At 33.4% G+C, this 1,136,035-nt stretch overlaps 26 protein-coding genes and 10 long non-coding RNA genes across 63 annotated transcripts; 22 read left to right on the top strand and 14 right to left on the bottom strand.

The window, feature by feature from the left end:
• Positions 1 to 67,485: 67,485 nt before the first annotated feature.
• LOC142232308 (uncharacterized) lies at positions 67,486 to 68,388 on the bottom strand. The gene is made up of 4 exons (XR_012721090.1): positions 68,259 to 68,388; positions 68,072 to 68,192; positions 67,761 to 67,998; positions 67,486 to 67,698 (listed from the first exon to the last, which is right to left on the bottom strand). It is a non-coding gene; the product is annotated as an uncharacterized LOC142232308 (long non-coding RNA).
• A 13,600-nt stretch (positions 68,389 to 81,988) lies between these two features.
• On the top strand, positions 81,989 to 87,163 carry LOC142231492 (uncharacterized). Its single transcript, XM_075302101.1, has one exon. The coding sequence runs from the start codon at positions 81,989 to 81,991 to the stop codon at positions 87,161 to 87,163; it is 5,175 nt and encodes a 1,724-aa protein (XP_075158216.1).
• Positions 87,164 to 125,672: 38,509 nt separating this feature from the next.
• Positions 125,673 to 132,906, bottom strand: LOC142231491 (uncharacterized). Its single transcript, XM_075302099.1, has 3 exons — positions 132,720 to 132,906; positions 127,424 to 128,705; positions 125,673 to 125,703 (listed from the first exon to the last, which is right to left on the bottom strand). The coding sequence occupies exons 1-3, from the start codon at positions 132,904 to 132,906 to the stop codon at positions 125,673 to 125,675; spliced, it is 1,500 nt and encodes a 499-aa protein (XP_075158214.1).
• A 50,270-nt stretch (positions 132,907 to 183,176) lies between these two features.
• LOC142232426 (uncharacterized) lies at positions 183,177 to 184,198 on the top strand. The gene is made up of 4 exons (XR_012721123.1): positions 183,177 to 183,242; positions 183,646 to 183,711; positions 183,841 to 183,916; positions 184,011 to 184,198. It is a non-coding gene; the product is annotated as an uncharacterized LOC142232426 (long non-coding RNA).
• Positions 184,199 to 200,207: 16,009 nt separating this feature from the next.
• Neto (Neuropilin and tolloid-like) lies at positions 200,208 to 412,632 on the top strand. 2 transcript variants are annotated; one of them, XM_075298439.1, is made up of 13 exons: positions 200,208 to 201,302; positions 306,334 to 307,568; positions 324,116 to 325,285; positions 346,980 to 347,065; positions 348,720 to 348,894; positions 351,976 to 352,130; positions 352,411 to 352,508; positions 354,641 to 354,783; positions 355,503 to 355,612; positions 358,182 to 358,313; positions 404,766 to 404,860; positions 404,957 to 405,187; positions 408,804 to 412,632. In XM_075298439.1, exons 2-13 carry the CDS (start codon positions 307,472 to 307,474, stop codon positions 409,468 to 409,470), a joined length of 3,159 nt encoding a protein of 1,052 aa, XP_075154554.1. In that variant the 5' UTR covers positions 200,208 to 201,302; positions 306,334 to 307,471; the 3' UTR covers positions 409,471 to 412,632. The 2 variants fall into 2 exon arrangements, with proteins under 2 accessions (XP_075154554.1, XP_075154555.1); XM_075298440.1 differs by lacking the exons at positions 404,766 to 404,860; positions 404,957 to 405,187; positions 408,804 to 412,632 and adding an exon at positions 399,627 to 403,765 and having other exon boundaries at positions 200,210 to 201,302.
• LOC142228103 (uncharacterized) lies at positions 232,664 to 233,556 on the bottom strand. The gene is made up of 2 exons (XR_012720069.1): positions 233,381 to 233,556; positions 232,664 to 233,290 (listed from the first exon to the last, which is right to left on the bottom strand). It is a non-coding gene; the product is annotated as an uncharacterized LOC142228103 (long non-coding RNA).
• LOC142230357 (uncharacterized) lies at positions 245,457 to 246,834 on the top strand. Its single transcript, XR_012720665.1, has 2 exons — positions 245,457 to 246,483; positions 246,544 to 246,834. It is a non-coding gene; the product is annotated as an uncharacterized LOC142230357 (long non-coding RNA).
• Positions 259,442 to 259,792, top strand: LOC142229941 (uncharacterized). Its single transcript, XR_012720535.1, has 2 exons — positions 259,442 to 259,559; positions 259,618 to 259,792. It is a non-coding gene; the product is annotated as an uncharacterized LOC142229941 (long non-coding RNA).
• Positions 412,633 to 453,912: 41,280 nt separating the features above from the next.
• LOC142230351 (endocuticle structural glycoprotein SgAbd-2-like) lies at positions 453,913 to 458,081 on the top strand. 2 transcript variants are annotated; one of them, XM_075300993.1, is made up of 4 exons: positions 453,913 to 454,043; positions 454,413 to 454,749; positions 455,043 to 455,209; positions 457,574 to 458,081. In XM_075300993.1, the coding sequence occupies exons 2-4, from the start codon at positions 454,520 to 454,522 to the stop codon at positions 457,735 to 457,737; spliced, it is 561 nt and encodes a 186-aa protein (XP_075157108.1). In that variant the 5' UTR covers positions 453,913 to 454,043; positions 454,413 to 454,519; the 3' UTR covers positions 457,738 to 458,081. The 2 variants fall into 2 exon arrangements, with proteins under 2 accessions (XP_075157108.1, XP_075157107.1); XM_075300992.1 differs by lacking the exon at positions 453,913 to 454,043 and having other exon boundaries at positions 454,298 to 454,749.
• A 37,226-nt stretch (positions 458,082 to 495,307) lies between these two features.
• Positions 495,308 to 947,694, bottom strand: up (Troponin T, skeletal muscle). 10 transcript variants are annotated; one of them, XM_075298409.1, is made up of 9 exons: positions 947,544 to 947,694; positions 944,490 to 944,537; positions 943,751 to 943,789; positions 942,557 to 942,580; positions 939,616 to 939,988; positions 938,953 to 939,171; positions 938,708 to 938,881; positions 937,884 to 937,962; positions 495,308 to 495,366 (listed from the first exon to the last, which is right to left on the bottom strand). In XM_075298409.1, the coding sequence occupies exons 2-9, from the start codon at positions 944,510 to 944,512 to the stop codon at positions 495,323 to 495,325; spliced, it is 975 nt and encodes a 324-aa protein (XP_075154524.1). In that variant the 5' UTR covers positions 944,513 to 944,537; positions 947,544 to 947,694; the 3' UTR covers positions 495,308 to 495,322. The 10 variants fall into 10 exon arrangements, with proteins under 10 accessions (XP_075154524.1, XP_075154523.1, XP_075154514.1 ...); XM_075298408.1 differs by lacking the exon at positions 937,884 to 937,962 and adding an exon at positions 938,489 to 938,567 and having other exon boundaries at positions 947,544 to 947,693; XM_075298399.1 differs by lacking the exons at positions 495,308 to 495,366; positions 937,884 to 937,962 and adding exons at positions 936,611 to 937,652; positions 938,489 to 938,567 and having other exon boundaries at positions 947,544 to 947,693.
• Positions 495,426 to 496,821, top strand: LOC142228095 (uncharacterized). The gene is made up of 2 exons (XM_075298410.1): positions 495,426 to 496,506; positions 496,569 to 496,821. Exons 1-2 carry the CDS (start codon positions 496,050 to 496,052, stop codon positions 496,700 to 496,702), a joined length of 591 nt encoding a protein of 196 aa, XP_075154525.1. The 5' UTR covers positions 495,426 to 496,049; the 3' UTR covers positions 496,703 to 496,821.
• Positions 501,578 to 501,975, top strand: LOC142232377 (uncharacterized). The gene is made up of 2 exons (XR_012721110.1): positions 501,578 to 501,702; positions 501,773 to 501,975. It is a non-coding gene; the product is annotated as an uncharacterized LOC142232377 (long non-coding RNA).
• LOC142228983 (uncharacterized) lies at positions 503,893 to 514,298 on the top strand. The gene is made up of 4 exons (XM_075299513.1): positions 503,893 to 503,926; positions 510,711 to 510,920; positions 511,059 to 511,192; positions 514,164 to 514,298. The coding sequence occupies exons 1-4, from the start codon at positions 503,893 to 503,895 to the stop codon at positions 514,296 to 514,298; spliced, it is 513 nt and encodes a 170-aa protein (XP_075155628.1).
• On the bottom strand, positions 604,119 to 605,150 carry LOC142230335 (uncharacterized). Its single transcript, XM_075300971.1, has 4 exons — positions 604,979 to 605,150; positions 604,543 to 604,811; positions 604,298 to 604,470; positions 604,119 to 604,221 (listed from the first exon to the last, which is right to left on the bottom strand). The coding sequence occupies exons 1-4, from the start codon at positions 605,060 to 605,062 to the stop codon at positions 604,157 to 604,159; spliced, it is 591 nt and encodes a 196-aa protein (XP_075157086.1). The 5' UTR covers positions 605,063 to 605,150; the 3' UTR covers positions 604,119 to 604,156.
• LOC142230465 (uncharacterized) lies at positions 611,751 to 613,314 on the top strand. The gene is made up of 3 exons (XM_075301102.1): positions 611,751 to 612,256; positions 612,322 to 612,491; positions 612,985 to 613,314. The coding sequence occupies exons 1-3, from the start codon at positions 611,793 to 611,795 to the stop codon at positions 613,047 to 613,049; spliced, it is 699 nt and encodes a 232-aa protein (XP_075157217.1). The 5' UTR covers positions 611,751 to 611,792; the 3' UTR covers positions 613,050 to 613,314.
• On the top strand, positions 644,676 to 646,210 carry LOC142228090 (uncharacterized). The gene is made up of 2 exons (XM_075298396.1): positions 644,676 to 644,814; positions 645,045 to 646,210. The coding sequence occupies exons 1-2, from the start codon at positions 644,811 to 644,813 to the stop codon at positions 645,893 to 645,895; spliced, it is 855 nt and encodes a 284-aa protein (XP_075154511.1). The 5' UTR covers positions 644,676 to 644,810; the 3' UTR covers positions 645,896 to 646,210.
• LOC142228084 (uncharacterized) lies at positions 691,350 to 749,360 on the top strand. 2 transcript variants are annotated; one of them, XR_012720065.1, is made up of 3 exons: positions 691,351 to 691,610; positions 725,965 to 726,245; positions 748,843 to 749,360. XR_012720065.1 is itself a non-coding variant. In XM_075298387.1 (2 exons), exons 1-2 carry the CDS (start codon positions 691,523 to 691,525, stop codon positions 726,087 to 726,089), a joined length of 213 nt encoding a protein of 70 aa, XP_075154502.1. In that variant the 5' UTR covers positions 691,350 to 691,522; the 3' UTR covers positions 726,090 to 726,247. The 2 variants fall into 2 exon arrangements, 1 of the variants encoding a protein (XP_075154502.1); XM_075298387.1 differs by lacking the exon at positions 748,843 to 749,360 and having other exon boundaries at positions 691,350 to 691,610; positions 725,965 to 726,247.
• Positions 749,365 to 837,862, top strand: Tpst (tyrosylprotein sulfotransferase). 3 transcript variants are annotated; one of them, XM_075298384.1, is made up of 7 exons: positions 749,365 to 749,542; positions 764,767 to 764,897; positions 807,265 to 807,505; positions 807,709 to 807,888; positions 817,911 to 818,047; positions 823,541 to 823,739; positions 833,387 to 837,862. In XM_075298384.1, exons 1-7 carry the CDS (start codon positions 749,369 to 749,371, stop codon positions 833,885 to 833,887), a joined length of 1,563 nt encoding a protein of 520 aa, XP_075154499.1. In that variant the 5' UTR covers positions 749,365 to 749,368; the 3' UTR covers positions 833,888 to 837,862. The 3 variants fall into 3 exon arrangements, with proteins under 3 accessions (XP_075154499.1, XP_075154501.1, XP_075154500.1); XM_075298386.1 differs by having other exon boundaries at positions 823,541 to 823,701; positions 833,387 to 833,557; XM_075298385.1 differs by lacking the exon at positions 833,387 to 837,862 and adding an exon at positions 824,642 to 824,996.
• On the bottom strand, positions 865,470 to 877,594 carry LOC142228082 (uncharacterized). The gene is made up of 3 exons (XM_075298383.1): positions 877,363 to 877,594; positions 877,034 to 877,234; positions 865,470 to 866,618 (listed from the first exon to the last, which is right to left on the bottom strand). The coding sequence occupies exons 2-3, from the start codon at positions 877,042 to 877,044 to the stop codon at positions 866,111 to 866,113; spliced, it is 519 nt and encodes a 172-aa protein (XP_075154498.1). The 5' UTR covers positions 877,045 to 877,234; positions 877,363 to 877,594; the 3' UTR covers positions 865,470 to 866,110.
• On the top strand, positions 894,655 to 896,251 carry LOC142230318 (uncharacterized). 4 transcript variants are annotated; one of them, XR_012720650.1, is made up of 4 exons: positions 894,655 to 894,858; positions 895,644 to 895,717; positions 895,785 to 895,877; positions 895,948 to 896,251. It is a non-coding gene; the product is annotated as an uncharacterized LOC142230318 (long non-coding RNA). The 4 variants fall into 4 exon arrangements; XR_012720649.1 differs by lacking the exon at positions 894,655 to 894,858 and adding an exon at positions 894,899 to 895,004 and having other exon boundaries at positions 895,641 to 895,717; XR_012720648.1 differs by lacking the exon at positions 894,655 to 894,858 and adding an exon at positions 894,910 to 895,004.
• Positions 947,695 to 970,719: 23,025 nt separating the features above from the next.
• Positions 970,720 to 971,218, bottom strand: LOC142228685 (uncharacterized). Its single transcript, XR_012720244.1, has 2 exons — positions 970,961 to 971,218; positions 970,720 to 970,893 (listed from the first exon to the last, which is right to left on the bottom strand). It is a non-coding gene; the product is annotated as an uncharacterized LOC142228685 (long non-coding RNA).
• Positions 971,219 to 975,083: 3,865 nt separating this feature from the next.
• Positions 975,084 to 975,543, bottom strand: LOC142232147 (uncharacterized). Its single transcript, XR_012721047.1, has 2 exons — positions 975,348 to 975,543; positions 975,084 to 975,290 (listed from the first exon to the last, which is right to left on the bottom strand). It is a non-coding gene; the product is annotated as an uncharacterized LOC142232147 (long non-coding RNA).
• Positions 975,544 to 977,096: 1,553 nt separating this feature from the next.
• On the top strand, positions 977,097 to 979,104 carry Sap30 (SIN3-associated polypeptide 30). The gene is made up of 2 exons (XM_075298375.1): positions 977,097 to 977,751; positions 978,612 to 979,104. The coding sequence occupies exons 1-2, from the start codon at positions 977,359 to 977,361 to the stop codon at positions 978,738 to 978,740; spliced, it is 522 nt and encodes a 173-aa protein (XP_075154490.1). The 5' UTR covers positions 977,097 to 977,358; the 3' UTR covers positions 978,741 to 979,104.
• On the bottom strand, positions 979,094 to 980,601 carry Rrp45 (exosome complex component Rrp45). The gene is made up of 4 exons (XM_075298374.1): positions 980,459 to 980,601; positions 979,472 to 980,399; positions 979,234 to 979,407; positions 979,094 to 979,168 (listed from the first exon to the last, which is right to left on the bottom strand). The coding sequence occupies exons 1-4, from the start codon at positions 980,519 to 980,521 to the stop codon at positions 979,122 to 979,124; spliced, it is 1,212 nt and encodes a 403-aa protein (XP_075154489.1). The 5' UTR covers positions 980,522 to 980,601; the 3' UTR covers positions 979,094 to 979,121.
• A 6,228-nt stretch (positions 980,602 to 986,829) lies between these two features.
• Fim (plastin-2 fimbrin) lies at positions 986,830 to 997,680 on the top strand. Of its 2 annotated transcripts, none has more exons than XM_075298372.1 (5): positions 986,830 to 987,295; positions 994,742 to 995,852; positions 995,921 to 996,199; positions 997,113 to 997,366; positions 997,430 to 997,680. In XM_075298372.1, the coding sequence occupies exons 1-5, from the start codon at positions 987,224 to 987,226 to the stop codon at positions 997,622 to 997,624; spliced, it is 1,911 nt and encodes a 636-aa protein (XP_075154487.1). In that variant the 5' UTR covers positions 986,830 to 987,223; the 3' UTR covers positions 997,625 to 997,680. The 2 variants fall into 2 exon arrangements, with proteins under 2 accessions (XP_075154487.1, XP_075154486.1); XM_075298371.1 differs by lacking the exon at positions 986,830 to 987,295 and adding an exon at positions 993,749 to 993,948.
• Positions 997,681 to 998,031: 351 nt separating this feature from the next.
• Positions 998,032 to 1,000,023, bottom strand: LOC142228068 (uncharacterized). Its single transcript, XM_075298373.1, has one exon. It carries the CDS (start codon positions 999,963 to 999,965, stop codon positions 999,024 to 999,026), a length of 942 nt encoding a protein of 313 aa, XP_075154488.1. The 5' UTR covers positions 999,966 to 1,000,023; the 3' UTR covers positions 998,032 to 999,023.
• Positions 1,000,024 to 1,002,087: 2,064 nt separating this feature from the next.
• On the bottom strand, positions 1,002,088 to 1,003,185 carry LOC142228066 (uncharacterized). The gene is made up of 4 exons (XM_075298370.1): positions 1,002,892 to 1,003,185; positions 1,002,704 to 1,002,838; positions 1,002,517 to 1,002,633; positions 1,002,088 to 1,002,462 (listed from the first exon to the last, which is right to left on the bottom strand). Exons 1-4 carry the CDS (start codon positions 1,003,051 to 1,003,053, stop codon positions 1,002,280 to 1,002,282), a joined length of 597 nt encoding a protein of 198 aa, XP_075154485.1. The 5' UTR covers positions 1,003,054 to 1,003,185; the 3' UTR covers positions 1,002,088 to 1,002,279.
• A 2,697-nt stretch (positions 1,003,186 to 1,005,882) lies between these two features.
• LOC142228065 (monocarboxylate transporter 9) lies at positions 1,005,883 to 1,010,143 on the bottom strand. The gene is made up of 5 exons (XM_075298369.1): positions 1,009,987 to 1,010,143; positions 1,008,927 to 1,009,931; positions 1,008,722 to 1,008,866; positions 1,006,406 to 1,006,526; positions 1,005,883 to 1,006,326 (listed from the first exon to the last, which is right to left on the bottom strand). Exons 1-5 carry the CDS (start codon positions 1,010,062 to 1,010,064, stop codon positions 1,006,104 to 1,006,106), a joined length of 1,572 nt encoding a protein of 523 aa, XP_075154484.1. The 5' UTR covers positions 1,010,065 to 1,010,143; the 3' UTR covers positions 1,005,883 to 1,006,103.
• Positions 1,010,144 to 1,019,110: 8,967 nt separating this feature from the next.
• Positions 1,019,111 to 1,053,547, bottom strand: LOC142228064 (monocarboxylate transporter 14). The gene is made up of 4 exons (XM_075298368.1): positions 1,051,917 to 1,053,547; positions 1,020,856 to 1,022,212; positions 1,019,909 to 1,020,100; positions 1,019,111 to 1,019,838 (listed from the first exon to the last, which is right to left on the bottom strand). The coding sequence occupies exons 1-4, from the start codon at positions 1,051,998 to 1,052,000 to the stop codon at positions 1,019,663 to 1,019,665; spliced, it is 1,809 nt and encodes a 602-aa protein (XP_075154483.1). The 5' UTR covers positions 1,052,001 to 1,053,547; the 3' UTR covers positions 1,019,111 to 1,019,662.
• A 16,502-nt stretch (positions 1,053,548 to 1,070,049) lies between these two features.
• On the top strand, positions 1,070,050 to 1,085,787 carry LOC142228063 (monocarboxylate transporter 6-like). 4 transcript variants are annotated; one of them, XM_075298367.1, is made up of 6 exons: positions 1,070,050 to 1,070,153; positions 1,081,399 to 1,081,697; positions 1,081,768 to 1,081,894; positions 1,083,662 to 1,083,805; positions 1,083,869 to 1,085,038; positions 1,085,102 to 1,085,787. In XM_075298367.1, exons 2-6 carry the CDS (start codon positions 1,081,446 to 1,081,448, stop codon positions 1,085,245 to 1,085,247), a joined length of 1,839 nt encoding a protein of 612 aa, XP_075154482.1. In that variant the 5' UTR covers positions 1,070,050 to 1,070,153; positions 1,081,399 to 1,081,445; the 3' UTR covers positions 1,085,248 to 1,085,787. The 4 variants fall into 4 exon arrangements, with proteins under 4 accessions (XP_075154482.1, XP_075154481.1, XP_075154480.1 ...); XM_075298366.1 differs by having other exon boundaries at positions 1,070,115 to 1,070,383; XM_075298365.1 differs by having other exon boundaries at positions 1,070,115 to 1,070,406.
• Positions 1,085,788 to 1,091,447: 5,660 nt separating this feature from the next.
• On the top strand, positions 1,091,448 to 1,096,823 carry LOC142228062 (uncharacterized). 2 transcript variants are annotated; one of them, XM_075298362.1, is made up of 6 exons: positions 1,091,448 to 1,091,510; positions 1,094,148 to 1,094,490; positions 1,094,544 to 1,094,670; positions 1,094,731 to 1,094,874; positions 1,094,928 to 1,095,947; positions 1,096,012 to 1,096,823. In XM_075298362.1, exons 2-6 carry the CDS (start codon positions 1,094,278 to 1,094,280, stop codon positions 1,096,155 to 1,096,157), a joined length of 1,650 nt encoding a protein of 549 aa, XP_075154477.1. In that variant the 5' UTR covers positions 1,091,448 to 1,091,510; positions 1,094,148 to 1,094,277; the 3' UTR covers positions 1,096,158 to 1,096,823. The 2 variants fall into 2 exon arrangements, with proteins under 2 accessions (XP_075154477.1, XP_075154478.1); XM_075298363.1 differs by lacking the exon at positions 1,091,448 to 1,091,510 and adding an exon at positions 1,091,557 to 1,091,695.
• Positions 1,096,824 to 1,099,883: 3,060 nt separating this feature from the next.
• On the bottom strand, positions 1,099,884 to 1,100,381 carry LOC142231768 (uncharacterized). Its single transcript, XR_012720910.1, has 2 exons — positions 1,100,265 to 1,100,381; positions 1,099,884 to 1,100,190 (listed from the first exon to the last, which is right to left on the bottom strand). It is a non-coding gene; the product is annotated as an uncharacterized LOC142231768 (long non-coding RNA).
• A 3,567-nt stretch (positions 1,100,382 to 1,103,948) lies between these two features.
• Positions 1,103,949 to 1,106,867, top strand: LOC142228061 (monocarboxylate transporter 6-like). Its single transcript, XM_075298361.1, has 6 exons — positions 1,103,949 to 1,104,288; positions 1,104,352 to 1,104,713; positions 1,104,777 to 1,104,903; positions 1,105,359 to 1,105,502; positions 1,105,568 to 1,106,590; positions 1,106,658 to 1,106,867. The coding sequence occupies exons 2-6, from the start codon at positions 1,104,489 to 1,104,491 to the stop codon at positions 1,106,804 to 1,106,806; spliced, it is 1,668 nt and encodes a 555-aa protein (XP_075154476.1). The 5' UTR covers positions 1,103,949 to 1,104,288; positions 1,104,352 to 1,104,488; the 3' UTR covers positions 1,106,807 to 1,106,867.
• Positions 1,106,868 to 1,110,853: 3,986 nt separating this feature from the next.
• LOC142228059 (monocarboxylate transporter 6-like) lies at positions 1,110,854 to 1,115,661 on the top strand. Of its 2 annotated transcripts, none has more exons than XM_075298359.1 (6): positions 1,110,854 to 1,111,039; positions 1,111,132 to 1,111,471; positions 1,111,540 to 1,111,666; positions 1,114,218 to 1,114,361; positions 1,114,423 to 1,115,367; positions 1,115,432 to 1,115,661. In XM_075298359.1, the coding sequence occupies exons 2-6, from the start codon at positions 1,111,238 to 1,111,240 to the stop codon at positions 1,115,602 to 1,115,604; spliced, it is 1,623 nt and encodes a 540-aa protein (XP_075154474.1). In that variant the 5' UTR covers positions 1,110,854 to 1,111,039; positions 1,111,132 to 1,111,237; the 3' UTR covers positions 1,115,605 to 1,115,661. The 2 variants fall into 2 exon arrangements, with proteins under 2 accessions (XP_075154474.1, XP_075154475.1); XM_075298360.1 differs by having other exon boundaries at positions 1,110,854 to 1,111,066.
• Positions 1,115,662 to 1,120,561: 4,900 nt separating this feature from the next.
• On the top strand, positions 1,120,562 to 1,124,373 carry LOC142228058 (uncharacterized). Of its 2 annotated transcripts, none has more exons than XM_075298357.1 (5): positions 1,120,562 to 1,120,703; positions 1,121,903 to 1,122,108; positions 1,122,172 to 1,122,442; positions 1,122,500 to 1,123,747; positions 1,123,811 to 1,124,373. In XM_075298357.1, exons 2-5 carry the CDS (start codon positions 1,121,935 to 1,121,937, stop codon positions 1,123,948 to 1,123,950), a joined length of 1,833 nt encoding a protein of 610 aa, XP_075154472.1. In that variant the 5' UTR covers positions 1,120,562 to 1,120,703; positions 1,121,903 to 1,121,934; the 3' UTR covers positions 1,123,951 to 1,124,373. The 2 variants fall into 2 exon arrangements, with proteins under 2 accessions (XP_075154472.1, XP_075154473.1); XM_075298358.1 differs by having other exon boundaries at positions 1,120,587 to 1,120,610.
• A 3,013-nt stretch (positions 1,124,374 to 1,127,386) lies between these two features.
• Positions 1,127,387 to 1,133,628, top strand: LOC142228057 (uncharacterized). Of its 4 annotated transcripts, none has more exons than XM_075298355.1 (5): positions 1,127,387 to 1,127,556; positions 1,131,445 to 1,131,643; positions 1,131,720 to 1,131,990; positions 1,132,045 to 1,133,328; positions 1,133,384 to 1,133,628. In XM_075298355.1, the coding sequence occupies exons 2-5, from the start codon at positions 1,131,464 to 1,131,466 to the stop codon at positions 1,133,509 to 1,133,511; spliced, it is 1,863 nt and encodes a 620-aa protein (XP_075154470.1). In that variant the 5' UTR covers positions 1,127,387 to 1,127,556; positions 1,131,445 to 1,131,463; the 3' UTR covers positions 1,133,512 to 1,133,628. The 4 variants fall into 4 exon arrangements, with proteins under 4 accessions (XP_075154470.1, XP_075154468.1, XP_075154469.1 ...); XM_075298353.1 differs by having other exon boundaries at positions 1,127,387 to 1,127,601; XM_075298354.1 differs by having other exon boundaries at positions 1,127,387 to 1,127,620.
• The last annotated feature ends 2,407 nt before the right edge of the window (positions 1,133,629 to 1,136,035 follow it).

The raw sequence follows: 1,136,035 nt of genomic DNA, 5'->3' as shown, positions 1-1,136,035 counted from the left end.
CAGAATGTAAAACCAATTTCATAAAGACTAACTCAAAAAACAATCTTTTCTGGCTAATTGCATTTTCCCTCACATCTTTCTCATTTCCACGAGGTTTTTTAGTTCTTAGCGCCTTTTTCTGTAATACAAACAATGTAGAAGAAATTATACGATTTTAGAAATTTTTAAAATTTTACTTTTCGCCTGGACAGGTAATCGAACCGCGGACCATGCAATTTGTAAGCCAGCACACTATCCACTGAGCTATGTAGCTGTTATTGGCATCAATAGCTAACTATCCATATAAGTTATATTAATATAGCATAGCTTGCGGCTCCCACGAGCCGATTAAACAAACTTTATTTAACAGAAACAAACATTTAGTTGGGCACCGTGGAGCAGTGGTTGCTACGTCCGCCTTGCATGCCAAGGGTCGTGGGTTCGAGCCCTGCTTCGACCGAACTCCAAAAAGTTTTTTTTGTTTTTTTTTTTTACATATATTCCAGATTCCGAAAAGATGTTCAACATTACATACTACTATATTAAATTTTTACTATGAACTGTAAAATGTGTCTTATTAAAGACTTAAAGCCAGAAAAGAACAGTGCTTGATATAAACGAAATGGACTGTGTTGTTGGTTCAAAAATATTTTTTTATTGAAAAAATAAAAATTTTGTAAAAAACTAATTTTTTGGTGATAAAAGTTTAAAATTTTCGAAGAAATTCAAAAAAAATCTAACAAAAGAAAAACGTTTTCGATACACGTTTTCCAAACCTTTTTAAAGATAGAATTATGTCTTAAAAGTATCCTTACTTGAATTCTCCACTTTTTTGGCTCGAAATCAATACCAAAATCATTAGAATAAAGACAAAATCTTTAGAACCAGGCATGCGTTTTCAGAGTATTCTGAAAAATGGATTTTTTTTAATTTTCACTTGTTGTTGAATTTTACATTCATTATTACATATATTTGCATAATCTTGGCGGTTTAAAGCAAAAATTTAAAATTTGGACCGTTAAATGTCACAAAAAAGATTAAAAAATCCACAGATAGGTATAGAAATAATAAAAGTAAAATGAAAAATTTCACCCCCGCGGGGATTTGAAAATTCACCTGTTGACTTTTTCACTTCCATGGTTAAATTTTGGACAGTTAAATGTCACAAAAAAGAATAAAAAAATCAACAAATAGGTAAAGAAATAATAAAAATAAAATTAAACCTTTACATTCCTGGGTGGAGGTTGTCTATCCACAAGATGGTGATTCGGATGACAACTTCGATGGCAACCCAAGAGGTACTGCTTTGACAACATGTAGTTGTGTCGACGCACTGGGATGATCTTGGTCTCCGCATAAAGGTGATCCAGGGGTGTACTGCGGAGACATCCTGTTGCGGTTCTAAGGGCAGTGTTCTGACAGGTCTGTATGTTATTCCACTGCGTATCGCTCGTTTGAGGTGTCCACACTGGCGCTGCATAGTTTACCACTGACCGGCCAATTGCCTTATATGTAGTTAACAAGGTTTCTTTGTCCGCACCCCAAGTGCTGCCGGCAAGCGACTTGAGGACCTTGTTTCTACCGCGGAGCTTATCACAAATTGCAGTGGCATGGGCGGACGACTTATAAAGGCTGTCGAATGTAACCCCGAGAATCTTGGGGTAATTTGTTGTCGGAATTGTTTCGCCATCGACTCTGACATTCAACTGCCTGCGTACTTCCGCCGTCCATGTAGTGAATAGTGTGGCTGAGGATTTGGTGGGAGATATCCTCAAATTTCTTGCAGTGAAATAACTGGTAAGATCAGCGAGGTAGACATTTAATCGATCGCAAATGTCATCAACAATGGGCCCGGATGCCATGATAATGCAATCGTCCGCATAAGACACAATCTCGACGCCGTCAGGAGGGGGTGGAATCGAGGACAGGTAGAGGTTAAACAGTGTCGGAGATATCACCCCGCCCTGGGGAACTCCCTGTTTAACTCTACGGGGTTTTGACTTCTTGTCCCTGAATTCCACGTACGACTGGCGTCCACACATATAATTCAGAACCCAACGCTTCGCCCCTGCCGGTAGGGACGTGTTCTCGATGTCCTCGAATAATGTGGCATGTTTGACCGTATCGAACGCTTTCGATAGGTCAAGCGCCACGAGGACCATCCTATGATACGGCTTGGGCTGGTTAAGTCCCCTATTGATATGTGTCGAAATGACATGTAAGGCCGTCGTCGTACTGTGTACCTTACGGAATCCATGTTGATGGTGGGCAGCTGGAAAATTCTCCACAAGGCTGGGGAGGAGTAGTGCCTCAAGTGTCTTGGCTACTGGCGAGAGAAGGGATATCGGTCTGTACGATTCACCTTTACTCGAATCTTTGCCTGGCTTCAGTAGTGGAATCACTCTTCCCATCTTCCAGACATCGGGTATAATGAGTGATTCCAAGGACAAATTGAGGAGTCTGGTCAGGTACTCAACTCCCAGTATTCCCAGATGCTTCAGCATTAGCATTGAAATTTCGTCGGGGCCCAGCGCCTTAGATGGTTTCGCGCTGTTGATGACATTGGTAACTTCAGCTGCGGTAAATTGTGGTGTGTCGTCGGCTCGGAGACCACGTATGCGACGAGTGGCTCTCCTTTTCGCTCTATCACTCTCGGGAAGCTCGACAAACAGTCGGCGGAAGTATTTGGCGCATCTCTTCGGATCAGTCACAGTCACGTCGCCAAAGGTGACTGAAATCCCATCATCCCTTGTAGCGGGGTTCGAGAGGGCTCTCACTGTTGACCACAATTTACCAGTCCCTGTGCCTAAGTTACATTGCTTCAGGTGCTCTATCCAAGTGTTCCTCTTGTGCTAGTCGACTATCTTACTAATCTCTAGATTTAGTTCTCTGATTATAGGGTCAGCAGGGTTAGCACGACGGCGTTCATCACACTCGTCTGCGTGTCCCGCCGCTTCGGCTGGGAAGTTGGGCCTCACTTGGGCAATTCGGCCAGCGGGAATGAAGCGAGCGGCTGCTGCGTTGATGATGTCCCGGAACGCCCTCTGGGCAACATGAACATGAGAGGAGGACGGGAACTCACTGAAGCGGCGATCGGTGTATTCTCTGAAGCCTTCCCAGTTGGCTTTCTTTTGATTGATAAACGTTCGGCGTTCAGAGGTTATGAAATCGGAGGGTCGGTTAATGGTGAGAATTATGGGGAGGTAGTCCGATCCCAATGAAATGACGGGTTGCCAGGAAACGTCATTTATCAGACCAGGCGACGCTAAAGATAAATCTGGCGAACTGCTGCAGTCACCCATAATTCTCGTGGGGGCCTCTTCGTTCACCGTGCAAAATGTGGAGTCATCTATCTGCTCTGCCAAAGCTATGCCTCTCTGGTCATTACCTAGGAGTGAATGCCAAAGTTCATGGTGGTCATTAAAGTCTCCTAGAACCAATCGGTTATGCCCGCACAATAGCCACTCAATGTTTGGGCAATAACCTGGAGCACAGCTACCAACCGGCGGTATATACACATTGTATAGCTCTATCTCGGCAGCCCCAGACTTGACTGCTACCCCCATACATTCCATATACGGGTCACTAGTGTCTGGCACAAGCGGGATAGGCCTATACTGCACGGACAGGACACCACCTCCACTTCTTGTGCGATCCTTTCGAAGCACATTGTATCCATCACAATGGCGTAGGCTGCAGGTGGAATTCAGCTTAGTCTCCTGGATCGCTGCGACCCATATCCTTTTCCGATTCATAAAGTCCACGATTTCGCTAATCTTACTTCGGAGCCCGTTGCAATTAAATTGTAAAAACGATGCACTATCCGGAACTGGAACAACAATATTGGGTGTAAGATGCTGCGGCGGATAATATTGTTGAACGGGAGATGTGGGGGGGGTCCCATAGTCAGACGACCCACTGCTGCTATCGTTGGCACAGCATCCTGCCACGTAGTCAGTGTGACTATACTCCCGCAGCGATGTTAAGCCGGAACAGTTCCGGTAATGCACCATACCAATAATACCATACAAGCCCATGTAAAATTCATTGGAAATGATCCAAGTTTGTCCTACTTCCATATCAAAAGTTGGGGATCCAAACTACTTTTTTTGGTGCGCACCTACTCACTGACCTCCAACAGTTTTATGGGGATAAAAACGGCCCTGAAATCCGTACACAGGCATGGTATCCTAATTCCTATTTGCCATACTTGGAATCCCTTATAACGTTTTTCAAGCAAGAGATAAGAATAAACATTTCAAGCCGTAAACTATTAAAATTCTTCAATTTTATTTTAACATTTTTTTAATGGATTTTCATTTATTTAACGTTTGTTGTTTTGTTTGCTTTTGTTAAAATGATCTCTGATATCCCACTGCAGACATAAAGTTTCAACTTTACGTTCATCGTCTTTGTTTCTGATGCCCATCAACTTCAAAAGGGGACACATTAGTATTTGTTAATGTCTGCAAATGATTGCATTCCATTGGATTGGCTCGTGCTCGTTTCTGGATGGACCGGACACTTATTCCTCCAACAGATAGTTGGCAGTTTTTGTTTTGTTTACCCAAAAAGTTGCTTGAATGGCGGGTAAACCCAATGTGTATTTTTCTTGAGTTGTCCGTATTTCAAACAAAGAAACATTTGCATAAAATACCGCGAAACTGAGCCATCACATTCACTCAAATCTGGGCACATAGTTTGCATGTAAAAATTGTTTTTATTTTTGTAATTATACAGTGAGTGTCAAAATTTGGTAAACAATCCTACGAAAATGTTTTCTATGCGAAATTTTGATATTATTCTATATAAATCACCCAAACAAGAGGAGGGAGGTAACGTGTAGAAAAACAAAGGGTCCTGGGTTCAATCTCAGATTCAACCGAACAGTGAGTCTAAACTATACCTATCGTAACCTTTGTATAATCAATGTGTGGCACTGGATGTAGCTTTATTGCCACTCCATATATATGCATGGCCATAACTTCACTATGAATGAGTGTATTTGAGTTGCAAAAAAATAAATTGGAAATAAAACAAAAAAACTTAATTCCAATACAAAACAAAATGCCAGTAAATACTCATACACGCATATGGGGATGGCGTACATGATTATGTGTGCGTGTCGATTTGATAACAGGAGTGGCCATAAAACGGAATGTCTTTATTCATTTGCCGCATTAAGAGTTACATGAACTCTTGGATTATGACAAAGAAAGGTGTAAACTCATGATGTGCAAAGCATTTGCATATTTACTACATTCGAATGGGACTTAAATGTAATGGGAGATATTTTTATAAATCACAGTTTTGAATGGATTAAGTTCAAGCACTTTAACGTGAAGCCTGGGGGAAAAAACGGAAAAATTCTATTCTATCTATTCACACACTGAAAACACAACGCGCGGTATCAAAGATTTTGGCTTTACACTAATGATTTTGGTATTGATTCAAAGCCAAAGAAGCGAAGAATTTGAGTTTTGCGTACTTGATTATAGGAAACAATTTTTAATTTATTCGCTTTTTCAGCATTTTTCTTCATGGGCCTATTTCCTTAGGGGGTATTGAAATTCCCTTTGGTGAATGTGCAAAATACCTTGGCGTTATTTTGGACAGGAAGCTGAACTTTAAGCTTAATATTGAAGAAAGGGCGAGAAAGGCAACTGTAGCTTTGTACTCGTGCAAAAAGGCAATAGGAAAAAAGTGGGGACTGAAACCAAAAATTGTGCATTGGCTATACACGGCAGTGGTTAGACCTATAATGCTATATGGTGTTGTAGTCTGGTGGCCGGCACTTCAGAAACCGACTTGTTTAGATAAAGTTCAGCTTATGGCGTGTTTGTGTATTTCAGGCGCATTCAGCAAGACAGGAACAAATTCCCTTAATGTCGTGCTGCATCTATTGCCTTTAGACATTTTGGCCAAACAGTCAGCTGCAACAACGGCTGTGCGGTTGCGCGAACTATCGCTGTGGTCGGAAAAAGGTTACGGTCACAGTTCTGTCCTCAAAATAATGCCAGATGTGCCTAACGTAGTGGATTACACTTTGGCGAGTCCACTTTTCGACAAAAAGTTTGAGACTCTAATCCCCAACAGTGAGGCGTGGTGCATACAGACCCCGGGGAATAAAGAATATATAGATTTCTACACTGATGGCTCCAAATTGGATGGACAAGTGGGGTTCGGAGTATATTCTAATGATCTGGAACTTCGAATAGCGAAAAGATTACCTAATCACTGTAGTGTTTTTCAGGCTGAAATATTAGCAATAAGAGAGGTGGCGAATTGGCTGAGAAGTAATGTTCCAAAAAATGTGGGCATTAATATATACTCAGACAGTCAACCTGCAATAAAATCCTTGGACTCTGTGTTCCTCAACTCGAAAACGGCCATCGACTGCCGCAAATCTCTCAATGAGATGGCTGAGCAGTACAATATTCACCTAATATGGGTGCCTGGCCATAGGAACATACCGGGGAACTGCGAAGCGGATGAGTTGGCAAGGCTAGGGACTACCTTACCAGAGAATGAAGCCGCCGAGTCGCGCCGCCGATTGCAGTCGCCGCCGACCATTTTTTGCCAGTCGACGCCGCCGCCGAATATGTCGACTCATCTCGACTCAAATTTAGCCGCCAAGTAATCAAAAATATCGATTTAAATCAGAAAATTTTTTATTAAATTGTGGTATTTTTTCCAAAATTTTGAACACAACCAAACATATTTGATCTGCTATAATAATTTAGCCAAAATTTGGCTCAGAAAATTTGAACGAAAAGTAAATTTGTTTGTAAGATAGGTTGTACAACTAATCTCATTACCATTCGATTAACTTAAAATTGATTTTATAATGGATAATTGTCCGCCGCCGAGTGAACAAATTTATATCGGCTCAGCCGTCAAGCCGCCGCCGCCGGAGGCAAAAATTTAGTGTCCGCCGCCGCCGACAAAAATGGGTCGGCTTCATTCTCTGTACCTTACATATTCCAGGGGAACTAAAATTTGTTGGTATGCCCCTAGCTACCTGCAAGCTCATGCTACGTGAGAAGGCTGTTATGATGGCAAATGTTCGATGGGAGAATTGCAAGGGTTGTAATGACACCAAGCAAATATGGCCCCATTTCAACTTAAACCGCACACTAGATATGCTAATGTTCTCGAGACGTCAGATATCACTCCTGATATCTGCTATAACGGGTCGCTGCCTGATAGGCGATTTTGCAAAAACTATTGGCGCGAAGTATAATGACTATTGTATGAGCTGTCATGATGCGGAGGAAAAAGAATCAATTAAACACCTCTTGTGTGAGTGTCCTGCATTTTGTGTAAAGCGCAAGCAACTTTTAGGAGCATATAGCTTCAGATTGCTGGCGGATCTGGAGAGCGTTAACTTAAGCAGTCTGCTACTGTTTTTGGAACAATCTGGTTGGTTCAACAAAGAAAAATAATCAAGAAGGTTCAGCGGTTAAAACTAGAAGTGCCCATATGTAATAGGTACTTTTAGTTAATGTGGTATCACAATGGACTGAATAGTCTAAGTGAGCCTGAATCTTAATCGGGCTGCCACTTTAACCTAACCTAACCTAACCTTCATGGGCAATTAAAGACCTTTATGTAGCAATGTTTTAAGGACCATTAGACTTGAAAATAAGGCTGGTTTGGTTTGTAGTCGAGATACAAAAAAATCAACAAATTTAAAGACAATTTCATTAATTTTGAAGAATTTCTCATGAAATTTTCTTTCATATAAATATATTCATTTTTTACTTAACTATAAGGAATACGACTTCATTGAAAAGTTTATCGACTCTTGGACAAGGGGAAAACTTTATATAAGAGAAATGCGTATTCTATGCTAAGAAAAACTCGTATTCACATTTTAAGGACAATAAATCGTTGGCTCTTCGACAAATATTTTTTTCAGTGCATGATTAAGCAAGGGCATCTCTTGTCTGGATTTGGTTCATTCGTCATTCTGTCCATCTCTTTATTATTCAGAAGATAGAAGTCACAGTAATTGAATCTTCCTGAAGTTTCGTATATATCAGTGGTTTGTTGAATTTGGGAAAAAATAATATATTTTTAAATGTATTTCCCATATAAGGAGTGGGATTGACAAAAACTTGTGCACAGTTTAACATTCATACTTCACTAAATATTTCGGATTTTGAATTAATAATGCATATTTTTGTTTTATTTGGATATTTTTTTACACTGAAAAAAGCATGCCCGATTCCAAAAATTTTGTCTTTACTTTAACAATTTTGGTATTGATTCCAAGCCAAAGATGCGGATAATACAAGTAAGGATACTTTTAAGACACAATTCTCCTTTAAATTTGGGTTTTGTGTACTTGTTTCTAGGAAGCAAATTTGATTTTTTCGCTTTTCAGATTTTTATCTTCATATGCTATCAAAGTTCTTTAAAAACGAGTTAACGGCAACTTTATTTTCCAAATTAAGACTCCACTTCCAGTAGAAATTATGCTATGTTTCAAGTAAAAAACGCCTTTAAAATAAAGTTTTGAAAATCATGTCCTATATTTGAAAGATTGTTTGCTTTGTAGTGAAGATGCAAAAAGACAACAAATTTAAAGACAATTTCATTAAATTTAAAGAATTTTTCTGAATTATTAAAGTCATGTTGACCTTAGTCCAAACATTTTTTCTTTCATGTTATGATACCCATTTTTAAGTGAAATCACTTAATTATAAGGACAATACGACTTCGTTGAAAAGTGTATCGACCTTTGAACAAAGAAAAAAATATATATATATTAGAGAAATGTGTCTTCAATGCTAAGCGAAATTTGCATTCGTATTTAAAAGACATGAAATCTTTGACCTCACGACAATATTTTTTTCAGTGTAGAAACAAATTGAACAAAGACATTCCAACATTTCCAAACAAATAGACACCAATAGATTTCAATCACGAAAATCGCGGATTCAATCATTTTTTTAATTGAAATGTCTTCAATCACGAAAATGATAGTATCAATCACCTATTTTGATTGAAAACCAACACAATTTTCAATTAAATATTTAATTGACTTTTGTCACGGAATCAATTAATGGAGTGATTGAATCAATTAAAAGCGTGATTGATTTTTAACACAAAATTCAATCACAGTTTTAATTGAATCAATTAAAATTTTAATTAATTTCGCGACGGAAATCAATCAACTATTTCAATTAAATAATTAATTGAAATCGGCTATAAATTTCAATGAAAAAATTTATATATTGCGCCCTCAAAATCGTATTTAGTTTTATTTGATATAAAAGAAAATATGTGTTTCTTATAAAACATATTTAATATTTTATTATTTTTTGAATTATGCAATAGACAAATAAATTTGGTTCTTGTCATTTGTGTTTTGTTCTAACATAGGTTAGGTTAGGTTATGTGGCAGGCCGATGTATCAGGCTCACTTAGACTATTCAGTCCATTGTGATACCACATTGGTGAACATCTCTCTTATCACTGAGTGCTGCCCGATTCCATGTTAAGCTCAATGACAAGGGACCTCCTTTTTATAGCCGAGTCCGAACGGCGTTCCACATTGCAGTGAAACCACTTAGAGAAGCACCAGCATTACTGAGGTGGGATAATCCACCGTTGAAAAACTTTTTGGTGTTCGGTCGAAGCAGGAATCGAACCCACGACCTTGTGTATGCAAGGCGGGCCTGCTAACCATTGCACCAAGGCGGCTCCTAACATAACTTACACATACAATTACTATCAATAACAACTATAGGGTGAAAAAATAAAATATATAAATCATTATCTCCCTTATCATAATAACCATGTCAGCATGTTCCTTCTAATATATAGATGCGCCTAGATTTCCAATAAATCAGCAGCCTGTAAGCTAAATTAGTTTTTCTGAAAGTAAACAGAATAATTCGAATTTAATTTTGTTCAATTAAAAGTTAATATTGTTAAACATTACCTAAAAAGTGTATTAAGGAGCTCGGTAATTTAATTTTAGTAACAATTCCTTTCCAAAATTTCCACACATTGAAATCGTCTATTAAAATTTGAACCAATCAAAGACAAAAATAATGGGAAAGCAATGTAATATTTGGTATTATATTGATGATACTTTGCAAATTCTGGAAATAGAAAAAAATATAAATGGATATTTTTCATATTTTTAAATCCAAATGAAATAACTTTTTACCATTACATAATCCAGCTCATTAGTTTATATATCAGATATACTGCTCTCTACTTGGGTTCAAACTGAAAAAGACAGGTAAAACAAAAATGCAATTTAATGCCAACGCTACTTCGCAACTTCAAGGCGAATCTTCCAACAAACCCATACCGCTCTTGGTTTTAAGGAAACTAGGAGTGAAAAAAATGTATAGTATTAAAAGATCAATACGGTACCCACCTTTTGATTGCAAACATATTCTTATATATTTGATAAAATGATGGAGTTGATGGGATTGATTGGTCAATTTTACGAAATAAAATTGGTCACACTTTATTTATTTCAATCTTTTGCTATGATTTGTTGTTGCGTTCAAAATACACACATTTGGAATGCAGCAGACAGAATGTCGCCAATCATGTTTTTCAATTTACGCGAAAAACAAAAATCCAACCTTTCGTTACGAGTTACTTCTACAGACTGATCTCTCCATCATACACTGTTGAATAAATACCTCTTTTCAATCACGTTTGTAATTGAAAATTATTTCCGAATTGTTTAACAAATTGATTGAACCAATTAATGCTTTAATTGGAAACGTAACAAATATCAATCATTTTTTTAATTGGGTTTTATTCGGATTTGATTAAATAATTAATTGAATCAATTAACATATTAATTGAATCCGTTTCCAAATTCAATTAAGTGTTTAATTGAAAAAATGTTGGTGATAATTTATTGTGTGTTTAAAGAAAATTATTTAGCGTTATAAGAAAACTTTGCTTGTCTTAAAACTTCGTACCTCAGAAAAAAACTCTTCTTTGAGTGCGTATGTTTAAATATTGCGAGTTTTTTGTGCACGGTGTCAAAGCGAAAGTAAAATATTTGGAAGACATTTTATAAAAAAGCATATCACAGTTAGTTCAAAGATTATTTCTTTAAATCGAAATGTGTCTTACTTCAAAGACATGCGACTTTAACTGAGTGAGCCACATTTCAAAAATCAATATCCTACTTAATTTAATTGCAAACATTTTAAAGATAATGATAATCAATATCAAAGCGATGGAGTAAAATTGCGGGATTTATTTCTTCTGAGTCATCACTTTACCTGTAGGAATGATGACATGTCTTGATAGTTTCTTAGGCCTTAGTTGTCAATTTTGGTATTTTCATTGGTATCACGCGAATTAAATGGATGTTCTAAGAATCCCAGTACACAGAAAAAAATATCACCAGAATATTTCCAATTAAAAAGTTAATTGAAGTTGAATGTTTTTTCAATTAATAAATTAATTGATACAATTAACTTTTTAATCAAGGTAGAACCATTAGGTTAATTAAGTCAATGATTGAAAATTTTAAAATTTTTAATTAACAAATTAATTGATAGAATTGACTTTTTAATCAAATTCAGAAGACGAAGTCAGTTAAAAAAAGTGATGAACATTTCTTAATCAAAATAAAAATTCTAAGCCAATTCAGAAAGTCGTTGAAAATAGTTACCTTTTTAAATAAAAAATTAATTGGGGTTTGCATTCAAAATCAATTAAATTTTTAATTGAATCAATTAAAAAATTAATTGAAAATTGCTAATGACATCAATTAATTTTTTAATCAAGGATTTTTTCTATGCCCAATTAAAACTGTGATTGATACTATCATTTTCGTGATTGAAGACATTTCAATTAAAAAATTAATTGGATCAATTAATTTCGTGATTGAATCAGAAAAATATTTTTTTGTGTGTAGGGAGTTTAATCCAGAGAAATTGGTATATTTCGGGGGAAGATTTTTCAGCTGTTGCATAAATAAAGATCCTCCATGGGATGGCGTGTGTAGTCATTGTCATTCCGTTTGTAACAGCTTATTTTTCAACTCTGCACTGAAAAAAAATATTTTCGTGATATTATAGATTACGCAACCTAAATTTTAGGATGCGAAATTTACGAAATAATAAGGACAAATTTCTTTAAAATAATGAAATTTTAATTAAAATAAAGTTTATGATCTTTGTTTCAATATTTTTTCATTAAATTTAGGACACAAATTTGCGTCCATCCGTTAAAGTCGCATGTCTTTGAACTAAGGCTAATTTTCCTTAAAGTAAAGAAACACATTTTTGATTCAAAGAAATTGTCCTTAAATTAACTGAAATATTGAAACATTAGATTTAAGATAAAAACGCTTCAAATATAGGCTAAGACTTCATTTAAGGATTTAGCGTCTTTGATTTTTTTTTTTTTGAAATTAAGAAAACATTTTTTACTTTGAAGTATCCGTTACAATTTGGATTTTTAAACTGTCATTTGTTTGTACGTGAGTACATTTATTAATAAACCGGAAAAGTTAATGAACATTTGATATATGAGATCTGTATCCTAATTTTAATTTTATTTGTCCTAGATTTAATGTCAGATAGGTCGCGTAAAAAATTTCTTTATTTTAAAGAAGTCGCATCTTTGGCTCAGAATCAATACCAAAATCCTTAAGGGAAGGTCAAAATCTTTGGATCCAAGTAAACTTTTTTTGAGTGTATAGTATACATTTCTAATTCGTAAATAACCCATTTAACTATTAATGGATCAGCAGCGAATACCCACTCTATGGTATTTCTTTGATTGATAGTTTAAGACTGTAATCGCATACAGTGAACACTTACGTTTTGTGCATTACAGGCTTTACTAAGATCATAAACAAATCGAAGTGAACTGTTTTTGTATTTTGGTTTTGATTGGTGGGGGCGGCTGGTTTTTTTTTCTGGCTTCTATCGTCATTACACGTTCGTAATCGTCATCGATGGCGATACTGTTTTGTGTTTTATTTTTTGAAATTCCACGGAAATAAAAACACTGATGTATAACGTCAATAGATTCGACGGACGACAAAATGTTTAAAAAACAAAACAAGAAAAAAAATAAAATAAAATAAAAATGTTATTGTTTCATTATAATAAAATTTATCACTGTCAATTATTATGCAAGAGTTGAACTCCAAAACACTCGACTTCGATAATAAAAAAAAACAAAAGCAGCAGCAGCGGCCAAAGCCAGCAATTACTACTCTATGCTCGAAAGTAACAACAACGGGAACAGCAATAGCAAAATTACCAATGGAGCAGTTGGGCCAGTGTATCCCAATGTTCGCCAACTGAACGTTCCATTAATTTGTTGTTTGTTTTTTTACATTTTTACGTAAAACACACACGTACAGATTAACAGGCAGATATGAAAACAACATCCATGCGTACATAAGCCAAGTACTTCTTCAGTATATTTTTATGTCCGTGCGTTATACATGCGTTATGTAGTCAGATATTCATCATATGCTCTCCCATACGAGTATACGCACTCACACACGCATATCGAATTCATCGACTTTTCTAGGAGCTGTGATAGAAAAAAGCAACACAGAAGAGGAGCTGATGTTGTTGCGTAAATTGGTTTTCGCACAACATACCAATGAGTGGCGAATGATGGGCAGCTCATCATTTTATTTCAGTTTCACCATAACATCAGTCCATTAAAAGAAGCAATTACCCTGATTTTAAGTAATTTTATTTATTTATATCATTAGTTATTAAATGATATAATAATTTGTTTATTCAATTAAATGTACGTATTTATTTTTAAGGAATGTAGTTTTAATTTTTTTTTATTCTGAAGCCTAAGCTTACACTGAAAAAAGCATGCCCGGTTCCAAAGATTTTGTCTTTACTTTAACAATTTTGGTATTGATTCCGAGCCAAAGAAGCGGAAAATACAAGTAAGGATACTTTTAAGACACAATTCTCTTTTAAATTTGAGTTTTGAGTACTTGCTTCTAGGAAGAAAATTTTAATTTTTCGTTTTTTCAGTTTTTATACCCTCCACCATAGGATGGGGGGTATATTAACTTTGCCATTCCGTTTGTAACACATCGAAATATTACTCTAAGACCCCATAAAGTATATATATTCTGGGTCGTGGTGAAATTCTAAGTCGATCTGAGCATGTCCGTCCGTCCGTCCGTCTGTTGAAATCACGCTAACTTCCGAACGAAACAACCTATCGACTTGGTTCACTTTTACGTATAGCCCCCAATATAAACGGACCCCCAAATTTGGCTTGTGAGGCCTCTAAGAGAAGCAAATTTCATCCGATCCGGCTGAAATTTGATACATGGTGTTAGTATATGGTCTATAACAACCATGCAAAATTTGGTCCACATCGGTCCATAATTATATCTAGCCCCCATATAAACCGATCCCCCGATTTGGCTTGCGAGGCCTCTAAGAGAAGCAAATTTAATCCGATCCGGCTGAAATTTGGTACATGGTGTTAACATATGGTCTCTAACAACCATGCAAAAATTGGTCCACATCGGTCCATAATTATATATAGCCCCCATATAAACCGATCCCCCGATTTGACCACCGGAGCATCTTGGAAGACCAAAATTCATTTGATTCAGTTCTAATTTGGTACGTGGTGTTAATATATGGCCTCAAACACCCATGCAAAAACTGGTCGAAACCGGTCCATAATTATATATAGGCCCCATATAAACCGATCCCCAGATTTGATCTCCGGAGCCCCTTGGAAGAACAAAATTCATCCGATTCGGTTGAAATTTGGTACGTGATGTTAGTATATTGTATCCAACAACCATGCAGGAATTGGTTCATAACAGCCCATAATTATATATAGCTCCCATACAAAACCGATCTCCAGATTTGACCTCCGGTGCCTTATGGCAAAATTCATCCGATCTGGTTGAAATTTGGTACGTGGTGGTAGTATATAATATTTAATAACCTTGCCAAAAGTGGTCCATATCAGTCCATAATCATATATAGCCCCCATATAAACCGATCCCGAGATTTGGTTTTGGAGCCGCTTGGTGGAGCAAATTTCATCCGAGTCAGTTGAAATTTGGTACATTGTGCCAGTATATGGCCGTTAACAAACCATGCCTAACTAGGTTCATATCGGTCTATAGTTATATATAGCCCTAAGATAAATCGATCCCCAATCACACAAAAATTGGTCCATATCAAGTTCATAATTATATATAGCCCCCATATAAGCGACCCCCATATTTCAATTCTGGCTCTCTACGTATTGTCTAATATATACCACGTATGGACTAACTCACAATTTAGAAAACGATTTAAGATACCACAACCCAAGTAATTCGATTGTGGATGACAGTCTTTCGTAGAAGTTTCTACGCAATCCATGGTGGAGGGTACATAAGATTCGGCCTGGCCGAACTTACGGCCGTATATACTCGTTTTTCTTCATATGCTATCAAAGTCCTTTAAGAACGAGTTAACGACAACTTTATTTTCCAAATTCAGACTCAACTTCCAGTAGAAATTATACTATGTTTCAAGTAAAAAACGCCTTTAAAATAAAGTGTTAGGAACTTAACTGACGAAAATTTTTCAGTTAAAGTTAACCGGAGAGAAAATATTTGCAATTTACTTTCTGTTAACTGGCAGTTAAAGCCTAACGGAGCTACATGAAACCTGCCGTAAAGGAATATAAAAACTCGCATAGTCATATAGTTTTATTGTTTTTATTTAATTTAAGACAGATTTAAGACATTCAACTTTAGAGTAAGGACACAAAGTGTAAACACGTGCATTTTGTATGCAAAGATATGCAGAAAAATTGCTTTAAAACAAATATTTTAAGATTTATATACCAACGAAATTATATTTGTTTCTCTGTAAATAGTGGCTGAATTTTTTGACAACAAAGAATTTTAAAATAAAAGAAAGTTCATAATATTCATAAAAGTCGTATATATTTATTTAAAAATTCATTTTATTTGTTCGTGAATAGTTTTGTTAATATATCACAACATGAAAATCTTAAAATTAAAGCTGCGATCTATGTTTAAAGCAAAACTGTGAGTGATCCTTGATTGTTCTACCCACCACCACACAGTGGTTCCAAATCCCTTTTTTGGAAATAATTCTGCAACTTTTGAACGGATAAAGATATCAACATAATTTTTTTCTGTGTGTGAAAGCTGAGGTGTTTTCCTCTAAGTTTGCAAATTTGGTCCACGGGCTGATCTGTAGGGGTTGAAAGTTGGTCTCGTCGGGGGTATGTACCATTCCCAAAAAAGTGTATCAAAAATCGCCAAAATCCTCAAAGTGGGGACATATGTTGAAAAAACGTTTTTTTTTGGTAATTTGCATATTTCTCAGCTATTTACTAGTAGGATGTTTAAACCTTTTACAATTAGTTAGTGGACACATAGGGCTATTTGGAAAACAGATCGGCTTAGCAATCGGTGCTTTGCCAAATGAGAATTATTGAAAATATTTTTTTTTGAAAGATTGCCTATTTTGGGAGGAGAAGAACTCATATACTACTTAACCAAAATGACCGAAAAAAGCTTAAAACGTATCCTTATTTGATGTTCTTTAAGAAACAAGTAAAAAAATATTGGGAGAAATCTATAACAAAAATGTTACGCCACCGTGGTGCAATGGTCCGCCTTGCATACACAAGGTCGTGGGTTCGATTCCTGCTTCGACCGAACACCAAAAAGTTTTTCAGCGGTGGATTATTCCACGTCAGTAATGCTGGTGACATTTCTAAGGGTTTCAAAGCTTCTCTAAGTGATTTCACTGCAATGTGGAACGCCGTTCGGACTCGGCTATAAAAAGGAGGTACCTTTACATTGAGCTTAACATGGAATCGGGCAGCACTCAGTGATAAGAGAGAAGTTCACCAATGGACTGAATAGTCTAAGTGAGGCTGATACATCGGGCTGCCACCTAACCTAACCTACGACAGAAATAATGTATGTGCCTTTTTCCAAAAAATGGTCAAAATTCGACCATTCTAATTCTAATTTGTGGACTTTACAACTTTTAATCTAAAGTAAATGCACCCTCAGAAAAAATCGCTTCTGTAACATATGCCCCAAACACATTTTGCTTCAAGCATATATATTTTCAGGATTGGTCCAAACAAAATATTGTTTGAATTGTTCAAACATATTATGTTTCACCTTAGGGCATACACTGGTAGTAAAAAATGTTAATGAAATTTTCTTTGTGTGGATATATTTTTAAGGCGCCTATTGGTTATTTACATTATTTTACTTGCAGCATACTCTCTAGGTCTTTCTTTTTAAGTACATATATGTTTATAGGCTATTTCCCAAGTAATATATGTTTGCATCTAAACATATTATATTTACAAACATTTTATGTCCCAAACAAAATATCCCAGCAAAAAAATTTGGAAGTTCTTCCGAAGGCACAACTTTAAAAGCACTTCCAGAAGATGTACTCCCAATGATGCCCTTTATTTTAACTACACTGGAAGTTATTTTCATTAAATTTTTTTATAACATGTTTTTTTCATATTTTTGATGGGTAATTTTAACTTTTTTTGTATCAAATTGGTTTAAGAATTCATAAATTTGTACAAATTATTTAAATTTTGTCGAAAAAAATGCTAAATCCAATCTGGAAAAATTGTACATTTTTGAAAATATTTGAGGTCAAACGTTTAAGACAAGAGTTAGAATCCATTATAAATTATAAAAATTATTTATTTGTTAAAATATCACAGCATTTTTTAATTTACATCCAAAACATTTAATCGGATCACACCTAAAGAAATGATGCAAATTCAGTGCACCGGCTGTTGAAATGGAGGACTTCCGTCCCATGACAAGCCCATTTTATATTCATCGCTTTTGCGACAATTTTGCACCACCCGGATCCAAAAAGAACATTTCCATTACTTTTTTGGCGACGCTTTTTTTGCTGGGATGTTCTAACATATTAATATATATGTCCCAAACATGTCATGCTAGTTTATGAACATTATAGGATTGCACTTAAAAATGTTGTGTTAAAAAATTTGAGTTCCAAACATATAATTTTTACATCCAAACATATGAAAAACAGTCTTTTTCGTCCGTGTGGGTACACATTTGTTTCTTCTAGAATTTGTAGAATTTTGTAGGGAATGCAGTTAAGAAGAAATATTACGAATTCATGCAAATTACTGACCCCACATTGTAAACATTTAGCAAAAAAATAAATTATGGGGCCCATATCTTGCGAACGGTAAAAGATAATGTGCGCTAACTTTTTTGTAGAACATTACAAGTTCTACCCAGCAAAGAATAAATCATAGAAATCGGTTGCGGAGTTTAGAGCTAAAACAAAGTATCGTATGACCACATTTCAACGCCTACAGGTCAGCATGTGGACCAACTAGGGACCCACAAATTTGCAAACTTAGAGAAAAACACCTCAGCTTTCACACACAGAAAAAATTATGTTTATATCTTTATCCATTCAATAGTTGCAGAATTATTTCAAAAAAAGCAATTTGGAACCTCTGTGCACCATAGGGTGGTAATGGGGGTATAATAAGTTTGCAATTCCATTTGTAACATAATAGAGAAATTGTGTGATGATCAAACGATATCCGTCTGTCTGATCACGCTACAGCCTTCAATAATGGAACTGCCGTTTTGACATTTGGCACAGATTAGTTCTATGTCTTTAAAGAGGTCAAGTTCGAAGATAGGCTAGGTCTAGGTTTTGATATAGCCCTCATATAATCCGTTCCCCGATTTGGTTTCTTGAGTAGGCACAACAATTTTTTTAACTAAAATTTTGGAGGTATTTTAAGTCCACAAATTTATATCGGTAATATACTCGTCCCCCGATTTAACTTCTTATGGGGGTAGAAGGCTCCCTTATTAAATTGCCAGAAAATGGAAGTAAAATATCCCGATTTTACTTCTATTGCTACAGAACTTAGATTTCTAATCAAATGAATGATACTATTTCATCGGATTTGCATGCACGTTTAGATGAATCCAGAATATAATGTAGTTTCCAAATTTGGAGAAACTTCAAATTTAACTTCGCAAATTTAACTTTAACAGATCTTCTTGATATCTCTTTCATCAAATCCAGCTGAGTTTTCCAAGGAATCTATTATATTTGATCCATGGTGATGGGTAATTAGGATTCGGCCTGGTCGAACTTATCAAGTACACGGATGAAAAAGACTGTTTTTCATATGTTTGGCTATAAACATTATATGTTTGGAACACAAATTTTTAAACACAATATTTTTGAGTGCAAGCATGTAATATTCATAAACTAGCATAACATGTTTGGGACATATATGTTAATATGTTAGAACATATTATGTTTGGGACATAAAATGTTTGTAAATATAATATGCTTGGATGCAAACATATATTAATTTAGAAATAGCCTATAAACATATATGTGTTTAGTAGCTTGGAGCGCTATTTAACAGGGAGCGATATTGAATTAAGTTGGTGGTTGTTGCTTGTTATTACAAAATTAACATTTTATTTTTCCTTGGGCAATTGATCAGCTACTTCTTTGATCCCCGTCCGGCAAAAGGTAAAATTAAAATAAAAAAAAATCATAGAATTGAATAATTTCTTTTACAATGTTCGTATTACAGAAAAAGGTGCTAAGGACTAAAAAATCTCGTGGAAGTGAGAAAGATGTGGGGGAATATACAATTAGGCAGAAACAAAATTTTGAGCATTCAGGTCGAAAACCTATGTTGTTAGCACCTATATTACCTGTTTATTTTCATAATTCATTATGATTGTAAATATATAAAAAAATAAATAAAATTTTGAGCACAATATTGTTTGGGAGAATTTTTTTTAAGCATATAATATTTTTGGGTGCAAAATGCTTCCAAACATATTATATGTTCACATAATACCATATTGTTTTTTGGAAGACAACATTATTGAATTTGGATGCAAAAATACAAAACGTTTGGAACTTAGACTACCCAAACATATATTGTTTAGACCAATATGCTTTCAAACATATTATATATTGGAAGAGATCAAACATATAAATGTTTGGGCAATACCCAAAAATGTATATGCTTGAAGCAAAATATGTTTGGGAGTATATGTTACAGAAGCGATTTTTTGTGAGGGTGTATACACATGTCACTCATTATATTTTATTATTACAAACCAGGGATCCGGAGCGGTCCATTTTTTTCGCTCCGCTCCGCTCCCGCTCCGGAGAAAAGAAAAACGCTCCGCTCCACGCTCCGCTCCGAGAAAAAAAAAATCGCTCCGCTCCGCTCCACGCTCCGCTCCGCTCCTCTTCGAGAAAATTATACTATATTATATAATTATATAATCTGAACCAATTTGCATAATATTTTGCGGGTTTAATTAATACCACAAAAGGTTACCTTGTGCAAAATTTGAGAAAGATCAGTTAAGAAATGAGGCCTCTACGGTCAAAAATAAGGTTATTAGGGGCGAATTTTTCAAAATCGGGCGATACATACATGGGAGCAATATCTACATCTGAACCGATTTCGATGAAATTTTGCACGTTAGTACTATAGTGGACTGGATCTAGCCAACTTTGAGTAAGATCGGTTGATAAATAAGGGTTTTATGGCCAAATTTAGAAAAATCGGGCGGTACATATATGTGGGAGCTATAGCTAAATCTGGGAAAATCGGGCGATACATATATATGAGAGCTATATCTAAATCTGAACCGATTTGGATGAAATTTTGCAGACTTGAAGGGCGATGAAAAAGATTACCTTTTGCCAAATTTGGCGACGATCCGTTTGAAAAAAGCACAGTGACCCCATTTGCCGAAATCGGGCGATACATATATATGGGAGCTATATCTAAATTTGATCCGATTTCTTCCAAATTCAATAGCGTTCGTCCTTGTGCCCAAAAAACTCCCTGTACCAAATTTCATCATAATCGGTTAATAATTGCGACCGGAATCCTGTGAACAACAAATACATGGACAGACGGACGGACGGACGGACACCAAGCGCTAGATCGACTCAGGAGGTGATTCTGAGTCGATCGGTATATATTTTATGGGGTCTAAAATCAATATTTCTGGTAGGCACATTTTTTGGCAGATCAAACTTATTATACCCTAACCACTATGTGGTTTAGGGTATAATGACTTTAAAACAATGTGTTGAAACATTTTATTAATTTTGAAGATTTTTTCAGAAATATTAAATCCATGTTGACTTCATTAAAACGAAATTTTCATTCATGTTAGGATACACATTTTAGCTATAAGGACAAAAAGACTTCATTGAAAAGTTTAGAGACTTTTAGACAAGGAAAAAACTTTATTTCAGAGAAATACGTCTTCTATTCTAAGCAAAATTAGTACTTGTATTTTAAGCATGTGAAATATTTGGCCTCCCGACAACATTCTTTGCGGTGCACCATCTACTATTTAATATGTGATAGAAACCAAATTTATGAAAATGGACCAAAATCACCAAATTCTGTTTGGTCCGACCATCGGACCAAATTTAAAAATTAGAAATCTTTTGGACCAATTTTGGTCCGATCGGACGAAAACGGCAACGCTGATTGGAATTGAAAGTCTATACACAGAGTAGAAGTAACTACTCTCCGAAAGTTTTTTTTTGTTTTGCAACAGACGTAGAGAAGAGGTTTTGTTATATTTGTAATGTGTGTGGGTATGTTTATGTTTGCAACAACCTCCATCGACATCAGTCCGTGGTATACCTACCAATATTCTTACTCAGATCTACTGTTACCTAATTTCGCTTTTTTCCCTTTATTGTAAAAATACATTTTCGAACAGCGTTTTTAAGAAATGTTCGTTCTCAAAACAAGTAGATAACATGCAATAATACTAATCAAGTCATTAGTTTTCAATGTGAGAAAAAATTAAAATAAATATATATGCGCACATTTTTCAACCAAAATTGAAACTATCCATAATTTTAATTAAATTTTCGAGAACTAATATCAGAAATAAGAGAATGTTAGGATATAGTACAATAGTAAAGCAAATATGAATGTCCTTACACTGAAAAAAAGCATGCCCGGTTCCAAAGATTTTGTCAGAATACAAGTAAGGATACTTTAAAGACGCAATTCTCTTTTAAATTTTGGGGTTATGTACTTGCTTCTAGGAAGCAAATGTTAATTTTTCATTTTTTTAGATTTTTTTCGTCAGTTGTTATCAAAATCCTTTAAAAACGAGTTAACGACAATTTTATTTTCCATATTAAGACTCGACTTCCAGTAGAAATTATGCTATGTTTCAAGTAAAAAGCGTCTTTAAAATAAAGTGTTGAAAAACATGTCTTATTTTTTAACGATTTTTTGCTTTGTAGGCAAGATGCAAAAAGGGAACAAATTTAAAGACAATTCTTTTAATTTTAAAGAATTTTTCTTAATTATTAAAGTCACGTTGACCTTACCTCAAAAATTTTATCTTTCATGTTATGATACACATTTTTAAGTAAAATCACTTAATTATAAGGACATTACAACTTCATTCAAAAGTTTATTGACATTTGGACAAGGAAAAAACTTTATTTTAGAGAAATGCGTCTTAAACAAAATTTGCATTCTTATTCTAAGGACATGAAATCTTTGACTTCACGACAATATTTTTTTCAGAAAACTAAAAAATTAAATATAAATAAGATCGTTTAATTGCATTTATTTGACGTTCATTACAAACATCTTTGTAGTAATACGGGATTAAATTGATCGAAAGTACTGTTGTTACTTTTACAACACATACTAGAAATATATTTTGACATTTGCCGTTTTTGAAAACAATTACTAAAAAAACACGTTGTGTACAAAAATACATATCGTACATTTTAAACGTTTACTCACACTACGCTAAGTACTAGCTATATTTGAAATTACCTACACAGTGTAATTTCAAAGTTACACATTTCATTCAAGTAATATTTTATTCGGAGCGGAGCGGTTTTTCATTTGGAAACCGCTCCGCTCCGGATTTTAGAAATGCCGCTCCCGCTCCGCTCCCGCTCCGGCAAAAAAAGGGCTTGCTCCGCTCCGCTCCGGATCCCTGTTACAAACATGTTAACAACTGTTCCACTGCAGCTGTTCAATTCATAAAAAAATCTCTTTCAGAGTTTAATGTATATATGACATAATTTTGTAGTAATTTTATTTGAACCAATCGATCGTGGTTAAGTAACAACAATTACTCCCCGTATAAGAATGGATAATTAGAGAGCAGGAAAGAATTTTCAAATACAACTTCCTGATTGTCTTGTTTTGTTAAGTGAATGGAAGCACGATAGCGTTTCCAATAGAACCGAATATCGATTGTAACGGATTTAGATTTCCCTGAACTCAAACATTCACTCTAATAAGCCAGTTCTATCTCTCTGTCTACACGTATGAGTTATAGTGTTTGACAGTACGTGTATGTGTTTGTGCGAGTCGGATAAAGATATTCGAGGGTATGTGACTGTGGTTTAATCGCAGAACTTCCGTAATTTCTTCTAAAGGAAACAATTCATTTTGACAAAATGATTGGTGTGCTCTTTTTGAGTTGGCTGGAGGTGGGGGCGATAGCAACAATTGTGGATAAGCTGGTGACTAACAACGTTGCAAGAGTTCTTGTGAATGGGTTTGTGTGTCGCATTAGTGTTGGCGTTGCCGTTAGCTTACAAATCCGAAGTGCTTTGTCTCCGCTGAGTTCAATCGCATTTGTGTCGTTAATGGTTGTTGGTATATTGCTGTTGATTCGTCACTTGCATTTGTATTGACAGAAGCTTGGAACAACAGCAACAGCTTAAGCAGCAGAATTTCTCGCACCGTTTGGCATTTGCATTATTTTAATGCGACAACTATTTCATATAACAAGCAAGACAAGGCATGGCATGGTCTGGCTTGACTTGGAATGGAATGGATTGACGCTGATGGCTACGGAGGTAAGACGAAGTTGTTGGTGAAGGCGTCTGATGCGGAGGAGGTGTAGGAGGGTTGCATCTGAGATGGTTGGTAATATTCAACGTTGTTTAAACTTAAATCTTTGGCTGACGACGGCGGTTGGTATTGCGTTTTTACTGCTGTCAGTAGATCATTGCTGGTGCAGTTATTTGTTCTTCTTCTTGCTTTTTTCTTGTTGGCACCCAAGGGAATGACGACGCTGGCGTTATTTGTATTCTTTTACATGAGTGTGTGAGTGTAAGTGCGCTTGCGTATCTTTATCGTCTGCACGTATTCATGTGTGTATATGTAAGTTGGCGTTGAAAGGTGCACAGCATTTTTTCCATTGAATTACCTGCGATTATGTGCTGCTTACTTGAATGACGAAAATTCATCAACACTGAGATCATTGCAATTTATTTAAGAGTATTTCGGGAAATCTTCATCGTACATAAATTTACAGCCATCCAAGAATGAACATGTTCAACACACACGCACACACCTACACTTTGTATGTGTACATTTGTAACCACACAATATATATATAGTTTTGCATTTAATGACATTACAATGTACTAAAGTGAATGCATGCAAGTGTGTTGGTGCACAATATTTCTGTATGCAGTACCGGCACAATTAACAAAAAACCATGTAATGAAAATTCTCTTGTGTAGAACAATGAAATCCTTACATATGAAGGATAATATTGGAATGATTTGTACGAAATTGTATCGTAGGGAACGAGAGTCATTGCATACGGTGACCATGTTAAAATGTCATATACATATAAGCGTAGAAAGTCATCGGTACATCTAGGCTTAAATCGGTGGAAATGTATGCCCTCAAAAAGGGAAATCGCGAGATCGGTTTATATGAAGTATATATGACAACATGGAATAAAATTCTATTAGGGCTCAAATTTTACGTGATTCGTATGAAAGACGTATATTAAGGTGTTGATAATAATAGCAGATTTAAAATTTCCGGCAAATCAGAAAACAAATTTGCCTTCATGAACCATGTTAAGCTCAATGACAAGGGGCCTCCTTTTTATAGCCGAGTCCGAACGGCGTTGCACATGGCAGTGAAACCACTTAGAGAAGCTTTGAAACACTCAGAAATGTCACCAGCATTACTAAGGTGGGATAATCCACCGCTGAACAACTTTTTGGTCGAAGCAGGAATCGAACCCACGACCCTGTGTATGCAAGGCAGGCATGCTAACCATTGCACCACGGTGGCTCCCAGGCTTACATGAACTATGGAACCTTATTTTAGGCTTGAGCTAGGTCCTCAAGAAATTATATCGCGAGATAGAATTATATGAGGTTATGTCTAAAATTCCGATATAGCTTTTCTCAGAAAGGAAAAAAATTCAGACTTTTATTTATGGGCAATTTACTTTTATTTCGAATTAGAAATCGCTGTTCCAACAAAATTTGTTGGTCACTTACTACAACATAGTTTGCTTCCCAATTGATTTTCTCTCAAATTGTTCTTCTTGTGCATTTAGGAATCGGCATTTTACTGTACAGAACAGGGCTCCGAAGTCGGAATTTGAAGATTTTATTGAAGTCGGATACGGGGTCGTAAGAATTTTGCTCGATTCCTACTCCGGACAAACCAAAATTTTAAAAACACTTCATAGTTTTGTGACCGAGCAAATATTTACGCAAATTAGATTTCATTAAGTTCTTCAAAAAAACAACGAAGTCGAGGAAATAGAAATAACGATCATTCTACACAGAAAGTTAACAGCTGAAAAATTTTTCATTAAAAAAAAATAATTGATACAACATCAATTGATACAATTAAGCGATTAGTCAAAATAGAACCATTAAGGCAATGGTTGAATATTTGAATCAGACTGAGTCAGTTAAACAAATTATGGATATTTGTTATATTTTTAATTAAAAATCAATCAATTTTTTCATCAAACTGAGAACACTAACTCAATTAAGAAAGTGCTTGCAAATATTTACGTTTTTAATTAACAAATTTATTGAGTTTTGCAATCAATATGAATAAAATTTTAATTGAATCAGGGCGATCTCCTGACATTAGAAGGTCGGATAATTACAGCCTGTTTCTGTATGTCGAACGAGTTCAATCGATCGACTGAAATGAAATTCAGCTGTTTGTTTCCATGTTAGTCGATCGACAGAGCTCATTCGACATACAGAAACAGGCTGTTAATATCCGTTCATTTTTTGGTACTCTCCACAATGGAGTTACTCTTACAAATGGAGTTTTATTAAAATGGGATTAAATTATCCGGAGTTGGGGCTCCGAAATTGGCTCGACTCTATCGCCCTGGTACAGAAGTGGTATAGTGGTAGTGACTGTAGGGGAATCCAATTTCCTAAATTCGATGGATTAATAGGGAAACAACTTAGCACTTGCGATTCCTATCTCCCATTGTGGAAAAGGTTATAAGTTTTGATGACTACCTTAGATGAGCTGAAGTTTGAAGGTAGCCACAATATCTGGGCAAAAGAAACAATTCCGATAATTATATGTAAAATATATGTAAGCGTTTGCATAAAATCACCCGAATGCAATTATGCACGCACACATTCACACGTATGGAAATTATAATTAACCATGGGGTAAGTAAATCTGTACAAAAAAAAAAAAAAAAAAAAAAACATAAATATTTATACAAAGTTTATAGCGAGATCTAAATTATAAACTATGCTAAGTCGAATTGAATGAATGGTAAAATTAACACACATCTAATTCTGCTTGGAGAAGTTAGTATTGTACATTTTCATACCGTGTTCTTTTTTATTTTGCATTTAAAGGTGAGTACTATGTTCGGGGTTTCCACCAAAACACAAAATTAAAAGTGCAAAAATACATATGAAAGCGATAGTATTTTTATTAAGTTTGGCATTGAAAAAGTCATCGCGAAAGGTTTTAAGTTCGAAAACGGAACATACTACTTACCTTAAGATGTAAATTTGTTTGAAAGAGTACGAAATACTCAAAAATACTATAGCAGATTTATATACTAAAATGTCAAAGCTTCGGTATAACATTGGAAAATTGGAAAAGTTTTTTTGGGATACACAAGTCAAAAATTTGAAGTCGGTCTTTTGTAATCTTCAAATTCGTTTCAGATATTTTTGAAAACCGAATATAATCATCTAATCGTGTTTTGATGTTCGCTATCGTAAATCTGTAGACCATATAATTTATTTTAAAAAAATATTTTGAAAGGCAAACATATATATGATTATGAATTTGTAAAATTACTCAAAACTTTGAAAAAGTTCAACATTTTGAAAAGGTTGAAAACTTAAAAACATGTTTTGAAAAAGTCGATTACTTGAAAAGTAAATTTTTCCAAATTTGGAGAAAGTCGAATTAATAGACATATCATAATAACGAGATAACGAGAAGAGGGAAGTACACGAAAGAAAAATGTTGGTTGATTAAAAAAAACCGTAGTTAAACTAATGCTAAATTTTAATTATTTTTATTGAAAGAAAAACAATTTTCTTTATAGTTAATTTTTATTATTTTTTCGAAATTTTCCACAGCCCAATGAAATTTTCCTTTTGTTAAGTATGTCTTAAATACTAAACGTGGGTATAGCGTTCAATGACCGCACACATAAGTTCAATATTATTTCCCAAGTCGACTTAGCATATTATGAGCTGAAGATATAAATATGTAATAGTTGCAATATTTTATTGTATAAGCCGGTGTATTGTTTCGCTAAAGGTCACTACTCGCTTGGTTCATACTCTGGCTCTTGCAAATACTCATCATAATTGCATCTTTGTGAACCAACAGCCCAGTATGCACACAGATGTATGGATGTGTTTGGCTTTGTTCTTACTGAAGCGTTTTTTTGTTGCCTCGATTTGTTTGCATTAATGAGGGCTTAGGACCCACTGATGGCACGATTGGGTGGATGGATAGGCGAATATATGAAGGCATGATTTGTTGATAGTGACGGCTATATGTGGTAGCGAATAAAACAAAGAAGAAGTAAAAATTCCGAAGCGTCGAAACAATTTTTTCTCTCATCAATGCTTAAGACAGACGTCAGATGCGCACATTCGTATTTGGTCTTAATTATCGTCGTTATTACCATAGTAAACATTATTCACAATGCTGTGGACCTTTTTTGAGGCCCATCTGTTCGAATTGAGGTGTTATTTCTGTTTTTTGTATAGTGCCTCCTCCTCTTTTTTAGGTTACGAATATTTTTTATCGCATAGTGTTGCCATACTTATGAAAATAATATAATACTTATTGTATAGCAAATGTCAAACCCCAATGAATTGTAGGTAGGTAAAACACTACTTTATTTCGGAGAACAGAAATAATATTTTGACCTTGAAAACTACTGTTCAAATTCACCTATGAAGTAGTACGAACTAGAGGTCTGCACAATTCCATTTGTAAATGAAGAGTACACGTGTACTTGCTAAATGAGTACATCTATTTGAAAGAGTCGCAAAACAATTGGTACACATTTTGATGAACACCAAAAGCCACGAGTAACTTTTTGTTACTACTCTGATGTATTCACTACCAACAAACACATATTCCTCTTTCTCTCTTATTGAAGTGTACTCAGAGTGATCACGTCGAGTATGTTGCGAGAACAAAACTTCATAGAGTACTCCATGTACCACATGCATTTTCAGAAATACAAAAACATAGTTACTCTCCATAATATATGTTTTGGTTTGTTATAAAGAACGGAAAACGTAAGGTAAGTGTGTGACATACATAAATATATGAAATATGTGATATACATACATATCTATGATTATTAATAATGGAAAGTTTTGCTTCGCACATAACTAAGAAATACTTGTGGTACCACGTGAAGTGAAGAGAATCCATGTTGTACTTTTTCTCAAGTACTTGCATTTTTATTGTTCCTTTTTTTCGGAACACATATTTTTTCGGATAAGTACTTGGTGGTATTTGACAAGCAAGTTTTCTCTTCACTTCAGACCTAGAGAGTATGCTGCATGTAAAATAATGGAAGTAACCAATTGGCGCCTTAAACATACATATACACAAAGAAAATTTCATTAACAGTTTTTTCTACCACTGTATGCCTGAGGTGAAACATGATATGTTTTAACAATACAAACAATATTTTGTTTGGACCAATCCTGAAAATATATATGCTTGAAGCAAAATGTGTTTGGGGCATATGTTACAGAAGCGATTTTTTGAGGGTTTATGGATATACATTTTCTCTGAGGTCATAAGGTTGTATGCTATGACCATATTACTTCTATCGAGTATAATATTCAAATATGATCAACCGAAGGATTCTGATCTTCGAGTACAATGGCGAGTTATTATACATTTTGGAGTTAATGCCAGTAATATATTCGGTTTTAACTAGTACACATAAACGCAACATCTGATACACAGAAGTGAATAAATAATGGTCATGTATAATTGTTTTCACTGCGAATACCGAACATAGTGCGCACCTTTATGCGAATAAATATTGTGGCATTGAAAGTTTCCTATAGATGCCATAGTCCAGACCAGCGAAAGAAGCCGACGTCGCTGCAGAATATATCGACTCAAATTTAGCCGCCAATTAATCCAAAAAAAAAAACATTAATTGTTGCATTTTTGGCAAAATTTTTGAACTTTCCACTCACAAACGATCAGTATTAAATTGTTACAATAATTTAGCTCATAAAATTTGAATGAAATGTAAATTTGATTGTAAGATTAATTGTACAATTAATCTCATTGCCCTTCAGATAACATCAAATTGATTTTATAATGGATAATTGTGCGCCGCCGAATAGACAAATTTATATCGGCTTAGCCGTCAAGCTACCGCCGGAGGGAAAAATTTAGTGTCAGCCGCCGCCGACAAAAATGGGTCGGCTTCATTCGCTGGTCCTGACATGCCTTATCGAAATATCGAACATATTGAATTCATATTAGCGTATAGATTGGCAACACTGACTAATACACATGCACACGTGTGATGTAGATATGTCTACATAAGAAATAATGAAAACAAAACCGAAACGACAACAACAACTGTGCAATTATGTATCAATGATTGCTGCCGAATGTGAATGACCGTGATATTGACCCACTTTAGTTGCGACCAAGCGCTCTTACACACACACACCCGGAGTATCTTTTTGTTACAAATCAACACGTATCAACCTGTGAATTAGTGTGAGTGGTGATTGTGGGGGATTTCTGTCATTCATCCGAAATCGTTAAAATCATTCATCTCTTGGTTGATGATGCTTTTGGCCGCTGTTTTGGTTTTTGCGGTTATTGTTTCTTTTTGTCTTTTTTGGTTTTGATTGCTACTCGACAATTTGTAACGATGCTACTCGACTTTGCTCTTCCCCCCCCCCCCCCCCCCCCCCCAAAAAAGATTTTCTTGTTCGCATCAACACCTACCATTTGACGAGGGGTATGTTACATGAAGATCATTCCTAGCATATATCGTAGAGATGCCTAACATATGTATCTCTGTACATACATAGGTGTGTCGTCTGCAAGTCTTTTTTTACAGATACACGAATATAGTTGCCCCTCGTATATTAAGGCGAAAAAAATGTGTGTGTGTGTGTTGATCTTTTTTTCTGTTAAATTGTCCAAACTGGTTCGTTATTAAGAAAGATCTTGCATAATACTCACGTAATTAAATGTCAAAACAACAAAACCTGCCATCACCGGACTTCTTGTGGCCATTGCAACAATATTGGTTATAGCAAAAAAGTAGAATCATCTGAAATTATTTTTCGGAAAATAATTGTAGTCAGATCAAAGTTCAATGACCGATGAAATTCTATGATCAGAAATGTTTCATTTTCTCACAACTAATGGCATTTGTAAGCATTGGAAAAAATGTATGGAAGTTTAAGATGAAAACTTTATTTCAGTTTGTATTAACCCCTTCACTTTGTATTAACCCCTTCACCCCATATAAACGGACCCCCAAATTTGGCTTGCGATTGCTCTAAGATAAGCAAATTTCATCCGATCCGGCTGAAATTTGGTACATGGTGTTAGTATATGGTATCTAACAACCATGCAAAAATTGGTCCACATCGGTCCATAATTATATATAGCCCCCATATAAACCGATCCCCCGATTTGGCTTGCGGAGCCTCTAAGAGAAGCAAATTTCATCCGATTCGGCTGAAATTTGGTACATGGTGTTAGTATATGGTCTCTAACAACCATGCAAAAAGTGGTCCACATCGGTCCATAATTATATATAGCCCTCATATAAACCGATCCCCCGATTTGGCTTGCGGAGCCTCTAAGAGAAGCAAATTTCATCCGATCCGGCTGGAATTTGGTACATGGTGTTGGAATTTGGTACATGGTATCTAATGACCATGCAAAAATTGGTTCACATCGGTCAATAATTATATATAGCCCCTATATAAACCGATCCCCCGATTTGACCTCAGTAGCCTCTTGGAAGACCAAAATTCATCTGATACAGTTGAAATTTGGTACGTGGTGTTAATATATGGCCTCAAACACCCATGCAAAAATTGGTCGAAATCGGTCAATAATTATATATAGTCCCCATATAAACCGATCCCCAGATTTGACCTCCGGAGCCCCTTGGAAGAGCAAAATTCATCCGATTCGGTTGAAATTTTATTATTTTTTTCGAAAAATTTCCACAGCTTAATGAAAGCTTACTTGTTTTAAGTATGTCTCAAACATTTTATGAACTAAACGTGGACCTAAAGTTCAATGACCGTTCACATAAGTTCAATATGAACTAACGTAAATGAAAATGTTCGTACGATTCCCAAAAATAGTAAGAATGAACTACTTACTGTATGGTTAAAATATTTATTTGGCGCCAATGATTTTCTTCTTTAACTTTAGTTAATTTTTTCCACTATGAGAGGATGTAATTTTGTGAACTACAGTTAAAAAGTACAACAGGGCATTAAATTTTTTTACGCAGCGTTGTAAAAACCAGAAAAAATTAACCTTAAAATGTGGAGTAAAATTTAGTTCAATTTTCGTGCGAGGTAGTTCATTCTTCCTATAAAACATTTCCTTTTTTTGATTTAACTGCACGTACAAAAATATTTGTAATTTTAAGGACCTACATCAATTAGTTCAAGAGCCAGGGCTGTGGAGTTGAGCCAATTTTGCTCGACTCCGACTCCAGCATTTTTCATCAGCTCGACTCCGACTCCGACTCCGGAGTCGACTCATTTTAATCTCATTTTAATACCACTAATTTGTAGTTCTATTGTGGGGATACCGTAAGTGGATCGATATAAAGTATCGTATTTATTTATGTGTGCAAAAAAGGTCTTATTTTCACATTAGATGCCAATTGAACTCTATATTTCAAATTTAGGGCAATGTTTAATAAATATAGTAATGATATAAAATATGAGAAGATAACAACAGTATATGTATTTGTGGACCAAAATTATTGATACTATCTCAAATCCTTTAAATTTGTTGCGAGCTATATAAAGGTTTATATTCCCATATGCATGAATTTGAATCTGAATCGATTTAGACAAAATTGTATATACTTCTACAAAATTCATGTACTTAAAATTTAAATCTAACGTTATGGGACGTAACACAATTTTAACAAAAAATAAAAATGTAAGGAAAGTCTAAAGTCGGGCGGGCCGATTATGATATACTCTGCACAACTTTGTATTTAGATCTACATTTTGATAAAATCTCAAATCAGACTTCTACAAAATCTCGGGCAATATTTGGGAAATCTTTATAATTGTTTAGACAGTTTCGCAAAAATGCATGTATGATTCGACTTAGTAGTGAGTATCAGTGAGCATACAATTTTGGAAAAAATTCTATAAAAAAAAAATTCTATAGAAATAAAAAATTTTTTGCAAAATTTTCGATAGAAATAAAATTTTGCAAAATATTCTATAGAAACAAAATTTTGACTAAATTTTCTATAGAAATTAAATTTTGACTAAATTTTATATAGAAAAAAATATATCTATAGTAATAAAATTTTGAATACATTTTTTATTGCAGTGAGTAAGAAAAAAAAATTTTAAGAAAATTAGCTATAGAAATAAAATTTTACAATTTTTTCTTATAGAGATAAAATTTTGAAAAAATGTTGACCAAATTTTCTAATAAAAAAATCTATTACTATAAAATTTTGGCAAAATTGTCTATAGAAATAAAATGTTGACTTAAGTTTTTATAGAAATAAAATTATCAATACAAATAAAATTTTGAAAAAAATTTTGTGTAACAAACAAAATTTTGCAAAATTTTCTATAGAAATAAAATTTTGCAAAATATTCTATAGAAACAAAATTTTGACTCAATTTTATATAGAAATAAAATTTTGACTAAATTTTCTATAGAAAAAAATATTTCTGTAGTAATAAAATTTCGAATAAATTTTTTATAGAAATAAAATGTTGACAAAATTTTTGATAGAAATAACATTTTGACAAAATTTTCTATAAAAAACAACTTTGAAACCATTTTCTGTCAATACTCCACATATGTATATGGCCTTAAAATAAAATTTAAAAAAAAAATATTTTCGATTTTTCGAAATATTTCATATAAATTGATATGGGCATTAAAATGGATCGATCCAGCCCATCTGCTAGTCTAACATTCTAGGAAACATAAAAAGATAGCCGTAATTGAAAGTTGATTTTGATTTACATTCATGCTGTACATTGATCGAATAAATAACGCGATGGAAACTAATTTGCGTAAAAACTTGCTTAGTTACAAAAATGTGAAGTGTTTTAAAAAATTTGGTTTAGCCGGAGTCGGAGTCGAGCAAAATTTTTACGATTCCGACTCCAGCAAAATCTTTAGACTCCGACTCCAAGACTCCGGCTCCACAGCCCTGTCAAGAGCTATATAAGTTTGTTCTGAGAACTTGATTCTTGAATTGCGACCAAATAGCCTTACGAAAATAAGCTCTATTTGGCCTATTATATCTATCGAAGTGGGAAAAAAATATGAAGAAAATAGAAGTTTACAAAACTATATTTTAGTGTTCCCCTATTTGAGACATATTTATAACTTATTTAGATTAAAGCCCCTGCTTTAAAATAACGTCAAAATATAAATTGAAACTAAGTGGGGAAATAGACTTTGTTGTTGTTTTCGAATGTACTCCTAAGTGGACATCGGTAGTCATAAGGTTAAAACTCAGTCATTGAAACAACTTCGTTAATGTAATACAACTTCGTATATTTTAGGGGATTGGTACTCCCTCTAACACCCTTATTTTGTATATTTGTCTTGACATGTAATACTTTAATGTCAAGAAGAGAATCATTTATGTAAATAAAGCCCTTTCAAAGTCGAGTCACCTAACTCATAATGTTTTCAACCTAAAATGTATAAACCATTTGCCAAGTATAAAATATGTATGTGATCAAATTAATATTTTTATTTTTTTCTATTAATTACGAGTTTAGTTATTTATTTCTTCATAATAATTTGCATAACATTCAAGATACACCAGCGTAGGAATCATATTGAATGTTTTTTAGATGCGATTTTTTTTAAATGCATATACATTTTTCTCGCTGATCCACTTAATTTTGTGATGATTTATTTTATTGATAATTTAACTTACATACTTGTTTTTTGATTATGCGAACCGTATTTTTAATGGCGAATGTCAATGTCATTGCTTTGACATTGCTTCTAATTATAAAAATAACAATTTTTTTATTGCTGATCCGAGCAAGAGATATTGAAGAAGTTGTTTGACGTGTGTTCCCACTAGTACCTGATTTGATCGTAAATATATTCCTATTTTAATATCTGATCTTTAAAAATTGCACTGATTTATATCGTTAACTAGAAGATCAGTGCTATTTGATATTATTCAGTAAAGAAAGATAACTTGTTGTGGACTTGTTATTGGACCGCTGTAGTTAAAGCTTATTAGTTAATAAAAATTAATAAGCGAATCGGTTACCAAGAACTTTCACTTTTATTGCTAATTGAGATCATTTTGCATGACAAATATTTATAAAAAAAATTGTAAATGGGTCGAAAGCGTTTACAATTTAACATAGAATTATCATATAAATGTGGCAATATTGAAGATGAAGTGTGCACTCAAAAACAAAGTGAACCCTATATGACACCAGCCAATTTAGTTCTATTTTAGTTCATGGATTTAATATGTTATGAGAAAGTTTCCTTGACTTTAATAACTTTTTGCGTATGTCAGTGAAATTAACTAAAAAAAAATTATACATAAACTAACCATTAAGATTTACCAATTTCGTGTCTCTCTCAAAATAGTTCAGATTTTCTTATAATTAAAATTTAAATTTTTAAGTAAATTTTACCAATAATGCGCCCACTTTTGAACTCCAATGTTTTATGAGATTTTCTTTAGCAATTGAAAAAGAAATTAATTACATCTAATAAATTTTCTCGAATTTGTAGAAAAATATTTGTGAAATCGATGTGACATATGCTTTTGTAATACAGATTAGTTAACATTTTCTTAAATTAATCTATTTTTTTTTAATGATCAAAAAGTGCCATCTACTCACGAAAACGCTAGCAAAACTCGGCGGCCTGCATAACTAGTTTTCCTCCCCCAGAGCCATTAAAATGAAAAAAATTAATAAATAAATCATGTGGAAGTGAGAAAGATATAAAAGAAGATGCAATTCGGTAGAAAAATATTATTGTTGTTTTTTTTTGTTTTTTGGTTAAGTTCAATGTTTATCACAAAAACACTAAAATTTTCTTCTAAACATTCCGTTTTACAATAAATAGAAAATTGCAAACGATATTGAATTTAGATTGGGGAGCAAAGAATTTTATTTTTGCGTGTATACGGTCCGACGTATGAATCCATCCAATAGACTTTTAGGTTAGGTTAGGTGGCAGCCCGAAGTATCAGGCTCACTTAGACTATTCAGTCGATTGTGACACCACAGTAGTGAACTTCTCTCTTATCACTGAGTACTGCCCGATTCCATGTTAAGCTCAATGATAACGGACCTCCTGTTTATAGCTGAGTCCGAACGGCGGTCCACATTGCAGTGAAATGTCACCAGCATTACTGAGGTGGGATAATCCACCGCTGAAAAACCTTTTGGTATTCGGTCGAAGCAGGAATCGAACCCACGACCTTATGTATGCAAGACGGGCATGCTAACCATTGCACCACGATGGCTCCCAAATAAACTTTTTGTAATCTTCAATAATGAAATCCACTTTTTATGTAAACCACAACCAAGTCAGTCATGTCGAGCAGAGACGATAATTTGATCACGGGTTTTTGTACGGACTAGAATCTGTGTCTTATTTTGAATATTTCTGTTATTCGACCAATCTTTAAATCCTATAGTGATTCCGATTGGTAAAAAATGTGTTGCAAAATTTACAACTTACGCCCATAAATAGAAAATTCTTATTCGATTGAAAAATCCAGTGCAGTCCATAAATATTATCGAGCAGAACGTTATATGAAATTGAATTAAACTAAACATTATCTTAAATTTTATTATACTTAATTGCTCTATAAAAAATAGTCATTAACGAAACAAAGAAATTTATTTGTTGTCAAATATTTGTAGCCCATAGCAACCAGTTCCCTTTATATGGTTATAATAGGTTGGCGCAACCAATTATTAGTTTGATTGACTTTCAATCGGGTTTGTTGACATTATTAGAAAAATAAATCAGATAGCCGAGCAGAGTGGAATAAAATCAAAAGGTTGCTTGCTTCAATATATTTATAATAACACAAGGGAACAATGTTTGTGTTGATAAAGAACTGAATATTGTTTTTTAAGGTTATTTGGGCCACTGAATCCAAATATGCACTTGTTTTTTTCTATCAGCTCGACTTTTTGAGATAAACCGTTATGTTCAAAATTTAGGCACTTTCTCTACATAAATTGGAATAACTTGAAAATGGTTCACCCTATTAAATTAAAAAAAAAAAAACAAAACACCCAAGCAATATTTTCTTTAAAGCGTGCTTACATTGTTTTTAAATTTTCCAAGTCGTTTTAGAGATATCGTTCTAGTTAAAAACAAGTAAGGAAAGTCTAAAGTCGGGCGGGGCCGACTATATTATACCCTGCACCACTTTGTAGATCTAAATTTTCGATACCATATCACATCCGTCAAATGTGTTGGGTGCTATATATAAAGGTTTGTCCCAAATACATACATTTAAATATCACTCGATTTGGACAGAATTTGATAGACTTCTACAAAATCTATAGACTCAAAATTTAAGTTGGCTAATGCACTAGGGTGGAACACAATTTTAGTAAAAAACAAGTAAGTAAAGTCTAAAGTCGGGCGGAGCCGACTATATTATACCCTTCACCACTATGTAGACAAACATTTGTGTTACCATCTACTTAAAATTTGCTGGGAGCTATACAAAAGTTTGCATTTCCAGATACAAATACATTTAATGGAAACAATCTTTTGTACTTCTACAAAAACTCTAGAATTAAAATTTAAATCGGCTAACGCCCTGGGATGAAACACAATGATAGTAAAAAATATGGGAAATATGAAGCGAGAGATATTTTAATCCAATTGTACAAAAGAGATTTATGATTTTTCAGGCGATACATATGTATTCGAGATATAGGACAATTAGAGTAATATTTACAATTTTTGCTACTCAGCAGTGGCGATTTTACAAGGATATTGGTTAGATCTCGCCAAGATATGTGGTCAAGTGTGGGTTGTGATATATTATTTGGTCTAGTTGGGCGACTTGGAGCCTTATTTAAAACTTATCCGTTCTGTGGAAATTTTGGCATTGCAGTGTGTAGGATATGGCTAAGATATGGGGAAATCATCACAGAATTTTGTGTAAAGTGTTAGAATTTTGGCCATATTTGTATTCTCTGAGGAAACTATTCAGTCAATTGGAGGAAAATTCCATTGAAAATGGGTCTAAAATATGAAACAGTCTACCATATTTCCCCAACTCTGGTCTACGTATATATGGGAGCTATATACAATCTGAACCAATTTTGACAAAATTTGACATGCATAGTTAGAATAATAATTCTACTATCTATGCGAAATTTCATGTAAATGGGAGTATAACTTTGGGTCCCCTGGTCATATGAGTGCAAATCGGACGGGAGATATATTTGGGAGCCATATCTAAATCTGAACCGATTTCAACCAAATTTGCCACAATTACCTATACTACTAAACGTACTCCTTGTGCGAAATTTGAAACACATCACGGCAAAACCCTGGATTTTGAGGCCATATAAGTTCAAATCGGACGAAATATATATATGGGAGCTATATCTAAATCTGAATCGATTTTGACCATATTTGGCACATACAATAGTATCCTTAAAAGTACCCCTTGTGCAAAATTTGAAGCAAATCACGGCAAAACTCTGGCTTTTGTGGCCATATAAGTTCAAATCTATATCTGATATTTTGGAAGATTTTCTAGATCCATAAAATATTTGGATGTACGGTATTTCAAGAAAATCGGTTGATAAACACGCTAACTATGACCACATCGGGGATAAATATATATGGCAGCTATATCTAAATCTGAACCGATTTTTTCCAAAACTAATAGCGATTGTCTCTGTCCCAAGAAACGGCCCTATGCCAAATTTGAGGACGATCGGACTTAAATGGCGAGCTGTACTTTGTGCACAAAATTACATATACAGACAGACGGACGGACAGACAGACAGACGGACATCGCTAAATCGACTCAGAATTTAATTCTAAGCCGATCGGTATACTAAAAGATGGGTCTATGACCATTATTTCTTGGCCTTACATACAAATGCACCACAGTAGTGGTGAAGAGAATATGGGAAACATTTAAATCTGAAGCAATTTTAACTGCGCAAAAGTTTATTTATGATTTATCGCTCGATATATATGTATTAGTTTAGGAAAATTAGAGTCATTTTTACAACTTTTCGACTAAGCAGTGGCGATTTAACAAGGAAAATGTTGGTATTTTGACCATTTTTGTCGAAATCAGAAAAACATATATATGCGAGCTATACTAAATCTGGACCGATTTTGCACACTTGACTATACGACTAAGTGTTATGTTTGTACAAAATTTCAAGCAAATAGGTATAAAACTCTGGCTGCTGGGTCCATATTAGTGCATATCGGGCGAAATATATATATGGGAGCTATATCTAAATCTGAACCGATTTCTTCCAAAATCAATAGGGTTCTATTCTGACCCAAATTAGGAACATGTGCAAAATTTGAAGGTGACTGTACTTAATTTGCGACCTAGACTTTGATCACAAAAATGTGTTCATAGACAAACGGACGGACGGACAGACGGACATGGTTATATCGACTCAGGGACCCACCCTGAGCATTATTGCCAAATGCACCATGTGTCTATCTCGTCTCCTTCTGGGTGTTACAAACATATCCACTAACTTATAATACCTTGTTCCACAGTGTGGCGCAGGGTATAAAAAAAAATAAATTAAAAAAGAATTGTTTCTTAAAAATTCTTAAAAAATAAAAAAAGGACAAAAATCACAGTTTTGGTTCTGAAACAGTTGGTTAAACATATTTCAAATAAAATTAGCTTTATTTCATTACATTCGGTGCACAACTTTGGATTTTGTTCAGGATTTACTGAATTTTTTAATTTAATCTGGTGCACCGTTTTCAAGTTATTCCAATATATGTAGCGGAAGTGCCTTAATTATGAACATAACGGTATATCTCGAGAAGTCGAGCTGATACACGCACAGAAAAACCATGTTTGGACATGGTTGCCGCATCCATTTAATGCTTATCTAGAGTGTGTAATTGTTTTCTTAATTCCAAAAAAAAAAAAAAACTTTAAACCAAACACTCTAAATCCTCAAAATAAATCTTAGCCTATATTTGAAGCGTATTTATCTTAAATCTAATGTTTCAACATTTCAGTTAATTTAAGGACAAATTCTTTAAATCAAAAATGTGTTTATTTACTTTAAGAAAAATTAGCTTTAGTTCAAAGACATGCGACTTTAACGAAGGGCCGCAAATTTACAAAATTTGTGTCCTAAATTTAATGAAAAATAATTTTGAAGCAAAGATTATAAACTTTATTTTAAATAAAATTTCATTATTTTAAAAAAATTTGTCCTTAATATTTTGTGAATTTCGCATCCTAAAATTTAGGTTGCGTAATCTTTAATATCACGTAAATATTTTTTTCAGTGCACCAACTTTCAAACAAGAGAAATAACTAACAAGAAGTCCATGCCACTATAAATTTGTTGTAGCACTCAAATTGCAACCAATCATTTCTCTGGGTGTAACTGCTGACATTTTTTAGTTAACCGGAGAGAAGATATTTACAATTTACTTTCTATTAACTTTAGTTCACATGAAATTGGCCGTTGGTAGACTTTTCACATTTGTTTGAATTGAAATGCCACCAATGACTGCTGAAGATCATTACTGAATGTGAACAGTTTTTCATTTGGAATTATTCCAATATTTTGCAGTAAATTTGAATTTCGTTGTGAACCATTATTGTTCGCTAATTCATGTTTAGTGTTTGGACAAATATATTTGCATTTGCAGTACCAAAGCCAGTACTGGGAATAACTCCAAGATAGGCAATAACAATAGACTGATGAGTGAGTTATTTTGATAGACAACCTGTGAGTGGGGATTGATGTACACTCCATATTATGAGGCGTCTTATTTACTTGCAGTAGATGAACAATTTCGAAATCTTACCTCACCCCCGTATAGCTGTAACAGTTTCATCCGTGTCATACGATTTTACTTTGCATTCAAGAGTTGCAATTGCCATTTGGAAGGTGTTGCTGAAAGATGTGGCCACTGGCTGTGTGGCATTAGCATAATTATGCAAGCCTCTTCCATGTTGTCGTGTGAAATTTCGTATAAGCTTAAGCACAGCTAATAATAATCGTCTTGACCTCAGTTGTCACTCAGAAGAAGAAGATTTCCACTTTGCCTATAGATGGAATTAATGCGCACTGTTGAGCTCCCACATAAGATGCATCCAAATGTGAAGTCATAATTAATCTACCAGCGATGGACTTGCGAATTGGCGTTAACAGTAGCTCTGCGTTTACGATATAGCTTCTCGGTGGAACCAGAGGTGAATTGGTCCAAAGTTAAAAGTAATACTCAATGAACAATTAGATATTCGAACACATACACACAAATAAAAAATACTTTCGTCATATTTTGGACAAACGAATTATGGCGATCATATACTTTGGATAGAATTATTTTTTTAGTACGGACACTCTTTAGTTCATTTTCCATATAAAAATGAAGCTGTACGAGTCTTAATGGAAAAATTGCTAAATATAGTTACTTATAAATAAATTTCATATTTGTTTACGAGGGTTGGTAACAATGTATTAGGAACAAAAATAATTATTAGCAATCGAAAAAAATTTTATTGTATATCTATACATTTTTGATGTGTTTGAACCAATTGTCAAATCACTTTTGCCACTCTGATTGAGGTATCTACAAAACACGCATTTTGAACGCATTTTGAACGCATCAGCCGTTTCTCCATGTGTCGAAAAACGTTGACGTCTCATTTTATTGTTTACGTTATTCGGTGCTAAATCAGCACTATACGGAAGATCACCCATCAAATCGATGTTTGGAGTGCTCAAATATGCACTTGTTTGAGCCGATGTGTGAGAGATCCCATTGTCGTTGTGAAGAATGATCCATCTTCGGCCGCTGGTTTTCCTGAGTTCTGGCAAAACAAATGGTTGGGTACCACTCAAAATTGACAGTTCTGTGTTGTTCTAGTGATACGATTGCGACATGCCCAGTTTTAACGAAAAGCAAGAGATCATTTGTTTGGAAGTGTTTCGTACGCAAGTTTCTCGCGTGGTTCGATTTGGCTCATCTTGAAACATCCACATTGTCGTCTGCTGTTTACTTTCGGGCTCATACAGGTAAATGCACAAGCCATCAACTGTCACGATATCATTGACGTGATCGTATTTTTGGAGCATTTCTTTTGGCCAATGGACACGTACATTTTTTAAGCAATTGTTAGGTCCAACGCAAACAATTTTATTGACGCTTAAATGGTCATGCAATATTGGATATATGCTGGTTCCACTAATGCCTAAGGTTCTCTCAAGCTCACGATTGGTCACATGACGATTTTCTCATATCAGGTAATGGTTTCCGGAACCACAACTGATTTTGGACGACATTCAGGAAATTTGTCTTGGAGTGAAATACGACCTCGGTCGGTGTATGGTACACGGTTACCACAGTTGGTAGAATTCTACCAAAAATTGAAGATTTTTTTACTTGTTTGGTAGATTGGTAGAATTCGTGTTGTTTTGGTAGATTTTGCAAAATCTTCCTCTCCAAGAGCTACTTCAATTTTCTATATATAGAAATGCAATTTTGACAAAATTTTCTATAGAAATGAAATCTTTTTTGCAGAAATAAAATTTTGACAAAATTTCCTATAGAAATAAAATTTTTAACTAAATTTCCTATAGAAATAAAATTTTTAACAAAATTTCCTATAGAAATAAAATTTTTATTAAAATTTTCTACAGAAATAAAATTTTGACAAAATTTTCTATAGAAACAACATTTTGACAAAATTTTCTACAGAAATGAAATTTTGACAAAATTTTCTATAGAAATAAAATTTTTAACCAAATTTTCTTTGGAAATGAAATTTTGACAAAATTTTCTGTAGAAATGAAATTTTGACAAAATTTTCTATAGAAATGAGATTTTGATAAAATTTTCGATAAAAATGAATTTTGGACAAAATTTTCTATAGAAATAAAATTTTTAACAATATTTCCTACAGAAATAAAATTTTTAACAAAATTTTCTACAGAAATAAATTTTTTCTACAGAAAGAAAATTTTGACAAAATTTTCTATAGAAACAAAATTTTGACAAAATTTTTTATAGAAATAAAATTTTTAACAAAATTTTCTATAGAAATAAAATTTTTAACAAAATTTTCTATAGAAATGAAATTTTGACAAAAGTATCTATAGAAATGAGATTTTGACAAAATTTTCGACAAAAATGAAATTTTGACAAAATTTCCTATAAAATTTTGACAAAATTTTCTATAGAAATGAAATCTTTTTTATAGAAATAAAAGTTTAACAAAATTTCCTATAGAAATAAAATTTTGACAAAATTTCCTATAGAAATAAAATTTTTAACAAAATTTTGTACAGAAATAAAATTTTTTCTATAGAAAGAAAATTTTGACAAAATTTTCTATAGACACAAAATTTTGACAAAATTTTCTATAGAAATAAAATTTTTAACAAAATTTTCTATAGAAATAAAATTGTTAACAAAATTTTCTATAGAAATGAAATTTTGACAAAATATTCTATAGAAATGAGATTTTGACAAAATTTTCGATAAAAATGAATTTTGACAAAATTTTCTATAGAAATGAAATTTTGACAAAATTTTCTATTGAAATGAAATCTTTTTTATAGAAATAAATTTTAACAAAATTTCCTATAGAAATAAAATTTTTAACAAAATTACCTATAGAAATAAAATTTTTAACAAAATTTTCTACAGAAATAAAATTTTTTCTACAGGAGGAAAATTTTAACAAAAATTTCCTATAGAAATAAAATTTTTAACAAAATTACCTATAGAAATAAAATTTTTAAGAAAATTTTCTACAGAAATAAAATTTTTTCTACAGAAAGAAAATTCTGACAAAATTTTCTATAGAAACAAAATTTTGACAAAATTTTTTATACAAATAAAATTTTTAACAAAATTTTCTATAGAAATGAAATTTTGACAAAAGTTTCTATAGAAATGAGATTTTGACAAAATTTTCGATAAAAATGAAATTTTGACAAAATTTTTAACAAAATTTCCTATAGAAATAAAATTTTTAACAACATTTCTTATAGAAATAAAATTTTTAACAAAATTTTCTACAGAAACAAAATTTTGACAAAATTTTCTATAGAAACAAAATGTTGACAAAATTTTCTATAGAAACAAAATTTTTAAAAAATTTTCTATAGAAATGAAATCTTTTTTATAGAAATAAAATTTTGATAAAATTTCCTATAGAAATAAAATTTTTAACAAAATTTCCTATAGAAATAAAATTTTTAACAAAATTTCCTACAGAAACAAAATTTTAACAAAATTTCCTATAGAAATAAAATTTTTAACAAAATTTTCTACAGAAACAAAATTTTGACAAAATTTTCTATAGAAATAAAATGTTGACAAAATTTTCTATAGAAACAAAATTTCCTATAGAAATAAATTTTTTTTAAATTAAATTTCCTATAGAAATACAATTTTTAACAAAATTTCCTATTAAAATAAAAATTTTAACAAAATTTTCTACAGAAATAAAATTTTGACAAAATTTTCTATAGAAATAAAATTTTGACAAAATTTTCTATAGAAATGAAATTTTGCCAAAATTTCCTATAGAAATAACATTTAGACAAAATTTTCTATAGAAATAAAATTTTGACAAATTTCAAAATAGTTCTTTTTAATTTGGTAGATTGTTGGTAAAAATGTTCTTAACATTTTGGTGGATTATTATTGGCACGAGTGACAACCGTGTCACCATACCAAAAATTTAATTAAGAAAGTTGTAAAAAATAATCGCACGAAAATGCTCACGATTTAATTTAATTTTTTTGGGTGAGATAAATCTTTAAAGTTCCTGCCAATAACAGAAATATCGCTTGTATGTCATAACGTTCTGAGTACGTATAACCTCAAGAATTTTGAGCTTTACGATAGAGCTGTTGGTTGGCAGATTGCAACACTAAGGTTGCCCAATCCCTCTAAATAAAAGGCAACCCTCGTATATGCTAAACATTTAAACATTTGTATTTTTAAATCCACTAACATGAGCTTCCATATGTTTACTCTTTCTATGCCCATTTCTGGCACATTCATTGGTATTCACTGTCACAATCACACATTTTTTGTAATAAGTGAATTTGCTTGAAGCGCCTGGGAGATGGGATGCTGACCAAATACCAAATAAGCAGTCATTAAAATTAAATACTTTTTGTTTGAAAACTTACACTAATTTTTGTATGACCTTAAAAATTTGAGGAAATTTGTAATGACAATATCTCGAGGCATTATGTAAATAAAAAAAAAGCAAAAACAAAATTTTCTGGCCATCATTATTGTCTTTCTAATAAACATCCAACGTCAAAGACAAAACAAAGCCAGCATTAAGTCATCGCTTTGATGAAGGTTTACATGGTGTTAATTGGTGATGATTGCTTCAAATTGCCTTTTGTCTAAAAGTTTTGTTTGTTTTTTTGTGATAGCCCATATTTCGGTCAAATGTTGAGATTAAAAAAGAAGATCAATTAAGTAGAAATTTTTAAATCCAGGGTATTACAACTTATCTTCAAAAATGCATGGTAATCATTTTGTTTATAATTGCAATTTCTCTGAAATTTCGTGATCTCGAAACATGTGTTATATCTACTATGTATGCGAATTATTGGAAAATCTTTTCCACACTATGGATATACATGTGTACCAATATAACCTCAAACACAAATACATACACACTTGAATGTGTGTGTGTGTGTGAATAAAATCACTTCGAGAGATTGTGTCGCCTTTCGTTTGAAACAACTTTCATTAAAAACGACAACCTCTATTGTCTATTTGCCATTGTTTGTCCATAGTTTGGAACAAGCTTCAAATTCACTCACAGAAGGTGGGTTGGGGTGGCTTGGATTTGTTTCGCATCGAATCGAATCGATTCAATTCAGTTTTTGTATTGCAGCCCAATAAGCAAACCATAAGAAACATTGACTAGATTTCCTCGGTGCTCGGCACTGACAATGGACAATAGCTCAAACGGGTTTTCGATGTTGTCTGCCATTATTGGTCGCCTGCCACTGACATTGCCAATAATTAGTTGGCTATATGTTCGCAAGTGCCACTACCACCACTATCACCAGCATCATGAATAACTTTAGGTGTGAGAATACATGTCGGTGTGTTTCAATAGTACAATGCATTGAGAAAAAAAAATCATTTTAACAAATTCTTTCCTGATCTCGGATACAAATGCGTTTAAAAATATTGTGAAATGTGTTGGGTAATATCAAGGAAACTTTGGCATGTATCTGGTTAATCTATCTCCTACACGATATGTTTTTGGTAGTGTTGAAATGAAAATATAAATTTTTCAACGTGTATCCTCCTCTGGGACGAAACATTGAAATTAAGTTTTATTTGTGGTATTTTTAGAAAACTCCAACATCTATACAAACATCAATGTTCATTTAGAAATCGATATGGTTTCCTATGGCAAATTGATATGAATATATATCGTAACATGTATATTAGAGTGGGGCCAATGAATTCTAACTATCATTGTCGTGTTAGTTTCTGAATTCAAAACACACCATATTGATGGGATAAAGCACCTTAAGCAACTTTAAATTACTCCGAAATGTCTGATGAATAACTAATAGTGAATTCGCATGGTAAAAAATGTGTTGCACTTTTAAAACCTTACCCCCATAAATCGAAAACTTTTGTTCGATTGGGAAATCCAGTTCAGCCTACCCAAAATGTGCATGTTCGATTGACGGGGTATTATCCATCACAAGGCGAAGAGTGTAACCCAGTTGCACTGTAGCTACTCTACGGTGCAGATGGTTTTTTCCCAAACGAAATTACCATAAGTTATATTCTCTCGAAATTGGGCATTGAACCACCTATTAAATTGAAGATCATGAATTTTGTTCACTACACTTGCAGTTTAGTTCACCACTCATGAAAAAAACGATAAATTAAGGATTCTACGAGTCGAATTTGGCTGACATCAAGATATTGTTTTATTTTGGTTGGTATCAAAAGTTGGACCATCACCGGACCAAGTATATTGAAAAGGGAGAGAGAGTTGTTAAAATCGCTAACTTTCCAACCATTTTGTTTGTGGGCTAATTATTGTTCAGGCCACCTTTTAATTTTGAAACTGAAACTGATGCATAAATAACCGTTAATACAAAAAAAGTAAAAAAATACTTTCTCACAAGTTTCCATTTTTGAGGCCTAATGAGCATTGTGTCATTTTAAATCGATCACTTAAGCATTTTAAAATACCCAAGTTTATAATCTTTTGTGCGGGTGTTTTATTGAAATTGCCAATTATATACAAATTTGAAATATCGACCTTGAAATTTGTATAACATTTAATTTGAAATGTCTCACAACAAGATGCAATTAAAAAGCAAATGTATTAAAACGAAAAATTTTGAAACCCTAATACGACTGAGAAAAATTGCATAAAAAAGATCACAACAAGTATATACGGCCGTAAGTTCGGCCAGGCCGAATCTTATGTACCCTCCACCATGGATTGCGTAGAAACTTCTACGAAAGACTGTCATTCGCAATCGAATTACTTGGTTCGTGGTATCTTAAAACTTCTTAACATCGTTTTCTAAATTGTGAGTTAGTCCATACGTGGTATATATTAGACAAAAAAATTATGTATAGTTGTCTACAAATAATTACGAATCGATATGGATTTTTTGCACGGTACGTAGAAAGCCAGAATTGAAATACGGGGGTCCCTTATATGGGGGCTATATAGAATTATGCACTTGATATGGACCATTTTTTGTGTGATTGGGGATCGATTTATTTGAGGGCTATATATAACTATAGACCGATATGGACCTAGTTAGGCATGGTTGTTAACGGCCATATAATACTAGCACAATGTACCAAATTTCAATTGACTCGGATGAAATTTGCTCCTCCAAGAGGCTCCAAAACCAAATCTCGGGACCGGTTTATTGGGGGCTATATATGATTATGGACTGATATGGAGCACTTTTGGCATGGTTGTTAAATATCTTATACTACCACCACGTACCAAATTTCAGCCAGATCGGATGAATTTTGCTTCTCCAAAAGGCACCGTAGGTCAAATCTGGGGATCGGTTTATATGGGGGCTATATATAATTATGGACTGATATGAACCAATTGCTGCATGGTTGTTGGATACCATATGCTAACATCACGTACCAAATTTCAACCGAATCGGATGAATTTTGCTCTTCCAAGGGGCTCCGGAGGTCAAATCTGGGGATCGGTTTATATGAGGGCTATATATAATTATTGACCGATTTCGACCAATTTTGGCATGGGTATTTGAGACCATATATTAACACCACGTACCAAATTTCAATTGAATCAGATGAATTTTGGTCATCCAAGAGGCTCCGGAGGTCAAATCTGGTGATCGGTTTATATGGGGGCTATATATAATTATGGACCGATGTGGACCAATTTTTGCATGGTTCTTAGAGACCATATACTAACACCATGAAATTTGCTTCTCTTAGAGTCTCCACAAGCCAAATCGGGGGATGGGTTTATAAGGGGGCTATATATAATTATGGACCGATGTGGACCAATTTTTGCATGGTTGTTAGAGACCATATACTCACACCATGTACCAAATTTCATCCGGATCGGATGAAATTTGCTTCTCTTAGAGGCTCCGCAAGCCAAATCGGGAGATCAGTTTATATGGAGGCTATATATAATTATGAACCGATGTGGACCAATTTTTGCATGGTTGTTAGAGATCATATGCTGACACCATGTACCAAATTTCAGCCGGATCGGATGAAATTTGCTTCTCTTAGAGGCCTCGAAAGACAAATTTGGGGGTCCGTTTATATGGGGGCTATACGTAAAAGTGGACCGATATGGCCCATTTACAATATCATCCGACCTACATCAATAACAACTACTTGTGCCAAGTTTCAAGTCGACGGACGGACATGCACAGATCGACTCAGAATTTCACCACGACCCAGAATATATATACTTTATGGGGTCTTAGAGCAATATTTCGATGTGTTACAAACGGAATGACAAAGTTAATATACCCCTATCCTATGGTGGAGGGTATAAAAAATCATGAATCTTTTGTTGGCCTATAACTAGGTGTGAGCGTGTAAATTCCTCCTATAAAGGGTTTTAAATAGGCAAGAAATCGGCCAAGACTTAGTATCGGCCATATATATATATTGGGGAAGCAAACTAACTTCGAATGTATGTTTTATAATTGAAAGTAAGAATCGAACAGGTCCAAGTCCACATGCTCTCTCAAGTTCCCACACCAAGTTGCACAATAAAATTTTTAAATGCACACTTCGTTAACGGAAGGACGCTAATTTCTATTAACAATTTTGTTCTATGTAGTGAAGGTATTTGGGCTTGTGAAATTTGAGAGTGAATTTACTCGTGAGTGTGAATGTGATCCTTTATCAAGCATGTGTATTTTCTCGTGATCGTAAATGTGAAGAAATTTTATTGACGAACATAGATTTTCTTCACTCACGCGCAGACATTTCAAAAACATATCACTTTCTCCTGATCAATCTATATTGCTTAATTTCACAATTCAAAATATATAGAAATGTGAGCTATATTTAATTCACGCTCACTAGCACTCACGATGGATAATTTTTACTAACACACGCTTGCGCACAAAATTATTTCTAGGCGCTCATGCTCTTGAACACTAACGACTGCTCAAGCACTAAATGCGTTGCCGGCACGATCAAGAATAGAATTATTGAAAAATTATTTAAATTAGTAAACTTCATTAAATCGTGATATCGTAACTGTGATTAAAATTGTGCGTGTTAGTGATTTCGAGATTGTGAGTAATACTTTAATTGTGAATATTTTCGTGACTGACGCACACACGAAGTTTTTCAGTTTTGTCACGCTCAAACACGAGGTTGACTTGATCGCGACTCACTATAATTTCGTACCACGTGCACGGATCTCTGGGTATTTGTGTTATTTAGAACGTACAGCGTACTATTTTTATTCCTGAATGTGAGGAAAAATATAAGTACCAAAATGCCCTAATTTAGAATATTATCATGTTGGTACAGATGAATTTGTTATTGGGTTCTCTCGGGAGGTTATTGGAAAATATTTTGTAATTCGTCATTGTCACATTATAGGACCTCTCCGGACTTCAGTAAAATATTTGTTAATTGTGGTTAAAGCTCGCAGTAATGATGGTTTTTTTTTTGTGGTAGTCAATCTATGTGTGTATATGTTTGTGTAAGAGGTTGTATTGTATTACGTTTAGAACAACGGTAAATTGAACATATTTTTGAGTCTCATCGGATTTATATGCGTTTGAAATGCAATGTGCAATGAATTTAATATTGTTTTCCCCCAATTGAACCACTCTTAAAAACCCGCATAAACTCTAAAGCGAAGTGAAAGAACTGGGAGGAGAGTGAAGAGTGATCAAACGGTTTTCTGGTAAAACAGCTATTGTGAATACAAATTACGACATATTTGATGTAATGTACATGGGACATATGTACTGGGTTCGTAGCTGCTCAGGTGCTTAGTTGCTTGGAAACAGTTAAGCGGACAGGGTTTTTGTTTGTAATTTCAATTAAATTATGCATATCTTTAATGTCTGAGGTAACAATCGATAGAATCGGCTGAAAGAATGTTATAAGCACCTCTAGTTAACACCTCGCCATTTGAATTGGTTGATGAATTACTGGGAATGTGAAAGAACCAATAAATGCCTCAATTGCAATGGCTCGAATAAATCCCATGCTACTATGGGATTGAAAGGGAGGGAGAATCACATAACGTAAATGTGAGCTTAACGACTTGATGGTCCATTTAAAACAAAAATTTCTTGCAGTTTAATATCGAATGATTTATTTTTACGATCGATTAATGTGGCAAGGTGGCCCGCACGGGCCTGTTATGGACCGGCTTGTATGGAAATACGTTTTTGTCATTTTGGGTGTTTCATGAGAAGGTCAAACGTGAAAACTGCTGGTTTTATTACCATATTTTATGATAAAAAAATATACACACATTAACTCACAGCGATCGTCAAAAAACAATTTTGCAATAATTAGATCAGTGGGTAAAGTGTTTCTAGTCTAACAGCCCAGTCCGCCTGGGAATTTTAAGTGACTTTTGGTAATAAAATCCAAACAAGACTTGACGACTTCGCATTTGTCATTCCCATTAAAGTTCAAATGGCATACAAAGGAGACGAGAGGGTTGAACTAAACCGCAGCAAAATTTACATTTGCTGTGTTTTTATTTGGAAATTTTTATAGCAGTTTTTATTGGCAAAAAAGTTGTGGAAAATGAAACATAATTCCCATCCATTTAAAGCCGTAATAATTTCATTGAAATATATAAATATTTATATTGGAATAATTGTTGTTTTTTTTTTTCTCAATAAAATAAACACATCTTCCTTGGTAGCCGGAGAGAAACTTAGTTAAATAAGAGATGTAGATTGTTCAAATGTATGAAATGGTGGCTATCTTAATGCATTTTATTTATTTAACTATGTTGAATTGGATATTGACTTTATATTTGATATTCATGATATTATCATGGTAAAATTCATGGCAGTAATAATTTCCCAGCTGTTCACGATATGAGGAAAATGGGATGTAAATAGCGAAAGAATATCAAGGTAAACAACGGACTAACTATACGCAGAGAGATATGGTCTCCCTAACCATTTAATGCTGATGAACACATTTAATGCTACACTAAAAAAAGATTTTTTGTTTTGGATTTTGATTCCTAGCCAAATATGCAAATTCTTTACAAAAAAGACAATTTTTAAATTTAAGATTATGAACCTTCTTTTATTAAAATTTCTTTATTTTAAAGAAATGTGTCTTTAATATTGTAAAATGTCAAGTGTGTATAAGAAAACAAGATTATGAACCTTCTTTTCATTAAAATTTCTCTATTTTAAAGAAATGTGTCTTTAATATTGTAAAATGTAAAGTGTGTATCCACTTTAATATGTAAAGTGCGTATCGACACATTTTGCTTGAATAATATTTCATTTAGGTTAATATGTTTTTCAGTGTAGCTAAGATCATATTTTTATACCCTCCACCATAGGATGGGGGTATATTAACTTTGTCATTCCGTTTGTAACACATCGAAATATTGCTCTAAGCCCCATAAAGTATATATATTCTGGGTCGTGGTGAAATTCTGAGTCGATCTCAGCATGTCCGTCCGTCTGTTGAAATCACGCTATCTTCCGAACGAAACAAGCTATCGACTTGAAACTTGGTACAAGTAGTTGTTATTGATGTAGGTCGGCTGGTATTGCAAATGAGCCATATCGGTCCACTTTTACGTATAGCCCCCATATAAACGGACCCCCAAATTTGGCTTGCCGATCCTCTAAGAGAAGCAAATTTCATCCGATCCGGCCGAAATTTGGTACATGGTGTTGGTATATGGTCTCTAACAACCATGGTTTTGGAGCCACTTGGAGGAGCAAATTTCATCCGAGTCAGTTGAAATTTGGTATATTGTGCTAGTATATGGCCGTTAACAACCATGCCTAACTAGGTCCATATCGGTCTATAAGTATATATAGCCCTCAGATAAATCGATCCCCAATCACACAAAAATTGGTCCATATCAAGTTCATAATTGTATATAGCCCGCATATAAGCAACCTCCATATTTCAATTCTGACTCTCTACGTACCGTGCAAAAGTCCATATCGATTCGTAATTATTTGTAGACTTACCTATACATACCTTTTTTGTCCAATATATACCACGTATGGACTAACTCACAATTAAGAAAACGATGTAAGAAATTTTAAGATACCACAACCCAATTAATTCGATTGTGGATGACAGTCTTTCGTACAAGTTTCTACGCAATCCATGGTGGCGGGTACATAAGATTCGGCCTGGCCGAACTTACGGCCGTATATACTTGTTATCTTTAATCCAAAGCTTAAAAGGTTTTTTTAATCAAAAATATTTTTCTTTACTTTAAGGAAAATTTTCCTTAGTTCGAATCCATAGGACTTTACAGGAGATTCGTGTTCTAAATTTAATGAACAAAATTGAATCAAAGGTTATAAACTTTCTTTTAATTAAATTTTCGTTATTTCAAAGAAACTTTTCATTAATATTGTGTAAATTATGTATCCTAAAATTTAGGTTTGATAATCTTTCATATTAGGTCAATATTTTTGATAGTGTGCATTTCTTATGACGCGACAGAATACCGTGACGACGTGTCGCCATATTAAAATCTATTCTAATTTCTTGGCGGAAGATGGGATAGTGTCGAAGCTACGCAGAAAAACTGTGAACTAAATTTCGTATGATTGCCAAAATAGTATGGTTAAAATGATCATCATTTGACGCCAATGATTTTTTCTTTATTTTTAGTCCATTGTCGTAAAGTGGGCCGTGTTTCTTCAACACAATGTCCAATCGGTCCAATATTTTTTTATAATAATGAATATTACAATATATTTTTATACACGGATGAAAAAGACTGTTTTTCCTATGTTTGGCTATAAACATTATATGTTTGGAACACACATTTTTAAACACAATATTTTTGAGTGCAAGCATATAATGTTCATAAACTAGCATAACATGTTTGGAACATATATGTTAATATGTTAGAACATATTATGTTTGGGACATAAAATGTTTGTAAATATAATATGCTTGGATGCAAACATATATTAATTTAGAAATAGCCTATAAACATATATGTGTTTAGTAGCTTGGAGCGCTATTTAACAGGGAGCGATATTGAATTAAGTTGGTGGTTGTTGCTTGTTATTACAAAATTAACATTTTATTTTTCCTTGGGCAATTGATCAGCTACTTCTTTGATCCTTACAAACTGTGTGGTCCGCTGTTCGAATCCCCGTCCGGCAAAAGGTAAAATTAAAATAAAAAAAATCATAAAATTGAATAATTTCTTCTACAATGTTTGTATTACAGAAAAAGGTGCTAAGAACTAAAAAATCTCGTGGAAGTGAGAAAGATGTGGGGGAATATACAATTGGGCAGAAACAAAATTTTGAGCATTCAGGTCGAAAACCTATGTTGTTAGCACCTATATTACCTGTTTATTTTCATAATTCATTATGATTGTAAATATATAAATAAATAAATAAAATTTTGAGCACAATATTGTTTGGGAGAATTTTTTTTAAGCATATAATATTTTTGGGTGCAAAATGCTTCCAAACATATTATATGGTCACATAATAACGTAGTGTTTTTTGGAAGACAACATTATTGAATTTGGATGCAAAAATACAAAATGTTTGGAACTTAGACTACCCAAACATATATTGTTTAGACCAATATGCTTTCAAACATATTATATATTGGTAGAGATCAAACATATAAATGTTTGGGCAATACCCAAAAATGTATATGCTTGAAGCAAAATATGTTTGGGAGTATATGTTACAGAAGCGATTTTTTGTGAGGGTGTAATAATGAGTATTACTTGAGCCCATGGACATTACAATTTTATTCCGGTTGCAAATGCAATATTATTATGCACTCTGAAATTTGACTCTGCTTGAATTAAATTCTGGAAATGGGGTGTTAAGGTCAATTGAACTTTATTTTTGTTCATGAAGGTTATTTGATTTTATTTAAATGTTGCCCATTGGGAGCAAATGTTATTTCAATAATTTTTTGCTAACTTTAATGACGTGAACTAAAAATCAACTTATGAAATTTTCTTAAACAACAGACAAAAAAATAATTATTTTTAATACATTTTCTTCAATTTGACAAAAAGTATGAACTTATTTGTAGTATCTTGCAATTAGAAAACTATTTCAGTTAAAATTCCCTTAAATAAACCTACATTTTCTTTTATTGTGAGTTCACGTGTTTTGGGTGTATAGTAAATAGGTATTACGATAAAATTCTCAATTAACCGCACCTTATTTCATATGGACTAAGACCCATGCACCCGTTCCAATATGACATTTTCAATAGTGCTATCTATGCTTCATACTAGGAAGTCTTTTTCCCTGAAATTGAATGAAATTGAGCATTAATCGATTTAGGAATCAATTAAACTGTATCAAATGGCAAAGTGTGTGTGTTATAATTAGCTATGTTCGGGTATTAAATCAGATACTAATGATACGAGATTCGAATCCAAATGAAGCTATTCGTAGCCACTTCCTCATGCGTGTACCATGAATTTATAATAGAGAAACATGGGGGCGATAGCTTGAATAGCTATATAGCTTGGCAGCGGCGAGTGTATAAATAAGATTTAATGTCATTTGCATGGAAATTCAAAAATAAAATTGATTTCTTAAGAATATTTAGAGTTTGATGGCAATAAAATAAAACCTAGCTTTGTCATACGCTGCCCCGGTCTGGCATCTGGTTTTGCCACAGATTTGAAAAAAAAAAAACAAAACCAAAAGTGTTTTTGTTTATTGAGAAATTACCGGAGGGGATAAAAGAAATGAGAAAAATCTTAGAAATATTCTGTTATGATGGTGTGGTTGTTGATTACATTTATGGATGAATCACGCATGCGCATTGGCAACAATAACCACACACTCTAATCACTATACTCAAAGCATTCCTGCCATCCAACGTAAATTGTGTCAATGGTAAATATTTTGTGCATGAGTCTAAAGATTTGGTTTTATTTACACACGTAATTATGAATATGGGTGAGGACATGATTATCTGGATATTACCAGATATCTGCAAGCCAAACAAATAGCAATGCCCTGTGTATAGTCATATACAATGGGGCCATATACGGTGGTCTTACATTAAAAAAAAAAAACATAACTCCGCACCTACCAAATTCGTTAGATCTGCAGTCATTGTTTTGTTGTTACCAGATGGTTTTAATTTGATGGGGAGATTTTGATACAAAATTATACTAGATTCCTAATTTTAAAAACATGGGAATATTGTATGTGTATATCTTCATTATTGCGGCCACACATTCACAAATGTGATATTTTTGGCTTCATTTGAACAAAAAAAAAAAAAAAATAATAATAATAATTTGGTGAAATTTAGAAAAAATTTAAAAATAGTGAAGAATGTCACCCAGGCCATTGAATTTTTGTAAGGTTTTCGGAGACCATTCTCTAGGAATGGTTCGCCCTCTTTTGTGCTGGAAATTTCAATGCGAAAGATGCATTTCGCCCTGCTCGACCTATCGTTGAAACGATCGATGAACTTATGAAAAATATTATCGTAGTATGGCACAAAAGCAGTCATGACATATGAACATTAATCATCAAACGATTTTCAAGAAAAAAAAATTAAATTTTATAGACCGAAATCGAACCATTTTAGAAGCGAATGGTACACCGAAAAAAAAGTTAACTATTTTACAGGAACAATAAACTAACTCGTACGAAAAATGAACTAAATTTTACTCCACACTTTGAGATTTCTACAAAGCGTTGTCAAAACCAGGAAAATTTAATGCCATGTTGTACTGTTTAAATGCACGAAATTACACCCACACATAGAAGAAGAAATAAACCAAAATTAAAGAAGAAGATCAAATCATGACCATTTTAATCATACAGTAAGTAGTTCATTCCTACTATTTTTGGGAATCGTACGAAAACCTTCTTTTGTTTAATTCATATTGAACTTATGTGTACGGTCATTGAACTTTATACTCACGTTTAGTTCATTAAATGTTTAAGATATACTTACGAAAATGAAAATTTCATTGGGCTGTGGAAAATTTCGCAAAAAAAATAATACAATTTAACTACAATCAAATAATTTTTTTGCAATAAAAAATAAGTTAAATTTAGCGTTAGCTTAACTACGGAAATTTTTTTCTGTGTAACAGAAGACCAAAAGTGGAACAAATACGATAATTCTGTTCGAAAAGATGCAAATGCGACAATGTTTTCTATAGGAATAAATTTTTAACAAAAGCTTCTGTAGAAATAAAATTTTGACAAAATTTTCTATAGAAATAAAATTTTGACAAAATGTTCTATTGAAATAAAATTTTGACAACATTTTCTACAGAAATAAAATTTTGACAGAATTTTCTATAGAAATAAAATTTTGACAACATTTTCTATAGAAATAAAATTTGACAAACTTTCCTAAAGAAATATAATTGTTTACAAATTCTCTATAGAATTAATATTTTGACAATATTTCCTATAAAAATAAAATTTTGGTAAAATTTCCTATAGAAATAAAATTTCGACAAAATTTTCTATAGAAATAAAATTTTGAAAAAAAAAAAAATTGTATAGAAATAAAATGTTGCAAAATAAAATTCTTTTGTTTGGATTTTTTTTTAAATGCCTTCGAGAGAAAATTAATACATCAATATAGTTCATTTTATGTATTAAACAAGTATGCGCAGAGTTAACTTCATCCCGACCCTCACCATGGAAATTCAGAGAAATTCTATTCACATTGAGTTTTTTTTATTATTGAAAAATTGCCTTCATAGAAAAACGTTCCCTGTTGGAGGGAACCATTTTTAAAATCTGGTACATTGACAATAAACCAGTCAAGTAACAAATGGGCTAAAATGAAACAAACCAAAACAAAATTCAGCTACTATTTGTAAACTCAAACGCAGTGGATCCCTGTTTTGCTAGAGCCACAAATAATCTGAAGACCTAAAAACACAAATACACTGGGCGAAGTCTTAACACTCACACAAAGATGATATTCTGTAGCTGCCGTCGACCATCAAGTATCGCAAAAGCCCATGTGACATAACATTCAAAAGCCACCAGCCTCAAGCCACAATAGAGGCTGTAGTCAGCGCAAGCAGCAGTAGCTGTGGCAACAGCAAGCCGAAGAGGCAAGCTTAAAGCCAACGTGGAGCAACATGAAGCCTCCATGCCATACCCCATATGGAGACCGTAAGCCCCATCCATGCCAAACAGTAATCCACCTTGCTTGGCTCGTAAAGTTGGCATTTGTAATTTGTGTTGTTGCTGCTACTTTGGTCTGTTTTTTTTCTCAGTTTCGCATTTTGGTTTCTGTTTCGATTCTTGTGTTTTTTTCTTCTCTTCTTACTATGAATTCAAATGGATGGATGATGTGAGCTTCAGAGCACCGTATTGTTTTTTTTTTCTTTGTCTATCTTAACTTTTGCTTTCGTTATTAACCAGTTTCTCTGTTTGTTTTGATTGGGAATTTTGCTTAGGTGTGATACCCACAACAAAAGAAAGACCATAAAAGAGTCATTATTAATGGATTTATTGCAATTCATTACAAATGAATGCTGTCTCTGCCGGTGACGACGACGATGCTGCCGGATAGCTGTGTCACATGAATAGAAAACCGAATAAACGGGTTGATAAAAGATGTTCCGTTTCATTTCATACGGAAACTACGCCCCTATTCCCAAACATTTTTAGTATATGATAAATTCTATTACTTATGGCAAATTCTATGGAAATATAATGTTGTACCTCTGCCAGAATCCGCATTTGCATCAGTTTCAATTTTTATATGTGAGTTAGTTGAGAGTATACAAGAAGAATATTAAAAAAATATATATACACCCATGATCGTAATAGTAGTTACACCAATTCGTACCTTGTATCATTTTAAAAATAGGAAATCAACATTAAGTATCGACAAGAACACGTTAATGTTCATATATAACAGGTTGGCTGATAAATCCCCGGTCTGACACATAGATGGCGTCCCTAGTATTAAATGCATATTGGTTTTATATAGTACCAACCTTCAAATGATTCGTGTCAAAATTTGACGTCTGTAAGTCATTTAGTTTGTGAGATAGAGCGTCTTTTGTGAAGCAACTTTTGTTATTGGGGAAAAAATGGAAAAAAAGGAATTTCGTGTTTTTATAAAATACTGTTTTCTGAAGGGAAAAAATACGGTGGAAGCAAAAACTTGGCTTGATAATGAGTTTCCGTACTCAGCCCCAGGGAAATCAACAATAATTGATTGGTATGCAAAATTCAAGCGTGGTGAAATGAGCACGGAGGACGGTGAACGCAGTGGACGCCCGAAAGAGGTGGTTACCGAAGAAAACGTCAACAAAATCCACAAAATGATTTTGAATGATCGTAAAATGAAGTTGATCGAGATAGCAGAGGCCTTAAAGATATCAAAGGAACGTGTTGGTTATATCATTCATCAATATTTGGATATGCGGAAGCTCTGTTCAAAATGGGTGCCGCGCGAGCTCACATTTGACCAAAAACAACAACGTGTTGATGATTCTGAGCGGTGTTTGCAGCTGTTAACTCGTAATACACCCAAGTTTTTCCGTCGATATGTGACAATGGATGAAGCTAGAGGTGTGCACGTGAGTAATAGTTTACTCACGCTCACGCACACTCACGACTGAAAAATCATACTCACGCACACTCACGCACGATCTTTTCTGGTATGACTCACGCACACTCACGCACACTCACGAAAAGAAAATTTGTACTCACGCACACTCACGCAGGAAAACAGCGTGTCTCACGATGAATACCGTGATTCACGAAAAATATCGTGACTCACGAATAATTTTATGATTAATTTACCTTACCGAAGTGTCTGAAGACATGAGTATTATTATCGAGAGTGTTATTAAACTCTTAACATCCCAGGTGTAATTGAATTTAACTCTTAAGCGTTTTATATTGGTGAGCAGGAATATTTTCGTGAGTGTAATTCGTTACTCACTCACACTCACGAAGATATTATTTTCGTTACTCACGCTCACGCACGACATTTTGGTTTGTTTATCACGCTCACGCACACTCACGCTGTTGTCAAGAGCGTGACTCACGACTCACGCACGAATCACGAACATTTTCGTGAGTCACGACAATTTCGTGTCACGTGCACACATCTAGATGAAGCATGGCTCCATCATTACACTCCTGAGTCCAATCGACAGTCGGCTGAGTGGACAGCGACCGGTGAACCGTCTCCGAAGCGTGGAAAGACTCAAAAGTCCGCTGGCAAAGTAATGGCCTCTGTTTTTTGGGATGCGCATGGAATAATTTTTATCGATTATCTTGAGAAGGGAAAACCATCAACAGTGTATAATAGTCACTGTTGATGGTTTTTATTGGAGCGTTTGAAGGTCGAAATCGCGGCAAAACGGCCCCATATGAAGAAGAAAACAGTGTTGTTCCACCAAGAAAACGCACCGTGCCCCAAGTCATAGAGAACGATGGTAAAAATTCATGAATTGGGCTTCGAGTTGCTTCCCCACCCACCGTATTCTCCAGATCTGGCCCCCAGCGACTTTTTCTTGTTCTCAGACCTCAAAAGGATGATCGCCGAAACTGAGGCCTATTTTGAGGCAAAACCGAAGGAGTACTACCAAAATGGTATCAAAATATTGCAAGGTCGTTATAATCGTTGTATCTTGAAGGGAACTATGTTGAATTATTAAAAACGAATTTTGACAAAAAATGTGTTTTTCTTATAACGTTTTCGATTTTTTGCTTTGTAGTCAAGACGATTTTTTGCTTTGTAGTCAAGATGCAAAAATACAACAAATTTAAAGACAATTTCATTAAATTTAAAGAATTTTTCTGAATTATTAAAGTCAAGTTGACCTTAGCCTATAAATTTTTTCTTTCATGTTAAGATACCCATTTTTAAATCAAATCACTTAATTATAAGAACAATACGACTTCATTGAAAAGTTTATCGACTTTTGGACAAGGAAAATAAATTTATTTTACACTCAGAGAAGAGTGAACCCATTAGCGAGTTATTTTTAACTAACCAGTGTTAATATTGAACTTCGTATGTCGCTAAAGAAGCATGTACCCATAGTAAGTTCAACATTTTCCTATAGGTTAGTAATTTGATTTAACTTTTGTCAAGTTCAAACTTAACTGTTCAGAAGTAAAAAATTAACTAAATAATACATTTTTTAAAAACTAAAAAAATTAATGTTCTGGATTTCCTAGACCATTTGGTGACTTGGAGCAAGGAGACCTCAAGGGGGAGGATCCCCATTTTTACATGTCATATTATATTTAGTACAAACCACTTACTCTTTTGTAGTACAAATCCTTTAGAATCATTTATTAGATTTTATTTTTCTCATTTTATAAAATTTTACCTTTTGTCCGGACGGAGGATCGAACAACGTACCATCAGTTTTCTAACTAAACACACTATCCACTGGGCCACTTAGCTCTTATACTCATCAACAACCAAATGTGACTTTGTTTATTCTTTTCTTGCTTTGCTGCATGTATTCATTAACACATACACTCAAGGGTGTCTATTTTTAGAAACACCACACGAGCACATGTTTCGGAGACGAACTATTGTCTAGAAATAGATTCACTTAATGGTAGTTAGTATTGACATGCGTCGTTAGTTTATTTATACTAAAAATGGAAATTTCGTGTCCAACTAGACTTCGTTATATTGCACAGTAAAAGTTCAATAACGCTGAGAAACATCTTCGTACGTTCGAGAAAATACGTATTCCCTATTATTATATTTGCTTCAGTCCATTTACGAACTCATTGGGAGTTCTTAACCATTTTGCTGGTAATGGCCGTAAGTTCAATTTACTTCCATTGAGTTATTTTTGTTCATCAATAGTTAAATTTAACTAACTGTGAGTAAAATTTTGAACTACTCAATATTATGGAATTTACTTGTAGTTACGACGTTCAATTTTCTGAGTGTAGAGAAATGCGTCTTCTATGCTAAGCAAAATTTGTATTCGTATTTTAAAGACATGAACTATTTGACCTCACGACAATATTTTTTCAGTGCAGGATCCAAAGTCTATGGCAGTGTCCTTCATATTTGCCATTCAATTTCGAGAATGTTGCACCTTTTTTCCCAATCGAAATCGCCATTAGTTAGACCGGGGACTTATCAGCCAACCTGTTACACTCAAGAAATATTTACTTGTATTCAAAAGTGTTGACGCTTCTTTATAGTAAAGACATAATTCTTTGTAGTAAAGACATAATATAGGCTCTATAAATTGAAACTTTGCATACAGATCTCGTTTCGTACTCTTTTTGCGATATATCAACAAATGTTTTCATGTACAAATAAATGTCTGTTTGAAAATCCAAATTATAATAGATATTTCAAAACAAAAAAACGCTTTAAACCAAAAATGCAAAATCCTCAAAATAGGTATTGGCCTAGTTTTGAGCTTTTTTATCTTTAATCCAAATATTCAAAGATACAAATATTAAAAATTATTCTTTGTTCATAACTATAATGACTTACTTACTTCAAATACATAAGACTTTAAGGAAGTGGCGCAAGTTTTACAGGTTCGTGTCCTAAATGAAAAGAAAACATTTCTTTAGTTATATTTTTTCAGTGTATATTTTTTTTTGGTTATATTTTATGCTGTTCCTGTGTGGGCAAAGTGTGTCAATTGCCATCTTCACACACAGAAAAAACATGTTTGAACATGGTTGCCGCATCCATTCAGGTAATTGTAGCGAAAACCATGTATTTTGTCTTTGTAAAAATAATTTTCGAGCGGAGAAAAATATATTTTGGCAATAAGCATTTAAATTGTTCTCAAATGCCGCAAACATGTTCTATTATTTAAATGATATAATTTGAGATCATTACATGGTCGGGAAAATCATGTACCTGACCATTCAATTTTTTGACTTTTTCGCAAGGAAAAACGTATTTTTATAAGTTACGTAAAGACATGTCTAGAACCATTACACGGCCATAAAGACCATGTACATTGTTTTCGTGACCATTTAATTTTTTAACTTTTTTGCAGCAGGTTCACACGATTTTCATTTTGCGCGTCAGTCGTGTGTTGATTGTTTCTTGGAATGGACGGAGAATATGGAATTACTGTGTTTATTTATTTATTCAGAAATGACACGTGGAATATGTAATTGAAAAAAAATGTACATGGTTTTTATTCTGCATATACTTTATTTTTATTTGCTGTTACATGATGTCTGCTTTTATACATTTGGTGGTCACGAAGTAAATATGGAATGATTACTTATTGTTGAAATTGAACCAAAATAGATTGTGTAAAAATATATGATATTTGCTTGCACGACATTATAAATTCAAATAAACAATGATTTAATTTATAAATAAATAAAAAAAGCAATAAATAATATAAAGTTACTTTTGTGTTTTCTTTTCTCAAGTGGCGTCCTTTTCTTCGAAGACGAAAAAAGTTTTTTCATAAAGATCAAAACATTTTATGTTGTGACCATGTTCTTTTAACTGGAAGAAAACATTTTTGATGAATACCATAATATTTTAGATCGTGACCATTGCATTTTGACAAACAAAATTCAAACAAAATTCTTTTTATCAATATAATAACATTTTAGATGAGGACAATTTTATTTTTCTTAGAACCACGTTCACTGAGCCAATATGGTTGCAGGTGAAAATGTTACATGGTCGCCGCAAACATAGCTCATATCATATTATTTTGCTCTTCGAATATGATTGTGACAATCATGTTTCTTCTCTGCGTGTAAAAAGACTTCAAGTTCTACAAAACAAATTGCTAAAGTTGATATAAAACCTACATACTCAACTTATTGATTACATGAAAATGCAGATATTGTTTTAATTTTGTTTCTTCAAAATACGAAAATTTTCTCAACAATAATAAAATATCAATTTTGTCTAATACATTTTCTTTTATTTTTGTCATATGAGCCTTATGGTGTTTTCTCAAAGGAGGAAACAGGGCAATCGCAGCACTCTCGTTTGTCGGCAGTGCTGAAAATGCCCGCATCCACTGCGTTCACCGTCCTCCGTGCTCATTTCACCACGCTTGAATTTTGCATACCAATCAATTATTGTTGATTTCCCTGGGGCAGAGTCCGGAAACTCATTATCAAGCCAAGTTTTTGCTTCCACCGTATTTTCCCTTCAGAAAACAGTATTTTATCAAAACACGAAATCCCTTTTTTCTCCATTTTTTTCACAATAACAAAAGTTGCTTCACAAAAGACGCTCTATCTCACAAACTAATTGACTTACAGACGTCAAATTTTGACACGCATCATTTGAAGGTGGGTAATATATAAAAATAATATGCATTTAATACTAGGGACGCAATCTATGTGTCAGACCGGGGACTTATCAGTCAACCTGTTAGTTAAAAATTTTTTAAATACTTTGATCCGAAGATTTTGAGTTTCCCTTAAGGACATTGGTATTGATTCCGTGTCAAAGATGCGGCTTTAAAATAAAGACATTTTTGACGGACGTATTGTGCTTTGAATCTAGGAATAATAAAATTAAATTTAGGACACAGATTTCATTTACCGAATTTTAATTTTCTTTTTACGATATATTAATAAATCGCGTAAATTCGCGTACAAATAAATGCCAGTTTAAGAATTAAAATTTTAACAGATTATTTTGATTTGATTTCTATAGTCGTTCACCAATGTGGTATCACAATGGACTGAATAGTCTAAGTGAGCCTTATACATCGCGCTGCCACCTAACCTAACCTATAGTCGTTGTATATAATTATGAACAATTGTTATAACCTAAGTATTTTTGAGTACTCGTATTACGCATTATAAATAAGTACGACCTTATAACAGGGATAACAAATAAATATGTGTCATAAGTTATTATTTTCATTTTAGCCACAAGAAACTAATGATGTTAATTTGCTGAGTTTTGCACTTTTTTTCTTTGCAAAATTTCTTTGTACATGGCAGCAGCATGGTGTGCACTTCATTCGTATTGAATGTTTAACGTTGCGTTGCGTTTTCATTTAGTCATTTCATTTGACTTTTAAGGTTACAGCCTAAAAGTATGCTTTACATTTAATGCACATCAATGGATAGCTAAGCAAGCAGTTAAACACATAAGCGTTCACACAACGTCATACTATACACTAACATAACATCCATTCACATGCTTAAACCACGAAACCCATTTGTATGGAGATTTCGCTGAAAGGCCTCTTTCAATCTCTATAGAAAATGCTCTATACCTTAAGCGATAAAACGGGCATTTTATTTATCAGACCTTCAACAAACAAAGCCTCTCATTTGTTTGGCCACTGCAGTCCCTAATGAGAACTTTTAATGGGTAATGAGTCTAATGCCCACGGAAGTGACCTTCAAAGCCAACCAACATTGCGAACCTTTGCCAAGTAATATCAACATTGGATTTTGGCGTGGAAGAGTGTGTAAATCAATAACCATTGCCACTTAGTTGAGTAACAATATCATCTCAATGATAGTGGAATAAAATGACTTGCCACTTGCATGTTTCAACGGATACTGCACACTCACTATGCAATATGGATAAGTCCTTTGGCTTTGACTCCATCACCATATTAGCATGTATTTAGCCAGCGTTTAATATGATTTCCGGTTTGCTAAATACATTTATGCAAAATGTAGTGCCTTCATGGAACACTATGTAAATTACTCGAGAAAGATTTTATAATGTTTTTATGCATGTAAATGGGAGGAACGAAACGAAGCATTGCTACAAGCAAACTTGGGTATGTGTGTGTGTGTGTGTGGAACTGCAGGTGTTTTTATATGCATTTCATCGGGAGTATCCCTGCAAAAAGACACTCAGCACACGACACATTCATCAACAAAGATTCTCACACATAAAAAACACGCACACACATACAGGAACATTTCATCCCGAATGCAAACATGGCTTGATCATAAACGCACCCAACGACACACTTCTTTGCGAACATAAAAATTCTCCACTGCACAGTGTATCAATGCGGGTGTATTTTTATGAAATATTCAAACGGGGTTAGGGTTGAGAAGATGAATTGTCAAACTTACCTTTTTGGAATTTTAGATGTATGTACACTGACAAAACAATCAGGTTGTAATTTATAGGGAGTTTTTAGCTTCAGTATAGTTCATCACACTTATAAACTGTAGTTAGTTTAATTTTCTAGAAATTTATGAAAATCTTGTAATAATAATTATTTTCAACTTTTTTACTTCATGAGTTAAAACTTTTATTTAATATAGGGTACTATGAAAAAGTTTAAAATGGTCAAAATTTCTAATCGATAAGTATCGATAAGTGTTTGATGTACATTGATTTCCGGACTTAAATTCTTGAAGGGATAGAAAACGAACTCAGCATCCAAATTGACCGAAACTACAAGTACTTTCCCAATTTTACTTTTCGTGCTCATTCGAGAAAGATTCACCCACTTATAAAATGTCTAGATCTCAATTCATCTAGAAGGCGTTATTTCATCCAATTTTCTTGAGGGCTGTCAAGAGAAGTTTAACATTCCTCTAGAACTTATAACGAACCCTTAGGTTTATTCGGTGGTTGAGCCACCTAACACCATAAAGATTTTCAGCGGTGGATTATCCCCTCTCAGTAATGCTGGTGACATTTCTGAGTGTTCAACGCTTCTCAAAGTGGATTCACAGCAATGTGAAACGCCGTTCGGACTTGGCTATAAAAGGAGGTCCCTTGTCATTGAGCTTAACATAGAATCGGGCAGCACTCAGTGACAAGATACCACAAAATAATCTAAGTGAGCCCGAAATGTCGGGCTGCCACTATACCTAAACACAATAAAATGGGAACTGAACTCGACCACAAAACTACCACTGGGAAATCAACTCCACAACAAAATCACCACTGGGTGTTCTACTCCACTACGAACCACCAGTAGTAGCTCAACTGCTCTAAACACAATCTAATGGAAGCTCAACCACATCACAAAATCACCACTGGGGGCTCAACTCCACAACAAAATCACGATTAGGGTGGTGGTTTATAGTGGAGTGTACACTGAAAAAAAAAAAAATATATGGTATCTGGGGCCATATAAAATACGCACAAAATCCGGTGTTGCTGCAGAAGCCAGAGTTTTGCCTAGATTTGCTCAAAATTGCACGAGGAGTCTAATTAGTAGTACAGTCAAGTGTGCAAAATTTGGTGGAAATCGGTTCAGATTTAGATACTCCCATATATATCTATTGTCCGATATACAACTACATGGCCACAATCGGATTTTTGCAGGGAAAATTACTTTAAGAAATATTGCGGAATATACCATTCCCAAAATTGGTATCAAAAATCCCCAAAATTCCCAAAGTGGGGACATATGTTGAAAAAGGATGTTGAAATCATTTACAGTTAGTTAGTGGACACATAGGGTTTTTTGGAAAAGCAATCGGTGCTTTGCCAAATGAACATTTTTGAAAACAAATTTTCCTTTTGAAAAATTACCGATTTAGGGAGGAAAAGAGCTCATATTCTACTTCGCCAAAATGTCCGATAAAAGCTTAAAACGTATCCTTATATGGTGTTCTATAAGAAAGGGAACTTCTAGGTTCAAAATACTGACCCCACTTTGCAAAAATTTTACAAAAAAAAAAAAATTAATTGTGGTGCCCACACAGAGAATACATATTGGTTGTGATAACCGAATTTATTGCCAACCTCATTTTGGCAGTTGTAGCAACTATATGTTGGCAGTTGTGTCACCTGACTAATTCGGTCGACTCAATCGAATTATGGGAGATGCAACTAATACTCAATATGGAATTGGTTGTACAACATATGGAATTGGTCGTTACTCCCTTCTTAATTCGGTTGTATCACCCAACCTAAATAGCACCCACAACCGAATTGCTAATTAATGTTGTTTCCGCACATTTTTGTATTTTATTTAAATATATTTAATGTTAGCCTGATAGAGTGTAAATAAAAATATTATATTTTTACGAACAATACGTTAGTATCAATCAAAATAAACGATGCCTTTAAATATTTAAGTATCCACGATGGTTTACGTTGAAGCTCATGTAGCATACAGCATTGATTGTAGAATGAACGGGCAACGCGGATTGAATCACGGGTAACTTTGAATCCTTCATTATATGTATATTGGACTACCATGAAGATGTAGCAATAATAGTCCTTTCTCATGTAGAAAGCGTAAAAAATTAGTGTGAAGTTTGTCAATGTAAATAAGAACCTACCATCCATGTCCTTTTTCACTTGGGTTTCACATAGATAAGGCATCGTGTTGAATCATTTTACATCAGAGCACAATAAATCTGTATTAAAATCTTTAACAGTCCAGGATGCGTATTTTCGAACTGACTCGTGGAATTGGTATTGGCTATGAAACCATTTGCGGACATTCTAGGTTTAATACATAATTATATTCTGGTCATTAACGCATACGATCGTTAAATAGTACTCACATCCTAGGACCTACATAAACCAATTCAAATATCGCTTTAAAACATATTTGGGATATATATATAAAAAGAGGACCTATACCGACCATGTTCCGCAGATTCCAAATTTCAACCTTATAGAAAAATGCTTTTGAAAAAATATTGATTAAGGAAGCATTCACAATTCTTCGTGCGTTTTAAATTGATGTCCCTAATTTTGCTGTGCAACTAAGAGGAGGAGAGGAAAGTAATATTATTAGTGTAAATTGCAGTAGTTTGATCATACAAATTTACCTTTGATATGTTACCAAAATTATGTCCCTTATATAACGAAATCTTGACCATTGCCTCGTTCTAATACTTTTTTGATTTTTTAGGATGAGATTTTAGTTTTTTTGTTCGACAAAAAATATACATAAATAATTTTTCATTGTCAAATAACAAAATTGACAATCAAAAATATTTCCCATAATATTTGGTTAGTGCAACCATATGCTTATGATGAGTACCATAGACCAAGGAAGGTATAGACAACGAAAGTGAATTCACAGCGCTGTAGTTTGTCTGCACACCTTAGATGGCTCTTTTTCGTCTGCAATTGAGTGATTTTTAAATTTGGCTTTAATTTGTTTTCTTTCGTTTGTTCTTTTGATGAAACACCAAATATTGGGAAAACATGTAAAATTCTATACATCCACATCTTTTTATACCCTTCACCCCTACTGTGGTACAGGGTATAATAAGTTTGTGCATTTGTATGTAAAGGAGTAATCATAGACCAACCTTTTAGTATACGGATCGGCTTAGAATTAAATTCTGAGTCGATTTAGCGATGTCCGTCTGTGTGTCTGTCTGTTGATGTATTTTTGTGTGCAAAGTACAGCTCGCAGTTTTAGTACGATTGTCCTAAAATTTGGTATAGGGTCCTGTTTCGGCTCAAAGACGATCCCTATTGATTTTGGAAAAAATCGGTTCAGATTTAGATATAGCTGCCATATATATTTTTCACCGATTTGGTCATAATTGGCGTGTACATCAACCGATCTTCCTCAAATTCCGTACATCCGAATATTTTATGAGTCTCGAAAATCTTGCAAAATATCAGCAAAATCGGTTCAGATTTAGATATAGCTCCCATATATAGCTTTCGCCCGATTTACACTCATTTGCCCACAGAGGCCAATTTTTTGCTCCGATTTAGTTGAAATTTTGCATAGGGGGTAGAATTAGCGTTGTAACTATGCGTGCCAAATTTGCTTGGAATCGGTTCAGATTTGGATATATCTCCCATATAAAGCTTTCGCCCGATTTATACACAGAGGCCAATTTTTAACTCCGATTTAATTGAAATTTTGCACAGGGAGTAGAATTAGCATTGTAGCTATGCGTGCCAAATTTGGTTGAAATCGGTTCAGATTTAGATATAGCTCCCATATATATGTTTTTCTGATTTCGACACAAATGGTCAAAATGCAAACATTTTCCTTGTAAAATCGCCACTGCTTAGTCGAAAAGTTGTAAAAATGACTCTAATTTTCCTAAACTTCTAATACATATATATCGAGCGATAAATCATCATAAATAAACTTTTTCGAAGTTTCCTTAAAATTGCTTCAGATTTAAACGTTTCCCATATTTTTATACCCTTCACCACTACTGTGGTACAGGGTATAATAAGTTTGTGCATTTGTATGTAACGCCAAGAAGGAGTAATCATAGACCAACCTTTTAGTATACGGATCGGCTTAGAATTAAATTCTGAGTCGATTTAGCGATGTCCGTCTGTCTGTCTGTCTGTCTGTCCGTCTGTCTGTCCGTCTGTCTGTCCGTCTGTCTGTCCGTCTGTCTGTCTGTCTGTCTGTTGATGTATTTTTGTGTGCAAAGTACAGCTCGCAGTTTTAGTCCGATTGTCCTAAAATTTGGTATAGGGTCCTGTTTCGGCGCAAAGACGATCCCTATTGATTTTGGAAAAAATCGGTTCAGATTTAGATATAGCTGCCATATATATTTTTCGCCGATCTGGTCATAATTGGCGTGTATATCAACCGATCTTCCTCAAATTCCGTACATCCGAATATTTTATGGGTCTCGAAAAACTTGCAAAATACCAGCCAAATCGGTTCATATTTAGATATAGCTCTCATATATAGCTTTCGCCCGATTTACACTCATTTGCCCAAAGAGGCCAATTTTTAACTCCGATTTGGTTGAAATTTTGCACAGGGAGTAGAATTAGCATTGTAACTATGCGTGCCAAATTTGGTTGACATCGGTTCAGATTTGGATATATCTCCCATATATAGCTTTCGCCCGATTTACACTCATATGACCACAGAGGCCAATTTTTTGCTCCGATTTAGTTGAAATTTTGCCCAGGGAGTAGAATTAGCATTGTAGCTATGCGTGCCAAATTTGGTTGAAATCGGTTCAGATTTAGATATATCTCCCATATATCTCCTTTCGCCCGATTTACACTCATATGACCACAGAGGCCAATTTTTAACTCCGATTTAGTTGAAATTTTGCACAGAGAGTATAATTAGCATTGTTGCTATGCGTGCTAAATTTGGTTGAAATCGGTCCAGATTTAGATATAGCTCCCATATATATGTTTTTCTGATTTCGACAAAAATGGTCAAAATACCAACAATTTCCTTGTAAAATCGCCACTGCTTAGTCGCAAAGTTGTAAAAATGACTCTAATTTTCCTAAACTTCTAATACATATATATCGAGCGATAAATCATAAATAAACTTTTGCAAAGTTTCCTTAAAATTGCTTCAGATTTAAATGTTTCCCATATTTATACCCTTCACCACTACTGTGGTACAGGGTATAATAAGTTTGTGCATTTGTATGTAACGCCAAGAAGGAGTAATCATAGACCAACCTTTTAGTATACGGATCGGCTTAGAATTAAATTCTGAGTCGATTTAGCGATGTCCGTCTGTCTGTCTGTCCGTCTGTCTGTCCGTCTGTCTGTCCGTCTGTCTGTCTGTCTGTTGATGTATTTTTGTGTGCAAAGTACAGCTCGCAGTTTTAGTCCGATTGTCCTAAAATTTGGTATAGGGTCCTGTTTCGGCGCAAAGACGATCCCTATTGATTTTGGAAAAAATCGGTTCAGATTTAGATATAGCTGCCATATATATTTTTCGCCGATCTGGTCATAATTGGCGTGTATATCAACCGATCTTCCTCAAATTCCGTACATCCGAATATTTTATGGGTCTCGAAAAACTTGCAAAATACCAGCCAAATCGGTTCAGATTTAGATATAGCTTTCGCCCGATTTACACTCATTTGGCCAAAGAGGCCAATTTTTAACTCCGATTTGGTTGAAATTTTGCACAGGGAGTAGAATTAGCATTGTAACTATGCGTGCCAAATTTGGTTGACATCGGTTCAGATTTGGATATATCTCCCATATATAGCTTTCGCCCGATTTAAACTCATATGACCACAGAGGCCAATTTTTAACTCCGATTTAGTTGAAATTTTGCACAGGGAGTATAATTAGCATTGAAACTATGCGTGCCAAATTTGGTTAAAATCGGTTCAGATTTGGATATATCTCCCATATATAGCTTTCGCCCGATTTACACTCATATGACCACAGAGGCCAATTTTTTGCTCCGATTTAGTTGAAATTTTGCACAGGGAGTAGAATTAGCATTGTAGCTATGCGTGCCAAATTTGTTTGAAATCGGTTCAGATTTAGATATAGCTCCCATATATATGTTTTTCTGATTTCGACAAAATGGTCAAAATACCAACAATTTCCTTGTAAAATCGCCACTGCTTAGTCGCAAAGTTGTAAAAATGACTCTAATTTTCCTAAACTTCTAATACATATATATCGAGCGATAAATCATAAATAAACTTTTGCAAAGTTTCTTTAAAATTGCTTCAGATTTAAATGTTTCCCATATTTTTTTACTAACATTGTGTTCCACCCTAGTGCATTAGCCGACTTAAATTTTGAGTCTATAGATTTTGTAGAAGTCTATCAAATTCTGCCTGATCGAGTGATATTTAAATGTATGTATTTGGGACAAACCTTTATATATAGCCCCCAACACATTTGACGGATGTGATATGGTATCGAAAATTTAGATCTACAAAGTGGTGCAGGGTATAATATAGTCGGCCCCGCCCGACTTTAGACTTTCCTTACTGGTTTTTACTAACATTGTGTTCCACCCTAGTGCATTAGCCGACTTAAATTTTGAGTCTATAGATTTTGTAGAAGTCTATCAAATTCTTCCAGATCAAGTGATATTTAAATGTATGTATTTGGGACAAACCTTTATATATAGCCCCCAACACATTTGACGGATGTGATATGGTATCGAAAATTTAGATCTACAAAGTGGTGCAGGGTATAATATAGTCGGCCCCGCCCGACTTTAGACTTTCCTTACTGGTTTTTTACTAACATTGTGTTCCACCCTAGTGCATTAGCCGACTTAAATTTTGAGTCTATAGATTTTGTAGAAGTCTATCAAATTCTGCCTGATCGAGTGATATTTAAATGTATGTATTTGGGACAAACCTTTATATATAGCCCCCAACACATTTGACGGATGTGATATGGTATCGAAAATTTAGATCTACAAAGTGGTGCAGGGTATAATATAGTCGGCCCCGCCCGACTTTAGACTTTCCTTACTGGTTTTTACTAACATTGTGTTCCACCCTAGTGCATTAGCCGACTTAAATTTTGAGTCTATAGATTTTGTAGAAGTCTATCAAATTCTTCCAGATCAAGTGATATTTAAATGTATGTATTTGGGACAAACCTTTATATATAGCCCCCAACACATTTGACGGATGTGATATGGTATCGAAAATTTAGATCTACAAAGTGGTGCAGGGTATAATATAGTCGGCCCCGCCCGACTTTAGACTTTCCTTACTGGTTTTTTACTAACATTGTGTTCCACCCTAGTGCATTAGCCGACTTAAATTTTGAGTCTATAGATTTTGTAGAAGTCTATCAAATTCTGCCTGATCGAGTGATATTTAAATGTATGTATTTGGGACAAACCTTTATATATAGCCCCCAACACATTTGACGGATGTGATATGGTATCGAAAATTTAGATCTACAAAGTGGTGCAGGGTATAATATAGTCGGCCCCGCCCGACTTTAGACTTTCCTTACTGGTTTTTACTAACATTGTGTTCCACCCTAGTGCATTAGCCGACTTAAATTTTGAGTCTATATATTTTGTAGAAGTCTATCAAATTCTTCCAGATCAAGTGATATTTAAATGTATGTATTTGGGACAAACCTTTATATATAGCCCCCAACACATTTGACGGATGTGATATGGTATCGAAAATTTAGATCTACAAAGTGGTGCAGGGTATAATATAGTCGGCCCCGCCCGACTTTAGACTTTCCTTACTGGTTTGTAATGCAAATTGACTGATTTGTACGGTAATTCTCGTTTTCCAAAAAGAAATTGAGTCACTTGACTACGCAATTGAGTGGAATGACTGCGCCCTGCAAATAAACAAAACCATGGTGAATTGTCAAGGTATGTCTCTATATTTTCTTGGTCTATGTGAGTACTGAAAACAAAATGTTTTCTTGGTAGGTTTTATCAACCAATTTCCAATAAAATCATTCACAGTAGAAGCATTTGGTTAGCCCAATCATTTGTCTATTATCACAAATAACATTTTCTTGATACTGCTGCCAAATGGTCTTAGGAATAGAACCAATATTGTAAACACAGAATATTTGTTGATACTCTTGATATTTCGTTACATTATTAGAATTTTCATTATTATAACCGTTTGCCATCCAATCTCTTTTCTGTGTGCATATCTTGCGAGCAGTAAAAAATTGTAGAGTTTTACAAGCTATATCCACCAAAGAAAAAATCATCAAAATCGGATCAAAATTGCGGAGTTTACAGCTAAAACAAAATTTCATACCCCCGAGGTGACCAACTTTCATTCTCTTCTTCACACATACATCGTTGATCATATGTTAAACCGATTGCACAACAAATCGACCCTGAGTCATACCCTTTTCACACGATAGATGGCGCCTCAAATGTCCCTTGAATTCAAATTCCATCCTCAATTAATTATTAAAGTGTACGAACAATTTCGACATAGACATGTTAATAATAAATCCAAAGTTAGTAAAAATGATGGAAAACTAACAAAATCAAATATAATTTCATTATAATGGTCGGCCTTGTATACTTTTGTATAGTCCCAACGGCATGCCGAAACTGGGAATGACCCTTAGTATTCAAGTTAATAACTTAATAACAAAAATAAATAAACTGTTTTCCTGCTTGCTTGCTACATCAGTGTGCAGTTTACAGCTGTGGAGTTGAATTTAAATATTTTCTGAAATTTCTTTATTTAGGTTAGGTTAGGTGGCAGCCCGATGTATCAGGCTCACTTAGACTATTCATTCCATTGTGATACCACATTGGTGAACTTCTCTCTTATCACTGAGTGCTGCCCGATTCCATGTTAAGCTCAATGACAAGGGACCTCCTTTTTATATAAGTTTCTTTATTTGCTTTTTAATCTTCATATCCACTTTGATTCTATAAAATTCAAATTCAAACAAGTATATAGGCCGAAAGTTCGGCCAGGCCGAATCTTATGTACCCTCCACCATGGATTGCATAGAAACTTGTACTAAAGACTGTCATCCACAATCGAATTACTTGGGTTGCGCTAACACTTGCTGATGACAAGGTATCTTAAAACTTCTGAACACCGTCTTCTGAATACGGGGTATATATTAAACAAAACAAGTAAGAAAAGTCTAAAGTCGGGCGGGGCCGACTATATTATACCCTGCACCACTTTGTAGATCTAAATTTTCGATACCATATCACATCCGTGTTGGGGGCTATATATAAAGGTTTTTCCCAAATACGTACATTTAAATATCACCCACTATGGACAGAACAAAATCTATAGACTCAAAATTTAAGTCGGCTAATGCACTAGGGTGGAACACAATGTTAGCAAAAAATAAAAAAAATATGGGAAACATTTAAATCTGAAGTAATTTTAAGGAAACTTCGCAAAAGTTTATTTATGATTTATCGCTCGATATATATGTATTAGAAGTTTTGGAAAATTAGAGTCATTTTTACAACTTATCGGCTAAGCAGTGGCGATTTTACAAGGAAAATTTTGGTATTTTGACCATTTTTGTCGAAATCAGAAAAACATATATATATATAGAGCTATATCTTAATCTGAACCGATTTCAACCAAATTTGGCACGTATAGTAACAATGCTAATTCTACTCCCTGTGCAAAATTTCAACTAAATCGGAGTTAAAAATTGGCCTCTGTGGTCATATGAGTGTAAATCGGAAGAAAGCTATATATGGGAGATATATCTAAATCTGAACCGATTTCAACCAAATTTGGCACTCATAGCTACAATGCTAATTCTACTCCCTGTGCAAAATTTCAACCAAATTTGGTTAAAACTCTGCGAAAGATATATATGGGAGCTATATCTAAATCTGAACCGATTTCAATGAAATTTGGCACACTTGACTATAGTACTAATTGTTCTTCTCGTGCAAAATTTTAAGCAAATTATGGTAAAACTCTGGCTTCTGGGGCCATATAAGTCCATATCGGGCGAAATATATATATGGGAGTTATATCTAAATCTGAACCGATTTCTTCCAAAATCAATAGGGATCTATTCTGAGCCAAAACACATACTTGTGCCAAATTTGAAGTCGATTGGACTAAAACTGCGACCTAGACTTTGATTACAAAAATCTGTTCACGGACAGACGAACATCGCTATATCGACTCAAGAGCCCACCCTGACCATTTTTGCCAAAGACACCATGTGTCTATCTCGTCTCCTTCTGCACGCTCACAAAAAATCGCTTCTGTAACATATACTCCCAAACATATTTTGCTTCAAGCATATATATTTTTGGGTATTGCCCAAACATTTATATGTTTGATCTCTTCCAATATATAATATGTCTGAAAGCATATTGGTCTAAACAATATATGTTTGGGTAGTCTAAGTTCCAAACATTTTGTATTTTTGCATCCAAATTCAATAATGTTGTCTTCCAAAAAACAATATGTTATTATGTGAACATATAATATGTTTGGAAGCATTTTGCACCCAAAAACATTATATGCTTAAAAAAAATTCTCCCAAACAATATTGTGCTCAAAATTTTATTTATTTATTTATATATTTACAATCATAATGAATTATGAAAATAAACAGGTAATATAGGTGCTAACAACATAGGTTTTCGACCTGAATGCTCAAAATTTTGTTTCTGCCCAATTGTATATTCCCCGACATCTTTCTCACTTCCACGAGATTTTTTAGTTCTTAGCACCTTTTTCTGTAATACAAACATTGTAGAAGAAATTATTCAATTGTATGATTTTTTTTTTTATTTTAATTTTACCTTTTGCCGGACGGGGATTCGAACAGCGGACCACACAGTTTGTAAGGATCAAAGAAGTAGCTGATCAATTGCCCAAGGAAAAATAAAATGTTAATTTTGTAATAACAAGCAACAACCACCAACTTAATTCAATATCGCTCCCTGTTAAATAGCGCTCCAAGCTACTAAACACATATATGTTTATAGGCTATTTCTAAATTAATATATGTTTGCATCCAAGCATATTATATTTACAAACATTTTATGTCCCAAACATAATATGTTCTAACATATTAACATATATGTCCCAAACATGTTATGCTAGTTTATGAACATTATATGCTTGTACCCAAAAATATTGTGTTTAAAAATGTGTGTTCCAAACATATAATGTTTATAGCCAAACATATGAAAAACAGTCTTTTTCATCCGTGTGGGTGTTGCAAATATATGCACTAACTTATAATACCCTGTTCCACAATGTGGCGCAGGGTATAAAAAGGCCGATTAAATACGTAAATAATTCAGTTTGACAAAATTTTCTATAGAAATAAAATTTTTGTAGATTATTTTTGGGGATCGGCTATATATAACTATAGACCTATATGGACCAATTTTGGCATGTTAGCGGCCATATACTAGCGCAATGTACCAAATTTCACCACGTACCAATTTCCGGGTCGGAATAATTTTGCTCCACCAATAGCTCCGGAGGTCAAATCTGGGGATCGGTTTAAATGGGAGTTATATAATTAAGACCTGTATGGACATTAGAGACCATATACTAACACCACGTACCAAATTTCAACCGGATCGGGTGAATTTTGCTCTTCCAAGGGGCTCCGGAGGTCAAATCTGGAGATCGGTTTATATGGGGGCTATATATAATTATGGACCGATGTGAACCAATTTTTGCATTTGTTAGAGACCATGTACTAACACCATGTACCAAATTTTAGCCGGATCGGATGAAATTTGCTTCTCTTAGAGGCTCCGCAATCCAAATCGGGGGATCGGTTTATATGGGGGCTATACATAAGTATGGACCGATGTGGACCAATTTTTGCATAATTGGTAGAGACCATATACTTACACCATGCACCAAATTTCGGCCGAATCGGATGAAATTTGCTTCTTTTAGAGGCTCCGCAAGCTAAATCTGGGGATCGGTTTATATGGGGGCTATATATATAGTTATGGACCGATGTGGACCAATTTTTGCATGTTTGTTAAATACCATATACTAGCACCATGTACCAAATTTCAACCGGATCGGATGAATTTTGCTCCTCCAAGAGGCTCCGCAAGCCAAATCTGAGCGTCGGTTTATATGGGGGCTATACGTAAAAGTGGTCCGATATAGCCCATTTTCAATACCATCCGACCTACATCAACTACTTGTGCCAAGTTTCAAGTCGATAGCTTGTTTCGTTCGGAAGTTTGCGTGATTTCAACAGATGGACTGACATGCTTAGGTCGACTCAGAATTTTACCACGACCCAGAATATAGATATACTTTATGGGGTCTTAGATCAATATTTCGATGTGTTACAAACGGAATGACACAGTTAATATACCCCCCATCCTATGGTGGAGGGTATAAAAATTATTAGTTTTTTTAAGAGGTCACTTCACTGTGCCACGTTTAAGCTTGGGTGGATCATGTGTGTGTGTGCACGTGTGAGTTTCATACGTGAAGTCGGTGTCGGTAGTCAATAGATGCTGCATGTGGCGCCTCCGGCATTGAGTGAGAGCAAATGGCAGTGAGCAGAGGAAAGAAATGAAATTTATGCACACAATTAAAATAACCTTGTAAAATTCCTGCATTTCCTGGCAAGTTAGAGACAATTTCGTTGTTTCATTCTTGCGAATGAATTTTTATTGGTGCATACATTTATTTTTAATTCACTTAATTTCAAACACCTGCGGATGACAACTACCAAGGTGGGATTTCCTACAAAGTGATGCTCAGAGATTTATATTTCCTACGCCATTGTGCATCTTGCAAGGAAAAAAATGCTGCATTTGAATAACGCTCAGCCAGCTATGGATGTGAATAAAATCCATGCGAATATTACTTGGTCAAATGTTATCTTTGGTATATATCGTTATTCTTTAGATAGTGAAAATGTTTTAAGGTCATAATTTTATGGTGTTTTTAAGGATCTCCCCCTTTTTCTTAACCAATATTTCATGCTTACAATGAAAGGGAAAGCTGCTATGCTGTCCATGTCGAGACCATTTGTTTTTTAACATTTTTCTAGTAAACAATAGCCATGCTCCCTCAGTCCTGTTGTTGTTTTGGGAAAATGCGGGGGTTTTGGAAAAACAAATGCAAGAAGACTACGTTTCTCCTCCTCCACCTCTCCCATATAATACCATTTACTACTGCTATCAAGTCAACATAGTCGGACACGTGCAACCAAGTAAAATTTCCTTTAAATAATGGGAAATTCTTAACGCATGGACTTTGGTGTTTAAGAGAGCATACCATGAAATTTAAGAGAATCCGTTGAAGAGAATTTGTCAACGATAAGTAGAACATTATTCATGGGAAACTCTTGATTTCCTCTTTCAATGAAGCGGAAAAATAAAAGTATCATTAATAAAGACTGTTTGTCGTTTATCGATTCATTGTGTTGGATGATGATGCTGGAGCAGTTCACCTAGCAGTTCGGATGCATGGATTATCAAAGCAGACTTGTGTGTGCAACAATTTTGAAATATTCGTTACTCGGAGTATGGTAGTTATTTACCTAGGTCTGAAGGGGACTAAAAAAAATAAAAAGAATCAAAAGAAATGGCTTGAACTTTACACATTTGAATAGTTTAGGTAATTACCAAAACTCCTTTTTATTCCAAAGCTAAAGTAATGTCCTTCTTCGAAAATAATGCTGACTTTTGAACGAAACAAGATATCGGTTTGAAATTTTTTCTCAAGTAATTGTTACTGCTGGCATTGGACAGGGGCCATATCGGAACTTTTCTTGGTATAGGTTGGTATAAACCCGTCCCCAGACTACACTGAAAAAAGAATTATTTATTTGATATTAAAGATTACGCAACATAAAGTTTAGCATGCGCAATTTACAAAATATTTATTTACAATAATGGAAATTTAATTTAAAAAGTTTATGATCTTTGTTTAAAAAATGTTTTTTATTAAATTTACGACACAAATTTTGAAATTTTGCGTCCCTCCGTTAAAGTCGTATGTCTTTGAATTAATGCAAATTTTCTTTAAAGTAGAAAAACGCGTTTTTGATGTAAAGAAATCGTCTTTAAATGAACTGAAATATTGATTGTTTAGATTTATGACAAAAACGCTTCAAATATAGGTAAGGACTTATTTTGAAGATTCGGCATATCTGGTTTAACTTTTTAGGTATAAATAAAATATTGTTTACTTTGAAGTAAATTTGGATTTTTAAACTGGCATTTGTTTGTACGTGTATATTTTTATTAATATACCATGAAAAAAGAATGCTAATTCGATAAATGAGATCTATATTCTACACTGAAATAAAAGCATGCCCGGTTCCAAAGATTTTGTCTTTACTTTAAAAAATTTGGTATTGATTACGAGCCAAAGAAGCGGAGAATACAAATAGGGATACCTTTAAGACACAATTCACTTTTAAATTTGGGTTTTGTGTACTTGCTTCTAGGAAGCAAATTTTAATTTTTCACTTTTTCAGCTTTGTTTCTTCATATGCTATCAAAGTCCTTTAAAAACGAGTTAACGACAACTTTATTTTCCAAATTCAGACTCGACTAATAACGTCTTTAAAATAAAGTGTTGAAAAACTTGTATATATGAACGATTTTTTGCTTTGTAGTCATGATGCAAAAAGACAACCAATCTAAAGACAATTTCATTAAATTTAAAGAATTTTTCTGAATTATTAAAGTCAAGTTGACCTCAGCCCAAACATTTTTCCTTTCATTTTATGATACCCATTTTTATGTGAAATCACTTAATTATAAGGACAATATAACTTTATTGAAAAGGTGAACCCACAGTGGAAGAAAATGTAGGTTTATTTTAGAAAATTTTAACTAAAATAGTTTTCTAATTGCAACATGTTACAAATAGTTAATACTTTTTGTCAAATTGAAGAACATTGTTTAAAAATAATTAATTTTTTTCTTAATTTTTTTTTTCAACATATGAAATTTTATTTAAGAAAATTTCATATGTTGAAAAAAAAAATGGATTTAAAATATTATATATTAATATTTAAAATGTCACTAACGCTGTACGAAGTTCGAGACAGGTACAATTTTAGTAAAAATTACTCATTTGAGAGACTTATGAACTCAATTTAAGCAAACTTCTGCCATTTTAGGAAAATATTTTATTATTTTATTTTTTAGTAAAATTTTGCACTGTTGGGGCAGATCGTATTTTATGTCATTTATATTACTTTAATTTATATATTTATTAATTTATTGTTTTTATTTTATTTATTCTTCACTATTTATTTTATTAGTCGTTTAATTGTTCTTTATTTAAATTTTATTTACATCCCTTTAATGTTTCCCCACCCTAATATTTACTTTCAAATTCATTTCGTTTATTTACTTTACTCTCTTTTAGTTCTATGACCTATATTCGTTTTTCGTTTGTTTTCGATCATTTAATGTTACATTAGTTATTATAGTTTGTTTTGGTTTGATCGATCTCTTCCCACTGCTTATGTTGGTCGTGGGTATAGTTGAAGAAAACAACAACAACAACAAAGCATAAATATCGTTTATGCTTTTGCTTGTTATTTGTTTTTCATAATGCTTGCAAATTTGATACATTGGTTGAATGCATGTATGTATGTACATACATACATATCAATAACTGTCATCTTTTGGTTCTTTTCGTGGTTCAGTGGGAAGAGATGATCAAAGTTAAAGTTAGTTGTCGATTATTGTTTGTCACCAACGCGTTGCTCGAATAAAGGAAAACAATGTTTGAACTTGTTATATTAAAACAAATAGAATATTAACTCTTGTTGTTCGGCATAGTTACATTGAAAATAATTATTGTAATAAAACAAATTATTTAAACTGAATTTTTACTCGGTCGTTGGGTTTTTAAAAAGGCAATGTTTGAACGGGTAAAAATATAAAGAAAATCTAAGTTGTTCTACGGGCGACATATCAACTTTGTGGTTCTGTGCAAACATTTTGGCGACCGTGACAGGACGGTCAGTGTTTAAAGTTGAAAATAATTTGTTGTGGAAAAAGGTTTTCGTACATTTGAAGTGGTGTGGGGTATTTCATCATTGTTGTGTTATTCGTGCTTTCGTTGCCCCTACTGCTGATGTTAAATCCTGTTAGTTTTGTACCTTTGGACACCAACTTTAATTGCTGCCGTCGTAATTATTTTGAAAGAAATTCAACTCGGAGTTTCTTAGCAGAATCAAAGTGAATTGTTGTTAGGTAACAATTATAAAGCTTGGCTTGGTGATACATAAAATTCCAATTTAGTGGAAATTAGCGCCATATTTATTGGAAAGCGCTAATTGCAAAATTGTTGTTCCTGAAATATAAGAAACGCAATTTTCTCTTTCGTCGTTGACGTTCTCTTAAGTTTGCAAAATGACGAGAGACGATAATGATGCTTCTGAAGAAGCAAGTGGTGCTGATTTGTCTTCTCTTAAACAGCAACGTAGCTCTATGAAGAGGAATATCAGCAACATGCATAAAAAGGTAGAAAAAGATGGTGCAAAAGTAGATTCCACTATTTTAGAGTGTCGTTTGCAAATTTTGGAATCATACTTCAAACAGTTGTGCCACATCCAAACTCAAATAGAAACACTTAGTCCGGCTGACACATCGAGGAGTGATTTGGAAGAACTTTTCATAACAGCAAAGGCAAAAATATTGGGCCTTCTGAACAAAAGTCGTAGTTCTATACCTGGTGATACTACTTTGATGAATGCTTCAATTGCCGGAATTTCAACACAATCTCGTTTGCCTTCGTTGAAATTGCCTCGTTTTGATGGAAAATATGGCGAGTATAAAAGATTTATTTCGACATTTAACAACATGGTCCATGAAAATCAAACTATTACCCCAGTTGATAAATTCAATTATTTATTGAACTGTCTCAGTGGTCCCGCTTTGGCAGTTGTTGAAGCTTTTCAAGTGTCAGAGGAAAACTACCCGAAAGCACTAACACGGCTCCAGGAACGTTATGACAATAAGGTATTGATTTTTTTGGAACATATCAACACTCTTTTCGATATTCCGAAAATGGCAAAAGGTGATAGCTCATCATTGCGGAATATTATTGACACTGTTTCGGCTGTTCGTGGTTCTTTGTTGTCGCTTGGGTCTGAAGCAGATGTTATGAACGCAATTTTAGTACATTTGGTTTTGAATAAAGTGGATGCAGATACGAAACAGAATTATGATGAAAAACAAGAATATAAATCGTTGCCCTCTTGGGATTGTTGCTATGATGTTTTGAGTCTTCGTTGTCAATTTCTCGAAAGTCATGGAAAAAGGACAGAATTTGGTGAAAAAGCAAAACTTGTCAAGCCCAAGCAAAATTTTAATCGCACTGCCCATACTTTCGTCAATTCAAATCCAAATTGTGTATATTGTAATTCAACTGATCATTATCTGCAAACTTGTTCTTCGTTTTCGGCAATAGCAGTTCCCGATCGTTTTAATTTTGTAAAACGCGGTGGCCTGTGCATTAATTGTCTGCGAAAGGGGCATATGGTTTCAAAATGTCCATCAAAATCACGTTGCAGATTTTGTAATTCAACTCACCACTCAGTGTTGCACATTTTTAGTCCAGACAACTCGGGACAGTCAACCATTTCGAATACTACTACAGTGCAACCTTCAACTAGTAATCAAAATCCAGTTTCGCTTGTGGCTCGCTCATGTAAAAGGGCAATCATTCCGACTGCTGTGGTTCTCATCAAAGATTATTGTGGAACTTTTCAACCGGTAAGAGCTTTACTTGATTCCGGCTCCGAACTCAATTTCATTTCAGAAGAAACTGCAAAAAGGCTTCGGCTTAAATTTCGACCATATTCACAAGAAGTTTCGGGAATTGGAGAAGTTAGAACCAGAATTAAATTTACCGTGTCCGCTACAATAAAATCAAGAATTAGTTCGTTCCAGTGGTCCTCAACTTTTGCTGTTACCCCAACAATTGCATCTGTACAGCCCGGTGAGTACATATATACTTCAAATTGGAAAATTCCCACCGATATACCGTTAGCTGACCCATTGTTTTTCAAACCGCAACATATTGACATTCTTTTGAGTGCTGAAGTATTTTTTGATTTATTACTTGATGGTCGAATTTCTCTTGGATATGGTATGCCAAACCTTACCAATACTGTTTTTGGATACATTGTTGGTGGTATCGCAAGTACTGGTCAAGCGAGATCTAATTTTACATGCAATTTGATGGTCAATTCTTTAGAAGTGGATCTTGATAAAACTCTAAAAAAATTTTGGGAAGTAGAAGAATACGAAAAGAATCCCAATATGTTGTCCGAAGAAGAAGCAGCATGTGAAAATCACTTTGTTGAAAATGTTAAATTAGATTTTGATGGAAGAGTTGTGGTCCGCTTGCCATTTAAAGAAAATCCCAAATGTCTCGGCGATTCGTTCGAAGCTGCTCGAAAACGTTTTTTGTCCCTGGAAAGACGTTTAGATCGTGATCTACAATTGAAGTCAATGTATAAAGAATTCATGGATGAGTATTTGTCCCTGGGTCACATGTCGCTCTATAATCAACCGTTATGTGGTACCTATTACATAATACCACATCATTGTGTTTTGAGACCACAAAGTACTACAACAAAAATTAGAGTTGTATTTGATGCATCTTCTCGTAGTTCGTCAAATAAATCATTGAACGATATTTTGATGGTTGGACCAACAATACAACAAGACCTGATCACCACACTATTTTCGTTTCGTTTACACAAGTATGCTTTTACTGCTGATATTTCTAAAATGTATCGACAATTTCGAATAGATGAAAATGATAGAAAATATCAACTCATATTGTGGAGAAATCAAAAAGATGAACATTTAAAGGTATATCAACTGAATACTGTTACCTACGGTTTATCTGCCGCCCCATTTTTGGCGATTCGTAGTTTGTTTTTCATTGCAGATAAATATTCGCACTCGCATCCTTGTGGTTCTGAAGTTTTGCGCAACGATTTATACGTGGATGATGTACTCACCGGCGCTGACGACCTTGCAACGCTGGCTCAAAAGAAAAACGAGCTAGTAAAAATATTAAGTTTCCATGGCCTTGAGTTAGCAAAATGGAACAGCAATAACATCATGTTCGGTTCAAATCAAGATGCAGAAATCACCATTAAAACAAGTGAAGATGAAGTTGCAAAAGCCTTGGGTATGTCTTGGAAACCCAAGGAGGACGTTTTTACTTACCGATTCGAGTTACCAGATGTGATGAATCCTACAAAAAGATCTGTTTTGTCAATTGTATCAAAAATCTATGACTTGCTTGGACTATTGAGCCCCATTGTCATTCGATGCAAAATACTTCTTCAAGAAATGTGGGTGCAAAACATTGGATGGGATGACCCATTAACTGAACATCTTAAATCATTATGGCTCCAAATTAAATCGGATTTAAATTACATACATAAAGTTGAAGTCCCCAGGTATGTTTTAACCTCAAATGATACTCTTGGAGAAATTCACGGATTTGCTGACGCCTCGCAACGAGCATATGGTTGTTGTATTTACTATCGAGTTTGTCTTAAGGGAGAATACAAAACGACCCTTTTAATTGCAAAATCCAAAGTGGCCCCAATTAAGGCACAATCACTACCACGGCTCGAATTGTGCGCAGCAGTATTGCTGAATAACACATGGCTCAAAATACAACCAAAAATTTCAAGTTTTGTCTCATCGATATATTTTTGGACTGATTCCAAAATCGTACTACAATGGCTTAAATTACATTCGTCGACGTTGAATTGTTTTGTGGCAAATCGTATTTCTGAACTACAGGAGAAAACAAGAAATGTTAGCTGGAGACACGTCCCTTCGAAGAGTAACCCTGCTGATGTGGTTTCGCGTGGATGTAGCGCGGAGGAAATTTCTAATACCATTTGGTTTAGTGGCCCTTCGTTTTTGGAAGAAGATATTACAAAATGGCCCGGAACTGAAGAACAATTGAACATCGAAATTCTCGAACGTAGAAAGGCAGCTGTTTTTGTGGCAAATTCATCAGAAGTCAACATCATAGATGACCTTCTCGATAAGCATTCTTCCTATATTAAATTTATTAGAATAATTGCTTATATTTTTCGTATATTCAACAGATGTCCTGCTAAGAAAGATGTGAATATTTCTGATGTAATTCATTTGTCCCCAGATGAATTAGAAGAAGGTTTTTGGAGAATTGTGGCTCACATCCAGATGTGGTGTTTTGGTGCCGATATCAAATCACTGAGTAATGGTGGTCTGGTAAACCCATCGCTTCAAAAACTTTCACCATTTGTACATGAGATGACACTTGGAGCAACCACAGTCAAAATTCTTCGTGTTGGTGGTCGTTTGTCCCAAGCGCCCATTCCATATGATGCAAGATTTCCAGCACTATTACCAAAAGACCATCGCTTCGTTAAATTGTATATTGAGCATGTTCATCGCTCACATTTACACGCTGGAGCAAAAGTGTTGTTGGGACTATTGCGCCAGAAAATATGGATTGTAAACGCCAGAGATGTTGTACGCAAAGTTGTTCGCAATTGCGTTCATTGTTTTCATTACAAACCGAAATTGATGGAACAGTTGATGGGAAATTTGCCATCAGATCGACTTCGAGCTCAACGCCCATTTTTGATTGCTGGTGTTGATTTTTGTGGTCCATTCATGACGTCGTACCGTATCCGAGGAAAAGTGCCTTATAAAACATACATAGCTGTATTTGTGTGTTTCACTTCCAAGGCAGTTCATTTAGAACTAGTTTCGGACCTATCGACAAACAATTTCATCTTGTGTCTCAAAAGATTTGTTGGAAGACGTGGCATACCCCAAAAGTTGTATTGCGACAACGCCACTAATTTCGTTGGAGCACGTAACCAAATCAAAGAATTAAAAGAAAGTCTTTTTCGAGATGATGTGGTCCACGACATGAAATCACTTTGTTGTCAACTTGGTTTCGAATTTTGTTTTATACCTCCCCGTGCCCCACATTTTGGCGGACTGTGGGAAGCAGCCGTCAAATCTACAAAAACGCTACTTATAAAGAACGTTGGCAAAGCATATCTTACTTTCGAAGAGCTACAAACAGTCATAATTGACGTTGAGGCAATTTTAAATTCGCGCCCCATCGCTCCAATATCAAACGATCCCAATGATGGTGAAGCCCTAACGCCTGGTCATCTGCTTATTGGTTCTTCATTGGTTGCAGTTCCCGATAAACATATCGATTCATCCCAATCATCATTATTGTCTCGGTGGCAAAGGGTCTCATTTTTGAAACAACAATTTTGGCAAATGTGGTCCCGAGATTATATGCTATCTTTACAACAAAGGTCAAAGTGGTTCAAAGACAATAACAACATAAAAGAAGGGCAACTAGTTCTAATACATGAAGACAACACTCCGCCACAACAATGGTTACTAGCTCGTGTTACAAAACCTATTCTAGGCCGTGATGGAAAGGTTCGTGTGGTTGAACTGAAAACTAAATCTGGAATTTGTACTCGGCCAATTCACAAAGTGGCTCCCCTACCAAATAATGAAGAGGTTTGAAACATGGAGGTTTCAACGGCGGGAGAATGTTGGGGCAGATCGTATTTTATGTCATTTATATTACTTTAATTTATATATTTATTAATTTATTGTTTTTATTTTATTTATTCTTCACTATTTATTTTATTAGTCGTTTAATTGTTCTTTATTTAAATTTTATTTACATCCCTTTAATGTTTCCCCACCCTAATATTTACTTTCAAATTCATTTCGTTTATTTACTTTACTCTCTTTTAGTTCTATGACCTATATTCGTTTTTCGTTTGTTTTCGATCATTTAATGTTACATTAGTTATTATAGTTTGTTTTGGTTTGATCGATCTCTTCCCACTGCTTATGTTGGTCGTGGGTATAGTTGAAGAAAACAACAACAACAACAAAGCATAAATATCGTTTATGCTTTTGCTTGTTATTTGTTTTTCATAATGCTTGCAAATTTGATACATTGGTTGAATGCATGTATGTATGTACATACATACATATCAATAACTGTCATCTTTTGGTTCTTTTCGTGGTTCAGTGGGAAGAGATGATCAAAGTTAAAGTTAGTTGTCGATTATTGTTTGTCACCAACGCGTTGCTCGAATAAAGGAAAACAATGTTTGAACTTGTTATATTAAAACAAATAGAATATTAACTCTTGTTGTTCGGCATAGTTACATTGAAAATAATTATTGTAATAAAACAAATTATTTAAACTGAATTTTTACTCGGTCGTTGGGTTTTTAAAAAGGCAATGTTTGAACGGGTAAAAATATAAAGAAAATCTAAGTTGTTCTACGGGCGACATATCAACTTTGTGGTTCTGTGCAAACATGCACTATATTTGTATACAACTTTTTTTCTTTTTTTTTTAGTTCACATCATTAAAGATAGCCAAAAATTATTCAAATAAGGAACATTTACTCATATTGTTCACAATTTAACTAAAATCAACTAATCTTCATGAACTAAAATAAAGTTCAGTTGGCATTAGAGTAGGACCACAAATACGTGTGCAAAAACTTGTGAGTAGCGGTCCATATTTTGGTATAGCCCCCATATAGAAGTGCCCTCAAGTCCTCAAGCCCTCCTGAAATTTCAAAGGAAACCCTAATATTTGGTTCATGGTGGTGGGTATTTAAGATTCGGCCCGGCCGAACTTAGTGCTGTATATGCTTGTTCTTATTAAATTTGTCTGACAAACAAAATTTTATTTATAATACCCGTTGACACTTTTGTCCCCAACGAACTTTGCTTGGCCTTGTCGCAAGCGACATGACATATTTCATGTCGATTTTTCGTAAAATAAAATACAGATTTATCAAAGGTCTTTAATGTCATTGATGTTTTTGTTTACTTTAGTGTTAAGTGCTTCGACTTTAAATTGTGAAACTTTACGTTAAATAAAATTCGGGGAGCCACCGTGGTGCAATGGTTAGCATGCCCGCCTTGCATACACAAGGTCGTGGGTTCGATTCCTGCTTCGACCGAACACCAAAAAGTTTTTCAGCGGTGGATTATCCCACCTCAGTAATGCTGGTGACATTTCTGAGGGTTTCAAAACTTCTCTAAGTGGTTTCACTGCAATGTGGAACGCCGTTCGGGCTCGGCTATAAAAAGGAGGTCCCTTGTCATTGAGCTTAACATGGAATCGGGCAGCACTCAGTGATAAGTGAGAAGTTCACCAATGTGGTATGACAATGAACTGAATAGTCTAAGTGAGCCTGTATCAGGCCGTATCGGGCTGCCACCTAACCTAACCTAACCTAACCTAACCTAACCTAAATAAGATTCCATTGAATTGTATTTAATAAACCTGAACCAATTTGGCAATAATGTCGAAATCGTCCTTAGTTTTTATTATATATTAAATCTTAACGAAAAATGAAAACTTAAGTTTGAGGATTAACATTCTATTTGTTAATTCTCAAACTTAATTTTTAATTTTTCGTCAAAATTTAATATATAATAACAATTAAGGACGATAATTTTACTTGAAGAATAAGCTATGTTATGTGGCTTATTCTTCAAATCCACTTAGAATTGACGATTTAAAATGCTTTTATAAATAGCCATTATATCATTAGTTCATGTAATGATATAAATACCCTATTAGCCTATCACTACTGATTTTTGTTGTTGACAAATGCAATATCTGAATGTAGCTGAGAATTTCTTCAAATTAATTTAAATTAGTTTGTTACACAAAACTCATTTCTCGTAAATGTTTTTTTTTTATATTATATATAATTCAAATTTGAATAAAAATGTCAGTTAAAAAATGTAGGTTAGTTTTAAGTGAAAATTTCATATGGTTTTTGTTTCCAAATATCTTTATTTTTTTCTGTCTCTAATTCTTTTTAATTTCAACAAATATGTATATCACTTAATCCCAAGTACATTTTCTAATTGATTTCATGAAATTATTACTTTTATATTTGAGGGAGCATTTATTTCGATTTTAGATTACGGAATTCTAGATGACAAATTTGTCTTATAAGCTACACCAGTTGTTCGAGGATACCTATTTCGTAATTTAAATTGACCAAAAAACTGCTCATTCATTCATCTAATATGGATTTCGCCGTACGAAGGATTCATAGACTTTTTCTTCTCAAATGGTATAATGGTCTATTTTTTCCATTTTACTCAGTCACCCGTTTCACTATGGCCAACCAACCTGTATGGTCATAACACAAATCACCCATTATTGTCTCTTGGGTATACAAAAAGAGGAAAGATCAAATTTGAACACTTTCGGAGTAAAAGAAATGAATTTGGGTTAATAAAAAGATGTGTTTGTGTGTCTATGTTGCATGATATTGCCGTCATAAACTAAAGCTTGAAGGATGAACATACACCTTAGTCATATCAACATCTGCACGCATAGAAAATAACGTGTGTGGACATAGATGCAGCAGCCATTTAATTCTTGTTTAGAGTATTAAATTGTCTCAAAAACCATGTGTTTTGTCTTTGTGAAAAGAGTTTACTGGCCGAGAAAAATTATAGTGGAAAATACGACAAATATGTTATACAATTTAAGTGATAGAGTTTGAGACCATTACATGTTCCGGAATATGAAGTATCTGGTTTTCATGACCATACAATTTTTTTTAAAACATTTTTGCAGAGAATATATTAATTTTTATTATTTACGCATAGTTATGGAATGGAACCATAACGTTGTCACAAATCCCATTCACAGTTTCTTCGACATTGCGGAGAAAAGAATTTTTAATATTTCGAACATATACTCACAACTATTAGTTTCTGCGTCACTATGAAAATCTTACATGGTCACCCCAAAATTGTTCCAATCATTTTATTTTGATCTTCGAATATGATCGTCAAGTCTATATTTCTTCTCTGCATGTAGGTCGATATGACCAATAATTGCATATCGACCTACATGCAGAGAAGAAAAACAACACCAAAAATTGGCCATAATATTTCATATTCACATAGTGGACGAATCGTTGGACTTCTAGGAAAGAGTGCAAAATGAAAAAAACTTTGTTTTTGTTAAAAATTTAGGATTTTCCTAAAATACTAAAAAACTTTTTATTCCTTAATTTAGATAAAACTAATTTAGTAAAATATAAGCTTTAAATTTATTTAGCCTTTGAACATATATTACCCTCTAAAAAACTATTTTATGTTATTAAAACACAAACAACTTTATTTTATAAATGACCAACCATGCACTAAAGCAAATTTGAAGTTAAGGCGAATTATTTGTTTGGCGCCATTAGAATATTTGTATGACACAATTCGCATTTAAATTTAAGAAACATATCTCAATTTGCAAATTTTTAACAAATATTGGGTGCGCAAGTTAGACAACAAATGAATTAGTTCCGAATCTATGCACCCTTCCATTACTTTCATTTTTAGTATGTGTCTACGGCCCGGATTACAACCAACATAGTTTTGTTTTTTGGCCTCAATATGCGAACAATCACTGATGATTAAAAGTGGATCCAAGCGAAAAAGGACACATGGTTCCCCCGCGATACTTCAACATCGATTATGAGGTGACATTGCAGCACGATTACGCTTGACCACATGTTGCAAAAACTATAAAAACTTATTTGGAAACACTCAAATGCGACATCCGACCTAACTCGGCGAATGGACTTTGCATTGCTCCTATAATTACCATTTGTTCCGATCGATGACGCATGACCTGGATGATCAGTTTTTGCCTTTATTAATATATCGCAAAAAGAGGATAAAAATTCGATGAATGAGATCTGTATCCAATTTTAATTTTATTGATCCTAGATTTAAAGCCAGGGAGGTCCGTCAAAAATGTTTTTATTTTAAAGAAGCCGCATCTTTGGCTCGGAATCAATACCAAAATCCTTAAGGGAAGGTCAAAATCTTGGGATCCAAGTAAACTTGTTTTTGAGTATACGAAAAAGTTGTTACTTACTTGTACTGGTAATTATACCTGGTAATTATTATTGTTTTTTTTATAATAATATTTTTATTTTATTTTATGCCGTATAACATATGCTGGTTATTTGTTTCAATACAAACCCATCATCCATTGTTTTTTCCGAGAAAAGTCCGGTTCTTTTGAAAGCGAGAAAAGCGGGCTTTCATCAAAAACCCCGGTTATCACTCTTGATGCCAGAAACATCAGAAGAAGTAGTGGGCGGAAATGTGCAGTACTTCGATTGATCTGTGTGTAACATTTGTTTTCGGAATAAATTCTCAAACATTTGAAAAATTCTAGCATTTTCAATTTTCGCTCCCACACAGAAAAAAATTTCACGAAAATTTTTCCAATTAAAATCTTAATTGAGTTTTGAAAAATATTCAATTAAAAATTTAATTGAATCAACAAATTTTTTAATTGAAATAAAAATCAATCACTGAAATTGATAGTATCAATTAATTTTTTAATTGGATGAATTAATTTTTTAATTGACTGTCAATTAATTTTTTAATTGATACTATCATTTCGGTGATTGAAGACATTTCAATTAAAAAATTAATTGGATCAATTAATTTCGTGATTGAATCAGAAAAATATTTTTTTGTGTGCAATAGTAAATCACACAAAAATTTTGTTCCACTTACCGAATATTTGCGTCCGATCTTAATATATTATATATTTGATATAACCACCCTAATAAATAGACATGCAAATATCAGTGACCACTAAGAATGTCTATATGTGTATACACTGAAAAAAAAGCATACTCGGTTCCAAAGATTTTGTCTTTACTTTAAAAAATTTGGTATTGATTCCGAACCAAAGAAGCGGAGAATACAAGTAAGGATACTTTTAAGACACAATTTTGTTTTAAATGTAGGTTTTGTGTACTTGCTTCTAGGAAGCAAATTTTAATTTTTCGCTTTCTCAGCTTTTTTTCTTCATATGCTACCAAAGTCCTTTAAAAACGAGTTAACGGCAACTTTATTTTCCAAATTAGGACTCGACTTCCAGTCGAAATTATGCTATGTTTGAAGTAAAAAACTTCTTTAAAATAAAGTTTTGAAAAACATGTCCTATATTTGAACGATTTTTTGCTTTGTAGTCAAGATGCAAAAAGACAACAAATTTAAAGACAATTTCATTAAATTTAAAGATTTTTTCTAAATTATTAAAGTCCACTTGACCTTAGCCCAAACATTTTTTCTTTCATGTTATGATATCCATTTTTAAATCAAATCATTTAATTATAAGGACAATACGACTTCATTGAAAAGTTTATCGACCTTTGGTCAAGGAAAAAAACTTTATACTAGAGAAATGCGTCTTCTATGCTAAGCAAAAATTGTATTCGTATTTTAAAGACATGAAATCTTTGACCTCACGACAATATTTTTTTTCAGTGTATACATACGAGGGCGGTTCGGAAACTTCTGAGCCTATCAATGAAAGAGAATAGTTAGTTTTTCAAAAATATTTTTATTTTATTCTATCCCTTGATTAAAATAGTTTTCCTCAAGGTCTTCAAAATAGTGGTTTACAACTGTAATTGCATCTTCATTTGAGGTAAAACGCTTGCCAGCAAGGAATTTTTTTAGATTTGGGAACAAGTAAAAGTCACTGGGAGCTAAATCAGGAGAATATGGTGGGTGGTCAAGCAACTCGTACTTTAATTCTGGTGCGTTGTCTTGATGAAAAATTATTTTGTTGTAAGCTAGGACGTTTTTCTCGAATTTGTACATTTAATTGTTTTACCCTTTTGCAGATAGTCAATCAATAAAATACCTTTGAAGTCCCAAAAAAACGTTACCATAATCTTACCAGCCGATTGAATTGTTTTTGTCTTCTTTGGGGCACTTCCTCCAGCTTCAGTCCATTGTTTGGATTGTTCTTTTGTCTCTGGAGTATAGTGGTGGATCCATGTCTCATCAACAGTTATGAAACGATGCTTAAAATCCATTTTATTTCGCTTAAAACGATCCAAACAAGCTTGAGAAATGTTCATTCTTATGCGTTTTTTATCCACTGTTAACAAATGCGGCACCCATCTTGCAGAAAGCTTTTTCATCTGTAGTTCTTCATGCAAAATTAAATGGCCTCGATCATTTGAGATGCCCATGATATTAGCAATTTCACACACTTTTATTCGTCGATCATTTAATACCGTATCATGCACTTTGGCTACAATTTCTGTTGTTGTTGCTGTTTTTGGACGACCACTACGTGGTTCATCTTCAATGTTTGTACGACCATGTTTAAATTCAGCAACCGAATTTTTTACTGTTGCATATGAAGGAGCACTTTCACCTAACACATTCACCATACCATGAATTTCTTGTCTCGATAAACCTTTTTTATGTAAATATTTAATAACAGCACGCATTTCTAATTTTTCCATTGTAAAAAACTTGCGGATGCGTCGTTTTGAACACCTGTTTCTATATGAAGGAGTTGCCAGATCGATACAAAATTTAACATGTGTTCAAGAGTTGGAAGTTTCCAAAACACTTAACTTTTTTCTGTTTATACCGCGCTTTTTGTGCTAGGCTAAGAAGTTTCCGAACTGCCCTCGTAAGGTATAGTTGGTAAGGAATTTACATTAGTATGAGGAATACACACACACACTGTAGAATCGCTTGGTACAAATAAACGCGTGTGTCCGTGTGCTTGTCTCAGTTTTTGTTTGGTACATTTGTTTTGGACTTTTGTTTTTAATTTCTCTACATGTTCCATCGGAATAGTTTGCCCAACACGTGGATGGATGTGTGTTGTGCTTTTTGTTTTTCTTTCTGCTTTGTTTTGGGATTTTTTGCTGTATCAGACTTTTTAAAGGCCATTCGGTTGCTGTTGCTGTTGTTGTCATTATAATTTACTCGAGGATGCTTTTGTTGCTTTCTAATCATTCATCGTCTTTCATTATATACCGATGGTAGCAGTAGTTTTTTTTATGGTGTTTTCCTATCGTTGGTTTTGTTTAAGTTTTCGTCTTAAATTGGTTTAGGTTATTGCTGGTTTTCTTCTGAATATCTGAATGAATATCGTCTGGCCTTGCAATGCTTTGGAGCAACTAACCCATTTTCAGGTTATTGCCGGACGAAATTTTAAAAATTTAATACTTTTCCTAACACAAGTAAGTGGTTCTTCATATCTCAAATTTGGTAGGCATGTGTGGGCCTAGACAGCTGCTATGCAGTGAGGCAAAACATTTAAGTGAAATATATGACGTCATCTTGTTATAGGCGAATGTTTTAAAATAAAAATTAAAATTTTCTCGCCACCTCTATCGGGGACAAGCGAGTGTAAAATATCGAACGCACATACATTTACACCATTAATGGGCCAATTATTTGCTTGAATATCAACACAAATCCCTGAGTACACCGGACATGTGACGGATGTGTAATTATTTCCTCTAGGTCGCCCATACGTTACGGTGACCAATTATAAACACAAATACAATACCTCTTGTACTAAGGTAAAATGCAAAACTATCGTAAATAAATAAAAATTATATTTAAATCAAAAATATTTATTAATTTTTTAAATAAGAAATTATTTTCTAAACGAATGGATTAACAACAAACATAAACAAATACAGACACTTGGTTTTTATATAATTAAAATATTGGAAACATAATATAATTGAATAATAATGTAAGTAGTATATTATTATATCGCAGTTAAAAAATACGACGCCAATAAAGCAATAAAGGGTGATACGGTAAAAATTTGTCAATATAAACTTGACGTATTTCTTTCAATTTTGCATTTAAAAAACGTGAACACCCCTCACTCTTCAGTTGTCAAAATGCCGTCCAAGCAAGAAGAGCAGCGTATCAAAATCGAAAACCGGAAGCCGTTGAGACGACGAAGAGAGTTGCCGGTAGTTTCAAGCGAAACCCTAACCTCTCTCTCCGAGATGCCGCAAATAAGCTGGGTGTATCGTCTACAACCGTGCATCGAGCCAAAAAACGAGCCGGACTATCGACTTACAAGAAGGTAGTGACTCCAAATCGCGATGATAAACAATATACGACGGCCAAAGCGCGATCCCGGAGGCTGTACACGACGATGCTGACGAAGTTTGATTGCGTGGTAATGGACGACGAAACCTACGTCAAATCCGACTACAAGCAGCTTCCGGGACAGGAGTTTTATACGGCAAAAGGAAGGAGAAAGGTAGCAGATATTTTCAAGCACATAAAACTGTCAAAGTTCGCAAAGAAATATCTGGTTTGGCAAGCCATCTGTACCTGTGGCTTGAAAAGCAGCATTTTCATAGCTTCCGGGACTGTCAACCAAGAAATTTACGTGAAAGAGTGTTTGAATAAACGTCTGCTGCCTTTCTTGAAGAAACACGGTTGTTCCGTACTGTTTTGGCCGGATTTGGCATCTTGCCATTACGGTAAAAAGGCCATGGAGTGGTACGCCGCAGGTGGTTCCCTAGGACAAGAACCCTCCCAACACGCCAGAGCTCCACCCAATTGAGGAATACTGTCAAGCGGAACCTAAAGAAGACCAAAAAAACTGCTAAGGACGAGCAGCAGTTCAAGACAAACTGGCTTTCTGCGGCGAAGAAGGTGGACAAGGTGGCTGTACAAAATCTGATGGCAGGTGTCAAGCGTGAGGCCCGGCAATTCGAATTTGGAAAAGCGAAAGCCTAACTGAATATTTTTCCTGAATTTTATACTAATTGAACTTGAAAAAGAAATTTAATTTGATTTTTTAAATAAACGATTTCACCGATTTACACGCGTTTTCCCTTGACCAAATTGTGACCGTATCACCCTTTACACTATCGGCGAAAATCTCAAAACAGCGCACTATGGGCGAAATCATAATTTTAGGGGCAAAAATCACTTCCCACCAAATTAGCTTCACAAAATTTGGTGAGTAGATTTGTAGTTATAACAAAATGGATTTTAGAAAAAATGGGTGGGCCACCTCCACCCCTTTTTTTAGAGTAATGGCTATAAATACCTCGAAAAATGGTGTTATTTCTTTTTGCATCCTTCAGCTAAGTTGTAGCTCTTGACTACGCAAACAAAAATGCTGAATATATTAAATTGGAACAATTTCGTCTTCATGCTCATAACACCAAAAATGTCGAAAAAATTAAATTTTTTTCAACGATTTCTTCAGTTTTCCTACTACAGCTCATGAACTATTGAAAAGTTTACCAAACAATCAAGGTAAGAAATGTAGCCTATATATTTATGAACAACATTCTAGATCACACAAAGTTCATACAATTAGTCCTTAACATTTTTTTTGCAATTTTATTAGTTTTTTTGTAATCCAAGCATTTTAAAACGTTAGTGACTTTCCAAGAAAATTGCTGTTTTTTATACCCACCACCATGGAATGGTGATGGTGGTATAATAAGTTTTCCATTCCGTTTGTAACACATCGAAATATCGATTTCTGTATAAAGTATATCTATTCTTGATCAGGGAGAAATTCTAAGACGTTTGTCTCTCTGTTGTAATCACGCTACAGCCTTCAATAATGGCGCTATCGTCCTGAAATTTGGCACAGATAAGTTTTTTTTGTTTGCAGGGAGGTCAAGTTCGAAGATGGGCTGTATCGGACCAGATTTTGATATAGTTCCCATATAAGCCGACCTCCCCATTTGGGGTCTTGGGCTTATAAAAACTGTAGTTTTTGCCCAATTTGCCTGAAATTGGAAATCTAGATGTATTTTAGGACCATCAAAAAGTGTACCGAAAATGGTGCCTATCGGTGCATGTTTTGGTATAGCGCCCACATAGACCGATTTCCCGATTTTGCTTCTTGGGCGTCTAGAAAGTGTATTTTCTATCCGATTTTGCCTGAAATTAGAAATGTAGATGTATTCTAGGACCATAAAGAGGTGTGCCGAAAATGGGGTATAGCGGTCCATGTTTTCATATAGCCCCCATATAGACCGATCTCCTGATTTTACTTCTTGGGTTTCTATAATCCGTAGTTTTAATCCAATTTACCTGAAATTTGACCCTAAAGACGTGTATCGAAAATGGTGAGTATCGGTCCATGTTTTGATATAGCCCTCATATAGACCGATCTCCCGATTTTACTTTTTGGGCTTCTAGAATCCGTAATTTTTACCCAATTTGCCTCTAATCGGAAATCTAAAGGTATTCTAGGACCTTAAAGAGGTGTGTCGAAAATGGTGAGTATCGGTCCGTGTTTTGATATAGCCACCATATAGACCGATCTCCCGATTTTACTTCTTGGTCTTCTAGAATCCGTAATTTTTACCCAATTTGCCTAAAATTGGAAATCTAGAGGTATTCTAGGACCTTAAAGAGGTGTGCCGAAAATGGTGAGTATCGGTCCATGTTTTGATATAGCACCCATATAGACCGATCTCGCGATTTTACTTCTTGGGCTTCTAGAATACGTAGTTTTTATCGAATTTGTCTGAAATTTGAAATTTAGAGGTATTCTAGGACCATAAAGGGGTGTGCGAAATATATTGAGTATCGGTACAATTTTTGATATAGCCCCCTTATAAACCGGGGTCTAGATTCTAGAACTACAATTAAATATGCTGAATACTGTGAGTATCCTTCCATGTTTTGGTATAGTCCCCATTACACCGAACTCTCGATTTAACATAACTCCTAGGGTTTCTAGAAATTGTAGTTTTTATCCGATTTGCCACAAATTGAAAATATACTGGCATTTTAGACCCATAACAAAGTGAATATGATTTAATTTTGTTGGTAGATACCATATGCTAACATCACGTACCATATTTCAACCGTATCGGATGAATTTTGCTCTTCCAAGGGGCTCCGGAGGTCAAATCTGGGGATCGGTTTATATGGGGCCTATATATAATTATTGACCGATTTCGACCAATGTTTGCATGGGTGTTTGAGGCCATATATTAACACCACGTACCAAATATCAACTGAATCAGATGAATTTTGGTCTTCCAAGAGGCTCCGCAAGCCAAATCGTGGGATCGGTTTATATGGGGGCTATATATAATTATGGACCGATGTGGACCAATTTTTGCATGGTTGTTAGAGACCATATACTAACACCATGTACCAAATTTCAGCCGGATCGGATGAAATTTGCTTCTCTTAGAGGCTCCGCAAGCCAAATCGGGGGATCGGTTTATATGGGGGCTATATATAATTATAGACCGATGTGGACCGATCAGCCGGATCGGATGAAATTTGCTTCTCTCAGATCAGAATTTTACCACGACCCAGAATATATATACTTTATGGGGTCTTAGAGCAATATTTCGATGTGTTACAAACGGAATGACAAAGTTAATATACCCCCATCCTATGGTGGAGGGTATAAAAATTAGCATTTGTTTAATGATGGGCGTTTTTCTTACTTATGTTTTTAGCGCTTATATCTTTAATGAGTATATCTTCGGTGTAAGGAATGAACTTTTTAGTCTGATTTTTCTACCGGATTAAAATGCATCAACTCGAGGTACTCCCTAAACATGTGCTCTGTATGTGTGTGTGAAGATCTATGATATGTGTGTATGTGCATTAAACTGTCTTCATGTCATTTAAATGACTCTATAACTCTCTATTGAGGTTGGGAAATCTTCAAAGAGAAAGGATTTGTGCTTTCAGATAACTTTCCCGTGAATGTATTGCCAATAGATGTAGCGAATCAAACACTCAGAAAAAAGTTTCTTCCCTAAACCGATACTAAATTTTACAAATTGGGTGCCCAAATTAGTAATGCGGGATGGGCAACAGATGTTAGGTTAGGTTGGGTGGCAGCCCGATGTATCAGGCTCACTTAGACTATTCAGTGATAAACAGATGGCGTAGTTCGATATATGCGCATCAGGCTAAACTGAAATTCTAAGGAAAGATGTTTTCTGCATCGCATCGTCTCGCACAACCTGGCTGATCTACATTTTCGTTCTTAGACGGAAGCCAAAAATTTGGTCGATTCGCGGATTGAGTCAATAGACATGTCGGTTTTTCATCCCGGTAGACGGATACCGGATGTTGCCGGAAATATGGAGAAAGGTTTTTGCAATACTTCGATTGATCAGCTCAAACATTTGAAGAAATTGAAGAAAGTAGCCAAAAATGTGGTCGATTCGCAGATTAACTCAAAAGACAAGACGTCGTCGCGGTATCCGCATGTTGCCAAAAAGTTATTGCTAGCGATTTGCAATAACATACATCGATTGTCCAGTTTGTATAAAAGTTTTTTTTTCGGAATAACTTTTGAATAAATTCCGCATTTTTAATTTGTACTCATAATGAATATGAGACCCATGAAAATTAACCTCAACAAAATGTAGCTGAAACATAAAAATGCATCACAAAATAAAATTAGGGTTAATTTTCATTTTCGATTTATAAGACCGTGTGAAAATGAATCTTCTATAGTACTAAATAAATCTGCAAAATATCATCAAAATCGGTTCAGATTTAGATATATATCCCACATATGTTACATGTGTCGCCCCATTAACGTAATTTTGGCCATTAATGTCCTTATTTATTAACCGATCTTACTCAAAGTTGGCAGTATCTCCTATCAAAACATATACCCCTTAATTTTCTTAAGAATCATCAGCCACATCGTATGAGATTTGGGTTTATGTCCCAATATTTCCTTGATAATACCGTAAATGCTTAGGTTTATAGCTCAGTAGGAGTGGTTTTTACATCTTCGGTTAAAATCATTACCGAAAATTAAGAAAACTAAAGAAAACTCTGTTTGTGCTGTGTCCGATTTTTTTTTTTGAGTGTACAGAATATCCAACTTCAAATTTTCAAAGTCGAGCTATTTGCAAACAGTATAGCTTTCCAGTTTTCTGTGAATTGTTCGATCTTTAGCAAACGTCAAACCAGAAATGACTATTTAAGCCACTTTTGTATGCGTTCGACATTCAATGCCATGGCAGCGGATGCAATCGCCAAAGGCACTTGTTTTGGTACGTCATGTATGTGTGATCCTTTTTATGTGTGTGGGTGAAGAACACCGCTGGTGCTCTTATTGGAATCATGTGAAGCCATATTTTGCCATCGTTGGTAGTTCGTGCCAGGGCAACTTATCACGTTTGCATTGAAAGCGACGACCTAGTAGTGAAGTAAGCGTTTACACGAAATTCTTTTGTAGCGAGTACGTATTAGACTGCTAGAGTAGAGAGTTTTCCACCATTTCCATGGCTTTTGACCAACTTTATATTGTGTTCGACCCCTCAGTTGGCTTAAATAATTATCTTGTGGAATGTTATGGCCATCCATTTTAACTGGAATGTAATTTACGAATAGTTAATGCACCAGACCAAGACAAAGTGGGAACTCCTTGTTGCTAAAGGTGTTTGCTAGTGCTGCTCCCGTTGCAGATGCACTTTATGTGGTCCATTTAAAAACGCCATTCACTTCGCTATCGGAAGTTCATTGGCGGATGTTGGCTAATGTTGTGTTTCAGGTGGTAATTTATCTTGTTAACATAAAAATCCCCCCTCGGCAGTGTCTGCTTGAGTTCAGGAGAAGCGTGCGAAGCAACTCAATGTCGGAATTGTGTAAATGTTAACATGGTTATCTTAATCTTATATGAGATAATTTCATTCTTCCATCCTTTTAGCTGACATAAATGAAGTTTATCGCATATCGAAGAATCGGACAGGTCATTCATTGAGTTAACCGAGCAGATTGTGTGGATACGTTTATATAAGAGAATTAATCAAAATAAGTAATCATTTTGTTACAACGTTATTTCTCTGCATATATAGTTGGTGAAGAGGAGTAGCGTATTTTTCAGTATCGATGTTTTTGGCAAAAAATGGAATTTCTTATTAAACGAAATATTTATTTATGTGAGTGGGAAGTAATCACATGAAGTGTGGCTAAGATGGCAAGCAGTTTAGGGTGAAAATTAATGATTACCACCACTCACTTGGGCACTTCTTTGGCCATAGACCTCTGCAACGCCCAACTCAGGAATAAATATATTCACGTTATGAAATAATTTGATACATCAATTTCCTCATCCTATAGGATTCAAAAATATTAGAAACCTAAAACGAGATCTCGAAGAAATTGGATATTAGCACATGGCAATTATGATGATGATATGATAAAAGAGACATATGACCCTTTCGTTTGCGCTCCCGTGGATTGTGCGACCTTTAACAACCTACTTTTAGTTAGTAACAATGAAACAGTAGTTGCAAAAAATGTTTGGAGCAGAAATATGATTTTGAAGTCATTGATGGGTATACAGGATATACAAAAGACGTGTGAGTTGATTGGTCACCCCTCATATCGATTACAGTTTGGAGAAATATCCAAACGGGGTAAAGTACTGCACTACAGGTTACCTCCAACTCCAAAGGAAAACCTACAGAATGATCCTTCACAGCATACAAACCATGTCACCTTTAAGAAGACATCTTGTGTAAGAACCCCAATATGTTCGATGTCAGAAGGATCCCAAATCAATTAATCACCTGCTCGGAGGCATCAGAAGGATATATCTATCTACCAGTGCTGGGTAGAAGACCATAGTGACCACATTGTTGCTGTATCGGGTACGAAGTGCCAAATCTAGATCGGCTATTTCTCACTTCAGAACTCAGTGATACAAGATAGATGCCCGGAGGAGCTACACCAAGATGAAAAGTCTTAAAATATTCGTTAGATATTTTATGGCAACTCCGTCGATGGTAATGCGTATGGAGCAGACAATCCAGGTTTGAGTCACGGTGGCGGAACATTTTAGTTCTAAATTCGTAACCATTACGTTTTCAGCTCATGAACGCTATTTGTTGTTTTGAGAATGCATGGTGTCATTCTATCGTTGAGAGATTGTCACCGTCTGTTCGCTGTTTGACACCACATGTTGATTCACTTTCATGCCGCCGTTCATGGTTAAAGTGACAGCCCGATTTATTGTCAGACTCACTGAGACTATTCAGTCCATTGTGAAATCCGTTCATGATTTTTTCTATGGTTGTATGGACTTTCAGGAGCTTCGACCCACAGAGTTAAGTTCTATTATTACACTTTGTATATAGTCCTAGTCAGGAGCCACCATGCAATGATTAGCATGCCCGCTTGCATAAAAAGGTACTGGGTCCAATTCCAATTTCGCCCAAACGCCTAGTTTTTCAGCGGTGGTTTGTTTATCCCCACTCAGTGACATTTCTGAATGTTACAAAGCCTCTCAAAGTGGCTTTACCTTAATGGGAGACGCCGTTTGCATTCGGCTACAAAAAATTAAGGTCACTTGTCGTTGTTGCTAAGAGTAGAGTTCACAATTGTGGTATCACAAATCACTGGATAGTCTAATGGTGTTTTTTTGGTCTGAAGTACAGGGATACCACCACACCTAAACCAATCTTGTCTTATATTTAACAAAAGAGAAACAGGAAGTTCCTGGTCATTGTTTTGAAAAATACAAAAGTGGGTGTTCTGATAAGTACTTGGCTTGGCCGCCTAATGAAAATACAATTTCAACAGAAAGGCGAAACAACGATGAATTTAAAAGAAGATACGAACAATATAAGCTGGAGCTACCGTGTTGCAGTAAAATAAGCTGTGATATTTAAAATTAAGTTGTGTCGTTAAATAAATTTATGTTACGTGTTTGAATGTTTATACAAATGTAATCAAAAACACTTGAATTTCTGTAAGTTGTTTTGTTAATATTTGTATTGTGAAATATTGTTATTTAACTTAAAAAATCTTTGTTTAAATAGACGAATCCCTTGAAAAAAACACCAAATAGTGGAGAAATATGAAATAAAATTGTTTTATTTCAAAACTAAGTTAGACCTAAATAGCTAAAATTAAATAAAAATAAAATCATACAGAGTTGGCCAAAGAAACGACAAAAAGGAAAAAAAACAATTTGTTATAGTTTAATACATTTTAAGTTTTCGTATTTGTCGTATATTTCGAATTGGAAGTATCCGAACAGTATTCTCTTCCCGATAGCATTATTTTATTTAAATCCAACTTCATGCCAGGCCACCCACGTAGTTGAAGTGCTACTTCAACATGAGTACCCTTATCCTTTGAAACTGTAACATCGAAGACGAAATGCAATGATTCCGTGTATAACAGAAGAACTTTTTGTGCAACATAATTGGATGTGTCATGACGGTGTAGTAAATATCTCAAAAATACAATGCAACTATGTGGCCAGCTAAGGAGCTGTTCGGAGGGTAAAGGTAACAAAGACTCATTCTTTTATTCTTAGTGAACTTTTAAACAACATTCTTTGACATCTAATTTTTGCTCCATTTTGTTTTTTTCTCTACACTCTGTTGGCTATAGTGTTAATGCTGTCACATCCATCATCGTCATCATCCATAGTCCATCAGTAGCAGTAGGAACGAATTGCCAAGGAAACTTTTGACATTTGGTTACAGCATGAACTCATAGTTTTAAGGTTAGCTTCGAGACAAAAAGTCATTATAAACGATGGCATTATGAAATATACGAGACTTTAAGAAAACAAATATTCTACTTTAGGTTCTTAATGGACATGGTTGGTAGATGGTTGGTAGCGAAAGCACAAATACAATATTTTTCATGTAAATAATAATGCCAATACGGTATCAGATATCAAAGTTTACACAATAACGATGAGCATATCATCGCCATACTTGAGACAGAAAATGCTCCAAGAGTCTGTGGAGTTAGAGTTGGGGGATTTGTTTTATTTCCATATGTGCAAACTTCGGGAGTTACGTAAGGGAGCTTTTTAGGTCTCCTGCTCTTTCATTTAATTCCCAGCAAAAAAGCGTAGCCAAAAACTATTGAAGTTTAAAAGGTTTGGTTAAAGTGGCAGCCCAATTAAATTTCTGGCTCTCTTAGACTATTCAGTCCATTGTGAAAATGTGCTTTTTGGATTCGGAGGTGGTGCAAAATTGGCGCAAAAGCGATGAATTTTACATGGGCTTGTCATAGGACTCATGTCCACCATTTCCACAGTCGTTGCACTGAATTTGCATCACTATTTAGGGTGTGATCCGAATTAAGTGTATTGGATGTGAATTAGAAAAATTTGTGATATTTTGCCAAATAAATATTTTTTTATGATTTTTAATGCATTCTAACGCTTGCCTGAAACATTTGACATCAAATATTTTCACAAATTCGCAATTTTTCTAGAATGGATTTAGCATTTTTTTGGAACAAAATTTAAATATTTTGTACCATTTTATTGATTCTTACTCTGTTTTTAACATATTTGAAACAAAACAAGTTAAACTTACCTTTCAAAAATATGAAAAAAAACGAGTTATAAACAATTGAATTAAAAGAACTTCCTGTGTAGTTAAAATAAAAAAAAACATCTTTGGAGGACATTTTTTGGAAGTGCTTTTAAAGATATGCTCTTAGAAGTACTTCCAAATTTTTTTGCTGGGTTGTTAATGCTGTTGATTACATTTTCATTCAGGAATTCAGAATTGCTTCTATATGCCGATAATCTAAAAATATTTGTAAATTATTCGATTTAAATTGATGTCTAGAGATTTTCTATGAAGTCTTATATAATTAATAATAATTTTGTCAAAATCGATTAAGATTCAAAAAAATGTATATGGGCTCATATACCTTTATATATAGGACCCAATAAATTTGAAGGATTTGAGATGGTATTAAAAATGTAGATCTACATAGTGGCATAAAGGGGTATAATATAGTCGGCCTCGCCAGACTTTAGACTTTCTTTACTTGTTATAAATGAATAAGTTGCAACTGATTTTTTTTTTCATAATTATTGTACGAGTAGTTTTAAATTTGGTGATATGTTTTGACTAAGGCTGGCTCCATTCGGAATCTTTCCATTTCATTTATTTATGTCTATGGATTAAAAAACCCTCATACACTGAAAAAACAGTGAACCCACCAGGAAAGATAACTTTCGATTATTTTTAGAAAATTTGGAACTTTTTTAGAAAATTTTAACTAAACGGTATTACAAGCGCTGGCATCACTCCGATATGGCAAAAATAAGTAAATATTTTTCGACAAATTCAAGAAAATTTATTAGACATAACTAAATTTTTTCAGTAGTTAAAGACAATTTCGTAGTTTTAAGAGAAATCTTGGAGTTCAAAATTGCAAGAATGTCTTTAGTGGCATACGAAGTTCATTATGGTAAAATTTACAAATTTAAAGAAATAATGAACTATTTTGTAAGAAATACGAAATTAGGAAATCTTTATGCTTTATTTGTATATAACTTTTTCTCATTTTTTAGTTCATTTAACTAACATACGCAAAACATTATTTGACTAAAATAAACTTTTTCCAAACATAATGATTCTATGAACTAATATAAAGTTAATATGGCTTTAGTGAAATAGAGAGTTCACTTTTTTGGAGTATAGACTACGCATAACATTTCATTAAAATAAAAATTTATATTAAATAATATAAAAATATAAATAAAAATAACAATTAATGTATGAGGGAGTGCAGCAAATTTTTCAACTTATACTTAGTAAAAGCACAAATCCAAGAACACATACTAACCTAACCTAGTAAATGGCTCATTTGCGACATAAGAAGTAAAATGGGTATTTATATGGAAAGGGTAATAATACCGAAGATAACGATAGTACCGAAGATGCGCCACGCATTGAAAGTGATAAAAGTTCTGGACAATCAATACACTGTTAGAAAAATATGTTTTTCATATGTTCCGATATAAACAAAATGTGTTTCGGGCACGATTTTAAACCACAATATACTTAAGTGCGAACATGTAATGTTCCTAAACTAACACTAAATGTTTGGGACATCTATGTTAATATGTTAGAATATATTATGTTTGGGGCATCAATGTTTCATAAAAATCATATGTGTGAATACAAACATATATAAATTTACAAATTTCGACTAAACATACATATGTTGTGATATTTTATTCAAAGCGACAGAGAGAGAGAGAGAAATAGAGATGGAAACCGGGAGAGTTGACGAAAGATATCAATATAACACAGCAAAAGAGTCAAAAGAGAACAATTTCTGTGAAACCGCTTGTATGTTGTTTCGGAAAACTGTTTTATGATAAGGCCAAAAATTTGATATGTTTAAGTCTAAATATTATTTAATTTGAATAAAGAGAATATACATTCTGAACCAAGAGAATAGACATTTGAAAAACAAACAGCTTATGTTTTCGCCTTGAGAGCAGCATTTTATGTATGTGTGGACATGTGTTTTGTTTATCATTTTGGCATTATGGGCACAATTTTTTTCTTGGCTCGTTAAAAGAAATCAGGGGTCTTCATAAAAATAACGAAAGGGCACTATACTCTTTTTAGAGTTGGGACAGTAAAATGAAATAAGGAGGAAATAGTGAAAAATTACACAGTAAAATGTAAAAAAACAAACTTTAGTTCCTCTTTATTAAAAAGTAGTCCACGAGGAGTTGACGGACACCATCAAATATAAAAGCGGGCATTAAGTTCGAGTTTTACAGCTAAAACAATTTAAAAAGTTTATTTTCTTTAAAATGAATTATTAATGAAAAATAAAAGGAATTTTAGAGCGATGGTGTTAAAAGCTAGTAAAAAACTGTTCACTCCTAAATAAATTTATGTTTATATTATAAAATTATGTATGTATGTTTATACTCGACTCCACGTTCTTCTTTTGTTAGTTTTTGAATTCCTTCCAAATTTTAAAGTTTTGTACAAAAACAGTTTTTTATTGCAAGATTGTTATTTTTGCAATAAAAAATAATATTTTATCCAAAAATCAGTCAATTTCGTTTATATCAAGCACTGTTACTGACTATAAATCTTTAATAACACACATTTCGAAGTTTCATTTAAAAAAAATTAATATAGTATAAATATAAATGTGTAAATTAAAAAAAAAAAAAACAAAAAAAATGTTCGGTCGGAGCAGGGATTGAACCCACGACCCTTTGCATGCAAGGCAGACATGCTAACCACTGCTCCACGTGGCAAACAAATGTATGTTTCTGTTAAATAATGTTATGTTTGCATGGGCTCGTGGGCGCTGCAAACTATGCTATATAAATGTAACTTAAAACGATAATTATCTACTGGTGACTATAACAGCTACGTAGCCCAGTGGATAGTGTGTTGGCTTACAAACTGTATGGTCCTCGGTTCGATTCTCCGTGCAGGCGAAAGGTAAAATTTAAAAAATTTATAAAAGTGAATAATTTCTTCAACATTATTTGTATTACAGAGAAAGGTTCCAATAACTAAAAAATTTCGTGGAAGTGAAAATTACGAGTATGTTAGGGAATGAGCACAATCGTGTTTGGGAAAAATTCTTCCAAGCATATAATATTTTTGGCTCAAAATGCTTCCAAACATATAATATGTTCACATAAAACAAACATATTAATGTTTCGGCAGTATGCAATAATATATGTGCTTCCTGCAAAATATGTTTGGAACATATGTTAAAGAAGCGATTTTTTTTGAGGGTGTAGAAGAACTTACAATTCCTTGCAAGAATACCAACGAATCGAGCTCTCTACGAGAGCGCAACGACTGCAATGACATCAAAGCACATCTACTCCCATACGATGGCATTGGTTGCACCCTTACAAAAAATCGCTTCTGTAACATATACTCCCAAATATATTTTGCTTCAAGCATATACATTTTTGGGTATTGCCCAAACATTTATATGTTTGATCTCTACCAATATATAATATGTTTGAAAGCATATTGGTCTAAACAATATATGTTTGGGTAGTCTAACTTCCAAACATTTTGTATTTTTGCATCCAAATTCAATAATGTTGTCTTCCAAAAAACAATATGTTATTATGTGACCATATAATATATTTGGAAGCATTTTGCACCCAAAAATATTATATGCTTAAAAAAAATTCTCCCAAACAATATTGTGCTCAAAATTTTATTTATTTATTTATATATTTACAATCATAATGAATTATGAAAATAAACAGGTAATATAGGTGCTAACAACATAGGTTTTCGACCTGAATGCTCAAAATTTTGTTTCTGCCCAATTGTATATTCCCCGACATCTTTATCACTTCCACGAGATTTTTTAGTTCTTAGCACATTTTTCTGTAATACAAACATTGTAGAAGAAATTATTCAATTTTATGATTTTTATTTTATTTTAATTGTACCTTTTGCCGGACGGGGATTCGAACAGCGGACCACACAGTTTGTAAGGATCAAAGAAGTAGCTGATCAATTGCCCAAGGAAAAATAAAATGTTAATTTTGTAATAACAAGCAACAACCACCAACTTAATTCAATATCGCTCCCTGTTAAATAGCGCTCCAAGCTACTAAACACATATATGTTTATAGGCTATTTTTAAATTAATATATGTTTGCATCCAAGCATATTATATTTACAAACATTTTATGTCCCAAACATAATATGTTCTAACATATTAACATATATGTCCCAAACATGTTATGCTAGTTTATGAACATTATATGCTTGCACTCAAAAATATTGTGTTTAAAAATTTGTGTTCCAAACATATAATGTTTATAGCCAAACATATGAAAAACAGTCTTTTTCATCCGTGTGGGAAAAATTAAATTGACGAATTTTTTCTGTACATTTTCAATGCGAATTATATGCTTCATAGCATTAGGACTCCAAACAAATGAAAATTATTCTAACTTAGAACGAACATAAGCAAAATACAAAATCTTTCTGGTGTACGGATCAGCAAAGTCAGCAGCATATCTTCTAATAAAATATAGGCTAGAATAAGCTTTAGGAATTATATAATTCAAATGATGAAAAATTTAACTTAGAATCAAAAATCACTCCTAAATCCAATTTTGCATTCACAGATTCTAACAATTGGTTACATATAGTATAATCAGATATAATAACATCCCTACATCTATGAAAAACTAATTTCTGGCATTTTTAAAGGTAAAGTGGAAGCCCATTAACCTTTGTCCAGAATGATAATCTTTGGATTTTTGTTTTTATACACACCACCATAGAATGGTGACGGGGTATAATAAGTTTGTCAATCCGTTTGTAACACATCGAAATATCGATTTCCGACTATATAAAGAATATATATTCTTCATCAATGAGAAATTCTAAGACGATACAATTAAGGAAAGTCTAAAGACGGGCGGGGCCGACTATATTATACCCTTCATCACTTTGTAGATCTAAATTTTCTAAATTACCATATCACATCCGTCAAATGTGTTGGGGGCTATATATAAATGTTTGTCCCAAATACATACATTTAAATATCACTCGATTTGGACAGAATTTGATAGACTTCTACAAAATCTATAGACTCAAAATTTAAGTTGGCTAATGCACTAGGGTGGAACACAATTTTAGTAAAAAATATGGGAAACATTTAAATCTGAAGCAATTTTAAGGAAACTTCTCAAAACTTTATTTATGATTTATATGTATTAGAAGTTTAGGAAAAAGTTGTAAAAATTACTCTTTACAACTTTTCGACTAAGCAGTGGCGATTTTACAAGGAAAATGTTGGTCGAAATCAGAAAAACATATATATGGGAGCTAAATCTAAATCGGAGTTAAAAATTGGCCTCTGTGGTCATATGAGTGTAAATCGGGCGAAAGCTATATATGGGAGATATATCTAAATCTTAACCGATTTCAACCAAATTTGGCACGTATAGCTACAATGCTAATTCTACTCCCTGTTCAAAATTTCAACTAAATCGGAGTTAAAATTGGCCTCTGTGGTCATATGAGTGTAAATCGGGCGAAAGCTATATGTGGCAGCTATATCTAAATCTGAACCGATTTGGCTGATATTTTGCAAGTTTTTTGAGACTCATAAAATATTCGGATGTACGGAATTTTAGGAAGATCGGTTGATCTACACGCCAATTATGAACAGATCTCTGAAAAATATATATGGCAGCTATATCTAAATCCGAACCGATTTTTTCCAAAATCAATAGGGATCGTCTTTGAGCCGAAACAGGACCCTATACCAAATTTTAGAACAATCGGACTAAAACTGCGAGCTGTACTTTGCACACACTAAATCGACTCAGAATTTAATTCTAAGACGATCGGTATACTAAACGATGGGTCTCAGACTTTTCCTTCTTGGCGTTACATACAAATGCACAAACTTATTATACCCTGTACCACAGTAGTGGTGAAGGGTATAATAACCATGTTCGTCTGTCTGGCTTTCTGTCTGTCTGTTGTAATCACGCTACAGTCTTCAATAATGCTGAAATTTTGCACAAACTCGTCTTTTGTCTGCAGGCAGGTCAAGTTCGAAGATGGGCTACATCGGTCCAAGTTTTGATATAGTCCCCATATAGACCGACCTCCCGATATTGAAAATCTGTAGGTCTTTTATGACCATAAAGAATTTTGACAAAAATGGTGAGTATCGGTCCATGTTTTGGTATAGCCCCCATATAGACCGATCTCTCGATTTTATTTCTTGGACTTATAGAAACCGTAGTTTTTAACCAATTTGCCTGAAATTGGAAATCTAAACGTATTTTCGGACCGTAAAAAGGTGTGTCAAAAATTGTGAGTATCAGCCCATGTTTTGGTATAGCCCCCATATAGACCGATCTCCCGATTTTACTTCTTGGGTTTCTAGAAACCGTAGTTTTTATCCGATTTGACTGAAATTGTAGATATTGTGGTATTTTAGGCTCACAAAAACTTGTATCGGATTAAGTTTTTATTGGTCCATTTGGGAAGGCCTCCATATAGACTATTTCACTTCTTGAGGGTATAGAAGGCGCATTTATCCTGAAAATTGCTTGAAACTCAAAGTAAAATTTCCAGGTTTTACTCTTCGGATGAAAATCTACAGATTTAAGATTTCAAATCAAGACGTTATTTTATAATTTTCTTGCACACTTACAAGAGATGTTAATGATTCCTCTAAAACTCAAATAAAAATGGTTATAAGAACCAGAAATCCTGAATCTGATATAGTCTTCATAGGTAAAATCTTTAAATGTATCTTCGGGAAGTGTACTGGTTGAACTGCTCTGCTTGATCTGTCCTCAAACCCCCTGAAATTTCAAAGGAAACTGGATTAACTCAACAACAGTGCATTGATTAACTTTATTTAATTTTTGGCTATGAAGCCTCTTCAAGGGTGGTATCGTAAATTCAACCGAGATCGAGGGTAGTCCAATATCCGGAGACCATTGATACTGTGAGCCAGCTGATCTCGCAAGACCGTCATGTGACCTATCGTGAAATTGAGCCAACCTCATACATTAATGGGATCAGCATTCATTCAATATTGCATGGATTCCACACAATTTGTTGATGCGTTCAGAATGTATGTTTTGGAGATACCTGTATCAGAGTGGCTAAAGTGTTTGGACAATTGGTTCAAACGCACCTTCTTTAATCCTGAAATATAGTATAGGTTGACAGCATCGGTATCTAGTTCAACATATTGAATAATTATTACTGCCACTTACTATCAACCAATATGTTCTCTATGTGTGGAATTTTTTAGTTTTTTACTCCTAATACAGAGGACTTTAACTAACGTTGTGGTGCAATTCTTCATTTGTTATTCGGCCACACATAGATTTCACACGAGCGGCTATGAGTAGCGTGGTGGATATCGGTTTGTGGAATTTTGAAATGAATTGAAATTGTTGAGTTTCTCTTTCGTACACAATTGCAATAAAGATTTCTAAATCACAATCACATATCTAAGTAATTTACCATCCATTGGCCTGTATTCAGCATATTTGAATGTCCGAAGAGTTCAAAAATGTTTTCGCCATACTCCGTTATCCATTGTAGATGTTTGGAATTAAATAGCGAATGCTTGCCTTTGTTTTCGCTTAGTTTCAAATTTCAACCAATATGGCTTCTTTGATTTGGTTTAAACATTAATTGCAATTGGGGTGATGGAAATTTCATTTTCTCGCATGGGTGTCATTTTCGATTGCCGGCTAATTTATAATTAAAAGGCCTGTTAGCAGCTGTATGCAATGAAGCAATAAAAGCGGATATTTTTCACAACATCAATGCCGATGAAAATTTCCGCAGGAGAGCCATAACAACGACAATATGATGAGGATAAAATGACTTTCCCCAAAAATTATGTGGGTAAGGACATTATTTGTGCATTCTATGCAGATTACTCGTGATGGTAGTGAGGTCATGACAATTGCATTTTTAAATGAATGTTTGTTTTTGTAGCTGATTTGAAAATAAATCAATTGTTTTCAACTCAATTAATGATTGCCAGGATATTGACAAGAGAAAGATATCTCATGACTAAACTGAAATTCCCAAAACATTTGAATCTGTTTTGAAATCAATAGATTTTTTCATTACCAAAACTGTGTAATTTACCAATAGTCAATTATTATATGTATATACTTTGCGGCTACGGAGTTATATTTGTTTGTGAGGTGTGGCCAGAAGTAGACGTATGGGCAGCGTTGCCATAATTGTTTCACCAAAAATCCAAGAAATAGCTAAAAAGGACTACAAAAGCCAGAACAGAGGCTAAATACACGGACGAAAAAGACTGTTTTTCATATGTTTGGGTGTAAAAATTATATGTTTGGAACTCAAATTTTTTAACACAATATTTTTGAGTGCAAGCATATAATGTTCATAAACTAGCATAACATGTTTGTGACATATATGTTAATATGTTACAACATATTATGTTTGGGACATAAAATGCTTGTAAATATAAAATGCTTGGATGCAAACATATTTTAATTTAGAAAAAGCCTATAAACATATATGTGTTTAGAAAGAGAGACTTATAGAGTATGCTGCAAGTAAAAGAATGAAATTAACCAATTGGCATCTTAAAAATACACGCACAGAAAACCCATGTTTGGACATGGTTGCCGCATCCATTTAATGTTTATCTAGAGCATGTAATTGTCGCGAAAACCATGTATTTTGTCCTTGTAAAAATAGTTTTCGAGCGGAGAAAAATGTATGGTGGCAATAAGCATTTGAATGGTTATCAAATACCGCAAACATTTAAATGATAGAATTTGAGACCATTAAATGGTCGGAAAAATCATCTACCTGACCATTCAATTTTTTTTCTTTTTTTACAGGGAAAAAAGTATATTTATAGGTTAAGTATATACATGTCTAGAACCATTATATGGCCATAAACACCATTTAAATTTTTTTCGTGACCATTTAATTTTTTAACTTTTTTGCAGCGAAAAGAATTTTATAAAAACATTGAGCAGGTACACACGATTTTCATTTTGCGCGTCAGTCGTGTGTTGATTGTTTCTTGGAATGGACGGAGAATACGGAATTACTGTGTTTTGTGTTAATTTATTTTTTCAGAAGTGGCACGTGGTTTTATGTGAACACAAAAAAGGAAAATGTAATTGAAAAAATGTACCTGTTTTTTGTTCTGCATTTTGCTATATGGATCATTTATTTTTATTTGCAGTTACATGATGTCTGCGTTTGTACATTTGATGGGCACGATGTAAATATGGAATAATTACTTATTGTTGAAATTGAAAAAAAGAGTGTGTAAAAGTATATGATGTTTGCTTGAACGGCGTTATAAATACACATAAACAATGAATTAGTTTATAAATAACTACAAACAAACAAATAAATTTAATTTTGTGTTTTCTTTCCCCAAGTGGCGTCTTTTTTCGACGATGAAAAAAAGTTTTTTCATAAAGATTAAAACATTTTAGGTTGTGACCATGTTCTTTTAACATTTTAAATCGTGACCATTGTCTTTTCATTCAAACAAAATTCTTTTTATCAATATAATAACATATTAGATGAGGACAATTATATTTTTCTTAGAACCATGTTCACTATGCCAACATGGTTGCAGGTTAAAATGTTACATGGTCACCGCAAAAAAAGCTCCTATCATATTATTTTGCTCTTCGAATATGAGTGTGACAATCATGTTTCTTCTCTGCGTGTATATATACACAAAGAAAATTTCATTAAAAATTTTTTCTACCTAAGGTGACCTAAAGTGGAACATAATATGTTTGAACAATACAATCAATATTGTGTTTGGACCAATCCTGAAAATATATATGCTTGAAGCAAAATGTGTTTGGTGTATATGTTACAGAAGCGATTTTTTGAGGGTGTATATTTTTTACGAAAAGTCATATTTTTAATTAACTATAAACAGAACTATCCGAATATTCGAAAGAAATCCTTTTTTTGTCCGTATGATTACAATCTGCAAATAGCTCCCGACTAGCAAGAAAATCGATCCATTTCTGAAGCAGTTGAACAAAACAACCAATCATAAAATTAAGTTTCTAACCACTTAGCGAAGCTTTTAAACTTTCAGAAATATTACCAGCAATATTAAGAGGGGAATTACGAAAGTGTGTTAGCCAAATTTTGGCGTTCTAACGAAACTCATTCGAGAGACGAAAATTAATGCATTTTTTGCCAGATATAATTTTTACGAATTACCCTGAAATTTTGAATTGTCCTTATCCCGTTTTACAGTCCCATAATTGGTCATTTAATCTTCGGAAAAAATGTTTCAAATTTGCGGCCATACTCAACTCAAACAATTACGAAATAATTTATTCATATGTTTGATTAAGGTGAGCTAACATACATGAATACAAAAACCATTCTGGTGAACTTCATTTATTAAAAAAAAACATCTGTTTTGTGGTCAGCGAACATCTTTTTTTAGTGATGCCATTAAGTATTTCCCGACATGGTTAATGCCATCAATATCTGTGTGTGTATGTGTGTTAGTCCCAAAAAAAAAGGTGTTTGAGTTTAACATTTCCGGTAAGCTGATTTATTGGTATTTGCATATTAATGAACTTATGGACCCAATTTCATGATTGACTTCATTTTAGCCGGGTATTTGAGACCCGAAAAGCAGCATCATGTATTTTGCTTTGGCACGTCCTTTTTGTTCATAATGAAAGACACGATGATGGCAAGTGTGAAAATTCCCATAATCACTGGCCAAATAATAAATAAACGGAAACGAAACAAAGCGAGGAATTTTAAATGTTGGCACATTAAAATTTCAGAGTGCCACTCTGTGCGTTATCCAGGCATACCACCCGCAAGTTCATTTAAGTCGCACACGCACACATATACACTCACACCTACAAAGAGGAACATTAAAGCTAAGTTTGGGATAATGAGACAATGGTCATTCGCATTCCATAATTTTAATGACATTTCGTAGTGGGGGTGACACAGAGTGTCTATATTCATTTTCCATTCTACGGCTACGGTGATCATTTGTGTGCCATTATACGCCAACTTAATGAAGGTAGGTAGCAGGGTGTTAACTTATTTAAATTAAATACGGTAAATCATTACTAATACATACATATGCCGTGAGAGCCCACTCATTCATTCATTTGTGTGGTCAGTAGTGTACTGTGCTTTACCACATAGTCCTGATGTTCCAGTATCCTTATCCACGCTAGCAAGAGTAGATTTCGTTTTAATATCCTTACTTTACGTGATAGAGACGGTAAATGTCGGTACACAAGGCAGGTATACTATGAGAAACAGAAAAAAATATTTGCGCGGAAAAAGTTTCCTTCAGTTAGAAAACACATTTCTATATTGTGAACATTTTGTACTCTGCTAAAAGTTTTTAAACTTTTCAACGATTAAATCTTTGACTTGCTGTCCAAATCAAATAAAGAAGCCAAGAGTTTTATTTTAACAAAATGGGCTATTACAATCATCCTTTCATATGAAATGCATGGGAAGGTATATATACCGACCATTCTTCTATATTTCTTTTTATAATAGACTACATTTCCCCTCTAATATTGGTTATGTTCCCTCCAATATTGCCATTGATAGTTCAGAACTTTAACCTCATTAGAGTGTTTTCGTGTTGCAATAAAAAAAGGCTCATGTAACTTCCCAAGATGGGGATAGAGATCAAACTCGATTGCTTTGGCATCGAATAGTGTAACGGGTTTTTTTTTTATGCTATATGACACTTCCCACCATGAGCTAAGTATAGACTTAGCCTTCAAAGAGCATAGTGATTCACATTTAATGTCTTCAATAAGGATTATAAAAAGAATTAAAAACTTTTCTATAGATATTGTAATCAGTCGATTTTTCGCTTTTGCAAAAATTGTCTTTTTTCAATTTTTTTAACAAGGCGGAATTTCTCGGGATCCCGGTCAAAGGGAACAAACTTTGATGTGGAATACATTTAAACAGTTGAATAAATTAGAAATCACCTAAAGCTACGGATATAAGGCGCTATGTGGACAACTGACAATACGATATATATAATGATGATCTGTTACATGAGCCATAATTCATACTAAAATACAAAATATTTTGTAATATAAAACAAGTAAGCAAAGTCGGCCCCGCCCGACTATATTATACCCTGCACCACTTTGTAGATCTAAATATTCGATACCATATCACATCCGTCAAATGTGTTGGGGGCTATATGTATTTGTCCCAAATACATACATTTAAATATCACTCGATATGGACAGAATTTGATAGACTTCTACAAAATCTATAGACTCAAAATTTAAGTCGGCTAATGCACTAGGGTGGAACACAATGTTAGTAAAAAAAAATATGGGAAACATTTAAATCTGAAGCAATTTTAAGGAAACTTCGCAAAAGTTTATTTATGATTTATCGCTCAATATATATGTATTAGAAGTTTAGGAAAATTAGAGTCATTTTTACAACTTTTCGACTAAGCAGTGGCGATTTTACAAGGAAAATGTTGGTATTTTGACCATTTTTGTCGAAATCAGAAAAACATATATATGGGAGCTATATCTAAATCTGAACCGATTTCAACCAAATTTGGTACGCATAGCTACAATGCTAATTCTACTCCCTGTGCAAAATTTCAACTAAATCGGAGCAAAAAATTGGCCTCTGTGGTCATATTAGTGTAAATCGGGCGAAAGCTATATATGGGAACTACATCTAAATCTGAACCGATTCCAACCAAATTTGGCACGCATAGCTACAATACCAATTCTACTCCCTGTGCAAAATTTCAACCAAATTGGGGTAAAACTCTGGCTTCTGGGACTGTATTAGTCCATATCGGGCGAAAGATATATATGGGAGCTATATCTAAATCTGAACCGATTTCAATAAAATTTGGCACACTTGACTATAGTATTAATTGTTCCTCTTGTGCAAAATTTTAAGCAAATTAGGGTAAAACTCTGGCTTCTGGGGCCATATAAGTCCATATCGGGCGAAAAAAATATATGGGAGCTATATCTAAATCTGAACCAATTTCTTCCAAAATCAATAGGGATCTATTCTGAGCCAAAACACATACTTGTGCCAAATTTGAAGTCGATTGGACTAAAACTGCGACCTATAATTTGATTACAAAAATGTGTTCACGGACAGACGGACATGGCTATATCGACTCAGGAGCCCACCCTGAGCATTTTTGCAAAAGACACCATGTGTCTATCTCGTTTCCTTCTGGGTGTTGCAAACATATGCACTAACTTATAATACCCTGTTCCACAGTGTGGAGCAGGGTATAACAAATTTTACAATGGTTTCTTTCGGTATATGTTAGTTTTCGGAAGAACACTATTAATATAGTGGGATTTTTTGTAACATTAAAAAAATTGTTTGGAAATGAAAGAAACTTATTTCGATTTCACTATCATGTCAAAATCCAATTTAACTAGATATCAACTGTCATTTGCCTTATAAACCAAGTAAGGGAAGTCTAAGGTCGGGCGGGGCCGACTATATTATACCCTGCACCACTTTGTATATCTAAATTTTCGATACCATATCACATCCGTCAAATGTGTTGGGGGCTATATACAAAGGTTTGTCCCAAATACATACATTTAAATATCACTCGATCTGAACAGAATTAAATATCACTCGATCTGAACAAAATCTATAGACTCAAAATTTAAGGCGGCTAATGCACTAGGGTGGAATATAAGTCCATATCGGGCGAAAGATATATATGGGAGCTATATCTAAATCTGAACCGATTTCAATAAAATTTGGCACACTTGACTACACTACTAATTTTACTCCTAGTGCAAAATTTCAACCAAATTGGGGTAAAACTCTGGCTTCTGGGACCGTATTAGTCCATATCGGGCGAAAGATATATATGGGAGCTATATCTAAATCTGAACCGATTTCTTCAAAAATCAATAGGGTTCTATTCTGAGCCAAAACACATACTTGTGCCAAATTTGAAGTCGACTGGACTAATACACGGACAGACGGACATGGCTATATCGACTCAGGGGCCCACCCTGAGCATTTTTGCCAAAGACACCATTTGTCTATCTCGTCTCCTTCTGGGTGTTGCAAACATATGCATTAACTTATAATACCCTGTTCCACAATGTGGCGCGGGGTACAAAAAGGGATTTAAAATCCACTTTAAATAGATTTTGCGCCTAATGTGAATGAGGTATAAATTTGAAGTTAAAGAAAATATCTTAATAAAGGTTAGAATTTTCATATTTCATAAAAACATCCTTGTAATAATAATGAAATTATGCAATTAGAAGCGTGTGTCACATACGTTAAAATGTCCTTTTTTTATAAAGGTTTACTCAATCTATCAGAATGTCGGTTTACAGAAATATGATAATCATAAAAGCGCAATCTTTTTTTTAACAATTGGGAGCCCGTTAGAATCTGGCCTAGAACCCATGACTATGTGTATGTCTCACAAGGCAACTACTACTGCTTGGTACCGTAGTCATTCACATTACACTTCTAAAATCCACTTTAACTAGATTTCAACTGTCATATGCCATATAAAACCCTCTATTATATATAAAATATTGTAAAGAAAATTTCCCGGGAATTCCCGCACTTCATTCCCGGGAAAGCGGGAGCGAAGAAATAGCAAATTCCCGGGAAAAAACCCTAGTCACAAACAACAGGATTAGAAGGAGATTAGAAGACTTTTTATTGTTTTGGGGGCAAAAAATTAGATTTATAAAATACACCGAAAAAAAATTCTCGCTCTTATATAAACAAAAAAGACAGCAAAAAACTACCCTGCGCAAAACTTTGGAAGTTGTTCTAAAGGCACAAGTATAAAAACACTTCCAAAATATCTTTGCAAAGATGCTCTTTATTTTAACTACAGAGGACATTCTTTGCATTCAATTTTTGTAACTCCCTTTTTTCTTTTCAACTAGGTTAAAAACATAGTAAGAATTAAAAAAATGGTACACATTTTTTTTTAATTTTATTAAAAAAAAGCTAAATCCATTGTAGAAAAAGTGCGAATTTTTGTAAATAGTAGAGGTCAAACGTTTCAGACAAGCGTAAAAATTAATAAAAATTACTTATTTGTCAAAATATCAAAAAACCTTTTTTAATTTACATCCAAAACACTGAATTCGGATCGTACCTTAAGAAGTGATGTAAATTCAGCGCATTGTTGAAATAGTGGACACCTGTGGATATAAGCCCATGTTCAATTCATCGCTTCTGCGCCAATTTTGCACCACTTCAGGACCATTTGCACTACTTTTTTGGTCTCGATTTTTTGCTGGGTAGTTACCCAGCTTCATAAAAACTTCATGCTTTCCTTCGATTTCAAGATTTTTGTCAAGAAGTTTTACGAAGAATTCTGAATTAAAATTTCTTCATAATTTCGTAAAAGTTTGAAAAATTCCATTTGCACTACTTCCCAGCAAAATCTAAATATCACATCTCATTACAATCACAAGAAGTATATACAGCTGTAAGTTCGGCCGGGCCGAATCTTAAATACCCACCACCATGAATCAAATATTATATTTCCATTTGTTTTGTTTTGTTATTGTTGGTTTTGTTCTTTAAGCATTGTTGTTATTTTTTTATTTCAGCTTAAAACCATATATTGACTAAACTACAAGAGTAGCTTAACCAACAGAGGAAAAGAATGTTTGTCAAATTTATTTGGGCAAAGCCCTATAGACTGCAAGATGGTTGGATGGACGCACGTTTCGGAATTACCACATTCCTCATCAGCATCCTCTACTTGCAGCAAAACTATCAACCAATTATCAGAATAAATTCAGGCAGTTTATTAAACCCAACAAAAACCACACTTGAACCCTCCGAAAAAAGGTTTTACATTGATAGCTGGCTTATGCCGAAATAAATTCGAAACAAACATATCTCTTTTCCTAGTTATATTTCCTTTAAAATTTCGGGGGGGTTGATGACAGATATTCTCCCAAGCAGAGCAGTTCAACCAGTACATTTCCCGAAGATACATTTAAAGATTTTACTTATGAAGAATATACCAGGTTCTGGATTTATAAGAACCATTTTGTTAGAGTTTTAGAGGAATCATTAAAATCTCTTGTAAGTTTGCAAGAAAATTATGAAATATCGCCTTGATTTGAAATCTAAAATTTGTAGATTTTACCCCCATTATTTAAATGATTAAGAAGTAAAATTTGGACATTTTACATTGAGTTTCAAGCAATTTTCATCAATCAGTGCGCCTTCAATACCCTCAAGAAGTGAAATCGGTATATATTGAGGCCTTACCAAATGGATCGATACAATTTAAATCCTATACACGGTTTTGTGAATCTAAAATACCAGTATATTTACAATTTCAGGCAAATTGGACAACAACTACGGTTTCTTCAAGCCCAAAAAGTAAAATCGGAAGATCGGTATATATGGGGGCTATACAAAACATTGACCGATACTCACCATTTTTGGCGCATCTCTTTATTGTCCTAAAATAATTCTAGATTTCAAATTTCATGAATATTGGATAAAAACTACAGTTTCTATAAGCCCAAGAAGTAAAATCGGAAGGTCGGCCTATATGAGGGATATACCAAAACGTGGACCAATGCACGCCAATTTCGCCACTCGCCACTATTTGTGGTCCTACAATACCTCTAGATTTCCAATTTCGGACAAATTGGATAAAAACTACGGTTTCTATAAGCCCAAGAAGTAAAATCTATATCTATATAAAATTTCTATACCAAAATAAGGACCGTTACTCACTATTTTAGACACACCTCTTTATGGCCCTAAAATATGTTACCTCCAGATTTCTAATTTCAGGCAAATTGGATAAAAACTATAAGCCCAAGTCCCCAAATCGGAAGGTCGATTTATATGAGGACTATATCAAAACTTGAACCGATATAGCCCATCTACGAACTTGATCTGTCTGAAAGCAAAAGACGAGTTTGTGCAAAATTTCTCCAACATACAGGCAGACGGACGTGGTTATATCATCTTAGAATTTCTCCCTGATCAAGAATATATATACTTTATATAGTCCGAAATCGATATTTCGATATGTTACAACCGGAATGACAAACTTATTATACCCCCATCACCATTTTATGGTGGTGGGCATAATAAATACTTCTTGGTAATTTGTGAGATTATTCTTACAATATAACGATAATAACTTTATAAAATGGACTAAATTATAGAATAATAATTAAGTATAAATATTAAATAATTTACCATTTACTTAAAAAAGATTTTTCCTTAAGATTTTTTTACGAATCGCTAGAATTAACCCTTTCACTACCGATGTCCACTTAGAAGGACATTCGAAAAAGACACCAAATTCTATTTTCCCACTTAGTTTCGATTTATTTCTCGATGTTATTTTAAAGTAGAGGCTTTAATCTAAATAAGCTATAAATATGTTCCATATTGGTGAGCACTAACATACATTTTTATAAACTTCTTTAAAAATACGGAAATTTGAGACAATTTTTCTACTGTTTATTTCTAGTAAGTGAACATTTATACAAAAACTTTAGCAGCTATATTTCCGGGTATTTTTGTATTTTTTCTCACACTCTGAAATATATTATAGGCCAAATAGCGCTTCTTTTCGTAAGACCCTTTGGTGACAATTCAAGAATCAAATTTTCAGAACAAGCTTATATAGTTCTTGAAGTAATTGAGGTAGGTTCTCAAAATGACAATTTATGTTCTGCATGCTGCAGTATTTGTTCTGCAGTACAAGTAGAAACAGAAGAAAAATTAAAGTTTTTAATATTAGGTTTATTCCGGTAGTGAAAGGGTTAATATATACTTGAGCTAAGGTTAACATATTTAAATTCAAAATAAACCTTTTGTGAGTGTGCAGTAGTCTATATATCTGCTGACCACTGAACCACTGTGTGTCTCATTTATTCAGAAATTGCATCAAATGAATATTACATACCAAAAATAATAAAGCCAAGGGGCCAGAGTTTCACAAGCAATTTTACGAATTCGATTAATCTTGCTTATCACATAACACAATGGCTTTGGAGTTTTGCTTTGGGCCAATGCAAAACTTTTACTAACTATATTAATTTAAATTAATTTAACATCTTTAGTGTTCATTAAAATGTTAATTTCATCATTGCCAATGACGCTGGGTATTGTTGGTGCTGTAGTAACTGCTTCATTGGCGCAATGTTGGTTTTGCTACTGCCACGTCTGACGCTTAATGGCGCTTATATTTCCACTATTCCTCCTCCTGTCTGGGCTAACGATATGTCCAGAGAAAAAGTGTGCCCAGGCTCAATTGTAATAATTGATGGTAGCATAAATTGTTCGTCATTTTAAGTTGGCCTCGGCATGTAAATGTCACGCAGGCCATCTTCAACTTTAAGTGGGTGATTTACGTACTGATGGCCAGTGTATGATGGTTCTTTGCACGAGGACCCATACATTGATGGCAAATTTTAATGGCAAATAATTTATCCAATTGAATCTGTAGGAATTACCATAAATTGGAATATTGATGGCAGAGGTAATCAATTAAATGTTGATTAAATTAATATGAATTAATTACACTTTGTAATACCACAAAATCATTCAAACATTAAATATTTATTATTTGTTCTTGTATATACAGTTGCGCTCAAAATAATAATTGTAGTGCTGTGCTGACATTATTTCTTCTTCTTCTATTCCTTCCACTGACGGTTTATTCCATCTTTGTTTTTTTGTAAATACATCAATGCTTAGAGTATGCATAATAACAAAATACCGTTGGTTTTATTTCTGATGCTGTTGTTGTTGTAAAAATTTTACAATTTGACAACAGTGTCGATTGTCGTATGACCAAAATAATAGTAGTGCTGGCTAAGCATTGATTAAAACGTACAGGACACGAACGTATGAAGTTGTTTTAAGGAGATATTTGAAAAAGGTGTTTTATTATTAATTATCTATTATTGTATATAGAGTACTAAAAAATTTATTTTAGTAATTTTACTTAGAATGGGTCGAGGCAAGCACTGCACTTCAGAACAGCGTTCTTTAATCAGAAAATTGATTTCAAAAGGAAAAACGTACAAAGAGGTTCAAGATATAATAGGTTGTTCACCAACTATGGTACGAAATGCAATAAAATATACCGAAAAACCAGAAACTCGTGGCCGTCCAAGCGTTATGTCGAAAAAATTAACTGCTCGTGTGGTAAGATACTGTAAGCAGAATCCATTTGCAAGCTCCAAACAAATAAAAGACGAAGTAGGTGTAAAAGCTAGCTTACAAACAATTCGAAGACGCTTGTGCGAAAATAATTTAGATGCACATAGTCCAAGAAAAGTCCCTCTTCTTTCAAATAAACATGTGTCCAAAAGAATAAAGTTTGCCCAAGAGCATCTCCATTGGTCAGTAGAGAAATGGAGGAATATTTTATGGACGGACGAGTCGAAAATAGTGCTTTATGGTGGAAAGGGATCCCGCCAATATGTTCGACGACCTCCAAATACTGAATACAATCCAAAATTTACGAAGAAAACTATAAAACACGGTGGTGCTTCTATAATGATTTGGGCTTGCTTTTCGTATTACGGAGTGGGACCTATATATTGGATCAAGGAAATAATGGATAGACACCTTTATGTCCATATTATGCATGCAGTAATGCTACCATATGCTAGTGAAAACATGCCATTGATTTGGGTCTTCCAACAGGACAACGACCCAAAACATACTAGCAAAGTTGCGAAAGAATGGTTTCATGCAAACAACATAAACATTCTTGAGTGGCCAGCACAGTCGCCAGACCTCAATCCAATTGAGAATTTATGGTGCGATGTGAAAAAATCGGTTGCCCAGTATCAGCCAACAAGCACATCTCAACTTTGGCAAGTAGTCAGAGATGCATGGAGGTCAATTCCTGCCCAAAGATGCCAACATCTTGTTGACTCAATGCCGAAGCGCTGTGCAGCCGTAATTGCAAACAAAGGTCACGCAACTAAGTACTAGTGTAATTTAGAATGCTACTGACGATTGAACTGAGTATGAAAAATGTAATACATAGGTGTTTATTCACTTATATTATAAATACTACGAACACTACTATTATTTTGAGCTATTAATTTCGATAAAACTTTAAAAAACTTGTCCGTATGCTACGAAAATGTGAACTATTTTTTGTTATTGTTTTTTTCAAATTACTTGTAAGTCTTTAGTGTTTAAGAAAAAACTGTTTTTTCAATCATTTATGGAGTCCCTAATAAATATTTTGCGTTATTCATAATAATTTATTTGCTACTACTATTATTTTGAGCGCAGCTGTATATGGTTTAATTTTTATCACAAGAAAATGGTGAAGAAATATCAAACAGTGGTGTCCTTTTCTTTGGTAAAAGATGCAATATTACTAATATAGGAGATTTTTTTCTTTACATTTATTACACCATATCCTACCCCTTTATTTTATATTAATTTGGGGATTTTTGGGGGGGCAAAAAGCGTTCCAATTTGGGAACAAATGTCAGGAAAATACTGGTGAACATATCTTAGATAATATTAGAATATCTCCGAAATAACACCAGCAATGATTAAATGAGATAAACCATATCAACACAATGACTGTCTCTTCCAAATCTATTTGAGTTTTTTTGGAACAAGTCTGTCCGTCTATTAAAATATAATACTCGTATCAACCGATCCCTCGATGTAGTCATATGTGAGCAAACAACAGATAATCTCAATTAGAAGTTAGAACATCCGATCCAAATTGGATAATTTCTTTCTGCCAGATCTATAATGAAGGCTATGAAAATGCACATTCGCCAGTGTGTAGATGGGAATGTATGGTTTTGTATCTGCTAGTTTCTTTTGAATGCCTCAACTAATCAAATGATATCATTTTCAGTATTCAAAAAGCTTGAATATAACCCAGAAAAATATTACTTTGAACAATTCAGAAATTGGTCGCAAAATTACTCATCCTTTTTAAAAATTCAGAATGGACAATTCCATGATATAAAAGGAAGTATTTGTGGAATAAAGCTCAACAGGTCGCTTCTTAGATTAGCTTAAGTATAGTGGCAGTCCGATATTGTAGGCTCATCCAGTCCATTGCGATGCCACAGTGGTGAACTTGTCTCTTAGCTCTGAGTGCTCCCCGATTATATTATTTTCGTTGGGAAGCTTTTTTCCAAACGGAGTAACTACACCGCAGTGATAAACCAAAAAAATGGAGGAGTTCGCCAAAAAAAATGAACTTCAAACGGTTTGCTTGTCGATGTAACACTAAATTTATTTCAATTTTTATTTTTCACGCTTATGTCTATTCCGTTTTAAATCATTTGCTACTGTTCTGTTTGTCTCCTATATATTCAGCCAGATTTATGTACAAAATACAAAAACAACAATGGAATGCAGTAGTTTAAAGAACCAGTGGTATAACAGATTAACATTGAGAGATCAAGTCTCTCTGCTTACAAGAAGTACATCATAGGCAATAAAAATAGCAGAGTTTTATATATTTCAATTCAATTTAAAATTATCGATAATTAATTATTTCATAATGATGAACCTAAACTAAAGGGCCGCAACATAGTCCCCACCTTGGAAGATTCTTCCAAAACAAACGAATTCATTGCGGCTATTCTAATGGTAAAGGGCAAATGCGATTAATGCCTCTCTTAAGTATTCCTCTTTTGGTTCGCAGTGTCACCACACGTACACGCAAAAAAATAATTCTTTCCTCCCAAACGAAATTTTAGACAAACAAAGTTCGTTTCTCATTTGCTTTTCGCTGTAAGGAAGTGTATTTGGAAGAAAAGTATATACTTTTTGTGATAAACGTTTATTCTTTTCCAGGATGTAAAAACAATTTCATAAAGACTAACTCAAAAAAAAAAAATTTTTCTGGCTAATTGCATTTTCCCTCACATCTTTCTCACTTCCACGAAGATTTTTAGTTCTTAGCACCGTTTTCTGTAATACAAACAATGTAGAAGAAATTATACGATTTTATAAATTTTTAAAATTTTTTTACCTTTCGCCTGGACGGAGAATCGAACCGCGGACCATGCACTTTGTAAGCCAACACACTAACCACTGAGCTATGTACCTGTTATGGTCATCAATAGATAAATATCCATATAAGTTATATTTATATAGCATAGCTTGCGGCGCCCACGAACCGAATAAACAAAGTTTATTTAACAGAAACAAACATTTAGTTTGGCACCGTGGACCAGTGGTTGCTACGTCTGACTCTCATGCCAAGGGTCGTGGGTTCGATCCCTGCTTCGACCAAAGTTTTTTTTTTTTTTTTACATACATTCTACATATGTTCGGAAGATTCCGAAAAAAATGTTCAACATTACATTGTACTATATTATATTTTGAACTGTAAAATGTGTTTTATTAAAGACCAAAAGTCAGAAAAGAACAGTGTTTGATATAAACGAAATGGACTCTGTTGTTGTTTCAAAAATAACTTTTTTTATTGAAAAAATAAAAAAATTGTAACAAACGAATTTTTTTGTTGATAAAAGTTTAAAATTTTCGAAGCAATTCAAAAAACTCTAACAAAAGAAAAACGTTTTCGGTACACGTTTTCCAAACGTTTTTTTTCTTTGCGTGTATAAACCCATCAGCACCACTATGAGTTTCAACCACTCGTCCCAACATCCAGTAGGTGGGTGGCAAATTATCTTCGGATATAAGTACAAGTGTTCCCACACTGACGCTCTTCTCCTTCGTATGCCACTTCATTCTGACTTGTATCAAAGTCAAGTATTCTTTTGACCACCTTCTCCAGAAGACAGTATGTACAGCTGAAATTCGTTTCCATCGGTTAAAGTGGGAGATATTTAGATCATTTTCTTCAGAGTGGTCTGGTAAAGAATTGAGTGCTCTCCCAATTAAAAAATGCCCTGGGGTGAGTGCCTCCAAGTCATTGGGATCAGGCGACAGAGGGCAGAGAGGACGTGAATTCATCACAGCTTCAACTTGGGTGACAACAGTATTCAGTTCTTCGTAGGTTAATGAGGCTGCATTGGTGTGTCGCACAATTAGTTGCTTGGCAATTTTTACGGCACTCTCCCACAATCCTCCAAAATGTGGTGTTCGTGGGGGTATGAAATGAAACTGCACGCCTCTCTGTGAGCACTCCTGATCAATATTTCGTTTTCCATCTTCGTCGAATACTACTCTCATAGTATTGTTCAATCTTCTAGCAGCTCCCACAAGATTAGTTGCGTTGTCGCAATACAAGTGCGAGCATAAACCTCTTCGGGCGAAGAAACGCTTTAATGCTAATATAAAGGAGTCGGTACTCAGATCGGTTACCACTTCTATGTGGCAGGCTTTCGTTTGAAAGCAAACAAAAATAGCAAGGTATACTTTATACGGACGTTTGCCTCTTATTTTGTAATGGACGGATATGGGTCCAGCAAAGTCCATACCTGAATGAAAAAATGGATTTTCATTTTTATTTACACGGTGTGAAGGCAAATCACCCATAAATTGAACAAGAGGCTTAGGATTATGTCTGAAGCAACGTAAACATTTTCGAACAACCCTTCGCGCTATTTTTCTAATATTTAATATCCAAAAACGCTGGCGAACAAAGGCCATTAAGGCGGTATCTCCTGGATGTAAATTTAATCTATGAATATAATCGACTAACGAAGTAATGATAACATGATTTCCCGGCAATAGGATAGGATGTTTTACTTCGAAAGGAAGCTCTGCCTTTGTCAAGCGACCGCCAACTCTAAGTAAACGCAATCTCGAGTTGTCCAAAAATGGATTTAGCTTTTGAATAGATACTAAATTTGCACTTCTATTTAATATTAGATTCTGTTTCTCTTCAAAAAAATTAATATTTTGTATATTGAAAATTATGTAGTCTAAACCACCGTTCAATTCTGGAATTGTTAAAAAAGATTTGTGGCTAGAGGTGAGCTTTGAATTAATACTCATGCGCCATCGGTATATGTAAGCAAATACTCTCTGTAATTTAGGAAAATTATTACTGAATTTACGAGTGGACACAAAGTCAATACGTTCATCACTACACACAAAAAAATTTTTTTTGATTTCAATCACGAAAATCGCGGCCACAGTTGGTACAATTCTACCAAAAATGCTAGATTTGTTACTGTTTAGTAGATTGGTAGAATTCGCAATTTTTTTGTATATTTTCCAAAATATCCCTCTTCGCCTAAGTGCATCTTCATAAAGTTATTATGGAAATAAAATTTTGACAAAACTTTCTCTACGTATAAAATTTTGACAACATTTTTTTTTACGAATAAAATTTTCACAAAATTTTCTCTGGGAATAAAATGTCGAAAAAAAAACCTTTAACCCTTTCACTACTGATGTTCACTTAGAAGGACATTGGAAAAAGACAATAAATTCTATTTTCCCACATAGTTTCGATTTATTTCTCGTTGTTATTTTAAAGTAAAGGCTTTCATCTTAATAAGCTATATATATTGTCCATATTGGTGAGGTCTAAAATACATTTTTATAAACTTCATTAACAATAAACGAAGAATACGAAAATTTGAGACAATTTTCGTACTGTATGTTTCTAGTAAATTGACATTTATACAAAAACTATAGCTGATATTTTACGGGTTCTTTTTTGTATTTTTTCTCACATTTTGAAAGATATTATAGGCCAAATAGCGCTTATTTTCGAAAGGTCATTTGGTCACAATTCAAGAATCAAGTTTTCAGAAGAAGCTCATATAGCTCTTGAAGTAATTGAGGTAGGTTTTCAAAATGACAATTTTTGTTCTACATGCTGTTAGTACAAGTAAAAAAAAAATAAGAAAAATAAAAGTTTTTATCATTAGGTTTATTTCGGTAGTGAAAGGGTTAAGAATAGAATGTTGACACATCTTTCTCTAAGAATAAGATTTTGACAAATGTTTCTATAAAAATAAAATTTTGACTAAATGTTCTATAAAGTCAATATTAAGTCAACATCTTAAAAAAATAAATTTAGGTCTTTTTCTAGAAGTAATAATTTTCCCTTGTTGGTGTAAGCTAAAAATATTTTTAAACTCCACAAATTTATACCTAACTAAATTGTTGCAATTTGAAGTAATCATAAAATAATAAATAAACTTATAAAATAAAACAATAAATCAATTCTTTTGAAGAAACATTATTTTTGCATAAAACCACAGAACTGCAAAAAAAAAAAATTATTTGGTGGTTTCTTCAAATTTTGGCATATTATTTTTGACTCTGGTAGTACCGTGGCCATGACCCTTAATATGCAATGTTAACTATTGTACCACTCTACTCCCATCCCCTTACATGGTTGCAATTTAAGATCTACATACTCCCGATATGATCCAACCGAAGATGGAGTTTAGGGCGATTAACAGTGTCGAGGAAGTTTTATTTAGCCTCAGAAGGATAATCTTAGACAGCTGATCGTTCATTACGCTGACTTCAACGTTGTTCAGCTTCAAAAAATTAGGATAGACAAAATTCGTTAGGTGCTCGTATATTTGTTTGCATTTTCATAACACCAGGGTCTTGCATTTTGGCGGCCTGATCCTGAAAATGAAGTCGCCGAGCCTCACTGCCTATTTCAGGCAGCTGCCAATTAATTAATCAGTGGTTCGCTGCCAATTAATCTTCAGTGGTTCGAAAATTTTGCAGATTTTAACAAAAGTCTTGCCTTTATCGATTGGTCAGCTTTAAAGGAGATAGATTAAACTGATCCAAGCCTATTTGTTGGACCGAGTTTAACACTCCAGGTTATTACGATTTTGTTTTTAACCTTTAAATGCGCACTGTATCTTTTAAGATACAATCAGAAAACAATTCTTATGTCTTCAAATGTTGACATCATAATGCTATCTATAAAATAAAAAAATAAAAAACAAGTAAGGAAAGTCTAAAGTCGGGCGGGGCCGACTATATTATACCCTGCATCACTTTGTAGATCTAAATTTTCGATACCATATCACATCCGTCAAATGTGTTGAGGGCTATATATAAAGGTTTGTCCTAAATACAAACATTTAAATATCACTCGATCTGGACAGAATTTGATAGACTTCTACAAAATCTATAGACTCAAAATTTAAGTCGGCTAATGCACTAGGGTGGAACACAATGTTAGTAAAAAAATATGGGAAACATTTAAATCTGAAGCAATTTTAAGGAAACTTCGCAAAAGTTTATTTATGATTTATCGCTCGATATATATGTATTAGAAGTTTAGGAAAATTAAAGTCATTTTTACAACTTTTCGACTAAGCAGTGGTGATTTTACAAGGAAAATGTTGGTATTTTGACCATTTTTGTCGAAAACAGAAAAACATATATGTGGGAGCTATATCTAAATCTGAACCGATTGCAACCAAATTTGGCACGCATAGCTACAATGCTAATTCTACTCCCTGTGCAAAATTTCAACTAAATCGGAGCAAAAAATTGGACTCTGTGGTCATATGAGTGTAAATCGGTCGAAAGCTATATATGGGAGCTATATCTAAATCAGAACCGATTTCAAAAAAATTTGACACACTTGACTTCTCTACTAATTGTACTCCTAGTGCAAAATTTCAACCAAATTGGGGTAAAACTCTGGCTTCTGGGACCGTATTAGTCCATATCGAGCGAAAGATATATATAAATCTGAACCGATTTCAATAAAATTTGGCACACTTGACTATAGTACTAATTATTCTTCTAATTTTAAGCAAATTAGAGTAAAACTCTGGCTTCTGGGGCCATATAAGTACATATCGGACGAAATATATATATGGGAGCTATATCTAAATCTGAACCGATTTCTACCAAAATCAATAGGGTTCTATTCTGAGCCAAAACACATACTTGATTACAAAAATGTGTTCACGGACAGACGGAAAGACGGACATGGCTATATCGACTCAGGATCCCACCCTGAGCATTTTTGCCAAAGACACCATGTGTCTATCTCGTCTGCTTCTGGGTGTTGCAAACATATGCACTAAGTTATAATACTTCCATACTACCACAGTGTGGCGCAGGGTATAAAAACTAGAAATTTGAAATATTTACCAGAGATGAAAAGAATGTTGGTAAAAAAACTGTGTAGTGTAAAAATATATCTATTCTCTATACTCTAGTAAAATCAAATTGTTTATTTGTAAATAAAAACTTAGTTTATAGCGCGCTGTATTTTTTAAGATACAATCACTAGTTTTTTTTTTAAATGTGGTATGCAGATGTTCCTTTTTTACCGTTTTATTTTCGGAGGAATCGGTGATCTTGAGTTAATTTAATTTGTTAATTTGTTGTATATTGTCATTAATGGTCATTGCGGGGTATGGTTTTTTATATTTACTTTAAAACAAGAACTAAAAACTACAAACTTCAACCCCTTGGTTACTCAATGAACCACATGGACTATGTCTGAAAACATATTTGAAATAGTTGTATTTTTTCAAGCCAAAATTACTAGATATCCCTCTAAAATGTTAGTTTTTTTTATATCTGTACTAAATATACAATTATATTCACACGAGCATGGGGGAGTTCTGTGTGAAATATATTTTGCCAGGTTTATTTTCTCCAACAGGTTGAGTATATTCCGGTTATTCACGAAATAATTCGGAATGTGTAAATGTGTACAGGTGAAAATAAAACTATGTGTGAGGGTGTTGATACGCACACACACACACACATTTATTATCCTAAGGCATTTAAAGCTATCAAGTATTTGCGTATAAGTTTGTATGTACGTCTGCGTAATTGCATAACACATCCACGGTGTGTTTGTGTTTGCTAGAATTTAATTACAGCATAACTTCATTTAGAATGTAATGAATTCGAATGTTGTCGAGTGTTTTTTTTCTCTCTCTCTCTCTCTCTCTCTCTGTTCCGCTCTATGGTTTTTATTTTGTTGGATTCCGTTGCGGAACCTTGTGTCGCACAATGATTTGGAAAACTAACGCCCACGCTAATTTGCTCCTTTTGCCTTTTGGAATGCTTCATATAATTTCCAAGTGCTTTTTCTACGAGTAGTTCATTTCGTGCCACAATGGAGCATTGGGCCTCAATGAGCACTGGCGATAGAACTGCGAGTAATTGCATTTCCTTTGGTCGCATGGCAATGGCAATTCGTAATTAAAACTATGTAATCTTATGTAATGACCGTGGAAAAGTTTTCTCTCAGTTATCAAACTTATAATAATGGCAATAATCATTAGCACAAACAATCAAAAAATGGGAGGTTAACCATTTCAAGCGAAAGGATAATGTCAAAGATGGCTAATGGTGCCATTGATAGGGATAATTTGTGAGAATGATACAATTGTCTTGTGTTGCAGGATGAATAGAAGACAAAAGTTTTTGTTATATTTTTTTAATAATAAACTATGATTAGAATTCCTAAGATTGTGTAAAATACTATGGGCATATATGGCGTATGTTTAATATTGGCTACATGAAGTGACAGCACGTATACGTACCTGGTCCCATTACATATCGAACTGTGACCACACGTAAATAAAAAGGAAAATATGGATTTGCACATAAATTTGTACATTTTTATTAATATTTACATAATTGTATGTTTTCGCAAGTGTTTTTTTTTAATTATGTTTTTTTTATTTTTTTAAATAAAATGTGCTCTTTGATAAAACACGTGAAACTTTACACTAAATCAGCAGTTTCGAATTCTGTTTCGAAAAAGATTGGTTATATTAATTTTTTTGTGCCATATTTTAGACCAAAGAAATCTATTGCATAGGAATAAGGAACACACGTTCGCCATGTGTTATCGTTTGAATATTTTGGCAGAAAAGAAAACACAATGTCGTAAGACTATTTATTATACGTGAGTTATTTGTGGTTGTTCAAAATCTGGAAATATTATATTATTATATTGAAAATTAAAAAAAAAATATATATAACACAGCAAAAAATGAGCTTCCAAAAAAGTTCTTTGGATTCCTAATTTCTGATCCGGAAGTAGTGCAAACTTGGATCATCTCCAATGAATTTTACATGGGATTGGGGTATTTATTAAAAAATGTATGATGGAGAGATTAGTTTTGAGGAAGTAACTCGTAACTCGTTTTTCTGGTTTTGTTGGGTTTTGTTTTTATGTCAAAAATCAATCACGTTTTTAATTTATTCAATCACACAATTAATTGATTCCGTGACATAATTCAATTAAATTTTTAATTGAAAATCGTGTTGGCTTTCAATCAAAATGGGTGATTGATACTATCATTTTCGTGATTGAAGACATTTCAATTAAAAAAAGATTGAATTCGCGATTTTCGTGATTGAAATAAAAAAAAAAAAAAAAAATTGTGTGTATCTGCGATATGTGTATTTAGGATAGATACGATTTATGGCATAATTAAATGAAAACGCCCCTACGGAAAATGGATCAACCACAGGACCGGTACAGGACTAGTCCCTGGAGTGTATAAACCAGTCCTAGTTCTGGTCAAGGCGTATGGATGGGGCCGGTCACTTTAACATGGGTTTGTCATTGACAGGGTAAATTTACACTTTAGGAAACGTCTTGGATTCCTTCCTAAGGGCAATAGAATCCTATCTAAAAATATCTTTTAAGAATATTTAGATTGTAGCTACACACAAAAAATTATCACCAAAATTATTTCAATTAAACACTTAATTGAATTTGGAAACGGATTCAATTAATATGTTAATTGATTCAATTAATTATTTAATCAAATCCGAATAAAAACCAATTAAAAAAATGATTGATATTTGTTACGTTTCCAATTAAAATATTAATTGATTCAATCAATTTGTTAATCAATTCGGAAATAATTTTCAATTACAAACGTGATTGAAATTTTTTCCGTTTCCAATTACACATGTGATTGATCCAATCATCTTTGTGATTGAAACTGAATAATTTTGAGCAATGGAAAGAGCGAAAGGAGAACAAGAGAATGGGTATTTATTCAACAATGTATGATGGAGAGATCAGTCTGTGGAAGTAACTCGTAACGAACGGTTGGGTTTTTGTTTTTCGCGTAAATTGAAAAACATGATTGGCGACATTCTGTCTGCTGCCTTAAAAATGTGTGCATAAATATTTTGAACGCAACAACAAATCATAGCAAAGGGTTGAAATAAATAAAGTGTGCAACAACAAACGGCCACGTGGTAAAGGTTTGAAAAAAATATGTGACAGAACGCATTTGAAATTACCTGTGTTTGTGTTTTGTGGTATTGTAAAAATGGGAAACAATCTACGTTTTTGGGGTCGCAATATATAATTTTTTTGATCGAAATTTATAGCCAATTTCAATTAATTATTTAATTGAATGAATCAAATAGTTGATTGATTTTTGTCGCGAAATTAATTAAAATTTTAATTGATTCAATTAAAACTGTGATTGAATTTTATGTTAAAAATCAATCACGTTTTTAATTGATTCAATCACACAATTAATTGATTCCGTGACAAAAGTCAATTAAATTTTTAATTGAAAATCGTGTTGGTTTTCAATCAAAATGGGTGATTGATACTATCATTTTCGTGATTGAAGACATTTCAATTAAAAAAAATGATTGAATCCGCGATTTTCGTGATTGAAATCAAAAAAAAATTTTTTTTTTGTGTAGTTTAAGATTTAGTATACAAGGTTAAATATTTTTTAGAATAAATTAGTGTCTCACAAGCATTCAAAACGTAAAGATAGTGTTCGTTGTCTTTACATTTAGTCTTTCGAACCGGATCGAGTTTTCCATCACCCGTGGTAAGAGACTCGAACGGTAAAAATAAGCCTTTCGAACGGATCGGAGGCAATATCTGCACAGGGTTGCAGAAAGGGAATTCACTCCCTAGATTGGAAATCCCGCACACTTGCGTTCATTAGGGAACCCCGTTCTGTGTGCAGGTAAATCTAAAAGTTCAACTGTTCTTTACTATGGAGTAAAGAACAATAACTTATAGGAGGATTAGATTGCTAGGAAGCATCTAATGGAAAGAGTAATGGAACCGAAATCTGAAATGGGATTGGAGAGAAGGTTCCAGTGGCAAGTCGGGAGATTTGAAGATAGATTGTGTGAAAGCCAACGTGTATTAGACAATTTTTCCGGAGAACTGTTGAAGAGCAAGCATTGCTTGGATTTGGAATTCAATAAATTGCAAAATATAATGGATGCAATGATGGTTGCCGATTTGGATTCTGAGGAAGTGCTTGGACTCTTTGAGCTTATGGACGATCTGTACGACGATCTGAGTGCACACATCCTTAGGAGATGTAGATCAATGGAGACTATAAAGAGGGCTAGAGAAAGACGGAAGCAAATTGAGGCAACCTCTAATGGACAGAATGCGGATGTGAAGTCGATCTCAATAATAGTCCACAGGCGTTAAATCGCACGATCAAGGCGGCCAAGTGGCCTGACCCGAACGTAAAATGTTCGTCCAGTTCGCCCCTCAATAACTCCGACTTGTTCAAATATTAAAAAAAAAAAAAAAACAGTTGGATATCGTCTCATAGTTAAGTTACAATTCGCATCATCTTTGAAGAAGAACGATCCACAAAACAGTGTTATGTACTATACCCTGCCATTTATCGTCCTCTATAAAACATCGTTGCTTTACTAGGCAGCCATACCATTCCTGGTGTCTATCATTGTAACTTTCAATGAATTGATTTAATTATAGAATGGATAAAAGACACTTGGAAGAATTTAAATCTGTTCAGCATTCTGAAACTGTTGCATGAAATATGAAATTTTATTAAATTCCTCACAACCACAGGAAGAGGCCATTTTCACAAGGCAACCACTTTATAGATTCCTTTGCAGAACGTGCAGCTACATGTTTACATGAACAACCAATGACCAATCGAGGATACATTCCTCGATGGGATGCCTAACAAATGCACATTTTTATGACGCCATATATGGTGGTTCTATCGGAGGCCATAGTGTGGGTAACCATGCATTGGCACAGCATTCATGGGTTGGCACATGTGTGAGCCTGATTGTGTATCCTTTACAGCTGAATGGATGGATGAGTTGCTGGGATGGCTGAATGAATGGGTAATGGGAGAATGCAGTAAAATGGCTCGTAACTTTGTGAAATAAAATATCGCGGATGTGCCGAAATCCCGAAATGAACCCCCAAAGCCAAGTTGAGGATTCTGTAAACATTTGCCAACCACATCGAAAGTATTCTGAAAAGACCGGATCGTATGGATTACGGTCGGATAATCCGATCTCTTTACCCATTGGCGGCGGTAATGTCCCAAAGCATGTTGCCTTCTGGCCCTGAATATGTGGGGACATGATGCCTTTTCATTGCTTTGCCATTGTCTTCCATCGTTGTTGGAATGCTGGTGAAATGTAGTTTATGATGGCAATGGTGCAATTGTGTGAACATAAAAATGTGAAATGGAGTGCCGAGTAAACGGGAATGGGTGATATTATCCGGAATAACATTGCAAAACGTGAATAATGACAGCCTTGTTTGTCTGTCATAAAAGGGAATAAAATGCCAAAATCGTACGGCCAGGATGTAAGCAAGCTCATATGCAATTCCTTATCACAGCTCATATTTAGAAGCTCACATGTGAGTAAATAACCCAAATGATATAGCTACTCTGACTTTGGCATCGTCACTCACCTTGGGCCACTCACATTCACACTCACTCTGCTCCCTTCTCAATATGTAGACCTTGGCCAAGCATAAGCGACTCCTTTGCTGCATAAAAATTTATCATTGTAGGCTATGTGACTCATAATCATTAATCTTCTTTTATTTCCATCATTGAGGAGGAAATATTGCAAAGGTCAGGTCTGCCATGGGCCAAGAAATAACTTTGTGGTCTCCCTGTTTTCTGCCGCCGCAAATATCAACGAACTTTTTCCAAAAATATTGAACACAGAAATACCAAGAAAATGCTGAGGGTGCATTTAAAAGGTGGTGGCGGAAATGCACACATCTTCCGCCACAAAGTAAAGGAAACCGAACGGAAAAAGGGAGTCCGGAGAATTGAAAATTCACAAGGAAATGGAAATAAAATCCATTAAATGTTCGACACTTGAGAGTGTCGTAAATAACCACGATGATGGTCAGGGAATGTGGTAACAGCACTACCATTACCCAAAGAATCTACCATACGAATTTGTTCTCACCCATTCGGATATCTTTTTTACTCCGGTTTCCGTTTCGTTTGCATGTCCAAGCGTATGATTACCATTCACCGCACATATTTTGATCAGTCAATCACCAACGTTTGACAACATGGAAGTGTGCAATAAATTGAATGGAATCACCTGTGTAAGATATCTTTTAAACTCCGAAAGGAGATTCAAATTTTGAAGGAAGGAAATAAGAATTTGTAATGGGCAATGGTAAATATATTTCGTTCTATTTTTATACCCTTCACCACTACTGTGGTACAGGGTATAATAAGTTTGTGCATTTGTATGTAATGCCAAGAAGGAGTAATCATAGACCAATCTTTTAGTATACGGATCGGCTTAGAATTAAATTCTGAGTCGATTTAGCGATGTCCGTCTGTCCGTCTGTCTGTCTGTCGGTCCGTCTGTCTGTCTGTCTGTTGATGTATTTTTGTGTGCAAAGTACAGCTCGCAGTTTTAGTCCGATTGTCCTAAAATTTGGTATAGGGTCCTGTTTCGGCTCAAAGACGATCCCTATTGATTTAGATATAGCTGCCGGTTCAGATTTAGATATAGCTGCCATATATATTTTTCACCGATCTTGTCATAATTGGCGTGTATATCAACCGATCTTCCTCAAATTCCGTACATCCGAATATTTTATGAGTCTCGAAAAACTTGCAAAATATCAGCAAAATCGGTTCAGATTTAGATATAGCTCCCATATATAGCTTTCGCCCCATTTGCCCACAGAGGCCAATTTTTTGCTCCGATTTAGTTGAAATTTTGCATAGGGAGTAGAATTAGCGTTGTAACTATGCGTGCCAAATTTGCTTGAAATCGGTTCAGATTTGGATATATCTCCCATATAAAGCTTTCGCCCGATTTACACTCATATGACCACAGAGGCCAATTTTTAACTCCGATTTAGTTGAAATTTTGCACAGGGAGTAGAATTAGCATTGTAGCTATGCGTGCCAAATTTGGTTGAAATCGGTTCAGATTTAGATATAGCTCCCATATATATGTTTTTCTGATTTCGACAAAATGGTCAAAATACCAACATTTTCCTTGTAAAATCGCCACTGCTTAGTCGAAAAGTTGTAAAAATGACTCTAATTTTCCTAAACTTCTAATACATATATATCGAGCGATAAATCATAAATAAACTTTTTCGAAGTTTCCTTAAAATTGCTTCAGATTTAAACGTTTCCCACATTTTTTTACTAACATTGTGTTCCACCCTAGTGCATTAGCCGACTTAAATTTTGAGTCTATAGATTTTGTAGAAGTCTATCAAATTCTTCCAGATCGAGTGATATTTAAATGTATGTATTTGGGACAAACCTTTATATATAGCCCCCAACACATTTGACGGATGTGATATGGTATCGAAAATTTAGATCTACAAAGTGGTGCAGGGTATAATATAGTCGGCCTCGCCCGACTTTAGACTTTCCTTACTGTTTTTTTTCTATTTTTTCTTTGTTGGAAATGCAAGGATTATGTAAACCAAGATGTTATGATGGTTTCAGCTGCAATCGTTAATGTTTTGATTTCAGCTTAAACCATGCGTTGACTAAACTGCAAGAGTAGCTTAACCATCAAAGGAAAATTATGTTTGTCAAATTGATTTGGATAAAGTTTTTTTTTAAATTGAAAAATAAAAAATGAAAACAATTTTACATTCCAATTAAAACATTAATGACCCAATTAACATTTAAATTGAGTAAAAAAATATATTATCAAATAAAAAATAATTGAAAAAAATAATTGAAATACTATTCTTCGGTTCTTTGAATTTTGAATCAAATCTAAAGAAAACTCAAACTGTAATTATAATCGGAAAACTCATAAGAAAGTTTAAAATCTTGTAAAATTACCAGAATCGCAGATTCGATCGAATTCCAAAAAGTTTTTCAGCGGTGGATTATCACCCCTCAATAATGCTGCACAGAAAAAATATCACCAAAATATTTCCAATGAAAAAGTTGATTGAAGATGAAACAGTAGTTAATAAAAAATAATTTATACAATTAATTTTTAATTAAAATAGAAAATAAAATCATCTAAGTGAAAAAAATAATAAATAATTATAAATAAACATAAAATATAAATAATTGATATCGTCAATTAAAAACATAATTCGAATTTTCAAAAAAAAATATATATATAAATAATTGATATCGTCAATTAAGAACATAATTCGAATTTTCAACAAAAATCAAAAAAATCGAATTTTCAAAAAAATTACGAAGAAAAAATGGAAAAACTATTAGACGACAAGACAACTTATAAGACAATAAGGGAGGATCCTACACAAAAACTTCAAAGGAAAAACAGCAAAATAATAACGGATCTTTTCAAGAACGGCTACATCTCTGTGCAAGAAAAGTTTAAGCTGACTTCCAATGCAGCGAACGCACCTAGACTATATGGGCTTCCAAAAATACATAAACTGAATATGCCTCTGCGACCAATATCGTCGTCAGTTGAAGTGACATGTTACAACATGTCCAAGCATGTGGGTTCCATAATTAAAAATTTCATTTCGGAAAAATATAATATAAAAAATTCATATGAACTAAAAGACAGATTAAAAATGTATCTTTGGACGAAAACGACATACTAGTATCATTTGACGTGGTATCGTTGTTCACCAACATACCTATACACCTAGCAATAAAAAACATAATGACACAATGGAAAAGTTTAGAAACACACACTAAAATACCTAAGACACAATTCTTAAAACTACTTCAATTTTGTTTAAATGACAACAATTATTTTAAGTATGGAGAAATTCTGTACTATCAAACGTATGGCATGCCAATGGGAAACCCATTGTCTCCAACGATCGCCGACATAGTTTTGGATAATATGTTAGCAGAAACTATCAAAGAACTTAGTGAAAGGAACATTACAATAAAGTTTATAACTAAATATGTGGACGACTTATTTGCGGTAATTAAAAAAGAAGATGAAGATATAATACTTGCAACATTCAACAAATACCACAACAAACTTCAATTTACAATAGAAAAAGAAACCAACAACTGCTTGCCTTATTTGGACGAAAAGCTACATAGAAATAACGACAAAATTTCCACAGAATGGTACACAAAATCAATAGCTTCCGGAAGAATAATAAATTTTCATTCTACCCAACCTTTTAAACAAAAGATAAATACTGCAATAAACCTAATCCAAAAATCAATAAAATTAAGTGATCAACAATTTCAGAGAGCCAATTTAAAAAAGGTAGAAAATATTCTTCTTAAAAACTCATTCCCACAATATATTATAAATAACTTAATTAAGAAGTCTACAACACAAACACAAAAATGCCGAAATAATACGGATGATAACAAAACACTTGGCAACACCATGAAATATTATAGCATTTCATATATCCCAAAGCTAACAGAAACAACAATGCTAAATGAAATAGTAGAAGACCAACAAACAACATTCGCTCACAAACCCAACCAGGGATCCGGAGCGGTCCAGTTTTTTCGCTCCGCTCCCGCTCCGGAGAAAAAAAAAACCGCTCCGCTCCACGCTCCGCTCCGAGAAAAAAAAATCGCTCCGCTCCGCTCCTCTTCGAGAAAATTATAGTACAAACATTGTATTATTTGTTCAATTGAGTTTTATTTTATTTAGAAAAATCGGGCGGTACATATATGGGAGCTATAGCTAAATCTGAACCGATTTCGATGATTTTTTGCACATATAGTTAGTGCTATAGAAGATTACATTTCGCCAACTTTGAGTAAGATCGGTTGATAAATAAGGGTTTTATGGCCTAATTTGGCAAAATCGGGCGATACATATATATGGGACCCTAACCACTATGTGGTTTAGGGTATAATGACTTTAAAACAATGTGTTGAAACATTTTATTAATTTTGAAGATTTTTTCAGAAATATTAAATCCATTTTGACTTCATTAAAACGAAATTTGCATTCATGTTAGGATACACATTTTTATGTCGAATCACTTCGCTATAAGGATAAACAGACTTCATGGAAAAGTTTAGAGACTTTTAGACAACGAAAAACTTTTTTTCAGAGAAATACGTCTTCTATTCTAAGCAAAATTCGTATTTTAAGCAGGTGAAATATTTGGCCTCCCGACAATATTCTTTGCGGTGCACCATCTACTATTTAATATGTGATAGAAACCAAATTTATGAAAATGGACCAAATTCTGTTTGGTCTGACCATCGGACCAAATTTAAAAATTAGAAATCTTTTGGACCAATTTTGGTCCGATCGGACCAAAACGGCAACGCTGATTGGAATTGAAAGTCTATACACAGAGTAGAAGTAACTACTCTCCGAAAGTTTTTTTTGTTTTGCAACAGACGTAGAGAAGAGGTTTTGCTATATTTGTAATGTGTGTGTGTATGTTTATGTTTGCAACAACCTCCATCGACATCAGTCCGTGGTATACCTACGAATATTCTTACTCAGATCTAGTGTTACCTAATTTCGCTTTTTTCCCCTTTATTGTATAATAATTGTATATGCGCACATTTTTCAACCAAAATTTAAACTATCCATAATTTTAATTAAATCTTCGAGAACTAATATCAGAAATAAGAGAATGCTAGGATATAGTACAATAGTAAAGCAATATGAATGTCCTTACACTGAAAAAAAGCATGCCCGGTTCCAAAGATTTTGTCTTTACTTTAACCGTAAGGATACTTTAAAGACGCAATTCTCTTTTAAATTTGGGGGTTATGTACTTGCTTCTAGGAAGCAAATGTTAATTTTTCATTTTTTTAGATATTTTTCGTCAGTTGTTATCAAAATCCTTTAAAAACGAGTTAACGAGTTATTTTTTTCCATATTAAGACTCGACTTCCAGTAGAAATTATGCTATGTTTCAAGTAAAAAGCGTCTTTAAAATAAAGTGTTGAAAAACATGTCTTATTTTTAACGATTTTTTGCTTTGTAGGCAAGATGCAAAAAGGAAACAAATTTAAAGACAATTTTATTAATTTTAAAGAATTTTTCTTAATTATTAAAGTCACGTTGACCTTACCTCAAAAATTTTATCTTTCATGTTATGATACACATTTTTAAGTAAAATCACTTAATTATAAGGACATTACAACTTCATTCAAAAGTTTATTGCCTTTTGGACAAGAAAAAAAACTTTATTTTAGAGAAATGCGTCTTCCATGTTAAACAAAATTTGCATTCTTATTTTAAGGACATGGAATCTTTGACTTCACGACAATATTTTTTTCAGTGTAGAAAACTAAAAAATTAAATATAAATAAGATCGTTTAATTGCATTTATTTGACGTTCATTACAAACATCTTTGTAGTAATACGGGATGAAATTGATCGAAAGTACTGATATATTTTGACATTTGCCGTTTTTGAAAACAATTACTAAAAAACACGTTGTGTTTTCCCCAATGTACGTACGTACAAAAATACATATCGTACATTTTAAACTACGCTAAGTACTAGCTAAATTTGAAATTACCTACACAGTGTAATTTCAAAGTTACACATTTCATTCAAGTAATATTTTATTCGGAGCGGAGCGGTTTTTCATTTGGAAACCGCTCCGCTCCGGATTTTAGAAATGCCGCTCCCGCTCCGCTCCCGCACCGGCTAAAAAAGGGCTTGCTCCGCTCCGCTCCGGATCCCTGAACCCAACAAAACATTAAGTACGATATTCACCCAAACCAAAACAAAAATAGAGAAAACGCAACAAAGCAATGTTGTATATGAAATCAAGTGCATAGGCAATGATGAACAACCATGCAACAAATACTATGTTGGGACAACTAAACGTAGCTTAGCGGCAAGAGTAACAGAACATGAAGCAGACATAAGAAAAGGCAGACATACAACAGCTTTAGCACAACACTGCATTGAGTTGAGACATAAAGCAGACTTTGAGAGTGTCAAAATCTTAGACAAAGAGAGAAAGGAGAATAAACGTTATACTCTAGAGAGTCTAAGAATACAACAAAGAGTTCAATGTGCAATAAACAGAAAAGAAGACAAAGATAACACTAATGCTGCCTATACATTAGCTATTATTTAGTTTAGGTCCAATCTTCTATGATCGTAGTCATAAGGAAAAACATCTGTGATATTTTAATTTAGTTTTGTAATTATTTTTGAAATTATTTTAAATATTTGTTTAATGTCGTGGTGTTCCTGTGCCGTTACTTTTTACAATTTAAAATTAATTTTAAAAAATATAACAAAAGACTAAATGTAAGTTTAGAGTTTAGCTTATGATACGCTACATAGAAGTAATTGTATGTTATTTTTTTTCTGTTTACAATATGGTTGCCAGATTTCAATAAAAAATTCATCCCAGAAGAAGTTGGAAATCACCAACGAAACGTCGGATGTAAATATGAAATAAAGTCTTTTTATTTGCATATTGAGAGACCTTGAAAGCCCATTTTAGAACAGATCTAAAAATAACAAAAAAAAAGTCAATCAAATTTTTAATTGAACAAATTAAAAATTTAATTGAAAATCTCGGACAAATTCATGTAATATGTTATTTCTAATTAATTTTGTAATTGATAACTACATTTACGTGATTAAACATAGAGATTTAGTCACACATGCTCGTTGAAAGAAGAATTGATTTATGTGTTTTTGTTTTTCATATTCAATAAAGAAAAATATTGTAAAATTTTTAATATATTTATAGATAATACTGAAGGTGCATCAGAATATCTCATTAAAATAATTTAAAAACCAACAAACAAAAAAACCATAACCAAATTATTTACTCAAAAAGGTCAAATAAGAAAATCTTAATAAAAGAAAACTCTTCAGATCTTAATAGTTTTTTTTCCAACTGTTATCATCTTACTTTATATATTTTTCAAAATGGGCCGCTTAGGTGAAATCACTAAGCCATTAGGACAAACACTAAAAAAATCGTGCTTATTATCCAGTAACACAAATTTAGAATTAAAGGACTCTCTTCACAGGATATTTAAATGTTTTGTGTGTTTTAGGCTAATTAAATATTAAGAACATTTAATTAGGTGTAAAAAGTTTAAAGTCCTTATTACAAAAGTTAAATGTCTTTGGTAAACACTGGCATTTTGTGTGTACTGCTTTTTTTGTTGAAAAAATTTGAGGAAAAATGGAGACAAGAATTTTGTATTCATATTTAACCATAAAGACGATTTTAGGGACCTAAAACAAATATTTATAAAAAGAAAATCTTCCTCTTATACATAAAGACAAACTCTCACTTAACTGAGGCTTTTGAAAACATTTAACAGTCCTTTAATTTAATTACAGTGAACAATGACAATGATGGAGATGGAGATGGGGAGGGCTTTTAAAATGAATTGCGTGTTCACATTTCATTGAGAAAAAGGACGCTATTTAATTGTTGATGTCTGAAGACGAGGAAACAAATTGAACAAATAATTCGTGGATGGTCCTGGAAGCCAACTGTCTATGCTTAATATCCTTAATGTAATGTTGTTCTCATTCCCCTCCAAAAATATCACCCTAACCTTTTTTTTGTATGCCCTTGTCATATTTAGGCATGGTGATGAGAAGAGATGTCTATAAAAAAGGCATATATTTAAAATGAAACACAATTCAAATATTTCCGGACAAGATTTATTTTGTGCACAAAAAAGGTCGTTCAGACATTCTTGGGAAAAATACAAGAAAAAATCGAAACTTAAAGTACACGATGGTTATGTAGACATAATGTTCATTTGACATTTTAATTCATTTGTTGTATATTAATTTATTTTGTTTATGTATTTCTTTAAACATCCATTACTCAAAAAAGAAGTCACTAAATACAATTTAACTTTATAGTTTAAATTAACTTAAAATGAGAAAGTTCCCTTCACTTTAGTTACTTTTTGTGTACGTTAAAAATGAGAAGGAAAAAAATCATCATAACGATTTAATAAATTTTATTTATATTATTGCATATTATCATAAATAGGAAGAGCTTTAAGCACTAGCAACTAAAGATATAGACTAAAATTAATTTGTATTTCTTACAAAATAGCTCAGAATTTTGTAAACTTTGTAAATTTTGCAAAAAGATCCCATTTTGAACATTTTTAAAATTTTTAACAATTTTAGAATTTTCTCTAAATTTATCTCTGACCAAAAATGAAAATAAATCGTTGATAGTTTGTTTCAATTAATTGAGAATATTGCCCACGGAACAAATTATTTATTTTGCTTTAATTGACCTCTTAGTAATCGTTAAACTAATGAGTAATTTGAATTAATGAATTTTATTGCAAACAAATTATGTGGTTTTTGTTAAACTTTTTGAAGATAAATTTGTACCTTTTTCGTTGTGAGTTGTATTAAATCTAAACAGATTTGGATCAAATTTGGCCAACCCTTCTACCTTTTGAAGAAAATTTTAACGCGTGGTATATTAAGTGGACTTCAAACTTTGAAGGACCCAATTCGATTGTTTCTGGCTGCTGCGAATATAGGCACTAATTTTCAATACCCTTTTAATCCTCAAAAGGACGTTGGATCATTTGGACTAGAAATGGATACAGAATATTGCGTTAATTTACATTGGTTTAGTTTGCTCAAAGCATTTTTCTACTATTGCGAAATCTTTCATGGGAACTATATACCCATAAATATCAATTAAATAAGCGTAGCCAAAAAAGCTATTAAAATATTCTTTATGAATATGGGCTTGTTATAGAACTCCATTTACGTATTTCGGTTTCCATTTGAAAAAAGAAGAATACAAGAATAAAAGCCCAGCAAACAATTATTATAAAATTGTTTGCACCTAAATTATACTGTCCATACTGCAGGCACTAATATTCTGCGCAAAGTTGTAAGTGCATCTTGGTATCTTGGCCATATTAGATCAAGTGTGTCATCTTGATCTAATATGGCCAAGATACCCACATTTTACACAAAATTCTGTGATGATCGTAGTCATATTCTACACACTGTAATGCCAAACTTTCTACAGAATGGTCGAATTTTAAATAAAGCTCCGACTTTTGGAAATATCGCCCGAATTGGCCAAATAATATATCACAACCCACAATTGACCACATATCTTGGCGAGATTTAACCACTATCCTTGTAAAATCGCCACTGCTGAGTAGCAAAAATTGTAAATATTACTCAAATTGTTCTATATATCGAATACATATGTATCGCCCGATAAATCATAAATTTTTCAGCGGTAGTTTATCCTTGTTTATCCTTGACGGACTTGGCTATAACAATGAGATCCCTTGTCATTGAGCTAAACATGGAATAGGGAAGCACTAAGAGATACGAGAGAAGTTCAACACTGTGGACTAAGTAGTCTAAGTGAGTCTGAAATAACGGGCTACCACTGTAGCTAACCTAACCTAACTTTGTAAAGATTTTTAATAGAAATTAAGGGTTGTGGCGTTTATAAGCCTGACAAGACTCTAATTGGCATACGAAATTGTTATGCATCAATATTCCATTGCGGAACAAATCGTTTATGTTGTTTTAGGAGTTTTTTTTTTTTTGGAGAAAAAAAGTTTGAAATGATTGTTATGTCCAACACATCATTGCGGTTATTTGAAGCGCAAAAATTGCTTTTATGAAATGTTTGTTCTTGTGTGTGTATTTCTATCGCACCAACACGTATGCAGTGTGACAACTAAATTTCACATTCACACACCACAAATCGGATGTGGCGAGTTTTCAATTACAAAGGCCATTTGTCACATGGTTCACAGGAAGAAATAAAAGCTTTAATTATTGCCGTCAGCAAAACCTTAACAAAGGATCGTGTAGCCGTGTGCGGGTGTCATAAAAAATGAAAATGATTTCGGCTTCACAGCCAATTATTTGTACATTTGGTGAACAATTAAGGAAGGCTGTTGTTTCATTGTAGCGACTCCACTCACCTCTCACCACAACCATCGACCATTGAGGTTTCACCGCACCGCACCGCACCGCAAGTGTGAATGTGAACATTAACAGGGATTACATGGGGTAGTACAATGTGTACGATACAATAGTGAATGCAAGCGGAAAAGGAAAATCAAACCGTTGTGATATTAGACTCAATGCGTGAGTGTTGCTCGTATGTCTGCTCTTTGTTTAGGTGAAGAAAATTTTTGGCACCAAATAAAAATGAATAAATAATTGCACCTTGTCGTTTGTTGGCAATTTAACACCCACCCACTAATTGTTAACCACTCTAAGGAGATTATGTAATGTATGAAAATAAAAATGGTAAGTACGAAAAAAAACGTGTAAGCGGCTAAACTTAAGGGTTAAATTCCACGTAAACTTCCCTCTACAACGGCAAGAGTTAGGAGAATTACTGGGTGTTTGTTAGTCTGCCTTTTTTGCTTCGTTTATGAACATTAAACATTCATGAAACATTAATAAGGCAGATCACGGCTGTGTATGCGTGATGGGTGTTCGTCTATCACGTATTTGGTGTCAGCCAACAGAAGCAACACGACAAGCACAACAATGTTGGCACGTCTTATAGCCCGATATGCAGAGTGGGTGGTTGTATTTGTGTAACGCTGTGACAACATTTCGCAAATTTGTTCGACAGCCATATCATTGATGTCGTAGCCATCGTCACCATCGTTATCCCCCATCATTGGCAAGGAAGCCAGGAGCAGATTGAACGTACGCATTTGAAGAATAAATGAGAGCGCGTCTTCATTGAAATTGCTGACAATGCCACAGTCGAATGCCTTCAATGGCCCAGATCCAAAAACTTGGCTCCCTTCTCCTTCGCGCGCACCATTGGTTGTGATCTAGGCCCTTGTCGTCTAGGACCAATACATTGATATCCTACTGTGTGTCAATTTGCCTAAATGTTAAATGTTCTTCTCTGTTCGAACTTCAATTCAATGTTGACTCATTTTCTGTTCTCACTTGGAATCAGCTACCACCATTTGTCTATGTCTTGTTTGTATGTCTGTCCGTCCGTCCTTCGTTTCGTCTGATGCCTGCTTGTTGGATGTGTCCTTGCGAAAACGACTTGTGTCTATGTACGATTGACTTGGTGAATTTGTTTAACTTATTTTAATGAAGTTGTCAACATGTGCATATTGTGGGGGTATTAGTATCCCTTATTCATTTTATCTTATGTACATCTGTATGTATGTACTTATGTGTATGTGTGTGTTTTCTGTATGTTTAAGTAAGTTAAGCATATCACTTTACTAGCGCTAAACTGAATACCCTAGGCAACATAAAATTTTGCAGTTCAGTCAGTAGAAAATTGGATTTGTCTTCTAGGGATAAATTGTCTATGGAAAATTTTCAATTTTTAGAGAACATGTTTTAGAACACAAAGCAATCAAATATGTTATAGTTGAACATCGCTATCATTAATTTTGGTTTGAAAACTTGTAGTCTTATTAAATAATTAGCCATCATCCAATTGGCATATCAACAAATTCGTAACAATCGTGGTGACATCAATAACACTTAATAATACTTAATAATATTTATTGAAGAAAAATCCTAGTATTAGTACCACAAAATGAATTTGAAAAAAACTACATGGATCTAAAGACCTTGGGTTTTACTTAAGACTTGGAATATTAATTCCATGGATTCTTAAAAATAATATAATTTGAAAAATCAGTTGGGTTGCATACATTTCTAATATTGAAATTATACCAATTTTATTTATAGAATTTTCCATTTGTTGGGGATATAACATACTAATAAAGCTAATTGAATCGCTTCATTCAAGCTATTGAATCCAACAAGTATTGTTAGATCATTCCAATATTTATTTTATAACTATTACATATTATATCATTAAATTATTTATGAATTTAAGCCACAGCCCACAGAACTTCAAAAGCGGCAAAAATGCATGTGATGCGAGTTTTATTACAATTTTTGTTTTTAATAATCTATGATACTTAATTTCGTATACGAAAATACAATTTTTCTGTATTGGACTCGAACTATATAACAAGTACGGAAATACTAAAGCCCGGTGGGACCGACTATACAATCTCAAATCCTTCAAATATGCTATATAAAAGTTTATATTCTCATACACATATAATACAACCATTTTGGACAAAATGTTTTCTACTTCTACAAAATCTCTAGATTTAAAATTAAATTAAAATATTAATAATAATTATAGCAAATATTTAAAGCTAAAGCCATTTCGTGCAATTTCGCAATAGTGCATTTATATTTTATTGGGCTATATATATATGTGTTAGATGCACAGAAAAAAAATCCGTAGTAAATTTAACTTATTTTTATTGGAAAAAATTTATTTGCTAGTAGTTAAATTTTATTATATTTTTCGAAATTTTCTACAGCTTAATGAAATCTTACTTTTTTTAAAATATGTCTCAAAAGTTTTATGAACTAAACGTGGGTATAAAGTTCAATGACCGTACACATAAATTCAATATGAACTAAAGTAAACGAAGATTTTCGTACGATTCCCAAAAATAGTAAGAATGAACTACTGTATGTAAATTGGTGATGATTTGGCGCCAATGATTTTCTTCTTTATTATACCCACCACCATAGAATGGTGACGGGGGTATAATAAGTTTGTCATTCCGTTTGTAACACATCGAAATATCGATTTCCGACTATATAAAGTATATATATTCTTGATCAGGGAGAAATTCTAAGACGATATAACGATGTCCGTCTGTCCGTCTGTCTGTTGTAATCACTCTACAGTCTTCAATAATGAAGCAATCGTGCTGAAATTTTGCACAAACTCGTCTTTTGTCTGCAGGCAGGTCAAGTTCGAAGCTGGGCTATATCGGTCCAGGTTTTGATATAGTCCCCATATAAACCGACCTCCCGATTTGGGGTCTTGGGCTAATAGAAATCGAAGTTTTTATCCAATTTGCCTGAAATTTTAAATCTAGAGGTATTTTATGACCATAAAGAGGTGTGCCAAAAATGGTGAGTATAGGTCCATGTTTTGGTATAGCCCCCATATAGACCGATCTCCCGATTTTACTTCTTGGGCTTATAGAAACCGCAGTTTTTATTCAATTTACCTGAAATTGGAAATCTAAAGGTATTTTCGGGTCATAAAGACGTGTGTCGAAAATGGTGAGTATCGGTCCATGTTTTGATATAGCCCCCATATAGACCGATCTCTCGATTTTACTTCTTGGGCTTCTAGAATCCGTAGTTTTTATCCAATTTGCCTCAAAGCGGAAATCTAGAGGTATTCTAGGACCATAAAAAGGTGTGCCGAAAATGGTGTGTATCGGTCCATGTTTTGATATAGCACCCATATAGACCGATCTCCCGATTTTGGTCTTCTAGAATCCGTAGTTTTAATGCAATTTGTCTCAAATCGGAAATCTAGGGGTATTCTAAGACCACAAAGACGTGCGTCGAAAATGGCGAGTATCGGTTCGTGTTTTGAGTATCGGTTCATGTTTTGATATATCCACGATATAGACCCATCTCCCGATTTTACTTCTTGGGCTTCTAGAATCCGTAGTTTTTACCCAATTTGCCTGAAATTGGAAATCTAGAGGTTTTCTAGGAAAATAAAGAGTTGCACCAAAAATTGGACCATGTTTTGATATAGCCCCCATATAAACCGATCTCCCGATTCTTGGGCTTCTAGACTCCGCAGTTTTCATCCAATATACCTGAAATTGGAAATATAGAGGTATTCTAGGACCATAAAGGGGTGTGCCAAATATATTGAGTATCGGTACGGTTTTTGATATAGCCCTCTTATTAACCGGCCCTCCGATTTGGGGGTCTAGGTTCTAGAAATACAATTAAATGTGCTGAATACTGTGTGTATCTTTCCATGTTTTGGTATAGCCTACATTACACCGAACTCCTGATTTAACTCCTAGGGTTTCTAGAAATTGTAGTTTTTATCTGATTTGCCACAAATTGAAAATATACTGGCATTTTCGACCCATAACTAAGTGTATATGATTTAGTTTTATCGGTCCATTTGGTAAGGCCTCCATATAGACCGATTTCACTTATTGAGGGTATAGAAGGCACACTGATCATGAAAATTGCTTGAAACTAAATGCAAAATTTCCAGATTTTACTTCTCGTAATTATTTTACATAATTGGGATGAAAATCTACAGATTTTTGATTTTAAATCAAGGCGTTATTTCATCATTTTCTGGCGTTTACAAGAGATGTTTATGATTCCTCTAAAACTCAAACAAAAAATGGTTCTTATAAATTCAGAATCTGATCTAGTCTTCATAGGTAAAATCTGTACATTTATCTGTGGGAAGCGTACTGGTTGGACTGATCTGCTTGGGAAAATATCTGTCATCAAACCCCCCTGAAATTTTCAAAGGAAACTATTATATTTGATTCATGGTGGTGGGTATTTAAGATTCGGCCCGGCCGAACTTACTACTGTATATACTTGTTTTTAGTTCATTTTTTCTTCTGTGAGAGGATATAATTTCGTGAACTGCAGTTAAAAAGTACAACAGGACATTAAATTTTCCTGGTTTTAACAACGCTTTGTGGAAATCTCAAAATGTGGAGTAAAATTTAGTTCAATTTTCGTGCGAGGTAGTTCATTCTTCCTATAAAACAGTTCACTTTTTTTCGGTGTGTATAGGTAAATTTGAGACATTTTTAAAATTTTTCCAACATAGAGATTTTACAAGAAAATGAGCTAGATCTCTAATCTGCCGACATTTACTCATGTCGGAGCATTCTCAAAATCTTAACCGAATCTGTAGAAAGGTTGTCATTACACTGTGTAGGATATGACTATCATAGGGGAAAACTGAACGGCGTTCCACATTGCAGTGGAACCATTTAGAGAAGCTTCGAAACACTTAGAAATGTCACCAGCATTACTGAGGTGGGATTATCCACCGCTGAAAAAGTTTTTGGTGTTTAGTCGAAACTGGGTTTGAACCCACGACCCTGTATATGCTAGGTGGGCATGCTAACCATTAGGTTAGGTTAGGTGGCAGCCCGATGTAACAGGCCCACTTAGACTATTCAGTCCATTGTGATACCATATTGGTGAACATCTCTCTTATCACTGAGTGCTGCCCGATTCCATGTTAAGCTCAATGACAAGGGACCTCCTTTTTATAGCCGAGTCCGAACGGCGTTCCACATTGCAGTGAAACCACTTAGAGAAGCTTTGAAACACCCAGAAATGCCACCAACATTACTGAGGTGGGATAATCCACCGCTGAAAAACTTTTTGGTGTTAGGTCGAAGCAGGAATCGAACCCACGACCTTGTGTATGCAAGGCGGGCATGCTAACCATTACACCGCGGTGGCTCATTGCATAGATATAGGGGCCAGCGTCCCTATATATAAATCTGCATAGTATTTTGTAAATAGTTTATCATTCATAAATACTCTGTTGCAATATCTTTTTGGCATTGTTCTCTCTGCGCAAAAGTTGATGCAAATCAAGGATACGGTATTTTATTGTCCCCAGAGACCAGAGTTTTAGTCTCTTGGGACAATCAAATCCGTATAGGGTGAAAGATATATATGGGAGCTATAAATAAATCTAAACCGATTTTAACCAAATTTGACACATTTGAAGGCACTATCAAATTAACTCCTTGGTCCTCTTAAGTGCATATCGGACGAAAGATATATTCATTCAAAAAATACAAATTAGTTATATATGGCTCTAAAGCCAATTTAATTCTATTTTAGTTCATGGATTTATTATGTTTTAAGAAAGTTTCATTGACTAACCAGATCGGCGATAAAAATATATGGCAGCTATATCTAAATCGGAACCAATTTGTTTCAAAATCAATTGCGATTGTCTTTGAACCGAAGTAAGACCCAAATTTGAGGACGATGGAGTTCAACTGCGAGTTGTACTTGGCATACAAAAATACGAGAACACATACAGACAGACAGACAGATATTAATTATAAATACGACGATCGGTATACCAAACGTTGGATCTCAGACTGCTCCTTATTGGCGATTCATACAAATGCACAAACTTATTATACTCTTTTCCACAGTAACGGCCGTACACTGAAAAAAATATTGTCGTGAGGTCAAAGATTTCATGTCTTTAAAATACGAATACAAATTTTACTTAGCATAGAAGACGCATTTCTCTAAAATAAAGCTATTTTCCTTGTTCAAAAGTCGATAAACTTTTCAATGAAGTCGTATTGTCCTTATAATTAAGTGATTTGACTTAAAAATAGGTATCTTAACATGAAAGAAAAAATTTATAATTTATAATTCAGAAAAAATCTTTAAATTTAATGAAATTGTCTTTAAATTTGTTGTCTTTTTGCATCTTGACTACAAAGCAAAAAATCGTTCAAATATAGGACATGTTTTTCAAAACTTTATTTTAAAGAAGTTTTTTACTTCAAACATAGCATAATTTCTACTGGAAGTCGAGTCCTAATTTGGAAAATAAAGTTGCCTTTAACTCATTTTTAAAGGACTTTGATAGCATATGAAGAAAAAAATCTGAGAAAGCGAAAAATTAAAATTTGCTTCCTAGAAGCAAGTACACAAAACCTAAATTTAAAAGAAAATTGTGTCTTAAAAGTATCCTTACTTGTATTCTCCGCTTCTTTGGCTCGGAATCAATACCTCAAATTTTTCTTGCGTTATTTGTTGGGCTGCTTTGTTTTATGTTAGTTAGTTGAATGCTAACAATAAATATAAAACGAATCCGAAGACTGAATGGAAATTCAGAAATATGTATGGATGGTCAAATTGGCAAAGATATGAAAAATTTTAATTTTTAATTTTTTTAAGAATGTTTCGTCTCATTCTGGTTGGTATCCATTTATCATAAGGACCTTTCGAATTTCAATTATTTAAATGTTTTACTCAGACAATTCCTTTCATCCGATCGGTTGTTTCATTTTCTTTTTTTTTAGAAAGCCCAATAAAGTTGTACTGCCGGAATTTTGTTAAAGTATCTTCTGAGTTTAGCAACAAAAAACAAAAAGTTCAGTACATGTCGGTGGACACATTTTTCTTTGTCTAGTGATTCGACATATGTACATTAAATGCCTTATGGGGATTGTTCAATGTGTGTGTGTGTGTGTAGCGACTGTTTCACATTTCAATGAAACTTTGGGCCTACAGTTTTCTTTTTTTTTCCAAACCAATGAAAATTAATAGTTACTGGTCAGTTGAGCATCATTTTGGTTTGTGGTATAAAACAAATCATCAATTACGTCTGGAAACTCGATAGCAAAACTGAAGATGGAGATGACCAAAAACTAACAACATCTCAAATTTGATGGCACTATTGTGGTTGTCTTATCAGTTCCATTTCAGTTCAACTCAACAAAAACAGGATATTCCACACAAATACAGGGTTATTGCCTATCTATAAACACAAAAACTACTGAGTGGATTTTAATCAAAGCTAAAATTCCATTACTTTATACCTGGCCAGGAAGTTATCTTCCGAATCGATTCAGTTGATCAATGTTACACAGGCAGATAAAAGGAATACATTGGCATTTCTACTATGAGTTTTTGTTCCATGTAAAATGCCCCAACGTACATTGAACAAACAGACACCTACAGTCATGCACTTCCACACAGTTTATACATGGACAATCAAAACAACTTTTTTTGTATTTGTATAAGTGTTGTTGCCAGGAGAAGAAGAAGAGGAGGAAGATTAAAAAGAAAAAGACAAAAAGAGTTTTAAAATGGTAGTGTAATCAATCAAGAGCTACATTTTCATGATTTCTTATTTAGATGAATATCATGGCTTTGGAAGAGGGAATTCCGTAGCAATTGCTTTAAAGGACCTTCTTTTAAAGACATCAAACGTACAATTTATTTCATCCAACAACAAACGAATAATTCACAAAAATTCTTTGAAATTGTTATCCTCCACTTGACCCTCAGAACGAATTGTTGGTTATCCTTGTTGACAATGTTTTCCTTATGGAGTGGGCGGGGATGTGATGAAAGAATGACAAAAGGATCCCATAGATTCCTACTTGCATTTCAATTACGCTGTAATATTTGTTCCTTCAGTTCAGAGTTATTTGACTGAGATAAACTCAACGAGGTACCGAGAAGTGTATCGAGATATCCGAAAAGATATCTACACTTTTCAAAGGAGATGAGCTATAAATATTAAAGCATCTTTGCCGGCATGAACTGTACACACACGCACACACACACTCATATATATCCGCCATAAGGCAACAACAGGTTGTTGCCACAGATACGACAGTGTCAATTGTTCAAGTTATTTATGACCTTGTTCGACGATTCATTTCTTGGGGGAATCGACCGTAAATATGAAATTACCTTTGTATTTGTGCCGATAAGGAAATCCATCTATTCATCCATCCATCTGGCGACAGTAAGATATGGCCCCCCATTGGGGATTCGCACGTACTCTTCTTATACAAACACACATACACCCACACACCCACACTTCACAAGTAGGCTTCTGGAGCGGTGGGTGGTGAATAGACAAACGTAAATATTTTCGATAAGCATCAATTCTAAGTCTGTTTGTTTTGGCTTTAGTATATGTGGCGCTAAGTATTTAGTTGGAATCCCGCCCATCTGTTGGGATGATGGAAATTTAATTTCCACATAAATATCATTTCAGAAATTTGTATAGGCGTATAATGTGAAATTCCAAAAAAGTGTCATATACACAAAGGCCATCAGTGAGGACATTTGATAGTTTCTGATGTTGTGTAAACCGAAAGACCGATATACAAATACTGACAAGCAAATCTGCAGGAATTACGCAGTGCATTTAAACGAAGTTTTGTGATTGAGTCTAAACAAGTTTTGACAAAGGTTTTTATAGCAAAACTATGGTCAAGCATATTGCCGTAAATGTAACGAGAGGGGTTGGGTAGTAATAACCTGATTGAAATACAACTTTAAAACAGTTTGCATATTTTTGTGATATTATACAGTATTGATATTTTGCCATATATGTTATATTTGTGAAAATATGAATATCTTTCCAAAAAGTCATGTTAGGAATGGATATTTGGCAAGGCATGGAATCTTTTACCACAGCATACGATCTTTTATGACACTGTGTTTCCTGGAATTATATGATGTTGGAACTACATTATTAATTAGATAGTTCAAAATTCGCCTTAAAGCAGTGACAAAAATAAAAAAACCATATGCGCACATCAATCAGAAATTGAGAATTTGAAAGAAAATCCACGATAATCACAATGAAACTTTTGTGGCGGTAAGCGTTACATTAGAAATAAATCACACAAAGCCAGTTCGTAAATCATTTCGATCTATATGATCATGCATACCAAAAATATTTATCAATAAATAAAATTGGAATAACAAGTATATACGGCCGTAAGTTCGGCCAGGCCGAATCTTATGTACCCTCCACCATGGATTGCGTAGAAACTTCTACGAAAGACTGTCATCCACAAATTTCAACTCACTCGGACGAAATTTGCTCCTCCAAGAGGCTCCAAAACCAAATCTCGGGATCGGTTTATATGGGGGCTATAAATGATTATGGACTGATATGGACCACTTTTGGCATGGTTGTTAAATATCATATACTACCACCACGTACCAAATTTCAACCAGATCGGATGAATTTTGCTTCTCCAAAAGGCACCGGAGGTCAAATTTGGCGATCGGTTTATATGGGAGCTATATATAATTATGGACTGATAGGAACCAATTCCTGCATGGTTGTTGGATACCATATACTAACATCACGTACCAAATTTCAACCGAATGGGAAGAATTTTGCTCTTCTAAGATGCTCCGGAGGTCAAACCTGGGGATCGGTTTATATGGGGCCTATATATAATTATGGACTGATATCGACCAATTTTTGCATGGGTGTTTGAGGCCATATATTAACATCACGTACCAAATTTCAACTGAATCGGATAAATTTGGTCTTCCAAGAGGCTCCGGAGGTCAAATCTGGTGATCGGTTTATATGGGGGCTATATATAATTATGGACCGATATGGACCAATTTTTGCATGGTCATTAAAGACCATATACTAATATCATGTACCAAATTTCAGCCGGATCGGATGAAATTTGTTTCTCTTAGAGGCTCTGCAAGCCAAATCGGGGGGATCGGTTTATATGGGGACTATATATAATTATGGACCGATGTGGACCAATTTTTGCATGGTTGTTAGAGATCATATACTAACACCATGTACCAAATTTCAGCCGGATCGGATGAAATTTGCTTCTCTTAGAGGCTCCGCAAGCCAAATCGGGGGATCGGTATATATGGAGGCTGTATATAATTGTGGACCGATGTGGACCAATTTTTGCATGGATGTTAGAGACCATATACTAAAACCATGTACCAAATTTCAGCCGGATCGGATGAAATTTGCTTCTCTTAGAGGCCTCGCAAGCCAAATTTGGGGATCCGTTTATATGGGGGCTATACGTAAAAGTGGACCGATATGGCCCATTTGCAATACCATCCGACCTACATCAATAACAACTACTTGTGCCAAGTTTCAAGTCGATAGCTAGTTTCGTTCGGAAGTTAGCGTAATTTCAACAGACGGACGGACATGCTCAGATCGACTCAGAATTTCCCCACGACCCAGAATATATATATATATTTTATGGGATCTTAGATCAATATTTCCATGTGTTACAAACGGAATGACAAAGTTAATATACCCCCCATCCTATGGTGGAGGGTATAAAAATTGAAATTATCAAAAACTAACAACACAACGTTAGGTTAGGTTAGGTGGCAGACCGATGTATCAGGTTCACTTAGACTATTCAGACCATTGTGATACCACATTGGTGAACTTCTCTCTTATCACTGAGTGCAGCCCGATTCCATGTTAAGCTCAATGACAAGGGACCTCCTTTTTATAGCCGAGTCCAAACGGCGTTCCACATCGCAGTGAAACCACTTAGAGAAGCTTTGAAACCCTCAGAAATGTCACAAGCATTACTGAGTTGGGATAATCCACCGCTGAAAAACTTTGGTGTTCGGTCGAAGCAGGAATCGAACCCACGACCTTGTGTATGCAAGGCGGGCATGCTAACCATTGCGCAACGGTGGCTCCTAACAACACAAACAAACAAATGAATAAATAAATAAACAACTAAAAACACATTAAACCAAAGATTCCAAATCATCAATGAATCAATTTGTTTCCCCACACTGAAAAAAAGTTTGACCGGTTCCAAAGATTTTGTCGTGATTTGGGTATTAATTCCGAATTTAGGATAACTTTCAGACACAATTCTCTTTTAAATGTGTGTTTCGCAAGCGAAACAAGTTTCAATTTAATCGTTTTTTCTTCATGTGCCATTAACAAGGTGGTAACGAAAACTTAAATTTCCAAATTCTAACTCGACTTCAAATAGAAATTATGCTATGCTTCAAGTAAAACTCAGGTTTAAAATAAAGTGTTGCTATTGGAGAAATGCGTCTTAAGAACAAGAAATCCTTGGTCTCGTGACAATATGACAATTTGGTTCTTTTTCTCTAAGGAAAAATACTGAAAGTGAAATTGTAGATTTTTTTACATTTTCACTTTTTTCGTCTATATAGTTTTATGCGCCTTCTTTAAACTAAAGGTATTTTTAGGGAGCTATCTATCTTGAAATCTATAAATGTATATTAGTATACAGATCTTTTATATCGAATTTTTATTCCTTTTTTGTGGTATATTAAAGAAGTTAATCACGTATATCACGAATATACGCAAGTTTAAAAAATTGATTATAACAGATACTTCAGGGTAAGGATATAAAGATGACAAATCCTTAGCCTATATTGGAAGCTTTTTTATTTGTGATTTCGCAAATTTCAAAGAATCGTGACCTAAATTTATGAAAAACAAGTAAGGAAAGTCTAAAGTCGGGCGGGGCCGACTATATTATACCCTGCACCACTTTGTAGATCTAAATTTTCGATACCATAACACATCCGTCAAATGTGTTGGGGGCTATATATAAAGGTTTGCCCCAAATACATACATTTAAATATCACTCGATTTGGACAGAATTTGATAGACTTTTACAAACTCTATAGACTCAAAATTTAAGTTGGCTAATGCACTAGGGTGGAACACAATTTTACTAAAAACAATTAAGGAAAGTCTAAAGTCGTGCGGGGCCGACTATATTATACCCTGCACCACTTTGTAGATCTAAATTTTCGATACCATATCACATCCGTCAAATGTGTTGGGTGCTATATATACTTTGTTTGCATTTTGAAATGCAAATACAGTACCCAGCAAAAAAAGCGTCGCCAAAAAAGTAATGAAAATGTTCTTTTTGGATCCGGAAGTGGTGCATAATTGACGCAGAAGCGATGAATTTAACATGGGATTGTCATAGGACGGAAATCCTCCATTTCAACAGCCGTTGCACTGAATTTACATCTCTTCGCTAGGTCTAATCCGAATTCAGTGTTTTGGATGTAAATTAAAAAATGCTGTTATATTTTGTCAAATAAATAATTTTTATAATTTTTTATAATTTTTAATGGATTCTAACGCTTGTTGGAAACGTTTGACCTCAAATATTTTCACAAAATTCACAATTTTTTCAGATTGAATTTAGCATTTTTTTTCGACAAAATTTAAATGATTTGTACCATTTTATGAATTCCTACTCTGTTTTAACCTATTTGAAACAAAAAAAGTTAAAATTACCCATTAAAAGTATGAACAAATCAAGTTATAAAAAAAATGAATTAAAAGAACTTCCTAAGTAGTTAAAATAAAGAACATCAATGGGAGTGCATCTTCTGGAAGTGCTTTTAAAGTTGTGCCTTTGGAAGAACTTCCAACTTTTTTTGGTGGGTAGCTACAAGTGCAGTGACACAATAAAGGTCCACTAACTTGTAATTCGAACCCTTTTTTCATTTCTTTCCGAATTCAATTCCACATTGTCAGTAAAATTTGAATTAATAATAAAATCAAGTCGATAACCCAAATTCATAGGAAAATGCAAACCAAGCCATTTGCAATATTTCATTTTTTTTGTATTAATTCTGCAGAGTTCGATTTAACAAGAAATAAAGTAAAAAATGTAAAATTAATTAATACGCATTTTGATTAATATTTGTAAGCCATAGTTTTAAGTAATGAACTTTAGCTAAGTGCACTTCAATTTTTATTTTCGTCCAATAATAAAAAATATGGGAAACATTTAAATCTGAAGCAATTTTAAGGAAACTTCGCAAAAGTTTATTTATGATTTATCGCTCGATATATATGTATTAGAAGTTTAGGAAAATTAGAGTCATTTTTACAACTTTTCGACTAAGCAGTGGCGATTTAACAAGGAAAATGTTGGAATTTTGACCATTTTTGTCGAAATCAGAAAAACATATATATGGGAGCTGTATTTAAATTTGAACCGATTTCAATAAAATTTGGCACACATGACTATATTACTAATTGTACTCCTAGTGCAAAATTTCAACCAAATTGGGCCAAAACTCTGGCTTCTGGGGCTATATAAGTTCATATCGGGCGAAAAATATATATGGAAGCTATATCTAAATCTGAACCGATTTCAATTAAATTTGGCACACATGACTATACTACCAATTGTTCTCCTTGTGCTAAATTTCAAGCTAATCGGGATAAAACTTTGGCTTCTGGGTCCATATAAGTGCATATCGGGCGAAAGATATTTATGGGAGCTATATCTAAATCTGAATCGATTTCAACCAAATTCGGCACGCACAGCTACAATGCTAAATCTACTCCCTGTGCAAAATTTCAACGAATTGGGCCAAAGCTCTGGCTTTTAGGACCATAGTAGTCCATATCTGGCGAAAGATATATATGGGAGCTATATCTAAATCTGAACCGATTTCAATCAAATTTGACTTGACTGTACTACTAATTGTACTCCTAGTGCAAAATTTCAACCAAATTGGGCCAAAAATCTGGCTTCTGGGGCCATATAAGTCCATATCGGGCGAAAGATATATATGGCAGCTATATCTACATCTGAACCGATTTCAATCAATTTTTGCGCACTTGACTATACGACTAAGTGTTATGTTTGTACAAAATTTCAAGCAAATCGGTATAAAACTCTGGCTGCTGGGTCCATATTAGTGCATATCGGGCGAAAGATATATATGGGAGCTATATCTAAATCTGAACCGATTTCTTCCAAAATCAATAGGGTTCTATTCTGACCCAAATTAGGAACATGTGCCAAATTTGAAGGCGATTGGACTTAAATTGCGACCTAGACTTTGATCACAAAAATGTGTTCACAGACAGACGGACGTACGGACTGACAGACCAGACGGACATGGTTATATCGACTCAGGGACCCACCCTGAGCATTATTGCCAAAGACACCATGTGTCTATCTCGTCTCCTTCTGGGTGTTACAAACATATGCACTAACTTATAATACCCTTTTCCACAGTGTGGCGCAGGGTATAAAAATTAGAGCGAAGATTATGAACTTTCATTTAGTTATAAACAAAACAAACGGAGAGGAGGCACGATCAAAATAAACCCAGCCAACTGCACTCTAATCGATGAATTGACTTTCACAAAGGAAAAATTGATATGTTTGTGCAAATTTCTGAAGGCAAAGTTGACTATCAAAAACTTTTTTTCGGGAGGTTCGGATGTAATTCACATTGGGTTTAGTAAATTATTCGAATTTATGCTAATAATTGGCTGATTGGTTTCCCAGCAAGTAGAGAATGCTGATGAGGAATGTGGTAGTACCAAAACGATCGTCCATCCAACCATCTTGCAGTCTAAAGGCATCCAACCAAATAAATATGACCTACTTTTTCTCTGCTGGTTAAGTTACTCTTGTAGTTTAGTTTTAAGTTGAAATAAAAAACAATAATAATGTTTGAAAAAGAACCCAAAAATAACAAACCAAAGCAAAACAAATATATATAGCAGTAAGTTCGGCCAGGCCGAATCTTAAATACCCACCACCATGAATCAAATATAATAGTTTCCTTTGAAAAGGAGGAGGTTACTTGATAATATAAAGAATTTCAGCACACCTAATTGTGGCTCTGAAAAACCTACAGAATCTAGACCCCACATCGGAGGGAGGGTTTATAAGGGGGATATATCAAAATTTGTACCAATACATAATACATTCGGAACACCCATTAATGGTCCTAAAAAACATCTAGATTAAAAATTGGATAAAAACCACGGTTCCTAGAATCCCAAGAAGTAAACTCGGGAGATTGGTTTATATGGGAGCTATACAAAAACCTATAGATTTCAAATTTCATGCAAATTGGATAAAAACTAAGGTTTCTAGAAGCTCGAGAAGTAAAATGGAGAGATCGGTCTATAGGGGTCTATAACAAATCATAGACCGATACAAACCCTATTCGGCACACCTCTCTACGGTCCTAAAATGCCTCTCTTTTTCCAATTTCAAGGAAATCGAATAGAAACTATGGTTTCTAGAAGCCCAAGACCCCAAATCGGGGGGTCGGTTTATATGGGGGTTATATCAAAACTTGGACCGATAGGCACCATTTCGACACACCTATTTGTGGGCCTTAAATACATCTCGATTTCTAATTTCAGGCAAATTGGATAGAAAATACGGTTTCTAGAAACCCATAAAGTAAAAACGTGAGATCGGTCTATATGGGAGCTATACCAAAACATGGAGCGATACACACCATTTTCGGCACACCTATTTGTGGTCTAAAATACCTCTAGATTTCTAATTTCAGGCAAATCGCATAGAAAATACGGTTTCTAGAAGCCCAAGACCCTGAATAGGGGAGTCGGTTTATATGGAGGCTATATCAAAACCTGGACCGATACAGCCCACTTGACCTGCCTACAAACAAAACACGAATCTGTGCCAAATTGCAGGATGATAGCGTCATTGCTGAAAGTTGTTGCGTGATTACAACAGACACACAGACAGACGGACATGTTTATATCGTCTTAGAATTTCTCCCTGATCAAGAATATATGTATATACTTTATACTATAGTCGGAAATCAATATTTCGATGTATTAGGTTAGGTTAGGTGGCAGCCCGATATATCAGGCTCACTTAGACTATTCAGTCCATTGTGATACCACATTGGTGAACTTCTCTCTTATCACTGAGAGCTGCCCGATTCCATGTTATGCTCAATGACAAGGGGCCTCCTTTTTATAGCCGAGTCCGAACGGCGTTCCACATTGCAGTGAAACCACTTAGAGAAGCTTTGAAACCCTCAGAAATGTCACCAGCATTGCTGAGGTGGGATAATCCACCGCTGAAAAACTTTTTGGTGTTCGGTCGAAGCAGGAATCGAACCCACAACCTTGTGTATGCAAGGCGGGCATGCTAATCATTGCACCACGGTGGCTCGATGTATTACAAACGGAATGACAAACTTATTATACCCCCATCACCTATCTATGGTGGTGGGTATACAAATAATAATATTGTGTAAAATTTAGGTTGTTAATTTACAATTAATTATTAATCAAATTGTGTTTCGGTCCCAGCGAGATCTACATATACTAAAGACTGTGAATGAGTTCATTCGCCCGAACGGAAAATTTCTACAGATCCGGTTGAAATTTTGTGTACAATATCAGTATTTGCCCTCTAACCATATAAAATTTGGTCCATATCGGTTCAATTCTTTTCAGATAGACTCCTCTTTAAAAATCTTACCCTCTCTTATTGGTTTTGTAATTTCTTGTCTGCTATTGATCCCTCCTTTGTTTAACAACAAGTCTGATATTTTTAATTTCTTACTTTAGCTCTTTAAAAAAATGTTATTAAAGGTATATAAATTAAGAAGAAAATTCAAAATTAAATTAATTAACTTAAAATTTACTACAACCACAGTATATATTTCACCTATTTAAAGGTTAAAGCCAATCTTCTTATTCCTCAATTCGCCCTCTGGAAAAATGCAAATCTACTATATACATATGATAGTGTCTGTGAGTGAAACGAAGTTGAAAGCAAGTATTCAATGACTGTCATGTGAATGCACACACACGCACATACAAACCCATTCATGCCCATCATTACACCATTCAGTACTCTTAACAAAGCGCGTGAATATGTGGTGTTAATTAAATACATATTTGGCTACGAGGAAATTAAAGCATTGATGTGTACTCCGGGTGTTGGTGGTGGTGTTACATTCGCGGTGAAACAATTAAGATATCACCACCCTCGCCATCATTTGCAGTATTTGCCAAGGGCGCCATTGCTCGACACTCGGCTATGTGAAAAGGCGATATTAAATCGCTATGCGATGGCAGAAAATTATTCTAGGGTCCGTCCGCCCGTCTCTGAATGCCATTGTTTTGTGTGAGTTAGAAATTGTCTTCATTAGCATTTATTACGGTTTATTATTTGAGTTGCTTCAGCTGCCGGATGATGCTCCAGTAGCCAGTTATGGCCATTATTATTATCATTGCCTTTATTGTTGAAGCTGTTGCCTATGTTTCGTTCTTTATAGCTGAGCTGTCAGAGCTTCTGTTCAAATGGATTTTGCTGCGTTGGTTTTAGTTCTATCGGTGTTGCAATGGTATTGGTGTAACTGTTGTTGTTGTTGCTATTTTTATTGTGTTTCATTATTATTGGAGTAAATTAATTATAACTGAGATTTCCTATTTAATACTTTGAAGGCAATTTTATGGTGATATTTTACATGGAAGAAACAGAAGCATAAGATAGACAGACAGACGAAGAGAAAATGATGGTAGGGCGAATGAACATTATTCCAACTAAGGGCTCCACTCTAAACTTGAATACTGTTTTGTTGAGCCTTCTCCGCCCCCTCCGCCCCTCCGCCTATTATGTCGATTTATGTTTGAGGCACATCAGTAACGGATGTGCTAAAAGCACAAATTCTTATCAATGAGCTTAGTGCATGAGGTTATAGGCTTATGATCCCATTCCAAAAATTAATGCTGGCCATGTTGCCTACGCTCATGGTAATGGCGTATCATTAACCCAGTGTTTGTTAACAGTAATTACCTGATTACAGATGACTGAACATCTGTCATGTTTAGATGGACTTTAACAGTGAGAACTTTCTCCCCAGCATTCTCTTCCTGATAGACTTGGCCATGTTCGTCATAGAGGAAGAACAAAGTTTGTGTAGTAACCTTGAGTGAGTTCATTATGAACGTTTAACTGATGGCTTAGACTAATTAATGGAATGAGTTAAAAAGGATAAATGTTATGGCATTTTATATTCATTACATAGCCTGAATCCACCTCTTGAATTACTTACCTTTTACAAGTGTCTTTATCTAGACGGCCTTCTGCCTGCTCGAGAAGGACTCATCATTTATCGATTTATTTATGGACACAACACCTGACCTTTGTCGTGTTCTTATGCGTCTACTGGGGCTTTTTGTGAGTGTGGTTGTGGACGAAGGAGACGCTAGCGCAATTGCCATGAATGTGGTTTACTTAAGGCATTACAAATTGTTTAACGACTCTTTTGGAGCTTGTCTGGTTGGACCTAGCTGTCGACCACTTTAATGATTAATTTAGCAAATCTCGGTAAGACACTGGCTTTCCCAATTCGCTTTGGATCAGAACACACGCAATGCTAATTAGCATACTGAAAAGAGTTTATAGAATACACAAAAGACTTAATCGCCACCTAGTATGGAGATTAGATTGTAATGAAAATGCGTTTTATTACATGGTCACTTTGTGTTCTCGTCCTCGAAGAGGCTTTATAAAGGGTAAAGCAACCAGTAAGAAGGGTGTCGTAAGATTGAGTTGCTAAACAATGTAAGTACCACTCACTTTCTGGGTAGAGTTTGCAAAAAAATGGGAAAAGTTGATCTTTCTACTCTTTTGAAAATTTTGATATTTTGGTTTTAATAAAATTTGGGAAAATCAATGTTTACACGAGTTTTCTTTTTTTCTTTTAAATATGAATAGGCAAAAATCGTTATCATGGACTTTTCAGATTGTTACATCCCTAATTAGGTGTTTGATGATTTGTCATTTTAAAAAGATCTAAGTGTTATTTCCTTTTAAATTCAAATTCCGGGTGAAAATGGATTTTTCTATGGGCCCAAGTAATCATATTGGGAGATTGGTCTACAAGAGATCCCCAGCAAAAAAAAAATTGGAAGTTGTTCCACAAACATTTCTTTTAAAGTCCATCCCGGAATCCCCCATTTTCAATTTCCAATGCAGTCGTTTTGGACAAGTCCACAAACATTTCTGATAAAGCGCATCGTGGGATCCTCCAATAATTTTTTTCCACTTCTGATGCAGTCCTTTTGGACAAGTGCACAAACATTTCTTCTAAAGCGCATCTTGGGATCCCCCAATGATTTTTTTCTACTTCCTATGCAGTCCTTGTGGACAAGTATTAGAAAAACGCAATCAGGGTATTTTAAGTGCAAATTTTGGACAATTAAAGTTTACAAAAAAATAGAAAACTAATAAAAAAATAAAAAAAAGAATAGAAAATTAATAAAAAAGTAAAAAAATAATAATAAAAGAAAATAAATTTCATCCCCGCTGGGATTTGAACCTGTGCCGTTTGACTTTTTCGCTTCCACGGAAGTTCTTTTGAGAAGGTTTTTGCAAATTACGAGAAGTTTTATTTTTTTGTTGATTTTTAATTGAAAAAATATATTTATATGAAAATATATGGCGAAAATAAAAAATAGAAACGATGCATAACATAGAAAAATAATTTTTTAGAAAAATATTTGATAAAAAAATTGCCGCTGGTGAGATTTGAACCTGCGTTTCTTATTTGTTCGTTCATACTAATAAAGAACATCTCGAGAAGCAATTATAATTTTATTTCAGGGTGTCGTTTTACGTTCATATCACAAACATTTGAATTGACCTATCGACGCTTTATGTTCAATGGCGTTTGTGGCTGAGTGTGCTAAGGCTTTCTGTTATGGTACCTGCAAACCCAGGTTCAACCCCTGCGCGGAGAGAGAAAGTTTTTCAAATTGTAAAAATTAGATAATAGGAAAATAATTGTGTAATAAAACATATGGATGGAAAAAAAGTGAAATTGGTTGAAATTTTTTTTTTTGCTTTTTAAATTTCTTCATTCAAAGGATCCAAAAAGGGAGTACTTCCGTCCTATGACAAGCCCATGTAAAATTCATTGGAGATGATCCAAATTTGCACTACTTCCGGATCACACATTGGTGATACAAACTACTTTTTTGGAAGCTCTTTTTTTTTGGTGGGGAGTTATATCGAGATATTGAACGATATAAACTAAATTTGGCATAGCTCCTATTGCACCTTAAATATCTCTAGATTTGAAATTTCCTCAAGAAGTCAAATCGGGAGATCGGTCTATATTGGGTCTATATCAAAACATTGACCGATATGTAAATAATTTAGCACATTTCTTCCTAGACCTTAAATCCTTCCAGATTTCCAATTTGATGTAAATACAAACAAAATTGCTGTTTGCCTATCTAAAGAAATCAAATCTTGAGATCGGTCTACATGAGGACAACGTCAATATATTAAATTGTATATACTAAATTTGGCACCTTGAAAAACTCTAGATTCAAATTTCAAGAAAATTCGATCAAAATTGGGGCTTCCATGACATAAAGAAATCATATCGTGAGATCTGTCTATATGGGGATATGTCAAAATACCGATGTATTCAAATTTATGAATGCAAATCCGGCTTCCATAAATTGGGGATCCAAATTATATTCCAAAAGGAAGCTCCTGGGAAATATATGCTTTATATATTCGGACATCGATATTTCAAATGTGTTACAAATGGAATGGAAATCTTATTATACCCCCATCACCATCCTATGGTGGTGGTCAACATGTTTACATACGTCACTATAAATTGCTTTGCTTTCATGCTACTAATGATGATGATGGACATTGATGTCATGTGGCAGATAATGCAATGGATTGGTCACATTCTCATGCACACCTACATCATGATCGTCTTTGACACTAGCAAAAGTTAAAGGACTAAATACTTCTATGAAATCTATCTTCATTGGTAAGGTCATTGAATGTCATTTGCACTTGGTAGGTATGAAACTGATATACGAGAATGGATATCTATATGACTGTGGGTGTGTGTGTGTGTGTGTCAGCATTATGTATAGTCATCAAGGTCAATAGGAAATGCTCTTTGATAGGAAATTATGACTATTTGAAAAATGACATTTTATCACAATATAGAGGTTAGAGTACTTTCAGTGTGTGATATACAAATTAAGTGAATACCACAATGATAATAATATAAAAATTAATTAAAAATGTACTGAATGACATTGTGTGACTCCGACTTCTGCTCAATTGCATATCAAAGGAATGTGCAAACAATAAAAATTTAATTCTCATGTGGAATTATGAAAATATATTGGTCAGATTAGTCTTACGTAATTATTAAGTATTTTAAATGCTTTTACTGACAAATGAATTTATATGTTTTGATTTAATGTACATGTATCTTTTGATTGGAAAATATGAAAACAGTTGTGGCTTAATAATTACAATGCATTCAGAAGGTCATGATTTCAATCTTGGAGTCGTCAGTTATGCTGGTGAATGTTCAAAGTTTTGTATTTCAGCTATTTGAAAATCCCTCGTTGAATTTGGATGCAAGATCTTCTTTGTCTGAGTTTCAGCGCTTTCAGAAGCAGTACATTTGGATAGGAGAACGAAACTTATACTGTTACAATGCAGTGAAATCTCGAACTTGGATACTCTGAAAAGCGAAGATCTCTCAAAAATGAAAATTGCTATTGATCACATTAAAAATAGCCTAGTTGCAAAATGAAATATTATTTAGTTTCAATACCATTTATCTATTTAATTTTAAATTATTGATCATTTAATTTTGTGAAACATATATTTTTTAAGTGTATTTATTCTGGCAATTATTTGTTATTGTAACAACATTCAGATTCTTGGTAGGTATACATTGCACTCAATTTCAGTCTTATAACATTACTCAATTCTAACTCTTAACTTGCTCTTATGGCGAATATGTTCCGATTCTCTCATTTATTACATATTAGTTTGTGTTGTATTCCATTTCTTATAATCTCAATTACTCAGTTGTGATGAACAGTTATTTTACGTTGAATTATTTCTGTATTTTATGATGCTTTTAAAAATTAACTTCTTTATTTTAAATTTTTTGATCATTCCTGATTTTGCCCTCAGTTGTACAGCGGAATACCAACCTGTATTTTGCATTTCAAAAAAATAGCAGTGTGGACATTATCGCTCAACGATCGCTATAAGTTTCAAGTAAATCGACCAAGTTAATTTCATTATTCCTCTTTGCCAACCAAATATCAAAAAATCATGCACCCTGTATTAATTTAATTACCTGATAGGTTGTTCTCTATTTTTTAAAGGTACGTTAATTTCCAGATAAAATATCTACAAATTCAGAAGTGGATAGCCAATACCCAAAAGCCAGGTACGCCATATTGATTACATAGCCCTGCACTACGGCCTTTGTAAATATCAAGCAACCTTGAGAATTTTATTTTTTTTTACAGTTTTAGAGGAATTCCCCCTCCCCGATTAAATATCGAAGAATGATGTAGCGTATGTTGTGTAGGTATCCCAGAAAATGTCATGAAAATTATAAGCTCAATTTTCAAAAAGGGGAGACTTCTCTTCCCGTCCAAATATTAAAAATTTCAAGCAAATCGAGAGTTTTTGCCTTTTTCACTGTACTTTTAAAAAAGAAAGTCTGTCAAAGGAGAGGTCCCCTCCGCGACCAAATATCAAAAAATAAAGTAGAGGGTCTTTATCTAGACATCACTCCTATGATGTCTAGACATCACTCCTAAACTTCCTTAGAAATTTCCCCAAAAATTGGAGAACTTTGACCCAATTTGGAAAAAAAAATCGGGCAATGGGGAGGCCCCCCCTCCACCACCAGATATAAAAATTAGGTGCCCCATTTCCACCACATGATCACCCTCTACGATCTCCGAAAATTTCAAATAAATCGAAAACATACTTTGAATTTATATACATAGATTGTTATGTAGTAGTAGTAATAATAGTAGTAGTAATATTCTTTATTCAGAAATAATATAAAATATATAAATTCATTTTACTTTATGCATCTATTATATGTAATGTTATATTATTTGTACTGAAAGAAAGATTTTACGGCTGTGACAATGATGTCGTGAGCCGGTGCGACAAATTATCAATTTATGTGCATGTTAAATAGTACAATGTTTGGTATTCATTAATTATGAATTTACGATACAGGGTTGCAGATTTGAGGTATGCAATAAGATTCGGCTAATCATAATGGAATTTTCCGTCTAGAATTTCAATGATTTCTTTGTGCGTTAAGATAGCTCTTCCAAAAACCCTTTGTCTTATATCTTTGAGGACAGGACAAATTCCCAGAAAGTGCGGCAAATTTTCTAATTCCTGCAAATTGCAGAGTGTGCATAGTGTGTTTTCCCCTGTTGCTCGGAATGAAGAACCGTTCAAGTTAATCAAATCACCTCTCGCCTTCAATATCCATGTTATATCCGTCTGTCCAAAACGATCATTCATATATGCCAAACATCTTGTATAAGAACTTATATATTCTAGCAACACTCCCCCTTGTCCTTTCGATGTTTCTAAGCTTATATACTTTTTTCAACTTAAGTGTGAGAGAGTTGAATGTTGATATTAAAATTTGTTCTGATGTACACTTTGTGATGGGTGTTTCTCCGTGTTCTGCCAATAGCTCATTAATAGGTTTTGCCCAGAATGTATGTTTCGTCAAAAGTATATTGGTAAGAAACTGTGGTAAACGGTTTCTATCGTATTTGAATATTGCCTTGTGGATGTATTTTAGATGCAAATGCAAGGTATATATATGACCGTTCTCTGTATTAGTTTCAATGTTTATTGCATAGTCTGGAGTGCAATCTGGTAGTTTTAGTATCCGTTTTAGAAAATATCTTTGTAGCTTGTCTACATCTTCAAAACATCCGAACCCCCAAACTTGAGCTGCATACCCTTGGATTGGTCTAAAAACTGTCTGGAAAAGTTTCCATTTGAGGCCTATGTCTTTTATATCAAGAAAATTTTTCTATGTAGAATTTATTGCTGCCTTTGCTTGAGTTATCCGGCTTTTAACATGTTTAGGGAAGCTCATTTTCGGTGTCAGCACTACTCCGATATATGTATATTCAGAGACAATCTCAAGCTTTTGCCCCTTGTAGAACCAGCTTTCTCTGTCAGATAGTCTTCCACCCTTTCTAAACACCATAATTTTTGACTTGTTCATATTTAGCTCCATATTCCACATTTCGCAGTATTCTTCCAAATTTAGAATCATTTTTTGAAGTGACATTACATCATCAGACAAGATGACTATATTATCAGCATACATCAATAGTCGAATATTTTTTCCCTCAACATCAAGTCCTCCTCCTAAATATTCGTGCAGCTCATTGAGGTATAGTGCAAAGAGCAGTGGCGATAGTAGACATCCTTGTTTTACTCCGGAGATGGATTCAAAATCTTCCGAGAGCTCTTCTCCACTCCAGATTAGATAGATTGTTAAGTACATCGCTCGCCATAAACGAAGGACATTCTTGACTTACATGTTTCGGATTCAGTACTTACAACTTTACGCAGAGGGCACTACAGTAGGACACTATATAATTATTTCTTGTTGGGATGTATGAAAAACTTCTAAAAGAAGAAGACTTTACAGATTCAAAATTGACACCTTTGTATATATAGTCCTGTCATATCGAAAAGCCAAAAGTTCACTCAAAAACAAACAAACAAAAAAAAATAGAATTTTATACAAAATTATGACACTTGCATATAAGTAATTCAAATTACATGAAATTTTTAATGTTTTTATATGATTTCGTATTGTTTGTTATTGTTGGCTTCTCTTCAATCGTTATTGTTGTTTTTGATCTCAGCTTAAAGCCATGCATTGACTAAACTACAAGTGTGGCTTAACCAACAGAGGAAAAGTATGCTTGTCAAATTTATTTTTTTTAGTTTTTATATGATTTCTATCATACTCGTACTATAAACCACTCAGTTTTACTTTACCACTCGTGTTTCCCATAAATGAATATTATTATAGTTTTTGTTCATATTTCAAGATTTCAATTCAATTTTCATCCAATTTGAGGTCTCTTGTGGTTCTGCTGGTTCTTCTTCAATTAAATTGGGCTTCTATTGCCATCGTCGAAAGATTAAAGGAAAATAAAGTTTTTGTTTCGTCGATTAGAAGAAACTATGTAGCCTTACAAATAATTAGGTTCCATCAATAGATTATGAGCCATCAAATACGTTTTCGAAATTACCATATTAATGGTTTTCTTATTATTGAATTTCCTAGTATAATTTGGAATTAACCTAAATAGATACTTTCCGTCTTTTTGCCGATCTTCCAAATAATATTTCGGTCAAACATTCTCAATTGTGGTCATTTTTGATAATGGCTAAGGGGCATACAAAGAATATTTGAAAATTGAACTCTTGCTTTTTTCATTTGATTTTTGTGAGCTTAAAATGACAGCCATAGTGAAGGAAGCTATTCGATAGGAAACAATGGTGTTACGGTTTTATGTGGCTTTTGCTTCACATGGCCTTAAGCTATGTGGAAGAAGAGGTTTTAATTTAGATTCTTGGCATGCAAGGCAACGAGCATAGCAATGTTCTTCGGAGTCAATTTCCGTTTCCTTTGGCAGTGAGCCTCGAACCAAATGCTACCAACAACAATGACCGTCTATGGAATTTAGCTTTCGTCTTGGAACTTAGGATATTTGTTGTTTTTGTGAGTAGAAATTTTAGTTGTTTTTGTGTCGGGTTGTCAACCTTTTTTTTTTTTGGTTTCCTCGAGACGAATTGCTATGTCCTTGATTTAATTTTATGATTTAATGGTTTTTGTGTGGATGTGTTCCATTTCGTTTCGTATCCTTTACACTTCCTTCCTCTTTACGCTGTTTGCGAATCGTGTTTTCTTCGGCTCGCCCTATCTCTCGCTCCCTTTGGCTCAGACCAATAGTACTGCTTCCATTTGCAACTTATAATTAGTTTGATGAGAGCATGAAAGTAGACTTTATACCAAGTTTCTTAATAAAGTTTTGTTATTTCAACAAAGTCACAGTGGCAAAAAGTTCCAAAGCATACACTCACTCACTCACACACAGCACCTCATGCGGGTCCGAAATGGGGAGCAGTTTTCATGTGATACAAATGGATAAGGTTTTAGATCCCACTGGACTTCATTGGAAAAATGTAAGCATAACATACAAGTATATTGCCTTTGTGTACATTGACACTTGTTTTGGGAGTTCACCTCTTTTTTAAATTGGTGTTTTCCTTTCTCCTGTAAAAAGAACCGTCCGAAGGTATAGGTCGGTTTTTATATATTTATCATACATCTACATCAACAGACATTAAAGTAGGATACATTCGTATGTCATTTTAAGTATAATTTAACCCTTTCGACCCCGAATTTTTATAGGTATCGCTAAAATTTTTTTTTTTACTTTAAATCATGTTGAAGTCATTTAAGAAGCGTCTAGCCAAAATTTCGGGTCGCCACGCCCATTCGTTTAGGCGGTAGAGAATGTTGCCTGTGGGCAACTTTGGGCAATTGTGACTACAAAATAGTTTGTTTTGTAATGATAGACGTATTACGTTTTATTGGATTTTTGTTAAGTTTTATGTTATTTTACAGTAAATATATACTTAGATGCGCGCGTGAGTGGAATTTCAATCACGCTCAAACACATTCACGAAGAAAAATTTGTACTCACGCACGCCATGTGGGTAGGAATTCACGGTCACGAAATGAAAAGTCATACTCGCGCACGATCACACATGAACAACGTTTATGTCTCACGCTTTCGCACGATTCACGACAATTTTCGTAATTCACGACAAATCTCGTGAGTCACGAATATTTTCGGAACACGCCAATTTTCGTGGCTCAATAAAGTTCTGGTAATTAACGAAATTTCTTGTGACTCACGCTATTGAAATCTTAAGCGTGATTAAATAAGTAAGGGTGATTAAAATCGGTGAGCTTGAATTTAATTGTGAACGTGAATTTGTTCGTGATTGTGACTTTTTGTGTCTGTTTTACCGTGAGTGTGAATTTTATCGTGAACATGAATTTTATCGTTAACGTGAATTTTATCTTGAGCGTGAGTTGGATCGTGAGGGTGGGTTTGATCGTGAAAGTAAATTTTTATCGGGAGCGTGATTTCGGAGAAAATTTACTCACTCACAATCACGAACACAATTTGATTTTTACTCTTTAATCCCGTTCACGCATATTCACGAGATTTCGTTTAAATTTCATTCACGGCTTCGCGTGAATCACGCGTGACTCACGGAAATGTTTTGTTTTGTTTTTTTTTTGTTTTTAACCCATGTCAATTTAACTGGCGGTGTAAAAAACCAAAGTATTATAAAGCGTCAATATTCGTGCTAATCCACTAGTTTGTTGCCAAGAAGTGGCTTCCTCCCTTTTTACGATTCCTTCCAAATTCCCCACTGCACTGCAGATATGTTTTCCTCATCATCGCCGCATTTCTCGTCACTGGGACATCCCAATTGAAGTTCAAAATTTTTTCAAAATTATTGTTTTTCAAACCTTTTTTCTCCAGGCCTTATGTTCAAAAATATGTAATTTTACTACCACAATTGCCCAAAGTTGCCCACAGGCAACTTTTCAATTTTAAAAATTTCTCATCTGTTGTTTTTTTGCAATTCTAAGATTTGACTTCCAGAAACATTTTATTTGATGTACTACAATAGATTTAATAAAAACTTTCAACATTTTAGTTGTAATTTTTGAAAAAAGTCACATGTATAAAAACCTCTTTTTAAATTCGCAAATATTTTTTTCTTGAGGTACGTGCGTATTAATGAAAATTTTTTTTGCTAATTGACAACCAAATGAGCTGATTTTTCATTCAACTTGAAGAAAACACTTGTAGCTTTCGATACCGTTACAGTTTTATGAACAAAAACAACGCTGACAGTGAGTCTCAAAACACAAAAAGTTGCCCACAGGCAACTTTAGGGTCGAAAGGGTTAAGAAAATTTCGTCCAAGGAACCAAGAAGTTTGCGAAACTTGATACAGGCAATATCGTTTGTTTGCAGAAAAATGATATAAATTTAACTCCACTTTTTGAGATTTCCACAATGCGTAATTAAAAAAAAGGAAAATTTTTCCATAGACCGCTATTCAACGTCAGCCATATGTGACAATCTAATGAATGTAAAATATTTTCTAGATTGGTTGTAATTCTTTCTCAGTTTATAAACAAAAAACACGAACAACATCAGCTGCAGGAACATATAATGGAGTACTAGGTTAGGTTATGTTATGTGGCAGCCCGATGTATCAGGCTCACTTAGACTATTCAGTCCATTGTGATACCACAGTGGTGAACTTCTCTCTTATCACTGAGTGCTGCCCGATTCCATGTTAAGCTCAATGACAAGGGACTTCCTTTTTATAGCCGAGTCCGAACGGCGTTCCACATTCCAGTGAAACCACTTAGAGAAGCTTTGAAACCCTCAGAAATGTCACCAGCATTACTGAGATGGGATAATCCACCGATGAAAAACTTTTTGGTGTTCGGTCGTAGCAGGCATCGAACCCACGACCTTGTGTATGCAAGGCGGGCATGCTAACCAATGCAACACGGTGGCTCCCTAATGGTGTACTAGGACGTTTAGCAGATAAGAATGGACATTTTGAAGTTTGTTGACATAATTCGTAATGAGAAATTTCTCAAAAGCCGTCAATTTTCAATGCTCTCTGAAAGCGGTGACTCGTTATGCAAACGGTAGCAGAGACAGGATGCCGATAAGTCTTCCAAAATTGAGAAAGCAATCCGGCTTTTGGAAAATGGGGATATAACTGTTAACGATTTTCTTTCCCGAATGGTGTATGAACCTAAAAAATATGCGTAAAATTGATACCAGAGGCAAACATATTCGATGGAGAAGTTTAAAGTTTAGCACTTTAAACGACAGCGATTGCGTGATCTTCGTCAACAAACCTTCAAACATTGTTATGCTACCTTGTAGACATATGAACATTTGTTCGGAGTGCAATTTAAAGTTAATGGCGGATGCATTATCAAAAGCTTTAAACAATTACAAGTGTCCTTGCTGCCGCCAACCCATTGAAGATGGAAGTTTTTACTTGAAACTTATTACTATCATACAATTATTAAATTAGATTTTCTATAGAGATTTTTTTTGTTTATACAAAATATAATATTATATTGAATTATTTATTAAATTCATGAACTTTTTAAAATGAAATAAATCCCTATGGGGCCCAATTTCATAAAATTTGGGGCTTTATTTCATTGTTGTGGGGTTTTATTGCATATTCGAAATGAGGCTTTATTTCCTTATGAAACAAATCCCCAAAATTTGGGGCGTTATTTCATTTCCAGTTTGGGGCCTTATTTCTTGGGGGGCTTATTTCATGGAGCCTTTTTTAACTTGTGAAAGAGAATTTCGTAGTGTGAATGCAAAAAATGGAGTTGGAGTTAAAATTACAAAAATGTCTTTAGCGTCATGTACTTAGAAAAATATTGACCTAATTAGAAGGGTTATGTACATTAAATTTTAGGGCATGTTATTTACATTTTTTTTTAAATTAGTGAAAGTTCAATTAAAATATAGTTTAAATTTTTTTTTAAATTTTCATTAAATTTAGCATACGAATCTTGGAATACTTCAAACTCGCAGGTTTTTGATGCAAGACAAAATTTCCTTCTCGTCTTAACAGACATATTGACATATTAACAGACATATTGAATCTTTTGTTATAATTTTAATCTTTAATCTAGTATTTCATTTTACGTGAACGACTTTGTTATTGATGCTAGATTTAAAACCAGATAGGTGTCTAAAAAAGCTTTTATATCAAAGAAGCTGCCTCTTTGGCTCGGAATCATTACCAAAATCCTTAAGGGCAGACCAAAATCTTTGGATCCAAGTAAACTTTTTGAGTGTGGCGGACGCATTTGTGGTAAAATTTACAAACTTTTTGACATCCTAAAATATTTTGTGGGGAAATTCGTGAAACGTTATACTTCATTTGTGTAAATGCTTTTCCACTTGTTTAGTTCATTTATCTAACGTACAAAATAAGGTCGGGGAAACTTTCTAATATTGGTTAATTTTAACTAAAACAAAAAGAGGCATAAATTGGTTTTAGTTCCCTGGAGTGTTCAGTTTTTTTGAGTGTATAGTCAAGTTGCAAACAATGATCAAATTTAGGCATTTCAGTTATATTGAAGATTTGTTTCATAAAAATAATATGTGTTAATGTAAACATATATACATTTACAAATTTCGAGTAAACATATATATGTTGTGATATTTTATTCAGAGAGTGACAGAGAGAGAGAGAGAGATAGTGTAGAGAAAGAAATAGAGATGGAAACCGGGAGGGTTGACGAAAGATATCAACATAACACAGCGAGAGAATCAAAAGAGAGCAACTTGTGTGAAATTGCTTGTAAAGGGTGATTTGTTAAGAGCTTGATAACTTTTTTTTAAAAAAAACGCATAAAATTTGCAAAATCTCATCGGTTCTTTATTTGAAACGTTAGATTGGTCCATGACATTTACTTTTTGAAGATAATTTCATTTAAATGTTGACCGCGGCTGCGTCTTAGGTGGTCCATTCGGAAAGTCCAATTTTGGGCAACTTTTTCGAGCATTTCGGCCGGAATAGCCCGAATTTCTTCGGAAATGTTGTCTTCCAAAGCTGGAATAGTTGCTGGCTTATTTCTGTAGACTTTAGACTTGACGTAGCCCCACAAAAAATAGTCTAAAGGCGTCAAATCGCATGATCTTGGTGGCCAACTTACCGGTCCATTTCTTGAGATGAATTGTTCTCCGAAGTTTTCCCTCAAAATGGCCATAGAATCGCGAGCTGTGTGGCATGTAGCGCCATCTTGTTGAAACCACATGTCAACCAAGTTCAGTTCTTCCATTTTTGGCAACAAAAAGTTTGTTAGCATCGAACGATAGTGATCGCCATTCACCGTAACGTTGCGTCCAACAGCATCTTTGAAAAAATACGGTCCAATGATTCCACCAGCGTACAAACCACACCAAACAGTGCATTTTTCGGGATGCATGGGCAGTTCTTGAACGGCTTCTGGTTGCTCTTCACTCCAAATGCGGCAAGTTTGCTTATTTACGTAGCCATTCAACCAGAAATGAGCCTCATCGCTGAACAAAATTTGTCGATAAAAAAGCGGATTTTCTGCCAACTTTTCTAGGGCCCATTCACTGAAAATTCGACGTTGTGGCTCGTTAGTAAGTCTATTCATGATGAAATGTCAAAGCATACTGAGCATCTTTCTCTTTGACACCATGTCTGAAATCCCACGTGATCTGTCAAATACTAATGCATGAAAATCCTAACCTCAAAAGAATCACCCTTTATGTTGTTTCGGAAAACTGTTTTATGACAAGGCCAAAAATTTGATATGCTTAAGTCTAAATATTATTCAATTTGAATATTAGAATGAGTATTCGGAGTAAAGAGAATAGACATTTGAAAAAAAAAAAAAACAGCATGTAAAAAACTGTACACCCCTAAATAAATTTATGTGTATATTATAAAATTATTTATGTATGTTTATACTCGACTCCACGTTCTTCTTTTGTTAGAGTTTTTGAATTCCTTCCAAAATTTCAAACTTTTGTACCAAAAACAGTTTTTTTATAACAAAATTGTTATTTTTCCAATAAAAAAAAAAATAATATTTTATCCAAAAGCTCAGTCCATTTCGTTTATATCAAGCACTGTTTCTTACTGTTAATAACCCACATTTCGAAGTTTCATTATAAAAATTTAATATAGTATAAATATAAATGTGTAAATTAAAAAAAAAATTGGTGTACGGTCGGAGCAGGGATTGAACCCACGACCCTTTGCATGGAAGGCGGACATGCTAACTATTGCTCCACGTGGCAAACAAATGTATGTTTCTGGAGAATGGTAAAAATTAAAAAATTTATAAAATTGAATAATTTCTTCAACATTATTTGTATTACAGAAAAAGGTGCCAAGAACTAAAAAATTTCGTGGAAATGAAAATTATGTGAGGGAATGAGCACAATCTTCTTTGGGGAGAATTCTTCCAAGCATATAATATTTTTGGGCTCAAAATGCTTCCAAACATACAATATGTTCACATAAGACAAACACATTAATGTTTCGGCAGTATCCAATAATATATATGCTTCCTGCAAAATATGTTTGGAACATATGTTAGAGAAGCGATTTTTTTTGAGGGTGTATTTAAGCTCATGGAATTATTACGTTTTATGAAAGTTTTCATGACTTTAATAATTCTTTTCATACGTTAGTTGAATTAACTAAAACAGAGGAAACAATTATACTACAAATGAAGCAAAAAGATTAACTAAATTCGTCTCCCACAAAATAGTTCAGAATTTCTTGAGTCGTGAACAAAATCCAAAGCAACTCTCGTGAATGTGCGTGAATTGGACTAAAGGAAATAAAATCGTTTCGTGAATGTGCGTGAATAAAATTTCTGCAAAATCAAATTCATACCCGTATGTTAATTGAAATTAATTTAGCTCTCGAACTACATTCTATTTTTGGATTTTGTAACCTTTGCTGATTTCCGTTTGAAAGTCTTTGAAAGTAGTTCGTGCATAAGTACTGGTTTTGATGTCGTGAGTGGGATTAGCTACCACAAGTATCGTGCGTGAGCGTGCGCGAATAAACATTTTGCTTCGTGAATGTTCGTGAGTGTGAGTGAAATTTCAATCACGTGCACACCTCTAGTGCCCATCTCTAAAGACAGTTTTGCAATTTTGAACAAAATTTTCTTTAATAAGTGAAAAATAATAATTTTGTTATTGTTGTTGTTTTTTTTTTATCTCAGCTTAAAGCCATGCATTGACTAAACTACAAGTGTAGCTTAACCAACAGAGGAAAAGTATGCTTGTCAAATTTATTTGGGCAAAGCCCTATAGACTGCAAGATGGTTGGATGTACAGCTGTTTCGGAATTACCACATTCCTCATCAGCATCCTCTACTTGCAGCAAAACTATCAACCAATTATCAGAATAAATTCGGGTAATTCACTCAACCCAACGTGAACTACACTTGAACCTCCCGAAAAAGGGTTTGATAGTCGGCTACTGCCTAAACAAATTTGCCAGCATATCTCTTTTCCTTTGCCAAACTCAAATCATCGATTTGTATGTATTTGGCTGGGTTTGTTTTTGAGCGTGCTTCCTCTATCTTCATTCGTTTTGTTTGTTATTGTTGGCTTCTCTTCAATCGTTATTGTTTTTTTTTTTTTTTTGATTTGAGTTTGGCAAAGGAAAAGAGATATGCTGGCAAATTTGTTTAGGCAGTAGCCGACTATCAAACCCTTTTTCGGGAGGTTCAAGTGTAGTTCACGTTGGGTTGAGTGAATTACCCGAATTTATTCTGATAATTGGTTGATAGTTTTGCTGCAAGTAGAGGATGCTGATGAGGAATGTGGTAATTCCGAAACAGCTGTACATCCAACCATCTTGCAGTCTATAGGGCTTTGTCCAAATAAATTTGACAAGCATACTTTTCCTCTGTTGGTTAAGCTACACTTGTAGTTTAGTCAATGCATGGCTTTAAGATGAGATAAAAATAAAACAACAATAACGATTGAAGAGAAGCCAACAATAACAAACAAAACGAATGAATAATAATTTTGTCTAATAAATTTTCTTGAATTTGTGGAAAATTCGAGTCTATTCGTGAGTGTGCGTTAATAAAGTTTCCTACACAGAAAAAAAAGTGTCTCGTAAATTTAAGAAAATTTTTACAATAATTTATTACAAGAATTTTCCAGAATTTTAGTTAATTTTTCGCATCTTCAACGAAAATTAACTACTCGGAAGGAAATTTTACAAATTCTAAGTAGCAATCGTTTAGTTCATGGCCTACAAAATACGATGGAAATTTCCTTAAAAAATTTCTTACTGGTAGTTAAAAATTCGTTTGTCATGCTATAAAACTACCTGTGAAATGTAAAGTATTTTCTAAATAATAAGTGCAATTTACTATAAAATTTTTTTGTATGAGAAAATATTTTTTTACGAAAAATGAACTTGAAAGTGGATAGCAATTTCTTTCTGACAATTCCTATAGTTAATAATTGTTGGTAAAAAATTACCCAATGAAATATTTTTAGTTCACATGTAATTAAATTTATAGACATTTTCGTCAAAAATGGTAGATAACATTTCTTGAAAATTTTGCAAATTTTAAGTTAAACGTTTCATTGTTCGTAAACTGGTGTGCCTTTACGAATATTATTCTTAGAGTAAATTGTCAGCAGATGCGATGAACTAATGCATAGTACAGAGATATTTATCGGCATAGTGGAATGTGATTAATGTAAAGATGATGTTACTTGAGTTTTGTTGTGTATACATGACCGTGGGGTTGTTTTTATTTTTGTTCATTTAGTGGTTTGTGTGTGTGTTTCTTATTCGCGGATGGTTTATTTGGCTGGATGAGGTGTTGTTTTCAATAAAGGCACATGTGTTTTTGTTGTTGTAGGAATGTTTTGGCTTTGCTTGGTTTTGTTTGGCATGCTTCAGTTGTATAGTTGGCGTTGGCGTGGGCTGTTGCATATTTTAAGTAGGTATGCAACAAGGGAGTATAAAGGCATGGAATATTTTGGATTTTTGAGACATATATTGGTGTTTGTTTATTAAACCTGTTAAATGAAAGTTATTAATATTTTATCGGTAGTTTAGAAAAAAGTTATTACGAGTATTTAGGAAAATATGTTGAAAGTGTATTGAAATTTTTATTATTCTATGTAAAAAATTAATATTCAATTCCAGATGAATTTAGAAAATTTTTGTTATATCTCAGCGTATAGTTTATTCATAAATTGGTAAGTATTTTTTTAATATGACTTTCTTTTAAAAAGAATATTTTTTATGTATATTATTTTTTGTTAATTAATTTTTTTGGAAACCAGTTTAATGTTTTTCTTTGTTGTAAAAACAATATTTAATTTCAGAGCAACTCCAGATGGATTCGAACAAATAAAAAATAGAGAATTGGTAAGTTTTCTTTTAAAAATTGGCTTTATTTTAACTAGAATATTTACGTTTTGTGACCTTTTTATCATCAAAATTACAGGTTTTTAATGCCTTATTTTAGTATTTCTTTAATCAAATTTTTTGGAAACCAATGTAATATTTTTAATGTAAAAACAAATATTTAATTTCAGAATAACCCCTTAAACATTTGGACAAATTTTTAGTACTCCTTTGCCTGTAATTTAATAGTGAATTGGTAAGGATTCTTTAACTTTCTTTTAGCCCTGGACAGTCATCCTTATTTTTTGTACATTAACGTCAGCCTTCGTCATTTTGACTACGGCTCATTTCAAGACGCTAAAATTTTCATCGTGAGCGAAAAAGTGAACCAAACTTGAGTTTATTTTCTTATTCAATTTGGTTTTAAGTAGTATAAAACAAAAATTCATAAAACGGTCGAATTAGTATAACTTAAATTCACCATTTACCAATAGACTAAAATGCATTTTAAATCGAAAATGAAATTACGTGTCGCCATTTTGACGAATGATGACTGTCTAGGGTTATCAAGAATATTTGGTTTTTAATGCATATTATTATTTTTTTCATTAGATTTTTTGAAAACTTATTTAATAATTTTATTTAATATTTAATTTCAGAGTAACCCAAATAAATTTGGACAACTTTTTATATTTCCCCTCAGCGTACAATTTAATAGAGAATTGGTAAGTTTTGTATTAAAACTTTGGCTTTCTTTCAACTAGAATATTTATTTTATTATATCCTTCACATCGATAACAACACATTTTTATGAGTTTATTTAGAATACTTCATTATTTCTCTAATTGTTTCAGGTACAAATTTTATGAGATACGTTTTCCAAAGAAAAGTTGAATTCTTTACACCATTTGATAAAATGCCCCAAATATGGTAAGTTACAAGCTAAAATGAAGAATTAAAAATTATATTTCATTACATAGTGTTAATTTTTAACAATGTTCATTTTTGTTTCCATTTTTTCCAGCAAGATATGTGAAAAAACTACCTACGATGAATCAAAAAAAAAGGATAACTCAAAATGTCCAAACAGCGGGTTCAAATGAACTACTCTCTGTTCCACGTGGTCATAATTTTTATTCACAAAAAACATTGTATTAAGAACTTTCATCATAAGTTTTTATAATAAAGTACTTTTGCTTAAAGAAAGTTTAATTTAATGTATGAAAATTTTCATAATAGTAAAACGGTTTGTTGTTCCTTTAATTATTTAATTTCTCTGTACTGTGGAATGATTGATTTAAAAATAGTTTAGTCGTCGACATTTTAAAGAGACTGTTAACCAATTTTTATTATCGGGTTTCCCATAAAAAATAGGCAAGTAAACCAAAATAATACTGACTTTTTAACTTGGTAGGGGTATATAAATCTTATGGTGTTGTAAAAATGAACTAAACTACAATGTTATAGATGAACTAAAATTTAAGAAAATTATAAACTAGACAAGTTGAAAAAAATCTTAAGGGCTAAATCGTGGTCAATATTACTACAGTTTAGTTCATTTTGCAATGGAAAAGGGTTCATTGTTTTTTCAGTGTAAACAATTTTAGGCATGTGATTTATTTCTTGAGCACAACTCTTTAATATTTAGCATATTTGACATTGAGTTACATTTATTCACAGGTTGTTTTTTAAACAAAGTTCAAAAAGGCCAACCCCATTATCGTCCAATGACATTGCAAATTCTATTGCAAACATTCCACCCAAAGTGTTCCATTGAGGTAATGGAAGTATAGCTTTGATTTTTTCCCATCTATAACGAAACGAGTTGCTTCTGTAGTTGCAGCCGGCTGTGACTGTGGTACTGTAACTACTCCAGCAATGGATTATTGAATGCGTTCGTCTGTTTCGCATTTATTGCGAAATTTTTAATTAAATCTCATTACTTTGTTTTTCTTGGATCGTATGTCGTTGCCTTCAAGTTCCAGTTGCATTTGCTAGTGGCAAAGCTTTCATTTTCTTTTCCCTGTTTTCGTATGCTCGCCGGATATGGGTACAGATTGGGTCGGCAAAATTCATACGGATGTTGGAGAGTTTCTAGTGTTTTTTGTGAATTGAATATTGGTTCACCGAACTGAAAACTTTGTTTCTGTTTTTTTGTTTGTTCTAAAGATCGCTTGCAATGAAATTTATAATTTTTTGTCATAATTTTTGTTGTTGTTTTTTTTTTTGTTTCCATAAAATTTGGCATTACAATTGTGGTTGAATCCCTAGCCTGGGTGAGGCTAAAGAACTCATCCATCCATTCATTCTTTTCATTTCAATGGGAAACGAAATTCGTGAGTTACATCCAAAGTGCCTTTGGGGGGTACCATCGATGGAGAGCTCATGCCACAATAGCAACAACAACATCAACAAAAACAAGAACAACAATCACATCCATATATTTTTAATTGAATTGTCAACTCTGGTTGCATGAAAGGGGCTGTGGGTGGGAACGGATGTGGCAAGTACCATCTCTGGAACTGTTGCTCCATTTGGAAAATTATGTCTGTTTAAAAAGCAATCAGAAAAAGTTTATGCAGTGCTGTGCCTCACGTGCGATTCCGTTCAATTCGATTCGATATTGCAACTGCCACTGGCACAACTTCTGTGGCAAGCGGCAAACTCATTTTTATTTAAATGTAATTATTCCAATTACAACTTTTGAACAAACATTTCCTGTATGACTGATAGTCTACAGGAGGAGTGGCATGGATGACTCGATGAAGGTGTTATTTGGTGGTAAGTAAATATGTGATTACTCAACTTTTCATGCCATGGATGGGGAGACAACTAGGAACATATTCTGAAAATTGTAACACCTTGTTACACCACATAATATTTTGTGAAACTTTTCAAAATTATCATTGGAAGCGTAATAAATATTATGAAATTTAAACATTCAGTTTGTTCTATTCGGAACAAAAATTAGTACATATTTCGACAATGCATAATAATGAAAATAAATAAAAAATTTACAATTGAATTTGAGGATATTCATGTCAATTATATGTAATTGAGATGTTTTATACATTTAGCATAGATTTTCTATAATCAAAAGATATACAATGCAAATAAAAATAATTGAATTTTTTGTGTGGCTGATATGTATTGCAACCAATTTATATACTGCTCATTTGACAGCTGACAGATTTATTCCCATGACAGTCCACTTTATTGTTTAAAATATTGGTTGGGAAAACACAAGTGCCGCTAGATCTCTCCAGCATTTAAATGCGAATCTTTTGTTTCTCGCTACCATGAACTGACAGTGTTGCATTGCTGGGGTGGAAGATTTGCTCGTGAGCTGAACATATCTCGAGAGCGGATGCAACACACATATTGAAAAAAATTAGTTGCAAAAAGTTAAAGACTTAACCGTTGTTCCAAAAATGTAGATTGGAAAGAACCAGTTCCCGAATTTGAATTTCTCCGATGAGAAGCCATTCCAAATTGAAGACATTGTGAACAAACAAAATGGTCGCGTTTACGCCAAAGAAGTCGGATGAAAATGTACCCTTTTGATTGGCCACCGATACGAGCGGATTTATCGACCGTGGGGTCAAAATAAATGCGGAATATTATTGGAATGTTTTAAAGACGGAGGAAGATTTCGTTCATAGACCAAGGACATTCCAACAGAACTCATTACCATTGCAAGAATGGCATAAAAAGGAGGTTGCTCGCTTCATTTCTACGGCACAATGGGAATGACTTAGACCAAAAAAGTGGAGAGTCACATCCGTGCTGCTTTGTTAGCCGTTTCGAACAAATCTAAAGAGTTAAACATTTTTATTATTAAACTAAAATTTCTTTCCTGATGGGTTCACGTTGTTTGTATATAAGTTTTAACTAATATAATAATACTTATATTTTTTTTTTTTTATACCCTGCGCCACAATAGGAACCCTATTGATTTTGGAAGAAATCGGTTCAGATTAAATATAGCTCTCATATATATCTTTCTCCCGATATGCACTAATATGGATCCAGCAGCCAGAGTTTTATACCGATTTGCTTGAAATTTTGTACAAACATAACACTTAGTCGTATAGACAAGTGTGCAAAATTTGATTCAAATCGGTTCAGATTTAGATATAGCTCCCATATATATCTTTCGCCCGATATGGACTTATATGGCCCCAGAAGCATGATTTTTGGCCGAATTTGGTTACAATTTTGCACTGGGAGTACAATTAGTAGTATAGTCAAGTGCAAAATTTTATTGAAATCGGTTCAGATTAGCTCCCATATATATCTTTCGCCCGATATGGACTAATATGGTCTTAAAAGCCAGAGTTTTGGCCCAATTTGGTTGAAATTTTGCACATGGAGTAGATTTAGCATTGTAGCTATGCGTTCCAAATTTGGTTGAAATCGATTCAGATTTAGATATAGCTCCCATATATATCTTTCGCCCGATATGCACTTATATGGACCCAGAAGCCAGAGTTTTATCCCGATTTGCACAAGGAGTACAATGCCAAATGTGTGCCAAATTTGATTGAAATCGGTTCAGATTTAGACACAGCTTCCATATATATTTTTCGCCCGATATGGACTTATATGGCCCCAGAAGCCAGAGTTTAGGCCCAATTTGGTTGAAATTATGCACTATGAGTACAATTAGTAATATAGTCATGTGTGCCAAATTTGATTGAAATCGGTTCAGATTTAGATATAGCTCCCATAAATATGTTTTTCTGATTTCGACAAAAATGGTCAAAATACCAAAATTTTCCTTGTTAAATCGCCACAGCTTAGTCGAAAAGTTGTACAAATGACTCTAATTTTCCTAAACTTCTAATACATATATCGAGCGATAAATCGTAAATAAACTTTTGCGAAGTTTCCTTAAAATTGCTTCAGATTTAATAGTACATTAGCCAACTTAAATTTTGAGTCTATAGATTTTGTAAAAGTCTATCAAATTCTGTCCAAATCGAGTGATATTTAAATGTATGTATTTGGGACAAAACTTTATATATAGCCCCCCAACACATTTGACGGATGTGATATGGTATCGAAAATGTATATCTACAAAGTGGTGCAGGGTATAATATAGTCGGCCCCGCCCGACTTTAGACTTTCCTTACTTGTTTTTGGTTTAATGTTAAATGTTGGTCGCAATCGTCAAATAAAATTAATTATTTATCTCAATAAAACTCTACGAGGGCGGTTCGGAAACTTCTTAGCCTATCAATGAAAGAGAATAGTTAGTTTTTCAAAAATATTTTTATTTTTCAATATAATCTCCTGAAACTTCAATACACTTAGTCCAACGCTTTTCTAGCAATTCTATCCCTTGATTAAAATAGTTTTCCTCAAGGTCTTCAAAATAGTGGTTTACAATTGTAATTGCATTTGAGGTAAAACGCTTGCCATGTCATTTTCCATAAGATCAGCAAGGAATTTTTTTAGATTTGGAAACAAGTAAATAAAAGTCACTGGGAGCTAAATCAGGAGAATAAAGTGGGTGGTCAAGCAACTCGTACTTTAATTCGTTGATTTTAGCAATTGTTAAAGCACTCTTGTGCGCTGGTGCGTTGTCTTGAAAAATTAATTTTTTGTGTTGTAAGCCAGGACGTTTTTCTCGAATTTGTACATTTAATTGATCCAAAAGGTTGCAATAGTACTCTGAATTTATTGTTTTATCTTTTTGCAGATAGTCAATCAATAAAATACCTTTGAAGTCCCAAGAAACTGTTGCCATAACCTTACCAGCCGATTGAATTGTTTTTGCCTTCTTTGGGGCACTTCCTCCAGCTTCAGTCCATTGTTTGGATTGTTCTTTTGTCTCTGGAGTATAGTGGTGGATCCATGTCTCATCAACAGTCTGTAGTTCTTCATGCAAAATTAAATGGACTCGATCGTTTGAGATGTCCATGCTATTAGCAATTTCACGCACTTTTATTCGTCGATCATTTCTGTTGTTGTTGTTGCTGCTTTTGGACGTCCACTACGTGATTCATCTTCAATGCTTGTACGCCACGTTTAAATTCGGCAACTCAATTTTTAGTGGTGCATATGAAGGAACACTTTCACCTAAAACATTCACCATATCATTATGAATTTCTTGTCCCGATAAACTTTTTTTATGTAAATATTTAATGACAGAACGCATTTCTAATTTTTGCCATTGTTAAAAAGTTGCGGATGCGTCTTTTTTGAACTCCTGTTTCTATATGAAGGAGTTGCCAGATCGAAACAAAATTTAACATGTGTTTATAACAGAGATTCCAACACATAACTTTTTTCTGTTTATACCGCGCTTTTTGTGCTAGGCTAAGAAGTTTCCGAACTGCCCTCGTAGCTTCTTTTTTTTTTTTTCTTTTCATACTTCTCTCTCCCAGCATTATTTCATCATAACTTTCTTATGAGCAATTACATGGGATAATTGCAATAAATATTTTTATTTCTTCTCTCGGTTCATCACCATCTTTTGGAACTCTACTCATACTGAGTCATCATTGGTCACCATACATTTCACTCGCCCTTATTCAAAGAAAACTCCCTGTTTCTTCAAATGAGTTGATTGTCCAATAAAGAGAACTGATGAAGATGTGGAAATATGAAACAGATGTCTCGCCCTCCATTTTCCATAAGATCGTAAAAATCTGTGGTGATAGGCTAATAAATTAGCCATTATGTCATTAAATGTACTAAGGTTCGTAAATGTACTTTGTACAACAATGTCATTTTTGCGCATCATTGATGATAATTGCATCTGTAAAGAGAGAATCTTTAGAACTGAGTACGGCGTTTTGGATTTTATTGTTTTGTAATTATATAAATCCTTCATTCTGTAACTCACATCACATTGCGATTTCCATATAGTTGCTCTAGCTCCTCTAGTCTCTTAAGTAATTGAGTAGCGGCACGCATATTGTATTACTATTTCCAATTATTTTGTGAAATGCTTTAATCGTTGTCCCAAGTTACCTTCCTGGTGGTATCTTCAATCAACATGGATTGTCAACTCAGTAAGGTTTTCCCAAACCGCAAAACTTTAAGTGGCAAATCGAGTTGAAAGTGGCTACACACACACACACACAAAATTCATTTAACTTTTTATTTAAGGTTTCGTATTTCGTAGTTTTCATCATCAGTGAGTGAATACCAACGATGCGGTACTGGTCCACCCTGTGATTGTTGTTTACTTTTTGTTGGTTGTGGGAAATTAACACCGAATTTGTTGCTGCTGTGCACGCAAACCGCATTTGAGTGATTTCCAGTGTCCGTATTCGTATATGTGTTTGACTATGTGTGTGTGTGTACGAGAGATTGAGTGTTGGAGTGTGAGTTTTTGTATGATTGAAGGTGGAACTTAAATGCAGTTGGTTTAATTGGCGGTTGACGAGTTACACATGCACATTGAGGAAATTTGAAATTATGTTAAACGTAAATATGGATGGCAATGGAATTATGGCCATTCGGTGGAATTCATTTTCAGATGATGTCACATGGATAGAATGTCTTTGAAAATCATTGAATTTTTCATTCCCTTAGTATTTGAGCATTACCATGTCGACAAAGGACTTATTTTGAATGATATTGTGCCTACGATGGATTAAAGCGAACCCGCTGATATGCGAAGAGTCAGTGAGTAACCATAGTCCATGAAATTGGGGGATGTAATCATGCTCCGATAAAAATTGAGCATGTTGTCAGTGAAATATCAAAGGGGTCGGAGAACAAAGAAAACACCTTAGTTGCATAATATACACCACGCCTAACGAGGGCATTACTACTGAATAGACTTTTTTCGCAAGAATTACTCATGTGCAAACATTGGGGATACAGTAAGGTTACCATTCGGTTCACTGAAACAAAACTTGTCGTGATCGCAAATAGATTTTATCCTTATAATACAAATGAGCATTTGGCTTAGAACTTCTCTGATATAAAGTTGATTTCCTTGTCCAGAATCGATAGAATTTTCAGTGAAGTTTCTTTCTCCCTATGCTTAAGTGATTAGACTTTTAAATGCGTATCTTTACACAAGACTAAATTTTCAATAACGTCGACATTAAATGTATTAACAACTCCGAATGTTGATCAAGAGATACTGAGGCTTCTAAGGAAGAAACGTATTTCAGCCATACTAGTTCAAACAAACATTCAAAGGTGTGTGAACACACGCTCACAAAAAATCGCTTCTGTAACATATACTCCCAAACATATTTTGCTTCAAGCATATACATTTTTGGCTATTGCCCAAACATTTATATGTTTGATCTCTTCCAATATATAATATGTTTGAAAGCATAATGGTCTAAACAATATATGTTTGGATAGTCAATTTCCAAACATTTTGTATTTTTGCATCCAAATTCAATAATGTTGTCTTCCAAAAAACAATATGTTATTATGTGAACATATAATATGTTTGGAAGCATTTTGCACCCAAAAATATTATATGCTTAAAAAAAAATTCTCCCAAACAATATTGTGCTCAAAATTTTATTTATTTATTTATATATTTACAATCATAATGAATTATGAAAATAAACAGGTAATATAGGTGCTAACAACATAGGTTTTCGACCTGAATGCTCAAAATTTTGTTTCTGCCCGATTGTATATTCCCCCACATCTTTCTCACTTCCACGAGATTTTTTAGTTCTTAGCACCTTTTTCTGTAATACAAACATTGTAGAAGAAATTATTCAATTGTATGATTTTTTTATTTTAATTTTACCTTTTGCCGGACGGGGATTCGAACAGCGGACCACACAGTTTGTAAGGATCAAAGAAGTAGCTGATCAATTGCCCAAGGAAAAATAAAATGTTAATTTTGTAATAACAAGCAACAACCACCAACTTAATTCAATATCGCTCCCTGTTAAATAGCGCTCCAAGCTACTAAACACATATATGTTTATAGGCTATTTCTAAATTAATATATGTTTGCATCCAAGCATATTATATTTACAAACATTTTATGTCCCAAACATAATATGTTCTAACATATTAACATATATGTCCCAAACATGTTATATGTCCCAAACATGTTATGCATATAATGTTATGAACATTATATGCTTGCACTCAAAAATATTGTGTTTAAAAATTTGTGTTCCAAACATATAATGTTTATAGCCAAACATATGAAAAACAGTCTTTTTCATCCGTGCAGAGACACTCCCCAAGGAGGAGTTCTATCACATTTTCTTTGGAGTTTTGCTATAAACAACCTTCTGGTCTCCCAAAAAAAAAGAACCGATAGTAATGGTGTCATACGCAGATGATGTGACTTTACCCGTTAGGAGAAAATTTTTACCCATAATTAGGGATATTATATAGAGACCTCTCGGGATGACTGAGAAATGGGCGAAGGAGAACGGTCTAAGGGTAATCCGGCAAAGACAGAACTAGTGATTTACTGTAAAGAACGCAAAATCCCCCCGGTTATATCCACCTCCTTAGGTGGCATTGAAATTACTTTTGGTGAGAGTGCGAGGGTTGTAATGACAGCGAAAAAATATGGCCCCGTCTAAACTTAAACTGCACACTAGACATGCTAGTGTCTTCAAGACATCATACGTCACTCCTGATACCTGATGATGATCGAGTTAGCATAAATTATTGGCGTAAAGTATAATGACTACTACATGAGCTGTCAGTCATGATGTGGAGGACAATTAAACACCTCTTGTGTGAGTGCCCTGCATTTTGTGTAGGGCGTAAGCCAATTATAAGGGAATATAGCTTTATATTACTGGTGGACCTGAAAAATGACAAATTAAGCTGTTTGCTAATGTTTTTGCAACAATCAAATTGGTTCAACAAAAGAAAAATAATAGGGTGAGTTCCTTGAAGCTAGAAGTGTATATACAGTGGGGAGCCAAACCGAGTGCATGTTTACCACTTAGGAGTATACTTTATTTGCTTAATAAACAAGTATAATCGGCCGGGATGAATCTTAAATACCCACCACCATGAATCAAATATTATAGTTTCCTGTGAAAATTTCATTGGTGAAATTTGGTGACAAGCAGATCAGTTCAAACAGTACATTTCCCGAAGATAAATTCAAAGATTTTACCTATGGAGACTAGATCAGATTCTGGATTTATAAGAACCATATTTGTTTGAGTTTTAGAGGAATCATAAACATCGTGTACAAGTGTGCAAGAAAATGAAATGAAAATGAAATAACGCCTTGATTTAAAATCTAACATCTGTAGATTTTTACCCCCATTATTTAATTGACTACCAGAAGTAAAATCTGGAAACAATATTTCAGTTTCAAGCAATTTTCACTATCAGTGCACATGGACCGATATTCACCATTTTCGGCACACCTTTTATGTTCCTAAAATACTTCTAGATTTAAAATTTCATGCAAATTTGATAAAAACTATGGTTTCTAAAAGCCTAAGAAGTAAAATCGGGAGATCGGTATATTTGGGAGATAAACCAAAACATGGACCAATACACGCCATTTTCGGCTCTCATATTTAAGGTTCTAAAATACCTATAGATTTCTCATTTCAGGCAAATTGGATAAAAACTACGGATTTTCTAAAAACCTCCAGATTTTCGATTTCAGGCAAAGTGGACAGCAATTACGGTTTCTAGAAGCCCAAAAAGTAATATCGGGAGATCGGTCTATCTGATGGCTATATCAAAACATGGACCTATACTCACCATTTTCGGCATACGTTTTTATGGTCCTAAACTACCTCCAGATTTCCAATTTGAGGCAAGTTGGATAAAAACTACGGTTTCTATAAGCCCAAGAGTAAAATCTGGAGATCGGTCTATATGGGGGCTATATAAAATCATGGTCCGATACTCATCATTTTCAGCACACCTCTTTAGGGTTTTAAAATACCCCTAGATTTCTAATTTCAGGCAAATTGGATAAAAACTACAGATTTTAGACGCAAAAGAAGTAAAAACTGGAGATTGGTCTATATGGGGGCTATACCAAAACATGGACCGATACTCACCATTTTCGGCACACCTCTTTAATGTTCTAAAATACCTCTAGATTGGCAATTTCAGGCAAATTGGATATAAACTACGGATTCTATAAGCCCAAGACCCCAAATCGGGAGATCGGTCTATATGGGGGATATACCAAAACCTGGACCGATACTCACCATTTTTAGTACAACTCTTTATGGTCCCAAAATACCTCTGGATTTCAAATTTCAACCAAATGGGATAATAACTACGGATTCTAGAAGCCCTAGAAATATAATCGGGAGATCGGTCTATATGGGGGCTATACCAAAACCTGGACCGATACTCACCATTTTTAGCACACCTCTTTATGGTCCTAAAATACCTCTAGATTGGCAATTTCAGGCAAATTGAATAGAAACTAGGGTTTTTATAAGACCAAGACCCCAAATCGGGAGGTCGGTTTATATGGGGACTATATCAAAACTTGGACCGACATAGCCCATCTTCGAACTTGGCCTGCCTGCAGACAAAAGACGAGTTTGTGCGAAATTTCAGCATGATTGCTTTATTATTGAAGCGTGATTAAAACAGACAGACAGACGGACAGGCGGACATGGCTATATCGTCTTAGAATTTCTCCCTGATCAAGAATATATAGTCGGAAATTGATGTTTCTATGTGTATATTATAATCACGTCACTATTCTATGGTGGTGGATATAAAAACGTCTATTGAGTCCAATTGCTACAAAATATATTTCATTTATACTTTATTGCCTAACAAACAAAACTGTACACTCAGATAAATAATACACCTATACTACTGCATTTATTAAAATAAAATATAACTAAGCTTGCTTCCAGTTTTGCACTTTTCTCGTAATACATTAAAATCAAATTATTTATTATTTAGCCCATAGTCCGGTTTTAACTCGCCTTGACATACTTTCTACTAAGTTTTTTATTATTTCTTTTGGAATATTTATTTATTTATTAAGTCTATGGATTACAATCCTTACAGACTAGCAATCTTAAAAATAAATTAAATCTAAAGTATTAATAAATTTATTTCGAGAAATTGAAAAATCTAAATTAAAGATATTATTCAACTTGTTAAATTCTTTTAAAGCTCTCAAAATGGGCTCGCAAGAAGCATAATTACTCCTATGAAAAGGAATATTAAAATAGTCATGACGTCTAAGATTCCGTACTGGTATATTAAAACAAATAATCTCTAGAAGAGGGGGACAATCTATAAATCCATTAATTACCTTAAAAATAAACAAGATAGAAAATTTTAATCTACGGTTCTCAAGGGATTCCAAATGAATTAATCTGCATCTAGCTTGATATGAGGGCAAAGGCTCCGTAAAAGGTACAGATACTAAAGCAAATTTAATAAATCTTCTCTGTAATTTTTCAATCCGTTCACAATGCAATTTATATATATAGGATTCCACACAATGGAAGCATATTCCAGCCTAGACCTAACATAGGCCTCATATAGAGACTTCCTGGTATAGCGATCCAAAAACTCGTTACAATTCCTCTTCACAAATGCTAACATAGAATATGCCTTAGGCATTATATAGTCAATATGTAATTTATATGTAAGTTTGGAATCAAATACAATTCCCAAATCACGAATACTTAGCACTTTTTGAAGTTCACTATCATTAATATAGTACGACGACTCAATCAAGTGTGTCCTACGAGTATATGGTAAATGAAAGCATTTTGAGACATTAAGTGGCAATAAAGTCCTTATACACCAAGATGATAAACAATTAATATCAGCCTGAAGCTAGCGTGTATCAGCAACACAATTGATTCTTGCAAAAAGCTTGATATTATCGGCAAATATTAAAACCTTAGAAAAAGAACATGCGCTAGTTATATCATTAAGAAACAAAATAAATAATAAGGGCCCAAGTATACTTCCCTGAGGCACACCGGAGCCATCAACGCAAACAAAGCATCGGCGTGAAATCAAATAAGACATTAACCAACGCCACATATGAGAATGAAATCCGATTGTACTAAGTTTCAACAGAAGTATACTATGAGAAACCTTATCAAACGCCTTACAAAAATCTAATATTCGACTAATTGTGCTGGTATTGGCTCTAGAGCTCTTTGGTGTAAGCTCAAGCGCCTTTTAACCGGACACCATAAATTCTCAATGGAATTATAATCGTGGCTTTATTGCATTTATTACAAAAAGTGAAAACATACACTTGGTTTTGCTCCCCACTGTATGTAATACGTATTTCTAGTTAATGTGGTATCACAATGGACTGAATAGTCTAAGTGAGCCTGAAAGGCTACCATTTAAACCTAACCTTACCCAACCTACATGAAACATAGCACTTGAAGTCGCACCTGGATTTGGAAATTTATGTTGTAGTTAACACGTAAAGTTTGTCTCCTAGTATCAAGTTATCAAATCTCAATTGTGAATTATGATTTTAATGTATATTTATTTCAAAATCACAAAGTCGTTAGAACAGGGCTAGTTTTGTTTTCAGTGAAGGACAAACAAATTGTTAATATGCAAGGTATGAGAATTCGTCATATTATTTTCGTGCAGCTGATAACTCGTCTTTTTACCGTCTCAGAATAATAATTTATTGCAAAATTCATGTAGCAAATTAGTAGGTTGTGACAATTTTTAATGAGTTACGCATAAATTAAAAGTACATCAAAAGACCACATGAATGCGTTTGCCACACAATACACCTTGCTGGAATTTACGTTAATGGAAGTCACCATAAATTATTACCAAGTTCTATATGCGAAGTGAATTTGTATTAAAATTAAGGAAAAAGTCGTCAAGGGTGCTAAAATATGGTGTACGGTAGTGGCTATACGGAAAATTTAAATGACATCGCAATAAATTACTAAAACTTAAAAAAGTCTAAACATAGACCTTGTGCTACCCTATAGCATGGATGAAAGATGAAGAAACCTTATTCTTGTCAATCGGAGAGTAAAATATTTCCATTGAACGTGTATTCACTGTGAAGAAAGTTGCGGGAAGCTTTCTGAAAATAGGGAAACCTAACTTGGCATAAAGTTACAGGGCACTTTCTATTATTAAATAGAGGAGTGAAGTCATAGCTAATGACTTCTGGGAAGGCACGTAAATTTCAGCGAATAGAATTTTACTACAATTGCTTAGAATTGGCGAAGCAAATGATTGCCTTTTCGGGTTAAAATAAAAAAGTAAGGAAACCAAGTTAGATTTGTAGTAATACCTTTATTGAACCTTTGATGCGATGTTGCTGCTTCGGCTGATGTTGACAAAAGAGGTAGATGGATATTTTATTCTTCTACCTAACTACAACAATTGTGAGGAATATTTGGAAATGAACTTAATGCCATATTATAAATTATGCCAAATTCTTAATATAATAGCCAGAGATGGATACACAGTTTTGTTATTTAATCTAGAATGTTGTTAAACTAGTTTTAACACACTGCATGAATTGGATCTTCTGCCACTGTGTCGCCAGAGTTCGTATTTCATAAACTTGTCGCATTAATAAATGTTTGTTTCCCACTTTGAATACTTTACAACGGATGCAATTGTATTTTAAAGTGATATTTTAAAGTGATGCGGGAAATGGGTCAACCCCAGAACCCGCTCAGGACTAATCCTTGGAGTATATGGACCAGTCCCAGTTCTGTTCAAAAAGTATGGAAGAGACTGGTCACTTTAACATTTGGTTGTAATTAACGGAGTGAATTTACAAAAGGGAATTATTCTGTAAGATTCTTCCTGGACAATTTAGTAGGACTTCCCTATAGAGAGATCCTAATTAACCAGTATGGGACAAGCTCCTGTTTCATTTTGAGCATCCGAAATAATGCACCAGAAAGGAACAACATTTTGGAATATGATGAATTATAGATTATTCTGGTAATTGTGTTTCAGTAAATGTGTACATCCAATAAGATTTTATAACAAGAGTACACTCAAAAAAACAGTGAACCCACTAGGAAGGAAAATTTTGGTTAATTTTAGAAAATTTTAACTAAACTCTATTACAAATGCAGATGTCACGCGGATTTCACAAAAATAAGTGAATATTTTTTGACAAATGCAAGAAATTTTATTTGATGTAATTAATTTGTTTCACTTGTTAAAGAAAATTTCCAAGCTTGAAGGGAAAAATTGGAGTTTATAATTGAAAAAATACGAAGTTCATGATGGGCGCATTGTTAGTCAATATTTACAAATTTTAAGAAATTCTGGATTATTTTGTGGGAGACACGAACTTAGTAAATCGTTATGCTTCATTTGTGTACAATTTGTTTCTATTTTTTTAGTTCATTTAACTAAAGTACACCAAAATTAAAGTCATGAACATTTTCTTAAAAGGTTATGATTCCATGAATTAAAATAGGATTAAATTGGCTTTAGTGCCACATAGGGTTCAATTTTTTTGAATGGAGATCAAGAATTTAGAAAACGAAAGGTTCTGAGATCAAGGTTCGATCTAGGCAACCATCGTTTGTTGTTTTTTAGAAAATAGTTATTACATTTTTGACTTCTCCTAGCCATTGCTTGGACTCCCGAACACCGACTGACTCATGATATCGCTTGAAAATTTGTTATCTTCCGGAACGAAAATACTTACACACACTGTCGATAGACAATGTTTGCAGGGATGTTGTGTACTCTAATAGTGATACCGATGCTGATCTTGAAAATGTTAGTGTCGGTGCGTTGTTGGTCGTTAACGCAACCAAATGGAAATAAATTATCTGTTGTCCCAACATGTAGATGAATTTAGTAATTTGTTGCCATTTTGCTGTTGCTGGTGCCTTCATTTATGTCACAGTGAAATATAGAACAAATAATGGCATTTTGTAGAATAACAACAAACTAACCCACCCGCACACACATTCACACACGCATTCATTCAGACAAAAGTCAAACATGTGCTAGAAAGCCAAAGAGAAATTTTCACCTTATGTTGTTAAAAGAGAATGCGAGAGAGAGAATTTGTTGTATGGGACACTCTCTTGTTTTGTGTGGGGGGAAATAACAAAAATACTGGGAAATATGAAAAGCCTTAAAACGGCAACAGCATCCTCGTGTGTATTTTCCCCCATCACAATCAGTTCGTGTTGGATGCTTTAAGCGAAACGTTGTTGTCGCGCGCGTTACGTTCAACCGATACGTGGCGTGTCTGTCTCGCGCAAAGCTTCACTGGAATCGCATAAAGTTTCAAAGTAACAGCGACCCCACGAATATTAACGTCAACTATTTAATATCGTTGCGAAATTGATTAAAAAGATTCAGTAAGTGCGAGTGCATGTGAAAGAGTTCTTAGACCGCAAAGCAATGCAAGGGGAGCAAATAATCACAGGTCGGTGAAGCATGAATGGATAGATGAAAATTGTGAATAAGGCATTAAGTGAATTAGGAATGCATTAAAAAAATCTTAGAACGTACACACACGCACACATGCTCAAAAATCGTCCATGAGAAACTGGCACCTCCAAGGTTGATTTTTCATTTGCTTTCAAAGAAACATACAAAAAAGAAAAGATTTTTCGCGGAATAAGTAGTCTTAGCCCAAACAAACAAATAAACGAGCAAAAATGTCGCATATTGTGTTATAGTTTACATCCAGTCTTTCCCCTTCTTGTTGAATCTTTTGTAAGATGATTTTGTTTTCTTTTTATCGCAGTGTGGATATTCTAATGTTTGGCGAACGCATTTGAAGGCAACAAACTACAAAAAAAACACATTTTGGCCGGCAGCTCCAACAAATTCTTTCGAAATTACGTCGCGTGGTAATAGTTTTGCTAAGCAAGAGAGAAAAATGTTTAGATTTCTCAGATTTTGGGCATGTTCTTGTTGAGTATGGCCAAGTGTGTCGATGATTGTATGGTGTAGTGCCTTCATAATCGATGGCGTATTTTTAGTAAATTGTGATTCTCAACGCGCCGCGACATTTTGACGACATCGCATTTTGGGTTCAGACGAAGAAAAAGAAATAAACGCAATCATAAATTGAATTTTCCCAGTATACTCAAAAGAAAAAAATACTAAATAAAAATAACACACAAATCGAGTCCATAGTAAATTTATTTGCAAAAAAGCATATTTTTTTGTTTTGGTTTGTTATTGATTTATTTATATATGCAAGTATTTGCTTATATTCGTTTTTAAAATATTCTACATATATGTATATGGATTTTTGAATATTTATAAACAAATATACAATGTTGTTGTCAACTAGGTGTATGTGCTTGCCAATGGATAAATTATAGCCAAATTCATTAAATAAATGAATAATTGTGAATTAATTCAAAAGTGACCACAAGGAATTATTATAATGTAAATAAATTCATTTGTTTGTATTTGCTTAAAGTCAACAACAATGACACCCACTATGAAATGATGAAGAAAGAAACACAAAATAAATTCCAATTTAAAGTCATCTTCCAAATGAAGCCAAATCAACGTCTATTTGTGTAGTTCATATTCATAAGTGTATCAAAAAGGACAACCACAATATCCTACTCCATCATCTTCACCAGTTTTGAGAGTAATTCTACATAATAAATAAATAGATAAATAAATAACATAACATAAATATTTATATCACACACTCAGCTCGTCTGTGACATCTCTGAGGCTATGTGCTTTTGGATGTGTGTGCGTGTGTATATATGAGTCTGCCAAAAATATGCCAGTGCGTTATATCCATATGGGTTTAAGTGTATGTGTACTACCGCCACCAGTCTTATTGGCATCATTTCTCAGAATCTAGTTCAAGTGCCAAAGAAATAATAAAGTGAAGAAAAAGTCTATGTCAGAGAGCCGCCACATAAAAAAAGCATCGAAAAAATGAAAATTGTCTACAACGAAAAAAAGTGTGAAGAAATAAATAAATACAAATAACGTCGTATCGTTTTATTGTACAATTTTGCCTCGGTGGCATCGTATACTCATTATAGGTCTATGCCTTTAAACTACCTAATAATCTATAGCCTCTCTATGTGTATATTTGTACGTAGCTGGCTCTCACTTTTGTGAATGAATGACCTCCACATAATTCAACGATAAGGGGGAAGAAATCATTGCACCTGCTGCCAATAAACGAACGCCATCTATGCTACTACATTTCCTTTGGCAACAATCACAACAACAACAACGACAAATACAACATTTCTCACAAGACCTTGTCAGACATACCGGTGAAATCATTAACCCAACGCCCAACATCCCAGACTAAACGAGAGAGAGAGAGAGAGAATAAACGAACGAGGAAGAGAGTAAAGAAGACATTTCTTACTATACCAAATGGAATCTCGCCTATGACAACTATTCAATGGTCTAAGTAAGTACTTTTACTTGTTCCCATTTAGCAAGGTTTCCACTTTATCCACTTGTGGCCCTCATTCAATGACTTTCATACAGTTCTACGACGTTTCCTGTCCCTTTGCAGTTTCTTTCCTATCCTCTGTTGAGTATTGAGTTCAGGATACGGAAATGCTTAAATTAACTTTTAAATACTCAACACAACTTTTTAGCAATGCCCCCTAAGGATTGGTAATTTCTAAGTGAATAGAAATGGTTATTGAATTTTTTAAAATTTATTGGAAAATTCAATGAAGTGAATTGTAGGAGTATTTTTTGAGGAGTTAAAAAAAAAAGGGGAAAACACTTTTTACGAATATTATGCAAGTGCACTTTATAAGTTTTTAGCAACTTTGATATAAAACATTACAATATTTTTTTGCTGTCATTAGAGAGTATAAATGAAATATTTGTTTCCAAACTTTAGAGTATGTACTTGAAATGAATAGCAATTTAATTTAAAGCAATTAAAGTAACACATTTTAATTAAAAATATTTGTTCTTTAACTGTAGAAAATACTATAAAAAATCGACAATGAATAGTCTCCTGTTGTAGTTCTAGAATTAGCTTCTTAATTAAGATTTTAATTGGATCATAAGATGTTAAGGATGGTTTTAAGGTTTTTTGCATTGATTGAGATGCTTTTGTGTAAGGTATTTGAAAGAATGCTTAAGCTTTTATATACCTTCAATATAAATTATTTCATTTTTTTATACCCTGCGCCACACTGTGGAACAGGGTATTATAAGTTAGTGCATATGTTTGCAACACCCAGAAGGAGACGAGATAGACACATGGTGTCTTTGACAAAAATGCTTAGGGTGGGCTCCTGAGTCGATATAGCCATGTCCGTCTGTCCGTGAACACATTTTTGTAACCAAGGGATTTGGTAGTAATTTAAGCCCAATCGACTTCGAATTTGGCACAAGTATGTGTTTTGGGTCAAAATAGAACCCTATTGATTTTGGAAGAAATCGGTTCAGATTTAGATATAGCTCCCATATATATCTTTCGCCCGATATGCACTTATACGGCCCTAGAAGCCTGACTATTACCCCAATTTGGTTGAAATTTTGCACTAGGAGTTCAATTAGTAGTGTAGTCTAGTGTGCCAAATTTTATTGAAATCGGTTCAGATTTAGATATAGCTCCCATATATATCGTTCGCCCGATTTACACTCATATGACCACAGAGGCTAATTTTTTGCTCCGATTTAGTTGAAATTTTGCACAGGGAGTAGAATTAGCATTGTAGCTATGCGTGCCAAATTTGGTTGAAATCGGTTCAGATTTTGATATAGCTCCCATATATAGCTTTCGCCCGATTTACACTCATATGACCACAGAGGCCAATTTTTTGCTCCGATTTAGTCGAAATTTTGCACAGGGAGTAGAATTAGCATTGTAGCTATGCGTGCCAAATTTGGTTGAAATCGGTTCAGATTTAGATATAGCTCACATATATATGTTTTCCTGATTTCGACAAAAATAGTCAAAATACCAACATTTCTCTTGTAAAATCGCCACTGCTTAGTCGAAAAGCTGTAAAAATTACTCTAATTTTCCTAAACTTCTATTACATATATATCGAGCGATAAATCATAAATAAATTTTTGCGAAGTTTCCTTAAAATTGCTTCCGATTTAAATGTTTCACATGTTTTTTTACTAGCATTGTGTTCCACCCTAGTGCATTAGCCGACTTAAATTTTGAGTCTATAGATTTTGTAGAAGTCTATCAAATTCTGTCCATATCGCGTGATATTTAAATGTATGTATTTGGGACAAACCTTTATATATAGCCCCCCAACACATTTGACAGATGTGATATGGTATCGAAAATTTAGACCTACAGAGTGGTGCAGGGTATAATATAGTCGGCCCCGCCCGACTTTAGACTTTCCTTACTTGTTATACCCTCCACCATAGGATGGGGGTATATTAACTTTGTCATTCCGTTTGTAACACATCGAAATATTGCTCTAAGACCCCATAAAGTATATATATATTCTGGGTCGTGGTGAAATTCTGAGTCGATCTAAGCATGTCCGTCCGTCCGTCCGTCCGTCTGTCCGGCTGTCCGTCCGTCTGTGGAAATCACGCTAACTTCCGAACGAAACTAGCTATCGACTTGAAACTTGGCACAAGTAGTTGTTATTGATGTAGGTCGGATGGTATTGAAAATGGGCCATATCGGCCCACGTTTACGTATAGCCCCCATATAAACCGATCCCCAAATTTGGCTTGCGGAGCCTTCCGGAGCAGCAAAATTCATCCGATCCGGTTGAAATTTGGTACGTGGTCTAAGTATACGGTCTCTAACAACCATGCAAAAATTGGTCCATATCGGTCCATAATTATATATAGCCCCCATATAAACCGATCCCCAGATTTGACCTCCGGAGCCTCTTGGAGGGGCAAAATTCATCCGATCCGGTTGAAATTTGGTACCTGATGTTAGTATACGGTCTCTAACAACCATGCAAAAATTGGTCCATATCGGTCCATAAATATATATAGCTCCCATATAAACCGATCCCCAGATTTGACCTCCGGAGCCTCTTGGAGGGGCAAAATTCATACGATCCGATTGAAATTTGGTACCTGATGTTAGTATACGGTCTCTAACAACCATGCAAAAATTGGTCCATATCGGTCCATAAATATATATAGCTCCCATATAAACCGATCAGATTTGACCTCCGGAGCCTCTTGGAGGAGCAAACTTCATCCTACCCGATTGAAATTTGGTACGTGGTGTTAGTATATGGTCTCTAACAAGCATGCAAAAATTGGTGCATATCGGTCCATAATTATATATAGCTCCCATATAAACCGATCCCCAGATTTGAACTCTGGAGCCTCTTGGATGAGCAAAATTCATCCGATCCAATTGAAATTTAGTACGTGGTGTTAGTGTATGGTCTCTAACAACCATGCAAAAATTGGTCCATATCGGTCCATAATTATATATAGCTCCCATATAAACCGATCAGATTTGACCTCCGGAGCCTCTTGGAGGAGCAAACTTCATCCTACCCGATTGAAATTTGGTACGTGGTGTTAGTATATGGTCTCTAACAAGCATGCAAAAATTGGTGCATATCGGTCCATAATTATATATAGCTCCCATATAAACCGATCCCCAGATTTGAACTCTGGAGCCTCTTGGATGAGCAAAATTCATCCGATCCAATTGAAATTTAGTACGTGGTGTTAGTGTATGGTCTCTAACAACCATGCAAAAATTGGTCCATATCGGTCCATAATTATATATAGCTCCCATATAAACCGATCCCCAGATTTGACCTCCGGAGCCTCTTGGAGGAGCAAAAGTCATCCGATGCGGTTGAAATTTGGTACATTTCGTTAGTATATGACCTCTAACAGCCATGTAAAAATTGTCAAATTTTATTACTATAGAAAGTTTTGTAAAAATTTCATTTCTATAGAAAGTTTTGTAAAAAGTTTATTTCTATAGCAATGTTTGTCAACATTTTATTTCCATAGAAAATTTTGTCAAAATTTTATTTCTATAGAAAATTTTGTAAAAAATTTATTTCTGTAGAAAATTTTGTCAACATTTTATTTCTATAGACAATTTTGTCAACATTTTATTTCTATAGAACATTTTGTCAACATTTTATTTCTATAGAAAATTTTGTCAACATTTTATTTCTATAGAAAATTTTGTCAACATTTTACTTCCATAGAAAATTTTGTCAACATTTTATTTCTATAGAAAATTTTGTCAAATTTTTATTTCTATAGAAAATTTTGTCAAAATTTTATTTCTATAGAAAATTTTGTCAAACTGAATTATATACTTATTTAATCGGCCTTTTTTTTTGTTTAATATATACCCCTTATGGACTAACTTACAATTTAGAAGACAGTGTTAAAAAGTTTTACGCCATCGGCAAGTGTTATCGCAACCCAAGTAATTCGATTGTGGATGACAGCCTTTAGTAGAAGTTCCTACGCAATCCATGGTGGAGGGTACATAAGATTCGGTCTGGCCGAACTTACGGCCGTATATACTTGTTTTTTAATTAAATATCTCTGTTGAAATACATTCCATTTCCAAGTATTTCAATGTAATCATGGTTGCAGCTGCTGATAGAATTCTACCCATTGGTAAATTATTTACTTTTTGATAAATTGCTAGAAATCTTGGCGATATGGTAGATTTTTAAAACTTTCTATATAAAAGAAGAGGTTTTCCAATTTTGAAATCTATGTTTTGAGACAGAGAAATTAGAGAACGCGAGAACATTTTGTATGGATATAAAGAAATTTACTGTATACATCACTGACAATAAAACTTCGTTCACCGAAAACAAAGATGTTAGCTGTAGACGTCCCCCTCATTTAAACGATGCGTTCTATGAATCTTTGGGTGAAACAAAAATAGTGTAATTTTAAATAAACTACAAAATTCAGGATACATGGATTTTTATAGGATTGTGTTAATTTATAGATAAAATAAAACATTGAGCTTTTCAAAGAACTTAAAAAAATATAACAAAAGGAACGACGTTTCCGAAACCCGTTTACAATAGTCTCGTTTTGTTTTAGCCAAACTTAATGTAGTATTCATACTGTAAAAGACTTCAATGTTACACACAAAAATAATATAAATTTATTGCAAACGATGTTCCTTGATCGAAAATTTCGTTTGGGAGAAAAATATTTTTTTCACGTGTACAGAGATGTGACACTACTGTGATCTTTCTTATTGTAGAAGTAGTAACCATTTCAAGTGAAAATTGTCATCTTTCCAGTTCTTGACAAATCGAGGGTGTGAACGATTTCTGTTAATGCAGAACAATTTTAAAATTATAAGTGTCAAAATACTTCTTTTGAAGAAAATTAATTTTTCCATGCCAACTATCAAAATCTCGATCAAAATCTAAAAATGAGAATTTTTTAAAATTTTCGCAAATTAAATTTTTCTAATATGGCAACCATACAACTCTATTTGGTTTATGATTTAAACAAATATTCTGTGCATGTAAATGAAATATGTGCATCTAATAAGAACATAAAGTCGGAGTCTGAGGCTGTGGTCACACTAGGCAAATATTTGGCCAAAATGAGTGTCAAACTTTGTATTTTCGAAATATCTGGAACACTTTCGAAATATCTGGATACCGTATTTGGAAAATACACCTATTGTGATGTAATATATCAAAAAATGACCATGCCGAAAGACGTTCAGTCGAAATTATTTTCTTGTTATCCTAAAATTTCGTCCATTCGTTTATTTCATTAGTTGGATTCAAAGTTCAAACTCTCGAAGGAATTAACCAAGCGGACTTAATTTTTTTATATTCTCTAACGATATTGCAATATCTTGAATAATAACACCCGACATGTAAACCACATCTAAACGTTGATATATATCAATTTCAGGCAAAATCAGTTTGTATCAATGAAAGATACGCAATCGAGCAAGGAGTTCAAGTTATTCAGGCTTATTATGAAAATTGTAAGATTGGTCATTCAAAAAGCCGGATATTTTAAAAATCAAAATTTTCGAAGATTTAATAGCATTGCGGAGATTTTAAAAGGTCTAAATGTCTACAAATGCATTGGACTTTAACAATTATCCAGAGAGATTTTAACAGTTTTTGTTTTGTTTCCATTGTTTGCTAATCTACCTATGAGATAATAAAAATCATTTGAATAAATTGTCATAGCTAAACATACCCAACAACTTTAAATCATATTAAAATATCCACTATGATGTTACGTCTGATGGATAACTAACTTTATCACAATGACCTAGAATACTTGAATTTTTTAAAAGTTTCACATTAAACTCATGAATAGCACAGAGAACAAGCTGCTCACATCATTCACGTACTCGAGAATTCATCACAGACAAATTGAGTTCTTTTTATGGACCTGTTTTACCAATTCGACCAACACAAAACCCATACAAACAGCATTCATTCATGCATTCATTCATTTCCAGCAACGAATGTGACTGTGTTGGTATATGGTGTATGTGAGTGGGTAGAGTACAGTGGCCATCCGCAATAGATGTTCAGCTACTAGCAATCGGTCACACTAGTACACAAAGGTGTAGCCATGTCCTTGCACATGTTAAGCATGTAAAAGTTTCACCATTGACCAAGTGGGAGGCGGGGTCCTTTTATTTGTATGTGGTTGTGTAGTAGTCTCGGTGCTCGTGTTCGTGTGGTCGCAACTAAAACTAAAATTTCTTTTTGATACAATTACTCATGGAATTAACCGCAAATAAAACCACTTGTTATTGTTGCTTTTGTACACATCTTTGTGTGTTTGTTTTGAGTTCGTGTTGTTGTGGTGAATGTTCTTTTTATGGTTGTAATGTACTCTCCCTCCCTTTAACAACATGAGCTGGAGCCATGAATGAAAAGTAAACTATATATATGTGTGTGTGTATGAGTAGGCGAGTGTATATAGTAATGAGAACTACAAAAACATCTTTAAAGCATCATTCTCTTTTGAGAAGACATGAATGTCAGAGAACATAAAATATCCTACATGTTCATTATATTCGTAGGGGGAGTACATCCATCTCTAACTGGGGAGTGAGATGTGTGGGTTATGCTTGTAAAGAGGGAATGAAGTCATATCCCAAGTATACCTAAGTGATGCCAAAACAACTCTCATGTAAATTGTCTGTTGTGTGTGTAAAACTAACTCGATTCGCCACCAGTCCATATTACAGTCGTAATCAGATTTACGAAGTACTCTGGGGTAGAAAAATGGATGGATGGTGGATGGAGAAGTGACTTCAATCCATCGCAATAGTTGCCAATGTTATTCTCTCAATCTCTTGTCGGCAAACTCCAATTTGAAGAGCTACAATTTGAATAAAAACTTTGCCCCTACGCAAACATTTAAGTGAATTTGACGAAAACGTGTTTAAGGTCTAAACATCAAAGTTGCTCCATTCTGTGGTACTTGCAGCGCGATAGGCCAAGTCTGTAATGTCATAAAAACTTGCCAAAGAAATAATAAAACGCTACGTCCTCAAGACCTCTTCACACCGACAATGTTCGAGACTTTGGTATGTTAACGTTATCCGGGATTGGCAAGGACAACAGCGGCGATAGGGGTTGCCGTTGGCAATGGGTTTGGCCTATGTGCGAGATCCTACAATGCCATTGACGATGTAGAATGGAATGACAAGAGCATTGGCCTTCGTTCATGTCAAGCTTCTTGAATGGAATAACTTTTGTTTTAAACACTTAATACCTCGCGGCATCCACTCGCTAGCTTACTTGTCGTCATCTCTGAGTGGTGCTGAGTGGGATAATGAAAAACTACGGCGTGAATCGCGTAATCACTGAGGAGGCAAGCGACACTGAAATAAAAAGAAGAAAAAAAAAACAAAAACCCAACGGAAAGTGAGCCTGAAAGATAAACGCCATAATGTCGTGTGTTTTATTCGCATATCGTCATTTTCTATCTTTCGGCCTTACGAAGGCTGCGTGTAAAAACGAAAGTTGTTGTTTATCCGGTCTTCCATTTGCCCGTCTGTCCATGGATTCATCTTGGTGCAGACATTCTAAACGCTGCAATTCATTATGGTGAATAACAAGGCCCATAAACATAAACTGCCAGATGTGACACAGTAGGACAATGACAATAGAAACAACTACAAGAGTTGCAGTGACAACAATAACAAAAACACGACCACGATAAACAAAAGAAAAACAAGTATATACAGCAGTAAGTTCGGCCGGGCCGAATCTTAAATACCCACCACCATGAACCAAATATTAGGGTTTCCTTTGAAATTTCAGGAGGGCTTGAGGACTTGAGGACACAACCCGAAGATAAATTTAAAGATTTCACCTATGAGGACTATATCAGATTCTGGATTTATAAGAACCATTTTTGTTTGAGGTTTAGAGGAATCATTAACATCTCTTGTAAGTGTGCAAGAAAATTATAAAATAACGTCTTGATTTGAAATCTTAAATCTGTAGAAGTAAAATCTGGAAATTTTACATTGAGTTTCAAGCAATTGTCATGATCAGTGCGCCTTCTACACCCTCAAGAAGTGAAGTCGGTCTATATGGAGGCATTACCAAATGGACCGATAAAAACTTAATCCGATACACGTGTTTGTGAGCCTAAAATACCAGAATATTTACAATTTCAGGCATATCAGATAAAAACTACGGTTTCTAGAAACCCAAGGAGTTAAATCGGGAGATCGTTCTTATGGGGGCTATATTAAAATATGGACCGATACCCACCATTTTCGGCACACCTCTTTGTGACCCGAAAATACCTCTAGATTTCCAATTTCAGGCAAATAGGATAAAAACTTCGGATTCTAGAAGCCCAAGAAGTAAAATTGGGAAATCGGTCTATATGGGGGCTATACCAAAATATGGATCGATACTCACCATTTTCGGCACACCTCTTTATGGTCCTAAAATACCTCTAGATTTCCAATTTCAGACAAATTGGATAAAAAATACGGTTTCTATAAGCCCAAGACCCCAAATCGGGAGATCGGTCTATATGGGGGCTATCCAAAAATATGGACCGATACTCACAATTTTTGGCACACGTATTTGTGGTCCTACAATACCTCTAGATTTCCAATTTCAGATAAATTGAATAAAAACTGCGGTTTTTATAAGCCCAAGAAGTAAAATCGGGAGATCGGTCTATATGGGGGCTATACCAAAATATGGACCGATACTCACAATTTTTGGCACACGTATTTGTGGTCCTACAATACCTCTAGATTTCCAATTTCAGGTAAATTGAATAAAAACTGCGGTTTCTATAAGCTCAAGAAGTAAAATCGGGAGATCGGTCTATATTGGGGCTATACCAAAATATGGACCGATACTCACAATTTTTGGCACACATATTTGTGGTCCTACAATACCTCTAGACTTCCAATTTCAGATAAATTGAATAAAAACTGCGGTTTCTATAAGCCCAAGAAGTAAAATCGGGAGATCGGTCTATATGGGGGCTATACCAAAATATGGACCGATACTCACAATTTTTGGCACACGTATTTGTGGTCCTACAATACCTCTAGATTTCAAATTTCAGGTAAATTGAATAAAAACTGCGGTTTCTATAAGCCCAAGAAGTAAGATCGGGAGATCGGTCTATATGGGGGCTATACCAAAACGTGGACCGATACTCACCATTTTTGGCACATCTCTTTATGGTCATAAAATACCTCCAGATTTCAAATTTCAGGCAAATTGGATAAAAACTACGATTTCTATAAGCCCAAGACCCCAAATCGGGAGGTCGGTTTATATGGGGACTATATCAAAACCTGGACCGATATAGCCCATCTTCGAACTTGACCTGCCTGCAGACAAAAGACGAGCTTGTGCAAAATTTTAGCACGATTGCTTCATTATTGAAGACTGTAGCGTGATTACAACAGACAGACAGACAGACAGACAGACAGACGGACAGACGGACATCGTTATATCGTCTTAGAATTTCTCCCTGATCAAGAATATATATACTTTATATAGTCGGAAATCGATATTTCGATGCGTTACAAACGGAATGACAAACTTATTATACCCCCGTCACCATTCTATGGTGGTGGGTATAAAAACATAAACATAATGATGAATATAACCACATCAACATCCCAGTGATGTAGTTCAGTAATAATGACGACATTTATAGTGCCTTTATGTGGAGGCAATACTCCATCTTGAGCATTTTTGGTGTTTCTTTTGAATTTGTTTTGAAATGCAAAGTATTCCACAACTCTAATATATTTCTATAAAATTTAATCATTATTTAGGTAATATTAGAAAGGGCGTAACAAGTTACATGCGGTGAGATCAAGGAAACATTTGAATCAGTCATAAAAAATTTTGTTGCACAGTGTTGCAAAACAGAAAAAGCAAAGAAAAAAAAACGTTTGGGAAACGTGTACCGAAAACGTTTTTTTTTGTTAGAGTTTTTTGAATTGCTTCGAAAATTTTAAACTTTTATCACCAAAAAAATTCGTTTGTTACAAAATTTTTAGTTTTTCAATAAAAAAAGTTATTTGTGAAACAACAAAACAGTCCATTTCGTTTATATCAAACACTCACTTTAGGTCTTTAATAAGACACATTTTACAGTTCAAAATTTAACCCTTTCACTACCGAAATAAACCTAATGTTAAAAACTTTTATTTTTCTTCTGTTTTTACTTGTACTAAGAGCATGTCGAACAAAAATTGTCATTTTGAAAACCTACCTCAATTACTTCAAGAGCTATATGAGCTTGTTCTGAAAACTTGATTCTTGAATTGTGACCAAATGGCCTTACGGAAATAAGCGCTATTTGGCCTATAATATCTTTCAAAGTGTGAGAACAAATACAAAAAAGAATCTGAAAAAGTATCAGCTATAATTTTTTGTACAAATGTCCATTTACTAGAAACATACAGTAGAAAAATTGTCTCAAATTTTCGTATTTTTCGTTTATTGTTAAAGAAGTTTATAAAAATATATTTTAGACCTCACCAATATGGACAATATATATAGCTTATTTAGAATAAAGCCTTTACTTTAAAATAAAATTGAGAAATAAATCAAAACTAAGTGGGAAAATAGAATTTGGTGTCTTTTTCGAATGTCCTCACTGTTAGAAAAATATGTTTTTCATATGTTCCGATATAAACAAAATGTGTTTCGGGCACGATTTTAAACCACAATATATTTAAGTGCGAACATGTAATGTTCCTAAACTAACACTAAATGTTTGGGACATCTATGTTAATATGTTAGAAAATATTATGTTTGGGGCATGAATGTTTCATAAAAATCATATGTATGAATACAAAAATATATAAATTTACAAATTTCGACTAAACATACATATGTTGTGATATTTTATTCAAAGCGACAGAGAGAGTATAGAGAGAAATAGAGATGGAAACCGGGAGAGTTGACGAAAGATATCAATATAACACAGCAAAAGAGTCAAAAGAGAACAATTTCTGTGAAACCGCTTGTATGTTGTTTCGGAAAACTGTTTTATGATAAGGCCAAAAATTTGATATGTTTAAGTCTAAATATTATTTAATTTGAATAAAGAGAATATACATTCTGAACCAAGAGAATAGACATTTGAAAAACAAACAGCTTATGTTTTCGCCTTGAGAGCAGCATTTTATGTATGTGTGGACATGTGTTTTGTTTATCATTTTGGCATTATGGGCACAATTTTTTTCTTGGTTCGTTAAAAGAAATCAGGGGTCTTCATAAAAATAACGAAAGGGCACTATACTCTTTTTAGAGTTGGGACAGTAAAATGAAATAAGGAGGAAATAGTGAAAAATTACACAGTAAAATGTAAAAAAACAAACTTTAGTTCCTCTTTATTAAAAAGTAGTCCACGAGGAGTTGACGGACACCATCAAATATAAAAGCGGGCATTAAGTTCGAGTTTTACAGCTAAAACAATTTAAAAAGTTTATTTTCTTTAAAATGAATTATTAAAGAAAAATAAAAGGAATTTTAGAGCGATGGTGTTAAATGCTAGTAAAAAACTGTTCACTCCTAAATAAATGTATGTTTATATTATAAAATTATGTATGTATGTTTATACTCGACTCCACGTTCTTCTTTTGTTAGTTTTTGAATTCCTTTCAAATTTTAAAGTTTTGTACAAAAACAGTTTTTTATTACAAGATTGTTATTTTTGCAATAAAAAATAATATTTTATCCAAAAATCAGTCAATTTCTTTTATATCAAGCACTGTTACTGACTATAAATCTTAAATAACGCACATTTCGAAGTTTCATTAAAAAAAAAAATAATATAGTATAAATATAAATGTTAAATTAAACAAAAAAGAAAACAAAAAAAATGTTCGGTCGGAGCAGGGATTGAACCCACGACCCTTTGCATGCAAGGCAGACATGCTAACCACTGCTCCACGTGGCAAACAAATGTATGTTTCTGTTAAATAATGTTATGTTTGCATAGGCTCGTGGGCGCTGCAAACTATGCTATATAAATGTAACTTAAAACGATAATTATCTACTGGTGACTATAACAGCTACGTAGCCCAGTGGATAGTGTGTTGGCTTACAAACTGTATGGTCCTCGGTTCGATTCTCCGTGCAGGCGAAAGGTAAAATTTAAAAAATTTATAAAAGTGAATAATTTCTTCAACATTATTTGTATTACAGAGAAAGGTGCCAATAACTAAAAAATTTCGTGGAAGTGAAAATTACGAGTATGTTAGGGAATGAGCACAATCGTGTTTGGGAAAAAGTCTTCCAAGCATATAATATTTTTGGCTCAAAATGCTTCCAAACATATAATATGTTCACATAAAACAAACATATTAATGTTTCGGCAGTATGCAATAATATATGTGCTTCCTGCAAAATATGTTTGGAACATATGTTAAAGAAGCGATTTTTTTTGAGGGTGCTTCTAAGTGGACATCGGTAGTGATATGTTGAACATTTTTTCGGAATCTTCCGAACATATCTGGAATATATGTAAAAAAAATAAAACAAAACTTTGGTCGAAGCAGGGATTGAACCCACATGCAAGTCGGACGTAGCAACCACTGCTCCACGGTGCCAAACTAAATGTTTGTTTCTGTTAAATAAACTTTGTTTATTCGGTTCGTGGGCGCCGCAAGCTATGCTATATAAATATAACTTAAATGGATATTTATCTGTTGATGACCATAACAGGTACATAGCTCAGTGGTTAGTGTGTTGGCTTACAAAGTGCATGGTCCGTGGTTCGATTCTCCGTCCAGGCGAAAGGTAAAAAATTTTAAAAATTTATAAAATCGTATAATTTCTTCTACATTGTTGGTATTACAGAAAAAGGTGTTAAGAACTAAAAACCCTCGTGGATGTGAGAAATATGTGAGGGAAAATGCAAATAGCAGGAAAACAATGTTTTTTGTTTTCTTGCTATGAAATTATGAAATTGTTTTCACATCCTGGAAAAGAATAAACGTTTATCACAAAAAGCAAAGCAAATGAGAAACGAACTTTGTTTGTCTAAAATTTCGTTTGGGAGGAAAGATTTTTTTTTTGCGTGTACCTACACCACATTTATTGAGTTTAACATAAATATTTACCATTCATTAGCGTTTGTGAACCTTTAAAAGAAGGTCTTGGATGACGATGAGGGACCTGTATTTTTGACGAACCTGTAAGGAATAAACATTGTGAAGAAACATCCTGTGGCCAAAAAAGAGTTGTTAGATTTTGGGACATGGGTGAAGAACCTTTATTGAAATTCTTTGAATTGTTTATTTGTCAGACTAAATTAGTTATACTGTGAATTTCTCGAAAAGTCCAACAAAAAAGAAATGTGATCCACTAAATGAATGTCTTACGTAAATAATATTTCAATAAAAAACAAAATTCAAAATAAACGTGGCCATTTACATGTGAATTTAGATACATATATGGCATACCATGGGTAATGGGTTCACTCCCTGCTTCGACCGAACACCAAATTTTTGTTTTGTTTTTACTTGCATATATTCTAAATATGTTCAGAAGATTCTGAAAAGATGTCCGACATTACATACTGCTAGTTATATTACATTTTTATTATATACTTAAACTCAATTGGATCAAAATTATTTTTTATTGCAAAAATAAAAATTTTGTAACAAAACAATTTTTTTGTGGTAATAAAATTTTGAAATTTTCGTAGAAACTCAAAAATGTCTAAGAAAAGAAAAACGTTTTCGGTACACGGTGTTCAAATGTTTTTTTTTTGCATACGAGGATTAAAACAAAAAAAAAAAACAAACAAAACCCAAAAATAAGTCTGGTCAAAGTTTCCATTTGGTGTGAAAAATGTTCCATTTGAAGTGAAAATACTATATTTGTTAGGCCCTTTTCCGTTCAATGTACTCTGTTTTTCAAGAGGCCCTGCTAGAGCTTTGTATTTAACATGATCTCTCGCTCTCTCTCTCGCTCTGTCGATTACACACATACAAATGTCGTTGCGCCAAGTTCTATAATTCGTCTAACCATGAATTCATTTAAGACAATGACATAGGGATGCAAAGACTTTTTCCATCACTTGCTACGTGCTCAGCTGCTATGGTTTCAACAACTCCACTACTGCTTATGTATGCTAATAAATGACCAACTGGACACATGAACACTAAAGCAATTAAACTAAATGAGTGAGAATTTTGTGGATATCTCAGCAAAACTTTGTCATCCAAATCTCTGACAGGTGGTGATGGATATGGCCGAAAGTAATTAAATCCCCTCATAATTGTAATAATGTGAATTGTGGATTTTTTTCGGCAGAAACTTGAAGGTCCAAATAAGCATAATTCATGAAAAGCAAAAAGTAAAAGTTTTGAAGAATTTTATGCCTCAGATGCTATTAGAGCTTAAGGGATCAGATCATAATGGTAAAAATAGTGTTTATATGTATATGGTATATTTAGATTAACATTTTTAGGCTAACTTAGAATATTCAGTCCATTGTGATACCACAGATGGTGAACTTATCTCTTATCTCCGAACGGAGTTTCAAATTACGGTAAAGAACACTTATAACAGCATTAAAAACGGCGTAAAACTAAAAAATAGATACATTTATGTTAAAGAAAAAATACTAAAATAACTACAAATAGATGCAGAGGATATATCTACATTGAACAAAATATTGGCATGAGGCCAAAGATTTCTTGTCTTCAAAATGTGAATTTTGCTAGTTTTTGCTTAGAGGACAAATGTCTCTAATATAAAGTTTATTTCCTTGTCGATAAACTTGGCAATGGAATCATTTTGTCTTTATTGTTAAGTGATTCGACTTTAAACTGGGCATCTTTACGAGTATTAGTTCATTGGTTCTATGAAAATATGGCTTTAATAATTCCGATATTCTTCAAAATTAATGAAATTTTTTATTTTAAATTGATCCCATTTTTTCCGCTTGTAGCAAAAAATGATTATTATCATTTTATGAAAGCTATTATTTAGAACTTTCCAAAAGTTCCAAAAGTGAGTTTATCAAGATTGAACATTATATTCAACAGAGTTCCAAGAATGTTATTTGAAACGATATTGAATTCAAACTCTTCTCAAGTGTATGTAGTAGGCAATTAATTAAATTTGATGGAACTACTTACCAATCTGCTTCTTCAATCGATTCTATTTATAAAGAGATGAGAATTCCAGGACGAATTCTTTTTACACTAAAGAAGCCAATAGTTCCATTGATTACAATATGCAATTGAAAACGATTCAATGGATCACGATTCAGTCGATTATTTATTTTTGTATCATTCAATGGATCACGATTCAATCGATTATTTTTTTTTTATATCATAGAAGCGTAATTATTGAAAATAAAATTCTACGGTGGGTTCTGGTGTAGAGCGTACTCCGAAGAAAAACTATTGCCGACAATTTGCAAGCTGTTTGGGATAAGAACGAGTAATTTTTTGCTGGGATGAGTTTAATCAATTGACAAAATCAAAATTTTTAATATTTATTTATTTATCCAACATATATAATACAAAAATACGTATGGACAAAAAACTGTATATTATATTAGTATTTTTAATTTTCTTTGTTGAAAAATACTTCAAAAGTTATTAAATACCTATAAAGAGCCTTGAGACACAAAAAAATTATATAAAAATCATATCTAAGCAGAGAGCATATAACATATTTTTCAAAGCTTCTCTAAATGGTTTCACTGCAATGTGGAACGCCGTTCGGACTCGGCTATAAAAAGGAGGTCCCTTGTCATTGAGCTTAACATGGAATCGGGCAGCACTCAGTGATAAGAGAGAAGTTGACGAATGTGGTATCACAATGGACTGAATAGTCTAAGTGAGCCTGATACATCGGGCTGCCACCTAACCTAACCTAACCTATAACATATTTATGCATATTTTGTTTTAACGTTTAATACTTTGTATGTTTTTTAGTTTGATGTAATTGAATCGCAAAATATTAGAGCATCATTAAAAAATTAACACAAATTGTATGCCGTAATAGTTCAGCGTTGATAGAGAAACAACCACAAAGAGGAAACCGAAGTTGCCCCCTTGGGGTGCTGTATGCTTTACGTACAAAATTAAATTTCAATTTAAATTTGTAAAGTTATTTAAATTTTAATTCATTTTTTCCTTCCGAATTTCTTTTAATTACTTATGCTTTCAGTAAACAAAAACTTTCCTTTCCAATGGGGAAAATGTTTTTCTCAGAATGTTTTCATAAGTGCCCCATTATGACAATTCGATTCTAGTTCGAAAATTTCGTTGATTGAGAAACATGCCCTGTGGTTCTCTCGGGAATGTGTTTTCATTATCACTTTATGAATATTAATAACAAAGTACTTCTCATTCATCGAATTGTTATTTTTCTGACTATCTATAAAATATGAATGGCCAGGAATGGGAAATAATTTTTTGTCTCTCCTCTAGTGTTCATTTGCAAGAATTCGTTCCTTGCTTGTAATGTAGATTTATTAGAAATGGCAGAGAAGTACAGGAAGACACCTTAATGATTTTTCTTTTGGTTGTCGACCTTGGGTAAATAAATAAAATGTCTTATTCTACCATGTTGTTGGAACGAAAGCATCAGGAAATTACAAATTGTAGCTCGTCTCTTTAACTTTCGTCATTTTACAATTGGCCCCACTGCGGAAGCGAGTGTTTGCCTCGTACAGGAAATGAACAATATTTTCATTTAATATTTAACGAGTTTCCTATTAGGAATTGAAAGAAGATTCTTTTCTACAGTAAATGATGGCAAAAGTAATTAAGAGCGTTTAAGGAAAAATATTTCTCGCCCCATCTATGTTAAAGACATTCAAGTATATTCTTTACATCTAGTTAGGAGCTCATAGTTTTTTTGTTAATTTTAATATTTTCCATATACATAAATCCCACTCATAAGTATATGAGGGTTGTAGAGAAGCAATTTCGTTTATCTCTGAAAAATGTGTATTCTTGCCATAAATACAAATTTTTTTTATTCCAAATGACAAATTTCGTGAGCAAAAATAAGACTATGCAAAAATAAGACTGTGCAATGCCTCATCATATAAATTGGCTTTTTTCGAAATTACACGCAGAGAAGAAACATGATTGCCACAATCATATTCGAAGAGCAAAATAATATGAAAGCAGCTATTTTTGCGGCGACCATGTAACATTTTAACCTGCAACCATGTTGGTTCAGGGAACATGGTTCTAAGAAAAATACAATTGTCCTCATCTAAAATGTTATTATATTGATAAAAAGAATTTTGTTTCCATTAAAAGACAATGGTCACGATCTAAAATGTTATGTTATTCGTCAAAAATGTTTTTCTTCTAGTTAAAAGAACATGGTCACAACCTAAAATGTTTTGATTTTTATGAAAAAACTTTTTTCGTCGTCGAAAAAAGGACGCCACTTGAGAAAAGAAAACACAAAATCAACTTTATTTATTTGTTTTTATTTATTTATAAACTAATTCATTGTTTATTTGTATTTAAAGGGTGATTCTTTTGAGGTTAGGATTTTCATGCATTAGTATTTGACAGATCACGTGGGATTTCAGACATGGTGTCAAAGAGAAAGATGCTCAGTATGCTTTGACATTTCATCATGAATAGACTTACTAACGAGCCACAACGTCGAATTTTCAGTGAATGGGCCCTAGAAAAGTTGGCAGAAAATCCGCTTTTTTATCGACAAATTTTGTTCAGCGATGAGGCTCATTTCTGGTTGAATGGCTACGTAAATAAGCAAAATTGCCGCATTTGGAGTGAAGAGCAACCAGAAGCCGTTCAAGAACTGCCCATGCATCCCGAAAAATGCACTGTTTGGTGTGGTTTGTACGCTGGTGGAATCATTGGACCGTATTTTTTCAAAGATGCTGTTGGACGCAACGTTACGGTGAATGGCAATCGCTATCGTTCGATGCTAACAAACTTTTTGTTGCCAAAAATGGAAGAACTGAACTTGGTTGACATGTGGTTTCAACAAGATGGCGCTACATGCCACACAGCTCGCGATTCTATGGCCATTTTGAGGGAAAACTTCGGAGAACAATTCATCTCAAGAAATGGACCGGTAAGTTGGCCACCAAGATCATGCGATTTGACGCCTTTAGACTATTTTTTGTGGGGCTACGTCAAGTCTAAAGTCTACAGAAATAAGCCAGCAACTATTCCAGCTTTGGAAGACAACATTTCCGAAGAAATTCGGGCTATTCCGGCCGAAATGCTCGAAAAAGTTGCCCAAAATTGGACTTTCCGAATGGACCACCTAAGACGCAGCCGCGGTCAACATTTAAATGAAATTATCTTCAAAAAGTAAATGTCATGGACCAATCTAACGTTTCAAATAAAGAACCGATGAGATTTTGCAAATTTTATGCGTTTTTTTTTAAAAAAAAGTTATCAAGCTCTTAACAAATCATCCTTTATAATGTCGTGCAAGCAAACTTCACATATTTTTACACACTCTAGTTTGGTTCAATTTCAACAATAAGTAATAATTCCATATTTACTTCGTGACCATCAAATGTACAAACGCAGACATCATGTAACTGCAAATAAAAATAAATTATATCATATATCAAAATGCAGAACAAAAACCAGGTATATTTTTTTCAATTACACTTTCCTTTTTTGTATTCACATAAAACCACGTGCCATTTCTGAATAAATAAATTAACACAATAATTCCGTATTCTCCGTCCATTCCAAGAAACAATCAACACACGACTGACGCGCAAAATGAAAATCGTGTGTACCTGCTCAATGTTTTTATAAAATTCTTGTTGCTGCAAAAAAATTAAATGGTCACGAAAACAATGTACATGGTCTTTATGGTCATGTAATGGTTGTAGACATGTCTATACGTAAACTATAAAAATATTTTTTTCTCTGCAAAAAAAGTAAAAAAATTGAATGGTCAGATACATGATTTTCCTGACCATATAATGGTCTCAAATTCTATCATTTAAATAATAGAACATGTTTGCGGCATTTGAGAACCATTTAAATGCTTATTGCCAACATATATTTTTCTCCGCTCGAAAATTATTTTTACAAAGACAAAATACATGGTTTTCGCGACAATTACATACTCTAAATAAGCATTAAATGGATGCGGCAACCATGTCCAAACATGTTTTTTCTGTGCGTGTATACGAAATATAGGATTTTATGCAAAAGTTTGATTAAGCTTCATTAAGATCAACTTAGGGTGTCCAAAACCGACATCGGTTAACTGAATTCAATTACAGAAAACAAAACCGAAAAAATTGGAATTTCCCGTAACGGTAAAATTAGGTTTTGACCATCGGTTAACCGCTTTTCTGCATTTCTATGGAAGTTCCATCTACTTTGTAATGTGTTTCTTTCGAAGTCGAACTTTTTGTGGCGCAAAATAATCGTAGTAAAATTTCTATGGGACGATGAAATTAAAGAGATATATTATATCATTATTATTTTTTCTTTCATACTAATAAAGAACATCTCGAGAAGTAGTTTCGTGGTCTTTGGCGTTCGTGGCTTACATTGGAGTTCATGGCAGGTGATCTAAGTTTGCACTACTTTCGGATCATAAGTTGGGGATCCGTGGGGATCTAATTTTTTTTAAGCTCGTTTTTGCTGGGTTATTTAGCTATCACCACTTTCTACTAACAATGTAGAAGCAAACATATGATTTTGAGCTAAAAATGAAATCGGGCAGCACTATTCAGTCCATCGTGATAGCATAGTGGAGAACTTCTCTCTTATCACTGAGTGCTGTCCGATTCCATGTTTATATTATTTAGAAACACTCAGAAATGTCACCAGCATTACTGAGATGGGATGATCTAAGGCTGAATATCGTTTTGGATTGAATCCATAAATCTTTGTATGTCGCCTTGCCATGGCAGCCATTGCACCTTATGTAACGTTCTTTAACATAGTATTTTTATACTTCCGATAGGTTTTTTGAATTCTAATCTAAATTTCGCCAAAATCCTCAAAACATTAAAGAAAATGCACCACCTCCGTGCACATGCTTTGTAGTGGAGACAATATTATCTCCTGTCCAAAAGCTACCAGTTTACATTTATACTACAAATCCTCAATTAACAGGACAAAAACAACGGAATTTGTTGCTTCTCCTGATGCGAACTCTTGGCCATCCTTAAAGCCAATTTCTTGGATATATCAGCTTGCCATATTAAATGGTTCCCTATAGAATTATAATTGACCATTAATATCCTGTTGAGAGTTGTGACAGGGATAGATGATCATGATTGTTTCAAATCGATACCAAACTTTCCTAACTGCATCAGTACAGTTTTGCTATTGATGACTCCTTGGAAAATTCCATTTGTAGCACTTTCGAAACTTTGTTTATCGACCATTAAAAGCAGCTTAAATATTATCTAGAAAAGAGAATTATCCTTTGGATAACTCTACGTGGTTAGCAATAACTGACTACAGGTATCGTGTAAAATGCCAAATATCCAAATTACCTATATTTATTAAAGGCAGGAAGAAGGAAGAGATCCCAACCACATTCCATTTATTGGCTAAGGCTCTTTGTGCATGCAAAGCTTTGCCAGCCTCAAAGAAAACAGTGAACAAATTGTTGTTTGAGTGCTTCCTTCGAAAGTGGCTTTTTTATTAGGAATTTTGGTCATTTAGCCTGAAGTGGAACTCTCTAATTTCCCATTTCCTGTTGTACCCGAGAAGAGCCTTTAGAAAAACATTATTTTTGAATTATTACCGGGCCAAAAAGAACACAAAATGCAATCCTTTTTGGGATAGGCAATTTTAGGAAAATTTCAGTGTGTCACCGGCTCCCGGCTAACTTCCGTCCATTATAAATGATCTCTTTTTTATGCTGTGGAAATTTTTTTTAATGTAATTTTTTACTCCTTTGCTTAGATTCTTTCACTCTATGTCAGTCAGTAGAATCGGCAACAACAACACCCAATTGTTGTTGTTTTCATTTTAATTATGATTTACATAGCATTAAAAGGGCTATGCTGATACAAACTCCTATTTTGTGTGTGTGTGTGTGCGAAGCAAAGACCCAACGATGATGTTATATCCGACAACCTGATGGGATTTCATCAGATCTTCTACAGCAAAGAACATCATTGGGACTGTTGCGAGTGACAAAGCAAAATGTTTCACTTTTTTGTTTTATTATCGAATGCTCCGCCTGACACAAATGACAAAAAAGGGAACTTTTTCTGTTAGTATAAGGAGCAATGATGTGCTTTTTTTCCAACAAGATAACTTCCCAAAAGGACCGGAAAGATGGTGGCGATGATTTGGTTCGAAGTGTCAAATGTTTGTCCAACAACATTCGGAGTAGCACATTTTGTACCATACTACTGCAGATATACACATGCTCGTCGAGACTTTCAACATTGGCAATGTCATTGCTGTCTATCCCCAATGGTTAATTATTTGCCAGTGAATCACAAAGAAAACCTCAAAAGCATATCCAATTATGGTAATCATTTAAATTTCATATCTAAGGAAATTTGGGTTTTGTGTTGTTATTGCTTCATTGGTTCAGTTTGATGGTCTACATGACCCTCATTTCCTTGCCTATGGGGTAGAGTATGTGACACTGCCTATACAAATTTACCCTCTCAGCAAGGAAAAAGTTCTTAAAGTTGTGACTTCACATTCATATGTGTTTGCCATTTCAAATGGGTGTGTGTGTGTGTGCGTGATGTTGTGCTTGTTTGTGTTTATTATTAAATCATATCCTGTTCCGCCAAATAATTCACAAAGTTGTAATGCGCTGCGGAAACAAATTTTCAAGTTACAATTAACAGGAACTTGATTAAAATGTTGTCAACAATGTTAGCGTATGTGTGAAGTTTGTGAAATTGTAACGGTAATTAGAAAGCAAACATTGGAGTGTGTGTAAGTATGTGCGTGTGCGAGTGTTTGAGTGTGTGCTGGGAGGAGTTTAAGGATCTGAGTAATGAATAAATTATGCCACACAAAACTTATTTTCACATCCTGACATCTATGCGGGAGTGGGAAAATATTTCCACTTGTAATTATCTCTCGTTCACATCCGACCTTGTTCCAATTTCATTTGTCGCATTTTCATTTTTCCTCGATATGCCCCCCCTTGGGCCCCGTACCTTACATTTCACTATGGCCCCCCTATTGCATTTTTGCATGCCACTTGCCGGATTTACTGTCTACGCTTAATTGTTTCTTTGGCAAGTGGTGTACTATATTTTGCAAATATGAATGGAGGAGCATATAAATGGAACTTTTTCGAAAATAAATGCGCCCTGTGTTGTTTTGTATGCTGCTCATCTAAAGCTGAAATTTCCACATCAAGGAAGTTTGGCAAAATAACAGGAAGTAGTGTTGACGTTTACTCGAAGAGTTGTTTGTGAGAACGATAAAAAGCTTGAATCTATGAATAGCAGACTGTAAAAAAAAAAAAAAACAAACTACAATTGAGTTACCAAACAGCATGACAGAAAATCAACTCTTAAAAAAAATCTATAAAACTAACTTACATAAAGGATCTACCTAGAAACATAGAAAACTCATATCCTTTGAAGACCGATACAGTCTGGATTGACAAAATAGCACAATATGGTAATATCAAAGTTTACTTTAACTTTAGATTAAATTCATCATATCTACAGTTTATAGTGTAACCAATCTTTCATATGAAACATTTCAGTTGGGAAGAATTGTTCATAACAAATGAATAGCACATGTAACAAAGGTGAAAATTATGAAATATTTTGTGGAGATGAAAAAAGGGTTTTAAACTTGGCTAAATTTGAAACATTCAAGAATGTGTATCAAACTATGTTTGGCTATACTTATCAAAACAAGAAATAGTCTGTCGTAAACTGTATGGTATTTGACATACATTTACGACGTATTTTACCATATGTCAAAAATGTCGTAAACCTTCGTAAAATACTTAGTTTTTGACAACATTGAAATTGGTATAGCATACGGGTTTTAGAACCGTTTCCTTTCTTATATTATATTCTTTTTTGGTATGCCTACCACGCCTGTTGTCACAGTTGGCAGAATTCTATAAAAAATAGTAGATTTTTTACTGTTTGGTAGATTCTTAATATTTTGGTAGATTTTGCCAAATATTCCTCTTCGGCTAAGAGGTAAATTTTCTATAAAAAATAAAATTTTGAAAAAAAAATTCTACAAAAAATAAAATTTTGACAAAATTTTCTATAAAAAATAAAGTTTTGGCAAAATGCAATTTTCAAATTTTCACAAAAATTTCTATAGAAATAAAATTTTGATAAAACTTTCTATAGAAATAAAATTTTGACAAAATTTTCTATCGAAATAAAATTTTGACAAAATTTTCTATCGAAATAAAATTTTGACAAAATATTCCATCGAAATAAAATTTTAAGAAAATTTCTCTGTAGAAATAATATTTTGACAAAATTCTCCATCAAAATAAAATTTTGATAAAATTTTCTATAGAAACAAAATTTTGAGAAAATTTTCTATAGAAATAAAATGCTGCCAATTTTTTTATAGAAATAAAACTGTTTTTGTTTTTGATTTCAGATTAAGTAGAGGATGCTGATGAGGAATGTGGTAATTCCTAAACGTTCGTCCATCCAACCATCTTGCAGGGCTTTGCCCAAATAAATTTGACAAACATTATTTTCCGCTGTTGGTTAAGCTACACGTGTAGTTTAGTCAAAGCAGGGGTTTTAAGCTGAAATCAAAAACAACAACAATGATTAAAGGAAAAAAACCAACAATAACAAAACAAAACGTATGCAAAAAAATAGAAATAAGATTTTGACAAAATTTTCTATCAAAATAAAATTTTGACAAAATTTTCTATAGAAATAATATTTAGACAAAATTTTCTATAGGAATAAAATTTTTACAATATTTTCTATAAAAAATAAAGTTTTGGCAAAACTTCCTACAAAAAATGAAATTTTCAAAAAAAATAAAATTTTGACAAAAATTTCTTGTTGACGACATTCGTTGTAAAAATTTTAGAAATAATATTTTGACAAAATTTTTTGTAGGAATAAGATTTTGACAAAATTTTTTATCGAAATAAAATGTTGACAAAATTTTCTGTAGGAGTAACATTTTGACACCGTGGTGCAATGGTTAGCATACACAAGGTCGTGGGTTCGATTCGAACACCAAAAAGTTTTTCAGCGGTGGGTTATCCCACCTCAGTAATGCTGGTGACATTTCTGAGGGTTTCAAAGCTTCTCTTAGTGGTTCCACTGCAATGTGGAACGCCGTTCGGACTCGGCTATAAAAAGGAGGTCCCTTGTCATTGAGCTTAACATGGAATCGCGCACTCAGTGATAAGAGAGAAGTTCACCAATGTGGTATCACAATGGAAGTAATAGTCTAAGTGAGCCTGATACATCGGGCTGCCACCTAACCTAACCTAACCTAACATTTTGACAAAATTTTCTATATAAATACAATTTTGACAAAATGTTCTATATAAATACAATTTTGACAAAATTTTCTATATATATAGAAATAAAATTTTGACAAAATTTTCTATATAAATAAAGTTTTAACAGATTTTTCTATTGAAATAAAATTTTGACAAAATTTTCTATAGAAATGAAGTTTTCACAAAAAAATCTATCGAAATAAAATTTTAACAAAAAATTCTATAGAAATAAAATTTTGACGAATATGTTGTAAAAATTTTAGAAATAATATTTTGACAAAATTTTCTGTAGGAATAAGATTTTGACAAAATTTTCTATCGAAATAAAATTTTGACAAAATTTTCTGTAGGAATAACATTTTGACAAAATTGTCTATATAAATAAAATTTCGACAAAATTTTCTATAAAAATAACATTTTGACAAAATTCTCCATCAAAATAAAATTTTGGCAAAATTTTCTATAGAAATAAAATGTTGACAATTTTTTTACATAAATAAAATTGTGACTAAATTTTCTATTAAAATAAAATTTTGACAAAATTTTCTATTGAAATAAAACTTTGACAAAATTTTCTATAGAAATAAAATTTTGACAAAATTTTATTTTTATAGAAAATTTTCTATCGAAATAAAATTTTGACAAAATTTTCTATAAAAATAAAATTTTGACAAAATTCTCTATCAAAATAAAATTTTGGCAAAATTTTCTACAGAAATAAAATGTTGAAAATTTTTTTATAGAAATAAAATTTTGACAATTTTTTTATAGAAATAAAATTTTGAAAAAATTGCTATCAAAACAAAATTTTGACAAACTTTTCTATACAAATAAAATCTTGACAAAATTTTCTACAGAAGTAATATTTTGACAAAATGTTCTATAGAAATAAAATTTTGACAAAAGTTTCTATAGAAATACAATTTTTACAAAATTACATTACATTATACAGGTATATGATTTTTTCAACGTTTACAACTTTTTGACAATATAAATCCCTAAATATTGTTTCTCGGACCATCTCTGATCAAAGCTCTTAGCAATTCAGCAAAACCCGTTTTTGGAACAAATTTCGAGTATCCTTTTTTGACACTTCTTTCACCAAAGCTTCAAGCAAACGTTGTCTTCAAAAAAATCCATGTTAAACCTTTTTTAATAAAAATATCCTAAATAAAGCCATAATAAACAAGGTTAAGTTAAGAACCTTTAGACTCACGTGTTACATTGATGTCTTACGTTATCTGTCACCGTCGCCATATTTATCTTTTTTTCTCTATTGTCTCTTGCACTATCTGACATTTCAAACATATATATGTTTATACGAAAATACAAAATTAATATATGTTTGCACCAGATATAATATATTTAGGAAAATATGATGTGCCAAACATAATGTTTTCAAGATATTGACACACATATCGGAAACATGTTATTTTAATTTATGAATATTATATGCTTGCACTTAAAAATAATGTGCTAAAAATTTGAGTGCCAAACATATAATTTTTACACCGCAACATATGAAAAACCATGTTTTTCGTCCGAGCAATACCAAAAAAAATATGGTTTAAAAAGTTTTCAATATAGAATGGCTTAGAACGTTTTTTAGAAGCCTTTTATCACAGTCCAATTTTACATTTATGCCCTATATTGCGTACTACGAGTATATTTGATTAATATTTTATCTGCGAAATGCATAAGAAAATCCAATTTGCGCTCAACAACCAGACAATTTTCCATGTGTATGTAGACCATGGCAAGGAACAAGGGAGGCAGATGACTACAAAAAGATTGTTTAGTGTACTTTTACCGATTCATGAGAATGTTGTTACATAAATTTATGATGATGCATTTTTTGCTTAGTTTCCAGAAGAGAGTTTCTTAGTTTTTCATTCCGGAGCGGGAACAGCGGGAGCTGTGAATATTGTGCGAAACAGCAAAAAGCAGACATTACATTTGAAAAACATTCCGATTTCAGCTTTGCCTTGCGAAAGCTTAAATGTAAAAGGCAAAACTGGGCTAAGTGTACTGATGCTGTAGCATTGCCAACGGAGATACGCCAAACGGAGGAGGATAGCAAAACACTTTACCTTGAGTATTATTGCTGAAGATGGAACAACGATTTATGAAGAACGTGAGCGTGTGTGTATGTCTATACATATATGGAATGTGTGTGTGTGTGTGTCTTGGCTCTTAGACACATATTACCAAAATCGTAATCGGTTTACGGATGAGAACACACACTTCACTCTTACCAAGATTTGTCTTAAAGTTGCTTTGGGATTTTTCATCGCAATCTCATTCGAAGCTATTCTCCTTGAAAAACAAAAAAAAAAAACTGATTACTATAAATGGATGGTTTTTTTGCGGAAAAGTATATGAATGAGATGTAAGAATATGAGATTTCATTAAAAAAGAAGAAAGTGTCCATTTAGTTGTGGGTTACATAAAGTCGTCTTAATAATACATATATGTGGCATATATTGAAAGATTACATGTCAAGCATTGACACAGCGTAAACCATAAACTCCCTCTCGCACTGTCATGTCAATTAAGATTTACGTACATTTCATATTTTTTCAATCACTTGTCATTTATATTCATAGTTCATATCTAACGTTTTATTCTTCAATCTACTTTGTCTATACCAATCTCCAGGATTATTAAAAGAATGTCATTGATTATCATTTCAATATAGAAAATATTGTTTTATTATTACCCAGCAAAAAAAATTGGAATTTCTTCCAAAGGTACAACTTTAAAAGCACTTCTAGAAGATGTACTCCAAATGATGTTCTTTATTTTAACTACACAGGAAGTTCTTTTCATTAAATTTTTATAACATGCTTTTTTCATATTTTTAATGGGTAATTTTACCTTTTTTGTTTCAAATTGGTTAAAAACAGTTTAGGAATTCATAAAATGGTACAAATTATTTAAATTTTGTCAAAAAACGCTAAATCCAATCTGAAAAAATTATGAATTTTTGAAAATATTTGTGGCAAAACCTTTCAGACAAGCGTTAAAATCAAAAAAAAAAAAAAAAAAAAAATATATATATATATATATATATATATATATATATATATATATATATATATATATATATATATATATATATATATATATATATATATATATATATATATATATATATATATATATATATATATATATATATATATATATATATATATATATATATATATATATATATATATATATATATATATATATATATATATATATATATATATATATATATATATAAAATTATAAATATTATTTATTTGACAAAATATCACATAATTTTTTTAATTTACATCCAAAACATTGAATCGGATCACACCTAAAGAAGTGATGCAAATTCAGTGCACCGGCTGTTGAAATGAAGGACTTCCGTCCTATGACAAGCCCATGTTAAATTCATCGCTTCTGTGCAAATTTTTGCACCACTTCCGGATTCAAAAAGAACATTTTCATTACTTTTTTGGCGAGGCTTTTTTTGCTGGGTATGTTAGCCGGACAGCAAGGCGAACTGGTTAGTTATTATACACTAATTTGGACGAAAAATTATTATATATATTTTTTTTTATTAGACATAAAGACTAAGAAATTGGTATCATTACGTTATTGAAAAGAAAATGCCAGATATCAATCTACAAAAGCCTTTCTAATCACATGTTTAATCGCTGGTTAATTCGAATTGTTTTTCATTGGTGGTATTTTATGTTAAATGGTGCTGGGTTGTAGATGAGACAATTGTTGATTGCATGAACTAGACATTTAAATTGAAACCTTAATTAGTTCTCAATTTAATCCAAAGATGAGTCAATAATGTTAATTCGATTTCAAAGACATGTTCCCTAGTCAATTGCAAATAGATGGACTCATAGGCAAACTCTCAACGAAGAGACGAATTTTAGTCAATCCAGGGCAAGCAAACATTCCAAGGCATATGAACGAAGGCACTCTGGAAGGATGAGTTCTATTATCTTTAAATTGTAATTGTGTAATACATAGTGTTTAGCTCTCATTACAAAAACAAAGCGCAAAAATAGTGACACATGTAAGTAATGCGACATCATTAGTTAGCGAAAAATTCACAGATACACTTTTTGTATGAGACTACGGACGACTAGGAGTACTCTTAGGAGAACTATTTATGGGTAATTGTTGCAAGACATAGGTTAGGTTATGTGGTAGCCCGATGTATCAGGCTCACTTAGACTATTCAGTCCATTGTGATACCACAGTGGTGAACTTCTCTCTTATCACTGAGTGCTGCCCGATTCCATGTTAAGCTCAATGACAAGGGACCTCCTTTTTATAGCCGAGTCCGAACGGCGTTCCACATTCCAGTGAAACCACTTAGAGAAGCTTTGAAACCCTCAGAAATGTCACCTGCATTACTGAGGTGGGATAATCCACCGCTGAAAAACTTTTTGGTGTTCGGTCGTAGCAGGAATCGAACCCACGACCTTGTGTATGCAATGCGGGCATGCTAACCATTGCACCACGGTGGCAAGACATAACTATTGATTTACTTCAATTCCTCTCACACTTAAACCCACTTCTTTCATTGAGTGCTTGAAATACCACGAACTCTGAGCTCTATACATCTTTAAGAAAATAGCTGTGATTCTGTACTGTGCACAACAATAGTTAGACTTATAATACTACAGGGTATTGTAGTCTGAATGCCACCCCTTCAGAAATCGATTTTTTTGTGAAATGTCGGCCAAGACAAGTGCAGATTCCCTCAAATTATATATTTGCATTGGACATATTGATTCCACAGTCAGTTAGGGGATAATAGCGGTAAATTTTGGGTCTATTGCCGTGGTCCGAAGAAAAACAGGGGCACTAATATGTAAGAAGAATTTGAAGGTGGAAAACTTTGGATAAATTTCCTTTGAAGTAACGAAAATAAAGTTGTTTTGTTGTTTTTGCTTTTCACTCTTTTTATACCCTCCACCATAGGATGGTGGGTATATTAACATTGTCATTCCGTTTGTAACACATCGAAATATTGCTCTAAGACCCCATAAAGTATATATATATATATATATATATATATATATATGTATGCCTTGCGCATGTTTTCGGTACATTTTTTCAATATATCGCATACATTGGGTACATTTCGATGTTTTGGGGACTGTCCCTGAAATTTTCTGTTACCTTCCGCATATTTCAGGGACGGTGATATTTTCGGTACATTTACAAAAAAAATTCGTTTTTGGGTTTTTTTGAAACCTCCACTTTTCCACAACATTTTTAGCTATTTAATATCAAACAATTCATTCACCTTGTATTATATTTTTTAAATTTAAATTTATTATTATTTTGCCAGGGTTGCCATAAATGTAGATGAAAATTTGTTCCGTTACGGCGTCAAGGTTTTAATTTCTGATCGCCTTCGAACTCCAGTATGGTATGAAACCCAGATGAGTAGTTTAATATTGAAGAAGAAGAAAATAAATATACTATTGAATAGAACTACAGGCAAATTTTAGTAATGTTTACAAATTTTACGACAAAAATCTGGGTATTCTGGTTTTATTTGCCCAAATCGGAAGACCATATATATTGGGACTTTGTCCACGTCTGAGCTGCTTTGGATCGAATTCGGCTCACTTAAATAGAATGTTAAATTTAGTCTCCATGTAAAATATCTATTCAATTGGTTTAAAATCTCGGGGGTAAAATGTGGGTATCCTAGCCATATTTACCCCGTCGAGAAAATATATATATGGGGTCTATATTTATATCTGAACAGATTTTTACCAAATATGGCACACATTACTAAAATTTTAATTGCACTCCCTGTGCACTCCCATTCCCTGCGATTAAAAGTTTTCGGAGTGGTCACAAGAATCTAAATCGGGCGAAAGATATATATGAGAGCTATATCTGAACCGATTTCAAACAACATCTACGTTCATTTCATCTACTCCCTGTCCAAAATTTTAAATAAGTCGGAGTAACTCTTTGGCCTTTATGTAAAATCTACATCTGAACCGATTACAACCAACATTGGTATGTATAGTTGGATTGTCAGTTCTACTCCCTGTGCAAAATTTCAAGTAAATCGGAGTAAAACTTGGGCCTCTGTTGTCATATGAGTGTAAATCGGTCTGATATACATATATGGATGCTATACCTACATCTGAACCGATTTCAATCAACTTTGGAATGTATAGCTAGATTGCCACTTCTACTCCCTGTGCAAAATATCATGTAAATCGAAGTAAAACTATGGCTTCTATGGCCATATGAGTCTAAATCAGGCGAAAGACATATATGGGAGCTATATCTGAATCTGAACCAAATTCAAACAACATCTACTTTCATTTCATCTACTCCCTGTCCAAAATTTAAAATAAGTCGGAGTAACACTTTGGCCTGTATGTAAAATCTACATCTGAACCGATTTCAACCAACATTGGTATGTATAGCTAGACTGTCAGTTCTACTCCCTGTGCAAAATTTCAAGTAAATCGGAGTAAAACTTAGGCCTCTGTGGTCATATGAGTCTATGGGAGCTATATCTAAATCTGAACCGACTTCAAGCAGCTTTGGCACGTATAGCTTGAACGACACTTTTGATCCCTTTGCAAAATTTCAAGTAAATCGGTGTAAAACTGTGGCCTCTGTGCTCATATGAGTGTAAATCGGTCTAATGATATATATGGGAGCTATGTCTTCAATCACAGAAATGATAGTATCAATCACCACAGTCAATTAAAAAATTAATTGATCCAATTAAAAAATTGATTGTTTTATTTATTGATTATTTATTCTTGTGATTGATTTTTGTTTTAATTAAGAAATTTGTTGAATCAATTAAATTTTTAATTGAATATTTTTGAAAATTCAATTAGAATTATAATTGGAAATATTTTGGTGAAAATTTTTTCTATGTAAATGTTATTATTAGTTGATGGGGAATTATGTAGAGCAACAATTCAAGAAGTTTATATTTATTTAAAAGTAATTGCACGAAAAAAATAGGCAGTCATATTATTTCGCACAAATATGTTTAGGACTCTCTTCTCGATGATACTTGCTGATATTCGCTTTTCGGAGAAACGAGCTAAGATTCCTTTTTAAATATATCACTTCCAGTTCAAATTTTCCAAACTCTTCGACGCAATGTACTTCTATGTACAATGATTTGGGGGTCTTAAAACACCAGTCAAATCAATACCCCGACCATCCCCAAATGACCGCATATACGAAGCGAACGATTAATATTTCTTGAAAAATGAGACCTCTGGTCCAAGTTCCCAACGCATTGCATCAATTCGCTGTAAACGTTGATATAAATAAGTGAGAAGACCACGCCTGTTTCGTTGCACAGCAGAATTGCGAAAATTCAAAAGTGGACATTAAGTTCGATCACCCGAAGTTGAATAATTGGCCCTATAAAGATAACTCATTCATATTTGGAACAACGAATTTCCGCCTAAGCACAATTTCCGTCGAATATAGCCTTGATTTCCTCCACAACTTGTCATTCGTCATCCTACGAATTAAATTAAAAAATTTTTATTGAAGACTTTATAGTACAATCACTAATCAAAGAAAATTAAATGAATTAGAAGATAGATGTTACCCAAATCAAAGGCAGATATTGATTACAATCTCCTTTCCAATTCTTTAAATAATTCAAATGCCTTGTTTGATTTGCTTTTTTCATGCTGTATTGCTTGAAATATTTGCATTCGTTTGTTTGGCGTTAGAATTTATTTTTCCGAGCCAAAATAAGATCTTTGTACAGCTGATGATTGCACTCCCTTGCATAGCACCTAAACAAAATCGTTTACAATAAAGCGTAACATCGTAACATTCAATGACGATAATAGGTCTGTTTTCCATAACATTACCTGGCCTTTTTTAAACAATTTTGAGATAGGGTCTGAATATTCCACCGAAACTAACAAATTTTAATATAATTTTGTGTAACGAATCGTGGTCATCTCCAGAAAAAGGACGGTACTATGTTTGGTTTACGAGTTGAAAATCACAATTTTCGTCGTTATGCTGTTACTATGTTCGTTTCTGTGAAAAACGAATATCAGCATTTATCACAGTGAATGGGGTCCCAAACACAGAGTTATTAATATATTTCAGCGAAATAATATGCCACCCTATATTTCGGTGCGAAAATATCAGCGTTAAATAATAATCTGTTCGAAAAAACCTGGAGTGTAACGGGTTTCTGTACGAAAACGTGATCGTAGTACTAGGCTTTACTTTAAAATAATACTCTGTTATACTCCATACCGCAAGCTAAGGCTTTCTTATCCATTAAGGCCGGTATGCACCTCTAGCGAAAAATTTCATTCCCATAAGAAATGCATTGCTATTTATGCTAACGAAATTTTCGGTAGCGTTCAATTTCATAAGCTGGTACGCACCTCTAATGGAAATAACAGGGTTTTCAAAAGCATATTTTGGCAGCAAACATTTAATTTATTACAATTACTGTGTGCGTAAAAGTTTTAAATGGTCTGTAAATAATAAGCAATTTATTTGAGGAATATTTGGAACATATATTAACAATTTTTAAAAGCGATTAGCTTGTTTAAAATTTGTGTACACATCCCTGTTCTTTTGTTGTAGACTTAAATAAGTTTTTGCTACCGAAAATTTCGCTAGAGGTGCATACCGGCCTTTAGTAAAAGAAAACAAACCTATTATTTTGGCATTTTAACGAACTTCTGCAAAAGACAATGTAGTATTAAAAATTAGTTTTGTCAAATGTTTCAATCGTCTTGCAGTTTGCGTCGAAAAATAACAATAACAAAGTTATACCAAAATTATGATTGAACGTCAAAATAGAATTTAGATCGTTAAATATTTTAACATGTTTTGAAAAAATGCATTTTTAAAATTTAAAAACATATTGGGTAAAAATAGTGTATTTTAAACAGAAAATGTTCAGTGACAATTTTGTCAAAAAACTTAGTTTTCGAAATATCGATCGTTGAAAAGTTTAATATTTTAAAATGTTTTGGACAAATGGCTGCATTTATACTAAATTAAAAAACAGAGCATATTAGTATAAATAGTGTATTTTAAATAGAAGATGTAAAACAATTTTTTTGCCAAAAAAGTTTAGTTTTCGAAAAATCGATAGCTGAACATTTACATATTGTAAAATTGTTTACTCAAATGGCTGCATTTTTTACAAATTTTAACAAAACAATGTATATTGGATCTAAAAAGTGTCTTTTAAAAACAATATGTTAAGTACCAATTTATTCAAAAAAGCTATTTTTCCAAAAAATGTCCAAATATTTAAATTTTCAACGATCGATCTCCCCAAAAATTAAGCATTTTTGTCGAAATTGTTACTCACGTTTTCTCCTTAAAATACACTATGTTAGTTATACCCAATATGCATTTTTTTGTTAAATTTTTTAAAAACTCCAGCCATTTTTCCAAAAAATTTTAAAATATTTAAATTTTCAACGAACGATATATCGAAAACTAAACTTTTTAACCAAATTGTTACTAACCGTTTTCTCTTTAAAATACCCTATTTATACCCACTATGAATTTTTGTTAAATTAGAAACAAACAAAAATGCAGCCATTTCTCAAAAAATATCTCGAAAACTAAGCTTTTCTGACAACATTTTTACTTGAAATTTTCTCTTTACAATACGCTATTTATAGCAATATGCAATTTTTGATTAAATATTGTAAAATATTTAAATTTTCAACGATGCATATCTCGAAAACTAAGCATTTTTGAGCAAAATGTTACTTAACATTTTCTCTTTAAAATACACTATTTATATCCAATATGCAACTTTTTTGTTAAATTTTGTAAAAAATGCAGCCATTCTTCCAAAAATTCTAAAATATTTAAATTTTCAACAATCGGTATCGCGAAAACTAAGCTTTTTGACCAAATTTTTACTTAACATTTTCTCTTTAAAATACGCTACTTATACACAATATGCTCTTTTTGGTTACGTTTTGTTAAAAAATGCAGCCATTTTTTCAAAAAATTGAAATTTTCAACGATAGATATCTCAAAAACTAAACTATTTTGAGAAAAATCTTACTTATTTTAATTTTCTCTTTAATATACACTATTTATATCCAACATGCAACTTTTTTGATAAATTTACTAATAAATGCAGCCATTTTTCCAAAAATTCTAAAATATGTAAACTTTCAACGATCGATATTTCGAAAATTAAGCTTTTTTGAGAAAAATGTTACACAACATGTTCTCTTAAAAATACGCCAATATGCACTTTTTGGTTAAATTTTGTAAAAAAAATGCAGCCATTTTTTTCAAAAAATTTTGACATTTTTAAATTTTCAACGATCGATATCTCGAAAACTAAGCTTTTTTAGAAAAATGTTATTTAAAAATGTTACATAACATTTTCTCTTAATAATACACCAAAATGCACTTTTTGGTTAAATTTTGTAAAAAAATGCAGTCAATTTTTTTAAAATATTTAAATTTTCAATGATCGATATCTCGAAAACTAAGCTTTTTTGACAACAATTTTACTTCACATTTTCTCTTTAAAATACACTATTTTTATCCAATACGTTCCTTTTTTGTTAAATTTTCTAAACAATGCAGCCAATTTTCCAAAGTTCTAAATTATTTAAATTTTTAATGATCAATATCTCAAAAACTCAGCTTTTTTGACAAAATTTTTACTTAACATTTTCTCTTTAAAATACGCTATTTATACCCAATATGCACTTTTTGGTTAAATTTGGTAAAAAAAAATGCCGCCATTTTTCAAAAAATTTCTAAATTTTAAACGATCAATATCTCAAAAACTAAGCTTTTTTGACAAAAGTTTTACTTAACATTTTCTCCTTAAAGGCCGGTATGCACCTCTAGCGAAAAATTTCATTCCCATAAGAAATGCATTGCTATTTATGCTAACGAAATTTTCGGTAGCGTTCAATTTCGTAAGCTGGTACGCACCTCTAATGAAAATAACAGGGTTGTCAAAAGCATATTTTGGCAGCAAACATTTAATTTATTACAATCATTGTGTGCGTAAAAGTTTTAAAAGGTCTGTAAATAATAAACAATTTATTTGAGGAATATTTGGAACATATATTAACAATTTTTAAAAGCGATTAGCTGGTTTAAAGTTTGTGTACACAGCCCTGTTTTTTTGTTGTAGACTTAAATAAATTTTTGCTACCGAAAATTTCGCTAGAGGTGCATACCGGCCTTAAAACACGCTACTTATACCCAATATGCACTTTTTGGTTACATTTTAGTAAAAAAGTGCAGAAAATTTTTCAAAAAATTTTAAAATATTTAAATTTTCAACGATCGATATCTCGAAAACTAATAATTTTTGACAAAATTTTTCTTAACATTTTCTCTACGCTATATATACCCAATATGTGGAGCCATTTTTTCAAAAAATTTAAAATATTTAAATTTTCAACGTTATCTCGTTGAAAAAAAATTTTTTTAACAAAATTTTTACTTAACATTTTCTCTTTAAAATACGTTATTTATACTCAATATGCACTTTTTGGTGAAATTAAAAAAAAATGCACCCATTTTTCCAAAATATTCTTAAATATTTAAATTTTCAATGACCGATATCTCGAAAACTAAGCTTTTTTGACAAAATTTTTACTTAACATTTTCTCTTTCAAATACGCCATTTATACCCAATATGAACTTTTTGGTTAAATTAAAAAAAAAAAAAAAAACAATGCGGCAATTTTTTCAAAAAAATTTAAAATATTTAAATTTACAACGATCGATATCTCGAAAACTAAGCTTTTTGGACAACAATTTTACATAACATTTTCTCTTTCAAATGCACTATTTATTCTCAATATGCACTTTTTGGTTAATTTTTTTTTTAAAAAATGCAGCAATTATAAAATATTTAAATTTTCAACGATTGATATCTTGAAAACTAAGCTTTTTTGACAACAATTTTACTTCACATTTTCTCTTTAAATTACACCATTTACATCCAATATGCGAATTTTGTGTTAAATTTTGTAAAAAATACAGCCGTTTTTCCAAAAAATTCTAAATATTAAAATTTTCAACGACCAATATCTCGAAAACTAAGCTTTTTTGAAAAAAATTTTACTAACCAATTTCTCTTTCAAATACGCTATTTATACCCAATATGCACTTTTAGGTCAAATTTAAAAAAAAAGTGCGGCCATTTTTTAAAATAAATTTAAAATATTTAGATTTTCAACGACTGATATCTCGCAAACTAAGATTTTTTGACAAAATTTTTACATAACATTTTCTTTTTAAAATACGCTAGTTATACCCATGATGCAACTTTTTTGTTAAATTTTGTAAAAAATGCTGCCATTTTTCAACAAAAAGTTAAAATATTTAAATTTGCAGAGATCGATATCTCGAAAACTATGTTCTGTTAAGAAAAATGCTACTTAACATTTTCTCTTTAAAATGCGCTATTTATACACAAAATGCACTCTGTTGTTAAATTTAAAAAAAATGCTGCAAATTTTCAAAGACAGTTTAAAATATTTAAATTTTTAAAGATCGATATCGCGAAAACTAAACTTTTTTAAGCAAAGTGTACTTAACATTTTCTCTTTAAAATACGCTATTCATACCCAAAATGCACTTTTTGTTAAATTTTATATAAAAAAAATGCAGTCGTTTTTCCAAAAAATTTTGAAATGTGTAAATTTTCCACGATCGATATCTCGAAAACTTTTTTGACAAAATTTTTACGTAACATTTTCTCTTTAAAATACGCTATTTATAACCAATATGCAGCTTTTTTGTTCAATTTTGTAAAAAATGCTGCCAATCAAAAAAAAATTAAAATATTTCAATGATCAATATCTCGAAAACTAAGCTCTTTTGACAAAATTTTTACGAAACATTTTCTCTTTCAAATACGCTATTTATACCCAAAATGCACTCTTTTGTTAAATTTTCTAAAAAAATGCTGCCAATTTTCCAAGACAATTTAAAATATTTAAATTTTTAACGAACGATATCTCGAAAACTAAGCTTTCTTGGAAAGTTTTTGCTTTACATTTTCTTTTCAAAATACGCTATTTATACCCATCATGCAACTTTTTTGTTAAATTTTGTGAATAACAACAAAAATTTAATAAAATTAAAATTTGAACCGATCGATATCTCGAAAACTGAGAGTTTTTGGGGAAATGTTTGCTAAACATGTTCTCTTTAAAGTACACTATTTATACCTACTATGTTCTTTTTTTTTAATTTTGTAAAAAATGCAGCAATTTTCAAAAAAAAAAGTTTAAAATATTTATGCCCCGTTCCTGTATATCGAAGGAAAACCCAGTCGAAAGAAAGGCAGTTACTCGAATTCGAATGAATTTGGGTTTCTCTATTCTTGAAAGTTCCATTCGTTTGTATGAGAATACATTGAGTATCAAAAATTAGTATTTTCAAATTTTTGGCCTGAGAATTCATTCAAATGTTAACAATGTTTTTACTTTTTTCTTGACACATATTGTATATGTTCGCTTGTACTCGATAACAAAATAACATATGAAGTGACTTGCCTTTCGACATAGAGGAATCAAAATGAATTTTCTTTCGTTTGGATTACCAAAGGAAGCTTTCGTTCGATATACAGGAACAGGGCATTAAATTTTCAACGATATTGATCTCACAATAGGAAACATTTTCGGTTTCGAACAGGCCCATTATCAGATTTCAAAGATAGGAATATATGGCAACACTATTATATTGTTTACATTGTTTCTTTGCGTTTCTACTCAATTGATTTTGTCTTATATTTTTTTGTCGTCGTTTTGTTTTTTCTAATTGAACTGCAACATCATCAATATGAAAGATGTTGAATTGGCGTATAAAATGGAATTTGCTATATCGGGTCGTTCAAGTTTTAAAGGTTGTAATCATAATATTGCCCAAGGATCCTTGCGTATTACGGCTGTGGTTCAATGCGGTTTCCATGACAAAATTGTGTTTCCTTAAGAAACAGTGTCTATACTCGGTACGTGACATACAGAACTTGGAAAACATTCGTTATGGAGACCAAGGTCGAATGCACATCCGTTGTGAAAGCAGAAATATTGGAAGTTTGCAAGTTTAGCATTAAATATGCCAAATCTGAAAGAGCCTGTCGTGGCTGTGACTTGAAAATTTTTAATGGCCAAATTCGAGTTCGTAAACACGACTTATGATAAAGAAATTGGTATGGAGTATGGTGTTTAAGCTTTATGACATCCTATGGAATGCTTTGCTCAATTACGTACCGAATTAGGATGGCTTGATACAGGAAACAATATGACCGGTTTCAAACAGAAGGCGACATGAAACTCATAGATATGCTTTTGTCTTCTATGTAGGCTGAATGTACCAGTCGCAAAAAACTAATGCCCTGTTTCTGTATGTCGAACGAAAACCCAGTCGACTGAAAAGAAGTCACTCGCATTCGAATCAATTTGGGTTTCTGTATTTTTGAAAGTTCGATTCGTTTGTATGAGAATACATTCATTATCAAAAATGAGTATTTTCAATTTTTTGGCCTGAGAACTCATTCAAATTTTAAAATGTTTTTACTTTTTTCTTGACACTTATTGCATATGTTTGTTTGCTACTCGACAACAAAATATGAAGTGACTTGCCTTTCGACATAGAGAAACCCAAATCAATTTTCTTTCGTTTGAAATACTCTCGTTCGACATACAGAAACAGGGTATAAGCTAAAGCTTGAAGTAACCCACGGCGATAATTTAAAATGTACTACAGTCAAGTATGTTACAAAACTTCCAGCAGAAAAATAACTGTTTTGGACGTGGTCGAACAATGTCGTTCCTTCTACACAATGAATTTATAGTTTATGATCTTACAAAAATAAAGATTTTGATATAGTACAAGTGTAGATTTATATTTACTTGTATTACGCATGTATCACACGATAAATCATACACTGAAACAAATATCGGTTGTTATTTGCAATAAACTTTTAACGGCAGTTTTGTTAATATCATTTACAACAATTCACTTCAATTTCAAAAAACTAATCCCCATAATTGATGCCCTGTTCCTGTATATCGAACGAAACCCCATTCGAAAGAAAGGCAGTCACTCGAAGTCGAATGAATTTGGGTTTCTCTATTTTTGAAAGTTCGATTCGTTTGTATGAGAATACATTCATTATCAAAAATGAGTATTTTCAAATTTTTGGCCTGCGAATTAGTTCATATGTTAACAATGTTTTTACTTTTTTCTTGACACATATTGTATATGTTCGTTTATTACTCGACAACAAAATATGAAGTGACTTGTCTTTCGAAATAGAGGAACCAAAATCAATTTTTTGTTTGTTTGGAATACGAAAGAAAGCTTTCGTTCGATATACAGGAACAGGGCATGAGTATTTTTAATAGAGACGCAGTTCATGGTATTACTTAAAATTTAAAAACTTTACTAAAAAAATTGTAGTCAACAAAAATTACAACGATGAAGTTGATTTTTCGTTCAAATTATGAAAGTTTTACTAATAGTTATTACAAAACTAAGTCCTCCTACACTGTTCAAATTTATAACACTATTATTTTGTCTATAGTTTGCGCTCATATGACCATAGATACTTACTCCGATTTACGTGAAATTTTGAAAAGGGAGTATACTTCTAGCTATACATGACAAAATTGGTTAAAATCGGGTCAGATTTAGATATAGTTCCAAAATATCACTCTACCTATATACATTTATGTGACCACAGAGGCAAACGTTTTACTCCAATTTACTTGAAAATTTGCAAAGTGAGTAAAATTTACATTCTAGCTATACATGAGAAAGTTGGTTGAAATCGGTTCAGATTTAGGTATAGCTCCCATATATATATATATATATATATATATGATTCGATCGACTTGCACTCATATGACCACAGAGTCCAAAGTTTTACTCCGATTTACATGAAACTTTGCGAGTAGAATTGGGATTGTTGCTACACTCAAAAAAAAGTTTACTTGGATCCAAAGATTTTGACCTTCCCTTAAGGATTTTTGATTCCGAGTCAAAGATTCGGCTTCTTTAATATAAAAACAATTTTAGCGACCTATCTGGCGTTAAATTTAGGATCAATAGAATTAAAGTTAGGATACAGATCTCATTTATGGAATTTTCATCCTTTTTTCGCGGTGTATTAATAGAACAATTCACGTACAAACAAATTCAAAACATAAAATGTTTCCTTAATTTCAAATAAAACTTTAAACCAAGGATGCAAAATCCTCAAAAAATAAGTATTAGCCTATATTTGAAGCGTTTTTATCTTAAATCTTAAGATTCAATATTTCAGTTAATTTAAGGACGATTTCTTTAAATCAAAAATGTGTTTCTTTACTTTAAGGAAATTTTGCCTTGGTTCAAAGACATACGACTTTATCGGAGGGACGCAAATTTCCAAAATTTGTGTCCTAAATTTGCGCATCCTAAAACTTAGGTTGCGTAATCTTTAATATTACGTAAATATTTTTTTTTCAGTGTATGCAGGTCCAATTTTGAGGAAATCGGTTTAGATTCAAATATAGCTCATTCGACCGATTTAAAACCATATGACAATGGAGGTCAAATTTTTACTCCGATTTATGTGAAATTTTGCACAGAGTGTAGAAGTGACATTCCAGCTATGCATGCCAAGTTTGATTGAAATCGGTTCAGTTTCATATGTAGCTCCCATATATATTTTTCGCTCGATTTACACTCATGACCACAGAGGCCAAAGTTTTACTCCAATTTTCGTGCACGGGGAGTAGAAGTAACATTCTAGATATATATGACAAAGTTGGTTGAAAGCGGTTCAGATTTAGATGTAGCTCCCATATATATCATTCGCCCGATTTAGACTCAGGCCAAAGTTTTACTCCGATTTACGTGAAATTTGACACAGGGAATAGAAGTGACATTCCAGCTATGCCTGCTAAAGTTTGTTGATATAGGTTCAGATTCAGATATAGTTCCCATATATATCATTCGCCCGATTGACACTCATATGACCACAGAGTCCAAAGATTTACTCCGATTTACATGATATTTTGCATAGGTAGTGGAAGCGACATTCTAGTTACATGTTTCAAAGATGATTGAATCAGTTCAGATTCAAATATAGGTCTAAAATTTTGCACAGGGATGTGACATTCTAGCTATATATGTCAAAGTTGGATGAAATCGCTTCAGATTTAGATATAGCTCCCATATACTTCCTTCGCCTGATACACAATCATATGACCACAGAGTCCAAAGTTTTACTCCGATTTTCGTGAAATTTTGCACGGGGAGTAGAACTAACATTCTAGATATATATGACAAAGTTGGTTGAAATCGGTTCAGATTTAGATATAGCTCCCATATATATCTTTCGTCCGATTTACACGCATATGACCACAGAGGCCAAAGTTTTACTCCGATGTACATGGAATTTTGCACAGGGAGTAGAGTTAGGGCCACTTTCTCAATGTCTTGTTATTATTTATCGTGTCGATAAGACAGCTGATCCCATACAAAAATTTTACTAACCGGAGGTCTATCCTCCGGTTAAAACTTATCGGAGGATGAGAAACTGGCCATTAGAATTGTAATTGTGCATGCCGAATTTGGTGAAAATCAAAAATCGCCCGATTTAGACTCGTATGGCAATGGAGATCTAAGTTGCCGTCTGATTTAAGTGAAATTTGACACAGAGGCCAAAACATTGCTCCGATTTACGTGAAATTTTGCACAGGGACTAGAAGTAACATTCTAGATATGAATGCCAAAGCAAGTTGAAATAGGAATAGAAATATATTTTTACTCCGATTTACTTGAAATTTTGCACAGGAGTAGAAATGACGTTGTAGTTATAGATTCACTCGGATTTACTTCAAATTTTGCTAAACTATTCTATACCAATTGATTGGTAGGCTAGTTCTTTTGGTAGTTTTGACTATTTTTTACATCTTATTTACATTTCAGCTCGTTCATTTTTTCTTATTCTTATTGAAATCAGTGTTGCCAGGGAAATTTTTCGGTTTACCCTACAAGGCCTAAAAAAGTTCCCTACTTCTCCTACATTCCCAAAAAATGTTCCCTACAATTTCCCCTACAGTAATTTTCGTTAAATTTAAACAAAAATTAGTAAAAAGTGTTGTTCTATGTGCTTTATTATCTTAAAACATATGAAAATGCAATGTATATTACGTAAAAATAAATTTGCATTCAGTCTTATAAAAATTTATTAATCTCAAAAATAGTATAGGTCCTTAGAGGAATTAACTTTTAGATACGTAGTCTGTCATTTGAAACTCACAAAGTCTCTATTGTTGGACTATACTTCATGTTCGGTAAAGAACATACTGAGATGTACTTCAAAATTGCTCACCAAATTTGGTAGATCACTTTTTTCGCAAAATAACATATACATATTTATTGGCGAAAGATTTTTTATGTGAAGCTTTGATTTATCATGTTTCTCAAGTTCTCATTTACCACAGCACATCTTTCACAGAATTTTCCACAGAAATTTTCCTAGAAAATAAATAAACTAATAACAAAAGTATAGTTCCAAAATTTTAGACCATTTTTCGCTGGAGAGTATTTTTATTTTTTCTTCATCGGAGGTGTGCCGAGGTGTGTATTTTGTAACGAAACATAAATGTTGCCACACATTATTAAATATCAAGCCTTGCCAGCTTCTAACGAAAACGCTAGCAAAATGCGGCGGCGTACATAACTTTTTTCCTCCCTTAGAGCCACCAAAACTGCAAAAATGATTAAAAATTGTGTCGAGTTAAAAAGTCCCTGCATTTTGCTGTATTTGCAAAAGTTTGCCCCTACGTCCCTACAAAACGCAAAATATTAGAAAAGAAACTACATGTAGGGAATTTCCCCTACTTCTGACAACACTGCTTGAAATCCAATATCCCAATAAACACAAGATGAGCGTTTTTCAAATGCAACACCTTTTCAGTTTGAGGGTAAATATCATTTTCAACATAAATCCAACTTGATTTGAAACGTCTTCATACATTTTCAAATTGTTTGCGAATTACTTCTAAAGGCCTGGTTATACATCTAACAATGTAACGTAGCCGTGACATAACGGCAACGTATGATTTTTTGGCGATTATCCTAATTGAAAAAACGTACTAACAAACTATCAAGAGGAGGCAGAAAAAGCGAATAATATCAATTTGTCGTTTTTTATGCGCTTTACAGACTATCAGTTATTCCGGACGACAGTGCTCGTGTCGAACATATCCCATATATTGTGCACATTATCAGTTAAGTCCGAAGGCATAATCGATACTGATGCATGTTTATGGGATCGATAACACATTTACCGATTATTTAGTCATCGCCGACAAGTCGTATCGATCCGACACACTGTAAGATTCTTTACAAACACCGACATTCCGTCCGGAATAACTTATAGTCTGTAAAGCGCATTAGGTAGCTTGGAGCGCTATTTAACAGGGAGCGATATTGGATTAAGTTGGTGTTTGTTGCTTGTTTTTACAAAATTAACATATTATTTTTCCTTGAGCAATTGATCAGCCATTCCTTTGATCCTTTGTATAGTTTCGGAACAAAAATATGATCCGTGTTTGGTTTATAAACCCACAAAAACAGTTTTTAATAAATAAATTATTTCTTATTAAATGGCGCCGTACTATAAACGTCAGTTTTTCAACTCGAAAAAAACAAAGTATCAAAAATGGAAAAAATATCGCAAGTTTTTCGCATTTTTGGTTTTGTATGAAGTTTCAACGCGAAAACCGAACAGAATACCGGCCTTTATGTTAATTTATAAATAATAATACGTTGCCGTTACGATACGTCAACTTTTCATATGTAGATACATAACCAAACCTTAAAGGCCGGGTTTGTAAGTCTACAACAACAAAAAACAGAGTTGTGTACATGAATTGTAAACCAGCTAATCGCTTTTAACAATTTTTAATATATGTTCCAAATATTCCTCAAATAAATTGTTGATTATTTACAGACCTATTAAAACTTTTACGCACACAATGATTGTAATAAATTAAATGTTTGCTGCCAAAATATGCTTTTGACAACCCTGTTATTTTCATTAGAGGTGCGTACCAGCTTACGAAATTGAACGCTACCAAAAATTTCGTTAGCATATATATCACTGCATTTCTTATGGAAACAAAATTTTTCGCTGGAGGAAATTTTTCGCTAGCGAAATTTTCGGTAGCAAAAATTTATTTAAGTCTACAACAAAAAAACAGGGTTGTATACACAAATTTTAAACCAGCTAATCGCTTTTAAGAATGTTCCAAATATTCCTCAAATAAATTGTTGATTATTTACAATGTACCCGACGAAGTATTTGAAGTAGTCATTATTGACTACTTTGAGTACTCGTTACTTTCCCAACACTAAAACAGACGCCAAAACCAATAAACTAAAATAGAGGAATGATGGAGGAGAAAAACGACTATAATAATGCAAGAATGCCAAATGTTAATAAAATTATTGGCACATTATACAGTTGGTGCTGACGCTACCAATTTAGTATTGAAATGGTTTAGTATTAAATAATATTGAAACACAGTGAAGAAATGTGTCTTGTTCCCGATATTGACTTTCAATGATGATGGATCATGGCGGCGGAACTTATAATAGCATATAGTGGACTCTATTGGGGTGTGTTGTGGAAGGGGGAGGTGTCCATTTTTAGTTGTAAGTTATAATAATGCTTTATCATGAGCTCGTTTAAAAATGAATTTCGTTCTTTTTCAGGATAATGTGTCATTTTTAGTCATTCCTTTGACACTAACGCCTGTATTTTGTTGGATTATAGCCTTCACTTGCCATTTTCATTGCTCAGTGCTACCAGTCAGTATTGTTGGTTGTTTAGAATGGACTGGTTATACGGAGTAACTATGTGTTAATTGATGTGGTTTTATTTGAATATAAAACGATAAAAGTGTCATTGTAAATATGGAAATAAAATTTAACGTTTACATAGACATAGAGAGTATAAAAATGGTTCACGTTTGAGACCTAATAAATTAGTTAAAAGAAAACAAATTTTTAAATTGCCTTTTAATAAAAATTGATATTTTTATATCGTGCGCCACACAGGGAATTATAAGATAGTACATATGTTTGCAACACCCAGAAGGAGACGAGTTGGACACATGGTGTTTTAGGCAAAAATGCTTAGGGTGGGTTCCTGAGTCGATATAGCCATGTGTTCACATTTTTATAATCAAGGTCTAGGTCGCAGTTTTAGTTCAATTTGGCAGAAGTATGTGTTTTGGGCCAGAATTGATTGATTTTGGTTCAGATAAGGGTAACACAAATATAATATGAGTGTCAAAATTCGTTTTCAGAGCTACGCCTGGCTACGGTTCTTAGAAAAAAACTATTATAGTGATGTTTTATATCCAATATGAGCTTAATATGTTTCCCAGTTTGACTTTTGATATGAATTATATTTGATTTCTATAAAATATTTGCCCAGTGTGACCAAACGTAAGTGATTTGTATGATAATTACCCTGATTCTAAATATTCCCTGGGGAATGCGTTCCTACAATACTAGATCCAAAAGAAGGCGTATTGTCTGTACCCCTTGTGGTCGCTTGGTTTATGAATATTTTAAGAAAAACAACCGTCCCAAAGTGCGGTCAAAGGGAAGTTGAAGGGTACTCAACAATCTCGTCCCTGCGAACGTAGCCGCATGTCCAAACGTCTAAAGACTTTTACGCGTACTTACAGGAGTGTTCCTGCCATGGATGCTTGTGCGAACGTATCGCCCGTTCCATCCTTATTGAAGAACAAAAGATCGTCAAGGCTTTGAATGGCCAACGCGAAAGCCAGCCAAATTGGTCAAGGTTTTTGAAAAGAAACAAAGAAAGAGCAATGCCGCCAAGTCAACTGCCTGTTCAAAAAGCTACTGACAAATCCAAAAAGTAAATTTGGATCCTCCAACCCCTTTTTTGGTGTAGTATAGTTTATGAGTTGGATAACGATGATTTCTTATTTTTAAAGAAAGCTTTGGTTTAAGTGACTAGTGTGTTCTATGTGAAATAAGAAAACAAACTAGAGTGGCTGAGTCTTCTTGTACATGAAGCGGTGGTTACTTTGTTAATGTGTTGACGGGACGCATGTCCGCACTATTGCTCCTTCAAGGTGCTTGATCTATATTAATTGTAAAGTATTTATTTTCAAATTATAAAAGTTTGAAATTTTAAAATATCTACAGATCTATGACCATGACAAGTTGGCAGTTGAATGTATCCTATCCTGATACATGCCACTACTCATTGATTCATTTATTAATTTTTTTTAATTTGTAGGTTTTGATCAGAAATTGCACAAAATGATGCATTTTGGTTACAACTCCCTCAATTTCTTTTGGGGGAATTATTCCCCAAAAATGTCATCGTTTTTAATGTCATTTGTAATATCAATTTTTCTTCAAGGGAAAATATCCCATTTTCGAAGTTGGTTTAGAATAAGGGAATAGAGAAAAATTTCCCGGTGAGAATTTGTTTAGAATAGGGGAATAGGGAATAGGGAAAAAATTCCCAGGGAGATGTTATTGAGAATTGGGCTAAATATAATAATTTCCTTATAACAATGACATTTTATTTTATTTAACTCATTTTACAACCAAGCCGAAATGGCCATATACGGTTTACAGAGATACTCATCATAATTTTAATGATTATTTTGACATAATTTTGTATGCGAGTATGTGTTGACATGCTTTATTATTAATTAGAATTTATATAGTTTTAATTTGCTTACTTTACTAACAACAATCACACGAGCTCTAGGAAATACATCCAGACGAAATATTGAAGTGATACCTTATGACATTGAAGCTAGTGTCTCTTAATGCGTATGTAGTGTTAGTTCGTAATGCATTAACATTGCTCTATTGTTCCACTTCTTCAGGGTTTAAATCATAAAGTAATGATCATCCAAATCACCATATGCAAACACAACCCAGAAATGTAAATGGAAATGATAGTGTTTCTATAGCTGAAGTGGTGAGAAACTGCATGGTTAATCCTCTTCTCCAAGTTTTTCGCCCAGTCATAGCATAGGAGGAAAGAGGCTTTCCACGGCAGTCTAGAGTAATTTTGGCCCAATAAGGATCAGAGATTGATAGCAGCGCAACTGAGGTGTGTCCCGACTGCAACTAAGGGTCACATGATAAGCATAACCTTTTCAGCCAAGTGCACCCGACTTATCACTAGATCACCTTGGACGCATCTCATCTTAGTCGCAGTGTTCCTTGATGTGAATACAAGTTTATGTACCGAAGCATGGAGGATAACACCAGGCACTTTTACAACTATAACGACACAGAAATAAAAAAGGAAATTCGCTGTGCCATGCACGGATACAGCTCTAAATGAATCCATTCTATTCTTAAGAATCTGATTAATTGATTTGTTACTTGTTTTGGTTAATTCTTTCAAGTAATATTCACTTCTTCTTCTTATTCTTCAATTTCAAGTTATGTAGTATGTTGTCAATGTTTTGCGAAGTCGGTATATTTAACGGCGTTGGAATAAAAAAAAATGCTCAAAATTGGTAGTAAAGTGGCAATCATTTTTTGTTTTATGTGTATCGCATAGAATGAGGACTCGTTCTCAAAATATGCGGTACGTAGGGGGAAGTTCCGAATATATGCGGAATGCAGTAAATCGCCTATATATCGGGAATATATGTTCGAAAAATATTTTTTTTTGTTCAATAAGTGTCAAAAACAATATTTAAAAGAATTAACCTTTAAAATCATCAAAATTTTTGTGTCCCCAAAACATGCGATATGCATACATATATATATATATATATATATATATATATATATATATATATATATATATATATATATATATATATATATATATATATATATATATATATATATATATATATATATATATATATATATATATATATATATATATATATATATATATATATATATATATGTATATATATAAATATATATATATATATATATATATATATATATATATATATATATATATATATATATATATATATATATATATATATATATATATATATATATATATATATATATATATATATATATATATCTATATATATATATATATATATATATATATATATATATATATATATATATATATATATATATATATATATATATATATATTCTGGGTAGTGGTGAAATTCTGAGTCGAACTGAGCATGTCCGTCCGTCCGTCAGTTGAAATCACGCTAACTTCCGAACGAAACAAGCTAGGCTTTCGAGGCCTCTAAGAGAAGCAAATTTCATCCGATTCGGTACATGGTGCATGACTGAAATTCGGTACATGGTGTTAGTATATGGTCTCTAACAACCATGCAAAAATTGGTCCACATCGGTCCATAATTATATATAGCTCCCATATAAACCGATCCCCCGATTTGGCTTTCGAGGCCTCTAAGGGCCAGTTTCTCAATGTCTTGTTATTATTTATGGTGTCGATAAAACAGCTGATCCCATACAAAAATTTTACTAACCGGAGGTCTATCCACCGGTTAAAATTAATCGGAGGATGAGAAACTGGCCATAAGAGAAGCAAATTTCATCCGATCTGGCTGAAATTTGGAACATGGTGTTAGTATATGGTCTCTAACAACCGTGCAAAAATTGGTCCACATCGGTCCATAATTATATATAGCCCCCATATAAACCGATCCCCCAATTTGGCTTGCGAGGCCTCTAAGAGAAGCAAATTTCATCCGATCCGGCTGAAATTTGATACATGGTGTTAGAATATGGTCTCTAACAACCATGCAAAAATTGGTCCACATCGGTCCATAATTATATATAGCTCCTAAACCGACCTCCGGTGCCTTTTGGAGAAGCAAAATTCATTCGATCTGCTTGAAATTTGGTACGTTGTGATCGTATATGATATTTAACAACCATGCCAAAAGTGGCCCATATCAGTCCACAATCATATATAGCCCCATATAAACCGATCCTGAGATTTGGTTTTGGAGCCTCTTGGAGGAGCAAATTTCATCCGAGTGAGTTGAAATTTGGTACATTGTGCTAGTTTATGGTCGTTAACAACCATGCCTAACTAGGTCCATATCGGTCTATAGTTATACAAATATCCCTCAGATAAATCGATTTCCAATCACACAAAAATTGGTCCATATCAAGTTCATAATTGTATATAGCCCCCATATAAGTGACCCCCTTATTTCAATTCTGGCCCTCTACGTACCGTACAAAAAGTTCATATCGATTCGTAATTATTTGTAGACTTAACTGTACATAACTTTTTGTCTAATATATACCACGTATGGACTAACTCACAATTTAGAAAACGATGGTAGGAAGTTTTAAGATACCACAACCCAAGTATTTCGATTGTGGATGACAGTCTTTCGTAGAAGTTTCTACGCAATCCATGGTGGAGGGTACATAAGATTCGGCCTGGCCGAACTTACGGTCGAATATACTTGTTTATTTTGAAATGCATTTACCACCTACGATTATTGTACGAAGTATTAATAACTTATTTATTAGCCTATAATAACTGGTTTTTATGGTGGTGTACTTGAAAAGTGAAAAAGCCTCTTCTTTCTTTGTTTTTGTTCGGCATGTTGAATTTTTTCTAAGCTCGTTCTCAGCCAATAAAAGAAAGTTTAATAATTGAAATAGGTACATTGTCGAGGATTTAGAAATCAGAAATAATGCCTTCTTAAAGTTTTTTACCATAGAAAATCAGTAATAATAGGCTAATAAATTTGTCAATCTAGCATTACATGCACTAAAGTTAAACGTACACACAAAAAAATAAAATATGAATTTGTACATAAATTTGTAAATTTTTATAAATTTATGGAATTTTTCATAAAAAATATGTACACTTACATTATTGTGAAATTATGATTTTTTTAATAATATATATGGACGGTTTCATAAAATCAATGAAACTTTACTTAATATATAAAAAATACTGGTTTTCTCTTAGCGTGAGAGAACCACAACATAGAGTTACTCTCATATGTAATAGTACAAGCATATAATACGAGACAAAAAAAAAAACGATACATAACGTTTTGAAGGCAACACGTGTGTTTGAGTTTTTCAGTACAGTTTGAGTCGCCGTCGTGATTCGAAGAATTTTTTATTGCTGCAAAAAATTGACATAAAACAATATTAAATGGAAGCGTTGGTGCTCATAAGTAATATAAAATATTATAAAATTATGTTCTTTACTGATTGGACTATAATGCGGTTTTTAGTAAATGGGTTCATACATTTTGACCAATTTTGCAGGCATTAAGAATCAGGGGAAAAATCTAAAGGAAAAGTTACATGTATTGCATGGCGTTTTCAATAAATATTATGCAAAAGTACATATTTTTCAATGACGAAAAATATGTATACTTCATTTATAATATTAAAAACTCCATTAATATTATGTATACATTCGTAGTCAATGAAACCCTGTATTTTTTATTTTATGAATTGTTTTCATATAATTTATGAATCCCGTGTTTGGACAATTTTTGTGAACACTATTCATAAAATAAATGTATTATTTGTCTGTGTGTACTTCGTACAGCAGCAGCTTTGAATGCGCATCATAGATGATAAATGCAAATAAATTTGTTTCGAAACTATTACAAGAAAAATATTTGACGTCCCAAGGGAAAATATTTCCACATCCGTTTCACTAAAACATAAAAACACTGCACCCAAAGAAATCTGTTTGTAGAAACTACAAAAAAGTCGGCTAAAATTTCACTAAAACATAAAAAAAACTTCATCCAATCTGTTAGTAGACACAGCAGAAAAAATTGCTAAAATAGCAAATACTATGTCGAAGTGGTACAATATTTTTTAGATTGACTGAATCAAACAAAACAGTTAAGCTAGGGGATATCCTATTAAGAATATGTCCAAAAGAAAATCTTTATTTTGAAAAAAAAAAAAAAAAAAAATATATATATATATATATATATATATATATATATATATATATATATATATATATATATATATATATATATATATATATATATATATATATATGTATATATATATATATATATATATATATATATATATATATATATATATATATATATATATATATATATATCAAAAGAATGTTTCAGAAATAAAGATGAATTGTGAGAAAAAAACCAAAAAAGTATATAGGGAAATAACTCCAAACATATATCAAAAGTTAATCTACAGTGAGCAAAGTGAATTAAAATTGGACTATTAAAATTTACTATATAGATCAACATTTAAATTGCCTTTCGTTTTTAATGATCCTTAATATTTTTGTTACTTACGTTTTTTTACATTGAAATCACAAATTTACATCTTCAGTGTACCTATTATTTTTACCATAAGTGTATATGCAAGTGATTAACAAATACACTGAATGTAATATTTGTATTTCAATGTGGTATGTGAGAATTCGAAATAAATGTGTCCCAATCTTTTCACTCATATCCATTATCATATATATCATTGTGTTGTTCTTCCTGTTTCTTTTTTTCGTTTCTCTCTCATTACTAAAGTGTCCTCTCCAAGTTTATATAGCTTTGCCAGACAATCATAATGTTTGTGCGTTTAACAACGAAGACTATTTAAACATTTAAATGAAATGTTTAATTTTTAAACAACATTTTTTAGTCATACATTCATGCGCGCACACACATATACCACTATGTCCATGTTCACCAAGCCATACATATATGAGCAATGATGAATCTACAATCCCGTTTTATTATGGTTTATGAAATCACGTTCACGTGTGTGTAAGCAAGATGATCTAGAGAACGGCAGAATGCAAGTAGCGGCTGAAAGAAAATAGCATGAAAGCAAACCGGAAGGCCCTGTATTGCAGAACTTTACCAAATAGAAGTGAACCTTATTAGTCGTCGACTTTCATTTTAAAAATTGAAAATTGAAATTTAATTGTCAAATCAATATTAAAAATTTTCTATCGAATCTATCTGTTGTTGGATTGTAGGTCCTACACAAGCAAAAACTACACCAAGGAGAGAAACTACCATTTGCTCTCATTTGATTCTACCACTGTGTGATTTGGATATCTTTCGTAAACACTCTTCTATCCATCTGTATTCCTTTCTCTTTTTTTTTCTGATCAATTTCCCTTAATTTATATATTTACAAGAAATTTTTAAATGAATGAATGGTATCATAATATTTAGAAGTTTTCTTTGGCTTTGAGTAAAAATTTAATGAACCTATTCATTGGTTCATGCCCATATAAATCATTTGCGTAACATATATAAAGGGGTCCTGGGGAGGACTAAGTTACACCCGATGTCAAATCATGCAAATATGAGCAACTCACCCACTCAAAAATGATTTGACATCGGATTTGTTCATTCAATTGCTTATAACTTTCCCATTTTTCGGTCGATTTTCTTCTAGTTGGTCTTATTACTTACGTTAGAGTATTATCTATATGACCATGTAGAGAAACATTTTTTTCAATGGCTTGTACACCGTAAGAATTTTCTTCGTAAAAAGTTTTTCTTTAGTTGTAAAAACTGTTTTACAACTAAAGAAACTTTTCATTAAAAGTACGAAATATTTGGTACTTTTTATGAAGAAAAGTTCTTCCAAATTTTTCGTAGTTTGTAAGAAAACAATCGTACTTTTTATGAAGAATCTTCGTATTTTTTATGAAAAATCTTCGTACTTTTTATGAAACATTTTCGTTCTTTTTATGAAAATGTTTCGTATTTTTATAAAAAACTTTCGTACTTTTTTTCAAAAATGATCGAACTTTTCGAAAAAAAATATAGTCGAAAGTGCATTTGGTTGTAGTTACATGAGTGAATAAAGTCATCACTATTTTACATCTTAAGTTTTTGAATAATTTTTAGTTTTATTGCTTCACTTTTATTCATAGCGCGTTAGCACTCAAATGGCAAGTAGCATAGACATCCATAAAAAAATTGAATAAAGAAATACACTTAAGCACATTATCAGAGGCCATTTTAAGTCGCGAACGGAAATTTTACAACTTCAATGAAACTTCTTCGTTATTTACAAAAAAAAAAAAATGTTTCGTACTTTCTATGAAGAAATTTTAACGCAGAATGTTTCGTAATATATTCATAAATTCGTAAAAACTTCTTCACATAAATCATGAACTTTTAATAAAATTTCGTTAAAAGTACGAAATTTTTACGAAGATTACGACGTTTCGTATATTCGTAAAATTTTGTTCGTAAAATTTACGAAAATGAATGAAAGTTTCGTTGTTATAATGAAGAAAATTAACGAAGAGAATTCTTTCGGTGTACTTTTCCGGTGGAAAAGCGTCAATGTAAAGCATGTTTTTTTTGAACATTTGCCCTTTTTGCACTTAACTTATCACAGATCCAATTACATACGGTTATTCGTCATCTCAATACCTTTCGTTTAACTACCAACAACGATATAATCGGACATTTGTAATTCGAGATATAATTTGTTTAGTGAACAAGTATATACAGAACTAAGTTCGGCCGGGCCGAATCTTAAATACCCACCACCATGAACCAAATATTAGGGTTTCCTTTGAAATTTAAGGAGGGCTTGAGGACTTGAGGACACTTCCCGAAGATAAATTTAAAGATTTCACCTATGAGGACTATATCAGATTCTGGATTTATAAGAACCATTTTTGTTTGAGTTTTAGAGGAATCATTAACATCTCTTGTAAGTGTGCAAGAAAATAATAAAATAACGCCTTGATTTGAAATCTTAAATCTGTAGAAGTAAAATCTGGAAATTTTACATTGAGTTTCAAGCAATTTTCATGATCAGTGCGCCTTCTATACCCTCAAGAAGTGAAGTCGGTCTATATGGAGGCATTACCAAATGGACCGATAAAAACTTAATCCGATACACATTTTTGTGAGCCTAAAATACCAAAATATTTACAATTTCAGGCAAATCAGATAAAAATTACGGTTTCTAGAAAGGAGTTAAATCGGGAGATAGTTTTTATGGGGGCTATACTAAACTATGGACCGATACTCACCGTTTTCGGCAACCTCTTTGTGGTCATAAAATACCTCTAGATTTCCAATTTCAGGCAAATTGGATAAAAATTACAGATTTTAGACGGCCAAGAAGCAAAAACTGGAGATCGCTCTATATGGGGGCTATACCAAAACATGGACCGATACTCGCCATTTTCGGCACACCTCTTTATGGTCCTAAAATACCTCTAGATTTCCAATTTCAGACAAATTGGATAAGAACTACGATTTCTATAAGCCCAAGACCCCAAATCGGGAGGTCGTTTTATATGGGGACCATACCAAAACATGGACCGATACTCACAATTTTTGGCACACGTATTTGTTGTCCTACAATACCTTTAGATTTCCAATTTCAGGTAAATTGAATAAAAACTGCGGTTTCTATAAGCCCAAGAAGTAAAATCGGGAGATCGGTCTATATAAATTGAATAAAAACTGCGGTTTCTATAAGCCCAAGAAGTAAATCGGGAGATCGGTCTATATGGGGGCTATACCAAAATCGGTCGACTCAATCGAATTATGGGAAATCCAACTAATATTATATGTGGAGTTGGTTGTATTAGACAATGAAATTGGTCGTTGCTCCCTTCTTCATTTGGTTGTATCGCCCAACTTTACTAACACCTTAACCGAATTGTAAATAATTTTTTCCTCAAAATTTTGCATTTTATTTATATTTTAAATAATAGAAGCGTACATAAAATCACTTTATACCTGTATACAATACATTGATAACAATTTTAAAAAATGTTCACCTTTAAAAGTATAGCCGCTAGCATGGATTGCAGAATTGACAGGCAATGGGAGTTAAATATTTGGGACTCTTAGTACCTTAGGAAATGGGGTCCGACCTGAGCACATAGTGGTATACCATAAAATGGACCAACATAACCAGTCTAAAAACACTACAAAAGTCAAAAAATTAGTGTGGAGTTTTAAAAACAGACGGTGTTAATCTGACAACTATAAAATGACACTATGCGCTGTCAAAGCAACGTTCATGATATGAAAACGTGATGGTTACTAATGTATAAATAAGGAAATCAAACATCCGCTACCGGGACTCGAACCTGGATTGTCTGCCCCATACACGCTATAAGACGCGTTAGCGCATTGCCCCACCGACGGATTTAACATAAGAACGTCAAACGAATAATTTTAAGACTTTGGAAGCCGTTCATGAAATCGTGAACGCCCGTGGACGAAACCGTGAAAATTCCCTTTTTATTTTTCGTGAAGATTTCCTTTTCATTTTCATTTTGTTACCGTCCGTTCACGATTTTGGAACGTATTTGTTTTATTAGTGAAGAGTTCACCGATTCATCAAGAAGACTGGAAAGAGGCAAGGAGTTGCATCGCCTACACGAAGTGGCCAGTTTTCGAACTTGAATTTCTCCGATGAGAAGCTATTCTAAATTATATACTTTGTAAACAAACGAAATGATGGGGTTCACTTCCCAAAGTGGTCAAAAGAAAATGTTCATAATCGATTGGCCACCCGAAAATATAAAATATAATTAATTCCAGAAAATATCGGGGAAAATATCTTTCTGGCATTATTGAAGCTCTGGGTACAAAAACATTTCAGCCGCAAATCATGAACATTTCAACAAAACTCAGTGCCATCGCATTCAACACACATCAACGAAGAATGGCTTAAAAAGGGAGTTCCTCGCTTCATTTCCACCACCAAACTCTTTGGATCCGAATTGGTTGGACTTTTGCGCCTGGGGCATTTTGGAAAGAAAGGTTTGCACAAAAACTACACTCATAGAAAAAAGTCTGCTAAAAACAGCAGTCGATGTCTGCTGTTATATTTTTGTACTTCAGGGCCAAATGAACAACAATTTATAAAATTTTTAGGTTATAAATTTTTCCCCAAAGCATATTTAAGAACCAAAAGCAGTTTTTGGTATATTTTTGCACCGTAATATACTTACAAGCTCCTAAATACGATCAGCAAACATTTTGTTTGCTGTTATGCCTCAATTCGATAAATATTCAGATTTTTGGTCACATACTATAGATATTCATAAAATATTGTTTTAATTATGTAGGATAGCTCCTAAGTTGACATTTTTATTTGTTTTAGCCAAAATAAAACATGTTTTAGAGCTTCAAAAATAGCAAGAAATGTTTGCTATTTCAGCAAACAGTGACTGCTGTCCCTTTTTCAGCAGACTTTCTGCTGTTTTAGCAGACTTTTCTGCTGTCCCTACTAACAAATTTCTTTGGGTGTATCATAATCTCAAGACTTTGCCTTGGCATTTAAGCAAGAAAAGTAAAAAAATATAGCACTCTACATTCATTTCAAATTTTGACCAGCGTTTCGTTCATAGTTTTCCCAGTAATATTTACTTCCATTAAAGTATCCCAAAAATGTAGTAAAACAAACTCTTAATGTCTTGGAATACATCTTCTGATGAATTGTTTGTCCTTAATCATTGTAGCCATCATAGCTCCTTTCATTTAAATGGATGAGATCAAGTTAGCTCTCAAGGGTTTTAAAGGAACAAAAGCATTCTTTTTACATAATTCTGGATGAGCATTTCATTAAAAAAGTTTTTGTCTGGATATCCAAACACCAGCACCTTTCAACATATTCATGGAAACATCTTGAGTAGAACAATGGACCGAACACAGAGCACAGGGATTGCGTGCATCTTTCTTGTTTTTGTTTTTGAAAAAGTTTGAACTGGTAAAAGACAGAGTATCATGGAAAATCCTCACACATGTGCTCTACGTCTTTCCTTAAATTTTCAATAAAAATGGATAGGGCAAAAATACAAATACAGGCAAATATGAAAAGTTGCGATTGCTATAGGAGCAGTAAATGGTCGGAAGTTGTTTTTCACATGAGAAATACAAAATTGAACCATAACCAAGGAAAAACAAAGGAAAAGTTTGAAACACTCGCATATTTCTAGTTATGAAGCAAATATTTGTTAAAATTCATATGATATATATGCATGTGTATGTATGTATATATGTCTATGTGGAGTAACATCCCAGCGGCGGAATCGAGAAGGACCTTGCAAATTCAGGCATGTTAGATGCCTTAAATTGGAAGGAGTTGTGTTTATAAGGCATGCATGTGTACTGATTTTACATTCATCGGAAGCCTTCTAAAATCAGACCTGTATTTAAGCATTGCGTTTCATTTACTTTTTTCATTTTATGCACACGGACATTCTCTCTGCCTTCTTTATAGCAAGTTGTATAGCATGGGTGTTAAAATTATGTAGCAAGAGAGATGTCTTGTGCTCTCGTTTAAAAGAGAGCTGTAAAATTGTTTCATTCCTATTAATTTATAATTAGAATGCATTTGTAATGCCTTTGGAAGTCAAACGGTTATTTCATATTATGACAATCCCCGACTTACAAATAGAAATGAATAGGCATGTAATTACATTGCTTTCCACTTCCAAAAATAAGCTATTAGGAATGCGTAGGATTTCGTGTATGTTAGAGGAATTGTATTTTAACATTTTCTACCCCAAACAAAAACAAAAATGAAACAAAGCAACATTTGAAATTTATAACTATTTATGTCAGAAAATATTTTCATTAATGCCATGTGGATAATAATTTAGCGTACGCCAGTACATGCTATTCGTTAGTTGAATTATTGATCTGGTAAAGTACGTACGTCTTCCAAATTATAAAGTGTTTCGCATTTGCGATTGTAACCTTAAGTATAAAACTCAAACGGTAAGTCTTTAATTTTATTTTATTATTTTCATTTTTTAATGCATTTTATTTCTTTCAGATCTTGACAATAAATTTACCGAAACGCAGAAAGAATATAGAGCCCAGACGAATCAAATATAGTGATATCTTGGGGAGTGAATTGACATTTTATTTATGTTTTTATATATCTCTGAACGCTAATCTTTTTTAATGTTAAAAATAAATAAATTTGAAACAAAAGCATAAAAATGTAATACGGATTATTTATTTATCATAAAGGCATTATTTTGGGAATGTGTATGGAAGGCCTTCCTAAACGAGAACCCGTTTAGCGCTACAACATGCCTACAATAGGAAGGACGTGAGAAGTAGTTATATTATCAGTAATTATGTAGGTGTTTTATATACACTCCTGTAAGCCTCCTTCTTTTTGGAGGGCTGGTGAAGGGTCTTTTATGGAAGCTACAAATAAGGACTTGCCCTCCAATCTCACCCTATGTTAAATGGAAAGGAAGGTGTAATGTCCTAAGCAGGCCTCTGTAATGCCTAGACAGGCCTGGAAGGAGGCCTTCCAACCACATGAACTACGCCGCTGGGATGAAAACACACAAATATGTTACCACACGCCTAATGGCTTTTTATAGAAGAGAAACAATTACTTTTTCTTGTGGATAACCACAATGCAACTAGAACATCATATGGAATGAAATAATTTTGATATCATAAATAAATGATTGATTTATTTTTTCCAGAAAAAATACTGAGTGATTTTATCATCTGCCATCACGAGATGAAAATTCTTCTCTGCTGGTAGTGTAAAACTCTTGAAATTCATGATTTTCTCTTCTTATTTTCTTATAAGGTCACCATATCTAGAAACCGAACCGTGTGTTAATCGTGTTTTGACAAAATTATTACAAAATCCATAGCAATGTGGGGTAGACCTAGTCCCAGAAAATTTCAGATTGAACTTTATTTTAATACATGAAAATTAGTTGAATTTAGTTCAATTTTGCGAGATATGAGAAGATTTTTCTTATTTCAATTATTTTTTTGCTTTCTTTAATGACGTGAACTAAAAAGGAGAAATAAAGTTGCATAAAAATTAAACACATAATATTACTAAATATGAAAATAGTTCATATTTTCCTAAAATAGGTGAAATTGGCTTAAATTGTATTCATAAGTTTCTCAAATGAATACATTTTTCTTAAATTGTGTCTGCCTTAAACTAAATATAGCTATATCATTTGTCAATTTGCAATTACTAAAATATTTTAATTCAGATTTTTTTTATACCCACCACCATAAAATGGTGACGGGGGTATAATAAGTTTGTCATTCCGTTTGTAACACATCGAAATATCGATTTCCGACTATATAAAGTATATATATTCTTGATCAGGGAGAAATTCTAAGACGATATAAGCATGTCCGTCCGTCTGTCTGTCTGTCTGTCTGTTGTCCGTCTGTCTGTCTGTCTGTCTGTTCAATAATTGCGCTATCGTCCCGAAATTTGGCACAGATTAGTTTTTTGTTTGCAGGCAGGTCAAGTTCGAAGATGGGCTATATCGGTCCAGGTTTGGATATAGTCCCCATATAAACCGACCTCCCGATTTGGGGTCTTGGGCCTATAAAAACCGTAGTTTTTATCCAATTTGCCTGAAATTGAAAATATAGAGGTATTTGAGGACCATAAAAAGGTGTGCCGAAAATAGTTTTCATCGGTCCATGTTTTTGTATAGCCCCCATATAGACCGATATCCCGATTTTACTTTTGGGGTTTCTAGAAACTATATTTACCATCCGATTTGCCTGAAATTGGAAATCTAGAGGTATTTGAGTACCATAAAAAGGTGTGGCGAAACTGGTGCTCATCGGTCCATGTTTTGATATAGCCCCCATAGAGACTGATTTCCCGATTTTGCTTCTTGGGCTTCTAGAAACTATATTTTCTGTCCGATTTTCCTGAAATTGAAAATGTAGAGTCCTTTTGGGATCATAAAAAGATTTTTACTTCTTGGGCGTCTAGATACTATATTTTCTGGCCGATTTGTTTGAAAATCTGGAGGTATTTTAAGATCACAAATATGTGAGTAGCAAATGGTGCCTATCGGTCCATGTTTTGGTATAGCCCCCATATACACCGATCTCCCGGCTTTATTTCTTGGGCTTCTAGAATCCGTAGTTTTTATCCGATTTGCTGGAAATTAGTAATCTATTATAAAATTTTACACAAACGAAATTTCTTTTTCAGGGAGGGCTCCTGAGTCGATATAGTCATGTCCGACTGTCTGTCTGTCCGTGAACACATTTTTGTAATCAAAGTCTAGGTCGCAGTTTTAGTCCAATCGACTTCAAATTTGGCACAAGTATGTGTTTTGGCTCAGAATAGAACCTTATTGATTTTGGAAGAAATCGGTTCAGATTTAGATATAGCTCCCATATATATCTTTCGGCCGATATGGACTTATATGGCCCCAGAAGCCAGAGCTTTACCCTAATTTGGTTTAAATTTTGCAGAAGAAGAACAATTAGTACTATATTCAAGTGTGCCAAATTTTATTGAAATCGGTTCAGATTTAGATGCAGCTCCCATATATATCTTTCGCCCGATATGGACTAATACGGTCCCAGAAGTCAGAGTGTTACCCCAATTTGGTTGAAATTTTGCACTAGGAGTACAGTTAGTAGTGTAGTCAAGTGTGCCAAATTTTATTGAAATCGATTCAGATTTAGATATAACTTGCACAGGCAGTAGAATTAGCATTGTAGCTATGCGTGCTAAATTTGGTTGAAATCTGTTCAGATTTAGATATAGCTCCCATATATAGCTTTCGCCCGATTTACACTCATATGACCACAGAGGTCAATTTTTAACTCCGATTTAGTTGAAATTTTGCACAGGGAGTAGAATTAGCATTGTAGCTATGCGTGCCAAATTTGGTTGAAATCTGTTTAGATTTAGATATATCTCCCATATATAGCTTTCGCCCGATTTACACTCATAAATATGACTACAGAAGCCAATTTTTAACTCCGATTTAGTTGAAATTTTGCACAGGGAGTAGAATTAGCATTGTAGCTATGCGTGCCAAATTTGGTTGAAATCGGTTTAGATTTAGATATAGCTCCCATATAAATGTTTTTCTGATTTCGACAAAAATGGTAAAAAATACCAAAATTTTCCTTGTAAAATCGCCACTGCTTAGTCGAAAAGTTGTAAACATAGATATATATCGATCGATAAATAATAAATAAACTTTTGCGAAGTTTCCTTAAAATTGCTTCAGATTTAAATGTTTCCCATATTTTTTTTACTAACATTGTGTTCCACCCGCCTTAAATTTTGGGTCTATAGATTTTGTAGAAGTCTATCAAATTCTGTCCAGATCGAGTGATATTTAAATGTATGTATTTGGGACAAACCTTTATATATAGCCCCCAACACATTTGACGGATGTGATATGGTATCGAAAATTTAGATCTACAAAGTGGCGCAGGGTATAATATAGTCTGCCCCGCCCGACTTGAGACTTTCCTTACTTGTTTCATCATGTACTATCAGAGGCCTTTAAAATTACCTTAACGGCAACTTAGATTTCCAAATTAAAATTCCATTACAAGTAGAAATTATACTTTGTGACAGACAGATTTGTGGTTAAGTAAATTGTTGGAAAATATTTTGTTCAATTGAAAATTGATTTTGCGACTTCAATCTTCCGTGTTATTGCCCGATTATTTATTTATTTATTCAGTCTTTGGATAATTCACAATATAATCCTTACAGACTCGCTAATTTCTAAATTGTATACTAAAAAATTTACTAATTTCTAAAATAAAATACATTCAAAATTTGATCAAAATCTCTTAAAGGAACGGATAGATCAAGATTACAATTTAAATTTATTGATTTAAATTCCCTCAAATTAAACACACATTCACATGGTCAAAATCTAAAATCTCCACGAAATAATAATTTTCATGCAGAGTTGCTGAAATAATACCAAATGTGTAATGTAACTAATACCAATTTGTTTTTGTTAATTGTAAAATAATTTTTTGTAGTCTTCAAATCTCGACCCTTTTGATGTAAGCAGCAAATTTCTCGGCAAATAGTAATTTTTATCTTTTTCAACATCTTCATTGCTGACTGTTTCCGGTATTTGTTGAGCTTATCCACAAATCAACTTTCCTTATTAGTCGACGAATGTCTTTGCGAACGAATTTTTCGCTCCAAATCTTTTGTCTTCCATAGAGAAGGATATATAAGTACCTGGTTGTTCAAAGGGCTAATGCTCCTTGCTTGGTCTATCCTTTTTTCTTCAACTATCTTTTGTAAGAAATTGACAGGATAAGATGTAGAAAATGTTAAAAGGACAAAAAAAAACAAATTTGTGGTATTTTAGGGAGACGACCGTAGCATAAGCCGATTTGCTAAGAACATTTTGATGTTTTTTGGCCAACCAGAGTTCATTTGAATTGACAGTTTTTTGGTCAAAGCTTTCGATATTGCATTTGATTTATCTGACATTTGAAAGATCTAATGAAGTTTATCTATTATTGAATATGCTCAATGGAACATGTAAAAGCATGCAGTTGATGTTGTTGTTTGTGCCATATATCTTGTCTTCATTTCATCGATAGATAATTTAATGAAATAAAATTTTGAGAAAATTGTATGTCAATAGGTTAGTTCATAAGTTTTTGAGAAAATTTTATGTCAATAGGTTAGTTTATATGCATCGTTACTTACATTGCAATTTCATTTTAAATTTCAATCAACCCATTCTTACTTTACAGCAATTTCATCAAAAGTGATTGAACCTTTATCCTTTGTGATTTTCTTTTAGTTGCATTCAAAACTAATAAACAACATCAAATAACATAATCTCCAATGTTAAATGCTATCAAAGACTGGCAAAACAATATAATTAATTGATGGAAACTTTTCGATATAACATCAAAGACTTATTCAAAGTTTTCCTTATCTACGTGAGGAGCTGATTTCGTCTAGAGTAGCGTCATAGCCATGACGATGAAAACTTTTGCGAGTAGACGTTGTCGTGATAAGAAACATCCAGAACAGCTAGTCTTCCCTCCTTTACTTCTTATGCACTCGTTAATTATTCAGCTTAAATTTTGATAGTTTTGTTTTTTTCTAAATCTGGCAGTCAGCAGTAGCATACTGGCTTAAAAACAACTTGCAGCTTGTTCGAATTTGAAATTTTGATGCAAAAAAAGAAAAGACTACATTAAAAATGGAATCATTTTTGTTTTTTCCCTGTCTTGTCTCTTTAATATTGGATTGCTGACACTCATGCAGATTGTATTCTTGCTTTGCCATCATCATAAGATAATGCTGAATCCTGTGAACAGTGAAGACAAGTATGCAAGAAAGTGAAATCGAAAACAAGCTAGGACATTTGAAAGTCAGGCGAGGTCGACTTTGTTATTAAATTTTGTTTTTGTGCAATATATATATAAACATATTGGGTAAAACGAAGTATGTGGACTGAAGTGATTGAAATTTAAATTTGAATGCTTATTTGGAACAGACTTTTGTTTCAATTACTTGTCGGATGTCCACCATTTCAACAGCGGTAGCACTACTTCTTGTACCACTTCTTAAGGTGTGAACCGCATTCAGTGTTTTGGATGTGAATTAAAAAAGTTTGTCATATTTTGCTAAATAAATAATTTTTATAATTTATTATGATTTTTAATGCATTATAAATCTTGTTTGAATAATTTGATCTCTAATATTTTAAAACATTTGAAATTTTCCAAACAAAATTTAGATAATTTTTACCATTTTATTAATTCTTATTCGGTTTTAACCGATTTGAAACAAAAAATTAAAATTACCCATTAAAAAAATTGTGTTATTAAATTTTGATCCAAGATAGGGACACCAATGGGACATTAGAAATTAATAACATTAACGTTCCATATCTAGTTCTCCCGTCCAATGCCAATTACTAAGCCACATTATCTAATTTCGAACTAGGTAATTCCTAGGGAAAGTAGCTGGAAATGTCAACCATAGGACTACACAGAAAAAAATATTGTCCTGAGGCCAAAGGTTTCATGTCCTTAAAATACGACATGAAATTAGCCTAGAAGACACATTTCTCTAATATAAAGTTTTTTTTTCTTGTCCAAAAGTCGATAAACTTCATTGGAAAGTCAATTTGTCCTTATAGTTAACAATGGAATGTCCAATCCCGTCTTTAGGCGGCCTTCGTTAAATTAGGAAGCTTTTAGTAAAACACACCTTAAACTAATAAAAATGGTTAAAATAAAAAGTAAACATTGTTAAAACTGTTCAAGAGACTTTGGATATAGTATATTTATACCCACCACCATAGAATGGTGACGGGGGTATAATAAGTTTGTCATTCCATTTGTAACACATCGAAATATCGATTTCCGACTATATAAAGTATATATATTCTTGATCAGTGAGAAATTCTACGACGATATAAGCATGTCCGTCTGTCTGTCGGTTGTAATCACGCTACAACCTTCAATAAAGGCGCTATAGTCCTGAAATTTGGCACAGATTCGTCTTTTGTTTGCAGGCAGGCCAAGTTCGAAGATGGGCTATATCTGTCCAAGTTTTGATATAGTCCCCATATAAACCGACCTCCCGATTTGGGTTCTTGGGCTTATAAAAACTGTAGTTTTTATCCAATTTGCCTGAAATTGGAAATCTAGAGGTATTTTAAGACCATCAAAAAGGGTACCCAAAATGGGGTATATCGGTCCATGTTTTGATATAGCCCCCATATGGACCGATTTCCCTATTTTACTTCATGGGCTTCTAGAATCCGTAGTTTTAATCCAATTTACCTGAAATTTGAAATCTGGAGGAACTCTAGGACCCTAAAGTCGTGTGTCGAAAATGCTGAGTACCGGTCCATGTTTTGATATAGCCCCCATATGGACCGATCTCCCTATTTTACTTCTTGGGCTTCTAGAATCCGTAGTTTTAATCCAATTTACCTGAAATTTGAAATCTGGAGGAACTCTAGGACCCTAAAGTCGTGTGTCGAAAATGCTGAGTACCGGTTCATGTTTTGATATAGCCCCCATATAGACCGATCTCCCGATTTTACTTCTTGAGCTTCTAGAATCCGTAGTTTTTACCCAATTTGCCTGAAATGGGAAATCTAGAGGTATTCTAGGAAAATAAAGACGTGTGTCGAAAATGGAGAGTAGCGGTCCATGTTTTGATATAGCCCCCATATAGACCGATCTCCCGATTTTATTTCTTGGTCTTCTAGAATCCGTAATTTTTACCCAATTTGCCTGAAACTTGAAATCTAGAGGTATTCTAGGACCTTAAAAAGGTGTGCCGAAAATGGTGAGTATCGGTCCATGTTTTGATATAGCCCCCATATGGACCGATCTCCGCCTCATACTGGCATTTTAGACCCATAACAAAGTATATATGATTTAGTTTTATGGGTCCATTTTGTAAGGCCTCGATATGTTAGACCGACTTCACATATTGAGGGTATAAAAGGCGCACTGATCATGAAAATTGATTGAAACTGAATGCAAAATTTCCAGATTTTACTTCTCGTAGTCATTTAAATAATTGGGATAAAAATTCACAGATTTTAGATTTCAAATCAAGGCGTTATTTCATCATTTGCTTGCACACTTACAAGAGATGTTTATGATTCCTCTAAAACTCAAACAAAAAATGGTTCTTATAAATTCAGAATGTGATCTAGTCTTCATAGGTGATCTGCTAGGGAAAATATCTGTCATCAAACCCCCCCGAAATTTTCGAAGGAAACTATTATATTTGATTCATGGTGGTGGGTATTTAAGATTCGGCCCGGCCGAACTTACTACTGTATATACTTGTTTTTTTTTTTTTTTTGATTTTGTAACATAAACAATGAATTTAATTGGCTTAAAAAAATTGGGGCATTCGAGGGTTAAGTGTATCGGTTTAACAATAGGTATCTGTACATGAAAGAAAATATAATTTCTATAAAATAATGCTTAATTAAAATTAATGGAATCGTCTTTAAATTTTTCGACTTTTTGTATCTTGTTTATAAAAAAAAACAAACCGTTAAAAATAGGAAATTTTTTACTTTAGATGTTTTTAACTTGAAACTTAGTATAACTTCTACTTGAAGTCGAGTCTGAATTTGGAAACTCAAATTGAATAGAGAATTGTGTCTTAAATGTATCCTTACTTCAATTCTCCGCTTCTTTGGCTCGTAATCAATACCTAAATCATTAGTATAAAGACAAAACCTTTGGAACCGTGAATGCTTTTTTAGTGTATAGATTCAGATATAACCTCATTATTATTTAAATTCTTCATATTAGGTGTGGTGAAATTAAAAAAAAAAAAAATATATATATATATATATATATATACATATATATATATATACATATATATATATATATATATATATATATATATATATATATATATATATATATATATATATATATATATATATATATATATATATATATATATATATATATATATATATATATATATATATATATATATATATATATATATATATATATATATATAAATTTCTTAGTTACACATAAACTGAAAATTTGCGACATTCAGTATCTCTGTCATCTCTATCGATTTTTAAAGCAGATACTTAAGGGTAAGACGGAAAGACTGTTCATTATTTATTTGAATTTCGTGTTTATTTTAGTTTTCTTAGACAGAAATATCACTGTGTAGCATTTTCTTATACTCTTCTCATACTCATCCTAATGGAATTGAAATAAAACAAATTCTTCAGAAAAAGGGCGTATGAAAAAAGATTCGAAAAAATACAAACGAAAATAAACAAATAGCAACTACGAGTACAAGTACTGTTGTATTCGTGGATAATTTAATATGACAAGGTTGATGTCTCTGCCCTCTAGACAGAACCATTCGACGATGGTAAGCCAAATTGAGAGACGAAACTGAAGGAATGCGAAGAAGCACCAAGCATAACATCACAACATCATTTGTGATTACACCCAATCTCATTATTTTCAAAGTCACAAAATCACACTACTCATACCCATACACACAAAGGCTCTCATCCGAACCGATACACACACACACACACAAATACACTGTTGTAGTCTTTTTGGATTGCTGCCACTGCCAGCGTGGTCAGAGTAAGAAAGAGAGGCTGATGTTAATGGTATGAGTGTAACGGTAAAATGCCTCATGTGCTTTCTTTAATCAAATTAAGGTTTTGTCTTTACACAGCATTCCTTTCGTTTGACTTGCCATCAGACTCAGCCTCAGCCTTAGGCTTTGTCCATTTGCCATCCTGTTGATGTTTAGATTGAAATTGATTAAATCGCCCGACAAAGACATCTACAACGTTCGATGTGTCCTAACAATCATCGACCAATTTTGTTTGTTTTTCTTTGTCCTCGATAAAACCGCAGACAGTCACCATTGAATTGAGTGTGGCTCTGGCTTCCAAAGCCTTATTTCGCTTGGTCAAGAATGTTCTATGGAAGAGTACCGGAATGAGGGAATTAGTGCTGGCATGTTGGTTTTTCTACATATTTGTTTATTTAAACGGAGAGACAGCTCGCATAGAGGGAGGCTACTAAACCATATCTCTTTATAAAACGACCCAAATATTGATTTTTTCAAAGATTTTTTTCATTGCGCTTTCGTGATTATATATGAAAAAATGAAATTAGTTTTAATTCTTATTGCTGGACTATTCATGGTTAAGTTTTTTAAAGACGCAAATAAAAAAACCATCTCATCGTGTCATCAGCGTTTTGTTGAGTTTTATTGGAAAATCATTTTTGTTTTTACATCACAATTATTTTATTTATTTTGTATGAAAAAATGGACATCACGACAATTAAAATTAAAATAGACATGTAAATAGCATACGTATTCTTGTATTCTTATGTGAAAAGTGTATCATAAAACGTATTGCAATCGAATATTGTCAGTTTTAACTGAGCACTTTTTCAGTACTCGGTGGCGTATGGGTATCATAAGGAACTGGAATGTTAGTCATACGTACCCAAGTATTAACCTTATGAATACTTTTGTTTATAATTTTTTTTCTCGTTTTTAAGCATAATTTAGTCAAACATTTTTAATTTCAAATTTAGATATTATGATGATAATGAAGATGACTATGATTTGTTTATAGAAAATCTCAATACGTGAATATATGGCCTCAGGACTTAATTATAAGAATTTCTTTCCAACGTACTTCATTCTGAAGATTACGAATCTATATAGAGATTAAGAAATACACATAGAAAAAGCAAACAAAAAGTCCCAATAAATATTAAGATTCGAAAAAGTAAAGAAAAAAAATAAAAATTACATTTCTTCACGAGTTGCAAAGTTAGAACAGTTTGGTACTATACTACATTCGATGTGCTTACTCTTCACAGAAGAAAATTTCCGTAGTTAAACTAACGCTAAATTTAACTTATTTTTATTGTAAAAAAATATTTGTTAGTAGTTAAATTTTATGTCTCAAATATTTTATGAACTAAACGTGAGTATAGAGTTCGATGACCGTACACATAAGTTCAGTATGAACTAGAGCAAATGAAAATTTTCGTACGATTCTCAAAAATAGTAAGATTGAACTACTGTGTGGTTAAAATGGTCATGATTTGGGGCCAATGATTTTCTTCTTAACTTTTAGTTAATATTTTCTTCTATTAGATGGCGTAAATTCGTGAACTGTAGTTAAAAAGTACAAGAGGGCATTGACAGTGTGTGTGTTTTTTGTTAGGTAGAGAAATAAACACACACCTACAGAACGTATGAATTCTATCATCACATTGAACACTGTTTCGTCACATTGACTATTGATTCGACTTTTAGGTGTTTCAGATTAGTACTAATGGAAAAATGTAAATTACAAACATCTATATACTATATACACCGTATATCGTTTTATGTTTTAGTTAGCATTGAGATTTTTTGATACACATTTCAGAGAAAAGTGTGTTTCATCAATTTGAAGATTCTTTCATCGCATTGACGAAAACCAGCATCCTTGATACATCATGACAATAAAACACTTAAAACTTTAGTCCAACTTCTATTAATATGTGTAATTCATATATTGGGACTTCATATAAACGAAATTAATTTAAATCAAATGTTAATTTTGGTTAACTTTCGCTGAATCGGAAAGAAAATAATTTCGTCTCATAGACGAAACTAGATCATCAATGTGACGAACTATGGAAAGAACAAAAATTGACTTTGATGATTGATTTCGTCACGTGGACTACCAAAATACTCCCATGGACGAAACTTTTCATCGCATAGACGAAAACGCATTGATGAAACTCAATCGTCAAGATGACGAACGCTTTTTCTTTCGGTGTAGCAAAATTTAGTTCACTTTTCGTACGAGTTTTTTCTTCCTATAAAACAGTTTACTTTCTTCGGTGTATGCGATTCTTCGATTATATGGAGAGATAATAAATTTCCTGCATGTTAACATCAAATTTTTACTACTCCTATTAAAGCTTAAGATGTTAATTATATTTGAAACTTGCAATTTGATATAAGATGACGCCGAAAAAAAAATAACCAAACGACATTGGCCCCTGAATAGTTGTGCTATGTTTGAAGTTAATTAAATTTTGGGCGTTTTAGGATGCCATTGATTGAGTGCTTCCATTAATTATTTCAGTTCTTCTTTTGAAAAGCAAGTAGATTGATTACAAGTGTTCATCATTCCTCTGACCAGCAATATAAAGGAGAAGGTTTTGTCCTTTGAAATCGTAGATCAAATATTTCGAATCATTAGAAAAGTCAACTATGCTGGTGAATGACGCTTTTGTTTCTTAATGTAAATTATTTAATGAAGCCAGTCGAAACGTAGTCGTGTGCCAAGCATTTCAATGAGAATGTATCTTCTTTCACATCCCCTCGAAAAAATAATTATTTTTGATATTTGTTTTTGAAAAACAAAATGGGTAGTTTTTGTTTACAAGAAAATGTCGAGAAAACATATTCATCCTTACAAAAATATTCTATTGTGTGTTTGTATTTGAATTCATTGAATACCAAAAAACTTATTTATATTCAAAATTTGTTTGCAACATCGAACTGTTAACCTGTTTATCTGTCATTTATACGAACATAAATTGGGAATTTAGTAGAATTTCTTCAAAAACAAATAATAAATTTAATGTTGTAGTTCTTAGTATAATATTTGAAAATACGAAAATAAAATAATGGAATGACAAATATGGGTCATTCTTTGGAGAATAAGGGACATGAAAGCTTATTTAGTAAAGTGACTAGAGAGTTGTTTGGAAAAAAGGTGTAACGCTTTTCGGGTTCTATGCCACCGCTTGGAAAAAATTTGTATTATATTGAAGATAAAAATAAGAATTTTGAAAGAAGTCTTTGTTGGAGTTTGTGCTTTTTATTGGTCGATAAGCATGTGAGAACCAATTGTACCCAATAAAAATTGGGTAAGTATGTTAATAAATGTGAAAAACTGCTTACCAATAACCTTTATGCCGTATCTCCACCATTACTTTTTGCTTGAGAATAATGATTTACAATCACAGGATGGTTTCTCTTACCATACATCAAGTTTTTTATGGATGTGGGAACTCCAATACATGCTTGTACATTTCCTCGTGCCAAAAATATTGCTGCTGGTCAAGATAGCGTCGCAGAAGGGCCATCCATACAAACTTGTCGACATATATATTTTCACCTTAGTAGATTCGTCAATAAACCGCATTTGGGCGAATGAAATCCGGAAGTGATTGCCGGTGTGGAGTGAGTGGTAGGTGTACTTAATGGCGTCATGGGACGTATTTTTTTTTTTAACGAGATAGTTCAAATAGCAAATGGGGAAGGTATAGCGACAGACCAATATTTTTAGGCTCACTTAGACCAATCAGTCAAAATGGGATTAGCAAATGGTGCAAACCTCCGTTTGATGAAATCGAACTTTTTATGGGTAGAGTTCAAAGATAATGATGTGGTTTAACAAGATTTTGACACTTGCAACATAGCAACGAAGCAATGAATCACTTATGCGACAAATTCAATAGCATGGTGATGTCAATTGAATATATTGAGTACGACGATATTCCAGCAACAATTACAAATTTCAAAAAAATTGGACAATTAGATTGGCTTATAATCGTTCGAATTTATTTTTGTTATAGGAATGAGAAAAGTGCAAATGACGACCATAGTCTGGAGAGTGATTTGGCTGCATTGGATATATCTCTTCACTTAACTCAATTTTTATTTCAAATTGTTTTTTTCTTTTAATATGGTTCGTAGAAACATTCCTTTAACATTTACTTTGCGATATATTAAATGTTTATAAATATGTAGGTACGTCAATACACAAAACACCCAAATAGGAGAGACATTTTGGACATGGGACATTTTTATGTCTGATGACAAAATAATGCTACAACTACGATGTCTAAACGGCATCAATTTATTATTTGGGGATTTCTGTTTGCCGTTAGCATTTCGTGTTGTTTTCCTTCTTCCACTTATTTGTACGCATAAAATGAATTTTGCTGTAATTGCCCAAGGTCTTTGACGATGAAAAAGCAAATGTTTACATTGACATATCTTCCCTTCCTATTAATTTTCATTTGTACGTACACTTCTAATTGCACAGATACATGCACAAATGTCGTACACATTCATTCACTCTCTGTCTCCTACATTGTGGTCCATAGGAGTGTCTGAGACATTTCTTCATTTCATTTTTAAAGAGCACACATCAAATTCTTTCGTGAAACAAACATGCATACGCATCCATAAATATGTTGACACACACACACGCACACATCCACACAATACTTGCCCACCCGACCAAAGTGCCGAGAAATGGCGAAGGTTCGCTAAAGCGAACATTTTTCGAAATAAATTTACGCGCACATTATTCGAGAAAAGTTCGATAATAGAAAAATTTCGAACGTTCGTTGTTTCGAAGTAATAACGAATATTTTTCGGCTTATTTGTTGGTGTTTCGCCATGTTTGTTTTTGACAAAAACAGAGATTAAAAAGTCATTTCAGTTTAAGAAATTGTTAAGTGCGGGTGAAGTGTCTTAGCGAATCTAAAAGAGGTAAGTAATTTATTTATATATATTTTAAAAAACTACAAATTTTCTTTCATGTTTAATTTTCAGATGTATCCAGCAAAATGTTACTCATTGATTATAGTCCTTTTCCATGGCATAGCCCCGACCGGCTTAATAAGAAATTCCTCGCAAAGAAGTCAATGCAGTGCCTTAAATCACTTTAAATGTAAATATTTTAAGTATTTTGTTCGCAACACTAATATCTATATTATTTTGTATTATAATTATCTATATTGTGTTGTAATAAAATAAAAACAAACTTGAAAATTTTCTTTTGCTACACAACTTATAATGGGAACAAAATGGGAATAAAACAGTATACAAAACCTTCGAAAGCGGAATGATATCGAATACGAAAACGAATTCGAAATAGATTCGTTAACGATCAATTATAGATATCGCGAAACCTTCTTTAACGAATCACTAGCAAGCCTTCGAAAACGAAGAGTTTGCTGGCAGTAATAGCACGACAGATGAACGTTTTTCGAAATTTTTTCGAACCATTCTCGATATCGTTTTCGATAGTTTTCTTCGAGAAAAACCCGAGAATATTTCTATATCGAATACGATAACGAACGTTGTGGTCAGGTGGGTGGTCACATAAATATCTGTTTGTAGATACGTAAATATAAAATTGTGTTATTTATGTCCGTGAGAGAATGGGCGAATCAACGAATGTTGATGTTTCAGTTTGTCTGTCCCAAATGTAATGCCATGAGTGAGAATGGGCGCGCGCTTGTATGTGTGTATCGTATGGTAAATATAATAAATTATTGCAAGTTTATAATCATACGCATCAATAAAAATATCAAATCATTTAACATAGGCATGCACACTCTCTACTTGGAGTGAGTGCTGTTTGTTTTTTATTTGTGATATTTAATGGCCTGTATATGAAATTGGAATGGAAATTGGCTATTTCTTTGATCTGTTACCACACCAGCAAAGTGATATAGTTGAGTGAGACACATCTTTGGATAACTTATGCGAAATATTTATATATAAGAATTTCCTACATCTTGCAAAATTGAGAAGTAATTAAAGAAATATGGAATGTCATGACTGTAATTGTGGTTTAACATGATTGTTTGCAATTGTAATGGATATATTCGACATCACACATCAGTTTGTCAATATATAAATGTAGTATTGTGAGTGTGATATTGAGAAATTGCTACTGAAATTTTTATTAACTTTATCAATGATAATGTGAGTAAAGTTTTAAGGATTTTTATGATTTTTTTTTACTGAAAAATTTTAAAAGTGCTTATGTAATTAAAGAAAGGAATATATTTATTTTCGAAATTTCATATTGCAAAAAATAAATTAGAAGTACGTTATCTGTAAAAATACACGAAATTGTTCTGACACGCGAATATCACGTGAGTCGTGAACAATTTTCCATGAGTGGGAAACATTTTTTTCGTGGAATTAATCGCCTAGCGTACCATGTAGTAGTTTTGTTATTTGCTAGAAAATGTTTCCAGTTACGTGGATCGTACATGGGCCTTTAAAAGTTGTTCGTTCACTGAAGCGTGTGTGGCTACGGCTTTTCATTTAGTGAATATTGATTGTGGGTTCCTACCATAGATATGGTGCATGAGTGCGCATGAATAAATATGCGTGAGCAATGATACACCTCTAATCCAAATTAAAAAAATTTGCAGTTTGTGCCTTCTCGTTTGCAAATATATTGTCTTTGAAAAATTACAACTTAATTTGATTCATTAATTAAAATTCATTTGATTCGGTAAAAAATGAGCATTCCCAATTTGTGATATGGAAGTAGTGCAAATTTGGATAATCTTGAATGAATTTTACGTATGATTGTCATACATTTTTATAGTTTTAGAAGTTATGCCTTAAAAGTTCATTTGAATGAAGAAATTAAAAACTACACCGTAACTATAGTGAACAACAGCAACGGGCGTTGTATTTCAAATATTCGCCTTGGTCGGACTACACAGTTTTCTCTTAGCTTTTCCCATCAAAGGTTATTTATTTAATTGTGTCATATTATATGACCCAGATTATATGATATGACTTTAATGAGCACAGAGTTTTTTTTAAATGTCTTGATTTCCAACAATAATTATGAAAAACTCATCTTTGTCAATCAATTACATTTAGTTTAAATCATGAAATATGATTTTTGCATTCCTAATGAATATGAATAAAAAATTAGTTTGTAAGAAATTGAAAATATAATTGATTAAAACTAAACAAAAATTATGGAATTTTAATTCCATTTGATGTTATGATATATGATTTATAGATTAGCACATTGAACTAGTTTTCTTATTCGCTATAACATATTTAATATATGTCTGTCTCTTAATAGCGCAAGTTATTATTTTTCTGTGATTTCATTGTGAAATTTCCGGGAAGACCCATGTAAACAGCGTTGCCAATTTAGCTATTTTCTTGCTAGATTTGGCTTTTTTGAAGTCGTTTAGCGGGGGCAAATGCATTTAGCTTTTTTCTGACTTTTAGATATTTTTGGCGTTTTTTTATTTTCGACATGTTTCTATTGAAATATGGTTAAAACGGCGTTTTTATCTAAGCCTTGCTGCCAGAATAAGGGTTTCCACATATTTCAAAGCTCCATTGAAACATTAGTAATGATTCCAGCAGCAAATACACCTTGTAAAGTTTTTTTCCCTCATATTCATAAAAGTTATCGTAAATAGCATTTGTGAATTTTTCTTATTTAAACTTTTTTTCTTGTCCAAAAGCACATAAAATCGTTTTGTCCTTACACACAAAGAAAATTTCATTAAAAGTCAGCCAACGAAAAATTTTCGTTGATATAACGAAACATTTTCATTAATACAAAGAAAATATTCGTTAACAATACGAAACGCTACATTGATTAACAGAAAATTCGTTATAATAACGAAACATTTCGTTGTATTAACGAATTTGTTTCATTGGCTGACTTTTAACGACACATTTCGTTTACATAACGAAACTTTTTATATTAGTGTATTGTTAAGTGGTTCAACTTAAAAATGGACATCTTTACATGAAATTACGGTCAATTCTAAAAAAAATCTTAAAATTAATGAAATAGTGGAGTTTTTGTATCTTGACACAAACCAAAAAAGCGTTCAAAAATAGAAGATGTTTTTCAACGCTTTGTTTTAAAAACGTATATATGGAAAAAATTCTACTTGAAGTCGGGTCTGAATGTGGAAATTTAAGTTGTCGTTAGCACGTTTTAAAGCACTTTGATAGCTCATGAAGAAAAAGCTGAAAAAACGAATAAATTCCAATTCAGAATCAATACCAACATCATTAGTGTACAAATCTTTGGAATTAATTAAGGAAATTGAATATTGTATTATTTTTTTAACACCAAATAATACAATTAAATATATTGTATTGACAGGATCAAAACATAATTAAACGCGCGATAAAAACAAATCTGTCATTTATTAACCCTATAATGCCAAATCCCGCCTTTAGACGGGCTTCTTTAGATGAAGAAGCTTTTAGTAAACCACAACTTAAGCCAACAACAAGTATATAAAGCAGTAAGTTCGGCCGGGCCGAATTTTAAATACCCACCACCATGAATCAAATATTATAGTTTCCTGTGAAAATTTCAGGGGGATTTGATGACAAGCAGATCAGTTCAACCAGTACACTTCCCGAAGATAAATTCAAAGATTTTACCTATGAAGACTAGATCAGATTCTGGATTTATAAGAACCATATTTGTTTGAGTTTAAGAGGAATCATAAACATCGTGTGCAAGAAAACGATGAAATAACGCCTTGATTTAAAATCTAACATCTGTAGATTTTTACCCCCATTATTTAAATGATTACCAGAAGTAAAATCTGGAAACTATAATTCAGTTTCAAGCAATTTTCATTATCAGTGCATGGACATGGACCGATATTCACTATTTTCGGCACACCTCTTTATGTTCCTAAAATACTTCTAGATTTAAAATTTCATGCAAATTTGAAAAAAAAACTATGGTTTCTAAAAGCCCAAGAAGTAAAATCGTGAGATCGGTCTATTTGGGAGATAAACCAAAACATGGACCACTACACGCCATTTTCGGCTCTCATATTTAAGGTCCTAAAATACCTCTAGATTTCTCATTTCAGGCAAGTTAGATAAAAACTACGGATTCTAGAAGCCTAAAAATAAAGTCATTTCTTGCACAGCTATTTATATTCCTAAAAACCTCCAGATTTTCGATTTCAGGCAAAGTGGACAACAATTACGGTTTCTAGAAGCCCAAAAAGTAATATCGGGAGATCGGTCTATCTGATGGCTATATCAAAACATGGACCTATACTCACCATTTTCGGCATACCTTTTTATGGTCCTAAACTACCTCCAGATTTCCAATTTGAGGCAAGTTGGATAAAAACTACGGTTTCTATAAGCCCAAGAATAAAATCTTGAGATCGGTCTATATGGGGGCTATATAAAAACATGTTCCGATACTCATCATTTTCAGCACACTTCTTTAGGGTTTTAAAATACCTCTTGATTTCTAATTTCAGGCAAATTGGATAAAAACTACAGATTTTAGACGCCCAAGAAGTAAAAATTGGAGATCGGTCTATATGGGGGTTATACCAAAACATGGACCGATACTCACCATTTTCGGCACATCTCTTTATTGCTCTAAAATACCTCTAGATTTCCAATTTCAGGCAAATTGGATAAAAACTACGGATTCTATAAGCCCAAGACCCCATATCGGGAGATCGGTCTATATGGGGGATATACCAAAACCTGGACCGATACTTACCATTTTTAGCACACCTCTTCATGGTCCTAAAATACCTCTAGATTTCAAATTTCAACCAAATTGGATAATAACTACGGATTCTAGAAGCCCAAGAAGTAAAATCGGGAATCGGTCTATATGGGGGCTATACCTAAACATCAACCGATAGTCACCATTTTTGACACACTTCTTTATGGTGCTAAAATACCTCTAGATTTCAAATTTCAGGCGAATTGGATTGAAACTATCGATTCTAGAAGCCCTAGAAACATAATCGGGAGATCGGTCTATATGGGGGCTATACCAAAACATGGACCGATACTCACCATTTTTGACACACCTCTTTGTTGTCATAAAATACCTCTAGATTTCCAATTTCAGGCAAATTGGATAAAAGCTAAGGTTTTTATAAGCCCAAGACCCCAAATCGGGAGGTCGGTTTATATGGGGGCTATATCAAAACTTGTACCGATATAGCCCATCTTCGAACTTGACCTGCCTGCAGACAAAAGACGAGTTTGTGCGAAATTTCAGCACGATTGCTTTATTATTGAAGACTGTAGCGTGATTACAACAGACAGACAGACAGACAGACAGACAGACAGACAGACAGACGGACAGACGGACATGGCTATATCGTCTTAGAATTTCTCCCTGATCAAGAATATATATACTTTATATAGTCGGAAATCGATATTTCGATGTGTTACAAACGGAATGACAAACTTATTATACCCCCGTCACCATTCTATGGTGGTGGGTATAAAAATGGGTAAAATAAAAAGAACACTTAGTTAAAAGTGCTCAAGAGGCTTTGCAGCATATACTGAATTTTACCGTATATATTTTTTCTTGTGTCATTTTTTGTATCGTTAACATTGAGGTTTTAACTCTCTAATGCCCCAAAAAAATTTAGGACCTCACCAATATGGACTATATTTATAGCTTATTTAGAGTAAAGCCTCTACTTTAAAATAAAATCGGGAAAGAAATCGAAACTAAGCGGAAAAATAGAATTTGGTGTCTTTTTCGAATGTCCTTCTAAGTGGACATCGGTAGTGAAAGGGTTAAACTTAATTCTTTAGAACAAAAATGTCTTTCTCTTCTTTAAGGGAAATTTGCTTTACTTCAAAGACATATGACTTTAACGAAGGGACGCAAACTTCAAAGATTCGTGTCCTAAATATAAATAAGTAAATTTTTAGAGCAAAGAATTAGCCTCAAAAATGCTTGTTGAGAGAGCGTATGTGCCAGTAAAAGTTCTTCGAAGAGAATATTGTGGTAGTCGTTTTTATATGTAAGGTAATTCTTACACTGACATACATATTTACGTGATATTAAAGATTACGCTACCTCAATTTTAGGATGAGCAATTTACACACTATTAAGGACAAATTTCTATAAAATAATGATATTTTAATTAAAAGAAAGTTTATGATCTTTGCTTCAAAATTTTTCATTAAATTTAGGATACATATTTGCGTCCCTTCGTTAAAGCTTTACACGATTTCTAGAACTTAATTAGTGTTTGTATTTCTTAGGAGAATGCATTAAATCACTGGTGATATTAGATATTCGCAATTGTTTATAAAGTTAATTGGGCGAGTTTATTCTGCTACAACTGTGACTCTGTGCTACAATGCTTTATATTTTTTGCGTTAGATTTGATCCAGATTTTACGACATTTTTTTTTAATCAACAACTAACGTCTTTTAAGAGTTTAACATAAATTTGAACAAAGCAATGATATTTGCTTTAAATCATGACATTTCTTTGCAAACAAAAGAAAAATTATTAGGACAATAAAATAATGGGATATTAGGATTTTAATTTAATTCACATATTTTTAGGGTAAAGGACATTTAAATTTTCAATAGAAGTTTCGTTGAAAATTTTGAGCGCCCATAATTGAAAAGGATTCCCTTATAGAGAGCCTGGGGTTTTTTGATATTTGCCATTATTGCCTTGTCGTGCGAGAAACTTGCCCTTTAAGTAAGTCTAGACAACTACACTAGTCGCTTCGACCTATCCATTCCTTTGAAATGTATAGGAATAGAGAAGCGTGGCTACGCATAGAAACATTCTTATCACTCATGTCCTCTGGATAAGCCATCGACCTTTGATGAGAATACCAAGAATCTCTGCACATTTTTAACATATTTTCACATATCATTTGTTATTAGAAATAAACTTTAATGGAAATACTTTCCCATTCCATAGTGGTAAATGCTTGTGACACATAAGGTGCCTCACACATGTTAGAGCTTTCACACTGAAGAAAAAGCATGCCCGGTTCCAAAGATTTTGTTTTTACTTTAAACATTTTGGTATTGATTCCGAGCCAAAGAAGCGAAGAATACAAGTAAGGATACTTTTAAGACACAATTTTCTTTTAAATTTTGGTTTTGTGTACTTGTTTCTAGCCGTTTTTCCAGCTTTTTTCAAGTCATTTAAAAACGAGTTAACGACAACTTTATTTTCCAAATTCAGACTCGACGTCCAGTAGAAATTATGCTATGTTTCAACTAAAAAACATCTTTAAAATAAAGTGTTGAAAAACATGTCTTATATTTGAACGATTTTTGCTTTGTCGTCAAGATGCAAAAAGACAACAAATTTAAACACAATTTCATTCACTTTAAAGAAATTTTCTGAATTAAAAAAGTCCAGTTGACCTTAGACCAATAAAAAAAAACAATTATATTACACACAAAAAATAATATATGTATTTGTACATAAATTGGTACATTTTTAATAATTTATGGACTTTTTCATTAAATAGATGTACATTTACGTAATATATTTTTGAGTAAATATTTATTATTGTAAATTATTCTCTTTTTAATAATGTGCATGGACTCTTTCATACAATTCATGAAACTTTACATAATATATCCAAAATACTGGGTTTCTCTTAGCGTGAGAGAGCCACAATATAGTGTTACTCTCATAGGAATGCAATACAAGCATACCATACAAGCAATACAATCATACAATACAAGACAAAAAATACAAACATAGCGTTTTTAAGTTAACATGTGTCTTTACTGTGTTTGGTTTTTTCAGTCCTGTTTGATTCGTCGTCGTGAACGGAAGATTATTTAGTACTGGAAAGGTTGATGAAATAAAGCAACTTTAACCACGCTTCAATTGCTCATGTTTATAATTAAATTAAAATAATAAATGCCAATAGTTTTTTTTTAAGAAAAAGATCGAATAAAACACCAAGAAACAAAAAATTAAAATAATATTTATTTAAATATGCTAGGCTTTAACGGATTTTTTTTTTAATAAATGGGGCTATTACGAGTATGTATACAATTAGGGCAAATGAAATGCAAAAGAAAAAGGAAAAGTTACATTTGATGTATGACGTTTTAATATATATTATGTAAAAGTACATATTTTTCAGTATCGAAAAATATGTATATTTCATTTATAATATAAAAAAATTCATTAAAATTATGTATTCATCCGTACTCATTCAAAACCAGTATTTTTTTAAATTATGAACCGTTTTCATACAATTTATGAATTCAGTGTTTGGAAATTTTTAAGAACACTATTCATAAAATAAATGTATTATTTTTTTTGTGTGTAGAGAAATGTGCCTTCTATGCTATGCAAAATTTGCATTCGACAATATTTTTTTTCAGTGCAAGTAAAAAAAGCGTCTCCAAAAAAGTAGAAAATGTTTTTTTTTTTTTTTTTGATCCGGATGTAGTGCGAAATTGGCGCAGAAGCGATGAATTCAACATGAGCTTATGATAGGACGGATGTTCATCATTTTAACAGCTGTTGCACTGAACTTAAACTTACTTCTTAATGTGTGGTCCGAATTCAGTGTTTTTGTTATGAATTACAAAATTTTGTGATATTTTTTCAAATAAACATTTTTTTTATAAAATTTCATGATTTTTAATCGCATACTTTGTATTATTTTATTAATTCTTATTCTGCTTTTATCCTATTTAAAACAAAAAAGTTAAAATTACCCATTAAAACAGCGGGTTATTAAAAATTTGATTCAAAACGCTTCCTGTGTAGTTGAAATAAAGAACATTTTTGGTAGGACATTTTTGGAAGTACTTTAGAGTTGTGCCCCTAAACAACCTGCAGCACTCTGTAGCCCAGCACATCTATCATTGTACGTTAAAGAAATAATTGTGTAGTAAAAATCGGATGGTCAATGTTTAGTGGATGCTTTAATCAATATCATTTGTTGACTACAATACAGAAGAAGACTATCAACTTCAATATTTTATGTGGCATATGTTTGGTTTTCGGGTTGAAATTTTTCCGGTTAATTTATTAAAATAATTAATTTTGTTAATTAACGTTTTTTAGTAAGTTCAATCGTATGATCATTTTATCTAAATTTAATAGAAATATTTTTTGTTTGTAATTGTAACCGCGAAAATAAAGTGATTTTCAACTCAAAAATCGAACATACTTAAAAAGGGTTCGATACACTTTTACAGAAACGATATATTGACTACAATAATAGAAATGAAGAAAAAACTAAATTACAATTAGAAGAGAAAAATTTTATTTTAATGGCAACTGTAGCAGCAACCGTGTAGCGGAAACCATATTCATAAAAATCTCCGTACAATGATAATACCTTTCATTGGTAAAGGAACTTATTGTCTTCATGTTAATCCATGTTTTCATCAAAAAAAAAAAAAAAAAACGGCGAAAGAAACAATTAAAAAATTGCAAATAGTCATGAATACCAAAATAAAGCAAACTTCGATAGACACAAAAAAATCGATGGGAAAACTTTATCTGAAATATCAGGCATCGCTTCTCGGTACAACATATAAATTTTATACTAAAAACAAAACTAAACTTATTGCAAGTAACCTAAAATTTGAAAGACCACTGAAAATTGGCCGCCGTTTGGAGAAGATAATGAATAAAATCTTCCAAAATTATACCATTTGTCAATGCTGGAGATCTTAAATCTACCGATGGAATAACTGTGGAGCCACTATCCATTATGATACAACATTGGTGAAATTCTCTCTTATCACTGAGTGCTGCCCGATTACATGTTAAGCTCAATGACAAGGGACCTCCTTTTTATAGCCGAGTGCGAACGGCGTTCCATATTGCAGTTAAACCACTTAGAGAAGCTTTAAACCCTCAGAAATTTCACCAGCATTACTGAGGTGGGATAATCTACCGTTGACAAACTGTTTGATGTTCGGTCGAAGCAGGAATCGAACCCACGACCTTGTGTATGCAAGGCGGGCATGCTAGCACCACGGCTAAGATTTTTTCTCACCCCTAGTTTTTTACATTCCATACGAATGCGTTTATGGCAGCCTATCACGAATATAAAAGCCACCCTAATATTTTTTGCCACATCCGCAGGAACACATTTACTCATGTGGAATGACCGGAATGTGGATGGCTTCAATTGAAGCAACAGAGCAAATATCCCTTTATGCTCTCACATTCATTCAAACTCACACACACACAGAGTCCCAAAAAGAGCATATCCTTGTAATTGTATCCACATCCACATTGACATGCCAAGACGTTTGATTTTCTAAGAAGCTTATAAGGGTCAGTAAGTGAGTATTTCGATAGGGCTTGTTTCGAAAGCTAACCGAAATCTGGTTGGGATAATGGAGGTTCTTTTATCCCATATTTATGCAATGTATGATGAAATGGCATCTTGTGTGGTAATCACATTTTCCTTGATCAATGTGGGATTTCATCGATTTGTAATCAATGCCATAATTTGAAAAATCCTTTTTTAGATAAAATTATATTTTACATAAAACATGTCAATATGCTACGATAAGTATTACGAAGACCGAAAAATATATATAGCCCATTGATATCTATAATTATCCATGAACGTGTCTTCAAAACTGGGTTCTGAATTTCAAAGGCAATATCATGTAAATTTAAGTTCACCCACATGGAATTAATCAATTGAATTGAATGTGAATTCATACGAGATTATGACACCATTATCTGTGTATTTCATTCGACATAGACTATTCTTGGTTGACTCTTTAATCATTAAAGCATTCATATAATTTGCCGATTTGAAGCTGTTATTGAATTGTGACCAAGATACTTCGACGTGATTTAAAGATCTGGGAAGCTATGGACAATGACCGCCATGTCAACCATGACCGGGCACGTAGAGTGCATATCTCTGTTGAATACGAATACTTGAGGGTAATGTTTGTAGAGCGTGTTGGCAGACTTTGAAGCACTATCCATACCAGTGATCTGCATTTAAGAGATATATATATAGACCAGCGTTGTCAGAATTGTTTCACCAAAAACCGCTAGATTTGCCTAAAAAGAAAGCTAAAAAAAGCTAAAAATTCTAAAAAATAGCTAGAAAAAAGCTATTTTTTGATATCAAAACTTACATTTTTGATAAAAATTTTGCAAACTTAAAGTCGTTATTTCACTTAAAATGCATATTATTTTAATTGTATTCATTTTAATTATACTTCTGTGAGACTACAACAATATTTCAATCATATTAGCTCTGTTTGCGTACTCGATACATCTTGATTACTATCACAAATTTTTACAGGTAGTCTTTCGTTTACATTTCACAGTAAAAACATTTTTCCCAGTAAAAACTTGCAATTATCCGCTGGTTAATCATCAACAAATCCAATTGCACTAGAATTATAAAATGTAAATATCTTTCGTTTTAATTGGTTTAAATCCGCTGAATTAATGATAAATTCGTGAAGAGAATAAAACCCATTCTTACTATCTTGCAAGTTTATACTGAATAACTTTTATTGGAAAATTACCTAAACAAACCTATTCTTGTCCAATTTTCGTAAAAGTAAATTCATTCCGTTAACCCTCTAATGCCCCAATTTTTTCTTACATACACTAAAAAAGAGCATATCCGGTTCCAAAGACTTTGTAAACTAATGATTTTGGTATTGATTCCGAATTGGAATTTATTATTCGTTTTTTCGGCTTTTTCTTCATGAACTATCAAAGAGCTTTAAAAACGCGCTAACGACAATTTAAATTTCCAAATTCAGACTCGACTTCAAGTAGAAATTATTCTATGTATACACCCTCAAAAAAAAAAAATCGCTTCTGTAACATATACTCCCAAACATATTTTGCTTCAAGCATATACATTTTTGGGTATTTATATGTTTGATTTCTTCCAATATATAATATGTTTGAAAGCATATTAGTCTAAACAATATAATATGTTTGGGTAGTCTAAGTTCCAAACATTTTGTATTTTTCCATCCAAATTCAATAATGTTGTCTTCCAAAAAACTATATGTTATTATGTGAACATATAATATGTTTGGAGGCATTTTGGACCCAAAAATATTATATGCTGAGAAGAATTTTCTCCCAAAGAATATTGTGCTCAAAATTTTTTTTTCTGCCTAATTGTATATTGCCTCACATTTTTTTCACTTGCATGAGTTTTTTTTAGTTCTTAGCACCTTTTTCTGTAATACAAACATTGTAGAAGAAATTATTAAATTTTATAATTTTTTTTTTTTCAATTTTACCTTTTGCCGGACGGGGATTCGAACAGCGGACCACACAGTTTGTAAGCCAGCACACTAACCACTGAGCTACGTAGCTGTTATGGTCATCAAGAGATAATTACCGTTATAAGTTATATTTATATAGCATAGCTTGCGGCGCCCACGAGCCGATGCAAACATAACATTGTTTAACAACATAATATTATTAAACATACATTTGTTGGCAGCGTGGAGCAGTGGTTGGTCGTCCACCTTGCGTGACAGGGGTCCTGGGTTCGATCCCTGCTTCGACCAACACCATTTTTTTTAAATATATTTTTTAACATATATTCCAGATTCGTTCGGAAGTTCCAGAAAAGGTGTTCAGCATTACATACTATTATATTAAATTTTTACTACGAAATTGTAAAGTGTGTTTTATAAAAGGCTTAAAGTCAGAAAAGAAAATGGACTGAGTTCAAATCAAATATTATTTTTTATTGCAAAAATAAAAATTGTGTAACAAATAAAGGTTTTTGTATACAAGTTTAAAATTTTCGAAGAAATTCAAAAACTCTTACAAAAGAAGAACGTGAAGTCGAGTATATATAAATATTTTTCCATCGAATCCTAAGGTTAACGATAACCATTCAAAAGCACATTATATTTAAATTCTAAACAGTAATTTTAAAACAGCACATAAATTTATTTTGGTGTGATCAATTGTTTGCTAGCATGTGACACCATTAATTTAGAAATACAAATAAATATGAATTTTTATTAACGAATAATTTTGTACTTAATTTAATTCTTAAGGCCGGTATAAATTGGCATTATCACGTTAAAATGGCCATGTTCACCCTTTTACATTTCTTTAATAATTTCACAATTTTGGGATTATTTGTTTGTCTTAATAATAATTTAATAATTTCTTTTAAAGAAAATAAACTTATTCAATTGTTGCTTTGGATCTTTCCCCACCATGTTATAATATAATTTACCGGAAAAATTGTAATGTTATTCTGGTTTTGCCGCTAAAATGAGAAATAATTTTAGCGGCAAAACTCGAACTCAATGCCCGCTTTTATTTTCGAAAAAATCCGTCAACTCTTCTTGGACTTCTCATTAATAAAGAGGAACTAATCTTTGTTTTTATAGATCTTACTGTTTAATTTTTCACTGTTTCGCCCTATTTTCATTTTACTTTCACAACTCTAAAAAGAGTGCACTGAAAAAATATTGTCGTGAGGCCAAAGAGTTATGTCCTTAAAATAAGAATACAACTTTTGTTTAGCTTAGAAGACGCATTTCTCTAATAAAAAGTTTTTTCCATGTTCAAAGGACGATACTTTCAATGAAGTCGTGTTGTCGTTATAATTAAGTGATTTGACGTAAAAATGCGTATCATAACATGAAAGAACAAATTTTTGGACTAAGGTCATCTTGACTTTAATAATTCAGAAAAATTCTTTAAAATAAATGAAACTGTCTTTAAATTTGTTACATTTGTGCATCTGCAAGGCAAAAATCATTAAAAAATAGGATATGTTTTTCAATGCTTTATTTTAAAGACATTTTTTACTTGAAACATAGCATAATTTCTACTGGAAGTCTTGTTTTTAACGGACATTTTATAGCATATGAAAAAAGCTGAAAAAGCGAAAAATGGAAATGTGCTTCGTAGAGTCAAGTACACAAAACCCCATTTAAAAGAGAATTGTTTCTTAAAAGCATCCTTACTTGTATTCTCCGCTTCTTTGGTTCGGAATCAATACCAAAATTGTTAAAGTGGAGACACAATCTTTTGAACCGGACATGCCTTTTTTCAGTGTATAGTGCCCTTTCGTTAGTTTTTATGAAGATGCCTTTAATTACCTTTGTATGAATATTTTGACTTACTCGTCCTACGTTCCGATTTGTTTTGACGAAACAGAAAAATTGTGCCCGTAATGCGAAAATGATAAACAAAACTCATGCTCCTTTTTTCAAATATATTTTATCTTGGTTCGGAATGAATTTTCTCTCCGAATACTCATTTTAATATTTTACTTAAGCATATATAATTTTTGGCGAAGTCTTATATCACAACATATATATGTTTACTCATAATATGTAAATTTATACTTGTTTATATTCACACGTAGTATTTTTCCTATATTTAATGAAATTTTCTTTGTGTATATATATTTGTAATGCGCCAATTGGTTACTTGCATTATTTTACTTCCAGCATACACTTTGTCTCTCTTTGTAAACACATATATGTTTATGGGCTATTTCTAAATTAATATATGTTTGAATCCAAGCATATTATATTTACAAACATTTTATGTCCCAAACATAATATGTTCTAACATATTAACATATATGTCCCAAACATATTATGCCAGTTTATGAACATTATATGTTTGCACTCAAAAATATTGTGTTTAAAAATTTGAGTTCCAAACATATAATGTTTATACCCAAACATATGAAAAACAGTCTTTTTCGTCCTTGTACGTTGTTAAAATAAAGTGTTGAAAAACATCTTCTATTTTTGAACGCTTTTTTGGTTTGTGGTCAAGATACAAAAATTCCACAAATTTAAAGACTTTTTCTTTAAGTTTAATATTTTTTTTTGAGAATTGACCGTAGCCTTCTTTCGTGTAAAGATGACCATTTTTAAGTTGGATCACTATAAGGACAAAGCGACTTTATCGGCTTTTGGACAAGGAAAAAAACTATATAAGAGAAATTCACAAATGCTATTATAACCTAAATTCGCGTTCGTATATTAAGGACATGAACTCTTTGGCCCCACGACAATATTTTTTCAGCGTACAAGCAATACATCTACTATTTTAATTTAGTAATATCATAATAAATTTAGAATATTATAATAACATAAAAAGGATAAACGAGTCAAATGCTAATATTCTAAATGTAATGTTTCAATTGAGCTTTGAAATATGTGGAAAACTTTATTCTGACAACAAGGCTTAGATAGAAAACGCCGTTTTTTCCATATTTCAATAGAAATATGTTGAAAATAAAAAAAAGCAAAATAGCTAAATCTGTCATGAAAAAGCCCGCTAAACGACTTCAAAAAAAAGCCAAATCTAGCGGGAAAAGTAGCTAAATTGGCAACGCTGATATAGACCCTAAAAAAATTGCTTCCCAAACATATTTTGAAGGAAGCACACGTATTTTTGGATGTTACCGAAACATTATGACGTTTGTTCTATGTGAACATATTATATGTTTAGGTTAGGTTAGGTTAGGTGGTAGCCCGATATTTCAGGCTCACTTAGACTATTCAGTCCATTGTGATACTACATTGGTGAACTTCTCTCTCTTATCACTGAGTGCTGCCCGATCCCGATTTGAAACCCTCTGGGATAATCCACCGCTGAAAAACTTTTTGGTGTTCGGTCGAAGCAGGAATCGAACCCACGACCTTGTGTATGCAAGGCGGGCATGCTAACCATTGCACCACGGTGACTCCCTTATATGTTTGTAACCATTTTCTCCCAAACAAGATTGTGTTCTCACTGATTTTATTTTTTTTTTAGTTTTTGTGTGAACATTGTGACCTACACGTTGGACGTCTCGATTTTTGATGCCACCGGAAGAAAAAAATTTCAATGTAGGTAAAAAACACATAAAAAAACGCTGTCCTCAAGGCAAAACCATATTGTCAATTTCTTCTAAATTTCTATTCTATTTGTTGCTCTCTTTTCTCCGCATACATATTGTAATATTCAAATTAAATTGTATTTAGACTTAAGCATATCAAATTTTTGGGGAAGCCTCATTAACATGCCGAAACGGATACACTCACACAAGCACAATTTTCCGAAACAACAGACAGAGCAATCACCAATTCTCTTTTTGTTTGTGCTGATATCGTTCGTTTTCATTTCTATTTATTTCCCTTTACTATCATCTTCTCTCTCGCACAAAAGAAACATCTGATTCAATCACAAAATTAATTGATCCAATCAATTTTTCTTATTGAAATGTCTTCACTCACGAAAATGATAGTATCAATCACAATTTTAATAGAGCATCAAAAAATACTTCATTAGAAAATGAATTGATTTCATTTGCAAATTTCAACTAATTTTTTAATTGATTCAGCTAAATTTTTTATTGATATTGATTGCAAAACTCAATTATTTCTTTATTTATTTATATTTCAATCACTTTCTACAACTAGGTTTAATCCTTGTTAGTTTGATTCAAAAATTTATTGTTCAAATTTGTTTAAATTAAATTAAAATTTGTTTATTAAAAATTAAAAAAAAAATATCCATAATTTTTTTACTTACTTACTTTTCCGAGTTTGATTTAAAATTTAATTGTATCAATTAATTTTTAATTGACAATTTTAACATTTTTAATCACTTAATTGACTTAATGTTTCTAGTTTGAATAAAAGGTTAATAGTATCAATTATTTTTTTTTTTTTAAGAAAAAGTTTTTAATTTCAATCATCTTTTTAATTGGGAATAGTTTGTTGATATTTTTTCTGTGTACTCTCTGAATAAGATATCGCAACATACACATGTTTACTTGAAATTTCTAAATAAATATATGTTTACTTTACCACATATTATTTTTATGGAAAAATGATGCTCCAAACATTATATGTTCTAACATATTAACATATGTGTGCCAAACATTTTATGCTAATTTAAGAACATTATATTTTTGCATTTAAAAATATTGTGTTGAAAAAGTTCAGCCTGTAACAGATTTTGTTTACACAGGAAAATACTTTTCTATTCGTGTATAATAATAGAACGGTACGGTGAAATTCTATTCTTGTCATGCAGAAATATGACAAATTTCTAGAGAAGAGTAACTAACGATTAACGAAAAATAATTTAAGAAATGCTTAAAAAGTTCCTTTTAATTAAAATACATTTAGTGAAAAGGGCTTTTCTCAATATAATGCATATTTTTTTATTAATGAGGACTGCAAGTTTTTATGTTTCTTTCAATGATAAGGGACATATTTCATGAGAAAATCCCTCATTGAGATTTCAACATTTGCCCTGATACTCTCATTAATATTATATTAAAAATCCAACACTTAGAGTTACTTGAAAAACGAATTAATTTAAAATTGCAAAATAAATGCTTTGGAGACTTTGTGTAGGAAAACTTCAATATTCTGATATTCTGCGTATTTGCTATCAAACTTTGATGTATTTTAAATTAATAATGGAAAAATACTCTAAATTCAATTTGGAAAATTCAAATTAATATGCTTTCTTGTGAGCAACCGGCCAACCCACAATATGGTAAATCTTAACTTGATTATGCCGTTTTCAATGTCTACTTGAAGCCTAGTCCGTTGATCCTTTTTTATTTTGCATCCCCCAACTCCATGATACGAGTACATTATGAAAAGGGCTATTTATAATGGATTCAGCAAGGAAAACTTTCCAGTTTAACAGTTTAAAGACACAATGATTACAGTTTTATTATGTAAAATTTTGAAAAAAGTTGAATTTTATACAAAGCTGTTATTTCATTTATTTCGATCAGGAAAAAACATTCAAATAAACCATAGAAAATTGATGAAGTATTCCCCCCCCCCCCCCCCCTCTAACTACATTTCTTTCCTAAAACTTTGTGTTGTCCCTGAATGGCTTATTCGAGGGAATGAAAATTTGGAGAAGCTGCGAGTGAAAATATTTATACGTTCGTATTTGTGTCCAGTACAAAAGTTTACCAGCCATAAAATTCATTGCCAAGTGAAAATTGTATTTATAAAACATGAAAAATTCATTCGACAAACAAACTCGCAAAGAACTCGCAAAACGAACTCCAGCCAGCCAACTTGAGCTAAGCGAATCCAATCGAATAATGCGACACAATGTCGACTGTGGTTCTTCGTTAGCACAAACACCAATGGATTGTAGAGAATGAACTATGGCTGCATAAAAAATGTATGGATAGACGGACGGTATACTGACGGTAGGATGTTTTTTTTTTTGTATTTAGGGGATATGTATCCGAATTTTGTACAAGGTTGTGTAGTTTGTTGTTTTCTTTGTCATAGATAAAAGCTCCTTTGCTTTAGCATCTTTGGCCAATGCCAACAAAGTGGAATCGCAAATACAGCTGGACGGGGCAAGGAATTATGTACCAATCGCCTTTTAGGCATAGCAAAGATTGCTGTTTTTTATCTCAAATTTTGGGAGGATATAGGAAGATGTATAAAGGAGAAACCAAATTATTATTCAAACAGCCCATATAGATTGTCAACAAGCACTGGGCCACCATCTCAAACTCAGACAAAAATAAATTCTGTGAAATTTAGGGTTTCGCAAGGTATTCACAATACGGTGAAATCGCGGAGAAGTAGACACATGTGCGCCTAGTTTTGTCCACATTTGTGTACTTAGAGAAGTTAATTCTACGGGTTTAATATAGCAAACGACATGACAAAATTCCACTCTGCAACTCCCTATCGATAAAAGAATTTAGTTTGACAAATCCTTGCTCCTAGGATTCCATTGATAAATTCGCTTCTTTAGTATGAAGAAAGCTACTTTCGAGTTACATTTTTTTTTATAAAAATTACTAATCGTACTTAATGATCGGTCTCCAAATTTTTTTCTTGTTTTAGTCGTAGCTTACAAATATTGATCATTTTTAATTTTTTGTTGGATTTGAGGCTATCTAAATTAGACTTCATCCCTGGTTTGGACTTTATTTTAGTTTTTTTTTTCGTAATAATTGAAAATAGCATTAATGTTAAACTTATTAATAAACTTATTCATTACATTTACAAAAGGTAGGCACGTGTTCGGTGTGCATAATAGTGGGCCATAGAAAATAATTTCGAAGACGAAATTTTATTTCCCATAAGGAATTTTCTTTGTAAGTTATGGAAAGTTTTATACTTCACTTCAATTGATCCAATTAATTTTTAATTGAAATTGAAATCAATCACTGATATTATATCATCAATTAAAGAATTAATTGAAAGTCAATTAAAAAATTAATTTATATTTTTATTTTGTAATTTAGTTTAGGTGGCAGCCCGATATTTGAAACTCACTTATACTATTCAGTCCATTGTGATACCACATTGGTGAACTTCTCTCTTATCACTGAGTGCTGCCCGATTCCATGTTAAGTTCAATGACAAGGGACCTCCTTTTTATAGCCGAGTCCGAATGGCGTTCCACATTGCAGTGAAACCACTTAGAGAAGCTTTGAAACTCTCAGAAATGTCACCAGCTTTACTGAGGTGGGATAATCCACCGTTGAAAAACTTTTTGTTGTTCGGTCGAAGCTGGCATGGAACCCACGACCTTGTGTATGCAAGGCGGGCATGCTAACCATTGCACTACGGTGGTTCCCTATTTTGTAATTGATTTTTGTTTCAATTAAACAAATTGTTGAATAAATTAAATTTTTAATTGAATATTTTTTTAAAACGCAATTAAAACTTTAATTGGAAAAATGTTCGTATATATAAAATAAATAATAGATATAATATAAATGTAAAATCTCTCTCTCTAATTATTTATTAGAAAAGAGTAGGAACAATGCTCTATACTTTCTAAAATACGAATAAGATTTAAATCGATCCTATCTTGCCTATTTGTCCAAAGTTGGCAACACTAATCCCTAAACGGCAAATTATAAGGGTGGGAGCTAGTTTACCAAATGTTCAACCTTCTTCAAATCCTAAGGATATTCTTTTACTTATTTACGTCCTTGGCATAATACATTATACGGCTTTTACTCAAAGAGGCTGGCAAATAGAAGTGACAGAATGGACAATTACTTCCCACACCAGCATTGACACTTACAAATTATGACATTTTTTGAGGACCACAACAAAAAATATTGCTATCAGCAATTCAGATATATTTTTAGAATATTTGCCATGATTAGCAATGACATGGACATTGTGTTGACTGGCAAAAGCAGGTTTATTATTTAATATCGTAAATTTAGCCATAGTTGGCATAGCATTGGAAAAATATGGGAATTTCGAATTAAATTAAAAGGAAGCTCTGAGTATAAAAAAAAGTAAATTACTCATAAGATTATTCGTGAGTTACGAGATTTTGCGTGAGTCACGACATTTTGGGTGAGTCACGATATTTTTCGTGGGTCACGACATTTAAACAATTTTTGTGCCTGAGTGTGCATGAGTACCGATTTTGTTCTCGTGAGCGTGCATGAACGTGAGTTCTACCAAAAAAATATCGTGCGTGCGCTTACCTGAATAAGATTTCTCTGAGTGAGCGTGAGTAAAATATTACTCACGTGCACACCTCTAATTTGTATTGCGTACCGGTCTACTTACATTGTTATCTTAGTAGGTTTCACAACAAACTGTATAAATTCCAATCGAATTAAATTTAAAACTAAATCAATTCACGCAAATTATCTAAATTAGGCGAGATTAAAACAAAAGTAAATTTAGATAAGGAATAGTAAATTTATAGCATATCTGCTTGCCAACAAAAGATCATGGGTTCTGTCCCAGTTTTGGACGAAAAGCATTTCAGCGGTAGCGGATATAAAAAAGGTCCGTTATCATTAAGAATCGGACAGCACCCAAGGATAAAAGATAGTCTGCGAACTGAATTGTCCAAAGAGCCTGGCATATTATTTCGTTTTTTAAAAGTATTTATTATTCAATGATTTTCGCTGAAGACCAAACAAAAAGTACACATTTACACCCAATTAAAACACAACTTAATGATATTGCTTATTTGAATTATATGCTTAAATATAGCATGCCAATATTTTAAAAATAAAATATGAGTTCGAAATGTAATTGAAAGTAAAATTTTAAAAGAGCTGGGAATTATAAACGTTCAGTACCCATAAATGATGTTTCAATAATCCGAATGATTAAATACCACATATACTGAAATTGTGAACAATTGTCAACAATTACGAGTATCCTGTTTCTACGGTTTTTTATCCATCCACATACTTTCGACAAAACCAATAATTTATGCCTTTAGCTATAGCAACTTGCTGCAGTTGTTAAATGTCTACGATTATCCTCCCTGTTTGTTTCACATGCCATTCCCTGGGCTACAAAAGCTTCAATGATGCAAATGTGTGAGACAATCTGAAATAAATTGATCTGAGTTTGATACGAATTTCATTACATTCCATTTGTCTCTATTTTCTCGAACATCGAGCATCGAGCCAGATGATAAGACGGCAAAATAAATAGAATTCTTGGGAAATTGATTTCCATATGCCCACATTTTTCATAAAACCACAATGCCATTTATTGAAGTAGCAACAAATGACAACTGCGGGAATCTTGCAGCATTCCCCCCCCAAAAAAAAAACAAAAAAAAAAAAAAAACACGACAACACCAATAAAGCAGCCAAGAAAAATCCTTTCTTGTAGGAATGTGCATTGCTAACACCAACATTCGATGAGGAGAACACCCATACAAGGATCTTCGTTGACACAATGAATTTCGTGCTTGTTTGACTACATCCGTACAAGACAAAGAATAAAAAATGACGCTCATTTTAGAGAATATTTGCACAATTTTTTATAGCACACTTTCTTATGGCATCTAAAAGAATTGCTTTATTTGCGTATTTTTTCTTTTGAATTGTTGCAATACTGCAGATGTTTCAAAACCACTTAGTTTTTATTTAAAAATATTTGATTTTTTTTTTTGGGAAATTCATAGCCCAGCCGATTTATTTTGCTATATTGAAGTGATTTCTAGAAGGAATTATGGTGAAACTGAAACAGATATACGTCATCTCTTATCGGTATTCGATTATTGAAATAAATAATAGCATGACGGATTATATTACTTGAGTAATGACAAGTTTTGGCAGTTACTTTTGATTAAAAAATCATCAAAATCGACTTGCAAAATTATCAAAACTACTGACAAAATCACCAAATGGAATTTTTTCAGAACAAGTTGTGAGTCGACTTCTAATCCTAATTTGCCTGAAGAATGTTTCCGTTTTAAATTTACTGATCGATTCACCGATAAACAGATGTTTATGCTAAGCAACGAATCGGGCAGTACTCAGTGATAAGAGAAAAGCTCACAACTGTGGTATCGCAATGGACTGATACATTGGTAAAGTTTTACTTGGAGTCACGTTTCAAGTTGAAATTTACATTTATTTATTATGAAAAACCCTAAAACAAAAAACGACTAAATACCAAAAAATTAAATGTAAATTGCGTCTTAAGTGTATCTGCAGAGTAATTCCTCCCTTCACTAAAATAGATACATACATTTTTTAGAATAGTGAAAACATACGAAAAACAAATTCACATTCAAATTATATTAAGACCTGTTCAGATTTTTGGAAACTTCGACTCTTAATATCGCCATCACAGAACTCATACAATTCATAAAATACAAATTATAATCGCTATTTATTTTTTCGGTCCTAAAAATCGTCAAAACTGGCTAGGGAGCGTATGAGTGTATCAAGGGTCTTCGAATAACCAGTCATACGCACCCCTGTACGCGGTAAGTGGTAGACAAGTACTTCCTTATTCGTCTCCTGCATTAAAGTGTTTAATTATAGAATATTGCTGAGTATAAAAATTTAAAATTTATGAGTCTGAGAAATTATGTAAAGAAGCCTTCTCAGAGGAGTGATGGCATTTCGGTAGTTGAATACACCAGCAATACTAAAGGGTGATTCTTTTGAGGTTAGGATTTTCATGCATTAGTATTTGACAGATCACGTGGGATTTCAGACATGGTGTCAAAGAGAAAGATGCTCAGTATGCTTTGACATTTCATCATGAATAGACTTACTAACGAGCAACGCTTGCAAATCATTGAATTTTATTACCAAAATCAGTGGCAGAAAATCCGCTTTTTTATCGACAAATTTTGTTCAGCGATGAGGCTCATTTCTGGTTGAATGGCTACGTAAATAAGCAAAATTGCCGCATTTGGAGTGAAGAGCAACCAGAAGCCGTTCAAGAACTGCCCATGCATCCCGAAAAATGCACTGTTTGGTGTGGTTTGTACGCTGGTGGAATCATTGGACCGTATTTTTTCAAAGATGCTGTTGGACGCAACGTTACGGTGAATGGCGATCGCTATCGTTCGATGCTAACAAACTTTTTGTTGCCAAAAATGGAAGAACTGAACTTGGTTGACATGTGGTTTCAACAAGATGGCGCTACATGCCACACAGCTCGCGATTCTATGGCCATTTTGAGGGAAAACTTCGGAGAACAATTCATCTCAAGAAATGGACCGGTAAGTTGGCCACCAAGATCATGCGATTTGACGCCTTTAGACTATTTTTTGTGGGGCTACGTCAAGTCTAAAGTCTACAGAAATAAGCCAGCAACTATTCCAGCTTTGGAAGACAACATTTCCGAAGAAATTCGGGCTATTCCGGCCGAAATGCTCGAAAAAGTTGCCCAAAATTGGACTTTCCGAATGGACCACCTAAGACGCAGCCGCGGTCAACATTTAAATGAAATTATCTTCAAAAAGTAAATGTCATGGACCAATCTAACGTTTCAAATAAAGAACCGATGAGATTTTGCAAATTTTATGCGTTTTTTTTTTTAAAAAAGTTATCAAGCTCTTAACAAATCACCCTTTAGAACAATAAAGCTTTGTCTTTCGCCAGGCTTTAAATCAAAGTTTTATGGGGAAGTCACACATACCACTTTATTGTTCACATAATTGATGAAACTAGCGAACACTTAGTGGAGATTTCTTGAATTGGTCGTCCGGTAAAACGACAGCGAATTCGGAGCTTATGAAAGACACCAGTCCATGCTGTTGCATTGAGTGTTGGCCTTAAAACTCAATATGTCGTCATTGAAGTACATGTAAAAAGTAAACTGTTGCATAGGACAACTAAATTGAACTAATTTGTAGTCCACTTTATAAAAAAGTCGAAATGTAGAATGCTTAAACCAAAAAGAGTTACAAGCCTTGCGGTTTTTACATGTATATTTCAAATTTACTCTGAGAATGTAAAATTGAAAGCAACTACATAGAACTAAAGAAGTCTTGCTTATATCTGGATATGTTCGAGCCTTAAAAAGGCTTAGATAGGGTCACGGCCTAAAGGAAAAAAAAAGTTGATGCGGTCAATCCCCAGTTTTGTAGCATATTCGAAGACAATTTCAGAACACAAAAACTTTTTTTCCGTGCACCCTACGACCCCCTGAAATACAATTTATTGTGATGTGTCGTCATTTGGTGGTGTGTAGGGTGACCTATTGACTTTTTAAAATCTCGGTAACTTTTTTGTTTATGAATATAAGTAAATACTTCAAAAGCAAAAGTTTCAAATATTGTTAAGATCTTTATAATGGTTATCAGAAATGGGCATCATAGGGGTATACGAAGCAAAATAAAAAAATTAAAAATCTAATTTGACGTCGGAGTCAAAAATGACCAATACACGAAATATAGGCCCTGATCAACCACGAACTAATTTTAAATAGAAGAAATTCTGAACATTTTTTAATTTAGTCTGACAGCATTCTCTGTGAGTTTCTACAGAAATTTGTGAAAGTTTTCCTACGGTCAAACCTATTTTCTTAGGTGGTATCGAAATTCCCATTGGTGAGTGTTCAAAATACCTTGGGCTTATATTGGACAGAAGACTGAACTTAAAACTAAGAAAGGACGAGAAAAGCCACGGATACTCGTGCAAAAGGCAATAGGGAAAATGTGGGGACTAAAACCGAAAATTGTGAACATTCATATTCGATAAACTGTTCGTTTTTTTTCCTAAACTCAAACAAAGGTAGTTCGGTTGGATCCAAAGATTTTGCCTTCCTTTAAGGATGTTGGCATAGATTCCAAGGCAAAGATGAGCCTTCTTTAAAATAAAGAGCCATATAGCTTTAAAACTATGCTCTATAAATTTTACATTGGGATACAAATCTCTTTTATCGAGTTTTCGTTCGTGAACAAAAATTGAATTCAACAAAAACGTTTTCTTTATTTAAAAAAAAAAAAAAAAAAAACTTTAAACCAAAGATACCAAATGTACAATATAGGTATTAGCCTACTTTGAGGATTTTTTTATCTTTAATCAAAAATTATTTCAGTTAATTTAAGTATTATTACTTTAAGCTGAGTACTATGCTCAGTTTTCAAGCTGAAAACCAGCTTGTTTTCATGGTTACTTTTTTAAATTATTTTTTTTAGAAATACAAAATTATTTGCAATTAATTCCTTGGATCTTTTCCATCCATTATTTGGCGAGACTTGATCAAAGTATAATCGTCTTCATAAATATATTTGTACTTTTAATTTAGTGTTTTGGTGAAACAAACCTAACATAGTACTAACCTTTAAATCAAAAAAAGTTTTCTTTACCAGACGACAGGTCCTAGATTTTATGAATTAATATTTTAAAGCTAAGTTTATACATTTTAATTTCATTAGAATTTCTTTATTTCAAAGAAATTTGTCCTTAATATTGTACAAATTGCATGTTTATGAATGTATTTGGGATGATTTAGTGCCATCAATTTTCAAACCTCGCACTAATGTATTCATATAAATTTGATCGATAAGGAACCCAAAAATATTTTGGGATATTCCTTCAAATTATGCGTTCCTAAAACTTTATATGCGACAAATGTATAGCATTTCGCTTCCAAGATTCAATTTAATAGTATTATGGAAATTAAACAAAAATTTTCGAAAGAATAAAAATACCCAAAATATCTTTCTATTTTGTACATGGTAAATTTTGTAAATTTTCTTTTATCCTTATTTGACTACAAAATCAATAAAAGTGAATTGATAGCTAGGATGCTTTAATTTGAAAATCCATTACGAGATTAATTTTCCATCAACGCTCAATCATTTTGAGGTAATAACGAACGTTTGGTCAGTAAATATAGGATTTTCATGTGTTCAAATTTTGTTACACTGGCAAAAAAGATAAAAAGATAAAGCGTTTGCTGGAATGTAAAGACTTGGGCAATATTTCTTATAACAGGTTGGCTGATAAGTCCCCGGTCTGACGTCTGTAAGTCAATTAGTTTGTGAGATAGAGCGTCTTTTGTGAAGCAACTTTTGTTATTGTGAAAAAAATGGAAAAAAAGGAATTTCGTACTGTTTTCTGAAGGCAAAAAATACAGTGGAAGCAAAAACTTGGCTTGATAATGAGTTTCCGGACTCTGCCCCAGGCAAATCAACAATAATTGATTGGTATGCAAAATTCAAGCGTGGTGAAATGAGCACGGAGGACGGTGAACGCAGTGTACGCCCGAAAGAGGGGGTTACCGACGAAAACATCAAAAAAATCCACAAAATGATTTTAAATGACCGTAAAATTAAGTTGATCGAGATAGCAGAGGCCTTAAAGATATTAAACGAACCTGTTGGTCATATCATTCATCAATATTTGGATATGCGGAAGCTCTGTGCAAAATGGGTGCCGCGAGAGCTCACATTTGACCAAAAACAACAACGTGTTGATGATTCTGAGCGGTGTTTGCAGCTGTTAACTCGTAATACACCCGAGTATTTCCGTTGATATGTGACAATGGATGAAACATGGCTCCATCACTACACTCCTGAGTCCAATCGACAGTCGGCTGAGTGGACAGCGACCGCTAAACCGTCTCCGAAGCGTGGAAAGACTCAAAAGTCCGCTGGCAATGTAATGGCCTCTGTTTTTTTGGGATACGCATGGAATAATTTTTATCGATTATCTTGAGAAGGGAAAACCCATCAACAGTGACAATTATATGGTGTTATTGGAGCGTTTGAAGGTCGAAATCGCGGCAAAAGGGCCCCATATGAAGAAGAAAAAAGTGTTGTTCCACCAAGACAAAGCACCGTGCCACAAGTCATTGAGAACGATGGCAAAAATTAATGAATTGGGCTTCGAATTGCTTCCCCACCCACCATATTCTCCAGATCTGGCCCCCAGCGACTTTTTCTTGTTCTCAGACCTCAAAAGGATGCTCGCAGGGAAAAAATTTGGCTGCATTGAAGAGGTGATCGCCGAAACTGAGGCCTATTTTGAGGCAAAACCGAAGGAGTACTACCAAAATGGTATCAAAAAATTGGAAGGTCGTTATAATCGTTGTGTCGTTCTTGAATGGAACTATGTTGAATAATAAAAACGAATTTTGACAAAAAAAATGTGTTTTTCTTTGTTAGACCGGGAACTTATCAGCCAACCTGTTATGGTATTTGGGTTTGTTGAAAAATCAGTTAAACAGTTTGCGGAATGTGGATATTCTCCATAATTTAGCCAAATTACTCTGAAAAACAGGTTATATCCAAGGAATGAATTTCAGATGGAAAAAGCTTTTTATTATTTTGGGGAGGATTTCTTTAAGAGAAATTAAAGTAGATCTATTTTAATAGAAATAGATGCTCATTTTAATAGAAATATTGCTCAGAAGTGATATATAATCTTGAGTATAGCATTGTTGGCGTGAAGGAAAACAGCACTGCCTTTCATGCATCTATACTGCATGAATTGGTTGCAATAACGTAAACGAATGATCATAAACTAGTTTGATTACTCGTTAACGTTATTGCCTCCGATTCATGCAGTGTGGATGCACTGCCTACTTTATTGTATACCAAAAAGCGCAACTAAAATCTTTGCTGGGTACTTCCCAGCAAAAAATACTTCCGCAGTAAGAGTTTAGTTGCGCTTTTTGGTATACAATAAAGTAGGAAGTGCATCCAGACTGCATGAATCTGTGGCAATAACGTAAACGAGTAATCAAACTTCTGAGCAATATTTCTATTAAAATGAGCAATTATATCAGCGCTATGTAGAAGATACTCTAAATCGGCACATCGCCCACAAAAATCAGCGCTGATTCGGTTGTTTTTCAAGCAGTTGGTACTGCCTGTCTCCCTTACAATCCTGCTGAAATAGTGCTCCATTTTTTGCTGGGTTAATGCTTAACTTATTGTACAAATGTTCTCTAACTAAGCACTGACTAACCAGTAGTTCAAATGTTGGTGTCTATAGAGGTAAAAGTGCATTTTTTTTAGTTCAAGGAATTATTGAATTAACAAAATGTATGTGAAAAGAATATTTTGTTGTTGACTTCTAAATTGATTTAGTAGAACTGGTAATACGATCTCAAGGATTAACCCGAATTGTACTGTAATTATTTTTTTCGAATTTTGTAATGTCAATGGTATATTTATCGGAAATCAACACATTGTGTGTGACCATATTCAAATTTTTCTAGAATTAACCACAAGTTTTCTTCCTGGTGGGTTCACTGTTTTTCAGTGTGAAAACAGCTGTAGATCCCACCACAAATATAAAATATACGATGTTCGAAGAAAACTATTTTTTTTTAATTTTAACTTTAAATACAAGTTACAAAAGAATGGAATTTTATTTAAACTTGAATTGTTCTGGACAAATTAAGTCCAGCTCAATAGTATTTTCTTGTATGTTATAGTTATCCGGTGGAATTTCCTAACTCCTTCATTGATAACTTCATCGTCTTTTGCTGAAGAAGAAAAACTCACATCCGTATTTTAAGGCCATAATCTACAATAGAACTGTATAAGGTAATTTCAAAAACATTATTTAAAAGCTCCACTGCAAAATGGCAGTGACCGTCTTTCTTTCAATGCAGGAACCTAAATAAACAAAAAATGTTAATATTTTGTAGCTATAAGGAGTTTACTCCGAGCAAACGCGTGTAAAAGACATTTTCATAATGCCACCGCTTTTATTTCAACAAAGGAACTTTTGTACTCTACTCTGCAAATTGCATCCTCATAAATAATGGAAGGTACTGCGAAATATGCTGAAACTTCCTTTTTTTGTGCTTCATCATTTCATGGTATTCAGTAATATATTTTTTTTTTAACTAAAAGAAAACCAATCGCGAAAATGTCTTAGTTCGCCGACGTTATTTTGCCAATATTAAATTGGAAATTGAATAAAAGTAATGGTGCGGAACTGTCGAACATTTAATGGCTCATTTAAAATGAATCAAAATTGTTACCTCGAAAAAAAATGAAGCTTATTAGTCATTTTAAATATTAATACACAGTACGAAAGCTTTAATGGGTGCTTGTGTGTGTGTGTTGGAATGTGGGTGTATATATACGGTGTTACTGAGATGTCTTCGTGCTGCGTTCTAATGACTTTAAACATTCACTGTATTCTCACCCACTACGCTGTTGATCCCCCTGTGATGAAGGGATATTCCCCTGTAGCATTTTCTTTATGGCTTTTAAGCTTTCTTGACATGCCTGCCATCAGGATTAAAATTTAAGATGAACTCCTCGAGTACCAGTGGAAAATTCTTCATTTATTAGGGCTTTAATGTTGGGCAAATTCAAGCAATCACGTTCGCAGCCATGCGGATATGCCAACCTGTCCAGGTGTACGTTACCATAAAACGCCGCTAAAGAAAAAAAAAACAGAAAATCAGTTTCCTGGGTTAGTCATGATTGTGGGGGAAAATTAATTTCCTTTTTTACCTACATTTGATTTACGATGTTTTTGCAAAACAGTTTTACAAGCATTTCCCACCGCCAATGCGGTGTTAATGTTATTATAAATGTTACCCTATGGAAGACACTTAGATATCAAGATATTACATTTAGGGCTGGCTTTCCATATTTCTCAAATTTTTAATAAAGTTTGATAATAAATTTTTATTTGGCAATATGTGGAGAGTTATTGAATTTGGCAAAAGTTTAGATGAAGATCTCATATTTTTTGTATCGCCCAGTATGTGTTTAGATCATCTTAAGCTATCATCTTTAAATATGACACAAAGTAACTGCCTACACAAGGATTTTTATCCAAAAATTATCAAGCAGGTCTCTCGAAAGTTCGATATATCTCTCATATATATATGCTTATATATCTTTCTTAGGCGGTACAACGTTATTGATTTAAATTATGTTTGGTTTTCACAAAATTTGCCATATTGCCCTCAATTACCAGCCGCTCGCATTAGGGGCACGTTTGGTTTTAGGATACTTTTCTCGGGAGTGAAGATTGGCTAATTTCTATTTACAAATATGCTTAAATAGGGTACAAAATTATTATATCCACCACCATACGATTATGATGATGTTTGCCATTCCGTTTATAACACATCGAAATATCAATTTCCGACCCTATACAGTCTATATACCCTTGATCAAGCAGAATACGATATAACGATGTCCGCCTGCCTGGCTGTCTGTTGTAATCACGCTACAGCCTTCAATAATGAATCTATCGTGCTGAAATTTTGAACAAAATCTTTTTTTGTCGGCATCCCATCGATCCATTTTGCGATGTAGCCCCCATATATACCGATGCTTGGATTTGACTTCTTGACCATATAGACTTCGCTATTTTTATCCGATTTTCATGAAATTGGAAATATATATGTATTTGGTGTCCATAAAAAGCTGTGTTATATTTCGTATAAATCGATTCATATTTTGATAGAAACCGATCTCTCGATCAAACTTCTTGAAAGCACGGCAGCGGTAAGCTTACAATTAAAAATCTAGGAGTTATATATTTCTTGGGTTTAAAAAGAAATATATAACTCCTTTAGTGACCAATCTTCCTATTCGGCTTCTTGGAACAATAGAAATTGATTTTGGCACATAAGGTATCATTATTATGCCGTACTTCTTTTCAGTATTGCGGCAAGTCTTCTCCGGGTCCAACAATGCATAAATCTTCCCAGGTGATCGATCGTCCTATTGGGGAACCACCGTGGTGCAATAATTAGCATGCCCGCCTTGCATACACAAGGTCGTGGGTTCGCTTCTTGCTTCGACCGAACACCAAAAATTTTTCAGCGGTGGATTATCCCACCTCAGTAATGCTGGTGAGGTGGTGAGGGTTTCAAAGCTTCTCTACGTGGTTTCACTGTAATGTGGAACGCCGTTCGGACTCGGCTATACAAAAGGAGGTCGCTTGTCATTGAGCTTAACATGGAATCGGGCAGCACTCAGTGATAAGAGAGAAGTTCACCAATGTGGTACCACAATGGACAGAATAGTCTTAGTGAGCCTGATACACCGGGCTGCCACATAACCTAACCTAACCATCGTCCTATTGGCGTATTACCTAGGACGTAGCAATAAAGTTACAGTAGCTCAACACTACTCTCCGGACAATCGAAGCGAGAGGGCGATGCATACAATCCCATACAATAAAAAAACCATTCCAACGATGTAACACATATATCTGAAACTTATTAATTTTTGTATGCCTAATTACGCATAATCATATCTCTTCATATCCACACTGAAAAAATATTGACCTAATATAATAGATTATGCACCTAAATTTTGGTACACACATTTTTCATAATATTAAAGAAAAAATTTAAATTAAAAGAAAGTTTATAATCTTAGCTTCAAATGTTTTTATTAAATTTAGGACTAATCTTGCAGATTTGCATTCCTTGGTTAAGGTCGAATGTCTTGGAACTAATGAAAACGGTTTTCGAAGCACTGTGCGATGTCGCCCCACCAACCGCCCTTACGTCCATCTCCTTTAACCTTCGCACCATTCCAATTTGTGTATTTGTATTGATAATACAAAGAAAATTCTGAATTATTGATGATTCAGAACGAAAAATTAAAAAAAAATGTCAATGTTCGTCTCTGTCATATTTTTCGCCATCTGCTGGATTTTTATATAACATATGACATCAAAACACTACTTGTGAAGTGAAAATTAAGCCTATATCTAGAAAAATATTTCTGCATGTAGATTAAAAGTAATAATTTAGGAAGAACTTCCAAACAAACAACATGATTTTGTTTATAGTATCTCATGTGATGATCACATTCGACTAGTTTATCGAGGAATCATATGATTCTTCTAAATATAATATTTTTAGATCAATTTTTCCAGTATGATCGGAAATCATTATTTCGATATATTTCACCAATTTTCCAATATTCTTTACTTTCGAGAATACACAAAATTATCTGTGTCGATATGACGATGATTGCGAAAAACGTACACTTCTAACCAAAACACATCTTATATTTCTTGTCAGTCCCCCAAATAAAAAAAAAAAAATGATTTAAAATCATATGAAGGAATGATTTAATGTTTCCCAAATATATAGTAGCTAATAATCATTGTATTTTCTCGAGGATATACATTAATATTGGGGGTGGAGCCTTCCCTACCTCGGAATGCTTAATATCCCAGAGGAGATGGAAGTATTCATAATGTATCCATTTGCACATTCTCTTCCGGTTGCTTTTATAGGGTGCACACAATTGTTAATAGTCAACCCCAACTAGGGAAATCATTTGTCTTATTCTCTTTCGCCCACTGCCTTCCTTTGACTATTATTGTTGCAATAATTCCTCTTGTTGTTGTTGTTGTTGTGTTTTTGTTGCCATAATTCCCTCATCTTTTTTCATCTTGTATTATTAATGTTTTGCAGATTAAACTACCGCAGGCACGGCAATAACGCAAGGAAGAGAAATTAATTATGAGCCAACGGATAAGAAATAGACGTGACTACTACGACGACGAAGAGGCAACGAGAGAAGCACAATCTTTGAAGCAGAACTAAATCCTGTCGCCGTCACATCCAACCGCGAACTAAATACTAAGTGATAATTATTTCGTGCAACCAGTTGCAGGAAGTGCGAAATCATTGTGTGGCAGCATCAATTAAGCCACATACAAAGGAAACCAAACGGAGTATTACGTGCAAATTCTCCCATTGTGAGGAACATCTTTCAATCATTTGCCAAGCACTTCACACCAATCAGCCATAAAATTAAGGAAATCTTGGGAGAAGAGCTAGTGGCCGATCACTTCTGCCACTTTTCATGTTCCATGGTGGCCACCACCAGTTGCAACTGACAGTGAAAAGAATTGGCCCACAGGGTTGAGCAATAAACTTCTTGTCCTTCATCAGCGACAATCAGAATCATCAATATCACTGTAGTGGATGGAAAAGCGGAAACGGAACGGACGAATGAATATTACCATTCAAATATTTTCCACACGCATCCATTAACGCCTACACGAGGCAGTTCGTCACGGAAGCGACAGAAGCTGCCAGTGGCACGTTTGCATAGTCTGTTCTTAATACAGTCCATAAATTGCAAACGTTTCCCGGATTGTGAGAAGCAAGTGAGTGTGGAAAAACTAACGGATGTCTTAAGTGTCCTCAAGCCTTTTTGTGCGAATGCTTGTTGGACTGGCATAGTGCCATTATCAGGGAATTGCAATTGTTTAATACATCATCTAGCCATTCAGCCCTAACAAAGTGGTCCACTGGTGGTCGGACATTGATTGTCCTCACCAAAGGTTTTTGGGAAAGGCACCATTTCTGAAACGAGTAGGGAGCAGCTATCATACGACCGTAGACTGGAGTGGTGTTGCGTGAGGGTGGTGTTGTGCAGTTGCCATTAAGTGCTTCTGAATCATCAGGCTGTGGTCGAGGCTGTGGCTGACTCCTGTCAGCAGTGATAGTGGGCCATCGTGAGGCCGTGCGTGTGTTGGATTGGTGATCGGTATCGAGGTGGCGGGGGAGACAGCACACACCCGCTGGCGTAGTCTCACAAATAATGAAGCTCTGTAGTAGCGCGTCGTGTGGTTGCTGTTTCTGTTGCTACTGCCGCAGTTGGCTGATGATGCTGTTAATGGTCTCCAGTGCTATTCACGGTAAGTGATTCCTTAGTTTTTTTTTTCCCCATCCACTGGGTTCCTTTCTTTTTGGTGTGTTTTATTGCTTACTCATAGAGGGGATATTTCCTTTCTGTTACTTTACTGCGTTTCGGCCATAACTCGTTGTCTGTTCAGCATTGCTCAATGGAATTTATGGGAACAATTATGCATGGACAAAAGGAAGAAAGCAAAGTATGGCCATGGTAACATCGATGTCTTCAGCAATCGAAAATAGTTTACACATCGTCCAAAGGAAGTTCCATAATGTTCGTTATATAAGTTTTAAAAGCCCTGAGTTTATAGATTACATCGACAATAAAATTATTTAAAATATGTCAAAGAAATTGGACTGCTAACAGCAAGCAAGCTATTGCCGCTACTATTGAACAAACAAAATAATCTCCTTTTGACATAGAATTATCCCTTGTTGTTATTTCGAAGGTAGAAATTGTAAATTGTTTAGGAAACCCATACAATAAACAACACTCTTACTTGGACAACCCAACGTAATGATGTTGTTGTATGTTAAGACAAACATAGTCTAAGCTAAGTCATTTGTAGCATATACTTATAGTATCTGCACTGAAAAAAAGTATGCCCGGTTCCAAAGATTTTGTCTTTACACTAATGATTTTGGTATTGAATCCGAGATAAAGAAGCGGAGAATTGAAGTAAGGATACCTTTGTGAAGATGCAAAACGACAACAAATTTAAAGATAATTTTTTAATTTTTAAGAATTTTACAAAAATTATTAAAGACAAGTAGACCTTAGTCAATTTTAATTTGAATCACTTAATTATAAGGAAAAAAGTCTTTATAGAAAAGTTCATAGTCTTTCGGACAAGGAAAAACAACTTTATATCAGAGAAATGCGTCTTCTATGCTAAGAAAAAAAAAGCATTTAAGAACATGAAATCGTTGGTCTCACGACAATATTTTTTTTTTTTCAGTGTGACATCATACTTTACAAAATGTTTATATCCCTTTGAGAATCTCCATTTCGAAAGATCCAACCCGGAGCCGAATATTAACGTCAAATCGGTGTCAATTTGGTCTACTGGCAGCGAAACTATCAACCACCAGTTATTCGATTAAGTTCGGATAATTCACTAAACGCAAAGTGAATTACAATTGAACCTCTCGAAAAAAAAGTTTTTTTGATAGTCGATTTTGCCTTAATAAATGTGCACAAAGATATCACTTTTCCTTTGCCAAAGTCAAACCATCGATTTGAGTTCATTTATTTTGAACGTGCTTCCTCTTTCCTCATTTGTTTTGTTTTTGTTCTTGTTGGTTTCTTCTTCAATCATTTTTATTGATTTGATTTCAGCTAAACTACAAGAATAGCTTAACCAACAGAGCCACGATTATTTGGCTGCGCAAAATTAATTTTGAAATAAATGATAAATTTCAAGAGAGTGCTGCAAAGTAGCAATTATATCAGTGCTGTCTACAAGCTGCTCTATATTGGGGCATAGCTCACAACATCAGCTATCGTTCGGTTGTTTGGTTCTTTTTCCAAAAATCTGATAAACTTTTCAATGAAGTCATTTTGTCTTTACAGTTTGGTGATAATTTTCAATATATTATCTTAAAAATAGTTTTTTACTTGAAACATCCACTATTTCTACTTCAAGTTGAGCCTGAATTTAGACACTTAAGTTCATGTTAAGAAATATTTAAAGGAACTTGGTAGCACATGACGAAAAAAGCAGAAAAAACAATACATTAAATTTTGTTTCCTAGAACTAAGTACGCTAGGCCCAAATTTAAAAGATACTTGAATCTTAAAGGTATCTTTACTTGCTTGTAATCAATACAAAAATCATTAGTGCAAAGAAAACTCTTTGGAACCGGGAACAGTTTTTTTTTCAGTGCAAATACTGATTGTTTGTAAAGAAGTTGCGGGTTGTTCTCCTCCAAAATTTAAAATTTTAAGAAGATTCAAATGATTCGAGGATCACTCACATTTACATTTACTACACTCAAAAAAAGTTTACTTGGATTCAAAGATTTTGACCTTCCCTTGAGAATTTTGGAATTGATTCCGAGCCAAAGATGCGGATTCTTTAAAAATAAATTTTTTAGCGATCTATCTGGTTTTAAATCTAGGACTAATAAAATTAAAATTAGGATACAGACTTCATTTATCAAATTTTCATTTTCTTTTCGCGGTTTATTAATAAAGGTACTCAAGTACAAACAAATGCCAGTTTAAAAATCCAAATTATAAAGGATACTTCAAAGTAAAATATGTTTTCTTAATTCCAAAAATTGTAATCCAAAGACACTAAATCCTCAAAATAAATCTTAGCCTATATTTGAAACGTTTTTATATTAATACTAAAGTTCTATTTCAGTTAATTTATGGAAAATTTCTTAGTTCAGAAACATGCACCTTTAACGGAGGGACCCTAATTTTCAAAATTTTCAGCAAAGTTTATAAACTTTATTTTAATTAAATTTTCATTATTTTAATCAAATTTGTCCTTAATATTTTGTAAATTTCGCATCCTAAAATTTAGGTTGCGTAATCTTTAATATCACGTACATTTATTTCCGTGTATAGTCAATGCAAAAATATATTGTTGTAAGGCCAAAGATTTAATGTCTTTAAAATACCTTTCTCTGATATAAAGTTTGTTTTCCGGTCCAAAAGGCGATAGATTTTTCCATGAAGTTGTTTTGCCATTATTGTTAGGAGATTCGTCTCAAAAATGGGTATCTTTACATGAAAGAAAGTTTTGTTTGACTAAACACAACTCGTCTTTAATAATTCTAAATAATAAAATCTTTAATAATTCTGAAAATTCTTCAAAATTAATGAAATTATCATTAAATTTGTTGCCATACTAAGCAAAAAATCATTCAAAAGTATGAGATGTTTTCCAATACTTTATATTAAAGACGATTTTTACTTGAAACATATCATAATTTTTACTTGAAGACCAGTCTAAATTTGAATTTCTTTAACACGTTGTTAAAAGACTTTGATAGCATATGAAGAATAAAGCAGAAAAAGCTAATAAATTCAATTTATTTCTCTACTATTAAGTACACGAAACTCAAATTTAAAAAAAGAGAATTGTGTCTTAAGTGTGTCCTTACTTAAACTCTCCACTTCTTTGGATAAATACTGTGTGAAAATGCTTTAATTACAAATTAAAACTCTTTTGCTTTTTTCATTCATCACTGTAAAACAGGTGCAAAATCTTAAATCTGTAAATATGTGATATACGTATACGTGTCCTACCTTAAAGATTCAGTTTGTACGTGTAAAAAATGTCTTAATCCGATTGCAGTGTACTTACTCTCGCCCATTTTCATAATTTTGCCAAAGAAATTCCATTATTTTGTAGACTTGCTTCCGTTGCATTGCATCTTAATTGAATGATTCAATTTGAACATCACTCTTGGCTTCCATTTGCCATCAACCTTGCCATGTTCGAGAAAATGGAAAATTGTATTTACACAAAAGGATGTGAATGCAGTGAAGATTGTGGCATGGTATTCGCTCTCAACACACTGGCTAAGTATGACGAACTTGAGATCTTCTATGGCAGCTGGAGAAGCTCCCGCACAACAAAGTAAAAAGGAGCAATTGTTTGGTAATTAATTCGTACTTACTTCCGCATCAATGAAAATGCTTCACCATTGAGGGCATCGCTGAATTCTCCTATTATGGGCAATAATTAAAATTTTAAATTATTGTTAATCCCACAGAAAAGATGGTCGAGATGGTCGAAAGCACTATAACAGTTGCGGGAATTGCTTTGTACACAGTATTCAACCATTCGTAATAAGCGATTGAACTTTTTCGGAACCTAACAAAGAAAGTGACAGCGGTGTCGCTGCGTAGAGAGAAGAGGATGATTACGCCATTAACTATGGCATGAAATGGTTTCAAATTAAATCTACTTCAGCTAACATAATTTCCAACCCAAACCAGTTTTTTTTTTAACAACCAGGACGCAATTTCTCGTGTCTACAGTTCTTCGTTCATATCACCTGGTGTTTATGTTAGACAAGTGATGGACCCCCGCCCATCATTCCTTAAACAAGAAATGCTTAGGGCGACAAAAAAACTGTTGCTGTTAAAAGTTTCATTTTATTTTCTTACTTGTTAACTTTTCGAGTATAATGAATAAAAAGTGACGACAAACTGCTTGAGTTTTTATGCACTGTGGTTTAAAAGTCGATGTAAAACTTGCGACCATTTTCGTATAACTCCGTAAGGCGTTAAATGCCAGTTCAGTAAAAAACAAATTGAGGACATTTTCTTTATAGTTTCTTTTTAACTAAAAAGTGAATAGCAATTAAGTTCCTTAGTGAATCTCTATAGTGAATTTTTAAAAATGTGGTCATATTGCCTTTATTTATTATAAAGGCAATATGACCACATTTTTAAAAATTCGGCGATACATATGTATGTATGGGACCTATATCTGAATTTGATCCATTTTTTCCGGTTATGAACTCATACCATACAAAATAAGTTTTACTGTGATATTAGTTTAAGTTATTTTTATACCCTCCACCATAGGATGGGGGTATATTAACTTTGTCATTCCGTTCGAAATATTGCTCTAAGACCCCATAAAGTATATATATTCTGTGTCGTGGTGAAATTCTGAGACGATCTGAGCATGTCCGTCCGTTCGTCCGTCCGTCTGTTGAAATCACGCTAACTTCCGAACGAAACAAGCTATCGACTTGAAACTTGACACAAGTACTTCTTATTGATGTAGGTCGGATGGTATTGCAAATGGGTCATATCGGTCCACTTTTACGAATAGCCCCCATATAAACGGACCCCCAAATTTGGCTTACGATTGCTCTAAGAGAAGCAAATTTCATCCGATCCGGATGAAATTTGGTACATGGTGTTAGTATATGGTCTCTAACAACCGTGCAAAAATTGGTCCATATCGGTCCACTTTTACGTATAGCCCCCATATAAACGGACCCCCAAATTTGGCTTGCGATTGCTCTAAGAGAAGCAAATTTCATCCGATCCGGCTGAAATTTTGTACATGGTGTTAGTATATGGTCTCTAACAACCATGCAGAAATTGGTTCATATCGGTCCATAATTACATATAGCCCCCATATAAACTGATCCCCCGATTTGGCTTGCGGAGCCTCTAAGAAAACCAAATTTCATCCGATTCGGCTGAAATTTGAAATACATGGTTTTAGTATATGGTTTCTAACAACCATGCAAAAATTGGTCCATATCGGTCCATAATTATATATAGCCTTCATATAAACCGATCGCCCGATTTGGCTTGCGGAGCCTCTAAGAGAAGCAAATTTCATCCGATCCGGCTGAAATTTGGTACATGGTGTTGGTATTTGTTCTCTAATGACCATGCAAAAATTGGTTCATATCGGCCTATAATTATATATAGCCCCCATATAAACCGATCCCCAGATTTGACCTCCGGAGCCTCTTAGAGGTGCAAAAGTCATCCGATCCGATTGAAATTTGGTACGTGGTGTTAGTATATTGTCTCTAACAACCACGCCAAAATTGGTCCATATCGGTCCATAATTATATATAGCCCCCATATAAGCCGATCCCCAGATTTGACCTCCGGACCCTCTAAGAGAAGCAAATTTCATCCGATCCGGTTGAAATTTGGTACGTGGGGTCAGCATATGATATCGGTTCATAATCATGGTTGCCACTCGAGCAAAAAATAATCTACCAAAATTTTATTTTTATAGAAAACATTGTCAAAATGTTATTTCTATAGAAACTTTTGTCAAAATTTTATCTCTAAAAAAAAAATTAGTCAAAATTTTATTTCTGTAGAAAATTTTGTCAAAATTTTGTTTGTATAGAAAATTTTGTCAAAATTTTATTTCTATAAAAATTTTTTTTCCAAATTTTATTTCTATAGATTTTTTTCCAAATTTACTTCTATAGAAAATGTTGTCAAAATTTTATTTTGTCAAAATTTTATTTCTATAGAAACTTTAAACTTATTTATATACGTATTTAATCGGCCTTTTTTAGTTTAATATATACCACGTATGGGCTATGTGGTATATATTACGGTGTTAGGAAGTTTTAAGATACCTTGCCATCGGCAAGTGATACCGCAACCCAAGTAATTCGATTGTGGATGAAAGTCTTCAGTAGAAGTTTCTACGCAATCCATGGTGGAGGGTATATAAGCTTCGGCCTGGCCGAACTTACGGCCGTATATACTTGTTTTTACTAGACGTAATTTTTTGCAAATATAATTGACACTAAAGTGAATATCCAACAAAAAATCATCCCTGATGAGGCTGGAAATGATCCCAGCGAAACGTTGGATGAAAATAATAGAATAATTTAATCCTTGTTTTATTCACATTTAAAAATGATCTTGAAATTCCAGAAAAAAAAAAACATACTAAAAAAAGGTACTAAAATTATATTATTCTGTGAATACGTTATGCGATCCACAAACAATGTTACTATAACCTGATCAAATAGTGTAATACAGTAAACATTTGAGTATTTCTCATGAAGCACAGAACATCTAGCATTTGATCAAAAAGAATACGAAGTTCCACATAACCTTCGGATTCGATACCTAATTGTAACTAAAGAAATAAAGCGACCTAATTTCTAGAAAAATACGTTTCGTCCAGTTTTGGGGAGCTTACTTTTGGATTTCCAAATAATATTTAGCACAGTTGAAATGTATCTTAAATTCGTATACGAATTTAAAAATACTAAACCCCTGTATCGTTTTCATCGTTCAATCGAGATGATTTTCTAATGTCATCTATTTTCACTGTGAGTTGGAAATTTTCTCATTTCTTAAGGCTTTTTATAGCATTTGGCTGGTCGTATCGTGAATTGGGTTGGGATTGGATATACCGCATCTTGGAAGGAAATTGAAAATGTTACAAATTTGATTAGGATATTGTACATTAGAAAAGCTCTCCCACTCATACCCTTGTTTATAAAATTACTGAATCTCATAGACATTACTTACCTTACGAGACTCCCGGATAATATGCAAATAGCACAATCATTGTTCTACTCGCAAAGACACAAACTAACAAGGAGGTGTTTATAAGTGCGATATCCTCCAACTTGGTGGGATACTCTCACCTCAGCAAATGAGAGTTTTCCTGAACATGGGCTTCTTGTTTTTCACACTTTTAGCCACTTGGACAGAAGATATTGTGGTATCATAAACATCAAGTCCACATACAAAGAAACACCCACGCAAACACGCGCCATGACAAATAATTGCAATATTTAGCTGGACACAGTAGCTGAGATGAACAATAACAACTGGTGTTAGCTACAGGATATTTTCTCTAATTGGCAAATTGTTCCATTTGAGAACAAATAATGACACGTATAGTAATCTGTAATTATGGCTTAATGCGTACATTCGCAGGAATGTTCTAACATTTACAGGAATCTCATGAACTGGCACAATGAGATTTGCTACGTTCAAATGATGAAGCGCTTGGAAATTTCAAATAAGAAAAAAAAAAACCTTAGCACTGATGTCAACAATTTTATTTGTCCAGTTTTAAATTAGTTGTAGTAACAAATAAAAAAGTATTTTTTAAAGTTAAATTTAGAGAAAAACAAATATAACTTTTAAAACAATTGGGAATAAAAGGAAATTTCTTTTTCTAAGTCAGCTAAAGATTAACCCTTATACTACGTTGGGTATTAGGTCGTATTTTTCATCACCGAATTTCTTACTTTTGGATTATAATTAAAAGTTCTTACTACTCAGCATGAATTCAGCATATGTTACCAATTAATGCACTGAGTGATAGAAATTTTTAATTATATTCGAACAGTAAGATATGCGGTGTTGAAAAATACCATATGGGTTATCAAATGACCCCAACGTAGTATAAGGGTTAAATGAAGTTGTATAAATAAATAAAATTGATGGAATACAACATTAACTCTATCCCAAAATCCTTCCATAGGCTGAACAAGTACATAATTTTACTAGAGTTATTAAGTGGAACTCTGTTGTTGGAAGATTGGATTTTTGGGGCAGTCTCGAACACTTTATGAAGGTCCAGGTTTTAAATCCATTTAAAAACTATGTTCAAGTTTTTGTGAACTAATAATATCGGACCTCCCTTAAACATTATGGTCGAGGGCCACCGTGATGTAATTGTTATTAAGCCCGCCTTGTATATGAAAAATCATAAGGTCATCGCAGTTTCGACCGAACACCAAAATGGTTGTCAGCGGAGGTTTATTCCCTCTCCCACTGAAGCGTCAAAGTGAGTTCAAAATAACGCGATTTCATTATACCTAACCCAACATATGTCCTCAGGAAGTCAAATCTCTAGATCGGTGTTCGGTCGAGGCAGGAATCGAACCCACGACCTGGTGTCTGCATGGCGGGCATGCTAACCATTGCACCACGGTGGCTAAAACTTGTAAAACTTATGCTGTCAAAAAGCTAAGATGTTCAAGCGATTTACAAAACAAAAGATACATTTTTTGTCTGAAAACTAAACTTTTATTGTTTTGTAAAAAATAAACTCATTCAGCGTAACTTTAAAATGTGCTAAATTTGGTGAAAATCGGTTTAAATTTAGATATGGCACCCATATATATCCTAAGATACCGAATTCGCTTGAAATCGGTTCAGATTATTATATAACTCCCATATATATCTTACGCCAGCCAGATTTAGGTACATGTAGACCTCATAGTTGGCGAGGTATTTGAGTGGACTTTCTTTATACAAGCGTCATTTTTTTGTAATTTCCATATTTCTCATCTTGGAATAGAGATCGGCTTAATAATCGGTGCTTTGCCATTTGAACAGCGCACAATGGTTCCAAATATCCTAAAACAAGCTGTTTGAGGAATGTTTATCTATAGCCAGTGTTAGTTGGACATTGTACACTGAAAAATATTTCATGTCCTTAAAGTTAAGTGATTCTACTTAAAACTAGGTGTATAGTTACCTAGTTTTAACGAAAATTTTGTTTGACTACGGGCAATTTGGCTTTAATAATTCTGAAATTTTCTTTAAAATTAAAACAATTCAATCGGCTGGTAAGGTTATGGACACGGTTTTTTGGGACTTCAAAGGTATTGTATTGATTGACTATCTGCAAAAGGGTAAAACAATAAATTCAGAGTACCATTGCATCTTTTTGGGTCAATTAAATGTACAAATTCGAAAAAAAGTCCTGGATTACAACACAAAAAAATAATTTTTCATTAAGACAACGCACCAGCGCACAAGAGTGTTTCAACAATGGCTAAAATCAACGAATTAAAGTACGAGTGGCTTGACCACCCACCTTATTCTCCCGATTTAGCTTCCAGTGACTTCTACATGTTCTCATATCTAGAAAAATTCCTTGCTGGCAAGCGTTTTACCTCAAATGAAGATGCAATTACAGTTGTAAACCACTATTTTGAAGACCTTGAGGAAAACTATTTTAATCAAGGGATAGAGTTGCTAGAAAAGCGTTGGACTAAGTGTATTGAAGTTTCAGGAGATTATATTGAAAAATAAAAATATTTTTGAAAAACTAACTATTCTCTTTCATTGATAGGCTAAGAAGTTTCCGAACCGCCCTCGTACTAGATCGGTAAATCGATTTATATGGGTGCTACACACAAAACATGAACCTATGTAAACCCAATTCGATACGTGTCGTTTTGGACCTAAACTCTTCCAGCACCTTATTTTGTGCCGAACTTGATTTTCATTAAATCAAAGTTTATTTGTGATAAAGTTTTTGTAATTAATTAAAAAATTAGAGATGTCCAAAAGATCTTAAATCTCGTAAATTATCTCCATGTTTTCATGAAGATTCATACATGACCGTTTTTAAATTCAGTTGATTTTGCCTTCGTTTGGATTCTTATCCCTTTAGTGATAATTATAACAAAAATCACATTCGAAAAATATACAGAGCTATGACTAATTAAATAAATTTCTTCTATTTAAATCCAAAAAGATGAAGCATTTTACACATCACCGACTGCACGCTCACAAAAGGATCAGTTTTCTTTCCACTCCAGTGCTTAGGTACACATTGACATCTTGCATCGAGAAATCCGTTTCATTGTTCACCACAAGGACATTATGTAGGGATGTGCCTGTTTCTATTTTAGGTTTCTAGAAGCTCAAAAGGATGTACGTGCCGGGCTGTTTCCGCAACTGGAAATTCTTTCGATTCGTTGAAGACCCACTGGAATTGTCCTTCTGCCCATAGAGGCGTCTTTATTAAGTAAATTGCTCTTTATACCCCTCCATTGGGGGAAAATGTCGATAATATTGCCGTCGACGACGACGGCATATCATAAATTTACATTTACAACAGCTCACTGACAAAAGGAAGAGCAATAATCACCGAGGAATAAATTTTGAAGTGATATACTCTCTCTCTCTCTTTCTCTCTCTCTCTATACAAAACATATTTGGGCATTCTCATCAAGATGCCATATCTATTTGTTTGTATTTGTTTTTGTAGAATCCTTAAATGCGACTATACTTCAACTTATAAGTATATATTTGTATTCTACCAAAATGTATATTCTCTAATAAGCACACATGTATTACAAAGAATGTTTATTGGGGAGGTACGCAAAAGCAAATGTTAGAGGTGAAGATACAATTTTGTTAGCACAGAAACATTTTTTAATTATAATATTTTTTTTTGCATACACAGAAAACAATAAAAAAACCTTTAACCCTTTCACTATTTATGTCATCTACAGAGGACATTCGACTCCAAACTCTATTTCCCCACTTAGTTTCGATTTTTTTCTCAATGATATTTAACTCTAAATAAGTGATAAATATTTTCCATATTGCTGGGCACTAAAATGTATTTTCATAACATTTCTTGACAATAAACGAAAAGTACACAATTTTGAGACAATTTTTCTACTGTACGACTCTATTAAATGCATATTCATATAAAAGCTATAGCCCACATTATTTCATATTCTTTTTTGATTTTTTTCCAACACTTCAACAGATATTACAGGTCAAATAGCGTTTAGTTTCGTATGGCCATTTGGTCACAATTCAAGAATTAAATTTTCAGAACAAACACATGTAGCTTTATAAATAACTGAGGTAGGCCTTCCAAATTGCAATATTTTTTCTACATGTTGTTAGTACAAGTAGAAACAGAGGAAAATTGAAAGTTTTTAACATTAGGTTTAATTCGGTAGTGAAAGGGTTAATTGAAGATAATAAATATTTAATATAAAATTATAGGAAAATAGGGAAAGTTTTACTGGGATCAACATATTTTCGAACAGTAAACCAAAACCAGATTGGCTTAAAAATGTTCGTTTTTTGGATTCTCAGGAAACACATCCATTAGCGTAGCTAGACATTTTTCCTAGGGGGGGGGGCTATAGCCCCCTTGCAAAAAATTAATAGACTGGAGTTATAGGTTCAATTAATGTTTTATTTCATAAAAATGAATAAAAAATAAGACTTCAACATAATTAATTAATTAATTAAAAAAAAAAAAGCAATTAAAAGTTGTCCCACACTTTTTCCCAGCAAAAAAAAAAATTGGGTGTTGCTGTAAAGGCACAACTTTAAAAGCACTTCTAAAAAGAAGTTAATTATTTTAACTACGCAGGAAATGTCACCAGCATTACTGAGGTGGGATAATCCATCGCTGAAAAACTTTTTGGTGTTCGGTCGAAGCAAGTATCGAACCCACAACCTTGTGTATGCAAGGCTGGTATGCTAACCATTGCACCACGGTGGCTCCCAGTAATGCTGGTGACATTTCTGAGGGTTTCAAAGCTTCTCTAAGTGGTTTCATTGCAATGTAGAACGCCGTTCGGACTCGGCTATAAAAAAGAGGTCCCTTGTCATTGAGCTTAACATGGAATCGGGCAGCACTCAGTGATAAGAGAGAAGTTCACCAATGTGGTATCACAATGGACTGAATAGTCAAAGTGAGCCTGAAACAAAATAAAGCAAATTTTTCAATGACACCTCTTTGAAAGTGTGTAAAAACACTATTAAACAGCCCCCCGCTTGCTGGTAGCACAGAGCCTCTGACTTGAAAACGAAAGGCTTGCAGTTCGATAAGAAGACGATATCGCCTATGGAAGTTTTATCGAGACAACTTCGACATTCCTTCGATAGAAAATGTTTGCAGGGCTCATACAAATGTTGCATCCAGTAACAGCTCTGCAAGTATTAGTGCTGCATCCCACATTAAGCAGTATAAAGAATAATATACCAAAATATTAAAAAATTCAAACAAAATTCTACAAAATTTTAAAATGCTCATTTGGAAATTTTTGATTTTGGTATAGGAAAAATGCTGAAGGTTCTGAACTTGGTTATTATTCCATATGAATATTGCGGAAATTACACTATAAATACAAATGGTATAATCTATATCATCCTAATTTTATCGTACTGAAGTATGTCAAAAAAAGATGTTATAGTAGATTAATTGAATTGTTTTGCCTTTGATTTTTGGCCATCGCGGCTGTCAGTCCGCTTGTTTGACAAAGTGGATATTATAATTTCCATATCTAGTATTGGGTAAAACTTAATCTGACCAGAATATGGAGGGGATCGCACTGCCTAGTACCTCAAGGATCATACCCTCATTATTCATAGTTATTCTTCAATATATCGAAAATAAAAAGGTTTCCGTTTGTGTAATCAAAAGTAAAAGTCAGAACAATTTGATTTTTTTTTTAATAATTTCGTTACTCTATCATTGAGTTTTATAATTCTCAATTCATGTCAATTCTTAGGAGTTTCTGCAAAAATGGATACCACACTATGGTGCCAGCAGTGGAATTTAGGTTTGTGGTTTATTTATGTGGGATTTTATCCTTTTGCTGTGCTACGTCTAGAATAACAATGGCCAAGGATTTAAGTGCAAAATCGTAGAAACAATGCTGAAAGAACACATACAAAGAATGTATACCCCCAAATACAGTGTAACATCAAATCGTACAGGCAGATAGAAAGAGAGAGGGAGGGCATATGAGAACGAGAGTGAGAGTAGGAGAAAGTGAATTATTTCAAATGTTTCAGGATTAAAGGCAAATTAGAAAGTATTCACTGTTGAATACATCGAAATACACATAACAATGTCCATGTAATGATGTGTGAGTGTATTGATATTAGAAGCACCTACAAGGATTTACCATGGCTCTGAACAAAGAAGAAATGATGAACACTGAGGTGATTTCATGTTCGTGTGGGGAATATTCGTTTGTTATCCTTTGTGCATTTGTTAGGAAGCATTGCGAGTTGTGAAATGGAAATTTTATATTTTGTTTTCTTTTTTTTTTCAATGGAACTGCATTCCATTGCGCCGTAGGGAGTTTTTTTTTTTTTTTTTGTAAATCGACCGAAACGTTCTCACTTCTGATAAGTTCGCTTTGTAAATTTATGATTTTTCTTCATTAAAATGTTGTTATCTTTGTGTAAGTTCTTAGTATGTGAAATACAAGTCTTTTCATATTTTCAACAAAAAGAAATATGAAATTCTCAAAACAAAAACATGTATTAAAGATTTATGATAACGCTATTAGGACCGTTTTCTCAACGTTGTCCTATTATTTATCGTTTCGATAAAACGGCTTATCATATATAAAGTGTTTACTAATAGGATCATTTTTAAAAATTCCTGAATAGTTTCATTAAAAACTTCGTTTGAAAAATATTTGAGCATGTTCGATTCCAGAAGAATACCTATATGTGAGCGAACCACTTTTGTTGTGGATGAACGCATTTTATAAATTCATTACTTTTATATGACAAGATTGGTTTGGTAATGCACTTAGATAGATTTACATGTATCATGTGTATCATATAACAGACAAACATTTCCAAGTTGACAAGAGGATTATTAGAATGTTAATTCTACTTTGCAAAATTTCACGTAATTCAGCGTAAAGTTTTGGCCTCATATGAATCTAAATCGGTCGATTGGACTAAACCTGCGACCTAGACTTTGATTACCAAGATGTGTCCACAGACAGACGGTTGAACGAACAGGCGGACAAGATTCAGTAATTTTCGTCACCGACAAAATGGGTTGGCTTCATTCTCAGATACACATTTCTTGACTTTTAAAAGTAATGTAAAACTTTTAAAGTGCATTTGGTATCATATTGGAATTGTTAGAGAGCCTGCAACAACCCAGTGAAAAATTGTAAAGATTTTAAAAACATTAGACTAACTCCAGCACTTACCCAAACGATACAAATTAAGCTCTGTTTTTTTCGACAATAGCGTAGACGAAAGCCTAAAATTTTTACCTGTTGCCTGATTATCATTTCTATGTTTGCCGATAAAACAACATTTTGGCGACAAAAATGTTCTATGTTCACCGTCAAAAATAACATTTCCTTCTCTGCGTGTAACTACCGCTGATAAAAGTAGGCCTGAAATTATAGCGCTTCAGTAAGTGACGGAATTCTTTTAATGCTTCAAATTTTTCTTGGGAACCAATATCCACCATATGTAATCTAACACACCGTGGACGACAAAATATTCTTGACATGGTTAAATCGACTCAAGGGCCAGCCCTGACCAATATTGCCAAAGACACCCTGTGTCTATTTCGTCTCCTTCTGGGTATTGCACGCTCACAAAAAATCGCTTCTCTAACATATACTCCCAAACATATTTTGCTTCAAGCATATACATTTTTGGGTATTGCCCAAACATTTATATGTTTGATCTCTTCCAATATATAATATGTTTGAAAGCATATTGGTCTAAACAATATTTGTTTGGGTAGTCTAAGTTCCAAACATTTTGTATTTTTGCATCCAAATTCAATAATGTTGTCTTCCAAAAAACAATATGTTATTATATGAACATATAATATGTTTGGAAGCATTTTGCACCCAAAATTATTATATGCTTAAAAAAATCTCAAAATTTTATTTATTTATTTATATATTTACAATCATAATGAATTATGAAAATACACAGGTAATATAGGTGCTAACAACATAGGTTTTCGACCTGAATGCTCAAAATTTTGTTTCTGCCAAATTGTATATTCCCCCACATCTTTCTCACTTCCACGAGATTTTTTAGTTCTTAGCACCTTTTTCTGTAATACAAACATTGTAGAAGAAATTATTCAATTGTATGATTTTTTTTATTTTAATTTTACCTTTTGCCGGACGGGGATTCGAAAAGCGGACCACACAGTTTGTAAGGATCAAAGAAGTAGCTGATCAATTGCCCAAGGAAAAATAAAATGTTAATTTTGTAATAACAAGCAACAACCACCAACTTAATTCAATATCGCTCCCTGTTAAATAGCGCTCCAAGCTACTAAACACATATATATTTATAGGCTATTTCTAAATTAATATATGTTTGCATCCAAGCATATTATATTTACAAACATTTTATGTCCCAAACATAATATGTTCTAACATATTAACATATATGTCCCAAACATGTTATGCTATTTTATGAACATTATACGCTTGCACTCAAAAATATTGTGTTTAAAAATTTGTGTTCCAAACATATAATGTTTATAGCCAAACATATGAGAAACAGTCGTTTTCATCCGTGTGCAAACAAATGCATTAACTTGTAACTCCTGGTATGGGTATAAAAGTAAACTATTTTATTGGAAAATATGTTTACCTCATAAGAAAATTTACCTAAATTGTAATCCACCTTTTTAAGATGTTCATAATGCGTTGCGAAAACACGGAAAATGTATATATACATACATCTGGTATATTTGTATAAAAGAAAACATAGACTGAGAGTAGAGAAAAAAATCATTTGGGAATCTAACGAATTTGCTTTAGTCAACGTTGAACTTTCTGCTTTTTTGGGTTTTTGTACAATTTCGATAAAAAAAATTACATTACAATAGTGCCTTCAGATGGTCTTCATCGAATTCCGGAAGTCGTCTCGCAAACCGTTTTACACACATCCTTTATATGTTCCGAGCTGCTTCTGTTGCTACTTGATTTCGATGGAAAGCAGATAATGAAATTGCTATTTTTTCCTCTTGGATATTCAATTTTTGATCCGGAAAAATTACGAACAATTAAAACAAATAAAAAGGCTTTGTAGAGTAGGAAGAACTCTTTCCAACGAATGTAAATTTTTCTAAACAAAAAAAAAATAAATAAATCATTGAGAGTTATAGAGGTAAATTTTAGCAGTAATAAGTATATTTAGGAATCCTACTATTCCTTAATTTCTGGTATATTTGGCTTGAGATTCAAGTTTGCTTACTTTGAAACAATTTTTTTCGAAATTTTTAAAATCCAACTAAAATTTTGTTTAGTAAACTTCACATTATCTCTTTAACATCCAGTTTGGAATTTTCCATTTGTTGAAATTACGATGGAAATGTTAATGGTGATAACGAACAATGGCTTGACTTAATCCACTTCTTGAGTGTAACTAAATTCCAATTATCTTCATTTTATATCTTGGATAATTTGATTAGAATTTGTGTGACTTGTTCGATGTTTATCCAGGTTTTAATAACATTCTCATGACCTTCTTTCTGGCTTCTTTCTTTCGTTGCAGTGTCACCGGAGATGATGACAACAACCACAACAATAACAACAACACATACTAATTTAAATAATTACAATAAAGCTATGACTAAATCCTCAAAGTTCAATACAAAACTAAACAGTCGACCGAGTACGATGGCAACTGCATCGACTGACAGAGCGAGTCAACCCAATGGAAGTAGTGGGGAAACTAGCAGGCAACAGGAATATACTCCAGCTCAGAAACTCGATATGAAGACCACATCGACCACACAGCAAAATCCTTTACCCGCCAGAGACTATATGACGATGACAACGACAACATTGCCTTCACCTAAAAGCAATGCAATTCCAAGTCAAAGTGGGCATGAAACCTCATCCAACTGGCCAACAGAAAAAAGGCAAAGGTTTGGACAACAACAGATTCACAGGTCGTCAATGGACACCTACAGCTACAATCCTATGCCCACGAGTGATAATTATGACGCTGTTATCCGGACAACAGATAGAACAGATTTCTTTTACGAATTCAGGGATAGAAAAAGTGTTGGAACAGGAACCCGGCATGTACAAATCACCATCCACAACAGTGACATCAACAATGAAAGCAGAAACCTTAAGTATCCTAGAATAGAATCAAATGCCAGTGAACACCATGCAACAGGAGCAACAGAAGCATCAACGAAAAGCTCCACAACAGCAAGACAACATATAAAACGTGCCTCTAGCACACCTGAGGGTGCCCATGCTGTGCATGGATTAAATCAAACTCCCAACAATGGAGAAACAGTACGAAATACCATAACAGGATTAGGTATCACTGCAACAGCAGTGCCATCAAAGACTAAACCGAACAGCACCAGCAATTCCAATGCAATAACCAGCAACAACAATACCACTGGTAATGTCATCCAAGACTTGACCAGCAGCACCGCTGACAATAGCCATTCTCTTGCACATGTGACAGAAGAGAATGTACAGCTGCAAAGGATCCACACTGATTTGGAATACAATCAATTGAAAAGACCACTTTTAGCAGAATCCACACATTGGTTACACCGGCATGCGAGGCAAGTGGAAGAGGAGCCAGTTGACAAATGCCGTTTATTTGAGGTAGGCGATCCCGAGAAAATGGAACTCTACAGTCCAGACTATCCCAATGTCTATCCCAAGAATATCAATTGCACTCGTGTGATAACAGGTGAGTACTATTCCTCCCACACAACCATCAACAATGACATAGAGCTTTAAGTTCAGATGGCCTAGGATTTTCTATTCTGCTCTTTTGTTGTGCGTAATCAACTCGCGCCTGATTTCGAAATGAGAACAATGCAAAACATGTCCTTTGCCATTGGTTGCATTCCGATGTTAATTAACCCAATGACAATAACATTTCCATTCCATCGACATATGCATTAGACTAACTGTGCAAGGTGCTAGGTGTAGGGGGTATTTTAGATTATGTTGTGATAACTATAAAATCCTAACTCTAAATCTATTTAATTAAATTAAATGAAGTAGAAATAATTAGAGAGAGAGAGAGAGAGAGCTCCAAGCTATAGTAATAACAGTCGCCGATAAGAAATCAACTAACACCCCTAGGACAAAATACAACGTTATTTAAAAAATTGGGACATTTGTAAAGCTAAAGCCATTTATGATTTATCGAGCGAAAATTTGGTGGTTATATGAATGTAAATGGGGCGAAAGCAAATCCAAGTGAAACTCTAGCCTCTGGGCCAATTAAAACAATATCGGCAAAAAATATAAATGAGAGCTATATCTAAATCTGTACCGAGTTGGCCGATATTTCGAAAGTTTTACGGCACTCGAAAAATATTCGGATATACGAAATTTGAGGATGTTCGGTTCATAAACACGGCGATGAATATGTATGGTAGTTATTATATATAAATCGGAACGGATTTTTTCCAAAATCAATAGGGATTTTCTTTGACCCAAAAAAAGACCCTATGTCAAATTTGAGGACGGCCGGATTTTGCAAACAAAAAAATATCAGCAGACGTATAGATGAACCGAGGCATATACGAGTATACCGAATAATTACCATATATATCGAACCTAACCTAATTGGATATATATATATATATATATATATATATATATATATATATATATATATATATATATATATATATATATATATATATATATATATATATATATATATATATATATATATATATATATATATATATATATATATATATATATACACGCTCACAAAAAATCGCTTCTGTAACATATTCTCCCAAACATATGTTTGAAAGCATATTGGTCTAAACAATATATGTTTGGGTAGTCTAAGTTCCAAACATTTTGTATTTTTGCATCCAAATTCAATAATGTTGTCTTCCATATAATATGTTTGGAAGCATTTTGCACCCAAAAATATTATATGCTTAAAAAAAATTCTCCCAAACGATATTGTGCTCAAAATTTTATTTATTTATTTATATATTTACAATCATAATGAATTATGAAAATAAACAGGTAATATAGGTGCTAACAACATAGGTTGTCGACCTGAAAGCTCAAAATTTTGTTTCTGCCCAATTGTATATTCCCCGACACCTTTCTCACTTCCACGAGATTTTTTAGTTCTTAGCACCTTTTTCTGTAATACAAACATTGTAGAAGAAATTATTCAATTGTATGATTTTTTTTATTTTAATTTTACCTTTTGCCGGACGGGGATTCGAACAGCGGACCACACAGTTTGTAAGGATCAAAGAAGTAGCTGATCAATTGCCCAAGGAAAAATAAAATGTTAATTTCGTAATAACAAGCAACAACCACCAACTTAATTCAATATCGCTCCCTGTTAAATAGCGCTCCAAGCTACTAAACACATATATGTTTATAGGCTATTTCTAAATTAATATATGTTTGCATTCAAGCATATTATATTTAAAAACATTTTATGTCCCAAACATAATATGTTCTAACATATTAACATATATGTCCCAAACATGTTATGCTAGTATATGAACATTATATGCTTGCACTCAAAAATATTGTGTTTAAAAATTTGTGTTCCAAACATATAATGTTTATAGCCAAACATATGAAAAACAGTCTTTTTCAACCGTGTATATATATATATTCCTGGTCAATGTGTAAACTTCAGCATCTATTCCGCCGTCCATCCAACTATATTTCACTCTTTTCATTGTAATTTTTAAAGTACTTGTCCGGTTTTATTGAATGGTACCTTGTTTTAAAGTATGTATTTTACTTTATTGAAATAGGTAAAAAATCGAAATTTAATGTAACATTTTTGCTACAAATTCATAATTAAAGCTAAAAACGAAATCAAAAAATTGTCCGTACAACAAACATTACATTAAACAAGTATATACGGCCGTAAGTTCGGCCAGGCCGAATCTTATGTACCATCCACCATGGATTGCGTAGAAACTTCTACGAAAGACTGTCATCCACAATCGAATTAATTGGGTTGTGGTATCTTAAAACTTCATAACATCGTTTTCTAAATTGTGACTGAGTCCATACGTGGTATAAATTAGACAAAAAAGGTATGTATAGGTAAGTCTACAACTAATTACCAAACGATATGGACTTTTGCACGGGGGGGGTTGCTTATATGTGAGCTATATACAATTATGAACTTGATATAGACCAATTTTTGTGCGATTGGGGATATATTTATCTGAGGGCTATATATAACTATGGACCGAAGTGGACCTAGTTAGGCATGGTTGTTAACGGCCATATACTAGCACAATGTACCAAATTTCAACTGACTCGGATGAAATTTGCTCCTCCAAGTGGCTCCAAAACCAAATCTCGGGATCGGTTTATATGGAGGCTATATATGATTATGGACGGATATGGAGCACTTTTGTCATGGTTGTTAAATATCATGTACTAACATCACGTACCAAATTTCAACCGAATCGGATGAAATTTGCTTCTCTTAGAGGCTCGGCAAGCCAAATCGGGGGATCGGTTTATATGAGAGCTATATATAATTATTGACCGATGTGGACCAATTTTTGCATGGTTGTTAGAGACGATATACTTACACCATGTACCAAATTTCAGCCGGATCTACTTGTGCCAAGTTTCAAGTCGATAGCTTGTTTCGTTCGGAAGTTAGCGTGATTTCAACAGACGGACGGACGGACATGCTCGACTCAGAATTTCACCACGACCCAGAATATATATACTTTTTGGGGTCTTAGAGCAATATTTCGATGTGTTACAAACGGAATGACAAGGTTAATATACCCCCATCCTATGGTGGAGGGTATACAAATGGCGAAAACCAAATATTGCAATAACAAAATTTTTAAACTTTTAGTATCTAGTATGGTAGCCCTTCGCTTCGCAGAGTTTTCGTTATTTCTGAGCCGATGTTACTCCATTCTCGCACGACTTCCTTAAGCATTTGTTAATTTGTAATCGTGTGCTGCCTTATCTCTTTTTCCAATATTCCCCAGAGATGTTCTATAGGGTTCAGATCCGACTCTGCGGCTGGTGAGGAATGACTTCTCTTACATTATAAAGCAACCATTTCCGTAAAACCATCGATGTGTGTTTGGGATTCTTATCGTGCATAAAGCGAAACTGGCTTCCTATGCCTTGCTTTCGTCCGTAAAAATTACCGTCTCCCAGAAGATTTCAGTCATATTTACGATCTTCATGGCATAGTTTGAACGTGACATTACATTCTTTTTTGATATGTAGGGTGCCACACATGCTTTATATTGGTTCATATGCAGAAAATTTCTGATGGTTTGTGGGTTGGCAATTATATTCTCATGATTCTCGATACTTTCAACAATTTTTACAGCACTTAACATATTTTGGATCTTGCTTCCCCATTCGTTCAATTTTTCTCTCAAGTCGCAAATCAATGATTTTTGGACGCCCTCTTCCAGATAGCATTTCGACAGATTCTGTCTTTTCGTAATTTTGGATTACATATTGAACAGATGACCGTGGTCTGGAAACGTTTTCCGCTATTTCTCCTAAGCTTTTGCCGTCGCTTTTAATTTTTATGATCAATTTCTTGATTTCAATCGGAATCTTAGTATGGGAGTTAGTTTTTTCGCACATTATATGAAAAAAAGTGAATGACAGATTTAATAAATAATACCAAATAGTAAACAACCGTTACACATCTTGTTTTTGTATTCAAGATAAGTGTATGTTGTACGGACAATTTTTTTGGCTTCACTTTTTTGACATTTTCCTATTTTCTTTAATTTCTATGGTAGGCAACGACATTTTCAGTTGTGCACATATGAGAAACACAAAATATTGCAAATAAATGTTGAAATAATTCATGTTGGAAGTATATTTCATGAAATTCGGCAACATTTTTATTTAACTTAAGGGTGTACGGACAATTGTTTGAGACAGTGCTATTTTTAAGACTCTAGCGATTGTCAGAATTTCTTCCATGCGATTTAAAAATTATTTGATTGCTTTAGAAAATTTTCATTTTGGTTTTTATTTGCATCATAAATAATTTAAATTTGATACAAAAATGTTTATCTTTGAATTAATTACCGCTTGCGTGGATAGGGTGGCACGCTTCCGATCGACAAATCTGTTAATGGTGTAAAAAACGTTTTAATTTGTATACATTAAACTGTTTAAACGGAAATGTTTTAATTTTAATTAATTTGCAATTCGCACAAGTGCTCTGATGGTGTTCTCATTAATGAAAATGCAAACGAATAACAAAATTGTCCAGACAGCTGTCGCAACATTGTAGTCGATGTTCACCATTGTAGCTAGAGTAGGCTGACAGGGCAACATATCGCAAACTTACTCTCAAATCATTATCGAATGTCAGTGTCGAGCACTATCCCCATCTTCAGCAGATTCAAAAATTGACAGCTTATCATTCTATGTGGAGTGGGTGTATTTATTGGATATAAATTCGTACCCTTGTCCACGCCGCTCCCATCTACCACCAATGCATATTGAAAATCAATAATTATTGCAGATACCTTGGATGAATAAAGAATTATTGCCACATTTTTGATATTTTATTAAAAAAAGTTTTTGTTGATAAAATATTTGAAAAATATTCAGCCAAGTGGTGGCATTCTTGTGGTATCACAAAAGAAATCTTGGTTTCTTATTTGGGCGTGGAGAGTGTAGACCATAAATCAATTCATTCAATGGAAAATCCATATCCGTCAGGCGTACCCAGATACGATGACAGTGTTTATTGAAATTCATTGTTGACGTACAAATGATACAAGGCAAGGAGTCACTCACATTCGCACAGGCACACACACTTACACTCAGAAACCCATGGGAATAACATAAAGATGAGTAAAAGACAATAAATTTTACATATGTCTGTGTTTGGCTGGGTGAATGTGTTCACTTTCATGTCCCTTCCAATTTGACGCAAGAAAAGACAGTTGCCCCAATTCAACTTTAAAACAGCGGAAATGCGACGGAACTCCTCCCTCGTTAGTTGTCTGAATGGATATTGTAGCGAATTTTGAATATTGTCGTGCAAACAACCGATAGATACGCACGCACACATATGCCACAAGGAAACACATGGTTTATGGTTGAACCAGAAACCTACATACATACATCCATACAAACATTTTCGCATGTAATATTATCACAAATACTTTGGAACGAGAAATGGAAAATGTGTGTATCTGTGCGTGTGTGTAAATACCTTTAAGTGATACTATCAATAGGCTTATATTGTTACGTCTTCTGAAGTTCACATTTCAAATTATCCCTTAACTTTATTTCACATCGAAGAGCACAAGAAACCAAACAAAGATCATTTGAATTTGAACACCATAAGCTGATTAATTGAAATTTGAAGACGGAAATAGAATTTTTGATAAATTAACATTTGACAAATTACCCTATGATCTCTTATTGGTAATAACGTTTAACCGTCTTAACTGCCAGTGACAACATATTTATCTGTCGTGATGAATAACTTTTTCAATGTTTCTTCCACAGGATGTGTGAGTAAGTGGCAATTCTAAATTGATATTTTATGGCACATTTCGAAAATACTAAAACGGTTAAAAGGTTTTAAATATTAGATACGCTTTAGGACAATTTGTTGCCGGATATGTTATTTTACTATGCGAAAAAATGTATCATGCCTACAAGTGGTGGTGATGAATGAAGTAAAGTTGTCGAATCACCCACTTTGAAATGGTTATAGGAAAATTACATGATGTCCGGACAGACCAAGAAGCTTGCAAGCTTCTGGTACCGACAAATTCCTATATGAGAGTTGAAATAGTTTAAGTACAAATATATTGGCGTCCCATTTTTTCTTATCTCTTATCGTTATTAAAAAAATGGCAAGAAAATATTGATAAAAGCGAGGGTGAGCCCACTGCATGATACCGAACAATAATGCTATTCAATCGTCACATTTAAGATTTTTATGACTTAATATTTCTATTTTGATTAAAAAGTTAATTGTATCAATTAATTTATTAATTGAAATTTTTTTCAACTTCAATTAACTTTTTAATTGGAAATATTTTGGTGATATTTTTTTCTGTGTAGTTACATACACGGACGAAAAAGACTATTTTTCATATGTTTGGGTATAAACATTATATGTTTGGAACTCAAATTTTTAAACACAATATTTTTGAGTGCAAACATATAATGTTCATAAACTGGCATAATATGTTTGGGACATATATGTAATATGTTAGAACATATTATGTTTGGGACATAAAATGTTTGTAAATATAATATGCTTGGATGCAAACATATATTAATTTAGAAATAGCCCATAAACATATATGTGTTTACAAAGAGAGACAAAGTGTATGCTGGAAGTAAAATAATGAAAGTAACCAATTGGCGCATTACAAATATATATACACAAAGAAAATTTCATTAAATATAGGAAAAATACTATGTGTGAATATAAACAAGTATAAATTTACATATTATGAGAAAAAATATATACGTTGTGATATAAGACTTCGCCAAAAATTGTATATGCTTAAGTAAAATATTAAAATGAGTATTCGGAGAGAAAATTCATTCGGAACCAAGATAAAATATATCTGAAAAAAAGAGCATGAGTTTTGTTTATCATTTTGGCATTACGGGCACAATTTTTTTGTTTCGTCAAAACAAATCGGAACGTAGGACGAGTAAGTCAAAATATTCAAACAAAGGTAATTAAAGGGATCTTCATAAAAACTAACGAAAAGGCACTATACACTGAACAAAAAGCATGTCCGGTTCCAAAGATTGTGTCTCCACTTTAACAATTTTGGTATTGATTCCTAACCAAAGAAGCGGAGAATACAAGTAAGGATGCTTTTAAGACACAATTCTCTTTTAAATGGGGTTTTGTGTACTTGACCCTACGAAGCACATTTGAATTTTTCGCTTTTTGAGCTTTTTTTTATATGCTATAAAATGTCCGTTAAAAACAAGACTTCCAGTAGAAATTATGCTATGTTTCAAGTAAAAAAAAAATAAAGTATTGAAAAACATATCCTATTTTTGAATGATTTTTGCCTTGTAGTCAAGATGCAATAATGCAACAAATTTAAAGACAGTTTCATTAATTTTAAAGAATTTTTCTGAATTATTAAAGTCAAGTTGACGTTAGTCCAAAATTTGTTCTTTCATGTTATGATACCCATTTTTAAGTCAAATCACTTAATTATAACGACAACACGACTTCATTTAAAGTATCGACCTTTGAAGATCTATAAAAACAAAGATTAGTTCCTCTTTATTAATGAGTAGTCCAAGAGGAGTTGACGGATTTTTTCGAAAATAAAAGTGGGCATTAAGTTCGAGTTTTACCGCTAAAATTATTTCTCATTTTAGCGGCAAAACCAGAATAACATTACAACTTTTTCCGGTAAATTGTATTATAAAATGGTGGGGAAAGATCCAAAGCAACAATTGAATAAGTTTATTTTCTTTAAAAGAAATTATTAAAGAAAAGTAAAAGGGTAAACATGGCCATTTTAACGTGATAATGCCAATTTATGCCGGCCTTAAGAATTAAATTAAGTACAAAATTATTCGTTAATATAGATTCATATTTACTTGTATTTCTAAATTAATGGTGTTACATGCTAGCAAACAATTGTTCACACCAAAATAAATTTATGTGCTGTTTTAAAATTACTGTTTAGAATTTAAATATAATGTGCTTTTGAATGGTTATCGTTAACCTTAGGATTCGATGGAAAAATATTTATATATACTCGACTTCACGTTCTTCTTTTGCAAGAGTTTTGAATTTATTCCTTTATTTGTTACACAATTTTTATTGTTGCAATAAAAAAATAATATTTGATTTGAACTCAGTCCATTTCGTTTATATCAAGCACTTTTCTGACTTTAAGTCTTTTATAAAACACACTTTACAATTTCGTAGTAAAAATTTAATATAATAGTATGTAATGCTGAACACCTTTTGCGGGAACTTCCGAACGTATCTGGAATATATGTTAAAAAATATATTTAAAAAAAATGGTGTTTGTCGAAGCAGGGATCGAACCCAGGTCCCCTGTCACGCAAGGCGGACGACCAACTACTGCTCCACGCTGCCAACAAATGTATGTTTAACAATGTTATGTTGTTAAACAATGTTATGTTTGCATCGGCTCGTGGGCGCGCAAGCTATGCTATATAAATATAACTTATAACGATAATTATCTCTTGATGACCATAACAGCTACGTAGGCCAGTGGTTAGTGTGCTGGCTTACAAACTGTGTGGTCCGCTGTTCGAATCCCCGTCCGGCAAAAGGTAAAATTAAAAAAAATTATAAAATATAATAATTTCTTCTAAAATGTTTGTATTACAGAAAAAGGTGCTAAAAACTCGTGGAAGTGAGAAAAATGTGAGGGAATATACAATTAGGCAGAAAAAAAAAATTTGAGCACAATCTTCTTTGGAAATAAATTCTTCTAAGCATATAATATTTTTGGGTTCAAAATGTTTCCAAACATATTATATGTTCACATAAGAACATATAGTTTTTTGGAAGACAACATTATTGAATTTGGATGGAAAAATACAAAATGTTTGGAACTTAGACTACCCAAACATATTATATTGTTTAGACCGATATGCTTTCAAACATATTATATATTGGAAGAAATCAAACATATAAATGTTTGGGCAATACCCAAAAATGTATATGCTTGAAGCAAAATATGTTTGGGAGTATATGTTATAGAAGCGATTTTTTTGAGGGTGTATCCATTGAGCTAAAAATGAGTTTCGCCGCTGAACACAATTTTTCAATAAGAAGCACGCGTTGAATAATTTGCAAGCGCAGTTAAGACCGATACTCTGTTCGGTTTTCACGTTGAAACTACATACAAAACCAAAAAATGCGAAAAACCAGCGAAATTTTTTCCATTTGTGGTACATTGTTTTTTTTTTTCTAGTTGAAAAACTGACGTTTATAGCATGGCACCATTTGCAATGTGAATTAAGAAATAATTTATTTATTAAAACTATTTGTGTGGGTTTATAACGCAAACATGGATCATATTTTTGTTCCGAAAATATACAAAGGATCAAAGGAGTAGCAGATCAATTGCCCAAGGAAAAATAAAATGTTAATTTTATAATAGCAACCAGCAACCACCAACTTAATTCCATATCGCTACCTGTTAAATAGCGCTCCCTGTTACCTAAATAAACACTGCTTGCTCTGTGTGAAATAATGGTTTCTATAAATTTTTTTTTTTCGCAAGTGCCGGCCTTTAGTTTGTAAGACAATTTATGGTTACGTTATATACTCAACTGATGGTACTTAACAGTGAAACAAAACACGAAGCGTGCGTCTGCTGTTGAAGCTAGCCTTGCCAGAAAGATAATAGCTAAAAAAAATCACCCTTTATATGTATATCCTGCATGCTATTCGTGTTTAACCAGTAGTGACGATATCATAGAGCTACGCCTTTCGACATGGAGAAACCAGAATCAATTTTTTTTTTTGAATACGAAAGAAAGCCTAAAATCGATATAAACAAACAGGGCATAAATCAATATTTGGCAACCAAATGTGAACCTGTACACTTTTTAGTTTTTAAAAAATTGGGAAAAAACAGTTTCCGAATTCTGGGATTATCGAAAATGACCCTCCATGAGTTATGTGAATTACAGATTGAAGGTATTATGAGATTTTAACAAGCTGAAGAGATTAATAAAAAGTTTATAGTTATGTTATGAGCCTATCTACATATCTATAAAATGTTTATAAATTTTATTAACCTTCATTTGCTCTCATAGATTGTCGTAATAAAATGAGTAATTTATTGTGAACGATAGACAACTTTAGACATAACATACATACGTAAGAAATCGATTTGAATTCAATTTTCAAAGTCGATCGGTTGATTTCTGACTCTTGGTATGACTAGTGTATCTTAAGAAATTTACAAACTAATAGTGTTAATTACAAATAAATAAAATGTAAGAAAAAAATGTTTTAAAATTTTTAATTTTGTAAATTTGTAACTTGTTTTTGTCTTAAAAATTGCTTTAAGGTTTCAGTTCATGGTTTCTCCCAAGTTAGTCGTATATAAATAAAAACTAATGAAAATTAGTAAATAATTTCTTCAAAAATATATTGGGAAAGACAAACGTTTTTATTATTTTTTTTTCTTTTATCCGAAGGCAATATGCTCGAGACAGCTTAATTACTATTAGATTTGCTATGCTAATGACACCATCTAACTACCTGTAAACAACAATCATTGAAGTGTCTGTGGCAAAACATAAATATGAATATTTTTTTATTCCGGTTATATGGTTCATATCAATATTGCAAAAGCAGCGAATTATCAATTAAGCTGCACGAAATCCTATGAGTAAAAACCAAATCAGATTAACTGGGCTTTGAAATGCACTATTTAATTTATGCTGTTTCTAAACAATTTAACATCTACATTAAAACAAAAAATTTGTTTTTCATAGATCAATACCAACAATGTTTTTGAATTCCGACACATTTAATTGCATCGGCATATTCCTCCATTATCTATGGCATTTATTCTTAACAAATTATAATCCATTAATTTTTTGTGACTATGTTTTATTAAAGGGACTATTTACCATAAATTCTATTGATTGGGCTCGAGTTCATTTTCATTTATTGAATGTTCAAAATTTGTAAAATAGAAAACAATAACTTTCAACAGTGAATTTAGAACCTTGACAAATAACAATGACAATTCCATGCTGTTTCCTCACTTCAGTTGTAGCATCACTGACATGTAATCAATCGGGACATAAACGTTTTTATAAGCGCCGTTGGTGGTATTTGCCCCGCAATTGTACATACCAAAAAGAAAAAACGGAAATCGTCTTCATTCATAAACAAATAATTTAGTAATATTAAGGTTGTTTCTAAATATAATCTCACGGCATTGAGACCATAGTCTTTCATAAGAAAAGAAATTTATTTCCGTTTTTAGTTTTCGTATAAAGAAGAAAATTTTAGTGGAACTGAGAGACGGTTTCACTAAAATTCGTTCATTTCTCTACTATTTAAATTTGGTATCACATTTCTAATAGTCGATCGAATAGAAATAAACTGATGTCGAGAACAACCTCTTAGCCTTGCCTATGTGAGATAAGGATGGAAAATTCAGTACTATAATATTTTTCATCCAGGTCAATACTCTATATAGGTACAGCGTCAGTCCGCTGTTTTAAACTTACTTAGACCATTCAGTGCCCTTTTCTCTTAGAAATGAGTTCCCCCCGAAAAAAGGTTTAGCTCAATGACAAATAGTAGTGTGCGAATGACATTTCACTTGGGTTACGATTAAACTACTAGATAGGTTTTGAAATATTCAGAAATACAACTGATCTTACAGAGGCGGAATACTTCGTTATTTGCATATAAACCCTCAGAAAAAAATTCTATTGCTGATTTAATCTCATTTTAGTTCATGAAAATTACATGATTTGTCAAATGTGAGAAAACTTTCCTCGTTTGAATTATTTTTTGCTTACTTCAATGAAATGCACTTTCAGTTTTTTATTATTTTTATACCCTCCACCATAGGATGGGGGGTATATTAACTTTGTCATTCCGTTTGTAACACATCGAAATATTGCTCTAAGACCCCATAAAGTATATATATTCTGGGTCGTGGTGAAATTCTGAGTCGATCTGAGCATGTCCGTCCGTCCGTCCGTCCGTCTGTTGAAATCACGCTAACTTCCGAACGAAACAAGCTATCGACTTGAAACTTGGCACAAGTAGTTGTTATTGATGTAGGTCGGATGGTATTGCAAATGCGCCATATCGGTCCACTTTTACGTATAGCCCCCATATAAACGGACCCCCAAATTTGGCTTGCGAGGCCTCTAAGAGAAGCAAATTTCATCCGATCCGGCTGAAATTTGGTACATGGTGTAAGTATACGGTCTCTAACAAACATGCAAAAATTGGTCCATATCGGTCAATAATTATATATAGCCCCCATATAAACCGATCCCCCGATTTGGCTTGGGAGGCTTCTAAGAGAAGCAAATTTCATCCGATCCGGCTGAAATTTGGTACATGGTGTTAGTCTATGGTCTCTAACAACCATGCAAAAATTGGTCCACATCGGTCCGTAATTATATAGAGCCCCCATATAAACCGATCCCCCGATTTGGCTTGCGAGGCCTCTAAGAGAAGCCAATTTCATCCGGTCCGGCTGAAATTTGGTACATGGTGTTAGTATATAGTCTCTAACAACCATGCAAAAATTGGTCCACATCGGTCCATAATTATATATAGCCCCCATATAAACCGATCCCCCGATTTGGCTTGCGAAGCCTCTAAGAGAAGCAAATTTCATCCGATCCGGCTGAAATTTGGTACATGGTGTTAGTATATGGTCTCTAACGACCATGCAAAAATTGGTCCACATCGGTCCATAATTATATAGAGCCCCCATATAAACCGATCCCCCGATTTGGCTTGCGAGGCCTCTAAGTTAAGCAAATTTCATCCGATCCGGCTGAAATTTGGTACATGGTGTTACTATGTAGTCTCTACCAACCATGCAAAAATTGGTCCACATCGGTCCATAATTATATATAGCCCCCATATAAACCGATCCCCCATTTGGCTTGCGAGGCCTCTAAGAGAAGCAAATTTCATCCGATCCGGCTGAAATTTGGTGTATGGTGTTAGTATATGGTCTCTAACAACCATTCAAAAATTGGTCCACATCGGTCCATAATTATATATAGCCCCCATATAAACCGATCCCCCATTTGGCTTGCGAGGCCTCTAAGAGAAGCAAATTTCATCCGATCCGGCTGAAATTTGGTGTATGGTGTTAGTATATGGTCTCTAACAACCATTCAAAAATTGGTCCATATCGGTCCATAATTATATATAACCCCCATATAAACTGATCCCACGATTTGGCTTGCGGAGCCTCTAGGAGAAGCAAATTTCATCCGATCCGGCTGAAATTTTGTACATGGTGTAAGAATATGGTTTCTAACAACCATGCAAAAATTGGTTCACATCGGTCCATAATTATATATAGCCCCCATATAAACCGATCCCCCGATTTGGCTTGCGGAGCTTCTAAGAGAAACAAATTTCATCCGATCCGGATGAAATTTGGTACATGGTGTTAGTATATGGTTTCTGATGACCATGCAAAAATTGGTCCATATCGGTCCATAATTATATATAGCCCCCATGTAAACCGATCACCAGATTTGACCTCTGGAGCCTCTTAGAAGACCAAAATTCATCTGATTCAGTTGAAATTTGGTACGTTATGTTAATATATGGCCTCAAACACCCATGCAAAAATTGGTCGATATCGGTCCATAATTATATATAGGCCCCATATAAACCGATCCCCAGATTTGACCTCCGGAGCACCTTGGAAGAGCAAAATTCTTCCCATTCGGTTGAAATTTGGTACGTGATGTTAGTATAGGGTATCCAACAACCATGCAGGAATTGGTTCCTATCAGTCCATAATAATATATAGCTCCCATATAAACCGATCCCCAGATTTGGCTTCCGGTGCCTTTTGGAGAAGCAAAATTCATCCGATCTGGTTGAAATTTGGTACGTGGTGGTAGCATATGATATTTAACAACCATGTGAGTTGAAATTTGTGGATGACTGTCTTTCGTAGAAATTTCTACGCAATCCATGGTGGAGGGTACATAAGATTCGGCCTGGCCGAACTTACGGCCGTATATACTTGTTTTTTTTTTTTAATTTTACTAAAATTGAAATTTTCACAATATATGTTAGTTAATATTGTTCTAATTGTTTAACTTTTTTCCATTTTACTTAAACTGTGTTCATCTTTTACATAAATTGTGTTTATCTTAATCTCCGTATAGCCCTAAAGACATTTCAAAATTTTTAACTCCAATAATTAAATGGTAATTTTTTAGCTATTATTTTTCTGGCAACACTAGCTTAAACAGCAAACGAACGCTTCGTGTTTTGTTTCACTGTCAAACACCTTCAGTCGGGTATGTAATTTAACCATGAACCGCATTACAAACGGACTTGAAAATGATTGAATTTTATTAAGAAGTTTCATTTAAGAAGTTTCATTACGTGTTTGTCGAAAAATTGTGTTCAGGGACGAAGCTAATTTTGAAGCAGAATTGTCAACTTTGGAGTGAAGATCAGCCGGAAGCATTGCAAAAGTTACCAATGCATCTATAATAGCAGTTTGGTACAGTTTATGGGCTGGTATCATAGGACCGTATTTCTTCAAGGATCATATAAATCGTAGCTTAATTGTTAATGGTGAGCGCCAGTAATCTTGACTCAGTTACGATTTATATGATGCGAGAGCTTGACTTGCATGGTGCTCTCGCATCATATAAATCGTAACTTGGTTCCAACAAGATGGTGCCTCATGGCATACATCACACGCAACAATGGAGTTATTGAGAGTCAATTTCACACTCAAAAAAAAAAGAGAACCCTCTATTTCACTAAAGCCAATTTAACTTTATTTTAGTTCATGGAGAAAGTTTCCTTTGCTCTAATAATTTTTTGAGTACGTTATTTAAATTAACTAAAAAACGGCAAAAATTATACATAAATTAAGTATAAAGATTTACTAAATTCGTATTTCTAACAACATAGTTCATTATTTCTTTAAATTTGTAAATTTTGCTAGAAATGGGTTCATCATGAACTTCGTATGTCACTAAAGACATTCTTGCAATTTCGAACTTAAATTTTGTCTAATACATCTCCTTGAATTTGTTGAAAACTATTTACTTATTTTTGTGAGATAGATGTGATGCCAGCGTTTGTAATACTGTTTAGTTTAAAATTTCAAAAAAAAAAAACGAAAGTTTTCTTCCTGGTGGGTTCTTTGTTTTTCAGTGCAGTCAACATTTTATTTCACACCCGGAATCGGACAATTTCCGCCAAGATTTAATGCCTTTAGACTATTTTTGTGGGGCCATGTTAAAGCTCATGTCTATACAAATAAACTCGCGTGAATTAACCCATTGGAAGACAACATTGAAGCATTAATTCGTAATATACCGGCCTAAATGTTGAAAAGGGTTTGCCAAAATTTGTCTAAGCGGATAAATTGAAGTCTCACTGACTGTCAACATTTGCATTTTTTCTATAGCTCTTTAAAAAATCACCTTTTATTATTCCATTTGACAAAAAGTATTTACATTGTAATTAGTATTTTTTTTGTTAAAATTTGCGAAAAAATACTAAATTTTCTTTCTGATGGTATGTTCACGATTTTTTGATGAAGTTAACAAAGCTTGCGGGAAAAATCAATCTTTGGCCATTCCGTCATATTTGTTTGTTAGTTATATAACATAATTGTAAAATATGTTATATTTATGCTTATTGGAGTGCCAAACATTATTAAGTTGCAATGTAAATTATCTTCAATTTGGTATATCATTCCTGTGTAAAATTACACCACCAATTCCTAAGGGTTTTATGAATGGGATGTATATATATGTAATTTGTAATAAAATAGTTTGTTGTTCCATTCGTTTCGATATTATACCATAACAGTCACTAACGAACCGAAGCATCCAGCAAACCAAGCATGCAATATAATTTATTTATTTATTTGTTGTGTTTCAAATATGTTTACGTCAAAATGATTTACAAATCGATCTATTACCGTTGCCCATGGACGTGTGCATTTCGTTTAATAGACTCATTTTTCCCATATGCCCATTGGCTTGGCAGACAAACAAACATAAAAGTGGAGAAACATGGATATATTTAATAGAATAACACAATTGAAAGATAAATGGCCAGCCAAACATATCAATTGGGGAAAAGGTTATATGGAACGACCTCCGGAATAAAAAGTTATTCCACTGGGTGATGGCTTAGATTTGGATCGGAAAATCAAATTGTAAATGGCATTGGAATAACATTTGCTCCCATGCGTCAAACATTCTCTTCTAAGTGTTACATACCACACATCATAAAACCAACAGTCTTTGTCTCTCTCTCTGTATCGCACACACACCCACACACCCATCCGTTTATATATATCCACCCACAGTGAATAATATGCAATACGTAAGACTACAACTGCTGACACTTTTATTTTATACGATTTTAAGGACTAAAACAACATATGGACTCTTGTCCCAATGATAGTGGAGACTGTCAGTACTGAATTGTACGTGTGCTGACATTGCATATGGACCCCGCCTACATCCGGTTTGGGCCAGTATCATACAATGGCCATAAGACCATTTGTTACTTGACAAAAAAAAAAAATACAAGGCTTAACAGTACAGACATTCGATCTCACTTGAACACGTATGGCATTTACTAGACACAGAGTGTTGAAATCACATAAATGCCAACAGATTTTGCATAGATAACAAAATTTAAATCCTCATTGCATCTTGCCAACCAAAAACACAGACAATCTACATAACTTCAAGTGATACTAAAACTTTTTCTATTTATTGAATTTTTAATTTGTTACGAATGTAAATCATTTTCAATATTTGAACAAATTTGAGATGTGAAAAAAGAAACAAACATTGTTTCAGTGTTTCTGTAATAAAGAATATCTGATTTGAAATGTCATTAAAGCTTCGGACATAATTTTTGCTAAACATTTAAGGGAGTTCTTATGGGTGCACTGAAATTAGATTTTAGGTCTCTACAGAGGTATAGTGCAGCCCGATATTTCAGGCTCCCTTAGACTATTCAGGCTATTGGGATTTCCCTACATCCAAAGAAAAAAATACGAAATTGTAGACAAACGAAATTCCCTATTCTTATAATGTATTTTCTTTTAGGGAACATAAACCCGAATTTGTGATAAGATATTCAACGATTGTCTCTGATATTTTTTATTTGCTTAAATAGAAACTTTTTTAGTGTCAAAAGAAATCTTTGATTGTCTTAAATTTTGTTCCTCAGAAATGAAAACTCTTCTTTCTGTGTGCAGAGACGTGCTAAATTTGGTTTATATCGGTCTATGTTTTAATATAGCCCCCATGAAGTCCGATCGCTCGATTTCATTTCTAGGGCATAGAAAACCCAATTTTCAAACGATATTCTTGAAACTGGAAACACAGTGTTTCCACAAATACACGCAAAAAAGAAACGTTTGACAAACGTGAACCGAAAATTATTTCCTTCGAAAAGTTTAAACTTTTGTCACCAAAAAAATTCTATGTTACAAAATTTTTATTTTTCAATAAAAAAATATTTTTGAAACAACAACACAGTCCATTTCGTTTATATCAAGCACTCTTCTTTTCTGACTTTACGTCTTTAATAAGACACATTTTACAGTTCCTAGTAAAAATTTAATATAGTAGTATGTAATGTTGAACATATTTTCGGAATCTTCCGAACATATCGCACCCATGACCCTTGGCATACAAGGCGGAAGTAGCAACTACTGCTCCACGGTGCCCAACTAAATGTATGTTTCTATTAAATAATGTTTGTTTAACCGGCTCGTGGGAGCCGTAAGCTATGCTATACAAATATAACTTATATGGATAATGTTCTATTGATCTATTTTCTTCTACATTGTTTGTATTACAGAAAAAGGTGCTAAGAACTAAAAAGCATCGTGGAAGTGAGAAAGATGTGAGGTAAAATGTAATTAGCCAGAAAATATTGTTTTTTTTTTTTTGAGTTAGTCTTTATGATATTGTTTTTACATACAGGAAAAGAATAAACGTTTATCACAAAAAGTATATACTTTTCTTCCAAATAGACTTTCTTACAGCGAAAAGCAAATGAGAAACGAACTTTGTTTGTATAAAATTTCGTTTTTTTTCGGGAGGAAAGAATTATTTTTTTTTTTTGCGTGTGGATTCACAAGTGGATGTGTCGAAAGTGTTATGTATCGGTCATACTCTACTATAGCTCCCCATCTCCCGATTTGACTTCTGTGGTAACACAATGGACTGTATAGTCTAAGTAAGTCTGAACCTAACCTAATCTATCTTAAACCGTTATTTTATACGATTTGTTGTACATGTGGATAAAAAATTTAAGATTTCTCCAGCATTGTTGTTATAGATCCATAATCTAATGACATAGACACATACGTATATACACATTTTAAAGTTAATTTCGTTAACCCTACCATTTGAATCGATCTTTTTGAGGGAGTATGTTTCATCATACACGCAAAGAAAAAAAAACGTTTGGAAAACGTGTGCCGAAAACGTTTTTCTTTTGTTAGAAGTTTTTGAATTGCTTCGAAAATTTTAAACTTTTATCACCAAAAAAATTCGTTTGTTACAAAAATTTTATTTTTTCAATAAAAAAGTTATTTTTGAAACAACAACACAGTCCATTTCGTTCATATCAAACACTGTTCTTTTCTGACTTTAGGGCTTTAATAAGAAACATTTTACAGTTCAAAATTTAATATAGTACAATGTAATTTTGAACATTTTTCGGAATCTTCCGAATATATGTAAAATAAAACGAAAAAAAACTTTGGTCGAAGCAGGGATCGAACCCACGACCCTTGGTATGCAAGTCGGATGTAGCAACCACTGCTCCACGGTGCCAAACTAAATGTTTGTTTCTGTTAAATAAACTTTGTTTATTTGGTTCGTGGGCGCCGCAAGCTATGCTATATAAATATAACTTATATGGATAATTATCTATTGATGACCATAACAGGTACAGAGCTCAGTGGTTAGTGTGTTGGCTTACAAAGTGCATGGTCCGCGGTTCGATTCTCTGTCCAGGCCAAAGGTAAAAAATTTTAAAAAATTATAAAATCGTATAATTTCTTCTACATTGTTGGTATTACAGGAAAAGGTGTTAAGAACTAAAAAACCTCGTGGAAGTGAGAGAGATGTGAGGGAAAATGCAATTACCCAGAAAACAATGTTTGTTTGAGTTAGTCTTTATGAAATTGTTTTTACATCCTGGAAAATAATAAACGTTTATCACAAAAAGTATATATTTTTCTTCCAAATCCACTTCCTTATAGCGAAAAGCAAATGAGAAACGAACTTTGTTTGTCTAAAATTTCGTTTGGGGGAAATAATTTTTTTTGCGTGTATCCACCCGAAATTCTGTATATTATCATTTAATTCGTTACGACATTTTGTCCAAGAAGAATTCTACTATGTGATCTAGATGGTGAGTATATAAAAATCGACCTAGGAGAAATTACAACAGTTTGACTTGTATGTTACCAATATTTTCCACAAAAAATGTCTACTGGGGGTTGGGTATTGTATTTTGAATGTTTTGTTAATTTTTTTTTCATGATTAAAATAAATTACATAGGTATTTTCCGTAATTGGATTTTCTCAGAAGCTAATTGTCAGTAAATATTCCATATTTTAAAATGAAAGCTTCCACATGCAAATTTACCATCTAACAGGGTAGATAATGCAGGTGCTTGAAGTTGAATCTTTTTTTTTTATCCTGCAATTTGTTTGGAAGTCTCTTCTACTGCTATTTCATTTTTGTGTACAATAGGTGTATCCGAAATTCAAGAATTTATTCTAGTGGTTATTCTGGATATTTGGTTGTTTTTGAATCCTATGTAGAATAGTTTGTTAAAAAGTTTACGCAATGAATAAAAACTATATGTATTTGTTCAAAAGAACATTAGCTTCATAAGCGTAGGAAGGCCTCTGGGGAGGGGGCTTAGACCCCCCCAGAAAAAATTTAGCCCCCCCAGAATTTGAAAACCTATTTACGATTTTACATTTTTATAAAAATTAAACAAGTATATACATACATAAAGTTCCGCTAAAGACTTTCATGCACAATCGAATTACTTGGGCTGTGGTAGCAGTTGCCGATGGCAATGTTTGAAGTCTGATATTTATGAAATAGAGCTGTGATTGAACTTATGGTTTAGTTGAATAACTAACAGCCTGTTTCTGTATGTCGAACGAGTTCAATCGATCGACTGAAATGCATAGAAACAGCTGTTTTTTGGTTATAAATTCAGCTGTTTTTTCCATTTTAGTCGATCCACAGAGCTCATTCGACATACATACATAACGACATACGACAGGCTGTAAAGCTACTTTATTATATTGTTTAGTCTGGTTTAGTCATCTTAATTAAAAAATAGTAATTGGTATTAAAACTATTCTTTCATAAATTAATATCTTAATAATGCTGCAAAAAAGCGTCGCCAAAAACGAAGTGAAAATATTCTTTTTGGGTCCGGAAGTGGTGCAAAATTGGCGTAGAAGCGATGAATGCAATAGGAACTCGTCATAGAACGAATGTCCACCGTTTCAACAGCCATTGCAATAAATTTGCATCACTTCTTACGGTGTGATCCATATCGTTGTGTGATATTTTTCCAAATAAATAATTTTTATTTATTCGATTTTTATTTGATTTTTGGTCGAACTTTTGTTATTTATAAAGACCTCGAGTTTCAAGAAACAATAATTTATAATAATTTTTATATTTTATTTTATGATTTTTAATGCATTCTAAAGCTTGTTTGAATATTTTCAAAAATTATCGATTTTTCTATAATGGATTTAACATTTTTGTGGCAAAATTTGAATAATTTTTACCATTTTATTTATTCTTACTCTTTTTTTCAACTATTTGAAAAAAGAAAACAAAAATTACGCATTAAAATATGAAAAAACTGAAATAAAAAACTTCCTGTGTAGTTAATATAATTAACTTCTTTGTGAGGACATTTTTGGAAGTGCTTTTAAAGTTGTGCTTTAGAACAAATCCTAATTTTTTTGATGGGAAAAGTGTGGAACAACTTTTAGTTGCTTTATTATATATTATTTTGATGTCTATTTTTGTATTCTTTTTTATGAAATAAAACAATAATTGAACCTATAAGTTCAGTCTATAAAGTTTTAACTAAGGGGGCTATAGCCCCCCCCTAGGAAAATTGTCTAGCTACGCTAATGATTAGCTTACAAATGTTAGACAAATCAACCATAATAATCTTAATAGGGTGTATTAGAAACCGATATTTATGTTTGTTACAAATGAAATGGAAAATTTTTTAACCATATATACTTGTGATGGAGTGGTATTTCAAACAAAATTAAACTGTCCAAACTAGATAAAGGATGTCGTTGGTATACTTAAGACTCGGTTTACAAATTTTTTTAAATAAAAAATCGAAAATAGCGAATCACGACCAAATACAGGATCTTATTTATAAGAAAAACAAAATTAGGTGATAGTTTAAACAGTTGTGTGGTTTTGACCCAAGAGTACATAAATATGCCTCATAAATAACTGAATCAAAAAATGCGAAAAAAATATTCGATATGAACTGAAACATTTTATGAAATATGACTACCCTAATAAACATTCTCTTCTTTTGTTGCGAAAATATTTTCATATTTTTTTCTTTTGATTGCGCCCTCTTTTCATATCTTTGCAGCACAAAAGGGACAAATAATTCGCTTGGATTTTCGCAATTCATTTCACATAGAAGAGAAGGAGGACTGCAAATTTGACTTTTTAGAGGTAAGTCAGCTAAAGCTCGAGTATAAAAGTGGTAAATGGTACCATGTGCCCTTTAAACTAAATTTCTCCTAATGCCGAGTTCATTTATACCAATGAAAAGAAAACAGCCTTTGGATAAGATATTAATACTGAACAATTTTTATTTTATTTATTCAAACAATTCATTATGTCCATTGTTAGGCTCAAAAACATAATAATCCTAAAGTTTCATAAATAAGAGATAGATTTACAGAAAAGTAGGACATTAAAGATATTAATTACAAAAAACAGCAGTGTCTTTATACTCTGCAAAATATATAAAAATTAGGGCTAGTTGAAGACTAAATAAGATTTTGAACATTTGAAAAGTATATCGCTTTGATTGGTCGATAGTGGGCGGTTTTGAACTTCTGAAATATAATATCTGCGCAGACTGTTTGCTGTTTAAAACAAAGTAGGAGATTCCTTCTTACTACCTACTATGGAGGTTTCATAAGAATATCGAACTAATCTCTCTAAGTTGCAACAGATTTTATTAACGACGACTCAAATGTGTTCCTTGTGCACTCACAAGAAAAGTCTCTTTTTGTAGTATAAGATTAATTAATTAAATTTGTATACTGAGCACCACAAGTATTTTCATTCAAGAAAGGTTATAATTCAACTGCCGCTTGCTGTTAGCCAACATGCTTGAATAGCTTCTGAAGCCATTGTGGGTGTAATAAAATGATTGTGATTCTGTTTTGTTTTTTTTTATGCCACAAAAATTGCGCTTTTATTTGGAGATGTTTATTTGTGCAAAATACCAGCATTTCAGACGCTTTATTTCCTGGCTTCTTGGCGAACCTTTTTGTGGGTAAGAGTCTGTATGCTTGTATCTCGAAGGGTTTGTCCAGCAAAGTTTATTTGCACATGGGGGCCGGAGTAGTGGCGCACCATTATACCCTGCTTTCAAATGAGGCAGCCAAGGAAGCTTCACACAAAAACGTTGCCATTTTTATACAAGCACTGTTGAGTGGGTCAAGGATTCCCGTTAAAGAAAGCACAAAAATGGCAGAAATATGTTTTGTAAAGTCTGTTGAAGGAAGGGAGGATTATGCCTGTCGTGAAAATGGCTAGGGAAACTAGAACATATTTCGTGGTGCCATTTGTTAGTTCAATGTAACTTTGCCTGTAGATACTTTGTATAAGGATTTAAGAATAAAAAAATGAAAGTTTTGGTTGTTTTTGGAATAGCCTATTATTAGCTAAGGACTTTGTTTGTGGTGGTCTATCAGGAAATGATATCTCTTTTATTACAACTCTTCAAGTTACGATTAGGAAGATACATCTGAATACTTTTAGTTGGTAGCCATTGGACGTTTTCGTGAGAATCCTTTTTCCTAAGATCAAATTTACAATATAATAAAATAGAGGCAAACGAAATGAAAAAGTTTAAACTGACTATTCATTGGAGATTTGTTAAATGCAAACCAGTTAACTTCTTCAGAATTCATTGCTTTGAGTACAAGGATATACAAACACAAAGCCTTTGGCATTTGAATTAAGGATTAAGGACTATGTATACAATCGTTTCTCTTGATTTGTAAAGAATTAATGATCTAATGGATAATCTTCATTTTACAATAAACGATTACTTTTCTCTTTCTAATTTTCCCCTTGATATTTATTCTAGATACGTGATGGTCAATATGGATTCTCGAATCTAATAGGAAAATTCTGTGGAACGGATTTTCCTCCGGAGATAACATCCAAGGAAAGATATCTGTGGCTGCATTTTCATTCCGATGAAAGTATTGAATATACTGGATTTACGGCCGTATACGAATTCATCGATAGAACTCGTGATGGTGAGTATGGTTTTTTGATCACCATAAGAAATTGAAAATGCTGTAAATTCTGTCCGATGGTAATACACTCTCACAGTGCAGACAAATGCTTTAGTTCTCAGTATCAATTTATAATGAAGAATTTCTGACGTGGTATGAAATGCTAACTGTATCCGATCTTGAAGCTATATTAAGTCAACTTGTATAATATTTATATGTTGCTACATGTACTCTATAGTTAGCAAGTCCCGTGGTGCAATGGTTAGCAAGTCCTGCCTTGCATACACAAGGTCGTGTATGCAAGGCAAATAGTTTTACAGCGGTGGATTATCCCACCTCAGTAATGCTGGTGACATTTCTGAGGGTTTCAAAGCTTCTCTAAGTGGTTTCACTGCAATGGGGAACGCCGTTCGGACTCGGCTATAAAAAGGAGGTCTCTTGTCATTGAGCTTAACATGGAATTGGGCAGCAGTCAGTGATAAGAGAGAAGTTCACCACTGTGGTATCACAATGGATTGAATAGTCTAAGTGAGCCTGATACATCGGGCTGCCACCGAATCTAACCTAGCAAGTCTAAACTAGCAAGTACTTTAATGTAATGAAATTTTTGGTTATTATAATGAATTTTCTGTTAAATAATGAATAGTATTGTTATATTAACGAACTTTTTCATTATAGTAATGAAAATGTTTCATTTTAGAACAAAACATCGTTAGCTCAATTTTAGTGACCTCGGTGATTATCTTATATGAGGAGGGACTTCGTTTCTATGAAAGAGTTCAGATTTATTGTTTTTGTATCTCATTGACGCTAAGTTTATTCATAAGAATGTTGCCTTTTATTTATTGTGATTGGGCAACCCTTGTGTTGCAATCTGCCTACTGACTGCTTTGTGGTAAAGCTTGACATCTTTTCGGTTATACATACTCAGAACGTGGTATTAAATCGTGAACATTTTCGTCCGTTTTTTTTCCAACTTTCGACGTGTATTAACCCAACAACAGGGAACCGAGTCCTAGTTCACTCCAAGACGAATTTCGTGAAGGTCGTCCAAAATCAGTTGTTGTTCCAGAAACCATTGATACTGCGCGCCAAATGCTACTGCAAAATCGTCATGTAACCTATCGTGAGATTGAGACTAGAGGTGCACGTGACACGAAATTGTCGTGACTCACGAAAATTTTCGTGATTCGTGCGTGAGTCACGCTCATGACAACAGCGTGAGTGTGCGTGATTAACAAACCAAAATGTCGTGCGTGAGCGTGAGTCACGAAAATAATATCTTCGTGAGTGTGCGTGAGTAACGATTTACACTCACGAAAATATTCCTGCTCACCAACATAAAACGCTTAAGAGTTAAATTCAATTACAATTTTAGTGACACCTGGGATGTTAAGAGTTTAATAAGACCCTCGATTTTAATAATGCTCAGACACTTCGGTAAGGTAAATTAATCATAAAATTATTCGTGAGTCACGCTATTTTTCGTGAGTCGCGACGTTTTCGTGCGTGAGTACAAATTTTCTTCTCGTGAGTGTGCGTGAGCGTGAGTCCTACCAAAAAATATCGTGCGTGAGTGTGCGTTAGTATGATTTTTCAGTGGTGGGTGTGTGTGAGCGTGAGTAAACTATTACTCACGTGCACACCTCTAATTGAGACAACTTTAGGCATGGTATTGCATGAACATTTGCCCATTTAAAAACTTTCTGAATTTTTCCGGGTATGAAAACTTTAAGGACAAATACAATTTTGAAAATTTTCAGAAAAACAAAATATTGGAAAAGAGTGTTGACTTACTTCTCGGCAACCGTGAAGTTCCCTCCCAAATATGTGCTAGCATTAGTCAAAATGTCTTTACATAAAGAGAAAAGTTATAGAAAAACTTGTTTCCATTAAATAAAATGCACTAAAAACTTAAATTTCAGCACATGCAGTAGGTGTTTAAGAAGATTACTTCTGGATATTTAGAACAATTTCATTTTTTTTTTTGCTGGTACACGGAAATGTCAGTATCACTTCTGAAGGTGCTTTGTCGAAGTGTAAGAAAGGGAAATGGTAACTAGTCCGCGAGGCTATTGGAATAAGAAGTATTTCTCCACAATTTCGAGTGAATTGAAAATTTAAATATTTTAGCAGCAACTTATTTAACTTCAGATAAACATAAAAATATGTGCAGAAAATTGTATATTACGAAACAAAAGGATTTAGACAAGACCATACAAACAAGTTGTTCTCATCCCCAAATGCTATAAATAAAAATCAATAGATTTTTCTATTCATCTCTTCTACGATATTGAAGAATAATCCCTCAAAAAACAAATTAGTTTTGAGTGCATACAAATCAGCCTAATATGATTTTATTTTTTTTTTTGCCCATTTGCCTTTGGGTACGCCATTGTGGTCGCCATTTCATAATATCAGAACCTTGACATAAACTATTATTCGTTAACTTCAGCATTTGGTCAAGTAATAAGCTTGTGGTCGCTTCTATGGAGATTTGTATTCACAGGACATTGGATGTGAATAAAAAATGGTCACATCATCATTTAGGATGATGTTGACAGTCTACAAATGGTAGACACTTATGGAATCATAACGATTCAATGGAAAATATTTTATTGGCTACTTTGTCAAATCGATGCAGTCCGCAACCCGCATATCGGGTAATACTCGATAGAGAGAACCATAGTCCTTTCTACTAAGAATAGAAAATCAAAACAGAAGTAGCCAAGCATATTCAATCAAATCCTTGCAAACAATTGGAAATCAACAAAGCACAAAGACCCAATTCCCTCACCACCAAAAGAAGAAAAAAAAAAACAAAATCCCTATTTAAGCATCTGCCTGTGTAGAAGCTAAGTGGACATTGATAGGAATAGGATAGGTTTCTTTGTAACTAATATGTTGAAATATTAAATTGGCCAATACTCTAGCTAACCCAAAATAGAATGGTTGCGGTTAACGACATGGTCCATATCGTACAACATGATTATCATAGGCAATATCTCCAATATTTTTATGTCTTTATTATGTGAAAAAATCACCTTTTTATGGAAATTTACTCTAATATATTTTCATACACTCTTCCTTTACCATCATTAGCTCCAAGTACCGATTTGAACTGCACCATTGAGAAACATGGAGATGAGGGCTTTGTTAACAGCACAGATATCCCTACAGAAATCAGAGAAATTATAGCTGCAAACAAAATTGCCTTGGATTGTATGTGGCGCATCCAGGTGCAGGAGAAATGGAAGGTAAGCCAAGCCAACACCATCAGATGTGGTGGTCATTCACATGCTAATCGAATGTGGATATGGTGCTGATGTGGATCAATGAATTGCAGCCATTATTTTTTGTACAGCCTCTAACACATGACTCACACTCACAAATATCATTTACATTGAAATCAAAACTCATTCGCATACACTCGTGAAACAGACTTAAAATCCTGATTTGTATGCTAATACGGTTGTTTATTTGTTGTGTTTTTTTTTTTCTTTCTCTCTTTCTCGGCACAATGAATGTCTAAACCAGATTCAGGTGAAGTTTATAGATTTCAAATTATCAAAGCCCAATGATTGTGATGTGAACTTCCTCGACATTTTCCCCGAACAAACTGTGATGCCTTTGAGGTGAGTGAATACAACGACAAAATCCCAATTTGCATGAAACCCCAGTCTATTCTCTGGTCTTACTCTATAAAATAAAATATAAAATTAAATGCTTTTAGTTTACCCTGAACTTGGCAGTTGGAAGTGTTGCAGCAAACCAAGCAAATCGTTGTAGCATCTAAACTCCTCTCAGATTTCATTAAATCGAATCCAATACAAAAAGAGAATATGGTGGTTTAGCCTGCCCAAAGATGCTAAAGTTTATCCTGTATCTCTTGTATATGACGGTATTCTAACACGAATCTATTGTATATTAGGGATTCCCTAGATTTTATATTTTTTAATAGCTTTTTTTCTAATTTTACGGATTTGTTAAATAAGCTTACATAAAATAAGAATCAAGAATAATATGAAGTTGGGTGGGGAATAATATATTTTTTGGATTTCAAACAATGCGGTAGTAAGAAGTTCACCGTACCATTTGGTAGAGATTATACAAAAAGAGCTAAAAAAGTTAACATATATTGTTAATCGGATTCCAAAAAAACTTATAGTACAATCTTTCAATTTTGAAATTGTTTCGTCCTTCTTTTGCCGGAACGGAAAGAGAATTTGTAAAATCCTATCGGAAGATGTATGTTAAAAAGATCCTTTCTAGAAGAACAATTTACCTGCAATTTGGAGATTTGTGTTATGCCAAAATTTTCGTTTGACTAGCCTGAAATTCTAAATTGTGTGTTATATTAGGCTTAATGAAAGCACTTTTCCTTTAAAGAGAGCCCTAAAGGGTGACGATTTTCGCTAGGTATGTGAAATAGTGTAAAATTGGTTAATGTCGGGTCCATAGTAAATTATGGAACATCTCAATAATATACATTTCAGACCATAAATTTAATATTAAAAAATTTCAGGAGGATTTTATATTCGCTCAAGAAATCAGTTCAAATAGCACGTCTAGCGAAGGCAAATTATATTTTTTTTTTTGGGTCGCAGCGGAGCGGAAAAAATCGACCACTTCGGATCAATCGTCCTTATACTCGTAATCATCGACTATCTGGTTTTGAAATCTTTGTAATTTAAAGTAATAGTTATGGAAATTAATTTAAAATTAAATTAATTATTAAATTAAAGATCGTCCTATTTATTTAAATTACACATATGCAGAAGTTATTTGGAAATTTGTTTAGTTTTTTTTTTTCAAAATGAAGAGCATGATTACTTGTGCCAAAAAACATGTCTTCACAGAAAACGTTTTGGAGAAGGTACACAAATTTCAACTGTATATTGCACCTAAATGTAAATGGTAAAACCAATAAATGGACAATAAAACTTAGAACGACTGTCGAGCAGAAATATTAAAATATTTTTAGCTCGACAGCATCCATCTGGATAACAGGAGTGGTATGGATTCCTTCTCTGCTCGCGAGGTGATGTATTAAATGGGGTTTGGTAGGCAAATATCTTTAGCAAGAATAACAATATTTTAAAAAATTTACATATTGTTCATAATAAAACTTATATTGATTAGCCCTAAATAATTAGCTAATTTATTTCAAAATTTAGCGCGTGTCAACCTTTTATACCTCCTACACGAGCAAAATATCAGCCTCTCGTTTCATATTTAAACATATCTTCTAAATTTTCAAACATTCCCGGTACAATCCAATGCTTGCTGATGGATTGCTGCATTCGTCTTTAATCAAATTCAATGTTCTGTTATTGAGCAACTATACAGATTGTTAGTCAAAAACGGCTTGGATTCATGCCAGGCAAGTGAAAATGCAAAATATTGCAAAAATTTATTTCTACTGGAAGAATTGATCCTTTATCGTTGCTCTGATTGATGTGGGCGCAAACAAGCAAAAATGCTAACTGAAAAACGTGTTGAACTGTTTTGTTCGGATTGCAGCAATGTAGGACAATTGCCAAAGTTTCCATCGAAAAGATATATTCACAATTGCTATGGAAGTGGCATCAAACCGTATATTTCTTAGGTGGAATGTACTTTTATTAGCATTTGTGGAGGCTAGTTTTGATTAGAAATTTGCATTGGTGGTTATAGTCAGAGAGATAGGAAATACTCAACTCTATTGTCACCAACCACTGGATAATTTGGAAAGTTATTTCATTCATTCTTTTCGTTTTACTTACAGGGTGAAAAACTTTTGCGGATCTGCTGGTGAGGGCATTACATCGGAGTCTAATATTTTGCATATGCGATTCTATGCGGAACAACAGGCTGTCAATTCAACGTTTGCTATATTGTACACAGCTTTTCGTGATCGGGGCAGTGGATGTAAGTATACATGATGGAAACATCTTTGTTTTATGGAATATTACTTCTTCGAAGGAATTGTTGTCGAATAAATAAAAACCACAAATCAAATTGAGAAATATAATTTTACAATAATAAAGCAACATGAGGTAGTTGAAGGCAGCTTACAATAGTTTGCATTCCAATGTCTATTAAAGAATATCACAAATATTCAAAGACCACTCCTCAATAGTGTCTTTCTTCAAGTTTTTAAACAGCGAAGCATTCTATACGATTCTCAGACGTGAGATTATAGTGCTCAAAGTACCACTTTGAAATTCAATAAATATTGTGGCAGCATAGCATACAGAATTTGAAATAAGCTGTATCTTTGAATATAGCCTTGATTATTTGGAGAAACAAAAAAATTAAAATTGAAAACAATACTTGCATTGCATTAAAATAGTTTCAATTTTCTTCTTCACCAGTTCCACTAACATTTATAGTAAAAACTGCTTACTTTAATGAAAATACAAAAAAAAAAAACAATTTACTACTTCAAACGTTGTAATAATAACTACTTTTCCAATTATAATATAAATAAATATCACAGTTCACTGCATATGTAATCGACATTTCAAACATTTCGCATTTCACGCAGACGAGTAAGCGCGAATTAAACCATAATAGATTATTTGTGGCTTTATTGGCTTACGTTGCTCATTGCATTCATGTGGCTTTTCAATTTTGTTCTTTTCCAGCATGTACCGAAGATGAATACGATTGTGAAGATGCCACCTGTATTGCTGCCAATCTAAAATGTAATCAACGGGATAATTGCAAATTCCGTTGGGATGAGGAAGGCTGTGAGGTAGGTATTCCAATGGTGTTTGATGGGTGTTGCCAACGATCCAACTTTCATTAGACTATGCCACAACATGTATTGGTTAGCCATATATGTAGTGGTGCCATGTAATCCTCGACTCTATGTTGTAATATATATGGGACTTGTAAAGGTATTGATGGGGGAAATCTTTATTTAAATTAACGAGTGGTAGCTAATTAGACAGCAGAGGAAATTGCTGTGGTAGGTTTGAAATTAAAAGTCATGGCAATTGTATACATTGAATTTTTCTCTATAAAAGGGGTAGTATTTTGGTACTTAAACCATTTTATTATGATGTTAATATTAAAAATCAATATCAGGTGAGTGATCAACACAACCGCGTTTACAGGGCAAGATCCTTTTCATGAAGACTTGTACCAAGAAATTGCACAGGCCACCAACTATATGGAAAGCGTCACGAACTTTGAGGTCTAGAATTGACTCAAATTTATCTTTAACATGACGCCAAAGAAAAACGTCCAATGGTTTCCTATCACAAGATCATTGTTAAGAATCAAAAAATCATTTATAAACTCTAGATAGCGAAATCAATTCTTCGTAACTGTCGATCCACCTCATTTTCGACGAGGTAGGATCCAGTGGACCGGCCGGACCATAAACCGCACCAATATCCTTTTCATGAAGGTTTGCATAAAAAGTTCCATAAGTCAACTTTACCGTGGATAGCTTCACGAATTGTAGCTTTGGCGTCTTCAACCGACTCAGTGATGTTTGCTCACCCATAACATTTCATATGGCGCCAAAGAAAAATGTTTGATTGGCAAGATCTCAGTCGCCAATTGCGATCGCCTCTTCGAGTTATAACAGAGTAACAATATCATTGCCAACTCCGACCATAAAAAATCTATAATCAACTCTCCATAGCAAAAAGAAGTAAGGTCCAGTGACACGACCGGACCATAAACCTCTCCAACCTGTCTTACGCGATTTGATTCTTGAGATCAACCCATTGTAGGTTTACTTCTCGAATTTCTTTAAAAACCATAAACTAAGAGAAATATAGAATATGAGGGTGTTTGTTATCAAGATGTGGGGTACTTGAGTGTGACGTTTCGTCAGAGTAATTGATTTTCCGATGATGGCTTTAACCCAAGAAGAACATTTTGATATAACCCAATGTTTATGTTTGTTTGTAGTGATCCTACATACAGTGACTCACACGTCTAACCGGACGCTACCAACGTTAGGTTTAATTTTAGCAAAAGCGTATTATTATTAATATTTTTCGCATATCCTTTAGCAGATATTTCAGCTTCTAGCCTCTTTTTGCAAATTTGAGAATCCATATTGATCCATACTTCTAAAATAGATGACTTGGGCTCCTGGACATTGGAATGCTCGATAATATTGAGATTGTGTATAATAATAATAATTTATCTCTATTTTTCACATATATATCATAAATTTTAATTTGAAGTTGCACGCATCCGGTTAGACGTGTGAGTCACTGTACATGTTGATTTATTAGATCACCTCCTGATTCGATGAAGTACTGTTTGCCCTTCCGTCAATCTTTTTTTTTTTTTTGTTAGTAGTATTTCAATTTATTTCTGATATTCTTTAAATTCTCTTTGCCATACAAAGAAAAATATCATTGAAATGAGAAGAATCGGATATTATTATTCAGCTTTTTTTAATTTCGAAAAAAAAACTTAATTTAGTAAAAAAAATTGACACTACTCCATTTCCTAGTTTAACTTCTACATTATGTTATGTCATCCTTGCTAAAGGATTCCCCAATGATATAAATATCAAGCAAATAAATAGCCCTTGGCTCGGTGCTTTTGTGGCGATATGGATACGGATATGATACATGTTTATGTGTAATAATTCGCATGTTATTATCATCATTACTACCAATTATTTTCCCATTTGTCATGAATTGTTGTCGGCATTCGTGCGAATGTTGTTTTCACATTCTTATACTGACAAAGTGACAGCCAACCTGTCTGCATTATCCTAGTCCATCAAGATGCCAGTTCTGACACTTCTTCTCTTCTGCATTCCAACATGTGATACCTGTAGAGAACATTAAATTACACAGACGTCCTTGGGACGTACCAGTTATAACCTCTCGACTGACAACCCGTCATGTCTTTAAAAACAAAAAACAAGCAGAGGGATACAGACACGTTCGCATGGAATGCCGTTTGAGGAAAACACGTATCCTGGGAAAAACAAACAAACTAGGACCAAAGTCAACAATGTGAAATTGCTTTTTCGCCCTCAACAAAAGGAGTGGGCAATAGATATTCTAGTAAAGTCCCCTACGAAAGGGGAACGGGGCGGGGAGGGGCGAAAACTGTGATAATAAAATGTGGTCATCCATATTTAGAAAAATGTATTCCTATTCCCAGCTCTAATCGTATTCGTATTCCAGTGACAACAATTTATTTCAATTGTATTTCGACTACGTGTTACATCCGCTTTCTAAACGATTTCATTTTATTTCCTTCCTTTTTGTCTCTTCTCGGATGCTGCTGCTGCTTCTGCTGGCGTCTTTACTTGGCCTGGATGGTTGGTTGGTGTTTAGCCTGAAGCGAAAGGACAATCGGAACATATGACTATTATCATCACCGTATTTGGTTTGATCCTGGGTGGCATGGTCATAACATTCCTGGTGAATTGTGTGCGCAAAATTATGCATGACCAAAAGATTATACGGGTAAGTTATCAGTCCATATCTTTATGGTAGAAATCCTTGTATGTCTGTACGTCGTACTTCTCTCCTCCTCCCCCTCTACCCAATTGTCACTATTCGTGTTTGTATGTATGTGTTATCCGGCATTTGTATATATGTCAACAATATTGGGATATACACCACGACAATATACAGGTGCGTATAGAAATGCAGAGCTATAAGTGAGTTCAAAACGAGATTCGAGATATTACGAATGGCTTTCATAGGAAAGTAAGTTTTTGTGGTGCTTAGATAATCTTAACAATTGAAAAAATCTTCTAAATTACCAAATAGTACATGATGAAATCAACTATTGCTAAAGGGGACCTCCAATTACTAGGGTATAGCACGTGGTAATTTCTCATTAACATAACAATGGCCAAAATATGCAGTTACTAGGAGAAATATAAATTGGCTTGAAATTATTTTGGTTAATTATACACTAAACGGCAAATATTAAATTAGCTTCAAAATCCGCTTTCTGTCAGAATTTTGTCCTTGCGGAAGAGAGCCTTTAAACATTATTCGTGTGAGTGTTCCTACTACGAAAATATAACGCGTAAGTTTCTGCGTGAGGAAAACTGAATATCGTATATACGCAAACTACAGGCGTCTACAGGCGTAGGAATAAATGACGATCACAAATCGTAACATATCTAGCTCACATCCTTTCAGAAACAGTAGAAATCACTCGTACAAACGTTGCAATTGAATCTCGTGACTTATACAGATTCGAGCAACTAACGAGTTTTTCTGTGACTGCGTGAAAAAATATATTCTCGCGATTTTCGGCAAATATTATTTATATTAAGTGAGTGTCGGTATTAGTTTTTGTTTGATTTTTGGTCGACCTTTTTGTTAGAATTTTAAATTAATGGTTCTTCAAGCTCGAGGTCTTTTTAAAATATTTTATTTATTATTCCCAATATTTCGCGATTACGATATTGAATCGCTTCCTCAGGGGTCTACAATAGATTTATAGAAATTACATTTCATAAATATCACAGTATTAAACGTTTAATAATTTAACAAAGTGTATGTTTGTGAGCGTGGGTACTTTACTCTCACATACTCTCTCACATTTTGCCTAAAGCAAAATTTTATTTTTTTGAACCATGGAATATATTTGCCTCGAAAGTGTTGTTTTCAAACCAAACCTGAAATAATGTCCGAGAAAAAAACATGGTTGCGACAAACATATTAAACATTGATCTAGGCATTGATCATATTCCTTCTCTGGGTACAACTAACCTAAAAATGTAGTGCACTTGAGGACACAATAAGTGCCAGAAACAATAAGGAAACAGTGAATCGAAGAATATAAATATATTCCCAATATGCACAATTTACATTCTATCTCAACAGTTTTAGACTATCGTAACTACATTGTGTATTGCAAAAATTTTTAGTAAATCGATTCGATTTTGTGAAATCTCGTTACTCAAAATTTCCATCTACGCCAATGTTGGCAGGCTTCGACATTTGTGATTTTATTCTCAAGAAGAACATTATTATTCATTAGTGAAGAACGTAACTACTGGACATGAATTTTTATTTTAATGTCTGGATTCCTATGGGCATCGATTGTTTATTGCCATAGCTGTGTGTATATCCCAATTCAATTATATCATTTGATGTTTAGATTTCGAAGCACAATCTGTCTCTTAGAATCTTTCAGCACCTTTCCTATATAATTAGTCAAACAATAGAGAATATTATCTTCGATAGCCACATCTACATAGCAAATGCAAAGATTCCAGAATTTTTGGGAATTTCTAGGCAATTGTTCATGCAGTAAAGTTACCTTGTACTTGTGATTGTTCATCATCGATATCAATTTAGAGATTTAAAAGCTGTATTTGAATTTTTATTTTATTATTGTTGGTATTTTGGTTTTGGGTGGGTGTTTCATTGATTGTTTTCATCTGATTTATTTTCAACAAGTTGTCGAAATAAATCATTTTGTGTAAAAGTATTTTTGCAATTCAATTTGTTTCATTGATTGAATCGATTCAAAATATCAAATTGGGTAAAGAGAGTAAGAAGTTTTTCTATTCATTAGTTTGGTGCTATGAACAAATAAGGCAATTGACTGTAAGAACTCATAAACGCAAGAAAGTTTCACAAATTGTCTAAAGAGAAAAATAAAATAATGGATGTTATCATCAATTATTCGGACTGAAAAATATACTAAACGGACAATAGCCAAGAATTTGTAAAACAAAAGGTACATTTTTTAGTCAACCATTTTATTATGAAAAAAAATATTTGGGTTTCTCCCAACTATAACTGATTTCATTATTTCCCAAACATAATTTTTAGAGAACCACTTAAAAGTCAATGCAAAATTGTACGACCTCTGAAATTTCTTTGTATTTGGACCTCTAATATTGGATAGAATATTATAAGTTGCGCCATACATATCAACTTTGGTGATATTTTTCTGTGTAGTGTTGCTGTCTATACAAAATAACTAGTTAACATATATCGATGTAAGTCGTGTTTCGTTTTGCTTCGTATATAGAACATTGAAATATATCCATCTCCAATGGCAAAATATTGGGTCAATCCATATACGTTTTTGGATAATTAAGATGCATAAAAATCATTTTCCAAGAACTTTGTGCCTTCTCGCAAAAAGAAAGTTACCGAACAATTATTGGTCATTGTCTGCCATCTTCATTAGTTATTCAAGTACTCTTCATCTACTTGCAAGCTATTAGGAAAACTTCTTCATGAACTTTCTTGGGTTTAAACTGTTGCTGCTCATCGACTTCATTTCCAGAATTACCATAAAATTGAAACATTTAAAGTTGTAAAACCGATTTTATTTTTCGGTAACGAAAATTTACAAAAATTACCCAAGTTTCTAAATACTTTTTAAACTCTAACCAAAAGCTTTACTAGAAACGTTTATGCTTGAGTGTGTGATAAAACGAATCAATGCACAATGGGTGAAAAAAACTGGAAAAAAACAAGTATATACAAGTATATACATCACCATGGATCAAATATAACAGTTACCTTTGAAAACTCTTCGTCGTAGCCTGTTACATAATAATATATAGCGGGTTATTTGATAATTTATAGAATCTAAAATCTATAGATTTGGACATTTTACTTTCATGTTCAAGCAACGTTCATGATTAGTGCGCATTCTATACCCTCAAGAAGTGAAATCGGTCTATATGGAGGACTTACCAAATGGAGCGATAAAAACTAAATCCATTACAATTTCAGGCAAATCGGATAAAAACTACGGTTTATATAAGCCCGAGGAGTTAAATCAGGAAATCAGTCTATATGGTTGCTAGGCCAAAAATATGCACCGATACATAAAAGTCAGCAAAACTAATTGCGGTTCTGAAGAATTTAGACCCCACCGAATTTAGACCCCAAATCGGAGGGTGGGTTTTTAAGGGGGATGTATAAAAATCTACACCGATACACAATTTATTCGGAACACGTATTATATGACCCTCAAAATACCTCCATATTTCAAAATTCAAGCAAATTGAATAAATACTACGGTTTCTAGAAGTAGTAAAATCGGGATTATCGGGCTATATGGGTGCGATAGCAAACCATAGACCGATACACACCCTATTCGGCACACCTGTTTGTGGTCCTACTATACCTTTAGATTTCTAATTTCAGGAAAATCGGATTGAAAATACGGTTTCTAGAAGCCCAAGTAATTAAAATAAGGAGGTCGGGCTATATGGGGGCTATACCAAAACATGGACCCATTCACCCCATTGTCGACACACCTAGTTTTGGTTCTAAAATATTTCTAGATTTCGAATTTTAGGTAAATTGGATAAAAAATAAGGTTTCTAGGAGCAGAATACCCCAAATCGGGATGTCGGTTTATATGGGGGCTATACCAAACCATGGACCGATACACCTCATTTTCGACACACCTATTTGTGGTTCTAAACTACCTATAGATTTCCAATTTCAGGAAAATCGGATTGAAAATACAGTTTCTAGAAGCCCAAGAAGTAAAATTGGGAGATCGGTCTATATGGGGGCTATACCAAAACATGGAGCGATAAGCCCGATTTTCGGCACACTTATTTATGGTCCTAAAATACTTCTAGGTTTCCAATTTCAGGGAAATTGGATAGAAAATAGGTTTCAAATCGGTGGGTCGGTTTATATGGGGGATATACCGAAACATGTACTGATATATCCCATTTTCGAACTTGACCTGCTTGGAGACAAAAAACCTAGTTTTTGCAAAAATGAAGCCAGATAGCTTTATTACTGAAGGCTGTAGCGTGATTACAACAGACATCCAGACAGACAGACGGACATCGTTACATCGTCTTGGAATTTCTCCCTGATCAAGAATATATATATATAATTATATAGTCGGAAATCTATATTTTGATGTGTTACAAACGGAATGACAAACTTATTATACCCCCATCACCATTCTATGGTGGTGAAAAAAAAAAAAAAAATGTGGGAATGTGAAAAACAGCGGGTTTATCATTTAAATATATACTATCTACAAAACAGAACAATATTTTATAATTATATACAATTATAAACAGAGAAAATATTTTTTAGAATAAATCGTGAAATTAGTTGAAGTTGCTTCAACACGAGAAATGAAAATTAATTTAACATTTAATTGATCCACTGAATTTCTAGTCAATCTGTCACAAATTTGTGACAATCTGGTCACAAATAGATTTTTTTTTATCCAAATGTTTTTATCCTACTGTGTGATAAGATTTGTGTGTTGTCTACTGGACATCGATTACATTGTGTATTCTTATGGCCCATTGGGCGTATACGATTCCATTTGAAGATTTGTTTAAAATTAAAATAACCCAGTCCCCAAAGGCATGTAGATTATAACGTCAACGCCATCGACCAGTAACAAATAAACACGAAGGAGAGAAAATGTTGAAGAAATTCGCCCTAATATTCTTCTCAAACTTTTAATTAAATTCAATACTGTTGTCAGAACTGCCATAGCTTTCAGCAATATTAACCTACTTGACGTATTTCAATAACAGTAAATATGCGGATATTTATTTAAGAGGTCCATTAATCCTCGAAGAGAGAAAACAATGTTATAACGAAGCATTAAATAGTATTTCGAAAATTAATTAGGAACGCACCACACCTCTGTCGTGTGAATATAATAATAGTATATTTGAACAGTTAATAATATATCGTGCAAAGAAGAATTTTCGTGATATCCTACTCTAATCTTATATAAATCTTCTGTAGGACTGACATAGAGGCTTCTGGATATATGAACTACATACCATGAGAAATATGTTTATGGTAAATTTACTTATGGTAGATTGCCCAGATGTCCTTAAAATAAATATTTTAGTATTGATTCCAAAACAGAAAAACGGATATTTTCAATAAGTATGCATATACGAGGGATGCCTTTTATATTAGCTGCCAACTGGCAGCTCTATTGTATGGCCTGGCATTTTATGGTTGACATTTTTAGATTGTACGTACGCAGAACGTTCGTGATAATTTTTGCAACTTTCGACGTGGATTAACTAAACAACAGTGTATCGATGAAATTAATTGCATTTTTGGCGATGAAGTTCCGTTAAACAATATTATGGTGAATTCAACCGATGTCGTTGTTTTGAGCCCAAGACGTGATGGTCGTCCAAAATCAGTTGTTATTCCGGAAACCACACTAAAAAAAAAGCATTACCAGTTCCAAAAAATTTGTCTTTACACTAATAATTTTGGTATTGATTCCGAGCCAATGAAGCGGGGAATAGAAGTAAGGATACATTTAAGACACAATTCCCTATTAAATTTGAGTTCTGCGTACCTTAAAAAACTACCCCAGGGAAAAATGGATCACAGTAGTAACTGCCTACAAAACATCCGAATTAGCCTTGATTTTTGCGGGCGATGTCCCGATTTAGAGCAGCTTCTACACATACCTGATACAAATATATTAACGACAACTTAAATTTCCAAATTCAGACTCGTCTTCAAGTAGAAGTTATGCTATGTGTCAATCAAAACACACCTTTAAAATAAAGTATTGAAAAAAATATATCCTATTTTTAACGCCTTTTTGCTTTCTGCTCAAAAAAAAAAAAAAAAAAATCAACATATAAACATATCATCTAAAGACGATTTCAATAATTTTTCAGAATTATTTAAACCGTGTTGACCTCAGTATTTTGCTTTGATGTAAACATACCTAGCTTTAAGTCAAATAAGGCTTCTATGCTAAGCAACATCTATGCGATGTATCAGGCTCACTTAGACTATTCAGTCCATTGTGATACCACATTGGTGACCTTCTCTCTTATCACTGAGTGCTGCCCGATTCCATGTTAAGCTCAATGACAAGGGACCTCCTTTTTATAGCCGAGTCCGAACGGCGTTTCACATTACAGTGAAACCACTTAGAGAAGCTTTGAAACCCTCAGAAATGTCACGAGCATTATTGAGGTGGGATAATCCACCGCTGAAAAACTTTTTGGTGTTCGGTCGAAGCAGGAATCGAACCCACGACCTTGTGTATACAAGGCGGGCATGCTAACCATTGCACCACGGTGGCTCCCATGCTAAGCAAAGTTCGCATTCGTTTTTGGAAATCTTTGGCCTTAGACAATATTTTGACAGTGCATTAATACTGTGCACCCACTGATTGAGACAACCTTGGGCATTAGTGGTACCAGCATACATTCAATGGCGCATGAACATTTGACCGCGCAGTATCCCACACAATTTCTTTCTTCTTTCTTGGAATTTTTTTTTACCAATTGTCAAATTTCAAATGCAGGTTTGACTTCAAAAATAAATTACGTAAAAAGCGTCTTTCAAATAAACGTTTTTAAATAAACCTTATTTATGATACCCTATTTATAATATTATCCCATCAAAAATAGAGCTTCCAAAAAAGTAGTTTGAATCCTTTGTCTGTGATCGGGAAGTAATGCAAACATAGATCATCTCTAATAAATTTTACATAGGTTTGTCATAGGTCGGAAGTAATCCGTGCTTGGATCCTTTGCATTGATTTAGAAGTTGTGCCTTGGAAGTTCATTTGAATTAAGAAATTAAACAAAAAAAAAAAAAAACTAAAAAGCAAACATTTTTTACCAATTTCACTTTTATCAATATTTTTATTACAATGTTATTGTCAATTTTTCGCTCCTTTGCACACTCAGCCCCAAACACAATTGAAGACGAAGTATTGAAACGTCAATTAAAATGTTTATGATATGATCGTAATATGACACCTAGACATGACATTTTAACTACCTCTCGAAATCTTCTTTATTAGTGTAGGAGTGAAAAAATAAGGAACAAAAGTTCACATCACACCAGCGGAATTTTTTTTATCAAATATTTTTTCAAAATATAGTTTTTTTTTGTACATCGTTTTTATTTTGCTTTTGTTCGGCGTATATTTTTCTAGAAATATATCTTTTCCATTTACCCCCATTTTCATGAAGCTCCGTTAGTGCTTCGTTAGCTAACGAAGTTTTAAATCGCACTATGGACATATCTGTTTTCTTGCCTATATATTCCACATACCAGTTAGGAACTTAACTGCTGCAAATTTTTCAGTTAAAGTTAACCGGAGATAAGATATTTCCAAATTACTTTTTGTTAACTGGCAGTTAAAGCCTAACGAAGCTACATGAAAATGGCCGTTAAACTCAATAACAATTTTAAAATTCTCATAATTTCAAAACATTTAGGCACAGGTTCAAATCTTCGTCCAAACCAATTTTTTTGTAATTTTAAATTTATTGTGTTTTTCCTTTTTATACCCACCACCATAGAATGGTGACGGGGTATAATAAGTTTGTCATTCCGTTTGTAACGCATCGAAATATCGATTTCCGACTATATAAAGTATATATATTCTTGATCAGGGAGAAATTCTAAGACGATATAAGCATGTCCGTCTGTCCGTCTGTCCGTCTGTCTGTCTGTTGCAATCACGCTACAGCATTCAATAATGGAGCTATCGTCCTGAAATTTGGCACAGAATCGTCTTTTGTCTGCGCGCAGGTCAAGTTCGAAGATGGACTATATCGGGCCATGTTTTGGTATAGCCCCCATATAAACCGACCTCCCGGTTTGGGGTCTTTCGCTTATAGAAACCGTAGTTTTCATCCAATTTGCGCGAAATTGAAAATCTAGAGATATTTTGGGACCTTGAAGAGGTGTGCCAAAAATGGTGAGTGTCGGTCCATGTTTTGGTATAGCCCCCATATAAACCGACCTCCCGATTTGGGGTCTTTCGCTTATAGAAACCGTAGTTTTCATCCAATTTGCGCGAAATTGAAAATCTAGAGGTATTTTGGGACCTTGAAGAGGTGTGCCAAAAATGGTGAGTGTCGGTCCATGGTTTGGTATAGCCCCCATATAAACCGACCTCCTGATTTGGGGTCTTTCGCTTATAGAAACCGTAGTTTTCATCCAATTTGCGCGAAATTGAAAATCTAGAGATATTTTGGGACCTTGAAGAGGTGTGCCAAAAATGGTGAGTGTCGGTCCATGTTTTGGTATAGCCCCCATATAAACCGACCTCCCGATTTGGGGTCTTTCGCTTATAGAAACCGTAGTTTTCATCCAATTTGCGCGAAATTGAAAATCTAGAGGTATTTTGGGACCTTGAAGAGGTGTGCCAAAAATGGTGAGTGTCGGTCCATGGTTTGGTATAGCCCCCATATAAACCGACCTCCTGATTTGGGGTCTTTCGCTTATAGAAACCGTAGTTTTCATCCAATTTGCGCGAAATTGAAAATCTAGAGATATTTTGGGACCTTGAAGAGGTGTGCCAAAAATGGTGAGTGTCGGTCCATGTTTTGGTATAGCCCCCATATAAACCGACCTCCCGATTTTACTTCTTGGGCTTATAGAAACCGTAGTTTTTATCCAATTTGCCTGAAATTGGAAATCTAGAGGTATTTTTGGGCCATAAAGAGGTGTGCCGAAAACGGTTAGTATCGGTCGGTATAGCCCCCATAAGAACGATTTCCCGATTTAACTCCTTAGGTTTCTAGAAACCGTAGTTTTTATCCGATTTGCCTGAAATTGTAAATATTCTCGTATTTAAGGCTCACAAAAACGTGTATCGGATTAAGTTTTTATCGGTCCATTTGGTAATGCCTCCATATAGACCAATTTCACTTCTTGTGAGTATAGAAGGCGCACTGATCATGGAAATTGCTTGAAACTCAATGTAAAATTTCCAGATTTTATTTTTCGGGTGAAAATCTACAGACTTACAAGAGATGTTAATGATTCCTCTAAAACTCAAACAAAAATGGTTCTTATAAATCCAGAATCTGATATAGTCCTCATAGGTGAAATCTTTAAATGTATCTTCGGGAAGTGTCCTCAAGTCCTCAAGCCCTCCTGAAATTTCAAAGGAAATCCTAATATTTGGTTCATGGTGGTGGGTACTTAAGATTCGGCCCGGCCGAACTTACTGCTGTATATACTTGTTTCTATTCTGTTTGCAACATTGAATTGTACAAAATTTAAAATTTTACTTTAAACCGAAATAAAATTGATGGATGATCCCTGGATGCTCTTAAATAGAAATGTTTGTGGAACAACTTCCAATTTTTTTGTTGGGATGACAATATTTAAGGTCTGTTCCCAATTTTTTTAACACAAAATTACCACAGTTCAATAGAGTTTTCTTTTATGTAAAGATACAAAGATCTAAGAACAAATCGCCTTCATTGAAAATTTTATGGCCTTTGCCTAAAATAAAACATCGTTTTAGATAAATTCTATGTAAAGTAAAGTTAGCAATCGTATTCGTCAAGAAATTTTGATCACAATACAATCATTTTTTTCAGTCTATGCGGAAAAACACCTTATATCATCCACTAGAAAACACGAATGAATAGCGACTAAAAAGTTTACTTTAATTTCTCTATCATCTTACTTTTCACGGAATAAGCTAATCGAAAGCAAAGAAATGAAAATGAAATTTCACATGGAACAGTCGATAATAGCTATTCTCTTCTATAGCCTTTTGGCTTGTATTATAGGAAAACTGTTTTCATTTGTAAGCAATTTTCCAAATGAGAAATTAACCCTTTCATTTTGTCATAAAATTTTTATTGAAAAGCTCCTTTCATTTAGGTTTTACTTTTCAATGGTATCCAAAACGAAAGGCTTTTGTTGTGTAAAACATTTGGCATGGCAGTAAGTTCAATAGAGAAACGTGTCGCGCATATAAAAAAGGGCTAAACTTCAGTTTTTACGAGTACCATGCGGTCATTGAACTAACATCAATATGTTGTGATATGATGTCCCACGCTACAGAAGCAATCGATTTTAAAGCTAACATAAAGAACAGACAGACACATTAAGGGATTCTGTTTTTTTTCTCTCTCTTGAGTGGGGCATACAAACGTAAGAACATACTGGCACAACCACATCGCAATAGAAAACACGTGTGTCAAATTAAATTATTCATCAAACGTATACGAATCTGTTTTGCCACCCCCCACTTTGAATTTTTGTATCGATGTATCGATCCCCTGAACTCCCTTTGTTTGAATGCGAGCGCGGCATTAAATTAGCTTGTAAAGCAAACTTTGATGTTTCCCACACACACACATAGATTTTCTGAGACGTTGAAAATTTAAATAGCAATTTTTCCTTGGATATCCAATAATGCTACAGAAGATATCCGTGATTGGCAAATTGAAGGTGCAACAAGTCTGATTAATGTTAACAAGTAAGGGATTTCCAGAATGTGTATAAAATTGATCCAATTACGCTTTTCTACCATAGTTCTTCCATACTCAATGCCACGTCTGATGTGCAGACTTTGTGCAGCTTCATTCATGGCGGAAAGTCAGAGATTTCTCTGAAATGAAGCATAATTAAAGTAATCCTTTGTGATTGCCACATTAATGATGTGAGTACTCTGTGTGTATGTGTGTGCGTGTGAATATGCATAAATAAGTGTGTCTGTATGTATTTTCGCCAAAGTTAATACAGAGCTAAGCAGCATCATGTATCACTTACACATAAAAGTAAGTGCTCGTATTACCTTAATGCATATTGCAAACGAGGGGACGTATTAACATGAATACACTGTAAAGTTGATTCAAGTGTATTTTAGAAAATTGATGATTTTCCTTATCATACAAACCATTTGTTTACTTTATTTGAGCGATTTATGGGCTAATAAAACAAAATAAATCGCCAAAGTTAGTCAGTAAATTTGGGGCGGTATCAAAGTGAATACCGTGTTAAACCAATAGAAAGTCTGTGGAACAAAATTGTTAACAAAATTGTGGTTTAAAAAATTTTTATAATAAGATTTTTTTTCAACAAGATTCAGATGCTTTTATTCAAACAATATAAAGATGTTGATATCGTAGACCGGACATTTTCTAACTTATTTATTGTGAGCATGTATATTTAACTAAAGAATAACAGGTTGGCTGATAAGAAGATGGCGTCGCTCGTATTAAATGCATATTATTTTTATACAGTACCAACCTTCAAATGATTCGTGTCAAAATTTGACGTCTGTAAGTCAATTAGTTTGGGAGATAGAGCGTCTTTTGTGAAGCAACTTTTGTTATTGTGAAAAAAAATGGAAAAAAAGGAATTTCGTGTTTTGATAAAATACTGTTTTCTGAAGGGAACAAATACGGTGGAAGCAAAAGCTTGGCTTGATAATGAGTTTCCGGACTCTGCCCCAGGAAAATCAACAATAATTGATTGCTATGCAAAATTCAAGCGTGGTGAAATGAGTACGGAGGACGGTGAACGCAGTGGACGCCCGAAAGAGGTGGTTACCGACGAAAACATCAAAAAAAATCCACAAAATGACTTTAAATGACCGTAAAATGAAGTTGATCGAGATAGCAGAGGCCTTAAAGATACCAAAGGAACGTGTTGATCATATCATTCATCAATATTTGGATATGCGGAAGCTCTGTGTAAAATGGGTGCCGCGCGAGCTCACATTTGACCAAAAACAACGTGTTGATGATTCTGGGCGGTGTTTGTAGCTGTTAACTCGTAATAAACCCGAGTTTTTCCGTCGATATGTGACAATGGAAGAAGCATGGCTCCCTCACTACACTCCTGAGTCCAATCGACAGTCGGCTGAGTGGACAGCGACCGGTGAACCGTCTCCGAAGCGTGGAAAGACTCAAAAGTCCGCTGGCAAAGTAATGGCCTCTGTTTTTTTGGGATGTGCATGGAATAATTTTTATCGATTATCTGGAGAAAGGAAAACCCATCAACAGTGACTATTATATGGCATTATTGGAGCGTTTGAAGGACAAAATCGCGGCAAAACGGCCCCATATGAAGAAGAAAAAAGTGTTGTTCCACCAAGACAACGCACCGTGCCACAAGTCATTGAGCACGATGGCAAAAATTCATGAATTGGGCTTCGAATGGCTTCCCCACCCACCGTATTCTCCAGATCTGGCCCCCAGCGACTTTTTCTTGTTCTCAGACCTCAAAAGGATGCTCGCAGGGAAAAAATTTGGCTCCAGTGAAACTGAGGCCTATTTTGAGGCAAAACCGAAGGAGTACTATCGCTCTATCGCTCTTGAAGGGAACTATGTTGAATAATAAAAACGAATTTTGACAAAAAAATGTGTTTTTTTTTTTTGTTAGACTGGGGACTTATTAGCCAACCTGTATACTCTAATAATTAAACTGCAAGACGATTAGATCGAATTCCTTTCGGAATTTATACAAAGGAATAACCAAGTAATTAGCTGAGAAATAAATTTTCTAAAATAGTTCTTTTTTTTTAATGAAGTCCTGGTTTCGTCAAAGTAAACAGTTTTATTTAAAAAACATATCTATATTTTAATATTTGAGACATGGTTATTGTATTTTTTATATTAGGGAGACCTTTTTTCCAAACAAAATTATTTTCATCAAGATCATAAGATCTTAGAAGAAAACAACGGTTATAGTAACAATGTTACATGGTCGTCACAAAAAAAGTTCACATTGTGGTTTGCTCTTCCAGAAATATGTCGAAAACCTCCAAAACCTTATGTTCCCAGCAAAAACTCCTATTACCAGGTATGAGTACAAGTATGCCTGTGCCAAATTGGTAACAACTTCCTCGTATATATATCAGTAGTAATACTTTTACACGGGAATGACATTGGAGGAAAGTACTTCCGTGCAAGCATACCAGCAGTCGAAAAATAAGTACTTCTTCGCAAGCATACCAGTTCTCCAAAAATAATCTCTTTACCATAAAGATACCCAAAAAGTGCGAACTCACACCTGTTGTTGTGTAATTCAACACACTATAGCACGCTCCACGACATGGATCTATTCAATGATGTTATTATGTAATATAAATTATGTACAATACAACTTTAGAAAACAAAGGTATATTTTATTGGCAATTTTTTTCTGAAATGTAATTTGGCATTACTTATCGCTACTGTTAACGGTGCACACTGTAGAGCCGAACCCGGACCCCAAGATATGATTTTGATTACCGGTATTAATAGAAGAATCACTTTTTGCCTACACAGGTAAGTTATTATTTTTAAATACCTGGTAATACTGCAAGTATTAACTTTTTGAATACCGGTATTACTGAAAGAATCACTAGTGCTTACCCAGTTTTTGCTGGGTTATATTATTTATTTGCTCCCATAATCGAAATTTGATATTGTTTAGTTTTAAACCCTTTTTCGGTTATAAATCTGTTGGCTATAAAAAATACATAATATTCCTGAATACATCAGTGTTGAATGGCCATAGTGTTCGTTTTTGTATCCAAATGTATATATTTTTTTTGTAATAATAAAAATTAAACTAAATTGCTTGAGGGTTACAATGATCTTTGTGTTATAGTAATTCCATATTTTGTTTACATGAAAACTAGTCATATTCCAAACTATGGCCTGGAAAATCAATGAAATATGTACATAGAATTGGAAGAGCAAAATGCTTCAGCGGTTTAGTAGTTTTATTTTTTCATAAAATGCCTAGAGCTATAAAATTTTTTAATCGATTTCCATAAAATATTTCTCATAAACAAAGAATAAACATATGAATTTTTCTCTTTAAAAATATCAGCGCATTCTGAATCAAAAAAGTCTCCGTACACTGAAAAAAAGCATGCGTGGTTCCAAAGATATTGTCTTTACTTTAACAATTTTTGGTATTGATTCCGAGCCAAAGAAGCGGAGAATACAAGTAAGGATACTTTTAAGACACAATTCTCTTTTAAATTTGGGTTTTGTGTACTTGCTTTTAGGAAGCAAATCTTGATTTTTCGATTTTTCATATTTTTTTCATCATATGCTATCAAAGTCCTTTAAAAACGAGTTAACGACAACTTTATTTTCCAAATTCAGGCTCGACTTCCAGTAGAAATATGCTATGTTTCAAGTAAAAAACATCTTTAAAATAAAGTGTTGAAAAACATATCCTATTTTTTGCTTTGTAGTCAAGTTGCAAAAAGACAACAAATTTAAAGACAATTTCATTAATCTTAAAGAATTTTTTTGAATTATTAAAGTCAAGTTGACCTTACCCTAAACAATTTTTCTTTTGTGTTATGATACCCATTTTTAAGTAAAATCACTTAATTATAAGGACAATACGACTTCATTGAAAAGTTTATCGACTTTTGGACAAGGAAAAAAACATCATATTAGAGAAATGCGTCTTCTATGCTAAGCAAAATTTGTATTCGTATTTTAAGGACATGAAATCTTTGGCCTCACGACAATATTTTTTTCAGTGTACAACTGATTTCGTTCTTATAAAAACGGTCTATACCCTACAATAATAGAAATGGAGAAAAAAAAAAACTAAATTACTAATAAAAGTAATGGCATTCCATATCATTATGCTTTGTTATGTCAGTTATTCCATTCGATTTACATTTCCAGCAATTTCAAATGCAATAATATTTAGAGATTTTTTTTCAGAATTCTTTCCTCTAACCAAGGACGATCTCCTCCAATTTCCCTTGGTCGCCCTGATTTTGGCTTATTTTTACTTTTTTTACTCTATAATAGCCAATTAATATCTAAGTAATATTTTGGACCCATAAGCGGGCTTTTATCGATCTGCGATATTTCAGATAAGGTTTTCCCATCGATTGCAGATTAACTAAAACTTTATTAGTGTCTCAAAAAATTTGCTTAATTTTTATAACTATTTACATTTTTATATTTTTCTTCATTGACGAAACACAAATTAAAGTGCAAACATTAACTTTTTTGGTATTGCAAGGCATTATGGAAGTCGCATTACAAATTTATGAAGGTAAAACCGACTATCAAAAATCTTTTTTCGGGAGGTTCAAGTGTAATTCATATTGGGTTTAGTGAATTATCCGAATTTATTCTGATAATTGGTTGATAGTTTCGCTGCAAATAGAGGATCATCCAACCATCTTGCAGCGTACGGCAAATACATTTCACAAACATACGTGCGTGTATAGGTTGTCGTACGTTAGTCAACATATGGTTTTAAGCTGCAAGCAAAAAAAAAAATAATAAAAAAAAACGTTATTGTACGGATACTTTTATGATGTAGAAATCACTTCCACTTGAACCAAATTGTACTCCACATTTTGAGATTTTCACAAAGCGTTATTAAAATCAGGAAAATTTAATGCCCTTGTGTACTTTTTAGTTACATCTCACGAATTTACACACTCTCATAGAAACAAAAATAAACTAAGTCAGTTTGAGTAGCAAATTATATTATAATTCTAGCAAAAAAAAAATTTGGAAGTTCTTCCAAAAGCACAACTTTAAAAGCACTTCCAGAAGATGTACTCCCAATGATGTTCTTTATTTTAACTACACAGGAAGTTCTTTTCATTCAATTTCATTCGGTAACCACCTCTTTCAGGCGTCCACTGCGTTCACCGTCCTCCTTGCTCATTTCACCACGCTTGAATTTTGCATACCAATCAATTATTTTTGATTTCCCTGGGGCAGAGTCCGGAAACTCATTATCAAGCCAAGTTTTTGCTTCCACCCTATTTTTTTCCTTCAGAAAACAGTATTTTATCAAAACACGAAATTCATTTTTTTTCCATTTTTTTCACAATAACAAAAGTTGATTCACAAAAGACGCTCTATTTCACAAACTAATTGACTTCAAAAACAGACGTCAAATTTTGACACGATTCATTTGAAGGTTGGTACTATATAAAAATAATATGAATTTAATACTAGCGACGCCATCTATGTATCAGACCGGGGACTTATCAGCCAACCTGTCAACATGCTTTTTTCATATTTTTAATGGGTAATTTTAACTTTTTTTGTTTCAAATTGGTTAAAAACAGTTCATAAAATGACAATTCATAAAATGGTACAAATTATTTAAATTTTGCTGAAAAAATGCTAAATCCAATCTGTAAAAATTGTGATTTATGTTTTAAATAAACGTTAAACGTTTCAGGCAAGCGTTAGAATCCATTAAAAATTATTTATTTGATAAAATATCACAGAATTTTTTAATTTACATCCAAAACATTGAATTCGAATCTTTAGGTGTGATCCGAATCGGATCTTAAGGAGTGATCCAAATTCAGTGCACCGGCTGTTGAAATGGAGGACTTCCGTCCTATGACAAGCTAATGTTAAATTCATCGCTTCTGCGTCAATTTTGCACCACTTCCGGATCCAAAAATTAATTTTTACTTTATTGGCGACGCTTGTTTTGCTGGGATGTTGGCATCGAACTAATTTATTTTTGCAACATAATGTTGCCATTACTTTCATTTCTCCATTTCTATTTTTGCAGGAAATATACCTTTTTATAAAAATAGAAGCTATTGTACGGAGACTTTTTTTTGATTCTGTGTATATCATTTTTTGTTTAACTTGTTTATTGTTTTTTTTTTCAAATTTCTATGAAAAATGTGGTGACATTGCCTAAGTACTTTCTGATTGAGGGTTTATATACTTTCTGATTGAGGGTTTATGCCTAAGTACTTTCTGATTGAGGGTTTATATTCGTGCAAATATATTCAGTTTTGGATCATAATTTTCACTGTAAATTCAACAACGATTACATCAGAACACCATATATCCAATACTCGTTTTTTTCGGTGTAGCTTAGAAGCTACAAATTTCAGTGAATTCCATCATATTTCTTGAACATGAGAATGTATGAAAACAATTACGAATGCTGATGTCTTTTACACTTTGTTTTCTGGTTAATTCCGTCTTAAATTTCAAGAGCTGTCATGTGCAATTTAAGATGGCGCTGCCACGGCGCATCCTTTCAAACGTCATTTACAACTGTCATCTATTAAATTCTTGCATAGCTATTCGTATGTATTACAAAAACGCAATTGTGTAGGTGGGTGCATATGTGTGTCAGATCAGTTTTAGGGAGTTCCCTTCCATTCCTTTACGTTCATCTAACCAGAATTCAAAAGTGAATGTACATACGACTATGGAAACTAGGCTAAATATAGCCTTCTAGCACTGATACGTGTGTAGGTTGCCGTACATTGGTGGATGCGGGTGTATGCGAGTGTATGTCTGCCTTACAATAGCTCAGCCTGTCGGCTGTTCACATGTCTATTTATGCAGAGCGTATATGTGTCGTATGTGCATTATTACTTGGTATTTACATTCATTCGCTCATTGTAGTCTCATATACAGGCATATGTGTACATTTCGCATTGTTCAATTCTACAAATACGACATTGTACATTGTGGTAGTCACAGTCGTCGCAAATTTTTTAATATGCTTGTTATCAAATGTAATTTGTGTTCTCGTTCTTCGTTATTGGACAATACAGTAAGAAATGCTGTTAGCTATACATAAAAACTAAAATATTATTCGATAGCCTTCTTTATGTTTTCCATATAGGGCAACAATACCGACTACAGTCTATAGTTGAAGTTTGTTTTTTTTCAGTATCGAGTCTACCTAAATATTAACCAGTAATTAGGATAAAATAATTCAAGAAAACAACAAAAATAGGGAAATTTTAAATTTCAATTCTAAATTTTGGTGTTGATTAGCCTGAATTGAAGAAAAACATATTCACAATGCAAATATAATATCTTCTTAGTATATAAAAGAACTAATAAGTAATCTTTAGGAAACTTTATCATATAAAAATGTTCATATAGGTTTTTTTTGGAAAAATTTTACCTACCATTGTAAATATTAATAATTGAGTAATTTATTATTTTATATATCACTGTGAATACAGTAAACAAATTCAAATTCATTGATATAAGAAAGAAATGCTATTTCACTATTAAAACGAGCAGTCTCGTACCATGCGCCTCGACACTGTCAAGGAGGTCAAATTCACCACCCATCGATTTCTCTTGATTTGGCCCTGAATTTTTGCTTGTAATATCAATGAAATGAAAATGTCACCAAAAGATATTTCTTTCAGACTTGTTAAAAAAGTTGAAGTACTGGTGAGCCAATGTATCGAATTTTGTGAGGGTTATACTGACAATAACGTCAACGTTAGTTAACCAAGTATCCATATGAGCGATGAACATATTAATGATGGATGAAGTGTGGTTTCTCCCATGTCAATAGATCATTTTTTTTATCTGAGTAATAAATTTAATTAATTAAATTATACGCCTAGACATCATATGTGATTATGCAATGGGATTATACAAAAAGATCACGAGATATATGTTATTCGGAACTATTGTAGATTTCAAATTCGAGACATATTGAATTAAGAAAATTATCAACTGAGTTGTTAAATTTTCGCTTTACATGGGTTCAATCGGAAAAAGGACACATTATCTGCTCTTATGTATACATTTACAACCCAGCGAAAAAATTCGGAAGTTGTTCTAAAGGCACAACTTCCAAAAGCACTTCCAAAAATGACCTCCCAAAGATGTTCTTTATTTTAAAAAATTTTTAATTTTTGCAAATATTTGAGGTCACACGCCTTATAACCCAGCAAAAAAAAGCGTCGCCAAAAAAGTAATGAAAATGTTCTTTTTGGATCCGGAAGTGATGCAAAATTGACTCAGAAGCGATGAATTTAACATGGGCTTGTCAGAGGACGGAAGTTCTCCATTTCTACAGCCGTTGCACTGAATTTGCATCACTTCTTTAGGTGTGATCCGAATTCAATGTTTTGGATGTAAATTAAAAAAAATCTGTAATATTTTGTCAAATAAATAATTTTTATAATTTTGTATAATTTTTAATGAATTCTAACGCTTGTCGGAAACGTTTGACCTCAAATATTTTCAAAATTTCACAATTTTTTCAGGTTGGATTTTGCATTTTTTCGATAAAATTTAAATTATTTGTACCATTTTATGAATTCTTACTCTGTTTTTAACCTATTTGAAACAAAAAAAGTTAAAACTATCCATTAGAAGTATGAAAAAAAACAAGTTATAAAAATTGAATTAAAAGAACTTCCTGGGTAGTTAAAATAAAGAACATCATTGGGAGTGCATCTACTGGTATTGCTTTTAAAGTTGTGCCTTTGGAAGAACATCCATTTTTTTTTTGCTGGGAATGAATTAAACATCATAAAAAATTAAATAGAAGATAGTTATTCAAGCTTGAGATCGGTTTTGTATGTATCAGTTTCTTTATTCTTGAATATTTCACAATTACGTTGAATTGCTTCATCAGATCTACAATAAAAATGATTGATAATTTTAATCATGATATATTTATTTTTATTTACCACAAATGGTTCTATCAAATTATAATTAATTATAGTGGCTTATATATACTAAAGAACTTTTCTAAATAATTAAAGATTTTAACAAATGTAGATAAATGTAACAACAAGTATTAGGAGAACAGGAAATACAAAAAGACTTTTGTATTTCCTTCAGACATAAAATGTATAGACAGACAGACGTAGAAATTTCTTTACAGAAATACTTTTTTCAATTGTTCAATTACTAAATCTCCATTAAGTCATAAAAAAAATATAATATTATTCTGATGTTACACATGTATGTTCGATTGTATATGAAATAATTACCCGCCTATGCTGGGGTCATTTGGTGACTCAGTCATATTTATTATCATCGCATTTCTTACTGTTGGAATATAATTAAAAGTTCTTACTACTGAGTGCATGAATTTTTGACATATACTAAATTCATACTGAGTAGTAAGAACTTTTAATTATATTCCAAATTTTGGGTATTGAAAGGTAGTAAACTACTCAGACACTTTTGCTCATGGTGCCAAAGAGTATAGATTAATAAACTAAAAACTCATTTCAATTTCAATTTAAGCTTTAATTTGTATTGAAACACATATATTTTTATTGAACACAGAGAAAACTCATATGCACTTCTGTTTACAAAAATATTGTCTTTATTTCGATTTTATTCAAAAAATCATTTTTTTTAGATTTCAGTGTTTGTTTTGATTATTTAGCGAAAACATCTGCATTTCTCCTATCAAGTACTTTAAGTCACATACGGATATCATTCAAAATTTAACGCAGACTTTAAAGAAGTCATTCTTTAAATAAACTTTTCCCCATATAATCGTTGAAACTCCGTACAAGAATAAATTATGAACGAAAATGGTAGCATCACTTCCTCTACTTGGTGGCAGTTTTCTTGATTGACACTTTTATCTTGAAAGCTATAATATTCTGTTTTGGAAATATGAGTATGGTACTTTAGAGAATAGTATGGAATCATTCCCTATGGGGAACGCCAAACATGTGATAGTGAAGAACTCTCAACATGTTGGCGGGTTACCGTATATCCCCTATATCAGATACGCATAATTCAGGATGCATCATTCACATCATGTACGACAGGGTCTCTTCTTTAAGAAGCCATCCCCAACACTTGTATAAATTCTTAGAGTTATCCTTTATCAGTTTAGTTCACAAAGTATAATAAACATATACATACTTGGACGCATGGTACAAAGGGGAGAGTATGACATCATGGATTACAGACAAACCTCATACAGTGGAATTAAGCAAATAAGGTCGAATTCTGAAAAGCCAAAATTGACATAAAATTTCTGTTTAATTAGTGACCCATCTGGACTAAGTAAGCAAATATGTAAAACATTTCCTTCACCCAATCTGGGACTCTTTACTGACACAAGAACCATATAACTTTGTAACTTCTGACAAGTAGGCCTTACTGTATGCACTTTACAGACATATCCTTATCATGTACTGTGGCAAGTCTTCATGGAAGACACTGGAATACTGAGTTATTTTTAACATTACTTCCTATCCCTGATAAATTCAAGTCCCATCCATATGGGATACTAGATTTGAATTCTCTCAAGTGAGCTGAGGGTTACACACACACACACACACAGATACACAAATATGTGACAATGTTGACAATCTAAGATTGTGGCCGGGATATGCGTTATGCAAATTCAATTAATCATCATATGAACTGATATAGAGCATGACATTTGAACGCATTCAATTGCAAAATGGGAATTGAGTTGAATTGAGTCTTGTCGTTGCTCCCTAATATTGTCATAGATATATGCACATAACGATATTATCTACAATGAATACTGTAGCCCACATGGTATACTTCCGTTCTGGCTAACTTTTGTTAAAGATGTCCTTGGTGTATATTTTCGGATGGTATTTGTGGGAGTTTCGATATGACATTCAAAAACAATGGGATGTGTTGGATGATGAGGAAACTAAATATGAAATTTCTGAAAGAGAAATTGTTTGTGGTGTTTTTAAAAAATCATATATGTGAATAAACATATCCGTGTGTAACCATAGGCGAATCATTTCCGCGACAAAGAATGCAATATACTTGTTAGCAAAGATTTCCACGTTTCTTCCTTTCACGAATATAATAGCACAAAATAACTAAAATCTTTACTATTTCGTAGTTGTATTTAAAACTAACATAGTTACTACTTGACAACCAAGTTAGTAACTGATTCACCAAAGTAGAAGGTAAAGTTCATAATAATTGGTTTCATATTGGCTTCTTTAAATTTAATCTTTGAAGCAGTGCAAATTTTTCTTTAATTAAAGAACACACATGTTTTATTTTAATAAATAATCTTTTAATTAACTGATATATTGACTCTTTGGATTAAAGATAAAAAGCGTCAAATATAGCCTAATTAATACTTATTTTGAGGATTTTGCACCACTGTATCGAAGTTTGTTTTTTTAATTATTATTAGAAAACTATATTTATAACAAAAAGAGAATAACAATGTTATAAATGAGATATGCGAATTTTATAAAGCCTAGATTTAAAACCACACTCAAAAAAGTGAACCCTATATTTCACTAAAGCCAATTTAACTTTATTTTAATTCATGGAATTATTTTATTTAGAAAAAGTTTTCTGGCTTTAACAATTTTTAGCTTATGTTAGTAACGTTAACTAAAAAAACTGGAAACAATTATACACTAATTACTAAATTCATTATTTCTTTAGATTTGTAAATTTTACTACAAATGCGCTCATCTTAAACTTCGTATGGCACTAAAGACATTCTTGCAATTTCGAACTCCAATTTTTTTCTTTAAACTACAAAATTTCACCAATGTGGTGTCACAATGGACTGAATAGTCTAGGTGAGCCTGATACATCGGGCTGCCACCTAACCTAACCTTACCTTACAAAATTTCTAATAAATTTTTTTGAATTTGTCGTGAAATATTTACTTGTTCTTGTGATATCAGCATGATGTCAACGTTTGTAATACTATTACTTTTCACCCAATCCATTTGAATTTTAATATAATCCCTTACAATTGGAAGAAAAAGTTGTACATTTTACTCAAAATAATTCCATAATATATCAATTGGGTGTTTTTCATGCCTATTGATGGGAGATAATATAGCCTAAGTAAAGAGAAGTGAACTTGGTTTGTTTTGGCATTATTATCCAATTAAAAATTTGATTGAAGTTTTGAGATGTAATCAATTAAAAAAAAAATAGCTAATGCAATTAACTTGTTAATAAAATTTAATTAAATAAATAAATATTTTCTATTATTCGAATAATTAACCAGCAAAAAAAGTGTCGCCAAAAAAGTAATGAAAATGTTCTTTTTGGATCGGGAAGTGGTGCAAAATTGACGCTGAAGCGATGAATTTAACAAGGGCTTATCATAGGACGGAAGTCCTCCATTTCAACAGCCAATGCATTGAATTTGCATCACTTTTTTAGGTGTGATCCGAGTTCAATGTTTGGGATGTAAATTAAAAAATTCTGTGATGTGAATAATTTTTATAAAATCTTATAATTTTTAATGGATTCTAACGCTTGTTGGAAACGTTTGACCTCAAATATTGTTAAAAATTCACAATTTTTTCAGATTGGATTTAGCATTTTAATTTTAAATTTAAATGATTTGTACCATTTTATGAATTCTTACTCTGTTTTTAACCTATTTGAAACAAAAAAAAATTAAAATTACCCATTAAAAATATAAAAAAACCAAGTTATAAATAATTGAATTAAAATAACTTCCTGGGTAGGTAAAATAAAGAACATCATTGGGAGTGCATCTTCTAGAAGTGCTTTTATTTATTTATTTTATTTATAGTTGATACTAAATTTATAGTAAATATAATATTAGTATAAAGATATAAAAAACATTGACAACTGAGGCAATCAGCTAAGGTAGAAGTGCTTTTAAAGTTGTGCCTTTGGAAGAACTTCCAAATTTTTTTGCTGGGTAGCAGTATTGCCAGTATTTTTCGGGCTCTTGTCCCCAAAATAGCACGCTTTCATCCCCAAAAATCCCCAATTTAATTTAAAATTCCCCACAAAAATCCCCAATACATTTTTTGGCAAGTTTTTTTGAAAAAAGTAAAGGAATAGGCCCTGCTGTAAAAAATCCATCATAATTTCAAAATTGGAAAAATATGCAATTTTTGTTATACAAGTTTGCGAATTACAATAAGCTTAAGATTTCAAACCCCAAGACCAGGAGACGGGTGCTCAAAATATTATCAGATACAATCCCTCATTAATTATTGATATGAAGAGTCATCGAATTTGTTGAGTCAACATATGTATGTTAGTATGAATCAAAACTTAGTTCTGAATAGCCAAGAAATAAAATTGGGTGATCGATCAACAGGCGTTGTTGCCCCGATATGAACTCTATTGTATATGTATGGTATATATTTTTCAAATCAGTAAAGCAGATGAGGGACCAAGACTTCGACCCAAGTCCTTACGATATAATTTCACAATAGTAAACAATTTCTCAGGAAACAAAGTAAATTGTAATTTAGCTCTTGGAGTATATTTTTTTATTTTGAAGACTCTGTACTTCTTTAAGCCCCTTTTTAAACATGTAGAAGTAAAGAATTTCATATAAACCATTGTAGCTACTTTGTATTCTTATTTAGAATTTAAAATCAAATATTTTTTTTTTGTAACAGATAGACATTGAGAATATTGTTTGTTAGTTAGTTGTCATAATTTTTTTCATTCGAATCCTGTTGTAAAAAATGAATAAAGAAAAGATTGCCTACAATCAAATATTTAACGGCCTACGAATCATTCTACACTCAGAAAAAGGTAGACCCTTGGCACCCACACCATAACTCAAAACCTGATTTATTATACTAACCAGATTTCGAAAATTCCCCACAAAAATCCCCAAATTTGTGAAAATTCCCCACCAAATCCCCAAGTCCCCAACTCAAAAATGTTGTCCCCATCCACGAAAAAATATCCACGATTTGGGGAAAAATCCCCAATACTGGCAACACTTCTGGGTAGTTTCACTAATTTTTTCAACTCAAATATAAACAAAACGCAAACTAAAATTAGTTAAAAAAAAAATTAAACTACACATAATGGTTAAATTACAAGAAGATTATTTATATTTATACATCTAAACTAAATAACAAAAAACACAATATATAATAGATTGATAATCAATAATTTTTTCAAGTATATTTTTATTTCTAATTAATCACAGAGATTGATACTAGCAATTGAACCAATTAATCACGACTCTAGATTTGTTTCTCTATACTAACTTATCCCACAATATCTCCGATCTTTTTCACAATATCTTTTTTATTTATATATCTAAGGAGTTGTATTGTTCTAAACATTAATATGAATTAAAATACAATTCATCATACTCTAATATACACCATTCCTATTTTGGTATATCATATGAAAGAGAATACACTTGGCATCAGTGACAACAATTTTAATTTCTTTCCCAAACGCATGGGGGAATACAGCAAACCTCGAGGCATTTATTTGGTTCTATTGTTTGGTATATGGAAAGAGCATAGTGCTTAAGAAATTTCTATTTTGATGTTAGTAAATAATATTAAAAATAATTGGACATGTTAAGAAAAATTCTCAAATGAAATTCTATCTTAATTATTTCTAATTTTTTGAGGTTAGATAAAAGCCATAGAGGATAAATACTTGATAAAAATTTCCAACACTCATAGACTAACTTCCATAGGAAATGCATACAGTATGAAATATTGATGTTTGAGAATAAAAGCCCTTAAGTATATGATCATGAGTGCCACAAAGTACAGGGTAGTTTGCTTGAATATTTGGGAATATTTCCCAAAATGTGTGTATGGCTTTGTAAATAAGGCTAAACTAAACCTTCACCCAGGATAGAATTATTATTGGTATAGTTCAAAACTATTTTAGGACTGCTCATACTATTTTTATAGTTTTTCATTTTCATAATGACATAGATATCTTGATATTCCTAAATTGTATTCGAGTTTCTACTGGAAACATAAACATTGTATGTATCTTCATTAATTAAATACCGAAATTGTTCAAAAAACAATCACATCATATGAGTTCTACAGCATCATGTACCGAATCCGAGTCATCTCATGGATTTTATCTCAGTGCCTCATACAATGTTTAACACATTTTTGATTATCGGGATAAGAATTTTTTCAAATTTCCGTTTCCAATATTTTCAAATAAAATCTTCTAATTGGTTTTATGACTAAATATGTATGATTGACGGGTTGAGAAAGAGCTTTTTTGCAAATTTCCGTTTCCATTATTTTTAAAAACAAAAATTCAGCAATATGTTTTATGATTGAATTTGTATTGTTCATATTGCAATAAATATAAAAATGGATGGTTTTTAAATTTTTTTTTTTTTGTTTATTGTGTTGGCACTAAACAAACTAAAATTGTATCAAAATCCATCTATATCCACTTTTTAAAGTTTATTACAAATCTATCACAACATTAGGTTTTATCACATTTCATATAGGATTTGATAGAGAGTAGAAACAACAACAACTAAAACTAAACTGATTGAATGAATGTGGGAATATAGGATTTACTAACGAGCCATAAATATCACCGAATGCCTTTTCATATCCAAACAAAGGCATTAAGAATTTTGTGTCAAGTGTCGCCTTAGCCCACGTTCGCAATGTAATGCTCAACTACATCTGTTGGGACCAAAGCTTTTAAAAACACCCATAAATTATTTACTTAAATGCTTATCGAGCAACAAATAGAGAGACAGGGAGAAGAAAAAAACAAGTATATATGGGCATAAATACAGTCGGGCCGAATCTCAAATACCCTCCAATATAAAATATTCCATTGAAATCAATCTTGTCGTAGGTTAGGTTAGATATAATGGCAGACCGATATTTCAGGCTCACTAAGACTATTGAGTTCATTGTGATACCACAGTGGTGAACTTCTCTCTAATCACTGAGTGCTGCCCGATTCTATGTTAAGCTCAATGACAAGGGACCTCCTTTTTATAGCCGAGTCCGAACGGCGTTCCACATTGCGGTGAAACTGCTGAAAAACTTTTTGGTGTTTGGTCGAAACTGGGATTGAACCCATGACCCTGTGTATGCAAGGCGGGCATGCTAACCATTGCACCACGGTGGCTCTTGTCGTAACGAATTCGAAGAACATATGACGATTTTTGCTACAGTAAATTTCGGTTAAAATAGAGTCTCAAATACTCAGTTACATCCTCAAAAAAAATCGCTTTTGTAACATATACCCCAAACACATTTTGCTTCAAGCATATATATTTTCAAGATTAGTGCAAACAAAATATTGTTTGCATTGTTCAAGCATATTATATTTCACCTTAGGACATATAGTGGTAGTATAAAATTTTAATGAAATTTTCTTTGTGTGGATACATTTTTAAGGCGCCAATTGGTTACTTCCATTATTTTACTTACAGCATACTCTCTAGGTCTCTCTTTCTAAACACATATATGTTAACAGGCTATTTCCAAATTAATATATGTTTGCATCTAGGTTAGGTTAGGTTAGGTGGCAGCCCGATGTATCAGGCTCGCTTAGACTATTCAGTCCATTGTGATACCACATTGGTGAACTTCTCTCTTATCACTGAGTGCTGCCCGATTCCATGTTAAGCTCAATGACAAGGGACCTCCTTTTTATAGCCGAATCCGAACGGCGTTCCATATTGCAGTGAAACCACTTAGAGAAGTTTTGAAACCCTCAAAAATATCACCAGCATTACTGAGGATGGATAATCCACCGCTGAAAAACTTTTTGGTGTTCGGTCGAAGCAGGAATCGAACCCACGACCTTGTGTATGCAAGGCGGGCATGCTAATCATTGCACCACGGTGGCTCCCATCTAAGCATATTATATTTACAAACTTTTTATGTCCCAAACATAATATGTTCTAACATATTAACATATATGTCCCAATGTTATGTTATGCTAGTTTATGGACAAAATATGATTGCACTTCAAAATATTGTGTTAAAAAAATTTGAGTTCCAAAAATATAATTTTTACACCCAAACATGTGAAAAACAGTCTTTTTCGTCCGTGTATATATAATTGAGGCAGTCGTTTTAATATAAAGAATTCAAATAGTTTTGATTAAACATACTCCCTCAAGTAGGTCGGATTAAAGTTACGGTTTAAAGTTTGCACGTATGGAGACTTCATCTGATTCTCTATCAATAAAATCGTTTTTTGTTAAAGTTTTGGAGAAATATTAAATTTTCCTTTTATACTTTCAAGATAATATTGTCTGTCAGACGATTCGACACCTTAATATCGTATATATACGTTACGCATCATATCTACTTGGACCAATTTATCCTCTATTCTCGAATGTATGCATGAAGTAAAATTGGATTCAAAATGACATTTTACCAGGTGGAATGAAAATTGCGACTTCATTGCGCACAAGAAGTCAATTCAGGAAACAGTTTATATGAACCGGCCCCTTTCGGCTCATTTCTTTGTGGGTTCGAAATAATCACAGGTTTCAAGCTTTTGGCAATTTGTATGACATTGGACTTTCTATACCATAAACAAGTAAAATCACGAGATAGATATCTAAGGGGATATTATCCAACAAAAGATCGATCAAAACCATATTTTAGTAAAGCTCTTTAAGACTTCGATGGGTGGTAAGGTTCCTGCGAACTTTTTGGACTTTTTTTTGCATCTGCCTTTTATGTTATACGATCTCAAATATGATGGTTTATCATAAACTATCATGTTTGAGATCAGATAAAATACAGAGTTATGACATAATACAAATCATACACTTCCATGGTGACCTTATTGCCCTCCGATAAGTTAAAATAATTCTATATTTCAGACAACTCAAATAAAAATGGAGGCTTCTTTGTCCTCCAGAAATAAAATTGGTAGATTTGATCATGTGGGGGCTATATTTCAATCGACCAAAACATGGACCAATATAAATTATATTTTGGTATTTCTCAATATAGACCTTAGAAATTCCAAAACCTGAAAACTTAGACTATAAGTAAATTTATAAATATTACCAACGAAACTAAATTTTTCAGCATGAAAACTGTAGCATTTATAAAAACGACCAGACCGACCGTCATCGTTAGATGTTACACAAATGGAAGGACAATTTTATTATATAGAAATCGCCAGAAATATGAGAGTTGGCAATTGGTGCTTTAGCCAATGCTACATTGCACTTCCTTCTTCCTACACTTTCAAAAGGAGTCCATACACTTTCAAAAGTAATCACATTGTGCTGACAAATATGATTAATATGAACTTAACATAGTTTGTGTTTTACTAAAATTTAATATTTTTTTATAAACGAGAAGAAGATATGTACAAATGGAATAAAATGTTTAAGATTAGATCTAGGCCCTTAATTAAAAGAATGATTGAAAAATTTATATTTCTAATTAAATTATTTTACAATGGACATTTTCCGCCAGAAAAGTATAAACCATTAAAAAAATTCTCTTCATGCTCGTATAGACGATACTCTAACGTAAGTAATAAGACCAAATAGAAGAAAAACGACCGAAAAATGACAATTGAGTGAACAAATCCGATGGCAAATCATGCAAATATGAGCCAATCACCCACACAAAAATTTCTCTCGGCCACCGAGAAATGCATTTTTGTGTGGGTGAGTGGCTCATATTTGAATGATTTCACATCATCCAATTGCTTAGAACTTTGCCATTTTTCGGTCGTTTTTCTTCTAGTTAGTCTTATTACTTACGTTAGAGTATCGTCTATACGACCATGAAGATAATTTTTTTCGCATTGATATTTTTTGAACCACTTAACTTATCACCGATCCACCGATACACACGATTATTCGTCATCTTATTACCTTTCATTTCTAACTCGAGATATATTGCACCCAGCAAAAAGGGGCTCCAATGCCAAGTGAACTTTATTTTAGTTCATGAAGATTAGTTGATTTTAGTAAAATTTTGCACAATATGAGTAAATGTTCCTTATTTGAATAATTTTTTGCTTACTTTAATGACGTGAACTAAAAATAAGAAAAAAAATTTTGTATACAAATATAGTGCACAATTTTACTAAAAAATAAAATAGTTTATATTTTCCTAAAATGGCAGAAGTTTGCTTAAATTGAGTTCATAAGTCTCTCAAATGAGTAAATTTTACTAAAATTGTACCTGTCATGAACTTCGTATAGCGCTAAAGACATTTTAACAATTTTTAAATCCAATTTTGTCTTTGAACATATGAGATTTTCTTCAACAAGAGAAAAAAATTAATTATTTTTAATAAATTTTCTTCAATTTGACAAAAAGTATTAACTTATTTGTAACATGTTGCAATTAGGAAACTATTTTAGTCAAAATTTTCTAAAATAAACCTACATTTTCTTCCACGGTGGTTTATGTAGGTTTATTTTTTGGGTGTGTATTTAGTGAAAAAAAGAGCGAAAATTTAAAAATAACGGGATACCTCAAAACTGTTCCATAAAAAATTCAGCAGCTCAAAATACATAAGAAAAAGTGTATATGATTTTTTTTGTAAACTAGTGTAATTAATGGGAAACCACAAACACTTTATAAGGGATGTTTTAATACCATAGACGCAGAGCCAAATTTTAATTTTAAATTTTTCCCGCAATATCTACATTCACAATATTCTTATAATTAAAATGTATTCTACAAGTGTATTATTTTTGTTTAATCTTAAATTGAATTAATTGATTCAATTACATATTTAATCAAAATAAAAATCAGACTTATATATTTATTGAACCAGTAAAAGCTTTAATGGGATCAACTAACTGATGTCATTATTTCTTCAATTACAATTTAATCGATTCCTTTAAATATTGTGATTTGAATAAAAATTAATTTTTTGTGTGTACTTGTTAAATTGTATTAAATTGCTCATCACATACATTTCCGTGTTTAATGATAAATGATTTCAAAAATATTCACAATTCCATAATATATATATGCATAATGCAATTAACATCCAAAGAAATTGTTACATTTTCAAAAATAAAAAAAAAATATATAACAAATGTAGTTTTATAAGTTTAAATATACCCGCTACTGTATAAGTACTTTCCTATCCACTTAAATTGCCATATACTACTCTATGTCCGTGACCCATGGGAGTGTAATAGCAGGCAGCAGTCAATGGCAACCAAAGCTCATTCATTTTTATTGAAAATTATATTGATTTTTACTGGCATTGGTTGATTCGATAGTGTGCTTTATGAAGTATTGGTACCGCATTGTTAATTGGCATTCAATGATTTTTCGGTTCGATTTGGAAAAAAGTTTTCTGCTGAATTATTTCCATCCAACATTGCACATTTGGGACAAGTGTTTGACTTTCATTCACTCCCATGGGAAGTTCTTATCACATACGATGTTGTTGGGCCAAACATACTCATTTTCCAAGGCTATTCATTTTGGCACTATACTTGAAGAGGCAAACAGCAAATTGCAGTGATTTATAAATAATAAAAAAAGTTACTTTAATACCCAATAGGGTATGTGGAGAATGAAAATGTTTGAGAGTATTCCAATTGATAGTTACTATTGTGATAAATGGCCATTTTTACCAATAAAAGCACCAACTGCTCTTGTGTGGAAATATTTTAGATACTTGAAAAAAATTACATTTTATTTAACGAACTAAAACATAAAGTTTTTATTGAAATACCTCTAGATGATACAAAAACAGTTTACGAATTCGAGCTGAATTTTATCAAACTGTAATTCACAAACTGTTTGATGGACGTTTTTTTGAATATGTACATATTTTGGGTTTCAGTCCAAGAAAAACTAGTTGACTATAATGAATTTCATTTGAAAAAATTAATACCCTGTTTCTGTATATCGAACGAAAACGGAATCGATAGAAAAGCAGACACTCGAATTCGAATCAATTTACATTTGTGTTCTTTTGAAAGTTCATTTCGTTTTTATGAGAGTACAACTTCATAGTCGTCGGAGCTAAAGAATTAAAATCGTGTTGTAAATGCTAAAGGGTGATACGGTCAAAATTTGGTCAAGGGAAAACGCGTGTAAATCGGTGAAATCGTTTATTTAAAAAATCAAATTAAATTTCTTTTTCAAGTTCAATTAGTATAAAATTCAGAAAAAATATTCAGTTAGGCTTTCGCTTTCCAAATCCGAATTGCCAGGCCTCACGTTTGACACCTGCCATCAGATTTTGTACAGCCACCTTGTCCACCTTCTTCGCCGCAGAAAGCCAGTTTGCCTTGAACTGCTGCTCGTCCTTAGCAGTTTTTTTGTCTTCTTTAGGTTCCGCTTGACAATAGCCCAGTATTTCTCAATTGGGCGGAGCTCTGGCGTGTTGGGAGGGTTCTTGTCCTTGGGAACCACCTGCACGTTGTTGGCGGCGTACCACTCCATGGCCTTTTTACCGTAATGGCAAGATGCCAAATCCGGCCAAAACAGTACGGAACAACCGTGTTTATTCAGGAAAGGCAGCAAACGTTTATTCAAACACTCTTTCACGTAAATCTCTTGGTTGACAGTCCCGGAAGCTATGAAAATGCTGCTTTTCAAGCCACAGGTACAGATGGCTTGCCAAACCAGATATTTCTTTGCGAACTTTGACAGTTTTATGTGCTTGAAAATATCTGCTACCTTTCCCCTTCCTTTTGCCGTATAAAACTCCTGTCCCGGAAGCTGCTTGTAGTTGGCTTTGGCGTAGGTTTCGTCGTCCATTACCACGCAGTCAAACTTCGTCAGCATCGTCGTGTACAGCCTCCGGGATCGCGCTTTGGCCGTCGTATTTTGTTTATCATCGCGATTTGGAGTCACTACCTTCTTGGAAGTCGATAGTCCGGCTCGTTTATTGGCTCGATGCACGACTGTAGACGATACACCCAGCTTATTTGCGGCATCTCGGAGAGAGAGGTTAGGGTTTCGCTTGAAACTACCGGCAACTCTCTTTGTCGTCTCAGCGGCTTCCGGTTTTCGGTTGCCCCCCGATCCAGACTTCATGGCTGTCGACAAACGTTCCCCAAACACTTTAATTACATTTGTAGCGGTTGATTTGGCAACTTTTAGCGATTTTGCCAGCTTTGCGTGCGAGTAGCTCGGATTTTCGCGATGCGCATGCAAAATTTTGATACGCTGCTCTTCTTGCTTGGACGGCATTTTGAAAACTGAAGAGTGAATTCCAAAATCAAAATAGGAGCAACATTCTGCACATACACACACCTTCAAAATGAGGGGCGTTCAGTTTTTTTAAATGCAAAACTGAAAGAAATACGTCAAGTTTATATTGACCAAATTTTGACCGTATCACCCTTTATACCCACTGTATATGTGGAAGAGAAAATTTATTTCCACCTTCAATGCATACTACGAATCCAAACAAAGATCCGATAAAAATACATTTTTTAGATCCCCCAGAAGTGTCGATATACCCCACCCATCAGTGTAAGTTGTCTCTAGTCAACGATAATTTTCCCATTTGAGTGGTATATGCGCGTGAATTCTTAGATTTGATATATCGACACAAATGTCATAAGTACACGGTGGATACCACAGAAGTTCGTATACCAAAGGATCTGTGCTAACGCGGCAGATGTTGTTATGGTGAGAGGATAATCGAAAACATAATTCGTTTTGCCCATGCATTTGGTACCAACTTTCGATTAGGATTTTTTTTTTTTGTGAATGCACTAACGATTTTTAGTTCAATATCCATCTTAAGTAAATGAGTATTATATAAATATTAAATTTTATAAATAATGAATAAAAAAGCGTTGTCAAAGCGAGTACCCCAACCATATTATAATTTTAACTATCCAGCATAAAAAGCGTCGCTAAAAAAGTAGTGAACATGTTCTTTTTGGATCCGGAAGTGGTGCAGAAGCGATGAATTTAACATGGGCTTGTCATAGGACGGATGTCCACCATTTTAACAAACGTTTCACTGAATTTGCATCACTTCTTAAGGTGTAATGAGTGGAATTAACATATTTTGTGATATTTTCACCAATGAATAATTTGTCTGGGACATTTAACATTAAATATTTGCAAAAATTCAAACTTCAAATTCAAATTCCAAATGGATTTAGAATTTTTTTTTTTCGGGAAAATTTAAATAATTGGTACCATTTTATTAATTCTCAATCTACATTTAACCAATTTGAAACAAAAAAATTAAATTTCCAATTAAAAATATGAAAAAAGCAAGTTAGAAAAAATTGGTTCAAATGGACTTCCTATGCAGTTAAAATAAACAACATCTTTGGCAGGATATTTTTGGAAGTGCTTTTTTTTTGTTGCTGGGTTATTATAACAAAAAAAAAACAATTAAAAATACTATCATAAAGAAACTACAGCATGAATTACTCCTTAGTTTATTTTCAAATTTTCATGTTATTACAAAGAATAAGTGTTTAAAACCCCTTTCGTTTATTTGTAGTTTTTCGGGCAAAACAAGCAAAAAAAATGGATTTTGGGATAAATCAAAGACAAAAAACGCAAAGATTCTGGCTCCTTTTTCCTCGAAGAGCTACAGCTTGCTTTAGTTTTTTATTAAAAGCTTTACATATAACCTATTTTATTAAAGAGATTATTGTTAAATATTGGTAGTTCGGCCAATTTATAGCTACAATAAAATAACAAGTTAGACAATTTATCTCACCATTTAATGTGGTTGGATACACTAGTAAATTTCAAATGTCAAATAAAACAACTTTTTATTTAGTCAAATTTAAGGTCCGCATTCATAAAAATTAAATTACAAACAAACAAACAATTTAGGGCTATTTGTTTGTTTTTTCTCTTTTTCATTATTAAAGGAAAAAAACAAACAAAAATTATTACAAAGTTATTTTATTGCTGTTGACCAATAAATGGATTACTGATGATCCCCATACAAACTCGTACAAATCTAATTGGCTTATTTTTAAAGAATAATTTTTAAATTTGAAATATTTATGACACCAACACAAAAACCCATTGTCATATCTCTTCAACGATGAGATAATATCCAAGGACAAAAAAAAATAACAGAAACAAAATACACAGTCATCCAACACAAACGCGTTTGATCCTTTGTTTGTACAAAAAAGGACAACCAATTGTTATTTTTGAACTATTATTGTTATTGCTGGCAGCAAAAAGGGGCGAACACACACACAGGCACAATCATACAAATGGAAAAATCCCATCAATATCAAAAATTACATTTATTTATCAATAAATGTATTTTACGTTCGTTGTCTATTGTCAACTTTTATTGTTAACCATGGCATACACCCACTCCCAATCACTCACCACACATTGCTCTTTGTCCATCGCTTAACCCATAGCCGGATAAGGAGCGCTACGATCTACGTTCTACGACCGCCATCGTCAAATGTCTTAACATTTCCTCGCATCTAAGAGGACATCAGCCACTATTATCATCATTAATTTGCTTTGCAACACGACACTGGGGGCTCAACTTATCAAAGCACATCTCCCGGGCGTTGACAATACCCGAATTGAGCTCGCACCCAGTGCAAAGCATGGTGGACAGACAATAGACAAAAGGAACACAATTGTGATTATTATTTCCACTCCTTATCGGATGGGCAGTGGTGAATGTCGGCAAATGATTCCGTTGCTAAGAAAAGTTTATGTTTCCTTGTCGAGAATAGAATGGGAAATCTGCTCGGAGAGAAGGCAGTTGATCAAAGCTCATGGGCGTTGTCTGAATAGATGCAGCTCCTACAAAACTAAACAATTTTGAGTTTATATTTCCATTGTCTGCGAATAGAAGACAATGGTAGTAATAGTTCTTGGTAGTAATGCTACATGCTCCCATAGCAGAAAATCCGCACATTTTCCTTGGCCTTTTTGTTGGTGATGCAATGTTTCCATTATTTCACTTCAACAAATTTATACGATTTTTATTTTCAATTTTCATGCAGTTAGGTCTTTGTCTTTTAGGAAAGTTTTGCGCACATGCAGTGTTCAAGATGTCGGATACGTCATGTCAGCGTTCATTTTAAAGTGAATCATACGCAACCTTGTCGAGTAATACCAGCAACTTTTCGCAAGAAAAATTCCTATAATTAAAGGCTTCGAAATCAATTATGTTAAGAACTTTAAGATATTCTTGTTCACGTGAAACAAGTTCAAACACGACCATTTTGACATAGCATGACAATGCATGAAAATTATCAAAATTAGTTGGGAATAGTTTTAAGTGGTGTTAGAAAAGCCAAGTGGGGGTTAAAGTTTTGAATAACACTACCATTGTAGCTAGACTTGCCATTGCCTTTGTAGGCGTATTATTACACTCGGAAAATAATTCTTCACACACCAACATGGACGATATTTTGAAGAGTTTTTCATTCTCACAAGTGAACTTTAACAAAAGGTTTGTAATGATACTTATCAATATTTGGTACAAAATTATCTAATATCAAATATTAGTTCAATAAAGATAAAGACTCATGTTATTGACATTCCCTACGGGAAATAGATTAACCACAAGACCGGTAAATGACTAGTCCCTGGTGTGTAGAGGCCAGTCTCAGATCTGGAGGGGAGCGGTCACTTTAACATAGGTTTGACGGAATAAATTCTCACTTTATGGCACGTTTTGGACTCATTCCAAAGGACCCGCCTTGGTTATTCTGATACCAGTCCCCTTCATTGAGCGATATACTCACTGAAATTATTAGACTAAAGCCGTTCTTCCATTAGTTGAGAATGAGCTTAAAGAAAATCCAACATGTTCAAAAAGTAAAAGAAATTCGGTACCCAATATATCCAAAACTAGAAAAAAGTATTACCGTTGTAACTAATTTATTGTTAACTGTTACAATTTCATTTTACAGACTTAGCTTTTGCGTACATAATGCTACGTCATAATTTTAAATTAATTCATTTGCCAGATTTTAGGACATGGCATCCCAAAAAAAGCGTCGCCAAAAAAGTAGTAAAATTTTGAATTTAACATGGGCTACTCAACAAAAAAATTTGGAAGTTCTTCTAAAGGCACTACTTTAAAAGCACTTCCAAAAATGTCGTTCCAAAAATGTCCTTTATTTTAACTACAGAGGAAGTTCTTTTCATTCAATTTTTTATAACACGCTTTTTTCATATTTTTAATGGGTAATTTAAACTTTTTGTGTTTCAAATAGGTTAAAAACAGAGTAGGAATTAATAAAATAGTACAAACTATTAAAATTTTGTCGAAAAAAATGCAATATCCATTCCAGAAAAATTGGGAATTTTTGAAAATTTTTGAAGTCAAACATTTCAGACAAGCGCTAGAATGCACAAAAAATCATAAAAAATTATAAAAATTATTTATTTAGAATAATATCACAAACATTTTTAAGTCACATCCAAAACACTGAATTCGGATCACACTTTAAGAAGTGATGCAAATTCAGTGCAACGGCTGTTAAAATGGTGGACATCCGTTCTAATGCAATTCCATGTTAAATTCATCATTTCTGTGCCATTTTTGCACCACTTCCGGATCCAAAAAGAACATTTTCACTGCTTTTTGGCAACGCTTTTTTTGCCGGGTAGTCATAGGACGGATGTCCACCATTTCAACAGTCTTTGCGCTCAATTTTAATTACTTTTTAGAGTGTCTTCTTCTTCTAACTTCAGTGTTCTGGACGTGAACTAAAAACTTTTGTGATATTTTTCCAAATAAACAATTTTTATACTTTTTTACGATTTTTAATGCATTGTAACGCTGAATCAAATATTTTCAAAAATTCGCAATGTTTCTAGAATGGATTTAGCATTTTTGTAGACAAAATTTGAATAATTTGTTCCATTTTTATACCCTCCACCATAGGATGGGGGTATATTAACTTTGTCATTCCGTTTGTAACACATCGAAATATTGCTCTAAGACCCCATAAAGTATATATATTCTGGGTCGTGGTGAAATTCTGAGTCGATCTAAGCATGTCCGTCTGTTGAAATCACGCTAACTTCCGAACAAAACAAGCTATCGACTTGAAACTTGGCACAAGTAGTTGTTATTGATGTAGGTCGGATGGTGTTGAAAATGGGCCATATCGGTCCACTTTTACGTATAGCCCCCATATAAAGGGACCCTCAGATTTGGTTTGTGGAGCCTCTAACAGAAGCATATTTCATCCGATCCGGCTGAAATTTGGTACATGATGTTGGTATATGGTCTCTAACAATCATGCAAAAATTGGTCCACATCGGTCCATAATTATATATAGACCCCATATAAACCGATCCCCAGATTTGGCTTGTGGAGCCTCTAACAGAAGCATATTTCATCCGATCTGGCTGAAATTTTGTACATGGTGTTGGTATATGGTCTCTAACAACCATGCAAAAATTGGTCCACATCGGTTCATAATTATATATAGCCCCCATATAAATCGATCCCCAGATTTGGCTTGCGGAGCCTCAAGGAGAAGCAAATTTCATCCGATCTTGCTGAAATTTGGTACAGGGTGTTAGCATATGGTCTCTAACAACCATGCAGAAATTGGTCCAAATCGGTCCATAATTATATATAGCGCTCATATAAACCGATCCCCAGATTTGGTTTGCGGAGCCTCAAAGAGAAGCAAGTTTCATTCGATCCGGCTGAAATTTTGTACATGATGTTGGTGTATGGTCTCTAACAATCATGCAAAAATTGGTCCACATCGGTCCATAATTATATATAGACCCCATATAAACCGATCCCCAGATTTGGCTTGCGAAGCCTCAAAGAGGAGCAAATTTCATCCGAGCCGGCTGAAATTTGGTACATGATGTTGGTATATGGTCTCTAACAACCGTGCAAAAATTGGTCCACATCGGTCCATAATTATATATAGCCCCCATATAAACCGATCCCCAGATTTGGCTTGCGGAGCCTCAAAGAGAAGCAAATTTCATCCGATCCGCCTGAAATTTGGTACATGATGTTGGTATATGGTCTCTAACAACCATGCAAAAATTGGTCCACACTGGTTCATAATTATATATAGCCCCCATATAAACTCATCCCCAGATTTGGGTTGCGAAGTCTCCAAGAGGAGCAAATTTCATCCAATCCGGTTGTAATTTGGAACATGATGCTAGCATATGATCTTTAACAACAGTGCCAGAATTCGTCCATATCGGTCCATAATTATATATAGTACTCATACGTTCTCCAGATTTGACTTCCGGAGCCTCTTGGAGGAGCAAAATTCATTCGATCCGGTTCAAATTTGGAACGTGGTGTTAGTATATGGCCTCTAACAACCATACCAAAATTGGTCCATATCGGTCTATAGTTATATGTAGCCGATCTCCAATCACACAAAAATTGGTCCATATCGGTTCATAATCATGGGTGCCACTCGAGCCAAAAATAATCTACCAAAATTTTATTTCTATAGAAAATTTTGTCAAAATTTTATTTCCATTTGTTTTGTTTTGTTATTGTTGGTTTTGTTCTTTAAGCATTGTTGTTGTTTTTTATTGCAGCTTAAAACCATACATTGACTAAACTACAAGTGTAGTTTAACCAACAGAGGAAAGGAATGTTTGTCAAATTTATTTGGGCAAAGCCCTATAGACTGCAAGATGGTTGGATGGACGCACGTTTCGGAATTACCACATTCCTCATCAGCATCCTCTACTTGCAGCAAAACTATCAACCAATTATCAGAATAAATTCAGGCAGTTTATTAAACCCAACAAAAACCACACTTGAATCCTCCGAAAAAAGGTTTTACATTGATAGCCGGCTTATGCCGAAATAAATTCGAAGAAATTCGGAGGCACGCTCACAATAAACCCAGCCATGTGAATTCAAATCGATGATTTGACAGTGGCATAGGAAAAGAGATATGTTTGTTTCGAATTTATTTCGGCATAAGCCGGCTATCAATGTAAAACCTTTTTTCGGAAGGTTCAAGTGTGGTTTTTGTTGGGTTTAATAAACTGCCTGAATTTATTCTGATAATTGGTTGATAGTTTTGCTGCAAGTAGAGGATGCTGATGAGGAATGTGGCAGTGTTAGAAGAAGTTTCTACGCAATGGTGGAGGGTACATAAGCTTCGGCCTGGCCGAACTTACGGCCGTATATACTTGTTTAATTCTCTGTTTTTAATCTATGTGAAATAATCTATGTGAAATTTAATGGGTAATTTTAACTTACCCATTAAAAATATGAAAAAGTGAGTTATAAAAAATTTATTTAAAAGAACTTCCTGTGTATTTAGTTAAAATAAAGAACATCTTTCGGAGGACATTTTTGAAAGTGTTTTTAAAGTTGTTCATTTAGAAGAACTTCCAATTTTTTTAGTGGGATCTTTGTGCTTACGCCAATACTTTTTTTTGTGGTGTAATTAACAAAACTTAGTCTTTGCATGAAAGAATGGTTCGTACTCATGCCAAACTGGATCTAAAGCCCAACATAAATAGTCGTACAAGAAACTATGCTAAGAAATTATAAATATTATAAATGCATATATAAAATATATATACAGCAAGCTACAAGTTCTTATTATAAACTTTTTATTCATAAGTAATCAACATTGATAGAGTCAATAATGTATAAATAATATTAATTGCTAACTTGTGACAACCGTCAAACGCAAAAATGTACACCTTTTTGGTACGGCTCATTCTTGTAAACACACATTGTACACATTTCGTTGCACTATTTGCAATTTTTAACTCATTTAAGAAAGAAGTCCATAAAATCAAAACGTTTCATTTTTCCAAGGGACCCCCCCAAAGGCAAGCACGTACAATGTCAAAGACTAGAAAGAAATTGTCAGCACTTTTAAATGTGTGTGAATATGTGTGTGTGTGTGTCTGTGTGTTTGCCTGTACTTAGGATTAATTGAAAATGCATGACTTCTCACAGTACTCGGAAATGATGTTCCGTCCAACCGGCAATTATTCTTCGCAGTAACAATTTCTTCTTGCCATTCCCTAGTCGCAAAACCTCGTAAAATCTTGTCAAATTACTTCAAGCAATTTTAGAAATACGTAAAGGAAAAAAAAAACAAACGTAGCCCTTTGGGACAATGTGAATTGTGTGTGTGTTTTCCTGTAGAGTTGTAGTAAATGGCTTGCAATTGTTTATCACCACGTCGCTACCCCTTTCCTCAGCACCTACAGCTTCCTTCTATTTATTTTGGTTGCAGGTCTCACTCACTACCCCCGACTCCTAGTAATGGCAATTTCCCCCATCCAAAATAGACATTTAGTATGAAAACAAAAAATCTATACACATTTCCTGGGAATGGAGGAAATGGTCCTTTAAATATATCTTAACCTACACCTACATCAGCTCAAACCTAATTTAACAGCTACAGTCCGCACAGTTAGCATAAACATCATGTCCTTGGTGTACGTTGTCTAGTACCGTCAATGTATGTGTGTGTATGCGTGTGTGTGTGTGCGATAGTAATAGTCTTAGAGCTTTGTTTTTGGGACAAACAGAGTCGTGGCTTCTGCCATTCCGTTCTCGTTTCCATTCTGTTTGTGTTCTGTTTTTATTTTGGGTTTATGTTTCTGTTCCCGTTTCTTTTTCTTGTTGTCTTTATGTATTCTATCCGCAGGATGTTCCGGTGCTAAGCGATGGCATTTATCATATTGACTCGTTTATCTTGGACGCTCCAAAACCCGCCATATTTGTGGGTTTACAAGATGATTACGCACTCAGATGTAGTCCCGGCCGCGAGCCTTCGAGTGGCCATGAAAACACCATGGCTGTGGAAATAAATGACGACGATAGCTCCAGCTCAAGTTTTGTCGACGACCATTCGTATTCGGATGCATCACAAATGGAGGCTAACTCAATTAAATGTTGTACAGCTTATTCGGTTGACGACACCTTGAGCAGTCCCAACCCTGCAGGCGGCCACGATGGGGTCATTCACTTCAACAACGATGAGTTTATCATTGTGCCGCAAGTGCCACAAAATCTGATTACATCGCATTGCAATATTCATTCAAGTTTAGCCAGAACCTCTCCCACCTCATCGGAGCAATCGTGCAATAATAGTGCACAAATGCCAGGCACCGATTCATCAGAGGAAGACAACTATTGCCCATCCGCTACATCTTTGTCCCTAGCTATTTACCCCGAAGCGACACCTCGGTCACCTAATCAAAGTTTTATGCAAAAATGTGCCCAATGAAAATGACATCATTATGCCACAATGAAGCCCTTGATGGTGCCAAATCAGAGAGACAACACAAAAGTTTTGTACCATTCCATACCATGGACGCAACAACTGAAAATGAAGGAAGATTGTATAGCCAATGGCGAAATCAGTTTCTAACAATCCAATGCAAACGCTCTGGCTGGATAAAATATATGATCATTAATACAATGGTGTACTATTAAAAAAAAAAACGGTTTCCATCTCTGAGCAAAACTTTGGTTCTTGCTAGTTTCTATAGGGAATGGAAGAAATAAGCAATTTCGAAATTATGAAAATGTTGCGACTCCACCATGGCTAGACATGGTGAAAAATTATTTCTAATTTGTATTTTATGGTACTGCACAGCATTAACTTACTTGAATTTCGCAGTAACTCTACTGGTCTAAGTGATGTGTTGAGGCACACATCTACAGCTAGAAACTTGAAACTTCTTCATGAAGAAGGATTTAGAATCCAAAAAATTTACAAGAAATATTTTCGAAAGTCTGCATACCGACTATTAGTTCGGAATATACCGAACAAAAGCAATTAGAATTTAATCCAATGATGATTCTTAGATGGCACGATGGCCTATCAAACATAAAGAGTTGGAATCAAACTGAAGTACTTAACTTCTGAATACGATATCAATTGGAAAAGGAAAACAAACGTAATATACCCGTATTGGAAAATTAATATTTACCTGAGAGTAATATTGGATTACACTCGCGCAATAATTTGTATTTTTTAATAATTCGTGCCATAAGATACAAAATTAGACATTATTGTTTAAATTGAGCTATGACCACTATAAGGTCTAATTATTGATGAACCGAACATTAAAATATTGCAACCGTAACAAAATTAAATAATTGTACTATTTGGTACCTGTCTGCAGATGGCGATTGTACAATGGGTTTCAAACTGAATGGGACATTTTTGAAAAATTAATAATTTAGAGTACCCAAATGTTACCAATGTATAATTGCAAAATGAAACATATCGAACCGAAGAAAATTATGTGATGGAATTGATTGCGTAAAAAGATAACACATGGGTTGATATTGTTAATACGTCCGTCTTTAATATAGAGCATTAATCTTTTTTCCAATGTGGGTAGAGAAACAACAGTCTGAAGTTTTTTTGTAATATCAAAATCTTCCAAACGTACACGACATAGTCACGTTGGTTGAAAAACTTCGGACAGAACTATCAATATTAAGATAACCCATTTAAACGATCTCTTTTTTTTGATATCCGGAACGGTTTCCAACAAGTAAGGAAAGTCTAAAGTCGGACGGGGCCGACTATATTATACCCTGCACCACTTTGTAGATCTAAATTTTCGATACCATATCACATCCGTCAAATATGTTGGAGGCTATATATAAAGGTTTGTCCCAAATACATACATTTAAATATCACTCGATATGGACAGAATTTGATAGACTTCTACAAAATCTATAGACTCAAAATTTAAGTCGGCTAATGAACTAGGGTGGAACACAATGTTAGTAAAAAAATATGGGAAACATTTAAATCTGAAGCAATTTTAAGGAAACTTCGCAAAAGTTTATTTATGATTTATCGCTCGATATATATGTACTAGAAGTGTAGGAAAATTAGAGTCATTTTTACAACTTTTCGACAAAGCAGTGGCGATTTAACAAGGAAAATGTTGGTATTTTGACCATTTTTGTCGAAATCAGAAAAACATATATATGGGAGCTATATCTAAATCTGAACCGATGTCAACCAAATTTGGCGCGCATTGCTACAATGCTAATTCTACTCCCTGTGCAAAATTTCAACTAAATCGGAGTTAAAAATTGGCCTCTGTGGTCATATGAGTGTAAATCGGGCGAAAGCTATATATGGGAAATATATCCAAATCTGAACCGATTTCAACCAAATTTGGCACGCAAGGTTACAATGCTAATTCTACTCCCTATGCAAAATTTCAACTAAATCGGAGCAAAAAATTGGCCTCTGTGGGCAAATGAGTGTAAATCGGGCGAAAGCTATATATGGGAGCTATATCTAAATCTGAACCGATTTGGCTGATATTTTTCAAGTTTTTCGAGACTCATAAAATATTCGGATGTACGGAATTTGAGGAAGATCGGTTGATATACACGCCAATTATGACCAGATCGGTGAAAAATATATACCAAATTTTAGGACAATCGGACTAAAACTGCGAGTTGTACTTTGCACACAAAAACACATCAACAGAGACAGACAGACAGACAGACGGACATCACTAAATTGACTCAGAATTTAATTCTAAGCCGCGGCGTTACATACAAATGCACAAACTTATTATACCCTGTACCACAGTAGTGGTGAAGGGTATACAAATCTACCACAATAAAAAAATGTATAAATATCCCTTAGATTGTAAATGTGTAGAATTTTAAATGTTTTAGCGATTTTAGCCAACAAAGGAAAGATACCACTTCTACAAAAAATAAGAACTTACTCAACATGGGAGTTGAATAGTATGAAAATTAAAATCCAGCCACGGACCTACGACATATATAGATTCCGGACGGACTGGATGGACTGTCACTACACGTCTAAAATTCCTGACGTAATTGTCGAATTGTCCATGACTGGACGGGTGGCGATGGTGTGCTCCCTCACACTCAGTATCTCCCATACTGGCCACCCACGTCACTGCTAAGTTCGGCTATTCATTCCATTGCGATAATACAGGTGGTGAACCAATCTTTCATCAAGCTATTCTATGTTTAGTTTAATGGTAAGGAACCTCCTTCTAATAGCCGAGGTCGAATGGTGTTTCACAAAACTGAGAAACCACCAAATGTTACCAAGTCCGCTGAAAAAGACGTCTACAAGTTTTTAATGAATTTGAATATTAAGTCGAGAATATTATTCTGAAGATTTGTTTCACATTTATTTAAGACAAGTTGACCTCAATTCAACAATATTTATTTTATTTAACACCAAAGAGTTTTTCAGCAGTGGATTATCTCTCCTCAACAATGCTGGTGACATTTCTGAGTATTTCAAAGCTTCCCTAAGTGGTTTCACTTCACGCCGTTCGGACTCGGCTATAAAAAAGGAGGTCATTGAGCTTAACAATGGAGAAGTTCACCAATGTGGTATCACAATGGACTGAATATTCTAAGTGAGATTGATACATCGGGCTGTCACCTAACCCCACCTAGTGTTCATGAACCATTCTTAATATCTCCCGTAGGGTAAATCTGGTATGCGAACTTCGGTGGAGGCTAGATAAAGAGAAAATGTTAATTTTTCTTGAATTTAACATTAGAAAATATTTTCATGTATAAGTTTTCCATGAGCAATTGAATACATGTAGATTTATTAGAATCGTATACAATTTTTCATATGCATATACCGGCTTTGATTACTATTATCTTAAAATTCCTCCTTTGGAAACTTGCAAGAACAATCTGTTTTCATCAGAGATAATCAAAAGTATATGTATGTCTATCATACAAACTTATATGCACAGATGAATTTTTTTCTCAAGAAATCCAATATGTATAAATAATAAAGAAATGCAGATTATTGTTATTTTAGTTTAAATAAATACAAGTTTTATTAACTACCAAAGACGAAGGAAGCACCGATCCAGCAATGAACTCTAGTTGGGAAAAAGGATACGCCGTCAATCCCATTTGTGCATACCACCCCACTCACTTTCATTGCAATGCACATTCAGCAAAAGCCTCACATAATTCGGTATTCGTTTGCTTCATCTACTTCTACTTCTTCTTCATTGATACACGACCTCAAGACAATTTTCAGTTGTTACCATTTCCGTTTATCTTTCTCTTTAGTTTCCTGTTTCCGGTTACTTTGCGTGGTAGTGAGTGTAAATAGTTGTAATCGATGTGACTGAAACTTATGTAGATTGAACATTGATTTGCTCTCAAATTGATTCGTTTCGTTTCCTTTTGTTTACATTCCTTTGCTTGAGTTTCGTTGCTGTTGCTGTTGTTGAAATTATCATCATGTTTCAATTGGTTTCGATTGGCATTGTTTATTCGGTCACATTGCTATAATTTTGGACTCCCCCTCTCTCTCTTTCTCCCATTGAGCATTAAGCAACTATAGCATATTATTCTGGTTTTCTTAGAATCAGGGGGTAGAGCCATAACTAATCTGATTTGCTTTTAATGGGCTGACTCTACTTCATTGTACCATCTGTTGCTTTGCCATTGCGACGTACATCTTAATCGGATATCTGATCGGAATCTCAGCAGTCATCAATTTTGTTGAAAAACAAAACAAAATTACAAAAAAATTGTTTTCATGTCTACAGTTTCATCGTCGTATTATGATTTCGAAATTACGTTGTAAGCAGAAATTCAATCTGGAGTTATATTGACCGACATACAGACCTCAAACAAATATGTAGGATATTGAACATTGGCCTGTCAAAGTTTCTGTTGAAATTTCTTTAAAAAAAATCCCTTTATGAAGTACCTACATGTTTGTTTAACTAAATTCCCTGCTCCACAAAGGATTTAAAGATCAATTACTTGCTTATTTCAGGAACATGTCCGGCAATCCAAGGAAAGCAAACTTGATGAAATGGGTCGAAATTCCAAAGCTCGTTCTCGTGACAATATATCGATTATGTCTCCCAGGTATGTCGCTACATTATCAGCCCCCTTTGCTATTTCCTTTAACATTTTTTCCAATAATGCCGATGATAACTTTTTTACTGATTTGTGTCATTACAGGCAAAAACATTCGCAAACATCCTTACAGATACTCGATGATGTTTCCAATCGCTATTATCGTGAAATGGAACTGCAAGCCAAAGGCAATTTCAAGGAAAAAGAACCCCATCACATACGACGACACGATATGATTGTTCAAACTAGCCTTTGCAGCAATGATGACTCTTCCACAACGACAACGGCAGAGCAAGTAGTTCCTCCAGGTCCCTGTGATATGGCATGCCAAACAAGGTGAGTTTCCATGGTTCTCAAGAGTTAAGGAACGGCAGATATAGAGGGAGAGAGAGAGAGAGAGAGGAAAAATGAATGTTAAAATATGGCAATACAATTTTATGCAAACTACTGCCTCTTGAGTTCTTTCACTGATAATGGCTCGCTTGTCAAGGCATCCATTACATTAAACCAATCATTACGACATGTATGATACAGAATTTTGTCGTTTTTTAAGCATATGCGTGAAATGTATCAACATCAGCACTGCATTATCAAGAATTTATTTCGATAAATGATATGAAATTGTGAAAAGAAATCATAAGATACGAAATATTCAACGAAGACTAACAAGAACATTACGATTTTTTAATTTCGATGATTTTTTAAGACACATAAAAGTCAGAAATGAATGAAATCTTTATATGAATCGATAGTATGGTTCATATTAATTAGATGTAGATGTTGACCTCAAATGGACCACCTGCTTAGTTCAATTTTGGCATACTCTTTCCAACATTTCACTAATAAATGCTTCAATGTTGTCTTCCAATGCGTCTCCTCTGTATAGACATAAGATTTAACATAGCCCACAAATATAAGTCTGATGGCGTTAAATCGCACAATCTAAGCGGCCAGTAGACCGGTCCCGAACGTTAAATAAAATGTTCACTGAACCTAGCCTTTCAATAACTCCTTTGTTACGCATGCTGTTTGGGGTGTGGTACAGTCTTGTTGAAACCACATGTCATACAAGTCAAGATTGAAACAAGTATAAACGGTCGTAAGTCCGGCCAGGCCGAATCTTATGCACTCTCCACCATGGATTGCGTAGAAACTTCTACGAAAGACTGTCATCCACAATCGAATTACCTGGGTTGTGGTATCTTAAATCGTTTTCTAAATTGTGAGTTAGTCCATACGTGGTATATATTAGACAAAAAGGTATGTAAGTCTACAAATAATTACGAATCTATATGGACTTTTGCACGGTACGTAGGGAGCCAGAATTGAAACATGGGGGTCGCTATTATGGGGAGCTACCTTGGTGCAATGGTTAGCATGCCCGCCTTGCATATACAAGGTCGTGGGTTCGATTCCTGCTTCGACCGAACACCAAAAAGTTTTTCAGCGGTGGATTATCCCACCTCCGTAATGCTGGTGTCTTTTCTGAGTGTTTCAAAGCTTCTCAAAGTGGTTTCACTACAATGTGGAACGCCGTTCGGACTTGGCTATAAAAAGGAGGTCCCTTGTCATTGAGCTGAACATGGAATCGGGCAGCACTCAGTGATAAGAGAGAAGTTCACCAATGTGGTATCAAAATGGACTGAATAGTCTAAGTGAGCCTGATACATGGGGTTGCCACCTAACCTAACCTAACCTAACCTATGGGGGCTATATACAATTATCGATATGGACCAATTTTTGTGTGATTGGGGATCGATTTATCTGAGGGCTATATATAACTATAGACCGATATGGACGTAGTTAGGCATGGTTGTTAACGGCCTTATACTGGCACAATGTACCAAATTTCAACTGACTCGGATGAAATTTGCTCCTCCAAGAGGCTCCAAAACCAAATCTCGTGATCGGTTTATATAGGGGCTAAATATATAACTATATATAACTATAGACCGATATGGACGTAGTTAGGCATGGTTGTTAACGGCCTTATACTGGCACAATGTACCAAATTTCAAATGACTCGGATGAAATTTGCTCCTCCAAGAGGCTCCAAAACCAAATCTCGGGATCGGTTTATATGGGGGCTAAATATGATTATAGACTGATATGGACCACTTTTGGCATGGTTGTTAAATATCATATACTACCACCACGTACAAAATTTCAACCAGATCGGATGAATTTTGCTTCTCCAAAAGGCACTGGAGGTCAAATCTGCGGATCGGTTTACATGGGTGCTATATATAATTATGGACTGATATGAACCAATTTCTGCATAGTTGTTGGATACCATATGCTAACATCACGTACCAAATTTCAATCGAATCGGATGAATTTTGCTCTTCCAAGGGAGATCGGTTTATATGGGGGCTATATATAATTATGGACCGATTTCGACCAATTTTAGCATAGTTGTTAGAGCCTATATACTAACACCATGTACCAAATTTCAGCCGGATCTGATGAAAGTTGCTTCTCTTAGAGGGTCTGCAAGCCAAATTTGGGGGTCCGTTTATATGGGGGCTATATATAATTATGGACCGATGCGGACGAATTTTTGCATGGTTGTTGGAGACCATATACTAACACCATGTACCAAATTTCAGCCAGATCGGATGGAAGTTGCTTCTCTAAGAGGATCTGCAAGCCAAATTTGGGGGTCCGTTTATATGGGGGCTATACGTAAAAGTGGACCGATATGGCCCATCTGCAATACCATCCGACCTACATCAATAACAACTACTTGTGCCAAGTTTCAAGTCGATAGCTTGTTTCGTTCGGAAGTTAGCGTGATTTCAACAGACTGACGGACATGCTCAGATCGACTCAGAATTTTACTACGACCCAGAATATATTTACTTTATGGGGTCTTAGAGCAATATTTCGATGTGTTACAAACGGAATGACAAAGTTAATATACCCCCATCCTATGGTGTAGGGTATAAAAAAGTTGGTTATCTTCTTACCGTAGCGCCTACCATTCACAGTTACGTTACGATTCGTATGGTCTTTGAAGAAGTACGGTCCAGCCCATAAACACCACCAATCTGTGACTCTTTCTGGATGCATTGTTAACTTCTGCAATGGTTCTTGCTCATCGTCACTCAGAATTCTGATTCAATAAGCTTTGTCGCTGAACACAATTTTTCGATAAAAAGCATACGACGAACTTTCATAACAGACCACGGACTTTATATTAAAATTTGCAATCGTTATGCCTTAAAAACGCAGAATACGCACTTTATACTAAAATTTGAAATCGTTATGCCTTGCAAATGCATAACGATTGCAAATTATAGTATTAACGAATAATTACGTGTACATAGAGTGATAGGCTACTGTGTTGTATTAATGAAAATTATTCGTTGTATGAATGAAACTTATTAATTGTTTGGATGCCACTTATACGTTGTATGAATAAGAATTAAACATTGTATGAACCCTTGTTTCCAATGTCTGGATGAAAGACGTACGTTGTATCAATAAAAACATACACATTAGTTCTTCAGGTGTGAAAATACTTGAATATTTCGGATTTCGCTTTGAAACAATACGAAGAAACATCTTAATTATAATACCAATATGTAAGGTCATTATAAAATAGACAAGAATAGTTTTAATAGAAATTCTCTGTCTGTCAAACGATTTATAGAATGATGTCTTATTGAACCAATATCAACATTTCAAAGAGATCTGATGTCCACTTATTATTTCCGCATTTCCTTCATTTTGTTCTACTGTACAACATTATCGTACATTACAGAATTATTTTTAACGAATCATTGTTACTTAAAACCGACATTCGACGACTGTGTCATGGTGTTCGATAAAGGCTATGGTATAATCACAAGCTGATTCTGAATGAGAGAAATACACGTTGATTTTTAATTCTACATGAAAGCAATTGATTAAAGGATGTTTTTATTCTATTTTCCTTTTCATTAAATAGGGAATCGTTGTTTGGAACTGCTCCATTGATGCGTTCGAAATCGAAAACATCATCAGTTGCTGGAGGACATCGCAGCATAGAAGGTGTACCACCACCACCTCGATTTTCTACTTTCGGCTATGATGCAGCACATATGGCAGGCACAACTCCAATGGCATCTGCAATGGGAGCCCCATCTACATTGTCCAGGCGCAATATGCTAGTGCCACAGGGATCCATTGATGCCGAACATCCACCAAATCAAGACCATGCTTCAATGATACAAGCACCACAACAACAACAACAACACAGACACTTACATCACAGGCCTTCACAGGAGATCTGTCATCATCATCACCAACATCAGCAGCAGCAGCAGCAACAGCAAAAACAATCATTGCCACGTCATCAGCATCAACATCAGCACCAACATTTACAAGAACAGCACCATCATCCCTCGTCGACAGGAGCCCATATAACCAATCTGCCAGCATCTGGCACAACGATAGTTACAGCCATATCAGCAGGATCCAGTGCAGCGAGAGCCAGAGATCCAACATCAACGTCTGGCCAAGCTGGAGGAACTGCTTCTTCATCCAAAAATAAACAAGGCAAAGTTGATGAGTCAAAGTTGTTCATCGACATTAGAAACTCGGCACCGGACGTTATAATTATGACATCCCATTGACAATTAAGGAACACCATACCACAACACTCACAGCACAATAATAAAAACCAAAACACATTTGTACAGAATCTTGCATTATACCAACGACCAGACTCATGTCCTCAACTTCATCCCCGTTCGAACCTTAGTTGTAAACAAACATCCTCTTTGCCAAGTCTAGACAAAGCCTCAATTTGCCTTGACTGGATTATTGGAACTGTTCTTCGGCATTACATGAAACTTTATTTAGTTGGTATTCCTCATGTCATTCTCACATAGAAATCTTCGATGAAGCCCGGAACAGTTGGCGACTCACTTACAGTCCTCCTACTGATTTACCCACCCACAGTGGCATGTGAAAAGTCATCAATCGTCTCAATTAAACCCTAGGTAGGTGGAGAAGCTATGGTGGGGTAAGTTGGGGGTCCTTGTCATGACCCTCCACCCCGTCAATATTTACACAGCAATTATCGGCGACATGACCTTTGAACACACAATCCATGTTTTGTAGGCCTGGCGTAACATGTTTGTTTGGTCATGTTCCGTTCGCCTGTTTCAGCATGTCTCCCGTGTTAGCCTAAAGCAGGAAACGGGTCATGCTAAAAAGCCGACAAACACAACATACCACACTTGATGTATAGTCGGTAACTGGCCTCATGGCAGATGACAGCCAAAGCAGCTAAAATGGCGCCATTTGCATCATGTGTCATATTTGTAAGCCAGTGTCCACCAATATCCCTGGGAACGACTACAAGTAGTGTCACACAATAGTGTCCTTGTTCCTGAGGAGAAGGGCGTCAGCTTAGTGTGAGTAGCAAAACATCCATGTGTAAACGAATATATTGCATTGAAGCGTGTGTGTATGTGTGTGGAGAGAAGCATCCATCAATTTTCACTATTTGTGCATGTTGATGAAAACTGCGCCATTCATTATGAATGCGTCAAACAGGAGCATATTTTTGTACCACACAACACAACACAACCACCACCAATCGACAGTATCCTGTTGTGATGTTTGAATTGGTTTTTCAGCCAACTATACATAGAAGTTATATTGTAGGCTAATCGAATTTATTCCTAATGGGTGGTACACTACATAGCGTGAAATTGTAATAAGGGTACAGTGAATGGCACAGCGAAAATGAGATGCTTGAATTGAAAACGCAAAAATTTTCATATCCTTAAAGTATCTTCGAATGGCAAAGCTAGTTACTTTTCAATTTAACAAGTACAGGAAAATAATAACAAACTGGATTATACAGGTCAAAGTTTAATGGCATTAGCTTAGCGTGGCAATTATTTTGAAAAATGTAAGATGAAAGGGAATACAGTGGACCTCTCGAACAGAAACACTCTATGCGAAATTTGATGTCAACTTATTCTTCCTATGGGAAATAGACATAAATCTGGGGCTATTCTTATCAAAGATTTTCTTATTTGTATCGAAAATCAAGTTTTCTTCACCCAGCAAAAAATTTGGAAATTCTTCTAAAGGCACAACTTTAAAAGCACTTCCAAAAATGTCCTCCCAAAGATGTTCATTTGAGTCAATTTTTTATAACTCGCTTTTTTCATATTTTTAATGGGAAATTTTAAATTTTATGGTTTCAATTAGGTTAAAAGCACATTAAGAATTAATAAAATAGTGCACATTATTTAAATTTTGCCCAAAAAAAAAATTAAATCCTTTCTAGGAAAATTGCGAATTTTTGAAAATATTTGATGTCAAACGTTCCAGACACGCGATGTAATGCATTACAAATCTTAAAAAATTTTAAAAATTATTTATTCGTCAAAATATCACAAAATTTCCTAATTCACATCCAAAACACTGGATTTGCATCACATCTTAAGAAGTGATGCAAAATGGCTATAGAAATGGTGGACTTCCGTCCCATGACAAGCCCGTGTTAAAATCATCGCTTCTGCGTCAATTTTGCACCACTTCCGGATCAAAAAAGGAAATTTTCACCACTTTTTTGGCGACGCTTTTTTTTTGCTGGGCTGCTAATTTTATACAAAGGGGACAAGCAACAACAAAAATGTTGACCCTATAAGAAGTAAGAAGAAATACTAACATACAGTATACAAATTTTTGAAATTTGCGTCCTTCGTATGGTTTCCAAGTAAGGCAAATTTTGCTTAAAGTAAAGAAAAACAAAAATTTGATTATAGAAATAAACTTTAAATTAACTGAAATGTTCAATATTTGGGATAAAGATAAAAAATTCTAAAATATAGGTTAAGATTAATTTTGAGAAGTTTGCATCTTTGTTTTGAAATGCAGAAAATGTCTTTTAGTTTGAAGTAACTTTTGCACGCAGAGAATGAATATGAACACTTCAAACATGCTTCAAGAGCAAATGTTTGTCGCAACCATTTTATTGTCTCGGAAATTATATATCTGATTTCGGCAAATATGTTTATATTTGGTAAGAAAAATTATTTTTGAGACAAAAATGTTCCATGGTCCTTATCCAAAAATGTCTTTACATATTTCAAACACAGAATAAAAATTCTATAAAAGAGCTTTGTATCTTAATTTTATAGAGATTAGAGCTAAAGATAGATCCCGCCGTATATAGTCTTTATTTTTAAGAAGCGTCATTTGTGGCTCGAAATCGATACCAAATCCTAAAGGTAAGGTCAAAATTGTATCCAAGTAAACTTTTTTTTTTTGAGAGAGCAGGGGATGATTTTGGGTTAGCCAATATATAATGTGGGATTAAAGACCAATAATTCTGCAAACTTTTCAAAATTTGTGTGTTTGACGAGTTTGTGAAAGTTGGTTTTTAAAATTTTTTGGACAAGTTATCATTCGACTGTTATGACAGACGAATTTGAAACATTGATCTTCACTAATATGAAAAGGTATGAAAGGGGGAATTTGATTTTCGTTGTTTTACGTAAAAATATAATAAATGGGAATTAGTCAAGGTACACTGAAATCAATATTGTCGTGAGTCCAAAGATTTCATGTCTTTAAAACACGAATGCGAATCTTGCTTTTATTTTATTTTAGAAAAAAATCGTCTACTAGCTCATTTCTCTGAAATAAAATTTATTTCCTTTTCCACAAGTCGATAAACTTTTCAATGAAGTGATTTTATCATTATATTTAAGTGATTCGATTTAAAACTGGGTATCTTAAAATGACAGAAAATTTTGTTTGACTACACAGAAAAAAATATCACCAGAATATTTCCAATTAAAAAGTTAATTGAAGTTGAGTGTTTTTTCATTTAATAAATTAATTTATACAATTAACTGTTTAATCAAGATAGAAACATTAAGTTAATTAAGTCAATGATTGTAAATTTTTAAATTTTTAATTAAAAAATTAATTGATACAATTAACTTTTTAATCAAATTCAAAAGACTAAGTCAGTTAAAAAAAGTGATGAACATTTCTTAATCCAAATAAAAACTCTAAGCCAATTCAGAAAGTAATTGAAAATAGTTACCTTTTTAAATAAAAAATTAATTGGGGTTTGCATTCAAAATAAATTAAATTTTTAATTGAATCAATTAAAAAATTAATTGAAAATTTTTTAATTTTTAATTTTTTAATCAATGATTTTTTCTATGCCCAATTAAAACTGTGATTGATACTATCATTTTCGTGATTGAAGACATTGGATCAATTAATTTCGTGATTGAATCAGAATTTTTTTTTTGTGTGTAAGCTAACTTGGCATTAATAATTTAGAAGAATTCTTCAAAATAAATGAAATCGTCTTTAATTTATTTATTTTTTGTTCTTTGAATACACAGAAAAAAAATTTCACGAAAATTTTTCCAATTAAAATTTTATTTGAGTTTTAAAAAATATTCAATTAAAAATTTAATTGATTCAACAAATTTTTTAATTGAAACAAAAATCAATCACAAAAATTAATCAATTAATTTTTTAATTGCATCAATTAATTTTTTAATTGGATCAATTAATTTTTCAATTAAACAATTAATTGGATCAATAATTTCGTGATTGAACCAGAAAAACAATTTTTTGTGTATACAATGCAAAAAAGCGTTCAAAAATAAGACATGCTGTTCAAGATTTTATTTTAAAGACCTTTTTACTTGAAACATTACATAATTTCTTCTTCATGTCGGTTCTGACTTTGCCGTTAATACGTTTTAAAGGACTTTGCTAGCAAATTAAAAAAAATGTTATATTAAAAATTAGTTCCTAGAATCAAGTACACAAAACTCAAATTTAAAAGACAAATGTGTCTTAGAGGTGTCTTTACTTCAATGATTCGCTTCTTTGGATCGGAAGCAATACCAAAGTAATTGGTGTAAAGACAAAATCTTTGGAACTAGCCAAGCGTGCTTTAGTGAAGCACAGGTCCAGTGATATGACATATTTGTGTGAAAGATAAGCTACGTGTTTTTCGCGTAGCCGTGCCCGAACGCCGTTTTAACTTATAAAGGGGTTTCGGCGATATTTTCTCTGATTAAAACCTATATAAAATATTATTATATTATCTCACTATATTTAATTATTATTAGAGTTTTAGTGTTTTGCTAAATATTTCAAAACCACCAAAATGTTATTGGTATCTCTTGCCTTGTGACCTCTTGTCTACTTTCATGACGTTAGAAATTTTTCAATCCCGCATATAATTGGCTGGATACTGTTATCCTTTATGGCGATGTGCTGCCGTTATAAATGGCCCCCTAAACTAATGGTTGGAAGATGAAATCATTGATTGTTACAATGTCGTTTGTATATATGTTCGTGTATGTTTCACAAAGACCGCCCGCTCTCTCCGCAAAACACAAAAATCTAAATCTCTTTATAGTCAGCAACTCGTCACTGTTGGTCGGCACAAATACAGGCATATGACCAAGGGAAAGGATACCATGGCGACAATGTCAATGCCGTTTATGTCATCTGTGTTTGTAGGTTTTTATGTGAATGAAGGTCCCATGTCGACTGCATGTAATAACAGATATTGTACCAGATGTTACCTGCTTTGTTTCTTTCTTTTTTTGTGAAAACACACGCTTGAATTTACAAAGAGAAAGGATGAAAAACCAAATCGTTTACATATCATGCAGTATGCAGGGACAACATTCCTTTAACGTATGTCAATATTGATTTCAGTTAATAGAAGAGATGAAAGTTTTTCTTCACAGTTGCTCTTCCACCTTCAATAATCGTTCAATGAAGGCACTTTAATAAACTGTTCCTGACGAACAGGACTTCCACAAAAAGGAGAGAGAGAGGGAAAAAAGAAATGAAAGTGTAAGGGCTTGCCCCCAAACCACTCAAATATCATGGACGCCAGCAATTTATATGCATGCAATGTAAACCCATTTGCGGCAACAATCACTTATTAAAGTTCAATGGATTTCTCTTGTTCAAATATTGACCTCTACCTTCCACCACATCATTATGGAATTACACACTGCGATGCCATCGAACAAGTCTTCGAACTTTGAATGTTTAATTAAATATCAATGAACACATTATTAACTTGACCACTCCACCAATATGAGTTCATGAGTAATTTTCGTGATTAAGACCTACTACAAGCTTACGCTGTATTATGAGAATGCCAACCATAAGAGCATCCAACTCACAGGACTAATATGCCAAAGTTTTCTTTTGGAGCACATAATGAGACGAAGTCAATAAGTAATTATAAGTAGCAGATTACAACATCTGGCAATTACGTGAATGAGGTTACAAAGTTTTGTGGGCATCATATTTCATAAGTGTAAGAATGACTAAATGTTTTCGACATTTGGATGTGACGAGTAGCATGGACATTTTTGGAAATAGATTTCAGATGAAGGGTAAAACACTGACCAACACAAAATTGTACACTCAAAAACAGTTAACCCACCAGGAAAGGAAATGTGTTTTAGAACGCCGATATGACAAAAAATATTTTTCGACAAGTTCAAAAACAAAAAATTATTAGACATATTTATTTTTTTATTTCATTTTATAAATGTATTTTTTATAAGAATTTTCTTGTTCTTTCTTTTCTAATTCTTCTCTTTTTCTTTGGGGTTTTTAGTTCATTTAACTAACGTGCACAAAAAGGTTTAAAGTGATTTAAACGTTCTCATATTGAAGTAATTTTAACTAAAACATGATAATTTTCATGAAGTAAAATAAAGTCACGACGAAATTGTCGTGACTCACGAAAATTTTGGTGATTCGTGCGTGAGTCGTGAGTCGTGAGTCACGCTCATGACAACAGCGTGAGTGTGCGTGATTTACAAACCAAAATGTCGTGCGTGAGCGTGAGTCACGAAAATAATACCTTCGTGAGTGTGCGTGAGTAACGAATTACACTCACGAAAATATTCCTGCTCGCCAACATAAAAAGCTTAAGAGTTAAATTCAATTACAATTTTAGTGACACCTGGGATGTTAAGAGTTCAATAACACTGTCGATTTTAATAATGCTCATGTTTTCAAACACTTCGGTAAGGTAAATTAATCATAAAATTATTCGTGAGTCACAATATTTTTCGTGAGTCACGACGTTTTCGTGCGGGAGTACAAATTTTCTTTTCGTGAGTGTGCGTGAGCGTGAGTCCTCCAAAAAAATATCGTGCGTGAGTATGATTTTTCAGTCGTGAGTGTGCGTGAGCGTGAGTAAACTATTACTCACGTGCACACCTCTAATATAAAGATACGAATCCGTAAAAGCTTCCAAACTTCAATTATTAATAATTACGAATATGTAATTGCGCCTGAAAATATGCCCTAAATTTCGACACATCCCATGGCTAGGGTTGCCTATTCAAAGTTTTCTCTACATTTTGGTGTATATCGCAGACATCTTGTAAAAATGAGTTTGCAAGCATTTCAGAACTCTAAAAACAAAAGAGATTCCACATTCGTAAATAAATTTCGTCAGATTAAAACTACACATAAATAGCAAGCAGCAGCTTAAGTCTGATGGAAAGATTTTTCATATTAGGTTGTTACATTAAAATATATTGTGCTAAATTTCACAACATTTAGGAAAACTGTGTAGTACATTTTAAGAGTATCGAGTAAAAACTACATTGAACCAAGGACCAAGGAGCTAAATTTAATTATGGTGGATTTTTAAGCAAAACCAGATAGACAGATATTATACACGAAATGAATCGAAATTTTAGACAAAAATGTTTCCTTTCAAAGCAAATAAATCCAAATGTATGGCAATTCATGTATCGATCTTTTGCATTTGCTTGTAGTGAAAACATATTTGCTCCAAGGGAAATTTTCACTTGTTAAAAATGTCTTCTAGACATTTGTAGACATTTTTTTTGTATGCACAACATATAGTTGTGTAAATGTCGCTCAATGTACGCAATATTTCACAAATATGACTATATTTGTGAAATATTGGTAATAATTTAAATGAGTAGATCGTCCAATAAAGGGTACTGATGAGAAAATTCATTTCGTAAAACACTTTCTATAATCCCATAAAGCATCTATAACAATAGGCCATATATTAAGGTACGTTAAAAGGACTTCGTGCAAAAATGTCTTGGATGCTCATCTGCTTAATGCATTTTATATCACATATTTAAAATTTTTACTTTAAGAAATAACCGCTCCTATAAAAAGGACAAGAATTTGATTAAAGATTGCTAAAAATTCTTGGCGGAGGGTTTCCTAAATTTATTAGCCCCAATGGAGATTTTCCTTCTCAATGGAGATTTAAAAAGGAGATCATATTAGTTGATCTCCTTTTAAATCTCCTTGATAGTATTTTTAATATACTATCTCAGTCAACTTTTCCAAGTGCTGCAATAGTTAGTATGTCAAAGCTTGCAGCGTGTACATAAAGCTCTCCCTATTCAAGTGATACATGGTGTATTGAGTAATGGGCATCCAAAATACATTCATATTCATATTCACAATTGCTTGAATCACTCAATAGCTCCGGGAAATCACACCATTACGCTGGGGATATTATATTCATAAATTCCTATCATCAATTGGAGATAATTTCCCAGAATAAATATTGGTGGCAACACACACGTACACTCACACACCATGCATGCACCATACTCACACGACCGTTGAGTCAAATTTGGGTCATTTAAATAAAATGGAAATCAAGCTCAAATTTGCCCACAAATGTCATACAATCGAAATACATGTTCATCACTTGCTCTTATTTGCCAAAGAAAATCCATTGTTGGTATTCTAATTGCATCACAGACAAAAAATATTTCCGAAAAAAAATTTGTTCCAATCCTGATAAATAATCACGATTATGCAAATCTGGAATCCTTCCAAATCGTTGGTCACATAGTAATCACTTTACACAAATAGCTTGTCGCGTAATCACCTGCTCTCGAATACGATCAATCAAATTAATTTGTTCGAATGTAGAGACTATTCATGCATATGTGTGTGTATGTGTGTGAGGCTGTGTGTATTTGTTTGAGCATTAAAATTACTCTGATTGGCGATAAACACCAACCTTTAATCAAATTTAGCAAATCCTTCTCAAATAGCTTAGGGCCGGCCATTCATTTTGCAATTCGATGAATCAATGCTAATTGCTTTGACATTATTTTGATTAAATTCCCACCAATCCAAATTTAAATTCGGAAACACGGATATGATGGAGAAGAGGATATGGACTGTCACCGTTGCACAACCATGACGAAGAACCAAAAATTAATTAAATATTGTAATTAGATTGTGTTTTGTTTTTCTTTTTGATGGTAATTTTTATTGTTTCCCCCACCCAGAAAAAAACAACACTATTATAATAATACAAATAACATTAGATGTTCACAAAAAAAATCGTACATAAAATTAGAGGAAAACTATTATGCATTGTAAATGTATTCGTATTTGTATTAAGATTGTAAAAAAACTAAACTCTAGGATTGTAGCACACAAAAAAGGATAGGGTCGATAACCCCTCCAACAATTTTCTTAAACTTTTACATAGTCTAAAAAAAATAAAACAAATAACAGCAAATAGGTGAAATCAAAAACACATAAAATGAAAATGAAAAAATAATAGTTGTAAGTAAACGTTTTAGTAAAATTTAAGTTCGTTATTTTTTTAAATATAATAAAAAAAATTTAAATGACGTTATGTCAAACGCATTATGGTTTGTCAATGTATTGAAATGTTTTGTTGCACGTTAAACCGTTGACTAAACTGGTAAAAAAAAACTAAACAATATAATAGGCTAAATGGTATTTTATTTAACTCACTTTTATTGATTTGACACTTTGTTATCAGATTGTAATCGTCGTCGTTCACTTGTCTGTGAACGACTTGTGTAAATTTTTAAAATTGTAATAAAATCGAAAATAGAAAACTGAAACCACCATAAAAAAGATTTTTATTAAACCATGTAAGTGGAAAGGATTGCCAGGTTGTTTAACTCAGTTTTTTTCCCCACCAAATGGCAAGTTTTATCATCAAAATTAGGTCAGGGCGATTCAAATACTTCTACTATTAATTATATAGGTTTGAAAAGGGAACAGGTAAGTACAATGGAAATGTGAGACAAACTTGGAATATTACCGGTTTAAACTATTTAATTGATCACCTCATACGACTCATTGACCCTTTTGACTAAGGAATGCCATTTCTCTTTGCTGGCCCTCAAAAATTAGCCCTCAAAGATTCCTAATTTTATTTTGTTCCCAACTTCCAAATTTGATTTATGACACCTCTTCCAAGGGATAATTTCAACCGATCCTTATATTTAGTTATCCCTGCTGTAGCAACTAAGTAAAACACGATTATACAGACCGATTTTATGAGGTAGTATATTTATGAGGTAGTATTTAAGATTCCCTTGACATTTTTAAGATGATCAGTTAATGCAGTAGAACAACATGATCAAATTAGATGAAAATCAGGATTTGAAAATAAAAAACTGCACAGAAAAAAATTTCCGTAGTTAAACTAACGCTAAATTTAACTTATTTTTATTGTAAAAAAATTATTTGTTAGTAGTTAAATTTTATTACTTTTTGCGAAATTTTCCACAGCCCAATGAAATCTTCCTTTTTTTTTTTTCTTTTTAAGTAAAGGGAGATACGGTCAAAATTTGGTCAATATAAACTTGACGTATTTCTTTCAATTTTGCATTTAAAAAACCTGAACACCCCTAATTTTGAAGGTGTGTGTGTGTGTAGAATGTTGCTCCTATTTTGATTTTGGAATTCACTCTTCAGTTGTCAAAATGCCGTCCAAGCAAGAAGAGCAGCGTATCAAAATTTTGCTCGCGCATCGCGAAAATCCGAGCTACTCGCACGCAAAGCTGGCAAAATCGCTAAAAGTTGCCAAATCAACCGTTACAAATGTAATTAAAGTGTTTGGGGAACGTTTGTCGACAGCCAGGAAGTCTGGATCGGGGGGAAATCGAAAACCGGAAGCCGCTGAGACGACAAAGAGAGTTGCCGGTAGTTTCAAGCGAAACCCTAACCTCTCTCTCCGAGATGCCACAAATAAGCTGGGTGTATCGTCTACAACCGTGCATCGAGCCAAAAAACGAGCCGGACTATCGACTTACAAGAAGGTAGTGACTCCAAATCGCGTTGATAAACAAAATACGAAGGCCAAAGCGCGATCCCGGAGGCTGTACACGACGATGCTGACGAAGTTTGACTGCGTGGTAATGGACGACGAAACCTACGTCAAAGCCGACTACAAGCAGCTTCCGTGACAGGAGTTTTATACGGCAAAAGGAAGGGGAAAGGTAGCAGATATTTTCAAGCACATAAAACTGTCAAAGTTCGCAATGAAATATCTGGTTTGGCAAGCCATCTGTACCTGTGGCTTGAAAAGCAGCATTTTCATAGCTTCCGGGACTGTCAACCAAGAAATTTACGTGAAAGAGTGTTTGAATAAACGTCTGCTGCCTTTCCTGAAGAAACACGGTTGTTCCGTACTGTTTTGGCCGGATATGGCATCTTGCCATTACGGTAAACAGGCCATGGAGTGGTCAGCCGCCAACAACGTACAGGTGGTTCCCAAGGACAAGAACCCTCCCAATACGCCAGAGCTCCGCCCAATTGAGAAATTCTGGGCTATTGTCAAGCGGAACCTAAAGAAGACCAAAAAACTGCTAAGGACGAGCAGCAGTTCAAGGCAAACTGGCTTTCTGCGGCGAAGAAGGTGGACAAGGTGGCTGTACAAAATCTGATGGCAGGTGTCAAGCGTGAGGCCCGGCAATTCGGATTTGGAAAAGCGAAAGCCTAACTGAATATTTTTCCTGAATTTTATACTAATTGAACTTGAAAAAGAAATTTAATTTGATTTTTTAAATAAACGATTTCACCGATTTACACGCGTTTTCCCTTGACCAAATTTTTACCGTATCACCCATTAGGCAACACAAAATATTTAAATCTGATGTGGATTCACTACACTCGTATGCTTTATGTATTACATTGAGTTCCTTCTACTATGTATATGTTGTTTCCTTTTCCGAAGCAAATGCCTGTAATAGGGAGGATGTTCTCCGTGTCAACTTTGAAGTTCATTCGTTTGCTTGCATGTACATTGTTTATATGAAGAATTTATAATGTAAACCTTTTTTGTTGAAATTGTTTTCTCTTTCTAATATTCTTCTTCTAATATTCTTTTTTTTTTTTAATTTTAGTGTTCAAAATCAGTTTAGAAACAACGTCAAATCAATCCTTCTTGCTTGAATAAGTTTATTTCTGATTGCAATAAATTAAAATGCTATTGGGAGCTTGTAAACAATAAATTTACTGTCACTGGAATAAACCTGTCGGACGAGTGGTTTAGAAACGAAAGCAACCTGAAATTGGTTGCAATATATATCAGCCACCCTGTACGTTTTCGTATGCATTTGTACAACACAGTCTTGAAAAGACTTATGTACAACCCCACACAAAAAATATGATCCACTACTTTCTTGAAGAGAAATTGTGTATCTTTATTTAAATTTCAAGAGAGATAGATCACAATCAGTACAGTGTTAACATACTTTTAGTTCAAAAATATACAAGAGAGTGCTCATTGGAATAACAATTAAAAGTTTTCACTTCAAAGCATTTCATTGCACACTCCAACACGATAACTCAAAATATCTTTGGCAACACTAGCCCAGGATTATGTGGTTTTTCATTTGGATAGCCTTTTGAATCGGCAACTAAATTGTGGTCACTGTTACAGGCGATGCATCCCCATCAATTATTTATAACTTGTTTCTAGCTTAATACTCTCTAATCGCCCTCTTGACTCTAATTAATATTAGAGTCTCGTAGTCTAACTCCATTTATCACCGTCCATATGAAAAGCCACAATGTGCAATTGTGAGAAATCAATGAGGAAAATCCTCCAAAATGGTATTACGAACAAATGCAAAATTTATTCAACAATCATCCAATAACCGACAACACAACGACCGCAGGACACACTCTAATGCTGCATAATTCTGAATGAAGCGATGTTGGTGGTATAGGATCCATATCCATGATACAAATGATGGCACCGCATTCCATCGCCATTCATAAATGCCGGCTAGTTAGCTTGGCAGAACGCTGCATAAACTCCGAATATTTAAAAAAGAAAAACAAAAACCTTGCAAACATCCATCCACGGCAAACAAACTCTACTCCGGCATCCAAATAAGTACCAGCTAAAATTTTGCATTGGCATTTGGAATGCCAAAACAATATCTGCATTTAGTGACTGTAGCCTTAGAAATCTGTTCCCTTCATACGACATCCAAACCAACTGGATGGAGGTCAGACAGGCAAATTCGCATTTATCCAATTGCATTTGCATTTTATTAATCTAACAAATGTGCAACAGTGGTTTTCGATTCAGTGACATGCCAAATGGACTTTTTAAGATTTAAACGGGCGAACATTTAAATATTTGTACAAAATGATAGTCGTTGCCTCTAAAAGTGATGAATGAATGCATTTGACTGAAGGCAAGAATAGCATATAAGAAATTTTGGTGATTAATGTAAACAGTTCACCCAAACAAGGAATATGATCACCTCAAATATGTTTTAAGAGCAAAATGTTATTTTTGACCGGAGAACATGTAACATGTTTGTCGCAAAACATGTAACATGTTTAACAAACAAAATATCCTTTGAAAGTTAGAGACAATTGTTACAACTCTTCTCGTTAATCCCATTTGTTTTTTTTTTTTTTTTTTTCATCTCAAGAAAATATTTTATAATAAAAGAGGAATTTCGTTTGTCTAGACCTGGAATATTGGAAGAAAGTTTTTTTCTTTGGGTGTAGTATGATTCCCGAAGATTATCCGATTGATGAACGCCATTCATATGAATTGAAATTTAACTTTTACCCGCATTAATCGAATGAGCACGAGAGTTCTGATTGAAATTATGGTGTCTAGAAGGTCAAACAGTCAAAACGGGAGATCGGTCAATATGTACATTCGGCACTGCTATTTGTGGACCAGAAATACTTTCAGATTTAGAACTTCATGCAAATCTGATAAAAATTGCGATTTCTAGAAAGCCAAGAAGTCAAATCGGGAGATTGGCCTGTATGGGGGCTCAACCAAAAACAGAGACTGGTACACACCATATTTAACACACCTCTATATTTTGAATTTTATGGAAATTGCATAAAAAATGCGGTGCCTAGAAGCCTATGAAGTCAAATTGGAAGATCGATGTATATGGGGGCTAAGCCAAAACATGGACCGATATACACCATATTCGGCACACTTGTCTGTGGGCCTTTAACACCTTTAGATTTCCAATCCAAGCCAAAGAATATGGATCCAATTCATAATATGCTTGAATGCAAACATATATAAATTTAGAAATAGCCTATAAACATATATGTGTTTAGAAAGAGAGCCCTAGAGAGTATGCTGTAAGTAAAGTAATGGATGTAACCAATTGGCGCCTTAAAGGGTGATACGGTCAAAATTTGGTCAATATAAACTTGACGTATTTCTTTCAATTTTGCATATAAAAAACCTGAACAACCCTCATTTTGAAGGTGTGTGTGTGTAGAATGTTGCTACTATTTTGATTTTGGAATTCACTCTTCAGTTGTCAAAATGCTGTCCAAGCAAGAAGAGCAGCGTATCAAAATTTTGCTCGCGCATCGCGAAAATCCGAGCTACTCGCACACAAAGCTGGGGAACGTTTGTCGACAGCCAGGAAGTCTGGATCGGGGGGAAATCGAAAACCGGAAGCCGCTGAGACGACAAAGAGAGTTGCCGGTAGTTTCAAGCGAAACCCTAACCTCTCTCTCCGAGATGCCGCAAATAAACTGGGTGTATCGTCTACAACCGTGCATTGATCCAAAAAACGAGCTGGATTATCGACTTACGAGAAGGTAGTGACTCCAAATAGCGATGATAAACGAAATACGACGGCCAAAGCGCGTTCCCGAAGGCTGTACACGACGATGCTGACGAAGTTTGACTGCGTGGTAATGGACGACGAAACCTACGCCAAAGCCGACTACAAGCAGCTTCCGGGACTGGAGTTTTATACGGCAAAAGGAAGGGGAAAGGTAGCAGATATTTTGAAGCACATAAAACTGTCAAAGTTCGCAAAGAAATATCTGGTTTGGCAAGCCATCTGTACCTGTGGCTTGAAAAGCAGCATTTTCATAGCTTCCGGGACTGTCAACCAAGAAATTTACGTGAAAGAGTGTTTGAATAAACGTCTGCTGCCTTTCCTGAAGAAACACGGTTGTTCCGTACTGTTTTGTCCGGATTTGGCATCTTGCCATTACGGTAAAAAGGCCATGGATGGTACGCCGCCAACAACGTGCAGGTGGTTCCCAAGGACAAGAACCCTCCCAACACGTCAGAGCTCCGCCCAATTGAGAAATACTGAGCTATTGTCAAGCGGAACCTAAAGAAGACCAAAAAAACTGCTAAGGACGAGCAGCAGTTAAAGGCAAACTGGCTTTCTGCGGCGAAGAAGGTGGACAAGGTGGCTGTACAAAATCTGATGGCAGGTGTCAAGCGTGAGGCCCGGCAATTCGGATTTCGAAAAGCGAAAGTCTAACTGAATAGTTGTCCTGAATTTTATACTAATTGAACTTGAAAAAAAATTTAATTTGATTTTTTAAATAAACGATTTCACCGATTTACACGCGTTTTCCCTTGACCAAATTTTGACCGTATCACCCTTTAAAAATATATATACACAAAGAAAATTTCATTAAAATTTTTTCTACCAGTGTATGCCTGAGGTGAAACATAATATGTTTTAATAATACAAACAATATTTTGTTTGGACCAATCCTGATAATATATATGCTTGAAGCAAAATGTGTTTGGGGGCATATGTTACAGAAACGATTTTTTTGAGGGTGTAGCATGTAGGACTTATAACTTCGTCTTTAAAGCTTCCCAGGAAAAAAGGTGTCCCCAAAAAAGTAGTGAAAATGTCCTTTATGTATCCTGGAAATTGGAGCAAAAGCAATGAATTTACCACGGGTTTGTCATAGGACGAATGTCCAACATTTCAACAGCAGCTGCAGTGAATTTGTATCACTTCTTCAAGAGAGTTCCAAATTCATTGTTTTTGACGTGAATTAAAAAAATTTGTGCTATTTTGACAAATAAAAAATTTTATAATTTTTTTTGTGATTTATAATGCATTCTAACTCTTGTCTGAAACGTTTGTCCACAAATATTATTAAAAAAATGGCAAATTTTCTAGAATGGATTTAGAAATTTTCGGCAAATTTTAAATAATTTGTATTAATCTATTAAATCTTACTCTCACCTATTTGTACAAAAACATTTAAAATTACCCATTATAAATATGAAAACTTCGGGTTATTAAAATTGAATTGAAAGAAATTCCTGTGTATTTAAAATAAAGAATAGTTAAGAACAACTTCCAAATCATGCAACACATAATTTCATAAACGAAAACACCATAAGAATTACCTTTTTCCAGAATAGGAAGAATTTGTTATCATATCTCAAACTGCCTGAGAAAGCTATTATTGTGGCGAATGGAAGAAATTCAAGAAGAGCAAAGATATTAATTAAATTAGACCTCATCTAAACTTAATGCATTTTGGAAATTTTCCAACCCCTCAAGTAAAAGAGGATTTCGATCTATGAATTTAGCCGTATGAAAATGTCACGTCTATACTAGACCGGTCTCTCTGTAAAAACTCTTAACACCATATAAACCACTGTACAAAGTAATTGCAACTACTACGCCACGTCCTACTTCGATGTAACATGGACTATTGCTTCTATTTGCTTGAATACAGCAGGTATGGTGGAAATATTCGTGTTCGATTTGCGGTTAAAGTTGATGCCTTTATCTCCTACTACACCACTTATTGTGTAACTTCAATGGCACCAAATGTGTACTTTTTTTTGCTGTTGTGTGCGTGTAGTATGAGTGATCCGAAATTGTTTCAATTGTTTAATTTGAACATTCGCCTAGGCGAACGACAAACTTTGACAATGCAGACGCGGGTCGCGCAATATCATTTTTTGCTATTTTTCTATAGCAAACACCAAAACATTTATTGCGGTTGTCCTTGTTGTCTCCGAAAGGACATTAGATCAGAGCTAATCCCCAATTAAATTCTGTGCAGGATTATGCATTGTTTGGCAAAATCCATTAATTTGCGTAGGACACCAAAGCAAACATGGTCACCATCATAGGTTACTAAAGTTCGTCGTATGCTTCCTGTGTAAGTGGGCCAACCCACGCTTCCTGTGTAAGTGGGCCAACCCACACACTGTCTCCTGGTATGGAATGTTGCAGCAAAATTATGAAAAGGCTCTACTTTAATTGAATTGAAAAATAGTTTGCATAATGACCTGTTATTGATAATTGTAAACAATATCATATAATAAAATTACATTAAACTATCGATTTTGCGGATATAGGATATTTCTAATCAAGACAAATAGATGTGAAATATTTGAGCCGTTTAGAAGCACATCACTGTTAGACTGATGCTATATTTCAATTATTTGGCTGTCGAAAAAATTGTGAACTAAACTTTCTTAAGCTTTAAATAAAGCAGTAATTAGAAGATTGGAAAAAAACTAACTATTGAAGTCAGAGGAGTAAAAATTTTAATCGCAAATTCAACTGTGACAAAAATAGGCGAAATGTTTAGATACGTTGATGAAGGGAAGTATAAAGTCGGACAGGGCCAACTATATTATATCCTTCACCACTTTATAATTGTCTTTGGGTCAAAGTAAGATCATATGTCAAATTTGAGGATGAACAGTCTTAACCCTTTCACTACCGATGTCTTATTTTCCCACTTAGTTTCGATTTATTTCTAGATGTTATTTTAAAGTAGGGGCTTTAATCTAAATAAACTATAAATATTTTCCATATTGGTGAGGTCTAAAATACATTTTTATAAACTTCTTTAGGAAATATTATAGGCCAAGTAGCGCTCATTTTCGTAAGGCCATTTGGTCACAATTTAAGAATCAAGTTTTCAGAACAAGCTCATATAGCTCTTGAAGTAATTGAGGTAGGTTTTCAAAATGGCAATTTTTGTTCTACATGCTATTGGTACAAGTAAAAACAGAAGAAAATTAAATTTTTTAACATTAGGTTTATTTCGGTAGTGAAAGTGCGATCTGTACTTTGCGCACGAAGTTATATGAACAGACAGACGGACATCTCTAAATCGACTCAAAATTTAATTCTCCATCGATATACTAAACGATGGATTTCAGACTGGTCCTTCTTGAAGTACCACAGTACCACAGTAGTAATAAAAGTAAGTATACAACTAGGAAAATTAGCAATAAAAATATTTCAGGAAGAATCGGAACTGCACGTACGCGTATTTTTTCTACGACATCAATTAGGGCTGTACCCTAATTGATGTTGTAGAAAAAATACGCGTACATCTAGATGAAAACATGTTATCATTTCTCGTACTTTTAGACTATAGCAAGGCGTTCGACACTGTAAATCATGAAATACTCCTGACGAAACTACGGAAACTGTTTCTATTTTCCAACACTGCATGTAACCTGATTTCCTCATACTTGACATCCAGATCGCAAATTATAATTGTAGGAAATAAGCGTTCCTCTATCAAGGAAACCTCCAGAGGCGTTCCTCAAGGATCTTGGGCCTGTATTATTCAATATGTATATAAACGACTTACCAGACACAGTCTTGTCGTGTAACATTCCGATGTATGCCGATGATGTTCAAGTTTACACGAGTACCAAACTAAATGACATTGACTCATGTGTTCAAAATATCAATGCAGTTCTACAGCGTATTTCAAACTGGGCGAACAAAAATGGTCTGAATCTAAATGCATCCAAAACAAAATACATGGTAATATCCCACAATAGAAATTCAGAATCTACAGACATCTTTAATCGTTTGTATATCGGCAACGATGCTATTGATTATGTCAACACCCATCTAAACTTTGGAATTAACTTCAACTACAACAAAAAAGCTTATCTGGTCAAATCGTATATGTTGCGCTGTCGGAAAACTTCATGGAATGCTTCGGAGCTTATGGGCGGTACGTACAAGTACACCACTAGACATGCGAATGATGGTTGCTAAGGCTTACTTAATACCAACTCTTTTATACGGATATGAGATTTTTTCCAATTGCGTTTTTCCGATACCTCAAGATTGAAAATAGCATATAATAATATTGCAAGATATGTGTTCAACAAGGGTCGCCAAGATAGGATCTCGGAATCAGCATACAGAATTTTTAATATAACGTTTGAAAATTTACTGAGAGCGAAATGCCTCATATTACTCCACAAAATAATTTATATGAAGCAGTCGTCTAATCTATACAGCAACATCCGATTTGCGAGATCGAACCGAGGCCTGAAACTAATTCACCCTAGGCTTAAATACCTTGTATCTGACAGGCAATTTCTAGTACACAGTTACCGTCTTTGGAACTCATTACCACCTCGGATACAAACTATTAGCAATGCTAAAATATTTAAAAACGAAATTTTCACATGTCTACACGCCAAAACAAAATTCTTTCCTCCAAAACGAAATTTTAGACAAAAAAGGTTCGTTTCTCATTTGCTTTTCGCTGTAAGGAAGTATATTTGGAAGAAAAGTATATACTTTTTGTGATAAACGTTTATTCTTTTCCAGGATGTAAAAACAATTTCATAAAGACAAACTCAAAAAAAAACATTGTTTTCTTGCTAATTGCATTTTCCCTCACATCCACGAGGTTTTTTAGTTCTTAACACCTTCTCCTGTAATACCAACAATGTAGAAGAAATTATACGATTTTATAAATTTTTAATTTTTTTTTACCTTTCGCCTGGGCGGAGAATCGAACCGCGCACCATGCACTTTGTAAGCCAACACACTAACCACTGAACTATGTACCTGTTATGGTCATCAATAGATAAATATCCATATAAGTTATATTTATATAGCATAGCTTGCGGCGCCCACGAACCGAATAAACAAAGTTTATTTAACAAAAAAAACATTTAGTTTGGCACCGTGGAGCAGTGGTTGCTACGTCCGACTTGCATGCCAAGGGTCGTGGGTTCGATCCCTACTTCGACCAAAGTTTTTTTTTTCTTTTTTGTTTTCTATTTCATTCCAGATATGTTCGGAAGATTCCAAAAAATGTTCAACATTACATTGTAGTATATTAAATTTTGAACTGTAAAATGTGTCTTATTAAAGACCTAAAGTCAGTAAAGAACAGTTTTTGATATAAACGAAATGGACTGTGTTGTTGTTTCAAAAGTAACTTTTTTTATTGAAAAAATAAAAATTTTGTAACAAACGATTTTTTTTGGTGATAAAAGTTTAAAATTTTCGAAGCAATTCAAAAAACTCTAACAATAGAAAAACGTTTTCGGTACACGTTTTCTAAACGTTTTTTTTTCTTTGCGTGTATATTATTATTTTGATATATGCCCTTAAATTAATTAATTATTTTTTATTACATTATTAATTATTTTTTATTACAATATTATTTTCTGATATTAATATTGAATCGATTTATCAAAATTAAGCTACTACTGTAAATTATAAGATATAAAATCTTGTTGTACTAGCGCCACAAAAAAAAAGCAATAAATAAATAAAAAATAAAATAAAATATTTAGTTTTTGTTGATAAATATGAATAGATTAAATTGAAAATCTTATTTGATTTGAATTAAAATCTGCTTATCAGTGAGTCGGAGTATTGAAATGACAGGAATGGAGAGAAGTTTGTTCTATCTGACATATCTAATGTTCTATAAAGCTTGTATCTACTGTTCCACTACAGCATCCCTCAGCCCCATCTACAACTTAAGGGTGCTTAATTAAAGTCAGCTGTTGCAATATCCATCAATATTTACATTTATATTTTGTTAGCATAGAACAAATTGTGAATTTATGAAGTTACTAATCAAAAATCGATATTTTCATAGTTTTAACATTTCCGGCAAATAATTGCACTTCAAAGGCCACCGGATGTCAACATCTTTGTTCATTACTCTCTGTTTGCATTCTGCATACCAGTATCCGTTCTCCGTAAATCCAGAACTTTGGCAATGCAATGAACGAACAATAACGCACACACACATGCACATCTAAAATATGAAATGTTTGTTCGTGAAAATATTTATACAACCGCCAGTCTGATTTGTTGTTCTACACTAATAAATTAAATTTAATTTCAACAACTTTTAATGATACTGTCTCAACCTGATGTTTGCATAGCACTTACAAGAGCAGCCAAAGAACGAGGGGAAAATGAATTTAGTTGGGAGTTTGGTAGTGGAATTTTAGAGTGTTTTATTGTTTAACTTGCAAACGAATTAATTTATGGACTTTAATTACAAACGTAATAATTTTTTCACAACCACCATAAATTTGTTTTCGTAAACGTGAAATTCGCGTAACTCAGCATGAAAACAATAAAAACCAAATTCTCGACACACCTTCAGATTGGTTGGACAATAAAGCTTATTTCGGGATTAATACAAATACCGTATATATTTTGTATATTATAGATGTTTTATTAAAACAATGATGTATGTGTTTATTTCAAAGCAATCGGAATGAATTAATCGCAAACGCTATCAGTTCAGATTCAAACGAGAATAATGTAAAACACAATCACAAGAAAGAAGAAGATGGGAAATCAAAAGCAGAGAGTTCCAAATCGTTGACGATGTTATGTCAAAAAAATGCCCTTATTAATTTTATTTCATAAATTTAATAAATCACTTAAAACAAACCGTAAAGTATGTCATTAACAAAATAACATTTGAGTTTTTCATAAAAATATGGACATTAAACAAACTTCTATGCGTCCAAAGCTAGAAACTCAGCATTTGATATGGCCTCATCCCACTACAGCTAATAAAACATTGAAATTACATAGGCTCGTCATAGGATAGAAGTACTCGGTTTTTGTATCTTTTGCATTGTTTTAGAAGTTATGCCTTGAAAATTCATTTGAATAAAGAATTTAGTATTTTATTTATAATTTAGTGTAATTTGTATACAAAATAAATCAAACAGATCCCAGGTAGGACCACTCTTAACATCCATTGTTGTCTGGATTTTAATGTAGAAAAATTAAACTCTCAAGCCTTTCACAAATGTCAATTTCTTACTTTATTCGTTCAACTACCCCAGAGCTCCAGCGAAAAAACCCCAGTTTATGGCAAGCTTCACAATAAATAATTTTAAAGATGCTCCAATAAGTCACAAGCATGGTGCAAGCAAGGTAGGTATAAAATTAATATGCTGCTCATTTCTGTGGCTGACCATGTTGTTAAAAACTTACAAACGATACAAGTTATGTAAATACTCTTAAATTTATTCCCGCATTATTAATTTTGACATTAATTAGCATAATTTATTTAAAATATACTAAATTATTAAGAATTTTTTATATAATAACTCGATAAGTCTCCAATGAGAAATATTTACACAATCACAAATAATTCAAATCGAAGATGGATGAACGAATCTCTCTCCTACACTGAAAAAAAAAAAGATTATCCAATATCAAAAATTTCCTATTTACCTAAATCATTTTATTTATTTACTTGTTTTAATTCTTATGCACACAAAAAATTTTTTCTGATTCAATCACGAACGTCTTCAATCACAGATATGATAGTATCAATTAAAAAATTAATTGACAGTCAATTAACAAATGAATTGATCCAATTAAAAAAATAATTGATACTATTAATTTGTGTGATTGATTTTTATTTCAATTAAAAAAATTTGTTAATTCAATTAATTTTTTAATTGAATATTTTTTAAAACTCATTTAAGATTTTAATTGGAAAAATGTTCGTGAAATTTTTTTCTGTGTGTTAGCCTGATATTAATGCAGGCTGATTTTTCGTCCACATTACTTGCTTTACATATTATTATAATTTTAATACGAGCTTATTGTACATGAAGATTAAGGAATTGGAATTGATTAAGGAATGAAGAAATTCATTGAGAACGATGACAAAAATTCATGAATTGGGCTTCGAATTGCTTCCCCACCTACCGTATTCTCCAGATCTGGCCCCCAGCGACTTTTTCTTGTTCTCAGACCTCAAAAGGATTCTCGCAGGGAAAAAATTTGGCTGCAATGAAGATGATCGCCGAAACTGAGGCCTATTTTGAGGCAAAACCGAAGGAGTACTACCAAAAGGTATCAAAAAATTGGAAGGTCGTTATAATCGTTGTATCGCTCTTGAAGGGAACTATGTTGAATAATAAAAACGAATTTTGACAAAAAATGTGTTTTTCTTTGTCAGACCGGGGACTTATCAGCCAACCTTAAAATTTCAATAATATTTATTTTATTTTAAGTGGTCAAATATGTCCCATCTACAATACCATTTGACCTACATCAATAAAAAACTACTTACGCCAAGTTCAAAATCGATAGCTTTTGTCGTTCGGAAGTAAGCTTGATTTCGGGTGGATAGACGAAGTTAGTATACCTCCTATCCTATGATACACAGAAAAAAAAATTCGCAAGAATGTTCCCATTTAAATTCTTAATAGACTTTTAAAAAATATTCAATTAAAAATTCAATTGATTCAACAAACTTTTTAATTGAAATAAAAATCAATCACAAAAATTAATAGTATAAACAATATTTTTTTAATTGAATCAATTAACTTCATGATTGAAGACAAAAAATATTTTTATGGTTTATAGAAAATTATTGTTTCAATCACGGAAACGATAATTGATCCATATCGACTAACAAATTAATTGATCTAATTAAAACTACAATTAGCTCACTTAAAGTATATGATTAAACTTTATTTTAATAAAAAAAAAATAATTAATTCAATATTAATGAAATTTTTAATTGAATATTTGTTGTTCCATTAACATTATAATTAAAAATACTTTAAGTTAATATAATGTTTAGTATTTTATGTATATCGACCATTTACCATTGGTCATAAATCGCATAGAATGATGTAAATGTAGATATTGCATTTTGTCAAAGGTAACATTGATAGAAAAATCCTAACATTCTTATTATTCTTAGTGAGTTATCAACAATAACAGTGTACTATATTTATGTATTATAAATGCCGAAATTAAAAAAAAAATCTTTTCGAGTTGCATAGTCGCATTCCACAACAATTGCAATTTATAAAATACAAAAAAAACATTTCTTTTATTATGTCGGAATGTTCATATAATCAAATGTAAATTGCGACTGAGCATATTTAATTTGCTAATGAAAAATTTCATATTTTATTTCATAACTATTCAAAATGAATTCCTTTTACAATTTCTCTGCCTATTAGAAAAATTCACATTTTGGTTTATGAATCTCCAACGAAAAAAAAATACAAAAGCGTGATCCAATTATATAATGCATACAATAGGCTGGGTCGTTAAATAGTATATATTTTAAAGTTATTATTGAATTATCATTGAGAACAAATTTTGCCAACTTTGAGACAAAATTATAATCCGCACAACTTCATACACTAAGCTGCTCTAGGTACACTGAAAAAGCTATTGACTTATGCCTATATTCATAATAATTTACTGAAGGTTTTTCGAAGGAATTTGTATGGTAATAGTAAGTTTAAAGTTTAAGTTAACTTTTATGAATAGGGGGGTTAATATGGAAGGGAGCCACCGTGGTGCAATGGTTCGCATGCCCGCCTTGCATACACAAGGTCGTGGGTTTGATTCCTACTTCGACCGAACACCAAAAAGTTTTTCAGCGGTGGATTATCCCACCTCAGTAATGCTGGTGACATTTCTGAGTGTTTCAAAGCTTCTCTAAGTGGTTTCACTGCAATATGGAACGCCGTTCGGACTCGGCTATAAAAAGGAGGTCCCTTGTTATTGAGCTTAACATGGAATCGGGCAGCATTCAGTGATAAGAGAGAAGTTCACCAATGTGGTATCACAATGGACTGAATAGAAAAGAAAAGATCGAATAAAAAAACAAAAAAAAAACAAAATTAAGAAAATATTTTTTACTTTGAAGTAATAATTTGGATTTTTAAACTGGCATTTGTTTGCCTGTACATTGCTTTATGAATATATAGCAAAAATAAAGCTAAAACTCGATAAATAAGATTTTAGTGACCCTAGAGTTAAAGCCAGGGAAGGTCACATAATATGTTTGGAAGCACTTTGACCCAAAAATATCATATATTCAGAGGCATTTTCTAGCAAACAACTTTGTGTTCTTACTGAAATTATAAATTATTTGTCGAATAATTTTGTACTTATATTCATTTGTACCATTAGCTTAAAAGTGTTCAGCAGCTATGCGACAGATATATTCATCGTATAGTTGCTTACTTCGAAAATTCATTACAATAAAGAAATTATCATTGTTTTTATTAAATTATTTTCTTGGTTCTATTTTAATGATAAAATCGCAATTATAATTTTTCAGAGCATCTCTTAAATAAAATCGTCGTTTAAAAATTCATTAAAATAAGGAAATTTTAATGAGATCTCTATCCTCATTTTAATATATTAGTATCTAAATTTAAATGTTGAATGCTTCCTGATAGAAAAGTCTTTTTTCAGTGTAGATTTAAATTCAATTAAAATAAAATTTTTGTGATTTTAGTTATTCCATAGACCAAGGAAGGTATAGACATCTTAAGTGAATTCACAGCGCTGTAGTTTGTCTGCACACCGTAGATGGCTCTTTTTCGTCTGCAAATGAGTGATTTTTTAAATTGGCTTTAATTTGTTTTCTTTCCTTTGTTCTCTTTATGAAACAACAAATATTGGAAAAAATGTAAAATTCTATACATCCACACCTCTTGGTCTATGGTTATACTCGTACGTAGCATATACTTACATGTTAGATAAGCAATTATCTCGTTATAATTACCGTCCTTGCGAGTAGCGTCATTTTTAAATTCTAACATAACATTCGACAAAACCCATGTTCTTTTCATTTAGAAGAAAATATTTTCTTTCATACATTTCATGGTGGTCAGCTGTTGCTTTAAACATATTATGCTTTCGTTCGAATATAATCTTCAATTTCTATTATCAAAATCAATTCAACTTTACCATGTCTTAAATTCGATTAGTTATTTGAATACACCAGGCAACCTCAATAAGAATTCTAAATAACGATGTCATTCATGAATGGACAAATTCTGCCAAAAATGTGCTGATATTAAATCGATTCGATGCTTCCTGTTCATTGCAATCCGTCAACGTCATGCATTTCGTTTCTTTCATCTTGTTTGTGGCATTTAATGAGTAATTAATTAAGAGTGATTAAGAAGCAATTTGATGTATGCCATTGAGTCCCACAGCGCACAGTGGGGTTTTTGATGTCAAAAATGGGAATTAATTCGAAGTAGCTTTCCCTGTTTATAGTTTTAACTTTTTTCGGCCAAATTCACTAAAAGACAAAACCAATCAAATTTTAAATATTTTTTAGTCCACATTTTATTTGTTTTCCATTAGTTAATTTGCAACAAAAAAAAAGAGAATGAATATCTGCTTTTTGATCTGATTTTTAACAATTATTATCATCATCGTCAGTAAAATTACTATATGTATCATTATCATAAACACTGGCATTTTGATCACCATCAAGATTTGACTCAAATATCACCATTTGAATTGCTTCCATAGGCAAATTGTGGGGTTTCTTCTCTTTTAATTTCTCATTTCTGATATAACTGGATCCAAAGTATGTTAATTAACAGTCTTTTAAATATCTCTTCATTTGACTTTTCCATAGAACATTTTCGCAAAAAATGCTGTCTAAAATTTTTAAAATCTTTGTTTCTAGCTTCTTGCGCTTCTTCCGACAACTGTCCAATTGGAAGTAAAGCGTGGTTAATTATTTCTGCTCCAAGTAATAAGTATTTGTGCACAGTTGGGGACATATAGTACCAGGGGTTGAAAAATGTATTTCCACTTAATTTCAAAATGTGCAAAAAAGTGCAGACAACTTTTTCATCTATGCTTTTAAACGAGTTTATTGTTTTAGAAAAAATAAACTTTTTTACTTAATTTTGCTTTATTCACAACTATTTGTCGACATATTTCTCGAAATCCTCTAATTTAAAGACTTACGAGCGAAACTAAATTTCAAATAATAACACAAGTCAAATATAAAAATAAAAAACACAAAAATAATCTTATTAACCTGAGGATGAAGGTTCCATTATTATTTTTTTAATTATCGCTTTAGAAAACACCCAAAACTAATTTGTAAGACACCAATAATTTACATTTATATCGCACGCAAGGAAAACGTAAAATAACTCCAACTTCAAACATATATAGTGACACAACGGTACTTGTCAAAGACACAATTTTTGCGCTAGTGATGTGAAATTTTGTGTACTTTTACCGACTATAAAAAATTTTTCGGTTCTCCTAAATTTCATTTTTCAATTAATTCCCATTTTTGGTATCAAAAACCCCAATGTGCAGCGGAGCTACCAGTGATTCAGCGAATTTCAAATGACCTGTTGAGTGGTCTGCCTCTACATTCAATGGTTGACGGCGAAACATAGTCGTGGTCAAGAAAAGGTTATTGCCCCCAAATCAAAAGAGAAGTAGAGAGAATATGTAAACATTTGAAAAATGTTATGGAAGAAATTTTATTCGTAAGGCATAAAAGACATTTCATTCAATTTGATGTAAGGTAAACATAGACAAACACTAATAAAAAAATAATGACATTTTCAGGTGCTCATGAAAAACAAAAAATGCAATACAAGAATCAACTGTATCACTCAAGATCTACGGTTATAAGGTTAGGTTAGGTACAGCGACGCACATAAGTATTAGGACATCAAACAATTTTGTTTAAAAACTACATGTTAAAAGAGATATGAAGCTATTTGAAATTAAAAAATATTTTAATTTGGATTGCAACTGACTAACTTAGAAAAACTTTTGTTCTTCCAATATTTAAATTATAAAAAATTAAAACGAGACACATTTTTCATCAAAATGGGTTAATAATAGGGGCCTGACCATGTAGGTCAGGTGGACGGACACCAAGGGCTAAACTAACTCAGGAGGTGGTCCTGAGTCTATATATATTTTATGGAGCTTAAAATTAATATTTCTGGTGGGCACATTTTTTCGTAACCATTATGTGGTTTAGGGTGCTGTGCCAATACTTATGTTCGGCACTGTATATTGGCACCCCGATAATTTAGGCTCACTTCAGTCCATTGAATTACCACATATAGTGAACTTCACTCTTACCATGGAATGCTGCTCCATTCTATGTTTAGCTTAATGACTGTCGACCGCCTTTTTATAACCGAGTCCGAACGGCGTGAAACCATTTAGAGAAGACATGTCACTAACATATCCGGGATGAAATAAACCATGTCTTTTATAAAGCGGGCATGCTATCCATTACACAGCACACTTTCTTTCTAGTCGCAATGTCCGCAATGCCACCAGCAAAATTATAAAACGTTTGTTCTTTTGTTGCAATTTTTTTCTATCTCTCTCCAAAAAGTTCGCACTTTTTATTTCAAATAAATTATTTTATTCGTTTGGTTTGTTATTGTTGGCTTCTCTTCAATCGTTGTTGTTGTTTTTGATCTCAGCTTAAAGCCATGCATTGACTAAACTACAAGTGTAGCTTAACCAACAGAGGCTACTGTTTAGGCAGTAGCCGACTATCAAACCCTTTTTCGGGAGGTTCAAGTGTAGTTCACTTTGGGTTGAGTGAATTACCCGAATTTATTCTGATAATTGGTTGATAGTTTTGCTGCAAGTAGAGGATGCTGATGAGGAATGTGGTAATTCCGAAACAGCTGTACATCCAACCATCTTGCAGTCTATAGGGCTTTGCCCAAATAAATTTGACAAGCATACTTTTCCTCTGTTGGTTAAGCTACACTTGTAGTTTAGTCAATGCATGGCTTTAAGCTGAGATCAAACACAACAATAAATTATTTTATTTCAAAATTTTTATTTTTCTCATATTTAAAAACATTTTTATTCTAAAACCAGAGTCGATTTCGTTTATATCAAGTCTTCTTCTTTTCTGAAGAACGAATGGTTTTACGCAGCAAATAAGATACATCTTGATGTTTCCTATTAAAATTTTGATATACTACTATGCAATTCACCACATCCTAAGTGTAACCTTTGGAATATATTGAAAATTCATATTATTTCCGTTTTTGTTGTAAACCAATGTTGTATCGTTTGTAAAAAAAAAACTGAGCATCAGAAGTTTACCGCCTCTTTAAATGAAGTTGTCTCTTTAAATGAAGTTTCTTTAAATGGGATTTGTGTGTGCAATACACACTGTTCTATTAATAGATTTGCTGACGTATGTGCGCTACTTGTCTGCTGATGGCTATAGAACATTTGTATATTGATGAATATAAAACGTACATGGCCGTTGGCTTACAAAACGAATGAGGCGTGGTTCATCCTCAGTGCAGCCGAAAAGTTAAATTTAAAAATTATTTATAAAATCTTATATTTGCTTCTACATTCTTTGTATTACAGAAGAGAAAATGGTTAGACGGAAGATGAAGTTAGACAGACAAAAATACTATTGTTCCAAAATTTTTTACCGCGAAAAAAATCAAATTTTGTTTCCGAGTAAACTTTCTGTTTTTGCGTTCAACAGCTAATTTGTAAGTATGGTCTTAGTTTCCCAAAAATAAACATTAAACATGAAAAAATTATGCACGGCAACCGAAACCGTTAAGTTGTGGACCACACAATATCGCTAGTATATGGCACAAAAGTTCTTAGTAGGCATCTCAACTACTTACCATGTTTTTGCTGGGCTTTACAGCAGAAACCTATTTTTTGTTCTCCAATATGAAAAGATTTTATTTTTAGTTCTCAAAAACTGGTTCACATACGATTGTTTAATGATAACAGACACTGTTACTAATTGGTATTTATCCACTTTCTCCGTCCCAATTGATTCTTGTGATTACGCCCATGCTAAAGACTTACATTTATAAAGTTCTCAGATGTTTAGTCATGTATGGCCCAAGTATGCCAATTCCAAAAGGGCAACAATGAAGATGAACAGATTTACGTGTAACAGAAGATGAGTTCAAATACGAGTAAACAACATGTCCATCATTGCCAAGGGGTAGTCATTTATAACTGCCACATAGGTCATTGATACGGAAATTGTCCATTGTGATGTCACCATTTCTTTGGCTTTCTTCGGTTATGCCTTAATGCGAAAGCAATAACCGCAACTGGCATTTTTCTGTTTTTGGTTATTCCAATTGATTTTTAACGCCTTCTGCGAACTTTGTGCATATTGGCCCAAAGCCATCTCCTCCTTAGTTTTCTTATGCAAGTTTCTGTAAAATGCCCACATTTTTGGCACTCTCTAAAATGGTAGGCATCCAAAACAACTTCGGGCACAGAAACATTTCAACGGGCCATTGTTTGGCAAATATTTGAGGAAAATTGAAAAATAAGGATTCATGATTTTGCTAATATTTTAACCGCAGTAAATCCATATGGTACCATGCTCCCTAAACTCATCGGAGTATGAGCACAATATTTGTTCATAGCATGTAAGAAAGAGGTAGAACTAAGACGAATGTATTGGTGATATAAGGGATATGGCGAAAGATTATCTTGAGTCAAAGGTGAATAGCATCTGTTACTAAATGAGTGTTCTATAGCCAAACGGCTATCGCGTGTAGAACCCATATTTCTGATAATCACATGGACGAGAATCCATAATATTTTAGAATATATTATGGATGGGGCATCAAATGTTCTTAAATATAAAACCTATGTAAGCAAATATGTATTAACTTAGAAATTTCGTAGAAATTAAAAAGTAACAAACGTCGCAAATTCAAAATTCTTCAGGCGAATTAGCTAGGTAGGGAATTAAATGATATCAGAAAATGATGATATGTACGAAGCATTTTCAATTCCTACACCCTCAACAAAAAATCGCTTCTTTAGCATATACCCCAAAAACATTTTGCTTCAAGCATATATATTTTCAGAATTGGTCCAAACAAAATATTGTTTGTATTATTCAAACATATTATATTTCACTTTAGGGCATACACTGGTAGAAAAAAATTTTAATGAAATTTTCTTTGTTTGGATATATTTTTAAGGCGCCAATTGGTTACTTCCATTATTTTACCTGCAGCTTACTCTCTAGGTCTCTTTTTCTAAACACATATATGTTTATAGGTTATTTCTAAATTAATGTATGTTTGCATCCAAACATAATATATTTACAAAAATTGTATGTCCCAAACATAATATGTTCTAACATATTAACATATATATCCCAAACATGTTATGTTAGTTTATGAACATTATATACTTGCACTTAAAAATATTGTGTTAAAAATTTGAGTTCCAAATATATAACTTTTACACCCAAACATATGAAAAACAGTCTTTTTGTCCGTGTAGGAATGTTCATAAAATTATTATCGAATTTAAAAAAGTAAACTGGAGAATAGACTAATTTTAATGGGAAACTCCAACCCATAATTACAATGTTCTACTCGATGATGCAGTAAACGTGACGGTCTGTACTCGCCATTATTAAACTTTCACAAATACCTGCAGAAACTGATTCAAACTCAAAAAATCGCCTCTGTAACATATACTCCCAAACATATTCTGCTTCAGAATTTGTTCAAACAAAAAATGGTTTGTATTATGCAAACATATTACGTTTCACCCTAGACATATTCGTTTTTAAGCATTTAGCATCTTTGGTATAAAGTTTTTTTTTTTTTGAATTAAGAAAACATTTTTACTTTGAAGTGTACGTTATAAATTGGATTTTTAAACCAGCATTTGTTTGTACCTGAATAGCATTATTAATATACCGCGAAAAGAGAATAAAAATTCGATAAATTATATATGTGGCCTAATTTTAATTTTATTGGTTCTAGCCAGATGTATCGCTAAAATCGGAATCAATACGAAAAACCTTAAGAGAAGGTCAACATCTTTGGATCCAATTAAACATTCCGAATACACAATTGAGTGTGTAAATTCAATAATATTTAGGCTTTACCATTTAACAATTTTGGAGTGCCTCGTTCATGTGTCAGACACATGCCAAAATTAATACAATCTCATTTATCCACAACAAAATATTTCTTTCAAGTAGATCACCAGTTGCTCCCAATTGATTCTTTCCTTGTGTTATGTTGATGTCTTGCTCTATCTATCTCCATTCTATTCTCTCTCTCTCTCTCTCTCTCTCTCTCTGTGGAAGAAGGCAGTTGATTTTTCTATTCGTTGAGAACGAACTTTAAAAAACCCAACCTATCAAAGGTTTTGGTCTTTATAATACATTGAAACTCCCAACGCGGCCCACGTAGCTGAAAGGCACACGCTGTTTTGAAAGAACCTCATTACCGAAGAGTTATCAGAATATTGGTTATCAATAAATACCAATAATGACCTCTGATTAACATACAAGTATGAATGAATGCATTTTTAAAGAGGTATTTAAATCCAGCTCTTTGAGCTCCTCTTGCCATCTGTAAAGCTTCGAACATCAAACGACACTAAGAAACACACCGAAATGTGATAAAAAAGATTGACACTTGTTTATTGGACTTTTAATGGCTGTTAGCATTAAATTAAATTAATTGTTTCCCCAGACGTCCATAACAATGGTGTTGACAAGCAGATGGAAACAATACCCCCAAAACAAAAAACAAAACAAAAAGTAAACTCTCACAAAAGACCAACTTGTCGTGGTTCATACCACACACCTGAAAGATGGACAGGCCAGTTGACGGTTTGATATACAACTGTGACAGAAAACAGGGAATGAATCTCAGTTATGATGGGCATTATATTTTCGGGCCGACCATTATGACAAGGAATGCACAGAAGTATATTTTTAAGGTGACACGTGAGAATGGTAAGTGTCGAGATTGTGTCATCATTTGTCGACTGTTTTGTAAACAAAAGATGCTTCTTCTCTCGAGAGGCTAAAATTCGTGGAAGTGAAGAATGTTGGCCGGTCAAGTGTTTGGATTGTAGGCCGACCATTTGGTCAATGGCCTTTGAAGTGCATTCCAAACATTGACATGGCTTTAGCTTTCCGAACAAAACAAATACTCTCTTATACGCACAGATAGAATGACGCATAGAAATGTATGGATGTATATGAGTTTGGGGAATTCATTGATCGAAGAGAGAGAGAGAGCATTTAATTTAGTAACATTGATAAGAAAATGAACCAAAATCAATGATTATGTGCCACATATTTACATGTATACCTATTGTCTTAAACAATGGTAATGATCAATATGACATGGAACAGTGGTATCGAGCATATGAGATTATTATCTTTATCTTTTACTCGACAAAAAAATTATGCAAATAAGTATATACGGTTTAAAGTTCGACTCTGATTCGGTATAGAGTAAGTTAGTTTATATGGATTCTATGATATATAAAAATATATATAAGCCCCTTTAGTGCTTGATCGGTTTATATAAAGGAGTGGATACGATACAAACCATTTTCGACATGGCTAAAAGGCCAAATTTTAACCGGATCGGATGAAATTTGTTTCTCCATTACACGGACGAAAAATATTGTTTTGATATGTTTCGGTGTAAAAATTACATGTTTGGAACTAGAGTGATCAAAAAAACGGTCGTTTTGAAAGTCGGTTTTTCTCGGTTCTAAAAAACTGGTGGGTGGTGTTCTAAAAATTAAATAACCGGTCCAACCGGTTTTTTTTCCAAAATTAGCAAAAACGCATAATTTAATATAAATGAATGAAAAATACTTCAATGTTTTAATGAAAAATTTAATTCCTTGGCTGTAATTGCGGTAACAATAGATAAACATTAAAATGTTGTTTTTTTATTTTTTGGTTCCATTTGCTGTTTGTTAATATTGTGAACGACGCTGTTGACGACAACTAAAAATTGTTATTTTTCAAAATATTCACAAACAGAGTTCATTTTCTATAGAAAGATACACCAAATTAAGTCGAATAATAATAACGTAAGAAATATCATAGATTTTGTTGACAAAATATACGCTCCCAATTGAACAAACACGATTTGCTTATATTTCATTGAAATATCTCTGGGATTTCTTTAGAAAACCGATGTATTTTACTTCACATCTTGGAATAATACTATGTTGGAAGTGTTCAGAAACAAATTGGAAGCGCAGAAAGTACATTCGGGATGTTTTCTTATTTCAGTTTACACTGAAAACAAAATTCGAAAACCGGTTTTCATGATATTAAAAACACCGGTTCTACCGGTCCACCGAAAATGCGATTTTATACAAAACCGACAATCGGTACAAAACTAAAAACCGGTCCACCGGTTTTCACCGACCGGTTTTGATCACTCTATTTGGAACTCAAAGTTTTAGCATATATTTTTATGTATAAGCATAGCACAGTTCATAAACTAGTATGACATGTTTGGGACATATATGTTAATAGGAACATATTATGTTTGGGACATTACATTTTTGTATAGAAATTTCGTATAGACATATGTATATTTAAAAACATCAGAGAGAGATAACGATGTCGATAGTATCTCCATCATCAAATATAACATTTCGGTAGGAGTCGTTCATATTCATACTCTAGGTCTAATTATTGTGAAATGTAGGTAATATTATACATGCTTGTGCACTACATGTCACCACATCAAAAGTCCATCAGTGTAGATTTTCAAATTTTTTAATCGAGTTTCAAGATGACCCAAAATAGACTTCGACTTTTTTTACAAAAAGTCAATTAATCTAAAGATCAATTTTCGACATTTGTATTCTAACGGCCATAAACATGAAACGAGCGCTATAATCTAATTTACAAAACGAATCATATCAAAATTACGAAGATATACAACTCAAAGATTGATTTATACTGATATCACCTTCATAATATTTATATGGAGGTATTATCAATTACCTGATACAAAACTTATTTAACAAATCTTCTTAAAAATTTATGGGTTTTAAAAAAATCCAGATGTAAATTCCAAAAAATGGATTTCTAGATGATTAAATGTAAGATCGTAGGCATTTTAAGCGAAGCGTTAAGTTACGTGATAAGTCCGATTGAAACAGCACGGTTAGCGGTTGATTCAAGACTGACTCTCTTTATTATTATCATAGAGTACTATACCTTAACATAACTCTTGTGCTTGAAGCGTAACTTATAAACATACATACATAACATTCCTTTCCACTTAGTTTTGAAGTATATATACACATATAAACAGAACATATTTACAACTATATAATAATAATAATCATTTAACTATATGATGATAACAATAATATAATTAACAACGGATACAACAATAATAATAATAACATTTGAAAGTATAAATTTCTCACATTATATTCATTTTAGTGAATGTAATAGAGCTATAAATACAAACGGTATTGTTAAATAAAGAATGCTATCAATCGTCTTCCAAATCGCATCTCTTTTGTTTTAGTCGAGATGACCTACGAAGAATAACCCCGCTATCGTCCCCTTCTGATCGCTTTCTCTTTCTCTCATTCTCACTCTCTTCGTCTACGCAGTGTAATGGAACATATTGAACTGTCTTATGTTTGGCTCTTCTAAGTTGGGATATATGTGCACTGCGATGATAGCCATTAACATTAACAATGTACATGACCTTTCCCAAACTCCGAACAACAATCCCCGGAACCCATTTGATGTCAGTGTTAGTACTTAATTTATAATAAACATGTTCTCCAGTTTTTAGTTTAGGTAACATTTTGTCTTTTTTATTGTCGACTCTTGCTTGACTGAGGTCTGTTTCATATTTTCTTTTGGATACCAAATTAGTGTTTTGGAGATCACGGGAATCCGGCCATGGAACTACGTGCTTCTTAAATGAGAATATCAGATCATTAGGACTTTCTTTGGTTACAGTCGATGGTGTTGATCTGTATTTTAAGAGAAAATTAGATACAATTGTGCTTAGAGGTAGCGAAGAAGTTTTTGGGTCAATGCAATATTTCTTCAAATAAGTCTTAACAGTTTGGACCGACCTTTCGGCAATGCCGTTAGATTGAGGATGATATGGTGGACTTTTTAAACATTTGATGTCATTATCTGAACAAAATTTTATAAAACCTTCAGAGTTAAATGGGGGACCGTTGTCCGACACTATAGTTCGAGGGCAACCAAAATATGCAAAAATTTCCCTCAATTTCGACACTAAACTTTCCAAATTTGTACTAGTCATTTCCTTTATATCCAACCATTTGCTATAAGCATCCACAACTAACAAAAAATTCTTGTTTCTGAAATGAAAGAAATCCATGTGAATTCTATCGAAAAAGTGGGTGGATTTGGGCCAACTACTAACAGAAGATGAGATCGCTTTTGAGAGCATAACTTGACATGTGTCACACTGTGAAATATATTCTTCTATGTCACGGTCTATGCCTGGCCACCATACATATCTCTTTGCAATTAATTTCGTTTTCACAATTCCAATATGTGATTCATGTATGGTACTCAAAACATTCGATCTCATTATGGTTGGTATTATCAGTCGATAACCGTACCATAAACATCCATCATGTATGCTTAGGGAATGTCTCTTATTGTAAAAGCATTTCAAAGAGAGTGGTACTGGGAATAACCAACCATCCAGTAGCATCCTCTTTACATTTGTCAAGATCTCATCTCTTCGTGTCTCCAACTCAACCCGATCTATTCGTATGTTATTAACATGGAAGTCCTCAATAAGATTTATCGATTCCTCACCCTCACCTGTTGTCTCACCTATGGGCAGGCGGGAAAGGCCATCAGCGTTCGTCATTATACTAGATCTTTTGTATTCAATTCTGTAATCATACATACTTAATATAACTGACCATCTCACCAACCTGCCCACGGTTATTGCCGATGTAGCCTTCGTCGGGTTAAATATTTCTCTGAGCGGTTGATGGTCCGTTTGTATAACAAACGGCCTTCCATAAATGTATTTATGAAATTTCTTAACTGCAAATATTATCGCCAAAGCCTCTCTATGTAATTGGGAATAGTTTTGTTCTGCCTTTGTTAATGTGCTCGAAGCAAATAATACTGGTCTGTTAACACCATCGATAACATGCGACAAAACTGCTCCCAATCCATAGGGGCTAGCGTCGCATTGTATAACTATAGGTTTTTCCGCATCATAAAGAACTAAAACATTATTGTTCTGAAGCAAGTATTTACTTCTATTGAAACATTCTTCGCATTCCATTGACCATTTAAATTCTCTTCCCTTCCTAGTCAACTCATATAAAGGGCTCAATTCAGCGGATAAATTAGGAATAAAATGGGTATAATAATTCAGAAACCCCAAATAAGAACGCAACTTTGTGAGCGTATCAGGCCTAGGTGCATTCAACAGTGCTTCAAGCTTCCCAATGCCAGGAGAAATGCGCCCTTCTGAAATTGAATGCCCAAGGAAATCAATCTGCCTTTTGAAAAACTGGCACTTGTTTAAATTAATTTTGACATTGTGCTCTTTGAGTCTGATCAACACCTTACCGAGATTTCTTTTACATTCCTCATAAGATGATCCCCCTACAATTATGTCATCCAAATAACATTGAGTCTTATTAATTCCATGCAAAATGGTATCCATAATAGACTGGAAAATAGCAGGAGCGCTCTTAACACCAAAAACCAATCTTCTATAGCGGAACAAACCCTTGTGTGTGTTTATAGTTAGGTATTCCTGGGACTGCTCTGAAACCTCTATCTGTTGATATGCTCCCTCCAAATCTAAAACACAAAAGTAAATGCAACCCGAAAGTTGAGCAAAAATATCATCACACCTTGGTAGTGGATAGTGGTCCGTATCAATAAAACGATTTATCGTAACTTTACAGTCAACACATATTCTTATCTGTCCGCTTGTTTTCTGTACCGCTACTATTGGCGATGCCCACCTACTGTACCTCACAGGGTATATAATATCTTCACGCTTTAATCTATCAAGCTCCTCTTCAATTTTATCCCTAAGACCAAAGGGGACGGTGTAAGATTTAAAAAAAATAGGCACTGCATTTTCTCTAAGCACTATATCTGCTTTAAACTGTTTAATGGGACCACCACAATTAGTATTTAAAACACCATCGAATGTTTTCAAAAGTGAAGTCATATTCTCATTCTCTCCAAAATGTATGGAGTTTACACCACAGCCAAACGAACTTCTCCATTCCGGAATCAATTTATCCAACCATGAACGACCCATTAAAGGAACAAAATTGCGAGAACTATTAATAATAAAAAGTTCTAATGGGATTTCTATTTGTTTGTTTTCAGTTCTCACAGAAACAACAATGAAACCCACCACACTAACATTCTCCCCAGAGACTACTTTTAATTCTCTCTTAGTTGAGTGCAACTCCCACTCCGAAAACAATAATTTGTATGTATCCATAGATATTACTGATGCACAAGCACCAGTGTCAATTTCCATTCGGAGAAGAATGTCATTACAAAAAACACTAACAATCAGAGCGGGATCATTTCCACTCAGAACATTTAAATAGCCTAATTCCGAACTCATATTACACAAAACTGATTCTTGAGTGTTGTTATCCCTCTCATTCGCACTACACTCATCATATACATTACTAATATAATCTCTACCGTTGTTCCGATTACCACTGTTTCTATAAACTACATGCTTATTTGACGTTTGCTTACCACTAAATATGTTTTTCTTATATAAATTACAAAACTTTTGAATATGACCAAACCGACCACAAAAATAGCACTGCAATCTTCGTCTATTTGATGCATCCATTTTTTCGTCTCGATTCTTTTTGCCACCAACGTTGTTTATGTAGACTGCTTCCACTTCATTTCCCATATTTCTGACCTCTATTTCTAGCATTTCCATATTTAAGGCGGCTTCACATGTTGCTTCGAATGTTGGTTTACACAGGTCAATCAACTTCGCTTGAATATTCTTGTTGCGGATTCCCATTAGCAAACGATCTTTTAAAGCCTCTTCAAGAAAACTGCCGTAGCAACAAGTTGTTGCTAGACCTTTAATTGTGATTATGTATTCTTGAATAGTTTCCTCAGGAAGTTGATTCCTGTTTAGAAATTTAAAGCGTTCTGCTGTCACATTTGTTTTACGCAGAAAATGCTTTCGGAGCTTTTCTACTAACTCTTCATACAAAAACTGCTCAGGAACTTTTGGTGCCGCCAGTGTTTTAATAATTTTATATAAATCGGCACCTCCCGTGCTAATCAGAAAAGACACTTTGCAGGCGTTATCTGTCACCTTGTTCAATTTTAATAAATGGGCCATGCGATCGATGTAACAATCGAAATCTTCCCCAATATTAAAATACTCAATTTGGCCAAAAAATGTCATTGTTGTTAATATAGTTTTGCACACGTGGAATCGTTTTTTCTTCGTCGCCAATGATAAGTCCGATTGAAACAGCACGGTTAGCGGTTGATTCAAGACTGACTCTCTTTATTATTATCATAGAGTACTATACCTTAACATAACTCTTGTGCTTGAAGCGTAACTTATAAACATACATACATAACATTACGAACCCCAAAAACAGTTGATGAATAATAGGTCAGCAGGTTTCAATTAAACTGTGGTGATAACCAGTAGCTAAACACACGTTTATCTTATGCGTAATAAACTTTTTTATTATTATCATAAAATATTTCCTGGAGATTTCGTTTTACAGCGAATGGAAAATTAAATCAGAGAATGTCATAACTAAAGATCGATTTTAATTGGATTTCATTTTATTAAGACGTTGATTTCATAATGCATTTATGGGCAATTAAAATTTAATCTCTTTCAAGACCATTGCTAGGTATACAGTTCAACACGTTCTTCAATATCATAACCAAAGAAATATCACTTTTGGCAATATTTTGTTGAAAAACATTTCCATAAAAATAGGTTTAACTATCTGAAATAAAGTCTCAATTTCATATAACTCCTCTCATAGTATCGCAGCTTCATTCATCCTAACATAATCAACACATATTTGTTAATACTGTCGTTAATTTGTTTATGAGCTTAATAACAATATTGTGATACCCGCTTAAGAATCACACAAGTCCTCTTAAGACTGATATGGCTTAATTAACTGACCAATAAAACCCTTAGGGTCGGTTAATTTTATTGAGGAAGACAATCACTTGAACCGCATAAGCCACAATAATTAAAACAAGGCTAAATGTATGTCAACATTTATTGACACCCTCAATAAAATCGCAAATATGCACAAACATGTAAAGAACTTATTTCGCCATGATGTCTTCAACTGAAGCAAGCGAAAGTTGCTACAACTTCCGTCATTAAACCAAATTCTTTGACATAAGATTTGTAGAAAGTAAAGAGATCGATCAAAGATAATTTCCAATAAATTAAGTAAGTTTATATTACCATCAAGATATTTTTATGTCGAGCTAAAGGAAACACATCTAAATTTAAATTGAAAACAACAACCCAGTAAAAAAGAGATTCCAAAATAGGGAGTATGCTCTTGGATCATTTCAATTATTTTTAAATGGAATTGTTATAAGGCGGATTTACCCCATTTCATTGCTTTAGTATCAACGCTTTGGAATTTAATTCTATTCAATAGATAAAAAATACAATTTTAATTTAATTTAATTTTTTTGTTTTTCTACCGAAAAAACATTTTCACTCTGACCGCAAGAACGCTGTCAGATGTGAAAAGGTAAACTCAAATGCTTTTGGTATATTTTTATAATATTTTATTGTTTTGACACTGAAAAAAATTTGTCGTGAGGTCAAAGATTTCATGTCTTTAAAATACGAATGCAAGTTTTGCTTGGCATAAAAGACTCTCTAATAAAAAATTGTTTTCCTTGTCCAAAAGTCGATAAACTATTCAATGAAGTCGTATTGTCCTTATTTTTTCGACAAGAAAGAAAAAATGTTGGGCTAACTTCAACTTGACTTTAATAATTCAGAAAAATTCTATAAAATTAATGAAATTGTCTTTAAATTTGTTGTTAAATTTGTTGCATCTTGACTACAAAGCAAAAAATCGTTCAAATATAGGACATATTTTTCAGCGCTTTAATTTAAAGACTTTTTTACTTAAAACCTAGCATAATTTCTACTGGAAGTTGAGTCTGAATTTCGTCGTTAACTCGGTTTTAAATGACTTTGACAGCATATGAAGAAAAAAAGCTGAAAAAACGAAAAATTAAAATGTGCTTCCTAGAAGCAAGTATACAAAACCCAAATTTAGAAGAGAATTGTGTCTTAAAAGTATCCTTACTTGTATTCTGCGGTTCTTTGGCTTGGAATCAATACCAAAATTTTTAAAGTAAAGACAAAATCTTTGGAACAGGACATGCTTTTTTTCAGTGTATAGAAACATGAAAGTGTACAATATCATATATAATTTTGTATAAATGATATCATCTATATACAATTGTGTCATATTGGACAATTTGCACAGAATGCCTAACTGTCTCGCAAGAACTTCATATGAAGTGAAAAATTAAAAAAAACACATAACCTGAGAAAAATATTAACCAAATATCCAACCTAAACTTTAGGATACACAATTTACACAACATTAAGGACAAATTTCTTTACAATAACGAAATTTGAATTAAAAGAAAGTTCGTAATATTTGATTTATAATATTTATTTTGAGTTTTTTTTTAATCCAGATTTTTTAAATGGCATTTATTTGTACCCTAATTTTAAGTTTATAGATCCAAATTTAAAATAGATAATTGCTTGTTTTTTTTTTTGTTTTTTTTTAAGAAGCAGATGCTGGCTCGGAACCAGTATATAAGTTCTTGAAAAAATTTTGAATTCAACTTCATTTTGAAAGTTTTTTTTTTTTAATTTCGTTTCTATTTCACAGTATTTAATTATGTAAGCCATTTTCTGAGATTATGTTTACAGCGGATTGGATGTAAACAATAAATTCAAGATTTTATTTAAGGAATATTTGAAATTGAGACTCTTTAAGATATTTTTATGGAAAATTTAGAAAACAAAATATTTTCCAAATTGAGCTTGTAATTTTGAAAAACCCTTTGTGTTACACAAATATATTTAATCTTTAAAGATATTGAATCGATGTCTCCATTCCAGGCTACGCTAAGTCTAAAATCATCCCAGCAAAAACATTTTGAAGTACTTCTTAGTGCACAGTTTTAAAAGCACTTCCAAAAATGTTCTTTACTTGAACTACTCAGGAAGTTCTTTTAATTAAATTTTTATAACTCGCTTTTTTCATAATTGTTAATGTTAATTTGAATTTTTTTTTTAAATAGGTTAAAAATAAAGTAAGGATTAATAAAATAATTCAAATTTTTTAAAATATGTCGAAAAAAATGCTAAATACGGTCTAGAAAATTTGCGATTTTTTTTCAAATATTTGAGGTCAATCGTTTCAGACAAGCGTTACATAAAAAATCATAGAAAATGTAAAAAAATTTTATATATCAAAATATCGCAGAATTTTTTACTTCACATCCAAAACACTGAATTCGAATCATACCTTAAGAAGTGATGCATATTCAGTGCAACGGATGTTGAGAAGCCCATGTTAAATTCATCGCTTCTACGCCAACTATACACCACTTCCGGATCCAAAAAGAACATTTTCACTACTTTTTTGGCGACGCTTTTTTTGCTGGGATGTTTGTTGTAGATTTTTTTTAGTATGTACGATTTCAAAATAGTGATAATAGAACATGGCTAAAAATGACTTAGACCACTTTAGACCGAACAAAGCTTTTTGCCCTTTTTGGATTGGACATTTTAAAACTTAAATTACAGACTACGTATAATATTAACTATAACTTTTGATAGAAGTGTCCAATAAATTCGAACTTTTGACAGGATGCAATTCGCATCAATCCGAATATAAAACAATGAACTCCATCAAACAACGCAAAGTCGACGAAATTTTATTTACCAATTATGAAGTATTATGAATCCAATGTCTTAATTATATGCACTGAGAAAAATATTGAAGATTATGCAATCTAATTTTAGGACTCAAAATTTACGCAATGTTAAGGACAAAATTCTTTAAAATAAAGACATTTTAAATTAAAGAAAGTTTATAATCCTTGCCTCAAAATTTGTTTTCATTAAATTTAGGAAACAAATCTTGAAATTGAAATTTCCCTTAATGTAAAGAAAACATTTTTAATTTAAAGAAATCGTCTTTAACTCAACTGACATATTGATTTTTTTTCAATTTAAGATAAAAGCGCTTCAAATATAGGCTAAGACTTATTTTAAGGATTTGCATCTTTGGTTTAAAGTTTTGTTTAGCATTAAGAAAAAAGTTTTTACTTTGAAGTACATGGCATAATTCGGATTTTGAAACTGGAATTTGTTTGTACATGAATACCTTTATTAACCCTTTCACTACCGAAATAAACCTAATGTTAAATACTTTAATTGTTGTTCTGTTTTTAATTGTTGTTCTGTATTTATTAAAAGCATGTAGAACAAAAATTGCCATTTTGAAAAGCTACCTCAATTACTTCAAGAGCTATATGAGCTTGTGGGAAAATATAATTTGGTGTCTTTTTCGAATGTCCTTCTAAGTGGACACCGGTAGTGAAAGGGTTAATATATCGCAAACAGAGAATAAAAATTCGATGAATGATATCTGTATCCAATTTTAATTTTATCGATCCTATATTTAAAGCCAGGGAGGTTAGTAAAAAATTCCTTTATTTTAAAGAAGCCGCATCTATGGCTAGGAATCAATACCAAAATCCTTAAGGAAAGGTCAAAATCCTTGGATCCAAGTAAACTTTTTTTTGAGTGTGAAAACCATTTAAAATCGACCTTGGCTTATGACATTGTTATAGTGGCTTACATTATAGTTTACAATTCAATGTAAACAAAGTCTCTAGCAATTAGTTGGTATTTTCTAAGATTTGCTTAATTTCATTAATAAATAAAGTATTTCAATCTATTGAGCCTTAAACAATAGTCGTTAGGCCAAAGATTTCATGTCCTTAAAATACGAATGCCAATTTTTCTTGGCAGAGAAGACGCATTTCTCTGATATGAGTATCTTAACATTAAAAGAAAATTTTGTTTGACTAATTCAGAAACCTTCTACAAAATTAATGGAAGTGTCTTTAAATTTGTTATCTTTTTTGCATCATAACAACAAAGTAAAATAGCCTTAAAAAATATGAGATGTTCTTAACACTTTATTTTAAAGACGTTTCTTAATTAAAACATAGCATAATTTCTACAAGAATTCGACCCTTAATTTGAAAATCTAAGTTGTCGTTAATACGTTTTTAAAGCAAATTGAGAGCACATGAAGAAAAAACTGAAAAACGAATATATTAAAATTTGTTTCCTAGTACCAAGTACACAAAATTCAAATTTAAAAGAGAATTGTGCTAAATGTATCCTTACTTCAATTCTCCGCTTCTTTGGCTCGGAATCAATACCAAAACATTAGTGTAAAAACAAAATCTTTAGAAAAGAGTTAGATTGTTAGAACACTTTAGAATTTTATCCAACGCTTTTTTTCACGTGTACTTGCGGCCCAAGAAATCTTCATATTGGATTGGTAAAAAAAAAAACGTAACCTCTTTTCTGGTACAGACTCCTTTGAACCCACTGTGCTGATTATATTGTGACACTGTGTCAAATGTGTAAATCATTGGAAAAAAGAAATTCTCTTACTAATACACATTCACGTGTAGATTATAAAAGGAATGCATACAAATTGTTTGTGTGTACAGATACAAGAGATTTTGCATCAATACATTTACACAAACACACACAGACATACATATAGAATGAGTTGCCCATTCGAAGATGATAAAACAGGAAAGATATTGCCTTTGAATTTGCCTTTGCCAAAAATGACAGAGAAAGAACAAATCGAAAGGAACAATGATGAACAAAGCAGCAGCCAAAACCGAAAGTTTCTAAAGCAGAACTCTTTCCGTTTATTGGATTTGTGGGTATAAAAGCTTACGACTTTCTCAAGATAAATATCAATTACCGAATCTCCAGCCAAGCATAAACTTGCAAATCAAAATCCATTTCACAAATATTTTATATTCCTTCGTCCGGAAGTATACGACGGACTTAACGACCAACCGACAGGCATGCAAACGAGCCATTCTCTAAAGCCACAAAGTATCTAAGGGATCCAACAAAAACACATACAGCATAAGCTCCAAAAACAATAGATGATGAAGACGGGAGAATGGGCGACGTCATACCAAAAGTTGCATTTACGGTGTTCGATACATACACGTTCGTTCATTTTTAATTTGAAATATTTTTTGTTAAAAACTCACAAATGATGTTAAATTTTGTGTAAATAATAATGAGAAACTTTTGACCGATTGTTCTACGTCATTCCCTGATATAAATTTCTTTTTATTCTTAGTTTAATTTGTGGAACAAAAAATCATAAACGACACGTTTGCATCGAACGCCGTCAATGGTTTGATACCCTCTGCTGCCATTTTCCCATCTTCATCTTCCATTGTTTTTGATAAGCTCGCTAAAAAAAAAACAAAAACAAAAAAACCAACGTAATACCACAACGACATTGAATTGAGAAATTTTCCCAAAGAAATTGAAGTGTAATATTAGCGGTCGTAAAAATGCTACGTGCGACAACATGGACAGCTATCATTTTGGTCTGCGGCCTAATTCATGTGGCAACAGCCGCCACCAGTAACGTCGTCACTCGAAATCCTCGTAAAACAACCACAAGGACAACACCTCAACCTGTGGTGTCGGATGAGAAATATTACCATCCCGCGGAAGTGACGAATCCTCGAGTATTGGAACAAGTTGACAGACGCTATAAAGATGGAAATTTTGAATACAAGTAAGTACGTGAGGTAGTGGGTGAAGAGAAGTTCATAAAACTATTCCAAGCGAATTTCCAAACAAGACAATTGAAATAGAAATTCTATGGGAATTGGAGGATAATTGAAAAGGAATGAAATTTCTTCTTAAGCTGACTCATTTGAGATCAGAGTTAATGAAGTGAATTTTATAGTCAATGTGAGGAAGAAACCCGCATTTTGTCAATATATATATACGAAATGAATCATCAATTGTAAAACTTGCTTGACGATGGTATATCACCTTTAATTTTGTTTTCCCTTTTCTATATAGGTATGTTTTGAGCAATGGGGTATCAAGACACGAAAAGTCCTATTGGACACCTGCTGGAGAATCTAGAGCATTGGCCCGTAAAGGGTATTACTCATATCCCTTGCCCAATGGCAAGTACATGACCGTATTCTACACATCCGATGTCAATGGATTTCACCAAGATTCAAGTAAGTTCATTCACAGGCAAATCAATAGCAGTCAATACAATACCAACACACTTTTCAAAATTTGTCTCATTTCATTTCTATTTGGATATATCCCAATGTGTGACAATCTATTGTTGATGTGAATCAACCCAATAAACACAAACGTTTGAAAAATGCTAAATTTCAACAAATTTTCAAACATTTTTTCAAGGAATTAGTGTAATATCAAGTTGGGAAATTGTTGAGAAAATCGCGTTCTCAACAAAAAAACAGACATTACCCTCAACAGTAAAATTCAACACATTAGAAATAATTTCTCAAGTGTTATCATCAAACTTAAATGAATCGCTACTCAATAATTTCTCAAACAATTTTCGATGCGAGTCAAATTAAAAATTAACATCGTTGCAAATACTTTTCAACCAAAATTTGTATAAATGATATCCCCACTTCAAATTGAAAGTCAAAGCCAAAATTTTATGAATTTTGTATAATTTATTTATTTTCGTCAAAATAAAATATATAATAACACACTACACTACATAATACACTACTATACCAATTGAAAAATAATAATCTTATTAAACATATCAACAAATAAGAACAAAACAACAAAGCTTTATATATCTTAAACATTATTTGTAAACACTTTTGCATTGATAATTCGATTTCCTTCCTGTCGGTGTCATAAAACAGCATAAAAATGTATTAATATGCGGTCAATTTGAAATAAGGAACGTGCTGGACCGCGTGTTTCCTGCAGAAGGAATTGATAAAATATACATTTTAAACTGATAATAGGATGTAAATTAAACTTACGATGTGATGCACATTTTCATCCAGAAGTTGTTGATTTTAACATTGCACTTTGAAATGTTTCTGGAAACTTTTTCTTGTCGATAAGCCACTCATGTTTCATTGGTCAGCTTCTTAATGTTTGCAAGAGTGTATCATCCAAAGATTTTCTTCTGCAGAGATTTAAATTTAGTGACTTCTCTAAAGTGTGTGTGTTTTTTTTTAATTTTTCATATTGACTTACCAATTATTATAAACTATTTCAAGCAGTTCCAGTTAATTTCTAACATTTTTTCATAGGTCAGCTTTTTAATGTTTTCAATAACGTAGAATCCATAATTTAGTTTTCTGCAAAGATATATTCATTTAGTGACTTCCTTAAAGTTTTATTTCATTTTTTATTTTCACTTACCTATTATTATAAACTATCTGGAGTAAATTCAGTTATATGTCTAAACTTTTCCAATTTTTTTATTTCTTCCAATTGACCACGAACTTCGTTGCACAAATAGGTTAGGTTAAAGTGGCAGCCCGATTAAGATTCAGGCTCACTTAGACTATTCAGTCCATTGTGATTGCACAAATAAGTATTGAAAACCACATGTTTCTTTCATTGCATTTTAGGGTAGTGTTTTGTCATATTATCTTCAACACCTTTTCAAAGACTTCGTCAATATTTTGTCAAATTGGAAGTAATTCGCAAACAATTTGAAGATGTATTGAAGATGAGCTGTTTCAAGTCAAGTTGAATTTATGTTGAAAATTATATTTACCCTCAAACTGAAAAGTTGTTGCATTTGAAAAACGCTCATCCTGTGTTTATTGGGAAGTGTCACTTTTCAATCACCTGTCGATAAAAACAGGTGCCAATACAAATTTTATTAACCGTGGCAACAGTAATCGGGGAAATAATAACAAAAAAGAAATTCTTGTAACGTTTAACATATTTGCATATTTAGACAATTGTAGTTATATTTTTACACTAGGTTAGGTTAGGTTAGGTTAGGTTAGGTTAGGTTAGGTTAGGTTAGGTGGCAGCCCGATGTATCAGGCTCACTTAGACTATTCAGTCCATTGTGATACCACATTGGTGAACTTCTCTCTTATCACTGAGTGCTGCCCGATTCCATGTTAAGCTTAATGACAAGGGACCTCCTTTTTATAGCCGAGTCCGAACGGCGTTCCACATTGCAGTGAAACCACTTTGAGAAGTTTTGAAACCCTCAGAAATGTCACCAGCATTACTGAGGTGGAATAATCCGCCGCTTAAAAACTTGTTGGTGTTCGGTCGAAACAGGAATCGAACCCACGACCTTGTGTATGCAAGGCGGGCATGCTAACCATTGCACCACGGTGGATCCCACTACACTACAGTTACACTACAGTTACACTACAGTTGATTATTTCTAATGATCTGAGTACTTGTAAAAAATAATAAGTTCCTATTGTATACTTCAATCTACAAATTCTAGTTATCATATTTTTGGGAAAAAATATTTTCACCTTCTAGAAATCACATACATTGCTCTCACATTTGCATTTTTTGCTACTTTCCCCATAAAGACTCACACAAACTATTTTCCATTACAGCCACTTATTCTGATAGAGCTCCTGTTTTACCACGGAACCTAGATGTACCTACTCATACATTCCCTGAAGAACCAAAGAAATCTACTACCACAACACGTATGCCAAAATCAAAGAGACCTACACGAAGACCTGTAGCATCGAATAATGGCAAATACTCATCTTAATGGAGTACCCGGAGTGTGCAACATATTCTCCAATTGTGAAGGGAAGTCATCATATAAAGCCACAGCCTAATACTCTCGAACGATTTAACATCAGTCACAAAAACAATCTTCACTGGCAACATCCGAGTAAACCATTAACAAATCTGCCACCGGAAGCTGTGTTGGGAATCATTGATGATGCTACATCAAAGGACTCAAAGTGAAGCATGGATCTTTTGTTCCCCGATGAATATTTTCCAAAGACAATATTTGCACACTCACACCCTTTTAGAATATACACTCGCATATACTCGAACAAACCTCATACTTCCATAAATAGATTAAACATACAATGACAACAACAAACATTTGTTTTAATTTCATATTTTATTCAGGATAATGTCCTTAAACTTTTTATTTTATTTTTTGCCAAGGCGGCTGTGGTTTGTGTTTCTGAATCCCTCGACATGTTCACCACCGCCACTAGTGCTTGTCGGTTATAAAGCCCGCGTGTGCCATCGGAAGCTCTGATGTACTAGTTCCAGTCGTCCCAGTTGGCTGACTGTAAAAGAGCTTGTTGAGGTTTCTTTTGTAAATTCAATTAATAAATGACAAATGCTCACAGTCGCATTTTCTCCCGCCTGTTTTCCATCCACTTGGAATAACTTTTACTTCATATTTGCCTTGGTACAATTAAAGCATCCCGGGTTGCGCTTAGGAGATATCCAGCTATGACAAAACCAGCCGAAGCGAACTAAGTTCTTTGTCATTGGAGACAATCACAATGGACCAGAGAGGAAGTCCTCAACACTGGAGCATTTAAGTAAATGTCACTTTAATGTATTCTTCGGAAATTTGGCGTTAGCCTGGAAATAACAACGGTCACGCTTGAAATATACACTACCAACGCGGCATCCGCTACCACCCCGTAACCACTTAGAATTCCCCAAATTCTTTACAGGATTTATTTATTTCCCATGCCGATATCAGTGGTTATGGGAAAAAGCTGCGATGGACTTTTATGGGTTTTTGTAGGCATGGAGATAATTGAAGTTCGAAGTTTAGACCACGTAGCTATAGTTCAGTTTGAAGTTTATTTTCTCGTTCACACTTTTTGAATGGGAAATTTTTGAATAAAATTGATTGAGATTTTGAATAAATTATTAGGCATGGTGTGAGAAGTAACACCATGATACAGGTTAGCGTTGGAAGCGGCTATAATTTAAAAACAATCTGGCATGGTTATGGTTGGAGAAACCAAAGATAATTGAGAAGAAGATGCAGTCCTGTCATAGCGAAACTGAAGCACCAGAGGACTCTGCCAACAAAATATCATAAAGTTTGCGTCGACGAGTCTCTCAAATGTACTGCCGTTTGCGTCGGAAAATATCATAACATTAGCGTTTTTCATAAATTTCTGAATAAAAACCCACAAAAGCAATACCAAAACGATTGTAGAAAATTAAAATAAAACGTATGTGTATTTTAAAGCGAATATTCATTATGGTTTTATGTGAATATTGCCGTTTTAAATTTATTCCTGGGCAGAGCTGCTTTGGAAAAAATTGACAAATAAAACAATTTTTTTCTCATAGCCCTCTACACCTTCACATTTGTTTTCTCTTTATAAGAACACAATGCTTAATCTTGTTATACTCAATTATCTTTGGAGAAACACAGAACACTTTATTATCGACTTATAGTTGAGAGTGGTATGTTTTGTTTGCCCACTTAAGTAGCTACACTCAAAAAAAATGTACTTGTATTAAATGATTTTGACCTTCGGTATTGACTTTGAGCAAAAGATGCGGTTTCTTTATAATAAATAACTAGCTTTAAATACACCGAAAAAAGTAAACTGTTTTATAGAAAGTATGAACTACCTCGCGCGAAAATTTAACTATTTTGTACGCCATCCCAGCAAAAAAAGCGTCGCAAAAAAAGTAATGAAAATGTTCTTTTTGGATCCGGAAGTGGTGCAAAATTGACGCAGAAGCGATGAATTTAACATGGGCTTGTCATAGGCCGGAAGTCCTCCATTTCAACAGCCGTTGCACTGAATTTGCATCACTTCTTCAGATGTGATCCGAATTCAATGTTTTGGATTAAAGAACTTCCTGGGTAGAGCATCTTCTGGAAGTGCTTTTAAAGTTGTGCCTTTGGAAGAACTTCCAAATTTTTTGCTGGGATGATTTAAGATTTCCACGAAATGTTGTTAAAACCAGGAAAATTTTGTACCATGTTGTACTTTTTAACTGTTGTTCTCGAAATTACTCCCTCTCATTGAAGAAAAAATTAACTAAAAGTAAATGAGAAAATCATTGGCGCCAAACCATGACCATTTTAACCATACAATATTTTTGGGAATCGTACGAAAATTTTCATTTGTTTTCGTTAAAAATGAATGTGCACGGTCATTGAACTTTATACTCGCGTTTAGTTCATAAAATGTTTGAGACATACTTAAAACAAGTAAGGAAAGTCTAAAGTCGGGCGGGGCCGACTATATTATACCCTGCACCACTTGGTAGATCTAAATTTTCGATAAAATATTACATCCGTCAAATGTGTTGGGGGGTCCCAAATACATACATTTAAATATCACTTCTACAAAATCTATAGACTCAAAATTTAAGTCGGCTAATGCACTAGGGTGGAACACAATGTTAGTAAAAAATATGGGAAACATTTAAATCTGAAGCAATTTTAAGGAAACTTCGCAAAACTTTGTTTATGATTTATCGCTCGACATATATGTATTAGAAGTTTAGGAAAGTTAGAGTCATTTTTACAACTTTTCGACTAAGCAGTGGCGATTTTACAAGGAAAATTTTGGTATTTTGACCATTTTTGTCGAAATCAGAAAAACATATATATGGGAGCTATATCTAAATCTGAACCGATTTCAACCAAATTTGGCACGCATAGCAACAATGCTAATTCTACTCCCTGTGCAGAATTTCAACTAAATCGGAGTTAAAAATTGGCCTCTGTGGTAAATCGGCCGAAAGCTATATATGGGAGATATATCTAAATCTGAACCGATTTCAACCAAATTGGGCACGCATAGCTACAATGCTAATTCTATTCCCTGTGCAAAATTTCAACTAAATCGGAGCAAAAAAATTGGCCTCTGTGGTCATATGAGTGTAAATCGGTCGAAAACTATATATTGGAGCTATATTTAAATCTGAACCGATTTCAACCAAATTTGGCACACTTGACTATAGTACTAATTGTTCTTCTTGTGCAAAACTTTAAGCAAATTAGGGTAAAACTCTGGCTTCTGGGGCCATATAGGTCCATATCGGGCGAAATATATATATGGGAGCTATATCTAAATCTGAACCGATTTCTTCCAAAATCAATAGGGATCTATTCCGAGCCAACACACATACTTGTGCCAAATCAAAAAAGAGAAAAATTAAATTACGATACACATCTCATTTATCCAATTTTCAATCTCCTTTTGTGATAATTAATATAACTATTCAGGTAAAATCAAATGTCAGTTAAAAAATCCAAATTATTCCAAGTAAAAACTGCAAACTCCTCAAAACAAGTCGTAGAGACAAAGTATTCTTAAAGCAAAGATTATAAACTTTCTTTTAATTAAAATGTCACTATTTTAAAGAAATTTGTCATTAATATTACTATGTAAATTTCGTAACCTAAAATTAAGGCTACATTATCTTTCATATTAGGCCCTTTCTTGCATTTTTTTCAGTGAAGATAAAATAATTTCTAGCTACTTAAAATAAATTTTAATAAATCATAAGTAGTTAGATAAAATAATTTGAATCAATTAATTTCGTAATTGAAACCGAACCTATTTTTTTCTGTGTACTTAAAAACTTATACGAATATAAGAGGGGTTTTCATATGTTTCTGCACATTTTTTAATTTTAAAATGCGAACATATTGTATTCATTTGAAGAAGATCGTACTCTATACTAAAAGTGTGCGTGTGAGTGAAATTTCGCTCACAAACAAATATTTGCACTCAAGCACCGAATGTGGGTAGGAATTCACACCCACGTATATTAACGAAATGGAAAGTCGTGAGTACGACGAACAACGTTTAAAGCCTATTGCTTACGCACTACTCAACACAATTCTCGTGAATCACGAGAATTTTCGGGATACGTCAAATCCCGTGATTCACGAAAATGTTAAGGACACGACAATTAGCATGAATATATTAAAATTCTGGTGATTCACGACAAATCTCATGACTCACGACCGAACTATTAACCAAATAGCAAAATTAGGGAACCATCAAACAATGGGCGCTATTGAACTCTTAAGTGTGGTCAAAACCCTAAAGGTGATTGGAATCGGAGGAATTAGTCGTGAACGTGAATTTGTTCGTTAGTGTTGTTTTTATTAGTTAGTTTGTTTTTTTTGTGTGCCTATATTTTAAATTCTGTAAGTAAAAATTTTTCGAAATTACGCTCACGAAAAAATTCACTACATATTTTTGTTTAGTCCAATTCACGCACTTTCACGAGATTTAGTTTAAATTTCATTCAAGACTCAAGTGAATCACGTATGTCACGAAAAGTTTGAGTCTCACGTACATCGCTCTTCTATACCACAGTAGTTAAAAATAGCGAAAGAATCAACTGAGAGCAAATGGTTTCATTTCATTTGAAATGTTAAAATTTTTCGAAATTTAAACCTATTTGGGTCAAAGAGAGAGAATAACATATATGGGAACTACATCTAAATATGAACCAAAGTAAAAAGCGGATTGATTGATAAAATATATATAGCAACTATATCTGAAGCTAAACAGATATTTTCCAAAATCAATAGGAATTGCCACAATTTCTGTGAAACCGCTTGTATGTTGTTTCGGAAAATTGTTTTATGATAAGGCCAAAAATTTGATATGCTTAAGTCTAAATATTATTTAATTTGAATAAAGAGAATGGACATTCGGAACCAAGAGAATAGACATTTGAAAAACAAACAGCATATGTTTTCGCCTTGAGAGCAGCATTTTATGTATGTGTGGACATGTGTTTTGTTTATCATTTTGGCATTATGGACACATTTTTTTCTTGGTTCATTAAAAGAAATCAGGGGTCTTCATAAAAATAACGCAAGGGCACTATACTCTTTTTAGAGTTGGGACAGTAAAATGAAATAAGGAGGGAATAGTGAATAATTACACAGTAAACTGTATAAAAACAAAGTCTAGTTCCTCTTTATTAATAAGTAGTCCACGAGGAGTTGACTGACACCTTCAAATATAAAAGCGGGCATTAAATTCAAGTTTTGCAGCTAAAACAATTTAAAAAGTTTATTTTCTTTAAAATGAATTATTAAAGAAAAATAAAAGGCATTTTAGAGCGACGGTGTTAAATGCTAGTAAAGAACTGTTCACGCCTAACTAAATGTATGTTTATATTATAAAATTATTTATGTATGTTTATACTCGACTCCACGTTCTTCTATTGTTAGAGTTTTTGGATTCCTTCCAAATTTTAAAGTTTTGTACCAAAAACAGTTTTTTGTTACAAAATTGTTATTTTTGCAATAAAAAAATAATATTTTATCCAAAAATCAGTCAATTTCTTTTATATCAAGCACTGTTACTGACTATAAATCTTTAATAACCCACATTTCGAAGTTTCATTATAAAAATTTAATATAGTATAAATATAAATGTGTTAATTAAAAATAAAAAAAACGTGTTCGGTCGGAGCAGGGATTGAACCCACGACCCTTTGCATGCAAGGCAGTAATTTATAACGATAATTACCTCCTGGTGACTATAACAGCTACGTTATACAGTGGATAGTGTGTTGGCTTACAAACTGTATGGTGCTCGGTTCGATTCTCCGTGCAGGCGAAAGGTAAAATGTAAAAAAAAATTATAAAAGTGAATAATTTCTTCAACATTATTTGTATTACAGAAAAAGGTGCCAAGAACTAAAATATTTCGTGGATGTGGAAATTACGAGTATGTTAGGCAATGAGCACAATCGTCTTTGGGAAAAATTCTTCCAAGCATATAATATTTTTGGGCTCAAAATGCTTCCAAACATATAATATGTTCACATAAAACAAACATATTAATGTTTCGGCAGTATCCAATAATATATGTGCTTCCTGCAAAATATGTTTGGAACATACACAGTCTCACACAAGTTTACATACGATTAAATAATTTATATTTTCATTAAATAATCAAATTTTAAAATATATGCATATATATCCTTTCGTTTTAGTAAATTATTTTGAAAATCAAAGTAATTATTAATTTTCAAGAAGATTTTATTGGTATGGGTTATAAACAATAACAAGAAACATGTTTAGTTAAGAGGTAAAAAACTCAGAGGTATGTAAACTTATGTTAGACTGTGTATGTTAAAGAAGCGATTTTTTTGAGGGTGTGTGTATGTTGGGTTACATCTAATTTCTTCGTCACATATTTCTTCAATATAAGCGTTTATGAAACTTCACTGCTTTTATTTTACTCAAGAATGACAGCAAAAGGAGCCCCAAATAAAATTCGCGACGAAAACTGCAATGTCTCTGGCTTATTTATGAGCTGGATATTCTCCTTTTCTCACAGTACGTAGAACTTGTGTCAAAAAAGTGTTGTTGACGTTATGACAAAATTTATTTTTATAATAAATTCTATAATAAATTTTTGTCATTTGCATTAATGTGCCCCAAAAATGGTAGGTTTGATTGTGGGTCTGTCAGTCACATCTGAATTTGCATTTTTATTGATTTGGTAGAGCTTGGATTACCAACAATGCAAGCAAAGAGCGATGAGACTCCAACAAAATGAGAGCAGGCCATTGAAGTTGATGGTAACGTGACTAATTCAAATGTAGGTTAAAAGGCAATATAAAAATGTTGAAGATAGCTTGAAGTATTCTAAAAATATTCCAAATAAATTAAATAATTTTAAACTTAATTTATTGTAGTTACAATGGAAGTCTAAGTTACTTAAACAAATCTATAAACAATTTGTTTACATCAGGTAGACAATAGAAAGTTTTTCATTGAAATGAATAATGTGGGTTAAGTTCGTTTTGCTGTTATCCGCGTCATTGATGACACACTTGATGACTTTTGCTTTTATGAGTGACACAGATTTTGGTAGGAGTTCTTATAGCTTCTTTGAACAAGATCTTTAAGACGATAACAAGCTTAACGACAAATTTTATTAAATTCTTGAAAAACTCCCATCTAACCACGGAAGTGTATTGTATATCCTAAAAAGGCCATAAATGTTTTTATCGATATGTTATTTTAATTCGAGAACATTCCATAAATATCTGTTTTTATAGAACTTTTTCCATTGTATTTGCAAAAGTTAATAAGGTAGATGGCCCATATATGCAGATAAATTATAATTTTAAATTTGGTTTGGTTTAAATCGGGATTACAATTAAACAAAATTAATTTATAGAGTTAATTTTGTATAACCGGATAAAGAAAGACTATTTTTCATATGTTTGGATGTAAAAATTATATGTTTGGAACTCAAAATGTTAGCACATTATTTTTAAGTGCAAGCATATAATGTTCATACCCAGCAAAAACTCCTATTACCAGATATGAGTACAAGTATGCCTGCGCCAAATAGGTAACAACTTCTTCGTACATATATCAGCAGTAACATGGGCATGACATTGGAGGAAAGTAGTTCGGTGCAAGCATACCAGCTGTCGAAAAATAAGTACTTCGTCGCAAGCATACCTACTCCCAACAAAAAAATATATATAACTACCCCTTTCTCTCCCTCTGTTTATATTTATGGTACAATTTGTACTTTGAAAATCTCTATGACGCCAGGAGAAATCGAATTCAGAGCTGTTGTTTTGTAATCCAACACACTATACCAGTGTTGCCAGGTGATTTTTGATTCTTCCACCCAAATCTTAAGAAAAAACCGTAAATTGGAAGAGTTTTCTTTTCTGGGAAACGGAATTTTAGACAAACTAAATTTTCTTTTGATGCTAAAAAATTTGTTCAAGTAAATAAAAAATAAAATTTGCTCTTTATGAAAATACTTTATAACAAGAGAGATTTTCGTTTGTTTAAAATTTCGTCCCTGAGGAAATTATTTTTTTTTTTTTTTGATGTAATAATACAATATCAATTAATTAATTTAAAAAGCATGTTTACTCTTAAAATGCTTTCAGCTGCTAAGTTAAAATACGATTGTTTTTAATTGTGTCAAATATTAAAAATGCCCTTTCAACAGAAGAGTTTAAAAAAAATAACGGAACTAATACTATTGCATACTTACTTGTATTTAGGATCTTCTTGTTGACTTCCCGCATCTTTTTTCTCATAATTCATGCCAAAATTGTTCCGAATTTGCTTGAGAATTGCTCCACTTTATTAGGTCCAATATATTTTTTACCCCCAAAAATCCCCCCAAATAAATGTTACCCCTAAAATCTCCCTAAACATGAAAAACCTCTAAATTTGGGGGAAAACCCCTAACCTGGCAACACTGCACTATACCCTACTCCATGGCAAGGATTTATTCAATGATGTAATTTTGCATTATAAATGATGTACTATACAACTTAAGAAAACAAGGGTATTTTTATTGGCATTATAAATCAATATGTTGCAATTTTGTCGCTACTATTAACGGGCCCACAATCGCTGTAGAGATTATTCTATTAAAAAAATTAAAAAAAAAAGAAAATTTTCAACAAAAATTTTATTAATTAATATTTAATACCAATAAAAAAAAACAAAACAAAACAAAAAAAATGAAAAAATAGAGTATCAGCAGGATTCGATCCCGGACTTCAAGAAATGATTTTAATTACTGGTATTAATAAAATGAATCACTTTTGTTCTACACAGTTTTTGCTGGGTAAACTAGTAAAACACCAGTGGTGTTTGTCTACAAGACATCCTAAAGGAATCTTGCACTACCATTTTAAATCCTTGAATACATGCTGTGGACACTTCACCCAAATCGTTGACGACATTTTCACACAAATGTCGCAAAATTTCTTAACGACTTTCCAAGCGACAAAGTGAACGATCATGTCCTTCACGACACTATCGCTTAGAATTTCGTGTACTTTGTCGTCAATGATACTGTGGTAGACACAGTCATCTACGGTTTCGTTGATGACAATGTAAAAGACAGTTTCTTTTACAATCTCATCAATGACACATTAGGAGACGCAGTCATCTGCAGCTTCGTTGATGAATCAGTAGGAGACAGAACCTCCATGTTTTCATCAATGACAATATTAAAGTGATTTTTCCTGGCGTTATAGGAAAATTTTTCAAAAAAAAAAAACAGAAAAGATTCAGAAAACTACACGAAATCTTTATTTTAATTGAAAGTACGGTCCATATAATTTAATATCTGATGATTAATTCGGTGCAAATGTTGACCACGATAGCGCTTCAAATAGTCCATCCGCTTAGTAAAATTTTAGTCGACAATAAATATTTTTTTCTTTTTTTTTCTTAAACTCTGTAATTTTGAAGAAAAAGAGAGAAAAATGGTTGTCTAGGATACTATGCAAGGCACTGGCAGTGAACATGTCGTTGACGATATTTGAACAGTACATCGATTAAATTGTCGACAAACAAATGTGTTATAGATAACATATAAGACCATGTCGATGAAATTATCTACAGAAGTCATATTGTGTGCAATATTTTCTTCAAGACATCTTTGAAGACAAATCCATTGTAGACAAATTTCCCACTGGGCATGTTTGGGACGTATATGTAAATATGTTAGAACATATTATGTTTGAGACATTACATGTTAAATATATTTCTGGATCCATATATTAATTTAATTCGTATAAACATATATATATTTAGAAACAGCAGAGAGAAAAAAGGAAAAAGCATAAAGATGGCGACAGAGATAGATAACGAAAGACATCAACATAACACAGGGAGAGAATGAAATGAGAGCAAATGGTCAGGGCTGCCAATTTTGCCGATTTATCGGGATTTTGACGATTTTTGACTCAAAAATAGCAGTTTCCGATTTTTGCCTCGAAAATGACGATATTTACTCCGTCCAAAAATTTGGGAAAATCGAGCTAATTCGAAATCTTAACCGATTTCGATTAAATTTTGCTTACTTTAATTACCTTGTATTAAATTTGAAGACGACCGGTTGGTAAATAGGCTCAATATGACCCCATTTGTTGAAATCGGGCGATGTATATATATATAATAATTGCGATCGGAATCCTGCGAATAATACATAGACAGACCGACCGATGAAGGACGAATACGAATAAATCGACTCAGGAGGTAATTCTGAGTTGATCAGTATGTTTTATGCAGTCTAAAGTCAAAAGTTATTATTCCCTAAACACTATGTGGATTAGGATATAAAATCTGGATGCATTTATTGTTTTTTATGTTTAGAAGCTGAAATTTAGGATATGCAAAGACATACTCAGAATGCTTGTACTACGCATGTACTAATTATACTAGAATTGTGTGTTTTTATATGAAATGAATACATTTGTTTTTTTTTTTAACCAAAACATATGTTTTATTTAAATATTATTTAAATTCCCGATTATGACGATTTTTTCGGGAAAAAGTGACGATTTTTCTTTAAAATTGTATTGGCAACCCTGAAAATGGTGCTCTACTTGAGCACCATGGTGAAACAAAATATATTTGTAGAGCTCAAGCAATTGTTTGTTTGAACAAATTTTGAAAAAATATTTACTTGAGGCAGAATAAGTTTGGGAGTAGATTTTTTGAGGGTGCAGCTAAAGTTATATAGAGTGGTGCTAAAACTCAATATCACTTACAATTAGAAATATAAGCATAATATAATTTGAAACAAATATTTTCTTCCATATGATAGAACAAATTGAGAAATATTAAACCTATCATTAGAAAAAAATTCGGAAGTAGCAATCAGGATAAAACGGTGTTGCCATAACTCAGGTATCAAATATATGCAGTAGGCATTGTCATCACGTTTATATCCAAGGGTGGATCATAATGTACTTTGCCTTAATGCTTTATGCAAACGGGAGCCACCGTGGTGCAATGGTTAGCATGCCCACCTTGCATACACAAGGTCGTGGGTTCGATTCCTGCTTCGACCGAACACCAAAAAGTTTTTCAGCGGTGGATTATCCCACCTCAGTAATGCTGGTGACATTTCTGAGGGTATCAAAACTTCTCTAAGTGGTTTCACTGCAATGTGGAACGCCGTTCGGACTCGGCTATAAAAGGAGGTCCCTTGTCATTGAGCTTAACATGGAATCGGGCAGCACTCATTGATAGGAGAGAAGTTCACCAATGTGGTATCACAATGGACTGAATAGTCTAAGTGAGCCTGATACATCGGGCTGCCACCTACTTTCAAACTTTAAGCTTAATAAATCTCGTAAAAAAAAGCGAAAAGTTCCTTTATAAAATTTAATTATATTGACGGGACCAGAAAATGGCTTCATTATATAAAATCTTCATTATACAGAAATTATATCAGAATACAAGAAAATGGGAAGGAATAAGCAGTCTTTTTGAAATTTGTTCATTACACACAAAATAATAGTATAATTTTTGAACTTACAATAAATTGTTGTTAAAAAAATTTTTAAGTTCAACAAAATTTTTGTTGATATAACAAAAATGGTTTCGAATGTGACAAAATATTACAAAAATCATAACTGTATTGTATGTGTATTGTATTGACAAGAAAATGCATTAATTTTTTGAATTTACAGAGACAGCTTTATTTTATAAACGTTCGTTGTAGATACGTTTGAAAATTTAGAAATTTCGTGTAATAAATATGTTAAAAAAAATGTCAAAGAGAGTGTACGGAGACAAAACTACACATGGCTACGGAGAGCGTTGACTGTGACAGGATCAACTAAGAGTACACAGAAAAAAAAAGTGTCTTGTAAATTTAAAGACCATTTTAGCTTTCACATAGTTCAACAAATTTACTGTAATATAGTTCATTTTTCGTAACTACAACAAAAATTAACTTAGCTAAAGGAAAACTTATAAAAATTCAGTAAATGTTTTTTAGTTCACTAACTACGAAATGGGAAGGATTTTTCCTTAAATAAATTTCCAACACAGTAGTTAATGCATCGTTGATTCTATTATAAAATATCTAATATAAAAATCTTACTACGAAATGTGGACAATTTACTAAGAAAAAATTTTGTATGGAAAAAAATTTTGTAGTAAAAATTAACTTAACGACATTACCGATTCGTACGATGGCTACCTACAGATTATTTCCCCTTTTATTATATGTGGGAGTGTTTTTACTCACATTGAAAATTTTAGATAAAGTAGAATAAAAAGTAGTTAATATAATCCTTGACGGGTGTATATAATTGTTTATAGATTCCTCATAGATTTCGTATATATTTTACCTAAACTTATAGATAGAATTCCAACTAATCAATAACCGTGCTACTGGAAAATGTGAGTGCATCATGTGAGGGAATTTTTAGAGACATTTTGTGTATATCTCGTATGATTGTTTGTGTTTGTTATTGCGTCAGTTATGCTGTTGTTGGTTGTTTTGATTCTAGACAATGGAATATTCCTTGTGTGTTGTTGGTATCTTTTGTGGTGAGAGTTGTTTTCTTGCAATAGCGAGATCAGAAAGGGATCGTGTGTGTGGAGTTGTTTTTCTTTACGGAGTTGTTTTTTTTTTATGCTGGTTGCGTCTTTTATTGTTGCATTCAGTTATGTGGATGCATTTATGAAGTGCACACGTGGTTTTAATTTTACAAAGTTGTACGTGAGGTATTGGTGATTATTAATGAAAATACATTTATTTCGAAACATTTTATAAACTGAGAAGTGAATGATGTGATGTTAGAGTAATCAAAGACGCTTTTTATTGATAAAAAAAAAACAAATAACAGATTAAGGAACTGTATATTTCTGTTAAGTTTAAAATTAGTGCGGATTTTTAATTGATTTACATAAAAAATATACAACATGAGTGGTAATAGGATGATCTATATTTATTCTACATCTGGATCACAGGTTGGAGATGCAACCATGTTTTTGAATCTATATTTTTTATGTTACAGCAATTCCTACAGGTGAGTACTAAGTTCGAGTTTAGACGCTAAAATTAAAAATAAATTACTAAGAAAAGTGTAATATTGTACGTCTTCCGATACAAATTTAAATATAACTTGATGGAGAATAGCCCAAACCAAGTTTTTTATAAAGATTATTTTTTTTATAATGGATTATTAAAGAAAACTTATCATGAAAATTGCAATTTTAGCCTCTAAACTCGAACTTAATATCCACCTTAAATACTAAATGCTATACTGACATTTGGAAATTATGTCTAATATTTTTGTTTTCATTTTTTATTTCAAATATATTCTGAGAATAATTCCAAAAACGTCCCATTAGTCCATGGATATGATTTCAATAATGTACCAACTGGATGGATTTTTCAATGTGGTAAGTTTTTCTATAAACGGTATTTTGTCCGTTTTTAATAAAACTAAAATTTCAATTTATTAAAAATTATTATTTTCACTTGCAGGTAATCAGGTCTTGTAATGGTGATTTTTTTGAATATTCTTACTGTTTAATGCTAATTAAGCTGATATCCTTATTGGCTCTAGGAAATACTCTTGAAAACCGTAAGTTAAAAATCAATATGAACGATAGAATTTGATAATATTTTTCTTATATTTTGTATAACTTTGCAATTTCAGATGCTTATAAGACAAATCCGCCCAACAAAAGTTAGCCAAAATCGATGAAATTGGAAAATTCAATATATCTTTCATGTGGATAGAAAACATGGAAATTTAAATTAATTAGTTTAGTCCGAATAACGTAGAATATTACTCTTTTGAAGAAGCAATTGCTAACTACCGACAAGTAACTGCATTCAACGTACTAATAAAAATATTTCCTTTATTGTATATCATAACCCATAGTTTTGTGTAATATAATAATATTTTTTTGGAATAAAATACTGGTGGTTATAGAAAATTGACTTGTTTTGTACGAAAAATTTATTAGTTGTATACAGGCTTGTTGTACCTTTGATTCCTCAATTTCTCTACTTTTTTGAAAATTATACCGACAAAAATTTTATTTCAAACCAATTTCTTAATACAGGCTTCCCAAAAAATTGTTCATTTTTCCGGATAGCAGGAATATTTTGAATGAGTTTAACTACATTCTTCCCACAGCATCGTAATAATGAACTAAAATACGATGCAATACATTAACTAAGTTATAAGAAAATCATGAACTTATCTAGATGAAAAAAATCTTTGGCGCCAAATCATGGTCATTCTTACTATGGGTTAGTTCATTTTTCATAAAAAATAGTAAACTTTTTTTTCGGTGTAAATAGTTGTAGCTTTCCTAGTGGATAACCTTTAATTTTTTACTATTCGTTGGTAGGCTTTTCCCAAAAATTTGATAAACTTACGTCTAAACATTATTTAATTTGGACATTAAAATGTGTATTCAAAGAAGAGAGCGGTAAAGATTTGCAATGGTATGTGTTTTTCTAATTATTTCGGTATTACTTTTTTGGGTAATGCCGACATTTTCGAATAAAAAAATAATTAAATAGAGGAAAGCATTGAAAATTTCCTGATTACTTCACTAAAAATAAGAATAATAAAATGTATCTGTTAAAAGCATCAATCTTTCCGTTTAGGGTCTACAAAAATAGAGAATATCAAGGCGATAGTAAAAATAAAATATTACAAAAATGGCATTGTCATTCACATATACTTTCTTCATTTGAACCGCCGTCCTATGTTTGGATATGACAGCTACCAGACCTTGACACTTAATTTGCAATGAGCTCTTACTTATGTTTGTTTCCTCCTTTATCCTCAATTATATGCATCTGAGAATAATACACCATTTTGTAGTAAAGAAGGACATACGATAGTGTCATTTCAGATTTATGAACGCAAACCAACACCAAGACGACTAATTAAACTGTGACTCAAGAAGAAATTAACATTCACTTTAATGTTTATATTCGTTCAATTTACTTTAAATTCCATTACTATTAGTAGCCATTAATCCTCTTAAGATGTTTAATGAATTTTATGGTAAACCCTGGAGCATTTGAATTAAAAGTTAATTTTGTATTCTCATTAGACAGTTTAAGGACACTTTGCATAATCGCCTATAAAATGAATGCTTCGAATAATTGCTCTTAGAATGTCATAAGCTCCCAGGCATTGACAAGAACAACAACAGAACCGGACGAACTGTAATGCCCTTTCCATTGAGTCCAACATCATTTGCAAAGGTTTGCAGCTAAGAACCGAATAATTTACCTACCAGGTATAATCTAACCACTGGTCATATGGAAATAATTGTTTTATGATAATTCCACATTTGACTACCAACTGATGCATGTGTCCCTTCTAATGACTAACTAAGAGGATAATTCCTAGTCCGACATACCCTTCATACTTTGAAGTGGAGCAGAGTCAGTCGATTCGTATACAGCATCAGAAATATGGACACAAAAGCCTTGGAGTAATGCCATAGGATTACAAGTCCAGCAAAAGAAACCTATCCATCTGGATATGAGAAAACAATACGCCTGGTAGGTACATATATCTCCTTCCAGTTCTTGTGGCTAAGTTCCATATGCAGCAGCCATCTGAGAGGGGTCCATCTGAGGGAATCCATGTGTACCGAAGTGTGTCATTCTTCGTTTACAAAGCTTCCTATTTGTTTAGCAAAATGGTTTGTGGTTTTGTTTTCTGTTTTCCATGTGCTTAGTTTAAAATATTACCATACCACTCCATACTCCTAACCACTCATTTAAGTCGGACATGTTATTGGAATTGCAAATGGTGGTAGGAGGGAGGGGGACGAACCAGAACTCTTTGGCAGGATATCAGTTCCCACATCCTCCGATTTTAACTTGGCCATACCATCTGAAATTAATCATGCGGCTTAAAAAGGACATGCATGTAAACACAGATCTCATGGATGGCATTATGCTACAAAATGTCGAACAAAAACCATTTTATAGTTGTGGCAGTCCCCTAACATCTCGGGGTGATGGTCTAGTTTCTTTGCCACCCCTCCATCAGTGTTCAATATTGGACCTTTACCAATTTGTGGGTGTTATTTACATTAGAATTGTTTGCACAAGACAAATGCGTTGTCCACATTTGGCTAGGACTTGTGGCCTAAACTCCATTTAGGGCCAACCAATGTTTGTTTGGACCATGTAAGCATTGCATATCCAACTGTTACTTCCTGAAGAACAATTCAGCAACAGGAAGAACAGACAGTAAAACTTAATTCCTTCTCCTGCTCCTGCTCTTCATCTCTTCCGCTCTCTTTGCTTTGTCCGTCCTTGCCCAGTCCATAATCCAACAAAAATGCCAAATGTGCATATGGTTTTGTTTGCATGTGGTCAAGTGGTATTAAGTAAGACCAGAATAGACAATCCACCAACAGAGATTTACAAACAAAATAATATTAAGTGTGTGTATATACGAAATGCGATTAAGAAATCCCTTAAGCCATTACAATTGAAAAGCAACTCGGAGAGAAATCTCCCAGTGGCGAACAAGTCATGTCGGCAATCTCAATCTACTCTCTAGCACCTTATCCTATTTGGAAATTCCACACATACGAGTATCGAAATCTCTCAATGGCCACCAGGCATGTAAATATTGATTTATTTTCGAGTAATGAAAATATCTCGATACAATTTAATGGCCCGTATAAATGAAATGTTCCTACAGGACTATAATATCCCAATATCCTTGGGATATTAATTCAGTTGTCTTTGCCAACACCATCCAAACAGTAAGCCAAGAAAATATTATGCAGCACCGGCAGACATCAGCACCCATGCACAGCAACAGACACCATGACCTTGCCCACCAAATCTTAGCAATATGAGCTCTTATTGGGTTATCATAAATCAAAACAAAGTCATCAGCAATTTCAATGGACTGTGGAGCAGCGGTGTTTCTTTTTTTTTGTGACTTGCTGCGAAACTGTGTCCAATTGATTTAGTGGCTTTCATGCGAAATATTATCCATGTAGACTTTATTATTTTTGAAAGGTATTGTAAAAGACAGATTACTGTGCGATAAGATGATTGGAACATGCACCTCATCAAGTCATCACATTGTAAGGTAGTTATCTTCAATTCTCACAATAAAGATGGTCAATAATCACCTTAAATTTATATCAAAGCTTCAGTACGGGGCACATTGAAGGGAAACCTAAATCAACAGCGACTATATCGTAACCTATCGAGGTTTTCTTTGGATCGAAAAATTTGTGAGTGCTTCAAAGCTTCTTTATGTAAGTGCCGTTCGGACTCGGCTATGAAAAGGAGATCCCTTGTCATTGAGCTAAACTCGAATCAATGAGTACTACCATTGATAACAGAGAGGTTCAACACTTGTGGCATCACAATGGACTGATTAGTCTAAGTGTGTCTGCCACATTGCATAGCCTAACATGGATTGAAAAATCGGCATATTAAGGATATTTGATGCAGGTCAAGTGTCGATAGCATCTGTGTTTCATCAGATTTCGTCTTACGCACAAAAAACAAGTTGATTGGGTACAAAAATGTTGACCTTACCTTAAGGATTTTGGTATTGATCCAAGCCAAAAAATGCGCCTTCTTTAAAATAAAGATATTTTAGTGACTTTAAATATAAAATCAATAAAATAGGATACAGATCTTATCCACTGAATTTTCATTCTTTTTTTACGATATATTAATAAAGTTATTTAAAGAAATGCCAGTTTAAAAAATTCCAAAAATGTTTCAAAGTAAAAAACATTTTCTTAATTAAAAAAAAAACTCAAAATATGTCTAAGACTATACTTGAAGCCTTTATATCTTAAATCTTAAGATTCAATATATCACCCCATTTAAAGATAATTGTTTTTAAACCAAAAAATGTTTTTATTTACTTTAAGGATAATTTCCCTTAGTTCAAAGACACAGGACTTTACCTGATTTCCAAGATTCGTGTCCTAAATTTAATGAAATAAATTTTTTAGATAATAAACTTTCGTTTAATTAAAATTTCATTATCGGCCATTTTCATATAGCTCCAATAAGCTTTAACTGCCAGTTAACAGAAAGTAATTTGCAAATATCTTCTCTCCAGTTAGGTTAGGTGTCAACCCGATGTATCAGGCTCACTTAGACTATTCATTCCATTGTGATACCACATTGGTGAAATTCTCTCTTATCACTGAGTGCTGCCCGATTCCATGTTAAGCTCAATGACAAGGAACCTCCTTTTTATAGCCGACTCCGAACGGCGTTCCAAATTGCACAGAAACCACTTAGAGAAGCTTTGAAACCCTCAGAAATGTCACCAGCATTACTGAGGTGGGATAATTCACCGATGAAAAACTTTTTGGTGTTCGGTTGAAGCAGGAATCGAACCCACAACCTTGTGAATGCAAGGCAGGCATGCTAACCATTGCACCACGGTGGCTCCCGGTTAACTTTCCAGTAGTTAATCTCCTAACTGACATATGTTAAAGTGCGGTTAAAAAGTTCGTTAGCTAACGTAACACTAACGGAGTTTCATGAAAATGGGGGTATGTTAAATAAATTTGTCTTTAACAATGTGTAAACTGCATATTGCATAATCATTCATATTAGGCCAATATTTTATTCAGTGTATTTGAGGGAAATATCGATTGTCAGCTCAGCAAAAATATTTGATGTTATATTTCTGTTGCGGGTCACTGTTTGTTTGAAATCATTTGCACGATTTTTTCATATGAACAAAATAAATACTTTATTATAAAAACATTTTTAAAATTTTTTTATTCTGTGAATACAATAAACGTAATTCTACTTTATTGTAAATAACTACGCACTACATATTTTCTTGTGTAACAAAAAACTTATGCTTAAAATTACAAAAAAAATCTCCAACTATTTTAATAGGCATTTAGTAAGGATAAATAAACTTCTTCAATCCAGAAACACATGATCATACATGGCAAAGGGAAAATTCCATTTAACTATTGAGAAATATATTTTAAACTAGGGAATAGTAATAAAAATATAACAGTCACGCTACCACACAAAGCAAAACGTGCAATTTCAACTTCAATCTTAAGGAATCGGTAATATAGATGCTGTACTACTGTGAAATTTCAATTTAAATTTGTGTTATGTGATCCACCAGGTCAAATTGTTAATAAGGAATATTTCTCATCAAAAACCTGGTAAATGTTGTGAGGTGTACAAATGAGAACAACTTACTTGAATTCAAATATTTTTAGAATTTGGTATTGATTCCAGGCCAAATATGTCGCTTCTTTAAACTAAACACATTATTAGGGAAACTATCTAGAATCAAGGTTCTATAAGTTTAAAACTAGGATTCTGATATCATTTATCAAATTGTTCTCTTTTTGCGACATATTAATAAAGGTATTAATGTACCAATAAATGTCAGTTTAAAAATACAAATTATAACAGAGCAAAAATTGTTTTCATAATTTCAAAAAAAATCTTAAAACAAAAAATTCAAATCCTCAAAATATAAAAAAAGTTTTTAAATCAAAAATGTTACTTCAAGGGAAATTCGCTTTACTTCAAACACATACGATTTTAACGGAAGGACGTAATTTTCAAAGAATCGTCACCTAAATTTAAAGAAAACAATTCTTGAAGCAAAAATTAAGAAAATTTTTTTAATTAAAATTTCTTTATTTCAAAGATATCTGTCTTTAATAATGCGTAAATTGCGTTACCTAAAATTTAGGTGGCATAATTTTTATACCCTCCACCATAGGATGGGGGTATATTAACTTGTGATTCCGTTTGTAACATATCGAAATATTGCTCTAAGACCCCATAAAGTGTATATATTCTAGGTCGTGGCGAAATTCTGAGTCGATCTGATCATGTACGTCCGTCTGTTGAAATCACGCTAACTTCCGAACGAAACAAGCTATCGACTTGAAACTTGGCACAAGTAGTTGTTATCGATGTAGGTCGGATGGTATTGCAACTGGGCCATATCTATATAGCCCCCATATAAACCGATCCCCCGATTTGGCTTGCGGGGCCTCTAAGAGAAGCAAATTTCATCCGATCCCCATATAAACCGATCACCAGATTTGACCTCCGGAGCCCCTTGGAAGAGCAAAATTCATCCGATTCGGTTGAAATTTGGTACGTGATGTTAGTATATGGTATCCAACAACCATTCAGGAATTGGTTCATATCAGTCCATAATTATATATAGCCCCCATATAAACCGATCCCCAGATTTGACCTCTGGTGCTTTTTGGAGAAGCAAAATTCAACCGATCTGGTTGAAATTTGGTACGTGGTGGTAGTATATGATATTTAACAACCATGCATAAAGTGGTACATATCAGTCCACAATAATATATAGCCCCCATCTAAACCGATCCCGAGATTTGGTTTTGGAGCCTCTTGGAGGAGCAAATTTCATCCGAGTTGAAATTTGGTACATTGTTCTAGTATATGTCCGTTAACAACCATGCCTAACTTGGTCCATTATCGGTCTAAAGTTATATATATCCCTCAGATAAATCGATCCCCAATCACACAAAAATTGGTCCATATGAAGTTCATAATTCTATATAGCCCCCATATAAGCGACCCCCATATTTCAATTCTGGCTCTCTACGTACCGTGCAAAAGTTCATGTCGATTCGTAATTATTTGTAGACTTACCTATACATAACTTTTTTGTCTAATATATACACCGTATGGACTAACTCACAATTTAGAAAACGATGTTAAGAAGTTTTAAGATACCACAACCCAAGTACTTCGATTTTGGATGCAGGCTTTCGTAGAAGTTTCTACACAATCCATGGTGGAGGGTACATAAGATTCGGCCTGGCCGAACTTACGGTCGTATATACTTGTAAATTAGGTCTATATATTTTTCAGTGTTCTTACTAAGAGCATTTGTGTCATACCCGCAGGAATACCGTCTATTTAAAAAAATTCTTACCATCACCAGATACTAGATTGAAAAAATTATGTCGTGAGGTCAAAGATTTCATGTCTTTAAAATATGAATGCAAATTTTGCGTAGCATAGAAGACGCATTTCTCTAATATAAAGTTTTTTTTCCTTATCCAAAATTCGATCGACTTTTCAATGAAGTCGTATTGTTCTTATAATTAAGTGATTTCACTTAAAAATGGGTATCATAACAAGAAAGAAAAAATGTTTGGGCTAAGGTCACCTAGACTTTAATAATTCAGAAAAATTCTTTAAATTTAATGAACTTGTCTTTAAAATTGTTGTCTTTTTGTATCTTGACTACAAAGCAAAATATCGTTCAAATATAGGACATGTTTTTCAACACTTTGTTTTAAAGACGTTTTTACTTGAAACAGCATAATTTCTACTGGAAGTCGAGTCTGAATTTGGAAAATAAAGTTGTCGTTAACACGTTTTTAAAGTACTTGGAAAGCATATGAAGAAAACAAGCTGAAAAAAGTAAAATTAAAATTTGCTTACTAGAAGCAAGTACACAAAACCCAAATTTAAAGGAGAATTGTGTCTTAAAAATATCCTTACTTGTATTATCCGCTTCTTTGGCTCGAAATCAATACCAAAATTTTTAAAGTAAAGACAAAATCTTTGGAACCGGACATGCTTTTTTTTCACTGTACGTATTTCATGTTTATTTCTCCTAAATTTAGCTTCCATTCCATAGCTTACCAATTTTGTGCTATGTTACCAATAACATTATTTTGAAATTGGTAACTGCACGGACGAAAAAGACTGTTTTTCATATGTTTGGGTATAAACATTATATGTTTGGAACTCAAATTTTTAAACACAATATTTTTGAGTGCAAACATATAATGTTCATAAACTAGCATAATATGTTTGGGACATATATGTTAATATGTTAGAACATATTATGTTTGTGACATAAAATGTTTGTAAATATAATATGCTTGGATGCAAACATATATTAATTTAGAAATAGCCCATAAACATATATGTGTTTACAAAGAGAGACAAAGTGTATGCTGGAAGTAAAATAATGAAAGTAACCAATTGGCGCATTACAAATATATATACACAAAGAAAATTTCATTAAATATAGGAAAAATACTATGTGTGAATATAAACAAGTATAAATTTACATATTATGAGTAAACATATATATGTTGTGATATAAGTCTTCGCCAAAAATTGTATATGCTTAAGAAAATATTAAAATGAGTAGTCGGAGAGAAAATTCATTCGGAACCAAGATAAAATATATTTGAAAAAAAGAGCATGAGTTTTGTTTATCATTTTCGCATTACGGGCACAATTTTTTTGTTTCGTCAAAACAAATCGGTACGTAGGACGAGTAAGTCAAAATATTCAAACAAAGGTAATTAAAGGGATCTTCATAAAAACTAACGAAAGGGCACTATACACTGAACAAAAAGCATGTCCGGTTCCAAAGATTGTGTCTCCACTTTAACAATTTTGATATTAATTCCGAACCAAAGAAGCGGAGAATACAAGTAAGGATGCTTTTAAGACACAATTCTCTTTTAAATGGGGTTTTGTGAACTTGACTCTACGAAGCACATTTCAATTTTTCGCTTTTTCAGCTTTTTTTCATATGTTATAAAATGTCCGTTAAAAACAAGACTTCCAGTAGAAATTATGCTATGTTTCAAGTAAAAAATGTCTTTAAAATAAAGTATTGAAAAACATATCCTATTTTTGAATGATTTTTGCCTTGTAGTCAAGATGCAAAAATGCAACAAATTTAAAGACAGTTTCATTAATTTTAAAGAATTTTTCTGAATTATTAAAGTCAAGTTGACCTTAGTCCAAAATTTGTTCTTTCATGTTTTGATACCCATTTTTAAGTCAAATCACTTAATTATAACGACAACACGACTTCATTGAAAGTATCGACCTTTGAAGATCTATAAAAACAAAGATTAGTTCCTCTTTATTAATGAGTAGTCCAAGAGGAGTTGAAGGATTTTTTTCGAAAATAAAAGTGGGCATTGAGTTCGAGTTTTGCCGCTAAAATTATTTCTCATTTTAGCGGCAAAACCAGAATAACATTACAACTTTTTCCGGTAAATTATATTATAACATGGTGGTGAAAGATCCAAAGCAACAATTGAATAAGTTTATTTTCTTTAAAAGAAATTATTAAAGAAAAGTAAAATGGTAAACATGGCCATTTTAACCTGATAATGCCAATTTATACCGGCCTTAAGAATTAAATTAAGTACAAAATTATTCGTTAATAAAAATTTATATATTTATTTGTATTTCTAAATTAATGGTGTTACATGCTAGCAAACAATTGTTCACACCAAAATAAATTTATGTGCTGTTTTAAAATTACTGTTTAGCATTTACTGTTTAGCATTGAATGGTTATCGTTAAACATAGGATTCGATGGAAAAATATTTATATATACTCGACTTCACGTTCTTCTTTTGAATTTCTTCGAAAATTTTAAACTTGTATACAAAAACCTTTATTTGTTACACAATTTTTATTGTTGCAATACAAAAATAATATTTGATTTGAACTCAGTCCATTTCGTTTATATCAATGGTGTTGGTCGTAGCAGGGATCGAACCCAGGTCCCCTGTCACGCAAGACGGACGACCAACCACTGCTCCACGCTGCCAACAAATGTATGTTTAACAATGTTATGTTGTTAAACAATGTTATGTTTGCATCGGTTCGTGGGCGCCGCAAGCTATGCTATATAAATATAACTTATAACGATAATTATCTGTTGATGACCATAACAGCTACGTAGGCCAGTGGTTAGTGTGCTGGCTTACAAACTGTGTGGTCCGCTGTTCGAATCCCCGTCCGGCAAAAGGTAAAATTAAAAAAATTATAAAATATAATAATTTCTTCTAAAATGTTTGTATTAAAAAAAAAGTGCTAAAAACTCGGGGAAGTGAGAAAAATGTGAGGGAATATACAATTAGGCAGAAAAAAAAAATTGAGCACAATCTTCTTTGGGAGAAAATTCTTCTAAGCATATAATATTTTTGGGTTCAAAATGTTTCCAAACATATTATATGTTCACATAAGAACATATAGTTTTTTGGAAGACAACATTATTGAATTTGGATGGAAAAATACAAAATGTTTGGAACTTAGACTACCCAAACATATTATATTGTTTAGACCAATATGCTTTCAAACATATTATATATTGGAAGAAATCAAACATATAAATGTTTGGGCAATACACAAAAATGTATATGCTTGAAGCAAAATATGTTTGGGAGTATATGTTACAGAAGCGATTTTTTTTAGGGTGTGGGTATTTGAATATTGCACGTCGTTTGCCAATACCGTTCCATTTTTATTAAGAGTGTAGAGCTAAGCTTCCCAACCCAATTTGCTTCCCAATTTTGCCCCCAAAAAAAAAGTATCAATTTCGTTGCGCCCCCCCCCAACCTGAAACAAATTTTGTTTACCCAAACAAACAGAAATAAATATTAACAAAAGCTGAAAATATGATTAAAAATAATTAATCATATTTCCTTTGGGCGATGTTGAGTCTTCGGCTGACGTTGACAAAAGAGGAAGTTATATATTGCATTTTAATTATGAAACTTCGCATTCTTCGCAAATTGACAGTTAAAAATACTACCAAATTTATGTTCTTTTAAGCTTAAACTAAATACAGCGTATCATACATATATTATTGTTAAACAAGGTTTAACAGTTTGTATTCCTTGAAATGGATTATTAAGGAAAAGTAATTGTGAAAAAGTGACGATTTTAGCGTCTAAACTCGAACTTAATACCCACGTTTAGAGTTATCTCAATTTACGACGGTGGATGTTCTCCTTATATGGTTATATAATAATTGATTCGAACAAGTAATATTCCAACTATGCCTATTGTAGGGTATCGCCTGATTCCTTAACTTAACATGAGTATAAGATATATGAAGCAGAAGATATTTAATAGTAACAAATTCCGTACATGTCCACAGAATATTGTAAAATAAAAATGTGTAAATAAACTCCAAAAAACTTAATATTAAGCAACAACAACAACTCGGACGAAGAATAAAAAAACACAAAACAAACAACATTTTGACGTGGAAGTGGTAGTGGTAGTGGGACAGCAGATAACCGAAAATGAGAAGAAGAGATAAAATCTGCGGCAACACGTGACCAAAGGCGAAACTCATACAGAGACAATCATGTCGTTGACATAACTCCAACATCCCGCAATCATCTGCAGCCGATTGTCGACTGCCAACTCGCAAGTGCTAACTGGGATGAAACCGCATCTCAAACTACATAATTTGTACGATGTTGGCAACATCAGTGTATCAGTCATCGCTGGTGGGTTCTCGACTGACTCCATTGGCCATGACTCGGTATGGAAGCGTATGTACGTATCTCTTCGATGGTGTCTTCATCAACTTCAGACGCACGTATTTCACTTTGATGTAGATTTTTATTTCAAATCTCCGTTCTTCACCCCTCCCCCCACCGAACAGTGTCCGTTCTTTTGCCTTTCCTCCAGTAGAAGGGGGACGAGTAGATTCTTGGTTAGAATTGCGATTGCCATAATCTTCTTGTTTTTGTTACCAGGCCTCAATCTGTTTTCGAGATAAAAATGATTTGTGGGTTGGAGTAGAACAACATCTCATTGCTTATTTATCCCGAGGAAAATGTAAGTGCAAATAAATAAGAGAAATATCATAACCGTAGAGTGATCCCTACCTGTAGTCATGACGAATCGACCTTGTGTATCACTAATAACCAAACCCAATGTCCGTCTTCACCCCAAATGCCTCCACCTTTTTCTTCAATACCATATTAAAGCTCTGTTTTTGTTGACATACGATTAGAAGAATTTTTCTTTTGTCCTTATTCCTTTCTATGTCGTCGTACACGTTTTGGGAAAAATTTCTTCAATAGTTTGTTGTGTTTATTTTGAAAATGCCACCAGGAAACTTGGTGTGTGCCATTGTGAACTTTTTGTTCAGTCTGCTATGATACCCGAAACCGTTGCTCTCCTTAACAGGGGTTTGGCAATTATTTAGCTATGAAACATGATTTTGCGACAATTTATTGGTTCGTGCTCAGTGGTCCAAAGCGATTAAGTTATTTAGAGGTCGAGTGGCTGATAATGAAATGTTGGGTAATTGGGAAAAATGTGATTTCTTTTATTGTTTCTTAATTGCATCTGATATTTATTACAATACACAGTGGAATAGAACTTCTCAATAATTTAAAATGGTTACCCATTGATACAATAGTAATAAGTAATTTCTAATTTTTATTTGATTTGCGTCAAATAATGTTAATTTAGTTGAATTTGTTAAATTTATTAAATTTATTTATTTGCTTTCTTCTTGAAACTTTTCTTTAATGTATTCACCCAGAGAAGGAATATGATCACCTCAAACATGTTTTAAGAGCAAAATTTTAGTTTTGGGTGGTACCATGTAACATGGTTTTCGCAACCATGTTATTTTCTCGAAAATCATGTATCTGATTTCGGCAAGCAGGTTTTATTTGACGAGAAAATAACATTTTAGTGACAAACATGTTACATGGTAACCATACAAAAATAACATTTTGCTCTTGAAACATGTTTGAGGTGACCATATTCCTTCTCTGTGTGTTGATTTCATCGTAAATGAGTAGCTTTAACATCGGAAGAATACACATCTAAACACACTCTGAGAACAAGAAAAAGTCGCTGGGGGCCAGATCTGAAGAATATGGTGGGTGTGGAAGCAATTCGAAGCCCAATTCATGAATTTTTGCCATCGTTCTCAATGACTTGTGGCACGGTGCGTTGTCTTGGTGGAACAACACTTTTTTCTTCTTCATATGGGGCCGTTTTACCGCGATTTCGAACTTCAAACGCTCCAATAACGCCATATAATAGTCACTGTTGATGGTTTTTCCCTTCTCAAGATAATCGATAAAAATTATTCCATGCGCATCCCAAAAAACAGAGGCCATTACTTTGCCAGCGGACTTTTGAGTCTTTCCACGCTTCGGAGACGGTTCACCGGTCGCTGTCCACTCAGCCTACTGTCGATTGGACTCAGGAGTGTAGTGATGGAGCCATGTTTCATCCATTGTCACGTATCGACGGAAAATCTCGGGTGTATTACGAGTTAACAGCTGCAAACACCGCTCACAATCATCAACACGTTGTTGTTTTTGGTCAAATCTGAGCTCGCGCGAAAAAAAAAACTATATCCAAATGAAGCATAAATTCGCGTCTCCCACGATACTAAAGACTTTTGTGCAATTTTCAACTCCAATTTTTTTCCTTCAAAACTTCGAAATTTTCTTTAACAAGTGAAAAAAAAATAATTAATTATGTCTTATAGATTTTCTTGAATTTGTCGAAAATTATTTACTTAGTTTTGTGAAATCGAAGTGACATTTGCGTTTCTAATACAATTTAGTTAAAATTTTCTAAGATAAATCTAACTAAAATTGTCTTTCCTGCACGGATGAAAAAGGCTGTTTTTCATATGTTTGGCTATAAACATTATATGTTTGGAACACAAATTTTTAAACACAATATTTTTGAGTGCAAGCATATAATGTTCATAAACTAGCATAACATGTTTGGGACATATATGTTAATATGTTAGAACATATTATGTTTGGGGCATGAAATTTTTGTAAATATAATATGCTTGGATGCAAACATATATTAATTTAGAAATAGCCTATAAACATATATGTGTTTAGTAGCTTGGAGCGCTATTTAACAGGGAGCGATATTGAATTAAGTTGGTGGTTGTTGCTTGTTATTACAAAATTAACATTTTATTTTTCCTTGGGCAATTGATCAGCTACTTCTTTGATCCTTACAAACTGTGTGGTCCGCTGTTCGAATCCCCGTCCGGCAAAAGGTAAAATTAAAATAAAAAAAATCATACAATTGAATAATTTCTTCTACAATGTTTGTATTACAGAAAAAGGTGCTAAGAACTAAAAAATCTCGTGGAAGTGAGAAAGATGTGGGGGAATATACAATTGGGCAGAAACAACATTTTGAGCATTCAGGTCGAAAACCTATGTTGTTAGCACCTATATTACCTGTTTATTTTCATAATTCGTTATGATTGTAAATATATAAATAAATAAATAAAATTTTGAGCACAATATTGTTTGGGAGAATTTTTTTTAAGCATATAATATTTTTGAGTGCAAAACAGGGATCCGGAGCGGTCCATTTTTTTCGCTCCGCTCCGCTCCCGCTCCGGAGAAAAAAAAACCGCTCCGCTCCACGCTCCGCTCCGAGAAAAAATAAATCGCTCCGCTCCACGCTCCGCTCCGCTCCTCTTCGAAAAAATTATAGTACAAACATTGTATTATTTGTTCAATGGAGATTTATTTTATGGGGGCACAGCGTGACCCCATTTGTCGAAATCGGGCGATACATATATATGGGAGCTATATCTAAATTTGATCCGATTTCTTCCAAATTCAATAGCGTTCGTCCTTGTGCCCAAAAAACTCCCTGTACCAAATTTCATCAAAATCGGTTAATAATTGCGACCGGAATCCTTTGAACAACAAATACATGGACAGACGGACGGACACCAAGCGCTAGATCGACTCAGGATGTGATTCTGAGTCGATCAGTATATATTTTATGGGGTCTAAAATCAATATTTCTGGTAGGCACATTTTTTGGCAGATCAAACTTCGGACAAACCTATTATACCCTAACCACTATGTGGTTTAGGGTATAATGACTTTAAAACAATGTTTTGAAACATTTTATTAATTTTGAAGATTTTTTCAGAAATATTAAATCCATTTTGACTTCATTAAAACGAAATTTTCATTCATGTTAGGATACACATTTTTATGCCGAATCACTTAGCTATAAGGACAAAAAGACTTCATTGAAAAGTTTAGAGACTTTTAGACAAGGAAAAACTTTTTTTCAGACAAATACGTCTTCTATTCTAAGCACAATTCGTATTCGTATTTTAAGCCTGTGAAATATTTGGCCTTCCGACAATATTCTTTGCGGTGCACCATCTACTATTTAATGTGTGATAGAAACCAAATTTATGAAAATGGACCAAATTCTGACCATCGGACCAAATTTAAAAATTAGAAATCTTTTGGACCAATTTTGGTCCGATCGGACCAAAACGGCAACGATGATTGGAATTGAAAGTCTATATACAGAGTAGAAGTAACTACTCTCCGAAAGTTTTTTTTTGTTTGTTTTGCAACAGACGCAGAGAAAAGGTTTTGTTATATTTGTAATGTGTGTGTGTATGTTTATGTTTGCAACAACCTCCATCGAAATCAGCCTGTGGTATACCTATGAATATTCTTACTCAGATCTAGTGTTACCTAATTTCGCTTTTTCCCCTTTATTGTAAAAATACATTTTCGAACAGCGTTTTTAAGAAATGTTCGTTCTCAAAAAAAGTAGATAACATGCAATAATACAAATCAAGTCATTAGTTTTCTATGTGAGAAAAAATTTAAATAAATGCACTGAAAAAAATATTGTCTTGAGGTCAAAGATTTCATGTCTTTAAAATACGAATGAAAATTGCTTAGCATAGAAGACGCATTTCTCTAGTATAAAGTTTTTTCCTTGACCAAAGGTCGATAAACTTTTCAATGAAGTCGTATTGTCCTTATAATCAAGTGATTTGATTTAAAAATGGATATCATAATATGAAAGAAAAAATGTTTGGGCTAAGGTCAACTTGTCTTTAATAATTTAGAAAAAATCTTTAAATTTAATGAAATTGTCTTTAAATTTGTTGCCTTTTTGCATCTTAACTACAAAGCAAAAAATCGTTCAAATATAGGACATGTTTTTCAACACTATTTTAAAGACGTTTTTTACTTGAAACACAGCATAATTTCTTCAAGAAGTCGAGTCTTAATTTGGAAAATAAAGTCGTCGTTAACTTGTTTTTAAAGGACTTTGATAGCATATGAAGAAAAAAAGCTGAAAAAGCGAAAAATTAAAATTTGCTTTCTAGAAGCAAGTACACAAAACTCGATTTTAAAAGAGAATTGTCTTAAAAGTATCCTTACTTGTATTCTCCGCTTCTTTGGCTCGGAATCAATACCAAATTGTTTAAACTAAAGACAAAATCTTTGGAACCGGGTATGTATTTTTCAACCAAAATTGAAACTATCCATAATTTTAATTAAATTTTCGAGAACTAATATCAGAAATAAGAGAATGCTAGGATATAGTACAATAGTAAAGCAAATATGAATGTCCTTACACTGAAAAAAAGCATGCCCGGTTCCAAAGATTTTGTCTTAACTTTAACAGTTTGGGTATTAATTCCGAGCCAAAGAAGCGGAGAATACAAGAAAGGATACTTTAAAGACGCAATTCTCTTTTAAATTTGGGGGTTATGTACTTGCTTCTAGGAAGCAAATGTTAATTTTTCTTTTTTTTAGATTTTTTTCGTCAGTTGTTATCAAAATCCTTTAAAATGTGTTAACGACAATTTTATTTTCCATATTAAGACTCTACTTCCAGTAGAAATTATGCTATGTTTCAAGTAAAAAGCGTCTTTAAAATAAAGTGTTTTGATAAACATGTCTTATTTTTTAACGATTTTTTGCTTTGTAGGCAAAAAGGAAACAAATTTAAAGACAATTTTATTAATTTTAAAGAATTTTTCTTAATTATTAAAGTCACGTTGACCTTACCTCAACAATTTTATCTTTCATGTTATGATATACATTTTTAAGTAAAATCACTTAATTATAAGGACATTACAACTTCATTCAAAAGTTTATTGACTTTTGGACAAGGAAAAAACTTTATTTTAGAGAAATGCGTCTTGCATGTTAAGCAAAATTTGCATTCTTATTCTAAGGCCATGAAATCTTTGACTTCACGACAATATTTTTTTCAGTGTAGAAAACTAAAAAATTAAATATAAATAAGATCGTTTAATTGCATTTATATGACGTTCATTACAAAAATCTTTATAGTAATACGGGATGAAATTGATCGAAAGTACTGTTGTTACTTTTACAACACATACTAGAGATATATTTTGACATTTGCCGTTTTTGAAAACAATTACTGAAAAAACACGTTCTTTTTTCCCCAATGTACGTACGTACAAAAATACATATCGTACATTTTAAACGTTTACTCACACTACGCTAAGTACTAGCTATATTTTAAATCACCTACACAGTGTAATTTCAAAGTTGCACATTTCATTCAAGTAATATTTTATTCGGAGCGGAGCGGTTTTTCATTTGGAAACCGCTCCGCTCCCGCTCCGCTCCGGATTTTAGAAATGCCGCTCCCGCTCCGGCAAAAAAAGGGCTTGCTCCGCTCCGCTCCGGATCCCTGGTGCAAAATGCTTCCAAACATATTATATGTTCACATAATAACATATTGTTTTTTGGAAGACAACTTTATTGAATTTGGATGCAAAAATACAAAATGTTTGGAACTTAGAGTACCCAAACATATATTGTTTAGACTAATATGCTTTCAAACATATTATATATTGGAAGAGATCAAACATATCAATGTTTGGGCAATACCCAAAAATGTATATGCTTGAAGCAAAATATGTTTGGGAGTATATGTTACAGAAGTGATTTTTTGTGAGCGTGTGGTGGGATCACTGTTCAGTGTAGCATAATTTCTACATGCGCTGAAAAACTATTGTCGTGAGGCCAAAGATTTCATGTCCTTTAAATACGAGTGCAAATTTTGCTTAGCATTGAAGACGCATTTCTCTAATAAAAAGTTGTTTTACTTGTCCAAAAGTCGATAAACTTTTCAATGAAGTCGTATTGTCCTTATAATTAAGTGATTTGAATTAAAAATTGGTATCATAACACGAAAAAAAATTTTTGGGCTAAGGTCAACTTGACTTAATAATTCATAAAAATTCTTTAAAATTAATGAAATTGTCTTTAATTTTGTTGTCTTTTTGCATCTTGACTACAAAGCAAAAAATCGTTCAAAAATAGGACATGTTTTTCAACACTAAAGCTGAAAACCCCAATAAACTAGAATTTGTTTCGTAAAACCAAGTACACAAAACTCAAAATTTTAACGTGAATTATGTCTTACAAGTATCCATATGTCACGTTTCAGTTTCTTTGGCTCGGAATCAATACCAAAATCATTAGTGTAAAGACAGTGTTCAAACTAACTATATCTGTTACATACACTGAAAGAAATATCGACCTAATATGAAGCGTCAAAATTTACACCATATTAACCACAAATTTCAAAAATAAAAAACAAGTAAGAAAAGTCTAAAGTCGGGCGGGGCCGACTATATTATACCCTGCACCACTTTGTAAATCCACATTTTCGATACTATATCAAATCCGTTAAATGTATTGGGTTTTTGTCCCAAATACATACATTTAAATCTGACTCCATCTGAACAAAATTTATAATCTATACACTTAAACTTTAAGTCGGCTAATGCCCTGGGATGGTACACTATGTTAGTAAAAACACATTTTAATCTAAACCCATTTTGAGGCAACTTCGCAAATGTGTATTTATGATTTATCGGTCGAGAGATATGTATTAGAAATAAAGGAAAATTTGAGTCACTTTTACAAGTTTTCGACTTAGCAGTGGTGATTTTATAATGAAAATGTGGGTATTTTGGTCATATATAGAAGCTATATAGAAATCTGAACCGATTTCAACCAAATTTGACATGCATATTTGTATGTTAATTCTACTCCCTGTGCAAAATTTCACATAAATCGGACTACAACTTTGACCTCTGTGGTCATATGACGTAAAATCGGGCGTAAGATATATATGGGAGCTATATCTAAATCTGAACCGATTTCAATAAAATTTAGCATACTTGATTACAATACACATTGCACTCCTAGTGCAAAATTTCAACCAAATTGGTCTAAAACTCTGGCTTATAGGGCCATTTAAGTCCAAATCGGACGAAAGATATATATGAGAGCTATATCTCAATCTGAACCGATTTCAATCAAATTTGGCACACCTGACTATAGTACTTATTGTTCTTTTGGTGCAAATTTTCAAGCAAATCAGGGTAAAACTCTGGCTTCTGGGTCCATAAAAGTCCATATCGGGCGAAAGAAATATATGCACTGTTAGAAAAATATGTTTTTCATATGTTCCGATATAAACAAAATGTGTTTCGGGCACGATTTTAAACCACAATATACTTAAGTGCGAACATGTAATGTTCCTAAACTAACACTAAATGTTTGGGACATCTATGTTAATATGTTAGAATATATTATGTTTGGGGCATCAATGTTTCATAAAAATCATATGTGTGAATACAAACATATATAAATTTACAAATTTCGACTAAACATACATATGTTGTGATATTTTATTCAAAGCGACAGAGAGAGAGAGAGAAATAGAGATGGAAACCGGGAGAGTTGACGAAAGATATCAATATAACACAGCAAAAGAGTCAAAAGAGAACAATTTCTGTGAAACCGCTTGTATGTTGTTTCGGAAAACTGTTTTATGATAAGGCCAAAAATTTGATATGTTTAAGTCTAAATATTATTTAATTTGAATAAAGAGAATATACATTCTGAACCAAGAGAATAGACATTTGAAAAACAAACAGCTTATGTTTTCGCCTTGAGAGCAGCATTTTATGTATGTGTGGACATGTGTTTTGTTTATCATTTTGGCATTATGGGCACAATTTTTTTCTTGGCTCGTTAAAAGAAATCAGGGGTCTTCATAAAAATAACGAAAGGGCACTATACTCTTTTTAGAGTTGGGACAGTAAAATGAAATAAGGAGGAAATAGTGAAAAATTACACAGTAAAATGTAAAAAAACAAACTTTAGTTCCTCTTTATTAAAAAGTAGTCCACGAGGAGTTGACGGACACCATCAAATATAAAAGCGGGCATTAAGTTCGAGTTTTACAGCTAAAACAATTTAAAAAGTTTATTTTCTTTAAAATGAATTATTAATGAAAAATAAAAGGAATTTTAGAGCGATGGTGTTAAAAGCTAGTAAAAAACTGTTCACTCCTAAATAAATTTATGTTTATATTATAAAATTATGTATGTATGTTTATACTCGACTCCACGTTCTTCTTTTGTTAGTTTTTGAATTCCTTCCAAATTTTAAAGTTTTGTACAAAAACAGTTTTTTATTGCAAGATTGTTATTTTTGCAATAAAAAATAATATTTTATCCAAAAATCAGTCAATTTCGTTTATATCAAGCACTGTTACTGACTATAAATCTTTAATAACACACATTTCGAAGTTTCATTTAAAAAAAATTAATATAGTATAAATATAAATGTGTAAATTAAAAAAAAAAAAAACAAAAAAAATGTTCGGTCGGAGCAGGGATTGAACCCACGACCCTTTGCATGCAAGGCAGACATGCTAACCACTGCTCCACGTGGCAAACAAATGTATGTTTCTGTTAAATAATGTTATGTTTGCATGGGCTCGTGGGCGCTGCAAACTATGCTATATAAATGTAACTTAAAACGATAATTATCTACTGGTGACTATAACAGCTACGTAGCCCAGTGGATAGTGTGTTGGCTTACAAACTGTATGGTCCTCGGTTCGATTCTCCGTGCAGGCGAAAGGTAAAATTTAAAAAATTTATAAAAGTGAATAATTTCTTCAACATTATTTGTATTACAGAGAAAGGTTCCAATAACTAAAAAATTTCGTGGAAGTGAAAATTACGAGTATGTTAGGGAATGAGCACAATCGTGTTTGGGAAAAATTCTTCCAAGCATATAATATTTTTGGCTCAAAATGCTTCCAAACATATAATATGTTCACATAAAACAAACATATTAATGTTTCGGCAGTATGCAATAATATATGTGCTTCCTGCAAAATATGTTTGGAACATATGTTAAAGAAGCGATTTTTTTTGAGGGTGTGGGAGCTATATCTAAATCTGAACCGATTTCTTCCAAAATCAATAGGGTTCTATTCTGACCCAAAAAAGGAACTTGTGGCAAATTTGGAGGCGATTGGACTTAAACTGCGACCTAGACTTTGATCACAAAAATGTGTTCACAGACAGACGGACGGACGGACAGACGGACATGGCTAGATCGACTCAGGGACCCACCCTGAGCATTATTGCCAAAGACACCATGTGTCTATCTCGTCTCCTTCTGGGTGTTGCAAACATATGTACTAACTTATAATACACTGTTCCACAGTGTGGCGCAGGGTATAATAAATTATAATTAAAAGAATCATGGTTTGGTTTAAACTTTTTTCATTAAATTTAGAACAACAATCTCTTCTCTCTTACGGTACGGTCACACTGGGCAAATATTTGACAGAAATCGAAAAAGAATTTGTCGCCACAGCCAAAGCAGTAAACGTTTTTAACTCATATTGGATATGTTAGTTTACGCACCCAGAGAAGAAATATGATCACCTCAAACATGTTTTAAGAGCAAAATGTTATTTTTGGGTGGTGACCATGTAACATGGTTTTCGCAACCATGTTATTTTCTCGGAAATCATGTATCTGATTTCGGCAAGCAGGTTATATTTGACGAGAAAATAACATTTTAGTGACAAACATGTTACATGGTCACCATACAAAAATAACATTTTGCTCTTGAAACATGTTTGAGGTGATCATATTCCTTCTCTGCGTGCGATAAGAGTATTTTCCAAAAACGTTTTACAGATATTTCTAAAGTGCTGGAAAATAGTTTGACACTCATTTTGGGCAAATATATGCCTAGTGTGACCATACCCTTAGTTTTAGAATCAGTTATAATTTACATGTTTAAACTGACATTTATTTTACGTGAATAGCTATCGATAAATGAGATCTGTATCTTAAATTTTATATAATTTAGATTTAAAGCACCAGAGAAGGAATATGGTCATCCTTACAGCAAAATCTTATTTTTGGGTGGAGAGAAAACAAATTGTTTGCCGTAAAAATTTTGTTTTCTCACACAAATTTAAATTGTTTTTTTTCTTTTTTTTAAATCAGATACAAAATAACATGGTTGGGTCAAACATGGTTACGTTTTCATCGTCCAAAAATAATATTTTGCTCTAGGAGTTAATCATATTCCTTCTCTGGGTGCATATTATTTTATATTTTTTCAATTATAAAACCAATAAATTTTCTAAACGCAACATATCCAACTTGAGTTAGATTTTATAATGCAAAACTCTATGACTGGCATTAGTTTCATTTTATTATGTTTTAGAGTTTTTCATAGCCCAATGTAATTTTCCAAGTACGTTGCAAAAACGTTATGAACTAAACATAGAATTAAAATTATATGAGAGTATAAATAATTCAATCTTTAAAAATATTCCCCAAAATAGTAAGAATGAATTACTGCACCGTTAATAGGGTCATAATTTGGCGCCAATCATTTATGGCTTCACTTTTAGTTCATTTTGTGTGTAATGTCATAAATGATAGTTAAAAAGCATACAAAGTCATTGCATGTTCTGCGTAGAAAGCTCAAAAATTTTGTACAATTTTCGCCGAAAGTAGTTTAATTTCCCATGAAACAGTTCTTTGTATTATAAACAATAGTGTATTGGGTGTATCTAAATTTTACGGTACGGTAACACTGTGCCAAGAAAGAAATCTTCGCCACATGATCAAACGTTTGCCCTGTGTGGTCATACACTTTACCCTGAAACATATAAAATGTATAAACTTCTAAAAATAAAAGAAAATTATTTCATTTTAATTAAAAATAATTATAAATTAATTAACAAAATATTAAATAGTAAATAATTGATTGCCAGATTTTACAAATTAATTCAGTTTTTCATCACCTTTTCAATTAAATGTTTAATTGAACCATTTAAAAATTAATGGAAAGTGCCGGAAGAAATCAATTAATTTTTGTAATAAAATATTTTTTTATTTCTAATTAAAGCAATTTCAATTAAAGATTTCAATGGCTCAATTAATTTGGTCATTGAATCAGAATATATTTGTTTCAAAAAAATTTCAAACCATTAACTTAAAACCAGAACTGTTCATAAAAATCCGATAATAAAATATTGAATTGAATGATAATGTGGGAAACAAAATTTCAAAAAAAATTAACAAAAGCAGTGGGATAGGTGTGGTCATATTTCATATTCACTTGCCTAGCTACCATATCTGAATTGAGCACACATCTTAATCTTCCACTTTTATTTTATTAATTTTTTGTTTTGATTGAGACGTGACCATCAGTAAATGCACACAATACCCCCACCAACCTTAGAGAAGGTGGCGTTTCAAACACTTCCAACTCTTTTGGATGCCAAAGATATTTTTAACTCTATCGAAATTGTGCGAGCAAACATCGCTGAGGGGACATCAATTTTTACATGATTTTCTCATTTCTTTGCTAATGATCGTTCCATAATTAAATATCGCACAAAAATGCCATTAACAATGGCGGCAAACACAAACGGTGACGGTGACTACACTCTGGAAATGCTTTGCCATATTCAGTAGTGGTAATCACTGTGTTCTGTGCAGAGCTGTTCCATCCTTCATCGGCGAATCAGTGTCACACGCCCAAATTTACGACTGTCTGGCTATCATAGTGCTGATATGCAGCTAATACTTTACCTTTTTTTTTGGGTAGCGGTGTTCCAGAGTGGCAATTTGGTTGAAAGGGGTTTGCTGGTTCATTTGTCGCCAAAGTATAACGGCAGGGTAGGAGGCAAATTCCGCAGAGTAAAACCCAAACAAATCAACAAAGCTAAGTACGAATATTTACGAGAGCTCATCAAAGATTTTTGCGTGCGATTATCCGGTGAAGAATGTTAGCACTACGGACATATTTCAAACCGTTTGATATCCATCCATGTTCTGAATTCAGATGACCCGAATGCCGAGGATGGAGGGAGCTGCTGCTGTTTGTTTGTTTGTTTTTTTTTCCTTTTTTGTGGCATGAGATGATAGCAAGATGCGAACAAGTACTATACACGTATCTACCAACCCCTTCTCCTATTGTTGGCCATGGCTAACAACCAGCGGCTGAGAAGCTGACTTGTGCGATGAGAAGGAAATGTGATTTTGATGGTTTTTCGTTAAGTTGTCGGAGAAGGCTATAAAAGCAGTGGAATGAGCTAAATTTGAATTAAACTGTAAGAGGAAGACCGCCCGGAAACATTTATCTCCAACGCCGCCAACAACATCACCCTTGGCCAAATAACCAAGGAGAAACGTTTTACGAATTGCGGTGGTTCGATTCAAACGTGCGTTAAGAACTCTACTCGTGTAGGTAGCATCCGTCACATTTAGTGGATATTAGGGCTGGTACTGGCAATTCCCAGGAAATAAGAAAACATGACAAAAACATCGTGCAATTGTCGCAGTATCCTTTCGCTGCTGTCAGTGTTGGTTGTTTGTGGTATTTTCAAAGGTCTAAGTGAGGCAGCTTTGGTACATCAGCAACATCAGAAACAGTCTCAGCAAAATGTCTATCATCAGTCATACACCCAGAATTCCTTTAGCAATGACCACCAGAAACCGGCAAAGCTGACTTCAAATCCAACCTACGATGATGTCGATGATTTGGGCAATCGTGTTGTGGAAAGGTTTGATCATCGTTATCCAGATGGCAGTTATGAATTTCGTTATGAAATCAGCGATGGTACGGCACGTTACGAAAGGGGCTATTTTGTCAAGATCGATGAACTAAAGGAACTGGTCGTGGTGGGCTATTATTCATACCGTATGCCCAATGGTCAATATGTCACCGTCTTCTATAATGCCGATCGTTATGGATATAGGCAAAATCAAGGTAAGTTGCAAAAGAAATGGAGTGTAATTTACGAATACAATAAATGGATGTTTCAATTTCAGCCTTGACCCGAGAGGCTTATCCCAATTTGCCAAGGAGTATTGAAATTCCTGAAAACGAAGGTGAACCTGCACTGCGTACCACTAGCAAACCTTCGTATATAACAACATCCACAACAAAAAGATCGCGACTTTAGAGATTTATACAAATCTCCTTTGGCCCACCATTTGAACCACAAACCTCAAGCCCACGGACAGTATTCAAAGCGTATTGTGTATATATGAAGTATTTTTTTAATAAAATCTATACAAGAGACACGGATGAATATTTCATTGGTAAAATCTCTCAAGTGAACAAAAAATTGCAGATGACAATGATTAAATTCAATTAAACCATTTAATTGATACAATTGAACATTCGACTAACTAACCAAAGAAGTTATTTGATTCCTTTTTGAACGAAAATTGAGTAATATTCCAATTACTGCAATGGCTGAAATGACTACAAATTTAATAGATTCAATTAATTTCCAATAAATCCAAAAAAATATTCAAATTAAAACTTGAATGCATTTTTATACCCTCCACCATAGGATGGGGGGTATATTAACCTTGTCATTCCGTTTGTAACACATCGAAATATTACTCTAAAACCCCATAAAGTATATATATTCTGGGTCGTGGTGAAATTCTGAGTCGATCTGAGCATGTCCGTCCGTCCGTCTGTTGAAATCACGCTAACTTCCGAACGAAACAAGCTATCGACTTGAAACTTGGCACAAGTAGTTGTTATTGATGTAGGTCGGATGGTATTGCAAATGGGCCATATCGGTCCACTTTTACGTATAGCCCCCATATAATATAATTTGGGGGTCCAAATTAGGCTTGCAGAGCCTATAAAAGAAGCATATTTCATCCTATCCGGCTGAAATTTGGTACATGGTGTTGGTATATGGTCTCTAGCACTCATGCAAAAATTGGTCCATATCGGTCAATAATTATATATAGCCCCCATATAAACCGATCCCCCGATTTGGCTTGTTGGGCCTCAATGAGAAGCAAATTTCATCCGATTCGGCTGAAATTTGGCACATGGTGTTGGTATATGGTCCTTAACATCCAAGCAAAAATTGGTCCACATCGGTCCATAATTATATATAGCCCCCATATAAACCGATCCCCAGATTTGGCTTGCGAAACCTCAAAGAGAAGCAACTTTCATCCGATACGGCTGAAATTTGGTACATGGTATAAGTATATGGTTTCTAACAACCTTGCAAAAATTGGTCCATATCGGTCCATAATTATATATAGCTCCCATATAAACCGATCCCCAGATTTGAACTCCGGAGCCTCTTAAAGGAGCAAAATTCATCCGATCCGGTTGAAATTTGGTACGTGGTGTTAGTATATGGCCGCTAATAACCATGCCAAAATTGGTCCATATCGGTCTATAGTTATATATAGCCGATCCCCAATCACACAAAAATTGGTCCATATCGGTTCATAATCATGGTTGCCATTCGAGTCAAAAATAATCTAGCAAAATTTTATTTCTCTAGAAAATTTTGTCCAATTTTGTTTCTATAGAAAATGTTGTCAAATTTTTATTTCTATAGAAATGTTGTCGAAATTTTAATTCTATAGAGAATGTTGTCAAAATTTTAAATCTTTTGAAAATTTTTTCAAAATTTTATTTCTATAGAAAATTTTGTCAAAATGTTATTTCTATAGAAAATTTTGTTAAAATCGTATTTCTATAGAAAATGTTGTCCAAATTTTCTTCTATGGAAAACCCTACCAAAAGTGGTAGATGGTAGGTTGGCAGAGTTCTTAGTGATTAATAAAATTTCTAATTTTTGCAATATGCTTGTGGAACAAGTTTTTATTTACATTGTTTCCTCACTTAAGGTGAGTTTTGCATACAAATGGTACAACATTTTATGGTGTTACCACCAGGGTTGGCCTGTCACAAACTGTGACTTTTGCGACATACGTTTGCGACGGTATAATACGTATGTCGCAAAAGTCGTAAACCTATTGTAGAAAACTTAATTTTGTATAAAACTAATTATGAAATTGTTTTTAATTTTCTGATTTTATTTGATTCTTATAGTAACTTTGCACTTTTAATTCAGTTTGGCAATACTTTTAAATTATAAAATAATACTACATTCTAAATTATACAGTCTATATAAATTACCATATATTCTTATATTTAACTTGGGTTAAACTTCGTCGTCCGAGAAATCGTTGTCATCTTCATCAAGAACATCTCTATTTTGGTTTATTTGGAGCGAAAAATAAACTTCTAATAACTTTTTAGATCTTGCTGGGCCTAATCTATTCCTTATATCTGTATGAACGTGGGACCAATTAGAGAAAATAGCTTCTAATTGCGCTGTTGAGGCCGGAATCATCAATAATTTTTGTGCAAATTCGGATAAAGATTTATGGCGACTTTCTGCCATACTCCAAAACAGTTTTGGGTTTGTTGTCTTTTTAGACAACATTGTAAACAAACCTGTAGTTTTTTTAAAATCCGAAAACGAAGCTAAACCCGTTTCATCTAGTTCTTCTAAAATAAAATCTTCCACAAGCTCTATTTGTTCTTTTTTTAGTTTGGCTCCGCGGTACAAGGGATGCAAAAAATACGCAGTTATATTGTATTTATTGAAAACATTACTAGTCTTGCACCTCTCATTAGCAACTTCAAACAATTCTGGGTTTGCTTGGTCCAAAATGTCTATCCAAGCTTTCATGGCATCAGCGATGGAGTAGCTAGAGTTTTGGCAATTTTTAATCAATATAGCTACAGGCTCTAATAAGTAAAAAAGTCTTTTAACCGATTTTATAAAATCCTCTTTAAACAGCACTTCACTTATACAAAACTTAACAAATTGTTTTCCTTCACTATCAGTTTCTGCAGAAATTTGCTTCATTCGCGTAAGGTTATTTATGAGCCATGAAAGTCCGTCCCGTTCACTGCACCATCGAGTAGCACATGGTAACTTTGGCTTGGAACCTCCCAATGAAATAAGTTTATTCTCTAGGTGTACTTTTTTAAATTCGTTAAGAATTTTGTGGACATTGCTGAGAATTGAAATTTCTTCGCACATATCATCATCTTGTATATCATCGAGTTCATTGCCAAGCTGACGTGACTGAAGTCGTGTGAAGCGCCTCTGATTAGTGGTAGTTCCTCCAGAGCTTTCTATAGTTCCAAACTTTCGAATAATATCTTTGGAAAGCAAATTGCCTGTATGGGCATTGCATGTTGTGTGAATTAAATCAATATTTCTACCCATACAGACCATGTTCGATGCATTATCTGTAACCACAGCAAAAACATCAACACCATACCTTTGCTTTGCTAACTCCGTAGCCTTTTTTACAGCGTCAGCTAAGTTTTCCGACGTTTCTCTCATATTTGAAAAGTCATATGACTCTAAAAAAAATCCTATGTTCGCAATTATGTAATAAAGCTGCAACATTTTTCGTATTGGAAGCAGAATTCTTCCAGCCATCGATCAGTAGAACGGAGTGTGCATTTGATCTCAATACTTTTGCATTAACATCTATTTGTTCCTTATGAATTAGGTCCAATAGAGGTCCCGCTAATTTCTTTCTGCTAGGTGGACTATATAAAGGGTGCATTTCTTTGCAGAACTCTTTAAAATATTTATTACTGGCTGCTAAAAATGGAACGTTGCACGCAAAAAAGAACTTAGCTGCACGTTTGTCCAATCTAGTCCTTTCCGCAGGTGTAAGATTGCGAAAAAATTGGTTAATTTTTGGTTGGGACTTCGATGAGGAAGAAGGTGTTAAACGTAAACGAGTTGGCTGTATAAGAAATCCTCTGGGCGATGACTAAACAAGAAATATGTTAAAATATAAATCTAATGGTAAAACCCAAAATATTTACATTAATTTGTCTTTCCTCAGTATCTTCTTGTGGTTGTTCATCATTTTCTTAGTTGTTCAACATTTTGGCAAAAAGCCTTGAAATTTGTCTTTAAGGATGGTATTAAGATCGGGTTTAGCCGCTAAAGTCGCCATTTTTCATGATTACTTTTTTTTCTAATAATTCAATAAAAATAAAATTAACTTTGTGAAAAGATGCTTTGAGGTATTCTACATCAAGTTTTAATGAAATTTGCATCAAAGAGGTATAATTTTATACTGTTTTACTGATTTATTTTCGATTTTAGCGGCTAAACTTGAACTTAGTACCCACTTGTAGAGCGGATAATTCGAGTAAGGATACCTTTAAGACACATTTCTTGTTTAAGTTTGAGTTTTGCGTACTTGATAATAAGAGACAAATTTTAATTTAATCATTTTACTGTTTTTTTCATGTGCTATCAGAGTCCTCTAACAACGTTTTAACGACAACTTAAATTTCCAAAGTCAGACTCGAATTCAAGTAGAAATTATACTATATTTCAAGTAAAAATGTCTTTAAAATAAAGAGTTAAAAGACATATCCTATTTTTAATCGCTTTTTAGCTTTGTAGTCAAGATACCAAACGTCAACAAATTTAAAGGCAATTTCATTAATTTTGAAGAATTTTTCAGAATTATTAAAGCTAAAATGACCTACAAACAACAAACAAAAGTTTCCAATAAAATGTTCTTTCATGTAACGATATCCATTTTTAAGTCGAATCACATAACTTTAAGGACAAAGTTTATCAAGTTTTGGACAAGGAAAAAACTTATATCAGAAAAATTGCAAAACAAGCATTCGTATTTTAAGGACAAAAAATCTTGCGCTTCACAACAATATTTTTTCAGTGTATGCTGTAAAATATTTTTCAACAACAACTTCATGTTCAGGATATATTTAATACTTATTTTAATGGTATTGAAAGGTAAAGAAAATATATTTAATTTCTCTAATCCAATATTAACTATTTCCTTTTGATAACTATTCATCTCATGGCTATACGAATTTACTGATGTTGTGATGGTTCTTATATAATTTATGCACATGAATTAGGTGTCAACCCTGCATAAATGCCACCCCTGAGTAAAAGTTCCATCTCTGTTTGGTTATTGTAGAAACAAAACACTCGTCAGCTGACGTGTATTGACAACATCTAAAATCAGAAAATTATTGTGCATTTTGAAATGTTTTAATAGCGTATAGTATGTAACAAAGTAAATATATACAAAATCATACTTTTATACAAAGGTAAGTAAAATTTTCGTACTGCATACGATTACAAGGACTTGTTATATGTACAAATTCATTTTATCTACAGCCAAACATTCACGGTGCATCCAGGGAAAACATTTTATTCCTGCAGTGAATTTCCATTCAGATGTATTTATTTATTTGGATAGAAGAGGTCCAATGGTGGCAGACTATGTTTTTATATGCGAAATATCCCAATAGTTTTCAAAGCTCAAGGTGGAAATATAAATACGATTGAAATGCGGTTAAAATCAATTATTGTACCATACACACTGTTAGAAAAATATGTTTTTCATATGTTCCGATATAAACAAAATGTGTTTCGGGCACGATTTTAAACCACAATATACTTAAGTGCGAACATGTAATGTTCCTAAACTAACACTAAATGTTTGGGACATCTATGTTAATATGTTAGAATATATTATGTTTGGGGCATCAATGTTTCATAAAAATCATATGTGTGAATACAAACATATATAAATTTACAAATTTCGACTAAACATACATATGTTGTGATATTTTATTCAAAGCGACAGAGAGAGAGAGAGAAATAGAGATGGAAACCGGGAGAGTTGACGAAAGATATCAATATAACACAGCAAAAGAGTCAAAAGAGAACAATTTCTGTGAAACCGCTTGTATGTTGTTTCGGAAAACTGTTTTATGATAAGGCCAAAAATTTGATATGTTTAAGTCTAAATATTATTTAATTTGAATAAAGAGAATATACATTCTGAACCAAGAGAATAGACATTTGAAAAACAAACAGCTTATGTTTTCGCCTTGAGAGCAGCATTTTATGTATGTGTGGACATGTGTTTTGTTTATCATTTTGGCATTATGGGCACAATTTTTTTCTTGGCTCGTTAAAAGAAATCAGGGGTCTTCATAAAAATAACGAAAGGGCACTATACTCTTTTTAGAGTTGGGACAGTAAAATGAAATAAGGAGGAAATAGTGAAAAATTACACAGTAAAATGTAAAAAAACAAACTTTAGTTCCTCTTTATTAAAAAGTAGTCCACGAGGAGTTGACGGACACCATCAAATATAAAAGCGGGCATTAAGTTCGAGTTTTACAGCTAAAACAATTTAAAAAGTTTATTTTCTTTAAAATGAATTATTAATGAAAAATAAAAGGAATTTTAGAGCGATGGTGTTAAAAGCTAGTAAAAAACTGTTCACTCCTAAATAAATTTATGTTTATATTATAAAATTATGTATGTATGTTTATACTCGACTCCACGTTCTTCTTTTGTTAGTTTTTGAATTCCTTCCAAATTTTAAAGTTTTGTACAAAAACAGTTTTTTATTGCAAGATTGTTATTTTTGCAATAAAAAATAATATTTTATCCAAAAATCAGTCAATTTCGTTTATATCAAGCACTGTTACTGACTATAAATCTTTAATAACACACATTTCGAAGTTTCATTTAAAAAAAATTAATATAGTATAAATATAAATGTGTAAATTAAAAAAAAAAAAAACAAAAAAAATGTTCGGTCGGAGCAGGGATTGAACCCACGACCCTTTGCATGCAAGGCAGACATGCTAACCACTGCTCCACGTGGCAAACAAATGTATGTTTCTGTTAAATAATGTTATGTTTGCATGGGCTCGTGGGCGCTGCAAACTATGCTATATAAATGTAACTTAAAACGATAATTATCTACTGGTGACTATAACAGCTACGTAGCCCAGTGGATAGTGTGTTGGCTTACAAACTGTATGGTCCTCGGTTCGATTCTCCGTGCAGGCGAAAGGTAAAATTTAAAAAATTTATAAAAGTGAATAATTTCTTCAACATTATTTGTATTACAGAGAAAGGTTCCAATAACTAAAAAATTTCGTGGAAGTGAAAATTACGAGTATGTTAGGGAATGAGCACAATCGTGTTTGGGAAAAATTCTTCCAAGCATATAATATTTTTGGCTCAAAATGCTTCCAAACATATAATATGTTCACATAAAACAAACATATTAATGTTTCGGCAGTATGCAATAATATATGTGCTTCCTGCAAAATATGTTTGGAACATATGTTAAAGAAGCGATTTTTTTTGAGGGTGCATAAAAAGAGAAATCAGTGAAAATATAGAATCTCTTTCTACACATATAACACCTCAACGTAGTGTAAATATAAGAAGTATTAAATTTTTTAACAGGTAACTGCTATTGTGCCAAAATGAATGTCTGGATTTTGTTCAAGATAAAGACCGGTATTAAGTTCGCATTATCGCGCTAAAATAGTCAGTTTTTAACGTTTAATTTACTTTAATAATTCATTTTAAAGAAAATAAAGTTTTCAATTGTTGCTTTGGATCACTCCCCTCCAAGTTATAATAAACTTTTCTAAAAAGTTATAATTTTTATCTGCTTTGAGAGATTTATTTTCTATTTTAGCGGCTAAACTCGTACTTAATACTCATCTTAAGTCATGAGTGTTTAATGCGCAAATGAATAATAACATTATTAAAGAAGTAAATTCCTCGAAAACAAAAAATAATAAACATTTTGAGTTTGCGACGTTTGTTACTTTTTCTACATTTACGACGCGTTTGTGACGTTTACGACGTTTACAACTTTGCGACAGTCGCTAACCGAAAAAAATTTGATACAGACCATCTCTGGTTACCACCAGGGCGAGTCAATTTTGCTCGACTCCGGCTCCGACTCCAGCATTTCTTATTAGCCTCGACTCCGACTCCGGAGTCGACTCCAGGTGGTGTACCTAAATCTCATTTTAACAGTATTCCAATTGTAATTTAAGGTGTAGTGTTCCAAAAATAGACTGATTTAAGTATTCCATTTTGCCATATTTGTTTATATGCCCAAAATAACTCTAATTTTAATTTTTGATACGACTCGACGAATCTCGGCATTTTAGGAATGTTAAGAACTCTACATTTTAATTTCAGGCCTATAAATTAAAATACGACACAAGACTTTATAGAGACCACATCAAAATATGGGTAGATAACAACAATCTCCAGAATATGAATTTATAAAAACACAAAATTTCAAAAAATAATTAGGCTTCCAGATGTTTAAGAAGTAAATTCCTGGTATTGGTCTATATAGACATTTTATAAAAAATAAATCTGTATAAAAAAGAAAAATACACAAAACTCCAAATGTCGGGCTAATCAGATAGAAACTTTAGATGTTAAAAAATTTAATGTGTCGGATATATAAAACAAACATAAACTGTCATAAATTAGGACGGGCGGAATTTTAAAAAACCACTAGCATACAACAGATGACAGGAATAGCTGGACAGTTACGAATATTGTTTCTATACCCAGCAAAAACTAGGTAACCACATCTCATTACAATTGACATTACCAGGAGTAAAGCTGTCATTACACGTTGCATTACATTGCGGCGAGTTATAATGACTAACTTGTAATGACAAAAATAAATACTTCTCGGTAATTTTCGAATTGTTATTCTCAAATTTTTAGGCAGTTGTAGTTAACGAATTAATAAAATAGAATAAATGACGGTACCATTAGGTATAATTATTCACATAATCGAGCACTTACATAAAATATCAAAAAGAATATGTAATGTAACGGTAATTCTGAAAATTGTTCCGTTAAGAAATTTTTATCACAAATATTTCATAATAATTGTGTTTAATGACATTGTCATATTATGTTTTAAATAAATGATTTCTTATACCTCATTCACATTACACTTCCAAAATGCGCTTAAACTAAATTTCAAATGCCATTTGCCTTATAAAAAAGAGACTTAAAATCCACTTTTAGTAGATTTTGAACCTTATGTGAATTGGTAATTGGATATATTATAACGTAATTCACGAATCAAATTCCCTTAAACAACCTACATTTATTTCTATTTTAAGTGTGAAATTAATTTGCATCTTATTTAGATTATTTATTAGATTTTTTGTTTATTTATAAAGGGTGATTCTTTTGAGGTTAGGATTTTCATGCATTAGTATTTGACAGATCACGTGGGATTTCAGACATGGTGTCAAAGAGAAAGATGCTCAGTATGCTTTGACATTTCATCATGAATAGACTTACTAACGAGCAACGCTTGCAAATCATTGAATTTTATTACCAAAATCAGTGGCAGAAAATCCGCTTTTTTATCGACAAATTTTGTTCAGCGATGAGGCTCATTTCTGGTTGAATGGCTACGTAAATAAGCAAAATTGCCGCATTTGGAGTGAAGAGCAACCAGAAGCCGTTCAAGAACTGCCCATGTATCCCGAAAAATGCACTGTTTGGTGTGGTTTGTACGCTGGTGGAATCATTGGACCGTATTTTTTCAAAGATGCTGTTGGACGCAACGTTACGGTGAATGGCGATCGCTATCGTTCGATGCTAACAAACTTTTTGTTGCCAAAAATGGAAGAACTGAACTTGGTTGACATGTGGTTTCAACAAGATGGCGCTACATGACACACAGCTCGCGATTCTATGGCCATTTTGAGGGAAAACTTCGGAGAACAATTCATCTCAAGAAATGGACCGGTAAGTTGGCCACCAAGATCATGCGATTTGACGCCTTTAGACTATTTTTTGTGGGGCTACGTCAAGTCTAAAGTCTACAGAAATAAGCCAGCAACTATTCCAGCTTTGGAAGACAACATTTCCGAAGAAATTCGGGCTATTCCGGCCGAAATGCTCGAAAAAGTTGCCCAAAATTGGACTTTCCGAATGGACCACCTAAGACGCAGCCGCGGTCAACATTTAAATGAAATTATCTTCAAAAAGTAAATGTCATGGACCAATCTAACGTTTCAAATAAAGAACCGATGAGATTTTGCAAATTTTATGCGTTTTTTTTTAAAAAAGTTATCAAGCTCTTAACAAATCACCCTTTACAATATTCGTTTCTATTCAAGTAGTTCTTCTATTACAGCATCACTCGCCATATTTTGATTCATTGTAATCGGCGATAGAAATCAATATTTTCAAGATTTGGTTGCCTGAGGCAATAAGTGGCTATTTTGCACCAAGTATCTACGAATAAGTCATTACATATTAGCTGATTATATGCTTTAAATGCACTACTTATTTTATGGCCGAAAGTATGCCTGGGGAGAAGTACTTTCCTTCTAGGACATGCGTATGTAAATGTAATCCGAAGCGATGCCAATTAATAAGTGGTTATTAATTTTTAAATAGGCTTACCTACAAGATTACCGGGTAATGAGAGTTTTTGCTGGGTAGAAGTAAAATGGTGAAACATCGATTTATAAATGGTCTATCAGTTATGGACATTAGAGGACATTAATTTAATGTAAAGCATTTCGAGTGACATTGATGAAACAAACTTTACCCCAAAAGTCCGCCTCTGATGGCACGTTGGCAGAGGTTTAATTTAAAATTACAGCTTCCAAGGACATCGGGTGTATATGGAGATTTCTCAAATAGTTATCTCCAAATCCAAAATCTGGGCCGACAGGAAATGTCCGCATTTATTTATGGATCTTAAATAACTCAAAATTTCTCACAAATCTTATGAACATTTTAGACTGGGAAAATTTCTTTAAACAAATCGGAGATGGGTTTATATGTAGGTGCTATATCTCAAAATTGTTCGGTATGACCCATCTTCGAACTCAACATGCCTGCCAAAAATTCAGAACCTTAGGCTCTACTGCTATATAGCCTTAAAATTGTACCTTTATCAAGAGTATATATAGACTTAAAAATTTATAGTTTAATATGTTAACAAGTATATATGGCCGTAAGTTCAGCCAGGCCGAATCTTATGTAACCTCCACCATGGATTGCGTAGAAACTTCTACGAAAGACTGTCATCCACAATCGAATTACTTGGGTTGTGGTATCTTAAATCGTTTTTTTAAATTGTGAGTTAGTCCATACGTGGTATATATTAGACAAAAAAGGTATGTGTAGGTAAGTCTACAAATAATTACGATTCGATATGGACTTTTGCACGGTACCTAGGGAGCCACAATTGAAATATGGGGGTCGCTTATATGGGGGCTATATACAATTATGAACTCGATATGGACCAATTTTTGTGAGATTGGGGATCAATTTATCTTAGGGCTATACATAACTATACACCGATATGGACCTAGTTAGACATGGTTGTTAACGGCCATATATTAGCACAATGTACCAAATTTCAACTGACTCGGATGAAATCTGCTCCTCCAAGAGGCTCCAAAACCAAATCTCGGGATCGGTTTATATGGGGGCTATATATGATTATGGACTGATATGGACCACTTTTGGCATGGTTGTTAAATATCATATACTACCACCACGTACCGAATTTCAACCAGATCGGATGAATTTTGCTTCTCCAAAAGGTACCGGGGGTCAAATCTGGGGATCGGTTTTTATGGGGGTTATATATAATTATGGACTGATATGAACCAATTCCTGCATGGTTGTAGGATACCATATACTAACATCACGTACCAAATTTCAACCAAATCGGTTGAAATTTGCTCTTCCAAGGATGAATTTTGCTTGGAACGATTTCGTCCAATTTTTGCATGGGTGTTTGAGGACATATATTAACACCACGTACCAAATATCAACTGAATCAGATGAATTTCGTTCTTCCAAGAGGCTCCGGAGGTCAAATCTGGTGATCGGGTTATATGGGGGCTATATATAATTATGGACCGATGTGGATCAATTTTGGCATGGTTGTTAGAGACCATATACTAACACCATGTACCAAATTTCAGCCGCATCGAATGAAATTTGGTACATGGCCACTAAATTCTATTAGTGGCTCCGCAAGCCAAATCGGGGGATCGATTTATTTGGGGGGCTATAAATAATTATGGACCGATGTAGACCAATTTTTGCGTAGTTGTTAGAGACCATATACTAACACCATGTACCAAATTTCAGCCGGATTGGATGAAATTTGCTTCTCTTGGAGGCTCCGCAAGCCAAATCTGGAGATCGGTTTATATGGGGGCTATATGTAATTATGAACCGATGTGGACTAATTTTTGCATGGTTGTTAGATACCATATACTAACACAATGTACCAAATTTCAGCCGGATCAGATGAAATTTGCTTCTCTTAGAGGCTCCGCAAGCCAAATCTAGGGATCGGATTATATGGGGGCTATATATAATTATGGACCGATATGGACCAATTTTTGCATGGTTATTATACTAACACCATGTACCAAATTTCAACCGGATCGGATGAATTTTGCTCCTCCAAGGGGGCAAGCCAAATCTGAGCGTCGGTTTATATGGTGGCTATACGTAAAAGTGGTCCGATATGGCCCATTTGCAATACCATCCGACCTTCATCAATAACAACTAGTTGTGCCAAGTTTCAAGTCGATAGCTTGTTTCGTTCGGAAATTAGCGTAGTTTCAACAGACGGACGGACGGACATGCTTAGATCGACTCAGAATTTCACCACGACCTAGAATATAAAGGGTGATTTGTTAAGAGCTTGATAACTTTTTTTAAAAAAAAAACGCATAAAATTTGCAAAATCTCATCGGTTCTTTATTTGAAACGTTAGATTGGTCCATGACATTTACTTTTTGAAGATAATTTCATTTAAATGTTGACCGCGGCTGCGTCTTAGGTGGTCCATTCGGAAAGTCCAATTTTGGGCAACTTTTTCGAGCATTTCGGCCGGAATAGCCCGAATTTCTTCGGAAATGTTGTCTTCCAAAGCTGGAATAGTTGCTGGCTTATTTCTGTAGACTTTAGACTTGACGTAGCCCCACAAAAAATAGTCTAAATGCGTCAAATCGCATGATCTTGGTGGCCAACTTACCGGTCCATTTCTTGAGATGAATTGTTCTCCGAAGTTTTCCCTCAAAATGGCCATAGAATCGCGAGCTGTGTGGCATGTAGCGCCATCTTGTTGAAACCACATGTCAACCAAGTTCAGTTCTTCCATTTTTGGCAACAAAAAGTTTGTTAGCATCGAACGATAGCGATCGCCATTCACCGTAACGTTGCGTCCAACAGCATCTTTGAAAAAATACGGTCCAATGATTCCACCAGCGTACAAACCACACCAAACAGTGCATTTTTCGGGATACATGGGCAGTTCTTGAACGGCTTCTGGTTGCTCTTCACTCCAAATGCGGCAATTTTGCTTATTTACGTAGCCATTCAACCAGAAATGAGCCTCATCGCTGAACAAAATTTGTCGATAAAAAAGCGGATTTTCTGCCAACTTTTCTAGGGCCCATTCACTGAAAATTCGACGTTGTGGCTCGTTAGTAAGTCTATTCATGATGAAATGTCAAAGCATACTGAGCATCTTTCTCTTTGACACCATGTCTGAAATCCCACGTGATCTGTCAAATACTAATGCATGAAAATCCTAACCTCAAAAGAATCAACCTTTATATTCTTTATGGGGTCTTAGAGCAATATTTCGATGTGTTACAAATGGAATGACAAAGTTAATGTACCCCCATCCTATGGTGGGGGAAATAAAAATGGACTATACAATTGATCAATTCAGCCCATATTCTAGTAAAACCTACTCTTTATATCACCGTGAAATTTCACCCATATAAATACACTTTGAATGGCCTGAAATCCAGTACTTCGTTTTTCGTTGTTCGATTAAAAACCCCAATCGAATCTAATTTGTCCAAATATTTCTTTTGTTACAAAGATGTAAAGTGTTTTTCAAATTTTGTTTCGCCGGAGTCGGAGTCGAGCAAAATTTATACGACTCCGGCTCCCACTCCAGCAAAATCTTCAGACTCAAACTCCAAGACTCCGACTCCACAGCCCTGGTTACCACAGTGTTGCCGAAACCCCTTGCAATGCCAACACCGTTTGCCTTTGAAAATTAACAAAAAAGGTGCAACACTGATATAAAATCAAAACAAAAGAAATTTGGCGGAAATATTTCGATTATTATTAACAACTATTGGAATTGGAATTAAACATTAAAGAAAAGATAACCTCTAACTATTTTATAATAATTTTATAAAAGTTAAAGGTTCAAGTAATTTGATTTAATCCTTGTATCTAGTGTGGTCGGAAGGTGAAACAAGAATGCTTTTGGACTTGTATGTGAAGTATTTACCGCTAATCGGTCCATTAAAACGGTTTAAAAACAAAAAGGAGATGTGGTACAAAATATCTGAAGACATTCCAAATAAAAGTGCAAAACAATGCCGAGAAAGGTATAAGACCATATTGAGGCGTAAGAAATCGGCAGTTGAAAATAACAATACCTCAGGTTCGCAAAGACAAAAGTAGATTTTGAGGAGGAGGAGTTAATGCTAATAAATGCAATAGACGATTCTATCGAACCTGAGATTCAAAAAGCAGCCAGAAATGTGTCAAAAAAAGAGGTGAAAGAGAAAGAAATTTTAAGCAAAAGAGTCGTCCGTGCAGGACGCATTCATAGAAATTGCCACAATGAAGGAAGAAGCTAGAGAAAGACGACACAAAGAAAAAATGGAAGCAATCAAAGAAATGAAAGAGACTGGCCAATTGCTCCTTTTCATCGTTTGTTGTTGGAAATCTTATTACTCGAGGCGCCATATCATTGACAAAAAATTCCAAAACCCTATTGATACATGAGTGGGCAGTAGAAAGTGACATGACAAAAAACATGAAACTTCCCTCAATGTGTATTGCCTGTGAAAAGATTATATGTTTCTGTGAACACAACTTTTCTTCGAAAATAACTTCTTTATAGTGAAAAGCAAATAAACGATATTTTTGTTTTTAATTTTGTTAGGGGAAAAGAATTACGTTTTTTTGCGTGTAGCAAAGCTTCACAACACTAATTAATGTCACCAGGATTACTGAGAGAGGATAAACCATCGCTGAAAAAAGTTTTCGGTATTTTGGGATTGAGCTCATGTTTAAAGATTTCAAAATGAGATTTTTTAAGATTTGGTACATCCTCAAAAAAATCGCTTCTCTAACATATACCCCAAACACATTTTTGTATTGTTCAAACCTATTATATTTCACCTAAGGCATACACTGGTAGGAAAAAAATTTTAATGACATTTTCTTTGTGTGGATATATTTTTAAGGCGCCAATTGGTTACTTCCATTAGTTTACTTGCAGCTTACTCTCTAGGTCTCTCTTTCTAAACACATATATGTTTATAGGCTATTTCTAAATTAATATATGTTTGCATCTAAGCATATTATATTTACAAACATTTTATGCCCCAAATATAATATGTTTTAACATATTAACATGTATGTCTCAAACATGTTATGCCGTTTATGAACATTATATGCTTGCACTTAAAAATATTGTGTTAAAACTTGTGAGTTCCAAATATATAATTTTTACACCCAAACATATGAAAAACAGTCTTTTTCGTCCGTGTAGAATTTTTGAAAATTCTGGTAGTTTGTTGGAGTTCTGTAAGTGTAGTTAAATAGCATTTAAGCTCAGTAAGTTGTCGTCATTTTTAGACAACTCATTATGGAAATCTAAAAAAAATGGAATAGATTTTAGAAAACATGTTCGCACAAAGTAGTTCAGTTTTGGCTTTATTTGTATATACTTAATTTAAACTACGCTCAAAAAACTTTGTAATGTTATATAGTAACTAAAGAATTTCTGTGACGTTACTGCCCTTACTGAGATATATCCCAACATCGTCTTTAGCCAATTTTTCTTGGAAGTTATTACACCAAAGACAGCGATGTATGGTGTAGACATTTAATTTCATTAAATTTGGTATCATCTCAAGTTCCAAACAACGCCTAACCGAAAGAATTTTCTTCGTAAAAAAACGACAATTTTCGTTAAAAATACGAAATTTGTCATTGTTTTACAACCAAAGAAGCTTTTTATTAAAAGTACGAAATATTTCGTACTTTTTGCGAAGAACAGTTCTTCCAAAATCTTCGTAGTTTGTAAGAAAAAAATTCGTAGTTTTTATGAAGAACCTTCGTACTTTTTTTGAAAAATCTTCGTACTTTTTATGAAACAATTTCTTTCTTTTTATGAAAAACTTTCGTAGTTATTATGAAAAATTTTCGTACTTTTTATAAAAAACTTTCGTACTTTTTTTTCAAAAATGTTCGAACTTTTAGAAAAAAATTTATAGTCGAAAGTGCATTTGGTTGTAGTTACAAGTGTGAAAAAATGGCATCACTACTTTACATCTTAAGTTTTTGAATAATTTTTAGTTTTATTGCTTCACTTTTATTCATAGCGCGCTATCACCCAAATGAGAAGTAGCATAGACTTGCATAAAAAAATAGAATAAAGAAATACACTCATGCACATTATAAAAGACAATTTTATGTCGCGAACGGAAATTTTACAACTTCAATGAAACTTCTTTGTTATTTCAAAGAAAATGTTTCCTACTTTTTATGAAGAAATTTTAACGCAGAATATTTCGTAAAGTATTCGTAAAAACTTCTTCACAAAATTCATGAAATTTGAAGAAAGTTTCGTTAAAAGTACGAACTTTTTACGAAGAAAAGTTAATGTAGAATATTTCGTAGAAGTTTCGTATATTCGTAAATTAATGAAAATTTCGTTATTTTAACGAAGAATTCACGAAGAATAGTTAATGAAGAATTCTTCGTAAAATTAACGAAGAGAATTATTTCGGTGTAGTGTTAAAAATTATAGAGTATTAAACGAGGACAGATGGACTTAGACATAGTTGTGATAGTCTGAACCTTTTGTGATACTCCATTCCTAGTCTATAGTTTGCGGATGTCGCTGGAATCAACTTGGTAGGCTTGGTGACGAAGAGCGGCTTCAAAAGACAGATATTTTAGTCTCATAGAAGAAACTAAGAACAATGTGGGAGAATTTGCAATTGACATTATTGAGAACGTTTCCGTTATAGCCGTAGTATGTTCTGGATATAAGTGGTCAATTTTTAATTCGCTTACTTGCCACGAAATATCTTAGAAGTAAACGAATAATTCACAACAAAGCTTATTGGTTTGAAAACTGCAAAGTTCATTTAATTTGTGAATGAGGTATTGTATACGATATATAAAATAAAACTAAACAATCCATGATATATGGTCATTACCAATAGTTAGGTTAGGTTAGGTTATATGGCAGCCCGATGTATCAGACTCACTTAGACTATTCAGTCCGTTGTGATACTACCGTGGTGAACTTCTCTCTTATCACTGAGTGCTGCCCGATTCCATGTTAAGCTCAATGACAAGGGATCTCCTTTTTATAGCCGAGTCCGAACGGCGTTCCACATTCCAGTGAAACCACTTAGAGAAGCTTTGAAACCCTCAGAAATGTCACCAGGGATAATCCAATAGTTTAAAATTGTTTACAGAAACAATTTTCACGTTTCAAGGAGCCCTATATATGCTATGTACTTAATCACAATCCCATTCTAAGGATCTTCTGTTGTTGACTGAGCTTTGTCTTTAATCAGCATTTGCTATTTGACCCAAATCCAATTCCATGTTTTTGGTAATTATATGCTATTTTCCAATTTCAATGGTTTTTAATCAGGTGAAAAACACATCATCATTCCATTCACATTTCACTAAAAGAACAAATTGTGATTTCTATTATCCATGTACTATGTCACAACAAATCCCAATCATTTTCAACGATTATGCGGCAGTGGAAGAGAGGCATGTGTAGGCGCACAATATTTCCATTTCAGAGGATTCACAAATGTAATTTCAAATCCGCAGGAACATCGTATAAATCAAACTGTGGTAGTTCATAGTGATAATGTCGATAATGTGGTGGTCTTTTATCGAAACACATTCAAACGCCTACGCAGCACAGTGGGCTAAACTATTCGATATATTTGTTCTCTTATAAAATATATACGTAAGATATTAACCAACGAAAAATCAAAATTTGGCGCTATCGCCGAAATTTCCCTTCCTCGGGCTTGTCTTCTTTTAGTGCTGGATATCCAAGACACAATGGACTATTGGTACCAGCTATTTAAAGACAAAGATGGAAAATAGGTGATATGTCTTTTTTTTATATAAATAAATCGCTCAAATAGTAATAAATATATTTTCATCTTATTCAGCACATTAATCACAGTAAATAGAAGAAATCGAAGAAACGTCAGTATACGAAAATTTAACTTGGCTACTCTGGCGAGATTTGCACCGAAGAGATAACTCACACAAATGTTGCAAAAGCCAACTTTCCCAATTACATGATTAAAATAAGGTAATGCATATAGCTGCAACTGAACTAATCATGTTGGTGCTTGGAATATTAGCGAAGTTATCAAGTGAAAATTGTATTTGAAAAGTTAATGACCTAAATTCAAAGATAATTACATCGACATTATTTTACCGAATGTTCTTTTAGTAAAAATGCATTTTATTTTTGGATATGAAATTTGCGCTTGAAAAATACACACACACACAAAAATATGTTTTTGTCTTCACGATATTAATTGATTAATAAATTTTTAATTGAAATGTCTTCAATCACAGAAATTATAGTATCAATTAAAAATTAATTCATCCAATTAAAAAAATTAATTGATACTTTTAATTTTTGTGATTGATTTTTGTTTCAATTTAAAAATTTTGTTGAATCAATTAAATTTGTAATTGAATATTTTTTTAAAACTCAATTAAGGCTTTCATTGGAAAAATTTGCTTGAAATTCCCTTCTGTGTATGGAAATTTTCCTCATATCGTAAATTCAACTTTCAATGGTCATTATCCACTTTCAACCAGTGTGCGTTAATCGCTTGAGAATTTTTGGTCGATCTATGGTCGGATGTGGATGAAATCACACGGTTGCAGATAAAAAGTTAATGTAGGACATGCGAACGTGTGGTAGTGAGTATACAATAAGTGAGAGTGTCATCATCCAATACAAACCAATGTTTTGTAAATGTACGATACTAATGTTGCAGTGCACATCGTAATTCATACTCTCCCAGACACTACACTTGCATATTCAGCGAATTGTGTAGAATGTGTTGCACTTGTACCTTTCGAACGGTATTGTTGACACATAACGAATACATGAGTAGGTGTGAGAGTATGTGAGCTTTGCGCTTTTTTCGTACTTAACCCTTTGCACTGGAAACCAAATCATGGCATACTCTAAGCGAAGCTCAAGAGACGATACATAATATCTCTCTGGCTGATTTAGATTTGTATAATGAACTAAACACATGAATGTGGTAAGGATTTAAGGTGGACTAATGTTGCCCCAACAAAAACACCTCAATGGATGGCAGAGTTGCATACGAAATAGATAAAATATGGAAAATTATAGCATTCTATGGTATTCCATTTAAAAAAAACCTCCAATTATTTTGTAGTTTTTTTAAATTTCAGAATTTAAAGCAAACAAAATTTTAATACATTGTAATAGAAGTAAATTACTTGATATAAAACTAATTGTTCAAGATATAAGTATTAAATTTAAAATAATGAAAAAATGATTTGGAGTCATTTTTTTTTGTAAAATGACATGTAGACATAAAACAACATTGCAATATTTCAAATATTTTATTTTCCTCTAATGACTTTGATATCGATTTCGAGGCAATGAAGCGGGTACTTGATGCTGGGCAACAATTTTTATTTATTTATGTTATTTATTTATGATATCCTAACACAAAAGAGAATCTTATATAAACTTGTGCTAGGTTATATTGATAAAAAAATTGTAATGGACAATTGTGTGTTAATTATAACAGGTTGGCTGATAAGTCCCCGGTCTAACAAAGAAAAACACATTTTTTTGTCAAAATTTATTTTATTATTCAACATAGTTCCCTTCAAGGGTGATACATCGAAAGAATTCTCTTCTTAAATTTTACGAAGAATTCTTCATTAACTATTCTTCCTGAATTCTTCATTAAAATAACGAAATTTTCATTCATTTTCGTAAATTTTACGAAGAACATTTTACGAATATACGAAACTTCTACGAAACATTCTACATTAACTTTTCTTCGTAAAAAGTTCGTACTTTTAACGAAACTTTCTTCATATTTCATGAATTTTGTGAAGAAGTTTTTACGAATATTTTACGAAACATTCTGCGTTAAAATTTCTTCATAAAAAGTACAAAACATTTTCTTTGAAATTACGAAGAAGTTTCATTGAAGTTGTAAAATTTCCGTTAGCGGCAATAAATTGTCTTTTATAATGTGCTTGAGTGTATTCCCTTATTTCTATTTTTTATGCAAGTCTATGCTACTTCTCATTTGGGTGATAGCGCGCTATGAATAAAAGTGAAACAATAAAACTAAAAATTATTCAAAAACATAAGATGTAAGGTAGTGATGTCATTTTTCACACTTGCAACTACAACCAAATGCACTTTAGACTATAAATTTTTTTTCTAAAAGTTCGAACATTTTGCAGAAAAAAGTACGAAAGTTTTTCATAAAAAGTACGAACATTTTTCATAAAAACTACGAAAATTTTTCATAAAAAGTACGAAACATTTTCATAAAAAGAGCGAAATTTTTTCATAAAAAGTACGAAGATTCTTCATAAAATGTACGAATTTTTTTCTTACAAACTACGAAAATTTTGGAAGAACTTTTCTTCGTAAATAGTACGAAATATTTCGTACTTTTAATGAAAAGTTTCTTTGGTTGTAAAAAAATGACAAATTTCGTACTTTTAACGAAATTTTTCGTTCTTTTTGCGAAGAAAATTCTTTCGGTGTACAACGATTAAAACGACCTCCTTCAGTTTTGCCTCAAAATAGGCCTCAGTTTCGGCGATCACCTCTTCATTGCAGCAAAATTTTTTCCCTGCGAGCATCCTTTAGAGGTCTGAGAACAAGAAATAGTCGCTGGGGGCCAGATCTGGAGAATACGGTGGGTGGGGAAGCAATTCGAAGCCCAATTCATTAATTTTTGCCATCGTTCTCAATGACTTGTGGCACGGTGCGTTGTCTTCGTGGAACAACACTTTTTTCTTCTTCATATGGGGCCGTTTTGCCGCGATTTCGACCTTCAAACGCTCCAATAACGCCATATAATAGTCACTGTTGATGGTTCTCCCTTCTCAAGATAATCGATAAAAATTATTCCATGCGCATCCCAAAAAACAGAGACCATTACTTTGCCAGCGGACTTTTGAGTCTTTCCACGCTTCGGAGACGGTTCACCGGTCGCTGTCCACTCAGCCGACTGTCGATTGGATTCAGGAGTGTAGTGATGGCGCCATGTTTCATCCATTGTCACATATCGACGGAAAAACTCGGGTGTATTACGAGTTAACAGCTACAAACACCGCTCAGAATCATCAACCCGTTGTTATTTTTGGGCAAATGTGAGCTCGCGCGGCACCCATTTTGCACAGAGCTTCCGCATATCCAAATATTGATGAATGATATGACCAACACGTCCCTTTGATATATTTAAGGCCTCTGCTATCTCGATCAACTTCATTTTACGGTCATTCAAAATCATTTTGTGGATTTTTTTTTTTGATGTTTTCGTCGGTAACCACCTCTTTCGGGCGTCCACTGCGTTCACCGTCCTCCGTGTTCATTTCACCACGCTTGAATTTTGCATACCAATCAATTATTGTTGATTTCCCTGGGGCAGAGTCCGGAAACTCATTATCAAGGCAAGTTTTTGCTTCCACCGTATTTTTCCCTTTCAGAAAACAGTATTTTATCAAAACACGAAATTCCTTTTTTTCCATTTTTTTTTCACAATAATAAAATTTGCTTCACAAAAGACACTCTATCTCACAAACTAATTGACTTACAGACGTCAAATTTTGACACGAATCATTTGAAGGTTGGTACTATATAAAAATAATATGCATTTAATACTAGCGACACCATCTATGAGTCAGACCGGGGACTTATCAGCCAACCTGTTATATAAGCGTAGATGTAGACAGTTTAAATTAATTCCAAAATTTAATTCATTCAAAATATTTGTTTAACTCCTTTTTAAATGTATTTACGTTACTTATATTTTGCATGTGGTTTGGCAATTTGTTCCAAAGACGAGTTGTTGATATAAAAAATTTCTCCTCAGAAATTTAGCTGTTATGTCTTGTTAATATAATTTTGTGTAGTAACAGAAGGCTTTTGTATTTCAATAAGTTCTTGAAACTCATGTTAAATAGTTGGTATGAGTAGTTTGAGTTCGATATTATTTAATGCAACTTTAAGCTTCAAAAAATCTGTGTTGCTACAGCTGAAGAATATTTCACATCCGTATAATAAAATGGGAATCAAGTACGTTTTAGCCAGGGGCATGCGAATCGGCAATGGTGTAGATTCCTGTACTGCCCAGAGGTTTCTTAGCATTCCGTATATTTACCAGTAGTTGAGTTTATATGGTTTGGCCAGGATAACATGTCATTGAATATGATGCCAAGATTAGATGATGACTCTGTAAAGTCAATAACAGTACCGTTTAAAAGTACTTCATAGTTTGATATTAAGCTTCGATGTCGATTTGAGACCAGTATGCATTTTGATTTATTGTTGCCCATAGATAAATTCTGTTCAGATCAATGTTAATTTTGTCTATACAGTTTTTACATCATCGATATAGCTACCTAGATACTGGTGAACATCATCCACGTATATATGTATTGAAGAACATCTGATAAGTCGTAGATATATAAACAGAATAGTAATTATTCCTATTTGTGTCCTTTATAAACCTAATTAGCCACAACTTAAAGTATCAAACTTAACAAATATATAAAGGGTGATACGGTCAAAATTTGGTCAAGGGAAAACGCGTGTAAATCGGTGAAATCGTTTATTTAAAAAATCAAATTAAATTTATTTTTCAAGTTCAATTAGTATAAAATTGAGGAAAAATATTCAGTTAGGCTTTCGCTTTTACAAATCCGAATTGCCGGGCCTCACGCTTGACACCTGCCATCAGATTTTGTACAGCCACCTTGTCCACCTTCTTCGCCGCAGAAAGCCAGTTTGCCTTGAACTGCTGCTCGTCCTTAGCAGTTTTTTGGTCTTCTTTAGGTTCCGCTTGACAATAGCCCAGTATTTCTCAATTGGGCGGAGCTCTGGCGTGTTGGGAGGGTTCTTGTCCTTGGGAACCACCTGCACGTTGTTGGCGGCGTACCACTCCATGGCCTTTTTACCGTAATGACAAAATGCCAAATCCGGCCAAAACAGTACGGAACTAGGGTGTTTCTTCAGGAAAGGCAGCAGACGTTTATTCAAACACTCTTTCACGTAAATTTCTTGGTTGACAGTCCCGGAAGCTATGAAAATGCTGCTTTTCAAGCCACAGGTACAGATGGCTTGCCAAACCAGATTTTTCTTTGCGAACTTTGACAGTTTTATGTGCTTGAAAATATCTGCTACCTTTCCCCTTCCTTTTGCCGTATAAAACTCCTGTCCCGGAAGCTGCTTGTAGTCGGCTTTGACGTAGGTTTCGTCGTCCATTACCACGCAGTCAAACTTCGTCAGCATCGTCGTGTACAGCCTCCGGGATCGCGCTTTGGCCGTCGTATTTTGTTTATCATCGCGATTTGGAGTCACTACATTCTTGTAAGTCGATAGTCCGGCTCGTTTTTTGGCTCGATGCACGGTTGTAGACGATACACCCAGCTTATTTGCGGCATCTCGGAGAGAGAGGTTAGGGTTTCGCTTTAAACTACCGGCAACTCTCTTTGTCGTCTCAGCGGCTTCCGGTTTTCGATTTCCCCCCGATCCAGACTTACTGGCTGTCGACAAACGTTCCCCAAACACTTTAATTACATTTGTAACGGATGGCAACTTTTAGCGCTTTTGCCAGCTTTGCGTGCGAGTAGCTCGGATTTTCGCGATGAGCGAGCAAAATTTTGATACGCTGCTCTTCTTGCTTGGACGGCATTTTGACAACTGAAGAGTGAATTCCAAAATCAAAATAGGAGCAACATTCTACACACACACACCTTCTAAATGAGGGGTGTCCAGGTTTTTTAAACGCAAAATTGAAAGAAATACGCCAAGTTTATATTGACCAAATTTTGACCGTATCACCCTTTATTTATGCCTGTCTCAAGTGAAAAGAGTCTTTTTTATTAAATACGATTTACTTTTATAGTCAACCATCCATTTTAAAGACAATATTAATAATATTAAGGATTCGTTTCAAATTTTTTAGGGTAGGTTGGCCGCAGTTAAATAGAATTTTTTATGAAGATAATGAAGTTACCTAATACTAAATTCAAATTCAAATTTTATCGACTCTTGGTCAAGTAAAAAACTAATAAAAATTCGCATTTCAATTTTAATTTCTTTTTATTATTATTTATTTTTTTTTTAAGATAAGCGCTAATCCCTCTGTCTGTTACAAACATATGTACTATTCCCCACAATTCATTTGTTGTACCCTCTTCCCGATAAGTGCTCCGTGCGTAATGAATTTTGAATGCAATTATAATTAAGTTATATGGACAATTACAATAACGTTATTTTTATATTAGATCAATTAATTCGATTTAACCAGAAAAAAACGTAAACAAAAGTTTTCAGACTCAAAATGGAAAAAATATTGATTATAAAATCATTATCTATTAGAATTCAATTTTCTGGTTAAAATAATGCGAATAACTAAACGGCATTTTTTGTGATACTCTTCAGTCATATATTTTGGTTCATGTTTTTAGTAGAGTTTGACAACAATAGGTGTGTTTTTATTGCAAAATTAAAAAAACTATTGTAACGGTTTGAAATATATTTCACCAGTACTCAATTATTCGTATCTTATTACCCATATATTTTCTTATAATCAGTGTAAAGATTTTACTATCCATCATGTACATATACTTACTATGGTATGAAGGTCCATGCGGGACTTTTTTCAACACTATAAGTTTACTTATATGGGAAAGTGATTTCTGATTATAATAGTTTTCATACACTATAACGAAAAGTCCCAGTTTCATCACAGTTATAACAACAATAGTGAGAGTCGAAGTTTTGTGATCAGATCTCAGTTCCTAAGGAGACTGCTTCCGCACTCGCTTTCATTCGCATCAGCCTACATCATCTGCATTACAGTGTATCGGATTCGACCACAACCAGGCCGAGAACAGACTTAAGCCTAGCGGAGTCAATAAATACCAAACTATTCAGTATGCGGGATAGAGAATACGACATATAAAGCGAATTAAAACACTTCTATTGAGTTCAATTGAGGGAATATTCATTGAACTCAAACTCCACGTAAAGAAACAAAAAACGACTAAAAACCATTATGCAATAGAGATACTTCGCCTATATTCACCTGAGCCAGTTCGTTAATCTCCCTTATTGTAATACTTAAAATACATTGGCTTTTTCTATCTCGTTGTCGGGAATTAAAATGAAAAGCTCTGATAATACAAGCTGGCATATTACGTAACAATTGTAGTCAAAATTAAAGCTATTTTTTCGTCACAATATAAATTAGTTTCCTTTGAAGTAAAGCAATTAAGAAAATAAATTTAAAAATAAAATGAAAAAAATCCGGCAAACATGAATATATTCTATACTAAATATACAAATGGTATAAATGGACATATGTTTCCACACTGAACAAAATATTTACGTGATATTAAAGATTACGCAACCTAAATTTTAGGATGCGAAATTTACAAAATATTAAAGACGAATTTCTTTAAAATAATGAAATTCTAATTAAAATTAAGTTTATAATCATTGCTTCAAAAATTGTTTTCATTAAATCTAGGACACAAATTTTGTAAATTTGCGTCTCTCCGTTAAAGTCTTATGTCTTTGAACTAAGGCTAATTTTCCTTAAAGTAAAGAAACACATGTTTTCTTTAAAGACATTGTCCTTAAATTAACTGAAATATTGAAACTTTCGATTTAAAATAAAAACGCTTCAAATATAGGCTGACTTATTTTGAGGATTTAGCGTCTTTGGTTTAAAGTTTTTTTTTTTTTTTTTTTGTATTAAGAAAACATTTTTTACTTAAGTATCAGTTATAATTTGAATTTTTAAACTGGCGTTTGTTTGTACGTGAGTACCTTTACTCATAAACCACGAAAAGAGAATGAAATTTTGATAAATGAGATCTGTATTCTAATTTTAATTTTATTGATCCTAGAGTTAAAGTCAGATAGGTCGCTAAAAAATTTCTTTCTTACCAAAATCCTTAGGGGAAGGTCAAAATCTGTGGATCCAAGTAAACTCTTTTTTTGAGTGCACTACTTTCTACCCATTTTCCATCGTATGCAGGCGAACTGTCTACAAACAATGAATTGCATTTAACTCATATTTACCATACGCTTATCATCGCCTCCGTATGAGCAAAAATATTTTGGAACCAATGAAAATTCTTCTACTCGAAAAATCTTCGATAATCTTCTTGCAATTTTTCATTTATTTTATTCAAACAGTATTAAAATTTTTCAACAAAGGATTACTTCTTGTTAGAAGAATCAAAATGATTTCTTTTTTTGAATACCATAGCTCTGCTTACATTTTTCTTTTAAATCAATTACATATTGGCCAACTTTAAATTAATACTAAGCAACAATTTAATGAAATTTTCATATAAAAATAAACTCCAATAGCACTGAAATAACAAAAATCAAACACAAATCCCAGCAGTTTTTGGTGTACGGGTGGATGACAATGGGGACGAGGGGTCAATGTGATTTAAAGATTTTCAAGCAACGAAATAAAATGAATGGATTAAAATCTGCTCAACTCTAGCTTCCCTATCTTCCGATAGCTTTCTGACTAGAGGACACATTGTTCAGAAACCAAGAAATTTGCATAAATGACGAGATTTACTTCTGTTTTTTCTTCAATTTCTTCCCAATAGTTTGCTTTGTTATTTATGGATAGAGTGTAACCGCATGATTCCATGAGAAATGCTCTTATACATTGATGACTCCTTATTCGGCAACCGCAAAAGATAACAATTTTATAAGACTTTGTGATCGTCACAATTTAATTTGTTAACGTACGAAGTAGTTTCTCATTAGTATTATATTTTTCTATGAATTATTACAAAGCCAAATTATTATTTTTTTTTTTTGCACCACTTATGTATCATGTTAAAACGGATATGAAAAAATTTTAAATAAAGGGTGATACGGTCAAAATTTGGTCAATATAAACTTGACGTATTTCTTTAAATTTTGCATTTAAAAAACCTGAACAACCCTCATTTTGAAGGTGTGTGTGTGTAGAATGTTGCTCCTATTTTTATTTTGGAATTCACTCTTCAGTTGTCAAAATGCCGTCCAAGCAAGAAGAGCAGCGTATCAAAATTTTGCTCGCGCATCGCGAAAATCCGAGCTACTCGCACGCTAAGCTGGCAAAATCGCTAAAAGTTGCCAAATCAACCGTTACAAATGTAATTAAAGTGTTTGGGGAACGTTTGTCGACAGCCAGGAAGTCTGGATTGGGGGAAATCGAAAACCGGAAGCCGCTGAGACGACAAAGAAAGTTGCCGGTAGTTTCAAGCGAACCCCTAACCTCTCTCTCCGAAATGCCGCAAATAAGCTGGGTGTATCGTCTACAACCGTGCATCGAGCCAAAAAACGAGCCGGACTATCGACTTACAAGAAGGTAGTGACTCCAAATCGCGATGATAAACAAAATACGACGGCCAAAGCTTGATGGACGACGAAACCTACGTCAAAGCCGACTACAAGCAGCTTCCGGGACAGGAGTTTTATACGGCAAAAATAAGGGGAAAGGTAGCAGATATTTTCAATCACATAAAACTGTCAAAGTTCGCAAAGAAATATCTGGTTTGGCAAGCCATCTGTACCTGTGGCTTGAAAAGCAGCATTTTCATAGCTTCCGGGAGTGTTTGAATAAAGAGTGTTTGAATAAACGTCTGCTGCCTTTCCTGAAGAAACACGGTTGTTCTGTACTGTTTTGGCCGGATTTGGGATCTTGCCATTACGGTAAAAAGGCCATGGAGTGGTACGCCGCCAACAACGTGCAGGTGGTTCTCAAGGACAAGAACTCTCCCAACATGCCAAAGCTACGCCCAATTGAGAAATACTGGGCTATTGTCAAGCGGAACCTAAAGAAGACCAAAAAACTGCTAAGGACGAGCAGCATTTCAAGGTAAAGTGGCTTTCTGCGGCGAAGAAGGTGGACAAGGTGGCTGTACAAAATCTGATGGCAGGTGTCAAGCGTGAGGCCCGGCAATTCGGATTTGGAAAAACGAAAGCCTAACTGAATATTTTTCCTGAATTTTATACTAATTGAACTTGAAAAAGAAATTTAATTTGATTTTTTAAATAAACGATTTCACCGATTTACATGCGTTTTCCCTTGACCAAATTTTGACCGTATCACCCTTTATATGGCCCCAGAAGTCAGAGTTTTACCCTAATTTGCTTAAAATTTTGCACAAGAAGAACAATTAGTACTACACAGAGAAAACAGATTGGTTGTGATAACCGAATTTATTGCCAACCTCATTTTGGCAGTTGCAGCAACTATCTGCTGGTGGCTGTGTCACCCAACTGATTCGGTCGACTCAATCGAATTATGGGAGATGCAACTAATACTACATATGGAAATGGTTGTATCAACCTATGAAATTGGTCGCTACTCCGTTGTCCATTCGGTTGTATTACCCAACCTATATAGCACCCACAACCAAATTGCAAATAAATGTCGCTTTCGCCAAATATTATATTTTATTTTAAAATGCTCATATATGTTACATTTAAATATTTAGGCAACGCGGGCAACACGGTAACTTTGCATTCATCAGTATACTGGTAAACCATGAAGATGTACCAATAATAGGCCGCATTTAGAAAATTTTGTATATAGAAAACAAGTAAGGAAAGTCTAAAGTCGGGCGGGGCCGACTATATTATACCCTGCACCACTTTATAGATCTAAATTTTCGATACCATATCACATCTGTCAAAGGTGTTGGGTGCTATATATAAAGGTTTGTCCCAAATACATACATTTAAATATCACTCGATCTGGACAGAATTTGATAGACTTCTACAAAATCTATAGACTCAAAATTTAAGTCGCCTAATGCACTAGGGTGGAACACAATGTTAGTAAAAAATTAGAGTCATTTTTACAACTTTTCGACTAAGCAGTGGCGATTTTACAAGGAAAATGTTGGTATTTTGACCATTTTTGTCGAAATCAGAAAAACATATATATGGGAGCTATATCTAAATCTGAACCGATTTCAACCAAATTCGGCACGCATAGCTACAATGCTAATTCTACTCCCTGTGTAAAATTTCAACTAAATCGGAGTTAAAAATTGGCCTCTACGGTCATATGAGTGTAAATCGGGCGAAAGCTATATATGAGAGATATATCTAAATCTGAACCGATTTCAACCAAATTTGGCACACATAGCTACAATGCTAATTCTACTCCCTGTGTAAAATTTCAACTAAATCGGAGTTAAAAATTGGCCTCTACGGTCATATGAGTGTAAATCGGGCGAAAGCTATATGGGAGCTATATCTAAATCTGAACCGATTTGGCTGATATTGTGCAAGTTTTTCGAGACTCATAAAATATTCGGATGTACGGAATTTGAGGAAGATCGGTTGATATACACGCCAATTATGACCAGATCGGTGAAAAATATATATGGCAGCTATATCTAAATCTGAACCGATTTTTTCCAAAATCAATAGGGATCGTCTTTGAGCCGAAACATGACCCTATACCAAATTTTAGGACAATCGGACTAAAACTGCGAGCTGTACTTTGCACACAAAAATACATCAACAGACAGACAGACGGACAGACAGACACACAGACAGACAGACGGACGGACATCGCTAAATTTAATTCTAAGACGATCGGTATACTAAACGATGGGTCTCAGACTTTTCCTTCTTGGCGTTACATACAAATGCACAAACTTATTATACCCTGTACCACAGTAGTGGTGAAGAGTATAATTAGTGTGGATCTTGTAAAAGTAAAACTCCGCTTTAAATTTCCTTCGTGTGTGTACACAGACCATGTTTAGCGCATCTGTTCGTCAATATGCTATGAAGAAGCATCAGACTCAAAACTGTATTTATGCTAAAGGTTTTTGAAGAAATAGTATTTAACGATGCCTTGTATTCAAAATTTTGGAACTGTGGAAAGGAAAGGAATAAATATCAGTGAAAATCGCAGCAGTTTGGCCATACAAAATTTACCTCTATAAAAATACATAAAATGTCGTTCTTGTAGCAATGTTTCACCCCGAAATTCCTAAATTCTTACTGATTTTAAGAATGAGGTTTAAGATTTATTTTTCTCGACAACAAATATAAATACTTTTCTTTGACAAATAAATAAATGACAATCAAAATATATTTCAAATAACATTCGGTTTGTTCAACCGAATGATTATTATGGGTACTGAATGAAAGTTGTAAAATATATTCTTGGTAGGTTGTACCCATCGATTTCCAATAAATTTATTCATAGTAGAAACATTTGGTTAATACAATCATTTGTCCATTATCATAAATAACTTTTTCTTGAAATCATTACCAGATAGTCTTAAGAATAGAATCAATGTAGTATGTACAGAATATTTATTGATACAATTGATAGTTAGTTCTATGATTGAAATGATCATTATTACAACCGATTTCCAACCAATCTCTTCTCTGTGTGTATAGTCAAGTGTGCCAAATTTTATTGAAATCGGTTCCCACATATATCGTTCGCCCGATTTACACTCATATGACCACAGTGGCCAATTTTTTGCTCCGATTTAGTTGAAATTTTGCACAAGAAGCAGAATTAGCATTGTATGTATGCGTGCTAAATTTGGTTGAAATCGGTTCAGATTTAGATATAGCTCCCATATATATGTTTTTCTGATTTCGACAAAAATGGTCAAAATACCAACATTTTCATTGTATAATCGCCACTGCTTAGTCGAAAAGTTGTATAAATTACTCTAATTTTCCTAAACTTCTAATACATATATGTCGAGCGATAAATCATAAATAAACTTTTGCGAAGTTTCCTTAAAATTGTAAATGTTTCCCATATTTTTTTCTAACATTGTGTTCCACCCTAGTACATTAGCGGACTTAAATTTTGAGTCTATAGATTTTGTAGAAGTCTATCAAATTCAGTCCAGATTGAGTGCAATTTAAGTATGTATTTGGGACAAGCCTTTATATATAGCCTCCAACACATTTGACGGATGTGATATGGTATCGAAAATTTAGAACTACAAAGTGGTGCAGGGTATAATATAGTCGGCTCCGCCCGACTTTAGACTTTCCTTACTTGTTTTTTATCTGTTTTTAGCCCATTTGAAACAATAAAATTTTAAATTTCCCATTAAAAATATGAAAAAACAAGTTATAAAAAATTGACTCAAATAAACTTCCTGTGCAGTTAAAATAAAGAACATCTTTCGGAGGACATTTGTGGAAGTACTTTTAATGTTGTGCCTTAAGAAGAACTTCAAATTTTTTTTTATTGGGTGGCTAAGTCGAATTTCCACTGTCTTTAGTGTAGGCCGTCATGACATTTTCGTGTCATATCTCCTTTAGCTATTCCGAATTGCTCTTTGTTTGAAATACTGCAACATCCCAGTACAGCGTAGATCGAGACATTAGTGTAGCTTATAATCTTCTCTATTTGCATCTAAGCCAAACCGAATGCAAATTTTGAATTGATTTGAAAAATGTGTTGTTGAATTGTTGCCACCACTTTCCCCCGGTCCCTTGCATGCAACCACACATATGATTTCAGTATTTACATTTCAATAAATTTCTACTTATGTTTCTGTCACAATAGACACGCACGGACACACACACTCGCACTCAATCATAAAACTTGACTCCTATGGGTGAGCTTTGTATTATCGGTGTGGGGATTTGTTACAATATGTTCAAGGATCAAATAATCCCAGAGTGTGGAGTGGAACTGGTATTCTTGTTTTTTTTTTATGAAACTAGAATTCAATCATTGGATTTTTATGGTTTAATCGTTCAACGCACTTCCAAAGAGCATAAAATAAATTCTAATGCAATATGACCTAACAATAATATTCCAAATCTACTAAAATACACATGTAGCAAGGTTCACACTATACACGTCTCAATTCATATTTAGGTTTATTGGTGTTTTATCTCTATACTCTAAAGACACATAAGTATTCCATAGTTTCTGAAGTTTGACCATTTCAAAAACAAATTGGTTATTTTAAAACCAATATCTTAATTTTTGGTAAAAAATCATCAAACTATGTGATTGTTATAACGTTTAGCATTTAAATTCTCCATATGCACATTTTTACTTGTTAGTCGCAACAATTGTGTAAAGCCATAAATGTACGTTGAGATGATGATGATGATAAAAATGTGATATGCATGCACGTACATTCATCCATTCATTCATTCATTCACATGTAAAACATTCATGGCAATAGGTTTTTAAGGTTCGTAAACGCATGTGTCTGTGCGTGTGTTCGATGATTACCCTCCTTAAGGATATTGCCTTAAGCTGTGAACCTTGTAGCAATTTGTTTCGTAGAATATTCGAGTTCATATATATAGACTCACTTATACGTATTTATATATGCATATCCCAATAAGTGTTTGCGTGTGTATGATTGGATGGGTGCCTGTGTATTTTATTCTAGAATAATAATCTTTACTAATATTCTGTTGTGTCTAACCATTTTTTTTACTAGTTAAGGATTTTACAGGGGGAACCTTTGGGAAAACCCTACATGTAGAAAATAGTTGGTATTGGAAACCAAAAATCATAAAAAAGGATAAATTTAGAAGCAACAATTATATACGACCGTATGTTCTGCCAGGCCGAATGTTATGTACCCCCACCATGGATTGCGTGCAAAGTTCTACCAAAGACTTGGTTTGTGGTAACACTTGCCGATTGCGAGGTATAGCTTTATTTCTTAACATTATCAGGCTAAGTCTATTTTATATAGAAGAAGGCCGTTTTAATACTCACATATATAAACCACTTCGTCTTGCCCGATTCCAAAAAAATTGTCTTTACACTAATAATTTTCGTATTAATTCCGAGCCAAAGAAGCGGAGAACCCAGCAAAAAAATATGGAAGTTCTTCTTAAAGCACAACTTTAAAAGCACTTCCAAAAATGTTCTTTATTTTAACTGCACAGGAAGTTCATTTGACTCAAATTTTTATAACTCGCTTTTTTCATATTTTTAATGTGAAATTTAAAATTGTATTGTTCAAATTGGTTAAAAACAGATTAAAAATTAATAAAATAGTAAAAATTATTTAAATTTTGCCGAAAAAAAATGCTAAATCATTTCTAGAAAAATTGTGAATATTTGAAAATATTTAATGTCAAACGTTCCAAACAAGCGTTATAATGCATCAAAAATCATAGAAAAATTTTAAAAATTATTTATTCGTCAAAAAATCACAAAATTTCTTTATTCACATCCAAATCTCTGGATTCGCATCACACCTTAAGAAGTGATGCAAATTCAGTGCAACGTCTGTTGAAATGGTGGACATCCGTCCTATGACAAGCCCATGTTAAAATCATCGCTTCTGCGCCAATTTTGCACCACTTCCGGATCCAAAAAGAACATGTTCACTACTTTTTTGGCGACGCTTTTTTGCTGGGAATTTAAGCAAAGATACATTTAAGACACAATTAAATTTGCGTTTCGCGTACTTAATACCAGGAAACAAATTTGAATTTATATGTTTTTTCTGTTTTTTCTTTCATGAGCTATGAAAGTCCTTTACAATAACACTTAAAAGGCTTAAATTTACCAATCCAGACTCGACTTCAAGTTGAAATTATACCATATTTCAAGTAAAAATCGTCTTTAAGATAAAGTGTTGAAAGTCATATCTTATTTTTGAACGCTTTTTGTTTTGTAGTCAAAATGCAGAAACACAACAAATTCAAAGACAATTTCATTACTGTTGAAGATTTTTTCAGAATTATTAAAGCCAAGTTGACCTTAGTCAAAAAAAAAATGTTTCCTTCATGTTAAGATACCCACTTTAAAGACGAATTACATTATTGTAAGGATAAAATGAATTCATTGAAAAGTTTATCGATTTTTGGACAAGGAAAAAAAAATTGTATGAGATAAATGAACCAAAAAAACTTAAACCAAAGATACAAAATCCTCCAAATAAGCCTTACATTTGAAGAATTTTCATATTAAATCAAAAGATTCAATATTTCAGTTATACTAAGGACGATTTTTTCAAATCAAAAATGTTTTTCCTTTAAGAAAATGTTTCTTTAGTTCAAATTCAAGTTTAAAATGTGTATCCTACATTTAATGAAAACAACATTTTGAAGCAAATACTATATGTGGGCCTCGGTTTACATAATTATGGTAGTTTTGCATGGTAGTTTGAGAGTATATATCACACCACATACCAAAAAACCGGATCGGACTAAATTTGCTCCTCCAAAGGGGATCGATTTATATGGAGGCTATACCTAAAATAAGCTTGATACAGAGAACGCATAACTGTATGCATTTAGATACACATAAAATACACTGAGCGTAGTGAGCATGAATATTGATATGTACCCTTACAATTACCGTTGGGTATTTTCAAAAAGTGGCAAACGTCGAAAAAAGTGGCACAATTATTTTTGAAAAGTGGCACAAAAAGTGGAACATTCTCCTTTGTTAACTTATCCAAAAATCTTAAAAAATAAATACTGCTATGAGGTCAAGTTAAAATATATTTTGCGATTCCTACAAAATGGAGAACAAATCCTATTTAAAATTATTTTATGTGTTGTTTGTTATTGTTGGTTTCTCTTCAATCATTATTGTTGTTTTTGATTTCAGGTTTTAAGCTGACTAAACTATAGACTGCAAGATGGTGATAACTACCCATACAATTTAAACTTTTAAAAACGTGTCACACATTGACACAAAATCGCAAAAAGTATCACATTTAGTGACACAAAATTAGCACCGCCCAAAAAATTGGAAAATTTGCCACTAAAGTGGCACAACGGTAACGCTGCCTAACATAGAGTTTAGATGATCCGTTGATCCGTTTCTCTTCTTGGAAAAAACTTATCAGTTCCAAAGATTAATTTTCTGACATTTCGTTTTGATTTTTTTCGTAAAGAGTCAGTTCGATACAATAAGTTAATTTTGTATCATCGCATAGAGCAAATCCAACTACAATTGAATTTCGTGTTTTGGTGGTATTACGTATATATGTAATTTATAAGCCACTATTCGTTTCGAAGTATATGAGTATGTATTGGGATATACGGCACTACTCTTTTTCATTCTCAGGTCCGATATGGACAATTCGTAGTACCATCCGACCTACATCAATAACAAGTACTTCTGCCAAGTTTCAAGCCCATAGCTTGTGTCGTTCAAAAGACAACGTGATTTCAACAGAGGACGGATATCGCTAGATCGACTCAGAATTTCACCATGACCCAGAATATATATACTCTGAGACCAAGATTTCGATGCGTTGCAAACGGAATTACAAAATTTGAAAATCCTATAGTGAGGGGTATAGCAAGTGAATAAAGAAACGAAACGAGTAAAGAAAATCTTCGCATTTGAGGTGCATTCTTACAATGCTTTGGCAGACACAAAGTTCTGAAACAAAATTGGAATAAGCTACAATTAAATGTTCACAAATAATAGTGTATGTTTATTGCCAACTATGAAATATTGATTAGAATTTGCATAAAACAATTACCAGTTTATTCATCTTTTGCAAAATGTCTAATATAACCGCTAAATTGAGTGATCACAATATATTCGGTACATATCTTATGCAACACCCTGTACCATTGAAGAAAGATGAAAAATTGATATGGGTGAAAACATAAATAGGAATGTACATAATTTCTTATAGTAGATAAATACTAAACAAATAACCTTTTGAGCTCCACGCACACACCCACACAGCAAGACGCTTGAGACCAATGTTCGATTGCTTTCATACGAAGATGAAGATACAGAAGCTTACATGCCGTTCAAGAGGTAGCAACACACATCTAACACAAAAGCCGCTGTAAGACAAAATCAATGATTTGTATGCTGTTGCTGTAAGGACACTTTACAAGCTACACAACATGAACACCATAAACGACAACATGTTGCTTAGCCAATTGACAACACAATTTGACACCGACACCCTCGGACAAAAGTGATTTCTGTGTATCTCACTCGAACAACAACGATCAGTGCAACGGCAATGCCATCAACAACAATAAAACATTGGTGTCCTAACTTGTGTTTTTTCTATGTTTTAGGGGGTTCTCTTTTATTTGATTTCTATTGCTCGGCAGTTTCCATTGAAGCCTGAGGGGCCAATTGAATGTTGGCAGCAATACAAATTATTGCTTTTGGCCACTACATCTACATTTGTACGAGTCGTTGGTCGTTGTTGTTGTTTGTTCTCGGCTCTTGTTTCTAGTGATGTGGTTGTTGCTAGTGTTGCTGGTCTTTTGGTTTCCAAGTGTTTGCTGAAGAGAGTTTACAAGTTTATTGCTTTAATTATTTGTAGCAGGTCTTTGAGTAGCTGTGCTCAAGTGACGACTTAACTTTATCGAAAATGAAAACACCCACTTCAAATCCCCACCATAGAAAGGATGGATGAATAGAACCATGAAGAGGATATCTTTCGGAAAAATGCAATAATCATGTCTTTGGAAAACCACACACTTCGAATTTAGAAGTGATGGAAGTAGGGGCGGGGGTCATAAACTTTGTCATATGTACTAAAATTGCAACAGATTAAATTCCTTGGGCAAGTATTTGGGAAATATGTGGACCATGTATGCTGGGTGGATAGATAATAAAAGCAACGCCTACGCCACTTAAACTCAAACACAATCTGCCAAAAGGGAATAAAAGCAATGCGTTTTTATGGACCACTTTATTACTCACCATTAAGCAGAGATTTGACGCCAAACAACCATGGGTAAGTTTGTCACCCGATACTCTGCTTTTTGAAGTTGAGTTATTTATTGCCATGTCCCTCAATTCATCATGAGATGGGTAAAATGAAAACTTTATCAATTTCATTGATTCCACTTTTGTGGTTTGTTTGCCTATTGTTCTACTTTGATAGCATGTGAGTGGTAGACGGAATTATTTTGGGACTACCAATCTGCCGACTAGTCCAGTTACTATATTATTCATAAATATGTTCACTGTCACCATCAACAAATATCTTGTAATTATTCTCCATCATGGACATGGACATACAGCCTCTAGTCTGGACACAATGAATGGGAGTATAATTAAATTTATTTATATTTCAATTTCATTTGTATCTAAAATGTCACAAAATACACTCATTTTACTACAAAAGTCGAATAGATTGCTTACGAAAAACGAATGTAAAATCCACTTATGTCTAGACTTAAATCCATTAAATTATGGTTCCAATATCAAAATAAATTTCTCTTAAGCAGTTTCCGAGCATTCATTACTCTCATGTTATGGTGATGTATTTTCACTTCACTCCTTCTCTTTCTGGTTAACATTTCTTAAAGATATTATTTTTTTATGCTTACCGTAAATAAACCTCATTTTATTACAAAACCATAGTCGTTTTCGTTTATGTCTATAAGTTTTTCTTTAATACGGCATATTTGACACAGTTTGAATGTTCGTGGTAAAATTTTAATTCAGCAAACAAGCGTCTCCAAAAAAGTAGTGAAAATGTTCTTCAGGAAGTAGTCCACAATTGGCGCAAAAGTGATGAATTTAACATGGCCTTGTCATAGGACGGATGAACAACAAATATGCAGAGCCAAACTCGCAAACAAAATCAACATGTACAAAAGACACAAGAAAAATACACCAAAGGAAAAATTTATTTTAACAATTTATGACAAAACCAAAAAATTTCTAAAAAACAGTAAAGACATTGTAATAATACAAGCAGACAAGGGAAATAAGACAGTTGCGATGTACAGAACCGAATATAGTAAAAAAATAGAAGCTCTGTTAGACGATAAAAACACATACCGAGTTGTGAGAGCTGATCCCACTGCGAAATTGCTCAAAACAAATAACTCCATAGTTGCAGAACTACACAAAAATAACATTATAGATAATTGGCAAAAAAGAAATTTACATTGCTCTGCTGCCACAGCACCACGGATATATGGCCTCCCAAAGGTACATAAAGAAAATATGCCTCTTCGTCCTATAGTATCGTCCATAAGTGTTCCGTGTTATAATATGTCAAAATATATTGGGAGCATTTTAAAACATATTGTTTCAACAAAATACAATATTAAAAACTCTACGCAGCTAAAACACAATTTAAAGGAAGTGAAGATAGAGAGAAACGAAATAATAATACCTTTGGATGTAATCTCTTTATTCACAAATATTCCAGTGCATGCAGCGGTACAAATTATAATGAAACAATGGGAGAAAATAAAGCTAAAAACTAAAATCTCGAGATCTACTTTCCTAAGGATTCTAAATTTCTGCCTACTAGAAAACAACTATTTCATGTATGACAAAAAAAATCTATAATCAAATTTTCGGAATGCCAATGGGAAATCCCTTATCACCTATAATAGCAGACATAGTATTGGACAACTTACTTGACAACGCACTAGCAGATCTACAAATTAAGGACGCAAATATCAAATACATAACAAAATATGTAGATGATATTTTAGCAATAATACATAAGGACGACGCTGAAACTATATTAAATACATTCAACCAATACCATCCGAAAATTCAGTTCACCATTGAAAAAGAAAAGGATAATAAAATTGCATATTTGGACACAAAATTACACAACATAGACGGGAACATAAAATTCGACTGGTACGCTAAAGAAATATCAACCGGGAGAATTATGAATTACAACGCCACACAACCTAGATCCCAAATATTAAACACAGCTAAAAACTAAATATATAGAATATTGACCCTAAGTGACGAAAATTATCATAACAAAAATATAGGGGAAATCCATAAGATATTAACTAATAACAGTTTTCCAAGGTCAATAATTGAACATTTAATAAAGGAAACCAAAAGGAAAATAAGCAAAGATACATATGATTTTACAATAAAGAACAACAATGACCAAAATGATAACAATGAACGGATTTTTCACGGTGTAAAATACATCCCTGGATTAATTGACAACGCGAACTTGAGAGAAACAATATCAACAAAAAACATATGTTTTGCTTTCAAGCCACACAATACATTAAGCGCCGTTTTCACAAAAGTAAAGACACCAATACAAAAAGAACAACAACATGACGTGCTATACGAAATCAGCTGCAAAGGTAGTGATAAAGAGAAATGTGATCGCATATACATTGGAACTACGAAGAGAGCACTGGAAACAAGAATTGGAGAGCATAAAGCGGACATAGAAAAACGAAAAGAAAGAACAGCATTATCACAACACATAAAGAACACTGGACACACAGCTGATTTTGAAAACTACAGAATACTTGACAAAGAGAAAAGAGAGAAAAAACGAATGACAATTGAAAGCTTAAGAATACAACAAAATATAAGACGAACAATGAACTTAAAAGAAGATACTGACAACATAAGTGCTGCTTACAGTGTTGCAATCCTGAAACCCCGGCTGTGATATTAGTTTTAATTTATGTTTTATGTTGTTTTATATGTTTCGTGTATACTGTAATTCAATGTAACTTATGTTAAAACAATATTGTAAGTGGATATGTTTATGGTGTTTGTAAATGTACAAAATTATAACGTGTTTTTATTTAATAGACGAATTCCCCTGAAGAAGACAACAAACAATTGTCGAAACGTTGGGAAAAATGCAATAAAGTCTTTTTATTTGCGGAAAATAACCTTAGGTCTGATAGCTTAAACATATGGTAAAATTCCAAAACTAAAAACGGACCAAAATAATAAATCAACTTCCAAATTGTTTGCTGGGATGACCATTTTTATCCCACTTGCTTGAAATTGAAAATCTGGACGTGCTTTTGGTCCTCAAAGTCAAGATTAGTTTATACTGGTCTATGTTTACGTCTAGATCTTTCGATTTGACTTCTTAAGCATCTAGGCGCCAAAATTTTAATTCGATATGCTTGAGTTTAAATCTGTTTTAGGTCCTTAAAGAAATTCGTTAAATTTAGTTTATATCAGTTCATGTTTTGGTATAGCCCTCAAAAAGGACATCGAAACATACCCAGATGTTCTAAATTTGGTGTATATTGGTCCATGTCTAAAATATTTATGGACAAAAGTAAAAATTGCAAAATCTAATGTTTGCTTAGTTCCAATGTGAATTATTTTACTTTGAAGATTTATTCACACTCGTATTTCTCTAAGATCAGAGGGAAGCTGGTTGTATTCATAAGTAGCAGAATAAGGTATTCTAATTTTGGTAGCTTCAAGCCGGCAGCATGGTGTACTTAAAAAAATTCGGTTCATGAAAATGCTTATTGCATTTTCTGAAAAATCAAGTTCATGTGAAAACGTCATGCTCCAGCTCATGATTTAATTCTTGCATTTTGAGCATTATTTGATTAAGACATCATATTGGCTTGTGAATCATATAAAAATTAGTTCTCACCACTTTTCTTCTGTAGCTCAAACCACATTTAAATTTATAAAACTTAATATTTACGTTTAGTTTTGTTAGTTGACCTTTGGAATTTTACAATTTTGGGATTATTTGTTTGGCTTGAGGTCATGGACTAATGAAAAATGCTGGTGTTAATGTTTTTCATTATTTTTTATTGAAATATTGCTGTTCTCGGATATTTTGCATCATAGACAAAGATGAAATAGACAACACATTGACGACTCTTAACGCATTTAATCGACAACTTTAATTCACAATGGAATGTGAAAACGAAGGAAAATTGCCTTATCTTGACACAGTGGTTCAAAGACACAACAATCAACTAATGGCGATTTCGATTGGGAAAAAAGGTGCAACATTCTCGAAATTGATTGTCACATATGAAGGACACTGTCATAAATTTTGGTTCCTGTGTTCCTCAAAATGTTATGAATTAATAATAACTTTGGATTGACGCTACCATTTGGGCGAAAATACAATGAGGGAAAAAGTAGTGTAACACCGTTTTCGTTTCGCAAAAAATATTTTGCCTTATATTTTTTGCGAAACGAAAACGCCCTAAGATTAAACTGGTACCAAAATAACACAGCAACGGGAAGACTAATCAACTTTCACTTCAATCATCCTCGACGTATTAAGATCAACACTGCTACAAATTTTATAAATAGGGTTTTAAACATAAGCGACGTAAAATTTCATAAGGCTAACGAGAATACGACAGATTCTACAACAAAATGACTTCCCCAATAAGACAATTAGCGATCTTCTAAAGTACGTGAAAAATAAAAAAGATACAAATGATGACAAACAGGAAGCCATATCTATGGTTTTCAAAAAGATGACATATGTACCAGGCTTCTACGAAAAATTTGAAAAATCTAACATATACAACAAGGTTAATTACAAAATGACCCAAAAATGTAACAAAACGATATATGACCTTTTCAGCAAAACTAGGTTAGGTTAGGTTAGGTTATGTGGCAGCCCGATGTATCAGGCTCACTTAGACTATTCAGTCCATTGTTATACCACAGTGGTGAACTTCTCTCTTATCACTGAGTGCTGCCCGATTCCATGTTAAGCTCAATGGCAAGGGACCTCCTTTTTATAGCCGAGTCTGAACGGCGTTCCACATTGCAGTGAAACCACTTAGAGAAGCTTTGAAAACCTCAGAAATGTCACCAGCATTACTGAGGTGGGATAATCCACCGCTGAAAAACTTTTTGGTGTTCGGTCGTAGCAGGAATCGAACCCACGACCTTGTGTATGCAAGGCGGGCATGCTAACCATTGCACCACGGTGGCTCCCGACTAAGATAAAAATGGAAGACAAATCAAATGTAGTATATAAAATAAAATGCGATGGGGACGAAAACAATCCATGTCCGATGGCTTATGTTGGCACCACTAAGACCCAATTAAAAACAAGACTTTCTGCCCACAAATCCAACCAAAAGATGAAAGACAAGCCCTTAGAACAAAAAACGGCCCTTGCAGCACATTGCAAAACCACAGGACACATACCAAACTTCAAAAATGTTGAAATACTGACGATGGAAGAGAATACTAGGAGGATATATACATTGGAGATGCTACATATAATAAATACTCCCCCTGAGGAACGCATGTACTTCAAAGCCGACACAGACCACTGTGCACAGATTTACAGAAATCTAATACAAAATCACAAACACAATTAAGATAATTAATCAGTAAGACATGAGCATTGTAAGGAGAAAGTTTACTATTACTTTGTAAAATGTAAATACAATTAATGTTATATTTTTGTTTCAAAAACGTTGTTAAAGTTAATATTGTAAAATATTTAAATTATTACAATGTATAGATAATATCTCGCTGAAGATGATCACCGATGGTGTATCGAAATATCCGAGAACAGCAATATTTCAATAAAAAGTAATGAAAAACATTAACACCAGCATTTTTCATTAGTCCATGACCTCACGCCAAACAAATAATCCCAAATTTTAATATTTACTATATGAAATTTTATAAATTTTCACCGTCTGGAATTCGAACCACGGACCATACGTTTTGGAAGCACACATAGTTGTCATACACTCAAAGAGAAACTAATTTCCTTAGGAACGAAATTTTAGACAAACGAAATTTCCTTTTGTTATAAAGTATTGTCTTAAAGAGCAAATAAACCGGAATTTGTGACAAGTGTTGCAATGATTTTATCTAATGATTTTTAGTTACTTCAATAGAAAATATTTTAATATTAAAAGAAAACTTTGATCGTCTAAAATTTCGTTCCTCAGAAAAGAAAACTCTTCTTTCAGTGTAGTCATCAGCACACAAGCAATACACATAGTCAATCAATTCTATTTATAGACCAGACTGTAGCACACGCACTAGCGATTCTAAGGAACTTTCTTTCTTCTTTCTTGTGATAAGAGAGAATTTCACTGGATAGAACATCAAAATGATGAAGACACATCGACTGTATCTTCAACAAGAGGAAACCTCCAAATCTAACCCAATGTATTTTCCACATTGGAAACTTTTCTCTCACCACAATGAAAACAAACCCCACCAGTGGCTTTATAAAAAAGAATTAATTTCGCTTGAGACATTTTACCATCCGTCATCGTATTCATGGGAATATTCATTGCTTGTTATCGTAGCATTCCTCTATGCTAATGAAATTCTCTATATTCAATAAGACTTCGTCATTCAAACGCCATTGACTCTCCCATCTGATACATCAAATTATTCAGGATGTGTGAAAGATGATGAAGTGACACATAGCAGTCACACTCAGACAGCATAATGCCAGCAGACAACGCGCCAACATCAGTGATTGGCAATGGGGTTAATAGAAAAAGTTCATAACGTGCCATCAGAGGCATATTTCAATGGCAACGAATGCCATCTTCATCATCGAACGGCACTAAAACTTGACCAATATGGCTGACAAAAAAAAAACAACGCCGACAACACTGCCTACTCTCACCTCAGGTTCTGAGGTCGTCTATCGCGAGATCTGGCACATTGAAGAAAACTAAACGAATGACAATGCCAAAAAACAAACTCCATAAGGAGGATAATAAAAAAAATGGGTTCGTAAAAAAGTCTCTAAAATTACCAAAGTTAACTAAAAGCCATCAAAATGGACGAACTCTGTTACGGAGTGGGTAAGTAAGTGGCAAAATGAAAAAACAGAGAAATTGTGGCTTTAAAACGAATGAAATTGATGTGGGAATACTGACTAGAGCATTGTTGGAACATCATCAGCAAGACTTTTTCCCATAAAACGTCACCATAGCACCAAATTGACTGAAATGAAGTAGAGACTAAGGGAAACAAAGATTTTGATGTTGCCACCAGATACCGGCTTTTGGTCGTTCAAGGAATAAAAACTGGAACAAGAAGAATAAAACCAAATGATGACTTTAAATTTAGTCATCCGGATTGGAGTAATTTCGCCCAGAGTTTTCATTGCACTAATTTAGCGTCTGCTATTAAAAACCAACTTTAGCCATGACAGATGATGAAGTTGAGAAACAACATTCTGGGAAACTTCATAATTTGTATAATCAATTAAAACCAAAAAACTTATGCAAACAATCTGTTCATTATTACTTCATGAAAATTAACTGATTTTAGTTCAAGTTTCCTTATTTTAAATATAGTTTACTTATTTTAATGGCATAAACTAAAATATGAGAAACAAGTTTTATAAAAAGTTTTATAATTTCTATCAATTGGGCTATGAATAGCTTCTCCATCCACGTCCAGCAAAATCTCATTACCAAATAATCTTGGAGGTAACTTAGTTCAAATGGAAATATGTTTTTAACTTAACAAATAAATGTCCTATAATCAATGTACTTCTCCGCAGCATTACCAAAAACTTATTTGTAAGTGTGAACCCAGCAAAAAAAAAATTGGAAGTTGTTCCACAAACATTTCTTTTAGAGCCCATCCCAGAATCCCCCATCGAGTTTTTCCAACATCCGATGCAGTCCTTTTGGACAAGTCCACAAACATTTCTTCTAAAGAGCATCGTGGGATCACCCAATGATTTTTTTCCACTTCCGATGCAGTCCTTTTGGACAAGTACACAAAGATTTCTTCTAAAGCGCATCTTGGGATCCCCCAATGATTTTTTTCTACTTCCGATGCAGTCCTTGTGGACAAGTATTAGAAAGAACGCAATCAGGCTATATTAAGTGCAAATTTTGGACAATTCAATTTTACAAAATAATAAAAACTAATAAAAAACATAAATAAAAAAAGTAAAAAAATAATAATAAAAAAATAAATTTCATCCTCGCTGGGATTTGAACCTGTGCCTTTTGACTTTTTCGCTTCCATGGAAGTTCTTTTGAGAGGTTTTGCAAATTACGAGAATATTTAATTTTTTTGTTGATTTTTAATAGAAAAAATATATTTATACGAAAATATATACCGAAAATAAAAAATAAAAACGATGCATAACATAGAAAAATAATTTTTTATTTGATAAAAAAAATTGCCGCTGGTGAGATTTGAACCTGCGTTTCTTATTTTTTTTTTGTTCATACTAATAAAGAACATCTCGAGAAGCAACTATAATATTATTCCATGGTGTCGTTTTACGTTTATATCACAAACATTTGAATTGACCTATCGACGCTTTATATTCAATGGCGTTTGTGGCTGAGTGTGCTAATGCGTTCAGTTATGGTGCCAACAAACCCAGGTTCAATCCCTGGTCGGAGCGAAAAAGTTTTTCAAATTGTAAAAATTAGATAATAGGAAAATAATAGTGTAATAAAACATATGGATAAAAAAAAGTGAAATTGGTTGAAAACAAATTTTTTTTTTTCGCTTTTTAAATTTCTTCATTCAAATTAACTTCCAGGGTACAACTTCTAAAGCGATGCAAAGGATGCACAAAGGGAGTACTTCCGTCCTATGACAAGCCCATGTAAAATTCATTGGAGATGATCCAAGTTTGCACTACTTCCGGATCACAGATTGGGGAAACTCTTTTTTTGCTGGGGAAAAAATAAACATAAGGAACGAGAAATTTATGTACTAGCAGCCCATTATATTAAACTCACTAACGGTACTATCACACTGGGCAAATATTCGACAGAAATTAAAACAGAATTCGTCGCCACAGTCAAACCAAGCAAACATATTTAACTCATATTGCATATATTACATCACGATAAGAACTTGATCCGAAAACGTTATCCAAATAATTCGAAAGTGCTCCTGGAACAAAGTTTAGGCAAAGTTTAGACTATAAAATCCATTGTGATACCACAGTTGTGAGCTTTTCTATCATCATTGCGGTGAAATTGCTTAGAAAAGTTTTTAAAAACTCAGATATGTCACCAGCTTTACTAAAAGGGCATAATGCACCGCTGTAAAACTTTTGGATGGTTGGTCAAAAATGGGATTGAGCCCATGACCCTTTGTATACAAGGCGGATATGCTGAGCACTACGATGGCTTTCATTTTGATAGTAGAATTTGCCTTCATCAAATTATACAAATACTTCATGCTTCCTTTCCAACCCTTCTAACCGTATTGCAGTCTAAAAGTTTTGCCCTGATCAATATCACAAACATTCTTATCCTCTGTTGGTTAAGCTGAGATTAAAGCAATAATCTTAAGAAGAAAACCAAAAATCAGCAAAACAAGCTAAAATAAAACATAATGGCATTTGATTTAATATGCACTGTTATTTGCGTATTTCCAAATTTGTCAGTTTTGAATCACTGCAAAAATTGGAATCTTGAAATGACCCAATTTGAAATTTCATTTGCAGAGACATTTACTATTTTGAATACGCCGCAGCTTCTGACTACAATTTAATTTCATGCAACAAGGACACAATATCAGCCATTTGTGACCCAAAAAGTCGTTGCTTCAGTCCTCGAACATCTTTTCGTTGGTTCATTTATTCTTTTCTTTGCTATCTTCTCGTGAAGATTCAACGAACTTTTCCTCTGTCGGAAATTGGTTTGTGACCTTTCAACATGAAATGTACAGGAAATTATAACGATGACTTGTTAATACTTTTCTTGCCTTACTTGGCTCGAGAGGGTGAATGATATGAAAATGGGTAACATATGCCACACTTATTTATTAAATGGATGGTATGTCACTATTATTTATAAATGGATGGATTGAAGACTATCGGCAGATCGCAAATTTTGATGGCCAAAATTTTCGTTTGGGAGGAAAGATTTTTTTTTGAGCGAATAATTCCAAAACTAACGTTTTTCGAAGGACATAACATTTAGTAGAAGAAACTATGGACTGGGTCTTTTCCATCCATATTTTGAAAAGATTTGATAAAAATATAATCATCATCATATATATTTCTCAACTTCTAATTTAGTGTTTTGGTGGAAAACTGAATAAAAACAAGTATATACAGCAGTAAATTCGGCCGGGCCGAATCTTAAATACCCACCACCATGAATTCAATATTAGGGTTTTCTTTGAAATTTCAGGGGGGTTTAAGGACAGATCAAGCAGAGCAGTTCAACCAGTACACTTCCTGAAGATAAATTTAAAGATTTCACCTATGAGGACTATATCAGATTCTGGATTTATAAGAACCATTTTTGTTTGAGTTTTAGAGAAATCATTAACATCTCTTGTAAGTGTGCAAGAAAATTATAAAATAACGTCTTGATATGAAATCTTAAATCTGTAGCAGTAAAATCTGGAAATTTTACATTGAGTTTCAAGCAATTTTCATGACAGTGCGCCTTCTACACCCTCAAGAAGTGAAGCCGGTCTATATGGAGGCATTACCAAATGGACCGATAAAAACTTAATCCGATACACGCCCAGCAAAAACTGGGTAAGCACTAGTGATTCTTTCAGTAATACTGGTAATCAAAAAGTTACTACTTGCAGTATTACCTGGGATTTAAAAATAATAACTTACCTGTGTAGGCAAAAAGTGATTCTTTCTAGTAATACCGGTAATCAAAATCCTATCTTGAGGTTCGGCTTCGGCTCTACAGTGGGCGCCGTTAATAGTAGCGATAAGTAATGCCAAATTACATTTCAGAAAACAATTGCCAATAAAATATATCTTTGTTTTCTAAAGTTGTATAGTACATAATTTATATTACAAAATAACATCATTGGATAGATCCATGTCGAGCGTGGTATAGTGTGTTGGATTACAAAACAACAGGGGTGAGTTCGCACTTTTTGGGTATCTTTATGGTAAAGATATTATTTTTGGAGAGCTGGTATGCTTGCGAAGAAGTACTTATTTTTCGACTGCTGGTATGCTTGCACGGAAGTACTTTCCTCCAATGTCATGCCCGTGTAAAAGTATTACTACTAATATATGTACGAGGAAGTTGTTACCAATTTGGCGCAGGCATATATGCCTGCGCCAAATTGGTAAGTATACTTGTACTCATACGTGGTAATAGGAGTTTTTGCTGGGCGTTTCTGTGAGCCTAAAATACCAGAATATTTACAATTTCAGGCAAATCAGATAAAAACTACGGTTTCTAGATGGGGGCTATACCAAAATATGGACAGATACACACCGTTTTCGGCACACCTCTTTATGACCCGAAAATACCTCTAGATTTTCAATTTCAGGCAAATAGGATAAAAACTTCGGATTCTAGAAGCCCAAGAAGTAAAATCGGGAAATCGGTCTATATGGGGGCTATACCAAAATATGGACCGATACTCACCATTTTCGGCACACCTCTTTATGGTCCTAAAATACCTCTAGATTTCCAATTTCAGACAAATTGGATAAAAACTACCGTTTCTATAGGCCCAAGACCCCAAATCGGGAGGTCGTTTTATAAGGGGACCATACCAAAACATGGACCGATACTCACAATTTTTGGCACACGTATTTGTGGTCCTACATTACCTCTCGATTTCCAATTTCAGGTAACTTGAATAAAAACTGCGGTTTCTATAAGCCCAAGAAGTAAAATCGGGAGATCGGTCTATATGGGGGCTATACCATAATATGGACCGATACTCACAATTTTTGGCACACGTATTTGTGGTCCTACAATACCTCTAGATTTCCAATTTCAGGTAATTTGAATAAAAACTGCGGTTTCTATAAGCCCAAGAAGTAAAATCGGGAGATCGGTCTATATGGGGGCTATACCAAAACATGGACCGATACTCACCATTTTTGGCATACCTCTTTATGGTCATAAAATACCTCTAGATTTCGAATTTCAGGCAAATTGGATAAAAAGTACGATTTCTATAAGCCCAAGACCCCAAATCGGGAGGTCGGTTTATATGGGGACTATATCAAAACCTGGACCGATATAGCCCATCTTCGAACTTGACCTGCCTGCAGATAAAAGACGAGTTTGTGCAAAATTTCAGCACGATTGCTTCATTATTGAAGACTGTAGCGTGATTACAACAGACAGACAGACAGACGGACAGACGGACATCGTTATATCGTCTTAGAATTTCTCCCTGATCAAGAATATATATACTTTATATAGTCGGAAATCGATATTTCGATGTGTTACAAACGTTATACCCCCGTCACCATTCTATGGTGGTGGGTATAAAAATGTGTCTTCTCACATTCGTATTTTAAGGACAAGAAATCTTTGTAAGTATAAAACTATTTTTCTCAGTATAACATGCATGAGAGCGGATGTATGAGTGCAACAATTAAAGAAACAGATAAAATACATGCCATATTTTAGTCGCATAACAATATATTTATCGAAAAGGGTGTATGTATAACACAAAATATCTCTTAATATTATTAATAATTATTCAAATAAAAAAAATTCATGAATTTTTTTTCAATTAAAGTCTTAATTAAGTTTTAAAAAATATTCCATTAAAAATTTTATTGATTCTACAAATTTTTTAATTGAAACAAAAATTAATCACAAAATTAATAGTATCAATTAATTTTTTAATTGGATCAATTAATTTTTTAATTTAAAACAAATCGATTGATCGAATTTAAAGAATACAAAATTGTAATCTTTTGTTTTTATGTTACCAAAAGTCGATTAATCCGATTTTTTTTTTTTGCTGGTGATGTTTCGATGTTTTAATTGTTCATAAAAGTTGAATTTTCTAGCTTTTTAGTTTTTGTTAAACTCTATGTTGCAACTTTTTTCAAATTTACAGTTTTATAAACTTTTGGGTACATCGGTTTCGAATTGTGCTATTATGGAAAAATGTATTTACAAATGTCAAAATTCAGCTTTTTGATGGATTGTCAGCTTAAAAACAACTCAACTCGGTTTCAGTTCGGAATCATCATTCCAATTTTATCTAATAACAGAATAAATTCGAGTCGATTAGTCGAACTTTCGCTTTCCTTTACAAAAAGTAGTAGCCTGATCTGTTGTCGCCATTTACAATTGATATAAAAACAATACAAATCAGTCTATTTGTATTTCAACAATAAAATTCATGCCTAATTAAAACACATCATTAATGAACAAAAATACATATTCGCAAGCAATAGAAATTTATTTCAGAGATTATCATCAAGTGTATAGCAGTTTATTGCATTAAATTAACACACTGATTTTATTTTAATTGGCGACAGACAATATAATAACATAATATTATTAACATTGTGTGTGCGTGGTGCATTTTTATCACAAATGAATGCAAAATTAATTAGGCAGCAACTGATGAAGAGATGAGCGAAGGGAAATGAAAAATACCAGTATTTTGAAAGCATAAAGGGTGGTTAAAATTTCAAGGGCCTATTTTGATTTTGAATAAAACACAAACTATTTAGGAAATTATTGCAATTTTATTTTATTATGATATATTGGTATTACGCAATTATGTATGGAACAAAATATCGGCCAAATGGGCGCCGCGACCTCGGTGGCACACCTTCATCCGATGGTCCAAGTTTTCGATGGCGCTGAGGCCGTTCTGTGCCGTTAATGTGCCGAATTATCGCATCCTTTAGCTCTTGAATTGTTGCTGGCTTATCGACGTACACCTTTTCTTTCAAATAACCCCAAAGAAAAAAGCCCAACGGTGTCAAATCACATGATCTTGGCGGCCAATTGACATCGCCATTACACGGCCATTGAATTTGTTGCGCAAAAGAGCCATTGTTTCGTTAGCTGTGTGGCAAGTTTCACCGTCCTGCTGAAACCACATATCGTTCACATACATATCTTCCAATTCGGGCCATCGTTATCATCTCACGATAGCGAACACCATTCACAGTAACTGCCTGACCGGCCTCATTTTGGAAAAAATACGGCCCGATGATGCCGCCAGCCCATAAACCTCACCAAACAGTCACTCTTTGTGGGTGCATTGGTTTTTGGACAATCACTCTTGGATTCTCATTCGCCCAAATGCGGCAATTCTGTTTATTGACGAATCCACTGAGGTGAAAATGTGCCTCATCACTGAAGATGATTTTCTTCGAAAATTGATCATCCACTGTTGCCATTTCTTGGAACCATTTAACACGTTGTTGGATTGTGTATCTCTCCATGGTTCAAATTGAGTAAATCTGAAATAAAGAAATGTCAAATAAAATTTGGAAAAAACTTGGCGTTTAGGTGTGGTTCACATTCAACATCGGCCCTTACAATTTAACCACCCTTTAAAAGTACAATATGAACTAATGCGCAAGAAAATTTCCGTACGATTCCCAAAAATAGTAAGACTAAACTATGTTACTACACCCAACAAAAAATAATACAGAAAAGTTTACTTGATTCAAGCCGTAGTGGTGTCAAAAGTACGGTAAGTACGGATTTTCTAAATCCAAGAAGAAAATTCTCAATTTAATCCCGAAAATATTAAGTACAGATTTCTTAATTTTAGAATTTTTCAATCGTGTTTGTGCTTCATTTGAGTACGAGAAGTGCTTGATTCAAGCCTAGTGAAGCTCTATTTAATCCTAATCTGTACTTGATTCAATCCGCGTTTAAACTTAACTTGAGCCAAAAGAAACTTTTTTAAGCGGAATCCGGGCTTGGATCAATATTTTTATCCTTGAATATTATGTGCTTGTTTGAAGAATGATCTGTTCTTGATTTAATCCCGAACTGTATTCAATATTATTTTATATGCGCTTGATTTCAGTGTAATTTGTACTTGTTTTAATCTCAATGTGCGCTTAATTCCCATGGGAGCCAACGTGGTTCAATGGTTAGCATGCCCTACTTGCATACACAAGATCGTGGGTCGATTCCTTCTACGACCGAACACCAAAAAACGTTTTTCAGCGGTGGATTATCCCACCTCAGTAATGCTGGTGACATTTCTGAGGGTTTCAAAGCTTCTCTAAGTGGTTTCACTGCAATGTGGAACGCCGTTCGGACTCGGCTATAAAAAGGAGGTCCCTTATCATTGAGCTTAACATGGAATCGGGCAGCACTCAGTGATAAGAGAGATGTTCACCACTGTGGTAAAGGGTGATACGGTCAAAATTTGGCCAAGGGAAAACGCGTGTAAATCGGTGAAATCGTTTATATAAAAAATCAAATTAAATTTCTTTTTCAAGTTCAATTAGTATAAAATTCAGGAAAAATATTCAGTTACGCTTTCGCTATTCCAAATCCGAATTTCCGGGCCTCACGCTTGACACCTGCCTTCAGATTTTGTACAGCCACCTTGTCCACCTTCTTCGCCGCAGAAAGCCAGTTTGCCTTGAACTGCTGCTCGTCCTTAGCAGTTTTTTTGGTCTTCTTCCGCTTGACAATAGCCCAGTATTTCTCAATTGGGCGGAGCTCTGGCGTGTTGGGAGGGTTCTTGTCCTTGGGAACCACCTGCACGTTGTTGGCGGCGTACCACTCCATGGCCTTTTTACCGTAATGGCAAGATGCCAAATCCGGCCAAAACAGTACGGAACAACCGTGTTTCTTCAGGAAAGGCAGCAGACGTTTATTCAAACACTCTTGACAGTCCCGGAAGCTATGAAAATGCTGCTACAAGCCACAGGTACAGATGGCTTGCCAAACCAGATATTTCTTTGCGAACTTTGACAGTTTTATGTGCTTGAAAATATCTGCTACCTTTCCCCTTCCTTTTGCCGTATAAAACTCCTGTCCCGAAAGCTGCTTGTAGTCGGCTTTGACGTAGGTTTCGTCGTCCATTACCACGCAGTCAAACTTCGTCTGCATCGTCGTGTACAGCCTCCGGGATCGCGCTTTGGCCGTCGTATTTTGTTTATTATCGCGATTTGGAGTCACTACCTTCTTGTAAGCCGATAGTCCGGCTCGTTTTTTGGCTCGTTCGATGCACGGTTGTAGACGATACACCCAGCTTATTTGCGGCATCTCGGAGAGAGAGGTTAGGATTTCGCTTGAAACTATCGGCAACTCTCTTTGTCGTCTCAGCGTCTTCCGGTTTTCGATTTCCCCCTGATCCAGACTTCCTGGCTGTCGACAAACGTTCCCCAAACACTTTAATTACATTCGTAACGGTTGATTTGGCAACTTTTAGCGATTTTTCCAGCTTTGCGTGCGAGTAGTTCGGATTTTCGCGATGCGCGAGCAAAATTTTGATACGCTGCTCTTCTTGCTTGGACGGCATTTTGACAACTGAAGAGTGAATTCCAAAATCCAAATAGGAGCAACATTCTACACACACACACCTTCAAAATGAAGGGTGTTAAGGTTTCTTAAATGCAAAATTGAAAGAAATACGTCAAGTTTATATTGACCAAATTTTGACCGTATCACCTTTTATCACAATGGACTGAATAGTCAAAGTGAGCCTGATACATCGGGCTGCCACATAACCTAACCTAACCTAATTCCCATAAAATAAAAATAGGCTCATATAATTATAAAATATTTTTTATTATTCTTTTTTTATATCAATATATACATTTGCAATGAAAAGAAAAATACATAAAAAACTACGGCGGCCAAATGAAATATATATTTATTTAATTATTTTAAAATAATAAACTTTATTTTTACTTACTCTTTAACCCTTATACTACGTTGGGTAATAGGTCGTATTTTTTATCACCGAAATTCTTACTTTTCGATTATAATTAAAAGTTCTTACTACTCAGCATGAATTCAGCATATGTCACCAATTAATGCACTGAGTGATATAAATTGTTAATTATATTCGAACAGTAAGATATGCGGTGTTGAAAAATACGATATGGGTCATCAAATGACCCCAACGTAGTATAAGGGTTAAATAGTGTGATGCATTGATATATATATATATATATATATATATATATATATATATATATATATATATATATATATATATATATATATATATATATATATATATATATATATATATATATATATATATATATATATATATATATATATATATATATATATATATATATATATATATATATATATATATATATATATATATTCATAATTTTTTTGTTCTCCTCAATTTCATGTGAGGAGACAAAAATACTTCACTCCTACTTAGGTTCTAAGTACACAATAATACTAAAATAATGCAATCGAAGAACCAGTTTTTGGAGGTTAAACATCTGTGAGAGCAACAAGGAGAGCAAAACTTTATTTTGCATTCGAATTGGCTCATAAATGAATATCAAGTAAAAGTTTTCTTATTTTAAGCCAAAGTCGGCTTAAGATAGCAAATCAAATGCAAGCCAAACAGTAAGCACATACACACGCGATGCTCGGGGTTCGATGAGAGAATCGAGGAGGAAAAACTCTATGTTTTGCTCTCAGCACCTAACTATCACAGACGAATTAAGTAACAATTTTCTTGTTTTAACTCAAAGCAAGATTAAATCAAACTTTAAGTACACAGATAAAAATAAGTTTGAGAACCAATAACTTTTGTTGGAAAACCAATAACAAAATTTGTTAATTTTCCTGCAACAAACTAATTTGTACTTTTAATAACCATTATTACAAAAAAGTTGTTAGCAATCGTTACCATCAGAAGGCAACAAATAATTTGTTCTCAATAATTTAATTTGTAAGTAATTTGTGAGTATAAAATATTTGTTGTTGAACGTTACGTTTAATCCTCAACAAATATTTTTGAATTTGAACGAAAAAATTTGTATGTGGTTTGTTGGAGTCTATCAATGACCTGTAACAAATTTATTGGTGTATCGACAAAAAATTAAATTGAAATTAAAATTGACCGAATTATGTTATGAATTGTACCAAAATTGCAAAATTGCCGGAACAATTTTGGATATATTTTGTTAAGTACACACAGAGAAGAAATATGACCAAAATGTTATGTTTGGACGGGGAACATGTAACATTTTTGTGTCAAAAATCTTATACTCACTTTTGTAAATGTATGACGATTTCTTGCCCAGTGCTAAATATTCTAATTAATTAGAATTGTAATAACTCTAATCCCGATATTAATATGGGTTTATCAATTATATCATACAACAAACACATTTAAGAAACTATCAAACTGAAAAATATAAATTTTTCACAGACATTTATAAATGCTTTTCTGTATTCTCTGATGAATGAGCTCTTTGCTTGCTATCATACACGTGCATGTACTCATACTCATTTTGTTCTAACGCTATTCTTCGCATACTTCTTTTAGTTTTCGTACATATTCTCAGCGATGTGCGCGTAACCAGTCTTGTATTTTTGTTTTTGTTTTCATATCGAAAGCAGTCAACTATTTTCGCAACAATACAATTTGTTGAAAATTCATAATATTTCTATTATTTCCTCTGTCCAGCATCTACAAACACATTTCAACAACAAATGCCTCATATTCAATACACACATTTGTTGAGCATCAGCAGATTTTACATACAAATAAAGTTGTTTAATATTTATTTGCAGTTATTTTTTTGTGTGTACTTGAATTGCACAAATAAGCATATTCTGTACTTAATATGAGTATAAGTTAGTATTTGCGCACTTAAAATTTTAAGTACGAATTCAGGCTAAAAATAAGAATTTGAAACTTGATTTTAGAAATCAACTTTTCTTTGGGTGTATGTGGTTAAAATGGTCATTATTTGAAATATTTGTGGAAAATATTCTTAAACGGATAAAGGTATTTATCATCTGAAAAATGGAAAAAACGCATGTCGTTAATTTATCTTTTGGGTTTATTAACTAAAGTATATTATGACTCACTGTAATGTAACACAATGTGTAATAATAGATTTACTACTGGTAATGCAAATTGTAATCAAAATTTATCACTACCGCGTTAGTGAAATATGGACAAATTGTGTAGTTTGTCAGATATAAACAAAAAATCAATTTTGATATTAGTAAATAGTACCCTTGAAAATTTGATGTATTGCAATCAAAACCATCCAGTAATGACAAATTTTTATTCCAATGCATGTGGTAGTGCTGGGGGATATAGTATAAATGCTTTTTCACCTCCACATCTTACCCAGGTTTGCTGGGATATATATCTCCACATATGTAATCCATATCCAATCTTTACAAAACAAAAATATTATTCTACATCCCCCCCCCCCAATCCATGGGAGTTTGTTTCAGTTCATATTCTATCCATATTTTGAAAATGGTAAACAAACTGCAATATATATGCCTGTCAAGATGACAGATAGCTAAGGGGATGAGCTATATCAGCAACTATCATAGCTCAGTAATGAAAAATATCTCTGAAGAGCAATACAAACGTTTGGGACCGTGTTTGGATGCTCGTCATGGCTCTTTAATTAACCTACTCTCCTACTCAAAGAGCTTTTGAAGGTAAATTACTGTGACTATGGACAACAGGTTACACTAACCTACCGCAAAAACGATTTGTTGGTGCAACCAAACAAACGTAAATGGCTGATGTTAGTTCACGAATACCAGGCTTTCTTTGCAGTCCTGAAGATTTGTTTACCTGGCCTCAATTCAAACTCATTTGCTTGCCTTTCAAAGGATGTCGGGCATAAATCTAAAAGTAGTCCTTACGGTCGAGTAAGCCAGCTCATCTCATGCCGAAGGGGAGAAGATGAACAACTTATGGCAAACATCAATTGACCTCAGGCATATAACCTAGAAAAGAGTCAAAATACCCATGAGCGATGCCAATCAGTTTCCCCCATAAGTGTGACCATGAGTTGTTTTATGTGTTTACCGAGTACCAAAAGGTTTAGAAAGGGATGCTCGTTTGCTTTGAGCAAAGCCAGTAAATGTTCACGGAACGGTTGTTTGCTTTTGTCCTTGTTTATTAACATCCAAATCTGACTCAGGGTTGGGGAAGGAAGGTTACGAATTCTAGCCGCACATAGATGCGATTGTGGGCTAAGGACAATAATCAAAGTCTCGCACATTTCACATGGCATTGGTTTTTGTACAATGAGTTCATCTTCCTCTCTATTTTGCACTCCCTCTCTTTTCTGGCCAGAAGCTCTTAGACTAAATCAAACACTTATTAGGGCTATGGTCACAAATTTGACTTTGAAAACCTTCGGTTGGCATTTTTCAATATCAGTGCCGTTTCCACCAAGTAAATATTGACGTTTGTCTGTGTTTGTCTTTGCCTTGGCGTTGGTGTTGATTTTACTATGCGATGGAGGAGGAAAGCTTATCGTCATCATTGTGGTAATAGTGTCCTTGCTCAAGGCAGTGCCATATCTACTTAATAAGGATAATCACAATTTCTCAATTGTTTGTGGATTGATTTGGTAGTAGATGAAGAAGGTGTCATCAAGGAATTTGAAAATTCGTCCACTCATCACTATTTTGCGACCATATACACAAAAATATACAGTTTGGAGAAAAAGGGTATCCTTTTCTTTGCTACACAGAGCTGGAATGGGATTGAGTTTTGAAGTTTAATTTTGTTCCACAAACATCACAGGTCTACTGAGTGAACATAGCTTCTATTTAACGATTTCATATTGCCTCATATTAAGGAAGCTGAAGAAAACAAACGCCAAGCGAAAATTTAAGCCTCACCAAAAGTGTAAACAAACTTCTCCATTAAAGTTTACAACTTGCTCTGGTTCTCCATTCGATTTATACTAAGCACATTGGGCGATTTACACAGACTGATTGAGCATACGCACAGTGGACGAAAAGGCTCATCTAGCGGCATTTAATTAATAGCGCTTAGGGATTTTCGGTTTTATTTTTTGTAATATTTTTTTTTAGTTGAAAATAGATTAAGCTACAAAATTAAACAAAAAAATTTTTTTTTAAATGTATTAATACACACACACACATATATATATATATATATATATATATATATATATATATATATATATATATATATATATATATATATATATATATATATATATATATATATATATATATATATATATATATATATATATATATATATATATATATATATATATATATATATATATATATATATATATATATATATATATATATATATATATATTTTGTAACATGATAAGGTTAGTATATTTAATGTTTCTCATTCTTTTGGGCGAAGAATATAAAGGGTGATTCTTTTGAGGTTAGGATTTTCATGCATTACTATTTGACAGATCACGTGGGATTTCAGACATAGTGTCAAAGAGAAAGATGCTCAGTATGCTTTGACATTTCATCATGAATAGACTTACTAACGAGCCACAACGTCGAATTTTCAGTGAATGGGCCCTAGAAAAGTTGGCAGGAAATCCGCTTTTTTATCGACAAATTTTGTTCAGCGATGAGGCTCATTTCTGGTTGAATGGCTACGTAAATAAGCAAAATTGCCGCATTTGGAGTGAAGAGCAACCAGAAGCCGTTCAAGAACTGCCCATGCATCCCGAAAAATGCACTGTTTGGTGTGGTTTGTACGCTGGTGGAATCATTGGACCGTATTTTTTCAAAGATGCTGTTGGACGCAACGTTACGGTGAATGGCGATCGCTATCGTTCGATGCTAACAAACTTTTTGTTGCCAAAAATGGAAGAACTGAACTTGGTTGACATGTGGTTTCAACAAGATGGCGCTACATGCCACACAGCTCGCGATTCTATGGCCATTTTGAGGGAAAACTTCGGAGAACAATTCATCTCAAGAAATGGACCGGTAAGTTGGCCACCAAGATCATGCGATTTGACGCCTTTAGACTATTTTTTGTGGGGCTACGTCAAGTCTAAAGTCTACAGAAATAAGCCAGCAACTATTCCAGCTTTGGAAGACAACATTTCCGAAGAAATTCGGGCTATTCCGGCCGAAATGCTCGAAAAAGTTGCCCAAAATTGGACTTTCCGAATGGACCACCTAAGACGCAGCCGCGGTCAACAAATGAAATTATCTTCAAAAAGTAAATGTCATGGACCAATCTAACGTTTCAAATAAAGAACCGATGAGATTTTGCAAATTTTATGCGTTTTTTTTAAAAAAAAGTTATCAAGCTCTTAACAAATCACCCTTTATTAAACTTTAATAATACATTTTTTTTAAACATTTATTTATTTATTTTGTAATAATATTTTTTTTCATAAAATTTTTGGCCTTATTCAGTCTTCATACATTTCAGTTGTTTTCATAACAAAAATTTAATTATAAAGCAAAAAAAAAAATACTGATTACAATAGTAATAATAGTTTCTTATTCCGATTCGGAACTACTGCATGAATCTAAGGGGCAAGGTACACAATGTTCGGGTCTTCCACGATTAGTTAGTGGATTAACTAATAAAAGTTGTCCGTCTAACCACTCCTTATTGCTTTCTTCAAATTTGCTTCTATGGTCATTTCATTTCATTTTTCAAATTCTTCTTTATTAATTTGATTTTTAAATACAATTCATTTAATGAGATTTTATCACAGTAGATATTACAACAAATGAGACACTGGCTGGCAATATAAGCTATGTTATTTAAGATACAAAAATAACATAGCTTATATTGCCAGCCAGTGTCTCATTATAAGCTATGTTATTTTTGTATCTTAAATAACATAGTTTATGGTTGAATTTCCATTTCTCAGCCAATTTTGCTACAAAATTTCAAATTTTTTTGTTTATTAGAAGAACTTCGTTATCATTGTACATGTTCATATTCATAATATTATTAAATATATGAGTTTCAATGACAGAAATTTTTTTAGTAGGCACAGGCTCGTTGCGCCATAGTAAATAAACTTCTCGTCTGAGCACCGACATTGTTCCTAAAACATGCAATATCATTTAAAGTTGCAGGTGGCTGCAGATCATTTGGACATTTTACAATCACAAGACGACATAGTAATTTAAAAAAAACATATTCTAGCGCGAATACACACGAATATCAGAAGTTCCGGTCTACGGAAGTCTTACTTTGGATTTTTTCAAGCAGATGAGTGGTATAGTACACTTGAACTATATTTTTTTCTACAACACTTAAGCACAGGTCACAAACAATTTTTTTTAGTTAATACATACCTCCAACAATAAATAAATCAACTTTTCTTCCACTTAATTGAGACAAATGCAACTTTAGAGAAAATTGGCAATGCAAAGAAAACACGTGTTGAAGCTTAGTGATGCATTGGCTGAAACATATGTTGTGTTTGACAGCTCACAGCTGTTCAACTAGATCATATCAATCAGAATAGAATCGATATATTAGTTCAGTGGGATAGTAGTAATCGATAGAGACACAGTTTTGGCGCAATTAAACACTTTGAAAATTGAATTAAACGACGCTAGATCGTCCATTTCGCCCACAGTGATACGCAGAGCACGAATATGATCACTCCAAACATTTCTTAAAAGAAAAAAAAAAACTTTGGAAAACCTTTATCGAAAACGTTGTTATTTTGTTAAAGTATTTTCAATATCTTCCAAAATTTACAAATTTTTATCACCAAAAGACATTTTGTGTTACAAAATTTTTATTTTTGAAATTAAAAAATTTGTTCCAAAACCCAGTTCATTTCGTTTATATCAATCATTGTTCTTTTCTGACTTAAGGTCTTTAATAAGATACATTTGGAAGTTTCCTAGTAAAAAATTTAATATATATAATGCCGAATCCTTACAGCGAAAAGCAAAAGGGCAACAATATTTTTTGTCTAAAATGTTGTTTGGGAAAAAGTCATTTTTTGCATGCCATAAATAACTATGGAAAATTTATAGGCCAATTTTTGATACAACATTTTTCTTAGAATTACTGGCAAAATTTAATGAGCATGTAAAGGATTATACGGTAATAATTTGGTCAATATAAAATTGACGTATTTCTTTCAATTTTGCATTTAAAAAACCTGAACACCCTTCATTTTGAAGGTGTGTGTGTGTAGAATGTTGCTCCTATTTTGATTTTGGAATTCACTCTTCAGTTGTCAAAATGCCGTCCAAGCAAGAAGAGCAGCGTATCAAAATTTTGCTCGCGCATCGCGAAAATCCGAACTATTCGCACGCAAAGCTGGCAAAATCGCTAAAAGTTGCCAAATGAACCGTTTCAAATGTAATTAAAGTGTTTGGGGAACATTTGTCGACAGCCAGGAAGTCTGGATCGGTGGGGAAATCGAAAACCGGAAGCCGCTGAGACGACAAAGAGAGTTGCCGGTAGTTTCAAGCGAAACCCTAACCTCTCTCTCCGAGATGCCGCAAATAAGCTGGGTGTATCGTCTACAACCGTGCATCGAACGAGCCAAAAAACGAGCCGGACTATCGACTTACAAGAAGGTAGTGATTCCAAATCGCGATGATAAACAAAATACGACGGCCAAAGCGCGATCCCGGAGGCTGTACACGACGATGCTGACGAAGTTTGACTACGTGGTAATGGACGACGAAACCTACGTCAAAGTCGACTACAAGCAGCTTCCGGGACAGGAGTTTTATACGGCAAAAGGAAAGGGAAAGGTAGCAGATATTTTCAAGCACATAAAACTGCCAAAGTTCGCAAAGAAATATCTGGTTTGGCAAGCCATCTGTACCTGTGGCTTAAAAAGCAGCATTTTCATAGCTTCCGGGACTGTCAACCAAGAAATTTACGTGAAAGAGTGTTTGAATAAACGTCTGCTGCCTTTCCTGAAGAAACACGGTTGCTGCGTACTGTTTTGGCCGGATTTGGCATCTTGCCATTACGGTAAAAAGGCCATGGAGTGGTACGCCGCCAACAACGTGCAGGTGGTTCCAAAGGACAAGAACCCTCCCAACACGCCAGAGCTCCGCCCAATTGAGAAATACTGGGCTATTGTCAAGCGGAACTTAAAGAAGACCAAAAAAACGGCTAAGGACGAGCAGCAGTTCAAGGCAAACTGGCTTTCTGCGGCGAAGAAGGTGGACAAGGTGGCTGTACAAAATCTGATGACAGGTGTCAAGCGTGAGGCCCGGCAATTCGGATTTGGAAAAGTGAAAGCCTAACTGAATATTTTTCCTGAATTTTATACTAATTGAACTTGAAAAAGAAATTTAATTTGATTTTTAAATAAACGATTTCACCGATTTACACGCGTTTTCCCTTGACCAAATTTTGACCGTATCACCCTTTATGCAGAAAAAAATATTTTCGATTTTTTTTATTATATTTTTCAATTCGATTTTTTTTTTTGCTTTAATTTAAGAGTTTAATTGAGCCAATAAATATTTCAATTAGATTATCATTATTTTTTTAATATGATTAAAAAGTTTAATGTGTCGGTTTATTAATAATTAAGTTTTCAGATTCAATCAACTTTGGTTAGATATTTTTCTTTAGATACTAAAAACAACAAAATCATCCACTGTTTAGCTATTTTTTGTCCTCTATTGCCTTAACCGTTTTAATGTGTGCACGCATTTCTGCAGTGAGTTAAAAATGCAAAGGCAATTGCATTTAATAGCAAAACAGACAGTAACTTATGAAATTATTATGGTTTTTTAAAAAGTTTTGCAAGAGTAAACACGGATTAAGTTTCTAGGTAGATAAAAATATAAAGACAAACTTTTTTCATTTTATACTTAGAAAAGAAGTAATTTCTCCCACTTTCTTTTAATAATTTCATAATAAACGTAGTAAGACATATATTCAAAGAATCCTATTATGGTAAAGTTAATAGGTATAGACGTTTGAAAGATGGGTACAATTTTTATGGAGCGATTTTGGAATATGATACAATTTGAAACCCACATCAAATTACATTTCGCCATAGTGAACGGAAGGTGACAAAATGAAAATGAAACGGATACGGATTGTTCACCGTTTCGCCCACATGCGTTAAGGAGTTCATGAACAACATTCGTTTCTTTGGCCATGAAAAGTCTTAAAATGATCGTTAGACCTTGTTCTGCCGGTGGTGCGATGTGCTAAGGACTGTTAACGCATATGGTGCAGAGAACACAAGTTCGAGTCACGGTAGCGGAATTTTGTTCTTTTAATTTTGTTTATAAATTCGTAACCAATACGTTTTCAGATCATTAACGCTGATAGTTGTTTGGAGAACGCATGGTGTCGTTTAATCGTTGTGAGATTGACACCACCAGTTCTCCGTCAGACAGCACATGTGTGTTGATTCATTTTCATGAACGGATCGTTTCGAAATGAGCACGCCTTTCACGATTTTTTTGGTATGAGTGTAATGTGATAGTCTCAGAATATTTTTGACGAATCAGAAAATTTTTGTCACAAGTGTTACATACGTGTATGATTTCATCCGGCTATTAATTTAGCGCCTAACAGGACAAATGAAAGTCTTGGCACTTGTATTATGTTACTACAATTAAAGCAAATTATTTTTATCTTGGGTATTTATAAAAACCTTACCCGCAAAATAGACATTTAACAAGTATATACAGCAGTAAGTTCAGCCGGGCCGAATCTTAAATACCCACCACCATGAACCAAATATTAGGGTTTCCTTTGAAATTTCAGGAGGGCTTGAGGACTTTAGGGCACTTCCCGAAGATAAATTTAAAGATTTCACCTATGAGGACTATATCAGATTCTGGATTTATAAGAACCATTTTTGTTTGAGTTTTAGAGGAATCATTAACATCTCTTGTAAGTGTGCAAGAAAATTATAAAATAACGTCTTGATTTGAAATCTTAAATCTGTAGAAGTAAAATCTGGAAATTTTACATTGAGTTTCAAGCAATTTTCATGATCAGTGCGCCTTCTACACCCTCAAGAAGTGAAGTCGGTCTATACACAGAAAAAAATATCACCAAAATATTTCCAATTAACTTTTTAATCAATATAGAAACATTAAGTTAATTAAGTCAATGATTGAAAATTTTAAAATTTTTAATTAAAAAGTTAATTGATACAATTAACTTTTAATCAAGTTCGGAAGACTAAGTCAGTTTATGATGATGATGAACATTTTTAAAATTTTTAATTAATTTTTTTTTCAAACAATCAATTGTTAATCCAAATAAAAACTCTAAGCCAATTCAGAATTTAATTGAAAATAGTTACCTTTTTTTAATTAATAAATTAATTGAGTTTTGCAATCAACATCAATTAAATTTTTAATTGAATCAATTAAAAAATTAATTGAAATATGGCAATGAAATCAATTAATTTTTTAATCAAGAATTTTTTCTATGCCCAATTAAAACTGTGATTGATACTATCGTGATTGAAGACATTTCAATTAAAAAATTAATTGGATCAATTAATTTCGTGATTGAATCAGAAAAAAATTTTGTTGTGTGTATGGAGGCATTAACGAATGGACCGATAAAAACTTAATCCGATACACGTTTTTGTGAGCCTAAAATACCAGAATATTTACAATTTAAGGCAAATCAGATAAAAACTACGGCTTCTAGAAACCCAAGGAGTTAAATCGGGAGATCATTCTTATGGGGACTATACTAAAATATGGACCGATACTCACCGTTTTCGACGCACCTCTTTATGACCCGAAAATACCTATAGATTTCCAATTTCAGGCAAATAGGATAAAAACTTCGGATTCCAGAAGCCCAAGAAGTAAAATCGGGAAATCGGTCTATATGGAGGCTACACCAAAATATGGACCGATACTCACCATTTTCGGCACCCGTCTTTATGGTCCGAAAATACCTCTAGATTTCCAATTTCAGACAAATTGGATAAAAACTACGGTTTTTATAAGCCCAAGACCCCAAATTGGGAAGTCGTTTTATATGGGGACCATACCAAAACATGGACCGATACTCCCAATTTTTGGCACACGTATTTGTGGTCCTACAATACCTCTAGATTTCCAATTTCAGGTAAATTGAACAAAAACTGCGGTTTCTATAAGCCCAAGAAGTAAAATCGGGAGATCGGTCTATATGGGGGATATACCAAAACATGGACCGATACTCACCATTTTGGCACACCTCTTTATGGTCATAAAATACCTCTAGATTTCAAATTTCAGGCAAATTGGATAAAAAGTACGATTTCTATAAGCCCAAGACCCCAAATCGGGAGGTCGGTTTATATGGGGACTATATCAAAACCTGGACCGATATAGCCCATCTTCGAACTTGACCTGCCTGCAGACAAAAGACGAGTTTGTGCAAAATTTCATCACGATTGCTTCATTATTGAAGACTGTAGCGTGATTACAACCAGGGATCCGGAGCGGAGCGTGGAGCGGAGCGGAGCAAGCCCTTTTTTTGCCGGAGCGGGAGCGGAGCGGGAGCGGAGCGGGAGCGGAGCGGGAGCGGCATTTCTAAAATCCGGAGCGGAGCGGGAGCGGAGCGGTTTCCAAATGAAAAACCGCTCCGCTCCGAATAAAATATTACTTGAATGAAATGTGTAACTTTGAAATTACTTAGTACTTAGCGTAGTGTGAGTAAACGTTTAAAATGTACGATATGTATTTTTGTACGTACGTACATTGGGGAAAACACAAAGTGTTTTTTAGTAATTGTTTTCAAAAACGGCAAATGTCAAAATATATCTCTAGTATGTGTTGTAAAAGTAACAACAGTACTTTCGATCAATTTCATCCCGTATTACTACAAAGATGTTTGTAAGGAACGCCAAATAAATGCAATTAAACAATCTTATTTATATTTAATTTTTTAGTTTTCTACACTGAAAAAAATATTGTCGTGAAGTCAAAGATTTCATGTCCTTAGAATAAGAATACAAATTTTTCTTAACATGGAAGACTCGGCTATAAAAAGGAGGTCCCTTGTCATTGAGCTTAACATGGAATCGGGCAGCACTCAGTGATAAGAGAGAAGTTCACCACTGTGGTATCACAATGGACTGAATAGTCTAAGTGAGCCTGATACATCGGGCTGCCACATAACCTAACCTAACCTAACCTAACATGGAAGACGCATTTCTCTAAAATAAAGTTTTTTTCCTTGTCCAAAAGTCAATAAACTTTTGAATGAAGTTGTAATGTCCTTATAATAAAGTGATTTTACTTAAAAATGTGTATCATAACATGAAAGATAAATTTTTGAGGTAAGGTCAACGTGACTTTAATAATTAAGAAAAATTCTTTAAAATTAATAAAATTGTATTTAAATTTGTTTCCTTTTTGCATCTTGCCTACAAAGCAAAAAATTAAAAAATAAGACAAGTTTTTCAACACTTTATATTAAAGACGGTTGTTACTTGAAACATAGCATAATTTCTACTGGAAGTCGAGTCTTAATATGGAAAATAAAATTGTCGTTAACTCGTTTTTAAAGGATTTTGATAACAACTGACGAAAAAAATCTAAAAAAAATTAAAAATTAGCATTTGCTTCCTAGAAGCAAGTACATAACCCCCAAATTTAAAAGAGAATTGCGTCTTTAAAGTATCCTTACTTGTATTCTCCGCTTCTTTGGCTCGGAATTAATACCCAAACTGTTAAAGTAAAGACAAAATCTTTGGAACCGGGCATGCGTTTTTTCAGTGTAAGGACATTCATATTTGCTTCACTATTGTACTATACCCTAGCATTCTCTTATTTCTGATATTAGTTCTCGAAAATTTAATTAAAATTATGGATAGTTTCAATTTTGGTTGAAAAATATGCGCATATACATTTATTTTAATTTTTTCTCACATTGAAAACTAATGACTTGATTTTATTATTGTATGTTATCTACTTTTTTGAGAACGAACGTTTCTTAAAAACGCTGTTCGAAAATGTATTTTTACAATAAAGGGAAAAAAGCGAAATTAGGTAACACTAGATCTGAGTAAGAATATTCGTAGGTATACCACGGACTGATTTCGATGGAGGTTGTTGCAAACATACACTGAAAAAAAGCATACTCGGTTCCAAAGATTTTGTCTTTACTTTAAAAAATTTGGTATTGATTCCGAGCCAAAGAAGCGGAGAATACAAGCAAGGACACTTTTAAAACACAATTCTCTTTTAAATTTAGGTTTTGTGTACTTGCTTCTAGGAAGCAAATTTTAATTTTTCGCTTTCTCAGCTTTTTTTCTTCATATGCTATCAAAGTCCTTTAAAAACGAGTTAACGGCAACTTTATTTTCCAAATTAGGACTCGACTTCCAGTAGAAATTATGCTATGTTTGAAGTAAAAAACTTCTTTAAAATAAAGTTTTGAAAAACATGTCCTATATTTGAACGATTTTTTGCTTTGTAGTCAATATGCAAAAAGACAACAAATTTAAAGACAATGTCATTAAATTTAAAGAATTTTTCTGAATTATTGAAGTCAAATTGACCTTAGCCTATAAATTTTTTGTTTCATGTTAAGATACCCATTTTTAAGTCAAATCATCAAATATTACAAAACCTTTTCTCTACGTCTGTTGCAAAACAAAAAAAAAAAAACTTTCGGAGAGTAGTTACTTCTACTCTGTGTATAGACTTTCAATTCCAATCAGCGTTGCCGTTTTGGTCCGATCGGACCAAAATTGGTCCAATAGATTTCTAATTTTTAAATTTGGTCCATTTTGGTCCATTTTCATAAATTTGGTTTCTATCACATATTAAATAGTAGATGGTGCACCGCAAAGAATATTGTCGGGAGGCCAAATATTTCACATGCTTAAAATACGAATACGAATTTTGCTTAGAATAGAAGACGTATTTCTCTGATATAAAGTTTTTTCCTTGTCTAAAAGTCTCTAAACTTTTCAATGAAGTCAGTTTGTCCTTATAGCTAAGTGATTCGACATAAAAATGTGAATGAAAATTTCGTTTTAATGAAGTCAAAATGGATTTAATATTTCTGAAAAAATCTTCAAAATTAATAAAATGTTTCAACACATTGTTATACCCTCCACCATAGGATGGGGGTATATTAACTTTGTCATTCCGTTTGTAACACATCGAAATATTGCTCTAAGACCCCATAAAGTATATATATTCTGGGTCGTGGTGAAATTCTGAGTCGATCTAAGCATGTCCGTCCGTCCGTCCGTCCGTCCGTCTGTCCGGCTGTCCGTCCGTCTGTGGAAATCACGCTAACTTCCGAACGAAACTAGCTATCGACTTGAAACTTGGCACAAGTAGTTGTTATTGATGTAGGTCGGATGGTATTGAAAATGGGCCATATCGGCCCACGTTTACGTATAGCCCCCATATAAACCGATCCCCAAATTTGGCTTGCGGAGCCTTCCGGAGCAGCAAAATTCATCCGATCCGGTTGAAATTTGGTACGTGGTCTAAGTATACGGTCTCTAACAACCATGCAAAAATTGGTCCATATCGGTCCATAATTATATATAGCCCCCATATAAACCGATCCCCAGATTTGACCTCCGGAGCCTCTTGGAGGGGCAAAATTAATCCGATCCGGTTGAAATTTGGTACCTGATGTTAGTATACGGTCTCTAACAAGCATGCAAAAATTGGTCCATATCGGTCCATAAATATATATAGCTCCCATATAAACCGATCCCCAGATTTGACCTCCGGAGCCTCTTGGAGGAGCAAACTTCATCCTACCCGATTGAAATTTGGTACGTGGTGTTAGTATATGGTCTCTAACAACCATGCAAAAACTGGTCTATATCGGTCCATAATTATATATAGCTCCCATATAAACCGATCCCCAGATTTGACCTCCGGAGCCTCTTGGAGGGGCAAAATTCATCCGATCCGTTTGAAATTGGGTACCTGATGTTAGTATACGGTCTCTAACAAGCATGCAAAAATTGGTCCATATCGGTCCATAATTATATATAGCTCCCATATAAACCGATCCCCAGATTTGACCTCCGGAGACTCTTGGAGGAGCAAACTTCATCCTACCCGATTGAAATTTGGTACGTGGTGTTAGTATATGGTCTCTAACAACCATGCAAAAACTGGTCCATATCGGTCCATAATTATATATAGCTCCCATATAAACCGATCCCCAGATTTGAACTCTGGAGCCTCTTGGATGAGCAAAATTCATCCGATCCAATTGAAATTTAGTACGTGGTGTTAGTATATAGTCTCTAACAACCATGCAAAAATTGGTCCATATCGGTCCATAATTATATATAGCTCCCATATAAACCGATCCCCAGATTTGACCTCCGGAGCCTCTTGGAGGAGCAAAAGTCATCCGAAGCGGTTGAAATTTGGTACATTTCGTTAGTATATGGCCTCTAACAGCCATGTAAAAATTGTCAAATTTTATTACTATAGAAAGTTTTGTCAAAATTTCATTTCTATAGAAAGTTTTGTAAAAAGTTTATTTCTATAGCAATGTTTGCCAACATTTTATTTCCATAGAAAATTTTGTCAACATTTTATTTCTATAGAAAATTTTGTAAAAAATTTATTTCTGTAGAAAATTTTGTCAACATTTTATTTCTATAGAACATTTTGTCAACATTTTATTTCTATAGAAAATTTTGTCAACATTTTATTTCTATAGAAAATTTTGTCAAAATTTTATTGCTATAGAAAATTTTGTCAACATTTTACTTCCATAGAAAATTTTGTCAACATTTTATTTCTATAGAAAATTTTGTCAAGTTTTTATTTCTATAGAAAATTTTGTCAAAATTTTATTTCTATAGAAAATTTTGTCAAACTGAATTATATACGTATTTAATCGGCCTTTTTTTTGTTTAATATATACCCCTTATGGACTAACTTACAATTTAGAAGACAGTGTTAAAAAGTTTTACGATACCTTGCCGTCGGCAAGTGTTATCGCAACCCAAGTAATTCGATTGTGGATGACAGCCTTTAGTAGAAGTTCCTACGCAATCCATGGTGGAGGGTACATAAGATTCGGTCTGGCCGAACTTACGGCCGTATATACTTGTTTTTGTTTAATATATACCCCTTATAGACTAACTTACAATTTAGAAGACAGTGTTAAAAAGTTTTACGATACCTTGCCGTCGGCAAGTGTTATCGCAACCCAAGTAATTCGATTGTGGATGACAGCCTTTAGTAGAAGTTCCTACGCAATCCATGGTGGAGGGTACATAAGATTCGGCCTGGCCGAACTTACGGCCGTATATACTTGTTTTAAAGTCATTATACCCTAAACCACATAGTGGTTAGGGTATAATAAATTTGATCAGCCAAAAAATGTGCCTACCAGAAATATTGATTTTAGACCCCATAAAATATATACCGATCGACTCAGAATCACCTCCTGAGTCGATCTAGCGCTTGGTGTCCGTCCGTCCGTCCGTCTGTCCATGTATTTGTTGTTCACAGGATTCCGGTGGCAATTATTAACCGATTTTGATGAAATTTGGTACAGGGAGTTTTTGGGCACAACGACGAACGCTATTGAATTTGGAAGAAATCGGATCAAATTTAGATATAGCTCCCATATATATGTATCGCCCGATTTCGACAAATGGGGTCACGCTGTGCTTTTTTCAAACGGATCGTCGCCAAATTTGGCAAAAGGTAATCTTTTTCATCGCCCTTCAAGTCTGCAAAATTTCATCCAAATTGGTTCAGATTTAGATATAGCTCTCATATATATGTATCGCCCGATTTTCCCAGATTTAGCTATAGCTCCCATATATATGTACCGCCCGATTTTTCTCGAAGAGGAGCGGAGCGGAGCGTGGAGCGGAGCGGAGCGATTTTTTTTTTCTCGGAGCGGAGCGAGGAGCGGAGCGATTTTTTTTTCTCCGGAGCGGGAGCGGAGCGGAGCGAAAAAAATGGACCGCTCCGGATCCCTGATTACAACAGACAGACAGACAGACGGACATCGTTATATCGTCTTAGAATTTCTCCCTGATCAAGAATATATATACTTTATATGGTCGGAAATCGATATTTCGATGTGTTACAAACGGAATGACAAACTTATTATACCCCCGTCACCATTCTATGGTGGTGGGTATAAAAATTAGTTTCAACGAAAGTTCAAGCCCAATTGCAGTAGTGTTGCCATTGTTTTCAGTAACTTGGGACAGTGGTCATTATCTTCAATTGTGATCAATTTGCATCCATTTTGTATACCAAAAATCCCATTTAGTAGTCAACGAATGTTATACAATGACAAGCTCTCAGCATTTTCATTTTGATCCGATCATACCAAAGAGGATCCAAAAGATTTCTAATTTTAAAAATTGGTCCATTGTCATCGATGTGGTCAAAAATGTCCCATTACTCTACTTTTTCTTTTAATTTTCATTTTTTCATATTCAATAGCTTTGCCAAAACTAAATTTCATTCGAGGGTATGAAATGGTGGGAAATCGGTTAACATTGTGTCTATAGTAACTTATGGATTTTTACACGCTATTTTATATAAAGACAGGCAGACAGGCGAATATCGATAGAATGTCTTAGAATTTCACCCTGATCAAGAATTTTCACATATTATTTGGAATTTATGAATTGTTGACAGAATTCATATTAATCATTTTAAGTTCTTCCATGAAAGTACTAAGCAAAATATATTTAGGACGGTTGTTTCAAGCTATCAGGTGATTACAATTTTTTCATTTGAGCAGAACTTCGATTGTTGGTATTTGCTTAATGACATAGGTCTAGCTAAAGGGGTTTTATGGGTTTGTCATTTGAAATTTGAAAAAAAAAATCCGATTTTGGAAAAATTTAGCTACAAAATACCCCGTTTGTTATGACAACACTACATGCTTTGTGGACTCATCGTGTGTAGTCAACTCGGGTGACACTCGATAGGTCCTCGGTAGGCTTGTCAGATTTCAAATTGCCAAAACCATTACATTCAAGAAAAACAAAAACATTACATTTGCAAAAAACAAGTACATTTTCATTTTAGCAATAAAAACACAAAAACATAAACAAATCAACACTAAACACTAAATGACTAAAATTAAATGAATTTTGCGAACGATTTTAGCCAGTTTTGTTTTTCCGCAAGTGAAATCGGAGGTCACTTTTGAATCTGCAAACATCACGGTGTGAAAGGCAAAGGCAGCTTCTGCCACAACAGATGTTTTGATTGGGTCACTTGAAATCGGCTTTAATAACCCAGCAAAAAAGCGTCGCCAAAAATATAGTGAAAGTGTTCTTTTTGGATCCGGAAGCGATGAATTTAACACAGGCTAGTCATAGGACGGATGTCCGCCATTTCAAATGTCGTTGCACTGAATTTGCAGCACTATAATTTTGCCAAATATTACCAATAATTTGCCAAATAAATAATTTTTTTAATTTTTTATGATTTTTAAATCATTATACTGCTTGTCTGAAACGTTTGACATCAAATATTTTCAAAAATTGACAATTTTTCTAGAATGGATTTAGCATTTTTTCGACAAAATGTTAATAATTTGTACCATTTTATTAATCCTTACTCTGTTTTTAACAAAAAAAGTTAAAATTTCCTTTCAATAAAATGAACAAGTATATACGGCCGTAAGTTCGGCCAGGTCGAAGCTTATGTACCCTCCACCATGGATTGCGTAGAAACTTCTACTGAAGACTGTCATCCACAATCGAATTACTTGGGTTGCGGTGGCAAGTTATCTTAAAACTTCCTAACACCGTCTTCTAAATTACAAGGTAGTCCATACGTAGTATATATTAAACTAAAAAAGGCCGATTAAATACGTATATAATTAAGTTTAAAGTTTCTATAGAAATAAAAATTTGACAAAATAAAATTTTGACAACATTTTCTATAGAAGTAAAAATTGGAAAAAATTTTCTATAGAAATAAAATTTGGAAAAAATTATCTATAGAAATAAAATTTTGACAACATTTTCTATAGAAATAAAATGTTGACAAAATTTTCTATAGAAATAAAATTTTGACAAAATTTTCTATAGAAATAAAATTTTTACAAAATTTTCTATAGAAATAACAATGACAATGTTTTCCATAAAAATAAAATTTTGGTAGATTATTTTAGCTCTAGTGGCAACCATGAATATGAACCGATGTGGACCAATTTTTGTGTGATTGGGGATCGGGTATATATAACTATAGACCGATATGGACCAATTTTGGCATGGATATTAGCGGCCTTATACTAACACCACGTTGCAAATTTCAACCGGATCGGATGAATTTTGCTCCTCCAAGAGGCTCCGGAGATCAAATCTGGGGAACGGTTTATATTGGGGCTATATATAATTATGGACCGATATGGACCAGTTCTTGCGTGTTTGTTAGAGATGACATTCTAACACCATGTTCCAAATTTCAACCGGATCGGATGAATTTTGCTCCTCCAAGAGGCTCCGGAGGACAAATCTGGGAATCGATTTATATGGGGGCTATATATAATTATGGACCAATATGGACCAATTTTTGCATGGTCATTAGAGAACATATACCAACACCATGTACCAAATTTCAGCCGGATCGGATGAAATTTTCGTTTCTTAGAGGCTCCGCAAGCCAAAGCGGGGGATCAGTTTATATGGGGGCTATATATAATTATGGACCGATGTGGACCAATTTTTGCATGGTTGTTACCATGTACCAAATTTCTGCCGGATCGGATGAAATTTGTTTCTCTTATAGCGATCGCAAGCCAAATTTGGGGGTCCGTTTATATGGGGGCTATACGTAAAAGTGGACCAATATGGACCAATTTTTGCACGGTTGCTAGAGACTATATACCAACACCACATACCAAATTTCAGCTGGATCGGATGAAACTTGCTTCTCTTAGAGCAATCGCAAGCCAAATTTGGGGGTCCGTTTATATAGGGGCTATACTTAAAAGTGGACCGATATAGACCAATTTTTGCACGATTGTTAGAGACCATATGTCAACAGCATGTACCAAATTTCAGCCGGATCGGATGAAATTTGTTTCTCTTAGAGCGATCGCAAGGCAAATTTGGGGGTCCGTTTATATGGGGGCTATACGTAAAAGTGGAGCGATACGGACCAATTTTTGCACGGTTGTTAGAGACCATATATCGCAAGCCAAATTTGGGGGTCCGTTTATATGGGGGCTGTACGTAAAAATGAACCGATATGGACCAATTTTCTCATGGTTGTTAGAGACCATATACTAACACAATGTACCAAATTTCAGCCGCATCGGATGAAATTTTCTTCTCTTAGAGCGATCGCAAGGCAAATTTGGGGGTCCGTTACGTAAAAGTGGACAGATATGACCCGACCTACATCAATAACAACTACTTGTGCCAAGTTTGAAGTCGATAGCTTGTTTCGTTCGGAAGTTAGCGTGATTTCAACGGACGGGCGGACGGACGGACATGCTCAGATCGACTCAGAATTTCACCACGACAAAAAATTGAATAAAAAGAACTTCGTGAGTTGTTAAAATAAAGGACATATTTGGGAGAACATTTTTGGGAGTGCTTTTGAAGTTGTGCCTTTAGAAGCACTTCCATTTTTTTTTTTTTTTTTTTTTTGCTGGGAAGAATAACTGATATTAACTGACTGTTCTCAATATTCTTTTTATGTCTTGCCGATTTCATGTGTCGTTTGATATCTGTTAAGCCTCCATTCGCAATTGAGAATTTCTAGCCATATACACACGACTAAATGTTTTCTCGTATTTAAAATGATTTTATGAAAAATTTTAAAATTTGCCGCGACAAACTCTGGTGTAATCGATCAATAGAAATGGAAAACGAATGACTAAAAGTATCAGTTGACTTTCGATTTAGGGCCGCTTTTACTTCACAATGATACCTAAAAACATACATAAGTTGAATCAAAAACGTACGAAGATGAAGAAACTAAAACTGTACGTTCCTTTTGCTAAAAATGGGAGCCACCGTGGTGCAATGGTTAGCATGCCCGCCTTGCATACACAAGGTCGTGGGTTCGATTCCTGCTTCGACCGAACACCAAAAAGTTTTTCAGCGGTGGATTATCCCACCTCAGTAATGCTGGTGACATTTCTGAGGGTTTCAAAGCTTCTCTAAGTGGTTTCACTGCAATGTGGAACGCCGTTCGGACTCGGCTATAAAAAGGAGGTCCCTTGTCATTGAGCTTAACATGGAATCGGGCAGCACTCAGTGATAAGAGAGAAGTTCACCAATGTGGTATCACAATGGACTGAATAGTCTAAGTGAGCCTGATACATCGGGCTGCCACCTAACCTAACCTAACCTAACCTTTGCTAAAAATTGTTCTAAATCTAATGCTGAAAAAAAAACAGTACAATTGCTAAAAACCAGTACGTGTACTGGCTAAACCAGTACGTCTGGCAAGCCTAGTCCTCGGAGTGATATGCTTCACCATTACTGATGCCTCGACTCAAAATCTTGAATTGCTTCGAAGTTTTACTTTAACAGAATTTTTAAACTGTAAATTGTGCTTTCATTACAAATAGAGCGTTTTTTTCATATACCATAACCCTCCTTCCCTGCTCAGTCCTAGAGACGATTTTAATGTTAACTCAGTGTATAATTGTTTTCGGTGGACTGTAAAATGACTTCGTGGAACATATTCTCTTCATACACCTCGGTAGACATGTGTACCCCGTAGTGATACGGAAATTGAAGACATGGATATGTTTCCTCTTCAACCAGACATGCAGACTCCCGAAACAGATACACTCTCATACGAAATATGTTTATGCATGCACCATATTTTTTTTTAACTCTTGAAGCGTAAAAGCGAGAGTTTCGGTGTGAAAGAATCGTTTATTTATTTCACTTGCACCGTATCCGCTATACAAAAGCGGATGTTAAATTTTTACATTTATCGGAGTTCACAAATTTCATTTGGCCCATTAAACAAAAACACTGAAGCTCACACATACACACACACGCATACACATAAATATATGTATAGGCATACAAACCTAAAAATACATCAGCGTACACTTGACACTCGCATACGAAGCATGTTACTGCTTACACTGTTGGTGTTGTTATTGTTTATGTTTGTTTGCTTTTTTGTTGTTCTTGCACACCTTGTGACATAAATAACATGTTTACATCCGCCAGGTTTTTGTTGTTGTGTTTTTGAATTTCCTACATGAATACATATATGTATGCGTGTATGCATGCACAAACACACACTCACACACAAAAACACTTCAAGTCACGTGCATTGACTGTAATAGGCCTTTATGATTTTTTTCTTTGTTGGTATGTCTTTTTTTGTTTTGGTTAATTGTAGTCATAAAAATGCAAGTCATAAATTAAAACAATACTTTTATGTCAATTCACACAAATACAAACGCATAGCTGCTTATACAAAGCGTCTGTACACACACAAAGAGACATTATTTCGCAACCACGTAGTTGTAGGACAATGACAACTGATAACAGCAACCATGGTAAGATAATCTTGCACAGGGATGCCATATGCAATTTTTTTTTGGATTTGGATTTGTATAGGTTAGCTTAGATGCCACTATACCGTTAGTTTAAGCTCACTTAAGCTATTCAGACTAAAAGTTACCAAAATTACAGAGAGCGGATAAACCACCGCTTGAAAATTTGTTGGTGTTTGTCCAAACTGGGATTGAACCCAAGACCCTTTGTATGCAACGTGGACATGCTAGGCACCGTGGTGCAAGGGTTAGCATGCCCGCCTTGCATACACAAGGTCGTGGGTTCGATTCCTGCTTCGACCGAACACCAAAAAGTTGTTAAGCGGTGGATTGTCCCACCTCAGTAATGCTGGTGACATTTCTGAGGGTTTCAAAGCTTCTCTAAGTGGTTTCACTAGAATGTGGAACGCCGTTCGGACTCGGCTATAAAAAGGAGGTCCCTTGTCATTGAGCTCAACATGGAATCGGGCAGCACTCAGTGATAAGAGAGAAGTTCACCAATGTGGTATCACAATGGACTGAATAGTCTAAGTGAGCCTGATACATCGGGCTGCCACCTAACCTAACCTAACCTAACCTAGGCATTGCAAAACATCAATGTTTCTTAAGGAATTTTAGAGCGATAACAATTTTTCTTATTCGATTCTCTCACTGTGTTACATTGATGCTTTTCGTCAATTCTCTCTCTCTCTCTCTCTCTCTCTTTTTAAAAACTCTAATCGTATGTATGTCTACACGAAATTTCTAAACTAATATGTATATAATTAGGTAATGTCCCAAACATAATATGCTCTAACATATTTATATATATCGATGTCTACATTTCAAAGTACGCTAAGTCTAAAAAGTGAATTTTACAGGAAACAAGTTCAAAGTTTTTTTTTTAATTTCTCAAAACCCGTATATGATAGAAATTCCCCTATTTTCGGTCTTAAAATCATATTTTTATTATTTTTTTTTAGTATTTACTAACTCAAAATAGTGATAATGGCTAAAAATAACTTAGACCACTTTAGACCGAACAAAGCTTTTTGCCCTTTTTGGATTGGAAATTTTTTCAAACTTTAGTCACAGGCTAAGTACAATATTAACCATAACTTTCGATGGAAATGTCCAATAAATTCGAACTTTTGATAGGATACAATTCACATCAATCCGAATAAAAAACAGCGAACTCCATCAAAACATGCTAAGTCGACTTAGCGTACTCTGGAATGAAGGCATCGATATGTCCCAAACATTTTACATGCTTGCTCTTAAAAGTAATGCGTTTAAAATATTAAATACCAAACACATATTTTTCACCCTAAAACTATATGAAAGACATTTTCTGTCGAGATATGTAACATGTTTAGCTTTTCTACTCATAGTTTAATTGCTTTATCTATTAGTTTTTTTTAATTGTATTTAAATACTAAATGAAAAAAAAATAAATATGGCAAACAGGATTTTAAAGCTTATATACCAAGCAAAACATTTGGCTTACTCTCTGATGCATATGAATGCTTTGCTGATACGTGTTTAATTGTGGCTCTCACGCTATCCCTTTTCACGTACACACACATATATACACCAGGCAGCCATACTACCCAGCGGGAAATGGAAGCGACGTGGAATCGATGATGGAAGTGCTGTCCGGGTAGCTATAAGGCCTGGGCGCTGCATTACGTGTTCATTTCAAAATAACATTGGATTGGATTGGAGACCAAGGCCTTGCCTCTCGCTTCTATTCGTATGCCTTCTAGAGGTGGTGTCGTCGATGCCATGTTATCAGGCCTTCATACTAAGTACAAAAATCATGCCTTCCAAAGAAGGCCCTCAAACAGGCCTGGCCAGGAAGGCGTAAAAGAAAGCGTGTAAAAATAAATATTTTGAAGGCAAGGTTGTCTATGAACTGAACATTTGCCCTCATACATTTTACGTTAGAATTTAATTTGACTTACTTTTCCTATACAGTTTATCTTCTTTTTTGATTTTAATATTTACCTCAAGTGTATTTTTATTTTTCTGCTCCGTCGGGATTTGAACCGGGGTCCTCGTTATTGGTAGTCCTACACTCATCCACTAGCCTACGACACATTTATGTGACGTGGGCGCCAAAAGGTGAACTTAAGCTACACGTGAGGTCATTCCGCGTTCCCTTCTGTTGGAAGTGAACGTATAATGGGTATCGGATCTTTTATATGTTACAGAGAATGACTTCTAGAAGGCCAAAGTTAGGAGTAACTAGACATAAGCAAATTAATAGCTTGGCAGCCAACAAATAATGAGTATGGGATCATTGGTGGGTTCGAACAGATTCTACTATAGGCAAAGTTATAGATTTTTGTTATTATTAATTTAATTATTAATTATTTAGAAAGATTTATGTTTATTTATTTAACCGCACTATAAAAATAAGTAAATACGACCGGAATGTCAGGCAGGCCGAGTCTTATGGACCATCCACCATGTATTACGAAGAAAGTTCTACTAAAGACAAGGTATCTTAAAACCTCTTAACATTGCCTTAATGTACATGGAGGTAGATTAAATACCTATATAAGCTAAATCAGTTCTTGATCGGTTAACATAAAAATTTACAATTTCGATTGGATCGTATGAAATATGCCCCTGCAGAAGCGCAGGAAACCAAATATGGAAATTGCTTAGGCAGATAGCCTCTACTTGCTAGTGCCCGAATAAATAAGTTTATTGTAATTTGTAATTATAATAAATTAAATAATAAATAAATAATGTAAATTGCTTTTTATGGAGGCTATATATATCTTTGGAACGATATGGGCCACTTTTGCATCGTTGTTAGAGGCCAGTTACTAACACCACGTACCACATTTCAACTGGATCGAATGAATTTTTCATCTCCAGAAAGCGCAGGAAATAAAATCGGGGGATCGGTTAGGACTAATTTTTGCCTGGTTGTTACAGGCCACGGATGTGATAAAATTGTCTCCTCCAAGAGGATCGTGGGCTACACCTAAATGTGGTCCGATATAGCTCATTTGCAATACCATCCGACCTACATAAATAGTAGCTACTTGTACAAAGTATCCTGTCGCACAGTGGGGTATTTGACCCCCAAACTGGTATTAATTCAAGGGAACAACCGATTTACATGAAATTTGGCAAAACGTTTGCTCTTGTTAATAGTAGTATCTCTGTCAATTTTCAAAGAGATCGTGTCAGGTATATATATAGCGCCCGTATATTTAATCGTCCGATTTGAGTTTATATCCCATATTACTCAGCCAATTTTTTGAAATTTTGAACAAACTTTTTTTTGAGTGGCAAGCACTTTTACTATATTCAGTTCAAACGTGATCGGAGTTATATATACCTACCCATATGTACAGGGTGGCTGATATGTAATGCAACAAGTGATATACTTTTTATTTTTTTTTTAATTTAATTTTTCAAAAACAAGGGAGAACAAACTATAGTGACCATGTAGAGATAAAACTGCACATATACAAACAAACAATAATTGAAAAAAGTTCATAATCTTAAACTAAAATCTATATTATTTAAATTTAGTACACGAATCTTTGAAATGATCGTGCCTATATCAAAGTTATAGGACCTTAAAGTAAGGCCGATTTCACTTAATATAAAGAAGAAAAAAAATGATTTAAGTGAATAATCTTTTAATTAACTGTGATATTGAACCCTTGTATTAAAGATAAAAAAAAAACTTCAAAATAGGCTAATACTTATTTGGAGAATTTTGCATTTTTGGTTAAACATTTATTTGAAAATCCGAAAACATTTGTTGCATTAAAATGTATTTTTTATTCGAAATTTATTTATAGCTGTATACCTGTGTTGATATATCGCAAAAAGTGAACGAAAATTCAATAAATGAGACCTGTACCCTAGCTTTAAATTCACAGAGCCTAGATCTAGAGTTAGTTAACTTCCAAAAAGTGACTTTATATTAAAAAAAAAAAAAACAATATTTCAGATTCAATAACGAAATCCTTAAGGAAAGTTCAAAAGATTTGAAGTCAAATAAATTATTCTGTGTGTATGTTCTCACAACAACATTACAAAACTGTAATATAACAACAACAAATAATATAAGTTAGAAGACAAATAGAAAAATATCACGATCAAAACAAACGTATAAAGTAAAACCAATGGAAAATATGTGGGTAAATTGATCTACAACTAACTATATGTCCAACTTAATCCCAAAAATAAGTAAATTTTAAGACATCGTCAGAAATGCTGTTTCGAATACAAAACTTCACTTTTCTGATTTGTTTGTTCCTATGGTGGAGGGTAAAAAAATATATTCTATTTTAAATACATTGGAAGGCGGGGAGCGATACTAATTTCCAAATTTCTGGCAAATGGATGAGAATAGCGCATTAAATGCTCTAGAACTAAAATTAACAACTATATCTAAATATAAATCATCTTCTGAAATAACAGCAAATTCTAATTTTGAGGCAAATCGGATTAAAACCGTGTCCTGTTAAAAATGTTGATACAAATGTTTGTTTGATGATTATATAAAAAAACTGAATTTTCATTCTTATAACAACAATGTAGGTCCTTCTTTTTCGAATTCCCAAAGAAGGCACAGAATAATGTTTGCGGGCATTTTTTAGAAAGGAAGTGCAAGGCATTTTAGCATGCATGATAGGAGAAGGCATATGGGAAGGTGTTAAGGATCCCAAAATCATGGGTTAAGAAGGCATGATTTTTGCGGTACTTCGCAATTTTCCCGCTGGGTACATATATGGTCAATAATTAAATCGGTAAACACAACAAATGTAAGTATGTTTGTACATTGGGTTGTTTGGCATTTACATCTGTGTGTGAGAGCGATGTCACAAATTGCTCTTTAATTTCATTTGCTGCGTATATTTGCAACATTTAAGGATTTCTGAACAAACTGAAAGGGGCATAAGCTGATCTGTCTCAACACTCACGGTGCGATAGTAAATGAGCGAACGACGGAACGAATGAATGAATGACAAGTTGTAGGGAAAAACGAAACTTTTGGTTTAATGTTAAATGTTAATGATGGCATTAATTTAAGAATTACAAAATTTTTTAACCCAGATGAAACATGCAGACACCGACATTATTCCCAATTAATCATCGTCGAAAGTCATTTTCGTTGCCGTGTAACGTCTGCGGGATGTTATTTTAACAGTCCCAAAAGATTCCCTTAATTACTCAACAAAGAATTCGTTGATCATGGTGTGAGAATTGTGTCAATGTTATCTTGCGTGATTATATATGGGATTTATATGCGTAATTTAAAAATAAAATCAAAAGAGCTAAGCCGACAACCTTTGTAGCTAGTGCCTTAAAGTTTATTATAGTTTTTGTTTTATTTAATTGTTGTAAATAACAACTAACGAGCTATCATGAAAGGATCAGGCGAACGAAGTTGAAATTCATCTTCGCAACAATGATTCGCAATTGACTGTCACACAGTCAATCCATGAAGCTAAAACATTGTCTGAATCGAATCGATTTTATACGTTTCCTGTATTCTGTCTGTACACAATGATGATGGATGGGTATCTTGGAAATAGTGTTTTAAATAGAAAAATTCACACAAAATAGTATATATTTTCTCGAAAACAATTTTTTCCTTTGTTATTAAAGTTATTTCATTCAAAACAATATTCAGCCACGCAAAAAAAAATATGGTTTGTCTTCAACCAAGAACCCAATTAATCCAATTATTTTTTATTTGACGGAAATGATCACCACGTTAATTAAACGGATTATCCAGTAGCCGAGACAGGTAAAATTTTCACACAATTTTACATTTTTTCCCTGTAGTCCGGACAGCAATGTTTGTTTACGTCGCAACAATTGTACGTTATTTTACCGTTAGTTTAGTTTAGAAAACAAAATGTAAAGGCCCATAAATCCCGATACTTGTTTTTGCCTCCAAATTGCACAGCAATACTACAATACTACAACCGACGGCCGTAAGTTCGGCCAGGCCGAATCTTATGTACCCTCCACCATGGATTGCGTAGAAACTTCTACGAAAGACTGTCATCCACAAATTTCAACTCACATGGTTGTTAAATATCATATACTACCACCACGTACCAAATTTCAACCAGATAGGATGAATTTTGCTTCTCCAAAAGGCACTGGAGGTCAAATCTGGGGATCAGTTTATATGGGAGCTATATATAATTATGGGCTGATAGGAACCAATTCCTTTATGGTTGTTGGATACCATTTACTAACATCACGTACCAATTTTCAACTGAATCAGATGAATTTTGGTCTTCCAAGGGGCTCCGGAGGTCAAATCTGGTGATCGGTTTATATGGGGGCTTTATATAATTATGGACCGATGTGGACCAATTTTTGCATGGTTGTTAGAGCCCATATACTAACACCATATACCAAATTTCAGCCGGATCGGATGAAGTTTGCTTCTCTTAGAGACCTCGCAAGCCAAATCGGGGGATCGGTTTATATGGGGGCTATATATAATTATGGACCGATGTGGACCAATTTTTGCATGGTTGTTAGAGACCATATACTAACACCATGTACCAAATTTCAGCCGGATCGGATGAAATTTTCTTCTCTTAGAGGACTCGCAAGCCAAATTTGGGGGTTATATGGGGGCTATACGTAAAAGTGGACCGATATGGCCCATTTGCAATACCATCCGACCTTAATCAATAACAACTACTTGTGCCAAGTTTCAAGTCGATAGCTTACTTCGTTCGGAAGTTAGCGTGATTTCAACAGACGGACGGACGAACGGACATGCTCAGATCGACTCAGAATTTCACCACGACCCAGAATATAAAGGGTGATTTGTTAAGAGCTTGATAACTTTAAAAAAAAAAAACGCATAAAATTTGCAAAATCTCATCGGTTCTTTATTTGAAACGTTAGATTGGTCCATGACATTTACTTTTTGAAGATAATTTCATTTAAATGTTGACCGCGGCTGCGTCTTAGGTGGTCCATTCGGAAAGTCCAATTTTGGGCAACTTTTTCGAGCATTTCGGCCGGAATAGCCCGAATTTCTTCGGAAATGTTGTCTTCCAAAGCTGGAATAGTTGCTGGCTTATTTCTGTAGACTTTAGACTTGACGTAGCCCCACAAAAAATAGTCTAAAGGCGTCAAATCGCATGATCTTGGTGGCCAACTTACCGGTCCATTTCTTGAGATGAATTGTTCTCCGAAGTTTTCCCTCAAAATGGCAATAGAATCGCGAGCTGTGTGGCATGTAGCGCCATCTTGTTGAAACCACATGTCAACCAAGTTCAGTTCTTCCATTTTTGGCAACAAAAAGTTTGTTAGCATCGAACGATAGCGATCGCCATTCACCGTAACGTTGCGTCCAACAGCATCTTTGAAAAAATACGGTCCAATGATTCCACCAGCGTACAAACCACACCAAACAGTGCATTTTTCGGGATGCATGGGCAGTTCTTGAACGGCTTCTGGTTGCTCTTCACTCCAAATGCGGCAATTTTGCTTATTTACGTAGCCATTCAACCAGAAATGAGCCTCATCGCTGAACAAAATTTGTCGATAAAAAAGCGGATTTTCTGCCAACTTTTCTAGGGCCCATTCACTGAAAATTCGACGTTGTGGCAGATCGTTCGGCTTCAGTTCTTGCACGAGCTGTATTTTATACGGTTTTACACCAAGATCTTTGCGTAAAATCTTCCATGTGGTCGAATAACACAAACCCAATTGCTGCGAACGGCGACGAATCGACATTTCACGGTCTTCAGCAACACTCTCAGAAACAGACGCAATATTCTCTTCTGTACGCACTGTACGCATTCGTGTGGTTGGTTTAATGTCCAATAAAGTAAACTGAGTGCGAAACTTGGTCACAATCGCATTAATTGTTTGCTCACTTGGTCGATTATGTAGACCATAAATCGGACGTAAAGCGCGAAACACATTTCGAACCGAACACTGATTTTGGTAATAAAATTCAATGATTTGCAAGCGTTGCTCGTTAGTAAGTCTATTCATGATGAAATGTCAAAGCATACTGAGCATCTTTCTCTTTGACACCATGTCTGAAATCCCACGTGATCTGTCAAATACTAATGCATGAAAATCCTAACCTCAAAAGAATCACCCTTTATATACTTTATGGGGTCTTAGAGCAATATTTCGATGTGTTACAAACGGAATGACAAAGTTAATATACCCCCCCATCCTATGGTGGAGGGTATAAAAAGGCCAGAAGAACTACACAGAGAAAAGTGCATTAAACATACAATAAATTCATAGTTTATGTTTTTTTGCTTCCTTTATTTTAATTGTTGTACTAAATATATGAATAAAAACCCAACCAACAAGGTAGCTATTTTTTTTTGTATTGTAGTTTGAACAATTCGGTAATCCGGACATAGGTCGAAACTACACGCAAAAAAATAACTCTTTCCTCCCAAACGAAATTTTAGCCAAACAAAGTTCGTTTCTCATTTGCTTTTCGCTGCGAGGAAGTTTATTTGGGAGAAAAGTATATACTTTTTGTGATAAACGTTTATTCTTTTCCAGGATGTAAAAACAATTTCATAAAGACTAACTAACTAAAAAAAATCTTTTCTGGCTAATTGCATTTTCCCTCACATCTTTCTCACTTGTTTAGTTCTTAGCACCTTTTTCTGTAATACAAACAATGTAGAGAAAGTAATTCGATTTTATAAATTTGTATACCCTGCGCCACACTGTGGAACAGGTTATTATAAGTTAGTGCATATGTTTGCAACACCCAGAAGGAGACGAGATAGACACATGGTGTCTTTGGCAAAAATGCTCAGGGTGGGCTCTTGAGTCGATATAGCGATATCCGTCTGTCCGTGAACACGTTTTTATAATCAAAGTCTAGGTCGCAGTTTTAGTCCAATCGACTTCAAATTTGGCACAAGTATGTGTTTTGGCTCATAATAGATCCCTATTGATTTTGGAAGAAATCGGTTCAGATTTAGATATAGCTCTCATATATATATTTCGCCCGATATGGACTTCTATGGCCCCAGAAGCCAGAGTTTTACCCTAATTTGCTTAAAGTTGTGCACAAGAAGAACAATTAGTACTATAGTCAAGTGTGCCAAATTTTATTGAAATCGGTTCAGATTTAGATATAGCTCCCATATATATCGTTCGCCCGATTTACACTCATATGACCACAGTGGTCAATCTTTTACTCCGATTTAATTGAAATTTTGCACAGGGAGTAGAATTAGCATTGTAGCTATGCGTGCCAAATTTGGTTGAAATCGGTTCAGATTTAGATATGTCTTCCATATATAGCTTCCGGCCGATTTACACTCATATGACCACAGAGGCCAATTTTTAACTCATTTTACATTTTGTTGGGCACCGTGGAGCAGTGGTTGCTACGTCCGCCTTCCATACCAATGGTCCCGGGATCGATCCCTGCTCCGACCGAACACGAACAAGTTTTTTTTTTTAATATATTCCAGATAGGTTCGGAAGAATTTTATATAATAGTATGTAATGTTTTTCTATGAAACTGTAAAATGTGTCTTATTATAGACTTAAAGTCAGAGAAGAACAGTGCTTGATAGAAACGAAATGGACTGTGTTGTTGGCCCAAAACTATTTTTTTTTGTATTGAAAAAATAAAAATTTTGTAATAAACGATTTTTGGTGATAAAAGTTTAAAATTTTCGAAGAAATTCAAGAAACTCTAACAAAAGACAAACGTTTTCGGTACACGTTTTCCAAACATTTTTTTCTTTGCGTGTATATCTGCCCAGATTAGCGAGGTTATACTGTACTTTTAGAGGTACGACTGTGACTTTCTAGGTGCTTAGGTTGAATCTTTCCCACTAATTTTCAGACATTAAAGACACCCGTTTGAAACTTGGCAACATTTTTTCTTGTGGCAGTAGGTCGACGGATATTGCAAATGGTCACAATGGAGCATAAATTTACAGATTAGCAGACCAAGACACTTTTTTATTTACTAATGTGAAATTAATTCGGGAACACGTGGGTGTCAATATATCCTCTTTCCTGTTTTATTCTTTGAACATTTAGATAACCGTTTTGGTTCGCAAATACTAGTTGGCCTAATTCCGACAGAATCCTGAGCTTAGCCAATAGAGGAAAATAAAAAATGCAATTAGCCAGAAAAAAAACAAAGCTGAAATCAAAACAACAATAATGATTGAAGAATAAACCAACAGTAACAAAACAAAACGAATGAAGAAAGAGGAAGTACGCTCAAAATAAACCCAGCCAACTGCACTCAAATCGATGATTTGTCATTGGCAAAGGAAAAGAGAGATGTTTGTACAAAGGTTTATTTCGGCAAGAGCCGACTATCATAAACCTTTTGTCGGAAGGTTCAAATATGGTTCACTTTGGGTTTAGTGAACTACCATAATTTATTCAGATAATGTGTTGATAGTTTTGCTGCAAGTAGAGGATGCTGATGAGGATGAGGAAATGTGCGTCCATCCAATCATTTTGCAGTATATAGGGCTTTGCCTAAATAAATTTGACAAACATTATTTTCCTCTGTTGGCTAAGCTACACTTGTTGTTTAGTCAATGCATGTTTTAAGCTGAAATCAAAAACAACTTAAAAATGTTTGGTTTTGTTATGTTATTGTTGGTTTATTCTTCAATCATTACCAACAATAACAAAACAAAACCAAACATTTTTAAGTTAGTGGATCAACGTTTTTAACAAATAGTACATAATTTCCTTCCAAATAAACGTCCTTCCAGTGAAAAGGAAATGGGAACTACACCCAAAAAAAGTGAACCCACCGTGGAAGAAAATGTAGGTTTATTTTACAAAATTTTAACTAAAATAGTTTTCTAATTGCAAGATGTTATAAATAAGTTAATACTTTTTGTCAAACTGAAGAAATTTTCTTAAAAATAATTAATTTTTTTCTGTTGTTTAAGAAAATTTCATATGTTGAAAGAAAAAATTGGATTTAAAAATTGTTAAAATGTCTTTAGCACTGTACGAAGTTCAAGACAGGTACAATTTTAGTAAAATTTACTCATTTTAGAGACTTATGAACTCAATTTAGCAAACTTCTGCCATTTTAGGAAAATATGAACTATTTTATTTTGTAGTAAAATTGTGCACTATATTTGTATACAACTTTTCTTTTTATACCCACCACCATATACTGGTATAATAAGTTTGTCATTCCGTTTGTAACACATCGAAATACCGATTTCCGACTATATAAAGTATATATATATTCTTGATCAGGGAGAAATTCTAAGACGATATAACGATGTCCGTCTGTCTGTCTGTTTTAATCACGCTACAGTCTTCAATAATGAAGCAATCATGCTGAAATTTTGCACAAACTCGTCTTTTGTCTGCAGGCAGGTCAAGTTCGAAGATGGGCTATATCGGTCCAGGTTTTGATATAGTCCCCATATAAACCGACCTCCCGATTTGGGGTCTTGGGCTTATAGAAACCGTAGTTTTTATCCAATTTGCCTGAAATTTGAAATCTAGAGGTATTTTATGACCATAACGAGGTATGCCAAAAATGGTGGGTATCGGTCCATGTTTTGGTATAGCCCCCATATAGACCGATCTCCCGATTTTACTTCTTGGGCTTATAGAAACCGCAGTTTTTATTCAATTTACCTGAAATTGGAAATCTAGAGGTATTGTATGACCACAAATACGTGTGCCAAAAATTGTGAGTATCGGTCCATATTTTGGTATAACCCCCATATAGACCGATCTCCCGATTTTACTTCTTGGGCTTATAGAAACCGCAGTTTTTATTCAATTTACCTGAAATTGGAAATCTAGAGGTATTGTAGGACCACAAATATGTGTGCCAAAAATTGTGAGTATCGGTCCATGTTTTGGTATGGTCACCATATAAAACGACCTACCGATTTGGGGTCTTGGGCTTATAGAAATCGTAGTTTTTATCCAATTTGTCTAAAATTGGAAATCTAGAGGTATTTTAGGACCATAAAGAGGTGTGCCGAAAATGGCGAGTATCGGTCCATGTTTTGGTATAGCCCCCATATAGAGCGATCTCCAGTTTTTGCTTCTTGGCCGTCTAAAATCTGTAGTTTTTATCCAATTTGACTGAAATTGGAAATCTAGAGGTATTTTATGACCACAAAGAGGTGTGCCGAAAACGGTGAGTATCGGTCCATAGTTTAGTATAGCCCCCATAAAAACTATCTCCCGATTTAACTCCTTTGGTTTCTAGAAACCGTAATTTTTATCTGATTTGCCTGAAATTGTAAATATTTTGGTATTTTAGGCTCACAAAAACGTGTATCGGATTAAGTTTTTATCGGTTCATTTGGTAATGCCTCCATATAGACCGACTTCACTTCTTGAGGGTATAGAAGGCGCACTGATCATGAAAATTGCTTGAAACTCAATGTAAAATTTCCAGATTTTACTTCTACAGATTTAAGATTTCAAATCAAAACGTTATTTTATAATTTTCTTGCACACTTACAAGAGATGTTAATGATTCCTCTAAAACTCAAACAAAAATGGTTCTTATAAATCCAGAATCTGATATAGTCCTCATAGGTGAAATCTTTAAATTTATCTTCGGGAAGTGTCCTCAAGTCCTCAAGCCCTCCTGAAATTTCAAAGGAAACCCTAATATTTGGTTCATGGTGGTGGGTATTTAAGATTCGGCCCGGCCGAACTTAGTTCTGTATATACTTGTTTTTCTTATTTTTAGTTCACGTCATTAAAGTTAGCAAAGAATTATTCAAATAAGGAACATTTAGTCATATTGTGCAAAATTTGACTAAAATCAACTAATCTTCATGAACTAAAATAAAGTTCAGTTGGCATTAGAGCCCCAATTTCTGGGTGTATATTTGTTTGTCCAAAATGAGTGCAGAGACACAGTATTAATTAGTACCTCATTCACATTACTCTTCCACTATAATTCAATTGTCATTTCCACTCTTTCAAATCCACTCTTAGTAGATTTCGACCCTAAGATGAATTGGCTATAAGGTCAACTTGACATGGAAATGTTCATAGACACATTTTTTAATGTTTATGCATGAATATATAAAATCAACCCTTTTCTTTCAGTGTGTATTTTTGATCCTGCATTTAAACGAAATAAAAATGTGAAGTGTTATTTATCTCAGTTGTTGTTGGTATAAATCAAATATCAAGAATTCTTAAATAAATAATAATGCATATTTAAATAAAAAAATGTTTGTTTAACGTCTATACAGCGGAGAGTAATAAAAGATAAAATATGTCTTCAAATACTTCCCTTCTACGTAGCAATTACCCCATAAAGGATTTCAGACAATGTCAGAACTTGGAGAAAAATGTAGCCCAGCATATTCGCTTCCCAGTGATATAGAATTTCATCTATCAAATGCGTGAAGGCATGTACATAAAATTTGAGTAAGACAAAAACCCTCCAATCCACCAAGACTTTGATACCCCTCCTTGACATGGCTCTAACAAATCTTTATCAAGATAAATTGGCCCCTTTACTTTCCTATACCCACACCCACACGTGTTATTATGAGCCACCATTTGGGAATACACAAAAAAAAATCAATTGTATGAGGTTTTGTTTCGCTTGGCATCAAGCTACGGGCAAAACCATCAAAATCATTGTATATATTTCGTTTGCCAGCAAGCTGAAGTCATGAATAATTCTTAGGCGAGCCTCAAGAAAACCTGTTCTACCATATCCACTTATTCTCTTAATAAAAATATGAGGTGTCGGCGGCAGTTAGTCACTCATTCATCCACTCATTTTCCAGCTATATTTAACTGACCCAATTATGCCATCCGTTGTCCATTTCCTAATGGAACGTGCACACAAAGTCCATTGCTCTCGTGCAGAGATCAAACGCCGATTAAAATGCCATAAACCATTAAGATAAACTCTGGGGGTTTTGAGTGAGCCAGATCTACCGCATTGATGGGGGCATCAACTTATTTAGTAGCGACATAGTTGTGGTGACATCAATGTAGACGGATTAACAAACAGACGGACATGAATTCAGTCTAAGCTCCTAAAGTAGTTATCTTTCTGTTGAAAGTATTGAAGTATCGCTGTTGTTAAATTAATTATGGTGCTGAGTATGATTCTGTTGTAAGAGTACAGTTTGCAGCAGGATAATGAATGTCATAATGTCTCCAATAATAAAAGCGAGCTTTAGTTTTAAAATTTAAAATGTATTACAGTACCCAAATATCTTAAATAGAGTGTTTGGAAATTTTGCGAAACAGTTTTGATTATTACATTATTTTTGGTAAGAGCTTAGATATTAGAAGGTTAGCTCTTCTTCTATGTTTAGGCGTCACAGCAAAAGTGAATTTTACCATTTTTTGATGTGGATTAAAAGAAAATTGTTTAGCGTCAAAAGGAAACTTGTCTAAAATTTCGTTCCTCCATTTATTGGTAGGGTCATTGAGAGGAATTAGAGGACGAAAAATTTGCACAATTTAACAAGTAGAGGTAAAAATTAAAAATACAAATGAAAACTTTTTCGTTAATAAATATATTCGATAACATTTCCGGCGAATATATTAAGGTGCAAACATTATCGTCTTATTTCAATACAATCAAAGGCGCCCTTGATTTTGAAAGTTGTATAAGTCATATAAAGTGAAACCTCCACGCAAAAAAATAATTTTTTCCTCCCAAACGAAATTTTAGACAAGTATATACGGCCGTAAGTTCGCCCAGGCCGAAGCTTATGTACCCTCCACCATGGATTGCGTAGAAACTTCTACTGAATCCGATGGCAAGGTATCTTAAAACTTCCTAACACCGTAATATATACGACATAGTCCATACGTGGTATATATTAAACTAAAAAAGGCCGATTAAATACGTATTTGACAAAATAAAATTTTGACAACATTTTCTATAGAAATAAAATGTTGACAAAATTGTCTATAGATGTAAAATTTGGAAAAAAAAAATTTTATAGAAATAAAATTTTGACAAAATTTTCTATAGAAATAAAATTGTGACAAAATTTTCTATGGAAATAACATTTTGACAATGTTTTCTGTAAAAATAAAATTTTGGTAGATTATTTTTGGCTCGAGTGGCAACCATGATTATGAACAGATATGGACCAATTTTTGTGTGATTGGGGATCGGCTATACACAACTATAGACCGATATGGACAAATTTTGGCATGTTTATTAGCGGCCTTATAAATACTAACACCACGTTGCAAATTTCAACCGGATCGGATGAATTTTGCTCCTCCAAGAGGCTCCAGAGATCAAATTTATATGGGGGCTATATATAATTGTGGGCCGATATGGACCAATTCTTGCGTGTTTGTTAGAGACCACATTCTAACACTATGTTCCAAATTTAAACCGGATCGGATGAATTTTGCTCCTCCAAGAGGCTCCGGAGGACAAATCTGGGAATCGATTTATATGGGGGCTATATATAATTATGGACCAATATGGACCAATTTTTGCATGGTCATTAGAGAACATATACCAACACCATGTACCAAATTTCAGCCGGATCGGATGAAATTTGCTTCTCTTAGAGGCTCGGTTTATATGGGGGCTATATATAATTATGGACCGATGTGGACCAATTTTCGCATGGTTGTTAGAGACCATATACTAACACCATGTACCAAATGTCAGCCAGATCGGATGAAATTTGCTTCTCTTAGAGCAATCGCAAGCCAAATTTGGGGGTCCGTTTATATGGGGGCAATACGTAAAAGTGGACCGATATAGACCAATTTTTGCATGGTTGTTAGAGACCATATACTTACACCATGTACCAAATTTCAGCCGGATCGGATGAAATTTGCTTCTCTTAGAGCAATCGCAAACCAAATTTGGGGGTCCGTTTATATGGGGGTTAGCGTAATTTCAACAGACGGACGGACGGACGTACGGACGGACTGACATGCTCAGATCGACTCAGAATTTCACCACGACTCAGAATATATATACTTTATGGGGTCTTAGAGCAATATTTCGATGTGTTACAAACGGAATGACAAAGTTAATATACCCCCATCCTATGGTGGAGGGTATAACAAACAAAGTTCGTTTCTCATTTGCTTTTCGCTGTAAGGAAGTGTATTTGGAAGAAAAGTATATACTTTTTGTGATAAACGTTTATTCTTTTCCAGGATGTAAAAACAATTTCATAAAGACTATCTCAAAAAAAAAACATTGTTTTCTTGCTAATTGTATTTTCCCTCACATCTTTCTCACATCCCCGAGGTTTTTTAGTTCTTAACACCTGTAATACCAACGATGTAGAAGAAATTATACGATTTTATAAATTTTAAATTTTTTTTACCTTTCGCCTGGACGGAGAATCGAACCGCGGACCATGCACTTTGTAAGCCAACACACTAACCACCAGTGTTGCCAATTTGGTGCTTTTAGCACCAAATTTAGTGCTTTTTGATTTCTAAAAATCACCAAATTGCCTTTTTGGTGCCTTTTCAAAAAAAGCACCAACTTGGTGCTTTCTGGCATTTTCATTTAGTGCTTTTGGTGCTTTTTTTATTTTGAACAGTATTAAGTAATTGATACAAAAATTTTGATTAGACTTTCAAGAGCTGAAGAAACTCAAATTGCCAAATATAGAATTTGATTATTATGAAGTTGGTATTGATTTTTTTTAATCAATATTGTTATTTAGGGTATTCTGTAGGAAAGTCGAACAATGAGTGCCGAATTTTTGAATTTGGTAAAGATGTCATTAAAAACGTTTGTATTAAATTCACAAAAGCACGCACAACTGAAATAAGCAATGGACTCGTTCCATATATTAATATTTTGAAAGTTGAAAAACATCACTGATCAAAATGAATTGGACGAAAGCATTAAAACTGATCAAAGTGTATACTTGAATAGCGGTTCATAATGGTGAGTACTAAGTTTGAGTTTTGCCGCTAAAGTGAAAACTATATCAGTAAAAAAGGCATAAAATTATGCAAAGTTGCTGCAAATTTTATTATAACTTGATGGGGTATAGCCAAAAGCAAATTTTCACAAAGTTTGTATTCCTTAAAATGAATTATTAAAGAAAAGTAATTGTGAAAAAATGACTATTTTAGGAGTTAAACTCGATCTTAATACCCACCTTAACTTCATAAAATTCAATTCACAAAAGTTCTATAATACATCTTCGGATTTTTTTTTTTTTTTTTTTAGTAGAGCATTTAATTTTCGATTTTGTGGTGGAAGATGGTATGTTAGAATTTATAAAATATATTTGGTGCTTTTTGGTCGTGGGGAGTTGGCAACACTGCTAACCACTGAGCTATGTACCTGTTATGGTCATCAATAGATAAATATCCATATAAGTTATATTTATATAGCATAGCTTGCGGCGGCGCCCACGAACCGAATAAACAAAGTTTATTTAACAGAAACAAACATTTAGTTTGGCACCGTGGAGCAGAGGTTGCTACGTCCGACTTGCATGCCAAGGGTCGTGGATTCGATCCCTGCTTCGACCAAGGTTTTTTTTTGTTTTTTTTTTCTACATATATTCCGGATATGTTCGGAAGATTCCGAAAAAATCTTCAACATTACATTGTACATTGGTGCATTGTACCGTGGTGCAATGGTTAGCATACCCGACTTGCATACACAAGGTCGTGGGTTCGATTCCTGCTACGACCGAACACCCACGGTCGCCTAAATTTTGTCCACCTTTGAGAGGTGTCCACGTATGAGAGATTACTTTTAATGTGTCTATATAGCAAACGTCCCCGTACAACTGCCAATGTTTGAGAGGTGTCCGGTTTTCAGTGTGTCCAAATTTGAGAGGTTTCACTGTATTTCTTGTTTCAAGATATTTAGAGTTTTGCATTTTAAAGCATTAAAACATATTTTTGACAGTAAAGTGAGAAGAGAATTCTGTCTTAAAATTATCCTTACTTCAATTATCTGCTTCTTTCGCTCGGTATCAATACCAAAATCATTAGTTTAAAGACAAAATCTTTGGAACCGGGCATGCTTTTTTTCAGTGTGTACTTTGTTTAACAGTGAAAAAAGTAAACTCATTTTATTTAGCTAATTTTCATGGCATATTGTTAATCTCTTCAGATTATGTTATTATAATAAGATTTGATAAGTAATAGTTGAATTTTGAAATTTTTGACTTATTTCACTTTCAAAATCAATGGCTCAATACATAATACGAGAGTTTATTTAAAAATAGTTTTCAAATATTTAGTTACTGGAAACAAAGCTTGATACTCTTTTTGGTCAAATGCTTGGCTGTTGGGACGATGTTGCCGATTTATTTTGACGATTTAAGAGCAAATACTTACAAATAGCGACATGACATGTTTTGTATTTGCTCTGCGTATTTTATATCCTCTAGGGATATAAAATACATAGTGTCGTGGATTCAACCCCAGATTCGACGAAAAAGTTTTTCACCGGTGGATTATCCCCTCTCAGTAATGCTGGTGACTTTTGTGAGTGTTTCAAAGCTTCTCTAAGTGGTTTCGTAGTGCGAAACGCCTTTTGGGCATGGCGGAGGTCCCTTGTCATTGAGCTAAAAATGGAATCACCGTAATGTAAAATGCCGTTCGGACACTGCTATAAGAGAAAAGTCCACCTCACCTTCAATCAACTGGTTTTACACAAAAAGTGGGAACATGGATGCCTCTTTGTAAAAACCAAAACCTCTGTAAAAATATATTACGACTCAACATAAAGTGCAATGGAGAAAAAAAAACAAATCTAACTTACTCAAATTTAATTGCTGCAGTCGAAAAAGGGATATCCCCTCATAGGAATAAAATACCACTATAAAAACAGGAATCATAAAAACAAATTGATTCGCACCAAGTCCAAATGGGAAACAGATTAACTCGCCAATCGTTAGTCTTCATTCCGGAGGATGGGCACAAAAGGTCATGGGATGCGGAAGTACAAGTGTGGTTTTCAGTAAATCTCTACATCGGGGTATGTTGCGGTGGAATAATTCACCGAAGTGAAACTGAATGTGAGACAAGAAGTCGAGCTTCACACTCATACAGGCAACAATGTAAGAGCACAAGGCGGTGAGTTTGAATGTTCAAACGCAAACACAAGCATTTGCCAGTTTACTTGGATTTGGATGTGTGAGGCGGAAGGAAGTCATATGAATTATTTATTAAAATGAAGCCTGTTAAAGGAGTTGCCACAGATCAGAATTCATTTCAACTTTCGCAACCACATAAAATTTCATATCTCCGTGCATAACATAAAAAACAACAACAAAAGCAGCAACAACTTTATACGAATATGAATTCATTATGTGGATGTGGGGAAGAATATTCCAATGTCAACATGGGTTTAAGAGGGGATTTTCTGTGTTTCAATTTTTTTTTCCTTTTTTTATGAGAGGAAAGTTAGTTCCCCTCTCCTTGGCTCTCCTGCAAACAAATATTTGATTTGTTTTGTTGTCGTACACACACACACAAATAAAGCAGTAAGCATAAGACTCTCACTCGATTACTCAAAAAATTCTACACCTATACCAGATCCTGGAAATGCTTGTCTTTACCTTATGGTATGACTTAAATGCGGCAAACGTTTTATGGGCGCTTTTTTTCGTTTTGCCATTTATTATAGCCGTATCACCTTAGAGTGCGATTCACATTTATATCCTTCGCCAAACTAATCGTAATGAAAGCCTCCACGGGAATGGGGCAAAAGAACTTTCCAATATAGAATTGTGTAAAATGAATCGCAACTTAACAAATACAGCCAGACACACTGTCTCTGCGGAAGGAGCCAATATAAGAATAGGTATGAACGAGCAAATATTCAGTTATGAATTCATTGATGGAAATTGGGCCAAAGCAATTCTCATGAAATTGAATTGTTTTTAGTGCGAATTATCATATGCGAAGGGTTTCGTGATGTGAATGTCATTGGATATCACTTCTAAAAATTTGCAATAAGGAGATGAAACTATATTGCCTTCAATAATAGAATAAATAAATTTTTGTATGTCTTAAATCTCATATATTCCCCAAAGGAAATTTAAACAATCTGAAAATATGAACATTTCGCTTTAATTAATTTGGTAAGACAAAAACGAGAATCCGAATTCAGTACAGTACCTAATAGTACAACTCCAAACAAAAACAAGTATTTTAGGGCTTCTAGGCCAATTCGCATGATACTAATTCTTTCCTCCAAAACGAAATTTTAGATAACCAACTAGGTTGCTCTTATTATCATCAACAGACAATTATCTTTATAGCCACCAACGCACGAGCAACCAATACAGTCCAGCAGTTCTATTTATGGACCACATTTTTGAGCACACAAATACCGATGCAAAGAAACTTTAGAGACACAAACCACTTAAGGTGGTCCCTTTCTTACAAACGATGTTCGAAATACAACTGTTGAAAACGGAAATACTGTCGTGGTCAGCGTTGCCAATTTAGCTTTTTTCCCGCTAGATTTGGCTTTTTTTGAAGACGTTTAGCGGGGAAAAAATGCATTTAGCTTTTAGCTTTTTTTCTGGCTTTTTTTCATGACCCTTTTAGCTATTTTTGGCTTTTTTTATTTTCGGCATGTTCCTATTGAAATATGGATAAAACTTCGCTTTAACCTAAGCCTTGCTGCCAGAATAAGGTTTTCCACATATTTCAAAGCTCAATTGAAACATTAATAATTATTCCAGCCATTATGCGGGCATTTTTGCAGCAAATACACCTTGTTGTAAAGTTTTTTCCTCGTATTCATAAAAGTTATCGTAACCATTAAATCTACTATTACCATCCTTATATAAACTGTCAGTAAATTATTAGGAATATTAGCATTTGACTCGTTTATCCTTTTTATGTTATTATAATATTCTAAAGTTATTATGATATTTCTAAATTAAAATAGTAGATGTGAATTGCTTTGTACACTGAAAAAATATTGTTGGAGGCCAAAGATTTCATGTCCTTAAAATATAAACGCGAATTTTGGTTATAATAGCATTTGTGAATTTCTCTTATATAAACTGTTTCCCTTGTCCAAAAGGCGATAAAGTCGTTTTGTCCTTATAGTTAAGTGATTCAACTTAAAAATGGGTATCTTTTCATGAAAGAAGGCTAATCGGGAGGTCGTTTTATATGGGGACCATACCAAAACATGGACCGATACTCACAATTTTTGGCACACGTGTTTGTGGTCCTACCATACCTCTAGATTTCCGATTTCAGGTAAATTGAATAAAAACTGCGGTTTATATAAGCCCAAGAATTAAAATCGGGAGATCGGTTATACCAAAATATGGACCGATACTCACAATTTTTGGCACACGTATTTGTGGTCATACAATACCTCTAGATTTCCAATTTCAGGTAAATTGAATAAAAACTGCGGTTTCTATAAGCCCAAGAAGTAAAATCGGGAGATCGGTCTATATGGGGGCTATACCAAAACATGGACCGATACCCACCATTTTTGGCATACCTCGTTATGGTCATAAAATACCTCTAGATTTCAAATTTCAAATTGGATAAAAACTACGATTTCTATAAGCCCAAGACCCCAAATCGGGAGGTCGGTTTATATGGGGACTATATCAAAACCTGGACCGATATAGCCCATCTTCGAACTTGACCTGCCTGCAGACAAAAGACGAGTTTGTGCAAAATTTCAGCACGATTACTTCATTATTGAAGACTGTAGCGTGATTACAACAGACAGACAGACATACAGCCAGACAGACAGACGGACATCGTTATATCGTCTTAGAATTTCTCCCTGATCAGGAATATATATACTTTATATAGTCGATATTTCAATGTGTTACAAACGGAATGACAAACTTACAAACGGAATGACAAAAGACTAAATGTAAGTTTAGAGTTTAGCTTACACCCAGAAAAAAGTGACCCCTTCTTTAAGTTAAAATGAACTCATTGTGAAGAAAGTTGAACTTCGTATAGCGCCAAAGACATTTTTATTTGTTTGAACGATGTGATTTTCGTAGAAATTAGATATAAGGCACTCCATATATTAGTTAACATTTTCCTATATTTATATACCACTATACTACAGAATGAAAAAATTTAACTAATTTGAATTCATATATGGAATGATTTTATTGAAATTTTTTCATTCATTTCGACAAATCTTACACATTTGTGGTAAAACTTTTACTTCATAATTAGAACTGCTTACCTTCGTTTTTAAATACAATTTTATTTATTTCTATAAGCAATTTTATCTTCAATAAAAGACATGTTTTATTAATATATTGAATATATTTATTAAGAATCAACAGCATCGAATCTCTTTGAAATATTAGTTTATTATTCCACTATTTCCAATTTCCGTGTGATATTATCAACTGTAAAACGCACTTTTTCTTCTTCTTGTACTTTTCACTTTTAATAAGTTGCTGCCTAATGATTTTGTCCTCCTTTTACAATTTCAATACCTACAAATATAAAAAATCATAAAACATTTTTGTTGCAAAAGGTTAGCGTCACTGAATATTACCTGATAATTGAAGATTCCAAAATGAAGACAAATGAAAGGGTTGTTATTCTGCTGGTGTTTTCTTTCTTTATACACTATCACGAACATTGATAGATTTATTAAAAAAAAAACGAAAATTTTTCTCACTAATTTAAAATAACAAATATTTTATATATTTTATTTGTTATTTATTATATTATTTTACCATATTATTTTTTAACAATCTCTCCGTATACCAAAACAACGCGATTCCAACTAAAAAAACAACCGACGCGCAAATATATCGATTACACCCACGCGCAAACACATCGATTACGATGGCAGGTATCGATTACAGGTAGACAATAGAAATTTAGGAAAATTTCCTATATTCTAAGAAGTGTGTTTCCTTAAGTTTTGAAAGGATTGCATACTTCTTAGTACGAATGAACTAAAATATTTTTCTATGCCAAGTGTTGTTCGTATGTATGAAAAACTTTCTATTATAAAGGAAGTCGCAATTATCATTTTATAAGAAATTTTACTAATTTTGAAGAAACTTGGTTTTAGTTCGGTTTTTGTTTATTTTTACGAATGCTTTGTTATCGGTGAATAAAATTTTCTTTTTCAGTAGTAAATTCTTATACCCAGCGAAGAAAATAGTATGAGTAAAATTCCATGCCTTATTCTAGTTAATGAACTATTCCTAACTGCTTACAGTTTAGGATCTTTTTACTGAAACGAGTAAATTTTATTATTTTTCACAAAAATTTACCTTAATGGAAATAAAATGGATAAACTATATTGATGCAAATTTTTTCCTTTAGTTTCGAAGGCACTTTTTTCTGGGTGTATGATACGCTACATAGAAGTAATTGTATGTTTTTTCTGTTGACAATATGGTTGCCAGATTTCAATAAAAAATTCATCCCAGAAGAAGTTGGAAATCACCAACGAAACGTCGGATGTAAATATGAAATAAAGTCTTTTTATTTGCATATTGAGAGACCTTGAAAGCCCATTTTAGAACAGATCTAAAAATAACCAAAAAAAGGAAATACTCTAAATTTTCCAAATTAATTTTACCATCGCCATTAATTAATAAACATTTTTAATATTGTGTTTAATCAAAAATTTAATTATTTAACTATGTTTAGTTTATACATTTTTATTTTAAAAATCGAAAGAGTAAAAATCCATCATTAACATAAACCAGTTGGTTGAAACAATTAAAAGTAAATGAAGCACACCATTGCAACAATATGATGCTACAAAATTCATAAATGTTTTTATTACGAAAATAAAAATTTTCCAATATTTTTTGTCAATATTTGAAATTAAAATTTTTAGATGCTTTTAGCCCAATGCTAACTTCTATCTACCCTCATGCATTGCAATAATAATCACGGCCCTTTATCACGCAGTTCATTCACACTCAAAGAATAAATAATGACATTTCCAGCACAGAAAATAATTACAATAAATTGCTAATATTGGAGTATATCTCTGCAGTATATCTTGCGGAAATTATTTGAAAAGTTCACTGTGGTTTTATTTCTAGTAGTACTTAGTTGCCATTTTAAACTCGTAACTTGCTACTCCGATTGCATGACACGAAACATAGACTTTGTAACACATCCATGCATTTCATTATTTTGACCCAGTTTTAGCATCTTTAGCCATCTATAGCAAATGTTGCATCAAATAACACTGCCACATATCCAGAGTGCACTTTGACAACCAAGTCAAGGGCTTGGTCCCAGCGCCATACAAGTATGCATACCAGAAGTAATAGAAAGGCAATTTATACTCTACCATTGTCAACATTTCTGCACTCACACTACATCCAATAAAAAGAGAGTAGAGAATGTTAAAGGCCTGAAATGAAATTCTCCATATTGTACGCTCCTGATGCTTACCAAAAATGAAAAAGTTAATCAATCTGCCATTGTTACAGCTTTGCTTTAGCCGATTGGTGATATCGCAAAATTATCGGAATCGTCACAAGTAGCACGGCCTCTGTGAGAACATTGGAATAGCTCGATATAACAATGTACTGCCACATCAAACGGGTCAAGGGTACGTTCACAAGTGGATTTCTTCGAAGGGACGATGATCGATTATTTTCATTTTTCTCTCAAAAGGCCGGTATTATCTCCAAATAGCTTTGCCCACATTTTAACGAATATAAGCTATGTTGCATGCACTCCAAGAATATGAAAAAATGCTCCCTTCCCTTCCCTTACATAAGGTGGGTCATCTGTTTCGTGGAACAGATAAGCCAAGCTTACAGCATAAATTGTGCAATGACACTGCATTAGTATTCAATTCTTTCAAAACGTAAAGAAACACACTTGTTAGAATATAGGAAAATTTCCTATATTTCTTATCTCGCTGTAATCGATACCTGTAATCGATATGTTTGCGCGTGGGTTGTTTTTTAGTTGGAATCGCGTTGTTATGGTATACGGAGAGATTGTTAAAAAATAATTTAGTAAAATAATATAATAAATAACAAATAAAATGTATAAGATATTTGTTATATTAAATTAGTGAGAAAATGTTTCGTTTTTTTGAAAATTATTAAACATAACCATCAGACAATACGTCCATGAGTGTTCGTGATGGTGTACAAAGAAAGAAAACACCAGAAGAATACCAATCCCTTCATTCGTATTCAATTTGGAATCTTCAATTATCAGGTAACATTCAGTTACGCTAAACTTTTGTGAAAAAATTGGTTTATGATTTTTTATATTTGTAGGTATTGAAATTGTCAAAGAAGGACAAAGTAGTTTGGCAGTAACTTACTAAACGTGGAAGGTACAAGAAGAAGTAAAATGCGTTTTACAGTTGATAACATTACATGGAAATTGGAAATAGTGGAATAATAAACTAATAGGCCAGTCGATGCTGTTGATTCTTAATAAATATATTCAATATGTTAATAAAACATGTCTTTTATTGAAGAAAAATTGCTTTATATATAAATATATATAAATAAAATTGTATTTAAAAACGAAGATAAACAATTCTAATTTTGAAGTAAAATGTTTACCATAAATATGTAAGATTTGTCCAAATGAATGAAAAAAGTTCAATAAAATCATTTCATATATGAATTCAATTCAGTTAAAATTTTTCATTCTGTAGTATAGTGGTACATACACGCAAAAAAATAATTCTTTCCTCCCAAACGAAATTTTAGACAAACAAAGTTCGTTTCTCATTTGCTTTTCGCTGTAAGAAAGTGTTTTTGGGAGAAAAGTATATACTTTTTGTGATAAACGTTAATTCTTTTCCAGGATGTAAAAACAATTTCATAAGGACAAACTCAAAAAAAAACATTGTTTTCTTGCTAATTGCATTTTCCCTCACATCTTTCTCACATCCACGATGTTTTTTAGTTCTTAACACCTTTTCCTGTAATACCAACAATGTAGAAGAAATTATACGATTTTATAAATTTTTAAAATTTTTTTACCTTTCGCCTGGACGGAGAATCGAACCGCGGACCATGCACTTTGTAAGCCAACACACTAACCACTGAGCTATGTACCTGTTATGGTCATCAATAGATAAATATCCATATAAGTTATAAAGGGTGATTTGTTAAGAGCTTGATAACTTTTTTTTAAAAAAAAACGCATAAAATTTGCAAAATCTCATCGGTTCTTTATTTGAAACGTTAGATTGGTCCATGACATTTACTTTTTGAAGATAATTTCATTTAAATGTTGACCGCGGCTGCGTCTTAGGTGGTCCATTCGGAAAGTCCAATTTTGGGCAACTTTTTCGAGCATTTCGGCCGGAATAGCCCGAATTTCATCGGAAATGTTGTCTTCCAAAGCTGGAATAGTTGCTGGCTTATTTCTGTAGACTTTAGACTTGACGTAGCCCCACAAAAAATAGTCTAAAGGCGTCAAATCGCATGATCTTGGTGGCCAACTTACCGGTCCATTTCTTGAGATGAATTGTTCTCCGAAGTTTTCCCTCAAAATGGCCATAGAATCGCGAGCTGTGTGGCATGTAGCGCCATCTTGTTGAAACCACATGTCAACCAAGTTCAGTTCTTCCATTTTTGGCAACAAAAAGTTTGTTAGCATCGAACGATAGCGATCGCCATTCACCGTAACGTTGCGTCCAACAGCATCTTTGAAAAAATACGGTCCAATGATTCCACCAGCGTACAAACCACACCAAACAGTGCATTTTTCGGGATGCATGGGCAGTTCTTGAACGGCTTCTGGTTGCTCTTCACTCCAAATGCGGCAATTTTGCTTATTTACGTAGCCATTCAACCAGAAATGAGCCTCATCGCTGAACAAAATTTGTCGATAAAAAAGCGGATTTTCTGCCAACTTTTCTAGGGCCCATTCACTGAAAATTCGACGTTGTGGCAGATCGTTCGGCTATTCATGATGAAATGTCAAAGCATACTGAGCATCTTTCTCTTTGACACCATGTCTGAAATCCCACGTGATCTGTCAAATACTAATGCATGAAAATCCTAACCTCAAAAGAATCACCCTTTATTTATATAGCATAGCTTGCGGCGCCCACGAACCGAATAAACAAAGTTTATTTAACAGAAACAAACATTTAGTTTGTCACCGTGGTGCAGTGGTTGCTACGTCCGACTTGCATGCCAAGGGTCGTGGTTTCGATCCCTGCTTCGACCAAAGTTTTTTTTTTGTTTTTTTTTTTACATATATTCCAGATATGTTCGGAAGATTCCGAAAAAATGTTCAACATTCCATTGTAGTATATTAAATTTTGAACTGTAAAATGTGTCTTATTAAAGACCTAAAGTGAGAAAGGAACAGTGTTTGATATAAACGAAATGGACTGTGTTGTTGTTTCAAAAATAACTTTTTTTATTGAAAAAATAAAAATTTTGTAACAAACGAATTTTTTTGGTGATAAAAGTTTAAAATTTTGGAAGCAATTCAAAAAACTCTAACAAAAGAAAAACGTTTTCGGTACACGTTTTCCAAACGTTTTTTTTCTTTGCGTGTAAATACAGGAAAAAGTTTACTAATATATGGAATGTATTCTACCTAATTTCTACGAAAATCGCTCAAACAAATAAAAATGTCTTTGCCGCTATACGAAGTTTAATTTTCTTCACAATGAGTTCATTTTAACTTAAAGAAGGGGTCACTTTTTTCTGGGTGTAGGGAAAGATAAAAATCTTTGGATCCAAGTAAACTTTTTTTTGAGTATATATAGTATTATTCTTTTTGTGTGCAAGTATTATTGTTATTGTTGCCTTTGATCTGTTGTCTTTGGAAAGAATCCTGTATGATATTATCTCGGAATAACATCTCAGTTTGATCCACCTCCAAAACCTAGTTCAAACCAAGATCTGGATGTGTCTCTATTCTTGATATTGTTGTGCGGTTGACTATTTTCAACAGTTTTCCAAAATAAATTTATTCTTAGACGATAACTAACCCCCGATTTTGATACCCTTCACCATAGGATGGGGGGTATATTAACTTTGTCATTCCGTTTGTAACACATCGAAATATTGCTCTAAGACCCCATAAAGTATATATATTCTGGATCGTGGTGAAATTCTGAGTCGATCTGAGCATGTACGTCCGTCCATCCGTCTGTTGAAATCACGCTAACTTCCGAACGAAACAAGCTATCGACTTGAAACTTGGCACAAGTAGTTGTTATTGATATAGGTCGGATGGTATTGCAAATGAGCCATATCGGTCCACTTTTACGTATAGCCCCCATATAAACGGACCCCAAAATTTGGCTTGCGGAGCCTCTAAGAGAAGCACATTTCATCCGATCCGGCTGAAATTTAGTACAAGGTGTTAGTATATGGTTTCTAACAACCATGCAAAAATTGTTCCACATCGGTCCATAATTATATATAGCCCCCATAAAACCGATCCCCCGATTTGGCTTGCGGAGCCTCTAAGAGAAGCAAATTTGATCCGATCCGGCTGAAATTTGGTACATGGTGTTAGTATATGGTCTCTAATGACCATGCAAAAATTGGTCCACATCGGCCCATAATTATATATAGCCCCCATATAAACCGATCACCAGATTTGACCTCCGGAGCCTCTTGGAAGACCAAAATTCATCTGATTCAGTTGAAATTTGGTACGTGGTGTTAATATAACATATGGTATCCAACAACCATGCAGGAATTGGTTAATATCAGTCCATAATTATATATAGCTCCCATATAAACCGATCCCCAAATTTGACCTCCGGTGCCTTTTGGAGAAGCAAAATTCATCCGATCTGGTTGAAATTTTGTACGTGGTGGTACACCCAGAAAAAAGTGCCTTCGAAACTAAACGAAAAAATGTTTATCGATTTAGTTAAGCCATTTTATTTCCATTAGTTCAAATTTTTGTGTGAAATAATAAAATTTACTTGTTTCAGTAAAAAAAACTTAATTTAAAGCAGTTAGGAATAGTTAACTATAATAAGGCATGTAATTTTACTAATACTGTTTTCTTCGCTGGGTCTACAGTGGTGCAATGGTTAGCATGCCCGCCTTGCATACACAAGGTCATGGGTTCGATTCCTGCTTCGACCGAACACCAAACAGTTTTTCAGCGGTGGATTATCCCACCTCAGTAATGCTGGTGACATTTCTGAGGGTTTCAAAGCTTCTCTAAGTGGTTTCACTGCAATGTGGAACGCCGTTCGGACTCGGCTATAAAAAGAAGGTCCCTTGTCATTGAGCTTGAAGTTCACCAATGTGGTATCACAACGGACTGAATAGTCTAAGTGAGCCTGATACATCGGGGTGCCACCTAACCTAACCTTTCTTCGCTGGGTCTAAGAATTTACTACTGAATAAGAAAATTTTATTCACTGATAACAAAGCATTCGTAAAAATAAACAAAAACCGAACTACAACCAAGTTTCCTCAAATTTAGTAAAACTTCTTATAAAATGGTAATTCTGACTTATCATACATACGAATAACACTTAGCATAGAAAAATATTTTAGTTCATTGGAACTAAGAGGTATTCAATCCATTCAAAACTTAAGGAAACACACTTGTTGTTGTTATAGGAAATTTTCCATTAATAAATATATTTAATATATTAATATAACATGTCTTTTATTGAGGAAATATGAATAATAAATAAATAAAACTATATAAACTATATAAATAAATAAAACTGTATTTAAAAACTAAGGTAAGCAGTTCTAATTTTCAAGTAAAAGGTTTACCACAAATTTGTAAGATTTATCGAAATGAATGAAAAAAGTTCAATAAAATCATTCCATATATGAATTCAATTCAGTTAAATTTTTTCATTCTGTAGTATAGTGGTACATAAATATATGGAATGCATTCCAGTGTTGGTCAAAATTTATTCTAAATAACGAAAAAAAAGATAACGAATAAATTCGATTTAGTTTTTATTTGGAATATCAAATAATTTTTTTATTCGTTTATTTGTGAAAACAAATAACTTCAATTTATTTGTTATTCGAAAGTTTCAAATAAAATTTCAAATAATATACGTATGTGAAAAAAAATTTTCTCAAAAATGTATTAAAACACAAACTCCTCAAAAAAAGATTATTTTATCAGAAGAATTCAATAAATTCAATTTATTTTTTTCGATTCCAAAAAATTATTATTTGAATGACAAATAACAACTAACGAATGACGAATGACGAATGACGAATAATTATTTGTGACACAAATAAACAGATAACAGTTGAAATTTGATTTCAAACAATTCCAAATGAAAAATAACGAGTAAAAAATTATTTGTTATTTGAATAAATATTTATTGAATAACGCCCAATACTGATGCATTCTACTTAATTTCTACGAAAATCATATCGTTCAAACAAATAAAAATGTCTTTGGCGCTATACGAAGTTCAACTTTCTTCACAATGAGTTCATTTTAACTTAAAGAAGCGGTCACTTTTTTTCTGGGTGTAGTATATGATATTTAACAACCATGCCAAAAGTGGTCCATATCAGTCCATATAAACCGATCCCGAGATTTGGTTTTGGAGCCTCTTGGCGGAGCAAATTTCATTCGAGTCAGTTGAAATTTGGTACATTGTGCTAGTATATGGCCGTTAACAACCATGCCTAACTAGGTCCATATAGGTCTATAGTTATATATATCCCTCAGATAAATCGATCCCCAATCACACAAAAATTGGTCCATATCAAGTTCATAATTGTATATAGCCCCCATATAAGCGACCCCCATATTTCAATTCTGGCTCTCTACGTATCGTGCAAAAAGTCCATATCGATTCGTAATTACTTGTAAACTTACCTATACATAACTTTTTTGTCTAATAGACTAACAAACAATTTAGAAAACGATGTTAAGAAGTTTTAAGATACCACAACCCAAGTAATTCGATTGTGGATGACAGTCTTTCGTAGAAGTTTCTACGCAATCCATGGGGGAGGGTACATAAGATTCGGCCTGGCCGAACTTACGGCCGTCTGTACTTGTTAAATCTCTTTTTGGCACTGAAAATCTAAATAGATGATTTTCAAATAATTGTTTATAAATGTGCACTGAACATCACAATTAAATTAAAGAAATTTAGAAACAATGCTAATCCCAAGCCTCAATCAAATTCTTGCGCTTGTCCTTTAATTTTCGACACAATTTATTGTTATGCCTTTTTCCAATGGTTTCTTAATATTATGAATTTAAATTATCGATATCGAATAAAGCCATTGATACCAAATTTTTATTTTTGCCGTAAATAAGAAAGTTCCCGGAATAATAGAAGGGAATGATTGCAAGAAGAAATAGGAGCGCTACGATAATTAACTCATCAGCTTATTTTGAGATCAGTATATAAGTTGTAGAGTACAAGATCCATTAAGCAGATCAAATTTATAATAACATATAGTTGATATTGAGGTATAAAATGATAAAATGAAAAGGTATGACAGCTTTGGTTAAATAAATTGTACCAGAAATTGCAAAGACTTTACTGAACCTGTATTGTAGCAGGTCAAACTTATCCCGAATTGTCTTGGTGCCATCCTACTACAGACGAAACTAATTGACATCCATAAAAATAGCTTTTTATCATAATAATTTATTAATTGTAAAGTAATCACTGTATATCAACTTTGTCATCGTATTTAATTGCAACAGAGGGATTACGGGTACTCAGTTCAGCTGTAACGAAACGAAAAAACAACGAATTAATTTCCAAGAGTTAAATCTAAATAAGCTACAACAGATAAATGCCTACTTCTGTAAACATGATAGCCCTTCTCATCAGCATGATAATATGTGGTTTGGAAGGTGGTGGGATTGCCTTCTAGCGGTACCGTGTAGTATCCCTCTTGTACAGGTTTTAGTTCAGATTTGATTTTCTTTAGGTCTATACGTTGATAGTTCACCATGCCATTACTGAGTACCAGCCTTAATAGAATTACGAAGGATATTAATACTATCTGGACTAAACTCTTTTTCCCCCCAATATACAAGACTTACATATACTCGGCACTTCCATTTTGATAGGTTTTATGGTAATTTTGCAAAATCTCCACATTGTCTACTGAAGGAACTGTTTCCATTTCTTCATCTTTTTCATCGTCCATACTTGGCATAACTACCACAGGATCCTCAACTATAGTCACCGTAGGTTTAACTTCCTGCACTGGCTCGTCGTCAATCACATCAACATAATCATCCAGATCCGTTGGCCAAACAATAAGTTGATACTCGTATGTAGGTTGGCTGTCTCCCATCCGCTCTGGCATCTGAAATAAAAAAACAACAACCAACAGAGTATGTCCGTTGAATATTTGAGATTCCAATAAACCAAAGAACAAAAATACAAAGTAGAATTGAATTTTCTACTTCCTCCAGCTGTTGTTTACAACGACAGCAATATCAAATGGTAATTGTGTGGACTCATAGATAGTACCTCTTCCAAGGGCTTGGACGATGCCATAGTTGCAATGTGTATCACTATTATCAGCACTAGGGTTTTCGAAAATAAGCTCATCATCCTTAGAATGTTGTATGGTGCTCTGGCCCTCGGTATGCAAATGCGGAGCGAGTACTGTCCTTAAGAACGACCCTTGTGTGGGGCTGTACAGGTATTTATATGCGCCGAAAGAAAAACAAACAAACAAAAACAATTCCATGGTCATGACTGCAACTGTTCTCTGCTTTGGTAAGGCTACCGTAGTTTTGTGTGCTATTTGGTCCGGAACGACGATATTAACTTGTTTGTCATGGTGTCATTTGTTCTTTGTCTTGTTGGCGGCGGCTTACAACTGCTTTGTTTACATCAAACTTCAAAGACATATTTGCAGTCACTCTCTTCTCATTTGCTCTTTATCCCAGTGGATGAATTCGTCTTGGTCAGGTGCACAGTGGAAGACTACAGTTATTTATATTAACAACTGAATTTATTTGCAAAAGATGGAAAATAAAAATATAGTCATACATATTATTACAATATCTATTCGAGCTTATTGAACAAGAAGTTGAATTTGGGAAGAATAATTCTCGTATGTAATTTCCATAAGAAATTTGAATATAAGACCAAAAATAAGTACCCCTGCCGAATCTTCACTAAAGTCTTTGGAAATTCGGCGATAAAACATATCGATGTAGATATTAGAGATATTAGCCATGTAATACCAATCTCTAATCACTCCGGAGCTTCATAAAAATCGAAAATTTTGAATAAAAATAGAAACATTTTTGTTTTCCAAATACGTCAAACCAATACAATCGAGTATAAAACACCACAAGGAAGGACAAGTAAAATAATGGAAATCTCCAGAAAATATTTGAAAACGGAACCGATACGTTTCTCGATTGACTTGGAATTTGCTATAAAATATATGCCAGTATTTTTGAAACGTCTTTATATAGAGAAAGAAATACAGGAGTTTAAAAATTGTATCCGGCACAGTGGCAAATTGAGTGAATTTTCAGTGGCAAATTGGGGGAAACGAGAGTGCTGCGATTGCCCTAAAAAACTGAGTTGCATATGCTGTTGATAGTGATTTGAATAAATGAATGATCACGCAGAGAAGAAACATGATTGCCACAATCATATTCGAAGAGCAAAATAATATGATAGCAGCTATTTTTGCGGCGACCATGTAACATTTTAACCTGCAACAATGTTGGCTCAGTGAACATGGTTCTAAGAAAAATACAATTGTCCTCATCTAAAATGTTATTATATTGATAAAAAGAATTTTGTTTCCATTAAAAGACAATGGTCACGATCTAAAATGTTATGTTATTCGTCAAAAATGTTTTTCTTCTAGTTAAAAGAACATGGTCACAACCTAAAATGTTTTGATTTTTATGAAAAAACTTTTTTCGTCGTCGAAAAAAGGACGCCACTTGAGAAAAGAAAACTCAAAATCAACTTTATTTATTTGTTTTTATTTATTTATAAATTAATTCATTGTTTATTTGTATTTATAATGTCGTGCAAGCAAACTTCACATATTTTTACACACTCTAGTTTGGTTCAATTTCAACAATAAGTAATCATTCCATATTTACTTCGTGCCCATCAAATGTACAAACGCAGACATCATGTAACTGCAAATAAAAATAAATTATACCATATATCAAAATGCAGAACAAAAACCAGGTATATTTTTTTCAATTACACTTTCCTTTTTTGTATTCACATAAAACCACGTGCCATTTCTGAATAAATAAATTAAGACAAAACACAATAATTCCGTATTCTCCGTCCATTCCAAGAAACAATCAACACACGACTGACGCGCAAAATGAAAATCGTGTGTACCTGCTCAATGTTTTTAAAAAATTCTTGTCGCTGCAAAAAATTAAAAAATTAAATGGTCACGAAAACAATGTACATGGTCTTTATGGCCATGTAATGGTTGTAGACATGTCTATACGTAAACTATAAAAATACTTTTTTCTCTGCAAAAAAGTAAAAAAATTGAATGGTCAGATACATGATTTTCCTGACCATATAATGGTCTCAAATTCTATCATTTAAATAATAGAACATGTTTGCGGCATTTGAGAACCATTTAAATGCTTATTGCCAACATATATTTTTCTCCGCTCGAAAATTATTTTTACAAAGACAAAATACATGGTTTTCGCGACAATTACATACTCTAAATAAGCATTAAATGGATGCGGCAACCATGTCCAAACATGTTTTTTCTGTGCGTGATGCTTATATTGTTTATATATTTTTTTCATTTCCGTTCACCCTTTTTGCTCCTTTGAATCATTTTTTTTTAGTTTCTGGCAGCATTTTAAAAATATACATTCTGTTAAGACATACTTTTTAGAAAAGAAAACCCCAGCAAAAAAATTTGGAAATCGTTGTATAGATACAACTTTAAAAGCACTTCCAAAAATGTCCTCCCAAAGATGTTCTTTATTTTAACTACACAGGAAATTCTTTGAAAACAATATTTCATAACTTTTTCCATATTTTAATGGGTTTCATATTTTAATGTGTAATTTTAACTTGTTTTTCTTCAAATAGGTTTAAAGCAGAGTAAAAATTAATAAAATGGTGCAAATTATTTAAATTTTATCAGAAAAAAATACTAAATCTATTGCTAAATCTTGCGAATTTTTGAAAATATTTGAAGTCAAACATTTTGAGCATGCGTTGGGTTGTATTAAAAATCATACAAAATATAAAAGTTATTTATTTGGCAAAATATCTCAAAATTTTTAAATTCACACCCAAAACAGTGAATTCGGATCACACCTTAAAAAGTGATGCCAATTTAGTGCACAGCCGTTGAAATGGTGGGCATCCGTCCTATCACAAGCCCGTGTTAAATTCATCGCTTCTGCGGCAATTTTCCACCACTTTCGGATCCAAAAAAAATATTTTCACAACTTTTTTGGCGACACCATTAGATAAGGTTTGAAACACTCAGAAATGTCACCAACATTACTGAAAACTTATGGGAGTTTGATCGAAACTGAGAATGAACCTATGAGCATGCAAGGCGGACATGCCATACCATAGGTTAGGTTATGTGGCAGTCAGCACTGAAAAACAGTGAACCCTTTTCCATTGCAAAATGAACTAAACTGTAGTAATATTGACCATGATTTAGCCCTTAAGATTTTTTTCAACTTGTCTAGTTTATAATTCTCTTAAATTTTAGTTCATCTATAACATTGTATTTTAGTTCATTTTTACAATGCCATAAGATTTATATACCCCTACCAAGTTAACAAGTCAGTATTATTTTGGTTTACTTGCTTATTTTTTGGGAAACCCGATAATAAAAATTGGTTAACAGTCTCTTTAAAATGTCGACGACTAAACTATTTTTAAATCAATCATTCCACAGTACAGAGAAATTAAATAATTAAAGGAACAACAAATCGTTTTACTATTATGAACATTTTCATACGTTAAAATTAAACTTTCTTTAAGCAAAAGTACTTTATTATAAAAACTTATGATGAAAGTTCTTAATACAATGTTTTTTTTTTTTTTTTGAATAAAAATTATGATCACGTGGAACAAGAAAGTAGTTTATTTTAACTCGCTGTTTGGACATTTTGACTTATCCTTTTTTTATTCATCGTAGGTAATTTTTTCACATATCTTGTTGGAAAAAATGGAAGCAATAATGAAACTTGTTAAAAATTAACACCATGTAATGAAATATAGTTTTTTAATTCATCATTTTAGCTTGTAACTTACCATATTTGGAGGCATTTTATCAAATGGTGTAAGGAATTCAACTTTTCTTTGGAAAACGTATCTCATAAAATTTATACCTGAAACAATTAGAGAAGTAATGAAGTATTCTATATAAACTCATAAAACTGTGTTGTTATCGATGTGAAGGATATAATAAAATAAATATTCTAGTTGAAAGAAAGCCAAAGTTTTAATATAAAACTTACCAATTCTCTATTAAATTGTACGCTGAGGGGAAATATATTTGGGTTACTCTGAAATTAAATATTTTTTTTACATTAAATACAATTATTAAATAGGTTTCTAAAAAATCTAATGGAAAAAATAATAATATGGATGAAAAAAAACCAAATATTCTGGTTAACCCTAGACAGTCATCATTCGTCAAAATGACATTTCATTTTCGATTTAAAATGCATTTTAGTCTATTGGGAAATGGTAAATTTAAATTATACTAATTCGACCGTTTTATGAATTTTTGCTTTATACTACTTAAAACCAAATTGAATAAGAAAATAAACTCAAGTTTGGTCCACTTTTTCGCTCACGATGAAAATGATAGCGTCTTGAAATGAGCCGTAGTCAAAATGACGAAGGATGACGTTAATGTACAAAAAATAAGGATGACTGTCCAGGGTTAAAAGAAAGTCAAAGAATCCTTACCAATTCACTATTAAATTACAAGCTCCTTACTCCTTTAGTACTAAAAATTTTTCCAAATTTTTAAGGGGTTATTCTGAAATTAAATATTTGTTTTTTACATTAAAAATATTACATTGGTTTAACAAAAATTGATTAAAAAAATACTAAAATAAGGTAAATATTCTAGTTGACAGAAAGCCAATTTGTAAACTTACCAATTCTCTACTTTTTAAATTTGTTCGAATCCATCTGGAGTTGCTCTGAAATTAAATATTGCTTTTACAACAAAGAAAAACATTAAACTGGTATCCAAAAAAATTAATTAACAAATAATAATATACATAAAAAATATTATTTTTAAAAGAAATCCATATTAAAAAATACTTACAAATTTATGACTAAACTATACGCTGAGATATTACAAAAATTTTCCAAATTCATCTGGAATTGAATATTATTTTTTTACATTGAATAATAAAAAATTCAATACACTTTCAATTTCAACATATTTTCCTAAATATTCTTAATAACATTTTTCTAAACTACCGTTAAAATATTAATAACTTTCATTTAAAAGGTTTAATAAACAAACACCAATATATGTCTCAAAAATACAAAATATTCCATGCCTTTATATTTCCGTTGCATACCTGCTTAAAAGATGCAACAACCCACGCCAACGACAACTATGCAACTGAAGCATGTCAAACAAAACCAAGCAAAGCCAAAACATCCCTACAACAACAAAAACACATGTGCCTTTATTGAAAACAACACCTCATCCAGCCAAATAAACCATCCACGAATAACAAACACCCACACACAAACCACTAAATGAACAAAAATATAAACAACCCCACGCTCATGTATACACAACAAAACTCAAGTAACATCATCTTTACATTAATCACATTCCACTATTCCGATAAAGATCTCTGTACTATGCATTAGTTCATCGCATCTGCTGACAATTTACTCTAAGAATAATATTCGTAAAGGCACACCAGTTTATGAACGATGAAACGTTTAACTTAAAATTTGCAAAATTTTCATGAAATGTTATCTACCATTTTTGACGAAATTGTCTATAAATTTAATTTCATGTGAACTAAAAATATTTCATTGGGTAATTTTTTACCAACAATTATTAACTATAGGAATTGTCAGTAAGAAATTGCTATCCACTTTCAAGTTAATTTTTCGTAAAAAAATATTTTCTCATACAAAAAAATCTTATAGTAAATTGCACTTATTATTTAGAAAATACTTTACATTTCACAAGTAGTTTTATAGCATGACAAACGAATTTTTAACTACCAGTTAAGAAATTTTTTAAGGAAATTTCCATCGTATTTTGTAGGCCATGAACTAAACGATTGCTACTTAGAATTTGTAAAATTTCCTTTCGAGTAGTTAATTTTCGTTGAAGATACGAAAAATGAACTAAAATTCTGGAAAATTCTTGTAATAAATTATTGTAAAAATCTTCTTAAATTTACGAGACACTTTTTTTCTGTGCGATTAAATTTCAGGCTCACTTAGACTATTCAGTCCATTGTGATATAGGTTAGGTTATGTGGCAGCCCGATGTATCAGTCTCACATAGACTATTCAGTCCATTGTGATACCACAGTGGTGAACTTCTCTCTTACAATACTACGGTTTAAAACCGTACCACTTAATAATAAAAATAATCTCAAAGTATTTTAGAATCAAAAGTGAAAAATCTTCCACAGTGTGGTGACCCATATTTTGGCAAAAGTTCTTTATCCTTTTTTGCGAAACGAACTGCTGCAGCTCATGCTGATTATGTTGTTCATCTCTGCCTTTCTTCTTATTATTATTGCTGTTGTTTTTCTTATTTTTTTGTTTTTATCATTGTTTATCAAGTATTATTACTGTGATTCCTTTGTTATGGATTTCTAAGGAAGGGCTTCCAAATAAAAATATTTTCTTGCAATTTCAATGAAACAATATCAATTTATATTGGAGCAGTTGGATGCCAAAAGCAGCATATGTTCGAGGCAAACACTTCGCTGGTCTTCGCCATCACCAAGTGCACAATGTTTGGGTGGTGGGTTGTGTGAACTCGTTGGCCATTAAACGATACTTAAACTTTTATGGAGCAATCCCAGCTCGCGCGACAATAACATTCAATCAGAGGAAGATTTGAAATCATTATCAATCGCCAGAGTTAAGGAGGCGATATCGCCATGTCACCGTATCATCTGCAATGCGAATATAAAATAATCATCATAAAAAAAAACTATCGTAAAACGGACTAATCCGAATTCCCATTTGGGGGATTTGGTAGGAATTTATTTCAGCAGTATATATAAACCATAAGACCGGACTGGATGGGAACCAGTAAGATAAGAAGCTTGAACAAACAAAAAAAATGTCACCGTGCTATAGAGTACTTGGAGTTTTCGTCCTTTTGGTGGCTATCATTGGAAGTACACCAACCGAAAATCATGAACGTATAAGGAGACAAATGTCCATATCGTCACCTATCCTCTATGATCAAATGCCGGCCAAGAATCAACAACAACAACAACAGGGGCTACCGATTATAGGAGCATTAATACCTGCTGGTCTTCTGGGAGGAGTATTCAATGGTCTACAATCATTACTTCCCTTGGGTAACTTGGGCAATTTGGGGAACCTTGGAGGACTGGGAAATCTAGGAGGCTTTCTTCCAGGTTTAGGATTATCACAAACACAAACAACACAATGTCCTTTGGGTCAAATTTCCAAATGTCAGTGTGATAGTTTACTTCCTTTGAGTGGAAAAATGGTAGATAATTTGGATGTTTTAGCACAAAAACTTTCCCAGACCATAAAAGGGGAAAAGGAAGTCACGTAAGTGTAATACACTTTCATAAGTTTTAAGAAATGTTCACTTATTGTATTCACGTTCGTTTCAGTGCTCGTTTGAGTAATGGACTTTTACTGTATCAAAGAATGGGCAAAGAGCAAACAACACCTGGAAGTCAAGAAATAAAGGCAACCCAGGGTTATTATTCGCTTCCAATTAATAGCAATAAATACTTGACTATCTACTACACATTTACAGACAGCGATTACACAGTTAAAGGTATGTTTTGAGATCCCCTATCCAAGTCCATACTTTCCAAATTTAATTTCTCGATATGAATTATTTATTCTCTGCGTCTACCGATAAAACAATAATATTTTGTTCTACAAAATGAATCTTATACCATATTCTCATTGAAGCATTTTTATGTATACATTTGAACCTTGCACACGGATCTGTATATTCTACAAATTAAAAATTAATAGGATCAATTAATTTCGTGATTGAAGACAAAAAGGATTTTTTTTATAATGAGACTATTTATCTTCCTTTACAACAAAAGAATTTGCTATAACGTTTGCATAATTATGAGAAACTAAATTCACTTGTATATCCTGGTAATATTTTTAACGAATTTTGTGGTATAAAACAAGTCCATTCACATATGAAGTTGACCTTTCCGAATGATATAACTTTTTTTGCTTATATTAAGTCACTACACACTTATTTCTTTAATTCAATTATTTGTTTTCTTATTTTTCCATCCAATTAGCTGATGTTACAAACGTACCACCTAAAAACGAGTTGGATGAAACGCCAGTAGTTCTGGTTGTCTAAAACGCCCAGCTCTTTACCGGAACGGAGCTCCAAAAACTGCTGCGATATAAGAACTGAATAAGAACTCCTTAACTACGATCTTGAGAAACCTGCCTCTTACACATATATACTGACTTTTTATTTAAATAGAATATGGAATTGTCGTGAATATAATTCCATATTCTATTTAAATAACATTTCGTAGTCATAAAATGTATACAATGTAGAATTACAGTTACCCTAAGAGAACTACATAGAAGGAATAAAATGACAAATATGAAAAATAGCAATGATGAACACACGCAAAGAAAAATAGCAATAATGAATACACGTTTTCCAAACGGTACACGCATGGAAAACTTTTATCTCAAAAAAAAATTGTTACAAAATATTATTTCCTATTTTATTTTATTTCTCTATTTCTATTTCTAATTACATTATTTTCGTTTCCAAAACAAACAAAAAACATTTTGGTGTTCGGTCGAAGCAGGGATTGAACCCACGACCTTTTATATGCAAGGCGAGCATACTAAATATTGCTCCACGGTGGCCAGCAAAAGTATGTTTCTGCTCACTAAAGTTTATTTACATCGGCTCGTGGGCGCAGAAAACTATGCTTTATAAATATAGCTGCTCGACAGTATACGTTGCTTGTGCGCTGATGGCTATAGCGATAAATGTCTGTTGATAACAATAACAGCTATGTAGCTCAGCGGATAGTGTGTAGGCTTACATGTATGGTCCGCGGTTGGATTCTCCGTACAGACGAAAGGTACAATTATTAAATTGCATAATTTCTTCTATTTTGTTTGTACTGTAGAGAAAGGTACTAAGAACTAAAAAAACTCGCGGAGTGCGAAAGATGTGAGGGATGATGCAAGTAACCAGAAAAGAAAAAATGAAATTATTTTTACATCCTGCAAAAGAATCAACGTTTGTCATAGAAAGTGTATACTTTCTTCCAAACGAACTTCCTTATTGCGAAAAGTAAATGGGAAACGTTATTTGTTTGTCTAAAAAAGAATTATGATCTTGAGTGTACTCAGACAAACTATAATGAATTATTAATTCCTATTATTATGATGATTAAATGGATTATATCGAATGGTATCAAGATGGATCAATGCCCATATAACATTCACTACAGGCAAACGAAATTTTAGAGCAACGAACATCGTTCGGTTTTTTTTTTGCGATGAAGCTCCGTCAACGACCAGTGTTTATCGAAGGTATGATGAATTCAACCGGGGTCGTAGTTCACTCCAAGACGAATTTCGTGAAGAACGTTCAAATTCAGTTGTTGTTGCGGAAACCATATCATGCAGTGCCAACTAATATTGCAAAACCTTCATATGACCTCTCGTGAGATTGGGACAACCTTAGGCATTAGTGGGAGCAGCATACGTTCAATATAGCATGAATATTTACCTTCAAAAATTTTGTTCACGTTGGATCCCACCATCTGTCGATGTCATAGAAACATTTTGAGTGGTACACAACCATTTGTTTGCTAGTTGCCTTGCAAGAACTCAGGAAAATCAACCGCCGAAGACGGATCACTCTTCATCACGACTATGCCAGCTCTCACACATCGGCTCAAACAATTCCAGTTTCGAGCCCTCAAAACGTCGATTTGATGGATTATCCGCCATATAGTCCTGACTTGGCATAATATATAATAATTCCAAGCTAACTTACAAATAATGGTGTTGGATATAATTACTTATATGGAGTGGATCAGATGTTTCCAATGAATTTCAAGACTACCAAGTTCGTAAATCGGATAAAGGGATTAGGTTTAGTGCCACTCCAATTAGACATTATTTCTACATAAACTATGGAATTAATTACATTTAATGCAAATCCAATAAAATAGAATCGGAAAATTAAAATTGAAAGTTTTATTCAATACGCTGTAGGGAATTAAATTTTAAAATTTTAACTTAATTAGACATTCTCAAATCGTTCCATTTTACTGTAAACTTTACCGACGAAGTTCATTAAGCCTATTCTGCAGTTAAGCTAACAAGGATAACATGAAGAGAACTTTTAGTAATTTGTTTGCTGTTTTTGTTATTAGAATCACTAGAAAATGTTGCCATTCATGTGTACGAGCACAAATATTATTCTCTATTCTATGAACACTAATGCATGTAGTTTTCATTTGCTAACATTGAATGGGATCGTATTAATTGAGAAGTAAAAAATGGTCAACGGAAACCTTACTCATGACATATACCCAGATCAAGGTAATCGAGATGAACGATACATACACTGTTAGAAAAATATGTTTTTCATATGTTCCGATATAAACAAAATGTGTTTCGGGCACAATTTTAAAACACAATATATTTAAGTGCAAACATGTAATGTTCCTAAACTAACACTAAATGTTTGGGACATATATGTTAATATGTTAGAATATATTATGTTTGCGGCATGAATGTTTCATAAAAATAATATGTGTAAATTTCGACTAAACATACATATGTTGTGATATTTTATTCAAAGCGACAGAGAGAGAGTATAGAGAAAGAAATAGAGATGGAAACCGGGAGAGTTGACGAAAGATATCAACATAACACAGCGAAAGAATCAAAAGAGAACAATTTCTCTGAAACCGCTTGTATGTTGTTTCGGAAAACTGTTTTATGATAAGGCCAAAAATTTGATATGCTTAAGTCTAAATATTATTTAATTTGAATAAAGAGAATAGACATTCGGGACCAAGAGAATAGATATTTGAAAACCAACAGCATATGTTTTCGCCTTGACAGCAGCATTTTATGTATGTGTGGACATGTGTTTTGTTTATCATTTTGGCATTATGGGCACAATTTTTTTCTTGGTTCGTTAAAAGAAATCAGGGGTCTTCATAAAAATAACGAAAGGGCACTATACTCTTTTTAGAGTTGGGACAGTAAAATGAAATAAGGAGAAAATAGTGAAAAATAACACAATAAAATGTATAAAAACAAAGTTTAGTTCCTCTTTATTAATAAGTAGTCTACGAGGAGTTGACGGACACCTTCAAATATAAAAGCGGGCATTAAGTTCGAGTTTTGCAGCTAAAACAATTAAAAAATATATTTTCTTTAAAATGAATTATTAAAGAAATATAAAAGGCTTTTTAGAGCGATGGTGTTAAATGCTAGTAAAAAACTGTTCACGCCTAAATAAATTTATGTTTATATTATAAAATTATTTATATATTTTTATACTCGACTCCACGTTCTTCTTTTGTTAGAGTTTTTGAATTCCTTCTAAATTTTAAAGTTTTGTACCAAAAACAGTTTTTTGTTACAAAATTGTTATTTTTGCAATAAAAAAATAATATTTTATCCAAAACTCAGTCAATTTCGTTTATATCAAGCACTGTTACTGACTATAAATCTTTAATAACCCACAGTTCGAAGTTTCATTATAAAAATTTAATATAGTATAAATATAAATGTGTAAATTAAAAAAAGTGATCGGTCGGAGCAGGGATTGTACCCACGACCCTTTGCATGCAAGGTAGACATGCTAACCACTGCTGCACGTGGCAAACAAATGAATGTTTCTGTTAAACAATGTTATGTTTGCATGGGGTCGTGGGCGCTGCAAAATATGCTATATAAATGTAACTTATAACGATAATTATCTGCTGGTGACCATAACAGCTACGTAGCCCAGTGGATAGTGTGTTGGCTTACAAACTGTATGGTGCTCGGTTCGATTCTCCATGCAGGCGAAAGGTAAAATTTAAAAAATTTATAAAAGCGAATAATTTCTTCAATATTATTTGTATTACAGAAAAAGGTGCCAAGAACTAAAATATTTCGTGGAAGTGAAAATTACTAGTATGTTAGGGAATGAGCACATTCGTCTTTGGGAAGCAAAGCATATAATATGTTTGGGCTCAAAATGCTTCCATAAAACAAACATATTAATGTTTCGGCAGTATCCAATAATATATGTGCTTCCTGCAAAATATGTTTGGAACATATGTTAGAGAAGCGATTTTTTTGAGGGTGTACATATATTATCTCTTTATTCGGAATATTTTAATTTCGATATTAATAGCAATCGTTGTTCAACCAATAAAAGTATATAAAATGAAGATTAAAAAGATTAGACTTAAAAAATGACATATTCACGTGCATATATCTTCCGGATGAAGCAATCACGGTTGCCACAATTGGTAGAATTTTACCAAAAATTTTTGATTTTTTACTGTTTGGTATATTGATAGAATTCTTGATGTTTTGGTAGATTTTGCAAAATATCCCTCTTAACAAATTCGCTATAGGAATAGTATGTTGACAAAATTTTCTATAGATATACAATTTTGACAAAATTTTCTATAGAAATAAAATGTTGACAACATTTTCTATAGGAATACAATTTTAAAAAAATTTTCTCTAGTAGTTTTTTTTTTTTTTTTTGTTTGGTAGAATTTTCTCCAAATTGTGGTAGATTATTTTTGGCTCGAGTGAAACCATGGAAGCAATACCATAAAAGTTACGAATGCCTAGGTTACACTATAAAAATATGAATAAATAAATCATGTTTTAAATAAAATATAATTCATGAATTAAAATTTCCCCTTAATTCTTACGGATTCGTAAGAATATCATAATAACATCTCACAGCATTTGTATATGCGACCTATTCTAAGGTTCAACTTCATACGACTGCATGTTTGCGTAGTGAAAGTGCACAGCATTCAAACAAATATAAGCATCTGAGTTGATTCCCATTCGTTTATTTAGATCCTGTGCAACATCTGCACGTGTAACACCAATACCATGGGCTCACAGACACATACAAATAGAATATGTGTGACGGGGTCTTCATTCATACTTGCATTCGTTGGAGATAGAGGACCTTGCCGCATGTCCTTGCAATTGCAAAAACACAGTCATTTCTTTTACCAACGACGTAATCCGTTAGCAACGACCCTACTCGCTCTGGCATTTTATCTATTCATAAGCCGGGAATGTAGTTCATACTTTGCCATGCTCCTATTCATATACAGTGGAAGTAATTGTGATAAGTTTGCTATGAACAAATTGCAAAAAAAGTAGAAATGTAAAAGAATACATGCTTGCTTTCAAAATTGAAAGTAATTAATGAATACGTATCGACAAAAGCTCATGAAAAGCGTAGACGATGCATGTATGATTATATTCGAATTAATTACTAGGATGTTTACAATTGACATTTATTTCTAAATGTAAAGATAAATCAGCTATTGGGACTATAGAAATTTTGCTATAGAAAGTTTGATTTTTGGAGGTAAGGGTTGGTTAAATTGTAAGGGCCGATGTTGAATGTGAACCACACCTAAACGCAACGTTTTTTTTCCGAATTTTATTTGACATTTCTCTATTTCAGACTTACTCAATTTGAACCATGGAGAGATACACAATCCAACAACGTGTTAAATAGTTCCAAGAAATGGCAACAGTGGATGATCAATTTTCTAAGAAAATCATCTTCAGTGATGAGGCACATTTTCACCTCAGTGGATTCGTCAATAAACAGAATTGCCGCATTTGGGCAAATGAGAATCCAAGAGTGATTGTCGAAAAACCAATGCACCCACAAAGAGTGACTGTTTGGTGCGGTTTATGGGCTGGCGGCATCATCAGGGCGCATTTTTTCCAAAATTAGGCCGGTCAGGCAGTTACTGTGAATGGTGTTCGCTATCGTGAGATGATAACGAACTTCTTATGGCCCGAATTGGAAGATATAGATGTGGACGATATGTGGTTTCAGCAAGACGGTCCCACTTGCCACACAGCTAACGAAACAATGGCTCTTTTGCGCAACAAATTCAATGGCCGTGTTATCTCACGTAATGGCGATGTCAATTGGCCGCCAAGATCATGTGATTTGACACCGTTGGACTTTTTTCGTTGGGGTTATTTGAAAGAAAAGGTGTACGTCGATAAGCCAGCAACAATTCAAGAGCTAAATGATGAGATAATTCGGCACATTAACGGCATAGAACGGCCTCAGCGTCATCGAAAACTTGGACCATCGGATGAAGGTCTGCCACCGAGGTCGCGGCGCCCATTTGGCCGATATTTTGTTCCATACATAATTGAGTAATACCAATATATCATAATAAAATAAAATTACAATAATTTCCTAAATAGTTTGTGTTTTATTCAAAATCAACATCGCCCCTTGAAATTTTAATCACCCTTTACAACGTCAAACAAATCAATAATCATTTCATAGATTAAGCTTAGAAAAAGGTATTATTAATTTTTAATTGAAATTGCTTCAATCACGTAAATGATAATATCAATATACGTAAGTTCGGTCGGGCCAAAACTTAAATATTCACCACCATGAATCAAATGTAATAGTTTTCTCTGAAAGCGCCTCGTCGTAGTGGGTTACTTGAAAATATATAGAATTTCAAGGGAATTTTAAGGGGCATACTACCTCAATATGATCGGTTCAAATGAGACTTTAAAATGTCTACATATGGAGACTACATCAGATTCTGGATGTAGCCTACACTGAAAGAAGAGTTTTCTTTTCTGGGGAACGAAGTTTTAGACAAGCAAAGTTTTCTTTTGACGCTCAATAATTTTCTTTAAGGCAAATAAAACGAATTAGAGGCCACCGTTGAATCGTTGATTAAATTTGAGTTTTTTTGTCTAAAAGAAAATACTTTATAAGAAAGGGGAATTTCGTTTGTCTATAATTTAATTCCTGAGGAAAGTATTTTTCTTCGTGGGTATAGGAATGAGTTTTAGGGGAATCTTAAACATATCATGTAATCGTGCAAGAAAATGATGATGATGAGGGGTTATGTCTTGATTTGAAATCTAATTTCTGTAGATTTTTACCCCCGTTGTTCGAATGAGTACGAGACGTAAAATCTGGAAATTGTGCAAGCAAAGAAAAAAACGTACACGTTGTAAAACGTTTTTCTTTTGTTAGTGTTTTTTGAATTTTAAACTTTTATCACCAGAAAAATTCGTTTGCTACAAAATTTTTCAATAAAAAAAATATTTTTAAACCAAAAACACAGTCCATTTCGTTTATATCAAGCACTGTTCTTTTCTGACTTTAAGTCTTTAATAAGACACATTAAATTTTAATATAGTAGTATGTAATGTTGAACACAAAAAAACTTTTTGGTGTTTGGATTTTATAAAACTATGCAAATGGATACCTCAACTGTATTAAATTTTTACGTTTTTTTTTTCAAAAAAAAACTTAAAAAATACAAAATGCCATAACACAGAAAGAACAGCATGAATTACACCCAATCCATGTTTTAAATGCTCATTTTATTATTTTTTTCACAACCAGCTTTTTGAAAAACAAAAACCGATTAATTGGACAATTTACTATCCCCTCAAGATCGGTCTACACGCAAAAAAATAATTCTTTCCTCCCAAACGAAATTTTAGACAAACAAAGTTCGTTTCTCATTTGCTTTTCGCTGTAAGGAAGTTTATTTGGAAGAAAAGTATATACTTTTGTGATAAACGTTTATTCCTTTCCAGGACGTAAAAACAATTTCAGAGACTTACTCAAAAAAAACAATATTTTCTGTCTAATTGAATTTTCCCTCACACCTTTTCTGTAATACAAACAATGTAGAAGAAATTATTTGATTTTATAAATTTTTAAAATTTTACCTTTCGCCTGGCAATTTGTAAGCCAACACTCTATCCACTGAGCTATGTAGCTGTTATTTTCATCAATAACATAGACAATTAAAGGGTGATACGGTCAAAATTTGGTCAATATAAACTTGACGTATTTCTTTCAATTTTGCATTTAAAAAACCTGAACATCCCTCATTTTGAAGGTGTGTGTGTGTGTAGAATGTTGCTCCTGTTTTGATTTTGGAATTCACTCTTCAGTTGTCAAAATGCCGTCCAAGCAATAAGAGCAGCGCATCAAAATTTTGCTCGCGCATCGCGAAAATCCGAGCTACTCGCACGCGAAGCTGGCAAAATCGCTAAAAGTTGCCAAATCAACCGTTACAAATGTAATTAAAGTGTTTGGGGAACGTTTGTCGACAGCCAGGAAGTCTGGATCGGGGGGAAATCGAAAACCGGAAGCCGCTGAGACGACAAAGAGAGTTGCCGGTAGTTTCAAGCGAAACACTAACCTTTCTCTCCGAGATGCCGCAAATAAGCTGGGTGTATCGTCTACAACCGTGCATCGAGCCAAAAAACCAACCGGACTATCGACTTACAAGAAGGTAGCGACTCCAAATCGCGATGATAAACAAAATACGATGACCAAAGCGCGATCCCGGAGGCTGTACACGACGATGCTGACGAAGTTTGACTGCGTGGTAATGGACGACGAAACCTACGTCAAAGCCGACTACAAGCAGCTTCCGGGACAGGAGTTTTATACGGCAAAAGGAAGGGGAAAGGTAGCAGATATTTTCAAGCACATAAAACTGTCAAAGTTCGCAAAGAAATATCTGGTTTGGCAAGCCATCTGTACCTGTGGCTTGAAAAGCAGCATTTTCATAGCTTCCGGGACTGACAACCAAGAAATTTACGTGAAAGAGTGTTTGAATAAACGTTCGCTGGAACACGGTTGTTCCGTACTGTTTTGGCCGGATTTGGCATCTTGCCATTACGGTAAAAAGACCATGGAGTGGTACGACGCCAACAACGTGCAGGTGGTTCCCAAGGACAAGAACCCTCCCAACACGCCAGAGCTCCGCCCAATTGAGAAATACTGGGCTATTGTCAAGCGGAACCTAAAGAAGACCAAAAAAACTGCTAAGGTCGAGCAGCATTTCAAGGTAAACTGGCTTTCTGCGGCGAAGAAGGTGGACAAGGTGGCTGTACAAAATCTGATGGCAGGTGTCAAGCGTGAGGCCCGGCAATCCGGAATTGGAAAAGCGAAAGCCTAACTGAATATTTTTCCTGAATTTTATACTAATTGAACTTGAAAAAGAAATTTAGTTTGATTTTTTAAATAAACGATTTCACCGATTTACACGCGTTTTCCCTTGACCAAATTTTGACCGTATCACCCTTTATCCATATAAGTTATAAATATAACTAGTTATAAGTTATAAATATAACTATAAGTTATAAATATAAATAGCATAGCTTGCGGCGCCCACGAGCCGATTAAACAAACTTTATTTAACAGAAACATACATTTAGTTGGGCACCGTATAGCAGTGGTTGCTACGTCCGCCTTGCATGCTAAGGGTCGTGGGTTCGATCCCTGATTCGACCGAACACCAAAAAGTTTTGTTTTTTGTTTTTTTTTTTTGACATTCCGAAAAGATATTCAACTTTACATACTACTATATTAAATGTTTACTATGAACCGTAAAATGTGTCTTATTAAAGACTTAAAGTCAGAAAAGAACAGTGCTTGATATAAACGAAATGGACTGTGGTGTTGGTTCAAAAATAATTTTTTTATTGAAAAAATAAAAATTTTTTAAAATTTAATTTTTTTGGTGAAAAAATGTAAACTTTTCGAAGTAATTCCAAAAACTCTAACAAAAGAAAAACGTTTTCGGTGTACGTTTTCCTAACGTTTTTTTTTCCTTTGCGTGTATATGGATGCTTCACTAAAAAATGGACCGATAAGAACTATATTCGACAGAGGACTTTGTAGGCAGCCCGATATTTCAGGCTCACTTAGACTATTCAGTCTATTGTGATACCACAGTGGCAAACTTCTAGAATCCGCAGATGTCAAATTGGTGGGTATACCAAAACATAGACCGATACACACCACACTTATTTCTGATACTTCTAAATGTTCAATTTAAAGCAAATCGGATACAAAATACAGCTTCTGGAAGACCAATTATTCAAATCGAGAGATGTTTTACATCGCAAAACTGCCTCAAAGCATAAAAATAGTAATCACTCATTTTACCATTTTTTGAAAAATCCATCGACGCTCCCGCTGCCACACACGCAAAGAAAAAAAACGTTTGGAAAACATGTACCGAAAACGTTTTTCTTTTGTTAGAGTATTTTTAATTGCTTCGAAAATTTTAAACTTTTATCACCAAACAAATTCGTTTGTTACAAAGTTTTTATTTTTTCAATAAAAAAAGTTAGTTTTGAAACAACAACAGAGTCCATTTCGTTTATATCAAACACTGTTCTTTTCTGACTTTTGGTCTTTAATAAAACACATTTTACAGTTCAAAATTTAATATAGTACAATGTAATGTTGAACATTTTTTCGGAATCTTCCGAACATATGTGGAATGTATGTAAAAAAAAAAAAAAAAAAAAAAAAAAAAACTTTGGTCGAAGCAGGGATCGAACCCACGACCCTTGGCATGCAAGTCGGACGTAGCAACCACTGCACCACGGTGACAAACTAAATGTTTGTTTCTGTTAAATAAACTTTGTTTATTCGGTTCGTGGGCGCCGCAAGCTATGCTATATAAATATAACTTATATGCATAATTATCTATTGATGACCATAACAGGTACATAGCTCAGTGGTTAGTGTGTTGGCTTACAAAGTGCATGGTCCGCGGTTCGATTCTCCGTCCAGGCGAAAGGTAAAAAAATTTTAAAAATTTATAAATTCGCATAATATCTTCTACATTGTTGGTATTACAGGAAAAGGTGTTAAGAACTAAAAATACTCGTGGATGTGAGAAATATGTGAAAAAAATTCAATTAGCAAGAAATTTTTTTTAGTTTGTCTTTATGAAATTGTTGTTACATCCTGGAAAAGAATAAATGTTTATAACAAAAAGTATATACTTTTCTTCCAAATACACTTCCTTACAGCGAAAAGCAAATAAGAAACGAACTTTGTTTGTCTAAAATTTCGTTTGGGAGGAAAGAATTATTTTTTTGCGTGCATACGGTAATAATAAAGTTTCTTCCATCTGGCTGAACTATAGCAACATTTACTTGATCGCCGAGAACCTTTCCAACCGTAACTTTCTTCATCTTTCTTTAGGAAATTGTGAATATAACATTTCTCTCTCTCTCCTTCTTTGTTCCCTGTCCAACGTTCATCTTATGAACGAGTCAAATAATTTTGGCCATAACAAGACCGCCTTGGCTTATCTTGGCTAAAGTCTTTCATAGCCATCACCACTGTGGGCTATAGCCAATGTTAAACTAACCGACTGACGAGTAACTCTGTGGATTTTGTGGAGAACAACAACGTACGCCCACAAAACCTCAGCTTCCTTCAAACATCAAACGCACACTCGCACACCAATGCAATGTCATGCACACAGCTGCACAACGGCTCTTCATTGTGTTGTTCAGTAAGGGTAAAAACCGAAAAGGCACAATGAACTTTCCTTTATTTGCGGCAGTTTTGCGAGACAACAAAGCAACACCAACAACAGGAGCATCTCTCTTTTCGTAATCTCAACTTTACGAAATGTATGTGCAGTAATCTTAGACTGAAACAGCTCCGGCACATTGAATTAGTATCGAAAATGCACAATGACACGATTAACACATGTAAAGAGTGTATATATAGTACTTTATAAGGATACTTGCCAGGATAGTCTCAACTTGTCAGGATATAAAAAATTAATTCTTTTCAAATTAATTCTTTTTGGCATTTTATGAAAATCTGCACCCTCAAAAAATCGCTTCTGTAACATATACCCCAAACACATTTTGCTTCAAGCATATATATTTTCAGGATGGGTCCAAACAAAATATTATTTGTATTATTCAAACATATTATATTTCACTTTAGGACATACACTGGTAGAAAAAAATTTTAATGAAATTTTCTTTGTGTGGATATATTTTTAAGGCGCCAATTGGTTACTTACATTATTTTACTTGCAGCATACTCTCTAGGTATCTCTTTCTAAACACATATATGTTTATAGACTATTTCCATATTAATATATGTTTGCATCTAAGCATATTATAGTTATAAACATTTTATATCCCAAACATAATATGTTCTAACATATTAACATATATGTCCCAAACATTATGAACATTATATGCTTGCACTTGAAAATATTGTGTTAAAAAATTTGAGTTACAAACATATAATTTTCACAACCAAACATATGAAAAACAGTCTTTTTCGACCGTGTATGTAAATGAATTTCGATTCTCGCAGCTACCGAAGTTCTTTTAGACCAGTCCAGATCAAGAATGTAACCCAGAATAATAAATTTGTTATTACTCTAAAATATCGAAAAGAACCATTAGTTCTAAAATAAAAATGTAGACAGAAAAAAGTAGATTGTTGTAATTTCAACATTTAAATATTGAAGTTTGCTGTAAACCCAGCATCCCAGTTATTCGACTATTTAATTTTTATACCCACCACCATAGGATGGGGGGTATATTAACTTTGTCATTCCGTTTGTAACACATCGAAATATTGCTCTAAGACCCCATAAAGTATATATATTCTGGGTCGCGGTGAAATTCTGAGTCGATCTGAGCATGTCCGTCCGTCCGTCTATTGAAATCACGCTAACTTCCGAACGAAACAAGCTATCGACTTGAAACTTGACACAAGTAGTTGTTATTGATGTAGGTCGGATGATATTGCAAATGGGCCATATCGGTCCACTTTTACGTATAGCCCCCATATAAACGGACCCACAAATTTGGCTTGCGATTGCTCTAAGAGAAGCAAATTTCATCCGATGCGGCTGAAATTTGGTACATGGTGTTAGTATATGGTCTCTAACAACCGTGCAAAAATTGGTCCATATCGGTCCACTTTTACGTATAGCCCCCATATAAACGGACCCCCAAATTTGACTTGCGATTGCTCTAAGAGAAGCAAATTTCATCCGATTCGGCTGAAATTTGGTACATGGTGTTAGTATATGGTCTATAATAACCATGCAAAAATTGCTCCACATCGGTCCATAATTATATATAGCCCCCATATAAACCGATTCCCAGATTTGGCTTGCGGATCCTCAAAGAGAAGCAAATTTCATCCGATACGGCTGAAATTTGGTACATGGTATTAGTATATGGTATCTAAGAACCATGCAAAAATTGGTCCATATCGGTCCATAATTATATATAGCCACCATATAAACCGATCCCCAGATTTGAACTCCGGAGCATCTTAGAGGAGCAAAATTCATCCGATCCGGTTGAAATTTGGTACGTGGTGTTAGTATATGGTCTCTAACAACCATGCAAAAATTGGTCCATATCGGTCCATAATTATATATAGCCCCCATATAAACCGATTCCCAGATTTGGTTTGCGAATCCTCTAAGAGAAGCAAATTTCATCCGATCCGGCTGAAAATTGGTACATGGTATTAGTATATAGTCTCTAAGAATCATTCAAAAATTGGTCCATATCAGTCCATAATTATATATAGCCCCTATATAAACCGGTCCCCAGATTTGAACTCCGGAGCCACTTGGACGAGCAAAATTCATCCGATCCGGTTGAAATTTGCAACGTGGTGTTAATATATGGCCGGTAATAACCATTCCAAAATTGGTCCAAATTTTATTCCTATAGAAGATTTTGTCAAATTTTATTTCTATAGAAAATTTTGGCAAAATTTTATTTCTATAGAAAATGTTGTCAAAATTTTAATTCTATAGAGAATGTTGTTAAAATTTTAAACCTTTGAAAATTTTGTAAAAATTTTATTTCTATAGAAAATTTTGTCAAAATGTTATTTCTATAGAAAATTTTGTTAAAATCGTATTTCTATAGAAAATTTTGTCCAAATTTTACTTTTATAGAAAATGTTGTCAAAATTTTATTTCTATAGAAAATTTTGTCAAACTTAATTATATACATTTTTAATCGGCCATTTTAAGTTTAATATATACCACGTATGGACTACGTGGTATATATTACGGTATTAGGAAGTTTTAAGATACCTTGTCATCGGCAAAAGTTACCGCAACCCAAGTAATTCGATTGTGGATGACAGTCTTCAGTGGAAGTTTCAACGCAATCCATTATGGAGGGTACATAAGCTTCGGCCTGGCCGAACTTACGGCCGTATATACTTGTTACCTCTAGAAATAAGTTAAATTTACCGTTAGTTTAACTACGGAACTATGAGATCTACACGCACAGAAAAAACATGTTTGGACATGGTTGCCGCATCCATTTAATGCTTATTTAGAGTATGTAATTGTCGCGAAAACCATGTATTTTGTCTTTGTAAAAATAATTTTCGAGCGGAGAAAAATATATGTTGGCAATGAGCATTTAAATGGTTCTCAAATGCCGCAAACATGTTCTATTATTTAAATGATAGAATTTGAGACCATTATATGGTCAGGAAAATCATGTATCTGACCATTCAATTTTTTTACTTTTTTGCAGAGAAAAAAGTATTTTTATAGTTTACGTATAGACATGTCTACAACCATTACATGGCCATAAAGACCATGTACATTGTTTTCGTGACCATTTAATTTTTTAATTTTTTTGCAGCGACAAGAATTTTATAAAAACATTGAGCAGGTACAAACGATTTTCATTTTGCGCGTCAGTCGTGTGTTGATTGTTTCTTGGAATGGACGGAGAATACGGAATTATTGTGTTTTGTGTTAATTTATTTATTCAGAAATGGCACGTGGTTTTATGTGAATACAAAAAAGGAAAGTGTAATTGAAAAAAATATACCTGGTTTTTGTTCTGCATTTTGATATATGGTATAATTTATTTTTATTTGCAGTTACATGATGTCTGCGTTTGTACATTTGATGGGCACGAAGTAAATATGGAATGATTACTTATTGTTGAAATTGAACCAAACTAGAGTGTGTAAAAATATGTGAAGTTTGCTTGCACGACATTATAAATACAAATAAACAATAAATTAGTTTATAAATAAATAAAAACAAATAAATAAAGTTGATTTTGTGTTTTCTTTTCTCAAGTGGCGTCCTTTTTTCGACGACGAAAAAAGCTTTTTCATAAAAATCAAAACATTTTAGGTTGTGACCATGTTCTTTTAACTAGAAGAAAAACATTTTTGACGAATAACATAACATTTTAGATCGTGACCATTGTCTTTTCATTCAAACAAAATTCTTTTTATCAATATAATAACATTTTAGATGAGGACAATTGTATTTTTCTTAGAACCATGTTCACTGAGCCAACATGGTTGCAGGTTAAAATGTTACATGGTCGCCGCAAAAATAGCTGCTATCATATTATTTTGCACTTCGAATATGATTGTGGCAATCATGTTTCTTCTCTGCGTGTATGTTATGGCTACACGGATAGAAAAATATGTTTTACATATGTTCCGATGTAACCAACATTTGTTTGGGATAAATTTTTTTAGACACAATATATTTAAGTGCAAAAATATAGTATTAGTAAATTAGCATAAAATGTTAATATGTTACTCGAATATATTATGTTTCGGACGTCAATAATTAATTCGTGTAAAGAGGGGGTAAAGAGAAAGAAGGGGGGTAAAGAGAAAGAAAAAGGAATGAAAACCGAGAGAACAAATGATGTTTGTTGTGAAACTGCTTGTATGTTGCTTGAGGAGTTGATATTAATGTTGACCAAGAGGAGTTGCTATTAAGTGTAAAATTATTCAATAAAAAATTCATATTCATTTGTGTTACTAAATACAATAAATACAATTTGGGTTTTAAAAATAGTGTATTTTTGAATTTTGAAGAATATCTTTAAAATAGTATAGGATTCGATCGTAAAATATTAATCTTTATACCATCGCTTCTAGAGAAACGATTATTTTAGGGTGTATCAACACCATTAAATTCTCTGAGAACTACAAAACTAAAACCCAGAGAACTATGGCTATCAACGCCGGCAGCACTATGATTAGATGGCCTCCGAAACATTTTGCCAACCTAGGAGTCCGAAACAACGAGCTACCACTATATATTACCTACACTGAAAGAAGAGTTTTCTTTTGTGAGGAACGAAATTTTAGACAAACGAAGTTTTCTTTTAACGTTAAAAATGCTTTAAAACCAAGTAAAAAAAGACTGCATATAATAGCTGCAACGCTTCTCAAAATTTCGAGTTTATTTGTTCTTAAAGAAAATACTTTTTAATAAAGGGAAATTCCTTTTTTCTAAAATTTCGTTCCGGAGGAAAGTATAATTTCTTTGGATGTAAGCTAGCTAATTTAATGCTGTTCCAGTAGGCTGTACGTGTATCCATGTTTATATTTGAATTCATTCACAGTGGTTGCATATCTGCGTTTGTGTGTTGTTAGAGCTGAAAGTCATATAATTTACAGAACTGCACCATCACCACTACCACCACCACCAAAGGCTGATCTAAAGGACCCGCTTTTCTTCTTTGGTACGGTAAACGCATCACATAAATGTGCATTTAATTTGCGTTAAGTGGCTTTTGTGTGGCATGGCATGAATAAAGTTCGGATGTTTATTTCTATGTTGGCTGCTGCTACTTCTGCCACATGAATACAACAAAGTCAGTCCCATACGACACACACACACATACACTCACAGCTTCCGATATTCACATGGATAATTTAAAGTTTATATCGCCCTAGAATGGGTATATTTTCGCAAAAAGGCGGAAGAGACAGCATGGAGCTCCATGCTGCCATCTGCAGCATGGCCATCGTCAACTTTAGTGCCTAGTCATTGACTTTGTAATTCAGTGGTTTCGGCATAAAGACGACTAGCTGGGATTCCAACTGAATATGGGAGCAAAAGCAGTTAGGATTTCTACATTCTAGAGTTGGACACCACAGATAAATGTGCTATATCGTATTACGCTGGAGACTCCGAGGTCTTTAATCATTATAGGTAGTACTCCATAAATTTCTTTTCGGGGACTAACGTTAAACGTAAAGTGAAACTAGATTAGTACGACCACCACTTATAATGGCGGTAATTAAGTGGTCATTGGCCTTATTCAAAATCCAATTGGTTGCTGGCGCAAAAAGGCGTCATGATAGCAAAACAATTTCATATCCGTTTTCAAGTGTTTATGGCTGAAACGCTTTAAGGAAATTTTAATAGACACCCATTTGTTGGGCCATAAATTTATAGGATATCGCTTTAATTCGTCTGTGGACGCAATTTTGCTTCTGCATGCAGTAATTACCACTCCCACACATCATTTCAAGCCAAATATCTCTGTAAGAGGAAAGAACACCAATGGACATGTTCGAATTTCGAACATGACAGATACAAACCTCAAATACTTTGTAGTCGTTGAAAAATACAGAGCAGCAAAGTGGACATACAGAATTGTATGTTAAGCGAACTCCTTGATGTTCATCCTTGACGTACGCACATTATCATAGAACTTTTAGTATTGCCACCATAATAAAAATCTCTAAAAGAATAGGATACCCACAATTTTTTTTCCTCAAGTACATACTGCATGACAATTGAGGGAGATCCCTTTGAAACTTCTTCGTAATTTCAACTAAAATGTTTCGGACTTTTTATGAAGAAATTTTAACGCACTGTTTCGTAAAATACATCCAGAAAAAAAGGGGCTCTAATGCCAATTGAACTTTATTTTAGTTCATGAAAATTAGTTGATTTTAGTTAAATTTTGCACAATATGAGTAAATGTTCCTTATTTGAATAATTTTTTGCTAACTTTAATGACGTGAACTAAAAATAAGAAAAAAAGTTGTATACAAATATAGTGCACAATTTTACTACAAAATAAAATAGTTCATATTTTCCTAAAATGGCAAAAGTTTGCTTAAATTGAATTCGTAAGTCTATCAAATTAGTAAATTTTACTAAAATTGTACCTGTCTCGAACTTCGTACAGCGCTAAAGACATTTTAACAATTTTTAAATTCAATTTTTTCTTCCAACATATGAAATTTTCTTAATCAACAGAAAAAAATTAATTATTTTTAAAAAATTTTCTTCAATTTGACAAAAAATATTAACTTATTTGTAACATGTTGCAATTGCAAAACTATTTTAGTTAAAATTTTCTAAAATAAACCTCCATTTTCTTCCACGGTGGGGTCACCTTTTTTTTGGTGTATTCATAAATTTGTAAAAACTTCTTCACAAAAGTAAATACGAACTTCTCACGAATAAAAGTTAATGTAGATTATTTCGAACATTTTTAGAATCTACGAAAATGTTATTTTAATGAAGTATTTACGAATATATATGAAATGAGCGTTTTTTTTATTTGCCACCAATTTTCCACACTTTTGAATCATTCCCATAGCTTTTAAACATTCAGATATTGTTTGTTGTACAACATTTAATATTGCTGCTATTTGCTTTTGACTCAAAGTGTCATCTCCATCCAATATCGTTTGCAAGTCGGCGTCTTAAAACTTATTTGGTGGTCCTCCACGATCTCCCTTTCTCACATCAAAATCATTATTTCTGACCCGTTGAAACCATCTTTTGCACATTGCTTCTGATAGAGCATGATCACCATATGCCTCGATAAGCATTCGATGCGACTCTGCAGCATTTTTCTTCAAATGAAAACAAAAAATTAATGCTTTCCACAAATAATCACTTTCTGGTACAAAATTCAACATTTTTAACACGATTAAAAAATATATTGTTGTCTGTTCAATGTCTTGATGTCTACTAAATATTTTTCATAGATGTCATAGCAAACAAAAAAAATAAGGCCTTGTTCATAACAAATGTTCCCTACCGAGACATTTGTATTTTGACGCTATACTTTCAGCAAAATTATCTTACAAAGATTTATGTTGTTGAACTCTTCAAAACTTTTTTTTTTAATACCTTTATTTTATCTAATTTTTGACTTTAACGGAGGAACACACATTTTCAAGATTCGTGTCCTACATTTAATGAAAAATCATCTTTGAACCAATAATTGCAAAGTTTCTTTTAGTTAAAATTTCATTATTTTGTAGAAATTTGTTCTTCATATTGTGTAAATTGATGCAATTGATTGTGTTTACTGTGATTAACAATTAAAAAAAATTTATATTTATTTTCTTTAATTTTTGCGAAAATTGTATACTTCTGTTTTATGGAATTTAATGAATCTCAACAAAAGATGTAAATTCCCTAAAATGCTTAATTTCGAAGAATTTTTATTCACGCACTATGTTATGGATTAAACTGTTCGATTTCCAAAATTATGTGATCATAGTTCTTGCTCCATATGAAGAAGTCCTCAAATGAGGCAACAATGAATGAAGTGAAAATAAAGGGGAAATGGGAAAAAGAGGCGAATATTTAATTTCATTATTTTAATCATCGCAACAATGTTGTGCAAATGTTCGCCTTCCCACATGAATTGCTAACCAACAAAACTCCCACACTCGCACACTGTATGGTCCGCAACCGACATCGAAACACATGCTATCAAAATTATCGCTACAATGAGCATTTAACATAAATACATTGGTAAGGAATCCCCCTCCCGTTTTCTCTCTCGGTCCCCCGCATCCTCCTTCAACAATGTTGAGAAAGTTTTTCCTTATTCATGCACTTTATAGCATAAAATGATCATCGTTATTGTGAAAAGCAAAACCAACACCAAGCAGGGACATTCAAACTAACACTAACGTCCCTCCAAAACCACACATACATATATACAATAGGTTGTGTTTTCTCAAGTCAGTTCACATATGAGGCCTTATAGCAATTAGGCGGGTTTTCACGTGTTTTTATCACAATGGACTGAATAGTCTAAGTGAGCCTGAATCTTAATCGGGCTGCCACTTTAACCTTCACGTGTGGGAGGATTTTTGGGGGTAAAAAATATCTCACTCTTTTTAAAGTGAAACAATTCTCCACCATATATACTTTTTAATTAATTTGATCTAAAACATTTATACATTGCATTATTTTCTTTTACCTGCTTTTCAAATTTATATACCAAAGTTGTTTTCTTAACCCTTTGTTGCATGATTTAATTTGAGCAAGGATAAAAATTATTTAGTATGTTAGAATTGTTGTATATGGAGTTATGATGCCGTAAACCAATTTTCGTTCGATTCTGATCACTGAAGCAAAAGTTACGTAACATTGCATATATGCAATTTCATGCAGATAATCAATTTCTTTAGTCCACGTTGTTATCTCTATACATCACAGGTAGAGGAGAAAAGTGATGAGATCAAAAATGTTTTAAGTGAAAAATTTTATTGCTGGATGGGGAAAATGGAACATTTTTACTAAAAAAATCTGTTTTCTCGCCAAACATAAAATGTTTGCCAAAATCAGATAGCATGGTTGCGTCAAACATGTTACATGTTCCCCATCGAAAACTAACATTTTACTTGTGAAACATGTTTGATGTGATCATATTCCTTCTCGGGGTGCAATATTAAAAGTCAAACTCTTGGGATTCTAAATAATTTCTGCCTTTTTTGATGCACAGAGTTCCCCAGTTTTGCATTTAACACAGTTTTGCATTTAACTTGGAGAACGCAATCCCATCGATGCGAGACCGTTTGCCGTTTACCATTGCACTGTTCCACGTAGAACAGTGCAATGGTCGGAGGGGCGACGAAACTTCTAACATAGGGAGTGACCCAAACAAGAAAAAGACTGGAGAACTACCATGCTTAAAGAAAAGAGAAACAGAAACGTCATAGCAATCATTGCCTGATACCTAAAGTTGGAGCCACATCTGTGCCGAGTAAGAGCAGCGGATGCTTGCGTATGCAGTCGAAAAAGAGACTTTGGAACTCTGTTTATGTCAAATTCTACGCTTATGAATCGGATGATGGAACAAAGAACTTGGAGCGTACCACATGCTGAAAACTGGTTTTGGTATATACCAGCTTATATGATACACGGAAATCTGGACCCTCGTTTTTACTTAGGGTAGGTATAATGGCGACTTTTCAGTTAATTATGATACCACAATTTTGACCTTCTGTTTATCTGGGTTAACCCAGATATGCCGACCGTACTACATGTAGTACACCTGTTATGTTCAGGTTTCTGCGTTTACAGTGCTTTACATTTTCTAATTTACTTGTTGGTGTGGTACAGAATATACCGGTCAACAAACCATGCGTTGATAAGTTTTGTCTAGGGTAACTGCTTATGTGTATTTTTTTGGATCAGAGATTTCAGTTTTGTGAAATTGGCAAAAGTGTGAAGATGTCACGTAATCGGTGAGAAAAAGTTCTATATGCATATTTTATTGTTGTTGGGTTTATATGTTTTTATACCCTTCACCACTACTGTGGTACAGGGTATAATAAGTTTGTGCATTTGTATGTAACGCCAAGAAATAATTGTCATAGACCCATCTTTTAGTATACCGATCGGCTTAGAATTAAATTCTGAGTCCGATCGTCCTCAAATTTGACATAACGTCTTTCTTCGGGTAGAAGACAATCGCTATTGATTTTGCAAAAAATCGGTTCAGATTTAGATATAGCTGCCATATATAGTTATTACCGATTTGATCATATTTCACGTATTTATGAACCGACGTTCTTCAAATTTTGTACATCTGAATGTTTTGTCAGTCCCGTAAAAACTGCAAAATATCAGCTAAATCGGTTCAGATTTATATATAGCTCCCATATATATCTTTCGTCCGATTTGGACTTATATGGCCCCAAAAGCGAGAGTTTTGCCCTGATTTGCTTCAAATTTTGCACAACGAGTACGTTTGATAGTATCGTTAATTGTGCCAAATTTAGTTGAAATCGGTTCAGATTTAGATATAGCTCCCCTATATATCTTTCGCCCGATTTGGACTAATATGCCCACAGAGGCGAAAGTGCTACTCTGATTTACGTGAAATTTTGCAGAGGAAGTATAATTGAACTTGAAACTTTGCACAGGCAGTAGAATTAAGGTTCTGCATATGCGTGATTATTTTGGTTGAAATCGGTTCAGATTTTGATATAGCTCCCATATATATCTTTCGCCCGATTTTCCGTCATATGACCACAGAGGTCAAAGTTGTTATCCGATTTACGTGAAATTTTGCACAGGGAGTAGATTCAACATAGTAACTATGCATGTGAAATTTGATTGCAATCGGTTCAGATTTCGATATAGATTCCATATATATGCTTTGCCGAAAACTGGCCGAAATACCTACATTTTCCTTATCAAATCGCCACTGCTAAGTCGAAAACTTATCAAAATGACTCAAATTTTCCTACTACTCTATTACACACCTATCGACCGATAAATCATAAATACACTTTTGCGAAGTTGCCTCAAAATTGGTTCATATTTAAATGTTTCCTATATTTTTTTACTAACATTGTGTTCCACCTCAGCGCATTAGCCGACTTAAATGTAAAATCTATAAGTATTGCAGAACTCTATACAGATCTGCTCAGATATACAGAATATATGTGTATGGGTTCATATAGCATCCAACACATTGGACGGATTTGATATGGTATCGAAAATGTGGACTTACAAAGTGGTGAAGGGTATAATATAGTCGGCCCCGTCCGACTTTAGACTTTCCTTTCTTGTTTTTAATTATAATAGTTGAAAAAACCAATACGTAGCAAAAGTATATGTGAAAAAAAAATTATATGTGATTTTAGTTGATGTATTTGCTGACGTACTACATGTAGTACGTTCGGCATTTGTGTGCAAAAATGGTGAAAACAAGAATTTATTTATTTCCAGATTTTTAACATTTAATGAGATAATAAATACATTAGAGGAAAGTGATCAAGAGTTTTTGCAAAATTCGACATAGACATATGGGAGGTAAAATGGACCATTTATCATTTCGTCGGCGAATTGCCACGATGTTAATATCTACTTATGGGAAACCCTCAGCAATGCTTCCATCGGGATTATCATGCGACATCAGGTTTTGGTCGAAAAGATCATCTCTTACTGAGAACACACGTCAAGCCGATGGAAAATGTAAACAGCTACGTTGTAATCATTGCCACAATAAGACCACTACACGCTACATTAAATGTGGTGTGCTGCTCCATGTAATGTGGTGTACCACACCCTAAATAATTTTGTTTATTAATTTGTTTTGTCTTTACTTATGTACACAAACGTTCCTGAATAATAAACGACTTGAATTAAATCCTAAGAAAATACTGTCTTTTTCTTCCATATATGCCGAGCGTACTACATGTAGTACGGATCCAAAATCCAAGATAAAAAATATGTTTTTTTATTCTTTCTTCAGTTTTGTAATATAATCTGTCAGAATAATGCTATTATGGAAAACTACAAAGATTGTTGCACTAATATGTCCGTCAGCATATCTGGGTTAAGCTCTACAGTTCCGAGTTCGAACGGTCTTCCACCATGAGGAAGCTTTTAAACACCTAAAATTGTCACCAACATATTGACAGGGGATAGACCACCGCAAAAAAATGTTGAACCCATTTAACCTATCTATCACGATGATATACGTGTAACAATTACAACCCAGCAGCTTGTATGTTATACGATTCTCCAACGATGTAGGGCAAGGATCAACTCGAATCTTCTTCTACGACCTCGATAATTTCAAAATGTGTTGATCATGGATACACCTCTAGCAGAGAACAAACGCAAAGTATTTCATCACTTTTACATAATTCTCAGTTAGTTATAAATTTTAGTGAATAGGATCGATTGTTGCTTAAAATTTGTAAACTTTCCTTTTGAGTGGTTAATTTTCGTTGAAGATACGAAGTGAAGAGATGATCGTCGAAACTATTAAAGGTCAAATTGTACTACGCAAACAATATCGAAGGTTAAATTGTACTACGAAAAAATATAAAATAGGCCTAACCTCTTGGCCACAATATCAGACAAGATAATTATCTGCAATCGTATAACTTATTTCTACAACTGGGATAGATACACACACAACTTCTTTTGTTGGCTGACATGCCGCCTTCTTGTTACGATTCATACATCACATCACAGTTGGCCATTGAAGCAATCGTCCTTGTTTTTGTTGGCGGCCAAAGAGACATCGCTTATGGCTCATTCCCTCGCCCTTCTGACCGACTCTGGCCGCCGCAAACATTAACACAATGTGGTTTTCATACGCCCCAATGTCTTTGTTGCCCTAACATAGAGAGCGAAAAGAGTACGAAGGAAAATGCAAACCTACCATAAACTGAGTTGTGAACTGTCCGTCCTGAAAGTGTGTATGTGTAACAACATTTGTTCTTTTGATATGTGGTCCTCGCTGATGGGCTACAATCTGAGTGGAACCACTGCCTCACTGCTGTGTCATGGCATCTTCTCTTGAATTATATACTCCTGCATGTGTGGGTATGTGGTCCTGCGTGTCCATTGCTATCCTTGCTGTGTGACTTTCGCTTTATTATTACATTTGCGAAACCTCATTGTCTTTAATTCAGCTACAAATGGATGAAGCTGCGATGCCTGGTGGTTTCAGCCACGTTTATTTGGCCTTGTCCTTCCTCCACAACAGGACACTTTATTAAGATATACCACATGTATGCCCACATATGAATTGAATAGACACCCGGGCACTATGTGCAATGTATGAATGTGCGATAGCATTTGTGATTGTACAATGCGCGAACTCTTGGTAATTTATTGTATTTTTGGATCTTTATAATTTTTAAAATAAATTTCAAATCATTTTCAGAGGTCGACCACACTTATGGGCTTTAAGAATGACATGATTTTAAAATGCATAAATTTACCATGACCTTCCTTGTTTTCTTCCACAAGAAATGTTGGTGAACCAGAAAATTTTGGGAAATGGGTTTATGGTGCATATGAAACAGTCCCTTGTTAAACTGATGCTAAAATTAACATATACTTATTGCAAAAAATGTAGTTCATTTTAACAATTTTGTAAGAATTTTTTTCCGGAGGAAAAATCGTCATGTTCATACTATCCATGCGACCTGGCTGAACTTTCGTATTTGATATATTTGGATTGGAAGGTTCCGCGGAATACTTCCTACTACTTAACCGAGTGCCACATTTATTGAATTATAAGTGACAGATTCCCAAATTCGTTGTAATTCAAATTTCCCCTACATAATCTTTGGAATATCAATTCAAATATGAATTCTCATCACTAGACTACGAGAATGATTCACCGTTCTCTCTTAAACTTTTCTACAGAATTTATATTCCATTTACTAGTGAAACGATAGGTGATGACAAATCTTTGCCAGATGACAAACACTTTGATTACCTTGAGAGCGCTTTTCGATGTAACATCTGTGAGTGACACAAATTTTCGTCACAAATCTGTTGATAAACTTCCGACTGCTGATGCCCGCAAGGGAACATTTTGGAATTGTTCAAACTTTTGTGGTGAAGTGCAAATGTGTCGTTACTCTAGCAGAGATTCTGTCACCTGCAATTAGAGAATTCAATTAAATGAAGCAATACCCACATCAACAGAATACAAAAACACTATTTAGTAACAGACAACTTTATCGCTCATTGAAATAAGAGGTGTTGGGGTCTTGTGAAACCTTCAGATAGAGGTGCACAATTGAGTGAAATTTCACTAATGCTCGCGCAAACCAATGATGGAAAAATTAAAAAAACAAGATTCTAAATAGCACCCAGCAAAAAAGCAATAAAAATATTATTTTTAGATCCGAAACTGTTGCAAAAGTATCACAGTTTCATATCTGAATGAATATTACATAGGCTTGGCATAGGCATTCGTCCCATATTTTTAAGGAATACTCGCTAAACACCACCAAAAAAGTATTACCTCATCCTCCGCAGAGCCCGGACATGTATCTAATTGAACACCTATGGACATATATGAAGACAAAGTTGAAGAACTTTAACATTTTTAGCAAAGAAACACTCAAAAACGTCCTTATGGATATTTGGAGCTCAATACCCGTAGATTTGACGAAAACCCAAACCCACTCAATGCCAAATAGAAAACACTAAGGGCTACCATACAAAATATTAAAAAATTGTAATATTTAAGGTTAAGCCAATAACTTTTAATTATTTTTAGTTTACAACTTTTTTTGGCTAAGTAAAATTAACTATTTGTTGTCTCTTATTTCCCTAAACAGAATTAAATCAGTTTTAATTTTTCTTCTTTATTGTAGCCCGGATCTCAAGCTTTAATTTAAGGTATAATACATGTATTTTTAGTTCATATTTTTAATGTCGTTCCATAATTTACTTCAAATTGATAGGTGTACAACTTTTTTTGATGACTGTATAACCACGCTTGAAATTGTGACGTGCGTACCTATACTGATGAAGTCCATTGTGGATCTTTTATCAATACCAATTTGCCGGTATACATAGCGAATGATAAGAAAGGTAACACAAAGTCTATGAAATACAACTGAACAAATATTAGATTACGTACACTCAAAAAAAGGTGATCCCACCAGGAAAAAAAAAGTAAATTAAATAGCAGAGATTCTGTCACCTGCAATTAGAGAATTCAATTAAATGAAGCAATACCCACATCAACAGAATACAAAAACACTATTTAGTAACAGACAACTTTATCGCTCATTGAAATAAGAGGTGTTGGGGTCTTGTGAAACCTTCAGATAGAGGTGCACAATTGAGTGAAATTTCACTAATGCTCGCGCAAACCAATGATGGAAAAATTAAAAAAACAAGATTCTAAATAGCACCCAGCAAAAAAGCAATAAAAATATTATTTTTAGATCCGAAACTGTTGCAAAAGTATCACAGTTTCATATCTGAATGAATATTACATAGGCTTGGCATAGGCATTCGTCCCATATTTTTAAGGAATACTCGCTAAACACCACCAAAAAAGTATTACCTCATCCTCCGCAGAGCCCGGACATGTATCTAATTGAACACCTATGGACATATATGAAGACAAAGTTGAAGAACTTTAACATTTTTAGCAAAGAAACACTCAAAAACGTCCTTATGGATATTTGGAGCTCAATACCCGTAGATTTGACGAAAACCCAAACCCACTCAATGCCAAATAGAAAACACTAAGGGCTACCATACAAAATATTAAAAAATTGTAATATTTAAGGTTAAGCCAATAACTTTTAATTATTTTTAGTTTACAACTTTTTTTGGCTAAGTAAAATTAACTATTTGTTGTCTCTTATTTCCCTAAACAGAATTAAATCAGTTTTAATTTTTCTTCTTTATTGTAGCCCGGATCTCAAGCTTTAATTTAAGGTATAATACATGTATTTTTAGTTCATATTTTTAATGTCGTTCCATAATTTACTTCAAATTGATAGGTGTACAACTTTTTTTGATGACTGTATAACCACGCTTGAAATTGTGACGTGCGTACCTATACTGATGAAGTCCATTGTGGATCTTTTATCAATACCAATTTGCCGGTATACATAGCGAATGATAAGAAAGGTAACACAAAGTCTATGAAATACAACTGAACAAATATTAGATTACGTACACTCAAAAAAAGGTGATCCCACCAGGAAAAAAAATGTAAATTAAATAAATTTTGATACTAAACTAAATAAAAACAAGTAAGGAAAGTCTAAAGTCGGGCGGGGCCAACTATATTATACCCTGCACCACTTTGTAGATCTAAATTTTCGATACCATTTCACATCCGTCAAATGTGTTGGGTGCTGAATATATAGAGGTTTGTCCCAAATACATACATTTAGATATCACTCGATCTGGACTGAATTTGATAGACTTCTACAAATTCTATAGACTCAAAATTTAAGTCGGCTAATGCACTAGGGTGAAACACAATGATAGTAAAACAAGTGTATACGGCCGTAAGTTCGGCCAGGCCGAATCTTATCTACCCTCCACCATGGATTGCGTAGAAACTTCTACGAAAGACTGTCATAGTATATGCTATTTAACAACTCACATGGTTGTTAAATATCATATACAACCACCACGTACCAAATTTCAACCAGATCGGATGAATTTTGCTTCTCCAAAAGGCACCGGAGGTCAAATCTGGGGATCGGTTTATATGGGAGCTATATATTATAATGGACTGATAGGAACCAATTCCTGCATGGTTGTTGGACACCCTATACTAACATCACGTACCAAATTTCAACCGAATGGGAAGAATTTTGTTCTTCCAAGGCGCTCCGGAGGTCAAATCTGGGGATCGGTTTATATGGGGCCTATATATAATTATGGACCGATATCGACCAATTTTTGCATGGGTGTTTGAGGCCATATACTAACACCATGTACCAAATTTCAGCCGGATCGAATGAAATTTGCTTCTCTTACAGGCTCCGCAAGCCAAATCGGGGGATCGGTTTATATGGGGCTATATATAATTATGAACCGATGTGAACCAATTTTTGCATGGTTGTTAGAGACCATATACTAACACCATGTACCAAATTTCAGCCGGATCGGATGAAATATGCTGCTCTTAGAGGCTCCGCAAGCCAAATCGGGGGATCGGTTTATAGGGGGGCTATATATAATTATGGACCGATGTGAACCAATTTTTGCATGGTTGTTAGAGACCATATACTAACACCATGTACCAAATTTCAGCCGGATCGGATGAAAATTGTTTCTCTTAGAGGCTCTGCAAGCCAAATCAGGGGATCGGTTTATATGGGGGCTATACATAATTATGGACCGATGTAGATCAATTTTTGCATGGTTGCTAGAGACCATATACTAACACCATGTACCAAATTTCAGCCGGATCGGATGAAATTTGCTTCTCTTAGAGGCTCCGCAAGCCAAATCGGGGGATCGGTTTATATGGGGGCTATATATAATTATGGACCGCTGTGAACCAATTTTTGCATGGTTGTTAGAGACCATATACTAACACCACGTACGAAATTTCAGCCGGATTGGATGAAATTTGCTTCTCTTAGAGCAATCGCAAGCCAAATTTGGGGGTCCGTTTATATGGGGGCTATACGTAAAAGTGGACCGATATAGCCCATTTGCAATACCATCCTACCTACATCAATAACAAATACTTGTGCCAAGTTTAAAGTCGATAGCTTTTTTCGTTCGGAAGTTAGCGTGATTTCAACATACGGACGGACGGACATGCTCAGATCGACTCAGAATTTCACCACGACCCAGAATATATATTTTTTATGGGATCTTAGAGCAATATTTCGATGTGTTACAAACGGAATGACAAAGTTAATATACCCCCCATCCTATGGTGGTATAATAATATACCCCCCATCCTAAGGTGGAGGGTATAAAAATATGGGAAAGATTTAAATATGAAGCAATTTTAAGGAAACTTCACTAACTTTTATTTATCGCTCGATATATATGTATTAGAAGTATAGGAAATTTAGAGTAATTTTTACAACTTTTCGGCTAAGCAGAGGCGATTTTAAAAGGGAAATGTTCGTATTTTGACCATTTTTGTCGAAATCAGAAAAACATATATATGGGAACAATACCTAAATCTGAACCGATTTCAACCAAATTTGGCACGCATAGCAACAATGTTTATTATACTCCCTGTGCAAAATTTCAACTAAATCGCAGTAAAAAATTGGCCTCTGTGGTCATTTAAGTGTAAATCGGGCGAAAGATATATATGGGAGCTATATCTAAATCTGAATCGATTTCAACCAAATTTGGTACACTTACCGATACTATTAAACGTACTCCTTGTGCAAAATTTGAACCAAATCTCCGCAAAACTCTGGCTTTTGAGGCCATATTAGTTCAAATCGGACGAAAAATATATATCTGAGCTATATCAAAATCTGAACCGATTTCAACCGAATGTGGTACACTTACCGATACTGTTAAACGTACTCCTTGTGCAAAATTTGAACTAAATCACGGCAAAACTCTGGCTTTTGAGGCCATATAAGAGCAAATCGGACGAAAGATATATATGGGAGCTATACCTAAATCTGAATCGATTTCAATCAAATTTACCAAGCGTAGGTAGAATGCCAATTCAACTCTTTATGCAAAATTTCACGTAAATCGGTAATAAACTGTGGCCTCTGTGGTCATATGAGTCTAAATCGGACGAAAGATATATATGGGAGCTAAATCTAAATCTGAACCGATTTCAATCAAATTTACCAAGCATTGGTAGAATGTCAATTCTACTCTTTATGCAAAATTTCACGAAAATCGGTAGTAAACTTTGGCCTCTGTGGTCATATAAGTCTAAATCGGACGAAAGATATATATGGGAGCTATATCTAAATCTGAACCGATTTGGCTGATATTGTGCAACTTTGAAGAATATCGGTTGATAAACACGCCAATTATGACCAGATCGGGGATAAATATATATGGCAGCTATATCTAAATCTGAACCGATTTTTTCCCAAATCAATAGCGATTGTCTTTGTCCCAAAAAACGACCCTTTGCCAAATTTGAGGACGATCGGACTTAAACTGCGACCTGTACTTTGCGCACAAAAATACATGAACAGACAGACAGACAGACGGACAGACAGACAGACAGACAGACGGACATCGCTAAATCGACTCAGAATTTAATTCGAAGACGATCGGTATACTAAACGATGGGTCTCAGACGTTTTCTTCTTGGCGTTACATACAAATGCACAAACTTATTATACCCTGTACCACAGTAGTGGTAAAGGGTATAATTATTTTATTTTTTAATTTCTTGAAGAATATTTTATATTTTAAAGGAAAAAATTGGAGTTAGAAAATACTTTATTTGAAAGTGGAATTTCGTTCCGAAGGAAAGTATTTTTTCTTTGGGTGAACAAATCGATCTATTTTTACAGACATTGCTGAATTCAACTGATGGGTGAGCGATCAAAAATGAACGTGAACAGCAACTACTGTGATAACTAATTGGATCTGCTTTCAACACAACAACATTAGTAGTGTTTTTTCCTCCTCCCTTGTTATAAAGAATTTTCTTTAAGAGTAAATGAACACGGATTTATAATAAATCATCCAACGATTGTCTTTATTGAGTGATTTTTAAAGATTTGTTTGAATGTCAAAAAAAAATCTTTCTTTGTGTAACATTTCGGTCTTCAGAAAAGTTAACTCTTCTTTCAATGCATAAAGATATCACGAAAATCTATTCGTCCTAATTTAATAATTTTTCTACGTTGGTGCTACATTTTTGCCAAATGTCACATCAAAGTATTTGCAAAAAGAGAGCACAATAATGGGTCGACTGCTATTGGATTTTGCACCGTCACAAACCCCATTGATAAAATGTTTGTACAAACAACCATGATTAGTGATAAAAGTTTGGTCTTCGAAAAGTAAAAAACGTTTTCAAAATTTTAATACATAATATTCAGGTGAAAGCATGTAATGTGTTAAATATATGTTATTATATTTAATATTTTTAATATTTCAAACGGTAACGTTCTTCAACGATATATGAAGGACACTGGAGTACGCATTTTTATTTTATTTTATCTCATTTTATTTTCATATTTATTATAATTAATAACGTATATTATTAGATTTTTTTTTTAACTAATTATTAAATGGATTTTAAAGAATATTCAATTACGTTTTTAATCTAACAAATTATTTAAACCAATTAATTTTCTTTATTGTTTATTTATTGAAAAAATTCCAATCAAAATTTTATTGATTCAATTAACCCTTTTTTCAGTGCATCGATAGAAAAGCCAACAATACCGACTGTTATTACAATTAAAATAAGCATTTTAAACATCTTTGTTATCATTTGTATACTGTAGGGGTATTTTGAAATTTTGAAAAATACTAAGACAACAACTTTGTATATACCTCCCGTAGAACACAAATGCATTGGGAGTAAACAATGTTCCACGATTTTTATCAATTTGTTATTGCTCCATTTCCATCGTTAAAAAAATACCTTCCACAAGATAAGAAATACCTACCATCAACCAACCGACAACTCCTCTCACCACATTCAGTCACTGGTAGACAACGTTGGAAATAGGTTGAAAAAAAGAGGAATATCATCTCAAACAGAAAAATACAAAATGGGTAATGCAAATACAGCGATTGTAATCAGAAATATAATTCAAAATATGGAAATTTTGGCATTTTACTTATTCGTTCAAAATCGGGTAATTCGTTTTCGGCCAAAAACAATAGTCGATTAGTGGGTTTCTATCGATATTCGCCTTCAACTTTTCATCTAAAATCAATTGATCGAGAAATCAATTTATGACACTTACTATGTTTATATTGTGCTCATACTTGCCACATTTCAGATCACAAATGGGTTTCATGTGCCAATGGGGCCGTTCCATCGCTGGCCGTTGTTGCAGGTCACGATTCTGATGGCGATACAATTTATATTGGCCGTGCCGATTACGAAAGTGACCGTTTACCCGCAAAGGTAATTCCATCTAAAGGAAAAGCATACGTCTGCTATGCAGGCAAGGAAATCGAAGTTGACACGTACGAGGTCCTGACTGGTCTACGCTACCAATGGGTGGCAGCTGCCAATGGCGATGTTCCCGAGGCTGCAGTCAAAGTTGGGCGTGCTGCTGACGGGGACTTTTTATATGCTGGTCGTGGTAATTGGGAGGGCAGTCTAACAGTTGGTAAAATCCATCCCTCGCATGGTTGCCTGTATATACCATATGGCGAGGAAGAAGTGAAACTCAGCGAATATGAAGTTCTAACTCAACCCGATCAATGGATTGCCGCTTCTGCCGATTCAATGCCTGAAGATGCCTTGGAAGGGGGACGTGATGCCGATGGTGATCTCATATATGTAGGTCGTGTTTTCAAAGATGGTGATCTAATGCCTGCCAAAGTAATACCGAATAAGGGTGGTGCCTATGTCTGTTGGGGAAGTGAAGAACATAAGGTGGAAAATTTCCAAGTATTGGCCGGTGCCGGTTTCATGTGGACTACTTGTTCCAATGGTAATATTGTACCCGGAGCAGTACCAGCAGGCACTACTTGTGATGGCGAAACATTGTACATTGGCCGTGCTGAATACGCTGGCAGTCTGTGTGTGGGCAAAGTGCATCCTTCCCATGGTTGCCTCTACCTGCCATTTGGAGGTGGTGAAGAGAAAGTCGATTCCTATGAATTGCTGGTTAGAACGTAATCCAATTCAGCTAAATCCAGACAACCAATCAAAAGCATTCACATAACACTAGTTTTCTATGACGTTATTATATTTGTCGCCTGCTTATGATAGTAAATTTTTCCCCAATTCACTCGATACAATCGGATTATTTGTAGTTCATATGAGTTCTATCAGCTTATCAATAGACTAAGCAGGTTTACTTATATGTGGCCCAGACTTAGCCACTCTGTTTCAATACTCATGTGTTAACAAACGGTTATACATTTATACCTAGAAGTAGATAACAAGTTGTTGCTACAAATAAATATATATGAAGAAAAACTTTGAAATATATTTACGATGTGTTTACCTTTGTATGGGAGACCAGTTTTATTTTAATGTTTAAATTTAGATTATGCAATTGATTGTGATATTGGGAATGACAATGGTCATGCTAGTAAATACTAGAAGCTTATAAGAATGAGGGCAATTTGCGCGAAAAAATTTATCAACTTCAAAAGTTCAAGATAAGGCTATGCCCCACCAAAAGTAGAGAGAGAAGTTGTGCAACATATCGTCCAAACGCATTTGGCTCAAACATTATTGCTGTTAAATCTCACAATTGAGAACACAATTTTCGAGATTACCGCTTCAAAATTAATATCATATCATCTGGACACCTCCCAAATGCGGAAAAAATTAGACGACCGTGAGTTTCAACCTCTTAAAGTTTCAAAGATTGCATACAGATTCTAAATATTTAGTAATTTATTTGTACTATGAGGGCGGTTCGGAAACTTCTTAGTCTATCAATGAAAGAGAGTAGATACACACAAAAAGTAAAATATGAATTTGTACACAAATGTGTACATTTTTGAAAATTTATGGAGTCTTTCATGAAATAGATGTACGCTTACGTAATTATTTTATTCGTAAATACTTGTTATTAAATTAAGAAATTTTTAATAATGCGCATGGATTCTTTCGTAAAATTAATGAAACTTTACATAATATATTCAAAAATACTGGTTTTCTCTTAGCATGAGAGAGTCACAACATAGAATTACTCTCATATGTATACAATACAAGCATATAATACAAGACAAAAAACCACACATAGCGTTTTTGAATGCAACACGTGGCTTTGCTGTGTTTGTTTGCTTCAGTTCAGTTTGAGTCGCCGTCGCGATTCGAAGATTATTTATTGCTGAAAAAGATTGACGAAATAAAACAATTTTATTAATTAACTGGAAGCATTGGTACTCATATTTATAAGTAATAAAAAATATTGTAAAATGTTTTTATTCGCAGGACTTTAATACGATTTTTAATAAAAGGGTTCATTTGACCAATTAAGAATAAGGGAAAAAATCTAAAAGAAAAGTTACATTTAATGCATGAAGTTTTTAGTATATATTATGTAAAAATACATATTTTTCAATGTCGAAAATTATGTACACTTCATTTATAATATTAAACATTCCATTAATATTATGCATACATTCGTAGTCAATGAAAACCTGTATTTTTTAATTTATAAACTTTTTTCATACAATTTATGAATTCCGTGTTTGGAAAATTTTTGGGAATAATATTCATAAAATAAATGAATTATTTTTTTGTGTGTAGTTTTTCAAAAATATTTTTATTTTTCAATATAATCTCCTGAAACTTCAATACACTTAGTCCAACGCTTTTCTAGCAATTCTATCCCTTGATTAAAATAGTTTTCCTCAAGGTCTTCAAAATAGTGGTTTACAACTGTAATTGCATCTTCATTTGAGGTAAAACGCTTGCCAGCAAGGAAGTTTTTTAGATTTGGGAACAAGTAAAAGTCACTGGAAGCTAAATCAGGAGAATAAGGTGGGTGGTCAAGTAACTCGTACTTTAATTCGTTGATTTTAGCCATTGTAAAAAAAACACTATTGTGCGCTGGTGCGTTGTCGTGATGAAAAATTATTTTTTTGTGTTGTAAGCCAGGACGTTTTTCTCGAATTTGTACATTTAATTGATCCAAAAGGTTGCAATAGTACTCTGAATTTATTGTTTTACACTTTTGCAGATAGTAATCAATAAAATACCTTTGAAGTCCCAAAGAACCGTTGCCATAACCTTACCAGCCCATTGAATTGTTTTTGCCTTCTTTGGGGCACTTCCTCCAGCTCCAGTCCATTGTTTGGATTGTTCTTTTGTCTCTGGAGTATAGTAGTGTATCCATGTCTCATCAACAGTTATGAAACGACGCTTAAAATCCATTTTAAAGGGTGATACGGTCAAAATTTGGTCAATATAATATAAAAACCTGAACACCCCTCATTTTGAAGGTGTGTGTGTGTAGAATGTTGCTCCTATTTTGATTTTGGAATTCACTCTTCAGTTGTCAAAATGCCGTCCAAGCAAGAAGAGCAGCGTATCAAAATTTTGCTCGCGCATCGCGAAAATCCGAGCTACTCGCACGCAATGCTGGCAAAATCGCTAAAAGTTGCTAAATCAACCGTTACAAATGTAATTAAAGTGTATGGGGAACGTTTGTCGACAGCCAGGAAGTCTGGATCGGGGGGGAATCGAAAACCGGAAGCCGCTGAGACGACAAAGAGAGTTGCCGGTAGTTTCAAGCGAAACCCTAACCTCTCTCTCCGAGATGCCGCAAATAAGCTGGGTGTATCGTCTACAACCGTGCATCGAGCCAAAAAACGAGCCGAACTATCGACTTACAAGAAGGTAGTGACTCCAAATCGCGATGATAAACAAAATACGACGGCCAAAGCGCGATCCCGGAGGCTGTACACGACGATGCTGACGAAGTTTGACTGCGTGGTAATGGACGACGAAACCTACGTCAAAGCCGACTACAAGCAGCTTCCGGGACAGGAGTTTTATACGGCAAAAGGAAGGGGAAAGGTAGCAGATATTTTCAAGCACATAAAACTGTCAAAGTTCGCAAAGAAATATCTGGTTTGGCAAGCCATCTTTACCTGTGGCTTGAAAAGCAGCATTTTCATAGCTTCCGGGACTGTCAACCAAGAAATTTACATGAAAGAGTGTTTGAATAAACGTATGCTGCCTTTCCTGAAGAAACACGGCTGTTCCGTACTGTTTTGGCCGGATTTGGCATCTTGCCATTACGGTAAAAAGGCCATGGAGTGGTACGCCGCAAACAACAATTGAGAAATACTGGGCTATTGTCAAGCGGAACCTAAAGAAGACAAAAAAAAACTGCTAAGGACGAGCAGCAGTTCAAGGCAAACTGGCTTTCTGCGGCGAAGAAGGTGGACAAGGTGGCTGTCAAAATCTGATGGCAGGTGTCAAGCGTGAGGCCCGGCAATTCGGATTTGGAAAAGCGAAAGCCTAACTGAATATTTTTCCTGAATTTTATGCTAATTGAACTTGAAAAAGAAATTTAATTTGATTTTTTAAATAAACGATTTCACCGATTTACACGCGTTTTCCCTTGACCAAATTTTGACCGTATCATCCTTTATTTCGCTTAATACGATCCAAACAAGCTTGAGAAATTTTCATTCTTATGCGTTTTGGTCGACTGTTAACAAATGCGGCACCCATCTTGCAGAAAGCTTTTTTATCTGTAGTTCTTCATGCAAAATTAAATGGACTCGATCATATTAAATGGACTCGATCATATTAGCAATTTCACGCACTTTTATTCGTCGATCATTTAATCATGCACTGGCTACAATTTCTGTTGATGTTGCTATTTTTGGACGTCCACTACGTGGTTCATCTTCAATGCTTGTACGACCACGTTTAAATTCAGCAACACAATACTGTTGCATATGAAGGAGCACTTTCACCTAACACATTCACCATATCATTATGAATTTCTTGTCCCGATAAACCTTTTTTATGTAAATATTTAATGACAGCACGCATTTCTAATTTTTCCATTGTAAAAAAAAATTGCGGATGCGTCTTTTTTGAACACCTGTTTCTATTTGAAGGAGTTGCCAGGTCAAAACAAAATTTAACATGTGTTCATAACAGGGATGGAAGTTTTTTGTGCTAGACTAAGAAGTTTCCGAACTGCCCTCGTACATAATCGTAAATATTTACGATACGATATAGATATTTATTCACATGCCCAAAATATGGGCAATATGTAACAGAAGAAACACATCTTTTTTATCTTATATATATTCTTTACTATCTTTACCTTTATACATACACGTTAAAAAATAATTCTTTCCTCTTTGCTTTGCAATTGCTTTTCGCTGTAAGGAAATTTGTTTACAAGAAAAGTATAAACATTTTGTGATAAATGTAGACTCTTTTACAGAAATTTATAAAGTTTACATCAAAAAATGTTTTTCAGAATCCTTTTGGTTAATTTCATTTTCCATTATATTTTACCACTTTCACGTGTTTTTTTAATTCTTAGCTCTATTTTATGTAATACAAACAAAGTAGAAGAAATTATTCGATTCGACTAGCAACGTTTTCATTTGACGTTACTTTGTAAGAAATGGGAATTTCGTTTTTCTACAATTTTGTTCTTGATGAAAGTATTTTTTTCTTTGGGTGCATTGTATTGATTGCCTATTATCTAATCTATCTCTGACACACATTTCACTTCGAAATAATGTCTTATTATGTCTTAATCCAGCGCATGGGACCATTCAGCGAATTTATTTACCATCGCCTTGATATTTCAACATCACTAAATAAAACAATGTTGCTCCAATATACATATTTATTACTTAATACACAGAAAAAAAATGTAGCTGGTAACATAGAACAAGTTTTGAACTTCATCTTAGTTCATCACACTTACAACTAGTCAGTTGATTTTCACCTACACAGAAAAAAATGTTCATATTAAATTCTTAATTGAGTTTTAAAAATGTTCAATTAAAAATTTTATTGTTTAAACAAATTTTTTAATTTCACAAAAGTTAATAGTATCAATTAATTTTTTAATTGGATCAATAAAATTTTTAATTGCCTTTCAATTAAGTTTTTAATTGATACTATTATTTCTGTGATTGAAGACATTTCAATTGAAAATTAATTGGATCAATTAATTTCGTGATTGAAGATAAAAAATATATTTTTCTGTGTATGACGCTAAACTATGTTTGTACGAAGTACACGGATGAAAAAGACTGTTTTTCATATGTTTGGCTATAAACATTATATGTTTGGAACACAAATTTTTAAACACAATATTTTTGAGTGCAAGCATATAATGTTCATAAACTAGCATAACATGTTTGAGACATATATGTTAATATGTTAGAACATATTATGTTTGGGACATAAAATGTTTGTAAATATAATATGCTTGGATGCAAACATATATTAATTTAGAAATAGCCTATAAACATATATGTGTTTAGTAGCTTGGAGCGATATTGAATTAAGTTGGTGGTTGTTGCTTGTTATTACAAAATTAACATTTTATTTTTCCTTGGGCAATTGATCAGCTACTTCTTTGATCCTTACAAACTGTGTGGTCCGCTGTTCGAATCCCCGTCCGGCAAAAGGTAAAATTAAAATAAAAAAATAAAAAGTCATAAAATTGAATAATTTCTTCTACAATGTTTGTATTACAGAAAAAGGTGCTAAGAACTAAAAAATCTTGTGGAAGTGAGAAAGATGTCGGGGAATATACAATTGGGCAGAAACAAAATTTTGAGCATTCAGGTCGAAAACCTATGTTGTTAGCACCTATATTACCTGTTTATTTTCATAATTCATTATGATTGTAAATATATAAATAAATAAATAAATAAAATTTTGAGCACAATATTGTTTGGGAGAATTTTTTTTAAGCATATAATATTTTTGGGTGCAAAATGCTTCCAAACATATTATATGGTCACATAATAACATATTGTTTTTTGGAAGACAACATTATTGAATTTGGATGCAAAAATACAAAATGTTTGGAACTTAGACTACCCAAACATATGTTGTTTAGACCAATATGCCTTCAAACATATTATATATTGGTAGAGATCAAACATATAAATGTTTGGGCAATACCCAAAAATGTATATGCTTGAAGCAAAATATGTTTGGGAGTATATGTTATAGAAGCGATTTTTTGTGAGCGTGTACATTTAACTTGATTTGGTACATGTATGCTATATTAATGGCTTATTTATTAACCAATATTACTGATTTCTTATGGTGTTATGGAAAGCTTCCCAGCAAAAAAAGCGTCGCCAAAAAAGTAATGAAAATGTTATTTTTGGATACGGAAGTGGTGCAAAATTGACGCAGAAGCGATGAATTTAACATGGGCTTGTCATAGGACGGAAGTCCTCCATTTCAACAGCCGTTGCCCTGAATTTGCATCACTTCTTTAGGTATGATCCGAATTCAATGTTTTGGATATAACATAAATTAAAAAATTCTGTGATATTTTGTCAAATAAATAATTTTTATAATGTTTAATGGATTCTAAAGCTAGTCGGAAACGTTTGACCTCAAATATTTTTAAAAATTCACAATATTTTCAGATTAGATTTAGCATTTTTTTCGACAAAATTTAAATGATTTGTACCATTTTATGAATTCCTACTCTGTTTTTAACCCATTTGAAGCAAAAAAACTTATAATTACCCATTAAAAGTATGAAAAAAACAAGTTATAAAAAATTCAATTAAAAGAACTTTCTGGGTAGTTAAAATAAAGAACATCATTGGGAGTGCATCTTCTGGAAGTGCTTTTGAAGTTGTGCCTTTGAAAGAACTTCCAAATTTTTTTTGCTGGGTTCTACCACTTTTCAAGAAATTTTCTACGATTAAATAAAATCATTAACTCAATCAAAAGCGAATTTTATCTCTCTATCATTAATTAGAGTGCGCACAAAAAAAGTTAATCCCGCTATTTCACTAAAGCCAATTTAACTTTATGTTAGTTCATGGAATTATTATGTTTGGAGAAAGTTCCCTTTACGTTAATAAATTTTTGCGTGCGTTAGTTAAATGAACTAAACATCGGGGAAAAATTATACACAAATGAAGCAAATTTACAAAATTCATAATTCTCTCAAAATAGTTCATTATATCTTTAATTTTGTAAATTTTACTACAAATGCGTCCATCGTGAATTTCATATGGCACTAACGACATTCTTGCAATTTTGAACTCCAAATTTTTCCTTCAAACTATAAAATAATATTTTCTTTAATAACACCGAAAAAAAAGTATTTAAACTGTTTTATAGGAAGAATGAACTACCTCGCACGAAAAAGGAACTAAATTTTACTCCACATTTTGAGATTTCCACAAAGCGTAATTAAAACCAGGAAAATTTAATGCCCTTTTGTACTTTTTAACTGCAGTTCACGAAATTACATCCTCTCATAGAAGAAAAAATTAACTAAAAGTAAAGAAGAAAATCATTAGCGCCAAATCATGACCATTTTAACCATACGTACGAAAATCTTCTTTTGTTTTAGTTCATATTGAACTTACGTATACGGTCCTTAAACTTTATACCCACATTTAACTAGGTCACTAAATTTTTGAGGCATACTTAAAAAAGTAAAATTTTATTAAGTTGTGGAAAATTTCAGAAAAACTTATAAAATCTAACTTCTAGCAAATAATTTTTTTCCAAAAAAATAAGTTAAATTTTGCGTTAGTTTAACTTCGGAATTTTTATACCATTCACCACTACTGTGGTACAGGGTATAATACGTTTGTGCATTTGTATGTAACGCCAAGAAGGATTAATCATAGACCAACCTTTTAGTATACGGATCGGCTTAGAATTAAATTCTGAGGCGATTTAGGTCTGTCCGTCTGTCTGTCCGTCTGTCTGTCTGTCTGTCTGTCTGTCCGTCTGTCTGTTGGTGTATTTTTGTGTGCAAAGTACAGCTCGCAGTTTTAGTCCGATTGTCCTACAATTTGGTATAGGGTCCTGTTTCGGCTCAAAGACGATCCCTATTGATTTTGGAAAAAATCGGTTCAGATTTAGATATAGCTGCCATATATATTTTTCACCGAACTGGTCATAATTGGCGTGTATATCAACCGATCTTCCTCAAATTCCGTACATCCGAATATTCTATGGGTTTCGAAAAACTTGCAAAATATCAACCAAATCGGTTCAGATTTAGATATAGCTCCCATATATAGCTTTCGCCCGATTTACACTCATTTGCCCCCAGAGGCCAATTTTTTACTCCGATTTAGTTGAAATTTTGCACAGGGACATCGGTTCAGATTTAGATATAGCTCCCATATATATGTTTTTCTGATTTCGACAAAAATAGTCAAAATACCAACATTTTCCTTGTAAAATCGCCACTGCTGAGTCGAAAAGTTGTAAAAATGACTCTAATTTTCCTAAACTTCTAATACATCTATATCGAGCGATAAATCATAAATAAACTTTTGCCAAGTTTCCTTAAAATTGCTTCAGATTTAAATGTTTCCCATATTTTTTTACTGAAATTGTGTTCCACCCTAGTGCATTAGCCAACCTAAATTTTGAGTCTATAGATTTTGTAAAAGTCTATCAAATTCTGTCCAAATCGAGTGATACTTAAATGTATATATTTGCACCCTCAAAAAAAATCGCTTCTTTAACATATGTTCCAAACATATTTTGCAGGAAGCACATATATTATTGCATACTGCCGAAACATTAATATGTTTGTTTTATGTGAACATATTATATGTTTGGAAGCATTTTAAACCAAAAATATTATATGCTTGGAAGAATTTTTCCCAAACACGATTGTGCTCATTCCCTAACATACTCGTAATTTTCACTTCCACGAAATTTTTTAGTTATTGGCACCTTTCTCTGTAATACAAATAATGTTGAAGAAATTATTCACTTTTATAAATTTTTTAAATTTTACCTTTCGCCTGCACGGAGAATCGAACCGAGGACCATACAGTTTGTAAGCCAACACACTATCCACTGGGCTACGTAGCTGTTATAGTCACCAGTAGATAATTATCGTTTTAAGTTACATTTATATAGCATAGTTTGCAGCGCCCACGAGCCCATGCAAACATAACATTATTTAACAGAAACATACATTTGTTTGCCACGTGGAGCAGTGGTTAGCATGTCTGCCTTGCATGCAAAGGGTCGTGGGTTCAATCCCTGCTCCGACCGAACATTTTTTTTTGTTTTTTTTTTTAATTTACACATTTATATTTATACTATATTAATTTTTTTAAATGAAACATCGAAATGTGCGTTATTAAAGATTTATAGTCAGTAACAGTGCTTGATATAAACGAAATTGAATGATTTTTGGATAAAATATTATTTTTTATTGCAAAAATAACAATCTTGTAATAAAAAACTGTTTTTGTACAAAACTTTAAAATTTGGAAGGAATTCAAAAACTAACAAAAGAAGAACGTGGAGTCGAGTATAAACATACATACATAATTTTATAATATAAACATAAATTTATTTAGGAGTGAACAGTTTTTTACTAGCATTTAACACCATCGCTCTAAAATTCCTTTTATTTTTCTTTAATAATTCATTTTAAAGAAAATAAACTTTTTAAATTGTTTTAGCTGTAAAAGTCGAACTTAATGCCCGCTTTTATATTTGATGGTGTCCGTCAACTCCTCGTGGACTACTTTTTAATAAAGAGAAACTAAACTTTGTTTTTTTACATTTTACTGTGTAATTTTTCACTATTTCCTCCTTATTTCATTTTACCGTCCCAACTCTAAAAAGAGTATAGTGCCCTTTCGTTATTTTTATGAAGACCCCTGATTTCTTTTAACGAACCAAGAAAAAAGTAATGCCAAAATGATAAACAAAACACATGTCCACACATACATAAAATGCTGCTCTCAAGGCGAAAACATAAGCTGTTTGTTTTTAAAATGTCTATTCTCTTGGTTCAGAATGTATATTCTCTTTATTCAAATTAAATAATATTTAGACTTAAACATATCAAATTTTTGGCCTTATCATAAAACAGTTTTCCGAAACAACATACAAGCGGTTTCACAGAAATTGTTCTCTTTCGCTGTGTTATATTGATATCTTTCGTCAACTCTCCCGGTTTCCATCTCTATTTCTCTCTATACTCTCTCTGTCGCTTTGAATAAAATATCACAACATATGTATGTTTAGTCGAAATTTGTAAATTTATATATGTTTGTATTCACACATATGATTTTTATGAAACATTCATGCCCCAAACATAATATATTCTAACATATTAACATAGATGTCCCAAACATTTAGTGTTAGTTCAGGAACATTACATGTTCGCACTTAAATATATTGTGGTTTAAAATCGTGCCCGAAACACATTTTGTTTATATCGGAACATATGAAAAACATATTTTTCTAACAGTGTGGGACAAACCTTTATATATAGCACCCAACACGGTGCTATATATATTATATAGCACCGTGTTGGGTGATATGGTATCGAAAATTTAGATCTACAAAGTGGAGCAGGGTATAATATAGTCGGCCCGCCCGACTTTAGACTTTCCTTACTTGTTTTTTCTGTGAAGTGAAAAAAATTAATTATGTCTAATAAATTTTCTTGAATTTGTCGAAAAATATTTACTTATTTTTGTGATATCGGCGTGATGTGAGCCTTTGTAACACTGTTTATTTAAATTTTTCCAAAAATAATCTATACTTTCTAAAAATAACCAAAATGTTTCATCCTGGTGGGTTCACTCTTTTTTTCAGTGTGGTAATAATAAGAATTATAAATTCATATGCAGTTTGGTCATGATCAAAGAATGGTTTAATTCTCAATTCCATCAAAATTTACTTACATCGAATACTGTATGCCCGCGCATACAGTATTCTCTTTAAAAGTTTCTATTTCATCTTAGTGTCTGTAAATTATCTTTCATAGGTCACATTTCTCAACGGATGGCAGAGAATCGTGCATCCTTACTTTCATGAAGAAGAAACTTTCTTCCGAAATGTGATGATGATACCATTAACCGTTTATGCAAAAACATTTGTGGTCTCATTGGGGATGCACATAAGCATATAATATGCATGTAAATAGTATGCATGTGAGTGCGTGCGTGTGTGTGTGCGTAAAAAGGATAAACGAGTGTCGATACATTCCCTGTCATTACATTCACAATTTTACCTCAAACTGCATGCATTTGTGTCCCACACTTGCCGCATTGCAAAACGCTATAGCAATTTGCCAGCTGTAACAATATCCTGAAACTTCAATCTGAAACATCGTTTACCAAACAAATCCTGTGATATTACATTTAAAGGAAGTCTGGATTGTTGAGTTTCACAAAAAAAAAGAAAACACAACAAAAGCCATCAGACACCTAAGCTGGTTACCATTGTTCTTATACACCCAATTGTCGATAGTGATGTCAATATGAGAATTTTAACTTAGGTTAACTTAACTATATGCTAATATGATTTGGGGCCATCGTTATAGAGGATCAATTGAGACATTAAAATTGCATGGAAATTGTAATTATAGTAAATTTCTTATATCTTCCTTATGGGAAATGGATTAACCCCAGTATCGAACGAATCCCTGATGTGTATGGACCAGTTCAGTGGACATTTTCACCAAGGGTTTCACTAGGGTTACTACTGAACATCGTACAACGCAAAGTTTTGCAAAAGTTTTTAGAAGAGATCCGCATACTGCCGAATGATCTTTAAATGTTTTAAGCAAGTTGTGCTCTCATTTCCGCCTCTCTCATGAAAAACCCAGCAAAAAAAGAGCTTCCAAAAAGTAGTTTGGATCCCCAATCTGTGATCCGGAAGTACTGCAAACTTGGATCATCTCCAATGAATTTTACATGGGCTTGTCATAGGACGGAAGTACTCCCTTTTTGGATTTTAAAAGTTGTGCCCTGGAAGTTAATTTGAATGAGGAAATTTAAAACACGAAAAAAATTTTTGCAACCAATTTAATTTTTTTTCAACCATATTTTCTATTACACTATTATTTTCCTATTACCTAATTTTTTACAATTTGAAAAACTTTTTCGCTCCGACCACGGGTTGAACCTGGGTTTAATGGCACCATAACAGAACGCCTTAGCACACTCAGCCACAAACGCCATTGAACATAAAGCGTCGAAAGGTCAATTCAAATGTTTGTGATATGATCGTAATACGACACCGAAGAATAACATTCTAATTGCTTCTCGAGATGTTCTTTATTAGTATGAACGAAAAAATAAGAAACGCAGGTTCAAATCTCACCAGAGGCAATTTTTTTATCAAATATTTTTTTCCTTTTTTATTTTCGGCATATATTTTCGCATAAATATATTTTTTTCTATTAAAAATCAACAAAAAAATTAAAAATCCTCGTAATTTGCAAACCCTTCTCAAAAGAACTTCCATGGAAGCGAAAAAGTCAAACAGCACAGGTTCAAATCCCAGCGGGGATGCAATTTATTTTTTTTTATTATTTTTTTACTTATTTATTAATTTTCTATTTTTTTGGTGAAATTTAATTGTCCAAAATTTGCACTTAAAATAGCCTGATTGCGTACTTTCTAATACTTGTCCATAAGGACTGCATCGGAGGTAGAAAAAAATCATTGGGGGATCCCAAGATGCGCTTTAAAAGAAATGATTGTGGACTTGTCCAAAAGGACTGCATCGAAAGTTGAAAAAATCGATGGGGGATTCTGGGATGGGCTTTAAAAGAAATGTTTGTGGAACAACTTCCAATATTTTTTGCTGGGAAGCTACTCACACTGAAAAAAAGCATGACCGGTTACAAACATTTTGTCTTTACACTAATGATTTTGATATTGACTCCGAGCCAAAGAAGCAGAAAATTGACGTAATGATACATTTGGGACACAATTCTCCTTTAAATTTGAGTTTTGCGTAAAAATCGTCTTTAAACTAAAGTGTTGAAACACATATCCTTTTTTTGAAGGTTTTATTGTTTTTTTAGTAAAGATGCAAAAGACAAAAAATTTATAGCAAATTTCATTTATTTTGAAGAATTTTTTTAGAATTATTAGCCCAGTTGACTTTAGCCAAACAAAATTTGTTTAAATGCTAATATACCCAGTTTTGAGTCGAATCACTTAACTAAAACGACAAAACGACTTTATTGAAAAGTGTATCGACTTTTGAACGAGGAAAAATCTTTATGTCAGAGGAATGTGTCTTCTATGCTAAGCAATATTCGTATTTTGAGGACATGAAATCTTTGGCTTCACGACAATATTTTTTCATTGCAGAAAGTCATTGTCCATTTAAAAAAAAAACTTTTCGCCAATCTAAAAATACAACAAATTAATTGGAACCGCCACATCTTACATTCTAATTCATTTATTGGAAGTTGTTTTTTTTTAGTTTCAATGAAACATTTTAATATCATTATCACAAGTGTTCCCTAAAACCGTCATAAATATAAAATCTGACTTCTCTGACTTTGCAGTCAAATTTGAATTTGAATTGAAAAATCCAACCACATAGTTTAGTTGGAAAATATTTAACACTTTTACATCGGGTCACGTTTGTGTTTGTGTGGGTATGTCTCTTCAAATGCATCCGTTTGTTGGATGGTGGGATGTTTGTCTGATTGGGTTGCTCGATAAGCGCTCGCATCCTTCCTGGGGGAAATGAGCAAACATCACTGGGGTAGTGCATGAATTGCAACCACGAAGCAATGCCACAATTCCAACTCACGAGTAAATCCACGCAGAGCGACAGACACACACTTGGTAAACAAGGAAGCTTACGAAGCAAACACTGTATTCGAGGATTTGGCCCACTTACAAATGTTAGCGGTTTGTGGCAGCCATTTACGTAAAACTGCTATCACCATCATTGTGTTTTATTTGTCTCAAAAAAAAAGGAAAAAAATTACGCGCATGGTACAACGAAATATTGCAATGAAGAAAAATGTTTCAAGCCATCGCATCTGACATCTCCATTACGTAGATAATCCCATTCAAAAATTGCTCAAAAACTCTTTCCTGCCTTACTATGAGAAATGGATAATTTGCAGACCACAACTTAAGCTATAAAGACGAAATAAAAAAGGTTGTACTTGAATATAACAAAAATTCATTACTGTAGTAGCATCAGACAGAGATTCATCTCAAATGATAACCAAAATCCATTCCATGTTGATTTTCCCTGCAACAGATGCTCGTTTTATGAACCATGCACATACACCCACTTTCTAAGGTAGTATTGACCCCCTCCCACTTCTCCTGTTTTCCTATACCATGAAATCCTTATTCTGCATATATTCATTTCGATCATATGTTCATCCCATAGGTCTGAGTATGACATAACAGAGAGTGTCCTAACGTGTTTTAAATATGAAACTTTAGTCAACTTTACCCGATATAATTTGCGGTGACTGGGCTGTATCTGTGAACTAGATTGGTGACTGAAACTTTGGCCATAATCTGCTGATGGTTAAACGTAGTAATAATGGCATCAACACCAAATCTGTGCGTGATGCAGTTGTTCATTCCTTTCAATATACGAGGTTTGTTTTATAAGTTATTCGAAAGAATTAAAAATACGTCTAAAAATTGCGTTGAACGACAGACCGAAAACCAAAAACTTTTCAGCAGAATTTTATTGAATTTGCATTGTAAAATGTGACAACAAATCAAAATAGAAAATTTTGAAGCATGTACATATGTACGCTTATAGCAGCAAACTAAAAGAATTCGTTAACAGTGCAAATTGAGTATATTATTATTGTTAGTCGGTGCATTAAAAGTACAATTCATGTGTTTTAGAATCATATTCGTGACCCTAACGTTGTATTGTATTTATTGCCAATTCAATTGTTAGTAAGCACACCCAGAAAAAAGTGCCTTCGAAACTAAAAGAAAAACTGGTCATCGATTTAGTTTAGCCATTTTATTTCCATTAAGGTACATTTTTATGTGAGATAATAAAATTTACTTGTTTCAGTAAAAAAATCCTAAACTGAAAGCAGTTAGGAATAGTTCATTAACTAGAATTAGGTAATTTTATTGTTGATAATAATGCATTCGTAAAAATAAATAAAAACCTCAAATTTGGTAAAATTTCTTATAAAACAAGTAAGGAAAGTCTAAAGTCGGGCGCGGCCGACTATGTTATACCCTGCACCACTTTGTACATCTAAATTTTCGATACCATATCACATCCGTCAAATGTGTTGGGTGCTATATATAAAGGTTTGTCCCAAATACATACATTTAAATATCACTCGATCTGGACAGAATTTGATAGACTTCTGCAAAATCTATAGACTCAAAATTTAAGTTGGCTAATGCACTTGGGTGGAACACAATTTTAGTAAAAAAATATGGGAAACATTTAAATCTGAAGCAATTTTAAGGAAACTTCGCAAAAGTTTATTTATGATTTATCGCTCGATATATATGTCGAAATCAGAAAAACATATATATGTGAGCTATATCTAAATCTGAACCGATTTCAATCAAATTTTGCACACATGATTATATTACTAATTGTACTCCTAGTGCAAAATTTTAACCAAATTGGGCCAAAACTCTGGCTTCTGGGGCCATATAAGTCCATATCGGGCGAAAAATATATATGGAAGCTATATCTAAATCTGAACCGATTTCAATCAAATTTGGCACACATGACTATACTACCAATTGTACTCCTTGTGCAAAATTTCAAGCTAATCGGGATAAAACTCTGGCTTCTGGATCCATATAAGTGCATATCGGGCGAAAGATATATATGGGAGCTATATCTAAATCTGAATCGATTTCAACCAAATTTGGCACGCATAGCTACAATGCTAAATCTACCCCTTGTGCAAAATTTCAACCAAATTGGGCCAAAACTCTGGCTTTTAGGACCATATTAGTGCATATCGGCGAAAGATATATATGGGAGCTATATCTAAATCTGAACCGATTTCAATCAAATTTTGCACACTTGACTATACTACTAATTGTAATACTAGTGCAAAATTTTAACCAAATTCGGCCAAAAATCTGGCTTCTGGGCCCATATAAGTCCATATCGGGCGAAAGATATGGGAGCTATATCTAAATCTGAACCGATTTCAATCAAATTTTGCACACTTGACTATACGACTAAGTGTTATGTTTGTACAAAATTTCAAGCAAATCGGTATAAAACTCTGGCTGCTGGGTCCATATTAGTGCATATCGGGCGAAAGATATATATGGGAGCTATATCCAAATCTGAACCGATTTCTTCCAAAATCAATAGGGTTCTATTCTGACCCAAATTAGGAACATGTGCCAAATTTGAAGGCGATTGGACTTAAATTGCGACCTAGACTTTGATCACAAAAATGTGTTCACAGACAGACGGACGGACGGACGGACAGACGGACAGACGGACGTGGTTATATCGACTCAGGGACCCACCCTGAGCATTATTGCCAAAGACACCATGTGTCTATCTCGTCTCCTTCTGGGTGTTACAAACATATGCACTAACTTATAATACCCTGTTCCACAGTGTGGCGCAGGGTATAATGATAGTTCTGACTTCCTTTATCATAGAAAGCCTATCCTACATACGAATAACACTTGACGTAGAAAAATATTTTAGTTCATTCGTACTAAGAAGTATTCAATCCTTTCAAAACTTAAGGAAACACACTTGTTAGTATATAGGAAATTTCCCTATATATCTTTTATCTAGCTGTAATCGATACCTGTCATCGATGTAATCAATATGTTAGGTTAGGTTGTAGAGGGTGACATCAATGATGCCCACTTGAATTGATGTCCACTTAGACCAGTATAGGTCCATTGTGATCCCTCGATGTGATTTTTCAATCTTTCTCCTTCCGATGCAGTCCGCTTTGCACCAGAAACTTCCACCTGCTCGTTCTCTTTGAAAGAAATCTCAGAATAACCAACCAGAGGCCCAGATGAATGCAAGTATGTTCCTTAAGCTGCACCCCCGCAGATCAGTGAGAGCCTGAAAGAAAAAGAAGCCCAGTATCTTGTTTCTTCTAAAGGATAAAGCTGGGCACTGACACAGGAAGTGGTACGAGTCCTCCGTAACTTCCGGGTCCATGCACCATCTACAGATAGCATCGTCTTTAAGTCCTATTCTTACCATGTGTTTCCCAAGTGTGTTATGTCCTGTTATGATACCAATCAATGACCGTAATTCCTCTCTGTTCATCGACAACAACATTTCACAGTTCTTACGTTTCTTTTCACCCCATATCAACTTGGTTTGCTCGCAACCATCAGAAGAGACCCAGCGTCTTCGCCATTGCTCATCATATTCAAGAGAGATATGTATCCTAATTTTAATTTTATTGATCCTAGAAGCAGCTTAACTTAAAAATCATTGAGGTCACGCAATATACACAATATTAACGACAAATTTCTTTAAAATAAAGAAACTTTAATTAAAAGAAAGTTTATAATCTGTGATTTAAATAATTCCTCCTTGAAGTTTAGGACACGAATTTTTTAAAGTCGCGTCCCTCTGTCAAAGTCGCATGTTTTGAACCAAGGCAAATTTTCCTAAAAGTCAAAAACATTTTTGTTGACTTAAAGAAATAATTTTGAACTAACTGATATATTGAATCTTTGGATTAAAGATAAAAAAGCTTAAAATATAGGCTAAGACTTATTTTGAGGATTATGCATTTTTGGTTTAAAGTTTTTTTTTTTTTTTAATTTAGAAAACGTTTTTACTTTGAAGTATATGTTATAACTTGGGTTTTTAAACTGAAATTTATGTGTACATGAATATTTTTTTCAGTATCCTACACTGAAAAAAATATTGACCTAATATGGAAGATATGCGTAAATTTCGAGTCCTAAAATTTAAGATGCATAAATTTTAGGACTCGAAATTTACGCAATGTTATGGACATAATTCTTTAAAATAATGACATTTTAATTAAAAGAACGTTTATAATCCTTGATTCAAAATTTTTTTCATTAAATTTACGACGAAAATCTTGAAATTTTGCGTCTCTTTGCTGAAGTTGTAGATCTTTGAAGTAAGGCAAAATTGCCTTAAAATAAAGAAAAACATTTTTAATTTAATGAAATCGTCTTTAACTCAACTGGCATATTGAATTTTTAAATTTAAGATAAAAACGCTTCAAATATAAGCTAAGACTTATTTTAAGGATTTGCATCTTTATATCGCAAAAAGAAATAAAAATTCTATGAATGAGATCTGTATCCAATTTTAATTTTATTGATCCCAGATTTTAAGCCAGGGAGGTCCGTAAAAAATGTCTTTATTTTAAAAATGTCGCATTTTCGCTCGGAATCAACAACAAAATCCTTAAGGAAAATTCAAAATTTTTGAATCCAAGCAAACTTTTTTTAGTGTAGATAAGCCCCACAAAATGTATATATTTTTTGTAGTATATTTTTAAATTTAGTAAAATTGTGTACTTCACTTCCTTTAGTTCACGCCATGAAAGCAACAAAAAATAATGATAAGAAGAAAAAGGTTCTCACATTTGGCAAAACGTAACTGCAATCAAAATGTAATGAACTAAAGTAACAAGTTGGCTGATAAGTCCCCGGTCTAACAAAGAAAAACACATTTTTTTGTCAAAATTCGTTTTTATTATTCAACATAGTTCCCTTCAAGAGCGATACAACGATTATAACGACCTTCCAATTTTTTCATACCATTTTGGTAGTACTCCTTCGGTGTTGCCTCAAAATAGGCCTCAGTTTCGGCGATCATCTCTTCATTGCAGCCGAATTTTTTCCCTGCGAGCATCCTTTTGAGGTCTGAGAACATGAAAAAGTCGCTGGGGGCCAGATCTGGAGAATACGGTGGGTGGGGAAGCAATTCGAAGCCCAATTCATGAATTTTTGCCATCGTTCTCAACGCCATATAATAGTCACTGTTGATGGTTTTCCCCTTCTCAAGATAATCGATAAAAATTATTCGATGCGCATCTCAAAAAACATTACATTGCCAGCGGACTTTTGAGTCTTTCCACGCTTCGGAGACTGTTCACCGGTCGCTGTCCACTCAGCCGACTGTCGATTGGACTCAGGAGTGTAGTGATGGAACCATGTTTCATCCATTGTCACATATCGACGGAAAAACTCGGGTGTATTACGAGTTAACAGCTGCAAACACCGCTAAGATTCATCAACACGTCGTTGTTTTTGGTCAAATGTGAGCTCGTGCGGCACCCATTTTGCACAGAGCTTCCGCATATCCAAATATTGATGAATGATATGACCAACACGTTCCTTTGATATCTTTAAAGCCTCTGCTATCTCGACCAACTTCATTTTATGGTCATTCAAAATCATTTTGTGGATTTTTTGATGTTTTCGTCGGTAACCACCTCTTTCGGGCGTCCACTGCGTTCACCGTACTCCGTGCTCATTTCACCACGCTTGAATTTTGCATACCAATCAATTATTGCTAATTTCCCTGGGGCAGAGTCCGGAAACTCATTATCAAACCAAGTTTTTGCTTCCACCGTATTTTTCCCTTCAAAAAACAGTATTTTATCAAAACACGAAATTCCTTTTTGTTCAATTTTTTTTCACAATAACAAAGTTGCTTCACAAATACGCTCTATCTCACAAACTAATTGACTTACAGACGTCAAATTTTGGCACGAATCATTTGAAAGTTGGTACTATATAAAAAATAATATGCATTTAATACTAGCGACGCCATCTATGCGTTAGAGCGGGGACTTATCAGCTAACCTGTTAAAGTTAAATCGGCTATACTTTTTGTATACCGTTTGCCTTAGCATTTAGTGCCCTTTGTAATTTTAATCCTTTATGTCCATCCTTCATGAAATTTGAAATTATCTTATCGGCATTCCGCCTTTCTTTCCAATCTAAACCGTGAAATTTAAATTTCATATATTCGCCTATCGAAAACTTTTCCAACATCATTCGTCCGTTTGGTATAGCTACAGGTGCACATCAGAGGAAGATTTGTTGGCTAATTCAAGTTCGGCAATAAGGGATGTGTGCAACAATCTGTTATTATTGTCCTTTAAGCTGTAAACTTCTCAACTAAGGCAGTCATTCAAATGGATTTTCCAAAAAAAGAGTAACTTTGGCATGTCACGAGTTTCGAGTTTTTCTGTTCATGTGGAAATTGGAATGTGACAAAGAGCTGTCACACACACACACACACATACAGACACTCCCACACCCATCCATATTGATGGAGTGTGGTACTGGAAAATTGACTCCAATTTGCGATTTCCAACAAAATAACCAAAGTTTTACAAATAAAACGCAAAAGTTTCAAACCAATTGCACAATTATTTAGAAGAAAATTATGTTCGGACTCTTTTTGCTTTTTGTTGTATTTTTTCACTATGGAAAATTAATTTAAGTGATACTGTACAAAAATGTTTGGCTCATTTCAGATTAACTTTATGGTTTGTTATGTTTGTTTGTATCACAAGTCATATTTATAAAAAAAGAAAAAAATGTAAACATTGGTTGCGTCTGTATTTTCTCCCTGGAACTTTGATAGCTAATAACTATCAGCAATTGCCATAAAATATCCATAAGGCACACTTGCCCAATTCCCATTCTAATGTAAGGCTGTGTGGAGAAATTCGCATAAATGAAAATGCAATTAAGTGCGACAATAATGCGCTGAATAAAAACTCAACTAAACAAATGCATTGTGACCATTTTTATTCATTACTTTATCGTACTGAGCTACATAAACTGAAATGGCAATTTAGGGAATGTAGTCAAACTATTTTATATTTTTTAAAAATGCATCCTTTTCAAATTATGGATTTTTTTGTATAATAGTCGGCTACATGGCCCTGTACAAAAGTTCCATTATTTCTAATTTTCTTTAAAATACTGATATTAGGATAGAAAAATATTTCTCGTTAAAAAAAAGGGAAAACTATGATGGATTTTAACCCATCAATTTTCTTTATGGGATAAAAGAAAATATATTCTTTTTTGTGAACATATGTTGTCTCATAAAAATCGAACCCAATGGACCAGACCGCCTATGGAAGCACTTATCCTCAGAAAATTTGCTTAATGTAGGGTTACACTTGTTGTATTCATCGTTTCCATTTCAGCCATTTTACAACTTAATTCCCTTAAGCATAAGTGCTCTGTGTGGAAATGGCGTAACTACGACTAGAAACGAAGTAAAAAAGTTTTCACGTACGTATTAGGGAAATCGTGTATATGGTCTCTTTGCGTTTATGCACTAAGAAACGTAAGGGGTCTATACATTTCATCCCCGTTATAATTCGTACATGGTCATGGTGAATGGCGGGAGGAAGTTTTGTAAAAGAAGCTTCGTGAACGTGTCCATACAGTTTTAAAATTCCGTTGAGCAACAGTTGATGCTACCTCAAGAATAAAAAGGTCAACAACTTTACATAGAAATACACTGCAAAAAAAAATGTAACTACGAACGTGGTGCCACAATCAACGAAACATTTTCAAATTTCCCGGCCTTGCAAAGAATGTAAGGCCGCTGGACACATTCCATTAGAAGTTTGTATGTCACGTTCTAATAAGGCCATTCGAATACCATTGAATATGTGTGGCGGGCCATAAACATGTAGATCCGGCGTCCAAAACCTACAAAAAGAAATTAAGAACTATGACCAAATCTTCGTTCGTTTTTATATACTTTTGGAAACTTAAAGTAGAAATTGAGGATGAATTCGCGCTCCTTTTCGAAAATAAATCACATAATGCGCCTATAAGTTTATCCGGACGACAGTGGTCGTGTCGAACATATCCCATATATTGGCCACATTATAAATTAAGTCCGAAGGCATAATCGATACTGCTGCATGTATGTGGGATCGTATCGATTGGACACAGTATAAGATTCTTTACAAAAGTTCTGTTCGCGTATTTTTCCAGTAAAAACTAGCAAGAAAGTAAGAGTGTTTTTTTACTCGAACAGCATCCAGTAACTATTTGCACATTCAAATTGTCAACTTCTAAAATATTAAAAACAAAAAACGGATCCTCTTTTTTTAACTTCCAGTTGTAGTTGAGGAACATGTACATTGTACAGATGCTTTGTTTGTTATCATTAACCAGTTGGCAACGTATGCTATGGTTTGCAAGAGTTTACTGGAGTAAAAATCTCTAGCAAAAACTTGCATTTTCTCTATCTAATAACTGTCAAATGTCTCTCTCCGGCTCTCGTTTGCTGGTTCTTTTGGTGTAAACGAACGACTTCCAGTAAAAATTTGTAATAATTATCAAAAATTATCGGGTTCTCGAACAGATCTAATCACAGACATTCCGTCCGGAAAAACTTATAATATGGCGGACGCATAAGGGAGCTGCCATCTACATGTTAATATACAAAACAGTCTGCATTACCCCTTCATCAATGGTAGTGCAGTCTTTATTTACAGGTGGAAATACCATAGACCAAGAAATGTATAGAAGACTCAAGTGTGTTTATTTGCTTTGCGCAGTCAATTGACTGTATTTCTTTTTGAAGAACGAGAATTGCCATACAAATTTGCATTAAAAAATTGTGGTGGTTTTATCAAGAGAACAAAGGAAAGAAAACCAAATTAGAGACAAATTAAAAATCTCTCATTTGCAGAAGAGCATTTGTGAATGGACGTGAGACGTATATCTTTCTTGGTCTATGGTACAAGCTACGTTGTGCAGACAAACTACAGCGCTGTGAATCGAGACATCTACACATTTCTTGGTCTATATGCCGGCGAAAACTTCCTCTAGCCATATTTGCTAACGGAAATTCTATGAATGTTGTTATCGATTGTTTACATTTTGTTCCCTTAAGAAATACACTGCAAAACTGTGTTATTGCCACGCTAGAGGTGCATACCTGCAAAGATAATAAAATAGGAAGATGGGAGATTGGCTACTGAGCACATCAAACCATTGACCACATTAGTTTAATACTCGAACCAAACGCGTATACGACAAGTATTGACATTGCATTAAAATGCAAATAAAAAGAAATTAAGAGCACGAAATAAATTTCCATAAAGGGGAAAATGTAATTTTTTTGTTGTTGCCTAAAATGTAACATTGTTTCATTAAGAAAATTAAATTTTTCATTTAAAAAATAAAAACGAAAAACAACTAAAAGATTACAAACATGTATTAAACTAATCTGGTAAATGCAACATTTGGTATGACGCAAGCCAATCTCCCATCTTCCTCCTTTACTATCATTGGTATAAACGTTTGCCATTTCCAAATTCTGTAAATTTGCTCAGTTTGGTCGATAACATAGTGTTCAAATATTGGTGAGTGTCCATGATATATCGTTTCTACACAGAGCAATAATGCCAAATACTTTCATTTAGACACGGAATAATCATTCCAACACTGAACCGCTAGATGTCTCTGCAACGAATTTTCTTGATGTTTACAGCAAGGTAGGCACCTCTAGCGAAAATTTCGTTTACATGCCAGTAACACTGTTTTGCAATGTATTTCTTAAGAAAGCACATTAATTTATTGAAAACATGAAATCAACTTGTTCTTTCTAATTTTCTTGAAAAATAAAAAACAGAGATTAATTCGTAAATGTTGAATTTTTGATAAACCTTTTTTTCTTTTGTGCTTCTTCGCATAATCAAAACAAACAAAAATGAGTAAGGAAAAAATAAGATAATCAGGTGTTTTCAAAGTACATTGGAAAGTGATGTCGAAATTTATTAAAAAACTAATCTGTAATTAAAGTGTTTTTAAGATAATAAAAAGGTAATCGGAAATAATAAAATCTTTAATGTTCCTACGATTGTTACTGTAAAGTTGAATATAATTTCGTTTTAAGCAAGTAAAAAGATCTGTGAATACGAATAATTTCTTTTTTTAAATAAATCGGCAATGATGTACGTGGCCAAAAAGAAGAATGCTTTGTAAATAAGTGTATATTGGGCTAATAGTTTGTGTATAAATACTAAAAAAATAGTCAGAATTTGTGTTAAAAATTCTATTTCCTTCGTCCAAATAATAAATAAAATCTATGGTAAAAGTGTAAAAAACCCTAATCAATGTAGGGCAGACAGTACACTGTTTCCTTGTGGCTGTGGATTCTGAGAAGTTGGCGGCAACAAACCGTGGCTTCCAAAGGTAAGTTTAAACTTTTATATGTTATATGTATGTAGAATTTGTTAATGTTACGAGTTGACATTCTAATATTATTATACTTTTTGAATAAAAATTTGCCATTTTTTTTCTAATATTATATCACTTTGAAACATTAATATTGAACACTCTCTACAGCCTAGTACTAAGATCACGTTTTCGCACGAAAAACTGTTATACTCCATACAAAAAATGTTAGCGCGGAATAAATGCGAAATCTTTGTTTTAAGCATTTTAAAGCACATATTTATACAACCCTGGATTTTTCGCACGAAAAAAATAGGCAGGCATATTATTTCGCATAAAAAAGGTAACATCCCTGGGTTTGAGATCCTATATACGGAGATAAATGAAGATATTCGTTTTTCGCAGAAACGAACTCACACGGATGAAAAAACTGTTTTTCATATGTTTGGCTATAAACATTATATGTTTGGAACACAAATTTTTAAACACAATATTTTTGAGTGCAAGCATATAATGTTCATAAACTAGCATAACATGTTTGGGACATATATCTTAATATGTTAGAACATATTATGTTTGGGACATAAAATGTTTGTAAATATAATATGCTTGGATGCAAATATATATTAATTTAGAAATAGCCTATAAACATATATGTGTTTAGTAGCTTGGAGCGTTATTTAACAGGGAGCGATATTGAATTAAGTTGGTGGTTGTTGCTTGTTATTACAAAATTAACATTTTATTTTTCCTTGGGCAATTGATCAGCTACTTCTTTGATCCTTACAAACTGTGTGGTCCGCTGTTCGAATCCCCGTCCGGCAAAAGGTAAAATTAAAATAAATAAAAATCATACAATTGAATAATTTCTTCTACAATGTTTGTATTACAGAAAAAGGTGTTAAGAACTAAAAAATCTCGTGGAAGTGAGGAAGATGTGGGGGAATATAAAGGGTGATTCTTTTGAGGTTAGGATTTTCATGCATTAGTATTTGACAGATCACGTGGGATTTCAGACATGGTGTCAAAGAGAAAGATGCTCAGTATGCTTTGACATTTCATCATGAATAGACTTACTAACGAGCCACAACGTCGAATTTTCAGTGAATGGGCCCTAGAAAAGTTGGCAGAAAATCCGCTTTTTTATCGACAAATTTTGTTCAGCGATGAGGCTCATTTCTGGTTGAATGGCTACGTAAATAAGCAAAATTGCCGCATTTGGAGTGAAGAGCAACCAGAAGCCGTTCAAGAACTGCCCATGCATCCCGAAAAATGCACTGTTTGGTGTGGTTTGTACGCTGGTGGAATCATTGGACCGTATTTTTTCAAAGATGCTGTTGGACGCAACGTTACGGTGAATGGCGATCGCTATCGTTCGATGCTAACAAACTTTTTGTTGCCAAAAATGGAAGAACTGAACTTGGTTGACATGTGGTTTCAACAAGATGGCGCTACATGCCACACAGCTCGCGATTCTATGGCCATTTTGAGGGAAAACTTCGGAGAACAATTCATCTCAAGAAATGGACCGGTAAGTTGGCCACCAAGATCATGCGATTTGACGCCTTTAGACTACTTTTTGTGGGGCTACGTCAAGTCTAAAGTCTACAGAAATAAGCCAGCAACTATTCCAGCTTTGGAAGACAAAATTTCCGAAGAAATTCGGGCTATTCCGGCCGAAATGCTCGAAAAAGTTGCCCAAAATTGGACTTTCCGAATGGACCACCTAAGACGCAGCCGCGGTCAACATTTAAATGAAATTATCTTCAAAAAGTAAATGTCATGGACCAATCTAACGTTTCAAATAAAGAACCGATGAGATTTTGCAAATTTTATGCGTTTTTTTTTTTTAAAAAGTTATCAAGCTCTTAACAAATCACCCTTTACAATTGGGCAGAAACAAAATTTTGAGCATTCAGGTCGAAAACCTATGTTAGCACCTATATTACCTGTTTATTTTCATAATTCATTATGATTGTAAATATATAAATAAATAAATAAAATTTTGAGCACAATATTGTTTGGGAGAATTTTTTTAAGCATATAATATTTTTGGGTGCAAAATGCTTCCAAACATATTATATGTTCACATAATAACATATTGTATTTTGGAAGACAACATTATTGAATTTGGATGCAAAAATACAAAATGTTTGGAACTTAGACTACGAATTTGATAATTATAGATATAAGTTTATTTAAATTAGTTTCCGTTAATTTAAAATTTAAAATTGTAACGATAAAATTTCGCTATCACTTGTTGGAATCATCTATTCATTTTCTAGTATTTTCCTGAATTTCTTTTATGTTCTTTTGTTTGCTTACCGAAATGTTAGTTCTTACTCTCTCATAGAATAACAACCCCTTTGCTTTGTTATTTTGCTTTCTCATTTCATCTCATTGTCTATTGTCATTGTTGTTGTAGTAATGCGAGCATATATCTATGTGAGTGTGTATGTGTTTGGCAGCCACCAGACGAATTACTTAATGGTCGTAGATCCTTCTAGCATTAAGAATGTTCTGGCGTTGCCAGAATATTGTAGTGCTACCAGAATGTTCTCGTATTGCCACACCGTCATATATAAAAGCGCTCGCATGCTGCTAACGAGTCAGTCTTAATTAAAGCGTCAAACGAATAACTTCAGTGTGAACGAATTGTAAAGTGTGAAGTCATAGTAAATGAATTGTAGATTGTCGTTATTTAAAAGAACTGTGTTTTAATTGTCGGGTAATTGAAAACGCCTAAATATAAAAACGTAACAACTGGTGTCGGAAGTGAAATAACGAACAAAAATCTACAATGAAGTTTAATGAGCTTCGTGTGGAAGACTTAAAAAAGGAATTGAGCAAACTGGAGCTGCCGACAACAGGCAATAAGGCCCAGCTTCAAAAGCGTCTACTGGAAGAGTTTGAACGGCGTAATATGGACATTGCGACGCACGAATTTGATTATAAGGAAGACATTGATGAGTCAATACTCGTCAATACCAGCAGTGTAGAAACTCCGTCAGTGGCTTCGAGTGTTGTGGATTACACATCAATGCTCAATGTTCTGAGCAAAATGATGGAAGAAAATTCTCTAAAAATGCAAGAGCACTCTAGAAAAATGATGGAAGAAAATTCTCTAAAAATGCAAGAGAATTCTAGAAAAATGATGGAAGCTAATTCTAGAAAATTGGAAGAAAAATTCGACGAAAATTCAAAAAAGATGGACGAAAATTCTAGAATTCTAAATGAGAATCTTCAACAAATTGCTGAAGGCATGGAAAAACGTGTGGACCATATCGAAAGCCAAATTGGGGAGCTGGATAAGAAGATTATTTCTGTGGATGAGAAAATTATGGTTCATGATGAGAAGTTTCTACACATTGAAAGAAAAATGTCAGAGCTGGAAATTAAAGGTGGACCAGTGCGCGTCATTGAGGGCTCAAAAATCAAAACTCCTGTTTTCGATGGCTCAACGTCATTTGATGTCTTCAAATTCCAATTCGAAATGGTTGCTTCTAGAAATTTGTGGAATGACGATGATAAAGCAATTGAACTTCTATTGGCATTAAAGGGCAATGCTGCTGATGTGATACAAAGCATTCCCGCTGCTTCTAGAAATAACTATAATGAAGTAATAGCGGCGCTTCAACGCAAGTATGGTGGAGAGCACAAGCAAGACATCTTTAGAATGGAATTAAGAGGTAGAGTCCAGAAATCAAACGAGACTCTACAAGACTTTGCAACAGAAGTTGAGCGGTTGGTGCTACTGACATACCCAGGAGAGAGTCACCCACTTGTGGACCGCATCAAAATTGAGACCTTTGTGAATGGCATTCGAGACCCTGAGATAAAATGTGCAACATATGCCGCACAAAAAGCTACATTCACAGAAACAGTAACATTTGCACTTGTACAAGAGACTGCGAGATTGCTGGCACGGCCTCAAATTCACAAAGTACGCAGAGTAGAGACCGAGTGTGAAGAATCGAAATCGGTCATTGAATTGGTAAAAGAGGCTCTAAAGCAGATAATGCAAGAAATGAAGCAGCAAGCAAATAAATCTAGAATGAAATGCTATAACTGTGATAAGGCTGGACATCTTTCCCGGGAATGTAAAGCGTGGCGTAAAACGTCGGGGTCAATCTCGCCATCTCCATTAAACAATAATCAGAAGAAGGCGACCACAAAGCCAAGCGACTCAAATTCAAATTTTGCGGATAATAGAAAAGGTGGCAAACAAGTTATTGATCAAGCCTTGACACGACGGCATTGCAATGTAGAAAGCAGACGCTACTCGAAGGCTGAACCAAAGGAGACAGTTGTAAATGTCAGGCAGTTACACATCGAATCTGGCACAGACTGGTCAACAGAGCAACATAAAGATCCCATTCTGAGAAAAATTATTTCGGCAAAACAAGAAAATAAGAAACCCAGCAAGAAAGACATCGCAGCCGAAAGTCCACTTATGAAAGCATACTGGGCTCAATGGGATAGTTTAGTTCTAGTCAATGGATCCCTGCAACGTAAATGGGAAAGCGAAGATGGCAAGAGCAGCCGAAATTTGATCATCGTTCCAGATTCCAAAATAAGAGACGTTTTGGCGGAGTTCCATAATGGTCCCAGTGGAGGTCATCTGGGAATAACCAAAACCGCCGATAAAGTGAAGCAACGATTCTACTGGGTTGGATGCCAGAAATCAATTGCTGAATGGGTAGCCAATTGCGAGAAGTGCATGAAGGCGAAAGGTCCAACAAGGAAAAGTCGAGGTCCTATGCAAGAATATAGACCAGGAGCCCCGTTTGAAAGAATAGCAATGGACGTGGCAGGCCCTTTCCCAGTAAGTGATTCTGGAAACCGTTATGTCCTTGTGGTCATGGATTACTTCAGCAAATGGCCGGAGGTGTATGCAATTCCAAACCAAGAGGCAAAAACGATTGTGGATGTTGTCAACAAAAACTGGATATGTCGCTACGGTGTGCCGTCCGAGATTCACTCAGACCAGGGAAGAAATTTTGAATCGGCCATATTCAAAGAGATGTGTGAATCCCTTGGTATCAAGAAAACGAGGACTACACCATTACATCCACAATCCGATGGCATGGTAGAAAGGTTTAATCGCACTCTGGAGGAACATCTTCGAAAAGTAGTGGACAACGGCCAGAGGGACTGGGACGAGCATATACCAAAGTTTTTGCTGTCCTATAGATCTGCCATTCATGATTCCACCTCTCGAACACCGGCCAATATTCTATTCGGAACTGAGTTGAAGTTGCCTGGAGATCTGATATTCGGCGCTAAACCTAATGAGCTCGCCATGGAAGAAAACAGAAACGACATTCCAAACACTTTCGGAGAAGTTCACGAATCAGTGTGCAACAAAATAAAAATGGTCAGCAACAGAATGAAGGCGAGATACGATCGTGCTGTAAATACTGAGGGCTTCCAAGAAGAAGAATTGGTTCTGCTATTTAACCCGCAACGAAAGAAAGGATTGTGTCCTAAACTGCAAACACAGTGGGAAGGCCCATACAAAGTCATCAAGAAGATCAATGATGTTGTATACCGGATTCAGAAGGACGACAGCCCTAGATCAAAGATGAAAGTTGTACATCTGGAACGATTGGCTCCTTACGGAACAGGTTCTGTGCCTGTTCGGGACGAGCAGGCTTAAGCGGGAGGCAGTGTTACGAATTTGATAATTATAGATATAAGTTTATTTAAATTAGTTTCCGTTAATTTAAAATTTAAAATTGTAACGATAAAATTTCGCTATCACTTGTTGGAATCATCTATTCATTTTCTAGTATTTTCCTGAATTTCTTTTATGTTCTTTTGTTTGCTTACCGAAATGTTAGTTCTTACTCTCTCATAGAATAACAACCCCTTTGCTTTGTTATTTTGCTTTCTCATTTCATCTCATTGTCTATTGTCATTGTTGTTGTAGTAATGCGAGCATATATCTATGTGAGTGTGTATGTGTTTGGCAGCCACCAGACGAATTACTTAATGGTCGTAGATCCTTCTAGCATTAAGAATGTTCTGGCGTTGCCAGAATATTGTAGTGCTACCAGAATGTTCTCGTATTGCCACACCGTCATATATAAAAGCGCTCGCATGCTGCTAACGAGTCAGTCTTAATTAAAGCGTCAAACGAATAACTTCAGTGTGAACGAATTGTAAAGTGTGAAGTCATAGTAAATGAATTGTAGATTGTCGTTATTTAAAAGAACTGTGTTTTAATTGTCGGGTAATTGAAAACGCCTAAATATAAAAACGTAACAATATATTGTTTAGACCAATATGCTTTCAAACATATTATATATTGGAAGAGATCAAACATATAAATGTTTGGGCAATAGCCAAAAATGTATATGCTTGAAGCAAAATATGTTTGGGAGTATATGTTACAGAAGCGATTTTTTGTGAGCGTGCAGTACTAAGCATAAGTCACAAAAATCTAGTTAGAAATATATCTCTACTTTGCGTTTTATGTTCTTTTTACAGTTTGGTTATTGATTTCATTGTGAATTTGTATAATTTGGCGGTAAACCTTTTCTATATATCCTACTTCAAATTTTTGAGAGAATAATTGGCGCGAAAATCTTGAAATTTCTGCAATTTTTTTGCAGCTTTCACTTTTCTTATTAAAATGAGAGAAGCAACTTGCGCGCGATTCTGCGATGCTTTTAAAAGTCTTTTTGCAAGAAAAAAAATTATCTGCATTCAAAAAAAAGTTTATTCAAACTGGGTGATATATGTAAGTGATAAAGTGAAGTGAATAATACAAAAAATAGCAGTCAATAACAAACAATTTGGACGTGTTCGATCTGAAACATACAAGCAAGCCGCATTTCCCACGATATGTGGCAACATCAAATCGGACAATTTTTTTAGTGCTCCGACCGATTTACACTTGATATACATCAAAAACAATTTCTTCGAAGTTCCAAGCCGCTATGTATGTTCCAAGTGGCTATTTTGTTCATGTCCTTTATTTTGGTTATGACGAACAAAAAATGTTGTCTCTGCAAGTTCGTTATAACCGTGTTCGTTGGTGTTTAAAATTTCAGGTGGATATGATTTTTAAAGCTCAGGAATATGAGTTCAAATGCACATATGAAGACAAATTGGAAGATATAAATTTTACCTGAGTTTTGTAGAAATCTTAAATTTCTCGTCTAAATTTTTAAGATAATTGCACGAAAAATGCCTTTCAAACTATCCGAGCTTTACATTCAGTAGATTTTTACCCCAATACTCGAATGTGTACGAGACAAAAGGACATTATTTGACCCTTCAAGAATCAAATCTAGAAAAAACGAATAAACAAAGGCTTTGAACAACATAGGGATGTGAAGATAATTTAAAAAAATGTTTTCCCTTTGCGATCGAGGTATTTATTTCAACACACGTTGCGTATATTTGAATTTAGAGTAAATGGGAATTCCGAGTTTCCCTGGCAACCGTCAAACATATCAACTCGGTGTGAACAGTGAAATGTTTGGTAAAAGTACCTATTACGTATGGGCACTTCTAGTTTTAACCGCTGAACCTTCTCGATTATTTTCTTGTTCCAAAACCATTAACAGACTGCTTGAGTTAGCATTTCCAAGGTCTGCAAGAAATGTAAAGCTGTATGCTCCTAATATTCACTGTTGTCCAAGTTAATATATGGTTTTTATCCTAACTCCAATGTGTATATAAAATCATTCATTTGAATTGAATTTTTCTTAAAATTTATTCCAACTGAAAAATTTCAATTTCAATGTATTTCAATTACGAAATTAATTGCTCTATTTATTTGTCATTTACATTGTTAATTGTATTTTTTAAAATTTGTTATGTTTTAATCTGCATGCGACTTTTTAATTGGAAATATTTTATTAGGAAAATTCCTAAAAACATTTTGACTACACATGAAGTCAAAATGTTTTTAGAAATTTTCCTAATTTTTGGAAGTAGTAAAGTAGCAGTCCTTATAAAATTCACTTCGTAGGTCACACCAACAAAAATCTACATCAATCAATATATGAGATGCCTAGTCCAAGAAAATATGTGAAACTTTGCGCCATAAAGGGATGCAAATGAATATCAACACATTCTAAATTGTACGCGTTCCCTGCAGACAGCGAAAAGGGATTTACTGGATAAAAGCATGTATCTTGAATTAGATGAATTACGCCATTTAAAAACATTATTCATCTGTCCCAACCATTTCCACGTGGAAATGGTTGGATCCACACGCCTAAAAGACGATGCATTTTCCATATATTCAGTTGGGATGGACGAAAAATTTAATATAGATGAGGAAACGGCAATACGAATCGATATTGAAGAAGAAATGGAGGAGCGGTGAAGGGACAGTTTTTGGTTGAAAATATATTGAACGCTCAAAGATTGCAAGTCGTGTGTATAACACTATCGATGCTAGACACGCTTCGCAAAGTGCACGGATTTTCGCCAACTTAATATGCAGAAAAGTACGTACAGTATATTCAGAACAGGAATGCGAGTTCATCCTTAATTTTTACTTTACGTTTCCGAAGGCTGTTGAGTATTAGAAATCGATGGAAGATTTCATTCTGCCAAACGATAGGACAATTCGTTCTTGGGAACCTCTCAAACATTTGAATCTAGGAATAAATCTCCTTGTCGTCAAGGGATTTAAAGAAATGTCTGTTCAAATGGAGAAAAGATATGTGATATCAGATATGCCATGGTACTTTTTGATGAGATTGCATTACGGGCGGAACTTTCATACAACAAGGATTTGGATATGTACGAAGGATTGGAATACGATGGAAGAGGAAATCGACTACCATCGGCTTTAGGCGCGTTCGCCGATCAGAAATAATTTGCCCCGCCTTGTTGAACATTCGTTCATATTCGCAGGAAGTTACCAGCACAAAAATGACAAAGAAAAAATCAATGGCCGTTATAAAACATCGAGTTTACAAAAATTTTAAAACATCGATACATCGGTAGTAACAGCGATGTTATCTCAACCTCTAATAGGTATATATCGGGAATATTCAAAACGAGAACCAATGCGAACCGTCTATGGTACTTCAAAGATTGATCCTTCGATTGCTCACAGGGGGACATTTTGCAGACAAGGAAGTAGATGTTGAATGCATAAGCTTATTTGAATAAAAGTACCGTATTTCTATTTTCTTTAATTATTTTTTGTCCTTTGGATGAAATAAAATTTCCCTGCCAACATTTTTTGAATTTGGGGGCGCTTCTGAGAATCCCAACTACGTCGAAAACAGTCGTATACGATATCCAAAACTCCTTGGAAAATCGCCGTCAATATTGAGAAGTTGTACCACGCCAAGTTACTACAAGAAAGTATCGCATGAGTGCAATTATTAGGTGCCCTTCTGGTTACATTTAGAAGGACGCAAATAAGAGCCCCTTCAAACAATCAGACAAAGTGCATTTTAAGATAGTTGTAAAAGAATCATTGTGGTCAAGTAAAACACGATTTTTTAGATATTTATTAATTTTATTAAAAATTTATAAATTCTCATAAATATAACATTTATACGACTATCACATCACATTTAACATATTTTTATGCATTAATAAAAGATTGATGTTGAGTTACAAGTTGCAAGTTACATGTTGTAGCGTCTATCAGCCAGTGCTTTTATTCCCAATGGAGGCAGCGTGACTGGAAAAATGTTTGAAAAACTATCACTTATTCCATTTGGAAATTAAAAAATTGTTCACCAATATACCTTTCACAATTTTAAGCGAAATAACTATGTTTTCAGCATTTAATTTATCATTTTTATTTAAATAAATTATAAGAAGCTAGTTTGGTGTTTCACAAAATATAAAATGGCTCTTGTAACAATAGTGATGGCAAAATACTATCACAGTTGGCGATTGTTACAGTATCACTTACGAGTCGGTGGTAGCGATGAGGATGAAATGGAACTTTGAAATGCTGGCAGGGCATTTTCATGTACCTCCGTTAGGCTGTAGCTGCCAGTTAACGGAAAGAAAAATGGAAATATCTTTTTCCTGGTTAACTTTAACTGAAAATTTGGTATCAGTTAAGTTCCTAACTGGCATATGGAATAGGCAAGATGACAGGTATGTTCGTAGTACGGTTTAAAAGTTCGTTAGCTAACGTAGCATTAACGGGGCTTCATGAAAATGGGGGTAAATGTTATACCTGGAATAATTTATAAATTTTTATTCAAATTGATAAACATCTCAACATTCGTATTTTATTTTACCACAATAATTCTTTTACAACTATCTTAAAATGCACTTGTTCTAATAGTTTGAAGGGGCTCTTATTGGCGTCGTTCTAAATTTATTGGATATCGCATACGACTGTTTTCGACGTGGTGGGGATTCTCAGAAGCGCCGTCTAATTCAAAACATGTTGGCAGGGAAGTGGCAGCCCGATTAAGTTTCAGGCTCACTTAGACTATTCAGTCCATCGTGACACCACATTAACTAAAAATACCTATTACATATGGGGTGAAACTTCTCGATTATTTTCGTCTGTTGAACAATCTGATTGTTCCGAAAACATTAGCAGACAGGTCAAGTAAAACAGGTTTATTTAGAGTTTTATTAATATGAATAAAAATTTATAAATCCTTCAATGTATAACTTTTGTACGTCGAAAATCACATTGTTAGGGCCGGTTTCTCAATGTCTTTTTATTATTTATCGTGTGGATAAATCAGCTGATCCCATACAAATTGTTACTCCCGGAGGAGGGATAGAGAAACTGGCCATTAATGTTTCATTAGTAAAGATATATGTATAGTTAAAAGTTACAATTCTGCTATATTCTGCTGATGTATAGGGTTTTTTTCCCCGGGAATTTGCTATTTTTTCGCTCCCGTTTTCCAATATTTTAAATATGATAAGACAGTTGAAATCTAGTTAAAGTGGATTTTGGAAGTGTAATGTGAATGACTACGGTACCAAGTAGTAGTAGTTGCCTTGTAGGACATACATACTAGTCGTGGGTTCTAGCCCAGATTTCAATAGTTAAAAAGAAAATTGCGCTTCCTAATTGTCATATTTTTGTAAACATTGAGTAAACCTTTATAAACAATGAGACATTTTACCTTATGTAACACACGTTTGCATGCAATTGCAGGGGACTTTAGGCCTGTTCGAAACCGAAACTTTTTACTATTGTGAAAAACAATTGCTAATTTGGTGTACACATCTCTTTAACAAATGAAACTATTTTTTGTTCGTTTTGATATAATCAAAACATGCCAAGCCGTAAGATGTTGTAAACAAAGACCATTAATAAAGAAGACGTGAATTTTATAGTGTTAGTAATAGAAAACGGAGATTAATATCATACAAGTTGAGTCAGCAAATCAAACATTTTTGTTTGATGAAGAAGAAGACAATGTAAACAAAGAAGAGAAAAAATCAACCCAATCAAATGAAAAATTGTAGTATGCGCAATGCGCAAATCCTTTGTTGAAGTCGTATTCGTGGCTTATTATTCATTGGACATTGAAAAAAATGGAATATTCATCCAATGTATAGAAAGCTAAACGTATACGGAAATCGTGGCAGCCGGCACCCTCGTCAGGGTTAAGTAGAAGGATGTTTGCCAGCCATACGTTTCTGAAAATTCGCTTTTTGTTTTTTGGCTAAATAATCAGAATAAACCAACAAATAGATAGAAGTAAAAAAGCTGTAATGTTTAAATGTAACCAAATCAAGCGAAGTTTTCAGAAAGGGAAACAAATATATACAGACAATAAAAATAATAATAATAAAATAAAGCAATATTTTACTTCAAATATTTGTCGGAAAGCTCCACGACCGACATCGCTGTTTGTTCGTCCATTGTTCCTTCAAACATATTTAAGCTTTGTAAAACGTCAGCTGCTTCCAATTCTGCACGACTTCTTTCTGTATGTATTCTTGTATCCGCAATTGTACCTGGTGCATTTAAATTGGCTAAAACTTCTGCCGCTTCCATTTCCGATTCAGTTCTTTCTTGAAGAATTATAGGCATTTTACTATTAAGGTCATCATCCCCGCAATTTGAGAGCTTGCATTCGTTTTTAACAAATGTCATCGAGCTCAAATGCGACATGAAACCCGTAAATTCTCTTGCGGACGGACGGGTGTTTCCACATCTGGACCTAGCGCGAGCAAAGAAATTTTCAAGGGCATCTTGGTTGAAGCGACCTTGAGCGACAAAAGTTATGTCTGGCATAACTTCGAAGATATGCTGCACCATATCTACTAGAGCATCAATCATTGCCATTAGATTGATAAAACTTCTGCTGCTCCGCTTCTCTACCAAAACTTGAAAACTTCTTATAAATTCCTAGAAGGCCAAAAACTTTTCTATTGCCCCATTTGTCAGGGTTATTTGTATTTTCAGCGGATTTTTCTCCCCAAACGATCGGCCCATAATAAGTCGAAACCGTCGTTCATATTTGCTAGGAAATCCGCTGTAGCGACGGCATTATAGTTAACCAGCGATATATTCTCAAATTTGCCAGCTTTATGCACATATTTAATGCCGCTGGACACCGTGTGGCTCATAATATTGGCGCACATTCTCACATTCATCTTTTGAAATGTGTTTGGGTTAATATGAGCAAATGTCAATTTTGGCGCTAGCCTTGCAGATTTGGAGGTAGTAAAAAAATCCTTTATTACATGCCATGAAGCAATTCCATTAGGAGTTGCGATATCACGCACTAATAAGGCATTTCGAGTGCCCTTGAATATATGTGGCGGGTCGTGCATCGTATAAATTCGGTGTCCGTTACGTTGAAAAAAGTTCTGAGAGCTATAACCACATAATGTGGAGAATAGTTTCTCGTTTGTCGAAGCTTGGTCTGCTATCATACAGAGTATTGTGAGACCACAATCTTCTTCCAACACTCGTATGTTATCCTCTATAATTTCCTCGAAAGACTTTCCAGAGTATCCGTTTTTGGTAAAATAAAAACTGAAAGCGAACTTCCATGCACGAAAAGCTCCTTTCACCATTATTACAAGTACTTTCGTCGCAATCTTACCAGTCCGATTTCCTCTTCCAATCCTTCGTACATGTCCAAATCCTTATTGTATGACAGTTCCGCCCGCAATGCCATCTCATCAAAAAGTACCATGGTCTCTTTTATCCATTTGGGAAGCCATTTCTTCTAATCCCTTAACAAAAAGGGGATTTTTTCCAGGGGTCAAGTGCTTGAGAGGCACCCAAGAACGAATTGTCCTATCGTTTGGTAGAGCGAAATCTTCCTTCGATTTCAAAAATTCAACAGCCTTCGGAAACTTAAAGTAAAAATTAAGAATGAACTCGCGCTCCTGTTCTGTATATACTTTTCGCCTTTTTCTGCATATTAGGTTGGCGAAAATGCGTGCACTCTGCGAAGCGTGTGTGGCATCGATAGTATTGGTGGAGATAAAATTAAGACACGAACGCAATTCCTTATTTTCTTCTCCAAGGTATTCAATTTGTTTTTTCAGACGCTTGATTTCCATTTGCGCCTCCTTTTTGTCTTTCTTGGATTGCTCCTCCAACCGTCTTGCAAACTTTGAGCGATCAATACATTTTTCGACCAAAAACTGCTCCTTCACCGTTCCTCGATATTCATTTGATGTTCCTGGCCGAGTATCTAACTCCTCCATTTCTTCTTCTATATCCATTCGCCTTGCCATTTCCTCATCTATATTCAATTTTTCATCCATCCCAACTGACTATATGGGAAAGGCATCTTTTAGGCGTGTGGATCCAACCATTTTTGCGTGGAAATGATTGGGACAAATAAATAATGTTTTTAAGGGGCGTAATTCATCTTTCAAGATGCATGCTTCCATCCATTTGCTTTGTCTGCAGGGAACGCGTATAATTTAGAATTTGTCGATATGGATTTGCATCCCTTTATGGCGCAAACTTTTACATATTTTCTTGGTGCTGTGATCTCAAATCTTGATTCATGAAGATTCGTCTTGGTGTGACCTACGAAGTGAATTTAATAACGACTACTTAATTACTTTCAAAAGTTGGGAATGTTTTTAAAAACATTTTGCCTACACTGGAAAAAATTTCTTCATAATATTTCCAACTAAAAAGCTGAATCAAGATTAAAATGTAATAAAGGCCGGTATGCACCTCTAGCGAAATTTTCGGTAGCAAAAATTTATTTAAGTCTACAACAAAAAAACAGGGCTGTGTACACAAATTTTAAACCGGCTTTTAAAAATTGTCAATATATGTTCCAAATATTCCTCAAATAAATTGTTTATTATTTACAGACCTTTTAAAACTTTTACGCACACAATGATTGTAATAAATTAAATGTTTGCTGCCAAAATATGCTTTTGACAACCCTGTTATTTTTATTAGAGGTGCGTACCAGCTTACGAAATTGAACGCTACCGAAAATTTCGTTAGCATAAATAGCAATGAATTTCTTATGGGAATGAAATTTTTCGCTAGAGGTGCATACCGGCCTTAAACTAGTAAATACAATTAACAATGCAAGTGAAAAATATATAGAAACATTAATTTTGTAATCGAAATATACTTTTTTTCCTGTGTAGGGATAACATTTTTTTTTGTCTTTTTGTTTGCTACACAAAAAATTTTTCAAAATTTTATTTCGATAAAAAAAATTGTCATTGGTACTGATAGTGGTCAGCGCTATGATTACAATGCATGTGACTTTCATGGTATTAATTTGCTTATTTCTGAAATAAATTGGGACTCAGTTTTACAGAGTGACATTGTATCTATATGCTATGAGGAATTCCTGAAGGCTTTGGATGAAGTTTTCAGTAATAACATTCCTATGTCTAGGCCGAGAGTTCATAAGTTGCCGTGGTATACTGCAGGCCTGAAAAGATTGAAGAATTTGCCTAATAGACACTATACAAATTTTAGAAATAGTGGATCTACATATGATCAGAATTTATATCTGCATTATAAGAGGGAATTCAACTTCTTGAATAAGTTTTTATATAATCAATATGTTATGAGTTTTGGGGATTCGATAAAAACTAATCCCAAACGTTTTTGGAGTTTTATAAATTCAAGAAGAATGTCGTCTAGTCTCCCATCTGTGATGTATTATAATGGTGATGTGTCAGAATCTGCTCTTTCGTATGCCAATATGTTTAGAGATTTCTTTTGTTCCAACTTTTCCAGTGATGACAATACTTTCAATACTGATTCTGTCGTCAATATTTGGCAGCTTTGTGATATTTCGATATTTCAAATTGAAGATGATGATATTGTTTATGGTGTGAATAAATTGTCCACCTCCTACAGGAGTGATTTGGATGGCTTTTCAGCATTTGCTATAAGAAAATGTTGCAATTCATTGATAGAACCTTTGAAGATAATTTTTAATAAATCTTTAAAAATTGGCTATTTTTTAGAAAAGTGGAAGTTTGCCACAGTTATTCCTGTTTATAAATCAGGTCGGAAAGACTTTATTACTAATTATCGTCCTATTTCGAAATTTCGTAATTTTGCAAAGGTGTTTGAACATATAATTTGTAGACATATACTTTTTAATGTGAAATACATTATTAATCAATCACAGCATGGTTTTATGCCTGGTAGGTCTACTACCAGTAATTTAGTTGATTTCACTCATTACTGTATTCGTAATTTTGAGATTAATTTGCAGATAGATACTATTTATTCAGATTTTTCAAAGGCTTTCGATAAAGTTCCACACAATTTGTTGATTTATAAATTGTCCAGAATTGGGTTTTCTGATAATTTTATTAAGTTTCTTAGATCTTACATATCTCACAGAGTTTGCTCTGTTTGTATTGGCAATACATGCTCAGAACAATATATTCAAACTTCTGGTATTCCACAGGGAAGTGTGTTAGGGCCTTTGCTCTTTAATATTTTTATTAATGATATTCAAGATTGTTTTAAGTATCCAAGACATCTTTTATATGCAGACGATCTTAAGATTTTTAGATCTATAAGGAGTTCGAATGATGTTGTGTTGTTACAGGAGGATATAGATAGGTTTATTTTATGGTCAAGACTTAATAATTTGCCGGTAAACCTTGCAAAATGTGTACATATTTTTTTATCGAGGCCGGAGTATTATTATGTCTAAATACAGTATGGATATGCGAACGCTTAGTACTGTTACTGAGATTTGTGATTTGGGTGTTGTATTTGATGTGAAATTGAATTTAAAAATGTTGAATAATTTAATAGTTTAATATTTATATTATATACTTTTATTAGGATTAAGAAAATTTGTATTGCCAGTGTGTAAGGATTTTATTCCGTAGACACAGAAATAAAGAAATAAAAAAAAGAAATAAAATATGCTTTTGACAACCATGTTATTTTCATTAGAGGTGCGTGCCAGCTTACGAAATTGAACGCTACCGAAAATTTCGTTAGCATAAATAGCAATGAATTTCTTATGGGAATGAAATTTTTCGCTAGAGGTGCATACCGGCCTTAAACTAGTAAATACAATTAACAATGCAAGTGAAAAATATATAGAAACATTAATTTTGTAATCGAAATATACTTTTTTCCTGTGTAGGGATAACATTTTTTTTGTCTTTTTGTTTGCTACACAAAAATTTTTTCAAAATTTTATTTCGATAAAAAAAATTGTCAAAATTTTGTATCTATAGAATATTTTTAAAATTTTGTTTCTATAGACCATGAAAACAATTGGACGTTATATCCGACGATTTATTACAAGGCTACAAAAATTCGCATGACTTCTACATCTTGGAAAACGCTTACCCAGCATCAATGTAGGCATTGCTCACTTCCGCATCTTTCGTTGAAGGATACACTCCGACGTGAAATGGCGACTACAAATCCGGGCTAGATTGGGCAGCTTCTCTTCCTTGATTCCTAGGTTATAGCACCATTTCTCATTGTCGGAATCTGGAAATAGCCAAAAGTGCGTTTGGTTGTCGCCGAGAAGTTTAACACTTCCACATACAATACACTGCATTTTTTTATTATTTTTCACTTTATCACTACACTTTGAAAAAACTTTTAAGAAAAGCAGATAATTTTTTTTGCTTGCAATACTTAACAAATTCGAGCGCAAGTTGCTTTTCTCATTTTCAGAAGACAATTGAATGTCTGCAAATTTTTTCCTGTCAATGTCAATATTTTCGCGCCAATTGATCTCCCAAAAATTTGACGTCGAATATTTCCGCCAAATTTTAAACTTTGCAGAGAGAGAAATATATATATCCCCTTTACATTGAAATCAATATCTAAACTATAAAAAGAACCTAAATCGTAAAGTAGATATATTTCTAACTAAATTTGTGTGCCTTAGGGAGTGTTCAATGTTACTGCTTCAAACTGAAAATCTAATATTAAGGCCGGTATGCACCTCTAGCGAAATTTTCGGTAGCAAAAATTTATTTAAGTCTACAACAAAAAAACAGGGCTGTGTACACAAATTTTAAACCAGCTAATCGCTTTTAAAAATTGTTAATATATGTTCCAAATATTCCTCAAATAAATTGTTTATTATGTACAGACCTTTTAAAACTTTTACGCACACAATGATTGTAATAAATGAAATGTTTGCTGCCATAATATGCTTTTGACAACCCTGTTATTTTCATTAGAGGTGCGTACCAGCTTACGAAATTGAACGCTACCGAAAATTTCGTTAGCATAAATAGCAATGCATTTCTTATGGGAATGAAATTTTTCGCTAGAGGTGCATACCGGCCTTTAGCAAAAAATTGCTAACAATTTTTATTCAAAAAGGATAATAATATTAGAATGTCACTTCGTAACATTAACAATTCTACATACATATAACATATAAAAATTTAAACTTACCTTTGGAACGGTTAGTTACAGCCAACTTCTCAGATTCCACAGCCACAAGGAAACAGTGTTCTGTCTGCCCTAGATTGATTTGTTTTTTTTTTTTTTTATACCTAAACGGGTTTCACAAAATTTATTTATAAATTTCGACCTCACTTTCCACTGTACTTTGAAAACACCTGATTACCTTCTTTCCCTTGTTCTTTTTTTAGTTTTGTTTTGATTGTGAGAAGAAGCACAAAAGAAAACAAGAGAAAATGTTCCATCAAACGTTCAACATGTATGATATTAATCTCTGTTTCTTCAAGAAAAAGAGAAAGAACAAGCTTATCTCACGTCTTCTTTATTAATGGTCTTTGGTAGTAAATGTCAAGAATTTTCAAGAAATTCTTTCTTTCATTCTTTATTTGTTTACATCTGAATGTCTTCTTCTTCAAACAAAAATGTTTGATTTGCTGATCCGACGTGTATGATATTAATCTTATCTGCCAATTTCAGTTTCCGCCGACCATTTTGTGTCATTCGACGCCTCCGCCGAATATGTAGACTCAAATTTAGCCGCTAATTAATCAAAAATATCAATTTAAATCAGAAAAAAAATTATTAATAATTGTAGTTTTTTTGCCAACATTTTGAACCTTCCACCCACAATCAATCAATTTGAAACTGCTATAACAGTTTTGCAAAAATTTAGCTCAGAAAATTTTAACGAAATGAAAATTTAATTGTAAGATTGGTTGTACAACTAATCTCATTACCATTCGGATAACTTCAAATTGATTTTACAATGGATAATTGTGCGCCGCTGAATGGACAAATTTATATCGGCTTAGCCGACAAGCCGCCGACGCAGGAGGCAAAAATGTAGTGTCAGCCACCGCCGACAAAAATGGGTCGGCTTCATTGTCTCTTCAGTTATGCGCTTTACAGACTATCAGTTATTCCGGACGGAATGTCGGTGTTTGTAAAGAATCTTACAGTTCGATATGACTTGCCGGCGATGACTAAATAATCGGTAAATGTGTTATCGATCCCATAAACTACAGCAGTATAGATTATGCCTTTGGACTTAACTTATACCCAATAAACACAAGCGTTTGAAAAATGCTAAATTTCAACAATTTTTAAACATTTTTTCAAAGGATTAGGGTAATATTCAAGTTGAGAAATTGTTGAGAAAATCGCGTTCTCAACAAAAAACAGACATTACCCTCAACAGTGAAATTCAACACATTAGCAATAATATCTCAAGTGTTATCCTCAAATTGAAATGCATCGCTACTCAATAATTTGTCAAACAATTTTCGATGCGAGTCAATTTCAAAATTAACATCGTTGCAAATACTTTTCAACCTAAATTTGTATGAATGCTATCCCCACTTCAAATTGAAAGTCAAAGCCAAAATTCTATGAATTTTGTATAATTTATTCATTTTCATCAAAATAAAATATATAATAATACACTACACTACATAATACACTACAATACCAATTGATAAATAATAATCTTATTAAACATATCAACAAATAAGAACAACAAACAAACAACAAAACTTTAAATATCTTAAACATTATTAGTAAACACTTTTGCGTTGATAATTCGATTTCCTTCCTTTTGGTGTCATAAAACAACATTAAAATGTATTAACATGAGGGCAATTTGAAATTAGGAACGTACTGGACCGCGTGTTAGAATTGATTTCCAGCAGAAGGAATTCACAAAATATCCATTTTAAACTGATAATAGCATATGAATTAAACTGACGATGTGAAGCACATTTTCATCCAGTAGTTGTTAATTTCAACAATTTGTTGTTTTTAACAATTTTATTTGGTTGCACTTGTAATGTTTTTGGAAACTTTTTCTTGTCGATAAGCCACTCATTTTTCATTGGTCAGCTTCTTAATGTTTGCAAGAATGTAGCATCCAAAGATTTTAGTTTCTTGCAAACAGATTTAATTTTAGTGACTTCTCTAAAGTGTTGATTTAATTTTTCATATTGACGTTCCAATTATTATAAACTATTTGAAGCAGTTCCAGTTAATTGTACACCATTTTTTCATCGGTCAGCTTTTTAATGTTTTCAAGAACGTAGAATCCATAATTTTAGTTTTCTGCAAAGAGATATACATTTAGTGACTTCCTTAAAGTTTTATTTCATTTATTATTTTCATTTACCTATTTTTGTAAACTATTTGGTTATTTGTCTAAAATTTTCCATTTTTTTATTTCTTGCAATTGACCACGAACTTCGTTGCACAAATAAGTATTGAAAACCACATGGTTTTTTTGTTGCATTTTAGGGTAGTGTTTTGTCAAAGTTTTCTCATATTATCTTCAACAACTTTTCAAAGATTTCGTCAACATTTTGGCAAATTGGAAGTAATTCGCAAACAATTTGAAGATGTATTGAAGATGAGCTATTTCAAGTCAAGTTGAATTTATGTTGAAAATTATATTTACCCTCAAACTGAAAAGTTGTTGCATATGCATATGCATATGCATATGCATAGCATATGCTATGTTCCCACTGACTCGTTTTCCTCATTCGTTTTTCTAAAACATTTCACCCTTCATACCGAGTTGAGATGTTTTAGTTTGACGGTTTCCATGGAAATTCGAAATTCCCATTTCCTTTAAATTCAAATATACTCACCATTTGTTCAAATAAATACCGCGATCACAAATGGAAAACATTTTTTAAGTTATTTTCACGTCCCTATTGTCTCCAAAGGCTTTGTTTATTCATTTTTTCAATGAAATTTATTTTAATATTTTGACATATATTTTGAAATGAGTATGTTCAGTCAGAGCATATTCCAAATAAGGGGCGTTTACATTATAAAATTAACGTGTTTTGGAGGAAAACTTGTGTTTTGAACATGAATTGTTGTATGGGGAAAAGTACTCGTTTTGAAATGATTATAAAGGGAAAACATCTTAAACCCCGAAACATGCTTGGTGAGAACGCCATATTATAATGTGCACAATATATAAGATATGTTCGACACGAGCACTGTCGTCCGGAATAACTGATAGTCTGTAAAGCGCATTATTGATGGGCTTTGGATTTATCGTGCAACTTGTGACAACATATCTCTCCATGTGAGCCGTATTATGCAAAAGAAAACTGAAACTACGTCAACGCTCAAACGAACAATTTAGCGATGGTGATATTTCAACAACACCAAGCTTTCGGGAAATTATTTTCCCATTTCTTCTCATTTCATGTTAAACGTCAAGTGGATATCGTCGTCGCGGATTGTTAAAGAAATTTGTGAGAATTTGTTTGTGTTTTTTGTTTTTGCCGACACGTATTACATTAGCACAAAAATAATATTGTTTGTGTACTCGTAAAATCCATGTGAATATGAAACCCTAATTCAATAAATATCTACCGTCTACCAAACGCAAGGCATTCTTGTATTCCGAGACAAAATATCCAATCAAATTTGTAATGTCGTCATAAAGAGGAAACGCAGCAACATGTGAATCTGCAGAATGTGTGAATGAATTTTGTTTTTAGTGCCACAACAACAAAAAGCAAGCTCTGAAGAAGAAAGGAAATATACAAAAGAAAACAAAAAAGTGAAATTGAAAGAAAAGCCCCAAAAGAGCAAGTGAAAAACAGCTGTTTGTGTAATCGCGGAGTTTTTACATCCAATTGCAGAAGGTAAAGAAAGAAATAAAATCCAGAAACAATACCCGAACATTCAATTCAACAGAACAAACGTATAAGGGGCAAATTGCTACCGTTTCCTAGCTTCGATCCCTTTGTTCCCGTAGCCATCTTTGCAACTTTGACATTTTAGGCCAAATACATAGTATTGCATTTGCATGGAACTTCAAGAATACCAGTAATGTCTTTGGACCAAAACAGTACTCCACATTCTTCATTGCCTTGTATTGTAAAGTTTATGCTGTGCTCCATCATCTGTTGCTACGCCAGTGAGTAATATTGGAGAGGGTAAATATCTCAATATGACCTAATAGTGGTCTCTCTACTGATATGTTGCCCGTTGTCCTCAACTATTCCAATAGATTGTGAGGGGTATATTGTTAGCTACAGTATTAGCGCCAATGGAATTCCAAGGCAAACCTTATTTGACACGCTATACATTTAAAAGTCATTTGGGTTTATACATTTAAAACAATTTCCATATGGAAATGTAAGATGAATGTTTAATTTGGAGTTTCAATCTATTTTAGAAGATTTAACCAAATTTAAATGAAAAGTTATTAATAAAGGGTGATTCTTTTGAGGTTAGGATTTTCATGCATTAGTATTTGACAGATCACGTGGGATTTCAGACATGGTGTCAAAGAGAAAGATGCTCAGTATGCTTTGACATTTCATCATGAATAGACTTACTAACGAGCCACAACGTCGAATTTTCAGTGAATGGGCCCTAGAAAAGTTGGCAGAAAATCCGCTTTTTTATCGACAAATTTTGTTCAGCGATGAGGCTCATTTCTGGTTGAATGGCTACGTAAATAAGCAAAATTGCCGCATTTGGAGTGAAGAGCAACCAGAAGCCGTTCAAGAACTGCCAATGCATCCCGAAAAATGCACTGTTTGGTGTGGTTTGTACGCTGGTGGAATCATTGGACCGTATTTTTTCAAAGATGCTGTTGGACGCAACGTTACGGTGAATGGCGATCGCTATCGTTCGATGCTAACAAACTTTTTGTTGCCAAAAATGGAAGAACTGAACTTGGTTGACATGTGGTTTCAACAAGATGGCGCTACATGCCACACAGCTCGCGATTCTATGGCCATTTTGAGGGAAAACTTCGGAGAACAATTCATCTCAAGAAATGGACCGGTAAGTTGGCCACCAAGATCATGCGATTTGACGCCTTTAGACTATTTTTTGTGGGGCTACGTCAAGTCTAAAGTCTACAGAAATAAGCCAGCAACTATTCCAGCATTGGAAGACAACATTGGAAGACAACATTGGAAGACAACATTTCCGAAGAAATTCGGGCTATTCCGGCCGAAATGCTCGAAAAAGTTGCCCAAAATTGGACTTTCCGAATGGACCACCTAAGACGCAGCCGTGGTCAACATTTAAATGAAATTATCTTCAAAAAGTAAATGTCATGGACCAATCTAACGTTTCAAATAAAGAACCGATGAGATTTTGCAAATTTTATGCGTTTTTTTTTAAAAAAAAGTTATCAAGATCTTAACAAATCACCCTTTATAAACTTAACGAGAGCGACTGGTCAGTTATGAGTAAAGGATGTGTGAACTAGAGTGTATTTATTAATGATCCCAGGGGGTATCACAATGGACTGAAGTAGAGTGTATTTATTAATGATCCCAGAGTGTATCACAATGGACTGAATAGTCTAAGTGAGCCTGAATCTCCATCGGGCTGCCACTTTAACCTTTAACCCAGGGGGTTTGTTTAGGTTTTGGTATGCTTAATAGGATCAATGATTTCCTATGTTACTTGGTGTTTTCAAGATACTCACCAATAAAGTTATTGAGTTGCAACATTTGATGACGATTTTCAAATGGTGTAAGGATAGCAGCAGTCGTTTCTCTACTTTTGAAGCTCACTTCCAATGAACTTCGTTTTCATGGTCACTTAGTATAAAAAGGATCATTAACGAATTTAGAGCAAACTGACTTACCGTTTTCCAATATCACTTCCAGTGTTTGGTACGATTTTCAATGTGAAGACTATCGAACTACCCGCTGATACATGGAATTAGTTTTATTCTGGAATGTCGCCACACACCACGTCAAGTGTAGTGGCTCCTCTTCTGATTACGTTCAAAGGTGGCGAATTTAACATGGAGATGTCCTCTGTGAGTGTGAATCGACCTCCTATCGATTACTAATTCCCTGTAATGAAACTGGTCGTTCAGTTGCTTGAGGTATGGTAGTAGACTGAAACCATTTAATGGTAACGAAAAGATTACATTTTAATCGGATAGTGTCAAATATGATATGATAATTTATTTCTAATAATAAGTATAATTAGTGAGAAATAAAGGAGTTGAACATGGGTAAACAGAATTCATAAAATATGCACCCAATCACCACGGGACTTAGGATAATACTGACTTTTCTATATTTTTATATTACATCTATCTGTACTCCGTAGAAAAACGGCGCAACCTTTATGAAGCAAAACAACGAATACTAATGATGATGGACTCAAATGAATCCCTATCGATTATTTCGTGTCAGTTATTGTGTATTGGAAGATATCAGATTACTTTGGATACTAAAAGGAACCAGTCGACAATGTTGTTAGTGAAGCACCAATTATATTTTGTGAATTGATACTTCCCACACTAGCGGGTACCTATGATACCTTGATTAAGTTTATGTAACCTCAATAATGATCGCGACTTTTTCGAGTGATCATATTTTGGGAGATGTGTAATGGATTGGGCTATTAAAAGTAGCTCGTAGAACATTGAGCTAAACATTGAAACGGTCTGCGATATCGAAGGTGGCTAACTGTAGTATGGATGTGTTTTGTTCCCAGAGACCAAAGTCTCCAATCTGTGTTAATTTCACATATCACAGCAAATAGATCGGCAATACTCAAGTTTATGGAATATTTTGAAAATGTTTGATATATATATTAAAAAGAGATCAGTAAATATTTTTTTGTACCCAAAATATTGTTTGTAACACTTAGTCAAAGGCAATATACGTTTGTGAAAATTTCAAAAGATCACCATTGTGAAGTTGCCCGAAATTTGCGAGTTTTGCCGACATCAGACGCAAGAGACTACGCTGGAAAGCTTTAATATTAGGAAAGTTGTTTCTATTCGAATGCATTCGAAGCCACCTCGTTCGAATGCTATATGTTAGCTTGGAAACGTATAATAGCCCTTGAAACAGTCCGGTTTACAGATTTATCTTACAGTTGCTTATAAATATATGTACATACTTATTTAAACGGTACTGGAATTATTATTCAAACGTTATTCATATTGCGAGTTCAACGACTAATCCAATGTTTTAGTCAAAAATTGTTCCTCTAAATGGAGCACTTCAATTTAAAACAAAAATTATTTATTTTGTTTTGTTTTTGACAACATTCTGTTTGGAAATTTGTTCATTTACTTTTAATATGTACAAAAATCACTTCTTTTAATTCGAAATGCAAAAGTGCCTTACATATTTTTGTATTTATAAATAGTTATCGGTTTCGTGCTAATAGCCATAAAAATATACTTTATTCTAAAAATAATAGCTTTCTTTTATGGTAATTGCAAAAAGACTATAAATATAAAACAAGTCACGAAGTATAAGCACCGTGACGTTCTGTTATTCTTAAAAATGACATTTAATTTAGTTTAAAATTGTTTTAATTATATACTATTTTTATACCCTCCACAATAAGATGGGGGTATATTAACTTTGTCATTCCGTTTGTAACACATCGAAATATTGCTCTAAGACCCCATAAAGTATATAAATATTCTGGGTCGTGGTGAAATTCTGAGTCGATCCATCCGTCTGTTGAAATCACGCTAACTTCCGAATGAAACAAGCTATCGACTTGAAACTTGGCACAAGTAGTTGTTATTGATGTAGGTCGGATGGTATTTCAAATGGGCCATATCGGTCCACTTTTACGTATAGCCCCCATATAAACGGACCCCCAAATTTTGCTAGCGATTGCTCTAAGAGAAGCAAATTTCATCCGATCCGGCTGAAATTTGGTACATGGTGTTAGTATATGGTCTATAATAACCATGCAAAAATTGGTCCACATCGGTCCATAATTATATATAGCCCCCATATAAACCGATCCCCCGATTTGACTTGCAGAGCCTCTAAGAGAAACACATTTCATCCGATCCGCTTGAAATTTGGTACATGGTGTTAGTATATGGTCTATAATAACCATGCAAAAATTGGTCCACTTCGGTCCATAATTACATATAGCCCCCAATAAACCGTTCCCCCGATTTGGCTTGCGGAGCCTCTAAGAGAAGCACATTTCATCCGATCCGCTTGAAATTTGGTACATGGTGTTAGTATATGGTCTCTAACAACCATGCAAAAATTGGTCCACATCGGTCCATAATTATATATAGCCCCCATATAAACCGATCCCCTGATTTGGCTTGCGGAGCCTCTAGGAGAAGCAAATTTTGGTGCTAGCATATGGTCTCTAACAACCATTCAGAAATTGGTCTACATCGGTCTATAATTACATATAGCCCCCATATAAACAGATCCCCCGATTTGACTTGCGGAGCCTCTAAAAGATGCAAGTTTCATCCGATCCGACTGAAATTTGGTACATGGTGTTAGTATATGGTCTCTAATAATTATGTAAAAATTGGTCCACATCGGTCCATAATTGTATATAGCCTCCATATAAACCGATCACCAGATTTCGGAGCCTCTTGGAAGACCAAAATTCATCTGATTCAGTTGAAGCTTGTTACGTGGTGTTAATATATGGCCTCAAACACCCATGGAAAAATTGGTCGAAATCGGTCAATAATTATATAATTATATAAACCGATCCCCAGATTTGACCTCCGGAGCCCCTTGGAAGAGCAAAATTCATCCGATTCGGTTGAAATTTGGTACTTGATGTTAGTATATGGTATCCAACAACCATGCAGGAATTGGTTCATATCAGTCAATAATTATATATAGCCCCCATATAAAGCGATCCCCAGATTTGACCTCCGGTGCCTTTTGTAGAAGAAGAATTCATCCGATCTGGTTGAAATTTGGTACGTGGTGGTAGTAAATGATATTTAACAACCATGCCAAAAGTGGTCCATATCAGTCCATAATCATATATAGGCCCCATATAAACCGATCCCGAGATTTGGTTTTGGAGCCTCTTGGAGGAGCAAATTTCATCCGAGTCAGTTGAAATTTGGTCCATTGTGCTAGTATATGGCCGTTAACAACCATGTCTAAATAGGTCCATATCGGTCTATAGTTATATATAGCCCTCAGACAAATCGATCCCCAATCACACAAAAATTCAAGTTCATAATTCTATATAGCCCCCATATAAGCGACCACCGTATTTCAATTCTGGCTCTCTACGTACCGTGCAAAAGTCCATGTCGATTTGTAATTATTTGTATACTTATCATACATAACATAACTAATATATACAACGTATGGACTACCTCACAATTTAGGAAACGATGTTAAGAAGTTTTAAAATACCACAACCCAAGTAATTCGATTGTGGATGACAATCTGTCGTAGAAGTTTCTACGCAATCCATGGTGGAGAGTAGGTAAGATTCGGCCTGGCCGAACTTACGGCCGTATATACATTATTATTATTTTTATCTAACTTTCCTTTATATTATCTAGATCGAATTTATATTCATTTCATGGAATTTCTACATCTTATTTCAATATAAATTAATAAAAGTTGCAATAAAACATTGTTGATAATTATAAAGAATGGTTCAGAAGAAGGCGACCAAAAGATCAGTTCATTTCAACTTACATTTATTAAGTTTTGTTGAAAACCTCACAGTCACACAGATGCAAGAATGTTCTGCCCTGCCTTTGTATGTAATTTGTTTTCATTTCTGATGACGATGTCATTTTGCAATAATTCACAAATTCAGCACTTTACCAAAAAAAAAATGTAATACACATCAACACTTTTCATCAAATCGATGGCATAGAGACACATATTTAGTGGAAGTGTATTGCATTTAGTACACAGTGATTAGTAAAATTTATCACACAGTTTGAAGAATCAAACATGATAATTTTTAAGTTCATATTGTAAAACAACAATTTTTTCAGGCATATATAATAATGAATATTTTTAAAGGAACCCAAAACATGTACGGTGACAGTAAAATTAACTTTCAAATTTGTGTTAACATTCCCTTCCTATTGAACATAGCTTCCTAGCAAAAAATTTGGAAGTTGTTCTAAAGGCACTTCCAAAAATGTCCTTCCAAAAATGTTCTTTATTTTTACTACATAGGGAGTATTTTTGGATTAATTTTTTTTTTCTAACTGGATTTTTTCATATTTTAATAAGTACTTTCAACTTTTTTTGTTTCAAATAGTTTAAATACAATAAGAATTAATAATATATTACAAATTATTTAAATTTTGTCGCAAAAAAAAAAAATTATATCCATTCTAGAAATATTGGGGATATTCTAAAATATATTCAAAACTTAATTATTGGGCAAATTATAAAAAAAAATAATTCATATATACAATTTTAAGGCTCTATGGGCGTAATTTAATTCAGGAATAATACCAACAGTTTCGTTAGGATCATAATTTTATTGAATTAAATTGTAAAAGCATTTTCCAACTCTAGTAAAGGGTGATTCTTTTGAGGTTAGGATTTTCATGCATTAGTATTTGACAGATCACGTGGGATTTCAGACATGGTGTCAAAGAGAAAGATGCTCAGTATGCTTTGACATTTCATCATGAATAGACTTACTAACGAGCCACAACGTCGAATTTTCAGTGAATGGGCCCTAGAAAAGTTGGCAGAAAATCCGCTTTTTTATCGACAAATTTTGTTCAGCGATGAGGCTCATTTCTGGTTGAATGGCTACGTAAATAAGCAAAATTGCCGCATTTGGAGTGAAGAGCAACCAGAAGCCGTTCAAGAACTGCCCATGCATCCCGAAAAATGCACTGTTTGGTGTGGTTTGTACGCTGGTGGAATCATTGGACCGTATTTTTTCAAAGATGCTGTTGGACGCAACGTTACGGTGAATGGCGATCGCTATCGTTCGATGCTAACAAACTTTTTGTTGCCAAAAATGGAAGAACTGAACTTGGTTGACATGTGGTTTCAACAAGATGGCGCTACATGCCACACAGCTCGCGATTCTATGGCCATTTTGAGGGAAAACTTCGGAGAACAATTCATCTCAAGAAATGGACCGGTAAGTTGGCCACCAAGATCATGCGATTTGACGCCTTTAGACTATTTTTTGTGGGGCTACGTCAAGTCTAAAGTCTACAGAAATAAGCCAGCAACTATTCCAGCTTTGGAAGACAACATTTCCGAAGAAATTCGGGCTATTCCGGCCGAAATGCTCGAAAAAGTTGCCCAAAATTGGACTTTCCGAATGGACCACCTAAGACGCAGCCGCGGTCAACATTTAAATGAAATTATCTTCAAAAAGTAAATGTCATGGACCAATCTAACGTTTCAAATAAAGAACCGATGAGATTTTGCAAATTTTATGCGTTTTTTTTTTTTTTTTAAGTTATCAAGCTCTTAACAAATCACCCTTTATATATATGAACGAGTTGGGTAGTTAAAACCTAACTCATCTTCTTCAAAAAATAAAATTTATTGAAAAATTAAAAAAATAAAAAAAAATCAAGGATGACCATTAATTATAATATAACAACCGCTTATCACAAACCACAGTGTCTTCAGCATAGCAATAAATTATTCGAGTATGAATTTGATTTCATACTTGTGTCTGCGTCTAGTAAATAATGAAATATAAAGAAAACAAATACACACAATTTAAATACACAATAAAATGCAAACTCGTCGTTTTTACATTTCTCTGTAGCTGCAAACATTTTTCTATGAAACAATGTTCTTTAGAAATTCCGCCTTCCTATTTTTGTAACAACCGTCCGGCATCCTACATAGATCATTTGTATTTACAATTGCAATGTGTGGAAATGGTTATGTGGTTAGCTTTATCAAAATGAATTTAAATAATTTATTTACCTATTATTACTTGTTCGAATTTAATTTGAATAAAGGAGAAACGTACAAATTGCATAAGTGTTTCTGTAAGAAGACAATTTTTGCTGTGACCAATATTTTTACATTCAGGAAAGAGTTAAAATTCATCAATGTATTTTTATTGTATGTGTATAGGTATGATAAGAGTTGTGCGACGATGAGTACAGATGTTTTCGCAAAAGCCGGTACTATTTTTGGTAATTGGAGTAACAGTACTTGCAATATCAAGTTATTGTGCACTATTATCCTGAGAAAATTAACAAGGGCAAATATTTAAAAATCTAGAAATATCACTTTACTGCTGGAATTAGAAACACAAAACCACGGGAATATTCATTATCAAAATGAGTTTTCAACAAAATTTGATTCCAATTACTTACCCATTTAACAAAAAATGTCATAAAGTTCAAAAGTTGATTTTCATATCCGTTGTATAGACTATTTCACTTGTGAGAATCACTGAAAAAGTTTAAGAAAGCTGCAGTTTGTTTCAGTTCGGCATATAAACATAGTATTGAAGGTATCGAATCAATAAGTAACACCATATTTTCTAATGGATGATATGTGAAATATATCCTAACTCCGTCTTTATTTCTGTGTAGTCTCCGTATAGCCAAAATACAGAGGAATTCATATTTAAATATTAAAAAATTGACCCCCTAAGTTACTATTCAATCGGCATCAACTTGAATTGAACTCGAAGATGAGAAATATCCGCTATAACTTTCAAGTACATCCCTTTCTAGGAGATAGCATTCCATTTATAAGCTAAATCTTTATTGATTGTGCTTATTCTTATTTTTATACCCTCCACCATATATTAAATTTGTCATTCCGTTTGTAACACATCAAAATATTGCTCTAAAACCCAATAAAGTATATGTATTCTAGGACGTAGTAAAATTCTTAGTCGATCTAAGCATGTCCGTCCGTCCGTCTGTTGAAATCACGCTAACCAGTGATGCCAATTTGGTGCTTTTAGAATTAAAGTTAGTGCTTTTTTTTTTCCAAAAAGCACCAAATTTCCCTTTTAGTGCCTTTTCAAAAAAGCACCAATTTGGTGCTTTTTAAATTGAACAATATTGAGTTTGATTGACGACATCTTTTTATACAAAAAATCTGATTGGACTGAGAAAAGCTTAAGAAACTCAAATATATTGCCAAATATGAAGGTGGTATTGATTATTTTTTAATCAATATTGTTATTTTGGGGTATTCTTTTGAAAAGTCTAGCGACGAGTGTAGAATTTCTGGACTTGATGTCAATAAAAACATTTGTATTAAATTCCCAAAAGCATTCATTATACAAATAAGGAATATACTCCCTTTAAATATTACTATTTCTAAATTTAATGTAGACAAATTTATTTTATTATATTTCATGTTAGCCTGATACCAAATGCATTGACGTCCAAATGCATTATATCTAATTATACAATTATTTTTCGAGCTTTATGGACAGATATAGATTAAGGAACATGGTTAATAGAGTCATTGAAAAGAAAACGCCAGATACAAATCTATACACGCCTGGACTGTACATGCTTCGGTTCGGGCGAATGAACCTTTCCACAGCCTTTAGTATAGATCTGGCTGGGAGAGATAACTCTCCCAGCCATGGGGGGGTTCCGCAAGGGTCTGTCCTAGGACCGTTATTATTTATTATGTATATGAACGATGTAACTGATTCGATTGTATCATCTGAATGCAACTTTTTTGCTTATGCTGATGACATTCATGTATTTTTTAGGAGTAGCGATATGTCACGGCTAGAGGCTAGTGTTAACGTGACTCTGGGGGATCTTGCGGCCTGGCTGAGTAGAAATGGACTTAATATTAATGTTAGTAAGTCTAATGCCGTTCTATTTAATGATCATGGACGAGGCAATATTAGGATATGTATTGGTACAACTCCTGTCAATTTTGTTAATGAGATGAGGTGCTTGGGTGTTGTCATTGACCACAGGTTGGAGTTTGGCACTCACATAGGTGGGATCATCTCCAGGGTTATGTTTAAATTGCGTAGACTATATTGCGTAGATGCGTATTTGCCTCGATATATTCGCCAGAGAGTTGCAATGGCTCTTCTTATGCCCCATATTAATTACTGCATTGAGATTATATCTGCAACATCTGGCCTCCAGCTTTCAAGGATAGAAAATGCAGTTAAATCAATAGTTCGATATGTTCATGGTCTCAGGAAATATGATCATGTATCAGTTTATGTTAGTAGCTTTCTTGGTCTTCCATTTGCGCGCTATGTTGATCTCCGGTTGCTTCAATGTTTTTATAGAGTTATGACATCACATGGTTCTCCTCTTCTCCGCTCCATGTTCAATTTCTGTAGATCGTCGAGGAATCCACAACTTCTCATTCCACGTATTTCATCCATGCATTATGAAAGGTCATTTGTTGTAAGAGTTTCTAGACTTTGGAATCATCTTCCGTTGTCCCTTAGAAATTTTTCTTTTACTAATAATGTTTTTAATGTCAGATGTATTGAATTTCTATTGCAGTAACCGATAATGTTTTCTTTAATATATCACTTATAACTTGTCTATTGCAATTTTTGTTGTTGTTCATGTGCCCTTCATGTGCCTTAAGCTTTGAAAATTTCAGTAGTATATTCTAAGTAGAGTGAATAATTTTATATTTTTCTCTAGCCGTATGCATAAGTTTTTTTTTCTCCTTTTATTCAGTATTATGAGATGTAATATAGTTTTATTTGGCCTGTTTCGGCTTTTTATATTACGTTGTTGAATAAATAAATAAATAAATAACTCAATTTTGGGCCCTTTATGCTAACCAACGACTATTAATAAAGAAGACATGAAATGGGCTTTGATAGTGTTAGTACTAGAAAACAGAGATTAATATCATACTTGTTGGAAAAGCACTCCGAACTTACTGGTTTGATGCAGACAATTTTTATTTAGCTATTTTCTCCAACATTTCACGCAAATTTCTGTGTCGGTTGCACTAAATTATTAATAAAATGTTTCACAAAGTGTTTTTGTTCGTTTAAGAGTTAAAAAAATTGCTAAAATAAGCAAATTAAGTTTTGTTACGAATGCAAAATGAAAAGAGAAACCGAAAAAAAGTTGCAACGTCTCATGGAACATGTATGATATTAATCTCTGTTTTTTCAAGAAAAAGAGGAAGAGCAAGCTGATCTCATGTCTTCTTTATTAATAGTCTTTGATGCTAACTCCTTATGGAGAAAACATTTGGGAATTTTCCTCTTACAAATTGAATCATCTTTTCTCCCACTGTACATCATCTTTTCATACAACTTACAAGTGATTCAATTTGTAAGAGGAAAATTCCCAAATGTTTTCTCCATAAGGAGTTAGCATAAAAGGCCCAAAATTGAGTTATTTATTTATTTATTTATTCAACAACGTAATATAAAAAGCCGAAACAGGCCAAATAAAACTATATTGAGTTATCTCTCCCAGCCAGATCTATACTAAAGGCTGTGGAAAGGTTCATTCGCCCGAACCGAAACATGTATAGTCCAGGCGTGTATAGATTTGTATCTGGCGTTTTCTTTTCAATGGCTCTATTAACAATGTTCCTTAATCTATATCTGTCCATAAAACTCGAAAAATAATTGTATAATTATATATAAATTTATTTTATCCTCTGAAAAAAAAACATATTTTGAAATTTGAAAGTCATTACTGATCCAAATGAATTGAATGAAAGTTAAAAATACATTAACAATTATGAAGCTGCACACTTGGATAGATAAAAAAAAAATTCTGCAAATCAAAACAATACCCAAAAGTTCTACAATACATCTTTGGACGTTTTTGTGTGTGTGGTTTTTTTCGTTAGTACATTGAATTTTAGCTGGTTGGAGTAGTATGTATTTATGGTGGAAACAACTATTCCAAAATTGATCCATATCGATCCATAATCATATATAGCTCCCATATAAACCGATCCCCAGATTTTGTTTTGGAGCCTCTTGGAGAAGCATGAAATTTTGTACTTGGTGTTAGTATGTGGTCTTTAACAACCATGCCAATATTAGTCCAAATCGGTCCATAATCATATATAGCCCCCATATAAACCGATCCCAAGATTTGGCTTGCGGAGCCTCTAAGAGAAGAAAATTTCATCCGATCCGGTTGAAATTATGTCCGTTAAGTTAAAGTTAACTTTATCTTAGCGGAGACAAAAACCGAGCTATGTTCAGTTGGTACAACAGTTCAGCTAAATAATGAACATAGCTCAATTACGTACGAAGGAAAAATGAATATTAAATAAAATTATTAATTTTTAATGCAAAACATCCTGTACGCACAAAAAGCTTAAGCATTTTAATAGAAATATGTATAAAGTGCTGAAAAATATACAAAGATTTATTGAAAATCCCACGGAGTCGGCGAAAATTGAACTATAAAACTGAAAGCTAAAATTTAGAATTTGGGTCACTGTGCCAAAAATCGGCATGGGGGGATATACCAAGTAGTGGTGGAGACAGCTCTCCACGAGTAGAATACGAATCTGAAATCAGATTATTCAATTGGTTAACAGTTTTTGAGAAATTTTGGTCTTAAGTTGAAACTCAGATTTTGGGTCGATTTTAGTATTTGGGCACCTGTGCCAAAAATCGGCATGGGGGGATATACCAAGTAGTGGTGGAGACAGCTCTCCATGAGTAGAATACGAATCTGAAATCAGTTTATTCAATTGGTTAACAGTTTTTGAGAAATTTCGGTCTTTCGGTTGAAACTTAGATTTTGGGCCGATTTTAGTATTTGGGCCACTGTGCCAACAATCGGCATGGTGGGGATATACCAAGTAGTGGCATGGTCCGCTAAGATAAAGTTAACTTTAACTTCACGGACATGTTGAAATTTGGTACATGGTGTTAGTATATGGTCTCTAACAAGATATGGTTTTGGAGCAATTTTCATCCGATTCAGTTGAAATTTGGAAGATCGTTAACAACCATGCCTAACTAGGTCCATATCGGTCTATAGTTATATGTAGCCCTCAGATAAATCGCACAAAAGTCCATGTCGGTTCGTAATTATTTGTCGACTTACCTATATACACTTTTTTGTCTATATATACCACGTATGGACTAACATACAATTTAGAAGACGATGTTAAGCAGATTGAAGATACATTGCCATCGATAAGTATTACCACAACCCAAGTAATTCGGGTTGACAGTCTTTCGTAGAAGTTTCTTCTTTACGATAGCACATAGAGAAAAAGGATGGTCACCAACGATATAGTGCGTTTTGGTAGATTCGAAAGGGTGACTCAGCTGATAAAGGTATGGATTTCGGGAAGCAATTCGTTCAAAATTATATATATATATATATATATATATATATATATATATATATATATATATATATATATATATATATATATATATATATATATATATATATATATATATATATATAAAGGGTGATTTGTTAAGAGCTTGATAACTTTTTTTTAAAAAAAAACGCATAAAATTTGCAAAATCTCATCGGTTCTTTATTTGAAACGTTAGATTGGTCCATGACATTTACTTTTTGAAGATAATTTCATTTAAATGTTGACCGCGGCTGCGTCTTAGGTGGTCCATTCGGAAAGTCCAATTTTGGGCAACTTTTTCGAGCATTTCGGCCGGAATAGCCCGAATTTCTTCGGAAATGTTGTCTTCCAAAGCTGGAATAGTTGCTGGCTTATTTCTGTAGACTTTAGACTTGACGTAGCCCCACAAAAAATAGTCTAAAGGCGTCAAATCGCATGATCTTGGTGGCCAACTTACCGGTCCATTTCTTGAGATGAATTGTTCTCCGAAGTTTTCCCTCAAAATGGCCATAGAATCGCGAGCTGTGTGGCATGTAGCGCCATCTTGTTGAAACCACATGTCAACCAAGTTCAGTTCTTCCATTTTTGGCAACAAAAAGTTTGTTAGCATCGAACGATAGCGATCGCCATTCACCGTAACGTTGCGTCCAACAGCATCTTTGAAAAAATACGGTCCAATGATTCCACCAGCGTACAAACCACACCAAACAGTGCATTTTTCGGGATGCATGGGCAGTTCTTGAACGGCTTCTGGTTGCTCTTCACTCCAAATGCGGCAATTTTGCTTATTTACGTAGCCATTCAACCAGAAATGAGCCTCATCGCTGAACAAAATTTGTCGATAAAAAAGCGGATTTTCTGCCAACTTTTCTAGGGCCCATTCACTGAAAATTCGACGTTGTGGAAGATCGTTCGGCTATTCATGATGAAATGTCAAAGCATACTGAGCATCTTTCACTTTGACACCATGTCTGAAATCCCACGTGATCTGTCAAATACTAATGCATGAAAATCCTAACCTCAAAAGAATCACCCTTTATATATATATATATATATATATATATATATATATATATATATATATATATATATATATATATATATATATATATATATATATATATATATATATATATATATATATATATATATATATATATATATATATATAAAGGGTGATTCTTTTGAGGTTAGGATTTTCATGCATTAGTATTTGACAGATCACGTGGGATTTCAGACATGGTGTCAAAGAGAAAGATGCTCAGTATGCTTTGACATTTCATCATGAATAGACTTACTAACGAGCAACGCTTGCAAATCATTGAATTTTATTACCAAAATCAGTGTTCGGTTCGAAATGTGTTTATCGACAAATTTTGTTCAGCGATGAGGCTCATTTCTGGTTGAATGGCTACGTAAATAAGCAAAATTGCCGCATTTGGAGTGAAGAGCAACCAGAAGCCGTTCAAGAACTGCCCATGCATCCCGAAAAAATGCACTGTTTGGTGTGGTTTGTACGCTGGTGGAATCATTGGACCGTATTTTTTCAAAGATGCTGTTGGACGCAACGTTACGGTGAATGGCGATCGCTATCGTTCGATGCTAACAAACTTTTTGTTGCCAAAAATGGAAGAACTGAACTTGGTTGACATGTGGTTTCAACAAGATGGCGCTACATGCCACACAGCTCGCGATTCTATGGCCATTTTGAGGGAAAACTTCGGAGAACAATTCATCTCAAGAAATGGACCGGTAAGTTGGCCACCAAGATCATGCGATTTGACGCCTTTAGACTATTTTTTGTGGGGCTACGTCAAGTCTAAAGTCTACAGAAATAAGCCAGCAACTATTCCAGCTTTGGAAGACCAACATTTCCGAAGAAAATTCGGGCTATTCCGGCCGAAATGCTCGAAAAAGTTGCCCAAAATTGACTTTCCGAATGGACCACCTAAGACGCAGCCGCGGTCAACATTTAAATGAAATTATCTTCAAAAAGTAAATGTCATGGACCAATCTAACGTTTCAAATAAAGAACCGATGAGATTTTGCAAATTTTATGCGTTTTTTTTTTTAAAAAAGTTATCAAGCTCTTAACAAATCACCATATATATATATATATATATATATATATATATATATATATATATATATATATATATATATATATATATATATATATATATATATATATATATATATATATATATATATATATATATATATATATATATATATATATATATATATATATATATATATATATATATAATATATATATATATATATATATATATATATATATATATATATATATATATATATATATATATATATATATATATATATATATATATATATATATATAGAGAGATTTTTTTTTGTAAATATTATTTCTAATAAATGTAGAATACTAATATCAAGAAAAGAATTGCGCACACAATTTCGTAAGTCGTGCCCTAAAGTGTTTGGTTAGGTTAGGTATAGTGACAGTGTCCTATATATCAGGCTCACTTTGACTATTCAGCCCATTGTGATAACACAGTGATGAACTTCTTTCTTCACTGAATGCTGCCTGATTCCATGTTTAGTTTAATGACAAGGGCCTCCTTTTTTTATAGCCGAGTCCGAACGGCGTTTTAACATTGCTAACTAGTTAGAGAAGCTTTGAAGTATAACTTAAGTTGGCAAAATTATTTAAAATAAAATAAAATCGTAAAATTACTAACCCTTGGTTATAGCGAAACTTAACTAACCTAAATTAAATAAATTAATCCCAAATTAAATTCAAAATGCTCTATATCTATATCCATATTTTATATTAAATTAAAATAGCATAAACTGATGTCTGCTTTCATGTTTACTTTTTCAAATCTATTTTATCTAAAAATTCTATCTTTGTTCATCATTCTCAAATTCTTTTGTAAGAAGTTTATTAAGAACAATTTCAAGTTCATGTTAAGGGGTTTCCCGCAAAACTTCTCCTAAATTACTTTTAATAAGATACCCACGCCAATATTCAAATTTACTTGCCCAAATACACAACAAAATTGGTGAAGGGGGGGGTTCATTACTTTTGAATTTGTTGTTGTTGTTTTGGTATTGTTGGCCATATTTTCTTGTATCCTTCCCCAACAATTAGCAACAACAGAATTTATTTATGCCACACTCTGGGCCTTGCTTTGATAGCTCTAGCTAGCGTGCCATATTTCGATAAGAGTATTAATAACACTTGCTGCCGAAGTTGGTTGTTCAGTTAGTTGGTTGTGTTATTCTATATGATTGTACTTTTGCTAACGATTTGTGTGAAATTAAAACAGTTTCTAGTGGGAGTGGAGGGAAGATGTTACAAAATGCCTTACAATCTTTGTTATCCGAACGACTATTAAACAAAGTTCTATTGTTGTTCCATTGGCAATTATGTATGGGGGGGGGGACTATGTTCGTATGTTGGTCATACATATGTCCACATACACACTTACGAACATGACATCGGTCGCTTACTATCGTAGAGTCTTCATTGGGAAATGGACTCGGTAGGCCACATGATAAAGATTGGCCTTCTGTTGTAAGACTTTCCGACTTTCTACTTGGAAACATTTCAAGTGTATCGTGATTAATGAACGTGTAAACAATTTGGGTCTCTCTCTTGCTTCACACTGCTTCACCCTGTACTACTGCTGCTGTTTATGCTGAGCTGACTATTATTCATTTTCGATGCAAATTAGGAGGAAAAAAAGCTCTACCAAGTTCTTTTGCTATTATTAAGCTCTCCCCACCCCACTACCCTCACTGGTTTGGGTACATTCCATCATACATTTTGCGAGTAAAGTGTTTTTGGTGTGCATTGTTGGGTGAAATGGGATTTAGTATCGCTGGCGACAGGCAATCCAAAAACGATGTTTTATTGGGTGTTTGCTAGGTTCATTCTATAACGTGCATTGGGGCAGATTTGTTGTGGTGTTTTGCTTGACAGAGTTCAATGACTTTCGCCGGTGTTATCGGTCTAAGAGAGTGCCGGCATGAAGATGTGCGACGTGTGCTCTCAAAGCTGTTTTGGAATTTTGTGATGATATTGTCTGTTGTGGCCGTGTGTCTATGGCGTTTTTGTTTTGTTTTAGCAAAAGCCTTTGCTGGCAGCAGATCGTAATTTTTCATTGATTTATTCGTGTTTGTTTTTTTGGTTATTGTATAAATCTAGACTTGATGCCGTTAAATGTGTTAATTGATATCAGAATTGGATTTCTAATGAATTCATCTTTCGATTTGGGTCATTAATATAAGGCAGAACAAATTTATTTCTATTTTTTTTTTGTTCAAATGCTTCAGGTTGCCTGCATATGTGTACTTGTCGATATCGCTACCTCGAGATCATAGTCGAAACTCACAGTTTGACTTCTTGAATTGTAAATTTGAATCGAATTCTTAAAATCACTTTATGCACTTCGGCTTTGATTGTAAATTCGATTAGAATCGATAATCAAATTGTCCTACACTTAAATTAGGATCTAGGTCTCTATTTCTTACTTCGCTTACATACTTATGTCAAAACATTCTGTGTCGATTTGGTATACGACGGAATTATGTTTGAATCAAAGACTATTAATAAAGAAGACATGAGATCAGCTTGCTCTTCCTCTTTTTCTTGAAAAAACAGAGATTAATATCATACATGTTCCATGAGACGTTGCAACTTTTTTTCGGTTTCTCTTTTCATTTTGCATTCGTAACAAAACTTAATTTGCTTATTTTAGCAATTTTTTTAACTCTTAAACGAACAAAAACACTTTGTGAAACATTTTATTAATAATTTAGTGCAACCGACACAGAAATTTGCGTGAAATGTTGGAGAAAATAGCTAAATAAAAATTGTCTGCATCAAACCAGTAAGTTCGGAGTGCTTTTCCAACAAGTATGATATTAATCTCTGTTTTCTAGTACTAACACTATCAAAGCCCATTTCATGTCTTCTTTATTAATAGTCTTTGGTTTGAATACACGATTTCATCTACAAAGGGAAATATGTTTTTGTTTATTTGAAGATCGTGGTAAGTGTTAACTCTCATTACGTTACATGTGTTAATTTTCTTCTAACCTCAAAAGATGACAGAAGATCAAAGTCATATACAAGAGTTTCTTCGATATTTCTGGTGTGCTTTCCAAAGCGGCAACACTTGAATAAATATTACTTTTCAAGACTTTTTCTGTTGATAACAAATGTAGAGTAAATATAGTACAGTGGGCGCACTTAAACTCTATTTCTAAATGTGTCATTTAAAAACAAGGAACACCGGAATGAAGAAGAATATGTCAAAGAACCGCATTTATAGTCCACACAAAAAAATTATTTTCTGATTCAACCACGAAATTAATTGATCCAATTAATTTTTTAATTGAAATGTCTTCAATCACAGAAATGATAGTATCAATTAAAAAATTAATTGGCAGTCAATTAAAAAATTAATTGATCCAATTAAAAAATTAATTGATACTATTAATTCGTGTGACTGATTTTTATTTCAATTAAAAAATTTGTTGATTCAATTACATTTTTAATTGAATATTTTTTTAAAACTCAATTAAGATTTTAATTGGAAACATTTTCGTGAATTTTTTTTTCTGTGTATCCTTCTTTCAATAGCAAAACATGAAGATCAGGTATCGCATAGTGTGGACAGTTGAATATAATTTTGAATTGAGGCAACTAAAATTTGAAGAAAAAAAATGAAAATTTTAGAAATGCTTTCTTCCACGATTACCCAGCAAAAACTAGGTAACCACATCTCATTACAATTGACATTACCAGGAGTAAAGCTGTCATTACACGTTGCATTACATTGCGGCGAGTTATAATGACTAACTTGTAATGACAAAAATAAATACTTCTCGGTAATTTTCGAATTGTTATTCTCAAATTTTTAGGCAGTTGAAGTTAACGAACTTATAAAATAGAACAAATGATGGTACCATTAGGTATAATTATTCACATAATCGAGCGCTTAAATAAAAAATCAAAAATAATATGTAATATGACGGTAATTCTGAAAAATTGTCCGTTAAGAAATTTTTATCACAAATATTTCATAATAATTGTGTTTAATGACATTATCATATTATGTTTTAAATAAATGCTTTTTTATACCTCATTCACATTACACTTCCAAAATGCGCTTAAACTAAATTTCAAATGCCATTTGCCTTATAAAAAAGAAACTTAAAATCCACTTTTAGTAGATTCGAACCTTATGTGAATTGGCTATTGGATATATTATAACGTAATTCACGAATCCAACTCCCTAAAACAACCTACATCTATTTCTATTTTAAGTGTGAAATTAATTTGCGTGTAATCTTATTTAGATTATTTATTAGTTTTTTGTTTATTTATACAATATTCGTTTCTATTCAAGTAGTTCTCCTATTACAGCATCACTCGCCATATTTTGATCCATTGTAATCGGCGACAGAAATCAATATTTTCGAGATTTGGTTGGCTGAGACAATAAGTGGCTATTTTGCAAACATTGGTGTATCTACGAATAAGTCATTACATATTAGGTGATTATATGCTTTAAATGCACTACTTATTTTATGGCCGAAAGTATGCCTGGGGAGAAGTACTTTCCTTCTAGGACATGCGTATGTAAATGTAATCCGAAGCGATGCCGATTAATAAGTGGTTATTAATTTTAAAATAGGCTTACCTTCAAGATTACCGGGTAATGAGAGTTTTTGCTGGGTAATTACATTTACAATTTATTTTATTTATTTATTAATTTATTTTATTTATTTACTAATTACATTTACAATAAAATTATAAATATAATTATAAGCTTTGACTGATAGGGTCTTGAGCTGGGAAAATAACATTTTTTTGTTATAATTGTATCCCGATTTTCATTGATGTGGCAACATAAAAATGTTATTGTACACTCATCATCGTGGTGCAATAGTTAGGTGGCAGCCCGATGTATCAGGCTCGCTTAGACTATTCAGTCCATTGTGATACCACAGTGGTAAACTTCTCTCTTATCACTGAGTGCTGCCCGATTCCATGTTAAGCTCAATGACAAGGGACCTCGCTTTTATAGCCGAGTCCGAACGGCGTTCCACATTGCAGTGAAACCACTTAGAGATGCTTTGAAACCCTCGGGAATGTCACCAGCATTACTGAGGTGGGGTAATCCACCGCTGAAAAACTTTTTGGTGTTCGGTCGAAGCAGGAATCGAACCCACGACCTTGTGTATGCAAGGCGGGCATGCTAACCATTGCACCACGGTGACTCCCAATTTATTGCATTAACCCTTTCACTACCAAAATAAACCTAATTTTAAAAACTTTTATTTTTCTTCTGTTTTTACTTGTACTAACAGCTTGTTCTGAAAACTTGATTCTTGAATTGTGACCAAACGGCCTTACGAAAATAAGCGCTATTTGGCCTGTAATAACTTTCAAAGTGTGAGAAAAAATAAAAAAAGAACCCGAAAAAGTATCAGCTATAGTTTTTGTATAAATGTCCATTTACTAGAAACATACAGTAGAAAAATTGTATAAAATTTTCGTATTTTTCGTTTATTGTTAAAGACGTTTATAAAAATGTATTTTAGACCTCACCAATATGAACAATATTTATAGCTTATTTAGATTAAAGCCTCTACTTTAAAATAACATCGTGGAATAAATCGAAACTAAGTGGGAAAACAGAATTTGGTGTCTTTTTCGAATGTACTTCTAAGTGGACATCGGTAGTGAAAGGGTTAAATAAATAATTAAAAATAATATCAAGTGGTAATTATTACGGTCCAGTGAAATCAAGGTATTAATAAATGTATTAATTTTTTGTTTCATAATGGGGTACTCCAAAATTTTCTGACAACATTATGACATTGTGTTATTTCAAGCTAGCTCTTCTTTTTAATATTGTGGATCCCGTTTTGCTAAACATCCTTTCAGATTCCGTGGATGCTGATATGTAATACTAACATAAGGCCTAAGATTTTATCATCGATATGTCATCCATTGGAACCCAATGAAAAATCTGAATTTGATTCTTACGTTTCAGTCCTTTTAAACAGGAGTCAAGAGAATAGAATAATATATTTTTAGACATTAATATAAATAAGAATTTCGCCAGTCTGTTTTATTTTTTCCTACATTACTATGTATGGATTTTCGATGTTATCTTTATTGGAAAATAAATATCGATAGTGCTATTTATTGTTTTGCGGATTTATCCTTGTTCTCTGAGTCCTTTTAAAAAAGAGTCAACAGGAGTTTCCTTGAGCATTTCATGCAGAGCCGCTAACTTTAGGAAAAACAACGGTTTTAAAAGAATATATTTTTAGACATTAATATAAATAAGAATTTCGCCAGTCTTTTTTATTTTTTCCTACATTACTATGTATGGATTTTCGATGTTATCTTTATTGGAAAATAAATATCGATAGTGCTATTTATTGTTTTGCGGATTTATCCTTGTTGTCTGATGTATCGCATATCACGAACACATTAGGACATAGAAATTTCTTCAGGTTGACATTCAACAGCTTCATACAGGATATGTTTCTCGTCATTTTTCGAAATACGCACTATCTTAGATATATCGCGCTCCTTTAAAATGCTATCTGCCAATTCGTAGTCGTGTTTTTTATTTTCCAAAAGCCTTTTAAAAAAAATTGTCCATTCTTTTGGAACTTATATAGATTAATTTTTGGTTAAACATGTTTCTTAGTCATTCAAAGGCCTGAATATTAAAATACGTCTAATTCACTTTTAATAAATGACGAAATACACCACAGATCAAAAAATTCCAGGGAATACATACAAACGGAGTACATACAATATGAAAGCTCAGTTTGTTTGATGATGTTTTTCTTTGATAAAACTCCATAACTTTGTCCAAATGAATGAAATGGGCCAAGTGAATATACCAAATTGCTGGGGGATAGAGAGACACTAAAATATGTAAATCATGACTAGGTTTTATGCATCAAATATTCAAATTTCCTTAACATAAAACAAATGTTTGTCTGTTGTCCAAAAGTATGTAAATTTTCAGTAAATATTGATTTGTTGTTGTTGTATATTTTGAAATATCCCCAAGAAAATCATTGGCCTTTGCCCAAAATGTTTCAACTTTAACTTGAGAGATGGCATAAACTTCATCCTAGTATGGATAACATCCTGTAGCTTGAAAATTAGTATCCATGTCCTCATCACTTCATTAAATGTCATGTCAATATTTCATTTGTAATCGAATGAAAGTGTAAACTTTTATCATTTGCATCCAGAGTTCCCATTGCAATCCCCATTCCAATGATATGTTGTGTATATGTCATCGTGTCATTAATTTTGATAAACATTTCAATTCAAATGCTAATTGCATTGTTTTTGGTGTCATTAGAAAGAGGTTCCTGGCAAATATTCTGTGTCACAGCACTATCAGCCGTAGAACAATGATGGTTAGAATGAGGAAGAGTAGAACAGGTGACTGGGTGGCATTTGTATAATGCGACGTTAATTTCCATTTAATGATCTGATTAAGTTGATCCCATCTATTCCGACAGTGGCATCAGACTATCATGATGACAACACATCAACTTTTATTAGATTGATACCTAGCAAATGGTTTGCTCTTCATGTCTGCTATTCGAATAAATTAATATTTCCAGACAGCACGACACGACTGTATTACTATTCATCCAAGAATTTTCCTCTCCATCATGTACATGGAGGAAAAAGAGACTTTGCCACCACATAGTATTACTTTGTTAGTGTTCCAATACAGGTGGTTGTCTCATTATAATGTATTCTTCAAAATCATAGATATCGAAATGAATATATTGTGGGAGAAGAAGAAAAAATGATTAAGATACGACAGTATTCATAACACCTGTGTCTACACACCAACTCTGCTGTTATTCCATTGCACTTCAGATATGTTCCATTTTGGTGGAAATAAATTCTTTTCATATCTATGAATTAGAAGTTTCTTGAAATACAAGCGAGCAGTTATCAACGCTATATCATAGTCAAAGGAACGTTTGAAAGACACGTTGCCTGTTATTTCTGCTGTGTGAACTCATTCAAATATCATAAAAATAAATTCAACATAGACTAATACAAATGGTGAAAAATATAACGTGAGAGGATGCGTGGCATACATTTATAGTAGTTCATGTTTGTGGACTTTTGGAATAAATTTGGTGATAATTTTTTCTAGTTAAAAATATGTATAAATTGAAAGCAAATGAATTGTTGAAAAAGACATAAAGGAAATCAATAACCAAGGATTCGATTGCACTTCTATTCTAATTTACTTTTGCAAATTTATTATTTATTTTATTTTGAAATGCTATATTTCGTTAGAAAAATATATTGGAAATATTAACTAAATGAATTGTTTAGAAATTTTTACCGAACGAAAACTACAAATTTCCTATTTTTCGTGTATTTTTTTCCAAAAATAGTAGTTTTTGTTTACAACAACAAAAAAATTTGATTTTAGTAGAGAACAAAGATATTTTTACACCACACAGATTTTTTGTTACCAACATTACTTTTATCTCTGGTAAATATTATTTATCTTTCAATTTGTTGGTGTTTGAATTTTCGGGCAAAATTTGATTTTTAATTTTGGTTTCAGATTACATAGAAGTACAATAGATTTTCTAAGAACACATACTTTTGAAAACTGCGTTATAATTTTTTAATTGCAGCGAATTTTATTTCATAGAATTCGGTCAAAATTTCAAGACGTAAGATTTATTTCAGAGCGCATTAAAGGGTTAAATACGAGGGCGGTTCGGAAACTTCTTAGCCCATCAATGAAAGGGAATAGTTAGTTGTTCACAAATATTTTTATTTTTCAATATAATCTCTTGAAGCTTCAATACACTTAGTCCAACGCTTTTCTAACAATTCTATCCCATGATTAAAATAGTTTTCCTCAAGGCCTTCAAAATAGTGGTTTACAACTGTAATTGCTTCTTCCTTTTGAGGTAAAACGCTTGCCAGCAAGGAATTTTTTTAGATTTGGGAGCCACCGTGGTGCAATGATTAGCATGCCCGCCTTGCATACACAAGGTCGTGGGTTCGATTCCTGCTTCGACCGAACACCAAAAAGTTTTTCAGCGGTGGATTACCCAACCTCAGTAATACTGGTGACATTTCTGAGGGTTTCAAAGTTTCTCTAAGTGGTTTCACTGCAATGTGGAACGCCATTCGGACTCGGCTATAAAATGGAGGTCCCTTGTCATTGAGCTTAACATGGAATCGGGCAGCACTCAGTGATAAGAGAGAAGTTCACCAATGTGGTATCACAATGGACTGAATAGTCTAAGTGAGCCTGATACATCGGGCTGCCACCTAACCTAACCTAACCTAGATTTGGGAACAAGTAAAAGTCACTGGGAGCTAAATCAGGAGAATAAGGTGGGTGGTCAAGCAACTCGTACTTTGATTCGTTGATTTTAGCCATTGTTAAAACATTATTGTGCGCTGGTGCGTTGTCTTGATGAAAAATTATTTTTTTGTGTTGTAAGCCAGGACGTTTTTCTCGAATTTGTACATTTAATTGATCCAAAAGGTTGCAATAATACTCTGAATTTATTGTTTTATCCTTTTGCAGATAGTCAATCAATAAAATACCTTTGAAGTCCCAAACAAACCGTTGCCATAACCTTACCAGCCGATTGAATTGTTTTTGCCTTCTTTGAGGCACTTCCTCCAGCTTCAGTCCATTGTTTGGATTGTTCTTTTGTCTCTGGAGTATAGGGCTGGATCCATGTCTCATCAACAGTTATGAAACGACGCTTAAAATCCATTTTATTTCGCTTAAAACGATCCAAACAAGCTTGAGAAATGTTAATTCACCATATCATTATGAATTTCTTGTCCCGATAAACCTTTTTTATGTAAATATTTAATGACAGCACACATTTCTAATTTTTTCCATTGTAAAAAATTGCGGATGCGTCTTTTTCTATATGAAGGAGTTTCCAGATCGAAACAACATTTAACATATGTTCATAACAGATATGGAAGTTTCCAAAACACTTAACTTTTTTCTGTTTATACCGCGCTTTTTGTTCTAGGCTAAGAACTTTCCGAACTGCCCTCGTACTCCAAATATACATCAAATGTGTGCGATATATTCGACATTTTATTTGCTCAAATGAACAAAGTGGATTCGTAAAAACGGACTTTGAAATACAACATATTTTTTCCACAATCAATCTTAATAGGGAATAGACATTGATGTGGACTTTGCGCCGCACTCAAAAAAAAAGTTTATTTGGATCCAAAGATTTTGATTTTGGTATTGATCCCGAGCCAAAGATGCGGCTTCTTTAAAATAAAGACGTCTTTGACGGATCTCCCTGGCTTTAAATCTAGGATAAATAAAATTAAAATTGGATACAGATATCATTAATCGAATTTTTATCCTCTTTTTGCGATATATTAATAAAGGTATCTATGTACAAATAAATTCGAAATTAAAAATCCAAATTATGACAGGTACTTCAAAGTAAAAACAGTTTTCTTAATTTAAAAAAAAAAAACTTTAAATCAAAGATGCAAATCCTTAAAATAAGTCTTAGCATATATTTGAAGCGATTTTATCTTAAATCTAAAAATGCAATATGTCATTTGAGTTGAAACGATTTCTTTATATTAAAAATGTTTTTCTTTATTTTAAGGAAAATTTGCCTTACTTCAAAGATCTACAACTTCAGCAGAGAGACGGAAAATTTCAAGATTTGTGTCCTAAATTTAATTAAAAAAAATTTTGAAGCAAGGATTATAAACTTTCATTTAATTAAAATGTCATTATTTTAAAGAATTTTGTCCTTAACTTTGGGTAAATTTCGATTCCTAAAATTTATGTTGCATAATCTTCCATATTAGTTCAATATTTTTTTCAGTGCACTGAAAAGAATAGTGTAGTGCGGCCAAAGATCTAATGTCCTTAAAATACGAATGCGAATTTTGCTTACCATTGAAAACGCATTTTCCAATGAAAAGTTTTATCCTTGTCCAAAAGTCGAAAAAATTTCCAATAAAGTCGATTCGACTTAAAACTGCGCATCATCGCATGAAAGAAAATTTAGTTGGACCAAGATCAGTTTGGCTTCAATAATTTAAAAAAATTCTTCAAAATGCTTTAAAAATTCTTCGTCTTTAAATTTATTGACTTTTTTATCATGACTACAAAGCAAAACTTCTTTAAAAAATAGAAGATTTTTTTTAAATACTTTATTTTAAAGTTACTGGCATTTTTTTAAATCTACTGGACTAATGGACTGAAATCTACTGGACTGAGTCTCGGAAAACATGCAAAATATCAGCCAAATCGGTTCAGATTTAGATATAGCTCCCATATATATCTTTCGCCCGATTTAGACTCATTTGACCGTAGAGGCAAATGGTTAAGTATTCTAAATTTGAAATTGGTTCAGATTTAGATATAGCTTCCATACATCTTTCGCCCGGAGACCAAATTTTCTTTTCAATTTACTTGAAATATTTCCCTGAGAGTAGAATTACGATTTTAACATTGTGTACCAAATTTAGTTCAAATTGGTATAGATTTTGATATAGCTCCCATTGAATGGAATTTTTATTTGCTCAATATTTACATTTTATATTGGTCACACTCTATAAATCGTGTTTTGATTTTTACCAAAATCAACAAAAATACCACTTGGAAGTACAACCTATTTTTCTCCACAGTCCATCTTGATAGAGAGCAGAAATTTATGTCATGTTTTCTATTCCCTTTTCCCTAGCAACTTTTACCAGTTCTCATGCATTCTTCATTTGTTTTAATCCTTGTAATCCAGCAGAAGCCCCTTAGCAAAGACTTTGATTTGAATAAAAAACTTGAAATTTAACTATAAGGTTTTCATGATGTATTCGAAATCACTTTAAATTCATTTGTTGTTAGTGAAAGAAAAGTAAAGAAAATCCACGATGCACCATCACTGCAGTTAGTTTAAACTGTTTTGTGGTTTTACTAAAGCTCCCTGGCTAACATTTTATGAACCCATAATGTTTTTACCTTCATCTATTCCTAGCTGGTTATGTCTAAAGCAACAACAAAATCAAATATACAGGCCACTGATGCGGTTATCACTGCAATTACTTGTGAGTTCTCTAATTAAACATTTCTTCCGAAAGACGAAGAGACGAAAAATATCTCATGTTTTTTGCCTTTGGCCAAAATTGGTGGTGCCCCCAGTGCTTCTGGAAGTTTCCAAGAGACAATTGCTTTGGCACAAACAAAATCATGAGGGCCATCCACACTTTGGAAGGTAGTTCAAACTCATTCAGAAACACTCAGACCAGCCGACAAATTGTGTTAAATTACAAGTGAGGTGCTGCAACACCAGCAGTCCACAGATGTTTCCTCCCGCCATCCCCCTTGTTTCACTAACAGAAATGATAGTGTGCACTATACAAGATTTTCTTTCTTTCAGACGTTATGTCCCAAAGGGTACTTTTGGCAGAGTACAATTGATTGTCTTTAAAGGCCTTTATGATTCATATTTTTGTCACCTAATAATAAAGTTTTTGAGACACGCAAGGAAAGCCATTTTAATTAGAGCACCAAAAAGTTTCTGCGCTATGGTTTGCCCTCGGTAATATTGATCACAGCGCTTCTGATAAAAGTGTGGTGTAGGTAAAAATTTTATACAGATTATTCCGATTCTTCACTCAAGAAAAGTGAACCATATATTTCACTAAAGCCATTTTAACTTTATTTTAGTTCATGGGATTACAATGTTTGGGGAAAGTTTCCTTTACTCTAACATTTTTTTGCGTTCGTTAGTTAAATGAACTAAAAAACGAGAAAACAATTATACACAAATGAATCATGAAGATTTACTAAATTCGTACTTCTCACAAAATAGTTTATTATTTCTTTAAATTTGTAAATTTTACTATAAATGGCAATTTTGAAATCCAATTTTTTTCTTCAAAGTACAAAATTTTCTTTAACAAGTGAAAAAAAATATTATGTCTAATAAACTTTCTTGAATTTGTCAAAAAATATTTACTTATATCGTTAAGTTATAGCAATTGTTTTAGCTGCAAAACTCGAACTTAATGCCCGCTTTTCTATTTGAAGGTGTCCGCCAACTCCTTTTGGACTACTATTAATAAAAAGGAACTAAATTTTGTTTTTTTACATTTTACTGTTTATTTTTTCACTATTTCCTCCTTTTTTCATTCTACTGTCCCAACTCTAAAAAGAGTATAGTACTCTTTTGTTATTTTTATGATGATCCCTTTGTAATTTTTCTACATATTTTTTTTAATTTCCTTTGCCTGAATATTTGGACTTACTCCTCGTATGTTCCGATTTCTTTTAACGAACCAAGAAAAAAATTGTGACCATAACGCCAAAATGATACACACAAAACACACCCAGCAAAAACTCTCATTACCCGGTAATCTTGTAGGTAAGCCTATTTAAAAATTAATAACCACTTATTAATTGGCATCGCTTCGGATTACATTTACATACGTATGTCCTAGAAGGAAAGTACTTCTCCCCAGGCATACTTTCGGTCATAAAATAAGTAGTGCATTTAAAGCATATAATCACCTAATATGTAATGACTTAATCGTAGATACGCCAAAGCTTGCAAAATAGCCACTTATTGTCTCAGACATCCAAATCTCGAAAATATTGATTTATATCGCCGATTACAATGGATCAAAATATGGCGAGTGATGCTGTAATAGGAGAACTACTTGCATAGACACGAATATTGTATAAATAAACAAAACATCTAATAAATAATCTCAATAAGATTACACGCAATTTAATTTCACACTTAAAATAGAAATAAATGTAGGTTGTTTAAGTGAGCTGGATTCGTGAATTACGTTATAATATATCCAATAGCCAATTCACATAAGGTTCGAAATCTACTAAAAGTGAATTTTAAGTCTCTTTTTTTATAAGGCTAATGGCATTTGAAATTTAGTTTAAGCGCATTTTGGAAGTGTAATGTGAATGACGTATAAGAAAGCATTTATTTAAAACATAATATGATAATGTCACTAAACACAATTATAATGAAATATTTGTGATAAAAATTTCTTAACGGAAAAATATAAGTGCTCGATTATGTGAATAATTATACCTAATGGTACCATCATTTATTCTATTTTATTAATTCGTTAACTACAACTGCCTAAAAATTTGAGAATAACAATTCGAAAATTAAAGAGAAGTATTTATTTTTGTCATTACTAGTTAGTCATTATAACTCGCCGCAATGTAATGCAACGTGTAATGACAGCTTTACTCCTGGTAATGTAAATTGTAATGAGATGTGGTTACCTAGGTTTTGCTGGGCATGTCCACACATACATAAAATGCTGCTCTCAAGACGAAAACACATGCTGTTTCTTGTTTTTTTTAATGTCTATTCTCTTTACTCCGAATACTTTTCTAATATTCAAATTAAACAATATTTAGACTTAAGCATGTACAATTTTTGGCCTTGTCATAAAACAGTTTTCCGAAACAACATGCAATCGGTTTCACATAAATTGCTCTCTTTTGATTCTCTCGCTGTGTTATGTTGATATCATTCGTCAACCCTCCCGGTTTCCATCTCTATTTCTTTCTCTATACTCTCTCTGTCGCTCTCTGAATAAAATATCACAACATATAAATTTCGAGTAAACATATACACGAAATTTGTAAATTTATATATGTTTACATTTACACATATTATTTTTATGAAACATTGATGTCCCAAACATAATATATTCTAACATATTAACATATGTGTCCCAAACATTTAGTGTTAGTTTAGGAACATTACATGTTTGCATTTAAATATATTGTGTTTAAAAATTGTTCCCGAAACACGTTTTGTTTATATCGAAACATATGAAAAACATATTTTTCTAACAGTGTATTAGTGTAAAATAATAAGAGATGCAGTCGGATAATTCTTGGGTCCTGTACTTACGATTATAAGAGCCGAAAATAATAATGAAATTCCCATCACAGTTTACACGAGAAGATGCTTCGACACGTCTGTTTTAAGGCGGCAATTGGTTACTTCCATTATTTTACTTGCAGCATACTCTCTACACTCTTAGAAAAATATGTTTTTCATATGTTCAGATATAAACAAAATGTGTTTCGGGCACAATATATTTAAGTGCACACATGTAATGTTCCTAAACTAACACTAAATGTTTGGGACATCTATGTTAATATGTTAGAATATATTATGTTTGGGGCATGAATGTTTCATAAAAATCATATGTGTGAATGCAAACATATATAAATTTACAAATTTCGACTAAACATACATATGTTGTGATATTTTATTCAAAGCGACAGAGAGAGTATAGAGAAAGAAATAGAGATGGAAACCGGGAGAGTTGACGAAAGATATCGAAAGAATCAAATGAGAACAATTTCTGTGAAACCGCTTGTATGTTGTTTCGGAAAACTGTTTTATGATAAGGCCAAAAATTTTATATGCTTAAGTCTAAATATTATTTAATTGTAATAAAGAGAATGGACATTCGGAACCAAGAGAATAGAAATTTGAAAAACAAACAGCATATGTTTTAGCCTTGAGAGCAGCATTTTATGTATGTGGGACATGTGTTTTGTTTATCATTTTGGCATTATGGGCACAATTTTTTTCTTGGTTCGTTAAAAGAAATCAGCGGCCTTCATAAAAATAACGAAAGGGCATAGTGCCCTCTTTTTAGAGTTGGTACAGTAAAATGAAATAAGGAGGAAATAGTGAAAAATAACACAGTAAAATGTATAAAAACAAAGTTTAGTTCCTCTTTATTAATAAGTAGTCCACGAGGAGTTGACGGACACCTTCAAATATAAAAGCGGGCATTAAGTTCGAGTTTTGCAGTTAAACAATTTAAAAAGTTTATTTTCTTTAAAATGAATTATTAAAGAAAAATAAAAGGCATTTTAGAGCGATGGTGTTAAATGCTAGTAAAAAACTGTTCACGCCTAAATAAATTTATGTGTATATTATACAATTATTTATGTATGTTTATACTCGACTCCACGTTCTTCTTTTGTTAGAGTTTTTGAATTCCTTCCAAATTTTAAAGTTTTGTACCAAAAACACTTTTTGTTACAAAATTGTTATTTTTGCAATAAAAAATTACATTTTATCCAAAAATCAGTCAATTTCGTTTATATCAAGCATTAACAACTGACTATAAATCTTTAATAACCCACATTTCGAAGTTTCATTATAAAAATTGAATATAGTATAAATATAAATGTGCATGGGCTCGTGGGCGCTGCAAACTATGCTATATAAATGTAACTTATAACGATAATTATCTGCTGGTGACTATAACAGCTACGTAGCAGTGGATAGTGTGTTGATTTACAAACTGTATGGTCCTCGGTTCGATTCTCCGTGTAGGCGAAAGGTAAAATTTAAATAATTTATAAAAGTGAATAATTTCTTCAACATTATATGTATTACAAAAAAAGGTGCCAAGAACTAAAATATTTCGTGGAAGTGAAAATTACGAGCATGAGCACAATCGTCTTTGGGAAAAATTCTTCCAAGCATATAATATTTTAGGGCTCAAAATGCTTCCAAACATATAATATTTTCACATAAAACAAACATATTAATGCTTCGGCAGTATCCAATAATATATGTGCTTCCTGCAAAATATGTTTGGAACATATATTAAAGAAGCGATTTTTTTGAGGTATCTCTTTCTAAATACATATATGTTTATAGGCTATTTCCAAATTAATATATGTTTGCATCTAAGCATATTATATTTACAAACATTTTATGTCCCAAACATAATAAGTTCTAACATATTAACGTGTTATGCTATTTTATGAACATTATATGCTTGCACTTAAAAATATTGTGTTAAAAAATTTGAGTTCCAAACATATACTTTTTACACCCAGGCATATGAAAAACAGTCTTTTTCGTTTGTGTATTCTCGCATTTTTCACCAAAACACTAATTTAAAAGTACGGAAACGATTATCTTTTTATCAAGTCTTGTCAAATTTTGGATCGAAAAGATCAAAAGCCTTGATTGCGAAAGCCGGGTTTCAGCTTGAACACTGAACATGGTACTTACTTTAAGCGTTTAACAAATTCGGATGAAAATATAGCCATTCAAACAATTCTAGAACCAAATTTATTTATGGTCAGTTTTAGATCTATGTGAATCACTTTAACATACATAGAAAAAAATTTCACGAAAAATTTTCCAATTAAAATTTTAATTGAGTTTTAAAAAATATTCAATTAAAAATTTAATTGATTCAATAAATTTTTTAATTGAAATAAAAATCAATCACACACATTAATAGTATCAATTAAATATTTAATTGGATCAATTAATTTTTAATTGACTGTCAATTAATTTTTTAATTGATACTATCATTTCTGTGATTGAAGACATTTCAATTAAAAAATAAATTGGATCAATTAATTTCGTGATTGAATCAGAAAAAAAAATTTTTGTGTGTACATTTACAAATACGTTAAATAAAATCGGGAAATTTGTCTATATGGAAGCTATATCGAAAACACCAATTTAAAATATATAAAGTATTACAACAACAAAGTAAGTTAATTGATAAAATTAACTTATTTAAAATAAAAATGTCTGTACTTTAAGTACAGTTTTAAAAAAATATAACTCCAATTTTTTTCTACACGAAATTTTCTTAAGCAAGAGTAAAAAATATTTATATATAATAAATTAAACATTCTCCCCTAAATTTTCCATCCGGTTGGTATCATATTTTTTGATCTGTTCAGAATTCTGACTGACCTACCCCAATAAGAAGTTTTTTGAAATTTTAAGTCGATAAGATATTGCTTAATTTAGTCTGGATTCTAACTGCCAATTATATCCTTAGCCTTTGTGGAATCTCATACCAATATTTCCAAGTAAACCTCCACCCTATTACAAGACAATTCTTGTTATTTTGTGTGTTCTTGGTATTGTTCACAAAAAGAAACAGTGCTACCATTTTTCTTTCACATGGCATCACTGGTTTTTTCCCCTCTTTGCACTGGATTCAGTCTTTCTGAGATTGCTGATATTTCAAATCCTTCCTCTGGATTTCGACTACCAATTATACCCTTTGTGGAATTTCATTCCAATATTTCGATGTAAACCTCCACCCTATTATAAGAAAATTCTTGTTATTTTGTTTGCCCTTGGTATTGTTTACAAAAAGAAACAGTGCCACCATTTTTCTTTAACATGGCATCACTGGTTTTTTCCCCTCTTTGCACTAGATTCAGTCTTTCTGAGATTGCTGATATTTCAAATCCTCTTAAATATCCTCCGGTTCAAATGGCTTTGCCTGTTTAGGTAATTTCTATAAATGGGATGGGTGGAAGATGGGGAGGAGTAGATTAGCATATTTTGTTTTATTCTTGATTGAAATGTGAATTTGATAATATATGGAAAAGGTATTAAAGGCTTTGGAGGCCTCCCTAGGACAGGCCCCCATCATTTAGAATTGTTGTGATGGTTGAGGGCGTGCAAACGACAGACACACATATACTGCTCCATACATAAGGATCTAGTCATGCCAGTGTTACTCAACATTCACATATGAAGTTGTTCATGCATGTATGCCAGTCCATCCTTATATTTATGGGCATGTTTTTGGAACAAAGTGTATTGACTGCAAACGGACAAGGCCCCTAGGGAAGGATTGAATTAATATAAAAAAGGTTTTCACTAATTGCTTTCACATTTGGGCAATTTAGCAGGCTGGCTAACAACTTTTTCCCAATCATATTCTTAGGTTGAACTGTGAGGACGGGTGCAACCGCCCTAATTCTTTTCTCCTTTCAATTCATGAGTCCTAGGAATATTTGAGTATTATGAATATGCTGGTTCGTTTGGTGGATAATGGTTTTAATTTCTATGCTTATAATCTCATCCGGTTCCTGTAAAGGCTGCCACGTCATTGTTCTGTTTGTGGGGAATACAGTATGAACTATCTGCAAGGGAGAATGGGTATGGGGTTTTTGTTCCAGGCCGGCAACAATGAAATAGCGTTATAACTTTTAATCCTAATCCAAATTTGTTTTTATTTTACATAAAAACACTCATCTTCTTCATTCATTTAAAGCAAAAAACAAAAAAGCCTTAAAAAAGTTGCATATTTAAAATCTCTTGAAAATGTATTCAGCTTTTACCGTTTCCGTTGTTCTTTCATTTCAGTTATGACGGACACCATAACCGAGAGTTGGCTGTATTATGTGTTAGTGGGCCTGATGCTGATACCTGTTTATATGTTCTGCACTCTCTTGAAGTTTTTCGGTTGGAAATTGTTTGTTAACAATTAATCTGCCTCTCCTGTTCGCTCTAGCCTCTGATCATTCCTATACACACATACACACGCACATATTCCCTGCATTACCGCCACAAAACAAAAGAGGCCCATGTAAATGTGTTGTTTCATAGAGCTGCAGAAGTACGAAGGACATTTATCCGCACACAAAGTAAGTTTAATTAATTTTCTCGTTTAATTAGTACTTCAAAGCACAATCGGATATGGGTTGATGATGTTACACACAAAGCCATCCAGAAAGATACTTAAGCTTTGTTGTCTAGTGGGTTGGTTGCCACGTTCGTGTGTCCTTTGTTAAATTTTACGAGCAACTCGAAATAGCCTAAATAAATATTTGTGTCTGTTTGCCTGTCTCACACAGAGTGTAATGTGGATATTTTGAGTGTATTACAAATAGTTTTAGACACTCCAATTAAATGTTATTTATGGTTATAATCCATCGACATGTGCGGCAAATGTTGCGTATGTGATATAATCAAAAATTTTTGAAAATTGAAAACATTTTAGGGTTCTATGAACAATCGGAACTATCTCTATAAGAGATACATATACTAATTACCATTCATAATATGGAGTAATCATTGACAAATAAAAAAAAAATAAATACATTATTCTCGTTTGTTCGAAATTTTCAAGTTCTATAATGTAGAAAATATTTATTCGTATTCGTTTCATCGTTATTTATATGTGAAAAACTGATTTTTATATAAAAACAAAAATTTTTCTGCGATATATTCCCCCATAGAATTTGGCATAAATTGACCAAAGGGGAAGATATAGAAAAGCCAAATTTGAAAGTTACACTGAAAGCAATATCCGTTTTTACCATCGGATAGAGAAAATATATATCCTTCACATATAAATCTGTATGTTCATCCTTTTGCATTAGGTCACAGTGGTAACATTTCTCTCAGTTTCGTATTTTCAAGTTATATATTGTGGAAAATATGTATTCGTTTCATCGTTATTTATAGGTGAAAAACTGATTTTTATATAAAAACAAAAAATTTTCTGCGATATATTCCCCCATAGAATTTGGCATAAATTGACCAAAGGGGACGATATAGAAAAGCCAAATTTGAAAGTTACACTGAAAGCAATATCCGTTTTTACCATCGGATAGAGAATAGAGAAAAGATCTATCCTTCACATATAAATCTGTATGTTCATCCTTTTGCATTAGGTCACAGTGGTAACATTTCTCTCAGTTTCGTATATGATGCATTACTGTGATTCAGAAGACTATACAAATCGAAACTGACCTTTCAATATATCCTTGGCTTTTCAGTGTCTTCCCGTTTGACCAATTTCTATAGAGGAATACATTGCAAAACCCCATGTTTCACATATAGATGGCGCTGAAATGAATATTCATACGAGGGCAGTTCGGAAACTTCTTAGCCTATCACAAAAAGCGCGGTATAAACAGAAAAAAGTTAAGTGTTTTGGAAACTTCCATCTCTGTTATGAACACATGTTAAATTTTGTTTCGATCTGGCAACTCCTTCATATAGAAACAGCTGTTCAAAAAAAGACGCATCCGCAATTTTTTTACAATGGAAAAATTAGAAATGCGTGCTGTCATTAAATATTTACATAAAAAAGGCTTATCGGGACAAGAAATTCATAATGATATGGTGAATGTGTTAGGTGAAAGTGCTCCTTCATATGCAACAGTATTGGGTTGCTGAATTTAAACGTGGTCGTACAAGCATTGAAGATGAACTACGTAGTGGACGTCCAAAAACAACAACAACAACAGAAATTGTAGCCAAAGTGCATGATATGGTATTATTAAGCGTCGTTTCATAACTGTTGATGAGAAATGGATCCACCACTATACTCCGGAGACAAAAGAACAATCCAAACAATGGACTGAAGCTGGAGGAAGTGCCCCAAAGAAGGCAAAAACAATTCAATCGGCTGGTAAGGTTATGGCAACGGGTTTTTGGGACTTCAAAGGTATTTTATTGATTGACTATCTGCAAAAGGGTAAAACAATAAATTCAGAGTACTATTGCAACCTTTTTGATCAATTAAATGTACAAATTCGAGAAAAACGTCCTGACTTACAACACAAAAAAATAATTTTTCATCAAGACAATGCACCAGCGCACAAGAGTGTTTTATCAATGGCTAAAATCAACGAATTAAAGTACAAGTTGCTTGACCACCCACCTTATTCTCCTGATTTAGCTCCTAGTGACTTTTACTTGTTCCCAAATCTAAAAAAATCCTTGCTGGCAAGCGTTTTACCTCAAATGAAGATGCAATTACAGTTGTAAACCACTATTTTGGAGACCTTGAGGAAAACTATTTTAATCAAGGAATAGAATTGCTAGAAAAGCGTTGGACTAAGTGTATTGAAGTTTCAGGAGATTATATTGAAAAATAAAAATATTTTTGAAAAACTAACTATTCTCTTTCATTGATAGGGTAAGAAGTTTCCGAACCGCCCTCGTATACTGATTTATTTTCCCTCAAATAAAGATTTCTTAACCATACACCCACACAGAAAAAAATTTCCGTAGTTAAACTAACGTTAAATTTGACGTATTTTTATTGGAAAAAAATATTTGCTTGTAAAGGGTGATTTGTTAAGAGCTTGATAACTTTTTTTAAAAAAAAAACGCATAAAATTTGCAAAATCTCATCGGTTCTTTATTTGAAACGTTAGATTGGTCCATGACATTTACTTTTTGAAGATAATTTCATTTAAATGTTGACCGCGGCTGCGTCTTAGGTGGTCCATTCGGAAAGTCCAATTTTGGGCAACTTTTTCGAGCATTTCGGCCGGAATAGCCCGAATTTCTTCGGAAATGTTGTCTTCCAAAGCTGGAATAGTTGCTGGCTTATTTCTGTAGACTTTAGACTTGACGTAGCCCCACAAAAAATAGTCTAAAGGCGTCAAATCGCATGATCTTGGTGGCCAACTTACCGGTCCATTTCTTGAGATGAATTGTTCTCCGAAGTTTTCCCTCAAAATGGCCATAGAATCGCGAGCTGTGTGGCATGTAGCGCCATCTTGTTGAAACCACATGTCAACCAAGTTCAGTTCTTCCATTTTTGGCAACAAAAAGTTTGTTAGCATCGAACGATAGCGATCGCCATTCACCGTAACGTTGCGTCCAACAGCATCTTTGAAAAAATACGGTCCAGCGTACAAACCACACCAAACAGTGCATTTTTCGGGATGCATGGGCAGTTCTTGAACGGCTTCTGGTTGCTCTTCACTCCAAATGCGGCAATTTTGCTTATTTACGTAGCCATTCAACCAGAAATGAGCCTCATCGCTGAACAAAATTTGTCGATAAAAAAGCGGATTTTCTGCCAACTTTTCTAGGGCCCATTCACTGAAAATTCGACGTTGTGGCAGATCGTAAGTCTATTCATGATGAAATGTCAAAGCATACTGAGCATCTTTCTCTTTGACACCATGTCTGAAATCCCACGTGATCTGTCAAATACTAATGCATGAAAATCCTAACCTCAAAAGAATCACCCTTTAGTTACATTTTATTATTTTTATCGAAATTTTCCACAGCTTAATGAAATCTTACTTTTTTTAAGTATGTATCAAAAATTGTATGAACTAAACGTGAGTATAAAGTTCAATGACCGCACACATAAGTTCAATATGAACTAAAACAAAAGAAGATTCCCTAAAAAATAGTAAGAATGTACTACTGTATGGTTAAAATGGCCATGATTTGGCGCCAATGAGTTTCTTCTTTACTTTTAGTTAATTTTTTCTTCTATGAGATGATGTATTTTCGTGAACTGCAGTTAAAAAGTACAACTTGGCAATAAAATTTCCTGGTTTTAACAACGCTTTGTGGAAATCTCAAAATGTGGAGTAAAATTTAGTTCAATTTTCGTGCGTGGTAGTTCATCTTCCTATAAAACAGTTCACTTTTTTCCGGGGCATTGAATAATAATTTAGAATCGAAAAAGATACCGAGATCCAAAAATCTCTCAGAGTTTGGGAATAAAAAATGATTCTAGGTAATTTAAACAATTAAATAATTTAATTTAAACAATAGTGGGCCCAAAAATGTTTGTAATAAAAATGTGATTTAGTTTAAATATATATTAATATTAAGTAAATTCGGTATTATCACCAAAAAAAGTAATAAGTCTCTGTATATCTATGGAATATGGAAGCAGGCTTAACGTGGGTTATCATTGGCCTACATCGAGTTTGCTCATTTTGATTGGCTTTAGTGTTATCACATTTCCTTCCGCATGTGTATTTGTGGCTATATATGTGTCAGTATGTCAGTGTTGTCTAATTTATTTTATCCATTTGTTTACATACATTCAAATAAACACACATATACATATATATGTACGAACATGTTTATAGCAAAGATATATAGACATTAGGCTGTTTCGATAGATCATAGGCTTATTATGATTTTATTATCATCAGAATGCCTGCTTTAGAGCTTTTTGTTTTTTTGGCCGAAGCCGATGTTCGGCACAATAATCGTCCAAAAACCGATTAATTTCCTGAAATTTGTAATGAAAGAATTTTGGAGTGTTTTAATTCAATATTAGCATATTTTATTCGACAAAGGTATAAAAACAGCAATATTTCAACCCATATCTTATTATATTCTTTTGGAACTAACAGACTTTTTAGTATCCTCAGTAGTTTGATATTATCATGACAAACAAGAATTTTTTACGTCTTATTTGTACTGGGTGTTTTGACTGAAACAAAATCAACACTGTGACAATTCGATATGAAATAAATTATTCAAAATCCTTCGGCTTCGGTTAACCAGCCACTTGACGCCGAAGACCGATTATCGATTTTTGGCTGAATGGCAAACCGATAGGTCGAGCTCTAGCTTACTTTACGAGTTTTCGAATAATTGGTACAAATCCGAATGGCAATTCAAAATTCGTAAAGCAAAAAACATAATAATAATGCGAAATTAAATACCCCGAAGAACATTGACTTATTACACCCAGAAAAAACTGACCCCTTCTTTAAGTTAAAATGAACTCATTGTGAAGAAAGTTGAACTTCGTATAGCGCCAAACACATTTTTGTTTGTTTGAACGATGTGATTTTCGTAGAAATTGGGTAGAATGCATTCCATATATTAGTTAACATTTTCCTATATTTATGTACCACTATACTACCGAATAAAAAAATTTAACTGAATTGAATTCATATATGGAATGATTTTATTGAACTTTTTTCATTCATTGGGACAAATCTTACATATTTGTGGTAAACCTTTTACTTCAAAATTAGAACTACTTACATTCACTTTTCTTCTTCTTGTTCCTTTCACTTTTAATAAGATGCTGCGTAACGATTTTGTCCTCCTTTTACCATTTCAATGCCTACAAATATAAAAAAATCATAAAGGGTGATACGGTCAAAATTTGGTCAATATAAACTTGACGTATTTCTTTCCAAATACGCGATGATAAACAAAATACGACGGCCAAAGCGCGATCCCGGAGGCTGTACACGACGATGCTGACAAAGTTTGACTGCGTGGTAATGGACGACGAAACATACGTCAAAGCCGACTACAAGCAGCTTCCGGGACAGGAGTTTTATACGGCAAAAGGAAGGGGAAAGGTAGCAGATATTTTCAAGCACATAAAACTGTCAAAGTTCGCAAAGAAATATCTGGTTTGGCAAGCCATCTGTACCTGTGGCTTGAAAAGCAGCATTTTCATAGCTTCCGGGACTGTCAACCAAGAAATTTACGTGAAAGAGTGTTTGAATAAACGTCTTCTGCCTTTCCTGAAGAAACACGGTTGTTCCGTACTGTTTTGGCCGGATTTAGCATCTTGCCATTACGGTAAAAAGGCCATGGAGTGGTACGCCGCCAACAACGTGCAGGTGGTTCCCAAGGACAAGAACCCTCCCAACACGCCAGAGCTCCGCCCAATTGAGAAATACTGGGCTATTGTCAAGCGGAACCTAAAGAAGACCAAAAAAACTGCTAAGGACGAGCAGCAGTTCAAGGCAAACTGGCTTTCTGCGGCGAAGAAGGTGGACAAGGTGACTGTACAAAATCTGATGGCAGGTGTCAAGCGTGAGGCCCGGCAATTCGGATTTGGAAAAGCGAAAGCCTAACTGAATATTTTCCCTGAATTTTATACTAATTGAACTATAAAAGAAATTTAATTTGATTTTTTAAATAAAAGATTTCACCGATTTTTTCCTTGACCAAATTTTGACCCTTTAAGCCTATTTTTTCACAAAAGGTTGGCGTCCTGAATATTACCTGATGAATGTAGGGGTTGTTATTATGTTGGTGGTTTCTTTCTTTGTACACCATTACGAACATTGATAGACTTATTGTTTGTTATTAATGTTTAATAATTTTCAAAAAACGAACATGTTTCTCACTAATCTAAAATAACAAATATTTTACACTCAAAAAAAGTGAACTCTCTATTTCACTAAAGCCAATTTAACTTTATTTTAGTTCATGGAATTATTATGTTTGGAGAAAGTTTCCTCTACTCTAATAATTTTTTGCGTACGTTAGTTAAATTAACTAAAACCGAGGAAAAATATATACACAAATGAAGGATACAAATTAACTAAATTCGTGTCTTCCACAAAATAGTTTAATATTTCTTTAAATTTGTAAATTTTACTACGAATGCGTCCATCATTAACTTCGTATGTCACTAAAGACATTCTTGCAATTTTGAACTCCAATTTTTTCCTTCTAACTACAAACTTTTCTTTAACAAGTGAAAACACTTAATTATGTCTAATAAATTTTCTTGAAATTGTCGAAAAATATTTACTTATTTTATGACATCGGCGTGATGCCAGCGTTTGTTATACTGTTTAGTTAACATTTTCTAAAAATATTCAACATTTTTTAAAATTAACCGAAATTTTTCTTCCAGGTGGGTTCACTGTTTTTTCAGTGTATATATATTTTATTTGTTTTTTATTATATTACTTTACTATATTATTTTTTAACAATAAGCTTTCTATAATAAAGGATGTCAGAATTAACATTTTATAAGAAATTTTACGAAATTTGAGGAAACTTGGTTTTAGTTCGGATTTTGTTTATTTTTACGAATGCTTTTCCTTCGTTTTGACTGGGAGTAGCTTTAAATCTTAAATAAATAAATAAAAATGGGTAACCTCGATGTTGGTGGGAAAAAAATTGGCCATAGACTGGAAAAAAACTATGATTTAAATAAATGGTTCTTGAACAAACTGAATATTTTGAAAATATCTTCAATATTAACATTGACCATGAAAGATTATATGATTATATAGTCAATATTATTAAGGGCATTGATTGCGAAGCAATCATTAAAAAAGTAACCGATAAATGAAAATTAGCAGTTTTTCGGCGTAGACATAGTACGGTACCAACATTTAGGAGAAAATTGTATCCATAATTTATAACTTATAAATATTTGCGTGTTTCGACCATATTTCTAATCTATTCTAATTTATTTGTTAGTCCACGTCCTATTATGCTACGTCACGGTATTTGAATTAACAAAAATTTGACTTACCTGTTTTTTATATTTTATTTTGTTAATTTTACAAAATGTTATTCTAACACATGCTTCTTTAAGAAGGTATATAAGCTGAAATCAAAATACCTATTTTCATACGTCACGTTATATTGTATGCATACAAAATGTATCACGTTATTAACACATCCACAACTAAGCAGTGATTTTTTCAGTTTTTTTTTCATTAACAATGAAATGCAATGCACAGTAACAAATATTTATTTTGTTCGAAATTGTTTTTCTTTTCACGAAGAGATGAAATATGCTTCCATTATGTTTCTATAAAAATTATCACAATCTCATTAATTTTGATTAAAGGTAGAATTATATACCATGCATTCAATGCGTACAATGCGTGCGATGATTGAAGAGTTGAAATTTCTCTTTGAAATCAAAAGCTCGAATAGGCTGTCGCAAACAGAAAAAATCAACCCTTCCATCAACGCACGGATTGACGCATGGTGTGTAATTCAACCTTAACTCTCGACTGACGGACAAAATGAAAATTCTATGTACGAGAGCGGTTCGGAAACTTCTTAGCCTATCAATGAAAGAGAATAGTTAGTTTTTCAAAAATATTTTTATTTTTCAATATAATCTCCTGAAACTTCAATACACTTAGTCCAACGCTTTTCTAGAAATTCTATCCCTTGATTAAAATAGTTTTCCTCAAGGTCTTCAAAATCGTGGTTTACAACTGTAATTGCTTCATTTGAGGTAAAACGCTTGCCAAGAAGGAATTTTTTTTTTAGATTTGGGAACAAGTAAAATTCACTGGGAGCTAAATCAGGAGAATAAGGTGGGTGGTCAAGCAACTCGTACTTTAATTTGTTGATTTTAGCCATTGTTAAAACACTCTTGTGCGCTGGTGCGTTGTCTTGATGGAAAATTATTTTTTTGTGTTGTAAGCCAGGACGTTTTTCTCGAATTTATACATTAAATTGATCCAAAAGGTTGCAATTATTTGAATTTATTGTTTTACCCTTTTTCAAATGATTGACTATCTGCAAAAGGGTAAAACAATAAATTCAAATAATTGCAACCTTTTGGATCAATTAAATGTACAAATTCGAGAAAAATAAAATACCTTTGAAGTCCAAAAAACCTTTGCCATAACCTTACCAGCCGATTGAATTGTTTTTGTCTTCTTTGGGGCACTTCCTCCAGCTTCAGTCCATTGTTTGGATTGTTCTTTTGTCTCTGGAGTATAGTAGTGGATCCATATCTCATCAACAGTTATGAAACGGCGCTTAAAATGCATTTTATTTCGCTTAAAACGATCCAAACAATCTTGAGAAATGTTCATTCTTATGCGTTTTTGATCGACTGTTAACAAATGCGGCACCCATCTTGCATAAAGTTTTTCCATCTGTAGTTCTTCATGCAAAATTAAATGGACTCGATCATTTGAGATGCCCATGATATAAGCAATTTCACTCACGTTTATTCGTCGATCATTTAATCATGCACTTTGTCTTCTTTTGGGGCACTTCCTCCAGCTTCAGTCCATTGTTCGGATTGTTCTTTTGTCTCTGGAGTATAGTGGTGGATCCATGTCTCATCAACAGTTATGAAACGGCGCTTAAATCCATTTTATTTCGCTTAAAACGATCCAAACAAGCTTGAGCAATGTTCATTCTTATGCGTTTTTGATGGACTGTTAACAAATGCGGCACCCATCTTGCAGAATGTTTTTCCATCTGTAGTTCTTCATGCAAAATTATATGGACTCGAATATTTGAGATGTCCATGATATAAGCAATTTCACGCACTTTTATTCGTCGATCATTTAATACCATATCATGCACTTTGGCTACAATTTCTGTTGTTGTTGCTGTTTTTTGGACGTCCACTACGTGGTTCATATTCAATGCTCGTACGACCACGTTTAAATTCAGCAACCCATTTTTTTTACTGTTGCATATGAAGGAGCACCTTCACCTAACACATTCACCACATCATTATGAATTTCTTGTCCCGATAAAACTTTCTTATGTAAATATTTAATATTTTCATTGTTGTGTTGTTCCGGAAATCATTGATGCTGTGCGCAACTGATATTACAAGATCGTCGTGTGAACCTATCGTTTGGGAAAACCTTAGTCATTATTGGGACCAGCATAAATTCTATATTGGATGAACATTGGACCGTTAAACATTTTTTGCGTTGGATCCCATACAATTTGTCAATCGCTAAAAAAGGCTCGTGTCGATTAGTCGAAAGAAATATTCCAAAACTACGATCGCGGTGCTTCGAAACATGTCTATGATATCGGGTGACAGGTGATGAATCGTAGAGTTATGAGCATAAGACCGAAAGCGGTTGATGCGTTCAATATGAATGTTTTGGAGATACCTCAACCGGAGTGGCAAAAGTGCTTCACTAACACTAGTTTACAAAATATGTTTGTTTTTTTTTTCATGTACATTTGTTGAGATATGACTTTTCTTATGTATTTTGATCTGCTGAATTCGAAAAAACATTTAAACATTTTTTTATGGAACAGTTTTTGAGATATCCCGTTATTTTTAGTGTTTTGCTCTTTTTTCACTAAACAAATTATATCTCGAGTTAGAAATGTCCGATTACATCGTTGCTATAAAGGGTGATTCTTTTGAGGTTAGGATTTTCATGCATTAGTATTTGACAGATCACGTGGGATTTCAGACATGGTGTCAAAGAGAAAGATGCTCAGTATGCTTTGACATTTCATCATGAATAGACTTACTAACGAGCCACAACGTCGAATTTTCAGTGAATGGGCCCTAGAAAAGTTGGCAGAAAATCCGCTTTTTTATCGACAAATTTTGTTCAGCGATGAGGCTCATTTCTGGTTGAATGGCTACGTAAATAAGCAAAATTGCCGCATTTGGAGTGAAGAGCAACCAGAAGCCGTTCAAGAACTGCCCATGCATCCCGAAAAATGCACTGTTTGGTGTGGTTTGTACGCTGGTGGAATCATTGGACCGTATTTTTTCAAAGATGCTGTTGGACGCAACGTTACGGTGAATGGCGATCGCTATCGTTCGATGCTAACAAACTTTTTGTTGCCAAAAATGGAAGAACTGAACTTGGTTGACATGTGGTTTCAACAAGATGGCGCTACATGCCACACAGCTCGCGATTCTATGGCCATTTTGAGGGAAAACTTCGGAGAACAATTCATCTCAAGAAATGGACCGGTAAGTTGGCCACCAAGATCATGCGATTTGACGCCTTTAGACTATTTTTTGTGGGGCTACGTCAAGTCTAAAGTCTACAGAAATAAGCCAGCAACTATTCCAACTTTGGAAGACAACATTTCCGAAGAAATTCGGGCTATTCCGGCCGAAATGCTCGAAAAAGTTGCCCAAAATTGGACTTTCCGAATGGACCACCTAAGACGCAGCCGCGGTCAACATTTAAATGAAATTATCTTCAAAAAGTAAATGTCATGGACCAATCTAACGTTTCAAATAAAGAACCGATGAGATTTTGCAAATTTTATGCGTTTTTTTTAAAAAAAAAGTTATCAAGCTCTTAACAAATCACCCTTTACTTAAATGAAAGGTATTGGGATGACGAATAATCGTGTATAATTGGATCTGTGATAAGTTAAGTGCTTTTTTATATGCAATCCAGAAATTGGATATATCAGATATTTAAAGATTACTTCATCGCCATATAGCTTTAACGGAGGAACGCAAATTTCAAAGTTGAATATCCTAAATTTATTGACAACAAAGGTTATGATCTATTCTTTTAATTGTAGTATCTGTATTTCAATGAAATATGCCCGTAATATTTAAATTTAAATTTGAGGATATTAAATAAATGAATTGGATTTTGGTGTGTATGCATTTACAAAAGGCTTGTTAATTCTTGAATTATATGCCAACCCAATGTAACCCAAACCCATTGTAAATATTTAATATTAAAGTGGAGCATACAATATCCTTAGAATGTGCGTATAAACAGGCACATCATACATACAAATAAATGTTTGTATGAAAATAGGTTTGTTGTTCCTGTGGCATTTACTTCCATGCGGTCATATTGTGAGTGGCGTTCCATGGCGACGTCTTCCTTCGCTTGAGATGTTGGCCAAATAAATACCGGAAGCGAAGCATGAAACTAACCACGTTTGGGATCTGTGACCTTAATATCGGAATCGAAATCTCAGAGCAAACATTACCATTGTGGCAATCATTCCTTAATATGGAAGATATAAGCGACCGCAAACAACGACTACCACCGACCTCCATAACCTGCCCCTTCCATTGCTCTTACATCGAAAGGGATTTGCCAATGTGACATTCGATTCGATTTGATATTAAAAATAGGATGTTCTCAATGGGATACCAAACAAGCCCGATAGACAGATACAAACAGCCTTGTATCCTATTCGTTTCCGAATGTCGGTTGAGTAATGCCCATGGATTACAGAATCTTGTTTGGGAGGGAAATGTGACATTTCACATTTTGTGCTGTTTGCTGGAAATCGCTCGTCTCCAGAGACACAAATCTCCACACAGTCATCGTTACACAGATGGATACACCAATGCAACCTTTACTCATTAGGTTTGCTTAATTGTATCATCACTTCTGAATAGTCCCTTGTGCACATGTAATCTTCAGAGGAATTCGGGATTGTAGCTATCTGCCAGAACAGGAAATGAAAACGCCAGCTCCATGTATTGCAGACAGGCCGTTTGCATTAATATGAATCACATTGTGGATGTCTCTTAATGTTCCTGAGTTAGTGTGGCCAATTTGTCCGATACAGCTCGGTTTGAAACTAACCTTCTGTGATATATGTGTCGTAGTGTTGATTATTTCACAACGTCCTCTCGATAAGGACATAGACAAATTAATAGTACTGATTTTGCTTGCATTTTGGCAAAGAATTTGTGAAAGAGGGTGTTATTTTCTTAACTAATGAGAAATCTTCCCTAGAATATACACTGACAAAATATTGTCGTGAGGCCAAAGATTTCATGTCCTTAAAATAGGCATGCAAATTTTGCTTAGCATAGAGGACGCATTTCTCTGCTACAAAGTTCTTTTCCTTGTCCCAAAGTCGATAAACTTTTCGTTTCGTTTTGTCATTTTGGGTATCTTAACACGAAAGAAAATGTTGTTTAATTAAGGTCAACTTGGCTTTAATAAAAATTCTTCAAATTTAATGAAATCGTCTTTAAATTTGTGGACGTTTTGTATCTTGACTACACGTTTAAAAATAGCAGACGTTTTCCTATACTTTATTTTAAAGACACAATTTCTACTTGAAGTCGAGTCTGAATTTGGAAATTTAAGTTGTCGTTAACACGTTTTTGATGGACTTAATAAGTTTTACCTAACCAAAAGTTAGCTCAAAATGAGTTAGTCTTTGCCTGATAATATTAGTTACCTTCTAAATATAAAAAATATACATATATAAATTCTAGTAATATCAGGCTAGAGTTTGTATTTCTGTGATTGTAAGAGTTCCTTTAATTCATTCGCTCAGATGATTTTGATTTGTACACCCAGAAAAAAGTGACCCCTTCTTTAAGTTAAAATTAACTCATTGTGAAGAAAGTTGAACTTGGTATAGCGCCAAAGACATTTTTATTTGTTTGAATGATGTGATTTTCGTAGAAATTACGTAGAATGCATTCCGTATATTAGTTAATATTTTCCTATATTTATGTACCACTATACTACAGAATGAAACAATTTAACTGAATTGAATTCATATATGGAATGATTTTATTGAACTTTTTTCATTCATTTGGACAAATCTTACATATTTGTGGTAAACCTTTTACTTCAAATTTAGATCTGCTTACCTTCGTTTTTAAATACAATTTTATGTATTTATATAAGCAATTTTTTCTTCAATAAAAGACTTGTTTTATTAATATATTGAATATATTTATTTAGAATCAACAGCATCGACTGGCCTTGAAATATTAAAACACATTTTTTCTTCTTGTAAAGGGTGATTCTTTTGAGGTTAGGATTTTCATGCATTAGTATTTGACAGATCACGTGGGATTTCAGACATGGTGTCAAAGAGAAAGATGCTCAGTATGCTTTGACATTTCATCATGAATAGACTTACTAACGAGCCACAACGTCGAATTTTCAGTGAATGGGCCCTAGAAAAGTTGGCAAAAAATCCGCTTTTTTATCGACAAATTTTGTTCAGCGATGAGGCTCATTTCTGGTTGAATGGCTACGTAAATAAGCAAAATTGCCGCATTTGGAGTGAAGAGCAACCAGAAGCCGTTCAAGAACTGCCCATGCATCCCGAAAAATGCACTGTTTGGTGTGGTTTGTACGCTGGTGGAATCATTGGACCGTATTTTTTCAAAGATGCTGTTGGACGCAACGTTACGGTGAATGGCGATCGCTATCGTTCGATGCTAACAAACTTTTTGTTGCCAAAAATGGAAGAACTGAACTTGGTTGACATATGGTTTCAACAAGATGGCGCTACATGCCACACAGCTCGCGATTCTATGGCCATTTTGAGGGAAAACTTCGGAGAACAATTCATCTCAAGAAATGGACCGGTAAGTTGGCCACCAAGATCATGCGATTTGACGCCTTTAGACTATTTTTTGTGGGGCTACGTCAAGTCTAAAGTCTACAGAAATAAGCCAGCAACTATTCCAGCTTTGGAAGACAACATTTCCGAAGAAATTCGGGCTATTCCGGCCGAAATGCTCGAAAAAGTTGCCCAAAATTGGACTTTCCGAATGGACCACCTAAGACGCAGCCGCGGTCAACATTTAAATGAAATTATCTTCAAAAAGTAAATGTCATGGACCAATCTAACGTTTCAAATAAAGAACCGATGAGATTTTGCAAATTTTATGCGTTTTTTTTTAAAAAAAAGTTATCAAGCTCTTAACAAATCACCCTTTAGTACCTTTCACTTTGAATAATTTGCTGCCTAGCAATTTTGTCCACCTTTTACAATTTCAATACCTACAAATATAAACAAAAAAATCCAAAACCAATTTTTTCACAAAAGGTTAGCGTCACTGAATATTACCTGATAATTGAAGATTCCAAAATGAAGTCGAATGAAGGGGTTGTTATTCTGCTGGTGTTTTCTTTTTTATAAACCAATTTTCAAAAAACGAACATTTTTCTCACTAATTTAAAATAACAAATATTTTATATATTTTATTTGTTTTTTATAATATTATTTTACTATATTATTTTTTAACAATCTCTCCGTATACCATAAAAACGCGATTCCAACTAAAAAACAACCCACGCGCAAACATATCGATTACATCAAAGACAGGTATCGATTGCAGGTAGATAAAAGAAATGTAGGAAATTTTCCTATATTCTAACAAGTGTGTTTCCTTAAGTTTTGAAAGGATTGAATACTTCTTAGTACCAATGAACTAAAATATTTTTCTATGCCAAGTGTTATTCGTATGTATGATAAGCTTTCTATAATAAAGGAAGTCAGTATTATCGTTTTATAAGAAATTTTACTAAATTTGAGGAAACTTGGTTTTAGTTCGGTTTTTGTTTATTTTTATGAATGCTTTGTTATCAGTGAATAAAATTTTCTTTTTCAGTAGTAAATTCTTATACCCAGCGAAGAAAACAGTATTAGTAAAATTCCATGCCCTATTCTAGTTAATGAACAATTCCTAACTGCTTTCAGTTTAGGATTTTTTTTACTGAAACAAGTAAATTTTATTATTTCACACAAAATATTAACTGAGTGGAAATAAAATAACTAAACTAAATTGATGAACATTTTTTCCTTTAGTTTCGAAGACACTTTTTTCTGGGTGTAGCTGCTTTGTTAATTGCGCACACAGACTAGGAATTTCAAAAAGGTTTAAAGGCATTTCTCAATGCCTTATTCGCCTCTTTTTCCATATTACTAAGGCTATGGTCACACTAGGCAAATATTTGACAAAAATAAGTATCAAACATTTTTCCAGAACCATTTTCTAAATATCTGGATATGGTTTTTGAAAAATATTGCTACCATGATTTTATGTATCCAATATGAGCTAAAAATTTCTGTTGGTTTGGCTGTGGCGACGGATTCTTTTTTGATTTATGTCAAATATTTGCCTAGTGTGACCAAAGCATAAGAATAACATCTAAAAAAAGAGAGAAGTTCACCACTGTGGTATCACAATGGACTGAATAGTCTAAGTGAGCCTGATACATCGGGCTGCCACATAACCTAACCTAACCTAACATCTAAAAAAGGAAAACAATAATCCATATAAACAAGAAAATAAAAAATTCATTTGTCACTGTAATTTAAGCTTCCAATTCCATTTATATCGTCAATGTTTCAGGCAATGATGGTTTCTATTGGAGAAAATCAAAGTTCAATTATTAAACTGTATTCTAATTATGTATTGTATTTAAATGTTACTTACCGCGATCCATTCGAAAGAATTTACGAGGGCAGTTCGGCAAAAACAATTCAATTGGCTGGTAAGGTTATGGCAACGGTTTTTTTGGGACTTCAAAGGTATTTTATTGATTGACTATCTGCAAAAGGGTAAAACAATAAATTCAGAGTACTATTGCAACCTTTTGGATCAATTAAATGTACAAATTCGAGAAAAACGAGTTGCTTGACCACCCACCTTATTCTCCTGATTTAGCTCCCAGTGACATTTACTTGTTCCCAAATCTAAAAAAAAAATCCTTGCTGGCAAGCATTTTAACTCAAATGAAGATGCAATTACAGTTGTAAACCACTATTTTGAAGACCTTGAGGAAAACTATTTTAATCAAGGGATAGAATTGCTGGAAAAGCGTTGGACTAAGTGTTTTGAAGTTTCAGGAGATTATATTCAAAAATAAAAATATTTTTGAAAAACTAACTATTCTCTTTCATTGATAGGCTACGAAGTTTCCGAACCGCCCTCGTAAAAGTGATCCCAAATCAAATTTTCTTCAGAAATCGATTTACACACCCTCAAAAAAATCGCTTCTGTAACATATACCCCAAACACATTTTGCTTCAAGCATATATATTTTCATGATTGGTCCAAACAAACTATTGTTTGTATTGTTCAAACTTATCATGTTTCACCTTAGGGCATACACTGATAGAAAAAATTTAATGAAATTTTCTTTGTGTGGATATATTTTTAAAGCGCCAATTGGTTACTTCCAGCTTACTCTCTAGGTCTCTCTTTCTAAACACATATATGTTTATACGCTATTTCTAAATTAATATTTGTTTGCATCTAAGCATATTATATTTACAAACATGTTATGTCCCAAAGATAATATGCTCTAACATATTAACATATATGTCCCAAACATGTTATGCTAGTTTATGAACATTATATGCTTGCACTTAAAAATATTGTGTTAAAAAATTTGAGTTCCAAACATATAATTTTTACACCTAAACATATGAAAAACAGTCTTTTTCGTCCGTGCACAGAATGATAGTCCCTACACGCAGAGAAATAGCATGATAACCCTCAAGAACAATATATATTTTTTTTGTCGAAAACATGTAAAACATATACATTTTCGCCGAAATCAGATACATACTTTTCGATAAAATAACATGGTTGCGGCAAACATGTTCCATGTTCACCGCCCTAAAAAGCATTTTGCTCACAGAACATGTTTGGAATGATCATGTTACTTCTCTGCGTGTAGATATGAAGGTAGTCCGAAAAAAGCAACAATTTTAAAAATGTATAACCTCCTCTTAACTCGATATATATAGATTAGCGTGGCGGTGATCGACTGATATTGATGCCCAATGAGTGGTTTTCTGCTCTTGGATATGAAAGCAAAGGCCAAATTAAGAGATAAAAGTGGATTGGGAGAAAATTTTTCCGTGGAGGGGTGGAAAGAAAGACCACAACGTTATACTAACATGTTTGAAAATGGTAAACGAACGTCTAAAAGTATATCTTTGTAATTTATTAAATTTGCATTTAAATTCATTAAATTGCTTAAATAAATACAAATAAATCCTCCTAAAGGACGTAATGTCTGATTTTGGGCAAATTTTATACAAAGTTTCTTTTGTATAACACTTCAAATGTTAACACACAGTTAGTAAACATTTTTTACGTGCGTTGAAATAAACAAACATATACAGTTTGTAGATGTATCTATTTTTGTGAATAGTTTCTAAGGGAACAATTTTACTTTAAATTGCATACTGTAGCTGTGGTAAGGTTGGAAATTTACAACTATTTAATGACTCTTTAAGTTGCAACATTTCTGTGGATACAGGTAAATAAACTCTAAAGCTGTAGCGTTTTCAATCCCACCATAGTCAATGGCGGCAGCCCGTGTGGTGCATAAACTTTATGCGGCCATCAGACAGCCGCCAATGATGGTAGGTAGCACCCAAACAAATACACATCGAAAATCTGCTCCATGGTACCACCATGCGACCATTGAAGCGTGTCGGAAATGGAATTCTGTTCTGGCTTTAGTATACCCGAATGAACATAGAATGCGGCGGCACATGCCATTCATACCTGCCACCACATTGACTCCACCAGTTCCATCGATCCATTTATCCACGTGTATCTACCCATCCGTCCATCCAGCCATTCCTTTGGTTGTGTATGTTTCTATCCGTGCTATCATTCCATTGCAACCGATATGGAATCAATAGTTATGTTTTGTTTACCGCTACTGTGTCCGATTCAATGAACTTTCACAATGATTTGATTTCGAATAAAATTGCTATTTTTCTATTTGGCCAATTTGGGGAAGACGTTTCGTTGTATACCGCCATTATCGGCCACAATAAATGGAAATGGTGAGTGGAGCTCGTCTCGACCACTCTCATTAGGGTGAGTGGCAAATGGTACCGATTATCTCTTTAATGGCAAATAAAATGGCGAACACTGATTGGAGCAGAAAGAGGGCGGATGGATACACCATTGCCCCGCTCTAAAATATATCAAATTGAAAGAACAAATCAATGAAATATATTTGCTTTGGCAAATATAAGAAGGATGAAAATTTTTTGTAATTTTGATTACAAAATATATTTTTTTGACATTAAAGCTTTGAGGAATTTCAAGTAGTGAAGTAAAGAAATAAAATAAAATAAATGTGGGATCCATCACTAGATGGTGGATATTGTATGTCGTGCGAAATCGATATCGCACCCCATACAAAGGTTTTTCATTTCTTCAAAAGACTGGAAAGGGTGGAAATTCGTCTAGTAGTACTATATTCATGAAAAGGAGACATGTACACATACACACGCAGAGAAGGAATATGTTCACCCCTACCATGTTTCAAGAGCAAAATGTTATTTTTAGAGGGAGAACATGAAACATTTTTGTCGCAAAATTGTTGTTTTCTCGGCAAACATATACATGGTTGCCGAAATCAAATACAATGAAACCTCTCAAACTTGGACACTCTTAAAACCCCACATCTCCCAAACATGGACAGTTGTCTAGAAGCGTATGTTATGCTAATTTAACACATTAAAATTAGCCCCTCAAACCTGCACACCTCTCATAGGTGGACAACATTTAGAAGACCGTGGGTATCCACCTTTCAGAGATTTCAATGTACATAATTTTCGAGAAAATAGCAAACATGTTCCATGTTCACCGTCCAAAAGTAACCATTTTGCTCTTGAAACATGTTCGGGGTGATCATATTTCTTTCCTGAGTGCACTCACCGACAAAGTAGTTTTAGAATTCTAATATTCCGCTCGTGAACTTAAGAACTTAATCAGAAGAAGAATTTCATATATATTCTAATATTTATTTTTCTTGTCCTTAAATTCGGTTATAGTGGCAGCCCTTATATCTCAATCTGTATGTTGTGTCAGATTACGTGTAAAACCACCTAGAGATGATTCGAAACACCCAGAAATGTCGCCAACATTACTAAGAGGGGAAAACTACCGGAAAAACTTTTTAGTGTTTGTCCAAAACTGGTATTGAACCTTGGTATGAATCATTGCAAGGCGGACATGCTAACCGTTGCACTACACAGATACAAATAAGTTTGAGAACCAATAACTTTTTGGAAACCCAACGACAAACTTTGTTTCAGAAGGCAACAAATAGTTTGTGTTCTCAACAACCTAATTTGTAAGTAATTTGCTGAGCACCAACCCTCAACAAATATTTTTTTAATTTGAATGAAAGTATTTGTATATTGTTTGTTGAACGTCTATTTATGATCTCTAACAAATTTATTGACGACCTCAACAAAAATGTGATTTGTTTGCGTTTTTTAAGAAGCAACAAAAATTTTGTTTTTTAACAACGATATTATTCCCTACAACCCCTTTCCCGATCAAATATCGACAAAAATTTAGGTGTTTGTCGTTGAGAGACAAGCTTAAACTTCCCTACAATATCAAGAAAATCAAGGAAATTTTCTCCAAGATTCAAAATGTCGGGTAAGTGGAGGTCCCGGAGTTTATTTTTTTTCCCGGACCTAAAAAAAGTCGGGTAAAGGGTCCCTCTCCTCTACAAAATATCGTAAAGTATTGTGGCGGATCTTTGTCTAGTTGCCAACCCTAACCTTTCCTGAAAATTTCAATCAAATCTGAAGACTTTGGCCCAAGCCGGTCAGCGGGAGGTCCCCCTCCCCGACCAGATATTAAAAAATTGTGTACCCTATTTTCTCACCACATGATCACTCTCTGCGTTCTCTACAAACTTCAAGTAAATCGGTTCAGCCGTTTTCGAGCTTACCCGGAACGTACAAATAAACAAAGAATTTATATAAAGATCTCGTATACAACAAACACATTTAAGAAACCAACAAATAAACATTTTTCTGTATTTTCTCATGAGTGAGCTCTTTGCTTGCTATAATACTCATTTTGTTCTAACGGTAGTCTTTCACATTTTTTAGCTTTCGTACATATTCTCAGCGATGTGTGCGTCACCAGTCTTGTTATTTTTGTTTTCGTATCTATCAGGGCTGCGGAGTCTGAAGAGTCGTAGAAAATTTGCTCGACTCCGACTCCGGCCAAACAAAATTTGAAAAACACTTCATATCATTGTAATTAAATAAATATTTCGACAAATTAGATTCCATTCAAAGTGTATTAATATGGGTGAAATGTCACGGTGATATCAAAAGCAGGTTTTACTAGAATATGGGCTGAATTGATCAATTGTATTGCTCATTTTTAACATATTAAAATGTAGATTTTTGACCCTATATATACTCTTGATAAAGGTACAATTTTTTAGGCATGTCGAGTTCGAAGATGGGTCATACCGGACAATTTGATATAGCACCTACATATAAACCCATCTCCAATTTGTTTTAAGAAAATTTTCCCAGTCTAAAATTTTTATAAGATTAGTCCGAAATTTTGAGTTATTTGAGATCCATAAATAAATGCGGAAATTTCCCGTCGGCCCAGATTTTGTATATGGAGATAATTACTTGAGAAATCTCCATATACACCCGATGTCCTTGGAAGCTGTAATTTTAAATTAAACCTCTGCCAACGTACCATCTGAGGCGATCTTTGGGAAGAAAGTTTGTTTCATCAAAGCCAATAGAAATTCTTTACATTAAATTAATGATAACAGGTTGGCTGATAAGTCCCCGGTCTGACACATAGATGGCGTCGCTAGTATTAAATGCATATTATTTTTATATAGTACCAACCTTCAAATGATTCGTGTCAAAATTTGACGTCTGTAAGTCAATTAGTTTGTGAGATAGAGCGTCTTTTGTGAATCAACTTTTGTTATTGTGACAAAAAATGGAAAAAAAGAATTTCATGTTTTGATAAAATACTGTTTTCTGAAGGGAAAAAATACGGTGGAAGCAAAAACTTGGCTTGAGTTGAGTTTCCGGACTCTGCCCCAGGGAAATCAACAATAATTGATTGGTATGCAAAACTCAAGCGTGGTGAAATAAGCACGGAGGACGTTGAACGCAGTGGACGCCCGAAAGAGTTGGTTACCGACAAAAAAAAAAATGCACAAAATGATTTTGAATGACCGTAAAATGAAGTTGATCGAGATAGCAGAGGCCTTAAAGATATCAAAGGAATGTGTTGGTCATATCATTCATCAATATTTGGATATGCGGAAGCTCTGTGGAAAATGGGTGCCACGCGAGCTCACATTTGACCAAAAACAACAACGTGTTGATGATTCTGAGCGGTGTTTGTAGCTGTTAACTCGTAATACACCCGAGTTTTTCCATCGATATGTGACAATGCATGAAACATGGCTCCATCACTACACTCCTGAGTCCAATCGACAGTTGGCTGAGTGGACAGCGACCGGTGAACCGTCTTCGAAGCCTGGAAAGACTCAAAAGTCCGCTGGCAAAGTAATGGCCTCTGTTTTTTGGGATGCGCATGGAATAATTTTTATCGATTATCTTGAGAAGGGAAAAACCATCAACAGTGACAATTATATGGCATTATTGGTGCGTTTGAAGGTCGAAGAAGAAAAAAGTGTTGTTCCACCAAGACAACGTACCGTGCCACAAGTCATTGAGAACGATGGCAAAAATTCATGAATTGGACTTCGAATTGCTTCCCCACCCACCGTATTCTCCAGATCAGGCCCCCGGCGACTTTTTCTTGTTCTCAGACCTCAAAAGGAAGCTCGCATGGGAAAAATTTGGCTGCAATGAAGAGGTTATCGCCGAAACTGAGGCCTATTTTGAGGCAAAACCGAAGGAGTACTACCAAAATGGAATCAAAAAATTGGAAGGTCGTTATAATCGTTGTATCGCTCTTGAAGAGAACTATATTGAATAATAAAAACGAATTTTGACAAAAAAAAAATATGTCTTTCTTTGTTAGACCTGGGACTAATTTATTTGCGGTTTTTTTTTTTTTTTTTTTTGTACAGTATTCACCGTGGTTCTTCAATGTTACAACTGAATAGGAATCAACCGAACAATGTCGATTTTAAAACGTGGGTACTATTGGTACAAATAATGGTCTTTGAATTACATACATTTGATTTTTTTAATAATTTAATTGCATTAAATATTATTTTCCATAAATATAATCACATTTTTAACAAAACGGACTAAGAAGTCCAGTATATATAAATTTTAAAGTTATCCGAAGAAAAATCGTGCGCTTTTGTTTTCAGTTAGTATTTTATTACTTGGCATGTACAAAAATGATAATGAGTGTTAAATCAATCAATAGAATTTGGAAAATGTTGCATTTTTTGTTAGAATCGAAATCGCTATTTGACATGACCCTAATATATATTTTTTCAATTCTTTCAGGTGTACTACAACAACTCTGGTAAATTACCAATTGGACATATATGGGACACACAAATTCGAATATTCTTCACGTCTCAAGTAAAGTCTTGTACATACCTATGAATGTAGTACTCGTTCCCACCCCTAGTAATATGGCATAAAGACATTATCACATAGAGGCCATTGAACGGATCATCCATTCTAATCCAGCACTAATGATCGCTTGCAAAAAATTTCTCAAAGAGATTAAAAAAGCAAACACCATCAGATTCTTTCGTCCGATCATTATTTTATAGAAAAACACCATCTCATATATGATTCATGCTGCTGCTGCTGTTGTTGTTGTTGTCATCATCATCAGTTTCGCGTATGTTGTCGTTGCCTCTGATATAGCTAAATGTTCAAAGCTTAGTTGTAGTTGATAGTTGCGTTGGTTGTAGCATTGTAGTGAACATCGATGAGCCTTGGTTCCTCGAAAAGGTCAAGGCACGTCAATCTTAAGTAAAGAAAAACAAAAATCCCCCAAAACAAAACCAAAATTGAAATCATGCGCCTGCCTTATCGCAATAAAAAGACCACTCTGTGGGTCATGCTAGGAATTATTGTTGTCACAATGTTTCTATTTAAATACACGGAGTTACGTCCCATATGTTTCTTCAAGGACGAAGCAGTACCTGGCTCATTATCTGGACAATCACCGGCTATGATGAGAGGAGATATGGTAAGTACGCCCAAAACATTATATCATAAAATTAAGAATAAATTTATTTTATTATTATTTTGGCTTGAGGTCCTTTTAATAAAAAATCCTTTTTACGATTTTTGATTACTTGTTAACTTTATTCTCCAATATTTCGACTAACATCGTTAGTCTTCGACGGGGATATTAAAGTATTTTTAGGAAATAATCAAAAAATTGTAGAGAGTGATTACGTCTGTTTTTTAGAAAATTTGATTGCCAACTAAAAAACAGACGTAATCACTCTCTACAATTTTTTGATTATTTCCTAAAAATACTTTAATATCCCCGTCGAAGACTAACGATGTTAGTCGAAATATTGGAGAATAAAGTTAACAAGTAATCAAAAATCGTAAAAAGGATTTTTTATTAAAAGGACCTCAAGCCAAAATAATAATAAAATAAATTAGAACAACAGGTCAACAAAAAAGAAGGACATCATTAAGAATAAATAAAAAAATGGTGCAACCGTTTTTGTGCGTGCTCTAAAGCAACATTTTATGTGGGAAATTGTATTGCGGTTAATAGTCTTCAAAATTGTCCTAGTTGCACATAAAAAAATGGTGTTTGCGTAATTGTTTGTGTAATTATAAGTGGCAGTCCGAAATGATAAATCGTAAAGATAAAAATGACTTCTCCTACACATAAGATATATTTAAAGCTATAGACGGAATTGTAGATAAATTTAGCAAATAGCCATAAAAATTTATAAAAAAAAACCCAAAACCCAGATAGATTGTAGGGGATTGTATAGATTGCAATGCAACCGAATAAGATTAAATCATAAAGTTAACACATTCTGACATTGGATGCATGTTTACTTTAATAATCCGAGACAGAAATTGAAATTTTAATAATCCGAGACAGAAATTGAAATTGTTGTTATTCCATATATTAAGAGATTGAAGTCGGGAAAATTAACCGGCTATCAATGTAAAGGGTAATCTTGTGCTTCACATTAATTTCAATGGTTATATGGGGCATACGCGGCATTAATTACCTAAATAACAAAACTGTGTCCTTTTTCTCTCTTTATAAAGTACAATGTTCAGTTTTCAAGCTGAAAACCAACTTGTTTTCACGGTTACTTTTTGAATTATATTAAAATATATATAAGCTCGTATTAAAATTGTAATAATAATATGTGAAATATAAAATGTTTCGCAATCAATGCTTTGAATCTTTTCCTTCCATAATTTGACAAGACTTGATAAAAATATAATCGGCTTCTTTTGTATTTTTAATTAAGTGTGTTGGTGAAAAAATGAATATAGAAAAAATATCACCAAAATATTTCCAATTGAAAAGTTGATTGAAGTTGATTTGTTTTTTCAATTAATAAATTAATTGATACAATTAATTTTTTAATCAAACTAGGAAAACTAAGTCAGTTAAAACGAGTTATGGAATTTTTTATTAAAATTTTTAGCTAAATATTTATTTCGAATAATCAATTTTTTAACCAAAGCAAAAACATAAAATCAGTAAATAAAGTAATTGAAAATAGTTACGTTTTTAATGAAAAATATTAATTGAGTTTTACAATCAACATCAATTAAATTTTTAATTGAAATTTGCTAATGAAATCACTTAATTTTTTAAACAAGTATTTTTTTAATGTCCAATTAAAATTGTGCTTGATACTATCATTTTCGTGATTGAAGACATTTCAATTAAAAAATTAATTGGATCAATTAATTTCGTGATTGAATCAGCAAAACTTTTCAATTAAAAAAAAATTGGATCAATTAACTTCGTGATTGAATCAGCAAAACTTTTTTTTGTGTGTACTGACCTTTAAATGAAAATATTTTTTGAAAAACGATTTATTTGGTTTCTCAATACACTGAAATTATAGTATCTATAACCAAACCCAAATTGATTTTTTCTACATTACAATTTCATTTTTTTAATTTAATTAAAATTTTTATGGACGAAATTTTGGTGATATTTTAGGGAGCCACCGTGGTGCAATGGTTAGCATGCCCGTCTTGCATACACAAGGTCGTGGGTTCGATTCCTGCTTCGACCGAAAAAGTTTTTCAGCGGTGGATTATCACACCTCAGTAATGCTGGTGACATTTCTGAGGGTGTCAAAACTTCTCTAAGTGGTTTCAGTGCAATTTTGGACCCCGTTCGGACTCGGCTATAAAAAGGAGGTCCCTTGTCATTGAGCTTAACATGGAATCGGCCAGCACTCAGTGATAAGAGAGAAGTTCACCAATGTGGACTGAATAGTCTAAGTGAGCCTGATACATCGGGCTGCCACCTAACCTAACCTTGGTGATATTTTTTCTATGTGTAGTTTTTGCTAAGATAAATGTGTTTTTCGTAAGAAATTTTTACAACTCCATATACGGGGGCAGTTCGGAAACCCTTAGCCTAGCACAAAAAGCGCGGTATAAACAGAAAAAATTTATTTGTTTTGGAAACTTCCATCTCTGTTATGAACACATGTTAAATTTTGTTTCGATCTGGCAACTCCTTCATTTAGAAACAGGTGTTCAAAAAAAACGCATCCGCTATTTTTTTACAATGGGAAAAATTAGAAATGCGTGCTGTCATTAAATATTTACATAAAAAAGGTTTATCGGGACAAGAAATTCATAACGATATGGTGAATGTGTTAGGTGAAAGTGCTCCTTCATAATAACAATTTTAATATTTCAGGTTGTACATAGAGCAAAACTATTTTTTAATATATTTCATTTAGTCCCTTTGGTCCTTTGAATTTTTATTTCCACATGGCATAACTGCGATAAAAAAAGGTTTAGTAATAACTTTGAAATTTTATCTCTTGTAATATCTGTCCTTGTTGTCACAATGTGAGGTTTTATTCAATAAAGTTAAATTCTTGTAGAGAATTTTAAGATGATTGTCTTTTTCTTTGGCTACCTTTTGTCGTATCCGCATATCCATGAAAGGGGTTACTATATCCCTTTTTGTTTATTAACTCTGTGTGCATACAAACCTTTGTCAAATATTTTTGCCAACTTTTGGAAACATCTGTTTCTTAATTAGAATTCTCGCTTACTCCTCGCTAGCTTCTCCGTTTGGATGAAGTCAAAGAAACATTTTTGTCTTTGTAAATATTATAAAGATTAGTTCTTGCAAACATTTAACATAGGATCATTTGTCTTTCTTATCCTTGACATTTGTTTTGTACCACATCTGCCGAGTCAATGAGGCATAAATGACATTTATTCCAATTTTACTCAATTTAGTTGCCTTTGAAGCATTGCACCCATCCCATCGAGTAGCTATACAATATCGCCCTCGCCGACAGATAAATTGTGAAATCATTGACTCGATCATTAATGGTAAATTAGATTTAATCAAATTGTTTTAATATAACTTGCAAGCGCCAGAAGAATTGCCGTTTTATTGTGTTATTTATTGGTTTTCAAACTCCCTCTTCCAAATGTACAGTAGATACTATCTAAATTGAATACAGTTGAAATTGATTGCTTTCATGCCATTACCGAAGACAGTGGGAATATATGATTGAAATAGTTAAAGGAAATTCAATCAGAGTTTGACTAACAGGTTAATTCGGTTGGAGATGTAAATGAGTGCCTCTCCAGGATTACATTTAGCAGTCCTCAAACCCTAATTAAATAAAAAATAAAACTATATAATACTGATTATATCAAACATGATGGACTTTCTTTATGGTGCGTTTGAAGATTGAAAATTCAGCTTTACGTACCCATTGAGCATCTTGTCAGGGAAATACTCGCAGGGAAAGAATATGATCACCTGCTAAATGTTAACAGGTTGGCTGATAAGTCCCCGGTCTAAAAAAGAAAAACACTTTTTTGTCAAAATCCGTTTTTATTATTCAACATAGTTCCCTTGAAAAATAGGCCTCAGTTTCGGTGATCACCTCTTCATTGCATCCAAATTTTTTCCCTGCGAGCATCCTTTTGAGGTCTGAGAACAAGAAAAAGTCGCTGGGGGCCAGATCTGGAGAATACGGTGGGTTGGGAAGCAATTCGAAGCCCAATTCATGAATTTTTGCCATTGTTCTCAATGACTTGTGGCACGGTGCATTGTCTTGGTGGAACAACACTTTTTTATACCCACCACCATAGAATGGTGACGGGGGTATAATAAGTTTGTCATTCCGTTTGTAACACATCGAAATATCGATTTCCAACTATATAAAGTATATATATTCTTGATCAGGGAGAAATTCTAAGACGATATAACGATGTCCGTCTGTCTGTCCGTCTGTCTGTCTGTCTGTTGTAATCACGCTACAGTCTTCAATAATGAAGCAATCGTGCTGAAATTTTGCACAAACTCATCTTTTGTCTGCAGGCAGGTCAAGTTCGATGATGGGCTATATCGGTCCAGGTTTTGATATAGTCCCCATATAAACTGACCTCCTGATTTGGAGTCTTGGGCTTATAGAAATCGTAGTTTTTATCCAATTTGCCTGAAATTTGAAATCTAGAGGTATTTTATGACCATAAAGAGGTGTGCCAAAAATAGTGAGTATCGGTCCATGTTTTGGTATAGCCCCCATATAGACCGATCTCCCGATTTTACTTCTTGGGCTTATAGAAACCGCAGTTTTTATTCAATTTACCTGAGATTGGAAATCTAGAGGTATTGTAGGACCACAAATACGTGTGCCAAAAATTGTGAGTATCGGTCCATATTTTGGTATAGCCCCCATATAGACCTATCTCCCGATTTTACTTCTTGGGCTTATAGAAACCGCAGTTTTTATTCAATTTACCTGAAATTGGAAATCTAGAGGTATTGTAGGACCACAAATACGTGTGCCAAAAATTGTGAGTATCGGTCCATGTTTTGGTATGGTCCCCATAAAAAACGACCTCCCGATTTGGGGTTTGGGCTTATAGAAACCGTAGTTTTTATCCAATTTGTCTGAAATTGGAAATCTAGAGGTATTTTAGGACCATAAAGAGGAGTGCCGAAAACGGTGAGTATCGGTCCATATTTTAGTATAGCCCCCATAAGAACGATCTCCCGATTTAACTCCTTGGGTTTCTAGAAACCGTAGTTTTTATCTGATTTGCCTTAAATTGTAAATATTCTGGTATTTTAGGCTCACAAAAACGTGTATCGGATTAAGTTTTTATCGGTCCATTTGGTAATGCCTCCATATAGACCGACTTCACTTCTTGAGGGTGTAGAAAGCGCACTTATCATGAAAATTGCTTGAAACTCAATGTAAAAATTCCAGATTTTCTACAGATTTAAGATTTCAAATCAAAACGTTATTTTATAATTTTCTTGCACACTTACAAGAGATGTTAATGATTCCTCTAAAACTCAAACAAAAATGGTTCTTATAAATCCAGAATCTGATATAGTCCTCATAGGTGAAATCTTTAAATTTATCTTCGGGAAGTGTCCTCAAGTCCTCAAGCCCTCCTGAAATTTCAAAGGAACCTCTAATATTTGGTTCATGGTGGTGGGTATTTAAGATTCGGCCCGGCCGAACTTACTGCTGTATATACTTGTACTTCTTCATATGGGCCGTTTTGCCGCGATTTCGACCTTCAAACGCTCTAATAACGCCATATAATAGTCACTGTTGATGGTTTTTCCCTTCTCAAGATAATCGATAAAAATTATTCCATGCGCATCCCAAAAAACAGAGGCCATTACTTTGCCAGCGGACTTTTGAGTCTTTCCACGCTTCGGAGACGGTTCACCGGTCGCTGTCCACTCAGCCGAATGTCGATTGGACTCAGGAGTGTAGTGATGGAGCCATGTTTCATCCATTCTCACATATCGACGGAAACACTCGGGTATTACGAGATAACAGCTGCAAACACCGCTCAGCATCATCAACACGTTGTTGATTTTGGTCAAATACCACCCATTTTGCACAGAGCTTCCGCATATCCAAATATTCATGAATGATATGACCAACACGTTCCTTTGATATCTTTAAGGCCTCTGCTATCTCGATCAACTTCATTTTACGGTCATTCAAAATCATTTTGTGGATCTTTTGATGTTTTCGTCGGTAACCACCTCTTTCGGGCGTCCACTGCGTTCACCGTCCTCCGTGCTCATTTCACCACACTTGAATTTTGCATACCAATCAATTATTGTTGATTTCCCTGGGGCAGAGTCCGGAAACTCATTATCAAGCCAAGTTTTTGCTTCCACCGTATTTTTTCCTTCAGAAAACAGTATTTTATCAAAACACGAAATTCCTTTTTTCCATTTTTTTCACAATAACAAAGTTGCTTCACAAAAGACACTCTATCTCACAAACTAATTGACTTACAGACGTCACATTTTGACACAAATCATTTGAAGGTTGGTACTATATAAAAATAATATGCATTTAATACTAGCGACGCCATCTATGTGTCAGACCGGGGACTTATCAGCCAACCTGTTATGTTGCAATATTTTATTCAGAGAGATTTTAGAGAAAAATAAAGATGGAAACCTGTAGGATTAACGAAAGATATCAACATAACGCAGCGAGAGAATCAAAAGAGAGCAATTGGTGGTTGATATGAAACTGCTTGTGTGTTGTTCCAGAAACCAAAACCAAGAGGATTTGACGGGCACTTTCAAAAAAAAAGTGGTTTCGAGTTTTGCCGCTAAAATTATTTTTCATTTTAAGGTCCAGTACTATGTTCGCTTTTCAATATCAAGCAGATAAATTAACTCAACTGATGTGCAGTTTATTGTTCCTCTATATTTCCGCAAAACTTTACAGGAATATGTTTGTGTTCATTTATAACTTTGATTATTTCAGGAAAAGAAATCGCGAAAATAGCGTGGTTTTCAACTCGAAAACGGAACATAGTACCCACCTTAATGTTTAACATCTTTTCGGAATCTTCTAAACATTTTTGGAATATTTGAAAAAATATATGTAAAAACAACTTTTTGGTGTTCGGTCGAAGCAGGGATTGAACCCACGACCCTGTGCATGCAAGGCGGACATGCTAACCATTGCTCCACGTGCCAACAAAGTATGTTTCTGTTAAATAATGTTTTGTTTGTATCGACTCGTGGGCGCTGGAAACTAATGGTGATTTCGTTTGGGGAAAAAAGTGTTGCATAGAAATGGTACAACATTTTATGGTGTTACCACAGCGTTGCCGAAACCCCTTGCAATTACATCACCTTTTGCGTGTAAAAACGAACAAAAAATATGCAACACTGATATAGAATCAAAACAAAAGACATTTGGCGGAAATATTTTGTTGAAGAAATTTAAAAGCAACCACAATACACGCATCACGCACTTTCTTTTGTATTTTCAACAACGCTATTATTTAGGTCGAAGAATAAAAGCGTCTTCAACATCTTATTGAAAGTGTAACCATCTACACCGTAGACCAGCTACGGTGTAAAATGGGTTACACCTTTGCTCTTGCGATGGGTAACACCCCGTCAATCGAACGTGCACATTTTGGGTAGGCTGCACTGAATTTTCCAATCGAACAAAAATTTTCGATTTATGTGGGTAAGGTGTAAAATATGCAACATATTTTTTACCAATCGAAATCAATTCGTTTTGTTTGTTATTGATGGCTTCTCTTCAATCGTTACTGTTGTTTTTGATCTCAGCTTAAAGCCATGCATTGACTAAACTACAAGTGTAGCTTAACCAACAGAGGAAAAGTATGCTTGTCAAATTTATTTGGGCAAAGCCCTATAGACTGCAAGATGGTTGGATGTACAGCTGTTTCGGAATTACCACATTCCTCATCAGCATCCTCTACTTGCAGCAAAACTATCAACCAATTATCAGAATAGTGAACTACACTTGAACCTCCCGAAAAAGGGTTTGATAGTCGGCTACTGCCTAAATAAATTTGCAAGCATATCTCTTTTCCTTTGCCAAACTCAAATCATCGATTTGAATGTATATGGCTGGGTTTGTTTTTGAGCGAAATCAATATAAGTTATAAAATATAACTTTTTAATTGTTTGCGTTGCATGTTCGTTGATGGCTATAGCGATAATTGTCTGTTGATGACAATAGCAGCTAAGTAGGCCAGCGGATAGTGTGTTTCCGTCCAGGCGAAAAGTAAAATTTTTAAAAATTATAAAATTGAATAATTTCTTCAACATTGTTTGTTTTATAGAAAACGGTGCAAAGAACTAAAAAACCTCGTGGAAGTTAGAAATATGTGAGTGAAGTTGCAATTAGGCAGAAATATTTTTTTTACCACAACCTTTGGGAGAAAATTCTTCCAAGCCTATAATTTATGTTTTTTTTTTCTTCAAACACATAACATAATATGTTCGGCAATATCCAAAAATATATGTGTTTCCTGCTAAATATGTTTGGAACATATGGTAGAAAGGCGATTTTTTTCCGAATGTGCAACGTGACGGAATCTCTGGCGACGTGACGAAATTTTTATCGTAACGACAAAATTTGTTCTGTGTATTTCAGTTAATCAATAGCTTTAATCGTCAATCTCCCAAAAAAAAAAAGAAAAAAAAATCGAAATGCAAACTTGAGCGCTTAATCGTACTTTTCCAACTATCGTGTTTATTGATCCCTTTTTTTTACTTTAGGCATACTCCACTGTAATAGGAAAAATCAGTCATACAAGCATTCACAAAATCATCACATGACACTTTTTGATTAAATTCGCCTTTCCAGCAAAATATCTTCCACCACATCAGCTTCAATTTGACAAAATACCAACCAGTCTATGTCGATGTGGGTGGGTTCTGTTCGCATGCCACGCAGTAGTGGTCGTGCCAAAGGATCATCTATCTAAGGTTACCTTGCTGACCTTAATACTCGGATACCGACTCGCATCACTACACATTACCCCACTTAAGTGATGTAGTGTCCTTTGAAATAAAGTGGTGCTCAGAGAGTTCAACAAAATCTGAACAAACGAAAGACACTTTCATTCCATAGCCAGCCCTTCTCCAGACTCTACCACAAGGAGGATATGCCAAGAAGCAAATCAACAAGAAAAAAAAACGAAGCAAATGTGTGTCACACAGGGTAGCTATGACACCCAACTTAGGAATTCATGGAGCACCAGGAGTGCGTTATGTGGTTACTTGGCAGTGGCTGTATAGCTGGATGGCTGACTGACTGAGATTCAATTTGTTGCACATACTTATTCTCGAGTAAAACTTTCGTCCTTGTGTGTGCGTGTGGACTGACTTTGGACTTACAACTTTTTTGTTTGTATTCGTTAGCCAGTCTGCCACCAAGAGACCGAAACCTTCACACCTCATCCATTTGCAGGTGTGTGGGAGTCTCTTCTTCTGTTTCTTTTTTGCTTTTTCACATAAGTTTTAATATTTCCACTTGAAGGAGATGAAGTTCCCAAGGCAAGAGTGTCATGAACACAACGGAACGCACAGGTAAACTCCCAAGAAGATAAATCCCAGATATCTCTTTAGCAAACATTAATTCGATTCCTACTTTTCGGAATGATGCAAACACGGTAGTTTTATTCATGTTAGCATTCACTTCTTTTGAAAATTGGGGATTATTTGTCTAAGCTTCCACAACACCTTTCTAGAGCGTTCTAAGTATTTGGTGGTGGGGTGGTGTTAGATTAAGCCGGAGGATTGTGAGACTATTGCTTCTTCCCGGCCAATGTCCATAGCATTTACGGACAAAAGACCTTTTGAGGAAGTGTCGTTTATATTCACTAAGTGGATGTGTTTGTACAAAAGTTTTTTGCATCCCCCACAGTTTAGTTAGGGGGAGGGGGTGGAGGAAAATGTCACACCCATTTACAGGTAGTTTCTGTTTTCAAAAAATTTGGGCCGCACCGAGTTTGGGATGTTCATCAGTAGTTGGAGTGTGTAGAAGTGTAAAATTGTACAATGGCATTTATTCAAAAAAGTAATTGGAGATTGGAATATTGTTATAAGATTTCTTGAAATTAGGGTTTGCAAATTAGAACATACAACAAATTAGCCTAATGGCGAAAATTATTACAATAAACGCGTGACCAAATTAAAAGTGAATCTATTGCGACTCTAATGAAGTTCCCTTGCTGAAATAATATTGTCATAAGCATTAATATTTCTATTATGAATACAATTTATTCTATACGAAAGAAAAAAATCTTTTGAACTATTTATTTGACTTTTTTCAGCCGCAAACTTTTAACCAATTTACCTAAAATTTGAATTCTAAAGGCACAGAAGGCGCAAGTGTAGTCCATCTTGCTTGACTCTAGAAATAAAATTTTAGGATTTCTATCGAACTCAAAAAAAAAATATTTTTATATATATAAGGTAATTTTTAATTTCTCCATATACACATGCAAGTTTGTATATAATCAGAAATGAATAGTTTTTTTTCAATTAAATTTTTAATTGAATTAGAAAACATTTTTTAAAGGAAACCAAAAATTACGGATTTTAAATATACTTTTTATTTATTATTTTTAATTGATTAATTCAAATAATATCTTTACTTTATATACTTACATTAAGATTTAAATTGGTCATATTATTGTTTATATGTTATTCACATATTCCCCTCTTCGGTTTTTGGCAGACAGATTAACTTCATTCTCTGTATTATATTAATGTAATATAATACAGAGAAATAAACCTAATGTTAAATACTTTAATTTTTCTACTGTTTTTATTTGTACTAACAGCATGTAGAACAAAAATTTTAATTTTGACCACCTACCTCAATTACTTCAAGAGCTACCCAGCAAAAAAGAGCTTCCAAAAAAGTAGTTTGGATCCCCAATCTGTGATCCGGAAGTAGTGCAAACTTTGATCATCTCCAATGATTTTTACATGGGCTTGTCATCGGACGGAAGTACTCCCTTTTTGGATCCTTTGCATTGCTTTAGAAGTTGTGCCCGGAAGTTAATTAGAATGAAGAGATTAAAAAAGCGAAAAAAAATTGTTTTTTTTTTCAACCAATTTCACTTTTTTTCATCGATATGTTTCATTACACTATTATTTTCCTATTATCTAATTTTTACAATTTGAAAAACTTTTTCGCTCCGACCAGGGGTCGAACCTGGGTTTGCTGGCATCATAATAGTCAAATGTCAATTCAAATGTTTGTGATATGATCGTAATACGACACCAAGGAATAAGATTTTAATTGCTTCTCGAGATGTTCTTTATTAGTATGACCGAAAAAATAAGAAACGCAGGTTCAATACTCACATGCGACAATTTTTTTTATATTTTTCTAAAAAAAAAAATTATGTTATGCATCGTTTTTATTTTCGGAATATATTTATATATATATTCGTATAAATATATTTTTTCCATTAAAAAACAACAAAAAAATTAAAAATTCTCGAAATTTGCAAAACTATCCCAAAAGAACTTCCATGGAAGCGAAAAAGTTAAACGGCACAGGTTCAAATCCCAGCGGGGATGAAATTTATTTTTTTATTACTATTTTTTTACTTTTTTTTATTAATTTTCTATTTTTTTATTTTTTTATTAGTTTTGTAAAATTTAATTGTCCAAAATTTGCACTTAAAATAGCCTGATTGCGTTCTTTATAATACTTGTCCACAAGGACTGCATCGGAAGTAGAAAAAAATCATTGGGGGATCCCACGATACGCTTTATAAGAAATGTTTGTGGAACAACTTCCAATTTTTTTTTTTTGCTGGGTATATGAGTTTCCCAGCAAAAATAAACGTCGCCAAAAAAGTAATGAAAATGTTCTTTTTGGATCCGGAAGTGGTGCAAAATTGACGCAGAAGCGATGAGTTTAACATGGGCTTGTCATAGGACGGAAGTCCTCCATTTCAACAGCCGTTGCACTGAATTTGCATTACCTATTTAGGTGTGAACCGAATTCAATGTTTTGGATGTAAATTAAAAAAATCTGTGATATTTTGTTAAATAAATAATTTTTATAATTTTTTATAATTTTTAATGAATTCTAACGCTTATCGGAAACGTTTGACCCCAAATATTTTCAAAAATTCACAATTTTTCCCCATTGGATTTAGAATTTTTGTCGACAAAATGTAAATGATTTGTACCATTTTATGACTTCTTACTCTGTTTTTAACCTATTTGAAACAAAAAAAAGTAAAAATTATCTATTAAAAGTATGAAAAAAAACAAGTTATAAAAAATTGAATTGAAAGAACTTCCTGGGTTGTTAAATAAAGAACATCATTGGGAGTGCATCTTCTGGAAGTGCTTTTAATGTTGTGCCTTTGGGAGAACTTCCACATTTTTTTGCTGGGTTGTTCTGAAAACTTGATTCTTGAATTGTCACCAAATCGCTTTATGAACAATAGAGCTATTTGGCCTATAATCCGAAAAAAATAATAGCTATAGTAATTAATTTTGAAGATTTTTTCAGAAGTATTATAGCCACGCTGACCTTAGTAAAACGAAATTTTCTTTCACGTTGGGATACCCAATTTTAGGTCGAATCACAGAAATAAATAAAAAAAGTATAAGAACGGAATGACTTCATTGAAAAGTTTATCGACTTTTGAACAAGGAAAAAACTATATCAGAGAAATGCGACTTCTATGCTAAGCAAAATTCGCAATCGTATTTTAAGGACATGAAATCTTTGACCTCACGATAATATTTTGTCAGTGTAGTTTTCGAATGTCTTCCTATGTGGACATTGGTAGTCGATGGGTATTCTTAGGTATAACGTGTAATGTCATCTCTATTTTTAATAAATTATTACTTCTAGACTGAAAGAAACATACAAATTTTACATGACTGCGAAAAAGTCAATTGGAAACATCTAGTTTTTCGATAAAGCTATAGTTTTATTCCTGGATAACTTTATCTTTGAGTTTGATTTGAATACCAAATAAAAACACACAAAATGTTTTTTTTTAGTCTGTCGTACACTTCACACCTTCTCAGGCTTTTGCCGATGAAACTTTTTAAATTCAAAGTTGGGACACTTTTTATCAAATGACCCATGGGAAACATAAATCTTCTAATGGTAGACATTGACTTTAATTACTTTTAATAATGTTGTTGTCTTAATTAGATTTCGCTCAGTTTCGCTTCAGTCGTGAAAAATGGGTGCATTTGTCACGCGCCATTGACACAAATGATTGAAATGATTGGTGTTACTAATGGTTCAACGATAAACAATTTTTAGATTTAGGTCAACTTTTCAATGGTAAATGGAAACAACATACACGCATGTACATTTTTGGGTTTGCTGTTACAACAATTACGCCAATTACTACGAAAAATTTATATGTATTTTTGAAGGGAAAACAAGTAAGAATGTAGCAGTTGAGTAAATCGAGTTTTTTGAGAAAAAGTAATTCTGTTTATTTTGAACATTACAGTTTTCACTTAGCTATATTAAAATAAATTGTAACAAATATGTTCTATTAGTAGTCAAGACACAAAAAGACACAAAATTGAAACAAAAATCAATCACAAAAATAATAGTAAAGGGTGATACGGTCAAAATTTGGTCAATATAAACTTGACGTATTTCTTTCAATTTTGCATTTAAAAAACCTGAACACCCCTCATTTTGAAGGTGTGTGTGTGTAGAATGTTGCTCCTATTTTGATTTTGGAATTCACTTTTCAGTTGTCAAAATGCCGTCCAAGCATGAAGAGCAGCGTATCAAAATTTTGCTCGCGCATCGCGAAAATCCGAGCTATTCGCACGCAAAGCTGGCAAAATCGCTGAAAGTTGCCAAATCAACCGTTACAAATGTAATTAAAGTGTTTGGGGAACGTTTGTCGACAGCCAGGAAGTCTGGATCGGGGGGAAATCGAAAACCGGAAGCCGCTGAGACGACAAAGAGAGTTGCCGGTAGTTTCAAGCGAAACCCTAACCGCAAATAAGCTGGGTGTATCGTCTACAACCGTGCATCGAGCCAAAAAACGAGCCGGACTATCGACTTACAAGAAGGTAGTGACTCCAAATCGCGATGATAAACAAAATACGACAGCCAAAGCGCGATCCCGGAGGCTGTACACGACGATGCTGACGAAGTTTGACTGCGTGGTAATGGACGACGAAACCTACGTCAAAGCCGACTACAAGCAGCTTCCGGGACAGGTGTTTTATACGGCAAAAGGAAGGGGAAAGGTAGCAGATATTTTCAAGCACATAAAACTGTCAAAGTTCGCAAAGAAATATCTGGTTTGGCAAGCCATCTGTACCTGTGGCTTGAAAAGCAGCATTTTCATAGCTTCCGGGACTGTCAACCAAGAAATTTACGTGAAAGAGTGTTTGAATAAACGTCTGCTGCCTTTCCTGAAGAAACACGGTTGTTCCGTACTGTTTTGGCCGGATTTGGCATCATGCCATTACGGTAAAAAGGCCATGGAGTGGTACGCCGCCAACAACGTGCAGGTGGTTCCCAAGGACAAGAACCCTCCCAACACGCCAGAGCTCCGCCCAATTGAGAAATACTGGGCTATTGTCAAGCGGAACCTAAAGAAGACCAAAAAAACAGCAGTTCAAGGCAAACTGGCTTTCTGCGGCGAAGAAGGTGGACAAGGTGGCTGTACAAAATCTGATGGCAGGTGAAAAGCGTGAGGCCCGGCAATTCGGATTTGGAAAAGCGAAAGCCTAACTGAATATATGTCCTGAATTTTATACTAATTGAACTTGAAAAAGAAATTTAATTTGATTTTTTAAATAAAGGATTTCACCGATTTACACGCGTTTTCCCTTGACCAAATTTTGACCGTATCACCCTTTATCAATTAATTTTTTAATTGGATCAATTAACTTTTTAATTGACCTTCAATTAATTTTTTAATTGATAATATCATTTCTGTGATTGAAGACATTTCAATTAAAAATTAATTGGATCAATTAATTTCGTGATTGAATCAGAAAATTTTTTTTGTGTGTATATACACAAAGAACATTTCATTAAAAGTTTTTTTTTTTCTACCATTGTATGCCTAAGGTGAAACATAATATGTTTAAACAATACAAACAATATTTTGTTTGGATCAACGCTTAAAATATGTTTTTGGGAGTATATGTTACAGGTGTACTTTGAATATTTGCAATAAAGAAAAAATTCAAATATTTCGACTTTCTTTGGTTAATAGTAAACAACTAGAAACCAAAATTAATGGTTTATTATAAATTAAATCTTTCGCGTTTTAATGTTACTTATTTTATTATTAATCTTTTATTGTCTTTTTGACGATTAATAAACTATAAAAATAATAATATAATATATAATAATATATTTGTTTAAACTATTTTATATTTTATTCTTTGTTTTTTTTTTTCAGAAATATGTTGATAGCGACAACCAAAAAGTTTATTCGTATAGTAGGGAAATGCCATTAATATTTATTGGTGGTGTACCAAGATCCGGTACGACATTGATGAGAGCTATGCTCGACGCACATCCAGATGTGAGGTAAGTACATAGTTAGAGTTTTGAAATTGCATATTGCTACCAGTGATGTCAACTTTCCCCGAAACACAATTTTCAAACGAAACAATAGCGTATGATTGTTTTTTACGAGAAAATGATGAATGCATTTAGCAAAATTATAATTTTATACTCGAAAATAAGGAAACAATTTATTGGCCAATTACACAAAATATACAGTCTACAAAGAATCTTTAGTTGTAAAGGTTATCAGGCTTTTTATTGTATCACGGCGGCGCCCACGCACGGAAATAATAATTTTAATTATATAATTTAAATTAAATATTGTTGTGTTATTATTTTCAATAATTTCACATAAACAAAACTATAAATGTTGAAGCTTCACTCAAGAAACGAATACATTTTCGAGGCTTATTTCTACTGCGATTAATACCTGCACACAAAAAATTTTTTTCTGATTCAATCACGAAATTAATTGATCCAATTAATTTTTAATTGAAATGTCTTCAATCACAGAAATGATAGTATCAATTAAAAAATTAATTGAAGGTCAATTAAAAAGTTAATTGACCCAATTAAAAAATTAATTGATACTATTATTTTTGTGATTGATTTTTGTTTCAATTAAAAAATTTGTTGAATCAATTAAATTTTTAATTGAATATTTTTTAAAACTCAATTAAAATTGTAATTAGAAACATTTTCGTGAAATTTTTTTGTGTGTGCAGAAGCAGATGTTTTTGTTTTTTTTTTTTTAATTTTCCATTCCATATGGAAATTCGCTTTTTCCTGCGATGAAGAAAACTTGTCTTTTCTGAGGAACGAAATTTTAGACAAACAAAGTTTTCTTTTGATGTTAGAAAAGTTTCTATTGAAGTAAATAAAATTCATTAGATAGAATCGTTGCAACACTTGTCACAAATTCGGTTTTATTTGCTCTTTAAGAAAATTATGTATAACAAAAGGGATTTCGTTTGTAATCCTGAGAAAAGTATTTTTTCTTTGAGTGTAGTTAGGCTTGTGTGGTAATATGCCAATTCCCTTCATCTTTTTGTCCAATATGCTCCTACAAAATTGTAATAGTATATAGAATAATTAATTTGGACATAAAAACAAGCCTAACATAAAAAATATATTTTGTTTTTTTGTTTATGGTCGACGAAACAAAACTTTGGTGGATTGTCATGGAAATAAATTAAATTGCTCGTTTGATATAGAGTCAACATCACATCACCGTGAAATGGGCTAGACTTCTAATAAATCTTATCATCGAGTTATTTTGCCACTTGCCACTTTTGCCCATGAACATGCAAAACAGACCAAATGGCAATTTTCCCATGTAAAGGGTGATTCTTTTGAGGTTAGGATTTTCATGCATTAGTATTTGACAGATCACGTGGGATTTAAGACATGGTGTCAAAGAGAAAGATGCTCAGTATGCTTTGACATTTCATCATGAATAGACTTACTAACGAGCAACGCTTGCAAATCATTGAATTTTATTACCAAAATCAGTGTTCGGTTCGAAATGTGTTTATCGACAAATTTTGTTCAGCGATGAGGCTCATTTCTGGTTGAATGGCTACGTAAATAAGCAAAATTGCCGCATTTGGAGTGAAGAGCAACCAGAAGCCGTTCAAGAACTGCCCATGCATCCCGAAAAATGCACTGTTTGGTGTGGTTTGTACGCTGGTGGAATCATTGGACCGTATTTTTTCAAAGATGCTGTTGGACGCAACGTTACGGTGAATGGCGATCGCTATCGTTCGATGCTAACAAACTTTTTGTTGCCAAAAATGGAAGAACTAAACTTGGTTGACATGTGGTTTCAACAAGATGGCGCTACATGCCACACAGCTCGCGATTCTATGGCCATTTTGAGGGAAAACTTCGGAGAACAATTCATCTCAAGAAATGGACCGGTAAGTTGGCCACCAAGATCATGCGATTTGACGCCTTTAGACTATTTTTTGTGGGGCTACGTCAAGTCTAAAGTCTACAGAAATAAGCCAGCAACTATTCCAGCTTTGGAAGACAACATTTCCGAAGAAATTTGGGCTATTCCGGCCGAAATGCTCGAAAAAGTTGCCCAAAATTGGACTTTCCGAATGGACCACCTAAGACGCAGCCGCGGTCAACATTTAAATGAAATTATCTTCAAAAAGTAAATGTCATGGACCAATCTAACGTTTCAAATAAAGAACCGATGAGATTTTGCAAATTTTATGCGTTTTTTTTTTTTAAAAAAAGTTATCAAGCTCTTAACAAATCACCCTTTATTTCATTCGTCAACGAAAACCAACCAACACACTTTGCATTTGTATTCCCGTTAAAGGAATACATCATCATTCTCGTCATCATAATCATTCAGAAAATTCAATTTGATATTTTGCCGATTTTATTTCTTCTTTACTGTTTTTATTTTGGTCGTGCAAAGTTTGGATAGATTGGTGTTTTGTTTCATTTTTGGCTGACAACGATATGATTGGTGTGTTGTACGATGGTATGATGCATGGATATTTTCCTTTTTTTTTTTTTTTTTTGGTGTTTTTTCAACAACCCGGAGACTTGTGACTAGATTCCAGTTCTATTCGTACCCATACAACCCATACCATGCATGATGAATGACTCCATATGTTTGCAAATTTGCTTTTAAGTATGATTTGGAAGAATGGTAGACACATGTAACTAGAAACCACCTCCCATGATGTATCAAGGGACGTTTTCAAAATAAAAAAAAAAATTGCACAAATATAAATACAAATAAAAGTAAAGGCAACAAAAATAAAATGAAATGTAACAAAAACTTGCATATTAAATCGTATTTAAGGAACCATTTTTGTCCAAAAAAAATTTACAAAAAAACACACACACACACATAAAACGTACGCGGTGTACGGGAATACATAAAAGCTCTGATATAAATTCACCAGAGAGCAGGCAAATTAAAGGGTACAGTAGTCACATTGAAGTAAAACGAGTTAACGCAAATATATAAATTTCAATTTTTTGAAATTATGTTTAACGAAATTTATGTCAATTGATTTAAATTAATTATGAGTTTAATTAAATTCTATACCACTTTTGACCGTATACGAACAAGTTTTTCAGCGATCGTTTTTCCCCTCTCAGTAAGGCTACTGACAAGTCTGTTCTGTTTAAAAGCTTTTATAAGTACAATGGAAAAAAGATTTGACGTGCTATTAAAGATTAAGCAATCTTAGTTTTGGGATGCTCAATTTACACACTATTAAAGGCAAATTACTTTAAAATAAAGAAATTTTATTTAAAATAAAGTTTAAAATCTGCTTTTTTTATTAAATGTACAAATTATAAAGGAACCCCATTTTTGATTTAAAGATATCGTCCTTAAATGAACTGAAATATTGATTCCTACGATTTAAGATAAAACAACTCTTCAAATATAGGGAAAGACTTATTTTGAGGATTTTGTATCTTTGGTTTAAGTTTTTTTTTTGGAATTGAGAAAACATTTTTTACTTAAAATTATCTGCTATAATTTTTAAATTGGCGTTTATTTGTACGTGATTAGCGTTATTAAAATATCGCAAAAATGTCTTTATTTTAACCCTTTCGACCTCGAATTTTTATAGATATCGCTAAAAAATTTTGTATACTCTTAATCGTGTTTAAGTCATTTAAGGAGCGTGTAGCCATTCGTTTGTGCGGTAGAGAATGTTGCCTGTGGGCAACTTTGGGCAATTGTGGCTATAAAATGGTTTGTTTTGTAACTATAGACGTATTAAAGGGTGATACGGTCAAAATTTGGCCAATATAAACTTGACGTATTTCTTTCAATTTTGCATTTAAAAAACCTGAAGACCCCTCATTTTGAAGGTGTGTTTGTAGAATGTTGCTCCTATTTTGATTTTGGAATTCACTCTTCAGTTGTCAAAATGCCGTCCAAGCAAGATTTTGCTCGCGCATCGCGAAAATCCGAGCTACTCGCACGCAAAGCAAAATCAAGGCAAAATCACTAAAAGTTGCCAAATCAAATGTAATTAAAGTGTTTGGGGAACGTTTGTCGACAGCCAGGAAGTCTGGATCGGGGGGAAATCGAAAACCGGCAGCCGCTGAGACGACAAAGAGAGTTGCCGGTAGTTTCAAGCGAAACCCTAACCTCTCTCTCCGAGATGCCGCAAATAAGCTGGGTGTATCGTCTACAACCGTGCATCGAGCCAAAAAACGAGCCGGACTATCGACTTACAAGAAGGTAGTGACTCCAAATCGCGATGATAAACAAAATACGACGGCCAAAGCGCTATCCCGGAGGCTGTACACGACGATGCTGACGAAGTTTGACTGCGTGGTAATGGACTACGAAACCTACGTCAAAGCCGACTTCGTTCACGCACGAACAATGTTCATGCCTCACGTTCCTGCATGATTCACCAAAATTTTCGTAATTCAAAACAAATCTCATGACTCAAGAAATTTTTCGGAGCACGACAATTGGCGGAATCACGACAAATCTCATGACTCGCTGCAGTTACTGATCAGTAGGTTAGGTTAGGTTAGGTGGCAGCCCGATGTATCAGGCTCACTTAGACTATTCAGTCCATTGTGATACCATCGTGGTGAACTTCTCTCTTATCACTGAGTGCTGCCCGATTCCATGTTAAGCTCAATGACTAGGGACCTCCTTTTATAGCCGAGTCCGAACGGCGTTCCATATTGCAGTGAAACCACTTAGAGAAGCTTTGAAACCCTCAGAAATGTCACCAGCATTACTGAGGTGGGATAATCCACCGCTGAAAAACTTTTTGGCGTTCGGTCGTAGCAGGAATCGATCCCACGACCTTGTGTATGCAAGGCGGGCATGCTAACCATTGCACCACGGTGGCTCCCTACTGATCAGTAAGTAACATTCATAACTCACGACAGAACCATTACCAAAATTCAAATATGTTTCAAAATCAAACAACGGACGCTATTGAAATCTTAAGCGTGATAAAATCCTTGAATCAGTGTGCTTGAATCGTGAACGTGAATTTGTTCGTGAGTGTGTTTTTTTTCTGTCTCTGTCTTAACGTGAATGTGAATTTTGTCGTGAACATCAATTTTATAGTGAGCGTGAATTCGATCGTGGGCGTGAATTTTAATCGTGAGCGTGATTTCATTTCATTCACGGCTTCGCGGGAATCATGCGTGATTCGCGAAAATGTTTTTTTTTTGTTCTGAACCCATGCCAGTTTAACGGGCGGTCTAAAAAACCAAAGTATAGTAAAGCGCCAATATTCGTGCTAATCCACCAGTATCTTGCCAAGAAGGCTGATATCTACGGCTTCTTCCCTTTTTACGATTCCTTTCAAATTCCTCCTCAGCACTGCAAATATGTCTTCCACATCATTGCCGCATTCCTCGTCACTGGGACATCCCAATCGATGTTCAAAATTTGTTTAACCCTCTAATGCCCCAATTTTTTTGCCAGCTGATTAAATTTTCAATGTCAACGACACAAAAGCAAGAGTTGCTTAGTTCTCTTTAAAATTTATACAGTAAAATTCAGCATATGCTGCAAAGCCTCATGAATAGTTTCAAATAAGTTTTCTTTTTGTTTTGCCCATTTTTGTTGTCTTAAGGTGTGTTTTACTAAAAGCTTCCTTATTAAATGAAGCCCGCCTAAAGGCGGGCTTGGGCTTTAGAAGATTAATAACATTGTTTTTCAAACCTGTTTTCTCTAGGTCCCATGTCCAAAAATATGTAATTTTAATCGTGAAAAGTGAAAGTGACAATGTTTATTCCTTTTTTCAGTGTGGATATCGAACGACATTTATCACAATATGGAGAATTTATAATGGTTCCAAGTGGTGCCTCTTTGACACACTGTTATAGAATTTTGGTTGCGGTTACCGCAATGGAACCATCACACATAACCTCACACACTGTAGTCTCTTTTTTCGAACATTTGTAAAATCCCTTGATAATTCTCACCCAGAAGATTATTTATGTGTATATTTGAGTATCTAGTTATGTACGAGTATGTGTTTGTGTGTGACGATATTTATTCTATGGAAAAAAAGAGGCAATCGTACAAAACAAAATCAAAATATGTTGCCGTTGAGGATTTTTATTTTATTTTTGGTGGCCCGCAGATACGTGGCTGCTTCCGCAAGTCACTCTCAGTGTTGGACTCAGTCACATGTCCTTTCTTGTGGTGTCGGTGTGGTTCAGTGAAAGCTTTTTAACATCCGCATATATTTTTGCATGACACTTGCCATCCAACAGTAGACTAGTTGAATTGCTTTGCTATTTGCCTACCTAGAACTCATCCTCGACGACCCACAAAAATATGAATAACAACCTCATCCCGAATTGTTAACGCCTCGGACAAGAGTTGAAGAGTAAATATAAAGGTGGTACCCCCAGGCAGTGTTCCATGACGCGAGTAATATTAAAATGTGCTCCAATGCATATTTTTTTTTTTACTCCACCATTCACTGTTGATGTTGCCTTTGCTTCGTTGTATCAACAAAGCCAATAGGTATTAGATTGGGCCCATGGTGGAATATATGAAGCCGCCATGGCTGGCTTACACTTTTCATATCCTTCTCAAAGGACGAACAAGAATTTTGCTAATATTGGATGAAAGAAGAATGTTTACATTTAACATTTTTGTATTTCAGGAACTTTAGCTGTCCTACCACACCCTTCCCCCCTTCCCCCAATTACACTCTATACGCTAAGTATGTAAACAAATCAAAGTTGAAAGTTTACTAAAATATGAAACTTTAAGTAAAACAAATTAATAATATAAGCAGTTCGCAAAGTAATAATAACTTTATCCGTATCACACAGTGTTACATGGGCACTTCATTGTGATTTCCCCATAAGCCGTAAACTGAAAGAATTTTGTTTGTTATTTTTACGAAACATTCATCATTAACTATTCTTATTCATTATAATAATGAAATTTTCATAAAACGTACGTTTGTTTTTCATGTAATTTCATAAAAAACCATGAAAATGTTCGGTATATTTACTTTGTCCATATCGCCTTCAAAAAAGGAATAATACCAAAAAGTTATTTCTCCAGATGCTGATTAATAGGTAAGCTTATGCCTCCAGTGATAAAATTTCGTTTTGAAAACAAGAAATTACGCATACATAAGTCGTTGCCCGTAGAAGCTGCCGGGTTTTCATTCCAAACCGGCATTTGATGCAAACTAGAATCTCTCAAACACAAATTGCCGCCTACTGCTAGAATGTATTCAACTCAAGAAGAAAAATCTTATTAGCGTTCTAATGGAAATTTGTCAAATTTAAATTAGCTATGATATTTTCTTTATTGTTAGAACGATTCTACGTCGCATGGATTAACCTCATGACTAGTCCCTGCTATTTATGGCCCAGTCCCAATTCAGATCAAAACGTATGTAAGGGGACCGGACATTTTGACATGGGTTTGTCATTGAGGGGTATATTTACGCTATAGGACACGACTTAGTGAGATCACACCACACTGAAAAAAAGCATACTCGGTTCCAAAGATTTTGTCTTTACTTTAAAAAATTTGGTATTGATTCCGAGCCAAAGAAGCGGAGAATACAAGTAAGGATACTTTTAAGACACAATTCTCTTTTAAATTTAGGTTTTGTGTACTTGCTTCTAGGAAGCAAATTTTAATTTTTCGCTTTCTCAGCTTTTTTTCTTACTAGGCTATCAAAGTCCTTTAAAAACGAGTTAACGGCAACTTTATTTTCCAAATTAGGACTCGACTTCCAGTAGAAATTATGCTATGTTTGAAGTAAAAAACTTCTTTAAAATAAAGTTTTGAAAAACATGTCCTATATTTGAACGATTTTTTGCTTTGTAGTCAATATGCAAAAAGACAACAAATTTAAAGACAATTTCATTAAATTTAAAGAATTTTTCTGTATTATTAAAGTCAAGTTGACCTTAGCCTATAAATTTTTTCTTTCATGTTAAGATACCCATTTTTAAGTCAAATCACTTAATTATAAGGACAATACGACTTCATTGAAAAGTTTATCGACTTTTGGACAAGGAAAATAACTTTATTTTAGAGAAATGCGTCTTATATGCTAAGCAAAATTTGTATTCGTATTTTAAAGACATGAAATCTTTGACCTCACGACAATATTTTTTTCTGTGCAAAGACAGTCCCTCATGAACCAGTCTGGGACAAATTGTAAGTAGCCGCTTCCATTTTAAGCACCAGAAAAAAAAGCCTCTGAAAGATGTTGAACCATAGATTATTCTTTAATATTTTGATGCCATATAGTCAATGCGAATCAAAAAAAAATTAAATTAGAAATTCTATTATAATCATGAAAAGTATAAGTACCAAGCAAAAATATTTGGAAGTACTTCTAAAGGCATAACTTTAAAGTCACTTCCAAAAATGTTCATTATTTTAACTTCTCAAGAAGTTCTTTTAATTAAATTTTTTATAACTCGCTTTTTTCCATATTTTTAAAGGAAAATTTATTTTTGTTTTGGTTTCAAACAGAGTAAGGTTTGTTAATATGGTACAAATTACTTAAATTTTGTCGACAAAAAAATGCTAAATCCATACTACAAAAGTTGCGAACTTTTGAAAGTATTTGAGGTCAAGCGTTTCAGATAAGCGATAGAATGCTTTAAAAATTATGGATTTATCAAAATATCACAATTTTTTTAATTCACATTCAAAACACTGAATTCCGACCACACCCTAACATAAGAAGTGATGCATATTCACTGCAACGGCTGTTGAAAAGATGAACATCCGGCCTTTGACAAGTCCATGTTAAATTCATCGCTTCTGGGCCAAATTTGCACCACTTCTGGATCCAAAAAGAACATTTTCACTACTTTTCTGGTGACCCTTTTTTGTTGGGTAATGAATAAAATATAAAATAAAAATTTTGACTTAATATGAAGGATTACATAACTTAAATTTTAGGTCCGGCAATTTATACAATATTCAGCACATTTTGTTTTTAAAGAAATTTTTATTAAAAGAAAGTTTATAATATTTGCTTTAAAATCGCCCTTCTTTGAATAAAGGACACGAATCTGAGAAACTCCCGTCCCTCTTGTAAAGAAAAACATTTTTGATTTAAAGAAATAAAAGATATAATTATTAAATAATTGGATTAAAGATAAAAAGTTTCAAGATAAAAAAATTCATAGGCTTATATTAAGGAATTTGCTTTGGTTCAAAAGTTTTCTTTTTTTTTTTTTTAATTACGAACACAGTTTTTACCTTGAGGTACCTGTTATAATTTGGATTTTTTATTTGTACATAGATCAAATCTGTATCCTACTTTTAATTTTATGGAACCTAGATTTGAAGTCAGATAACAATCTTTATTTTAAAGAAGCCACAACTTTGGATCTGAATCAAAACCAAAATCAGTGGGGGAAGGTCACAATCTTTGGATACAAATAAACTTTTTTTGAGTGTAATGAAAAAATCGTTTAATGTCTCAATTCAAACAAATCTCCCCTTCCTCCTTAGGTTAGGTTAGGTTGTGTGGCAGCCCGATGACAAGGGACCTCCTTTTTATAGCCGAGTCCGAACGGCGTTCCACATTGCAGTGAAACCTCTTAGAGAAGCTTTGAAACACTCAGAAATGTCACCAGCATTACTGAGGTGGGATAATCCACCGCTGAAAAACTTTTTGGTGTTCGGTCGTAGCAGGAATCGAACCCACGACCTTGTGTATGCAAGGCGGGCATGCTAACCATTGCACCACGGTGGCTCCCCTTCCCTTCCTCCTTAGATTTTTAAATAAAGGGTGATTCTTTTGAGGTTAGGATTTTCATGCATTAGTATTTGACAGATCACGTGGGATTTCAGACATGGTGTCAAAGAGAAAGATGCTCAGTATGCTTTGACATTTCATCATGAATAGACTTACGATCTGCCACAACGTCGAATTTTCAGTGAATGGGCCCTAGAAAAGTTGGCAGAAAATCCGCTTTTTTATCGACAAATTTTGTTCAGCGATGAGGCTCATTTCTGGTTGAATGGCTACGTAAATAAGCAAAATTGCCGCATTTGGAGTGAAGAGCAACCAGAAGCCGTTCAAGAACTGCCCATGCATCCCGAAAAATGCACTGTTTGGTGTGGTTTGTACGCTGGTGGAATCATTGGACCGTATTTTTTCAAAGATGCTGTTGGACGCAACGTTACGGTGAATGGCGATCGCTATCGTTCGATGCTAACAAACTTTTTGTTGCCAAAAATGGAAGAACTGAACTTGGTTGACATGTGGTTTCAACAAGATGGCGCTACATGCCACACAGCTTCTATGGCCATTTTGAGGGAACACTTCGGAGAACAATTCATCTCAAGAAATGGACCGGTAAGTTGGCCACCAAGATCATGCGATTTGACGCCTTTAGACTATTTTTTGTGGGGCTACGTCAAGTCTAAAGTCTACAGAAATAAGCCAGCAACTATTCCAGCTTTGGAAGACAACATTTCCGAAGAAATTCGGGCTATTCCGGCCGAAATGCTCGAAAAAGTTGCCCAAAATTGGACTTTCCGAATGGACCACCTAAGACGCAGCCGCGGTCAACATTTAAATGAAATTATCTTCAAAAAGTAAATGTCATGGACCAATCTAACGTTTCAAATAAAGAACCGATGAGATTTTGCAAATTTTATGCGTTTTTTAAAAAAAAAAAGTTATCAAGCTCTTAACAAATCACCCTTTATTTTTGTAATCATGAAGTTTGATGTGACTATACAAAATTTATGGGCCTCACAAAATATTCGATTATACGAAATTGGAAGAAGATGAGTTGATAAATACGTCATTTATAACCAGATCGGTTATAAATATATATGACAGCTATATCTAAACCTAAGCCGATTTTTTCCAAACGATCGGACTTAAACTGCGAGCTGGACTTTGCACAGAAAAATACATCAACAGACAGACAGACAGACGGACATCGCTAAATCGACTCAGAATTCAATTCTAAGACGATCGGTAATTAAAAGATAGGTCTATGGGTTCTACTTCTCGGAGTTACATACAAATGCATAAACTTATTCCCTGTACCATAGAAGTGGTGAAGGGTATAAATATAAATTTGTAACCTAAGGTGCAATGCAATTCAATCGCTGACATCAAAATTTCATTATTTTCATTTAATTCGATTTCATTAATGTAAACGTGTTTAGTTTACCGAATCCAATATCTCAGATTCGAAACACGATATGAATTTGAAGAAGAGCGCCTGCCAAAATTCCAATTCCTTTCCCTAAGCGGGAAACATCATCAGCCATGATTGGGAGCTAAAAATGGCAAATTCCATTTGACATAAGGCATTACTGCGTGCCAGTAATAACGACGTGTTTGCTGTTTTTTTGTTTGTGGCCCCTTGGCTTGCTATTACTTTTTCCCTTGTTCTTTCGCCACAATTACTAATAACGAGTAGTTGAAAATTTTTCGCGTACCTCTAAAAGCATGCAACGTTTGTTCAGTTCAGTGCCCACACACACATACATACACAGCACTTTTATTACAAACAAACATTTCGTTTCCGGCTGAAAAAAGAAAAACAAATCTTCACACATTTGTTAGCAAACGTTCTCTTTTGGTATTCGTATGATTGTAAGTTTTTGTGTGCACCCACACACACACACACACACATTCATACATTCACGTGTGGTTGAGTATGAGTGACGGTTTTTGGTATGTGTTTGGCGACGTAAAACCGCTCTTTAAATGCATGCCATGACTTCATTATGTTTCCCTCTCTTTTAATTAAGACGCTCGTTTGTTGGTTTGTTGAAAGCCATGTACGAGTGGGTATTAAATGAGAACACACACACAAACCCAATGGCCGAGAGAGTGGCAGGAACCCTGGAGGGAGAGTTGGCGGAAAAAAGCGTTACACCAAACATTCAGCTCACACTTATGCTGTGACTTCGACTGGCATTTAAGCCCCATTGTAACTACCAGCCACTGACAAGCTGGGGGAGCCTTACATCACCCAACGCTACGACATAAACACTAACTGCCGCCAACTAACAAAAAAGGACTTCAGTATAAATTCATGGATGTGTGTGTGTGTGTCGAGTGTAAAATTTGTTTGGCTGAGTGCATGAAAATCCCAACAATAATGCCACTTATACACTACGAATGTGTTGATGTTTTCTTGCTATTTGGTTTTTGTGTGCATGGAGTTGTTGAGTTAAACTGGTGAAAGGGAGGACGTAGAGTAGAGTCAGTCTCCTTGCCGACCAAAAACAATCTTCGTCTCTGTTAGTGGGCACTTAGCCAATGTTAAAGAGCACCAAAAAGGAACAAACGCCATGCGAGTGTATGCACGCAGTAAGTTATCTCCTCAATTTTTATCAACGGTCAACATTCAGCCGTAAAGTGCTTGTGTTCCTACCCATCCTCCAACTTCGTAGCCATTGTCAACACCAATGACATTGCCATCGCAATCGCAATAATACTGGGCAGCAATGTACGAGGGCGGTTCGGAAACTTCTTAGTCTATCAATGAAAGAGAATAGTTAAATAGTTTTTCAAAAATATTTTTATTTTCCAATATAATCTCCTGAAACTTCAATACACTTAGTCCAACGATTTTCTAGCAATTCTATCCCTTGATTAACCCGTATTCTCCCGAGTTATAAAATAATAATCCGATTATAATAATGTTTGACTCACAGCATATATAGGCTACCTTTAGTATATATATGAAAAAAAAAATGTCATATCGGGTTCAGGTTTCCGGAAAATGGGTGTCGCAATTAACAAAGAATACCCTTGTTGTTCTTTTTTTTATTTTTTTCTGTGCAGCGAAAATGGTACACTGGTGCATTGAACATGCCAATGTTTCTGTCGTCATATGACGACGCTATGAGAATATGGGTTAAAATAGTTCTCCTCAAGGTCTTCAAAATAGTGGTTTACAACTGTAATTGCATCTTCATTTTTTTTAGATTTGGGAACAACGCTGGTACGTTGTCTTGATGAAAAATGTTTTTTGTTTTGTGTTGTAAGCCAAGACGTTTTTCTCAAATTTGTACGTTTAATTGATCCAAAAGGTTGCAATAGTACTCTGAATTTATTGTTTTACCCTTTTGCAGATAGTCAATCAATAAAATACCTTTGAAGTCCCAAAAAACCGTTGCCATAACCTTACCAGCCGATTGAATTGTTTTTGCCTTCTTTGGGGCACTTCCTCCAGCTTCAGTCTATTGTTTGGATTGTTTTTTTTTTGTCTCTGGAGTATAGTGGTGGATCCATGTCTCATCCAAATAAGCTTGAGCAATGTCCATTCTTATGCGTTTTTGATCGACTGTTAACAAATGCGGCACCCATCTTGCAGAAAGCTTTTTCATCTGTAGTTCTTCATGCAAAATTAAATGGACTCGATCATTAGAGATGCCCATGATATTAGCAATTTCACGCACTTTTATTCGTCGATCATTTAATACCATATGATGCACTTTGGCTACAATTTCTGTTGATGTTGCTGTTTTTGGACGTCCACTACGTGGTTCATCTTCAATGCTTGTACAACCACGTTTAAATTCAGCAACCCAATTTTTACTGTTGCATATGAAGGAGCACTTTCACCTAACACATTCACCATTTCATTATGAATTTCTTGTCCCGATAAACCTTTTTTATGTAAATATTTATGTAAATATTTTTCCATTGTAAAAAAAAAATTGCGGATGCGTCTTTTTTGAACACCTGTTTCTATATGAAGGAGTTGCCAGATCGAAACAAAATTTAACATGTGTTCATAACAGAGATGGAAGTTTCCAAAACACTTAACTTTTTTCTGTTTATACCGCGCTTTTTGTGCTAGGCTAAGAAGTTTCCGAACTGCCCTCTTATGTTGCCTCCACAGCGACGTCGTATACACAGTAGAAGCGCTGTGATAGGTCTTATCACTATGCTGGACTAATTAAATCACTATCCCCTTTTGTGGTAGTTAGTTTTATCTCAGTTCAAATGAAGTCACACAAATGGTCAATTCCATCATAATCTGAATAAATACAACAAGTATATATGTGTCCATAAGCATTAGTGCCTCCTTCATGTATTGAAAATGGAAAACCTGACAATCGTGTCATTGGCGATTCAGAATTTCAAATACCCTGCACCATCATGACCTTGAACCTTGACCTCGAATTAAAATAGTTTGAAATATAAGGCATTTCCGTTCAGTGTTCCTAATATGGGGTGCTGTTCTAATTTTTATACCCTCCACCATAGGATGGGGGTATATTAACTTTGTCATGGTGTTAGTATATGGTCTCTAATGACCATGCAAAAATTGGTCCACATCGGTCCACAATTATATATAGCCCCCATATAAACCGATCATCAGATTTGACCTCCGGAGCCTCTTGGAATACCAAAATTCATCTGATTCAGTTGATATTTGGTACGTGGTGTTAATATATGGCCTCAAACACCCATGCAAAAATTGGTCTAAATCTAGATTTGACCTCCGGAGCCCATTGGAAGCACAAAATTCATCCGATACGATTGAAATTTGGTACGTGATGTTAGTATATGGTATCCAACAACCATGCAGGAATTGGTTCATATCAATCCATAATTATATATAGCCCCTATATAAACCGATCCCCAGATTTGACCTCCTGTGCCTTTTGGCGAAGCAAAATCCATCCGATCTGGTTGAAATTTGGTACGTGGTGGTAGTATATGATATTTAACAACCATGCAAAAAGTGGTCCATATTAGTCCATAATCATATATAGCCCCCATATAAACCTATCCCGAGATTTGGTTTTGCAGCATCTTGGAGGAGCAAATTTCATCCGAGTTGAAATTTGGTACATTGTGCTAGTATATGGCCGTTTACAACCATGCCTAACTAGGTCCATATCGGTCCAATCACACAAAAATTGGTCCATATCAGGTTCATAATTCTACACTGAAAAAAATATTGTCGTGAGGTCAAAGATTTCATGTCTTTAAAATACGAATGCAAATTTTGCTTAGTATAGAAGACGCATTTCTCTAATATAAAGTTTTTTTCCTTGTCCAAAAGTCGATAAACTTTGCAATGAAGTCGTATTGTCCTTATAATTAAGTGATTTCACTTTAAAATGGGTATCATAATATGAAAGAAAAAATGTTTGGGTTAAGGTCAACTTGACTTTAATAATTCAGAAAAATTCTTTAAATTTAATGAAATTTTCTTTAAATTTGTTGTCTTTTTGCTTCTTGACTACAAAGCAAAAAATCGTTCAAATATAAGACATGTTTTTCACTTTATTTTAAAGACGTTTTTTACTTGAAACATAGCATAATTTCTACTAGAAGTCGAGTCTCAATTTGGAAAATAAAGTTGTCGTTAACTCGTTTTTAAAGGACTTTGTTAGCATATGAAGATAAAAAGCTGAAAAAACGAAAACGTAAAATTTGCTTCCTAGAAGCAAGTACACAAAACCTAAATTTAAAAGAGAATTGTGTCTTAAAAGTATCCTAACTTGTATTCTCCGCTTCTTTGGCTCGGAATCAATACCAACATTTTTAAAGTAAAGTCAAAATCTTTGGAACCGGGCATGCTTTTTTTTTCAGTGTATATAGCCCCCATATAAGCGACCCCCATATTTCAATTTCCATGTCGATTCGTAATTAGTTGTAGACTTACCTATACATAACTTTTTTGTCTAATATATACCACCTATGGACTAACTCACAAATTAGGAAACGATGTTAAGAAGTTTTAAGATACCACAATTCGATTGTGGATGACAGTCTTTCGTAGAAGTTTCTACGCAATCCAATGGAGGGTACATAAGATTCGGCCTGGCCGACACGAATAATTTGAAGGTTGGTACTATATAAAAATAATTTAATACTAACGACGCCATGTCAGACCGGGGATTTATCAGCCAACCTGTTATGTTTGCAACACCCAGAAGGAGACGAGATAGACACATGGTGTCTTTGGCAAAAATGCTCAGGGTGGGTCCCTGAGTCGGTATAGCCATGTCCGTCCGTCTGTCTGCGAACACATTTTTGTAATCAAAGTCCAGGTCGCATTTTTAGTCCAATCGATTTCAAATTTGGTACAAGTTTCTGTTTTGTGTCAGAGTAGTATAGTGAAGTGTGCGAAATTTGATTGAAATCGGTTCAGATTTAGATATATCTTCCATATCTATCTTTCGCCCGATTTAGACTGAGACTAAAGTTGTGCTCTGATTTAACATCGTAATTATGCATGTCAAATTTGGAACAAACCTTTATATATAGCACCCAACATATTTGACGGATTTGATATGGGTTAATGTGGATCTACAAAGTGGTGCAGGGTATATAGTCGGTCCCGCCCGACTTTAGACTTTCCTTACTTGTTTTAAAAATATGTTTTCCGCAAAATTTGTAGTACATCTGATGAGTAATCTGCAGTTAGAATTGAAAATCAAATATTTACCAAAAAATTAAAAAAAATACAATTTCAAAAATATTTGCTAGAGATGAACGTAATGTTGGCAAAACAAACTGTGTATTGTGAAAATATCTCTATTCTTTACTAAAATTAAATCGTACATTTGTAAATAAAAACTTAGGACAGGAAAACAAGGACTGATAATTGTTTTTCAGTAAATACTTAGATCCCATAAGATTTTAATATCAAGAAAGAAAATTAAAAACAGTAAATAAAACTAAATTAAATGCAAATGAGTGTTATAATATGTAGAATAACTCATTTAGATGTACAAACAGCCCGCAATGATATAAAGTGATCATTATAAAAATAATCAATAATTAACAGGCTCTTGAGTGGCCATACGGTGAAGTGGGTCTATCAGGTTGATGTGTGCTTACTTGTTTATTCATAGTTTATTGTAACTTTGCAGCACTTTTTTTCTATGATGTTGTATGCAATCTCCTACATTCCATAGACTAAAAACACAAAGGATGTTTTTTGCTTTTGTTTTTGTGAAACGAGGAAAATGCAATCAATATAATGAAAATATTAATATTGCTATTACTGGTTTATTAAGAGGACATTTTATCTATCAAAAGAAAACCACATAGGCTCTCCACTGACCCTTTATGTGTAAATTAAAATTTTCAAGTAAATATTATTCTATTGAAATTTTTTGTAATAATTATTTTGAGGTTATTTTGTTTTCGGAAAAACATAAAACTTTTTATGAATAATTGTGTTTGTCATACTATGCACTGAAAAAAAGCATGCCCCAAAGATTTTGCCTTCACACTAATGATTTTTTGGTATTGATCCCTAGCTAACCCGCTGGTACAAGGAATTGATTTTGTTCCAGAATGTAGCCACACATCGAGTAAAGTGTAGTAGTTCTACTACTTCAAGGGGTTTTAGTGGCGAATTTAACATGGACATGTCCTACGCGAGTATGAATTGCCCCCGTTTCGATTACTGATGCACCGTATAAGAACCAGTTGTTTAGTTGTGGTAGTAGAACGAAAGCATTGAGCAATGGTTCCTAAACGATTACATTGTAATCATATATGGTCAAATGTTTAAATAACTTCAAAAGCTCAGAAAAATAATTTGTTTTTAATTAAGTTTTTATTTATTTAATAAAAATAATTAGTATGAAATACAAATCTTGAAAAAAACATATTGAGTACAAAAGGTTTAGCTTAAATAAATAATAAATTTGAGTCGTTCAATTTTAAGTTACCATTTTTCTGAAATTGGACTGCTTTGCTGATTGGGAAACGTCGGTCACTGGAAGGTAATCTAAAATGTAGAAAAATAATATAATTTCTTAATATAACTAATAATTGACATACTTACCAAATATATTAAACAAAAACGATCCGAACACCACCAAACTTAGAGAAATACTGACAAATATGTTTTGTTTTTTTATTTTTCATCGTTGAATTATGGCACTATCAGAATGCTTAAATGGTTTTTTATAGATTACATCGTGGCATTCCACACTGAAAAAAATATTGTCGTGAGGTCAAAGATTTCATGTCTTTAAAATACGAATAGAAATTTTGCTTAGCGCAGGAGACGCATTTCTCTAAAATAAAGTTATTTTTCTTGTCCAAAAGTCGATAAACTTTTCAATGAAGTCGTATTGTCCTTATAATTAAGTGATTTGACTTAAAAATGGGTATCTTAACATGAAAGAAAAAAATTATAGGCTAAGGTCAACTTGACTTTAATAATTCAGAAAAATTCTTTAAATTTAATGAAATTGTCTTTAAATTTGTTGTCTTTTTGCATCTTGACTACAAAGCAAAAAATCGTTCAAATATAGGACATGTTTTTCAAAACTTTATTTTAAAGAAGTTTTTTACTTCAAACATAGCATAATTTCTACTGGATGTCGAGTCTTAATTTGGAAAATAAATTTGCCGTTAAATCGTTTTTAAAGGACTTTGATAGCATATGAAGAAAAAAAGCTGAGAAAGCGAAAAGTTAAAATTTTCTTCCTAGAAGCAAGTATACAAAACCTAAATTTAAAAGAGAATTGTGTCTTAAAGGTATCCTTACTTGTATTCTCCGCTTCTTTGGCTCGGAATCAATACCAAATTTTTTAAAGTAAAGACAAAATCTTTGGAACCGAGTATGCTTTTTTTTCAGTGCAGTGTGTATAGGAACCCTTCCGATTACTTTGTATGCAGGAGGGAGTTAGTATACCAAATTATTGGTGAAGAACCAACTACATTGTGCAGAATGATTCTTCCAACACCACAGGGTAAAGAAGCGGAGAATTGAAATAAGGACACTCAAAAAAAAGTTTACTTGGAAGCAAAGATTTTGGCTTCCCCTTAAGGATTTTGGTATTGATTCCCAGCCAAAGATTCGCCTTCTTTAAAAAAATCCAAATTTTACCAGATACTTCAAAGTAAAAAGGATTTTCATAATTCAAAACAAAAAACAGGTCAAACACTTGAAAATACTCATTTTTGATAATGAATGTGTTCTCTTACAAACTAATCAAACTTTCAAAAATAAAAATAACCCACATTAATTAAAAAAACGAAAACCCTTTCTTTCGAATGGGGTTTCGTTCGATATATAGGAACAGGGCAGAAATCTTTGGCCTCACGACAATATTTTTATCAGTGTGATTATCAGGAAAATTTATTTTGGGTAAATTGAATGGAGTATTTTTACAAATAACTGTCGGTTTAAAACCCCAAACGCAAATTTTAACTTATTTCCATTGCAAAAAAATGGTTTGTAGTTACATTATTGTGTTATTTTTTGCAAAATGAAATGTTCTTTTTTTTTAAGTTGGCCTCAAACATTTTATGAATGTGGGTATAAAGTTTAATGGCCCATACATAAGTTCAATACGAATTACAACAAACGAAAATTTTCGTACGAACTACAGTATGGTTAAAATGGTCATGATTTGGCGCCAATGATTTTGGTTCTTTGACTTTTAGTATATTTTTTCTTCTAAGAGAGGGTACAATTTCGTGAATTGTAGTTAAAAACTACAACAGGGCAAAATGTGAAGTATAATTTAGTTCAATTTCTGCACGATGTACTTCTTGCAATGAAACAGTTTACCATTCTGTGAACATTTAAATAAAAATAATAGAAAAAAATGAAACCATATATCGTTAGCTTAATGTGTAAAGGTGCTAAGTCAACCTTTTACAAAAAAATTGATTAAGATGCAGACCGACAGATAAATCAAAAATACATAGTTTACCAAAAACAAATATATTAAATATCTGCCTTTATCTCTGTTTGGTAATGATGTGTAAAAGGGCTAAGTCAGTCATAGCAATTTTTTGTGTGCGATTTTGCGGAAAGTTTACTGTTTTTATTGAAAGCATTTATCGTAAATACACTGAAAAAAATATTGTCGTGAGGTCAAAGATTTCGTGTCTTTAAAATACGAATGCAAATTTTGCTTAGCATAGAAGACGTATTTCTCTAATATAAAGTTTTTTTCCTTGTCCAAAAGTCGATAAACTTGTCAATGCAGTCGTATTGTCCTTATAATTAAGAGATTTGAATTAAAAATGGGTATCATAACATGAAAGAAAAAATGTTTGGGTTAAGGTCAACTTGACTTTAATAATTCAGAAATATTCTTTAGATTTAATGAAATTGTCTTTAAATTAGTTGTCTTTTTGTATCTTGACTACAAAGCAAAAAATCGTTCAAATATACGACATGTTTTTCAAAACTTTATTTTAAATAAGTTTTTTACTTGAAACATAGCATAATTTCTACTGGAAGTCGAGTCTTAATTTAGAAAATAGAGTTGTCGTTTTTAAAGGACTTTGATAGCATATGAAGAAAAAAAGATGAGAAAGCGAAAAATTAAAATTTGCTTCCTAGAAGCAAGTACACAAAACCCAAATTTAAAAGAGAATTGCGTCTTAAAAGTATCCTTACTTGTATTCTCCGCTTCTTTGGCTCGGAATCAATACCAATTTTTTAAAGCAAAGACAAAATCTTTGGAAGCGGGCATGCTTTTTTTTTTTCAGTGTACATTTACAGTTTTTCGAAAATAAGTTTAATTCACAATTTATTAAGTTTTTTGTCTATCCTGTAAAATTTCAAAAATTTGACTTAGCACCTTTACACATTAAGCTAACGATATGAAAAATACTCACAAGAAGTTTTAGCCTATATATGAAGCTTTTTATGTTTACTACATTTTCTGGAAATACGACCCCATTTCGTAACTGTTTTCTATGATAAGTTTCGTATAGTGGTAATGAAATTATTGTTTAGAGGACTATGCCCATTGGGTTATCCCTTTCAAATCCACAATATTTAATTTACGCATTTTTTATTTTATGACATTTCTCTGAAACTGTTAGATTTTGGTGCCAAGAAACGTCTGCCAAGCTTCGTACATATTATTGGCAACTAGGCCAACACGAAAACCATTTTCCTTCATAGCCAATGAATTAAAATCTTCTTGGGAGAATGAATTGCGTCGTTCATCGTTGACTTCTTAAATTGAGATATAAATGGACTTTTATTTACATATATATCGTAGGACACAATGTCAAACGTTCGAAATTGTTCGTGTGCCACATAACAAAGTGCTTTTGCCCAAAAGGAGGAATACGAAAAAAAGGATATTGCCTGTGTTAAAACTCCTCAATACAAATGCACTCAGCCTCTCACACCCAAAGCTATGTCATGCTAACAATTCCAAGTGTGTGTATGGGTGTTCTCATCGCCGACATCTCTTTGCTCCGATGATAACAAAGCCATTGCACCGATAAAGAACTCTAATCCAACAACAGCATAATCTACTTTCCCGAGGAAAAATCGGGATATAATGGGGACATACCATGAATAAAAAAGCAGTGACATTTTTTTTTACTTTCATTTCGGCGAGCACAGTCATTGCTTGGCTTAAATTGATTGTAACTGCTGCTTCAAAGGCAGTTACGACGACAATTGCTCTTGGTGGGTTTTGCAGCCACAACCACCATGAGGCCATAGTCCGGAGGAGGTGCTAGAGCAACATGAACAGACAACAACAATACAGGCAGCTTTAACGATGACATTTTAATGGCAAGTAAAAATTATAGATCAACGTGTATTCCGATAGTGGTGTCGGTTGCCCCTGGTAATGGTTGTTGGTATAGATGGACTTGTGGTTCTAGGCGGTATGCGCATAGGGCGCTAAAACTTCAATTGGTAGAGGAATTGTGGATATTGGTTTTGCACTGATTGTTGCTGAACGTGCCATTTGGGAGCCACCACATGGAAAAGTTCATTTGACCGCAACAGAATGACAAAACTTTTGCATTGCATTCCAAGGGATATACAAAAGAGGAATTGAATTTTAGCTACCAAAAGAGATTTATTGGTGTATTTCACAAATTTGTGTCTCTGTCGACGAGGAGGTGGTGTTAGAGGGAAGTTTTATCATTTATTCTGTTTATAAAGTTTGATCATCTATCGCGTTAAATAGCGTGGCCACTATACATGCTCACAAAACAGTGTTAAGACCACTTGGTTTGTTTTCAAATGTATTTTTGTTGGAAATTTAGAAACTGGTGTTGGTATGAAGGCAATTTTTTTTTATGTTTGGATAGCCTTCCACTTGCCTACTATTTAAAGGTGAACGTGAGGTGAATTAAAGCCAATTTAATTCTTTTTTAGTTCATGGAACTATTATGATTTGAGAAAGTTTCTTTGAGTTTAACAAGTTCAGAATTTAAAATTTTGTATGCCACTAAAGATAATTTTGCAATTTTGAATTTCGAGCTATGCAATTTTCTTTAAAAATATGTTATTTGAATTTTTAGTCCCAACCTTGAAGTTGTAGTCTTTTCTTAAGACAAAGAGAAATATTTATATTAACTGAGATATTGAATATTTGGATTTAAGCTACACAAAAGCTTCTTTCATATTTTCGAAGTTTTAACTGATATTTATTTGTGTGTGAATACCTTTATATCGCAAAAAGAAAATAAAAATTATCTTTCGCCTTTTATTTTAATCCACATAGTACCTGAACCGATTTTTGTGTTGTGTCTTAAAACTCTCCGAAGGGAAAAAAAGTAATGCTACAATTGCTATGCTCGATTGGAGAAACTTTTTTGGAATTGTCTACAAAACATTGCATTGCATTGTGACAATCACAACAAAGAGAAATTCGCTTCTTCAATTCATTCACATCCTTTATTAATTTTAAAACTTTTCCGCTTTTCCGACAATGCTCAACCAGAGAGAGAGAGAGAGAGAGAGAAACAGCTCAACCTTATCCTTGTGTAAGGACATTACAAAGTCAAATATATTTTGCATTCCTTAAATTCGCATTTTTATTCCTCGAAACCATTCGTCTTCCTTCCGCTTCAAAGTTAAGGACATAGTTCAACTTTGATCACGGCGCTTGTTTTTAAACCCCCTGGTCGGACGCTGGCGAATGTCCATAGTTTAAGATATGCTACACAACAAGAAAAAAAGGAATATCCAATTCAAATGTGTTCCCTATCTCAGACTCCCAATATTCCGATGTTTGTGTTGCGCGAAGCAAAATTTCATGTGTGTTGTGTCCTTTGTTGTGGCTGATGAAACCAGGCATATAAAACTGGCCAACGAAGCGCTCAATTGCCAACTTTAGCCGCATTGATGCAATTGGGTCGAGGGCCACAGATATATTGGTATCATACTCACACACAAGTACGACAGAAGTGCTTCACTGAAAAAAAGATACAAAAAAAATGGGGAATGGAACTGAATTGATCTATAAAAAAAAACTATGGCAATTAATACTTAAATGGTCTTCACTTGGTTTTCGAAGTACCCCACCGTCGAAGATTCTGTATGCAGTTGCCTGACTATTATGGAATTGACGCAATGGGGGTTGGACACAATTGGATACAAATATCACACTAGTGGATTAATCAAAGAAAATTGTCTGTTTCATGTTCAAGCTCATCAATATATTAAAGAAATGACTTCGTTCTCTATGTCTCCCGCGTTGGCTACAATTTGCTGTGGTTTCAGTACCCCGCCCCCTACCTACTGTGGAGCCTTATGTATGGCATTGTTCTTGAATTCGCATTCGTTGCATTTGTATAATCTCGTTTTACTGCATGGCAGGCCTGTATGCTCATCTCCCAGTACACACATACATATGCACTTGCAACCAGGAATAAAACGAGAGTGAGAGAGGGAACGAATCCTGGCATATACCACAAAGCACATGCCAGCCATTCATGGAGCAATATTTTACTTTGTAATGGAGGCTCAAAAGAAGTCATATTATCATCTGCTTCTGGTGGTGATGAAGACGCATAGGAGGATGGTCATAATGATGCTCTTCTTGCTGCAAACGGCGTCCTAGAAACCTAGCAACAATCCCTTAGAAACGAGTCAAGCACAAAAATTCATAAACTTTTCTTCTTAATGACATTAGAGTGCATCTTGAAATGTCATGGTAAAAAAACAAACAAAATATAGATCTAAAATGTGTGAGACCTGTACGCAATTTCCACAATATTAAGGACGCATTCCTTTAAAAAAAGTTAATTAAAAGAAATTTCATAGTCTTTGCTTTAAGAATTGTTTTCTTTAAATTTGGGACACAAATGTTTGAAATTTGTATCCCTCTGTGAAAGTCGTGTGACTTTGAATTAAGACAAATATTCCTTAAAGTAAAGAAAAACATTTTTTGATTTAAAAGAATAATCTTTAAATTGTCTTAGATATTGAATCTTTGGAAAGAAAAAATAGCTTCGAAAAAGATTAATACGTTTTTGAGGATTTTGCGTTTTTAGTTTAAAGTTTTTAAGTTTTTTTTTTACGTTTATTGCTTTCAAGTATGCATTATAACATGGATTTTAAAACTGACATTTATGTGTACATGAATACCTTTGTTGATAAATGGGATACATATCCTAATATTACATTTATAGAGCCTACACTCAAAAAAAGTTTACTTGGATCCAAAGATTTTGACCTTCCCTTAAGGATTTTGGTATTGATTCCGAGCCAAATATGCGGCTTCTTTGAAATAAAGAAATTTTTTAGCGACCTGTCTGGTTTTGAATCTATGATCAATAAAATTAAACTCATTTATCGAATTTCCATTCTCTTTTTGCGGTTTATTAATAAATCTATTTACGTACAAACAAAAACCAGTGAAAAATTATTACGAAAATTATGACGGATAATTCAAAGTAAAACATGTTTTGTTAATTCCAAGAAAAAAACGTTAAACCAAAGATGGAAAATCTTCAAAATAAGTCAGCCTATATTTGACGCGTTTTTATCTTAAATCTAAAGTTTCAATATTTCAGTTAATTTAAGGACAATGTCTTTAAATCAAAAATGCGTTTCTTTATTTTAAGGAAAATTAGCGTTAGTTCAAAGACATGCGACTTGTTCCAAAATTTAACGATATCTCCAAAACTACCCGGAAAATTGAAAAACAATGGAAGCACGGCTTAACCCTTCTTTCTTTATTGATCCATATCAGTACAAGAAGTATGAACTTATAATTAGTACTGTATGCAAAAGTTATTATAATAAATGTGTCACAACAGTGTAAATATTTAAAATAATAGAAATAATAATAATAATAATAATAAAAATAATAATAATAATAATAAAAAATAAACATATATTTTTTTTTTAATTGAATAACAATAATAGACAAATAACATTTATATTTAATCTAATTCCCTCGAAATATACATCTATTTGACAAATTAAATAAATATTATACATACATAAATGCTTAAAATATTAACTTATGTCATCAAAGAAAAATGATTTTGCAGTCTATTCGTAAATTGTTGGTGATTACTTGTGCTTTTCAAATGTGAAGGTAGATTGTTGTTTGGGAGTATCGGATTTTTTTTTAAATTTAATATGGTGAACCGTTTTCAAGTTATCCCAATATATGTAGCGGAAGCTGCTTAATTTTGAAGATAACGCTATATCGCGAAAAGTCGAGCTGATAGAAAAAAAGCCAAGTGCAGATTTGGATTCAGCGTTTCAAATAATCCTAAAAACAATATTCAGTACTTAATCAACAGAACCATAAAAAACTAACTTATTACATACAAACACTTACCCATTAGAAAATGTTATTTTTTTATGGAAATTTATATCAATTCAGTAAATCGTGAACAAAATCAAAAGTTGTGCGCCGATTGTATTGAAATAAAGCGCATGTTATTCGAAATATGTTAACTAACTATTTCTGGACCAAAACTGTGATTTTTGTCCCATTTTGATTTTTTAGAAATTTTTTTGTTAAAAAATTCATTTTTTTTTTCAAAACTTGAACGATATCTTCAAAACTACTTGGAAAATTGAAAATCAAAAAAATCGAGCTGATAAAAAAAAACCAAGCGGAGATTCAGATTCAGCGTCCCAAATAACCTTAAAAACAATATTCAGTTCTTAATCAACAGAACCACTGTTCCCCTGTGTTATTGAACCAAAATTTTCGTCTGCACGGTAATCAACCTATAATCGATCTACAAGAATACAATTTCAATCATTTTCTAATTTATATACTTCTATTGCACGTACTTAAAAAAATACCCATTAGCAATACCATCCAACCTACATCAGTAATTTTTGCCAAGTTTCAAGGCGATCACTTTTTTTGTTCGGAAGTTAGCAGGACAAGCTTAATCGACCGAATTTCTTCACTACCTAAAATATATATTTTTATGGGGTCTGAGGCCGATATTTCGTTGCGTTACACACAGCATTACAAAGTTAGTCTATCTCCATATAAAAATAGGGGCATCCATGCCACACAACCCAATAAAAAATCTTGCTCCGCTTGTGTATATGGATGGCCTATATACATTGGTATTCATGTTTCCATTTATCTATGCATGTAGGTGTATATCATCTGCATAAAATATAATGGGAGTATGATGGGGGATTGTGGAGGGTCTTCTATATTTTATAAACTCTGCAAATCTTAGCAAAATGCCAAAGGAATAGAGGACCAAAGATGAAACACTGAATGGCAAAGGATGAGCTTAGAAACTAAATAAATATCATAAACCTTTAATAGTGTCACAAAAGTTAGGAGTCGGGTGTTAGCATTTAAGGAGTGAATTTTTATATGGACTTTAAACTGCAGCACAATCGAAAGTTCATGCCTTCTATCCCTCTCTCTCTCGCTATCGCTTCTATAGAAGAATGTATAATTTAATGTTGATCTCAATTTAAGCTTCACACAAAATAGAAACAAAAAAATTACATGAACGAAATAAAGGGTGATTTGTTAAGAGCTTGATAACTTTTTTAAAAAAAAAAAACGCATAAAATTTGCAAAATCTCATCGGTTCTTTATTTGAAACGTTAGATTGGTCCATGACATTTACTTTTTGAAGATAATTTCATTTAAATGTTGACCGCGGCTGCGTCTTAGGTGGTCCATTCGGAAAGTCCAATTTTGGGCAACTTTTTCGAGCATTTCGGCCGGAATAGCCCGAATTTCTTCGGAAATGTTGTCTTCCAAAGCTGGAATAGTTGCTGGCTTATTTCTGTAGACTTTAGACTTGACGTAGCCCCACAAAAAATAGTCTAAAGGCGTCAAATCGCATGATCTTGGTGGCCAACTTACCGGTCCATTTCTTGAGATGAATTGTTCTCCGAAGTTTTCCCTCAAAATGGCCATAGAATCGCGAGCTGTGTGGCATGTAGCGCCATCTTGTTGAAACCACATGTCAACCAAGTTCAGTTCTTCCATTTTTGGCAACAAAAAGTTTGTTAGCATCGAACGATAGCGATCGCCATTCACCGTAACGTTGCGTCCAACAGCATCTTTGAAAAAATACGGTCCAATGATTCCACCAGCGTACAAACCACACCAAACAGTGCATTTTTCGGGATGCATGGGCAGTTCTTGAACGGCTTCTGGTTGCTCTTCACTCCAAATGCGGCAATTTTGCTTATTTACGTAGCCATTCAACCAGAAATGAGCCTCATCGCTGAACAAAATTTGTCGATAAAAAAGCGGATTTTCTGCCAACTTTTCTAGGGCCCATTCACTGAAAATTCGACGTTGTGGCAGATCGTAAGTCTATTCATGATGAAATGTCAAAGCATACTGAGCATCTTTCTCTTTGACACCATGTCTGAAATCCCACGTGATCTGTCAAATACTAATGCATGAAAATCCTAACCTCAAAAGAATCACCCTTTATTACCGTCATATTATCACAACCCCTAATGGGAGCACATATCCAAGGGCGAATATGACTCCCTTAGTTTTGGTAATGAATCCGATTTACGAGGTTTTAATTGCACATATCTTTTTAGGAATTACTTAGAAAATGATTTCGTTGTATATGGGATAAATACTCTCCTAAAATGTCTTTTAGTAGAAAACGGAAGTTGTGTTTTAATTTAATGAGATATCTCGCATATTTCAATGTTGGTTGTCACTTCCGCGTCCCATTTCTTAGATGGTTTATATATTTTATGCTCATTAGAGCTGTCAACTTAATAACGTTGAACGGGCATATATTTTGTTATAAGGCTCTTTATCAATGCGAGAAAAGGATAATAGTCCTGTATACTTGTACTCGCTTTATAAAATAAAAGTCACATAATAAATAACTTTTTGAAAATTTTTATCTCAATCACGCACCTCACCCCAAAACATTATTGGTAATTAGAACGAGTATATACGGCAATAAAGTCGGCCAGGTCGAATCATATGTATCCTATACCATGGATTGCGTAGAAAGCTCTTCTAAAGACTTCGAATTGTGCCAATGGCAAGGTATTTTAATACTTCTTAGCATTGTGTCCTAAATTGTTAGATAGTCCTTGTGGAGTCTATGTTAGACATAACAAGTCAGATTAAATACCTATATGAGCCACTTCTTAATCCGTTTATATAGAGGAATCAACAAATAAATGTGAATCGATATGAACTAACTTTCACACGATAAATAGCAGTGCTGTGGACTCGGAGTCAGAAGATTTTGCTGGAGTCAGAGTCGAAATCGTAAAAATTTTGCTCGACTCCGGCTAAACCAAAATTTTAAAAATTCTTTATATTTTTCTAAGTAAACAAATGGTTACGAAAATTGATTCCATTTTGTTATTCAATCTATCAATGAACGGTATGATTGTAATTGCGCTAAAATTCCAACGATAGAGATTTTTTCTAGAAGGTTAGACTAGAAGATGAGCGAATCGATCCGTTTTATTGCCCACAACTATAAAAATTTATTTGAAACATTTTGAAATATCGATTTTATTTTTTTTATCAAAAGGTCTAACATTTTTTGCCAACCTGAATTCTTCATACGATTTGTCATAATTTGGGATCCCTAAAAAAACGTACAAAATAGAACCCCTTTCGTTCCTGGTTTTGATATAGCGAATTCAGAAGCCCCATATTCATTCGTATTGACTAAAATTTGGATCGTAGCAGTGCTCCAAGTATTTTTCTGGATCTTGTTCCCAAAATGGGAAGCTTTCCCAAAAATTCTATTGGTCTATTTTTCTGTGCGAAGTACAGTTGGATCGAAAATAATCGGTTTAGATTTAAATATATCTGCCATATATATATTTATAACCGATCTGACCATAAATGACGCATTTATCACCGATCTTCTTAAAATTGATTAGCTCCCATTGAATGCACTCGAGATCTTTCTAAATTTATTTTGTTTCATAATTCGTCCTATGAAATATAGTTAAACAGAGGTAACACACAGATATCGATCCATGTTTAGAAATGGCGAAGTTTCTACTTGTCAAAAAATAAAAGTTCGAAAATGTATATTCTTCAATTCTACGAAAATTCGTTCGCATTACGAAATGTATTCCTAGTCCATATCAAAAAAACTCGGTCGCATGACCACATGTCTTCCTACTCCATCTCTGAATAGTTAAACATAGATTGCAACCATTTAATGAAATTTCTATTCGTTTTTGTTACCGATTTTTTTTCTCGCGTTTAAATCTTTAAACATCTGAAATTAATACACAAAAATAGTGCAGAAGTTAAAAAAATGGAAATGTAACCATAATATCTACATTTAAAAGGATAAAAGAATATGATATCTCTGATTATTGCTTAGCTTGCAAATTCAGTATTTAACGCCTCCATTTACTTGTAGCGGACTGGAATGAATGGATGGATGGATGAATGTTTCATGCAAAATGTAAATTTTGAAATTTCAACCCTGCTTCATGGAAGGTTATGAATGAAAAGGGGCATGGAAAAACAAAGAGAATGGCAAAAGACGGAGCGAGTTAAAACAAAGTGTGTAAATATGGATTGTAAATCTAATAAAGGCGAATGATGGAAGCACTTTTATGAAATGTCGTATATTCATGTGTCGGGTTCTTCATGACATGTCGTCCGGAGAATACACGCTGAAAAAACAATAACATAGGGGCTGCATAATAAATATCAAATTAATTTTTCTTTAAAGAGTTCCAATCTTCATAATTTTTTGATCGAGGGGACAAAATGTCAATTTCAATTCTTTTTTGAAGTTGGGTTTTGTGTATTTGCTTCTAAGAAGCAAATTTTAATTTTTCGTTTTTTTCAGCTTGTTTTCTTCATATGCTATCCAAGTCCGTTTTTAAAGGAAGGGTTAACGACGACTTTATTTTCCAAATTCAGACTTGGCTTCCAGTAGAAATTATGCTATGTTTCAAGTAAAAAACGTCTTTAAAATAAAGTGTTCCTATATTTGAACGATGTTTTGGTTTGTAGTTAAAATACAAAAAGACAACAAATTTAAAGACAATTTCATTAATTTTTCTGAATTAGAAATAGAAAGAAAAACACATTTTTTGTCAAAATTCGTTTTTATTATTCAACATAGTTCCCTTCAAGGCCGATACAACGATTATAACGACCTTCCAATTTTTTCATACCATTTTGGTAGTACTCTTTCGGTTTTGCCTCAAAATAGGCCTCAGTTTCGGCGATCACCTCTTCCTTGCAGCCAAATTTTTTTTCCGCGAGCATACTTTTGAGATCTGAGAACAAGAAAAAGTCGCTGGGGCCAGCGTTTTCTTGGTGGAACAACACTTTTTTATTCTTCATATGGGGCCGTTTTGCCGCGATTTCGACCTTCAAACGCTCCAATAACTCCATATAATAGTCACTGTTGATGGTTTTTCCCTTCTCAAGATAATCGATAAAAATTATTCCATGCGCATCCCAAACAACAGAGGCCATTACTTTGCCAGCGGACTTTTGAGTCTTTCCACGCTTCGGAGACGGTTCACCGGTCGCTGTCCACTCAGCCGACTGTCGACTGGACTCAGGAGTGTAGTGATGGAGCCATTTTGCACAGAGCTTCCGCATATCCAAATATTGATGAATGATTTGACCAACACGTTCCTTTGATATCTTTAAGGCCTCTGCTATCTCGATCAACTTCATTTTACGGTCATTCAAAATCATTTTGTGCATTTTTTTATGTTTTCGTCGGTAACCACCTCTTTCGGGCGTCCACTGCGTTCACCGTCCTCCGTGCTCATTTCACCACACTTGAATTTTGCATACCAATCAATTATTGTTGATTTCCCTGGGGCAGAGTCCGGAAACTCATTATCAAGCCAAGTTTTTGCTTCCACCGTATTTGTTCCCTTCAGAAAACAGTATTTTATCAAAACATGAAATTCCTTTTTTTCAATTTTTTTCACAATAAAAAAGTTGCTTCACAAAAGACGCTCTATCTCACAAACTGATTGACTTACAGACGTAAAATTTTGACATGAATCATTTGAAAGTTGGTACTATATAAAAATAATATGCATTTAATACTAGCGACGCCATCTATGTGTCAGACCGGGGACTTATCAGCCAACCTATTATTAAAGTAAAGTTGACCTTTGCCCAAAAATTTTGTCTTTCATGTTATGATACCCATTTTTAAGTCAAATCACTTAATTATAAGGACAATAAGACATTATGGAAAAGTTTATTGACTTTTGGACAAGGGAAAAACTTTATATTAGAGAAATAGGTCTTCTATGCTAAGCAAAATTTGCATTCGTATTTTAACCCTCCGTCATATACATGTTTCGATAGTCACATTCGTAACACATGAGGCCTGGCCAGACCCACTATGTATTTTAATGTATTTATATGGAAAATATGCTATTTTGTTGATATTATTACATTATTACTGTCGTATTTTCCGTCCTGATTTTTTCACACATCGATAGGTAATAAAATTTTAGGAGGGTACCAGAAGTTTCAAGTCTCTAGCTATATTATAAATGTGTTTTAATTACAATTAGAATCGAAAAAGGTCTGATCAGACTCATGTGTCTATCCGAGGGTTAAAGACATGAAATATTTAACCTGACGACAATATTTTTTTTAGTGTATACACTATCTCAAGCAATTGTCCGTATACCAAACTGTTGAAAATATATGTCATCGTATCTCAGAAACTGGATAATTTGATTGTATTCGATCCTTTTTGGTATCAAATAGAAAATAATTATTCAAGCTTGATCTCTAAAATACAACTTGAAGCGAATCGGCCATATAGTTTCTGAGATACAATGAAATATAGCTTTAACAGTTTGGTGTACGGACAACTGTTTGAGATAGTTTGGGAATTACGAATTTACAGCAATAGTTAGGTTAGGATAGGTATAGTGGCAGTCGGATATTTCGGGTTTGCTTAAACTTTCAGTCTATTGCGATACCACAGTAGTGAACTACTTTATTTTTATACGTTTAGCTTAATGACAAGGGAGCTCCTTCTTATTGCCAAGTCCGAACGGCGGTGAAACCTCTTAGAGAAACTTTGAAATATTGAGGGGGATAATCCGCAGATGATTTTTTTTTTTGTTTTTTTTTTTTTTTGTATATTTGTATAAAGTGTGTTGGCTTACAAACTGTATGGTCCTCGATTCGATTCTCCGTCCAGGCGAAAGGTAAAATTTAAAAAATTTATAAAATCGAATAATTTCTTCTACATTGTTTGTATTACAGAAAATGGTGCTAAGAACTAAAAAACCTCGAGTAAGTGAGAAAGATGTGAGGGAAAATGTAATTAGCCAGAAAAGATTGTCTTTTTGAGTTAGTCTTCATGAAATTGTTTTTACATCCTCGAAAAAAAAAATAAATGTTTATCGCAAAAACTTATACTTTTCTTCCAAATAAACTTCCTTACAGCGAAAAGCAAATTAGAAACGATCTTTGTTTGTCAAAAATTTCGTTTGGGAGGAAAGCTTTTTTTTTTGTGTGTAAACTTTGTTCATGTTTCGTTATTATTGGTAGGGATGCACAGAGAATACAGATTGGTTGTGATAACCGAATTTATTGCCAAACTCCTTTTGGCAGTTGCAGCAACTAACTGTTGGTAGTTGTGATACCCGATAAATTCGGTCGTCTCAATCGAATTATGGGAAATCCAACTAATACTATACATGGGGTTGGTTGTATTAGACAATGAAATTGGTCGTTGCCCCTTGTTCATTTGGTTGTATCACTCAACTTTGCTAGCATCTTAACCGAATTGAAAATTAATTTTTCCTCAAAATATTGTATTTTATTTATATTTTTAAATGATAGAAAGGTACATAAAATAACTTTATACCTAAATACAATACATTGATAACAATTTAAAAAAATTATCACTATTAAAGGCAATTGGAGTTAAATCTTTGGAGCTCTTCGTTCAGTAGTAGTAGTGGTATATCAGAAAAATTGGCCAACACATCCCGTCTAAAACCACAACAAATTAAATCAGAAAATTAGAGTGTAGTTTTAAAAAATAAATAAGAATCTACTCGCCATGGTCACTTCCTTTTGGGTTTCATAGATAAACGGCAGATGTGGAGATGATCTTTAAAGTCGTTATCATTGTTTTCGCACAATAAAATTGTTCCACATCTAAAACATAATACAACTCAATCTGCATTTGATCCTAAACTATTTAAGATGCGCACTATTTATCTAACTAGCATTGAGTATCCTCAAGCCTGCGCGAGTTGTTCGTGAAAATGTTTGAGTGGCACTCCACCAAGGACTCAAATAAACTTAGATATGGCTGAAAAATATTCCATTTCCTGTGGTTTTTACTTTAAATTAAAAAAAAACACGTTTTCTTTCAACATTGAAGAATTAGTAATAAATTGTTTGACATTTAAAAATATTTCCAAAGGAATTTGGCTCTGAAAACCAATTGTTAGTGCTGAATACTAAATGACAGTTATAAAAGATTTATAAGGTTGGTTGTGCGTATCGAATTCGATAAAAAATTTTCGTAAGAGAGGCAATTAGTTCAGACAACTATTTGACTGGTATTACAAACAAAAATCTATAATAATAAGCGCCAAATGGAAACAGAAACGAAATAATGGTTGTAAATAAAGTAAATAGATTGACACAACTGTGATTTCATTGTAAATGCAGAATTTTCATTACAACAATCGATTTTCAACTAATATCTTCTCTGTGTGTGGTTACCAACATCGGACGGCTTCGGTTATCATACATTAGACTTTCAGGCCTAACACTTACCACATAAATTTGTTATTTGTTTCTCGCAAACTACATGATGCAGAAAAGTATTTTTTCATAAGATTTCAATTTGCATTTAAAGATAATTGCTTACCAATTTTTTTTTGTGAATAACTGCTTAACAAGAGCATTTGGGCCTTCCAGCAATACATAATGAATAATGACTTACTTTCATTGCACGGATTAGGTTACCATGCATAGCTAATACATTTATGGTTTATTTCACACAAACAACAAAAATTTCCTAAAAAATTCAAGGTTTTTACATTTATTGTTGTTTTGGAGTATGATTTTCTTTCAGTGTTTAAATACACTTGTGTGTAAGTACATTAGCACATATGTGTGAGTGGAAAAAGATAAACAAAATCTAATAAAAGTGTCACTCTCTTTTAACGTTGAGTAAATACCGGAAAAAAGGGGGAATGCCTGTTTGTCTTGAACGACAGCAAAAATACCGTATCCTTTGAAGCGGATAGGCTTATTGATGGTATCAGGAAGTAGACTTCAAGCCGTTCATAGATAAACTCACAAACACACACTCGCATACACAAATACGCAAATGAAGGGATAACCTATTTTTCGTGGATCCATTGGTGAAAGAAAAATGGCGTTCAGTTTATATGGCAGTCTGCTTGCCTGCTTTGCCTAAATTTTCATACTGGTTTAATAAAAAATCCATTTATTTAGTATAACGACACGTTTTTTTTTTACTCAAAGTACTTTGATAAACCCTAATAATGTTATTATAAAAGGGTGCACGTTTTCAAGGTACATATATAATTTTTAGTGTTCATACTTTATATCTCTTCTTTGTTCATCTTTTAAGCTTTACAGCTGAATTTCTCCATATCGATCATGTATTGATTTATGTATTTTTATTAATTTTTTTTATACCCTTCACCACTACTGTGGTACAGGGTATAATAAGTTTGTGCATTTGTATGTAACGCCAAGAAATAGTGGTCATAGACCCATCGTTTAGTATACCGATCGTCTTAGAATTAAATTCTGAGTCGATTTAGCGATGTCAGTCTGTCTGTCTGTCCGTCCGTCTGTCTGTCTGTCTGTTCATGTATTTTTGTGCGCAAAGTACAGGTCGCAGTTTAAGTCCGGTCGTCCTCAAATTTGGCACAGGGTCGTTTTAGGGAACAAAGACGATCGCTATTGATTTTGGTTCAAAATTAGATATAGCTGTCATATATATTTATCCCCGATCTGGTTATAATTGGCGTGTTTATCAACCGATGTTCTTCAAATTCCGTACATCCAAATATTTTATGAGTCTCGATAAACTTGCAAAATATCAGCTAAATCGGTTCAGATTTAGATATAGCTCCCATATATATCTTTCGACCGATTTAGACTCATATGACCACAGAGGCCAAAGCTTACTACCGATTTTCGTGAAATTTTGCATAAAGAGTAGGAATGACATTCTACCAATGTTTGGTAAATTTTATTGAAATCGGTTCAGATTTAGATATAGCTCCCATATATATCTTTCGTCCGATTTGCACTTATATGACCTCAAAAGCCAGAGTTTTGCCCTGACGTGCTTCAAATTTTACACGAGAGGTAGGTTTAACGGTGTCGTTATGTGCGCCAAATTTGGTTAAAATCGGTTCAGATTTAGATATAGCTCCCATATATATCTTTCGTCCGATTTGGACTTATATGGCCTCAAAAGCCAGAGTTTTGCCCTGACTTGCTTCAAATTTTACACTAGGAGTTCGTTTAATAGTATCGGTAAGTGTGCCAAATTTGGTTGAAATCGGTTCAGATTTAGATATAGCTCCCATATATATCTTTCGCCCGATTTACACTCATATGTCCACGGGGGCCAAAGTTATACTCCCATTTACGTGAAATTTTGCAGAGATTGCAGAATTATTATTCTAACTATGCAGTTCAAATTTAGTCAAAATCGGTTCAGATTATATATAGTTCCCATATATACGTACACCAGAGTTGGGGAAATATGGTAGACTTTTTCATATTTTATACCCATTTTCAATGGGATTTTCCTCCAATTGACTGGATAGTTTCCACAGAGAATATGTTTAATATGATAATTAAGTGTGTCAAGTTTGATCTTATTTGGTTCAGATTTAGATAAAGCCTCCATATATTAATTTTTCCGGTTTATTCTGTGATGATTTCCACATATATTAGTCATATACTACACACTGCAATGCCAGAATTTCCACAGAACGGTTGAGTTTTAAATAAGGCTCCAAGTCGCCCTACTTGACCAAATAATATATCACAACCCACACTTGACCACATCTTGGCGAGATCTAACCAATATCCTTGTAAAATCGCCACTTATGAGTAGCAAAAATGCTAAATATTAATAAAATTGTCCTATATCTCGAATACATATGTATCGCCTGATAAATCATAAATGTTCTTTTGTATAATTGCATTAAAATTTCTCTCGCTTCATATTTCCGATATTTTTTTACTAACATTGTGTTTCATGCCAGGGCGTTAGCTGATTTAAATTTTAATTCTAGAGTTTTTGTAGAAGTACAAAAAATTTTCTCCATTAAAAGTATTTGTATCTGGAAATGAAAACCTTTATATAGCTCCTATAAATTTGAAGTAGTTGGTAACACAAATGTTTGTCTACATAGTGGTGAAGGGTATAATATAGTCGGCTCCGCCCGAATTTAGACTTTACTTACTTGTTTCATTATGTAATTTGAAGCCACAAAGCGGCCAATTTATATAAATTACATTGAACTACTAACTATGAATACAGTACAATTGAAATTATGACAATGCGAGAACAAATGTGTGTATATAATAAGTATAAATATGTATATAAGATAACATAAAAATAAATTAATTAATAATATGATAAAAATAAATATGACAAAACATTTTAAGTTCCCAATATAATTAAAAAAGACTGAATAAAAAAAAAAGAAAAGTTTATTTACTAAACCAACTACAAATAAAGGGTGCACACAAAAAAAATTTTTTCTGATTCAATCACGAAATTAATTGATCCAATTAATTTTTTAATTGAAATGTCAATCACGAAAATGATAGTATCAATCACAGTTTTAATTGGGCATAGAAAAAAATCTTGATTAAAAATTAATTGATTTCATTACCAAATTTCAATTAATTTTTTAATTGATTCAATTAAAAATTTAATTGATGTTGATTGCAAAACTCAATTAATTTATTAATTAAAAAAAGGTAACTATTTTCAATTACATTCTGAATTGGCTTAGAATTTTTATTTGGATTAACAATTGATTGTTTGAAAAAAAAAAATAATTAAAAATTTAAAAAAATGTTCATCGCTTTTCTAACTGACTTAGTCTTCCGAATTTGATTAAAAGTTAATTGTATCAATTAACTTTTTAATTAAAAATTGTAAAATTTTCAATCATTGACTTAATTAACTTAATGTTTCAATCTTGATTAAAAAGTTAATTGTACCAATTAATATATTAATTGAAAAAAATTTCAACTTCAATTAACTTTTTAATTGGAAATATTTTGGTGATATTTTTTTCTGTGTGGTTAAAATTTCAAGGGCCGATGTTGATTTTGAATAAAACACAAACTATTTATGAAATTATTGTAATTTTATTTTATTATGATATATTGGTATTACTCAATTATGTATGGAACAAAATATCGGCCAAATGGGCGCCGCGACCTCGGTGGCACACCTTCATCCGATGGTCCAAATTTTCGATGACGCTGAGGCATAATGGAGGTTCTATGCCGTTAATGTGCCGAATTATCTCATCCTTTGTTGCTGGCTTATCTACGTACACCTTTTCTTTCAAATAACCCCAAAGAAAAAAGCCCAACGGTGTCAAATCACATGATCTTGGCGGCCAATTGACATCGCCATTACACGGCCATTGAATTTGTTGCGCAAAAGAGCCATTGTTTCGTTAGCTGTGTGGCAAGTGGCACCGTCCTGCTGAATCCACATATCGTCCACATCCATATCTTCCAATTCGGGCCATAAAAAGTTCGTTATCATCTCACGATAGCGAACACCATTCACAGTAACTGCCTGACCGGCCTCATTTTGGGCAAAATACGGCCCGATGATGGCGCCAGCCCATAAACCGCACCAAACAGTCACTCTTTGTGGGGCATTGGTTTTTCGACAATTACTCTTGGATTCTCATTCGCCCAAATGCGGCAATTCTGTTTATTGACGAATCCACTGAGGTGAAAATGTGCCTTATCACTGAAGATGATTTTCTTCGAAAATTGATCATCCACTGTTGCCATTTCTTGGAACCATTCTGCCCATTCACGACGTCCTTGGTTCAAATTGAGTAAGTCTGAAATAGAGAAATGTTAAATAAAACTCGGAAAAAAACTTGGCATTTGGGTGTGGTTCACATTCAACATCGGCCCTTACAATTTAACCACCCTTAGCATAAAAGTCCCAAAATGGAGTTATTTATCTCAGTCAGATCTATACTAAAGGCTGTGGAAAGGGTCCTTCGCCAGAATTGAAATATGTACAGTCAGACGTGTATGGATTTGGAGTTTTCCTTTTGAATGACTCTATTGATCAAGTTCCTTAATCTTCCTTGTCCATAAAGCTCGAATACTAATTGATTGTAAATTTTTCTTTATTCCAAGCATGGTTTACAAATTGTATGGATATATACTAATCATGCCATGTCCTATAGTAGCCAAGTATTTTTTCTAGATTTTTTGTCCTAACATGAGATGGCAAAATTGCCCATAAATTAGTGCATACGATTCACTGTGCTGTGAAATAAATTTGCAATTGGATGTTGTCCCTTGATCTACAGCTGCTTTGTATCCATGTGTATTATTAATGACTTGGTCATAAAAAATGTGCAAAGAAGCCTTTCGAAATATATGAAACTTTTCACGATATTTAATACATTTGCTTGCCCATAATATCGGCAATAAATAACATTTATGGTTACCCAGGGTAGGGTATATTTATGACTGGATAAGTACGGATAAAAGTTCCATAAACGATGTCAATGTACATCCGGGCGGGTCGATCACCACTACAATTTTAATGTTATAATTTAATTTTACTTCAAATTCAAGATTTCAAAATTTAAATAAGGAATAAATTTTCTTTGAAATCAAATGAATTTTTTGCAAATGTACAAAGTTTATTTTTTTCCAAAATATTTTTCTTTCATGGATTTTCTTCTATTCTATGAAACTTGACCAAAGACAAATAGTCGATCGGCTTTTCAATGAATACATTTTGTTCTAAGAGTCAAGAGTATGGAAGGATATGTCCTTCAAGACTTTTTTCAAAGCAACTGTTTAACTGAAACAATTGCTTTGTTTGTATGTCACTTCAAGACTGAACAACACTTTTTTACAATTGTATTTATTATTATTTTTTTTTTGGCAAAATCAAGATTAAGAGCAAAACAAAACAAAATTCATTAAAATAGGGGTATCTCAGAATTCATATAACGCTTAAGATGCTGGGCATCGCGAAATCTATAATCGGTCTGAAATTTTAAATTTATCGTGATTTTGATGAAGATTATTTATTATGGTGAATATGTGGGATTTGAAATTATGAAAATAAACAAAATAAAAACACCAGGGTATAATATTTGTGTTGACTTATATGAGTTTTATTGAATAATTTTCGTGAACAATTATATTTACCTTTATTGTGTCGTGAACACCGATAGCTCCAAACAAAACATAACAAACAAAGGAAGAGAACGGGGCAAGGCGGCAAGCAAGTGACACGCAAAAAAATGTTAACTTGGATCCAAAGGTTTTGACTGGCCTTTAGGATCTTGTTATTGCTTCCAATTCCACTTTATTTAAAATAAATACTTTTTTTTTTGAGATTTTGCAAATTTTTTCAATATAAAGGGTGATTCTTTTGAGGTTAGGATTTTCATGCATTAGTATTTGACAGATCACGTGGGATTTCAGACATGGTGTCAAAGAGAAAGATGCTCAGTATGCTTTGACATTTCATCATGAATAGACTTACTAACGAGCCACAACGTCGAATTTTCAGTGAATGGGCCCTAGAAAAGTTGGCAGAAAATCCGCTTTTTTATCGACAAATTTTGTTCTGCGATGAGGCTCATTTCTGGTTGAATGGCTACGTAAATAAGCAAAATTGCCGCATTTGGAGTGAAGAGCAACCAGAAGCCGTTCAAGAACTGCCCATGCATCCCGAAAAATGCACTGTTTGGTGTGGTTTGTACGCTGGTGGAATCATTGGACCGTATTTTTTCAAAGATGCTGTTGGACGCAACGTTACGGTAAATGGCGATCGCTATCGTTCGATGCTAACAAACTTTTTGTTGCCAAAAATGGAAGAACTGAACTTGGTTGACATGTGGTTTCAACAAGATGGCGCTACATGCCACACAGCTCGCGATTCTATGGCCATTTTGAGGGAAAACTTCGGAGAACAATTCATCTCAAGAAATGGACCGGTAAGTTGGCCACCAAGATCATGCGATTTGACGCCTTTAGACTATTTTTTGTGGGGCTACGTCAAGTCTAAAGTCTACAGAAATAAGCCAGCAACTATTCCAGCTTTGGAAGACAACATTTCCGAAGAAATTCGGGCTATTCCGGCCGAAATGCTCGAAAAAGTTGCCCAAAATTGGACTTTCCGAATGGACCACCTAAGACGCAGCCGCGGTCAACATTTAAATGAAATTATCTTCAAAAAGTAAATGTCATGGACCAATCTAACTTTTCAAATAAAGAACCGATGAGATTTTGCAAATTTTATGCGTTTTTTTTTTTAAAAAAGTTATCAAGCTCTTAACAAATCACCCTTTATTAACAAAGCAATTCAAGTACAAATAAATGTCAATTAAAAAATTCAAATTATATTCAAAATAAAAAACGTTTTCTTAATTAAAAAAAAGAATTTAAAAGAAGATGCAAAACAAAAAAATTATACTCATTTCGCTCAAATATTTGCCTAATGTGACCCTGCCTTAGCCTATATTCAAAGCTTTTTATCTCACTTAATTTAAAGATTACTTCTCTGAACCAAATTTGTTCTCCTTACTTTACGGATAACTTGCCTTGCTTCAAAGACATACGACTTTAAATTTAAAAACATTTTAAATCTATGAATTAAAATTTCTTTATTTTAAAGAACTATTTCTGTGATATTGTACAAAATTCGAGTCCTAAAATTGGCTCAATATTGGAAAAAAGTGTCAATTATTCGATTAATCGCATGACATATTAACAGCATAGAATCAACAACAAATACTTGTTTTGAGTAAACCATCGGAAACTTCTATGATAATGATATTGCCCGCTCTATCTAGGCATATCTTTAACAGCGTGGGTGTTTAAGAGACAATTTCCCCCTTATCCCTTTTTGGATGGATGGGATAGTGTTGTGACTTACGAACATATGTATTTTCTTCCTTTCGGTCCGACCTGCCCTATTGTCTTCGAAAGAGTGTGATTGTATGGAAATAACAACAGCAGTGACTGCGCCAGTAGTGGGAGAAGCATCCAAACAGACCATTAAAACACATTGTGCTCAGCTGCTGTGTCTTTCAATTGAAAGGATTCCCCTTTTCTGTGTTATGTGTATGTGCGTTTTTTTTTTCTCGTTGGCTTCGTTTTCTCGAAATGTTCTTCTGTCACCATCTTTCTCCGAGCAAGTATGAGTGCTCTAGTCTTGCTTTGCATTAGAACTTCAATGGATGTGCTTGCCTGCTATTTGCTCTGACATTGTATGACTGGAATGTGGGAGACGGATGCGACGAAGAATAAACGGGACAGCGGAAATGGCTCTTTTCGCTTTTGGTTGATGCTGCTGAACCTTGTTCATTGCTATGTTTATTTGCTGTCTTTGGCGCGCCTTTCAGCATATTTTTACTTCCATTCACTCGCCTATTTGGAATGGAGCGTCTGTTCTTCAAAAATCCCCTGTGAATGCTTGTTTAAGGTCTATTGTTCCCAAGACAGCAGCATATTCTTTACTCCAAAACAAATCATAGACTATGGCAAATAGCAAGAGCCAAAGTTTATCATTTCCAAGAGGAGAATGTTTCCTCTTCCTTGTTGTTGTACCCCTTTTTCCCCCAAGAACATGGTCAATACCTTTGTGTTCGTTTTCGTTTCACTTCATTTCGTTCTCTCAATAATCGTAAATTGAAAACGAATGACGACAATGCCGTTTGGATCTTTAATTGTCAAGTTTGAATGTGAAATGGAATATCAATGCAGTTTTTAAAGAGCAATCTTAGTCTGATTTGTCCTTGCACAAATTGAATATATCTCACACGAATAACTTTTGGTTTCTTATAGAAATGCATGAGAACGCTATTTTGAAAGAATTACTGTGGAGTATAAAAATAGAACTATACGTGGCTTTATTGTCGTCTTTGTAAATTATTATTTTAATTTATGTAACATTACAATTTAACATTTTCCCCCCTCTCTTATCAATTTTAGATGTGGCCAGGAAACAAGAGTGATTCCTAGAATATTACAGCTTCGATCTCATTGGCTCAAATCGGAGAAGGAATCGCTGCGGCTGGTAGAAGCTGGTATCACCAAAGAAGTCATGAACAGTGCCATTGCTCAATTTTGTTTAGAGATCATAGCGAAACATGGTGATCCAGCGCCACGGCTTTGTAACAAAGATCCATTGACCCTAAAAATGGGCACATATGTGATAGAACTTTTTCCAAATGTAAGTTGAACAAAATCATTCATTTGTGGTTTATAGAAGAAATGGCCCAAATCAAACAAATTGTTGGAACCAAATAGTATTGGAAAATCCAATGTTGTTAACAATTCCAAAAAATCCCGAATTTGTTTTGATCGTTTTCATCTACAACCTACAAACAATCAAATATTTGCACCACTAATTTCTATTGATTTTTCTCATTATAGGCAAAATTCCTATTTATGGTTAGAGATGGAAGAGCCACAGTACATTCGATAATTTCACGCAAGGTGACAATTACCGGATTCGATTTAACCAGCTACAGGCAATGCATGCAAAAATGGAATCATGCCATCGAAGTCATGCATGACCAATGTAGAGAAATTGGTCGGGAGCGTTGTATGATGGTGAGTTCAGTCTATTGAGGTGTGTGTGTGTGTGTGTGTGTGTTTTTTTGTTCTTGTTGTCAATCTCTCCACCTGTCCTTTACAATTGAAGCCAACATCCTGTAAAGCTATCACACAGAATGTAATGAAATTTCATTTTGAAATATTAAAATGGATTCGCCCCTTGGACAATTAATCAAGAACAGTTTTTTAATCAATTACATATTATTATTTTTTTTTTGAAAAAAAAAAAAGAAACTCGCAGTTTAAATGAAATTGCTTCCTCTTCTGTGTAATTCACTGCAATGGGAATATTCAAGTAAATTACCTGCAGGTATTTACATTGTTACAACGAAGCTCAAAATTGGCTACATGCGAAAATTTTGCTTTCGGTTATAGGTGGGTGCGTCTGAAATCAGCTTAAATGCGAATCTTCAATTAATAAAATCATTAAAAAAAAATATGTTTTTTTTGTGAAAACAACAACACAATTATTGTCTACTTTATGCTATAAAAATTATAAATATGAAATTTCGCTCGAAATATTCGTTAGTGATATATTTCATCCTACGGAACGAAATTTTAGACAAATGAAATTCCGTTTTAATGTAAAGTATTTTCAATAAGAACAAATAAAGTTGAATTTATGGCAAACGATGGAACGAAAAGTTTAGAGACTTTTCTATTTGTTTTTAAAGAAAATTTTTTGCTGCAGAAGTAAATGTTGTCTAAATTTCGTTCTTCTTTCAGTGTGCTTTGTATATACGTTTAGCTCGTTTTGAGTTTGTTCCAAAACGTCTTAATTCCTGGCCTTTGACTGGTAGTTAGCTTCACCTTATTATAGTTTCCGAGCCGACGGTTTGAAAAAAACAGTTATTACAGTTAGCACAAATGTTTTAAGCGTTTTATACTTGTGGACTTAACCATACTTAAGTTAATTTCAGTTTTATTTCAATTTAAATTAGACCTACCACAAAGGCAGGATAATATTCTATTTTGCATGTATTGTTCAAACACCAATCAAGTCGGCGTCTTACATTCACTTAAAAAGGATTGAAAAGTAAACAGGTAATTCCATTATTATGGGAGCACCGATGTAGCAAAAGCTATTTCCCGTATCAAGGTAGAAAATCAACAAAAACAAAAGAGCCAACTACCAACAAATTTTAGTTTTAGTAGTAAACTTTTTCCTTCGAATGGCATATAGCTTAGCGTTTAATTAACTTTTAGTCCTTCCCTTTTTGGAAACGTTTATTTATCTCCTACTGTATATTTTTCCATGCGTAGAATGCCTGCATGTTCATCTTGTGTATGGTCCTGTTCTATCGATTCATATTGCCGTTGACTCATGTTTGTCCTGCCCCATACAGTCTGTAGACCGAACGATGATTAAGTTTTTATCGTTGGGGAAAATGTTTGTTCAACGCCGTCCTTCTATAGCCCAGGACTCCCAAACATCCAACTTGCCAGTCACCACATCTGTGTTTTGTCTGCCCCCTCCTGTGTAATATTTTGATTGGGAATTAAATGCAGCGTATTTTTAAAACGATTAATTTCTTTTTGTGCGGAAATTGTTAACAAAATGACCTTAATATCCCCCGCCATGTTTTGGAGTTAGTATGCCATGGAGGAGATGGCCAACACCATACATACATATACAAAACGAAGGACATGAAACCAATTTCGTATACGACCGCCTGCTACAAGTAAATATAAATGTCTTCAATGTATGTGTGTGTTTGTAGTTAGGTAACTGTGTATAGATAACTATCATTTTATGTAAACTTTTTAGGTATGGATGTCTTTCACATGGACCAACAAAAGCCAGAGTCCACTCACTCACTAAAAGATTGGAAGAATAATTTAAGTTTGTCAATTTCAGTAGTAGGAGTTGCCAATTAATTATGCCGTCAATTGTTCCGCATATTTGAACTTATTTAACATTTAATTAAGTTTTATTTTTTTTTTTTTATTCGAACATCCAACACCAGATGATGCTGAGTTCGGTCTGTTGGTCTTTTTCCTTTGTGAATAAATTTTCCGATGAAAATGCTGCAATATAAAAATCTTTCAAATATTAAAAGCTTTAATTTAATTCTACTTGCAATATATTAGAAATTGCAAATGCAATAAGTTAATAAAATGAAAAAGTGATTTGGAATATTTAATTGCGTTTATGCAATATACAATATACACTGCTCAAGAAAAATTTATATTTTTAATTGCATTGCAAACAATGAATACAATCGGCAATGATACAAAGTTAGTTTTTGACGTTTAGTTCTTCTAAACCTAGACCCAGCAAAAAAGTGTCATCGAAACTAAAGGAAAAAATGTTCATCAATTTAGTTTAACCATTTTATTTCCATTAAGTTAAATTTCTGTGTAAAATAATAAAATTTCCTTGTTTGATTATTCTTGAAATATTGCTATTCCCGGATAGTTCTTTACTTGTTTCAGTAAAAAAAAATCTAAACAGAAAGCTGTTTGGAAAGCAGTTAGAAATAGTTCATTAACCAGAATAAGGTATAGAATTTTACTGAAACTGATTTCTTCTCGGGGTAAAATAATTTACAACTGAGCAAGAAATTTTCCTCAAATTTTTTAAAATTTCTTATAAAATGATATGAAAATGAAATGATATATGAATAAGACTTAGCATAGAAAAATAAACATAAAATATAGCTTGTTTTAAATTAGGGTGAGTAAATTTTTCGTGAAAATCGTCAGAATACCAACCGCTCCATTCAGTGACCTTTTGTGAAGAGTTTTCTCTTCTGAGGAACGAAATTTTAGACAAACGATGTTTTCTTTTGACGCAAATAAAACAGATTAGAGACAATTGTTGGAACGCTCTTCATAAATTCGGGTTTAGTTTCCCTTAAATAAAATACTTTTTAACAAAGGGAAATTTCGTTTGTCTAAAATTACGTTCTGGAGGAAAGTATTTTTTCTTTGGATGTAAGCAGTTCTAATTTTGGAGTAAAATGTTTACCACAAATATGTAAGATTTGTCCACATGAATAAAAAACGATCAATATAATCATTCCATTTATGTATTCTGGTGTATACTGGTACATAAATTCAGGAAAATTTTAACTAACATATAGAATGCATTCTTCCTAATTTCTACGAAAATAGCATCGTTCAAAACAAATAAAAATATATTTGGCACTATACGAAGTTCGACTTTCTTCAAAATTAGTTCATTTTAACTTAAGCAAGGGGTAACTTTTTTCTGGGTGTAGGACCGTTGATATACCAAAAATCTTCTTCGTTTGTAAAGTTGTACCAAAAGTTGCATATTTTGTATGAAACTAAGCATCGGAAGTTTTATCAACTAAAGTGTTTGTCAGAAACATGAGGTAGTATTTATTCAATCGTTTTTAAATTCTGTTATTGACGTAAAAGTTTATCACAAAAACATACTTTACTTCCAAACAAACTTTAATTACCGCAACAAAAAACTTTCTAAACGATGTTCGTTCGTCTAAAATTTCGTGGAGGACAGCTTTTTTTACGTAATAAATTGATAGGAGCAGAAGTGTATTAAAAATGCACAATCTTGTATTGACAAACCACCGATGGGAACCTTTCATATTTCGGGATTCGTAATGCTTGACAACTTTCAGGGTATACGTACTCAGAACGTTTTGACATACGCTCTTTGTGGTGTTTACAGCGACTTAAAAGATTCATCTCGCTAAAAAAAATGGAATTAATTCCTGATTATTTTTACAATTTTCGACGTGGATGAACCCAACAATAGTGTGTCTATGAACTTTATTGAGTTTTTGGTAATGAAGCTCCGTCAATGACCAGTACTGAATTCAAATTTCGTTTGTCTAAAATTACGTTCTGGAGGAAAGTATTTTTTCTTTGGATGTAAGCAGTTCTAATTTTGGAGTAAAATGTTTACCACAAATATGTAAGATTTGTCCACATGAATAAAAAACGATCAATATAATCATTCCATTTATGTATTCTGGTGTATACTGGTACATAAATTCAGGAAAATTTTAACTAACATATAGAATGCATTCTTCCTAATTTCTACGAAAATAGCATCGTTCAAAACAAATAAAAATATATTTGGCACTATACGAAGTTCGACTTTCTTCAAAATTAGTTCATTTTAACTTAAGCAAGGGGTAACTTTTTTCTGGGTGTAGGACCGTTGATATACCAAAAATCTTCTTCGTTTGTAAAGTTGTACCAAAAGTTGCATATTTTGTATGAAACTAAGCATCGGAAGTTTTATCAACTAAAGTGTTTGTCAGAAACATGAGGTAGTATTTATTCAATCGTTTTTAAATTCTGTTATTGACGTAAAAGTTTATCACAAAAACATACTTTACTTCCAAACAAACTTTAATTACCGCAACAAAAAACTTTCTAAACGATGTTCGTTCGTCTAAAATTTCGTGGAGGACAGCTTTTTTTACGTAATAAATTGATAGGAGCAGAAGTGTATTAAAAATGCACAATCTTGTATTGACAAACCACCGATGGGAACCTTTCATATTTCGGGATTCGTAATGCTTGACAACTTTCAGGGTATACGTACTCAGAACGTTTTGACATACGCTCTTTGTGGTGTTTACAGCGACTTAAAAGATTCATCTCGCTAAAAAAAATGGAATTAATTCCTGATTATTTTTACAATTTTCGACGTGGATGAACCCAACAATAGTGTGTCTATGAACTTTATTGAGTTTTTGGTAATGAAGCTCCGTCAATGACCAGTACTGAATTCAACCGAGGTCGGAGTTTACTCCACGACGAATTTCGTGAAGTTGGTCCAAAATCAGTTATTGTCCCAGAAACCATTGATTCTGTGATATTGCAAGATCGTCATGTGAGACAACCTTAGGCATTACCGGGATCACCATTAATTCAATATTTTAGAAATATTGGACAGTAAAAAATACCGTTGGATCGCCAAAAACAAGGCTCGTGTCGATTACTCGAAAGAAATGCTCGTAAAATTCGAAGCCCAAATCTAACAAAAGCTGCTTTTGCACGAAGCACTTCCAAACAAGTGATTGCCTGTTTTTTCAGACATTATTGCCTGGTTCAAATCTAGACATGTCGCTTTTGTACCACTAGAACAACGCAGAACAGATAATTCTGAGTTCTACACAGTCATTTGCTTGCCACCGCCGAAGACGAATCTGTTTTCACCACCACAATCCGAGCTCTCACATCGGCTCACACAACTGCATTTTTGAGCACTTAAAAACTCGGTTTGCCGTTTAGCAGATGACTCATTCTTTGGCAGCGAATGAATTATTTTTATTCCCGAACGTAAAAAAATAAAATGACAGGTAAAATTTTTGTTGTTGACACCTGAAGGGCAGTTTATGCCTTCAGAGTGGCAAAAATGCTTCGACAATTGGTTCAAACGCATGCAAAACTGTCTAGGTCTTAATGGGGAATATTTCGAAAAGCAATAAAGCGTTTTCGATGATTAATAAAATGCAACCCTCGTAAAATGATGCAAATATGCAATTTAACAAATATTTTCATAGCTCGACCGAAGAATCGGCTTCGGTATATGGCCAAAAATCGATAATCTGCCACGAATTGGCCTTCGGCGTCAAAAGGCCAATTAAGCAAAGCCGAAGCTTTTTGATTAATTTATTTCATATCGAATTGCCCTCTCAGTCAAAGCACAGAGTACAAATAAAACGAAAAAAATGTAAAAAATCGCTTATTTGCCATTATAATATAAAACTACTGAATTTTGAATACTGAAAAGTATGTTAGTTTCAAATGAATATTATAAGACATGGACCTTTTATTGTTGTTTTTTGCCTTTGCTAATATTGAACTAAAACACACCAAATTCCTTTAATTACAAATTTCAAGAAAATAATCGGCTTCGATCGATTATTGTTTTTTTGCCGAACATCAGCTTCGGCCAAAAAAACCTGCTTCGGTCAAGCTCTATGACGTATTTTTTATTTATTTGTAATTTATGAACATTTTTCCCTATGTCCAATACTTTAGCAAGATTTAATTGTACATTCAACACTTGAGTATACTAAATGTATTTGCTTATGAAAATACATTATTCTCTAAAATGCCTATCCCAATTATACAATATATATCATTTAAGACACTTTTACTTAAATATCCAATAAAGTAGCAAAAGGATTTATCTTTTAATTGAACTTTAGTCTGTGAGTTTGTGATTGATAGAGTGGGATTTCACTTTTAAATGACTCCCGCAAACTCCATCGAGCTATTTTGTGGAATATCTTCAAATCAATTTTATACGGCACATTGAATCTCAATCCTAGGGAATATAGAAACAAAAGAAAATTTCTCACTAAATTAAGAATCAATTTATACATATATTTATATACATATTTATTGTGTGATTCCTGTGAACACAGAATGGGTTTTATACCATATGAGCTTCAATGACTTCACTCATTTGGAATAAAACAATTTGATGTAGATTTTTATGGTTATCATTGTCGGTCGTCGAAGCAGCAAATAAACATTTGGCTTAAACACAAGTATTTCCCAGTATCTTTTATTCCATGGCATAGATAATAAATTTCTCTAAATCGCCAGTGATTTATGGTAAACTCCTCAAGGAGGGGGGAGTCGGCTTTAGACGGAAGGAACTACGTAAATTCATTGTGAATGATGATGATGGCCTCTCTGTGTGCGAAAACATTTCCGCTCTCCATTCGGTTTTAAATTAATAAAATGTCGTTTGCGGATGATAAGTAAATAGAATAAAAAAAGTATAACCCACTCAGACAAGCATTTCATCTGGACTAAAAGGAATACTGCCACCATGATTAAGGATGTCATCTTATTTAAATGTAATCAATTCGTTTGATTTAAAGAAAAAATTAAATAATACTTTAGTACCTAAGACTACTATAATATTAAATATTCATAAAAAAAATTGTTGAAGATTACTTTTTATTTTAAGTGGGATGTGTAATTTGAAGTGGACATTTCAGGGTTACCATCATGGTGAAATATTATGGGTTTTCGAAAAATAAATCTTTATCGATAATTAGTGGAATATTTTGCATTTTTAAGTATTTATAATGTTCCTGTATATGTTTTTATGTTGGAATTAGAGGTGTGCATGTGACACGAAATTGTCGTGACTCGTGCGTGAGTCGTGAGTCACGCTCATGACAATAGCGTGAGTGTGCGTGAGCGTGATTAACAAACCAAAATATCGTGCGTGAGCGTGAGTCACGAAAATAATATCTTCGTGAGTGTGCGTGAGTAACGAATTACACTCACGAAAATATTCCTGCTCACCAACATAAAACGCTTAAGAGTTAAATTCAATTACAATTTTAGTGGCATCTGGGATGTTAAGAGTTTAATAACACTCTCGATTTTAATAATGCTCATGTTTTCAGACACTTCGGTACGGTAAATTAATCATAAAATTATTCGTGAGTCACGATATTTTTCGTGAGTCACGATATTTTTCGTGAGTCATGGTATTTTTCGTGAGTCACGACGTTTTCGTGCGTGAGTACAAATGTTCTTTTCGTGAGTGTGCGTGAGCGTGAGTCCTACCAAAAAATATCGTGCGTGAGTGTGCGTGAGTATGATTTTACAGTCGTGAGTGTGCGTGAGCGTGAGTAAACTATTACTCACGTGCACACCTCTAGTTGGAATCGATCGGCTTCGTAAAATTAATGGATATTTAAAGGGTGATTTGTTAAGAGCTTGATAACTTTTTTTTTAAAAAAAACGCATAAAATTTGCAAAATCTCATCGGTTCTTTATTTGAAACGTTAGATTGGTCCATGACATTTACTTTTTGAAGATAATTTCATTTAAATGTTGACCGCGGCTGCGTCTTAGGTGGTCCATTCGGAAAGTCCAATTTTGGGCAACTTTTTCGAGCATTTCGGCCGGAATAGCCCGAATTTCTTCGGAAATGTTGTCTTCCAAAGCTGGAATAGTTGCTGGCTTATTTCTGTAGACTTTAGACTTGACGTAGCCCCACAAAAAATAGTCTAAAGGCGTCAAATCGCATGATCTTGGTGGCCAACTTACCGGTCCATTTCTTGAGATGAATTGTTCTCCGAAGTTTTCCCTCAAAATGGCCATAGAATCGCGAGCTGTGTGGCATGTAGCGCCATCTTGTTGAAACCACATGTCAACCAAGTTCAGTTCTTCCATTTTTGGCAACAAAAAGTTTGTTAGCATCGAACGATAGCGATCGCCATTCACCGTAACGTTGCGTCCAACAGCATCTTTGAAAAAATACGGTCCAATGATTCCACCAGCGTACAAACCACACCAAACAGTGCATTTTTCGGGATGCATGGGCAGTTCTTGAACGGCTTCTGGTTGCTCTTCACTCCAAATGCGGCAATTTTGCTTATTTACGTAGCCATTCAACCAGAAATGAGCCTCATCGCTGAACAAAATTTGTCGATAAAAAAGCGGATTTTCTGCCAACTTTTCTAGGGCCCATTCACTGAAAATTCGACGTTGTGGCAGATCGTAAGTCTATTCATGATGAAATGTCAAAGCATACTGAGCATCTTTCTCTTTGACACCATGTCTGAAATCCCACGTGATCTGTCAAATACTAATGCATGAAAATCCTAACCTCAAAAGAATCACCCTTTAGTTACATAATAATTTTACATATTTAATCATTTTAGTTGGCTTAAAAATTAATTAAATCAATTATTTGTTTTACTGTATATTTTTTTACATTAAATTAAGATTATTACCCATGTTCCCAAATCCACTTCCAGGTGAATGTGAATCAATTCCACGATTTTCGTGTCCTACAATCCACTTTCACCGGAATTTTCGTGAAATCAATTCACTTGCAAAAGTCTTGGTGAAAGTTGAATTATGTCCAAGATGGGTGTATTTCCGGTTAAAAAAAGTACTCGCGTAAAAAATTTAAAATGTTTTATATTTAATACATGAGTTTTATTAAAATTGCGTCATTTTTAATTAAAAAAATAATAAATTATAATAAGTAGTGAATTTTTGGGTGATTTGTGCAACCCAGCTGGTTACAGAAAAGTTCAAAAAAGAGCGTGGAATTAAGAACACCAAATTTTCACGTTCGTGGATTTGACGTGAATAGTGGAAGTGGAATTGAAGTGGATATCGGAACATGGGTGTATATTTTTTTGTTTAGAATTTTTAGATGAGACAGAATTTTGCCAAGTGGAATCATGATGAATTTTAATACTCTACTGCAATACAAAATATGTTCGTCCACGGATGTGAAAGATTTCACGTTCATTTTTTTACCATGAAATATCTCGATATGATTAAATCTGAAGCACAACCCAGCAAAAAAAGCGTCGCCAAAAAAGTAATGAAAATGTTCTTTTTGGATCCGGAAGTGGTGCAAAATTGACGCAGAAGCGATGAATTTAACATGGGCTTGTCATAGGACGGAAGTCCTCCATTTCAACAGCCGGTGCAGTGAATTTGCATCACTTCTTTAGGTGTGATCCGAATTCAATGTTTTGGATGTAAATTAAAAAATTCTGTGATATTTTGTCAAATAAATAATTTTTATAATTTGTTATCATTTTTAATGGATCTAACGCTTGTATGAAACGTTTGACATCAAATATTTTCAAAAATTCACAATTTTTTCAAATTGGATTTAGGATTTTAATAATTTGTACCATTTTATGAATTCTTAAACTGTTTTTAACCAATTTGAAACAAAAAAAGTTAAAACTGCCCATTAAAAATATGAAAAAAGCATGTTATAAAAAATTGAATTAAAAGAACTTCCTGTGTAGTTAATATAAAGAACATCATTGGGAGTACATCTTCTGGAAGTGCTTTTAAAGCTGTGCCTTTGGAAGAACTTCCAAATTTTTTTGCTGGGAACCTCATTGTGCTGATGCTTCTGACTGTGTGTTACGTCTTCTACAAAAATGTTATTATTAACATATGTCTTCATATTCTCCCTAAAAAGGGAAAATTTATCCTTTGTTCCATTGTTTGCTTGTTTATTTAATAAAATACTTATAAATGTTTTATTATAACTTTTTTAGGTATACTATGAGCAATTAGTATTACATCCCGAAGAATGGATGCGGAAAATTTTGGAATTTCTTGATGTCCCTTGGAACGATTCTGTATTACATCATGAGGAGTTCATTAATAAGCCGAATGGAGTACCGCTGTCTAAGTAAGTTTTTATGTATACTTAGTACGATCAAAATATAACAAAATCAGTAGTTAAACTAACGCTGAATTTAGTTTAAAAAATATTTGTAGTTAATTTATTTTTCGAAATTTTCCACAGCCCAATGAAATTTTCCCTTTCGACCCTAAAGTTGCCTGTGGGCAACTTTTTGTGTTTTGAGACTCACTGTAAGCGTTGCAAAAAAAAATTAGCAAAAAATTAGCAAAAAAAAATTTTCATTAATACGCACGTACCTCAAGAAAAAAATATTTGCGAATTTAAAAAGAGGTTTTTATACATGTGACTTTTTTCAAAAATTACAACTAAAATGTTGAATGTTTTTATTAAATCTATTGTAGTACATGTCAAATAAAATATTTCTGGAAGTCAAATCTTAGAATTGCAAAAAACAACAGATGAGAAATTTTTAAAATTGAAAAGTTGCCTGTGGGCAACTTTGGGCAATTGTGGTAGTAAAATAACATATTTTTTTAACATAAGGCCTGGAGAAAAAAGGTTTGAAAAACAATGATTTTGAAAAAATTTTGAACTTCACTTGGGATGTCCCAGTGACGAGAAATGCGGCGATGATGTAGAAAACATATATTCAGTGCAGTGGGGAATTTGGAAGGAATCGTAAAAAGGGAGGAAGCCACTTCTTGGCAACATACTAGTGGATTAGCACGAATATTGACGCTTTATAATACTTTGGTTTTTTACACCGCCAGTTAAATTACATGGGTTAAAAACAAAACAAAAAAAACAAAACATTTTCGTGAGTCACGCGTGATTCACGCGAAGCCGTGAATGAAATTTAAACGAAATCTCGTGAATATGCGTGAACGGGATTAAAGAAAAATGTGTGGCGCGTGAGTAAAAATCAAATTGTGTTCGTGATTGTGAGTGAGTAAACTTTCTCCGAAATCACGCTCCCGATAAAAAATTACTTTCACGATCCAACTCACGATCCAACTCACGCTCAAGATAAAATTCACGTTAACGATAAAATTCATGTTCACGATAAAATTCACACTCACGGTAAAACAGACACAAAAAGTCACAATCACGAACAAATTCACGTTCACGTTAAATTCAAGCTCACCGATTTTAATCACCCTTACTTATTTAATCACGCTTAAGATTTCAATAGCGTGAGTCACGAGAAATTTCGTTAATTACCAGAATTTTATTGAGCCACGAAAATTGTCGTGTTCCGAAAATATTCGTGACTCACGAGATTTGTCGTGAATTACGAAAATTGTCGTGAATCGTTCGAAAGCGAGTATGATTTTTCATTTCGTGAATTCATTTCGTGACCGTGAATTCCTACATGGCGGGCGTGAGTACAAATATTTCTTCGTGAATGTGTTTGAGCGTGATTGAAATTCCACTCACGCGCGCATCTAAGTATATATTTACTGTAAAATAACAAAAAACTTAACAAAAATCCAATAAAACGTAATACGTCTATCATTACAAAACAAACTATTTTGTAGTCACAATTGCCCAAAGTTGCCCACAGGCAACATTCTCTACCTCCTAAACGAATGGGCGTGGCGACCCGAAATTTTGGCTAGACGCTTCTTAAATGACTTCAACATGATTAAAAGTAAAAAAAAAAATTTAGCAATACCTATAAAAATTCGGGGTCGAAAGGGTTAAATATGTCTCAAAAATTTTATGAACTAAACGTGTGTATAAAGTTGAATGACCGTACACATAAGTTCAATATGATAAGCAGAAGAAAAATTTGGTTAAAATGATCATGACTTGGCGCCAATGATTTTTTTCTATACTTTTAGTTTATTTTTGTTTCTTTTATTAGAGGGTGAAATTTCGTGAAAGTTAAAAAGTACACGCATTAATTTTTCCTAGTTTTAATAACGGTTTGTGGCAATTTCATATTCTTCCTATAAAACAGTTTACTTTTTTCGTGTATTAATGTTAATAAATCTGAATAACTCACGAAGATGTGCCAAACTCTCTTCTTCCAATTAGGTTGAAATAAAGTATTTAAATTACAATTTATTTTATTTTTAATTCATTTCTTAACAAAAAAAAATCATTTTACAGGACTATTAAAGACATTAACTTAAAGTAAAATAAATAAATCTATGTTAATATAGCATAAATTGTTTTATACGATATAATTCGTTGTTGAAATAATGAGATTTACTGAAATTTTGGATTTTTAACAACTTTCCTCAGAAAAAAGTGAACCAAATTTTTTATAGACAATTAACTGTAATTCATGAAAATGTGTTCATTTTAATTAAAGCTTGTAAAATGTTAGCAAATTTTCTTTATTTTAATTATTTTTTTTTGTTTGCTTACTTTAATGACGTGAACTAAAAATAAAAAAAAATAAATAAAAATGTACAAATGAAGTACATAATTTTACTAAATATGTTTGAAAATAGTTCATATTTTCCTACAATGCACAGTGGGCCAAATGACAGGTTTTTGACGCATTAAATACACGGAAGAGAACCAGAGCTCTGAAATCTGGGGATGAGAATAAAGTATGATAAAAATGTTGTACCTATCCGCCCACTTTCAAATGAAGGCCTATTTCAACCCAAAGGAAGCTCCTAGAGCTCTGAAATTTTGTACATGTACCACTGGTGATGAGAATAAAGTATGATTAAAAATTTTGACCGGTCCGCCCATTGCCACGCCCACTTTCAAATGAAGGCCTATTTCAACCCAAAGGAAGCGCATAGAGCTCTGCAATTTTGTACATGTACCACTGGGGATGAGAATAAAGTATGATCAGCATTTCGGACCGATCCGGCCACTGCCACGCCCATTTTCTAATGGAGGATGAATCCCAACCACTTTTATCATACACCACATTAAATATATCAATATGTAGTAACATTGGAAACTGAAAATCTTCAATGACTATTAATCAAGTTCCTTAATCTAATTTGTCCATAAAAGCTCGAATAATAATTGTAAAATCTAAATATCATGCATTTGAACGTTAATTGTCTGTTTCAGTATCAGGCTAACATGAAAAATAATTAGAACGGATGTTCACTGTTACTCCATCTTGATCACTACCTTAGAGTGTATATGATTTCATAAATTTTAGTTCAATTCAATCTCTTACACCTCATTTTATACCATTATTTCTGCAACACTATGTAGAAATGCGGACATATTCATTACAAAATGTCCAGATTTTGCCAACCCTGTATGTGTTTGTAGAAAAAAAAACATTTTTGTGTTCCCAGTCCAAAAATAACATTTTGTTCTTGAAACAGGTTTGAAGTGATCATATTACTTCTGTACGTGTCACTACCTTAACACTCTGCTATTTGTAAGTTTATATTTAAATATTAGCTTTATGATTTAGCAAATTTTATAACGGAACCTGTGTCGACGAATCAGTTACAGTAAGACACCCAGGACGACATTTTATTTTATATAGTTATTATTAATGATATGGTAGATATTGCAGATTTACCCAAATTTCTCATTCGTTGCCATTGTTTTGTCCAGATGTTTCTACTAAACAAAGTAACGCTACTTCATTCTATTTCCCTGCACAATTATTTTAATTTTTTCTTCAAGTTGTCACGGAAGACTTCTCTTTTTTAATGTTTTTGCATTACTATTACTGAACTGGGAGTTGTTTTCTATCCAATATTTAATAATTTCTGCGTTTTGATTGTAACACCATCATTATAATGGGGTACCTTCATTAGCACTTATAAGCAGACAAATTTATGTTTGCAAGAAAGACAACATCTCAACCTTTCTAACGCAGTATAAAACTCTACCAATACGTTCCAATATAGTAAGTTTTACTCCAGACAACATGGGACATACATAATATTTAGCAAAGAAAAAATATGATTTTTCAACACATTTTTCTTAAATAACCAAACAATATTTACAATCGCTGTTAATTTTTTACTAAAAGTACATACCTTGACTTAAATTTTACATTTTAAATTAAGTTTATAACTTTAAAAACTTTTTTTACCAGCAAAATCTCTAAAGCACCTTGCTAAGCTATGAATTCAAAACAAAAATCAATAACAAAGAGATGCCACTTCGTCGGCCTGAAACCGCCAAACGGCTTGCCATATTGTTTAACCATTTTGGATTTGTTTTTGGTAATGTGTTGTCAACTTTTTCGTACCACCAAATATTGAATTTTCACAAGTTCAAAAATTGATTTTATGTGTGAGATTTCGGTCATTTGGCCCAATGTGCAATGGTTGAAGTTACTTAAATTGTGTTAAAATTTAACTTTTAGTAATGAAAAAATCATTGGCACTAAACCATTACTATATTTACCATGTCATAGTTTATTCTCACTATTTTTGTGACGACTATGAAATTTCTCTCCAGCCATTGAAATGTATATACGTTTAGTTCATCAAATTTTTGAGTCATACTTGGAGTAAACAAAATCTCATTGGACTGGGGAAATTTTCCTCAAAAATAAATGAAAACAAAATAAGTGTTTTGTAATAAACTTTGAATTTACCATCAGTTTTACAAGCTTTTTCTGTGTGTAGTTTTAAAATTAAATGATTTCACTAAAAGATTTCTTCGGAGAGGTTACAATTGTGTCGATCTATCCAACTGATGGGTACTTGTTTAGGTTTCTTTCCGCGTGGTCTGAAGTTAGAACAAATATCAATTTTGACACCAATGTTGCCTAGCAAAAAAAAAAAGAGACGAATTTTTGTTCCCTTCAACATTAGGATAAAAACGTCGAAAATCAATTTTTCGACTTATCGACTTTTTGTAATCTTGAAAATGTAATGTAATCTTGATATTGTCTAAAATCAATACGAAACTTTTAGGTCCGTAAAATCGCGACTCGAATTTGACGTACAATATAATTTAGAAAGAGAGAGATTTGTTGATCTCTTTATACAAACTCTTAAACAAATTCTCTGCACTTGAACATATTTCAGAGATAATAAAAATAGTCATTGAAAAGATTTTGTCGACATTTTTTCTGTGTAACATATCTCTTTCTCTCTCTCTAACGTAAACCAATAAGGTAAAGAAATCTTCCTGTCCTCCTCCCAGCATTACATTACACATTAACAAAGTGTATTGGTGTATTCGCTTTTAAGCCAGTCTACATTTGCGAAACTTCAGTATTTTAATATCATTAACTAACTTCGGCCATAATTTACAATTATGACTCTACAGCACTACAGGGTTGTGAGTGCTCCAGATATGGTCACGATGACGCAAATCTAGGTACATAGAAGTTGGGAAGACTGGTTGGCCCATAAGACGTAGGTTGTATAGCTATTTGCAGTTTGGAAAATGTGAAATATTGCAGGTTCAACATTCATGGTGTCTCCAAGCGAAATGGCTAACGAAGCAATTAACTTTTTGTCTCTAGTCTACAATATTCTTGTTTTTTTTTTTTTGTTTTGTTTTGTTGTTGCTTAATTTTCACCTTTTTTAATTCCTGTTGTTATTTTATTTTATTTTGCTTCTTTCCATTTCTTACAGAGTGGAACGCTCGTCGGACCAGGTGATTAAACCAGTAAACTTGGAAGCTCTGTCAAAGTGGGTGGGCAATATTCCTGAAGATGTGGTACGCGATATGGCCGACATAGCTCCCATGCTGTCAGTTCTGGGCTATGATCCCTTTGCAAATCCACCGGATTACGGTAAGCCAGACGCCTGGGTGGAAGACAATACATCGAAGGTATGTGTGTGAGTGTTTGTGTGTGTGTGTGCGTATGCACTTTATATTGTGCGTATGCGAATGCCTTATATAAGACTCATTTGTTGTTGTATTATTTGTTGGTTTGTTTTGTACGCTTGTTCTGTGATTTGCTCCATTTAGTTCACTTCACTTTGCGTTTGTTTTATTCATTCCTTCAATTCGATTGTATAGCAACACAGTAAGTGTTCGGACTAAGAGATATCTCAGTCCATGTCCCGAATTCCCCATTGTATTTGACTCTCTATGCTCCCTAACCCCTACATCCATGTAGCCCACTTAGCTTTAGCCATAGTCTACACCCACAGAGAATGGTCCTTTAAGAATGTTTCTTCCTTTTGTTTGTCCTATGTGTTGTTGTGTACCATTCAGCCATCCATGTTTTTATTTTTTGCGCTTCATATTATATTTCTCCATTATGTTTCATTTAATTTCAACTTTCCTTTTCTGTTGTTGTGCATTGTTTCTTAGTTGTTTTCTTGTTCTTGACGTCGCTGAATAGAAACGAAGAAGGAAAAGTTTTTCCTCTAACAAATGTTGACATTGTGTTGTGTCATTGCTCTGCTCTGCCAAGACCCCTACTCCCGTCACTGTAATGTTCAACTTAACGACATTAGGTAGTTTAAAATAATCGCCAGTTTGAGTCCTTTCACTATGCCACAGGATATTGGTGTTTCTATGGAATCGCTCGTCGATGTACCAAACCAAATGCCGGCTTTTGGTGCAGTCGAGCTACTGCGGTAGCGTTTCATGGGAATATGATAGTCAATTGAGTTTCGTTGATGTTGGCTTTCAGAGTCCTAATGACTTTTGAAATGTTGAAATTTATGAACGTGTTCTCCTCTGTCATTTCGGTGTTTTTTTTGTGCTTCTTTTCTTTTCAGTTGAACAAAGATCGCAGCACGACATAAAATAATCATGACTTTGGGTTATTTGAGACGCACAATAAAGAATTGAAATGGAATTCACCTAGTATATAAGTACAAAGATGGAGGAAAACCATTTCACAATACTCACATTCGGCAAACAAAATTTAACAATACAAAATCTGGCATTTTGTTATCTTAAACCTATTCCATTATATGAATGTCTCAGTAAAACAAGTACATGGTCACAGAAATAATGTTATGTTTGTGCACTTGCAGTTTATATCAGTAAAGTCGAAATAGTTTTTGTTTTCATTATTGATTTGAACAAAAATGTAGATGAAAACATCGTATTTGTAATACAAAAAGAGAACTTTCTTAGGCCAATTTAAATTCATTTTAGTACAAACATATTATTTTAAGTTTTCCCCAAATACAATACAAATAAAAAACAGATAAAACTGCACCCACACAAAAGCAGCGTTACCAATTTGGTGCTTTTAGCACCAAATTTAGTGCTTTTTGATTTCTAAAAAGCACCAAATTGGCTTTTTGGTGCCTTTTCAAAAAAAGCACCAACTTGGTGCTTTCTGGCATTTTCATTTAGTGCTTTTGGTGCTTTTTTTAGTTTAAACAGTATTAAGTAATTGATACAAAAATTTTGATTAGACTTTCAAGAGCTGAAGAAACTCAAATTTGTTGCCAAATATAGAATTTGATTGTTATGAAGTTGGTATTGATTATTTTTTAATTAATATTGTTATTTAGGGTATTCTGTAGGAAAGTCGAGCGATGAGTGCCGAATTTTTGAATTTGGTAAAGATGTCATTTAAACGTTTGTATTAAATTCACAAAAGCACGCACAACTGAAATAAGCAATAGACTCCTTCCATATATTAATATTTTGAAAGTTGAAAGTCACTGATCAAACTAAATTAAAATAGCGGTTCATAATGGTGAGTACTAAGTTCGAGTTTTGCAGCTAAAGTGAAAACTATATCAGTAAAAATGGGCAAAAAATTATGCATGTTTGCTGCAAATTGATGGGGAATGGCCAAAAAGCAAATTTTCACAAAGTTTGTATTCCTTAAAATGAATTATTAAAGAAAAGTAATTATGAAAAAATTACTATTTTAGCGGCTAAACTCGATCTTCATACCCACCTTAACTTCTTAAAATTCAATTCACAAAAATTCTATAATACATCTTCGGAAGTTTTTTTTTATTAGAGCATTTAATTTTCGATTTTGTGCTGGAAGGTGGTATGTTAGAATTGATAATATATTTTTTGGTGCTTTTTGGCCTTGGGTAGTTGGCAACACTGCACAAAAGTGAACTGTTTAATGAGAAGAATGAAAGAGGAACATTTATTGAGATGATTTCTTTTTTAATTACATATATTTATATTTTTAGTCCTTTAAAAACATGTTAACGGCTACTTAAGTTACAATAAAATAAAGTACTAAAAATCATAGTTTTTAATGCTTTTATACTATAATATGGAGCCACCGTGCAATGGTTAGCATGCCCGCCTTGCTTACACAAGATCGTGGGTTCGATTTCTGCTTCGACCTAACACCAAAAAGTTTCTCAGCGGTAGATTATCCCATCTCAGTAATGCTGGAGACATTTCTGAATGCTTCAAAGCTTCTCTAAGTGGTTTCACTGCAATGTGGAACGCCGTTCGGACTCGGCTATAAAAAGGAGGTCCTTTGTAATTGAGCTTAACATGGAATCGGGCAGTGATAAGAGAGAAGTTCACCAATGTGGTATCACAATGGACTGAATAGTCTAAGTGAGCCTGCTAAGTTTCATGTTAGCCTGATACCGAAACAGGCAATTGACGTCCAAAAATGCATTATATCTAATTATACAATTATTTTTCGAGCTTTATGGACAGATATAGATTAAGGAACATGGTTAATAGAGCCATTGAAAAGAAAACGCCAGATACAAATCTATACACGCCTGGACTGTACATGTTTCGGTTCGGGCGAATGAACCTTTCCACAGCCTTTAGTATAGATATGGCTGGGAGAGATAACTCAATTTTGGACCCTTTATGCTAACTCCTTATGGAGAAAACATTTGGGAAATTTCCTCTTACAAATTGAATCATCTTTTCTCCCACTGTACATCATCTTTTCATATAACTTACAAGTCCCTTAATCTTATTTCTATTTCGTTTTGTTACATAGTAATGCAACAACACGAAATTTATTTTTAGAAAGCTAATTTGTTAGAATTCACCTAGGTTAGGTTAGGTTAGGTGGCAGCCCGATGTATCAGGCTCACTTAGACTATTCAGTCCATTGTGATACCACATTGGTGAACTTCTCTCTTATCGCTGAGTGCTGCCCGATTCCATGTTAAGCTCAATGACAAGGGACCTCCTTTTTATAGCCGAGTCCGAACGGCGTTCCACATTGCAGTGAAACCTCTTAGAGAAGCTTTGAAACCCTCAGAAATGTCACCAGCATTACTGAGGTGGGATAATCCACCGCTGAAAAACTTTTTGGTGTTCGGTCGAAGCAGGAATCGAACCCACGACCTTGTGTATGCAAGGCGGGCATGCTAACCATTGCACCACGGTGGCTTAGAATTCACCTAAGTGGTGAACAGTCGAACAATGCTTATTGTTTCTACAGTCAACTACAACATGTGACAATTTACAGAAACTGGTTTCCAGGGTACAACAACAATTCTAACGCGTACATTAGTCGTGTTTTTTCCTAGTTTTACGACGGGCTCATCGTTGCTTATTATATTTCATGTTAGCCTGATACCGAAACAGGCAATTGACGTCCAAATGCATTATATCTAATTATACAATTATTTTTCTAGCTTTATGGACAGATATAGATTTAAGTTTTCCCCAAATACAATACAAATAAAAACAGATAAAACTGCACCCACACAAAAGTGAACTGTTTAATGGAAAGAATAAAAGTATAAATAAAAGGAACATTTATTGAGATAATTAAATTTTTAATTACATATATTTATATTTTTAGTCCTTTAAAAACGTGTTAACGACAACTTAAGTAACAATAAAATAAAATATTCAAAAACATAGTTTTGAAAAACATATGGAGCCACCGAGGTGCATCTCAGTAATGCTGGATACATTTCTGAATGCTTCAAAGCTCCTCTAAGTGGTTTCACTGCAATGTGGAACGCCGTTCGGACTCGGCTATAAAAAGAAGGTCCCTTGTCATTGAGCTTAACATGGAATCGGGCAGCAGTGATAAGAGAGAAGTTCACCAATGTGGTATCACAATGAATAGTCTGAATAGTCTATGTGAGCCTGCTACATTGGGCTGTCACCTAACCTACTATACAAGATAAAGAAAACGATTTCATTAATTAAAAAAAATCGGATTTATCAAAGCCTTGTTGGTCTTAGTCAAAAAAATTGCTTTCAAATCTATTAACTATAATGACAAAACGGCTTCTTTGAAAAGTTTATCGTTTGGACAAAGAACAAAAACTTTACATCAGAGAAATGCATCACCTATGCTAAGTAAAATTCGTATTCATATTTAAAGAACATGAAATCTTTGCTATGACGACAAAACTTTTTCAGTGTATTTATGGGTAAATAAAATATAGCTTTCTATGTCAAAATATAAGTTGAACCAACACTAAGCTTTCTACTATTGAAAATTAAAAAAGTAATGCCAATTTTAAAAGTAAATGGCAACTTGATTTTAAACGCCTTTTTAGCCAAAAATTCCACGACAAACTTCTGCAAACTAATTTAATTCGAAATCAAAATTGTACCCATGTATGGAAAGTCTTCTACTTGACAGTAAATAACGAACGCTATTTAAAGACAACATTTAAATAAGTGTTATTGGCAGTGGTGAAATTGTAAACAGTTTAGCAATTTGTTTTGCAAAATTTTGGGTTACATAATAATTTTTTTTATAAAATATCAACATATGTTTATTATTGTCGCTTAATTTAAGTTAGTTAATTTTTTGTCAGTTTTCGTCCGCTTGAAATTACAATTCTTTTGTTTTTTGAAAATTAAATTTCCAATTTTGGCTGTTTAATTTGATTAACTATATAACAATTTTTACACTTTTGTATAAAACTTTTGTGTAATTTTACAAATTATATTTGCATACCAGTTTTAATTTAAATAGTTGCTTCAATAAAATAAAAATAGATATCTTAAATAAATGTCACATAATCCTTATTTTGAATTTTTTTAGTGTATACTAATACTATTAGTACTTAACAATATCTGTGCTTATAAAAATATTTGTTTCAGTATTAAAGGCATTGCCTGCATTTGGTTTTTCACTTATGGAAGTTGTTTGAAGTTTTCCCCTTTATAAAATTACAACATTATTTGTTTATTAATTAGCCTGCAATCATTAGAATAAAGTTGTGTTGCTTGATCTCAACATAGGAATAATTTTTCGAACACATATAACAAACATGTTAATGATACTTTTGTTGTTGCCTTTATTGCCATTAAAGCCAAATGGGAGACGGGGCTGTTAACAAACAATTATTCCTCGAGTTATGGCCAAATTAACTTAACATTCGCTACGATGTTGGCCAATGAATATATAATTTGCACACAGCCTTACACGCACACACATTAATTCACACACTTATCCTTTTTGACAAAATAAAGCTCGCTCTCTCTCCCCCACTTCCTGGCTCGGTCCATTACACTATGCCTTTTTGTGGACTCCCATGTAGCCGGGCCCCTCATGACCTGTTAATTCAATGTGTTAATGCACAATTAAGTATATTGTAATAAAAATACATAATTTTAATTAATACAAACAAATGTTATTAACAGGATTGGAAAGGGAGGCGGGTGGGTGGTATTAAATCAATAATGTCTGCGGATTGCCGTTTCTCCTGTTCGACTACTGCTAAATGGTTGGATGCCATTTGCTCCCATATCACCACATAGTGGTTGAGTGTGGTTTTGTCAGTTGGTGTTTGTTTTTGGTGGATTCAGAAATTGAATCATAAGCCTCCATCTCCTATACATAAGCTGAGTGGCAACTTTTATGTGTTTTGGTCTTTTGTACCCAATACTCCTGCCTATTTTTCGAAACACGCACGCACACACCCACTTGTACATTTATACACGTAAGGTGTTTCCCGACATTGTTGTAATTTGGCCAATCAACAAAACAAAATAAATAAACACTTTTAACCTCATTTCTATTCATTTGTTTGCATTGGCTTTGTTTGAGTGTGTGTGAGTGTGTTTGTGTGTGAGAGTGTATGTTGCTGTGCGTATCATCATTATTATTATTACAACAACAAGGATATCCAATTCTGTTGTATTTAAATGAAATGTGGCTAATGTGGCTCATTTATTTAATTTGTATATGCGGTCTTTAAGTGATTACTATGAAGAGCCGGAAAGTTTGAAAAAAACAACAACAAAAACGGATTAATAATTGAATTCAATCACCCTAAATATGAAATTAATTTAAAATCATGTTCTATATTAATATAGTTGTACACTGAAAGAAATTTCTTTCTGATGTATCAGTGATACGAAAACCCATTCGAAAGGAAAGCATTCAATCGATTTCGTATCATCTTGTGTTTTTTGTTTCATTTTCAAAACTGGGAATTTAAAAATTAACTTTACCTGAGAATTCGTTAAACTTTTAAAATATGAAAAATTATGAGGTATATTGTTTACCCAGTATCAAGTTAACAAAACTTGAATTTAGCACACAATAAAAATCAAAATCATCAGTACACGGGGTGAGGTTTTATTTTCTGGGAAGTTCGCCTATTAACCTATCTACCTATTTATCTTCTTGAGGACCAAGAGAGGCCTATTTTAAATCCTGAATCCTTGGCCTTATCAAATAAAGCAAACATGCTAACCATTGCACCACTGCGGCATATCGAATCGAGTCTCCTATATCTAAAACCAAAAAGTTGCATTTATTCCACATAAGAATGGGTATCTTTACATAAAAGAAAATTTTCAATATTATTTAAATCGTTCTTCCTTTTTACAATGAAACAGTGCATAAATTGTGCTTGAAGTCGACTTTGAACTTGGAAATTTAATATGAAGAAGTTTCATATTATATGCAAAAACGATTAAATAAAGATTTGCATCTTAATATAAAGTACTTAATCTCAAGGTTGTATTGCGTCATAAATGTATCCTTATAGTGATTCTCCGCTTTTTTTAGCTCGGAACCAGACACATGAATGGAAAGACAAAAACTTTTGATTTTATGATTTGGTTAGAACTAAATTTCGTTTTTGGATTGTTTGGAGTATTATATTCATTAAAACTAAAATATGTGTTGTTCTTTGAAATCTGATTGTTTACTACAAACATAACATGAAAATGTTTTCTCCAAAACGAAGTCTTCGTTTCTTGGTTAAGTAGTCTCCTTAAAGAAAACCTCAATGAACTTGGTTTAGACTGAAAGAAACAACTTTCGTTTCCGAGAAAAGAAATCAATTCTTTGCGTACAATTGTTTGTATCCCTGTCACAGAGAGAAGTCAGTTTTAAGTAAAGCCATATTATTGCGATTAAAATAAATGGAAGAAAAATATAATACACATAATACCCCATGCTCGGATATCCATTCTTTTTTGAACTCTTCTGTAATCAGCTGGGTTGCATAAATCACCACAAAATTTCACTAGGGTGTAAATTAAATTATGTGGAATCAACAGACTTTTAATAATTCGTTAGTTTTCTTAATAAAATATAATATTTTATTAACTCATGGATGAAAAAAATATAAATAAAATTTTTTAAGTGAGAACTTTTCTAAACAGAAATATAGCCATAGCAAACAAACTCAACTTTCATGCTAGTATATTGAATTCATGAAAATTCTAGTGAATATGGAGAGTAGAACACCAAAATTGTGGAATTTATTCACGTTCGCCTGATATTATGTGAACATGGACAAATTTATGTTAATTCAATTTTTTATCTCTTAACTAATTTTTATTACAAATGCCGATATGATTTTTTTTCTACGGTATAAGAAAATGTCGTATTTTGAAGAAAACAATTTGAGTTCGAATTTGTAAAAATTCTCATATTCGGAAATTTCTAATTAAACCATAATAATTTCCATGAACTAAAATAAAGTTAAAATGACTTTAGGGACGCATGTCGTAAACGACCATAATATAAATCGGTTTTAATTTTTTTGTGCAATTCGTTTACCTTGTGATATGATTTAATTGATATCGTAATCATTTTTTCATATTTCTCTTAAAGTACTTTACAATAAATTTCGATTAATTGTATAATTAGATAAATTTCGCAAGCTTCCCATAACCATAGCAAAGGACAGTAGGTTAGGTTAGGTTAGGTTATGTGGCAGCCCGATGTATCAGGCTCACTTAGACTATTCAGTCAATTGTGATACCACAGTGGTGAACTTCTCTCTTATCATTGAGTGATGCCCGATTCCATGTTAAGCTCCAAGACAAGGGACCTCCTTTTTATAGCCGAGTCCGAACGGCGTTCCACATTCCAGTGAAACCACTTAGAGAAGCTTTGAAACCCTCAGAAATGTCACCAGCATTACTGAGGTGGAGGTCGTAGCAGGAATCGAACCCACGATCTTGTGTATGCAAGGCGGGCATGCTAACCATTTCACCACGGTGGACAGTAAGAGCAGAATGTATACGCAGGAGCCACTGTGGTTCAATTGTTAGCACGCTCGCCTTGTACACAAAGGGTCATGGATTCAATCCCAATTTTGACCAAAAACCACAAAATTGTTCAGCGTTGGATTCAACGCTTCTCTAAATGGTTTCACCGCAATGTGGAACGCCATTCGGATTCGGCTACAAAGAGGAGGTCTCTTGTCATTGAGCTGAACATAGAATCGGGCAGCACTCAGTGATAAGAGAGATGTTCGCCACTGTCGTACCCCAATGGACAGAGTGAGCCTGAAATATCAGGCTGTCATAATGTGAATCATAATACAAACAATTAGTATGAATCTCCTCTGTAATACCAACAACATTTCTATGTAATTTAAAGATTCGCGTACAACACGCTTTTGTACAAGACAAGTTAATCACTTTAAACTTTCAACTTTTATCTAATGCACTTTTGCCTTTGGATAAATTAAATGATTTTATAATATCTCATTCAATTAAATACGACGAAATGTCCTCGGAGCATGACATGTAGAGAAGAGGATAAATGATTTCAATTCAATGATTGAGGTAATGAGTATTTATCGCAAATTGCATTATGTGGTCTGTATCCTATGTAGCTGTGTGTATGCGTCATCCACACACTTACATAGACTATCCTATCATTGCTTTAATAGATAAACGATTCTTCTTTAATTGGCCAATCCATGATTGTTAAGGATGCCAACAATTCGCTTTGTTTTCGATGAAGGGAAGGAGAGAGAGTTCATTTCGTAAAAGTTGCAGGCACCATTCCTCTCACCCGCCCGCCCATCCAATTCCACACACACATATACCTATACACACCAACCTTCTTTAATTTATTTATTATATATTGATTATTTCCTTAAATGCATATGTAGTGCTTGTTAAAATATATGTGCATTGTTTTTCCGTTGGCGCTTCCATATGCATGTGATTTTAATTTAATTAATCATTTTTTTTTTTCTTTTCTTATTAATTTTCCATTGAATTTTTCTCTTTCAATGTCCTGGACATGGATATATGATGGAACAACAAAACAACTCCAATCAAACGGACGGATAATAAATGACGGAATCTCCTCATGCGTTCAACAGCTAAAAGCCAATCGAAGACTATGGGAAAATAAAGCAAAGGAAGTGCTAAAAATGTCACCCCATCAACTTCAGAATGCCAATGCGAATGGGAATGCCGAAGAGGATGAAGATAATATCAATGAGACATTTGCTCCAGGAATTTCCAACATAATCAGCAGTAATAACAATAACAACAATCAATTCAAGCATAACAATAAGGACACAAATAACCATAACGACGATAATGACGAAGCCATATCGATGCAACAGAACAACCAAGAACACCCTAAACAAGGACAACTGCAAGCCAGACCAATGCAATTGCTACATCGTCAACGCCACTCTCTGGATCAACGCAATAGCTTACATTATGTCGAAGAAATGGAAAGCGATGACAATAACAGCAACAATATGTTCCATCTACAGGACGCGTTAAGACGGGCCCAGGATAGCGATAGGCGATATCGAAAGGAAACCTTGGATCCAGCAACGATAAAACTCTTGAACAAAGAAAGCGTATAATAATAAATGCATTCGCTAATGCAGATGACAACACTAAAGACAGATAGCATTCAAATTGTCATAATGCTTGCAAGGGCTTGCATGACAATACTGATGATGATAAGACCACCAATGCTACAACAACCATCACCACCACCACTTCCGGCTCCACCGTCGCCACCACCACCTATATCAGCTAACAAACCCCTCGTGAATTTCTCTACCGATATCTTTAATGAAGCGTATCACCCTCCATCGATAAAGCCCTCATCATCGTCGTCATAATCGAACACACGATACCTGGTAACTTTTCCTGCTTATGAGAATATGGGTATTTGCATAGCTGCAAATACAACCTCTGTTACATGTTCACATACTTGTGGGAGTGATAAACTTAGTAAAACGATGTCGATACGATGACACAAAGTATTCTATTGTTGTAAAAAAATTTTCCACATCAGATACCAAGTAGAATAACATCGGAAATGCAATAGGGAAACGGAAGTTGTATCTCAGCCAAGCGATGAGATACAACTCTAGTATCGAATTATTGCAATGGTTAAAAACAACCCACATATCTTTTGTGCGCAATATGTGTCCTCAAACATAAATACTGATGTGGTATAGCCACACAATTGAAATATTCGTCCATTAGGGTTATTTATAAAAAAAAACACGAATTACATGCATTGCAATCCCAAGCAATGTTTCAAAGTAATTCCTTAATTTGTTCAATATTTTTATTTTATATATTTAATTTAAAGTCAAGGTTTCTATATATAAACATTTTTTATCTCCTTGTATATTAACAAACAAATGACATTTAAATCTACCGCATCCACAAAAAACAATTGTACATACATAAAAACAAATTTTTCTACTTAATTTTTATTTCTAATAAAAATATTTTACAGATAGATTTTTTTAATTTCCTATTCCATCTGCATTAAATTTCCTTTCGTTTAAAAACAAAAGCTTAATTTTTTGAATTAATTATGGCTAAAACTAAACAATATTTCGTCAAAAGATCTGAAATAAATAAAAGACTATTACCAAAAAAATAAACATAAATACAGCAGTAACCAAAACATAAATTCAAAACCGCATTGTTCGGACCAAGTAGTCTAAATATAGATACAATTTCTCTATTTAGTTCTCGTTGACTTAAATTAAAGTCATCTGTGAAGATTATGGCTGGACGCATCCAAAAACGAAGTTTCGCATATAGCACACTTAAAGAATAAATTTCTCTTCTCACAAAGTTTGGTTAATTTGCTAAGCTAAATTTGCTTTATCTAAATGTTCAGACCGGAGGAACGTTTCTGTTTCTGTATGGGCCAGTCTTTTAATTTAGTTCGAAATGAATAACCCTAATGGACAGTAAACAATATATTTTATCGCAAAAATATGTAATTACCTTCACATATATATATTGGAGCGGGTTATTTATAGGAAACCGATTTTTGGCGATTAGCACACTGAAAGAATAAATTTCTCTTATCACAAAGTTTGGTTAAGCTAAATTTGCTTTATCTAAATTTTCAGTCCGGAGGATAGTTTCTGTTTCTGCATGGGCCAGTTTTTTTAATATAGTTCGAAATGAATAACCCTAATGGACAGTAAAAGATGTATTTTATCACAAAAATATATAATTACCTTCACATATATATTGGAGCGGGTTATTTGTTGGAAACCGATTTTTTGGCGATTATTTCCTTTTATTCAATAACTGTGTTAATCCAGAAATACAATACCGAATGGAATAAGCCTAATACAATTTTATCGACTTTATCATACAAATATTATTTCAGAAAATTTGAAGAAAAAAAGTGTTCACTAAAATAGTTTACGTTCATATTATTCAATACTTTCTATATTTTTTATTTTTCTATATTTATTTTTTACAACAATTCTTAAATCAATGAATCAATTTACTTCAATTTGTACCTACCTTTTAAAGTGTTTAAAATTTTGTCCGATATATTATGGATACAATATGGTGGTCATGATCCTGGTAATGTTCCAATCTTGGATCTAAATGGCCTATATCCATTTATAAGCATATGATTTTGCCTATGTTTAAACTAAAAGTTTCGTTATGTTAACGCAATGTGTCGTTAAAAGTCAGCCAATGAAACAACGAAATTTTTCGTTATTATAACGAATTTTCTGCAAATCAACCGTAACGTTTCGTATTATTAACAAATATTTTCATTGTATTAATGAAAATATTTCGTTATATCAATGAACAATTTTTCGTTGGCTAAATTTTAATGAAATTTTCTTTGTGTGTATGTATCGGCTTCAAAGTTTCATTAATTAAATTTTGATTCAATTATGTTTAAGAAGGTTAATTGAATTTAAAGGAAAGTAAATAAAAATACAATCAAGTACAAATTAAATACTGTTTCAAATGCAATAACTATTCGGGAGTCTACAATAAATTAACATTTCCAAAACCCTCCAAATTGTTATTTTTCAAATAGAGTAGTAATGATGCCCTGGTATCTATATATTATAGATCTATTTTAATGTCAACTTATTTTGACTTGGATTTAAAATGTTTTAAGTTGGAATTTCAAATACAATTAAGAATAATACTTTCCGACCCGCCCTAATATACATATATATATATATATATATATATATATATATATATGAATAAAATGTATTATGTATATATCATAAGCACACTGATCACATCTACAAATGAACTTTCCTGGGAATGTAGCAATTTAAACAAATCGATAAAGCTGATAGATAAAACAGAAACCAAACCAAATAAAATATAGTAAACCATTGAAACCATAAAAGTATATACGCACGCATGCATAATTTTATCCACTCACAAAGAATATCTCCATACCAACCCTAATCTTTTCGCAACATATGCATGAATATGACAGTTGATGTCATTAATTTTTTTTTTTTTTGTATAATTTGTCTATTGGGTTTCCCGTATTTTACCTTCTTGTGTATGTATGCGTATGTACGGACAGAAAATACACACATGCATATGAGTGTGGTTGTATTTTAGGATAGGATCTTTTAGGTCTTTTTTTGTTTTTGTTTTTTTGCTTAAAAGCTAAAACATGCAAAGGGCATAAATTCGATAATGTGGTGGCAATGTTTTATGACTTTATTTGGCGAAAAACAAGGAAGGAAAACGCTTCTGCCAAGTATGGGAGCTGCAAGGGCCCTTGAATGTATTTAATGTGATCGAGGAACTTCTTTGATAATATTTTTATACACACAATGTAATTCCAAAATATGAGACAATGTTTTTTTTTTTTAATATTATTTAGTGTTAATTTATTTTTCTAAAATGCTTACACATTATCGAATTTAAAATACTTTTCATACAATGGCTTAACTAAGTGTGAGAATATGTCCGCCTAAGCCAGGCTTACCAATACTAGTATATAAACTATAGATATACATGCTATATATACAAATAAATTATAATGAAATTACATAGAAGTGTAATATTATATTTTTCCGTGGAATATAATTCTAAGCGTATATTTAAATTATTTGTTATAACATTATCTTCTATTTCTATTACTTCTTATATTCAATCAATTCAATTATCCATGTACAGATGAGAATTAGTTTAAATTAGTTAAATTAATTAAGTTAGTTAGTTAGTTACATATAAAATAGATTGTTTGTTTTGTACATTTGTATATTTAAATACATACATAAAACATTTAGATTTCAACCTAGACTTTCAGTAATGTTAAAATTTCTATTTAAAAAAAAAAAAACAAGACATATACATATATTAAGAAATGTATATTTGCATAGCAAATATCTAAATAATAATTATATTATAATATGTAAAATTTCAACAACTACCTACCCTATCTACTTACATACATACAACCTATACAAATGAATAATTATATCCATATACTAGCATTACGCCAGCTAAGGAAAACAAAGAATGTACGAATGAATGGCATAAAAAACACCTCTAATGAGCTTTTAATAATATTTTAAAATTTTATTTATAAAAACAATACCATAACTATGAAAAACCAGGTTTGTATACAATTCATTCTTAAACAAAACAAATGCAAATCGTTCTGAATATTTGAGTAAAACGACAAAACAACAACAAAACATTGTAAAATGTGTAAACACACGCGTACATAGCCCCCCCTTTTCCCTTATCTCTGTACAGTGTATAGTTAGGTAAATTTATTTTACAAAAATAATGTGACTGATTGTGTATAAATAAATAAATAAACACAAAGCGAAAAAAAAACAAACAAACAAAAACATACGTTGTCCTTTTACCATTCCAAAAATGCATGCTGGAGCAATCAGGTACGTGGGTTATATAATAATTTTGATTCAATAAAAGCAAGCAAAATGATTTAAACACCAATACACATAAATATATGGGTTTTTTTCCGAGGGATGTTTGTTTATGGTTTTGTTTCTTTAATTTACTTCGATTGGCTCAATGCATACATGTAACTTTAAGCATTTAAAATTAAAGTTTTTTGTTTCTTTTGTTTTCCAGTCTTATGGTTTAAAAATGCATTAATCATCTATGATGATTTAACTGACTTTTACTGTTGTTGTACATGTAATGACATAATAGATTATTTATTAGTCTAAAATGACTGATTTTTATACCCTGCGCCACACTGTGGAACAAGTTAGCGCATATGTTTGTAACACCCAGAAGGAGACGAGATAGACACATGGTGTCTTTGACAAAAATGCTCCTGAGTCGATATAGCCATGTCCGTAAACACATTTTTGTAATCAAAGTCTAGGTCGCAGTTTTAGTCCAATCGACTTCAAATTTGGCACTTTGGAAGAAATCGGTTCAGATTTAGATATAGCTCCCATATATATATTTCGCCCGATATGGACTTATATGGCCCCAGAAGCCAGAGTTTTGGCCCAATTTGCTTGAAATTTTGTAAAAACATAACACTTAGTCGTATAGTCAAGTGTGCAAAATTTAATTGAAATCGGTTCAGATTTAGATATAGCTCCCATATATATCTTTCGACCGATATGGAGTTATATGGCCCCAGAAGTCAGAGTTTTGGCCCAATTTGGTTGAAATTTTGCACTAGGAGTACAATTAGTAATATAGTCATGTGTGCCAAATTTGATTGAAATCGGTTCAGATTTAGATATAGCTCCCAGATATATGTTTTTCTGATTTCGACAAAAATGGTCAAAATACCAACATTTTCCTTGTTAAATCGCCACTGCTTAGTCGAAAAGTTGTAAAAATGACTCTAATTTTCCTAAACTTATAATACATATATACCGAGCGATAAATCATAAATAAACTTTTGCTTAAAATTGCTTCAGATTTAAATGTTTCCCATATATTTTACTAAAATTGTGTTCCACCCTAGTGCATTAGCCAACTTAAGATTTTCTATAGATTTTGAAAAGTCTATCAAATTCTATCCAAATCGAGTGACATTTAAATGTATGTATTTGGGACAAACCTTTATATATAGCACCCAACACATTTGACGGATGTGATATGGTATCGAAAATTTAGATCTACAAAGTGGTGCAGAGTATAATATAGTCGGCCCCGCCCGACTTTAGACTTTCCTTATTTGTTTTATTATGATACAATGGAAAATTAAAAATTCTGTCCAAACTGCACTGAAAAAAAGCATGCCCGGTTCCAAAGATTTTGTCTATACTTTAAAAATTTTGGTATTGATTCCGAGCCAAAGAAGCGGAGAATACAAGTAAGATACTTTTAAGACACAATTCTCTTTTAAATTTGGGTTTTGTGTACTTGCTTCTAGGAAGCAAATTTTAAGTTTTCAGCCTTTTTTCTTCATATGCTATCAAAGTCCTTTAAAAACGAGTTAACGACAATTTTATTTTCTAAATTAAGACTCGACTTCCAATAGAAATTATGCTATGTTTCAAGTAAAAAACGTCTTTAAAATAAAGCGTTGAAAACCATGTCCTATATTTGAACGATGTTTTGCTTTGTAGTCAAGATGCAAAGACAACAAATTTAAAGACAATTTCATTATATTTAAAGAATTTTTCTGAATTATTAAAGTCAAGTTGACCTTAGCCCAAACATTTTTTCTTTCATGTTATGATACCAATTTTTAAGTGAAATCACTTAATTATAAGGACAATACGACTTCATTGAAAAGTTTATCGACTTTTGGACAATGAAAAAAAAAACTTTATATTAGAGGAATACGTCTTCTATGCTAAGCAAAATTTGCATTCGCATTTTAAAGGCATGAAATCTTTGAACTTACAACAATATTTTTTTCAGTGTGGTTGGGAAGACAGGGGGCTAATCACGGCATTCGATATCGAGAACTTTTGATCGAAATCTAAATTTTTCGGATCACGGTAGTCGATATCGAGTTTTTTTGATCGACAATTTTTTCGATTGGTAAATTGCAATCGTAAAACATTTTTTACTTGTTTTTTACATGTTTTCGCCATATAGGAATAGTAAATATATTAGTTTAAGTTCGAATTGTTGGTACTTTGTAGTAAATTTACGTATAATGAACATATTTTGAATATTTAGGACTAATGTAACTCCAATAAAAGTTAAACAAAAATTGGTCATAGTCGAGTTCGGGAGCGAGCATCCTAGCTTGGCAAAGAACCAAATAAAAAGTGCACATGCTAGATCGATATCCAAGAGATTGTGATCAACCAATTACCGTACCATTCCGTGACAACATAACGCTTCTGGACCACCTTGTAAGAATAGTGAATGATGAAGGCTTCCACTGGCCAAAAGTTTTAAGACGGCAGACAATTGTAAAGAGTTAGAATTGAAGTTGACATGCCACCAAAAATTATACCACTGTTCTGGTTTACGAATTCGCAAAACGCAAAATTTTGGATTATCAATAACATCTGTATATAGAACAGTGTGTATAAATTTCATATTATATGCCTTTGTGGTTTGGAAAATAGAGGCTGAGGAAAATTTTGCGAATTCGTAAACCGGAACATGGGGATATATTCCATTTGAACGCCTCCTTCGTCAGCCGATATCTTCCATTGATCCTGCAAAAAGGTGACTTTCTTACAGTGCACACCATTTCAAACCCATGTACTTACACCAATAACAATGTGTCCTTTCCTAATTTGTCGCCAAATTATTTTATATTCGGAGGAATGTAAAAAGAGATAAGATAAAAAAAGAGATAAAATTTCGTCATTTCATTTTGTTCTGCTTCGTTTTTTGCTGTTGGCAATGCTAGAGAAATTGCATCAAATTTCGATCGAATGCCGTGATCCAAACTTTTAATCGTATCGGCAATTTTTTCGATGCGATTATGAATTCGATATCGACTACCGTGATTAGCCCCCAGCAGTATAGGATTTCCATATCCTCATCAGTTCCCTTTATTGGACGATTTACTCATTTCAATTATTATACTATATTGGTAAAGCGCTCTTCTAATTGCTGAAATTAAATTTGTCCAAAAACAGAAGTTCTCTGGATACATTTTCACTTTCTTCCTATTCATGTATGTTATAAATAATTGTCTGTTATAAATTCTCCTTTATAACGGATAATTCCGCAGCAAATAACATAGTTTTTGATTTCAAAAAAAAAAAAAATTAAACCAAAGATGCAAAATCCTCAAAATAAGTAGTAGCCTAAATTTGATTATTTTTTATTTTTAACCCAAATATTCAATATCTCAGTTATACGTAAGGATTATTTCTTGAAGTCAAGGAAATAATTATTTTTCTTTAATTTAAGGAAAATTTGTCTTACTTCTAGGACACATGACTTTAACTGAGGTCCGCAAAGTTCAAAGATTCGTGTCCTAAATTTAAATTCTAAAAGATAATTGACTTTCTTTCAATTAATATTGTATAAATTGCGTAACCTAAAAGTCCGTGAATGGTTATGAAATTAAAATTTTAGGACATCCATTTACACACTATTAAGGACATTCCTTCCTTAAATGTAGGACACGAATCTTTGAAATTTGTGCCATTTCGTTAAATGCGTATGTCTTGGAAATAAGGTCAGTTTTACTTAAAGAAAAACATTTTTGATTTAAAAAAATAATCTCTAAATTAATTGAGAATCTTGAATATTTAAATTAAAGATAAATAGGCTAATACTTATTTTGAGGACGTAAGAATTTTTATATGTGTAGTTTGGAATTGTATAGGGGAAGCCCAATATTGTAATCTCACTTAGACTATTTAATCCATTGTGATACCACCATTGTTGGTCATATAACATATCTTATCAATGCGTATTGTCTGATTACGGCATTCACATAACTCTTAAAGCACTTAGAGAAACTTTAACACCTTTATGAACTGGAAAAGCGGATAAATTAAAATTTGTTTCCCACTATCAAATAGGACAAAACCTACATTTAAAAGTGAATTGCATCTTAAATGCATCCTTATAGTGATTCCTCGCTTGTTTTGCTCGCAATCATTATCAAAATTGTTAAAGATAAACCTTTGGAACTGGGTCCGCGAATTTTCAGTGCATTTTATTTTACATGTTCTGTCCAATTTACAATTATGATGATATCGTCAACGGTCGTCTTCCCTTACAATGGACATATATTTTATTACACTTCTGGAAAGTGTAAAGTATCGGCCTTTCGGCTAAGGTCCCAAATATTTTCGACTTTACAAAATAAAGAGTGATTTGTTAAGAGCTTGATAACTTTTTTAAAAAAAAAAACGCATAAAATTTGCAAAATCTCATCGGTTCTTTATTTGAAACGTTAGATTGGTCCATGACATTTACTTTTTGAAGATAATTTCATTTAAATGTTGACCGCGGCTGCGTCTTAGGTGGTCCATTCGGAAAGTCCAATTTTGGGCAACTTTTTCGAGCATTTCGGCCGGAATAGCCCGAATTTCTTCGGAAATGTTGTCTTCCAAAGCTGGAATAGTTGCTGGCTTATTTCTGTAGACTTTAGACTTGACGTAGCCCCACAAAAAATAGTCTAAAGGCGTCAAATCGCATGATCTTGGTGGCCAACTTACCGGTCCATTTCTTGAGATGAATTGTTCTCCGAAGTTTTCCCTCAAAATGGCCATAGAATCGCGAGCTGTGTGGCATGTAGCGCCATCTTGTTGAAACCACATGTCAACCAAGTTCAGTTCTTCCATTTTTGGCAACAAAAAGTTTGTTAGCATCGAACGATAGCGATCGCCATTCACCGTAACGTTGCGTCCAACAGCATCTTTGAAAAAATACGGTCCAATGATTCCACCAGCGTACAAACCACACCAAACAGTGCATTTTTCGGGATGCATGGGCAGTTCTTGAACGGCTTCTGGTTGCTCTTCACTCCAAATGCGGCAATTTTGCTTATTTACGTAGCCATTCAACCAGAAATGAGCCTCATCGCTGAACAAAATTTGTCGATAAAAAAGCGGATTTTCTGCCACTGATTTTGGTAATAAAATTCAATGATTTGCAAGCGTTGCTCGTTAGTAAGTCTATTCATGATGAAATGTCAAAGCATACTGAGCATCTTTCTCTTTGACACCATGTCTGAAATCCCACGTGATCTGTCAAATACTAATGCATGAAAATCCTAACCTCAAAAGAATCACCCTTTATATTAACACTAGATAACATATCTTTAAATTACGGACAATTTATTTCGTTTGTAGCACTGCCTCAAATAATGGTGACATTCTAAATCGACAATGTTGATTTAGGATATTATTGCCCATGTTCCCAAATCCACTTCCAGGTGAATGTGAATCAATTCCACGATTTTCGTGTCCTACAATCCACTTTCACTGGAATTTTCGTGAAATCAATTCACTTGCAAAAGTCTTGGTGAAAGTTGAATTATGTCCAAGATGGGTGTATTTCCGGTTAAAAAAAGTACTCGCGTAAAAAATTTGAAATGTTTTATATTTAATACATGAGTTTTATTAAAACTGCGTCATTTTTAATTAAAAAAATAATAAATTATAATAAGTCTATTGATTCCACTTATTTTGATTTCCGCCTTAGTGAATTTTTGGGTGATTTGTGCAACCCAGCTGGTTACAGAAAAGTTCAAAAACGAGCGTGGAATTAAGAACACCAAATTTTCACGTTCGTGGATTTGACGTGAATAGTGGAAGTGGAATTGAAGTGGATATCGGAACATGGGTGTATATATTTCTATTTATTTGCCTCACAAAAAGCGAAGGCTTATAATTAATATAAAATTTTCCGATACATTTGTATGTAGCGCCCAAAAGTTGTAGTCATAGACCCATCTTTTAGTATACCGTTCGGCTTAGAATTAAATTCTGAGTCCATTTGAAGGTGTTAAGATGGTTACAATAACATATAGTCGGCCCCGCCCGACTGTAGACTTTCCTTACTTGTTTTATTGTTCGTTATTTAATGAATTTGTGGTAGAAAACATACACAAAAAAAAATTCTAATTCAATCACGAAATTAATTTATCCCATTAATTTTTTAATTGAAATGTCTTCAATCACAGAAATGATAGTATCAATTAAAAAATTAATTGATACTATTAATGTTTGTGATTGATTTTTGTTTCAATTAAAAAATTTATTGAATCAATTAAATTTTTAATTGAATATTTTTTAAAACTCAATTAAAATTTTAATTGAAAAAATGTTCGTAAAATTGTTTTCTGTGTATACTTCGAAGGGTCTTTATGAGACCTTTTATACCATAAGCCATAGCATTTCTAGATGAAGATCTTATTTATCGCTTGATAAATATGTGACCTCTATATATTATCCTGGATTCTTGAACTCAATGTTAAAATTCCTTAAAATTCTTAATCCTAAATTATTCCAGTACTTATTAAATGTTCTTCGTACCAATGCAATAAAACATACATGCCCTCACAAAATTCGACAAAGTAAAATGTGGAGTGCTGACAATGTTTTCAGCGATATTATAGCTCACACCAGCACAATTACATAGTCAAACTATGATTTGTATGTATGGGTGTACACCCGCACACACCATAAAAACGCATACAAAGTTGTCGTTGTTTTATAGTTTGATTGGCAATACATTTTAGCCATTGTGTCGAACGATACTCTATCCACATTGCAAAGTTTTCAAACAATACCATCAGACTTTTTTGTTAATTGGCTAAAAAAGTATACATAAAGGAAACGGAAGTAAAGAAGAATATGAGCATAAGTGTATAGAACTCTGGTGACAATAAACGTACGACATCACAACTTTTTTTGCATTTTTGAAAGAAACAAAAATCAATATTCCAGAGCGATACACGCTAACTAAATCTTTTACATCTAATAGTATTTTTTCTGTGCTTTTCCAATAAAGGAAGCATAGACCGTTGTTGTTAGTGGTGTATGAGGTTAGTTACATGTTGTTGTACATATTTTTCTTTTAGGAAATAAACATAGTGTCAGTTCGGGTGCATAGACCCAACTTCAGTGAGGTCTGAGTACAGACCAAAGGTTTTGTTTTAAACTGATGTATGTTACTCAGTATAGCGAAATGAGCCCATTCAGATACTCTTTATTGGAACATTCAGTTAATTGTTGCCATGCTATGGAATATGATTGGGGCAATAATCGTCCATATAGGCATCTATGGACGATTAACTCTCTATTGTTTAACACTCTGTTAAAATTAATTTTAAAATCACAGAAATATCACAAGCATTGCTGAGATGAACATAAAGGGTGATACGGTCAAAATTTGGTCAAGGGAAAACGCGGGTAAATCGGTAAAATCGTTTATTTAAAAAATCAAATTAAATTTCTTTTTCAAGTTCAATTAGTATAAAATTCAGGAAAAACATTCAGTTAGGCTTTCGCTTTTCCAAATCCGAATTGCCGGGCCTCACGCTTGACACCTGCCATCAGATTTTGTACAGCCACCTTGTCCACCTTCTTCGCCGCAGAAAGCCAGTTTGCCTTGAACTGCTGCTCGTCCTTAGCAGTTTTTTTTTGGTCTTCTTTAGGTACCGCTTGACAATAGCCCAATATTTCTCAATTGGGCGGAGCTCTGGCGTGCTGGGAGGGTTCTTGTCCTTGGGAACCACCTGCACGTTGTTGGCGGCGTACCACTCCATGGCCTTTTTACCGTAATGGCAAGATGCCAAATCCGGCCAAAACAGTACGGAACAACCGTGTTTCTTCAGGAAAGGCAGCAGACGTTTATTCAAACACTCTTTCACGTAAATTTCTTGGTTGACAGTCCCGGAAGCTATGAACATGCTGCTTTTCAAGCCACAGGTGCAGATGGCTTGCCAAACCAGATATTTCTTTGCGAACTTTGACAGTTTTATGTGCTTGAAAATATCTGCTACCTTTCCCCTTCCTTTTGCCGTATAAAACTCCTGTCCCGGAAGCTGCTTGTAGTCAGCTTTGACGTAGGTTTCGTCGTCCATTACCACGCAGTCAAACTTCGTCAGCATCGTCGTGTACAGCCTCCGGGATCGCGCTTTCGCCGTCGTATTTTGTTTATCATCGCGATTTGGAGTCACTACCTTCTTGTAAGGCGATAGTCCGGCTGGTTTTTTGGCTCGATGCACGGTTGTAGACGATACACCCAGCTTATTGGCGGCATCTCGGAGAGAGGTTAGGTTTTCGCTTGAAACTACCGGCAACTCTCTTTGCCGTCTCAGCGGCTTCCGGTTTTCGATTTCCCCCGATCCAGACTTCCTGGCTGTCGGCAGACGTTCCCCAAACACTTTTATTACATTTGTAACGGTTGATTTGGCAACTTTTAGCGATTTTGCCAGCTTTGCGTGCGAGTAGCTCGGATTTTCGCGATGCGCGAGCAAAATTTTGATACGCTGCTCTTCTTGCTTGGACGGCATTTTGACAACTGAAGAGTGAATTCCAAAATCAAAATAGGAGCAACATTCTACACACACACACCTTCAAAATGAGGGGTGTTCAGATTTTTTAAATGCAAAATTGAAAGAAATGCGTCAAGTTTATATTGACCAAATTTTGACCGTATCACCCTTTAGTACCCAATGGTGGGTACTATGTTCGGGTTTCGAGCCCATAAAAGTGTTTTTTTCCATAAAAGCCACTAGAATACTTATAAAAAATGTAAACATTATCTGTATCCAATAAAAAATTAAATATATTTATATATTTACGAACAAATATCTATATATGCAATTTGTGCGTCATACAAGAGTCCATTTACAGTAAATAATCGAAAAATATCGTAGGGACAACCTCTCTAGCTTCCTTTTTTATTGTGGGTCCCACGGGACTTCATCACGCTGGTATCGCTTCCGGTGTTATCACATACCGCAGTGTTAAACCTAAACCTTCAAATGCAAGGCGGACCACGGTCGTCATGCAAGTGGGTTAGTAAAACAACATCACAATTTTACATTTTGCCAAGTTTATCTGATCTCCAATAATACAAAAGACTTCATAATGAGTTTTTAGCTATTTTTCGTGTTTTGTTTCATTCTCAAAAATCGTCAGTTTGACCTATACAGTAATCCCTCGATTTACGTCGTGATTGGTTCCGGAATTTGACGACGTTAATCGAAACGACGTAAACCGAATTAAAAATTGCTCATACTTACTCCTAAGTCCATTTATGTATGTATGTGCGTGTACATAATAAAAAACTTCAAAAATAAAAGTAATTCAGTAATTTCGGTAAGAATTTCAGAAAAAAAATGTTTCGATGTCATCATCGTTGATACTTATTTTACTTATGGAAGGCGTTTCTGATAAAGTGGGCAAAAAATCGAAGACGTAAATCGAATGGCGACGTAAATCGAAGTTTGATGGAACAAAAAATTTGACGACGTAAATCGAAACAACGTAAACCGAGACGACGTAAATCGAGGGATTACTGTATATATAACGAACAAGCTTGCAAATTATTTAATTTTATTATCAATATTCATGCTCGTGTTAAGTTGGTCGAAGATCCACCCTTTTTTATAGGAAAATTGTGTTCAGCGACGAAACTCATATTTGGCTTAATGGGTACGTAAATAAGCAGAATTGTCGATTTTGGAGTGAAGATCAGCCAGAAGTATTGCAAATACTACCAAAGCATCCAGAACAAGTGCCATTTTGGTGCGGTTTATGGACTGGCGTCATCATTGACTGGCGTATCATGTGGTTTCAACAAGACGGTGCCACATACATAAGAGACGAGTTCAGTGAACATTTTATTTCACGTTCGTGACCGGTGAATTGTCCGCCTAGTTTATTTCATTTCATTCATCTTCTATTATTAAATTATATGGACCGTAATATCGATTCAACGGAGGATTTCATGCATTTTCTGTATTTTGTGTGTGTGTGTGTGTGTTTTTTTTTTTGTAATTTCCTATAACTCTTAAAAGATATTAAAAAGAAAATGCAAGATACCAATATCCACAAGCCTAACTAGATATATGTTTTATTGCTGGCCAAGGCAAATTTCCATAGCCTTTAGTGTAGATCTGGCGCGGTGAGACTACCTTCTGATGTAAACGTAATATAAGTTATATTGTAACAGTAGAAATCCAGATTAGGTTTAAAAAGTCGACAGCCTAATTGAATAAAACAAAACCGCGAATAATTGTTCAGCCTAGACTACCGAGACTTTCCCAAGGCAAATCTAACTCTTTCGTCGTAGTACATTTGCATTAATTTCATTGGCATCAAGTGTTTCTGCCTGCATTGAAATTTTAAAAATAAAGGAAACGACCGAGAATTCTGCAGAAATGAAAATTTATTGCAAAAAGTTTCTCCTTTTGCGATAAGCCAAAGGAAATGCAAATAATGAATGGAAAAACTCTTCGTAAAGCCGGTGAAAACATTAACCGCAAACTGTTTGGCAGATGAAAGGAACTCTTACATAAGCAACCCCATTATCATCCAACCAATCCACCAAACAACCACCCACCAATCTGGCTTCAATCGCACTGTAAATATAAATGTTCCCACAGCCGTAATGATGAGAGACTATTCAATTAAAATTAAAAGTAAATTTAATAAAATTGAATATCAATATTAAAATGTGAATAATTAGAAAAATGGCAATATGAACATTGTACTGATTATGAACAACATCCGCCAACACAAACACTTACGCCCAAATCGCAACTAATGAGACCAATAAAAAAATAATTTCATAGTATAACTTGCGCCCAATATTATTTTCATTTAAATAATAAATAGACATTTATTTTAATTAATTATTTAGAAATGTGTGAATATCATTTAGATATTATTCACATAGTATAGTTTGGCCGGGGGAAATACCATGTGAAAGAGGTCATTGTGTTTTATTATCGACTATTCAATTGTGTTCGCAAATATTTAAGCCATTAAAACAATTTAGTTCTACAATAGTAAACAAGAGAAATAATTTATTTCATGTTCACGATAGTATTTGCAAGTATAATTTCGTATTAATACACACAAATTTTTTTTTTTTTTTGATTTCAATCACGAAAATCGCGGATTCAATCATTTTTTTAATTGAAATGTCTTCAAATACGAAAATGATAGTAACAATCACCCATTTTGATTGAAAACCAACACGATTTTTAATTAAAAATTTAATTGACTTTTGTCACAGAATCAATCAATTGTGTGATTGAATCAATTAAAAACGTGATTGATTTTTAACATAAAATTCAATCACAGTTTTAATTGAATCAATTAAAATTTTAATTAATTTCGCGACAAAATCAATCAACTATTTGATTCATTCAATTAAATAATTAATTGAAATTGGCTATAAATTTCGATCAAAAAATTTATATATTGCGACCCCAAAATCGTATTTAGTTTTTTTTTTCTTTTGAAATAAAAGAAAATATGTGTTTCTCATAAAACATATTTAATATTTTATTATTTTTTGAATTATGCAATAGACAAATAAATTTGGTTCTTGTCATTTGTGTTTTGTTCTAACATAACTTACAAATACAACTACTATCAATAACAACTATAGGGTGAAAAAATAAATTATATAAATCATTATCTTCCTTATAATAATAACCATGTTAGCATGTTCCTTCTAATATGTAGATGCGACTAGATTTCCAATAAATCAGCAGCCTGTAAGCTAAATTAGTTTTTCAGAAAGTAAACAGAATAATTCGAATTTAATTTTGTTCAATTAAAAGTTAATTTTGTTAAACATTATCTGCATAGAATATCAAGTTCAATTCTTAGTTCCAGGTTGCAGATTTATAATCTTCTTTTGCAGTTGTATTCTTTTAGCATAAAAAGGTGTATTTAGGTAATTTAATTTTAGTAACAATTCCTTTCCAAAATTTCCACACATTAAAATCGTCTATTAAATTTTGAACCAATCAAAGACAAAAATAATGGGAAAGCAATGTAATATTTGGTATTATATTGATGATACTTTTCAAATTATTGAAATAGAACAAAATATAAATGGAAAATACATATTTTTATTATTTTCGGATATTTTTCATATTTTTAAATCCAAAAGAAAGAACTTTTTTACCATTACATAATTCAGCTCATTAGTTTATATACACTGAAAAAACAGTGAACCCTTTTCCATTGCAAAATGAACTAAACTGTAGTAATATTGACCATGATTTAGCCCTTAAGATTTTTTTCAACTTATCTAGTTTATAATTCTCTTAAATTTTAGTTCATCTATAACATTGTAGTTTAGTTCATTTTTACAACACCATAAGATTTATATACCCCTACCAAGTAAAAAAGTCAGTATTATTTTGGTTTACTTGCTTATTTTTTGGGAAACCCGATAATAAAAATTGGTTAACAGTCTCTTTAAAATGTCGACAACTAAACTATTTTTAAATCAATCATTCCACAGTACAGAGAAATTAAATAATTAAAGGAACAACAAACCGTTTTAAAATTATGAAAATTTTCATACATTAAAATTAAACTTTCTTTAAGCAAAAGTACTTTATTATAAAAACTTATGATTAAAGTTCTTAATACAATGTTTTTTGTGAATAAAAATTATGACCACGTAGAGCAGAGAGTAGTTAATTTGAACCCGCTGTTTGGACATTTTGACTTATCCTTTTTTATTCATCGTAGGTATTTTTTTCACATATCTTGCTGGAAAAAATGGAAACAAAAATGGAAATTGTCAAAAATTAACACCATGTAATGAAATATAATTTTTAATTCTTCATTTTAGCTTGTAACTTACCATACCATATGTGGGGGCATTTTATCAAATGGTGTAGGGAATTCTACTTTTCTTTGGAAAACGTATCTCATTAAATGTGTACCTGAAACAATTAGAGAAATAATGAAGTATTCTAAATAAACTCATAAAACTGTGTTGTTATCGATGTGAAGTATATAATAAAATAAATGTTCTAGTTGAAAGAAAGCCAAAGTTTTAATATAAAACTTTCCAATTCTCTATTAAATTGTATGCTGAGGGGAAATATAAAAAAGTTGTCCAAATTTATTTGGGTTACTCTGAAATTAAATATTTATTTTTTACATTAAATAAAATTATTAAATAGGTTTTCAAAAAATCTAATGAAAAAAATAATAATATGCTTAAAAAACCAAATATTCTTGATAACCCTAGACAGTCATTATTCGTCAAAATGACGACACATAATTTCATTTTCGATTTAAAATGCATTTTAGTCTCTTGGGAAATGGTAAATTTAAATTATACTAATTCGACCGTTTTATGAATTTTTGTTTTATACTACATAAAAAAAAAATTGAATACGAAAATAAATTGAAGTTTGTTCACTTTTTCGCTCACGATGAAAATTATAGCGTCTTGAAATCAGCCGTAGTCAAAATGACAAAGGATGACGTTAATGTACAAAAAATAAGGATGACTGTCGAGGGTTAAAAGAAAGTTAAAGAATCCTTACCAATTCACTATTAAATTACAGGCAAAGGAGTACTAAAAATGTGTCCAAATTTTTAAGGGTTATTCTGAAATTAAATATTTGTTTTTACATTAAAAATATTACATAGGTTTCCAAAAACATTTGATTAAAAAAATACTAAAATAAGGTATTAAAAACCTGTAATTTTGATGATAAAAAGGTCACAAAAACGTAAATATTCTAGTTGAAATAAAGCCAATTTTAAAAGAAAACTTACCAATTCTCTATTTTTTAAATTTGTTCGAATCCATCTGGAGTTGCTCTGAAATTAAATATTGTTTTTACAACAAAGAAAAAATTAAACTGGTTTCCAAAAAAATTAATTAACAAATAATAATATACATAAAAAATATTATTTTTAAAAGAAAGCCATATTAAAAAATACTTACCAATTTATGAATAACTATACGATAAAATATAACAAAAATTTTCCAAATTCATCTGGAATTGGATATTAATTTTTTACATAGAATAATAAAAAGTTCAATACACTTTCAATTTCAACATATTTTCCTAAATATTCTTAATAACTTTTTTAAACTACCGATAAAATATTATAAAAGGTTTAATAAACAAACACCAATATATGTCTCGAAAATCCAAAATATTCCATGCCTTTATATTCCCTTGTTGCATACATGCTTAAAAGATGCAACAGCCCACGCCAACGCCAACTATACAACTGAAGCATGCCAAACAAAACCAAGCAAAGCCAAAACATTCCTACAACAACAAAAACACATGTGCCTTTATTGAAAACAACACCTCATCCAGCCAAATAAACCATCCACGAATAACAAACACACACACACAAACCACTAAATGAACAAAAATAAAAACAACCCCACGCTCATGTATACACAACAAAACTCAAGTAACATCATCTTTACATTAATCACATTCCACTATGCCGATAAAGATCTCTGTACTATGCACTAGTTCATCGCATCTGCTGACAATTTACTCAAAGAATAATATTCGTAAAGGCACACCAGTTTATGAACGATGAAACGTTTAACTTAAAATTTGCAAAATTTTCATGAAATGTTATCTACCATTTTTGACGAAAATGTCTATAAATTTTATTACATGTGAACTAAAAATATTTCATTGGGTAATTTTTTACCAACAATTATTAACTATAGGAATTGTCAGTAAGAAATTGCTATCCACCTTCAAGTTCATTTTTCGTAAAAAAATATTTTCTCGTACAAAAAAATCATATAGTAAATTGCACTTATTATTTAGAAAATACTTTACATTTCACAAGTAGTTTTATAGCATGACAAACGAATTTTTAACTACCAGTTAAGAAATTTTTTAAGGAAATTTCCATCGTATTTTGTAGACCATGAACTAAACGATTGTTACTTAGAATTTGTAAAATTTCCTTTCGAGTAGTTAATTTTCGTTGAAGATACGAAAAATGAACTAAAATTCTGGAAAATTCTTGTAATAAATTATTGTAAAAATCTTCTTAAATTTACGAGACACTTTTTTTTTCTGTGTACCAGATATACTGCTCTCTACTTGGGTTCAAACTGAAAAAGGCAGGTAAAACAAAAATGCAATTTAATGGCAACGCTACTTCGCGACTTCAAGGTGAATCTTCCAACAAACCCATGCCGCTCTTGGTTTTAAGAAAACTAGGAGTGAAAAAAATTTATAATTTTAAAAGATCAATACGGTACCCACTTTTTTATTGCAAACATATTATTATATATTTGATAAAATGATGGAGTTGATGGGATTGATTGGTCAATTTCACGAAATAAAATTGGTCACTAAAATAAATGAATAAAAAATATATTATTTTAGTCCGTTTAATGTAAACAGGCTTCAATGGAAAACGGTATTCACATTTCTTACCTTCAATAAACGTAGATTGTTTTCCATTTTTACAATACCACAAAACACAAACACAGGTAATTTCAAATGCGTTCTGTCACATATTTTTTTCAAACCTTTACCACGTGGCCGTTTGTTGTTGCACACTTTATTTATTTCAACCCTTTGCTATGATTTGTTGTTTCGTTCAAAATATTTATGCACACATTTTTAAGGCAGCAGACAGAATGTCGCCAATCATGTTTTTCAATTTACGCGAAAAACAAAAACCCAACCGTTCATTACGAGTTACTTCCACAGACTGATCTCTCCATCATACATTGTTGAATAAATACCCATTCTCTTGTTCTCTTTTCGCTCTTTCCATTGCTCAAAATTATTCAGTTTCAATCACAGAGGTGGTTGGATCAACCACATGTGTAATTGGAAACGGAAAAAAATTCAATCACGTTTGTAATTGAAAATTATTTCCGAATTGATTAACAAATTGATTGAATCAATTAATATTTTAATTGGAAACGTAACAAATATCAATCATTTTTTAATTGGTTTTTATTCGGATTTGATTAAATAATTAATTGAATCAATTAACATATTAATTGAATCCGTTTCCAAATTCAATTAAGTGTTTAATTGAAAAAAATTTTGGTGATAAAGGACTTTAATTCGGGACCACCCCCAAAAAATTTAAAAACCACCCAAATCTAAAAAAAAATTTAAATTTTTATATGAAAAACTTCTTTTGGCCATATCTCCTTAAATATACGTCCTAGAGCGAAAATTCGTGACCACCCCCAAATAAAATTAAAAATCCAACCAAAACCTATAAAAAAAAAATAAAATTTTATATGAAAAACTTCTTTTGCCCATATCTCCTAAACTAAACGTCCTAGAGCGAAAAGGACTTTAATTCGTGACCACCTTCAACAAATTTAAAAATCCACCCAAATACGCTTGAATACTAAAATTTAAAGGGATTAGTCTTAGCGACTTTACATCTTGAGTTTGATATTACAATATATATTTTATAAAACAATCAATGATCGAAATAAAAAATATCAAAAAAAAAAAGTTACAAACTCAGAAAAACCTTACAAACAAATCGAAAGCCATATACGGCGTTCTCAACAAGCATTTTTTGGAGTTTGAAATGTTTTCCCCTTTATGAGCATTTCAAAATGAGTCGTTTTCCCCATACAAAAAATCAAGTTATAAACACATGTTTTCCTCAAAAACACGTCATTTTTATAATATAAATACCCCTTTTTTTGGAATATGCTCTGACTGAACATACTCTTTTCAAAATATACATATATCTGTCAAATTATAGAAATAAATTTCATAGAAAACAAAACGAATAAAAAAGGCTTTGACGCACATAGTGATGTGAAAATAACTTTAAAACAATTTCCTTGGCGATAGCGGTATTTATTTGGCAAACGTTGAATATATTTAAATTCAGTTCTAAATAGGAATTTCTAGTTTCCATTGTAACGGTCAAACAAAAACATCTCAACACAGTGTGAACGGTGATATCTTTAGGGAAAACGAGTCAGTGGGAACATAGCATTGACATCTCTATTAAATAGTCTAATCTTGTAATTGTTTTTTAGAGATCTCGAAATAATTAGAGAAAGATTTTCAGAGCCAGACCGTTTTAGAGAAGTTTTGAACACACACAGAAATGTCACCAGCATTTCTGAGAGGGGATATTCATGACCTGAAGCCTGACTAGAAATTCTAGACATCATATAGAAAACTAAGATACAATAAGGACGATATTTTTGTAAATAAAAACAAACCACTTTCATTGATCCCTTTCTTACAAACGACGTACCAAATACAATTTTTCTAAGTAATTGAACAAAAGAACAACTTTGCGACACCCGGGAGCCACCGTGATGCAATGGTTAGCATGCCCGCCTTGCATACACAAGGTCGTGGGCTCGATTCCTGCTTCGACCGAACACCAAAAAGTTTTTCAGCGGTGGATTATCCCACCTCAGTAATGCTGGTGACATTTCTGAGGGTTTCAAAGCTTCTCTAAGTGGTTTCACTGCAATGTGGAACGCCGTTCGGACTCGGCTATAAAAAGGAGGTCCCTTGTCATTGAGCTTAACATGGAATCGGGCAGCACTCAGTGATAAGAGAGAAGTTCACCAATGTGGTATCACAATGGACTGAATAGTCTAAGTGAGCCTGATACATCGGGCTGCCATCTAACCTAACCTAACCTAACACCCGGTTTCAAAACGTTGGTTTCAAAACGTTGGTTTACATTTAATGGTCGGCTGATTTGACTTCGTTTTTAAACAAGTTAATAAAGATTAACAAATATGTATTTTTTTTTAATTTCCTGGCGTTAAATATTCCCTTTTTTTAAATTGAGTCCTTTATCCATCCACACACAATACAGCACAGTCAAATATTATATTCACAGGCCAAATTGTAGTGCACGTACAAGACGATTCAAAGGAACTTCATTTAAAGAAGAAAATAAAAAACAAACAAATTCAGCCGCAGCATACATGCACTGACTTCATATGTTACAATGTCTTACATGAAGAATTTTATGAGTTAAATGGGAGTTAGTTTAACCCCATCCCATAGTGGAGAGAGACGATAAGTGTCCACTAGAATTCTATACAAAAAGATTTTGAATATTTGTTTTACCATTGATGCCCTCGGCAAAATCTTACCAAAAATTACACTTTCGACATTTGTTACAGGCCAATGAATTTTCTATCATTATGGTACACACACTATTAAACACACACACATGTACAGTTTTGTGTATTTGTATGCATGTAGATATGTGGGAGCGTGTGTGTGCGTGTGTGAGGTGGAAAATGTGTGTTATTCTAACAATGAAAACGCATTTGAAAAGTTGTTCAAGAGAATAAAAGCCAAGTCAAGAAAAGCTAAAGAACAATTTTGAAATTTATTTGCTTTAGAATTCAGTTTCCAGGCAAGAGTCGACATTCATTGTTATTGTTATGCATGAGGCAGCAGCTCCAGCACCAGTAGCAAAACCGGTAGTAGAAGCATATTGAAATTATCACAAAGTTCTGCTGGATTACTTGTTCTTATTGTAGTAGAATTGTTGTTCTTGTCGTTTTTGTTTTTGATTGTTGAAAGGCAACTCCTTTTTAAGTCACTCCCATATTCCTACATTTGGGTGTTTTATGATGTCGTATGTAACTGGTAACAGGTGTTGGCCCGGAAACCGGCAACAAAATCCATATGGCATTGTGTCATCATCCATCGCCACTTTTGATGTAATTGTCTCTCCTATGCAAATACATGAGGAAATTCCATTGTATCCCACCGCCAGCCACACAATACCACCTAGCTACAAGAGTGCTAGCACTTGCCACTGCGTGTACGGTAATACAATGGAGAATTTCGTTGTGATGTGATTTAATAAAGACAATGTCAACGTTGTCTCCATTCCAATTCCTCAAGAGCTGTTAGGTGTCCCAATCAGTGTTGATGGTGTCCCCAGAACTCGGTCAATTTGCATTAAAAGAGACTTCCACATAACGAAGTTAATATTAAATGACATGTAAAGGCATGTTTTGCATTTCATTTTCTCTCCTGGCAGTGAGCATTACATCTCAAATATTCAATGAGACTGAAAACACGAAGGAGATCCTCCAGTTTACCAGCTGTTATTTGAACACCTCCATCACTACTTCCAGTATTAACGTTTGAGGACGCATATTCCATGTCATTAAACCAGAAATGACGAAATAACATGGTGCCAGTAAGACGTCTGACTGATATTGGTCCAATGAAAGGAAGCATCAAAGGAGAACACTTAATCCCCGGTAGTCGTTTCCTACATGCAAACGAATCAGTGTGTGTGCGAATGTCAAAGCCATTTTCCCTTCTCCACGTCTTGCTGCCAAACAAATTTCATTCTTTTCATTCATTGTCCAGGTTACTGGAGAAACAATTCGCATTCCTTGCAGTGTGCCCACAACAACTCAACTTCGTTTCCAGCATATACATCAAGCCCGTGGTTCACGTAGGCTCATAATTTATTTCGCATTCCTTAGGCCAAGCACCAGTTTGGTATGACCATCATCCTTTGTGTATATGTGTCGGTGTATGAGTGTGTGTTCACTGTGTTCATGTGTGGCATCCTATACTGCGCACAAATATTTTCCTTATTTGATTGTAAAGGGAGAGGTGAAGTTGGCTGGGGGTTGGTTGAGAATTTCTATTTATATTGACTGCGGTTAAAGGGACTTTAAACAAGTCTTAAATTGCCACTTAGAATATAGACACTTTGATTCTTCAACTCTAAAGTGGCTGGGTTGGTCAATTGCCTCCGGGGTGAGGGCAAACAGAATAAATTGGCTTCTGTTGAGAGGTTTGGGTCATTTGGCTTAAAGATGTAACTTTTCATAACGTTCGTAGTCGATTCTCAACCCCCACACCAAAACCATCGAATACAAAAACCAGGGAAAAGATCAAATTTGAATGGAAAAGTTTTGCCATTCGTCGTTCGACCCGAACCAATTTATGAAAAATACCCCAACTTCTAAAGGTCCACAAAAGAATTTACATTTTTCGTTTAGTGTTTTTTTCCTTCATCTCTCCATTGTGGTCTTTTACTTTTCTTTTGATAGCAAAAGAAAATATTTTCGTAAACTTCAAATCGTTTCATCTCCTGTCGATATGAATGCAGATTGAATTCGTATTTGTTTTGCGTTAGGTATGTTACTCATACACACAGAGAGTTTGATATATAATAGGTTGTACCGAAACAAATAACAATATTGTTATAAGATAATTAAAAACTTCAAAACATTGAACAATAGCCCCGAGCCAATTTTTTTTTCTTAAATTACAACATACAATTATGGACAGAAATGAGTTCTCTTTAAATATGTTCACGTCAAGGAAAGTTAGATTTACATCGAAAAATTACCTTCTACACTGAAAAAACAGTGAACCCACCATGAAATAAATTTTAGTTAATTTTAGAAAAAATATATTAATTTTAGAAAATATTAAATAAACTATAGTAGAAACGCAAATGTCACACCGATTTCACAAAAATAAGTAAATAATTTTCAATCAATTCAAGCCAATTTATTAAACATAATTATTTGTAAAGAGAAGTTCGTAGTTTGAAGGAAAAAAATCGAACTTCAAAATTGCAAAAATGTCTTTAGTGCCATACGAAGTTAAGGATGATCGCATTATTGGTAAAATTTATAAATTTTAAGAAATTCTGAACTATTTTGTGGGAGACACGAATTTAGTTATTCTTTATGCTTCATTTTTGTATAATTTTTTCTTCTGTTTTAGTTAATTTAACTAACCAAAAATTATTAAAGTCATGGAAACATTATTAAAAATAATAATGCCATGAATTAAAATAGAATTAAATCGGCTCTAGTGAAATTTTGGTTTCACTTTTTTGATTCGATCATGTTTTTTCAAAATTCGTTTTTATTATTCAACATAGTTCCCTTCAAGAGCGAAACAACGATTATAACGACCTTCCAATTTTTTGATACCATTTTGGTAGTACTCCTTCGGTTTTGCCTCAAAATAGGCCTCAGTTTCGGCGATCACCTCTTCATTGCAGCCAAATTTTTTCCCTGCGAGCATCCTTTTGAGGTCTGAGAACAAGAAAACGTCGTTGGGGGCCAGATCTGGAGAATACGGTGGGTGGGGAAGTAATTCGAAGCCCAATTCATGAATTTTTGTCATCGTTCTCAATATCTTGTGGCACGGTGCGTTGTCTTGGTGGAACAACACATTTTTCTTCTTCATATGGGGCCGTTTTGCCGCAATTTCAACCTTCAAACGCTCCAATAACGCCATATAATAGTCACTGTTGAGAGTTTTTCCCTTCTCAAGATAATCGATAAAAATTATTCCATGCGCATCCCAAAAAACAGAGGCCATTACATTGCCAGCGGACTTTTGAGTCTTTCCACGCTTCGGAGACGGTTCACCGGTCGCTGTCCACTCAGCCGACTGTGCTCAGGAGTGTAGTGATGGAGCCATGTATCATCCATTGTCACTTATCGACGGAAAAACTAGGGTGTATTACGAGTTAACAGCTGCAAACACCGCTCAGAATCATCAACACGTTGTTGTTTTTGGTCAAATGTGAGCTCGGGCGGCACCCATTTTGCACAGAGCTTCCGCATATCCAAATATTGAAGAATGATATGACCAACACGTTCCTTTGATATCTTTAAGGCCTCTGCTATCTTGATCAACTTCATTTTACGGTCATTCAAAATCATTTTGTGGATTTTTTTGATGTTTTCGTCGGTAACCACCTCTTTCGGGCGTCCACTGCGTTCACCGTCCTCCGTGCTCATTTCACCACGCTTGAACTTTGCATACCAATCAACTATTGTTGATTTCCCTAGGGCAGAGTCCGGAAACTCATTATCAAGCCAAGTTTTTGCTTCCACCGTATTTTTTCCCTTCAGAAAACAGTATTTTATCAAAACATTTTTTTCACAATAACAAAAGTTGCTTCACAAAAGACGCTCTATCTCACAAACTAATTGACTTCCAGACGTCAAATTTTGACACGAATCATTTGAAGGTTGGTACTATATAAAAATAATATGCATTTAATACTAGCGACGCCATCTATGTGTCAGACCGGGGACTTACCAGCCAACCTGTCCTATCACACCGAAAAAAGTGAACGGTTTTATAGGAAGAATGAACTACCACGCACGAAAATTGAACTAAATTTTACTCCACATTTTGAGATTTCCACAAAGCGTTGTTAAAACCAGGAAATTTTAATGTCAAGTTGTACTTTTGAGCTGCAGTTCACGAAAATACATCATCTCATAGAAGAAAAAATTTCATTGTGCTGTGGAAAATTTCGCAAAAAGTAATAAAATTTAACTACTAACAAATAATTTTTTTTACAATAAAAATACGTTAATTTTAGCATGAGATTAGCTACGGAAATTTTTTTCTGTGCATACCACACGGAGAACAGACGGTGTTAATCTGACAATGAATAAAACCAAGCGTGTTCAAAGCAACAACTACACTGAAAAACCAGTGTAGGAAGAAACTTGTTGCTTAAATGTAGAACAATTTGACTATTTTTAGAAAATTTTAACTAAACAGTATTACAAACGCTCACATCACGCCGATTTCACAAAAATAAGTAATTATTTTTCGACAAATAAAAGGAAATTATTTAGTCATAATTAATTTGTTTCATTTGTTGAAGAAAGTTTCTAATTTGAAGGAAAAAATTCGAGTTCAAAACTGCAAGAATGTCTTTAGTGCCATACGAAGTTCAAGATGGGTGGATTTTTAGTAAAATTTACAAATTTAAAAAATAATGAAATACTTTGTGAGAAGTACGAATTGAGTAAATCTTTATGCTTCATTTGTGTATAATTTTTTCTGTTTTTTAGTTCATTTAACTAACGTACACAAAAAAATTATATGAACTGAAAGAAAGTTAAATTGGATTTAATGAAATAGAAGGTTCATTTTTTTTTTGAGTATAGCTTTCATGATGTGAAAACGTAATGACTATGAGGAAATTTGAAGATCCTGGATCGATTCCGGCATTGTTTAATCTTGCACAGTATAAAAACTTAAAAGAATATTTGCAAAGATCGATTGAAGCTACAGCCAAGGAATTATATAATCAGAATCAAATATGGACTTTTGCGGCTATTAAAAAGTAAATTTCGACGTCAATTTATTGAACAATTTTCGATTTTTTCATTAAAACTATATTTGGCGATTTTGACCAACATCAAAAGTCGATTTGACTCGATTAAAAAAAAAATTAAACTGAATCCGAACGTCTTACAATCGCGGTTACCACAGTTTGTACCAAAACTAAAACGAGTTGAGTTTTTTTACAGTTTAGTAGGTTGGTAGAATTTTTAGCGGTTTGGTAGTTTTTTTTTTTTCAATGTAGAGGTAATCTAATTACTCTTCTATAGCATCTATTTTGTCAGTACAGAGAAATGAGGACGATATGGACTATTCTGTTTGTCTACTTCATCTAAATAAAAAGGATGATTTTTGGACCACCCATATATTTCCGAAATGCTTCACAAGGATGGCTCTTAATTTTCAAAATATGAAATCAAAATTTCTGTTTGATTGTCCTTTAATATAGACACAAACTATCAAAGTTCGTTGTAATTTCCCATATAACTTTTCCATTTTTTGAAGATATAGTAGCTGTCCTTTGTTGGCTCAACTTTTAAAACTTTAAATTAATTTAATTTAATAACACAGAAATATAAATTTTTTTATTGTTTGAAATTACAATAAAATATTTATTGTTGTTTTTGATTTCAGCTTAAAACCATGCATTCACTAAACTATGTTACAAGTGCAGCTTAACCAACAGAGGAAAAGTATGCTTGTCAAATTTATTTTGGCAAAGCCCTATAGACTGCAAGATGGTTGGATGTACAGCATCCTCTACTTGCAGCAAAACTATCAACCACTTATCAGAATAAATTCGGGTAATTCACTCAACCCAAAGTGATAGTCGGCTACTGCCTAAACAATTTTGCAAGCATATCTCTTTTCCTTTACCAAACTCAAATCATCCATTTGAAAAAACAAACCCAGCCAACTGGTTTGTTTTTTGAGCGTGCTTCCTCTTTCTTTGAAAGAAAATTATTTTTTCCATACGAACATAAAAAATTTGATAAAAAACCTCAAAATTATTTTGTCAAAATTTCAAAACTTTTTGGTATTTGTTGAAAATTCTATGCTCCGATGACGACCGCGTTTTCAATACAATATCACTACCGTTCGTTAAAAGATGAATAATTTATAATTTAATATAATTTAATATAATTTAATATATTTGTTAAAAAAAATAAACACGGACACCTATTACATTATATTTTTTAACACCGAACATTGGCCGTAATTTGACACTATGTAGTGGTAGTGGACATAGAATACTATTTACCATATAAATGTCCCTAAAAGCTAAATATCCCAGCAAAAAAAGCGTCGCCAAAAAAGTAGTGAAAATGTTCTTTTTGGATCCGGATGTGGTGCAAACTTGGCGCAGAAGCGATGAATTTAACATGGGCTTGTCGTAGGACGGATTTCCACCATTTCAACAGCTGTTGCACTGAATATGCATCACTTCTTTAGATGTAATCCGAATTTAGTGTTTAGGATGTGAATTAAAAAATTTTATGGTATTTGGCAAATAATTAATTACTATAATTTTTTATGATTTTTAATTCAATCTAAAGCTTGTCTGAAACCCTTGACCTAAAATATTTTCAAAATTTCGCAATTTTTCTAGAATGAATTTAGAAATTTTTCGACGAAATTTAAATAATTTATACCATTTTATTAATCCTTACCCTGTTTTTAACATATTTGAAACACAAAATACTAAAATTGACCTTTAAAAGTGTGAAAACGAGTTATAAAAAGTTTAATTAAAAGAACTTCCTGAGTAGCTAAAATAAAGAACATCTCTGGAAGGACATTTTTGAAAGTGCTTTTAATGTTGTGCCTTTAGAAGTACTTCCAAATTTTTTTTTTGCTGGGATTTAATAGTTTTTTTTTAGCTCCCTATATATAGACAATGAGTGTTTTAATGGTTTAATTATCATCACCTTTCAAATATGTTCATTTTGATTTATAGGTTTTTTTGCTCCCCGTAATCTGTATTGATTGATAGGCAAAAAAAAATAAATCATATTTGGAAAGCTGATTTTAAAATTCAATTCTATTAATTCCATTTAAATGTTTTTCTAAAAAAAAATGCACAGCTTTTTGATGTTGGTGGAAATTTTCATCTTGTCTGTTTAAAATTAGCACACATGAATAGTTCAGTTCATATGTGCATATGATATGTACGAATATATCAATTTAAAAATATCCTTGTCGATGAAATTTCAAACCGCAGTATTACAAACGGGGTGATATGTGTGTAAGCGTCTCTCTTTACCAATGGAGTTATTCATGCCAAACTGTGTCTAGCGAATCAATATCTGTAAATCATCATTTTAAGGCGAATTCATTGAACTGGGAAATCGTGAACTATGATTTCACGACAATGTTACTGGAGACTTTAAACACATGACACACACTAGCGAATTAAACGACATCCCTGGTTACAAAATAAAGTGGGTTAGAAAAAAATCTTTTACTTTTTGTTTTACATGCATGTGTATCAAAAAAGACTACTTAGAAGGTAAAATATAAAACTTCTTTTACAAAAGAAATCCATTTGATATTTTTTTCTTTTTTTCCCTCATTTTTTATATGGAGGTTATATTAAAGACATCCGTTTGTAACACTTATTGAAATTGTGTGACACTGGTAGTGCACTCAAAAAAAGTGAACTCTCTATTTCACTAAAGCCAATTTAACTTTATTTTAGTTCATGAAATTATTATATATGGAGAAAGTTTCCTTTACTCTAATAATTTTTTGCGTACGTTAGTTAAATGAACTAAAAAACGGGACAAAAAAGTATACACAAATGAAGCAAAAAGTTTTACTAAATTCGTACTTCTCACAAAATAGTTCATTATTTCTTTAAATTTGTACATTTTACTACAAATTCGTCCATCATGAACTTCGTATATCACTAAAGACATTCTTGCAATTTTGAACTCCATTTTTTTCTTTCAAACTACAAAATTTTCTTTAAAGGCCGGTATGCACCTCTAGCGAAATTTTCGGTAGCAAAAATTTATTTAAGTCTACAACAACAAAAACACGATTGTGTACGCAAATTTTAAATTAGCTAATCGCTTTTAAAAATTGTTAATATATGTTCCATATATTCCTCAAATACATTGTTGATTACTTATAGACTGTTTAAAACTTTTACGCCCACAATGATTGTAATAAATTAAATGTTTGCTCCCAAAATATGCTTTTGACAACCCTGTTATTTTCATTAGAGGTGCGTACCAGCTTACGAAATTGAACGCTACCGAAACTTTCGTTAGCATAAATAGCAATGCATTTCTTATGGGAATAAAATTTTTCACTAGAGGTGCGTACCGGCGTTAATAAGTGAAAAAAATTAATTATGTCTAATAAATTTTCTTGAATTTGTTATATTTACTTATTTTTGTGATATCGGCGTGATGCAGCGTTTGTAATACTGTTTAGTTAAAATTTTCTAAAAATATTAAAAATTTTCTAAAATTAACTAAATGTTTTCTTCCTGGTGGGTTCTCTGTTTTTTCAATGTCGTATCCGTTTTTGAGTTGGTCTGTTTTTCAGTTGATTTGATTGTCAATAAGTCTAATAATTGGAATGTCTTAGTAATATTTGCATTTGGTGTATTAAAAAAAATTATACAAAAATGAAGCATAAAGATTTACTAAATTCGTGCCTCCCAAAATAAAAAATAGTTCAAAATTTCTTAAAAAATGTAAATTTTACCAATAATACGCCCTTCTTGAATTACCTATGACACTAAAGACATTTTTGAAATTTTGAACTCCAATTTTTTCTTTCACACAGAAATTTTTTTGACAAGAGAGAAAAAATTAGTTATTATGTCTAATAAATATTTACTTGTATTTTTTGTATTATTGCATACATTTAAAGACCCACTTTAATATACATATATGCATAAACATGAATGTGCAAGCGTTTCTAATACTACCACATTCCAAAGCGAAGCTATGTATCTTTGTAAGACAATGTTTGAACCCCACTCGTATTTATGATGTTAAATGTTTATTTCTACTATAATTTTGATTCGGAGGGAAGGCTTGTATATTGCATATTTGCATGTATGGGTGTACAAATCCGTGAGATGTTTCCTTTAGTGGACTGTAGATAAAGATTAACTCTCGGAAATGTAAAGATTTTTGTTGTAACGAAAAGAGAAGAAAGCAAAAGGCAAAGTGTAAGTTTAAGATTTCAAAAGTATGGCTTTATTCAGGATGACGGCAGCTTACCAAGGGCAATGACGAAGCACAAGTGAAGTTGTATATCAAACGAAGTGTCAGTCAGACATTATGGTTTAGAATTTACAACAATTAAATTCATTTTGAGTAAAAGCTTTAGGGTTATCGCATAAAGGTTGAATTCAAGTATCGATAACAATAATTCATATTATGTATTGGCAATTCAATTATTTTCGTTAAATTCAAATATTCAAACATTATTCAAAATTTTCAAAAAGTTAATAATAAACTAAAAACAGTTGTGGAACGGAGTTCAACATGCCGCCCCCCTTGCAGCAATGCAATTCAATAAGAACAGGCTCCAGATATTATCCATCCAAACACAGAACTTTGGGCGATGGGCATTGAGGACGATGTCTGAATGAGGCCAGCCAACAAGATCTTTGACAACTGATCGTTTCCAACTACAAGTTCTATGTCAGTTGGTTTAAAAAAGTGTGGATCTGCCAAGTTAGGCAGATGGTTGTAAACCGTTTGGAGTTTTTTCTCAGATGTCGCTTCCGGTAGTGCCATATTAAATTGGGTTTTCACTATTCCAGTTATTTGAATTTTTGCTGCTGGATCATAGTAGGACTGCAAACTCAAAGTACAAAATTCGCTATGGTTCTTTCGGGTTGTACGTAGATTAAGCCGCTGTACCAATGACTTAAGTACAAAGGTTTCGTGGGTCCATTCGGTGACAAACCTCTAGCTAGCGCAGTCGGCAGGAAAATATGCCTCTTTGGTCTTTGGCTCAATCTTTCGTGTACTTTCGGTGGAGAACGTTTGCCAGTAGTACGAGTTAATGCAGTGGCTGTTCGATGATTTTTTTTGACACTCTCATGATGTGGTTTATTGTCTCGTCGTCCGTTTCTTCTCATATGATCATCGACATGGAGCATTGTGTGGTGGTTATAGTTACATACCACGCAAGTTTTTCGGGATCTGCACCATTCGCGTGTGTGGGAAGCACAGAGGCATTTAAAACAAAAGCGATGTTCTTTCATGTGTTTTCTTCGCTCATGGACGTTCATCCGTTGAAATTCGGGGCAGTCTTTTAAAATGTGACGGTTGTGGCAGATACGGCATTTCGGCTGACTAAATGTGGCACTGTAACGTAAATTTATTAAGTTGTGAACTTGAGAATAAAAATTATGAAATTTAGTTGGCAACGGGTAGAATACACAGTTTAACTATTGGACGCAAAAGCGTACCAGATTGTGTCTTAAGCTCAGCAACGCGGACCTTTGAGTCAGGACCTCGAAATACCTTAATAACACGTCCCAATCTCCATTCAGTCGGTGGCAAGTTATCGTCTTTAATAATGACTAAGTCGTCTTCTTTAAGATTTTGCTGTTCTGTCTTCCATTTATATCTCTTCTGCAAGTTGGAGATGTACTCGTTCTTCCATCTCTTTGCGAAATTAAATTGGATCGTTTTCAATCTTTGCCATCGATTTATTAAAGTCAAGTTATCAGTACATTGTTCTGGTGCAGCAATCAATGCGGACCCTCTAAGAAAATGTCCAGGTGTTAAAGCAGTAATTTCCGAAGGGTCTTCGCTTATAGGAGACAAGGGCCTAGAATTCAGTACACTTTCTATTCTAACTAGTAAAGTAGAGAATTCTTCATAAGTAAATTTAATATTGCCTGCGGCTTTTCGAAGGTGGGATTTCATGCTTTTGACAGCAGCTTCCCATAGTCCACCCATGTGTGGTGCATGTGGTGGAATAAAGTGCCAAGTGAACCCGTGAATATTGTATTTGTCAACTAGACCTTTCTCAGAAGATTGTATAAAGTTTCGATATTCTCGAGAGAGTGCTTTGCTGGCACCAACAAAATTGGTCCCATTATCAGAGAATACTTTATTAGGTAAACCACGTCTCCCTACAAATCGATCAAATGTGGCTAAGAAAGCTTCAGTAGTCAACTCGGAGCACGCCTCCAGATGCACAGCTCGAGTTGATAAACAAATGAAAACAGCGGCATAACCTTTATGAAGTTTCGCGTTTCGTAATTTCGAAGTTTTCAAATCGAATGGGCCGGCAAAATCCAAACCCGTGTTGGTAAAGGGCAGTGAAAAAGTACAACGCTCTTCAGGCAATGCAGCCATTATCTGATTTCGAATGCGCTGTTTATATATTGTGCAAGTACGGCAATTTCGAATACAAGATCGGACAGAGTTCTTCAAACGTATCACATAGAATTCAGCTCGTATTGCCCGTAACATACCTTGATGTTCGGCATGTAAAAGAATTTTGTGGGTAAAAGTTAAAAGCAATTTAAAAAAGTGAGAATGTTCTGGCAGAATGATCGGATACTTCTCGTTATATGGAAGATCCGAATTCGCTAAACGACCATTTACCCTAAGTAAGTTTCGTTCATCTAAAAACGGGTTCAGAGTCAGAAGTTTGCTCTTAGAAGATATGGGTTGTTTATTTTCCAATGCATGATATTCCGCATGAAAAAATTTAAGTTGTGCCAGCCTAATTAATTGAAATTTGACAGTTCTAATTTCCGCTGAAGTAATATATTTATCCCCAAATGAGTCAGAATTCCGCTTTTGACATTTCCTTATAAATCTATACATAAAACACACAACTCGTAGAGCTCGGCTGAAGGAAGAGAATCTTTCAAGTAAGTCTTCCATATGTGTCTCGATTTGGAAGTTAACAGTTTTTCGCTCAAGTTCTGGCTCCTGAAATGTTTTAGACTTTGGCCAACATTCTGAAGGTTGTACCAACCACTTTGGTCCATGCCACCAGAGATGATTATTTTTCAGTTCTGCCGCAGTACAGCCTCGCGTTCCAATATCGGCTGGGTTTTCAGTAGTTGGAACATATCGCCAAGTTACATTTCCCACATTATCCAAAATTTCTGAAATCTTATTTGCGACAAAAGTTTTCCAATGGAAAGGCGGTTTATCTAACCAGGCCAAAGTAATAGTTGAGTCGCACCAAAGATAAACACCGGTAACAGGAAAAGTCATATTTTGGGATATTGATTTCAAAAGTCTAGACAGTAGTGCCGCGCCGCACAATTCTAACCTGGGTAAGCTCACTGTTTTCAAAGGTGCCACCTTAGTTTTTGAAACAAGTAAGTTTGATGTTATACAGTTCTCAGGTGATATAATGCGGATATATATACATGCGCAGTATGCTTTTTCGGAAGCATCGCAAAATCCGTGAATTTGAATACGCCTGTCGGGTGCGTAATAAATCCAACGAGGTATTCGGATATACTCAATGTCAGAAAAATTGGAAATGAAAGAATTCCATTTTTGAAAAGAGTGAGGCTTGACTTCCTCATCCCAATCAGTTCCATCAAGCCAAAGTTGTTGTAAAAGCATCTTTGCTACAACTATAATCGGCGCCAACCAACCAGCGGGATCGAATATCTTTGCCACAATAGATAATATTTTCCTTTTCGTCATCGGTGAGGTAGGAAGAGCAATATTTGAAACGACATAGAGAAAAGAATCTGACATGGCATTCCACCGAATGCCTAATGTTTTTGTTTCGCTGGTATCTTCAAGTTTCAAGAAATCTTCATTTAGAAGATCTTCCGGGGGCACATTGCGAAGAATATGTGGGTGATTAGCCGTAAGCTTTTTGAGTGGAAACCCAGCAGAATTAAGTAAATCTATAAGTTCTAACAAGTAAGCCTTGGTCTCAGTTAATGAATGTCCCCCAGAAAGAATATCGTCAACATATGTTTGGTTTCGTAAAATATGTGAAGCTGTGGGATGAGTAGTTTTTTCTTCTTCGGCTAGTTGTAAAAGTGTGCGAATAGCCAAGTATGGAGCACAGTTTACTCCAAAAGTAACAGTCTTCAAGCAAAAGTCTTTGATCCCTTCGGTCGAATTTTCCCGGAATAAAATGCGCTGATATTGTCTATCATCCTGATGAACATAAATTTGGCGATACATTTTCTGAATATCGCCATTAAACACGTATCGGAAGAAACGCCAGCGTAGTACAACATTCATCAGTTCATTTTGTAGTATCGGTCCAGTATGCAGAATATCATTCAATGCGACTCCCGTCGAAGTTTTCTTCGAGGCGTTAAATACCACACGTACTTTTGTAGATGACCTTTCAGGTTTTACGACTGCGTGATGAGGAAGATAAAAGGAAAAATATGCAGAGTCACGACAGATTTCTGAGGAAGACGTTATCTCCATGTGGTCAAGTGTTAAATATTCAGATAAAACAGCAGTGTATTCTGCAGCAAGTTGAGGCGATTTTTTCAAGTTCTTTTCCATATGAAGATATTGACCGAGGGCAGCTCGTCTTGAAGGTCCTAGAGCTAAGTCTTTGGGTAGATCCTGACGAAAGGGTAATCTAACTTGATATCTCCCGTCAGATTGGCGAACAGTAGTTTTCCGATAAAAATCTTCACACCACATGTCAGTTTCAGACAAATTCTTTGAAGTTGGAACTTCTTCAAGTTCCCAAAATTTTCTAATTTCATTATTAAGTGAATCAGTACAAGTCACAAAATTCGCAAACACTTGAGTAGATCTAGTTTTTGGAGGGCCACTCAAAATCCAACCAAATTCAGTTTCTTGTGCAAGAAGACTTCCAGATATATTTCTTCGCACACCCGATTTCAAGATGAATGGAAGAATGTCGCTACCTAATAACATGTCTATTTGCGCGGGTTTGTAAAAGTAGGGATCAGCTAAGTCAATATTTTCCAAATCTGACCAGTTAGAGATCTGGGTTGGGTAAGAGGGCATTAAGTGATTCATATTTGAAATAACTAACGCAGTTGTACGAATTTTGAAATCAGATTTTCGAGATTTTAAAATCAGATGACAAAGTTTCGAAGAATTCTCAAGAAGAGTACCCCCTAATCCTGAAATGGTAGTAAATGACTTCTTGGTCGGTATTAAGTATCGCTTTACAAGTCTGCTTGAAATAAAAGATTCTTGGGATCCTTGATCAATAAAAGCCCGTATTGTTAAATTAGTTCCTAAGTGTTCTAAATAGATTAACGCCGTTGGCAAAATAGTAGAATCTGCAGAACTAGTAAAGTTAGATTGAACATGTGAAACTGAATTTCCATAAGCAGCAGCTGATGTCGAAGGTTGATTATCATATGCAGTTTCCGTATGAAATGTCGTGACTTCAGGTGGCGGACTACTTTGTAGCTCTTGAACAGAATCTGGATGTAAAAGTGTATGATGTTTCTGGTGACATTTCTGACAAACATTTTCGCTTTGACAATTTTGCGCAGTGTGGCCGTAACACAAACAATTTATGCATACTTTGTTGTCCCTGACGAACTTTCGCCTTTGTGCAAGAGACCAAGTTTTGAATTTAAGACAGGCTCTCAAAGAATGATTAAGTTTGCAAGCTTTACAAGATCGGACTTTGGAATCAGTTTTCGTGTGATAAGTCTGAGTTTTCTGAGTCACATTTGTATTATTTGAAGGCTTCCTCATGTCAGAAATAGATTCCAACATATTTAATCTTTTTGAAATAAAGTCGTCCAATTGCTCCCAAGATGGCATTTCCTTGTGATCGCTTAACGAATTTTCCCAGGCTGTCAAAGTTTCATCCGGAAGTTTTGATGAAACCCAGAAAACTAAGAATGGATCCCACGACATGACCGATATATTGTAAGTTTTCAATATAGAAAGACAATTGTTTATAGTGTACTGCAAGTTTCGTAGAGCTTTTCCTTTTTCCGAAGTTACGCGCTCAGTTTCAAATATTTTCCTGAGCTGATGATTAATAAGTATGCGCTTATTTTCGTAACGTTGACGTAGGGATTCCCAAGCTAAGTGAAAGTTGTCATCAGTTAATGCGAATTGTTTTACAATCTGATTAGCCTCCCCACGAGTCTTTGCCCTTAAGTGAAATAACTTTTGTGCCGGAGACAATTTTGGGTGATTGACATAAATGGCTGAGAACATGTCTCGAAAACTGGGCCATTTGTCATATCCACCACCAAACATTTCAGTATCGCATGGAGGGACTTTCAAAGAATACCCAGTCACCTCCTGCGATGTGGTCCCAAGTATTTCTTGAGGACGCGCAGATCGCTCCATCGCTCTTTTTTCTATTTCAATCAAGTCCAGCATATCAGCTTTGCATTTCTTATAAGCCCTTATAGACTCATTAAACTTCGCGTGTATTGACTCTTTCTCCGCCTTAGCGCTATCAGTAACCATCTCTGTCTCGTATACCTGAGTGAGAGTCTGCCAACGCCGTTCTAAGTCTTCAAGATCAACTTGCAGACTTGAAAGTCTGTGCTCAGAAGTATCAATAGCACTGAAGTTGGCGCAATAAGTGACGACTTGGTCCGAAAAAAATATGAACTTTTGTGAAGCCATTACAAATCGTAAACAAGTAATTGGGGTTCAGTATTTTTGCAGTAAATAAAAAAAAACAAAGTTCCAAGACTCAAAGTCAATATGTAATATGAATGTGCAGACTCAATTCCAAAGATGTGCCAGTAGCTTGAAATAACCGCGTTTTATAACCCAAAAAAGGATTTAAACGACAAGAAATTTACTTGATATTTACCTCTAAAAATGTTAAATTGAGGTAAGACAGAGTAATTGTACTATTAAAAACTTTTAACTCCACGAGAGCAATATATTAACAAAATTTCCAGTAAAGTATAAGTATACAGTATAAGTAAACTTGTATCAAAAATTCAGCAAACCCATCAAAGTTTCACACGCAAAGTTAATTTGCATATAGGAATAAGTAATACTTAATTTCAGATAAATAAATTAATTCATATATAAGTTTAAACTCCACAAGAGCAATTTCAAATAAGATAGCAGTATAAAATCCAACAGTGAACCACTTCACAAGTAATTTCCTCAATATCAACTATATAATATCCAGAAAACTGTGAGCGTCGAATAGAATTCATGAAAATATTCACAGTGTAATATAGTGTTGTGGCAAATCGTGAAAAATATATCGTAATGTCAAATTCTCCAATCATATGCTATGATCACAATAAACAAAAAGCATACTACAGTTCCATCAAACTCAATTGAGTCAGTTCATAAATAAAATTCGTTGAGGGTTGAACATCAAATCCACAAGTGATTTACGCCGACAAAGAGAGCCAAAAGAAAAAAAGAACAGTGAAATCTAACAAAGTTGAATTTTCTCGCTAGAGAATCTCTTAGAAGTCAGCATATAACTTTGTATTGATATGTATTTTCCCTCAAAGCAACTTTAACCACAAATGTGATCATAAGAATCCATTAAAAGTTTGTACGAAAGCTTCAATCAGGTGAGATAATCAAGATTTCTTTTAAAACTTTTACTCGTAAATTCAGACTGTGCCCAAAATCAATTGAAAGTGGACTTCCACAAAATATAATTCAAAATGTATCTTAACAGCTTTGTGCAAAAGCTCAAACCACTTTCCCAAATGTCGCCAAATCCAACAATGTGTATGTGTATCGTCGCGTAGCTATTACCTCCTCCAAATGCTTTTGGGCTATGACAATTTTATCCACGAACTTGGACAATAGCGATCAAACATTCGCCTTATTCAAATGAGTAATAAATACAAAAAATACCAAGGAGATCGAGCACAACTTTCCTCCTTTTGTGCTGCAAATAAATTTGGTAACGTCAACTTGTAGTGACCAATGGCAATTCCAAAGATTCAAAGTACGAAACTCGTAAATAAATATCCAATTGACTTAATAAATGAAAATTGCCAAAATATACTCAATAAATTCCAAGGGTTGCAATATGCAGAAAAAAGTCGATAAACTGGTGCTAACTGAACTTCTCCTTATCGTAAAAAAAAATAATGTTGCATTAGTCAATTCTCAAAATTTCATGTATGAAATTCTTTATTCCAGGTATGTCCAACAATTGTTGAATAAACGTGGGCATAAATCAACGTACGTGCAATTAAAGAAAATGCTAACTCAAGCTGGAAAAAATTTCGTACACCTCTCTTGGATTGTATAAACTACAGCGTAGTTAATATAGTAACGATAATAACAATGATGTTAATCTTTACTTTTATCCAATCTTTATTGCCACGATAAGGAAAAATCCAGTTCACTTTTCTTTCTGTGTAAACCAACACCCGAATTCAAAGAAATACAAAATTCATTCTTAAAATTAAGAATAGCAATTTCAGGCAAGTAAGTAGCCTCAATTTTGATGTGCTATATTCTCACTTTCATATGTAGGTATTTCGTATTATAGGCATATATTTTCTTTACACACTGACAACCCAATGAATCCACCAAGAAGAACACTTTCGGTTACTTTCAGAAAACTCTGAATATTTTTAGAAAATTCCTACTAAACAGTATAAAACGCTGGCAACTTGTCGATATCACAAATAAGTATATATTTTTCGACAAATTCAATTTTCACTTTTCGAAGAAAATTCTGTAGCTCGAATGAAAAAATTTGATAATTGCAACTTGCAAGAATGCCTTTAGTGACACATGAAGTTTACGATGATCGTATTTGCAGTAAAAATTACAAACTCAAATAAATAATGTACTATTTTGTGAGAAATACGCATTAAGTAATTCTTAATTTGTGTGTAATTTTCTCACGTCTCTTAGTTCATTTAACGAACGTTAAGGAAACTTAGAGTAAAGGAAACTTCTTACAAACTCCATGAACTAAAATAAAGTTTTAGTGAAATATAAAGTCACTTTTTCTCCGAGTGTAGGTAAGTATTTTTTCTTCCAGTGTCCTAAATTTCAAAGGTAAGTGTTATTTTTCCTTTAAGGTAAGTATTACGAATTTCTATTTTCACTCATAGGTAAGTATTCTCTGTATAAATTGCATATGCCAATATGAAATCGGATAGGATATACTCCTATCTGATGACCTTTGGTACAAACGTTAGTAAAATTATTGAAAAATGTTTTCAAATATTCCCCGTGTACAAACACAAAATTAGAAAAAAATTTGTATGTAGAGCAATTTTCCCGGATCCCAGGGAAATTTCAGCCAACTGTATATATATATACATACATATGTATATATATTTGCCTCCAATCTCTATCAATTGAAAGCCAGACTCCAAATAGTTTTCTTAGATATATTTTTCAGTATATAATAAAATTTTATGTTTTCTATATAATTTTCTTTTGAAATTTTTTTTCAGTGTTATAATTTGCATATAAATTTCATATAATTTTCCATAAAATTTTTAGTACAATTGCTCATATAATTTTCCATATAATCTTCAATTTCTTTCCGTGTATAATTCAATTGTGTATTATCAAGTAAAAATTATTAAAATTTTAAAAATTAATATTCCCAAAATATAAACCACTTTAATTATGGTAACTACATTGGGTTGATTCTTTGTATCAAAAGAATATTGTTGTCTCAAAATCTTTACAATTTTGCAAGATTTTCATTTAAGCGTTTTTCCATTTGTGTTATTGATTTATGATAACTTGTTGGCAACCCTACCTACGTATCAACATATCAACATCCACTCACCAATGTACGTATTGATGTTCCCTTGCCGCCACCATGATGTATCAACCCACAAGCAATTAGGAATATTCTTGCCACCCAAGCACCGTTAGAAAACCACACCAAATCATCCACCTTCTTCACCAATATATCAGGCAATAGAAATTTCGTCCACATTCATAGTCAATTCAACCATCCAATCATCAATCAATAGGCAATCCAAATTAGCAAAGCAATTCTTCCACATACAATACTTAATTTTGTCTCCAAACTTTCTCAATTTTTCAAGTTAGTACAACATTTAAATATTTATCCTCAGTTTATACTTTTGACTTTTTACTAAATTCTTTTTTTTTTCGCTCTTCAACTTTGCTTGTTCACTCCAAGAAATTCTTATTCAAATGACACTCTACCGGCTTTGACACTCTAACTCTCTCTCTATTTTCTTTTCCGACGAAAGCAGAGATGCCCTATCGCTTGCCACATTCTATGATTTGTATTATGAAGTCGGGATCGCAATATGAGTTCGATATTAACTTTTAATTTATAATATTTTACATTCACCAACAATTTTTAGACGAATGCAAAATTAAATTTTCAAAATTAATTTTTTAAATGTTGGCTGTCTTCTATACACAATTAGCTTATAAAGAATAAATATATTATGCCTCAATTAGCATCCAGTTGTGCCAAAAAATCGGTAAGTATGTGGCAACTATGAATCCGAGAACAAGACAAATCATCTGACGTATTGATTGGTGGCATGCATAGACTATAGACTTTAGATAGATGAGCCATGAGTGTCAAACTATTTGTGACAGTTCCGAAGATTAAGAATAAACGGGAAAAATAAGAGCACGCTTACAATCTCTTTCGTTTTCCTTTTTGTAGTTTGCCAATTTTACACAAAACTAGAACGTTTATGATGCAACAGTTGATTTATAAATAAATTAATATATTAAAAGTTCATATTTGAACAAAAAATTGTGACCAAAATCGCGAAAATACGAAATTTAATTTTGAGCAGCATTGCTCTTTACGAAAAACACAAAAGCAAATGCACGAAAATTAATGTTTGGGACTGACTCTTTACGAAAAAATCAAAACGAAATGTCAGAAAATTAATTTTTGGAACTGACACATTTTTTTAAAGAGAATAGTGGATCATCTATGTATTAAAAGGTCTATGGTGGCATGTGCAATGTGCTTCAAAATAAGAGAGTAATGTTAATATTCTGACTGTCGTTTTAATTTTGGCTGCGCAGTCAGCTTTCGAGAGAATTTTTGTAACTGGTAACTTAAGAGAATTCACTTATGTGTGTAGAGTATGTATCAAAGCATATGGTAGTGTATGTATCGCTGTATGTATGCTAATTCGATGTTTGTCAGCGGACAAACAGAAAATTTCTATGAATGTTGAAAATTATATCGGAGAGTGACTGAGATTACATATAACGTTGAAGATGGATGTTTTGTTGAATATGGCTGTTAACGCGTTTTGTGGTTGAGTGTGGATAACATGGGTAAGTATGTTAGGGCTGCAGTGTGGATAGCATAGGTAAGTATGTTAGGTTTGCATATCAAGGTAAGTATCTTAAAATGTTGCAAACAAATGTTGCGGTTTCGTAAACTATATACACAATTGTAAATGTTGCAAATATTTCTGGTACGAATGTTAAATATGTTGAAGGTAAGTATCCACGAATGTCGTAAACATAAACCGTGGGTAAGTATGTAAGGGTAAGTATGTAAGGGAATTTATGTTAGAGTTGCTCGTAAAGCAAACTTTTTACAATTTACAGTGGTTAATGTTAAACAGCTTTTTGCTTCTTTTGCAAAGAATTTAACAGAGTTCAAATTTGCATTCTGTAACAACAATCTGTGTTACAATTAACATCGATCACTTGTAAGAAGAATTTCTGACTATGTGCTTTCTGGTTAAAGTTTCGAGATCAGAACCATAAGTCATGTAAAAAATAATTATTCAGATCACAAAGTTATTCTACCGTTGCGTTGCCACTAAATCATAAGCCAAACACTGATATTCTCAAACGTTCACAATATAATAAATTTCACGTACCTTTTGTCCATAATGATTTTGAGAATATGAAAAAATGGATAGGCAAGTCTGCGGTTTGTGTAATGTGGAGGACGTAATCCCAAGTTAAATGCAAACGCTTTTCCAAGACAGTGGACGTAATCCAAGATTATAAGATTCTTCCCAGTTCCTTGACGGTTCGAAGGATCATGTACAAATCCGTGAGATGTTTCCTTTAGTGGACTGTAGATAAAGATTAACTCTCGGAAATGTAAAGATTTTTGTTGTAACGAAAAGAGAAGAAAGCAAAAGGCAAAGTGTAAGTTTAAGATTTCAAAAGTATGGCTTTATTCAGGATGACGGCAGCTTACCAAGGGCAATGACGAAGCACAAGTGAAGTTGTATATCAAACGAAGTGTCAGTCAGACATTATGGTTTAGAATTTACAACAATTAAATTCATTTTGAGTAAAAGCTTTAGGGTTATCGCATAAAGGTTGAATTCAAGTATCGATAACAATAATTCATATTATGTATTGGCAATTCAATTATTTTCGTTAAATTCAAATATTCAAACATTATTCAAAATTTTCAAAAAGTTAATAATAAACTAAAAACAGTTGAAACCGAAAGAACTTGCAAAGAATATTTTGAAGAAAATATGGTTTGTAAATAACTTTAAAAAAAAAATATTTCTAAAGGAATTTGTCACATGCGCAAAATAATTAAAACTTTTTTTTTTAAATAGCAAGATGCATTTACGTCAATAAAGTTAAAAAAGCAAATACAAATTTGAATTATACACACATTAATATTCTTCCGATTTCTTACACAACACCCAAAAAAACAGTGAATCAGGAAGGAAAATTTTAATTATGTAATTTGAGAAATTTAAGGTTTAACTTAACTCTATTAAACAGGTGTCAGTGCTATTTCACAAATTATACGAATTATACCAATTTAAGAAAATTTGTTAGACATAATTATCCTTTTTTTCACTTGTTAAAGGAATTTTCGTATTTGAAAGGAAAAATTTGCCATGGTGTTACTCTTGATAAAAGTGCTGTTGAGGATGTTTTTGTTATTGGTAGTAGAAACCAAAACAATGAGAAAAAATCTGTAGTTGTCAAATTTGCGACAAAGACTGAAAAAGAAAAGTTGATGGAAGCAAAGAAAAAACTTAGAGAAAACGATGAAACAAAAACAGTTTATGTTAATGACTCTTTGAGCAAAGAGACAATGTTATTACTGCAACACGCAAAGACATTGAAGTCCATTGGGTACCAACAAATCTATGCTCGCAATGGAAGAGTATATTGCAAGAAAACAAATATCGCACGAGCTCAGATGGTTAAAACTTTAGATGATGTAGACAAAATGCTTTTGGATGCTACAACAAATAAACATTGGAAAAGAAGATCTGAAGTTCAGGCGAGAACTTTCGAAGTGGTTGAAAATATTCACAATGATGAAGAAGATGATGATAATAATGAAGGCGATGATGATTATTTATCTTCATAATTACACATGTATTTGTTATCTTTTTTTTTTCAATTGATATACAATTTTAAATTTATTTATGATTAATAAAAACAAGTATTTCAAGAATTTTTCATCTTTTAAAAACTACGTTTGTAATTTTAAATATTCTGATTTCAATATTGTAAGTTTAAATAGCAGAAGCGTTTCATCTTTGCATAAATTTAATCGGTTAAAATCATTATTAGCTGATATTCCGATTTTGCCTGATGTTATAGCAATTCAGGAAACATGGTTTCAAGACTCAATTTCGCAAATTTATTCAATTCCAGGCTATAAAGGAATTCATTGTTGTCGGGAAGATGGGTACGGTGGTACATCAATTTACATAAGAGATTTCTGGGTATATAATGTGGAGTTCTGTAGAAGTGAATCATTTGTAGAGATTATCGTTATTTCTTTACTGAATTTTAAGATTGATGGGAAACTTGTGAAGTTAGTATCCTATTATCGTTCCCAGAAATGTTCAGTTGGGCAATTTAAAACGATAATTGAAGCAGTTTTGAATGAACACGGAAGTGATCCATTAGTTTTAGTTGGGGACTCAAATATAGATCTACTCCAAGAATCCTTATGCAGTGAGTTGCTTGCAGTAATACAAAGTTTTGGTTGCGAAAATGTCCATGAAATGGTGACAAGACCCGCAAGCAAGTCGTGCATTGACCATGTTTTTAGCAATTTTGTGGGGAGGATTTATGTTGGTTCCGTTGAGTGCAGTTTGTCTGATCACAATCTTATATACTGCAAGATTAAGGCAAAAATATCTAGAAATGATCATACTGAAGTAGTAAAGCGTTATTGTGATTATCGAAAAGCTGAAAATTATTTGCTGAATGAGTTGCCTTCAGATTCAGATTTTGATTCGCTAACTGTATCGGAAAAGATGGAAGAACTTATTTCATGTATGGAAAGATCAATTAAACTTTCAACAACTGAGACCAAAACTAGAAAACATGCTAGATTTATGATGACACCATGGATCAATGGAAATTTACAACAGATGATTCTTATGAAAATGAAACTACTCAAAAAGAGGCGGAAGGGAGAGAAGAATCCAATAGTAGATATATCCTTGAAACGTATTAGCAAGGTTATAAGTGTGGCGAACAGGAGAAGTAGAGATTTGTATTATAGTGAGGGTATTGATCGAGCGGCAAATGATCCCAAGCGGGGCTGGAGTTTCATAAATGAAGTTCTTGGTAGAAAGAAACGGAAGGAAATTCGACTTATTGATAGTCGAGGTGAGAACGTGTTGGGTAATAATGAAAAGGCTAACCATTTAAACACATTATTTCTTAGTTCAGTTGAGGATTTAAAAAGAGGTATTGAGATCTTTCCTAGCGATAATGTTAATTCACTACGTAGTCTGACCCATGTAGATAGTAATTTCTCCATAAATCCCATCGAAAGTGATTGTTTAATAGAAGTTATAAATTCTTTGAAAACGAATAAAAGCCCTGGTCATGACAATATATCGCCAAAGTTTATTAAAAGGTGTAGTAATGCGATTGTACCCCATTTGGTAAAAATTTTTAATGAAATGGTTAGCACATCCATGTATCCAGATATATTAAAGATGCATCGAATTGTACCTATACCAAAGGCAGTAGATACGAGTTCCGTTAGAAACTACAGACCTGTAGCAGTTTTATCTACATTAGATAAAGTGTATGAGAAAATTATTTACGATAATTTATTTTCGTACTGTATGGAAAACCGTTTATTGTATGATTATCAATACGGATTTAGACGCGGATGTGGAACTGAGGAGGCAGTACTTAGTGTCATGAAATATATATGTAGTGGTTTGGATAATGGTTTCAACGGAGTTGCGGGAATATTTTTCGATTTTTCTAAAGCGTTCGATCTGGTAGATCATCAGTTATTGCTTGAAAAAATGTGTTATTACGGAATTCAAGGGAAGGAGTTGCTTTTATTTAAGAGTTATTTATCACATAGAAAGCAGTATGTCGATGTCGACGGATCGCGGAGTTTTATAGGTTCAGTTATTCACGGAGTTCCACAGGGAAGTTGTTTAGGACCTTTACTATTTTTGATATATATTAATGACTTAAAAAATCTTCAACTCAGTGGTAAACTTATTCTGTACGCTGATGATGTATGTTTATTTTATCCGTATAATTTCGATATTTCATTAAAGACAGCTATAGAGAGAGATTCGGCGTTGCTTTTCGAATTCGCAAGACTGAACAGGCTTATTTTGAATCCAGAGAAGACGAGGCTGATAAGATTTCGGCCTAATCCTTCAGTCAATAATGAGTTTAGTGTGCGTATTAACGGAGAACTGATTCGGGAGACTAATTCTGTGAAATATCTAGGTGTTATTTTACAAAGTAATCTGAGGTGGGATTCGCATATTGAGGCTTTAAAGATGAGGATTGCACCCGCCATTGGAATTTTGTACAAGATAAAGAACAAATTTGATACTGGTACGAAACTTAAGATTTTTTCTTGCCTAATACAATCGCATCTGAATTATATAGTTACAGCTTATGCTTATAATAAAACTAACAGTATATTGAAATCACTACAATCCATGCAAAACAAAGCGTTACGAATTGTATATAATTAGCCATCGAACTACTCCAGTTTGACATTATTTAAAGATGTTGCAAAAACTACCTTGCCAATCAATGGGTTATATAAATACAATATCCTTAAATATGTTTTTAGATCCATTTTTAAAATCGGTTACCACACAACGCATTTTTCTCAGAACCAAACGATATTCAATACAAGGAATGGAATAAATTTGCGAGTACCAAGATGTCGTCTGGAAAAGACAAAACAACGTATAGATTACATTGGCGGGATAACCTATAATAGGTTACCCGTAGAACTAAAGGCATGTTTTCCAATATCGAGATTTAAAATGCTATGTAAAAGATATATTTTTAATAACTATGAATCGCTTCTGCTCTAATAATTAATTTTTATTTATTTTTCTGCACTAGTTTTACCTATAGTATTCACTATATTATTATTATACTTTGAATTTGGTTAGCAATATTAATTGTTAGCATCTCTTATACATACATATATAGTTTTTGGTTTTTTTATCTGAACATTATGAAATAATTTTTGCCAATTTGTCCCAATAATGCCTTCTTGGCGCGGGACCATATATATAAGGAATTATTAATTAAATTGTTCAATAAAATCACATTAAAAAAAAAAAAAAAAAAAAAGTTCAAGATAGGCGCATTATTAGTTAAAATGTAAAAATGTTAAGGAACTTTGAACTATATGTGTGTAGTTATAACCATAGCGATAGGCGGTAGGGAAAACATTTTCGCCGCGACGACAAATACAATAAGCGAAAATTCCCTCTTTTCTTGTTTCCGAGTGTTTTTGATGGTCAACATAGCATGATTTTATATAAAGGGTGATTCTTTTGAGGTTAGGATTTTCATGCATTAGTATTTGACAGATCACGTGGGATTTCAGACATGGTGTCAAAGAGAAAGATGCTCAGTATGCTTTGACATTTCATCATGAATAGACTTACTAACGAGCCACAACGTCGAATTTTCAGTGAATGGGCCCTAGAAAAGTTGGCAGAAAATCCGCTTTTTTATCGACAAATTTTGTTCAGCGATGAGGCTCATTTCTGGTTGAATGGCTACGTAAATAAGCAAAATTGCCGCATTTGGAGTGAAGAGCAACCAGAAGCCGTTCAAGAACTGCCCATGCATCCCGAAAAATGCACTGTTTGGTGTGGTTTGTACGCTGGTGGAATCATTGGACCGTATTTTTTCAAAGATGCTGTTGGACGCAACGTTACGGTGAATGGCGATCGCTATCGTTCGATGCTAACAAACTTTTTGTTGCCAAAAATGGAAGAACTGAACTTGGTTGACATGTGGTTTCAACAAGATGGCGCTACATGCCACACAGCTCGCGATTCTATGGCCATTTTGAGGGAAAACTTCGGAGAACAATTCATCTCAAGAAATGGACCGGTAAGTTGGCCACCAAGATCATGCGATTTGACGCCTTTAGACTATTTTTTGTGGGGCTACGTCAAGTCTAAAGTCTACAGAAATAAGCCAGCAACTATTCCAGCTTTGGAAGACAACATTTCCGAAGAAATTCGGGCTATTCCGGCCGAAATGCTCGAAAAAGTTGCCCAAAATTGGACTTTCCGAATGGACCACCTAAGACGCAGCCGCGGTCAACATTTAAATGAAATTATCTTCAAAAAGTAAATGTCATGGACCAATCTAACGTTTCAAATAAAGAACCGATGAGATTTTGCAAATTTTAGGCGTTTTTTTTTTAAAAAAAGTAATCAAGCTCTTAACAAATCACCCTTTATTTAGGCACCAATTTTTTCTCCATTATTTTATGTTTGTTTTGCATTCTGATATTCGCTACATAAAAAATAGTAATGTCTGTTCGACATTATTGAAATCGGTTCAGAGTTAGATATAGCTCCCATACATATCTTTCGCCCGATATACACCCATATTATCACAGAGGCCTAAGTTTTACTCCTATTTCCGTGAAATTTTGCACAGGGTGTAGACTTAACAGTGTTACTATGCATGCCAAATTTGATTTAAACGGTTCAGATTTAGATATAGCTCCCACGTATATCTAGTCCGATTTATACACATATGTGGTCATATGTGTATAAATTCTACTCCGATTTACATGAGAATGAATTGGAGAATATCATATAGGAAACGACGATGAACTATCTGAATTATACAGGAGGCAATTTTTGGTTGGTAAAGACGGATTTAAATTGGATACAAATCCTCAATAAATGCGAAAACAATTACAAAACACAAATTGAGCATTGTAGACACTTAATCGGTGAACCTATACAATCGTTAGCTATTTCTTTTATACCTGATGAAGGTGACAGAGCACAACTGAGTACAAACCAAATGCTACAGTCTTTTATTTGTATTATTTTCATATGAAATAATTCAAAACAAATCAACTAAAAGTATCTTAACCCAAAAATATTTACATTTGTAAATAGTGGCATATTTTGAAGAAAAATACAAAAAGTATTGAATAACTGCTATATTGTAGAAAATATTATTAAATAGGTACATATTATGAAAGAGCACGAAAAATTTGCCACTGAGTTCTAATTGCTTAAAAATCGGAAAAATATTGTTGAAATGCCAAGAGTTTCAAAAATGAAATATTTATATAGTGCCAAAGCTGGGGTTAATAACGGAGTTGAATAAAAACATGTAATATTTTGTTATTTGTCGAGTTATTTGAAGAAAAAAACGTTTACAAGCAAAAACAATCCTTAGTGGTGAGTTCAAAAACTTGAAAAGCGATGGTAACACTATATAATTTTCCGCCTAGGAATTAGAATAGATTTTAATTTGGCGACACGCCGTTAGCCGTCACGGCATTCCGTCGCGGATTATGAGCTTTCCATAAGAAATACACGTAAACAAGTGTTTACGCAACTATCGCTATGGTTATATTTGCACACTATAGTGGGAGACACAAATATAAAAATTTGTATGTTTCATTTGTGTAAATTTTTTTTCTAACGTACGCTAAACATTGGCAAGGATGCTATAGATAGTCTTGGACTAGACCCTTGCAATCTCAATGTTATCCATTTTAATGCACAAAGTATTGTGCCTGGACCGAGTTCAACTAAAATAGAAGAGATAAGAGCTGTATTTGCGGGAAAAGTTTTCGATATCATTGCTATATCTGAATCATGGTTGAAGGAGTTCGTGCCGAATTCAGTGGTAAATATTTCGGGATACCGTTTATTTAGAATGGATAGGTTAGACGGTCGTGGAGGCGGCGTTTGCATGTATGTTAGAGAGACATTGCGTTCGAAAGTTGTTTATGAGATCAAGAATGATTGTGTATCGGAGGGAATTTTTATTGAGATAAATTTTAACTCTAAACATAAAGTGCTTGTTGGAGTGATATATCTTCCTTATGGTGGAATTAGAAGCTGTTGGGACGTCGTAGGTGAGCTTTGTTCTAAGTATAGTTCTGTAATTGTGGTTGGCGATTTCAATATTAATCTTTTCGCTGGTGGTGGAGAATTGAGAGATCTTTGTTCGCAATATGGTCTACATATTCTACACAATTGTTTGCCAACACATTTTAATTTTCGGACGGACAGATGTTCCCTTATTGACTATTATTTGGTTAATGATTGGAATATGGTAGCTTCGCAAGGCCAATTTATGTTTCCAGCACTGAATTCCCACCATGGTGCTGTTTATATTTCGTGCACTGTAGAGAAAACAGAATCACTTCGTAGGATAGAGATACGGGACTATTCTGCTATGGATTTGAATAGTTGTCTGTTAGATTTAGATGCCTCGGATTTTGGGGAAATATATTATACAAATGACCCTGATATCCAGATTGCATGTTTTAATGAGATTTTACTTAGAGTGTTCGATACACATGTTCCAAAAAGGAAAATAGTTTTAACAGGTCGTATTGATTGGTATTTTTGTGCTGCTATTAATTCAGCTAGACAGCTGAGGGATTTTGCTTATAGGGCTTACGTTGAATGTCGCAACGATTCCAACTGGAAAACATTTTGCAGATACCGAAATCGGCTTAAGAGGATCATCCGTAGAGAAAGGGCTAGACATTTCCGCAATTTTTTTACTAGTTGTTCGGCTAGGGATATGTGGATGGAACTCCGCAAACTTGGGTATACAGGTGGTAATCGTGGGGGGCATGACATTGATCCAGATGGGTGTAACGATCATTTTGTGTTGCCGCAGATATCTAGTCCTCCCACGATGGACTTTGAGACGGCATTTGCTGAAATGCATGATGGATACACGCTTCGTAACACTGACGTTACAGAAATTTGGGCCGCAATATGTGGAATAAAAACAAATGCTGTTGGCTGTGATGACATTCACCTTAAATTTGTCAAAATGATTTTTCCGTCGATTGCAAGCCACTTGGTCCACATATACAATACTATAATGACGACTTCGTGCTTTCCGGAAGTTTGGAAACGTGCAAGGGTAATCCCGGTACCGAAAGTTAGTTCTCCGAATTCATACTCTGATTTTCGTCCTATCAGCATTCTCCCTGCTTTATCTAAGGTGTTAGAGATCATCATTAACGATCAGATATCTGCTCATATACGAGAGAGAAACTTGCTTTCTCCATACCAGTCTGGTTTTCGAAGAGGACACAGCACAACGACTTTAATGTTAAGTGTAACCGATTCCATTCGAGAAGAGTTAGACAGGAGAAGATGTGTGGCTGTTGTTAGTCTTGATCTTACTCGTGCATTTGATTCTATAAGTCATGAGATTTTGCTCAATAAACTATATCGGAATTTCGGATTTTCCAAGAGCTTATGTCGACTGATTAAAAGTTTCATTTGTGAAAGGACTCAGTATTTTCAGGTTAATGGGACAAACTCAAGATTGAGGATGATATACAGAGGGGTTCCCCAAGGCTCAATTTTAGGACCAATGTTTTTTTCATTATATATAAATGACATATTTACTTCATTAACATTTATGGGAGCACATTTATATGCAGATGATTTGATGGTTTTTGCGGCTTTCTCTCCGGATAGGGTGGAAAACTTTATGAGGAGGGTGAATGAGGAGCTTTCTAGACTAGACAACTGGTGTTCTTCTAATTTTATACAGATAAATGCCACAAAATCTAAATCAATAACTTTTAACTATTCCGGGCACGGAAATTTGTATTTTTCACTAGGTGATTTAGATATTGTAAATGTTCATTCAATGAAAATTTTGGGATTCTATATCGATGCTGATTTGAAGTTTGATTGTCATGTTAACAGGCTAATGGCTAGAATATCCTTTTTGTTACGGAGAATATATACGACTGCTTCTGTGTTACCCTTCAATGTCCGATGGAAAGTAGGGATGACGATATTATTACCACATATCTTGTATGGGCTTGAAATATTGTCCGGTGCATCCCAAGGGAGTTTGGACAGATTAAAGGTTTGTTTTAATCGAATTGTTCGTTTCGTATTCAATTTGGATTACCGTCAACATGTTACGCCTTACACGATACAATTTCTTGGCTGCTCTTTCCAGAAATTTATCGATCTTAGAGTTATCCAATTGTTGTACAGAACCATAAAGTTCGATAGTCCTCAGTATTTGAGCTCTAAATTTGCTTTTTGCAATTCGGTTAGAACTTCTGCCCTTGTTATGCCTCTGTTCCGATCACTGGTCATGCAGCGATCTTTTCAGGTAAGGGCTGTAAAGCTTTGGAATTCGCTTGTTCCATATGAGCTTCGAAATTTCTCTTTGTCATGTGGCGGATTCAAAGAAACAATTCTATCTAAGCTTTGATATAATTGAACTCTTTTGGCTCACATTTGGTCATCCTTGTCTTTGGAAATAAGCAATATTTTACCAATTAAAACATTTTGTCTTTATTCGTGTTAAAAGTTGTTATAATATTCACATTATTTTTTTTAAAGATTTTTCTTTAGTTAAGTTAGTTTAGTGTCATTTGTAGTACTTGTAATCATTTAGGCCCGGTGGGGCTTCTGGATTATAAATAAATAAATGAAATGAAATGAAATGAAATGAAATATTGAAGTAAAATTCTACGAACTAAAATTTAATTAAATTGGCTTTAGTGCCGTATAAAGTTCCCTTTTTTGAGTGAAGAAACAACATTTCAATAAATAAGGTTTCAATGTCCATTTTTGGTATCTGCTTAAGTAAAACAGTAGGGTTTTTCATTTAAAATGAAAAAAACATAATGCGTAAAGCTCCCATTGATTATCAATAACAGGCCTAATAAAATCCTGGAATACACATGTGGAATATTTTATATTTTCACATTGATTGTAAATTATAAGTTTCCAAATGTGCAATAAATCGTTTATGCCTTTTATCAGTATTTCAGATTTTAAGTGAATTTAGTTTCCTTTGGAATTACATTAGAAGTTTATTTCTTCACATGGTAGCAGCAGCTGCAGTTTTCACAGAATGAAATTTTCCATTCAAAGAACACCTTTGAAATCCATTCAGGACACAGTTGTTATTAATTGCTTCCTGCAAAATGTTTGATGGAAATAAGGAACTGAGTTGTGAAGTTTCGAAAAGTGAATTCCATGACGCAAACTAAATTTATGCCATTATCAATGCGACAGGAATTGAAGTTGCCTGGATGCTCGCTCGACTACTACATATCCTAAGAGCACTGTACAACGTTATCTTTTAGGGTTTTGGTTATGAAACATTGTTCAATTTAAGAAGTTTTATGAAATTAAGAGTTTTCTGTTTTTCCATATTTCCCTCAGCCATGCCATCAAGCAGTTGTCGTTGCCAGAGAATTCTCGACTTAGGTCTGTTCAAAGCATTGTTGACTTAAGTTGGCATCAACAACACCTTGAAAGGAAGTTCTCTGCAGGAGTGAAAAGCCTCAAATTTTCTATGCAATTTACACCCAGAAAAAAGTGCCTTCGAAACTAAAGGAAAAAATTTTCATCAATATAGTTTATCCATTTTATTTCCATTAAGGTAAATTTTTGTGAAAAATAATAAAATTTACTCGTTTCAGTTAAAAAATCCTAAACTGTAAGCAGTTAGGATTAGTTCATTAACTAGAATAAGGCATGTAATTTTACTCATACTATTTTCATCGTTGGGTATAAGAATTTACTACTGAAAAAGAAAATTTTATTCACCGATAACAAAGCATTCGTAAAAATAAACAAAAACCGAACTAAAACCAAGTTTCCTCAAAATTAGTAAAATTTCTTATAAAATGATAATTGCGACTTCCTTTATAATAGAAAGTTTTTCATACATACGAACAACACTTGGCATAGAAAAATATTTTAGTTCATTCGTACTAAGAAGTATGCAATCCTTTCAAAACTTAAGGAAACACACTTGTTAGAATATAGGAAATTTTCCTAAATTTCTATTGTCTACCTTTAATCGATACCTGTAATCGTAATCGATGTGTTTGCGCGTGGGTGTAATCGATATATTTGCGCGTCGGTTGTTTTTTAGTTGGAATCGCGTTGTTTCGGAGAGACTGTTAAAAAATAAAATGGTAAAATAATATAATAAATAACAAATAAAATATATAAAATATTTGTTATTTTAAATTAGTGTGAAAAATTTTCGTTTTTTTTTTAAATAAATCTATCAATGTTCGTGATAGTGTATAAAGAAAGAAAACACCAGCAGAATAACAACCCTTTCATTTGTCTTCATTTTGGAATCTTCAATTATCAGGTAATATTCAGTGACGCTAACCTTTTGCAACAAAAATGTTTTGTATTTGTAGGTATTGAAATTGTAAAAGGAGGACAAAATCGTTGGGCAGCAACTTATTAAAAGTAAAAAGTACAAGAAGAAGAAAAAGTGCGTTTTACAGTTGATAATATCACACGGAAATTGGAAATAGTGGAATAATAAACTAATATTTCAAAGAGATTCGATGCTGTTGATTCTTAATAAATATATTCAATATATTAATAAAACATGTCTTTTATTGAAGATAAAGTTGCTTATAGAAATAAATAAAATTGTATTTAAAAACGAAGGTAAGCAGTTCTAATTATGAAGTAAAAGTTTTACCACAAATGTGTAAGATTTGTCGAAATGAATGAAAAAATTTCAATAAAATCATTCCATATATGAATTCAAATTAGTTAAATTTTTTCATTCTGTAGTATAGTGGTATATAAATATAGGAAAATTATTATTCCTAATTTCTACGAAAATCACATCGTTCAAACAAATAAAAATGTCTTTGGCGCTATACGAAGTTCAACTTTCTTCACAATGAGTTCATTTTAACTTAAAGAAGGGGTCACTTTTTTCTGGGTGTATGCACATCCTCCCGCACATGCAAAAGCATTTCAATCATTTTGCAGGATGAGACTTGTTCATGCATATATTTATTTCTTTCATTTTGCTTTTGGCTTTTTTTTTTGGCAACGCATTGTTGAAAATTGACAATTATGTTTTTTTTCTCCCTGCATGTTTCTGAAGTGAAGTCAGTTTCATTTCAAAATATCTTTCTTTAAAAGTTGTGCCATATGCTTGTGGAAGAAATCAAATTCACTACCGTGCAAGTGTGTTTTTCATCAGTAAAGTGATACAAATTCATCGACAATGAACAAAGAATATTAAATAATTATTTTGTTTAAATTTTTAAATAAAAGTTAAATTAAATTTTGAGATCCAATTCGGTGCAGTGATCAGTATCCGTGTCAAGGGTGTGAAGTCACCTGACGAAACATGAATATTACGAAATGCTCACTTATTCCCCTTTAATTCATACTACAGACTGAGAAGCATGATTATGCGCCGTAAAGCTATGTCCGACTCTTATAGTTCCCTATGTACTCCAAACAGTTTTATTTTTTTGAAAAACAAACAATTCACTACGTGCTTTGGCAATGTCACATACACTTTGAACATCCATCAATTGTTATCCGTTCTCGCATTGTAGTGGACAATCTGTCCATTTATCCAACAGGCATCACATGCTACTGAATAGGTAAGTGGCATTCGCTTAAGATTTCCCCCATCCATACAAACGCATCCAAAAGCATATGTGAACACGGTGAGAGTGGTGTCACTGTAGTGGTGTCCGTATCGTTTGTCAATTCATTTGTCATTAGCTTCAATGGAAAAAATAGAACTGAACGGAAACGCAGTATCAACAACAGGACCTTCGATTGTACCAAGCACTACCTCTCGGACATAGTTTCCATGTCACCATCACATATTGGGGCTATAACTGTGCACATGAATGGATACCTGAGATATCCTTACGTTTACTCAATTACAACCACCATGCAATTCATAAGGCAATTTGATCAATGACCATTGATATTATGTCAATTCCACAAATGGGAGCGAGGACCTCTTCGTTGTTGAAAAAGAAGAAAAACAGTGCAGGTTTATTGAATATATCGATTTACTGAGTATTTGTGCTTAATGACCAGAAATTAATACTTGCCGCTAATGTTCGTATGAGAAATGGAGTAGAGGATTGAATACTGTCTATCACCATTGGTATGAGGCGTTCACATAATATTATGGGAATAATGAGAAATGTTTCACTCTTCTGAAAGTTTCTATATTCTTCCAAGATTTGCAATAGGCAAAAATGGTATTTTTAATATATCGATTTTGGAAAATCGAAAGTCAATTTTCCAAAAATTTTAAAAGTATAAAACCCAATACAGTAAAGTACCCTGTATGAAATGTCAGTAGTGAAACTGTAGTGAATCACTACTGAGCATGTCACCAGTACTACTGACAAAGTATATCCCACACAATGTACTTTACTATAGACATATTAACATATGCTTATCATTGAAAATCCTCTACTGACAATAGAACTACTGACTAGATGGTACTTATAGCACCATATGGAGACATTGGAACTAATGAATCGGTAGTACTTTGTCGCTACTTTAGTCAACACTTTTTTTTTTTTTTTGTAAATAAAAAGTGTTACTTTTTTGTTTTAATTTAAATTATTTATTATGTGTATTGGCAAAAAATTACATACAATAAAATCTGGATAAACCTCTAAATAAAAATATTTATGTACACATCCTATAGCTAGTTCAATAAATATATCAAGTTGGCCTCATTATTATCGCTTCCAATCTTTCTTATTTTGTGACATGCTTGTAGTAGTTTGCTTGAAAGGTAGCTCTTAAACATTTATCTGACAATTCTCCAGAACGAAATAAAATAAAGTCTGAAAATAGAAAAACAAAAACAAGTAAGGAAAGTCTAAAGTCGGACGGGGCCGACTATATTATACCCTGCACCACTTTGTAGATCTAAATTTTCGACACCATATCACATCCGTCAAATGTGTTGGGGGCTATATATAAAGGTTTGCCCCAAATACTTACCTTTAAATATCACTCGATCTGGACAGAATTTGATACACTTCTACAAAATCTATAGACTCAAAATTTAAGTCGGCTAATGCACTAGGGTGGAACACAATGTTAGTAAAAAAAATACACGCACAGAAAAACCATGTTTGGACATGGTTGCCGCATCCATTTAATGCTTATCTAGAGCATGTAATTGCCGCGAAAACCATGTATTTTGTCTTTGTAAAAATAGTCTCGAGCAGAGAAAAATGTATGGTGGCAATAAGCATTTGAATGGTTCTCAAATACCGCAATCATTTAAATGATAGAATTTGAAACCATTAAATGGTCGGGAAAATCATGTTCCTGACCATTCCATTTTTTTACTTTTTTACAGGGAAAAAAGTATTTTTATAGGTTCAGTATAGACATGTCTAGAACCATTACATGGCCATAAAGACCATTTAAATTTTTGTCGGGACCATTTAATTTTTTAAATTTTTTGCAGCGTAAAGAATTTTATAAAAACATTGATCAGGTACACACGATTTTCATTTTGCGCGTAAGTCATGTGTTGATTGTTTCTTGGAATGGACGGAGAATACGGATTTACTGTGTTTTGTGTTAATTTATTTATTCAGAAGTGGCACGTGGTTTTATGTGAAGACAAAAACGAAAAGTGTAAATGAAAAAATGTACCTGTATTTTGTTCTGCAGTTTGCTATATGGTATCATTTATTTTTATTTGCAGTTACATGATGTCTGCGTTTGTACATTTGATGGGCACGATGTCAATATGGAATAATTACTTATTGTTGAAATTGAAATAAAATAGAGTGTGTAAACATATATGAAGTTTGCTTGAACGGCATTATAAATACAAATAAACAATGAATTAGTTTATAAATAAATAAAAACAAATAAATAAAGTTCCTTTAACTAGGAGAAAAACATTTTTATGAATACAATAACATTTTAAATCGTGACCATTGTCTTTTCATTCAAACAAAATTCTTTTTATCAATATAATAACATTTTAGATGAGGACAATTATATTTTTCTTAGAACCATATTCACTGAACCAACATGGTTGCAGGTTGAAATGTTACATGGTCGCCGCAAAAATAGCTCCTATCATATTATTTTGCTCTTCGAATATGATTGTGACAATCATGTTTCTTCTCTGCGTGTATGGGAAACATTTAAATCTGAAGCAATTTTAAGGAAACTTTGCAAAAGTTTATTTATGATTTATCGCTCGATATATATGTATTAGAAGATTAGGAAAATTAGAGTCAATTTTACAACTTTTCGACTAAGCAGTGGCGATTTTACAAGGAAATGGTGGTATTTTGACCATTTTTGTCGAAATCAGAAAAACATATATATGGGAGCTATATCTAAATCTGAACCGATTTCAAATCTGAACCGATTTCCAAATTTGGCACGCATAGCTACAATGCCAGTACTACTCCCTCTGCAAAATTTCAACTAAATCAGAGTTAAAAATTGGCCTCTGTGGTCATATGAGTGTAAATCGGGCGAAAGCTATATATGGGAGCTATATCTAAATCTGAACCGATTTCAATAAAATTTGGCACACTTGACTATAGTACTAATTGTCCTTCTTGTGCAAAATTTTAAGCAAATTGGGGTAAAACTCTGGCTTCTGGGTCCATATAAGTGCATATCGGGCGAAAGATATATATGGGAGCTATATCTAAATCTGAACCGAGTTCTTCCAAAATCAATAGGGTTCTATTCTGAGCCAAAACACATACTTGTGCCAAATTTGAAGTGAAAATTGGACTAAAACTGCGACCTAGACTTTGATTACAAAAATGTGTTCACAGACATACGGACAGACGGACATGGCTATATCGACTCAGGAGCCCACCCTGAGCATTTTTGCCAAAGACACCATGTGTCTATCTCGTCTCCGTTTGGGTATTGCAAACATATGCACCAGGGTATAAAAATTAATTATACATAATAAAATACATAGTTTAAACAGATTTTACCTATAATAAGCGCAAATAGCAAGGCCTTCCTTCTTTAAATTAACCAGTAGTTTTTCTAGGCAATTTCTGGTTGATGCTATTTCGATGAACCATAGTTTTATCTCGCAAATTCTGATTTCTGTTAGTCATGTCCCTCCAAAGACGCAATAAAATGTCCATCGCGTTAAAATGTCGGCCTCCACAAAATCGTGCAATCTAAGACACTCACTAAAATATATCCTCTCTTCAAAGTGTTTTCAATTTTTATATAAATTCGATTTCTTTTTTGACTAGTCTTTTAAAAATTCTTTTGCTAATATTAATAGTTGACAAAAGTGGTGACTTTGAGACCCTAGACCCCAGTCTTCCTACAGGGTAAATACCACTATACCCCATGCTAGGTAACACACATACAAGCCAAATATATAACACCAAGAAGGAAATTTCAATTTAGTGAAATTTATCACTTTCCGAAGTCTGAAATTTTAAAAAGATTTTGTAACAAAAATCATACGAAAACACTATTTTTCATGTATATAACTGTTGATAATGAATACACAGAAAAAAAGGTGTCTTGTTAATTTTAGGACCAGTTTAACTTCCACATAGTTCAAAAAATTTACTGTAATATAGTTCATTTTTCGTAACCACTGCGAAAATTAACTTAGCTAAAGGAAAACTTATAAAACTTCAGTAAATGTTTTTTAGTTCACTAACTACGAAATGGGACGGATTTTTCCTTAAATAAATTTCCAATACAATAGTTAATGCATCGTTGATTGTATTATAAAAAGACTTAGGCAATATAAAAATCTTACTACGAAATGTGGACAATTTACTAAGAAAATTTTTTGTATGGAAAAAAATTTTTGTAGTAAAAATTAACTTAACCACAGTACCGATTCGTATGGCGGCTTCCTACAGCTTATTTCGGTTTTTACTATAAGTTGGAGTATATTTCCTCACATTGAAAATTTTAGATAAAGTAGAATAAAAAGTAGTTAATTTAATCCTTGACGGGTGTATATAATTTTTTATGGATTCCTCGTAAATTTTGAATATATTTTACCTTATCCTATAGATAGAATACCAACTAATCAATAAACGTGATACTGGAAATTGAAGTGAGAAGAAATTATGAAATTATTGCATCATCTTTTTTTTTTGTTTGTGTTTGTTATTGCGATGATGTTATGGAATGTGTGTTGTTGGTATCTTTTGTGGTGATAGTTGTTTTCTTGCAATAGCGAGATCAGAAAGGGATCATGTGTGTGTGTGGAGTTGTTTTTCTTTACATATGTGTCCTTTATGACTATTTGTGTCTTTGAGTTTTATTGGTGCATTCAGTTCTGTTGATGCATTTATGAAGCGCACACGTGGTGCGCTTGCGTGCGGTATTTGTGTTGTTAATAAAAATACATTTATTTCGTAACATTTTAGAAACTGATAAGTGAATGGTGTGATGTAAGAGAAAACAAAAACACTTTATATTTATAAAAAAATAAATAACTCTAAAATAAATCACATATTAAGAAACTGTATATTTCTATTAATAATTTAAAATTAGTGCGGTTTTAAATTGGTTTACATAAAAATATTCATAATGAGTGGTAATAAAATGATCTATATTTACTCTACATCTGGATCACAGTACAATTTTTTGAGTCTATATTTTTATGTTATAGCGAGTCCTTAAGGTGTGTACTAAGTTCGAGTTTAGGTGCTAAAATCAGAAATAAATCAGTAAGAAAAGTATAAAATTATACGCCTTCGATGCAATTTTAAATATAACTTGATGGAGAATAGCTCGAAACAAGTTTTTTATTAAGTTTATATTCTTTAAATGGATTACACGATTAAGAACAGGAAATCGTTTTTAAGCTTATGTAGAACGCTGGTTTTTTAATTTAATATGATGAATCGTTTTCAAGTTATTCCAATATACATAGCGGAAGTGCCTTAATTTTGAACATAACCGTATATCTCAAAAAGTCGAGCTCTTAAAAAAACAAGTGTAAATTTGGATTCAGCGACCTCAAATTACTAAAAATTTGATATAAATTTTAAATGAACACAAAAACGGTTCAATTTTGTTCCCATGTATTTCTAAAGAAAACTAATCATGAAAAATTGAGATTTTAGCCACTAAACTCGAACTTAATATCCACCATAAATACTAAATGCTATATTGACAAGTGGAAATTATATCTAATTTTATAATATTTTTATTTCATTTATATTCTGAGAAGGATTTCAAAAATGTCCCATTTGTGCATGGATATGATTCCACTAATGTAGTAATTGGATGATTTTTTTCAATGTGGTAAGTTTTTCGTCCATTTGTAATAAAGCCAAAATTTCTATTTATTAAAAATAATTTTCATTTGCAGGATGACAGCAAATCTAATGGTATTTTTTGGAATCTTCTTACTGTTTAATGCTAACTAAGCTGATATCCCTATTTGCTCTAAGAAAATTCTCTTGTAAGTTAAAGATCAAAATACCATAGAATTTGATAATATTTTTATATTTTATATACCTTTTTAACTTCAGAGGCTTATGACGCAAATCCACACAACAAAAACTAGCGATATCGGTGAAATTGGACAAAAATGAAATGAAAATAGCAACTTATGGCATATATCTTTCATATGGATAAAAAATGGAAATTGATATTAATTAGTTTCATTCTACTAACATAGAATATTACTCATTTGAAGAAGCAATTACTAACTACCGAAAAGTAACAGCATACAGCGTACGAATAAAAACATTTCTTTTATTGTATATCATAAGCCATAGTTTTATGTAATATAATAATAATTTTTTGAAATAAAATACTGGTAGTTATGAAAAATTGTCTTATATTGTACGAAAAATTTCTTAGTTGTATACAGGCTTGTTGTACCTTTAATTCCTCAATTTATTTACTTCTTTGAAAATTATACTGATAAACAGTTTATTTGAAACCAATTTCTAAATATAGGATTCCCAAAAACTTGTTCATTTTTCCGGATAGCAGGAATATTTTGAATGAGTGTAAGTACATTCTTCCCACAGCGTAGTAAGAATGAACTAAAATACGATGCAATACATCAACTTATTTATAAGAAAATCATGAACTTATCTAGATGAAAAAAATCTTTGGCGCCAAATCATGGTCATTCTTACTATGGGTTAGTTCATTTTTCGTAAACAATAGTAAACTTTTTTTTCGGTGTAGGCAATAATAGTAAAACGAATGCATAAAATTGCTATTGTTTCATTTCATAATTTGACCAAGATACATTTTTTCCCTTTACAACAACAAATGTAAAACTTGTAGTTGCTCAACATTGTTAACTTCAATTTTTCCTTTACAAATTTGTCCATCTTTCTAAAACATTGAAAACTTTTGGAGTAGCTTTGGGCATTTTACAAATGCAACAAAGATTTTACCTCCAACAAAGTCTTGGCTTCACAATGGCTACATTTGACAATAACTTGTAGTTGACAGAAGTAACAGAAGCTTGGGGAACTACCGTGTTATTCATGCAGTTACTAAACTTACTTCCGAGTGTACAATGTACCATTACTGTAGTTGGAATGTGTTATAATTGTCATCGTCGTACAGTCTTTTTTGTTGCTGGATGAAAAATGCTCCTTTTTACTGGAATCATTAAATTTCGTTTTCTAAAGAAGCATAATCTGTTTTAGTCCATTTTGGTTTACTTTTTATACTTCCCACCACATGGAAGGCAGCCATTCCACATTCCTTTCATTGAATATTTGGTAAACTATGGCAGGGAGTCATATGAAAAGAATTACGGTATGAAATATTGGCAAAATTTCGGGATAAGCTAAGGCATCCACATCACTTTGGGAAACATGTTTATTCCTTTCGAACAATAGCAACTTGTGAACTGTGACGATACTACATGTTATTGATATAATTATTTCTACGAATTTCGTAAATTTCCGGAAAAATAAATGATATGCGGATAACAATGTGGTTTGATATGAGCAAAAATACATTGACGAAAAAGTTTTGTTTCATACAGAATAATGATGAGTTATTAGGCATTTCGTGTAAGACTAAAACCAGATATTGAACTCTAGCAGAATGTTTGCTATTTTTTGCCGAAGATTCCGTGAGACTTATTACCAATTTATTTATCGAAATATTGTAACACTTACTTAAGGATTTTGGTATTTGGTTTGATTAGGATACAGTCAGGGAGCCACCGTGGTGCAATGGTTAGCATGCCCGCCTTGCATACACAAGGTCGTGGGTTCGATTCCTGCTTCGACCGAACACCAAAAGTTTTTCAGCGGTGGATTATCCTACCTCAGTAATGCTGGTGACATTTCTGGGGGTTACAAAGCTTCTCTAAGTGGTTTCACTGCAATGTGGAACGCCGTTCGGACTCGGCTATAAAAAGGAGGTCCCTTGTCATTGAGCTGAACATAGAATCGGGCAGCACTCAGTGATAAGAGAGAAGTTCACCAATGTGGTATCACAATGGACTGAATAATCTAAGTGAGTCTGATACATCGGGCTGCCACCTAACCTAACATAACCTAACCTAGGATACAGTCAAAACAGTGAACCTCTAGGTCATTCAAGCCAATTTGACATTATCTTAGTTCATGGTATTATTATGTTTTGAGAAAGTTGCCTTGACTTTAGTAATTTTTTGTGTTTTTAAAAGAGTTGAAACAATTATACACAAATGAAACATAAAGATTCCTACAAAACAGTTCAGATTTTTTTAACTGCGTATGGAGCTTCAGATATTTATGCAATATTGAAGTCCAATTTATTCCTTCAAACTAAGAAATTTTCTTCAACAAGCTGCCCGATTCTATGTTTAGCTCAATGACAATAGACTTTCTTTTTATAGCAGAGTCCGATACCGATCGGACATTATGGTGAAACCACTTAGAAAAGCTTTGTTAAATTCATGTTTTCAGCAGTAATGCTGAAAAACTTTATAGTGGTCAATCGAAACTAGGATTGAATCCATCAATCTTTCTATGCAAGACGGTCATGCTATTCATTAAACATTGTGGGTCCCGGATTTTGATATTTCGAACTAAAGACGCGGCCTTCGTAAAATATACAAATGATACAACCACTGTACAAATCCACGTTCTGTATAATTGAAATGGGAATACAAATCTTATTTTCAAAATTTTACGTCTGTTCTCAGGATATAACAAAGCGGTTTATTTTATCCTATATTTGAAGATTTTTTAGTTTTAAATCAAATGTTAAAGATTATTTTAGGTATAATGGCAGCCCGATGTTTTAAGCTCACATAACATAGACTAATCAGTCCATTGTGATACCAGAAGTGAACTTCTCTCTTATCACTAAGTGCTCCTACGGATTCTCTTGTTAGATCAATGAAAAATGACCTCCTTCTTATATCCGAAACGGAACGGCGTTTCACATTACCACTAAGAGAGGTATTGATCAGGGCTGTGGAGGTGAAGGCGGAGTCGGAGTCTGAAAATTTTGCTGGAGTCGGAGCCGGAGTCGTAGAAAATTTGCTCGACTCCGGTCAAACCAAATTTGAAAAATACTTAATATCATTGTAACTAAAGAAATATTTCGACAAATTAGGATCCATTAGGGGTTTTAATCGAACAACGAAAAACGAAATACTGGATTTCAAAGTGTATTTATATGGGTGAAATTTCACGGTGATATCAAAAGCAGGTTTTACTAGAATATGGGCTGAATTGATCATTGCCCATTTTTAACATATTAAAATATCTATTTTTGACCCTATATATACTCTTCATAAAGGTACAATTTTAAGGCAATATAGCAGTAGAACCTAACGTTCTGAATTTTTGCAGGCATGTCGAGTTCGATGAAGGGTCATACCGGACAATTTTGTGTTATAGCACCTACATATAAACCCATCTTCGATTTTTTTTTAAAGAAATTTTTCCCAGACAAAAATGTTAATTAGATTTGTCAGAAATTTTAAGTTATTTGAGATCCATAAAAAAACCCGGAAATTTCCCGTCGGCCCAGATTTTGTATATGGAGATAATTACTTCAGAAATCTCCATGTACACTCGATGTCCTTTGAAGCTGTAATTTTAAATTAAAGCTCTGCCAACGTACCATGTGAGCCGGCCCTTTTGTTTGTTTCCTCAAAGCCACTAGAAATTGTTTACATTAAATTAATGGCCTCTAATGTCCATAACTGATAGACCATTTATAAATCGATGTTTCACCATTTTACTTCTATAGAAACAATATTCGTAACTGTCCAGCTATTCCTGTCATCTGTTGTATAGTAGTGGTTACTTAAAATTCCGCCCGTCCTAATTTATGGCAGTTTATGTTTGTTTTATATATCCGACACATTACATTTTTTAACATCTAAACTTTCTATCTGATTAGCCCTACATTTTGATTTTTGTGTATTTTTCTTTTTTATATTGATTTATTTATTATAAAATGCCTATATAGATTAATACTAGGATTTTACTTCTTAAACTTCTGGAAGCCTAATTATTTTTATAAATTTTGCGTTTTTATAAATGCATATTCTGGAGATTGTTGTTATCTACCCATATTTTGATGTGCTCTCTATATGTGCTCTCTATACAGCTAATTCAATTTAAAAAGTTTATTTTCTTTAAAATGAATTATTAAAGAAATATAAAAGGCATTTTAGAGCGATGGTGTTAAATGATAGTAAAAACTGTTCACGCCTAAATAAATTTATGTTTATATTATAAAATTATTTATGTATGTTTATACTCGACTCCACGTTCTTCTTTTGTTAGTTTTTGAATTCCTTCCAAATTTTAAAGTTTTGTACCTAACACAGTTTTTTGTTACAAAATTGTTATTTTTGCAATAAAAAATAATATTTTATCCAAAAATGAGTCAATTTCGTTTATATCAAGCACTGTTACTGACTATAAATCATTTCGAAGTTTCATTATAAAAATTTAATATAGTATAAATATAAATGTGTAAATTAAAAATAAAAAAAGTGTTCGGTCGGAGCAGGGTTTGAACCCACGACCCTTTGCATGCAAGGCAGACATGCTAACCACTGCTCCACGTGGCAAACAAATGTCTGTTTCTGTTAAATAATATTATGTTTGCATGGGCTCGTGGGCGCTGCAAACTATGCTATATAAATGTAACTTATAACGATAATTATCTGCTGGTGACTATAACAGCTACGTAGCCCAGTGGATAGTGTGTTTGTTTACAAACTGTATGGTCCTCGGTTCGATTCTCCGTGTAGGCGAAAGGTAAAATTTAAAAAAATCATAAAAGTGAATAATTTCTTCAACATTATATGTATTACAGAAAAAGGTGCCAAGAACTAAAATATTTCGTGGAAGTGAAAATTACGAGTATGAGCACAATCGCCTTTGGGAAAAATTCTTCCAAGCATATAATATTTTAGGGCTCCAAATGCTTCCAAACATGTAATATTTTCACATAAAAAAAACATATTAATGCTTCGGCAGTATCCAATAATATATGTGCTTCCTGCAAAATATGTTTGGAACATATGTTAAAGAAGCGATTTTTTTTTGAGGGTGTATATAAAGTAATTTAGCCAAATGTTAATATTCTTAAAATTCGACTCTAACTTAAAAAATTGAATAATCGCAAAATTAAATAAGTCGACTTTTGTATCCCGCTATGGGTTCGAATGTGGCCAATATCCAATACGTACGAGTATGATTGTCCAGATGCGAAAAAAAAACGATGAGACTCAACCAGGATATTTTTATCCTTGTGGTTTTTGATGACACATTGTTGGTTTGCGAATGGAATGGGTTTTTCTGTTTCTGTTGCGATATGGCATCTCAGTCCTTATTTTGTCCTCATCTCTACTGAATCATGACTTCCTCCCCTCAAGTATATGCTTGACTGCACAGCAGAATGTTTATTCATGTGGTCGGTCATGCATTCTCGAACGCGATAAAAAATAAAGCATCATCCGAATGTGGATATCATTCTTTCACGTGACCCACCCCATCAAATTCAAACATTCTGCGGTAGTGGCGATACAGCGGTATCTGTAATCTGTATATATTTGTTTGACTATCATAGGGACATCATTCGTAGCCTGTACAATAGGATGAGGCGGAGTACAAGAGTACCCAATGTTTACGTGTGATTTTCAACATTTCTGTAAAACCCAAGGAAGTAAAGTATTTTGCAACAAAGGAGATTTTATGAATTTATTACTTTAATTAGAATCATAAGCAATTAAATGTTACTAATTTGTTCAACATATCTTCGCTAAGAAAAAAGGTGGGTAAACTACAGGCGGACACTTACTATTACTGGGAGAGAAAAAAATGTAAGACTTTGTTCATAGTTTTAAAATTGTTCATATATTCGGGCAAATTTATTTATTTTTTATTGCGGGAAATAAACCCCAAGAACTTACGCCCTAAAATGGAAATGAAAGAATACCACGAGTTTTGTGATTTTGTTTTGTAATGATATTTTGTAGCCCTCAAAATAATCACCAATGGCTGCAATACACTTATGTCAACGTCCGTTCCAACTCTCGTAACAGTTGTTAAAGTCTATTTCCGGAATAGACTTCAATGCACGTATCGATTCACGTTTAATTTCCGCAATTGACTATAACCGGTTTCCTTGGAGGGGACCGCTTTCCGTTCCACAAATAATAGTCTAGTTTTTGTGTACTCCAATGACAGTAATAAGTTTGACTTGTCATATAGTATGTTCTTAGGCCCGTTTACATTTTGGCAAATATTTCAATAGAAAATGGATCAAGTAGTCAGACACATTTTCTCTCCGTCTAGTTAATTACAAAGATAAACCTGAATAAATAGCGACAAAGTGGGTCAAAGTGAGTTAGTCAAAACTTAATGCAAAACTAAATGTGTATAAGAAATATTTTTTTCTTTATGAGAAAGTGCGTCATATATAAAAAAATCTTAATAATTGTAGTAATACGAAGTTTGCCTTTAGAGATCAAAAATAGGAATTATCGAAAAATCCTTTCTCATTTAAGATTATCTTATTCTCCATTAGGCTATTCAGTCCATTGTGATACCACGTTGGTTCTCCATTAAGATGTGTGTATACATTTTGGCATTGAAGCCATTGTCGAAGCACTTTTGTCACTCAGATTGAGATATCTCTAAAACATGGATTCTGAACCTTAAAAATGTGAAGCAATACGATGGAGCTATCAGACTGCAATACTAGGGTTGCCCAAGCCCGAAGTATGAAAGGCAACCTTCGTAATCACGATGGACTGAATAGTAAGGGAGCCTGAATATATCTATATATATATATATATATATATATATATATATATATATATATATATATATATATATATATATATATATATATATATATATATATATATATATATATATATATATAAGGTGCGTGAATCACGTAAAAATTTTCTTCGTGAGTGTGCGTGAGTAAAGATTTACGCTCACGGAAATAGTCGCGCTCACCAACATAAAACGCTTTAGAGTTAAATTCAAATACTATTTTAGTGACACTTGGCATATTAAGAGTGTAACAACCATTGGCGGAGCTAGAAATTTTCTCAGACATCCAGACATCCTTCCAAATTTTGTCGAAATTTCCGAAGCGATAAATTACCCCTATTGATAAAACTATACATTCTCAATTTTATTGCGGTGTTAAAGGCAATATGCAGCAAAATCAATCAAAACAAAAAAACTCAATCGCAAAAATTAGTTGTATTAATTAATTTTTTAATTGGCTTTGATGATTGATACTATCATTTTTTTATTGAATACATTTCAATTAAAAACAAGTAAGTAAAGTCTAAAGTCGGGCGGAGCCGACTATATTATACCCTTCACCACTATGTAGACAAACATTTGTGTTATCATCTCAACTACTTAAAATTTGCTGGGAGCTATATAAAGGTTTGCATTTCCAGATACAAATACTTTTAATGGAAACAATTTTTTGTACTTCTACAAAAACTCTAGAATTAAAATTTAAATCGGCTAACGCCCTGGGATGATACACAATGTTAGTAAAAAATATGGGAAATATGAAGCGAGAGAAATTTTACTGCAATTGTACAAAAGAGATTTATGATTTTTCAGGCGATACATATGTATTCGAGATATAGGACAATTAGAGTAATATTTACAATTTTTGCTACTCAGCAGTGGCGATTTTACAAGGATATTGGTTAGATCTCGCCAAGATATGTGTAGGGCGACTTGGAGCCTTATTTAAAACTCATCCGTTCTGTGGAAATTTTGGCATTGCAGTGTGTAGGACATGGCTAAGATATGGGGAAATCATCACAGAATTTTGTGTAAACTGTGAGAATTTTGGCCATATTTGTATTCTCTGTGGAAACTATCCAGTCAATTGGAGGAAAATCCCATTGAAAATGGGTCTAAAATATGAAACAGTCGACCATATTTCCCCAACTCTGGTGTACGTATATATGGGAGCTATATACAATCTGAACCGATTTTGACTAAATTTGACATGTATAGTTAGAATAATAATTCTGCTATCTATGCGAAATTTCACGTAAATGGGAGTATAACTTTGGCCCCCCTGGTCACATGAGTGCAAATCGGACGGGAGATATATATGGGAGCCATATCTAAATCTGAATCGATTTCAACCAAATTTGGCACAATCACCTATACTACTAAACGTACTCCTTGTGCGAAATTTGAAGCAAATCACGGCAAAACCCTGGATTTTGAGGCCATATAAGTTCAAATCGGACGAAAGATATATATGGGAGCTATATCTAAATCTGAACCGATTTTAACAAAATTTGACACACTTAACGATACTATTAAACGTACCCCTTGTGCAAAATTTTAAGCAAATCACGGCAAATCTCTGGCTTTTGTGGCCATATAAGTTCAAATCGGACGAAAGATATATATGGGATCTATATCTAAATTTGAATCGATTTCAATCAAGTGTACCAAGCATTGGTAGAATGCCAATTCTACCCTCTGTGCAAAATTTCATGAAGATCGGTAGTAAACTTTGGGCTCTGTGGTCATATGAGTTTAAATCGGACGAAAGATATATATGGTAGCTATATCTAAATCTGAACCGATTTGGCTGATATTTTGCAAGATTTGCGAGATTCATTAAATATTTGGATGTACGGTATTTCAAGAAAATCGGTTGATAAACACGCTAACTATGACCACATCGTAGATAATTATATATGGCAGCTATATCTAAATCTGAACCGATTTTTTCCAAAAACAGTAGCAATTGTCTCTGTCTCAAGAAAGGGCCTTATGCCAAATTTGAGGACGATTGGACTTAAATTGCGAGCTGTACTTTGTGCACAAAATTACATATACAGACAGACGGACGGACAGACAGACAGACAGACAGACGGACATCGCTAAATCGACTCAGATTTTAATTCTTACCCGATCGGTATACTAAAAGATGGGTCTATGACCACTATTTCTTGGCGTTATATACAAATGCACAAACTTATTATACTCTGTACCACAGTAGTGGTGAAGGGCATAATTAATTAGATCAATTAATTTCATGGTTGAAGACAAAAAATATTTTATTGTGTGTGGGAGCCGGTTCCACGACACCGCTATAAATAATCAAATATCAACTTACCATTATTTAATATAACAAAAAATAAAAGCATTGCTTTAAGTATGTGTTCGAAAAATATTGTTTGTAATTTATTTTTAATTCAAGACAACAAACATATGATTTTTAAATTTTATTTAAAATGTGTGTTTTAAAACAGGACTAGAAATCATAAAGCAAAACATAAACTTAACATATTCATCGTGTATAAAAAATACTAAGAATAAAAAATTAAATAAAAGCCAAAAAATAAATTGAATATTATAAAACGTCTATCTTCGATTAGTTTTTAAAAATTCTCTGAGAACAGAATACAACGAAGCAACTGTCGAGAGCAGCGGTGCCAACTCTGTGGATTTTTCGTGATTTTGACGATTTTAGATGGTAAATTGGGCATGTGACGATTTATGATTTTAATCAACGTAGTTATAAATTGACTATTTTTGAAAATGTGCGTCTCAAGTTTCCTTTTAGTGTTTTTATTTCGTGTTTTTAGTTGTAATGTAAATATCAATACTAAAAAATATGCTTAACATACTCTCTCTGCCACAATCTTAATTGGATTAAACACATCGCAAAGCTTGAATTAAAATATAAAACAACTGTAGCTTTGATTATTCTGGGGGGGGGCAAGAACTACGCCAATGGTAGCTACGCCAATGGTAACAACGCTCCCAATTCTAATAATGCTTTTGTTTTCAGGCACGTCGCTGATGTAATTTACTCCAAAAATTGTTCGTGAGTCACGATATTTTTCGTGAGTGTAAATGAGTCCTACCAAACAACATCGTGCGTGAGTAAATTATTACTCACGTGCACAACTCTAAATCGAAAACCAAAAAGTTTTTTCAGCGGTGGTATAGCGGCAACCCGATGTAGCAGGCTCACTTAGACTCTTCAGTCCATTGTGATACAACAGTGGTGATCTTCCCTCTTATCACTGAGTGCTGCCCGATTCCCTCTTAAGCTCAATGACAAGGGACCTCCACCGCATACATCGGACCCACGACCTTGTGTATGCAAGGCGGTCATGCTAATCATTGCACCACGGTGGCTCCCTTGACTATATTGTACTACCCCTAGCATTAATCTTCAATGCGTTGTTTTTTTACGAAATAATATAGCCTTAGTGTACATGTAATATTGATTATGAATATTAAATGTCATTTATGCAATAATTAATATGGTACATTTAGGTACTATAACATGTCCACAGTTTAAAATATTTATCTTGATCGAAACAAATCCTACTCTACATGTTCGCAATATTGATAAATATTTTTGGTATAAATGATTGCGTTATTGTTTTTGCTTTAGATAGCTTTTTGCCACTTTTCCAAAATTATTTATTTATGACTGAGGGAAATATGAATTTCCACTCTCCAAACCACCCCATTGTTTCCACATACCTATTCCACAAGTTCGATGCGACATGTATGAAAATAAATATCAGTGTATTTATACAACATGTTTGTACATTTATTATGATTGTAGTCTCACATGTAAAATGGGTTCTCGTTATGATGGATACCCATGTCCTGATGACAGACAGACAGATAGATGGATGAATGGATGGACAGACACATGGTCGAGATGATGTTGCTCTAAAAGTGACTTAATAAAAATTACATTGTAATTTATACAAAAACAAACACATATGCAAATGGTATGCAAATATTTGATTTGATTACACAAAAGTTGTTTGCAATCTACCGACCACCAAATAAACTGTCGCAAATCCTGCCGCTTGTTGTTGATAAACGGTTTGTATGAGTATTCATCCTAGCGCCCGTTTTTGATGTGCAAATGATTGTTTGAAAATCGCTTTAAGAGTTGCAGCAAAGAACTTCAAATATTTTCATTTTCTTTTACAAAAGAATGTAGTATTTTACAGGATGAATTTGTATTACGGTCTAATTGTTTAAAAAGAGTAGAAATTAAGCGAGGAACCTCTTTTAAAACCATTCTTCACTGGCCCTAAGCCACTTCTTGGCCCTTCCAGTCAAACGTTTTATTTTGCATTTTTGGGTATGTGTTGCATTCGTTCTCCTGATATGTTCAGCTCACGAGGAAGGTTTCGACAAATGCTGGAGGATCAAATGTAGCCTTCATTTTTCGGATCATTTCTGGTGTTCTTATCACGGTAACGAGCAATGGTTCGAGACACAAAAAATTTATTCACATTTAAATACTGAGGGACTCTAACGATGGCCACTTGTGGTTTTCCAGCCAAATATAAAGCTATCACTTTATTTGTGAATGCAATAGATTAAATGCTTTTGAAAGCTTGGAAATAATAAAATCAACTGCCACTGGAATAAATAAGTCAAACGAGCGGCTTAGAAATTATAGCAAGTTAATTGCAATACATATCAACCAGCATGTACATACAATCGAAATTATATATAGGAATCGATTTCACATTTTGCTTCACTGATTAATGTAATACCATTTTACATTGTACTAAACGACTTGATATCGAAAGATAAATAGTGTTGGACTTTTCTCAAATTGCCTTCAATTATCTTAAGTTTGTCCTCAATACACATACTTAGATGATTAGCAATTGAATACGTTCCCTCTTTACTTCACATCCTTTCAATAAAACGTAATGCGACAGTTATCCTCACATTTTCCCCCTATATCCTTTTATGATATCAAACTTTGACCTATCCGACCATAACAGAGTTATGCAATGTTTAAGTTTCACAAATTTTGTCGGAACATGGAAAAATGTTTTTCCCAAACAGCAATGTTTAAGATCCAAAAATATCTGTTGCATATTGGGAATATGGTGACGAAAATGTCCACAACTAACAAACATGGGAATAACACATGTCTGAAGCACTTAATCGCTTTAATTACATTGAACATGTTGGCAACCACAAAGAGGACTCGAACTCTCGTCTCATATTTTTAGCCTGCAATGCATTTAGAGATGAGAAGACCTCATTCCCTCCACCCCATTTCTCTAAATCATTGTGTTCGGTCAGTCTGGCGAACGACACATGTGAATCGCAACGCATTTTCAAGCCACAGAAACCAATTCAATTGCATTTTTCAGTTTTCTGGTCATTTGGCACTGCCAATGGTCATAAAAGCGTATAGAACATATTCTCTAACTAACTCAGGCATACACGAACATGAGAGCCATGGAGAAAACTAAGTCTGTGGATAACATATGTGTTTTGACCGCAGGCTATTGATATGTTCTCATGCATATATTAAAGTATTAAATGCATGTGGGTGACTGTGTGTGTGTGTGTTAGTGTGAGACGTGTGTTCAAGAGTATATGTACGAGTATCGGTCAGTAGACACTAAAAATCGCATGTGTATTAGAACATGCCTGAATGACCCATATTTAGCAGGACATCAATAAACCCCTATTGCTATTGTCCATATGAATACACCACCACCAATACATAGAGAAATTTGTACATTCGCCCTCAGCGGAGAAAATAAGGAAGGCCATAACAAATCCGGAGTTATTGGGGATATCTAACTGTTTCAATTTGCCCAAAGACATTGCTGAACTAAAGCTTTTTAATTCTTATTTAATGTACACAAAGATAATATATTTGGTCTTCGTGAAGAGGAGATATTTACCCCAGCCGGCTGCAATATATCAATAACCTTCTTAGCGAGTTAATATATAATGTTTACAATTAAAATAAATTATGAATAATATATATTTAAAGACCCATCAAATTATCAAAATATTTCAAGTATATACACAACATTTTCAGACGAGGGTTAGTTATTGACTAGAATAGAGGGCGAAGTATATAAACTGATTTTCAACTCTATATTTGTGGTATTTTATAAGGGTGTTAGGTCCCCAACGTAAATTACTTAAACAATTCAATAATTGCCCCTATATTTAATGACGACTACACCCACAATTTATTACCATAAGTGCTCAAATCGATGCCGTACGATCAACTATCAGTTGTCCTACCCCTTATGGCACACTAATTTATACCGAGCGGTACAGGAGATGCGCAAAGCATGGAAGTACCATACGGTGTTATAAAAGTATACATTAGCGGAATTAATATTTATAGCATAAAGGTTATGTTGTATACCAACCCGGCATTATGCTAATACATATTTTCATAGAGATGAGGTAACGTATAATGGCCACATACTGTCTATTTGCTACAAGTGTACACACATTATTCTTGTCGACGAATATTTCTTAATTCCCATTCGATTTACGCATACTCAAAAATAAACTTCGTTAAAACGTTACACACGAATCAATTATGAGATACTATAATTTTTATGAAGGGGTGCATTATCCGTGAGTAACGATATTTTGACCATTGCAGTGAAAATATATGGAGGTAAAACGAAACATAACCTTAAAATCGGAACACGGAATGTAAGGAGTCTCTTTGAAACAGGAAAGCTTAATAACACCATAAGTGAGATGAAAAGACTTAACATAGACATACTTGGAATAAGTGAAACATGGTGGGAAGAATGTGGAGATTTTACGACTGAAAATACTCATGTATACCACTCAGGAAATAAAGAGGGATATCACCGGAAAGGGGTTGCAATAATTATGAAAGACAGCATAGCTGCATGTGTCGCTGGATATGTTCCGATGTCAGATAGGACCATGCTCATTAAAATGGACGCTAGCCCACTTAATATAAATATTATACAAGTTTATGCCCCAACAAGCGACGCAAGCTTAGAAGAAATTGAACAATTTTACTGTGAACTAGATCAGCTACTGAAAATAACGAAGCCTCATGAATTAACGATAATTCAAGGTGGCTTCAATGCAAAAGTCGGAAACGGAGAAATACGTGGCATTATAGGTAGATATGGACAGACTAGTGGAATTCTGCCAAGCACACAAATTGACAATAACATATACACCTTTTCATCTACCCCCTAGAATACAGTACACTTGGGAATCTCCAAAAGACAATAAAAACAACATTGTAAGAAATCAAATCGCATTTTATAATTATAAACAGCAGTTCCATGTGACCACAATCTCTTGTTGAGTAAAATAAAAATCACTGCTGTCCGGAAGAAGAAGGAAAATAGAAGACCAACAATTAAAATTGAGAAACTTAAAGACCCGTTAATAAAAAGAGACATAAAACAACGTATAAATGACACATTGAAAAATATAGACAGAGAGGACGTTGAAAATATTTCAAAAAATAACATTGGAAAACAACCTCTACCAAAACAAGCAGAACGGATTACAGACGAAATTAGAGAACTCTGGCTAGAAAAACGTAAGCATCGGAACAACAATTTTGAGAAATACTGGGAAATAAATAAAGAAATTCGAAGTGCAACGTGAACAGCAAAAAATGCAATCCTGCAACAGAAATGCCAAGAGATCGACGAAGCAGCAGGAGTGTACAGGAGTACATCATCCGGAATATTAATAGATGAAAATAATATCGGTGCATTTGAAATATCGATGTCGTATAGAGATGGCCAGGGGAGCGTTTTACAAATACAGTAAGATACTAACACGTCATGATGTAGGACTCCATACGAAAATTAGGTTTGCGAAGCGTTATGTATGGTCTGTACTACTATATGCAGCAGAGACATGGACAATTAAAGCCAAAGATGAGAAGAAACTAGAGGTATTTGAAGTGTGGATTTACCGAAGAATTCAATAGTAAAAAATTGGGTTGCTGAATTTAAAAGTGGTCGTACAAGCATTGAAGATTAAACACGTAGTGGACGTCCAAAAACACCAACAACAACAGAAATTGTAGCCAAGATGCATGATATGGTATTAAATGATCGACGAATAAAAGTGCGCGAAATTGCTAATATCATGGGCATCTCATATGATCGAGTCCATTTAATTTTGCATGAAGAACTACAGATGAAAAAGCTTTCTGCAAGATGGGTATCGCATTTGTTGGCAGTCGAGTCCATTTAATTTTGCATAAGTCCATTTAATTTTGCATGAAGAACTACAGATGAAAAAGCTTTCTGCAAGATGGGTGCCGCATTTGTTAACAGTCGATCAAAAACGCATAAGAAGCTTGTTTGGATTGTTTTAAGTGAAACAAGTAAGGAAAGTCTAAAGTCGGGCGGGGCCGACTATATTATACCCTGCACCACTTTGTAGATCTAAATTTTCGATACCATATAACACCCGTCAAATGTTTGGGTGCTATATATAAAGGTATGTCCCAAAGAATTTGATAGACTTCTACAAAATCTTTAGACTCAAAATTTAAGTTGGCTAATGCAGTAGGGTGGAACACAATGTTAGTAAAAAAATATGGGAAACATTTAAATCTGAAGCAATTTTAAGGAAACTTCGCAAAAGTTTATTTATGATTTATCGCTCGATATATATGTATTAGAAGTTTAGGAAAATTAGAGTCATTTTTACAACTATTCGACTAAGCAGTGGCGATTTTACAAGGAAAATGTTGGTATTTTGACCATTTTTGTCGAAATCAGAAAAACATATATATGGGAGCTATATCTAAATCTGAACCGATTTCAACCAAATTTGGTACGCATAGCAACAATGCTAATTCTACTCCCTGTGCAGAATTTCAACTAAATCAGAGCAAAAAATTGGCCTCTGTGGTCATATGAGTGTAAATCGGGCGAAAGCTATATATGGGAGCTATATCTAAATCTGAACCGATTTCTACTAAATTTGGCACGCATAGCTACAATGATAATTCTACTCCCTGTGCAAAATTTCAACCAAATTGGGGTAAAACTCTGGCTTCTGGGACCGTATTAGTCCATATCGGGCGAAAGATATATATGGGAGCTATATCTAAATCTGAACCGATTTCAATAAAATTTGGCACACTTGACTATAGTACTAATTGTTCTTCTTGTGCAAAATTTTAAGCAAATTAGGTTAAAACTCTGGCTTCTGGGGCCATATAAGTCCATATCGGGCGAAATATATATATGGGAGCTATATCTAAATCTGAACCGATTTCTTCCAAAATCAATAGGGATCTATTCTGAGCCAAAACACATACTTGTGCCAAATTTGAAGTGAAAATTGGACTAAAACTGCGACCTAGACTTTGATTACAAAAATGTGTTCACGGACAGACGGACATCGCTATATCGACTCAGGAACAGAGAATGAAGCCGACCCATTTTTGTCGGCGGCGGCTGACACTAAATTTTTGTCTCCGGCAGCGGCGGCTTGACGGCTAAGCCGATATAGATTTGTCCATTCGGCGGTGGACAATTATCCATTATAAAATCAATTTGAAGTTATTCGAATGGTAATGAGATTAGTTGTACAACCAATCTTACAATCAAATTTACATTGACTTCAAATTTTCTGAGCAAATTTTTTTGCAAAGTTATTATAGCAGTGTGAAATAGATTGATTGTGGGTGGAAGGTTCAAAATTTTGGAATAAAATACGACAATTAGTAATACATTTTTCTGATTTAAATCGATATTTTTGATTAATTGGCGCCTAAATTTGAGTCGAGATGAGTCGATATATTCGGCGGCGGCGTCGACTGGTCAAAAATCGTCGGCGGCGACTGAAATCGGCGGCGCGACTCGGCGGCTTCATTCTCTGCTCAGGAACCCACCCTGAGCATTTTTGCCAAAGACACCATGTGTCTATCTCGTCTCCTTCTGGGTGTTGCAAACATATGAACTAACTTCTAATACCCTGTTCCACAGTGTGGAGCAGGGTATAATAAAATGGATTTTAAGCGTCGTTTCATAACTGTTGATGAGACATGGATCCACCACTCTATTCCAGAGACAAAAGAACAATCCAAACAATGGACTGAAGCTGGAGGAAGTCAAGTCGGTTTTTGGGACTTCAAAGGTATTTTATTGATTGACTATCTGCAAAAGGATAAAATAATAAATTCAGAGTACTATTGCAATTAAATGTACAAATTCAAGAAAAACGTCCTGGCTTACAACACAAAAAAATAATTTTTCATTAACAATGGCTAAAATCAACGAATTAAAGTACGAGTTGCTTGACCACCCACCTTATTCTCCTGATTTAGCTCCCAGTGACGTTTACTTGTTCCCAAATCTAAAACAAAAATTCCTTGCTGGCAAGCGCTTTACCTCAAATGAAGATGCAATTACAGTTGTAAACCACTATTTTGAAGACCTTGAGGAGAACTATTTTAATCAAGGGATAGAATTGCTAGAAAAGCGTTGGACTAAGTGTATTGAAGTTTCAGGAGATTATATTGAAAAATAAAAATATTTTTGAAAAACTAACTATTCTCTTTCATTGATAGGCTAAGAAGTTTCCGAACCGCCCTCGTACTACAATAGTATAACAATGTACTGTATGATCGCTTATATCCGAATAACGGATGGACAAATAACATAAAAGAAGAAGATGACCACGACAATTAAGTTTCTGATGTTATACATTGCGAAGGCCTCATAAAAATCCTTGAAATACCCAAATTTCTCCTTTTAGATTGATATACACTTTGTAGTATACATAAGCTTGGATAATCAGAATTTATATAAAAAGCTAATGATAGCAATTTATAAATTTATTTAGCTCTCCATGTGTGAAGTCATATAGAAACAGTATATGAAAGTTGAAGCAACGACATATGTAAATAAAATATCTATAATTTTAATTCATATTATGCCTTTGGTACTACGTGCATATATGCACATAACTATTGATTGAAAAAATATGCTTATAAAAATAGATTTTATATGATTCAAAGCAAACAATGTGATTTATTTTTTATTATGAACACTGAGATAATATACGAAGGAATACCAATATGAAAATAAAATCTGCCATAGCACAGAGTTCCAAGCAAACATTTCGTTGTTTGGATACTATATGTTATTTGGACATATGAGTTCTCAAATCGATCATATACTCCCAAACATGTGCTGCTTGAAGCATTATCAGAATTTTTAAAATTTCAAAAAATAATGCTTGTGCCGTGCAAATATGTTATGTTTCACATTACCTATATCCATTTTTAAAACACCACATAATTACTTCCAGTTTCTAAACCTTTGTTTACATTCATAACTATGTCTTAAATATAATTGCGCAATGTTGGTAATTTATTTGAATATTACAACTCAAAAAGCATATGAAATTCGATAAGTAATCACGAACATCAGCAACATATACTGCGATAGAACTTACAGTTTTCCTTGATGTGGAATAGTTTTTGAGAGCTAAATCGAAAACGCGCTATTCTTTGGACAAATGTTTTCACTTGAAATGTTATCTGAAAACATATCAATATATTAATAAGGACCACAAATTTAACTTTATTTTAGTTCATGGAATTATTATGTTTGGAGAAAGTTTCCTTTACTCTAATGATTTTTTGCGTACGTTAGTTAAATGAACAAAAAACGGGAAAAATTATACACAAATGAAGCATTAAGATTTACTAAATACGTACTTATCACAAAATAGTTCATTATTTCTTTAAGTGTGTACATTTTACTACAAATGGATCCATCATGAACTTCGTATGACATTAACGTCATACTTGCAATTTTGAACTCCAAAACTACAAAATTTTATTTAATAAATGAAAAAAATTAATTATGTATAATAAATTTCCTTGAATTTGTCGATTTTTTTTTTTGGGTTTTAAGCAATGCTGTGAAGTCGGAGTCTGAAGATTTTGCTGGAGCCGGAGTCGTAAAAATGTTGCTCGACTCCAACTCCGGCTAAATTTAATTTCTTAACACACTTCAAATTTTTGTTACTAAATAAATTTTTACTCAAATTAGTTTCCATTGCGTTATTCATTCGATCAATGTACTCGTATGATATGACTGTAAATGAAAAGCAACTTCCAATTACGAAGATCATTTTATGTTTCATAGAATGTTTGACTAGCATATGGTCTGAATCGATCCATTTTAATACCCACTACCATAACAAGTTATTTTAAATATTTCGAACAACCGATTTTATTTTTTTTAATTTTATTTTAAGACCATATGCCTATCTATATAATATGTGGAATATTGGCAGAAAATTTAAATATTTATTTCTATAAAAAATTTTGTCAACATTATATTTCTGTAGAAAATTTTGCCAAAACGTTATTTCTATAGAAAATTTAGTCAAAATTTTATTTCTATAGAAAATTTTGCAAAATTTTATTTCTAAGTCGAAAACTTGTAATAATCACTAAAATTTTGCTATACCTCTAATACATATCTATCGACTTATGAATCATAAATTTATTTTTGCCAAATTGCCTAAAAATTTATTATACGGGTAATTATTATTTTTTTCGTTTTGTTTTGTTATTGTTGGTTTGTACTTCAATCATTATTTTATTTAAATTAATAAAATAATGAATTCATTCCAGTTATTTTGATTTCCACACTTGTAGATTTTTTGATGTTTTGTGCAACCTAGCGATTGTCGATAAGTTAACAAAAAATTGGAATTCAGAACACCTAATTTTCACGTTTGTGGATTTGTCGATTAGTTTTAAAGATTTGTTTTTTTTTTGTTTGACAAAAAGTCATTTGAGTCGACTCTCTATTCCATTTTTCATGTGAAATGCTCCTACAGTTAAAGCTACCAACTAATTTTGTGAACTTGAGTCTTTTTCAGTGCATAACAAATTTATTTAAAAGAAAAATATTGAGACTTTAAGATTGGAAGCAAAAAGACGCCATAACCCAGAAATATAGCAAACGGAAACGTAGATTTGAACTATGAAATTGCGTGACATTCACTTCACGAACAGGATATAAATCAAACGGAAAGAAAAACAGCTCTCGCCGCAATTACACTTAAGCTGATGTCCACACACACACAGACACACACACACACAAACATTTTGTGCACATACACACACAAATCCGCACATTTAGATAGAGGCAAAAGCACCCTATTGACGATATTACATTTTGCCGTTCCACTAGGACATGGACTTTGTTCCTCCCAACCATCCGAATTGAATGCAACATAGAGCGCTAAGCATGCAACAATTGTGGTAGAGTAGCAAGGTTACTACTACTCTCGACGAGTACCACAATTTCCACTGGCAACAGTTTCTCAAGCACCTCTCTAAACAGCCACCACATACATACACACACACACATAGCGAGCCATCTGGGCACCATAGGACTGAATACGCAAAAAAAAAACAGAACTCAATCACACAATCACTCTTTTACTAAGAACCGCACTTATGTGAGAGGATGTTTGATTCGTTCCATTTCATTCAGTTGTATTTTTTCTGACATTGCTGTTTTTGCTCCTCTCAATATGTACCCATATGTACGTAGTTGTATTCGCATAGCTGGCAAAGAGCTCAAAGGGAATTGAATAGAGGCATCCGGAGAGTGATTAACATAAAGTGCAAGAGCTGTAGGACACAAACATGCAAACGGTGTTTTCTAGCTCAAATCTCATGCACATCGATACACATGGCCAATAGTGGGACCAACAATATCTACAACAACAACAACAGATGCATGTGTTTGAGATACCACTATTCAATTATGATTAAATGGACGCCGCATTTGCGTCTACCTTGGTAAGTTATTCAAGAAAACTCTATAAAATGCGGTTTGAGTGATTTGTATCGAAATTTACATAAGTGTCTGAGGGCAAGGCATAGATATTGTGCAAATATTTTGCGAATTACAAAAGGGAATGTTAATGAATGCGGACTACATAGTAGAGTATTTAAACCAGCCAATTTAATTAAACAAACATTTTTGAACAATTTGCTTACAACAATATATTTTTATATTTTACCGTATTTAAATTTTTATCAGCTATGACTGATTATTCAATAAATAGTTTTTAATAAATATTAACTATAGTTATTTTCTCTTTAAAACATCTTAACGCAACTCAATTTTAGTATGGTTAATTGTTAAAAATATAGACAATTACGTGTCATTTTATGTGAGATTGCTTGTGACAATATTGTGACCACTAAAACAATATTACTTTTAATTGCATAAAAATCAAGCGCATATCACTTTACATCCCACAATCACCACAAAAGCCATCACCGGACAGAAATGCTACTCGACAATAGGCTTTTGTAGAGTTTGCTATTTGCATTGAATGTTGTTGGGTTAAACGCAACATGACACACATATGTACACATACATGCTAATATATGCCCAGAGGGAAATTTGAACAATACTCCAAATATAATGCTGAATTTTTAAATTCACTACAGTTTCTATATTTTAATATCTATTAAAATCTTCCATGGGTTTACACTTTGTTTCCAAAACTATACCTCTGATGCTGGTTTTATTTTCAGAAATATTACCATATAATACATGGGTAAATTCATTCTTTCCGGAATTTCTAAAAAGCCTCGATATTTTAACACATTAAATAACTATTCAAATGATCATTATCCATTCAAAGCATTTCATCATACTAATTTTGTCTTTCCATTTTAAAAGAATGTATTTTTTTTTTAAACAAGGTGAAATTACAACACGATCGCTTTTGTTGAAAAAGACAAATGCAAGGTTTAATAAAATATTTTTTTTATACCCAAATGCAAATGGAATCGGAGGCAACAACAACTTCATTGACATCAACAAATTTTTCGAGAGGTGGAATGAGTTCGTAAACTGTAACGAAGAATACATCATTGATTAATTTATTTTTATAATTATTGGTTTTTCTTCGCATAAATCATTGTGTCTTTACGAAAGTGTTACAACCCAATAGAAGACTGGCAGTCATGGCGACCAAAGTCCAAAAGACCTTTTTTGTCTTATTCAGAGCGTCCCAATATCTTTCAGCGCTTTTACTATCCCTTCCACGTCACTTCTCTATGCCTCTGGATAATATTAAATCATTATTAGTGTGTCAGAAAAGAACTTTTTTTGTACTTGACCATACAAAATGTAAATGAGCGCTTAATCCCTGTTTTAGAAACTGTTATCGAAGTATGGTAATCAACCCATAAATAACATTTTATATAGCATAGATTTCCAATTGTGGTTGAGTTGAAAGCTTCTGCAATAACACTAAGCTTAGTCAGCAAAGTCACACACATAGCATTTATGTAGCAGACAATGAAATTGTGACTTTGGTCATTGGTTTCCAAATTTATGACTGACTCCAGATTTGTTGCAAATTCATATGTATTTCAAATACTATGGATTTTCTGTATAAACTAAAGGCTTAGAAATGGTTTTTGAACATTTTTTATAAGTTATCAATTTTTCTTATTGTCGAGAAAATGCAATAATTCGTTGTGGTGACTACTATTTAAATGAAATTTTAATTTAAAAAGGCCGAAGTTTTAATTACAAAAGGGACGATAGCAGCAGGATTTAGCATAGGCGATTTATTTATGTTACAATCTAAATTTAAACCAATATAGTCACAAAGCCTTATTCGCCAAAACCAGACATTATATTCGATTCTATATCGAATATAATGACAATCCTATGACTGCTAGAACTTCAACTTCATATTTGATTTCTAGAACCGTACCAAATTTTACCAATTTTATATTGACAATAAAAACCGGAGATATAGATCGAGCTTCAAATGTAGGTTTCTTAAGATTCTGACAGACCAAGTACTGAAAGATATTTTATTGTTCTGCTTTGAAATATACTATAGACCAAATAACACTTATTGTCGTAAGGCCATTTGGCCACAATTCAAGAATCAAATTACAGTTTTTGTTCTGCATGCTGTTAGTACAAGTGAAAACAGAAGAAACAGAAGAAATTTTTAACATTAGGTTCATTTCGGTAGTAAAAGGGTTAACCACAACATAAAATTACAAATTCACACTTGACTTTAAAATAAAGTCTTGAAAACATCTCTTTTACATTTGTAGTCCAATTTCCAAAAAAAAAAAAAAAATTATCGACTTTATTGAATATGAGTGGTACAGTTACTCAAATTTATATGATTTGACATCGGATTTATTCACTAAATTGCTTATAACTTTGTCGGTTTTCGGTATGTCTTATTTCTTACGTGAAAGTATCATCTTTACGACCATGAAAAGAAACCAGAATTTTTAAACCCTAAACCACATAGTGGTCAGGGTATAATAAGTTTGATCTGCCAAAAAATGTGCCTACGAGAAATATTGATTTTAGACCCCATAAAATATATACCGATCGACTCAGAATCACCTGTTGAGTCGATCTAGCGCTTAGTTCACAGGATTCCGGTCGCAATTATTAACCGATTTTTTTTTTGGTCACAAGGTGCCTACCAGTAATATTGATTTTAGACCCCATAAAATATATACCGATCGACTCAGAATCACCTGTTGAGTAGATCTAGCGCTTGGTGTCCGTCCGTCTGTCCACGTAATTGTTGTTCACAGGATTCCGGTCGCAATTATTTTCTCAAAATTTTATTTCTATGGAATTTTTTCTCAAAATTTTATTTCTATAGAAAAATTTCTCAAAAAAATTTGTTTATAGAAACTTTTTCCAAAATTTTATTTCTATAGAGATTTAACAAAAACAAAAAAACAATTTTTGGTAGAATTCTACCAACTGTGGCAACCGTGGTGTAATACAAATTTATTTTCTAGGTTATATACGTTGCATTTTCATGTTTTAAAATAATAAAGTACTTAGAACCATTTTTGTTTTGTAAAATTTGTTTAAATTTAACGAAAATATTATAGGGAAAATTGTTAGGAAACGTATGGGAAAGTAGGGAACTTCTTCTAAAGGGTGATACGGTCAAAATTTGGTCAATATAAACTTGACGTATTTCTTTCAATTTTGCATTTAAAAAACCTGAACACCCCTCATTTTGAAGGTGTGTGTGTAGAATGTTGCTCCTATTTTGATTTTGGAATTCACTCTTCAGTTGTCAAAATGCCGTCCAAGCAAGAAGAGCAGCGTATCAAAATTTTGCTCGCGCATCGCGAAAATCCGAGCTACTCGCATGCAAAGCTGGCAAAATCGCTAAAAGTTGCCAAATCAACCGTTACAAATGTAATTAAAGTGTTTTGGGAACGTTTGTCGACAGCCAGGAAGTCTGGATCGGGGGGAAATCGAAAACCGGAAGCCGCTGAGACGACAAAGAGAGTTGCCGGTAGTTTCAAGCGAAACCCTAACCTCTCTCTCCGAGATGCCGCAAATAAGCTGGGTGTATAGGTTAGGTTATGTGGCAGCCCGATGTATCAGGCTCACTTAGACTATTCAGTCCATTGTGATACCACAGTGGTGAACTTCTCTCTTATCACTGAGTGCTGTCCGATTCCATGTTAAGCTCAATGACAAGGGACCTCCTTTTTATAGCCGAGTCCGAACGGCGTTCCACATTCCATTGAAACCACTTAGATAAGCTTTGAAACCCTCAGAAATGTCACCAGCATTACTGAGGTGGGATAATCCACCGCTGAAAAACTTTTTGGTGTTCGGTCGTAGCAGGAATCGAACCCACGACCTTGTGTATGCAAGGCGGGCATGCTAACCATTGCACCACGGTGGCTCCTGGGTGTATCGTCTACAACCGTGCATCGAGCCAAAAAACGAGCCGGACTATCGACTTACAAGAAGGTAGTGACTCCAAATCGAGCGATGATAAACAAAATACGACAACCAAAGCGCGATCCCGGAGGCTGTACACGACGATGCTGACGAAGTTTGACTGCGTGGTAATGGACGACGAAATCTACGTCAAAGCCGACTACAAGCAGCTTCCGGGACAGGAGTTTTATACGGCAAAAGGAAGAGGAAAGGTAGCAGATATTTTCAAGCACATAAAACTGTCAAAGTTCGCAAAGAAATATCTGGTTTGGCAAGCCATCTGTACCTGTGGCTTGAAAAGCAGCTTTTTCATAGCTTCCGGGACTGTCAACCAAGAAATTTACGTGAAAGAGTGTTTGAATAGACGTCTGCTGCCTTTCCTGAAGAAACACGGTTGTTCCGTACTGTTTTGGCCGGATTTGGCATCTTGCCATTACGGTAAAAAGGCCATGGAGTGGTACGCCGCCAACAACGTGCAGGTGGTTCCCAAGGACAAGAACCCTCCCAGCACGCCAGAGCTCCGTCCAATTGAGAAATACTGGGCTATTGTCAAGCGGAACCTAAAGAAGACCAAAAAACTGCTAAGGACGAGCAGCAGTTCAAGGCAAACTGGCTTTCTGCGGCGAAGAAGGTGGACAAGGTGGCTGCACAAAATCTGATGGCAGGTGTCAAGCGTGAGGCCCGGCAATTCGGATTTGGAAAAGCGAAAGCCTAATTGAATATTTTTCCTGAATTTTATACTAATTGAACTTGAAAAAGAAATTTAATTTGATTTTTTAAATAAACGATTTCACCGATTTACACGCGTTTTCCCTTGACCAAATTTTGACCGTATCACCCTTTAGGAAGAAAATTTTAAGTATTCGTTTTTTCAGCTTTTTTTCTTCATATGCTATCAAAGTCCTTTAAAAACGAGTTAACGACAACTTCATTTTCCAAATTATGACTCGACTTCCAGTAGAAATTATGCTATGTTTCAAGTAAAAAAGTTTTTAAAATAAAGTGTTGAAAACCATGTCCTATATATTTCAACGATTTTTTGCTTTGTACTCAAGATGCAAAAAGACAACAAATTTAAAGGCAATTTCATTAAATTTAAAGAATTTTTCTGAATTATTAAAGTCAAGTTAACCCTAACCCAAAAATTTTTTCTTTCATGTTATGATACCCATTTTTTCAAAACACTTAATTATAAGGACAATACGACTTCATTGAAAAGTTTATCGGCTTATCTTAAATATTTAATGGGCTGTAGCGACAATTTTGGAAAAACAAACTTCGAATGGCTATAAGGTGAAACAAATTTACAAACACATGTGCTTTTCAAGTATATCCTATTTGTTCTATATCTCAACTCATTTGGATTTTATAGCCCCTATGGTTTTAATTTTATGAGCAGAGTCTACAGATTTATTGCTATACTTCATTGCTTTTGTTGCAAATTTCTTTGAAAAAGGACATAAAGATTGTCTAATAAAACCCTTGAAAATCTCTAAAATTAACGAATGATTTCTAAAATTTCCACTCGTTTAAATCTTTAACTTTGTATCATAAATGTTAAGCTTTAGCAAATATGCAGTTAAAATAAATCCATTTGCGGCCAATAAGGCTACAGAAAAAATTGTTAAACACTCACTTTGGCTTTGAATACAGAATGATGGAAAGAATGGAGAATTTTTACTATCTACTTGCAGGCCAAATACGTTTTACTACTTACGCAACTATTTTACAACTCAAGAATGTTTTTAAAGAAGTCTTCAACTTTGACTATTTTTATGTTTATCTTTTAAACAAGAAACACAACACAACAGAACATCGAAACGTGAAAACATCAAAATCTTTGTAAAAGTCAAAGTTTGAAGAAATTTACTATTTGGCATTGCCATTCAGACTTGAACGACTAGGAATATAATTTACACAAATCGTTATTTAATTAACATATGAAGACAAACGAACAAATACACACACACACATTCGCATACACCGACAAATATCAACTCAGACAGCTATGCCAATGCACTAGAAACATTTTATCTACTGAAGCAAAGATAAACACAAGCAAAATATTTACTCATGAGCCACTTCATGCTACAGAAATTCGCATAACCATAAACTGGCATTCATCCATCAGTGGCAAAAACGACAAAATGTATCCCTCTATTACTGCCTCTCACCATGATACATCACTCATAATAGACCAAGGGATGACTTCAAGGGGAACAAGGCACATTTTACACAAATGTGGTTTTCAAATAACTTTACATTTCAAATTATTTCTATAGCGATTCTGGGAAAAGAGCCAAGGGTATTCTTCATTTTTTTTTGTTTGCTCTCTCGATGCTAATGGTAAGGTTCCTTGTATTACAATTTACGACTGGACCACTGTGACTGGCAAATAGAACGAACAAGGATAAAGAGAAAGCTAAATAAAACCGAAAATGGTATTCCCAGAACAAGAAGCCCGTCCACGCCTACTGCCACTGACATAGATCAAGTTAGATGCATGGCATTGTTTCGAGAACGACTATATTTGGAGGAAATGCAAGCACAGACAAGAGGACAATTGCTCTTAGAAGATAGAACACTACCACCAGGATACGGTTGAGTAGCTTCCCCATTTCAGATAGATGAAAAAGGACATTAAATTAGAACTGAGCCAAATCTGGATTTGTTGGCAATATGACTTCATCACTGTTCTGTTGGCTTAGTTAGTGAATTGTTGGTCTGCATGCATTTTGCCAGCTTCATTTAACCTCAAGATAAATATGTTGGACCACATGTCCTTGTGTCAACACACACTACTTAGGTTTATTAGTCTTTTTTGCTTGTGGTATCTAATCCAAAGTGCACTTGTGATTATTCCGAGTAAAATGTCATATGTCACAAATTTCACCATGGAAATAGGAAGACATTCAAACATGTGGGACTAAGCTTATAATAACGTAACTGGCCTTCCTTGTCTTTGATTTTCACCATTCATCCAAAGTCTAAAGTTATGATAAGTCTAATTAACTTTTATAATTAATGTGTTGATGCTAATTAGAATCAAACTGATGCTTCTCTCCTTAATTAGTAAAACCGTAATATGTAATTAATTAATCTTATAAATTACTACTTCCTTAAAAAAAATTGAATTCTCATGCATAGATATTTTGTAAAACTTTTTCGTGACTGTAGTGCGTATACTTATTACAAAAATAAAACAACAGTTGGCATTGTGTATACGCAACAATGCACTATGGGTCAATACGAAATTTTCTAAGTGGTTTTAAATTTAATTGAAAATACAGGGTCCCATAGTATGTTAAGCCTATTCGTAATGTTCACAAATTCGTATAATAATAAACTCAGTGTAGTTTAATTGTGATAACATTTTTATTTAAAACAAATCAAATACAAGAAAACCTTAAAAAATATATATTCAAATTCAATTCAGATTAAAAAAAAAATTCAAATCAAATCAATTAGTTCTTAAAGCATGATACAAAATTTTGTCATTAAACTTTGGCGTTTTTTGTCTCAATAAAAGTGTCTTGGAAGTTTCAATTTTCTCAATAGCCGATTCAATACATTCGTCGAAATAAAAATTATGATTTCTTCATGTTTCATCTTTGGCAACTAAAGTTGGGCCATCATCGCTTACATTATCCTGTTCAATTTCTTCATTTGGATTATCTATGTCCCAATCAATCTTGAATTTGCAATGATTTTATTAAGGGAATCTAAGCAGTTATTTATAGTGCGCAATTCATTGTCATTTAGTAGACTTAGACATTTAAATGCATATTGCCACTATATTTTTCTCTGGAGAGAACTCTGGTTTTGCAGAGACAAGCTATGAATTTTGGGACAATTAAAAATCTGATAAATTTTTAATATTCCCGTTAAAATATTTTGCAAAAAACAATAAAAACAAAATTGTAATTATATAATTTAGATTAATATATATTTGTTATATTTGTTAAACGAAAATTTTTATTTTAACGATACAAAGCTTCAGTGTTTCCCTTTCCTTCTCATCACGATCACAATAAAAATATCAACAAGTTTAATTGAAGCGACATATTGTGGGTCTTTGCAATCATTTTCATCACACATTCGCCATTAACCATTCGTCATCATTGATTTCATTATCTTGTTCAATTTCTTCATATGGGCTATCTAGGTTAGGTTATGTGGCAGCCCGATGTATCAAGCTCACTTAGACTATTCAGTCCATTGTGATACCACAGTGGTGAACTTCTCTCTTATCACTGAGTGCTGCCCGATTCCATGTTAAGCTCAATGACAAGGGACCTCCTTTTTATAGCCGAGTCCGAACGGCGTTCCACATTGCAGTGAAACCACTTAGAGAAGCTTTGAAACCCTCAGAAATGTCACCAGCATTACTGAGGTGGGATAATCCACCGCTGAAAAACTTTTTGGTGTTCGGTCGTAGCAGGAATCGAACCCACGACCTTGTGTATGCAAGGCGGGCATGCTAACCATTGCACCACGGTGGCTCCCTATGTTCCAATCAATCTAGAATTTGCAATGTTTTCATGTTTTTGCAAACACAAAATATATGATATTCGCGACAATTAAAAACTCTATTTTAATTCTGAAAGTATCACGTTAGTTTCAGTCTTTTATAGTTTTACCCATATTTTACTTAATTACACTAGTTTACTAAATATTTTTTTTCATGTACATTTGAGAAAATGTGACTTTTCTTATGTATTTTGATTCGAAAACGAAGGTTAAATTTTTTTGTAGAACAGTTTTTGAGATATCCCGTTATTTTAGTTATACGACCTTTTTTCACTAAGCAAATCATATCTTGAGCTAGAAATGTCCGATTATATGACTACCGCCCTTTGACAATCCCTTGTAAAATGCATGCTTCTGATTTTCTGACCATTGTCATTACTTTTTGAAAACAATTTTTTGTGGGCACCATACCAATTGAATGCATTAAGAATGTCACACATGAAAATGTAGATTTCAAATCTAGAAAATGCGTATATATAGCATTTACATACTGCCAATTGGACTATGAAGCGTATACGTGTTATCCACCTCTATTGTCTTATAAAACATTCGCCCCATAGCAGCACTAAATTTTAACATCCATTCCTTTTTTTTCAAATTTTGAGCGCATATTGGTATCGCCTCGAAAATCGCAGGTTTTGAATTTCGTATTACACCCTCGTAATTATAATCTTTTTAACTTCCCAGCAAAAAAAGCGCCGCCAAAAAAGTAGTGAAACATTTTTTTTTTGATCCGGAAGTGGTGCAAAATTTGCGCAGAAGCGATGCACTGAATTTGCATCACTTCTTAAGGTGTGGTCCGAATTCAGTGTTTTGTATGTGACTTATAAAATTGTGTGATATTTTGCCAAATAAATATTTTTTTATGATTTTTATTGCACTTTAACGCTTGTCTAAGAAGTTTGACCTCAAATTTTCTTGAGTTAGTAATTTCTACACTAAGGATCATGTGGACTTCATTTGTTCAATATATTCCACCAGCAAGAGATTATAATTTACAGACCTTTGGCATTTCCCTAATTTTTTTACGAACGCCCTTTCGTTTCGTTGTAAGAAGCTTCAATTGTATATTTATGAGTGTGTCGCATAATGGGCTACTTGTGTCGTTCTATATACAATCCACACGATCTATGACATTAATGTGGGTGTTTGTTACGATACAAATACAATCGATTGGCTTAAAAGCCACTCCATAAAAAGTGATGACAATAAAAATCACTTTCTCAAACATATGGGACAAGAAATTGTGTACTTAGATACGTTTAATGTACATCTGTTTTCATGTACCAATGAGTATTATCGTTATGGTAAGGAGGAAAATAAAATGTTTGCTCAAATATTAGGGTGTGTCACAAATTTGGAAAATAAAATGTTTGCTCAAATATTAGGGTGTGTCACAAATTTGGAATTGTGTTATTTACTACAAGCGAAAGGTTAACGCAAAGGAGAAAATATATTGAAAAAGCAAAACTATCATTCTTTGCTAATGGATTCTATAGCTTAGATATGTATTAAACATTTATTCAATTTCAATGAAAGATATTGACACTTTAATTAACACAATGACACTTTAATTACCACAACAAACTATAGGATTGTTGTCTGATTTGCCCCTTGGAAAGACCATTATTGCGTGCTGGCGGATAATATCCCGAATTTCCTTAAAAAAACTTAATTGTCTATAGAAGTTTAGAGAGTATTACAAAAAGTCAAATTGAAAACTTGACAAAAATAGTTTGTTGGGAGATTTTCGGAAGTTCTTACGTAAATATCTTTTTTTTTATTTTGCTCATAGTAATTAGAAGTGTGCTGGTGATATGAAATTATTGTGAGTATTTATGGACGTGATTAAAGTAACAAATACCGGACAGGAGTCACGAAATTAATATATTTATGAGTGTACGTAGATAAATTTTTAGTGAAAATTATAGGGATTTTAATCATGTTCACGATTTCAACATCAATGCTTAGGATTTTACCCAATTTTTTAATCACGAGTTTAATTATGCAAACGATCCAAAACTTATCCATGTAATTTATTATGCTTTCGACATTATTATCTTTGACAACTGATCTATTATTGATCAACTATTATTCAATCATACTTATACTGAATTCACGAGAATGTTTGGTAGTTACGTATCTGTACAAGCTGTTCCTTCGTGTGTGTATATGAGAGTGAATCATATTATAAATATCTTTGGGGGTGCGTGAGTGTGAGTGAAATTTCACTCACTTGTACTTATCTAATAGAATGTCTCGAATTTCTTTTGAATACCCACTTGGTATTGATCACATTTTCACCAAGCGACTTATCCTTCCTCTTTTTAATAGAATTGATTTTTCTCTTTTCATAACCTCAATATATTTATCTCTTCAATGATAACAGTTTCTTCTGTACTAAGTTACAATTCTGTTGGACACACACATTCAAATTGTTTAATCGCTTCATCCACACTTATTTTGCTCTTCATATTGGGATCACCCTATTATTTTTGTCCTGGTTCTATATGATGTATTTAAAGAAAAACACCATAATTGCAAATAGTTACTATTTCACACGTGTCTTTCTGGTTCATTTGCTTCGCTATGCTTTCCTGTGCTGGTAATATTGTAAGCGTAAGTGAACTGTATGACTGTTGCTCTCCCGGCCAGTTCAAACTTTCGGAAACGAGTGCATTTCGTGGTGCAAAGCACGTAAATAACACCTTCCAAAGACATGGGCGAATGCCATGAATTCTAATGGTGGTGGCGACTTAGCGATATTTGTTGCCAGGAAGTGTATTCGTATTTCGTGGCTTATCGTCACACTTCATTTAACATCAACGAGAATAATTGGGAAAGTTGGCGAATAAGGGAATGGCATTGCCAACTATCATCGGGATAACGTCTTCCAAAGGGGAACGCGTGTTACTTATGAAAAAGCCACCATTGGTGTAGAAATACTAATGGTACTTTTCTCATAAAAAAACTAAGTGAAGAGTTTGAGTTTTGGTAAATATGCGAATTGAAGGGAGTTGCAGACGATATAATGGCTTCATTAAAAACGGTGAACAATGCAAGTAACGTTATATCCAACTTGTGTGAGACTGATCATAGCAAAGCTTATTTGATGTTACGGCGCAACATACTGCTTATACATCTGACTGGGTTACTGTGTAAAGGCCTAGGCATACAAATCGCAATATTGTTTTTGTTGCTAACTCCAAACCAAATGGGTTTATTTGGCCTACTTTAGACCAATCGTTTCTAGTAATTCCAAAAAAAAATCTTTGTGTTAAAATTATAAAAAAGCTGCGGTATTTCATCCTGTTTATACCCTGCGCCACACTGTGGAACAGGGTATTGTAAGTTAGTGCATATGTTTGCAACACCGAGAAGGAGACGAGATAGACACATGGTGTCTTTGGCAAAAATGCTCAGGGTGGGCTCTTGAGTCGATATAGCGATGTCCGTCTGTCCGTGAACACATTTTTGTAATCAAAGTCTAGGTCGCAGTTGTAGTCCAATCGTCTTCAAATTTGGCACAAGTATGTGTTTTGGCTCAGAATAGATCTCTATTGATTTTGGAAGAAATCGGTTCAGATTTAGATATAGCTCCCATATATATATTTCGCCCGATATGAACTTATATGGCCCCAGAAGCCAGAGTTTTACCCTAATTTGCTTAAAATTTTGCACAAGAAGAACAATTAGTACTATAGTCAAGTGTGCCAAATTTTATTGAAATCGGTTCAGATTTAGATATAGCTCCCATATATATCTTTCGCCCGATATGGACTAATATGGTCCCAGAAGCCAGAGTTTTACCCCAATTTGGTTGAAAATTTGCACAGGGAGTAGAACTAGGGTTGTAGCTATGCGTGCCAAATTTGGTTCAGATTTAGATATAGCTCCAATATATAGCTTTCGGCCGATTTACACTCATATGACCACAGAGGCCAATTTTTTGCTCCGATTTAGTTGAAATTTTGCACAGGGAGTAGAATTAGCATTGTAGCTATGCGTGCCAAATTTGGTTGAAGTCGGTTCGGATTTAGATATATCTCCCATAAATAGCTTTCGCCCGATTTACACTTATATGACCACAGAGGCCAATTTGTAACTCCGATTAAGTTGAAATTTTGCACAGGGAGTAGAATTATCATTGTAGCTATGCGTGCCAAATTTGGTTGAAGTCGGTTCAGATTTAGATATATCTCCCATATATACGTTTTTCTGATTTCGACAAAAATGGTCAAAATACCAACATGTTCCTTGTAAAATCGCCACTATTTAGTCGAAAAGTTGTACAAATGACTAATGTTCCTAAACTTCTAATACATATATATGTATGTATTAGAAGCGATAAATCATAAATAAACTTTTGGAAAGTTTCCTTAAAATTGCTTCAGATTTAAATGTTTCCCATATTTTTTTACTAACATTGTGTTCCACCCTAGTGCATTAGCCGATTTAAATTTTGAGTCTATAGATTTTGTAGAAGTCTATCAAATTCTGTCCAGATCGAGTGATATTTGAATGTGTGTAATTGGGACAAACCCCCAACACATTTGACCGTGGTGCAATGGTTAGCATGCCCGCCTTGCATACACAAGGTCGCGGGTACGATTCCTGCTTCGACCGAACACCAAAAAGTTTTTCAGCGGTGGATTATCCCACCTCAGTAATGCTGGTGACATTTCTGAGGGTTTCAAAGCTTCTCTAAGTGGTTTCACTGCAATGTGGAACGCCGTTCGGACTCGGCTATAAGCAGGAGGTCCCTTGTCACTGAGCATAACATAGAATCGGGCAGCACTCAGTGATAAGATAAGAAGTTCACTACTGTAGTCCAAGTGAGCCACTATGCCTAACCTAACCTAACGTACCTTTGCTCACTCCCGGTTGGAAAATATCGTGAGTCTAGTGAATTTTCGTAAATCGCGTGAATTGTCGTGAGTGTGATTGGCTACAATACGTATCGTATTTGACATTTTGTTTGGTGAATGTGCGTAGTGTGAGTGAAATTTCACTCACGCGCACACCTCTAGCTTTTATAATATATACTTATATAATTAATGGTTTTACATCGATTATTTAGTCCACCATTCCATTTATAGACGTATGTATATCGGATGTAGTTTCATTAGGCTTTTACTTTAACTGAAAAAAAAAATTGGCAGTTAAACTCCCAATTGGCTTGTGTTTATGAAAGCTATATTAAAATTTGTACTAATAGTTGGCTAACTAACCTTTATCTAATAAAGATAGTCTTATATCGTCATCAGATTCGCAAATATTCATGGGTTGAGTAGTAATCGACTATGTTAAGCGGGAGGGTGATAAAGAAAACACAATGTATTGTGCAGACTCGGGAAAAATGTCGTACTTGGGAACTGAAACATGTGCATATATAACATTCAAATTGTCTACCAAAATAATCTTCAAGACTAAACGAAACCCAACTCCCGACAGATACTCACAACTTTTACAAGACTCTAATACCTCTTACATTTTTAACCAAAAATAAATATTTTCTCCGGGTCTTCTTAACTTTTTTTCTATGAGCTTTTGCATTACGTGAATCCTTTAAAGATGTTAACAGCTGCTCCATACTTTGTTTAATTTTCCAATTTCCTCTAGCGGATATTTGACCATTTTTTACTGAGTGCTTTCCACGCAATACAAAAAGAGGAAAGAAAAATTAATTCGCCCTTCCCCATTAATTTTGTGACAAGAGTATTTTTGGTACAATATTTTATTAATGTCTTCACATCAATATTGAGATTTCCCCCCCTTAAATACCAGCCACAAGAAAGCAGACCACTGGTGACAAATGCTAAACTAACCACTACAATGTTCAAAAGTATGTCCTAAATAAACTTGAATTCTTTAGGGTGGGGATTTTAACAAAGATATTTTTGTCGATTCATATGTGTGTCGTTACGCACTTCGAAGGATAACCATATATGTATCATAGACGTCATAAGTATCATATTATGGGTAAAGTTGAAATCTATGTTTAAGAATGGCATTTTTACATTCATGACTTGTCACATTGTCTTCTTTATTATTTACAGTCATAAGTGAAACTATAAAATGGACTTTGACAATTCACACAATACAAAGACAAAGCTCTTACACCCATGCATAAACACAACGTCACATACACACACACACAGCACACAATGCTACTTATACATTCATATATGAAGAGAATTTGTATACTAGAGACATATGATTCATGTATTGATAACTGTTTTGGATTTCCCGGAGTAGTATATCCATCCATGAATTTCAATCTCAAAGGATACACGATGATTTACATAAAATGGTAGAATATATGATACCACGTCTTACACTAATGTACAACAAAATGCCCGTATTCAATTATAGTTTTTCCTTTGTTTGTGTTTCCTTACAATTTCGTATTCTTTCTCGACTTGAGTGAAGTGTCCATGATTAATCGGGTCACGTTTTAGAAATGCAGTCTTTCAATTCAATACTTCTGTATAATAGTGTACTATTTATATATTGAAATCTCTGCCAGTCTACTGGATTTAGTTTCCTTGTTTTTGACAATTCTCAGTTCATATGCTTCTCACGATTTCAACCAAAAGGGAAACCTTTTCAGAAATGGAATAAAGTAAAGCGGTCAATGCCAAAAAAGGCACAAAACAAAAGAAAGTTCATAATAAAGTGTGTCTGTTTGTATTCGATGATAAACATCTGGGCAAAATGAATCACTCAACGTTATCGTTAAGGTTTATGTTAGACATACTACTCAGAATAACGATTTTTGGTAAATATAATGAAACCTTCGTCCACCCAAATGTCTATCGAGCAAAAGAGTCCAGGCGAATCGAATGGAATCCCTATTTGTAACTGCCAATTTATGCAAATGTTTTTTTTTTTTACGCATGTTTGTGTTTTTGTGAATCTTTATTCTCTTAACACTTGGACTCAGTTGTACTCTAGCGCTGAGTGGTAGAGATGGTCATGGTCAAAGAATTTCCCCTAAATACCATAAACTTTGTAACATTGCCTGTATGTTGTTTGTGTTCGGTGCATGGAGCAAATATGGTTCAATGTTTCTAAGAATGTTGTTCAATATGAGGTTCATAGATGCAGACACAATGTTTTCGAACTGTTGGTTTTTAAAAATTGATATATTAAAATGGTTCATCACTTGAGGGTATTCAATCCCCCAAGAAAAATATTACAAAACTTGCCAAGACTCATTTCAAAGGTATCACCTGACTTATTATATTTTTATATATAAACTTCAAGAAGATTTGAATCTGAATTTTCGTAAAATGATTCGACTCTTTAAAAATCACAATTTTAGCTTATTTACACTATTAGAAAAATATGTTTTTCATATGTTCCGATATAAACAAAATGTGTTTCGGGCACAATTTTAAAAGACAATATATTTCAGTGCAAACAAGTAATGTTCCTAAACTAACATTAAATGTTTGGGACATCTATGTTAATATGTTAGAATACATTATGTTTGGGGCATGAATGTTTCATAAAAATCATATGTGTGAATGCAAACATATATAAATTTACAAATTTCGACTAACCATACATATGTTGTGATATTTTATTCAAAGCGACAGAGAGAGTATAGAGAAAGAAATAGATATGGAAACCGGGAGAGTTGACGAAAGATATCAACATAACACAGCAAAAGAATCAAAAGAGAACAATTTCTGTGAAACCGCTTGTATGTTGTTTCGGAAAACTGTTTTATATAAGGCCAAAAATTTGATATGCTTAAGTCTAAATATTATTTAATTTGAATAAAGAGAATAGACATTCGGAACCAAGAGAATAGACATTCGGAACCAAGAGAATAGACATTTGAAAAACAAACAGCATATGTTTTCGCCTTGAGAGCAGCATTTTATGTATGTGTGGACATGTTTAGTTCCTCTTTATTAATAAGTAGTCCACGAGGAGTTGACGGACACCTTCAAATATAAAAGCGGGCATTAAGTTCGAGTTTTGCAGCTAAAACAATTTAAAAAGTTTATTTTCTTTAAAATGAATTATTAAAGAAAAAGTAAAAGGCATTTTAGAGCGAGTAAAAAAGTAAAAAACTATTCATGCCTAAATAAATTTATGTTTATATTATAAAATTATTTATGTACGTTTATACTCGACTCCACGTTCTTCTTTTGTTAGAGTTTTGAATTCCTTTCAAATTTTAAAGTTTTGTACCAAAAACAGTTTTTTGTTACAAAATTGTTATTTTTGCAATAAAAAATAATATTTTATCCAAAAATCAGTCAATTTCGTGTATATCAAGCACTGTTACTGACTATAAATCTTTAATGACCCACATTTCGAAGTTTCATTATAAAAATTTAATATAGTATAAATATAAATGTGTAAATTAAAAAAAAAAAAGTGTTCGGTCGGAGCAGGGATTGAACCCACGACCCTTTGCATGCAAGGCAGACATGCTAACCACTGCTCAGTGGTTAGCATGTCTGCTAACCACGGAGCAGTGTATGTTTCTGTTAAATAATGTTATGTTTGCATGGGCTCGTGGGCGCTGCAAACTATGCTATATAAATGTAACTTATAACGATAATTACCTACTGGTAACTATAACAGCTACGTAGCCCAGTGGATAGTGTGTTGGCTTACAAACTTTGTGCTCAAAATGATTCCAAACATATAATATGTTCACATAAAACAAATATATTAATGTTTCGGCAGTATCCAATAATATATGTGCTTCCTGCAAAATATGTTTGGAACATATGTTAAAGAAGCAATTTTTTTGAGGGTGTAGGATATTGGCTATAAAGTGTAGTTATTAATGCAGTTCATTGGTTCCAAGAGATTCCATCAGTTTTCCCAAATTAATGAGGTAAACGAAAGACCGTAGTTTAGCTACTGCACTTTTGTCACTTTTCAATTTAAAATTGAATTTGAACTTTTGAAATAGACACAGACATTAAAAAATTTTCTTTTTCCAACTCGATATCAAAGAATATTATCGAAGCCTTGTTGGACATAAAGATTTTTCATGAGTGTATAAAGGATGCTCGATATAACATTAAATCTAAAACTTCGTAGTATACGCAATGCGTTATTTCATCAATTTTTTGTGCACTGCATCACCATGTTGTTATTATACTATACAAGGTGGCTGAAATGTAATACAACAAATTAACGCGCTACAGCAGAGCCAATTTCTTTATCATGTCAAAAATGTATTGGGCATTTTTGTGAGAAATTGTAATTTAAATTGGAGATTTTTGAGAACGAAAGCATGCCAATTTGGGGATAAGAGCCAAAAAAATACTGACAACACTGGCTTATTAAATTAAGGTTATTTATTATTTTATAACCAAATACGTAACAATTGTAATATATATATATATATATATATATATATATATATATATATATATATATATATATATATATATATATATATATATATATATATATATATATATATATATATATATATATATATATATATATATATATATATATATATATATATATATATATATATATATATATATATATATATATATATATATATATATATATATATATATATACTTTTTTATCGCATACACATAACAATCGTCAAGTACTTGTACAGATCACGACCCATTTTACTATCAGTTGATGCCTACACATTTTGTAATGTTCAAGTGTACCATACTGCAAAGTTACAATGTAGTCAAACCTCAACTAAAATAATTTATTTGTTGTTAAGTTTGGTTGTTTACATGCACTACGTAAAGTAGACTTTTGGCATAAGTGGTGAGAACATGTCAAGAAAATTGTTATACGTGCCATGCTGCTGCGTACGGACGACGTAGGTTCTGTCATCACCGTCCTCCTAGATTATTACACATACAAATGCGGAAATACATTCACACAATTATTTCACCACCCTTCATGTCAATCTTATTCATGCACGCATACACACACAAATATGCTGGATTGTTCTCACATAAACAGAAGCAGGTTATTTCCGCTCACCATTTGCTACAAATTCTACAACAACGAGAGTAGTACGCATACATATGAACACATTTACTCTGTCATGCAAGTACTTAGATATTTGGGGTAGCATATACCACACAACATGTGTGAGTGTGAGTGTGGGCAAAAGTGTTAAATTATGTACGTAAGCAAGTCGCAAAGATTTTAATTTAAGATAGCACAACACATACAATGGTCAACAACAAAGAGGCCGAGTCGAGGCATTTACCATAAGCAGCACACCGTACAGACATAAGGATGAACCGGACGGACGGGTAGACCACCATAAATGGCTTACACAATACCATTGCCAAAAATAAATGATTGTACCTTTCAGCAATAGTCCTTTTGATGTCCTTTAATTTAATTTCTGGGAAATTCTCTAACCAAAAACTACACAATAATCTTGGGAAAATAATGAAGCTCATAGAAGTGTAATGAAATACTTGGTCGAGTAAGTAATTAAAGAAGTTAATAATTTCAAGTCATAATGTCAAAAACTTTACGCATTTGTTCCTTTAGTAAGTGTTGAATGTAGTTTAAATGACATGACAAATTTATAATGTTGAGTTTAAGGACAATTTGTACAAGCTTTGTTTAGTTAAACAATCTAAAAGACTGTAAATTTAAATTTTCAATCATAAAACATCCCGAATCTCCAAACACATCAGCAAAACATTTTTATTGACTAATTGATTGATCTATGAAGAATATCGATTCTAGTTCTCATAATGTATGTACGTAATGTATTCTACGCCGTTTTCCGCTTGTCTCCCACTATCTAAAATTTGGATCAGGGTATTGTTTGACATAACGTATGGTAAGGCAAAATATCATCTACACTCAAAGAAAATATGTTTGGGAAATAGGTATCGTAAACGTTGTTCTTTTGTTACAGGTTTTGGAAATCCCTTGAATTGTTCAAACCATTATCATAGTTTTTAAAACATCGTTTGTAAGAATGGCAATGACTAAATTGAAAATGATTGTCTTTTGATGTCCTCAGTTCGATTCTCCATCTGAACGAAAGGTCAAAATTGTAAATTCTAAACGTCATTTCAACAGAACAACAGAATAAAGCAATTCGGAATAGACAAAAAATACACACAATTTTTATATTTTGAAATAGAGGGAAGAGCATTAAATTCTAGGCTATTTGCGCTCAATTAACATGTAACATAATTGTTGTAAACTTGACTTGGTAATACTGTCGAAAAATCCACAAACTTCTCGTAACTCCCTTTTGAAGAATCTCCACTACACAAAATAAGTCGGTGTCTTTTGTTATATTTTTGTACTTCTTCAACAATAATTCAAATTTTTCATAAATTAACTATTTTATCTATCTGCAATTGCCAATACATTTGGATGGTTTCAGCCGAACTAAAACCTGATTTAAGGAATTTAGATTTACTATTATAACAATCGCGAATACTTTCCTTTCCTTTTTCAGTACAGATTTTGCTATTTTTTCAGATCTTTCTGCTGTTTCTACTAATAATTTCTTTTAGTTCGGGTTGCCTTCAACTCCCACGTTAAGACTAGTGTGCATCGCAGTGTATGATGGCAGGTTTACAATTTTTATGAGAGTTTTATTCAGATAAAATTTAATTTAAGTAAATTGATTAAATAATAAAGAAAAAACAGACTAAAATTATTATCAATTCTTAAACAAAAAAGGAATATTGAGCGAGTGCGTATGTGTGTGTATGCTCGGGTGAGTATTTTTGCGTATTCGTTCAGCTGTCGTCGTAAAAAGAGTTCATGTGAATCTGCATTGGTGCGAGTGTTTTTGTTTTTCAACAATAATTTTCTAATGGATTTCTGTTTGGACTGTGAACCTTTATGAATGAATATCAAGAGTATTCGATGGGGGTTTTTTTCAAAAGTGTTCGTAGTAAAAGTTTTATTAAAAAATTACAAATAATTTACATAATTTTTATTTTAATTCTCATTTACGAAACGAATTTAAGAGAGAGTTTTTTTTTGTGAGTGGAAAAAGTTTTAGGCAGATTTGTTCGGATTTCAAAGAGAGTGAGTGTGTGTGAGAGAGATAGTGATAGAAAAGCCTTACATAAATTCATGTCCATGAAAAGATGATGCTGTTGATTGTTTTCATGTTTATTTTGTGAAATGTTTATAGTGTTCCATTTTCATTTGTTTTTCATTTCATTTTGGATACTCAAAATTTGTTGGTGGTTTTTTATGTTTTTGTTCTTTAAAAAAGTTTATATATATATATGTATATATCATAATCTTTGGTTTGGCTGTAATCAATAGCGATAGAATAAGCTAATAATAACTATATTGTTTTTGTTGTTTTATTTTTATTAAATGTAATTTAAATTTATTTTTCTCCTTATTCTTCTTCCTCTTCTTCCTCCTCTTCTTCTTCTTCCTCTTCTTCTTCCTCTTCTTCTTCTTCCTCTTCTTCTTCCTCCTCCTCTTCTTCTTCCTCCTCTTCTTCTTCCTCCTCTTCAACGACCTCCTCCTCAACTTCTTCGTCATCCTCGGCGATTTCATCATCAGCCTTGGCATCTTCCTCGCCTTCGGGTGTCTCGGGTTCGCCAGCCTTCTTGCCGGGTCTTTCGCCGAACCACTTGGGCAATTTGGCTATAAAAAAATAAAAAAAAAATTGTTTCGCATTAATGGACAGAGCTTTTGGGAAGAAAGCAAAAATCATTATTGTTTAAAAAAATAACAAACAACACATAAAACGCATTTTCAACAAAAATCAAAAACATTTCTTAAAGACATATGTGTGTGAGAGAGGGTAATTCAGATAGAGAATGAGATACTGATTTGTCTCATTCATTTAGAACAAATGTTAATACATATACATACATTTTTGACGGCCGGAATATTGATCCTTCTTCTCATTCCACACCTTCTCATTGACCTCCTTGCCGAGTTCTTCCCAGCCCTAATGAGCATTATTTGGATATGAGATAACAAGATGCACACACACACATACACATAGACACAGCAAACAGAGCGATAGAGGTAGGTAACATTTAACATGGAATGATTAATTATCAACGCCATCATAAAAGTAGACCAGTAGAAAACAGAAAAAGAGAGAGAAACATATTATGTAGTAGGTGTATTTGTATAAAGTGTAATTGTTTGTATGTGTGATAACAGTTGAGTCAATCGTGTTGGTGATCGATGCATTCCTCAGTTCTTTTCAAGTTTGACAGAGTGAGAGAGATAAAAAGTATCATGGTTTGAGTCCAAGTGTCTCTTGTTGCAAAAGAAATCAGTGTTTGTGTATAACAGCACCAAAATTCATGGCTGCTGAAGGATATTAATTTATTAGGAAATAAACACAACAAGTCAGCAATAGATTCTGTTGTACCCCAAAAGAAAAAACAACAACAAACGTAACATTTTTGGTAGGCACATTAACGAATTCCACACTAATGACGAATTTGAATTCGTAAGCTTACATTTTGATCGTTGTGTGAATCTCTCTTGTCTTTCTTGCCAGACTTTCTCTAAAGTTTCCTTATAGAGTGTATCGTAGCCCTTTGAAATGCCAAAAAAGATATATTAAAATTAGAAAATAATTCACCGCGAAGTCAATTTCAACCCATTGCATCACTCAACGATGACCACACAAAATTCATGAGGATAAGAATACACAGAGAGCGAATACAAATACTTACACCTTCGAAGAGTTTCTTCTTGTCGTCGTAAGAGCGGGTATCTACACGTCTTTCGTACTTGGAGGCGACTTGAATCTTGGGCGGGTATTTGCCAGTCAAAGCTTCGGGGTCGAGACCCTTCTTCAAGGCTTTGTGCCTGAGCTGTTGTTTCTGTCTTTCCTTCAATTCTTTCAACTGTATAGGACAATGGGAATATATATTTAGTTAAGTTTCTGGTTTATCATATTTGACCAAATTTTACTTACATCGTAGTCTTGACGTTTTTGCCTTTCTTCCAAGTCATATTTCTCAGTTTCCAATTTGACGATAAGTTCCCACAATTCTTGGGCCTTCTCGCGCAATTTGTCCTCGCTGAAGCCTTCGATGGCAAGGGGCTTGATACGGAACGACAGGGAGATCTTCTTCTCTTCTTCAAGTTGTTCCTTAGTCTTGTTACGCTCCATGGCGGCGGAGGAAAGACCCAACTATATATCATACATATATATTAACATACGAGGCCATATATCCGTCCATACACAGAGATAATACACGCACACCCGTGCACGCATATTATGACAAAAGGACAGATTCGATAGACCGACAGACAGACAGACAGATACAAGGAACAAACATTTATGTGTGTATGTTTGTGAACGAAAAGAGAGAAATAAGAGTAACACGTATTTTAAAAAGGAGTATTTGTTGGTTTCATTTTAACAATTGCGGAAAAGATAAATTTCGTAAAGGAATTGATTTGGTGTGGGACCAGGATAGCGTCGTAGATTAGGATAGGATAGCGGTTTTGAATTAATTTGGAGTACAGAATGATTTTTCGAAGGATAGAAAGGTTGGATGAAATTAAGAGAGAGATAACCAAAAAAAAAAAAGCCAAATAAGTATTTTGCATTGCTGTAAAGTGAAATAATTACCACGCCTGTGTCCTTCTTGGCGATGGTGAAGTTGGGGCCCTTCTTGTCCTTGTCCTTCATGGCTTGGAGCATGGCTTGACGCTTCTTCTCGGCTTCTTCGAGACGTTGACGCTTCTCTTCGATTTCGCGTTGTTTCTTTTCTTCAACTTCGCGAACGCGACGCTCTTCTTCCTCCTTCTTGCGTTGGGCCATCTTTTGCTCTTCCTCAGCGCGGGAGATCTTGCGCTTGGCTTGCTTCTCCTTGAGTTTCTTCAACTCATCCTCTTCCTTGGCTCTTTGTTTGCGCCATTCGGAAATGTATTCCTTCAATTGATCATCGAGGTCGGAACGCTTTTGATCTTGGCGTTTGATGAACTCTGGATCACCCTCTCCTCTACACGTTGCAAAAGAAAATAAAAGAGAAATGGTCGCCATTAGTTTTAACCAAACTTGCAAAATGCAGCAAATGCAAATCTAAAATAAAACAACAATACTCTGCTAGCCTCCATCTGCTAAAAATACAAATAAATAAATACAACAACAATACTCAACAAACTTGTTGAAAGGTATAGCGGATATGTAGAAGTACGACGTGTATGTATGTATGTGTGTAATAATTTCAATAAGTTTCTTTTATTTTCCTAATAAAGAGGGTTGTTTTTTTCTTGGTGGGTGGGGCACCTAATTTGGGTCCAAGGAGCAACGAATGTGTTGAAAGTTTTGAACAAACAAAAATTCTACATACATACATAGGTGTACCATACATATCTATCTATGTGTAAAGCATAACGACTACAAAATACATACATACATCCATCATAGCGTATATATACATATATTTACATATACATAGCATACACACGCACGCACGCACACACGAAAACAAAAATCATTTACTTAGAATTTAGTTATTGGTTTTTTCTAAGATTCTTTGTTTTTTACTTTACCAAAATTACAAGAACAAAAATGCCTTTTAGGTTTGAAAACAACAAAAAATAAAAATGAAGAAAATTCTCAGATGTGGGAATGATGGAAACTTATATGTACAAACAAATGTATGTGAAAAATGCTATAGAAACCATAATCAAATCATTGATGCCACTGTAAAATGATGTGGAATTCGAAGAACACAAGTTGGGACTGTTAGTGACGTGTTCTAAAGGCTGTAATTATTCTTGCCTTCTATGAGCGAATATATATTATTGGAGTAATTAGAAATTATAAAACCAAATTAGATTCCAGATCAATATGGGCTATCTTCAATGAATTGCAAGTAGTTTTAATGAACACCAGCTAAACCAACCCAACCTAAATATGGACTAAGTTGGCTTAGATAGTCAGTACATATATCCATGGGTAAATATCATTCGATTTTGACCACTTTAAAATATAGTTATTTATAATTTCTTATTAATCTTAATATTAGGCAAAGAAGACAATTCTTGTTTATGTAATTTTTTTGGAAACAAAAAATTTAAAGTATTCCAAATATACATATTCTTCTATTTAATGTCTAATATAAATTTTTGGAAAACTCGAAATAATGTAGCCTTGTTTCTAACTCTCATGCTTAGAAAATTATTCGAAATGTCCATAAATTGCAAAATACTATTTAAAAGAAATATTTTTCGCGAAACCAAATTTAGTTTACAAAAACAAATACCACACAATTATCTATGAAAATCGTTTGTCTCATTCACCCAATATGTATATTGGGCAATTCTATTAAACGATGGCAAAATGATTTTCAATATTTGTTTTGTGAATTTTCACACCCATATCCATCCTCTTTAAATATGAGTGGGAGTTTATATGGGTGTGGATGTGTGTGCGTATATATTACGACAGAGTGACAGAGTATTGTATGGTGGTGAGAGATGAGACTTGGCTTACTCGTTTTCATTTTGCGGTCATCGTGTGATTACGTGACTTGGTGCGTATCAGTGATTTGATTATGGATAAAGTATACGATAACAACAACAACAACATGAGGGTGTTTGAAAGAGAAATGATGCTAAGAACTAATGTAAATCATAACAATTCTACAGCAAATAAACGTGGAGTGCACACACGTTCCACAGACACGCACACAAACAAAAAATTATGTGAGAGCACAAAAACATTTATATTGATGTTATCGTTATGTTTACGATTGTTGTTATTTGTTGTATTCTTACATATTACTATTATTATTATTATTATTTTTTTTTTTACTTATGATTGTTATTACTATGTTCACGCAAAAAGCAAAAAAATATGTGTGTGTGTGAGTATTTGCCGTGGTTGAATTGTGGTTTTATTCTGTTCGTCAGAGACGGTGTGTAGACATGACTGGGTGGGGGAAGTGGAGAGGAAGAATGGTCATAAATGGAGCTCTTTTCAATGATTGTTGAAATGTGTTATTTTTTTTTTCCCTTTTCATGAGGCCAAAAATATCAAAAGTTTACCCACACTCCAAGTTATGGTTAGTCTTTCTATACAAGTGGGTGACAAAGACCATTAGGAAACCGGAAAAGTTTTTTTATTAATTTTTTGTATATAAAAAAAAAGCTGCATTGTGTAATTTAACTATGTCCATTTGATTTTGAATATTTCGTTTTTTAGCCAAAATAAGGTTATAGCTCTACACAAACACGCCAACTCCAAGAAGTTATAAAACGATGGAAAACATATGGTTAGATTATTAATCAAAATGTTTTTGATGTTGGTTGGGGAGCTAACATGTTTGTGCTTTTTGGAGCTTTTGGGGAATTTGGAAGAATCGAAAATGGTGAGGTTATTTACTCTAGGCTCGCAATTAGTTTTCTACAGCAACTTAATTACGATACGAACAACATTGAGGGAACGTAACAACAAAGATTATGAGAAGGTATTTGGACATTTGATATATTATTATTATTATTATTTGTTTTAATATTTTGCTTCATTTTATTTTATAAATCCATATAAAAGAATCACTTACTCGGCTGGTGTCTGAGGTGCTTTTCTGTACACGCAATCGAATGTTTGGAAATTGGAATGATGATATACAGTTTGTATTTAGATTTTTTTGTAAAATTGATTTGATTTGAGTGTTTGTTTGGATTAACAAAAAATATTTTTTCGGTTTTTTCGTTTAGGCATTTATGTGTGGATGTGGCCGCGCCATTCGTGATGATGATTGCAAACGCAATAACAACAAAAATGAAATAACCGACAAAATGTTTGATTTTTTTTTTTTTTTTGATTTGGTTTCGTTGCGGGAAACACAAAAACATTTACAAAAAGAAAATTTGTGTGTTTCATTTTTTTATTTTTTTTTTTCGAGGTAGGGGAAGAAAAAAGAAAAGAATGAGATCAAACATTAAAAAATATCTATTAACAAAAAATGAAACATTATCAAATCTAAGCAAAAATCGTTGTGCCAAAGCTCAAAGAAATAATAACGGCTTGAATATGAGATTTTGTACAAATGATGAGGACGATTTGCAATGAAACCATTTTTCCTTTTGTTTTGTCGAAAACCAAACACAAAATATACATCTAAAAACCAGGGCTATTAAACGAACAAGTTTTTGCTTAGATCTTCTGTTGTGAGTGAGATTTCATTTCGTTTTTGTCTTTTTTTCTTTAACCAAAGTAGCGAAATGTGTTTTTTTTTTTGAGGGGGAAATTCAAAACTTGTATAACTTACTTCCTGAAATTAAAATAAAGAAACGAAGGAAAAGAAGAAATAAATGATGTGACTTGGTTTATTTCATCTACTAATCATGGATAGGACAACAACTAGTTAAAGCCAGGAACCAATTTTATTTTTCACAGAGTGAGAGAGATAGAGTAAGAGCGGAAGGTTGACATAACATTTGGGGAAAATACAAAAACAACATCCAATTATGGGGAGGTATTTTTAAAAGGCCGATTACTTAAATATGGACCAATTTTTCGTTTTAATATTGAGTGGAGAAATATAGATTATAAGTTCTTTTAGAGCAGAGATTTTGAAATTTTTGTTTTGTTTGGAGGACCAAGTTTTCTTTTTTTTCATTTTTGCTTTTCTTTGGTTAATTGGAAATTTAGTTTTTGGGATTTGCATTTTTTTCTTATTTTTGTTTTTTTTTTAATGGAGATTTGTTAGTAGACCATTTGGTTAAAGTTAGGATTGGTGAATAATACTTACTCTTTGACCTCCTCGACAACCTCCTCCTCCTCTTCGGAACTGCTTGGGGAAATACAAATGTTTTCATTACAGGGAACATTTTCCATAACCATTGACACAACAACACATGTATGAATCGATAAGAAACAAACGGTGGGGAATCGATAGAGAGTATAGAGTATAGGTGTGTTGCAAATAGATCAGGTATGAGAACAGGTGACGGGCAGGTGTAAAATGACAAAAGGGGGAACAAATATATGAAAAGAAAACGAACAAATATTTTAAAAATCCATCGGTAATATTTAATAAAAATACATATATATATAAAAATACCCCCTACATACATGTCCTCGAACTATTTCATTTAATTTTAAGCTAAAAGTATATACACAACAATATTATCATTTTATCATAAAGGAGTAAGAATATCTAGTCTAGATCAAAGAAAAAACGTCTACAAAAGAAATTTACAAAACAATTTCAATATAAATATTTAAAATGCATACACATGCCCATGAGACATTAAGGATTTTCACAAATAGGACTATATAATACACAATAACATTATCTCTTAATGTTATCATAATACAAGGAACATATACATGTAGATATGTATGTGTGTGTATGTTGGTGTTCATTTGAAAATCTGGAAACTGAAATTTATTCTAATCTATCATATCACGATTGAATTTTTTGTCCTTTGATGTTTGAAACCTCATTCCGATTTTCTTATTTACTTCACATATTTCTCAATACTTACGTGTACTCCTCATCGTCGGACATGGTTATGGTTAGGGATTAAAAAAACCTGCAAAAGACAATGGAAATTTATATTTTTGATAACAGTAATAAAAAATTAAATTATTCTATCAGAATGTTTCCAATCTTAACTTGGAATGGAAACTTGGTCAATATCTTATTAGCTACCTCGATTTGTAGATAAATTGAATTATTAACTTTGAGATTCACTTTGCAGATTTCCAAACCGTTGATATTGGGCGAGAGGTGTTGATGTAAAAAGATTTACACCACTTTTAAAGACGGTTTGTTACGTATTACTAGGTTTTATTTAATGTGTATCTTTCATTTATATATACTAGTAGTACATGTTAATATTATTCTATATGGCATTATTTTACATGAGGGAAAACTAAAATATTTGTGGGACCAAGAAGAAGTCTATAGATTCATAAATAACGAGTGATTTTGGTTGCTGATTATTCTTCATAATATTTAAATTATTCTGCATAGTATATAAGAAAAATTGACATAAATCTAAGCCCATAAAGAGACGTTTTAAAGGCAAGTAGGATAACTCTACCGTGACTCATGGTATACAAAAATGATACATGTGATATATTTATGGTATATAGAAATCAGAAAAATAATTTTAACAATTATTTTGCCATTTTTTTTTTATCTTGATTTATTTTGTTTCTTGTTCGATCTTTTTCAGTTTAAATAAAATTCTTTATTTTGCCAAGCTTGAGATCTACTTTGTTGCAATTCTAATACATTAATTCATATTCATGGATTTATTTTGAAATGAACTTTAAGACATATATTACATGCCATTTGGGCCCGGCTACATGGAGAAAGTCTCTTATCAATTAGAGAAAATAGAATCGGTCTGACAAGATCCCCATTGTCACACGATTCAAATTATGTAGAGCAGTTTTCATTACAAACTTTTTGACTTTAAATGATAATGGTTTCTTAAAATTCTGAGAGAGAAAAAATGCAAGCTTTTTCTCACTCTCATACTCATAACAAACGACTCTTTGATCTATACAATAAATTTTGCCTAATTATAATATGGGGAAATAAAGCGAGATGTACAAAATATTATTGTTAGATATGACGGTAGACATTGGATACTGTATTGAAAATGTTAAGCTGAGATCATCTTCTTCCATTTTGTAAGTATTTTTGCTAAGTAAATTTACAAAATCTTTCAAAGGTAAAAAAATTAATTTCAATATTCACCTTCGTGGTGAATATTGATATTATATTTTTACCTATAGATCTTGACGCAAAACGTAAACAATTCGAATAGATTACGCATCAGACAGAATCTAAAAATAAATTTCTCTAGATTTTTTCTAATTCAAGAGAATCTACATAATATGTTTGCTGCATACACCATACAAACATATGTATAGATATGAATACATATGAACATTTTACACAAATACATGCATGTTCCACATATACGATAATGTATATAAGAAAGAAAATATTTATATATGTGTGTATAACAAAAAAGTGTGTGGGTTGCGAAGTCAGAAATGTCTCATATATATACATATATATGTATATATCATATATGCATATGTATTTGTGTATTAATATGTCATAATTTATCTGCTCTCATGAAACCAATAAGAGAATATATGCACACTTTCAAGTACGTACATGTGAGTATCTGGGCACAACTGTGTACTTGTATTTATGCCAATATTTTTCTCAGTGTAAATGTTTATATATGTATGTGTTGTGTGTATGTGTTGCTACTAACAATATTAAGCAGACTTTTAGTATTGGCTAGATGTGTGCTTTTAAAAATAGATCGTATTGAATTTCCACGAGTAAAATTTCGCTCTCTCTCTCTCTCTCTCTCTTTGTGGCTCCCTCAAAGAGAGCACAAGTTTTAAGATTTTTACCTTGGCACTAAATACAGACACAACAAAAATGAAATAATATTTCAAAATCTCATTAAGTGTGTATGCTAGAACCAATTGCCGTATATTTGGCCACTACATTTTCTTCTTTAAAATTAGTAGTGAAATGTGCAAAAAAAAGCTTTTCCTTATAAGAAAAGTAAAATTACAAAAATGAGATTCCCTCAAATTTGTATTGAACTATGTATGTGTGTGTGTGTTTGAGAGTTTATACTAGTGTAGCTATGTGTGTGTAAAAATTCATATATGATTTAATACGTTAACCATTTATGTAATATTTCATAATTCCAGTGATCAGTAGCTTAATATCCGTATTCTATGAGGTTGTACATCAGCTCAGAGTTTAAACTCCTCTCCGTAATAAATTCTCAGACTCACAAACACTCACACACAAAGGAATTTACTTCCAAAACTTGTTTTCGCTTCAATCTTACATTCCTGTTGGATTGGTATTTTCTTCTTCACATTTTTTTCAACCAGGCTAAAAGTCACAAGTATCTTAAACTTCTAACTGCCACCGGTGAAAATATTTTTAATATCTTTTTCCTATGTATTTCTGTATTTTTAATTTTGTTTCCTTTTACATCTGTCTTCAAAGAATTTCTTTTTGTAGGAAACCAAAGACATACAATAGTTGTTCTTTTCTTTTTTGCCTTCTTTTTGGTTTTTCTTTTAGCCGAGGGCTGTGCGATAAATATATCATGTAACACTTTGAGGTCGCCTGTTCTAAAGAATGTCCTATTTTTAGAATTAATTTGAAAAAAAGAACTCATTGTCGGAAAGTTGCAGGATCGGTGATAATTTTAACGGCGTACACATGCACCAGCTTATATCCACACATCATTTATTCATGAATTCAACTACAATTCAATCTATACACTTTTTGTCCATTTTCAAAGGATTCTTTTATTCAGTTTTTTATCTTGCCTTTTAAAAGACCAAATATTATATAATTTTTTTTTTTTGTTTATAACTTTGTGCCAAGTCCAATATCCAAATGTTGCTTCATTACAGTTTTGGACTGAAGTTTCCAGTTCATTTTCTCGTTAAAGGATTGTCACTTTCTTTTGTTTATCCAAAATTTTTTCATATTTTTTGATATTTATAACTTTATAACTTTTGCCAAAACTTACTTCGGGAAAAGAAACAAATTAAACTCTCTACTGTTGTCCGAGCAGCTGACGTCGTTGGAGCGAATGCTGCGGTTCGACTAAACAGACTGACGATCTACTAAGAAACAACACGCTATGTTAAAGATTTTTTCGGAAAATAGAATGTTCAATCTTTCTTCACCACTACAAACAAGCTTGAGTTTTTTTCCCACAGAACACTGCAGTATGCTCTTGCACCACAATCACTTCTGGCATAGACTTTCGTGTTTGTGTGTAGGTGTGCGTATGTGCAAATCTCAGGAGTCACAATGGGGAGAGTATAAGATAGTTTATGCCAGATAGAGAGGGACTATTAAAGATGAAAAGAGATACAGCTATTTGCCAGATTGGCACCTACACAGGTGGGGAGTGAGTAGGGGCAGAGTAAGGACTATTCGATCGGTTAGCTTTGTTACCGTGTAAACATCACCGCATGTATGTGTGCGTATTTGTATAGCAACAACTTGGTCATTTCATTTCTATCATAAACATTTCATTTCGTTTTTAAGGCTCCTAGCATAATTTTTGAAATAGAAACTTTATTCTATAAATTCACACATAGACGAGATGTATGAACCGCTATCTGGGCGATTTCTTCAAGTCGTATGTGTGTGTTTGGAAGAGACTATGTATGTGTGTCCATGCATATGAATATATATCTATGTAGTCTATACCTGAAACGCTCAGATTTTTATTTCTAGTAGATTGAAATTTGTTTCTTAGTTTATATTGTGGCATCGCCCATCGTGGGTGGCAGCGAGGTTGACCAGTATATTTTCACTTTTCTCCCCTCTCAGTGTTTCTTGTGTGACGACAGAGATTTTCTTCAAAAAAAATAATATTGAACTGAATTCCTGCCATAGTTCCAAATTGTTGTTGTCCATTTCATATATGGGCAAGTATCGTTTAACACGATAAACTCAATTTTCCGCTCAAGTATACGCATATCAGCACCCACACACATACACATACACTCATGCATGCAACTTCTATTCTCCATACACATATAAATCGCCTTATTTCAGAAACAGCTTTCCCAATCGGTATGATGACGTTGTCATCATCATGGCTACGAAACACATCTCCCGCCGTCGCCTCATTTTACAACCACCTTCACTACAACATGATCGTACGTACTTATGCATTACATACATTTGCCCAAAACAAACCATGCGACAAATATTTATCTATGGGCACTAGGCCAAGAAAAAAAATGCATTCAAAAAAAATGACTTCCTTTATAGTCAAATTTACTTAAGATGACCGATGCGTAGGGAGATCAACTATGTGTACACACTTACATATATATTTCGAAAATAATTGTTTGAAACAAAAGAAAAAGCAATCCTACATGACTCAGTCACCCCTCCTATCACCCTTTGGCCAGCCTTCAATTTGCTATCACATTGTTTTCTTGCATTTTAGCCATCAATAGTTTTTTGAAAAGAAATCAATGTTGGACTTCTATATTTTCGGTTATATTTTTGCTTCATATTGTTTGTTTTATTCATATTGCATATGTAAGTAAATATATATGTCAATGCATGTAGTACATGGTATACCCACCCACACATGCCCGTCTGCTGATATGTATGTTTTTCGATAATGAACACACACACATTTTGAGAGACAAAAAAGCATATAATTCTGACTGTTTAGATCTTCAAATCTATATGTATGGACTTGTTATTTATATCACATTTTCATTATATTTTTTTCCTCAGTCTATTTATGTGAATGTATGTATGTAAACAAAAAGAAAATTGTTCTTGCTTCTATTATAAATATTCTCAGTTTAAATTAACAAATTTGAAAAAAATATTTTTTTATATGAGAAATGAAATTAAATAATAATTCTTGGCATCGTCGATGTTGTAATCGAATTTTATGGACAATGTCAGTTTTTTTTTTCAAATAATAAACGTTCTAAATTCTTTATGTAAGGATCAACTATATTGTCTATAAACGTTATTCTAAATAGTTGGTATTAACATATTGCAAACAATTGTCGTCCTCAATGGAAGATCAATGGCTCGTAAGATATTATGAACACTTGAAATATTCATTGAAAAAAGTAACAGGAAGTCAATACGTGAGATGTGTATCATACAAATATATACAAAAATGTTAAAGATGAGCTTTGATTTTTTTTAATTTTTTCTAATGCTTATGTGTAATTTACCGCAAAAACCTATGTTCCTATTTTCAAGGTTTATGATCTAAGAATAAAAGAAAGGGAATTAAGAATTCTTGTGTTTCTTAAGACACAATTCCCTTTTAAATTTGAGTTTTGCGTATTTTGTACTATGAAACGAATTTGAATTTGTCCGCTTTTATTTATTTTTTCTTCACACAAAGAAAACAAATTTGTTGTGCCAACCAATTTTTTTGCCAACCGAATTATTTGGTCCCATCTACTATCACAAAATTTGTTAGAGCAACCAATTGTTGTCTGGCACAACTACGAGTATACAGAAAATTGTTCGGATGACTAAATTTTGGGCACAATAACAGTCTAATTGGAAATCACAACCATTAAGGTTTCATTCCTTTGTTAAAGCAATTATCTGTTTTTTTTTTTTTTTTTGGAAAACCAATTATTATAAAATTAAAGAAAACGTCCGTTGAATGATTTCAGATTTTATTTTATTTAATTGTATTATCAATATTAATTTGTAATATTTCTCATATTGATAATTTATCTAATGAAAAATTGGAATGTCGCCCAAATTCGGCGTTTGTAGTTCTTGGTGCACGGTTCTCAGAATATCTTCTTCTTCAGTCATCATTTGAGACTCACTCTCACAATCGCGATCGATTTTCAGGGGGTATCAGGCATAACCAGGCTGAATGTTCTCGTTTGCTGATTGATTTTGAGTCTGATGATGAGGCACAAAATCTATACCCAGCAAAAACTAGGTAACCATATCTCATTACAATTTGCATTACCAGAAGTAAAACTCTCATTACACGTTGCATTACATTGCGCTGGGTTATAATGACTAACTTATAATGACAATAATAACTACTTCTCAGTAATTTGTGATGATTATTCTCAAAAAGTAATGCAGTTGATCGATAATGGCTTAATAAATTATTGAAAAATTAAAACCAATATTTAATCTAACGTCTAATATGTTTTCCAAGTATTTCATAATAATGGTGCTTTAAATAAATATAGGTATATTATAAAGTAATTCACGAATTTAACTCATTGTAGTAAGTTTTCTAGTTTAATCTTGTAATTAATTTGCGTTTAATTCATTTTAGGGTATATGTACATCTAAATTTATATCTCTCCAAATTTCGTTATAAACCGCACATGCATTGTTTTTTTATTATTTTCATAAACTGAAAGAAAATATTGTTAGGCTAAAGTTTTTGTTGCGAGTTTTGCTTAGTATAAAAGACGCATAACATTTTTTGCCTTGTTCAAAGTAGATACATTTTTTAATAAAGTTGTTTTATCCTTACAGTTAGGTGATTCGACTTAAAATGGGTATTTATACATGAAAAGCAATTTTGTTGTACTAAGATCAACTTGGCTTTAATAATTCTAAAAAACTCTTCAAAATTAATGAAATTGTATTTAAATTTGTTGACTTTTGGTTTCTAGCAAAGCTAAACTGGATTAAAGAATATGAGATATCTTCTAATACTTTATTTTAAAGTCGTTTTTACTTGAAACATAGCATTTGAGTTATCATTAAAAGGTTTCGAAAGGACTCTGATAGCACATGAAAAAAAAATGAAAAAAATCGAGAAAGTTCAAATTCGTCTCCTAGTACCTCTTCAATTCACCGTTTCTTTGTCTCGGAATCAGTACCAACATAATTAGTGTAAAGACAAAATCTTTAGAACCGGACAAGCTTTTTTTCTGCGTAGAGAACTACGTATTTATATTCGAGATTTGGATACCTGAGAAAAAAGTAGTTATTTTTTAAATTACGAATAAATGATTACATATTAGGTGATCATATGCTCTTTATACACTACTTATTTCATGGCCGAAGGTATGCCTGGGGTGAAGTACATACTTTCCTCCTAGGACATGCGTATGTAAATTTAATCCGGAGCGATGCCAATTAATAAGTAGTTATTACTTTTTAAATAGGCTTACCTACAAGGTTACCGGGTAATGAGTGTTTTTGCTGGGTATATACACCTTTCACAACCCTGGAAGTCGTCATATTTTGATTGATATATTTTATGAACTTGTAAGAAAATTAGGGAAAAGGATAAAATGTGAGTGATATTAATGTCGTTTTATGTATAAGTTACTTATCACTTAAGAATGCAGCTACCGGTTTAAAAGATGGTTAGATATAACTCGCAGCAGTCCTTGTTGGGTAGATTGCATTTTTAAAATTGAACAGGGTGGAATAAATTGAAATGGTTGGATACTTCAATGTATAAATAACTACCAATATTTGGTCGTGTGTACCAACTTTTGGTCACACCGCCGTTATATTGATTATATAAACGATCAAAAAAGGGATATAACTAATAATTATTCCACACAACTAAATATTGTGGGTTTCCACTATCAAACGTAATCGAATACCAACCAATCATTTCTCTGGGTGCAAGTGATATCAAAGTCCTTTAAAACGTATTAACAATAACTTAAATGTCCAAATTCAGACCCGACTTTAAGTACACGGAAAAAAATATTTAGTGATCCTAGATTTATAGTCAGATAGGTCGCCAAAAAATATCGTTTCTTTAAAGAAGCCGCCTCTTTGGCTCGGAATCTATGACAACATCTTAAAGGAAGGTCAAAAACTTAGGCTCCATGTAAACTTTTGTTTAGTGTAGAAATTATACTATGTTTCAAGTAAACAACGTCAGTTTTGTTTTTTTTTTATGTTGGTTTGTTCTTCAATCATATTTGTTGTTTTGATTTCAGTTTAAAACCATACGTTGACGAAACTACAAAAGTAGCTTAACCAACAGAGGAAAAATAATGTTTGAACACATTCCATCTCTTATTTGTTCCTATTTTTCAGAATTATCAAAACCAAATAAGCCTTAGCCAATCAATTTTTTTTATGTAAAGATACCCATGTTTAGGTCGAATTACTTGACTATAAGGACAAAACGACTTCATTGAAAAAAACAATATAGAGGACACAGAAATGTGTCCACTATACTATGCAAAATTCTCATTCGTAATTTACGGACTAGAAATTTTTACCTCATGACAATATTTTTCAGTGTATAAGAATGATTTTTGTTAGATTTTTGGAGAAATCGTTTCTCATCTAAGTTCAAGAAAAACATGAATCTATTCCAGATTCTGACAGGGTGCGAATTTGAGGAACTTGCCCCCTTTATAAACAATCGGTCATTCTTCCTAATATATATATTTGCATTTGGATTATTTCAAAATATGTTCATAATTATCGCATGTTGCTTTATTTAATTTCAAATTTAGGTAATTGCATAGTTCTTTAAATCATATTGACCGAACACTTGTAAGTCTACAAATATATCGGATGAGACCGTCCTAACCATTGTAAACGTTTCTTTTGGTATTGGTATTATGATGTAAGAATTAAAAATAAAATACACTGTAAGATCTTAGAAATCATGCTTTAGGCTATTTCTAATGTGTTCAAAATGTATGTCATATCAAAGGAAGTTTTCCTTTATGCACGACCCCGTGATCCATTTCTATTCCTGGAATGGAAAAAGGCCGGACAAATTTACAAAACATTGACCAGTACAAATCATATTGGTCACAGATATTTCTGCACATAAAATACCTGCATTTCCAATTTCAGGCAAATTGGAAAAACATTGCAGTATCTAGGTTCCCAAGAAGTGAAATCGGGTGTATATAGGCGCTGTACCAAAACATAGACCGGTAAACATAATATTGAGCACAGATATTATTGGAGATTTCAAATCGATTATTGAGGGCTTGATTACAACAAACAGACAGTGGGACATTGTTAGGTTAGGTTAGGTCGCAGCCCGATGTATCAGGCTCACTTAGACTATTCAGTCCATTGTGATACCGCATTGGTGAACTTCTCTCCTATCGCTGAGTGCTGCCCATAATAAGCTAAATGACAAGGGACTTCCATTTTATAACCGAGTCCGAACGACGTTTCACATTGCAGTGAAACCACTTAGAGGAGCTTTGAAACACTCAGAAATGTCACCAGCATTACTGAGGTGGAATAAACCACCGCTGAAAAACTTTTTGGCGTTAGGTCGAAGCAGGAATCGAACCCACGACCTTGTGTATGCAAGGCGGGCATTATACTTTATTTCGATGTCTTGCATACGGAATGGCAAACTTATTATACCCATATCCTATAGTGTTGGGTATAAAAAATAATTTGTTTAAATCTGTATGTTTCGTGATGCTGATCGTTAACAGCAAAAGTTTTTTTGGTCGATTCGCATTTTTTTTTTTGTCAAAAGATCATAGAAAATAACAATTGCAATACAAAAAATTTAATGCATGGTCGTAGGTTTTATTTAAACCTCCAAAAGGAGTGTCACAGATCCATCCTTAATACTCGAACACTAATCCTTGAGCAAACACCCTTAAAAATCTGATAAATAGTATATCTCAAGCAAGCAACGAAAACAATTTAACAAATTTATTTAATGATTTGAGAGACAGACATTGAATCGTTTTGCTTAAAATGTTTGCTTTTAACAAAAAAAAAAATACTTATGGGTTAAATTTTCCATTCTATTTGAGTCTTCGCCATTGGGTGTCATGCGTTATTGTTGTTGTTGTTGGCCGCTGTATTGGGAATCAAAACAAATAGATCTCGGTATATGAGCTATTTTTGGAAACATGTAGGCACAAATCGAGAAAAAATTCTTTTCACAATTCTTCTATCACTAAAGAGATATAGAGAGGGAGAAAGATGTTCGCAAATGCTCTTCGATCTAAATGCTTTAGTTTGAGTTTTTCTCATTTTTTTTTTTTTGTGGTACCGTTGTACTTGAATGAGTGGGATGCTTGGCACAAAGAATGTTTGGGAAATAGGCAGTGAATGAAATATGCACAAATACATGAACACTTTGTCTATTGTACCAATACTATACATATAGATACGTAATAGCCCATTGATGGACTTCAGCTATTTATCCGAAAGGCCTCTAGCAACCAAATCTAAACATTTCAAAGATCTGCTGTCACTTCATTCCATTTGTTTAGTAAAACTTTGTTTAGTAAAATGGCACATACCTCATCTTGAGGCATAATCCCAGCAAAAAATACTTCAGCAGTAAGAGTTTAGTAGCGCTTTTTGGTACACAAAACGGTGGCAAAAACGTAAACGAGTAATCAAACTAGTTTATGGTCATTCGTTTACATTATTGCAACCAATTCATGCAGTATAGAGGCATGAAAGGTATAGCTGTTTTCCTTCATACCAACAATGCTATAAAATAGGAAACTGTAGATTATATATCACTTCTGAGCAATATTGATATTGAATTCAGCAATTATATCAGCGCTATGTAGAAGCTGCTCTAAATCGGGACATCGCCCACAAAAATCAGCGCTGATTCGCATTAGCGTAGCTAGACAATTTTCCTAGGGGGGGCTATAGCCCCCTAAAACTTTATAGACTGAACTTATAGGTTCAACTAATGTTTTATTTCATAAAATTGAATAAAAAATAGACATCAAAATAGCTCGACAATCAATTTATAATAAATCAACTAAAAGTACCCTACGGGAAATTGGTGCAAATTGCCACTGACGGACCTATCACAGAACTGGTACCTGTGCTCCAGTTAGTTGCAATTTTCACATTTAGTGAAATAAAATTATCAGAATAACCTTTTGTTCGACATATTTCAAGTTTTTTTCATTTCGGGTTCGATTAGGAGCCCAAATTGAAAGATATTTCTAAGAGTTTGTCCGAGACTGGTTCCTGAGGACCTGTTTATGGGTTGCTCCAGCTAAATTGTCCCAGGACGTGTCCTTTGGGATGAGTCCAAGACGCGTCCTAAAACGTAAGTTTACTCCGTCAATGAGAAACCCATGTTAAAGTGGACGGTCCCTTCCATACGTTTTGATCAGAACTGGGACCGGTCCTGTACCAGTTCTGTGGTTGATCCATTTCCCGTAGGGTAGTTCCACACTTTTCCCAGCAAAAAATTGGGAGTTGTTCTAAAGGCACAACTATTTTAACTACACAGGAAGTTTTTTTACTTCATTTTTTTTTATATTTTAATGCGTAGTTTTTTGTTTTCTTTTTTTAAATAGTTTAAAAAAAGAGTAAGAATAAATAAAATGGTACAAATTATTCAAATTTTGCCACAAAAATGCTAAAAATCGATAATATTTGAAAAAAAACGTTTCAAATAAGCGTTAGAATGCATTAAAACTCATAAAAAAGTATAAAAATTATTTATTTGGGAAAATATCATAAAATTTTTAATTCACATTCAAAACACTGAATTCGGATCACACCTTAAGAAGTGATGCAAATTCATTGCAACGGTTGTTGAAACGGTGGACATTCGTTCTATGACAAGTTCATATTACATTCATCGCTTCTCCGCCAACTTTGTACCACTTCCAGACCCAAAAATAACATTTTCACTTCTTTTTTGGCGACGCTTTTTTGCAGCATTATAAAGTTATTAATTTATGAAAGAATAAGTTCAACCACAGCTTTATTTCATAAATTTCAGACTTCTACCACAACCCAAGTAATTCGATTGTGCATGAAAGTCTTTAGTGGAACTTTGTGCGTTGTACGAGTATATACTTGTTTAATTTTTATAAAAATGTAAAATCGTAAATAGGTTTTCAAATTCTGGGGGTGGCTAAAATTTTTCTGGGGGGGGGTCTAAGCCCCCTCCCCAGAGGCCTTCCTACGCTTATGCTGATTCGGTTGTTTTGTAAGCAGTTGGTATTGCCTCTCTCCCTTACAATCCTGCTGAAATAGTGCTCCATTTTTTGCTGGGATGTGTAAGTAATTTAAAAACAATGAAAAAAAAACAAAATTTTACGTAGATAAGCAAAGATCTACTTTTTGGAATTTTCTTAACAAAGATTCCTTCTAGGGGAGTAAGAATTTACAACTAATATGGAAATTTTTATTCACAGTTAATAAAGTAACCATAAAAATAACCATAAAAAAAAACTAAAACAAGTTTTCCTCAAATTTAGTAAAATTTCATATGATATGATAAATCTGACTTTGTTTAGTATAGAAAGCTTGCTATATATTTGAATAAGACTTAGCATAGAAGAATGTTTTAGTTCACTCGTATTAAGAATAAGTCAATGCTTTGAAAACTTAAGCAAACACACTTCTTTGAATGCCAGAAATGTTTCCTATATTTTTTGGTCTACCTGCAACCATGTGTTTTGGTATTTTTACCATTGGAATCGTGGTGTTATGTTATACGGAGCGTCGCAAAAAATCTAGCGATTGTGATAAAGTAATTTTGCGTTGGCATTAGTTGGAAAAATTCTTAATATATATAACTATATATTAATAAATGTGTTCTATTGAAGGAAATGTGGGCCTATAAAAATAAATAAAACTGCGTTCAGAAGCTTAAATAAGAAAAAAAAGTTTACCAAAACTGTGTATGATTTGTCCACATGCATGAAAATATGTCAATAAAATTAATCCATATGTCAACACCAAGAAAAAAGTGCCTTCGGAACTAAAGGAAAAAATGTTCATCAATTTAGTTTAGCCAATTTATTTCGATTAAGTTAAATTTTTGTTTAAAATAATAAAATTTACTTGCTTCAGTAAAAAAATCCTAAACTGAAAGCAGTTAGGAATAGTTCATTAACTAGAATAGGCATGGAATTTTACTAATATTGTTTTCTTTGCTGGGTATAAGAATTTACTACTGAACAAGAAAATTTTATTCACCGATAACAAAGCATTCGTAAAAATAAACAAAATATGAACTAAAACCAAGTTTCCTGAAATTTTGTAAAATTTCTTATAAAATGATAATTCTGGCTTCCTTTATTATAGAAAGCTTATCGTACATACGAATAACACTTGGCATAGAAAAATAGTTTAGTTCATTCGTACTAAGAAGTATTCAATCCTTTTAAAACTTAAGAAGACACACTTGTTAGAATATAGGAAATTTTCCTATATTTCTTTTATCTACCTGTAATCGATAACTGTCATCGATGTAATCGGTATGTTTGCGTGTGGGTTGTTTTTTAGTTGGAATAGCGTTGTTATGGTATATGGAGGGATTGTTAAAAAATAATATATTTTACCATATATAATATAGTAAAATAATATAATAAATAACAAATAAAATATATAAAATATTTGTTATTTTAAATTAGTGAGAAAAAATTATGTTCGTGATGGTGTATAAAGAAAGAAAACAGAATAGCAACCCCTTCATTCGTCTTCAATTAACAGGTAACATTCAGTGACGCTAACCTTTTGTGAAAAAATTGGACAAACTCGTTACGCAGCAACTTATTAAAAGTGAAAGGTACAAGAAGAAGGAAAAATGCGTTTTACAGTTGATGACATTACATGGAAATTGGAAATAGTGGAATAATAAACTAATATTTCAAGGCCAATCGATGCTGTTGATTCTTAATAAATATATTTAATATACTAATAAAACGTGTATTTTATTGAAGAAAAAATTGCCTATATAAATAAATAAAATTGTATTTAAAAACGAAGGTAAGCAGTTCTAAGTTCGAAGTAAAAAGGTTTACCACAAATATGTAAGATTTGTCCCAATGAATGAAAAAAGTTCAATAAAATCATTCCATATATGAATTCAATTCTGTTAAATGTTTTCATTCTCTAGTATAGTGGTACATAAATATAGGAAAATTTTAACTAATATATGGAATGCATTCTACCTAATTTCAAGGAAAATCACATCGTTCAAAAAAATAAAAATGTCTTTGGCGCTATACGAAGTTCAACTTTCTTCACATTTAGTTCATTTTAACTTAAAAAAGGGGTCACTTTTTTCTGGGTGAATGCAATTCAATTAATTTTGTTTCTGTAGTGCATAATTTTTGCTGTAGGAATACATAAATGTAAGAAAATGTTAATTATGGTATGCGTTCTTTCAAATTTCATCGTTCGTTCAAACAAAATAGAAATGTTTTTTTTGGCGCTGTACACCGAAAGAAGTTTCTTCGTAAAAAGAATGAAAAATTTCGTTAAAAGTACGAAATTTGTCATTGTTTTACAACCAAAGAAACTTTTCATTTAAAGTACGAAATATTTCGTTCTTTTTACGAAGAAAAGTTCTTCCAAATTTTTCGTAGTTTGTAAGACACAACTTCGTACTTTTTATGAAAAAGTTGCATACCTTTTATGAAACAATTTCGTTCTTTTTATGAAATTGTTTCGTACTTTTTACGAAAATTTTTCATACTTTTTATGAAATTGTTACATACATTTAATGAAACAATTTCGTACTTTGTTTTGAAAAACTTTCGTACTTTTTGTGAAAAATGTTCGAACGAGAAGGAATATGTTCCAAGAGCAAAATTTTACTTTTTCACGGAAAACATGTAGCATATTTGTCGAAACCATGTTCTTTTCTAGGAAATTATGTATCTGGTTTCGGAAACCTTTTGCGCACACTGAGAATACAGATTGCTTGTGACAACCGAATTTATTGCCAACTTCCTTGTGGCACTTGTAGCACCTACCAGCTGGCAGTTGTGCCACCCGACTGATTCGGTCGACACAACTAATATCTCGTATGGTGTTGGTTGGGTTTGTCGACTACATCGGTTGTCATCTTCATCACTCGGTTGTGTTGCCCGACCTTAATAATGCTCATGAGCAAATTAAAAACCAATTTCTTCTTATTTAAATATTATATTTTATTTAAATATACTCGTATGTATAGTATAAATCTAAAAACAATGTATTTGATATCAAATGATGAAAATTTAACTTTATGATTTTTAGCTATTAAGTTGAAGGTAAATCAGCTCGTATATCCTTCGGCATGAATTGGAAATCATCCTATGCGGCAAAAGATCCTTACTTCAAGGTAGAATTACATACCATGCGTTCAATGTGTGTACAATGCGTCCGATGATTGAAGAGTTGAAATTTGTCTTTGAAATCAAAAGCTCGAACAGTCTGCCACAAACAGAAAAAAATCAATCCTTCCATCAACGCACGGATTGACGCATGGTGTGTAATTCAACCTTAAACAACATAAAAATTGATTAATAAATTGATTCATATATATTCGTGATGAAAACAGCTACACGGAAAAAAAATTTGGTATTGATTCCGAGCCAAAAAGCGGAGAATACAAGTAAGGATACTTTTAAGACGCAATTTGCTTTTAAATTTGGGTTTGTGTACTTGCTTCTAGGAAGCACATTTTAATTTTTCGTTTTTTCCGCTTTTTTTCTCTTCATATGCTATCAAAGTCCTTTAAAAACGAGTTAACGACAGCTTTATTTTCCAAATTCAGACTCGACTTCCAGTAGAAATGATGCTATGTTTCAAGTAAAAAACGTCTTTAAAATAAAGTGTTGAAAAGCATGTCCTATATTTGAATGATTTTTTGCTTTGTAGTCAAGATGCAAAAAGACAACAAATTTAAAGACAATTTCATTAATGTTAAAGAATTTTTCTGAATTATTAAAGTCAAGTTGACCTCAGCCCAAAAATGTTGTCTTTCATGTTATGATACCCATTTTTAAATCAAAGTACTTAATTATAAGGACAATGCGACTTCATTGAAAAGTTTCTCGACTTTTGGACAAGGAAAAAACTTTATATTAGAGAAATGCGTCTTCTATGCTAAGCAAAATTTGCATTCGTATTTTAAAGACATGAAATCTTTGACCTCACAACAATATTTTTTTCAGTATAAATACGACAGAAAGATTGGCCGGGCAGGGCATGTAGTACAGGCCTTTTAAAAACACCGAAAGTTCTTGATTTCAGCTTCTTGGACCACATTGTTAGTATGCCTCAAATTATTATGCTTGCATAGGCCTGTAGTATAATCAAGTCTAAATAGATGTGGATGTATTTGTAAGGATTCTGGAACGGCTAATCATTTGATTCTCTTCTAGTTCCATACCCACGCACTCATTTTACATTGGTATACATGCTTCTAATGCTTCTAATGCATGTGAGCTTTCAAAATTGATCAGATTCTAAGTGAAAAGCAAACAACAGGAGATCAGTGGGTGGGAGGTTAATTAAATTCGATATTAACATTTTCCACACACAAAAAAAAAGTTTGTCGTAAAACTGATGCTAAAATGAATTAATATTTATTGCAAAAATGTTATTTTGTTTTAGTTTATTTTTAAAATTTCGTAAGAAATTTTCCACAGCCCAACGATTGTTTCTTTATTCCAAATATGTCTCAACAATTGTATGAACTAAATGGCAGTAAAATTTCAATGACATACAAATTAGTTCAATTCTAACTAAAACAGAAGAAGTTTTTCGTACAATTCTCAAAAATAGTGTTACGTTTTTATATTGAGGCGTTTTTAATTACCCGACAATTAAAACACAGTTCTTTTAAATAACGACAATCTACAATTTATTTACTATGACTTCACACTTTACAATTCGTTCACACTGGAGTTATTCGTTTGACGCTTTAATTAAGACTGACTCGTTAGCAGCATGCGAGCGCTTTTATATATGACGGTGTGGCAATACGAGAACATTCTGGTAGCACTACAATATTCTGGCAACGCCAGATATGCTAGAAGGATCTACGACCATTAAGTTGTTTACCTGGTGGCTGCCAAACACATACACACTCACATAGATATATGCTCGCATTACTACAACAACAACAATAATGACAATAGACAATGAGATGAAATGAAATGAGAATGCAGAATAACAAAGCAAAGGGGTTGCTATTCTATGAGAGAGTAAGAACTAACATTTCGGTAAGCAAACAAAAGAACATAAAAGAAATTCAGGAAAATACTAGAAAATGAGTAGATGATTCCAACAAGTGATAGCAAAATTTTATCGTTACAATTTGAAATTTTAAATTAACGGAAACCAATTTAAATAAACTTATATCTATAATTATCAAATTCGTAACACTGCCTCCCCCTTAAGCCTGTTCGTCCCGAACAGGCACAGAACCTGTTCCGTAAGGAGCCAATCGTTCCAGATGTACAACTTTCATCTTTGATCTAGGGCTGTCGTCCTTCTGAATCCGGTATACAACATCATTGATCTTCTTGATGACTTTGTATGGGCCTTCCCACTGTGTTTGCAGTTTAGGACACAATCCTTTCTTTCGTTGCGGGTTAAATAGCAGAACCAATTCTTCTTCTTGGAAGCCCTCAGTATTTACAGCACGATCGTATCTCGCCTTCATTCTGTTGCTGACCATTTTTATTTTGTTGCGCACTGATTCGTGAACTTCACCGAAAGTGTTTGGGATGTCGTTTCTATTTTCTTCCATGGCGAGCTCATTAGGTTTAGCGCCGAATATCAGATCTCCAGGCAACTTTAACTCAGTTCCGAATAGAATATTGGCCGGTGTTCGAGAGGTGGAATCATGAATGGCAGATCTATACGACAGCAAAAACTTTGGTATATGCTCGTCCCAGTCCCTCTGGCCGCTATCCACCACTTTTCGAAGATGTTCCTCCAGAGTGCGATTAAACCTTTCTACCATGCCATCGGATTGTGGATGTAATGGTGTAGTCCTCGTTTTCTTGATACCAAGGGATTCACACATCTCTTTGAATATGGCCGATTCAAAATTTCTTCCCTGGTCTGAGTGAATCTCTGACGGCACACCGTAGCGACATATCCAGTTTTTGTTGACCACATCCACAATCGTTTTTGCCTCTTGGTTTGGAATTGCATACACCTCCGGCCATTTGCTGAAGTAATCCATGACCACAAGGACATAACGGTTTCCAGAATCACTTACTGGGAAAGGGCCTGCCACGTCCATTGCTATTCTTTCGAACGGGGCTCCTGGTCTATATTCTTGCATAGGACCTCGACTTTTCCTTGTTGGACCTTTCGCCTTCATGCACTTCTCGCAATTGGCTACCCATTCAGCAATTGATTTCTGGCATCCAACCCAGTAGAATCGTTGCTTCACTTTCTCGGCGGTTTTGGTTATTCCCAGATGACCTCCACTGGGACCATTATGGAACTCCGCCAAAACGTCTCTTATTTTGGAATCTGGGACGATGATCAAATTTCGGCTGCTCTTGCCATCTTCGCTTTCCCATTTACGTTGCAGGGATCCATTGACTAGAACTAAACTATCCCATTGAGCCCAGTATGATTTCATAAGTGGACTTTCGGCTGCGATGTCTTTCTTACTGGGCTTCTCGTTCTCTTCCTTTGCCGAAATAATTTTGTTCAAAATGGGATCTTTACGCTGTTCTGTTGGCCAGTCCACTCCAGATTCGATGTGTAACAGCCGAATATCAACAATCTCCTCCTTATGTTCAGCTTTCGAGCAGTGCTTGCATTCTATACTGCAAGGTCGACGTGACAAAGCGTCAGCGTTACCGTGTTTTCCACCTTTTCTATGCTCGATACTGAAATCATAGCTTTGGAGCCTCTCGATCCAACGTGCCAGTTGAGCTTCCGGATTCTTGAATTGGAGCAACCATCGTAGAGCTGAGTGATCAGTCCTGAGCAAGAAGTGTTGTCCATACAAATATTTATTATAATGTTTTACACTCTCTATGACGGCTAGTAGCTCTCGTCGTGTTACACAGTAGTTCTTTTCGGGCTTGGACAACGTTCGGCTGAAATATCCGATAACCTTCTCCTTGCCGTCTATCTGTTGGGATAGCACACCTCCAATACCATGCGCGCTAGCATCTGTATCCAAAACAAATTTTTCGCCCGGAATAGGATACGCTAGAACAGGAGCTGAACATAAAAGTTCTTTTAAATGTTGGAATGAATCCTCCTGTTCGTCGCTCCACTGGAACTTCTGACCTTTTTGCGTCAATTTATGGAGACTAGCGGCGATGCTGGCGAAGTTTGGGACGAATCGTCGGTAATATGTACATAACCCAAGGAAACATCTTAATTCGTGGAGATTTCGGGGTCGTGGCCAATTTCTGACAGCTTGGATTTTGTCTTCATCGGTGGATATGCCCTCTGCAGTAACATGATGACCCAGGTATTTAACTTCCCGCTGGAAAAGGGAGCATTTCTTTGCGTTAAGGCGTAGACCAGCGGCTGACAATTGCTGGATAACGTCTTTCAAGTTCTTAAGGTGCTCGTCAAATGTTTTGCCCATCACTATGATGTCATCCAAGTATATCAAGCACGATTTCCAGTGCAACCCCTTCAGTACCCGCTCCATCAATCTTTCGAAGGTAGCTGGAGCGTTGCAGAGCCCGAACGGCATTACATTGAATTGCCAGAGACCGCCATTAACGCCAAAAGCCGTCTTTTCCTTGTCTTTCTCGGCGATCTCTACTTGCCAATATCCACTCTGCAAATCAAGCGTAGAAAACCATGTTGTTCCGGCTAGTGTGTCCAACGTGTCATCAATGCGTGGAAGCGGATAACTGTCCTTTTTGGTGACATCATTTAGTTTTCTGTAGTCCACGCAGAATCGGGTACTTCCATCTTTCTTTTTGACCAGCACAACTGGGGAACACCAAGGACTTGATGATGGCTCGATCACTCCACTCTCCGCCATTTCCTTTATGAGCTTTTGAACTTCGTCTCTTTTTGCTAGGGGAACACTTCGTGGTGCCTGTTTTATGGGCCTTTCTTCTGCGGTTTTAATTTCATGTTTCACTACAGATGTTCTTCCTTGATTTCCCTTTTCAGAAGCAAAAGCAGAGGCGTTTTTCCACAACAATTGCTTGGCTTTATTTCTCTCTGACGGCGATAGATGACGTGTCCAAGCCTCGAAATACCCTTCTAGATGTTTTCTCACTGCTCCATGTGTCTTTGATGAGTTGCCTTCCAAATTGACTATTGCCTCGGCTGGTGTACATTTTCCAATATCAGAAAATTTTACAATTTTCTCATGATTGTCAGACAAATTCAAGACACGGACTGGTATTAGTCTCTCTTCGTTCGTTGTTACCAGGGCATTTGCTATCAAGATGTTGTTGCTTTTGTTTTCTGCTGGTTCAACAACCCACAATTGGCCGACTTCACAATCTCCATCCATAGAAACCCATATAATTGCTTCGGCATTCGGTGGTATAGACTCTGACTGGCTCGTTGTCAAACGTCTGACAGGTGTATTCTCGTCGTATCCCACGTTTACCGTTATTTCGGTATCGCACCATGTCATTACACGACGCTTCATATCCAGATTGAGACCAAAAGCAATCATGAAATCCGCTCCAATTATAACTTCGTCTACTATATCGGCCACAATGAAATCATAAGTAACGGATTTGTTAGCAATAGTTAATTTTACGGTGACCTTTCCATATACGGTTGCGGGTTCCCCTGTAGCCGTGCGTAGCTTGACTCCAATCAGTGGTGTAACTTTTCCTTTTACTAAATCAGATCTAATGATAGACTTTGATGCACCAGTATCCAACGTCAAAGTACGCTTGTGGCCATTAATAACACCCGCAATAGTTAAATTGTTGTTTTTCTGTTGAACTATTGCTATGGAGATGGTGGGGCCATCGTCTGTGGGAGCCAGCTCTTGCCCCGCTGAACTAGCTCGATTTAGTTTAAAGGTGACTCACTTGACTGTGGGGTCACCTTCTTATGGCTATTGTTTAATGGAGATGGTGATGTGGACCTTGACCGTTTGCGTCGTGCTTTGCATTCTCGAACTAGATGTCCCGGCTTATCACAGTTATAGCATTTGATCCGGGATTTATTTGCCTCTTGCTTCATTTCTTGCATTGCCTGCTTCATGGCCTCTTTCATCGACTCAATAACGGACTTTGATTCATCACACTCTGTCTCTACTTTACGTACCTTGTGAATTTGAGGCCGCGCTAGCAATCTCGCAGTCTCCTGTGCAAGTGCGAATGTTACTGTTTCAGCGAATGTAGCCTTTTGTGACGCATATGTTGCACATTTTATATCTGGGTCTCGAATTCCATTGACGAAGGTTTCAATCTTGATGCGGTCCACAAGAGGATGACTCTCACCACTAGCCGCTCAACTTCTGTTGCGAAATCTTGTAGGGTTTCATTCGATTTCTGGATTCTTCCTCTCAATTCCATTCTGAAGATGTCCTGCTTGTGCTCTCCACCATACTTGCGTTGAAGTGCCGCTATTACTTCATTATAGTTATTTCTAGAAGCAGCGGGAATGCTTTGTATCACATCAGCAGCATTGCCCTTTAATGCCAATAGAAGTTCAATTGCTTTATCATCGTCATTCCACAAATTTCTACAAGCAACCATTTCGAATTGAAATTTGAAGACATCAAATGACGTTGAGCCATCGAAAACAGGAGTTTTGATTTTTGAGCCCTCGATGACGCGCACTGGACCACCTTTAGTTTCCAGCTCTGACATTTTTTTCTCGATGTGCAGAAACTTCTCATCATGAACCATAATTTTCTCATCCACGGAAAGAACTTTCTTATCCAATTCCACAATTTGATTTTCTATATGGTCCACACGTTTCTCCATGCCTTCAGAAATTTGTTGTAATTTTTCGTTGAGAATTCTAGAATTTTCGTCGAATTTTTCTTCCAATTTTCTAGAACTTGCTTCCATTTGTAGGGCATTTTCTTTAAGCAATTTTCTAGAATTTTCTTCCATTTTTCTAGAATTTGTTTCCATTTGTAGGGCATTTTCTTTCAGCAATTTTCTAGAATTTTCTTCCATTTTTCTAGAATTCTCATCCATGATTTTTCTAGAGTTTTCTTCCATCATTTTGCTCAAAACATTGAGCATTGATGTGTAATCCACAACACTCGAAGCCACAGATGGAGTTTCTACACTGCTTGTATTGACGAGTATTGATTCATCACCCAATAAACACAAACGTTTGAAAAATGCTAAATTTCAAAAATTTTTCAAACATTTTTTCAAAGGATTAGGGTAATATTCAAGTTGAGAAATTGTTGAGAAAATCGCGTTCTCAACAAAAAACAGACATTACCCTCAACAGTGAAATTCAACACATTAGCAATAATATCTCAAGTGTTATCCTCAAATTGAAATGCATCGCTACTCAATAATTTGTCAAACAATTTTCGATGCGAGTCAAATTCAAAATTAACATCGTTGCAAATACTTTTCAACCTAAATTTGTATGAATGATATCCCCACTTCAAATTGAAAGTCAAAGCCAAAATTCTATGAATTTTGTATAATTTATTAATTTTCATCAAAATAAAATATATAATAATACACTACACTACATAATACACTACATTACCAATTGATAAATAATAATCTTATTAAACATATCAACAAATAAGAACAAAACAAAAAAAAAAACAAACAACAAAACTTTAAATATCTTAAACATTATTAGTAAACACTTTTGCATTGATAATTCGATTTCCTTCTTTTGGTGTCATAAAACAGCATTAACATTTATTAACATGCGGGCAATTTGAAATCAGGAACGTACTGGACCGCGTGTTAGAATTGATTTCCAGCAGAAGGAATTCACAAAATATCCATTTTAAACTGATAATAGCATATGAATTAAACTGACGATGTGATGCACATGTTCATCCAGAAGTTGTTGATTTCAACAATTTGATGTTTTTAACAATTTTAATAGGTTGCACTTGTAATGTTTCTGGAAACTTTTTCTTGTCTGGAAACTTTTTCTTGTCGATAAGCCACTCATTTTTCATTGATCAGCTTCTTAATGTTTGCAAGAATGTAGCATCCAAAGATTTTAGTTTTCTGCAAAGAGATTTAAATTTAGTGACTTCTCTAAAGTGTTGATTTAATTTTTCATATTGACGTACCAATTATTATAAACTATTTGAAGCAGTTCCAGTTAATTATCCACAATTTTTTCATCGGCCAGCTTTTTAATGTTTTCGAGAACGTAGAATCCATAATTTCAGTTTTCTGCAAAGAGATATACATTTCGTGACTTCCTTAAAGTTTTATTTCATTTTTTATTTTCACTTACCTATTTTTATAAACTATTTGGTTATTTGTCTAAAATTTTCTATTTTTTTTTACCACGAACTTCGTTGCACAAATAAGTATTGAAAACCACATGGTTTTTTCGTTGCATTTTAGGGTAGTGTTTTGTCAAAGTTTTCTCATATTATCTTCAACACCTTTTCAAAGATTTCGTCAACATTTTGGCAAATTGGAAGTAATTCGCAAATAATTTGAAGATGTATTGAAAATGAGCTATTTCAAGTCAAGTTGAATTTATGTTGAAAATTATATTTACCCTCAAACTGAAAAGTTGTTGCATTTGAAAAACGCTCATCCTGTGTTTATTGGGCAATGTCTTCCTTATAATCAAACTCATGCGTCGCAATGTCCATATTACGCCGTTCAAACTCTTCCAGTAGACGCTTTTGAAGCTGGGCCTTATTGCCTGTTGTCGGCAGCTCCAGTTTGCTCAATTCCTTTTTTAAGTCTTCCACACGAAGCTCATTAAACTTCATTGTAGATTTTTTTTTTCGTTATTTCACTTCCGACACCAATTGTTACGTTTTTATATTGAGGCGTTTTTAATTACCCGACAATTAAAACACAGTTCTTTTAAATAACGACAATCTACAATTTATTTACCGTTATCGTTCACACTGGAGTTATTCGTTTGACGCTTTAATTAAGACTGACTCGTTAGCAGCATGCGAGCGCTTTTATATATGACGGTGTGGCAATACGTGAACATTCTGGTAGCACTACAATATTCTGGCAACGCCAGATATGCTAGAAGGATCTACGACCATTAAGTTGTTTACAGCGTTGCCGTTTTGGTCCGATCGGACCAAAATTGGTCCAAAAAATTTCTAATTTTTAAATTTGGTCCGATGGTCGGACCAAACGGAATTTGGTCTATTTTGGTCCAAAAGATTTTTAAATTTGGCCCATTTCATAAATTTGGTCTAATTTAAAAATTTGTTTCTAGTAGATATTTACAATTTCTAGCACATATTCAATAGTATATGTGCACTGAAAAAAATATTGTCGTGAGACCATAGATGTGCTTAAAATACGAATGCGAAGTATGACTAACACAGCTGACGTATTTCTCTGAAATGAAATTTGTTTCCTCTTGTCGATATAAAATTGGGTATCCTAACATGAAATAAAATTTCGTTTTACTAAAGTCAAATGCCTTTAATATTTCTGAAAAAATCTTCAATCAATGAAATCGTCTTTAATACTGTTGATGGTTTCCATTTCCCTTTTCACTTATGGCAAAAAAGAATTATGATTTACTTTATTTTTTTAATAAAAGCACTATGTACAACAATAAAATATTTTTTAAAGCATTTTTCTTCGAAATTGGAAATTTGGTCCGCTGGAGGGAATTTTGGTCCGATTATGGAAAAATGTTGGTCCAAAAAAAAATTTTGTAGTGGCAACGCTGGTTGTTTACCTGGTGGCTGCCAAACACATACACACTCACATAGATATATGCTCGCATTACTACAACAACAACAATAATGACAATAGACAATGAGATGAAATGAAATGAGAATGCAGAATAACAAAGCAAAGGGGTTGCTATTCTATGAGAGAGTAAGAACTAACATTTCGGTAAAGGCCGGTATGCACCTCTAGCGAAAAATTTCATTCCCATAAGAAATGCATTGCTATTTATGCTAACGAAATTTTCGGTATCGTTCAATTTCGTAAGCTTGTACGCACCTCTAATGAAAATAACAGGGTTGTCAAAAGCATATTTTGGCAGCAAACATTTAATTTATTATAATCATTGTGTGTGTAAAAGTTTTAAAAGGTGTGTAAATAATAAACAATTTATTTGAGGAATATTTGGAACATATATTAACAATTTTTAAAAGCGATTAGCTGGTTTAAAATTTGTATACACAGCCCTGTTTTTTTGTTGTAGACTTAAATAAATTATTGCTACCGAAAATTTCGCTAGAGGTGCATACCGGCCTTAAGCAAACAAAAGAACATAAAAGAAATTCAGGAAAATACTAGAAAATGAGTAGATGATTCCAACAAGTGATAGCAAAATTTTATCGTTACAATTTGAAATTTTAAATTAACGGAAACCAATTTAAATAAACTTATATCTATAATTATCAAATTCGTAACAATAGTAAGAATGAACTACAGCGTGGTTAAAATGGGAATGATCTGGCGCCTAAGATTGTTTCTTTGTTTTTAGTTCATTTTTTCTTTTCGAGTAAGATGCATTTCATAAATTGTAGTTAAAAATCTAAAAACGTCGGAGAATTTTCGTTAATTTAATCTGAAAATTTGGAATACAATTTAGTTCAATTTTCGCTCGAGATAGTTCATTTTCCCATAATGTAGTTTACATTTTTTCTGTGCAGTGTCCAACTACTTTATTTCTATAAATGTACTCAAAATATATTCAGTGTTGTCCTTAATTCCACAACTTCTACGTTAAAACAATCACTTTCATCTAGTCAACTTCATGGAAAGGAGAATTGAATACTATCTTTTTATGACGACCGACAGTTACTAGTTCTTTAATGCTTAGTACTAAGTTCGTTTCTGCGAAAAACGAATATCTTCATCTATCTCCGTAAATAGGGTCCCAAACGCAGGGATGTTAACTTATTTATGCGAAATAATATGCCTGCCTATTTTTTCGTGCGAAAAATCCAGGGTTGTATAAATATGTGTTTAACAATGCTCAAAACAAAGATTTCGCATTTATTCCGCGCTAACGTTTTTTAAATGGAGTATAACAGTTTTTCGTGCGAAAACGTGATCTTAGTACTAGGCTTAATGCAGAAAAAAAAACTTGGAGAATATCCCTGCCAACATTTTTTGAATTTGGGGGCGCTTCTGAGAATCCCCACTACGTCGAAAACGATCATATACGACATCAAAAACTCGTCGGAAAAGAGCCGTCACTATTGAGAAGTTGTACCACGCCAAGTTACTACGAAAAAGTTTCTCATCAGTGCAATTATTAGGTGCCTATTTAGATCAATTTCGAAGGACGCCAATAAGAACCCCTGCAAACTATCAGAAAAAGTGCATTTTAAGGTAATTGGAGAAGAATCATTGTGGTCAAGTAAAACACGATTGTGTAGATGTGTATTGATTTGATTAAACATTTATAATTTCTTATAAATATAACATTTTTCGGTTTATCTCATCACATTTAACATAATTCTTTGAATTAATAAAAGAATGATGTTGAGTTTTAAGTAGCAAGTTACATATTGCAGCGTTTATCAGCCAGTTTGTTTATTTTCGATGGAGACAGCGTGCCTGGAAAAATATTTGAAAAACGATCACTTTATTCTATTTGGAAAGTCGAAAATTGTTCACCATATACCTTTCACAATTTTAAGCGTAATATCTATGTTTTCAGAACTTTATTTTCGTTTTTATTTAAATAAAATATAACAAGCTGGTTGCGCTTGGCGTTCCACAAAAAATAAAATGGCTCTTCTAACAGTAGTGATGGCAAAATACTTTCATGTACATTTTGTACTTTTTGATATGCTTCCCCCATCACAGTTCGCGATGGTTGTGGTGACATTTACGAGTCTGTGGTAGCGATGAGGATGAAATGGAACTTTGAAATGCTGGCAGGGATATACCAGATAACAGTGAATCCACCATGAAAGAAAATTTAAGTTTACTTTAGAAAAATTAACTAAAATAATTTATCAATTGCAACGTGATACAGCTGATACTTTTTGTTAAATTGAAGAAAATTTCTTATAAATTACACACATTAGAACCAAAAATTGCATTGGAGTTAAATATTTTTAAAATTTCTTTAACGCTATACGAATATCAAGAGGGACACAAATTAATCAAAATTTAATCAGAAATAGAAAAATATGAACTCTTTTCTTAGTAAACTTACGTACATCATTTGATTTTATTTTTTTTTCATTTTTAGTTCATGTCATTAAAGTAAGCCAAAAATAATTAAACTAAGACCAATTTATAAAATTTTGAAAAAATTTTGTTCATCAAAAATTTTTCATGGTAGAGCTAAGTAATATGTTCAGTTTTTAAGCTAAAAACCAGCATATTTTCACGGTTACTTTTTGTAATCAAGTAATTTAGAAATTTTAAATGTTTCGAAACCCTTCAAACAATCAGAGAAAGTGCATTTTAAGATGGTTGTAAAAGAATCACTGTGGTACAAGTAAAAAACGATTTTTTAGATGTTTATTAATTTTATTAAACATTTATAAATTCTCATAAATATAACATTTATACGACTGTCACATCACATTTAACATATTTTCATGCATTAATAAAAGATTGATGTTGAGTTACAAGTTGCGAGTTACATGTTGTAGCGTCTATCAACCAGTGCTTTTATTCCCATTGGAGGTAGCGTGTCTGCAAAAATATTTGAAAAACTATCACTTTATTCCATTTGAAAAGTCAAAAATTGTTCACCAATATCCCTTTCACAATTTTATGCGAAATAACTATGTTTTCAGCATTTCATTATCGTTTTTATTTAAATAAATTGTAAGAAGCTAGTTGCGCTTGGTGTTTCACAAAATATAAAATGGCTCTTCTAACAATAGTGATGGCAAAATACTTTCATGCGAATAGTGATGGCAAAATACTATCACAGTTGGCGATTTTTGCAGTGTCACTTACGGGTCGGTGGTAGCGATGAAGATGAAATAGAACTTTGAAATACTGGCAGGGTACTCACCTCAAATTGGAATATGGCCAATGCAGGTTCATGTTTAATAAATTTGGGGCAAGTTTTGAATCTTTTGTTATGCACCCCGAAAAGAATTTTCTATATAAGCTATACGCATAACTACAATCGAGTATTGATAATGTTGAAATCATTCTGTCATTCTTAGACCCACAATATTATATGTATTCTATATACGTTAAAACGTTTGTTTTTCGATCTTAAAAATGCATGTGATAATGGTATTTGCATTGAAGCCCCCTATGAAATTTCTCGTAGAAGAAAATAAATTTTTTTTTACATTTTGACGACACTTTACTTAGTAAATAGGTGTATTTTGAATATGAATTCTCAAGAAAAAATAATTTTATAGAGCGGTTAATTATTCGTCGTCAAAGGGTTAAAAAATGACTTCCGAATAACTTTTCGTCCATCTTCATTGTTTATGTTTATCCCTGCCAGCATTTCAAAGTCCATTTGATCCTTATCGCTGCCACAGACTCGTAAGAGATACTACAACAATCGCCAACTGTGATGGGGGGAAAATATCAAAAAGTACGAAAAGTATTTTGCCACCACTATTGTTACAAGAGCCATTTAATATTTTGTGAAACACCAAGCTCTACCAGCTTATTATAATTTATTTAAATAAAATCGAAATGAAGTGCTGAAAAAATAGTTATTACGCTTAAAATTGTGAAAGGTATATTGGTGTACAATTTCGACTTTCCAAATGGAATAAAGTGATAGTTTTCCAGGAACGCTGCCTCCATCGAGAATAATAACACCGGCTAATAGACTCTGCAACATCCCTGCCAGCATTTCAAAGTTCCATTTCATCCTCATCGCTACCACAGACTCGTAAGTGACACTGCAACAATCGCCAACTGTGATAGTATTTTGCCATATCGCATAAGACTGTTTTCGACGTGGTGGGGATTCTCAGAAGTCAGATTCAAAATATTTGTTGGAAGGGATGCTTCTTCCTGTGTTTTCATGTCGTTTTTATTTTTTCGTGCAGTGTAATGGCAAAACTTGAACCAACACACAACAAATAGGCGAATCTCTGTCGTAGTGTTTATCCGGACGACAGTGCTGGAGACGAATATATCCCACACACAAAAATATTTGGTGTCTTCAATCACAAAATTAAATGATCCAATTAATTTTTATTTGAAATAATTACAGAAATGAGGTATCAATTACTAAAGGCAATTAAAAAGTAATTGATCCAATTAAAAAATTCATTGATAGAACAAATTTATGGGAATGATTTTTGTTTCAATTAAAAAAATTGTTGAATCAATGAGGTATCAATTACCAAAGTCAATTAAAACGTAATTGATCCAATTAAAAAATTCATTAATCCAATTAAAAATTCATTGATAGAACAAATTTATGGGATTGATTTTTGTTTCAATTAAAAAATTTTTTGAATCAATTAAATTTTTAATTGAATATTTTTTAAAAATTCTTAGCGTTCGACTTTTAAAAATCCCGGGATTCGGGATTTCAAAATATAGAATCCCGGGATTCTTTAAATATTTTAAGTAATAACATTATACAGCGCAATAAACTTGTTGTTGAGTAAATTAAAAAGCAATTTTAAATTGCTATCATACTTAACGGACACTTAGTCCAACTTATGGCCAGTTTCTCATCCCCCGATTAATTTTAACCGGTGGATAGACCTCCGGTTAGTAAAATTTTTGTATGGGATCAGCTGTTTTATCGACACGATAAATAATAACAAGACATTGAGAAACTGGCCCTTAATATTGTGAAGAAAAAAAAAACAAAAATATTATAAAAAAAACCATTTCATATCGCTATCTTACTAAGCAAAACATGTTAAGGATTAGATTAGATTAGGCTAATTTTCGTCCACTCATAGAAAAAAAGTCTGCTAAAAACAGCAGTCGATGTCTGCTGTTATTTTCCCCCAAAGCATATTTAAAAACCAAAAGTAGTTTTTGGTATATTGGTCTATATAATATAATTACAAGCTCCTAAATACGATCAGCAAACATTTTGTTTGCTGTTATCCCTGCCAACATTTTTTGAATTTGGGGTGCTTCTGAGAATCCCCACTACGTCGAAAACAATCATATACGACATCAAAAACTCGTCGGAAAAACGCCGTTGTACCACGCCAAGTTACTACGAAAAAGTTTCTCATCAGTGCAATTATTAGGTGCCTATTTAGATCAATTTCGAAGGACGCCAATAAGAACCCCTGCAAACTATCAGAAAAAGTGCATTTTAAGGTAATTGTAGAAGAATCATTGTGGTCAAGTAAAACACGATTGTGTAGATGTTTATTGATTTGATTAAACATTTATAATTTCTTATAAATATAACATTTTTCGGTTTATCTCATCACATTTAACATAATTTTTTGCACTAATAAAAGAATGATGTTGAGTTTTTAGTAGCAAGTTACATATTGCAGCGTCTATCAGCTAGTTTGTTTATTTTCGATGGAGACATCGTGCCTGGAAAAATATTTGAAAAACGATCACTTCCCTGCCAACATTTTTTGAATTTGGGGACACTTTTGAGAATCCCCACTACGTCGAAAACAATCATATACGACATCAAAAACTCGTCGGAAAAGCGCCGTCACTATTGAGAAGTTGTACCACGCCAAGTTACTACAAAAATGTTTCGCATGAGTGCAATTATTAGGTGCCTTTATAGATCAATTTAGAACGACGCCAATAAGGGACCCTCCAAACAATCAGAAAAAGTGCATTTTAAGATAGTTGTAAAAGAATCATTGTGGTCGAGTAAAACACGTTTGTTTAGATATTTATTAATTTGATTAAACATTTACAAATTCTTAAAAATATAACATTTATACCACTATCACATTACATTTAACATAATTTTTGGCATTAATGATGATGTTGAATTACAAGTAGCGAGTTACATGTTGCTGCGTCCAGTGTTTTTATTCCATGGAGGCAGCGTGTCTGTAAAATATCTGAAAAACGATCACTTTATTCCATTTGGAAAATCACCAAATTGTTCACCAATATACCTTTCACAATTTTAAGCGTATAATCTATGTTTTCAGAACTTTATTTTCGTTTTTATTTAATTAAAATATAACAAGCTGGTTGCGCTTGGCGTTTCACAAAAAAATGGCTTTTTTAACAGTAGGGATGGCAATTACTTGCATGTACTTTTTGATGAACCTTTTCATGATGGTTGAAGTGACATTTACGAGTCTGTGGTAACGATGAGGTTGAAATGGAACTTTGAAATGCTGGCAGGGTTTATTCTATTTGGAAAGTCTTTCACAATTTTAAGCGTAATATCTATGTTTTCAGAACTTTATTTTCGTTTTTATTTAAATAAAATATAACAAACTGGTTGCGCTTGGCGTTCCACAAAAAATAAAATGGCTCTTCTAACAGTAGTGATGGCAAAATACTTTCATGTACATTTTGTACTTTTTGATATGCTTTCCCCATCACAGTTCGCGATGGTTGTGGTGACATTTACGAGTCTGTGGTAGCGATGAGGATGAAATGGAACTTTGAAATGCTGGCAGGGTATTGTTGTAGTGTCACTTACGAGTTTGTGGTAGCGATGAGGATGAAGTGGAACTTTGAAATGCTGGCAGGGATGCCTCAATTCGATAAATATTCAGATTTTTGTCAAATACTATAGATATTCATAAAATATTGTTTTAATTATATTAGGATAGCTCCTAAGTTGACATTTTTATTTGTTTTAGCCAAAATAAAACATGTTTTAGTGTAATGGAGCTTAAAAAATAGCAGGAAATGTTTGCTATTTCAGCAAACAGTGACTGCTGTCCCTTTTTCAGCAGACTTTCTGCTGTTTTAGCAGACTTTTCTGCTGTCCCTACTAACAAATTTCTTTGGGTGTATATTTGTGATAATCCTTTTGTACTTCTATTTAAGTAAAAATATCAAACTATCAAAAAATGTTGGCAGGGGATTATGCCTTCGGACTTAACTTATAATGTGACCAATATATAGGATATGTCCGACACGACCACTGCCGTCCGGATAAACTTATAAGGTTGAGTTATGCGCTTTACAGACTATCAGTTATTCCGGACGGTCATCGTCAACAAGTGACGATGACTAAATAAGCGGTAAATGTGTTATCGATCCCATAAACATGCATCAGTATCGATTATGCCTTCAGACTTAACTTATAATGTGCACAATATATGGGATATGTTCGACACGAGTACTGTCGTCCGGAATAACTGATATTCTGTAAAGTGCATTACATATCATGCGTTATGCGCTTTACAGACTATCAGTTATTCCGGACGACGGTGATCGTGTCGAACATATCCCATATAATGTGCACATTATAAGTTAAGTCCGAAGGCATAATCGATACTGCTGCATGTTTATGGGATCGATAACACATTTACCGATTATTTAGTCATCGCCGACAAGTCGTATCGATACGACACACTGCAAGATTCTTTACAAACAACGACATTCCGTCCGGAATAACTGATAGTCTGTAAAGTGCATTAATCCGTGCGTTGAACAAAACTGTTGCTTTCAAAGAGAAAATTCAACTCTTCTATCAACGGACGCATTAATGCGCTTTACATATATTAGTTATTCCGGACGACAGTGCTCATGGCGAACATATCTCATATATTCCGTCCGGAATAACTAATAGTCTGTAAAGCGCATTACACAACATAGATATTCCTTCCGATAAACTTATAATGTGAACGGCGCATTATATACGCCGAAGGTCGCAATTTAGATAAAGACCGATATGTCAGCGCAGTCAGATGTCAACGTCGTTATTAATGCTTGCCTGATATTGAAAAATTTATTAGATTGTTGTGGAGGAGAACATTTGTTTTAAAGCTGGTGAACATACATATAAGGAGTACAGACAACCAACAACGTTAACGTAATAATCTGTAAAAATTATTTATCACACTGACAGAAAAAAATACACAACCGAGATATTTGCAAGTTATATTTGGGTGCTCATTGGAGATAACAATTTTATATGTGCCAAGGATTTTCTCCTATACAATGAACAACGGCTTTTCAACAGAGGAAGATTCGAGAGGTGGTCATGCAGACCAGACGTGTTGTTTGATTGATGATACGGAGAGATGTCGAAATCCCGCCGGAAATGCCAGCTACTCTAAAAGGATTCAGAAAACAAGTAAAGATAAACGCCTAAAATTGAGTAGTGATCCCACATCTCAGCATATATACATATGCGATTATCACAAAGATAGAATTCAATCGGCACGTTCCAAACGACGACGCAAAGAGTCTGAAGAAGATGACAGTAATGACACCGATATTGACCTACCAGAAGTCGATCTGTATCAATTGCAAGTGAACACATTACGACGCTACAAGAGACATTACAAGCTACAGACAAGACCTGGTATGAAACGAGCACAACTGGCTGACGTAAGTAAAATTTAGTTTAGATCCCAAAAATAGTTTTACCTTTTATGCAAACACTCCGACTACTTGCAATTTTATATACAAAAAAATGGGGCGAAAAGTTGCAAAAAAGGAAACCAATGGAAAATTATAGGTCCAATTGTAGGTTAAATGAAATGCAATTGCTTTCAAGAAACCCTAAATGTTGATATTGTTAAGAATGAAGAAAAGAACGAACCAAGCATGTCAGAAGGGTAACGTTTTCTCATTAAGTGAGAAAACCAAAAAATTTGAAGTCTTGGAGTTCAAAGTTTTTCACAATAAACTGAAAATCACATTAAAAAAAAGATCGATTCATTTTGGATCAACCGCTCTCGTCACGATCAACATGACAATGTTGTTTCACGTGATATCTTCATTTGACAAAACTGTTTCTCTATTATATGGGTTTTATTTATTAGCAACTGAAAACTGCAAAGAGTTCTAATGAATTTTCTTATATGACAGATCTAAAGTCAACTTTTTCAAAAATAAAAAAAACATTAAGTTCAGAAAAAAATCATTAACTTTATTTGATTTGAAATTGATAAATTATTTCATACCAATGTTAACCGCGACTGTGCCTCAAATGCTCCATCAGCCTAGTCTAACTTTTAAAATACTCCTTGCAGTATTTCGAGCGGTATCTCCCGAGTAAATGCTTCAATGCTGTTGAAGCAATTGGCCAATTGACCGGTCCTGAACGATTCCATCATCTTTGAAGATGTGAATACAGTCATGTTACCAGTTTAACCGCCCTTTTCTTTTTACCATTATCTCTCGTTTTACCATTATATATGCAGCTATATCTTACATATTTCTTTCTTTTTTTTTCTTTTTCACAGTCGATTATGAAACATTTCAAAACTATACCTATAAAGGAGAAGGAAATAATAACGTATTTTGTGTACATGGTCAAGACAAATTCCAACAAACTAGACCTAAAGAATGGATTAAGTAATGACACAACTTGAGATTGTTTCAACGAAAGCCAGAGTTAGTGTTGTGCACCAATCGCATAATTAAAGAAATTTCTAGTAGCCGTAGATTTTAAGCAATTGTTACTATTTAAGTCACATTTGTGTAATATTTTTTAATAATATATACTTAAATATTTAAACATTTAAATTATGTTTATTACATATCTGTCTACGTTAGTATAATCATCGTCGGTCCTCCAAATACCCATCGGAATGATATGAATGGCATTACATGTGTCTTTTTATTTAAGATGTCTTGGCATGAATAAATTGTGATAAATGAAGATATGTACTGCATAGTAATAATCAATTATGCTAAGACCATTGTGCAAATAAAAAAAGGAATGTATGTTTATAACATTTATTTTTATCTTTTTATAAAACTATTTGTTCCTCTTCTTCGGAATCACTTTGATGGGTATCTGTCGAAAAAAGAAGATAACAGTTAAAATGGTAAAGATTATGAGAATTGTAGTAACTTTCTTACTTTTCCCTGATTTTATTTTTTCGTTTGAACTTTTATGTACTTTTTCTACTAAGTCTTTATTATTGCAATCAACATTGCTCACATCAGTTTCCTGCGACATATTCATACTGCCATCTTCACTGTCTTCGATATTCCATTTGTTGGTATCGACTGCTTCCATACACTCTGAGGTATCTAAAATGCATATACAAATTTTCTATTTATTGGTGGCAAAACATTTATATACAATGTTTATTACCTTGTATTTTCGATTCATTCTCCATAAATGTATCCATGGTTTCTCCAAGGCACTCATTCTCGTTGAAAGTAAAATTTCTCAACTTGAGGATTAGCCGGTCTTCCGCTAAACTCGTTATAGTATTCTTCTTTAAACATTCGGTAAAACCAACATTGCAACGTGCCTCTCTTTCTGCTATATCGGATTCAAGAGCAGTTTTTACTAATTCGACAACATATTTAGCTTGATGGGCAGCTCGTTTAGAACATTGTAATAGAAGAGCCGAGCTTGTTAATGAAGAACCTCCCAGATTGATGCAACACAATTCTCTAAAAGAGTTTATGCCAAATATCATCTGTGAGTCGCTGGTACGTTCTTCAATAACTGTGGGATCTGCTACCGCAATCCGACCTTCGTCGAATGTACAATAGCTCACACAAACTGGATAATGGTGCATAACCATTGGTAAAGCGTCCTTCTCGGCTTCTGTGTGTATCACCACATCATCTTCTACTATACTAACTTCTGGTCTTCTGAAATGCATGAGGGCACATAGGACGGCAATGGAGCAACAATCAATAAGATTACCCTCGTGATTTAAAACATTCAGATCAACCCGCAATATCCAAACACGTTCTTCAGCCATTATACATAATGATTCCAAATCGACACATTTTGAATCTTTGAAGGTTCTTTCCAAAGTCCTATTAAGTTGTACTGTCAATTCGCAATTTCGACCAGCTTCAAAATGTGGTGCTGCCATTGGGCCCAATTCGACATTTATGTGGAACATGCCCTCATTTGGCCGAGTGGCTTTCGGTTCCCCAAGTTCACTGGACACCTGTGCTAAAACTTTAGTTTCTCCCAGTGCCACAAGAACACTACCCCAATCTGCACCAAAATGTATTTTTACGCTTCGGAACTCATCCGTTTTTCGACCATCTAAACGCTATTAAGAAAAATGAAATTGAGATACAGTTTGAAAACAGATATTGCTAACGAATTCACCTGGTTTTGTTTAATGGCTTGAACGATGAAATTCTTTTCACAATTGGATAAAGTCTCCTTCATTTTAAAGGATTTCGGATTTCAATGATAACTACCGCGTGAAGTAGGAACGTAAACATCAAAGCCGATTCCAAATTATAAAAACGCCGTTCATATTATATTTCAAATTCTCAATAAATACGAGCACTGGACTTATGCGCTTTACAGACTATCAGTTATTCCGGACGACAGTGCTCGTGTCGAACATATCCCATATATTGTGCACATTATAAGTTAAGTCGGAAGGCATAATCGATACTGCTGCATGTTTATGGGAACGATAACACATTTACCGATTATTTAGTCATAGCCGACAAGTCGTATCGATCCGGCACACTGCAAGATTCTTTACAAACACCGACATTCCGTCCGGAATAACTGATAATCTGTAAAGCGTATTATATGCAAAACGCTTTCAAACAAAATTTTCAAAGGGCTAGCTAAAATTGTTGAAAAAATCGCGTTTTAATGCCCAGTATGCACTCTAACGAAATTTCCGGTATCCATAAGAAATACATTTTTTGCTAACGAAAATTCAATGAGCATTGTTGTAATAATTGCACTCATGTGATACTTTTTTGTAGTAACTTGGCGTCGTACAACTTCTCAATAGTGACAGCGTTTTTCCGACGAGTTTTGGATGTCGTATACGATTTTTTTCGACGTGGTGGGGATTCTCAGAAGCGCCGTCAAATTCAAAAAATGTTGGCAGGGAATATCGAATATTTTGAAATCGCGAGATTTATAAAAACCGATCCCGAATGACAGCCCTAGCTCTTACAAAGGTAATGGCCAGTATTATATATTCACTTTTCGTGTTGAAATTTTCACGAAATTTGGATGCCATGATATTTTTACTTAGTAAGGCCGGTACTCTGTTCGGTTTTCGCGTTGAAACTCCATACAAATCCAAAAAATGCGAAAAATTTGCGAAATTTTTTCCACTTGTGATACTTTGTTTTTTCGTGTTGAAAAACTGACGTTTATAGCACGGCGCCATTTGCAATGTGAATTAAGAAATAATTTATTTATTAAAAACTATTTGTGCGGGTTTATAAATCAAACGCGGACCATATTTTTGTTCCGAAACTATACAAAGGATCAAAGGAATAGCAGATCAATTGCCCAAGGAAAAATAAAATGTTATTTTGTAAAAACAAGCAACAACCACCAACTTAATGCAATATCGCTCCCTGTTAAATAGCGCTCCAAGCTACCTAAAAAAACGCCGCTTCCTATGTGCGAAATAATGGTTTCCATAAAAATTTTTCGCTAGAATGAACATAGTACCGGCCTTAATCCAATATCGCTCTCTGTAAAATAGCGCTCCAAGCTACCTAAAAAAACGCCGCTTTCTATGTGCGGAATAATGGTTTCCATAACAATTTTTCGCAAGAATGAACATAGTACCGGCCTTAAATCGATAAAGTTATCACAAGTATAGGCCGGTACTATGTTCATTCTTGCGAAAAATTTTTATGGAAACCATTATTTCGCACATAGAAAGCGGCGCTTTTTTAGGTAGCTTGGAGCGCTATTTTACAGGGAGCGATATTGGATTAAGTTGGTGGTTGTTGCTTGTTTTTACAAAATAAAATTTTATTTTTCCTTGGGCAATTGATCTGCTATTCCTTTGATCCTTTGTATAGTTTCGGAACAAAAATATGGTCCGTGTTTGATTTATAAACCCGCACAAATAGTTTTTAATAAATAAATTATTTCTTAATTCACATTGCAAATGGCGCCGTGGTATAAACGTCAGTTTTTCAACACGAAAAAACAAAGTATCACAAATGGAAAAAATTTCGCAAATTTTTCGCATTTTTTGGTTCTGTATGGAGTTTCAACGCGAAAACCGAACATAGTACCGGCCTTATACCACAATGCGCCTAATCTAACCTAATCCTTAAAATGTTTTGCTGAGTAAAGCTGAGTACTATGTTCAGTTTTCAAGCTGAAAACCAGCTTGTTTTCACGGTTACTTTTTTAAATTAATTAAATTATAAATATAAAATGGTTCACAATCAATTCCTTAGATCTTTTCCATTCATTATTTCACAAGACTTTATAAAAATATAATCGTCTTCATATAGATTTTTGTACTTTTAATTTAGTGTTTTGGTGAAAAATACGAACATAGTACTCACCTTTAAAGGTAAGTACTATGTTCGCTTTTCGCGTTGAAATTTTCGTGGTTACTTTATTAAAACAGTTCAATATAAAGCAGACAAATTAACTCAATTGATGCGTAGTTTCTTGTTCCTCTAGATTTCGGCAAGACTTTACAGGAAGCCATAAGTTTGTTTTCATTTATAATTTTGGTTATTTAAGGAAAAGTAATCACGAAAATAAAGTGGTTTTCAACTCGAAAACCGAACATGGTACCTACCCTAAGGGGGGTACTATGTTCGGTTTTTTCACCAAAACACTAAATTACCCTGCCAACATTTTCTGAATTTGGGGGCGCTTCTGAGAATCCCCACTACGTCGAAAACAATCATATACGACATCAAAAACTCGTCGGAAAAGCGCCGTCACTATTGAGAAGTTGTACCACGCCAAGTTACTACGAAAAAGTTTCTCATCAGTGCAATTATTAGGTGCCTATTTAGATCGATTTCGAAGGACGCCAATAAGAACCCCTGCAAACTATCAGAAAAAGTGCATTTTAAGATAATTGTAGAAGAATCATTGTGGTCAAGTAAAACACGATTGTGTAGATGTTTATTGATTTGATTAAACATTTATAATTTCTTATAAATATAACATTTTTCGGTTTATCTCATCACATTTAACATAATTTTTTGCATTAATAAAACAATGATGTTGAGTTTTAAGTAGTAAGTTACATATTGCAGCGTCTATCAGCCAGTTTGTTTATTTTCGATGGAGACAGCGTGACTGGAAAAATATTTGAAAAACGATCACTTTATTCTATTTGGAAAGTCGAAAATTGTTCACCATATACCTTTCACAATTTTAAGCGTAATATCTATGTTTTCAGAACTTTATTTTCGTTTTTATTTAAATAAAATATAACAAACTGGTTGCGCTTGGCGTTCCACAAAAAATAAAATGGCTCTTCTAACAGTAGTGATGGCAAAATACTTTCATGTACATTTTGTACTTTTTGATATGCTTCCCCCATCACAGCTCGCGATGGTTGTGGTGACATTTACGAGTCTGTGGTAGCGATGAGGATGAAATGGAACTTTGAACTTTGAAGATAGCGATATGAAATGGCTTTTTTATTTATTTTTGTCATAATATGTTTGTTTTTCTTTTCTTCACAATGTTGATTTGGACTAAGTGTTTGTTAAGTATGATAGCAATTTAAAATTGCTTTCTAACTTACTCTTTTTTTGTGCTTTTTTTTGTTAATAGAATTGAATTAAGCTAAATTGGTTTAATATACAAAAATTGTTGACGTTGTAGATTGTTATTACTTAAAGTATTTAAAGCATCCCGAAAATTTCGGTATCGCGAAAAAAAATCCCGGGATCCTGAGATTCAATAGGGCTGTTTTCTTTTAGCACTGGATGCAACATTTGTATGGGCTATCCAGAACATCGTTGCACTGGTGTTCTATCCAGAACAACTCATCAGTGCAAGTCGCGCCGATGTTGCCGGATTGTATTTTGATAAAGTGATTCAAAATAGCAACTTATTGTGACTAATTTATCAAAAAACATGAAATTCAAAGTGGTACAGTGTCATAAATAATCGCAGCAGTAAATATTTATTGCAAATTGGAGCATTTCATATATTAAAAATGAAGGTTTAACTTCTTTTCTGTGATTGTTTTTAAACAGCTGATGACAGTGTTGCATATTTTTGGAGATGTTCTGGATAAGTGTGTAAATATAACCCTAGCGATAGGCGGTAGGCGAAACATTTTTGCCGCAACGGCAAATACAATAAGCTTGACGGCGAATAGTTCCCTTTTTCACGTTTCCTAGCGTTTTTGTTGTCAATACAGCATGCTTTAACAATATTAAACAATGAAGTTGAATAAAAACATATAATGGCTTGTTATTTGTTGAGTTATTTCAAGAAAAAATAATCTACACGTGTCCAGGCAACAGCAATTCCTAGTGGTGAGTTAAAAAAATTGATAAGCGATGGCAACACTATACCAGTTTTCGCCAAGGAGTTAGAATAAGTTTTAATTTAGCGACACGCCGCTAGCCGTCACGGTATTCCGTCGCGGATTTTGGGCTTCCCATAAGAAATACACGTAAATAAGTGTTCGCCTACCGCCTATCGCTATGGTTATATTTACACACTAAGCGAGTACTCTGTTTTCTTTTAGTCCTTCACGGCTTAGGGTATCCAGTGCTAAAAGAAAACAGCCCTAATATTTTGCAATTCCGAATCCCGAATGACAGCCCTAAACCCACACGGATGAAAAATACTGTTTTTCATATGTTTGGCTATAAACATTATATGTTTGGAACACAAATTTTTAAACACAATATTTTTGAGTGCAAGCATATAATGTTCATAAACTAGCATAACATGTTTGGGACACATATGTTAATATGTTAGAACATATTATGTTTGGGACATAAAATGTTTGTAAATATAATATGCTTGGATGCAAACATATATTAATTTAGAAATAGCCTATAAACATATATGTGTTTAGTAGCTTGGAGCGCTATTTAACAGGGAGCGATATTGAATTAAGTTGGTGGTTGTTGCTTGTTATTACAAAATTAACATTTTATTTTTCCTTGGGCAATTGATCAGCTACTTCTTTGATCCTTACAAACTGTGTGGTCCGCCGTTCTAATCCCCGTCCGGCAAAAGGTAAAATTAAAATAAAAAAAATCATAAAATTGAATAATTTCTTCCACAATGTTTGTATTAAAGGCCGGTATGCACCTCTAGCGAAATTTTCGGTGGCAAAAATTTATTTAAGTCTACAACAAAAAAACAGGGCTGTGTACACAAATTTTAAACCAGCTAATCGCTTTTAAAAATTGTTAATATATGTTCCAAATATTTTTCAAATAAATTGTTGATACAGATACAGACTTTTTAAAACTTTTACGCACACAATGATTGTAATAAATTAATTGTTTGCTGCCAAAATATGCTTTTGACAACCCTGTTATTTTCATTAGAGGTGCGTACCAGCTTACGAAATTGAACGCTACCGAAAATTTCGTTAGCATAAATAGCAATGCATTTCTTATGGGAATGAAATTTTTCGCTAGAGGTGCATACCGGCCTTTACAGAAAAAGGTGCTAAGAACTAAAAAATCACGTGGAAGTGAGAAAGATGTGGGGGAATATACAATTGGGCAGAAACAAAATTTTGAGCATTCGGGTCGAAAACCTATGTTGTTAGCACCTATATTACCTGTTTATTTTCATAATTCATTATGATTGTAAATATATAAATAAATAAATAAAATTTTGAGCACAATATTGTTTGGGAGAATTTTTTTAAGCATATAATATTTTTGGGTGCAAAATGCTTCCAAACATATTATATGTTCACATAATAACATATTGATTTTTGGAAGACAACATTATTGAATTTGGATGCAAAAATACAAAATGTTTGGAACTTAGACTACCCAAACATATATTGTTTAGACCAATATGCTTTATGCTTGAAGCAAAATATGTTTGGGAGTATATGTTACAGAAGCGATTTTTTATGAGGGTGCACCTTAAAGGTGAGTATTAAGTTCGAATTTAGCCGCTAAAATCGCATTTTTCCACGATTACTTTTATTTATTAATACTTTTTAAGGAATACAAACTTTGTGAAAGCTTGCTTTTAGCTATTCCCCATCAAGTTATAATAAAATCTGCAACAAATATGTATAATTTTATTCCTTTTTTACTGATTTAGTTTTCATTTTAGTGAAAAAACACAATGTTGAGTTGGACTAAGTGTTTGTTAAGTATGATAGCAATTTAAAATTGCTTTCTAATTTACTCTTTTCATGTGCTTTTTTTTTGATTAATAGAATTGAATTAAGCTAAATTGGTTTAATATACAAAAATTGTTGGCGTTGTAGATTGTTATTACTTAAAATATTTAAAGAATCCCGAAAATTTCGGGATCCCGAAAAAAAATCCCGGCATCCGGCATATTTTGCAATACCGAATCCCGAATGACAGCCCTAATACCCACCTTAACATGTACACATGATCTCGCCTACCGTCTATCGCCATACTTGTGTTTACACACTTAGAAAATGCACAGCTTTTGACATTTGATAAGCATGTCAGACTATCGATTTTCGGTTTATAATAATCGATGCTTGTTTTATAATCGATTGTTTCATAGTATTCAACCGAAATTTCACATCACTTGTTTTAACGTAGACTTCGACTCGGTTTAATCGTTTCATTTTCTTTGCCCGGATAAAAAGTGACTAGTGCTATATTTTAGAGAACTCAAATTATCATTAACCATTTTTCAGTAACTAAGTTTCAAAGCTTGTTTCCTATTTTCGCAAAGTACAAGCTGCTCCCAAATTGAATTCGGAATTAAAAATACAAACGTCACAAAAAATCAAAGAAAGTGTTAGTGAGAAGAATTACATACACACACATCCTAACATACCAAGGAGAAGAAAGAAGATATGCATCATATTTGAAGATCTAAAATTGAATTCGTACTTGGTATTCATAAAAATTTAAATACTTTAACCGAAAACAAAAAATTTGTTTTGTTTGCAAAAATATTTCAATAACATAAAACATGTCTATAAACAAATTCACCAAAGGCCTTTCAGTGGATGAGAAAGCTGAGATACAGGAGAAATTTATGGAGGTAAAACTAAATCTTACACTATCCAATCTCAACTGTATTATATTATTAAATGTCATTGTTTAAAGTAAAGAGTAAACCACCTTCTTGATGAGTCATTAAAGTCACCAATATATAGTAAACTAGTGGTAGGTGGTTATCGAAAGCTCATTTCCAGTCCGCCACTAGTCACCAATTTATCAATGCCTCTTTTTGGTGAAAAGGGAGTGTGAAAGGTAGAAAAAGAATGTTTACAACATTCAACCCCCCATTTGAGGATTTCGATTTCTTTGTTCGTACACATATTTCAAGGCCTAACATTATGCAGTCGTCGTCCACCATAATACCACGTTACATGTTTGGTTGTGGATAATGCAAAAGGGTGTGTGGGGAGGATGAGTTGGAGAGCAACAGCAAAAGCAATACGAAATACAAACAAATATTTACTCATAGCAGCAATGCATTGAGACACATGGGTGTTGCCGGTAATTTCGTCCGTTCGTAGAAACGAAGCAGGCGCAGCATCTGAATGGGGGGTATTCATAATGAAGGAAGATACCAATCGTATCCATCGAAATTACATGTGCTCACTTATGATTTTATATCTGCACTATGGGTGATGTTTCATAAACAAGAGGGATGAACTATGGGTTGATGAGCAACCCACTTGGAATTGTTTAAACAATAGTGGTAGAATACCTTGCAGGAGGTTGGTCATCTAAGTTTTCTAAGTTTTAAGTTTTTTTATAGTTGGATGCTTGTTATTATGATTTTGAGTGCAATTTATGAAAGAGTTTTTGCAAGGCAAGAACTAACAAAGAGAAATAGCAGAGACTGAGAATGATTCAACTTTTAAATGTTGTTTTTTTTAGTTTTAAAACGAAAACCCAATTAAATAAAACTGTACAATATTTATGAAAAATATTTAAATATAACAAGTGTGAAATAAAAATCTTGTTATTGATTCACGACATTGGCTACTTTGATTTTCTAATTTTATTGAAGAAACAGAAAATATTCATTTTAAACCGAACCTTGTTTCATATAATTGACAGCTCAATAGCGAAGTATGGAGCTGTCCTCAGAACTGAGACAATACATCCGTGGACTATCGCCATGTGAGGTCTTTAATTTGTAACGAAAAGATATATCGATATGTCTCTGCTACCTTACTTTATAATATTAAAACAAGTATTTCTTGAAGTTGTTAAATTGGTTTTAGCCCTTCAAATGTCAATAGGACATTTAAATTTTAAACGAATACATACTAAATACGGTACTTGCAGTTTTGCAAAAACAACAATGTCAGCTAACATATTGCCACTTTTAACTGTCGGAATATTATATATTTAATTAATTTATTTATTTTATATAATACCCAAAGACTACAAGGTCAATACATTATACATTTACTTAAAATAAGTCAACATTTTTTCGACACTTCTTCCATCATTTTAAAGCGATTTGAATACTTCGTTTCATTTCTTTTATTATAAAAAAAATTGATTTTCGAATTTAAATTTTGGCGAAATTGTCAACTACTCATAGCTGCAGCTAGTGACTTCCTCCTAAGGGCTGGTATTTGGTAGAAGATGGAAAACACATCAAACCTCTATAGCTACGACAATATCATCAATAAAAGTTGTAATCTGCTGATACCTTGATTTCCATAATTCCTGGGGTCTTATTTTGTGAAGTCTTTAAAATGTTGGATATGTGATATCAAAATAAATGGACATCAGATGTCTACTATATTAGATTGTAAAAATCGGAGAGAACCGCGATGTTTGCGGTTTATCATTGTTAAAAGTTTTTTTTTTTTAGATTTTTAATTTTACAAGTTTCGCTGTGTGCAACTCTTTACTTTATTATTCAATCCATTTCTTTACCACAGTTTCAAGTATTCTCATCAATGTCAATTTTTTCACAGATAAAGATATACCATAACATAAAGAAAATATGTGGTTGAGAAATACCAAAATGAACAATCATTGTATGCAAAGACAATGATTGTTTATATTTATATTTTTTATGAAGAAATGCATCATTGAATTCCTGTGTGCTATTTATACACCTGTAGCGATAGCAGTTAGTTTATCTCATAGCTATCTTCGTATTTTCTATTCTTTGTTCAATTACTGACAGAGAATTTTCATGATGATATTATACTGACCCAAATGGCATGATTGAATAGTTGTGCATGCTGTGTTAAAGTATGCAACAGTGAATGGCTCATGCCTATATGTATATAAAGACAGATATCGTGACATCACTTGGATGCAGTGTCAAGTTAATTAAACAAACGACGACTCAATAAAAGATCACTTTCAAAGTGTTTCGATGGAGTATTTGTGTGAGTGACAGTATGAATGTGTCCCACTGTTTATTTTAAATTGTTATGCATCTATGCATTTCACTCACTATTATAAGTAATCCGCAATCTCGTTCGATTTAATAAAGAATGAAAGTTCTTGCGTTAATTCCTCTGTTCTTAAATATCCGCATCAGTTTCTTTTGTGTTGATACACAACTTCAATGTTTGCTTCAAAAGCCGATGTTGTTTTATTGTCAATTGATATGTACCCCGGGTATTTTTTGTTTGATTATATATATGTACGTTCGAAATTGTTTGTATTTTATTATGAATGCAAAGAGGTTTATTGACTCTTAAAATTTCGTGATAAATACGATGTACCATAAACCAATTTTAAGTTTTGTAATATTTTGTAAAGCTAAAGTATTGAGAAAGCATTGCCAAAGAGAACTAAGCAATACTTGGCTCCCCAAGAAATATCGTTTGGTAAAGTAAGGTGAAAAACTTCCACTTTTAAATCATTCTTTTGTTGACATTTAGAAAAGTTAATATAATTAAAATTATAGGACCCTGACTCTCCTTCGAAAATACTCAGGAGGACAATGTTTTAGGACAACACAAATATCAAGGTGAAATTAAAGTTATGTTATCTTGGGATTTCCATAACTCCCAATACACAATGAATATACACACTGACAACATTGTCAGTGTGTATATTCATTTATTTAGAAATTAAATATATTCCCTTGCAGACTGGTCAATCCAACCACCAACAACAAGTCTGAGTCATAAATGTTATCATTTGTAGCAGTCGTTAATTTATTTCCTTAAATACAGTGACAGAGCTGTCATTAAAATTTACAACATATTAATGGTTGATGGTGTGTTTTGACATGGTATATGCTACGAAGGAGTCCTGAATCAGGGGTATCATCCAATATTCTTTTATTTCTAACAACATATTAATGGTTGATGGTGTGTTTTGACACGGTATATGCTACGAAGGAGTCCTGAATCAGGGGTATCATCCAATATTCTTTTATTTCTAACAAATCTGGCTATAAGTTTTGCATTACTTCATAAATTCTAAGTCTAGTTTATATCTATAACATCTCAATTCGTGACTTTGCTGTGCTTATTATAATTTACTTTCTGTGGCATGTTAACCCAGACATACATAGGATTAACCACGTACGTGAATACATGATCAGTTAAAACCATTTTGTAGTCTTATCATTCCAAAAGTTGTGCTCATTCAGTTCGTTTGCAAGAGCATTACCCCATTTGGCATAGGTACAGCGTACCACAATAATGGTCGTCTTGTGCTTGGAATTGATAATTACCCAGTTAAATTGCATAATACTAAAAAAGTGTGTGTGTGGTAGCTATGATATTTCCATTTACAAACGGCTAATACAAAAATGCTAGCATTTGCAATGTTGATGTAGCGAACATTGCACTTTCATGCAATCTAGTGACAAAGATGACCATAGCTAATAAATTCAATTAGATAATGGCTGTGAACGCCGCCAAGATTGCATTCAAAATTGATTTTTCTTTGACCTATCGATTTCTAATAGCATAAGGATCTATACTTATACTTTTACTTTCATCGTTAAGTCAATTGGGGAAAGCTATATTACGGTCTTTGATAAATGAAACGGGAAACAGCTTGCAATAATTGTCCCCATTAAACTCGATATCTAGACACGAAAGCAGATCACGGTATGCATTTCTGGTTTGAGCAAACCATATTTGCGGTTTAATTTTGCGGAAGTTTATGAATGATTGTTTGAGTTCATTTTGTGAAATATCAATTTTTATACTGCAGATACAAGCATGGACAGATAACTGCTGCTAGCAAAGAGAGCATCACAAAAAAGAATACATGTATGAAATTAATAAAAATAAAAATAGGGCGCATTTGTTTCGTACGAAGACAATATAAGTTTCCCACGTAAATGTTTGCATTCAAAAAGAGTCCTTTTGGGATTTGTTTTTTTTTTCAAGATGATTGTGTAGGATAGCAATGAAATTATAATAAGCCATACAAAGGAAAACATATAAAATTACAACGAAAACACTTTTACAATAAAAACTGCGATAAGAACATTTTAAAACATAATGAAATCAAAACAAAATATATTGCAATGCTTAAAAATAGCTGTTTATAACTGATTTGCTTTGATTATGTTTTGTATTTGTACAGAAAGAGAGTTGCATGGGTAAGGGGTATCAAGGACAATTTGTCATTCAGAGTACAGAAGTTGATGTCGTATAGGAATAAACTTAAATGTCTGCTATGTATTTTCTCTGGGCTTTCAAGGTCATTTTTGAATGCCCAGAGAAAATACATACAGAGAAAACAATAATTAGAAAAAGGTCGATAAACAAAATAATCTTGTTAAATGTCTGCTAGTTCTTCCAAAAATTAGTCTGCTATAGGGGTACTGTGTTCATGACTAGACTAAATTATGAAGATATAAAAACCAATGCACCCACTCCATATTAATTCATCTCATATACCATTACAATGAAAGCTTATAATCAATTCATACCCATATGACCTTATTTATTTATTTTTTTTTTTTTCATTTATCAGTAGACACTGTAAAAGATAATTTTACCGGCATTTAGAATTTGGGTCCTGTATATAGAAACTTGATTAAAGTTATGTCATTCGAATGTTATTTTTTTTTCTATTGAAGCGAACCCCATTGATAAGAATACTTCGTTTGTATGTTATTTTGTACTGCATTCCAACCAAATTAGAGTGATGACGGACGGGACAATCAGTCTGTTTGTTGCATGTACTTGGCACTTGCTTTGTGAGTTGTTGTTGAGCATGTTGGCGGTTTTCTAGCCGATCCACCAAAAGTGGTAATTAGGCAATTCGTCTAATTTGGTGGCTAACATCATTAGTTTGGTCATAATGATATAGACAATATTCAATAATACAACAATGGCAGCACGAGCACCCATACCAGCATAGTCACAAATCTCGACATTGGCAATAAAGCTACCAACTATGACAAGTATGTACAATGGACAACGACACCAATGGATGACTGAAGCGAGTGGCGTTTCGCTTCGTTTCTTCAAACTTTCTAACCCTCTTCTTCTCTTCGGGCGATTATTGTCTGTTTATTTGAATAGTTGTTTTCTTTTCGGGTATTTTTACGCTTTTTTTCTGTTTGTATGTGTGTATTGGCAGATCATGTTTACAGTTTGTTTTATTGCAGTTTCCGTATACAAATTGCCTCCACCAAAAAGAATGGTCAATCGTTAGCCGTTAAAATAGAAAACGGGTCTTCCCATTCCTTGCATTGTCTTGGTTTTCATTCTTTTCTGGGTGATTCGTCTTTTGTACGGTTGCTAACTTCTGACATGCAGATTTGTTCATGCGTTGAATGGTAAAATCAAATATCGTGACCCATAATGACCATTTGTGCTATAAAACTAAATGCACACATAAACACACTTTGCGGGCCGACTTTGGGAATGTCGGTAGCAATGACAACTTAGCACAACAGCATTTCAAAGACTAAATGGAAATAATGTGCCTATTAGCTAAAACAAAGAGTGTGGCGAGTTGTTAATCGAGGACAGAAGTAATCAAAAGAAATTGTATAATCCATTATTGTCGCTCACTTAGTGGGAAGGTGGTAAAAATGTCATAAAACAACATTTCTTCAAGTCATGTGTTTCGTAGTATCGTTGTTATAATCAAGCAACATTCTCGTAACAATTAAATGCTTCACCTTGATGTCATCAAATCGAAGTTATCAATCTTATCAACTTTAGCACCCCTCTCCCACCATATTGAAGGCACACTGATTGGCTAATGGAGGCAATCACCGAAGTAATTGCAATTACAAGCTTAATTTGAATGTACTCCCACTAATCGCAAGAGCAGATTTCAACCTTCTAACATCTCCATTTACCCCCAAGAAGTTTGTTATTGAAAAGTAACACAGAAGAACATAATTTTGATTTTTTAATTGATTGCAGTTAGCACGGGATAGGTTTGGGTTCACTAGGTGGGAATGTAGTATGATAAGGAAAAAGCACACATGCATGTATTGGTTCTGATAAAAGCATATCAGGAAACGAATTCATATTCGAATTCTTTGTGGGCTTTCATGGCATATTGGGACATTGACGATCAGTTGAGGTTCTCATTTAGTCGAGCAAGGACGCTGTTTCTAGTGTTGGTAGTGATTGGTGATTAGCGAAAAGAGCAAAGCCCTCAAAAATAATTTAGTGTTGTAAACAATTTAAAAGAATGGCCGATATTTTGGATTTGGATCATCATCAGATTTTGGAGGAGTACAAACAAAATTTGGAAGAATTATTGCCAACTGTACGTTTGATATTTTTTATCACACGCGAGTATTCTAAAAAGAACTATTGAATCGGCTAAAGAAATATTTACAACTTGTGAAAAACCCAAAAATATATAGTATTTGTGAAGTATATTTAGATTATGGATGTCCCACCAGTGTGTTATCTTATCTCTACGTGCAAATGAAGAATTGTGCCCTAGCTGATTAGGAAAAAGCTCATTGATTTCCGATGAAATGCGGCAAAGAGGTTCTAGAATACCGCTATGATGAAATGGGAGTTTGGTCGATTTATTATGGGTATTGATAGGAGGATATTTCTTGGTATTGATACGCAAACACCATAAAGCTACAGGTTATTTTGATCCATTGATTCCCATATTGTTACACTTTCCATAAGTATCTATATAGTTTTGTTGTCCAAGCTAAGTTCAACAGTTAGCCAGTAAGTGGTATGAATAATGAGTGTAGGTTGTTTGCTTTGGTAAATTCAGAAACAGGTTTGAATATTTTCAAATAACAATGTGTCACCCGCGCTTCCCAATTGCAAGTTCGCCCTAGACTCAAACCATTAATACTCAACCCCTCCTTCCGTTATCTTTTCATGAATTAAGAAACAAATGAGCAAAGCGAAAAGAGTCGATATGACTCACTTGTGAGACGATATTGTAATAGATGACTAAACCTATCAATAATTTGTTTATGCACACCAAGATGGGTGTGTGAAAATGGCATAGAAATTTAATAAAAATCAAATGATTTTGGCTGTAGGAAAAAAACTATATTCCCTGTTGGATTTTATTTCTTTTCCAGATTGATGCCAACAAAGATGGCTTTATTGACCTAAGCGAACTCAAAGCCGCCCTGGATCAAGTGGGCTTCAAATTGCCCGGTTATCAAGTTCGTGAAATGATTGATGAGTTCCAGAACAAACAACGAACCGCACATCAGGGCAAATTAAACTTGGAAGAATTTGAAAATCTATGTCTTGATCTGAAATCGAAGGATGTGGCGAGCACATTCAAAACAGTTGTTTCCAAAAAAGAAAATTTGGAGACATTGGGTGGTATGTCGAGCATTTCATCTGAAGGTACAACACACTCAGTGCGCCTGGAGGAACAGCTTGCTTTCTCTGATTGGATCAATTCTAATTTGGGCCATGATCAGGATTTGAAACACCTGTTACCTATCGACGCCGAGGGCAAACGATTGTATCAATCAATTAAGGATGGCATACTTCTGTGCAAAATCATCAACCACTCTTGTCCCGACACTATCGATGAGAGAGCTATCAACAAAAAAAATCTCACCGTCTACAGAGAGTTTGAGAATTTAACTTTGGCCCTTGTTTCATCGCAGGCCATTGGTTGTAACATTGTGAATATCGATGCTCATGATTTGGCCAAAGGAAAACCCCATTTAGTTTTGGGATTGTTATGGCAAATCATCCGAATTGGTCTATTCAGTCACATCACTTTGGATAGCTGCCCAGGTTTGGCGGGTCTTCTATTCGATAATGAACGCCTTGAGGATTTAATGAAAATGTCTCCGGAAGCAATTTTATTGCGTTGGGTTAACCATCATTTGGAGCGTGCTGGTATATCTCGCCGCTGTACAAATTTCCAATCGGATATTGTGGACTCCGAAATCTATACACATTTGTTGAAGCAAATTGCTGGCAATGATGTCGATGTGAATATGGATGCTCTGCACGAAAAGGATCTGGTATCCCGTGCAGAAATAATGTTGCAACAAGCAGCCAAATTGAACTGTCGCAGCTTCTTGACACCACAGGACGTAGTCAATGGAGTCTACAAGTTAAATTTGGCTTTTGTTGCTAATCTCTTCAACAACCATCCAGGTCTGGACAAACCGGAACAAGTCGAAGGTCTTGAAGCAATTGAAGAAACCCGCGAAGAAAAAAGTATGTTAAGCTATTAAAAAAATGATTGACGACTAATTTCATTATTTATTTATTTTTATTAATTTTAGCTTACCGTAACTGGATGAATTCTATGGGTGTTAGTCCGCATGTTAATTGGCTATATTCCGATTTGGCTGATGGTTTGGTTATCTTCCAACTGTGTGACATCATTAAACCCGGTATTGTAAACTGGAACCGGGTTCATAAACGGTTTACACCATTACGTAAATTTATGGAGAAATTGGAAAATTGTAATTACGCTGTTGAATTAGGAAAACAACTTAAATTCTCATTGGTTGGTATTGCTGGACAAGATTTAAACGATGGAAACGCCACATTGACTTTAGGTAAATTAAACATATCTCTCATATCGTCTCATTTAGATATGCCATAATCATTAATACCCTATTTCGAAATAAGTTACTGCCAGTTTATTGAATGGATTTGTATCGTAAAAGTAGGTTTACAGTTTACGTTAACTTTTATATGGGGTAACTTGAATATGGGGGTATATGTCTACATGGTAATTTTTATATTCAGAAATGTTCACATAAGACTAGCATGCAACGAAGGGTTTTGAAATGTTGAGTGTCTGTGATGATAGCTAATGACCACCATAGGAAACTATTGCAATGACCTAGAAAGTAGGTTGGATTTTTAAAACATATATGTCCTTTATTAATTTCATAAAGGAACTTTTTAAACTGACATTCTGTATTTTCATGCTATTGCACAAAATTTCTACTTTCACAAGACAAAATACTTACGCACATTGAAAAATTAAAAACCAATTCGCTCACAAACCAAACGACAATTCTCATGAATCACAATAGCTCTGAGTCAAAATGTCATTCACAAATCTAATATAAGCTACCATAGTCCGAATAAGCTATAAGACCAGCACAGTAACATTCGGGGGATTTTAATCAATCCACTTCTTTAACACCCTTTAGAATCTTAGGCGAAATATTTTTGATTTAACGAATCAAAGACAGAATAGGAACAGTTTTTTGTGTTACGTTGTGTACTATTTATTTCACTTCTATTGCGATGATTGATAGTACCTAATTATGGTATGTTTTTGCTCTGAGACAAATTATTGCAATTAAAAATAAAACATTACGACTCGTTTTTGTTCGGAAATAGTTTTAAATTATTCATTAGTTCTTTAAATTTGCTTTAGACCTAAAGTCCACTCCTATTTTAAATATTTCATAAGTATATATTTTTTTTAAATATGGTTTTGTATTATTTTTTCAGCTTTAATATGGCAATTGATGCGCGCCTATACCCTCTCTATTCTATCACGATTGGCTAATTCTGGCAACCCAATTGTAGAAAAGGAAATAGTCCAATGGGTCAATAGTAAACTGACAGAGGCTGGAAAGGAGTCCTCTTTAAAGAATTTTAATGACCCTGCAATTGCTGATGGCAAAATTGTTATTGATTTGATCGATTCAATTAAGGCTGGAAGCATTAACTACGATTTAGTTAGAACCGGTGGCACTGAAGAGGTATGGTATTCAATAAGTTCTACAAAATAAATTTAAAATTATTTTTTCTTTATGGCCTCCCAGGATAATCTGGCCAATGCCAAGTATGCAATTTCAATGGCCCGCAAAATTGGTGCGAGGGTATATGCGCTGCCCGAAGACATAACAGAAGTGAAACCTAAAATGGTTATGACTGTCTTTGCTTGCATGATGGCTTTAGATTACATTCCCAACATGGATAGTGTGGAGAATCAAAACAATATTAATAACAGCAATTAAATATAAGTCATGATGCCAAATAAAATATTGAGAAATAATCCACCATCCACCACAAATACAGTAGTTTTTGAAATGAATTAAACCAAGATGCAAACGCAGAGTATTGAAAAGAAGCTCCTAAATGCCACGGAAATATACAAAACAAATGCAGATTTCCCACGATCTTTACCTTTACAATATATATATACAATACATTGAATATGTCCTGGGTACGAAGTTGTATTTTCTACCGAGTAAAATCATATGAAACACACACACAAATCACGCCAATTAAGTAATTATGTATTTATATATTTTTTAGATTTATAATTTTGTACAAATGTCGAGTGTTGAGTTTTAAACTTCAAATTGGAAATCAACGCCATTTGTAAGCTTGTTTTTTAAATGACTTATTTTATATATATATATATATATCTATACCTACTTATATGATTTTAAAGTAGTTCTTGTATTTTGTTGAATTCCGATTAGGTTTTATATGTAGAAATTCCATTTGTTTCTATAAACCTTATTTTATAAATAAAGGTTAAGCAAAAGAAATTGAGTGAGTGTACAATATATACAGCGACGAGTATGTCATCCAAAACATTAGGGAAGGAAACGTGTATTTTTGTATGACTATTAATTGAACAAAAATCTTTCTGTCTGGGTATCAAGCGGAAATTCAGTTCCTTAAGACACCACAGAAGCAAATAGAGTCAATGGAAGTTGTCTAGCACAAACAAAAATATTTACGCACATTACCAAAAAACCAACTTCAAATATTTTTTACAAATATGAAATGCCGATGCCTTGTGCCATTTGAAGGGGATCCTAAGATGAAAAACGAAACGATCGAGGAAAACAATTCATTTTATATTTTTACGCAATACGCAACAAATGTGTGTAATGTGCAATAAGAAACAAAAAACCAACTACCTAAATTATAATAAACGAATTTTTGTCTTATGTATAAGCTGCTTAACCATCCGTGACATGAATACGAGTTGTAAAAAATCCACATCTAATTTAAGTTTTTAATTTTATTTTATTTTTGATAAGTCTAAAAGGTCATAAAACACCATCAAAAAATTATAACATATAAATGTATCTATTCTGTAAAAAAAAAACGAAAACCGATTATTAATAAATACATGGATATATTTGAAATAAAACTTTCGGAATGAGTGTGCTTTTTTTAGTTTTTTTATTCGAGATTATCTCAGTTTGTTTTTTTTTTTTTGTGATTTTCTCATACATACACATTAGAAATTGTTGATAGTTCAAAGCCATTAAAAAAGTATTTGGAGATAAAGCCTATCACACCTTCTAACAATCAATACCTTTTTCCAACTTAATGTTGAACTGCCGACTTGAAGTTGTTTTTATTCGTTGAAATGATTATGGGCAATTTGGTATATTACGTTACTGTGGGCGGGACTTTCTCAAAGGTATACATTACAGTTCGTTTATATATCCGTTGCTGGGTTTGTTCAACATTTTTCTTATTTCCAATGTCCGGAGTATTCGTAACATCACCCTTAGATTCCAGATCACTAAAGCATTGTATTGTTTTATCGCCTTTTTCACTCTCACAATGATAACACACTTTATTACGCATTGTTTTCTGAACGCACAAAGGATATGATCCATTAATATATCTTGTAGTATCCCTCTTCATTAGGGAATTGGACTTTTCATTTGTTTCAGGATTAAGTTCCCGGTGCTGACGATATTTATTTTTCACTTCGTATACAAAGGATTTTGGAACCGACTCTTTGTTATATGAACAGCTTTCAGATGTTGAGCCGTTGCGGTTACATATTCGGCATTTATTCCTATTTTTTATAACGTCTCTACATCCCTCGGTTGTCTTAGTCGTATGCTTTGATTCTTCTATTAGTGGATCATCTCCCTCTACCGATACGTCTTGTTCTTCTGCGCTGTCATATATGCTAGTACCGTGGGTATCCTCTGTACTAGCAGTAGCTGCTGAAATAGCAGAATCTTCAAAATACTGGCGGACAAATGTATCATAAGTTTTATCGTAGTCGTATTCTTGAGATGATGTTTTATCATCGGCTCTTCTTTGTAAATGGATTTTAGTTTTTATTCCTGATTTTGGCACCCTATGTTTTAAGACCGTCATTGTTATATTTGGACTTTTTAGAACATTTTTTGTAGATAGACTTTCCCTCGTTGTTACACTATGGGGTTGATGGACCGATGTCAAAGTGTCCAGGGCTTGCAATAGTTTTCCGGGTTTAACATTATTCCAATGTATACCCTTTATGTGACTGTCATCAGAAATTGTTTGTCCAATTATTACAAAAATTGCAACGAATACTTTTACTGATAACATGGTCAACTCACACTACTTTCTGTTCATTGTTTCAAAGAAATTTGTCTTTTATAAACGTCGTAGATGTAACGTGAATCTGTCGGAGCATAAGCAATTAAAAATGAATGTTGAAAACCACAACAAAGCATACCGGAAATGCAATTAAAAGAATCATGAACTAGAAAATTAAAAATAATTTAGTTACAACACTTACCGAAAAAGTGATATAATAATCACTTTTTCGGTAAGTGTTGTAACTGCGATATTGTTTTATGTTTATCGTACATTTAAGTAAGACGCTGTGATTTGCTTAACATATATCCAGATGAAGGATGCAGTGTGATTAGAGTGAAATGGGACACACACTTGGCATGATAATGTGGAATTTAAGTGGTTGCACTTGTCTGAGGTTTTACTACGATCACTTCGGAAGGGTGTCAAATCTGACAACTGGAGTTTTGAAGAAACTTGAGGACGCTTTCGAATCACATATTAAGTTGTATGCGGACTGAATAGTAAGTCTCAGGTGACTGAAATTCTAAAATTCCTCGCTGGACTGAACTGGATAAAGCAGTTCTGTACAACTGACACAGAGGACTTAAATATATGTGTGCCAAATCTAGATGATTATATTGGTCGTATCTATGATTGTGCCAGTCGCAATAAACTTGGGATAAATGTAGATAAAGGTAAATTTATACAGCATAATGTCATTCCGTCTAGTTCTATTATATCACTTGGTACTTAAAAAGTTATTTGTACTTAATGTTATACTTCCAATCCAGATTAAGTATATGTTGGCACATGACTTGCTCATACCGCATATATGTGGTGCTGAGGTCATGGGTTGCCCTTTTAATGTCTTTCTATCTATAAGATGTCTTCGTATATTTCTTTACACGTTTCATCTGCATAATTTCCGCTTCTTAACTCCTCCAGAAGTACGCAACTTAATGTTACTCATAATCATTTCAAATGTGTGTTAGGATATTAACATATATAAATTATTATATAAATTATACAAACTGTTATATATGCAATAATCGTATATAACAATAATTGTGTATCTATCAACACATAGTCCACAAGGGATCGGCTTGGTTAAATAAATTAAGATACAAACAATAAATGAACACAGGACTACAGGCAACCAAAAAGACCAGCGAGATAAACAATTGACATATCGCACGTAAGATACAAGATGCCCTTCGTCTAAGACAATCTCAATATGACTGGAATAAATGATGGATATTCACGCACCATTCAACTATGGTTCATGACATCCCATTTCCGCAAACCATGTCCAAAGTTAAAAGTAGTAAAGTTTATAAAAAAACATAAATAAATTGGAAAATATAACATCTTGATTGCGATTACAAAGTTTACGTTTCAATTTATTAAAAAATCGGACTTTTTGATGAGTTATGTCAACTACAAAACTGCTCTCAAAATTAGAACAGATATGCCTGGGACAAAATAGTAAAGCCCCGTTAATAATCATAACCAAAAAATTAGAGGTGTGCGCGTGGCACGAAATTCTCGTGACACGCGTGATTCACGCGTGAATCACGTGAGTCGTGAAAAAAATCCAAAGCAAGTCTCGTGAATGTGCGTGAATGGGACTAAAATAAATATGTCGTGCGTGAGCGTGCGTGAGAAATAAAATCGGTTCGTGAATGTGCGTGAATAAAATTTCTGCAGAATCACGCTCACGAAAAAAATCAAGATTTAATTCATACTCGTATTTTAACTGAAATTAATTTATCTCTCGAACTATATTCTATTTTTGAAGTTTGTTACCTTTGCAGATTTCCGTTTGGAAAATGTCGTGAGGTTCGTGAATTTATCGTGAATCACGAGAATTGTCGTGAATCGTACGTGAACGTGAGTCTTTAAAAGTAGTTCGTGCGTGAGCGTGCGTGAGTACTGGTTTTCATTTCGTGAATGTGCGTGAGTTGGATTGGCTACAACACGTATCGTGCGTGAGCGTGCGTGAATAAACATTTTGTTTCGTGAATGTGCGTGAGTGTGAGTGAAATTTCAGTCACGCGCACACCTCTACAAAAAATCATGGGTTTGGACGTAAATCGCTTGTTTCAATATAACGCTAACAAAAAAAAAAAAGAAAAAAAAAACGGTATAATAATATTGGTGCAGACGAATGTAATTCGAATACAAAATCTTTATTAAGATCCAATAAAACTCTCACACGAGAACAAAATATATATATGTATATACATTAAACGATACACGTATTAAGTATTTGGACGTGTCTAAAACAATTGAAAAAAGAATTTTAAATGAACTCTTCGAAGGAACCTAAATACATCATATACTACGAAATTACTTTAGACGCACTACTGTTGGGAATGTGATTTACCATTTGTGGATTCTTTGAAGTTTTTTGGCGCATATTACGCATTTCTCGACGCTTTTCTCTGATTAGTTGCTTTGTCTGCTCATTGTCCATTTCCTCCCAATCACCGCCATCTTCGTCCACCCAGTCTTCTAAATCAGCCTAAATAGAATTCTTGATATTAGAAGAATATCAAGTGAATGAATGCCAACTTACGTTTAAAGCAATAGGGACATCAGTTTTTGCCTCCAATCTTGAAAAGTCCTGTTGGTTAATTTGATTGTCATTCGGCAAGTAAAATTTTTGCTGTGGTTTTATTACAGGTGTCAATTCCTATGTTGGTACAAATAGCGAATAGAAAATTAAATGCAATTCTAAACTGATTTCGTAGTCCAAGACATACCTTGAAAAAGTCTGGTTCGCTAGCCTCTGTTTGTGGTGTTGGCGGTTTTGCAATTTGTTGTCTGTATTGTTCTATGTGTTCTTGCACAGAACGAGGACTATCGTCCCATGAGTTCCAATCTCGTTCCGGGACATCCTATAAATATCATTTATTCTCAATAGCCACAAAGGAGACGGTGGTGAACTTACCGATGACGTCCTATGCCCTATAGAAGAAGAAACTGGTGAAACAACAACGACATTCATAGGCTCGGAGTAACTGGGTTTTCTTTTCCTTGAAAAGCAGCATAGTGCTCTGCGAAATAATTGCACTATACTCAACAGGAGCACTTTGATTTGTTGTAAAACCATCTTTTATTTAATTTACTACTTCATTTTCTGATAAAGAAAAACGATTTGTATCTTAGAAGTAAAGCCAAATTTTGTATTGCGCTATTGATGATAGGAATATCAGCTGGTTGTCAGTTAATCTACGAGGGTCGCTGTCGAAATTATGGACGGTCGATATAATTTACCATAAAATTTGCACAATATTAGACATGTTTTCTTTTAGTAGTCGATGTATAATTTGTATCAAAGACAATACATCTAAGGAAGATGGGAAATTGGCATGCGTCACACCAAATGTTGCATTGACGGTGTTACTTCCATACATGTTTGTAATTTTTTGTTTGTTTTTCGTTTTTATTTTTTAGATGAAAAACTTAATTTTCTTATTGAAACATTGTTAAATTTTAGGCAACAACAAAAAAATTATATTTTCCTCTTTATGGAAATTTGTTTCCTGCACTTAATTTCTTTTTATTTGCATTTTAATGCTATGTCAATACTTGTCCTATACGCGTTTGGTTCGATAAACAAAAAGTATGGAACTAACACCGTAAATGGTTTGATGTGCTCAGTAGCCAATTTCCCATCATACAAATCAAAGAAAATACATCTAAGGAAAGATGTATTGTCTTTGATTTGTATGAGCTATTCAGAATATCGTTGGTTTGGTGTTCTATCCAGAACTGATGGTGTGCGCGTCAGTGAAATTTGAGCCACATTCTCGAAAAAAATGTTAATTCACGCACGATATGTGTGCTATACACGCACATTCGAGAAATGATACGCTGTACACACAATGCACGTGACTCACGACAAATACACTAGACTTACACATCTTCGAAGGAATAAGCAAAGGTAACAAAATTCAAAAATATACAGCTATTCAGATAAGGTGACTAGCATACGAGTAAGAATTAACCCAACCCAATAAACACAGGATGAGCGTTTTTCAAATGCAACAACTTTTCAGTTTGATGGTAAATATAATTTTCAACATAAATTCAACTTGACTTGAAATAGCTCATCTTCAATACATCTTCAAATTGTTTGCGAATTACTTCCAATTTGCCAAAATGTTGACGAAATCTTTGAAAAGGTGTTGAAGATAATATGAGAAAACTTTGACAAAACACTACCCTAAAATGCAACGAAAAAACCATGTGGTTTTCAATACTTATTTGTGCAACGAAGTTCGTGGTCAATTGCAAGAAATAAAAAAATGGAAAATTTTAAACAAATAACCAAATAGTTTATAAAAATAGGTAAGTGAAAACAAAAAATGAAATAAAACTTTAAGGAAGTCACTAAATGTATATCTCTTTGCAGAAAACTAAAATTATGGATTCTACGTTCTTGAAAACATTAAAAAGCTGACCGATGAAAAAATGGTGGACAATTAACTGGAACTGCTTCAAATAGTTTATAATAATTGGGACGTCAATATGAAAAATTAAATCAACACTTTAGAGAAGTCACTAAATTTAAATCTCTTTGCAGAAAACTAAAATCTTTGGATGCTACATTCTTGCAAGCATTAAGAAGCTGACCAATGAAAAATGAGTGGCTTATCGACAAGAAAAAGTTTCCAGAAACATTACAAGTGCAACCAATTAAAATTGTTAAAAACAACAAATTGTTGAAATCAACAACTTCTGGATGAAAATGTACATCACATCGTCAGTTTAATGCATATGCTATTATCAGTTTAAAATGGATACTTTGTGAATTCGTTCTGCTGGAAATCAATTCTAACACGCGGTCCAGTACGTTCCTAATTTGAAATTGCCCGCATGTTAATAAATTTTAATGCTGTTTTATGACACCAAAAGGAAGGAAAACGAATTATCAATGCAAAAGTGTTTACTAATAATGTTTAAGATATTTAAAGTTTTGTTGTTTGTTTTTTTTTTTTTGTTCTTATTTGTTGATATGTTTAATAAGATCATTATTTATCAATTGGTATTGTAGTGTATTGTGTAGTGTAGAGTATTATTATATATTTTATTTTGATGAAAATGAATAAATTATACAAAATTCATAGAATTTTGGCTTTGACTTTCAATTTGAAGTGGGTATATCATTCATACAAATTTAGGTTGAAAAGTATTTGCAACGATGTTAATTTTGAATTTGACTCGCATCGAAAATTGTTTGACAAATTATTGAGTAGCGATGCATTTCAATTTGAGGATAACACTTGAGATATTATTGCTAATGTGTTGAATTTCACTGTTGAGGGTAATGTCTGTTTTTTGTTGAGAACGCGATTTTCTCAACAATTTCTCAACTTGAATATTACCCTAATCCTTTGAAAAAATGTTTGAAAAATTGTTGAAATTTAGCATTTTTCAAACGTTTGTGTTTATTCCCAGTGCAAAACTTGAGTCAACCCAGATAGTGGTCGCACTATAAGTTATGTTCGAAGACATAATCGATACTTGGGAGCCACCGTAGTGCAATGATTAGCATACCCTCCTTGCATACACAGGGTTCAAACCCAGTTTCGACCAAACACCAAAAAGTTTTTTAGCGTTGGATTATGCCACCTCAGTAATGCTAGTGACATTTCTGAGTGTTTCAAAGCTTCTCTAGGTGGTTTCACTGCAATGTGGAACGCAGGTCGGACTCGGCTATAAAAAGGAGGACCCTTGCCATTGAGCTTATCATAGAATCGGGCAGCACTCAGTGAGAGTGAGTGAGTCGAACAAAATGTTTTCGACAGCGACTCCAACAAAATCTCCAGACTCCGACTCCACAGCACCGATATGTCGCATGGAGTGCTTAAAGAAAACAGGCCCATTGTTTATAAAATATCTCGTTAGTTTAAAATAATAAAAGGCTGATAAGACATTGGTTTCAGAATATGGTGGATATTATTAATGGCTCATTAAATTAATATTTGGCAATATGACATTTAATTAGAGATGGTAGATTTTATTTAAAACCAATTAAGTCTTACATCGTATTTCTAATGATATGCACATCTAAATAATGATTTTTGAAGTGTTTTAATCAAACATTCGTATTGTAAATGTTACAAATATTAATAAAGAAAACGTGAGAAGAATAGGTTATTTGGCATGAGCGGTCGAATTAATCTTAGTGCGTCGACGGAATTTTAAAAATATTATCTCTAAGATCCATGGAAATGCACATAGGCCCATGAAAAAGTTCAGACAATGAAATGTTAGAATGTAGTCCTGCGTCTTGTCGCGCAACCAACCAACAACCGGCCCAATAGCAAACATAATATTGCCTTGCAAAAACATAAATAAACCATAACCAGCCGCAAACCTAAATAAACAAATAAATTAAAATAAATTTTATTTGTATGTTGGTAAATTTGAAAAGCACAACTTAATCCCATACATACCGTTCCTTTGGTAAATACTCGGCAAATATCAGCGGCAATGGCACATGAATCCAAGTTCTTAGAAATCCCATTACGGCCGTTATCACTGCCATTCCTTGGAAATCGGCAACATAGAGGAAAACTACAAATCATAAAGATATTACTCATTGATGTTTTTTCTGTCTCTTTGTTTTAAGTAAATTGCAGCAAGAACTCATTATTAATTTTAATAAGTGTCATATATGTTTATGACTTCAATCTCTCAGTTACTAACGCCATTAAGATATCATCAGCTGCTGTGAAGTTAAAGTAAATTAAGTAGTCTTAACTTTGGTGATGGTAATCAGCCCAAGGAGATTGTACTATTTGGATTTCCCCAAAGGTGCAATTATAACGGCAGGTATTAAATGAAATTAGTATTTGACGAGGGATGAAACCATTTTACTTTTGTAAATAATTTGTTTATTTTAAATGTCGGTCTGAAAACAGATAGTGGAATGGCGTATTCTTCAATAGATTGTATAATGACAGACAATCTATTTCACAATTTTCGATGATACTCGAAATTTGCTGACAAGTATTCCATGACAACAGTTTATGTCTGCTGAAAAGGAATAACCAGAGAGAATGAAAACACTCTTGTCCTTTTATTCTCTCTGGAATAACAATTGCCAATGTAGCCAAACGTTTGGTTGCAACAAAACATATTCAATAAAAAATTATGAAATGACCGCTTAATATAATTGTTCACATAAAAATTAACCTCTCCAAAGTGGAGAATTTTAATTTAATGTTTTCTTCGAAATGATGACGTATTTTACAGTGGTGATAATACTCCCCGATTTCTATGATGATCATATTATTTTTATTGAACGTTGAGCCGTTCTCTCAGGCTCAATGATAAGGGACTTCCTTTTTATAGCCGCGTCCGATATAGCCTTATAAATTAAATTAACGAAAGAGAATCGCCGTACATATTCGACAAACTGACTTGTGAATCTGACAACCATAGCATGGCACTGTACGTGCACCCACGTTGGTTGCTATATATCACTACAATAGGGCTGTTTTCTTTTAGCACTGGATGCAACATTTGTATGGGCTATCCAGAACATCGTTGCACTGGTGTTCTATCCAGAACAACTCATCAGTGCAAGTCGCGCCGATGTTGCCGGATTGTATTTTGATAAAGTGATTCACAATAGCAACTTATTGTGACTAATTTATCAAAAAACCTGTAATTCAAAGTGGTACAGTGTCATAAATAATCGCAGCAGTAAATATTTATTACAAATTGGAGCATTTCATATATTAAAAATGCAAGATTTAACTTCTTTTCTGTGATTGTTTTTAAGCAGCTGATGACAGTTTTGCATATTTTTGGAGATGTTCTGGATAAGCGAGTACTCTATTTTCTTTTAGTCCTTCACGGCTTAGGGTATCCAGTGCTAAAAGAAAACAGCCCTAATATAAAAATAGTGATTGAACTATTTTGTTTGTTGCTGGTACATGTTATTTTAACTGAGAGAAAATATATTTGAGGAATATCATTTTGTTTTACTTAAAACAAAATTCTTTTATCAATATCATTACATTATAGATGAGAACTATTATATTCTTCTTAGCACTATGTTCGCTGGGCCAACATGGTTGCAGGTGAAAATGTTACATGGTCGCCACAAGCTCCTATCTTCTCTGCGTGTACTAACTGCCTGTTCTTGGAATTTTCGTTCGCCTCGAGACGAACGAAACGTCAAAAATCACACGTTGATGTCTCGAGAACTAGGGTCTGTCGAATGTGAACTATTTCGGTATTCGATAGAAAAACACAAAAGATGAGGTTTTGCAGCAAATATATGTATCTAAAGTTATTTTGGTCTCAGTCTAGACGAACGATTCGTCTCGAGACGATTTTGGCTTTCATGAACAGGCAGTAAGTTCGTTTCTGAGAAAAACGTATATAAGCATTAATCACAGTGAATCTGCGTTTCTGCGGAATAATATGCCTGCCTAAAATCTTTGGTTTATTTTTTAATGCGTATATCGCAGAAACGAACTTATGTTACATTACGGACACACATTTGAAACAAGAAACACTTTTGCTGTTGCAGACTTCTGTTTTTCAATGTATTAATATATGATATATGTTCTTCCGCCACAGAAAATTTGAAAAATGAGTCTAATAAATTGGATTTCAGAAGAGTACTAGCGATTCATCATCAGATGCAATATTCTTCATAAGTTCAATTTTAGTGATCAGTTTTCATTATATAAAAACTGAATGTCTTCCTGGTCTTTAAAGTTCGATACTATGCCAATATGTTAACTAGAACTTACCGAAACGTGTCAGCACAGTGAAAAACGATCCAGCCAAATAAATATATCTAGAAGGCATTTGTATGAAAATTGCTAAAAATGCCAAAAATATGCGAGATCCCAAATCTGCTGCTGCTCCAATAGCAATAATGCTGGCAGTGTCCGGCTAAAAGTAAATACGATCCTCAGCATGATAAACGATGAATGGGGATATATTCCAACATACCTTATTGAAGCCAAGCTCAAACATATACAATGGCTGAAGCGTGAAGAATGCAATATCGGAATATAATGCGAAAGAAATGCCCAACACTATATTCACATAAATGGGTTTCTTTAACAAAGTTAAATCCAGAAAATCGACGATGATCTGCCACATAGAGCGATCATCCGGTTTTGTCGTATCCAAAACTTTTTGAGATTTCACCGATACAGCTGTGGATGCACGACGTGATCCTATTATGTTTATCATTTCGGGAGAAGCATCGCTGACAACAACGGGACCGGACCAATTGCCAAGGCTGGTAATGCTGGAGCAACGTCTAGAAAGGGTTTCCATCATTTGTAGGGAGGTTTTTCTTGAACCTATTACCGGAACAGCAAGGTGATTTTTATCTTCTTCATGCATGGTCGATATTTTAGTGGGCTCCGGCGGTTTTTCCGATTTCCGATTGTCTAACTGCTGCAATTCTTCAACATCACATGGAACTTTACGCATATGCCACTCCACAGGTTGCATTAGTAACATTCCGAGAACAGCATGTGAATTGATAGCAGCCAATAAAGCTAAACACCCTCTGAAACCATACCACTCAATAAGTTTTTGCATGAGCACTGGATAGAACATAGAACCCAAGCCAATCAGAGACTGGGAAAAACTCATCCACATTATGCGCTTCTTCACGAAATAATTGTTGAAAGTTGTGTACGACGTGGGCACTATGAGTCCAAATCCTATGCCTTGCACCAGGCTAAATGCTAATATTAAGTCCAATGTAGAGGTTACGAATATCTGATAAAGGCATCCACCAAAGTATAAAATCCCTCCTAAGAGTCCAACTTTTCGAACACCATAGCGGTTAAAAAGCGAACCGGAAAAGAGTCCAGAAAAACTGAATGAACAGAAGAATGCACTTGTAATAAAGCCAATGGCACTGGTCTCTGCTCCGATACTTTTGAGGAAATCTCCAAATATTAGACCAAATGAAGGTAGAGCAGCGAAACCGCTAACCTATTAAAGACAATTTTAATTCCTGCACTTAAGTTTACGCCCAGAGAATACATACGAAAGGCATGGCCATGCCAATGCAGACCAGAATACCCCAACCACCATCTGGCGGTTCCAAGCGCGTTGCAGTCTTCATTGGAGTGACTAACTGTCAGCGTCACATTCGAAATGGAAATGATTTAAAAAATATTCTAATTCAACCTTTAAGTGGTCCAATCTCAGATACTCCCACCCCATATATTATCCATCATCCACCTCATCACCTGTATGCAAGTATTTACCCAAAAGACGATAGACTAAAGGGTGGCAAAAGATAACAAAGATAAGATTTAACACAACGTCGAAACGATGTGGGGGCCATAAACTAGTCTAATTGCAAAGATGGCAAATAAAATGACTTGGTGTATATATGGGCCACGAATTGGCCCCATCAACAAAATTTGTGTAACCTGGACACATTATCTATATCCGAAGTCAAACTATAAGCATGTAAATCATATTACAGGGTAATTCTAAGAATGTGATGAATCTAACAGAGAATATCATTATTCAAAGCGTTGAAACGCTTTGTTCTCAACTGTGGGATTTCGTTCGGGATTTCCAAGAAAACAAATTGTGTTTTGTTGTAGATAAGAGTGTGAATACATAACACCCTAAAAAATATATACTAATGTATATGCACTCGCCGACTTCGAAGTAGGACCCTCGTGAAACTAATTCACACTGAATTTCATTGATTTCCAAGTAGAGACGCCCTAACTCCGGCTACCATGCCGAGTTATCAAGGAGAATCGGTCAATAGTGCTGTTTTCTTTTTGCACTGGATGCAACATTTGTATGAGCTATCCAGAACATCGTTGCACTGGTGTTCTATCGAGAACATCTCATCAGTGCAAGTCGCGCAAAATTTTACTTCTTTTCTGTGATTGTTTTTAAACAGCTGATTTTTGGAGATGTCCTGGATAAAGGAGTACTCTGTTTTCTTTTAGTCCTTCATGGCTTAGCATATCCAGTGCTAAAAGAAAACAGCCCTAATGGAATAGACAGGGATTTTCGGGAAGGGACTAATCCCATATCCCGGGATTTTTATTTTGAATCCCGGGATTTTTCGCGATCCCGAAAAACTAATTCCAATTTGTTAAATTTATGGCTTTTTAGCATTACATGGCACACCTTGAGAAAGAATTTATTATACATGAGGTATACACAAAATCATCAAAAATCAAAGTAAACTATAAGGTCCTCCTTTCAACAATGAGTTCATGTGAAATGGAATTCGTGCCACATAAAATAAACAGCAATGATAAAGGTCCGTCGACAATATGACAATATCGAGTTTATCTTATAAAAATTTGGATGCCTTGATATTTTTAAGAATTTACTTAAAACGATGAAGTACAAACTAATCTAACCTAATCTAATAAAAACCCTTAAAATGTTTTGATGAGTAAGATAGCGATATGAAATTGCTTTTTAATTTATTTTTGTCATAATTTTTTGTTTGTTTGTGGAGTTGGACTAAGTGTTCGTTAATTATGATAGCAATTTGAAATTGCTTTTTAATTTACTCTCATGTTATTTTGTTAATAAAATTGAATTAAATTAAATTGGTTTAAAGTACAACAATTTTTTGGCGCTGTAGATTGTAATTACTTCAAATATTTAAAGAATACCGAAAATTTCAGAATCCCGAAAAAATCCCGGGATCTCGTGATTCTATATTTTGAATCCCGACTCCCGGGATTTATTGAAATCGATCACGAATGGCAGCCCTAATGTTAATAGATAAGAGACAACTTCACTTTTTGTGGGCAATCATCCGTTTACTACAAATAACCTGCAAAATTTGATATATCCCAATAAGCACAAACGTTTTACAAATGCTAAATTTCAAAAATTTTTCAAAAAATTTTTTCAAAGGATTAGAGAACATTCAATTTGAGAAGTTGTTGAAAAAACGCATTCTCAACAAAAAAAAAAAACATACATTTCATGCAGTTTTTGTCGACGCTTCTCTCAAATATCATACAGTTTGCGTCGGCGTCACCCAGTTCAGTTCTCTGCCGGTTTTATGAAACGTGAGGAAAATAGGATTTAGAACCTACTTTGTAATAACAAATGTTCTTTTATATAAATCTTTTCATTCTATTAAATTGTTTGGCAGACAATTTGAAATTATAACTGCCGATGCCTTTATAAACAATTTATTAAAACAGCGCTTCGACCGCACGTCGGTAATACCAAAGCTGCAGGCATTGTGCGACATCTATACACAGAAAAAAATTTCACAAAAATTTTTCCAATTAAAATCTTAATTGAGTTTTACAAAATATTCAATTAAAAATTTAATTGATTCAACAATTTTTTTAATTGAAACAAAAATCAATCACACAAATTAATAGTATCAATTAATTTTTTAATTGGATCAATTAATTTTTTTATTGATACTATCATTTCTGTGATTGAAGACATTTGAATTAAAAAATTAATTGGATCAATTAATTTCGTGATTGAATCAGAAAATTTTTTTTTGTGTGTACGGTTGACATTTGTTGTTTTTGTAGAAGAAAAATTTTCGTTCTCTTGTATTTTTATATTCTCTGCTTGCACTGATTAGATGTTCTGGATAGAACAGCAGTGCAACGATGTTCTGGATAGCATCCAGTTAGGGGTTTCTTTTTCCCGGACTTTTTGCGTTCCTGGGAAAGCGGGATTTTTTTTCGAATTTCCCGAGATGCCGGGATCCCGGCCAAAGGGAAACCTGCTTTGATGTGGAAACATTTAGCCATTTGAATAAATTAGAAATAGCCTAAAGCTACGGATATAAGGCGCTCTCTGGACAACTAACAATATATATTATGTTGTTCTCTTACATCAGCCATAAATCATACTAAAATACGAAATTTTATAATACAAAACATTTTGACAATGGTTAAGGCAGTCTCTTTTGGTATAGTTTTCGGAAGAACACAATTAATATAGTGGGAGTTTTTGTAACACTAAAAAACTGTTTGGAAATGAAAGAAACTTATTTCAATTTCACCATCGTTAAACGGGGTCAATAAATGCACATGTTCAGTCAATATTCCCAAAAGGGAAGGTTAGGTGGCAGGTTAGGTGGCTCACTTTCCCCAAAAGGGAAACACTACCATGTAATACGACATTCACATTATACTTCCAAAATCCACTTTAACTAGATTTCAGTTGTCGTATGCCCTATAAATAAGGGTTTTAAACACCGATTTTAATAGATGTTTTTAAAGGTTTACGCAGTCTACCAGTCTATCGGAATGTCGGTTTACAGAAATATGACAATCATAAATTAGGAAGTGCAAACTTCTTTTTAACAATTGGGAGTCCGTTGGATTCTGGATTAGAACCCACGACTATGTATGCTCCACAAGGCAACTACTACGACTTGGTACCATAGTTATTCACATTACACCTCCAAAATCCACTTTAACTAGATTTCAACAGTCATTTGCCATATAAAACCCTCTATTATACTTAAAATATTGTAAAGAAAATTTCCCGGGAATTCCCGCACTTCATTCCCGGGAAAGCGGAAGCGAAAAAATAGCAATTTCCCGGGAAAAAACTCTACATCCAGTGCTAAAAGAAAACAGCCCTATTGTTACAAATACTTTTCAACCAAAATTTGTATAAATGATATCCCCACTTCTAACTGAATGTCAAAGCCAAAATTCTATGAATTTATTAATTTTCGTCAGAATAAAATATATAATAATACACTACAATACCAATTGAAAAATGAATATCTTATTAAACATATCAACAAATAAGAACAAAACTTTAAATATCATTGGCGTTAGGTTCATAATTTTGAACCTAACGCCAATGGCCAAAGGTTTCTTTCTTTTTTTGTTTTGATTGCCTAAAAATATGCAGTGTTATTTATATTATTTAAAGTTTGTCATAATTCACAATAAGTGGTTGCCGAAGGCAAAGATAATAGAAAAAAAATTTTAATAGAAAAAAAAAAAAATAATGAAAGGCAAAGCAGGCAATTTTACATACGCAAAATGTTGCTGCGCATGTTATTAATAATATCAAAACATATTAAAATGCATAAAATCTATATCCCATAATTATGGGATAATAATTATGCATATAATATTTTTGTTAATATATTAAAAAAATGTGTATAAAAAGTTGGGTCTATATTTTCTTAGCAAGTAAAACATACATGTAAAATGCTTAAAGTAGTCATTATATCATGCTGTTGTCTTTGTCTATTCAAATTACTCTCAGTAAAATCTCATCACATGTAAACTTGCTTTCTCAGAGCAGGCATAATATCATGACTACTCGTACGTAGAATGCAAGTGTGCTGTTGTTTGTTCTATATGTATGTCTTATTAAAAAGCCTGCATTTGCAGGGGATTTTCCTTGCCTGTCAAATGAGGTATTATAATAGTGTCTTTTTGCAGTGTATTTGTCCGGCCTACTATGAGACGAGTAAGCGGAGACCTCCTCCCCAATGACACGCCGTGCAAATCTGAAAGCGGCCTGCTGTACGCCTCTTTCCGCTGCTGGGTGACAGAGATCGTTACCACTTTCTAATTTCTAATTGTAACAAAATTATATCATAACATCGTAACATATTATAAGAGGACAATTATGTTTTTCTTAGAACGATGTTCACTGAGACAACATGGTTCTAGGTGAAAATGTTATATGGTCGCCACAAAAATAGCCCTTCGAATATGAATGTGACAACCATGTTTCTTCTAAACGTGTAATTGATGCGAAAAGCAAAAAAATTGGAAGTTCTACATAATTAAATTTTGATTAATGCTCTTTTAGAGCATTGTGGTCTTTATGTGGTAGAGATAAAAGTCGAAAATGTCAAGAAAATCTTTATTTTCTAAAATTTAAGATATAAAAATACTACCCATTAATACAGTAAACAAAAACAGTTTTGGTTCTCACATTTAATTTAAAATAGTATATTTTGTTATGAAAAGGAAACTACTAATGAATCTTTAAGATCATACACATGCATATATTGTCTTTTATTTGAAAATAAACCATAAATCTATATATTAATTTTAATTAAAGACTGTATTAAGTACTTGAAAAAATTATTCTCATAATCAAAATGAGAATCTAATTATTTGATACACATATAGTTCGTTTGGCTGCAGAGTCTTTGTCTTGTTAAATAAAACCTATTGTTACGGACTTGCTATTTCTAGATTTAAATGTATTTAAATTAATTTCTGTTAATTTAAAATTTAAAATTGTAACGATAAAATTACGTCATCACTTGTTAGAATCATCTTTATTTTCTAGTACTTTCCTAAACATCTTTCTCAATCGCTCATTGTAAAGTAACCCCTTCTGCTTTGTTGTAGTAATATGAGCATAACCATCTGCAGATAAATTACGAGATACTTGATAGGCAAAACTATGAGCGACAGAAACGACCAAGATAACAGTTGTAGGCAAGATTATGAACATAACCTGATGTGCGACATCTGCCGGCTACTTGTAGAATGTTCTAGATGGTTGTAGGCAAGACTATGATCATAAACCGATAAATATGTGCGTTATCTGCTTATCGAATTAATCTAGATGGTTGTAGGCCAGACTAACCAGAATGTTCTAAATATACGAATCGCTGCTGTAGTGAACAACATCGACCTATTTCTGATACCGTGAATATACTGTACAAATTAAGAAAAATTTTCATTACAATTTAAATTTAACCTTGAAGTAGTTAATTTTGTTCAAGAGAATAGTTTACTCTTTTCTAAAGGGTTATTTTTAAGAGTAAATGAAAATTTTAAAACACATACAATTCAGAGAAATGCATGAAATCTTTATTTGAATCGTTAGTACGCTCCATATAATTTTACGTTTCAATATTATTTCATGTAAATGTTGACAGCGACTTCGCTCCAAATAATACATCCACTTAGTCCAACTTTGGTATATTCTTTGCAACATTTCGGCTGGCTTCAATGTTGTCTTCCAATGCGTCAATTGCAGCTTTAACATAGCATTCCAAAAATAATCCAAAGGCGTTGAATGGCATGATCCAATTGACGGGTTCCGAACGCGAAACAAAATGTTCACCGAAATAGCCTCTCAATAACTCCATTGTTACCCGTGCTGTGTGGCATGTGACGTCGTCTTGTTGAAGCCACATATCGTGCAAGTCAAGTTCTTGCATTTCGGACAACAAAAAGTTCGATATCGTCTCGCATTAGCGCTCACCACGTGACGCACATGATTGAAGAAGTACGGCGACTTCGTAGCTTTTGCCATGTTTCTGGCAGATCTTCACTCCAAAATCGTAAATGTACTGACGATAACATGGAAGAAGCACGCGATGAACATTCTTTCAAACAGAAGACGTTTGACAGTGAAACAAAACACGAAACGTGCGTCAGCATTTTAATCCAGTGTTGCCAAAAATACAATAGCTAAAAAAAGGATCCTTTATGTAAGGACAGCGTGTTTATGTTTTGATGAAGGAGTCTGGATGTCTGAACAGAGGTAGTTTAATGCCTATGCGTATTTATTATTTTAATTTTTGATACTTGCTAGTTTTCTATATATTTAGCTACTCTAGTCATGTTTTATACAAAACCTACAACATTAGCCCAATTCTGAATATTCCCTGGGAATTCATTTTCCCCCGGAATAAAATCCTCCTATTCTAAACAGTAGGGCAAGGGAATAACAAGCGAGAAATAATTTAGAGTAATCGAAGTCAGCTGTTTAACTTCAACTGTTTTATTTTACTACAATTTTTGAATTGAAATTGTATTGAATTGTTGAGTTAAAAGTGAAAAACTTGAAAAACGTTTTGAGTAAGAGGAACAATGACCAAAGGATAGAAAGAGAGAGCTACGCGATGCCATTAACCCACTTGAGTTGCCTGCTTTGCTTTTCAAGGTTTCACAAATATTATAGGGTTAAAAATCTGTCTTCAAATACCTGCTAGCGGCCCACATTCCACTTCAACTTAAGCCGTTTTGATTATCCCCCCGAAGGTGACTACCAAAAAGGGCGTAGGAAAACATCGAAACGTGGAGACTGAGAAGTCTTAAAGGGTGATATGGTCAAAATTTGGTCAATATAAACTTGACGTATTTCTTTCAATTTTGCATTTAAAAACTCTGAACACCCCTCATTTTGAAGGTATGTGTGTGTAGAATGTTGCTCCTATTTTGATTTTGGAATTCACTCTTCAGTTGTCAAAATGCCGTCCAAGCAAGAAGAGCAGCGTATCAAAATTTTGCTCGCGCATCGCGAAAATCCGAGCTATTTGCACGCAAAGCTGGCAAAATCGCTAAAAGTTGCCAAATCAACAGTTACAAATGTAATTAAAGTGTTTGGGGAACGTTTGTCGACAGCCAGGAAGTCTGGATCGGGGGGAAATCGAAAACCGGAAGCCGCTGAGACGACAAAGAGAGTTGCCGGTAGTTTCAAGCGAAACCCTAACCTCTCTCTCCGAGATGCCGCAAATAAGCTGGGTGTATCGTCTACAACCGTGCATCGAGCCAAAAAACGAGCCAGACTTTCGACTTACAAGAAGGTAGTGACTCCAAATCGCGATGATAAACAAAATACGACGGCCAAAGCGCGATCCCGGAGGCTGTACACGACGATGCTGACGAAGTTTGACTGCGTGGTAATGGACGACGAAACCTACGTCAAAGCCGACTACAAGCAGCTTCCGGGACAGGAGTTTTATACGGCAAAAGGAAGGGGAAAGGTAGCAAATATTTTCAAGCACATAAAACTGTCAAAGTTCGCAAAGAAATATCTGGTTCGGCAAGCCATCTGTACCTGTGGCTTGAAAAGCAGCATTTTCATAGCTTCCGGGACTGTCAACCAAGAAATTTACGTGAAAGAGTGTTTGAATAAACGTCTGCTGCCTTTCCTGAAGAAACACGGTTGTTCCGTACTGTTTTGGCCGGATTTGTCATCTTGCCATTACGGTAAAAAGGCCATGGAGTGGTACGCCGCCAACAACGTGCAGGTGGTTCCCAAGGACAAGAACCCTCCCAACACGCCAGAGCTCCGCCCAATTGAGAAATACTGGGCTATTGTCAAGCGGAACCTAAAGAAGACCAAAAAACTGCTGAGGACGAGCAGCAGTTCAAGGCAAACTGGCTTTCTGCGGCGAAGAAGGTGGACAAGGTGGCTGTAAAAAATCTGATGGCAGGTGTCGGATTTGGAAAAGCGAAAGCCTAACTGAATATTTTTCCTGAATTTTATACTAATTGAACTTGAAAAAGAAATTTAATTTGATTTTTTAAATAAACGATTTCACCGATTTACACGCGTTTTCCCTTGACCAAATTTTGACCGTATCACCTTTTAAATATATTAGAAGAACACCTGCGCCCGAAGAGGATATATTTCATCAAAACGGAAGAAGAAAAAAGAAAATTTCATTATTTTTTCACGCCACGCGTGACACATGTCCGCATTATTGATGCTTTCAGGAACAAGCAGCTATGTATATTAAAACAGGAAGGGATATTATAGTTTAAATGTAAAGCCCTAATTTTGTAAATATGAAAGATTTTTCCAAATATGTACAGATCTGTGACCATGCGATGAGGATTCTGTAGTTGGATGCATCCCATCCTGGTGCTCTACTCTTTTATTTTGTTGCTTTTAATTTGAGATTTTTGACCTGAAATTACAGAAAAATTATGCATTCCGGTTACAACTCCCTTGATTTGTTTTGGGTGAATTATTCCCAAAAAATGTCATCGTTTTTCCCTTTTTATTGTCATTTGTTATACCAATTTTACCCCAACCCAAGGGAAAAATTTCCCATTTTAGAAGTTGGTTTAGAATAAGGGAAAAGGGAGGAGAGAAAAAATTCCCTGGGAGATTTTGTTTAGAATAGGGAATTGGGAAAAAAATTTCCAGGGAATTGTTATTCAGAATTGAATTTGAAGATTTTTTTATATAATTTATTTATATAATATTTAGTGATAACTAAAACAAAGATAAATAGATATTACAATGGTATAACTCCTAATGATTGCTTCATATTGAAGCAAGAAATATGGAGTCATTTCTTTCGAGACCCTCATGTATCCACTCTATGTCATTTAATGCTGAAAAGTTACGGAATAAATTTAATCTTGAGCGTTTTTCTATTGATGTCTCAAAGTCAAATACAGCCATTAATATCATATTAAAATCTTATATTGTATATATTTATATATTTTTTTTTATATTTTTTTTTTAATTCATCCATCCATTCACATGCTAATTAAGTAATTGAGAAATTTAAGATTTATAATACAGTTAGGACATTCCACCTTGATATAGCTGGATATGGATGTAAAGTGAGCTGTTAAAGTGTTTAAGTCTTATAACTACTAAAAATGTTGAACTATCACATGCAAAGTAATCTACATTAAAGATAATCTTAAATTAAGTATGTTCTGCACTTATAAATCTACTTAAATTTATGCATGTTTTTGTTATTAGATGTGGAACAAAGTTGTATGGGTGTGGATTGCGCCAAATACTCGGTGAGTATATTTGCTCACGAAAATTAGACAAATAGAAAATTATTACAGTCACATTTGTTGCTAGGCTAATTGATCCAGGTATCGATGATACTGAACATGTTTTCTTATTCCATTTTTTCATATAAAAATAGAAATTGATCTAATGTTACATCTAAGATTAATTTTATAGGACCCATGATTGTTTAGCTGGTATAAGTACTATTGCTTATCAACTGCGGCGGCGGCTACTGGATCGACTTCAGCATTTTGAATCTTTTTGCGGCGAGAGTAGTCAATTAGATATTCTATGGACCAGGCGACACCGCAAAGGAGTATACAGACACTTTGGGCATGAATACAAATGGGATAACTCCCAGTGACATCTCGAATGACACCTAAAGAGGACACATTTTAGTTAATTCAAAACACAAACAAAAAGTGGACCAGTGTATTCTTCGAACTTACCAATCAATGGGCCAAAACATATTACAAACACAGCCTTGCCCACTAAGTGCCAGCCAAATGCTGAAGGTAATTTCTCCAAAGAACAGTACTCAGAAACTGTTAGAGTGAAGTTACTAAGTGCTGAACCTCTGAAGAAACCACATATCGAGAGCCAGACCATAAGTTGGGTCCAATCGGTTTGTTCTGCCATAACTGTTGAGAAAAACAAAAATAATTGAATAAATATAATAAAAAGTTGTAAAGGGTAGGCCAACCATAACGCCCTACTTTAATCGATCATTTATTTAAAGTCTTTCTGTTCATGTATTTTTGTAGTGAAAGTCCTTTCATGAATCTATCGGCGTTGGAAGCCACCGTAGTCCGCCTTGCATACAAAAGGGGTTCAATCCCAGTTCTACCGAACATGAAAAAAATTTTCAGCGGTGGATTATCTCCTCTCAGTAATGTTGATTATTTCAAAGTGGTTTCGTAGTGAAACGCCAATCAGACTCGGCTATAAAAAGGGGCACCCTTGTCAAAGGACAGCGTGGTGTGATTGGCACATTATTCAACAAATGCAGGTTTTCTTGTATGATTAAAAAGATTCGCTTCTTGAAGCACTTTAGAACGTTTTGTACAAGTTTACTATACAAACGTACATATTTTTTAGTTCTTGTCTAAGCTTACGTACACATCTAACTGCAATCTTAGAAAAAAATTCAAGTTCTTGTTCATTTCGTTCGCTAAATACTGAATGGACGTTTTAGTAATTTTAGTCAAAGTAATTCTTCTAACTTTGACAATTTTAATTATTGTAGATACGTAGAGATGTAAGTATATTACTACGTTGAAATTCCTACCTTTCCTAATACCAATTTATGACCCAAGGCTAGTTTACAAGATTCGTTTGAATATTACAACAGTGTATTATGGTTAGACCACCCAGTTTTGTTTAAATTGTAACTTACTTGATCTCGTTATGGCCACAAATATAATGGAAACCAAAAATACGGTACGCTTCTTTATATTGGTTCGATCAAAGATAGGCGGCAGAACTATACGAGCAGCTATATCCGTGATTGCGGTTATGGAAAGACAAAATGCCACATCTTTTTTACTGTATCCCAAATTTGCAAAGAAAAATGGTGTAACCATTTTGAAGTTCATTTCGGCCACATAGAATATGGAAAGACCAAAAAGTATGTTAAGGAACATTTTATCTTTGAGAAGATCAACATCCATGAGATCTGCAAATCTAGCCCAGAATCCTGGCCTTTTCACTTTTTCCGCTCCACCATCGGCTGCCGCCTTATCCACTTCGGTGGGCTTCATTTTGATAAAGGAATCACGATGTCCACCCATTATTGTGCCTGTAGCTGTGCTTACTCTTTTCAATTCGCGATCGTTCTGCTCGAATTCGTCATCGCCCACGTTCATGTGAACTTGTAAAATGGAACCAGTAAAGTCCATATATGACAGATTGGAGGTAACCGAATGTTTCCGATGTCGCAGGGCCATACTGACATCGTGATTGGACATGTAGTTACTCTCGGCTGACTGTACACCGGCCAAAGACATAATGCGGGGAAATGTTGGTCTCTTGGGAAGACCCAAGCGGGAGCCATTCATGGTATTCATTGCCATTTCGGAATAATTTTTCCGCATCGCGTTTTGCTGTTGGTTTTGTTTGTTGAACAGTAAGGTGTTCATTTCGGGCAATGCATCCTCTTCAGTTCCGTCTTCTTGGATCACCTTAAATTCGGGTATTGGTGCAATGACCATCATTTCCTCGTCGATCTTTTCCTCCTTCATATGCCATTTGGCCGGTTGCAGGAGTACAGAGCCGACAGTTGCATTCAAAGCAACACCAGCCAATAACAAAACAGCACCTCTAAACCCAAAAGCCTCGAGCAGAACGCGTACCAATTGAGGCATGATCAACATGCCCATTGCTGTTCCAGCCATACTCAGACCCACAGCTTGACCTCTTTTATGCTTAAAGTAATGATTGAGGGCCACAAAAGCCGCCGATGTCGCCAAACCCACGCCAATGCCATTGATCACTCCGTATGTGCTAATAATGTGCGCCATACTACTCGCCGGACTTGTACAGGCCAAACCCAGAGCACATAGTATTGATCCTGCTATGGCAACTTTACGATAGGAGAACTCTTTGAGCAGCGGACCCACAAACAGTCCAGAAAAATTCATGCATACATCTAAGGTACTAATTATCACAGCTGCGCCGGCAGTGCCTACATCAAGTTCACTCAGCAGATCGCCAAAGAGTAGTCCAAATGAGGGTTCTATTGATCGCGTGGCCAACTGTAAAAAAAAAACAAAATTAGCTATCAATAAAATCAATGTAAATGAGTTTTGGCATGAGTTTGTCAACGCATTTATGTCGTTCTAGGAAATAACAACCATAAATGCTATCACATCACTCTGAACATAAAAAAATAAAATATTTTATGGCAAGTGATTTATTACTCGATTTCTCCTATCATTTTAGAAACAAAATGTGATTGATAGAAACAAAATAAAAAATATTCGACATTTCGCATGGCTGTTATCGAAACCATTTTGCATTCTATGTGATTTAGGATATACGAACTGATTTCATTAAAAAAATAATAATAAAATTTTCTTATGTATGACTAAGAGTTTTCCAACTTAAGACCCACCTTAAGCATAAAATTTCCCAATATTTCACAACGTCATAATGACGCCGAAGTAATGTGAACTATTTATTGAAAAAATAATTCTTTACTTTCGCGGAAAAAATAGTTTTGTAAGAAAAACTTGAACTTTTAATTAAATGTGTGATGTATTTTACATATGGTCATCACTGACTACTAATGCTCTCCAATATAAATTATTATTCTATATATTATTACAATGTCACACGAGCTTATAGTAGATGAAGGATTTAGTATTATTAGGTTATTGAAAATAAAATGCCAGATACTAAACAATACAAGCTTGGCTATACACGCCAAAAAAAAATATATATTTTCTCCCAAACGAAATTTTAGAAAAACAAATATCGTTTACCACTTGCTTTTCGCTGTAAGGATGTTTGTTGTGGAAACTATTTCATAAAGACTAATTCAAAAAAAAAAAAAAAAAAATTGTATGATTTTTCTGGCTAATTGTATCTTCCCTCACATATTTCTCACTTCCATTAGCTTTATTAATACAAACAATGTACACCCAAACCAACAATACTTTCCTCCGGAACGACATTTTTTTAGACAAACGAAATTTTCCTTTCTTATAAAATACATTCTTTAAGAACACATACATATTAATTTATGACAAACGAGGCAACGATAATCTCTAATCTTTTTTTATTTGCGTTTAAAGAAATTTTCTTTCCGTCAAAAGAAAACTGCGCTTACCTCAAATTTCGTTCTTTCGAAAAGAAAACTCTTCTTTCAGTGTAGAAAAAATTATTTGATTTTGTGATTGTTTGATTACTATGAAACTTTAAAATGTGTCTTATTAAAGTTTTAATGTCAGAAAAAAACAGTGCTTCATATCAACGAAATGGACTGTGATTTTCGAACAAAAATTATTTGTTTTTCTATTGCAAAACTAAAATTTTTTTGGTGATAAAAGTTTGAAATTTTTGAAGAAAATTTGTACATAAAGTTTCATAGCCTACCGTATAGATCTGGCGGGGGAAATTACTATTGGTTGTGACAATGGTTTGTATCAAATGAAACTATTTGCGATAAACGTTTGAAATTTTCGTAGAAACACGGATGATGTAACAAGAAAGCAATGTTCGCGACACCCGGTGTATAGGGATTGTACTCGAAATCGGAAAGACAATTTCCCACTCTTTCAAAAATTGATTTCAATTTTTCCAACTGCAGACTGTTATAAGTTTTGAAAAAAAATCGAGAAAATCGAATTTTTACATTTCTACCTCTCCCTTACATTTTGACACGCATAGGTGAAATTATTTTCGAGCTCAAACAAAATAGTATTCAAATGGAATCAACATTTATTTAACTTTAAGAATTTATTTGCTAACAAGTAAAAATAATATGTTTGAGAGAAAATATGCTCCAAAGACGTATATTCTTATATAGAAGCATATTATTGTTTATAGATTAACTATCGACATAAATTATATTTGGACGACAAAACAAAAATATGTTTGGAACATAGGGAAAATAAATATTTTTTTTTGCCAAAACATATACTTTTTGGGAAAACACCATTATGGAATTTGGATGTAAATTGGAGGTTGGACTAACCAAACGTATTATAGTTAGAATAAATGTAAATGTTTCATTGATTTTTTTATTAAATAAAAAGAATGAGTCAGATTTAAATATTATTAAATGTCTTCTCCGGATTTTTGGTAAAACTTAATTTTTATTTTTATACCCTGCGCCACACTGTGGAACAGGGTATTATAAGTTAGTGCATATGTTTGTAACACCCAGAAGGAGACGAGATAGACACATGGTGTCTTTGAAAATAAATGTCATGGTGGTTCACTGAGTCGATATAACCATGTCCGTCAGTCCGTCCGTCCGTCTGTCTGTGAACACATTTTTGTGATCAAAGTCCAATCGCCTTCAAATTTGGCACATGTTCCTAATTTGGGTCAGAATAGAACCCTATTTTGGAAGAAATCGGTTCAGATTTAGATATAGCTCCCATATATATCTTTCGCCCGATATGGACGATATGGATATTGTATCGAAAATTTAGATCTACAAAGTGGTGCAGGGTATAATATAGTCGGCCCCGCCCGACTTTAGACTTTCCTTACTTGTTTATTATTATAGTTGTTCAAACTGGGCTTTTTTTATTATTTTGTTACGACGCGCAAAAAACGTCATCCTCCTAAATGAAATTTTGGACGAACAACCATCGTTTGCGATTTGCTTATCGCTGTAAAGAACTTCGGTGACTTTGGTATACAACATTGGATATTGGATAAATATAAGTGTTGTTAAAAAAAAGGTTTGATGCTAAAAGTTTGAACTTTTCAAAGAAATTCAAAACACTGTAAGAAAAGAATAACGTTTGTGATACAAGTTTTATTGCGTGTTCCACTTAAAAACATGACCTCAGTTTGCACATGACGAAATTCACAAAATGAAATTTGTTTATCTTAAATTTTTTCGGCTCAATGTATTATATTTTCCTTGTGGCAAATGACGATTTAATTGTTTGCATGTGGTCTTGCAGTTGAGTCGAACATTTAGCTTGACAAATGAAATGCTTGCACATTTAGTGATCATAATTTTACGAGAATGATGGATCACTTATCGCTCAATTATTACTGAAGAATGCTATATTTCAAAATCAAACTTTTTGCTGTTCTTACTATTAATCTGTAATATGATTACAAAAAATATATACATATATTCATACATAATCAATGGTCCGATGCAATTTCAAATTTGATAGAAGTAACTAACCTTTCCGATATTGAGATATGTCACTAATGCAGTAAATGGATGTTATACCTATATTTATAAATTTACTAATACTATTTGCTAGAATATTTGCATTAATTTTCATTAGAGATCTTAAGTCTGGATACCATTTTGTATTTCATTAATTAATATTTGCCCAATTATCAATGTCAATTAACAATTACAAACAGGTTTCAATAAGCTGCAAAAGTCCAATTCATTATCAACAAATGAGAATGTTAGATAATTCCATGGATTTGTCATAATCTATCATTGGAAGTACATAACTATACGTCAGAATGGTCGATATTACCTCAATTGTATTTCATCGTTCAATGACGTCATGTGGTCCTAAATGTGCTCAAAACATCATCGAATATTTTGATAAAAAACAAAATAATAAATATTGCAGTTAGAAAAATTGTTTCCCTAAAATAAATAAAATATCTTAATTTTTCTATTAAGGATTATTCACTTATTTAAAATTTCGTCACGAAGAAAAAAGGTACTTCTTGCTTGCATTTGCAAATATTTACAATGATCATCATGATCATGTATGCAGAAATTTGGTGTATTTTTGGTCGTAGTTTTGTGAGTGAAAATAAGGTAATTATTTAAGAAATTCAAATTATATGCCCTTGAAAATTTGCAAATATTTCAATGTGAATCCCTATAATGAACATGCGAAAAGGTTAACTCCCAACCAGTTGCAAAGAGCAACGTTCAATGAAAAAATACGTTTCAATATTATTTCCTAATATGTCCCTACGACTATCCAAGTATTACTGTAATGAATTTGCTTTTTTTTTAATATTGATATAATCAGATATGATCAGTTCAGAGTACATGGGAGGTTCATTGAGGTTTGCACAGAATCATACAAATCCGTTCAGGTTTGGCCCCGTTTCTATAATTAAGAAATATTTATTTGCATATACTCGATTGATTTCTCATAGAAATGATCATACTTTTTGCCGTGTACTGTACTTCAGTTTGCAATGGTGTGAACATGTTTGACAATTCTTATCTTTGCTGAGTGATAACGCAAGACCTGCATATATTCGATGGCACTTGAGCACTATGTTGCTGAGCAATGAGACTTCAATAACATAACATAGAGGTATACAATAATCCACTTAGGGACTCCTACTGTAAACAAGTTTAGTGGTGTTCTTTAATAATACCCTCATAAATTTTGACAATCACTGGACATTACTGACACTCGCAGAAAATTGTTAGTGGAAATGAAATATTTTCTTAGATTTTTGATTTAAATATGGGAATATATGATACTTTTTTATTTTAACATATAATAAAAAACTTTTCGAGTCAGTAATGCCATATAACTTCTGTAATATAAAAAAGGATAATCCCAATTTATATCTTTCATTCGCCCAGAGAAGGAATATGTTCACCCCAAGCGTGTTTCAAGAGCAGAATGCTATTTTTAGATAGTGAACATGTAAAATGTTTGTTGCAACCATGTTGAGAAAACAAAATTTTTGTGACAAAAATATTCCATGTTTACCTTCAAAGTAACATTTTGCTCTTGAAACATCTCTGCGTGTTGCTAACCGCGAGTATTTCAATTTGAGACATACATCTAATATCCAGTAAAAAGCGTCGCCAAAAAAGTAGTGAAAATGTTATTTTTGGTTCCGGAAGTAGTGCATAATTGGCGCAGAAGCGATAAATTTAACATGGGCTTGTCATAGGGCGGATGTCCACATCAAATGGGCAACGACCGATAAATAATATGCGTGTTACTACTAATGTCACACTTATTTTTCTGGGTGTAGTTGCAAGTATTTCCTTACAATACATTCGGTTCACCTAAGCAAAAACAAAAATAAATAAATAATTATTATATAAACAAATTCTTTAGTTGATGCTGACGATTGATAGTATTTGTCGTGATTGAATCCATTTTTTATGAAAAATTTATAAAATAAACACATTGTTTAATTGAAACCATTATATTACCATTGTGTGTAATGGCAACTATATTATCTGGAGAAATTTAATTGAAGTTTTCAAAACTATACTATCAATAAGATAGTGACAAAGTTCCTGAGTAATCTGGCAAAAAAGCCAGAAGAGATGTCGTACATTATTTTCAAATTTATGACAATGAGTCGAATAATTTGACACTATGTCTAGATATTTCGAAATTTGAGTTGTACCACTTCAATATTTCTATAATAATGTTTTGTTTGGTTGCCAAGTTCTTTATCTTATTCGTATAGATATCGCTTTTGTAAATGATAGTTTGTCTCATTTCAATTTCCGATAATGTCACTGGTAGTAAGAAGGTTTAAATCATAATTGTTTGTTTTTAATTATGTTTTTTTTACATGAAAAGAAACAAACGTTTTGAAAACTTTTACCGAAAACGTTTTGCTTTTGTTAGTTTTTTGAATGTCTTCCAAAATTTTAAACTTTTATCACTAAAAAAATTAGTTTGTTGCAAAATTTTTATTTTTCAAAAAAAAAAATTATTATTGAACCAATAACAGAGTCTATTTCGTTTATATCAAGTACTGTTTTTTCTGACATTAATAAGACACATTTTACAGTTTCATAGTATACATGTAATATAGTAGTATGTAATGTTAAACACTTTTTCGGTATCTTCCGAACATATCTGGAATATATGTAAAACAAAAAAAACTTGTTTGTGTTCGGTCGAAGCAGGGCTCGAACCTAGGACTCTTGGTAGACGGACGGTTAGGTGGCAGCCCGATGTATCAGGCTCACTTAGACTATTCAGCACATTGTGATACCACAATGGTGAACTTCTCTTCTATCACTGAGTGCTGCCCGATTCCATGTTAAGTTCAATGACAAGGGACCTCCTTTTTATAGCCGATTCCGAACGGCGTTCCACATTGCGGTGAAACCACTTAGAGAAGGTTTGAAACCCTCAGAAATGTCACCAGCATTACTGAGGTGGGATAATCCACCGCTGGAAAATTTTTTGGTGTTCGGCCGAAGCAGGAATCGAACCCACGACCTTGTGTATGCAAGGCGGGCATGCTAACCATTACACGATGATGCCCAACTAAATGTATATTTCTGTTAAATAAAGTTTGTTTAATCGGCTCGTGGGCGCCGCAAGCTGTGCAATATAAATATAACTTATATGGATAATTGTGTATTGATGACAATAAGAGCTACGAAGCCCAGGGGGCTTACAAATTGCATGGTCCGCGGTTCGATTCTCCGTATAGGCGAAAGGTAAAATTTAAAAAAAAAAAATATAAAATCGAATAATTTCTTCTACATTGTTTGTATTACAGAAAATGGTGCTAAGAACTAAAAAATAGTGTAAGTGAGAAAGATGTGAGGGAAAATGCAATTAGCCAGAAAAAGATTGTTCTTTTTTTTATTTAGTCTTTATGAAATTGTTTTTACATCCTGCAAAAGAATAAACGTTTATCACAAAAAGTATATACTTTTCTTCCAAATAAACTTCCTTAAAGCAAATGAGAAACGAACTTTGTTTGCCTAATATTTCGTTTCGGAGGGAAGAATTATTTTTTTGCGTGTACTTTCGTGTCAAAAAAGTCTAATGCTTTCTATGAAGGAATTTTCTCATGAACACTTCGCAACTATGTTGTCAGTGTTAAAAACATGTTTCCTACACGAATTCCCCAAAAACATTTTTACCGCGAAATTAAATCGCAAACGAAGTTGTCAAAAATTTCGTTTGGGAGAAAATAATTATTAAGTACAATCGCAATTTGTTCACGGTTATTTTTCTTTAATAATCGGAAGTCAATTCAAGTCATTTGGTTAATTCAATCGAGTGTTATCTACAAACCCATTGGCCAGACAGATAGACTGTCATACTTCATTAGACTCATATGTTTGTTGAAGACTTTCTGTTCGTAATAAAAAAACTATACTATATTCTCTATTTCCGGGAGGGAATGTAAGCTAAAAATTTAAAAATTTTTACACTTGTTTTGCCACAATTATTTTGAGATGCACGATTTACGTATTGACAAATATTAAAACGTGAACGTTCGAATTTTAGCGAATAACATTTACTCTTTGTAAATAGACAAAATATGTTAAAAAATGTTAAACAGTTGTTAAATGAATAGTTCAATAGTAAACTAGAGAATTTATGATTAGTTGTTGCCAAGTCATGAAAAATTTGTAATAACAAAGAGACATTTTTTTAAAACTTAAGCTAGAATCGAATTTAGATTCTAACTAACAAAAAACAATCAAAAATATGACATTTTATGGATGACCAATTAATTTTAGTACTAGTTGTAAATTATTCAATGTGTTGTCAATGCATTTCCCTGGAGCAAAGCAGGACGACAAATAGAATTAAAGAATTCATTTATCATTCATAAGCCGATAACTTTAGTTGCTAGTGCTTAATTTTAGTTTATTGTAATTTTTAATTATAATAACTATATAAATAAAATAAAATAAAATAAAATAAAATAAAATAAAAAATAAATAAATAAATAAAACAACTACTTTTCTGACGTAGGATAATTTCAACATTTAAATATTGAAGTTTGCTGTAAACCCAGTATCCCAGTTATTCGACCCCCATTTTCATGAAGCTCCGTTAGTGCAACGTTAGTTATCGAATTTTTAAACCGTTTTATATACATATCTGTCACCTTGCCTATATATTTCATATACCAGTTAGGAACTTAACTGGCAGTTAAGGCCTAATGGAGCTACATGAAAATGGCCGTAAAAAGACAATTATTAATACAAAAAAGAGTTGCACATATCATTACAATAGAAAGTAGCTTTCTTCGATTAAAAAAGTTAGGGAATTGAAGACACAGGTCCTAAAGGGTGATACGGTCAAAATTTGGTCAAGGGAAAACGCGTGTAAATCGGTGAAATCGTTTATTTAAAAAATCAAATTAAATTTCTTTTTCAAGTTCAATTAGTATAAAATTCAGGAAAAATATTCAGTTAGGCTTTCGCTTTTCCAAATCCGAATTGCCGGGCCCACGCTTGACACCTGCCATCAGATTTTGTACAGCCACCTTGTCCACCTTCTTCGCCGCAGAAAGCCAGTTTGCCTCGAACTGCTGCTCGGCCTTAGCAGTTTTTTTGGTCTTCTTTAGGTTCCGCTTGAAAATAGCCCAGTATTTCTCAATTGGGCGGAACCACCTGCACGTTGTTGGCGGCGTACCACTCCATGGCCTTTTTACCGTAATGGCAAGATGCCAAATCCGGCCAAAACAGTACGGAACAACCGTGTTTCTTCAGGAGAGGCAGCAGACGTTTATTCAAACACTCTTTCACGTAAATTTCTTGGTTGACAGTCCCGGAAGCTATGAAAATGTTGCTTTTCAAGCCACAGGTACAGATGACTTGCCAAACCAGATATTTCTTTGACAGTTTTATGTGCTTGAAAATATCTACTACCTTTCCCCTTCCTTTTGCCGTATAAAACTCCTGTCCCGGAAGCTGCTTGTAGTCGGCTTTGACGTAGGTTTCGTCGTCCATTACCACGCAGTCAAACTTCGTCAGCATCATCGTGTACAGCCTCCGGGATCGCGCTTAGGCTGTCGTATTTTGTTTATCATCGCGATTTGGAGTCACTACCTTCTTGTAAGTCGATAGTCCGGCTTGTTTTTTGGCTCGATGCACGGTTGTAGACGATACACCCAGCTTATTTGCGGCATCTCGGAGAGAGAGGTTAGGGTTTCGCTTGAAACTACCGGCAACTCTCTTTGTCGTCTCAGCGGCTTCCGGTTTTTGATTTCCCCCCGATCCAGACTTCCTGCCTGTCGACAAACGTTCCCCAAACACTTTAATTACATTTGTAACGGTTGATTTGGCAACTTTTAGCAATTTTGCCAGCTTTGCGTGCGAGTAGCTCGGATTTTCGCGATGCGCGAGCAAAATTTTGATACGCTGCACTTCTTGCTTGGACGGCATTTTGACAACTGAAGAGTGAATTTCAAAATCAAAATACACACACACACACCTTCAAAATGAGGGGTGTTCAGGTTTTTTAAATGCAAAATTGAAAGAAATACGTCAAGTTTATATTGACCAAATTTTGACCGTATCACCCTTTATACACATTTCAACGTTAGCGGTGAAGAAGGCTGATTTGTTTCTTACACACACACAGATCAAATATCACTAAAATATTTCCAATTAAAAAGTTGATTAAAGATGAACATTTTTTAATTAAAAATTTAATTTATACGATTGACTTTTTAATCAAACTTGGAAGACAAAGTTAAAAAATTAAGAGTTTTTTTAATTTTTAATTAAAAATTTATTTGAAACAATCAATTTTTTTTTAATCAAAATAAAATCATTCAAACTTTTAATGAAATATTTTTTATTTCATTAAAACTACCATATCGATTAATTGAAGACATTTTAATACAAAAATTAATTGGATCAATTAATTTTGTGATTGACTCAGAAAAAAATATTTTCTGTGTATATGTAAACTTCTACTTTGTTCAACTTTCATGGTATTGTAATTAAAAAAAACGAAGATATTGTAAAGTCAGTACGAGTACTAAGTAAACATTTTCCCTTTTCGCTGATGATGATGTTTTTTGTTACATTGAAGAAACGTATTTCTTTTATTATTCTATTAGTTTTATAAAACAGCTAAGGGAAAATGTTGTTGTTGAAGCAGGGCAGGGAAAATGTTGTTGTTGAAGCAAAATAAAAGTAAAAAAACAAATTCATATTATTTTTTAATAAATTTTATTTTCCTCCAATGTGCGCATCCATATACACTCCTCCTAGTTTTATCTTCTTGAAAATGTGGAAATAGTTCTTTTGATCTCAAAATAAAAAGTGTTAAATAGTGTAATTAACGTATACTATTAATAGCGAATGTAAGAGCGAATATTATAATCTTGAATGTTTGTAGAAAAATTTATATATGACCGTCATAAAATTTGCCAAATTGTTTCTCACTACATTATTGCCTTTTAAAGTAAATCTACTAAGAAATCCGTCAATTGCCATTTATGGTTATTTTTCCATATGAAAAAAATGTATTTATTATTTATGGCTATAGCAATGTAGAAGCATGTTAAGTTATCGTCATGCACGGCACTTGCACGAACATTTTATAGGCGTTAATTGAATTTTTGATTATCACAATCACACATAATGTGGTTTTCTATGCGAATCCTGTTTTGTGTAATCAGCCTAAATAGCGAATAAATTAATTTCCATTAGTAAAGAGTACACACACAAGACCGAAATTTATTTTTGCACTTTTCAAGTTATTAAAAGTCTGATAGCAGAGATTTCGTTTATTACCAAATAAAGTTTGATTAATCAACTCGGCAAATTCTCTATGAAGAAAGAGTGTCACCCTTTTTTTCTATTAGATCAGAAATCATCTTTCCGAATTGCCCTGAATAGTGCTTGTCTCCAAGTGCCTCCAAATGTTATTGAATTAAGACACAACTTTTCAAGGTAGCCATATAGTTGACATGCTTTGTTTGTATTCTTCAGGGGTTGATTAATTGTTTCACAATTCTGATATGTAGTTAAACCATTTCATTAGGTCTGAGAACAATGTATTCAACCAAGTACTTGTGACTGTAGGTGTGAATTGTTACATAGCCATACATACCTGCCTACACCTATCAACCAAATAAAGATGGAAGAACAAATAATTTTATTTACTATAGAGGGTTTTCTTGTTTATTTATTCGTTTCATTTTATTAGCAAACATTCAAATGTATTCGGAATAACAAACCGCATTTATTAGATAAAGGCCACACATTTACCTCACGATTTTAATATTGATTTGAAAACAATGTCGAAGGGAACGAGCATATATGGAGGACAGTGAAACCGTTTATAACGGACTATGCTAATTTTACTGTTCTTCATGTTGTATAGTTTGGGATTAGAACAAAAATCCAAACTATTTGCAAAACTATACTCTTGTAATGTGAAATACAATACTCAATTTGGCGAAAATATTCGTTCTATTTCGGACAAGCAAAGCAAAGTTTTCTTTTAAAGCAATAAAAATATTTAAAAGCTAATAAAAAAGAATAGAGATAATAGTTACAACGCTTGTCCTAAATTCGGATTTATTTGCTCTTAACGAAAATAGTTTATAATAAAGGGGAATTTCGTTTGTCTAAAATTCGTTCCGGGGTATTTGCTCTTTGGGTGTAAGAAAATTTTCGTTGCATAATTTTAGGCCTCACTTGAAAACACTATGGTATGAGAAGGAAAGGAAAAGTTCAAACTTTTGCCAACTAAAAATAGCTTTTGTCCAAATAAATTTGACAAACATACTTTTCCTCTGGTACTCTTCTTTTTAGCTTACACCCTCAAAAAATATCGCTTCTCTAACATATGTATGTTCCAAACATATTTTGCAGGAAGCACATATATTATTGGATACAGCCGAAACATTAATATGTTTGTTTTATGTGAACATATTATATGTTTGGAAGCGTTTTGAGCCCAAAAATATTATATGCTTGGAAGATTTTTCCCCAAAGACGATTGTAATAATTTTCACATAATTTTCACTTCCACGAAATTTTTTAGTTCTTGGTACGTTTTTCTGTAATACAAATAATGTTGAAGATATTATTCAATATTATACATTTTTTAAATTTTATCTTTCGCCTGGACGGAGAATCGAACCGAGGACCATACAGTTTGTTAGCTAACACACTATCCACTGTTATAGTCACCAGTAGACAATTATCGTTATAAGTTACAGTTATATAGCATAGTTTGCAGCGCCCACGAGCCCATGCAAACATAACATTATTTAACAGAAACATACATTTGTTGGCCACGTGGATCAGTGGTTAGCATGTCTGTATTGCATGCAAAGGGTCGTGGGTTCAATCCCTGTTCCGACCGAACATAATTTTTTTGTTTAATTTACACATTTATATTTATATTTATACTATATTAAATTTTTATAATGAAACTTCGAAATGTGGGTTATTAAAGATTTACAGTCAGAAAAGAACAGTGCTTGATATAAACGAAATGGACTGAGCTTTTGGATAAAATATTATTTTTTATTGCAAAAATAACAGTTTTGTAACAAAAAACAGTTTTTTGGTATAAAAGTTTGAAATTTTGGAAGGTATTCAAAAACTCTAACAAAAGAAGAACGTGTAATCGAGTATAAACATACATAAATAATTTTATAATATACACAGACATTTATTTAGGTGTGAACAGTTTTTTACTTGCATTTAAAACCATTTTCAATGCATTTAAAACTTATCGTGTATTGTACTTAATTTCATTTTTACTTTTAAGGCCGGTATTAAGTGGGTATTATCGCTCTAAAATTACCCTGTTTTGCCTTTTACCTTTATTTAATAATTCATTTTAAAGAAAATAAACAAAACTCGAACCTAATGCCTGCTTTTATATTTGAACGCGTCCGTCAACTCCTCTTGGACTACTTATTAATAAAGAGGAACTAAACTTTGTTTTTATACATTTCACTGTTTAATTTTTCACTATTTCACTGTTTTTTTTCAAATGTCTATTCTCTTGGTTCCGAATGTCTATTCTCTTCACTCCGAATATTCCTTGTAATATTCAAATTAAATAATATTTCGACTTAAGCATATCAAATTTTTGGCCTTATCATAAAACAGTTTTCCGAAACAACATACAAGCGGTTTCACAGAAATTGCTCTCTTTTGATTCTCTCGCTGTGTTATGTTGATATCTTTCGTCAACCCTCCCGGTTTCTATATCTATTTCTTTCTCTATACTCTATCCCTGTCGCCCTCTGAATAAAATATCACAACATATATATGTTACATTCACACATATTATTTTTATGAAACATTTTTTTTTTGAGGAAAACTTGTGTGTTTGAACTTGATTTTTTGTATGGGAAAAACAACTCGTTTTGAAATGCTTATAAAGGGAAAACATTTCAAATCCCAAAACATGCTTGGTGAGAACGCTGTGTAAGACACATTTTGGGTCTCGTAACCAACTCATTTAATACAGTAGTAAAATAGTGACGAACATCCTTCCGGAAATTTGCGAAAATTTTAGGAATATATGTAAAATTACATTATTTCCGTTTCCAAAAGTTGTATTTCCTCGTTTCCTCGTTTGAAAGCAAGAGACCGACTGAAGTGTTTTGATTTCTTTAAATAAAGTTTCTTTAAACCGGCTTGTATGCCCAACAATATGGACGATAAATACAACTTTTTGACTGTAAGGGTTGCTTGTGCGTTAATGGCTATAACGATTATTGTCTATTGATGACTATAAAAGATACATGGGCCAGTAGATATTGTGGATTCTTATACACTGTATGGTCCGCGTTTCGATTCTCCGTCTGGACGAAAGGTTCCACTGTATCTATGCAGTGGTATGTGTCTACCGTTATATCATTTAAACGATTGTCTCGATTATCGAGAATTGAAATGTAAATAAACTACAATAACTTTGCAAAATAGATTTAATGCTAATTTTGGAATGAATAGTTTCTTTCATAGCAACGAGAGTAGAAACAACCAGCGAACTGTCGACAAATGAAAATTCCATTTATCATAAAAACTAATTGAATTTGTTTGAATAATTAACACATTACAAAAGTAGTCAGCGAGACGGACTGGCATGCATCAAAGGCATGATTATAGAAGGGATGCTAATTAAGAAATAGGAGAAATACCATGTGCCAGGGTCTATTCTTGTGTAGGTTCTGTAGCTAATTGGTTCATTACAATAAACCGAGGTAGATTTAGCGACACCCATTTAGGATGTAGTTCAATGGGACGCGTAATTACTCAACCCAAGAGGGGTGTTATATCTGCGAGTTAATGACCAAAAGGAAATTAAAGATTGACAAAAATAATTGCTATTTTCTGAGTAAATTTATCCACTTGTAATAAATACGCATATTAATAATAATGGCTCCATACAGCCATCTGTCGATATGAAGCCATTACTATCATAGTCTTCTTCTGTCCATGCTTCTAAAGACGATAAATGGTCTATTAAAGTTATGGATATTTTTAATTAATTTCGATCAGAGTGTGCTCATTTATGATGTTGCACTCGAATCCATTTAAATACAACCACCCAGAATACCAATTGTACCCATTATGAAGCGCGTGATCATCATGTGATTTAGAATGGTCTGATCGTTGTGCATTCATTCATTTCCATCATCAGCACCACAAGAATACCAGTACGCAATCTGAGAGAAACCACAAAGAAAAAGCTTTAAAAATCTTAGGAATTGTGGAAGTGGAAGATATGCATTCGCCAAGTGAAGAACGACCAACAGGATAGAAAAAATATTGAAAGAAAACAAAAAAATCAATATGAAATGCATTCATTTTTTGTCATATGAAATGGCTGACTACCGATGGTAACATCAATATCTACATGTAGTATATATACATATTAGGAAACAAAATAAAAAATAATAATAAATAAATTCGTACTTTTATTTTTATGAACAAAATTCTGATTTCAAAAAAACATTTACGATTCTTAACCCGTTTTTCGACACCCATCATCAATTTAAATTTCATAGATTTATTCTCATTTTTTGAACTGATAACAGCAGCTCATTAAGGCTGCGACATTTATTGTTTCAATGCAATTACGGAATGAGCAATCAGTTGAACAAACTTTTCAACCATTTCACTGATTGCGTAGTCACGTGATGACATCTGCAATGGTGGAAGAACTCCCATCTGTCCATGCAATGTTGTTGAACTTGAACATTAATTGAATTCTTGAAGATAGTTGCTTGACTTTATCACAATTTTGAGAAAACAATATATGAAAATCATTCCTTGTGAGTGCTAAAAACAGAAAATGATTTATAAAGAAAACACCAACTTTATTTTCTTTGAAATAATAATAATAACAATCTATTTCTATTTCATGACAAAACAAATCTGTTGAAAGTAAATTAAATTCAAATTGCGATTTATTTGAATTTATTATTTATTTGTATGTCTTATTTTTACTTAGTTTCCATATTCTGCTTTGGCAGCAATTTTTTTGTGAACTTTTAATGGTTGTTTTTTTAGTTCTTTGCTTAGTCATCGAAATTTGATGTTCTAAAATGGGAATAGTATAACATTTATTTGGGCCACCCCCACATGTTATAAAAATATTTGTCTAATGAAAGTGTTTTGTTTGTTTTAGATTAAATATGCCTCAATTCAAAATGAACAAATAGATATTATTTTCATTATAGTATCAAATATTGCTTGTACAAACAAACATTAGGGTGGGTGGACAAATAGTTATATTATCGGACCAGTTAGATAAAAATGTCTGCTGAAATGGTGGACATCCGTCCAATTTTTCCGGATCCAAAAAGAACATTTTCACTACTTTTTTGGACCAAGCTTTTTTGCTGGGATATTGGAGTATCCGTCCCAAAGCCCAGATTGTGGAAAACGTAGGGTCCAATTTTTTTACAAGAAAGAAAACAACGCCTGAAATTTGGTATCGCAAACGTTGTTTGTTTGTTAAAGTTATTTGCATTTCTTAGAAAAGTTCAAACTTTTATCACAAACAAAAATTTTTTGTTACAAAATTTTTATTTATGCATTAATAAATTATCTTTTATTTTCTGGCTCTTGAGGTTTAGCAGCAAAAAATTAATATAGTATTCAATTGTACAATGCCGTCATCGTTCCGAAATCTTAAGAAACCTTTTGGAATATATGTAAAACTACATTATTAGCGTTAGATCGACCTAAGTGGTTTGTTTGCTCAAATAAAGTTTCTTTAAATTGGCTTGGATGCCCAACAATCTGGTCTATACACACAAAGAAAATTTCATTAAAAATTTTTCATTGAAACATTTTCATTAATACAATGAAAATATTCGTTACTAGTACGAAACGTATCGTTGAGTAACAGAAAATTCGTCATAATAACGAATCATTTCATTGTATTAACGAATTTGTTTCGTTGGGTAACTTTTAATGACACATTTCGTTAATATCAGGGCTGTGGAGTCGAGCCAATTTTGCTCGACTCCGACTCCGACTCCAGCATTTTTCATCAGCTCGACTCCGACTCCGACTCCGGAGTCGACTCCGGGTAATATAACTAAATCTCATTTTAATACCACTAATTTGTAGTTCTATTATAGGGGTACCGTAAGTGGACGATATAAAGTATCGTGTTTATTTAAAAGAGATCTTAATTTCACATTAGATGCCAATTGAATTCTATATTTCAAATTTATGGCAATGTTTAAAAAATAAAATAATGATATAAATACCCATCATAATATGAGAATATACCAACAGTATATGTATTTGTGGACCAAAATTATTGATACTATTTCAAATCCTTTAAATTTGTTGCGAGCTATATAAAGGTTTATATTTCCATATGCATGAATTTGAGTCTGAAGACAAAATTGTATATACTTCTACAAAATCTATGTACTTAAAATTTAAATCTAACGTTATGGGACGTAACACAATTTTAACGAAAAATAAAAATGCAAGGAAAGTCTAAAGTCGGGCGGGTCGATTATAATATACTCTGCACAACTTTGTATTTAGATCTACATTTTGATAAAATCTCAAATCAGACTTCTACAAAACTCAGGCAATATTTGGGAAATATTTATAATTGTTTAGACAATTTCGCAAAAATGCATTTATGATTCATTCATTGAAAAATTTGAAAATTTTAGTCATTTCTACAAGCTTTCGACTTAGCAGCAATTTTTCCAAAATTGTATGCTCACTGAATACAATTTTGGAAAAATTTTTGTCTAGTAAATAAAATTTTGCAAAATTTTATATAGAAATAAAATTTTGGAAAATTTTCTACAGTAACAAAATTTTGACTAAATTTTCTATAGAAATAAAATTTTGGCAACATTTTCTATAGAAATCAAATTTTGACCAAATATATAGAAATACAATTTTGAATAAAATTTTTGTAGAAATAGAATTTGGCAAAATTTTTTATAGAAAAAAAAGTTTGAAAAAATTATCAATAGAAATACAATTTAAAACAATTGTGTAGCAAACAAAATTTTGCAAAATTTTCTATAGAAATAAAATTTTGCAAAATATTCTATATAAACAACATTTTGACTAAATTTTCTATAGAAGTAAAATTTTGACTAAATTTTATATAGAAAAAAATATTTCTATATTAATAAAATTTTGAATACATTTTTATAGCAGTGAGTATCAGTGAGCATCAGTAAGAAAAAAAATTGAGAAAATTTGCTATAGAAATAAAATTTGACAATTTTTTCTTATAGAAATAAAATTTTGAAAAAATTATCAATAAAAATACAATTTTAGAAAAATTTTTGTGTAGTAAATAAAATTCTGCAAAATATTCTACAGAAACAAAATTTTGACTAAATTTTCTATAGAAATAAAATTTTGACAAAATTTCCTATAGAAATAAAATGTTGACCAAATTTTCTGTAGAAATAAAATTTTGACCAAATTTTCTAATAAAAAAATCTATTACTATAAAATTTTGGCAAAATTTTCTATAGAAATACAATTTTGACTTAAATTTTTATAGAAATAAAATTATCAATAGAAATAAAATTTAAAAAAAAAAAATTTTGTAACAAACAAAATTTTGCAAAATTTTCTATAGAAATAAAATTTTGCAAAATATTCTATAGAAACTAAATTTTGACTCAATTTTCTATAGAAATAAAATTTTGACTAAATTTTCTATAGAAATAAAATTTTGACTAAATTTTCTATAGAAAACAAGTAAGGAAAGTCTAAAGTCGGGCGGGGCCGACTATGTTATACCCTGCACCACTTTGTAGATCTAAATTATCGATACCATATCACATCCGTCAAATGTGTTGGGGGCTATATATAAAGGTTTGTCCCAAATACATACATTTAACAAGTAAGGAAAGTCTAAAATTTTAAGGAAACTTCGCAATAGTTTATTTATGATTTATCGCTCGATATATATGTATTAGAAGTTTAGGAAAATTAGAGTCATTTTTACAACTTTTCGACTAAGCAGTGGCGATTGAACAAGGAAAATGTTGGTATTTTGACCATTTTTGTCGAAATCAGAAAAACATATATATGGAAGCTATATCTAAATCTGAACCGATTTCAACCAAATTTGGCAGGCATAGCTACAATGCTAATTCTACTCCCTGTGCAAAATTTCAACTAAATCGGAGCAAAAAATTGGCCTCTGTGGTCATATGAGTGTAAATCGGGCGAAAGCTATATATGGGAGCTATATATAAATCTGAACAGATTTCAACCAAATTTGGCTCGCATAGCAACAATGCTAATTCTACTCCCTGTGCAAAATTTCAACTAAATCGGAGCAAAAAATTGGCCTCTGTGGTCATATGAGTGTAAATCGGGCGAAGGCTATATATGGGAGCTATATCTAAATCTGAACCGATTTCAACCAAATTTGGCACGCATAGCTATAATGCTAATTCTGCTCCCTGTGCAAAATTTCAACCAAAGTGGGGTAAAACTCTGGCTTCTGGGACCGTATTAGTCCATATCGGGCGAAAGATATATATGGGAGCTATATCTAAATCTGAACCGATTTCAATAAAATTTGGCACACTTGACTATAGTACTAATTGTTCTTCTTGTGCAAAATTTTAAGCAAATAGGGGTAAAACTCTGGCTTCTGGGGCCATATAAGTCCATATCGGTCGAAATATATATATGGGAGCTATATCTACATCTGAACCGATTTCTTCCAAAATCAATAGGGATCTATTCTGAGCCAAAACACATACTTGTACCAAATTTGAAGTCGATTGGACTAAAACTGCGACCTAGACTTTGATTACAAAAATGTGTTCACGGACAGACGGACAGACGGACATCGCTTATCGACTCAAGAGCCCACCCTGAGCATTTTTGCCAAAGACACCATGTATCTATCTCGTCTCCTTCTGGGTGTTGCAAACATATGCACTAACTTATAATACCCTGTTCCACAGTGTGGAGCAGGGTATAAAAATATTTCTATAGTAATAAAATTTTGAATAAAATTTTTATAGAATTAAAATTTTGACAAAATTTGCTATAGAAATAAAATTGACACAACTTTTTATAGAAATAACATTTTGACAAAATTTTCTATAAAAACAACTTTGAAAAAATTTTTTGCCAATATTCCACATATGTATATTGCCTTAAAATAAAATAAAAATAATATCGATTGTTCGAAACATTTCAAATAAATTGATATGGGCATTAAAATGGATCGATCCAGCCCATCTGCTAGTCAAACATTCTGGGAAACATAAAAAGATAGCCGTAATTGGAAGTTGATTTTCATTTACAATCATGCTGTACATTGATCGAATGAATAACGCAATGGAAACTAATTTGCGTAAAAACTTGCTTAGTTACAAATATGTGAAGTGTTTTAAAAAAATTGGTTTAGCCGGAGTCGGAGTCGAGCAAAATTTTTACGACTCCGACTCCGACTCCAGCAAAATCTTCAGACTCCGACTCCAAGACTCCGACTCCGACTCCACAGCCCTGGTTAATATAACTAAACTTTTTCTATCAGTGTAATTAGAAGTACTTGATTGTAAGCATTGATTGTGTGTTGATGGGTATAGCGACAATTGTGTGTTGAAAAGAAATTTTTTGCGACAAAAATGTTCCATGTCCACCGTCCAACAATAGTATTTTGCTTTTGAAATATGTTTGGGGTGATCATATTGCTTCTCGTGTACATTAGGTTAGGTTAGGTTAGGTTAGGTGGCAGCCCGATGTATCAGGCTCACTTAGACTATTCAATCCATTGTGATACCACATTGGTGAACTTCTCTCTTATCACTGAGTGCTGCCCGATTCCATGTTAAGCTCAATGGTAATTGACATCCTTTTTATAGCCGAGGCCGAACGGCGTTCAAAATTGCTGTGAAACCACTTATAGAAGCTTTGAAACCCTCAGAAATGTCACCAGCATTATTGAGGTGGGATAATCCACCGCTGAAAAACTTTTTGGTGTTCGGTCGAAGCAGGAATCGAACCCAAGACCTTGTGTATGCAAGGCGGCCATGCTAACCATTGCGCCACGGTGGCTCCCTTCTCGTGTACTTTGATATAACTTTATTGAATCCTATATATGGAATATCCATATATAGGATTCAATAAAGTTATTTCATAGTTGATAGTTCCTATTCTAGCGGGTTATTTCATTTCATTTAATAATTTTTTTTTCTCTCTCGTATGTTCTATTCTCGCATTGTTTTTGTTTATTCAATTTTATCTTGTTTTGTTTTTGCATTTATCAAATAATTTATTGGCAAACATATTGAATATAATGGGCATTTATGAAGTTCAACGTAAATTTCTACTTAAAATCAATGCACGTGATCTATTTGCAAACAGGTAATCACAGTCTTTATGAAGATCGACCGACCGACCGACCGAAAATAATTAAAAGCCAATGCAAAAATCAAATAAGCCATATGAAAGAAAACAAAAAACGATAAGGAACCAACCAACCAATGAACGTGTGAACCAGTTGAGATGGTTATATTCTTCAATTTCGTAATAAAGTTCAATTAGAAATCAAATAAATTCATTTTGCGGTAGGTAGTAAAAATAACAAAACAAATAGGAGAACAACTTAAATAAAAAACCACAAACACTCGAAGAAATTTCAATATTCAATGCAAACGAAAACATTGGAATATCCATGATTACGCGCCTTTTGAGAAAGCAATTGAATATTTTCTCTATTCCTACAAAAAATACATGGGTGTAGCAATCACATATATCCCAGCCTTTGAACGGAATGTAATGAAAATATTGACATAAATTAGATTATCGTGGTCTGCTACTTCTACTGTTCGGTCTGCTAGGTATGTTGCTACGTTCAATATTGACAAAGAGGTTCCGCGTCATTCCACATGGTATCTTGGAAAATATAATGGTGGCTGATAATGGGACAGATTTCTATTCTTCATGTAAAGCGACGTACACCAATATTATAGAGGTCCACGTGCATATTGTAAATACTTAACTTAAGGTAATACCAAAAACAAATCACAGTAGGAACATTGCTGTTTAATTAAAATACATAGAAAAAATCCGTTTCTGTAACATATACTCCCAAATACATTCAAACATATATATTTTCAGAATTTGTCCAAACAAAATATTGTTTGTTGTGTTCAAACATATAATGTAATGTAAATATTTAAGATGTCTTTCGTTATCTCTCTGATTCGCCATCTTTATTTTTTTTTATACTCTCTATCTAAACACGTATATGTTTATAGGCAATTTCTAAATTAATATATGTTTGCAACCACACATATTATATTTTAAAAAATTTTATGTTCCAAACATGTTATGCTAGTTTATGAACATTATATGTTTGTACATAAAAATAATGTGCTAAAATGTTCCAAATATATATTTTTTATACAGAAACATATGAAAAACAGTATTTTTCGTCCGTGTAGATAAATTTTATTATTTTTTGCGAAATTTTCCATGGTCCAATAAAATTTTCGCTTTTTTTTAAGTATGTCTCAAACATATTATGAACTAAACATGGGTATGAAGTCCAATGACCGTACACATAAGTTCAATATAACTAATGCAGAAGAAGATATTAGTACGCTTCCCAAAAATAGTGCGAATTGACTATGGTTTAAATTTTTCTGTATTTTTAGTTCATTTTTTCTTCTATGAGAAGGTGTAATTTCGTGAATTACAGTCAAAAAGTACACCAGCGCATTAAATTTTCCTGCTTTGTGGAAATCTCAAAATGTGGAATACAATTTAATTAAATTTTCGCATTCGTTAGTTCATTCTCCCTATAAAACAGTTTACTTTTTTTCTGTGTATGTTACATATAATATCACCAATAAATTAAATATTGTGTAGTAAGTGATGAATTATTTGTCTGCAAATCTATGTCTCGAGGAAAATACTGGGTTCGTTGAAAACTTTAGTTAATTGAACCAGCCAAGGAACTTGCACAATTGAGCGACTAATTTAAATGCTTGAGTATTATTTGACTATGTCGTCAATTGTTGACTTGACGACACTTTGGAGTGTCTATAGAAATTTGTTGTATAAAAACGTAGAGTTACTACTTTACTTAAAATAATTATATCCGTTAGTATCAATACCACGGTTTCCACAGTTGGTAGAGTTCTACCAAAAATTTTAGATTTTTTACTGTTTGGTAGATTGATAGAATTCTGGAAGTTTTTGGTAGATTTTGCAAAATATACCTCTCCAACTTAGGGGTACGAGTACTTCAATTTTCTATAAGAATACAATTTTGTCAAATTTTCTATAGAAATAAAAGTTTAAAAAAATTTCTACAGAAATAAAATTTTGACAAAATTTTCTGTAGAAGTAACAATTTTGACAAAATTTTCTAGAGAAGTTAAATAAAACCTTGTCAAAATTTTCTATAAAATCAGTATCTTTAAAAATAATTACACACCCAAACAAATGTCACTAGTAGGAGAGATCAACACATGTAATAAATAAACTTCTAAAATAATAATAAAAAAATTTCTTTCGAAGAAATTTTTTTTCATACTAACCACAAAAATTCGATCAAAAACTACAAAATAAGATTTTTTAGATTTTTGTTAAAATTTCCTTAAAATTTTGGTAGATTATTTTCGGCACGAGCGGCAACCGTGATCGCTACATAATCATTGGTTTTTTTTTGCCGAGTTCATTTACTATGTTTTTTGTAGCGAAATAATTTGTAATACGTCAACAAATAGAGGTTCTAGAGGTCCGTCCGCTGGTCTGAGACGATTCCTGAAGGAATGATTCCATCTACATTTGGAAGATGAAATATCTTCTCTCATCACTAGTTTATATTTATGCATATGTCTCCCACTGTATCGGGTTATGTGTACTAATATAAGCAAATATTTTTATTTTTGCTTTTCATTTATTGTTAACCGGGATTCATGAGCTCGTTACATATTTAGCCACCGGATGTGAATAGATGAGAATGTATACACGCAGACAATATGTTTTGTCCAAGAAACGAAATTTAAGACAAAAAACATTTTGTCACATGGTATTATCTTTGGGTACGAGTAACTTGGAATTTTTAGCTACAATAATGGATCAGATTTATTTGCTAAAATGTAATTCTTTTTAGAGTACAAAGAATTTTGTGTGGCTAAGATTTCAATTTAATGATTTAAAAATAAAAAAAAACACTTCACGTATACTATTAGCTGAATAATCATATTTGCAACCAACCGCACTAATTTGGTTGTGGTGCGAACCAAACTAACTGTTTGGTTAGGAGGTGGTGGTGGTAGGGGTCAGCAATTATATTCGTCATTTGTTGGCATTACTGAAATTTTGGCAAAATATCCGGGGGCACCCACAATTCGTAGATTTCTGTATTTGCCATTTTTGCCGTGTCTTGACCGACTGCACATAATGTTCCCAGTCAAGACTACGTACGGCGCAATAAATGCACATTTTTTTATTGCAATTTTTCAATGTCAGCATTTACTTTAGTTTTTGCATTTTCGTTTGAAACGATTTTTCGCATACAACAAAGAAGAAAGAAATAAAGATTGGAAAAATGCTCGAGTAACGTCATTGTAAACGGTAAGACGAGACAAGTCACAAAATGTTGAATACTTAATACCAGAATGGGTAAATTCATTTTGTTTTTTCTTTTTTTTATAAAAAAAACCATGAGATAAGATTGGTTCTGAAATATTGTTGTCATTGTTTATAAGGAATTTGTATATGTATGAACAAAGTGTGATGATATTCTACACAAAGCCTTGATGACCAAAGCAATTAGCATGACACACAAAAATTGGCATAGTTATTAGAATTTGACGAAAATAGACAAACAAATATGTTGTACCGTCCTTTCTCCAGAGTAAATTTTTTATTCAAAAAAGTTTTCTTTTGTTAATAAAGTTGTTTCATTAAGGCCAACTAAAAACTTCGATTTATTTTTTGCGTTTGGTATTTTGACAGATTTATAAAATCTGGTGTCTTTTAGAAAACTGATTATATTAAGTATACTTTTATTGACAATGTAAAATAATTTAAAGAATTAATATAGGTACTATTCCTTGTTTCGTGGATGTTTTGCTGGCTTCTATGATGGATAAATTTGATGGAATAAAACCTTATAAACTCCCCTTTCATTCATTCATGCTTGTTGAAAAAAGTAGATTTGCATTTTTAATCTAGTATGTTTAAGCATTAGGGCGAGAAAGAATAGTAGAATGTATAATTCTATAGCTTTTCGGAAATATTATGTAAAAGTATATATTATTCATTTATAACATAAAACTTTTCATACGTATTATGTAATAGTAGCCATTCAAAAGTATTTGTTAAATTTATGAAATTTCTTTATACAATTTATGAACTTCACCATTGGATATTTTTTGTGAACACTATTCATAAAATAAATGAATGAAATGAGAAAACTAAATGCAACTAAAGATACGCATTCCCTAGAAAAATGGCCTCGTGTTGTATTGTTTATATTATTTATGTCAGGAGAAAACCAGTTCGAATATACTGCGTATTTTTTGAGAGTCCATACATATTATTAAAAACTTATTATGTTAAAGTTAATATATTTAAGGGAAAAGTCCACAAAAAAAAAACAAATAATATGTTTCTGTGTGTGTCTACTTCTAGAATTAACTTAACTAAATAAATTAGATAAATACAAAAAGATTAATACGTCGCTCGGACTGGACAATAAGAAAATGAACAGTATCATTGAGATGCAAATATAATGGAATATATGTTATATGTGTCAGCCACCACAATGCGTTGGTTTGCATCAAGGACTCGGATAAAACTTTTTGTAACTGTGGCTTATGGGAGCTTTATCTGTCTTCCTCCTACGTCTACTTATCCAATCCGCAAAGGATATAGTTTAATATTAATTCCATAAATATATCTTGTAGAGATAAATTAAATAAAAACTCCATTTGATAATACACATAATTATTTATTGGACAGGGTACTCATAATCCAATTAGTCAACTATAGTGATAGATCTTTTGTTATTTCAAACCTGTCACCAATTGAGGGAGGAAAAGTTTGATACAAATACCGATCTTGATTATAAAATTCTACGATTTGACTAAGAACATAATTTAATAAAAATGTCAATTATTTCAATTTGCCAACTCGACTTAATCTGCTTTCCAAGTAATATCGGGCATTCAAGAAGAGATATAGCGAAAGTCAAGTTAATCTACAGCAGTTAATAAGGTGACGGTCAAATTGCTATCAAAATTTGTATCAAAAGTAGCTGATCTCTAGTGGCAATAAATGTACTCATGTCGATCGAAACATTCTGAAGAGGTTCTCGCACTCAATGTGTTTTTGTACGTTTAAAAAGCGTATGTATGTAAGGTAAATTGAATGGCCTAAATGTTGGCCAGTTATATGTTTTATCAGTCTTTTAGTTAATGCCATGTCAGAGTAAAATTTGTAATTTGTAACAACAAAGAAAATAAATGAATCGAATAAGTAAACAAGGTGGTCTTCAGACAACAAAGGATCACAATGGTGAAAGATTGCTTATAAAGGGTGATTCTTTTGAGGTTAGGATTTTCATGCATTAGTATTTGACAGATCACGTGGGATTTCAGACATGGTGTCAAAGAGAAAGATGCTCAGTATGCTTTGACATTTCATCATGAATAGACTTACGATCTGCCACAACGTCGAATTTTCAGTGAATGGGCCCTAGAAAAGTTGGCAGAAAATCCGCTTTTTTATCGACAAATTTTGTTCAGCGATGAGGCTCATTTCTGGTTGAATGGCTACGTAAATAAGCAAAATTGCCGCATTTGGAGTGAAGAGCAACCAGAAGCCGTTCAAGAACTGCCCATGCATCCCGAAAAATGCACTGTTTGGTGTGGTTTGTACGCTGGTGGAATCATTGGACCGTATTTTTTCAAAGATGCTGTTGGACGCAACGTTACGGTGAATGGCGATCGCTATCGTTCGATGCTAACAAACTTTTTGTTGCCAAAAATGGAAGAACTGAACTTGGTTGACATGTGGTTTCAACAAGATGGCGCTACATGCCACACAGCTCGCGATTCTATGGCCATTTTGAGGGAAAACTTCGGAGAACAATTCATCTCAAGAAATGGACCGGTAAGTTGGCCACCAAGATCATGCGATTTGACGCCTTTAGACTATTTTTTGTGGGGCTACGTCAAGTCTAAAGTCTACAGAAATAAGCCAGCAACTATTCCAGCTTTGGAAGACAACATTTCCGAAGAAATTCGGGCTATTCCGGCCGAAATGCTCGAAAAAGTTGCCCAAAATTGGACTTTCCGAATGGACCACCTAAGACGCAGCCGCGGTCAACATTTAAATGAAATTATCTTCAAAAAGTAAATGTCATGGACCAATCTAATGTTTCAAATAAAGAACCGATGAGATTTTGCAAATTTTATGCGTTTTTTTAAAAAAAAAAAGTTATCAAGCTCTTAACAAAACACCCTTTATAAGCACGAAAAGTATGTATCCCCAAATATTATAAAGTTTGACCTTCGATATATTTGTATTAAAAATATCAGTATAAAATATTTAGGTACGAGATTGCTATGTGAGGGAAAATAAATTCGTATATGAATATTCGTTTCAGCGCCACCTATATGTGAATATCCAAACACAAAAAGTTTTTTGCGATACAATCCTGCGTACAAATGTACTCAAATTAGCCGAACGATCATTTAGTCACAGTGCCTCCACAATACCCAGTTTTACCATCTAATAGAGAACTAAAGGATCTTTCTTTTTTTATTTGTTTTAGGAATAGTGAGGAATAGTGTGCCTTCTTGACACACATCTTTATGAAATTTTATATGGTATTCTAATAAGAAATTCCAATAGGAAGATGTTTATATTTTTTTCATATTTTGTTTCCAGTAATTCAAAAACCTATTGCTCAAGGATGCCAAAATTTCCACTCTTCAAGAAATGCTGCTGACAGACTTTTTTGAAGTAAATACAGCAATTGCAATCGCTCTCTCGCCTGCGAGTTTTTGAATTTGAATTCTAATCTCAATGAATCGTTTTTTGCATCTCATTTCTATGTGTGTGCAGCAAGAGGGTGTTGCACAATCCTCCCAATGATCGATATTCCACCAACAGCGCACTAACACACAAACACTCATGTCGATGCGTCACTGTTTACTTATGTAGAATATATGGAATACATATTTTATTGTTTGTTCTTTCTTGTTCAACTCAAAAAATGAAACACAAAATAATAATAGACATGGAGGAAAAAATGAAGAAACATTGGATAAATGAACAAAGCAAAACACAGAATGGAATTTTTTGAGAAGAATACCATATCACGTTTTAGAAGCGTGATCGTTAAGTTTCCCCATTGTCTGTATGACGGCAACGAACTAGTGCCAGTTCAACTGAATGACTGGCACAATGATGAGTAGGAGTTGATGATGATAGGTATAGGTACCGTGTTATTTTAAGACTTGATGGACAGGTAATGTGGCTTGGCACAGGTCGATCGCACGACGCACAATGGGGAAAATTAATTTATTTTTTATAAAGATAATCGTGTTTCACAATAAAAATTACTAAGAAAGGAAGTAAAATAAGAATGCATGTTGTTTCTGGCAAATCGAAAAAAGAAAACGTGGCCTGGAAAATATATACACGCTCACAAAAAATCGCTTCTGTAACATATACTCCCAAACATATTTTGCTTCAAGCATATACATTTTTGGGTATTGCCCAAACATTTATATGTTTGATCTCTTCCAATATATAATATGCTTGAAAGCATATTAGTCTAAACAATAAATGTTTGGGTAGTCTAAGTTCCAAACATTTTGTATTTTTGCATCCAAATTCAATAATGTTGTCTTCCAAAAAACAATATGTTATTATGTGAACATATAATACGTTTGGAAGCATTTTGCACCCAAAAATATTATATGCTTAAAAAAATTCTCCCAAACAATATTGTGCTCAAAATTTTATTTATTTATTTATATATTTACAATCATAACGAATTATGAAAATGAAATAATTCGTTATGATAATTCGTTATGATATATTACCTGAAAAACAGGTAATATAGGTGCTAACAACATAGGTTTTCGACCTGAATGCTCAAAATGTTGTTTCTGCCCAATTGTATATTCCCCCACATCTTTCTCACTTCCACGAGATTTTTTAGTTCTTAGCACCTTTTTCTGTAATACAAACATTGTAGAAGAAATTATTCAATTGTATGATTTTTTTATTTTAATTTTACCTTTTGCCGGACGGGGATTCGAACAGCGGACCACACAGTTTGTAAGGATCAAAGAAGTAGCTGATCAATTGCCCAAGGAAAAATAAAATGTTAATTTTGTAATAACAAGCAACAACCACCAACTTAATTCAATATCGCTCCCTGTTAAAAAGCGCTCCAAGCTACTAAACACATATATGTTTATAGGCTATTTCTAAATTAATATATGTTTGCATCCAAGCATATTATATTTACAAACATTTTATGTCCTAACATATTAACATATATGTCCCAAACATGTTATGCTAGTTTATGAACATTATATGCTTGCACTCAATAATATTGTGTTTAAAAATTTGTGTTCCAAACATATAATGTTTATAGCCAAACATATGAAAAACAGCCTTTTTCATCCGTGTACATATGTATGTATATTACATTTTTGTTAATGTTTTTAGCTTAAAGATTGATATTATTATTTATATGTCGAATTTTGAGGTATTCAACTTCTTCCGACTTTTGTGAACTTCAACGAATCACAAAGTTGACGCCAATAAGAGTTCTCTTTTCATGTACCTCCATGAAACCGTAGGATAAAGATATTTTCACTGCGAGGTAAATTTAAGTGAAAAAATTTTACCAGTTAAGTTCCTAACTGACGTGTCCACTGTACGTTGGTTAGAAAACTTTGTTCTAACGGAGATTCTTAAAAATAAGAGTAAGATTAAGATTAATTAAGTTAATATTAAGTTAACACCATAAATTGGACATTCGATAATTATGTGGTCAATTTAAATTATTTAACATTTGGATTTGGAATAATTATATTTTTCCAATTCCAAGAGTAAATATAGTACTTCGACTTTTCGATTTTTACTGGGTTGAAAGTCGACAATTAGGTTCGCTGCAGCTTTGAAGCGAAAAGGAATTAAGAACTGAAGCTTGGAATTATAAAACTGCATTTTTAGTTGTTCGTTGATTTCATGACCTTGATAAGTTATACATGTGTTCTCTTAGTGTATTTGGTTAGTAAATGAAAATCTTTCAGAAACTAATTATTTCTGGTTATATCCATTTTATCTGTTGTTTTTAACGTTCTACCCATTGTGCAGTGATAAATTAGTAGAAGTAGAGCCGGTAGTAGACAATGGCTAAGACGACCACAATAGCAACAATGGAATTACAATAAATTTAATTGATTTAGGAAACATTAAAAGAAAAGTTATTGGGTTGTCTGATTTTCTGAAATTGGCAAAATATGTTCGGAAATGTAAACGACATTTTAGGCGAGGATATTTTATTGAGACTAGGATTATTCCGTACTTACATTGACCAGGCTAACACCAAAACAAGCAACCCAACCCCAGCCACCATCGGGCGCCACCTTTTTCGTTGATGTTTGTGGCTTCATAGTATGTTGTTTTTTTTAGTAATTTTATTTATTTATATTTATGTTACTTATGTTACTTATGATTATTTGTTTGTTCTGTTTTTTTTTTTCGAGAAGACAGCTAAAATCGAACGCACTTGAACTGAAATTAGATTTTGCTTTTGTTAAAATCGACAACGACTTTGTGTTCTCTTTGTTTTCTATTCTACATCTATGATTGCTATTACACGGTTTCACTTGGTATACACATTTTTGTTGTTGTATTCTGAAGATTTCGTTGTTGTTTTAATTTTACAGGGGGAGATATTGATCTGTTTGTTGTTGACTGTTTACTGTGGGGTGCTGAATCGATTGGGATTGGGTGTTGTAAAGGCGTGTGTCAATTGTTTTACTTCCGTTGCTGTTGCGCGTATTTCGAAGATAACAAAGGTGGCCTTGAGGCAAGACTCCTGAACTAACGATTTGAACGAGAAATCCGGTTAAAAGTATCAGCAATCGATGGTGATGATGTCACAATTTTCGTTTTCACTCATCCAGAAAAAAATTAAACTTTTGTTGGAAGCACTATTGATTGATAACGGTGGGGACACAATTAAAAACAGAAGCACTGTGTAATGACAGATGTTCTGTGGGAGACCGTATAATACTGCATGTAATTTTAGAATAAAGCACCAGACTGGACCAGCAGACAATGGGTTTGATGGTCAATAGCAGAGCGAGATCTTTTTTAAGTGTCGTCTAATTAGGGACTGAAAGTGATTGCCTGCAAATCTTGACAATTATCGATCTTCAGGTAGCAACAACCGTTATTCTCTTGCACTTTTTTAGTTTACATTTGTTTGCTTTTTCCTTTCTTTTTACACAAATTTTTGCATTTGTATTGGTATTCGATTATGAACAACTTGTTTTCTTTGGTAGCGTGCGTTGTGACGTATAGGGAGCTCTACTTGTGCGCGCAATGGTCACGATTCCATGACTGCAGACATCGCCAGAGTTAACCAGGCAAACAACCAGCTGATACAACGCGATCCACAGTCGTTTGGGTATCTTAAATGCGCGCACTCACACAAAGCCAAAAGCCCACCAATGAGCCAGTCGAAGTAAACAAAAGAGAGTCCACTTTATTTTGGGGTAAATCATAAGACAAAGTGATTGACTGATTGAGGTAGAGAGAGAGAGAAAGAGAGTGCAAATGTTCGCTTTATTTTATAGATTTGGGATACATTTTCACAGAACAATTAATCGTATCCACAGACACCCTAGCTAACAAGTAATCAATGTCAACAATCAAGTGAGTGATTGTTGTATGTGTACAATGACTTTTAGACTTGTGTCTAAAACGACCAACAGCTGACTTCCAAAGCTGGTTTTTATTCACTTGCTACCAATTGCAAAGTTTTGTTTTTGATCCCGGACTTGTAACACTTGGTTATGTGACATTTACGTATTAGACGCATTGAAGTTAGGGTTTGTATACTGCGTTGATTGGCGTAGAAAGCGAATCAATTGACTTCCGTTTTTTTAAATACCGTAGCTCTAAGCCAACCACCTGTTGTTGTTTAGGCACTTTCAACGCATTGAAATATACTAAAAATGATTGAAAAGTAATCACCAATCCAAAGCAACAGCACAGCAGCAATCTGAAATATTTTAAAGAAAACACTCACCCATACAATGATTACGAATACGTGGATTGTACACTCACACACTCGCAGCAACCATACATTTGTATGTACTTGGTCATACACGCCGTGTCCCTTCAAACATTCTCTGAGCCGTAAGACGGTTGACCATTGGAATGACTACTTTTTGTATTAATCATAATTTATATATCTACTAATAATGAACGTGAATATTTTTTTAATCAGTTTTATGCAAAATTGAGATGTTCTCATTGCATGACACTCATGTTGGTAGTCATTAATGACTATATTACGAGACAACAAAAGTATAATACGCATAAAATGATCGTTTCTTAAACAAAAGTTAATTTATGTTTTGCAAGTTAAAGCGAAAACACTTCACAAACTCATAAATTATTATTTAAGGACTCTTTGATGGAAATCATTTTGAGGGCACATTTTCTCTTATGTTTTATGATTGATTTAATCGGTTGAGGAAATCAATAAGACAATTATGATCGAAAATGTTTGATGGGTTGTCTGCCCGTTCTATAAGAACAAAATAATAAATGTATCGAAATGGGAATAATGCAGTTAGCGAAGAAAACACAAAAAGAGCAATTGTTTAGACAGAGCATCGCGTAATCTAACACACAAACTGAGGCAAACAAATGCACATTCCGGTTGTGCGAGAATGGCTGATAGAGAGTGGCGTAGGATACAAAAACCAGCTGGCTGTTTGGTTTTGTATCCTCAGCCAGCATGTGTTCCGCCTTGCATTGCGATTGTGCGTAAGTGTTTAGCTGTAGATGTGTGTGTGTGAGCGGATATTTTTTGTTCGGTCGAGTACAATTATGATAATTTCAACTAGTGAGCATTCTCTTTGTATTGACGAATCTCTTTCTATCACTCTTTGTATAATCAATTCGAAGAGAAAAAGGGGTGGTTGTTGTCACAATGTGAAACATATTTATTGAATTCTTTTGTAGTTTAGGGATGTCAATTTAAGAAATATTCTTGCTGCTAAGTAAAAATGAGTGCAAATCATATATCAATTTGACTAACTTTTACCACTATTTTTTTCAGCACATTTTTGTGCAATATTTGGTGTACGAGAATCTGTATTTTGGGTGGCACAAAAGCAAAAAATAAGTAAATTTTATTAAAATTTCCAGACCATATAATTAATGAATATTCATATAATAGTAATCTGCGTGAAATTTTAAGACGATCTAGCGATTACATTTTAGGGTGGGTACTATGTTTGTTAGCACGAAAAAAAACTTCCCTTAACCATTCTTTCGAGTTGAAAAATGAGAGTGTTGGCAATAGATTTCGAAGGAAGAAAACAGCCATTTTGGAACTATTCCGCGTTTATTTCTCCGAAATTTAATTGAAAACATCGTCAAACGTCTCAAAATGATTACATATACATACGCACACGCATTCATTGAAAAGTTTTTTCTACTAGTTTTCGATTGTTTTGCCACCAAATCTCACACAGAACTGGACACTATAAATTGTAAAGAATAAATCCCCAGTCGCTCTACTCCTAGTGTTTTACCACACTCTGCAACAGATTTTACAACATGTGGTACATTGTCGTCTTCTTCAGATTTTCCAAATGGATACAATCAATTTGCAACGCCCGTCTAACAAACATAAAGGGTGGTTAAATTGTAAGGACCTATGTTGAATGTGAACCACTCCTAAACGCCAAGTTTTTTTCCGAATTTTATTTGACATTTCTCTATTTCAGACTTACTCAATTTGAACCATGGAGAGATACACAATCCAACAAGGTGTTAGATGGTTCCAAGAAATGGCAACAGTGGATGATCAATTTTCGAAGAAAATCATCTTCAGTGATGAGGCACATTTTCACCTCAATGGATTCGTCAATAAACAGAATTTCCGCATTTGGGCGAATGAGAATCCAAGAGTGATTGTCGAAAAACCGATGCACCCACAAAGAGTGACTGTTTGGTGCGGTTTATGGGCTGGCGGCATCATCGGGCCAAAATGAGGCCGGTCAGGCAGTTACTGTGAATGGTGTTCGCTATCGTGAGATGATAACGAACTTTTTATGGTCCGAATTGGAAGTTATGGATGTGGACGATATGTGGTTTCAGCAGGACGGTGCCACTTGCCACACACCTAACGAAACAATGGCTCTTTTGCGCAACAAATTCAATGGCCGTGTTATCTCACGTAATGGCGATGTCAATTGGCCGCTAAGATCATGTGATTTGACACCGTTGGACTTTTCTTTGGGGTTATTTGAAAGAAAAGGTGTACGTCGATAAGCCAGCAACAATTCAAGAGCTAAAGGATGAGATAATTCGGCACATTAACGGCATAGAACCTCCATTATGCCTCAGCGTCATCGAAAATTTGGACCATCGGATGAAGGTCTGCCACCGAGGTCGCGGCGCCCATTTGGCCGATATTTTGTTCCATACATAATTGAGTTATACCAATATATTATAATAAAATAAAATTACAATAATTTCATAAATAGTTTGTGTTTTATTCAAAATTAACATCGGCCCTTGACATTTTAACCACCCTTTATAATTCCGGTGTTATGCAAAATTGTACATCATCCGCAGCTATGGGCTCATAATCCGCTCAGCAACAAACTCAATTCGTTGGAGTCCACAATATCTACCATAATTGCATTGCAATACCAGCGAACAAGAGTTTTCTTATGCCCATGCTGTTGTCGCCTCACTAGCAATTTCTACACCTGTGGTCACCACCACGGTCAAAGTGAAACTTTCTGTTCAACCAACCTAAGCCCATAACTATGTTAGCATCTCTCACATTCAAGGATATTTCCTATGCAAAATCACTGTTCCCGACTTATATTTTGCAAGATAATTCGTCACAAAGGGATGTTAGTGTCTTCGTTGACTGAAATTAATAAAATGAGATGCAAAGTGGCTGGTTTACTCAAGGATGTTTCTTGTTATAACATACTCTCCCAATGTATATGTTCCGATAACTATTTTACACCAGGAAAAAAGGGGCTCTAATGCCAACTGAACTTTATTTTAGTTCATGAAGATTACTTGATTTTAGTTAAATTTTGCACAATATGAGTAAATGTTCCTAATTTGAATAATTTTTTGGTAACTTTAATGACGTGAACTAAAAATAAGAAAAAAAGTTGTATACAAATTTTACTAAAAAATAAAATAGTTCATATTTTCCTAAAATAGTAGAAGTAGAATTGAGTTCATAAGTCTCTCAAATGAGTAAATTTTACTAAAATTGTACCTGTCTCGAACTTCGTACAGAGCTAAAGACATTTTAACAATTTTTAAATTCAATTTTTTCTTTCAACATATGAAATTTTCTTAAACAACAGAAAAAAATTAATTATTTTTAAAAATTTTCTTCAATTTGACCAAAAGTATTAACCTATTTGTAACATGTTGCAATTAGAAAACTACTTTAGTTAAAATTTTCTAAAATAAACCTACATTTTCTTGCACGGTGGGTTCCCTTTTTTTTTGGTGTAGTCATGTTTTAAAATTCAATCAGTGTTTTGAATCAATAAAATGCAAAATATATGCATAATTAATGCCGACAATAACGAAGAAAAATTCATAAACCTTCTTCCCGACTTGGTTAATTCACTTGAAAATTCTCCTCTTATAGTCATACAATGCAGTGTACCCTATTGTACCATACATTTTAAAAGAGACCATCACAAAAGTTGGGCTGAACAAGAAATTTAGCTACTGGCCAATGTGTGCATGACCATAAAAAATGCTAAAAATTATCTTCCAACTATTGAAAAATCACTTTGTGACGTACCAGTTGCATTGAAGGACAATTGAAAGTTCAAATCACATCCAATGAGAACAGTCCTGCTTCCAGGGCATACAAATTATAGTAAATAATTTTGGAATAAAAAAATTGGGTTGGCTAGAATTGAATAAGAAAAATGGTCAAATTTCGACGAAAAATGAAAATCCAACTTATATATTCAAAATTCTATATCGGATCCGGTGTATGAAAATTAACGAGAATTGATTGAATTGGTGATATTGTTCCCAAAAACCACAATGAAACTAAATCGTTTCATTACAGCCTATCGTAATCATTTTGGAATGGCGATGAATACAAGAAAATTATTTAGCTATTTAAATAAAAAAATAGTTTTTTTATGTGGCATAAACATTTACCATTTATTTTGGATATAACTAAAAAAACTAATCTTATAATGCTGTATTTTATTTTTGGAACATAGCAATTTATTCTTGTGATTCAATTCGTTGCTACCATAGTACTGCAACATCAATCGCTCTGCCTCCTTTAAAATTACGATGAAGGCTAGCAGCATATTTATTATCCCGATGCCCCGTAAAAAGAAACTATTGTAAGATGAAATTCACTAAATAAAACTTTATTTTGTTAATATTTTTCTATAAATTTCATGTTATATACATTATTTCTATTCTATCATGTAGTAGAGAGCGGCTAGATGGTGGTTGTTAGTTTATTACGAAAATACCACTCCTTGTTATTTTTATTTTGTCAATCGATCGTATTGCATTTTTAAATAACAACGCGAACCACATTTGTATTATAATTTCACACAAATCATTTGAATAAATAAATTATTTCTTAATTCACATTGCAAATGGCTCAATGTTTTAAAACTAAATAATCTCAACATATGAAAGTATTTAACACGATGTAATTAGGGACTGTGCGCTTGCGTCCGTTTTTCAACTAGAAAAAAAACAAAGTACCACAAACGAAAAAAAAAAATATTTCGATAGTTTTTCGCATTTTTGGTTTTGTATGGGATTTCGCTGCGGAAACCGAACATAGTACCTACCTTTATCCTTTAATAATGAATATTATATTTTTGAATTTGAAAATTTTCCTGATGAACATCTAGAATCCGCTCTTGCCATTTGATTTGTATGATATTTACAAATACGAGAAAATCTAGGTTCGTTGTGTAACTTGACAGAACAAGAGATTTTGCAGCTCTTCCTTGGTCGCTGTCCAACATTAATTCATATTACATTAAAACACTATTGATGCTACGCTCTTTTAGAAAACGATTTAATTTTTATATTAAATGGAAATCAATACTTTTCCTCGTTAAAGTAATAATTTTGTAAAAGAAGTCTATAAATATAGAGAATTTTTGATAAGGAACTTTAAGTATTAAAGTTTTTCGATACGACATTCCAGCACAAGGTTTGAATAAAAACCATGTTGTATTACACAGAAAAAATTTCCGTGGTTAAACTAACGCTAAATTTAACTTATTTTTATTGGAAAAAAATTATTTGCTTGTAGTTAAATTTTATTATTTTTATCGAAAATTTCCACAGCTTAATGAAATCTTACTTTTTTAAGTATGTCTCAAAAATTTTATGAACTAAACGTGAGTAAAAACTTCAATGACCGTACAAATAAGTTCAATATGAACTAAAACAAATGAAAATTTTCGTACGATTCCCAATAATAATAAGAATGTACTACTGTATGGTTAAAATGGTAATGATTTGGCGCCAGTGATTTTCTTCTTTACTTTTAGTTAATTTCTTCTATGAAATGATGTAATTTCGTGAACTGCAGTTAAAAAGTACAACAGGGCATTAAAATTTTCTGGTTTTTACAACGCTTTGTGGATATCTCAAAATGTGGAGTAAAATTTAGTTCAATTTTCGTGCGTGGTAGTTCCTATAAAACCGTTCACTTTTTTTCGGTGTAGTTTCTTATTTATATTTAACTTGTTTTCCATATTCCTTCATTCACAACTTTAGACCTATACTTTTGACAAAGTATACCATAAATCTGTTACATATACTTCTATAATATAGTTTAACTTTGCATCACTAAAGGTGGGTATTAAGTTCGAGTTTAGCCGCTAATTTTCACTAAAGTGAAAACTAAATGAGTAAAAAATGTCATAAAATCATACATATTTGTTGCATATTTCATTATAACTTGATGGGGAATAGTCCAAAGCAAATTTGCACACAGTTTGCATTCCTTAAAATGGATTATAAAAGAAAAGTAATCGTGAAAAAATACGATTTTAGCGGCTAACAACTCGAACTTAATACCCATCTTAAAGGCGAAAATGCTTGTTTTTTTCTGCTATCAAATTTTAGTGAGCTAATTAATATTCAGTGCCTAAAACTACGCACCCCTGATATTAATTTATAACTGCAACTTTGGTGACATCTATAGGTAAAATAGGATTGTAATGCGTGTCTAAATGAATAACACCTGAAAGTATGCATTGGATTTTTGTGGTCCAACTTAATACTGCTACATCAATTCGAGAAATTTCTAGCGGTTATTTATTACATCACATAATAACATAATCACGTTGATTTACAGGACAATGTTTCACAAATTTTGATTCTCGACCCTGTATACGAAACTGTTTCAGTTTCAACAATTGTTATTCTTAATACTAATCAAAATTGAATACAAAACCCATAGACAACTATGTATAAATTGTTATACAATTGTATTTAATTCCCTTGTTTTCATATTTAAATAATATGTATGGTATGATAGAAAGTTACTCATTTAGTTATCTATGGTAAGACCACATCGAAAATTGCTATTGTCCATGTTATGTGAGTGCTATCGCGCTAATTAATTTTTTTTTTTCTAAAAGTGTTGAAAGCATTTAATTCTTATCACGCACATCATTTTTCCCAAATGCTAGGTGGGAACAATTATTTAAGAATTTTAATTTGACTTTTGCTATCGTAGCAATAAATTTTTATCAAATTTTATATCCAATGTAGTCTCGATTACAACTCATATATGACGAATAGCTTTCGCTAAAGGTGACTTTGTACTGTCATATATGTATGTTAACCCTGGAAAGTCATCCTTATTTTTTGTACACTAACGTCATTCTTCGTCATATTGACTACGGCTTATTTCAAGACGCTATAATTTGCATTGTGAGCAAAAATTAGAACCAAATTTGAGTTTATTTCCTTATTGAATATGTTTTTAATTAGTATAAAACAAAAATTAATAAAATAGTTGAATTAGTATAGCTTAAGTTTATCATGTCCCAATCGACTAAAATACATTTTAGATCGAAAATGAAATTATGCGTCGTCATTTTGACGAAGGATGACTGTCCAGGGTTAATAAGGAAATTATAAAATTAAAACAAACACATTTTTCTCCCACAAGGGACATGATTTTACAATCTTTAACATTTCTGAATATACAATACATATTTAAAGGAAAATTCTATATTTATTACCCAGTAAAATTGGGAAATCTCATTTTATAGCATATCTTAGAAATGTTAAAATACTATTTTTCCTAGTCCAAAAGTCGATCAACTTTTCGTTTTGTTATAAATGATTAGACTTAAAACTGATATATTTACATGAAACAAAAGTTTGATTGATTAAGTTTGTTTGATTAAGGTATACTTGGCCTTAATTATTCTGAAAAATTATTTAAAATTAATCTCAAATCATCTTTATCTTGCCCACAAATAAAAACATTCAAAAATAGGAGAAGTTTTCCAACTCCTTACATTAAAGAAGTTTTTACTTGAAACATAACATAATTTTTACTTGAAGTTGAGTATGAATTGACAAATTTCAGTTTTCGTTAACACGGTCTTAAAGGACTCTGCAGTACTGAAAAAAACGAATAAATTAAAATATGTTTCCTAGAATCAAGTACGTCAAAATTAAATTTAACAGAGAATTGTATCCTTACTTCAATTCTCTGCTTCTTTGGCTGGGAATCAATATCGAGGCGATGGAGAAGTTCACAAACTTTGCATAAATTTATTTTACATTTAATTTAGGACGCGGAATTTTGAAACTTGTGCCTATATTAAAGTCAGGTCGAAAGCCACCGTAGAACAATGGTTAGCATGGCAGTCTTGGATACACAAGGTCGTGGGTTCGATTCCTGCTTCGACCGAACACCATAAAGTTTTTCAGCGGTGGAGTTTCCCACCTCAGTAATGCTGGTGACATTTCTGAGTGTTTCAAAGCTTCTCTAAGTGGTTTCACTGCAATGTGGTACTCCGTTCGGATTCGGCTATAAAAGGGAGGTCCCTTGTCATCTTGTTCATCACTGTGGTATCACAATGGACTGAATAGTCTAAGTGAGCCTGATACATCGGGCTGCCACATAACCTCACCTAACCTAACCTAAAGACAGGTCGCTCTTTTACTAATGTTGCTATGTGAAAGAGTCGGCATCTTTGGCTCGGAATCAATACCAAATTCATTAAGGTCAAAATAGTTTGATCCAAGTAAACGTTTTTGAGTGAACAAGATAAAAGTCACCTTTTGTCCTTTTAATGTCCTTAAATAACTATTTTTTACAATTAAAACAAAGTTTACATGAATTCAATGATGTTGGAATTTTGGTATAGATTCCGATCCAAAGTTTACTTAGGATTTTGGTATTGATTCCGAGCCAAAGATGGACTTCTTTAAAATAAAGAAATTTTCAGCGACATACCTGACTACAAATCTAGGACCAAAAAAATTTAAAATAGAATACAGATCTCATTTATCGAATTTCATTCGCTGTTCGCGGAATATTACAAACAAATGCAATTTAAAAATCCAAATTATATCGTACCCTTCAAAGTAAAAAAAATGATTTTTTTAATTTAAAAAAAATTAACCCAAAGATGATAAATCCTCAAAATAAGTTTACATTCTAAGTGTTTTTAACTTAAATCTAAAGATCGAATATTTCAGTGTGTTTAAGAAGGATTTCTTTAAATTAAAAATATGTTTCTTTACTTTAAAGAAAAGAAAAATTTCCAAAAACTTCCAAAATTTGTGTCCAAAATTTAATATTTTTTTTGTTTTTGAAGCAACGATCATAAATGTTTTTTTTAAATTAAAATTCCATTATTTTAAAGAAATTTGTCTTTAATATTTTGAAAATTGTGCATCCTAAAATTTAAGTTGAGTAATCTTTAGTATCGCGTACATAATGATAGCATATTAAACTCTTTAGCATAAGGAGAAACTTATACATGACACACTATTATATTTTATTAGAGGCACATGGTCAATATTGTGATGAGTTGTTGATATGATATTATTGATATAATCCTATGAGTGGACACAACGCTCAGTGGGTTGTTAAAAAACAAATTGGAAAAAATCTGGGGCCTCTTAGACTTCAGTGTCATGTGTTCATTTGAGTTGCAAATGTTAATTCTGTTATTTACAACTGAATGGAACGAACACACCCATCTTATAATTGATATCGTTGTATCATTGTTTCATATCGCATGACCAGTACTACTGAAACATTTTTGGTACTTTATTGTTTTGGTTGTTTTTATCGCAAAAGTTAACCTTTGACGATGCGATATCGGACGATAATAGGTCCTAATTACTTTCATAAAATTGATTCTTTGAATTTTTTGAACCGTAACAAAGAAACGCCAATTTTTATGGAAATTTTACAAAATATTCTTATTCTCTATATGAACCACATATCAGTGAATCACATTTTCAATAAGTATACGTACAACAAAAACCTAAATCGCAAAGTCATACTTTGGGGGTATGTCTGCGTTAAACTGGTATTTAAATATATACGAAATATTTGGGTAATATTTTGAAATTCACAAATGTTTTTGTCAGAGAGAAGCAATGGGGGAGGTAATGATAGTGGAAATAAAACGCCGAAAACAAAACAAAAATGTGAAAAATATCTTCATGATTTGTTGTCAATTCCAACATCCATTGATTCGTCTAAATTTAATTTTTGATTTTTTTTTAACTTGGCGCGTTAATGATAATCAAGCCAAATATAATTTAGTCTCAATGTTCACAAGTGAGGGTGTGTGTTTGCCTTGGCATGGAGCGTGTCTCCAAAAACAAAATAAAGAAAAACATGCGATAGCCAAGGAATGGCAACGAAAATTGGGTAAGTTTTACACTATCCCAAAGAGTATGAATATTTAGTTGTGTTTCAATTAGATTTTTGGGTTTAAATTAAAAAAAAAATTAAAATAGAATTTCAGTTGAACCAAAGACAATTTCAATTTTTGGAATATTCACTAAATGTCTGCAATAATAACGGTTTTCGTTCTAAACTTTACCTTAATGGTCCATTTTCAGTGATGGTTCTTATTGATCGATAGTTTCTGGTTATGATGAACTTACAGGAATATCTGGGCACCAGTTTATGAGGGAACTTTTCTTAATTTTCAGTGTGACCATGTGATCAACTTTAGCATTTTATTTTTGTATTTAGGCGCAACATTTTCATTTAGCATTGCCTTTTTAGATTTTATTGATTATTAATTTAGTATTTTTGACATTTTTGGATCAATTACTATCCACAAAATTTCAAATTCCATATGTATAAAGCATTCAGAAGGAGCAATTTGAAACCCATAGTTTAGTATACCAAGTGTGTCAGAGGCAAATTTAGCTATGTCCGTCTTTGTCCGTGTTTGGCTGTTTATCTATTTTTGTGTTCCAAGTATAGGTCGTAATATAAGTCCAATTGTCATTGAATATGGCCAAGTTCCTTACTTCAGTTCGATCTGAGTATTTATTATCCGACCTTAATTCAATTTTGCATATGATATTAATTTATGAATTTATTTTCTGGAAATAAACAGTAAAATAGCTTCTGCAATTTTAAACTTTTATTACCAAAAAAATTCGTTTGTTACAAAATTTTTATTTTTTTCAATTAAAAAAAAGTTATTTTTGAAACAACAACACAGTCCATTTCGTTTATATCAAACACTGTTCTTTTCTGACTTTAGGTCTTTAATAAGACATATTTTACAGTTCAAAATTTAATATACTACAATGTAATGTTGAACATTTTTTCGGAATCTTCCGAACATATCTGGAACATATGCAAAAAAAAAAAAAACAAAAAAAAACATTGGTCGAAGCAGGGATCGAAGCCACGACCCTTGGCATGCAAGTCGGACGTAACAACCACTGCTCCACGGTGCCAAACTAAATGTTTGGTTCTGTTAAATAAACTTTGTTTATTCGGTTCGTGGGCGCTGCAAGCTATGCTATATAAATATAACTTATATGGATATTTATCTATTGATGACCATAACAGGTACATAGCTCAGTGGTTAGTGTGTTGGCTTACAAAGTTCATGGTCCGTGGTTCGATTCTCCGTCCAGGCGAAAGGTAAAAAAATTTTAAAAATTTATGAAATCGTATAATTTCTTCTACATTGTTGGTATTATAGGAAAAGGTGTTAAGAACTAAAAAACCTCGACGATGTGCGAAAGATGTGAGGGAAAATGCAATTAGCAAGAAAACAATGTTTTTATACCCTGCTCCACACTGTGGAACAGGGTATTATAAGTTAGTGCATATGTTTGCAACACCCAGAAGGAGACGAGATAGACACATGGTGTCTTTGGCAAAAATGCTCAGGGTGGGTTCCTGAGTCGATATAGCGATGTCCGTCTGTCCGTCTGTCCGTCTGTCCGTCTGTCCGTGAACACATTTTTGTAATCAAAGTCTAGGTCGCAGTTTTAGTCCAATCGACTTCAAATTTGGCACAAGTATGTGTTTTGGCTCAGAATAGATCCCTATTGATTTTGGAAGAAATCGGTTCAGATTTAGATATAGCTCCCATATATATATTTCGCCCGATATGGACTTATATGGCCCCAGAAGCCAGATTTTTACCCTAATTTGCTTAAAATTTTGCACAAGAAGAACAATTAGTACTATAGTCAAGTGTGCCAAATTTTATTGAAATCGGTTCAGATTTAGATATAGCTCCCATATATATCTTTCGCCCGATATGGACTAATATGGTCCTAAAAGCTAAAGTTTTGACCCAATTTGGTTGAAATTTTGCACAGGGAGTAGATTTAGCATTCTAGCTATGCGTGCCAAATTTCATTGAAATCGGTTCAGATTTAGATATAGCTTCCATATATATCTTTCGCCCGATATGCACTTATATGGACCCAGAAGACAGAGTTTTATCCCGATTAGCTTGAAATTTTGCACAAGGAGCACAATTGGTAGTATAGTAATGTGTGCCAAATTTTATTGAAATCGGTTCAGATTTAGATATAGCTTCCATATATATTTTTCGCCCGATATGGACTTATATGGCCCAGAAGCCTGAGTTTTGGCCCAATTTGGTTGAAATTTTGCACAGGGAGTAGATTTAGCATTCTAGATATGCGTGCCAAATTTGGTTGAAATCGGTTAAGATTTAGATATAGCTCCCATATATATGTTTTTCTGATTTCGACAAAAATGGTCAAAATACCAACATTTTCCTTGTAAAATCGCCACTGCTTAGTCGAAAAGTTGTAAGACTCACTCTAATTTTCCTAAACTTGTAATACATATATATCGAGCGATAAATCATAAATAAACTTTTGCGAAGTTTCCTTAAAATTGCTTCAGATTTAAATGTTTCCCATATTTTTATACCCTGCTCCACACTGTGGAACAGGGTATTATAAGTTAGTGCATATGTTTGCAACACCCAGAAGGAGACGAGATAGACACATGGTGTCTTTGGCAAAAATGCTCAGGGTGGGTTCCTGAGTCGATATAGCGATGTCCGTCTGTCCGTCTGTCCGTCTGTCCGTGAACACATTTTTGTAATCAAAGTCTAGGTCGCAGTTTTAGTCCAATCGACTTCAAATTTGGCACAAGTATGTGTTTTGGCTCAGAATAGATCCCTATTGATTTTGGAAGAAATCGGTTCAGATTTAGATATAGCTCCCATATATATATTTCGCCCGATATGGACTTATATGGCCCCAGAAGCCAGATTTTTACCCTAATTTGCTTAAAATTTTGCACAAGAAGAACAATTAGTACTATAGTCAAGTGTGCCAAATTTTATTGAAATCGGTTCAGATTTAGATATAGCTCCCATATATATCTTTCGCCCGATATGGACTAATATGGTCCTAAAAGCTAAAGTTTTGACCCAATTTGGTTGAAATTTTGCACAGGGAGTAGATTTAGCATTCTAGCTATGCGTGCCAAATTTCATTGAAATCGGTTCAGATTTATATATAGCTCCCATATATAGCTTTCGCCCGATTTACACTCATATGACCACAGAGGCCAATTTTTTGCTCCGATTTAGTTGAAATTTTGCACAAGGAGTAGATTTAGCATTGTAGCTATGTGTGCCAAATTTGGTTGAAATCGGTTCAGATTTAGATATAGCTTCCATATATATCTTTCGCCCGATATGCACTTATATGGACCCAGAAGACAGAGTTTTATCCCGATTAGCTTGAAATTTTGCACAAGGAGCACAATTGGTAGTATAGTAATGTGTGCCAAATTTTATTGAAATCGGTTCAGATTTAGATATAGCTTCCATATATATTTTTCGCCCGATATGGACTTATATGGCCCAGAAGCCTGAGTTTTGGCCCAATTTGGTTGAAATTTTGCACAGGGAGTAGATTTAGCATTCTAGATATGCGTGCCAAATTTGGTTGAAATCGGTTAAGATTTAGATATAGCTCCCATATATATGTTTTTCTGATTTCGACAAAAATGGTCAAAATACCAACATTTTCCTTGTAAAATCGCCACTGCTTAGTCGAAAAGTTGTAAGACTCACTCTAATTTTCCTAAACTTGTAATACATATATATCGAGCGATAAATCATAAATAAACTTTTGCGAAGTTTCCTTAAAATTGCTTCAGATTTAAATGTTTCCCATATTTTTATACCCTGCTCCACACTGTGGAACAGGGTATTATAAGTTAGTGCATATGTTTGCAACACCCAGAAGGAGACGAGATAGACACATGGTGTCGTTGGCAAAAATGCTCAGGGTGGGTTCCTGAGTCGATATAGCGATGTCCGTCTGTCCGTCTGTCCGTGAACACATTTTTGTAATCAAAGTCTAGGTCGCAGTTTTAGTCCAATCGACTTCAAATTTGGCACAAGTATGTGTTTTGGCTCAGAATAGATCCCTATTGATTTTGGAAGAAATCGGTTCAGATTTAGATATAGCTCCCATATATATATTTCGCCCGATATGGACTTATATGGCCCCAGAAGCCAGATTTTTACCCTAATTTGCTTAAAATTTTGCACAAGAAGAACAATTAGTACTATAGTCAAGTGTGCCAAATTTTATTGAAATCGGTTCAGATTTAGATATAGCTCCCATATATATCTTTCGCCCGATATGGACTAATATGGTCCTAAAAGCTAAAGTTTTGACCCAATTTGGTTGAAATTTTGCACAGGGAGTAGATTTAGCATTCTAGCTATGCGTGCCAAATTTCATTGAAATCGGTTCAGATTTATATATAGCTCCCATATATAGCTTTCGCCCGATTTACACTCATATGACCACAGAGGCCAATTTTTTGCTCCGATTTAGTTGAAATTTTGCACAAGGAGTAGATTTAGCATTGTAGCTATGTGTGCCAAATTTGGTGGAAATCGGTTCAGATTTAGATATAGCTTCCATATATATCTTTCGCCCGATATGCACTTATATGGACCCAGAAGACAGAGTTTTATCCCGATTAGCTTGAAATTTTGCACAAGGAGCACAATTGGTAGTATAGTAATGTGTGCCAAATTTTATTGAAATCGGTTCAGATTTAGATATAGCTTCCATATATATTTTTCGCCCGATATGGACTTATATGGCCCAGAAGCCTGAGTTTTGGCCCAATTTGGTTGAAATTTTGCACAGGGAGTAGATTTAGCATTCTAGATATGCGTGCCAAATTTGGTTGAAATCGGTTAAGATTTAGATATAGCTCCCATATATATGTTTTTCTGATTTCGACAAAAATGGTCAAAATACCAACATTTTCCTTGTAAAATCGCCACTGCTTAGTCGAAAAGTTGTAAGACTCACTCTAATTTTCCTAAACTTGTAATACATATATATCGAGCGATAAATCATAAATAAACTTTTGCGAAGTTTCCTTAAAATTGCTTCAGATTTAAATGTTTCCCATATTTTTTTTACTAAAATTGTGTTCCACCCTAGTGCATTAGCCAACATAAATTTTGAGTCTATAGATTTTGTAAAAGTCTATCAAATTCTGTCCAAATCAAGTGATATTTAAATGTATGTATTTGGGGCGAACCTTTATATAGCACCCAACACATTTGACGGATGTGATATGGTATCGAAAATTTAGATCTACAAAGTGGTGCAGGGTATAATATAGTCGGCACCGCCCGACTTTAGACTTTCTTATTTTTACTAAAATTGTGTTCCACCCTAGTGCATTAGCCAACATAAATTTTGAGTCTATAGATTTTGTAAAAGTCTATCAAATTCTGTCCAAATCAAGTGATATTTAAATGTATGTATTTGGGGCGAACCTTTATATAGCACCCAACACATTTGACGGATGTGATATGGTATCGAAAATTTAGATCTACAAAGTGGTGCAGGGTATAATATAGTCGGCACCGCCCGACTTTAGACTTTCTTACTTGTTTTTAGTTTGTCTTTATGAAATTGTTTTTACATCCTGGAAAAGAATAAACGTTTGTCACAAAAAGTATATACTTTTCTTCCAAATACACTTCCTTACAGCGAAAAGCAAATGAGGAACGAACTTTGTTTGCCTAAAATTTCGTTTGGGAGGAAAGAATTATTTTTTTGCGTGTAGCGTCATTCCTCAAAAAAGAAAACTTTTCCTCGTCTATTGAGAAATGTATCTGCACACTTTTCCCATATAATTTGCAAATTGCCAATTAATTATCTTTACTGTGTTTGATACACAGTAAAATTTAGAAAATTTTATTTTATTGCAAAAACGACGTAAAACAGAGGATTTCTATATTCACTTCAAACGAAATTCTTGCGAAGTAAAAATTATGTCCATCTCTAGGAAAGCATTTTTGGATGTGCATTAAAAGTAATGAAGATTGGAAGAACTTCCATTTTTTGTTTTCCGGAGATTCTTTATTCTAATGAATTTTATTTCTAAGCCAACATTAAACTAAATTGAATTTTAAAAAATACTCGCTTCATAGTGATCATTTCATTAATAAAAAAAAAAAAATAATATTATTTTCATTTTAATATTGTTTTTAACATTACTTCAATAATTTTTTTAGATCTAGTCACGCTGATTGTGATTGTAACCCAAATACGGCTAATATGAGTTTACGATTTAGAGTTTAAATAAATGTACATAAAAAGTTTAGTGGTGTTTTTATTTTAAATACAAGCAAACTATTTAATTTCGCTTTGCAATAAAAATAAAATTGATCTACACATAATGAATTGGCATAGATGATCATATGCCTTCATTCCTTCCGCTTCGGTTTTTTGGGTCTAGTCTAAACACGACACAATAAACAAATATAAAATAAATAAAAAACAAGCGAAGGCAAAAATTAACAAAATTTTTTTTTGATAATAAATATTAGTTATCAACAAATTCAGTTCAGTTCGAGTCGAGTCGAGTTGAATCGAATCGAACTGAACTGAACAAATAACAAAAATCATTTAGACCAATGAGTCCATAGCAATTAGTCGTTGCTTGTACATGAGTGTGTCAAGTCGTGGTATGTGGGATAAGAATTTAGGATCGATCGATCGTGTATGAATTAAATCCGCCGAATGCGTTGAACTTTGCATATACATGTGAACGATTATTACCAAGGGACCAGCCTAATACATCCACCAGTCCATAGTGGCTTAGAGTCGTTTTGCTTGACCGCAAATCTAAGCGTTGGTGTGGTATTTAAAAGATCAGTGACTCCGAAATTGAAATATTAAAAATCAGTGATAAATTGTTAGTGGAAAAAATTGTTTTAAGTACGTCTTTCGGAAAATAACGAAAAGTGTCTGTGTTTCTGTGAGTGTTTGTGTTTAGTCCAACTTCAACTTGGTTTTGACTATCGAATCGTAGACTAGAAATAATCATCAGTCGTTGTGTAAATTTGCAATCCATCATAACATAAAATGCCATCACATCTTTCTTTGGAACCATTGATAAGGCCATGCAGAAATCAAGTCACAAGAACCAAAAATCATGTCCAAGTGCTAAATGGTTGGCCAATCAATCAACGATTTTCCTATAGTAAAAATCACTTCTAGATAGCACCCATAAAATTGTTTTATCACCATGTACTCCAGTTGTAGGAAGACATTATTATCGTCATTATATGGACGGACGGACGGACGTAGGAAATCATTATCTCTGATCATACATAAACATAGCTACAAATATTCGTTTGTTCCGTACATTCGTAGGTACATATACACATATGCAAATACGTAGAGGACAAGAGGCGCCCTCTTAAAAACACACACACACACATTTCCCTGGTGTATACAATGTGATGGTCCCACTCGAAACATGTTGACTGAGGGCCAAAAGTCAACAAGTGATTTCGAAGAAAGAAAAATTCCATTACCTGGTGCAAACAACACCGGTGGCGATAATACACCATATATGGAACTGGTTGACTGTTTTGTGGATCAGTTCGTTGATCTTAATCCCTCTTTGCCTTAATAATTCATTCTTTTCGTTGGAGTTGCGTATGAATAAGCTTTGAATATTTCGATCTTTCTCGGGTATTGCGGTTATTGAAAGTGACAAAATAGAAAACAAATACTAGAATTTAAATATAGTATTAACTAAAGAATTCAGAAACAACAATGTGATTAATTCTGTGACGTGTTAAATAATCAAAACACACTAATATTAAATAAGGTCGTTGCGTTCAATGTATAAGTTGAGAAATGTTGTGAGTTTTATTTAAATTTTTGGTGCAATAAAAAAATGTATTTACTATCTAATCAATATTAAAGTGGCTAAAAATTTCCGAAAGAGCCATAACTCAAAATTGGAAAACTATTGCGTAGACCCAGAAAAACTCGCTTGCAAATTAACCTTTTAATGTCGAATACCTCTTTTGGCAATCTTTTAGTGAAACATACCTTAAAACAATAAAAATGCTTAAAAAAAAAAATTTTAAACTATACAAGAGACTTAACAGGATGCACTGTAATGACCTTTATCTAATAGATTAGATGGTTTCGTCCGATGAACCCTGAATATTATATCAGCTGGAAAAATCATGGGATATTAGAGGGTTAATGTAATAGACTTCATTTTACATACACTGATTAGGGTGTCCACATATCCGGTATTTCGTGGTTTTCGGTGAGTGAAAATGAGTCTCAAGCACTTATTTTGTTGAAAAAAAGTTAACAATTCTTTGTGACAAAATTAACATTTGAGAATAATCTAAGGACTAATATATGCTTTACTTTAACTTTTTTTATGTGATGCTTTTCTATAGTACCCCCCGTATTCTGGTTTACGTATTCGCAAATTGATGTTTTCAGTTTGCAAAGGATATTTTGATGAAATGTGACTCTGAAAATACTCGTTTACTAAAAGTGGAGGTCGGACAAAAAGCCATTAGCGTATTGTATAAACACATCTTCTTTTCAGTTTTACTGCGAAATCTGTATATAAAGGGAAAGATGGCAAAAAAATTAAAATTAAAAAAAAAAAAAAACAATATATCATTAATATCTCAAGTCTACAGATTTTATTTTTGTGAATGACAGTTAACAACAAACATAACCTAAAATTGAAAACTAAAATAAAATTAACATAAAATGCAATAGATGACAAAAAATCGTTCAACCAAAATCCCTACGTTATTATAAATGAGAGGTTTTTGCCAAAAACATCCTCCAAAAGCAAACCTATTTCTAATCAAAAATAGCAGAATTGTATTTTTTGATTCAATAATAAACTCTATAATCAACCCAAAAAATAGTGTGAAAACAAAATGGAGAGACATACTTTTTGGCGCCCTCTGTAAATTATCCTTTTTGGGCAGAAAAATTCCAAAATTGAAAATTCTTTAACCCTTTCACTACCGAAATAATCCTTATGTTAAAAACTTTAATTTGTTTCTGTTTTTACTTGTACTAACAGCATGTATAACAAAAAAATTTAGTTTGAGAACCTACCTCATTTACTTCAATAGCTATATGAGCTTATTCTGAAAACTTGATTCTTGAATTGTGACCAAAAAGCCTTACGAAAATAAGCGCTATTTGACCTATAATATCTTTCAAAGTGTGAGAAAAAATACAAAAAAGAACCCGAAAAAATATCAGCTATAGTTTTTGTATGAATGTCCATTTACTAGAAACATACAGAAGAAAAAATGTCTCAAACTTTCGTATTTTTCTTTTATTGTTAAAGAAGTTTATAAAAATGTATTTTAGTGCTCACCAATATAGAAAATATTTATAGCTTATTTAGATTAAAGCCTCTACTTTAAAATAATATCGAGAAATAATTCGAAACTAAGAAAGAAAATGGAAGTTGGTGTCTTTTTCGAATGTCCTTCTTAGTGGACATCTGTAGTGAAAGGGTTAAAAAATTGTGAAAATCTTAATTTGCTCAAATAAATATCTTTTTGTTGTAGTTCGAAAATCGGAGCATATATTTTTTTACATATAAATCAAAAATGCCTTAGATGCTGCAGTGCTATGACTTATACACAAAAAAAGTAAACTGTTTTATAGGGATAATAAACTAACTAATGCGAAAATTGAATTTAGATCACTCCACATTTTGAGATTTCCACAAAGCGAAATAACCCTCTCATAGAAGAAAAATGAATTAAAAGTAAGGAATAAATCATGGGAGCCACCGTGGTGCAATGGTTAGCATGCCCGCCTTGCATACACAAGGTCGTGGGTTCGATTCCTGCTACGACCGAACACCAAAAAAAGTTTTTCAGCGGTGGATTATCCCACCTCAGTAATGCTGGTGACATTTCTGAGGGTTTCGAAGCTTCTCTAAGTGGTTTCACTGCAATGTGGAACGCCGTTCGGACTCGGCTATAAAAAGGAGGTCCCTTGTCATTGAGCTTAACATGGAATCGGGCAGCACTCAGTGATAAGAGAGAAGTTCACCAATGTGGTATCAGAATGGACTGAATAGTCTAAGTGAGCCTGATACATCGGGCTGCCACCTAACCTAACCTAAGGAATAAATCATTGGCGCCAAATCATGACCATTTTAATCATACATTCTTACTATGTTTGGAAACCGTTGGAAAATTTTTCGTTGCGTCAGTTCGTATTGAACTTATGTGTACGGTCAACTTTACACACACATTTAGTCCATAAAATATTGACAATAAAAATAAGTGTATATAATTAAAAAATTGTTCTTTCTTGCAATAAATGATGCATTCATCTCATTTCCTATTACTTATGGAACAAATATTGTTTTCTACTATTAAATATTTAATATTCCAAAATTGCTAATTTTTTTTTTTTTTTTTTGGGAAATAATCAGATTTTTCCATGAAAATCTAATTTGGCATAAACCAAAACTTTTTGTGATTATATTTGAATATCAAAAGCAAAACTCATCGTGATATATAAATGAAAGTTATTTTTGAACATACAAAGCTTGGCAACGTTTCTCGATTAACTTAAATAATCCAAAATAGATTGAAGATATGTTTAGAATGGACCTTATCTCTACAGTTGTGTGACAACATTGTGCAATTTCGATCAAATCCAATTCCCTTGAAGTGATTCCATCACTCACAGTAATCAAGATTTACGTTTGAGGGTAAGTGTTTTTTGACATAAAATGTCTTATCGAAAGCTATAAAGTGGTCAAGATTGGTCAAAGAGTGCCATACCACCTTCAATATTTTTGAATAACGAATTTGCCTGGAAGATATTTTCAATGCAATAACGATCACTTTACGATATAATTACGATACCATTTCATTGATCGCCTGAATTCCCACCGTAGAGGTTCCAAAATTTATTTATTGCCACCAGCAATTAGAGAAGCATTTATTAGATTGTCGGCATCAGTTGAAAAGACATTTGGTCATAATTTCATGTATGAGATGTGGTTGCATGCAATATTATTTTCACTTTATTCATATACAGTTGTTTTTGAGATTGTAAATGTGTGAACAATAAAAATTTGTTAGTACATAGAGATAAAAATATTTTTGTTTTCATTAAGAAATTATAAGAATTTCCTTTCATTGTTCTGTGCACAAAGGAAAAAAAAAATAATTGTGCAGCTGCTAACAACAGTTATTTAGTGTTTATTCCGAACATTTAATGATCACAACGAATATGTTTTTTTTATGATCATAGTCCCTAGACGCAAGAGGATAAATTTAATGCGAATTCGAAAAAGTGAAGAAAATAAAGGGTGATACGGTCAAAATTTGGTCAAGGGAAAACGCGTGTAAATCGGTGAAATCGTTTATTTAAAAAATCAAATTAAATTTCTTTTTCAAGTTCAATTAGTATTCAGGAAAAATATTCAGTTAGGCTTTCGCTTTTCCAAATCCGAATTGCCGGGCCTCACGCTTGACACCTGCCATCAGATTTTGTACAGCCACCTTGTCCACCTTCTTCGCCGCAGAAAGCCAGTTTGCCTTGAACTGCTGCTCGTCCTTAGCAGTTTTTTTGGTCTTCTCTAGGTTCCGCTTGACAATAGCCCAGTATTTCTCAATTGGGCGGAGCTCTGGCGTGTTGGGAGGGTTTTTGTAATGGCAAGATGCCAAATCCGGCCAAAACAGTACGGAACAACCGTGTTTCTTCAGGAAAGGCAGCAGACGTTTATTCAAACACTCTTTCACGTAAATTTCTTGGTTGACAGTCCCGGAAGCTATGAAAATGCTGCTTTTCAAGCCACAGGTACAGATGGCTTTCCAAACCAGATATTTCTTTGCGAACTTTGACAGTTTTATGTGCTTGAAAATATCTACTACCTTTCCCCTTCCTTTTGCCGTATAAAACTCCTGTCCCGGAAGCTGTTTGTAGTCGGCTTTGACGTAGGTTTCGTCGTCCATTACCACGCAGTCAAACTTCGTCAGCAACGTCGTGTAGAGCCTCCGGGATCGCGCTTTGTTTATCATCGCGATTTGGAGTCACTACTTTCTTGTAAGTCGATAGTCCGGCTCGTTTTTTGGTTCGATGCACGGTTGTAGACGATACACCCAGCTTATTTGCGGCATCTCGGAGAGAGAGGTAAGGGTTTCGCTTGAAACTACCGGCAACTCTCTTTGTCGTCTCAGCGGCTTCCGGTTTTCGATTTCCCCCCGATCCAGACTTCCTGGCTGTCGACAAACGTTCCCCGAACACTTTAATTACATTTGTATCGGTTGATTTGGCAACTTTTAGCGATTTTGCCAGCTTTGCGTGAGAGTAGTTCGGATTTTCGCGATGCGCGAGCAAAATTTTGATACGTAAATTTTGAAGAGTGAATTCCAAAATAAAAATAGGAGCAACATGCTACACACACACACACCTTCAAAATGAGGGGTGTTCAGGTTTTTTAAATGCAAAATTGAAAGAAATACGTCAAGTTTATATTGACCAAATTTTGACCGTATCACCCTTTAGTGTATTTTTTTATGCAAAATTCCGAAATTTCTGTAAAGTCCGTATATCCGAAATCTTCATTTACTTTACATCAAAATAGTTACTAATTGACTATTTAAAAGTTTAGAGTTTTCTTTTAAAAGTAGGATTTATGACATTCTAGACTTAGGCACGTGTTCATAAAACTTTTAAAGTTATTTCATTTCTCTATAGATATTCGATTTGTGTTCAACATCAATAATCATAACAGTAGTTACAATAATTTGGACAACCCAAAACTTTCTTGTGACAAAAGCTATTAGGTTCATAGTTGCCTTTTGCAGGCCCAATTTATTCTCGTACAACGCATATAAAAATTTGAATTCGCTAGACAAGTGTCATCATATTATATCTGTTTACAAAAACTGAACTAAAAATAGAATAATTTTAAAATGTATGATTGTTAATATTCAAACTATTTAATTAGTATTTGACGTCATTCAATAAGATTTGCTGAATAGAGTTCGAATTCAAAACCAAAACTAGAAACATGTGATTAATGTAGATCAAGAAACAACGATGTTCAGTATTTTTTTCTCATAACATGTGTTCCAAGTCGTAGTAAATAATCAAATCTCTATAGTAAACCTTGAGCTGAAGCAAGGAAGTAGTATACACAAAGTATATACAAAGTCTTGTAGGATGTTGTCCATAAAATAAATTAATACATTAGGGTGGACTATTTTTTTATTTTTTTTTTTTTAAATTAAAACTTTTTGTTTTGTTCTTTTCTGGTTTTATGCCCTAATATGACATATTTAATTTTTATTTAGGGTGGACTATTTTTTTTTTTTAATTAAAACTTTTTGTTTTGTTCTTTTCTGGTTTTACGCCCTAATATGACATATATTAATTTTTTTTATACTATTAATATTATTTGAATAAATTCATTGTACACAACAATTTAATGATTACATTTTAAGAGTTCAGTTACATATCACAACTTTTCAACTTAAACATAACTTTTAAACTTTGAATAATTTTTAGTAGCTAAATAACAAATGAAAAGGGGAAAATTAATAAACTAGAACATTTTGATGTTTTGTTGTAAAAGTTTAATATTGTGCCATGCAATGTCACCATGGAGAAATTTTTTCAATCATTTCCGTTTCTAAAAAGTATTTGTTTATTTATAAATAATACTAAATTTGTAGTAAATACTAAATACGTATAAACAAAAATCGTATTTGGTATGTTGTTGGTATGAAAGGGATCAACTAAAGTATTATGTTTAAATAAAGTTTCTGTTTGTGTGTACTATTTGGTTAATAAATAGAACTGCTTTACTGTATGGTTTCTGTATTGATGACAATAAGAGATTCATGCTCCAGTGTATACAGAATGTGAAAACAATTTAATAAATACTAACTAAAAATTTGTTTTAGAATTTACTAGCTAATTTCATATTCCTTAATATCATTATCTCTTCCACTTTATTTATTTAGTTCGCAGCCTTTTTTCTCTACTACAAACAATGTAGAAGCAAATATTCGACACAATACATAATTATCGCTATAGCCATCAACGCACAAGCAATTCATACGGTCAATCAGTTCTATTTGTAGACCAGGTTGTTGGGCACACACAAACCGATTTAAAGAAAACAAACTAATTGTGTTGCTCCCTTTCTAAAAAATTGCAAATGAATTTTTGGCTTGGCACAGAACTATAATAAATTTTTACTGCGAAACCTCAATATGTGTATTATTTGAGCCATCTAGTCTGAATAGAATGGTGCTTGATATAAACGTGTGGTTGCCTGTGGTTTTCGTGTAAACAGTATTCCTTTTATAGTAAAACACATTTTCTTAAAGAAATTCAAAAATGTAGCAAAATAAAAACATCGTTTGTTATGACCGTTTTTCAAACGTTTGCATATACCAAGCAATTGATAAATATCGACCATCTTCTGTCTGTAAATTTGAGGAATTGTAAATTTAACTCTAATCGTATTAAAACTAGGGAGACCGGTCCATATGGTCGATACCAACTCTATTGTATCTATCTGTGAACTAACTATATGGTATCTTTTTGATTCCTTAAAAAGATTTACTTATAGCTAATTATAAAATGTTCTTTCGTTTACACCCAGAGAAGGAATATGATCACCTCAAACATATTTCACGCGCAAAATATTATTTTTGGATGGTGACCATGTAACATTTTCATCGCAACCATGTTATTTTCTCGGAAAGTATGTATCAGTTTTCGGAAAACATGTTATGTTTGGCGAGAAAACAATATTTTTGCGATCAATATGTTACATGGTCCCCATCCAAAAATAACATTTTGCACTTGAAACATGTTTGAGGTGATCGTATTCCTTCTCTGTGTGTACTACACTGAAAATAATGTTGACCTTATATGAACGATCATATCACCTAAATTGTAGGACACGCAATTTACATAAAATTTTTTTTTCATTAACGAATCTTTAACATTTGCGTCCGTTATATATCTTCGAAGTAAAGCAAATTTTCAAAAAATTTCAATTTGTTTGCTTTTTCCTATACATATATTGATTATAACTATAATTATAATTGGTTACATGTAATTATAATTATTATTTATATTATGATTATAATTATAAAGTTAGACTACTGCCTAAAAAATATCGTTATTAAAAAAAAAATCGAAGTCACCATCAAAATCTTTTGAACCAAGTAAACCTGTTTTTTTTTTGGTGTATATTGGGAAAACTGTAATGGATTAAGGTCAATGACACCTTAGCAGTGTGTGTATATTTTAAAGCGATAGCGGACATATACACATTGCCATATCTACACATTTTTATGGGATCTATACTACAGTAACAATATATAATGGAAAATCATATATAGGTTTTCATATTCTAAGGGGGGCTAATTTTCTCTGGAGGGGGCTAATCCCAGAGCCCTTACTACACTTATGCATATACAGTTGTGTGAAAAATAATAACGACAGTCTTTCATATAAAATGAAACATTTTTTTATAAAAGAAATTTGGTGTGATATATATGTAGACGAAATTTGTTTTCATAACAAAACATATTCTTTGCAAAATGGGCGATTTCTGCTGTGAAAAATAATAAGGACAGTTTTGCGTTTTGGTAAAAAAACGATACTAAAGCATAGAACGCATTCATAGCTTCACATTAATAGCTAAAGAAGTTGCACTGTTTTAATCTCTTTGTGAATTATGAGTATAAAAAAACACTACGACCGCGCTACCCAAAATAGTACCAAAAATTTAATTCAAAGTTGAAATTCGTGCACAAAGGTATACAAAGAAGTGGTTCTAGGACAATAAAATCAATGTATTAGAATGAGCGGTACAATTCCCAGAATTGAACCCAATAGAAAATTTGTGCAATGAAGTTAAGCGGGTTGTCTGGGGAAAGTGTACACTCAAAAAAAGTGAACTCTCTATTTCACTAAAGCCAATTTAACTTTATTTTAGTTCATAGAAATATTATGTTTGGAGAAAGTTTTCTTTACTCTAATACTTTTTTGTGTACGTTAGTTAAATTAACTAATCCCGAGGAAAAAAATATACTCAAATGAAGCACTAAATTCTAAAACTAAATTCGTGTCTTCCACAAAATAGTTCAGAATTTCCTTAAATTTGTAAATTTTACCAAAAATGCGTCCATCGTGAACTTCGTATGTCACTAAAGACATTCTTGCAATTTTGAACTCCAAGTTTTTTCTTCAAACTACAAAATTTCTTTAACAAGTGAAAAAACTTAGTTATGTCTAATAAATTTTCTTGTATTTGTCGACAAATATTTACTTATTTTTATGACATCGGCGTGATGCCAACGTTTGTAATACTGTTTAGTTAAAATTTTCTACAAATATTCAAAATTTTCTAAAATTAACCGAAAGTTTTCTTCCTGGTGGGTTCACTGTTTTTTCAGTGTACATAACATTGCGATGAGATCTAGAATCTAATACACGATGCATGGAACGAAATACCGTTACATTTTTGTCCAAAATTTGGTCGATTCAATCCCTAGAAGATGTTCAACCGGTCTGGACGAGAAGGGATCCGCATATAATGTAGCACTACGGCTGTATGGAACAATATTCAGTATAAATATCTATTTAGTTTTATTTAATTTAGTAATATGTTTAAACGTTCATGAAGTGTCTTTTTTTCACACGTAAATCATGTCAATTTCTAACAAATCGCAAAAAATACGAACTACTCGTACAAAAGTAAAAAAAATTGTTTCTCATTTTGTCTCTACTTTTTAAGAAAGAAAAAATCGTTTAAAAAAGAAAGAATTTTCGATTTTTTGTTCGGTTTTTAATGTTATCTAAATGTGGGAGGACACTGTCCCTACAGCGAAAAAAAGTGTTTTATAGGAAGAATGAACTACAACGCACGAAAATTGAACTAAATTTTACACCACATTTTGAGATTTCCACAAAGCGTTGTTAAAACCAGGAAATTTTAATGCCCTGTTGTACTTTTTAATTGCAGTTCACGAAATTACATAATCTCATAGAAGAAAAAATTAACTAAAAGTAAAGAAGATAGTCATTGGCGCCAAATAATGGCCATTTTAACCATACAGTAGTTCATTCTTACTATTTTTGGGAATCGTACGAAAATTTTATTTGTTTTAGTTCATATTGAACTTATGTGTACGGTTATTGAACTTATACTCACGTTTAGTTCATAAAATTTTTGAGACATACTTAAAAAAAGTATGATTATTAAAGTATGATTATCATTAAGCTGTGGAAAATTTCGATAAAAATAATAAAATTTAACTACAAGCAAATACATTTTTTCCAATAAAAATAAGTTAAATTTAGCGTTAGTTTAACTACGGAATTTTTTTTCTATGTATTATTTTTCACATAACTGTACATGTATATATGTACAATAAAACATTGTTTGAATACTATAACGTTTGCTATTTCCAAGCAATTTCAATTATTCTCTACATATTCAAAATAACTGTTTCCTCAAATAGTTCTAAAACTACTTTGATTTTCAGTTGGTGATGCACTAGATGGGGACGTGGGTTATTTCTATCCTAAATCTCTCCTAATTATTGCAACTTGAACTTGAATGTCCGATATCGGTTAGATAGTTATGACCATCATTGTTATTTTTATACGATTTCAAAGAAATGTGGCAAAGGTGTTGCTTTCGCATTGTAATGATCTACATTCTTATCGCTACAACATTTATTAATCATTTTATTGTCTTGTTTTATGGTCAATGAAAAAGAAAATGCGGCGTGTGCCTTATAAAAAAAAAACACTTGAAAAAATACTTTGTGTTCATTTACGACAATTTGTAGTAATCATTCATATTGATTACCAATTGGTTAATGAAATTAATTAAAAATTTTGCTTTTTTTTTAGGTTTCCCTCCTATCAGGGGATGAGATCACAAAAGAGCCATAATCAATATGGGTGATGAGAGGACATTGAAGAAATCCATTGCAACAATGGACAGTGGAGAAACCAAGAATGGATCTAATAATTTAACGAAACTTATAATTCCGGAGAAGAGCCAGAAGTATGAAGTTCAACCCGCCCAACAGATGACACCTCCAAAAACGAAAAAGAAGCGGAGAGACAAAAGTGATTTGGGTGATAATTTTGTGGCACCCGATGGGGGCTGGGGTTGGTTGGTGGCTATTGCCAGTGGTGTCAATATTGTAAGTAGAACATTCCGATATTAATGTGCAAAAAATGATATTTGAAAATGTTCATGTTTTTTCCCAACAGCTAGTGACATTTGCCATGGCTCAACAATTTGGTATTATATTCCGTCAACACATGAACAACTTGGGTATATCCAGTTCACAGCTAACCACGATTATTAACACACAAGTTGCTGTATCGGCCATAACAGGTAATAATCAAGACAATGAGTAGTCGGTGGAGATATCCAATCATTAAATTAAGCAAAGTCTTGACAGCATTGTAAATCACCTAGTGTTTTTGGAGTTTACTCATTATCAGAAGATGACCTTAATTTTTAATGTTTTTTGCATTGAATTAGTTAGTATATAAATTTAATTATCTTGACATATAAAAGAAATGCTGAAGCACTGAACAACAGAAAATTTGTGTATCTGGCGTACTTTACAAGAAAAGGAGATATGTTTTTCTTCTTAGCTAAATTTTAGGATGGTTTTATTTGTATTAAAGCGATATAAGAATATTAAGCATTTAGCATAGGTGGATAAATAATTTCTCCTCTTCGAAATGCAATTCTTATCTAATCAATTTTGGATCCATACACCGAAAGAATTTTCTTCGTAAAAAAAGAACAATTTCGTTAAAAGTACAAAATTTGTCATCGTTTTATAACCAAAGAAACTTTTCATTAAAAGAACGAAATGTTACTCTTTTATGAAAATTTTTCGTAATTTTTATGAAAAATTTTCGAACTTAAAGAAAAAAATTTATGAAAATTTCGTTGTTTTAATAAAGAATTCACGAAGATTATTTAATGAAAAAAATGTTTCGTAAAATTAACGAAGATAATAGCATACTAATATCCCAAATTTCATAGCAATAACAATTTCTTAATACCAGCTGGGTTTTATGAATGCAAAAAATATCGCTTTCATTCCAAACGAAATTTTAGTCAAATAACCATCGTTTATAATTTGTTTTTTGCTGAAGGAAAGTTTGTACACTGAAAAAAAGTAGCTCTTAATTTATGTCAAATTTTAGTTAAAATTTAAAATTTTTTGTGAAAATCTAGTAAAAATTATTATTTTTAACTCCTTTGAAGTTCGCGCGCCTCTTTAAAATTAGTTAAAAATTTTTCTTAAATTGGTATACTCTGATATAGTTGGAAACTACAAAGATTTGGTCACTTTTTCGTGCCAGTGACGAAATTTTGACATACACGTATTACAAATTTTTTTCATACCAGTCAGTTCAATTTTATAAAACTAGATGATATTTTTTCTTAAATGGTAGTAAAAATTACCATAAGAAAATTTTACCGTCAGTAAGTTCATGTTTTTACTATGGTTTACGAAATTTTTACCTATTTTAAAGAAATAAAAGGGCGCTAATGCCAAGTGAACTTTATGTTAGTTCATGATGAATAGTTGGTTTTAGTTAAATAATAATAATTTTTTGCTAACCTTAATAACGTGAACTAAAAAAAATATAGTCCACAATTTTACCAAATATAGTCTACAATTTTACCAAAAAATAAAATGGTTCATATCTTCTTAAAATCGGAGAAGTTTACTTAAATTGAGTTCATTTGTTTCTCAAATGAGTAAAATGTACTAAAAAACAACAGAAAATAATTATTTTGAATACATTTTCTTCAATTTGACAAAAACATTAATTTATTTGTAATATGTTGAAATTAGAAAACTTAGTTAAATTTTTCTAAAAAAAAACCTAAATTTTCTTTCATGGTGGTTTCACTTTTTGTTGGGTGTAACAAAACAATTTTTGGAAATAATTGTAGAAATTGAAAAAGTTTTAACAACGTTTGTGATACTCGTTTTCCAGACGTGTTTTTACTTTTTTCGCATGGAATACATAATTTTTACAAAAACAGCTTTGGTTTAATTTTATATGTTATTATTATTTATTTAATTTTTTTATCGTAGCAATTTCTAATATGCCTCTCTTTCTCGTTTAGGGCTTCTAAATGGACCACTCTTCAGAAGATTTTCGTACAGACAAGTTGCATTGGTGGGATCAGTGCTCACATTCGTTGGACTGTTTGCTTGTGTCTTTGCGGATTCTTTCGTTTTCTATGTGCTATCATTTTCCATATGCTACGGTAGGATGAAATATCCTTATCCTTATTATATATGGTATGACCTATAGCCTTCTCTTCTTATAGGATTCGGTAGAGGTCTTACAGTGTCGGCATCATCGTTGGCAGTTAACACTTTCTTCAAGGAAAGAAGGCGTACAGCAACTGCATACCAATTTGGAGTTGCAGGTTTGGGACCCATTGTACTCCCCTACTTGGCCACATTCCTCCTGAACCAATTTGGTGTAAGGCATACAGTACTGTGCTTTGCGGGTCTCTCATTAAATACAATTGCCTGTTCTCTGGTCTACCAACCGGTAAAGTGGCATGTGAAAAAACGAGATAATGATCCAGAATCTTCCAAAAAATTGACTAGCAATCCTAATGACGACGATGATGACGATCACATTATACCCCACCCAGTGGAACCGGAAACTCCTGTCTTGCCAAGAGCGAACGATGGTTGGTTCGGTTCTAAAACCTCTTTGAATAATCTCTCGTACAGGAATCGTTTAAGTACATGGGAGAAACAACAACAACAAGATCAAAAGCTAAACGGCGAACAAGGTGTGGAACTGAAGCGTTTGAATAGCGCCAACAACAACAATGATGGGAAGGGCAAAGTGCGAAGTTTCTCTGTGAGCCATAGTATCAAGGAGGAAAAGGATTATGAAAGTGAAAAGGAATACGATCACGAGCTTAAGCGAGCACAAGAAGAACGGCTAAAGAAAGAGGAGGACGAAGAAGAGGCACGCAAGAAAATGTCTTTCCTTATGAAAATTGTTGTGTTCTTCGATTTGGACTTGTTGCGCGATATAACCTATCTAAATTTGGCCATGGGTCTAACGTTGATTAACTTCGTCGAAATCAATTTTGCCATTTTGACGCCTTTTATTTTATCGGACTTTGGTTACAACAGCAGTCAGATAGCTCTGGCCATGTCTTTGCTTGGCTTCTGTGATCTTGTCGTACGTTTCCTGGTACCTTTGATCACTGCAAAAATTAACTTGAGCAACGAAGCCTTTTTTGGTGTGGGTATTTTGGGCATGTGTATAGGACGTGTCGTTCTTTCGTGTACCAGTAACTTTTACGTTATGATTGGCACTTTTGCATGGATGGGATTGAACAAGGCTTTCCGTACAGTGTTTTGGTCTCTAATCATCCCAGGTTACGTGCCCCTCAAAAGACTGCCAGCCGCTGCGGGATTACAACTTCTTCTCTCCGGAGTCTTTTCTATGGCATGTGGTCCTCTGATCGGTAAGCCGGAAATTGTGATGGATGTGTAATGAATCTAATGAAAGTCTTTTATTTTTCATCCAGGATTGATACGCGATAAAACCAGCTATGCTTTTACACTGAATTTCCTTAATATGTTGTGTGTGGTAGCTCTATCCCTATGGCTCTTGGAATCCATGATCAGGAAGTGCCGAGCCAAGTCGACAGCAGTCACCGATGATCTTAAATAAATTACCTGTTACCTTTTCATTTATTAACAAGATCTTATTTGCTTTGGTTGTAGGAATACATAACGTTCATATTCTATCGAATTCGGTTGCTGTAACCAAACTTCGCCTGGTGCGAAGAGAATTGTTGTCTTCTTGTCACAATTACTTTCTTTCAACCCTCCATTTTTTAGGTTATTCTTGTAATTGTAGTTCTATTAGCCTGTACATATGTAGCTAGCCTTATAAAATTCTTTTGTATGTTTTAGAGCTATTATTTTATTTAATTTTTAATTTCGTTCAGTAAATGCCTTATGTGGATTTATAACGGGCTACAAGTATTACAGTGGTCGCCAAATGTTAGCAACCATAATTGAAAAATTATTTAAAACTGCCATAACAATATCTGATAAACTTTGTTACTGAAATTGCGACTTTATTCAGGATATAGTCATCTAAGTTAATAAAAAGAAACCTATTTCATTATTAAGTTAAAATATAAATAAGTGACTATTTATTAAGTATCTTTTTATTTGTGATTATAAACTTTGAAAAAATTTGTAACCGACTTTTGTTTATTTTAATTATATGAGGCCTTTTATGAACGCCTTACTCCAAAACAAAGTTATCTAAATATGCTAAAATTCTGGACTTTATCACATCAGTACTTAAGTTAGTGTCAATTAGATGATAGATTGAATTAAAATCAATGCACATCCTACGAATAGGCTTTACCGAAACATAATTCGAACGTTGAAAACCATTGAAAATGAACTGGAATTCCTAGAAGCCCTGACAGGGATATTTATCAATTCCGAGCATGGAATATCACCACTAATTGATCTACGAGGGCAGTTCGGAAACTTCTTAGCCTAGCACAAAAAGCGCGGTATAAACAGAAAAAAGTTAAGTTTTTTGGAAACTTCCATCTCTGTTATGAACACATGTTAAATTTTCGAGTTTCGATCTGGCAACTCCTTCATATACCCTGTCAGCATTTCAAAGTTCCATTTCATACTCATCGCTACCACAGACTCGTAAGTGACACTGCAACAATCGCCAACTGTGATGGGGGAAGCGTATGAAAAAGTATGAAATGTACATGAAAGTATTTTGCCATCACTATTGTTACAAGAGCCATTTTATATTTTGTGAAACACCAAGCGCAACTAGCTTCTTATAATTTATTTAAATAAAATCGATAATGAAGTGCTGAGAACATAGTTATTTCGCTTAAAATTGTAAAAGGTATATTGGTGAACAATTTTTGAATTTCCAACTGGAATAAAGTGATTGTTTTTCAGATATTTTACAGATACGCTGCCTCCATCGAGAATAAAAACACAGGCTGATAGGCATTGCAACATGTAAATCAACACCATAAACATCTAAACAATCGTGTTTTACTTGACCACAATGATTCTTCTACAACCATCCTTAAATTCACTTTTTCTGATTGTTTCTAAATTTATTAAAAAAGGCACCTAATAATTGTACTCATGCGATACTTTTTAGTAGTAACTTTTCCGAGGAGTTTTGGATATCGTATACGACTGTTTACGACGTAGTGGGGATTCTCAGAAGCACCCCCAAATTCAAAATATGTTGGCAGGGTAGACCCAGGTGTTCAAAAAAGACGCATCCGAAATTTTTTTACAATGGAAAAATTAGAAATGCGTGCTGTCATTAAATACTTACATAAAAAAGGTTTATCTAATTATACAATTATTTTTCGAGCTTTTATGGACAGATATAGATTAAGGAACATGGTTAATAGAGCCATTGAAAAGAAAACGCCAGATACAAATCTATACACGCCTGGACTGTACATGTTTCGGTTCGGGCGAATGAACCTTTCCACAGCCTTTAGTATAGATATGGCTGGGAGAGATAACTCAATTTTGGGCCCTTTATGCTAACTCCTTATGGAGAAAACATTTGGGAAATTTCCTCTTACAAATTGAATCATCTTTTCTCCCACTTTTTTTTTCCTAGTTTTACGACGGGCTCATCGTTGCTTATTATATTTCATGTTAGCCTGATACCCGTCGTAAAACTAGGAAAAACACGACTAATGTACGCGTTAGAATTGTTGTTGTATCCTGGAAACCAGTTTCTGTTAATTGTCATATATTGTAGTTGACTGTAGAAACAATAAGCATTGTTCGACTGTTCACCACTTAGGTGAATTCTAACAAATTAGCTTTCTAAAAATAAATTTCGTGTTGTTGCATTACTATGTAACAAAACGAAATAAAAATAAGATGAAGGGACTTGTAAGTTATATGAAAAGATGATGTACAGTGGGAGAAAAGATGATTCAATTTGTAAGAGAAAATTTCCCAAATGTTTTCTCCATAAGGAGTTAGCATAAAGGGCCCAAAATTGAGTTATCTCTCCCAGCCATATCTATACTAAAGGCTGTGGAAAGGTTCATTCGCCCGAACCGAAACATGTACAGTCCAGGCGTGTATAGATTTGTATCTGGCGTTTTCTTTTCAATGGCTCTATTAACCATGTTCCTTAATCTATATCTGTCCATAAAAGCTCGAAAAATAATTGTATAATTAGATATAATGCATTTGGACGTCAATTGCCTGTTTTCGGTATCAGGCTAACATGAAATATAATAAAAAAGGTTTATCGAGGCAAATGCATAATGATATGGTGAATGTGTTAGGTGAAAATGCTCCTTCATATGCCACAGTAAAAAATTGGGTTGCTGAATTTAAACGTGGTCGTACAAGCATTGAAGATGAACCACGTAGTGGGCGTCCAAAAACAGCAACAACAACAGAAATTGTAGCCAAAGTGCATGATATGGTATTAAATGATCGCCGAATAAAAGTGCGTGAAATTGCTAATATCATGGGCATCTCAAATGATCGAGTCCATTTAATTTTGCATGAAGAACTACAGATGAAAAAGCTTTCTGCATGATGGGTGCCGCATTTGTTACCAGTCGATCAAAAACGCATAAGAATGAACATTTCTCAAGCTTGTTTGGATCATTTTAAGCGAAACTTGCATCCACCACTATACTCCAGAAACAAAAGAACAATCCAATCGTATACATCATCATAGAGCTCAACATCGTCCGACGCGTCGGACGGCTCTTAAGAGTGGGTAAATGAATCAGCCTCAATCTAGAAGTATAAGGAGGAAGATAAATTAACTGTTCGAACATCAAAGGAGCTCCATGACTTATGAAGTAGAGGGAAATAACAGAGTCTCAATGAACTATTAACCCTGGAAAGTCATCTTTATTATTTGTAAACTAACGTCATCCTTCGTCATTTTGACTACGGATTATTTCAAGACGCTATAAATTGCATCGTGAACAAAAATGAGAACCAAAATTGAGTTTATTTTCTTATTCAATTTGTTTTTTTTTTGTTTAATTTGTATAAAACAAAAAATCGTAAAATGGTTGAATTAGTATAACTTAAATTTATCATTTCATTTTGACGAAAGAAGACTGTCTAGGGTTAAATAACATCGTCAAAGGACATCCGGAACAAAACGTCAGAATTATCCCTGGAATCCCATACGGACCACCACTGATGGAGGTCTTAACCCCATGCAACTATTGAGGCACACACCTATTAAATAATGGAATTGCCGCCCGATCAAGCGATCGTATGAAATAGGGATATGATCCATCACTATCATAAGTACTATTCCCATAATCAAAATACTCAGAATAGCTCGTAATGGACTGGTCCCCATAGAAGTCAACACATTCCGAATTTTCGAGGGCCTAGTCGTAGGCTTACATTTCACACTAACAAAGTCGTAAAATGATCTGTGGTTACACACACACACATATATATATATATATATATATATATATATATATATATATATATATATATATATATATATATATATATATATATATATATATATATATATATATATATATATATATATATATATATATATATATATATATATATATATATATATATATAGCACGCCCTTGATTCTATATTATAAAGAGACCTAGCGACAGATTACCGAGCATAATCAAAATCAGACTCCGTCCTCTTATACCGCCTAAAACATCTTATTATTCCTGAGTCTCGACAACTCTTGAGAATACCACGGGTGATTCCTACACGCAAAGAAAAAAACGTTTGGAAAACGTGTACCGAAAACGTTTTTCTTTTGTTAGAGTTTTTTGAATTGCTTCGAAAATTTTAAACTTTTATCACCAAAAAAAAAATCGTTTGTTACAAAATTTTTATTTTTTCAATAAAAAAATATTTTTGAACGAACAACCCAGTCCATTTCGTTTATATCAAGCACTATTCTTTTCTGACTTTAAGTCTTTAATAAGACACATTTTATAGTACTTAGTAAAAATTTAACATAGTAGTATGTAATGTTGAACATCTTTTCGGAATATTTCGAACATATCTGGAATATATGTAAAAAAAAAACAAAACAAAAAACCTTTTGTGGTGTTCGGTCGAAGCAGGGATCGAACCCACACAACCATTGCTCCACGGTGCCCAACTAAATGTATGTTTCTGTTAAATAAAGTTTGTTTAATCGTGGGCGCCGCAAGCTATGCTATGCTATGGATGACAATAACAGCTTCATAGCTCAGTGGATAGTATGTTGGCTTACAAATTGTTCGATTTTCCATTCAGGCGAAAGGTAAAATTTAAAAAAATTACAAAATCTAATAATTTCTTCTACATTGTTTGTATTACAGAAAAAGCTGCTAAGAACTAAAAAACCTCGTGGAAGTGAGAAAGATGTGAGGGAAAATGCAATTAGCCAGAAAAGATTGTTTTTTGAGTTTGTCCTTATGAAATTGTTTTTACATCCTGAAAAAGAATAAACGTTTATCACAAAAAGTATATACTTTTCTTCCAAATAAACATCCATAAATCAAATGAGAAACGAACTTTGTTTGTCTAAAATTTCGTTGGGAAGAAATAATTATTTTTTTGCGTATAGGGAAATCCAAATCCACTTTTGTTATTGCATAATTTCAAAAAATCTTCATAATTATTGTAAGGAAGTTTTTATGAAATATGCAAATTCTGTCCTATATGATAAAAACTTAATTTTAAATTCAGGTGATTGCATAGTCCTTTAAGTAATATTGAAGGAACACGTGTAATTGTACAAAAATGATTAGCTTATGTTAACTATATCTGAATTACTTTTATGAGAATTTGTTAAGGCTACAAAGAATCTCATGTTAATACAACATTGTTTTAAAAACTATATATCAGATGAGACTGTGGTAAGCATTGTAAAAGTTTCTTGTATTAGGAATTGTATCATAAAATATTTCGTCTGTTGGTATGATTTTCTTGATTGAAATCATAAAAGGGACGGTTACAAAAATTATAACTTTATATGTATAAATATGTAAAGTAATATAAAGGTTAAAAAACTTGGAAATAATAAATTCGCTTTTTAAACAAAACAAATTACCCAATATTCGAAATCGTCAAATTGAACTAAAATTGAATTATTTCAAAATACAGATTTCTATTATCTACTTAAAGATACTCAGACTATTTAGTGCTTTCATGTATAAATACAACATTGACCCAGTCTCTTGGAATATTTGTGAGCCAAGCAGTGCCTTATTTTTGTCTTACGAAATGATAAGATTTTATCTTGCAAATATACAAATGCAAATAAAAACAAGCAAAATGCGGAACAATTTGTTGCAAAAAAAAAAAAATTTAGCTGCGACTCAAAAAGAAATTTGTAGATTAGGGATTGTAAAATAATTGTCTTAAATTAAAGATAATATACAATTCAAGGCTTTTTTGTAAGTGTGTCTAAATAACTAATGCCTAATTTGGATTTTTACATACAATAAAAATATTGGAAATTTTTTTCCTGTTGAAGAAAACCTTGTTTACCTTGAGTCAAATTTTAACGGACTTATACAGCAAATTCAGTAGACTCTGCACTACATACTAAAACCTTTATAGTTGTCTTATAATATTATCGAAGCAATGATAAAACCGTGTCATGTTTTCATCATATCATCATTTTTTCTACGTCCACTTTGGATCAATTTTCATTACGAAAAATTTCTAAGAGTCCCATATGCTACACCAAAGATCTTATAGCAGATTGAAGCTAAATTAGATTACTAGCTATCATCGGAAAAGTAAACTTTGTTATCATGAAAATCAGTTCATTAACAGATCATATTGTATGAAATTAGCAGCAGTTAGTTATTCGACGTTGGTTAAAGTTTGCGGCTAGTGGTGAAGGTGTTGTATGGCGAATATAGCATCATTAGTGTAAGTTCACACAAAGTACAGTGATACATACAAAATACTGCAGAGTCTTACACTTGTTGTACAGAGTTAATTGGAATGAAGTTTTAAATACGCATATTATTTAATCGTTAGAAAACAGAAACAAAGGATATTGAATGATTGGTGATTTTTTAATTGAAAGAAGCTACTACGACTGTCGGTTATAGGTATTGTGTGAAAACGTATCAAAAAATTTATTTTAAATGTATATTTAGACCTTATGTTGGTAATCTATGTGTTTCTCACTTTTTACAATCATCGCCAGGTCTCAAGTTGTTTTGAGCCGTTGAATGGATTTTATGTTTCAGCAAATGCATACAAATAATTAAAAAGTGGGAAACATTCGGCAAATTTAAAAAAAAATCCTAGAATTGGTTTTTCTTTTGGAATAAAAATTTTACATCATCTTCGTTAATGTCCATCGGTTTATGTTTTTGGTAAATAAAATTATTTACATGTCACAATTACAATGTTACAATTATTTACATTTCACACTAAAGTTTTATAACAATGCTCGTTGAATTTTTTGATATTTTTTTTATTGATATTGTACACTGAAAGAAGAGGAACCAAGTTCTAGACAAGCAAAGTTTTCATTTGTCGCTTAAGAATATTCTTCAAAGGCAAATAAAAAGAAGAAGGGACAATCATTGAATTGTATTTCACATATTTGAGTTTGTTTGGTCTAAAAGAAAATACTTTATAAGAAAGGGGAATTTCGTTTGTTCCTGAGGAAAGTATAAATAAATTATAGCTTTTATACAAATTTTGTTTATTCGCAACAATGTTAATATTTAATTTTTCTCACAATGAAAATTGTTTGAGAAATTATTGAGTGCCGATGTATTTCAATTTGAGAATTGTTGCTAATGCGTTGAAATCTACTTTTGAGGGTAATGCCTGTTTTTTGTTCAACTATTTTTCAATTTGGATATTACCATAATTCTTTAAAAAGATATTTGAAAAATTGTTGAATGTTAGCATTTTTGCGTTTATTTGGATAGTTGGGTTGTGCTTGGTTTTAAGATCAGCGCCATCTATCGGCTGCGGGGAGAAATATGTAGCGTGAAGATGTATCAGCATATGGGTGGTAATCTATGTGGTTGTTGTTCTTGTCATACGTACCTGTTGTGCCCTTGTGCTGTCATCAATGCTGGTTGAATGTTTTCTTTTTGTTTTGTCACCTGCCAGAGAACTGAGTTGCCAAAGAACACCGCTCCAAAAACTAAGCCAAAAGCCGGCAACTCTGCTCAGCAATCAGCGCAGGACAACTGTTCCCTCCAGATGGCAATAACCCCAGGACAGTGACATATGATTAGACTGGTAGTTCTCGAGTGGGTACTCGAACCTGAAGAATGGTTCTGCGGTAATGCGTCTTACAGACTATAAGTTTTTCCTGACGGAATGTCTGTATTTGTAAAGAATCTTACAGTGTGTCCAATCGATACGACATTTACCGATTATTTAGACATCAACGAATATGACTAAATAATCGGTAAATGTGTAATCGATCCCATAAACATGCAGCAGTATCGATTATGTCTTCGGACTTAACTTATAATGTGGGCAATATATGGATATGTTCGACACGACCACTGTCGTCCGGATAAACTTATAGGCCCATATTCATAATAATTTACTGACAGTTTATGGAAGAAATTCGTATGGTAATAGTAGGATTAAAGTTTACTTTAACTTTTATGAATATGGGGGATAGTCTGCAAGGCGCATAAAGGAACCCTACAACACATACCAAATAGCAATAGTTATTCAGCGCTTTAAGAAACATTAGCAGTGAATAATGGAGAATTACCTGGTGGGGGGATGAATCCAATCTAATAGTAATGGATTGGAGCGTGTGGACCACTATAACCAACCAGTTGGCTGTTGTTGTTTTCATAGGTACAGAGGTAATACAATCCCATAAGAGATAACGATGCTCTGAACATAAACACAAGTTACTTGTGAGGAGAGAATAATACACATAGGTAACCCGAGTAGAGGGAAAGACACAATAAAAACTAGTAGAATTAGTTCACTGTTGGTTTTATTGATGGTGATGTTCAGTCACCAGTTAGGATGTTGTTCATTTACGGGTTTTAAAAAAAGTGAACGAATTAAGACTAAAAGACTTTCCAGAAAAATTAACTTTTAGTACAATAGCTTTCCTTTTGCATGGTATTAGTTTTCAAAGTATAATATTAGTTTTTTAATTACTTCTAAATTGTAAATTTAAGGAAATATTCAAAACCTTTAGTTATAATTATAATTTAAAGTCATACTCATCCGTAGATTTATACAATCAATATTGGTGAAAATGGAATGACGCTGTACGCATACTTTGAACTGTGGAACACTGACGTACAAAGTGTATCCGATGAGTTTTTATGAACATCTTGTCAAGTACAATTCAAGTAAGGAGAAGGAATCCTTGAGTTTACCTAGAGGTCTTTGTACCCAGTTCATGGGGTTTGACACATTTTGCTGTTTTGATATCCCTGCATATGAACACAATATTTGCTTAAATAAAGAATTTTACGTTTTATTCAACTTTTGATGATACCCATAAAAGTTTCTTATCATAGTCTAACTATTCTTCTCAACATTGTTTGATTTCAGGTACCCTAGTCTGTAGATATAGACTTCATGGAACAGTACTTTGTAATTGGTATTTGTTTTTTTTTTTTATCGCGAGAGCATTTGTGAGTAAGATTTCGACGAACTATCCCTTAAAGAATAAATTATACAAATGGCCGATAATGACTCAAATGGCATTAAAAATTGCAAAAATGCAAAAGAAGAAGATTTAAAAATTCCTAAACATAACAAGCCTTGCATACCAACTCAGAAAATAAAACCTGGTAAAAAGAAACGGCGCAACAAAAGTGATTTAGGCGATGACTTTGTTGCTCCCGATGGAGGCTGGGGATGGATAGTGGCCTTAGCCAGTGGTCTAAATGGTGTAAGATTTCAATGGATTGAATAGAACATATCATGAATCATATATTTCTACAGTTGGTGGCATATGCTGCAGCTCAGCAGTTTGGTATTATTTTCAAAGGATACATGACTGAATTGGAGATCTCCAGTTCGCAATTGACGACAATTATCAATACACAAATAGCCATATCCGAAGTAGCAGGTACAATGCATTGATATTTTTTTAAGAAATGATTGAATTGGATCGTAACTTTGATAACAGGTTTAATAAATGGACCTATATTCCGAAGATTTTCGTTTAGGCAAGTTGGCCTAATGGGCTCCGTGTTACAGTTTGCGGGTCTTTTTGCATGTGCTTATGCAAGTTCCTTTCAGTTTTTCATGTTTTCTTATTCCTGGTGTTACGGTATGTATGGGGTCTCTTCCAAAATAATCTTTTTAAAAATAATTCATTTTTAGGTATTGGAAGAAGTCTGGTTATATCGGCATCGGCAATGGCAGTTAATACCTATTTTAAAAAGAAACGACGAGCAGCCACATCTTATCAGTTTGGAGTTTCAGGTTTGGGCCCGATTGTAATGCCCTTTTTGGCCACCTATCTTTTGGACTCAGTTGGAGTGAGATATACAATATTGTGCTTTGCGGCTCTAACTCTAAACACATTTGCTGGTTCACTTGTCTTTCAACCGGCGGAGTGGCATGTAAATAAAGAGAAAAAGGATGCCAAAGTTTTAGAAAAACTTAATGGCAGCAATGGAGTCTCTGTGGAAGTGTCTAATACCCAAAAACAATCAATAAACATTAATTGTGCGAAAAAAGATTTACATGATTCTGAAATGCAGAATATGAACGATAGCATCAAGGAAAACGATAGAGATTATTCCCTTAGATTGATCACCAAAGAGCAGAAATACAAAAGTTATCAAGGAGTTGCCACGAACGGTACCAGTGGAGAGAAATTAAGGGCAAGTAGAGACAGCAAGTGTCGGAACCTCTTCAAATTATGGATGTCGAAAATTGTAAAATTCTTCGATCTGGATTTATTGTGCGACTTCACATACCTCAACCTTATTATAGGTCTAACCTTGATTAACTTTGTGGTTCTTACCCCATTCATACTCTCCGACTTTGGCTTTGATCTCAATCAAATTGCATTGGCCATGTCATTGAGTGGCATATGCGATTTGATTTTACGATTCTTGATACCGGTCACAGCGGCCAAAATGAAAGTTAGTAATATGCTATTCTTTGCTGCTGGCCTTTTGGGCATGTGTATTGGACGCTTCTTCTTGTCATTCCCTATTAGTTTTTATATTATGATTGCTATATTCTTGTGGCTGGGGTTTAGCAAAGCTTTTCGTACCGTCTTTTGGGCTCTTATCATACCCGGTTATGTACCACTGAAAAAATTGCCAGGAGCTACGGGTATTCAACGTGTTATGGCTGCTATTTTCTCTATGGCATGTGGACCCTTAATTGGTAAGTGACTAAGATGAGGCATTTTTGTTTTCATATATTAATAATATTTTTTTATATATCACAGGTATAATACGGGACAAATTTAGTTATGCTGTAGTACTGAACTTCCTTAATGTACTGTGTCTGGTGGCCCTCTTTATGTGGTTAGTGGAATATCTGATATGCAGACATAAAAATAAACCGGCGTTTGAGAATGAAGACTGTAAATGAATATGAATTGTTTTCCAAACCCCCAAAAATTTAAAATATAAAAAAGAGTTTTAATTAGTTTAAGTTAATCATTGGAAATTTGCCAGTCTGAGTCAAATGTGAAGCATTTTTATCTTAAATCCAAAGATTCAATATATTAGTTGATTTAAAGGAGATTACATTAAATCAAAACTGTTTGTCTTTCTTTAAAGAATTTTTGCTTTACTTTAAATACATGTGAATTTAACGGAGGGACATACATTTTCAAGATGTCCAAGATTCGTGTCCGAAATTTAATGAAAACAGTTTTTGAAGCAAAAATTCTAACTATCTTTTTATTAAAATGTCATTAATTCGAAGGAATTTGTCCTTGATATTGTGAAAATTGAAGTCTAAGTAGGCTTGCCAGATGGCCGGGATACGCCTGGATTGTCCCGAAATTTCGTCTCCAGAACTAAATCCCGGAATTTCAATTAATCAACGCATATATTTAAATTTTCGAAGAAATGATATGATTTGAAATTAAATCGCCTTCAACATTAATTTTGATTTTCATATAGTTTAAATGCACATTTGACTGTCATATTTTGTCCATCATCACAAAGAAAAACAAATCAATTTACCATCAGCTGTCACTTGAGTAGTAAAAGTAAGCAAATATACCGAAATATCTAATTTGATTTGAAATTCACGTTTTTCTGAGAAATGTATTTTTGGAAATTATAATGATCAGTTCACGGTAAGTGCCACCGCAGTACCAATGTTTGTTGCCATAACGTTATCCACAGCTTAAACTATACTGAAAAAAAAAACATTCCCGCTTCCAAAGATTTTGTCTTTACACTAATGAATTAGGTATTGATTCCGAACCAAAAAGACTCAATTCTCTTTTAAATCAGATTTTTGCGTACTCTGTACTAGAAAACAAATTTTAATTCATTCGTTTCTTCAGCTTTTTTCAGTGTACAACAGCTTGGATTGTCAAGTCAAATGGATTTGAAAATATATCCCGATAGTAATACGCATGTCAGTGAATAGGAACTTACGCTTTCGACTTTCAAGAAGCAAGAACATTTGCTGACATCTTAGAGGCTCCAACATATTTAGGTATTTCCCAGTCTATAAGCAATGGCGGACTTTATAACTATAAAATAAAATTGTATATGCAATGGAAACTCAAATGTGATTGTTAGTCTGCTTGTCCCGACAAATCCCGGAATGTACGCCGCAAAGTCCCGGATGTCGGCAACCATCATCTGGCAACCCTCAGTCTAAGTAATCTCAAAGATAATTGAGTATAACAAGATGAAGCATTGTGCTCTTATAAAGAGAAAACAAATGTCAAGGTGTAGAGGGCTATGAGAAAAAAATTGTTTTATTTGTCAATTTTTTCCAAAGCAGCTCTGCCCAGGTAATAAATTCAAAACGGCAATATTCACATAAAACCATAATGAATATTCGCTTTAAAATACACATACGTTTTATTTTAATTTTCTACAACCGTTTTGGTATTGCTTTTGTGGGTTTTTATTCAGAAATTTATGAAAAACACAAATGTTATGATATTTTCCGACGCAAACGGCAGTACATTTGAGAGACACGTCGACGCAAACTTTATGATATTTTGTTGGCAGAGTCCTCTGGTGCTTCAGTTTTGCTATGACAAGACTGCATCTTCTTCTCAATTATCTTTGGTAATCTTCCCATTGTGTAGGTAAATTTGCCTTAAATACTACACAACTTTTATTTTAGTTCATGGACCTTTATTTGGTTTAGTTAAAATTTCCCAATATAATAAAGGCTACAATAATTTTTTGCGGACGTTAGTTAAATGAACTAAAACAGTTTTCGAAAATATGTTTTTCTTTGACAAGTAAAAAAATGATTCTAATAAATTTTCTTAGTTTTGTGATATCGGCGTTTTTAAATGTATTTTCTTTCCTGAAGTTAACTTTTTTGAGCCAATTTATGTTTAAACTATTTAAAATAAAATTAAAATAAATAAGAAAATTTCATCCTTAATAATTTTGTCTATTAATTAATTTCATTTAAAATTCACTTTGCGTAGATCTTTATATTGAGCATATAATTTTATATATAATACACACAAAAACATATCACCAAAATATTTCCAATTAAAAAGTTGATTTTTTCAATTAAAAAAATTGATATAATTAATTTTTTAATCAAACTGGGAAGACTAAGTCAGTTAAAAATATGATTGTAATTTTGAACATTTTCGATTAAAAAGCTAATTGACACGATCAATTTTTTAATCAAAATAAAAACACTAACGGTCGTTTTCATGTAGCTCCGTTAGGCTTTAACAGCCAGTCAACAGAAAGTAATATTTTCTCTCCATTTGTCTTTAACTGAAACAAGTATATACGGTCGTAAGTTCGGCCAGGCCGAATCTTATGTACCCTCCACCATGGATTGCGTAGAAACTTCTACGAAACACTGTCCACAATCGAATTACTTGGGTTGTGGTATCTTAAAACTTCTTAACATCGTTTTCTAAATTGTGAGTTAGTCCATACGTGGTATATATTGAAATATGGGGGTCGCTTATATGGGGGCTATATACAATTATGAACTTGATATGGACCAATTTTTGTGTGATTGGGGATCGATTTATCTGAGGGCTATATATAACTATAGACCGATATGGACCTAGTTAGGCATGGTTGTTAACGGCCGTATACTAGCACAATGTACCAAATTTCAACTGACTCGGGAGCCTCCAAGTGGCTCCAAAACCAAATCTCAGGATCGGTTTATATGGGGGCTATATATGATTATGGACTGATATGGACCACTTTTGGCATGGTTGTTAAATATCATAGGAGCCACCGTGGTGCAATGGTTAGCATGCCCGCCTTGCATACACAAGGTCGTGGGTTCGATTCCTGCTTCGACCGAACACCAAAGAGTTTTTCAGCGGTGGATTATCCCACCTCAGTAATGCAGGTGACATTTCTGAGGGCTTCAAAGCTTCTCTAAGTGGTTTCACTGCAATGTGGAACGCCGTTCGGACTCGGCTATAAAAAGGAGGTCCCTTGTCATTGAGCTTAACATGGAATCGGGCAGCACTCAGTGATAAGAGAGAAGTTCACCAATTTGGTAGCACAATGGACTGAATAGTCTATGTGAGCCTGATACATCGGGCTGCCACCTAACCTAACCTAACCTGAATATCATATGCTACCACCACGTACCAAATTTCAACCAGATCGGATGACTTTTGCTTCTCCGAAAGGCACCCGGGGTCAAATCTGGGGATCGGTTTATATGGAGCCTATATATAATTATGGACTGATATGAACCAATTCCTGCATGGTTGTCGGATACCATATACTAACATCACGTACCAAATTTCAACTGCACCGAAAAAAAAGTTTACTATTTTTTATGAAAAATGAACTAACCCATAGTAAGAATGACCATGATTTGGCGCCAAAGATTTTTTTCATCTAGATAAGTTCATGATTTTCTTATAAATTAGTTCATGTATTACATCGTATTTTAGTTCATTATTACTATGCTGTGGGAAGAATATAGTTAAACTCATTCAAAATATTCCTGCTATCCGGAAAAATTAACAATTTTTTGGGAACCATGTATTAAGAAATTGGTTTGAAATAAACTGTTTGTCGGTATAATTTTCAAAAAAGTAGAGAAATTGAGGAATCAAAAGTACAAAAAGCCTGTACACAACTAAGAAATTTTTCGTACAAAACAAGTCAATTTTCTATAACCACCAGTATTTTATTTCAAAGAATTATTATTATATTACACAAAACTATGGCTTATGATATACAATAAAGGAAATATTTTTATTAGTACGTTGGACGCATTTACTTGTCGGTAGTTAGTAATTGCTTCTTCAAAAGAGTAATATTCTATGTTATTAGGACTAAACTAATTAATTTAAATGTCCATGTTTTCTATCCATATGAAAGATATATGTGGCATAAGTTGCTATATTCAATTGAATTGTCCAATTTCATCGATTTTGGCTAACTTTTGTTGGGCGGATTTGGCTTAGAGGCATCTGAAGTTATACAAAATATAAGAAAAATATTATTAATTAATTAATTCTATCGTTCATATTGATCTTTAACTTACGGTTTTCAAGAGTATTTCCTAGAGCCAATAAGGATATCAGCTTAATTAGTATTAAACAGTACACTCAAAAAAAAGTGAACTCTCTATTTCACTAAAGCCATATTAACTATATATTAGTTCATAGAATCATTATGTTTGGAAAAAGTTTATTTTAGTCAAATAATTATTTGCGTATGTTAGTTAAATGAACTAAAAAACGGGAAAAAGTTATACACAAATAAAGCATAAAGATTTCCTAATTTCGTATTTCTTACAAAATAGTTCATTATTTCTTTAAATTTGTAAATTTTACCAAAAATGTGTCTATCATGAACTTCGTATGTCACTAAAGACATTCTTGCAATTTTGAACTCCAAGATTTCTCTTAAAACTACAAAATTTTCTTTAACTACTGAAAAAATTTAGTTATGTCTAATAAATTTACTTGAATTTGTCGAAAAATATTTACTTATTTTTACCATATCGGAGTGATGCCAGCGCTTGCAATACCGTTTAGTTAAAATTTTCTAAAAAAGTTCCAAATTTTCTAAAATTAATCGAAAGTTATCTTTCCTGGTGGGTTCACTGTTTTTTCAGTGTAAGAATATTCAAAAAATTACCATTACGAGACCTGTCTACCTGCAATTGAAAAAAATAATTTTTAATAAATTGAAATTTTGGTTTTATTAAAAACGGACAAAATACCGTTTACAGAAAAACTTACCACATTGAAAAATCCATCCAGTAGGTACATTATTGGAATCATATCCATGGACAAATGGGACGTTATTGAAATTATTCTCAGAATATAATTGAAATAAAAAATATTATAAAATTAGACATAATTTCCACTTGTCAGTATAGCATTTAGTATTTAAGGTGGATATTAAGTTCGAGTTTAGCGGCTAAAATTGCAATTTCCATGATAAGTTTTCTTTAATAATCCATTATAAAAAATAATCTTTATAAAAAACTTGATTTGGGCTATTCTCCATCAAGTTATATTTAAATTTGTATCGAAGACGTATAATTTTATACTTTGCTTAGTGATTTATTTTTAATTTTAGCGGCTAAACTCGAACTTAGTACTCACCTGTAGGAATTGCTGTAACATAAAAAATATAGATTCAAAAAAATGGATGCTTCTCAACCTGTGATCCAGATGTAGAATAAATATAAATCATCCTATTACCACTCATGTTGTATATTTTTTATGTAAATCAATTTAAAATCCGCACTAATTTTAAACTAACATATTAACAGAAATATACAGTTCTTTAATCTGTTATTTGTTTTTTATCAATAAAAAGCGTTTTTGATTCCTCTAACATCACATCATTCACTTCTCAGTTTCTAAAATGTTTCGAAATAAATGTATTTTCATTAATAAACACCAATACCGCACGTACAATTTTGCAAAATTAAATCCACGTGTGCACTTCATAAATGCATCAACATAACTGAATGCAACAATAAAACTGAAAGACACAAATAGTCATAAGGGATGCATACCTGCCGTAAAGAAAAACAACTCCACACACACACGTTCCCTTTCTGATCTTGCTATTGCAAAAAAACAACTCTCACCACAAAAGATACCAACAACACACAAGGAACATTCCATTGTCTCTAGAATCAAAACAACCAACAACAGCATAAATGACGCAATAACAAACACAAACAATCATACGAGATATACACAAAATGTCTCTAAAAACTCCCTCGCATGATGCACTCACATTTTCCAGTAGCACGTTTATTGATGAGTAGGAATTCTATCTATAAGTTAAGGTAAAATATATAGCAAATCTATGAGGAATCTATAAAAATTATATACACCTGTCAAGGATTATATTAACTAATTTTTATTCTATTTTAACTAAAATTTTCAATGTGAGTAAAAACACTCCAACATATAATAAAAAGGGAAATAATCTGTAGGTAGTCATCGTACGAATCGGTAATGTCGTTAAGTTAATTTTTACTACAAAAATTTTTTTCCATACAAAATTTTGTCTTAGTAAATTGTCCACATTTCGTAGTAAGATTTTTATATTGCCCATGTATTTTTATAATAGAATCAACGATGCATTAACTACTGTGTTGGAAATTTATTTAAGGAAAAATCCTTCCCATTTCGTAGTTAGTGAACTAAAAAACATTTACTGAATTTTTATAAGTTTTGCTTTAGCTAAGTTAATTTTCGTTGTGGTTACGAAAAATGAACTATATTACAGTAAATTTGTTGAACTATGTGGAAGTCAAAATGGTCCTTAAATTTACAAGACACTTTTTTTTCTGTGTGGTCTATTGTAATTATGGACTGATTTCGACCAATTTTTGCATTGGTGTTTGAGGCCATATATTAACACCACGTACCAAATTTTAACTGAATCAGATGAATTTTGGTCTTCCAAGAGGCTTCGGAGGTCAAATCTGGTGATCGGTTTATATGGGGGCTATATACACTGAAAAAACAGTGAACCCACCAGGAAAGATAACTTTCGATTAATTTTAGAAAATTTGGAACTTTTTTAGAAAATTTTAACTAAACGGTATTACAAGCGCTGGCAGCACTCCGATATGGCAAAAATAAGTAAATATTTTTCGACAAATTCAAGTAAATTTATTAGACGTAACTAAATTTTTTCAGTAGTTAAAGAAAATTTTGTAGTTTTAAGAGAAATCTTGGAGTTCAAAATTGCAAGAATGTCTTTAGTGACATACGAAGTTCATGATGGACACATTTTTGGTAAACTTTACAAATTTAAAGAAATAATGAACTATTTTGTAAGAAATACGAAATTAGGAAATCTTTATGCTTTATTTGTGTATAACTTTTTCCCGTTTTTTAGTTCATTTAACTAACATACGCACTAAAAAAAACTTTGTCCAAACATAATGATTCTATGAACTAATATAAAGTTAATATGGCTTTAGTGAAATAGAGAGTTCACTTTTTTTTGAGTGTATAATTATTGACCGATGTAGACCAATTTTTGCATAGTTGTTAGATACCATATTAGAGGCTCCGCAAGCCAAATCGGGGGATCGGTTTATATGGGGGCTATATATAATTATGGACCGATGTGGACCAATTTTTGCATGGTTTTAAGATACCATATACCAACACCATGTACCAAATTTCAGCCGGATCGGATGAAATTTGCTTCTCTTAGAGGATCGGCAAGCCAAATTTGGGGATCCGTTTATATGGGGGCTATACGTAAAAGTGGACCGATATGGCCCATTTGCAATACCATTCGACCTACATCAATACCAACTACTTGTGCCAAGTTTCAAGTAGATAACTTGTTTCGTTGGGAAGTTATCGTGGTTTCACCAGACGGACGGACGGACTGACATGCTTAGATCGACTCAGAATTTCACCACGACCCAGAATATATATACTTTATGGGGTATTAGACGAATATTTCGATGTGTTACAAACGGAATGACAAAGTTAATATACCCCCATCCTATGGTGGAGGGTATAAAAATAACGAGATATCTCAAAACTGTTCCAGAAAAAAAATTTTAACCTTCATTTTCGTATTCAGCAGATCAAAAGTCATCTCTCATCAAATGTACATGAAAAAAAAAATATTTTGTAAACTAGTGTATTCGCTGAAAGTCATTATTAATTAAGATTGATTTTTGACTAAACGGGAAACTGATTCTGGAACACGATTTGAGATCCATTGTAGTCGAATATTTGCCTATACTCCATCCATACTCTATGTTTACTAACGTGGCTAGTACGTCATTTAAATAAATAGAAATGTCTGTCAAGCCATTTGTTTTGGAATCACCCGTAAATATTTGTTATCAATAAATCGACAACAAACGATTTCACACAGAATCCAATGTAATCAGTCGCTATTATTCAACCAACCTGCAGGTCATTTCAAGTTGCAAGTTCCTTTAAAATATTTAGAAAAAATTTGGAATTATATTTATTTCGAAAAAAACTTTTAGCTAATTAACGGGAGAAAATATTTTTTTTTCATTTTGGATTGAATTACAAGGATTGAGTGATCAATTGGTAAGTAACATATTGTAAAGTCACCAATCGCCCCACTCTTGATGGTTTATAATTCTGTTTTAGGCTCCGAAGTGGATGAAATATTAAAAATAATGTTAAATATTTTAATAAGTATTAGAAAGTGTTTTTCCAAGGGCATACATTAGTCATGTGATCCTAATTAGCTTCAAAGGTACATTTGGAGATTTGTAATCCAGATTATGGAGGAAACAAATAAACTGGGTGCGGCCCACAACAATAATTCGAAGAAAATTTTAATGAATTCCGAAGATTTCGTAAATGCTAATAATAGTTGCCATAATCCTGCCTTGCCTAAAAATGTTACCAAAAAGATGAGGCGCAATAAAAGTGACATGGGTGAAAATTTTGTGGCACCAGATGGCGGTTGGGGATGGTTGGTAGCAATGGCCAGTGGCCTCAATACGGTGAGTACGAAATCGACTTCAAGACGTATTAATAGAACAAAACCAATATGTTACGCTTTGTAGATGGTAACATTCGCTGCATCCAATCAGTTTGGTATACTTTTCGGGGAACACATGGTAGATCTGAAAATATCTAACTCCCAGCTGACAACGATTATCAATACCCAAATTGCTGTATCAGGTGGGATAGGTAAGGAGAAGCCTTCAAATGAAAAGATTCATGCAGGACATACATATGAGTTGTATAAACCAATTTGATTGAAATTTGGGTCAAAGCGTATCGCCTAGCTGCCCCAGATATCAAATTTCAATATTGGTTTCTATGAGGTTTCCTATTGTGGACAAAAAGTAGGGTGATGTTTAAATTTCCAAAAGGGACTATTTAGTATGTTTCGAGGATAAGAACATATTTTGGCATATCTGTTTTATCGACAGGACATGGACTTGATTTAAAATAATGCAGATTTTTAATATCAAAAATTCACCTTACTTTTTGCTCAGAATGTGGACAATTTCCTTTGATTTTAACTCGAGTAAGTTCCAAATTTCATGGAAATCGAAAGAATAAAAATGCAATGATTGTATACTCGCAAGTCGTCCGCCCGGTACACAGAAAATACATGTCTATTTAATTTTTATTTTTAGGTATATTGAATGGCCCACTCTTTCGACGACTCTCTTGTCGCCAAGTAAGCTTGATTGGTTGTGCTTTAAGTTTTTCTGGTCTATTTGCATGTGCCTTTGCAAATTCGTTTCTATTTTTTATCTTAGCATTCTCCTGTTGTTATGGTAAGTTTAGGTAAATACAATTAACTTTAGCAATAAATTCAATTAAAAAATTTAATGTCTTTTAGGTTTTGGTAGAGGTTTAATTGTATCTTCTTCAATCGTTGGAGTAAATACCTTTTTCGCCAAGAAGAGGTGCTCAGCGACCGCCTTGGGATTTGGTGTAGATGGTTTGGGATCCATAGTCTTTCCATATTTAGCAACATATCTAATGAGTTCGATTGGTAGGAGATACACAATGTTTTGTTTTGCAGCTATATCATTAAACGCAGTTGTTGGATCACTACTCTTCCAACCCGTAAAATGGCATAAAAGAAAAGAGTCGAACGATATTGGGAATTTACCGAAACTTCATAAGGATGAATCCACAGTTTTAAAAGCTTCTCGCTATGAAAATAAATCAGATCAACTAAATTCGGAATCCTTGGAGGAAAACAACACAAACAATACTAATCTTCACCTAATGCCGGCAACAAGAAATATCACTAATGACGATATGATTTACATGAATGAATATCGTGAAATAATTTATTTAGATAAATGTATAGACAAAATGCAGGAGGAGGTGGAGGAGAAGAATAAGGATAAGCGTAACAAATCTTTTAGTACGAGTATTGTTTCATTCCTTGATCTGGATCTTTTGCGTGACTTGTCTTTTCTAAATTTGGTCATGGGTTTGACGCTGGCAAATTTCGTCGAGGTGAATTTTGTGGTTTTAACACCATTCGTTTTGTCCGATTTTGGCTATGCCTTACCCGAAATAGCATTGGCCATGTCACTGATGGGCTTCAGTGATCTTATCCTGCGTTTTCTCATACCCCTCATAGCGATCAAATTGAAATTGAGCAATAAAGTGTTTTTTACATTTGGATCTCTCGGCATGTGTCTGGGCCGATTCCTTCTACCGTTCACCAAAGACGTTTATGTAATGTTTGCGATTTTTCTCTGGATGGGGTTTAGCAAAGCTTTTCGTACAATATTTTGGTCACTTATTATTCCTGAGTATATTCCCCTTAATAGGCTACCGGCCGCATCTGGCTTACAACGCGTTATGGCAGGAACATTCTCCTTGGCATGTGGTCCTCTTATAGGTACTCAAAAATTTACAAAAAGTACTGGTGAATTACGTAAGAGTTTTATCATTTTCTTTTATTTCAGGTCTAATACGAGACAATTCTTCGAACTATGCGGTGACACTGAATTGTTTAAATGCTCTGTGTTTGTTGGCGCTTAGTATGTGGTCCCTCGAATATGTCGCTCTAAGGTTGTGCAAAAAGGATGCGGCTAGCAGCAATGAATTAAGATAGTCGATGTTTAATTTAAATTCTACATATAGTAACGGCGAATAAATTTTTTCTTTATTAATTACGTTTTTTCTTGAATTTATTTATGTGATCACAAACATAATGTAGTTTGTTATGTCGTTCTTTAATGTATAATAGGATATAAATTGAATTCTCTCACATTTGGACACTCTCAAAAGTTGACAACTTCCCCCATATATTTGTCATATTATCACACTTAAATTCGCCTCTCATGTCGACAGTAAATGAAACACTACACGAATTCCATTTTACCTTTTCATATAAACCTCTATAATTTAACAGAGTGATATAAAAATCCCCAAGTACGAGTTACCAACATTCTCTGTATAAAAAGCTCTAACTGTAAATATCCCTCGTTTTACATTTGTGTCTATGAATAAACTTGAATACCATTGAAATCGTTAGGCGTACTCGAATCGTACGTTATCGTAAAAATTCGTCTGGATAAACGATCGGGGCAATTATTTGCGAATACGTGTGTGTGTGCATTGATTTGTGTAATACAAAGAACTGATCGACATATTGTTACACTCGGAAATAAAAGAACTGCACATGTACTTCAATAGTTCGTATAGTAGAACGCAAAGTTAATCTCAAATGTTTGTTGTGTGCAGCGTTGCCACAATGAATTTTTATTTTGGACCAACATTTTTCCAAAATTCGTACCAGCGAACCATTTTTCCAAATTAAATTAATATCAATTAAAAGTTAAAAATTTTCCAAAATTTTATTTCTATAGAAAATTCTGTCAAAATTTTATTTCTATAGAAAATTCTGTCAACATTTTTTTTCTGTAGAAAATTTTGTCAACATTTTATTTCTATAGAAAATGTTGTCAAAAGTTTTATTTCTATACAAAATTTTAACAACATTTTTTTCTAAACACAATTTTGTAAATTTTTTATTTCTATAGAAAATTTTGTCTAAATCTTTTTTTCTGTAGAAAATTTTGTCAAAATTTTATTTCTAAAGAAAATTTTGTCAAAATTTCATTTCTATAGGAAATTTTGTCAAAATTTTATTTCTGTAGGAAATTTAGTCAAAATTTCATTTCTATAGGAAATTTAGTCAAAATTTCATTTCTATAGGAAATTTGGCCAAAATTTAATTTTTTCCTTCATTTTGTCAAAATTTTATTTCTATAAAAAATTTTGTCAACATTTTATTTCTATAAAAAATGTTGTCAAAATTTTATTTCTATACAAAATGTTAACAACATTTTATTTCTAAACAAAATTTTGTCAATTTTTTATTTATATAGAAAATTTTGTCTAAATCTTTGTTTCTGTAGAAAATTTTGTCAAAATTTTATTTCTATAGGAAATTTAGTCAAATTTTCATTTCTATAGGAAATTTAGTCAAAATTTCATTTCTATAGGAAATTTGGCCAAAATTTCATTTCTTCCTTCATTTAGTAAAATTTTATTTCTATAGAAAGTTTTGTTAAATTTTTTTTCTACAGAAAATTTTCTCAACATTTTATTTCTACAGACAATTTTTTAAAATTTTATGTCTATAGAAAATTTTGAAAAATTACGATTTGACGAAAATGGACCAAAATCAACCAAATTCCATTTGGTTCGACCATCGGACCAAATTTAAAAATTGTTTGGACCAATTTTGGTCTGATCGGACCACAATGGCAACCCTGGTTGCGTGCCAAATGGGCTGGTTAAACTGGTACACCAATGAACAAGTGGGACATATATTATCTTCATAAGGTTAATGTTATTACCTATATTTTTAAGTTGTCTGTTGGAGTATTTTGTTGAGTGTAATCAATGACAGCCGCATTTTCAATAAAAGATATGTGAATTAAACTGTGTGTGCATTGAAAATCTCAAGAAATGTAAAATTTAAAAAGCGTTTCATGTAACTTACACTGTTTTGGTTCCTCTCTGTCGACAAGCAACTCCATATTTTGTGATCGAGTTGGAAACGAACATATACCATATGTCTAAAAAAAGTAAAACATTGTTAAAATTTGAATAAATTCTCAGACCAAAAATTTAAAAATACTATCGATGTACAGTATAACCTTTACTGTCGACGTAATGGTAAAATTTACCACCACAACACATGTTTTTGTATAAAGAATTATGACCAGTTCCTCATTCTCCGATTAAAACTTAATAGGAGGATAGACTACCGGTTAGTAAAATGTTTGTGTGGGATCAGCTGTTTTATCGACACGATCAATAATAACAAGACATTGAGAAAATGGCCCTAAGACTTTTGAAATAAAGTGCCTGTTCATTTATATTTATACTATTTTTATTTATATATATTAATATTAAAAGGGGGTCAAAAGGGCGTCACAGAATACGCAAAAAAATGTCACCTCCCCAGGTAAAGGATAATACAGAAACCCAAATTGATTCGAATTCGACTGCTTTTCTTCCGAATGCGTTTTCAAAAAGAGGGTATAAGTTTCGTTTATGGAAACTCATCCCCCTGAATTATTATCCGATCATGGTGAAACTTCGTACAAGGGAGTTCCTTGGAGGTACTGACAAAATAAAGTGTTACTTCGCTTATATGGTCCCAGAAGCCAGAGGTTTACTTTGATTTGCTTCAAATTTTGCACAAGGAGTACAATTAGCGATATATTCAATTGTGTCACATTTGGTGAACATGGGTTCAGATTTAGATTTAGTTCACTCCGAGACCAAAGTGTCACTACGATTTATTTTAAATATTGCACTAGTGGATGAATTAACATTCTAGCTACGCACACCGAATATAGTTGAAATTGGATCAGATTTAGATATAACTCCCATATATATCTTACGCCCGATATGCACTTATATGGTCCTAAAGCCACGATTTTACTCTGATTTGATTTAAATATTGCACAAAGAGTATATTTAATAGTTTCTTCAAGTGTGCCGAATTTGGTTAAAATCGGATCAGATTTAGGTATTGCCCCCATATAAACAAGTTAGTGAGTTTTTGTGCAAATTTTTGGCGCTTTCGACTAAGCAATGGTCTAAATATAATATACCGTTGGAAAGGTCTTTAAAAGCACTCGTATGTATTTTTAAGATTTTTTTAATAAATTTTTTTGGTAATTAAAAATATGATTTGAAACCTTTATAACTTTTGAAATAAATATGATAGAATTATCGTATCAAAAATCCCCAAAGTGGGGGACAGCTATTTATCAGTAAGATGTTGAAACCTTTAACAGTTAGCAATCGTTGCTTTGCCAAATAAGAATTTTGTCAAAATTTGTCGGTAATAACCTCCTTTGTGCCTTAATAGTTTTCGGTTCTAATTTCACCGGTGTAATGTTTGAAAACTAATCAAAAAAGGTTTTTATTCAAACAGTCAAGAATCAATATTGTATGAATACGCGAAATTAATTTTTATTTGTTTTCATCACAACAAGAAAACGTTCTTTATACAAAATCAGTATAAAGTCAAGACCAAGACACGAAACCCAAGTGATGAGCATTTCCATAATTTGTGTAACAATTGAATATTAAATTAAATTACAAAAAATGTTACTTAGAATATTTATTTATTTATTTATGAGACTATATCTATAAAATAGTAAGTTTCTCTGAGACCATTAAATACAATATTGAAATTCTCTAACTGCTCCTAATATGAAATACATTTTATTTTTGATAATTTTATAAACACAAGAGACTTGTTTCAATGGCCCAATGGTGTAGGGTATATATATGTATGTATATACATGTATATAATGACGTACCAAAAAACATTGTATTAGATATTTGCGGATGTTTGAAAGACTTTTTTTGGATTCTTCTACTACTCATTCTGAGTAAATTTAAATTTGAATGTTTGTCATTTAAAATTCTAACACAAATTCAATGACCTCAAATATTTCGCAATAAAACTAAGTGGTGAATATCGAAAGCTTGTTGTAAACGCTGTTTCATATGATTTTTTCAATTTGATTTTATACACACAGTGTAATTGTTATCAATACTAATTTAAACCCTTTAACAAACGCTTTCACACAGATTCCATTGTAATCAGTCGTTGTTAGTTAGCCAATGTGTTAGGTTGTATTCTACCGCGGACTCTATTTCATTGTCCGCAACAGTCCGTCTATTTGCAATCATTGCAAATTAGACCAACTCTTGCAAAGAACAACGGAAAAAGTTGTAAAAATTGGTTTAATTAAAATATAAATATTGAAATGATTTAATTGATCTTTGATTAGAGTTAAGTTTGTTAGTGGTAAGCAATAATCCAAATGTGATTTATGTCAGTGGTTTGTTTGGCATTCATAAATATTCATATCGCTAATTTGAAAACAACCAATCTCACAGATTTATGGTTCTCAGTCACCCGGTGGAGAGTCACTACGGTATTCTACGATATTCACGCTGCCACTAGTACTTAACAGAATTTTGCACAGTATTGCGATCTTTACAAATGGACCAGCAAACCAAGTTATGTGATAATGACGGGAAAAACGTCACAATAAATCTGAAGCATATGGAAATCCGAAATAATTCAGAAATTTATGATGCTATACCAAAACAGGCCAAAAATCCTACAAGCAAACAGAAAAGTAAAAGACGCAATAAAAGTGATTTGGGTGATAACTTTGTGGCACCAGATGGTGGCTGGGGTTGGCTAGTGGCTATTGCCACTGGTCTCAATATGGTGAGTATGGCATACAATTGATTGATTTGTCATGACTTTCAACGGGAAATTGTGATCCATTTTTGCAGATGGTAACTTTTGCGGCCGCACATCAGTTTGGTATAATATTCCGAGACCATTTGGTGGATTTGAAAATATCCAGTTCCCAGTTAACAACAATTATCAATACACAAATTGCTGTATCGGGGGTAACAGGTATGTGTTGTAACATTGTTTTCTATCTGGTAGGAGATACATTTGACAGATACGTATTTTAAACAACTGAGACGTATTTTAAACAACTGAGGAAAAATATTTTAGGATATTGGTGCTAAGTTACTAGAATGCTCACACAAAAAAAAAATTTTTCTGATTCAATCACCAAATTAATTGATCCAATTAATTTTTTAATTGAAATGTCTTCAATAACAAAAATGATAGTATCAATCACGGTTTTAATTGGGCATAGAAAAAATTCTTGATTAAAAAATTAATTGATTTTTTCAGCAAATTTCAATTAATTTTTTAATTGATTCAATTAAAAATTTAATTGATGTTGATTGCAAAACTCAATTAATTTATTAATTAAAAAAGGTAACTATTTTTAATTACTTTCTGAATTGGCTTAGAGTTTTTATTTGGATTAACAAATGATTGTTTGAAATACATTTTTAATTAGACTTCCGAATTAGATTAAAAAGTTAATTGTATCAATTAATTTTTTAATTACAAATTTTAAAATTTTCAATCATTGACTTAAATAACTTAATGTTTCTATCATGATTAAAAAGTTAATTGTATCAATTAATTTATTAATTGAAAAAAATTTCAACTTCAATTAACTTTTTAATTGGAAATATGTTGGTGATATTTTTTTCTGTGCTTAAATGAAAAGTAGAGATGCTTTCAATTGAAAGTTTGTAAAAATTAATTTTTGGATTATGCGAACACAGAAAAACCTTTTTCTGATTCAATCACGAAATTAATTGATCCAATTAACATTTTTATTGAAAATTCTTCAATCACGAAAATTATAGTATCAAACACAGAATTAATTAGAAATAAAAATATGCTTGATTAAAAATTTAATTGATTTATTCGGTACATTTAATTTTATTTTGTTTATTGTTTATAACTGTTTTTCCTTAAGATGAAAATTTTTTCTTGTAAGTTGATATAAGTTTATATTTTCTTATGAAATTTCCGCTTATAGTTGACTTTTAGTTGAATTTTTCTTTAGATTTAAACTAATTACTTCCGAACGAAATTTTCAATGGTATTTAATATAGTATTTTATTTAATTAAAATATGAACTGGGATAATTAATATTTTAATTGAAAAATTAAAAATGTTCAATCATTTTCTAAATTGACTTTAATTTTTTTCAACTTTAATAAACTTTTTCATTGGAAATATTTTGATGATATTTTTTCTGTGAAGTTATAAAAGATTTACACAAAGGTCGATTTTTGTTTTATTTTTTCATGTTTTCAGTTTTCAAAAAAGTATTGCTGTTCTAGACCTACTTTTTGGTCAATATGAAATGTTCATCTACATTTCATATTGACCAAAAAGTGATGACGTGGGATCAGGGAAATCTTATTTTATTGCCATAAAAAAAATTAACGAAAAAAGACATCAATTTTATTAGACCTATTTGTTTGTATTCGGTGTTAAAATGAAAATTTTACATTGAAAATAAAAAATTAAATGATCATTTCCTCAGAGTTGATTTAAAGTCCGCCTTCATCCAGAAAAAAGGGGCTCTAATACCAACTGAACTTTATTTTAGTTCATGAAGATTAGTTGATTTTAGTTAAATTTTGCACAATATGATTAAATGTTCCTTAATTGAATAATTTTTTGCTAACTTTAATGAGTGAACTCAAAATAAGAAAAAAAAAAGTTGAATACAAATATAGTGCACAATTTTACTAAAAAATAAAATAGTTCATATTTTCCTAAAATGGCAGAAGTTTGCTTAAATTGAGTTCATAAGTCTCTCAAATGAGTAAATTTTACTAAAATTGTACCTGTCATGAACTTCGTATAGCGCTAAAGACATTTTAACAATTTTTAAATCCAATTTTTTCTTTCAACATATGAAATTTTCTTATACAAGAGAAAAAAAATAATTATTTTTAATAAAATTTCTTCAATCTAACAAAAATTATTAACTTATTTGTAACATGTTGCAATTAGAAAACTATTTTAGTTCAAATTTTCTAAAATAAACCTACATTTTCTTCCACGGTGGGTTCACTTTTTTTTGGGTGTTGTTGTCCAATATAACTACAAGGTACTTTGAGCTCTCACTAAGGGAATTTCAAAGCAGCGTAAGGAATATGGATATAAATGAGTGCGGAATCTAGAAGCTCAGTAAGCTTCTTGACGTCGCGGACGGATATGGCTAGAATTTCACCGTGATCTAAGACATTGTAAATTAGGGTAATGTGCGAATAACTATATATCGGGTGATTTTGTCTAAAAAAGATATAAAAGAAATGATATGTGACGATATTAAGTGGCTTTTAAGGAATATTAGAATACAAAATTTCATAAAGATAGAATATGAATTTCGGGCAACTTATAGAGGCAAGATGGACGAACGACAGCGAGGGTAAAATATACTGGACTGATTGTACTCAGAATGGGTTGGTATGGATGGTGTATGACATAGGAACGATTGTTTTGGTGGACACATTTACATCCTTGTCTAAGTTTTCAATTGTAGTGTGGGATATAAATCTTTGTAACTTTTTTGAAGGTATTATTAATGGACCACTATTTCGAAGATTTTCTTACCGCCAAGTAAGTCTGATTGGTTGCACCTTGTCATTCGCTGGCCTATTTGCATGTGCATTTGCAAATTCATTTCTATTCTTCATCTTTGCATTCTCCTTTTGTTATGGTAAGTCACCTATTCAGTTGCGAACCAGCTTAAATTAAAACGTTATTTTTTTTTTTTGTAGGATTCGGAAGAAGTTTCATTATATCTGCCTCAACAATGGCCATTAATACATTCTTCAAAGAGAAACGACGCTCAGCTGCTTCCTTAAGGTTTGGCGTAGCTGGTCTCGGACCCATTGTCTTTCCCTATTTAGCTTCATATCTCATGAGTTCGATTGGAATGAGGTATACAATGTTTTGCTTTGCAGCTTTATCCTTGAATGCTGTAGCAGGATCGCTTATCTTTCAGCCAGCAAGGTGGCATATGAAAACACCGTTGCAAGACATTCGAGCATTAGAGAAACTCAATACAGAAGATTCAAAGTTCTTAGAAGAGACAAAAATTGAATTAAACGGCCATGAAAATGGTTTAACAAACAAAAGTGCTCATCACCTTAAGCCAGGGTATAATGGGAATGAATATCATGAGAATCCCGCTTTGAAGGAAGAGAAAAGTCAAGTGAAATCTAATAAGTCCTGCTTCAAGAGTGTTGTTTCCTTTCTAGATTTGGATTTATTGCGTGATATGTCATTTCTTAATTTACTGATTGGCTTAACACTGGCTAATTTCGTCGAAGTCAATTTTGTTATTTTAACGCCATTTATTCTATCCGACTTTGGCTATGCCCTACCTCAAATAGCTTTGGCCATGTCCTTGATGGGGTTCAGCGATCTGATAATACGATTCCTGGTACCAGTGATAACGTCCAAATTAAAGCTGAGCAACAAAATATTTTTCACCATTGGTATTTTGGGCATGTGTCTGGGTCGCTTCTTACTCTCGGTTACCGACGATTTCTACACAATGATTGGAATTTTTCTTTGGATGGGATTTAGCAAAGCTTTTCGCACAGTATTCTGGTCACTGATTATTCCCGAATATGTCCCACTTAAGAGGCTACCCGCTGCATCGGGTATACAGCGACTGATGGCGGGTTTATTCTCTTTGGCCTGTGGCCCTTTTATTGGTAAGGTGGATGTGGATTATACACTGGCATCTTAATTTACTATTTGTATTGGATTTATTTTCAGGTCTCATTAGGGATAAATCTGCAAACTATGCTGTAACATTAAACTGCTTAAATGTGCTGTGTATTATGGCGCTTAGTATGTGGTTCCTGGAATATTTAATGTTGAAGTATTTTAGGAAACCAATAGCGGAGAGAAAAAGTATTACATTAGTTAATGGAAGTAATTGTATATAAATTTATTGTAAAAGTAATAAAAATCTATTTAACATTGGATTATCTAAGACTCAAAAATTTGAATTATGTAATAATCCAGTATTACAAAAAATTTTCTCACTAAACTTATCCTTGAAATCCTATTAGAAGCTAGCTAAAGCATGGGAAAAAATCGTAAATATTTAGCTCATTATAGCCATCAATGCTACACATAAAGTAAAGCAATTCTATTTATAGATCAGATTATTGAGCACACATAAGCTGATTCCAAAGACCTTTATTAAAAGAAAACAAATCATTTTAGATACAAATATCAGATCCTCACTTTCTGTGGAAATGTGTTTGCCATTTGATGTTACACTGTTAGGCAAATATGCTTTTCATATGTTCCGATATAAACAAAATGTGTTTCGGGCACAGTTTTTAAACACAATATATTTAAGTGCAAACATGTAATGTTCCTACACTAGCACTAAATGTTTGGGACACATATGTTAATATGTTAGAATATATTATGTTTGGGGCATGAATTTTTCATAAAAATAATATGTGTGAATGTAAACATATATAAATTTACAAATTTCGAGTGAACATATATATGTTATGTTGTGATATTTTATTCGGGGAACGACTGAGAGAGAGTATAGAGAAAGAAATATAGATGGAAACCGGGAGAGTGGACGAAAGATATCAACATAACACAGCGAGAGAATCAAAAGAGTGCAATTTCTGTGAAACCGCTTGTATGTTGTTTCGGAAAACTGTTTTATGATAGGATCAAAAATTTGATATGCTTAAGTCCAAATATTATTTAATTTTAATATGAGAATGAGTATTCGAGGTAAAGAGAATAGACATTCGGAACCAAGAGAATTGAAAAAAAAACAGTATGTGTTTTCGCCTTGAGAGCAGCATTTTATGTATGTGTGGACAAGTGTTTTGTTTACCATTTTGGCATTATGGGCACAATTTTTTTCTTGGTTCGTTAAAAGAAATCAGAATACAAAAATTACAAAGGCATCTTTTTTTTAGAGTTGGGACAGTAAAATGAAAAATGGAGGAAATAGTGAAAAATTAAACAGTAAAATGTATAAAAACAAAGTTGAGTTCCTCTTTATTAATAAGTAGTCCAAGAATACGCTCTTTCGATGTGTTTTTTAGAAATATAAATTTTCTTTGTTAAGTTTTATTACATATGTAGCTAGAATAAAATAGAAAGAAAAAAAATACAAAAAATTTGACAAATCACTTGACACGCATAAAAAACTTGATAATCAAGCCAGTCTGGCCACCCTACATATTGGCGAAATACAGCCATTCGTTTCAGAACAGAAGAGTGTTTAACATAAAAGAAAATCGGCTGTGATGGAAACATTTTTTTTATTAAAAAAATCTAATATTTGAAACACATTTCTTGCTGTGTATAGAAAATAAATTAAATTACCACTTTGGGCTCCAGAGAGCCTAACAATAATAACAATATAATCACACATTGTTAATGCATGTTCTTATTCACACATTTTGTACACATGATTTTATTTTTATTTTTAAATGTCTAACCTTTATTCCAATATTAATTCTTTCAGTGTATACGATAGCCATTACACTTTAGTTTTAGTTTTCAATGTGTGCAATTTATATCTTTGTGAACCAACACAGATAACGCACAAAAATCATTTTATCAATTCAAATTTGGTTTTGGGTAATTATAAATCTTCATCATTCATGGCTGGGCCACAAACATTCTCATATTTCATATAACATGAGTCATTTCGATAATTGACACAAATGACTGGCAAGTATTAAAATGTTTCAGATATATTCCAAAGCTATTTTTGATGGTTAAAATTTTTCTTTAAACTTTATTTCTTTACCGGAATCAATCAGTTTTGTAGGACCTGTTACGTGTATGTATGCCGCAGAAGAAATTGGTGTACGACAAAAGATTTTTTTTTTGTTACGAAGAAAAGTCTTTCCGTAGTCGTTCAAGACTTCACTAAAAAAACTATTACATACGATAAAAAATTATGAAGCATAAGTTTTAGGAGTCTACATTTCCACATTGTTAAAGAGATATGTCTTTATTTGTCATGTTTTATTGACGGTAACACGTTGTATTTCTCCTCAAAAATTACTTTTATTTAAAAGAGTGTAATCGTGGACACTGGAACGTATACGTAATGACTGGCATTGGATGCTGTTTGAGAATGGACCATCGACCATTCTTAAAATTTGTTAACTCTATCTAAGCTAACCCATCAACTGCATTTAATTTATGTTGTGTTATTCCAATGTTTATATTAGCTCTACATACATATATTCATATATCTGGTATCCGTGATAGTGGAGAATTTTCTACTTTGCCCGGTGAGTGTGATTTTTGCTCTCTCCCTTTCTCTCGTAAATTGTTTGAACAACCGACGGACGCAAAAAATTTGTAAGATTTTTCACTCACAAAAGTTGTTTTAGAAATGAGTACATAAATATCTGAAGGAATGCGCTCAATTATTCTCTTATGTGACAGCAAGTGTTTTTTACAACAACTAGTGTAAATGAAGATAACAAATTCTCTTCCAAAAGTTTTGATTGATATGTATAAGGGTGGGTCGACATTTTAGGACTATAGAGTTTGGACATCTTAAGATAAAATATAAAAATTATAAAGTGTTTTGAATTTCTTTGAGAAGTTCAAGCATTTATCAACGAAATAGTGCATTTGTAACAAAATTTGAATTTTTGCGGTGAATAAACATTTATATATTCAAACATCACAATCGATGTCGACTATACGAAGCACTGTTAATTTTTGATTTATGCGGTAGGTATGTTTCTTTCGAAGTAAATATTTAAAATGCAATGTCGCACCCCGTTTTTAAAAATGTATGTACACCCTCAAAAAAATTGCTTCTGTAACATATACCCCAAACACATTTTGCTTCAAGCATATATATTTTCAGGATTGGTGCAAACAACCTTAGGGCATACATTGGTAGTAAAAAATTTTAATGAAATTTTCTTTGTGTGGATATATTTTTAAGGCGCCAATTGGTCCAATTGGTACTTCCATTATTTCACTTGCAGCAAACACTCTACACCGGAAAAAAGTGAAATGTTTTATAGGAAGAATGAACTACCTCGCACGAAAATTGAACTAAATTTTACTCTACATTTTGAGAATTCCACAAAAAGTTGTTAAAACCAGGAAAATTTAATGCCCTGTTGCACTTTTTAACTGCAGTTCACAAAATTTCATCCTCTCATAGAAGAAAAAATGAACTAAAAGTAAAGAAGAAAATCATTGGCGCCAACTCATCACCATTTTAACCATGCAGTAGTTCATTCTTACTATTTTTGGGAAACGCACGTTTAGTTCATAAAATTTTTGAGACATACTTAAAAAAAAGTAAGATTTCATTAAGCCGTAGAAAATTTCGAAAAAAATAATAAAATTTAACTACTAGCAAATATTTTTTCTAATAAAAATAAGTTAAATTTAGCGTTAGTTTAACTACGGAAATTTTTTTCTGTATAGGTCTCTTTTTCTAAACACATATATGTTTATAGGCTATTTCCAAATTAATATATGATTGCATCTAAGCATATTATATTTACAAACATTTTATGTCCCAAACATAATATGTTCTAACATATTAACACATATGTCCCAAACATATTATGCTAGTTTATGAACATTATATGCTTGCACTCAAAAATATTGTTTTAAAAAAATTTGAGTTCCAGACTTATAATTTTTACACCCAAACATATGAAAAACAGTCTTTTTCGTCCGTGTAATTCGTACCATATAAAGTAAATCAGATTTTATTACTAAAAGTGGGGGAAAAAGTTTTTAATTTGATTTTCAGAGAAACGGAACAAATATTAATTTGTAAGTAGTGGTGAATACAGATACATTAATTAACCCTTTGATTACCGATGTCCACTACAGAGGACATTGAAAAACGATACCAAACTCTAACTCCTCACTTAGTTTCGATCTATTTCTCGGTGTTATTTTAAAGTAGAGGCTGTAATCTAAATAAATTATAAATATTTTCCATATTGGCGGGCACCAAAATTCAATTTTGAGACTTTCATACAAAACCTACACCGAAAAAAAGTAAACTGTTTTATAGGAAGAATAAACTAACTTGTACGAAAAATGAACTAAATTTTACTCCACATTTTGAGATTTCCACAAAGCGTTGTTAAAACCAGGAAAATTTAATGCATTGTTATACTTTTTAACTGTAGTTCACAAAATAACAGTCTCTCAAAGAGGAAGAAATTAACTAAAATTAAAGAAGAAAATCATTGGCGCCAAATCATGACCATTTTTACCATACTTTAGTTCATTCTTACTATTTTTGGGAATCGTACGAAAATTTGCATTTGCTTTAGTTCATATTGAACTTATGTGTACGGTCATTGAACTTTATACTCACATTTATTTCTTAAAATGTTTGAGACATACTTAAAAAAACGACATTTTCATTAAGCTGTGGAAAATTTCGCAAAAAATAATAAAATTTAACTACAAAAAAATACTTTTTTTGTAACAACAATAAGTATAATTTAGCGTTAGTTTAACTTCGGAAATTTACGGAAATTTTCAATTTTTTCCACAGATATTATACGCCAAATAGCGTTAATTTTCGTCATTAGCCAGAATCCAGGAATTAAGTTTTGAAAACAAACTCATAAAGAGTTTTAATTAGTTGAGTTAGGTTCTCAAAATTAAAATAAACATGCTGTTAGCACAAGCGAAAAAGTTAGAGTGTTTAACATTAGGTTTAATTCGATATACCTTTCATACTTTTCATCCAAACAAACTATTTTACAACGAAAATCAAGTGTATGACTATATTTTCGTTTGGGAGCAAAGAATTATTTTCACGTGCCGCCACTCTAATGCAATTATCTGATGAGGCATATCACTAACATCTGTAGATATTCGTATAAAATAAACAAACGCTAGCGCTGTTCATTAGTCGCGCGCTGTGAGTTGTACTGTGAACAGCGGGAAGGTATATTAACAACAATATATTCAGGCTTTTATAAAGACATGATAAAGTGATTAGAAAAAGTAAACAGTAAATCAAGGAACAGTTAGAATAATAGTAAGTGCAATGTGAAGTTTATACACTATGATCCAAATCGCCTTTTCATATTTATGAAAAGGTCGTCTTCAAATCTTGTAAAAGAACGTCTCGGTCACAGTGTGATTACGCGAATATCCTTTAAATTATCTTATTATTATATAAAAAAAAATTAATTCCTTAAAAAGTTATACGAATCGGGAAAAGTTAAGTCGAGAAAAGTCAACGACGATGGGTATATGAATCATCTAATGTTCTTCCTATCGAAATATAATTCATCAGTTGCAGATAGATAACGCATATCATTTACCATATCATGGGTAAATGTGACAAGTCATCGTTATTATTTATGTTTCGATTATCCAGACACATGTTACCTACACTGAAGATAATAATGACCTAATATGAATTTTTTTAAACTTAGACAATATAAATATATATTGGTTTTTGCATCATGTTTGAAGCTTCGGTTCTTTGCAATTTGAAAAGTAGAAAATATGCCATTAATAAAAATGGAACACAATTGAAAATCCCATTGATATTATTTAAATTCAAATTATGAAATTATTTATCTTTACTATGAAATTAATAACCGACAATTTATCTAAGAATATAACATTTTAACAAAATACACATTATAGTTTTTAAATCTAATGTGTGTGGGTGCAAACATATCTATATTAATTGACAAATTGCAAATAAGTGCAGTGAAACCTGTCAAACTTGGATACTCTGAAAACCGGACACCCCCGGTGGGGAGAGATAACGAAAATCATCGACAAAACACAGTGAGGTTAAAAGTTCAAAATGAAGGAATATGTAATCCAACACAACTATGTTTAGGAAATTTTGCTGCAAGTATAGAAATGTTTAAAAACTGGAAGTACTCATTGGGGCCTTAAAAATCAGACCCCAAGGCCTAAGGTTTCAATTTAAATTCATTTTATTCATCCATATTTTTGAGTTTTAAGTATAAAATATTGCAGCAAATAAATACTATATTTAAATTTTTTGCGAACTTATTTAATATATTACATATTTATTGAATTAATTTAGATTTTGTAGGTAAAAGTGCAAAAAACCTTAATTTGACTTAAGCATGTGTCTAAGATGAAACATAACATGTTTGACCAACACAAACAATATTTTGTTTGAACAAATCCTGAAAAATGATTGAATTTCTTATTGTACTAACCTAACCATTTGTATTTAATTATTAGTTTTTGGGAATAAAACAATCAACGGTATAACCATGAGTCCCGAAGAGAAAACATTGACTGCGGATACTACGCTCACAGTTGTTTACAAAGACACAACTTTGCCGAAAAAACCAAAGAGAAAAGACAAAAGTGATTTGGGTCCTGACTTCATAGCACCAGATGGTGGTTGGGGCTGGGTCGTTTGCATAGCATGTGGGCTGAGTAATGTAAATGCAATGGAGTGCAACTGTTGAACTTTATTCGATAACTGTTAATATGTCTCTTTGCAGTTGTGCCTTTTTCCTCCTCTCCAACAATATGGGCTAATCTACAAAGAGCGAATGGCTAATTCTGGTTTTGATGCCAAAGAGATTACAACTATCATTAATACCGAAATGGCTTTGTCATGTTTGGTGGGTTTGGTGAATGGTGCCATGTTCAGGAGATTTTCTTTTCGACAAGTGGCAATAGTTGGTAGTCTGCTGGCTTTCACCGGAATGTTACTTTCAGCATTTTGTGAGAGCTTTGTCCAATATTTAATATGTTTCTCCATGACTTACGGTAAGTTTGGAAGATAACGGCGAAAAATGTTAGTTGAATGGTGTTAACATCTTACAGGTATTGGATTGGGTCTTTGTATGGCCGCAAATTCATTGGCCGTGAACACCTATTTTAAGATAAAAAGAAGAAAGGCTACGGGATTCACATGGACTCTCACTGGTCTAGGTGCCGTAATATTTCCCCAAGTATCGAACCTTCTGCTCACTCTATATGGACCTCAAGGTACAATAATGATTTATGCCGCTGTTGGCTTAAATGCCCTATTGTGTGCCCTAACCTTGCAACCAGCCATGTGGCATTCTCCAAAACCAGAGCTCATCGACACAAGTACCAACATTACTCTCAACGACAGTTATGAGTGTGAATATTGCCAATATCAGAAGAAGGATAAAAGAAGCGCATTCAGCACGGAATATGATGACCCAGATAGACCTGGCTATGAGATCACTGAACCTGGCACCCCCATGATAGCTCGGGCCAATGATGGCTGGTTCGGTTCAAAATTATCATTGACCACAGATGTAGGATCCCGCTATAGATCCAATAGATATTTGAGACAACTCTCGAAACAAGAAAGTTATGAAAGTGCCTACAAACCGAACTATTTCAATCGTGAAAAAGAGGAAACGGATCGCTATATCAGTAAAGCGAGTGTCTATCCCAAAGGTGGTGGTGGTGGAAGTGAAGCATTATATTGCACCTGTGCCGAAGAAAAAGCACTTTTGCAGATCAAGTCTGAGGAAATTAAAAAGCAGGAAGCGGCCACACTAAAGGCCTTATTAGAAGCAGATGAATTGGCAAAGAGGCGAATGACTTTTTGGCAGAAAATCGTGTTCTTTTTCGATTTGGGCCTTTTAAAAGATCTCACCTTTGTAAATCTTGCTGTGGGGATGACCATAATGATGTTTGGAGAAATAAATTTCTCTATTTTGGTTCCTTTCATTCTCAGCAGCTTTGGTTACAGTGTTTCTCAAATATCTATGGCCATGTCACTTTTGGCTGGTGTGGATATTGCTGTGAGACTATTGGCGCCTTTATTCCTGGAAAAGGTGAAATTGGGAAATCAGGCACTTTTTGCAATTGGTATTATAATGGTAACAATAGGACGTCTGGGCGTAACCCTAACTGATTCCTATGCCATGCTTTTGGGTGTATTTGTCCTTATAGGACTTGGAAAAGGTTTGCGCACAATATTTGCCGTATTGATAATTCCAAGTTATGTACCTTTGAAGCGTTTGCCAGCAGCATCGGGTCTCCAATTAATTTGTACATCTATAGTTTCATTCACGTTGGGTCCTTTATTGGGTAAGTATAGCAATGGCTAGTCTCTCTTAAATTTCCCCCATTAATCTTTCTATCCCTTCACAGGTATTATTACCGATAGCTATGGATATAAAGTTACAATTCATTGCATTAATGTAATAACATGTATAACTTTGATGCTCTGGTTGATCGAGTATTTGTGCAGAAAAAAGCTTAGCAAACCAGCGATTGACGCCAATTCGTAATATTTTTGGAATGAGCCTGTTTAGATCGAAACATATGGATCTGTGCTTCAAAAATACTTTTTTTTATTGTTAGAATCATACCAAGAATATCGTATCATTTATTTATATCGATAATTTTGACTAAATTTTAGCTGGTTATTAACTCGTCTTAAGCTACATAATATTTATAGTTTTTGTATACCTGATAGTTTTTTAAGTTGAATTTTATGTGTAATTGTAAGTTTAAAAATATAATTCATTTAGGATTTATTTTGTGCATGATACCCTCAAGAAATATGTGTTGTACAAAATGTGTAGGAGAAACGTACTTTGTTTTACATGTACTAAATAAGTTGAAGTTAAAAAAACATATCGATTCCAGACTGTACGAAAAATTTTAGAAATAAATTAAAGATTACATTGTTTCCCTTTTTCTATCAAAAAGTTTTATGTTTTTAAGAAAAGAAGTTTAAACGTAGTTTCGTTAAATACGCTTTGTGTGTGTATTGAACATTAGGCTATAAATAGGTCTGCATGGATGTATGTTTTACTTCTGTACTGATGACTATAGCAATATTTGTATGTTTATGAGTATTAGATTAGGATCTGTAGTATAACCCAGCAAAAAAAGTGTCGCCAAAAAAGTATTGAAAATGTTCTTTTTGGATCCGGAAGTGGTGCAAAATTGGCGCAGAAGCGATGAATTTAACATGGGCTTGGCATAGGACGGAAGTTCTCCATTTCAACAGCCGTTGCACTGAATTTGCATCATATCTTTAGGTGTGATCCGAATTCAATGTTTTGGATGTAAATTAAAAAATTCTATGATATTTTGTCAAATAAATAATTTTTATAGATTTTTATTCTTTTTAATGGATTCTAACGTAGTCGCAAACGTTTGACCTCAAATATTTTCAAAAATTCACAATTTTTTCAGATTGGATTCACCATGTTTTTCGACAAAATTTTATTGATTTTTACCATTTTATGAATTCTTACTCTGTTTTTAACCTATTTCAAACAAAAAAGTTAAAATTACCCATTAAAAGTATGAAAAAACCAAGTTATAAAAAATTGAATTAAAAGAACTTCCTGGGTAGTTAAAATAAAGAACATTATTGGGAGCGCATCTTCTGGTAGTACTTTTAAAGTTGTGTCTGTGGAATAACTTCCAAATTTTTTTGCTGGGAAACCAATAAAAGATTTTTCGACTTTTTGACTTTTCGATTATTGACTTTTAACCAAAAGTCGATTTTCGATTATTTTTATCAATCAAAATTCGAATATTCGATTTTTCATAATCGAATTTCAAAGAAATAATGATTCTACAATATATTCGATTTTATGAAATCTATTTGTCTTTTTGTGGGTGCCAAATGCCAAAAATTAGTGTTCCAGTCAACCATGTTAATTTTTTTTATTTGTTTAATATATTTTTAAAATGTTCAAGAAAGTTGAAAACACAAAGGATTCATTTCCACCAATTTGATATTTTATTTAATTAAATCAGAATTTGTATTCTTATTGGTAATAGAATACAAATTCTATAAATAAAAATTATGAAATATGTGATCGTACCTTTACATTTATGTACATTTCAATTTAATTGAAACCAATGAATTTAATATTTTATTCATCGATTTTTGATAGTCAAAATTAAAAATTAGTTGAAAATCTAAAATCGGTTTTGCGATTATTTTTAGGTTAATAGTCGATTTCGACTTTTTTAGATTTTTATGCCAAAATTCGAATAATCGATTTTCGATTTATAGATCCCTACTTCAAGTCATGTAGCTCAAATACTCATTTTACAAACTGTAAAATTAAAATAAAATTGTGAAATCTGATATTTGCTTTTAATTTCTTTGCGTTGCAGAAGACAAAGTGGTGAGAGCTCAGTAAAAGATCATGTGAATGTTAAAAAGAAGAGAGGGAAGATAGTTAAATTATATAGAAAATTAAAAAAAAAAATTGTTTGGGATAGAATTTATTAAATTACATCCAAAAAATACAAACAACAGTAAACTTTTGTACTGGATAAATATAATTTTCCTCAGTTGGTTAAGCTACTCTTGTAGTTTAGTCAACGCAACGGTTTTAAGCTGAAATCAAAACAACAAATATGGGAAAACAAATTTCCAACTAGGTCTAAAATTTACTTTGGGAATAAAGTATTTTTTGCGTTCATTAATAGCCATCACCATTTCTTACATGCTCCCAATAAAAAGTCCAGAAATGTGCTATTATCGACTTTACCAAAGTATGCTCTTAACTTATCAATAACGTCCATTACTGTTTTTCAAGGAACAATAATTCCGATCATACTTTTATATAAAATTAATATGATCACAATGGGTTACTCAAATATCGTAGTTGAAATTCCGTCTGTACTATGTATAGGGTACTATGTTCATTCTTGGGAAAAATTTTTATAGAAACCATTATTTCTCACATAGAAAGCGGTGTTTATTAGGTGACAGGGAGCGCTATTTAACAGGAAGCGATATTGAATTAAGTTGGTGGTTACTGCTTGCTATTAGAAAATTAACATTTTATTTTTCCGTGGGCAATTGATTTGCTACTCCTTCGATCCTTGTATATTTTTGGAACAAAAATAGGTTCCGTGTTTGCGTTATAAACCCACACAAATAGTTTTAATAAATAATTTTTTAATTCACATTGCAAAAGGCGCCATTCTATAAACGTCAGTTTTTCAACTCGAAAAAAAAAAAACAAAGTACCACAAATGGAAAAAATTTCGCTAGTTTTTCGCATTTTTTGGGTTTGTACTGAGTTTCAACGCGAAAACCGACCAAACAGTAAATGAAACAAAACAATGCCGTTCTCCTGTCGATAATACAGTTGGTATGCACCTATAGGGGAGATTTCGTTTGTGTGCAATAATGCAGTTTTGGCATGAATTTCATGTGACAACAAAAGGTACACTAAATATCCAGTCATTATAGGCAGCAAAATTTTCGCTAGAGGTGACTTAACTCGTGTGAAAATTTGATTAAATTTTAAGATTCATTAAATTAACTAACATTTTCCGACATTGTTGGATTTTTAAATTTCTCAAAAAGAAAAAATAGCATGACATTTTCGTTGGAGGATATAACGAAGTATTTATTACTTTAGTTAAAAGTGCATATGAAACTTTACTCCAAAACGATCGCAAACTCATAATATGAGCAAATAAAAACATTCCTCTTTGTCTCTCTCTCTCTCTCTCGAATTGTCGGTTGATTATATTTGACTTAGTAACTGTTTGGATCTTCAATCTGAAATTCCATCAACCGCTTGTCATCTCTTAGAAGAACATTTGAAAGAGGTCTAAGAACTCTTTAACTGTTTTAGCAACTAACATTGATTTGAGGTAAATAACCTTCACAAAATGTAGAATAACCTGAACAAAACTAAAGAGCTCTACTGGCGATTAGTTTAGTCGGAACTTGAGAGCGATAGCACCACCACTTCGGAATAAATTCAAATATTTTCAGTAACTATCGATTATAAGAAACCTCTAATCACAACAAACATATTTGATAAACAAACGTATAATTTTGCATTTTTAATCTTACACACCGCGTAGATAGTCGGATCCGTCGTAATTTTTTTCGTCGAAATGTGTGTTTTTCAATAAGAATATATATTAATATGTAACAAAAAGTAGTACGTAATATATATAAATGTGCGTTATATTTCCATCATTACTTTTGTGAATGAAATATTGTACTTTAACATAATGCATTTATTTTTAAAATTCCGAACTATGAACATTGTTTTGTAGTCCATGGGGCTTATCGCATTTATGACGTTACGATTTAATTAACTGTTGATAACATTTTAATCGATATATCAGTGCTTTTTGCAAAAATAGTCTTGAAACATATTTCCAATGTGCTAAATTTTAAAGGGGAATTTACAGACTTCTATGAATGCTACCTAAAATAAATCCAATGATGGTTAATAATAAATAAATGTAGAATATGGATTTGAATAAACAAATTTCCTTAGGGCATCAAAATATGAGTGAAACTAAAGGGTGATTTGTTAAGAGCTTGATAACTTTTTAAAAAAAAAAACGCATAAAGTTTGCAAAATCTCATCGGTTCTTTATTTGAAACGTTAGATTGGTCCATGACATTTACTTTTTGAAGATAATTTCATTTAAATGTTGACCGCGGCTGCGTCTTAGGTGGTCCATTCGGAAAGTCCAATTTTGGGCAACTTTTTCGAGCATTTCGGCCGGAATAGCCCGAATTTCTTCGGAAATGTTGTCTTCCAAAGCTGGAATAGTTGCTGGCTTATTTCTGTAGACTTTAGACTTGACGTAGCCCCACAAAAAATAGTCTAAAGGCGTCAAATCGCATGATCTTGGTGGCCAACTTACCGGTCCATTTCTTGAGATGAATTGTTCTCCGAAGTTTTCCCTCAAAATGGCCATAGAATCGCGAGCTGTGTGGCATGTAGCGCCATCTTGTTGAAACCACATGTCAACCAAGTTCAGTTCTTCCATTTTTGGCAACAAAAAGTTTGTTAGCATCGAACGATAGCGATCGCCATTCACCGTAACGTTGCGTCCAACAGCATCTTTGAAAAAATACGGTCCAATGATTCCACCAGCGTACAAACCACACCAAACAGTACATTTTTCGAGATGCATGGGCAGTTCTTGAACGGCTTCTGGTTGCTCTTCACTCCAAATGCGGCAATTTTGCTTATTTACGTAGCCATTCAACCAGAAATGAGCCTCATCGCTGAACAAAATTTGTCGATAAAAAAGCGGATTTTCTGCCAACTTTTCTAGGGCCCATTCACTGAAAATTCGACGTTGTGGCAGATCGTTCGGCTATTCATGATGAAATGTCAAAGCATACTGAGCATCTTTCTCTTTGACACCATGTCTGAAATCCCACGTGATCTGTCAAATACTAATGCATGCAAATCCTAACCTCAAAAGAATCACCCTTTATCATGAAAGGAAAAGAAAATTTTGACTAAAATATATTGCAAGTGGCAAGTTGATTCAAATTCTAAATGTAAAACCTTTTTATACCATTGAATTGTATTGTGGGTATAATTAGTTTGTCATTCTGTTTGTAACAAATCGATTTATCGATTTCCGACTATATAAAGTATTTATTTTTGATCAGAAAGAAGTGCTAATACGATATAATCATGTCCGTCTGTCTGTTGTAATCCGTTACAGTCTCCAATAATGACACAATCGTGCTGAAATTTGACACAGATTCGTTTTTTTGTTTGTAAACAGGTCAAGTTCGATGATGGACTATATCAGTCCAGGTTTTTATATAGCCCCATACCAACTGATCCCCGATTACAGGTATTGTAAGCCCATAAATAAGTGTGTTGTTTTGCCTGAAATTCGAAATGTAGAGATATATTAGGTCCGCATGTGAGTGTGCCGAATATGATGTGTATACACACAGATAAAAATAAGTTTGAGAACCAATAACTTTTGTTGGAAAACCAATAACAAAATTTGTTAATTTTCCTGCAACAAACTAATTTGTACTTTTAATAACCATTATTACAAAAAAGTTGTTAGCAATCGTTACCATCAGAAGGCAACAAATAATTTGTGTTCTCAGTAACATAATTTGTAAGTAATTTGTTGAGCAACAAAATATTTGTTGCTGAACGTTGCATTTAATCCTCAACAAATATTTTTGAATTTGAACGAAAAAGATTTTATGCGGTTTGTTGGAGTCTATCAATGACTGTAACAAATTTATTGGTGTATTGACAAAAAATTAAATTGAAATTGCCAGAATTATTGCACCAAAATTGCAGGAACAATTTTGGAGATATTTTGTTAAGTACACACAGAGAAGGAATATGACCAAAATGTTATTTTTGGACGGTGAACATGTAACATTTTTGTGTCGAAAATCCTATACTCAGTTTTGTAAATGTATTACGATTTTAAATTTGAGTAGTCCAGGGTCTAGCAAGCATTTTGACAACTTTTTACCCAGTGATATATAATCTAGTTAATTAGAATTGTAATAACTCTAATCCCGATATTAATATGGTTTTATTAATTATCTCATACAACAAACACATTTAAGAAACTACCATATTGAAAAATAAAAATTTTTCACAGACATTTATAAATGCTTTTCTGTATTCTCTGATGAAAGAGCTCTTTGCTTGCTATCATACACATGCATGTGCTCATACTCATTTTGTTCTAACGGTATTCTTCGCATACTTATTTTAGCTTTCGTACATGTTCTCAGCGATGTGCGCGTAACCAGTCTTGTATTTTTGTTTTTGTTTTCATATCAATAGCAGTCAACTATTTTCGCAACAAAACAATTTGTTGAAAATTCAGAACATTTCTATTATTTCCTCTGTCAAGCATCTACAAACACATTTCAGCAACAAATGCCTCATATTCAATAGATAAATTTGTTGAGCATCAGCAGATTTATATACAAATAAAGTTGTTCATATTTATTTGCAGTTATTTTTTTGTGTGCACTCTCAAAAAAAATCGCTTCTCTAACATATGTTCCAAACATATTTTGCAGGAAGCACATATATTATTGGATACTGCCGAAACATTAATATGTTTGTTTTATGTGAGCATATTATATGTTTGGAAGCATTTTGAATCCAAAAATAGTATATGCTTGGAAGAATTCCTCAAAGAAGATTGTGCTCATTTCCTCAGATAATTTTCACTTCCACGAAATTTTTGAGTTCTTCGCATCTTTTTCTGTAATACAAATATGCTGTTTTTTTTTCAAATGTCTATTCTCTTGGTTCCAAATGTCTATTCTCTTTATTCCGAATACTCATTCTAATATTCAAATTAAATAATATTTAGACTTAAGCATATTACATTTTTGGCCTTATCATGAAACAGTTTTCCGAAACTACATACAAGCGGTTTCACAGAAATTGCTCTCATTTTATTCTCGCTGTTATATGTTGATATCTTTTTATTCAACCCTCCTGGTTTCCATCTCTATTTCTTTCTCTATACTAACTCTCTCTCTGTCGCTCTCTGAATAAAGTATCACAACATATATATGTATACCCGAAATTTGTAAATTTATATATGTATACATTCACACATATTATTTTTATGAAACATTCATGCCCCAAACATAATATATTCTAATATATTAACATATGTGTCCCAAACATTTTGTGTTAGTTTAGGAACATTACATGTTTGCACTTAAATATATTGTGTTTAAAAATTGTGCCCGAAACACATTTTGTTTATATCGGAACATACGAAAAACATATTTTTCTAACAGTGTAGGTATTTTGGTGATTTTTCAAAGGAAACTATTATATTTGATTAATGGTGGTGGGTATTTGAGATTCTGCCCGACCGAACTTAAGGCCGTATATACTTGTTTTAAGGCCTTTTATACTTGTTCATGTCGTTAGACTAAGTAACTAAGTTTCTTGAGCTAGAATCGCAAGTATTGATTCGTGTGGACATTAATATTTTCTCTCTCTCTCCTTTAGCACTAATACTCCTCGCATAATGCCGGAAAAAGAATTTATTAACCAGAATACCAACGCAGTACCAAATATTTCCAATGGAACACGGAAAAGTAAAGAGAAAAAGAAGAAGCGCAGAGACAAAAGTGACTTGGGTCCAGACTTTGTAGCCCCAGATGGTGGTTGGGGTTGGGTAGTCTGTATAGCAGCTGGTCTAAGTAATGTAAGTTAGCTATCTGATTTATCTTTAGCTTTCCAAGTTCTCATTGAATTAATGACCTTCTTTAAATTTTCAAAAGTTTTCCCTATTTCCACCACTTCAACAATATGGATTCATCTACAGAGATCGAATGCAGAAATTTGGATTTGATGCCAAAGAGATTACAACGATTTTTAATGTGGAAATGGCTCTATCTTCCATTGTGGGTCTTGTAAATGGTGCCATGTTTCGCAGATTCACATTCCGACAGGTGGGAGCTTTTGGAGGATTAATGGCTTTCGTCGGAGTTTTGCTATCAGCATTTTGTGATACATTTGTTCAGTACTTGATATGCTACTCAGCAATTTATGGTATGTAGGCATTTTCGTATTGTGCTTGATATTAAGACTTGGTTAAACTTCTAGGTATTGGTCTGGGGCTTTGTATGTCTTCAACTTCCCTGGCCGTTAATACATATTTCAAAACCAAACGAAGAAAAGCAACGGGTTTCTCATGGACTTTGACTGGTTTGGGACCAATTATTTTTCCTCATATATCCCTATTACTAATGGCTCACTATGGATCTCAAGGTTCCATATTGGTGTATGCAGCCATCGTGCTAAATTCTTTCTTATGTGCATTGACTTTGCAACCGGTATTATGGCACTCCCCGAAACGTCCCTCTGCAGTTAATCAGCCCCTATCGAAAACAACACACATCGATATAGAGCCGAATTACAAATGCAAATACTGTCAATACCAGAGCATTCGGAAACGAAGCATTTTCTCCTCGCAGTATATATTCAATGAAGATGATCCTGAAAAACCAGGATTCGAAATTACCGAACCTGGGACGCCTATGATGGCTCGAGCAAATGACGGTTGGTACGGTTCAAAACTATCGTTAGCCGAAAAGAATGCTGTGCGCTACAAGAATCAGCGCTACCGAAGGCGTATCAGCAAGCAAGTTAGTTTTGAAAATACCAAAGAGACACTTGCAAATGAAGAAAACTCTCTCTTCAAACCGAATTATTTCAATCGCGAAAGAGATGAATTGGATCGTTATGCGAGTAAAACCAGTGTTTATTCCAAATCGGCCGCTGGTGGCGAATATCAGTGTACATGTATTGAAGAAAAGCTTCTAATGCAAACTCCATTTCAGGATGGGAAAAGCGCAGAAATGGGAAATGAGGATAGTCTCGCAGATGGTCGAGTCTCATTATGGCAAAAAGTTGTAGTGTTCTTCGATTTAGATCTCTTGAAGGATTTCACTTTTGTTAATTTAGCGGCAGGCGTCAGCATAATGACATTTGGCGAAATCAATTTCTCCATTTTGACGCCATTTATTCTCAATAGCTTTGGCTACAGTGACACACAGATATCCAGAGCAATGTCACTATTGGCTGTGGTGGATATTTCGGTGCGTTTCTTAGGTCCTTTTGTCTTGGAGAAAGTTAAACTTCCCAATCAAGTATTGTTTGGATTTGGTATTGTGACCATATCTACGGGTCGTTTGATAGTAGCTATAACTGATTCATATCTCATCGTTGTTTTGGCATTTGCTTTGATTGGTTTTGGAAAGGGTTTCCGTACTATATTTTCACCCTTGATTATACCAAGCTATGTACCGCTAAAACGTTTACCAGCTGCATCTGGATTGCAATTGATTTTTCATACCATTACGTATTTCTTATTGGGTCCTTTGTTGGGTAAGTAATGCCAGTGTGTCCAAAAATCATTGTTGATGTTTTAAATTCTTTGCAGGGTTAATGACCGACAATTTTGGCTATGGTTACACAATTCACGGCATCAATTCGTTATCCTGTTTCGCTTTAGTAGTTTGGGTTTTTGAATTTATGCTGAGAAGACGCCATCAAAAAAGCTCCAAATGATGAATTTAGAAGTTAATGAGAGTTCCTACATGATTTTCCAGTATTTCGTAAAATAATTGAATCGTTTATTTTTGTATAGAAAAATAAACGAAAATTCTTAGTGATAATTAAACTTAATCATAGTACATATACTTAAGTTTTTTTTTTTTAAGCAAGATGCGGTATAGAATTGTGTACTACACTGAAATTTCTCTTAGGAAGGATATACACAGAAAAAATATGCCCTGATATACTGTTGAACTACAACTCACGAAATTGCACCTTCTCATATAAGAAAAATGAACTAAAAGCTAAGCAGAAAATCATTGGTGCCAAATCACGACCACTTTAACCATAGTTCATTCTTACTAGTTTGGGGTATCGTATGAAAATTTTCTTTTGTTTTAGTTCATATTGAACTTATGTCTATGGTCATTGAACTTTATACTTACGTTTAGTTCATAAAATCTTTGAGATGTACTTAAAAATAGGAAAATGTCATTGGGTTGTGGAAAATCTTGTAATAATGAATAAAATTTAACTAAAAACAAACAAGTTTTTTACCATAAAAATAAGTTACATTTATCGTTAGTTTTACTACGGATTTTTTTCGGTGTATATATTACGATTAGGCACACTAACGCAGTGAGATCTCTTCTCCATCTCATGAGTTTCGATTTCGAATAGGACTGAACTATATAAGCTGTTTTTATTTAAACAGAAATATCAATTGTATAAGAGATGTGCACATGACGCGAAATAGACGTGATTTATGGGAGAACCGGGAGTCAACAAGGCGAATGTACGTTTCAAACTTAACTCCAAAAATTAATTATGATTTACGATTATTTTCCCGTGTGAGGAGAATTTTCGTGAGTCACGAGAAGACCAGAGTTTTCGTGAATCATTTTTGTGCGTGAGTTCCTTCTTCCGATTGTGGATGTTCATAAATAGATGTGTTCCACTCGTGAGCGTGCGAGTCTTAAAAAGTTGTTCGATTATGGCTATGAATTTTCACATCATGAAAGTGCGTGAGTGAAATTTCTCTCGCTTTTCGTAATATGGACGAAATCCCCATTGCTACAAAATTTGATAACTGTCTCCTTTGTAAAAAAGGTTTCCATTGTCAAAAAAAATCATTAATTTTTGTGTGTGTATAAGTTGTTGTTTTACTTCCATATCTATTTCGAGAATGAAGCATACTTTTAGGCTTTTAAATCGAAATCTGTATTGAAATTCGTGGGCAGGTGTCATGCGAATTGGAAATAGGGATACAAGTAAATGTAACTCACAACCTACGTAATGCTTATATTGAAGTCTAAATGAAACAAAAAAAAAGCCTAATGTTTTGGTTTTTTGGTTCATTTAGACTTTAAAACAATCGATAGTGAAATTATTTTTGTAATGATTAAGATTTTAGAGCACCACTCTCTGCACTTAACAACAGTTTAAAAATCCAGCTTCTTTAAAATAGAGGCAAAAACCACAACTTTGAATGTAAGTTTTATGAAATTTTTATAAAAATCAGACGAAAATTGTTATTCCCAACTATTTCGTGTTGTTTATGATAATTTGAATACTTCTAACGAAAATGTTCTTAGATTTTCGTAAATTTTTTTGTTTAGAAAAAAAAAATGATAAATTGGTTATAGTAAGAACGTGATCACTTTGAACATAAAGATTTAATCAATTTTTAATTGTAGAATATTTTTTAATTTGGTTACCTCCACCCAGAAAAATGTGAACCCATCATGAAAGAAAATCTAGGTTTATATTTAAAAAATTTAAAATATTTTAGTAATTGCAACATATCACAAATGAGTATATAATTTTTGTCATATTAGAAAAAAAAATTATTACACGCAGAGAAGGAATATGATCAACTCAAACATGTTTCAAGAGCAAAATGATTTTTTTGTATGGTGACCATGTAGCATGTTTGTCACTAAAATGTTATTTTCTCGTCAAATATAATCTGCTTGCCGAAATCAAATACATGATTTCCGAGAAAATAACATGGTTGCGAAAACCATGCTATGTTACATGATCACCACCCAAAAATAACATTTTGTTCTTAAAACATGTTTGGGGTGATCGTATTCCTTCTCTGGGTATTATTAAATAATAATTATTTTTCTTATTAAAACAGAAAAATAATTATTAGATAATAATTATTTTTCTGTTTTAAAGGAATTTTCATATTTTGAAGGAAAAAATTGGAATTAAGAATTGTTAAAATGTCTTTAGCGCCATATGAAGTTAAAGAAATGCACAATTTAAGAATAATTACTCATTACAAAATTACTCATTTCAGAATCTTATCAACGCAATTTAAATAAACTTCACCCATTTTAAGAAAATATGAACTAATTTAAAATTTAGTAAAATTGTGTACTTTATTTGTATACAAAATGTTTCCCACTTTTGTTAATGTCAATAAAATAAGCAAAAAACAGTATAAAAGCAAAATTATTATAATATATTTATATCGGAATCAATATCATTAAAAGTAATAAAGACCTGAAGTCGAACCAATTTGAATTGC

The sequence above is a fragment of the Haematobia irritans genome, chromosome 3, assembly GCF_050003625.1.
Source record: "Haematobia irritans isolate KBUSLIRL chromosome 3, ASM5000362v1, whole genome shotgun sequence".
Classification (NCBI taxonomy): domain Eukaryota; kingdom Metazoa; phylum Arthropoda; class Insecta; order Diptera; family Muscidae; genus Haematobia; species Haematobia irritans.
The sequence above is the reverse complement of the archived record's forward strand: the minus strand, read 5'-3'. Positions and strand labels throughout refer to the sequence as shown.

Coding starts and splice junctions, on each gene's coding strand:
- LOC142228983 (XM_075299513.1), top strand. CDS start 503,893: ATGAATGTCTGGATTTTGTTCAAGATAAAGACCG. Junction 510,921..511,058: donor TGAAAATAACAATACCTCAG/GTTCGCAAAGAC, acceptor AGAAATTTTAAG/CAAAAGAGTCGTCCGTGCAG. Junction 511,193..514,163: donor GCCAATTGCTCCTTTTCATC/GTTTGTTGTTGG, acceptor GTTTTTAATCAG/GTGAAAAACACATCATCATT.
- LOC142228066 (XM_075298370.1), bottom strand. CDS start 1,003,053: ATGGTTTTACAACAAATCAAAGTGCTCCTGTTGAGTATAGTGCAATTA. Junction 1,002,634..1,002,703: donor GCGAACCAGACTTTTTCAAG/GTATGTCTTGGA, acceptor GTACCAACATAG/GAATTGACACCTGTAATAAA. Junction 1,002,463..1,002,516: donor ATGTCCCTATTGCTTTAAAC/GTAAGTTGGCAT, acceptor AATTCTATTTAG/GCTGATTTAGAAGACTGGGT.
- LOC142228062 (XM_075298362.1), top strand. CDS start 1,094,278: ATGGCCGATAATGACTCAAATGGCATTAAAAATTGCAAAAATGCAAAA. Junction 1,094,671..1,094,730: donor AGCCATATCCGAAGTAGCAG/GTACAATGCATT, acceptor CTTTGATAACAG/GTTTAATAAATGGACCTATA. Junction 1,095,948..1,096,011: donor GGCATGTGGACCCTTAATTG/GTAAGTGACTAA, acceptor TATATATCACAG/GTATAATACGGGACAAATTT.
- Sap30 (XM_075298375.1), top strand. CDS start 977,359: ATGAACAACGGCTTTTCAACAGAGGAAGATTCGAGAGGTGGTCATGCA. Junction 977,752..978,611: donor AACGAGCACAACTGGCTGAC/GTAAGTAAAATT, acceptor TCTTTTTCACAG/TCGATTATGAAACATTTCAA.
- LOC142231492 (XM_075302101.1), top strand. CDS start 81,989: ATGACGAGAGACGATAATGATGCTTCTGAAGAAGCAAGTGGTGCTGAT.
- Neto (XM_075298439.1), top strand. CDS start 307,472: ATGAAGCTCTGTAGTAGCGCGTCGTGTGGTTGCTGTTTCTGTTGCTAC. Junction 325,286..346,979: donor TTGCACTCGTGTGATAACAG/GTGAGTACTATT, acceptor ATATCTTTGCAG/CACAAAAGGGACAAATAATT. Junction 404,861..404,956: donor ATATCGATTATGTCTCCCAG/GTATGTCGCTAC, acceptor GTGTCATTACAG/GCAAAAACATTCGCAAACAT.
- Fim (XM_075298371.1), top strand. CDS start 993,871: ATGGCCGATATTTTGGATTTGGATCATCATCAGATTTTGGAGGAGTAC. Junction 996,200..997,112: donor AAACGCCACATTGACTTTAG/GTAAATTAAACA, acceptor TTATTTTTTCAG/CTTTAATATGGCAATTGATG. Junction 997,367..997,429: donor GAACCGGTGGCACTGAAGAG/GTATGGTATTCA, acceptor ATGGCCTCCCAG/GATAATCTGGCCAATGCCAA.
- up (XM_075298399.1), bottom strand. CDS start 944,512: ATGTCCGACGATGAGGAGTACAC. Junction 938,882..938,952: donor AAAAACGTCAAGACTACGAT/GTAAGTAAAATT, acceptor TGTCCTATACAG/TTGAAAGAATTGAAGGAAAG. Junction 938,568..938,707: donor AGAAGAAACTCTTCGAAGGT/GTAAGTATTTGT, acceptor GGCATTTCAAAG/GGCTACGATACACTCTATAA.
- LOC142228064 (XM_075298368.1), bottom strand. CDS start 1,052,000: ATGAAGCCACAAACATCAACGAAAAAGGTGGCGCCCGATGGTGGCTGG. Junction 1,022,213..1,051,916: donor TTGGTGTTAGCCTGGTCAAT/GTAAGTACGGAA, acceptor TTTTTTTTACAG/TTGGCCACGCGATCAATAGA. Junction 1,019,839..1,019,908: donor ATGTTTTGGCCCATTGATTG/GTAAGTTCGAAG, acceptor TGTCCTCTTTAG/GTGTCATTCGAGATGTCACT.
- LOC142228061 (XM_075298361.1), top strand. CDS start 1,104,489: ATGGAGGAAACAAATAAACTGGGTGCGGCCCACAACAATAATTCGAAG. Junction 1,105,503..1,105,567: donor AGCATTCTCCTGTTGTTATG/GTAAGTTTAGGT, acceptor AATGTCTTTTAG/GTTTTGGTAGAGGTTTAATT. Junction 1,106,591..1,106,657: donor GGCATGTGGTCCTCTTATAG/GTACTCAAAAAT, acceptor CTTTTATTTCAG/GTCTAATACGAGACAATTCT.
- LOC142230351 (XM_075300993.1), top strand. CDS start 454,520: ATGCTACGTGCGACAACATGGACAGCTATCATTTTGGTCTGCGGCCTA. Junction 454,750..455,042: donor GATGGAAATTTTGAATACAA/GTAAGTACGTGA, acceptor TTTTCTATATAG/GTATGTTTTGAGCAATGGGG. Junction 455,210..457,573: donor TGGATTTCACCAAGATTCAA/GTAAGTTCATTC, acceptor TTTCCATTACAG/CCACTTATTCTGATAGAGCT.
- LOC142228084 (XM_075298387.1), top strand. CDS start 691,523: ATGTCTTTGGACCAAAACAGTACTCCACATTCTTCATTGCCTTGTATT. Junction 691,611..725,964: donor CATCATCTGTTGCTACGCCA/GTGAGTAATATT, acceptor CTTTCATTTCAG/TTATGACGGACACCATAACC.
- LOC142231491 (XM_075302099.1), bottom strand. CDS start 132,906: ATGCGACCAAAGGAAATGCAATTACTCGCAGTTCTATCGCCAGTGCTC. Junction 128,706..132,719: donor AAATCATTGTGCGACACAAG/GTTCCGCAACGG, acceptor TAACAATTCCAG/AATTGAACGGTGGTTTAGAC. Junction 125,704..127,423: donor ACTCATAGTGGTGCTGATGG/GTTTATACACGC, acceptor GTTATATTCAAG/CTTTTTGAATACTGAAAATG.
- LOC142230335 (XM_075300971.1), bottom strand. CDS start 605,062: ATGATGAGCTTATTTTCGAAAACCCTAGTGCTGATAATAGTGATACAC. Junction 604,812..604,978: donor CGTCCAAGCCCTTGGAAGAG/GTACTATCTATG, acceptor TTTTTATTTCAG/ATGCCAGAGCGGATGGGAGA. Junction 604,471..604,542: donor AATGGAAGTGCCGAGTATAT/GTAAGTCTTGTA, acceptor AATTCTATTAAG/GCTGGTACTCAGTAATGGCA.
- LOC142228065 (XM_075298369.1), bottom strand. CDS start 1,010,064: ATGAAGACTGCAACGCGCTTGGAACCGCCAGATGGTGGTTGGGGTATT. Junction 1,006,527..1,008,721: donor CACTGTGCTGACACGTTTCG/GTAAGTTCTAGT, acceptor TATGATTTGTAG/TTTTCCTCTATGTTGCCGAT. Junction 1,006,327..1,006,405: donor GAGTATTTACCAAAGGAACG/GTATGTATGGGA, acceptor TTGTTTATTTAG/GTTTGCGGCTGGTTATGGTT.
- LOC142228063 (XM_075298367.1), top strand. CDS start 1,081,446: ATGGGTGATGAGAGGACATTGAAGAAATCCATTGCAACAATGGACAGT. Junction 1,081,698..1,081,767: donor TTGCCAGTGGTGTCAATATT/GTAAGTAGAACA, acceptor TTTTCCCAACAG/CTAGTGACATTTGCCATGGC. Junction 1,081,895..1,083,661: donor TGCTGTATCGGCCATAACAG/GTAATAATCAAG, acceptor TTTCTCGTTTAG/GGCTTCTAAATGGACCACTC.
- LOC142228059 (XM_075298359.1), top strand. CDS start 1,111,238: ATGGACCAGCAAACCAAGTTATGTGATAATGACGGGAAAAACGTCACA. Junction 1,111,667..1,114,217: donor TGCTGTATCGGGGGTAACAG/GTATGTGTTGTA, acceptor ACTTTTTTGAAG/GTATTATTAATGGACCACTA. Junction 1,115,368..1,115,431: donor GGCCTGTGGCCCTTTTATTG/GTAAGGTGGATG, acceptor ATTTATTTTCAG/GTCTCATTAGGGATAAATCT.
- Rrp45 (XM_075298374.1), bottom strand. CDS start 980,521: ATGAAGGAGACTTTATCCAATTGTGAAAAGAATTTCATCGTTCAAGCC. Junction 980,400..980,458: donor AAGCCATTAAACAAAACCAG/GTGAATTCGTTA, acceptor TTTTCTTAATAG/CGTTTAGATGGTCGAAAAAC. Junction 979,169..979,233: donor AAAAATAAAATCAGGGAAAA/GTAAGAAAGTTA, acceptor TTTTTTCGACAG/ATACCCATCAAAGTGATTCC.
- LOC142228095 (XM_075298410.1), top strand. CDS start 496,050: ATGACAAAAACATCGTGCAATTGTCGCAGTATCCTTTCGCTGCTGTCA. Junction 496,507..496,568: donor TGGATATAGGCAAAATCAAG/GTAAGTTGCAAA, acceptor TTTCAATTTCAG/CCTTGACCCGAGAGGCTTAT.
- LOC142228057 (XM_075298355.1), top strand. CDS start 1,131,464: ATGCCGGAAAAAGAATTTATTAACCAGAATACCAACGCAGTACCAAAT. Junction 1,131,644..1,131,719: donor TAGCAGCTGGTCTAAGTAAT/GTAAGTTAGCTA, acceptor AATTTTCAAAAG/TTTTCCCTATTTCCACCACT. Junction 1,131,991..1,132,044: donor ATGCTACTCAGCAATTTATG/GTATGTAGGCAT, acceptor TTAAACTTCTAG/GTATTGGTCTGGGGCTTTGT.
- LOC142228058 (XM_075298357.1), top strand. CDS start 1,121,935: ATGAGTCCCGAAGAGAAAACATTGACTGCGGATACTACGCTCACAGTT. Junction 1,122,109..1,122,171: donor TAGCATGTGGGCTGAGTAAT/GTAAATGCAATG, acceptor GTCTCTTTGCAG/TTGTGCCTTTTTCCTCCTCT. Junction 1,123,748..1,123,810: donor CACGTTGGGTCCTTTATTGG/GTAAGTATAGCA, acceptor ATCCCTTCACAG/GTATTATTACCGATAGCTAT.
- LOC142230465 (XM_075301102.1), top strand. CDS start 611,793: ATGTCACCGTGCTATAGAGTACTTGGAGTTTTCGTCCTTTTGGTGGCT. Junction 612,257..612,321: donor AAAGGGGAAAAGGAAGTCAC/GTAAGTGTAATA, acceptor CGTTCGTTTCAG/TGCTCGTTTGAGTAATGGAC. Junction 612,492..612,984: donor CAGCGATTACACAGTTAAAG/GTATGTTTTGAG, acceptor CCATCCAATTAG/CTGATGTTACAAACGTACCA.
- Tpst (XM_075298384.1), top strand. CDS start 749,369: ATGCGCCTGCCTTATCGCAATAAAAAGACCACTCTGTGGGTCATGCTA. Junction 764,898..807,264: donor GACGCACATCCAGATGTGAG/GTAAGTACATAG, acceptor TATCAATTTTAG/ATGTGGCCAGGAAACAAGAG. Junction 807,506..807,708: donor TGATAGAACTTTTTCCAAAT/GTAAGTTGAACA, acceptor TTCTCATTATAG/GCAAAATTCCTATTTATGGT.
- LOC142228068 (XM_075298373.1), bottom strand. CDS start 999,965: ATGTTATCAGTAAAAGTATTCGTTGCAATTTTTGTAATAATTGGACAA.